Here is an 883293-nt window from a genome sequence, read left to right on the forward strand (position 1 = left end):
ATAGGCAACTTAGTCGAAGTTACTCCATATATTTGAATTGCGATTTAAATCCCAGGAAATCTTACTTTTCTGCCCATAGTCGGTTTGTAGCCACCACTCAACCCATTCTTCATATACTATATTGTCATAAAGCACATATACCTTTCTCCGATCGGGGCTAACGCGAGTAAGAGAGTGTGGAATCGGTAGAAGGGAGGGCCGAAGGAAGCTAATATTAATAGTATCAAAAGGCTTAATCGTAAGCTAGCTACTAGATAGGGTTAGAACTCGAGAAGAGGGTATAAGATAGCTAAGGTTATCTATATCCGTATCGTAAAGAGTAAGTAAAAAGTCAGAATACTAGCTTTAGGACATTACGACCGAAAAGGGGAATGCTATAGAGGTAAGGGTAGACTGCGACATCGCCCGTCCATGGGCACTAGGAAGTGTCCACGGCCCGTGGGCCTTTTGGAATTTAACGCCCATCGCCCACCCTTATGCAAAAATAATGCAAAAATTACCCTATTAGGCTATTTTATGTGTATAATTAGTTCTTGGCAGTACCCACCTTGCCAAGAGTGCCCGCATATGTCTTGGCGACGCTAAAAGTGTCTCCACTTTCATGGGCGTTGTCGCAGTCTAGTGTTTACTGTTTATATACCCTTCTCTTGTAAGTATATACTCTCTCTGTCTCTCCCCCTTACCTAGACTGCGACAACGCCCATGAAAGTGGAGACACTTTTAGCGTCGCCAAGACATATGCGGGCACTCTTGGCAAGGTGGGTACTGCCAAGAACTAATTATACACATAAAATAGCCTAATAGGGTAATTTTTGCATTATTTTTGCATAAGGGTGGGCGATGGGCGTTAAATTCCAAAAGGCCCACGGGCCGTGGACACTTCCTAGTGCCCATGGACGGGCGATGTCGCAGTCTAGTAAACACCTTAGTCCTATAGTAAAGTAGATAGATCAAAAGGTAGAAGCTATAATATTATATAATTAGCTATATAAGCTCTATTTAAATAGGTCTAACCCAAGAGAACCCAACAGGACCCAACGGGACCCATCGAAACCCGAGAGAACCCATTCATAACCCATCGAAACCCATAAGAACCCATTCATAACCCATCGAAACCTAAGAGAACCCATTCATAACCCATTGAAACCCAAGAGGACCCATTCATAACCCACTCCCTAGAAGATTCCTTAAAAATGTTTCATTTACCCTCCCAGAAGAGCTTTTCTGACCACGGTCATAAGTTATAGTAAATACAACCCCCCCAAGAAGAGCTTTTCTAACCGCGGTCAGAAATAATAACATATACACCTACCCTCCCAGAAGTGATTTTCCGACCGCGGTCAGAAAATATAATTTAGAGCACGTATAAGAAGTTAAATATAAGAAAAGAGAAATATAGCTTTAATATAATATCAATTATATATAAAATAAAATAATAATAAGATATTTCTATTTACATTTATAGTTATCCTATAATATATACATACTCACCTCTACCACAAATATATATTTTCAACAGTCCACAGTCAATAAATACTTAACTTAATAGAACACCACTATACCATGATTAATATCAATTTTTATCGGTAATCAATATAATATAAAGCCTATTAGCTTCAAATTCAGAGCAATTACATAAATTTTCCAACTCAATATTGTGATAATGTAGCAATATTCGATAAACAAACCAGAACAGTTGTAAAAAACAGTCATTTATTTGAATGACTTAGCATCGTTATGAACGCCAAGACCTATATTTTATGCAAAAATGGGTTCAAATGGGTTATTATTGGGTTATTGGGTTTAACCCATTGGGTTTTGGGTCGGAGACTCCGACCCAAAATGGGTTCTGCCGAAGTCTATGACGGATATTGCCTGGACCCTGCCTATTATCTGAACTATATAATGTTTTAATTCTAGCTAGTGATACCTATACATATGGTCGTCTAGTTGGCATGTAAACACGTTTCTAAAATAAGGTTTTATATAGGCTACCTATAGTTATCACAATAAAACAAAAATAGGGAGATGAAGCTTAAACAATTAATTAAATTAAAATATAATATATAAAAAACTATTTACAGATAATACTATTAATACTAATAATATTATTAATATTATTCTATAAATAGAATATAATCTCTCACCTACTTTAGGATTTAGATATAAATTTATGAATCGGTACTTTAATAGGTATAGTCCGTGCAACGTAATTACAATTCTTACCTATAAAATGCGTTGTTAACAATAATCATAGGCTACAAACTATTTCCATTGGTATTGATCTAGTCGTTCTCTATATTCATCCTTCACTTATATCAATTCACTGTAAATGTGGCTGATCCATGCCGAAAAGACAGTCCACACTGAGTATTGCGAAGGCAGTACAAAATATATATATTTTCTCTTAGCGGATCTACTACACTTTCCACGGTATAGAAAATGAAATCGAATCCGTACCCTTCTTTTGAAAACCTGCTTCAATTTCTATAAGCTTATATAACTTATACTCGAATTTTCCAAGGTTAGGATAGTCACTAGTGTATAGGCAGTGTATGTGATATCCCTACTATAGGGTAAATAAAAACGCGAAATATTAAAATCCATAGATGATTATATAATAGACGGCTTTTCGGCCTCCCTATGTTCCGGGGAGGAGGGGGGGCCTCTGTCTCTCAATGACATATGGCATTCCTTCAAAATATCCTCGCATATATTTCCTGCGTGGGATTGGAATATAAAGCACTCAAAGTCGAGATAATAGGTCATCCTTCGCATAGGTCAAAGCGGCATACAAAAACCCTAGGCTTCCGGAAACAATAACCCCAGAAAGGTACTGGTACCACGCCCTCTCTGGAAGAAACAACAACATGACAACCAGCCCCAGATTGGCCGTGAAGAAGGCATAGCCCAAAAGTTGTACTTTAAGCACACGCGAGCGGATTGAATCAACGCCACTACCAAAGAGATATAGACCACACGCCAATGCCACGACAAGCAGATATGTGATGATAATCCTGAATATTTTTTCTAGATCGGACCGAGAGTCCCGCGGTAGCTCTAATTATTCAGGGCCAGGGGTTTCTGGTAGCTCGTCTCGTATATTTCTTCCACAGCACTAGACAGTTTGTAGATGCGGTCGAGGATTATGGTGAGTTGTTCGGGGTTATGATAGTGATCGTTAGGAGATGATGAAAGACATATGGCTTGCAAGAGTAATGTGGTTAGAGCGATAACGCCCAAGCTGAGGATGGATTGCTGGAGAGCTGTCATTGTGGCTTGACAGGGTATGGAGTGCTAGTAAGGGAGAATATTAGAAATTAAGCAAGATAAATATCGCGAGATTTCGGATTGTATCTAATTGTACAATCCTGGTAGTTTCGATCCGAGTCATCGGTTGTGATTTGTGCTTTGTTTAGTTGTATCCACCCCAAGCAAAATGGCCCCCAACTCGATCTTCTTATGAAGTCTGTGTATGGCTATGTTTGAGCCGGAGATTAGGATCAAGCATGGGGTTTGATGCTTCGCTTCTCCGAGCTTTGGCGAAGGTTGATGTCGCTTTTCGATCTCGGAGTCCTCTGATGTAACTTCCGAATTGTCCGCTTTTCTGAAACCTCTTGGGTTAGGGTTAGCCAATTGCAGTATGCGTAACCCCGGGTTATTAGTACACTCTCCCTAATAGTTATAGCATATAATAATGGGGATAGCTTCCTCTAAATAACCCCCTATATAACCAGCGGTAGGGTCCGGGCTTACCCGAAGTCTAAACCCTCTTTTGAGATACGCAAGTATAAACAGAAACCAATAGAACATTAAATATAAATATAAATATTCAGTCAGGCAGCTATAACAGCAAGGACTCAAATGTAACCCCCCAGAAGTACAAACCAACATATTTCCAATATCCAGCCACACTATACAATATTCCCTATCCCACATTCCTTTCCGAAAGCAGAAAATCCCAATTTCAGAGAAATACACAGAAGCAATTAAAACAAATAGAGTATCACAAAACGAACAAGAAAAACAATAGCGTAAAGAAAAAAAAAAAGGAAAGAGTCAAGCCTAAGCCCTCCCCTCCATAACCTCAAAGATACCACCCATCACAAAATTAGGCTTCACCTCCCCAATCCCCAAATCCACAGGCCTCGGCTCCATCAACCCCAACCCCTGTCTCTCAATCGAATCCCCATCACATCGCGCCCGCTCTTCGCTCAGCGCCATATCGATTTTAGACGGTCGTCGGCGGATAACCATCGCTGAGCGGCCGCGTAGGACAGCGCAGGGGAGCACGCTGCTGGCACTGGCATTGTGGGGGGTATCGGAGACTGGGTGTGGGCGGGATGGTTGATTTTGAGGATTATCGGTGTGCTTGACACTGTCGGGTTGTCTTCGGAATGTGTGGGTGTGGAGTTTGGAGGGGTGGAAGGATAGGTTGAAGAGGTGGTGTGGGGAGCTTTGAGGTGAATGGGTGGATGTTGGAGAGGAGGGTGGTGAGGTTGTTGTTGAGCTTGGGCTTGAGGTGTCGCTGGTTGATTTGGGGCTTCTGGAGCGGATGGATGTGCTCAAGGAGAGAAATGGTGAAGTGATGTGCTTCATTATTGCTGTGTTGTGGTGTTGCGGTGTTGCGGTGTTGGTTTGGTGTGTTTTGTTGTTCGGTTTGTGGAATGTGAGGCTTTGGAGATGACTATATCATAGTAGAGGATTTGAGATAGGATTGAATTGGTTATTTGTAGGATTGACTGAAATTTTTAGGGATTCAGTTGGGTTTATTAATTTCTATTTGACTGCAAGGATTGTGCTGCAGGGATAGTTAAGACACGGATTGAACGCATGCGGATGAATGTGATTGTTCCCTGAAAACGGATAACACAATGTCTTTGGGCACATGTTTCTTCTTTTCTTGACTGGTTTTGTATTATCTACATGTATGTATAACTAACTAACTACATATGTAATTAGTTATCTAAAGTTCATGTACTCATGTACTCCGGACTCTTGGGGATCACATAGGTCTCATTCTCGTTTTCTCCTATTTCCTCTTTCGGCTCCAATACTAACTAGTTCGACCCACTTGATTCATGCAGTCTCCGATAGTTTAAACGATCATCTTTTTTTTTAATGTCCGATAGTCAATAGTCAATCGTGTATCCAATTCTATGGGGATGAAAAAATATAGGATTGAAATGGAATCCCACGCCGCTGCTATGCAAAATGCTCAAGGAGAGTAATATACAGCACAAAGCCAGAAAAACCAAAAGAACCAAATAGGCTCACGAAACCAAAAAAAAAAAAAACCAAAACCCCCAATCGATTTGAGGAGAATGCTAAAGAAGGAAAGAAGAAAATAAAGAAAGAAAAAAAGGAGGGAGTAAAAAACCAAACCACGCTACTATCCACACCATCCACTTCGTGATAACATCCAAAATTCATATAGATCAATATACACACAGCATTCTTATTCAGAACTGTGATCACCCGATCGTCGCTGCGTGAAGCTTCGTCGGATACTCTCACCCCAGGCGGAGTTGTCTAGCGAATGCATGACGTCTTGTACATTCATACCACTGTTGTGACGCGAAGTGTCGGCAACCGGAGGCGCCTCTTGTGTTTCATTAGTGTCGAACGAAGTGCGCTCCCCATACATTTGACGCGGTGTGATGGAGGGACTGATACTCGACCACTCCCTCGTAGGCGTGTTGGAGCCAGATACCGACCCGCTCAGATTGGTATTGATGCGGGGCAGAGCATTGCGGTTGGCAGTTGGGCTGGACTCGGCTCGTCTATGGTGCGAGACCGGGGAGAGCATAGGGGGGAAGTTTCCGTCCAAATCGGGTTGTGTCTGGGGCGTGATCGCGCCGGAACCTGGTTGGTCGTGCTCCTCGTGGTCGTCGCCTGGATCGTCCACAAAGATCTCCGGCACAGTGAACGTCGGGACCACGCTCATCCGGCCGCTCTTCTTGCGGTCAACCTGGCGGCGGAATTGGCGTGACCAGTATAGGGTATCAAAGAAACCGACGACGGTGTTTCGACGGACAGCCTCTTCGACCCGCTGCAGCCGTGCTCGGCGACGGAGGAATTCTTCAAGGCGCAGACTCTTGCTATCGCTAATCACATTGTAATGTGCGAGGATCATCAAGCACTGGTGGAAGGAGATACCGCGATCGGGGTCTGCTGACACGAGGATTTCTTCGTAGAAGGCATTCAATCGTTTGCGCCGCTCTCGGATGCTTTGGACTGGAATCTGCGATATGATCCGAGAGAGCTCCTCGATATCCACGCCAGACGACACACGAGAGTTTGGCCGCATTGAGTGTCGTGGCTCAACCAGCGAGATCATGGAATTTCTTGCGTAAGAGCTCATCGAGTTCCTCTGAGGGTCGATCCGGCATTTTTCTAGGATACTTCCAACAGTGAACTCCCCCTCGTAGATTCGCATTGCAAAGACACCAGAGAGCTCCCCGAGGAGTCGAGGGAACTTCTCCGTGGATATAAAGCCCGTCCCGTCCGGATCATATGTGGCCCACGCCTGCTTGAACCGGCGGATCTCTTCGCGGCTGATCGCGTACAGCCCGCTGCTCCGCTGGTAGACATAAGAGAAACTTTCGAAAATCAATGAAACAAACAGCGAGACGAAGATGTACATGCTGATCAGGTTCCATGCAATGAAGAGAGTTCGGGCCCACGGCGCGCTTCCACAGTCGTCGTCAAGGAAGTTGGCGTTCTGCGTGCACAAGGGCGGGGTCATGGTAGCGAAGTCCTCCATGAATTCATTCCATCCTTCTCCGCAACTTGCTCGGAACAGCAGGATCAGTGATTTGGGTACATCGCGGAAGTTCTGGTTGTGATCCTCATTTTCGCCGAACTTGGTAAGGCCGAACGCCTGGTTCATCGCAATGCCAAACACCAAGAACAGCACGAACCAGGTAGCTAGAAGATTTCCAATCACAGACAGACTAGCTGCTGCTGTCTTGAAGAGCTGATCAAGCTGGTTGTTCCTTGGGATAAGCAGCAGAGCAACAGACACGAGGAAAAGCTTGTTGAGCTCTACCACGGCATGGCTTTTTTCACGGTATGAGATGTCAAGGACGGAGGTGATGAAAGCGCCGGGGACAGCGATGAGAGAGTATAGATCCCATGAACTTCGGCTAAATCGATGCCACCCAAGACCAATCAGTCGGATGAAGACATTCGCAAGGTAGACAAGCATGAATGCCAAGAATATAATAGCTATGTTGATCGATCAGTAACACGCAACATTCAAACCAAGGCAAAAGAAAACCTACCTCGAAGCAGCTCCCACCAGTCGGGTTCGGGATAATATTCCAGCACAAGTAATAGCAAATGAACTACAAGGACGCAAGTCACGAACCACGCCCACCGGCCATGCTTCTTAACTGAAATTCGATAACACCACAGTCGAAACTTCTTGCTCTGGTCCTCAAACGATCGTTTCGAGGGCGATACCTGTCGGAGAAGTTTCCGCAATTCCAACCAGGAACGTTGCTCAGCAGTCAGGAAGGCAACACCAGTTTGTTCTGTGTAATTGCGCATGAACACAGACACAAACAGAGTCAGAACAAACACGGCTCCAAGTAAGTTGAAAACCACGAAGAATAACCCGTTCTCTGGCGCATTTTGATCTTCCGGTTGGATCATCTTTCCAGTGATACTCATTGCAGCTTCTTGTACGTCGACCCAACCTTCTTGGGAGACAATTTGGAACAGAATGAAGAGGGAGTCACCAAAATTATCGAAGTCATAGTAAGAGTTCCCAGCCACTCGTGGAGCAAGCACCTCCCAATTGTATGGCGAGCTGGAATATTCATTGACGCAATTGGTCAAGTTCCCGGAAAAATCGCCGTCATTGCAACTGGCCATCTGCCCGTTGAACAGATTGACTCCATAGATGGCGAATGGTACGAGGAAACTCATAGAAACTGCAGCGGCAGCAATGACCTTCCATCCCCCGACAATGATGACAGAGTGGAAAGTGTCCTTGGCGCTGTCACTGACGTTCAAAAGACGCAACGCCCTCAGCGCTTTGAAAGCGCCAATGGCTCTGGAAACACTCCAGTCCTGTCTGAGCGAGCCGCCGACACTGACCCACAGCGTGATCAAGACGATTCCGTCAATGAATCCCCAGGAACTGCGGAAAAATGCGTTCGGCGTCCAGAAGAAGCCATCGGCGATGACTTTGATGGTCGCTTCAATAGTAAACACAACGGCAAAGCTCAAGTCAGTATAGACGAACCAGTTGCGGTCAGTACGGAAATACTGCCGCTGATACAAGGGTGTTGTGATGCAGGCGAGAAGCACCATGGCGACAATGGCTGCATAAATGAAAGCAGAGAATGCATACCACACTGGCTTGTATGGATCCACACCCTCAACTCGTTGGTGGCCACGTCCTGGGCCGACAATTCGCTGACAAATTTTCCGAACGAAACTATGCGGCGGGAAAAGAAACAGTGATTTGTTATAGTTAGGGTGTTTCACGAGGTATTCTCGCTGGTCCCGTTTTCTCTGCTCTGCCGCAGTAACAACTTCTCTTGCCATGGTTCTCGGATCCAGCTCCTCATAAGCACGCGAAAACTTCAGTTTCGAGTAGAAAGGATTTGGTTCCCTCCGCATAACAAGCGTGGTGGCTTTCGTCCATAGAAGGGAGATCCACCCTGGTTGAATGGTCTCTTGAGTCGCGCCATCTAGCATTGCGCTCACCCTGCGTGTATCCTTTGGTCTTTCCCGTTGTTGTTGCCTTGTTTCTTCTTCATCAAGGAACTCCTGTACCACGGCATCTTTCAGCAACATTTCCAACGCTGCAGGACCATGGTCGAGTGGATCTTTGTACCGGGCTGAATCGCGACCCATACGAAGGATTTTGGAGAGCGCTAGGTTTCCTTGGGGTGCCCCATGGACTTGCTTCTGTTCCAAAAACGCCTTGACCTGGTGCATTCGTTTTTCATCTTCTGAAACATCAAAGCTTTCCTGAATGACAGCAATGAACATGTTTAGGATGATGAAGTTGGACACAATGAACCAAAGAGTAATGAATGCGGCAGAGATCCAGGCTGTGTTGAATCCGGTCGTATATGCGCTTGCATTGTAAAGAATCGTGGTCCAATTCTCACTCGACAGAATTTGGTACATTCCCAGGAATGAGTTGTAGATGTTCGAAAATGTGATCATGATCGTCGTGCCACTTGGATCTTTATCTGGGATCTGGCTTCGAAAAAGTTGTGTTGCGAAAATGGCAGATAAGAAGGTCATCAAGAAAAGGAAAAATATCAGGTTGAGCAGACCGACAGTATTGCGGAATACAATCACGATCAGCTTTCTGGTCACAGAGAAAGCCAATACCACTCGGTAGACCCGAAGGATCTGGAACAAGGTGAGAACTGTGTATGCACGACCTGAGTTCCTGATAGGCGGTAGCTGGATGACGCAGGTAACGATTACAAGCAAAAGGTCTGTCAAGTTACGACGCCTTCGATAAAACATGCGCCAATCTGAGGCGAATCGCAAAATAATCTCGACCAAGAAAATGAGAGTGACAACAGTCTCAGTAGTATCGATGAACTGAGTGCGTTGGGCAGACATAGACGAGCTTCTGAGGGCTTGCACGATAAGGTCAAAGATGATGAGGCAGACCCAAATCCACTCAGTTTGATCATATATACGCTTGAGACGACTGACTTTGCGAGTCACTGTGTCATCCTCATCGACAGCATCGAGCTTATGGACAGCAAAAGCGCTGCGCTTGCTCTCTTCTCGAATCACTTGGAATGAGTGTGTGATAACCGCGACCAGCAAGTTCACCAACCACAAGCTCAAAATGACAAACCCACAGGCAAAGAAAAGAGCCGCAGCGAGATAGTCAGTGTCAGTGGTATAGTAGAGCAGATCGGTGAATGTATTAGAGCTCATGATCACAAATACCAACTCCAGGGAGTGCAGGATGTTGTCAAAGCTCATGGTTCCATTGTAAGGATTGACACCTTCCATGCATACAGAACCTTGAGGGCAAAGATATCCTTTGGGGCTGAAACCTGAGTCGAGACCATCGGGATCAAGCCATGGCATTTTTCCTCCCGTCTCGTTGAGATACCCGCCGCAAAATTGCAATGTGTCCCATGGATCATTCAATGTGTAGTTGCTCTGGCCTGCAGGGTCAATCCAAACACATGTTCTCTTCAAACTGGACTTGAAACTCTGGATGCCAATGATAGCGAAAAGAAGCCAGAAGAAACCGATGAGAAATGCGACATGGACAAGCAGAGGAGCTGCTCGCTTAAGACTTCGAAGAATTACCTAGAATTAATTGGTCAGTATCTCGAAAGTCACATCCTCGTAACAAAAGACTTACCGAAGTGCCGTTGGTCATGGCAAGGAGACGTAAAATTCGGAGACAGCTTAGCATGCGAAAGATGTACAGTTGGTGTGTTTTCTCAACTCCTGAAACTGAAAGGAGAAAGGATACCCAAAAGGCGACCACGGCTACAAAATCAAGCCGGTTAAAAGAGTGTCGAAGGAACGCGCGATGGGCAAGCCTAACGCGACGTTTCTGTAGAGGATCATCATAGACTTGGGGGTCCAATCCGTTCATCCCTGTAAATGTTCGCAAGATTGAAGCTTGGGGCTCAGCCGGAAGCATTGATGCTTTCTTGACTGTCCCCTGCCGATGCGGTGTGATCAGGTTCCTGCCCTTCTCTGCGATTGCTTTCCTGATTCCGAGGTTGCGATTAAGTGTACTGTACTCGACAGGGTTGAGAATAAGTCCGGACACCAAAATCTTAGAGCCTATCTCAAGCGTGTAAATGATGAAAATGGCTAAGAAAACCCAATCAAACTTGCTGCTTCCGAATCTCACTGAGTCCGGGTCACTAGGGAGCGCATCTTGGACGGTCAACAAGATAGTCTGGATGACAATAACAATCAAAATGAAAGGCTCCATGAACGGATTCACCAGGATATCACATAGCCAGAGTCGGAGAGGGTGATTCGGTCCCAAGATCCCAAGTGACCTGCCTTTAAATGGATTGTTCCGATCCCTCCATAATCTGCTGGAGGAACGTTTCTGTCGAGCTGCTTGAGCCTGTTGGTTGGAGACATCTGCATAATCTACCATCGCGGGCAAGACCGGGGGTCCATCCATTCGTGCATTCTTATCAAGCTCCTCCCTCTCAATCGTTTGTTGTACAACTTCCGGTTCGTTACTCAGATTGACCACTCGCTGTGACATGGATTTGACCATTGAGCTCGCGCGCTGCAGAGCCCCGCTGGACGACGATGGGGACAAAGAACGCGATCGATCCCGGACACTGCTACCACGACGGCTTCCCATCCCATCCTCCAGGTGAGGGAGATCATCGCCCAGTCTTGAACCACCAAAATTCACAGAGTGACCAGTGTCCGTGCTATGTCGCCCTTCTGCACTAGCAGCACCGCTCATTGGTTGCAAATATCGAGGATCGGTCAACCGTACCGTATCATCTTCGTCTGCTGGGGGGTTGTAGCCGTGGGGGTCGTGGGAATCATAAGTGTCTAGAGGTACGACGTCGAGGTCGGAAGCAGAGTCGTCAAAACCACGGCTTGCTGATGGTCCTGGGGGCGATTCCCGTGATTGTGGCCCATTGAAACTGAGGCCAACCGATGATATCGCTTGCGCGAAACCACCCAGGTCATCAAGTGGGGAAGCAATCTCTGTATAGCGCGTTTGTGATGGTTGGAATGGATTCCTGCTCGGTGCAGCCGAGTCGATCGGAGACTCTTCCGCAACACTCTCATAATTACTGCGCGACCCCCTCCCGATCAACGATTGTCGTGAGAAGAGACCGGTCCCCGCGCGGCTTCTCCCGCGCTCGTTAGGGACTTCTCCCGGTTTCGAGAGATCTTGGAGAGGGATCTGGTTCGGCGGAGCGTTTTCGTCATTATCAAGGTTCTGGCTATCTGGCGCCATCGTCGGGCAGGATCAGAAATTATCGAATCGCAGACATCGCAGGCCGAACGGGGGGGTTCTCGGACACGGTGGTGACACGTGTGTTTGACGGGAGAAAGGATGTATAATACAGGAATAGAAAAGAGTGTGAATATAAGACACGAATTAAGAAAAGGGACAAGCCTCCTAAGCTGAAAATAGGCTAAGAGCGTCCGGATCGCAATTGCGCTAAAGTGGACAAGTCCCGGCATGCACCTATGGATACATATTCAACGTTAGAACGTTGTTTTTGGCTGACATACCTCGGTAGGGCTATACATACATCGTACATGGTGTATTTTTAATTGCTTTCTATATACTCCATACTCCGTACTATATACCTTGCTTACATTACTATTTCAGCTCCTGGATTGAAAATTACAACGGGTTTCCAGGTTTAACCAGATGCTGACGCAGCCTTATAAACTGTGTTGCCTAGTGGGGTTGCTGTCCAAAAATAGTTCTACAACTTTCAACTGTCTTGGAATGTCTTGAAACATTGAACTCTCACAATCTCGAAATAATGTATTGATTATTATTCAATCAGTATCCATCTGAGAATCCTTTTCTTGAACGTGTTGCCGAACGCCATCCAGGAACGCATCTACCGCATCGCCACCACCAAGGGGTACTCCACCTCTCCGCATAAATCCTCCATTAGCCACGGGGATCTGCAAGGCCTCACTGATACTCGGAAGCCCACCATCACGGAGGGCTACAGTAAGACTGGCCAAGCTTTGCATGAATTGGGGAGAACGAAGCACTTTTCGGAGAATATCTTTTTTCTGGGGGAGGTCGAGGGACAGGAGAGCAGCCTGGGCAAGTTCCGGGTCTGTGTCGGCTTCCGAAGCCTCAGCATTGCCCTGGGCCAGCAAAAGTAGTGCGGGTGGCAAGAAGCTCAGAAGATGATCGGCAGTAGTGGTATCAGCAGAATCGATAAATTGCAGCGTGGTCGAGGGTGGAAGGAGGTCTTGGAGTGTCGTAGATGGTCGTTCGGGATCTTGGGATTGGCTCTGGCTCTGACGGCCGCCCAGGGACTTCAAAAAGTCCTGGACAACTGACGCTGGATCTTCCTCGGTAGTTGCTCTGTAAGAACGGCAAATTAGCTTGGATGTCCTAGATCAAGGCTGTCAGAGATATGTACCTACGCTCGTCCACCATCGGCACCACCCTCTCGCGACTCTTGTCCCTCCTCACGCACGTCGCCGCCGGTCGCATCGGGGCCAGCACCACCGCTGCCTGTGCTGTGGTGTTGACTGCGATCATGGTCGGTGCCTTCCACATCTTCCATGGTCTCATCGTCATCACCGCCGGAGGGCCGACGGGGAAGATTGGCGAGCTCGTGCTCTACATCAACATCCTCACCCTGCAGCAGAACATCGACAATTTCCCCAAGCTTTAAGTCACGAGGGCTGAACCAGCTTGGGTCACCGTCCTCGTGCTGGGACTGGGACTGCATCCAGAACAGGTATCGCTGAGAGCTAGAGGAGAACTTCAGGACGAAGATCCGGCCATTCGTAGCGTCCCTACCGGATGGCTTGTAGGGAGTAAAGCTGCCATCTGAAGGAATCATCACCAGGTCAAGCTCGGGCTCGTCTAGTGAGGCGCTACGCGAGCGCCAGCAGAAGTGGATAAGATCATCTTCGGAGTAAAGATAGACATAGCCGGGGGTAGGCTTCGGCTTTACGGCGGTGCTAGAGAGCTGGATTAAAACTGTCAGTAAAGTTGCAATGGAGATGGGAGTACATCCGGATGATGGAGTTGATCATCGAGCTATCCCAGTCGGGGTCCGGAAAGCTAAGCTCACGTACATCCAGGTCGCAGATACCTGCTTTGAAGGTGATGATCGGAGCTATCGACATGTTGGGAATTTGATTCTGAACAGATATCCAATAATAGATTAAACTGTATTGACAGAATTGGCACCCTCCAGGTAGATAAAAAAAGAGTTGTGGAGAATGTAAGAGATAGAGTATACAGAAAGAGAGAGAGGCTGCGAGCGGTATACGTCAGTTGTTTGTGTTGAGCAGTGCTTCTGCGTCAGTGGTCTTATGGTCACCCGTACAAAGTGGCCTTACGGATATGGCATCAATGTGATAAGTTACCGCTTTCCAAAATTGGCTAGGGCTGTCGGTTAAACACGTGATAGGGCTTCGTACACACAACCCTCGACGAATTCCCGCACTGGAGCCGACTCCGCTTAGCCAGTCCAAGTCCTCACCCAAATCTCCAACAACCACCCCGACAACCATTCATCCTTCGCCAGCAGCCATCATGTCGGACGGCCAGACGAAGCAGTTCGGGAAGAGCCAGAGGGTCGTGCCCGCCGACAAGGCCCAGAAGTGGTACCCCGTGGACGATCAGTCGCAGCCCAAGAAAGTCAGTACACCCTATGAAAATGGGACGCCACAAAAAAGAGGAGGACATACGACCGGCACACATCTGCCCCCGATGATTGCGACGATAGCACCGGTATTCTGCGGAAGAGCCTTAGTGAATTACGGGGCGACATCCAGCCAGACACCGGTGTCAATCGACGACACATGAAAAAAGTTCATCAAATCTTGTGATCTTGTGCGAATCGCATTATCATCTGGGGAAGATGCAGCCATGGCGATGGAGATACTTGCGGATTCATCGGGAATCGCTGGGATTTGTGTGACATCAGAGACTAACTACCTTGCGTGTTTACAGGTTCGCAAGACCCTGCGTCCCGCCAAGGTCCGCGAGACCCTCGTTCCCGGCACCATCCTGATCCTCCTCGCTGGCCGTTTCCGTGGCAAGCGTGTCATCCTCCTCAAGTCCCTCGACCAGGGTGTCCTCCTTGTCACCGGTCCTTTCAAGATCAACGGTGTCCCTCTCCGTCGCGTGAACTCCCGCTACGTTATCGCCACCTCCAAGCGTGTCGACATCGCCGGTGTTGACGCCAAGGCTGTTGAGAAGATCTCCGCTCCCGGATACTTCACCAAGGACAAGAAGGCTGAGCAGAAGACCGAGGAGGCTTTCTTCAAGCAGGGCGAGAAGGCCGAGGTACGCATCTTATCTAGGATATCACATATTTGCAGTGGTCAAAATACTAATTACTTTTTTGTCTTTACAGAAGAAGGTTGTTGCCAGCGCTCGCGCCAGCGACCAGAAGGCTATCGACCAGGCTATCCTTGCCTCCATCAAGAAGGAGGATTTCCTCGGCAGCTACCTCGCTACCACCTTCAGCCTCCGCAACGGCGACAAGCCCCACGAGATGAAGTGGTAAATGTGTGGTAGCCGCGGGTTCGGTAGATAGTTGGGGAGGACCATTTTTCCAACGAGGGGCGGCTCGATTGCAGATCGGCATCCTTTCGCGACTTTCGGGGGGCCGGTTTCATGAACCATGTCATGTAATTCCTACGGGATCCGTCAAAACACGTTTTTCACTTTTCTTATGACTTGCGGTTAATTCGGACATCCGGATGTCGTTCTCATGTTTCATGTTTCAAGAAACCCGTTCCCTTTGCGCGTGGCTGATTTTGCATGAAGCTGCGTTATGAAGAAAGACTTCAAGCAAAAAAAAAGATTAAAAATCACCTCGTTCCAGCAGGCGGGCTGGATTCTCTTTTTATGTTCAGTATGACCTACTCCCATTTCAAGGTTCAGGCGGCAATCCAAAATTGGGCAATTCCTTCGATTCATCTATACGATATGGTCATGTAATCTGTTGTAAGACACTAAAATATAAGGTTGCTGGGCCTTGTCTTTAAGTGGATATCCGCATTGTGTGGAACTAAAAGTGTAAGATCTGAAGATCTAGGCGTGGACTATCAAGTATAAAACAAATTGGGTCTTGACACGATGGTCAATGGACAAGTACAATGGCTGCTCGGTTGTATTCCTGTGGCATAGAAGGTTGTGTGACAAGTTACTAAGCTTTTTTAGTATCCCGTTGGTGAGTCTAGTGCCACCACTCCGCCAGTCATTATTAGGGCTAAGTTTGTACCAGCCATGTATACCATCTTGACTACTAATTGCATAACACTGAGATTAGTATTCAATAATTAGGCCATATCAAAATATTGTTCACATCAATAATGCTAACATTTCGCAAATACTATAAAGCTCAAAAAATCCAACCTTTCTCGGATATATATTGTAGATTTGGATGATATATTTTGAACAATCCCAACTCACACTCCAAATAATAACAACAAAACAAAGACAAAATCTACATAGCTGCTATCCCAATAATCCATCATATACTCGTCAATGGTCGTCTCATCGTCGCTTTGATTTTCCAGACCCAACAGCCTTTCGCTTCGCAGCCTCATATGCTCTCCGCACATCCCGCTCATCCGCCTCATCACTCGTCTCATCGTCGCTTTGCGGTTCTCCAACAGCAGTGCCAAGAATCCAATCCACAACACCCCAGGGGCCATAATTTCCACTTCCGCCCATCAACAAATGCATATCTGTGCGACGGGCCATCCCACCCAAGAATAAGGTTGTCGGCATGACAGTATATCCAGAGTATGCGAAGGTTTCCTCAACAGAGATAAACAGTAGATACAAAATATACGTAAGCATATGGAAGCGGAAGATAATGGCCGGCACATAGGTTGGGATGAACTTGGTAATCAGGTAGGGGACCGGGTGGTCGTAATGCGCGGTCAATGGGAATGGAGCAGACAACGAATGATACCAAGTCTGGTGCCATCTGGCAAGTGTAGGAGATAGTCTGGAGTGCAGAGCGTAGCGGTGAAGGAAATATGAAAGGAGCTAGTAAAAGGAAAACCAGAATTTTAGCAAATTGGACCATCAAAGAAAGTGCATCACAGCAATGTAGTCGGGAAATTCTAATGAACTTACTTCTCGTCCCAACATCGCCAAACTCAAATCTCTACATATCTCAAATGGCATGGGGAGCTTCAGCGATACCTTGAGCGCACTGCGCTTGCCGAGCGTCTGGACAAGTACCGTCTCAAGTACGCCCTGCACAGCGATACCCAAGAATAAATTGAACAGCCCCCAACCGGCAATCTTGAGTTCCTTCGCATGGATCTTTCGTCGCCTCCTCCCACCCGGCAAGCCCGTCGCGCCATGCGCCTTGATGAGAACCGCGGCCGATGGGGTCAGGATGTCGAAGAGGAAGAAGAGAATGGACGGTAGTGCGTAGAATATTACGCGCACGGCAACCGTTCCGAACATTTCCACGCGGAGTCGGGAATGCGACAGTACCAGCGTTGACCAAGTCATGTAGAAGAAGAGGAGGTTCAGGCTGGTGCTGTAGGATGACAGGACTGGAATGAGGAAGACAGACATTATCGGTATCGAGAATAGGGCATCCATCTTGACACTAGTTTGAACGGCGATTGCTGTGAATGGTGTTGAAAGACTCGAGAATGAATTTGGTTGTAGCTTGTGCTATCGCTATCGTCGAGTCTTTCGGCGGGGGAGCGAGGGTTTTGTTTCTGTTTTTCCAGCAATTCCTCTTTGTGCCGAAAATAGTAACCAGTGATCAGTTGCCATTCATATTTGAGACAAAGAATCTTTGAAAATCCAAACTGGGCAGAGCAATTGGGAACAAAGAAATTTGGTCGAAAATGGGGTGGCAGGATAAACGATAAGCTTGGTTATCTACGTCATACGTCATCCTCCACATTGTGCTTTTGGCCTTTCATTAAGACAGTGCTAAAAATACGAACATAGACATGCCATATTTTTATTTTTACTGTACAATAATAATGTGCAACAGAGTCCAAAAGGAATTGAATAATGTTTAGATGTTGGGGGGGACAGCTGAAGGAGGCGCCGCCGTACAGACAGCGCTCAGGGTATCGTCATACATGAAGCAGTCGACAGAGCATGTGAAGAAAATAAGAATACGCCCGATCGTTACGAAGCCGGAGTACTGCCCGGAAGCCCATTCTGCTTTCCCCAAGCGAACGTCTTGCTGCGAAGGTCTGGAATGACCTGGAGGAATACCAGGTTGCTGAGCCAGCTGAGCATAGTGTCACCGACAATGCTATTTTTCGGGCTGGGTCCAAGAGCCGTTCCTTTCATAATGGAACCAACAAAATTGGTAGTGATCAGGTACTCCCCACGCTCTAGGGCATGGATAGAAATTTTGGCGACCTCCGATGGCGTCTGGGGCTTGTCGGCTTCTTCGAGTTTTTTGGTCAATTCAGGCTTGGTCTTTTGCTCGTTGTCAAAGCCGGGCGAGAGGATGCCCATGGGGAAAACGGTGTGGATCTTGACATCCGCAGCCGGGGCATCACTGCGGTGCCGTTGGGTATAGGCTCCGTTGTACATTTCGATTTCCTGGCTCAGAGTATCAGATAGAGAACGAATGGCGGCCTTGGCAGGCGAGTACGGCGAATAGCCAGCGATGGGAACGAATGCAAGGGTAGAGCAGGTGAAGATGAGATGTCTCCGGGGTGTTTTCATCTGTCCACTCGGAGCAACGGGGTTCAGCCAGTTGCGCAGGGTGGCATGAGCTGTGTTGGCCGCAGTCCAATAGATTGTGTCCATTTGCTGCCGGTGACCTTCGATGGGCACATCAACGAAGTATCCTGGGCGAGAGAAGCCCGCACAGCACCAAACAACATCGGGAGCAGCTCCAGAATTCCACGTTGTGACTTCTGCGATGACTCTTTCGCACTCGACGGGATCGGTGAGATCGGCGCTGATATAATGGAACTTCTGCTTAAAGATATTGGCTGCCTTGGCCTGTATGATAGGTGAGCGATATTAATCAATTGATTATGGAGGGATGTCCGACCTTCATCTCATCGACCGCAGCCACCAGCTTGGAGACAGTGCGCGCAACCACGACCACATTTGCGCCTTTCGCGGATAGCTCGAGTGCGACAGCTTTGCCCATGCCATCGGAGCCACCGGTAATCACCACAGTCTGTAAGATCCAGTCAGCGCGTACCAGATTAGTCACGTAGTCTTGTACATACCTGCCCCTCGACATTGAACTCGTTTTGGGACCCGAAACCAAACATCTTAGCAATAGTGTAAAGAATAATAGTGCAAAGGAGTGCGGAAGCGCCCAATATCGGGGTTGATGTATTATTATAGGAGGACTGCAATGAGGAGAGAAGTTGAGGCAGATTGAAACGAGCAATTAACTCGCGAGGATCCATCGTGAATGAATGGCAGCTGCGTCTGTTGATTGTCCTCGAAATGGAAGGCACACACGGGGTAGTAAACCAGCGACACAGAAATACCCAAGATTGTTCTGGTTTGGACCTTTCAAGGTGTGTTTTCGTAATATTACCAGTATTTGGATTACCACAAGTGCAAACAGAGCAACAGCCCCCACTTGAGGCTAGCGCAACCAAGGCGGTGAGAAACCAAAAAATAATTTTATCACAGTTTATCGGACCGACTGAATTGGTTCACTGTCGTTTGATTTCTACACGCAAAAATGGGCAGCAAAAAGAGAAAAGCCGGTCGCCCGGCGCAACCGAAAACAGCCCCTGAGCCCTCTAAGTTCGACATCGAAGAGCGATTCGAAGACTCGGAAGATGACTTCCAGACCGGCCGTGATCAGATTCTACTTGAGGAAGGCCCAGAGGCAAAGAGACGGCGGAGAGTTGCCGAGGAAGGTATGTGGCTCTAATGATGATTCAACCTGCTGCAAACGGTGTCTTACTGATCGCCGCAGAGGAATTGATCCAACCCTCCGACGAAGAAATCCTTGGCTATGAATCCGCAGACGAGGATGACGACCTAGAAGACTCAGAAGAAGAAGACGAATATGATGATATGGGCCAGCCAAAGGGTGGCGCCGAATCCGAGGAAGAAGATGAAGGCATTGCTGCCTGGGGCTCATCAAAGAAGGATCTTTACAACGCAGATCAGATCGAGACCGAGGTCGATGCATTGGAGGAAGAGCAGGAGGCCAAGCGACTACAACTGAAGCAGTTGCAGGCTATGAATGAGGCCGATTTCGGGTTTGACGAGTCTGAATGGGTGGAATCTGGCAAGGATGCAGAGGACGGCGCGGATGCTGGCGTGGTGACTGAAGTGCTTCCGCAATTGGAGATCACCGAGGATATGGATACCGATGAGAAGCTGAAGATTTTGAAGTCGAGATACCCCGAGTTTGAACCCCTGGCGAAGGACTTTGTGGATCTTCAAAACTCCTTCAAGGATCTTCAACAAGCAGCCTCGAAGGCTTCCTCAACAGACGACGACTCAGAAGAGCCACAGCCATCTCCAGTGCCCGTGGTGAAATTCCGTGCGCTATCTGCATACCTTGGCACGATCAGCATGTACTTCATGCTCCTCTCCTCCCCATCTCCCGATGCAACTAGCGAACACGTTCCGATGACCCCCGCCGAACTCCGACAACACCCTGTCATGGGATCGCTTGTCAAATTCCGGAAGCTGTGGAACACCGTCAAGGATCTCGAGGAACTTGAGGAGCCCGTTGAGGAGCCTATTAAGGAGACTAAGACCGAGACAACCAAGGCACCAAAGACCCAAGAGACCAAGAAGCCTAAACAGAAGAAGCTCAGCAAGGCCGAGATAGCACAGGCGGAAGCCGAAGCTCTCCGCGCCGAGCGTCTCCGCCAAACAGAGGCCGGCCTCGCCGATCTCGAGAACCTGGCCACCGAGCCTTCACGGAAACGCAAGACACAAAAGGTCAAGGCACCTCTCAAGGATGATGACTCTGACTTCGGTGACGAGGATGCCCTCACAGCCCACGAGGCAGAGGAGAAGGCCAAGCAGAAGCGCTCGCTCCGTTTCTACACCTCGCAACTGGCCCAGAAGGCCAACAAGCGCAATGCAGCAGGCCGAGATGCCGGCGGAGACGCCGATCTCCCATACCGCGAACGTCTCCGTGACCGTCAAGCCCGTCTCAACGTGGAAGCCGAGAAGCGTGGCCGCAAAGAACTCAACCCCGACCAGCAGCTGGGCGGTGATAGTGACGACGAGGATCGTCGCGTCGCCAAGGAGCTCCGCCGCGGTGAGGGTGCCAAGGAGGATGACGACGAATACTACGACATGGTGGCATCCCGCTCCAAGAAGCGCAAGGATGACAAGCAGGCTCGTGCAGATGCCCACGCTGAGGCTGAGCGCCTTGGTGGAAAGGTCTATGAGCAAGAGGAGATTGGTCCGGATGGCAAACGTGCTATCACGTACCAGATCCAGAAGAATAAGGGTTTGCACGCGAAACGCAGCAAGGACTCGCGTAACCCGCGTGTCAAGAAGAGAAAGAAGTACGAGGAGAAGAAGAAGAAGCTTGGCAGTACTAAGCAGCTGTACAAGGGCGGCGAGGGCCGTGGTGGATACGGTGGTGAGCTTACGGGTATCAAAAAGAACCTGGTCAAGAGTGTTAAACTGTGAATGTGTGCTTGATCATAAACTTCACGGTCTTGTGTGTATGTTTTCATGGCGTTCACTGCGGGCAGTTTCAGGCATTCGATGTGTATATAACCCCGATTTCATCTTTTGGTTTACCCGAAGTTTCAAAAACCGTTTTATTCATCTCAATCCATCTTCTCCTAGTAGGTATATGATGCGCTTGATGCACTAGGGATTCTAGCTATTATGATCCCTACTTAGATTGTTGTCCCCGATCTAGATACGATGATCACCCGTGGACATCCATATAAAAAAATGCTTCATTCTCCTAATGGAATGGATCAACACCGCGGGTTCGGCCAATTGATGATGACATAGGGCGTAAATGTATGTTGCACTTCGTAAGACGATTTTGGATATCCATGGATCATTGACCTCCATGCACTTGGTGCCATAATAATAAATCCTTTCACTTGAACAAAGCTTCGAAGACTGCCTTGACATGGTCTGAGCCACCCTGTGAGAAATCAACCTCTAGAAAACCTCTCGCTAAAGAGTTCTTGTAATAACGCTGTTAGTCTAAGTCGTTTTCTTTTTAGAAAAAGAAGAACTCATACCGCTTCTTCTAAGACTTGCATCTCCTCCGAGGATAAAACTGCACAGGCCGCGACAATGTTCTCTCCTCGCGCCGAAAGAGACGCAATCTCGTTTGCGCGAGATACAATAGCTGGGTCGATACCGTTGATTGCCGCACAACTATACGGCAGGTCAATCGATTTTGAATAAGTGTGATGCGGGTATAATAGAACCAGGACGTACATGGTACCAAAGCTCTTGTTACTTCGCCCCGGACGAAAGCTGTTCGAACTGTAAGCATCCCTCATATACCATTCACCCAGGAGCCAGTACTCCTGCACATACTTATAAAGATACGTGATCTGGTCCTCGACTTCCTGGGTTTCTTCGGAGACCTGGACTTCCATGTGGCCAAGCTGGAGTCGAGGGCGCAAAGCGAGGAAGTTGTTCTCGAAAATCTCATGAAAATGAGTTGCTGCAATGACTTTAGCGGGGCTCTCGAGGCACAGCAGATAATCGAGTATGCCACAGGCAAGTCCGATGCCATCTGAATGCGCTAATTAGCCTGCATCAAGAGCGATATCTAGACATGACAAACCGCTTTCGTTGGTTCCCTTCCCAAACTCATCGATGATGACCAAGCTTCGATGTGTGACTTGTTTCAGACAGAGAGAGATTTGCTGCAAATCGTTCATGAATGTGCTTTGGACCTAAAGACATGTGAGCCTACCAAGTCCGAGGCTTTATACAGAGAGCTCGAGATACCTTGGAGACACTCTCTTGAGTATTGATTTTGGTCAAGATCTTATCTGTGACTCCCAATTCCACGCTGTCAGCAGGAACAAAGCTGTGGCTATTAGCATTTGTATGACCATCTTAATGGAAAGAGACATACCTCCCAATCTGTGCTAGATAGACAATCAGAGCCACCTGATTTCAAGTCAGAAACTGAGTCTCACAAAGACAAAATACAGCTTACCTGCTTGATATAAACACTTTTCCCGGAGTAGTTCGGTCCAGTTAAGAGCAGCATGCTGGGATTAGAATATATGGATGAAGCAGCATCATTGGTCCCAGACTCATTTCCACCCAAGATAAATGTGTCATTTGGCACATAGGATGAAACAGTCAATTCTTGAAGAATATGCCTGCCATTTGTCAGGGATGTCGAGGGATGATTGTTGGCGAGGTCTTACCGGCCACCCTTGATTCTGATCACATTTTGTTGAACCATTCGTGGTCTGGTCAGCTTATAAAAGCTGGCTGCCTGCGTGAGAGCAAGAAGACTGTGGAATTTGTATCAGTGGATCTCGCAACATGTCCCACAAGAACCAACCTATCAATATCTCCACAAATATCAGACGCATCGACGAGCACATTCTCGTATCGAAGAACCCTCTGCGCTAAGTCGTACACAATCTCGATTTCTTTCTCTATTAGGGTGCACTTTTTAGTGCTCCACCTTCATGGATTCCCATTAATTCAACAGGCTTACCACAGATAATACCATATATATCCCCCAACTTTTCATCCATCTCTCTCATGCGGAAGTCTTTGAAATACGCCCGGTTCTCTGTGATGAACATCAATTCCCACTCGTCATCGGAGCCAGTATAGACCGCGGCACCATGATCATTGAGTGGAAGGGCAATATTGAACCCAAGCTGAGGGAAGTAAATAACATTAACGTCGACATCGAGAGTCGCCGGGATTGTTGCGGCAATGTCGAGCGCAACGTGCTTGAGAAGGCTGTTGAGACCATCGTATCTGTCTTTGATTCTATCAAGATCTCTGTCGATTCCTTGCTTAACCACCGTTCTTCCTTGCTCTTCGGAGTTATCAATATCGACCTATAAAGTTAGATGCGTTGTTAATTCCTATTAAATAGGGCCTTACAATTTCTTGAACCATACGACCAACTCGGTACAGCTGTGCTGCTTCAAAGACTTTGAGAGCCTGCAAGTTGTCAGTACACAAAGAAGTGAGATACCTATTAGGGATTGACCTTGCTTCGGAGAGTCAGGCTATGCGCGCCTAAGACCTCCCGCAGTGCATCATTGATGTCGATAGAGTAGAACGCAAACTGGCCAGTCACCCCATTAGTATCGCAATGCAAGAATTATCACCCTGGAATAGACGGATGATAGCAAATTAAACATACAGCAAGAAGGCTAGCCCAAACCGTAGTTTTGAACCCAGTAACTTTAGCACTTCCAGTACTAATTCCCTTGCGAAGATTGATCATGACAGGTCTGAGGTTTTTAATGTGTTTCAATGCTTTGGTCATCTTCTCCAATGCAGCAAGATTGTCAGGGCGGGAGAAGACTCCTATAAAATCATGCCGTTCACGAATCGCAGCTAGATCCACGCTTGGACGGAAAAATGTTTGCTTGAGTCTTGCTCTGCCCTGAGGGGTGTATGCAAAGTGCTGGAAGAGCCCATAGACCGAAAGACCCTCTTTGCCTGGAGCCGACTTTTTCCCTGGGCCCTGGTTAAACATATTCGGGTGTGACTCCGACTGGATAATCTGGAGAGAGGTGAAAGTGTTGCTGTTGATCCACATCGTATCCTGTAGATTGAACATCTGCAGTGCTCGAATCCGATACTCATTTCCTTCTTCAAGGGGGCTAGGCGCCGCGGCTCTTCGTCGCTGCAGGTAGGTGAGTATGGCTCCTGCGCAGCCAATAGTCACGGGGTTCTCCATGTCGACGGAGCTTGAGATGTGCAACAGTCTTCCTTCTTGGAGTGTGAATCCCATCTCTTCTGGGTCCACTTCTTCCGGTCCCGCAAGGCCATTTTGAGGCACGAAAAACCGGATGCGCTGTTCGTGCATAGATGAAATTTCTAAAGCCAGGAGTTTGTTTTCTGCATTGGAGTAACTGAACTCCGGCGTTGGACGGATGTCTATCTGGTAAGGAAGGTAAGTAGAAGAAACTGGACAGAAATTATCAGCATTTGCTTGCACTGGAAAGGGTCAAAGAGTTCCAAGGGAAGGCAAATGTACCATCTTCTTGTGCAAGGTTTTGATCTTGATTTTGCGAACTAAGATCGACACGAGGAGGTGTCAAAACCACTGTAGGCTTGATTTGGAGAAGCACTACATATGGCCCGATTAGCACCTCAAGTCTAGGCATAAACAAGTAAGAAGCCCACGAGCGTCGATTGTCTCCATATCCCCTGAGCGACTGTCTCCAAGCAGATACATCTTTTCTTCTTCGGCTGAGTAGTATGAGCACCCCACAGTTCCATGGTCCTTCATGTCGATGGCAGCAATGACATGGTCATCGAAGTCATCATCAGTAGCCCTCACCGAACGATCTGTTTCGATCCTAGTATCTGTAGGAAACGGAGTGCGCAATTGAGTTGCTGATGAAATAATAGGAGTTTGAGGGGGGCCACTTGAAATGCTGAGGGCTTGACTTGATAGCGCCATGTGGCCCAGTCGTCGCCCAGAGGTACGAGGTGTGATTGGAGGGCGGGAAGCTGGTGTTCTCTTTCTTTTTAATGAAGACATCTTGCCGAGGCCAATGGAATTGGGGTCTCTAGAGATGCGATGGGAAAAGGAAATGATGAGGAGAATGAAAGGGTGGGTTTCTATTGATGGGAAGTCGGCCTAGTCACCTGTCCACGGGTCGCCCCTCGAGCCTACATAAAACAAGCAATATGATCAATATGATTAGAAATAGATTATTGTACGAGTAGTGAGTGGACTAGTATACAAAGTCATACAGTCATGATATGTAAAGAGGAGATTCGACATACAATCGAAAAATTCCCCCAAAAAGTGATACAAAAACATCGTATGCACCACATAAGAACGCTAGATTTCATGTTTTCGTTTACTCTTGCGTGGTTACCACCAGGCCAGACTTGGCTTCATCCAGAGAAACTTGGACAGTTTGACCAGAGACAACTTCACCTCGGATGATCTTATCAGCCAAGCGGTTTCCGATCTCCTTCGCAATGAGACGATTCAAAGGTCGGGCACCAAATCTCGGGTCGTAGCCTTTCTCGCATAGCCAGTTCTTAGTCTTATCGTCAACCTGCAAGGTCATACGGCGGTCATCGAGTCTGGCCTGAAGCTCTTTGATTCTGATGTCGACGATATCACGTAGAGCATCCTTCGATAGGCGCCTGAAGATGATGAACTCATCAATTCGGTTCATGAACTCAGGTGGGTATGCGCTCTGAACCACATCCATAACAGCCGCTTTGACCTTTTCTGGGAGCTCGGCATCACCGGAGTCTTTAATTGGGTGTAAGGGGTCTGCTCCGACCAAGATACTAGCTCCAAGGTTCGAGGTTAACACAATCAGGGTGTTTCGGAAATCGACCTTGTGGCCTTGGGCGTCTGTCAAGAAGCCCTCATCGAGGACCTGAAGCAGTAGCGCTGAGATATCGCGATGCGCCTTCTCGAATTCATCAAATAACAGAACAGCGTAAGGCTTCCGTCTGACAGCCTCGGTAAGCTGGCCAGCATCATCATATCCGACATACCCGGCAGGGGAACCGATAAGACGACTAATTGTGTGCTTCTCCTGGAACTCACTCATATCAAACCGCAAGACGGCAGTTTCGGTGGAGAAAAGGAACTCAGCCATCTTCTTGCAGAGCTCAGTCTTTCCAACACCGGTGGGACCAAGGAACATGAATGAAGCCATAGGGCGGTTGTCTCCGCTGAGACCAGCTCTCTGCATCCGTACAGCGTTTGCCACAGCAGAAAGCGCTTCGTCTTGTCCACGGACTGATTTTCGGAGAGTGTCCTCCATATGAATCAGCTTCTCGACGTCTCCAGCCATGAGCTTGTTGACGGGGATGCCTGTGGTCCGAGAGACGACATTTCCAATGTCATCTGCAGTAACCGAGTCATGAATCAAAGTTTGATTTTGAGGATCCTGTTCAGCGCCCTCTTTAGGTAACTTGGCTTCGAGGTCCGGGATGGTAGAGTATCTCAACTCTCCGGCCCTGGCAAAGTTTCCTTCGCGTTGAGCTTGTTCAAGTTCAAACCGAGCACGTTCCAAATCTTCCTTGGTGCGTTTGATGGCATCAATTTCGGCCTTCTCCTCCTCCCAGGCCTCGGTCAATTTATCGGCCTCCGCTTGCTTGGTCTTCAGGTCTTCTTGAAGCTTCTCCCGCCGTTCGCGGCTGGCAACATCCGTTTCCTTGCGAAGAGACTCAAGCTCGATTTGGATTGTGGTGATATCACGTTCGAGTTCCCGAATTGAGTCGGGCTTCGACTCCTGCTGCAAGCGTAGAGCCGACGCAGCTTCGTCGACAAGATCAATTGCTTTATCGGGGAGGAATCGATCGGTGATATATCGATTGCTGTAAGTAGCTGCAGCTACTAAAGCACCATCTGTAATTCTGACACCATGATGTACTTCGTATTTGTTTTTGATGCCCCGTAGAATGGAAATAGTCGAGGCGACCGATGGCTCATTCACCAGAATAGGCTGGAACCGTCGGGCAAGAGCCACATCTTTTTCAATCAATCGATATTCGTTGAGAGTAGTGGCACCACAGCATTGAAGCTCGCCTCGCGAGAGAGCAGGCTTGAGCAGATTACTAGCATCAATACTGCCCTCGGCCTTGCCCAGTCCCAGCAAAGTGTGGAGCTCATCAATGAAGAGGATCACCCCACCTTGCGCATCCTCCACTTCCTTCAGGACGGCTTTCAGACGCTCCTCAAAATCGCCCCGAAACTTGGCTCCCGCAATTAAAGAGCCTAGATCCAATGCAACAACCCGTTTGTCTTTAATGCTCTCCGGGACATCTCCCTGTACAATGCGCTGAGCCAACCCTTCGAGAACGGCGGTCTTACCAGTTCCAGCAGCACCGATCAGCACGGGATTATTCTTAGTTCGCCGGGACAAAATTTGAATAGTTCGATGAATCTCGGCGTCTCGTCCAATGACTGGATCCAGCTTGCCAGCTTTAGCTTTCTCCGTGAGCTCAACACCATACTTTTCGAGTGCTGGTTTCTCGTCCTCTCCACTCATATCCATGCGGTGGGTGCCACCTGGGGGGTGTGGACGGCCCCCATTGGCATAGTGGCGGACATATACTGGGTTATGGTTGACGGCTGGTAGAATGATAGAGGCGCAGGGCAGTATGCTTGATCTCAGGATCGGAGACAGAACGCGGGTCGATGATAGGTGAGGCGTTCGTAGAAGCCGGCTGCGGGCATTGAGGGATAATCTCGCAGCCATGATGTAGATAAAGGAAATCAGGCCTTGAGAAAGTGAGAGAAAAAAGCCGTTCAGTAACCCAACATCTGAGATGTCACTGGTATAGCTTAAATACCAACAACCAAGGTCCCTCGGGAGGCTTCTCGAAAGATCCACATAGTGAACGCTAAGTGGCGGAGAGAGCTGAAGCTCCGTCACCAGTTAGTCACCTGACTAGTAAAGCTCCATCCTGAAGTCACCAGTCAATCACATGACCATTCCAGACAAGCTATGTCGCCAATAAGTCACATGACCAGTCTTCGCTCTTCCACGTTTTTCCGTGACTCCGTTAGAGATTTTCCGTAACAAAAAAAAATCCTCCCTTTTTAACCCCTCCCTCATCTACTTTCTTCTCCTTTTTTTTCTTTTCCCTCCAGATACCAACACACCTCTCTTTCACAATGGGTTTCACCGACTTTGTCTCTGATGCCGGCCTGACTCGTAGGCGCCCCTGAGATTTTGTTATTTCGAATCAATTGGTGACTGACTGTGCCCCTCAGTGGCCAACCACTTCCTGTCCACTCGGTCCTACGTTGTTGGGTATGAATTCCTCCCCCTTTAATTGCCTTCTTTTTTCCTTTCCTGTTACGCTTTCATGATGAGAAACATTGGTCCGTGTTTATGAGGCGGATTAAGACCCCGCTGGATGACTACAACCAATCGCGAGCAATCGCACCTCTGATCTTGCTTTACTATGCTACATTGTTGAATACTTTACATCTGATGTGAACATCAATGCTGACTCTGTTCAACAGCAACTCGCCCAGCCAGGCCGATGTCGTGACCTTCAAGGCCTTCAGCGCCGCCCCTGACGCTGCCAAGTACCCCCACGCTGCCCGCTGGTACAAGCACATCGCCTCTTACGAGAGCGAATTCTCCACCCTCCCTGGTGACTCCTCCGCAGCCTTCACTGCCTACGGTCCCGAGACCACCGAGCTTCCTTCCAACCCCAAGGACAAGCCCGAGGAGGAGGACGATGATGAGGACCTCTTCGGTTCCGAGTCTGAGGAGGAGGACGCCGAGGTCGTCGCTGAGCGCAACAAGCGTCTCGAGGAGTACAAGGCCAAGAAGGCCGGCAAGGTCAAGCCCGCCGCCAAGTCCATCGTCACCATGGAGGTCAAGCCTTGGGGTATGTGTTTTTCCAATCTCTTCTTTTACTTCAGATGCTAACATGCATTTTCAGATGATGAGACCAACCTTGAGGAGCTCGAGGCCAACGTCCGCGCCATTGAGTGGGACGGCCTCGTCTGGGGTGCCTCCAAGTGGGTTCCCGTCGGCTTCGGTATTAAGAAGCTCCAGATCAACCTTGTCGTTGAGGACGACAAGGTCTCCACCGATGAGCTCCAGCAGACGATCGAGGAGGACGAGGACCACGTCCAGTCCACTGACATCGCTGCCATGCAGAAGCTGTAAATTTGCGATGCCCATTTATGAAGCAGGAATTGTGTGATGGAAATGCGTGATGTCAAAGGAATCCTTTACGAACCTAGTCCAACTAGAAAGCTGGTCCAGTAGTGACCGGTCATTGATGAAAAATTTAAAAAAATTCATGACCATTATATACACCTGTAAATTTTCCACTGTAATTCGCCCATAAATGTGTCTGGCAATTGATCAAGTTCTTGTGTCCCACGGAACTTTTGTACAGAATACCGGAGAGGTACATTAATTGCTCGACTGACTTTAAAAGACAGATATCGACTTTTGGGCGTTCGATGTCTCGTATATCAATGCTCAATATGTACATATGTGCATAGCTTCTAAGCAGCATTGAATCAATAGGTCTCAGGTAATTAAACACGATTACCTGGTCTACTCGCTGAATTGTTTCTGTTGACGTCGCTGTCATAATTTTCTTGTGGATGACGGGTTGTAACCCCTGCATAGATGCTTGAGTAGTACATATTCTACATGACAAGGGCGAAACTTTAGAATTCATTGAAGACTCATTTGAAAATATATAAATAAAATAAAAAGTGTTGGTTACAGTGCCGACCGTTATTGCCTTCCATATAAGCAGACATGGAGATACTATTTCAAACCCTAATCACATGATATGCTAACTTAATATGGACTTGCGTAAATTACAGATCCTGTAAATACAGTATAATAATACCTAGATTGTACCCATGTGTATGAGTACAATAATCAAAGGTGTATGCTAGTGATGGTGTAATTACAAAATTGGCCAACTGATTACGAAATATTGAAATTTCCCTTTTTTTTCTCATTTCAATTACATTTCAATATTTCTTGGCACGATGAGTCATCATTCCGCTGAATTTGGCCAGGCTGAGGAGGCAGTTGAGGCAGAATCCTGCCGCCTTAAGTCGAACAGCCTAAGGCGCCTGATTGGTTAAGCTTTTGGGAGTCTTGCCTATTCAGGACTAGCAGGATTTCAAGATTTCAAGGCCCATTTCAAATTTCATTTCAAGCAGCCAAATTTCAGTAATTTCGAAATTTTGTAATTTCATTTTGCCTTCCCTAGTATATGCAAACCGAGCAAACCAGACCACCATTGGGATTCTGTGAACTTCCCTCCTCCATCCCTTGCAGCTTCATTGCAGATGGTCTAGCGTTGCCCTAGGGGTCCATCTCGGGTCAAGTTAGAGTACACGTATTGCTGGATTGGGCATTTGTGCCTCTAGGGGCTATATGAGCTTCGCGGCGCAGACCGACCTCCGCATTAAGGCTGTAGCTGGTGTCAGCTCTGTCGATTCGGAGCCATGATTCGCGATGGTGTTAAGAATACAGCCGCAGAGGCCCCAGCTTCGGCTCTGGCAGATACATTGGCTGGAGCTGCGAAGGCACGCCTAGCGGAGGACAAGGGAGAGGAGTATGGCCAGCTACCATTTGCCCCCGATGACCCAAAGACTGTCCCCAAGGCGTTCCCTGCGCTGTATAAGGAGGCTGCAGACTACTACCGCACGCCCCAGGGTAGCCATTGCCGCTTGACCAACCGCTTCCCTCTGCGCAGCACTGATTTGCTCGCCAACTTTGATGCTTTCGCACTTAACCGCTTCATATCTCATCGTCCATTGCTTATGATTTCTGGTACCGATGCGGATACAAGGTATTTCAGCGAAATAGCCATCTAAAAGGCTCAGGAGCCTAAAGAGCTTTTTCTGATTTCGGGGAAGTCACACATTGATCTCTACGATGATCCCAGCGCGGTGTTACCCGACACGAGACTGAAGTACAAGGAACATATAGCGAGGGCAGCATCCAAAGGCTTGGAGGCAGCGATGGAGCTCCGACGGCTCCGAGGTCTATCACCTGCGACAGCGCGGCAGCTGTTCTCATCGACGGTGGCCCTGGTGGTGGACTATGCCTCGAATGTTTGGATGCATACATTCAAGAATAAGAACATCGGACCGATCAATCGAGTCCAGAGAGTAGGAGCACAAGCCATAGTAGGGACGTTCCTCACTATTACAACCACTATAGCGGAGGCAGAGGTCCACATAGCCACTGCCCAGAATTGATTCTGGAGACGGGCCGTGAAGATGTGGACGGACCTCCACACGCTACCGGAAACCAATCCTCTCCGCAAGAGTACAGATCGGATCAGGAAATTCAGGAGATACCACCGCTCACCATTATACTAAGTAGCAGACGCGCTGAAAAACATCGAGATAGAATCGCTGGAAACCATCAATCCGTTTACACTGGCACCATGGGAAGCACGCATACAGACTGATGAGCCCATTTCAGAGAGACCAACTGTACCAGGAGGATTAATACAAATTGCGTTCAGCAGCTCGGCACGGAATAGCTGGTCGGGTTTGGAGTGGCAATCGAGAAACAACCATCTCGCTATCGGAAAGTGAGACTAAAGATCTTGTTCCTCACGTTAGGAGCGAGAACAGGGCAAAATCCATTTCCCGCAGAGCTAGCGGCAATAGCGCGTACACTAAAGACGCTTATAGATCTGAAAGATTCTAGGATCACACTGATCACGAGTAACAAAGTAGCGGCTCTCACACTAAGGAACCCTCGACAATAGTCGGGTCAAGAATTTATCTGCCAAATCTACAAACTGATAAGAAGACTACAAAGGAATGGAAATCGGGTCAGCGTCCGGTAGATTCCCACAAATAAAGACAACAATGTGCTAGATCCAGCGAAAGAACAAGCCCGAGCCACAACACTAGAAAACGCCGTTTCGCAAAAACAGATCCCTAGGATAAAATCAACAACTCTGAATATTACGCGATCCCAAGCAGTCCCCAGCAGTAAGCTGCCCAAGAATATAGACAGACATTCCAGACGAGTGAATACAGCACTTCCAGAGAAACACACGCAACAGCTATATAACTAATTATTACGGAAAAGCTAGCGTGCTGGTCTAACTCCGCACTGGCATGGCAAGACTTAATGGATATATCTTTCGAATCAATGTCGCCGAGACAGATCAATATATATATAACCAAGCAAGAGAGACTGTGGACCACTTTCTCTTTCGATATCGGAAGTGGACCGCACACCGGACAGAAATACTGCAATGTACCCACACTCACCGAAGTAGCATGTCCTTCTTGGGTAAGAAGTCTCGCCCTCCGATGATCAGAAGTGACGCCGAATTTAGAAGCCGTGCGAGCCACAATACGGTTTGCCATCGCTACGGGCCGACTTGAAGCCACTTAACCTTGCCGACGAACGCAGATAGAATACCTCCCCCCTACTAACCCCAACACCTGGTGACAGAGGTTGTAGACGCGCTTCAACTGCCGAGAATAGGATGTTGAACACTTGAAGAAGCGCCTTCAAGCCAGTCTACTAACCAATACTAACTCACAGGGACCTGCTATAAAATTGAAAGCTGAGACGATATATATGGAAGGAAGTATTGTATGGGCTCCAAGGAGACACGGCTATACTCAAACATACATGCATCGATAGATTAGTGATAGTTGCCCTTTCGGTTCGGCCGCCGGGCGTTAATGAATTGTATGTGTGTGTGTGTGTGTGTGTGTGTGTGTATTGGGAGAAGGGAAGCTACTGTATTAAGGGGACACTCACGCGCGACTATACACGATTAATAGGGAACGAGGGAGGATGAACTCTTAGCTTCTAGGCCTAAGGGCAGGCAGGAAGCCTTTCCCAAGCCTCCGCCGACTGTCGTCTATCTCCAAATCCGCAACTTCCCCAACTCCACCCGATCGACCTGCCCACAACATACCATCCAGGAGAAATTCTTTATCTCGACCACCTACTCAAAAGACACCCCGAAGGTATTAGTTAACGGATCTAGATCTTGAGGTATCCGTGCCTTACCGCCCACCCAAACCACTTCCCAGCCCGAGGAACCAACCAACCAATCAATCAATCAAAAAGGGTGACGCACTCGCTCATGTGGCCTGGTCACCCGTAAATTACGTTACGCTAGGTAACAGCCCAGCTCGTCGAGCTGAGCTTCAACTACGAAATCTCGCGGGCACGGAGAAATTGGACCTCAACACGAGGAAATATGGATAGACAGCGGAGCCAAGTATTAACCCTTGCTTTCTCCTGGTGGCGGGAATTTGACTAACAAGTTCACCTACAGTTGCCGCCCTTCGCCATTCGGCTCCTAGACAATGGTAGTGATAAAAACATCATGATTGACTCTGGTCCTCCGGACAACAAAAAGCTGCGGTCGCTTCTCCCCGCCTGCTATCGTACCGAACTCGATGACCTGGTTCCGCCAAGTGTGGGCGACATCACTTGTGTTGAGAAGGAGCTCGACCTCCAGAGGCTCAGTCATATCTTCGACTGGCTCTGGGTCGCGGGTCGGCCCATGCCACCACGCCCGCTGCACTACCAGTTGCTCCTGAACCGGGAGATTTTCGTCACTGAGCGAATGGATATGCACCTTGTCTGGACGACTGGTCGAATATTTCTAAAGCCCATTCCGCGCTTCCTATTGGAACCATGTTTCTGGAAAACCTATCTCTCCTGTGACAAAACTTGCAAGAGCATGCAAGGATGCTCCAAGGAGTGTAAAAGCCAGAGTCTCCGGAAGCGTGCGATCGGCTTTCTATTTTCCTATACGGCTCTGATTTTGCACGAGAGTGACTACTACATTGCGAGGGACAAGCACCTGCTTCCATCCGGAGGGCTGAATAAGATATACTACTTTTCCCGGCGCCCCCTCCTGCGCGGCTACATGGCTAATTGGAACCAGTATGGAACGTTTTTTCAGGATAATTTTGGATGGCTGGCGTCCGCAACAGTCTATGTCGCCATTGTTCTCGCGGCCATGCAGGTGGACTTAGCAACGAAGGCTCTGGCCAACAACGATACCTTTCAGTCTGCCTCGCACCGATTCACTGTGTTCTCTATCCTTGGACCTCTTGCGGCCTCGGGGCTAATAATTCTGTTCTTTTGCTATTTTTTTGTGGACAACTGGGTGGTGACGTTGGCGTATAGGAAGAGAAGACTCAGGAGTATACAGGATAGACTGTTACCGAGACAAGAGGAATTGTGAATACTGTATACGGTCTAAGATGAGCTAGTCTCGTACCTCGGTTCCGAATATTGAACACCCGGTATGATACAAGGCTGAACAAGATATGTTAATACTTGGCTTCATTTCATTGGACGCCACATGCCACTGCGCCACAACTGGAAAACCTAGGCATAGCGGCCACGTAGGTTCTTCATATATCCCGGATCAAATTGCGTTTGAAGTGGTTACAGTATTCTCAGGGTTTAGTCCTTATCAACCTCGGCAATAAATGACAAAACGAAAATGGGCCCTCATCCTTCAAATTATGGCGTGGGCAGCGAGAGATTCATGGATCGTGAAGTATTTGGGGAAATCTCCAACACGGAAATACTGTCACAACCTGTGACAATTCCCCAGTCCCGCCTTCCAGTTCCCAGGGCTTATATTTACGAGAGGCCTAGGGAAAAGACACGGTCCGGCTGGATGTTCTGGCTTGACCCCATCAGATTCTCATATGTTGTTGTATCGCGTCAGCAACTGCACCATTCGTTCGAGACTGCAACCGATGATGATCCAACAACAGGGCTTTACGATGTCTACGCTATCACGCGCCCAGATATGGTTCACCGCGCTGTGATACGATCCATCTATCACTGGTCTTTATACTGTAATGGCCATTATTACCATCTATCCAAGCGTACAAAACTTAATGGCGCACAGACAATTCTAAAAGACGAAGACCTATCTCATGAAGAGTCAGCAGACTATGAGTCTCGTCGCAGGCACCCAGGTGTTCCTCTAATGGCATATCATTTGGGCAAAACAGATTACACCCCAGATCAGATCCACAAGATAGCCGAATGGGTGGTCGGACGAATGGGGTCGTATGACTTGTTCAAAAGCAACTGTCAACACTTCGTGATATGTCTCGCAGTCCGGATCATATGCTGCCGAAGAGACACTACCGTCTTTTTGGGCCACACTCTGCAGATCGTTGATCACGACCGTTTGAGACGTATTCCTGGACCGCGGGAGGCAAACACGGACACTTTTCCAAGAAATGGGTTCTATACCGGATTCCAGTTAGCAATGCCTAACGAGAATATGAACGGCCGGCTTCGGAAGTTTCTGCGGCGAACCGCGATTGAATTTGATTCCTACCAATTGAACATTCTCTGGAGCTACGGTATAGACGGAAAGCTTCCTCACAATATTCTGGAGTACAGTCGTTGGCGACGGCAACTCCTGATCATTCCACTGTTCTTTCCCAGCTTTTTCATGCTGAACAGGATGCTTTTAAGGTCCGCTAGCGCTCATCCTAACACAGGTGCTAGTACCAGTAGTAGAAGTAAGGTGGTTTAGAGCGTTCAGGTCACCTGACAACAAAGCTGCAGGGATGCCCCTCACTCAGCTGAGTGACTAGCAAGTTCCATGAAACTCGACTTTCATGGGCACAGCTTCGGCATTCGACGCGACTTGCGACCATGACATCGGTGATATTCCATGGCGGAGAACATGGAGCTCAAATTGGAAACAACTATGGCTGTCACGGGGGAGTTCCACCAGCGTAGGTTTGGTGGCATATCTAGGAAGCTGTGCTCAACCTAACACCATTTTTCTATAAAGCATATGCCAGTGAGAATCTTGATCGAATCTGTCTCCACAACCTTTATTGCCCAGACTCCCTAGCCGTGAAATTCCGCTTAAAGGAAGCCAAGGACAAACTTCTCCGTCAATCGTTTGAGTGGGTTCTCCAGGACCCGCAGTACCGCAGTTTGCGAAATGGAAATAATGTCTGTCTGCTCTGGATTAAGGGCGGCGCTGGAAAAGGGAAAATAATGATATCTATTGGTCTTATTGAATTACTCTCCTAAGAACAAGATAAGACGGCTGTGGTGACTTATTTCTTCTGCCAAAAGGCTAATAATAAGCTGAATACCCTAGAATTAGTTATCAAAGGCTTGATTCTTAGGTTGGTCAGCCAGCGGGGCGAACTAAAAGAGTCTTTACGACACTGATGGGATCTTAAGAATGATCGGTTCAGTGAGGATATTAACTTATGGCGAGCTTTGTGGAGCATCTTTCTTAAGATGTTGGACTAGTGTAACTGCTTAAGGGTATATATCACTGTGGATGCTCTTGATGAGTGTTAAGATAACGGCATAGCCGACTTCTTGAAACTTGTAGTCCGAAATGGTCTTGATTAATTTACTAAAATCAAATGGCTTTTGATAAGCCGGCTATTAGAAGCTGCAGAGCGTACAGTATGGATCGAAATCAGATTCACCACCTTCACACAGAGATCGACTATATCAGGTACTTATTTATCCAGAACTATTTTCACAATTCCTCATTCATAGGCAGCTCAATATGGTCAATGGTGATTAGTTCACAACTTGAATTTGTCTTTTTTTGGGGGGGGGGGGGAAGTAACTCGCTACTGTAGTCTTTTACACGCAGGGACGTAAATATTTGTGATGCCCTGTTTGTTGTCTCAATTGTATCCATACATGTACAGTGAGTGACTGGACATAAGTTTCTACACCCCCTATAGCCCCACCTAGTTCACCGCCACTATGTTATTATACCGCCTACCTAAAACACGTAGTACAAAAACACGCTAAAATAGTACGCGAATCTGCATATTGGTCTAAATCGTAGGATATCTCTCTTTATATAGGTTTCAAATCATTACTACCTACTACATACCTTCTCTACTACCTTCTACATTGTTATGGCGCGGTCCAAAGAGCTCACCCCTGCTATATGTGAGCGTATATGCGAGCTTTATACCATTGGATGGGGGTATAAGCGTATTCATACGCGTTACCCCTATATCCCCCTCTCTACAATCCGGTATACTATTAAAAAAGAGAGCGAGCGACGGGAAGGCGTGTCAAAGCCGAGATCTGGTAGGCTAAAGAAGCTTACCGAAGCCGATAAAGATCGAATTCTAAACGCTATCTACGGAGATCCAAAGATCACGGCCGAAGATCTACTTGCTGAGGTTAACTATAAGGTTAAATACCGCTCTATATAACGCCTTTTAAATGCCGAAAACTTACGTAAATGGCGATGTAGCTAGCGGCCTCTTCTTAAGGAAGAACATGCGCTTAAACGCCTCCGTTGGGCATTCCGTTACCGTCACTTTACACCCGAGGATTGGGCCCGTGTTTTTTGGTCTGATGAATGTACGGTTGAGCGTGGGATTGGTGTTCGTCGAGAATGGACCTTTGTTCGTCCGAAAGATCAACCGAGAGAGGGACAATGTTAAGGACTACCTACCCGAGGGAAGCAAGTAAAGCAGATGTTTTGGGCTGCATTTTCTAGCGCTACCCGGCGTATAGGTCTTATCCCTCTCTTTGGGGATCCTGAGGCTGAACGTACGGGTATTATAAGCTTCGTTATTGAGGATTTATATCGCCGGATCCTACCTACCTTGATTGTAAATCAAGATAGCATTTTCCAGCATAACAATGCTCCAACACATACCGCGTATGTTGTACGGGATGCACTAGCTGAGATGCAGATTGAGGTTATGGAATGGCCTCCTTATTCACCTGATTTGAATCCTATTGAGAATCTCTGGGCCTTGTTGAAAGCTAAGATCTATGAGCTTCGACCTGATCTACTCCAAATGCGTAATAATGACACCACAAAGGAGATTTTAGTGGCTACTGCGCAGCAGGCATGGGATGAATTGGAGCTACGACATATGCAGCATCTCTCTGAGACGATGCCGCACCGGGTGGAAGCGATTATTGAGAGCCAGGGGTGGTATATCCCCTATTAGATCCTATAGTATGAATTCATGGGGGTTTTCGACCGGCAGTATATTATATAATCATGGGGGTGTGGGGCCAAGGGGTGTAAAAACATATGTCCACTGACTGTAGGTACAAATTAGGTATTATTGACAGAAATCTGTCTGTATTGCAACGTATGGGTACAAATGGCATAGATGAAGAACTCTAATTAACTAAAATGACAAAACCCGCTATTTCAACAATCTGAGCGGTATTGATGACTAAACGTAATATATGGTATGCATGGTACTCGAAGTCACATGATTTGCATGGTATAATACCTTGTAAATCCATGTATTTGACCTTGCACTTTGACAATTATTACAATGTATATACAGGCTTGGTAATTTACGTGAAATCCATTTTGGGCTAGCATGTCATGTGATTAGGGTTCGAAAGAGTATCGCCATGTTCCCGGGCATGGAAGGCGATAACGGTCGGCTGTATAATACATTTGAAAGGGAATCTCTTCGTCCCGATATATATTTCCGCCACCCTTTCGCCCTTGCATTGGTACCATATAGCGATGACCTAATAAGGCTTAGCCCCCACAAGCTTTAGTAGTTTATCATTCAATTGTGGAAGCTCTAGCGGTTGATCCCTATCTCTTGGATCTCTTGTCCCATCCTCAAGCATCACATGAGTATTGCGCACCACTACGTGATCATGGAGCCAATGAGTGGTTCCTCCCCAACGCCCATAGACCTGTTTTTTGAGAGCAAGTTGTTCGGGGTTTGCCATGGAAGCCGGTGTGTATGCCGCATATATGGCCGTTCGAATTTGATTACTCCTTGGCGTGGCATCAGATCCATAGTGGATTGTACGGCTGTCCCATAGAATGAGGTCCCCAGGCTCCGCGCAGACCTTGTGTGGTCCCATACCTCGGGCTCTGAACCAGTCCAGTTGCTCGGTTGGAAAGAAGTAGCTGGCTTTAAGCCGCAGCCAAGAGTCCTTGTCTGGACGGGAATTGAAAAATTCTTCGTTATGCGCAGGGGAACCGGGCCATACGACAAGACCACCATCTTCGGGACCGGATGGCGACAAGCATATGATACCTTGTACACAATGCAGTCCCCGTCGAAGAGGCGATTGATCCACGTGTTCCCAAGGTTGCCGTGTTGGTGCGTCGGGTCGATTTGGGAGCGTGACGTTTAGGCTGTCAAAGCTCACCAAAAGTTCATCTGTCCCCCACAGAGTAGCGAAAGTTTCTAAGACGGCAGGTTCCATTCGAGCATCCCACATTTTCATGGGAAACACAATGCCCAGCGAAGGTGCGGATCTTATTCTGAACTGGCAAGTTTTTTTTTTTTTTCAATCCAGGTCTTGTTGTCCTCGAAATCAAGCTCGGTGCCGAATGAAAGGAGCCAATCTTTGGCCTTTTCACGATACTGCGTGACGCGCTCTGGAGGAATAACTCCCTTGATCACGGCAAACCCGTCTTTGGTCAGATCATCTTGGAAATCACCGTGGTTCACTGATCTGATTTTTTACTTAGTGACGTTAGGCAAAATGCAATCATCTAGGGTCGATATTACCTCAACAAATCTGGTCTTGGAGAGGGGATCAATTGAACATCCGGGGATGAGTCCTTGATGTTTACCGTTGTGGACAAGCCTTCAAGGACTAACACCGAAGAATATTTCTCGCTTGACATTTTTGAAGAGCCAGTTTTCAAAGGAGAAAGCTGATGACTTGAGATCTATCATTTTAAACAAATAAATGCTATTTCAGAAGTAAGAGAGAACCCGTTGATCACTGAGGGTTAGACAAGTCCAACATGTAGGTTAATTTCCAAGGTTGCCCCGGTGGAATGCATGTCGAGATAAGGATGGGCCAATGAAGGTTGTGCATCAAGCATTCCCCGGGCCGCCCCCGCCTTGTGTATCCCATAGAGGTGCCTATGTAGACACGGCCCGTGTGATTTACTACACCTTGACCCCGGATCTTTGTCGGGTACTGTACCTTGTAAGATCAGTAGCCGTGATCGCTACGGGTAGGAACTAACTATCTATGTTGTCCGTAGTTCTCAACTACAAGGATATCTTCACTTGTCAGGCAAAGACTTGTACCAACACTAGGGCCAATGAGAAGTAAGGCGTTTATCTTCACTTGGCGATTTAGACTCATTTCAGGTCTGGTTCACCTTGAGTTTTGCTAGGCGACTGCATGTCTTTTTGATAGAGATAAGAATCGGCTTAGTAGCGGCAATCCTCCATGACCTTTCATTTATTAAGGACATAAAAGAACCAGAAGTTCCTGGCTGCATCAATAATATCATTCGAAAATTTTTACGACATGGACCAACTTATCAGCATTGTGCAGTTTGGCTCTATAGGACCATTGCAGCCCAAATCAAGTAAATTAACAATTACTTTGCTTGTGACGGCCTGTTGTGTCTTCGCCGTGGTATGTAAACTTATTTCTAGTTTGGGAAATGACGTACCACGTCTAGCCGAGTTGACACAGAACTGATTTGCATAGACCACTGGATACGATGCTGGCTTGATGTAAGGAGCATCTTGGACTCCGAGTTACAAAACGAACGTATGCTGACAGTGAAACTAAGGAATGGCATTAACATGATGCCTCAGTACGTGGATTGGTTCCAATTGACAACGGTGACCAAGTCCTTGAGCGTTTGTTCTTCCTACTTTGGATGGTTTATTGCTGCAATTTTCATGGGTCCTGTTGTTGAATGCACTGGTCGCAAGGGCGGTATCTTCATTTCGGTCATCCTCAAACTCATTGGGATTGCATTGATGGCCTCCTCCCAAAGCGTCGGCATGTTCATTGGAGGCCGTATCATCTTAGGATGGGCCAAAGGGACTGCAGCCATTGCTTCTTCCACGTAAGTTTTCGTTTCAAACGCTCAGCAAGCGCAGCCAATAGTTTCAATTTTCGCCAATTGTTGCATTATCTGACAGAGGGGTTACAGTTGGTTAGCAGAGACTTTGCCAGCAGATGTTCGTGGAAGAGGCCTAAGTATCACGTACTCAGTCTTTTTTCTCGGTGCCGTCATCGCGTCTGGGATATGCTATGGCACGGCCTATATAGCTGGCTCGTGGTCTTGGCGTCTTCCGTGTTTACTGATGTCAACGTGGTCCTTTATCTGCCTGGGTGTGCTTCTTGCGACGCCTGAATCGCCTAGGTGGCTGGTGAGCACATTTTGGACCTAAAGTTCGCCTTTTCTCATGAAGCGTACGATTGCTAATACGTCACAGGCTTATCACAACCGAGAAGATGAAGCCTTGCAGGTTGTAGCCTCCATTTATTCGTCCGGGGACATTACTTGTCCGGTTGCAACTGCGCAGCACTGGGAAATTCTCAACGCAATGCGACAGGAGCAAGAAAGTGGAAAGACGCTCTCCTACGTGGAGATGGTGCGAACGAGTAATTCTCGCAAACGTCTAATTCTTGTTGTGAGTGTGGCAGTAATATCTATGTTAGCGGGAAACAATATCGTATCATACTATCTTGGTGATATGCTCACTACGGCTGGATTGTACAACAACCATGTACAGCTTCAGGTTGTAAGTACTGATCTTGGTATCTTCAGTGACCAGAATTTTCATGGGATAAATCTAACAAACATCTAGACAATCGTCCTCAATTCATGGGCACTGGTCTGCGCAATGTCTGGCACTATGCTCACAGATAAAATCGGGCGAAAAACGTTGTGCTTGTCGGCATGCATTATGATGACCATTGGCTTGCTCTTGGTTGGAATTTTAACTAAGTGTTTGTTATCCACGATCGGTTCAACCTTGGAAAGGCTCATGTCTCATTCGCATACTAATACACAATTTCCAGTCTTTGGGAGTGGAACCCATATGCCCGGGGTATATGCCACAATTGCCATGATTTTCGTTTTCCAAGGGTCTTATAGCTTTGGTATCGCCCCTATAACCCAGCTTTATCCACCTGAGGTGCTCAACTACTCGATTCGCGCAAATGGCATGGCTGTTTGGACTTTAGTTGTTAATCTTTGCGGGTCAGCCTTCTTCTCCATTACTAGCATCTTATTCAACAAACTGAAAAAAGCCATAGACTTCTCTCGACACTGGCAATGCCAATCGCGTTGGAGGCTATTGGTTGGAAGATGTACATGATCAACGGTGCGTGGGATGCACTGCAAGCAATATTCGTGGCATTGGTTTGGATTGAGACCAAGAATCTCTCGCTTGAAGATATTGACCGGGTGATTGATGGCATGCCACTTAATGGCGTCGACCCTGAAGGGGACTATGACAACAAGGACACCAAAGACCCGAATCAGATCACAGAGCATGAAGTAAAGACGACCCGGGTTAAGCGGTTTTTCTGACTTAAGTCTTAGTTCCTTTGCCCTCTTGTTTTGTTACGTTGCTAGGGCTTGTACCGTGGCTATTTGAATAAATTGACATCTCTCAAGATCATGCAACTATAACAATGAATCGATGAAATGGTAGAAAAAACGTGTGTATGAAACCACCGAAAGAATAAACGCTATTGGCACAGTAAAAATCACCCCTAGACAACGTTCAGATCGTGTATGTTATGTTTAGTATTGGAACATTTGATCTTGACCTAAACCTGGACCCTTTGTTGCCCTGTTTTATCAAGCGTTAGCAAGACACGTCATACATATGTTGGTATTAATATCGACAGTCATACTCATCAGATGTGTTTTTTGGTGTCGATAGCAGAGAACAAGATGGATCGAAAGTATGAACACCGCTGATAAGCCTAGCAAGGAGCTTCTCTAGCTGATAAGCATCGGGTGCGACTGACTGTACAAGTCGGGGTATTGGGGTATTGGGAGGGTCTTTATATTGAGCCGCAGGCTCTGTAGCCCGACCGTCGAGAAAATGAGAAGATGAATATGTATCGCTTTGCAATTGTGCCATGTCAAGGGACCAAAGGAAAACTATGATGTAAGATGAATGAGAGAAGAATCAATGCCAGGATTTGATTTCTGCCAACGAAAGAAATCACCGTAAGTATCCGAGGGAATATGTTCTTTATGTTGGGCTCTCACGGCTCATTCTTGGGAGAAATACACCGTATATAGTGTGGACCGGGTAATTCGGAGTGCCTTGATCTTGATATTTCTAGTTCCAGACCGGCTGGTAAATCTTGCAAGGTCTATCAAACGTGTTTCCCCTCTCTTTCTTGAACTATATTTTCTATCTGTGACAGCTACTTTAAGCCATCTATGAGTCCGCATCCTCCGAAGTTGATGGAGCTTGCAGAGAAAGCAAAATTTTTCGCTATCACAGAGGTTGCTGAGGAAGATCGGGGTTGGACAGTAGAGTCGAACAGTGTTACCCTCGCTCAGGGGCCGATCTACTGTGTGTTGCCCATTGGCTTCGCAGAATTCACCGAAAGGAAATATACAGAAAACAGTCCTGATGTTCGGTCAGATACACCGGTTTGTTTCATCAATTGGCACCAGCATGTTCGTTGATGGGGGTTGTAGGCATGTACCTAAGTAGTAGTGTTCCAATGTCCAGTTTCAGGGTTCATATTGCAAGGAACAAATACAAGGGTCACTGAGTAGTTAGCTAGGGATATACCCTTTTTATTAACGAGAGAAGACCCCGTAGAAACAAAACCAAGAACCATTTTCAACAGCAGGATGAACAAATGCAATAGATGTGATGAAATCCGAGCCAGCCCTGGAGTCAAAAGTTGATTAGGTAAACCGTGGGATGAGTCTGAAGGCCGGGGCCTCCACGAACCTCCCGCCAACGTATCAAACGGCATCACAACACCGTCCACAGCCAGGGACTCCAGGCTTCATATCAACCTCAATAGTCCAGTGGAGATTATCTAGATTTATCCACCGGCGAGAAAAACCCGCAGCGACCCGACCTAACCACCGAACCCCCACCCGCAACCCAAAACCAACCTCACCACCCATCATGAGCTTCCTCTCCCGCGCGGTCACTTTCTTCGGCCTTATCCTGATAGTTCACGCGTAAGCTCTCCAATCATCCGCTTGATAACTATATCTACTCCCTCTCGAGCGAAGCTAACAACCCCTTCTACAGAGGCTACTCGGCCCACGAACACACTGTCCTCTACAGCAACCTCACATCCACCGCCCTCCCACAAGACATTATCATCGAAACCCTCGTTTCCGTATTAATAGTTTCAATCGGACTGGTCCTGAGCGCGCAGAAGTTGAAGCCGATTAGCTGGCGCGAATGGGCGGGCGAGATTGAACGGGATGGCGGAGCGCGCAACCCGTACCTGAGTCTGGAGGAGCGTTATGGATTCTGGGATATTCGGGTGAGTTTTGGATCTACTTGAATGCGTGTCTTGCCGGTGTCTTGCCGGAACTACATTTGGATGTGGATTTATAACGATGTGCTTATATTGCGGGACATCAATCGTTGTTTTGGGCTTGGAATCTCGGAAGCTAACATTTGGAAAAAAATATAGGCTAAGCGAAAGGAGTTTGCAGACTGGGTTCGCGGTCAGGATGTGCCGATCAAGGAGTGATTGTTGAATATTGAATATTGAGTTTGTGATTATGTGCTGCAGTGGGGGGGAGCTGTATAATATGCATTGCGGCGAAAGAATTCAGTTTTCAAATGAGATGCTCATTTTGTTGCTGATTATGATATCTACCTCTGGAACTGATGGCCGTGTACGGAGTACTGATCTTGGAGAATAACTGGTGGCATTGCGCCGATGATGAGGTGGCAAACTCATATTCATGGGATATACTCTAGAGGCGACCGAGAGGTTGCACAGACATACCACCCGTACGCCTGCCTGCCTGCCCGCCTGCGTGTAACATCGGGCAATGGGATCACTGCTAGATATAGACGCTTTTGGCGCACCCGATTTGCATTCCCGCGCCACACCGATGCAGTCTAGGCCATTGAAAGCACGACTCCGCCTAAATTATTGTGATTAGCCCAATAAGCAAGGGGGTTCATATCACCTGCACGGTAGCAATAGGCAAGCTTATTCTAGAGTCGTCGGAGAATGCTTGGCTCAGCACGGAGGATCACGCGTTGAGATGATCGCAATTCTGTATCTGGTGATGGGCAGAAGGCAAATCGAGACCAAAGGCGAATTGCAGGTGCAGCCATGTAGTGCTATAGATTGTATACATACGATGTAGCTGTACAACCTAATGACACAATATGCACGTCAATAGTACTACATACTTGTCCAGCTAGTCACAATAAAGACCATCTGCGGTGCTCTGGGATCAAGCTTAAACCCCCGAGTTGCACGGTACGAGTAGTATGTCGACCCTCTTTGTCCACTTTGACATTTTATTGTAACTATAATATAGGAAGATGGTGGTATTTTAGTCAAGACACTGCCCAGGAAAAAGAAAATATAAATATAGATGCGATCTCCTACTGGATGGAGTTAACCGAGCCGTTGACTTGTCTCAAATTGACCCACCTTCGTCTGATGATCTAGGAGTCTACAAAGTACGGGTTGGGGTTGCTGATGCCCAAAGCACCAAACTCGACATAATTCGTGTACGGAGTATTCCGTAGGGTAGAATTTATAAATTAGATATTGTTGAAAACTGGCTACATCCTTACCACAATAATATAATAATACAATAATGTTGAGTACATAGTAGAAGAAAAAGGTACAGAATTAATTAACCTCGGCCTACCTGATTTGATGACAGCCGGAACCAAGTGATGTCTCACTTGGAGGCTGGTTCAACTTTCTTAGCTCCAAGACACGTAGGATCGCGCCATTTGAGGCCTAAGAAACTATTACTCATACGGAGTAGTTTAGATTGAGTCAGATGTGAGAAAATCCAGAACTGAACTGGATGGCATCAAAAGGGATTCGTATGCCGCCACGCGGTCAAGGGTATGTCCCACCTACTACTCCGTACGGGGTAGTAAACTTCCAGGGTAAGTAAACTTTCAGGCTACTGAATTATCCAGGGCTGAAATTGAGACATATCGTTCCAAGTTTATAGCATTTCTATATTTGTTATGATTACTTACGGAGGACAGGTGCCCAGGTGGTCAGACGCGGCTAAGTTAGCTAGTGTCGGCATATTGCCACTATGTCAATATGCCAAGTATTCTATTTAGTCTAATTGATTCCAATTAATTCCAATTTTTTCTTGGTTTTGTACTCCGTACAAGAGAAAAGAGGAACACATTCTATATTTACTATCATTGCAGTTGAATATATTTGTCACGTAGCGCATTGTAGAGGTGAATGTGCCTATGCAAAATACAGGGCTTGTGGATTTGGTGTGACCCCAGAAATCGACTAAAATAGAACAGCAAGACCTTGCAGATCTCAAATTGCGCTAGATCCAGACTCTGATCGCTGACTGGAACAGGTATTGGCAAAAGCCACTCTCGGTCTAATATATGCATGGGTAAACAGTCTGCAACATGAAACTTCCGTTGTTTCCCAGGACAACCAACAGCCTTATAATCCCACCACCCCCAGCCTTTTTCTGAGATCACTTTTTATTTCTCTCTCCAAACTCTCCATATTTCCTTACCATAATCCATCTAATAATCTCTAATCCATCAAAATGCGTTTCTCTATCGTCTTCACTACCCTCTCGGCCATCGCCCTGGCCAACGCCCAGAGCAGTGCCTCCGTCGAGGTAAGCAGAACCAAAACATCATACCACCCTACCAAAAGAACAACATAAGCTAACCAACCCAACAGACTGTTGACAACCCTGCCACTCAGTACCTGACCCAGACCAACTCTCTCGGCGTCGTGACTGGCCAGCCTGAAGCCGTCACTACTCAGCCCTCTGCTGTCACCAGCCAGGCCGCTGCCGTGACCTCGCAGGAGCCCGCCGCCTCCATCCCCGCCGGCCTGACCTCGCCCGTCGCCGGCCCCGGCGCCACTCAAACCACTTTGTCCACTGCCTCCAGCGGCACTGGCACTGGCACCGGCTCCTCTGCTACCGGCACCGAGACCTCAGGCTCCTCCAAGGCTACTGGTACCTCCACTAGCACCAGCTCCTCTGACTCCTCCGAGTCCTCGTCCAGCTCTGGCTCCGACTCTAGCTCCAGCTCGTCTGCTTCTGCTTCCAGCTCGGCCTCCACTGGTGGTGCTGCTATGGCCACCGCCGGCCCCCTCGGTCTCGGCATGGTTGCCGGTGCTGCTCTCGTTGCTTTCCTCTAAGTACATTATGAGTCTGTGACTGGCCAACGCCGATCTCCTGTCTTCTATCGTACTGTGATGTCCACTTCGGTCCCAGTTAGGCGAGGGGTTGGTTGCGGTCGGTCGGTTATGTTGATCCAGTATCTGGATTAACGGGAATGAGGGACATGAACATGCGAACATCGGTTATTAATTTTTTTCCGGGGGAATTTGTTATTTTCTCCTCCCCCCCCCCCCCCCCCCCCAGGTTTCATATTGAATTTGTAATTCTTTATCATTGGGCAGGACTCGTCTGTTTCACTGCGTTGTACTCGGAGGCGCATATTCACGGCGCACCTGGTTCCAATTCTTTTTCTTCTCTCTTTGTGATTAACTTAATCCATTCCTGGGTAAATACAAAACTTGATTCCCTGCGTATGTATTGAGTGTATAGATCATAAATGTGCTTCAGACATATAGTAATCCCTCACAATATCGTGATAATAATTCATGCATGTGATCGGCAATGGCTCGCTCGCTCATATTTGCAGCAAAAAGCAAATTTTAATTCTTGCAAGGGGGTGAGTGGGTACAGGCTGTGATGCATACATACCCTGCGACAAGTACTACGTATGTACTACGTATGTAGTACATAGATATAGATAGTCAGTCACGTTAACGAGTGGGTGAATTTGGATTTGATCTAGAGCATTACACCACATATATGGAGTACCCGTACAGAGTAATTAGTCCACAGCTTCTCGCAATGACACGCAAGGACCTTGATATAATTGTTGTTGGGGCTGGAATAGGAGGTAAGGGCCATGGGTTCTCCTTTTCTAATTCAACTATTATTCTATTCTACCAAGACCTACTCCGTATATAGGCCTGGCAGCTGCCATCGCTCTCGCACTCAAGCGACACGCCATGACCGCTTTCGAGGTAGCCACCCAGGTTCAAGAGATTGGAGCCAGAATTTAAATCACACCCCTTACCTTGCTGCTATTGATTAGATGGGGACTTGGCCCCCAATTCGGGGGCTTTGGATGCCAACCCAAACTAACTGATATCCCAAACTACCCTCAACAAAAACGAGTAGATGTTGAGTACCCACGGATCAAAACATTACCAGATATATTGTGCCGCATTGCAACAGATGCTTCTTGACCTTGCCGTTGAGGTTGATGTTGCTAACGTTCCACCGGGAAGTACCTTTCTTTGTGAAGGTGACAAACACCATGCGATAGTACGGCAACCGCGGTCAAGCCGATTTCGAGAATTGGTGTATGTACCCAGGGCACGAAAAGACCGAAAGAAACAATGCAATTGCGAGTCAATAAGCAAGAGTAAAATTGAATGTGAGATCGTTTCGAGATCGGAAAGGACGAAAAGACATAATTGAAAGAACTACAATATCCTCGGGGGCTCTCAACAACAATTCCAAAACCCAAGGCTTCTTCACCCTTAGTGCTTCTGTGTGCGCTGTTCGTCCAAAGTCGTCTACAATGGCTCGGTCAGTACCCAGATACACAACCAGATCTGCTACTATTTCGGACAAGCCACGCACAACGGCGATCATCGGAGCTGTGCGACCACATGGCGAAGAAAATTGGTGTCCGAAAACTGATTTTGACACACTGTGCTTGGCATTCCTCACGCTTGAGAGCCTTACCAAAGGATCTTGCTCCATCGAAAACCATGGACATCACCGCTGCAAGATCTGTTGTATTGACATTGGCACCTGCCTCAAGTAAGATCTTTATGACTTGGTAGTGGCATCTTTGTACTGCCTAGGTGTTTTAGTAAGAATGGAACCTTTGCTTGAGATCCAGATTTTGCGGCAGAGTGAAGTATGGACTGAGCAAGTTTAGCAAACGATATGTTCGAGTGCAGACTTTGAACCTGTCGCGTAGAAGAAAATCGGCTGCTTGAAGATTTCCACATGAGATAGCTCTCAACAATGCCCCTGTCCTGCGTCTAGAATGAATGTCAAATTTCTCGTAGTAAGCAAAAGCTGCGTTTGACATTAGTAGACAGATAGATGCCTTACAGAGTAGCAAACTACGGATGGGGATCTTTAATGGACCATAACGTACGGAGTACATAGTAGGAGCTCTTTGGGCAACATGAATAGCCCCATTAGTGCCTGGTCCTTAGCCCTCTATTTCCCTTACTTTTAGCTATCTATGAAGATAGCTGGACCTTCTTCCTCTTTCTATAAGCCTGACGTATGAATGATATAATATAGGTAGCCAGGGGTTTCTTTTTTCCCCAAATATGGAGATATGGCTCAATTAATCCCCCGCCCTTATATTCCTAGCTTCCTACAATAGATGTCTCATGGGATAGCAAGGGTTATAGTAAGGACGTGAAACATAGGGTAATCCCAAAGAGGTAATATTAGTTACGCGTATATGACGCGACAGAAAGCACGTGACTGACGCGCTACCAAAAAGGTTAGTGCGACCTCCACTCAAAACAAACCGTCGACGAAGTAACCATCTCTTATCATTGTGATTGTGATTGTTGTGCTTTCACTGGTCCGGATCACTTTCTAAATTTGCATTGTTCTCCAACTTAGTTTACCCTATTCTTTTAGTACTCTACAACCATCCAAAACTCCAGCATGGTAAGTCATTCATGTTCAACTCATTGACACACACTGGTTTCCCAGCAACCGGTATATGCTCGTGCTCTGTATCTGACATGGATATCTAGCCGTCCAACTTGCGCCGGCTAGCTGCCGACCACGCTGCCTTGCACCGTGATCTTCCGCCGTACTACTTGCAGCCGTCAGACGGTGACGACCTGTCACAACTGACAATACTTCTCACGGGCCCAGCGGGCACACCTTTTTCACAAGGATTATGGGAGCTCCATCTTAAGATGCCCGATGACTACCCTAAGAGTCCCCCAAAGGCTACCTTTAAGACAAAGATATGGCATCCGAACATGGAGGAGCTCACCGGAGCCGTCTGTGTGGATACGCTTAAGCGGGATTGGCAGCCCAATCTAACACTTCGTGATGTATTGGTGGTAAGTGACCGCACTAGGGGGATGAGTTTCCTAACTAACGACATCACTTGTTTCTATTCAGACAATCTCATGTCTACTTATCTACCCCAACCCGGACTCTGCCCTCAACGCTTCAGCGAGCGCTCTTATGCAAGAGAACTATGACGCTTTCGCACACCAAGCCAAGCTCATGACGTCAATCCACGCCCCGATCCCACCGAACTTCAACGATGCAGTGACCGAAGCAAAGCTTCGAGGTGAGGAGGCAGGGGCGACACTTGAGGAGAAAGAAAAGGATGCAGTCATTCAACGCCCGCGGAAACAGGCCCGCACCCACGCCGCTGCAAGCAAGAAAACCGCCCGCAATACCACTGCATCTGAAATCACACCACAGTCCTCACATCCTTCACAATCCTCCTCAAACCCTTTCGCCCAACCTCCCCCGTCCATGACAGACGACGTCGACAGCGAAAGCGACGACCCCACTAGCGCAAGCAAAGAAAACAACCCAACTCTTTCCCCCTCCCCTGTCTACTTCGCGCCCCCGAGTCCTCGTAAGACTGCCTTGGGAAAACGCCCCCTCTCCGTCCTCTCAATTCACTACCCGGAAGACTCCGATGCAGACATGATGCTCATCGATTCCGACAACGACAACGACGCCCCCGCCATGACCTCCAATGAACGAAACATCACTGCAAACACACGTTCTCGTACTTCATCACCACTACGGAAAACACCCAAGCTCTCCCTACTCTGTGGAGGAGTCAATGCCTCCGGCCGTCTCCGCGATGAGATGCCAATATTCGAAGACTTGCCCCAGCTGGCCATGCAAGACCCCCTACGTCGGCTGAGCGGGGACGGCAAAGAGAACCACGGATCTGCAACCGTACGAGGGTTGAAAGAGAAGCGCGAATACCAACCCATGAAGACGCTCAATGGCTCTACTCCCGTTTCTCCAGCACATGCTCAACTACCCACGCCGCCACTGTCATCGTCATCTCTATCAGGCTCCTCCAATTCCGGAATCTCCAAAAAGAAAGCCACAAGCGGCCTGCACAAACGCCTAGCTGTCAGAGCAAAGCCGCGTATTGGAATCCGCCGGCTATGAGAAATCCATCCATCTATCTGGAACTTGATTTAATTTGATGGATTTTCTTTTTGTGTTGCATTTTCAGCCCTCCGCTTCATTTCGATAATTGGAAAAAAAACCAACTTCTGATTTGAGTCGAGCTGATCTTGTTTTCGTTTGGCTTTTGCTCTCCCTCTATCTACACCTATTTCACTACCCCTACCCCCGTTAGCGACATTTCTTGATACCCTTGGTGGTCCGTTGAATTCAACCGGACTTACAAAATTGCATGAAGCGAGGAGCGAGGAGGACTTATGGAGCTGGTTCTTTTACTGCATTGGCAACATGGCCAGATTGGGCACGGGGGCCCTGGAGTTACAATTTGACTTAGCTTGGACATATTTGTCTGTTTGTTTAAGAATTCATATGAAATTACACGTCTCATCATATTCACTAGTTAATGTAATGCTCGAGGGAAGTAGCTACAAATCACTTCGTCTTTAGATATAGCAGCTATGAGCTGTGTTCCTCGGCCATCTTACCTTACGGGCATTGGGACTGGGTTCATTCTCTAGCAGGAGCTATGCAACACCTATATGATGGGTTGATAGTGCAGTCAACAATGTGGCGCAACTTTATGACTTCTACATTCTAGGTCGAGCTTGCGGTTTAGCAATTGTGATACTTGTGATACTTTGATGACGATATATGACCATATAGATTAATTGTACGTCTGCAGAAAGACCCCTGTCCAGGTGGAGAGTAGGTGTAAGGTTGTAATACCATAGATTAATCAGAAGGATTTTCTGGGACTATCGAGCTGCAATGTCCTTCCCGCCAAGTTTCCAAACATTCTCAGAGAACGAGAATAAAGAAAACCAGGCAAGCTCTGACGCTAAGAGATTTGCCCAGGTTTCAACTAAAATGCTCAAAAAAAGACAAACAGCCGCTTTGCACATATAACAGGATAAGTATAAGAATCCCAGGACACGTCGAAAAGATGATGGGTAGAATTGGGATAATTGGATGAAGCCACCGAGAAAAAGCGTAACCAAGGAAAGATATGCCGATAACGATATGTTCGATCCACGTCGGGATTGGATTATGTCCGTAGGCGTGCGCGAGACACAGCATGCTCCGCTTGAGCGAAGAATCTGCAGGGTGGCATGCAAGAAATATATCCCATGAAGAAAACACAGCTGAGTTTCAGACCTCTACAGGGCGTAGGGGTTGACAGACCGAACAGTGAGGCATCTGCAATGGAAATCGAAGTTAGTTAGGAACGCTCATGTTAGAGGGGGAAAAACCGAATGGGAATACATACGGAGGACTCTTGCTCAGGTCAGTCTTCAGGATGATGGGAACTCGTGTCATCTCTGTGACATCCTGGATAAAGTCTCCATCCACCTCGCGCAGCTTGAATAGATTCAAGTACTTCTCCTTGTTGGTCAACTTGTTCTCAGGTGCATCACCAGTGCCGGAGGCAATCTTGGGGTCCGAGCGAGTACGGTGAGGTCCCTGCTGGTGGTGACCGTTGCGGGTAGGCGAGGGCGGCATGCTCTGAGTCGAGCGGTCGGCGGAATTAAGCGACACGCCGGCTGCCATTTCAGTGACATCATCCACGTCCTCATCGTCGTCGAAAAGGGCATCGACATCGTCCGCAGACATTGTGCCGGTCTCGGTTTGCTTACGCATGGCCTCATCACGCTCTCTGGCCCGCTCTCTCGCGGCTTCGGCCTCACGAGCAGCCGCGGCGGCTTGGGCAGCACGGGAGTTACCGGGCTTGGGACGCTCGTCTTCGGGAATGTATGCAGACGAGGGAACACCCTTCTCCCAGTACAGCTCGAGTACACGGCTGTCCTTGCGGTACTCAGCCTTCTTGAGCGGCAGCTGGTCGCAGTGGACACGCTTTTCAAAGCCGAATTCCGGAATAAGGACGTCAAAGGCAGACTCATAAACGCAGAGTACAATTCCCTCACTGATGAGATCGCCGCCAATCTCGCGACTCTTGCGGTCCATTTTACGACAGGCCTCAATGTGCACACTCTGCTCCTGGGCGTTGAGAGCCGAGTCTTTCTTGTTGTTGCAAAGATCTGCAGTCTTGTTCAGTGACTCGATATCGTCGTTGAACTCCACGGCACCCTCGGAGAGCACAGACTCAAGTTGACGGTGCACAATGATATCGGCGTAGCGTCGAGAGGGGTTGGTGAAATGGGTGTAAGCCGGAACATTGAGCATATAGTGCTGGCGCATTTCATCGGGAGTACCACTGCTGACAAAGTACTTGGCACGCTGCATGGCCTTGGCAATGAGAGTCTCCATACCCTGCATCATGTGTTAATACATGCATCTATAACCGTGAGTACAGGAAAGTCACTTACCTTGCGAAGATCCACATCTTGCACCTTGCAGAGAGAGCTCTGGAGGCTGCCACTGCTGCTCGAGTCCATCTCGAAGCCAAGGCGGTTCATCCGCTCAACAAACAAAGTAAGACGACGAGAGTTGGGCGAGAACTGACGACGCAAGAAAGCTCTGTCCGGCATAGCGGCCACGAGCTTACGAGCAACGAAGAAGTTGGCCTGGTGGCTCAGCTCCTCAACAAGTTCATGTGCTGGGGTTGACTCGAAAATATTGTATTCGACTGGCACATTCTCGTCATCAAGCTGCTGAAGCAGACGCTGCACAGGAACGTCTGACACGCGGTTACCAAAGCGAGCTTCGCGGAACTTGCCAGCAGTGTTCTAAGTGTTTTTGTTAGCATAAGGGAGAAAAAAGACGAGTTGTAGAATCCGAATAAACTTACGTGCAACAAGCGGATGCTGTCGGCAGAAATGCCACTGGTGTTGACATCAGACTTGCCCTGAACAAGTGCATTGACCTGATCGTAGTCAAGACGGCCAGCGCTCTTGATGACACCTTTGCCGATCCAGACATCGTCATCCACGATACCAGTGTTGGGGTTGGCCTTGAATACCACGCTGACTGTAAGGCGATCTTCGCCAGGGACGAGAGAGCAAAGCTCAGTAGAAACACGGGTAGGCAACATGTTCATGATTCGATCAACCAAATAGACTGCAGTACCACGCTTCTTGGCCTCACGGTCCACCAGAGAGTTACCCTTGACGAAGTGAGCAATATCGGCCACGTGAACACCGATCTCAACCTTGCCATCAGCAAGGCTCTTCACATGGAACGCATCCTCGAGGGACTTGCTGTCGGCGGGGTCAATCGTAAAGATGGTCTCTTCACGGAAGTCACGTCGCGAAGCCAGGGCGTCTCCCTCGCTAGAGACGGACCAGTCCTCCCAGCCGATGCTCTTCAGCACAGCATCGGAGAAGTCATCCGAACCGAAGTTGTTGTCGCGGAGCAGGGCATCTGTCTCAACCCGCAAGTCACCCATCTCTCCAAGCTGCTCAACGAGAGTTCCGAAGGGATGCAGAGAGGTAATAGGCCACCTCTTGATAGAAGCAACAAAGATTCGGTTGGCGTAGTCCTGGTGCTTCTCAACGAAGTCCCGAGGTGCCTGCTCTGTGGGGATGGCAATAAGTGGAACACGCTTGTCAGTAGGCTTAAACCAAACAATCTTTGGCTTGTCTTGGTGACGGTCATTGTGCGAACGGCCGTGGGCACCATCTCTGGCTTGCCGCTCGGCCTCCTGCTTCTCCTTCGTAGCTTGGCTGCTGGGACGCAAGAGACCCAGGGTTCCTGAGAACATCTGGCCCGCCACACGCTCAATGACCGCAACAACATGACCGGCGTACAAAGGCTTCTGCTCGTCGCTGATTTCATCCTCCTCGCACAGAAGAAGGCTCTGGCCCTCGACCTCGACATCGTCGTTCTTCTTCTGGGTAGGGCGCTGGCGAAGACTACCACGGCGACGGATGCTTCCATCCGGGCCAATTTCCTGTCTATCGCCAGTGGAATCGGAGCGACCAAGCTTGTCATTTCCAGCATTGCTGTTGGAGCGGGCATCAGTGATATCCTTGCGCTTCTTCTTTTCCTCCTTTTCTTTCTTCTGACCCCACACTTCGTCGACATCGAGAAGCTCGATTGCGACATAGTCACCCTCAAGGGCGCGGTTCCGATCTTTGCTACCGCAAATGAAGATGTCGGCATCCAGATCGTCGGTGGTAACATAAGCATCGGAACGGTTCTTTTTGTTGACACGCAAAACACCAGCGACCAACTGTCCATTACTAAGGAGCGCAGGGAGGTTTGCCTGGGGAAGGTAAGGAGTGAAAAGGGTCTTCCGCTGCTGCTGTTGCTGCTGCTGCTGTTGAACAGAAATCTGCGGTGGGGCATGCTGGCTCGCCTGAAGACCACCCATACCTTGGGCGTTCTGCTGCTGAAGAGCTTGGAGCTGAGCCAGCTGAAGGGGGTTCAGTTGCTGATTACCGAACATCTGAGGTGCCATCATAACTTGGCCCTGAGGAAGTTGGATCAGCTGAGGCTGGCCAAGCTGAGGCTGGCCGCCATACTGGAATTGACCAATGGAACCCATGGACTGGTTCATCGAGCCGCGCGAGCGGTGGCCGGGCTGGAATCCACCCTGCTGCTGACCGGCAGGCCTCTGCTGATCCTGGCTCTGGTTTTGGTTGTTGGGTTGGCGCCAGTTGCCCTCAAAGTTTCGCGAGGATGACCGAGCATGGCCAGCCTGGCTGGGTCGCCGTTGATTATCAGATTGATTGGTTGTTGGCTCACTGGCTTGGGGGAACTGGAAGCCGCCAGCACCGCGACCGGAGATGGAAGCTCGGTTACCACCGATGGCCATCGATTGGCTGCGGCCGTGACCACCAGCCCGCATGTTTCCGGCCCGCTGGAAGGCAGGTCCCTGGGGTCCCTGGGGTGTCGGAGATGTGCTGGATGCAGGCTTATCATCCGATGAAGACTGGTTATCAGAAGCACTTGCGCCAGGAGCAGGAGCTGGGAACTGGAATCCGGAAGCTGTTCTCTTCTGCTGGGCTAGCTCGGCAGCCTTCTTAGCCTCAGGAAGAGCAAGCGAGTGGCGGCGCTGGTGACCACCGCCGGGAGGACCTCCACGACCGCGGCCGTGGCCGGTGTTCTCATTCTTGTGGTTATTGTTGTTTTGGCCCTGCTGGTTATAATCGGCGTATCCCGATGCTCCAGAAGATGGGGCAGGGGGTGGGCCCATGGGAAGACCAGGGAGAGCAGACTGGTTGCGACGGTGCGAATTCTGGTTCGGTGCGTTCATTGGTACTCCAAGCTGCTGCTGCTGCTGCTGTCCGCCCTGTGGGAACTGGAATGCATTCACTTGCTGTGGGGAGACACCGCCCATAGAGGCACCGGATTGAAACGAGGGCACCTGGCCCAATTGCTGGGGCTGCAACAGCCCCATGTTAACGTATTGTTGGTGTGTCGCAGCAATTTGTTGCTGCTGCTGCTGGAGCAACTCGATCTGTTGTTGGATAGCCAGTTGTTCCACTGTAAACAAGTTCAAGTTAGCTGGGATGATGGGACTATGGGTTTATAGTGGGCGGTCACGAGGGCGGTCACATACTCATCAACGGGGTGAGCTCAGATGGACTTCTCCGATGAGCAATATGGAACTTGCGGCCACCGGGGCCCTGAGGCCCAGATTGACTCTGTTGATCCATGATCCTAGATGACAGAAGCTGGCAATTACTGTAGAATGTAATATGTTTGTTTGGCGGGGCGAATTCGGCGACAGGAGAGACTGATACTGCGCCAAAAGGCAAATGAGCCGAGTGAGATGGATCACAGGCCGACCAAAAGGAGTCTGTATGTGCGGATTGTGGTTTTCAATACGTGAATTATCCTGGAAGAGTGACAAAGAGCGGATCAGTAAGGGTGCAGGATGGTAGTGGGAACAAGAGAAGGCGAGAAGAGGGGAACACGGCGATGTTAGAGCCCATATGAAAAGTGAAGCCCAAAGGTAAGGGCGGACTCAACGGAAGCTTCGATCTCAGGGGGGAAAGAAGCACACTTGACGATGACCTCACAAATAATCAAAAAGCGGCAAGGGCAATCGAAGCCGGGTAAACTTCTAAAAGTAAATGCGTGGAGTATATCACGATCCTCTTACCTGCAAGATGAAACTAATGACAACCTCCCAACCCTAGCATTCCAAAATGACGTCTGCAGAGTTCAATGTGGGATGATCGCCTTTATTTTGTTACAAGTCCAAGAGGTGACGAGGAGAAACCGGATGATGGCAAGTAGAAGTCGAGGCAATTGCACGTTCAAGGAAAACTTGGAACGAGCAACACCGTAGCAACAGGATGAAGCTTCGAACAGGAGTTGGAAGGACCGAGGGGATGGAGCTGTGCTGGAAAGCACGACTGCAACCGACAAAAAGGGGAATTCGACAAAAAGCACCTCGATCAAGAACCGGGGTGGACTTTAAGTGAAGAAAGCCGTTGAAACGAGCTTGTCTTCAGGATGATTCCAAAGTTCTAAAACGGGGATTCAGAGTTGAGCCCCGAAGAGAATGACAGCGAAGACTGAAATTAGAGGGAAGGATAGAATAGACGATGAAACCATCGACTAATTCGACTCGAAGGAGCGATATTGGGGGGGAAGAAGAGAGGGATGGGATAAGAACAGAGAGGAGGGGGGAAAGGAGAAGAAGAAAGGTGATGCTGGAGATACAAAGAGGTGTGGGGAGAGGGCCATTAGTACGGAAAGAAGAGGGTGTGTTCGGAAATGACCGAACAATGTTTTATTACAGCTTTTAGGGCAATAATCCCGGAGTGGATCATGTAAATACTCTGACAGTTATCCATAATACTCCGTTCCATCAGGAGCCGTGGATGATCGCCATTGCTACCAACTTCATCATCATCCTGATGCATCCGTTGAACTGCTTCGAGTCCCCACTTAAAGTATCTAGTATGATCATTGGAGTCTACAGGTAAATGGGAGCCGGCGTCTTCTGTACCGGAAATAACGACTCTCCTTCAGTACTCCGTACAGAAGTTCAAATATAGAACAGCTAGTGGTGGGTTGGCTAGTTTAGGGTCTTTTAAAGCTAAAGGATTAGTTAGTATCCGCTGGGCTAATGAATACACCCTAGGGAAAAAACCTAATTGCAAGCTCAAGTCCGGTATGATCGGAGAGATTTGATCATTTTGTATTTTGTTCTCCCAATCATATAGGGTAGGTAAAAAATGGATGATGCTCACAATGATGTAAACGTCAACGCTTCCAGGCGGGAGCGCGCCAGGGAACCGAACGGCTCGCGGGTCTTGCTTACATACTCATTTGTCTTGGGGACCCCCTGGGGGAAGAGGTTCTGGAAGACCCTCTTTGGCTGTATACTGGTAATAAATCCTAGGAAATTGGTTGGTTGATGCGAGCTATTGGTGTGTAAATCAATTCAAAATTGTTCTTTCTGTACTCTGTATGTATCTCAATCTTCTTAAGTACTAGGGCAAGGGTGTTTAATAGCCTGATATTCTCAAAGTCGTGGCCGATATAGTAAGGCGGTGATGAGAAGGCGGTGAAAGCCGTTCGAACTTTGGTAAGATTGAACTTTACAGGTAATTTATTTTCTTTGGCTTCATATTAAGGGCTTTGAAACATTTGAGGAAATATTTTGAAGGTCAAAGGTACATCCATGTACGTTGAATCCTCAAGTCGCTTATTATTGGATGGTTACGCAATGCGGGCAAACGCTTGATTCCGTTTGTGCCCCTCGAAAGCTACATGCTAATCCCAACCTTCCCATAGCTCCAATCTCCATGGACCCTCCCTTCTACTACTTTTGACGCGACAACGTCCAATTATTCGCTCCCGGAACGCGCGCAATTTACCTTTTGAACTCATCACCTACCTCATAACCTCAATTACTCTCACGCTGTACCCTTCATCCTTCCTCTTACCTTCCAATTCAGATCGATAGCTACATCAGTCGTGAATATCACTTTGCTTTGCGATATTGTTCTATGTTGAAGGCTTCTGAACTCCTCTAACTACGGATATGGTCTCAGTTACTTGAGTCCTCCACATTCACTTGAGTTCCGCATATTCACTTGACCATCCTTTCCCCTCACCAGTCCTCCGAACCTCCCCGACCTTTCCCCAAACACCCACTCGACCACTCCTCACCAGGAAACTTCGGAATAAACCATATCATTTACTCAAATGTCAACCCCCACAATGACGCGATTCCGAACTCATGTCCCACCCTTGGACAGCCCGTCCAAGCAGCTGATGCTTGACCTCGTTCGCGATCTTGAACAAGTCAAAATCTTCGACGCGGATCTGAAGAAGGTGCACCAGTATGAACGAAAGCAATTTTACGAAAATCTCGATCGGATCGACCGCGAGCGTGAAGCAGTCCACACAGCCGCCCTTGATCAGGCCGCCGCCTTCCACGACCGCGTCCGCGAGGAAGCGGAGACAACCTTGAAGGTTCACCTTCTCGCCGAAGAGGAGGAGCGCCTGCGAAAGGAAGAAGCAACCCGCAAGGAAAAAGAACGACTTGAACGTGAAAAGGCTGAAAAGGCACGCCGCGAACGAGAAGCAGCCGCACGCGTTGAGGCCGAACGCCAAGCCAAAGAGCAGGCCGAGAAGAAGGCCCAGGAGGAGGCGGCTGAGAAAGCTGCTGCGCTTGAAACCGCACGCAAAGCCGCGATTGAGGAGAAGCTCCGCAAGGAACGCGAGCAGGCCGATGCCCAGAAGCGCAAGCAGGATGAGGAAGCTCGAAAGGTGCAGGAAGAGGCCAACGAAAAGGCCCGCAGCCAACAGCAGCAGAAACTTGGTGCTGGAAACCTTTCGGCTGAGGATATCCAAGAGCAGCAACGTTACGTTCAGCTACATAAGACTCTCAAGGAAATGCGCAAATGGCTCAAGGACATTGGCCAATCCCAGCCTGACCTCAAGGCGACCATGGGAAATTTACGACGCTCAATCAAGAAGTCTGTTGGCCAGCTTCGAGCTGGAACCGGTGCGAATAAACAACAGGTACGAAATCAACCCCCCCTCTCATTGGATGTGGTTGTTTGGATACTAATACTCAAAATGAAACTCAGATTATTCAACTCAAAGGCGAACTCGAAAAGGCACTTGCCTACCCGGAGCCAACAGTGGACATCCGAAATTTCATTGCATTCCCACCTGAGGAGATTGCAAAGTCGGAGAACAAAGTGCCGGCAATGCTCATCTACGGATTGAACATTCTTGCAAAGAGCTTGATCTCCTCTCTTTTGGCTGAAGCCTCCATCAAACAGTCCCACGCCGAGCCGATCGGCATTATTGCTGCACAGATTTTTTCCTTTGATATGTTCACGTACAAAGGTATACACATGTCCGACATCATGTGGGCCAAATACCGTGTTGTTTGCCCCGCTCTGTGGGGATTCACAGGCAATGACAAGACCGAGGGTGGACGCCGTGTCCTGGGTTGGTGGCGTTCTGCAGACACCGGTTCCTGGGTCTCTGAACAAATCCACATGGACCGCATGACCGCACTCGGTGCGGGATATGCTGCTATGACCCTTCGCAACTTTGCGAAGTCCCCACGTCGCAACCCGTTCCCCAACACCATGTTTTGGGCTTCTATTCACAAAATTCTGGCCATTCCACCTGCGGAGTTGCAGGAGACCCAGATCGCCCTTCTCGCAGCCCTCTTCCGATCGTCGGGCGAGCGCATTATCGGATTCTTCGGTCAGTACGGGCTCGCGCTGATGCACCATGTCATCGTCGACCTGCCCCGCAAGCTTGGGCGGGAGACCATGGCTGTGACACAGCTGAGCACTCTCAAGGAGCTGTATTTGAAAGAGAAGAATCTCGCGTTGTGATTTGGGCTGGCGGGCGTTTTACGGGTAGGGAAGGATTTGAACCTTCAGGATCACTTAAGTAGCCCCAGCAAGGATGGCTGGAGGCAATAGAAAACATACGGCGTTTTTCTTTTTTTTTTTATTATCTAGACCGGCGATCATCGCCGGATATCATCATACCCTCTACGAATCATGTCAGAAACACTTTGTATGATAGAGCTTGTTACTATGTATGTAACAATAGCTGAAATCTTACAGTCAATGTCAGCACACTGAAAAAAAAAAAAAAAAAAAAAAAACCACTCGGGTGAGTCTGGCTACAGTAGAACGTTAGTTGCATTTGCATTCCCGTGCGGGCTCGGCTAACCCCAGGAACTCCCAAGCCACAGAGCCACTGCCATGCATCGAACATTCTGACAAGCCCCCACTCACATACCTTGTGGCTCAGTACACAACCACCACCTAAGTCCTAATCCCAACCAACACACTGTAGAACCAAACGCTCCTATATTCGAGTGATTCCATCTTCCGATTTTCAGTCCCCTCAAAAGGAACCAAACCCGCCCCTTACTCAGCCCACCCCTGCCATTCATGCACATTGGATCTACGCATCTCATTCGTTCGCCACTCATCCACATCTTCGAATGCTATTTCCACTAGTGCGGCTTCACCAGGCGGAAAACTCACTGTCAGTACTGTTATTTGACCGGGACTGGGCATCCATCTAGATTTGGAGGTGAAGCTGGGCCGGGTAATGCCGGCTGCTAGATTTCGGATTCCGGACATTGGGGGGAATACCAGGGCGTCTTGGGGAGAAGGAAGATGTCTTTGACTTTGAAGGTATGGATATTGATGGTGGTAATTAGGACTCGAGGTAAGGAATGTCTAGATATTCTATGCATACCTTTTTACGTGTGTTCTTGTATGAGAAGAGTAATTGGACTCGAATATTTACACTCATAGAAGCTCAAATGAACAAAGTCTTCATTGTATGGAAAGTAATCCTTCCAACTTCCCACATCTTGTAATAGCTCCAGATGTTTTGTGGTTCAGGATGGCAAACGGTGATATGGGGCCACCCTTGGCTGCCATTGACCAATCCACAACGAGAGGCAACTCTACACTGTTGTAAATATGGATCCTGAATGGAATATGCATCTGCCTTGACCATGGTGATTAGCTAATTGTGAAACCTGCAGGTGGTATGAGGTATCTCAAGCACATTTTGGCTGCAAGGGACAAAAATTGGAGTGGATGGGCTAGGTCAGTGCAGTGGATTATGCCCAGAGGCGAGAAAGCAGGTGTGGAAAGAGAGGCCCGGCTAGACTCTAGTGAGCCATAGGAAATTCCAGTTCCACAGACATCTCTCTGTGGTTCTCTTCGAGGCGATGAGGATCGGCGAGGTGGGCGGTGTGGACCAAACCACAATCACAATGTGGTTCTGTGCCATCCGATCGATTCTGGATTTCCCCAATTCTCTCCACATGGGGGCGCTTTTCCAGAAATCAGTTGGGTATCTGGAATTCTGGGCTGGGCTTTGTCAAAGTGACATCACGACTCTGCAGCTGCATCGAAGATATCAAGGATATTGAGATAAGTCTTGGATATAACTCGATGGAATCTGTGTTGAGGGAATTATGATTGAGGAAGAGAATTATAGAAAGATTACCTAGGTAGGATGTAGTCACACCCGGTCATACATGAAAACTAGAGGTAAAGGGGAATTGTTTCATCCACGGGTCCAAGAATAGCCTTGGTTTACTCTGATTGGTTCCCGGTTGCACCCCTATAACCTCCAGTGGGGAACTCTGGAACTCTCCACAAGAACAAACAGCCAGACCATGTCAGGGCCTAAACCCTCATTTCCCCCCGTTCCCGGTCCTCTGGGTCTTTCTCTGGTCCCTGACGTACCTTCATTTTCCCTTTATAACCCTTACACTCTTTTTCTTCTCTTGTCACTCTTTGGTCGAATCTCTCATTTTCATCGACCTCACCTTTCATAATGCGTACCTCTGGTCTTATTTCCCTTCTGCTGGCCGCTGCCCCGGCTCTGGTCTCTGCTAAGGGTACTCTCGGTTTCTCCCTCGGTGACAAGAACGCCGACGGTACCTGCAAGTCCACCAGCGACTATGAGGCCGATTTCGATGCCCTGAAGGGTCACTCTACTCTCGTCCGTACCTACTCCGGTACTGAGTGTAAGACTCCTCAGAACATTCTGCCTGCTGCCAAAAACAAGGGCTTCAAGGTCGTTCTCGGCATGTGGTAAGTTTTTAGTTCTTCCCCTCACCCCTAATTGGAACTATTTTTAACCTAACTTTTCTTTTTCTTTTTTAGGGTTGGCAAGCCTACCGACACTAAGAACCTGTTGGAGGAGCCTTCCTTCAAGGGAGATTGGGCTGCCATTCAGAAGGCCATCCCCGGTTACGAGGACGTCATTCACGCTATCACCGTCGGATCCGAGACTCTCTACCGTGGTGACTTGACTGGTCCCCAGCTCCACACTTATATCAGCCACGTTATGGATAATGTGCCCAAGGGTGTTCTTGTTGGTACCGCCGAGAGCTGGAACAAGCTCGCTGACGGCACCGGTGACGCCCTGTTCACCCAGGAGCCCGTTGTGAAATATGTGTAAGTGGGGAATGAACAAGGACAACGGGAACCTTGCGCACCAATACTGACCTACTTCATAGCTTGGCCAACGCCTTTGCTTACTGGCAGGGTGCTTCCGCCGACGAGGCCCACAAGACCTACTTCGATGACATGGCTGGCGCCATGGAGCACATTCAGAAGATTGCCGGTGACAACGCCGACAAGATCAACATTGTCACTGGTGAGACCGGCTGGCCCACCGATGGTGGTTCCGACTACGAGGATGCCAAGGCCGGTACCAAGAACGCTGAGAAGTTCTGGAAGACCGGTATCTGTGGTATGCTTGACTGGGGTGTTGACCTCTTCTACTTCGAGGCCTTCGATGAGTCCTGGAAGCCCGATACCAAGGGTGACAACGGCGAGATGAAGGATGAGCAGCACTGGGGTCTGTTCACCGCGGACCGCAAGATCAAGTTCGACACCTCTTGCCCCAAATAGACTATGTGTGACTATTTGTTCGCTTCATCTGAGCGTCTTTGCTTTGATGGCTTGCCCGCGACTAGCGGTTTCTTTTTCAGATTGTATTCATTTATTCCGGGGATTTTCATCTCCTACTCCAATGGAAATATGGTTTAATTGGCTCTGGCTGTATAACTAGATAATAACATGGACATTGCTTCAGCGTTGCGCTGAGTTGAAATTGCAGTTACAACACAAAATATAATCTGGGGAGCAGTTGCAGTTTATAATGACTATATAGATGGTGCTAGTAACTATGTAGTAATTAGTTAATCAGAAGGTTAGTTCCCTAATGCTCTAATCTTGCAGGTTCACTCTTCACAATTAATCAAATCCACCATCACCAACCAGAATCACAGGTTATAAAGGTCCCTGAACGCTGTTGGCCTATTCAACAATACTTGAGAATTGTCGAATCCTACCAATTGCCCATCACTCAGCACCGCGATGCGATCAAAATTTAGAATACTGTCTAGACGATGCGCGATCGAAATAATCGTAGCTCCTTCAAACTCCTGGCGAATCACCTCTTGGATCACTTTATCGGTGGCAAGATCAATGCTGCTAGACACTTCATCCATCACAACAATCTTACCCTTTCGGAGAAGAGCCCTCGCAAGACAGAAAAGCTGTTTCTGTCCAGGCGAAAAGAATTCCGTGTCCAAATCGACACCGAGGCCTCCTTTAGACTCAATAAGGGACCATAAGCGGACTTTGGAAAGTGCATCAATGATCTCTGCATCACCATGCTTCTGCAAAGGGGAGGCATTAAGTCGAATAGTTCCCTTCATGATGAAGGCGTCCTGTGGTATGGCGTTGATTCCAGCACGAACAGTCTGTCTTGGAATCTTCGTTAAATCCACGCCGTCGATGAGAATAGAACTTTCCGGTGAAACCTCAAGTAATCGCAGGAGAGTCATAATCAAAGAACTTTTCCCACTACCCGTTCGTCCGCAGACTCCTATTTTCTCACCGGGCTTGATGTCCATGTTGATGTCCTTGAGAATGGGGACGCCAGCCACTGAATAGGAGGCAGAAACCCCTTTCAAAACAATACCACCCCTGTCCGGCCAGTTCTCTGGAACGGACTGGCGCTCGTCCTCGAGGTTCTCAGTCGGCGTGGTTGAAGTGAAGGCCTTCAAGCGTGACACGGCGCCAATAGAAGTCTCCAGTGCAGTCCATTGCCGAACAATCCATGTCAAGGATGCGCTGAAACTCATAATGTTCAGCAATGCTAAGCTAGCGTATTCAGCTCCCACGGATTGACGGAGCTCAACAATCAGTACCATCAGCAGAATAGCCAGCACTGCCATCATCACATCTAGAACGATGGATAGCCACCGCTGGATGCAGAATAGCAGATAATATGCCCGCTGGGAGTTATCCAGGGCGCGTAGATTTTGATCTATAAAATCTTCGGACCACCCAAATGCTCGGATAGTGACCAATCCAGATAGGGACTCAATGAATTGCGTGTATAGCGGTGACTTTGCCTCCAGGTCGAGTAGACGCACTTGGCGGGAGGTTCTGAGGTAGAATTTCTGTATGACTGTTGATTTTCGACTGTTAGCTCTGGCTATCCAAAATTCCTTTCTACAGAAAGAAAGCAGATACTTACCCCACACGATGGCAACCACTGGTGGCAGCGCAAAAGCAAAGTAGCCAGTTGCTATACACATCAATATAGCGCCCATTATCGTTTGGATCATAGAAACCACCAAGTCAATGAGCGTAAATGGAAGCTCTTTGTCAACGATTGACATATCCTGGCTGAATCTGTTCCTGAATGTTAGCGAGTATAAATAGCAATGCAAGGTAAACCTCCAGCCTACCGGTTTGTCGTGACGCCTGTATCTGTACTTGTGAAGAAGGACAATGGAGCATCCATGACCGATTTGAGAAGTCCAGTATGCAGTTTTTCAGCACTGCCTGGCACCACGTAGAGGAAGAAGTGGTAGACGGAGACATTCCAAAATACGGCTCCTATTCCTGCTATCATTCCATATAATCCGAGGTATAGCGGATTAACTTCATCCCCACTGGTTGCATATGCTTTCGTCCACAGAGAAACAACAAGCTCTGTCAGTTTCACGGCGACTCCGGAAAAGCTCACTAAGAACAGTGAAAGGAGTGCTCTTGGCCAACCGATCGAAGCAAAGTAATACTTATAGGTAGACCATTCGCCAATAGGCCGATTGAGTTCATCCTGTTCGGCATTTTTCTTTTGCTCTGCACCGCTGCTTGGAGACTCAATGGACATTTCCTTTGCGTAGATACCAGTCCTATCGGAAATTGATTCATACTTGTGTCTTGTCTCCAGGCCTTCCACATACCCCCCAGCGCCCCGGAGCTGATCCAGCGAGCCTTGTTCGGTGATACCTCCAGTAGCATCCAAAGCAATGATATGGTCAGCATAGGGGAGGCGATTAACGGCATTAGTGACGAGAAGAACTGTTATCTGCAGTTGTCTGAACAAGCCGGACTTGCCAAATAGTCTTGTGAACACAATCTCCTCTGTCTCGGGATCCAATCCTGAAAATCCGTCATCAATAATCATCAGTTCGGACTTGGCATACATCATCCGGGCCAGAGCCACGCGCTGTTTTTGGCCGCCACTGAGTGAGATTCCTCCACTTCCCACGATAGTATCTTTTAGTGATTGATTAGTTATTATCGCCTTTGTATTGGGTCATGCCATTGCATCTCTGGGAACATACCGTGCGAGTCTGGCATCATTGCAACATCATGATCTAGGGCACATGCGACGACCACTTCCTCGTACCAGGCAGCATTCAACAACGAGGGCCCTATGATATTCTGTCGGATTGTTGTGTTTTGAATCCATGGCTTCTGGTCTGCAAATGCACTGGTACGGGAGTCATGGTGCACTGTACCCTGGGAGAATGGTGTCTCGCTCATGAGGCCCTTCAGCAAGGTGCTTTTTCCACACCCGACTGGTCCAACGATGAAAACAAAGCCTTTCCGCGCCACAGAGAAACTGACACCTGTGATTATAGGTGTGTCTGCAGTCCATGCAAATCCTGCATTTTGCACTTTAATGAGAGTAGGGTTGGGATGATGCGGTTGTCTGGAAGACAGTTCCACTGTCGGCATATTTTCCTCGTTACTGTCTTGGGAGAGTGTAATATCTTGCTCGGTAGTTTTCCCACCATTATCACTGGCCTCGAGTGATTCTTCCAGCGGTATAAATATCAGTTTGCGAGATGGGGACTCTAGAAATTTCTCGATCCTGTCAAAACAGGCGAGTGCCGCTTGGAGTGTTGGAATTGTTCTTAGCATGGTATTTACCGGGTTTGATAGCATGCCAACCAGAGAAAGACCAGTGAAAGCAGTGGCAGAGGTAAAATTCAACTTCTCGTAGTCCTGGATAAGGGCAAATACCAGAAATGTAACGAAAGGGGCCAGGACTCTCATGTTATTTGCTGGAGAAGAGTTAGGACAGATGATTCCAAGTAGCTCTCTCATCACAAGATATTACGCGGTGCACACATACTGAAGAACACGCTAGCCGACAGAAGACGTCTGAATAAGGTCGACATTTTCAATTCCGTGACGCGGAGATTCTGAACTGTTTCAAAGGTAATCGGTGTAAAACCGAGCATCTTCACGGCCTAGAGGTGTCTTCGTTAATATATCAAGCCAAAGCCACACCCGTAACGCACTACTCGCCTTCATTGAACCAAGAATGGTGGTTGTGACATCGATACGTGTCTGTATACCTTCGTTCCACCGTTTCTGTGCTTTGCCGATGTAATTCGAGATCTGTACGATGCACAGCGTTGACACAATTGCGACTACGGCGGGGCCTAGGAAGGATAATCCCAGTTCTCGGTACAGTAACCACATGGCGATTCCCAGTTCAAGTGGAACTGCCCAAATTTCATGGAGGTTTTGGAATCCTCCGCATATTGTTTCTAAAGACAGCGCACGGGAAAAATGAGTTAAGTTCCAAATAGCCCACAAACCCAGTCAATAAGAAAATAAGAAAAGCTCACCGGTATCATTTGACATTAAGGTCACAGCTGCCGACTCGTCGAGGGATGTAATGCTTAGGTCAAGCGTTTTTGCACCAATCATACTCACCAGCGTCCCGCGAACAACGGTAGTAAATCGAAAGGTCATGTGCGTATATACACCATTGGCAATCGCTGTTCCTAGGAACACGATGCCAAATGCTCCAGTCAAACCCCAGCCGATACTCTTCGCGTCAGTCTGGGAGGTAACAAAGTGCGTTGTCCGGGAAAGGAGAAATGGTTGGGTATATCGAAAGGCAATCAAGCAGAGACGAGGAAAGACACAGAGGAGCAGCTGGCGGCGGGTTACATTCAGTGTCGACCAGAACAACGCATGCGAGCGAGATTTGTTAGCTTTGGCCCATTTTTGCTGGGCCCGTCGACGAAGCACAGTTGATTTCATCTCTTCCTCGATTGGGAATAAGTCATCTGTGTGGATAATCCGTCGAAACCCAATCGTCAATAGGGCGTTCAGCCACCAGAAAAGTGCTCGGCTATAGATCCCACTGGTCACCTCCGGGTGAACGTCCCGGTATGGCCCTAGGAGAATACTTCGCTTCTCGATTGCTTCTATTATTGTAAGGGCAAGCTTCACTGCTACTGTTACTGTAAACACGGCTGCGATGTGCTGGGGGGCACCTTGCACCCATAGTGTCCTTGTGTGTGCAATATCAAACAAAAGGGTGACCATTAGATAGGTATTGATGAGTGAAGATGGCCGAATAGAGCGAACATGCTCAATGTGAGAAAGCCAGCATAGTCCTAAGGCGTCGGCGAGGACAAGTGCGGTAGTGGCTAATGAGGTTGGTGTGCGAATGCCAGAACTTGTTGTGTAGAGGATTAAAACAGCAGCTTGGAGAGAAGTAAAGACCACGAGTAGGAACTAATGAGTGATATAGGTCCTTATTAGTGACAACCTTGTGGTTGTTGGCTAGAGAGTCAGACCAGCTTGTTGCTCTGTAGGAAGCTACGGGAGACTTTGTGCGATTGTCCGTATAGTGACCACAATCGAAAGGGCATCAAGACCAGCAACAAGGCAGAAGGCAAGATGGACAATATTGTATATTCGAATAAGGGACTGAAGTCAAACTGATTCGGACTAGGCGCCTGGGGCCCAAAGACGTCGAGGCCAGCCTCAAATAGAGTGGAGTTCGATGCCATTGTGCATTGGAATAGATGTAAGATTCACGCTCGGTGAAGTCTTTATATTTTTGTCGAGTTATATTGTACCAGAACTTGTCCATTATGACTCAGATGCATGAGCTCAACTCACTACAGGATTGCAAATTCCTACCTTCCACTTGCGTGCTTTCTACCCTGTCCTCTCCTCTGTGGTTCTAGCCAATTCATTTCAGTGGGAAAACAATACAAAAAGGGGCCAAAAGGATAACTCGATAATCCAAGGGAAATATGCATAGATGTTATACATCAAATTTGTTAGGTACTCCGTATAGATAGTCTCTTAATTAAAGCGCATAAAGGAGAGAAAAGATATGACCGGAAGGGGTTTAGCCTGGAGGAGTGCGCAACAGGCATTACCCGACACCCGTAGATAAAACCTTGGAAATGAAGACACGAACCCTGGAATCCAATTGTTACACGATAGACGCTGATTGGCCAATGGGGACACAACCCATTAGTCATACTGATAACACGGCCCTCGGGGGGTGGTACGGTATGGTCGAATCCATGGAAAGCTGTCTTTCTACCCCTGAATCTCTTAGATCTCCAGTTTTCATTGTTTACATTTACTCAAGCAAGGGGAAATGCACCTGAGGCCATGAGTACGCAGTATAAAAATCTATCCTTAACTTTGCTTTGGACAAGGCAAGGGTCATTTGAATCAGATTCAGCGTCGGGTACATGTGCGTTATGCGTACATATGTAGCATAGCAGTTGACATTGTCAAAAAAAAAAAAAAGCCAACAAGACAAGCTAAGCCAACGGCCTCGGTCTACGCTAACCAAATAATAAGCGTTGAATGGGCCCCGGGCCTATGGTACCCTGTACACCGCATTAGCTCGCACTACCCACACTTTAGCAGGTACCCAGTACTCCCGTACGACGATCCAATACCCGTGACGTCCGACCTTTTTTTCCCCTTAGTTCCCCATCCTGGTCTTTGATGCTTCAGACTCAAGCGTGCTTCTGATCTCTCTATTCTTTCGATTTCCTTGCAGAGTGCGCCTATCCAGAGAAGAAAAATCGACAACCTGCACATTATCTCGACCCAGGTTGTCTTGCCAGCGGTGATCTTCAATTCCGATTTGATTTCCATGCGTCAACATTCTGGACGATAAGCGGAGCGGCAAGCAAGTGCTTGCTGCAGGAGTCGACACGGAAGGTGTGTGTGTATGCATTGATGTTATCTCTCTTGGAACCTTTCTCGGGATTGTGGAATTGGGGTCCCTACTTCGCGCCACGCGATTTGGACTTTATTTTTCAACTCCCTTGATTCAATCGCTCTTTTGCCCTTGACCCCTCCAAATATGTCACTCTAACCACGCCGGATGACTACAGATCTAGATCACTCCGTCTCTTCCGCCATCTCGGCGCCTTCTCCACAGTTCCACTCGCGGGACACGCGCCTCATCCGTGAATCGCGTCTGGCTCCCTCACTACTCTTGTCCTCTCCGCCATCAGGAGACTCGAGTCCGTCAACCGTTGGTTCCCCCGGCCAACGAACCTCTCCGCGGAGCATCACCCTCGAACCCCCGCCTCTCCCATTTTTATCCTCGTATCGCGCAGCCGAAGAATCTCGGCCCTCTTCGCCGGTCAATCGTGAGGCGGAAAGCAGCATCTACTACACCACCGCGTGGGGATCCCCATATGCAGCACCTAGCACTCGGAGACTGTCAGTGACTAATAGCCAAATCGAATTCGCTGGTGTCGACCTCGGATCTGGTCCCATCTCGCCTGTCTCGTCAGTAGCCAACCACACCGAGTTGCGGAGATCGAGTGCCGCCAACGACGACACACTTGAACCCGTGGACCGCGATATCCCCGCCAATAACGGAGGTAAATCGATACGGGACTTTACGCAGGATTGGATCAACCAGTACCTTACTGGTCAGCCTAGAACAGAGCGCAGCAATTGGCTTAGCGACGACTCAGGAAGTGAAGCGCCTTCGTTCATCACTGCGAGGAACCACTTTGCCGACGACGCTTCGGACGACTGGCTCGGTCTGGAAGACGACTTTCGTTCCGACGACCTATTGAAAACTCCAACGCTCTCTGATTTCGTTGGGAAAAAAGCCGCGGCGCGTGCAAAAGTCAACAAAACCTTACACAAACGCGCTGGTACCCTGCGGCAGGAGGATTTTTGGGGTTTTGCTTACGACAAAGATCCACCACAAAACAACATGTCAGACCCAAACACACCCACCGTCGAGGTAAACTCGCCGGTAGAAAAGCCGTTACCTCCTCCGCCCGCAAACGCGACGGAGGACGCCGCAAAGATGGAAGACCCACTCAACCCGGGTCCACTAAAAACACAGGTCTCTGATATCAGCAGATCAGCCACCCAAACACCACGGCGGAGAAAGAAATTGAATTGGCGTGGGAAAGCCTGCATAATCGAGCTACCACATGATGATAAGAGAGGTTCGGGACCTGGGTATCGTCTCCTAACACCTGCCGACGTTCAACAGCGAATGCAAGAATGGGAGAACGAAGGGTACGATGTTCGTGGATTCACCATTGGCGATTCGGAGGACCCCTCCGTAACGACGACCCTGGGAGGTCTCAGCCGACCCCTATATCCCGACCCATATGACCTCCATGAAATTTCCAAGAGCCAACCACTTGTCGTCAACTTCCCAGACAGGGCCAAGTGGGAGTCTTATATCACTGAGCTCCAAGAAGAAAAGCTACGCGCTCTTGGGGTGTCATTCGGCGATGATGAGCCTGAACAATCAATATCACCCGATTACTCGCTCAACCCCAGTGGCACACCTTTCCCAGGCCTCGTGGCATCCCCGCCGATCCCCACTGCGTCTGCGGCAAGCAATCCCCTCGGCCATATTCACCCATTCTCGCCTCATTTCAATCAATCATCAATGCCTACGCCTGGTGCGATGGGGTCCATGGCATCGCCTTCGCAATTCGGTATGCAGACGCCATTCATGGGCGCGGATCAAAATATGATGGGTGGATTCCCCTTCCAATTCCAGCCCACACCTCCTGCTCAGGGATCTATGACTCCCCAAGGATTCATAAACGCTCGGCAGCCAACCTCTTCGGCTGGCCCAGGGGCAATGGGCAACTTTTCCTCCATGCTATCGCCAGTTTCTCCGCTACATGACCAAGGGTCTTTCCACCCCGGGTTCAACGATAAGGGTGTGTTCGATGATCAATATGGCCATGGCATGCACCAGGAAGGTCTGCCATATCAGGCTCCCAAGACCCCGGTTAATGGCCACCCAGATCATTTCCATGCATCGAACGTCGAGATTGCCCAGCCTACCCCTCGAGGCCACGGTCATAATTTGAGCGAAACTCTGCAAAGGGGACTGGACCAGATGAAACATACCGATTACCATCTGGAAAACTCGATCGACCGACAATTGGAGGATGATTACCGTGACGTGAGCGACCACGCAGGCCTGAATGCTAACATGCTGAAGTCGCGCTGGGGATTGCCAGAAAATGAACACCACGCACAGAACCCTTCCCATCACGCACCCCATCCCTTCACCCAGCACCAGCTCCCTCACCAATTCTATGGAGACCAATATCAACAACAGAATGGTCTTGATGCTTCTGATCTCGACACAAACCCCAGTGTTGCAGGTACGCCGCAGACTCGCCAAGGGCCGTGGCACGAGACCCAGCCCAGCGGCCACTCCTACCACGCAGGCCATCAGTCGCAGCTCTCTATTTCATCACTTAACGTTGAAGCCAAGGAGTTCGACCCTACTGGATCGTTCAATTCCCAGCCTGTGCCGTTCGGCAACGACCCATTCCAGTTCGGTGGCAGGAGCGAGCAAGGACTCGGCTTTGTCCCGCCTCCCTCGTTCACGCCTGGTAGCAGTCTTAACGGCCCAATGGATTCCAAGCTGAACCATAATGCCAGTGGTAGCGGCGGATTCAAGTTCTCCGCCGCATCGTTCAATGTTGACGCACCTGTTTTCAACCCCAACCCCTCTGTCAGCCTCAACTCGAATGCCAGCTCTGTGCAGCCTCCCGCTGGTCGCACCAAGATCTTCGGCGATATTGACATCGGCGAGATCACCACGCCTGACAAGAAGTCCAAGGCCATTCCTATTGTGCGGCCCGATGAGATCGAACAGGAGAACAATGAAAAAGAGCGGGTCATTGAAGACGACACCAACGGTCGACCCGTGCAGCCTACCGACCGCCACAAGCGTGCGCGTCGCGGTGTTGGCCACTCTGAAGGCGAGGCTAGATACAGCATCTCGACCAACCCTCTGGGCGAGGCAGGCAACGCTCAAGCTTCGAGCGCGCTCCATGCGGTCGCTGAGGGCAAGGAGAATTCCATGCCCAAAGAGAACAATCCAGTAGAGCGGACGGGCACCCCTGTTAGCGAAGCTGACACTTGGACTTTGTTCGATGCGAAGCGCGAGGCTGAGAACGCGTCGCAAACTGGATCACCCGCCCGGGCAGAGACCTCTAAGGATATTGTTATCGAAGAACGTGAACCAAGGGAGCCCGCTGCAGGAGATGATACGTCTATCACTGTCTCAAAGAGTATCGATCACGCTCCTCACGGATCCAAGAGCTCGATCAAGAGCAGTGTGCTGTCACCTAATGCCCAGCCTTTCGAGTTCAAGCCTGCTGTTTCTCAATTTGTTCCTACAGCGGTTCAACCATCTAGCTTTGCTGAGCCAAAGCCTCTTGAAGCAAATGTCACCGAGGAGCAGCCCATCGGAAACGTTGTCAAGAGTCCCGCTGAAGATAAACCTAAGCAGGCTGGACTCATGGCTTCTCGCTTTGCCGCCACAAGCCCACCTAAGAAGACAACCACGCCAGATCAGCCTGAGGCCCAGACTCCATCCCGCGTAGAAACAGAATTCATCACTCGCCAACCTAAGCATTACGACAGCCCGTGGGACTCCGAGGACGACTCACCTGACGACGAGGAGCTGAATGCAATCATGGAACAGCTAAATGACGACGACGCAGATGTCGGCATCGAGCGACAAGCGACTCCTTACAGCACGATCCACGCGACTCCCTTCCAACCGCGACACGACCACCTTACGGAGTCGATGGGCGGTCCCACGAAGGAGCAGCGGTTTGGTTCCGCGGAGGCCCGAAGCGAAGCCCCCAGCCCGAGCCCTGGTGGAGTCCCCAAGACCTACAAGCTCAGCATTCCCAAACTTGGCTCGGACATCGATGCCCACAGCAATGCTACCTTCTCTCCGCAGAAGAGCCTTATCTCTCGTCTGCAGTCCCCTGTTCGCCACCTTGTTACTGAGAATGACCATGTCAGTGACTGGGATGACATGATCTCCGCCGGTGAAGACGAGAAGTTCATGAACCGTAACCGCTTCTTCGACCGTCGCATCAATGATCTTGTTGGCACCGCGATCGACGAGCATTTGGGCCCTATGGAACGTGCCTTGGCTGTCATTCAGCAGTCGGTGGCTTCTATTGCCACGGGCACTGCAAGCAGAAGGGTCTTCCGCAGCACATCCGCCGAGATGGAAGACAGTGATGCTGATGATGAGGACGATGACGATGACGGCGAGGAAGCTTCTGTTCGCGATCGCTCGCCCCACAACATGAGGGAGCGTAAGCTAGAGATGCTCAAGAATGTTGTCATGGAAGCCTTGGTTACCCATGATATCCCTCAACGTGTTTCCCCTCACTCCAGCCACAGCGAGATATCGCAGCTTAAGGAAAGCATTGCTGAACTGCAGGCTCTCACAATCAAAAAGCTTGCTCAGGACCCTGTTGGCGATATGCGCGAGATTCTCGAGGAAGCCATGGCCAAGCAATTGGCCCAGCAGATCGCCTTGCAGAAGCCCCCGAGCCCGCGCCTGTCAGAAGCCGAGGAGATTGGTGCCGACAGCCTTATGCTCCAGATCGATGGCCTCAAGGGCATGTTGCGAGTTGCCGATGAGCGTGCCGAGCAGGAGTACAAGGATCGCCGCGATGCGCAGGATGCCATGACTGAGCTCCAGCGACTGTTGAAGTTTGCCGAAGAAGACGCTGCTCGTCACAGTGCTGCTGCAGAGGATGCTGAGTCTCGTCTCCTCCAGTTCAAGGAAGAGAAGATTCCCTACTTTGAAAAGATGCAGTTCCGCACCGAGTCTCTTTCGGAGGAGAGTGAGACTCTCAAGGTTACTATCGCCGAGCTGTCCACGAAGAACATCGCGCTTGAAGGTACCCTCGACGAGTACCGTCTTTCTAGCGATAGCTTCCGCCGTCAACTTGAAACTACTAAGGGCGAGAACAAGTCTCTGCATGAGACTATTGATCACCTGAGAACTCGCATCGAGGACAGCATGGTCTCGCGCCAGAACCTCACTGAAAAGTTCGATCGCCTTCAAGATGACATGCTCAATGTCACTACCGAGATTACTCGCGATCAAGCTGCCTGGCGCAGAAAGGAGGAAACCCAATCTGCTAGGTACAATGAGTTGCGCGCGTCGCACTCTCGTGAGCTCCAATTGCGCCAGAAGCTCGAGGAGGACGTCCGCGAATTCGAAAAGAACGAGCGGGAGGCCACAAAGCTGAGGTTCATTCATGAGCAATCGCAGCAAGAAAATGCTAGACTAGAGGAACTGGTCACTAATCTCCGAGCGGAGAACCATGACCTACAAATCAAGTCTGCCCGGTTCGAACGAGAGTTCATCGAAGCCCGTGAGAGCAGCCGTGTCGAGATCCAGCGCACTCGCTCCTCGATGGAGGCGGACCTTGAAGCTTCTAACAGCCAGGTCAACATTGTGCGTGCCGAGCTGGAGGCCCAGATCATTCGTCTGCAGACGCAACTTGACAACAACCGCATGGATACCGATACCTCTCGCGAGCGCTACGAGCTTCTCCTCGAGGAAGCCAGGGACTCGAAGGCCACCGCCCTGGCTGCTAAGGACCTTGCCATCGACGAGAACCGCAAGATTCATGAGCGCGTTCTCAATGACCTGCGTGAACGTCACGCTCGCGCTTTGCATAACTCTTCGGAGGATCGTGCACGCGGTGAGAGTCACAACATGGAGCGCATAGCTTTGTCCGAGGACAAGGCTAACCACCTGCAAGAGCGCGTGAACCTCCTTGAAGAGAAGCTTGAGATTGCTCAAGCTGCTGCTCGTGCTGCTGCTGAAGCAGCCCACAGCGCCAAGACAATCCCCAGTCCAGTCCCGGCTGCCGCACCCTCGCACTCGCGGGCGACGCCGTCCATGTCCTACAACAAGGGATCTGAAGAACCCGAACGGATCTCTCCTCAAGCCTTGCGCGAGTCGATCTTCGTCCTCCAGGATCAGCTCCAGCAGCGTGAGACACGCATCGAGGAGCTCGAACAAGAAGCCTCCACGATAGATAAAGACGCGCCAAATAAGATCAAGGAGAAGGACACCGAGATCACCTGGCTGCGTGAGCTCCTAGGCGTCCGTATCGACGACCTGCAAGACATAATCCAGACCGTGTCCAAGCCCTCATTCAATCAGCAAGCCGTCCGCGACGCAGCCATCCGCCTTAAGGCCAACCTCCAAATGCAGCAGCAAGAAAAGGAACGCCTCACAACCGGCAACCTCCCCTCCCTCGCCGACCTTGCCGCCTCACCCCGCTCTCTCCCCCTAGCTGCAGCCGCCGCCTGGGGAAATTGGCGCAAAGGCCGCGAATCTGCCGCCAACACCTCCGAGCAGACCCCATCAAAGCCCAGTAACGCGAGCGCTTTCCTGTCAGGCCTTCTAACACCCCCAAACTCTCATGTCCGAGATAACGGCACTGGCTCGGAGACCAGCGCTGCCGCGCGGTTTGCGCAAACTCGCCCGTTGAGAGGCTTCAAATCAGCCCCAAGACGCGGTTCGGTTCGCAGCCAGGCACCTATCACGGAGCCGCCTCAGACGCCACCTCTTCTCCGTCGCTCGAGTTATGACCATGACGCTGAGCCGGCGAACTACGAGGACGGGAGCTTCGCGGATGAAAACGAGAGCACCGTCGATGGGATGGTTTCGGCTTCGCCGAAGGAGAGAGACGACGAGGGTCCATTTGGGCCTCAGATCAATGAGGCTGAAGCCGAAGAAAGCGATATTCAAGCCGACGCCGAAGCTGACGTCTCCTCTTCCGACGAACCCTCCACTGAGGAGGAGTGATCCCGCTGCCCTTGATCGTTACTCATAGATTGCTTTGAATTTTCCATCTCATCTCGGTGTTTCTTTGCTTTTTTTTTTCCCCCTTTTTCTCTTCAGAAAAATGACTACAGAACGAATCATCGATCTGTGATATCTTTGCATTTATCGTTTACTGCTATCTCTGCGTTTGGTGCCAGTCGCCAATTCCCAGATTTCTCTCCTCTCGTTACATCCATATTCCCCCTGTCGACATACATACCTATCTTCCGGCTTCGTGGCCGTTGATCAATGTTTGCGTTTTCGGATTTGATACCACACCGTTATTTCGCTTTCTTTTCTACCTCCCATCTCCGAAGGTCTTGTACATTGAATATCCTACTTTACTTTTTTCCCTTCATGTCCTATCGTTTACATCCCTTCTATACATACTAATAGTCAATCTGTGTCATTCTTTACTTTCTGATTGTTCTATATTATCCATGCATGCCCCCCTTTTTGTGATGTCGTTGTCGGATGTAGCTTGTTGATACACGCTTCCCGTTGCGTTTCTTGTAGCTTATTACTGTTCAAATGTTTACATATGACTTCATATGTAGTTTCTGTTTCACGTTATTATTCTTCTTCCACGTTAAATATTGAGAATCAGTACTGGCATTAGGTTAAATAAGCTAGACTCATCACATTTTGATAATCTTTCTCTTGCTTTATCTACTTCGTCGTTGATAAAACTCATATCCTACGAAGTGGTTAAGTATCTTTTGTAGGCCAGGTCATAGTGAGATCTATACATATGTAGCTGACTGGTACAATCAAGGCTGGCCATGTCTAAATTCACTTCTCTCTGCTGCGAGTCTTCCATTGCTCGTTGGATGTTGAATACGCTGTGTGATGCTTTCTTGCTTTGTGCCTAAAATTGGTCAATTGGAGCTTTCTGTTACTGTTTTAGCATAAAACATAGTTGTATGTTCGTAGCTGATGCATAGGGCAACGAGATATATGTTGCGGTATACCTTGCAAGACTTTAAATGATTATTCAACTAAATGAATAGACTATCCCATAAGAGACTCGATTAAACGAGAGAATAGAGATAGAAAGATCAATTACCATATTACAATCTAAATCCAACCAACTAGAGTCCAGTATACATCGAGCCAAGACCGAATGTCAAGGCGGAGCGGTGTTTATTGAAAGTTGGTCCGAGCGCCGCCAATTGACACCTTGCGCGTTGACCAACAACTAACATCACCACCACTCAACTCGTCAATTCCCCCAGACTCATCGGAGTCAGCCGAAACCTTCCACTATGCGATTCTCAACAAGCACCATCCTGGTCACCGCGCTGGGGTGGATCACCGCCGCGACCGCACACACCATCCAGCTCAAGGCTCACACACGAGAATGCTTCCACGAGTCACTGCACCGGGACGATGTCATGACTGTCACTTTCCAGGTTGGAGATCGGGAGTTTGGAGGGAGTGGAAACCTTGAGGTTGATTTCTGGGTATGAACTATCCCAGCCCCGGTCTTGGTGTTGGGTGTTTTGGATGTTGGTCGGGAGTCCTTTTCTGCTCCGATGGTGGCACTGGCCATGACATATCGGATCCAGAAACTGAGAGTCCTACGTCTTCCAGGACTAGTTCAGCTGCTACATTGGGATGGAGGGACAATTGAAATAGCGAACAGAACGCAACTGCTAACGCTCGGTCGCCGCAGGTCGAGGATCCCCTGAGAAACCGCCAGTACTTCAAGCAAGCCGTTGCCTCCGACGACTACTCCTTCACCGCACAGGCGGACGGCAAATACAACTACTGCTTCAGCAACGAGGGTTGGACCTCGAACTCCAAGGAGGTCTCCTTCAACGTACACGGAATTGTCTACGTGCCCGAACACGAGATGGCACAGGATCCCCTCGAGGTCGAAGGTAAGCGCGGGGAACAACAGCCGACAGCAGAATATTGAGACTGATTATCTGATACTATCTAGTTCGCAAACTCTCCGAGGCTCTGACCCAGGTGAAGGATGAGCAATCGTACATTGTCGTGCGTGAGCGAGTACACCGCAATACCGCAGAGAGCACCAACGGCCGTGTGAAGTGGTGGAGTATGTTCCAGCTTATGGTGGTTATTGGCGAGGGTGTGTTCCAGGTGTGGTGGCTCAAGAGATTCTTTGAGGTATGTGTGGTTCCTTTGATTGAGACACCGGAAGATGAGATACTAATGCTCGATATACAGGTCAAGCGTGTGGTCTGAACTAGATCTGCCGTGTTTCCTTGATCAAAAATATCTCCTTTTCCCCCATTTTCCCCTTTTGTTATGCATCGATGAGCGGCAATTGTGGATTTTGGTATTTCTGGAGCAGTTCGTTTTCAGCGCGATTTACCAGGATAAATTTATCACGTTTTCACGCCATGGTGTTTCATGCGACCGACCATCAAGTCTATATAATATAAATCTGTATTACCACAGTGACCCATATGACCTTCATCTGGACTTGGATACTTGGTAGTAATTATAGTTGTCCCGAGGATGGCCGCCAGTGGCTGGTAAAAAGTACCGCAACCCAAAAAAGAATGCGGAGATACGTGAATTCTGACCCAATTGATAATGTCGCATGTTTGGGCAAAAAAAAAAGAATGAAACCCTTTTCCAAAGTACAAGGGATTTCTCGCAATTACTTTATTTCACCGCGACTAGTATACATTGACCCCACAACTGAGTAGAGACAACGTACAAACCCCGTTCTCTCAAATGCAAGGGAGGAAGTCTGACCATCGAGGACAGGAACAAAAATCCGATATCACTCACGACCACCTTACATGGTATTCTACCTTGGATAGTGATGGACGACCTTGAGGGAAACTCTAGCTTCCTAAACAACCTTGATCCGAGCGATCCGCTCTTCCATGTTTGCTGGGGTCGACAGTCGTGTTCAAGCTGCCTGACTGGTGGTGTTGCCTGCAGCTGGTGTGCCATAGTAGGTCAAATCCTTTTATGACCAACTTTGCCTTTTTTGTAGTCAAGCTTTACGTTTCTCTCCTTCTCTCCTTTCCCCATGATTTACATTCCACATGCGCAAGCTCTCCACCATACTCGTTTCATATCGTGCTCCCTTGCGTCCCCATCCTGCAGAATGGGGAGAGGGGTTTCAAGGCCACATCTCCCACCAGTATTGCATTTTGCTTTGATTTGATCAGCACGATCAGGCCCATGATCTTCTCCTCCGTGCTGGAAGAAACTGACTATTGATTGCTATGATATAGTCCTCGACCTGTGTTCCTAACCCATCGCGGGTTCCGATATTTGCGCCTTTCGGCTCAGAAAATATCTGCCCCCTTGGCTCCAAGGAGAGATGGGAGTTGAGAGCTATGCCGTTTGGGTGTAATGCTAGTACTGTGACTGTTCTGGCAGTAATCGGTGCTGTGCTTACGACGCTGGTGTTGGGCGTGGTAGGGGTTGGATTGGTGTGGCTTGTGTGCCGGACTCGACGGCGTTGGAAGGAGGTAGAGTATGAGGAGCTTGACGAGGAAGGGCAAAGATCATCTAGGTGGCGAGGTTGGTGTTTGGGGCTTGGGTCCTTTGTTGGTCTCTTTCCTCAAAGGAGTCGGACAGAACGTCAGCCTGAAGTCGACGAGGAGACAAGGCCGCTGTTGGAGTAGATTCAAATCACAGGTGATGCTATATTTATGTCTATGAGCTGAATATGGAATGTATAGGGATTGTTTCTTGGTATATTGATATATAGATTGCTACCCCAATCAAGCGACACAGTTGATCATCTCGCGTGCAACTAAAGCTATCTCCTCAGCGGTCTGCTTGCTTCTTGGAATTAAATGCCCCGCGCCATGATCAAACAGATCAGTACTGTCTGGATCGCACATATTGTATAGTGCCATTGACCCATCAAGGAACGGATCCGACGCACCAACAACATGGAAGGTGGGAATAGTGATTGGTTGTTCATCATAGTCGTCAGCTGTAAGAAGCTGGCCAGTCACGGGGTGCACCGGTGGCCATCCGCTGAAAAAAATGGCGCATTTAATTCGAGGCCTCCGACCAAGTTCTCTCTCTCTTCTTTGCTCCTCGAGAATAAGCGATGCGCCAACTTGGGCGCCCTCAGAGAAGCCAATCACACCATCAATGTCGTTGTCACTGTCAAGAATGCCAACCAGACTGTCCACGACCTCGACGATACATGAGAATGTGGGATCATCTGCCGCCTTTGCAGCGGCTTTGATTGCTTCTTCCGGGGTATCGCGTTTCGGGAAATCACTCATGTTCGCATGAACCCGTTCAGGCCCATCGACCCTGATGAAGGTATAGTTGGGTGGTGGACCGAAAAACCCAGCGAAATGTGGGGGAACATGCACCTCAGTGGCTCCCTGCGTGTAGTGGAAACTGGCATTTCCATTGGACGCGAGGGCATCAGCGAACGGACCTGGATCCACCATTAGTTCTTTTCCAACGTTCTCTTTCAACATTCATTGCATCAACTGCAGCTTACCTAGCTGTGTTTGGAGAGCCTATATATTCAATGTCAACTAAATGATTTTGTTTCCACGTGACAAAAAAAGGCTTGACATACCTTGGCGCTGCAATAGCCTCCTGGGAGACATAGAAACTTCATCACAATGATCAACTGGGGAATATCTTCGGAGAAAAACGCGAGATGGAATACCAGCCGGAGTGTTCTATAAGGATACTTTCTATGCAAAGGCACGGGCGAATTATGCCATCAGGAATCTGCCAGGATCCCGGGGGTTTTGCCCCTGTGCTTGGAATGTACCAAGTACGCACCCTCGCCTTAGCAAGGGCACCGGAACGAAACACTATCCAAAACATCGCAAAGACATGGCTTGGAGCGCAAGATCAGATCTACTGATCCTGATCTGCAGCCCTGGAAGCCAAAAAATGAGAAGAAATGAGTGGAGTTGATGCTTTGATGCACGGAGGATCCAGGATCCCATTGACGTGCCCGCGATTTGCTCGATTCGTCATCAAGGAAGACAGGCATGGGCCTTCCTAAGTTCTCTCGACGTATCATTGCCTGAATCAAGGTTGAATCCCCTGTTTCAATCAGGAAACCACAGGATGCAGATCGGCACGCGCACGCTTGGATGGTCATGCAAGGGCGGTTTTGACTCTCTAACAAACTATTTTGACGCCCTTTATTATTTGTTATCTGCCTTTCAGGAAGTACTTGGATGAACCAATTGCCCGTTTTGAAAGCTCCGGGATTGTATTATTCTACACATTCTTTTCTTGCAAATCGATATTTGTTTCTTTGGACACTTGCTGGACGTTGGTGGTGATTACACTGCCAGGTACATAATTCAACATCTTCGAACCGGACACTGAATCTATCACAAGATGCGCCTTCAACAGCCCTGCGGGACTGGAACACCAGTCACCGAGATCGCAAATGCCACTTTGCACGAGATGCCTAGTGAGAACCTCGATAATGCCACCGGCGATGTACCCAAGCGAACAGCCATCATCGGCATGTCCTGCCGCCTCCCAGGAGACGTTTCAACGGCTGAAGATTTCTGGGACCTCTGCTCTCGAGGCCGAAGTGCCTGGTCGCCAATTCCGAAGACCCGCTTCAACGCTGATGCCTACTACCACCCTGATCCCGATAGACCAGGCTCTTTCAACCCGGTAGGAGCCCACTTCCTGAAAGAAGACATTGGCCTATTCGATGCGCCCTTTTTCAACATTACACTGGTGGAGGCACGATCAATGGATCCGCAGCATCGCATTTTCCTTGAATGTGTGTACGAAGCGCTCGAGAACGCTGGTATCCCGACCCATGAGATCACCGGCCAAAAGGTGGGCGTCTTTGCCGGCGGCTCATATCCCGACTATGAAATCAACAACACACGAGACATCTCAGCTGTCCCCATGTATGCTGCCACTGGAACGGCCATGGCATTGCAGGCGAATCGGATTTCGTATTATTTTGACTTGAATGGGCCTAGTGTTACCGTCGACACAGCTTGCTCTTCCAGCTTGTCTGCTCTCCACCTGGCTTGTCAGAGTCTACGGAACGGCGAATGTTCGATGGCCATCGTGGGAGGGTGTCACTTGAATATAATTCCAGAGCCTTTCGTCTCGATGACACGTTCTAGGTAAGTGAAATCGACCGGTCTCGTGAAACACATAGGCTAATTACCGCGCCCCTAAAAGATTACTTTCCGACACTGGTCGCTCATACCCATTCGATCACCGCGGCACTGGCTTTGGCCGAGGTGAAGGTGCTGGTTGTATTATATTGAAATCTCTCGAGGATGCCGAGGCGGCTGGAGACGCCATCCGATCTGTAATTATCAACAGTGGCCTCAACCAGGATGGACGGACCAGAGGTATTGCAACACCAAATGGGAAGGCACAGGAGGCATTGATTCGCCAAGTCTATAAAGAGGCACGTATAGACCCGTCCTTGGCAGGATTTGTCGAGGCTCACGGCACGGGAACCAAAGTCGGTGATCCACTTGAAGCCACTGCATTGAACGCCGTCTTTGGAAAGGGACGGACTCCGCGTCAGCCATTGCTTATCGGGTCTGTCAAATCGAACATTGGCCACACAGAAGGAACGAGTGGCGTTGTTTCTGTGATCAAAACGGCTCTGGCACTTGAGCGAGGCTTCGTACCACCAAACTGCAATTTTGAGAAGGCGAACGACGCGATACCCATGGAAAAGTGGAACATGAAGGTGAGACCAAGCGCCAACTTGAAGTATTAACAAACGTAGCTAAACGCCCAACTAGGTACCCAAGAAGCTGATGCCTTGGCCTCGGGGCAAACCATATGCAAGTGTGAACAACTTCGGCTTTGGCGGGACCAATGCCCATGTTATTCTACAGCGTGGTCCCAGACACGAAGGCCAACTTGCAGCGAACAACGATCCTCTCAAGCGCAAATTGTACGTTGTCTCTGCCTACGATAAACAAGCTACTATTCAGCTTGGAAAGTCCATTGGAGCGTATCTCGACCTTTACCCAGTGGTTTTCAACGACAGCACTTTGGATAACATGGCCTACACGCTGGGACAGCGACGAACATTCCTGCCATGGAGATTGGCATCATCAGCAATCCTTGGACAGGAGCTGACTGCCTCGCTATCTACCGACGCAGTGCCTGTTCGTTCTTCCAAAGAGCCTACTGTCGGCTTCGTGTTTACTGGACAAGGTGCGCAATGGCACGGTATGGGCAAAGAACTTCTGAGTACCTACCCGGTTTTCAAGCAGACCATGCAAGACGTGGATGCTTGCTTGAAATCGATCGGTGCTACTTTCTCAATTATCGGTATGTCCCAATTCCAACAATGCCAACTGCGATATTGAGCTAGTCTAACCTCCGGTATAGATGAATTGCTTTTGAGCGACCCCAGCACAAGCTCCATCTCTGCTGCATACATGAGCCAGCCGGCTTGTACCGCAGTGCAATTAGCATTAGTTGATTTGCTCTCCTCCTGGGGCATTCGTCCCAAGGCAGTGGTCGGCCATTCAAGCGGAGAGATTGCAGCGGCTTACGCGGCAGGCATTCTCAATCTCGAAGAATGTGTTCGTGTGGCGTACTCTCGTGGTGTCGCAGCGAACTTGGTTGCAAATGACAATTCTCTTAAGGGAGGCATGTTAGCGGTTGGAGCTAACGCCTCAGACATTCAGCAAATCTTGGATGCGATGCGAGGCAACCAGGCAGTTATTGCCTGTGTGAACAGCGAATCAAGCGTCACTCTGTCTGGAGATGCGGAGGTTATCGGCCACCTGCAGACTGCTCTGGACAAAGAAGGGATCTTCACACGAAGACTGCAGGTTGAGGTTGCTTATCACTCTCACCATATGAAGGCTGTGTCAAAGGAATATCGATCCCTGCTCGGCAAGATTGCGCCTCGGGACTCCGAGGTTCCTTTCCACTCGACCGTTTATGGAAAATTGGTTCCAGGAAGCGCTTTGGATGCCGCCTACTGGGTCGATAATCTGGTCTCCCGTGTGGAGTTTGTGGAGGGTCTGAAGAGCCTTGTGACTGACGAGGAGGGAAATACACCAATCAGCACATTAGTCGAAATCGGCCCTCACCCTGCCCTGCAATCACCAGTGAGAGATATTGCCCAGAAATACGCCCCGAATAATAATGTGCAATACCTCCACACCTTGAAACGAAAGGTAGATGACATCGAGGCTGTCCAAAACCTTGCTGGATCGCTGTTCACGCAGGGTATGAACCTCAACTTCCAAGCTATCAACTTCCCGAACCTGAAAACAACGATAAGGAAGCCGGCTGTTTTGACAAATCTGCCCAAATACCCGTGGAATCACTCAGAAAGATATTGGTTCAGCTCACGGTTAGGTGATAACCATTTCCATCGCCAATTCGCTCGGAGTGATATCCTCGGCTCATTGTGCATAGAGAATGTCGACTTTGAGCCTCGGTGGAGAAATATCCTTCGTGTAGAGGACCATCCTTGGATCCGCGAGCACAGAGTCCATGACACCAACGTGTATCCAATGACCGGATTCTTGGCGATGGCCATGGAGGCTATCTCACAACACGCACAACTTCACCATATTACTCCGGGAAAGATCGACCTCCGCGACATCTTCATTAGCCGTGTTCTCGCCATCGCGGATAACTCATCCGTGGAGACAATGCTCAGCCTGAAACCAGCCCGAGCGGAAGCTCCCAGTAAATCAGTCCTCGGCTGGCACGAGTTCAAGGTTTTCTCATGGGCCGAGGGCCGCGGATGGGACCAACACTGCAATGGTTTCATCATGGTCCACGAAGCCAAGGACGTCAATCCTGTGGATGGGTCTCGACAGGAGCTCGAGAAAACCACACGCTTCACTCAGCAAGCATTGAACATGCGGAATTCCTGTAACGTGCCAGTGGACAGCAAGTTCCTCTACGAGAACATTACCAGCGGTGGTGTCCATTACGGTCCTCTTTTCCAAGGACTGACTGATGTATCTGTGAGCAGGGATGCGAAAGCAATGGCTACCCTCCGTATCCCAGACACGAAGGCAGCAATGCCCCATCAACACGAAACTCCCTGCATCGTGCACCCTGTTACGCTTGATCTTTGCAGTCAAGTCATGTGGGTCCTGTGTGGTTACGGCGAGCCCGGCCCGCAAGTCACCCATGTGCCGTCGCATGTCAAGCAAGTCTCCGTTTCATTGTCCCAGGAACTCAGTGCTGGCACTGTACTGCAACTCTATGGTAGCAAGTCAGGAAATGAATCCGCAAGCAACCCTGAGACCAACCGCATATTCGCCACTCTTCCCAGCAACCCAGCGAACCTGCTCATTGACATCAGTGGTATCACTTTGGTGCCAGTATCGAACGATATCAAAGGCTCGAAGGACACTTCGCCTGACCAAATTTGCTACAAGGTCCAATATGAGCCTTGCTTCGATTTCCTCGCTGCTGAAGATTATCGACAGCTCCCTCGCCCCGAGACTAACACGGTCCAAGGCCTTGAACGAATGCATCGACTTGAGTCTGTGGCGGAGCACTACCTCGCACAGATGGTCAAGTCTGTGACAGAAGAAGAGGTGTCGAGCTTCGAGCCCCACCATCAGAAATTCTATCGCTGGGCTCAGAACACTTGCAAAAACGCGGGCATCCAACATCCCTTGCCCCTTGACGTTCTCGAACAAAACAGAACCGTCAATGGAGCAGGCGAGTTGACATTCAAAGTGGGGGAGTTACTTCCCCAAATTCTCAGGGGCAAGGTAGACGCCTTGACTCTGCTGCTGGAGGATGACGGAATCGATCGACACTACCGTGACCTTGACGCTCTTAAAGAGGCTTATGCAAATGCCTCTGTCTGCATCGACAAGATGGCACATCAGAACCCTGAACTCAACATCCTTGAGATTGGTGCTGGAACAGGTGGTGCCACCCTGCCTATTTTACAGAGTCTGGGTGGAGGTGAAGCAGGATCTACGCCTCGGTTCGGCCACTACACCTACACGGACATCTCTCCCGGCTTCTTTGAAAAAGCCAAGGCAAAGTTCGAGAACTGGGGACGCCTCATGACATACTCGACACTCGATGTGTCCGCCGATCCCACTGGCCAAGGCTTTAGTAATGGCACATATGACGTTGTAGTTGCTTGCAACGTGCTGCATGCTACTTCCGATATCAGCCAAACAATGTCAAACATCAGAGCGCTTTTGAAGCCTGGTGGCAAGATCCTACTCATTGAGGAAACTGTCCCGAAGGCGCGTCACTTCCCATTCGTACTCCTCCCTGGATGGTGGCTGGCCAATGACAAATTCCGCAACGACGGGCCACTCCTCACCGTCGAAGGATGGAGCAATGTGATGATGGAAAATGGCTTCTCTGGCGTTGACTTGTGTGTCGAGGAGTACCCTGGAGCATCTTTCCAATCTGGTTGTCTTATGACATCCACCGCGAAGAGCCCAGTAACCGGTCCCGCAAACCCCGGCGACGTTGTGATTCTCGGCATTGACTCGCTTGGCAGCGTATCGTCCCTTAGCCTTGAATCTGGCCTTCGGAAGATGACTGGTGTTGACCCCATCACTGCTATGGACTCTGATGAGGTTGATGTCACCGGCAAATGGTGTATTTTCCTCGGGGGCATGGATCGCTCAATCCTATCGCACCTCACTCAAGAAAAATTCCAGACACTGCAGCGTCTTCTGAGCCGGGCTCGAGGTTTACTGTGGGTTGTTCGTCACAGCAAAACTGACTTGGAATCTCTTGGCGCGAACATGGCGATCGGACTGGCTCGTACTGTCAGATCGGAGACTGGCCTCCAATTCGCCACACTTGATCTGGGGGAACGGGAGACCATGCCCGATGCCGAGGCCGTGAGACACATGCTCAATGTATTCAACGGAGTCTTCTGCGAGACATCGCAGCTGACACAAAACGACTGGGAGTTTGTTGTCCGAAATGGCAATGTTTGTGTCCCCCGCTTGATTGATAACAACAAATTGAACCTCAGTGTCCAGCAAGAGACACCGGATGCGCCTCCGCAGATGCAGCCGTTCAAACAAGATCGCGCTTTGCGACTTGCTGCTGGCGACGGGAGGGGCCTTGATGAGCTTTACTTCACAGACGATGTTTCCCGCAATGGAGCCCTGCCGGAAGACCACATTGAGATCCAGGTCCACAGCACCGGTCTGAACTTCAGAGACGTCTTGATGGCCATGGGGCAGCTTCAAGGAGACAGACTCGGACAGGAATGCAGTGGTGTCGTGACTCAAGTGGGAGCTGAGGTATCCGACTTCAAGATTGGAGATCGAGTTTGTGCGATGTCACCGGGTTCCTTGTCAACTTTCACTCGCTGTCCGGCTTCTGGATCCTGGGCAATTCCTGACGATATGCCATTCGAGATCGCGGCTTCGATTCCTGCTGTTTTCTGTACTGCTTACTACTCTCTCATTGACTTGGGACGATTGACTAAAGATGAGAGCGTCTTGATCCATGCCGCCGCAGGAGGTGTTGGCCAAGCTGCTATTATCATTGCTCAGAGTGTTGGAGCGAACATTTTTGCAACCGTCGGCAGTATCGAGAAGAAAACCTTCCTCATGGAAACTTACAAGCTCAGGGAAGACCATATCTTCTTCAGTCGTGACATGTCATTTGCGCAGGGCATTCAGCACGCTACTGGTGGACAGGGTGTTGATGTTGCTCTCAATTCCCTTAGCGGTGATGCTTTGCAAGCCACATTCGAGTGTGTTGCGCCCTTCGGTCGTTTCATTGAACTCGGCAAGCGCGATATCACGACAAACTCTCGATTGGAGATGGCTCACTTCAACGAGAACATCTCCTTCGCATCTGTCGACTTGGGTATCGTTAGGGAGAAGCGTCCGCAATTGACCAAGCGGCTGCTGCGTGATTCGTTCAAGCTGTTTGTCGACACCAACGCCCAGTCGAGGTGGTCTGTCACCACTCTTCCCATCTCAGATGTTGAGGTTGGATTCCGGGCGCTGCAGGGTGGACAAGTGATCGGCAAAATGGTCGTCCAGGTTACTGATGACTCTATGGTTAAGGTATGTTTTCTCAAATTTATGACTATCTTATCTCGACCGGATGGTTGCTAACTCAGCATATAGGTCCATCCCGCTAGAAGGGACGAGAATCTTCTTCGCGCAGACGCTTCATATATGATTGTTGGTGGAACCAGCGGGATTGGTCTCGACATTGCTAGTTGGTTGCCAGAGAAAGGAGCCAAGAATATTATCCTGGTTTCTCGAAGTGGTGTTAAGACTGAAATCGCGGGGCAAACTGTTCAAGATCTTACTCGCCAGGGTGTCAATGTGGAAGTCTGTCGCTGCGATGTGGCGGAGAAGCAGAGCGTGGTGCAAAATCTTGTTCCGCTGCTCGCTCGCATGCCTCCCGTTCGTGGTGTTGTATACGGCGCTATGGTTCTCCGGGTAAGTTGTTCAACACCAAACACCAAATCACATCTCCGCTAACTCGTCTGTCAGGACACCCTCTTTGAAAAGATTAGTTTCGCGGACTACCAGACCGTGATGATGCCCAGAGTCCACGGAATCTGGAACCTTCAGCGGGCGTTGACAACAACCAATGGTAGCGTGGATTTCTTCGTCAGCCTTTCATCCGCCGCTAGCTTTGTTGGTAATATCGGCCAATCCCCCTATGCAGCTAGTGGAACCTTCATGTCCGCGCTCGCCCAGTACCCCGAGACAGCCAAGATGCGCTGCTCGACAATCGATCTCCCCATTGTGCGCGGAATTGGATACCTCTCCGACGATCAGAAGCGCGAGGCCATCGCTAAACAACTCGGCACAGAGTCCGTCGATGCAACAGAAATCCGTGGCCTTGTGACTGCAGCAATCCGCAATGAGTTCGACCTCTCGTGCCAGGGACACTGTGTGGTTGGCTTTGAAGGCGTCAAATCCACACCGGTCAATGAACAGCCCTTCTGGGTAACCGATACCAAACTGTCGCACCTGCTGCGCCTCTCCACCCTCGCTGGCGCGGGTGACTTGGCCGAGTCTGCGCAGAATAGTACCGAGATTCCGCCCGCAGTTGCTGTCCGGCAATGCAAGGCCCGCGAAGCGGCCGAGGTAATTGTTGGGACTGCAGTGCTCAACAAGATATCTACCATTCTCATGCGTCCAATGGAAGACCTTGACCCTGCTGCACCTATCACAGTTTATGGTCTCGATTCGCTGGTCGCCATTGAGATCAGAAACTGGATCACCCGCGAGTTGGAAGCTAATTTGCAGATCCTGGAGATCTTGACCAGTGAATCTATCCCGGCTCTTGCTGAGACGATTCTCAAGAAATCGGGTATCCTTACTTCAGACCTGAAGGCTGAGTGGGGTCTCGATGTGGCTGAAGGCCGAACCGGCCAAGAATGAATATTTCCCTCGTCTACATTCTTTGACTGAAAATATATCCTGTCAAATGTTAATCTCTTGCTATTTTTTTTTGGCAATGTCTTGTACTTTACAACCTTTCTTTTATTTTGTTTATCTTATTTTGTCGGCATAAAGATTGAAATTCAAACGTTTCCCCTACATAACTGGTTCATCGTCTATTGATTCGACGGCTAGGTAGCTTTATGTAGGCCGGGGTCACACATGAATTATCACATGTTCTTGCGGCGAGAAACATTCCCCATCGAGTGCGTTGGCGACTATCAGTGGAGAAAAAGGGATTGCCAATGCTCTGGGCGACGTCAAATCCCCGTTTTCTCCTCGGGGGCCATCGCACTAGTAAGAGTATTGTTAGGCTTGTACGAGATATAATACCCTTGTAAAAAGCGAAGTCTAGCGGTTGCAATATCCTTGAAATCTACCCCTGTTGACCCGTAAGCCCTAGTGACATCTCTGTATTCTAGTTGGACAATGCATCTTCCTAAAGGAGGTAGAGACATGGTGGCCCCCCTATATCTGTTACAATATATTAAACTGCATGTATTAACCCCACATCCCGCGTCTGACAGTTCAAATGCCGGGGATTATTTATTCAAGTTATGTTTTCTCTAAATTGTCTGCCCACATCAACCAAAAAGTAGCCATGGCACACCAGGAGGTTTTTCAAGTACAACCTTTCGGGTGGGAAAACGACCTAGAAGAAGAGCGCTTTAAAGTGTCTACATTGGACTATTTGACAGCGTGTACCTACAACAACTACGCTCTATTCTTTCGACTGGAAGACGCTGAGAAGAATCGAGCCGTTGATGTCTTGAAGGCTGGCCTTGAACGTACTCTGAGCCAAGTACGCCATCTTTGTGGGACAATTGAGAAGGACCCTACCGGTGGCCATTCATTTGTCAAGAAAAAGGACAGTGCCGTCAAATTATACGTTCAATGGCTGGATTCTCCAGATATCCGCCAGGATTACCCATCATTTGACGAGATAGAAGAGGGCAACTTCCGTACCTCGGTATTGGGTGATCTTCAGCGATGGAGCGTACCTCCTATGACATACGGAGAGAAGCCAGAGGCACACCCGGATAATAGCCCAGTGGTGGCGTCCTATAAAGCCAACTTCATTCGTGGTGGATTGGTCTTCATTATGCACCATCTCCACTATGCCAATGATGTTATGGGATGGGCTGGGCTCACCCACCAATTAGCCGAGAACTGTTATGCAATTGTCCATCAGACAGAGTTTCCCTCGTGGGATGCTCGCTGCTTGGATCTGTCTCGTTTGGCCAAGGCTGAAGTGCGCGAGGAATTGAAAGTTGATGGTCCGCCACCGCCTGAGATTCATTCGGATCATATCCCAGCCCAGAGTCTGCTCTTCCATTTATCCAAGAAGAAAGCAGCAGAGCTCAAGAAGCTCGCTTCTCCGACAGATGGCACATGGATCTCTACCTACGATGCCTTTTCTGCATTTATCTGGCGAACGGTTACGCGACTAAGGGCACCAATATTCAAACCCGATCTCTCAGCGCCACTATTCTGGGCAGAGGCTATTGATATGCGGCGCCGACTCCACAGCCCCAAGGTTCCCCCGCGCATTCAGCAAAACGTTGCCGCCGTGGCAATGTCGCCCACGGCACCTTGCACTGCCCCAAGCGCCGCAGAAGTTATCTCCGAGTGGCCGCTGCCAAAGTTAGCCTTCTACATCCGACAGTTAACCAACAGTGTTACGCAGGAGGCGTTGGACCTGGCACTGGAAATGGCGGCCACGGTACGCGATAGAGCCGCGCTGAATACTCGGATTGATTCACAGCCACCGATGTCGGTACTCCAGACAGATCATCGCGATGCCAATGTTTCAAGTGCCAACTTTGGCTTCGGCTCTCCAGTTACATACCGTCATCTGATGGATTGTGTCACCCAAGGTGTTTTTATCATTTACCCACCGCGAGACCTGTCTCCTGAATCGAATGACGGGCCTGAGTTCTCTCTTGCGTACGAGAAGAGCCTCAAGCAGGCACTCATTGAGGACCCGGAGTGGAACCGGTACTTTGAATATAGGGGTGTCGATGCCATGGATGCTCGTTACGAGGATACCTGTTCTGTGTGAATGTGAATTGAAATTTTATTGAGAGTATGTTTTGTACATACGTATGCATTGAGCTTCTAATTTCTCCTTTGGCAAATCTATGGTCAACCATGTCCACTCTGATCCTTAGCAACAAAAGTTCTAGATTTTTATTATCTATACCCAAGCAAACATAGGGTACGACTGCGAATTCAACTTGGATATCTCATATGGTGTACACTGGCACTAGTCACGTGTATAGTTGTGTAGTTCTAATGTTCTTTCTTTGGCAACAACGACGCTCTCTGTTCTTTCTTTGCTCAAAATACCATTGTCCTTCCGGATTGTTACCTCTTCCAGCTCCCATCATCATGGCAGCTTTGTCACCATTCAAGGGCTGACTGAGTTGTCTCGAGCAGAGCAAACCCCTGGTCCAAGCATCATGGATCAGAGCACCGGAAAATATCAATACCCGGTCTTTCAGTACAGTAACTTCGACGTGTCCGCTATCTGTCGACTCGCGGGTGAGATGCGCAGGCTCTCATGCACATGTGACTTGCATCAGCGTCCAATGCGCGGCGGCTTTAACTGGGCAGTTTTCGTTTTATTTGCATATGGAATTCAATGGGTTCTTCGCTCGCCGGCGCAGAATCACCCCGACCTGTCCGAAAGAAGTGTCGTCAAACTTCTCTTAAGCGAAGCTGCTACACTTAGGTATCTCAAGATTTACACCGACATACCTGTTCCTGATGTTTACTCGTATTGGTAAGTAAGATGCAACATGAATGCCGTATCATGGAGCTGACCTTTGGAAGTGCTTATCGAAACAACCCTGTCCGGATCCCATACATTTTGATGAGCAAGGCGCAAGGCCAGTCGTTGAACACAATGTGGGAGAACGATGATCTTCGTGGTCGTCTGGATTCACTGGAAATGAACAAAGTAATGTCTCAACTGGGCCAAATTACATGGGACCTTGCTCAAGTCCGGTTTCCCCTCATTGGGTCTCTATTTGAACAAAATGGATCCTTCATTGTTGGGGAATGCCTGTCAAAAGGCCACATCCAACATAAGAGACATTCATTGGAAGGAATTCCTCGTGGGCCCTTTGACAACGAGAGTAAGTTCTACCACAGTCTTATTGTAGCTTTGACCAAGCACGCCGAAAAGCTGCCATTGGGGCACCATTGCTTCGCTGCCCCGGTACCCTCTAGGAATGACTACGCCAACAAGGATCTGTGGCAGTGTGCCCGCGATCTTTGGAATCAATTCGTCACCGTTGGACAAAAGGTTGACAGCGCCGCGAATAGAGTTGACTATGTTATTGCTGCTAATGTCGTCAGGCATTTGATCTCTGAATATGAGCGCAACTGGTCTGGAGCCACATTTCCGGTCGGCTTTCCACTCTGCCACCTAGATCTCACCATGAGCAACATATTCGTCGACGATTAATACAACATTACGTGCATCATCGACTGGGGGTTTGCCACAACTGTGCCCCTTCCCTTGCTTTTGTCACCACCCGGGTTTCCTCAGTCGCGGCACAGGCTAGACGAGAGAGTCCGCCTTGGTTTCAGACACGGCTTCCAGGATGCAGCTGGGCCCAATATACACAATATACTAGTGGGATTGTCAGTCCCCAAGGCTATTCAGTGTGTTCAAAATAGCGAATTTGCTTGGTGTCTCACACGGTTTCTAGCGTTTGATTCCACAGACGACATTTCACTTTTTCGTACAATGTGGGAATCAGTGTACCTATCGGACCACAAACTCGAGTCATATTTCTTTTCACAAAGACGTCTACCGTATTTTAGAAAGTTGCACCTAAAGATCAGAGAAGAGGACTTGACGGAATCTCGGATCAAAAAAGTCAGAGTGATCTTTTCACCAAACCCCTGACCTTCGAGCTGTCTTTAGCTCGTCATTTGACGATGATTTCAGACTGGGGATTCAATTATGACCTGTTCAAACTATCTGGTCTGCGAGATACAGAACAGATATTCGTAATTGAGGGGCGGGTTTGGCGATGGATTTTGGAATTCCAAAGACAACACCGCAACAGGATCGGCATTGCAGAGCGAGAGGTTTGAACATGAACAGTGAAAGAGAGATAGGTGCCCAGATGTCGTTCATACAGCCTACAAAGAGAATGCAAGTGTATTGTTAGGAAGAAAAGCAGGGAGAGATTATGGTTATGCTCATTCAGTTCATATCTGACTTCTCAACTCCCAAAAGGCTAGATAATTCTATAAGCCTAAGGTTAGTTTTAGGGGTTAATTGGTCGCCGGGCAGAGATCTTGCGGGCAAGGAAGAGACACGGACCATCTCGGAATTGTTGCCAGGCTGATAGACCTTTCGCCTCTAGCGACTCTTTCGGCTATTTCGGTAGTATATGGATGGTCGTCGTCTCCATGACAGTGGACCCCAATCCGATGGGGCTGCAGATGATGGGGCTGCAGATGATGATGCCCCTAGGAAATGTAAGAAGGGTTGAAGAATGGAGTTCATGGCCTGATGTTCTTTTATTTCGCTCTTGTTTGCAACGAACGCGCGTTTCAACTGGACCTTTTAGGACGAATCGCCGTTCGCCTCGCGCTTCACATTTCCTTTTCTTTTTGGTTCCGGTTGGTACATCCGCCCAAACGATATACTGGAATCACTCACTAACTAGAAGCCCTTTATATTCATAAAAGCATGCCTATGGATAACCAAACTTCTGTCTATTGGGAATAATGCAAGCAAATATATTTACAACATACGATCACATCTGTTAGGTACAATAGCGCCTCAGCCGCCGAAGATATGCCGGCGATCGGATCCTTTGCGCGGGGGACCAATCAGGACTTTTCGTATTATCGAACGCCCCTGGGCCCTCGATGGCATGTTCGTAGGCTTTAAGGTTTGGGGGAATTGGCTGGTTTTGATAGGTCCAGCCCATTATCTTATCGCTATAATGTACCTCCAGGGCTACATAAGTTCGAGCGGAGATCTCCGACAGCCTTGTATACTCCCCAAGTTTAAGTTCCACATTAATATAACCACTGATTTTAACTAAAGGGCCTCTAGCCTTGTGGAGAGCTCCGATGGGACTCCGTTGATAAATCATAGATAGTGATAACGGGCTAATATAGTGGATTTAATATAACTCAATCGGTCAATGTCTGTCTGGTGGTATGGATATGCCTGTCTCGCATCTTTTGCGTCCCTTGCTTGGGAAATCCCCATACTATTGACCCACTGATATGTCTCTCTCACCTAGAGCCGCCCTCTATGACCTCGGTCCAAGGCTCCTGAGAGACATTTGGACGCTCACTGGCATTGCCATTGTCATTGTCACCTTGAGGGTTACAGCAAAAATAAAGATTCGGAAATTTGGCTGGGATGACATTCTCATGGTTTCAGCATTGGTTAGTCTGTTCACGTCATGTTTCGGTTATATAATAATTTGAAGTATCAAAACTGACCTGTTTGTTGTCTGGTATTTAGTGTCTTGCTATAGTAGGATCAGCTCTGATTACCGTGGGCATCAAGTGTGGATTCGGTCGCCATGTTTGGGACCTTGATACAACCACGGTCGTTCCCAAAGTTATCATGTTCGACTACCTAACACAGACGTTCGGCATTGCTGGTGGTACTTTGGGTCGCATTTCCTTCATTGTCTTCATCATCGGGTTACTGGGCACCAAAAGATCACATAGAGTGATACTGTGGATCATAGTTGGGTTACAAATCTTGACTAATTCGATATTGATCATTATTCTATTTGTTCAATGCCCGGGACATGCATCTGCTATCTGGAATCAAAATGGGAAAGATACGTGCTGGGATGTCCGTATCCAAGCATACTACGGGTACTATCAAGGATGTATGAGCTTCCATTCATTGCCCCGATCTAGACATGATTGAGACTAATCATCGACCCCAAACAGCATTTAACTCAGCGACAGACCTTTATTTGGCAGTCTTTTCAACATACATATTCTGGAATTTGAATTTGAAGTTGAGGGTCAAGTTGGGCTTGGTCGTACTCCTTGGATTGGGCATTTTGTGAGTGATTAGTTCTCAGACCCTATTTAAAGAGATATCCGACTAACACAGTTATCTCGAATTCAGTGCAATGGCAGCCTCCGTTATGAAAGCAGTACAAACCCAAGTCCTCGCACACGCAGACGATGATCCAACCGTCGCAACCGTCAACTACGACCGCTGGCTATACATCGAAGCCTACTTGGTCATCATCACGGCATCGATACCTTGTATTAGATCGTTATTACGATCTGTTCGAGGACAGACGATTGAAACTGGGCGGAGCGCATACGAGTTGAGTTCGCCATACGCTGGAAACTCGATACCCACATCTAGATCGCGGAGATTGACACCGACAATAACCGGAAAGTCGATGATACGTATCTCTGATAATTCTAGCGCGGACGATATTTTGGAATGGAATAATAATGAGATTGATGGAGTACACGAGATGACGGAGTCGAAAAAGTCGATACATGTATGTGTATAGAGTTCTATAGACATTGAGCTTGATACAAGATACTCGAAGTCCAAATGTAGTGTCAATTAGTATGGCTTCAAAAGTGAGATGATCGAACGCGGGCAGTAATCTCGGGGATACGGGATTGGCATCACCGCCCCCAAGCCAACCTCACCTGGGCACCTGGCGGCCTAAACAACACCCCAAGCTGCGGTTGGGAAGTGAATACAAGGCATAATGTGGCCCTTTTCAACATATCCAGAGAAGACAGCGGGTGATGTAGCCGGAAAGACGTTCGACTACATTATCGTCGGTGGTGCGTGTCACTTCCCCCTGAGTCCCTGACCAAAAGTCATGAAATCGACTAACCTCAAAATAATTCCCCAGGCGGTACGGCAGGATGCCTAATCGCGCACCGCCTTTCCGCTTCCCCAAACGTCTCAGTTCTAGTCTTGGACAAGGGTCGCGTTGATGCCGGGGTTCTATCGCGGATCCCACTACTCGGCATCCTGCAGAGCGGGGTCGTCCGCTACCACGCCGAACCCAATGCGCACTTGCGCGGGCGACATGTGCAACTTCTTGCTGGCGAAATGCTGGGCGGTACCAGTCGCGCTCATTCCATGGTATGGAGTCCCGGCGGCCAGCCCGAATTTGACGGCTGGGCGCGTGAGCTTGGGTTGGACGAATGGAGCTGGGATAAGGTAGCGCCGGCTTTTGCGCGGGTTGAGAAAGCAATTCCACGCAAAGGGGCGGGTGATCTAGGACTCATGTCGTATGTAGATGCGGCAATGGAAAGAGTAGGATTGGATGATGGAGGGGGAAAGCGAGGCACTCAGCGATATACTCGCAGCGAGGTCTCGGTTGATGCAGATGGGAACAGGGTCTCTGCTTTGACGGCGTGGCTGGATGCCTCGGTTGTGAATGAGAGGAAGGGGCGACTGACGGTCTGTACAGGCGTGACGGCGACGAAGCTTGAGTTTGAGGATGACGGGGCGAGGGTCACAGGTGTATGGATTAAGTCTGAAGGGGGTGTGGACATTTTGGTCAAGGCGCAACAGGAGGTGATTATCTGTAGCGGCGTTTTCGGTACGCCGCAGCTGCTAATGCAAAGGTTGGTCGCGCTTTCCATATAACCTCGCTTTGTGATGCTAACAGCGAGCAGTGGCATTGGCCCCAAGGACCATCTGTCCGCTCATAAAATTCCAATGGTGCAGGATCTCCCCGCAGTGGGTGCGAATTTGACCACCCACATCCTTGTACCAGTCATGTCAGAGCTCCCACTCAAGCACACACTGCATATCATTCAGACGGCGGCTATCTTATGGCACTTTTTGCTGTGGCTCTTCTCCGGCACTGGAGTGCTTGCCTCTAACGGTCAATGGGGCGCCGCGTTTCTACACTCGGACACTCTCAATGAGGCAACAATGACAGTCAGACCTCCTGAAGACGACGAGAAGGAAGTGACCGATCTTGAAATCCTGATTGCACCTCTTAGCACCCTTATCGAGTACGGTGTACCCGGAGTACCCTGCATGACGTGGTATGCGGCTCTTGTGCAGCCCCACACCACAGGTAGCGTTCAGCTGTCGTCTAGCTCTGACGCCAAATCGCCCCTGAAAATCACGCTCCCGTTGCTGACCGACGCTCGTGACAGCGCCCGGTTGCGTAAGGCGGTGCGGTTCGCTATGCGGTTGGCAGATGAGTTTGCGGGACCGGAGGTGGGGTATCCACACCCGGTGCCGTTGACTATGGCTCCCGGGATGGGGTTGGAGTATTTAGATGGTCTTATGGACAAGAACAAGAGCAAAAGCGAGAAGAGAAAGCTTACAAGGGCGTTGCCACCACAGAAGGATGCTTGGAAAACTGTGACTGACACGGACATCGATGAGTATATAAAGAGGCTGGTAACAGGGAGCTACGATCCCGCTGGCACGTGTCGAATGAGTCTTAAAAAGGAAGAGGGCGTAGTAGATCAGAGCCTGAAGGTGTATGGAGTGCGCAACTTGCGAATTGCAGATGCAAGTGTGCTTCCCCGGTGTGGGGGTGCTTCGATTTCGGCGTCCATTTATATAATTGGGGAGCGCTGTGCTGAATTTGTCATGAGAGAGGATAGTTTTCCCTCCTAGATGTGCTGGAAGATTATATTTACTATAATTTGTGTGGAGTAGGCCTTCCTGTCCTCGGCCAAATTTATGCCACTCACACATGCAATAAACTATCTTTCAAACTCATGAACAGACATGGCTGATCGCCTGGTTCCCATTGTATCCAACACGGAGGGTGAAGCTGAGAAAGGTACGATCCAATAAGTTGCGCGGCCCAAATCGTCACGTTGAGGATGCCTGAAGCTGTCGATACTCCTTCAAAGCAGGAAGATTATAATATGGTACATGGAAGACGGAAAATGGAAGCACATCCGAAACTCCAGCCACGATATCAGCGGCATCGCCATATCTTTCCGCAGAATGGAACATCCCCGGGTCCACAACGAGAAGGTCCATCACTGCCAGCGCTTGCGCCAGCCCCCACGTATTCCCTATCGTATGAAGACACTGTATCACCCATTGACGCTGTGGATGAGTTGGCCCATCGACCATGCCGGCAACAAATAGGGGCCATAGCATCATGAGACCGCCCAGGTAGCTCTCTGGTGGAAGTATAGTCGATTCTGGAAGCACTTCCGAGTTACAGGCACCCAGATGAAATGGGGTACTGCGACAGATGTCGGAGCCTAGACGGCGAATTGTTGAGCGCAGAGACTTGCTGTATAAGCGTAAATCATCGGACAAAGATGTAGGCGAGCTGCTGGATAGCTTGTGGACTTGTGATAATATAAGCTCACTAACAAAAATGCGTGCACAACGGTAGTGGTTCCAGCAATTGGCCGCCCAGATCCCTGGATAGATGTGGTATTCATTGTTGTAGGGTCGAATTCCGTGACAGCGGTGTTCGAAAGAATGGTCTAGCGGCATGAGTGTATGGCTACTGTATGTAAAATCCGGCGGAAGAGCGGCCAACCAGGCGAGAAGGTCTGCTTCGATGGCACAGGCCGCACTGAGAATCTCCTGGGGATCGGTCAATGTTTGTGTGTGAATATTTGCACGTAGATTCGAGAGATGGCCGATGATTAAGATGATTTTAGTGCCAACGGCATTTTTTATCTGAGGGATCATGTCGAGCTTTGTAAATTCCAGTAGAGAGCTGGGCACAAGCACATCGCGCTGGAGACAACTTATGATCTATGAATGGTTTAGCTTTTCCTTCACGGATCTAGGGATTGTCTCTCACGCACGATCTGATACCGTAAATGTATAAAAAGTCGGATTCCTAATTCGCTTTGCAATTGTGTAGCTCCCCGGTGCTGTAGCAGAGCTGCCGCTCCACAAATATGATTCGTCCACCCCTCGATGCCCTGCGGGGCTCTTGATACGACAATCTGCAAATATGAGCATTTGATCTCTTTTCTTGGGTTGGAGGGAAGTACTCACTTCATATAAAGCTAGAAGAACCACTGCACCAAGTGTCTGGTCTGTCTTAGCTTCATCGGCATCGGCAAGCGCCTGATTGACAAGCTTGAGAGCATATCCATATTCCTGATGCGCAGCTTGGCTCAGGGACGCGACACGTCGAACACGCGAGAGCATAGCGCTGGCAACTGCCACGATGCTGGATTGTATAGCCCGCTGGCCTAGTGAGCCACCGGACTCCATGAGAAAATTGGTCAAAATGTCCGTTATCAAAACATTTCCGGGAATGGCGTGCGACTGAAGGAAGAAGCAAATGGCCTCCTGCTTCGAAATTCCTGTGTTCGGGTGTGTTTTCACAGGACTCTGCCTGGCCTGGCGCATCCAAAATCCATGGCAAAGATCGGAGCCGAAATCAAAGGCTAGGTCTTCCAAGCCCATGGATGAGTTTGTGGCGACAGAAGATGCAGAACTTTGTCCGAGGTAAGTAGAACGAGGCGATCGGGGCGGGATTCGGTGTCTAAGAGAAGATGACGGGGTAGAAGCCGTAGAAGAAGACTGAGAGGAACGCGCTTTGCGCGCGACGGATTCGGTCTCATCGCGGAACATCAGCGACAGCTCATCGCGATACCCAGGACATTCTCGGTTCTTTCGAGTGCATTCCCCGCAGGCCGGTCGGGTCTGGTCGCATCTGATTTTGCGGGAGCGACAGTTTCCGCAGCCTTTGCTAGGTTTACCATCATTTACCATGGTGCAAATGCTCGTAATGAGATTAGTAGAGTCAGTGAAATATGAATGATTTTGAGGCTGGAGCGATCAGCATTAAAGAATTTGAAGGATGTCGGTCGGGGTAAAGCCGGCCTAGAGGCTCAGCTCCACGACATTGGGCTGAGAATCAGATCAAGGATCTAACCCGCATAGATCAAAGATCTGCGACCTTGCATAAGTAAGTCCATGAGTGTCCACAGGTAGACGTAAACAGACAGCTGGCACTCAAAAAGCTTGGACTCCTCCATCAAAGCTTAGGTTTGGCCTTGTGATCCACATTCACTTCCGACATCCTATGTATAGCAGGCCATGGCCCTGGGGCTCATGGGGATGCTACGTCATATCTGAGAACGTGTAGCCGAACAGTGGGAACAGGGTAAACAGTGCGAGAATAGTATACCCAGATATATGGAATACTCGGGCTCTTAATATCACCAAAATACTCGGGAGGCCCGGAGGGCTAAACTGCTAGATGGAGGTTATGTGGAGGTTGTGTGGTGCTAAACCCAAAAGGGATAGCGATGCGAGGGCCAATCAGCTGTGGAGAACTTGCATCCAACTTCCCAGGTTGCATATATCAGCCTCAACATTTTGTTCTTGAGTGAGACACCGGGGTAAATGAGACGATCGTCATTTTTCTACAACTGGCGGTCGACGCGTGGGAAAGTGCTCAATGGTCAGATCCAATGAGTCAGGATACCTCAATATCTCGAGACGTTTACTGGTAATTAAGAAAAGCCATGGCCCCAAGACTCTCCGGATAAAGCTAATTGATTGGCCATTTAGGGGATTTCCCTTGTTATTCACACCGTACTATGGATCCTTTTGGCCCCCGATGGGCCCTGAATCTTATTTAAATGGACGACTAACTATCCTTGGCCATACTTAAGTAACTACGTTTGGAGGCTAAATCCGGGGACTCGCTAGGTGTTGCAAAGTTTTGGGGGCTAATTCAATACTCACGTACAAGAACCAAGCTTCTCAAGGCTTATTGGCTCTCGCAATACGTGCTGTAAATGAATTAGCGTGGTGCCTGAAAGTGTGAATTTCGTTGGGGTGAAATAAGGAGATATTATCCAAGATAAATGAAGTCTGAACTAGTATAAAAAGGCTGTGATCTCTTGCAGTGAGATTCTGCTTTTCATCTACATTTAATATTCCATCAATCATCTCCTGCACCATCTCAATCATGAAGCTGGCTTTGACAGCTCTTCTGCCAGCTTTTGCAGCCGCAGTATCATCCCCCCTTCTGTCACAATCGATGCTGGCGCAGTCCAGGGTGGAAGATGCGAAGATGGACAAAATGCAGTCTTCTACAAGGCAATTCCCTTTGCCGAGCCCCCCGTGAATGAACTGCGCTTCGAGCCTCCCAAAGCATACAAGAAGCAATACTCTCAGGGCAAACTGGACGCAACAACTTCGGCCCCAACCTGCATTCAATTCTCAGATGACTTCACCGAACAAAAATTGAACACATCTGCACTTTCATCTGAAGACTGGTATGTCAAAACTCACTGGGTCTCGGACCTCTCAATTATCTCATTATTTGTGTCAATAGAAGATCATACTAATACTCCAATTTTGTAGCCTTTACTTGGATATTTGGGCTCCTTCTAGTGCCACTAAAGACTCAAAGCTTCCAGTCAAGGTTTGGGTCTACGGTGGCTCGCAAACAGAGGGCTCTATCTCGGACCCCTTGTACGATGGCTGTAACACGGCAGATGCAGGCTCGATTCTTGTCTCAGTCAACTACAGACTTGGTCCCCTTGGATTCATGGCCCTTGAAACTGCTGGAATTTACGGTAACCAGGGAATTCAAGACTTGATTCTGGGATTAGAGTGGGTTCGTGACAACATCGCAGCCTTTGGTGGAGACCCGGTATGACAAACCCTGCATTAAGCCACAATCAAAACACGACAAAGGGAAGCTGACATGTGTGTTCTGCTCCAGAAAAAGGTGCTTCTCTTCGGCCAATCAGCAGGTGCTGAGAATGTATACATCATCGGATCTCTTCCCCAGGCGCCTTCTCTGATCAATGGTATCATCGCGGAGTCGGGTGGTGGTAGGGTTGTGTCCTCAAATTCGACCCAGCAAAAAATGGGCGCGTCATTTGCTCGAACACTCAAATGTAGCTCTAGTGATGTGAGTGCCGGGTTTTTCATTTGCGAGTTAGGTGGTGGACACTGACATTTTCATAGAAATCTTGTCTTCAGTCTAAGACAGTTTCCGACTTTTATGCCGCATACCCAGCCGATGATTTCTTGACTCAAGGAATCGGATACTACGGTGGCGGATCTCTCAGTATCCTTAGTAAGGGAACCCATAATTTCTACCCCTATGTGGACGGCAATGTCATCGCCGAAGACCCTTACAATCGCGGAGTACAAGTGCCAACCGTCTTTGGATCCAGTATGTACACAATTATGTTTTCCGGGTGAAATCTTACTGACCCAACATCTTTCAGATTCTAATGAAGCTATTGTTTATACTTTACAATGGGCCAGCCAATCCAGCCAAATTCCGACGACATCAATATACAAAGATTTCCTTCGCCATAACTTCGGCAATGCGGCCCCGCTTGTTGGAAAGGCCTACTTGCCATCTCTATTTGAATCGGAGGCCAAGGCCATCTTTGCAGCTTCCAGTGAATTTGCTCAGATTGGCTACAACACGACCGCGCTCGAAGTACTTTTGGCTATGACACAGGTCATAACCGATTCCACCTATAGGTGCCCGGCATGGTACGGTGCAGCGCAGGCCACTCGCAAAAACATTCCCACTTGGACATATGAATTTTCCCACAGTCCGACATGTGCTTGGCTGTACACAATGGATGGTACTGATGTCAGCTTTTTCGGCGGCGCTCACACTGCTGAAATTCCCTTTGTCTTCGGTAATCTGGACAATTCATATCTCCCCAATGGAACTTGCAATTCTACTGCCGCTGAATGGCATCTCGGCAGCCAGATGATGGACTTATGGACTGCAATGGCAGAGAATGGTGAGCCATCAACCCAGGATATTAAGTGGCCGCGGTTCCAGACCCACGGGAAGAACCTCTCAACTCCAGGCTTGATCTTTGAGAACTCCACTGTGTCTGGTACAATTGATTACACCGGATGCGATCTGTGGATTCAAGTCAATGCGATGCTGTCAGCAAGCAATACTACAGCCTCGGGAACACCGACTACGGTCACTAGTGGTCCGACGTCTTCGCCATCTTCCACTCAATTTAATGAGGCAACGACCCTTCTGTCTAAAACTGAGGGATACCTTGCTTTGAGTGTGCTGCTCATGGGGCTGATTGCACTTTGATGACAACTCAACATTAGAGACGTCTGGAAATTGGCTATTCTAGCAATCTACCTCTGTTTGATGATCTACCTACATATATATATGTACAACCCTGGACGTTTGCCTTCACCAGATGTGAATGTGGTGGTTTCGCGTTTCCTATTTATTCTCCAATCATACTTGTCCAATTGCTACAACTGAACCCTCTAAAAGGGTCTTGGTCCATACTTTTTATCCTGTACATAATCGTTAATCCGTTCACTGTCACTATCTTATCATAGTAGTATTTGTGGCTCCCCTCGTCAAGACACCTTGGAAATTAGGCTATGGGGTTGATCGGGGTCAGTCGGTTACCCGTTCGGGCCACGTCCAAGGTTAAGGCGAGTCTCTACACATCCATTGGCACGCTCTGACACTTTGTGGGGTTTGAGAAGGGGTATCAGGGCTTTAAAATTAATACAGAATTCATCAAACTTAGTGCACAAGTTGAACGACGGACCTGTATCCATTCGTATCTTATTATATTGCTCGCGAAACAGATTAAAATCCCATATTAGACAACTTTCCAAATCCTCCTTTGTGCACAAGGCCGAAAGTGGATATTTATACAACCAAGCCAACCTCGCGGAGCAACTCCAACTCCTTTTCCACCGCAACATATCCAACCCAACGTGATATAGACCTCGACAAACGAATCTTAATTCAAGCATCGGCTTCGATCTTCTCGGTAACGGTACCATCCTCCTGAACAACGATCTTGTCCACGTTGAGGGAGGCTTTGACAGGGTTGGGCTGCTGGTAAACCCACTCCAACTGTTCCAGAGTTCGGCCCTGGGATTCGACACTGTAGTAGCAGGAGTTAGCACGAAAGGGATTTGAGAAATGAGAGGAGTGTAAACGGAATCAGAGTAAGCGTACCAGAAGAAGTACCAGAAGATGGACTCGACAACGTCCCAGCCAACAAAGATCCAGAAGTAGTTGGTAGAAATGTTCGCGAGACCAATGGGTGTAGCAAACTGGCTGATGAAACTAATGCTGCTGACCATGAAGCCTGACAGAGCCAAGCCCTTGGAACGAGTGGTTGTCTCCAGAGCCTCGGCCGGAATGACACCCTGGAGGGGAGTGTAGGTGAACGAGAAGACCACGTTGAAAAGGTAGTAGAAAGCAAGAGCAGCCTTGCCCTTGTTCTTGCTGATGAAACCAGTATTGGCGACCTCTTGCAGGATACCGGCATTGATACCCAGGGCGATAGCGCATGCTATGTGTTGGTTAGCCGGGCTGACCATGATTAGACGCGAGGGATGATATATGAGACTTACCAAGAGTACCGAAAATAAGAACAGGGCGACGACGCATCCTGTCGGTGAAGTACACGGCGGTCAATGCACCCACAGCTGAGATAATAGAGTTGACGAGGTTAAGCAACAACTGGGTTGAGCTGGACTCGTATCCAATAGCCTTGAAAATAGTGGCATTGAAGTAGCCAAGACCGTTGCCAGACCACTGTCCAAAGACGGAAATCATGATAACCTGTGCGAAACGCCAGCGTCCACTCTTTGTCAAGATGAATGGTCGGTCTAGTGAGTTAGGAACATTGGTTAGTTGCTATTGCGAGAAAGAAAGATCATTGAAAAACTTACAATCCCACCATCTCTTGTCAATACCATCGACTCGAATACCCTCCTTCATTTCCTCAATCTCAAGACGGACCAATCGAGCGTTGGGATCACCATTTCCGTGATACTTGACTAAGAATGCCTCTGCCTCTTCGTTCCGGCCGTTGGCAATGAGCCAACGAGGTGACTCGGGGATAAACCAAACAGATATAATGACAATAATACAGGCAAAACACTGGCAGATAAAAGGAATGCGCCACTGGTAGTTGTTGCCAATGAAGTTGGTACCGTATGTGATAGCGGCAGCAGGGATGGAACCACCGAACCAACCGCAGTTGTAGAAGCCTGTTCTTGGGTTAGAACCGTGTGCTGTTTTCAGAAAGACGAAGATACTCACCAACGGCTCGACCACGCCAGTGAGGTGGAGAAATTTCAACAGCATAGGCGGGAGCGGAGACGACCATGATTTGAATACCAACACCAAGCACGAATCGACCGACAACGAATTGGGGCAGTGTCATAGCACTGGTGATAATGACAGCTCCGATGATGATCACCCATCCGCCAATAAACATGCACTTGCGACGACCAAGCCTGTCGGAAATGATAGCGCTGATGGGGGTGCAGACAATAGAGCCACTGGGAACAATTCATATCAGTCGCCATAATATGTGTAGAATAGAGAGAAAGCATACACTGTGTAGAGCGAAGTAACAACGGAAACTTTGGGGCCATCCATTCCGGTCTTGAAGACATTTTGATAATGATCCATGGCGAGGATAGATCCCATCAGAGATCCTATATTTGGTTAGTCAATGCCATTTTCCGGGGTAGATTGAATACTAACCATCATAACCGTTGGCACAGGCACAGCAGAATGCGACAAAGATACAGACTGTAATGGTCGCACCAACCGTTAGTGTCTGGGGAAATATTTTCTTCATCAGTCGAAAGGTTGCAACTTACAGTACAAGTGCAGGGATTCCTTGCTCCATCTTTCGATCTTGGTCTCTTCAATAGCAGCGAAAAGATCGGCCTATATTGTTGTCGAGAACTAGGTCAGTATTTCGCCCGTACACGAAGATTTTCAAAACTGACATTCTGGACCTCCTTGGTCTTTGCGCCCAGACGCTTGGTTGTCTCCCCATAGCCACCGATAACTCGAGCAGGGTCTTCAATGCCAGAGGAGATACCATACACCCCCTCGTCTGCCTTCTTGTCGTCCGACATGATATGATTCCGCGAGTATTGAAGCCGGCGATCTCGGTAGATGATCCGGTCGGTGATAGACGGGACTGGCGCGAGGAATCGTGAATTTCATGAACAGCGGGGCAGCATGTGGTTCTTATACTGTTAGCAAGTCACATCACCTAGTAATTAAGGAAATGACTATAATCCTCTTTGGGAACGATTGGGTGGAGTCTCCGGTTCCCCAGACTCTCCATTGCCTTGTGACCCCGGACCCCCTGTTTTCACCAGTAAAAGACGCCTCTAGTTGGTGGCTTTTTCAAATAACTCCGCGTCCTGATTGGAATTGGACATTCCCCAATCATACCATTCTCCCCCCACCATAGTCGCTATATTTCGATTCCCATGTTGAATAAAATTAGGGTCTGATGCCGGGATGATCGGGCCTGTATCCCGCTTAGTGAGACTGGTGAAACTTGTTCGAAGCGTCCAAGCTGTTGGGGCTAGCCCCTTTTCGAATGCATCTAGCTAGTCTCAATGCACAAGGAGCGAAGGAGGGTCGCGAGCCTCAAATTCAAGGCCAAATACTTACTACAATAGTTCTAGACCGATGCTAGGTACATATTCACATGGCCTTCGTAATATTGCTTAATTTACTCGACACGCATCTTCATGTGAGTGGCGGTGTGTCGATGTGTTATTTTGGGGGTTTTTTGTCTATCCAACTTGACAACTTCACATGTTCTTGCCATCTACCAAAGTCGCGTGGCCCAAGAATTACCTTTCCAATGATGTCCTCAGATTCCCCATATTCAATTCCCTTGTCTCACGAGGGCGAAAAGTTAGAAACGTTGCACGGAGCTACTGTCAGCGCGGAGTCTTCTCCGTGCTGGATCCTTCACGGACTCCGGGGTGCTTCCCCCACAATCCACTAAACTGTTTACGGTCGACTTAACTTCTTTTGTTAGCTGCTGGTCTAGCCTATTCCCTTAGATTATGGTGGGGATGTGCCATTCTCTCGACCATTACTCCGTACGCTTCATCAAATTTCGGCCCGAATCTCCCATCAAACGTTCACCGCAAATGCCACTCAATCTCAAGGGCTGACCGTGCGTTGCGTTAGGTTTGCATGAACAGAGATCAGATCGATCCAAACTCGCTTCACAGAGCGCCATTACGGCGGAGGTTGGACCGAAGACGAGAAACCATAATATCACAGCTGCGGGCCGAACTGAGAATTTCTGGAAGCGACACTTCCGGAACGGAGATGGCCACGGAGATGGACCATAAAAGCTCAAGAAGGGCGTAGGGTCATTTCAGCCACTCATACCTCCGTACGGAGGATGGACGCCCTAGCTAGTCATTTCTCGGAGTCACCCGTAATTGCTTGGCAGCGGCACTGAAATCGTTAAGAAGGGGGTGTGCCGCCAGGAGGCTGGGGAATTTGTGAGACCGTCCGTCAACCATTTATCGGGGAAAAAAAAGGAAACCTCCCAAATGTTTAAGTGCACATCAAACGATGTTGTGAGAAACAGTCCGGGGTAGGGAAGGAAATCTTGCGGGTGGATATCCTAGAGTTCTGGAGTTCTGGGGTCGGGTGTCCACTCGGACGAAAGCAAGCTAACGAGCAACCAGTCCCGACGCTCGTCGGGAATCAGCGGGCCTCGGCCCTTTTTTCCTACAAGTCGGTCGACATGAGTGTAGGGTCGTAGTACGGGCGACTAAGTATGCCACCTTTGACTTAATTATTATTGGTTCATATTGCCAGCAGTAATTTAGTAATCCACCCTTAGTATACAGTCAAAATTGTACCAACTTACCTGCCATATGCATACTCCATCAATTTATTGATACAATGTAAGTTTGTTTAATTGATAATCTACTACTGTATACTCTATAGACATTTTGTACTGTGTTGAACAAATTTGCTTTTATTATTATTTTAGGCCCTCTGAAAAGCATGTCAAATTGACAAAATCCACAATCTCTCCACGGGTCCACCCGTGGACGGGTAAGGGTATAGATGACTAACAATCACATATGTCCGTGGACTTTCCAAGGTTTGTACTCCGTATGGAGTACGCCATTATAGCGGTCCGTAGATTTTCCGGGTTCGCATACCTTGTATTCTCACTATGTATAAACACTAGTTATGGTATTCGACAGTATATTAAATTGGAGTATAATATATACATTCGTATACAGAATTAAATGATGCAGCACCCTAAAAAAAAGAGTGAAAGCGGACACGTCGTATGAACCAATAATAATTAAGTCAAAGGTGGCATACTTCCAAGGTTAGTCGCCCGTAGTAGGGTCCTGGCATACATGGTTTCTTACCGTCTTGTTGGGGCTGAGAGGCAAACTTCGAATGATAACATACGTTTATGCGCTGGAATTGTTAATCCCTTGTTCGCTAGACCATACGTATACTTTGAATACATCTTGTTTAGGTAAGAGAATGACTCTTCATACACCCGCCAGACTAATTTTTGGAGATTGGGTCAATATGGCATGTCTTTGGGTACAGAGCACGGAGTACTATAAGGATGGATGTATTGAACTTAGATCGGCGCTTTGAAAGCTGTCGACATTAAACCCTTCGCAAACAATCAATATTATTCAGGTATATTCTGCTATATACTCCCGAATGTTTAACATGATTAGGTCCTAGCCGTATACAGAATACTCCGTACGGAGTAAGTCATAAAGTCAAGCCTCGCTGGACATTGGCACCGCGCTATGGAAGTCTATGATGACGGCCCCAACGCTTGGAGTGCGTATACACAGTCTACACTTCGACCCGAACAAATCTCTACCTAGGTACTTTGCTTTTCTCACCAACCCCGAATTAAGATCACGAAGTCTATCATTCTGAAATAAGTTGGGCTGACCATTAAAATAAAACAGATGTCAGAAATATCTGCCAGGAGTGATCAACAACCTTGGAACCCTCCAGTTAGCTGTAGTCACAAATTGTGATTAACTCTCCCATAGAGCCATCAAAGCAGGCGCGTCATTTCCCCGATCACTCTTGCAAGTTTCGTTCGTGTTATGGGTGAAGTTAACAAATTGGTGACATATTCCCCTAGTCGAAGGGAGAAACTCCCTCTCGGATGCTTCAAAACAACCAAGCTCCTCCACTCATCAAGAATTCATGAACACCGACTTCTCTTTTTTCTATTTCTGCGACTCTCTGCTGATTCTCCGAAACGATCACCTTTCTAGGGGAAATATCGTGACCATCGTGCAGAATTTTAGCCGAAATCACCCAGAAAGACTCTACCCGATCATACCTACTTGCAGAATACATTTCGCACCTAGCTATATCCTCCAACGAACCGCCGTTAACCACATACCTCTCGAAATTCCTATGGCTACGAAGTTGTCATACAATGCTCTTTACCGGAGCGAAAGGGACGCGAAAATTACGGTAGCTATACCAACATCCGGAAAGACCCAGGGTGCTCTAACAGGACGTGTTGCCATTTCCTCGGGCGATTTCGAACTCTGCAGCAGATTTTATCACCGGATACAGACCAAATTAGCCAGTGCACCAGGCCAAGCTACGGCAGATGCTGGATATTATGTGTCATACTACAGTGTCAGAACAAGGCTGCTCATTGCGCACTCGGATGCAGAGCTACCCAGTCGTGTTTAGTCCTTACCTTTTTTTTCTGGGATGATTTTCCCTAAGCAAAGAGCGGTAGAAAGATAACTAGTACAACTTTTCGGGATATCGGCTTGACATTAAATTGGTTATTTAGTACGACAACCTTGGAAACACACCTGGGCATTTCCTTAAATTTGTTAGCATGTTAGGGACCTGGGATTGTTCTGGTGACTGAACGTCCTCAATACAATTACAAACACAACACGGTTCGAACATATGCATAAATACAGCATATGTTACTTCGGAGAGAGGTCAAAAAACATGTAAAAGAATGTTATTTTCCAATAAAATTTGCTACAATCATTCACGGATATCTTTCAGTATTCTCCCAAATTCCAACTCTGTCACGACCTTCTTCCAAGGGCAGAAACATGTATCATGACGCAGCGACTGTAATTTGCTTACTTAGGTATTTCTGCCAACTAGTTAAATGCTGATACATGTCTGTTACACGCGGCCTGCATATTCAGTTCACCAGATAGTATGCACGAAGGCATTGATAACTTACCATCCTATATAGTTCGTTTTCGAATACCGACCTGGACTTTCAGTTGCGACAACGTGAGATTAAGAGATTAGTTTTTGTGGGATTAACTGCCAACACTTATCTCGAGTCTACTGCGCGCCATGCCTACGAGTTGTAAGTAGCTAAGGACGAGCAAGCATTTTTTTAAGTATAACCCACTAATTGGCTATTATTATAGGGGCTACCAGGTGAAAATGCTGTAAGGATTCCTTTCGTTTCATTGAGTCAAATCATCTGAGTAACTGATACATTGTCCTAACAGGAAAGACGCTACTGCTGGTGGTCGAAAGAGCTTACAGATGTGGCGACGGACTTGATTTGGCCATTGTTTGCACAGGTTATGACAGTGAATGATTGGGTGAACGAATGCTCTTGATACGGAGGATTTCTAGCATAGTCGGGGAACGGAGGGATGAAGGATGATGAAGCATGCGCGGAATGAGGTGTAGTATATTCAAGATTATAGAAAACTTACAAAAAAAAATTGAAAAGCCTGGAACATTGATTTTACGATTGAAGCCCTGTTAGATCCATATGCAAACTATACATCGGTACGGAGTACATAGTGACAAAAATCTGGCAGTACGACCATGTAAGGTATGGCACTAGGTATGATATTTGTCATTCTCTAAGAAAAAGTTGAAGGTTAACGGGACAATCTGACTAAGCTTATGTATGCACCTGACCTTTCTGTAAAAATTTAATTTGTCATCATTTGGTCAGGTCGTTGATTATTAATTGCTCAACCACGCCCGACGGACGGAGACAGATCCAGACTTCCCGTTGGCTACCCCTAAATTTCAACCTAAATCCCTGAACTCCCTGTGTCAGTAGACACAATGCCGGCGAGGAACCCGAGAAAGGCGAAGGCGCAGCCAAAAAGCCCGATACGTGGTGTGCGAAGCAAAAGACAACGCCGCCCCTCGGAGACCCCTGAGATTGGCGATCAGGGCAATAATCGAGATGCCCAGCAAAACCAACCCCAAAGTATTGATTCGGACACAAACGAAGCAACCCGATCTCTTAATTGGGCTATGATAGTCGCCAATGTTGCTGAACAGCCATATCCTTCCCAAATCCAACAATACAAAGAATGGAGAAGTGCGTACCGTTCTCTTTCGAAGCAGATCTCAATGGATGCCCTCGAAAACTAAACTGCGTATAGGAGCTGGTTCAAAGCGCGAAGACTACTGCTGCATCTGCCATAAATCCGAGCGTCTCGAGAATTGTCATACCTGCAAACTCGCATTCCATCGCGAGTGCTTACCCGCAGGCTGCGCACGTAATTCCTATGACCACCTTTTTTGTTTGATATGCGTCCGTCGAGGCTGGGACAAAGCACCTCCAGTGCTTACACCACCCGCTTCTCCTCAGCTTGCCCCCGTCCAAATTCATGATCCTCCCAGCCATGCAACCAATGGGACCAACTCGAATGCTTCGCCGATTTCTCTACTAGGTCCTGCACCAAGTCTAGGACTGCAACGAGAGTGGTTTCAGACCCAATACGCTCTAGGAGAATCGCAGCCTAATGCAGTTGATCGAGATACAACCCACGATGTAACATATCCAGGGCCTGCTGGTCAGACCGCTACAGAGAGCCTCCAACCCACTGGACGTAAACGAAAATCGCGACATGGGACGCTGCCCGGCGATGTGGATGCATCTCTTGCTCTCCAGACCGCTACAGGGAGCCCTCAAAGCAATCGGCGTGGGCGGAAATCGCGGTATAGCACGCTACCAACTACAGTAGATGCATCGCTTTCTGTTATATATCAGGAACTCGAATCAATCGCCATGCTCCGAGCAGAGATCGAGGAGCTACGTACCCAAAACACCCAATACGCTCAAACCATCAAAATCCACGAACAAAATCAAGTGGCTCTGAGGAGAGACCTGGCCACATTGCGAGAGAATGCCACCAACTCTGAAAGTACCACCAAGGAAATCAGTGATCTACGAGAAAGAAATGCAGCTTTAGAGGCTGAAATGCTGGCTTCAAGAGAGCAGACAGCTGCGGCAAAGGAACTAAAGGAAAGACTCGCGCAGTTGCTCAACACCTAAGCCTTAGAAGTTTAAGTTCTCGTTTAGCCTATCAAGGACTAAATCGATTTTCCTTTTCATGTGTGCAAATGATAGGGCCACCTTGTACAATAACATAGGTCCATGTGTCCATACATCCATGACCATGACCTCGGGGGATTTACATCCCTTTTGAATAAAACAAGTTAAGTTAGTATAGGGATTTGGAAGCTTAGCATAGTTAGTTCACCGTACCCTTGCTTCCGCGGTCTTCTACTTCTCATGGCGTTAGATGTTGACGAACCTCCCTTTTCCATATTCCTTTTCCATATTCCTTCTTATTTAGTCTGCCGATTGGTAATCTCTTCTAGATATCGACATCAATATAGCCTTGAAGTACCGAAGCCGTCAGCCACTTGGCTATGAACTATTAGAAAGCGTCTTGTGGTGTTGTCTTCCATCCATGAATTGTAAATAATATCTGTAAAGGCATCTTTTGTAGGAGACTCTCGGTGTAGTATGCTACTTTATGGCCCTCCACTTGCACTCAAGTGAACACGGCTTGCCGATGCAGTTTGCTACGCCTTTGTCTGTTTATGAATGCTTTGTTGGTTCCCTTCGCACCCCTCTCTTTGTAGCCTGGTATTGGCCTTCATGAAGCTATATAAATGGATCCATGGCCGCAAGTGTTCTCTATCTTTAATATTTCCTTCATCATTCCCTTTTGCTTTCACACGTATATTCTATCTATATCTACGTGTATCAATTACCACACCATCCTGAAGTTGGAAATTATCTTGCGGAGACTGTATATACTCAAATTTCCCCTCCGTTGAGGTAGATATCCCTTATATCATTTTCTTCATATATTTTATCTACGTCTATCAACTACATTATCACTTAGATACATCAGGCTGTCTAAGACTCTATATACTCGAATATCTCTCAGATAACTTTCACATATACCTCACTTTTCTATTCAATTAGGCGAGATGATGTTTTCCAATACTAGTCTAGTCTTAGTCTAGGATTATGGATGGTGGGTCAACTATTCCCTCCATCGGATATTGCTCACTTCATATCTCAGGTAACATGAAGACACTGAGGAACTCGGTCTTTATAACCAATTTATCATAGACTGATAAAAATATTCAGAAGCCTCTGGGGTTTATAGAGAGATCTTGAAGGGGAGATTCATGCTGGTGTAGACAACCATCTGCTCGTTGGACATGCCCAGGTATGCACCCCCTCTTCCACTTGTCCTTTCTCTCATCCTTTCCATTTTTTCTCCTTCTTCCATCTTCCCAATTCCAGGATCTCTTATTTCTTTTTCCTTTACTATCCTTCCACTACCCCCAGCTTCCTTACCATTTCACATCTCTTTTTATTTCTTTCTTTACCTAACTTTCACCCAATACCAACATGTCTCTCTCACATCCGAGACCCGCGTTTGCATTTTTGGTGCGTATCTCATATTAATAAAATGTGGAAAGCGCATAACACTAACGGTGATAATCTACAGGCGAACATTCTTGGCCAGCTGGAGGCCGGTAAGTCACCCTTCCAAGCTGTTAATTTGATATTGTCACTATATCACTCACGGTTTCGCCGTTTCACAGCCGGGACACCATATTTTGAAGGTTTCATCGCTATGGTAAGCCACCAAGAATACCTCATGCTGAGTTACCCCATCGTTCTAATATCCCTGCCTATCTGTCATAGGCTTTGTCCAGTTCTTAGTCTCTATGAGGCTGTATACATGAATTTATGGCCGGAAGTGCTCTCTACCTTTAAAACTGTGTTGCTTGCTCCTTTTTGCTTCTGCGCATAGACGCTACCTACTTGTGTTAATGGCACTATCATAATAACTTGAAGTACACGCTCAAATATTCCCTCTGTTGAAGTCAGATATGTCTTATATTATTTTCACATATACCTCAATGGTCTATTCAATCAAGTGACAAGATCGTTTATAGCACTATATAGCCATGGTCCAGGATCTGTTACGGGTATTAAGACTGGGATGAGTAGCATTGAAGTGTCCCTTCCATTATGGCTGCAGAGATTGCTCATTTAAGTCCCAGATTGAGAAAAAAAAGTCCTGGTGTGTAATTTGGTGCAGACGCCTGTCCGCTGGGCATATATACGCACCTTCCCCATCCTCTTCCACCTTTCCTTTCTTCCATTTCCCTCCTCTCGTACTTTTCCTTTCTTTTATTTTCATATTTCCCCATCTCTCACTTTTTTATCACTTTCGACTTACATCCCTTTTATCAATCTGATTGTACCTTTTCCCCCATTCTTTTTTCTTCGTTTCACTGAACGTGATATTGCAACAATGAGTTCCCGAGCGGCAAGACTCGCTTTCAATTTTTACGTGTGTATCTCATACCGATGGAAGGTGAACCACGAATGATGCTGACTTGGCAATCTATAGGCCAATGTGCGCGGCCAGTTAGAGACTGGTAGGTCCCAGCTCGAAGTTCTCCCTTGGTTATTACCACAGATCACTAACGGCTTCGTCCTGGTATAGCTGGAACGAACTATTTCGATTCGTTTGTCGCCATCGTGAGCCACCAAGCATCCCCAATACTATGTGCCCCTAACTTTCTAACACCCTGCCTATCTACGGTAGCCTGGCACTCGCGCCCACATCCGCAGCGTATCTGGATTTATGCCCGCTTTGGTCGCCACCGCAACCTATGTGGAGAGTGAAAACACTGAGATTGTCCTCGGTGAGCACAGCCAGTTCGAGTCGGTTCTGGAGATGGTGTATGTTAAAGCAAACCTTGCTGAAGAGAATAATTACGCGGGAAATTGCTAATGGGCCTTCTTATATAGTGCACAGGACGGTGCCGTGAGCCACTACGAGCCATAATTCAATCTGATCATCTATTTGAACATCTCCGCGACCCTCAGTATTACCCTAGGGGCACTCCACATGGCCCGGGAGGGAGGCAGGGCCACCCTCGGTTGTATGTCTCTCTTTATGATGTACCATGTCATTTACATCAAGTCTCACACTGCTAACCTTGAAAATCCATAGTCGGCCGTTTCATCTTCCATGTGAGCTAAAGCCCTATACAAAAAAGGGTCTCATGGTCCTGTGGAACATAATGACTAACTTGATTAACTGTTATAGACCGAGGACGAAGCCTACCAGCATCTAAGGGACCGGACATTCTTCGGTCGAGGTCAACTCGTTATGGGATCAACTCGTTATGGGACTTGATAATCGCCTTTACATTGGATATGGTGTCAGTGAAGTTGTCCTATAGACCTATCTAGCCGAACGTGAATCTTGTGAGATTCCCCAAGACAATGGACACTGCTTGTGCTTCGATTGATTCTTTTATTTGAGACTAATGTTTTAGCCAGGATTTCAGTAACCCCGAGGGTTATCCTTCCTGGCTCAGTCTAATTATGACCTGTGGACCACAAATCATGCTTCGACTTGATGGTGTTACGCATAGCCCTAGGTGGCTCAAGAGCAAATCGCAGGGCACATAATTATCATCGAAACACAATCAATGCTCTCCAGGTTGGAGGTAGGAGAATCACCAGTGGTATGCCTCTTTAGGTTATACCATTTCATTATATGAAGGCTCGCATCACTAACCTTGGATATCTATAGCGGCCCGGTTCAGCTTTGCCGTAAGTTGAAAGCATCTCCAAGCCCTTACATACAGCTGCTCCTCTTTGATCTCGATGATCAACTTATCCTGATCAAAATGCCATCTCCCGAACATTCGACCGCAATCAGTGCCGTGGACGACGCAAGTTCCGTTGGGTTTAAAGGGTTTATACCAGCGGTTACCTGCCCTCTTGTTCTATCAGAAAATAATGGTGCAAGTGAAGTGATTCTCTACCATTATAGCTGCTCGGCTTAGAAGATGTCTTCCGGGATTCTGCTTTCTTGGAGAGGGAAAAGAGGGCGGATTAGGTTTCTGGTGACTCCGGGGTGAGGTGAGTGCTGCCTATGTCTGCTGACAACGTTGAATGAACTTCTAATTAACCAAGAGTGAACAGCGTTGGTATCTATAGCCGCATGTTTCACCTTCAGGGTAAGCTGAAAATATCTACCCGAAGGGTTCTACATATCCACAGCACGGCTGATTTGGTTGAGTATTCTTTTCAGACCACCGATTGGAAATACATGGCCCTCGCACTGCAGGATCGAACCTTCCTCTGAGAAGGGGTGCTGTTTTTCGGAAAAGACAGCTCTACGTCCGTTATACCGTGAACGAAGAAGTTGTCTTATCGGGCTATAGCCCAACAAGAATCTTGCAAGATTTACCAAACAATGAGCACCGCTCGCGCTTCTAGTTGATTCTTTAGTTCAAAACAATGCTTTAGCTGGGATTTCGGTAACTCCAAGCGTTAGCAACTTGGCCTAGTGGTCCCCGAAACACACCCTTATACTTGATCGCTGTATAAATAGATGGCTCGCACTACTAAACTTAGATATCCATAGGTGCACGATTCACCTTCGATCCAGTGAAAGAGTAGATTGCTGAAAATTGCTCATATAGAGGAACTCCCGCCCAATTCAATTGAATTGACATCCATGGATGGCCGTAAAGTAGACAATGAGAGATAAACTGCCAAGGTAGCATTCTGCCCAGGTCACGGGTGTCTTCGTCTGATTCCTTTGTCGTGGGCAGGCGATACTGTCAGCTGCCATAGATTGAAAACCCATAGCAACCTTCTTAAAGGACTGTGCAGATATTCAGAATACGATGGTAGCTGACTCTGTTAGCATATGCAAGCGCTCTCCCCTCAAAGCCGATTGGAAATCTTTTGCGGTAAGTCAAATCAAAGAAAGATTGAAACCCAAATTTCAAAGATATCTAGATCTAACGTACTTTTTTTCCCCTCTGCTATAGATTCTCAACGCCAGTTCATAATCGATTGACCAATGCAAGCAAGCATTCGAATCATACTTCTATACGATTCAATTTTGCGTTGCGGTGTGATGAGTGGCGATTTTTCATGGCAATGGAGAAAGATTTGCATGTTCAGGAAAACTTTGCCTAGATATTTATCTTTTGGCACTTGGTTATAATACCTTCTAGCCTTTTCTTTTTCTTCTCATTTGTTAACGTCAAGATCTGAGTATCGAGATCTGAGTACAACAGAATGAATAGCTATCTAGTTTCGAGCAGCAAAATCGGATATAAAATACTGTAAAGAAAGGTTCCACAATTCCTTCCAAACATGAAGGTATCTTGTTCTTTTCGGGACTCGTAGTGCTCTCCCTGCCTTCTAACCAGGCCTTGCAATTATTACTATAATTACCACTTGGGCAGACCCTCGCTAACGAGATAAGATTAGAAGTATCACTCTCCAGCTGGACACATCAATCAATCAAAGTGCCACTAAATCCTTCAGAGCATGCAGCGCATTTCACTTTACGCATTGAGGTTACTAGAAGTTCGACTCTGGTAGATTGCGCTTATGCTAGTTGCACGGAATAGATTCAAAATGACTATCACTTAAACTTGTAAATTCAGGAGCAAAGGATAGCTTATAATAGCTCCTGAAGTGCCCAATATAGGTTGATGGGCTGGTGATTTTGTGACTCGGTGCTTTTTCAATCTTTTTCGCAGCAACTTTCGCACAAGTTTGACATTTTCAGACGTTTCATTTACCTAAAGATAGTTCACACAAGATCCATACATCTAACACATTATATTCAATCATTTTCGATGACCCTCCATTGACTTCCCACTTCTCAAAGAGGCTCATTTATCCAATCACTCGAGTAGACCACCCCGCTGTTCCTGAAAAGCGCCGTCATGGGGCAACGGCGCTCAATCTCTGCAATGAATTTTTGGAATTGAGGGTTATCATTACCCCCTCCCAAGTTACTCTGCACCCGTGCTTTCAAAGTGACGCTTTTCCAGTTCGGATTTCCTTCCTTGCCCCCGACAAACACTTCTGTGGGCAGATTTCCCTCTACCTCAACATTCCACTCGCCAATTGTGATACCAAGATCCTTTGCAACGAGAGAGCCGGTTACCTGGTTGCAGGAGCTCAAGCTAGCCAGGGAATAGGCGATTGGGGAGGGATGGGACTCCTTCCCACCGAGGACGGTATAGGCATCGGTTGAGAATTGGAACGGCTTGCCCGGGACGGAGACTTTTTGTACAAATCCGGTCCCTGTGGCGGACACTTGGACGGGGATGGTTTGGAGCCGAGAGGAAGAATTGGAGAACTGGCGGAGGCCGGAGGTTAACTTGGAAGGGCAAAATCGCCGGGTGTTCATGGAGGCTTTTGTCATTGACTGTGATCGAATGCAAAACATGCTGAAGTCTGTTTATAGTGGTCTGCTGGAGGTTGTTTCGGTTGAGGGGTTGGATGTTTCCACGGGGAGGATGAGATCGGGCTTGAAGGTTGAGCAAAGATGTTGACACAGATGCTTTGAGGGGATCAGAAAAGAAGTTGATCCCTTGAGTATTCTTGCCCTTAACTTAAATAACTCCACTCGGATCCCAAGGTCCCCAGAATATAGGCTCATTATTGATTGCCTGGCAGCTGGCGCTATAACCCGAAGGTCCTCAATGGCTTTGGCCAGTGGAGAGCCATGTACTTTGAACATCTATGTGATGCGCGGAAAGCGGAGACTGAAACCTAATTATCTATAGCGTTTCTCTTTAGCGATATTATCTTACTAAGTTTTCTATCTACAATTAAGCTATTACTAGGAGAAATAATAGGATAAAACTAGAAACCTAGAGTAATAAAGGAAAAGATCAAGATAAAATTATTTAGGTAGTATAGTAATAGGATAGACTTCTAATTTATGTATAAGCTTTCCGTACGGGTAACCCTAGATAAACAATTAATATTCTCTAGACTGCGATATCACCCGTCCATGGGCACCTAGGAGGTGCCTATCGCCCGTCCACGGTGGGCGGTAAGCTATTTAGATTTTCGAGTACCCGTCTATAACGCCTACGGCCTATAGGTATGCCTATCCGACATCGCCCATGGACGGGCGGGTGGGCATTGCCAACGGGCCTTATGTAAGCGGGAAATTGGCCCTATCGATACACTACGTAGAGGTACCTAGGTAGTTAGTACTTCGTATGGAGCACAAAGTTCAGTTCTACCCAAGTCCCCAAGGTCCCTACCAGGTTGGGCACGTGATGGAGTCATTGGCTGTCGCGTGAGCATACGGAATACAGAATGTCCATATGTCGATCTGGGGATAGTAGCATAACTCTAAATTTTGATCATTCAATGATTGAGTGATTTGAGTGATTTGAGCACAACATAAGTTACAGATAAGATCTTTTTTTACAACTTCTTCCAGAGGTCATCTTTCAAGTGTTTCTCCTTAAATTGACCATCGGTCTCTGATTGGTTGTATCTTGGAGTTGTTCGGCTACCGCACCCGCCTAGTGACGTGACCGTGCAGATAAGATATTTGCCCAAAATATTCCGAGCTTTCGACCTTCACTCTTCTCTCTTGGTGTACCAGTTGGTTTAGAGGACTCATGCAGTCAATTTTCTTGCTGCTGGGCCTCTTTGCCGACGCCATCTCCGCCAGCCCCTTGGGGCAACAGCCGTTGGGCCATATTAGTCCAACGGACCTGCCTGGGAAGCTGGTGGAGGGTTTGCGCAAACCTGTACGCGGACGATTCTTGCATATAACTGGTGAGGGGACAGTTCTCAACGTTCGTGTTTCTGTGCCGTGACACCATGCTGACCAACAGATTTTCATCCCGACCGCCTCTACAAGCCCGGAACCTCGATCGATCGCTCGTGCCACCGTGGTAAAGGCCCCGCGGGGTATTTTGGAGCTGAGGGCACAGAATGCGATTCACCCCTATCACTTGTCAACGAGACATATCGCTGGATCGAAGAAAATTTGAAGGATGAGATTGATTTTGTGATTTGGACCGGCGATTCTGTCCGACACGATAATGACGAAAAGCTCCCTCGCACGGCAGATGAGATTATGGAATTGAATGCATTCCTCTCTCAAAAATGGGTTAGCATTTTCGGCGAGGAGGATGTTCGTGAGACCTCGAATGCCGCGCCCAAGATGTCGATCCCTGTGATCCCGACATTCGGCAACAACGATATTATGCCCCACAACATCTTCAACGAGGGCCCCAACAAATGGACAAAGCGCTTTGCGGAGATATGGAACCCATTCATCCCAGAAGATCAGCGTCACACCTTCGTTGAGGGCGGTTGGTTCACCACGGAGGTGGTCCCCGGTCGGCTAGCGGTCATCAGCTTAAACACTATGTACTTTTTCGATTCCAACAGTGCGGTGGATGGATGCAACGCCAAGTCGGAACCTGGATACGAGCACATGGAGTGGTTGCGGGTGCAGCTGAAAATCCTGCGCAGTCGCAACATGAAAGCCATCCTCATGGGCCATGTCCCCCCGGCCCGGTCAAGCGAGAAAAAGAACTGGGATGAGACATGTTGGCAAAAATATACGCTCTGGATGCACCAGTACCGTGACGTTGTTGTCGGTAGCTTTTACGGCCATATGAACATCGATCACTTCATGCTCCAGGATAGCAACAAAGTCAAGATTGATTCCAAGGCGGAGGGGAAGGTGTCAATCAACTCGAAAACCGACTACCTCCAGTCGCTCCGAAACCAATGGTCCTCATTGCCATCTCCTCCGTCAGGCCTTTTCGAGGACCTTGACTCCATGTCAAATTTGGAGGATCTCTCGGAAGTTGAGTCGGTGAAGAAAGACAAGAGGGGCAAAAAGAAGGAAAAGAAGAAGCAAAAGTTCTTGGACAAGATTGGGGGCCCATGGGCAGAACGATACAGTGTATCGCTCGTAGCTCCCAGTTTAGTCCCGAACTTCTTCCCCAGTTTGCGCGTGGTCGACTACAATGTCACGGGATTGGATGATGTCGCACATGGGGTGGAATTGCTCACAGATGAGGTTGACGATACCACTTTCGGAGTCGACCATGCTGCAATTGATACACCGGAAACCAGCGACGATTCTCTGGCTGCCCCCGAAATTCAGAAGAAGAAACAGAAGGGCAAGGGCAAGAAAAAGAAACCCAAGTTCAAAGTCCCCGAGCCCCCATCCTCAACCGCTCCTCCGGGCCCTGCATACTCCAACCAAGCGTTCACCTTGCTCGGCTACACCCAATACTACTCGAATCTAACCAAAATCCACGAACAAATCGCGGCAGGCAAACGAGGCGATGATCCTCGTATCGACTACGAGATCGAGTACACCACAAACGATGACGTGTATCAAATGAAAGACCTGACAGTACGCAGCTTCTTCCAACTCGCAGCCAGAATTGGCGAGGAAGAAGCTGAGGCAAAACAGACCGACGTCAATAGCGAAGATGCTGATTGGTCTGTTGCTAAGAAAAAGCCAGTAAACAATGTCTGGCGGGCTTTCTTGAGGCGCGCATTTGTTGGATTCCCAGTTGATGACCTGGATGAATAGAGTGATTTTGCTTTAGCGTCTTTCTTTTCTCTTTGGATACTTTTGCATTCAGGATACATAGCCTGCATCTCAGGCTTAAACAGTGGAGACTTGTGCTATCACAAGATGTTATTCTAGATTATGACCATCGTTCAATGTTGGATATGGAATACAGGATCGAAGTAAAAGTACAGCAAATAAAAAACCCCCAAATTATCAAATTCTACATTGTCTGCAACTTTTTACAATTCTACAATGGACTTGTCTAATTGGGCGATCAGCAAGGGCATCTGGCGGTGTAACAGGTTGGATACTGTACCTTTGGGAACACAACGTCAACAGAACTGCAGTTCATCAATGTATTATTCGTTGATATGTCTATGTATCTTAAGTACATACATAGATGTTGTACAATGATCACTACAAACTTGTCACTTCCATCACATCACATAGGTGGATTTCCATCGTGACCATAATTACCCCCAATACCCACAATCACAGCCACTGCCAGCGTGGCAGTCCGTGCTAGCAAGGTTTAGATTAATGCCCAGGTACATTCAAAGTAATCTGGCCCGAGGACTTGGGCACTTAGCTGGGGAGAATGGTCCTGGAACAAGTAAATTCCTAGCCAATCTACGATGCTGCCCTAATTGTTTTTTTGCCTTGAGCCGCTGCCACGTAGCAAGCCCGTCATCACCATTTAGTGAACAGGCTCAAGTTAACATCACACGCAAAAACCAGACTAGTGCAGGACAGCACAACATTCGCTAGATTGTACCAGAGTGAGATGGCTTGCCACTGGGTATCGCAATTGCACAAGCCCTACTTCGTCATAGACCTGATACAAATAGAGCACCACCTCCACTTCTAGCACATCTGTAATCAATTTTGTACAATTTCATACAATTCTTGTTGATTATTGTGGGACTTCAAGACAGACTAGTAAATAATTACTATACAGTACTCCATCCTTCCGCATATCTTCCAACCCGATCTCTTCGTCATATCAGGGGAAATCCCCACGCAGCTAGCACGACCTTGCATTTCTACGTCAAAAATCTTTCAATTTTCTGATTCTCTTTTAATCCGTGGACTTTGACTTCTTACGAGCAGCCCTAACACTTACAATAACAATTCTAACCCCCCCCCCCCCCCCCCCCGTGCTCCTAGCTCGAGCCCCCGAGCTAGTAGCTTCATACCCGAGACACAGTCCCTCCAATTCCCAATTCCTTCCCCGCACAGACTTCGCTGGCACCCAAAATCGTCGCATTTCGCCTCTGCCCCCCCTACTTTGCCGGCCACACGATGCGTCAAGTTTACTTGCAATCTAGCCACGAGCTCCGTCACTCCATTGTCTGCTCCTTGCGTTGTTAGCCGAATTCCCAGCCACGATACAGCGTGAATACGACATTCGGAACTCAGCCGTCGCTAGTCCGAAACGGGAAATATTGATTCGATTGATCGGACAGCGTTGTTCCGCACTGTGTCTACAAAATACGATTGGAACGTTATATACTTGGTTGTCGCAATTGGATTTGCTACCCGCGCCAGGAACGAAAGCCATTGGCTGTGATATACTCCGCGGTCTGAACATTCGCCGCCCCCTCGGGTCCCGCCGAACCTTGCAGCTTGCGCCGAACTTGCTGCTCTTGGTTTCGGATATTCCGTGTATTTCGCCTTTTGGAATCAGCGCGTCGCTGGAACAGTCTGAGCTTTTTGTGCGCCAAGATCTTGATTTCGCAGGTCAATTGGTCCGCGGCTTGGGAATACGCGCGTGGTTGGAGCATGATTCAGTCGCTGCGTTTGGTTATTATTTGAAATTCTGTTTGCGCGCTTTTCGGTAAGTCCAAGATGTCTTCGCCTATTCCCTTCTTTGTTGGTGCATCCCTAGCTTCGCGATTGGGTTTTCTTTCGGTCAATTGGTCTTCTTCGAACCTCCACTTCGCCTGTTGCTTGAGACCAATGACCAATATGGCTGACTCTATCTGCCCAGACTCCCCAATTCCTGGGTCGTGGGATTTATGGATGGCCTCCTCCGAAGTGGACCAGAAAGCCCTGGGCAATTTCGCGGCCGTCATGGGCCTCGAAAGCCCCCTGCTCTCAGCAATGCTATACAAAATCCTCGGCGTCTCCGTCATGCTATCAAAAAAGCTACTTAGAGCCCGCAAACTGCGGCGCCTCGACACAACACGTGAAACAAGATCCCTCCAGCTGTACCATCACCTCATATGGCTCTCCCGCGAAGGCCTACTAATACTGGAGGGCTACATCCTTCCGATGGTAGACAGGTTTGTCGAGCTAAAAGTGCTCGCCTACAAACTCCGCGCTTCCTTCTACCATATTTTCGTCCTATTCCACAATCGCCCAATCTTCACCCCCGAGACCGACATGTCACCCCGCTTCAAACATGACTCCATATACGGCGCAGATGCCCTAACCGCCCTTGGCGTCTCAGACACCTACAATTCCAAAATGAATATGGCTTCAACACCAACATCCCGGCCCCCAGGCCTACCAGTAATGCAACCAGTCCACCCACCTGAACCAATTTCCTCCTTCCTCCTCCCCCCACTAGACTACACAGCCACAGCAACAGCGTGCTTCAACCACGCAGCAGCCCTCTCCGACAAACTCCTACCAGGCTCACATCCTCTCCGTCTCTCGGTCAAACTCGAATACGCAGCATATCTATACGACTGCCTTCAAGACCCTGTCGCCTGTCGCCGCCTCGCAAAACAGGCCATCGCAGACGTCTACAACGCCCAAGAAGGCATGGACGACGAGAGCTTCGAAGACGCCGCAGAGATCGTCAGCGTGCTCGGCAAGATGGTCAAACGCGGCGGGAAGCCCACTTCCAGTACCGGTACTCCGGGAAGCAGTATCTCCCGCGGTGGTGGCTCACGCAGTCGCAGCAGCCGCTCGCCTAGTCATCTCGATATTAGTGTGCCGACTACTGTCTCGCCAGTCCCGGTTACAAAATCTACGCCGGTTGATGGGACTCGTGTGGGAATGAGCCAGCCGGCCATTCCTGATGCTTCTATGATTAATCCAATTTGATGGAAATGGAAACGTGCATGATTAATGAAAAGCTGGTGCTCCGATTCTTGTCATTGTTCTCTAACATGTATTGCTTCTATATGTGATTATGTATTTCTTTTCTTTTGGTTTCTGCATGTGTGTACATAGTCATTATGCACCTCTTTTGATATTTGTAGATATACGCTACGCTTTGATGGCCTTCATTGAATATTCACGAAGGAATAACATGTTTTGCGCTCTATGAAGTCAATGATCCTGCGTTGTACAGATTGTTGTAATGGTGGCCATACATAAAACCGTGCTACCTACATGTGAAATTCTAGAAGAGAAGCAAACATTACATATGGCGGGGCTTTGTTTTGTTTGGCCTGCATCAATAGTGCAGTGTTATAAAAGGCGGCGTGGGGGTATGATAAACCTCACATCTCTTTTCCATTTTTATTCTGTCATGTCTGCTTGACATCCATCTATCCCTGAGTCTAGTGACTAGGAATGATGCTCTTCTATATCAAATATCTAATCTGTCTATATACCATGATCCCGAATCTCTCAAGCTTCCATCCACTTGATGCCACAACCCTGGTGCAGCTGATGTCCAAAAGGTTGTGGGGCTCAATGTCTCCAACACCACAGCATAAGCCTACATATCTCGCTTTTGTTTTTCTATATGTGGTATGACTTCGAGGGGTGGGAACTCCGAGCTTTGGAATCCGAGCTTTGGAAACAACCAACAATGAGGCTGATATCCAGCCAAGACTCACCCTAACTAAATATGAGCAACTCTTCAGCTAGCTCTGAGACAAAATTCACGCAGATGAGCCGTTGGAAAGCCAACGTTTATAACTATCTCTACTTGACTCGCTGGTTCCACTTGTCGGTCCACGAGGGGCGCAATCCGATGCGATGATTTCCTCCACAGTCCAGTGCTAAAGGCGAGAATAGAGAGAGAACATGTGCTCTTTCCCTTGCTCTTGCTCTTGCTCTTGACTGTGGGATGTCCGACTTGGGAGCTCAAAATTCTCAGAAGACTTCGACGCCTCTACCAGAAAGCCACCTGAGACACTTCGTGGGACCTGGCGATGGCGTCCGTGATGCGATCACATCCAAGCTCTTTCAATCTTGCTTTAGGACCCATGGAAATCTGGACTAGTGAGTATCCCTTGCGCGTTTGAGATCGTTTCTTTGTGGGTTTTGCTAATTTCGAATTCTCTCTTGTAGTAGTATGAAGCTATTCGCGGACACAATCGAATTTCTTGCATTGTTGGGGTGAGTGTCCGGCTTGTGAGTTAGCTATGTAGGATTCCGGGTTTGTGGAGAGGCCGATAATGCTTACCTCATTCACAGTGTTAAGGATGTCCGGGCTGCTGTAGTGGCGTTGTGATTTATACGCTGCTTTATCTTCCTCGGTCAACTCTTATGAGGAGACCTACACTCTAGTAGGCAAGAAGTGCGGAAGCCTTGTGAGCCTTTATTTTTTATTTGCTTTTGCTTTCTTTCGTTTACGGTTTGCTAATATTTCGAGGGGTCCACCTAACTAGTCCGAGGTGCCATCGACGCCTATCATTGCCATCTTTATCTGAGGTCGCAGACCAGAATTACCGATACCCTGGGAATTTTGGCCCTGAATCCAGATATCGAATATCAAATGTCACCACCTAGTGACTTTATCTAAGATTCGAAAGCAGCCGAGCGGTATCTTATGCAAGTCCCGGCCATACTCGCTCCTTCCTGTTAATGATACTGCCCACCCAAAACCCGTTCTGGTTGTGCAGTCTTCGATTCGACCATTTCGTCTAGCTGCCATTCCTACTTTAAGGTTGGCGTGGTACCTTTCCCTTCTTCCTTCCCGGCAGAGAATCTGGAAGTGGGCTAAGCTTCAGCATCGCCCGGGCTACTCGGCTAAGGGCCTGAAATCCTGTGCTCCTTCTTTTCACTGTGGGATGAAGCCGAGAACAAATGCTGGGGAATGGTACTCTTGAAACGGTTCATCGTCGCTATAAGCGCAGTTCTTAGTGTAAGGAGGTTTTCGATACCCTTGATGCTGGTTATAACACCATGATGCATGGGTGAGGTTTGGGACAAGTTGGTGCAGTGTCAGGCTAAATAAAAACCTGGAAGTGTCTACACAAACGAGGATGTAGATGAAGGAACTGATGTGCTGGGGTTACTACAATTTCGCGACCCCAGTGAGCAATGGTGTATATCAGAGAATCTAAGTGAAACATTCCAAATTTGTTTATCCTTTCAGCATGTCACCATGCTGGCTATAATGCATGAGCAACTCACTGTAATAGCACTCTTCTCACTCGGATATTATATACTGTGTGTTCTTTGGTTTACAGTATTGTCTAATTTTTGGACGGTTCATCTAGGAAGCGATGTTCGGCGATCTACGAGCGGCAACAGCCCCAAATAGGAACAGAAGGGGAAGATATAGCGTACTCCATAGGTAAGCCATACAGGGATGACGAGTGCCAAATGATATAAGTAGGGCAGTGCACGTGGTGTATCATGACGCCGATCAGTTGCTATTATTGTCGGATGTTGGTGGTTGCCTCGGGCAATGGACTTGGCTCGCATCACATCATGCATGAAAAGTGTAAACTTGAAGATCATATTGTACGAATAAATATAATAGTTGATGAAGTCGCCTAAAATAGATCAGGGAAGCTCGAGCGGAAAATCCTGTTATTTCTATCTCAGGGTGGTCGAGTCGGGGAAAACTCCGAACCATCAAAATGTGAACAACGTGGGAAAACATTCTTTAGTATATTTCGGGGTAGGAATTTTGGACACTAGATCAAACGGCACATCTAAAATAACCCTAGGTTATACTTATGCCACACCTCTTCCAGCAGCGCTAGCCATAGCCCCGAGATGAGTGAGGAACATAGGGATCGCAAGGGCAAGTAGTTAAAGCAGCATATCGGGCGAAGGGTAAAGCTTCTACAAAGACCACGCAGAGATTATTTTTGGCTATACGTAAAAAGGTCCTCTGTCCGTCTTATTCGTTTTGTCTCCTTCATATCCATCCAAAAAGACATTTAACTGCTATCAAAGATGACATTTCTATGCATATGGGATAACTACCGGATGGCAGCGCTGCTAGGTCTGAGAGGTGATACATTCAGGCATCCAAACGTTAAGGTAGCAAGGCAAGCCCTTGCTTGCTTCCAGTTAGTTAGACCCGTCTTTGTCCCTGGGGAGCATATAAAAGGCTCTATGGCGCGGTAACGGGATTCATCATCTGCATCTATCTCTGTTGTTCATGTCCTTGCTCTCTTTCTATGGCGATATAGCTTTGTACGTTATCAGAAGCGACTGGCTGCCGTGGCCTTAGCTAAAATCATTAAAGGTGATAATAATTCACGAGCTTTGGCAAGGCAGCCACTCGATTATAAGTTAGCTGGCAACCCATAGTTATCAACCATTCCAAAGGTTTGGATAACTCATCCATCCACTCCAATAGCGTCAACTACTATTCTCTTTATCATAATCATCATAATCGACTCTATATTTAATCTGGGGATTCACGGTTTCAGCTAGCTACCGATATATACCAAGTTTTAACGATTATCTATCCCACAGCTCCCTATGTTGGAAACATAGGAATATGATCGAAGCCTCGTACAACGAGGCTGCAAAACAATGAGATAAATGTCCACCCATTGACTCTGAAGCCATATAACGACCGAGATGAAAAGACAGCAACGATGAGAACACTTCGGGCAGGTGGTGACCGCTGTGACGATTAGGAGAAAGCACCTGGAAAGCGGAAACTACATATGTACTGTTGCCACTCGAGATATAGAGGCACAGCGATTGAAGGCTGAAGTCGCAGCTCGAGACAACCAAAGAGCAACTTGAGAGGGTAGCCTGCATTAGACTGTGGCTTTGCCCTCCTACGGACCCCTCGAAGTCAAAGGACGTCTCGCTGGAGGATGACTTGTTGGAGGATGGCGACCCGATAGTGATCTAATAGAAACAGAACGTCCCACTTCCTATACGAATTTCATTGTTATGTTACTAGCCAGCTTTATGACCATCACGCTTTCACCTGATGTTCTACAATCCAAGGAAGGTAGACACCCTTTATGGGTTAATTCAGACTCTGTTAACTGTACATTTTGAACCATGTGGGACGCTGGTCACTTAGTAACACGGTGAAGCAACCTTAAAAGGTTTCTCGTTTGCTATTGCAAGATAATAGCTGTGCTACTCACCAAGACATCCATGGAGCTGTGACGGGACTGGTGGAATATTAACCGGTTGCCTCGCGCGATGGACTTGGCTCACATCATAGTATGCATGAGGGGTATTGTGGAAATACTAAATGGCCTAATAGACTAGGGCTGAAATAAGCTGAAATGACCAGAGAAGTGGGAAAATCCTGTTTTCCTGTTTTGGAGTGATCGACACGTTGCCAGGGACAGTGATGCCTCAGGCCAACATTCTTGGAAGGGAAAACTTCCTGTCAAAACCGGGGGCCAACGTGGGAAACATTCTTCGACGTTTTCAGTATAGGGGGGAATTCTGTACACTTCAGATCAAACGACACATTTCGAATAAGTCCAAGTTTTTGTACTACAACGGTCATCGACGTCATACTCTCAGTCTGTGCGAGAGAAAAAAAAAGAGAAAGGCCAAGAAATCGCATCCACCTACCCCGAGGGCTCCTTATCGTGTTTCATTCGACTATTAACCCGTCGAATCCACTTGAATCCACCGCATCTCGAATTTCCTCTCTTTTCTCTTCTCTCCAGCTCCTACACACCTTCCCGGTGACACTTCAAATACACCAGCCCCCCCTGCGCGTCGGCGCGTTACTCTGCAGAAACGCTGCATCCCACGGAACGTTGCATTGAAACGCGAAACACCCGAGCTTATTCCCTCCATGGCCTTGAAATTGTCTTTCTTGCTCCTCAATTCCCGTGAAGTCTGAACCTTAACACACCTTTTGGAAGCTCCCGGACGGAGTCAGGGAGCAGGGACGATGTGGTCCAGCTTGGATAAACCTGGCGCTCTCCCACTCCTGATTCTGATTGTGTTCTCGCTGCTCACATTGGTGCCATCGCTACCGAATCTGTATTACTCGAAGTTCGCAGACTTCAGCTTCTACACCGGTGCAGCTCGTCGTATGTCCCCATTCCCGCCAAGCTCAAGCATTCGAGTTAACTAACCAATTCGGCTTTCCAGAGATCCCTCTCCTGCAAGATAGTGTCACCGAATTAGCACCGAAAACACACACCCTCAACGAGCCTCGCAGATCATGGATTCTAGCAGCGTCACATCGATCGCGAGGAAATCGTCCACCACTTACCGCACGCGTTGGCAATGCCGCTGCCGTCCCGGCCAGCGAAACAACCACCGTCGCAAATAAAAGTCGACTCTCATCCTTCACACGTGAATCCTCATTTTCATTCAGTCGCAAAGCCCGCGCATTCAGAACCTACTTCATCCAGCAATTAGACGACTACCCATTCCTCACGTCATTCTCCAACCGCAGCCTAGTTGCAGACTCGATGCATCCTTATCCTACCATCACCATGAACGAATCTCTCCCAACATCCGAAAACAAATCCCCAAGCATCCCGTCATATAATAATTCATCCGATAGCATTCTGGAGCCACTACTGCCCGTTCCTGCCTTCCTCTGCGATATGTGTCAGCAGGCCTGCCATGTCGCCATTGATTTTGGAAAACGCGTCGGACTCCAAGGAGCAAACTATGCGAAATCGATCTCCCTGCCGGAGTGGATCACAGGGGCTCCCACATCATTAATACCCAACCCCACAATTTCCAACGCCGCCTCGGAGCAAGATTCATTCCCTCCATCCGAGCAAGCACTGCCCCAACAAAAAGTTGGCGCTGAGGATTCCACCGATGCTGCCGCTGGTCGGCACTCACAGGAGCTCCATGGAAGCTGCATGGCTGTTGTGATCGGTCTTGTTGCAGGCATAATGTGGTTCTAGAGCAGACTGTCTTGGATACTGCTACTACTTCATGTCTGTCCGCTGATATGTGTGATGACCTTTTGTCTTATTTGGTTTTGGCGTATTGTATTAGATACTTGTAGACAATTGGGCCGGTGGCTCTGGTTTAGCCTCCTGTTGGAATCTAATAATCACATTTACCATTTCTCGTCTTGGCGCAAATCCATACCTCAAGTCTTCGCCTAAAAGAACTTCTAACGATCCACACATCCATGTGTAGTACACCCAAAGGAATCCGAACCTCCCTTTTTACAAACACTTCCACTGGCAAATGTTAGTAATGATGGCTATATCCATTTGTGAAATGGGGGGGGGGGGCGTCAGTAATTGCCCACAAAAGGCAAGGCACGGAAAATTTCGGCTACAGCACTTTCACCCTTCCACTCAGCCAAATCTACGACCGTCTTCCTTGATGGTTCCCCGATACGAGGCTACGAGGCTGTGCTCCATATTCGACCGGGAACATGACTGAATAGAGCGATCTATTTGCAGTTGCACAATGAAAATGGGAATCCTACCTGTGCAACCCAGGAGGCTTTGTGTGTACGCTCTAGCCCCGTGTATTCTCTCACTTTCGACATCCTTAGGTTCAATCATCTCCAAGAAGGAGCCTAATGTTTACATGGAGATGACCATCATTTGGCGAAGTGAATTTTATGATATACCATACTTGAATGTGTTCTGATATTACATGTAATCTCGCCTAGTTAATTAACTAGGTAACTACATAGGGCACAACTTGTAGAAAATTCACGGAGTTTTCATCTTAACTCCATTACAGTTTCAAGAACCCATATTCCTACTATATTCCATCGTCTTCTACTTACTCATCAATAATTATTCAAAAGAAACAACCTGATGGACTTATTACTTGATGACAGTGAGCTAACCCGATACGGTAAGGGACGGGCTCTAGTGGAGATTTTCGTGGACTCTGGTTGGTCCTTCCGAACTATACCAACAATGCACTTGAAGGACACTTAATCCCATTATCACCGAGAGGAAACATATAAAGCGGACCATTGCGTCTGGTTGAAATGGAGGACAGATCAATCAAGACGTCTTTGTTTTCTTCATTACTCCAAATTTTTATCTTCGAACAGTTTCACCCAATATGTCCAACAATCAACAAGTCCTCCGCTCCGAGGTCGTCCTCGAGAAATATGGCAAGACCCTTGCTGGAAAGACAGGTAAGTCCAGATTCCTATCATCTGTAACGGATCAGAGTGCTGATGAAATATCTTCCTTTCATAGTGCTCATCACCGGCGTTTCCGACGACTCCATTGCAGGCGAACTCGCACTTCAACTTTCCACCGCCGATCCAAAGCTACTTATCCTGACTGCCCGTGCGGAATCAAAGGTGGCAGGAATTAGAGAAAAGATCGAGTCAACCAAGCCAAATGTGGAGACTCGTTTTCTCAACTTGGACCTGAGTGACTTGAGCGCAGTGCGAAATGCTGTCGGAGACCTAAAAGATGTGTCTCACATCGACCACCTTGTCTGCGTCGCCGGTGTGATGTTCCCGCCTTACAGCAAGACAAAAGATGGGTTTGAGAGTCAATTGGGAGTCAATTACCTGGCGAACTTCCTGCTTGTGAAGTTGCTTCTACCGAAGATCCGTGCTGCGGGACCCGATTCGTCTGTGGTTATCATGGCCTCGTCCATGGTCAAACAAGGGAAGATCCACTTCGATGACGTTAATTTCAATGTGAGTTTGATTCACGGGTTATATTTCATAGCACTTACATTCTGCTTCCCTGTAGGATGGCCAAACATATGACCCTATGGTCGCATATGGCCAGTCGAACGCTGCGAGGGTTATGTTTGTCAAGAGACTGGGTGAGAAGTTGAAAAACGAGAAAATTCGTGTTTTCAGTATCGATCCTGGTGGTATGTCTTGGTTCTTCTGCCGATTCAATGGATATAGCTGACGAACATATAGCCGTTCAAACCGGTCTCCAACGACACTGCCCTCCCGAATTTTTGGATCAGGTCGCCGAATGGAAAGAGGCCGGAGGTATGTTCGGCACTTTTGCTAAATGCCTTATTTCTCACTAACGACATCTTTAGCCATGGTTGACATGGATGGAAAGCCAATCGAAATTCCACCATGGACTACTACCTCAGAAGGAGCCGCTACCGTCATCACTGGGATGATTGACCCTACCATCGCAGGTAAGTAGAACATCTTGCCAAGCCCGTACCTCTATTTCCTTTTACTAATCATTTCCGTATGCAGAGTACAACGGCTCATACCTCAGCCAGAACGCAGTCTCAGACCACGAATTGCACACCCATATCAACGACGGAGGCAACTGGACCAAACTTTGGGAGCTAAGCGAGAACCTGACCCAGGAGAAATTTTCTCTATAAGTTATTTGGAGTTGAGAAGAGTTCGATCTGTTTATTATATATAGGTTGAAATATCACTCAATCTCGAACACGATAGGCTTTTCCCCTCGCTGTCTCCTCCAGTAATTAGAAGATTTGAGTATGTCAGGACAATCTGTTGCCATCCATCTCCATTTCCTCATAATCGTCTCCGAGAGCTCATAAGCAAATGGATCCCAAGCTTCGCCCCAAACGCGAACCCCGACTTCTTGTGACGAACCACAAGCTCCATAAAAGTCGCCGCATAGTTCATCTTCGTCAATCACATCTGTCCTGATCAAGAGAGCCTCCCGCAGAGATAACATTGGAATTAAATCAATCCAGGGGTGGTGGATAATCTTCCTTTGTTTCTGGGATGGAAACAGGCTTGCTGGGAGATGTACCGCCGACATCAACGGTCCGACGAGGTTGAACTGCGACGCGAGGTCTTCGTTGAGAAGATCAAATGTGAGACCCAGAATATTGGCGTTGATTGACAGAGCGCGAAATATATTGAACTGGGCGTCGTAAAAAGTGGGATCGCGTGGGAGAACCGGGTTCTCAATCATATGCAGGGCTTTTCCATAAAGTTCGTTCATAAGCTCATCACGCTGAGAAGGGTTGAAGTAAGATAGATATAGTTCATTTTGGTTGAGAAGCGACGATGATTGAGTAACTTGATGGCTTGTTGCTTCTTCTGTAGATTTGCTTTTTTTTGGTATGTTTGAATCATTGACATAGACAATCCATTTCCTATCTGGTGTTTTGTGTTGGTTTTTAGACTCTAACGCCTTTCTTTTTCCTGTATATAATGTTAGTCTGAACATTTGATAGTTGAAAGGCCAGATGTGGCGAATAAGAGTGTCACCTACTGCTCGCACGTTGATTGAGGCGGTTTTGGAGTCGTCTTCGAGCCGCGGGATCCAACATGTCTCTAGAATTACTTGACATTGTTTGCTCGAGAGCTGGCGGGTGATCAAATTGGGCAGTCATCTTAAAAAGCTGTAGTTGAGGAAACGAAGTGGCAAGATGTGAGAAAGTTTGGACGGGAGGTGGTCGAATGCCAAGGTCGGAGTTAGCGTTAGCTCCGAATAAACGCGACAGCGTAACTGGACGACATATCAACTATTTTAGAGCTGATCTACCTATCTTGGCTTTGCGATCGAGCGAAATCACACATATGGATACAATCCTAATTCTCTTACTAACCCCCTGAGCAACTCGGAAACGCGTCCGATGACCTCTTCACCCCTTCATATTCATGACGTAGCACAGTGGCTAAACACCCAAAAGAGTAATATCTCCTGTCTTCGAGATAGGGAACGTCTATGGAAATTATACTCTCACATTATATGAAATCCTCGGCCTTCTTCTCATTTATTGCGGGATATAATATGACACTTGCCTCCAAACTCCGCCAAGTACTTACCTGTGGCCGTAAGAAAGATTCAGGTCCCCCGCCAATAAGCGAGCCACGCACAGAGACTGGGGATGACAATACAGAGGATGAATCCTATGGCACTTTGAGTGAGGTCGCTGCTCCGGCTCCGGTTGAGCCCACAACCGAAGAAGAAGAAGCGCGGCACGAATCCCTCGATAAGAACATCTCTGGGGCACATTCGCACCCTCAACTCGGCAATAACTGAATGGTTTGACTATAGGTACCTAGTCCTAGTACCCTTCCTATTTCTCGTTTACGGCATCGGCCATGTTACTAACATCCCGAAGAACAACTTCACGAAATGCACCAGCAAGCGACCTTTGGGGAAATGAGTAACAGTCTTCCCGGACACCAATAGCTCCAAAGATACCCTGTTTGGTTTTAAAACTGGATACATACAGAATACTACCCGCTTTGATCAGGCATTCGGAAGAATTTTGAATTGAGGCTCTGTGCAGGGTTGTCTATACATGGCGGGCCCCACTAGTTTAATTATGAGCTTAACTATACTCTGGAGTACCACTCTTCGCATCGTAAAGGGGCTTGCATTTATATGCAGAATAATAAATCCAATGCATACTAGGGATCAAATACTGCCTGTCAACCGTTAGACCATGGTTCCATAGCTGGTAATGTATAGCAAAGTCAGATGGAGCGTGCAGGTTACCTGATTGGGCGATGTGCTCGAGCATCTCATAATAATCGAGCGAACTCTTTTGTCGAAGCAGCGGGTTTAAGATCCTTCAATAAAATTAAAGGATGACAGCAATATCATATCATTCAATTGATTATTTCGACTAAATATTTCTATTTTGTCCAGACAGAGGCATCATATCCATCCATCAAGGATGTATAGTCCGGACCAGCCGCAGCCCATCCTTTAATGCCCCCCGAGAGAACCAAGCTCTTGACCTCTGCGTCCTCTTTATCTTCGAGATAATCCGCAAACCACCCTGATGCACGAGTACCTCGGCCAGCAGATGACCCTGGATGCAGATCAGTATTGTCGTTTCAAAAATTTGCTATTATATTCTTTAGGTAAAGCTCACCACAATACCAAATCACATATTTCACACTGCTGTTCGATACCAGAGAATATAATGTTGGGATCGTGGGGTATAAACTCTGAGCTGGCAAGTTCAATGACCCTTGGATCGTTCCTCCCTTTTTACACATTAGCGCATGAAAATATCACTTTTTGTTCCGAACTACCCATACCTCATAGTCGGTGCGACGCAAGTCAACAAGTAGAAAGTCTTTGCCTGCTTGTTTACCCTCTCGAATCCATTGCAATAGCTCTTCTCGTGATATGGATGGTGCTGCACCCCTTGGTGCGGGATATGCAGCATGCCATGGAAGCTCGGCTGACATGATGGTTAAGACAAATGCTGAAATTAAGAATTGCGAGATTCGACACTTCTCAGACTGTTATGCAGGTAGAATACCCCGAATACCCCGCCTGGGAGGAATGTCACTCCCGCATTCTGATTGGTTGATATTCTTCGGGTGACAAACGGGAGGTGGACCCTTGGAATTCCATAGTCTGATTCTTCAGCCAATCAGCACCTGCCAGTGACATATCATCACCGTTTAGTTCCAAAGATCTCTGAACGAATATAAAATATGCTCTGCTGTCTGGTACGTTCATTGAATTCCAAAAATTGTCTGCTCAATTAGTCACTATGGCATCAATACGCCCACAGACATGTTCACATACCTCCAGCCCTCTCAATGACCAAATAAAAGCATGCGACATTGAAAAGCAGAATGAAACATCTTCTCCAGATGAGCCATCGAAGAAACAGTCAATGTTCGCAAGTCTCGGTCTTCTCGACCGATTCTTGGCAGTATGGATTTTTCTTGCTATGGCAATTGGAATCATCCTGGGAAACTTTGTCCCAAGCACAGGTCCTGCCCTGCAAAGGGGAAAGTTTGTAGGAGTCTCCGTTCCAATCGGTACGTGCAAACAACTCTCAACACTTGTTGCTTTTACTCACTGAATATTCCAGCTGTGGGTCTTCTCGTCATGATGTACCCTATCCTGTGCAAGATTCGATTCGAATCCCTGCATCATGTTTTCCGAGCGAAGGATATTTGGATCCAGATGGCCTTCAGTATTCTTCTGAATTGGATCATTGCTCCTTTTCTTATGGTTTGCCATCCAAAACTTCCGTGGTACGAAGTTTATCACTGACTTGGTTTCATTAGCTGGCCTTGGCTTGGGCGTTTTTGCCCGACGAGCCAGAATTGCGACAGGGACTGATCATTGTTGGATTGGCACGGTGCATTGCTATGGTAGGTCTAGACCACTTAGCAACTCGCCCTTGGAAACGAGATTATGCTAACTCCTACCTTTTATCAGGTCCTAGTTTGGACAGGGCTAGCCGGAGGCGATAACGAATATTGTGCCATCCTCGTCGCTCTCAACTCGGTCCTACAGATGGTTCTTTTCGCTCCAATGGGAGTATTCTTCATCAGCGTCATCAGTGGTGATCCAGTCACTTTCGAATATTCAACAGCCGCCCAGAGTGTTGCGGTGTTTCTCGGAATACCTCTCGGGGCCGCAATCCTCACCCGTTTCGTGCTCCGACGAATTTCTGCCAAATGGTACGATGAAACTTTTCTGAAATGGCTTAGCCCATGGTCTCTCATCGGTCTTCTGTTTACAATTCTTGTGTTATTCGCCTCACAAGGCCGCCATGTGGTCCACCAAATTGTCTCTGTGGTCCGAGTCGCAGCACCGCTCATCGTTTATTTCCTGATCATCTTCTTTGCGACCCTCCTTGTCGCATACAAACTAGGTTTCGGCTATAAGCTGGCCACTGTGCAGAGCTTTACGGCTGCAAGCAACAATTTTGAATTGGCCATTGCTGTTGCGGTGGCGATGTTTGGCGCGGATAGCAACCAGGCTCTTGCTGCGACTGTGGGGCCTCTCATCGAGGTTCCTGTACTATTGGGTCTGGTATATGCCGTCAGATTGATAGCCAGACGAGTGGGATGGAATGACTAAAACAAAAATGTAGAATTTTAGCTATAAAATAATTTAGACAGACAGTCCTAGATGGATATCAATTGGAAGTCCCACAGACTGCGGGATATCTTGTTTTTTTGCTTAGTCCTGGAATATTGTCCACGGTATATCAGAGACAAAGGAGTCTGACCACGTGGAGCAGAACTGTTCTTGGAGAACGAACGTTTTTGAACCTAAGAAGAAATTCAGCTGTTATTAGTGTTCAGTTATTATGGGTGCGATTAAAAGAATGGCTATAAGAAAACAAAGGAAATTGAAGCCTGTTGGGCCTATGAGCCACTCCGCTGGTGTAGGGGAAGTTGGATTACAAGATGCATCAACATTTTGGACTCAAGAAATGGTAGGATAGGAGCCTACTTGGGAAATGTCTGCAGAAGCTAAGGCTTAAGACAATAAAATATATATTTGAAAGGGACTAGGCGGAAATAAACCTAACGACGTCCAGCCCAAGATTGTAGAACGGGAGTCTTTGGGTGAGTGAATTATCGAGCAGGATCATGTGGGGGAATCGAACTCTGACCAGTATATAGTTAGGTTTCCTAATACGGAAATAGGGTCCCTTATATGGGGGGTAAAGATTCCCCACCTGCCAATACACCCCAGTTAGCCTGGCGGATGGGGCATCTGAAGTAGGCTTTTTAGAAGCTGGATATATCTTCCGTCTCGCTGAGGCCGTTCGATATATCTGCGAAGGCGGACTCTTGTCTATGGAAGTAAACCCACACCACCTCGTAACTATGACTGGCCTGTCGTGGAGGGGGGGGGGGGGGGGAGGGGGAAGGGGAGAGGGGCGGTCCCAAAGCGGCAGGGGTTGGTGAAAGATTGAGCGACTTTTTTTTGATATAATAAATGTTTCCTTCGCCACCCATGATTAGCTATCCATACATCGGCCAGTAATTGACCGACACCGAGTGCCTAGGGGGTGGCGGTCCCAAGGGGCTGAGGATAAACAGCTGGGCGGGCCTGTGCTTCCTCTTCCTTTTTTGCACATTGGTTTTCTATACAAGACTGAGATCTTGGAACTGACAGCAGTCTTTTCACACTGACTGCTTCATCGAATGCAGTGACATGCCAAATACAGTGAGAGCCAATAACATGCCCCAAGATCTCACACTATGACGGCATAAGGTCAAGTCATCTTATTATTATTGATTGTTAGGGCGTAATGATTGGAGCGTTCATCCGAAGGTGGTGACATGCTATTATATCTGCGCGGGATATTCAACCATAAAACCTGCGCCCGTTTACATTTTGGCGCCACTTCTTTTACAACGATCATTTTCACCAACCAGACTCACAATATGGACTCAACTCCAATATATCATCGTGTCCAAGATCGTTATGGTGAATTGGCTGGTCAATCTTCCACCAACGAGAAGAAGGAAGCCGAGAAAAATATTGCCCAAGCATTTGGCTACGACTCTGCAGACCTCAGCTCAATCCCCCAGGCTGCAAACCTTGGGGTGAGCTGTGGGAATCCCTTGGCCCTAGCTAACTTGCGAGAGGTGTGTTGACGACCACCGATCTTATCTTACAACTGCCTAACATTTTGTTCTAGGGCGAAACGGTGATTGATCTGGGAAGTGGCGGTGGCATCGACGTTCTGCTGGCAGCCAAGAAAGTCGGCCCCAAAGGGAAAGCCATTGGTGTGGACATGACTAAGGTGAGAATTCCCCTTCTATCAACGGCTTGTAATACCCCCACTAAGGCAAATGATATAGAGCATGCTTGAGCTCGCTCGCAAAAATGCGGAGAAAGTGGGTGCTTCCAACGCATCCTTCATCGAAGCCTCGATCACGTCTATCCCTCTGCCAAATGCTACCGCCGACTGCATCATCAGCAACTGCGTGGTGAACCTCGTTCCTACAGTTGACAAGCATCTTGCGTTCAACGAGATGTTCCGCTTGCTGGGACCCGGAGGTCGTCTTGCCATCAGTGATATCCTGACTCGAAAGGATCTTCCGGAAGAAGTGGTCAACAGCCTATCTTTCTACGTTGGATGCATTGCAGGGGCCAGCCAGGTTCATGAGTATGAGAAATACCTCTCCGAGGCGGGATTCAAAGGTGTTTATCCAGGTGTGGTTGTGGTTTGTGTTTTTTGCTAACCGTCTATTTTCCCTTAGATATCCTGATTGTTGATACCCACAGTGACATCAACATTTACAAAGATTTGGTTCAGGGTCAGATGGATCTTGGAGACACGAACGACCGGTCGGAGCCATCTGGTTGCTGTGGAGGAGCACGAGGAAAGAATGGCACTGAAGAAGACTTGCTGGAGTGTGACTTTAATGAATGGGCCGGTGAGTCAAGGGTTTTCGATTGTTGAACCAATACTGACTTTCATACAGGCTCGTTCCAAATTTATGCGGTCAGGCAGTAGGAGAAATACCGCATATTAGTTGAAATTGAACCGACCTATCTCAAGATATTTCCGTCAAAACCTTAATAAGGACTTGATTATCCACTCTGCATCCCTCCAGCGGATTGTTCCCTTGTTTGAAACCAGACTCCATCCGAAAGTACAGGACATCCAATTCCACGCCTTTGGTATTGCATTGGATCACCCATTGACATGCTAAAGAGCACAGAGTTGTATTAATGTTGCTCAGAGGACTTGTTTCAGTGGCCTCCTGGGTCCCCTGATAGCGGCTGGGCTCAAGATTCGGTTCTGTCGCTTCTGCTGGAAGAGTATCCAAATTGTTCAAATTATTGTTCTCGTTTGATAGTAACGGAATATTGAAATCCAGTCCCATGTCAGGCGATAGACCTGACGAGTCCCATTGCTCCCAGAATGACAAAGGAGTTGGATTTTCCATAGATTGGTGAGTCTCCACGCTAGTAGCAACCGGGCCCGTGATCTTGAAATAGTCAGAAACTGAAGATAATGATTGTTTAATCTGGTGACCCTACCGCTGACACCATGTTAGGTTCGTTGTCGTGAATGCTCCCGGGAGGTGGGTCCACAGAGTTGAAATTGAAGCCTAGGGTAGCCAGTAACCCTCTCATCCAGGCATTTTCGGACTGCAATTTATCAAATTTCGATAGCGATGGGGAGGGTGTCGATGCAATTAACTCGTCGTATTTCTTTGCTTTTTCCTCTAAAACCCGAATATAGTCTAGTCGCTTTGCCCTTGAGCGCCGTTGATTATTGCGAATGCGGGCGAGATCTTCGCTCTACACAGGTAGAATATGAGTAGGACGAAAATCAAAAGAATAAAAATATGGGACTAGCCAGGGGTAACCGACCTTGGTCTTGGTTTTTGTGCGAGGCATAGTTAAAGTTAGGCTCAAGACTGTAACAGTTAACACCGTGTGGGAAAGAGATGAAGTTTGAAGATATTCAATCTTCCAAGGTTAGGAACATCCATGGATGATATTACGTGAAAAAGAAGTGGAGAAAGGGACGGAGGGGGAAGTTGGTGTCGTCCAATGAACTGAAAGTGGCATGTCACTGATTACATATGTCAACCTTGGAACCTTGGTGCACACCTGGGCAACCAATGAGGAAGTGTAGCAAGCTACTCATCACCATCTATCGCCAGTCCACGCCCACAGAGGGCCAGGAAATCCCCGTACTACTCGCTATATCATGAACATTGTCGTATCTACGCTCGTCAAACGTCTCGATATACCACACAAACCGGGCAGACTACATCCCATGCCTACGCATCTCTACGTCTAGGTGAATACCTCGGTGTCGGTGTCCTTCACAGCTCCTACTTTCTCAAGGATCGCAATACCAGGGTTCTCGCATCCAGTCTTCAAAGCGCTTTGCTTCTCATCAATACCCCCCCCCCCCCCCCCCCCCCCCCACCCACCCTGCCCCCTAGTCAACATCGAAAAAAAGAGGGCCCCCCAACCCACTAACCTCCTCCGTTGGGACCGCAAACCCCCTTCAGACTTGGCCCTCTGTCAATCACCCTAGGGGTGTGGGACACTTCCATCTAATCATGATCAACCTTAAGAGGGAGTAGGGACGAGCTTATGGGCTGGCCCCGGGGTCATGAAGCCCAGTGCCAGCCGAAGGTATACACACTCAGTATCTCATGTTAGACTTCCGGGCCTCATCCACTGAGCTAACAGGGGTGGGTTTGGGGGTGATAGGACATCTCTTAAGTGACCTATATAGGACCATTTCCTAATTAGGACATACCAATTTAACTGTCCAGAGTTCGATTCCCCTACCCAGGATGAATTTTATTTTATGCTGCTTTACTATATCCAATGCCATACATCCTGTCTCTATTCAGTCCTGCGCCTCTCAAGTCTCCTGCTCAATAGGCTTCTACCCAAAGGCTTGATCAGCAGTCAATTACAACTTAGATTTCCACTATCAAGCTCACATATTCACGTATAAAAGGAATCATTTAGAAGGGAGTTTCATTTTGTAAACTATCACAAGGGTAAATTACTCCGTACAAGAAGGTGAAATTGTTTGGTCCATAGCGCAGCCTAGTTCACCACAGAAAGAGCCCTAGTTGACGTGGTCCATCGGGAGGCTTTCCAGCCAAGCGAGGGTCTTTCTGCGGCCCGCAACCGCAGAGCCAGCGGGACGACGGTGTTCCAGGAACATTGAAAAAGGAGGGTCGATGCCGAATCTATCATAGATTCGGTGCCAGACAGCTGGCTCAAACTTAATTTCGCTGTCTGTGAGCATGCCCTCGCATGATACGGACTGCAGATTGAGGTAATCGAGCACAGCACGCGAACGTTGGATTCTCACTTTGAGCTTGGGTGCTTGTTCGCAACTCTCTTCATAGTTGCGCAACAAGATGTCAATTCCCCCAAGCTCCTCAAGCATCGTCGTGAGTGACCTCGCCGTAATGGTAGTGGCAGATATACCTCGCAGAGTACCATTCATCACAAGCGGGACTTTCCGGCCAGCAATCAAAATCAGGGCAGCAGCGTAAAGATATTCAAGCAGCTCACACTTGTCATGCTCATTTTTCATGTTGGCATAGGATGCGTCGAGAGTCTTCACAATGTCTTGGGCGGCAGTCACACATTTGACTGCACTGTAGTACACGAGGCCGAAGAAAGGGGACGCATTGATCGAGTCAATATCCGTCCCAGTGAGATGAGGGCTCGTTTCACAAGCGCAGTTTTGAGAAAGTCGCAGGCTCAAAATGAAGAATGGCCGGTATTGACGAAGTCGGAAATAGATAAATCGCAAATGAGCCAGGAGGTACATGCGGCGAGCAACAGGGTCTTTCTTCATGGTAAGGTCGATGCCGTGGCCTGTCCATTCCAGGCATTTAGGCAGACTGTTCTTCCAGCTCGAGAGTTTTTCATCCAGTTCCTGGAAGCCAGACAGGTCCACAATGGAAAGCCGTTTAATCGGGCATTCCATGCGAGTCACACGTAAACTATTTTCAACAGTGATCAAATCGTCAGTGTACTTAAAGAGGGAAGCACAAGCAATGAAAAAGTAAGGCGTCGCGGGGCATGGTGCTACGATGAACATTCAGATCTCCCATGTTGTCAATAATACGTGACTGCATCGGCATGGGCGATTTGTAAAAGCTATCGATGGATTGGTCGACAACGCCAAGTTGGAGAGTGAGAGATAGTTTCTTCGTCCAGAGACACTGCCATATCAGCCGAACCTGCTCCAACGATTCTTCGTCCACGGCGAGAGATCCGCCATGCATAGTTTGCATCCGAACAGACTGCGCTCTGCCAATAGCCATAGATAAGATATCCCAAGCCATTTCCAGGTCCCCGACGATATGGAGATAGTGGACTTGGAGGATTTGGTGATGGAACGATTGAAACGAACGTCGAGGGTTGAAGGGATCACCCATGTTAGATAGAGCTCCATCGTACCATTTTCGGCCTCCCCAGAGGCCCTTATCACCAGTCATGTGGCAGGCAATTGCAATGCAAAGCCCGAAAGTTGGGTCAATGACTGTGGGCCCGAGCTTCCCGTGGTTCACGGCCACGGCGAAATCGGCCTTGAGTTGTTCGAGATTGAGAATGGGCAGGATAGGAGCCTGATTCCTAACGAAGATGTTCCAAAGTTTCTTTGCGGCATCAGGGCTGAACGGCTGGCTGCCAGAAACAAGAGACTTAGAAGCCGGGGCGACAATGTTGTTGAGGTTCACCGAATGGCCGCCAGAAGCAGCACGGTTGGGACCAGAAGCGATGATGTCGTTGGAGTTGGACGACTGGCCGCCAGAAGCAGCACGCTTGGAAGCCGGGGCAGCCATGTCGTTAGACTGGCCACCAGAATCAGGACGTTTCTTGGACTCCGGCTCCATGGAAGGCGACGCAGCGTTGTGCCCACCAGAGGTAACACGCCTAATAACACGCCTCTTGGGCCGGATGAAAGGATCGGACGACGGCATAGTGGCGTCAGTCAAATGAATGCGTTCCACAGGTGATGTGGGTGAAGATGAAGAACGAGAGGGGAAAAGAAAAGGATGGGGTGATGAAGGAGACAGGGAGGTGACAGAGTTTTCTTTATGGGTTGTTGTTGTTCTTGAGGGTGTCTCTGGCGTGTGTGATGAAGGCACGCGTGGAGAGGTAGAGTTGGGTGGCACCTTCCTTGTTGAGATCGGAGTTTCTGCTTTGACACCTGGACTACCGGTGCTGACATTGGCAATCTCTCCATCTGGGTCTAAAAGCTCTACAAACTTCCTACGGTTTGAAGGACTCAGCTTCAAGTTAGCACCTATGGCTGCAAGAAGCTGGGTGCAGAGGAAGCCGATACGTGGGTCTTTCTCGTCCAGGCCATAGGAATCAGGATTAAATATGATTCTTTTTAGGCGATGGAGGAACAGGTGGTTGTGATCGGATGTCGGAGCCGCCGATGCACTTGACAAGCACTCTTCAACGCATATGATACGCTCTTGTATCTTCTTTTCCTCGGGGCTCATCAATGGGCTATATAAGAAGTTCTCAAAGCGGCTGAGAAGAGCACGGGAGCATCGGCCACCCTTTTCCAGCTTGACTGTTGCATTTTGCATGAGATCATCTTCTTCACGCCACTCATCATTCAATGGTGTGGCACTCGATCCAGCAATCGTGGGTTCAGTGGTTGGGCGTTCAGTCTTAGCTTTCATGAGTAACTTGACGATGTTGCGCAAAGGGCCTGCTGCAAGATTGCGATGGTTCATTCTCTGGACGTTGATTTCGGTAGTCAAGTTGCACCGGAGCTCCATTTCATCTTGAGGCAGAGTAGGAGATATGCTACGCAGTGGAGGAGCCGGTCTACTTCCACTGGGCATACCGGTGCCAAATGGTGTGTTTTGACCCTGTTCCAACGCAGATCGCTTAGCGGCACCTCCAGAGCCAAGTTCGGATATCTTTTGCCGTTTTGCAAGAGGCTGTTGGGGTATCTGTGTCTGCTGAGCATGGCTGAAATCATGTGGGATGGTTGATCCAACCACATCATTGACAAGCTCGGTCCGTTCAGAAGGACTGTTTGTAGCTCCTGGTCTTTTGTCACCCGTTGTGGGTGAAGCATAGTCATTATTGAGCATTGCCACTGAAAATGGAGCACCAGTCTTCTTGGTGATTCCGGAACTTTTGCTCTCGGTACTAAATGATATAAAATTAGTCATTTTGACTCGACCAGGCTGATATCACGGATAGACATACACTGGTAAGGCCGCAGAAGGATATCTGCATTCTGCTTCAAGGCCCATGCTCTGACAGGACTGGCAGACTATGTAAATAGTCAGTCGTCAATGCACTTGCAATCCTCGTTCCCTATCAAGTCATGGGTACTTACCTGGTCTAGTGCGATCACAGCGCCTGTGCCTTGCCCTGCATTTGATACAGGGAAATCCCAGCGGGTGGGTTGACTGTGCTGAATAAGTCGTTGACAATGGAGCCGATGGTGGCCGCAAAATGTCAGCGCCATTCGCCATTCGCGTTTGATCAGCCATTTCCAGGCTCAGTTCACTGAATGAATTTAGTGAAGAACTAGATCTATGAAGGTAACAGTATTATAGTGCGTTGCTCGGACTTAGGAGGATAGAGTTCGCCCCGCTGAGTTGACTTGATAGAGACCGTACAGTCCCCCATAAAGCCAGCAACAAAGAGCTTTTGTTTTTGGAAAATCACTCACCAATGTCAAAGACTGAACTTTTTGAAATGATCAAGTGGAACTGAAGAGAATGAAGATGTTAGTTGTTGGTTGGTTAATGAAGTACATATGGTTCACGATGAAGTGAGAACAACCATTTGCACCATGCGATGCGAGAGATTTTGAGCGAGCACGACAGATTGGATTTGAGAACTACTTACCGAGGAATTGAATAATATGTTGATCTGAAATGATTCACTGAGGAATAATTGATGAAAACACGTAGAGGCGCGTGGCAGAACCGTGATGGCCACAATGACAGATGGTTGTGAGGCTTGGATCACGACGAGAAATTCAAGGCGAAACAAGAGTTCAAGATCCAGTCCAACCGCGCCTCATCAAATCAAATGCCCTGAGCGATAGACCTCATCTTCTTGCGTTGTGGCGATGATACCTGAACCGGGCTACCATACGAGTAAGAGTTAGGGGGTGGTTGTTGTCTTACCGCCTAGCCATATCTACTACTATATTCGCAATGCCAATAAGCGCTATGTGACCCAACTGGAAGTACGAAAGGAACTAAAAAAACGTGCGCATTAAAGGTTTTAATTTTCTACTCATCAGTTGACCCGTGTACTTAAGACGAAAGAGAATGACTGAGCTTTGGCGAATACCACAAGTACTGGGGTATTTGTACGAAATAGCCAGGTGAGGTCAATTTGAATACCAAAACTGATTGGAATTACATATCAAGTACATAATCAACACATTAAGACGTCCGTGGACAACAAAGGCTACATATATTGTACAATGATGGGGTACCTAGGCACATCATGAGTGGATCTGCCATCATCCACCTGACGGTCAAAGATAGATCAAATACATACAGAAGTATACCCCCTTGTGAAATGTACAGGGGGGCAGCTAAGTCCTGTGAGCAGGACTGGAAAAGGGAGTATGCAAGGATAATGCAACAAGCGCCATATGCATTACTGTGTTGGTATCAAGATGTCGATCCCTCGATATAGTTAGGAGAATCCCCCGGGTGTGTAATGGTTCCCGCCAGCGGACCACGGGAATTGGTACAGTTGAACATATAATGCTCGTGCAATATAAAATCATCAGGACTGTGCTTTTTCTGCTTCGTCCACCGATCGCTCGACTTCTTGCTCTGTCCATCGATGGAACAATTTGCGTGCGTCGGAGAGATTGGCTTCCTTGGGCAGCCCATTGTGAACTGACTGGACGTGGAGGACTGGAACATCAAACTCGTAAACATCCTTCCAAGATTTGTTGCCGGGTTCCATGATGTCCGCTTCGACATATTCAAAGGAGTGCCGTTTCTGGAGCTGAAGCACAGTGTTTTTGGCAGTATCGCACAGGCCACAGCCTGCGCGTGTAAACAGCGTCAAGCGGGCTGGACTGAGAAGGACACGCGTAGGAAACATGGAGAAACAATATAAATTATGCAAGAAATGAATTCAACGGGGTTTCAAGATGGCCGGTGGGTGCCGTGACGCGAATGCGGTCAGAGAGTTCTCCGCGATGGAACATTCGAGCTCCCCCGCTAAACCCTGTTAGGCAACCTGCGCCATTCTCTCCAGAACACTTTACAATCCTCTCTTTCGACTCAGTCCCGTCAATTCTCTTATAATATCCGTCTTGCTACATATAATGGCAGGCAAGTGCGTCCACAAAGCGTGTGGAAAGACCTTCACCGACCCGGAAGAAGACTGCGTGTATCATCCGGGTCCCCCAGTGTTCCACGAGGGGCAGAAAGGTAAGTACCTTGGTGTTCAAGCTATTCCAGATTCGTGTCCCTTGAGTCCACCAAGGGTTCACGGGGGACCATTGCGGCAGCGCAATGTGACACCTCATCGTGTTTCTAGCTTCTGCTACGTTTCTACCCCGCGGCACTGCTAACTTCTCAGGCTGGAAATGCTGCAAGCCCCGCGTCTTGACCTTTGAGGAATTCCTCGCCATCCCGCCATGCACAACCGGGAAGCATTCCACCGTCGACGACACACCCGTCCCTGAGCCCAAGGCTGAGGAAGTCATTGCTCCTCCTACACCGGCTGAGCAGAAGAAGTCCGAGCGGCTACCCATCTCCACTACCCCGACTATCGCAACTTCAGCACCGCCTGAGAAGCCAGTCATCGAGGAGCCTGAGTCTGATGACCCTGATGTGGAGATTCCGGCTAACGCAACGTGCCGTCGGAGGGGTTGCGGCGCGTCCTATACCGGGTCCACTGCTCGCGATGAGGAGAAGTGCGTTCACCACCCGGGCCAACCGGTCTTCCACGAGGGCAGCAAGGGGTGGTCCTGCTGCAAACGCCGGGTGCTCGAGTTCGATGAGTTCCTGAAGATCCCCGGCTGCACAGAGAAGACGAGACACATGTTTGTTGGCAAGGCCAAGCCCGCGGGCGAAGAGAAGGTGGACACAGTCAGGTGCGTATAAGACAACTCAGGCGGACCAGCTCTGCTGTTTTGTTTGAGAAACGGCAAACTGATAGATATACTTTGGCATTCTACAGAAACGATTTCTACCAGACTCCCACCGCCGTCAACGTCTCCATCTACCTTAAGAAGATTGACAAGCAACGGGCCAAGGTTGAGTTTGCTGCCAACTCGATTATCTTCGACCTTCCTACCACAGACAACAAGCGCTATCAGGATACATATACTCTCTTTGCACCAATTGACGCGGAGAAGTCAACTTTCCGCGTGCTAGGCACCAAGCTAGATTTGAGCTTGATCAAGGCTGATGGTACTAGCTGGCCGGTGTTGCGCAGTGATGACAAGTGGACTGGACAGCGCATCCAGATTGGCAATGCTGGACATGCTTGATTGGGGACATGTATTAAAAAAAAGTCTACACGATAGAAAATTTCAACGGTTATGACGGTGATGGTAAATTGAGATCACAGCTCCAGTAGTATATGTAGCTGTTCAACCGCGGCACATAGGTAGCTTGAGGTGCTCGGCATCAACGATATATATCTTGGCAAGAACAACCCGAACATTATTAGGTTTGATCTTTAAAGATACGGCATCGCAAGAGCTCATAGACCTAGCGAGGCTTATAAGACGCTTTTAAGATGACTTGCAGTAAAGGTACGTTGTACATTTACACCAAATGCCTATTACCAGTTGAAGATCGCGAGATATCCAATGCTACGCTCCTTGCAACCTCTGATCAAATTTGAAGATCAGAGCAAGCAGAGACAACTCAGATCACATAAAAGTGACTGAAAAAATGGTATGTGACGCCCTCTCCACAGCTAGCACCCATGGGGCTTCCCGAAGGATACCCTAGCATAGCCATAAAGTGATTGGGAAAAAGAGAGACGCCTTTACTCTCCAGGGCCGGGAACGGAAGAAAACCCATGATGGCCGAAACCATAGGATAACCCTCAGCAAGCCACATTGTGGAGCCCCGTTGAAATTTACATTAAGTTATGTAAACCTCTACTGATGATGGAGAGAAAAGAAAAAAAGAGTAAAGGCGCGGGCGAGGAGATCCTATTTATGCGTCTGGAAGTCAATACACGCTAGTGCTGATTGGGTTTCGGTGTAAGTATTTTTCCATTTCGTTGACTAATATTGGATTTTATGACTAATTTCTCTTTTTTGTTGAGGGATTTTGTCGGATTGGGTAAGTAGGGCTAATCTTAGGGCTACATCAGTGCATGTGACCCTAGACCCTCTTTAACTTCCTCTTTCATGTGATCGTCCCGTGACTTGCACCGTACATTACAAAGTACATAGGTACCTACATTCGAGATTGCTTGAGTGCCATTTCCCAACCAAACTGCAACAGAAACAAGCAATACGACATTAAGAAATCGTGCTACAATTATCCAATAGGGTCATATCTCAAACAACCGAAACTTTATACATCCGTGTACTACTAGTAGTAGTGGCGGAGGAAAAGTCCCATTTGTCCTCTCGAGTACCCTGGGCCCCAGCAAATAATCGCATCTTCCAATCACGGGTCGGGAGCACGAGACCTCCCCTCGCTGTCTCAATTAACCTCCCCGCCAACGATAGCGTCTTCGAATTCTTCGCCCCTGAATCTTTTGTACCTTCGCCATAATACAGAATCCGCCTTTCCACATTGTGCTCTATTTCTTTCCAAAATTCTATCTCCATTCGCACATTGCGCTAGCAGCCTAGACGTGTGCAATTGCCTAAACCTTGAATTCAGGACATCGTCACTGTTGTAGAGGCGGTGCCTCTCAAGCAGTTGTGGACTAATTGAATAGTACAAGATTATCCCAACACCCAAACCAACTCAACTCGCGCCCATACCCCTTTTTCCACCTCCACTCCACTCAACTCCAACATGGGCTCGACAGAGACTAAGGCGGCCACGCCAGAATTCCGATACATTCCCCTATCATACAACCACGCCGACTCCCAGTCATCTGCTCTCAGACTAATCCTGACCCTCAACCCCGACTGGGAGGGTCCTGGTAACAACATTGAGTTCGTGCGATTCACCGACGGCATCACCAACACCGTGTGTCTCTCTTTCTTTTCCCAGTGCCGCTTCCCACGAGACCAGCAATAAGGTCATCGGAATCCAATTGTGACTAACAGATTCCTAGCTCCTGAAAATTATCAACCTGAGACCCGGCCTGACGGAGGAACAAATAGACAATGAGGCAGTACTGATGAGGGCGTACGGAAATGGCACAGAGATCCTCATAGATCGCGAAAGTACGAGCATAATCCCCCCGACGGATAACCTTCGTCAAACACCCCACTTCTCAAACCACAAAAAAGCCCCTCCGCGCCTCCTTTGCCCATTGCGACATATGCTGAAGTAGATCAATTATTCTTAGGAGAAACCAAGTCCCACGCACTTTTGGCCAGCCGCGGCCTAGCCCCGCCCCTCCTCGCTCGATTCAAAAACGGCCTGCTCTACCGCTTCATCCGAGGCAGGCCCTGCAGCCACCAGGATCTAGTCTCCCCGCCCATCTGGCGCGGTGTCGCTCGCCGCCTGGCGCAGTGGCACGCCGGCCTACCTAGTAGCGGAGCTGCGTCTGTCGAGGATGTCTCTGCGGCCAAGATCGCGGACGTCCAGGACGATGAGATCACCGTAATTCAGCCTCGGCGCGCGGGCCCGTCTATGTGGGCTGTGCTGCAGAAGTGGGTGTTGGCTTTGCCAGTCACCACACCCGAGCAGCGCGCTCGTCGGTTGAGTCTGCAGGCAGAGCTGCAGTGGGCTCTGGATCTTCTGGATGATGGGAAGGGAATTGGTGAAGACGGGGTATGTGCCTCTCGGCCCCGGTCCACTGCAAACGGGCGTCGCGTTGTTGGATATATGGCTAATCCCTGGGTTTATAGCTCGTCTTCTCGCACTGCGATCTCCTTTGTGCCAACGTCATTGTCCTCCCGAGCGAGAATGGTGTTACAACCCCCAAAGATGGTATCGCACCTGTCAACTTCATCGATTATGAATATGCGGTCCCTGCGCCCGCGGCCTTCGATATCTCCAACCACCTTGCTGAGTGGGGTGGCTACGACTGTGATTACAACATGATGCCGACAAAGTCTGTGCGTCGTCAGTTCCTTACTGATTACACGAAGAGCTACTGTGAACAACGCGGTCTTGACGCTTCATCCGAAGCTGAGATTGTCGACCGGCTGTACGAGGATGTTGACCGCTTCCGTGGTATCCCCGGTCTCTACTGGTGAGTTCCGCGAACACAGTTGGAGAAACAGCGTAACGGCCGTATCATGCTAACAATATCTCCTAGGGGTGTTTGGGCACTCATCCAAGCGCAAATCTCCCAGATCGATTTCGACTACGCCAGCTACGCTGAGACCCGTCTTGGCGAGTACTACGCGTGGAAGCGCGAGGTAGACGGAAGCCGCAAACAATCTGGTCAGGAGATGCCGCTGCGCGAGTCCCGCTGGGCGTCAGAGGCGTAAAGCCATTCGCAGTTCTCCTTTTTTGGTTCCCATTCTCTCCTACGCCTATGAAATGACGTCAATTAATCCCCTCGGCGCCTCATTTTCCCGAATACTTTGTCAGCGCTATCAATTCCTCATGATCCTGACCAAATCCCATCTACCCCTTCACCTCATTCTTGCAATTGCAAGAAACCCTCAACATGGCACTCCAGAAATTCAACAATATCCTTGGAGTCAGCCTACACCGAAACCGAATCTAACCAATGAAACAAATCAAAGTTGTGGTCTTGGACGACCACAGACGAGGTTGGACCGAGAGGTCCAAGACAAGAGAAAATAAGAGAAAGATAAAGGAGGAATACTTTACTCCGATTGCAGTGTACGGTCGGAGCAAAATTCTTGGTATCTGTCGATATAGATGGTGGTATGTCTCTTTGCATTGTGGTGGCCATTTTCCCTGGTCTTGTGTGTTGTCTTTCAACAACGTCATAGCTGGGGTGTTCTAAGGTTAATATAGTTTCTTTTTTTCCCCTAATTTTTTGAATCAAATTATCCTAAAGGCTTGTTTCTAAAGTTGTTCCTATATCTACATCGGGGGATGCTGAGAACTTGGACCACAAGAAGTTCTCACTCAACAGCATCTTGAAATCAGGTTGGTCCCAACCTGTGGTAGTGTAGGTGTTGTGTTGATATTTCTGGTAGACACGATCGTTACATTTTGCATCAGAATTGGTTGTGGAAAAAAGAATTTAAACAAAAAATCGAAGTTGTAGAAATAGAGAGAAATATATATCCACTTCAGTACTTGTATAGACCTCCAACATCCATTTAGTAACACCATACTTTTGATATTTAGTTACTCAATGCAAGAGTTCACTAACTCATTCCTGAACCCAACGAGATGTACACTGGACCCCCTAAATGCCCCTGAACCTTTTACTAATTTCTATTGTTCGTCGCGTATCCAAGACATTACCGGCCCAGGACCAGTCGAATCAATAACCCCTTCAAAGAATCGTAACAACTTGGCAGCCGGATTCCTCTTCAAAAGCTCCTCCAAATAACCCTCCAATCGATGAGAGTTCTCAATATTCCATCTAACACGCTGCATCCATACAAACATGCCAACAAACCCATTCTGCTCCCCACATACGATAGACAGCATCTCCGCAATGACAAGTGCAACAACCCTCCACACCAATGGGTACAAATTCAACAGGTGAAAAGCAGCAACAGACCGAATCAGTCTGCGCACAGCACCATCCAAACCCGCCCAAAGAGCAAGACCAACCAAAACCTCTGGGTGGATCGGGTGCCTGTTGATTTTCTCGCGCTCCAAAGTGGGTCCTAGAACCTGCAGCAACGCGCGCACCTGTCAAGAATTTCTCACCAAGCTGGGGAACCGCTCATTCCTTTTCTAGAGGCCGAGCGCGCTGCACCGGCTATCTGACCCACGTGCGCGAACGACGCGTTTATCAAGCGCGTCGGCGCATGCGAGAAGGAGGCATTCGGCTATGTATTTGCGGTTTCGACGGTGGATGTGCGATACTGATGGATGGGTCCTTTGGTAGGGCGTCTAGGATATATGTGCCGGAAGTCCTTGTTGAGCCGGAATTACGACGACCTGGGGCTGTGTGGCCGTGTTGGAATGGGCAATCGTTTGCGACTGGGACTAGGTATCCCTTCTGTGAACTGCTTTAAGTAATCATATCGCTCTTCTAGAATTGCTTCCTGGCCTGATTTTTGGGTGATAGCGTCATTTTGGACGAGTCGAAAGGTTGCCTGCGCAAGAGAAGACACAGATGGGTTGGGGTATATCAAATTGGGGGCGAAAGAAGGTAGGTCGGACCGCGTTGGATACGGTGAGCAGCACTGATGGGTGGATGGGTGGCGGAATGTTCAACCCGACGCGAACAACTCCATGCAATTGTCCCCGCGGATCCTACCGAGGAGACGCCTAGGTACTATGCAACTGGACCCATAGTGTCGAACACAATGTAGCCGATGAGATTGGTCCTTCTGTAGATTATTGAGGTACCAAGGGCCTTTCCATATATCTGGAGCCGCCTGGACTCTGCAAATAACTACAAGGGACATATAGCAGGCGCTGGCAATGATCTGGCGGATCAACTCTGGGCGCTGCAAAGGCTGAGATTGTACGAAGTGCCATGTACTTCGTATGATGTAGGGTAACCCTAAAACATGAGTTGTAATGGCGCGACTCGCCGTTCGAACCCATCCATACTATTTGGTCCTCTCATTGCGCTCTCAGGGTGAATGAGCCTCTTATATTGATGAGAATCCAAGGGTACCGCGGACCTTGAAGCCCCTGAATGAGTTGCTGACCATGATCCTCGGGTCATTGCCGAGTTCAAGTTCGACTTAAGAGGTAAGAAAGTAGAAAAAATTATGAGTGGAAACCGTGTGAGTTGAATAAGTCAACAAGTGGCTATAAAAGTATCTAAGCCACGCGCAAAGCCCTGCTTAGACTCTATTTAGCCGATCCTCTAGTCTATCCAGCTATTCCTCGCCCGACTCGCGAAGAAACTGCGTTCTTTGTCCAGCCATGACAATATCCGGCTCAAGTCTCACAGCAAATTGCGTGCAAGGTCCTAAGGATTTTTCGAAGCCGGAATAGAAGTTGATAGTTGACAGTCTCCTAAATCTGCAAGCATTGTGAATTCATCCGGGATCCATGGTTGGCAGAGACAACCATCGCCATGATTTTGAGATGTCTAGCTTCCACCTATCATACGATGAGAATGTCACACTGCGAAGATTGAGATTGATTTCGAGCCATGTCAATCCAAGATGTATGAGTACCAGGGTCGTTCCACCAGGTCTCAACGAACGAGAGAACACGCGCTCTGTCCAGAGTGCGGCTGATACGCATGACATTGCCAAAACATTCCTGAATAACCCTTTGACCGGTAGGATGTCCTTGGAGTTCAGTTCCTGCCATGAAAAGTGGCCAGACAAGGTCCTGGGCGAACATGCCGTCTCGAGTCTCGGAGAGAAATTGTACATAGCGGAGGATTTCATCCCGAGACTTGCGTACATCGTCACCAGCAGCAGAATCGTCTGATAAAGCTTGATGGCTGTAAATGAGAGTTGCGTGGTAGTACATCCATACTACCAGCTCAAAGCCATGTTGATCTTCTTCAGAGGAGAAATGAATAGATTTACTGAGACGCATCATGCTATTTCTAGCTGATTCAATCTGCGACTGAATGTCTTGCATCGGGCCGTATGATGAAGCCTGCTCGATCGTTCTGGAACAAAATCTCAGACGCTCAAGGCGGGTGATTTGGTCAATGACCCGAATGAAGTCGGTGAAGACTGCGTTCTCGGCGCTAGTGGGAGGAGCCTTGATCGCCATGTTGTAGTTATCAAATGTCGTCAGATCAGCCCACACCGAAGCCTCATAGAATTCTAGCATGAGAAACTGTTCGATGCAGGCCAGCTGGTGGTGTCGGGGCGGTCGGTTCCCTGCCGCCAGGATGATCTCCCTCGCAGCGGAGAGATGAACCCTCCACCCGGCGCCTTGTGGTTTCATAAACTCATTATTGCAGAGAAGAATCACAGATGCAAGGGTATAGGCAGATGTTGTGCTCGCTTGTAGTGGCGACGTAGATGATGTAGAAAGACTGTTCAACTCTTGAGCCAAAAGAGCCAAAGATTTATTTTGATAGTTTTTCGACATCTGCTGGAATGTTCCATGTCCCAGGTCATTTGGAGGGTACTCGGATGCCAGGTCATGAGCGGTGATGGCGAGAATGGAAGAAAGGACCGTTTCAGAGCTCTCAGCCATTGGCAGAATCATATGACGCCATGCATTTTGTTGCGGAACCCACGCAAGTCGATGGGCGACTCGGTCGTTGAACCAGGAGAGCAACCGTGAAACATGCAGTGGTCGAGCTGGCGATAAGCAAAGTTCTGAAGCGGGGGATGGAAGAGCTCCCCACGAGAAACGTGTCGCGGAATAGCTGTATCGATCCAGAGCATTTATGCCGCTGCTAATAGTGTGGGTCTCTGCTAAGCTCCCCGACGAAGGAGACGAGTTTGATACTGTGAGAGGAGCATCGAGGGAGGGAAATGCTCTACCCCGCAGACTACCGCGGCTAGCGACGCCCTGGACCCATTTGAGCTGTAGGCCGTAGCCAGGGCATTCTAAATTGCGTTTTCCGCATTTGCGGCAGGTGGGAAGACCCCGATCACACTTGATACGTCGCCTTTGGCATGTTGGACAATCTGGTAATGTTAGGACCCCGCTTTAGCACGAGGTGAGATCCATACCTTTAACAGCCAACTGTTCCGTAGAACCTGCGGACATTTGCGTATCCCATTCGACTTTCTACTAGGGAACACAGAGAATGTTGGAATAGAACCAGGGCGTTGATATGGGCGGTTTTCGACTGTGTCATGTGATACACAAAATAGGAATTTGATGCCTTTGACGAAGTTGAACCGCGCTAAACCCATTCGGGCGTTTAGCGCACACGGATTGTCCGTGGTATTCATGGATACTCCGTATAGTTATGAGGTAAGAGTCTGGTCATATGGGATAGAACTGTACTTGAAGAACGAATTTTGATGGACTGTAGAAGAAAGTCAAGTGTTAGTTGAGGGAATGGCTGCCATGAGACGAAGTAATTGGAGTCTGTTGGATCTATGAGCGACTATGGTGGTGCAAGGGAAGCCAATTAGAAGAGGCATCAACTATTTTGTTAAAAAAAACTGCCAGATAGTAGCCTCTTGAAGGAGTATTCGCAGAAAAAGATCAAAATGGAATTAATACAATACTGGGGATGAACTCTGGCTGCCTCGTTAATTGCACTTCCCAATTAGGAAAGGTTAGTTATAAGGAAAGCAAACATGTCCCTACTAGCAATTAGCTCAGTGCGATAGGGGGCACGCATGATATAGCCTTACTGGTGCGGGAGGGGTTACCCTTGATAGTTTCCTCTGCTAAACCGGCGTTATAGAGGCGTACTCTTCTACACCCACAGGGTAATTGACCGTCACCGAGTGCCTGAGGGGGTGGCGGTCCCAAGGGGCTGGGGGTAAACAGCGGGTCTGCGCCTCTCCTTTTTTATTATTGATATTTTTCAACATCAAGTACAAGCTAGTCATCACAGTCTACCATGAGGCCACGCCAACTGAGGGCCAAGGAATCACCATTTACGACGAGTTCGCATCCACCATAGACCCTTTTACTCACTATAGTCGATACTTACTCGGTCCCAGCATCAATAGATACCAAAGGATTGTCCATCGATACTCGTAGGGATCTAGCCAATGCATCATGAACATCATCGTGTCTACGATTGCCAAAAGCGTCTTGATATACCTCACAAACCGGGTAGGTTGCCCACGCATCTATATATCCGACTAGATACCCTCGCCGCACTTCCCAACTCCCACATCCTCAATTCTCACAGTACCGGTCCTCTGATACCCAGTCGTTTAAAGGCTTTTCTTTTCATCAGGATAAGACTTTACCAGCCCGCGTCCGCAAGCATTATTCGGCAGGGACATCCTCTCAGATTCAGCCTAGTCTGACCATTCTTGCTATACCTTCATGCTTATGGTTGATGGCTTATCTCACCACCTTCTCCCCCTTCCATATGACGATAGTTCTGATCCCATACATCTATTGTCATCCCCATTCCCGTTGTCTTTCATTCTTCACTCGCACCCCTCTCACTTCCTTCTCACTTCATTCTCACCTCCCCCTCACTTTTATGGTCAGTTTTCTCTTCATACGAGGCATAGAGGCATATGGGTCTCCTTACACCGACTCGCGGGAATTGACATCCTGCTGCGGAACTATCAAGAGAGTTGCCAGCAAGCACCAAAGCTCAAACACCAAAGCTCCAGCACAGAATCCAACGTTCGCTGGCTGCAATTGACCACCTGATGTTGCAGTCTGCCTCTTGCGAGGGCATTGTCACAGATAGCGAGATCAAGTTTGAGCCAGTTGTCTGGCGCCGAGTCTGATAGACTCGGCATTGAGCCTCCTTTTGCGATGTTCTTAGACCACCGTCACCCTGATGGGTTTGTGGTCTCGGGCCGCAGAAAGACCTACGCCTGGCTTGAAAGCCAGCCAATGGACCACGTCTATCAGGGGCATTTCTGTGCTCATTAGGCTGCGTTAGCGGTTCAATGATTTTACCTTACTGTACAGAGTAATCTACCCTTGTGAAAATTCACTAATGAAACTCCCTTCTAAATGATTCCTTTGATATGTGAATATGTGCGCTTGATTGTGGAAATCTAAGTTGTAATCCATAATGTTCAATTCTCTACTCCGCAGAAGTAGACCTAGACGAGAAGGATTAGACTGGTAATGTATGCATGTATCCAGGTAGGTACTTATAACTGTATAGACAGCAATACTTGACTCCAAAAAGGCTAGATCCCGTCATAAACTCAATATTTCCGTCTTGGGCTGCCCAATATGACTGAGCAAATCCGACTATCGCAAAACCCCGATGTCCCCACAAAATTTACGGCAAAGCGCTCTCCCGGGCCGGGCAAAATGCGGAGAGAACAAGACCGAAGGAGAAGAGTATAAAAAGAATATATCCGATGAGCACCCAGTTATTACATGTCTACATTTTAATCTCAACTCTCAATATCAAATACCTCAATTCCACACTCCCCATATACTATCCAATCACCCCAACTCGACCGACATCAAACCGTACAAAATGGGCAAATCCATCCTCCTAATCAACGGCCCAAACCTGAACCTCCTGGGAACACGTGAGCCACACATCTACGGACACACAACGCTCTCCGACGTAGAATCAAACAGTCGCGAGGTCGCCGCCAGTCATGGTGCCGTGCTCGATTCTTTTCAGTCGAACCACGAAGGCGCGATCGTGGATCGCATCCAGGCGGCGCGTGGCAAGGTCGATGGTATCATCATCAACCCGGGCGCATACACACATACCTCCGTTGCAATCCGCGATTCCTTGCTCGGCGTCGCTATTCCCTTTATTGAACTCCATGTGAGCAATGTCCATGCGCGTGAGCCTTGGAGACATCACTCGTACTTCAGTGATAAGGCTGCGGGCATTATTGTTGGTCTTGGTGTTTATGGGTATAAGGTTGCTGTTGAGCATGTTTGTGTTAATTTCGAGGAGAAGGAGAAGGAGGCTAAGGCTGCACTGTGATTGAGTTGGGAATTCCGCTGATTGTAGATACTCTTTATGGAAATCTTTTATGTATTTATGTCGGCGGAGTCCTGCTGTAGAGGCTTATTCTTTTGAAAAATACATTTCTATACTAGTGATTTCATATCTGTCATAGAAGGTATCCTGTATTACCAGTTGCCTGGCCTGGAGTAGCTTTGTATATTGTGGAAATTTGCAGTGCATTACCGCATAGACAAGAAATTGGGACCCCTTTGAGGGTTCGAATGTGCGATAGAGTATAGCAGCCAGGAACTAGTTGCATAGCGCTTGCTCCCCAGGAGCCAGATGGACAGCGGACCGAGAGGCCAATGAGGCCGACCAGCGGCGACAGGGTGTTCCCACGGCATTCATATCATCAGAATGGAATGATGCTACAGGTCATCATCGCTTGGGGGTTCCCGAAATGTTAAGTGGCCCCGACTCTCGTCGCATACCAGAAGGAGTGCCATTATTGGGTAGCTGCTGGGTTTGCGCCAGCAAGAAAGGCTCGATCTGACCGGAGAACGAGTAGAGCTCAGGAATGCCCACATCAGAGACAAAACCTAGGTTCTGCATAAACTCCGGTTGATTGTCGGCTCTATAGAGGGTTGAGGTCAGTCATTATGTAAAGAAAAAGGAGATAAATTCTTACTTTTCTGCACCATCTAATGACGCGAGCTCATCAAATAATGCATCGAGATCAGGAGCAATTCGTTGCCTCCGTGGACGCGCATAGCCATCCATGTCAACAAATGTGCTCATATTGACCGATGGGTCATGGTATCCCGTTGGATGGTATTGTGCGGTTTGGTGGTATGATGGCGAAAGCTCGGCGAGGATTCCGGTACTGTTATGGGATTCGCTAGCCACTGATGTAGGATGAGGAAGCCCATTGCTAAGAGAGCCATCCAAGTGGCCCTGTAGTGCAGGGACTTCAGAGGCGCCCCCAACGGAGGTTAGGGATGACGGCGTGCGGAGAAGAGATACATCTTCGATGTGTTGTGTGGTTCTAAGCCAAGGCGTGGAGAGGAATGGGTTTTCAGGGACAGCCGCGGATTGTGTAGTATTTTGGGGCCCATGTGTCGGATGTGTGGCATGAAGAAGATGCGAAGTTGTGGCGATTGAAAGCGATGACGGGATTCCAATGTCTCCACCAGTAGAGGCATCAATGTGCTGTGAGAGCGCAGGGGAAGTACCCAGTAGTTGAGATCTTTGTGATACATTTCGACCAGCGGTTTGTTGGTTTGGCATAGTCCACAACATAGAGAGCTTCGAGGAGAAATTGTGGATGTTATTTCGTAAACCCATGTCAAGGACGGACGGGAGGTCCCTAGAATTGGATCGCGGAAGACCAAATCGAAGCATCAGACCAAAGGTTGGTGCGGTGGCTGAAAAGCTGTATGTCTCCATATAGGCCTGAAGCAATTGCAAAAGCCTTTTCGAGCTTTCTGTAGCACGGATTTTGTGAGGGGGTTCAGGTATGTTCTGATCATATTCACGAATGGCAATTTGAGAGCTAAGAGCAATGACAACACTTTCATATGTCATCTCTAACCCAAAAATATGCGGAGAAGCAAGTCTCACAGGGCGACTTTGTAGATCGACACGATAGCTCTTTGGTAATTCTGTTACCCAGCGCTGTAATTGCAACTCCAATTGCTCCAGTTGCGATCGAGATATTGTCGGGTTGTGCTTGCAACAGCATAGATCATTCAAAATCGACACGAGGTTGACGAGGCGGTTGAAAGTGCTCAACGCGTGAAGGGGACCGCGCTGCATAGACGCCCGTGAGGATTGGGCTGGGCGTAATCCAGTTTGATCTTCCCAAGGATGCCATTCCTCAAGGCCATCCTCATTGATGGAGCCTATCCTGGATAAGTCTGCCTTTCGCAGCGATGGGCATTGTGAAGTTGATTCCGCAATGAGGGTCTCGAGAACAAAGCAACCCAAAAACACATGTTTTGCTCGACCGAGTTGTTTTTCTTGATCCGGGGTTCTCGATGATGATGAATATGAAGGTTGATCGAGATTTAGAATATGCGCAATCCGAACTGCCTGACCAACAAGCATCCAGGAGCCAGTCCATTCTTGCTGTCCGAATTTGACTAGACCCAGGATCAGAAGTGCTTGCACGTGTCCGAGTTCGTGTGGGCCACTCTCAGGCGGAATCAATTGTCGGGCAGTAGCATACATTTGTGATGGGGTCATCTGATCACTAGGCTGATCTTCTACTTCGCTGGAGGCTGAGATAGAAGCATCCTGGAGCGAGGCGAGAGTGAGAACAGCCCACAAGGCCGCGTGCTCCCCAGACCCGGGGGTTAAAACCGAGGCGTATACATCGCCTTCGGTATATTGAAAAGCGGTGCGGAGTATGTCATGCTTTTCGAGTATGGGAAACCAGCACTGCGTATAGGAGAAATACACATCAAAAAGGGGCCATGCGTTGTAGGGGAGTTGAAGAGGGGTTTTCACGGGGAGCGATCGAGGGCAATCATGATTAGGTGGGAAGGTGAAAGAGGATGGGGGTCGGTCATCTGGTGTAGTTGTCTGACTACCGCAGTCTGCAGTCGGGCGTGGTCCGGTAACCTTCACAGCGGTTCGAGTCGGCGATACTCCTGGTAATGGCGGTTCGTGGGCTTCCATGCCTTCTGGGATCTGCCACTCCTGTGCTTCAGCCGAAGAAAGAATCGCTTCGACATCCAGAGGTGTTTCCCCTTCGCCATATGCGTGGAGGTTTCGTTCCCTTTCCTCCTCGGGCTGTTCCAGTACTACCAGAATGCGTTCAATGTCTCTGAGTACTGTGCTGTTTTTGAAGGAAGCTAGCAATGCATCCGACCCCTCTGCTTCCTTGCCCATCGTAGCCAAGTGACTGGGAAGATTGATTGATCGCATCAAAGCTCGCATGGCATCTTCACTGCCTTGGATCTTTTGGAATGCTAGCCCCCAAAGCAACTCCAGCGAGCGAATGTAGCCCGTGGGCAGGCCTCGCTTCTTCGGGTTGGCCTTGTAGGTACAGGGTCGGCAGAGGGATGCGCAAGTCGAGCACACTGGCTGTATTCCGTCGCATTTGTCCTTTTTCAAGCGGCAACTATCGCAAGCCCGTGAGACTCGCTGACGCTTCGGTTCCCCCGTCGCCTTCCCGTCATCTTCTGGTTCGGTCCATCGCCGTTTGGATTTGCTACTAGCGCCAGTGGCCTGGCGCTGTTCAGCGTTCATGGTGATTGATTAAGCGATCCACTTGGGGGATTCGGGCGCATGCTCCCGCAAAGCGATATTGATGAATCTTTTGCCGACAGGCGACTGCACGGACGAGCCGGCGACTACGCCATGAAAATGAGCCCCACCGGAGGTATATTAGGGCTGTCGGGGAAGGATGTTGGGACCGAAGCACGATGTTGAGGTTAGATGCAGCACAAGGCAAGGTGCTTGCCAACAGGGTTCTTCCGGGGAAGGTTGAATACCCGGTTAGCGGCGAGCCAGTCACTGTCTCGCAAAAGGTAATCGCACGCAGACTGGTATTTAGGCCATGGATTTGAATCTGATTTTTGGGCAAGCTAGCGGCACAATTCAGACTAAGCCACAGCAATTTCGATAATTTCCCCAGCTGTTTTACACGTTCGTATCTGAGCGCAAATCCCCCGCGGGGAAGAGGAAAACCGAAAGTCCCCGGGTGAGTGCTCGTCCGCCTTATGTAATAGTAACGTATCGGACACGCGCGATTACCAAAAATATTCTTTTTCCCCCGCAAAACTTGGGGAATCCTGCTTACCATATCGGTTCATTTCCTCCACATCTCCGGATCCTCTATATACGTATATCTCAATACACTACCGAGGCCCTCCATCCCACCTTTCCGTCCGTGGTAATGGGTACTCGACTACCCTGCTCCTGATCTCATTCCCACACGTGGGACCCTTGATGCGCCATGTCCATGTTGGTACGCCCACCGAAACGTAAGCTCCACGAGGTCGAGACTTCGGACAATGGGCCTCGGAAGTACAACTCAGGCGCCGTGCTCTCTCCCACTGTCCAGCTTTCATCCCGACCTTCTTCTAGTCAATTGAGTGAACATAGAGAAGCATTCGGAGATTCGCGTCTACCCTCGCTAAGAGAACTACAATCGAACCGTGGATCCCCGGTATTGTTTGAAAATGGTCATCTTCAAACGCTACGCACCTTCAGCCCGAAGGCATCCGTCGTATTGATCGGAATCCGTGGCACAGGAAAGTCAAGTCTGGCAGTCATCCTCGCGGCGACATCTGGACGACGATTGATCGATGCAGACCGCTACTTTCAACAGAGTGTGGGATGTTCCCGTGCTGTGTTCAAGAAGGAAAATGATGGATCCGTCTACCGGCAACAAGAGGCGCGGGTGTTTGAATCGATGCTGGCAGATAACCAAGAGGGATGTGTGATTGCGTGTGGGGCCGGGTCGATGGAACGCAACGGCCAAAGACTTCTTAGGGAATTTGCGCAGACTAATCCGGTTATTCACGTTATTCGAGACCCTGAGAGCATCCAGTCGTATCTCAAAGCGTGGGATACGCAAAAGGTGCGACATTTCCTTGAATTATCAGGCCCGATATATCGAGGGTGCTCGAACCTCGAGTTTTTCAATCTATCAGAGGCCAGAAGTGAGGATCTATCCAATGATAGCGACAATTCATCACCGACGCACCGAACAGAGCCTAGGTCACATACTCCCATTCCGTTTTTAACGTTGAAACGAGTTCAGCGGGACTTTCTCCGCTTCATTGCCTTTATCACCGGTGACATTGCAGAACTTAACAGCCAGCATGCATCTTTCCCGCTGTCGCTGTTGCCTGTGGAATCTCGTATGTACACATCGGCTGTGTCAGTGCCGTTTTCCAAGGTGTGCGAGAAGGGCATGGATATTGAGCAGCTGGAATTCACTGCCGATGCCTTCGAACTCGCAGTCGACGTAACAGACTCTTCTGGTCAGCCAGGCCTCAGCTCAAGTCTCGCGGACAGTATCAGCCAGGCGGTAGCACTCATTCGTCGCAATATCATTGTGCCGTTGATATATCACGTGGAAAGCTATACCACCTCCACAGGATCTCTATCTCCTAGTGAAATTCCCGTGAGATGTACCGATGAAACCTACTTAAATCTCGTCCGACATGGCTTGCGGCTCTCTACCGGTTTCCTCACAGTAGACCTCACTCGCGATGACAATATTATTTCCCAGATCATCTCTTCAAGTGGGCGAACCAGGATCATTGGTCACTTCGAAGCCTTCCATCCTCTGCCGGGGGGCTGGGATGGTGATGAGTATATGAAAGTCTATGAGCGGGCCAAGAGCCTTGGGTGCGATATAGTCCGAGTGTGCCAACCAGCCGAGACGCCTGAAGACAACCTCGCGGTGCAAAGATTTCGCCATCGCATCCAAAGACTGCCTGTTGCTGGTCTTTCTCTGATCGCCTATAATACCGGCCCTCTTGGCCGACTGTCTCGTTGCTTCAACCCTATCCTCTCCCCAGTCACACATCCGTCCCTAGTAACGGAGCTTCCAACTCATCTACGATCATATGTCACAGCCCGCGAAGTGCAGAATGCGCTTTATAGCTCATTTTCCTTGGACCCGATGCAATTTTTTGTCTTTGGCGCCAACACAACGTATAGTATGTCGCCTGCGATGCACAACACTGCTTTCAAAATCTGTGGTTTGCCGCACAATTACGCCATCCACCAATCACCTACCCTGCGAGGGTTAAATGACCTTGTGGAAAATCAATATTTCGGTGGATCAAGTGTCAGCCTTCCGTACAAAACAGAGTGTATTCCTCTCCTCCACTCAATGTCTGCGCATGCCCGAGCCATCGGCGCTGTCAATACCCTCATCCCAATCCGCAACCTCGATGACCTGGACGACACCCGTCTTCAAGAATCTTCAATCTTTCTTCAAAAGAGCCGTGCTGGCCCTATCAAGGGCCTTCATGGTGATAACACCGATTGGATCGGAATCTGCAATTGTATTCGCCGCGGTTTGTCTCCGGCAAATGCGGTTCGCTTGTCATCCACAGGCCTTGTCATAGGATCTGGCGGGATGGCCCGCGCTGCAATTTACTCCATGATCCATCTTGGTGTGCAAAATATCTTTGTCTACAACCGTACACTCGCCAATGCTGAGAGACTGGCGCACCACTACAACCGACAAGATCTCCACTCGAAAGAGGCCGGCGGGTCTGGCCGTCCCACAGTTCGCATTATTGCTTCATTATCCGACCCCTGGCCTGCAGATTTCAAACAGCCGACGATTGTTGTCTCAGGAATTCCGGCCCATAGTATTGGCGGCGAGCCAGCTCCCAACTTCCGTATGCCAGAACAATGGCTAGAAAGCCAGACAGGTGGCGTTGTTGTTGATGTAAGTTTACAGACCTCTTTTACACCAGCCTGAAAAGATGACCTTTTATTCCTAACCAATGTTATAGCTGGCATACAAGCCGCTCAATACCCCTCTCATGAAACAAACACGAGCTCTATCCCATCGTGGTTGGGTAGCCCTGGATGGCCTTGATGTTCTGCCCGAGCAAGGTTTTGCTCAGTTCGAACTGTTCACCGGCCGTCGCGCTCCCCGGCGCGTTATGCGGAGCATTGTGCTTCAAGAATACAAAGATGATGAAGGAAATAACGACCACGAAGCGATACAAGATAGGTTACAGCAAATGGATGGACAACCGACTTGAATATCGCCACATGATCTCACGAATGATGATCAACTGCATCGAGTGGTGACATTGCCCAGTGACACTACGGCTGTCGATCAACCTGCGGGGCCCATGGTGCCTGCTGGCCAGCCCATCGACCCCTCTATTCCCGTCAACCAGCCCCCCTGTACTGCCGTGCCTGACAATTCGCCATGGCGTCGGTGGTCAGTTTGCGGGGGTGGCGGAGGTGCTGGCCCACGTGGACGGACACGATCTAGGGCCGAGCACAGGGCGACTCTGGTGATTTCCTGCTTGCTTTCCAACCGGCAAAGGAGGCCAGCGACCATACTACCATGATAAGTGCGATCGCCGGCCAGGTTGTTGGCTGCGAGTAGAATTCCCTGGGCTTGGGGATTTTCCAAGATCTTTAGCCCTTCTTTTATGGAGTTAGCCTTGTGGAAGATTCGATCTTTTCGAATTCACTGATAATGGCGGGATTGGACCATCCGACGGAGACTATGGGGGTTGTCACAGACGTCCATTTTACCTTAGTCTTGTTCGGAGCGGCTGCGTCGGTGGTCGGAGACTGAGTGTGGGCCAGAGCCTGCCGTTTGGAAGGAATCTTAGAACGTCTATGATATCGATTATTGTGTGCTTTTGCGACCATTGGAATTTGCATGGCCCGATGATCCTCTATACCCTGACTGCCATTCATGGTTTTAGTTAGTTAGGAGAACAATGCATGCTTCTTGTCAGCTTCCACAACAAAAAGGGTCTAGATTTCTTAGACGATACCGAACCCAGCAAATAATTGCCGTCGCCAAGAACATCGCTAGCATTCGCGCCGACTACGCCCAGAGAGCTGCTGTCACGGCATGTGTAAAGGCCGCCAAAGACAACGTCGGCCAGTTGCCAGTTCGCGTTACAAGTGGTACTTGACAAGGCCCGTTTACCTGCACAGCACGACCCGCCAGTAGAAACTCTCCACAACCCTCATGCTGAGAAGTCACCTCCGACCCGTGGACAGACGCAGCACGACTATCGCATGCTCCGCTTAAGCCGCTAGGTCCTAAGGGATTACACATGAGCATTTAACCGCTAGGCCAAAGGTTCATAAGGACAAACAAGAACGTCTGTTTCTGGACCCCATCATACGGAAGGCACGATGGCAGGGGCATGAACGTCGATTCTCGCCCAGGTTTGTCCACAATCCTCTTGTCCCCTTTCCCCTACAGACACACGACCTAACATGACTCGATTCGATCGATCGTAGGCAAACCTGTCAAACGGCTCTAACCTCGGCGACTCGACCTCTGCTTCTAGAGGCTCAAAGACCACTGAAAACTAACCACCATCGCAATCGTCTTGCCTGTCGTTTCTAGGGGAATCACATGATCGTATCGTGTCCCGGGACGCAAGAATATCGCCCCCCCCCCCTGAGGATATCGACGACGCAATTGAAGAGTTGAAGAGTTGAAGTCCGAATTCGACAGGTATACCCTCGACGCGCATACCCCCAAATCCTAGCAATACATCTGGGTTCATAAAATTCCGCAACGCCTCTTCACTCAGATCGAAACAGACCTTGATCTCTTGCTAGGTGTTCGAGTGATAGTGGTGCACGTCGAGTCCGCTGTGGTATTAAAACTAATGCCGGGTGGGCAGCATGAACGTGTTATCTGCAATTCCCGCTCCATCCTTCTCAGCAATCCCAATTTTATAGGCTTGTCCTTGCAAAAAGGAGATTTCACCGGCCACAGCGCGGAACGAACCCCGGAGTTGTACATAACAAGGAGCCAGGTTGGGTATTCAGTCCGTACGACGCCCGTGTCAATTCGGCCGAGTATCACTCCCTCGTTCTTGAGGTTGAGGCTTCTGAACCTCCAGACCAACTCCGCCAGGATGCCCGTTGGTGGGTGGTATGCAAACACAAAGCAAGAAACCAAACTCGTATTAATCGATGTGACAACCGACGATCCGTACCGTGTGGTTTTGAGGTTTGGACTGAGGTTATTGATCAGTCCCCTATCCATTCAACCCGAAATCGTCCAGTAAGGGTCCTAAAGTATAACAATCGGAGTGCGAACTTTGGGTGTGTCAAATGTTACAGATAGAAAAGGCCTCTATTGTGCTTTTCATCTAAGAGACCAGAAATGACATCAAAAATGACATCTAAAAAGAAAATTTGAAGACAATCGTAGGGTTCTTACATAGTAGCACCCCTAATACTATCCTGATCTAAATAGATTAGATTATTCATAGGAGAGCTGCATGTTCTAAGAGCCCTAGACCCGAATTCATGATTCTACGAATTACTTGTGCCATACAGAGCAGATGAATTCGTAGCGAGTCAATCTAAATAATAGTACACAAGGACTATGAGTTCTTCCATTGAAGAAGGTACATGTACAAATTGTCCATCCAACATAAAGTGGGGAACCATCTCGATAACCACAACCTTGGAACCTCGAAACTCCCGAGGTCGGCTAGTGGCGGTTATTTTGAACCTCCAATTTTCACCGGATGACTCAAAAGGAACTAAACTGCCCCTTCAACATTGGGATATTTCCTTATATTTACATATTTTGATACATCTCTTGTATCCACACATCCCCATTGGCCTTTTCCACCATGGCCGTCGGACCCTTCTCTCAAGATGAGCTGGATGAGATATACGCTTTCTCAATAGACCTGGGCCGCAAGGCAGGCAAGATACTCATGGAGCGTGTCGAGCTGCGGATCTCAGGTGCAAATGGCTCCAATACCTTCGAGGAGAAAGAAAATGCAGTAGACATTGTGACGCAGACTGACGAAGGTAAGGCGGCGCAGCTGATAAAACATATCAGACATTGTTGCTAACAGTTCCACTTGGCAGACGTCGAAGTATTCATTCGGAGCGCACTCGAGACAAGATACCCATCTCACAAGTTAGTATTTTTACTACAATACACTCACCGGCAAGAAAACTAACAGATCTCTAGATTCCTCGGCGAGGAGGCATATGCCAAAGGCCAGTCGCGCGACTACCTCATTGACGAGCAACCAACATGGTGCATCGACCCATTAGACGGTAAATTAGAACCTTCAGCACCATGACCGATTGGACTGTTCACGGTTCCAAACTGGCATCGCAAGAAACCCAACTAATAACCCCACCCCCAGGAACCGTAAACTACACTCATATTTTCCCTATGTTCTGTGTCTCAATCGGCTTCATCGTGGAACACAAACCAATAATTGGTGTAATCTATGCCCCCTTCACAGATCAACTCTGGTCTTCCTGCAGCGGGCGCGGGGCCTGGCTAAACGAGACTCGCCGCCTTCCGCTCATCCACAACCCAACCCCGCCTATGCCCGCCAATGCCCCTTCACAGTGTATCTTTTCTTGCGAATGGGGTAAAGATCGTCGCGATATTCCAGATGGAAATATGCAGCGCAAAATTGAGAGCTTTGTTAATATGGCTGCGGAGGTGGGTAGTCGGAATGGGAGAGGTGGTATGGTGCATGGTGTGCGCAGTTTGGGTAGTGCGACGCTTGATCTCGCGTATGTTGCTATGGGATCTTTTGATATTTGGTGGGAGGGAGGTTGTTGGGAGTGGTAAGTTTTGCCTTTTTCTTTTTCTATTTTTTATCCCAGTCAATATTTTGATGCTGACTATTATAGGGATATCGCTGCTGGTGCCGCTATTCTGTTGGAGGCTGGTGGACTTATGACTACTGCTAACCCCCCAGAGGATGTGGATTCGGCGCCAATCGAGGATGTCCGACTCGGCAGCAGATTGTATTTGGCTATTAGGTGAGTCTTTGAGTTGTTTCCCTTACGTTGGATTTTGCTAATAACATTTCAGACCCGCTGGCCCATCCGCCACAGAGACAGGCTGTGAAACACAAGAGCGAACAGTACGGGAAGTCTGGCGCCGAGTCCGTAACCTGGAATATTCACGCCCTGGAGCTTGAATAGCTTCATGGTGTTTTCATTTTGTCTATACTGTGATGCCTCATATTTACATATTGACCTTATGGTAGATCCAGGGCGAAACGTGTGTCAAAATCAAAGACGCCATCCATTTATATATAGACAATGCAACTAGCGACTACTTTGCGCTCTATACAATGATTAAAACAAAATCGAAACATGATCGTAAAAAAGAAATCACAGGCTAGACTTCGCAGATCCCCGTTCCGCAATGGTCTTAGCAACAAGATCCTTAACCTCCTGCACAAGACCAGGGGTACCGATAACATCCTTTCCAGTCCAAAGACGGGCCTGCTCCAGACCTTGCCAGATCAGAGCCTCGGAGCCGAGGATGACCTTCCACCCACCAGCAGAAGCCAGGTGAGCAATCTCAGTCCAGGGCGTGGGGTGGTAGCACATCTCCAGAATGACACCCTGCTGCTTCTCCGCATCGGCAGCAGTACCCAAGAAAGCCTGGATAATAGCACGAGCGCGCAATTCTTCAGGAGACTTCGGGGGGTAGTTGGGGATACCGGAGACGATAGCCGCGGGGGACTCGAGACGGGCAGCCTCGGCAGGGTCGGTGACGGGGATAAGAGGAGCCTGGGCATTGGGGTCAGGGTTGCGGCGACGGTCTTCCTCGAGGATGGCGGCGACCTCAGCGGCGTCGCGGTTGACGACGTAGATGCGACTGGAGCCGAGCCAGCGGCGCATAACATAGATGGCGGTGCGGGCAGTCCCGCCACCGCCGATGATAAGTGCGGGCCTGCCGCGGAAGCGTGATGGGTCAGGTGCGTTCTGTGTCAGGGCTTCCCGGATGCCGTCGCAGTCGGTGTTGGTGCCGACGTACTGGCGCTGACCGGTTGTTGGGTCGTCGCGCATGAAGATGGTGTTGCAGGCGCCGGCTTGACGGGCGTGCTCGGTGAGATCGTCCAGGTATGGCATGATCGCGACCTTGTGAGGCATTGTCACGGACGAGCCGACGAACTTGGGATTGGATTTGATCGATGCCAGATATTTTTCAATCGGTGGCGACCGTGTGTAGGGAGGAGGGTATGTGTCTGATGAGCCGGACACACTGGACAGGGGAATTTGGGTCCAGTTGAGACCGAGCGCATTGTAGACTGTCTGGTGTAGAGGTGGGGAGAGAGAGTTCAGAAGAGGGTGGCCGTACAGATAGGCGACGCCATCGCGGTTGGAGGGGATGGCGATGGGCTCTTCTGGTGGTGTTTGGTTGATTTCTGTGACGGACATGATGAATTGTGTATAATTATCTGCTCGGATATGCAGATCTTCGAGAGGGAGGTGCTACAATGTTATAAGATGAAATTCGAAATTCAGACGGAAAATACTTAGCCTCACTATACGTGGGAGGGTACAATGGATATTCCCTCTGCCGGGTGGGGCTTTTCTTTTTCGGGTTAGTTGTTGCCGCTTTTACAAAAGTCAGACTCCCATACATTTCAGTCCGGGGAAAGGTTGAACCGAGGCAGTTACGTTATTCTGGGCTACATTCCCAGGTTCAAAATTTGTTTACGAAAACATCATGGAAAAAGAATAAACTCACAATTGCTTGTCCATCCTAGGCTGAAGCAGCAGAATGAAGGGGACTTGAACACAACCCCGGGCTCGCGCTTGGACTGCATCGTACAGTCAATTCGTAGCCGTCCGCATGCTGACCGCTGGGCAAATTAAGCTGTCGCTGACATCAATTACTTCAGGCTAGATTTGAATCTTCGACGAAGAAACAAATGAATATCTTGAGTTCTCACACATAGTCGTCGACTTGTTACTTGCCATTCTTCGATTATAAATCCATATATGACGGAGCCAGACCATATTCCCCCTTCAGACCTATACGCGGACTTGCCACTTTATGGTCGTTATTCTCCCAAACCGGATGACTTCTACGTTGATATACAGCATGTCATCTCTCAGTCCACAGACTCATTAAACTACTGGGCTTCAGGACTTGATCTTTGCAACAAATCCGTGAGGATCTACCCGGGCGATGAGGGCAGGGTGGATAGGGGCGTGCTCAGCTTACTTAGTGAGCCAGAAGCGACAATACTTTGTAGAGGAAAACTAGTATGGATGATGTAGGCGTAGTGGGATCTGTGAAAAAGCGATGAGCCGCCGAGTTGAGAAATAATTTGTTCTTCCACCTCTCCTACTCCCCTCAACCAATGTTATTGCCTATCTTGATAGTTAAATGATTGTGATCGCATCATAGATTTGTTGATTTAGGCAAACATAATCCATGAGATGATGATTGGCTTAGCCACAAATTCGATGCTTTATTGTCTACTCTGCGCCACTAAAAGAGCATCTGCCGGGCTGAATGATTTCCCAGTACAACCACCCATACCCCATGGGGAACTTGTCATGGCACGCAGGAAACTCCACAAGAGCCAATAAAAAGACCACGGATACTATGAATGATGACCGGAGAACAAATAAATTCCCCGGCAGAGAGTAGTCAACGGAGACTTCCCAGAGGCCGGGCTTCTCCTTAAGCCCCCAGGGAAAAAGCTTTTCCCCGCCACCCATGTGCAACAATCTATCATTGGCCGTTTTCCCCCTCCCCCCTGTTCATGGGTCCATTTCAATTGATCCAATCAGACCAATTGCCATTCGCTATTTCACACCATGGTCTGGATCGTGCACTGCATTGCCTCTGGGGTACCCCAGAAAAATTGAGCTGACAACGCACGCTGTCGCGGGATACTGGAATCCCGCTGGGGAAGTATCCACTTCTCCAAGCGGCATCGGATCCCCACAATCCAATGCCTTAAGCGAATAATCTCAGTTTGACGGACTTGGCTGCCCAGCAGAGTTTGCGTATCCCTTTGAGTCAATTTCATTTCTTGGGGGCAAGCCACATAAGAGGTGCCAAGAGGCAAAGGGCTTTGGTACTGAAGAACTTAGAGTATTCGTTTTGCCGCGCCTTGGCTTTTCTTCATTTTTGCAGGAAATTTTGACTATCTGTGCTATACCTTTCTGCCGACTCCGCATCCCCACGATTTCTTCCCCTTTTCCAAACCCCGGATTCTCTCTTCTCTTTTTCCAAGGGCAAATCGACAGTCCGGGGCTCAATCCTATTTAGATCTTGACTACCCTCCCTAGTCTGTTCTAGAAAAACGTGGCGAGGACTTTCTTTTTGGTTTTCCTCTTACCTTTCTTCCCTTGCACCTGCACCTGCATCTCATATATACCTTCATACGTGGTGATCGTCCTTCCTAGGACGTATACCTGACTACCTCTCTGCACCTAGCATTGGGGATCAAGATCATCTGGTCACAGAGTCTTGCAATTCTTCTTCTTGTTATATAACAAACCGCCACTATGTCTATCCTGAAGCTGGTCGAGGACCGGCCGACGCCTAGCGTGGTCTACAACTGGAAAATCTATCTCCTGGCAGCGGTGGCCTCGTGCACATCCTGCATGATTGGCTACGACAGTGCTTTCATCGGCACTACGCTCTCTCTTGACTCCTTCAAGAGCGAGTTCCACTTCGATACTATGTCTGACCCTACCAGGAACCTGATCAGCGCCAACATCGTCTCCTGCTACCAGGCTGGTGCCTTCTTCGGTGCCTTCTTCGCATATCCTATTGGTCACTTCTGGGGTCGTAGGATTGGCCTGTTGGCCGCTGGTTTGGTTTTCACTGTCGGTGCTGGTATGATGCTTGGTGCTAATGGTGACCGAGGACTTGGTCTCCTCTACGGTGGCCGTGTTCTCGCTGGTATCGGTGTCGGAGCAGGCTCTAACATCACCCCGATCTACATCTCCGAATTGTCTCCTCCGGCCATTCGTGGTAGATTGGTTGGTGTGTATGAGCTGGGCTGGCAAATTGGCGGTCTTGTGGGATTCTGGATCAACGTGGGTTTTCCTTTTCGTTTGTTTTTGACTTGTCTTGTATGTGGATGCTAACACAATATCAACAGTTCGGTGTCGACGAGACCTTGGAACCGAGCCACAAGCAATGGCTCATTCCTTTTGCTGTTCAGTTAATTCCTTCTGGTCTCTTGCTCATTGGTGGCTACTTCATCCGGGAATCGCCTCGTTGGCTCTTTGGACGCGGTCGCCGTGAGGAGGCAATCAAGAACCTTTGCTGGGTCCGCCAGTTGCCCGAGGACGATATCTATATGATCGAGGAAATTGGTGCCATTGACCAAGCTCTGGAGGAACAGCGCCGTAGTATTGGCGTTGGTTTCTGGAAACCCTTTAAGGCGGCCGGAACCAACAAGAAGGTCATGTGGCGTCTGTTCCTTGGAAGCGCGCTGTTCTTCTGGCAGAACGGATCTGGCATCAATGCCATCAACTATTACAGTCCGACTGTCTTCAAATCGGTAAGTTGCATCTTGCTGCCATCACATCCATGGATGTGAGCATCGCTGACTGATGCTAACAATGCTTCTAGATTGGTGTTAAGGGTACCAACACTAGTCTGTTTACCACTGGAATCTTCGGTGTAGTGAAGACTGTGGTGACTTTCATCTGGCTGCTTTGGCTGATTGATCACGTTGGTCGCCGTAACCTGTTGTTGATTGGTGCAGCAGGTGGTTCCGTTTGTTTGTGGATTGTCGGCGCGTACATCAAGGTCGCCGAACCCGAAAAGAACAATAGTGACTCCTTGAGCGGCGGTGGTATCGCAGCTATGTTCTTCTTCTACCTGTGGACGGTATTCTATACCCCAACTTGGAACGGTACCCCCTGGGTTCTCAACTCGGTAAGCATGCCCAAATTCGAAACTCCAGCCATTGGAACATTGCTCCACTGCCTAGTCAATCCACGAGCCTTGAAACAGTGCTAACAGTGTCTGTAGGAAATGTTCGATCCCAACATGCGTTCCTTGGCACAGGCCTGCGCCGCCGCCTCCAACTGGCTCTGGAACTTCCTCATCTCGCGCTTCACTCCGCAGATGTTCACGGCCATGGGATACGGTGTATACTTCTTCTTCGCATCATTGATGATGTGCTCCATCGTCTTCGTGTACTTCCTCGTCCCAGAAACCAAGGGTATTCCTCTTGAGAGCATGGATCAGCTATTCGACATCAAACCCGTGTGGCGTGCCCATGGGCAGATGGTCGCCCAGCTGCGTGAGGATGAAGAGAGGTTCCGCAACGACGTCGAGGCTGCCGGCATTGACATGGGCAAGGTGCGCCCTGAGCAAGTCGAGGATACTGCGGCTCAGCCAAAGTACACTTGAACAATGTGATGGTGAATCCTTTTCGTGTTGGTATCCTTTGGTGTCGTGGCCGTACAACCTGTTGTGATTTTGTTGTCGGATGAAGCGCCGACTCGTTGGAGTGAGTTCGGGTTGGACATCTGATGATCTTTGTGTCCTAGAGCTGCCTAGTTTATATGCACTTCGCTGAACGAGTGTAAAGAAGCAAATGACCCAATGAATATACCCCTTTGTGTCTTTTCATCCGTCGTTTTCGATATATCGTAAGAAGATCAAATATATGAGCTCGCTTCATAGATCACTATATCCAGTAAAGTCATATCAGTATTTAGCTAGAGTTATTCGGCTTCGCCAACAAGTCAACATCAATATCCACAGGCTGACCCGACGACATTGCCCTCTGAACAGCCTCACAAACAATCAAAGCACGCAAACCTTCCTCGCCAGTACAGCGAGGAACAGCGTCCCCATTGATAACATCAACAAAATGCGCAAGCTGAAGATCAAAAGGCGCGTTATCATCTGGAAGCGGAATCCGCTCAACGGTCAATGGTGAATTCCAGCTCTTCTCAGGGCTAGTATCATAACTCCAACGGGTCAGGTCCGGCACACTGAGCGAAGCATCCGAACCAAAGATGCGATAGAAGTCCGAGTCACTACCGGTCGTCGACCGCGGGATGAGTGGGTTCTCGCCCGTGCCAGTCTCGAAGTTATGCGGCGACGGTGTCGCATCACAGACCAGAAATGTGCCTACAACACCCGATGCAAAGCGCAGCGTTAAAGCAGCGCCTTCGTCGGCATTGTGTGGTGGGCTTGGGCGCTGCGGCAGCGTACGCTCTGCTGTCACGCGAACAATAGGCCCGAAGAAGTGGTGCATCAGATCGATGTCGTGGACTAGGTTAATGGGGATGACGCCGCCTCCGCGCTCGTTTGATGCGCGCCAGTCTGTTGGCGGGGCGAAGTATGCATCCGGCTTAAACAAGGTCCACAGACCGCTGATAGCAATAGGGCGACCGAGAGATCCAGCGTTCAGGACAGCCTTCGTGGCTCGCACGTAGGGGTTGAAGCGGCGGTGGTGGCCGACGAGAAGCTTGAGGTGGGCGCGCTCTGGAGCTTGGGCGAACTCCAGTAGCGAGCGGCCGGTTTCTAGGGTATCGCTCACGGGCTTTTCAAGAAGGACGTGGACTCCGCCTGCGAGGAGCTCCTTTGCGACTGGGACGTGCGTGTGGTTTGGCGTGCAGACGATTGCTGCGTCGGGCCGGTGGGTGGATGCAAGTAGTGAGGCCACAGTGGGGTAGTAGTTGGTTTCGAGGCTGGATGCGGTTGCTTCACCAGTTGGCATTGGGTCAACGAGAGCAATTAGCTCTGTTGAGCGGTTTGAGATTACAGATTGTGCGTGACGAGGGCCAATGAGGCCTGCGCCAATAATGGCAACTTTGACGGGCATGGTGATTTGATAGTCGAGGTCAAAACAACAAATTTTGGTTCTGACAGAATTGAATCAATTCAATGCTTGGTGTTGTAACCTGCACAGTTCAAGCGGATAATTCAATCTGGTGGCTTTTGTATGCCTGTTAGTTGCAGAAGGTGTGTCATTGCCCCGGACTTTCAGCAACATTTGATGATTTGGCGCCGATTCTCCGGATATGTCTAGACCGATACGGAAAAGACATTGCCGGGTACCTACGGCTATTTTGATTCCAAGGACGGGGAAAGCATTTCTAATGAGGAAGCAAAACTCCGCGTTGGGTGTGGAACTGTGGAGTGGTCGTGGAGAGGAAGTGGAACTGGCGGAAGAACGAAAAAGGGGTAGCGTTTACCCGGCCCTGTGATTTGCCTCTATCAGGTTCGGCCTCGTCATAAGACACGAATCACAGCAGACCAGGGAAAACGTTCAGTCATGGAGAGCACTGCAGGGGATAACGTTTTGTCGCAATCTTTTTACTACCTTTCCTTTTGATAACCTAGAAAACCCCTAATATTGTTGGTTGTCCACCCTTGAAACCCTTGAAGATATTCTCGCACCCTGAATATCTCTCCACCTGGAAATTTTATTTTTTAAAAAAGAAAGCCTGGACCCAGATCACCTCTGAATTTTATAATATCGGCATAGAAAAGAAGAACCCATTCACATAACTTCCAAATGGCTTTCAACCGCCCCGGCATCGCTTCGATGTCCCTAGGTCGGCCCTGGGTACACGACCTACCCGGCAAGCTGATGCAAGCCGCAGACCACGGCTTCAAGGGTATTGAACTCTTCTTCGACGATCTAGACTGCTACGCGCAGCGGGTATTTGACGGTGATCACCACGAAGCCGCACGGTCAACACGGCTGATGTGCAAGCGTCTGGGCCTGACCATTATCTGTCTACAGCCATTTTCCATGTATGAGGGCCTCATCGACCGCACCGAGTCAGACCGGCTCATCAATGAGAAACTCCCTAAATGGTTCACCCTGGCGCGGGCGCTGGGCACAGACATGATCCAGGTTCCGTCAAACTTCCTAGGTCCAGACCCAAAGACCGGTGCTGCTCGCACTACCGGTGACCGCACTGTCATTGTTCGTGACCTGCAGCGCCTGGCTGACTTGGGCGCCGGTGCTGGATTCCGGTTTGTCTACGAGGCTCTCTGCTGGGGCGATCATGTTGATACCTGGGAGGCCTCGTGGGAGGTGGTTCGCGATGTCGATCGTCGCAACTTTGGTCTCTGTCTTGATTCCTTCAATATCGCCGGTCGTGTATATGCCGACCCTGCTTCTCCTTCGGGTCGCACACCCAATGCGGCTGCGGACTTGGCTGCTTCGTTGGAGCGTCTGCGCACTGCCAACATCGATCCTGCCAAGATTTTCTATGTCCAGCTTGTTGACGGCGAGCGTCTTTCCGCTCCGTTGGATGAAAAACATCCTTTCCATGTTGCCGGGCAGCCTGTTCGCATGAACTGGTCCCGCAACGCACGTCTATTTCCCCTCGAGGAGTCGCGTGGAGGTTATCTGCCCATTGTGGATATCGCTCGCGTCTTCTTCGAAGATCTAGGATTCCGCGGCTGGGTTTCCCTTGAACTCTTTAGCCGAACCCTCGGCGAGACCGATCCATTTGTTCCCGCCGATCACGCTCGCCGTGGTATCGACTCATATAACAAAATGGCTCGTATCTTGCGCTGGGATGAGCCTACGGATACCGTCTCAGTACCAATGCCGGTGCCTGAATCACCTGTCCAACATCGCCTCTAGGTGGTCGATCTTCACTTTGCCTTTTTTTCCATTCTGTATAGCACATGGCATCTGTACATACATCTCTTAACGACTTTTGACGATTTTTATTGTTTGACATACCGCGGGTATACTCGATTGACAGGGCGAGCGTTTCGAAGGGTTGACTAGGCTCGACCACCTGTATACTTTACCAGGTACCAACATTCTACAATCAACCGCAATTCAAATAAATCCGAGCTTGTACTATAAGAAAGTGGCAAAGTGGGCAATATTGGCAGTGAATGTAGCTGATAATGTCATGCTTGTCTAGTCTGCTCAGTTAGATTGCTTATTTAGGCGCTTTTGTTGTTGATCTTAAGGAGCTCGACCTCGCTGCAAAACAGTTAGTTTTCCGGTATTATTCTTCAGTTGCAGAGACTTACAAGATCAGAGTAGAGCCTGCAGGAATCTTGCCAGCCGCCCTGTGTAGAAGAATGTTAGAACACTCTCAGCTGAAGGATGTCACGGCGTATGTAGTAGTCGCCTGTATGTCTAGTGTCCACTTACTTGTCACCGTAGCCGTAGTCCCTGAGAAATATTGTTAGTAGTGGTCCAATTTCCTTTTGTTCCATATGGAGTTTACTCACGGTGAAATAGTCAAGGTTGACTTCTCTCCCAGGGTCATCTGCAGGACACCCTCATCCCAACCTAATCCGACAGATAGTATTAGCACCCAATGTAACAAAATAAGGGGTTCGATTCAATCATTGCAGATATGAATGATTCCATTAAGACACAAAAATAAAGAGGATAGGATACCTTTGATGACCTGTCCAACACCAATCTGAACATTGAAAACGCCACGTCCAGGGGTTCTGGAACTATCGAATCTGTTGGCATAGATAATTAGTATTTGAATACTCAAGTCATAAGCTGAATGGCTCTAGGGTATGGCAGTCGGCTTACTGCTTGCCCTGGAAGCCCTTGTTGCCCTTCTTAGCATCGTAGATCCATCCCGTGTAGTGAATAGAGACCTTATCGCCTGCAGCAGGCGAGTCAGAGCCGTTACCACGAGTAATGATCTTTCTCTCGACACCCATATTGAATTCTGGTTTGTAGTAAATGTTAAGGCAAAAAAAGTAAGAGAGATGAGTGAAGTGAGGATCGAGGGGCAACGCTGATTCTGATTCGTAATTTTCGAAAAGTGGGGGAGAAAGCGGGAGCGGCGAATGATCTCCGATATGATGTACAATGCTTGGATTTCGAGTGAACATCTCGCATTTTACTAGGTATTTCGAAAACATTCATGGATTAAAACATCAGTTGTTTGAAATTGGCAACTCAAGTTGGTTGGCTTCAATATTCCCTCCGTCCCCTCTCGAGAGCCCCCCGCCAGGACTTGAGCACTGTTCGAAATAGCATGCAAAAGTAGTCTCAAGAGCCTAAAAATGCTCAAATATGCTGCCAAGGATGGATGTCTGCGTGCAAGAATCGATTATCGGTTCATCCGCATATTATGACCTTCGATTTCGATACACATCGCCCCTCCATACTGCTTTTGATGGCTGGCTGCGCTGTTCTCCTGAAGCAAAGCAAGCGCCATATGAGAAGTTCGGTATATTGATAAGGAAAAATGTTTGGTCTTTTCATTTGTAAACCTTTTGGATGTTAAAAATATAGGATATCACTTGGCCTTAAGCAAGGGCTATCCCTCGAGATACTCGTATCGACAGTATCAACGTCGAGTTTGCATCGCATGATTCCAGAGTCTAACATATCGCGGTGTGGTTGTAGTATATTTATTTCCGTTCTCCAGAACTTGCTTGAGTTGGCTTCGCTAAAGCCTAAGTTTGCTCAGAGCTGTAACCTTGCCACAGCCGATGTGGTGAACCTCCAGATCCTATACCGAACCCTCCCCTGGCTGACTCCTCACTAGCTGCCACCCAACGATCATCATGAAGTGGCTATCTCTTTCAGATTCGTCAATCACCGACGAGTTAATCTTTTTACGTCTTTCGGAAATATCGGGGGAAGCAAAACCCTGATCCTTAATGAATTTCCTCAAGTCCTCACACATTGAAAAATGCATGTGAACCTGGACAAAAGCTTGTTTCAAGGTTTGACCATTGAGTCTCTTTTCATAGTCGACGACCATCCATTCCTCGAACAGCCCATACTCAGATAGAAAATGGTAACGGGCGACAAAGATATCTTCACAGAAGAGAGCTAGCGTCGTCGAAATGACGTAGGTTTCGAGCACTATTTATCTGTGGATGCGACACGGCTACTTCCGGAAAAGATTACCCCGAAGGCAGGTTGTCGCTTTAGCAGAATGGGTAAGAGCCAACAGGCTTTCTCGATCCTCGAAGTGTTTTGTTTGAACCTCTTCAAATTGACGATGTCGAGCACCTACTGCTATCGCCGCGTGGGGGACTGTAGGATGTTCCTCGCACATCTGATGCACGAACTGACCCTAGAGTGGATCTTCGAAGTAACGAATGCATGGGACTGCCGTAATTTTGCTGAAGTAATCCAAGTGCCAGCACTCTGTCTAGTTGAGATGAGCCCAACTTGGATCGACCAGACGAACCATCGTATTCATAAATGGGGTGTGTGGGGCTTTATACATACAAAGTACATAGTGTTTATGCCCAGACATTGCAGTCTGATCACCTGAATGGGGCTTCTCGGCTTTACGCCAGGCACAGGTCCTCTTGTTGGGCATCTGCGCATAGCCATCACATTTTTATACCGGGTGCTCGTGCAATTTTGACATGCTAGGAGAGCCTCATCGCACCTTTTATGACGGATTCTATATTGTAAACCCATCAGTAAGCCATCAGTACATGATTGTGGATCATCGGGGCTGGGACTCCTTACTTCCTAAGGGGCTCATACTTGCACATGATACATCCAGTTCAGACGCTCTAATGTTTTGATCTTGATTTTCCCTGCTCGGACATGACTTTCATTGAAGTCAATTAACGCCTGGATTTGGAAGGTCCAAAATGCCTAGAACATAAGAAGTGAAGAAGTTATGATGGCCTGCCGCGTATAAACCCCACTCTTGGCGCCGATCCGTCAGACTTACTTAGTATGTGGTCAAGGTATGTACAATTTATTATCGACCGTTCTGTATATTAATATTGGATGTTAGTATTCGTGTTATGAATAGATGTTCGATAATCTTGCAGCCTTTATATATTAAGCTTATCAACTTGTGTGTAGGGTTTATCATTTGATGTACGGAGTAGAGATACCCATCTCCCAGATCTATGGACGCGGAGTACCAGATAGATTGATAATTGTAAGTGGATCCAGTGTATCATTGGCCACTACGGAGTATGTATGAAATACACACCGATATTTATGATATTGCCTATCATGTATTTCATTTGGCAGGCCGTTGTTTTACGCGTCCAGATTGAAATATGTTTTTTTTTTTTTTTCGGCAGAGATTGGATAGTATACCGCAGCCTCGTCAAATAAAAAATAGATCTGACACACACTGAGACAAATTCTGATACATATATTGGGCAATCTTGACACTTAATCTCCTTCAATTCTAGTGTGTGAAAGGAGTCCGGCTATTAATAGATAAATGAGTAGAGCACAGGCTTAGAAGTGCTCCGTACATAGTATAGTATCGTGAAAGGAAATGGTAGAATAACCTTGACAATATGTCACCTTCGGGCAGCAACAAAAAAAAAAGACTAAATATTCAACATTCAGCAAGTCCAGTCAAAGGATAGCTGTTATACGCAAGTCACTCCTCAAGCCACTCCCCTTGAATCTGATGGACTCCCACGTGACACATGCCGTTTCACAATTTCCAAACAGCGTAAAGTAGGCACTGCCACTAAGACTGTGTCTTCTGCGATTCAGCTTGGGAATACCATTAAACCCTTTACAGGATACTCCATACGGAATACTCCGTAGATTTGTATGAAATTGACTTCAGCCGCACTCCAGATTGTTTGTGAAACCACGCTGCACAGGGCTGAAAATGAAGGACCACAGTCCGGAAATAGTGTGTGTGAGAAGTGTGGGAGAAGTGTTTGAGACTAAAGAGCCGTACCGTGGTCAAAACAATGGGGCTATGGAGTGATCCTTCGTAAATAGTGGAAGTGGAATGCCTAGATGGGAAGCTGAAGAGGAGCTGAAAGATTGCTTGGGCCTCTTTTCTCAGACGGTGGCCCGTTTTGATTGGATTAATATTGTTGGGAGAGTATAATAATATGTGAGACTACCGGCTTCATTAGTATAATTTTGACGGAGATTAAAGTAGATTGGACCAAATTCAGGGGTATCAGGAACCTCATTGGTCATTGTATGGGGAAATGAAGGTCCGCACGTTCTGGGCGCGCGTCAAAGGTACGATATAAGTAAGGTAGACGAGAATAGGTTGGGCATTTACCTACAATATATGTACTCCGTAGGCAGAAGGGAAAAAGAAAAAAAAGTACTCCGTATTGGTACGGAGTACTCCGTAGAAAGTAATTAAATCAGAACATTAAATCAATGATATTCGTAAGTTTACGTGGGGAAAACCATTTGGTGGCAGAAAGCCAAAAGTTCACCTTCTACTCCGTAGTCTCTCCTTTCTCATCCCTCCACACCCCCCCCCCTAATCCAACTCTCATGTTTCATTACTTTTTCTTTTCTCTTTCTTTTTAATTATAGTCTCTACTCCTCGATTTCGTCTCCTTTCGCCTCGGGGCTTCCTCCGTCTGTCCAATCTCGAAATCCAACGCCCGCGAGGGGCAATCTCCGTTTCGCTTCGCCTGTTGCGCTTAACGGTCACAACACCCGCGATTATCTATCTGAAACACATCTGTAGCACGGCTAGTAGTGCCTGGTACGTCGAGAGATTGATACCCTTGATCCCTGGTTCATAGGCAAATAATTGCCGTCCCTATCATCCTGGTCCGACCCGCCCCATGCGTGGTCAACCCTGCTTGTCTTGGTTCAGGATTGTTTTGGGAGGACTGATGCCTTACGTTTAAAGCTGGTGTTGAATCAGGTTTTTTTTATCTAATTCCTCGGTAGTCTGCTGGTTCAGCCACTATTCGCCGTTCTTTCAGCCCCCTGTTGCACCTCACCCCTCTAAACTCGCACCGACGTCCCCATCTCCCCAATTCTGGTTTCCAACGCAGGTTGCGCTCGGCAAGGACTATAATAAAGGAACCAACACCAACTGCGCATGTGACTGCGAGTGAGTTCCGTAGCGATCACGAATCGCTCGTATACACACATTTTGGACTTAAGTCTGCGCCCCCCCCGCCAGGCTTATATTCGCATCGATATATACGACCATAGTCGACCTTGCATTTCGCGCGTTAGACAGTGGATCTCGCTATGGAGAATCAGGGCGCTTACCCGGAGTCTCCTATGGAGCAGGACGAGTCCTACCCGTGCAAGGGCTGTGGAGAGGTAGGCATAATGTGGAGCAGGCGGACAGGAACTTGACTAACCGCTATGGCAGACTCTTGAAGAAGGGAAAGCGTTTGAGCTTGGTATGTCTGATACCTGCGGTCCTTTTCACCATTTTCTTCGGACGCTAACCGTTGGCAGCTGGAAATCGATGGCACATCGACTGTTTCCGATGCAGTACATGCAGCACTCTGCTGGACTCTGACGCGCACCTCCTCCTTTTAGGTGATGGGTCACTTATATGCAGTAACTGCACATACAGTTGTAGCTCCTGCAACAACAAGATCGAGGACTTGGCCATTTTGACGGGAGACCAGGCTTTCTGCGCTCAATGCTTCCGATGCCGAAACTGCAAACGAAAGATTGAGAACCTGCGCTATGCGCGCACTTCGCAGGGTATTTTCTGCATGGAATGTCACGAATCGCTAATGGCACGAAGAAGAAAACGGAAAGCCGGCGGCACTAGTGGGAAAAAACCAGCGGGGCCTAATGTGAAGCTGGACAAGTCATTGCCCTCGTTGCCTCCTCACCTCCTCGAAGAAGCGCAATTAATGGAGGAGGAGAACAGCGAATATACAGGCACGCCTGACCCCAATAGAATGGCAGAAACACCCGATCTAAACGATGAAAGACCAGGAAGCTCAATTTCTAATCAGCAGGCTGATTCAGGTAAGAAACTCTCTTTGCAGCCTAGGTGTATAATCATCGCAGCCTACCCTTTGTTGTCTATTGTTGCATTGTCGTCACATTGTGTGATCTATACATCGCTCTCTATTCTCCATACACTATTGTCGCTACCGCCTGGATTTATTGTTGTGATCGCATGATCTACTAAGATCATGAACATGGCCTTCTGGAACTCTTACTTACTTATTTATATAGATAATATGCTTCTTCCTTCCAGCACATACCGGAGCAGTCGCCAATCAATTCTACGCAATACTGACGCAGATGGTGGTGAATTATTGATCCCTCTTGCCTTTGATCCTTCGGCTGAGGGTAATTCTTCCCGAGGTCACTCCCAGACACGGCAGGAGCCTGCCCACGACTACTTCAATCAAGTTCAACCCGAATGCTCACACGGGGCCTCAGGCGACGGCCGTGAATATCTGCAAGAACCCACTTCTCGAACTTCCTCGGAGAATCATTCGCCCCATATAGCCTACGAGGAGAAGGGTTGGGAACGAAACGGCCTCAATTCACCCGATAAAGCACCATTACCAATCTCCGATTCTTCCAAGCTTGCAAAGGCGGGCTCTACTCGCTCATCTGATATACCGATCAGCTTTAGAGAAACAGGCAACCTCTCTGGGCCTACCAGCCCTGATAGCAGATCAAAGGAATTCTCCAGTGACACAAAACGACACATTCCTATGGATAACATTACTTCGGCTGTGGGGCGTTCCTCAAGTGAGCTTTCTCGTCCTCACGACCACGGCTCAATGGAATCACCGCGCTCTCCACAATCCGGCTTGCCGTATTTGCCGAAACGCGGCGATTCACTTGAGGGCAAGCTTCACCGAATTTCAAGGAAAGAGGTTGGATCATCGCCTGCATCATCGCAATACGGAGATTCGCCAATGCTCCGTAGTGATACTTTCGAGCAGCCTATTCAACCTACTGGCTTGAACACATCAACACTTGAATCTCACCAACATGATGGCGCTGGCGCATCAACCTTGCTACGGTACAACAGCGGAGGCGACTTCTCTATGGACGAAGAATTATCGCGCATCATTGGTGGCGATGACACCGTTGGGCAAAATAACGAGTCATTCCTGCGACGCGTTTCAAACTCTGTCCGCCATGGTCGAAGCTTCAGTGAGAAGAGTGCGCGGCTGAGCAAAGATCTCAAGAATCCTCGATCACCTAGCAATCGAAGTATAGCCGGAACGGATGTTGGCAGCCCCATCGCCGGATCGCAGAGTGAAGAGATATTCTTGCTTCGCAACGAGCTACGCAAAGAACGCCTGCGAGTTTCCGAACTGGAATCAGCCGCTCGCACCGCAGCAGCCGTCAAGCAGGTTAATACCGAGCTTTCTGAGAAGCGATCTACCATGGTCGTCCTTGATGCTCAGCGCGAGATCGTTCTACGTGAGCTGACGGTTCTCACTGATCATATGGAGGCTGAAAAGCGTGGTGGCGCAAGTGGGCCATTGGATCTTGGCAAACTCTCAAACCATGTGCTGCGCGAGCTGGCAGAGTCAATTCAAAAACTGAAAGACTCGTATGCCCCGCAAATTGAAGAGCTTATGCAGAAGCGCAATGACCTGACGGATGAACTGGAAGCCATGAACACTCAAAAGGAGAAGAGCTTCCAGGAATTCGAGCAATTGTCTATGAAGAACGCTCAGCTAGCTGAGTTGAACAATCAGTTGGTTCACCAGATCCAAGAACTCTACAAAGCTACGGAAGGTCAACCGCGACCTGATGGTCTAGGCATCTCGCATAGCAAACAGAGGTCAACCAACTCCATTGAAGTGATGAAACCTTCCTTCAACGACTATCAGGGATCTATGTCGACTGCTCACATTTCAGAGGAGTCTGAGCCTGCTACAGCTACTGTTGTGCCAGGCCCTCAGGTTGTTAGCATTCGCAAGGGCCAGCCTCGGAAGTTTAACTGGAAGAAGGGTGGACAGAACGTCGCCAAAGGTGTCAAGGGTCTCAAGGGAGCCTTCATGTCTAGTGAAGGAGGTCAAGGACAAGAAGGCGGAGGTGGTCTACCGCGTTCCCAGACCCAAGACCCGAGTCGCCAAGGCTTTGGTTTCTTTGGAAACCAGAGAGGCAAGCAGGGAGGAAAGATGTCGCAAGCCGACAGCGTGCCTGTGTTGGCCGAAGCTCCCGCTGATGGTATGTGCCCGGTAGTACAATTCAGGATGACATTAGTATAAGCTAATAATTTCCAGCTCTTTTCGGCACCGAACTTGAAGCTCGCATGGAACATGAAAAGAGCATCATTCCCGCCATCGTCACGCGGTGTATCCAGGAAGTTGAATTGCGAGGTATGTTTTGTCCGTCGTTGTTTGATTGCTCGTTATACTAAAACATAAAATCAGGCATGGACATGGAAGGCATTTATCGCAAGTCCGGTGCCGCTTCAGTCATCCAAACTATTCGCGAAGGCTTTGAACGCTCTCCCTTTGATTACGATATCTCCGACCCCGACCTCGATATTCATGCTGTCACTTCTACATTGAAACAGTATTTCCGCAAACTTCCCAATCCACTCATCACTTACGAAGTTTATGAACTTGTGATAGATTCTGCCGAGGTTAGCCCTATGTCTGCGCGAATTGAACTCATGCAGAAGAGTCTACTCGAGCTGCCTCGCGTGCACCGCGACGTCCTGGAGTTCCTCATCTTCCATCTCAGACGCGTAGTCGAGCGCCACGAAGAGAATTTGATGACGAGTCAGAATGTTGCCGTGGTCTTTGCACCCACAATCATGCGACCTGAAAGTCTCGCCCGTGAGATGACTGACGTCCAGAAGAAGAATGATGTGCTCAAGTTCCTGGTGGAGAACTGCCAGGAAGTTTTCATGGGCATGCAGGGCTAGGGCTGAGGCACTTCTCTCTCCAGTCCTCACATTCACTTCACTCTCTCCCAACCGCACCCTCATGCATCGATTGCCTCAGCTCTTGGGCGTGATTTTGAAGCATGGCTTGTTTTTTCGCCAATCCTACCTGCTCCTTTTCAAAACTGTGTCCCCTCCCTCTATTTTTGTACAGGTTCCCCTACTTCCGATCCCCCCCTCCCCTCCACTCCTACTTCCCTACTCGGTTCACGATCAGCTCTGCACGCTCGATACAGATACCCTGTCCTGCCCTTTTCTCTCTTTCTTCATGCCCACCTTTTCCTTACATATTCTGCAGATTCGAAGCTAGTTCATTTCATCGGCCCTGGCTTTAGTTAAATCTAGCCTCACTGGCTGTTCCGGCGACCAAAATTCCTTATGGGTGGTTCACTTCCTGTCCTTCGAGGCACGTTGGTTTTTTTTTCTTTCTTTTTTTTTTGTTTTCTGACTTCGAGCGAGCATTGAATCGTCTTCTAGCGTTATGCATCTCTATACAGCACTTCAAGTGAAATGCGGTAGTAGCTGCATTGGTATTCATATACGTTAGTTAGGCTCTTAGTATGATATCATGAATATTTGATTTGATATTGAACGTTGTCACAGGTTATCCATGGGAAAGTCGGTTAGGAATTGCGCTTTTCGGGGGGATTCTATGTTTCTGTCAAGGGATTTCCACTACCGTAGGGAGAAACATTTGAGAATATAATGTTTTTTTTTTATATAATTTCTAGTCAACATGATCAGATTACTCAACTTGCACGTCCATGATAACCAGCATCAGTGACTATTCTTGTAAACGTAAAAACGTGTAGATGTGCAAGGTGGACATAGCTGGTCCAAGCACCCACCGCCTACGACATCGAGGCCACCCGAGCTCCCCCCTCAACCCCGAAACCGTTCCTAAGCCTCGTCGAAGGCCCTTAAATTCCCCGAATACATAATCAACCATGTCCAAACCAAGCAAATACCTCCTCCTTTCTCTCCCAAACTCCATCGTCCCCTCGCACCACCGCGATGACGCCCTCGAGGCAGTCTCGACCACCGTCTCCCCGGACAATGGCTCCACCACCTCCTTCCCAATCCCGGAGTTCAAGATCGGCACGCTAGATGCTCTTGTTCAGCAGGCGGACGAGCTGTCCAAGCTCGAGTCTTCGTGCCAGGGTGTCGTTGCCAAGGTCGGCGATGCGTTGAAGAACATCCTGGAGGACGAGGCGCAGATTGAGCAGATGAAGGTTGTCAATGATAGTATGTCTCCAGCTTGGTATTGGTCTGGCTGTGGAGGGGAAACACAGCACAGTCTTGGAAGAGGTATCTCTGTGTTCTAGGTTCTGACTGCCTACAGAGCCAGTCGATCAGTACCTGCGTACTTTCCAATGGAACAAAGTCAAGTACAGGGCCGATAAGCCCTTGGCGGAGTTGATTGATCTCCTGCAGAAGGTGTGTTGCATCGCGTATAGAAACGAGGGGTCAGCCTGGCTTGGACTTGCACACTAATCCTTTTTGTCTACTATAGGAAGCCGCCAGCATCGACAATGACATCCGATTCAAGTACTCCCAATATAACCAGGTCAAGAACACGCTGTCCACATTGCAGCGGAAACAAGCGTACGTTGAATACGACAGAGACTACAATTACAACGTATGTAATTAGCATACAAGAACCAGAACTAACCCGCTCTACACAGAGGCAACCTCTCAACCAAGTCGCTCGCCTCAGTGGTCGACCCGAAAACTATCATCCAGGACTCCGAATACATCGAAACTCACCTCGTCGCCGTGCCCGCCCAGCTAGTAAAAGACTTCCTGAAGACCTACGAGACCGTCGCGCCAATGGTGGTTCCCCGGTCCGCGCAGCTGGTCGCTTCCGACAGCGAGTTCACGCTGTACGCTGTGACAGCGTTCAAGAAGCACAGCGTCGAGTTCGTGCATAAGTGCCGTGAGCAGAAGTGGATCCCACGCGACTTTAAGTATGTCGAGGGTGGAAAGGAGGAGGAGCGCAAGGAGGTTGAGCGCGTTGGTGGTGATGAGCGTAAGGTATGGGGTGAGACGCTGCGCCTCGGTCGCACCGCTTGGAGTGAGGCTGTTATGGTCTGGATTCATATTTTGGTTCTGAGAGTGTTTGTTGAGACGGTGCTGCGGTATGGATTGCCGTTGGATTTCGTCTGTGCTTTGGTCCGGGTATGTTCTTTCTGCTCTCCTTTTCGTTGGATTTTACAAGTGGCAAGGACTGACGATATTTACTTTCTACAGACGCAAACTGCCAAGCAAGCAGACCGCGCAAAGCATAACCTCGAGGATAAATACTCGTATCTGGCGGGCAATGCCTTTGGGCGAGACAAGAAGGGTCGTATGCAGCGGGATGATCCTGGTGAGATGCATGCGGGTGGTGAGGGCAGCGCGGACTACACGCCCTATGTGTTTTATGAATTCGAGTTCAACTAAGGTTGCCTATTTTTGAGGCATCGCAGAGACGTTGCGTACATATCACTTTGGTACATCTAGCACAAACTAGCACTGGATTTTTTTTTTGGATTTCTTTATTTCAATGACCACGCATTCAAGCGAATAACAAAAGGGGGGATCTGATCCCATTACCAATTCTCAACTCGGCTCATCAAATGCATGTGCAAAAGCGATCTATATTGTCCACGCAGTATGTACAGCAAGCGGGGAGGGGAATCAAGCACAAAAACACCATATCCAATCCGCTGTACAGGACTATTTTATGTCAATCCCATAGATACATCCCAATCCCAATCCTAATAAGCAAAGAAAAAACCACCTTACTCCTTCTTGGCAGGGAGGTAGCCCTTGGAGTCAAGGTACTCAATAATCTGCTTAACAGCATCCTGAACAGGAAGCTCATAGTTCTTCACATGAACCTCAGGGTTGGCAGGCGCCTCATAAGGAGCGGAGATACCAGTGAACTCCTTAATAACACCCTCACGAGCCTTCTTGTACAGACCCTTAGGATCACGCTGCTCCGCAACCTCAACGGGGACATCAACATAGACCTCGACGAAAGGCAAACCGGTCTCCTCGCCGGGGGTAGCAACCTCGTGCAACTGACGGGCAGTGTCACGATCCTTCCGGTAGGGCGAGATGAAAGAAGTAATGGCGATGGAGTTGGAGTCGGCGAACAGCTTGGCAACCTCGGCAATGCGACGGATGTTCTCGTTACGGTCGGCCTCGCTGAATCCGAGGTCCTTGTTCAGTCCGAAGCGGATGTTGTCGCCATCCAGACGGTAGGCGTGGACGCCGCGGTCGCGGACGAGCTGGTGCTCGAGCTCGACGGCGAGGGTGGACTTGCCCGAGGCGGAGAGTCCGGTCAGCCAAATTGTGAGACCTTGCTGGTTGCGCAGCTCGGTGCGCTCGCTGCGGGTCAGGGCGCTGGCGTGGAAGGTGATGTTGCTGTTTTTTTTTTAGGGTTAGTGTTGGGATAGATTGGGATTGAGTTGGTTTTTTTTTAAAAAAAACTTACGTAGACATTTTTGAAGGTATATGGGATTAATGAAGAGAAAGAAAGGTGAAATTACTGAAAAGTCATTGAAATATAAGGAGAGGGGCAGTGGATTGGCCGCGTCACAGAAGATGTGATCATCGCGGGGTGTCGCCATTGCTTGGCGTTTTCTTTAACTACCGTGCAAAAGAGTATAGATTAGTCTTATATAGTCTTATATTAGACCTATTCAGCAGATATACCATATTTACACCCCCTAACCTCATCTACAATATATATATATATATATAAGATATTCTATCTCTTGAATTTCATTTCGCCATGACACCAGGAACCAGGAACAGGAACCCCAAAAATGCAGAAATTTCCATCTCCCCAAATCACGCCACTTTGTAAAGACTCGAAAGTGCCTGAACCAAAAATTAGCCACCGAAAAAAGTCAAAAGTTCAAAAACTCAAAATTCCTTCAACTTACAGCAGCTTGCCGAGGTTCAATAAACAAAGCCTTAGCCTCAACCAAAACCACAGGCTCTGTTCCATCAATCGGAAGAGTCTCAATGCGACCTTCCACCCACGCCTTGCGACCCTCAACCTTAACGGTCTCCGCACGGAGAGCAACATACTGATTCGCCATAGCCGGGGCCCGGTAATCGATATTCAAATTGGCCGTAACACCCACCTTATTAGGCAAAGCCGGGAAGCAACAACGCGCCAGACCCTCATCCAACAACGTAGCCAGTAGACCGCCGTGAACAATGCCCTGGTGACCGCAGACATCACCGCCGAGATACATGAGCGAGATCATGGTTTTACCCCCGCGCTCGCTGAATACATATGGCGGCACGACGATCTTCCCGGGTCCCGCTAGCGTTCCGGCTGTCAGGTTGCGTTCGCGCAGAGGCTCCGGGATTGTAAGGTGTGGGCGGGCTTCGGAGAAGTCGGGGTTTGCGCGGAGAGCCTCGGCGACGGGGTGGGTGCGGATAGTGTTATCGATCTTTGAGGTCGCAGGGTCCGTCGCAACGAATGCGATTAGAGTCTCCTCTTCGGTGGGGGTGGCCATGATGCGTGAGAGGGTGCGTTGGGTTTGGTAGGTTAGCCCGATGGTGAATGCGAAGACGGCGATGGAGGTGAAACCGATGAAGCGGCGGAGACGAGAGCGCTTCGCGTGGGGTGGTGAGGGGTGGATAGAGGCGGAGGGACTCGGTGCTGCGATTATCGGGTTAGTGCTTCTGTTGGGAAAGGGTCTAGGCTGTTTATATCTTACCGGTAGAGTAGGATCGGGTATAGGGTCGCCTCGGAGCAGCGGAGAAAGAGTCGCGGATAAGGAGTCGTGAAGGAGAGAGTGTGGAGGGGAAGGAAATGGCGCGAAGAGAATGAGGGAGAGGAGTAAAAGATCGACGGAACATAGTAAATTATAAAGAGTGAAAATTAACTAAAACAAAAATTCCAAATTTAGCGATCTAGAAGGCGAAGTTGTTAAGAAAAGAGTGGGTGAAGGACGCGGAAGTGGATAGGGGCGACATTTACCTCGGCATCCTTATTCCACCGAAAATATCCTTTATGTTCATAACTTTACTTGGGAATGTTCTACCTAGGTATAAATTATATATTTATAATCAGGTTACTGGGATTTCTTATTGTTTCTCGGACTTTATACTTGATCGCAATACACATACGTGGACGGAGTACGTACTTAGCAGGACTAACAAGACAATATAGTTAACTATATCTCAACAACCATCTTGTTATTAGATAGCTATTGATAGGTCATTTGAACATTTTAACACTATTGATCAAGTTCAAGAAAATGAAAAGGCTTCATCATGATGATAGTGAGAATTCCAATGCTACATGCTAGAAATATATATCCTAAAATCACAGCATCATCAAACCTCTCCAAACTACCTAAGAAGGCCAAACATCACGTAAGAAGCATTAAGATCCAAGTAGAAACGATTTAGCCCAATGTGTTGAAGATATTAAGTTGTAATTTATCGTGTTTACTACGTGTTTGGGGTTCACGAGTGTCCAGCTGGCATACGTATCCAGCTTATTCGAGACTTCAATCAATAGCGATTCCAGGCCAGAGAAGATATTTCTTTAAATTTAATCGGCCTTTGGTATTTTCCGATCTTAAATAGAGTGAATTGATCTACAGACCCTCCGGCATGTTTCCCTTTTTAGAACACTATAGGGCTAACAAGTCCGGCGGCATTTCTCCGCCAGGGCTATCCCCGCATGAAATCCCCTGTGTATACGGAGTACTCGTGTGGAGGTCCTTGGCATTGTATATACAATATTTGATCTACCTATGTATGTCTTATCCCACCGGAAAAATCTAATCCTATAAAGGACTCATTGTCAGTCCGCTGCACTCATGTTTTAGACAACGCCCGCAGAATAGTTAAATCAACTATTCTTTCCGCTAGACTTTCTATCTATCGGAGCAAGTCAAAATGGTAAACTCCACGGGCTGGCACAAACCCCTCACACTATTCATTTACTCTCTTCTTTCTCTTTCCTCTTTTGTCAATGGACAATCCGACTTAAAAATCAAGAATGTTGGAGCCCAGGCCTTTGCATTCGATCTCGGCGGTGTCGAATTGGCCCAAGACCGGTTCCTGGACAACCAAGGCCGTACCCTGAAATATTTGAAAGAAATAGACGTTGACAGACTACTTTATGTCTTCCGGGCAACTCACGGACTATCTACACAGCAGGCAACGCCTAATGGTGGCTGGGATGCTCCGGATTTCCCATTCCGTTCGCATGTCCAGGGTCATTTCCTCACTGCCTGGGCTCAATGCTATGCTGTACTCGGCGACCAAACATGTTATGACCGAGCGATATACTTTGCTGCCGAGCTGGCAAAATGCCAGGCCAACAACAAGGCTGTTGGTTTCACGGACGGATATGTATCTGGATTCCCAGAATCCGACTTCGCAAAACTCGAGAACGGCACTCTGACAAATGGGAATGTCCCGTATTACGCGGTGCACAAGACTCTTGCAGGCCTTCTCGATATCTGGCGCTTGACAAACGACACTACCGCCCGAGATGTCTTACTGTCCTTGGCCAGCTGGGTCGACAAACGCACTGAACCGTTCAGTTACGATGCAATGCAAAAGGTGTTACAAACGGAATTCGGCGGTATGAATGAGGTGTTGGCAGACCTCTACCACCAAACTGGTAATGAGAGATGGCTTACCGTTGCCCAACGCTTTGATCATGCCATTATATTCGACCCCCTTGCAGCCAACAAAGATGAGTTCGACGGTCTACACGCAAACACTCAAGTACCAAAGTGGATTGGGGCTGCTCGCCAATACAAAGCCACTGGAAAATCTCGCTACCTTGATATTGCCCGCAATGCCTGGGAAATCAATGTCAAAGCACACACGTACGCGATCGGCGGTAACAGCCAAGCCGAACACTTCCATGCTCCAAATGCCATCGCCGCTTATCTTCGCAATGACACATGTGAAGCATGCAATTCATATAACATGCTCAAGTTGACCCGCGAGCTGTGGCTTCTTGATTCTGAGAATTCGGCATATTTCGATTTCTACGAAACCGCATTACTCAACCACCTGCTGGGCCAACAGGACCCTCATGACCACCACGGCCACATCACTTACTTCACCCCTCTCAACGCTGGGGGTCGCCGCGGTGTTGGTCCCGCCTGGGGTGGCGGTACTTGGAGTACGGACTACGACTCATTCTGGTGCTGTCAAGGAACGGCACTCGAGACAAACACCAAGTTAATGGACTCGATCTACTTTTACAATGACTCGACATTATTTATCAATTTGTTCATGTCTTCCGTCCTGAAATGGCCGGAGATGGGTGTTACCCTGAAACAATCTACGACCTACCCCGTCGGCGATAAATCGAGACTGGAAGTTTCCGGTAGAGGTCGTTGGACAATGAATATCCGCATCCCTGCATGGGCATCAAGTGCAGAGCTGACGCTGAACGGGAAGGCTTTACCAAACGTTCAAGCCAATCCCGGAAGATACGCTCAAATTTCGCGCACATGGGCCGATGGGGATGTTGTTGAAATCCGCTTCCCCATGAGTCTCCGTACGGTGGCTGCAAATGACAATTCAAGTATGGTGGCAATTGCGTATGGGCCAACTGTTTTGTCTGGCAATTACGGCGACCAAGCACTTAGTGGTACGCCTACTCTTGCCCTTGACTCTATCAAACGCTCCGGGGCTTTCAGTCTTGACTTTACCTCCACCGCCGACGGCAAGAATGTTACACTGAGTGCTTTCTATGATGCCCAGGGATACAATTATAACGTATACTGGGCTACCACGGGAAGTCTCCACGCTGCATAGGGGCTTAGAACAAATTGTAGGAAAAAGAGGAGATCTCATTCAATGAATTATTTCATCATCAATTGGTCATGTTTTATGGGGACAAGATGTCATTCTAAAAGACAGGAGTAGATACTAGAGGAGAGCATTTGGTGTATGAAATAAGTTAATATAAGCACCCGTTTACTTTAGACCAAGTCACGCGAGAATCTTATATGGAAGGCTAGGGTTAATTGCGATAGCGATGCGCAACTACCTCATAGGAGGTTCGGATCGTCTTGGGGTCTGAAGATGATCTGCTATGGGGTTACGAACCTGTCGATCCTACAAAAGCCCAAGAGCCCAGAAAAGCACGGCGTTTTCAACGTCAATGACCTTAAGTCACTGGATTGGAAATTATCAGATCCAGAAGTTTACTTTTGAGAAAACTTTTGGAGAATTGTAGATCAATTATTAGCGGAATAATGTTGGGGTTGATCGGGTATGCTTCCCCCGAGAGTGGGGTGAGAGGGTATATATAAAGGTTGGCAGTTGGTTGTCATAGTTGTCTTTCAGTAACAACAAGTATTAGTCCAAGATATTCAAAGTAATGCCTTTTCTCCCCATCTCAGCCTCGCTTCTGGGCCTCACAGCTTCGGCTTTGGGCTTGAGCTTCAATGTTCCAACATCCCCGCCTTCAAACTCGAGTGGGCAGCTCTCTGCAGCTCCAGTTGGTGTATCGTGAGTCGCGATTCAAACTATTAATGTATAGACTTACTTATTGTGAAGTCTGGAGTTCTTTGCGTTTCCTGAGTATATTCAAGATGTCGAATCAACAACGGCATGTCTGCAGAACTTGAAGGATCTCACAGGAACATGGCCCCCTATGAGGATTGGAGGGACCACCCAGTATGTATGGCCTTGTTATAGGGTAATGTATGTTGTTAACAGTATGCAGGGACCGAGCAACCTACGATAGCTCGTCGACCGAGGCTGTCACCTATACAGTGGCTAGCACAGGCGCTGCGCCCGAGACTCTGACTTATGGGCCATCTTTTATTTCTCTGGCTGCAGGCTATGCAGGAGAAGTAATTATTGGACTGAATCGCCGTTTGGACGATATTTATAACACAATTTCGGCCGCGCTTCTCGTCCAAAGCAAAATGGAGAACCTGTACTCCATTGAACTGGGGAATGAGCCCAACTGTAGGTCTTTACTCACCCCTCTTTGGCTGTGTAAACGCTAATTAAGTTTTCAGTTTTTGTTGATAGCGATCCTATTGCCAATGGCGAATCCTGGACAGCTGCGGCAGATGAAGCATCCCAAGTCAGCTGGCAAGATGCGGTGTGCGGAAATCTCTCTGCGACTGATATCATCTCCGCGGGTGTCTACTTTGGCACATCACCCATGAGCCTTGTTGGTCTTACCGCGAAAGAAGGTGATGCGGATGAATATGTGAAAGATTACTGCTCTCACAACTATCCCCAGTCATCTGGCTCCTACAACCTGGCCACTCTTATGGGCCATGGGGATATTGCCACCCAGATCGAGCCCTATGCTGCTGAGATCTCTGCTGCTGCTGGAAAAGGCAAGCCGCATATCTTCGGCGAAACCAACTCTGGTACGTTATCGTCCACTGTCACTTCATAAAAATGCTAAAAAGTGCCTAGCAACCCAAGGCGGTGGTGGTATCAGCCCGACTTTTGGTGCTGCTCTCTGGATTTTGGACTACGTGATGCAGACTGTCCTGATGGGCACAAATGCCCTCTACTTCCACCAGGGTACCGTTGGAAACTGTAAGCTACCCCAAAACACTTATCCACCCTATCAAAAGCTAACCCTCAAGGCCAATACTGCTGGTGGGGCCGCTATAACATAGGCTCCCCTTACTACGGTGCGTACTTCGCCACCATGGCGCTCGTCAACGCCGACCAGATTGCGCCTCTGGATAGCCAAGATACAGCATACGCAGCTTATGCCATCTACAAGGCTGGTGTTCCTGTTCGGGTCCTGCTCTATAATTCCGACTACTATATCTCTGCCAGCGGAACACGCTCGTCGCAGACATACACCCTGTCTGGGCTTTCGTCCCCCAGTGTCACTGCTAAAAGGCTGACTGCCCCTTACGCTACGTCCCGGGTCGATCAGGGTGAGAACCCGACCGTTGCGGGCCAGACGTTTGCCAATGGCACTTGCGCTATTCAGGGCACAGAGAGCGTGGAGACAGCCACTGTCTCTGGCGGGAAAGCAACTTTCACTGTTGCTGCTTCCGAGGCTCTTCTAGTTTACCTGTAGTTACTCGGCCTTGATTTCCTGGAAAGGAGCTCGGGGGAGACTTTGCCCGAAAAGTCTGAGGTTCGGGGATGGATGGAATGTGGAGGTTGAATTTCCTCCTATAGGCGCTACGCCACCGGGGATTCTCTGGTTAGGGCTAGTGGGAGTTTGCGGGGTAAAGACGCTTGGTTGCATTCAATTCAATAGTAACCTTTGCTTTCGAACATTCAAGGTGTACTCTGCGAGTAGTAAAATAATAATGCACAGTTTTCAAAAAGCACATATTGTTCTAGAGTAATTCCTCGGACAAGGGGACATATGGATGTATGCCTCAACACCGAAACCATGGCGAGCTTCAAAACTTGTCACATCCTGTCGACCTCCCCATAAATAATGATCAGCCACTAGGTAATAGCTTCGGTATAATTCAGAGCGAAGCATTTGCCGCTGATTTGGGCGCTCACTAGTATACGTTTTCACAAGCCAACCGGCTACTCGTGTTGAAAACAACCCATGAGAACCATTAAAATAGCCAGTCGGCAAATGAACCAGACGAGTTTAGCCTCGTAAGATCTAATTTGTGAGCTGGGCTTTACACCTAGTTGCCAAAGGTAGCTGAGCTCCTTGTAATAATAGAGTTAGTAAACCAATCCTTGTTAGCGCTCTAAACTCAGTCAAAGAAATGGAAATATAAAGATTAGTCTCCAGCTACCGACCTCCGCTTGATAGAAACTTGGTAACTTTTCCTTTCTTGGGCACATACCGTGTCTACTTATATTTACGATGGATGTTTCCAAGGCGAACGCTGAAAATATTGAGGATGCTTCTTCCCACCAGGGAGATGCTATACCTACCAAGAGCATGGGGCCCATCATGCGATCTCGCGAAGACGACCTTGGTGTCTGGCATTGTGTGAAACGGTTCAAGACCGTGTCACTAATTGCCATGACCGCAGCGTTTAGCGCATCGCTAGATGGTTACCGTAAGATACTGCTTTTAGGATCTGCTAGCTTCGAATTATGCTGACCTGATGGTAGAAATTAATCTGAATGGCGGTATTGTCTCCAACAAGGGTTTCATTCGACAGATGGCTTCCCCAGGAACATCGATTATCGCAGGCAAATACATCTCCGCATGGGGTGGTGTCCAATCCGCCGGTCAAACAGTCGGTCAAATTGTACGTCCTGTGGTCCGTCAGAGCTGACCTAGCGATTGACTAACCACTCCCCAGCTCCTCCAATATGCCACAGAAAAATTCGGTCGCAAAATCGCATTCTATATAATCTGGCTCGATATTGTTATCAGCGTGTTTATTGAATCTTTTGCAACAAGGTGGGATCACTGGCTCGCAGCGAAACTCTTCTCTGGAATGGGTGTCGGTATGCTGCAATCCACCTTGCCTCTTTACTTGTCCGAAATTGCACCGACTCAGCTGCGAGGTTTTTATATCAACGCGTACAGTTTGTGAGTTAGGAGTATCGCAAGTATGGGGGTTTATCTGATTCTTTCTAGTTGGTTTGTGGTCGGTCAGATCTTCGCCTCGGTGGCACTCCAGGAACTCAGCGCAAAGGACCCATACGAATTCCGGGTTCCTATCTATACCCAGGTTCGTGGTGTTTCTCATGATCAAAATATTAACTAACAATTGCCACGTATGGTCAGTGGGATATGGTTGGCATCATTATCGTCATCTTTGTCTTCATCCCAGAATCACCCTGGTGGCTCGTGAGCAAAGGCAAGATCGACAAGGCAGCCAAAGTTTTAACCAGGTGCAATGGCAATGTTGAGGGATACAGCGTCGATGAGCAGATTGTGTGCCATCGTTTCCCTGTCTATATTGAAACAAAGCTCTAACATATCTTTTCAGGAAGTCATGACTGCCACCATTGCAGAGGAGCGTATCCTCGCAGAGTGTAACTCTGAAGAGGGACCCTGGGCTGTCTTTCAGGGCCGCAATCGTATTCGTTTCTTCATTGCTGCTTGGCCCAAGATTGCCCAACAGCTTGTCGGTTTGTCCGTGTTTAACACTTACGCTACATATTTTTGTGAGTATTAATCCTTTCATACCCTTCTTTCACGCTGCTAATATCGTCGTAGTCCAATATGCTGGCAGCAAAGATCCATTCATGGTAACGGTCATTTTATCGTGTGTCCAGTTGATATCTATGTTACTTACTGCCGTCACCACGGACAAACTCGGTCGTCGCCCGTTGACAATCTACCCTTACGCAGTTACATCCGTGTCAGTTCTGTGCCTCGGAATTATTGGCTGCTTTGATTATACCAAGCCATCAACTAGTTCACTTCTAGTAAGTCCTCCCTAAGAATCCAGCATATCTTTGGCAAATTACTAACCGCGCTAGATTTTCTTCGCTTGTTTGGCAACTTTGTCCACCACTGGTGCATCAGCTATTGGCTATGCCTACGCCGCTGAGATCCCCCAGCAACGCTTGCGTGCAAAGACAGCCGGTTGGGCTCTTGCATCCTCAAACTTGGTCGCTATCATGTTCAGTTTCTGTACGCCTTTGATGATCAATAACGCGCCTGTCTCACACTGGGGTGTCAAAACTGGTTTCTTGTTAGTCCTTTGTCATTGTGTTTAAGTCAAGGCTCTGCAAAATACTAACAGGCTATCCTCTCACAGCTTTGCAGGTACAGGCACGCTTGCGGTAATTATCGCCTGGTTTATTCTTCCAGAAGTGACACGCCGAACACCGGCTGAGATTGATGAGATGTATGTCAACCTCCTACCTGATATCCTTCTTATAGAGTTAACACTTTTTTTTTTTCAAGGTTCGAGAAGAAGGTCAACCTTCGCAAGTTCAAGGGATATGTTACCGAAGTGCAGCTGCGCTCGAATGAGCAACGTGAGGACCATGAGATGGTAGTCACAGCCTAAGTCTGAGTGAAGTGAGTATATTATGCGCTACTTGAGGCTGGAGAGTTTAGTTTATACTGAACGATATTATCAAATCTCTTCAATTGTTGTTCCCACCATTTCTGGCTCAGTAGATCAGCTAAGCAGCCTCAGAACCGGCATACGGCAAGTTTTAGCCATCACGCCAACCTGACTTTTGCCAGGCTGAAAATTAAAAGGTTACACATAGAAAGGTCTCTTGCGCAGAATATGCCTTTTTAGCGCCTTCCTATACACCCAAATAGGATATCTGAACGGAGCATCTGAAAAGAGCCTCCAAAAGATATGACAAGGCCGTATAAGCGGCGGAATATTCTTGTCAATACTAAACTAACAATCTATACCCATAGTACCAATTTCACTTATACTAAGATCATATCTAGAGAGAAGGGGATAGAATATGTCTGCCTTTTACTCCTTGGGAAATCTTTCCTATTCTTCCCAGAAGTGCTTATTCAATCCTTAAAAACAAAGCTGAGATGATCCACAACTCCGTGTTCTTCCTCCTTGCCTCCCGGCAATCGACTGATAACCTCAACTGCCTTCTCAAGCCTAAGCTCTACAATCTTCTCATTTCCAGAGACCTTCCACGAGATTGTAGCTAGATTATCCTTCCCTAGCGCTACCTTCGCTTCCAATGTCCCAGCCAACCGAAGCCTAGGCCTGAAAGATATCTTCGACGACCCAGCAGCCACTGGTTGAACACCCGCCAGCTCAGTACAGTACTCATAAATTGGCACGCTGCCCCAAGCATGACAATCAGACCTCTGTCTAACATCATCCTCCTCCCAAGTTGAAAGATTATTCGACAGCATCCCCCGCCACGGAGCCCACATCCTCTCCCAAAACGACTCATACAAGTCCTCACCAGCTAAAGCAAGTGCCCGGAAAGCATAGAACCGCATCATATACGAGCACTTTGAGAATCGCTCATTAATAAACGATTCAGTCAAGATCCGCACAGAGTCTTCGGCCCTCGCCGCTCCACAGATAACAGCGAAGACCTGACAGTGCTGAGAATATGACAGCTTATCGGCAATATCAGCGGTCGAGTCAGTGAAGAATTTTCCATCGTAGCATTGAGCCCGAATAGCCCCTATCAGAGATCCAGCCCTCGCTTCGTACTCAGCAGCATGTCCCGGTCGACCAATATCACGCACCAGACCAGCAACTTTCTGTAGAACCCACGCATATAACATACTGAAATAAGTGTGTCGATTGGATTCCCGTCCGGAAGTCGGAACTCCTTTATCAGGATGGTCATCTGTAGCACCCCAGGTCGTCACCCAGTCAACATACTGCCAGACGACTTCAGGCAGTCCGCTGACCAGTCCCAGCTCGTCGACGTGGGCATCGAAGAAGTCGAGGATGCCGTCGATGCGTGGGAGAAAGCTTCGCGCGAAGCGCGTATCGCCGAAGTATAGATGGTGATCGCAGACCAGTAGGATCCAATACAGGGAAAACCCGGCTATGACTTGAGGCACGTGTGAGGGAAAGCGGGATTGTGTGAGGCCTTCGGGTGTGACTGAGGCGGCGAAGTTGGTAATTGCTTGGCGCATTAGTCGGTCGTCGCCTGAGAGGAGGTAGTGGAATAGACCGACGGAGCGGCTGTCTCCGGAGTATCTGGGTTGTTAGCTGGGTGTGAATTTGGGGAATCTTGTGAGACTTACTGTAATTGTTCGTAGAACGGGCAGTCGGAGTAGCCGTCGAACATGCAGTTTCGCATTGTTCGGATGGAGACGTCCCAGATCTGCCCACTGTGGGCATCTCCGGGTTCCTTCCAGCTGGCTTTGACGGCCATGGGGTAGTTGACCTGAGTAGCACCAAACGATACTAGCTCAATTAGCCCGGGGCCTACATTGATTTCGATTCTCAGGAGACGGAAGGTTCTGAACCAGAATGGCTCGTAGACAACGGTTTCGGTGTTGGGAAGATCAAGTGTCACTTCATCGTACGGTCCGATAATGTGGCCGACACTTGCATCCAGCCGGTCGGCCTTCGAGCGGAAGAAAGGGTACGATCGAGGCTCGAGCTCATAGCCTTCTGAGTATGTCACTTTGAGTCTGATATGAGAAGTGCTTTTGGCTGCCTTGAAGGCCCATCGAAGGAATGCGGTCGAATGGACATCCGCTTGCACTTCAAGTATATGAGTTGAGTTTTCAGGGAGTGTGAGAGTGTGGTCATTTGCAAAGAAGGCTGTCCAATTGCTGGCATCAACCCCACTATCGCATGCTCTGATAGTTTTCACAACCGCTGGTGTCGACTCGGGCATAGGTATCGAGCGTGGACGCAAATTCCAGGGTGGAATGTCGCCATTGAGTGTCTTTATCTTGTAGGAAAATGGCTTTAAAGCAGGCCCGGGATTGGTAGGAGTAATGCGCTCGCTGATCTATGAAAGAAATGTTAGTGCAATTCAGGAGGAGAGCTTCGATCCAGTGCAAGTCCTACATGAAGGAACACATCGTCAGCCAATCCCATCGGAAACTGAATGCTTTCATCGACTGATGCCATCCAGTTGCTGGAAGAAGCAACGTCGATGACATCCTGGCCTGTCTCAATATTTCCGGTGACTGTTAAGCCGGGAAGAGCCGTCCGAACAAAGGGCATTGCGCTCCTCAAAGCTGCAAAGTACCGGACAACCACAAATCGAATCTCATTCTGTCCCTCTTTCAGGTAGGGGGCAATGTCCAGCGTATCATAGTACCAGATCAAAGGACTGCTGCGAGTCGGTCCGACGGCAATATGTTTCCCATTCACATAGAGCTTGTAACGTGTATCGGCTGAGAAACGCAGAACTGATTTTGTCGGTCGGGAGGGCAAATTAAAATGACGCGTGAAATGAACTATCTTGCCAGCTGTGTTTGCGTTTGAAGAGTCGGTCCAGTTTGGAACCCAGATCCAATTAGCCTCGAGCTCCTTGATTGGCTTTTCGGTGCCATAATGTGTCAGTATTTCACTCCGTACAGTTGGAGATACATGTGAAATGAAATACCTTTTGCTCTTCTGCGGAGAACATCTTTGCATGTCGAGTTGTTTCTGTTGATCGGGGAAAGCCCCGAGTTGTATAACTTCCGGTGGGGAGGGGCCTGCGGGGGTTCGGGGGATCTTACAACGAGAAGGAATAATTGTCGGCGATTGAATTAAAGCTGTGGATACGCGGTTGCGACGAGTAATAACCCCCAGACTGGAGGGATGTCTTATTAATCTTCCTTTTTGCTTCATCTTTCTTCGTGAATATGGAATACTAAGATAACAAATAGGCATAGAGCCACTCGGACTACAGCAAGCTTGCATGAACCGCATGAGATCAACTGCGCTATTGGATCCCAGCCTGGGGATCAAAGTCTATGGCTGCCCTGAAGCGAGAAACAGGCCCAGTCCCCAGTAATCATCGTCCTTGTCCTCCTCAACCTCCTCAACCTCATCCGTATTTTCGATTTCGGTCTTCACTTGAAAACTCGACAAGGGCTTATCGGATGTGCCTTTGGAATGTGCGGCCAGAGCTTCCTGGTTATCCAATGCCACTTGAGATTCAGAGCCATTCTCGGGTATACCGCCGGGAGAAGAACAGGATAATATAGAGGCTTGTGTGTGGAAGTATGCAAGAGTCTCAACAATCTCCTGCGTATGGCCGGAATGGTGCATGTCCAGCTGGGACCACTAATAACAAGGTTAGCACACCCCTTTGTCTCATAGTATAGGCAATCACTGGGGGATTTCTCACGTTGCCTTCGCCCGAGATCATAAGGAAATGAAATTGGTCATTATCCGTAGAGAAGCCGTAAATGGGGTGGTTCACCTTCTCCTCATACCTGCGTTGTGTATAAACCATACCCATATAGGCAAGACACTGCGCCACATCGGCAGCAGATTCGCCTCTTCGTGTTTCCACAACGATCGAATTGACGGTCAAGTCTTCTCCGCCTTTTGGACCATACCACAGTGAAAAGCTAGGGAAGCCACGTAGGGAGCACTTTATTCCAGCAAGAACAATGGCTCAAATAAGAATTGAGCTTTGCCCATGATAGGGATTGGAGGTGAGGCAGGAGGATTTGGGTTGGGTGGTGTAGTATGCACGTCACAGAGAAAGGTGCCCAAACGAAGTGGTATCTGGATCCGACAATTGTTGAGGGTATCCAGGATTGTCTCTAGATAAGGTTAGAGACTTTGCCAGGCATGGATCCTTCAAAGGCAAACTTACGGAAGCAATCTGAGATCTTAAACGGAGTCCTAAACTGCGCCCAGTTGACATCATTGCGTGTAAGATCAAAGCCACTTTCAACGTCCGAGAGTTCAAGGGACTTGACCTCAAGGGGAAACAAACGCCCCTATCGTGCAGGCGCCATCAGGTGTTCGAAAGGAGATTCATATAGAGATGCCAGTGATGTAGAAGAGATGGACGGTGGAAAGGGGAATGATGTGGGAAGGCACCTCTACTCAGGTGGCCTGCGACACGTTGGTAGCTATCCCCGGGGCCATAGCAAGCCAGAAGACACAAGGCTTTTCTTTTCTTCTATATAATCTTTCCTTTTCACTTTCTTAACTTTGTTTCTCGACCTTCAGTTTACTTGATCTCTGAATATTCCGATTCAATATAAGTGCGAAGATGCTTGACCCCATTCGTCATCTTCCAACGTAGAAGCTAATTAGCAACCGGCTCACTAGCAATATCACCTAAAACATTTACCAAAGCGTGTACTATCCAAATACTTGACATGAATGGTTGAAATGCCAGGTTGGTTAGCAATTCATATGGTCTCCAAGTATACTTTTATAAAATAGACCCACTTTATACCTGCAGCCCAATGTCAAATGAAGGGCGTCGGCAAGACCAGGCTCCGATCACACCTTTTCTAGCTTATGTTCCTCCAAGATAAATTGCTGGTTGATCCTAAGTTTACATATTTCTAGACTTTCTCGCGAAGAATTTATTGGGAAGTATTTCATTTTTTTTGCCTCAAATCGCTTGAAAATGGGCCATGTCGCTTCAGAACAATTGAAGAAACCCTGGATTGAGACACCTTTGCTCGAGTCAGCAGAACTCTCAAAGGCTGCCGGATGGTAAGATTTGGCTTTCATTTTCACCCAAACGGCCCGGTCGCTGAAGAGTAAATGTAGTAGAATTTTCCTCAAGCTGGAGTTGCTCCAACCTTCTGGCTCGTTCAAATCACGGTGAGTTTGGCATTCTATGTTCTAGTCTATTAAAAGAGGTCTAATACAGAATTAACACCGGTTTAGAGGCATTGGAAACTTGATCCTCACATCTCTTTCCGACCCATCAAACAATGGCAAAACCCTACATTTTTTCAGCTCCTCGGCAGGAAATGCAGGACTGGCAGCAGTTATAGCCGCTCGGGATCTCGGTTGTTCGTGTACTGTTGTTGTTCCCCTTAGCGCGAAGCCTATGATGATCGAAAAGATACGCGCTGCAGGGGCTTCGAATGTTATCCGCTATGGCGCTAGTTGGTTCGAAGCTGATGCGTATATGCGGGAAACTTTCATCGAAAATCAAAATCAGGACAGCAAATCAGATCCCTTGGCTAGGAACATCTATGTTCCACCATTCGACCACCACGATATCTGGCAAGGTGCGGGTACTCTGATTGATGAAATGGTCAAACAGTTACCTGCAAGGGACAACGTGGACGACAAAGCTGATACCTATCGTTCCTTTCCGGCAGATGCAATCGTTTGCAGCGTTGGTGGGGGTGGGCTTTTGAACGGAATTATCGAAGGCCTTGGGAGGCATTTGCCAGCGTATCAGCCGACAACACTTTCAAAGGAAGCAAAGCAAGTTCGAATTCTTGCCGTTGAAACAGCCGGGGCGGACTCGCTAGCGCATTCGCTACGCATGGGTTCTTTGCAGCCTATACCTGCTGTTACATCGCAGGCAATTACCCTAGGGGCACTCTGCGTGGCACAGCAGACGCTGAAAAACGCGCAATTCCCTCCGCCCGGTGTCGAAGTCACTAGTATTGTGGGTACCGATGCCGATGCTGCGATCGGAGTTGTGCGTTTATGCGATGAGCTGCGGTTAGAGGTCGAGCTGGCTTGCGGAATAAGTGTTCAAGTTGGGTTAGATAGGCTAAGGGAAGTCATGACAGACCTCACACCGGATAGTCGAGTTGTGATCATTGTTTGTGGAGGAAATGATGTTACTTCTGAAATGATTACGGATTACCGCCAGAAGCTTGAGAATGGTTGGAAATGAAAGACTTGAATTGAAGTTTGCGAAATCATGTTGGCAGGAGGTCATGGCTTCCTGCTACCTACACATCACTGGGGTTAAAATTGAGTGAACCACCTGTCGAGGCATGCCGGTCGAAATTAAGCATTGATCAAACTTGGATATTTCAACCGAAGGTTTGCACCTCAGAAGATAAGGTTGAAGCCTCACCATGCCTTTTCAAGAACTATGCAGTGAAAAACTAGAATAATAACATCTCATGTAATCGTGAACCATTTCCAATGATATCCCAAACATGCCCATCGCGCCACCACAAAAGCAATGAAACCGATGACAAGTACGCCACCAAGAAAGGCGACCAAATTCGAGGCCCCAACTACTTCTAGCAGCAGTCCACCAATTGGGATTCCAACCAAACTCCTTAGACCAAAAGGATAAGCAGGAGAAGCACTCATATAGATATAGAGGATCGGTACTCACCCGAAGCTGGTAACAAAATAGCAAGTTCCAACCCACTGCCCGAAGTCTTCCGTCTTGCATAATTGCCCGATGCATACAGGCGTCAGACTGAGAATGCTCCCTGTTCCAAAACCGAGTAGACAGACAAAAGGATACAGCACACCAATCAGACGACCAAATGGATACCATAAGACGAAAATGCAGAGTGCGGTAACGGCCATAATTACCGATATTGTGTTAAATCGACCGTAGTGATCAGAGGCCAACCCTGCAAGCCATCGACCCAAACCCGATCCACTGTGATCATTATTAGCATGCAGGCTAGGCGGAAATTTTAGTAGGATATACAGACGCGTTAAACACAGACAATAAATAAAACCCAGTCTCGGAGCCGAATCCCTGGGCAAGGGCGTATGATGGTATCAGACCCAGTGATGTAAAAACAACTATCTCGCCGACTTGATGGTGTCAATAAAGTGTCATCTTGGCATATCCACCTGGGAAAACATACAGAAGGCGCCTGTCGTGGCCCATATGAATCGGGAATCCGCAAAGCATTTCAAGCTAATGGTTCCTCCACTCGTCTTTACCGAGAACCTGCTCTTGATGCACATGTTCCCAATAGCGAGGAAGAAAAAGAAGATAAAGCCCAAGATTCTGAGCGCCCAAGCCCACCCAAGGTTATCCAATGCTGGTCTCAAGATAATCGGAAAAATTATGCCACCAAGGCTTGACCCAGCCATAGCAATGCCAGTCGCCGTGCCACGGCGCCGATTAAACCAATGTGAAATAACAGCCAGGCATGGAGTTGACACAAGTGCACTGCTAACTCCGCTCAGTACACCCAAACAGAGTAGAAACTGATAATACTTTTCGCACGATCCCAATAGAAAGATGGAAACGGTGTATAGTATGGAACCAATGAGCATGACCCAGCGCGGGCCATATCGGTCGAATAACGGGCCAACTTGCACACCCAGCAACAAATTGAGGAATACAAACAAGGAAGATATCCATCCAATTTCACTGGATGAGTACATTTGCAGCTGGTGCGTCTCCCAGTATGATTGTAGAACCCCTACCGTACTCATCATCCCGAATGTGCAGGCCAGCATCATGGATGCTCCAGCCACCACAACCCATGCTGATAGGCCGCCTTCCGGGTATTCATATGACAATGCTTCCACTTCAACCCGAAGGTTGTTCTCGTGATCCGGGTTTATAGGGTCCAGGGTGGGATTGGACGTCAATGAGACATCTTCTTGCCTGTCTTGTGTATTCGATTTCGGACTTGATGACATTTTGTAATGATTTTAGTGCAAGGAGATACAGGAAGCTTGAAATTGTGAGGGAAAAGGGAGTAGATCTAGGTCAAAGGTTTAAAAACGGAAAAGCAGAAACTGGAAGGAGACATAAGGTAAGAAGGGGACTAGAACAACACGGACTGTGGAGACTACACCTCACTGTGCCGTCTGAATGCTGATATCTCCAGATTAAACCCACTGAGCCTCGAGAACTATGATAACAATTCGTAAGACTAACCTCCATGTGCGGCGACAATGGATTTTGGAGAGATTTCACGACTAAAAATTCGCAGTCCCTTTCATGATCTTTTGCCCAATCAATCCTAAGAGGTATTGGTCATTTTTATCTTGTTGGGGAGTCACACAAAGATAGTATTTCCATACTGTATGAAAGTCCGAGGGTGGGGCTGGTAGTAAGGAAGGTGACTGCGAGACCATTGCGGGCCAATTAGATCTCGGCACGCCTTTTCATCTACTCCATACTTACTATGGGGGTTTCACGCCATCTGTTATAAAAAGTTCGCATCTTCGTGTTGACTTACCGGATAATTATTTTTCAACAATAACAACGATATATGGAATTGTATCTTTGGCATAGCGAGCAACAAAAATGTCCGAATTTAATTTGAGACCGATAGACCTGAAAGGCCATTTCTCGAGAAGCTCACAAAGGAGAGCACCAAATGTTCTCAAGGAATATTATCGGTTTCTGCGTGTTCCAGACATGAGGAATCTTGCCGGCGGTATTTGCAGCCCAGTGATTGGAAATAGATCTCTCGGCTGACAATTCACCACTAGGTCTACCATTCACAGCAAACTTCCCATTTGAGAGTATAGAGCTTTCAGTGGTCAGACCAGAGAGCCATTTACACAAAAACAGTGATGGTATCAAATCGGCGAGTGCAGAAGACTTCACAACCCAAATGCACATCCCGCGAACCGCCCAAGGCTCGAATCCTGTGCGTAGAGTTGATCTGGATACTGCCCTTCAATATGGCAGTGCCCAAGGCTATCCGCCACTCTATTCATGGCTTCGAAAGCTAGTGAACACGGTGTACCATCCAAATATACCTTACGAAGGCCAGGCCGATGTCATGATCAATGGTGGGGCAGCCGATGGACTCTCCAAAGTCTTTGAACTTTTGTTCAATAATTGGGATGAAGATCTGAACGATGTTCAAGATCGGGAGGGCCTGCTTGTTGAGGAGTTTGTTTATGGGCCACCAATCGCGCAGATTAAGCCAAAAGGTATCAATGTGGTTCCTGTCAAGATGGACGCAGAAGGCATGTTGGCACACGGAGATGGTAGTCTGTCCCACGTGCTCCAAACCTGGAACTCTGCACTAGGAAAGAGACCACATGTGGTATATGTTATACCGTAAGAGTTTAGTGCCCCGCAAACTTTACAGCTTGCTAATAAAAACTAGAACAGGGCAAAATCCCACTTCTGGCGTACTTTCCCTCAAACGGCGAATCGAATTGTACGAAGTTTGCTCACACTTTGATCTTGTTCTGATCGAGGATGACCCTTACTGGAATCTATACTATCCATCCACGCTTTCAACGGCGACCAAGTACCGAGGCCGACCTATGTCCACAGACTTTCCAATGGATCCAGACCACAACTATTGCACGGGATCCCTGGGAGGCAAATCCACTGGCCATCAGTTCCTTGATCAGCTTGTTCCGAGCTTTTTGAGCATTGATAGGGACGGGCGAGTCATTCGGCTGGACTCTTTCTCCAAAACCATCGCGCCGGGATGCAGACTCGGGTGGATTACCGCTCAGCCAAGCGTTTGCGAGCAGCTTTTCAGGATTACCGATAGCACCACCCAGCAGCCCTCTGGATTCGTCCAAGCTATAGTTATGCAACTTCTCGGGGACTTCGAAACTCTTTCCTTTACCGAGTCCACGGTCAGCTCAAATGAGAAACCTGCAGGCTGGGGACTGAATGGCTGGGTCAATTGGCTCGAGGGCCTTCGCTCTACCTATGAACGGCGAATGACTGCAATGGCGACAGTACTCGAGGCAAACCGACATGTATCATCTGAACATGGACAGACGGAGATGTTCTCATTCAACTGGCCTATGGGTGGGATGTTTCTCTGGGTCCGGGTCCACATTTCTAATCACCCATTAGTATCTGTCGATCCAAGGCGTTTGATGCTAGCATTGTGGCTTCACTGCACTCAACACCCTTATCGAATATTGGTGGTTCCTGGCGGAGACTTTGCAGCCACCAAAAAGATAGAAGATGATCATAGGTACTTGTTCTTCCGATTCTGTTTCGCGGCAGTCGAGGAAAGTGCCTTGGTAGCCTCATCAAAATCGTTTGTAGAAGCTTGCCGAAGTTTCTGGGATATCGAAGACGTGGAGGTCATCGAGAAGATATTGCAAGAGAATGCTGATGAAGGCGAGGCTGGGTTCGATCGAGAGATCATCGAGGGCCAGTAGGAAGCGGATTTATTCCAAAAATGACAACACATGATCTATAGATGGTCAATCCCGTGTAACTCAGACAAGATGCCCGCCACCTTTGTATCTCTGTCAGCCAAGTTAATCCTAAATCCCTAGATATTGCGTCAAACTCAGGCAGTAGGATATTCTTCATGTTTTAAAGAGAAGTGGTAGACTTCAAATATTTGGTCTCCTTGGTCGGTGTAGTTATAAGGTGTTTATTTTCTTTTCAGATCCATCACGAGAACCAGGTTTTTCGCCTAGCAAAATACCCAGATCATTCCCTATATATAAGACGATATATCAAGGTGTTTGATATAGGTAGTCGTGAGGGCTCTACAATACTGCCCATGAAGTTGGCTGGAGGTTCCAATTGGTCCCCCGGGGCCCACCTGGGCACTTATTATGGATGACTCACCAGCATTATGTGGGGCCACCGGGGCGGCAGGTGCCACCTGGGCATAACACCAACCTTCAATGTTGGTCGCCAAGATGGGTGTGATGAAGGAATTTTTCCAGGTTGTCCCATCTATACGCCAAGTGGGTCAGCACAATATACAAATCGATTTATAAGACACAATATACATAAGCCCCAGAAGCAGACTGTCGTTCCGTTCAGCATGCAAGCACAAGCAAAGCCCCGGTCCATGACATTCACGGGGTATGTACGCCAGAATGCTCCAGAAACCTACTTGAAAAGGCATTCGCTTATTTTTCTTTACAAAAGAATAGCTGTTGGACATGCAAATCAAGGAAAGTCAGATGTGACGAAAGGGCATTCACATGCAAGAACTGTGAGAAGCGAGGCATTCCCTGTGGCGGCTATGATATTAGACTGCAGTGGGTATCAGACCCGTTCGCAGAGCCTAATATAGTCGCTACTTCCAATAAACAAGGGCGAAGGAGAATATTGCTAGGTATGAAATCACCCGTACTACCGTCCACAAGGCCTATCATCTGACGGCTTTTAAATGAAGATACCGTGTGTCGGTACCGGGAAGAGGAGATCGATGACTTCCTGTCCTCTATCGAGCATGATGTAGGGCCTGGTTTGTCGTCGAAAAAGGGCCCCTTCTCGATGTTCCCACTACATATTGAGGACCTCGGCCCCTCCCAAAGCTTGGTCCTGTCACCTGATGGGCTAGCGGAAGACCAGACAGGCTGGAGCTCCGATGGATACTCGGCAGGGCCAATAGGTATCAACCGCGACTATGCTCAAAATACGGAGTTGCAGGACTTGGAGCTAGCCCAGGCCTCACCTCAGTTTGCATCTTGTTATAACCCCTCTTCTGGCAACGCGGTCAATGTCTCTAGTGACTTTCATATTCACAACCAATCTAGGGTGGAGACTGGAGGAAGTGTCGGGGAACACGGTTATTGGGCAGACCTCACCTCGGCTCATGGCCTGTTGAGTGAGACCTCCCCAACGTGCGACTGGGGTGATGCGCTATTGCACCCAGATACCACACCGCCATCCAAGTCTCCAACTTTGTCTGAGTTAACACTTATTCCAATTCGGCACATTGCAAGCAATGCTTTTGGAGATGGGGAAGTTGTGAAACTGATGCACCACTACTTGGATCATGTGGCAGTTCTTCTCCAACCCATCCTCCACACCCAAAATCCATATCGCAGCTTATATGCTGTGGCTGCAATCGAAGGCGCACAAGTCAGCATGTCAAATCAAATTGCAACCAGGGCAAAACTGCATTCAGCGATCTATCACGCGATTTTATCATCGGCGGCATTCCACTTGTGGAACCGTGATAAACTCCAGACCAGATGCTACAATATAGGTGCTAAACATAGGCACTATGCAATTCAATCCGTGCAGGCTGCCGTCGACTCCTCGACACCAGGGGCAGATTACAAATTTTGGTTGATGGCAATATTATCTCTTTGTACACTCGGAGTAAGCATGGATGAGCTTAACGCGTCTATACATTCTTAGTGCACTCACTAATCTTCTTTAGATAATATCCGGGGATGGAGACTTCAAAGTACACTTGGATGCTGCAACCAAATTACGGAATTCGCGCAAAAAATGGAGTTTGATCAGTGGCTCGACTCGGCAACTCAATGAGATCAGTGCCTTTTTAACACTCATTGCCCGAACGGTGTCCTTCGAGGCTACTCTGTCGCCTTGGCTCGGTATCGAAGCCGACATCTCTCACACAGAGGATATGGCCATTCAGTCAAGTAGTTGTTATGAATACATGTACGGGATCACACCCGCCATTGCCACAATGATCCAGGAAACGTGTCGACTGGGTGAATTTGTGGCTCAGTTCGAGAGGCAAAGACAACCTATCCCAGACGATCTTCTTCAGGCCTGTGAAACTTTAGGCGATACCCTGCTATCCTGGAGTCTGGAAAATGAGAGAATATCGTCGATCGTGACAAGTGATGACTTGATGATGACTCTGTTCAACCATCAAGCAAAAGCTTGGCATTATGCGGCATTGATGTACTATTACCGACGTATCCAACATTACAAGCCCATGGATGTCAGAAAGGAAGTTCAGGATATCATTGAGCACCTGGATGCTGCCGAGGATGTCAAGTCGAGGTCAAAATCCCATCGAGTGCGCATACTGGCCCCGATCACATGGCCGATGTTTATTGCTTCATGTGACGCTATCGGCCCACATCGGGATTCTTGTAAATCGTGGTGGCGCCGAGTAGATCATTACGGGATCACGAACATATCCAAGCAATTGGATATAGTGCAGCGGATCTGGGAGAAGGTGGACGCCAACCGCGATGAGCTCGGTCCACTCTGTTGGATGGACATTTTTGGCTCTATGGGAATTAATGTGTTACCTCTTTAATTCCAAATTGTCAACACTATTGGTTTGTAGTTAACGTGACAAGACTCACCAACACTACTACATTATAACTATGTCTCGTAAGATCTGAAAAAGAACCAATATATTTACGAGTTCGTTGAAAAGTGGAGTCTCGGAGTCTCTTTGTTTGAATTAAGTGTGCAGGCAATAGATCGTCCAATAAGATCAGGCCTTGTCTTGACTGCAAATCCTCACTACATGTATACACTCTTGGTCTTCGTACTCTCATCCACTCATTTCACACTTGTCTATGGGCATTGGTAGATACAGGATACACCCGTTGGAGTTCAAGACTCACGTCGAATTTGCACATTCATATATGCAAATGATCGGTCTTGGCAGGACCACCATAGAAATTCGTGGGACTAGATTAGTGCCAGTACCATAAGAGTCATGATGAGGTTAGAAGTTTTCGCAGCTCCCATGAGACATGCATTTGTCCAAGTCTGGCCCCGGGTTAAGTGATTTGTAACCCATTTTTGGCTACCCAAAGCTGAGTATATAATCTACACGTTTATCAATTGGTTCTATCACTTTCTACCCTTTGCATTTCCCCTGCGCCCATTGATTAAAAACACGCGATCAGGTTACACGCGTGGTCCCTGGCGATTTCCTTCTCTAGATACATTACAGATCCAGAATCATCCGTGAGTTCGCTGGGCTTCTTCTCGCGCGTGCGCTGTTCCTCTCTGCCGTGTAAAACACCTGATGGCCCGCATTCCAATCTCCCCTTTGCCTTACTTCCGAAGAAACTTGCAAGCCTCGATGTGATGGAAATGACTTCAATCATTAGCGGTAACTCCGACACACTTGTCTGGGCTCGAGGTTCACAGCCCAAAATCGAGATCCAGCTGGTCGGCCAGAAACCTCGCATCGTCAACACATATACCACCGGCGACCAAATCAATGGTACCGCCATCATCACCGCTGAACGTGAAACACCTTTCGACGACATTGAAATTGTGTTGCAAGGTAAGTTTGCTGTGGAATTTATTTGAGTCACCATGGGAACCCTCGGTTGACCCCAATAACACAGGCTCATCATACACGACCATCGATCACGCTCCGTATGGCTGCATAGAGTCAGAGCAGATTTTTCTCGAGCTTCGCCAACCAATCGAGGAGACTGGGTATCTGATCCCAGAGGTTCTAGAGCCTGGTCGCTCATACTCGTTTCCTTTCACATTCGTTGTGCCAGATCGTTTGCTGCCACAGGTCTGCACGCACACACGCACAAACCCCCACGTTCACCGTGCACACACTATGCTTCCGCCGACGTTGGGTGACCCTATGCTATCCAGTGATGGGAAAACCTTCCTAGATGATATGGCTCCCTATATGAGCCAAATTTCGTACATTATTGGCGTTGCTATACTATTCAAGTCCTCAACGGATCACCGCTAGCTCGAATATTTGGCAACCCATGCCAAAAAGGTCCGCATCATTCCAACTGTGGAAGAAGAACCGCCTATCAATGTTCTCGATCATCCTTACTACTGCACGAGTAAGGCAACGAGTGGACGACATGGACCCCTGCGAACCAAACTGGGCCGGCTGCTCGCTTCCTCGTCGCAACCTAAGCCAATCCGCTTACTCCCTCCAAGTTATCCCGGTGATACGGTGAGCACTGTGACGACATTACGCCTCCGATTTGACCCAGTGGGCAATGAGCAGCCCCCTCGACTTGGATCAATGACCAGCAAGCTTAAGGCGAGCACTTTCTATGGCGTAACTCCTTGGGCGGATTTCCCTTGCCAGTACGGTACGGTATTATCCGGGGAAGGTGGTCAGGCTGTATTCACTGAGTGTATCCCGCTGTTGACGATGTGTGTCTCCTCAGCCCAATGGGAGAAACACTCGGCCTCATCTGGCTCTGACCGCCGCGACTCAATACACCGTGTCACTTCCGAAGACTCGGACGACCCGTCTGCATCATCCTTCAAGGACAACTATTATACCACCTCGATCATCATCCCTATCACCATCCCTAACTCTAAGATCTTCGTGCCGACCTTCCACTCCTGCCTGGTATCCCGCACCTATTCGCTGGACCTCTCGTTGACCTACCATACTGCCGGCATGAAAATCCTGAAACCGACTATCTCCCTCTGTGTCCCAATCCAGATCACTACCTAGCTCAAGTACGCTGAGCTTGTCAATTCTGAGTTGGGAATGGTCATGAAACAGGAAGAAGAGAACTAGTTCTTATGGCGGTGAGTGTTGACTATATATTATTATATTGCATATTTAGAAGTTAACATTTCAAAGGCATCGTGTAGATGCTTCGGAGAAAAGACAATAAGCAGTAATGGTGGTAATATGGATGTGTACTATCCACCCTTTTGTGACTTTGATATCCAATCTGAGGCTAAGGTGACACAACCCTGTTACACAGTGCGTTCCTCTTGGTTCCCGAGGTCCTTTCTTAATTGTTTATCTTTACCTGATATGTAGAAATTAAGAACGAAATCTCTGACAAGTGTTCTCACAATAAATAAAGTTTTGGCTAAGAATTCCACGAAGCCTATTTCCACAAGGCATTAAAGATTGATCCAACTTCCAAGGGTGTCTTAGACGATTTCTCAATCCCATCAGTCCGGGTACACGAGTCTCACCAATCAACCCCTAGTACACCCTTGCACTACCCTCGACAACGTCAAACTCATCCCCGCATCCAATACGGGAATATGCAGAACGGAATGCAACAGACAGGGATCGCCAGGGGCACGCATACCAGGCAGGTGCGGGATGAAGGGGGGGATCTATGTAAATACCAGACCTTCCCCACGCGCTCGATTATCTTTATCCAACCTAGATCATGCTGCCCTATTTGTTACTGTCGCTATTTTTAAGTCGCGTCCTAGTTACTGCTGCAGATATCTCTCCGGTGGAAGATTACGATGTCCTACAATACATCAATCCCTTGATCGGCAGTGCCAATGGAGGTAAGTTCGAACAACGAAATCAGTTCCACTTCATACCAACAACTAATTCTCCACAGGCAATGTGTTTCCAGGCGCCTCGTTGCCATATGGCATGGCGAAAGCCGTCGCTGACACAGATTCAGAATCCAACCAAGGAGGTTTCGCATACGAGGGCGGCAGTGTCACCGGATTCTCCAGCATGCACGACTCCGGCACGGGGGGCAATCCTTCGTTAGGCAATTTCCCTCTCTTCCCCTATGCGAAATGCGCCGGCGACGATGTGAATGGCTGTTTCTATCCGAAGAATCAACGAAAGACGAAGTATAAGCCTGACTCGGTCCAGGCGCACCCAGGATACTTTGCTATAGAGCTGGCATCAGGCGTCCGGGTTGATATGACAACTGCGCACCATACGTCCCTGTTTCGTTTCCAGTTCCCACATGATGCAAGCACCAGTCCCCTGATCTTGCTGGATCTCACCGATCTGTCGAACTCCCGTCAGGACAATGCGACCATCTCAGTGGACAACACGACGGGTCGAATGAGCGGTGATGCGCGGTTCGCTCCTAGCTTTGGATCGGGAACATATGTCCTGCATTTCTGTGCGGACTTCAAAAGCCCTGCAGCCCAGCGAGATAGCGGTATCTTTGTCAATTCTCGTGCCAGTGCTGGTGTTCATGATTTGAAAATATCGCGCAGTATCAATGGATACCCACTTCCTGTGAGTCGAAGACCTTTCTTCTCGTCATACAGAAAAGGCTGACCGTGATTCTGTAGGGGGGTGGATTTGTCCGTTTCAAGTCTGCCCCGGACAATACAGTCCTCGCTCGAGTTGGCGTTAGCTTCATAAGCACAGAGCAAGCCTGCGCGCATGCCGAGTCTGAGATTCCACACTTCGACTTCAACGCAACTCGCCAGACAGCAGTCGAACAATGGACCCAAAAGATGCGTCCGATCCGTGTCTCACGAACAAATATCGATACATCCGTTCTGTCCAATTTCTACAGTGGAATCTACAGGACTTTGATCAACCCGCAGAACTACACAGGCGAGAACCCACTCTGGCAGAGCAGCGAGCCTTACTTTGATTCGTTCTATTGCCTTTGGGATTCTTTCCGTTCTCAAATTCCGTTCCTCACTATCTTCGATCCTTCCTCGGTAATGCAGATGGTGCGCTCCCTCATCGACACTCAGCGTCATCTAGGCTGGCTGCCGGACTGCCGAATGTCACTGTGTAAAGGACACACACAGGGAGGTTCCAACGCCGACAACGTCCTGGCAGATGTCTATCTGAAAGGCCTCAGAGATGGAATTGATTGGGATGCTGGGTATGCAGCCGTGCAAAAGGACGCCGAGGAGGAGCCATACGACTGGTCTAGTGAAGGCCGCGGTGGTCTACGCAGCTGGAAGGATCTACACTATATACCCGTGGAAGACTTTGACTACGAGGGGTTCGGCACAATGACGCGCAGCATTTCACGCACACTGGAGTATTCGTACAACGACTTCGCTATCGCGCAAATGGCTCGGGGTCTAAACAAGACGGCCGATGCAAAGAGGTACGAGACAAGATCGCGATACTGGCAAAACCTATTCAAGAAGGACCAGACCTCTCTCTGGCAAGGAAAGGACACTGGCTTCACCGGTTTCTTCCAGCCCAAGTATCTGAATGGAACATGGGGCGTCCAAGATCCCCTCGCATGCTCGAATATCGACCAGAGCGGACACGCCTGCTCACTGCAGAACACTGCAGGCGAAACCTTTGAATCCAGCATCTGGGAGTATCAATTGTAAGTCCTCAGATCCCTTTAATCAAATCAACCCCAGCCCGCTTCTAACCATCCCCATAGCTTCGTCCCCCACGATATGCAAACCCTAATATCCCTCCTCGGCGGCCCCACCAACTTCGTCACCCGCCTGGACTACCTCCATGACCAAAACATAACCTACATCGGCAACGAGCCCGCCTTCCTAACAGTCTTCCAATATCACTATGCCGGGCGACCGGCAAAGTCCACATCCCGCGTGCGCACCTATATCCCAGACTACTTCTCGCCCACGCCAGCCGGACTACCAGGCAACGACGATTCGGGCGCAATGGGCTCGTTCGTCGCGATGGCGATGATGGGATTATTCCCCAACCCAGGACAGAGCGTGTACCTACTCACAGTGCCGTTCTTCGAGTCCGTTAGTATTGTTTCCCCACTGACGGGGAAAACGGCAACACTGAAGACGGTTAACTGGGCTCAGTACAACACGGCTAATGCCACTGGTGCTGCTGCTGGTGGGAATGGGCTTATTCAGTCTGCTACCCTGGATGGGAAGCCTTACACCAAGAATTGGATTGGGCATGATTTCTTCACAGAGGGGCAGGAGTTGGTTCTTGTTCTTGGAAAGGAGGAGAGTGAGTGGGGGACTAAATCAGAGGATTTGCCGCCTTCTCTTGCGCCGGAGGCTGGGGTCCGTGGTGATGATGGGGCTGTAAGGGACCCCATGTGGGCGAGTGTTGTTGAGGGTGGGCAGTTTGGTGATTTTGATGGTCTTGGATCGAAACGTGCTTTGCCTCCTGATCACCATGTGGATACAGGGAGCTTGATAGGTTGATTTGGGGCTGTGCTGCTTGTAACCCTGGAGGTACCTGCTTCCTCAGCATCCGTATGTGGTAAGTAGTTTATCCTTATAGCATCATTTCTTTGCATTAAATACATAATTCTTGCTTCCAACTCGGAATACCAAGTAGGTTTTGAGTAGACCTGATCTACAGGCATCTAGGTAGTAAGTAAGGCAGCCAAGTTTTGCTTGTTTACCTGCACGTAGTCAGACCTCTATCTCTCTTTGTCCTCGTGAGTCATGGAGCATATAAAGGGCAATGTATATATGAAATAAAATCATCATCTGAATCGTTATCTGAGCCTATAAATTGCTGGTAGTATAGGAATTCCGACACTTTATATGAATATAAAATACTTAAGAAAACGACCTAGAACTGCATAAATTATGTGTCTTTAAGATTTAATAGGGTTTAATAAAGTTTAATGAGGGCGGCTCATTCTGACCCTTTAAGCTTCTACATCTGTTTATTATCTTTCATCCCCTTGTCATCGTCTCGCTGGTCTGAGATTTCTTCTATCAGTGTGTAGATGATGTGCTTAGTACGATAAGTATGCCATTGGAACTTACCTAGGTAACTCTCTCGGATAATATTACCCGCAGTGTTTAGTCCTCCCCCTTCATTTGCAGTGTATATGTACTGTATAAGTAAAGTGATTTTACAATTGTATACTCTATGGTAATCTTATGGTGTTAAGCCGGTTTATTCTTATTTTTTCTTGTTTTCAAAACACTACCCCCTCACCCCCCTCACCATCAGCAAAAAGAGTTAGCAACGGGCAGTAAGAAAGCCATAAGAAAGCAGCAAAATAATCAGGAAAAAGGCGTAGAAATAAAATCGGAATTGGAATTAGTGTATACCTACCTACCTACCTACCTACCTAGGTAGGCCTCGAGGTGGCGGTGAGATAGTATCCAATGAAAGAGTTAAGTTCCGAAGGCATACTTCCCAGGTTAGGTAGTCGCCCGTAGCTGAGCGGCATGGCGGAGCGCCAAGCATGTGGCATTTTTCAAGGTTACTGGTTGGTTGTCGACCCCGTTCTAATGTTCACTACGAACCCTAATGTATACACGGAGCCAAATTATGACCCCATTTTTCGCACGGAAGCGAGCGTTACTACTCCGGAATTTGGAGTGTTGTATAACGCGTCTACCAGCCTATCCATTCTCGGATGCGAGCAATACCAAATTTGTAATCCTGCTAACCCTGGAGACCCCGTCTGCATGGTGTACAGACACTCCTCAGACGCCGCCTACGATCCCTCCGCCATTGCTAAGCCTCTACGCCTGTCTGAGAAGCAATTGGCAACATTTATACGGGGTGGACGCCATCCAGATCGGGACCAACCTAGGGGCCATTGCTACTACCAGCTTGTTCCTGGCGTCTCGGACCCTACTTAGCGGGTTTCAGTGGGCCGAGCTCCCGACCACACAGTGGCGCCTGGAGCTCTCCAGGTGGTTCTCCGAGGGGCTGGCCTTGATCCAGCAGGGCTTTGTGGATTCCGCAACTGTGTCGGAGAATAATGGCGTGCATTTGCCTCAGTTGTCCGGCACCGAGGCTAGTTGCAAGCACCAGATCGTCCGGAACGTCACCGGCCTCCAAAACTTCAATATGCTGGCTATCGTTATCGTCTTGGTGCTGGGCAGCATCATAATCGTGCTTGGGCTGACCATAGACAGCATTGTCGGTTACGTTCAACGGCGTTTTTGCGGGACTTCGGAAGGGTGGGTGCATTGGACTCTGGACGGGGTATTCCAGCTGCAGCGCCTGGCGTACCGCGGAGCTGGCGTCCGATCGTGGCGCGATGAAGATACATACATCCCAATAGTAGACGGCAGGACTCTTCCGGGGGTTGATCCGCAGACCATGGCGTTTGCAGAGCGTGACAGCGAGGAAGAGCTGAGATTAATGCATAACCAAGAAGCCAAAAAGACTATGGAGGTAAATGGGCGGTGATAGCTATTTACTATCCTGTTCTCCCCCGTTATGAGGTGTGCAGGCAAAAAGGGCGTTTATCATTTCTGGCTCCTGGATTTATACGGAGTATCTGGCGAGACATGAGGTTGAGAATTTCTAAATAATGCTTAAATGAAATCTATGTATTTTTATAAGGATTGGCGGGTCATTATACAGATTTTTGCGTTGATGCAACTGCGAAGTGGACGTTTCAGATGGGCTTGCTGGCCCCGGTCCTGGAGGACTGCAGAGTGCCCTTGCATTCGAGTCGTTCCAAGCGCTGTTGTATATTTTAATTGAGGCGTCGATGATACTAGTAACGTGCTAATAACAGCAAAGGTGCCGCCAATGGCTTCAAGGCAAGATATTATCACATGAGATGGTAGAGAATATCTGAGATTAACTTAGATCTGGTTAAGCAGGATATAGATATACTCGCCACTTATATTACTAAGTTCGAAACGGTCCTCTATAAAGCTAAAGGTTAAGATACATATTTTGCGAGCAGAGCTAGCATATAATCCAAATGTGAAATCAGAAAGTCTTTTGATATGATGAATATCAGTCATAAAATCGGAAACATATATACATAGGCCAAGTAATAAAAATCATCCAAACGCTAGTCTTTCGCACAAATCCCTCCATTTCAGAAAGGAACACAACCGAACAGCACAAACCAAGAACCTAATAGAAGAAGAATAGACCTTCTATCTATTATTGAGGACGGTGGAACTTGCTCTCAATCCAAGGCATACCGACAACAGTAGCCTTGCGGACCTTATTGCGGACCTTAACAGCCAGCTCGGTACCCTTCTTGTGGAGCCCTTGCTTGACATATCCCATAGCAATATTAGCACCACCAAGCGAGGGGCTCGGCAGACCGGAGGTGACAACGCCGACCTCAACGGGGTTCGCTGGGTCAGAGATATCCACGACGACAGCGCCCTCACGAGCAGGGGGGCCCTTCTCAACAGACAGTCCGACGCGACGCTGGGAGATAGTCTTCGGGCTGGCGAGTTGGGAAAGGATAACGGAAGCACCGTTGAAGGTAGCAGTGGCAGAATCGCGACGATCACGGCCAACGACCCAGCCAAGGGCCGCGGCGGGTGGAGTCTGAGAGGTGGAGATGTCGTGCCCGTAGAGACACATGCCTGCCTCGAGACGGAGAGAGTCACGGGCTGCTAGACCGGCGAGACGGGATTTGCTGCTGTCGGCGAGGAGGAGCTCGGTGACTTGTCGGGGGAGGGATTCGGCGCCGGAAGTCGGGATGGAGATCTCGAAGCCGTCTTCGCCGGTGTAGCCGGTGCGGGAGATAAGGAGGGGATGAGCGGTTGCGCTGCCGTCGGGAAGAGTGAGGTACAGCTCGCGGCAATTGCCGAAGTAGAGGGTGCTCAGGTTGGTTTCGGAGGCGGGGGTGTTTGCGGTGTTGATGAGGGGTTGGAGGACGGAGGCGGCGAGGGGTCCTTGTAGCGCGACCAGCGCGCGGTCTCCGAGGATCTCCCACTTGAGGCTGTCGGAGCCGTGCTTGGAGCGGTAGGCTTCGATCTCGGCGGTTAGGAAGGCCAGGTCCTCTGTGCGGCGGCCGGCGTTCGTGACGAAGTAGAAGGTGTCTTCGCTGCGGCGGGTGATAACGCAGTCGTCAACCATACCGCCGGTGCCTTCTTCAAGGAGGCAGGAGAGAGTGGAGGTGTTGGGGGTGAGCTTGTCTACTGAAGAAGGAGTAACCTTCTTCAGGAGGTCAATGGCTCCGGGGCCGCTGAGTTGATGCTGGACCCTATAGACGGGGAACTTGGTTAGCCATTGCGGGTTTGTTTTGGCTCGGAAGCGGTTGACTTACATGTGGCTCACATCAAAAAGACTGGCCTTCTCGCGAGTCCACATGTGGCTTTCCACATGGCTCAAATCCGCGTATTGCAAAGGCATATCGAACCCGGCGAAGGGTACCATCTTGGCACCGTGCTCCACGTGCAAGTCATAGAGCTGCGTCTTGCTGAGGGGCTCGCTCGAGTTAGAGGCATAGCGCACAGCCTGGTTCACAGCACACGAAGCTACGGCCGCGACTGGTGCATTGGCTTTCAATGACTGGCGGACTGTTGGCCGCACAATAGCCGCGGAGGAGAGCTCCCGCCGAAGTACGGTGGAGCCGATAGAGGCGCGGGGAAGGTTAAGGGTGGCGGCCCTCGCGGCGGCGAGGTCAACACCTCGTGTGAGAATTCGGACGCTTGACATGGTGAATTAATGCTAGAGTAATTTAATTGACAAAAGAAAAGAGGAAAAGAGAAATAAATGAACCGCGAGAAGTCACCAATCTGCCGTCGGGGAAGCATTGCGGGAAAGTCACGTGGTGATAGGCGATCGGGGAGTAGCTCGTTGCCCGATTTGGACGTTATACAGGAGGCTGATGGCGATATATAGCTCTTAGAGTCTGACTATATCATTGGCCTGTCTCCACATAGAATGTGTTAGCAATTGTATGACTATGGGAGAATTCTCGTTTATGTTCTCCATCGGAGGCAATTGCGTCCTGCAGTCAGGTACATGGGTACATTGATTGGTAGACCAAAAGGGGTTCGGAGTATTGCCGCGGCGATGGCAAATCATACCCGGAGAGCCAAATTGCAGCACAGGCGATCGCCCGTATTGAATTAAAACCTGACAATTGCATTACAGAATGCGGGGATAAAAATATACATGTAGGGGAGCAAGCCCCAAGATCCAGGCTTTCCGTCAAGCTATACACAGCAATTGGAAGCCCGCGACAGGCTGCGCATCCATCTGAAAAAGAAAAGAAAAACAATTCCTAATACCCCAAAGGTGCTGAAGTGGTATGTGTAATCCACGATTATCCGCCACTTTGCTTTTCGGTCATCACAGTCATAAGCCACCGGTATCTAGTCTATGACCCGGTAGGTCGAAAACAACGTGCACAAGAGATCCAAATGCGAAGATGAAGATGAAAAAAATGGTACAAACTCCCCGCAAGGCGGGGAGTTTACAGTGCATTGCTGGCACAGGTGAAAACACCGCCGACGGTGCCGTCTGCGTAGCTGGTGACGACGGACATAACAGCAGCCTAGAAGGAAATGTGTTAGCACAAGAAAGAACAAGAACAAGCCAGTCCAAACAGGGGGGGTCATCACTTACATATGTTCCCGGTCCCAAAAAGAAGAAACCAACGATAATTAAAAAGACATTAAAAATGAATCCAAGCCAGCCACGAATTCCACGGACCATAAAGAAACGAGGTCCGTGGTCTTCAGCGCGCATGCGGATATAAGCAGTACCCCAGAAAATGAATCCGAAGAAAGAATCAAAGAGAGCGCTCATAATAGACAGCAAGTCGGAGAAAAAGGGAATGACCTCGGCAATGATAAAGGCGGCAAGCCAAAGCGCGGCTAGAATTCCACCCCAAGCAGCCCAGCCAACGACAGTGTTGTTGCCCTTGTGGCGGGTGCCCTCGAACAGACGGAAGAAGATGAAACGGGCTGAGACGGAGGCGTATAATACGCCCAGGAAAATGATAGTCGGGATCATAAACGAGAAGGAGACCTTCTTGAACACGTCGTCGCCGATGGAGCCGAAGGCTGGCGCAACCATGTACTGGTTACCGACGTAGTTGTATGTCACTGCGCCGACAACGCTGAAGACGATAATCTCGGCGATTGTCACGGCTGTGACGGACTTCCAGAAGTCGCGGGGCTCCTTCATTTCGGCAATGAAACTGGGAAGGGTGATTTGCCCAATGAAGGTGTAACTGATATTCAAAAAGGCATTCATGCCTTTGACAAATGATGTGCCCTTGGCAGGAACGACGAGCACAATGGGTTCTCCCAGTGCCGCCGAGTATCCTGCTGGGTGGTCTTCGACAGAGGCAAACACGGCAGCCAGGACGACGGAGATGAAGGTGAAGAATGCAGAGAGGGTTGCGACTTTAGATAGCGTACTGAATGTGCGGGGCAGCGAAAAGCACCAAGAAATGATGGCCACGACGAACGAGAAGACGACTGTGCAGACTGCGCCGTTGGACATCGTGTTCAAGTACTCGGCACCCACCACACAGTGCAGGCCCTGGATGAAAGTGTTGTTCAGGAGGAACATGACTGCTGTGGCCCACCACGCAATCTTGGAGTCCCAGAATAGATATTGACCGATGTCGCAAACATCGCGGACTTCCGGGTGTCGCAGACAGAATCTCCTGTATAAATATTAGCACCGAGGCTTACCGCGGGGTCGCAGCCATTGAACGTGGTATCATACCAGGTAATCAGTGAAGTGTACAGGACAATGCCGGCAATAACCACGGTCAAGATCAAACCGGGAACCAGACCCAGAATGGAGTATGACCAGGGGAAGGACATAATAGCCAGACAAATGTACTCAGAGAAAAGCAATGCAGCAGTCTGTTTTTTTTAAAAAAAAAAGATCAGTCAATCAGGTCCCAATGTCCTCATCGGTCGAATCGAAGCGTACCTTTTGCCAACTACACGTGCGGTATTTGATTGTGTTCTCAGACTCCAGCTCAATCTGGCGACCGATGCTTTCTGTAATTGAGGATGTGTCGAGAGCAGTGACATTATGCTGCGAGCCACGGCGGCCCTGGCCCTCAATGTCGAAGTCCTTCAGCTTGGGCTCCTGCTCGGACTTGTCAGACAGCTCGGTGCTGTTGTGGTCCCGGTCATGGTCCCAGCTGACAGGATTTGGCGATCCATTTGGAGCAGCCATTTTTTATTTCGAAGAGCGGACGAACCGCGCTTGTCGGAGCTTGGTGGAGTCGAGAGGAGAGTTGAAGATCTGCAGATGCATGTAATGCTCCTCTAAGAAGATAATTGATAGGAGACTGGTCGCATGTAAGCGGATTGTGTTCTTTTCCTGTGTTTGTCCTTTTTTTTCTTCTCTAGACGGATGCGCCGGTCAGACACTTACATTCAAATAATTGAATTCTGGGGATGATCGGCGTATTGGAAGGTGAAGCGATCAAAGCTGGACGGATTAGGGCAAATGCGGGTACCTTAGGTAGTATTCCCTGAACTGCACGCAATTCTCAACTTGGACCGAAGAGTGGGAAGAAGAAGAGATGCAAAGGAAGAAATAGAAGAGAGAGATTAAATGCAGAGAGGAAAAAAAAAAAAAAATCTCGAAGTATAGTAGAATACCAATTACTCCGTATGGCGCGATCGCATCTGCATGGTAATCTATTAATTTTAGTATCTGGAGAATACCGTCATTTCCGACCTCCACTAGGACTCTTTGACATCCGGAAAGTGAAAAAAAAAAGGAAAAAAATCAACTAAATCGCAGACCAGGCAAAATGTAGTAATATGACGTTGCTAGAGCCAAGCATCAGCCGCAATTGGCGAAGTGTAAGCCGTGGCTTTCGGTAGGCTGTGCCAAGGGACTGCCCTGTTTAGGACCTGATGAAGTCAAAGTACTGGTGTATCAGTATCAGGGAACTTGGATCCAGACTATTGGACTTGAAGATCGCAACTGTACTCCATGGTACTGATTATTGCCAGTACATCCAGATGTCAACATACAAAGTGTACGCTTATTTTCCTCTTTTGATATCAAACTCCACGGCCATCCCGAATCCGCATTTTTCCAAGGGGGGGACCAGGAGCTTAGCTTGCCAAATGATTGGAGTCTCAGATTGTACCTAAACCCACTAAGGCAAAGTCGGTTGCGCCCGCATCGCCATATCGTGCGATATTCTTTGCATCGAGTGGACTGTGGCGGCCCCGCATGCGGATGGCTGTCGAATGAATCCATCCAGCTCAGCGAATCCATGCATACCATGCCTCGCGAACATGGGTTTAGCATGGAATAGTGGAAACATGGTATATTTGATCAGGGATTTTATTTTCAAAGAGTTTGATTTGGTACTAGGTAATTTATGGAAGGATCGGCAAAAGTTGTCAAATGACTTCGACTTGACTTTTTGCTTTTTCTGCCTGAGGCCAACGAAATACATACCACGTGCTGCTGACTCAGAGTCTGGCCCCTGAGGCCCCGGGCGCTCCCTTGCTTGGAATCAAGCATAAACCGTGCCCGATATGCACCTAGGTATTCCAAGATACATACTCCGTACGTAGCATCCATGGTATCCAACAAAAGAAAACATCGAATACTAGTACAAAACAGTAAACAACATTGAACGTTAAACGTTCTAGCCCTCGGCCCCATCAGCCGCTCTTGCGTGCGAACCCGCAGCGATGGCATCAAGATCCACACGGCGTACTCCGGGTGGTGTCGAGGGATTTTTGGGGCTTGAAAGCCACAGAAAGATCTGAGCTTATTTAGATGCCCTCGGTATTTAATACCATGTTCCTTATGTACTTTGTACACTATAACCTTATGATGCGCGATATTTACTACAACGTAGTTTGGGATCTTTTGTATGTACGGAGTACAGAGTCCTCCGTACCCCTTGCGACATTGCAAACCCAAAATTACGAGCAGTATAAAGCGTACACATTTGATTGGACCCCCAGAGCTGTCCTATCGGACTACGTACTTTTGCCTAGAGAGGGGGTAAGGCTTGGTTTTAAGATCAGCAGGCTTGTTAGGTCTAGGTCCTGGGCATATTCCAAAGAGCTTGTATTGACTGCAGCGTCCAGAGACGGAATAGATAGTAGATAGGATAGATATAGACAACAATGAAGAAAAGAGGAATAATAAAAAAAGGCAGAATGTGTGCAACCTGTAACAACTCCAGATGCAAAGCAGGAATTTTGGCCCCCAACGGGGGAAAAGAAGTATTCGAACTCTTTCTGTGCAAGAATAAACAGATTACATCCCATCGTCCTCGGCGTCCAACAGCGCAGCGTAATCGTCCGCGGAGGCGAAAGTGGGCAGCTGCTTGAGCTTGCGACGCTTGCTGCGGTTTGATTCGGGGGCAGCAGCATCGGCAGGCTTTTCGGGCTCGTCGAGATCGGCTCCACCCAATTCCATATCCGATGGCAGGTCCTCGTCGCTGTCGATGAAGGCATCGTCGTCCGAGACATCCATGTCGAAGTCGTCTGAGTCCTCCTCGGCTTCCTTGGAGGGCTTCTTGGCGGCCTTCTTGGACTTGACCGGGGGCGCGGCTTCCTCGGGGTCGCTGAACTCGGCCATTTCCTCGTCGGAAGGAACATCGGACTCGTCGTTGAAGATGACGCCACCGTCGGAGTCGTCTTCGTCCGCACCTTCCCCATCTTCGCCAGAGTCCAAGGCGGATTCCAAATCGGACATGTCCAGATCGTCGTCGCTGTCCTCGTCGGCTTCCAGCTCGGGGCGAGAGTCGACGAGCGCTTTCCAGATCTCGTCCTCGTCTCCGCTGAGACCTTCGTCGGACTGATCTTCGGCATCGGCGTCCTTGCTCTTCTTGGAACGCACCTTCTCCTTGTCCTTGTTGACACGAGTGAAGTATTCGTGGAAGAAGACATCCTCCGCGGCAACATCGTTGGCCTTCTTCTTCCAGAAGGCTTCGGTGTTGAGCGGCAGCTGGTTCTGTGTCTTCTTACCAGCCTCCACCAACCGATCGGCGGCTTCACTACCACCCAGGGGCTGCATGATAGAAGCACCACGGGAGCTGGCGTTGGCCTTGGGCGTGCGGTACACGAAGCGGTCGAGGAAGTGAGTGAGAGTGTGCAGAGTCAGATCTGGCTTGCCACTCATGGGGTTGTGCTCAAGCAGATTGGTAGTGTTAAGAGAGACGGAAGGATGGAAGTGAGTGGTGAAAGGCAGCAATTCCCAAAGACAACTCCGGTCGGCATTGCTGTGCTCGGGGTCTCGCTTGCGGGGATCGTATACGTTGTTCTGCTTCTTGGCTTCGACAACAGGAGCAGGTTCCGGTTGTTCGTCATCCTCGTCGAGGACGTCACGGAAGACCTCTTCATCATCATCGTCGTTCTCCTCGGGCTGATCAACCAAGGACGAAAGGCCTGTGAAGGTCTTCTCGAGCTCGCGGATCATGAAGAAGACACCGCAGATGAAAGAGGGTTGGTGCATGCCAAGCACTTGAACAAGACGCTTCACGAATGCCTTAACTCGGCGGACGTTCAGATCATTCTTGAGAGACTTGAATAGGAGGTTGAGGTAGAGAGATTGCTTTGATGAGGTGGCCACGCGGGGGTCCAGCAAGGACTCGTACAGAGTGCGGTAGAAGCGGTCGCCGGAGACTTGGTTAGAAACCGTAAGCTGTTGAATCAGCATGAGAGCTTGAATGCTGGTGTTGAAGTTCGAAGAGTGTGTGATACGGAACAAGGTATCGAGGTGCTTGGACATGCTAGTAGAAGTTAGTATGCTGTATGGAGGAATATGGTGTTAGAGAAAGAAAAAACATACCGCTCGGAATCAGAGTCAGTAAAAGGATAAGCACGGTTGACACCAGTCAAGACACCAGAGATAAGCTTCTCCCGCATTTCATCGTCTTGGGCCTGTCCTTTAGTAGCATCGTCGTCGCCTTTGCCCTTCGGTCCCTTTCCATGCTTGTTATATTTCCCCTTGGGAGCAGGCTTGCCGTTGGAAGCAGGCTTGCCATGGTGGGAGGGCTTCAAAAGCACGAGGAACAGTCCAAAGTAGATGTCCAACAGCTGAGCTGCTACCTTTTCTTCCTTCAGTCTCAAGATGGTCTGGTTCAGAGTGATCACAGCGTAGTACTTGGCGTGAGAGCTCTGGCCAGGGCGGAACAGCACTTCCTCCACTGACTTGATGATAATCGGCTTCATCATAGGATGCGACTGCATGAGCTGCAGCAACAGGTATGATGCCCGAGAGGCGATTTTTTTGCCGGGATCTCCAAGCTTATTGACCAAAAGTCGAAGAAGGTTGGTCTCCTGCTCGGGCTTCTCCTTGAGAAGTTCGTAGACGTAACTGACGGCACGCGTCCGTGAGAATTCAATCTCGTCATTGCACCAGATTTCGAGAATCTTGATAACTTCGAAGAATTGATCTTTCACGATGTTTTCAAAGGCCCACACAATCAGCTGGCTCTTTTTCAAACCACCCGGAAGAGGCTCTTTCTCGTTCCACCGCCCACCGGCGCCTTGGAATGCTGCGACGAGCCCAGGCTGATTGGTGAAAGACTTCAATCGTCGGTCGCCGGGAAGCAGAGTACCCTGCGCAAACATATCCTTCAATGATCGCAGAACTTCAACTGCCTGCGCACGGCTACGCTTCTTTCCGAGGCCAATCAAGGTCTCCAGTGCCTTAGTGTTGTGCAAAGGCGACTCTTGGACGTTAAGAGTCAAGGCGGAAATTTTATCGCTCAGGGTACCAGACGCCATAATGGTGGAGTAGAACTTGTGGGAAGAAGAAGCAGATGCTCTCTGGGCGGCCGCATACTCTTCATTTTCTTCCTGTAGCAATTTGTTGGCCAGCTCGTGGACGCGCTCCATAAGATGGCGGGGTAAGGCGTTCATATGTTTTGTGTCGTCGGCGGCGGAGGGCATAGGGATATTGTACCAGTCGGACCGAGGAAGAACATTCTATAATGATCATATTAGCAAAAAGCGTTCTGGTGCCAGGGCGGTCCACAACTTACCAGCTTCAAGTACTCCTTGGGAACTACGGATTCAGACTGCTTTGCCTTCGGAGCCGGGTCTTCTTCAATATCGGATTCTGGCCCGCTGCTCTCTGCGTTGTCCTCACTGTCCTCGATATCATCCTCGCTCTCTATTTCCTCTTCCACGTCTTCGACTTCGTCATCCGCCAGATCCTCGGGCACGACGTGGCCTGAAGCCTCCAACATGCTAGAGAGCTGCTTCCGAAGATCATCGTCAACCTTGCCGGACTCGCCCTCAACTTCAGACTCAGAGTCGACATCAGCAAGTAGATCAAGATCCTCCTCGGTACCACCCATAGCTAGAATTTCCTGGCGCAGTGTTTCGTCGTCGTTGCTCTTCTTGCCAGCTTTGGGCTTTTCTTGCTTGGTAATTCCATCCTTGTTCTGCTCGCGAGCAATCACCTCGCCGTTGCGATCCCGCTTCTTGCCTTGCGCAGAATCTTGAGGGCGGCCGGGCTTGGCGGGAGATTGTTTCCCTTTGTTTGCGGAAGCATTAGGGGTAGGGGCCGATGGCTTGGTATTATCTTTCTTGCCTTTCCCGGTGCTCTGATTCTGGTTCTTCAAACGCTGTTCGATTTTTTGTCGTAGGCCTGCGAAGGCACTCTCGTCCGGCATGAATGGCATAGTTTCCGCAGCGGGAGCTGAGACGCTCGTCGCAGGAGCGATCTCATTGGCGCCCGAAGAGCGCTTTCCTTTCCCTGCAGCCATGATGTATTTTGTTTGCGGTTGACTGATGGAGGAAAGAAAATTGGACGGAGAAATCTTTTGCGGCGGGTTATCGGGGCGCTCGGACCAACACGATAAGAAACATCGGAGAAGGGAGACTCAGCTTGCTCTACAATTTATTTTGTGTTTAGCCAGCAACTCAATTGCCAAAATAATAGCTTTCGACGCCTTGAAATATCTTGATCGATGATTTCTAGGCTACGACCTCTATCAAGGCCCATAGCCGGGCGGCGGCTAGCGTTGAGCCTGCGCGTTCAGCAATGCAATCTTCATGTACGCGCTTCCAAAAGATTGGTTAAATACCCTTGGTAGTGAGTGAGTACTGACTCGATGTAGGTTGACGGCAGAAGCCGTGTTTCAAATATCTGGATCCCTACTGGTGGAATTTCCAAGAAGCCCGTTGATGGTGAAAAGGGTACGCCATTCGGAACCCCGTGGGAATTGACTACCACCAGATATTAACGGAGATCTAGAGGATGCCAATGACCTGCTAGTTCGAGGTGGTTTCCTCCGACAGGTGAGCAATTACATTTTTATATCCAAGTAAATATCTCTGACGGCCCTCCAGGCATACTCTGGAGTATTTCATTTACTCCCACTCGGTTTGCGCGTTCAAGATAAGCTTGAGCGCCTGATTGACAAGCATATGCGCTCACTCGGTATGGAATATACCCCGTGTCTGTCATGGGATGGTAACTAAAGCACGTCCAGGCGCATCCAAGGTCTCTTTGTCCTCGATATCCTCGCAAGAACTATGGGGACAGTCTGGCAGACTGACCGACGGCTCAGAAGTAAGTTGATCATACCCACTGTCTTTCAAAATGTCACTAACATACGTACTAGCTATTCCGGTTCAATGATCGGAAAGACACTCCATTTCTCTTGGCCCCAACACACGAGGAAGAAATCACAACACTTGTGGGGAATCTAACAACATCATACAAGAGCCTGCCTCTGCGGGTATATCAAATCTGTGAGACTTTTTGTTCGTCTGTTTCTTGTGAATTTCACTGACTGGATTATAAATGAAGCGCGGAAGTACAGAGATGAAGCCCGGCCCAGACAGGGCCTGCTTCGCGGGCGAGAGTTCATTATGAAAGATCTCTATACATTCGACTACAGTGTCAGCGAAGCACTGAAAACATATGACGCAGTCAAACATGCCTATACTCAATTATTTAATGAACTCAAGATTCCCTACCTGGTCGCGGCAGCAGACTCGGGGAATATGGGTGGCTCATTGAGCCATGAGTACCACTTCATCAGCCCCAAGGGCGAGGATGAAGTGGTCAGCTGCTCACACTGTGACCATGTCTATAACGAAGAACTTGCAGACGGCAAGACGCACAGCTCTGAGGAGTCCGAGCAGACCACGGCACCTGGCTTCCAGACCGATGATACACTCGTCCAAGGTGGGCCCACAATCTCAACTGGCATGTGGATGGCTATCTCTCACGATAGCAACACCATTGTGCGGAGCTGGCACCCCAAGTTTTCAATGCAGAACGGCGCGACGGAGCCCGTTGAACGCCATGTCAACTCACACGCCGTCAAGGCGGTGGCGACCGCCGCTGGTATTGACCTCGATCTAAGCGTGGAGAACCCACTAGAGCGATGGACCGCCCACGTAAAGGCAAACAAGTCCTCCACTAATAAGCCGCGCGTGTTGGATCTATACGACTCGCAGGTTCGGGTATACCAGCGCCCTCCGCTGAGTGATCTCTTCCAGGAAGTCGGCTGCACGGCCTCGGACATAGATTACTCCAAGCTGGACCGATTCCCTGGGACTTCAAACAAACTCAGCCTTGTCCGTGTGCATGACGGAGACCAGTGCTCACAGTGCGCGCATGGATCGTTGACTAGCCACTCTGCCGTAGAACTAGGACACACATTCCACCTAGGGACGCGATACAGCAAAGTCTTGAATGCGTCTGTTTCTGTCAACTCTGCTCTTCTCGAGGGATCTTCGGATGCAGGTGCGAAACCTTCAGCCAAGGAACAAATCGTGCCCATGCAGATGGGATGTCACGGTATCGGTGTCTCGCGTATGATCTCCGCAGTGGCGAACCGCCTTGCTGATTCCAAGGGGCTCAATTGGCCACGTGCTATGGCGCCCTATGAGGTTGTGGTGGTTCCAGGAAAGGGGTTGGAAACCGTTGCGGATCAGGTCTATGATAGTCTTACCTGCGACGCCGCGGCTCCTGTCGATGTTATCCTCGATGACCGCGACAAGGGTATGGGCTGGAAACTTGGTGACGCAGATTTGATTGGATACCCTATTATTGTTGTTGTTGGCAATGGGTGGAAGAAGAAGGAAACTTTGGAGGTGCAGTGCCGTCGGCTGGGCGTTAAGGAGGATGTCTCGTTGGATGGACTGCGCACGTTTGTCGAATCCTTGTTGACGAAACTGTGAATGGCTGGAAGCGACAGCATGTAATATTAGCAAGTCAATCTGTACATTATCTCATCTCCGATCGAGCTACTTCCAACTGTAAGGCCACCAGAGTTAGTTCCCAATTTTCTTAACAATGATGGACAACAACAAAGTATGAAACCCGAGCTACCATATTTCATGCCTCAACGTTAGTTGCGATATATATAGTACATGACTTCTACGGAATCAACCATTGACCACAACACAGTGTATGCTATCCATTACGGGGCACAGTAGCGGTGTAGTTGATAAGGCGTGGGCTCCTTGACCATCTGCAAGTAATACATGAAATCAATAACGCTCAATATCCACTTTTGCTCCGGATTTCACGTTTTCCGTAGTGATCGACTATTTGAAGTTCTCCTCGGGGCTGTCCACGCCGAACACTCCGGTCCGAATACTCCGGTTTGTCTTAGTCCACCCGCCGATATAGAAATTGCTCTGACTCATTAAAAGGGCATTGATTCTATCTTTTTGGTTCTCGTTAGATTATTTTTATACTGATTTTCTATTACAATCTATTAACCCCTTCTTGCAAATCAATATAAGCATCACATCATGACCCAGACCAATATCCACATTCCAAGCCTCGGCGGAACCAATGCCTTCACCCGGACTCTGAACAAGGAAGATGTGAAGATCTGCGCAGCTGTCGAGGAAGCATTTACAGAGGCAGAGCGATGCTCCGAAGAAAAGGTAAGCCAGAGCCTGAGCCAAATTAGTAACTTCCAAGATTGTTTCTTCTGACACGGAGTAAGTTCTGTTATCGTCTGGGAGCATGCCCGGAGCTATGCCTGGGACTCTTTGTTGAGAATGAGCAAGACGCAGCTTCACCTACACTCATTGGCCATGTCATTGCAGTCCGCACTCCCTATACACGTATCACGGACGGATCGATGTCAATGCCGGAGAATTGGCGATCACTGGATGATGAGCCTGTTTTTGTCAATGATGAGTTAATCGGGAATCACAAGTATGGTGATAGTATTGCGATTCACTCTGTTGCTATTTCGCCAGAGTATCAGGGCAAGAAGGTTGGGAGAGCTCTCGTCCGGGCGTACCTTGAGCATCTTGGGAGGGGGTGTTTTGGGGCAAGCAAGGTTGTGCTTATTGCCCATGACTACTTGGTAAATTTCTATGAGAGCGTTGGATTTAAGAGCCAGGGCAAAAGTCAATCCACCTTTGCTGGTGGTGTTTGGTTTGATATGGTACGTTCATTCGCGATGTGAAGTGATCATCCAGTGCTAACATATGTCTAATAGACCTTTGATCTGGAGTAATCCCAATTTTGGGGTTGATTTCTCGCACTTCCATTTATACAGGATTGAAGCGACTTTACAGGCAACAAAGAAGGTGGCACCCAGAATAAAGATAGCGTTGAGAATAAATATAGAATCTTTTGCAATACCCTTTCTTTCAACTCCGCCAACTATTACTCACAATATCTTTTGTGAGCACCGAAATCGAAGGTTACCTGTCATCATCTGCAATGTAGCCACTGGACCGGGCTTGCTGGCTTCCATGTCCCTCAGAGCTCCCTGAAACGCCATTCACATACTTCAAATCTTCCAAGTCAATCATCACAAATGATTGCGACATGGGATTCTACAGCACATTGCGTAAGGATGCATCCCTTTGAATAACTCCATGTTCTTGAAATTTGTCCTGAAGTTTCTGCATCTCCTGTTCGAGGGTCGCATGTTCCTCCGTTCGAATGCCAGACCAGCTGAGAAGCAGCATGTATTCCATTCTAACCCCGTGATACCAATATGGGATCTTGGGTGAAAACATCCCTAGACATACAGGAATTTGACACCCCTGCAACGACATCAGATTCTCATAGTTCTCCAATTCAGCATGGATCCTGCGCGGCCGCCTCATACTGGTGGCCTTGATCAACATCGTGTACCCATGAGATAGCAGTGTTGCTTTTAACAGATAACAGACTCGACCGGTAATGTGCAGCTGCTGAAATCCTCTATACCGATTCGCTCGAAGTTGTTCATTCATCCTGTCGCAGATCTCTTGTGAGCTGATTCGGTGTTTTACTACGCCGTGCTGATCAGCGTTCGGACAGTTTTGATCCAAAAGATCCTTTTCAAAGGTTCCCCGGAGGCATGCCTGGGTACAGTAAGGCCTGAAAACGTCCGACTCAGAGGGTTGTGGACCGGAGCCTTCAGAATCCCCCCTTGGTATGTTTGCATGCAGAATATTGCCCCAGAATCTCGGCCAGAATGAGTTTTCATACATGAACTCTGCTGGTGGGCGGAGTCGAAGGTCATCCGGGGCTTGGGGCATGAGGATTGAGTAATCGTCTTCGAGAGGGCGATAGGATTGATAAACTGCGTCTTGCCATTCCTGCGATGGTGGAGTGGAATCTAAAGATTGTAGTGCGAAAGCGAGGACTTGGCCCAAAGCCGTACGGCGAAACCAGTTTGAATCCAGATCATAGCCATGAGACTCGACGTCTTGCGTGGGAACACAGAGATAGTATTCGACAACGCTACAATCATCTAAGGGGATGTGAAGAAATATCAAGGCCTCTCCTGTGTAGATATACCCATACCGGCGTCCAGAGCAAATCATTCTTGAATAGACTCGAACAATCGCATGGACCACTATGGCGGTGGCATGTTCCTCAAATGTATTCGGTTCCTTGTCGAAGGGCCTTAGCGGTGATGTCGCGTGCAACTCTGCAACCAGTTCAGGCACCGTCAGACAAAACGAGGGAATATACAAAACTGCGTACGCCGGCTCTTCGAATCCGAATTTCGCAACAGCAACGCAGCAATCATGCGGGCGGTCGAAGTTCAGTTGTCCACGAACACTGAACCTGTACCGCAGTGTGTCCTTTTGTTCTATAAAATTAACAATCATCCCAAGGAAATCATCCAGTGTTCTGTGTGCAAATTGCTTCAATGTGTCTTCCGAATGCACCGGGTACCATTGCAGGAGTTGAGCGGTGTATTGGATGGAGGCTTGCGGGGCAAAAACACACGCATTGACAAGGTCGGACGCGCCGAAGATTTTGTCCCATATCCCTTCTTGGAGCTGGGGAAATTGAATCCAAGGCCGGAGCCAAAGGGGACAGAGTCGGTCATCCCCTGGGAACCAGGCTTCCGGCCAAATGAGTAAACGTACATCGACCCTTAACGATTACGTGAAGACATGATGGACGCTCTCAAGACATGGAATCAGTGGGATGTTGGACGGGGGTGGTGGAAGTTGGCCCTCTGCCCGTGTAAACTGGATACGTGAGCTTGAAGCTTCTGGGTTTCCTGTGTTTCCTGTGTTTCCTCCTATTTCTTCGATCATATGGTGCCATTCTGCCCATGTTTGGTCCATGATGGAGTGAGGGAATATGAAAATACAAGTCGAAGAATATGCCAATGAAAGTAGGCGAGAAGTCTCTTTGACAGAAGTTTGGAAATTTGAAGACGTGCTGGTTTGTTCCTGCTGAAGGGTCCCCTTTATTTACCTACAGGTACCTGAGATAGCTATGATACCACGGCCTCACTGCCTCAATAGTCATTAAGCAATACTAGAAATGTATTCTGCATATGTAACGACGGGAATTATTGCGGTTATCATGTAGGTCACCCTATCTCATAGGGGTAGGACAAAGAAAATACCAAGTTACCAGTGATAGAAAAGGCACTGATCCAACAGTTGCAGTTTGAAGATATCCAGCATATGGAAATCTGTGAGAGTTTATCTAACCCCGTCACCAAGTGCAATGATTTGTGGTGGCCTTTCAATCTTCTGTCTGAAGATATATCGCTTGATCCACCAAGGAAGCCACACAGTCAGTTCATAGTGAATGAATTTCTTAGTCGGCACCGAGAACACCTCTGCAATATATGTCAGTATATGGTCATGTAAATTCGAGACTTGACTTACGATCCAATTCTTCTAGAGTCAACTGCTTGGTCTCTCTGACGAAGCAGAAAATCATAAACCAAGCGAGCAGGTTAAGTCCAGCATAGAAGCCAACTAAAGCAAGGGTCAGCAATTTGAATATCGCAGTTCAAAGGTGTGATAACTTACATGCACCGGTCTTGGTCATCACAGTCATCATTCGAGGGAAAGTTAGACTAAGGACGCCAGCTGGGGAATATATTGTTAATGCGATGCTCCATGGATTTGATGCTTGGAATACCCACCAAAAGTGTTGTTGATACAAACAGCCCACGCCATTCCTTGCTCTCGCTGAATAGTCGGGAATACCTCAGCAGAATATTGGAAAGCGACTGGTCCTTCACCTAGGGAGTAGGCAATAGTAAACAGATACACAAACCTAATAGAAGATATCGATCAGCCTATGCTCAGACAAAGTGGAAATAATGATTAAACTTACAAGGCAACTGGTGCAATCATTGCGGCGTGGTTATCTGTCTTGTTCAAAAGAGAGAGACCACCGGCTAGTAGAAAGATGCACATCAAGGGGAATGTCTTCGTAAGAGCAAGTCAGTAATATTCTGCAAAGAATTCTGGAACGACTCACAATCAAGGTCAGGGTTCTTCGGCCTTTGGTATCGATCAAGAACAGAGTAGGAATGGTGGACACGACTTGAATAGCACCGTAGCCAAGCGACGCATACAAGGCCTGGTCTTCTGTGTAGCCGACATCCCGGAAGATCGTTGAGCTGTAGAATGAAATGACTAAAATGTGTTATCAATGGCTACTCTCAATGAGACGAGACATAACTTACTGTTAATACCGCACATTTGCTGCGCAAGCATAACAGTCGAGGCACCATAATTAGCTCGTCTGATTCTTGGGACGGCAAAACAGTCCCACAGACGGGAGAAATAGCCTGCACCCCGTGCCTCCTTGAGTTCCTCTTCATAGATAACGTATGAGTAATAGAAGTCTCTCGCAGCGATAATCGGGTGAGCTCGCAACCGCATCATCGACTGGAATCCTTCAGCGTGCCTGTTATGCTTCATAAGCCAGCGAGGAGACTCTGGGCAGAAAAATATGCCAATGCCGAGGATGAAAGATGGGATGAATGCCGAACCGAGCTGGAGACGCCAAGCGATATCTTTTACATCTTTGACAATAACGTTGGCAGCAAATCCCAAGAAAATACCTGCTCTAGAGGTTAGCTATATTTCTTGACGAGGGATGAGAGATACTCACCAGCTACAACCCAAAGTTGCCAGAACATGACAAGAGCACCTCGAGTTCTGGCTGGAGCCATCTCAGCCGAGTAGATAGGCACCGTAGCATTCTTTGCACCAATGCCGATACCCATCACAAATCGCGCAACGAATAGTCCTTGCCAAGACCGTGCAAAGCCAGAGCCGATTGGCGTCGCAGTGAGACAGAGAGCAGTGACGAAAATCTCACCTCGTCTGCCCAAATAGTGGTTAAGTGGATCAACAATCCAAGCACCACTATGTATAAAGTCAGTCGCCAAACATAGAAGGAGAGGTATCCTCACTGCTGGTGCTAGACTTACATAAGACCAGCGGTCAAGAAGATAATGGAGTTGACGATTCCCACGATCCATTCATCTTTTCCCTCACCATCGATACCGAATTCCTTGGGGAAAGACAAGTTCGCACCGTTAGATCCAGTCTGATCCCATCCTTGCGTGGCGGCTCCGACAGCACACAGGCCAATTGAGTACCAAAGCATAAACGGGCCGTGCCATTTATGGTCCCTCTCGTATGCGAGTGCGGTGAGCTCCTCTTCATAAAGCTCGGGAGCCGATAGGAATTCTTTGGGGCTCCGCGCAACGACAGCAGCCCTACCAAACAGATCGGCGTACTCGCTCATATTACGCGACTCTGCGTATGCCTGGGCATCAATAATAGCCTGCGCCCTGGAGCTACGCTGTGGACACAAATACGGTCAGTGTTCATGCTCGGCATGACCATGAAAGATGGGAGTTTTCAGTTGTAGGCTTACCATCAACGGATTCTGAACGATGTTGATACCGGCAGCCTGGCGGCGCTCAGGTGCATCTGGGTTGGCCGCCTCATCCAGCTCTTTCTTGGCTGGGACCGCATGCTCATAGTGAGGAGGAGGGTCCTTAGACAACTTTTCATCCATGATGAGGAGCTTTTTGGTGGCTTTTTCAGATCCAGGAGATCTCTCTTTTTACGTTTTAAAAAAGTTTAGGGGGGAGATTGGGAAAGATTGGCTACCCCACAGAATATAAAAAGAGATCAAACTTTCCCCGTGGGGTTGACACAGCTGCAGATCAGACCCAAAGTAAACCTGTGGCTTTGTCTAAGGACAGCCACATTATACCACCCGTCAGCACTAAGACGCTAAACGGGATCATAGCACTCTGTGACCAAGTCACAGGCAAGACGCCATAATACTACATCTATACGTTGTGGCGCTATCGACATAGATAAAAGAGTGTCAAGCGAACCTCAAAAGAGCGTACGACAGTTGTCCAAATTTCAAAATCAACCCCAGTCTGACAATAATCATCGATCATCGCTTAATCGACCATGTCAAAGCGCATGCGGGGGAAGAAGGATGATCATGTTGGCCAAGCCTCGGCCTTTCGGGTCATGCGACATACAACCTGATCGTAAGGGAATAGAATAGGAAATATAAAGTATGTTTTATTACATGTGGCTGATTGCCCGTTGAATTCTCTCGTAAAGCTGAAAAGGAGGTGAATCTTTCGGATTCCTGCATCTGCTACATCCCTGCATATGACAAAGAGCGTGTAAGACTGCAGTCAGCATCGGATATACCCGAATCACATGATTACACTCAATCCTCTTTTCAGCCGCGAAGTCGTGGTATTGGAGATATGTGGCTATATTATAGGATGGAACTTGGGATAATACATCCGAGCGATTGAACTCTATTGTGAAATCCAATGCTAATGTTGGTCTTCGATGATGTAACAAAGTAAACAGTCCCCTTCATTTTAGGTTGGAGACATTAGTATGGGTGCCCAAGTGGTCTAACGGGGTGCGTGTTTGCTTCGCGCCTTAAGCAATGGGACTCGTCCATCGGCATCCTTGTCCTCTAGGCAGGAAGTGACCCTGCCACAATTCAAATGCCCAGAACTTTCCAGGAGCCTTCTCTCTGCTTGGCTCGGAGCTTGACTAGACCTATAACACACTGCTGCAGCCCAAAATCGAGAACCGAGTGCACGAGCTCCACACCGAGAAGGGCTTGGGAGGGGGGTCTGTGGCCAAGTTCAAGTCGGGGCGACGCAGTCGACTACAATGACTGAGCTGTATTACATAACGGATTGCCTCCCTACTTCCAAAAGGCTGAGTATTTCTCTTCAACACCAAAGCAGAGCTCAAGCTACCTAGGTTTGATAGTCCACTTCATATTACCTCAGTCTCTAAGAGTGACCCCAGGCGGCGATGTCGTCTTGGGAGCCAATCAAAGAGACATAAGACATGGGGGGAAATCGGAGTACAGTATGACTCAGATGGCTGCTCGGGGAATTTATATGGTACTGATGAGTTCTTGGAGAGTTAAAACAAGGGAAAACGATAAACAGCAAAGACCGTGCACCTCCTAGAAGGATTACGGCTTTTTACTGTAACCATCGTTCGTCCACTTGAGTTCATGGCAGACAGCCTCAAACCCCGGGTTGGTGGGGTGATATTATCAGATGCTCGGCGCTTTGATGCACGGAAAGAAGTCACCCTTGCAGTCGGCACTCACCGGATACCACATATCCTTCGGCTCTCTGGAATCGGATCAAGGAATTATCTTACCATGTTATCCCTACAGTAAACGATGCGCCAGAGGTTGGTATGGACGTGAACGATCATTTTGCGCCTACCATTTATATAACTTGCGACCCCGAGTGCGGTCTAGCACTAGACGACCCTGTTCTTTCCTATGCCGCATTCATCAAAGGCTTCCCGGCAGCTGGGCAACTAACCAGGATATACCGACGGATGAGTTACAGTCAGCCATGTAAAACGACACTGCAAGGGTTAGCTCCCAAGCGGAAAAATCCCCCCTGAAGCCCGGCAGACCTCTGTTGGAGATATTAATTGTGTATGAATGGTTCGGGGTGCCAGGTTTCCTAATAGATGGCAGTCATATCATGACCTCGGCGGCGTTACTAGCGTCCACTTCTTGAGGACCCGTTACTATTCGATCATCGTCACTCACAGATCCTCCCTTCATTGACGCCAACAACCTAATTTGACACCGATGTCGATCGTGTCAGTCTTATCCACGGCAGTCGTCGGACTATACAGGCTCTGCTAGCTACACATAACTTGGAGGATTAAATCGAGGCTAAAGTGCTTCCACCTATGAGGCCTGCTTTGTCCTCACAATTGTCAAATGAGAACTTCGAAGCGCGTATTCGGGCCACCGGTATGGCGCACCATAATCCAGCTGGTACTGCCGTAATGGGCAAGGTGGTTGATCCAAACCTCCATTTCTATGGGGTTCAGAACCTTCGCCCTTTGTGTTGTTTGGGGGTCACACACAGGCGACTCTGTATGCTGTTCTATCAAACCCATCCTACTAATGGCGACAGGCATATAAACGGTCTATCCTATTTGGTCTTGTTTGTGCGGAGGGCTATTTATAGATCTAGACGATAAAAAATAGACTAGCACTTTATTCCTATTTTGTTTCTAAATGGAGGCTCTAGTTACTCTTGGACACCATCTCCCTTTGTCCTCCTTTATTTTCATATGAGAAAGAAAACGATGGCTTGCAAGTAATATCCTTAATTAGCCCATGATTGATAAAGAGATTGTTTGGATTTGCCGAACATCTCATCAATGCGTCGCTTTGTGCTAAAAAGCCATTCTGAGACTAGAATGTGTCCCTTTGTGGCTCTCAAAATACATACATAGGCCATGCTTGCAATAATCTAACAAGTAGCACAAAGGGTCTCTCGAGTATTTAGCAGTCAGTGAATCCTACCTAAACCATCATTATTTCCAACCATTCCTATCAATTACAAGTCCTTAACTGAAGCAAATAGTACAATCTAACAAGCCAACAGTACAGTCTAACTTCTATAAAAATCGCCTCTGATCAACCTCTTCCAACATGGCTCGCTTTTTCACAAATATGAGAATGAATATGAACACAAAGCATGAGGGGTCCTTTTTTGAATCAATTGGTATTAATATGGCCGCGAACCCTGGAGGTGCCCAAGCCGTCGTCCACTTGCTTCGAGAGATCTACAATCCGATGTTGTACAATTGTCTTTCAAAGGGAGGCCATTGGAATTCAGTATTCTCAGGTAGGAAAGGATTTGATATCAGACATAGGATCACCGCTAGGCACAATGACTTTCCAGCTCTAGTTCTCGCTTACGTCCCAGATCGAGCGGACCTCACCGAGCGTCTGTTCGATCTTCTTCGATTTTACCGCTTCACTGATCCTACATGGAGAGCCGTGGATCCAAATTATCCTGTTGTTGACCCTGTCCCTGTTGTCCCTCTCCCTGCTGCTTCAGGTGGCCTTGCCCCTCGCCCTCCGGCGGCGCCTGCTCCTCCTCCTATTATTCCTCTCGCTTTTACCACTGCTCCTGATCTTCATCATGCTACTCCTACTGCTGGTGCTCCTATTCCTCCTGCTTTTTCTAATGGTTCTATTCCTATTGCTCGCGTTCCTCTTCGTACTCCTGCTCCTACTGCTGCTCGCGCTCGTGCTCCTGCCCGTCCTACTGCCCCTCCCCCCGCTCTTGCCCCTGCCCCTGCTCTTGCTCCTGTCCTTGCTCCTGCTCCTGCTCCTGCTCCTGCTCCTCCTGCTGCTCCTGCTCCTGTTATTGCTCCCGCCCCTGCCCCCGCTCCTATTCCTATTCGCGCTCGTACTCCTGCCCCAGCCCCTGTTCCCGCCCCTACCTTTGCTCCTGTTCCCGCTCCTGTTTCCGCTCCTGTTTCCGCTCCTGTTCCCGCTCCTGTTCCCGCTCTTACTCCTGCCCTTGTCCCCGCTCGTGTTCCTGGACGTCTTCTTGCCCCTGCCCCTACTCCTAGATTCACTCCTGCTTTCGCTGCTGCTTTCGCTGCTGATAGGGCTGCTGTGGAGGCAATTGCTGGGGATGCCGGTGCGGATTCTGGTAATGCTCCTACTAGTGACACAACTCCTCTTATTCTTACTGATTATGTTCCTCCCCGTGCCCCTTCTCCTGGAATCACTCCTGCTTTCGCTGCTGCTTTAGTTGCTGCCATCGCTGCTGATGACGCTGCTGATCGGGCTGCTGCGGAGGCAATTGCTAGGGATGCCGGTGCGGATTCTGGTAACGCTCCTACTAGTGACACAACTCCTCTTATTATTACTGGTCATTTCCCTGCTGGTTATGTCCCTGCTGGTTATGTCCCTGCTCATTATGTCCCTGCCCGTGTCCCTTCTCCTGGAATCACTCCTGCTTTCGCTGATGCTTTAGTTGCTGCCATCGCTGCTGATGACGCTGCCGATCAGGCTGTTACGGAGGCAATTGCTGGCGATGCCGGTGCGGATTCTGGTAATGCTCCTACTAGTGACACAACTCCTCTTATTCTTACTGATGATGTCCCTGCCCCTAGCCCCATTCCTGCTCATGTTCTTCTCATTCCTCCTGGTGCTGGTCTAGATCCGGATCTTCCTCCCGTGATTGCACCGGAAGTTCTTCACTATCCTATCCCGGGTAGCCCACAACCTGGATACTATGTGCCGGATCCTGCGGAAGTTCCATCTCAGCCTCACACTGGGCTAGATGCTTTCACACGTACTATGGAAAGTACCAATCGCAAACGGGCTAGAGATGAGCCAGATGATTCAGAGACTGCCCCGCCTCAAAAGAAGAGATCGACTGATGCTAACACGCCAAAGGAGAAGACCGAATGGACTAGTTTTACCACTCTAAGTGACTCGTCTTCAGATGATTCACGAAGCCTGGATGCTGATGGTGATACTCCGATGGACGAAAAATATACGGCTTTTAAGGTTAAGAATAAGGATGCTGAACCAGAGCCTGGCGTGTGGTCTACGATGCGAGATTATCTTGGTCGTATAGGCCGCCAACCTACTCCAGAGGAACCGGATGAGGAGCTCTAGAAGGGCCCAAATATAGATAGGTAAGTGATCTAATCTATGACGATTTAACACAGCTCAGGGTGTACGTATATTGGTTTTATAACATAAAAAGCAAAACAGAAGAAGGCGAAGGAGCAAAAGTGATTATAATACATAGAAAATGCAGACTTTAGCATCATTAGATCTCTCTTTGATATACTACTTGATTTTATCTTAGACTACAGTGTTTATTATCAAGCCTTGATTATTTGATACAGGAAATATGCATCCTTTCAATTACTTGCTACGTATCTTGAAATAATTATAAGTGCACATGTGCCCTTCTTTGAGTGGGTTTATCCAGGGTGCTTAAGACAATCTCATATACGATCGTGAATATGCCGCGTAGAGATGTGATAGTCGAATGGAATATAATGTACCACATGTTATATATGAAAATATTGATGCTAAGAATCATTGTTTTCGGTGGTTGCAATTCCATATCTAAGCAATTGACAATTTCGTCGTATATTATTCCTGTATATAAATATGCTCATTCACTATATTGGAGGCAAACTAGGATCCGAAGCCAACAAAGAAGGATGATACGCGAGGTTCTCCCAAAAGTCAGTCTCGAAATCACACAGATCCTGGCTGAAAAATGCAGCCCAGTCACCATTCTCTCCTAGATGCGATGGCAGTTGCGTTGGGGATTGTATCCCTTCGCGGTGTATAGAATCGAGGAAGCGCTCAATCGTCTGTGTCGCTTTGGAAATCAAGGCATAGTTTGGATCTCCGCGCCGAACGATGCTCCCTACCTGGACCTGCGCAACAAAGATGCCGAGATTGAGTATTGTTTTAGACCATGAGTCTCTTCCTTGGGTTAGTGCGCGGTGTTGTTTCAGCATTGAAAGAAGGATAATCCCTGAAGCTGGAAGGCCGAAGTGGGCGATCTAGTCGGGTTTTAATCCAGTAAGTAAAGGTTCGGATCCTGGAAGTAGATAAACATACCTTCCAAACGAGTCCCGTTCCAGAGTTGACCAGTTGGTCTCGTAGAAGAATGCTGTCCACTACAATAGAGAGCATTTGCTCCGAGATGTCGAGTATAGATGGATCGGGCTCGGTCAGGGTATCGAGAAACGCCAATTGAAGTAGAAAGAGAACATGTAGTTGGTCCAGGCGTATGCTAGCTAGAAGGTCGCGTTCGAATGCATCCCCAGAACATTCCTTCAGAGCGCCCGAAAGTCGAAAGCGAGGAGGTAGATTTGCCCATTGAGTTTCAGCTTTTTGCCGGATGATGCTATGTCAAAAATTAGTACGAGCGAGGGAATCCCACGTTATATGGCTCTAGCTTACCTAGCTTTCTGATTGAAATTCTCGCGCTGCTTTGATCGGAGCAATTCGAGAACATCTTCTTTCAGTGCAGCGCAGAGGGTCGCCCACCGAATACTTGACATATAACAAATTGGTGTGTCTGTTTTCCATCTGACGACCTCGTCCTCAACATGTGACGTGTTCCAAACCTGATCCGAGCTTGTGGGGGTCAAAGGTACTTGAAAATGGCAGAACCGCTTGCTCATCCGAGGTGGGCGACCAAGGAATATAGCCACATTCTTGTCCGCCGAGTATGTCGTGGCCCAAGCCGTCTTTCGTAACTCCGCAAGAAAACTCGGAATTGGTGGCTTGGATTTTTCGACATTCTCATGGTAGCCAAGTGCAAACATAGACGACACAACATCTCCAAGTCTACTCCACGAATGATAGCCTGGGTTCCCGGTGAGCTGCGAGGTTTACAAACAAAACTAAGGGGGGTTTCTTACTTTGGTCGCCATCAACATGGGTGTGTACAATAAAGTTCTCATACTGTAGAACCAGCTGTAGGTCGTTTAAGCAATCCAGCGAGAGCGCGATATCTAACGCAAGATCACTGAGCTTTGTAGATAGCCTCCGAAGGATAAACTGATCCTTTTCGGTTTTGAACAACGGCGGAAAAAATGATATATCGATTGCTGCTCGACTCACAGCAGAGAGGAAAATACCTAGACTTTCCCATCGGAATTTCTGGTCAAGGAACTGTGCAGAGAAAGTTTCCATATCGGATGTGCTGCTAAACTTCAAAGGTTCCCGGGAATTTTGAGTTAGACGTTGGGCATATGCCAAATGCCAGTTGTCTTCTTGTGAGAAGGACGTGAATAGGCGCATCATGTCTTCAGTACATTTCTCAGTAAAAGGCTCTGCCAGAGCTAGGTTCGCTCCTGTTGCTAGCCAAAAGGTAACAAAATCCTTCATGGCGGCTAGAGGAAATGTGTTTAACAGCTGCCTGAGAATATCCGCGCCTTGGATTAACAAGATATTCTCGCCAGTGGACTGGGACTGCATCAACATCGTCATATCCTCAGAAGGATGGTATGTATCGGATGTATGATAGTCTTGGGGGGAAATTTCATTGAAAATAGCGACATGGCTAGAGGATCCTAGAAAGCCGGGGTTTGGATAGGGATTATTCCTTGGAGTGAAGGATGGTTGTGCCGGAGGTATCCGACTGCAGATTCAATAAGCATGTGAGAATAAAGCCAATATAATCACATATCGCATACCTAGGAGACTGCAGGGGTGTAGAACTCTCCACCCTTCTTCTCTTGAAAGGAGTCGTTCGGTAAATGCAGATTGCAGCTCTATCGTTACTTACACACCGAGTACATGCCGGCCGCTTATGATCACAGGCAACCTTTGCTTTTCGGCAAGCTTCACATGCTGCCAGTCTTGAAGCCATTGATATGTAGTGAAGAAGGATTACGGAGCGGAGCGGAGAACTGGGAATCTTCGGAGTGATCTTTTCCCCGCAGATAACATTCTACCTCCAAGTAGTCATGGATAATGAATACATGGATAATACACCGACAACTTACTTTGAGCAAATTTAGAGGGTCTAAACATAATATAGAGTTATAATTAAGTCTTTGGTCATTGACAAAGATATGATCTGTACAAGTTACATGGAAGTGAGGTGGTCAGGTGCGTGTGTATAAACACAACCCGCCACTATCACCACAATCGCCACGCATTCGACCCAGGAGTTTTCTGAAGCTCCCCCCACCACCTACCTATATACAGTCCCAATGCGAGGACCTGATCTACAATAACACAAACCCACGATCCGAAATTGATCCCCTCAAATACCCCATTCTACCTCCCGAATTCCAAAATGTCACAAAACGCTCCATCCTCAGATGGAGCTCCCCAAGGAAGTGCGTCTCCAATCCCCCCAAACACTAAGATGACTCTGCAGCGCCGGCTTCCGGCTCTCCGTGTCATATGGACATAAATACCCAGCTAACCACTCGGAATCAGTTAACCTCGCCTCTCTCTCCGTCCCTCAGCTCCGCGCACTCCAAACCCGCCTCACCTCCGAATTGGAACACCTGACCACCTCGCACACGAAGCTACGCGCCGCCCAAGCCAAGTTCCGCGACTGCGTACGCTCGATCAATGACGGCGTGACTGGAAACGAGAAGAAGGGAACCGATGGCCGCGATGAGATCCTCGTGCCCCTCACCAGCTCGCTGTATGTCAAGGGCCGGTTGACGGATCGCGAGAAGGTGCTTGTTGATGTCGGAACTGGATTCTATGTTGAAAAGGTATGTGGTAGCGGGGCTATATTTAGCGATGTTGGTGGTAGGAATTGGTCGGGCTGACAGTTTGTCTTTTTTTGTTTTCAGACTGCGCCTAAGGCGATCGCATTTTACGATGTTAAGGTCAAGGGCTTGGAGGCAAACTTGCAGGAGTTGGAGAAGATCGTACAGACCAAGAGCTCGCAACTGCGCATTGTAGAAGAGAGTGAGTTGGCCCCTTTCCTGGATAATAGGACGCGGGATTCCTATTTCCTTACCAGGCCCTTTTTCTTTCGATTGCTAACCTCTCTCCAACAGCACTGAGGCAGAAGATGCTCTCAGAAGGTGCTCCTCAGGCCGCTGCGGGCTAAACTCGACCCACGTGGTACGAATAGGTCAACATGACTTTCCCATAGAGAAATCCAAATCGAAATCATATACAGGGTTTATATCTCCCATTTTGGAAGCAAACTGGAGATGGAGTACAATCGGAAGAACGAGAAGAGAGGACTACACATTCAGGGTCGAAGGGGTTCTCCGATATCTGGAAACAAGGAATAACTTCAAATATGAATTTGGACTTTTATTGCTACATACCTAAATGATCTTGGCTCAATAAGCAAGCCAGACGGTAGTAATGGGGTTTTTTTTTTTTTTTTGTTTTTGGTTTCCTTTTGTTTTTCTGCCTTTTTGTCGATTTTGTTGTTTTCCTTCCATTTGTTTCTTCTTTGAATTGGCCCTTGTGGCCCCACAAGATGTGACAAGTTTGGCCTGATTTTGCTGACTCGACTAGAACAGACTTCCAAGATCAGTCTCGAGGACCTCGGGCATCTCAGCGCCGGGATTCGCCAGCATCCGCGCAATCTTCTGGACAGCGCTCATGAAAACGCTCAATTGCTTCTCTTCGTCTATCTTTCTGATTTCAGCCTCCTTGCGGATTTCATCGTCCGTTTTCTGCTTATCCGTCTGTTCCTGGTCATCCTCAGGCGGGGGAAAGAACACCGACAAACACCCATCCTTGGAAATGTCGACGGGCTTGACATCAGCCTGTTCACCTAGTATATCATCCCAACTAGGATTGAACAGCGATGCCCCCCAGGACACTTTCGGGGTCGTTGACCAGTGACCAGCCGCGTACGTGTACTCGTCGAAGCGGGCGAGCTCGAATACATGCGGTGATTCTTTAACTCGAAGCTGAATTGCGGCCTTTTCAACGAAGCGCTTGACTGGCGAACCATAGGAGAACCTCGCCTTGCGCTGGGGAGCACATCCAATGTTCTTGGCATTTGGGCTCCATTGGAAACCAACAGAATGTATGAATTTATCTAGCTCGGGGGTCATCTCCCTTTCAGGGCATAGTTCAAGAGCCTTCACTTCAAGTTGCCAGTCGGACCTAGATTCAAACTCAGCTTCCAGTAAAATTCCAAAGGGATCTAGGGTAAGCAGACCTTTCAAAGTCAATCATGCTGATCTGCATTGGCATCTGACGATCAACAGGAGCACTGATCTGTTTCGATTTGAAACAACGGATTCCGTTGACTTCAAACTCCTGCGAGCCGAGTGGAAGAGAGAATTTCGCTTCCACGCGAATCACTGAATCATTGTTCACTTGGTACTCAAAGTTGGCGGAATATCTAGGTATTAAATTCAAGAGGGATTCGATTTTGGCTTTACCCCAGGGCTTGAGAAACTTTGATTTGATGATTCGGTCGAAGATCTCATCTTGCTGCAGCCGGATTCTAAAAAGATAAGTCAATCAGCAAACCATCAGATTCCGGCTGGAGTGATAACATACCCTGGAACCAAACGTCCTTCGGTGTTCATATGGGTAAGCATCTCGCGAAACTCTGCGAACTCATAAGAGATTCCATCTGCCGGCTTACGCCACTGTTGCAGCGTGAACGAACCGAACTTTGCACGCATTTGCAAGAATCCCCGAAATCGAGGAATCACATGCAGTGCTTTCCTAAGGCGGGTGGTGACAATGCTCTTGTTGTTGGCCTTGATCTTCTCCGCAGTGGTCTCCCAGGTCACAGCCACGTCTGGTGCCAGTTCCGGTCCACAGAGGACAGGTTGTGAGAGCCCACCGGATTTTTGGAGGATGACGTGGGTTCTCATAAGCTCTGTCCGGGGCGCCGCAATAAGAAGCAGCTTGATTTCTGTCTCGTGTTGGACCATAAGCCTCTCCCACAGCTCTCGGAATCGAGACGCAATAATGCACATATCCCGCTCATCATTCCCAGACATGAAAAGGTAGTCCGAGATACCAGGCTTGACGTAGATATTCACGTCATATTTCAAGCGAATGAAATCGAGGATCTCACGCCGCGCGGTAATAAAGTAGTTCAGAGAGGGGCCATCTGAAGGCCAGAGGAAGGCAAGCTGTAGTATCAAGGGACAGTTAGTCTCCATAAAGTACCAAAACAACTAGGGCTAGCAGGGGGTTATCCATACTGTGTAATCCGAGGCAATTCTCGGTGGCTTTCGCATCTCGGACAATCTTTCCTCGTGGGTTTCCTGCGACCGGGCATGGGCAACCTTCGTATTTGAATGCGCGTGTATCTTGGCCCACCGCGATGCTGCAGGCAAAGTCCGCTGCTGCATCAACCGACTCAACATATCTTGAAGCATATTTTGGGCATCCAAAACCTGATTTTGCTTGCCCCAGATGTGAACGAGCTTTAGGGCTATTAGCATATTCAGTTCCTCATATATTGGGGAATTCTAGGGGGCAACTGACTTTGGAATTTCCCGCACTGATCCGCACATAGGCACCAGTCTCCTCGATAATTCTCTGGCGAAAATCGATGTTGGAAGTTTCTCCTGGGGTTACTTGTCTAATCCTTGACTCTGCGTTAGTTCCAAGACCAAGGACTGCAAAGCTCTATATACTCACTTTGCTTGGAATACTTGGCATTCATAAGGCAAACGATAAGAAGCTATTTGACCGTTAGTGATGTACTTGCGGTTGATGTGAGCACACGCACCATCCGGAGAAAGGCCCTTGCGCCACTTCGCCTTAGAATGATAGTCATTTTGCCCCGGTGCGAGGGGCGGATTCTTAGTTCTGTGTTTCGAAGCAGTTGAAACAGTACTGCCTCTTTTTGACTGAACCCGTGATTGTGATGGGGAAGTATGTCCCTCCCTGAGAGGGGCACGTTGACCCGATTTGAGATTACCTGCCAAATGCTGCTGCTGTCGTGCGAATGTATTGGAACTGATGGTGTTAGGGCCTCGTTCATTGAATATTGGCCCCTCTGGTGCCTGAGCTCGGCCTGCTCTAGGTCCGATAATAACTGTCTGGGGAAAGGCGCTTTGGATTGGAATTGGTGATCGTGTGGGTACAGCAGGTACACCTTTGAGAGACCGACCAGTTACGGGAACCGTTGAGGTTGGAGGCAGTGGCGGATCGTCAACAGCAGAGGAATCATAGTTCATATCCTCGAAATCATCTTCGGCATCATTATCACCATGTTTATCCTGCGCATCCTCGTCATAGTCTTGTCGGTAGATTGTCCCCCGACCAAAATCTGGACCTGGGCCGTAGTTGGGCAGTTCCCATGCTAGATAGGTCAGTACAGACACTCATAATTGAAACAAAGGTAACAAAGGTATATCTTACATTTGGCATTGAGACGCTCCCAGCTGGCAGAATTTATTAGCTGAACGTACTTTCAAATATCCGTGCACAAAATATACTTACTCGTTCTCGTAAGACTGGGACATAGGCGCCATTTCAGTGGGATCAGGTAGCGACAGGTGTTCGATGACCACAGCGATGTCTCACACAGCGGATTGTTTGGAATGGGCCAAGCCGAAGGAAGGTGACACAGCTATTTCAGAAATATCAAACGGGCAAGTGAAAGAAATGGGAGACGCATTAAACCGCTCCTTGCCGATGAAGGTGTGATGAAACTGAGCACAAATCGATTGCAGGGGCGACTGAGTGCACGACCTAAGGAAAGTAGCGTAGGAGGAAAGTAAAAGAAAGACAAAGGGTAGGAACGAATTGGAGCGAAGACGACGGGAAACTGAGAAATTTGAAAGGGGGGAGAGTTAGGGACATGAGGCTAAAGCTTTTTATCTAGAAGTTCATCAAATAATGGGAGCATCCATGCATTCATTCCTGCGTAGAACCGCGCGGGAGTGGGTTACTTAAAAGAGTAGGAGTATCACCCATACATTGTTCTATTCAAGGTTCCGCGCTTATTTATTATGTACAAACTACGTAGTAGCCGCGGAACCGCCCAGGTACACCTCCAGCTCGTCCTACATTTAACTTTCTCGCTATAATGAGAAGATATTGATGGATCAAGAATCAAGATACCTGGAAATCAATATCATCGTAATAATCATGCGCCTGGTTCTTGTAGTAGATAAGTTGATGTAAAAGGTAAAAGAGGCCTGCTACATTTCACTTTGAGATTATTGTGATATAATTCTTTTAAATGGCGAGAAACCGAGTTGAAGGTAGGGGGGTATCTATAAAACTGATCCACTAGACGTTAAATTTCGATGGATGTTAGGGTTCCGGAATACCATTGTTCCGTGGTATATACAATCATTCCGCAATATTGAAGCATCTGGCAAATGTGATCAACTTCTCTTTTCCAATTATTGATTATGGCATGTAAAGTCAATCAGGGAAGGTATGTGATGGTACATATAAATCTAGATTAAGATTCACTCTTCAAAATATTCCAGGATTCTCCAGGGCGTTAGTAGGTAGACTACAAAAATGCGAGGTTTAGGAGAGCACAAAGAGCGAACCGCAGTGTCCCGTGTTAAGATAGACATTTAACATATCAGACAATCAGGATCACGTAATTTGGATAAGCAAATCCGATTTATAACATGCATCGTGGTAACGCCGAAACAGAAAGGTGTTGATAGTTTGACGACTATACAGCAAAATTGTGTGATGGCTTTGAAGTAAGAGCTGCAGTAGAGTTATCGTACGAACACACGTTTACAGTGTTAGTTGAAAGCACCCATATTTCATGTATTTTATTTAGTTTATACTTGCAATGTACTCCATGTCTTACTATGAGGTAGATGCATTTGATTGGCCAGACCTCCTTGCCGGACTAAACCCAAAAGGGACGAAAGTGGACAACGCGTCCAGCGCGATTTCTCCTTCTTCATTGCACGTTCTGCCCGGTCACATCTCCCACGCCCCCAATGAGCGATAGCGATTCAGACCCTTCGCCTCAGAGGCGCAGCGCCCGCGAACGTGCCCAATGGATGACCAAGGGAGCTCTGGTTCGAGACGATTCTGATGATGAACTAGGCGTCGAGGACCTTCCTTGGAGCTGGATTTACGATCAAAATGAAGAGATTATCCAGGAAAGTGAAGCCAAAGATGATACCCCGGCGAAACGTAGCCGCAGACGATCCTCCCGTCCCGCTCGCCAAAAACGCAAAATTGTTGGTGCCCAGATGGGTCAATTCCAATGCAAAGTTGGCGATGTGATTCTCTTAAAATCCCCCGAAGCTGGAAAGGACTGGGTTGGCATCATTACAGAATTTTTGGAAGAAGAGGACGACGATGAAGAAGACGAGGTTGTCAAATCCGCCAATATTATGTGGTTTGCATCCCCCGACGAATTCATGGGCACGAGAAACAAGCGCCGTACCGACGCCTTGCCCAACGAACAGTACATCACACTCGATTTCAACAGCAACCCCTTGACATCAATCAGCGGCAAAGGGGCGGTCATGTCTCAGAGCGCCTTCGGTGCTAGATACCCGAATGGACCTCCAAAGAGCAAGACCGAATTAGCGGAATACAACAAGTGCATCGTTTGTCGACGAGGCGTGAACCAGGTTCAAGGACGGTATACCGATGAGTTTATCTGGGAGCAGGTGTACAATGAAGATAACATCCAACATCTGATCAATTGGGTCAGGGATGGCTTGAAGGCTTCCAGAAAACGCAAGGCTGCGGACGATGAAGTGAGTTAAGCCACCTGGTTTCAATTGCAGAAGCGGTACTAATTTGTGTCATTGTAGTATGTCGAGACCAAGGAGGCCACCGCACCTACGACCCCAAGAAAGAGGCAGCGACTAGCTGCAACGAATGCCACGCCACAATCACAGCGCAAGAAGGCCCTGATGACCCCGACGCATAAACGGTAAGAACCGGCGAAAATACATGTCCCTTGTCAATTAAGACTAACTGTATCAGGATCGTCGTGAAAAAACCACTTGAGTTTACTCCTCTGGGTACCCGTGTCCTCTCACCCACGCATTTCGACTCTCCCTACCGTCAAGCTCGGAATTTGCTACACGTTTCCACTGTTCCAGACTCATTGCCGTGCCGGAAGACTGAATTCAACACTGTATACAACCATCTTAGCGCTGCGATCATGGAAGGCACAGGCGCTTGTATCTATATCTCCGGTACCCCAGGCACTGGCAAGACTGCCACGGTCCGGGAGGTGGTTGCACAGCTAAACGGTGCCGTGCTTGAAGAAGAGATGGACGATTTCATCTTTGTCGAGATTAACGGTATGAAAGTCACCGACCCGCATCAATCCTACTCTTTACTATGGGAAGCCTTGAAAGGCGACCGAGTATCACCTTCCCATGCATTGGATCTTCTCGAAAGAGAATTCTCAAATCCCTCCCCTCGTCGGGTCTCTTGTGTTGTGCTCATGGATGAGTTGGATCAACTTGTCACAAAAAACCAGTCCGTCATGTATAACTTCTTCAACTGGCCTGCGCTCCGTCACTCGCGCCTGATTGTCTTGGCTGTTGCAAACACCATGGATCTTCCCGAAAGAACCCTAAGCAACAAGATCTCCAGTCGTCTCGGTTTAACCCGTATCACCTTCCCGGGATATCGTCACACAGATCTAATGGAAATTATCAGTACCCGCCTGGCCAGTGTACCAGGCAATATCGTTGATCCAGATGCCGTCCAATTCGCAAGTCGCAAAGTAGCCGCCGTTAGCGGTGATGCTCGACGAGCTTTGGACATCTGCCGTCGAGCCGTTGAAATCGCCGAGCAGGCAGCCGACGAGGCTGCTGCCGCAGATGAGGCCAAAGACGAGACAGAATCATTACCCCCCACACCCAGCAAAACTCCCGCCCGGCGCAACAAGGCTATCACAGCCAAAGCAGCTGGAGAGTCAGCCGTCGCTAAACCTCCTGCGAAGGGCCAACCAGGGCGCGTCACCATCGCCACTATCAAGCAAGCCATTCACGAAGCTACATCAACTCCACTCCAGCAGTCCTTGCGCTGTCTACCGCTATCAGGAAAGCTCTTCCTCGCTGCCCTACTCGCCCGCGTCCACCGGACAGGCATTTCAGAATCTACATTCGGCGACGTCCTCGACGAAGCTCGCCGCATCGCCGATGCAGCCGTCGCCGTTGCTGGAGCCGCTGGCGCAGGCGCAGGCGTAAAAGATTTCTTATTAGGCGGAGGGCCCAGTGCTCGCGTGCGGAGCCTGGGTCATGCAGCCATGTCACTCATGAACTCCGGTATTCTAGCACTAGAGCAAGGCTCTGGCTCTAAAAGCGTACTTGGGGGTACTACGATTCCCACTCGGGGCGACCGCAGTAGTAAAGTTCGGCTCAGGATTGCGCCCGAAGATGTCAGGTCGGCTTTCAGGGAGGATGCCGAGGCTAAGGGCTTTGGTTTGGGTATTGAGCAGTGATGGCGAGGGGTTTTCTTTTGGGTGGTTTGATACGATACGCATTATCTGGAGTTAGTGTAATATCGCACAATAGTTTGCATATGATACCCTTTCAGTCCAGCTGTGGCTTGCGCTCTAGATCGTAAAGGCTACTTGTACGTGTGTTGTCCATCCGGGTCGATTGCCAAGGGTATCATTTGGCTCAATTGGGGTTTGTATCATACAAAACGTTAGGACTCTTTTTTTTCAGAGACATGAAACGAACCTTTCCGAGGAAATTCTTCCCGATACATGTTTGAATATTTTAAAATCAAGGGCCTTCCACAGACCGCGCTCAACTCCACATAGTGCCAACACGAACTTGATGGCAAGAAAGAAAATGAATACAGGGTATTGAGAAATCGGAACGGAGGGTACGAATGCCAGTGATGCTGGTCATCCCTCTAGTACCGCTGTCTACCGAGAGTCGGGGCCCAAGTCAGAGGGTGAGTCTCGGGCGTAGCCTCTTCGTCCTGCTTCCAGATCTTGATGGTCTTATCAGCTTCGCCCGTGATAAGACGCAAACCAGTACGATCAAAGGTAGAAGCCATGATACCAGCTTCGGCTTCAAGAGAGCCGGGCTGTGCGGTAGTTTCCATAGATTGGAAGCGGTGACCAGTCTTCCAATCCCAGAAGGACATGGAACCGTCGTCACCACCAGAGAAGAGAACGTTCTCGTCGTTGACGGCGAGAGAGTTGATGACAGAGTTCTGACCGTCGAAGTTTTGCATGAAATCACCCTTGGGGCACATCCACTGCTTGATGCTACCGGTACTGGCACTGGCAAATGTAAACTCGGAGGGGTGAATGGCGAGGTTGCGAACACCCTTCTTGTGGTGTGTCAGGACGCCCATGCTCTTACCAGCAGTCAAATCCCACAACCGGACTGTGGAATCTAGGGAGCCAGAGATAATCTGAGGGTCGGCGTCTTGGCACTTGATGTCGGCGACAGTGCCTTTGTGTCCACCGAGAACGTGTACGTTGCTTCGCGTGCGCATATCCCAGACTCGGCACACGCCATCACGACCACCCGTGACTAACAGATCGAGACGAGGGTGAAGGGCCAGTGTGTACACACCGCTGAGATGACCGTGGTAGTGTCGAATGACCTTGTTGGTCTCCAAATCCCAACACTTGACCATCTTATCCTCACCGCACGAGAAAAGATACGGATGCCGGGGTGACACTGCTAAGCCACGGACGGTGGAGATGTGACCAGTGAGAGTGAGTCGCAATGCGCCCGTCGCCAGATTCCAAATCTTGATTGTCCGATCTCCTGCTCCACTAGCAAACCACTGGTTGTTCGGTTCCACTGCCAAAGCTCGCACCCATCCCAGGTGTCCCGAAATAACGCGCATCAGCTTCCAAGGCGCGTGCCACTCGGGCCGCTGTTGCTGAGTAGCCGATGGTCGCTGGACCAAACTCTTAGGTAGACCATCGCCAGCAGCTTCTCCCGCTCCCGTTCCCGATGGCCGCCTCACAAGTGACATGGATGAGCCACTGCCGTCTGCGGGTGTCTGCGCCTGGATCTTCGGCCGTTTTGTCCGGCCGGCTGTAGCCTTCGCCTGTTTCTCTGCGAGAGCTCGTGGCAGCTCGGTGATATCTTCGTACTCTGCCTTTCGTCGGTAGGAAACGCCGATTGAGCCGTCTGTAAGAGTTGAAGGTGTGACCATCAGGTATTCAGGACCGAAGAGTTCGGCGGTCCGCTTTGCGGACATGCGCACGGCGTCATCTGGGGACTGGGGTGAAGAGTAGTCCATTATATGCGCAAGGAAGTTATGTGGGGAAAGTGAGATAAATTGGTGTGCTTTGAAGACAGGAGCTTCAAGAATCACGACCCCGATGGTGCGCGCGATGAAAAAAAAAGCCTGCGGGAGGTTCGTGACCGCAATCGAGTCCGGAGGTTCAGTCTAAGCACCGGTTTTAGAAGCGCAGTTGATTGAAGACCGATGCTGCGTCTCTAGCAGCTGCGAGACAAGGTATGGTTGAAGATGGTACAAGGACGTGCATGAATCTTTGGATCGAAGTTGCAACGGGTGTTAGTGCCTGAGGCGCCATAATTGACCAACATTATACCCGGTCCAAAAAGGGCGGTGAGGCTACAGGGCGGTGGACTGTGATCAAGGTTGGGAAACTCGAGGACGTTCTTATTCAGGCGATCAGTTCTACCTACATACATTGTCGGTACCTTTTTCAAAAGATATCTGAATGTCTACCTAAGTATATATATTCTTTCGTCGGTTGGCCTTTTCTGAGATCTACCCGTGGACGATTAATATTACATTCGGGTACAATTTCTCAACACTCAAAAGGTGAAAGGAAATACTTAGGAAACTACGTGTCGTTGGTTATGTACATTGGTGCATGTGCAGCATATGAATTTGTGGCCGCAAAACAGAGTATATACCGGATGTTCCTTTTGTATGAGAACGCAATCCAATAGGTACAAAGGTAATAACTTAGGCCAGATTTCACACTTTACGTGGAGTCACAAAGAATAATAACAATTGTAGATAATCTGTATAGCCTATGTGCAAGATATCTATTTCCCCGAAGATAAAGTCAGTGAGCTTGACAATGTTGTTACAACGTCTCGCTGCGAGATCGAGATCGCCGGGGGGGGGGGGGGCTCAATATTGCTGACTCAGCCATTCTGCCTTATCGCAGCTCTTATCGCAATATCACTCCTCCTCCAACAAAGTCACCATGGATTCCGATCAGAAGTTCGCCCTGCACGAGGCTGCCCGAGAAGGAAGAAGTAAGAGCTTGAACCTTTGCTGTATAGTACAATGCACTAATATATCTCGTTAGACGAGGTTGTTGAGTCGTTGCTCAATGTGAGTTGTGCTCCACCTGGGGCCGAGGCTGCCCCGCAAGATCAAGCTGGCGCTGGTACTGTTTGGTCTCCGAGAACAAAGCTAATTATTGAAACAGGCAAACCCAAAATCTGCATTCGTGAAAGATGACGATGAACGTCTTCCAATCCACTGGGCTGCGGCTTACAACCGTCTCCCGGTCGTGGAATTGCTAGTCGCTATGAAGGATTTCGACCCAGATGTAGAAGTGAGTATCACTGTTCTATTTTCGAAGATAATTCCTCGTGCCTTTTCAACATCGACTAGTCCCTATTATATGACTTTGCTAAATTGGCATAGGATGGATCCGGTTGGACACCTCTTATGATTGCAGCTAGCCTAAAAGATGCCGCAGGCGACGCAACGATCGACCTACTACTGCGAAAAGGAGCTGATGTCTCCATCAAAAGCAATACTGGACAGGTCAGCCTTCCGAGACAACAACTTGGCTATTGGGTGTACATGGGCTTACCGTTTAGTAGAATGCGCTCCATTTCGCAAGTTCCAAGGCCAATATTTCCACCGTCCGCACATTGCTTGCCCATAAATGTAGCGCCAGAGTCAAGGATAGACGTGGCCAACTTCCCCTGCACAGAGCAGCCGCAGTAGGGTCTGTGCCTATCTTGAAAACCCTCTTGGAGGAGGGTAAGAGTCCTGTCAACGCAACGGATGGGGACGGATTCACCGCCCTTCACCACGCTATCTCTGAGGGGCATGGACCTGCCGCGATTTTATTGTTGAAGTCTGGAGCAGAAGCGGAAAAGAGAGACAGTGACGGTAGACTAGCGATTGAGCTAGTTCCAGACGACAAGGTAAGTCCCTCGCCGGAATTAGGTATCCATTTAGATCAGAATGGCTAACTCTTATATTGTGTTTATCCAGGTCAAGCAATACATCTTACAGACAGCAGAGAGAGAAGGAATTGAATTGCCTTGATTATTTTGGAGGATTTCCGGGGTTAGCCCCAGAGGATTAGGCAAAACTCAGACTACTCGCTGCGGTAATGCTGCATGCCTCGGTATGAACAGCTTCCCCTCACTTCATAGTTAACCCTTCCAAACTTATGTATGATAATTTTGAATTATCGATTCCAGCTTTTAGTGAGCATATTAAGCCTTACATGTCTTCCGAATTTCTCCAAATAGTCTTCTTTAATTGCCAAAAAAAAAAAAAAGCTCAAGGCAAAAAAAAAAGTACAGGTGATTCCTTGCAGTTCGTCGCATGACCTGTGATGGGAGTTGCATAAGACGTGCATAAACCAAGGATTATTGGCCTCGGTAACTCTGGTGATTGTATGATCAGTAGTCCGTACATACTTTGTACATATTGATTGTCTCAGGAAGCTTGCGGGGAACCCGTTGGTTATATTCTGGCCTGCCGCCCATAATTTAAATTTACTTGTCAACTCTCAAGTGCATAGTCAGCCTCATCTATAATGGTGGCATCGAGTAACACACGTCTCCCTGTGGGGAACAAAGACTTTACCAATGCGACTGTGGTCATTATTGGCGCCGGCATATCGGGTATGCTCAGTCCTCCAGGGTAAATAAATTTCACTAACCCTTCTTCAAGGAATGTGCATGGCGATCGATTTGATCAAACGAAATAAAACTCGGAATTTCGTTATCCTCGAGAGAAGTAGCAGCGTGGGCGGAACTTGGAATGACAACAAGTATCCTGGCTGCTGTTGTGATGGTAAGAATTACTCTACTTGCGCAATAACAGCAACTGATGAAGCCTAGTCTGGAGTTCGCTCTATAGCTATTCCTTTGAACAGAATCCTAATTGGTCAAGAGAATATCCTGGACAAGAAGAAATACATGTTAGTAATATTTGTGACCCTCGACCTGCATTGTTCGATAGGAGTCATCGCTGATTTGTGCATCGATCAGGCATATCTCGTTGGCATTGCAGAGAAACATGGACTCTACAAACATATTCGATTCAATTCCACCGTAGAGGAGGCCCGATGGGATGACATCGAGTCCAAATGGAAGACAAGCGTCATGGTATCAGGGCAGAAAGACAGCGAGTTCTCAACCTCCTACGTTTTGAACTCTGATTTCCTTGTCTCTGCTGTCGGGCAACTCAATTTACCCCGAACCCCCGACATCCCAGGTCTAGAGGATTTTCAAGGGAAGACGATGCACTCTGCTAGGTGGGATTGGAGTTATGATTTGACAGGAAAGCGGATCGCAATCATTGGCAATGGTGCGGACTCATCGAAAAAGATAAATCTTCTGTTTACAGAATACAATACTAACCCATTCTACAGGAGCAACTGCTGCTCAGATTGCCCCTGAAGTTGCTCGGATTGCCTCTCACCTCACTATCTATCAGCGGACGCCAAACTGGGTCATTCCTCGCCTAGATCAACCAGTATCTACCCTTCAAAAGACCCTGCTCCGATGGGTTCCACCCCTGAAGTGGCGTAAACGTGCACTTCAAATGGAATACCGGGAAGCATTTTATGCAGGTGTCGCAGATGGAGATTCGGACCTTTCCCATATGTTTCGCACCGCATGTACCGATATGATGAAATCCCAACTAGCTGACCGGCCAGAGCTATGGGATAAGCTGACACCCAATTATGCGCCGGGGTGCAAGCGTGTCATTATTACAGATGATTATTATCCCACACTTGCCCGTGAAAATGTCCTCTTGGAGACACGGGGCATCACAGGTATTACAAACTCCGGTATCAAAGTTGATGGAGAAGACGAACAAGAACACGACCTGATCGTTCTTGCTACCGGTTTTAGAACCGTGGAGTTCATGCATCCGATCCGGATTTATGGCGCAAATGGCCGGCCCTTGGAGGATATCTGGAGAAATGGAGCAACTGCGTTTAACGGTGTTACAGTCGAGGACTTGCCCAACTTTGGAATGTTTTATGGTCCCAACACTAATCTCGGTGAGAATTGCCCTATCTCCGAATAACATCACGGTTTGATTCATTCTAACTAATTAAAAGGGCACAACTCTATCATCCTCATGATCGAAGCACAATCACGATATCTGAACACCCTATTTGGGGAAGTGATGCAAGCCCGGCAACAGGGAAAGATGCTGTCTCTTAAGCCAGAGCCGGGTGTGTTGAAAAGTTACAACGACAGGATCCAGGCTATTCTACGTCGTACCAGCTTCGCAGATCCGAACTGTAACAGTTGGTATAAGAGAGATGACGGGGCCATAACCAATAATTGGTCTGGGACTGTGATTGATTATCACCGTGAACTCTCCAAAGTGCAGTGGCAGGACTATATTGCCGAGGGAACTGGTAGAGATCGTTTCATGAGCAAGGTTGCTACAAAAGTGAGTCATGCTCAGGAGGAGATATTGTTAAGCAATCTTTCTCTGTTTGTTGGTGCTGTTAGTGTTTTGTCGGTCACAGGTTATTTTATGGCTTCGTCTAGGTGGCTCAAGGCAAACTGAAGCAACTTTGAGATATTGTTATAAACAAATAGGATCAATCCCCAGAGACCATTATTCTGAGCCTCTCAAGTCAAGCCCTGTTTCTATTCCGCCGTCGAATTAAATGCCCATATTTGTAGAAAACAAATGGAACGAGTGTCAATCCAACCATTGGGGCAAGAAAAGGTCCGAGGAATGACAGTGTGCAACAAATTGGAAAGGCATAAGTGCGCTCGATTCGGCGGGTCGCCCGGCGACTCCTGTTTTCGCTGCTCCGTTTACATTTGTGGGCGTTGCAGCTGGTGGTATGTTGGCATTTTAAGCCAAACGTGAGGGTATTCGATGTGAGAAGTTTAGAGTTTTAAGGAGTTGTGAGGAATGTATGTGAGTATGGAGAAGAGCAAGCACCGTCGTTCTAGGTTTTGGTACCCCTGTGAAATTGGTCCTCTTTTCTTTTCTTACAGCGGAACTACTTGAGTACTTGCCGTGTGGTGGGAATGTTGACAGACGAGGGATGGAAGAGGTACTTTGCAATTTCGACATCTCAAACGCGGGTTTAAAGGTGAAAGAGCAATCTTGGGATATCAATAGAGAAACAGTTGAAAGTACTCCGTAGGCCCGAAAGATTCATAAACCCAGCAATAAAGTGTGGAAAGGGGGGGGGGAAAGTATATTTAAAATGTCAACTGTTTCTGGATTTTCCTAAGAATGTAGGGCTGCATGTTTGAGTGTCAAGTTTTCCTTGTTTCTAGATAATGTCATAGAACATCTAGTATACTCCTGTCCTGAGTTTAAGCACATATAAACGGTGACCCCCCTTGCTCGATATGGATGGATCCTCGCTTCACATAATCAGTTAGCGACGTCATACATCACCATTTTAATGCTTCTTCTTCTCTGATAATTCAAAATATTGCTTGTCCACTCTCATTACCTGACCCTGACCTCTGTTGAGCTCCTGCTCATCAAGAATAAATCAGCATGGCCTCTCCAACACCATTGGCGAAACGTTCCCTCTCCGAGCAAGAACCTCCGGGGGATGAACTGTTAAGCTCGCCCGCAAAAAGGCGCCGGGTCAGTGTCGCTGAGAAAATGTCCATTGAGACAACTGTCGTGCCCGAAGGCTCCAGAGACCTCATATCCCAAACTGTCTCCAAAACAGAGGCGGCAATCGAACGCGCTTTTAGCTTAAGAAGTTCATTCGAGGATGATAATTTGCCAATAGAATGCGATTGTCCACCGTTGCGCGGCCGATCCGACTATCGCATCTGGCGCCACCGAATGAGGCTTGTTCTGAACGACAATCTGCTATTGGATTTGGTTGAGGGCAAAATCGGTCAACTCCCTCCATCCCACTACTTGGAACCCCAATTAGACAGCCTGAACGAGGCGGCGGGGAAGATCATTAGTACAAATCTATCTGCCACTACCAGGTTGATTGTTCGCAACATTCGAAACCCACAGAAGATGTGGGAGAAACTGGAAAAACACTGCAAACCTTCTGATTGGAGTGTGGTACGATCTGGCTGGCTTGAGTTGCAGAATATCAAATACAGCCAATGTTATGACATCTGGGAGTATGTGTATAAGGTGGATGATGCATGGAGATGCATCTGCCTTGATCAGGAGGACATCCTTGAGAAACATGAATTCGCCCGTTGTGCTAGCCTTATGTGCTCTTTGGATACACCCAAGTGGGAAACTTGGAAGATGGGGTTTCTCTCTGGTCGTAATATCAATATGCCGAGCTGGGCAGGCCTGGTGGAGAGTTTGACATCCGCTGAGGACAACGGCATTGTGTCCGATTTGATTGGCGTTGCGATCTGATCGAAGGTGTGGCGAGGCGTCGTTATATGATACTGTGGAGATGTTGTGCTTTCCCGTCATTTTGATTTACAGCATTACCTGGGGTCTCGGGATATCCAGCTCCCAACTGTGGGATTTAGAGCATAGATAGACTGGGAAGGGTTAAGTAATTCCTTGGGGTCTGCGATTGTGCAATTGACTGCTGCCAGCAAATCTCTCATTTGTATCTCACAAATCTAAAAATGTATCGATGAGGTCGGAGGGCTGCTCAAAGAAGTCGAACATCACAATGCCCACTCGCTTGCCTTTCTGTCTTTCCAGGAAAGGTACTAGTTGCTGGTTAACCCCACCAGCCGGCGTATAGCCAGTGCCGTTTCCCAGTGCCATGATCCGAGGCCAATCGGGAGGATTGTTTTCTATGTTGTTACTAGATGCCCAGGTCCAGAAGAGACTGTCCGGGTGTTGGCTAGTGGCTTTGCGGATGTGTTCCACTGTGGCGTTGTATTTCCACCTGATGTTCTCAATCGCACTGGACCCTGTCGGCGTGAGCGGCTGGTAGTAGTCTTCTATGTAGGCGCTCAAGTCCTTGGCTGTGTTATATTCAAGGGTGATATCTGGGCCGTTATCGGTCCAGAGACTCGGCGAGAAGTGCAGGCCGGGAAGTGCGGCAGTGTAAGAATCTGGAAGCTTGTCCAGATCAAATCGACGCATGAGAGTAATCTTGCCACGCGAGTCACCCAGGGTGCCTAGTTCGTTTTTTGTTTGCGTGAAATAATGGCGCGCGACGGGGGAGGTGAGGATATTGTAGAGCTCTAGCTGTACGGCCGCATTGTTGGAGGCGTATAGGGCTGTCGAGCCTTGGTACTGGAATGAAAGGAAAATAGTCTCCGAGGGGTGATCATCCAGCCACTGATAAAAGCCAAACAGCACATCGTCGACTGTGGCTGTCTGCGAGAGCAGGGCCTGTGAATGGTAGAAGATGAGGGTGGAGTTTGTCGGATCGAAAGCATACCGCAGGTCAAATGCCCGAATTCCCATGTCGAGCATATCGATAAAAGGTGAATCTTGGCACTGCAATGCCTCTGGCTCCGGGACAATAACCTGGTTAAGATCTGTGAGACCCCGCATGGCATCTTGCGTCGCCTGGGTGTAATTCCATGTGGCGCTGTCATGGGTGCCGGGGATGTTCATATGAACGAGCAAAGTTTCATCGGAATAGCTCTTCATCCACTCCGCTTTTCCCCCGGTGCTTTTTTTGTATGATCCAAATATTGGAGTGGCAGTGTCAAGTACTGTCTGAAGTGCGAAATCCGCTAAGGCGGCAGACGCCAGGGGAACCGCCATGGCCATAACAACCGAAGCCTTCCACATCATCGTGAAAATACTCAAAGTCCAGTCAATAGGTAATCAAATATCCAGATCAAACATGGGGACTTTTTGAATATATACAAGGTAGCGTTATATATAGTGCTTGCTGAAAGGAGCCCAGCCAATATTCGGCAGGGGGTATCGACGCCAAGACCCGAGACGCAGTTGCCGGAAACATCGGGGAAACACATTGTCGATCGCTTCAGCTAATCCACATTCGATGTTCAGAATAGTCATTTAGCCCAAAGTCGGCTATACTATGTAGAGCCACATGGCTGATGGCACTCCCCAGGTTGGCTTGACGACGCCACGTGCACCGATTGCCAGGTCGCGACTGGTGCGACTGCGGTGGAGCTTTATTTTGTTTCTCGTCTTGGGGTTGCTGGCAATCTGTTCGGAAATCTACATATTCGAAGGTCTCCGACAGACTTGGTTTCTCTCACTTAAACCTATCTCCGTCATGCGCAGCCTTGTCTTGCTCTCCGTGGCGACCTCAGTTCTGAGTCAAACCCCCGGGGACACCTTCTATCCCCCAACGCTGAATGATACATCATACATCAGCAACAGCTCGATTGGCACATATGGTGGTATCTATGAAGCTCCAACACATGGTCCGACTGGGGGCAGCCCCTACGGTACCTATGACTACTGTTCTATGCCGCATCCTCGTTCGGAGGATTATGAGCTCCCCGAAGCTCTAACCAACGGCTCAACCAAGGGAAAGCTTGTTTACCTGGAGTATCTACAGCGTCATCAGCGGCGAACTCCGTATAACATTCTCCCAGGTGGGGAGGTGAGCAATTCTCAGATCCTGAGGTCGGCTCTCGGCCCAAACTAACTCCTTTCCCTAGAACCAAGCATATCACTGCGATGATGTGCGTCCGTATCTCTACGCAGGCCCCAACAGTGCAGGCGGTATCCAGCCCATTCCAATGTATGCACAGACATACCAGGACCCCACCAACCCCTTCATAGCCAGCGTGAACGGCACCTGTCAGTACCCCCAGATCACCATCGGAGGAGTCCAGGACGGATATCAACATGGCAAGGACCTGTGGGGCGTCTACGGCAAGAAGCTTGGCTTGATCCCTGAGAAGCCAAACCACCGCGTCTGGTTCCGCTCCAGCGAGTCCCCTCTCACCCAGGCCTCGGCTGGCGCCGTCCTGCGCGGCCTGTGGCCTCACTACCAGGGAGCTCTACCCCTGCACCAGATGGTTTCGTCTGTCGATACTGTCAACGAGGGATACTCTTGCCCTGCTGTCAGCTCTACTCTGTCGAGTTTGCAGTCTACCACACAGTGGAAAGAACATCTAGCTGTCACCAAGGAGTTGCGCTCGAAGCTGGGCGCTATGTTGGGAGCGACAGAGAGTTCGTGGCAGAATACCTTTGACCACTTTTCGGATAACTTCCAGGGCCGTCTTTGCAACGGCTATGATCTGCCCTGTAGTCTGTCAAATTCCTCGGCCTGTGTCACGAGGCAGATGGCTGAGGAGGTCTTCCGTGCTGGCGATTGGGAGTGGAACTATTACTGGCGCACAAATCCGGATGTGATCAAGTACATCCAGGTTGTCGAGGGCTTGTTTATTGGCGAGATAATTTCTCGCCTGCAAGCTGTCCTGGGCGGGAAGTCTTCCCTTGATTACAGCCACGTCTTTGTTCATGATGGAGATATCGGTCCTATCCTAGGTGCTTTGGGGATCGAGACGCTTCGCTGGCCCGCTATGGCATCCAATATTGCATTCGAAGTTTGGTAAGTCAAACTGTCTTCTGACACGCTGGGATTTGCTAACGACTTTTTAGGGAGACGAAAGATAAGAAGGATGGGAACTCCTTCTACGTCCGGGTTTTGTATAGTGGCCATCCTATACGAAGCATCCACGGTCTTCTTGACTGGGTCCCTCTCTCGAGGCTGATTGATATCATGAGGCCCTACGCCCCCGAGGATATTACCTCCCTCTGTGGATAGAAACAAGTTAGGGATCGGCAAATTAGGGATCGGCAAATTATGGTCTCGTTTGCTCTTTCTGAGATAATCGTTTCAAAGTGATCCATTTCTAATATTTATTCCATATCAGCCAACCTACGCCTTCTTAATTCCAACCCATAGAAGAAATAGCACGGCTAACTTAGCAGCGTATTGGGGATCTTATCCCATAAGTCAAACATACTAGCACTTATTCCCCGATATAAATTACCACATAATATGGGTAGATATCCCACGTACAAGCTAGGTGGAGTGCTAGCACTGACATTTCAAGTGCCGTCTAAGCACAGAAAAGACCCAATGAATGTGGCCACCTACCTAGTCATTTCTTCTAATAATGCTTTAGAAAAGTATAATCATTCAAGGGACAAGGAAATCTTTGAGTATTATGTATTAATATTCTCATCATTCATGACAATTTGTGCGTTTGTCGCTAAATATAACGCCGCTCTTTGTCTAATCCTCTTGCTCAACATATCCTATATCAGGATCGACGACTATCCTGCAACAACTTGTCGTTTAAAAATCGTAAGTAGGCAACCAAAAGATACACTCATTCCACCTCCTCCGAGATTGCAAATTTGCTCAAAGCACGAAGCCTGCTACCATAGAAGTAAAGCAACCAGATACCAATGATACCAATGACACTCAGTCCACCAAGAAGACTGACACCTCGAGCAACACCCAAGTTCCCAAACAGCGGGTGCGCAAATAGCACACTGCCACATGCAAGCGCACTGCGGAAGAAATCATTCGCAGCGAACAGACTAGCCGCGTATTTGGGGTAGGTAAGGGGAATATAAATGAAGATGCACTGCATGACGATGAAAACCGTAGCGCCATAGATGGTGATACCAATGGTAGGCACAATCCAATGAATAGACGCACGGGCCGTCCAGGCAAAGACGAAAAGGCCAATTGTAGGACCAAAAGATGCAGGCAGGGCAGGGATAAGGAACGCTTCATTTACGGGGAAACCGAAGCGACGGATGCGACGATTCGTCCAGAAGTGGATGTAGCTGGCGTAGACGGCAATTCCGATCATGCATGAAACCATGATACACAGGAAGACTAGACCAATCTGGCCGAGGTTCATGTTGTAGTCGGTTGGGTAGACCAAAGGGAAGACCTCAAAGAAGGAGTAGTAGATGCCGTAGATTATGGCTGTGTAGATCTGGACAAAGAGGACGGCGGGATCCTTGATGGTGATTTCCATGGGCTTGATCAGAGCGTCGATGGCAATGGCTGAGACACGCATGTTGCGCTGGTCAATCTCGGATTGCGACATGAAGCGGTTGGTATTGTGAATTTTGCGTAGACGGTCGGCGCGTCGGAGCAGGATTGTTGCGCTGCTGGTTTCCGGGAGGAGCATGAACATCAGGATGAAAACCGGGGCTGAGGCCCAGATTGATTCGAAGAGAGACCAACGCCAGCCTTTGACGGGGACGGCGAAGCCACTGAGGAGAGGACCGAGAGCAGCTGTGAAAACAAGTTAGTATATAGACAGATATTGGGTATATACGGATTGGGGAAAAAGAAACTTACGTCCACAGTAGGCTGCAGAAACCCAGGCCATCATGGCATAAGGCAGGGCCATGAGGCTATACAAGTCTCCAATGGAAGCACCTCCAGATGCAAGACAGGGCGAGCCAAAGAACCCTTGCAGGAAGCGTAGCACCATCAAGCCAGCGAAATTCTTAACCAAGGCTGTTGGGATGGAGATGATCACGAAAAGGAACATTGTGACGATGTAGACTGGGTTGCGTCCAATCACGGGGATTTCACTCAGTGGAGAGAAGACCAAGGGTCCGATACCATATCCCAGAACATAAAGTGACAACCCCAAAGTAGCGACCAAAGTGCTCACGCCGAACTCCTTCATGACACCCTCTGTTGAGGAGGTGTAGATTGCAGAAGTGGTATACACCACAAAGGTATATAGACAGATCATGGTAGTGACGAGAGCACGCTTGCGATTGGACCAGTTGTGTGGATTCTCCGAATCATCGGTATAGTACCAATCAACAAGGATGGAACCGTCTTTTGTTTTCCTGGGGGCGATGGGGATGGATTTGACTTTTTCGATTTCATGTTGTTCGTCGGCCTCGAGGCGAGCTTCGGTGAATTGCATGGATGTTTGGGTAGAAGCCCTGCTTAAGGGCTCACTGTGTTCAGGGCTTCGGTTGGAGTCTTGTTGGATGACCTCTTTTTCGTTGCTTTCATCGGTAGAGTTCAACAATTGGAGCCATGTGTCGGGAAGCTTGAAGTCAGGCTTTTCTTCGGGGTATTGGAAGTATTTATTGTGTGTCAAAAGACGAACAAGCTGCCCGAATGGGGCATCTCGAATGGCAGATTCCATTTGATAAGAACAAGAAAAACACCCTTAGATGTTATAGTTGGATGTTGGATTGGACGATATATCATTAAATCAAACTTGTAATGAGAGGTGCAATATGGACAGACTATATACTTCTCAAGCAATACGCTATAACTTCTTTTCGAAACATTTTAGTCATGACTGGAATACGAGTATTAGGAATCAAAATGAGGAATCAAAATTAAATGCCTGATTCCAAAGCAAATGAATTTAATGATCGATAATCAGATATTACACCGATCCATGGTGGATTCGGAGTCTGCACCAATCAAAAAAGACCAAAAGGACGCCATCCCAAGATCCAGATCTCGTATTATATACTTGGGCATGAATTCACCCGACCCCGATCCCTAAAATTTCAGAATTTCAGAATTAATAAGGTAACAAGGTTTGATATTGAATACAAATCAACTTCAAGGTTATTATCTCTGACTCATTGCGTCATTTACAACCTTGGAACCTTGGAAGGATATGTCCGAAGATTAGCTTAACTCCTTTATATCTCCTATAGCTCCGTCTTGGACGTTTTTGGCATCTTTCAATCTCTCCATGACGCATAGTCGCATAGTTGAGTGAACACATGTGTGAACCCAAAGAAAAGTGTTAGCTTCAAAAATAAAAGACATTTTGTGTATAATTGCTAAAAAAAGAAAGAAAAAAAATCATCATCACTTGCCACAGCTCCCGAACGCCAGGGCTTAAATAGGTACATATGCACGCCAAACCCCCTGTCAACACCGACTCGTTGACAAAGAAAGTTATAGTGATAAAAAAGGAAGATAAGATATACAACCCGAACTGAAAAATAAAAAAAAAGTAACATGAATCATTGCACATGATGCATAACAGGCTCTCGCCGACTGGTCCTCCCTTAGTATGGGATGAAATCGAACTGCATTCGTTCTATGGATGAGATGTTAGCATGAACAAAGGAACGGCTAAGAAAAGTTCTTACCGAGGAAATGGCTCCAGTCTTCTTCCTCGCTGAGTTTGTTAGACCAATACTGCTCGAGGAATCTTAATGACTGAAGAACGTTCGGCACGCGAATAGTGTCATGCAAGGACGATAGCAGTTGCCTAACTGTATCTCGATCCTGACCACGCGCCTCGCAGCCCGCAATAAAGATTGGCGTCGTTAACATCACCCAAGGCGAGAGACCCGACGATGGCCCAATCTGCGCGGTACACTCCAGGATACGCTGGACCGACTGCTGCACTTCTGGCGAGGTAGTTGGTGTTTTCCGAAGTCGTCGGTAAATCTGGATAAGCGCACTGTGTTGGAATGCCTCATTGCATAGCAGGAGCTGCTGCGCGCTCTCCGCAGACAAGCCTTCTGCAGCCCTAGGGTAAAATGAGGGCTGCGAGTTTGAGTCACGATTCATGAGCTGTCGAATTGCGAACTCCAAGGACGCAGCATCATCCTCAACACTGCCGTCAATCTCTCCTGCAACAAATCCCTGGGTAGCCTTCTCAATTTGATGACTCCGCCAGGCGGCAGCACCGATCTGCCTAAAGACAGCCGCAAGGTCTACGCTGAACCCCCAATAGTCATCTAAGTAATCAGTAGACCCGCCTAACCCCATCAAGTCAGACGAAGCGAAGTCCGAAATATCCCCAATGGGTGGACCGTTGCCCGTCAGTGCCGTGAGCGAGACGATCGACCAGTACCAGCGATCCAAATACCGCCGGAAACCGCTTGTAGACCGCAGGGAATCCTCACCAGCGGCGTCTGAAGCCCTCATCAACGCCCTCGCCCCGTCAATATGTGCTCTCCACGAGTTTGGGTTGATCGCCCCGGAGTGGATCTCAGCTAGACAGAGCGTCCGAGCCGTCGCCACCAACGCCTCGGGGTCCTTGGATGAAGGATTCTGCAACTCTGTTCGGAAGTGTTCAAGACTGAGAGCCATTAGCCGGGCGATATCCGGTGCTGATTTTACGCTCTCCGACTGGTTGTGTAGGGCTTGGATATGGATCGCCGATAGGGCTGTGGTAGCGTAGAGTAAGGAGGGAGTCTGAAGAGCCATTGGGATCAGCATGCGACATATGTCCTGCTGCATTCCCGAATGGCACGCAGTGATTTGAGAGGCATCGTTTATAAAATGGTGTAATAAGGCCTTTTGACTGGACGACAAGGACGAGAAGGGATCGACGGGTTGCGACAGAGTGAGATCTGATCCGGCTTTGGCGCTGGCTGACTGCGCCGCCGTCTTGGTGGTGTAGATGAATTCACCTGGTGAATATTCTGGAATGGTCAGAACTATGTAAAAAGGTCCCTCTGGTATAGAGTACATACCGAGTCTCTGCATGCCTCCTGTCCCGACGCAAGCACCAAACCTGGAGCGCGAAAACGCCCGTCCACCCCACTGCAACTGCATTGCATATTGGCATTGCTCGCCTGCAGTCTGGCAGCGACCGCAGTTCGGTCTCTGCTCGTCACATTTTTGTCGGCGTGCCTTACATCTCTTGCAACCTGTGAAGGATCTCGACATGAGTGCTATGGGTTGGTGGGATGATGTTCTCGGCGAAGAATTCCTGCGGGGGAATGGAAAGCTCCCCGGACATAACCCGCCCGGAAAATATAATTTCTGGGGAACAACAATAGGGGGTTTAAGTTATTACATTGGATTCTACTTCCGTATAGAGAGCGATCAAGGGGTAACTCGTGTTCTTCTCTTGTTGCACCGTTACACATCTTGGGTTCTTTAGCGGTCGATCCTAAGATCCACCGGTTGGAGTATTGGAATATCAAAATCCAGGGGCCATGAAATTTCATAGATGAATATGATTCTAAGATCCCTCCAAAAAAAAAAGGAAGCAAGTATGCGCTATGGCAAGAAAATACACAGTACATGCCAACCAGAGTATATGTTCATCCTGGAAAGCCATCAACATATCAGAAAAGTCCTCTTCAGGGGATCAGCCTTCAAAAGTATATCGAAGCCATTCACCGACGGCGTGCAAGCTCTCCCATCGTACTGATTCATCTTGATCAACCATCAGTTCCATCACTCGCGTCTTTAAGCCTAGTCGCTCCAACTGCCCACGGCGTTCGGGAACCTCCTTGACCAAGTGCCCTACGTCGCTGCAAGCAATAGCCAGCACCTGCTTGTCGTTCTCCCAACCCTTAGACAGAATTTCGGCCAATTTCTTGGGTAAAGCGCCGTTCGACTCCTCAACAATTCGTCGAGCGTTATCTTTCCAGAAGGTCGGGTTCTTGTGAGGGGGCGACCAGCGGAGGTGGCCCGTCTGAACTTCGGCAGCATATTCGTCAAAGGTGGTCTGTGTCTTGGTGTACTCCTCCAACATGGAAGAGAGGGCGCTGAGATCCTCGAGCAGGTCGGGGTCAGTCAGGTGACGACCAGCCAAGTTGGTCAGGAGGGCGGGGAGTCGAAGGAACACGGCGATGGGCAGCAGAGTCGTCCGGTTGCTGGAGCAAAGACTGTACAGAGTTGCAACGAGCAAGCGAGTGGTCTTTTCTTTAGGCGAGAGACGCAGAAGGTGGATATAAAGTTGGATAATTTCATAGTTCCTAAGTGGGGTCAGTAGGCGCTCAGAGTGTCAAGCTATTGCTTGTCGTCACATCACTTACTCTTGAAGTTCCTCGCCAACGAGGGCGCCCTCGAATGCAAGCTGCCACAGAACAAGTAGCACCCGATATAGAAGCTGAAGGCCAACACCACCGGCCAGACCTGGTTCGACGCTGCGAGTGCTGCTTCCCAGCGTGCTTGCGTTGCTTACGTTGTCTTTAGCCCCAGCCGCAGCTCGAAGAGTGTCGATCAAGGGGGTCAGGGTCTCTTGACGTTGCGCCCAAAAGATCTCTCGGGCTCGGCTTGTTCTCAGCAGCTCTGAGAATCCTTGGACACCAATATCCTGGAGCCCACTGTCCTGGTTCTTGGTTAAGGTGGAGAGGTAGGTGTAGAGCTGTGGGAGAGCCTCATTGTCGCGCGGGGCAGGTTTGGATGAAGCGACTAGACTGTGCGACACGAGCGCCGTGAGGAAGGTGGACGTGAGCAGAGGAATGGGGTCTTCAGCGTTTGTCGAGTGCTGCAGGAACGGTAGGAAGGGCTTGTAGGGTTCTGGGTGAGAAACAAGCGAGTTGGCCAGAGAAGGCACATCTATATAAAGATTAGATCAGCAAGATTCCTCGGCTTCAGCTCCTCCAGTAGCATATACCTTGAATCAAGTCCGAGGCCAGCACCAGTATATACTGCACAATATCGGTCCTTCGAGAGGCCGAGTCCAAGACACTCTTTCCCTGTGCGCCGCCGGCCAACAGATCTGTGTATCCAGCAAGATCTCCTTCTACCGTCTGGCGGCGTTGATCCTTGCGCACCTTATCCACCGCCTTGATCTTCTTCAAGTGGTCATCGGTGATGTTGCCCGCTCGGACGGCACCCTCCCACGGAATTGGTCGAGCTCGAATGTTATTCTGGAGGGAGCTGAGGTAGGTGGGTGGCTCCAGTGACATTGTGAGTGTAATCTGGGAGATTGGGAGCCAGAAAAAGGAGCGTCGCTGGCTGTGACTGATACAAACTGGAGGTGTGTCCAGAGACACGGGGGAGCTTGGGGATGACGGAAGCCTGTGCCAAGACCGACGGTATCTCAACGCATAGTCTCAACTTTTGTTTTCTGTTCTCTATTTTGATTCTCGCTTCCTATTTCTCTATCGTCTTTCTTGTTTCTATAGGTCTTTTTTTTTGTCGATCATTGACTCGAATTCACTGTCTTATCGGTCCAGCGCCTTAATCTTTGTTCGGATTCGGATTCCCACCTTGTACGCTGAATTCGGCTTAAATCCTGCCACACACACTCTCTCATTTCACCATCGCAGCAAGTCCTTGCTATTGCCGCCTAGGCTTCGACACATCTAGCAAGAATTGTTGTCAAATTGACTCTGAGAACGTCCCCCACGATAATCGCAAGTCGACGTCCGAGCGCAGCCCCCACCGAACCCATGCGAATGCGACACGAGGCATTTGCCGCTTAGTAGCCTGTTCCCAATTTCCAATACTGTAATTCTACCACGATGGCGCAGAATTCGCAGACACAGAAGCCAAAATGGGGCGTGGGTTCTTTTTTCCAGCAAGCGGTAGCCGGCGTCGAGTCTCGGCTGGATCACATCTTGATGGATGAGGAGGGAAACCAGACCGGCTCTACTGCAAAGCCCACTGAAGCTCAAGGCGGAGAAGCGCCACCGACAAAGGCTCCTGTTGCGGGTATGAAATCCACAGCACTTATGCGAACCAGTAGAACTGGCTAACATCTTTCAGCGGTTTCCCGCAGTTCGTCGACCGCGCGAAGAAATGACCGGCTTCAGGAACGTCTAGCCCGAGCTATGGTGAAGCAAAATGCCTCGAATCTCTCTTCCCAGTCTCCTCAGAGCCGAGTCTCATCACCGCCTACTAGTCCAGTACCCAGCAATGGAGCTCGCTCGAGTATGGACATCGATTCTAGTATTGCATCGGTGAATAGTGCGGTGGAAGACCCCAAGGCCTCTCAGTCCAATGACGACAGTAGCACAGCTAAATTGGCCTCCCCAAGGGTAAGCTATGACTCTGGGGTATCACCGCGTGTTTCAATGGATATCAGCGTCGCAGACTCTGCGCCCAGGAGCTCTATAGATGTGGCTCAACCATCAACCTCGGCCAAAGCTAGTCAAGAAATGTCGGATTCGCAACGCGATGAGGTACTGAGTGAGATTGCTTCGCGCGATAGTCCGCGGGTTAGCGTTGAATCGCCATCAGAGACACCGGTGGAAGCTGAAAACTCGGATATCGCTCGCTTGCAGGCTGAGCATAAAACTGCCGAGTCTCAATGGCAAGATGAAATGCATGGTTATATTGAACGTATTGATGCATTGCAATCGAAATTGAAATACCTCGCCAAGGACGCTGCGGAATCGGCTAAAAATGCTGCGGCAAGTGCTACCCCAGGGAGTGCGCAAAAGCAGCTCCTAGAGAAAGATGAGAAGATTGCATTGCTTCTCGAAGAAGGGCAGAAGCTGTCTAAGTCGGAGATGGACCATCGCACGGTGATCAAGAAATTGCGTCAGCAACTTACCGAAAACACCAAATCTCAGACTGAAATGAAGAGAAAGACGGACAAGCTTGAGCGAGACTTGGTCAACTCGGAAGCACGAGCAAAGCGGGCAGAGGCCGCGGAGAGGAGGGCAACCGAGTCTTTGGCATCCCAAACAAAATCGACTAAAGACTTGGAAGCTGTTACCAATGAACGCAATGCGCTCAGCCAGACCGTCCAAGAGATCAAATCGCAATTGAGTCGTGCGGTTTCCCGCGCCGAAACCGCCGAGACAAAGGCGAACTCCGATGCTCTAGAGCTGGAGAAGCAACGGGCGACGGAGCTAGACGAGGAGCTATGCAACCTGAAGGTCGAGCGCGACATCAGTGAAGAAAAGTCCAAGAGGGAAATTACCGAGTTGAAGGAGAATATAGAGCAAGAGAAAGAAAGGGCTCGAATGCTCGAGGCTGAATTGAAAGGCGAACAGTCTGTCTTAGAAAGCAAGATGGAAAGTCTTCGCTCCCGCGCCGAGGAAGCTTCATCGGGGGCAACGGGAGAGACGCAAGCCAAACTTTTGCGTCAAATTGAGACACTGCAAACTCAATATGCTGCCGCTAGTGAAAACTGGCATACACTAGAGGGCTCTTTGCTCTCACGCCTGGCTAGTGTGGAGAAAGAACGCGATGATGCTGGTCGACGCGAGATTGACCTTCGGAAGAAGATTCGAGAGATGGTAAGATCTCAGACTCCATGGCTTGGTGCACCGCAAAACTAACCAACATCAATGTAGAACCACAAGTTAAAGAAGTTTGAAGAGGAACTAGACAATGCCAAAGAAGCCGAGCACGATTTGGACAGCAGGCTCGAAGAACGCATGGAAGAGCTGCAGAAGCTGCAACAGAAACTCGAGAAAGCGGCAGAGGACCTCGCCTCGACGCAAAAAGATATGGCCGAGCAGAAGAAAACATGCGACGCAACGTGGGCGCAAAAGCTCGAGGAAGAGCGGACAAAGTGGAGAGAGCAGGTGAATTCCCCGTCACAACTGCGTGGAGTATCACCCGTTGCATCTCTACGGCGATCGAGCACCCTCGACGCCATGACCCCAGGGCTATCGGACTTCCACCCTCCTAGCCGGCGCTCATCTACTATGGCTTTCACCTCCCCGGAAATTGGCACGCCGCCTCGGCAAAATTCCTACCCTGCCTCAATCACCCAAGCCACGCTTTCTCCTCCACACATCAACACCAATCCATCGATCCTTGCAGCACCCTCCATCACCTTTGAGCCGGAAGAGTACTTCGAGGATTCTGGTACTCCTGTCACTCCTTCAGCATACGGCGGCACCCAAGCACCTCCATCGCGCGGTATCAACGACATAATCTCCGAGTCAACCGTCGGTGCCGGCCCTTCTGTGCAGCTGGTCGAGCGCATGAGTGCCACCGTCCGCCGGCTAGAGAGCGAGCGCGCTGGCTCCAAGGACGAGCTAGCCCGCGTGACGACTCAACGCGACGAAGCCCGGCAACAAGTTGTGGACCTTATGCGTGAGCTCGAAGAGAAGCAGCTCTCGGATTCCCGCGTTCAGGAACTCGAAGCTGAACTCGAAGACCTTGACCAGCGCTACCAAACCACTCTTGAAATGCTAGGCGAGAAGAGCGAGCAGGTTGACGAACTCAACGCTGATATCGCTGATCTCAAGAAGATCTACCGCGAGCTGGTTGACAGTACTATGAAATGAGGGCGAACTGGTTAGATGTTTACCTACCATTTAGTGAGCCTCCAGCGGGACGCTTCTTGCCTTGGATCTTTCATGCTTAGACTTACACCACTCGGGTTTGTAAATAGATTATATATCCTGCCTGTCCTGTACAAATTAATCGATGTCATACAACGAATTGGCTCCTGCATCACAGCGCATCTTCCCATTTAGGCGGAGGAGTCATACCTGCCCCGAGGCTGAGGTCATTTTTACTTCGGAAAATGAGACTTACATGCGAGATCGGAGCTCGCGATAATTTCCAAGAGAAATACTCGTATTATCCAAAACGTGCCTTGGTGATTAATTTCGGATATTAGTAGTACTATAAGCGTCTTTCTGAAGGGTGTTCCATTTTCTCTCAAATTTGCTACACATAAACATATCAGGAAGACGAGGAATGCACCGAGTTCCCAGTGTCTGGCCTGAACTGCACCAGCTGCTGGGAGCTTTCAGCCTGCTTTCTATCCCAACTCGCAAGAAGAACGTTAAGCAGTTCATTGGCGACACCCAACAACAAGAAAATCGCAATAACCTGTCCAAATGTCCATCCTTTCTCTTCAGGGTCGAGGTCGTTGCGATGGATAGTCTGTTCAAGCGAAACAATCAAGTATACGCAGAATGAACAGTACGCGACCGTGTTCAGCGTGAAGTTGAGCAGCGCCTTGCCGTGCAGCCTCTCGGGTGGCTCAAGACGATCTTGGTAAACCGGATGATTGACCTCCACAAACCAATTCATCCAACCTCTTTTCTGACCCTCAATCCTGTTTCCAGCGTCGGGATGCCGCCTCCGGTACGCAACGTACCCCCACAGACACGGCAACATACACGTGAAAGTAAGAGCAAAACCAGCCACAACTGCACCTAACGTCCCCAGAATTATATACCGGAATACAGGAGAAGTGGCTTTGATGCTGACACCAAAGACTACATACACCGTATCCTTGTTGCACTGAGGCTGGCTACCAAATTCTGGCGCCTTCACCCAGACATAAACGTTCAAAGCGAGGAAGGCCGCCAAAGCCAGGAGCTGGATTGCGGAGAAGAAATACAGTCGCCATGGACCGAGTCCTGCATATCGGCCTTTGCTTACCATATTCATGCCAAGTATGGCGAGAAGGTGCACAACGCATATCGCGTGGAAGAGTGTTAGGTCGCCCCGAACTGTCTGGTAGATTGCTGTGCAGAGGAGGGCTAGGCCTTGTAAGCCGAGGGCGGAGGAGACGCCACGCGAGAACTCTTCTTGATCTTCGCCTGGGGCAAATACGCGGAGTAGATAGCTGGTGATTGACCCGCCTAGGCAGAGGGCGTATATCGATATACGGATCTGTGTGGGTGACGGCTTAGCTGGGGGGTCTTTCAAGGTAGGAAGCTAAATTGTGATAGGATGAAAATGATGGCATATGAGACGATACTTACTCCGACCCCAGATACATCGGGGTTAGCCTCGATGACACAGGCGGTTGAGCTCATCCTGTGATGTACAATGATCGTTGCAACGACTTTCCAAGCAATGAGCTACGGTGGCCGGCGTGGAGGGGTGAGACGCTCTATATCTCAGTCTCGGTTCAAGTATCCATAGCTTTTACAGTCCTCGATGGAGCTCTCTCGGTTCGCATGACGGAAGGGCAAAGGCAAGGAGAAAAGGAAAAATGCATGTGCCCGGGCACGAAAGTGGCTAAGCAGTAGCATTGCGCCACGACACCCTGCGATCACCAGTCAAAAACATCATTCTTCAGAGTTTAGTAAAGACAAAAAGGCGGCTGAGCCTGCTAAGATGATCTTGATCGCACTGGGATTGGGTCGCCTGGGGATGCCCCATGTGGCGCCCGAACGATGCTTACTGCCGCTAAGGCCGAATTAGGGCTGGTTAGCAACGCCAGGGACCAAGTCTCGGTAAATGAGCTCCTTGATTGGTCAATCGGGAACTGTATAGTCAAACTCCTGCAGCCCTTCGTTTAATGCTTCGTGATCGACCCCGTTTCAGTGAGAGATAAACAGGGCCTTGAGTTTTTCAGCTCTCCCAGCGTCATCCGTATGACCCCACGAGGCTTTTGGCAGTGAGAAATGGGGAGCTTGCCTATCTATAAAGTCTTGGCTAATAAATCCGATTGTCCTATAAGACATCCACTCTCATTCTCGCTGTCAGGCGTAAATTCTGACCTTGTGAATTGTTACTACTTCTATTACAGTTCATGAATCGAGCTGATTGTTGCTAACAACTCTCACCATGGATATAGACAATGTCAACCGTCCTGCTATCAACAGTAAGTCCCAACTTTCCTACCCATGAACCCTAAGCAAATCAGGATGAATCCCTCCTTCCGATTTTATCATGCTTCAACCTAATACTTACTTACTATAGTATGGACGTTCTTCGCCCTGGCTGCGTTGGACGTCGCAGTAAACGCCGCCGCTGGTCCAGCTGCAGTGGCGACCGCCGCGCATGTCAATGGGAGTCCACTGACAGCGAGAGCAATGCAAATCGGTGCTCTCGCTGGAGTCACTAAGTCAGGGGTGTTGGCGTTTGTCGAATTCGCGGGGTTCGCGGGCTTGCCAACTCCCGCGTGGATAGTGTTGGTTCTGGTGGCAAGTGGATTTGGGATTTGTGTCCTGGTCACGGCGGAGGTTAGCAATTTGGTTCTTGGAGAAAGTGAGTACAAGCCCGCCTTCTGAAGTATTGTTTGGCTTGAGCTCTATGCTATGCGACTTGAGTTGGCGGTTATGGTTATGAGGTATTGGGTGATCGTGGCTAACGGTATATAGCACCAAGCGCATTGCTTATTGCGGCTGTCGTCGCTGCTATTCCGCTTGCAGGGGAGTGCATGGGGCTATACCAATGTAAGTCCATTTTCTTCGCTTGCAGCTCTCCATTGCTAATCTTGGTTTGTATCTCAGCGGCTGGGGGGTTATATGGTAGCAAACCCCAGACACAACTTTGTATTATGGGCTTCGATGCCTTGGGCGGATACGTCTTTGCTCGTATGGCACATAACGGAGGTTAGTTGCTGTCTCTCCTTTATCATGAAAGTTTTGGGAGCCTCTTCGCTGTTCCTGTTGCATTTGTTGAGGTATGATTTGACTGATACTTGAAATGTGGGTTTTAGGCTACGATATCTGCCCTTACAATGTTGCTGCTGCCGCTGGGGCTGTATATGGTGTCATCACCGGTTTTTTCCATGTTATCCTTGGGTGTATGGCTGGATTTACCTTCTATGAAAGCACAAACGGACATTATGAAATACGCAATGTCTTTGGGACTGCGCGAGGGTATAACCCCAATTGGAATAATAACATCGGGGTTTGATTCTAATATGAAGGGGACTCTTTTCTTGTCTGCACGCCAGTGTTCTTGGGGCTTTTCTATACCCCTCTCGGCATGAAGCCTTGAAATATACGAATAAGAATACTGATTCAACATTCCATATGGTTTATTTAGTCTGATTCTGAAGACCCTAAGGTTCTCCGCATCATGCGCTCACTTGGCCAAGTCGAAAAAGGCACATTGGTTATATTCATTATGCGCGCAACACTTTACAACGTAAGCCACGCATAACAACTACTTCCAAGGTTAGAATCTTCATGTGCCTCATCTAGCATACTTAGGCCCTCCCGCAGCAGCTTTCTCCATTCAAAGATCCATTCGTGTTACAGGAAATCCAAGGCGAATGCTTTCCCTTATTTCTTTGGTATTGAAGTAACGAAGGCCACGTATCGTCGGTCCTCGAGTGTTTGAACTTTTTCATCTTTGTCGACGACAGAGATGGTAGGCTAGGGACAGACAGTGGGAGCTGATCTTGGATATGGATGTGTGAAGGGGACGAGGGGGTGGGTTTATACTAGCTGGTGGGGGCGTCGCGCCTTCCTGATGATTTCAATTGCCGAATTAGGCCACAGTTGTACGCAGGTTGGGAAGGAACAACGAAGACTGGTTTACTCCGTAGTGTTTAGTGTTTTGACCGCAATCTTTGGGCTTGGGCTCTCGTCATCTGGATCTCCCAGAATCATATTAGAACTGATGGACGAGACTGTTCAGATGTCCCATAGAAAAGGTTTGAGGTGGCTTGGATAATCGTGCTCTCTTTGTTTGTCGTGGGTCCACATGCAGTACAACCCTTCTCGGATGGTTCACCTCCCGTGGACGGGGTTTGAGGGTTTGAAAGATAGTGCGGAGTAAATATGTAAAGTTGAGATGCGTTCGGATTAGGGATCAAGGAGAGGGAAACAAGGCTTTGAAAGGAAAGTACCGAGGCCCTGATACCTAATCCCTGCTCCTATCCATGGATGCTCACCGCCATACCTATAAAACTCGGGATGCGGGCATGATGTCCACGGGTGTATGGGCCAAATATTGCACCCAATAATCTAGGAGCCCAGCATAACTCTGTTTTATTCTGTTCAAAAAACAAAGTATAAACAGCAAGGGCCCCTGAAACAGCGTGAATGCAGCATCGAGACATCTAGCCGCCCGATGGATCCAAACATTTTCAACTGCTTCTAATGATAGAACGGCAGTGGCTGGGATTTGAACAAAGTCAGAAGATTATTGATCGCCGAACGGGCGCAAGCTATCTTATCAAGTCTTTGAATGTGAGACAATATCAAGTGTGAGACATCGTCTAGACTAGAGGGAGTGGAGCAAACGGGGGTGCATAAGCCGCCTTTTCTTTATTGACGTGCAGGTGGACTGAGACAGCTACAACATATATTGACTACTCCATACGGAGCCGGAGCCGATTATGTTAAATTAAAAGTTAAGTGCAAGTGCTTTGGACACAGTGACCCAAAATATTCAATTCATCCTTAAAGATTAAATAACAAAGGTATAATGTACTCCGTACTACGGAGTACTTAACACTGACTCGGAACCCTGAGTTGTCAACTCTGTCAGCGACAGCCAAGGTGGACCCTCATGGACCAGCCCTACGCATTTTAGAACCATTACGGAGTACTAATTTCACACAATAGATCAAGCCACCTTGTATGGCTATTTTTGTATCACCGTTGCTGGGATGGTAACGTCCGGGCTAATTTACTACATATATTGTACTCTGTAAAACCAGTGAAACAGTTGTCTCCATAGGGGATAACACGGCGCGAGTCCCAGAAGTCGCATAAACGCCCCGTCTACTCCGTACTCCGTAAACCCTTCTAGATCGATAAGGGGTTGATGACCCAATAATTTTAAATACTTAATATTCTCAGACCCTAGTCTTAACTAAGAGTAGTGTGATGATTAATTAACTAGTGCTGAGCCTTTTCTTCACGCCACGGGAGATTGAGAAGTATACGGAGTACATGGACATCGATGTACAACTTAGAGTTGAATCCTCGAGTCCTGAGCTGGAGCAAGGAGCACCTGATTGTCCAATCAGTTCCAGGCGCGAAAATAATCCATACGAAATGCAGTAAGTAATGTCTTTTTAGGTGGGGCCTTCAGCAGCAACTTGGGATTCAACTCTGTACAACAAACGGAGTAATGTCACATCAGTGGACTGTAGGGAGTACGGAGCATAAACCACAATCATATTGGTCAAAATCCTGATGTGACACGATGCAGGAATAGGTTCTTTAGCACCTAGGCGCTTAGCCCGTTGAAGCAACACATGCCGGTCCACGCGCTGGTCCGAGTGTCTGGCGAGACGCTGTGTCGATCGACGTATCACTTTGATTGGACGCGGCTTAGTGGTTAGCGTGTAGTATTGAATTCAGCACGTTCTTCTGCCAGGGAATAACTTTGGTCTTTTCACAAAATTGAGAAGCTTGGACTAGAGACGGAGCTCCCAAAGGGGAAAAGGGGCAACATGTCCACAGTTGGAGATGAATTCTTTTTTTTTTCCAGGACCCCTTAATCTACTGCAGACAATTAAATATGTATTAAATATGTACATATTGAGTTCAAATCTCCCTACGGAGTAGTTGAAGTTATCTACAAAAACTACATGAAATATATAGTATAATAGTGAAATAGCACTTCAGATGTACGTTGACACCGATGACCTACTAAGTCAAATACCAAAAGGTAGAATAAAGTACTTAAAAGTACTTCTCAGTATTTAACATAAGAAAAGTTACAGAAAAGTACAGAAAGGTACATATTCGGTACGGGACGACAAGGCGGCTACCCCTGAATTGCCAAGCATTAGCCCGGGCCAACCTCTTCATCTCCACGACTCAAGGGGTTCTTTGTGCCACTTGACACTATTGAATGTTCTATTTTCATATTTTGAACCGTGTCATCATATACTCCATATACTCCGTACAGAGTAATTCCGTATATCGACACAGTATAGAACATGTTACGGAGTTCCGTACTATCAATGAGGACGTCAACCCTATCACCACGCTTCAGAGTAGGTTCAAGTGATGTCGATCCTACCGGCCAGAGCACCATTGCACGATGTATCGTACCAATCGAATCCATGCAAGTCCAGACCCACGCCAGCCCCCCCTGCGCTCCACCCACGCTTACTCGTCCCGAAGCCAGCGCTAATGAAATGGAGAACCCACGGGCGGTTTGCGCCAATCGCCCCGGCTTGTCCTGTACCAAGACTTTCTCCTTTTCTCCCATTTCACTTCTCGTTTGATATTATCCTAAGAATAATCCTTACCCTTTTGGTCGTCTCATCGGCGCGTGCCATACCCTTTCCCGTGCTAATCGGCATGAACGACCGTCGATCCATGGCTATTTTTTGATACGGACCAGGGTGTTTCATGGCGTCTCCTGTTGGGTTTGGCGGCTCTCCCGCCCATTCAGAGAGCTACTCTAGTTTTAATCCCCCTCCAACTACTCCTCCAGTGCGAAGGAAACCTCTCCCGCACAATGGTGATCCAGTGACTTCGGGCCCTGACCACCCCTCCTCTCCCATTTCGTTCGAGGGAGATAAACCCACCTCAGTTCCCACTGCACCCGTGGCCAGACCACTATCCCCTTTATCAGTGGATGGAGACTCATATATATCGGTACAAAAGAACCCAAATAGGTACGCGACTAGCATGACCCCGGTTTTTCCTCCCCCGGCTCTTTCTGCAGACCCTCCTTTTCTCTCCCCGGCTACCTACTTCGTACCGGCCAAGCATGATATGGCCTATACATGATATTCCGCTTCTCCACAGTCTGGAAGGCTAATCGCGTGCCCCTGTCCCAACTCCCCAGATATTCCCGAGGACGGAACCCTACCCAACCACTACACATCGATACCGCCGCTTCCCGCCACGGCTCCGCCTCGTACTTGAGATCCGTGCTTGAGGACGACGACGACGACGACGACGACGAAGACGAGGGTCCCTCCTACTTTGACGAAGAATACGAACATCAGTACCAGTTCATGAATGGAACGCCCCTGCACAGTCGTCTAGATAGCGAACCATTCATCCCGGTCCTCAAATCCCCTCCTCCAACGAAACGATCGTCACGACGGGCAACGAGCATGGCAGTACATGCACCTATGAACAGGCCACCTCCACTACACATCGACGTGGATCCGCGTTCTATATCAATGTCAATGGGTTCGGGAGATCCAAGACACCCCAAAACCCCTGGTAGCAAGATCAGCTCCTTCTTCGGTTGGAAGGCAGCGAATAATAATACAACTACATCCCCTGGGGGCGAATCATCAAGCACCGAGATCTCCGACTCCGGTCGATCAGCAATGCCTTCCCCCATGCCACCATTAGCAAATGTCCCTTTCAAACCCGGGTCCCCATACGATTCCAAGACCAATGGATATGGTCTTCCGGCGCGGACCCCTTCACTGGGGGCTTCGAGTTTAAAGGAAAATATATTTATGTCCAAGATGGCAGACATAGAGAATGAATTACGAGAGATAAGCTCCGAATTGGCGGGATCTATCCGCCGAGAAATGGATTTGGAGGATCTAGTCGAACGGCTACAATTAGAAGGTCCGGATGTCAATCGACGGACAAGTGACTATTTCTCGGATTCGGGCACTAGCTCTGTTCGCTATGCCTCAGATGCCGGGAAGAGCGAAGATATCGAAAAGATTCGCCGTGCTGCAGAGCAAGAACGAGCACAGCTCAAGGTTGAATTATCGCAGAAGTTACAGGAGGAGCGGTCTCAACGGTTGGCATCAGAGTCACATGTCCAAATCCTGGAATCTCAAGTTCAACAGGTACGGCTGGCAAACTATGCGCAACATACGACTAGGGCTAACATTTATCTAGCTGAGACGCGAGAGAACGGATTTGTCCGATTTGTCGTCGAAAACCAAGGAACTTGAGACTACACTGGAAAATACCAAGCGGAAGCTGCTCGAAGAGCGGCAATCCAAGGATAACTTCGAGGACCTACTTACCGCTATGCGAGTAGAGTTGGAACAATTGCGGAATGATCGTGATCAACTTCGAGATGACAACAGGCTCGTCGAGGAAATTGAAGCTTTGAAAATCGAAAATGCATCTTTGGCTCAGCTACAGGGTGGTCGATTCGCTTCCATCGCCGAGGAAGGTAGCTCACCCAGAAACTCGGCATTTGGAGTATCACGATCGAGCTCCATTGCACGCAAGCCCAGCGGCTTAGCTCGCTCGGGTTCGCTTTCTCGGTCCAACTCGGTCAATAATAACAATGGTGGTAAACCATCAGAAACGCGTGAATCATTGGTTGATAAGGTCCACGATATCGAGGTTCAACGCGATGCCCTCCACCGGACATTGCGGAGTCTCCTCGACCGCCAGGCATACCAGGCCCGCGAGTACGAGAAGCGCACTCGTATGCTCGAAATGGAGCTTGCTCAAGCCCAGCAATCCGGTCAGCCACGGAAACTGGGCTATGAGAGAGATGTGCGTAACCTGCGTGACGAGGTGAATCATCTCCGCATGCGCGCTGAGGATGCCCTGGATGGCAAGTGGCAGTGTGAGAAGAACCTCGCTGGTCTCAAGATGGATCTGGACCGTGCGGAGCAGGAGACCAGCTCTCTACGTGCGCTTCTTCTCGAGGACACTGCCGCTGGTGCAGAGTTGATGACCGACCAAGAAGGCTTTGCTGAGGTCGTGACCACCTCCTCTTCCCTACAATCTGCATTCCAGCAATTGCAGGCGGATCAAGCTGAGGCCGAGGCGGATGTTGCGGACTCGGAAGAGCTTCCTTCCTCCCTTCTCCGTACTGAGGCGCTGGGCAGCAAAGTTCATTACCAACTTCAGACCAACTCCTCTTTGCATGCCCGTCTAGCAGCAGCCATTGATAAGGGAGACAAAGATCAGCAGATCTCGGTTGAACGGATTAATATTCTGCAGAACCACATGAGGGAGCTAGAGGAAGATCTTTTGGTTGCGCAAAACCATTCGGAAGAAGAGATGGCCAAACACGAGGACGAGATTCGTTTGCTGAAGGAAAGCCAGCACGCCCAGCTCACGCGTATGATGAATGGCGGTCGCAACCTAGTCGGCCTCTCGCCGCGGCCGGCGAATGCACCATTCGATTCCCGCTCGCCGCGTCTTGATCAGACCACAAGCGGTGAGGGTGTACCCTTGACCGAGGTTGTCCAGTCCGAAATCCTCGAGCGACGAGTCAAAGATCTCGAGAAGCTCCTCCGTGATGCGGATATGGAGATGGAGCAAGTGGTTGGACGGATGAACCGCACACAGCTTGATGTGGCTCAGCTTCAAACTGACAGGTATGCAATTCATGTTTCGTTTGATATTCCTTGTTTTCATCCCATTTACTAACTCATCCCACAGAGACGACGCTCTCCGCCAGACCCGCCAACTTCAGACCGAGATCCAAGCTGAGCGTGAGGCCCTCAGAGGGCTTATCAACGCCCTGTAAATTCGACGAATCTCGCGCTTTGTCCTTTCTAATATCTTACTATACCACATCTGCATTTGCATTTGCGCTCCCATCGCCCGCGATGGTAGAGTACAATATCTTGGAGTTAGCCCGGAGTACCGGGTTTTTGTTTTGGGTTCTTTTATGAAGATCATGCCTGTGGCATCGCGCTGGCCTCTTCCCTGACTTGGGCTTGGGGCGTTTTGTCTTTTACATTCACGAGACTGGTGGTTGACTTTATTGGTCGCGCATGTATATAAAAACCGTCTCTATTTGGGTAAATATCTAATCTACTGTACAGTATCATTTGTTATCAAAATGATATTCATGAAAAGTATCGAGATCAGCCGAGAGTATTGTATAAGTGAGACTTATTTGGGATCCAAGTAGAGGATCTCTTTTCACATGCGATGTTTGTTTAGTTTGCGTCCTCTTATCATCCGGGTGCCACGCCGCAACTTGGAAACCCCAGCTTGAATGTCACATTCGCTTCTTTACCTGCCTATCATTGATCGCATCGGAATATATACCTCCAGAAGCAAGCTCTCCTAGTTCCCGCTTCAGCTGACGCCTGACACATCTAACGAAACCCCTCCTCGACCTGGTCGCATTGCTCAACTACGAACAACGAGCTCCACCACGAGACCAAACAAAGCGCCCTCGAGTCAAAAAACCCACACTCTGACTATTAAAAGGCCAGGGTATTCTTTCCCTACCTCGCACCGGCGGTCCTCTCGAAGATATCAATTTTCAAGGGCCACAAAGACCTAAATTTCTCAAACAAAGCGCCAGCGAGCCCAAAGAAGACCACCGACCTGACACGCGAGGGACATCTCTCTCTCTCTCTCTCTCTCTCTCTCTCTCTCTCTCTCTCTCTCTCTCTCTCTCTCTCTCTCTCTCTCTCTCTATCTCCTGTCTCTCCCTTGTCGACCACTTCAACAAACATACTCAAAGACACAGCGACCATGGACTTCCTACCAGGTATCTACCTCACCTACTCTCCAGCCACAGCGATACAAAAACCGCAGCGCAAAGTCCCACAAGCTAACCAACCATCCCACCGACACAGAGAATCTCCAAACAGTCCTCCAAAATCCCGCATTCACCTATCTCCAAACAACAACGCAGGATCACCTCACAACAAAACTCTCGCACCTACGTACAATGGTGCTCCAACCATACCTAATCGAGCCCTTGTCGAGTTTCCTCGCCTCCTACTCCTCCTCCATCCCAGACCTGCTCTCAGTACTCATCCTTATCATCATACTCTTCGTCTCCGTTAAGATTCTAGGATACGCCTACCGCGTGGTCATGTTCTGGATCACGCTCGCTTTCAGGCTTGTCTTCTGGGGCACGATTATTGGTATCGGCTGCTATGTCTACAGCGTCGGTGTTGAAAATGCCGGCAGGGATTTCGGGTGGCTTTGGGGTGTGATATATGGGTTTGTGGGCGACTTTCAGGAAAAGAGTAAGATCGCGGCGGCGGCTTACGCGGGGAACCCCAAGTAGGGTGGTTTGTTTTGGTTTATTGGATGGGGTTGTGCAATAGGAATGAGGATGTTTGTCTGATAATCAATATCCTCGGATTGTTAGTGTCTTTTATTCCAGGCTGGCATGTCTGTTTGGCAGTATATGATGAAAATTCGCAATTGGTCTGCCTGTTTCTTTACTTCATCCCACTAAATTGGGCTAGCGATTAACGACTTGTTTTGGAGTTCTAGACATCATAATACTCATGAATTGTTTTGATTTCATTATAGTTTCATTATGATTTAAGTTATCTGGGGATATGACCGAATATCCATTTGCAGTGTACAGAGCTCTCAACTCTGACTCTGGTAGCATCAGCCATGGTTGTGTCGTAAGTATGGCTGGTTTCAGATGCCGATGGAGCTCCAATGCTGTATAGGTCGGCGCGATAAGCATATTGGAACGTTTCCAATGTTGTAATACCGGCCGTATGATAGCAATGTGAGATTAAAAATGCACTTTGTCTCAGACTGCTCCGCTGCGGGAAACTTGAGGCTGCTGCATGAGGTGGTATTGGGTGAAGTGGTCGGTCGTGGGGGGTCTCGAAGAATATGCAGAAAATTTGACTTCAAGTCACAGCGCTGCAGTAATCACGTGTGATATCCCTCAATCCTCATAGTTCACCTCAACTGCATCCTTGGGTTCTCTCGGTTCTTGGGCCTCATGGTACTGGATAGCATCGTCGATATGGCTCACAATCGCCGCGACGCTGTCCTCATCCGAGACTTCCAATTGCAAGAAGGAAACCATACTGAAATCGTCGATCAACTGTCCGACAGCCCGGTTGAGCTGCTTGAAAGATCCGCCACTCATCAAGGATTCTGCGGCCATTGGGTTGGCGCTTGCGGTGAGATCGTCCTCTTCCTTCTCTTGCAGCAATTGCACATCCACGTTGGTAAACCGTTTTAATTCCCGGCGTGTCACCATATCACGGACTTGGTCCATCTTGCTGAGAATGTTGACGTGTGGCATCTCCATCATCAGCATGGCAGACATGGCACTGAGTGTACCGGCAAAGAATTTGGCTTTGTCGATGACAAATGTACTTTCGAGTAGGTAGGCGGCACACATGTTGATATTCAACGGGCCCTGTCGGGAGAGGAATGTTGTGAGGGTTGGTAGAAGAGGAATGTGTGTGTAAAGCTCGATTTGGCCGGGCATGTCGAAGATGATCAAATACTCTTCACTCAATGGCTCCAACGCCTCTGATAGGAATTCCAGGTTCTGGAGTAGGAACTCGAAACAGTAGATGAGACCTCCATTTGGTCCTAGGCCCATCTCTTCCATCACATCTTCCAAAGTGATCAGGTCACGAATATCGAGATCTGGTTCGTAGGCGAATGTTTCGGCGGCGGGGTCCAGGTTCACATAGAAACAGCTACGGCGAGTGGTTTGAAGGTGTTGGATTATGGCATTGCTGAATGTGGTCTTGCCTGCACCTGCAGGGCCCATTACCAGGACACCGAATTTGGACATGGTTGTATATCGGACAGAAAGTATAGATGGTATAGAAAGTACCAAAAAAAGAAGTTCAATGTTCTATCTTATCACAAGAAAATTGCATTACCCGTGTAAACTGCCCAAAGTCACCGCCCCCAGATGGCGCGATCACGGGGCTGACAAGGGACAAGAAGTACCGCGTACGGAGTACAACGAGGGTACTTGAGGGTACTTCGGTAGTACCTGACCAGTCCCCCACTCACACTATCTTTTCTTTGGTACCGCCTATGTAACTCGGAAAAAAAAAGCAAAACCCCACCAAATTCCCCCTCCCCAAGAGATCTTCCTCCCTTTTCCTTTCCTCTCCTCTCTCCATTCTTCTTTCCCCCATTTTTTTCTTTGTCAATTTCCGTTTCTTCACACACCGTCACAATGGGTTCCGTTTCAAACAGCGGCACTTTCCTCTTCACCTCCGAGTCTGTCGGTGAGGGTCACCCCGATAAGATTGCGTGAGTTACATCCCCTAAAACCTCTCGTTTCCACCCTCGGAGTGTTATGAGATGGGTTTACATCAATTCCAATTGGCACAAATGTATTAATCCACCCATAGTGATCAGGTTTCCGATGCCATCCTCGATGCCTGCCTTTCTGAGGATCCCCTCTCCAAGGTCGCTTGCGAGACTGCCACCAAGACCGGTAAGTTGATCAATGATTACTTTAGGCCAGATCTCAGTCTGACATGTTACACTAGGTATGATTATGGTCTTCGGTGAGATTACCACCAAGGCCCACCTGGACTACCAGAAGATCATCCGTGGCGCTATCAAGGACATCGGTTACGATGCCTCCGAGAAGGGCTTTGACTACAAGACCTGCAACGTCTTGGTTGCCATTGAGCAGCAGTCCCCCGATATCGCTCAGGGTCTTCACTACGAGGAGGCTCTTGAGAAGCTCGGTGCCGGTGACCAGGGTATCATGTTCGGCTATGCCACCGACGAGACCCCTGAGCTTCTGCCCTTGACTGTCATCCTTTCCCACAAGCTTAACGCTGCCATGAAGGCTGCCCGTAACGATGGCTCCGTCCCTTGGTTGCTCCCCGATACCAAGACCCAGGTCACCATTGAGTACGCCCACGACAACGGTGCCGTCAAGCCTCTGCGCGTCGACACCGTCGTTGTCTCTGCCCAGCACAGCGATGATGTCTCCACTGAGGAGCTCCGTTCTGTCATTAAGGAGAAGATTGTTCGCAAGGTCATTCCCGCCGAGCTCCTCGATGACCGCACTGTCTACCACATCCAGCCCTCCGGCCGCTTCGTCATCGGTGGTCCTCAGGGTGATGCCGGTCTCACTGGCCGTAAGATCATCGTCGATACCTACGGTGGCTGGGGTGCCCACGGTGGTGGTGCTTTCTCCGGAAAGGATTACTCCAAGGTCGATCGTTCCGCCGCCTACGTTGCGCGCTGGATCGCCAAGTCTCTGGTCAACGCCAAGCTTGCCCGCCGTGCCCTCGTCCAGCTCTCCTACGCCATTGGTGTCGCTGAGCCCCTCTCCATCTTCGTTGAGAGCTACGGCACCTCCTCCAAGACTTCCGACGAGCTGGTCCAGATCATTCGCGACAACTTCGATCTCCGTCCCGGTGTCATCGTGAAGGATCTTGACCTGGCCAAGCCCATCTACTACCAGACCGCCAAGAACGGTCACTTCACCAACCAGGAGTTCTCCTGGGAGTCACCCCGTGCCCTTAAGTTCTAAGCGGGCTCTGCTTAATCCGGTGACTCCGGACAATTTTTGACGACTGTGATGATTTGCTTTGTTTTCAACAACTCAAAGCACGATGAGCATAGACTATAAAAAACCCTCATAAAATCCAGAAGTTGGTTTGCACTCGGAGACCAACTTCTCTTGTTTCATTATCTGCATGGTCGCGCAAATGACGGGCCTTTTCGGCGAAGACAAAATTCAACATGATACCACTTTTCATCGGCTGGGAAAGGAAGTTTTTGGCGTTTTTCTGGAGCGAAAGTCTTCAACACTACCTCTCTACCTCACTGTCCATGGTACCTACGAGGAGCCTTTGGTCCTGCTTCCACGCTGGATCATAGTCTATCGATTTCGAGGGAACCTTCATAACACTCTCTGCGAGAGTCTTTGAGAGTTCTTTTCGTCTTGGTCCTAGGCATGCTAATCTAAACATTAGCGATAGACTCATAATATTATATCTTTTTTTCATATATTGTTTTTGGAAGCATGCCACTAGTTTACGTATTTTTTTCACCGTACTCAAGTCTCCTAAGAAAGGACTTTCAATACCTAGATGAAATTCTTGAGACAGTCTCTCGACCACTACGGAGTACATGGAAATCAATTAACGTGTTTGACATTGGTCTAGGCGGAGTGCACGTCCCGACGCGTGACGCCAGGCCCGCCCAGATTTGAGCGCGATCTGTCGACACCTACACAACTACCTGGGCAACGTCAATTGCTTTGTTAGTTTAGCATAAGACTTGACTCTTGCGTTCAAATTACAGGATGCCTACTATTTCCTAGACGCGACCATGGCCTCGCGTATAGTCCCCAACATCCTGGATCCGCTCAGTTCATCCGCGCTGAACAAACTCCACGAACCGACCCCTCCACCCATAAAGAAGCGGAAAAGAGGCGATCAAGAGGAGGTAAACAGTACTGCTGGAAAGATTGCTACCTCTTCCATCGTCATAAGAGTGAGTCACGCCTATAGTTGGCCTAGCATACGCTCAATCCATTGGTTGCTGTTGCTCACTCTCCGGAACTTGTATAGGCTCACTCGGCGTCGTTATCTGATGAACCCTTGATCCTCGAACCAATTACCGCACTCCCCCGCACACGGCTGCCCCTCTCGTGGCTTGACGACACGCCCGCCTCTCGATCCGATGAGCAACCAGGCGGCCTTTTCACCGCGGACATCCCCACGCTAGAAATTGACCTGCGCGCAAAGACGGAACCAACTGTTCTCGCTGTACGCCTGATCCCCAATGGTGGACTCTACATTATCGAGAGGGTGAAGAGGGGCATATACTCGCTCTCTAAGCTCGCTCGATGGGTGCATGAGGGCAATATCGTTGTCGCGGCCAAGGGGTGGCATGGAACTGACGCGGCGGGGGTGGATGGCGTGGCTGTCGATGAGACCGATGTTGTTCCCGATGGGTTTGAGTGGTGGCAAATGGCTCAGATCGATGAGTCTCTCTCCGAGGTTGAGATGGGCGAAGAGCCTGCTGGGTTAGATATCGCGGTTGTCTTTGGTCCATCCGAGTCGGATCTTGGGAATACTGAGACATCCTTTGTGGGTGTTGTAGAGCATCGGAGTCATTCGCTTGCTCCGTCCAGGAGTTTCGATGCCGCTGAGGGGGGTTCTTTCTTACTTCCAGAATCTCAGGGCTTGGGAGATGTCACTACGGCTATGGATGTTGATGTTGTCGATTCCAATGTCGTGGATGTGCAACAATCGCCCGAGGAGTTACTGGACGGGATGAGAGATCACTATCTGCAGGCTCTCTATGTTTCAAAGGTGATATGCTCTACTCGATACTTAGACGTTGCACGACTGACATTTTCTAGACTTCTGTGGCGTACTTTGCGAAGGGCCCGTTAACGCGCTGCCGGACTGCTTTCCAGGCTCGTGACTCAGAACAGCCTCAGGGTTCAACAGAGCTAATTCAATCCTACCGTGAAGCTATCCTTGCTACAAAGAAAATGGACCTCAAATACAGAGAAACATTACCGTCGACAATTCGCGATGCAGTTCTTGCGCTTTCTGACGATGGCGCGAAATCTAAGAAGCGGAAGAGTAAGAAAAAGAAGATGGGCAAGAACGGTCTTTACCCAGAGGAGGAAGGATTCATCCAGAGGTGGTGGAAGGATAGAATCTTAAATGAGTGTCCTGCGCAGGAATCATCGCGTGAAGCAGAGTCTAAGAAACAGATTTCAGATCTCCGGTTGCGCGAGACCCAATTGCAGATCCTGCTAATTTTGGAGGTCATGGTGTTGGAAATGACTATTGCTTCGGTAGAGAAAAACAACACTAACAAGGAGAAAGATGCAAATGGGGAGCAAGATACGTCGAAGAAAGCCAAGTCTAAGAAGCCCACGGATTTGAACGTGCTGCTTGAGCTCCATCTCGATCGGATGTGCATTTGGCACGCCGTGACAATGGAAGAAACGTCTGCCGCCGATACAGCAAAAGCTTCTTCTTTCAATAGCAGCCATCTTTCAGGCAAGAAAGTCGAGAGCGATGCGGTGCGTGACTTCTGCACGGAAGTCATCATTCCATTCTATGCTGCCCGTCTCCCGGACAAATGCAAGTTGATCACCCGCAAATTTGGCGTATCTGGCGGTATCTCCCCAGCTGCTAAGAAGACACAATCTTCGAGTAAATCACACCGCGTGGAACCTGGGGCGGAAGTCAAGCGACAACAGCCTGCACCAAAGCCCCGACGAACATTGCAGCGAGTACTTACGGACGATAAAGCGGCAGCGTCCCATGCTCGGCACCCAGGACTGACTCGATCCAATACTGCACCGAGCCAGCATAATGCGAAACGCGATATTGAACCCTTGCTGCCCACTGTTCTCAGTGGCAGTGTCCGGGGCGGCATACAGAAAGCAAAACGCACGGAAAACCGTGAGGTTGATCTTAATGCCGTAGCACGACAGCATGAGACCAAATTGAGAAAGGTCCAAATGCTGGCCAACCAGAAGAAAGAGCTAGATGCTGCTATTCACGCTCTTCGGAAGCCGAACAGAGAGCTTGTCTCCAAGGATCTAGCAGACGATGCGTCAAAACGGGTTATAAGCGGCGGAGGCAGTTCAAGAAAGTCAAGAAACCCCGTGCGCAATCCGTTCGGCGAAGGTGTGCAGGTCATGGCGACTCCTCGAGGCAATCGAAGGAAGGACGCGGTGGTCGGGCTACCGTCGCTCCCTCGTGGTCTGGCCCCATCCCGGTCATTTGCTGGTGTGGAAAATTCTCCTTTTGGCGAGTCTCCCACCATGATCCCATCCTCAAGTCGACGGGCGATCTCATTCTCTGGCGCCGACTCCGACCCTTTCAATTCCCATGACAATCCACACGATGGACGAAGTCCACGATCGAGCCAGCCGGACGGAGCTATTCAAGAAACTCCAACTAGGCCATCTTCCAAAATTTTCCAGAGTGATACCATAGCTGCCCGTCGACCATCATCCTCCACTGGCAAAGGCTTGTTCAGGGTGCCCAACCTTCCAGCGCCTCGATCATCCACACAACCAATGGTCCCTGGCTCCCCTATCCATTCACGCCCTCGTGATATCTCCGCATTCGCGGAAAGCTTGTCAACGTCATCTCGACAATTCAGCCAGTCTCTCAGTCATGCTCGCACCTCACCAATCATGGAGACGCCGCCCAGAAGACAAGCACCGCAGAGTATATCTACTCCCACTGCTGTGCCATTTTCTCTATCGCTTGATGCTATGGTCACCGATAATCCTCGTTCTCACTCCCCACCTGTGGTTGTTGGAACCCCCGTCAAAGGTGCCATGGCTGTGCCCGTAACGCCTAATAAATCACAATCCAACTCGATATACGAGCAGTTGGGCTGGGACGACGAGATGGAGTTCTAATATCCTAATTTCCGAGGCATCCACGCCCGAAATGCATATCGTCCTCACGTGTCATGCATTTATGCGGAGTTTTTCTGTGCTGGTTTTGCTCTGCTGTGTGTTATTTTTCTATTTTCTTTGTACTGGTGTTCGAATACACCCGGAGTTCGAGACGGCTGAAGCACTGGCAATGGCGTGCATTGTTGAATTCTTTTTTGGATATATCCCCATCACTGCATTATCTTAGCTTTCTCATACTCATATACATACAATACATTCTATCTATATCTCAGGCAGGAGAAAAGCAAAGGTTAAATATTCCGTACTTTTGTTCATTGGGCTTGACATGCATAAGATGTTGATGTGAGATTGAAGTGAGACACTATAAATTTCCAGGAAATTGGACCCCATATCTAAAGGTTCTAGCTTAGGATTGTACACCCCCTAACTCGTGTTTCAGGTAGAGTGTACGAATAATTACAACATTACAATGTAATTCTGTACTTCGTACTCCGACGGAGTACGAAGTACAACATGGGTACTCACATGGATCTACAGTCCCGATACGCGTATTCCCCCTGGTCACATGTTTTTCCACTTTTTTCATTGTGTTGTACGTTAGATATTTATTGGTTAATTCTTCTTATTCTTCTAGTTATAGTATCAATAGAGGAGGGATGTCTAATAAAAAGATATACAATATAATCGAGAAGACCGCCAAGAGACCAAGAGACCAAGAGACCAAAAATATATATAATAAGGCCGCGTAAATGACCGGCTATTCTTATACATTCTACACTAACCTGTCTATTTTATTTGACTTAGTGGAATTCAATTGCAACTAGAGCGCCACTAGATTGATCTTGGCTTGATCTAAAAGGGCCTTACGTGGTCAGCCTGGCGGGCTCCACAGTGAAAGGAGTCGTATTCGGTTTAGGATGTTTTTGAATATCCGAAAACTCCTGAAAAGGGCAACTAGTCTAAACAGTCAAGTCCACTTTACTTCACCTCCACGTTCGCTTTTTTGATATGACATCTAAACCTTTCCAAACTTTCCAACAAAAAACCAACGATGCTTACAACAATTCCAAGGAATCTGAGATCTGCACATATTCTGTGCCACTCAGTCCCGTCATGAGCGAACAACACCATCATAAGGCCCCAAACCACAGCCGACCTCTATTATACGTCCCCAACACATTATGGACGCGATTATTTGCAACAACGGTCATCACCGAGACCGTCCTCACAGTGGCAATTGAAAGGTAGGGGCCCGACCTCGAATATCAGTGCCTTCTCGGACTTGGAGCTTATGGGGAAAATTAGCTGGATACTGATGAGCTTGTGGGACGAGCTCGACGACGACAGCAAAACAAACGGACAAATGCGCCTTCAGTCATTCCTAGGACTATATATTTTCGCTCTGCTATACGAACTGGCTCTGTCATATGATGCACTGCGTCGGAGGAACACAATCCAGCTGGTCGGACTCTGTATCTGTAACCAGGGCCTGTTCGCATTTGGCATCCTGCAGATGCGGGAGATCAAGGATACTATCGCCACCTTGGCCGATCAAAGCCTCAGTGACCGTCTGCAGGACTTGTATAAAATTGAACTCATTCTTGTCCCAGTGTTTTTAGGTACCGGGACTCTGTGTATGAGCTTTTTCACGTGGAAGCTGCGTGCGGAGTTTTCATGGTCTATATACAAGAATATAAGCGCGGACTTGCAGATGAAGCGTCGATATTTCGTATATCAGGTTTGTTGCGACAATGCTGGCAATGTCCTTTGTTCTATAGCTGACCCAATTCTTTCCAGGTGTATATTGCTCTCCTGAAATTCGATTTCTTCTTCGTATTCGGAACTCAACTCCAAATCCTCCTTGTCGTCTTTCAAACCCAAGACTTCGATTTTATTATCAATGCCTCTGTGATTCCAGTCACGATAATGACCCTGGTCCTCTCAGCTCAATTTTGCAAGCGTGAGAAAACGAAATCTCTCATACTTATGATGGTGAGCATTCTCGAGTGCGACAATATCTGACCTACAAACTAACCATCCACTCAGTTCTTTATGCTTCTTATACTTGGATTCCTTGTCCTCATCCTCCTTCGAATTCACAGCAACTTGGAGAGCACTGATTTCAGATCTTTCCGGGTGTCCCTAACATTATTCGCAGCAGTGTCAGCACTTTTGATGGTTCTCACACTCATCAACTCCGTGATGTGTATCATGAATTTCAATAAGGGATTGAAGAAACACGTCTTCACCCCCAAAAAGCGGAAAACTTCTGTCTCGTTGGAGCTCCAACCCCAAGAGACACCTACACGGTTCCTGTTGAACTAAATATACTGACTCTACGACTTACTGCCCTTTTCTTTTGTGTATAATACCCTGATTATTCCATGTACATATAAACTTGATTTACAAATTTGGTGGCTCAACCGCCTACTTGGTTTCCTCTTCTACTCTTGGTTTCCTTCCGTTTCAGTACTCACCTCTTCCGCTTTTTGGTCAGTAAATATGAGCACGTTCCTGAGATGAAAGTATAAGGGGAAACTTGTTTTGATATCGCGGCAATAGACTACTATGCTATGGCGTTGATGCTATCTCTGTTAGTTCACGCTCAAGCCGCATTGCCTCATCCAAAACCTTCATAAATTCCTCCCCTTCGGCTTCCCTCAATGGAAGCAATGGCTTTCGCGGAGCAATTCCATACCCATGCAGCTTGTTCAATGCATACTCTGTGTATAATTAGCGTAACATCCATTAATATCTTCTAGGGAGATACCAACTCATGGCCCGTATACCACCTGGAACCGCAGAAGCATCAGCCCGAGCAAGAATTCCTTGGATCTTTTTCGCTTCCTTGCGCTCGGTCTCCGTTGCTGACGGCAAATTCAGTAGTGACCAGAGCCTCATAGAAGCCACTGGTACAAAGTTAGGAATACCGCTAACAGTGCCATGACCACCACATTGCATCCAGGGGGTCAGATCTGCAATAAGGCCGTCCAGCAAGAGGAATGGGAATTTTCGTGTCTCATTTATTGTGGTATCTTCAGAGATCAGGGCCTGAAGACGGATCAGCTTCCCCATACTCCCACCACATCTGCTTTTATCAGCGCTATCCAAATGACAGTAGTTGCCGAAAAGGTTGAAACTCACGTCAACTTTACTCCACATAAGTTAGTTGATTTCTTCATAATTGCACTAATAACCTCTGAAGACATATCCTGGCCGCCAGCGTTGGAAGGGAAATTGTATAGCAATAGAGGAATCTGTCACTTCATGAGCAATGATACATATAGTGCGTTATGAACAATTCATACCGGTGATGCTTCGCAAATATCAACATAATATTGAATGACTTGGTCCATGTCCGTGTTCAGACTTGTAGCGTAATAGGCCGGCAGAATAACCATTCCGGCATCTCTGTTATTGTTAGAAGGAAACTACTCAGCCAGGGGGATTCGGTGCCAACTTACGCCCCGGCATCTGCAGCAGCTTTGGACAAGCTGATGGTTTCTCTGGTACTGAGTCCCCCTACACCAGCGACTATTGGTGTAGAGTGCAGCCCTTCCCCATCCAAAGTTGCCCTAATGAAGCGGATAAGAGATACACGCTCATCGAAATCCTAAGAAGATTTAGTATTATAATAAATGCATAACAGAAGGAACGGAAGTTACCAGATGAACTGCTTCCCCTAACGATCCAGCACATACTGGTACTGAACGAGTGGTCGCATTAGTGTGTGGCTTCATACTATGCGTTAAATCAACTTACCCATGCCGCGGGTGACCATAGCTGTGATTGATGCCAGATTAGCTTCATATGACTAGCGTATCTTCAAAGATGAGCCCTATCTTACCTAGCAGATGTCTCCGGTAACTGTCAAAGTCAATCTCTTGGTTCTCATCAAAGAAAGTTGGCAGTGGCACGTATACTCCTGGCCGGAGTGGTCGTGTAGTGTACGCCATTGTAAGATCGTTTACAAGCAGTTGAATAATAGTAGTCACTAAGTCAAATTCCAGATTTTGAGGTTCTTCAATATTTAATGTCCAACGACCCCTTCGTACCTATGAGGGGCGTGAGTATCGGGAGCATCGGTCTGTAAGCCGCTGATAAGATAGACGCGGCAAGTCTCCGCTCGACCCGCATTGTGGCCAACCGTTCCACGGTTGGAAGAGAAGCCTTATCGCAGAGATAATGAGTTGGTTTAAGCTTCACGAGGCGTTTTTGTGTGGATGGGTTGACAGTTATATATGATTATTGGTCTCCCTTTTGACGAAGGTTAAGATTCATTCCTCGACCAGCTACGTTAAACAATATGCAGGACGAGGTAAGATATATCTCCTTGGGCAGTAAGATATTTTGATATTAACCTACATCTCAGAAAACCAAAGAGCTGGCTTACGATTCCAGCGAGATTCCTGTCGACATAGGAACTATCCAAGACACAGGTAGCAACCATGGCCTCCAACGACAGCTTAGGGTATGTCAAGCCACCCTTTGACTACTGGAGTGAGCTAACAATGAATATAGCCACGGCATCTGTAAGTGGCAGCACGTTCGGGTCTTGATATAAGGGACTCACAATTTGATCTAGACAAATGATTGCTATCGGAGGTGTTATCGTCAGTCACCCATCCTACTATCACTTTGTTTTCGTGCTGATAAATTTTTAGGGTACTGGCCTCTTTCTAGGCACAGCGAGTGATCTTAAGAATGGTGGACCAGCTGGCCTTCTTATTGGATACTGTATTATGGCTTCGTTGCTATATTCGGTAATGGTAAGGCAACTGCAGACTTCTTCATATCTTCAATCAGGGCTAACAACCATCTACAGGTTGCTCTCGGTGAGATGGTATCGCAATTTCCCATTCCTGGCGGTCAATTTGCTTTGGCTGGCCGGTTTAACTCACCCGAGCTTGGATTTGCTATGGGTATTCTGTTCTGGTACAAGTAAGTGAGATTGTATTCCGATCTATGAGAGCCTGGGCTTACAAATGCTTTAGTTATATTGGTGCGACTATTCTTGCTTATCCCGGCAAAGCAGGAAATATCTAACTTTTATAGTTGTCTTACCGGCCGAAATTTCCGCGGCGGCTGTTCTGGTTACATTTTGGACTCCGGCGGGACAGGCAGATTCTACATGCTCCACTGGCATCTGTAACAATGCCATGTGGGTTGGACTGATGCTTATAGTTGTGGTATGGACTTTTTTTTCTCCAAATAATGGGATTACAAGTGATACTGATGACCATCTAGTTTGCTATCAACTATGCGGGAACACGAGTTTTCGGTGAAATGGAATTCTGGTTCTGTTCAATTAAAGTAAGATTGGAATCGTGCAGTCTCAAAACCGCGGAGATACTGACTGATATAGGTTGTGACCATCATTGGCCTTATTATCACCGGTGTTATCATTAGTGCCGGTGGTGGTCCTAACCACGAGGCAATCGGATTCAAATTTTGGCACGAAACCGGTGGATTCGTACAGTATGAAGGCATTGGTAAGCCGCTCAATTCAGTACCACAATGTTTACCGGAATCTAACGTTTAATAAAGCCGGTTCTAAAGGGCGTTTCCTCGGATTCTTCAGCGGTAAGACCAGATTCAACCTATCAGCTCGTACCGAATAACTCATCGGTTTATAGTTTTGATCAATGCTGCGTTCGCATTTATTGGATCTGAAATTACAGCAATTGCAGCTGCTGAGACTTCAAACGTAAGAGTTTTGTTGAACTAATCGCAAGTTCACTTCACTTACAACCTATTACAGCCACGAAGGAATGTCCCGCAGGCCATCAAGAGTGTCTGGATTAGGCTTGTACTATGTTAGTTGAAGTTATTCCTTCCCAAGACGCCAATATACTAACTTCCCTTCCCTTCAAAACAGTCTATATCTGCAGTGCTTTCTTGGTAAGTGTCCAAACCTCGATAGTGACTAGCAGTCTACTTACAACCACAGATCGGACTTCTCGTGTCTCCCTCCGATCCCTCTCTCAGTCTTTCTTCTACTGCGGCCAAGAGTCCCTTTGTTATCGCCATCCAAGTAATTTACCATGCAAACATTGCCTTAGGGCCAAGAAGCTAACATATACAAACAGAACTCCGGGATCTCGGTCCTCCCTTCCATTATCAATGCAGCCCTTCTCACCAGCGCATGGTCTGCCGGTACAGCCGATCTTTTTGTCTCATCGAGGACCTTATACGGACTGGCAACCCGCGGACATGCCCCTAAGATCTTTCTCAAGACTCGGGAAGACGGCTTCCCTTGGGTTTGCTTTTTGTTCTGTGGTGCTTTCTCTTTCCTGTCATTTATGGCCGCTGCACACGGAGAAGCGGGCAAAGTGTTTGGCTATTGTGAGTGAATATCTTGAGGAAATTTGTGCTAGATTATCAAACTAATGCCAATGAAGTCTCGAACATGACTGCGATGTGTGGTATGATCTCCTGGACAGGGATCTTGTGGACCAGCATCCGTTGGAATAAAGGTCTCAAGGCACAGGGCATCGATCGAAAGACACTCCCATATATGGCACCTCTTCAACCATATCTATCGTATTGTTCGTTTTACAAGATTCTATTTCGTGTGGGAGATACTAATTTCTGCGATTTTTCAGATGGAATCTCAATTTGCGTTATGGTCATCATCTTCGGCGGGTTTGGTTCTTTCAGTGAGTTTGCAAGACATGAAGCACCTCGTTCCCTTTACTGACCTCCGTTTCAGTGCCTACCTTTGACGCTTCCACTTTTGTTACGACCTACTTTTCAATTCCGTTCTTCGCTGTGCTCTTCTTCGGATACAAGTTCTGGAACAAGTCAAAGATGGTCGATTATGCCAATATGGACTTTATCACCGGCTCTTCGATTGAGGTTACCGAGAAGGTTAGTCCCATGTTACCCCCAAGCGTTTCATCTAATTAACAGTTGACCGTCTAGGCGAGCGCTCAGAATCTGTGGCAGAAGATTTCCGATAGGATCTAGGTAATAATTATCTTGCGCCGACTAGCCATGTGTGATTAACAATATATAATCTCATTTTATTGCTGTGTATACGATAGACAAAGTGCTTGTTTCAATTTGAATTACTTTTTATCTCTCTTTCTCGCCGTTAATTGTAGTAGACTTCGTATGGGTTGCTCCCGCAAAATATAAGGCCTAACATAAATAAAACTTGTCCTAACAGACTCTAGGAATTAAAAGCCACTTCGAACCCTGGGCGCTATACAACGTGCCTTTGGTGTGGGGCGATAGGGGAAATTCAGTAACGCGTTATCACCCATAATCAACTTGATAGCGATAGACAATCCTATATCTCAAAAACACACTGTTCCTGTCATCGGAAAGATAAGCGGCACCGGCCGATGGCAGTCGGCTAGAGAGCCGTGCGTCCCGCTCTATTCCATTTTACCCCAGTTCAACATCCTCTCTCAATTTGATACTGTGATACTGACAAGTCTATCGAGAACATGGCGCCTAACTTTGATTTGGTTGTGATTAATGCGACAGTTGTGACTGCCAGCGATATCAGGTACCAGGCCTCTGATGATTCGATAAACAGATCTATTGTCGCTAACGAAATAAAGCAAATGTTGTATCGGGGTCAAAGATGGAAAAATCCAATCTCTTGCGAATTCATTCACAGATGATGAGTTGGCAGGCACTGAGATCATAGATGCTGAGTACGTGCTCTGCGAATCCGAAAAGCCAAACACACAATTAACATGTGAAATACAGAGGTGCCTATGTAATGCCTGGGGGTGTCGATGCACATGTCCACTTATGTCAAGACCTGAAAACCGGTAGCTAAATCACCTGTTTAAATCAGCATTGAGGCTAATTTTCGTAGGTCCACATGGCCTCGGCGGCGAATGCTCCGATAACTTTGAGACTGGGTCAAGAAGTGCTGTTGCTGGTGGAACCACTACGATCATCACCTTCGCCACTCAAACCAGAGCGGAAGAAGACCGGAGCCTCTTGAAGGTGGCTGAAAGGTATAATGCCCGTGCTGAGGAGACGGGCAGTTATGTGGACTACGGATTCCACATCATTATTGTTCGCAATGATGCGGATATTCTTGAGAATGAGCTACCAGTGTTGATCAAAGACTGGGGGATCAGTAGCTGCAAGCTATTCTTAACGTATGCGACGCAGCGTTTGACTGACTCACAAATGTTGGACGTTATGTTTGCGGCAAGGAAGAATTCTATTACCACAGTGAGTTGCTCTCTGCCAACATGATATCTACAGTGGATGGCGGTTAATATTGTATTAGATGATTCATGCCGAGAATGGGGATATGATAGAATGGTTGACAGGTAAATCAATTGCTGAGGGATATAGAATGTTTAAAACTGACCCAGACACAGAGAAATTGGAGAGTAAGGGGATGGTTGGTAAGTACACACATACTTGTTGCAATTTCGTTTCCTGCTTGCTAACCTATACCAGCTCCTTATTATCACGCCTTGTCGCGTCCTCCGCTTGTTGAGGGAGAAGCCACCAATAGAGCGATTGCCTTAGCACAGCTCATCCAGAATCCGATTTTGTTTGTTCATGTTGGCTCAGTGGTACGTTCAGTTCTCACAAGACAAGAGTCTTATACTAAATCAGGTAGCTTGGTGCTGCCAATGTGCGTCGTGCCCAGACGATGGGACTGCCAGTATATGCAGAGACATGTCCTCAATACTTCCACCTCACCTGGGATGATTTGGTAACTTGCCCCAACCTAAAGCAAATACACAATCACTAATTTCAATTATAGAAACGGTTTCACTCACCAACATGTTTCGAAAACAGCAAGATGATTTGCTCACCACCTCCCCCACCCACCGCAGCTGATCACGAAGAGCTCTTTGTGTAAGGTTGGCTGCATTTAATACGGGGTATATTTGGCTGACATCTAAAAAGCGGCCTGTCAAATGGGACATTCACGATTTACTCATCCGATCATTGCCCTTTCCGCTACGACCACCCTCATGGAAAACCATCCGGTGTGTTAGAGCACGAAGCAAGTATGGAGGGAGAGAAGCCATGCAGCGGAGAAGAGCTGCAAGGTTTATTGGAACGGAAAGGGGGCGCATTTCGCTTTATTCCCAATGGGATCCCGGGCGTTGAAACGCGCCTACCATTGCTCTATACGGGGGCATTGGCTAGTGGTCGCATTACGCCGCAGCGATTCGTTGAGTTGACATCGACAAACCCGGCCAAACTGGTAATTAGATGCCTACACATTTTCTACCTCCTTGGGTTAATGCTGACCTATCGATAGTACGGCTTGTATCCTAAGAAGGGGGCATTAATGCCCGGATCAGATGCCGACTTTGTGATAGTAAGATATAAATTCCGGGATCGAAACCGCTGCTCCATAATAATATTGACATGTTGGAATTCTAGTGGCACCCAGAGAAAACGTTCTCGCCATTCAATCTCACTAATTCGATGCTGCATCACAACGTCGACTGTAAGTGCCATAATCCATGATGTTCTTTTCAATCACGGAAAGCTAACATTGTACCTTTAAAGACACCCCGTACGAAGGGATGAGGTTCGAAAACTGGCCTCGATATACAATTCTTCGTGGCAAGGTCATGTGGGCAAATGGCAAGATAACCGGCAAGGTGCGAGATGGAGAGTATGTAAAACGTGGACCGAGTCAATTGGGGCCGGTATCCCCTAGAGCTGCTCGCGATCCTCGCACTGTAGCTGATTGGCTCTATGAATGAAGCTGTCTGGGGTCTATAGAAGGTGCTGCGAGAAGCAGTCTTGAGTGGAAATACAATATATTCGCTTCAAGTCTTCCGTCTAGAAACTGTTCAATATTTTATCGGTGGGCTATGACACCATTTGTATTTCTCCAACTAATTTACAACACGGCTAACAAGATTAGGGCCTAAAAGTGGGCGTGTGGGCTCTAGATTAAAGGTGGTGCACCTCCGAGGTAGGTCAAAAGTAGCATTTCTACTCGAAATATGACACATAGCCGTGCCAAGCGCCCAATATTCGTACCGGATATTGGTGCGCCCCACCAAACGCAAATTTCCCACTAAACGCAAAATCTTCAATTTCTCAACCAATAAATACACTATTTACAGGTAACCACCACGGCTATCTATATACCAATTACTACCATTGCTATCTCTTGCTGCCATTGAAGCTTCATGCTCAGCTTCTGCTAAATCCCTTGCTTCTTGAGCCCGTTGTTGAGCTTCCAATTCCTTGGCATGCTTTGCCTGTAGCCGCTTCAACTTCTTAGCTTCAACATCCTGTCTTTTTACCATCATCCTATTTGCACATATAGGTGATAGCACATTGCCTTTAGTCCTAAGAAGCGATTTCCGATTTTTGGGGGTATTTGCAGTTGATCTGTGGGACTGAGACTTCTTCAAAGAGGCCTTTAATAAATCAACCTCTTGGGTTAGAAGCGTATTTGTATATATGCTCCGTTGAATATACCGTTGTATGCCTTTAGATAGATGTTTAATCTAATCTAGATCATTAAGAAGCTTAGTATTAAGCTTCTTAACCCGCTCAATTGTATCTAGCGGCGAATTGGTGACTGAACTTATAAACTCCGGGGGGGGGGGTGGGGGCGACAGCGTGAAAATCCTAAGGGTGGACCCTTCGGCGGCGAGATCTCTTTAACGTAGAGGATCAAGAATTATCTCTAGATCTAGGGGCCAAATACCCCTAGATTTAAAAGAAGATCTAATTGTTCTTTAGGTAAAAGCTTACTCTCGAATCGTTTGAATAATCCGGAAAAAATCCCGTTTTTGGCTTGTACTTCTACCCTATATAACAATCTCATTATTCATCGTACGGAAGTGATATTTTAGGCTTTAGAATGCCGGGCTATTGAGCGGTTGACAGAGATATGTTATATATGGTAGAAAGCATAGGAGCTATGATTGTCTATTAAAAGTAGCCTTAGCCTACCCCTTTGTACTAATTTAATAGTAGCTTCGTGGAAGGAGAGTAGCTATTTAAATGCCGTCTTATCGTCAATCTAGCTATTAGGGGTAGGTTTGAAACGATAATTAGGCGTAGTAATATTTTTATACCACTCCGCTATATAGCTACTACCTTTCGGTAAAAACCATGGTAGCATCAACCAGCTATCTGCTGAAATACATTCAATGCCAGTAATTGATTCCGATTGACCTCTATTAGCGATATCGCTAGTTGTACGAGAGGTAATAACCTTCCGTGGCTTACCTTCGCCGATTCGATAGCCGGTTTCTTCCTAATTGAAGATCTTATAGGGTAGGAATTTATATAGTTTAAATAGATCGGAGATATCATTAAACTATAGGAATAATGTACCGTAATCCTCACTATTAACCCTTGATTTCTCCTTTGGCCTTTGGGTAATGTAATTGAGCGTAGGGGGGAGCCTTGTAATAAAGCGATATACCCAATTGTGGCCGACAATCCGATCTTCGCCAGCCTTTTTTAAAATGGTATTTACAGCAGCTTCAACCATCTCTGGGGTAGGTGATATATGTGCATTATCTAGTGTTTGAATCCAGCTAGTAAGCGCTTTTTCTTGAATTGAATTCAAGGATCTGGTTGCTTTGCTACGGTCGGCATAAGACTGGCGGCCATGAATCCTGGCCCTAAGACGATGGTACGGTACGTCGAATTCCCGCGCCAACTGGGCGATGATAGGCTTGTCGGCTTCATAGAAGGCTTTGACTGCAAGTTGGATTTGATTTTCCATTTTTTTGATTCGATTTGATATCGTGGAGTGGTAGAAAATAGGTACAAAAGTGATAATAAATTGAAGATTTTGCGTTTAGTGGGAAATTTGCGTTTGGTGGGGCGCACCAACACACCCCGATGGTGTGTTGGGCGCTTGGCACGGCTATTGTGCACAAGTGATTTAAAAGTAGTTTCGGCCTAACTCCGAGCTTCTATGGGGTAAGTTCCTCAAAATCTCCTTACCATCCGATATCCTGTCGAAATTAGACTTTGATGGAAGTTCCACTAAACCAAGGTGGGTTGTACGTGGGCGGGAACCTTGGAACACCCGGGTATCGGTAGCAAATCAGCATCTAAGATGTTATCACTGATAACGAGCAACCAGTATCCCCAGGCCTTTTTCTTTAGTCTGACTCTTTAAGATGTGTCTCGTGTCTTGTCTTAGTCCCGGTAGCATAGGGTGAACATGTCCTTCAATACCAACTGGCCAGACAATCATAGTACAGATGATGAGCGGCCCGCCAAGACGCGTCGGATTGCCCGAGCTTGTCTACAAGTGAGTGCTACAAATTTAACGAGGCGATATAGATACTCAACACATCCGTTTTAGTGTCGGGCGCGGAAACAACGATGTTTGCCATCGTCCGAAGAATACAATCTACAATTACCTTGCAAGCGATGTCAAAGACTAAGCATCACTTGTTCATTTGAGACAGATAGAGTTCCAACATTGGATCTGACTCAAAGTCCATCAGGTCTAGTACAACTGGTAATTGAACTTCAAAATCGGTGAGACTCAAAATTTCCATTCGGTCAAGAGCAGATGTTAAAACCTGAAGCAGACTCAACCAACACGAGACACGAATATTTGAGCTAGAAAATCAGAAGGGTCCATTCAACGTCAATACAAAGGAAAGACCTAGAGATATCCAGCCTGAGCACCAGGAAGCTCTTTCGAGGAGTCAAAGCGACATATATAATTCTCCCGAGTCAAGTATTGACGGAATTCATCTGGGTCCTCCTATTGCAACACTGCGATCGTTAAAAGTGCTTGCGGAAGAAAGAGTTGATGCATCAACTTTGAGAGCCCAGAGATACAAGAACATATACGACCCTACATATCAGGGACTCCTTACAGTCGAAGAGGTCGAGCGAGCAGTTAAAATGTATTGTACAACTCCGTTCGGGGAAAATTCGACCTACTAATATGCAGTAGATTTTTTCAACATTGCCATGCCTCGGCGCCTGTATTAGGTGAAGGCATCCGGGATACATGGCAGGAATACCTTCAAACAAGCCCAACACTCATTCTGGCCATATGCTCAGTTGGTACCCGGTTTTGGGATATGGGTGATCAAAGGTAGAGAGCGAGAATTGCTAGATCCAGAAGCCAGGCTAATAATACTCATGTCCAGTGATGGTTCTATTGTCGGTCATCCCCGATTCCACGATCTTACAAAATTACTCGACAAAGCGGTCTCCAAACTCCTTCTCCGGCCCACTCCATCAGATGTCACATTAGACTCTATCTGTGTGCTTCTTCTCTATGCCCAGTGGATGCCATGCAGCAAAGAAGATGATGAAGACGAGAATGTTGAGTGTCAAAGTACCTATCGCGAACCTAAGGCCAAAAGTCGATACAACGAGATCAGTGCTTGGGTTGTCTTAGGGCTAGCAGAACGATACTCTGTCCTGCTGGGTCTCGAGCAATCAGCCACATCACTTTTTAAAACCCCCAACAAGGTACCATCCATAGAGGATGTAAAAAGGCTACGAGTGTGGTACAACTTACTCACATGCAACTTTAATCTCATGCTAACATCTGGTCTACCTGCATCAATTGATCCTGGTCCATCGGTTCAGGTAGCGTGGAGGTTTGTCTCTCATGGGTTGATGCAGTCCCCTGCGGATCTTCGAGTAAGGGGACTTGTGGAACTTGTCGGAATAGTTCACCTTGCTATGTCTAGTTCTGGGGATAAATCTGGCCGCCAATTGCAACGGAGTTGCTTGGAAAAGTTGAACAGTGATTTAGATGATTGGGAGAGGTAAGCGAATATCCAGGCAGTTTCATTGTTTGACCTACTTACTGACGGCTCGCAGATCTTGGTTTTCTCGTTTACGTACGTTTATGGGACATCTTATACTCACAGTTATTAACAATCACCAGAGAAAACGGAATCACATTACAACCATTTGCCATTCACTTCAGCCCGGGTATGCAGTTACATATCTACACTTATCCGGGATAATCTAACCAGCGATGTAGTGGTATCGACTCTCCCTCAATTGTGCATCACTCGCATCACTACTTTCTTCCCCACGGGTACATCGACAATCGACGGATTCAAGTGAACCACATTTCCGACAGGCACTTTCAGTTAGCTTGACCGCAGCAGCGCAAATAATATTAGCACAATCGACCTTCAAGGCAGATATTGTCTTCTCACTAGATTCGCAGCAACTATCTAGCTTTCCCGACGGGTCATACAATATGGACCGTTCGTCCGTGAGTCGATTATACTACACGGTGGACTCAACCTGGATTTCACATACGTTCGCTATCATATTCTTATGTATTTGCTATATTCGAGGCATCATCGATGGTGAGATATTCATATAGATACTTTGAGGCGATGATCTAAGCCTCTCAATTACTGACAATATCGAAAACAGAAAGCCTACAGATTTGTAGCCAAGGTTCTAGTCAGGAGAAAGGGAAAATCTTGACACGCCTTCCCTCCTCTTCTCGGTCAGTGCTCGCTCGACTCCTTTGTCTTGCAATAGACATCTTCGACAGTGTTTCTCCGGCCACGACATTCCATTTCGCCCATGACTTCCAAGCCATTGTTCACTATGCAGTTGCTTTGGTACTAGTCTCTGAAAATGACGAGCAGCATATTGAGGAAAAGGAGATTGATGATATGGCATTCCAGTCTCTATTAGATTTGATGGATGATTCCGGTGTTGACTGGGCAGGGAATCTTTTCGGAGAGTCGCTTGATTTCCCGGAGTTGAGTATGGACGGAATGCTTCATAATTGACAGTAGGATATTATAGCTTTGAAGAGCCATGCCTATATCAAAATTTTAAATTTTGATCTATAATTAGTATTCAAAGAAAGCTGTAGCCTATACACTCGAGAGAATAAACTTACCTCTCGGCATCATCCAACTCAAACAAAATATCTTGTGCTCCCTCCCAAAGCACCAGCTCACCCAGTGCCTTTAAGTTCTCGGTTCCTTCAACAATAGTCAAGAAATGACTGGCCGCCAGCGGCCCCATCTTACTTGCAAAGGCAACACCTCCATAGCAGAACAGAATCTCTGTCTCGGAGATACCACCAGGATATAGCAGAATCTGACCCGCAGCAGGGTGAGCCGTATGGTTCTCAAATGGTAGTCCGAAATCGGTCTCTCCTAATGGGATCCACATACCCTCCCCACTCCAACGAACATGAATGAGCTTTTGGCGGTATGGGAGGAGAGTGCGGAAAAGGGCCACTGTTTTGGGAGCTGAGGATTCGAATCTCGCGCGGAATTGGTATGGACCGGCTGTTATTAGGATGGAAGTCATTCTGGCGATATGAGAGGAAATTAAGTTATTAACCTTTCGTTTCAGAGGAAGAAAATGTTGAACTATTTGAGTGACCGTATCTCACGCATCGGCATTTTCGGGGTCGGGCCGCGCGGGCTTCAAGCCGCGTGCGGGTTGATCAGGAGCCATATCAAAAGCAACGATTGCCTCGCCAAGTTGGAGATTATACAACTCACTTCACAATTTAATGTCTGATCAAATGCATATTTTGGTGTACGATAACACCTGTCCTTCTCGGGCAGGTGTTCAACAAACGATCCAAGAAGGCTCACTGTCCATCCACCCAATACTCCACTCGGAAGATTCATCTTTTGGCGCAGAAGTAGATGGCGTTGATTGGAGCAAGCCTATCTCAGCTTACGTTGTCGCGCAAGTGAGTTAACATTACGGGGGTTACAAGAAATCACTAACAAGTTGCTAGTTGATTGCTTTGCAAGACAAGTATGGAGTATTAATCTTCCGCAACACAGGGCTAGACAATAGCCGGCACATTGCATTCTCGCAGCAACTAGGTGACAAGCTAGAAGTCAATCCGTTCTTTTATGGACGAGAAAATGACAGATTGGGCGAGCCGTTACTATTCGACGTGGCCAAGTGAGTGTTCGGCGAAAATTCAATATCGAAGGCATCTCACGTTCTAATGAGAGTAGCATCGAGCTGGATGGTTCTCTGGTGAAGATGAACAGTCGCAGGTATCATCACAGTCTGGGGAATGCGTTATGGCACACCGTAAGCACTATCGTCCCCAGTGAGCAAAGCACATGGGTACTGACCTATCTAGGACTCCTCATATCACCAACAACGGTCCAAATATTCCATACTGCTTTCTCATGGGAATCCGGTCGAAGGCGGATCGTGGACCCATTTTGCAGACACACGTCGTGCCTACAGTGACCTATCTCAAGCGAAAAAAGACGAGATTGAGAACCTCGTTGTTGAGCACGAGTAAGCCATCTATTTCGAGATGTCCCTGTCTCTAAAGCTAATTTTATTCAGTCTCTGGCATTCCCGAAAACTCGCCTCACCAGCTGTATTTGGAAATCCTCTTCCTCATGAACTGGCAGCCAAGCCACCGGCTTACCACCGTCTCGTGCAAACAGCACCAGACGGGCGAAAGACATTGTACCTGGCGGCGCATGCCAAACGGATCGTCGGCAAAGGTATCGAGGAGAGCCAACAGCTCATTTGGGAGTTGATCGAACATTGTACACAGTCAAAAGTGAGTCTAAGTCAGCCATGATTTTCCAACCTCCAGGGCTAACTTGGGCAGTATGTTTTCAGCATGGAGTGGCTGTCTGGCGGGGATATGGTCTGGTGGGATAATCGGTAAGTCTCAAGCATCTTGCATTAATCCATTACTAATCTTTATAGCCAATCAATGCATCGTGCCAATCCCTATACCGCGACGATGACTGCGAGGGATGTCCGTCGTTCTACGATCCTTGATGATGGACCTTGGGCATCGGGCGTCTCAACAGCAGAACTGGAACTGGAATAAAGACCCGCCGATACTGGGCCTTAGCATCCGCAGCATCCATCAACATATGCTATGAACTAGCATAATATAGTTAAATCGAAACAGTGAGTAGTGACTTTTCGTTCAGATGTACTATATACTAGAATCAGTCGCCCTTTCCTTAGCTTGCCGTACCTACCTTATGTAGCCCTGGAGGCAGCATACATATTACCTAATCTTGAAACTAGTCCTAATTTGGAGTATCACATGATCCACCCTCTGACAGACTGAAATCTACTTAACTTATGTAATTCTGAGTATCCTCGTAATAGCGGCAGGTGTATACAAAGTAGCGACCGAAGTAGTTGGGGGAAAATCGGCTCCATATTTTGTACCGAATGGAGATATGGAGATTAGCGTCGAATAGCAATTCGATGCACTTTCACATTGAAATCTTTCAAAACTCCGTTGATGGTACTTTCGTTCATGATTGGGCGGACCGGCGAACTGAAGATTTGCCGAACACCTCTCCCAACTTGCCTCATGGTTTTCTCTAGCAAAAGCAATCTGTTTGCATTTTGAAATCAGCTTGTGGATCACGATGTGCACTGAATTCCAGGGTATATCCAGTCGGTCTAGCCAACAGCCCACCCCTCGCACCACAAGACCCAAGAAAAGAGCCGTGGCGTGAGTATGTCCAAAAGCAGCATCAAACTTCCACTCACTACTTTCACAGCTGCCATCGGTGTCATGCGCAAAAGATAAAATGCTCCGGAGAAAAGCCTTGCTCAAAATGCCGAGTTGCAGGCTACGAAGCGCAATGCAGATATGCGACCAGAGATCGCAAAATACGGGTGGATGAAAGGTGCCCATCTTCTTTCGTCACTAGTTTTAAACTGGGTCACTAACTTCAATAACTGATAGCTATTTGGAACAACTTCTAAAAGATAGCCAAGAGCTACATGACCGACGACATCGTTTGAAACAGGAAAGCCGCTCAAACAGACAAGAGCAAAGCTCTGGTCCCCAGCAAGTCTATGAGGAGGCTGCTATTGAGAACGCTGAGCCCCTGGCACAGAGTAATCTCCTTGGCGAGAAGCCGTGGTTTCAGTCCAACGATGCCTCAGTGGTTCCCATTTATATCAGCGAGGCAACTTGCGCTGCCTTTGCCACTCGTCTATGCCAATCATTGAAAGGGACCAACACGTCAACACCTCATCTTCCAAGATCCCGTTATACTGATGAATCCGGAATATCATCTTTACTTCATACAGATTTACAATGGCCCGGCCTGGTAAGTGCCCAGCTGTTGGTGAAGACCGCACTTGGCCACATCATCCCAAGCTTCCATTTGGCATTAAAAAAAGACACATTGGACATGCTCCATGGCGTCTATCGGAGGGGTGACTTCGATAATCCAAGTATAAAGTGCAAATACTTTGCTCTTTTTGCCATCGCTCAAGTTTTTTCAAATCCTCATGATCTTTCCGAAACGTCGAATGTACCTGGGTTGGCCTATTTTGCCAAAGCGTGGAGCCTGATCCAGATTGTCCCCGAACGACCAAGCATGATTCATATAGAAAGTCTCCTCTTGATTGTCAGTCCCCTTGTCAGCAGTCACCTCGGCTCTTACTTACTCTCTATAGGCCTTCTTCTGTCAATTTTTGAACCGCTTTCACTCCGCCTACCTTTTGATCGGAAATGCATTACGACTCGGCCTCAGCATGGGTCTAAACTATAACATTCCGCAAACCCAAAATCTACACCCAGTAGCACGAGAACACCGCATTCGAATATGGTGGACTATTTACGTGCTTGACCGATTCTGGGGCTCAAAGTCGGGATTCCCTGTGCAAATTCACGACGAAGATATCCATGTTGATCTACCGTCCATTTCGGCGTCTGAAACATACCATGACCAATTTTTAGATGGCGCTTACCAGGTGGCGGCAATAGAACTTGCCAAAATTATCGGTGACACAACAGGGGAGATATACTGTCGGAAGATCTCGGCCGAGACCTTTTTGCATCGTGAACAGAGCCTCTTGACTCAATTGAAACAGTGGGTTCGGTCTCTTCCTGAGCATCTGAGACTCAGTACAGAAGGGCCAAACTCGAAACATACGGTTCAGATGCATCTACAGTTCAATTTTGTAAGAGCATCACACTCTCTGGATAGCATCAAACACTAACAACTTTAGTGTGTCATCCTGGCAATTCGACCAGTCCTCCTCCATGTCCTCACTTTAAAAATCAAAGACCAAACCAATCAGTCTATGGATTCCATTTCACCTATCCTGATCACTTTGAGCGAGGCATGTATACACGCAGCAAGACACTCGCTAGCATTATGTGTAAATGAATGGACCGGCGGATCCCTGGCAATATTTGGCTACTCATTCCCTGCCTACCTCTTCTCCGCCGCATTAGTCCTGGTGATTTCGAGTCTTCTGCCGCTCGGAGATCCAAGTGATTTGACATCGGCCGAAACTGCAACGGAAATACTCAGGAATCTCAGCTTATCTGATAATCTCGCGTCGAGGGACCTATACGAACGCATGCAGCGCGTGCGGCAGTGTCTCCACGATAGCCCGCTGTATTCTTCGTCGGCACTTTCCCACAGTGTCGTGGACAACGTTACCAATATGTTGCCGATGGCTGAAGAATCGGATTCCGGATCATTACGACCACGCCGAAGTTCAAACAATCTCCAATACTCCATCGGGCCTCTGGAAGATTTGGGTCCTCTACTCTTTGAATCGAATGTCCCATATCTCACCACGGAAATGGCTCTACATCAACCAACCATGCTAGATTTCTTGACCCAGTCTCATGTGGACTTTGGACTACTTGATCCAGTGGAGATGTTCAATGATTTCGATTTAGCCTTTTCAATGTCTACCAATTGATGCCTGGATTAATAACCAGAGGTGTATTTTCCGATTTATCATCCGGCCGCCTTGGATTTGGCCGTTCAAAAGTGGACCACTCCGCAGGTAAGCGATGTCGGCTATTTTCAAGTTGGCCGTAGAGACCCACTGATCGGAGTTATAGCAGATAAATGAAGAAGACCTATTGTTTGACAGAATACGGCTTCTTGTCTCTCATGTTCTATTCATGGCTTCCCATTCCAACTATGCCTACTCGTTCTTCCGCACCTCCAAGACACACGGAATCAGCGTCTCAGCACAGAGATCCCGAGATCTATGTCTAAAAGCCTCACCTGGCTCATTCGCATCAACCTACGAGGTTGAATCCGTCTTTACGGACGCCGAGTGGGTAGACCGCATTACCATCCCTAATCGCAAGGTCTTCACTTGTATCGCTACACCACTCCCCCATGATGGTCCACGCCTGTCAAGGCTTTCGTCGCGAATGGAGATGAACATCTTCTGCTGGAGGATCGGAGCTCGGTCATGGACTGATCGGAGTGGGCTGGTAATGGTTTCTTGTATATCGCGTTCATAATGTCTTTTTATGTGAAACAGCAGATAGAGTCTACGGGCGGTTATACGTATTGTGGGAGGGTGAGACTACATGGACACTAACATTTTCAGTGAAATAAACAACTCTTCATTGGCGTAAAATATATGTTCCTGGATTGAATTCAGGATGTAACGCTGCGGAGTAAAAGTGTGGGGTGATAGCCGGTTAATAGCTCTGATGTCTCACGTCGCCTTCTCTTCAGAGACTCGATATTTAGCCGTAGTATCAGCTGTGCTATCTTGCTTAGATTCCCTAGTTTTTTATTCCACTCTCTCAAGCCAAGGATTGTGGTGAAGAGCCTGCCTCGGCTTCAGTTTTCCATGATGAAATTTAACACGGGATTCTTCATGTTATTTTATGTGGCCGTCCAAGCATACGATGATGCACTTGGTTTAAGTAATGGCTATACGTCTGTATCCACAGCCAACTTCGACATCAAGTTAGTCAAGGATTCCCAGGTTCTCGCCTCTCTCAAACCAGCAGGCGAGTCTTTCGATTTCTTGTCTTTCGATGATATCGCATATAGAGCGGCAAATGGCCAGTATCATAATGGGGACATTTCATATCGCTATCGACTGTCGGGTTCAACACGGTGGATTGCAGGCGACTCATCAAAAGCAAGAAAACCTTTGAAAAGTGTCAAGTCCGATGCGCTTGCCGCCGCTGAGATGACACAAACCCTACCGGCCTCTCCTATCAATATTCTTCGGAAATGGATTGATATTGACGGCGATCTCGGGTTGACCTTTACTCTGACCAACAAGGCAAATCAGACACTGGAAATTGGCAGCCTGGGCTTCCCGACCGAATTCAACAGTATCTTCTCCAACCGTACAGCAGAAGATATGGTGGCCAAGTGCTCTCTCACAGATTCATATATTGGGATGGATGCTGGGTACCTTCAGGTGAACCCCACGTCTGGGACCGGGGCATCGTTGATTGTTACCCCGTTACTCAACACGAGCACTCCACTGGAAGCATGGCGAAACCTGGACGAACCTAACACCGAGCCTCTCTATTACGGCAGTCAAACATTTGAGGGATTCTACGAATGGCAGACTCACACTAAAGCCTATGCTGAGAATGAGTGGTCTGGTGTCACCCCATGGAACGAGCCTAGCTGTCGAACCATGAGCCCAGGTGAATCAGTGACCTACGGATTGCGCTTTACGGTCGTAAAGAACGGTGTGCGTGGTATACAGGATGCAGTCAAAGCCACCAACACGCCTGCCACGCTGGGAATTCCAGGATACGTGGTACCAGTCGATCTCACAGCTCGGCTTTACATCTTTCACTCTCGAATCTCCGAGGTCGTGTCCGAGGATAACTCCTTTAAAATAACCCAAGGTCCAAATGGCACTCTATCACTCACCCCAACTGGCTTGGTTTGGGGTCGAACTAGGGTAACCATCACATACGAAGATGGGAAAGTCCAAACAATACACTACTTCATTACAGACTCGGCACCAGCAACAATCAGCAAATTGGGCGAGTTCACTACCACGTCGATGTGGTTCAATGATACAAATGATCCGTTCCACCGAGCTCCATCAGTCATGACATGGGACCACTCAATCCAAGCACAAGTCCTCCAAGCACCCCGAGTCTGGATGTCAGGGCTAAGTGATGAAGGCGGCGTGAGCTACTTGGCCAGCGCAATGAAGCAATCTGGTCTGGCCGATGCGACTGAAGTATCAAAACTCGAGCAATTTGCTTCCGATGTTCTGTCTAAGACCATCCAAAATACAGACTTCACCGTCCGCAAGAGTATATTCTTCTACGAGCCCGCTCAAGTTCCTAAATACACATACGATCAGTCTCTCGACTGGGGCAACTGGTGGTCATGGAATAAGGATGATTCCTATGCTACAGATCGTGCCTACGACTATATCCATGTGATCGGGGCATACTGGGCGTTGTATCGCGCAGGTCGAGATAACGGGTCACTTCTGAAAACACACACTTGGCAGTGGTATCTCAGCCAAGCATATAATACCACAGTGACCTGTTTCGCCACGGACTCGGGTGGTGATGGGCTTGTATGATACTCGCGTCTCGGACTCATGGGCGAGACTGTCGTTGGTGAACTTCTATCGGATCTGAGGCGTGAACATTGGACTGCTGAGGCCGACTCTGTGGAGGCTGTTATGAAGCTTCGCGCCGAGGCATGGGATACACAGCATGTTCCCTTTGGCAGTGAGATGTCTTGGGACTCGACTGGCCAAGAGGGAGTCTACTACTGGAGCAAGTAGGTTTTTACTCTTTGGAGACCTTTCTAACAGTGATACCTAATTTGTTAACATTCCATCTAGCTATTTCAATTTGACCAACACAGCAACGAAGACAATCAACAGCATCCTGGGGTACATGCCCACAGTTCCGCACTGGGGATGGAATGGGAATGCCCGGCGATATTGGGACTTTATGTAGGATCCAGCCCAACCTTTTGCAGTTAAAATTTCTTGACTTGTTTTCGTTACTAACCTCCCCTCCAGCTATGGGGGCAAGCTACAGCGCATCGAGCGCATGATCCATCACTACGGATCAAGCCTCAATTCATTACCCTTGCTATCCCATTTCCGCCAAAATCCAACTGACATCCATCTCCTCCGGGTTGGCTATGGCGGAATAACAGGACCACTATCCAACATCCGACAGGATGGCTCGATGTATAATGCCTTCCACTCTTTCCCTGATACCTTACAAGGCGACGATTATTCAGGTGATTACGGTCCAAACTTTCTAGGTCTGATGCTTGGATCCGCTGTCTACATTGTCGATGACCCCGATGTCGGGCTTACCGCATATGGTGGGAATGTCGCTACCAATGGAAACATGGTCACCGTGGAGCCACGAGATGCTGTGCGGCGTCGAGTCTATGTTGCACAGATGGGAGTATATGTCACGATCAGCGCTGGATCGATAAAAGAGGTTTCGTTTGATATTTCCCAACCGAGGTCTCTTCAACTACTTATTGTTCCTGGCTCGTCCGATGTTTCTTCTGTTATTGTTTGGGTTGAAACTCCAGGTACAGAGGATGATTATGCTGTGGCCGGGAATCAATTGCAACGCACGAGAGGAGGCTGGAATGTCAAATTCGTCTCTGGGGAAGCGAATGTTGTTGTTTCTAAATTGTGATTTACGGTGAACACAAATGCAGATGCTATTGGATCGTTTATTATTCCGCATACGATGTATCCATGTATCCCAGTGAAATGGGGAATTACAATACTCCGTACGGACAAATCAACTATTCGGCTGCAGGGTTCGTGCAGGATCACTTGATCTATTGGGATGACTACTACACCTTCACCCTGCAGCTCAGAAATGTGGCTAATGCAGACTTTTACTGATTGGGGGTGCATAATTTCTTGCATATTCACCTACAACATACTTGGTCTCACATACATCCCAGTTTTGCTGGAAGCATCCGGCTCCCCAAACTAATGACCCATGCCCCTTCGACAATAAAAAATTACATTTAGTTGATCACTCCTTAACTACTGAATCGAATCTCCGTCACACACTATCCCAAATTTCTCACCTAGAAGTGGGCGCTGCCACCGAGGATATCGTCACTGAGGGCATGCATGAAACTGGAAGGAAAGCGCAGGCTTCCGGCTACGGAAGAGGCATTTGGGCATTTGTGGTACCGTAATACATTCTCGGATATAGCGACTATGGCATTGTATTTGGAACAAGGGGAGACAATTGTGGGATATAATTCTATCCAGCCTTGTTTATGGTATGAAGAGGATGAGATAAAGGAATAGGGGCCAAGCCAAGGCCAAAATATAAAATATAAAAGACCACTACGACATCCAAACCCACCCTTCACGGTTATCAATCTACAATGGTATTGTGTGCATCGACGCTTCTAGTCCCATCAACTTACCCACTTTTAGCCACAATTTTAGCCAAACTGCTAAGCCGAAGGTTGGGATCAAGAAAATCAGCGTCATCCATAACATCACCGAGCGATGTCAGGCAGTTGACGTCGATCCTAGTTGAGCAGTTCCCCACGGGCCGAAAGTTTACCGAGGGGATACTTGATACGGGGAATGGGGAATGAGATACCAGCCAATCGGGGCAGATCCGCTACGTAGTTGAACGGGCGTGTACTGGGGATCATTATGCTGTCGCGGTGCTAGAATGGAATGTCAGATGTTCCTTCGGCCGAACAGTGGCTAAAGTTCTGTAGTGACGTCCTCCAAGTACTTTGTACGTGCGAGTGTACTTGGTAGGTTTCGTGTTCTGTGTGCTGTATGGCTTTCCGCGTTTTCGTTTCTTGTTTTCATGTTCTCGTAACTCAATTTGATTCCAAGGTTGACGGACATGATCTGGGGTATCATAGCGATGTCATACCATACATATTGATATGTTGTAGCTATGCATTCCCATTTACCAATTATGTTTTTAAGACTGGAACATATCGGAGTGCTGGAAAGGCTTCCGTATAATGTACGGAGTGAGAATGTGACATGACGATGATGAAACCCGATCGGCGGGTCAGTGGCGAATCAGCCTGTTTCCACCATACATAATTCGTTATTCTCCAGTTTCGTTTGGATTCCATGAGGATCATGGTTCCACACACCAATTTCTCGGGTTTGGGGCCTGCGTTAGTTCTCCAGGATTGATATTAATATAGATTGAAGATTGAAGATCAGGATTCCATTTTCCATTCCTGGATATGTATCATGTGACCGGGGTTACGCGGCAGGTGAGTCACTTCGCTTGACCTTCCGGCTTGGGCGTCCAAGAATAGAGTCATGTGGGGAATTTGGGGAAGTGAATATTTCAAACTGAAAATAATAATAATAATGATCCAAGTTTGAATAAGCCATCTTACTCTGATATTCGAGTTCTTTATGGTAGAATTGGGAAGGTAGATTGTCCAGCAAAAAAAAAATTTGGTTCTTTGGTAATTATATAAAGTGACATATTGTTAAAAGGTAAGGTGAAAGTTATATACATGGTTTCATTTTGGTGTGTTCATTATGGGTCATCAAATCGTAATATCGTGTTGGTCGCAGAGGATGAAGAAGAGGTTGAAGAGAGAAAAAGGTCGGCAGTCGAGAGTGTAGGAGAGAAAGGGTATTTTAAAGAGCAAAGGCGAGTTCAACCCGCGATTGGGGAAACTATGCAAGATCCCCCTGTCCATAGGTGTTTGGAGGTCGCCTCAAGACAATTGCGACCCTTTTCCAAAAAACCATGCTCGGTGGAATTTTCAGGCGACGTTGGTGATGTCGGGGTTGTCGGGGTTGTCGGGTTTGCCACAACGGCGACCGGCTCTGGTTTTATTGATATTTGTTCGGTGACTTCGACTGGAGTCTCGTTGGCCGGAGCCCTGTTCTTGAGGACAGGAAGTTCTGTGTTGATCTCATCCACATCGTCCTCGTCATCGGTGTCTTCGAAATCAAATGAACTGATGCGAGACTTCATGTCATTCTCGGTCCAGGAGACGGAACCACAGTGCAGGCGGAAGTGAGCCACGCAGCGGCGAAGGTCTGGGTCTGGTGCGGTAGCTTCACGGGCGAGTTTCTCTTTCGAGAGGTGTGTGAGCTTGTAAGGAAGGGCATTTCGGTTTGCCATAGGGGGCCAGCGTTTATTTTGGATAATTGGCACGGAGGCGGTTGGTTTCGGGGTCTTGGGGGCTCTTTGCGTAGTGCCGGTGTTCATATTGTTTTGATATGGTGATCATAGACTGATGGGGTGTTTTGAAGAAGATTGTAACCCAGGTAGATTGTTGAGATGTGTGATATGTAAATTGGATTTGAATTGGGGGGAGGTCCAAAAGGAAAAGGGTCAAGAGAAAAGGTGGGAATAACGAGTCTTATACCCGGAAGAAATAATGGGGAACCTGGTCCAAGCGCCCTTTCTCAGTCGAGGTGCCGTGTCACCAGATCACGAAACCGGTTCCAGGCCTCTGATGGGTCATCTTCCTGTTTTCCCTCTTTTTCCCTCTTCTATGACTTGTCTATTACTTTTAAACTCTTTCTACCCCAGAAAAGTTTGTTAATTATTTCTTGATATTAATTTCATTTCTGATTTAATCATTTTCCCAGTCCAAATCGTTTTAAAAAAAAATGAAGGAAAAAAAGGGATTTCCGGTGTACGTAGCGGCTATTCGGACCCTCTAAAGTGGATGGCCCCAGTTTTATTGATCATTTGATGCTTCGAAAATTTTTCGGTGGAGACTCTTCTGCGGAGCTTATCTTGCTTATTCGCCCTAAAGAAAAAAAAGGAAAAGGAAAATACAAAACGTTGCACGGGGAAACTCACGATCCCCACGGATTACTTTCCTTGGAAATCCGAACCCCCTCATCCTTCGACGTTTGCATATTTATATGGAAAGAGAGAAGAAAAAAAAAACTTGCTCCTACCTTTGATTTCTCTTTTTCCTCTAAATAAAAATAGAATGCGAAATAATGTCTCTACATAGAACCCTGATTTCCAAGGCCGATTTCCCTTAGAAAACACCATCGTGAAAGTGACTCAGCAAGCCCTAGTCCCGGCCAACCCTGGATACGATACATTCAGTTCTTCCAACCTTAGAGATCACCGCATTATATTAATAATAATATGTGCCCCAAGCACCCATCTTGTCCCGTGAGCATAATAATGTGCTGGACAAAGAAGATCCGTACACCGACAAGTCCAAGCATTCCACATGCTAGTGTCGAATATGCCCCTCCTGACGATCTTTTGGAATCCGCCGAAGACGGCTCTGATCCCTAATCGTCTGGTTACAATACCCGCCCGTGCAACGGAGGTGCTCCAGAACCCCCGCTGTAAACCTACACCAGCTCCTTCCGTGGACACCAACCAAATAAACCACAAAAAAAAGGTGGCGCCCCAAGATAGAGTGGATGGAATGCATTTGCATTTACTCCGCCTATAAGTTTATCCTTCCAACGGAAATAAAGCAGTGGAAAATTATCCTGCCGATACTTCCTATTTCACTACGGCCCCGCTTGGAATGAAATAGGAAGCCAAGAAGAAAAATACAGGGGTTCTCTCCGGTCTGTTATAAAACCTGAAGCCACGCATAATGAACTAAATAATAAAAAAAGTACAATAATCTTGCAGATAAGGATGCAACGCCGTTGATGGCAAGTGAAACAGAAAAGGGAAGGGGAAAAAAAAGATGGTCAGATCTGCTGCAGGAGACCCCACTAATTCCAAAATGTTTAGAGCTATTGCAGCCACCGAGCCCAAAAAATCGAAGTCTAGAATCTCCTTTAAAGGGCTGGGCACTTGGAGATGCTTGGAAAGCAGGTTCTGTACCCGCTAACACACGTTGGTGGGGCCCACAATGCTTCTAGCGCCAGCGCCTCGAACTAGTTCGCACTGCTTTACAAAGTAAACTAATGAATTATTGCCAGCCATTTGGGGCATTTGGGCGGTGCATCCCCTAAATGATGACTTGTCTTTACGGTCGCAGCTACGGAGTGGAGGTTTCATGTCTGCAGATCATACTGTAAAACAGCACGTTGCTATCAGAGGACATCTGCAATCAGCGAAATATCAGTCTCGAACCGGAACAAGTATCATCATGTGAAGACGCAAACCGTCCATCATAAGGGACCATCAATCGATACTCCATACTCCGTACAATAATGATCTAATGCGCAGTTTACTGCGGGCTTACGCCATTGCTCCTAATTATCTAAAACAAGCTGGTCCTGCCATGCTACTAGTCCTTGTGCATGTTATCCTCGGTTTCTTACGCCTTGAGTCTCGGTCGAGTTGACAGCGGTATGATCTACCCTATGGCATGATGTCTAGACCCCGCACCTTCGCGCTCGGTTCACAACATTATTGCATTCTAGCATTCTAGTACTACAATGTAAAGTCCGCCCCCTTACTACAACGTACCTTCAAAATATCAGTCCAGTTGTTTTGCTCCGTGTTGATATAGATAGACAGCAGCTCAGGCGGCTCTGCTTGGGCCTCCAGCCGTTCTGCGGGAAATCTGCACTTGTCCACCACTCTATTTACAGCCACCCCCCTAAACCTCAACCTAATATTTGTTTTCGGTCTGTGCGTTATTTCAGGCACAATTTCTGACACTCTTATTGTAGACTGACAATTGTATTGTCGTCGTAGCATCTCGAGATAGACTTTTATCCTACCGTGGTTCGGATCCGGCCCGGCTGTCCTACCAGGATCTCTATGCCGAGTCTATCCTTCCTCCTTCCTTTCTAACATGGCAAATTTCCTTGGACATGGAAAGAGTCGAGAACTTTGACTAGAATGATATTCCGTGAACGATGTACAATGATATTGACATTGACTCCTACCTGGCTCTTTCGGGATGTGCGGGTCTCTACATTTGTCTCTCTCCCCGGTTCTTATACAGGTGTCGTGGATAACCTCGAATATCAGGCCTTTTTTTTCCGGGGCGGCTAGGGTAACTAAACAATCAAATTATCTATCCTTTAAATCTAGAGTATCTTACGTTCTTCATCTCTCGATTTATCGTTCCTACGCCGTGGGGATAGACATCCCGCCTTTCTCCATTGATCCGTCTTGATGGGTTTCCTATGACCAGGACTTGATTGAACTACTGCTATCTGCTCTAGAATATAGCTTCTTTTTGGTGCTTTATGAGAACCATACAGTATGTTCCTACGCGCAACACCCATCATACATTGTATCTTGTAAAGACAATCATGTCCTACGGTATATCCCAAGGAACGTCTACTGTGTACACACAAACTCCTACCAAGCCAATCGTGTAACATCTCCCTTGGGCACTGCATGCCCAGTATAAACTACTGCACGACGCCCAATGGGCCTCATAAAACCCCTCTCCTAGGTTTAGCGGATTCCACACCCTGCAGATCTTACTTGGTCTCTGGGTCACGAGCTCTCTACCCCGGGCACTTCCGGCCACAGCTGTTGTTGCAGCCCAAAACAATTAACGAATCTGATCCAGGCTAATACATGCACGCAGGCTTGAGAACTTGCTCATCAATACCCTAGGAAGGTCTCGTCCCGGGTATCTGGCATACAGCTGCAACTAAGCCAGTTGCTGGGCTTACTAGCAGCAGAAACAGGCCCTCGGACGACAAATATAGCTATACGTGCCGTTGGAGTAAATATTCGTCACATAGTAGTTGGTCAGGACATAGCCCCAACTAAATCAATGAGCGCAGCCTCTCAGAGTTACATAGTATCTGCAGTCTTCATTGTTACATTCAAACGCCACTAAAACAACTTTCCTGATTTTCGGGTTTTGGATTAGGCCCACACTACATTGTAGATCTGCGCGCCATGGTATACAGTATGAATCAAGCACTGCTGTGTATCCCTATATACAACTATAATTGCCTGTTCCAGTCACATTAACAGCCACGAGTCAAACTAGTCTATATATACAAACAAGCACAATGTTCCCGGTTTTTCTAAAAGGTTTGTGGGATAGATCTTCACCACTTCAGATGCGGATCTGTACAACGCGTGGCCCCCGACACGCAACTCTCAAGGCAACCTCAAGCATGCTCATTATATTAAATAGGAAATAGTAATTCCAGTTTGCGCCTTGCTTGTGACATGTGAGTATAAATGCAGCTTACACGTGCTTCTGCCTGTCTTTTCTACGCAAGTCATAACTGGTAGTTCCTGGAATTACCAACACCACCATTATCAGAAACACCATGGGATAGATTGAGACACAATATGCGTGCGCTCCCCAGCTCATCGGAGACAGCAATATACCTCCAGAAATTCAAACACTTAGCTTACAAATGCGTGGCGATAGCCACTCTCCAGGGATCTGTTATGTCCTAACTATTGGTCGGAGCTATATTTGCCCCTCGTTGTCAATAGTGGAGCAAACTATGTTCTAGTCAAAGGCTATATACATTGAAACGTCTCTTGCACAAAGTATCCTAGTATTGCATCAAGAGGGAAATATTCTAAACTCTGCCCAGGGATGAAGTCAAAAAGCAAATTGGTTGGAGACGCTATTGGATATATCCACTTTAATATTTTTAATATCTTGTTGTGCTAACTAATGATATTGCTTATATCTGTGTCAACTAACTGGCCCCGGATGTGTTCAATATGTGTACGTCTCCAGGAATGTAGGGGTGAAAGTGGGGTGTTGCTGTAGACATCACCAATGATAGAGCTTGGGTGTGACCAGGAGGTGGCGGTATAGCGGTTGTCCTCGGTTGTCTTTGAATGCACATTACTTACCACCCATTTCTGTTTGATGAGATTGATAGGGACATATTACCAGATGTACGTAGTTGTCGACACCCAGCCGGCAAAGAGCAAGCACATAACCCAATAGATCTGCGTAACAAAGAACAAAAACGCCACTCGGTGCGAGTTGACGGTTCACAAAGTTAATACTAATCCTTTGTTCAAGGTGGTAATTAAGAAAGCATGTTGCATCCGGGACATAGCTCGACTTGGCCCGTTGGCTAAAGCACACAGGTGAATTATGCAAGGCTTAAACTAGGCTTCCACGATAGAAGAGAGATGCAGTCTTTCCCTATTCAGAGCTACAGGGTCACCTTGTGCTCTGTGAGCCTGGCATAGATCCTGACATTGTGTGACGGGAAGGAAAAGCCGGCGCCGAGCGTGGAAAACGGCAGCTCTGCAAGACCGGGCTGCTGTGAGACCTAGGACAGCGTGTATGATTATCTGGGCTTTTTCCATTTCGAACCTTGTACATTTGCAATATACTTCATGGAGTAGTCCGACTGTCGCGACGGGCGTTATTGTGCGACGATACTACATCTTGCTCTACCTCGTACAGCCGCTGCGGTTCCCGGGTATATGAGCGAAAACTAACTCCGATTTGGGCATGTTTTTAACATAAACAGTGCCGTGTGCACTATGTATGATTTGGAAATTATCCTGATTGGAGCATTTTGGGGTCGCTTTGCTTTTCTAGTCGCGCATGGGCCGTTCGTTGATCGACTACTTAGGTAGTTCCCACTCAAATGACCTTCTCCGTTCCATCTATAGCGTCTTCTGCAGGTCATCCGCTCGTCGTTGGACAAATCAAAGGCCTTAACCGGGCTTTGACTAATTCATTGTCTGAGAAAATACTGAACCCCGAACACGAGGCTTCCATTTATATTGCAAATATGACCGTTCGATCCACGTTGTAACCATGACTTTAACCCTTTTCTAGCTCATTACAATGCCATCGTATCCCATCGTCCCCTTAATTATGAGCACCTATGTTCTCTGGGTGATACTCGAATCGAACATTCCTGGTTTGAGCTAAATCAAGTCTCACAATGAACGAGCATGGCCCCATGTTCATTTATGAAGCACTAGGTCTAAATGGTCACTAGCTCCGGTTAGGCTGACAAGATGCGGCCTGAGCCCATGTCTCTTGCTCACTTCCTTATTTTTATTTAATGGCCCCTCATTATTGCCCCCTCCGGGAGATTATCGTCCGAGTTGTTGAATATCGGCATAAAACAACTGCCTCTTAAGTTTAGGTAACCAGAACCATTTGAGTATCAGGTGGCTTATTTTCCATTTGGTATTTATTCTTTTGATATTTTCCATAGCTTCCAGGTCGTGCTTGACCCGATATAATCCGACCGCGCATATTGGTTGCTTTGCTTCGGATTGGACCTTAAGCTCCTGCATACTACACTAGTCGACATCGGTGAGAAACACATATATCCTGGTATCATCAATAATACCGTGTCTCCTCTGTGGATTTCATTGACTGGGGGGCTTTGTCAGGGATTTACTCTTCATTTCCACGTCATGCTTTTTTCGTCTATAATTTTGACCCCGGTTAGCTGTTCAAGACACTTCAAGTTACACAATACACGATCCAGACTGAATGGACGTGATCATAGCTCTATCCGAGGTCTATGACAGTGCCTAGACTCCGTTCTATGTTGTGATGGACCTTGCTCGAAATCGGAATAGGAAAAAGGCCATTCAGGTACAACTGAACAGAGTTATTTGTCATTTTATACACTCTCTCCCCATGGCCTATACTCAAAATCTTGGTCTCCAACGATCAGCAAAAAGAATATTGGAATCGGGATATATAAATACAAGGACAATACCAATACTTCAGATGTGATTGACCTTGTGATTGGCTCCAATGCAGACAGTCCCTGAGTACTCCGTAATCCGTACCTAGTTGGGAATTTCAAACCAAAAGAGCGTTGTACTCTCTTGTGCTACGGTTGCACCTTGGTTTTTTTTTTATTTTTTTTTTTTTTTTTTTTAATTTATTTATTCTTTTTCCTTTATTGTACCTCTTCCTGCATATGTCTCGATGCTGTTGCCCGAAAGATGCAGGGTCCTTCTCCGTGTTTCTCAACCCATATCGAGGATTCGATCGTTGTGCCACTTCGGAAAATCGTCCCTCTTGGATTACGTTGAAATATTGAAATATCAAAGATATTCAAAAGAGAATAAAAGCATCATTTTGTTTCTATGCTTATGCTGCAGCTGAGTGCTACCGTTCATGATCTCATTTGTCTCCTATCAAGCCTGTTCGTATATTGGCGCCGTACCCGCGACGCCCAGAAGATCACAAAAAGATCCCCATACCCTCCGGTCCCATTCAGATCAGATCCTTTTACCCTGACCAATATCCGATCAATATCCGATCAATCTACCTATTACGTGGGGACAAAATTACTAGTATCCAACACCGAAGCACTCCACTATCAAGTATTCAAATCCCGTGTGTATCTTTTTACTTGTTTCGGGGGCTCTTCAGGACAACGACTTGGCCTAGCCTCTACAGAGCCCAAGGCATCTTCAGCCTGCGGGAATTGGACCAGTTTTTTTGTCTGATTCGGCGCCACTTTCTTAGCAGCAGACTTGTGAGTCTTAATTGTTTCTGCTCGTGACCAATCACGAGACGAGTGTTTTCTTCTTTTTTTATTTGATTTTCTTTTTTTATTCTTTTCCTCATTGCCCCTTGCAAGACTTCTCCCCAATAGAGACATAATAGAAAGAGATCCAAATCTTGATTTGCGCAAGATTATCATTCCCAGTTATTAACAAGTCGATATCCTTCTCTGTCTCTTTCAGTTCGTTGCAGAACACCTGAACAATCAGGCTGCTATCTTCACCGCCTCGAGTCCCTTCCCCTCTCAAACCCAAGTTCATCCGAGATCCTACCTAAAAGGCTCCAAGCTCCTGACTTGACCTAATTCGATCTACCTTAAGAGGTTCGAAAGTCTTGCCTGGGCATCTCCTGCTCTATTGCGCTGCTTTTTATTTGGTCTCTGCCCGGATACCTTGCGCGTTGACTTGACGCGCCATCTTGCGACGGGTGCTCTAACCGTCCGACCTTCGAGCCGCTATGTATGGCACATCTCACTCCTTATCTACAATGAACGGTATGGATATCATTGATGGCTCGGGGACCATCGATCCCGCAAACTTGAGCAACTCCGGTATGTATCTTATCGCATTTCTTGCTACCTTGGCCTCGCGCCTTTCATTTCCTATTTCGGCTCAATCACAAATTCTCGCGCGCGACTTGTTTTCTTATTTGGTGGAATGAATCACATCTTCCTACTCATTCTCTCCTCTATTTGTGTATTCCTTCCCCATCGGTGCTTTCAAACTGATACCCCTCCTAGTTTCTGTTGCCCTGCCAGCACATTCCCCTGCAATAGCAAGCCCCCGTGGTGTCAAGCGTAGTCGCACTCCAGACCACATGGGAAATGGACATGTCGGAAGGGATCAGGATGATGGTACGTGCGTGGGACGGCATTGTCAATAGGTTCTATCCAGAACCGTGCTATATTCCCAGCAGCGCTTGCATCTTGCCTAGTCACAGCTTCTACACTTCACAGAATGGATGCTAACATTGTCTTGTTTGTTTTCCAGAAGAACAAAGTCGCCGCAAGCGCGGCCGTCCCCCAAAGACACCTCGGCCAAGTTCTAGTGAACATGCCATCGCAAACACACCTATTCAAACTCCTCAAATGCAAGCACGTCCACTATCGCAAGCCACTGCCGGGTCGCCATCTCTCGCATCACCGGACAGCAAGAGCACACCTACAAAAACGCTGGTCAAAGCGCTCCCTACTGTGAGAGATCACACATCAGACCAGCTGAACGAAGAAGGCGATGAGTACATCCCGAAAGAGTTTGATGAAGCAGGAGAGACCAAGGCAGATCCTATGGGATATCCGCAAGGTGGCCGTGAGTATAAATGCCGGACATTCCGCGTTCCCCTCCGGGGCAGCAAGTTATTCATGCTTGCGACTGAGTGTGCGAGGGTATTGAATTATCGTGATTCATATCTTTTGTTCAACAAGAACCGATCGTTGCATAAAATCATTGCTTCGCAAATCGAGAAAGACGATCTTATCCAGCAAGATATCCTGCCATATTCCTATCGGTCCCGGCAAATCGCTATCGTCTCCGCCAGATCAATGTTCCGACAGTTCGGGAGCCGGGTGATTGTGAATGGTCGACGGGTTCGAGATGACTACTGGGAGACCAAGGCTAGGAAGCAGGGCTTTACGGAGGATGACCTCGCGGGTGAGAAACGCCCTGGGGCGGCTAAGGCTCGGGATGGTTCCGTCTCGGAGCCAGCCACAAACCTGTTGCCGGCGCTACCTCACAACGATGTTGTCTACAGTAATGCTATTGAGCCATTGCCTCACGGGCTCTCGCTGGATGCTTCTGAATCTTCCATCCCCCTAGCTCCACTTCCCATGATCCATATGTCGACGACGGATGACCCGCGGCTGCGGGATTACACAGTCATGTCCCGTGCACGCCAGGAATTGACCGGACAACCTTACCACGACCGCACGCAAACTAGCTCAGCAGCCGACCTCATCAACCAAGCCCAACACACATCTGATTTCAACAAAATGTTGAGCATTCAGCGCAGTTTCCGCCAAAAGGGCTTGGATGAATTTTACTCCAAGCCCCGCGAGGCCCCAGTCTCAGAGACTCAGTCTAATACTGCTCTTGAATCGGGTTTGTCTGTATCACAGCCTGTTCAGGTATCACAGATTCCCTCGGCGGGGATCCCAAATCCCGCTCATACGCAGCATATGCTCCCTCAGCAGGTTCCCATGCAACCTAATCCAATGATGGGTGGACAACCGGGCTACCCCCAACAGGCTCATCCACAATCCGTTGGACAGTCTCCCATGAGAATCCCACCAAACATGCAGCCCGCTCTTATGCAACAGCGCTCCAACCCATCCATGGGTGGCGGTATGGGCCAAGCTCCTCCATACGGATATTCACCGCAACAACAGCAGGTGTGGGGACAGCCACCCCCGCAGCCACAGCCATCCCCATTACCGTCGTCAGGCCACCAGGGCGTTGGAATGTCTCAGTATGGTCAACAAATGTCTGCAGCTCCGCAACAAAGCCCATCTCCCCTCGGGCATCATCCTCAGCAGCAGCAGCAGCAGCAGCAGCAGCAGCAACATCACCACCAGTCTCCTCGCAACCAACAGCGACAGTCAATACCTCAGATGCCCCAGCAATATTCCCAAATGCAACACCCCCAAGCGGCACAGGCTCAAGGTATGCAGGGCATGGGATATCCGGGAGCCAACCCGGCCGGCTATCCGGGCATGGCACGACCCATGTACCCACCCAATCAGGCTCATGGTGGCCAGCCCTTTATGGGCGGAAACCCTCAGCAGGCGGGGCTTGCAATGAACATGGCAGGTAATGGTATGCCAGGATGGCCTACCGGACCTGGCGGCCCCATGCAACCCGGACAACCTCAACCCGGCCAGTCTGGCAGCCCCTTAGGAGGTGGGTGGTCGTACTAGCTCACGGTGGCCGGCGTTATCTAGATTGGCGTTTTCTTTTTACCGGCTTTTACACTATCATCTGAGGCATGACTATTTTTCTTCACTTTCGCCACATGCTTTCATTCATACCTGAAATATTCTCCTTTTCCGCTGTTCCAGTGTTCCACTGCATTCTTCACTGCATCACATGGTGAAGGATGTTCGGTTAATGTTAATCTGGGCCAATCAATCTTCCTATACCCTTTGTTGAATTGTACTTAGTCAAGGTACCTATTTCTTTGTTTACTTATTCTTCTTTCCTTCTTGTTTTCTTAGTGTGTCTTTACTGGCATTGGGTCCTTGTGCTCGGCGTTTATTCTACCCTTTTGGACAGAGTGTTACAGGATTATGAGTATGTGTGTTTTTATTCTGTTTCTTATACATGGTCGATAGAGGGTGAATTGTGGACAGTCTAGTTTTTCTTGCACCTTGGCCGAGATGTCTAATCGTCTCTTGGCTGTTCAAGGAAATACATGACCCTTGTTTGCTTGCGTCTACTTAGCACTGTGTATTTGACTTCTATTCTTGTTTTTAAATCCCGTTTTACATGCATTTGTATCGATTCTTTTGAAGCTTCATTCTTGTTATCTCAATCATGTATACCTGTTAAGTGACAGTTTCTCTTCTCGATGTACTTAGTCCCCACTGCTCTCTATACTTTATTTCTTCTGCCGGTTTCAGTTGGCGTGGGATTTCCACGCTATCTCGGGGGGGGGGGGGGGGGGGGTTTTCTCGTATATACCTACTTTTGCTAGTTTCAAGTTGATCGCGAGCGTTCGTTCCTTGTAGTTATGACCTAGATAGACGGTTTGATAGAGTGTTCCATCAAAAATAACATCAACGATTGTTTGCTGTATTGTATGGTACGAGTGTGGTTGATTTCTCGTTTTACTGCCGTTTTTGTGGACTCCAGTTCATTGATACATATAGGGTGTAAAAACTGAAGTCGTCCGTGGTCCGTCCATCCAATAATGACGGAAGGGAACCTCAGAACGGAGCAAAAAAAAAAAAAAAACAAAAAGAAACGTCCCCGGGAAGGCTTGAACTTCCAACCTCCCGATTAACAGTCGGACGCGCTAACCAATTGCGCCACGGAGACTTGTTTGATGAAAGACTCGGGATGTTTTGAAACTATAAGCAAAAGGCTCCTCCTATGTCCTACATAGCAAACAGCTCTGATATCATAGCATATTATTATGCACAAAATTCAAGTTCCTTTGTCTAACAATGATGAAATACTTTAAAGCTCCTATCTAATATAGATACATCTTCATTTCCAAGCAGAAACGGCAAAATAAAGCAAATTTTTGTTTTAGATCTCATTATCCCCATGATATATATATATATATATGTGTGTGTGTCACTGTACTGCCTGTCCGACAACATCTCGAGTTTGATCATTATAGCCATCAAATACCACATAAACACAGCCCACACGGCGAAAAAAGGCAGCAGGTCCCACCAACAGGGACACGACAGACCCCCCCCCCCCCCCCATAGGAAAGGGCTATTGATAGTCCCGAACTCCACAGCCAACCAAACAGTCACCAGATATAGCCTACACCTATCGGAGTCATACATGTACTATATATCAGTAAGCATATCAGCACCAAGACAAATTATGATATATAGGTAAAAATAAAAGTTGACCAGCCAGAAGGGATCGTGTTCAGCCACAAGAGGACTCGTGGAGTTTTCGCCCCAAGAGCGAAAGAGTAACAACCTGCACCCCACGAATTTTAAATCCAGTGGCATCTGCTCGAGTGCCACCAAATCTGCCTTCATGTCCCACAGGTCTTTTTACATGCAACAAACCAAGGGCCCCAAACTAGATTCCCAGTGAGCTGGGTTGTTTATCATCACCACGACGTAAACTAGACAACCCAACATAACACACATCCAAATCAGAACAATTCGAACCGGCATTATGCCCCCCCCCCTCCCTGCAAGGGACTAATATTCATATATACATGCATCGAGTAATACAATAGAAATGAAATAGAAAAACCATGGACTACCAAGTGCCTGTTCCCATATCCAGTTAACATCAATTAAGCCTCGCCATCGCTAGTTACTGACGCCTCCGAATAATCGGAGCCCACCAAGACCTAATTTTACCAGAAATCGAACAGAGTAACACAGAGCTGGCGTAGCCAGTGCACGAACCGAGATTACCTGGCACCACAACAACCACAATGCCATAGCCGTAGATTTCGTAGTTAGACCTTGTTAGCACCAAGGAGTACATGTATTTCTTCTTACTTCTTAAACATGATCGAGACTCAAACAACATCTCATTCTAATCTCGACTAAAACCAAACCTCCCACACAGTACCCGATAAAGAAAGGTTATGTGCATCCATGGATACATCTGGTGTAGTAAGAAATAAAGTTCGACGATTGAGTTTAAATGAACCTCCCCCCCATACTATTTTATGATCCGATTTTTTTTTCTTTTTTTTAAAAAAAACTCCGCATGCAAAGAGATAAAAATGTCCTCCTGTCACTGAAAGAAATAGATTTTATAAAATTTACAAAAGAAAAAAAACAAACGTCCCGGGAAGGCTTGAACTTCCAACCTCCCGATTAACAGTCGGACGCGCTAACCAATTGCGCCACGGAGACTTATTTGATGAAGAGCGACCGACATTTAGGGTATATAAGCCAAAGGAGGTCATATAAGATTGATGATGGGTTGTAGATATTGACGGAAGGACAAAAACGAACAGAATAAGAAAGAGTTTGAAACCATTAGATTCTAAATTTCCCAGAGATTGAAATGGGTGATATCTAGGTACTCCACGAATTTCTCAAAGTGTGCAGAGCCATGCTCTCTTCTCTTCCTTGGTTTAAACCCGGCATCACTCACTATGTAGGTGTTTAAATAACCAACTATAGGGGTACTTACATAGGTAATTAACTAATTGTTTACTAAATGATATAGTAGTTAAATAGCTTCTATTACTCGCAATTTTAAATAGCCCTACGCTCGAACCACCATTCTATGATACCGCAAACTCACCTACCAATCTAGGAAAGGGAATAAGAGAAAAGAAAAAGAAAATACATGTGCCACGTCTGGAGATCAAGACGACCAGACGTAGAGTCAAGAGAAAATTCATACATACATTCCTGGAGATCTAGACGACCAGGTAAAAGGGGAGTACGGTACTCCGTAGTCAGTTATCAGGTGGGTAGACACCTCAAGGGACAACCTTAAGGGAAAACCTCAATTATCTGGGAAAGTTGTTCGCAGCAGTAAGCCCAGAAATAAGAACAGCAGTCACAAATCATGAAATCGCCTCCCGTGACCTCTTTGCTCTGTAAATCTTGCTCACTATGTATCCCTCGAATTAGGGATGGATTGGTGGGATGGTGGGAAAAAGCAATACGAACATCTAGGCAATCCTCTGTGGCAACGGTTTGTATTCACCAATGATCTCCAGTTTGTAAGAGCTGACCAGTCCGGGCCATGAGTGGTCCAGAGTGCTGCTGGGTAGTGCGATAATGAATGACCGTTGTGCTCGGCACTGGCACCAGTCATCGAGTAGCCACATCCTTCAACACGAAGCCAAATGAGGTTCCAAGGAGGAAGTGCTAGATGACCATCAAAAATATCCTCCCAGGAACCCGACATGAGCCGAACCTGGACCAATTCAATGCGACGCAGCTCATCGTGAGCTTGTACGAAAATCTCCTTGAGGGTTTCATGATTGATCCTCACACCTTCAAGCCGGAAGCTTTTCAGTCTAGTGAAGCTCTCTGCTCCCAGATCAGACATATCAAACCAAGCACGGGAATCCAGGCTAAAGACCTTGATCCGTTTTGCATAGGAGATGAGCTGGACGAGATATGGAGCAAATCGATTGAGTGGATACTTGGTCTTGATCACCGAGCGGGGCCATTTCGGGTCTCTTCTGCCGTCAGACCCAGTGCTGTCATTGATAGTGATGTGTAGCTCTTCGATCTGAGCGAAAATGTTGGTGAAGTCCCTGGCATAGCCGCTCGACTCGAAGAAACGAGCAAATTCTGCGGTGGTTGGCATAGACAAATGGAGACACTTCAGCCTCGGGACAGACACGAAGCGTAAAGTGTTCACAAGGGAGTTTGTCAGCTTTGCAAGCATTGGTGGCTTGAGTTGTCTTTCTTCACTGAATGTGTCCACCACAGTGGGAGTTTGCAATCGGAATGTTTGGATGTTTTGGAAACGACTGATCAGGATCGGAAGAGCCCCTGTTGCCAGGTCGTCAATGTATCGATCATAATCCAGTCCGGGCAGCCATGATCCCACGAAACCAAAATGCACATCGCGTACATAAACGGCGTGCGGGCTTTCAGAAATCTTCAGGATGCTATCGAGAGGTCGACCAGCAGAGTACCCGACGACTGCCTGGATGTGCCTAAAAAGGAGAGGAGTCGCAATCCTGTTCCAGATTTGGTTCACCAGTCTCAAGGTGGAAAGGGTCCTTTTCGTCGCCGGGTGTTCAAAGACATCGTCATAAATGAAGTCATATTCCTCATATGAGAAACTAGTAAGCGTGGCATAGAAGACCTGATATCAAGTTAGCCTGGTTTAAGCTCCATTGATTTGACCCAGTGTAGTACTTACTGTCTCCCAAGCTTCATACGGAAGTGATGGCTCTCGTACCAAGTACCGAAGGTTGCCAAAGGTTTCACCAGACTGCACATTATTAGAAAGAGTCCGCGAAGGAGAATGATCCAAGTTTCCAGATAGGCGCCTGTCGAGCGAGGAAGGCGTGTTGGGAAGGCTCGAAGTGGGGGAAGGGCTTCCAGTCAATTGAGGAGTCATACGAAGGGAGGTGCCACCAAACAAAGAGGTGTAGGGGGAGGAAGCTCTACCAGGAGCACCAGTAGGATCGGTAGGTGCATCACGTGGAGCCTGCTGAACGGGCAGGCTGTTCAGGGCCATCTCAGCTAGCCGCCTCGAAGGCGAGGCACTAAAGGCCATTGAAATCAGCTGCGTTGATGGCGAGCCGTTCAAGGCCATCGCAGAGAGCCGCGACGAGGGCGGGCTTTGCGCCTGCGATGGATCCATTTCTGTAATCAGATCCGAAAAGAACCAGAAACAAAACGCGATATGAATCAGAGAGGGTCAACGAAGATAGTTTTTGAAGAGTAAACAAGCAGCAGTGGTTTGTTTTGATGAACGAGAGTTTGTTATGATGGACTGGGCACTAGGCCTGAGGCAAGCAGAGTGCCGATAAACTCTCATGATAGATGCCATCCTGTTCGGCTCGGAAAATGAAACTATCCGAAGGAAAAGGAAGTCGGTGTATGAGGAAGAAGTAAATGTAGCCACTAGGTAGAGCATGGTACGCGCGACGACTTACCTGAGCAAACAGGTCAGTGTGGTTAGCTACCTAGGTACCCGTGGACCTACCTACCTAGGTACACTGTGCAACACCTTAAAGAATTGACCAATCACGACGAAGCATAGAAAAAGATTGACCAATCATAATAAAATATAGAAAAGTCTAACCAATCACAACGAACTATGGATAAATAAGCATCCACCTATCCGGAGCCTCACGGAGTTCCAAGGTCCAGTCGTTTCACACTTCCAAGGTACAAGGTTATTAACTATTATAGACACTTGATCTGTCTAGTTCATACTCTCAGTAGTAGCCAACATAAAAAGCCATTGTTCCTGGATCCACTAATGAAGTCATCCCCGCTAACCTTTGCCACAATCAAGTCTCCGTGGCGCAATTGGTTAGCGCGTCCGACTGTTAATCGGGAGGTTGGAAGTTCAAGCCTTCCCGGGGACGTTTCTTTTTTGTTTTGTTCCCTTTTAACTTGCTATAGTTATCAGTCATCTTATGTATGACCTGTGGATTTAGTTAAAACTTTTTTTTTGCCGCACAAGAGGCTAGGGTAGGGCAAACACCAAGAGAGGGGGAGAGGAGATATCCCAAACGATATTCAACAACAGATTTAAACAGATTTAAACAGACATTGAAAAGACATCAAAATATTGAATAATATCTCATTGTCATAGCGAGTAGAAAGCAAACAACGCCAACGCTAGCAACCCCAAAACAAACCCACTCGAGTTAATCAAGAAGAACCAGCATTACTAAAAAAAAGACATCTAAAAGACATCCAGAGGACATTTTAGAAGAATTGAATGTTATGTCCCTCATACTATGATATGTTAAACCAATTGGATTAGATTACTGATCTACGTCGCGAACCTTGGAAGGACAGAAGCCGCACAAGGGGCCGATTATTCTTGTATTGTATACGTGTGTCTTCCCTTGGTAGTGTCAAATGCCATCACAAAATCCTTCGTTTGAGTGTAAGCCGGCTCTACCCCGTACAATAAAAAGACATCTAATCTACCTAACTTAGCCTACAAATCCCCCTAAAATCCGGTAGCCAAAGGCGTCGTAACAGGCGCCGCACCGGAAGGACAAACACAAGCCGTAGCCGATGAAACCGGCGGCTCTGTGCAATGCGGGCTCACCTCCCAAGGCACAGAAGATATGACGGGGGCCTTGCCTCCAATTCTCTCAGCCTTGACCAACACCGGAATAACAGCACCGGTATTCAACTTGAAGGTCCGGTGACCAATAACCCTCAAAATAGACGAGATTTCACCCGAATGCGACGTAATCGACACGAACGACTTCTTCTTGGACAAGGTAAAGAAAATATCCCCCAATGCCTGGGCACTCCGAACATCCTGTGCGCCACTGGTCTCACCAGTCACGCCATTCCACAGCTCATCCACCTCGGTGAACCCGTGCTCAATGGACCAGTGTGGGAATAGGTCGTGGATGTAGCTGCGACTGCGGCGGTGGTCACAGGTGTGGACGCTGATACCTTCGCGGAAGAGTTCCTTGATGGTTGGCTTGAAGTGCGCGCTGTGCTTAGGTAGGTCCAGGTCCCCGAAGGTTAGGTTGGCGGTTTGCAGGGTGCGGGTCAGTGGGCTGACGTAGTAGTGGTCTGGTGTGTGGATTCGTTGTTCGTTTATCTCCTTTTGCCAGAACTCATTTGCTTTGAGCGCTTGGGTGATACCGCCGGGTGTGAGGGTGGCGTCTGCCCAGCTTGCTGTGCTGTTGCCGTCCAGTTCGGACCAGTAGCACTGAATGGAGATAATTAGGTTGGTCCTAGCGCGAGGTTAAGGTGGTAGGGAAGGACTTACGTTCCAAGCTGGGGTGCCATAGTAGGTCTCGGCGGCATTGTGCCATCCTTCCCCATGTCGACCAAGGAACAGAACCTTGTACTCGATGTGCGGGGGAGAGTGATCATTCAACTTGGCGACCTGGTTATAGAAGCGCTCCCATTGGGTTAGAGACTCGTGTTTCTTGTTGTCCTTGTCTACGGGATATGCGCGGCCAATCAGGCCGAAGTTCTCCGCCGTCTGAACATGTTAGTGGACCGAATTAATGACCAGTTAAGGCATCGACAAAGAGATAGTTTTTGAAGCAATAATATTCTCAATTCGCCGGAACTTGCGCTTAACTTACATAGTCAAATGTAGAGGCATCAGTCGATTCCTCATCTTGCAGAAAGTAGCCTGTGACCGCAGAGTAATTGATAGTCGATGCCTGCGCGACAGCTAGGCCCACAAGGGCTGAACCGAGGGTGGAGAGTTTCATTGCAAAACGGAGATACGCGGGTATCAATTCCAATGTTTCAATAAACAATTTTGGTTTGTTTCTTCTTTCTGCTCTCTTAAGATGAGATCGGCAAATATCTTCCTTTTATATTCAGGTATAAACCTTGGAAGACTGTAGCGCACGTGGTGGTTAAGGTTGCTGCAAGTTCCAGTGGCGCTTTTTGCGCGTTCCACGGTTCTGGTCGACAACCTATGGTCTGGCGCACGTGCTGAGTCCATTATAGTACGATGTACGGAGGTACGGAGTACAATTTGGAAAAATATATGTCCGGAATATGTACTCGTACGAGCGTGCCAGAAAGGGGCAAGTGTCACAAACAGCTTGAACTAATAGCTGAGCCCTGACCGTTTGCTGGTGGATCATTATTTTATTCTCGGGGATTTACTTCGGGAAAATGCCAAAAGTGTAAGAGATCGACCCCCTTTTTGATTGAGAGATATGAGATAGTATACTCCGTAGATACGTAACAAATATATGTATCATGGAAAATGTCAAAATAAGTCGAATGCTACCAAAGCCATATGCAAACCCAAGTTCAAATCCCATCCACAAAAAACCCGATTCCCAAATAACGGGAATAAAAAAAGGTCAAAGACAAAGACAAATAATCAAAGGTAGAAGATAAAAAAGGTTTCGAGGTTCCCATGAGAAAGCCCGGCGGAAATTAAAAGGTCCTATCAGACACCAAAAATAACAAAAACAATCCCAGGCCAATAAACAACATGCAAGGAATGCTCCAAATATGTAAAAAAAAACCCGATAAATACACCCCAAATAAAGAGACACGAAAAGAAAAAATATATAGAAGACATAAAGTGACAGTGCTTCTCCGCGCACGGAGGGTTGGGTAGACAACATCCCCCTGATGAGGGAAAGTGTAGGAAAACGAAGGTGAAAGTGAAAATTTTGCGAAGTGAACTCGTCCCAGACCAAAAACACCGAAAGTTGACGCGCATTTCTCATACATCCATAGTAAGGGAAAGATCAACGGACCCTGCCCCTAGGAAGGGTAGTTACTTGGCGTCGTGTTGTTCGCGAACGTGTAGGCTTTGGGCTTCTGCATCGATGGCAAGTGATGGCCACCAAAGTGGGTATCGTGCTCTGGGAATTCATGCATCATAAATTCAGTCCGCTTCCTCTCCGCGAGCTCGGCAGAGCCTGGCATGTCGGTATCTTCGATCGAATAGATCAAAGACGGGGAGCCAGAGACCGATTCCATGCCAAAGGCCTGTCCAGTGTGGTCGGTGGTCGCGCTATAGCCCATGGGCGAGACGGTAGTTGAGTGCGGTACCTGGAGACCCGGGGGGTATTCGGGCGAAGATATGGAAGCAGTGTCGGCCCAGCTGCGGGCTGGCATGGGAACCGAGTCACAGGTGATGTATTCAGGGAAGGAAGATACATGAGCCGGAGCCGACATCGGCGGGGCCACGTTTTGGTAAGGGAAGGGGGAGTAAATGTCCAGTGGTGTAGCAGGAGGTGATGCCATATTGACCTGCATGGGCTGAGAGGTAGGGAAGAAGTGGGCTGTGGAGTGGGCCGACAAGCAGTAGTTGCTTTCCGTGGGGGAGGCAGGCATGAAATGCTGGAGGTCTTGCGGGGTCAAGGGAGTTGGTGGAGCTAGGCTAGTGGTCGAGACCGAGGGTCGCAGCATCTTCTCGGCCTTCTTGATAGACCCGGAATCCGCAAAAGTGAAATTGAGCGGAGACCGCTGGGCAGCCGACGCCTTTCTCACACCGGCATACCGGGAGTTGAGGCTTTGAGTTGACTTGGATTGCCTCATCGAATTGCCGGCACCGGAGTTAGGCATACGAGCGGTAGGCGAGAGCGAGGACATCGAGGTCGAGTTAACCAAAGGACGAGTTCCCGAGGTGCCAATGGCAGCGGGGCGAGGGCGCTTGCGGCGTGCGGCGAGGTCGAGCTCCTTACCGGGCTCCTTCCAGCAAGTTGCTTCTACCCGATCGACAGATTGAGACAGCCCAGATTGCCCGGTAGTACAGATTCCGATGCCCTCCAGTGAGGCAGTCAGCGCATCAGAAGACTCACGACGCGTGACCGAGATGTCTGGTGCCTGCATGGACATCGGATATTGCATGTTTCCGTAGACAAGGTTGTCGTGTCGTGATTCCCTGTCCTCAGACCACTCTTCCCTGTGAGGGGGCAGGTGGTTCGAGTAAACGTCCAAGTTATGCTGCATAGAGTGGGAAGGGTTCGACATTTCCGCCATTGGTTGGTGGCAATTGGAATATGGGGTCTGCTCTGCAGTGATATATCCCACATTCTCATTATGCTCGCCGGATCCCCACGAAGCGGGTTCTTCCTTGATACCCGACCAGCCGGAAAAGGAGGAGTTTATGTTGGCAAGATTCCCATGATCACTAGCTGGAGTGGCCGTTTTCGGTGGTGGCATTGATCCAGGGGACACTGCCTCTTCCTCTTCGTCTTCTTCTTCAGGAACAGACTCGTTCTTGCTCCGGGGGTTAATCCGGCGACCGAATCGATCCCGGGCAGCACAAGCAGCATTTAGCGCCCTCTGCAAAGACGCAAAAGTTGCTTCTCTTGCCGACTCACTCTTTGTTTTGTGGTGCTTGGAACGGCTGGATGTGGAATCTGTCTTGACATGGCCACCACTGGATGTGGAGCTAGGTGTTTGCTTAGGAGTAGCGGACTTCTCCGATTCCTCCTTGGCAATCGATCCTTTTCGAGATCCAGACAATTGGTCCAAGGTCTCTGATTTCCGGCGAGCAGCCTCCTCGGCCTCCGCCTTGGCCTTCGTCATCTTTTCAAATTCCTCCTGGCGTTTCTGTTGCTTGGCCTTGGCGCGACGGTTCTGAAACCAATTCTGTATACTGGATTAGCTCTGGGTAGACAAGAAGGGGTCAGCTTCTAGTTGTACGTACCGCAACACGAGGCAGACTCAAATTTGTCTGAGCCGCCAATTGACGCTTAACGTTGCTGCTTGGTTTCGGATGAGCCTGGAATTGGGCCTCCAGGGTTTCAACTTGTTCCTTGGTCAACCGTGGCCGTGATAGATTTTCCGTGTATTCGTCGTAGTCCATAATCGGTTGGTGGTAGTAGTCAATCATCTCCATTGGCGGGTGAGGGTACATGTAGCCGTCAATAGGATGCATCATCGGAGGAGGGACCATGGCCGGGTCATATGCCATGTGTTGGTCCATTGGGATGCCCTGGTGGCCCTGGTAGTTCCATGAGGGGTGGATATAACTCATGGTGGTCTGAAGAGGAAAGTATGCAGGTATAGGAGGGATGAAGTTGTGGGAGGAGGGCGAGAGAGATAGAGACAGATGGGGATGGAGATGCTGTACAGGAAAGTAGCAGCTTCGAGGAGTGAGGTCTATATCATGAAGTAGATTCGGTTTGGTCAACCTATAGCGATGGAGACAGGGACCTCGATTGTAAATGTAAAGAATGGCAGTACGGACAGTCCGTGATTCAAAAAAAAAAAGAAATGAGCAGTGGTAGCTTGTGATAATGGTCGATGTTAAGGAGAGACTCGGGATTTAGGGACCCAAAAGAGTGTGCATGGAAAAAGAAACCAAGAAAAAAAAAGCAAAGAAAGAGCTCAAGGAACGTAAAGGAAAGACTGCGTGAGAAAGGAAAAGGATGAAGAGAAAGAAAGATGGAGTTTGGAGGCGCTGGGGGGGAAGATCGGGGGTGACGGCTGGTAAAGCGCGGTACACAGCTGCCGAACAGTTTGGTATGATTGGCTGGCGGGCGGGTATTGTTCAGTAACGGGTGGTAATCAGATGAAACAACCTTTTGCAAAAGGTCTGTGCCTGTACTGGGTACATGAGACTTATGTTCTATGAATACCTGGCTTGCGGGTACCTGTACTTCAATCAAGTATAGATATAAATAAAATAAAAATCATATTTAATATTAAAATACATATTAAGAATTAATCGAAATGGATTGCAATGGGAAAAGCAATTCAGATCTGGGATCGTCTTCCTGCCCATCTACGGAGTAACAATCCAATGATGCGAACAATACCCACACAAATTGAAGGCTGAATTACCCCCCACCGTATTTCATCCTTTTTGAGCCCGTGGAGTCGCGCTACCGCCCGCTCGGTAGGGGGTGGCGGCCTGACTCTTGCATCAGAGTCACATTTTGATTTTATTTGAATATCCTTTATTTTTTTAATCCTTTATTTTTTTTTTCTTTCCGGAATAGAGTTGCCCAGAACATAATTCCGATCCCGTCCAGACTCCCCCTCGTGAACCTATTCCAACATGGACGTGTGACTAAAAAAAGAAAAAGAAAAAGAAAAAAAAAAAAGGCATCCGAGACTCCACGGAGCCCTACCCGATCGATTCGGATCTCATGAATATTTCTGGGAAAATACCGATCTATATTTTCACTACCTGCTATAGCATTGGAGGTACCTACATACAATGTAACAGGTAGTACGGAGTACATCGTATAGTAAGCTTCGGAGTAAACAAAGGTGAGCCAAGGTTCAAGTGCGGAGAGGCGAGTTTGGGTCGGATGCCTCCCGCGGTAATTTAATATACGATGTGATACACTATGATACGCTGCGATACACCCGCTGTAATGGGTCTTCAGGGCTTGAGGACCACCATCTTGGTCTCCCGTGTATTTCACAAACCAAAAAAACGCAAACGCAAAAAATCCCAGTTCCTGCATTAGCGTCATGTCTGATCCCAGGAGGTGCCCATCGCTGCAAAGAAAATCATGTCCACTATAGAAGAATTTAATTTGGAAAGAAAAATTAGTGGATCTGCTAGCAGGTCCCTAATTTATGTGCAATATTGTATGCTATACGAAGTACCGAGTATATATGTTTGTAGCCTGTAACTTCAAGTTATACATAAAACGTTATAATGCTGTAGATATGTATCGGTACAGAGTACTCCTGTACGGTGATCGGGCTTGCATAATCAATCTGCTTTAGGTAGTAGTCACATTTCCTCCCTAAACATCCCGGTCTTCCTAAGTGTTCCCTCGTACCGGGGTGACTATGTAGAGACCGATGCTCTGGGTCAGACGATCGGGCGCAGTCCCTCGGTACAATAATACGGCTATATGATTCGAGGATCTTCACGATTATGGAGAACGATGATGTCTAGCCTATCTACAAAGGTACGTTGTATAATACTCCGTAGACTATTGACTCCTGAAGCAACTGAATGTCAGCTATCAGTAACTGACAGTGACCAGGTTCCCCTTTCCGCTAGCACAAATTGATACTAATGCGGGCGCATGGCAGCGGTCAGCCAAGACAAACTAAACATCAATAGTCGACAGATCCCCCGTCGATCACTCAAGGATCTGCCGAGCTTTTTTCTTTATCTCTTTCTTTGGTTGTGGCGCTCCCCCCTCCTGGGCATATCTTGTACCCCCTGTTATCCGGCTTCATCCAGGCTCCAACCATATTCCAGGTGTGTGACACCATCTTTTTTTTTTCCTGAGGCTCTGGTTGGACCCTGCTCGACAAGCGCTAAACGTCTTGGAATAAGTCGCTCCATGCACGCAAGTCACGAGGGTTGCAGCCTCAACTTTGTCCACCCCCTTAACATGCACATGCGCCTAAAGATGATCACTGCCCAGACACCCGGAGACTGCTGCCCATGGCGCTATGGTGTTTTTTTTTTTTTTTTTTTGTCTCAACTTTGTTTCATTCCACGCTTAGTTTAGTAGTTAGACAGCTACAGTGTACATTATACACATTATACACATTATACATAATAACTATGGAGTATTAGTTATGGTACTGTTTAGAATCATTGACAGCAAAACATTTAAGATATTTGGGCGACGAATCCTAAACTATGGAGTCGAGAGACCCCCAAACGCTTGCCTTCTCACTGTGATAGGATCGCATATGGAACCCAAACTCTGACGTTGGCACATGGATAGTGGCACCCGCAGAGGATAAGGCAACAATCAACCGGTCTAGCGGAACCTCTGCTCGAGCTGTAAGCTACAAGAGCACCCCTCGTCCCCAATTTAGTGATCTACCCCCTTGATTGCTCGATTTGGTAGCATGATCTGACCCAAAAAGCCGCCAACGCTATAGTGATCCAAGGTTGATCATCCTCGGTGGGCCATTCATATAGATCAAAAGTTTGTGGTGGATTGATTGCTAATATGGAAGGATCGATCCGGAGAAAAATCCATAGCAAAGACCTTGTTTGAGACTACTAACAGCCCCACGGACTAGGTAGATCATATGAGAGTGTACTCCGTAGACAACGTGGCGCTTAGATTCCCCCAAACTTTGTATTGCGGTGTGCCATTGTCCTTGCTCTTTGGAAATAATAATGCTGCGATGGATGTGATTGTGCCGAAGTAAAAACCTAGGTTTCTCATTCAAGCTTCATGTGCATCAGGGCGCGTATCGGTGTCCGCACATCACATCCGATGAGACTTCCGATAGCTTCTTGACTCCTCCTTTTGAGCGATTGTGCTCACTTTTTTCTTGGCACATCATGCCCCACCAATCCACTGAGAAAATGGTCTCATGGTCCAAGGTGATGGCGAGAACAGTACGGAGTACGGAATACGGAGTACATCATAGGCAAATTCGAGCAGCGTGGACACGGACCAATTTGATATCACTCCAGTCTGGCCGAGAATCCCCGATGTCTCTTTTTTTTCTACTTCAAATGCAGTAATATAACTACGGAGTACGGAGTACAAAGTACAATAAATCCCATTCTCGTACTTTAGTACCTATTTAGGGTATTGCAGCTATATTACACACAGATCTACTAGTAGTTTGAGGTAAAAATTCGGGGGATCTGCCATGACGACCCCTGGGTCGATCCGCAACGTATTTCCCGCACGGATCCCTCCGCCCCATCCGACTATTGATTGGATCTCATGTGAACCGTTACACCGGAAAAATATAATCTCAAATATTGGACTTTGTAACAACTAGAAGTGTGCAATGAAAAAGGAGAGAGTATGGAGAACAATTCCCCGGGAAAACTTGAGGATATGATCGACAGTGTGATAGAAAAATTAAATATCCCTCGGATTCCAAAAACCTTGATAGATTGACGGTCAATTGGGGCCGAGGTCGGATCGTCTTCCTTCCATTATGATATCAAATCCCTATCCATAGCAATGCATGGCTTGGTTTTTTCTTGACTGGTCAGGGGATTTTAGGAGCCCGGAGTATTTCGGCCAGAAGCCTGGTGGCTGAGCTGTGCAGATCTGTCAATGTGATAGATCCCCACGGCCATCCTCGGGACTCTCTTGTGGCGCTGATACAAGGTCTGTGGCGGTGCGCAACTATATCGAGCGCCCTGCATATGGATAACCTGAGAGTTATGTATTTGTCACTTTCGTGGGGCCAGTGCTCGAGCTCACAGAATAATCTGCGAAACTACCCTACAGAGGAACGGTCTGTAACATGATTGGACGCGCCCTTCAACCCAGTGCATCCCCATTACGGTTCAGATCGGAATTGGGGAAGCGCATGAGAACAGAATCTACTGTGTGTGATGAGATTGCATTTGCCCCTCATCCGTCATCACACAGCTTCATACAGGATACAACGTAATGGGTGTGGACGAGGAACCCCTCCAGATTGGAACAAAAGCGCTCTCCCACATCGCCTTCCTCAGTCAATAGTGATGATATTCAGGAGTCTGCATTCGAACTTCACCTTTTCCCGACCTATACGCGGGATGGAACCTAGCCCCCTTGCATGCTATTCTCACCGGCCGAGTGGCCTTCCTCAACGTCATTGGAGAGAAGCTCTACTCTCGCCCCAAACTCCCCCAGTCAGGTAGGATGTGTCCATCCCCCAAACCACTTGGTCCACCAATGACATCCGCACAATGCGTTTGTTCCAAAGTTGCCGGGAGAAAAAGTATCCATATCCTCGTGAGCATCCAACTCCTTCCCCGAAAGGGCTGGCTGCAGCCGGAACGCCCAACCCCAATAAGAGCAGATCTGGTATTTTTTTTTTCCAAATCTGAAGTCATCCTCTTCGGGGATGCACTTCCGTGCCCACGGCCTGGTTCCACATCCACCCAGGGCTCAAGCGTGCATGAACGGTAGTTCGCGGCCCGCCCTGCCTGAATGATTGGATGAGATGTGAGTAGCGGGTGCATTTGCATGCTGTAACGTCCTGCCGATAAAATCCGGCTTTGAGCTGCAAGGATTGCGAAGGTTGCATACCCACGAAAGGTGTCCGCGACGCACGCCATGGTGGTCTAGGGCGTCCAGTTACTGTGTCAACAGCTATACAGCTTGATCCTTGCCGGTCGAATCATCTAGAAGAGCCACCACCCCTGTTATGAGATGTGTCGGATGTCATTAAACGAATCCGGACTCCGTACCGCAACAATAGCACCGCCAATTCGTGTGCAAGGCTGGGATGAACTCCATACCTGCTTCAAGGTAGCTACACATGGTGGGTTGTATGTGGAACTCGTGCATACGTACTTTCTATCTGCATCTTGCACCTTGCTTGGCCCGATTACATCCCCGCCCGGGGAACCACCTGAGCTACTTCATGGCTTTGTATTTTTGTATCGTTTCAGGATATGCAGAGCCTGGTGCTTGTGATCGGGGACGATCCAGCCCTGTTCAGAAGGCCCAATGAGCATCCATGGATGAGAACCAATTACATAACCTGAGACAGCAGCAAAAAAAAAAAAAAAACCGGGTTCCCCCTCTACATAGGTACCAGGTACCCTTTTTCAACCACCAGCTATAGTAATCGCCTTCCAGGAAATATGGATAAATGGTGGACATTTGCCAGTTTACAAGCTCTCTAGCACGACTGACTTCCATGCCAACCCAAACAAACCAAAGGTCGATAACAAAATCTAAACGAATATGTATATATATATATATATATGTACCAATCTAACCTGTATGTAGTGCACGTTAATTCTAAAAAAGCCATGAGATCTTTGACATGAGACCTTTAGGCTGTGTATCCAACTGCGAGAAACCTGCTACGCAGGTGCAAATGCAAAAGTACATCCCTGCCCATGCAGCAGCGAATCGGCGAAACCGGGATGGTTACGACCATCTATTGATACGCATTCCTGATCTCGATCTGTACCTGGCCATCAACAACCGCCTTGACCGAAATACTGGTCAAATCTTCCACAATCCAATCCGCGCCAGCTTGCTGGAGCTGGTACAGCGAGTGGGTCGTCTTCAATGCAATCACCTTGAACCCAGCAGCCTTACCAGCCTGAACACCAGAAGGTGCATCCTCGAGTACGACAATCGAAGTTGAATCTTCGATGCCAAGCTGCTTCCGGCCTAGCAGGTAGCAGCGCGGGTCCGGCTTGCCGAGCGGCACGTCCATTGCTGTCACCAGGTTCTTGGGGTGTGGGAGGCCGAGCACTTCCAGCCAGCCGTCGACTAGAGGGCGTGTGCCAGATGTTACAACACCCCATCTTGCGCCGGAAGTCTCGAGGGCTGCGAGGAGGTCGCGGCCACCGGGGATCTCGACGGCGTCGGAGCCATATTCTTTCGGGATGCGGCCTTCGATTTCATTGACATCTGTGATAGGATATTGTCAGCTTATATCCTATGCTTATTTTGAAGGTATCGGTCGGTTCTGGGTGTCCGGTAGACTTACAGTCCCAGTTGGCCTTGGTCTGATCGTATAGACCCATTACATCGATGCTGCGGCGGCCATGCGAGGTCGCGAGGATAGTCTTGGGGTCAACACCGAGTTCGTCGCCAATCCTGAAGCGGGATTTATGTTAGATACTCTGCTCGCGGGGGTCATGTTGGGCTGGGGTTATGACTCACTTGTGCCAGTGTTTCACAATGGCTGTTTAATACCGCATGGTTAGTATTGGTTCCAATTAATCCTAAGACTCGAATTGGGATCGAATACCATCAGTTGAGTCCACAATTGTGCCATCGAAGTCAGAAAGAAGGCCATCGAATGTGTGTACCTGCGCAGGTGCGGAGAACGATCCTGTTGCTAAGGACATGGTGGGGGATGCGGGGAGAGTGGAATGCACAGAGTCAATGAGGAGTAGACAGCGAAGCCGATGGTGAGTGAAAGACAAGAAGCAATCGGAGAATCTTCTTGGGGGTATCAACAGTTAAGAAACAAGAACTTCAAAAAAAGATAATATAGGCTATGGCGTTATCCAACCAGGAATATATTTCTTGCTTATTCCCGGTGTACCTATGTACCTACCTAATCTGGTAACTGTTCCGCAAACTTAGTCATCAGAAAAAATTCTCGGAGATCGGCCCAACTACTAATCCGCTTATCGGCTGGGAAATCTTGGCACCCAACTTTTTCTACTCCCGTTGCGGACAGGCTTTGAGGATTTGCTGTGCACTTTTTTTGTGATTAACAAATACGTGCATTCAAAATGGTTACTAAGAGCGGTTTTGGTATGATACTCTTTTGCATCACTTGCTCACGCAGTCCTGAGGCGCACTTCTAACGGTCTACAGGCAAGACTTCCAAGCGGGTTCCCGTCCGCTTGAGGCACAAGATTGAAAAGTCTGCAGTTCAGAAGCAGAGAAAGCAAAAGAAGCTCGCAAAGAAGGTATTGCGGACAATATCTCCATAATGGTTGTGATCGAAGGTTCTGACGATTTTCTCTGCAGAACCCTGAATGGCGGTCAAAGATTAAGAAGGATCCCGGCATTCCCAATCTCTTCCCCAACAAGGACAAGCTTCTCCACGACATGGAAGAGCGGAAGCGCATGAAGGCCGAGGAGCAACAGCGCATTCGGGAGGAGGCACGAACCCGCAAGGCTGAAGGCCTGCCCGCCAAGACTGGCACCGAGGCTGTCGACATCGACGAGAACGATATTATGGATGATGATATGGATGCCGAGGGCAATGATTCGAACCCCATGGCTGCTCTTCTCGCCTCAGCACGCGCCCGTGCTGTGGAATACGAGGATAACCAAAGCGAAGACGAAGACATGGAGGAGGATGAAGAAGATGATGATGAGATGGACGAGGATGATGAGGAGGGCGGCGCAACTATTGACGAGTCTGCCCCACCATTGGTCAACTCAAAGTCGTACTCCAAGGAGAGCTCACGACGCCAATTCGACAAGGTGTTCAAGCAGGTCACCGACAACGCCGATGTTGTGCTATATGTGCTCGATGCCCGCGACCCCGAGGGTACCCGCTCCAAGGATATTGAGCGCGAGATCATGATGGCAGACGGTGGCAACAAGCGGTTGATTCTTATTTTGAACAAGATCGATCTGGTTCCGCCCCCAGTGCTCAAGGGCTGGTTGCTTCACCTGCGCCGCTCCTTCCCCACTCTCCCCCTTAAGGCTTCCAGCGGCACCACTGCCAACGCACACAGCTTCGACCACAAGCAGTTGACGGTCAAGGGTACTTCGGATACACTCTTCCGTGCCCTTAAGTCATACGCTGGCGCCAAGCAGTTGAAGCGAGCCATCTCTGTCGGTGTTATTGGATACCCCAACGTCGGCAAGTCGTCCGTCATCAACGCACTCACCGCACGTCTGAACAAGGGCTCAAGCAACGCATGCCCCACAGGCGCCGAGGCTGGTGTCACTACTAGCCTGCGCCAGGTCAAGCTGGACAGCAAGCTTAAGCTGATTGACTCTCCCGGAATCGTCTTCCCCAGCTCCAGTGACAAGTCTAGCAAGAAGAACAAGAAGCAAGAAGACCAGGCTCGTCTGATTCTCCTCAACGCCGTTCCTCCCAAGCAGATCGAGGATCCCATCCCCGCAGTCAACCTCCTGATGAAGCGTCTATCCTCATCGGAGAACCTCCTCGCCAAGATGCTCGAGTTGTACGGCATCACCGCTCTCTTCCCCAGCAATGGCGACAAGACCACCGACTTCTTGGTCCAGGTGGCCCGCAAGCGCGGCCGTCTCGGAAAGCGCGGTGTCCCCAACATCGAGAGCGCTGCCATGACCGTTATCAACGACTGGAGAGATGGCCGCATCCAAGGCTGGGCCAATGCGCCCGTGCTCCCCGTTGTCTCGGCAGATGCTCCTGCCGGCGATATTGAGCCAGGCGTTGACACCACAAAGGTCGTCACCGAGTGGGCCAAGGAGTTCAGTATCGAGGGTCTCTGGGGCAACGGACAGGGTGATGATGAGGAGATGGCCGAGTAAGGGCTGCTCTTCTTGCTCGCGTTATGAACTCATTATCTCATTTGATTCTATCTTTCTGGATACCAAAAAGTGGGCGTTTTATGTCGGCATTCCATCCTTCCCTAGGTTTGATCTCAATTTCAGTGGTATAAAAACATTAGTAAAATGTCTCTTTTCCAAATAAACCAACCAAAATTGTAGATCGTACTACATATTATTGTAGAAATAAAGGTAGAAATAGAAATCATGTCGAAGTAGAGTAGACATCACCGCCAAGCCCCCACACTCGCGCATCGAGAAATCCAACGCGTTCGCGCGTCTTCCTTGCAACCCTCGAACGTCGTCCCATCTCCAAAGCCTATGACCACAGCTCAAACACGAATACAACCCCAAGGTCCTTTACATAAAGAATCAACCAGGCCTTGACTCGATTCAATATCCGAGGGGGGCCCGAATTGTCAACCCCCCGATCCCTTAATCCGCGCAACCAGCACGAAGGCACCTATCCGCTCCAAACCTACAAAAATGCCACCTCGCAAATCCACCTCCTCGGTGACGCCCGCTGATCCTGATGACTCCCTGCTCCAGCAGTCGCCTCCAGCACCGCAGACTGACAAGCCCGTCTTTGCGACGGAGCAGCAGTTGAAGGCTCGGGCCGAAGCAGGTGCGAGTGTCGAGGTAAGACAAAGACAGAGACATGACCATGCACTTGCATATTGCAGGATGATATCGTATCAATGAACTCATTCGTATACGGCATGCGAAACAAGAAAACCAGGCCAGGCTAACGCTCTCCCCGGTAATCCGTAGGACTATCTCCTACCACGCTCACTGACGATTCGTCTTGCCAAGTCGGTTCTCCCGCCGAATACGACAATCCAGAAGGACGCTGTGTTGGCTATGCAGAAGGCTGCTACGGTGTTTGTTTCCTATCTGTCTTCACAGTATGTTTTACCCTCCCCCCGCTGCCTTCGGCCTTTGCATTCGAGTCCTCCAGTCCAAGATATGGGATGGTAAATCTCGATTCGTTCTACTCTGTCCCTTGGCATTATACATCGTATATCGAACTAACCTTGATAAAACCTTAGTGCCAACGATGCAACCCTCAAACGCACGATTGCCCCATCAGACGTCTTTAACGCCCTCTCCGAGCTAGAACTCGACTCTTTCCGCGGCCGTCTCGAGCAGGAACTGGAGGCGTATACTGAAATCAAAGCTGGGAAACGCAAGCCGAAGAAGGTTGATGAGAATGGCTCGACACAGGATGCGTTAGACGAGGGCGCGACTCAGGGCAATGGTGATGTTGAGATGCTTGATAACCCCGCGAAAAGGCTAAAGCGGGACGGAGAGGTGGAGGTAGCTGTTGGTCCGCCTGCTGGGGATGATGGAGACGAGACTCAAGAGGAAGAGGTCGAAGAGGAAGAGGAAGAAGACGATGAGAGTGAGGAGGATGAAGAGGAGGAGGAACATGCTCCGCGTGAGGATAACCTTGAACATGTGGAGGATCTGGATCGTGAGCCTGGTGCGAAAAGGGGGCCTTATGATCCTGATGCTGATGAGACGGACGAAGATGAGGATGGGCCTGGTAGTCAGTTGCGGGATGATCTTGGATTGGGCTAAATTGTCTAGGCCATGTCAAGGTGATTTATAGGTAGACGAGCCAAAGAGGACTCATGCTAGATGGAATCGGGTGAGGTTGACTGGCAAAAGAAAAGGATGTTTCTGCTGTACTATACACATAATGACGAATGGATTTTATGCTGCGCTCTATTGATAGATACTTGGATATAGCGAATACAATAAATAGGCAAACGTAGACGAAGGCTAAAATATATTATATCAATCTTCGATATATATATAGTACAGTTGCACAGCTAGGAGTTTCGAATAAATAATATATGTCAACCCCCCAATGCTCTACAACAAAAATTACAGGAACAAGAAAGAGAGACAAAATTATATCTCAGAGAACAAGGAAATAAGTATTAAACGGGACAGCACCTAACAAATTGTATGAGGAGGGACTAAAGTCTGGAATATCTTATTTAGATAATCCAAAGATGAACACCCATGCAGATTGACATGAGTGCACATGTGAAAATAAGAATAGAATAATAATTGAAAGCAAGGAACCCCATCACACTGGAACAAGCCAGCTTCTTTCCCGAAAAACGCCTGAGCCAACCCATGCTAGAAACCGTGATCTATCAATGGTATCTTTCGAAAAGAGGAAAGCAACAATCATCAACCCAAAGCAAACGCAGGTGATGCAAGTAAGAATACAGTCCACGAAAAGGAAGTATATAAACATAGGTGAGAAATAGAAGGTAGCACTGGAAAGAGAAATGAAAAAAAAGAACACCAAGGACGCCATTTGGGAACCATGCATCATGTCATGAACTTGCAGTCAACATAGAATAGAATATCAATACTATGACCGGAACATAAAAGAGTCAGGAGGAAGCCACTGGCTGAGGAAGAGACTCTGTGTTGAGTATGCCGTCTGCTTTCTCGGATTGCTCTGTTTTTGGCAGAGGACCATTGTTCCTCGAGGCGCCCGCTGGGACCGGTTGCATAGCTTTGCCGTCGGCCTTTGTACCGAACTTGCCAGCGGATTGAGAGGTTTTCGTAACACGGCTGAACGAGGTGATTTTCTTGACCGGGGCGACAGACACGCCACGTTTTTTCGAGGCGGTGGTTGTTGCAGCCTTCTTGGGACGAGGATTGGGGGCGGGCTTGGTGACGAACTTGGAGGTAGGCTTGCGAGCAGTAGGCTTTTCTTTCTTGATAATGTCTTGGATGGATCGGCCATTGCTTGCCGGGTTCTCGAGCTTGATTTTGGTAGCTTTGGTAGCAGGCTTCTTCGTCGGCTTCTCGTCGTGACTGGAAGAAGGTGTGGCGAGACCAGTATCTGCACGAGGTCTCTTTTTGGGCGTGACGACGACGGAAACGTCGTTGGAATTGAACCCATGGGAAATGGGCTCGGGCGAGGATTCGTACACGCACGGGGTAATGTCCTCCGACTCCCATGATTTCAGATTCACCTGGCGTGCAACTTCATCGCATGACCCCTTGATGATCAAGTCAAAGCAGTTGTCAAATTCTTTGCCGCTTGGTGGTTCATTGTTGATGAACATTGTGACACCATCCTTGCGACTACGGATCATTGTGCACAAGCTCTTGACGAGTCGGCGGACCCCGGGGATCTTCAAGCTGGTCCCGGCGACAATCAGGACGCGAGGGCGGGACTTGATATCGGCGTTCATCACGGAGGTGATTGCTTCTTCGTCGGGGTTGTGTTCATTGTAGAGGACGATGCGCGGGCGCATGCGGCCGATTCCGTGACTCCGTTGACCGCTGGCTTGGCGGACTTCGTCGTGCTCAACACAATCGTCGCAAGCGGGTGGGTCGGCTTTGGTAAAGATATCGGGGTTGAAGTCGGCGAGGTAGCGACACTTCTGGCATACCATCTTCTCAATACTGCCGTGCAGTTGAATAGTGACCGGCCAACTACCCTTGACATTAAGCGGGACCTCAGTTGCCAGTGGCCCCATAGAGGTCTCAATGCCGTCAATGTTTTGGGTGTAGAGTCGCTTGAGGCGAGACTCGATGCCTAATCGGGCGAGCATTTGGTGGAAGGCGGTAGGTTTGATATTGGCAACTTCTTCCGACAGCGACCGGACCATTTCGTGGAAGGGGGCGGTCAATGCGTCATCCTGATAGACAGCAGCATCGAAGAGAAGCTTGCCGGAAGCTTTCAAGTTGTGTTTCTTCTGCAATGATTTGAAGAGACCATCTGTGGAACGGAAGTCCGGAACTATGTGTAGAGTTAAGAGTTGGGTTCGAATATGGCAGAATCCAAAAGCAGAAACTTACTACCCGCAGCCGTGGAAATGCCAGCGCCGGCGATGACGACAATATCCTTTTGATGACGCAGAGTTTGAACGAGCAAATAGTGTTGATTATTTTGTTCATAGAGAGATCTGGACAGATCGAGATATTGAGTAGTCCGTTCCTTTGGTAGGGGGTTGCGTCTCCTCTTTGCGGGACGGGCTTGGCGTGCAGAACCCTCAGCAGACTCAGCTCCCTCTTGGGATGAAGGCGTTGGGTATCGCTCTGCAGGCTCTGGTGATGACTGCGCTGCTAATGTTGGTGATGGAGGCACGGAGCTCAACTCCGAATCGGATGAAAAATCTACATTGTAATCACCCATGGCTGTGTGGGAGTTGCGAATGGGCTGAAAGGTGTAACAGCGTAGGAGAATGTTCACCCCCAGGGGGAATCGGGGCGAAAAGAACCGGGTGGTATCTCCTAATTGCTCACAGACCGTGGAAAACCTCGAAAAGAGAAATCATATGTGTCTGGTGGAATAAAGACCAATAACGATCAATGACGTGTGAGACCTTGAGATAGATGGGAGAAAGGGTAGACAAGAGAGTAGGAGTAGTTGTAGGTAGAAAGTTGTAGCGCTGGAGAAAGTTGACGATGAGGTCAGCGTTGGGGGGGGAAGGGCATTAATGAAACTCGTGCACTTCAGGGTTCTATGGGCCGGAGAAAAAAAAGAATTTAAAAAAAGGGCCCGCAGGAAAAAACACCCTTTGTTTTGGGTGAAGGTATGGGATTTCCGTTAGGAATGTTGGAAGAAGTAAATTGACTTGACCGAACCGAGTGATCAGGAAAAGGGTGGGACTCGATGTTGTTTTGATGCGAACGGTTGTGGGTTTAAGACTGCTACGCATATACTTCGGAATAAAGAGGGAAATTGGTCCAGTAATAGCTTCTTTGATACTCTTGAAACTCCCATTGATGGATGGTACTTTGTAAGGGGGTTTGATAATAGTCTATTGCCCTTTCATACCCTAATAGGGACATCTGAATACTTCCTATTGTGCTTTTCGTATTATTCTTATATTTTTTCCCTATTTTGCTTCCTATTTTTCCTTCGGCCTTTTCCCGGTGCTATTGTGCTATTGTGCTATTTCGCTATTTTCCATGTTTTGACGGTTCAAGGGCTCCGTGGTGATTCGCTCTGTTCGATAGTGGGTCACATGATATTCCTCTGATTGGTCAGCTGTCGTTGGCAGGGCTACCCATCACCTGATCTATCCATGGATGTCACGAGTCCTGACTAAGCAGCATCATTGGGAAATCCACTGGTCCCTGGAGGTCCAGGCGCTGACGGCATAGGAACATCTGGATTTGGTCTATGGTCCCCCTCATATTGAAGTTGGGAATTCCTGCATTGACTGTGACATCGCTGCTGCTGTTTGTGACATCTCCTCGAACATTAGCCGCCGATCTCGGGGATCCCCTTGGCCCCCCCTTCTTGACCAAATAATAATAAAGCCATCTGATATTCAATGGTCCCGGGGAACTCTATGAAGCGATGCTGCTGTAGTGATTCCCTGATTATCAAACATACTTGACAAGTCGTCCGACAAATATTATGCCCTTGATCATGGAGGACGGTATCAATGTGGATGATCTCTTTGGAGAACCCAACTCCTTGGAGCTAGGCTTGCCCGCCGCCTCCCCAATCAAAGGTCTAGCACAATGCCTAGATGAAATGCGTCTATTAGGGTGCTGCCAGTAAGCTTGGAGGAATGCCCCATATCCACATTCCAAGACTAATAACCTTTTAGGAAAATCGCCTGGTCTCGGATGGGATGTATTGCATCTATTTCCCCAGACGGACTCCGGGTTATTGTCCGTCATCTCCAGTGCCGTCCATCAGATGGCAAATGGGTGCTCGGGGAAGAGTCATCTTTGGCTCCAGTATTGGAGGCCCATAATGGCAACCAACTGGCCCATCTATCATGGAATGAGACCGGTTCGGAACTTGCCGTTGTCGACTGTTCTGGTCGCATATCAATATATTCCATTTCCATTGCAGTGAACAGCATCACAGGCTTGCGTCAGGCCTCATTTGACTCCGGCGATGATGGTAGCCAGGTCGTTGGAATGATGTGGCTGAACTCCCAGCGTTATGTACGTCCCTACCCATTGTCCATCAAGATAGAAGTGAAAGGACTCTAACATGGTAATATAGGTGCACGCATTTCACCAAGCAGCCAGGGTGAATGGTCGATGGGCATACTCGCCTTTCCGTCGACGCCCCGTCGGGCCATTTCACCCGGCCAACAAAGGCGCATTGATATGTGTGACCAGAGCCGGCCAGATCAAGCTGATATATCAAAACCCTGACAGCAAATGGGCCGAGCTGCCAGCTGAACTGAAGAACACAGGGTACTCGGACCGACTATTAACACATGCATCCATGACCGCAACACAAGGTATTGCCGTTCAGTCAAAGCTCCATTTCCCGCCGTCACTGACGTATTAAAACAGCTGGGATCCTTCTCTCCACCTATTCTGCATGCCAGAAAATGTGTCTTTATAGAGTACACATCAGCTGGAACCCGTCACAATGGGAACCGGCACAGGGAAAACCGCCTGGCCAATTCCCTATCCCCACCTTCCGTTTAATCCACTGTAAGGTCGACATGCCCAGCAATATATTGAACATCAATCGGGGGCCCGACCACTCCGATCAGTCTTTGCCGTTTTTGAACTCGGTATACTCGTTGACACGACTAGAGATCATGCCGGGACAGTTTGATAGCCCCGCGGGGTCCACTGCCAATCCTTGGATCCTGGCTGTCTTATCGAAGCCTCTCCATGCCATACATGACTATCCAGACCAGCAAGGACCGCCTAGTGTGATTGTCAGGTGGCATTTGGAATCTGCACCGCAGATCCTCCATCCCAAGTTTGACGAAGTGACGTCAAAAAAGAGCAATGCTCAAGCAAAGGTGTGAAATCCTCGGAGTTTTACTTTCGTGTGAAATCGAGACTGACCTATCCTCAGCCCAAAATGGAACTGCGCAGGTTGGAGGATGTGTATTGTGATAAATATATTGTCTCGGTCGATTTAGTAGAGCATGGGACGGTTTTGGCTGTCAGTCATGACGACAGCTCAATAACATGCTACGACACACGGACAATGACCGTTTTGAACGGCCTTGACGATTCAACCACAGTGACATGCCTGGCTCAGGCTGGGTTCCAGTACCCACTCGAAACATCAGGTATGCCCGGAACTAACCGATCTTGCTTTCAGAGGCATGACTAGAACTGACATGGACCAGGTCTTCACATTGCTTTCTCTCCTAACGCTTGCGTTGCCGTTACGCTGGATATTGACGGACATATGCAATTGAGGGTGATGGAGCATTCGTTTGGATCCACAGAGGGTCTCTATGACGAGAGTATGTGTTTTCAAAATCACCTATCAGGTCACCTGCATGGAAGGACAATACTGACCGAGACATGTAGACAATTTCTCTGCGGCCATCGCGGCCTTGACATTGGCATTCAGTCGAGGCTGTGGAGTTGATTACAATACAGATGACATACTCGTGGTTGCTCTCGGGCAGCTCTCACCGGGTGAGTACTCTGAAGACCTTCGCAGTAATATTACCAAGACGCTGACGACCTCCAAAGAGGCTCAAACCACATTCATCAGCGAGGTGTATCGTGCACTACCGGTTAATTGCAATTTCACAGCCGAACAGGACAAACTCATGAGCCATCCTTACATACCTCGTTGTCTCAGCTTACAGGCCGGACTGGGCTTCAAAGGGAGACTCAAGCAGCGCAACCTCTCATCGGCTGTGCCGTGGGCAAGCCTTCAACTCAGACATGCCTCGGTTCTATTTGCATATTTCTTCCAGTATAATAAAGGGGGACAGACCGAATCGCATGATCCAGGTAAGTTCAAAGAAAGGCAATTGAATCACCGTGGCCCGTTGCTAATTGAAACAAAAGATGTTCTCCGCATGGTATTGGGCAACACCAAATGGACATTAGACTTCTCTCACTTTCTTCTAAACGAAATCTTCGACCTGGCCGATGAATTCGAAGATGTCTACCATGACCCAGAAGCATTCACACAGAAATGTAAGGGACCTCCCCATAACAAACTCTAACTTCAAGGTTCCCCCATCTCACCATATTCACAGTGAAAAACTCATCCTCCCTTCCCCTCCTAATTCTCCTCTCAAGCATGTCGCGCGCCTTCCTCCGCTTCATCTGCCGAGGCCTCCGCGGCGTGCATGCCGGCTTCGCAAGCGCAAACCCCGCCTCCCTCGTAGGCGACTCCCGAATCTACTACACAGAGATCTGCCAAACACTAGAATCATCACCGGTACGGATCGACGTCTACGAGAAATTCTTGGCAGGGGTCGACTCAGCCGTGAAACATGCCTACCAAGGCGCTGGCTTCGGCGACGCCGAAAGACCAGGCCCGGAAAAGGAACTGCTCGTTAATGCGCGCATCCCGCCAGTCCTCACTACAGCCGTGGCCACCCTCCTCCGACAGACAGTCCCCGCGCTCAAATCCGAAATCAATCGCAGGGCGATCTACCTTGGGGACTATAGCTGGCTTGGTTTTGGGAATGATCGACGCACGGCGTTGTACCGTAAACAGCGTGAGGTCGATATCCTCAAGAAATGTCCGCTGCGTCCGCCGTTGCCGTTGGGGAATGATGGTCGCGTGGCGCCGTTGAAGAAGCGCAGGTGTGCGCGATGCTGTGAGGTCTCTGGTGATACGAATCTGCCCCGGTCGCTTCTGTCGTTTAAGATGATTGCTAAGCTGGGGCTGTTGCGGTCTTGTCTTTGCGGGGGGATGTGGGTTCTTGAGACGGATACTGGGGATCTTGGGGCTAGGACTGCGAGTACGAATGGCAGTAGCAACAGGGTTAGCCAGGCTTAGGACATCAGTCAATGCTGAAATTGGATACCATGGCTCGCATTCTGGTTTTGACTCAAGGTGGTGTGGGGTTGGTTGATCTAGGACGTGAGGGTACGTTGGTTGTTTTTAAATCTTAGGCGTACTTATTGGGGGTACTAGGATGTCTTGCATCTAGATTTGTTTGGTGATCATAGCAAGATATTCTTAGTTGGTCATTATTTTTTTGCTGTGTACTTGAGTCATGTAGACTGAAAATGCAGACCACTCAAGATATGTATATTTGTAGAAATATATATCATCGAGTCCTGGCAGACGATACATATCCATGTGATATCTTCGCTGGTCGTACATGAAAGCAAGAGCAAGGAAGCCTGGAGAATGTCTAAAATCATGTCATGTCAAGAGTCGATTTGCATCCTATTTAGATACATAATCAAATTCCATTTTTTGGATGTAAAAAAAAGAGAAAACCGACCCCTACACAAGCATTCGGATCCACAGTCACGTCCTGCTCATGTCCAAGGCCAGCAACGTCTTCCCACAAAACTCCATATCCGAACAAGTTCTGCGTTTAAGCCTGCAACAAATAAACCGTCAGTATTGTGTTCCGCTAATTCGTCTCGTTTGATGGGTGAGGTTTTAGTGGAGAGGGCAAAGATGGACATCCATGAACCCTCATTCCACCTTTTCCCCGCCCAGGATTGTCGGTGAGTATCATACCTTAACGGCGTACTTCCGCTGGGGGAAGTGGATGGCACGCTTGCGGAGCTTGTCGGTGGTCTGGGTACGCTCGTGCTTGGTGAGACGGCGGCGAATCTCACGGGTGAGCTTGGGGCGGAGGTCGAGCGGGAGGTACTTCTTGTTCTTGTAGAACAGACGCAGCTGAGCGCGCTGGTTGGCGTTGATGACGGTGAGAACACGAGCGATCGACTTGCGAACCTCGCCGCTAAAAAAAAATTCCAGTCAGCATCAAATCTCGAAAATTGATGACCCCCAGTATCGTGCGCTTTGTGCCAGATCGTATAATCCCTCTCTTCCTCATCGATCGCTTGATTGAATGCTGGCGTAGTCCTCCTCTTGTATGTTGTGTTTCCCGGGTTCGATCGTTCCCATCCCGCAAATCTTCAAATTCCATCCGCACAAAAAATCAAATATCGGGGGTGTCGGATACGCACATTCTCTGAGTCTTGGAGGAAGCGCCGGAAGAGATCTTCTGAACGCGGAGCTGGTTAAGCTCCAACTTCAACTCCTCGAGCTGTGTGGCGAGCTCATCCTTGTTCTTGCCCCAGAGCTGACCAGCCTTGACCTTGGACGACTGCAAAAAAAGAGCGATTCATCAGCATTTTGATATCAGAGCCTTTGCACAGCGCGACATACCATGGTGGCGTTGAATTGTGTGGGTTGTCGACGTTGAGAATTGAAGATGTCCGAGGGTCAATTTGCGACTGGTTGTGGGACTAGGGCTAAGCGAATTTGTGACTTTAGCGGGTGCACGTGATCACGGTGGCACTAATGCCTAAATTTGGTGCCTGAAGTTTCTGGCTGGTTGATGCCTGGGCCCTGGGGCATAACTTTACTGTATTCGGTTAGCACCTTTTACCCCGTCATGGGCTGGCACTTACGTAGACAAGCAGGTAGCAACTCGGCCCTTGCACTGGTTGACTTGTTGGTCTGAGAAGAACTCCTAAACAGATCAGACTTCCCCAGTGACTTAATATCCACATTCCATATAATTCCTGCCTGCTATGGCATCCTCAACTAGTTCCGGCTGGACACAACTCCGGCAACAAGCACGGTCACTTGAAACTCAGGTACCAACCATTATCTCACCAGGAGTTCTATACCAATGTTAACTGACGCACCGATAGACCGAGAACCTTTTCCACACTTATTCACAATTTGCCTCAATTACCAAACCTCCACAATCACCTACCGAGGAAGAGCTGCGGCTTGAATCGCAGTTGAAAGACCTCCTCGAAAGAGTACGTCTATCCACCAATATTCAACAAAAAAAAAAAAGGCACCGACAGCTAATTGATTTTCGTACAGCGCGAGTCTGTCATCGCCCAACTATCCCGTCTCCTCGACTCCGAAGCTACCCTCACCTCCTCCGCCCTAAAACAGAACAATGTCTCCCGCCACCGCGAAGTACTGCAAGACCACCGCCGTGAGCTCCAACGTCTGACCGCAGCCATATCTGAATCGCGCGACCGCGCAAACCTACTCTCCAATGTCCGTTCAGATATCAGCTCCTATCGCGCATCCAACCCCGCCGCCGCCGAGGCCGAGTACATGCTCGAAGAGCGAGGCCGAATTGAGAACAGCCACAGCATGATGGACGGCGTGCTAAGCCAGGCGTATGCCATCAACGAGAACTTTGGTGTGCAGAGTGAGACAATTGCTAACATTAATCGCCGCATTGTCGGTGCTGCTGGCAATGTCCCTGGCATGAACTATCTCATTGGCAAGATTGGAAACAAGAAGAGGCGGGATGCTATTATCCTCGGGTGCTTCATTGGGTTCTGCTTTTTGATGCTGCTGTTCTTCCGATAAACTATGGATGCGAAGCTCTCTCTGGCGGCAGGTCAGTTGCACCGCCGCCGTATTGTTCTTGTGCCGATTGCTGCTCTCCAGCGAGTGGATTTCTTTTGTCGAAGGCGTTTGGGTTTGGGCATGTTTCGAGTCCCCCTTGATGGGGGATGCGACAGAATCGATGATAATTCTCGCGAAAGGGTCTTGAAGGCGCCTATTTGTTATATTTTCTATTATACAGATTCTCTATTGTATGTACAAATTCAACCGAGAGCGGAATAAAATCACATCCAAGGCTCCAGTTCAGGTAATCCTTATCACCCGCGGCCTCAATCAATACTTGCGAGACGGGTCCTGCGCTCGGAGAGCAGTCTTCTTCTCTTCAATAAGCTTCCGCAAACCAGCATTAAGTCCCTCCAACTCAGACTTATCAGCCGGTCCACTCCCCGCCCAGCGAATGCGACACTCGGAATCAACCAGGTAGACATAACCGACCTTGGAGTTCATCATGCCAATGGTTTCCTTGAGTGCTTGGTCGAAACCCTTCTGCACAAGGAAGTAGCGCGAATGCTGCTCCTTGGGCAGTTTCTGGCGCATCCGCCACATGAACGTCTTCACCAGAAACGCCTTCAGCCGGTTCTCCTCGAGATTGATATCAATCCTCTGCACTAGTCTTCCGCCGCTGGCTATCGCCTCCGCAAGTCCCGGATTCTGCTCCTGTCCCGTAAACGTCACAACTTGGCTCTCGGCCCACATGCTTGAGAACAAGTTTACGACGGAGATGCTGCCGCGCAGCTGGGTCGTCGTGTTCTGGGGGGTCTTTGGGGGCCGCCAGAGTTACGCCATGCATGTTGGGGAAGTAGAGAGCTCTGTCTGCTTTGAAGAGCCGTGGGTTTGAGACAAAGGTTTTGCCCTCGGCGAAGCGAAGATTGGACCATTCGCGGAAATAAGGCTTGGCGACTTGTTTTGTCCTATGGGTTGCGATTGTTTATTAGCACTATTGTTATCATATTTGGGCTCTATCCTGGGGTGCGAGAGGAAGAGGAAGAGGTAAGATCGTACAATTCCTTGCGCCGCTTGATGTGTCGGTCATAGTTGGTGAAGTCGTCACGCCGCTGGCGCATCGACCGCGAGTCAATACCTGTGTTCTGTCCTTCCAATGGTGCTTGCGGGCTACCAATGGGACGGTCCAGACTTGGAGGGACGAAGTCTGCGTCGCCGGGCTGAGGTCCATCCTGGGGCTGGTTCTGTTTGAATTCAATGGCAGTCGATAGGCGGTGTGCCTCGTTTCTTATGTTTCGTTTCACAGGCGCAGCCTCTTTTGTGTCGATAGATTTCTCAGCCTTGCTGGAATATTGGCGCAGAGAAAAGGGTTTGGTCCGTAGCTGCGAGAGAGTTGCTGGGTTGCGGAATTGGCAGCTTAGACAGCGGCCGGTCTGCAGAAGGGGGAGGTCGGCCAACAAGGTGGGGAGGGTGGATTTCCACATATTGGCTGACTGTCTATCAGTCAACGGGCTGTGTATACGGTGGTGGGTTGTGAGATTATTGCTTCCAAGGTTGCTCGCGCATTTCATCTTCCATGGAAATCGAGGGTCACATGACACGATATTTCCACTTTGGGAATAATTGTCGATGCTAGTTCTATCGTTATTGGGATCAATATAGAGTAGAATATAGGTTGTAGAGCGACGATATATAGATATAGTATGTAATATCTAGGTCTTATGCAATTCTCAAATCTGGATTAGATATTTCTAACTATAAGGTCACTCTATCCAGTGAATCGAAGGTTATACATAGTATGCACAGCAAAGTCTCTTGCACAAAGTATGCCTCTTTTTATCGCCTTCGTTTACACCTCAAAAGAGCATCCAAAAGACCACTGAAAAGACACCACAAGGCCGCATAAGCGGCCGACTATTCTTGTAACTTTCATTCTGGACTGGATCACATGATCTGGCGCCCATTTCGCGCCGGTCAATCGCGTCTGGCGTCTGGCGTCCGGGGTCCACGGCTCATCCAAATTGGCCCAAGGAAGTTTCGGACCAATACCCTTTCTTTTCTCTCGAACAAAGATTATACGAGTCATCAATGGGTGTCCCACAGTGACTCCAGGCACCTATATAATGAACCATCCCTCGCCCAGGCACCTGCCCCTCCATTGGAAACCGGACTAGCCTATCTAGGTACCATGAAGGACCTATTTCCGACTAAAAAGAGCTTTTTTGCGACTCTTGACCGGCTGGATGATCCAGATGATCCAGATGAAGAGGATGAGAGGTGGGGGAGTTCCTTAACTTTTGCAGACAAAGAACTTGACAAACCCAATCCAAAGAAAGTCGCTCTTTCCTCGGAGCGTATCCCACTTCCTCGAGCAAATTCGGACCCTATATCTGAGTGTGACCTTCAAAGCAAGAGAAGCAGTCCGGTCGCTGTGCCCAAACCTGCTCTTACGAACCGCCCTCGCACGACTGGAACTATACCTACCATCAAGACCGGAGGGCCTCCCCAAAAGAAAAGGAAGACCAATAATGCTAAGATAATCCCAGATGACCAGCAGATATTCAAGGGATTGATCTTTTGTAAGTATTCTTAGATTTCTCACAGCTTACTCTCACTGAACTCTCAATTCCAGTCTTCTTCCCAAACAACGATATATCTCCATTCCGACGATTGCGCATTCAACGAGCGCAAGATTATGGTGCGCGATGGAGTCGAAATTGGGCCACGGATGTTACTCATGTGATTATGGACAAAGGCTTGCTATCAAGTGATCTCCTTGGCTACCTCAAACTTGACAATTTGCCGGTCAGTTCATTCGTAAGATATTCAGACTTCAGTATTAACTGTTGCAGACGAGTGTTGCTCTTGTCAATGAATCCTATCCATCCGAATGTATCCAGTTTCGTTCTGTTCTTGATACCTCACACCTCCGCTTTCGTGTCAATGGAACCCCAACGACCGCCGAGAAGGAGAAGTCTCCAGTCGCAGCACCGCCTCCCCCTGATTCTCTTCCATTGAAACCACCGCGGCGGGAGAAGAACCAGTCCCCAGAACGTTGTTTGTCTCCAGTCGACGAACCGACGCCAAATCTCCTGCCAAAGAAATTCCCAGAAACCGTGCCTGAAAGTGTGCCCGATGCCGTGTTCTCTGAACCGGCCCCTGAAGCTGCAACTGAAGAAGCGTGTAAAAGAGGAAGATGGGAGCGGGATGCACTGGATGATATAATAGATGAGGCTAAAGCCACAAGTCATCTGGTAAAACATCTTCTTTGTCAGTGAAAGCTCACACGACTAATCTTTATAATTAGCCTCTGGACCCACTTGAATTTCCGATTGACGAATCTGCTGCTGATGCCTCCGATATCGAAACCTCGAGCTCAGGGGAGGAGTCAAAGTCAAGTTGGAAGACTCGGAAAAATGACGCTGGAGAGGGCAAAGGCAAAGACAAGTCTGACTGGACCAAAGGGTTCGCCTGTATGCAGAAGTTCGATCCGGACACGAAACTTGACAACCCGAACAGCAGAACCATCGAGGTACTACAGCAAATGCTGGAATACTATACCCAGACTGCAGACCAGTGGCGGGTTATGGCCTATCGCAAAGCCATCAACGCTTTGCGAAAGCAACCGAACAAGATTGCTACACGAGCACAGGCTCGGGCCATCCCTGGTATTGGAGAGCGGTTGGGTGATAAAATCGAAGAAATTGTCTTGACTAACCGCCTTGGTCGTCTCGAAAATGCGAATCATACCCGAGAAGACTTGATAATCAAAGAATTTCTCGGCGTCTATGGTGCTGGCCTTCCCCAGGCCTCCAAATGGGTCGCACAGGGCTATACATCTCTGAAGGATTTATTGGAAAGGGCTCCATTGACTAAGCAGCAGCGTATTGGGGTGGAACGTCACAGCGACTTCGCGCAACGAATCCCCCGCAAGGAGGTCGAAGCCCACGGCGCGATCGTGCGAAAGGCGGTGCAGGCCGTGGACAGGGATATGCAGGTGATCATCGGGGGCTCTTACCGCCGCGGGGCACTCACCTGCGGGGACGTGGACTGCCTGATCACCAAACCTGGTGCCACGCTGGAGCAAATTCGCACCATGATGCTCGGTCTTGTTATCCCCAGATTGTTCAATAGTGGCTTTCTTCAGGCTAGCCTTGCCATCTCGTCGCATCAGGATGGGTCTAAGTGGCACGGCGCATCAGCTTTACCTGGCACCACCCTGTGGCGTCGGATTGATTTGCTGTTCGTTCCGGATGCGGAGATCGGGGCGGCGTTGATATACTTCACGGGGAATGATATATTCAACCGCAGTATGAGATTGCTGGCACGGAAGAAAGGCATGTGCTTGAATCAAAAAGGTCTATATGCGGATGTTCTTCGGAACCAGCAGGTGAAACTGAATGGGGGGCGGCTGGTTGAGGGCCGGGATGAGCGTCGGATTTTTGCTGTGTTGGGTGTGCCCTGGCGACCTCCCGAGCACCGGATCTGTTGATGCACACGGAGGATGAAATGCGCAGATAACAATATTCTTAGTGTTGTTAGTACTGGCTACATAAAATATGGGGTAAGTGAGGTTTTCGGCCCCGGGGGGAAGCACCGAAATATAGGCACGGGAATGACGATATCTTTGGATTGACAGTTTTTCTACGAGTAGGGATATTATGTATACTAATTATTTGTATTGCTGTGTATCAAGTAAATACATATTACCAGCCTCTAAAAAAAGAAAAAAGAAAAAGAAATGATACAGCTTGCATAACTGCCCCATACATAGAGTTTCCATACAGAAGGTGAGAGAGAGAGATTCAGAGAGAGAGAGAGGGAGAGGCAGTCACAGTGGCACAAAGTGACTAAGAATTCCTCTCCCTCCAGTACTCACCTTTCCTCTTCCTCAACCCCATCCCATAACAACTCATCCTTTCCCTCGTTTCATATCCAAGTTGATATTGAGGCATTCTTCTTCTTCTTTCATCACCGCCTTTCCCCTACCGCCTTGAAGACATCACCGCCTTTCGTGCGGTGAAGCCTCCATCGCGTGTTCCTCCCCTTGCGATTCCCAGACCGCCCTCTACTGCCCTGGGTTTTGCCCGCACATCGTCGATTCAATCATCTTGAGATTTGTTTTTTTTTGTTCCGTTTCGAGTCTCTTTTGAGGCTATTGCTTCTATCTGAGGTTCCACAGCCTGGGCCTCCCAGTCCCCAGTGACTGTGTGCGTGATTTTTCTCCCACATCCCACATTCCACGTTTGCTAATCCGAGTCCACAGACATATCAGCTTGGTGGGACACACACCTTATTCTGAGCGAGCGACACGTTGATTGTTCTGGTTGACTATTTACTGTCACTAGACCTCTAATTGACACGTGGAAACCTCCTAAAAACACGTCCACAGCCACCCCCACAATGGGTCGCAAACCCAACCAACTCATCCTCGAGTTCTTCCACCGGGGTCCCAAGCTGGAAGACGCGAGCAATCGCTACCAACATACGTGCAAAGCCTGCGGCGAAGTATTCCCCAAGGGTCGCATTGATAGCCTTACCAACCATCTGGTAAAAAAATGTCAGGCGATCCCCCTACGCGACCGCCAACGCGTGTTGTTGCGCCTCCACGAACTCCCCGACTTGACCGACGGTGATTCGAACAAGGATTCCCCTTCTGGAAGTAAAGGCAAGTCTGCCGATGGTGGATTTCCCAACCGACAGAATTTCGACGGCCTCAACGTGTTGGCCGAAGCCTCGCGACAGGTGGGCGCCTCGGACGTGACCAAGCGCGGACCTGGATACACTCAGTCTGTGACAGCTGGAGGCAAGACCGTGATTGTTGACCCTGCGCTTGAAGCAGAGGGATTCCAGGGACACTCGCAAGGGCCTGACTCCAAGATGGAGGGTACAGCAAATGTTGAGGGTATGTTTTCCTTTTGTTCACTGTTGTACACCTTCCACTAACAATTTGCAGGAACTCCCCAATCATCAAACGCTCCTAGTATTCCTGCCCTCCCAAGCCACACTACGGGAGATCACCCTGCATCCATGTCTCCGCCTCTTGGTGATGCGTCCATGTCGCCTGAATCTACCTCTAATGCGCGCCAGTCACAGCTGTCGATGATTGCGGCCTCCGCCAACGAGATGGTCCCTCAAGGAATGTCCCTTGACAGTGACAACCTTAGCTCTGATATGAAGCTGGGCCAATGGAATCAGCAGCTGTCCACACATGAGCAACTTCTTTTCGACAGCTTGCAAGAACATGATCCCTCGTTGACTGCTGCCACCCAGCGTGCGGCATCTTACCCCCGCCCTATTGCGATGAACCCAAATACCCAGGCAAAAGGGTTTGTGAACGAGTTTGGTAACTCAACAAAGCCTATGAAGCCCAAGGTGCGGGGACGTTTCACTGCAGAGCGACGCCGTGAAGTCCAAGACGTGCGGAAGAAGGGCGCATGCCTTCGTTGCCGAATGCTAAAGAAACCTGTATGTATTCTTGAAGATGGGGATGTGTGAAATAAGTGAACCTCACTAACGAATGCTGATAGTGCTCTGGCGATACCCCTTGCACAACTTGCGCTAGCGTGGAGAGTGCTCGTTTATGGAAGCACCCGTGCTTGCGCACCCGCCTTTCCGATGAGTTTGAGCTCTACAATGCTAGTATGTTGTTTGTATTTTGCTCCTTTCGAAGATATACTGACTCGGGCTCTAGACCTCAACTCCACACTTGCCTACCATGACACTAACAGCATTAAAAACCAAATCAAGTTTGAACACTATTCCGGTCGCATTGAAGTTACTCACTTTGAGGAGAGCAACTCTTTCATGACTTTCAGTGGACTGCAGGGTCACCGCAATTCAGTATCGGCACTTGACCCCCAGTTGCAGGCCCTTGGTGATGACCAGTTCTCTGGTCCCTCGCAAGAAGTCTACCTCCTGGACGCAGACTCGGATGACATCCCAGCCAAGTTGGAAATGTACATCAAGAAGAACGCTTCTTACTTTTACGAGCGCGAGACCTCGCCTTTCATGAAGCCCACTTTGCTGCTCGCTGCTGAGCTTAGCCAGGGGAAGAAGGTATGTTGTTGTGACATTCAAAATGGAAACGTGTATTGACATAGATGCAGGATATCCTTCTGGAACGTGTGCTTGAGCTGTGGGTCGCGACCCATATTCTCGTCGACACAGAACTCACCTGGAAGACTTACTACAACCCTACTCTGCCCCCGAACTCGTTACACTCTCTTTCTCAGCCATCGGATGAGGGCCGTCTGCCCATCGAGGAGGTGTCTGACCCAGAATCATACGGACTTCTCTGCAGTCAGTTGCGCGCCGCTATGGAGAAGCGTGCCTCGCAGCTGAGCAAGTTTGTCATTAATGATTTGGAACGTCGACTCCTTCAGCGCCAGAAGTGTGGCTGGTTTGATACTTTCATTGTGGCTATTATCCTCCTGAACTGCGTGGAGCGCACCTGCTGGCTGTTCCGTTCATGGGACAACGAGAACTTTTCTCAGCGCGTAAGTGGATCTTGGGTACTCTTTCATGATGCATCTCATACTAATAATTCATTCAGTGGCCCCTTGACAAGCGTCCTCCCTACTACTTCAACCAGTCTGACCGCTTCTCCGACATCCTGGAGATGCTTTTGCGCATGCGCCACATTCCTCCTAAGGCCACTTTCCGTCCGGACAATGGTATTCTGAAGGCAGTTGACGGTAGCGATGAACACGCCGTCCGCTGGTTTGATATGATTCAACTGACCCGTACGTCACATCGCATTGTATCATGATTTGCATATATCTGAAGTTCCTTGACTAACATTCTGTACTGCACAGCCTACTTCATCGAAGAGCGCAAGAACGCCGTCTTCGACCCATCCGACTCGCGCTCCCTGGATTGCCACCACAGTGCCAATCTCCTCGAGCCTAACAATGCCACTTAGCTTCTGACAACAAAAACGAACAAGAAGAAAACCAAATCACCACAAAAAGTCAAAAAGCACAAAACCTCGAAAAAAAAGGAACCAACAAACAATGTCCAAGTCACCTTTTTTTCGTCCTTTGCGTTGTCGGTATAGGGTCGGTCAATTGCTGGTGAAACTTGCCATTACGAAAGCGATAGCGAAATGCATGGTATCAGTCCAAGCCTCGATTTACTTCTGAATTGAGGCTGGTCTTGGGTCTGATTTGCTTATGGAGTTTGTTTGCAGGTGGATCTATTTTCAAGCGAACTGCGATAGAAAACATCGGAGGAATCCATGGATGTGGAATGTTCTGATCTTTCTAATTGGGTGTTCGTGGGTGTTGAAGGGTGTTTTTTTCTCTTCTGATATCTGTAGCTTTAAAGCTTTATTGATTAGGCTTGAATGTATAAAGTAAATGTTATTTCATTGCTGAAGTAGAAGTAGTGTTTATAGAAGAAGTACCTAGGTAGTGAGATGAGTTCGATATGCATGTGCACCGAGGTTGGGCCGAAGTCACCGGGTCAGGGACAGGGTCAGGGTCAGGGCCAAAGAGTTAAAAATATCCATATAAAATCATATAAAATCATACAATCTAGTACTTTGTATTTTATGATATTTTATTCAAGTCTTATTGGCTGACTCTTATTTTCATCCATGGGATAGGTTTCTTGGATGACGTAGGCTCAAGAATCGGGTGATGGGGACTTTGACCCTAACCCAGACCTTTCACAAGGAAAATCCCCAGACTTTACTTCCTCAACCATGCCTCCATTTCGGAACTTCCTACGGCCAAAGCCTCAACCCAATGGGGATCCTGCTATCTTGGATGAGAATCATCTCTCTCCAAATCAACGCCCTGCGCCCATACCGATCCGCAGTAGCCAGGATGAACCCACCGAGTACAAATTGAGTGGTATGTTTGAATCCCCGCACTTCTTTGACCGATGGGGCTACTGTGGCTGCTGTGACTGCTCTGGCGACTTCACTCTCTTCAAATGCTAATCTCGGTCCTTAGTGGTCAACGACAGCGGTGTCTATCTTCCGGTATAGGATGTGTGATCGGGAAATGTGTTACACCTGCTAATTACCGGGATAGCCTTCTCCCCCAGAGCGGTCGAGCTTTTGGCGCAGATACCCGGGTTCCAACAAACCCATCAATCATCGAGATCTCGTTGATGAGAATGAGCCTTTCTCCATCTCTCGCGAGTCCTTCGACTCTTACCGCCGATCATTTGTATGCCCCGCGAACCGATCCGAACTGATCCGCATGAATCCAACTGACATTAAACCTCCAATCTAGGATATCTCTGCGCGCTCACCCATCATCCATCCCGATGCTGGTCCTTCTCGAACCTCTCTTGACTCTCGATTCTCCCGGTTAACGCCGTCGGGCACTCACTCCAATAGCCTCACCAAGTCTGAAATCATGGAGGAAGAAGCCTTCGAGGAAGTAGGATTAAATGATGAGGTGAAACCTAAGAAGAAGGGTTTCCTCTCCAGATTCGGTGACTCTAGCAACGATGCGCAAACACCCGGCCCCAAGACTTCCACTTCGTCCTTCGGCTTCCACATTCCTGGCCGGAAGCGCGGCCAGAGTGGCGGCGGATCAGAACTGGCATCTGTGAAAGTGACCCCATCTGCCCCGCCACCCACAGATGAGACATGAAGTGATGAATGATGAGATATGTTTAATGCGTTGTGGTTCTCTCTACGGCGTTTCGGGTTTGTTTCGGGTGATGCAAGCCACACTCGTTTAAGGGACAATATAATTTGGGACTTGGTCGATGATAATAGGGATCGTCTTGTACCTGGAGAGTCTGGGTGGCTCATGTCACTTATTAGCATTCTGTACATCTGTTGCCATCGAGTTGCGACTCGAGCCATCTGTGCTTCGTTCAGAGACAATATCCTACATTTTATTCTAGAATTTCCATGGCAATACGCCCTTGGGCCTCCACATACCAGTCAATCTTATTTTCTGTAAGAAATTCAGTAGAAATATTTATTTTAATATGGTTGCTATGTGTATGAGCCTGCTGGGAATCGCAGTCCACTTGGGCAGGGCTGTGTTATATCTTATCAGTGCAAACTGTGCAAACAGCCGGCAAAAAAACTTCCTCCGCCTGCGATCAAAAAAAATTATCCACCAGGACATCGAGCAGTCTCCGCTCGAAAAGACCCCAGTTTTAATACTTTTTTTTTTCAAATTGGAGATACCCTACAGCCTACAGAAATTATCTTTCATAATGGCTGGATTGAAGCGTGCCGTTGACGGCAGCGAGGAGCGCAATGGCAAGCGGAGCAAGACTAAGGAAGGCTCCGCATCGAAGTCCAAGTCCGTGAAGTCAAGCTCTTCATCTAAGAAGGACTCTAAGAAGGATTCCAAATCCAGCAAGAGCGACAAGAAGCCCTCGAAGAAGGTTCAGAAGGAAGAACCCGAGGACGACGATGACTTTGACATTGACGATGTTTCCGACGAAGACATTGATGCCCTTGATGCCCTTTCAGACGATGAAATGCCCGATGTGAGCGAGGAGGAGGAGAAGCCCAAGTCAGACAAGAAGTCTGATGCGGATGACGAAGAGCAGAGAGAGGCCCCAAAGAACCCCAATCCCAACCCCAACAGTAAGTTTCAGTTCTGCCTCCTTGGTGGCGCCGCATCTAATCGTTATTGCGCGTTTAGACAACAACTCTCGCGAATCCCACATCAAGCAAAAAGCACTCCAGCAGGAGCGCAAGGCCGCGAAGCCCAATGCCGATACCGTCGCCCGCTCCAAGAAGTTGTGGGAGCAGTTGCGCCGCAAGTCCCACGTGCCTCTGGAGCAGAGAAAGAAGCTTGTCAAGGAGCTGTTTGAGATCATCACTACCCGCGTTCGTGACTTCGTCTTCAAGCACGACTCGGTGCGAGTTATTCAGACTGCTCTCAAGTACGGAAACCTCGAGCAGCGCAAGCTGATCGCACACGAGTTGAAGGGCACTTACAAGGAGCTGGCGCAAAGTCGATACGCCAAGTTCTTGGTTGGAAAGTTGATTGTCCACGGAGACGATGAGACCCGCGATTTGATCATCCCAGAGTTCTACGGCCATGTCAGACGTCTCATCCGCCACCCCGAGGGTTCATGGATTCTTGACGACATCTACCGCACAGTTGCGACCAAGGCACAGAAGAACAGACTCCTCCGCGAGTGGTACGGTCCCGAGTTTGTCATTTTCCAAGATGACAATGACACCACTTCCGATCTCGCCAAGATCATCGAAGCCCACCCGGAGAAGCGTGGACCGATTATGAACTACTTGCGCGAGCTGATTAACCAGCTGGTGCAGAAGAAGAGCACCGGTTTCACTATGCTTCACGATGCTATGTTGCAATATTTCCTCTGCACAAAACCCGGCAGCAACGAAGCGAACGAGTTTATCGAGCTGCTCAAGGGTGACGAAGAGGGTGACTTGGTCAAGAACTTGGCTTTCACCAAGTCCGGCTCCCGCTTAATGTGTCTGACACTCGCATACTCCAACGCTAAAGACCGCAAGCTACTTCTACGATTCTTCCGCGACACCGTCAAGGCCATGGCCGGCGACGTCTACGGTCACCAAGTTATCCTTGCCGCGTACGAGGTCGTTGATGACACAAAACTCAGCGCCAAGTCCTTCTTCCCCGAGCTTTTGAACCAGAACGAAGCTGAAGAGGCCCGCAACGAGGAACTCTGCTATCAGGTCAACGACTTGACTGCACGTATCGCTGTGCTATACCCCTTCGCCGGCGAACGTGTCAAGTGGCTCCTCCCCGAGGCCGACCAAACGGTCCTTGAAGAAGTCCGTGAGGTCCGCAAGGAAACCTCCAAGAAAGACCCGGCCATGCGCCGCCTGGAACTCGTCAAGGCCGCTTCGCCGACACTGCTCGAATTCATCGCTGCTCGCGCCTCTACCCTCCTCGAGACGACCTTCGGCTGCCAGTTCCTCTCCGAGGTGCTGTTCGAAGCCGATGGTGACAAGACCGCCGCTCTCGCGGCCGTGGCCGAGGCCGCCAAGTCGCACACCGAGGCCCGCGATACCGCACACGCGGGACGTCTTCTCAAGTCTCTTGTGCAGGGTGGACGATTCAACCCGGCCTCGAAGTCTGTCGAGAAGGTGGAGCCTGCGTTGAACTTCCACGATGTGCTGTACGCGCAGATCAAGGATGAGGTCGTGGACTGGGCGACGGGGGCTAACCCCTTCGTGATTGTCGCTCTGGCCGAGTCGGAGGACTTTGAGAAGAAGAGCGAGCTGCTCAAGACCCTGAAGAAGAACAAGAAGGCGCTGGAGCAGGCCTCGGCGTTGGTCGTGGAGAAGGATGGAAAGACGAAGCCCAGCCCGACTAGCAGTGGTGCGAAGTTGTTGCTTTCGAAGATCTAGATATAAGCGTTTCTACGGGATTATAGCATGTGTAATTACGTTGTATACAAAAAAGCATACCTTTCTTTTTTTTCTCTTTTTTTCACCTGTCTTTTGTCTCTTTTTTCCCTCTAATGAAGGTTGGGATGGCCTGAAATTAGCTTCTCCACCGATGTGGAACTCATAGCCATACGGGTGGCTGATCTCAGGGGTTCGTCCATTGTTATTTTAACCATAACAAAGACCGTAATTATGTAGTACAATCAATAAAAAGGGTCTGCGTCATATCCTTACTGCAACAATGCATCTTATACGGAGTGTGCATAGGTATATATCACATTTAAGGGCTATGTCTCGACTACACCGTATTACTTGGAATAGTTGGCGTGAGACAATCCTAATCAAAGAAAGAAATTAGAGCATAGACATTTACCTAGGTAATTTTATTATTATAACCCGAGAAAGCCTATTGCTGTCGAGGTGTACATAGTAAAATCCTGATCTGATCTATCAAGTGCTGGTTTTATACCTAATACTACTTAAACTACTACTATCGATAATTGCAAGGGTAGTTTGAAGCCTAATCCCCATTTACTTATTTAGTCTGTAGGAAGATACAAAATTGGGAATATCTTCATAACCACATATCCAAATAAGGCAATGATCAGGGCACGCTAAACTATCTAAGGGGAGAAACTAACTGTAACGGTACCCAACCCGTACACGGGTCGAATCTACGACTTCGACCCTTTTTCTCTCTCTCCTTCTACCCATTCTGCAACGACAAACCCCCAGGCCCCAGGGCCTGAGAGAGAGAGAAAATATGCCCTCACTCACTCTATCAAACCCGGATATGATCCTACCGTACGAAGACGATCGCCAATCTCAAACTCCCTCCCCACCGCACATCGCCTACTTGTCGCATCTCAATTCCCGCCAATCAGACCCCAATGCCTCCATGGCAGCACCCAGTCGGCAGAAGAAAAATTTTTCCCGCCATGTCTGGACACACGACGACGTGAATGCCAGCCGCCGTTTGTCGGATATCGGCGAGGAGCTCTCGCCCACGAGATCGGAGGGATTCGGCGATTCGGACGAACAAGACCTGGCCAGCTCACCGCTACTGCATGAGCACGACGATCAGAACAGGGATAATCCTACATGGAGTAGCTCCAATTCCACAATCAGTGCGGGGAGCAGACGCGCTTCTGCTTCCAGGGATGTGTCTGAGGCGCATAATGGACGCGACGAATCCCCTGTTCACCCCGAGGTCGCGAGAGCGCAAGCTACCGCGGTCGTTGGAGCTGCAGGGGGTTCTTCTGTGCCGGCTAGCAATGCCGTGGCGTCTGCAGCTGCAGAGGGCAAGGGGCCCGGGGAGGAGTTTTCTTCGGCGATACTGAGCAGCGAGGCGGAGCGGATTCTGGAGAATGCGAAGAAACGGTTAAATGTATGTTGATGTCCTGTCTTGCGCGTGCCGTAGGTTGGCTAGGGAGTAATACTAACGTGTTTGGTTTCCTAGCTCATGGAAAACAATCTCACTCGAGCTCGGTCGACGACACCGCGCACCGCTGCCTCGCCCTCGCCCTCGAATTCGGGCTTCCAGCCGATGGGTATGCACCAGCCGGTTGGCGGACTGTATCGGTCGATTTCGCGCACGGATCCTAAGAACTCTTCGCTTCGACGGCAGTCGCTCATTGCGTCGCAGGATACGACGAATAATCGTCATTCGAGAGTGCACTCTGAGACGAATATTCCGTCTGATTCGAGCCTCTCGAACGATAACAAGCGCATGTCGCGTTCTGTCAGTGCGATGGGCGCAAGCACTTCGTCCAGCCTTCATACTGATGATCGGTCGTTCCAATATGCACCTACCAGAGCGTATCTGACGCACCGGTCATCGGTTTCTTCTATCCAGCCTCCGATACGTTTGAATGACCAGGGCCAGATGGCGCAGTCACCTGTTTCCACCGAAGACAGTTCGCCGGACTCGCCACATGGCTTGGGCATCTCCTCGGACGAGGGATCGAAATCAAGCCCGGATGGTTTCAGCCCGGTCTACAGCTCCTTTGGTCCCCCTAGCCGCGCGCAGTCGCAGCTGCAGGTGCGGGATCTCCAGTATCAAATGAAGGGTCTTCACATCAAGATCTCTTCTCTCAAGGTGAAGACCCAGGAGGATAATCTTCGCCGGCGTAGCTTGCAAAGCTTGCGCACGCCCAGCCCATTGACAGCCGCTGATCACTGGTATGCCAATGGGCTAGAGCTCAGAGATGATCAGAGCAGTCGTGGCTCGAACCCCCGACGCGACGGCAGCTCTGAAAACACTCGGGATGTCTCGAATGATGCAGCGGCGGAAGATCGGCGTAGATCCGATGAGCGAGCTGCTGGGAATACATCCAAATATGCCGGGAATTGGCAAGGCAATGAGCCTGCTGACTATGCCGACGACCAATCTGTCGCCGAGACCATGTACGAAGATGCTGAAGAAGGTGATTTTGATGAGGTTGACCGCGAAGCTCTGGATGAGATTTTGCGTGAACCGCTTGACGATGACTTCGAGAACGACATGGAAGCCTTCCCTGACGTGCCCTCGCACACGGATGCAACGCCCCACGAGATGCGCGAGGATGCGTTCGACTATGAGCATTTCATCTTGCATAGCGCACTGGGCAACTACACCCAGCAACTCCGTCGGGTGAGTAATAGCTCGAACGGATCAGTCGAGACAACCCGGCCCTCATACGCCCGGCACTCCCGTACCAACAGCAACATGTCCGTCTCGACGGTGGCAACCTTCGCAACCGCGAACGAAGGCGAGCGTCCCGAGGACGAGGACGGCATTGACAGCGTGATGTACTGGGACCGACGGTTCAATCATGGTGCGTTCCCGCGATCCATCTCCCCTGGCGTTTCCGACACTAATCCTTGGACAGAGCTGCGACATGGACATAGCCATAGCCATTCCCAGTCGCATTCCCATTCCCATTCTCACGGCTACAGCCACCAGCCAAGTCCTATCCAAGAGGTTGAAATTGAGGGCGATCGCTCCGAAACACCACGCGGACCACGATACGGCCACAACGGCGACGCCAACCCAGTGGACCCGAACAACCTGTCCCCCCAGAAACATACTGGCCGCTCATCCTCAGCTACGGCTGGTTCTGCAACCCCAAACTCTCTTGTCTCGTCCCTCGTCTCGACTGTGCGCGCGGCATCCAGCACCCCCAGTGTCGGTGGCATCAACGATGATGACACCCAGATGCTGGAAGCACTGTTCGCCAGTCTGGGTAACGTTTGTATGGATCTGCAGGCAATCACAACGTCTGAAGATCCAGATCTGAAAGCTGCGCGTGTGCTGCGGCGTCGTCTTGATGGTGCACGGAGAGTGCTAGAGGGAGAGCTTGATGCTTGATTTGATTATCTTCTCTCCTCGTCTCATCGCTGCCTAGTGAATGATGCCATATACCATGATTTATCCCTGATTTGAGCGGGATTCACGTTCTTTTTGTTTTTTTTTTTTCTTATTCGTTTCTCTTTGGCCACATTATTATGATACCCAGTGTTTTTTTTTCTTTGTCTGTTGACCGTGATTTTATTGTACCTAGGTCATCTAGAGACTTAGAGTATAGGAATAATCTAATTAATGTGATCAATGCATGTTGTGTATGGGATCTAAATATCTAGTTAATAATTCATTTCAGTACATGTAATTAAATCCCTCCCGAGGTCCCTTCCAGGGCTCTTGTGTTGGCTTATTTTCCTTCTTAAAACTAACAAACGACATCCAACTTCCCATCTTTCTTCATCTTCATCTTCATCACAATTACATTTCTTCGAAGTCCCCCCCTTTTTGCCCCGCGATCTCCTAATCGGGACACTGATCGCCCAACGATAAGCAGAGCCTGTCGCGCCCTCCATACACGTTACAGTCAACAGAGAGTAAGAAACCCGTGGTGAACTATATACTATATGCAAGACGATCATACTAATAAACTGCAAAAGAAAACACGCTATCTCTAAACACCAAATTCAGAGACACAGCACAAAAGTCCAAGGGAAAAAAATTTAAAAAAACAACAACACCAAGAAAAAAAAAAGGACAGCCAAACTGAACAACTCCTCCCCCCAAACTCCAAGTCCAAGAAAAAGAAAATCCAACACGGATCTCCGCAAAAACCTATTGCGCACTCTGCATACCCAAAAAGCCTTCACGATGAGCATGAGCGCGAGCGCAAACGCCAGGCCACCACCAGCAGGCGGACCGCACTCCCACGCCTCACGCCGTCTCCTCATCTTCCAGGAGACGCGCAACCCGCAGAATGTCGCGGAGACCGTCTACCTCCCCGTCAACAAGCTGGGACTACCCATTTGTGGCGATGGACCTGAGATGCCTTCTATTCTGGAGTTACCGTTGCGAGTGCTGAGGGTGTTTACGGATATCTTTAATCAGCCGAAGTATAAGGGGTGGTATGTTTTTGATTTCTTTCTTTCTTTCTTTTTTTTGTTCGTTCTTTTTATATTTGTTGTTTGATATCATCTGTACTTGAATGTGAAATCATATGCTAATTTGCATCGTTGCAGGGCCGTCGTCTCTGCAGGTCCCTACCGTGATATTTCAGAAGAAGGGAAATTTTATGCTGTGGTTTTGGAGCAGACGCAGAATACGGTGCATGCATCGCATGAGACTCATATGGGGACACCTTGATCTTCAAATGTTGATTTGTGGACTGGATTGTGTGTTTTGTTTTTCTTTTCTTGTCTTATGTGTGGAATACCGGTCGAGTGTTGATTTTTTTCATGATTTTCTTTGTACATTTTTTTTATCATGCATGCTATTGTTAGCGTGTTTAACTTGTTGTGGTATCTCAATATATTCCCTAGGTCAAAGTGTATGGTTGAGTTCATGTATTCACAGGATAAGAGGGTAAGTAAGGTAATAATAAAAAAATCAATATTAAGGGGGTGTTTTGAATAGCTTCAAAAAAAAAAAAAAAAAAAAAAAAAAGAAAAACAAAAAAGAAAAACAAAAATAGTAGTAATAGTAGTTGTCACACCAAATTGCCAAGTTCCCTGTAACAGGACGGTGTAATCTGGCGACGCCATCCCGGGGTGGAAATGTCTCTGCAGAATTGCTTCCCTCAAGGGTCATTTCCATTGCTTAGTGGCTTCCAGCGTCGTGGATTACTCGCACGAGTGAAAATGCCAACCCCAGGATTCGTACCAGGCACCTTTCCTGCTGACCTTGACAGCCGAAGCAGGGTAATTAGCATGGCGGTGAGCCTTCCACTAGGTTATCCATGACAGATTAGAATTTATTCCCCAACTTTGATATAACTACTACATTTACTTAACTATATTTACTGTAGTTAACTATATCAACAGTAAGGTTGAATAACTATATGTTATTCTAGTATCTCCATTCTATACACTCTATTAAAATACATTTATTTCACATGTCCACATACCCATTTCCCAACCCTCATTCCTCACACCGCCCAGTGTCAATATCCGCCTCAATAGGCTTCACAAACTTCGGTCGGAAAGCAACCTTATGACCAATATATAACACCGCAAACAAAATCAGACTGAGGTAGTTGATAAAGAAGTCGGTGACACTGAACTCCGGAATGAAAGCGGTGAAGCCCTGAGTAATGATGATAAGCATGTTGAAGAACAAGCCGTACCACGAGAAAAAGGGCTGCCAGGGAGCCTTATATGGAAGCGTGTCGCGTGGAACCCCCTGCGCAGCTAAAGCTCTCATAAATGCTAGATGGCAAATATTAAGAGAAGCCCAGGTAATAAAACCGGCCAACCCAGCAATCTGCATCAACCAGTTGAAAACAGTGGCTCCGGCATTGGACACATTGAGGAAACCCAATAGGCCGAAAAGAGCTGTGAACCCAACACTTCCATAGGGCACGCCGTGTTTGGTCGTCTTTAAGAAAAAGCGAGGAGCGAAACCCTCATGAGCTAAACCGACAAGAATTCGACTCCCGCTGTAAACATTCGAATTGGCAGCGGAAAGTACCACCGTAAGTAGGACCGCGTTGATGATACTAGGTAGGACGTTGACACCGGCACGTTTCGCAGCGATAACAAAGGGGGATGCATCCACATTTGCACCGCTGTCATTGTCGGTAAGGCGTTCGTCGTTGGATGGCACGACGATACCGACGAAGAAAATAGTAAAAACAAAGAAAAACACGATGCGGAAAAAGGTCTTTCGAATGGCCGAGGGAATGTTCTTGCGAGGATTTTCCGTTTCACCCGCAGCAATGCCGACAAGCTCAGTACCTTGGTAGGAAAACCCGGCTTTGATCAAAATCGCCCAAAATCCGACGAATTTCGCCAGAGCGTCTTGTCCAGAATCCTCGATCAGATAAGGACGGAACGGGCCTGGATGCACCCAGTACCTGAATCCCAGATAGCCCTCCCTGCCAACGCCAGCATTGATGCAAATGGCGAATATCATAAATCCGACGACGGTGATGATCTTGATGCTTGAAAGCCAAAACTCGACTTCACCGTAGCAGCTCACAGGAAACATGTTCAAAATTATGATAACAACCCAGAACACAGCAATAAATATTGCCATTGGGATCGTGTCATCCCAATATTGAATGATTAGGCCAGTGGCAGTCAACTCCAGGGCAAATGTCGAGGCCCATGAAAACCAGTAGATCCAACCCATTGCAAAGCCTAAGCTAGGATCGACCAGGCGTGTCGCATAAGTAGCAAAGGCTCCTGGGATCGGTAGGTAGGTGGCCACCTCACCCAAGGCTATCATGACTGAATATACGATTGAGCCAATGAAGGTGAATGCAATCAGGGCGCCAACGGGGCCTGCAGTAGCAATTGCACTCCCACTACCAATAAATAGACCTGTACCGATGGCACCTCCTTCAAAGAAAATAATAATAAGAATGAGAAAAGAACGAAAATGTGTATAGCTCGGAGTTCTTACCCATTGCGATCATCTGTAGATGTCGGCTTTTGAGCCTTCGCTGCAACTCCGGCAGCTGGGGTGACTCGCCATTGCTATGTTTCTCTTTATTCCTTTCAATGTCGTCGGCCATTGAGTATCTGATCGAAATCTCGAAATTTCGAGCTTGTTAGAAACAAATAAATAGTGGCAGAGCCGCTTTGGGAAATCTCAATTTGGATTTTTCCTGGTCTCTGATTGGTTGAAAAATTGAATATGGTACTAGGCACGTGATTTTACTTTGGTGCCTTGGTGCCTTAGGGCAATCATTCGAACCAAATAATCAACATCTGATGGGTATGGAAGAGACGCTTATGCATGTTGTATCTTCCTAGATGCGGAGGCAGATATCCTCCTCTATGATATCTTGTCATCTTTCATTTTCGTGTGACTCTGGATTTGGTGGGGGCCATTCCGATCACTTCCTGGTATGTTAATTCTTTCACAACCTTCCTTTCACTCATACTGTATAGGCGACGAAGTGTGCTACGCGGGACTTTGGTCGCATTGGTCAATATTATGCATATGTCGATGTACAACGTAGATGTACTTCTTTCCTTTTTAATGGAGTTGTATAATTGTAAAGTATAATTAGTTATATATACCCCATCAATCAATCAATATATATTCCTTTCGCATAGATCAGGTAAAAAAAAAAAACATTTTATATTACAAGACCAATAAGGGATCAATTCCTAATGTACATAACTGTACAATTATATAAGTACTACCACCTTTATAGGTACAACATAGAGTTCACCCCCGGCCCTGACATCCCGGCATACGAGTCCTTCGCTATGTGATGGAGGCGAATAGTAATACCTACGTAGGTAATCGTTTGCAGGTACTAATAGTTAATCGGACTAAAATCTCTGGTGACACACTTTGTTACCCATAATACTAATAGTGTTGATCTGATGTGATACCAGTGATTTAGCCCTGGAGTGTACCTAAGAATGTCGAATACGCCGATATAGTCAACATCAAATACTTTCTAACATATTTACGATTTCGCTATACGTTACACAAGTTCGTCACCTTTTATAGGTATCCATGTTGTCTTTCTTTTTATTTCCCACATTTTTCTTTCCCCTACTCCTTCCATCTTCCCAAAATGGCCATGGCTGCTCTTCCTGAGATTAAGGCAGAGCTTTCTGGAATCATACAAGAATTTCTTTTGGACATTGGTTACGAGTTTCCTCTTCTGAAACTATATCCTGCAGTCGAAGGCGAAGTGAAGCGGCATTTCAGGAATAATGGATTCTCAGATGAATTTGTTTCGAAGATCAAGCCACAGATCAAGACCGGAATCGGAATTGCAACCACGACTTTTCAAACAACCCCCTTCAACATACAATGCACAGTGGCAACTTTCACTACTTATTGTTTGATCATTGATGATTTTGCCCATGACCTCGAATTCAAGCATCACCTAAAGCGATTCAATATCTGCCTCTTGACGCGGCAACCTCAAGGAAGCCCGGTCCTTGAGAGAATGGGAGAGTTCTTGAGCTCCTTTCATTCTATCTTCGGTCAATTTGCCGGCGATATGATCATCAAGGACTCACTGCAATTCATCAGTGCATGTTACGCCGAAGCGGAGAGCGAGAATATTCAATTCCCCGCAGAAGCGCATCTGTTCCCCAGTTACTTTCGTCTGAAAGTCGGCGTAGCCGAAGCCTACTCCTTTATGCTATTTCCAACCGCACAATTCTCCGAAGCCGAGTGCCTCCGATACTGCCTACCGCTGATACCATATTTGACATTGGCTTTCAACTGGATAAATGACATCATGTCATTTTACAAAGAGATAGTTCAGATGGAGAACTGTAATTTCGTCACGAACTCGGCCAGGTGTAAAGGGCTGACTGAGACTGAGTTTCTGAGAAAACTCTGTGATGATACAAGCGACGTGATTCGGACTTTGCGTACGCTTGGAAAGGCTCATCCTGGGTTATCGAAGGCTGTTGAGGCTTTTGTTTCTGGTTATGTGGTGTATCATCTGACGCAGACGCGGTATCGAATGAAGGATTTGAATCTGACATTCGTTTCTGATGCTAGAGAACGGCTCAACGCTTCGATTGTGAGCGGAGAACAAACACTACATGGGTGAGTAGCTCCTGGGAAAAACCTTGAAGTGTAGTATTGGGAATTCAAGACATCATCAAGTAAATGAATTTGAGCCTAACTTCATCCGTATAGATAGCGGATAAAGAAGATGTTAGAACCTTGTACCTGAATTCCTTTCGTAAGAACAGAATGCGCTGGAGGCCTGGAGGAATATAGTGGTTGGTGTAAAGCCCATTATAGGACGTAAACTCCGCTTTTACTGTGGAAAAGGAACATAGCGTCACCGTAATAGCCTGTGACTTCAGTGAGACACTTGTGGGGTGTTAAGCAACAAGTCTTCAAACAAAACAATTCAGTCTAAGCACAGTGCTCTTGGCAGCTCAGGTTCATTACTCGAAATATCCATGGTCTGAACCTCAAATGAGACACAAAAAGGCTCATGTCATACACTAACGCCATCAAGTGGCGTTTCTTGGGTTTTTCTTTTTCTTTTGGTGTTGAGATATTGAGAGTTGCTCAGCGAAGGCTACAGCTTTGGGGGCGTAAATGTGACACCAGCTCAGATAGGAAACTATGATCCGGCAGGGGAAAAAAGGTTGCTCCATACTTATGAAGCGCAACACGCGACGTGATTTAATGAGGAGAAAACCAAAAAATAGCATACGATGGAAAACACAGCGTAAAACACAGCAATGTTCAAATACACGTAACTTTGAAGCACCCTGGTATTTTTCAAATACGGTAAACGAATTCACCGTATGACACAAATAGTTACACTAGGACCATACATACTACCATGTAGACAGCACAACGAGGAGAGGAAGGAAAGCGCCACCCTCTAGAATCCTTGGCCCCAAAGTGTCTCTGAATGAAAAAAAAAAGTAAGAAAAATCAATGCTGAAATGGGCTGATCAAAACGTACCGGGGTGGCATCAGAACATTGGAGCCCGAGGACAGAATTTATTGGACTGAGAAGGCCCCTAGGAAGGGCTATGGATCCATCTTCTTGACGCTTAGGTGCGCCAAGGGGGCCAGCCCCTACTAATCTACCTGGCGGCAATAAAAATTATTACTTACCGGACAATTTCCTTGAGCCAACCTACTCATTGGCGCAGAATCTTCCTTGTTACTTACCGATATCGGGCTAATGCGGACCTAATAAACCAAGGTATATATGTATCCCAATCCCACTGATCGGCGGTTCTTGGCCAAGTTAGTATTCGAATCATAGAATCTCTCGCCATGGCATCGAAGGAAACGGAGATCGCTCGCGATATGAGCTCTGACGTTATCCATTCCTCTGAGAAAGAGCCAGAGACAGCCCACACACCGAAAGACACGACTGATGACCATGGAAACTCGGATAATGAGTCTCTCGACCAAGAGGCTCAGGCTGGTGTGAAGGGAGTTCAGGCCGCGGCAGTCGTTTGGACTAAGTCTCATCTGATCCTGGCATATGCGATGTGAGAATCTCTTCATGATTTAACGTCCAACACACTGACTTTTCTTGTGTGAAGCATTTGGTTTATCTATTTTGTTACCTCCATCCAGGAGGTCGTCATCCGGTCTCTAAACCCTTATGTGACCAGTGCTTTCATGCTTCATTCTTTGACTGCCGCCACGAGTATCATGGCTAATATCATTGGAGGTTTGAGTAAAATTCCCTTGGCAAAGATATTGGACTCGTGGGGTCGTCCTCAGGGTATGTCTTTGATGTTGATCATTTGGGTTGTGGGTTTCATCATGATGGCGGGCTGCGGCAACGTTCAGACCTACGCGGCTGCACAGGTTTTCTCATCCGTGGGGTATGATATCCATATTGAGCCTTTTTTTTTCTTCTTCAATGTCTTTCCAACAGCCTAGCTAATTTGCGACAACTTCTAGATCCCAAGGAGTCAGCTATTGTTTGACAGTTTTCATTTCAGACACATCTGCATTGAAGAACCGTGCCCTCATGTTGTCGTTCGCAACCTCGCCATACATAATCACGACCTGGATCGGGGGGCCGATCTCCCAGAGTGTCCTCGAAGGCCCCGGCTGGCGATGGGGATTTGGAGTATTCACCATCATCGTTCCGGTCGTGGTGGCTCCTCTGTGTCTTCTGTTCTTCTGGAATCAGCAAAAGGCCAAGAAGATGGGCCTGCTCGCACCCAGCCGTGGTCCGCTCACCTTGTCTACAGTAAAGCAATACTGCATAGAGGTGGACTTGATTGGAATCATTCTTCTCGCTGGTGGAATGGCCTTGTTCCTACTTCCATTCAGTCTCTGGTCATATCAAAAGGATCAATGGCGGTCGGCGATGATTATCTGCATGATCGTTTTTGGAGGGCTTTTGCTCATCGCATTCGCTCTCTACGAGCGATTATGGGCCCCAGTGACCTTCATCCCATTCAATCTATTGATGGACCGAACCGTCTTCTTCGGCGGGCTAATGTTCATCTTTGAATTTTTCAACTCGATGGTCTGGGGTAGTTACTTCGGATCAATGCTGCAGGTCGTTTGGGGTCTGGATGTCACAGAAGCCAGCTATGTCTCAGCCATTTACAGAGTTGGATCCTGCCTCTTTTGTCTCCTCGTCGGCTTCCTAATCCGCTGGACTGGTCGCTTCAAGTGGCTGGCGGTCTACTTCTCATTCCCGCTTATGATTCTGGGCGTTGGACTGATGATTAAATTCCGTCAGCCCGATGCGGGTATTGGATACATTTGCATGACTCAGATCTTCGTCGCCTTCGCTGGTGGAACTACTGTTATCTGCGGCGAGCTCGCTATGATGGCGCCTTCCGATCACCAGCACATCGCTGTTATACTTGCTATGCTGAACCTGTTCGGTAGTATTGGCAGTGCGATTGGATCAACTGTGTCCGCCGCTATCTGGACCAGTGAGTTCCCGAAAGCGCTGGCCAAATACGTGCCAGCGGAGGTGAATGTCGCATCGGTGTATTCGGATATTACGGCTCAGCTGTCGTATGAGTGGGGAAGCCCGGCTCGGAATGCCATTGCTCACGCTTATGGTGATGCGCAGCGATATATGCTCATTACCAGTGTTTGTATGCTGGTAGTTGCTTGGGGGTGTGCTGCTATGTGGAGAGACATTAAGATAAAGGATCTGAAGCAGGTCAAGGGACGCGTGATTTAAGCTGATGTGCCGTTGATAGAAAAGTGTGAAGCTGGCAGATGAAGCTTCTGGGGATCAGATTGAAGCTAGTAGGAGTCAGTATGTAATAATGTTTCTCTAGTTATTTGTCAGTCATACGATTGATATATACAATATAGGATCGAAGAGTATAGCTCGCTGAAAACAATAGACCAATGAGTAGGGGGCTTCTACATGGCCAAGTAGGGATTCCAACGTAAGTATGCTTTGAGTTATTACTATTTTAAGGCATGGCCATCATATCAAAAACCAGAAGTACTATTCTATCAAGATTAATACATTTCAAGTCCTCTCGTTGTCTATGCTCACTAAGTTACAAGATTGCAATCCTATATAATCCCTAACACTGACTCTTTACCGGTACAATTTTGGAAACACCTTTCTGGATCCCCAGGCCGTGAGCTTCTACACGAACATACCCAAGTCTTCCTTTGATGCTCGCCATAGTCTCAAATCCTGTCTTCCGTCTCACTGCGATGGGACTCAGGTCTGAACTAGTAGCACCCCCAAAGACCTTCCACTCTTTATGCTGAGTGGCTCCGTTCCAACTCATATAAACATTGGTTGTGTTACGGCCCTCGTCAACACAAGAAAACACATCGGGGAGAGTTTCGGGGACTCCGACCCAGGGGGAGCGATACGCTCGGTAACTTGCGACGACATCATCGAATCCAAACTGGGCAGTCATGACACAAGACCCGTTGGCATTGTACTCCTTGATTTTAGGATTTGACCCGTAGCCCATCAATACATGGTTTTGAGGCAGCAATTGTGTGTTTCCTTGGGAAGTTGAAAAGATCTCATCTTCTTGATCGTGGAGAGCTTGGATAAGGGAGACTTGGCGAGTAGCTGGATTGACGTTCATCAATATGCCTTCAGTGTGATCAGTGCCATTCTGAACATCAGAGTTGGCATTGTCAAAAATGCTAAGCACGAATGTATCCTTGGCCTCATTGTGGATGCGGGCGTCGTGTTGGTAGCTGAATTTGATTCCATTGAGTTCAAAGTCGCCGCCAGTTTGGCCCTATTGTACATTGTTAGCATATAGGACATACTTGTGATTAAATTGAAGTAGCTTGAATTTACCTGAAGCGTCCAGTCAACCGATCCGTCCTTCGCGATCTTAAACAGCGAACAGTAGTAACGAGAAGAAATGATGTACGTTCCATCTTGAAACTTGTCCACTGAGTTGATGTGAAAGTAGCCATAGGGAGAGCTGCTGTTGTGTCCCCAGTCTTGAATAGGGTAGAACGGCTGTACATTTTCCAAAGGAATCTGATCAATATGGTCCAGGGCACTCCAGCGGAAAAGTATTTCGTTGGTCTTAACATCAATCTCATAGAAGAGTGAGTCAGCAATCCAGCCATTCTTGGGACCTCCCACGGAACTGAGATCAGTCTGAGTGACATTGTAGCCAGTGACTAGCATTGTCCCATCGGACGTGATCGTGTTCTCGTGCATGTCAATCCAAGATACAAAAGAGGAGCTGTCAATGCTGCCCAAGGCCGTGTAGTTGTCGTTTGTCACGGAGACATTGTAGATACTTTGATAGGACTCATCCAAGACTTGGATAATACCGTATCCCCAACCAAAGGGCTCTGGGACCCCAAGACCGTTGAAGTACGTCAGGACAGGCTTCCCATCCAGCTTCTGTACTCGGAAACCCTTAAGGTCACCAGGCGGGCTCTGCCAGACAAGCTCGTTGCTGTCCGACATTACAAACACGCTGTACTGATGTGCGTCCCATGATTGATCGAAGAAGAGGTATCCAGGGCTGACAAGGCCGGATTTGGAGACTGTGAGATTCGGCGGCTCGTGAGGGCTGGACTTGAACGTTTGCCAGGGCCAAGTAGTGTTGTCAGCTACAACAAGGGTAGCCTGGAGCCCACAAACGGCGGCAAAGGCGGAAAAATAACGCATGGCAGGATTGACTTCCCTGCAAGTGTGGACTACTAATTCTTTGGTTTTCCTGGATGTCTCAAACTCAAATATATGACTAGAATTGCTTGGAAATCCCACTGTCCAGCCGATGTCGGCGAGCCAACTCACTCTCTGATACGACTGATTTAATTCGGTATTAGGATCGTCCTGAAGAATTCAGTTGTATCTAGGTCCAGTGGACTGTTTGGGGACCATCTGATAATTCTTAATCAGATTAGATTAACGGCTCCACATTGTTTTTCAATACGGTACACTAGACTGGGTTATATTACCCGTATTCCAGGGTATCTGTAAGAGTGAAGGTCAGACTGAACGCCAGGGACTGATCGACACTTGCCGAGCTCGTTCCGAGTTTCTCATATCCGTCACATCCATGGCATGGGGATGGGTCAGCTCGGGGTGGAGTATATACGACCGTAATTTACCATTAGAACTAATCTTGGAATTTACCCTTAGAACTCTCTTTAAGATATGCCGACCCGTCGTTATCCCCACAGTGATATACCCCAGCCCTCATTGATACACACAAAAACTGCCGTTCACTTGATCATCTACCGATGGATTTACCGGGCGTGGCGGCGACACTATGGATTACCGTCTCGTTCCCCTTCTCGTTTGGTGTGCCCCTGTTGTCATTCTTAGCTCGGCATGAAAAATTCGATTGACAAAAGGATTTCACGGATCTGATAAAAAACCCTCACCTTCACAAATACGCCAAGTCTTGGCTCTAACTCTCAGTTTGCTTGGGCCTCTGGGTAACTCTCAAACTAGCTGCCAAGACTGTTGGAAAGGGATCGCCGGTTTCATCGTCTGCTTACTGGAATTAGTCGGAGTTATCGCCCGTGTGACAAGCTTAGATTTTGCTGCATATTTTACACGCCGCAGGCTAGGAACGTGTGTGTAAATGCAGTTTAAAGTTGTACGCACATGGGAGGTTCTCTTAGTGTTGGAATATGGGATTCTGGAATGTTATACGAGCATGTAGCCAATCGTGTCTTGCATTGAAGGCCTAAACAAAAGTATGTAGATACCTAATTTATACAGAGGAATTCTTGTCCTCCGCCCATTCCTCAAATGCCGTGTTTCCCGCAGCTGTGGGCATTTTCACCATGAGTGGTGCTCGAACCTCTTTTTCGACCCTGGTAATTTCGGGCTTGAACAGGATGTCCTCCGAGAGAGTCTGGAAGCCAAGTTTTTGATACAAGGGGACCCCCTCCACTGTTGACTCGAGGTAAATCGGCAAATTCAGCTGCTCTGCCACGTTTATTCCCCATTGCATAAGCTGTGCTCCGATACCTCTACCCTGGTAGTCTGGATGCACTGCAACTGTGTGACAGTCTGTCGCCGGGTCAATATATGGTTATAATCAATATAAGAATCGGTAGCTACTCACACACATGCCTCTTGGGCCCAATCCACTTCTCCCTCTTTTCCCAAAGCTGTCCCAAAAAGCCTTCGGCACGCTCTCGTTGTTCACCTTCTAACCATCCAATCCACGGCTTCTGACGCTCTTCGGTGGTCCTTTCCCGCCAGTAGACTTGCCAAGTCGCCATGCCGGCGATTTTACCGGTGTCGGTGTCAATGCATTGGAAGGTGTGCTCCATGCTCAATCCTTTCCAATATTCAAGAGTCCCTTCGGTGTGGACTTTACGGAAAGCCTCATCGTTGAGATCGGTTCCTGGGTAGATGAGGTCCAGGATCAATTGGCCTTTGAATGCCGCAAACCAGACATCGTAGATGGCCCGGATATCGGGGAGAGTGGCGGGGACAACAACAAAGCCCATATTGAATGCAAAAAAAAAGAAAAGTATAATCACTATTGAGGAATAGATCAGAAAGAGTTGAAGAAAGTAGCAGTCTGGTATTAAGTGCATCAGTATTCAACAAATTGCTTCCTTGGCGCCAAGGCTCCCGAAGTCGGATCTGATAAGACAAGGTTGCATTGAAAGTTAAAGTTACGTAGGTACGTAATTGGCTGTATTTCCTCCGGGGCCGGGTAATGAAACATTTGGCCTAAACGTAGTTTAGTGATGTTGATCCGGTCTGTTACTCGGGTGGATTTGCCGGCTCCTGGTTTGGTTTCTTCTTCTTTTTCCCATCCCAACAACCCCCCTATTATTACCAAAGCCGACTATAGTGATCGCCGCCATGCCTGGTCTCGAAGAACAGCCGCCCTTCAAGGTTCTCATTGTTGGAGGGTCTTATTCCGGGTTGGCCGCAACTCTTAACCTTGTTGACCTGTGTCATGGCCGGAAATGTCGATTCAACCTGACTGAGAACGACCAGGGCCCAGAGAACAAGATTCCCGTGCAAGTTACCATCGTGGATGAGCGCGACGGTTATTGTATGTGGTATGCTCACGTAACATTTGAAAGCATGTCACTGACAGTAATTCTTTAAGACCACCTGATTGGACTGCCATTAGCCATAGCTTCCAACGCCGATGCTAGCACGTTCTGGAACAAGTTTGCGGATATTCCCGCTCTCCAGTCCCCCGATATCAGTCACATACAAGGACGAGTAGACTCGATAGATTGCAAGTCCCGGATCGCACGAATCCGTCAGAATACTGCGAATGATGGGCACAAGATTGTCGAGGAGAAATACGACTACATTGTTACGTGCTCCGGATTGCGAAGGGAGTGGCCCAGTGCACCCAAGTCTTTGACTCGGGAGGCATATCTTGCCGAAACTGCAGACTCTGTGCAGACTATTGAGAAAGCCGTGGAAGGTGTGGTTGTTATTGGAGGGGGTATGTGTCATCTTTCTTCCGTTTTCCGTTTTAGTTGTACCAATTGACTGGTTCGTCGCAGGTGCTGTCGGCATCGAGATCGCCGCTGAGATTAAGATGCTCCAGCCTCAGACAAAGGTGACCCTCGTTCACTCTCGGCAACAGCTGCTCTCCTCCGAGGACCTCCCCGATGAGTTCAAAGCAAAGGCCCTTGAAATGCTGAAAGAGTGCAAGGTCGAAGTAGTGCTGGGAGCACGCGTCCAGGATACAGTTCTCGGTAGCGACTCTGCTCCGGCGAAGTACACACTCAAGCTCTCGGATGACCGAGAGCTCATTGCTGACCATGTAATTAATGCCGTTTCACGGTTTACGCCAACATCCTCATATCTTCCCAAGGATGCCTGCGATCCCGAAGGATATGTCCGTATCACGCCCAGTCTTCAATTCTCCGCAGATGTGCCGAACAAGAAATATCATTATGCTGCTGGTGATATTGTCTCCTGGTCTGGTATTAAGCGTGGTGGGGCGGCGATGCACCAGGGGCACTGCGCAGCTGTCAATATCCACCAGCAGATGCTAGCGGAGCGGTACAATACGGAACCCAAGTTCGTCGAGTTGGTTGAGGTAGCTCCCATGATGGCATTGGCCCTTGGGAAAACCGCTGTTGGGTACTTTCCGACCATGGGACTGTCCACGGGTGACGAGATCCGCAATATGTTCTTCAATGATGATCTAGGACATGGAAGTAAGTTGACAATTCTTGCAGCCGGATTGATTAAGCTAATAAAATCAGTTTGTTGGAGATGGATGCGCTTGGGAGAAGCAACTGAGTAAATGTTCAAATTGATAGAAAAGTCATGAAACGATATTTTATGTACCAGGGGATTGTGGAATTGTCTCATAAATGAATGGGATTAAACAATATAGATCTATATCAACAGAAATAGAAGGAAAAATCAGCTATCTACTTTTTTCTATCCAGGAACATTTATCCATCCACTGTTTGGTTCAAGGCATTGACCCTGTAAGTCTCACTCCGCTCGATTAGCTGGGCGTGAGTGCCTTGCTCAACACAACGCCCATCCTCGATCAAGAAAATTACATCCGCCTTACGAATCGTGTACAAACGATGCGCAATTGCGATTACCGTCATGTTTTTGGATGCCTTCTCCAATCCGTCCTGGAGCAATCGCTCGGACTCTGCGTCCAACGCACTGGTTGACTCGTCTAGGAGCAACAACTTCGGCTTTCGGATCAGCGCCCGCGCGATAGCCAGTCGCTGCTTCTGCCCCCCGGACAGACGATCACCATTTGGCCCGCAGTGTGTATCGTATCCGTCGGGAAGTTGCACAATGACGTCGTGGATATTGGCTAATTGACATGCTTCTTCCAACTCCTCTTGCGTAACTTCGTGGCCAGGTCGCGCGCCAAGGCCAAGATTAAAGCGAATAGTTCCTTCGAACAAAACACTCTGCTGTGGTACATATGCGATGGAGTCACGGAATGAGATGTCACCATAGGCAACATCTCGGCCATCAACATGGACGGTGCCGGATGCGGGGGAGTATAGGCGCTCGACAAGGGCAATAATAGTGGATTTTCCAGCACCACTGGGTCCAACCAAGGCGGCAAACTGACCCGGCTTGACGTTCAAATCTAAGCCATGAAGCACGCGGGTATCTGGCCGTGCAGGATACGCAAAATGGACCTGTTTGAGGGATACGCTGATACCATTGCGAGTGTCATCGACCTTCTCGCGGGTGGTTGCCGTGGATTCAATGTCGCTTGCAGACTGTAAAAGCTTGCTAGGCAAAGTTTGGATGGGGGCTGACAGTTTCTTCGTGGATCCCAGGTCTAGCAGATTTAACAAGCGGCGGGTGGCCTGGAAGGCGCGCGAGACATCAGGGGCCAGGGCAAACATCTGTCCCCATAGCTGTGAGCTGACGAGCAGCGCCAGCTGAACGATGAAAAACTGTGTCTGAGTATAATACCCTGCAATGATGTTTTTCGCTCCCCACCAATATGCCAGGCCATATAAGAAGTTGCTGAGGCCATACCCGATGGCAAGCCAGACATTGGCCCATGCACTTTGGCGGGTTATCTCCTTCATGGGTGCTGCTAATGAACGACGGTACGTTCCCATAATCTCGTCTTCAACGGAGAGAGACATGACGGTCTTGATCGAGTTGACAGCCTCCACTGTGATTCCCACCGAGCGAGCAAAAGCCTCCAGGTGTCGCTCTTCAAACTGTGCCAATGAGGTAACTCGCATCCAGCCAGCAGCCAGCAGCAAAGGTACCACGGCAAGGCAGACAATGGCGATACGCCATGCGATAATGTGCGACATGATAATGGCAGCAAATAGGTTGATGAGAATAGACAAAATTGTGCATACAACGGAGCCCGTCAGGCCTGCAAGAGCACTGCTGTCCTTGGTGATCAAGGAAAGCAACAATGATGGGTTGCGGTCATTGGATTCGTGCCATTGGAGATCCTGCTCGAGAATGGATCGCAGTGAAAGAACTCGCACTTTGTAGATCACGTTTTCTGCCATCCAACCAAAGAGAGACCAGCTGACCAGATTTGCAAAGAATTCAATAATGGCAAGGACAAAGAACATGAGTCCGTAGAACTCTCCAGCATCGCGGATATTCTGAGGTTCCTCGCATCCACTCAGCTTACCCACGACATTACCAAAGATCACTGCCGAGGCACAGTATGTGCCTCCAATAACAACAGCGCCTGTCACGGCGAGGACCAGAACAAATGCATACGGTCGGAACATAGAGCCCAGTGAGCTGGCTGTTGAGGAAAATGACCTCTGTGTATCGACAACACCGCCGGTTTCTTTGGGCTTGGAGTCTTGGGAAGTAGAGGTATCGACTGTTTCATCTTTATCGCGGATATCATCGGCCACGGAAAGACAGGGCTCGGCCTTTTCTGTTATTTGATTCACAGGTGACACCGATCGGGTGGAGGCTCCCTCTTGCGCACTATCGACATTGAGGTTCTGAAGGCGAACCAGCTCTGCGTAGGCACCATTGGCTGCCAGTAGCTCCGTATGACGGCCTTGTTCAACAAGCTTTCCTTGTCTCATGACGATGATGTTATCCGCATTTCTGATGGTAGACAGACGATGGGCAATGGTAATAACAGTTCGCCCCACGGCCACATTTTCCAAGGCTCGTTGGATGCGCATTTCTGTCGCTGAGTCCAAAGACGCTGTAGCCTCGTCGAGGATGAGAATCCCGGGGTCTTTCACTAAGGCCCGGGCCAAAGAGATACGCTGCTTCTGTCCACCACTGATCAAGTTCCCGCTAGAACCAACTGAAGTACCGTAGCCTTCTTGGAGCTTCTCAATAAACCCGCTGGCATCAGCCAGCTTTGCGGCACCTTCAACCAAGTCTACCACCTCCCGCGCCTGGTCACCGTGTTCTAGAGAGGCGACCGCAAGGGCTTGGCCCTCCCTCACAGCGGCAGCAATTTCAACCAGCGCGGTGCCGGTCAGGATCGATTGAAGATGAGTGTGTACAGGGGAATTGATCAGACCCAAGGCAATGTTCTCAAAGATTGATCGATCCAGAAGACAAGGCTCTTGTTGGACAAGACTAATATGGCTCCTCAATGCACGCACATTCAGGCCTTTGACATCATGTCCGTCCAACATAACAGTTCCTTCGGTCGCATCGTAGAATCTCGTTGCTAAGCCGGCGACAGTAGATTTTCCACTCCCGGACAAGCCGACAATGGCGGTTTGTTGGCCAGCAGGACAGGAAAGTGACAGATTTTGAAGGACTGGCTTATCCGGACGAGAAGGGAAGCGGAATGAAACATCACGCAGCTCCACGTGGCCCTTGACCTCGGACAAGACCTCTCCAACATCCTTCGCAGTGCCGTCAATTGTGGATGAGTGTTCTATATCAGCCTTCAATTTCGTGAAGGCAACCGAAGCGGCGTCGAAGCTTTGGATGAAAGGTGCCACTGTACTGAGGATCAAGGACGCTGAGAGATAAACCGAGTTAGCAAGAGGTCACATTAATGCACGAATATAGACACTCACCATCGACTAAAATAAAAATCACAGTGTATGTTGCCCCGACTGTCATGCCGCCCGCATCGGACTCTACCGAATCCGCAATCTGCGTAGACCCTTGCCAGAAGGCCAATGCATTGGCCGAGAAGGCAATGAAATAAAGCAAACCCGCCTGTGTGGCCGTGGCAATTGATTTGCGAATTCCCGCAATCCTGGACGGGTTCAAAAACTCGATGAACTTCTCCTCCAGCCGGGCGTTGGCTGAGAAAGCATGAACCACCATTGTGTTGGAAAATGCCTCGAGTGCCACTGAAGATGCCTTGGTCATGCTTTCTAGCGCGCGACCGAAATACTTTTGCACGAAATATCCACCCAGCAGAGACATGATCAAGTAGGCGGGAGTCAAGGAGACCAACATTCCAGCCAACTTAGGATCCTTAATGAAAGCCACGATGTACGCGGTGACGAAGAAGGCAAGACTGTTGATCACGATGCCGACCTTTTCAGATGTTCCTTGTTGCACGGTAGTAATGTCACCTGTAATTCTCGAGGACGCCTCGCCAGCTGGGAGGTTGTCGAAGAAGGCCACATCCTGGCGGAGAAGGGCTTTGAAATATTTCTCACGGAGACGCTGAGCCAATCTCTCGCCAGTCAGATTCCAGCTAAGCACATAAATATAGATCAAGAAGAGGTAGGCAATGCCGATGTAGACAATCAACAAGACTTTCTGGTTGATACCATCTTGGTATGAGTCGCCATTGGTGCTGTTGGCGTTGCAGGTCGTCGAGTTCATCTCGTCCACCAATTGACCAAACACAATAGACATGATCGGAAAAGGGATTCCGGAGGCAACTGCGGAGACAAGGCCGAGGACAAGGAGGGCGATATCTGATCTGCTAGGCTCCCCATAGACGAACAGGCGAAAGAAAACAGCTTTCTCCCTCCACTGTGACGTGTCAGCTCGAGAACCTAAAGGATCTGGGGGTGACATACGCTGCGCTTTTGCGCTGGTGTATCTTCAGTAGCCATAATAAAAATTCTCTCTATTGACGTGAATGGATGAGAGCATTGAGGAAGATCATTTGTTATTTTATCCTAAAGGTAAATATGCTGTGGCAGAAACCTATGAGCTCCACTCGTCGATTGACTCGATTACCAAGAATTTACAGTGAAAAGCCGACGTCGGACGATACGTAAGATTGGACCCTTTATCAGATCGACTAGTAAATAACAACCGCCAAGAGCCAAGAGTATGTATTTGTTGTTTTTTTTTTGTTTTGGTCTTGGAGCTTCTTGGGGGCGGGGCTGGACCTAGGGCTTGGCCGAGAATGCCATATATACCCTTCGTCCGGGAAAAGACCTGATTTGAGAAAGGTCTAGCAATTTCCGATGCGATGATCTCTACTGTATTTTGGCTCTATTCCGGAAAGTTCACCCTGGTGGCTGCTTGGCTATTGCGAATTTTATTTTCTTAGGGTAAGTTGGGGTAATTGTAACTATCAAACTCAAAAAATTTCGGGTTCGGGTCTAAGGGGCACATCCCGAATCTGATTAGATTTCACTTTGTCCGGAAAATTTACTTGGCTGCATTGCTGGTTGTGGGTGAAGGTTTACGCGGTTATGTACGAATTTATCTAGGTACACGCTTGAAGTCTCTAATAAGTGCATAACATAGGCGTAATAAAATCACATCATATTTCACATTTTGGAACTATCACAACTTCAATGAGCGGAAAGGGTTGCGATCAAGAGTATCAGACCCGTCAAATCGTAGAGGTGCTACATGGAAAAACTTCTCCCTGCTACCAAGTATGAGCGCGGACCGTTTGTGTGGCAAATCGACTAGCTTGGCCAGGTTCATTCCCGTAGCGTGGTCGTAGGTCAAGGGAGCCAAATTAGAGTATTTTGGCTCTCCGGTCACAAACTCCGTACGTGGATCATCCAGGAAGATGTAATGCATCAAGCCAGACCACCACGCAATTGTGCGGTGCGGGCCTCGGAAACGCTCATCGCCGACTAACGAATGACGGCCCCTGTCCCAGTCACCAGCATCGTAGTACGCACCAAGATGGTCCTCCTGTAATTTCAATCAGCCACGATCAAGGTATTTGGAAGGAATATAAACCATACCTTCGTCCAGTATATCTCATGATAGGAAAAGAAAGTGTCATTGAACTTGGCCAGTACAGCGATTTGGTGCGGATCCTCCTGGATTTTCCGCAAGTATTCACGATGTTGGTCCAAAGTTCCAGTTTCATTCCACCCCTGAGCGACTCGAGGGTCATTCTGCCACTTATTGAACAGCCCCAGGTGTTCGTCATTTGTGTAGTCTAGCGCATAGACCGAGAAAAATTCGTCCAAGTGTGGAATGTAGCGGCTGTAGATGCGAGAGCTAGGGGCTGGTTTGGGTGGCCGGACGGGGTGAAGGGCGTGTACTCGACGTTCGGGGAAACCAGTGGTGACTGTGTGTTGTCGTGGTCGGGAAGGGTAGTTGCTCAACGGCTTGCGCATATAGCTGTAGATCCCAGGGTCAGATACCCATGCTGGGCGGGTGCCAAAAGGTGAGCCAGCTCCTTGCCAGAAGCTACTGCGGGAAAAGACCAGCTGTCCAAGGTGGTCAGTGGTGCTTGGGATAGGTTTTCCTGGAGCAGCAGATGGTTCTGGGTGCGCGGTGGCTAAGCCCACACCCTGTAGCTCGCATGCAAGTATGTCACTCCCATGACCAGACAGCACACCACGGAATATCTCGAATTCGCCGCGCAGGGTCTCGATGGCATGGACCACATTCCAGATCTGGCCCACCGTTGGCGTCTCCAAGTCTTCCCATGTAATATAGGTAACCGGACTCCTCTGTGCGCGTGCCCAGGGTGAATTGTTTCCCTCGTCTGGTGTGGAAGCAGGATCAGGCTGGGCCAAATCTGTGAACCTCAGCAACGCATGGTCCAAAGGCTTCGGGGGTGGTATGCCCTCATCCCCGCGAGGAGATCTCAGCAGCTGAAACTTGCGGAGGTTCTGCTCGGTTGACACGACGTGCAATTCATAAGTTGTCTTGTACGGCTCCGGTAGCCGCACCAAAGGCAGAGAACTCAAAGACATGGCGATAACGATGCTATCAACTCAGAAGAGGAGCACGAGGGAATAAGTAATCAGATATGCAATATTGGCATTGACCACCTTATCCTCGGTATACTCCGGCTCGTGGATTTCTCGAGTATACCATGTAGGGAATTGATCATCATCGTCTATGTGCACGAAGCAGCGGTCCACCAGGTATCGGCTTCAGACAACTAAGTCCTTGGCTGCTACAAAAGGCCATCCTTGTATCTCAGTATCGCTGCTTGGCGCAGATTAATACCAAGAAGGGGAAGCTAATGCAGCCCCCCAATACACGCTCGAGACAAGAGTTTCCATGGTTGGTTCAAAAATTCCCGACGTAATCAATCAACGGATATCCGATGTCGCAGCCCATCTGATCAATCTGGCAGAAACTTGCGATTTCCCGAAAAGGGTAACTTTGAAAAGGACGATCATGATAATGGTGACAGTGTTCCACCAAACAACGTTCGAAATTTTGGAATATGACTGTCAGCAGAGGGCAAGTCCCACCGACACAAAGTACAAACCCACATCGACAGTGAACTTAGAAATTACCTAAGGCCTGTATCGTCGACTGCTAGTTAGAGCTCTGATCGTTTGCAATAGGTTTTTAGTGCCAAGGTGTGCCCAGGGTGGCAGTGCCTAGCGTAGATCTCGGCAGCCCTTGGCTGCCCTTGGCGGCTCATGGGAGGCTCTGTATGTTTGGTATGGTATGTAAGGTACATTTGGTAATTTGCGTTATAACCATACACGGGCTCAAGTTACCCCACTCTGGTATGCAACGTACTAATTCACAAGTATACGACAGCTCCATTGCAATATTGGCAATTAAGTCTCGGCATCTGGTCGGATGGTTTCTGTCCGTTGTGGCTCTATGTGCTGCAGGCACGGGATTTCTCGCAAGATGCCAAGTCCATCACTGAAGATCAGCATCAGATAATTTAATCAGATCGTTGCTTCGTAGTCCCCAGACAAGCCCTAGAGACACTTTCTTGATATTACTCTTTTCCAAATATGGGTGAATATATCGAGTCCAGTGCGACCCCTTGGGTCGGAGAAGAGTTGAAGAAGCCACATGGTGCAGGCTGGTCCGACTGTATGACCCTGCCAATACTTCCGGACATAAGGCACGAGGAACTTCTCGCTCTCGCTTGGGTCCTCCTTCTCTTTCGGGGAACAGTACACAGTGAGGATGGAGGCTTCTCCTGGGTGAAAGAAGGCAGTCTCCAGGGATATCTCATCTCGGATGTGATTGAGGGAGAAGGCAGCTCGCTGAGATCTGCTTTAGAAGCAATCCGAAGGCGGGGCCAATTTGACGGCGAATTTTCGGATACAATCTTGTGTCGAAATTCCTGTCTTGAGACTAAAGTAAGTAAATCCAAATCAATGCATGACATCAGTTGTTAACTCGATTAGTGGACATTTGCTTTGGAAGCAACGATCTCGCATGATGTTGTTTATGTTCGCGGGACTCCTAGGTCCTCGACAGCCACGCAACCCGTTGAAATCGTCCTGCCTCATATCCTCACCGACCTCATTATTTCTATTTCCAGTGGTCTTGATCAGCCCATTGCGGAGGCCGTCCGGATTGGACAGCGAGAGCTGTCACAGTTGTGGAAATGGAACGGGCCAATACCCCCCACTATCAATCATTGCATCCAAGATATAATCAGTGAAAAGGCTCAAAGTCAACTCGATCGTCCAGCAGTCGTGTCTTGGGATGGAGAGATGACCTATAGACAGCTAGAAGAGCGCTCAACCAATCTAGCTAAGCATCTTGTTGATCTGGGACTGCAAATTGGCAAGGCTGTTCCGCTCTGCTTTGAAAAGTCCATGTGGACAATTGTTGGTGTCCTCGCAGTGATGAAGGCCGGTGGTGCATTAGTTCTCATGGATCCCAGTCAGCCAGAGGGACGACTGAGAACCATCGCTAGCGAGGTCGAGGCTGGTTTTATATTGACCTCGGAGTTGCAGGCAGAGCTGGGTTCACGCATTGTCCCAGGAGGAAAGCAAATAGTTGTGGGCCCACTGGTCGACAACAACGAATTAAAACCACTCTCTGTGGACTTACCCGTGGTCCCATCATCGTCAACCCTTTACATCCAGTTCACCTCCGGTAGTACTGGCAAGCCCAAGGGTGTGGTTATCTCTCACTCCAGCTACACTAGCGGTGCAGTGCCTCGTGCCGCAGCTGTAGGATACAAAGAACACTCGCGAGTGCTCGACTTCCCCTCATATGCATTCGACGTTAGTGTTGATTGCATGTTGTGCACTCTGGCCAACGGAGGCTGCATTTGTGTGCCCTCAGAAGACCAGCGAGTCAATGACCTCAGCGGTGCCATTCGTCAACTGGGTGTGAACATGGCGCACATGACACCATCAGTCGCGCGTGTCTTGGCTCCTGATATCATGCCCTCGCTGGAGGTCATTGGCCTCGGTGGCGAGGCAATATCTGCTAGCGATGCGGCCGAATGGGGACAGAAGACGAAGATCGTAATCGCATATGGCCCATCAGAGTGCACTGTTGGCTGCACAATCAACAACGACATCCCCCCTGGTCGATCCTACACTAGTATCGGACAGGGAGTCGGTGGCACGACATGGGTGGTAGATCCATCTAATCATAACCGGCTGATGCCCATCGGCGCGGTGGGAGAGCTGCTTGTCGAAGGCCCCGTGGTTGGAGATGGATATCTCAATAACCCGGAGAAAACCGCTGAGGTTTTCATCGAGGACCCAGAATGGTTGATTGAGGGTGGGGGAGATGTGCCAGGTCGCAAGGGCCGTCTCTACAAGACGGGTGACCTGGTAAGATACGACCCTGATGCCTCAGGCAGTGTTGTTTTCATCGGCCGTGCCGATCAACAGGTGAAACTGCGTGGGCAGCGCGTGGAACTGGGTGAAATTGAGCACCACGTCCGAAACTATCTTCCCGCTGGAGCAAGTGTCGCAGCGGAGGTGATCTTTCCCGGAGGGAAGAAATCAGATGCCACACTAATTGTCTTTGTGGCGGAAGAAAAGAGCGACAAGACGGGTGCAATCAGCGAGATTATCTCATTTTCGAGTTTATTCCAAAAGCTGATTGCTGGTATTGATGATGCTCTCGCGACAAACCTGCCCCGTTATATGATCCCCACCGCATATATACCACTCAATCATATGCCACTTCTGGTATCACTTAAGACAAACCGGAAGCAGCTGCGTGCTCTCGGGAATGACTTGACAAGGCGGCATATTGCAGAGCTTAGATTGTCTACAGTTGTCAAAATAGCACCCCGAACAGAAATGGAGCACAAGCTTCACGGTCTATGGTTGAAGCTGTTTGGTGATGAGACAGAGATCGGGGTCAATGACCACTTCTTCAGCCTCGGGGGTGACTCGCTGAAAGCCATGAAGTTAGTGGCTGCTGCACGAGAGCAGCTTCTTGCTGTTCAAGTCACTGATATTTTCCAATCACCCGTCCTTGAGCACCTGGCTCTCAAAGTAAAAAAGGTTGAGAATAAAGCTCCACAGGATGTTCTTCCATTTTCGCTGCTTCCAGCAAGCTGGGAGGCCGACGCTGCACGGGTCGAAGTGGCTTCGTTGTGCAACTTGGATCCTAGCGAGGTAGCCGATGTGTACCCCTGTACACCTCTGCAAGAAGCCCTCATGGCTCTCTCCGCGAAGTATACAGATGCTTATGTCGCGCAGAGAGTCATTGAGCTTCAGGATATTCAAACCGCACAACGACTACAGTCTGCTTTTGAGCGTGTGTCAACAGAGTCTGCGATCCTACGAACAAGAATTGTCCAAGTTCCACGCCGGGGCTTGATGCAACTCGTTGTACGGGCCAACACTCCATGGCTCACCAGTTCCAACTTGACAGAGTATCTGAGTATCGATACACTCAAGGGGATGTCCCTGGGAACTGAGCTTGCTCGTTTCGCTATTGTGAACGATGAGACAACTAGCAGAATCTCCATCGTCCTGAGCATCCACCATGCACTTTATGATGGCTGGTCAATGCCATTGATAGTTGACCGAGTGAATCGCGCATATCGTGGCGAGAGTATCGGCAGCCCAGCACCGTTCAAGAACTTTATCAGGTGGCTTGGTGACACCGATCGAGCCTCCACGGAGAGATATTGGGCAACTCAACTAGATGGCGCTACATCGCTACAATTCCCTCTCATTCCATACACTGGGTACCAAGCTCGTGCTGATTCACTCCTGGAACATTACGTCAAGCTGCCCCGGGCTTCGTCGAGCTCCACAACGAGCATTGCAACCGCTATCCGAGGTGCTTGGGGTCTTTTAGCAGCGCATTACACATCCTCTGATGACATCGTGTTCGGGGAGACTATGACCGGTCGCACAGCTCCCGTGGCAGCGGTCGAGGAAATCGAGGGCCCGATGATCACCACCGTCCCGGTTCGAGTTTGTATCGATCGCAAGGCTCGAGCATCAAGCTACCTTCAGCAGATTCATGATCAAACGGTAGATCGCATTCCTCACGAACACATGGGTCTGCAGCACATTCGACGTTTGAATGCCGATGCTCGAGAGGCGTGTGAGCTGCGCACAGGTATTGTAATTCATCCAACAGTCGAGGAAAGTGTATCCTCTTTGAAAGAAGAACCAGCCACCGCATTTGTGCCAACCAGTGAGGCAGAAGCCGCTCGTGAAGCGTTGAAATTCAATTCATACGCCCTCATGCTTGTCTTCACCGTTGATACAAAGGGTTTCCTTGTCATGGCCAGCTTCGACTCGAAGACCATCGATGTCCCACAAATGGAGCAAGCACTCAAACAGTTTGATCGACTGGTGCAGCAGATCCTCGAAGATCCAACCCAGCGAATCCAGCACATCTATAATTCCACGATTGAGACGGATGTTGCAGAACAATGTCGTTTGGCCAAGATTGGCCCGGCGAGTCTCCCTGCGGAGGAGCTTTACTCGGCTGTCATATCTAGTTGGATCGTTAACCCAAATAACCATGAGTCTCTTGTGCCACCTGGTGGGGTGGGTGAGCTGCTCGTTGAATGCGAAGGTGAACTGGCTTCCGGAAATTTGATTACCAACCCAACTTGGTTCAAGGACCAGACGAAGCTGTACACGACGAACCAGCTGGCGAAATATACCAATAACGGCTCCATTATTATTATTCGCGCACGCGACGCGCAGATCAGTCAACTCAAGCCCCGAACCAAAAACCTCGATGGCTGTGCAGCAATCACAACGGCCGCGCAGCAAAAGCTCCAACGGGTCTGGAGCCAGGTCTTGGATATTCCCTGCGAAGATATCCTTTTGGATGATAGCTTCTTCGATTTGGGTGGTGACTCCATTCGTGCTATGAAGTTGGTCTCGGAGGCTCGTATGGATGGCCTGCAGCTCACTGTAACCACAATCTTCGATCACCGGTCTCTGTTTGACATGGCCGCACACGCAGTGGAAGCTCAACCATCAGTCATTACATCTCAAGATTACGCGTCATTCAGCTCACTCGATGTGACCAATGTAGATGCGTTCATCAACAAGATGACACCATTGCTTGCTCAGCCTGAGTGGAAGATCGTGGATGCCTATCCCAGTCGCCCACTTCAGGAAATTGCGGTTCAGGGAACTGTCCAGCTACCTCGGTATTCTATGCGATACGAACTGTTCTACATGGATACCGTGGTGGACCACACTCGACTGTTCCAAAGTTGCCAGGAACTTGTCTCTCGGAATGAGATCCTTCGAACTGTGTTCGTGGAGCATGAGGGGGTCTCATTGGGAGTGGTTGTCAAGGACCTTCTCTGCCCGATAATTGAATATGAGATTGAAAGTGACGTGGAAGCATTCAGCCAGAAACTCTGCGATGTGGATGTTCAGTCCCGCATTCCGCTTGGATCATCATTTTTGAAATTCCTCTTCGTTCGGCATGTCGACGGGCCCAGCAGCCTGATCATGCGCATCTCCCATGCCCAATACGATGAGATCTGTCTTCCGATCTTATTGCAGCAGCTATCGGCACTGTACGAGGGACGACCGGTGCCGAAGAGTTTGCCATTCTCGTCGTATGTCAGCCACGTGACTCGCACTAATCTGCCAGTCAGCATTCCGTACTGGCGTGATCTCCTTCGAGGGTCGTCTATGACGCGGATCCAGCCCGATATCCCTGTCTTGTCTGCAGCTCATTTTGCCATCTCCAAGGATGTCAATATAGCCGCGCGACCACGGGAAATTACAGTCGCAACCCTCCCTACAGCGGCTTGGGCGCTGTGTCTTGCCCGACGCCTATCCCTTGATGATGTCACTTTTGGCGAGGTGGTAAGTGGCCGCAACATCGACCTCCCCAACGCTGATGCAATTGTTGGACCATCGTGGCAGTATGTACCAGTGCGGGTGAAGTTTGGAGATGAATGGAATGCCATGGATCTTTTGCGGTTTGTTCAGCGACAACATCTCCAGAGCGCGCAATTCGAAGGAATCGGTCTTAAAGAAATTATCAAGGACTGCACCGACTGGCCGGATACTGTTGACTGGTTTGATTCTGTTGTGCACCAAGACGTTGAGCACGTTGAGGGTCTCTCTTTCATGGCGGCCAGTAGCCGTATGCAGACCATCTACCCGCATTTCGAGCCATTGCGGGAGATCAAGGTACAGGCATTCCCGAAGGGGGATACTCTATGTATTGAAGTTGTCACTGTCGAGTCATGGTCGGACTTTGCTGTGTCTTTGCTGGATGAGATGATCGACACTGTTGGACAGTTGGTGAATCAGGTCCATTCCAGGATCTTGTAAATGAGGTGGTTCTTTCTACTTGCTCCGTTCTTCTCTTTATGTCAGTTAATTATTAAATTTGAGCTTGATTCAGTTGGGAAAATGTAATGCTTCACTAAAGGAACGCAGTATGCTCGGTCTAATCCAATGACTGCACTAATTGGGTGAATGTCCAACCACCTCCTGTTAGAGGTATATAAAATGTAATTGTTTTGATTATGAACAACTTGATTTTGACAAATATTGTAGAGTTGTAGCCTTGCGAATAGTCGATATAGGTTCGAAATATATATTTTTATTCCAATTGACCAAAAAAGTCCCAATCGATTTTAAGAACAATCATGTTGGTTATAAAATCCAAAGGACAAGATATATAAGTAAAAGGTCATAGGTGAAGCAATCTACTACATAGGGAGCAAAGACGGAAACTCTTAGGAACTATCCTACAATGTGTCAATCTTGGATTCCTCCAGGACTCGTATTTAAGTGTCAGAAGTGTATCCATCAAAGATTCATCCATTGCACAGGTGCAAGATAAAGATAAAAACAACCCCGTTTGACGTGCAGAAAGAAAGAAAGTTAAGACAGATTCTGTGAATATTGGATCTGGATAATGGGTGATGAGGCTGAGACAAGTGCCCTACTCCTGGACTCGCTGCTTCCTCCAAGTCAAGAAGACCACATAGAACTTCTCAGTATTTGCATCAGATTGGGAGTGATTCCCAAGATTAACATCGCTACCGGTGCCCAAGTCGGATTGAGGATCAAATGGTACCAAAGCCGGGGCCACAGGAGCCGGCTCCTGGGCAGATTGAGATTCTGACCCAGTCTCGGGATAGACCGGCCACGCCGGTCTCTGTATTTTCAAGTCCACCTCTTTCGCCCCAGCCCATGTATATGCGCTCCTCGAGTTGGGGTCAGCGACCAGATACAAGTTCTTATCAGCCTCCATGGGAAACTTGCACCGGAGAGCTTGCTGTAGGATGGCATCTAGCTGGTCCCTTTTCCGCATGACCGTCTCAAACTCGATGACTAGCTCCTCAAGACAGGGGATAGAGCTAAATTGATTTCCCCATGATCGAGCTGCGGCGTGCGGGCAAACAGCCTTTCCCATATCAGCTGCGCGGGTTCTCCCGGGCCGGAATGGATCGATGCCTAGGGGGTCATCGTTCTCCCAGTACCACCAGTCCGTGTGGCGAAACGTGATAGTCATCTTCTTCGGTGCGATCCTGCACTCCCCTCGCAAACTGCGCCCGTCGTTGCCTATTTTTAGCCCTTCCCATATCCGGGACCAATGATTGTCCTCTAAGAAATATTGCTGGGTGAACAGGTGTAGATGCTGCACCTGAGCCCGCTGTTTGGGGGTCATCTTGCGAAAATAATTCAGCGGAGACGAGGCATCATTGACATGTGGCGGAGGTCGATAGAACCAGAAAGTATGCTCATTTACTGCTGGTGGGAGGAGGGACGCCTCGGCGTAGATTTGTTGGCATGCCTGGAGGAGCGCAGTCTGGATGCGCTTGGGTTGCTTGTACCCGGGCCGGTAATAGAAAGCATTTTGCTTATAGAGGGCGCGAGAACTGTCGTCTGTGAGAATATCCTCGGATTCAAGGACAAATGTATAAATGCGATTGCGGATCTCAGCGGGAAAGACGGTAAATAGAGGGGATGTCAATGGGGCGGCAGGAAGAGATGGGACAAGGTCCTGGAGTGTTTCCAATCCCTGTACACGGCGCCTTTTTAATAGTCGACTCGAATGCATGTTGTGAGTAGAGTTATGGACACGTAAAACAGCATACCTACCACTTTATATATACACCTAAGGCACAAGTCAGAGAAACCCCGCTAGAAGTGGGTTAGCCCATGGGAGCCTAGAAATGTCTCATAGTTGAGCCGCAATGCCTTGCTAACGTAAACCCTGCTGAAAAATAAAGACTCAAATAAAAAGAAAAGTATCAACTTCAGAAGTGAAAAAAAAGAAGAGAGCAAAAAATAAATACGGACTTCCATCTGCGCTGGATTGAGACTTGGAATGCATCTGTTATTGATGCGACCAACTTCGAGATCTCTTAGTGATTTCTTACTTCTTGCCCTTCCTCACCTTCTATGACTTCAAGCTCAGCTTCAAAGCCACTAAATTCCTCGCTAGTATGTTAAACACTAGATTCGTAGCCAAAATTCTACTTTGTAAGGGACTAGCTACTACCTATGCTACAATTTATAATGAACAAACTGATATTTAATAAATTGTATAAAACTTTTTCATTGTCGAAATTGACTAATATAAACAAGGAGACAAAAGGCTAATATATAGCTCACATTAAAAACCGAAATGTAGGTCATATCATATGTCGTAACTGGCTCAGAATAAAACAAAAAGGGAAAACATATCATGTTTCATGAATCATGAATCGAAGATTGGCCCGTAGGCTGGAATCCCTTGGGATTCAAACTCGTAAACAATATCTTGAGTCATCTTGGGGTTGCTGATCACAAATACTGCCTCCGCTTTGAATTCCTTCACTTGCTGACGCACGACAGGAAGCATGTCAACACGGCCGTCACGACTGGTATCGAAGATAATCGGATCTGGGCCCATCGTATGGACAAGATCAATGACATCTTGGCCATAAGTTTGCACCGGGTTACGTGTCTGCCAAATGACCTTGATCAAGGGCCGGTTCTTGTCGCCTAGGAATCCGAGACAGGGTCCTATACCGGAGCCCGTGGTGACTATGATAATGCGATCGAAAACACGCAGACCGTATCCGACGCCGCGCATCAGCGACCCGCGCTTCCAGAGGTGAGTTGGCGGTTCACGGATGGTATCGGCAGTCCAGTCCCCTGCCTTTGACACCACGATAGACCAGCTCCTCTTATGTCCGTGGCCCTTGACAAATGGCTTCTTGCCACGTGCTTTTCTGGCAACTGGCTTCTCAATATCTGGAATGGGGTCTGGAAATCCGGCAAAACTGTGCCAGTCGCGTAGAGGGTGCTTTGAGACTTGAACACCCTTGGCGAACTCGATCGGCTTGAAATCGAAGGATAGTCGTACAGCGTGCGAAGACAGTGGCTCGGCCCTTACTGGAACCCTCCGCAATAGTAGCCATGGGTGGGCCACGGCGACGATAGCCGCGATCAACAGCCAAAATGCAGGTAGAGTGATGAGGAAGTGACCAAGGGTTACTTGCTCAGCCCCGCTTGATTCATGAGCAAATATCATGACCAGGGCCACGAAAAGAGCCAGAATCAGCCATGAGGTGAATCGGTGGGTGAGCTCAAAGTAATCATGCATTCTCCTGCGGAAGGTGGGATATGCGACGACTACCATCACGAAAAGCAGCACAAGAATGATGTAGGCGACGGCGATCGGCGCGGGTGAGAACTCGGCATCTGTCTTTGTGCTGATGGGAGAATTTGTCCAATAGATCTGTGACAGCAAGGCAACAAATCCAATATACCACACCAAAGATGCAGTACCACAGCCACTGTGAACACCACCGTAGTGGGCTGCCTTAGCGCATCTGCGGCGCAAAGACAGGGGTGCACTTCGAGGAATCGAGCATACCACTCTGTAGATAGCATTGACCATCATTGGGTGTCGAGCGAGACCGCATGCGACCAAGTTTACAGCTGTCGCATTCACGAGTGCCAGAAGCTGACGATCGGAGATCATAATATAGAGAAAAACTGCGAGATTTGCGCAAAATACGACAGTGAAAAGCCGCCGATAAACAGTGAACAAGACATATCTGAAGTGCGCAAACCGCTTTCGTCGGGGCTCTGTGGGCTGAGCCTCCAGATCAATGACACCAGGGGACTCGTTGCCATTGGATGAAGCCTCCTTAGAAGAGTAGTTACCAGTGACCTTTTCAGGATCTGGATCGATGGCCAGGTCATCATCTATGATAATGATTTCTTCAGGATTTGGATCAATGGCCAGGTCATCATCTATGATAATGATTTGTTCAGAATTTGGATCAATGGCCATGTCATGATCTACAGCAATGCCCTGTTCAGGATCTGGAACAATGGCCTTGTCATGATCTACGACAATGGCCTTGGCCGGGGGTGTCGGCATGCATAGATCGTTCTTTTCAGGGTCCTCCATAGCTGGAAGTAAAAAGACGGAAGAGGAAGAAGGGAGGAAAGAAATTCGATACGGCAGCAGAGTGTTTTATTGCATTTTTTTTTCCCGTGTGGAAGACTAAAAGACGCCTTACACAATTTTAGTGCATAGAGGATTTTCCTATGAAAGTCACCCACGGAATCCTTCAGTTCCCGGCCATAGAACCAAAGTAATGGATCCGCGAGAAGGCTCCACGTTGTGGAGATACCCTATGTTGTACAGACAGATGGAGTACAAAGTATGGAGTAATATGTCGATAGTGGCTTGCCTTGCTTACACTAGGTGGGAACGTGGACGGTCCAGCCCAAGATCCACACTCTACCCCTCAGTACAGCTTGCTTCGAAGCCTTCCCATTTAGCGTTGTTTGAAATTTGACCAAATTCGGAGTACCTCGGTCGATGTAACTGGATAGACACCCACCTTGGTAAATCCCGACACAACCCGAACACCGAAAGCTCGTATATTTATACATAATAGTGGTGGGGTTTTCCTTCTAGCTGGCACAGAACCTAAAATTGAGATCTGTGGGACTAGAGAAAGCACAATGGACATTTAAAGAATCGGGATGTGTGGTGGAACCCATAAAAGCTACATAGTCGACAAGCGGGGCTATCGCCTTGCTTCACAATCAGCATGCACTTATTATACCACCCCTGCCAAAGCAAGGGAGGCCGTGCAGCAAACGCAGGTTTGTTAACAGGGCAACGTGTCCTCCGTACGGAGTCCACGTTCCTTGCTATCATTCCTATTCGAGTGTGGGAGTGCAGAACAGATGCCCCCACCCTAACCCGCTCCACAGAATTCCAAAAATCCGGTGTTTCTGTTGATCAACATGATCGGGAAGTGTCGATCCAGTTCCCGATGTGTTAAGACTATGGACTGTCATTAGTGGAGCCATGGACGAAGTTGAAGTTGTTCACGCTTGGTCCCCTTCACTACATTGAAATAGCGTCTCTCACCCCGGCTATTGCATATTGCAATGATCCTGTAATCTGCACAGCGGGGCTATCCGCCATGCAATATGCGAGGTTGCTCCAAGGATAAACGGTCGGATTATCCCCTGAGCATGTGAGTTTGATGACGGGACTCGGGACCCACTGGCGGCACGGGCTCTCAACACGGCAAGTCTTGGCAAATTTCGAAGATTTCATATATTTCGTATGCAAAACACGGTATTGTAAATAAAAAACACATACTGGTTATTTGAACTATTGAACTATTGAAATATTGAACCAGCCAAAATTGAGAAACGCTAAAAAGCAAGAAACATGATGAGGAAATGGTTGTCCTTAACCTAATCCATACTCAGTATGGATCATCGGACAGTTCTTCAGCTCTCTTCAGCTTGGCACTGAGACAAATGAACTAGTAGAGGCAATTTTCCTTGCTAATGCCTTGGTCGGTTGCGAGCCAAGAAATTCGAAAGAGGACAATTCTGCCCCCAGTTCGCGAGAGACCCAGTTTTGGACGGCTGTAGCTTTGAGAGAATCAACTAGAGGCCAGTGTTAGTCAAATGCAAGATCAGAGTGCGGAAATATTATCCGGGAACAAAACGTACCACCCAACGCAGACAATGGGAGATCTGAGTCGATAGCGTCAGCGGTTGTAGCCATCGCATCTGCTAGATATTCACTCAGAGCGCTAATGACAATCTCAGTTGCAGCATCGATAGAATCAGACTCCTTAAGTAAGGTACTGGTCTGAATAGAATCCTCAGTATTCTCAACAGCGAGACAAAGCCGGTGATCAAACTTTCGATCGAGAACCCAGCCTGTGGAGCCATTGCTGCGAGACAGGGAGTCGGTCATGCCAGCGATAATCTGAGAGGGAAGAGAAAGTTTGCTGTTGATGATCACTCGAAGCAAGGTCTGGAGCTCATGGGTCATGATTTCTGTACCCTCAAGATGCTTGTATCGACGGCGGCGTTGCTCTTGGTCTTCAGAAATGTCACTGAGTCCGCTGGCATCTGGCACGAGGCCGATATTGATAGAATGACCTGGGAGACCACGACTGCGTCGCCATTCCATGAGAGCATCAATGAAGCCATTGCCCGCAGAATAGTTAGCCTGTCCCATATTACCAATGACACTAGCCACGGAAGATAGTGCCACAAAGAAAGTCAAGCCTTCCTTCTCCGAAAACAGATGGTGTAAGTTCAACGTTCCGCGGATCTTGGACTGTGTGGATTGGGTCCAATCATCAAAAGTCATGTTCTCGAACATTGCGTCCTGGGAATATAGGAATTAGATAGTGTTAATAGGAAAGAAAAAAGAGGGTAAATCACCTTCAGAACTGTTGTACACTGAATCACGCCTGCGACGGTCCAGTTCTTGCTGCGAATCTTGTACGACAGGTGGTCAATGTCTCCCTGTTGGGAGATATCACAGCGTAGTACATCTATGCTACACCCGCGCTCGCGAAGGAGATCAAGGGCTAGCTGCTGACTAGGCTGTGTCCCGCCAGATCTTCCAAGGAAAACCAAATGGCGGGCCCCAGACTGCACTAAGGTATCAGCAAGCGCAAGGCCTAGATTACCCAATCCACCTGCTAGGATATATGTGCCTCCTTCTGGCAGGCCAGTAAGATCTGGCAGTGGGAGTACAACGGGGACCTTTCCAGGAGCCTGAAGGTCCACAATAGCTCGGGTGCTGGTCGCTTTGCAGTGTTTCAAAGCTCCCTGGAGATCAGAAACAGGGAACATGGAGTAAGGTTCCACACGGTCCAACATCCGATGCTGCTTCATGAAGTCAATCACATGGCGAACTGAAGCATGGAGATTGCCGGGCTTCTCTGAGAATGCTTTCTGCAGTCGCGGCGAAGAGAACGTGCAGCCACTGTCGATAAAGCTCTCTGGAAGAGCACTCAACTTCATCTCGCTAGACAGATTAATGTACTGTCCACCTTGGACCAGACACCTAGCAGCATTCCGACCCGGATACCCGCCCAGGAAGCAAATGCTAGCGTCAACTCCACATCCATTGGTCAGCCTGGACACGCTAGTCTCCAGGCTACCGTGAACACCTAGAATTCGATCCGCCAATACCGGGTAGCGAGAGCGAAGGCTATCGGTGGTATCTGAAGAATCCGTTGCCACGATGACTTGCATGTTCATGGCAAGGGCATAATCTATCATGGCCTGGAGAGTTTGACTGATAGACCCAACCAAAAGCACCGAGGAACTTGAGTTGAGGCGACCGACTTGGGTAAGAATTTGATAAGCGTTGAGGTATGCGAGGGGAGTTGATATCGCCTTTGTTGGGTCAGTGTTTGCAGGAATTCTGATAGTGTCACTTTCCAAGACCCGCATTGTTGTCAAGAGTCCCGAATTCACCGATGCCAGCGTTAACACTTTATCGCCAACGGCAGAGTCGTGCACACCAGATCCGATACGAGTTACCTTTCCAACAATTTCGAACATTGGAAGAGCTGTCTCTGGTGTCTTCCCCTGATCCCCGTGCAAATCAAAGATTGTCGCCATTTCAACCTTGATCTCAGTGTGGTCTGACCGAAGTTGGTCTTCGAGAAGTTGTTGCTCCTCCCAGCGAGCATTGTCTGCGTCCTGGAATTTCAACTCAAGGGGCCTTGTATCAAGTGTTAGCTCCGATAGTACGGGCCTGGGGCCGTTCACAAGAGTGTGCATGGCCTCATCCACTGCTGGGGTCTCGAGGATTCGTGGAACTAGGAGTCGCCCGTTTGCCAGGCGATACTCCAAGTCTGGCCGGCGGGAATTTTCCTGCGTTGTGAGCTGCATTACTTGAAGAATGCCACAAGCGAGTCCGAATTTGTCCTCCAAATCTTCCACATCCACCAATAGGTGTGGGATGGTTGTATTCCACTGCTCATTGCGAAGTGTTCGCAAAAGGCCGCCTGTGGCGCCGGAGCCAATGTTTTCAACAGCCCCTTGGCTCCAGGAAGGTGACACCCAAAGAACGTATTGAACTCGGATTAGCTCTTGGAGACGTTCCAGATCACCTTTTGTCCAGCCGGATACCCAAGGACTCGCCAAGTCAAGCAATGAAATCACAGTCTTCCCGGCTAGTGTAGCTACCTGATCCAATCCAATAGGCACTAGGCGAACGTTATGGGTGGCAAAGATCTTCTCCAGGTGCTCAAAAACGGGGAAGGAGTTGGAATTGTCTGCTGGACTCAATACATAGATTTCAGAGTCTGTTGTCCATGAGACTGGCGTGCGGCGCGCGATGATAAACTTGCGATCTTCGGTCGTGCTGTGAATTTCGAGGCCGTCAAATTGCTTTAGCTTCTCTGCTGCTGAGTCCAGATCGGTATCTGACACGCGAATTGCTGCCAAACCTCCGTGTTCAAGGATGGTGGGCAGGCACGACAGAATAACTTGAGTAATTTTGTCCTCCCACAGCCTAGGCTCATCGATCACGACCAAATCATATTTCTCCTGAGCAAGCGACGAAGATGGAAGTTCGTCGAGCGTAGCGAGGGGTATCAGGCGAGTACCTAGCAGGCTGTTCTCTGCAGGAGTGGTGCCTTCCACCTGATCATCGGGGCCACATGAAGCGATAGTGACCTTTCCCAGACAAGGTCGCTTTCCGGCGCTTGGTATTAACTCTTGGAGGTTTTCAATCCAAGAGCTTGATGCCTGCGAAGTAGTGACCAGTGCCTTGGCATCCCCGTTTGTATGACACAGTCGCTTGATCCAATCTGTTAGCTGGAGACTGCTGGCCTGCACGGCCATTTTCTTGTTTCCACCATGGATTTGGCTGGTGACAAGGGGCGACTCCAAATGTTCCTCCCAAACAATCGACGAATATCGGCTCTCCGAGGATGCTTCCTCTTGCCTTTGAGAATTGGGGTTGAAGGGAAGGCGACCGAGATGAACACCTTCAAATGTGATCCAGGGCTGTGACCACGAGGGGTCCGACGCAATACAGTGGGATCGCGATTTTCCGTTTCTCCACTTAGTCTCTGTGTGAACAACAAATGGCTCACCTGGCTGCGGTTGGAACGCATTGGAAATGTAGATATTGTCCACTCCGATAGGGATATTCGCGTCGTTGCTGGAGAGTGCATCGGAGCAGGACAAAAGGGCGGACTGGAAGAGGCAATCAAGAGTTGTCGGATGGATGAAACTAGATGATTCCTTTTCGAAGGGCATTGCTTGTTTTGTGTCTGTGACCACTCCGGATAGCCAGAGACGAGGCTCTGAATCGCAAAAGGAAACGCCAGTGATTGTCTGGAAGGCCGGTCCTACGCTGAGTCCTCCTGTTTGAGACAACCATTCACGTGCTTGCCTAACATCGGCCATTTGTGCGACTGTCTGGGTATTCTTGATGCGTTCCAATGCTGCTTCCCAGTTTGAGTTATGCTCATCGTCGTCTCGGTTCTCGTATCGCGTAATGAATGCACCCTTCGCGTGTTGAATCCAAGAACCCCCGGGGGGAAGTGAGAAAATTCCGAATTGATACCAACCCGGCATCCCTGGATGAGGCGATACCTGAAGGAGAGTTTCCAAGCCTCGCTCTTCGTCTGGAATAACCACTCCTCGCATGAAGTGAAGGTCCTGGAACTCTATCCCCTTGATATTGGTATGGTCATCGGCAAGTTGCCGCGCTGCCTCGGTAGCCATCACTAACATGCCCGCGGCTGGGAATACAATCGATCCAGCGACAACATGATCGGCCATCCATGGATTCTCTGAGAGTCGCAGGAAATTTCTCCATCGTGGCTCCAAAGCGTTTTGATAATCCACGGCGGCTCCCAGAATATCATGACGGGGATGCTTGCGTTGTCTCAATTGCGCCGTCTCTACTGGCTCATGCCAGAAGGACGTTTGGTGATTCCAAGGATAAGAAGGCAAATCGGCAATCATTGTCGGGCTTGTAGTATCGACACTGCTGTTGACCGCAGCAAGGTCTACTGTATGTCCTGTGCTCCAAAGAGACCCAGCAACTTCCAATGCTGTTCGCAAAGCATGCTGGTTCCGCGAAACCAGTGAATGGTAAGGCAGTGATGCCATATTTGCATTGACAGACTTCAGAATTTGATTGACAGGTCCTTTCAAAACGGCGTGTGGGCCGATCTCAACCAGTGCAGTCCATTTGATTGGAACCGGCCGGCGGCGAGATTTGATAGACTCGCTCAGGTTTGCGAGCTGCGACACTGCAGCAGTAAACTCAACTGAGCTGACCATGTTACGCACCCAGTATGCTCCACCAAGCTCGGCGGGATAGACACGCTCTTTTGTGACGGATGAAAGCATGGGGATTGATCCACTATAGCGATCTTCCGGCTTGATGCAATTGATGGCATTACCAACCACTTCAACGAGGTCCTCCATGTGAGGGGAATGATAAGCTGTATCAATGCGCAACTTCCGGGCAAAGTGGCCGTCCTGTTGTAATCTTGCTTCAAGCTGATCAATGAAGTCCACGTCACCCGAAAGGGTTGTGCTGGCAGGACTATTGACGCAGGCAACCACAACTGAGCGTGGGGGAAGCTCTTCGAGGTACTTCTGTGCATCGGCTGCAGAAATACCAGTAGCAAGCATACCTCCTCGTCTGTCGCTCTGGGCTATCTGCTGGGAAAAGAAACCACGGAACCATGCGACTCGCAAGGCATCTTCGTGGGAGAGATATCCAGCAGCATATCCAGCGGCTATGTGTTACAAATAAGTCAGCGATTATTCACCATGGGATGCCTGTTTTAACAGGGAAGAATGGGAGATGTTCATACCAATTTCACCGCTAGAGTGACCAACAACTGCGTTTGGATAAACCGACCAACTAGCCAAAAGATCAACCAATGCAATCTGCAAGGCGCAGGTGATAGGCTGACTGCGATCGGGTCTGTTAATTTGACTGTCTTTTGCATCCGCCTTTATTTCATCTACCATATCAAAGGGACATCCTAGTGCCGAAAGGATGTCTTGCGATCGTGCTATGCTTTCCCTGAAAGTGGAAATCCTCAAGAGCTCCCGGCCCATTCCAGCCCACTGGCCACCCTGACCTGTGAACACAAAGGCAAGTCTTGTTTGAGCTTTGCGGCTAGCTCGAGCAAATTTAGGGAGTCCCTTCTCTAAAATGCTCTGGAGCTGGCCTTGTGAGTTGGCAACCGCGAAGCTGCGGAATCCCAACTGCGATCGGCGTGTCAGCATTGTATGAGCTAGGTCTTTGAGTGGAATCTCCTGCTCGTCCTTTTGCTGACGTTGAAGGAATGTGCTCCAATTTTGGCCAGCTCGTTCGATACCCGCTTGGTCAAATGTAGAAAACACCACCACATGAGGGGCCGGCTCCCTGTCTTCAGCATTCCCCTGGAAGGCTTCTTTGGTGCTTTCAAGAATTAAATGAGCATTTGATCCACCGAATCCAAATGAGTTGATACTAGCCCGCTGTGGAAGATGTTCCGGCCAAGGCATCGTTTTGTCGCTCAGGCGTAAACGCCAATCGTCGAGCCGGATCTTGGGATTGATGTTTTTGAACCCGGCATTTGGCACCAATGTGCCCTTTTCTAAACACAGAACGACTTTGATCAAACTAGCCACTCCTGCGGCTCCTTCGGTGTGACCAAAATTTGTCTTCACTGAGCCTACGTATATCGGCTCATCGGTTGGCGTTCGTGCCTGACCCAAAGTCATTCCGACAGCAGACAGCTCTATGGGATCCTATTCATCATCAAGTTAATACATCGAGTGCTCGAATAGCAATCAATAGAGCCTTTTTGCTTACCCCGACTGGAGTTCCAGTTCCATGGGCTTCAAAGTAAGAAGTGTCTCTCATTGAGATACCATGGCGTTCGTAAACCGAACGAATCAAGTTCGCTTGAGACGTTGGACTGGGAAGAGTGATTCCAGGAGTACGACCATCCTGATTAATCCCTGTACCGCGGATGATGGCTCGAATATTATCTCCATCAGCCAATGCGGCGCTGAGGGGCTTCAAAAGCACAGCACCGATGCCCTCTCCCCGGCCATATCCATTTGCAGACTCATCAAATGAATGACTTATTCCATCTGCACTCATCATGTGCATGTAGGAGAGTCTTTGTGTGAAATTAGGGTGCAAGATGAGACTAGCTCCAGTTACCAGGGCCTGCCACAAGCATGTTTAGTCCGTGCTATAAACAAATATACGGGTTGCAGTACTCACCATTCCACATTCGCCAGATCGCAAGGATTGGGCTGCTAGATGAACCGCAGTCAAACTCGAGGAGCACGCAGTGTCCATCATGATACTGGGGCCTTGGAGATCAAAGAACCACGACAAACGATTAGCCAACATAGTCCTTCCGTTGCCAGTAGCTGAGTTGTGAGGCATATCATAGATATCTCTTGTCGACAATAGCTCATAATCATTGGTCATTGAGCCGGAGTATACTGCTGTGTTACTCCCTGGAAGTGTGTCTATTGGTATTCCGCCTATTCCGCCCATTTTAGCTGGACTGGTTTTCCATCAGTTTTTGAATCTCGCTTCTCTTACCGTTTTCGAAGGTCTCATATGCGACTTCAAGCAACAAACGCTGTGCTGGATCCATGCCCGCCGCCTCCTTGGCTGTGATAGAGAAAAAAGGAGCATCAAATCGTGATGGATCTTCCTGCAAGAAAAATCCACTATCATGATTGATCTAATCCCATGACCTTGATGTTAGAATAATAAACCAACTTCTAATTGGGGTATTCATACCGCTCCTTTGCGTTCATGACTGGGATGATGCCAGGCCGAAGCTTCATATCGGCTCGTAGGAACCGTCCCATGTCCAGTACGTCCATCGCATAGCATCTGCCAGAAGTTCTCAACAGATGTCGCTCCTCCAGAAAAGCGACACCCCATTCCAATCACAGCAATTCCCTCCATATCTGGAGGGGCAGAAGTAGTCGTTGGTCGGCCAGGCATCTTGTGGGTATGGAATGGTTGAGGGCAGGTTTGGATAAGATCACGGAGCAGGGACGCTGTGGGGTATTATACTCAATGCTGTGCATTCCAGGTTCGGCAAGTCCCCGTCCTGGTTGCAGACCATCAAACTGGCTATGAATCCTGGACGCTAGTGCCATTAACGCGTAAAGTGTCGCATATTCACATGCATATTTTACTGGCTACTCAAGCGGAGAACATGCAGTGGAGACCGGGACTAATCGAAAAGCGCTATGGATGATGTACAAAGTACATCAATTTACATCCTTTGGCACTTGGATTGCTGGACCCTTGCTTCCCACTGTGTACTCTAGAAACAAACGTCTGGAACATGGATCTGGCTAATGTAGTTGGATCTCAATCCCCATAATCGTGCAGCTCCGATGCCAGACTCAGTTCCACCATTTTCTCTAGTTTGCGTGTAGTTGGATACCCCTGAGGTGAAGAATACGAGAATTGTGTCAAGTGGAGACTGTCTATTCCATCGATCAACGAACTGGATCGTCAATGCCTCAAGATGGACCTGCTGTACATGTAAATCGTACTGTGACACCGGGTTACCAGTATCGGTCACTGTATTTCAAGATTGCCAAACTTCCATTTTCCATCGACCCGCACGGTCTGCTCCACTATATTATAGCACTAAGCCAATGTCCGTAGTCGAAGATCGCCTATCAGGATTTCTTTTATGGCCTTCTTTTTATGAGGGGATTCTTATCCCGCAGTGGGGAGACCACTCTCCACTCCTAGCCCCCTATTTGAGACAAGCTCCACTTCTCGGACTTGCGTTTCCCTTACTCCGTTCATGGATGTATTTTGGAGAATATCACTCTTGCCCTTTGGGCTATCTGGAGGGCTGGTTTTTCGGCCGTTATCATCGTGTTGCAATCTCGCATCAGTGATATTTGGCTGTGGTACGGAGTACCTGGCGCACCATTACTGGCGTCGCCTGGGATAGCGGATCTCAATTTCACGATCTTCTGGGCTGCGGAGCACATTTACAGTAGTAATTGACTTTATTGAAGCTACTAACACCTGCTTGCCTCCACTCCACGCAGATCACCTACGATATATGGAGCACATTTTACTTGCAGTACTCTGCAGTCTACGCTAGCTAGCTAGATTATCGCGCGGCAAAAAAATAAACCCGTGCTTTGTCTGAGCTCTTCAATAGTTCGATCTCGCTCGCAACCCTAGATCACTCTACGGAGTAATTCCAAGCCACATACGGAGAATTCCCGCAGTGAGATAATATCCATCCCTTTCATAACCCCTAATTTGCCATTTAAACGAGTTATCTGAAGATATTCGAGCCATACCCCACCTCTCTCCCACACTTCATTTCCCCCTGTGTCGCGACATCTATTGAGAATGACTACCCAAAGCGCCATTATCGTTCAAGAAGCTGGCCGCGCGACCCTAGCAGAAGGTGTCCCGCTCCCCGAGCTGCCGGATAATTACATTCTCGTCAAAACAAAAGCTGGTATTTTCTCCTTGTGCTCTTCTTCGCTCTTGCAGTTCATAAACAGCTGGACTAACACAGTGCAAAGTGGCTTTGAATCCAACGGACTGGCGTCATATTGATTTTGTACCCTGTGCCGGGGCTACCGTGGGCTGTGACTATTCGGGAATAGTAGAAGCCGTGGGGCCGCGCGTGAAAAAGGCATTCAAAAAAGGCGATCGAGTTGCTGGATTTGTACACGGTAGCAATGCCGTTCGCCACAATGGCGGCGCATTTGCTCAGTATGTGATTGCAAAGGGCGATCTCCAAATATTGATACCCGAATCCATGAGCTTTGAGGCGGCAGCCACCTTTGGTGTGGGTTTGTCAACTGTTGGTCAAAATCTTTACCAGAGCATGGAATTGCCTTTCCCCGGCGACCAGGAAAGTGAATCAGACGACACAAATATCCTAATCTATGGAGGCGCAACGGCCACCGGTACCCTTGCGATTCAATTGGCAAAATTATCGGGACTGCGTGTGGTCACAACTTGCTCCGAAGCCAACCGCAGCTTCATGTTTGAGCTTGGGGCAGACGCAGTCTTTGATTACCACGACCCACTAGTGGGCGAACAGATCCGAGAGGATACTGATGATGCTCTCGAATTTGTCCTTGATACAATCTCTACGCCCCAATCGGCTGCCATCTGCAGTGCTGCCATTTCGTCAGCGGGCGGTTCCTATAATGCCCTGCTGGATGTGCCATCAGCGAGAGATGACGTTGATTCACATGTCTCAATGGCATACGATGTCCTGGGAGAGCCTTACCGCATGGGTACGAACGAGGTATCTCCTGGTAGCACTAACTTGGAATTCGGCATCAAATGGTGGGAATTGGCGCAGAAACTACTTGAGGAGCGCCGAATTCATCCTCATCCATATCAGGTGAAGCCAGGCGGCTTGGCTGGAGCATTGGCCGGTCTCCAGGTATTACGGGAAGGTAAAGTCCGAGCCTCCAAGCTAGTCTACCGGGTTGATGAATCCGAGTAAAAATGTTCAAAAACAAACAAACAAACAAGAACTCCTTGACTTTGACTTTCTACCGAGTTTCAGTAAGGCGTTTGATCTTCTGAGGACAACATAGTTAACTGTATGTATGACATGTATGAGTCCCCCATCGTTAATTTGCGAATGAGATGAAGGAACCATTGCGATATTGGACAGATGAAGTGATACTGTATATTCAACTGACTGGAAGGTTGACATATGTATACTTCCTTTCCAGAGGGGTTCTTATATGCGGACCGAAATCCATCATAGTTGTGGTAGTTATCATAGTACCGTAAAACCCAGACTACTTGGGTAAGCATGGATTACCAATAGGAAGAGTGGTAGTCACAAACTCACGTTCTTCAGGTAGTCGGAGATATTTATATTGCGCAACTCCTCAGGTCCAGTCCGCTTGCATTCATCAGCCATGCAAGAGAGGCCCCAAACGCTGGCCAGAACCAGACAGAACCAGGCCGACAATGATCCAACCATATTGTTCCGTCTGACCATTGGTGACTGAGGGGCCAACGGCTTCTACTTAAACCAATCACCCCAGCCTCACCACGTCTCGTCATTTATTTCCTTCTTCCCCCCGGCTTCTCGTTGTTCTACCCACCCATTACTCCACCTCTGACTATTCATTACACCGGAATGCGTCTGGTTTCTGCTCTCGTGGCGATTGCAGCGGCTGCCACTGCAGCATCTGCTGGCACAGTTCCCCCGGAGCTGGCAGTCATCGGCGAGCCATCGACCCTTTTGAATGTGACATACTCTACAGGATCATCCGAAGTCAGCTTCAAGCCTGGTGATTTCCTCAACGCATCTGGTATGCAAGAGAAACCTCCGAATTTCCTCGATAGTCTACCGATTCAAACTGACTAGAAGTTTCCAAATTCTAGTCTCCAAGGATGCACCACAGCTGCATCTGCATGACTTGGAATTTAGCAGAACCAATCGCTACCTTCTGCTAATGCTTGATCCCGACTGGAACAACACCAGTCCGCCATCGGTAATTGTGCATACCGTTGTGGCCAACCTGACCACTAATGTCAACAGTACTAGCAAGGCGAACATCGTCGCGACGTACATTGCTCCCAAGCCCAAGTCCGGAGCACACAATTACACATTCATGCAGACGACCGATCAAACCCCGCTCAACCGATTAAACCTGCCGCTGGAGAGTTTCATCAACTAGACTGAATTAGGAGCACCGGTAGCAGCCAATTACTTCCGTGTTACGGGGAGCGACAGCTCGAGTAATGGCACCGCCGCCGCTACCACCACCGGCACGATCGATAGCAGCACTTCCAGTGGGGCAGCTATCAAAATGGTGGCCAGCAATTATCTGGCGGATGCACTGGCCCTAGTGGGAGTAGCTGTTGCTGCTGCTTAAGTCAGTCTCTGCTTGTCATCGAACAAAATGTGCAGCAGAGTTTTGGGTCTCGTCTGCAGTTTCCTCACGGAGTACCGGAATCGAAGTTACTCTTCAGTCATTTCATGCCCATCTAGGGTCGTTGCATTTCATCTAACAGCCCAAAATCGCTCCGCCTCTACATAATAGTGGTGGGGTTGTCATATTTGCGGCTTTTGCCGATAAATATGGGCTACACGAGGCGGACGTATATCGTCTCGTCCGCCACGCAATGACCAGAGTATTCGAGGAACCTCGCGATAATAAGGTGGTCCACAGACGGGCCAGCATGCTGGAAGCGGAGGTTGGAGAGCGCGACGCATTTGAATATGCTATATTATTAGATGCACGGGAGATGGATGAGGAGGCGTGGGGGACTTTGCTACAGAGTGCGGATGCGTGAATTACACGGTTTAGGGCGGAGGCCGGTGGGGAGTTCGTTAACGGTGGTGGATGGCATCTAGGAGGGGTAATATAAGTTGAATATTTCTCCCTCTTTATCGCTGTCCAATGGTATATCAGAATGGACAGTCGCTAGTGGTGAGTTGAGAGACTTGACAGGGGTCTGCGGGGGGCCGTGGGGGCCGTTGGGGGCCTAGGCTAGGCTTGTTTGGCTAAGCTTTGCATACAACGCCATCCTCACTACTAGCCAGAATCCTGGTTCCTGCGATTTATAAAACGAGGGGGGTTGTCTTGCTTCTTCTCAATTTGATGATGGACCCTCTAGACTTGCTGTGTGCATAGTTAATCTCCAATTAGAGAGCCCGTCTTCTAGTCCAAGATGACAGATACTGCAACGACCCCGGATTGGTACCAATCCAAAGTAACAACCGTCGACCCCGATGCCCGATCACTCTTAGAGGAATACAGCGGCCTCCAACCCGACGAGGTCCTGTCCCATGTTCTCGCCCTAGTAAGTTCGCCTCCTGCGGGCGTAAAAGAGCCCATAATCCTGCAATAGACTAACGCACTAGGAAAACCAATCAGCGAGATGAAGCTTTCAAAATTTTCCCTTACCCCTGCATCGGGCAAATGCGGTTTTTGAGTTGCCATCTCGCGCGCCTTCCATTCTATCCACGTGTGCTTGCTCGCCTCCAGGCCCACGCCTCTGCAGGATTTCTTGATGCAGGATGCTGCGTCGGTCAGGAGCTTCGCTACCTGGTACATCGTGCCAAGATCCCAGCTCGAAGCCTGTACGGGTTTGATCTAGAAACCGGCTTTTTTGAACTTGGATATAAACTTTTCCGCGATGACGCTACGAGATTTCCAGCGACTCTGCTGCCAGCGAATCTGGGGACTCAGGATTCTAAATGGGAATCATCACCGGTTGTAGATACTATGCGGGGGAAAATTGATGTGGTGTGGGCAGGCTCATTGCTGCATTTCTGGGATTTTGAGGGGCAGGTGCAGTCAATCATTCGGTTGATTGGATTGTGTCGTGAGGGGGAGGGGGTGATTATATGTGGAAGGCAAATGGGTAGTTTGTTGGCTGGGGAGTATACGATGACCGGGTTACTGGAGACAACCCACTATCGGCATAATGTCGAGAGTTTGAAGGGTTTGTGGTTCGAGATCCAACAGAGGACAGGACAAAGGTGGGAAATCGAGGGAAGTTTGGAGGTCGGTGAGACGACAACCAAGATGCAGGGAATGAGTTTTATAGACTCCAATGCGAGAGTCATCTGGTGGTGTGCCACTAGGTTGTCCTAGTCACCCGAGGATTTTCTATACATCTTACTACGCGTCCATTGTCAGCTATATTGGAAATAGTCAACCTTTTGCGCCATATGATTCTCGTTTGTAAAAGTGATTCGATAGCCTAATAACACGCCATTCCATATAAGATCGCCTGCACGAACGATAATCGGAACCTGCGCATAGCCAATAGTTAACACGAGTGCAGAGTCAACGCACTGGGTGCGAGAAAATGCTTACAAGAGACATCTTGGGCCTGTGTTGGATATATTCAGTGCATTACTGACTCTTCACATTCTATTAATACTCACAAATCTCTCAATGTAAAATATGACTAATCCTGCATCCAACCCTCCAGAATCCCATCCATCATTTCACCCTTAAGCAAGCTCTCATATACCATGCTTACTGAGCTTCCGATACTCTTTTTTCCCTTTGTGGGAAGACCCTTCTGAGCGTTATACAAAGGATCATCTCGGAGCCCACAGTTCATGGGGATGTTCAGCTTCGAGCGCACCCAGGTATAGATTTTCGCAGTCCCCCTACCAAGCTGTGCGGTCACCTGCTCGGGAGAAATAGTTGGACCGGGATAAAACATTTCCTCTGCTGTGCTGGACACAACGCTCCCAAATTTATTCTTAAACGCGATGATAGTGGACACTGAACAATCAGGATTGTGAGTGGCCATGAATACATTCACTGACGACATAACAGCATCAACAACAGATAGGACACGATCTTTCCAAGTATTGGAGTTTGCGCGATACCAACTCGACTGGACAATGGGCAGGAGTGACGCACATAGCGTCTCAATCTGCGGACCCTCCAATCCGAGTCCATACAGGGCTCCGCTTGCGGTGAAGTCCTCCATCTTGGTGCGAAGTGTTAAAAGGAATCGATTGTGGTTTGCCCTGATTTCGACACCCTGACATGAGACATACATATGGCAAGCACTCATATGTGCCAACAGATCTGCAGCCTCCATAGTTCGTCGAGCTGAAATCAAAGCCAGAGAGTTGATACCCTGATTATGCATCTCAGCTGACATAACGTGGGCGGAGACGGGGTGTGCCAGGGCTGCCAACTCAGACATATAGGCTGACATGTTAATGTCGATTCCCTTCATGGTGAAGTTCTCTGATGCGGTGGCATTAAGGTTGGCCTCCAGACCATTATTTGTAGCAGGGTTGATCATCTCAGTAACCTGGGACCAAAGCATTCGTCCTATCATCTGAATGGCCAAACGAGCCTTATCCATAGCCGACGTCACAGCAGCTGCTTGGAAATTTCCACCAGAGTACACTCTTCCATTAGAGCCATCGTCTTGCTTGCTTGTGTCCACCAGAGGGTTATCTGATGTAGAGTTGAGTTCCACTTCGAGCTGATGTTGCGCTAGAAGAAGGTCCTCGATATAAGGTCCAATCCATTGAGGAGCTGTTCTTGTCGAATACCGATCTTGGCAGAGTCCGTCACCAGATGCCTGCTGCGATTCCAACCCAACAACAAACTTGGAGCCTTTCAAGAAGCTCCGGATATTGCCTGCCACCTCAATTTGCCCGGCGTGAGGTCGAGTCGCGTGAATGAAGGGATGGGTCCACTCTACATTCCCGGCCAAGCATTCCGAAGCGAAAGCCGTCAATATTTGAGACAACAACGCAAGCTGTTGCGTATCATACAATGCCAAGCTTGCTACTGCCACAGAAGGAGCAGTGCCGTTGATCAGCCCGAGTCCCTCCTTCGGACCGAGTCCCGTTGAGGAGAGCCCGCTCATTTTCAAGGCCTCAGAGGATGGCATAACTATGGCTTCTGCGCCCTTACCCACCTGGACAAACACATCTGGGTTGCCCATGATTGCTCCAGCAATGTATGCCATAGGCATAAGATCTCCAGATGCAGAAATGGTGCCCCTCAGTGGAATTAGGGGAGTAATGCCGTTGTGTAGCAGGTCAACCAGGCTCTTGAGCACGCACTTGCGGATTGCACTATGACCTCTGAGATTCTGATTTGCTCTGGCCACGATGGCGGCTCGAACCCAGGCGAGAGGCATGACGTGAGATGGTTCCCGCTCCGAGTTGCTGGCCGGATCCTTGTCAGCTGCGGTGATGATTCCACTTTGGATAAATTGCAGAAGATGGGTCTGCAGGTCGATGAGTTCGTTGGTTCTTGTATCAGCACTGCCACCGAAACCAGTGTTGACGCCGTAGATGACACATTTCTGAGAGATGACATCGGCCAGAGTGTCGACGGAGACCTCAAGCCGCTTAGAAAGCAGCTCGTCCGTGCTGATAGTGGGCTCGACTCCATGGCGGGCGACAGCCACGATAGAAGCAATGTCAAGGTTATTGCCATTGAGCTCAAGGTTTCGCTTCCTGCTCCTCAAATCATGCACGTGTCCCAAGAGTTGGAGTGTTGCGCTCATATGAGCCGATCGGCCATGCCTCGTCAAGGTCATGATAAGGTAGAGGCAGCAAATTATATAATCTCTCAACCCCAGGTGTCGTGTTATTGTCTGCTCGATTACCAAGGATTCAAATCACTATACAAAGGTTCGATTGAGTAATGCAAAATAATAGAGGAAAGGGAAATATATAAATATATAAATATGGGTAGTATATTCACTGTCTATTGCACTTGTCGAGTACAAAAATTATTAAAAGTGGACACCCGTATATGCAAGGGCCTGACCTCATCAGCTTCCTCCCGAGTGAAAATATCTCCGTTGTGAATCTGGCATATCGGTATGAACCCTACTAGACTCGCTTTATTTGAACTTTAAGCGGGTACTCAGCTGATCGGAACAACAGGCGATGGAGTGTGCCACCGGGGACTTTAGTTCTATTGGCTATTACGGGCTGGAAAAGAGCAACTTCACCGCCAGTTCATAGCTGAGGACTCGAGTGCCGGAGGGCCAAGGCCCCGGGTGTGAACTCTAGTTCCAAGTTGCCCAGGTGGAGCTATAATCGCCCAAAAAGCTCCCGATTTCCCCAGCCCCTGGATGACCTGGGAATCGACCACCGGAAAGGCAGTAAATAAAGGTTGGCGAATAGGCGGCAGGTTTTCGTCGCCCGTATTGGGGCTGATCTGGAAATTCTGAATCCCTACTTACTTACTTAGCTGGAACATGTACATTGAAAAGTTAAACAGCACAAATTCTATTCTGCAGAGGATGCAGGTAGATATCGATCCAGATTAATCAAATTTCCTAATTTAGCTGAACGGGGAACATACCTTGTTGATCAAGACGCACTAACCAAGATCTATCAGACTGAAAGGCCCCACCGGGCCCTAATGAAGACTACCACACCAGAAAGATAATATCTAACCACTGCTACACTCAATATCTAAATATGCACGAGGTCAGAATGGTTGATTACTCTTTTATGTCTTGATCAACAAATTCCAGGTCGTACTCAGCTGGAACCGATTTCAGATGAGCAGGCTTTCAGAAACTTGAAAATGAGACTGGGAACATGTGGTGGGGCGATCGATGTAAGGGGCAAAAAAAAGCAATATACTACTTCCACTAGTATATACTAGTGAGCAAGTAGTACTTTGTTCTTCAGATCCTAAATCTCAGACCTCACGTGGGCATGGAATGATGAAACTGCAGAGATTCCTAGAAAACTACATCCAAGAGTTTACCCTTCATTTTACCACTTTATGGAATCCAATAAGAGGGCCAGTATACGACTTTCGCTCACGCTTTACGACCACCCCACAGTAGACTACGCATGTCAGGACACTGCAATGGATATTGTTCCTCGTGATTACGTCAACGAAAATACTCGAATATACTTTGACGAGAAGGACAAATGGTACTACTGGCAGGGCTTGTAGGTCGACTAGATAATGACCTTCATACAGGCAGATTCACACAGTAGCGATATGGAATGAGTAACATTTGCTGTGGATAATAATCAATCTATCGCCCAGTCCTTCCAAACCGTTCTTTACTGTGAAACCAATCTCCGTATATCATCAGTAAAGCCAAAGGGGGGGTGAAAGCAGCTGCGATAAAGGCTAGAACAGTGTTACCCCAGCCCTGCCCAATGATTTCATATAAAGGAGGGCCGATTAATGGCAGAAAGGCCCCAGCAATCGCTCGGAAGATTACGCCAGCAGCAATGGCAGATGCCCCATGGATCTAGTAAACGTCCACCACATATGTTTCAGCAGGTAGGGTGGAAAGCGCCATGCTGAACCCCGCAACACACGTTCCGATGAGCGGCACGATGTATTGAACATGAAACTCTAATGTCCATCCGTAGATGAGGAATCCCAGAGGAAGAATGACTGCGGCAAGGAGCAAATGCATCAGCCGAGACTCCGGCTTGAATGCGTCACCCTTCGTTTGCCGCTGGTGGATCATGTAGCGGTCGGAAGTGAGACTGTAGAAGATCAAAGCGATGGTGTTACCGATGGCAAGAATTAAAAACGTCAAGCCAATGGAGCCGGTAGAAAAGACGGTGGGGTACGTCGACTCCAAAATTTCCGTGAGTGTGGCAAGGATGAATGACACTAAGGCGTATGTTATAGCCATATAGCTCGTCGTCAGAATGAGGATAGGAGACTGGGACAGGATCTGCATTGGTTTTATAGCGCTTTCAAGCATAGTGGATGCATCAACGCGGGCCTGGTATTTGGAACGATACTTCTTGTCGTCCGCGCGCTCCTCTTGTAACCGCTCCGCCTTCCGCCTCAGAATGACGACTGTGTATGTCTCCCGGAGCACAACCAGTAAAAGCAAGCTGAAGAACCCGAGCACGATGGCCGCCAACCAAATCGACCATCGCCAACCCAGGCCCTGTGAGACATACGCTCCTGCGATGGGTGAGATAAAATCTGCTATCATTTGAGTTCCCATGACTAATGCCATGGACCCGCCAGTTTGTTCCATTTGGAACAAATCCCCGACAATAGCGGGCCCGAGGGTGAGAATCGATAAGAAGCAACCCGTTAATAATCGGAACGCAATCAGCATGGGGATGTTTACGCTCAGGGCGCTGACGATCAAGCAACAGAGCGCGAGGAGATTTCCAATGTGGAAGACAGGAAGCCGGCCAAATCTTTCGGAGAGCGGCGCAATGCAAAACGGGCCAATGCCTTCCCCGAGCTCCCAAATCGTGACGAGCAAGGTCTGGTCGATCTTATTATGCGAATGGAACTCTTGCAAGACCCGAGGCGCCGTGGGCCGATCGTCATTGTCGAAAAGACACTAATTCGGTCAATCAACGAGGGCAGATATACAGACTGGCGAGAAAAAAGAAAGACGCTCACCTGACGAAACCCATCCATGAGATAACGAACACAATCAGCCATTTTTGCATTGGCGACCAATTCAAAGGGTTTCCTGGGTCGTTCTCCTCGAAGTCCACGAGGACAACATCTGGGTCACTGTCTCCGATAGCATTTTCTAATGGTTGTTTGGCGAAATCTTCATTCTCGCTTCCCGCCGCAGCCAGGGGCTCTTTGCCTGACACTTTCTGAGGCTCTACTGAAGATAAAATGTGGACTGGGTGGGTGAGAGCCTCATCGATGAAAGGCATCAGTGTCAAGCGGGTGGAATGCGCAAACTGTATCTATTTAACTGCCGAGATAGCAGGCAGGAAGGGACACAATGCGAAACAAGGCGACAGTTCAAGGGATAACATGCAGTCGTGGCTGGGGGATTATTACAGCACCTGATTTCATGTACACTTTGCTGATCCACCTATCAAGGAAGCCGAAAGGCTAAGCATTGCTAAGCATCCAAACAAGTACCTTTGATACAATACGTGTAAGTTCATAGAGAAAGCACTGTATGTATTCTGGTGGACGAAGAGGAGAAAGAGAGGACGAGAGAGCAGGCAAACTATCTGGGTTCTATTTACATGTGATGCCTTAGGCATCCGGGCATCCAACATCCCCCTCATAGAATCCTGCATGCACTCCCTATCAAGATCTCCAGTTCCGGCATACATAGTAAAACTCTGCAAATTTCTTGTGGATTTAGCACATGCCAATTAGCTCGGTAAAGATCTTGAATTGATCCTTTGCAAGAGCCTTGGTAAATCCATCTGCGGCATTTCGCTTGGTGTTCACTCGATGAATCTCAACATGTCCTTGCGCCACTGCATCTTTGACAAAGAAGTAACGAAGATTAAGCCATCTGTTCGCCGATTTGCCTCCTTTCTTCGAGAGAAGCAATTGTGAGTTGATGTTGTCAGTGTAGATCTCTGTAGGACGCTGCTCTGGGAGCATAAATGATCGTGCGATCTTGTTCAACCACATTGCATCACGACTAGGTTGATCCAGTGCACACCACTCAGCAACTGTCGTCGAATTGGCCGTGATCGTCTGCTTCTTCGTAGACCACATAATAGGTGATCCGGCAAGGTACCAGACGCTTCCTTCTGTCGATTTGCTATCTTCCCAGTCTGTATGTGAAGCATCTGTGTGTGCATAGAAGCGAAGTTCACCGGTTCGACCGAGGATAATTCCGATGTCAGGTTTTCGTCTCAGATACTTTACAACATGTTGCATTGCTTTGTAGTCAGAAAGGGTGGGATTTGCTAGTCGATGCTGTAAGCGTGTCACTGCGAAGCGAATGTCTGGTCGTGTCTTGACTGCCAACCAGTTTAACATCCCCACGATAGACTGATATTGATCAAAAGCATCGTCATCTAGTGCATTGGTCGCATCGGCTGGTGTCTCTCTCCATGCAGCTGGCAATGGCGTGTCTTTCCAGCCAGAGGTTTTAGCCATACGTAGCACCTTTTGCACGTACGCTTTCTGTGACATAGTGATTGTCCCGTTGGCGTAGTCTCTGTCGAGCGCACAGTTCAAATACTGCTTTGGCTCACCGAGGTCCTTCAAGTCGTAGTACTGACGAAGTTCGCTGACAACTTGCTCAATGTCATCGTCGGATGGTGCAGCAATGATGAAATCGTCAACATGGATCATCATAATAGTCAAATTCATGCCTTTGCCTTTGATATAAACGCAAGGATCATCATCCAGCGGACGAAAGCCAATCTGACGTAGTTTGCAGTCCATCTCTTCGTTCCATAGGAAAGCAGAGTCTCGCAATCCGAAGAGCGCTTGATTGAGTGTACACACCCAGTGTTTCTTGTCTCCTTGTGCATCTGCGTACTCAAAACCTGTAGGTTGTCTCATATAGACTGTCTCCACATCTTCACGTGAAGCATTGAGATATGCAGCAGTGAAGTCAACTTGCCTCCATTTTAGACCATACACTGCAATCAGTGTGAGAACGATTTTGATCATACATTCGGCGACGACAGGGGCATATGTTTCTCCATCATTTTTGTCTTGGAAGTTGCCACATACCACCCATCGTGCTTTGAAATCGTAGACTTCATCTCTGGTGTTGGATTTGACAGTGAATCTCCATTGTCCTGGCAGTACCTTAGCTTTTGACGGCTTAAGGATCAAGCTCCATGTGCCTTTAGCCTCGAGATCACTAAGTTGTCTTTGCATAGCCTCTTGCCATTGAGGCCAGAAAGGGCTCTTTTGCGCTTGCTTGTACGTAGATGGCAAGTCAACGTCCTTTGCGCATAGCGGCTTTCCATTGTAGAGAAATGGTTCGTCAATATCGACTTTGTCCATTGTCACATCAGCTGTTGCAGACATCGCACTAGGTCCCGCAGACCCCTGTCCATCACCCTCCGTCACGTTGTTACCGCCCGAGTCCTTCGCCTTTGCCCTTGTGGCAGCTCGTTGAATATCTCGGTCTCGTTTCTCGTACTCGACAGCGAGGTGTTTCTGCTTTGGATCGTGGTATCGGTCAGGTGCAATCCCGATATTCGCTCGTCTCGATCGGCGGGGTAGGGTGGGAGCCGGTGTAGCTGGGTCCTGAGAGATAGGATCTGGCGATGACTCAATTGAGATGATCTCACGGCTTGGTGACATCTCTGATCTCGCAGTAACCGGTGTGTTCTCAGTGCTTGTCGTTGTCTCCGTTGTATCGATAGCCTGTGTGATCTCACGACTTGGTGACACACTGATTTGTCGAGCGGGTGTAGCCTGTGTGGTCTCACGACTTGGTGACACACTGGCTTGAGGAACTGGTGGAGCTTGTGTGATCTCACGACTTGGTGACACACTAGCTTGTTGAACGGGAGAAGCTTGTTGAGTGGGAGATGAGAAAGGGTATTGGTAATCTGTTCTCTGTCGCTCTGGAGAAGGAGTCATATCTTCTGATTCCTCGGTGACAGCTCTCTCAATGTTGTCGGTATCTCGACGAATATCGTCCATACTTTCAGCAAGTTGAGACACTTGGGTTGACAGTTGTTGAAGTCTTCTTCCGAGATCTTCTTTCTTCCGCTCAATGTCCAAAACCTGTGAGACGCTCTCAGTGGTAGGATCCGTGATCTCAGTGATTCTCGCGCCTATCATCATGGGCTCCTCTCCCACAGTTGGGAGAAAACTTTGAAAGAGTTTGCGCTGTTTTATTGGCGGAATGATTGTTCTCTGCGGTGGTGCCTTCTGTGGTGTCTCAGGCATTGTAGATGCACTGCCATGAATTGTTGGAAGATGAATTGTAGACGGCGTAACAGGTGCTTGTACAGCTAATCGTGTAGGAGTTTGTACCTGTAGTGTACGTACTACTTGCTGCTGCTTCTTTTCTGGCTTCGAGATCTCGTCTTCTTGCGACAGTGAGACAGGCATGAATCCGACGACATCATCATCATCATCAGGATCCTTGGGATCGGTGGGTGCTTTGCTAGCTGGTGTTGGTCCCATACCATCGTCATCTCCAGGTTGCGGAAAACCAACATCACGAGACACTACCAGTTTCTTCGTGACTGGATCCCACACTTTGTAAACATGACCACCGTCCCCCTCATAGCCAACAAGCATACCTTTCCACGCTCTGGGTGCTGCTTTCCTAGCCTGTGTCCTCTTAGGCTTCGGAATGTGGACGTATGCAGCTGATCCCCATGGTCTAAGGTGCTTCAAGGAAGGCTCTGGGTTTGCAATTTCAAATTCTTGACGCCAATGTGTGAGCGGCGAGATCTTAGTCTTTGGATTGACTAGTCTGTTGTAGATGTAGATGGCTGTGTCTGTCGCATACGGCCACATCTCTTCCGGCATCTTCGCATCGATGATCATCGTTCTCTGTATGTCATTGATATGTCCACCGAAACGTTCCACCGTACCATTTGGCTCTGCGGTGTAAGGTGGTGTGGTCTCAAAAGTCATACCATGCTTCTCACCCCATTTGATGAACTCTTTAAACTCTGTACCGCCATCCATTCGCCAGATGCCTGGGTATCTGCCGGTGAGTAATTTGATCTTCTCACAGAACGCAGTAAGCTTATGGTAAGCATCACTTTTGTTCTTTAGCATGATTCCCTCAATTAATCGAGTAGCATCATCAACGACTGGTAGCCAGTAGTTCTCTCCGTTTGGCCCAGTGGGTTTCATTGGCTGTGTATCAACGTGGAATTTCCATGCTACATCTTGTACCCTCGCCTGTTGTTGACGGGATATCTTGAGCTTTGACTTGCCTTGAAAACAGGCGTCACAATCGAAGTGTTCCGTGCCGTACTGCTCATCATCACCTAGTTGTTCAGCATGTTGTAGTGTGGAAGCAATGCGAGCTTTTCCAGCATGTCCGAGACGTCTGTGGATCTCGTACGCAGTCACTTTGTTCACAAATCCAATCTCATCGTCATCGTCGGAATCTGTGTCCGATTTGATCTCATTGGGGTCATCATCGTCCTTCGGACTGACAAGGTACGGGACACCTGTTGACGTGTCTGCATACCCTAGGATGTCTCCCCTTCCATTTGTGAGATTCTTAGTGCGTGTGTCGTAAGAGATATCTTGTTCTTCAAGAAGCTTTTGCATGCCAAATAGCTTGCCGTGTCCCCCAGGAGTGTAGTAACCAGTTGTCATGAACGAGTACGTCTTTCCATCCAAACCTGGTAGGGCAGCCCTTACAATGACTTCACCGTGGCCTAGCGTGACGACTCTATTACCAGAGTAATCCTTGTACGCATAAGCTGTGTCAGGGTGATCCAGTTGGTATGTGTGGAAGTCCTCGAGATCGTGTGTCAATGTCTTGTCAGAACCAGTGTCTAGCAACCAATCATTCTTCCTGTCAACAGAATTGGCAGCTGCAACAACCATATTGTTCTGTCCATCTTGACGTTGAGTTCTCTGGATAGCCTTTGAATAGGCCCACAAGTTGCCGGACGGTTCCCACGAGGCTGGTGGGTTGTCACTGAGATAGGCACATCTCTTTGCAGTGTGCGGTCCAAAGCCGCAGAATGAACACATGTTATTGTCATCCTTTTGTGTGCCATTACGCATCTCTTTTGCGTAGTCATGAATGTCTTTGCCGTCGGCAGGCTGCTTGCGAAGACCTCTCTTCTTCTTCTTTTTAGCAGTGGCTACGTCTTCGTCGATAGCATTGATGTCTTTGCTGGATTGGGTGTTATCGTCTTTGTTGTGACCGTTGTTGTGACCACCTCGGCCACCACGGTTTCCTCCACGACCACCTCTTCCATTGCCTCGGCCACGGCCGGCATTGTTATTGTAGACAGCATTGGTGACACCTTCCATGTCAGCAGCTGCTTGGAGTGCTCTCCAGTACTCCTCCACCTTGTCGAGATTGAGTTTCTTGGGTTCGAGACTTGCGACTTCTTCCCTAATAAACTGGACCTTTTTGACTTCCAATTCAAGGTTTTGAAGGACTTGTGATAGGCCGTGTGCTGGGTGCGGTGCTGCCTTGAATCGAGCAAGCACATGGTACTGTCGCTGGTACTCCTCAATGTACTCGCTTGCTGAGTTGTAATCCGATCGTTTCATCTTATCGAACTTCCTCATCTCAAGGAATGCAGTTTGCATCCGGTCACTGCCTTGTGTCATAGCCATAAGCTCATCGTACAATTGATCAGCGTACTTAGGCATCTTTGACAAATTGCGCAGCTTGTTCTGTAGTGTGACATCGATTTGATTGTACATCCAGCTTGCAACTAAGCGAGACCAGTACTTCCATCTTTCAAACGAAGCATGCGACTTGGGAGGTCGGGGAATGTCGCTTTCTAGCAGCCATTCCAAAGCGTATGGGATCAACTGGTAAGCCAGTGCCTGTTTCCAACCACTTGGATCAGTGTCATTGTGCTCCAGTGTCCTCACTTTCTGAATTTTGGTCATTGCAATCGTTGGCAGACCATGTCCCTGATGGGACGGCTTGTTATCCTCATCCTCGCTGTCACTGGCATCCTGCGCAAATTGGATCGGATCGTTCAAGGACGGGACTTCATTGGGATCAATCGTGTTAGGCGGTACGCCGGGAGGGGGGGTTTGTGGGTTGGTGTCCCCCACATTTCCGGTCGCGACGTCTGCCATGATTGGATTGTAAAGCTAAACGGAGCTTTTGCCGGCGGGGCTCGAAGGATTTCCTGGATGTTATTGGCTGGATCCGAATCCGTGTAGTGTACCACGCACAAAGGTGGATCCACTGTGGGGTCAGATCGTCAAAAGTCTCCAGATGAAAATAGCTTCAGAGAAAAGAGTTGCTAGTGGTCCAACTAGCAAAAGAGGCTCATAACCTGATACAATACGTGTAAGTTCATAGAGAAAGCACTGTATGTATTCTGGTGGACGAAGAGGAGAAAGAGAGGACGAGAGAGCAGGCAAACTATCTGGGTTCTATTTACATGTGATGCCTTAGGCATCCGGGCATCCAACAACCTTTGCTCCCGACGGACTCCGAGACCCAACCAACAACCACCCCTGGACTAGGCTACATTCGGTTTCGTACGAAGCTAATACAAAGCTTGAAGCGATATACCCCCCTACCTTTGGAAAAGCTTCTGTTATCTCGGTGATTCCTCCCTTCACATATCATCAAAATGTTTCTAAATAACCTAAATAGGTTAACTCGACTTACCTAACAAGCGAACGGACACCTCCTGGATAGGTTGCAGTAGCGAGCAAGTTGTGCATTGAACGGGTGATCTTCCCGTTTGTCCTGTACACTGCTCCTGAGTTGTCTTTCACTACTCATCATGGGGTCAAGTGTTACGACTGAGTACGATGATCTCGCGGTCTCTTCGATAAATGCCGAGTGGGCCCCCACAGAGATGACAACCGGGGCCAGAGGAAAAGGTGCTGACCACGTCACTAGAGATAATAGGGACGACGAAATGGAGAACCCTGCGCGTCCTAAGGGAGCGATATTTGTCATTCTTTCACTCTCAATCCTGCCGAGGGATTTATTTGTTGCATATATATGTGATAAAATGGTCCCTCGCTGCTGCCGCGCTCAACATCGATTTGTCTGACCTAGCATATTGAGAGACTCCTATGACTCGAGCTGCGTCGCGACACTTGCTTCTGTCATTTCTGCCGAATTTGGTGGCCTCAATTGGAGCCTCATAGGAAGTTAATTTCCACCCCGCATTCCTTCCGCATTAACCTCGAATCCAGATATATCTCACACGGTGAACCGTTAGCTTGCTAACATCTAGCTTGCTAACATCTAGCTTGCTAACATCTAGCTTGCTAACATCTAGCTTGCTAACATCTAGTCCGACCGTTCCCATCCACGGTCAAATATACTCCTTCTCCTCGATCAATGATCATATGATATCGTTCTTTGTCTTCGTGATTTTCTCCGTGCTGGCTGCCTCGGCGCCAAATTCAACAGCATTCTTTATCGGCGTACCTTGAGTAGATTAAAATCTACTGGTATGTTTGCTGGTAGCAGTACGTGAGTACTACACGGAGTTCCCTGGCTAGAAGGTGCAAATGGGGTCAGACCATTGAGGTTAAGACTTAAGGGAAAAGTTGCAATCACAACATCGACGTATTTATATAGCCCTGTCCGTATATTGATTCTAACAAAATCCTTTCGATTGCGTATGTTCCATGCACACTTTTTTGCGGCCTGTACAGGTTAGTCAGTGTTTTTCATTCTATAATACACCATTGTAACTGAGCCAAACAATCAAGGAGCTTGTCCTGAAATTATGTCAATATAACACCTACCTGGCTAAGCAAAAACTTCCAAGACCCAAGGTGAGGTAATTGACTAGACACCTCAGCCTTTGGGTCTCATGGGAGACAGATGGCTATCAAAGCATTCATTATTCGACAAGTCTGCTCGTTGACTTCATTGAGCAACTTAGGCTAGAAAGGCATAATCGTTGAAAGCAAGAGAAGAGAGAAGAAGGATTGATTCTCTACAACGAACAAAAGCTAGTTGGTTGGTTAACTAAATAGTGAGTAGAAGCCTGACGAACCAGGAATTTACAACACTCTGCCAGGTATACCCTGGAGTAACTAACCACCGGACGCCCCGACACGTGAGATCCCGTAACCCTAAGGCGACCTTGACACTCCCTCAGTAGATCGTAGCTCATTTGCACTATATTTCCCTTTAGCTATCCGCTATCATGTTTGGCCATATCTGTTTCCAGAAAGGTCGTAATAGCAGACTTACCCGTTGGTCAATACAGCTCCCTTGTCCCTCACAGCACCGGAATGTGCCTCCGTTAACGCAGAATTGTCCCTTCATGGAGCACCCAGCTCTCGCCTCCAGATCTGGGCCGGCTTCGGCCATTGCGAAAGCAGCAAGTGCAAACAGGACAATAAAAAATTTCATTTTTGAGGAGTTGATTCGTAAAGATTGTTCAAATTTTCTTTGAGGGGTTTGAAGAGATAGAATAGAAGGGTAATTCGAATTTACTGTTGAGGAATTGGTTTCATCACTCCAATGGGCGTCGAGGCTTATATAGGGCCGATGATATATTGATTATTGCCTTAATGCAAGCAATAGCTTGCAAGGGTTGGACGCCTCATACTACGGCAGTGCCAGTGTGTCATATCGTGTGTCATATCTTATTTTGCCAGCAGAATATTTCATAAATTAGGATATGTCTTTATTGGCTAGAAATTGATAGAAATGAATACTGTAGAAATTGACATTTTACGAAGCAGTTGAGTTTCCACTAAAGACTAAGTATAGCGGACGGTATAATGAGTTCGGAAGGTAGTAGTTAGTAGAAGGGGTACTAAAATTTTTGCTGTGTCACTGCAAAGATTAATTACTAAAGTTTGTACGCAGGAATGGAAATAATATGATATGGGCCACAGGACGCTATGCACTGCCATACCTAATATCTCAAAACAATGCCTTACTAGTTAGCAATTTCAGGTTGCATCGCAGGAATTGGATCAGTTGACACTGTAATGCCTTCGAGCTAAGAAGTAAATAGGTCAGAAATTGCAGGTCTCTGCTTAAACAGCAGAATCTCTGTAGATCAATCTTGGCATCTTGGGATATGAGTGAGCATTCGTGAGGATTATCCCTGCATGATGGAGATCATGCACATACCAAGCCTATACGAGCAAGCCTATACGAGCCGCGGGAGTGGAGCCCCCAGTAATTGATCGCCGGACCTCTCCGTGCACGGATGGGGTCCGCCTTTTGCAAGAACAGCTAGGAGCAACACAATGTCACAGAAAAGAGGACAATACAACATTGGCAGTCGAAACGGTCCTAGAACTCTCAGTCTGATTATGTATCGACCAATCGAACATTCTCTACGGGCACGTATCGGGCGAGAACACTATGATTGGTTGTATCGTTTGAATCCCATATTCACAGGTAGAAGCTTGCGTAGAGCGCTGTTCTTCGGCATTGCAATGGTAAAATAAAAAACAGGACTTTGTCAAGAGGAAGAAAAATTCATATATAGGCGTGAGAAGTCTTGCAACATCAGTCGGAATTTTAGAAGCTCAGGGATAGCAGCCAGGCTTTTTATTTTGGATTTTCACACATGTCCGTAGTTCTTTTTGTTTGCCTCGCAAAAATCATCCATAAGTAAAAAAGAGGCTAGCCAGGCGACCCACTTTCGGCTTCCAACCAGTATTCCAGTTGGAAGTTCACCTAGAGGGGTCTATCTGCAAGTCTAGGATATCCAATACCACCTCACTTGGGCCTTCCCGGAGTCTGAGAAGGCACTGTGAGACCCGAAGGTTGAATATCCCCCATACACCCTTGATCCCTTTGAGAGCAAAAAAACATAAACCCTATAAAACCGCCAGGATATCCCACTTTTTAATTGTAGTCTCACCATCGCAGAGAAAGCTTCTTTTACTCTACACAGCTATATTTTCATATCCCCGGGTTTTTACCTTCGCAATTTTACAATGAAGCTCTCCATTCCCATCCTTACTGCCTTCTTTGGCTTTTCCATGGCGTTTGCCGTGCCTAATACTAAGGATGTCTCTGAGCAAGCTGTTCCTAACAGCAAACATTCCCTTGTTCAGAGAAATGTCCACTGTCCTTCGAATAAGCCAACCGACTGCTGCGGTGTGAGTTGGGGATATTCACTGATTTGCATTTCCGTCCCACTAACAAGTTTCTCAATATAGTGTTCCGGCGGTCTCGGGACTTGCATCAACTACAGTTGCGTTTGCCAAGGCTGTTAGTAAACAGGCAGTTTACTGATGACCACTGAGACCCTTTTTAAGAAAAACACAACCGGGTATACTGAGTTTCGAGGGACTCGTAAAACCCAGATTGTTATTTCTCATCCTTCGTTTCTATTTGGTGATTGCAGCAAATCTATGTTTCTAGTGTCCTTCCTAAAGGTCTGCAAGATAAGGTGGAATCAATTCAATAACACTATGGTATCCTCAATGTGGTTACAAATGCTTTGTTTCTTCAAACCCATGCTATCTGACGATCAGCCACTTTTCCTATCAAGTATAATTTTGACCACCCTCTAAAAGAAGATTATAATAGTAATAGTTTATTGGCTGGATAGGAACTGGAATGGAGGCAATTAAATGTAGAGAATGTACCTGCTGCCCTCCGTTTCCTCAACCTGCGCTGATCTAGTTGATATGTAGGAGGTAGAGGTCCGTCCCGAAGACTATCAATTATCTTTTTTTTAAAAAAAAAAAAAAGAAAGAAAAAAAAGCCTCCAGGATTGTCGAGCAGTTTTCGTCCTCACTGTGAGTGATACTGTTGATGGCGAACGAGAAAGGTTTAGCCGCTTAGAATATGAACGTAGGCCTTATGTTGTGCTTTTTTAATTTTAGGCGATGTCGGTGTTAGCCTAGGTATACTTAATTTGCGTAATAGGAGCGAGGAGAAAAGGAGCAATATAGATAACGCACATAAGCGCCATTTCGGCATGGCTGGTATTTCCCCATCGGCCCGAGTACCTAACTATTCATGTTCAACTCTTATGGATAATTCCAGGACTTTTAGATTATTAACCCCGAAAAACGGTGGTCTTATTATGCTCCGGCATATATAACTATTAACTGATATATAACTGACTAAAGGGACGGTTTACGTGTTGAGGATGACTTATAGTGGGAGTGTTCGGTTGAGACTAACGTGGACCTGGCTATACTTGTATGTAGTGAAACTATTCTCTTCTCTTTATTCTCTTAGCGCTAGTAACCTTTGTTTATAGGTCATTTTCTCGCATTGGGACTTACCTGCCTCATTATACTAAGTTCGAAACTCCTGAATGCTACTTCCTTTTTTCTCTTTTTAAATTCGATAATATCGACTCAGGTGACGGTATATACATATATATATTGGCCTCGGGAATATATGGCAGTGTTTAAGCATCGAAAGTATCAATGTGGGGTACAGATACTCCCTGCATCCTTAAACCGTAGCTGAGGCCAGACCAAACAGTTTTTACTACAACGCACCTACAAGAAAAAGGCCAGCACGGGAGCTCAGCTCCAGGGTTGTGCAGGATATTTAGGTGTAAAGTAGTGAGTGGTGATCAGGGCATCCAGGTGAATGGATTGAAGGGGCAGAAGAGTACGGCGGCAACGGCATTTTGCTCGTAAAAATAGGAAGAAGAAACCAAAAATAAACAAAAACATACAACAGTGAGGATTCGCTGGTGGTCACCCACCCAACTACTAACTCACCGGCGTGTGGCTTAAGTACGGCTGAGCGGACGGGAAGCCCTGTTTTCCACACCCTATGGTCGTATGTATTATGTTAAGTGTGGAAGGGAATTATAGAGCAGAACATAGGTTGTGGAAAGGAGAGCATCGCGCGACTCGGGGCAAGAGGGGTGAGTGCGCTATAGACATTGTGAGAATCTAGATGAAGATCGGTTCATACTTTTGTGACAGAAATCTGCTGGTATGACAATATATGACGACGTATAGTATAAATGAAAGATATTAGTGACACTAAAATGAGAAAATCTGATATTTTTGGGATGGCCTACTAATCTTAGTATGTATGACGTCCTCTAGACGGTCTATGGTTATTCCGGGGTTTCAGTACTATATTCTACCATCCATGGATGGTATTGCTAGGCTTCTCTAGAACCCAATTAGTCCCGGACCCAACCCAACCCAACTTTGGGTTGGGTTTGGGGGCCAAACGTTGGACCTAAGCTGAGTCTTAGGTTATACTGGGTGGCCTAAAAATATCCATGGGCACCTAATTAGGTCACAAACATAATCACCAGACGCATCAAATCAGCTAAGATCGGGAAAACCGAGCAAAGCCCCCCAGCTCTAGTCCTAGTGACTTTGATGGGGATAGTTTTGCGATAGATCTAGGGATCGAAACAGAAGATAACGTAGCCGACATCACCTAGACAGCGAGGGAATTTTATCGCCAGGCTACCTACGGAGTAGTTTCAGCCTTATTATAGAGGAATTTGTTAAGCCTATTTTGGAATGAGAATTCGATTTATGAGGAATTAACACTGAAAAAAAAAATAATAAAACAAAAAAACATTAAAAAAAAAAACCCCAAGACAAGGTCCCTTAATCGACCGTTCTATATATAGCCTTTGCATGTCTGCCACCACTCACTATTTATGCATCTCCAGGGCTGCGTCCCCGACTTATCTAACAACCGAACGGACACCTAGTTAAATTTGTTCCACTAATATGCTCCCCTCGTCCAATCCTCATCCGCAGTGTCCAAACTCTCTCTACGCACTTCACGCTCTTAGTCGACCGTCCGCCCTCCTCTGCCTTTTTTCTTTTTTTGAACAAATGTGTGACCGACCTATCAGAGTGACTCTATAGGCCGTCTTCCTTGCTCCTAGAGTGCCAAGACTCATCACTAATGTATATCGGCCGACTAAGATTCGGGCAGCTAACATTCCAGCCTACCACTCTAATAGCTTCTATTGTAGTCATCTGTCTTCCCTCTACCAAACTATACCTCATGAGAAAGCTATAACGCCCCTCCAACCTTTCAACCGCGTTTAAAATCGATACAGTAGGATATATGCCAATTTATAGTCATCAAAACAGCATCTCTTTCTTGGCACCGTATACTAGAACGGTGCATTAACGTGGCACTAGTTCCATAGCTACATTATTTCCCTTGCATTAGAAGACAGTTGTTTGAATCCGCCTTCTCACCTGTTAAAATCGCTGGTCAGTTCTTGACACGAGTTTGGCAAAGTGGATACTATACGAGCTTGAACCAGGCCAGGCAGGATGACCGCATGGCTGACATGGGATTCTCGGTATGGACCAGTCGACCAAGGGCATGTTGGCCCAGGAAGGAAGGACCTACGCCGTATCCAGTTGTTTGTATGCTCGACTACGAGGACAGCTTATGACATCATCCTCCATAGTGTTCATGTGGGGTAGGCATACATAGATGACTTGGACGGTACCGCGACCGGAGTCGGGAGCGGAGAAACCGGTTGAATCGTCGATAACCACTTGATTCAGTCAGTCTCTCCACACAGCTGAAATTATTCTTTGGTCCGAATGGAGAATCATCAACAAAAGCTCCAGCCACTGTTGAGAAAATGGAGGGATTATGGGGTTGATGTAACGCTACCCGGTGGTTACATCTACCCGGTGTGATGTCTTTGATGGTGTGGGGTACATGCAGTGGCGGTGATGCGCATGTCTCACCCACCGGTCGTATTGATTCGCCGTAGGGTGGACTCGCGGGTGGTGGCCTTGCAATCCAAGACGTGGTTCCTATTCCACGTCTTGGATTGCAAGGCCTCCCAGATATGCTCTACTAGTACATCATCGATACTGCCTGTGGTCCGAGTAGCAGACCTATATGAAGACCCCCAATTCCTTCCATTCTCGGGAGGAAAACAAACAATCCAACCTTCTATTTAACCATCTATTTCAAAACAAAAAGCCGAATACCAACCATGAAGACCTCCCTATTCACATTTGGTGCCCTCGTCGGCCTGGTCTCAGCCCAGAATGCCATCGTGTATAATAACTGTCCTACCACCGTGTATGTGCAGTCGTTCCCTATCGATGGTAGCGCCCCCGGCCCTCTCACCACTGTTGCCAATGGGGAAACCTTCTCTGAAGAATTCAAAGTATCTGGTTCGGTACGTTACTCCGTCCTATTCGATCTGCATAATACTCTACATAGCAAGGGAAGCTCACAAGAGATCGAATATATAGACTGTGAAGATCGCTAAGACAAAGACGCTGGATACGCCTCTCTTCTTTGGCTATTCATTCTCGTCCAACCCGGACTACGTGTACTGTGAGTCCACCCAATCTATCTGTCAGATGGGAATCTTTTACTAACCGCATCCTTCTTCAAGATGAGCTGAACACGGATTGGGGTAACCCCTTCGCAGCGGACTCCAACTCGCTGAGTCCCGGCGATGGCTGTGAGGCCTTTGACTGTGCGGCCAATGATGCCGCCTGCTACAGTACCCAGGCTAACAAGAAGGTCTATGGGTGCCCCCAGCCAGTCACCCTGACGGCGGACCTCTGCCAGTAACTGTCGTCTACATTCTGTAACGTGGTAGGGTTAAGGGGATATCTTGCTTTCTTGTCCTTGTTTCAATCATTTCAACCTGTCGCAGCCCGTTTCAAGGATAGCTATGTGTGAGAATGGGACGGGCATTTGTTATGACTACTATATATAATCTGTTGGATTTTCCTATTCAACCAAAAACCCTACAATTGTAGTAGTCGAGGATATTTCTAACATTTTCAACATAATCACGAGATAAAAAAGAATACGGCACACAACGACTACTATAGCATATATAGTTAGCGCTTCCTAGGGATTCTTTTTGAAGAATATGAATTTAATACACCTTTTACGAGCACCGCTGGTAGTTCTCCGATGCGGAACGGAATCTATGTCTATAGGAAAGCTATCATTTCTGTAGTTTATTACAGTGATGGACGCGCTAGGACACACTATTTGGTATGTTATTGATCAACGGACTTTTACACGAGTAATCTCCCAACCTTGGTGGGAGGGATCAACGAGAGCGTCACTCGCTTAGGCACATTATTTTGATTCCAGTAGGCAATACCATGGCGGAGCCAACTCGCATAAGTCCCATGTATGATATCGGAGCCCGGGTTGTCCCGCCAGAGTGAGCCAAGGGTGACCTTGTTAACCCGCAGGATAAGCCCGTGAGCAAGTTTGAAACCAAAGCTGCGCGACAGACATGCCTCAACAATCTCATGAGCCTTTTTCTGTTTCTCAGACTCTTCCTCCCCATCTTTCGGCAAGGGAAGTGATAACACATCGAATGCCTCCTGTCCGTTCCAGGCAGTGAACTCATTAATGAGTTGCGACCCTTCCATGAACTCAATCGCATAGAAATGCTTCATGCAATAGGCTGGACCGTCCCAATTATCTTCGGCATCGACCAACCCCATGACTGCAGTAGCCACCTGGCCTTGAATGATATAGTCGGTTAAAAGGCGGCTGACCTCCGCAGGGCCGATGAAAGTCCCATCATCTTCGGTAATTGTAAATGCACCACCCATCAAAGGAAGGCCTTGGAGGAGGGGGCTAGCATGCATGCCATCGGTGGTTGTTTTACCACCATCTGCGCCCCAAAGGGCGAGGAGTAGACGATGGCAACGAGTAAAAAGTGCGTTATTGGGCAATGCGGCGAGGAAATAATTGCATAAACTGTAATGATCTTCACCACTTGGTGTATAAGATAGAACCTCGTATGGAGAGTCAGGGTTTGCAATTGTCTCAGTCCATAACGTATCCAGATCGCCAATTTGCATCATACCCACGTCCGCATAGACACCCCCATATCGCAGGAGCAGTGGCCAACGGACAAGGTCCGAAGTGTGTTGTAGGGCGTAAGGGCCAGTGAGAGTCTCATCTGTAAAAGCGCGTGGAAAAAGTTCTGGATCTGTGACATTTAAGAACTCGGCGATATTGCTTTTTGATCCCGGTTGCCGGTCGATGATTCGCACAGTCCACCCTTGCATGGTGAATCGGCGGTGCCATGCACGCACTGTGCGCTGTGTGTATGGGTGCATGTTGGCGTAGCCTGAGTGCCAGAAGAACCATATATTTTTGACGCCCTTTACTGGCTGGGGATCTAGGAGGTCAAAGTCTATGTCGGCATCTGGCCGTAGATCGAGAAGGCCAGAGGGGATGATGTGCATCCCGATAGGTAGAAGATATTCCATTGCCGAAGTTGAAGTCGAGGTCGAGGTCGAGGTAATTGAGGTTATATTGGATGCAAGCATGTCGCGAATGTTGATTTCACATAGCGTGATACTGTCTTTTATAGATCCACGTATCCATGGATGAAAGTTTGTAGAGGGGCATATCAGCCAATCACGGCGGTGATCAGATGTGAGCAATAATGAGTCAACGCCAATTTAAACCGCGACCTCGAGACCAGATTGACATCCCAGGGTTCTCCTGATAAGCAGCTATTATTGATTCATCATACTACCATACCATACATATATGTGCCTTCGGTCGCCAGGTTCCACATTCATTCCGGGTATCCACCGAGACGTACTTTCAAATTGGAAATAAGACATATTCAAAAAAACTCCCACTGCGGGTTAATAGGCCCCCAAATGGGCCCCAAGCAGTACAAATATGCCGAGAATTCAGAAGTTGAACCCTCTTTTGACGTTTTTAAAATTACCCTTCGTTTTATCCCCGTTACTAAGCCTGATTTTAAAGAATGTTTTATTAGTTTAAATTATTTAGAATCAATTACTAGTTATCTCTCTATATCACGTTTAAAAACGCGAGAAAGCGCATTATTTAGATAATTTATAAATTACAGAAGTTCACTTAGAAAGTAGTAGTACTCCTTCTACCTAGATCCTAGATATAGTTATATCGAATATTAAAATATTAATATTACCCTTTTTCGTAGTATCTCGACCTCTCCTAATCGGATTTTATTTAAATTTGAAATATAAACTTATATAGATATTAATATTATAAATTCTAGAAATTTAAACTCTATATAATAAGTAGAAGGTTAGAATATAGCGATTATAAGATGCTAGGTAATCCCCCCTTAATGGGCTGTGGGTTGGGTTGGTCTGCAAAGGTTAGGCTCACAGCCCACTGCTGGTTGGGCTTTGGGCCCGGGGTTCGGGCCCATTTATGGGCTTTTCGGAACGCTACATAGAACTATTTTTGGTATGAACTGCTCTTATGCCATTATGTTGGATGCCTGGGGCATCATCATGTGATAGAACATGCAGATAGCTTCTCTCTCCTCTCCCTCTCTCCCTCTCTCTCCTCTGGATGCGCCAGATCAAGACAATACATGCAGTGCTTTCTCCATTCAATCTCCATTACATTATCTTCAAGTTATGTTATTTAGCACGTATGCATCCAAAGAGTCCCATTATAAATTAGCGTAGAGCAACGGGCATAGAACTAAAATGATAAAATTTTAACTACTGAAACAAAAAGGCAGCAATATTTTAATTAGTTAATCGTGCTACCTTTGGAAGCACCTATCTAAGCACCCGTGGACCCCAGGGCCGGCCCGGAGTGGATGGGTGTGCGGCCCCCCCCCCCCCCCAAGCCTACGCCCCACACGATTATTTGTGGGATAAGAGATATAATTTATGTTGTACGGAGTACGGAGGATAGTGGACCTATGTTAATATATATAGTACGTGCCTACCTGGGTAGATCCAACGCACTGACTTTCTACTAAAACTGATTTCAGACGACAACCATAAAACAAATGCTATAGATATACAACTTTAGAATTTGTTTATGGATACGGAGTGGTAAAGGTGGTAATTTTCTGCCAGGCAGTATTTTTCAATCACAATCACAATCACAATCACAATCACAATTAACTCACCCATGGCGGCTATATACCTCCATCACAGGCGTGTCGCGGGGTGTGATATTTGCACTCCATGCAGTAAGTGGATAGGCCAAAACATATTTGCGCAGGCATGTGGATCGCGACGTTCTATCCAATTGGGCTGGCGATGTTCCTTAATTCGCTAGCGCAAAACCGAACATGTTCCCGGCCCCCAAAAATGCTCCGTAGACTAGGCCAGCCCAGTCCATCAGCCGTGTGGGTTGGTATGTCCCTACATAGTCATGCTGTAGATTAAGCCTTTTTCTCCCTTGTTTTGTCGCTTATGTTTGAAACTAATGTGTATTAAAAGAAGACATGAGAAAAGACCTGACAAGGCCGCAAAAGCGGCCGACTACGAAGTACTCTTGTTTGAATTCATGCAGAGATCAATACGGTCCCACATACTCCGCAGGGATTGCGTTTGTATTTGTCTTAATTATGTACAGAGCTGCATCTCAGGCTAAGTCGCTCGTGAGTGGTAATCCTTACATTAACTCCTTCATTGCCTTACTGTTTATTGCCTTATTGCTTCCGCCTCTCCTTTCTTCTCGGGTTGGTACGCCCCCCATCAATGTATGATTAGGCCAAGTTCGCTACAGGACCGAGAGACAGCGGTCGTAACATGTCCTCCGCAGAGTCTGATGGCAACCGACAGCCGGGCCTCATCGCTCTTTGTGTCTCGATGCTCATATTAGCTGTGGTCTCGGTCGCCCTCCGTTGCTGGTCCATCTCGGGCTCGCGCAATCGCAAGTTTGGCTACGACGATGCATTTGCCATCCTAACATTGGTACGTGCTGTTCCCTGTAGTGGATTTCGTCGGCTTGGTGCAGAGCATTGTGTGGTAACCCTATGTCTTATAGCCCTTCATTATCGCCGAATTCGCCGTTGGATTCTACTGGATCTCTCTGGGGTTAGGTCGTCATTCAGCCACATTACCCGTCAGCAATCAACTCGCGGGCCCTAAGATTATTTTCGCCGCTGCCTACTTATACGATATATGCATTACATTGCCCAAACTATCGGTGCTCTGCTTCTACTATCGAGTGCTGAGACGGGGAGCCACCTGGGTCCTCCCTACGCTCTGGGCGGTCGGTGCCCTCTGCGTTTGCTGGCTGATCGGGTCCGGGTTGTTGACCACCTTCCAGTGTACGCCCATTGATGCCGCCTGGGAGCCTGTTCCCAACGCCAGATGCTTCACGCAGTGGAAATTCTTTACCGGGACTGCTGCCCCCAGTGCGATCTTGGATTTGATTATCCTGTTGATCCCGCTGCCACTTCTCTGGTCGTTGCACATGACCAAGGCGAAGAAGGCTATGTTAATTGGCCTCTTTATTTGCGGTTACTCGTAAGTTCCCCAAGCGCATCAGGTACAGTCTGACCATCACGAACTTGCTAACCAGGATTGGCACGTGTCAGAGTGATCATCTTGTCTATTGGTCGTCTTATTACTCTCCTGAAGGCCGGTTCTACCTTGGAAGAGGATCTGACATGGAGCACCATCGAATATATCTCTTGGGTGCAGTGTGAAGGCCCGATTTCTCTCATGTCCGTCTGCCTACCTAATATTATGGAACTCGCACGCCGCCTGCGAAACAGGAATAAGCAACCCACCACCAGCACATTGTCATTATCTAGGAGCAAGCAAACTGCATCGGACTTGTTGAGTGACAACCGATCATCTCATCCGCTCGAGGAATACAGAGAGGCCATCCTGATGGACCAGTACTCGGGGAATCCGAACAGGCATCACATTAAAACTAAAATTGAACCAACGCGACCCGTCTCGGAGCGGGATAGTGTTTGACTGATTGCAAGCCCATGTTTCTCTCGGTTCTACTTCTATTTTTGGTTGCGTGTTGGCCCTCTCCTAAATATGTAACAAACCCCTTCTAAAAAAAAGCTAGTGTATTGATGGACTTGGAATTTCCACGATGCTTAAAGAGGATTGCATGACATAAAAGCAAATTTGCAGTGCAAGCTCTATAGTTATATCCTCAACGACTATTTAAATCCAACAGTTCTTTACTCCACCACCCCTAATTGCTTCAAAAGGTCCGCTTGGATGTCTTGTAAAAATTCCGTCATCTGCTTCGGAGTGTGGAAAGCCTCGTTATACACCAGCCGCAGTGTCAATTGATCACGGAACGTCCACACAAAAACCACTCCTTGGCGCGAAATTATTTCTACGCCCACCCCAGCATGCGTGATGCTAAGCCCACGCTCCGGGGTTCCATATTCGCGGTCTAAATATTTCTCCATGATCCCCATGCTGCTGATATCGATATCGCTGGGCGGCTCTGTCGGGGCCCGCAGGTTCTTTATTACCTCGACCAAAGTGGACGCATACTCCCGGTGCGCCTGGAGATACTCACTGCTAATTCCCTTCTCATACTCCGCCTGATACATGCGGGCATTTTCCTCCCAGGTGCCGGAGGGCTCGACCCGCGCCAACCACCCGGACGTGTATAGCCCGGCTGCCGCCGCGGGGGTCGAGTACGGTTCGGGCAGATACGGCCGCAACGACTGTTTGATGGTGCTGGTGTAGTGGCGGCCCTGGTGCTCAGCGATCGCGTGCCGGAAGTTGACCGCAGCCAGACTGGCATGTACAGCGGCTGTGACCCCGACGCCACGTGCCTTTGCCGCGGACACAGCGGCGGATGTGGTAGCCGGCGAGAACGTAAGCTCGGCGGCCCGCGTGCCGGAGGGTAAGCTAGAGGCATCCCTGTTATAGGGCACCCCGAGGGCGCCCGCCGCCAGGGCAAAGGTGCCAACTGCCTCGTGGGCGACAGCCTTCTGCTCGTCGGTCGCAGTGAGGGGCATGTTACCGGCTTCTTCGACTGGTGGCGCTAGCCGTGTAACCTCCGATCCCCATTGGAAGGAATCAAAGGGGTCTGGCAGCTTTCCTGAGAGGAGGGTGTCGGCGTGCGAGACCATCAAGTCCACCAGCTGACCGAGGAGAAACAGACCGCCAACTCCATCCATGCGCCAGTGTGCGGTGTGTAGGAGCAGTCCACTCGATTTGGGGACATAGTACAGCCGGGCGTCGGGTGCTGGTGCGATAGTGGAAATGACTTCGTCGGCGGACTTGGCGTCGGTCTCCACGGTAAAGGTCTGCGAGGCCCATTCGCTAAGGGCATCCGCAGAGTCAGGAACCGTGTAGATGACGTTGGAGTTGGAGTCTGGATGCGCAGCTAGACTGGGGTGTTGGAAGCGCAGATGCAACCAACTGTAGCGGATGAGGGTTGGTAGAATGTCGGGCGGGCCCGACAAGGCTGCGAATGCCCCACGAGGGCTGATGGTGGCCGTGTAGTTGATCGCCCAGTGTTCACGACCGAGCGGGTGGCCGGGATCACTGACCAGCTTGATAAACACCTCGTTGGGGCCAAGGGGCCGGGTGAAGGTGTTCGGCGAGTGGTCGGCTGACGTCCACGGCATGTTGAGGTGGGGTGATTGCTGGGTGATCGATGCAGGACCCCGCGTTGGTTATCGCAGTGGATTAAATAGTGATGCGACAAAGATTAATTGGCTCTAGGCACCGAGTCGAATCTCCCCTTTAGCTAAAATGCCCGTATGGCGGACCAGGGTGGAGATCCATCTCTGAGAGAATTAATGTCATTATTGGATAGCGTACTGACTGGCGAAGAGCACCTAAGCAATTGTGGCCGGGTGATCACCTGGGGCCATACAAAGGCTGACAGATTGGACCGATGTAACCTGAGATAGAGAGCTTAGTCGTTTCATCGGTGGATCGTCGATTCAAGGAGAGGAGCGACCAACGGGAGATCCCGGTGCCACTGCCAGTGCGGGCCCCCAGTTGGCGTTCGCCGAGTCCTTCCGAGCTCCCGAGAGCGACATCTGACCTTACTGTATTCAACAGGACACTGGTCGATCTATGTATCTGGCCAGTCCTGGCCTTTGTAAGAGTGGCAACAACATCCTGGACTTTAAATCCCAAACATTCAGGTTACTAATCTATGTGAGTAGTATTGACCCTTTCGTGTACTCAACAATCACACAATACTGTACATGGCAGCCATTGCCCCGGTGCTGAAAGGTGTTAGCTATATACCAATAAAAGGCAAACGAAATACCCCAGAGTGGATTGGTTGTTCTCCCGATCAGATCATTCCGATCCGGCATGCACTGTCTTGAGAAGATCATTCGAGGGGTATGCAGGATATCAGGTTTTCGGGGCATTCAGGTGAATTAGGGGGGCGCAACCGAAGGTCTGAAGGGAGTTGGAGGAAACAGGACTTTCATCGTGAAATAAAAATAAAAGCAGGTGCAGCTTGATCATATCATTCGCTATTCCCAACGTTTGAGTGTAATTATCTAATAATGATACATTTGTGATGCACCCACCTGGGCAGCCCTAGGGAAGTGTTTGCCCGCCTTGCACTCCCTGAATCCGTTATCAACGGTTGACACCAGACTCAATGACCGCGCCATTATAGGCTTTCATCCCACTGATCAAATACCATACGAGCCCGATAAGGAACTCGCCAGTGAAACCTACAATTGACCAGTTCATGCTCGCCAGAGTGACCGGCATCTCGGCAGGAAAGAAGGAGAAGAAGATGGCAATTGTTAAGAAACAAATGGAGGCAATGTTGATAATAATGCCGAACTTGCCGAGCTTCCAGGGGCCATATGGAATCGGCTCTCCTCTGATCTTCTTTATGAGCATGAGGACAATGGCGATCTCGTAGGAACCGAACAAACCCGCCGTGGTCAGCGAGATGATGGCGTTGAATGCTGCCGTTTATCCAACGTTAATGATGCAGATACAGCCGGTGATGCATGCGCAGAGACCGACAGCGCGGAGAGGGAGGGCGGATTCGGAGCTGACCTATATGCGTGTAATAAAATTAGCCACTTCTCTCTATGGAGGCAAAGAAGTTGATAATCAGCCGTACATGAGCGAGGAAATTCGAGAATGGCAGTCCCCTATCTCTGGCAAAGGCCCAGATGAGACGCGACGCGGAAGCCAGGAACCCAAACGACGCGCAAATGACCAATGCTGTGGGAATAGCGGTCATCACGGATGTTCCCGCGTGGGACTTGGTGGCCGCGTAGAAGACTTCAATGAAGTCGTAGCCAGTGGCGCTGTTCAGGACGTCATCCACATTCCCAATACAGAACAGGAAAGCGACGACAATGACGAACCCAAGCGTGCCGTTTAACAGGATTGTGCCGATCATGCACCAGGGAACGATAATAGAAGCATTTATGACTTCTTCGGCTGTGGGGATCTGTTAGCTTACAATGTCTTGAATTACTGACTTGAATATTGTCATAACCTGCCGAAATTAGTTAGAAAACGTCGTGTTCGAGGGCAGGATGGGTGTCGCACCAATGAATGGGAGGTTAGTGCCCGCCAGGCCAATCAACCAGGTCAGACTTGCGTTGTTCCATCCCGAACCGTTTTCAAAGGCCCCAAAAACGAATGAAGCATCTTTGTGAGGTGCAAGATATACGAGAGAAATGAGGATGGCGAAAAGTCCCGCGATATGAAAGATGAGAATCAGACCCTCGACCTGAGGAAGTAGCTTTGCCCCGATGGAGTTGACAATCACGCAAATAATCAATGCAGCGAACATCATCAAGGTTCCCTGCCAGCCCTCTAAAACATAATTTGGGTAATTCAAGACTACAAGGCCCTGGGTGACTGTCGCCGCAAAATAGACACCAGCTGCAGTGTTGGCCCACCATCCAATCATGGCCATCCATCCCGTCACCCAGCTCAAAAATTTTGCCTGGCTCTTCGGAGCATTGTGTTAAATGGTTAGTTTGAGTCCGATGGAGGTTGGGTGGGACAGCTCAATCTCACAAAAGAACAGCTTCCCAAGTGCACATCATGGTTGTCGTGAATCCTAACATGGACAAGAATCCAAAGTTTCGCTGCTTGCGTTAACTAAATCCACCCCGAAATCTCTTCTTCAGTGAGGCCATACTTGAAACTGCTGCTTCTTGCCCTGCTTTGCCATATCCTCGGCATCACGATTCTTGTAATTGCTGGAGCCCAACTCCTGGACCGCCATCTCCCCATTCTTGAAGGGCATTTTGGGGTTATGTTGGAATGTCCGACAAAGGTAGACAGACTATGAAAGGGAAACCTGATATGAATTGGGATAGGGTAAAGAAGAAGAAACTAAGAAACAAGCATTGAAAGATAAAAGACCGTGCTTAGCACCCGTCTAGTTATCGGATGTCCAGATAGATACTTGGAAATGTCGCTTAGCCCTCGACGGATTGATCAAGTTCACTTCGTGAATATGGCCCACTTTCCCGGAATCCGGATCCCTGACAGATTAGGTGCAATGGATTTCTGCTCGAGACAAAAGCCTGTATGTAGAATCACTGAGAAATTCGCAGGGCTATTCGTTGACATGCCTAGGCTACGTATACACTATACACTAGCTCGGTCCTTCGGTGTGCTACATACGCCACACGGATTTACTATGGTATTTCTGAATTAACGTCCCGTTGCATTAATTAATTCAAAGCATATTGGTAGATTAGAAATATGCCCCGCTGCTGCGGGGGCTGCATGTAACAGTTCCAAGGTCCAATTGGGGGGCGCAATTAGAAGCGTCATTGGCAGACTCGTACAGTACGGAGTAGTCACGGAATCACTGTAAATACGAAGTATGGCTAGTGCAGATTTGCGCCTTTAATCTATATGCACGGAGTAGAAAGCTTGGGAAACCCCGCTTTCACATCTATTTATGTTTTCTCGACTCCCTACTTCCAGCATCGATGTACCTCTTCGACGCCTTTACATCCTTTTGACTTAACATGGATTCTATCATTGACTGGTCCCTACGTCCAGTCTACTCACCGGAGCAATTGAACCGGTACTTTAACCGGATCGATCTACCTCAAAAGTATCGGGAGTCACCGGTGGTCAAGTTCGGTGCAAGTGTCGACAATGAAGCCGCCCTAGCCTTTTTGAAAGTTTTGCAACGATACCAGGTGGCAGCGGTACCTTTTGAAAATCTCAATCTGCATTATGCAGTCCACCGCTACATTTCCATTGATGCCCAGAAACTATTTGACAAGATAGTAGACTCCAAATCCCATCGAGGGGGCTACTGTATGGAAAATAGTACTCTTTTTGGGACCGCCCTCAGGACTATGGGATACCATGTCACCTCGGTCGGAGGTCGGGTAAATGAGGCAGTCCAGCCCATATCAGCCTCAAAGAACTGGAAAGGCCCAAAATACGATGGATGGTATGGTCATTCCGTCAATAATATATCTGAAACATACTGAACAATTAAATGCAGGAACCACATGGTCAATATCGTTGCTATCGGCGAACAAAAGTACCTGATAGATGTGGGGTTCGGCTCGAATGGGCCACATCAGCCACTTCCATTGATCAACGGGTTTGAGGCGCACAATGTCGGCGACCAGTCTACACGGCTCATCTATGGGCCAATCGCCCAGCACACGAGGGCTGGCCAATTCCTCTGGCAGTATGAGATCTGCAATGCAGGCGGGGCATGGATTCCTGCCTATTGCTTCACTGAAACGGAATTCCTCCCGGAAGACTTTACGATCATCAACTACTATATGAGCACTTGTCCAGAGAGCTGGTTTCTTTTCCACGTGATGTGTATACGGATGATTCTGGACGATGAAGGTGAAGAGGTCATTGGTGATCTAACACTATTCGACAATACACTGAAGCGCCGCTTGGGGGCCACGTCGGAGGTCCTGCAATCCTTCGCCTCCGAGGAGGAACGTGTGGCTGTTCTGGATAAATATTTTCACATCCCAATCTCAAAGGAAGATCAGGAAAGTATCCGCCAAACGACCTCGGAAATTCTGTAGTCTTGTCTATCTAACAACTTTACAACCCCATCGATATTACCTGATCGGTTGTCCATCTTTTCAATAGACAAGGCATTTAATTGATAGATTACGTGTACTCCGTATAAATAATCAGACCATACCAGTCACTCTCCACTCCGTACACTACATTCATATGTGCAACTCATTGGAGGATATGGAAATGGACAGGGGTCCGGGGCCAATTTACGCACCCCCGACGGGGCACGCGACGCCACGTGCGAACTAAAGCAATAGCCCACAATAGACCGCCAAAGTCCATGGCTATACTCCATACTCCGTGCATATTCCAATATATTGGTATCACTATAGCCGAAATTAATCCAAGACATTTCATCCTTGCAGGGCTAAGCATCAGCTTTAATCTCTCTAAAAGATTCGAGCCGATTCTTCCGGCTGTGCTCGCGAGGGATATATACCCATGTGCATTTAACCCTGTAATACATGCTGGGATCTTATTACGGAGTCCAATATACCAATTACTCCTAAAGAGATACGGAGTTCGGAGTACGGAGTGGTGGCAATTGAATTGCAACTCTGAAAATTTAGCAAAGAAAAATGGCAAGATTCTGTGTAATACTGTACGTACGATTACTATGTAATAAAATGTACCATCAAGTCAAATTAATGCTAGCACAAAAAGTTCTGCATCTCAAAGCTCTTGAATAAATGTATGGGCTATCTATGTTGCTGCTTGTACGGGTCTCATGATGAATATTGCAAGCTATTTGCAAACACGCACCATCGGCAGACTCGAGGACTTGTCTACATTCGATCATAGAGATGAGCTCGCCATTGCGGCCTTGTACCTCTTGGTGATGATGATAATGGCTGTGCTGATCCGACTTGCCTTTCGATTCTTTATGCTTCGCTCATTGCAACGAGATGATGGGATAATTTCCCTTGCGCTGGTGTGCATTCCCACTTGTGCCTTACGATACACCCCTTAACTAGATCATTGCCGTCCAGTCTCTAATGTCGAACTTTCAAAGGATAGGCCTTCGGTATCGCGCAATCTGGTGTTATATTCCAAGGGACAAAATATGGTATGGGGAAGCGTCAATCTGCCTTAAGTACGCAACAAGTGATCGATGTGGAAAAGGTGAACTATTCTTTCTGAGTTAATGCAATAATATTTACTAATGCCAACATGCTTCCTAGATCCTATATGCATCTGATCTCCTCTACGTTCTTTCCCTTAGCCCCACGAAGGTCTCAGTCCTAGAATTCCTGCATAAACTGTGTGTTAATAAATCACACAAAAAAGTATGCTTTTGGACATCGATCGTCGTTTTAGTCTGGACATTTTCAGTCTTCTTTACTTTGGCTTTCAAATGTAGAGCACCAAGGCCATGGGAAATGGACAATGGCAAATGTATTAATGCTGTGAGCATTGACCTTTGACCGCACCGATCCAATTCATACTGACAAGCTGATTTCTACAGTTCCGGTTTTGGGCAGCCATATCCTCCGTCGATATTGTTACAGAGTTAATTATTTGCCTCCTCCCGATCTATATTACCAAGCCCGTTCAGGTTAGCTTTGGAAAGAAAGTCCCCGTTGTGGTCGCATTCGCGTACCGCCTAACGTATGTAAGTCTCTGGATTCACGAATTCTCAACTAACAGTGTGCCCAGTGTAATAATAGCGACCATTATGCGCCTGTCTTTCATGCGCAATGCCCCCAATTCCGCAGATATGACACAATCCGCCTTCGAGACCAGAATCACCGCCCAATGCGCCCTGTGCGTCACCCTCATCACGGCATGTATTCCGTGCTTAAAGCCTTTCCTCGACGCCTTCGATAGTGGAATGCTCGGTGTTGGTCTGCGGAAGCGAAATGGCGGGAGCCGTAGTGACTCCTATAACAACTCATATGCGTTGGCGAGTATGAGCCGTGGAGCAAGGAAGGCCACAACGCGTTCGCGATACTTGGAAGATGAGGTCGAGGGACTCGGATCGTCCGCTGCTGCTTTTGCATTTACCTCTCCGGTCAAGCCACAGCAACTAGAGGAAATACGTCCTTCGATGGGAATCCAAAGGACGGATCAGTGGAGCGTCAGGTGTGAGTATGTCGATACGAAGCCCAGGTCGCTCGGGGAGGAGTTAGTGGAGTCGGAGACAAGCAGTGGCTGAGTCGAGCTTTCATTGTGACAAGAACTACGTATATTTAGTTATTGGTGGTCCTTATGTTTTGGTGTGGCTTCAGTATTGCTTAAAAATAGAACACTGGACATGACCAACCATCAATAATAAGAAGGCGTGTGGTGAATTCCTTCAACACGAAATCTGGATGAAACATAACCAGAAAAACATCTTTTTTGAAAGAAGAGGACAAAGCACAAAAGCAAAAGCATATAACAGCCAGCATTCGTATGTGGTCACCCATACCAACCCTCTGCAGTATCAATCATTCACTCAAGCAAAATACAATAGCAAAGGGTGTGCGGTGCTAGGATGGGGCTATCGGGTTAAGGACTCAAGAATCAATCCGCTTTGGGCAAGGAACTGGCCTCGATACAAGGTTGCTAGCACTGAAGCCTTAGTATTGCTAGCACCACTACGTGCGACACGAGTAAATCGGGGAAAACATAGTATATATCTTACTCATAATCAAGCGGGGGTAGAATAATAAAACGAGGCTAAAGACATACAAACGGAGGGGAAAAAAAGGGCACTTGTAGCTTTCTTTTAATTAGAATAAGAAATATACCTTTGATCATATAAGCTGAATATTTAGGCAAGGAATATTCAGATAGGTGAATACCTACCCCAAGTGCCCTAAATAGAGCGGCGAGGCGCCTACGCCCGAAGGGTAGGCGCTAGGTGACCACTACCTTAGACATGCTGTTGTATGTTTTTGATTTTTTTTAAAAAAGAATTTGGGTTATATAGAGAGTAGCCAGTACATATGTTCAAGAACTCTAAATACGAAACGAAGTAAATGTGATACGGCATCGCCAAAAACCGCGGTGGAACTTTATCATTCTGTTTTGAGCCAACTTTTAGCCACCCTCTCTAAATAACTTTTAGGAAGCCACTAATAAAATAGTAACCTTTTGCTCGATAGTCCCATGGGTCTCTACAAGGAGACTTCTATAATGGGACCCTTGTAGATGTGCCGGGCACGCACCACGTAGTATATAATGGCAAGGAAGACGCTGCCTCCGATTGCCAAAATACTCCAGTTCATCGTCTCCACTGTTGGGTCCATTGTACTTGGCCAGAAGCTAAAAAAGACGACGATGCTGACGTAGATGACCGCATATCCGTTGATCGCGGTACCAATGATGCCGGGGCAATGGAACGGTCCCCAGACAAGCTTTGCACCGGGCACGTTGACAATGTCATCCTCGTTGTCATTAAATAAGGAGATGTCGCCACGGACGCGGCGGTAAAACAGTAGAATGGAAACCGTGAGGTAAGAGAGGTAAATACCGGACACTGCCATGGACACAATGTCCTCCATGGCGGTATTGGAACCAATGTTAATCAGGGAAAGCAACACAGCGATGGTCACTGTAAGGATGATGGCATAAATAGGCAACTGTTTTGTGGGGGAAACCTTGAAGAGCAAGTGTTAGACCATGCAAGGCTTCCAATTGACAGAGAAGTACTTACTTGACTCCACAATCGCCACCCGGGAACTCCTCTATCTCGAGAGAAAGACCAAAGCTGCCGAGATGCCGCAGCTAGTAGACCCATGAGGGAACAGACATAAATAGTGATAACGATAGCACACATGGTCAATGAACCCGGCACTGAGTTTGTTGCTTCCATGAATATACCCATAAAGTTATACCCAGTGGCTTTCCCCAGCGTACCACCAAGGTCGGCGTCGGTGCAGAACATCATAACAATGATCATACCGAAGCCGAGACAGCCGTTGATTCCCACACTAATCATAAGGGCGTTGGGAATGACGGTTGAGGCATTTGCGACCTCTTCAGACATCTATTCGGGGATTTGTTAGAATCGTGTAGAGGAAAGCGTAACCTCGAAAAAACTTACATGCACGGCAGCATCACCTCCAGCAAAGGCAAAGGCACAACTGGTCATACCAACGAACCAGGATAGACCTTGCGTGGCAAAGCCTCCTCCATTTTGGAAAGACAGAAAAACCTGCTCCTTTGTGTTATGATCCGCCATATAGGTGAGGGGGATTATGATGCCGAAGAATCCAAGAATATGCACAACCAAAATGACCGCCTCGATGCGGGGCAGCAAGTTGCCGCCGAGCAGGTTCACGACCAATGCGAGACTGAGCGAACCCCAGACAATCAATGTTCCTTGCCAAGGCAGAGCATTGTAAAGGTTGTTCCCTAGGATCGCGGCACCCTGGATCATCTTTCCTGTCAAAAAGGCACAGGCGGCGAAGGCACTCTGCCAGCCGAGAACAGCAAACCATCCTACGGATTCAAGTATCAGCGATAATGAATAACTTCAGTGGGTGCATGAGACAAAGATTTACCTGTAATGAAACTCAGGAATTTCTGGAGTCTAGCTGGGGCAAGCATAGCAGCCCAGTGGTATTGGCCTCCTGCGGTAGGCGCCCTATTTCATAGTTAGCTTTAGCCTTAGATTAATGGAGAATGAGCAACGTACATGGAGGCCAATTCCGACAAGACCATGAAATTAGCAAAACAGCCAACCCATCCGAAGATGTAGGCATAGATCGCACCACCCGAGCCGCCACTAATACATGTTAGAGAATGTTGCAAGGCAGCAAGTTGTTGACATGTGAACACACTTTGTAAGAGGGCCAGTGAATGTGCTAGGCAACCGATTAGCGAGGGATTACGTGAGAATTTGGAATTCGTCGACTCACCCAAGCAGGCCTTCCCAAGTGCCGAGAATAGTACAGCTGAAACCGAGGATCGATAGAATGCCGAAGTTTCGCTGATTAAATAGACGTGTCAATATTCTAGCCGGGTATATTTTGTTTTGCCTTGAGTCATGCATTGCATACCTTCAGCACTGGCTTCTTTCCCATGCGCTGGAGATGCGCATTATCACGCTCCACCTGTCCACCGCCCCTGCTGGTGACAGAAGTACTGCTCTTCATTTCATAGGCCACCATGGCTTTTTTTTTTGAATGAATGGAATGGATACAGGTGGGAGGTGTAAATATGAGGGAAGCGACTCGGTTAAAAGTACAAAAATGTGCAGGAAAAAGTCCATTGGCCAATATAGGAATGCGGGTGGGATGGTGTACAATTTGATCAGATGCATGTATGTTACATCGACTAGACTTGAAGGTACATGAGTGGATGACGCTAATGCAATATGCTTGTTCCAATTTAATCTCAGACATGCTCTGCCCGACGGACGTTCCAAGGAGGCCTCCAGGCCTACCATATCCGCTATGCGGCAATGTCCACAGTGTCGATCACACGCGGGAAGGATCCTGCGGGAAGCGCACCATACCCAATTGCATCACAGCACAGTTATTCTATGTGGGGCATATATCGGGGATGGCTACTCATAGGGCAACAAGCAATTGAGTGTTGAACTAATGCGAGGGGCCGGGGGCCAGAATACGGGACCAAATCCTTTAAAGGGGGAGTTGAACGTGATAAAAGCTCGATATTACCATGTCCTTTTACAATGATTATTGTCAGCGAAAAAAAAAATAAAAAATAAAATAAAAACATGGATCAAGTGAAGACGTACGGAGTGGAACAATGTCATTCAGAAAACAGATCGAACATATATAAAACACATAAAGATCGAGATGATATGTGAAGGGAAAAAGCGTCGCGCGAGATTAGGAGCCTTTTTTTTCTCTTTTTTCTATAGAAGCCATAACACCCCTTCAGACACCTTCGTATACATAGTATTTATTTACTAATAGTTGCTAAGAGGGGGCTTGCATCCTAGTCGCCCTTTTCTGGGCACTGGAAATCGAAGGCGTGCACTACTAGATCGCGCAGCAACATATTAAAATGCATCCGACATTTTCTCTTAGCTCTTAGCATGATTATACTCTCTAATACTTTCCCTTCCTTTTTTTTCTTTTCAAGTAACTCCCCCCTATTTCACATATTTTGGCTCAATGGGGACACGATTCAAAGGTGACACCAAAGACCCGGCAGTCAATGTCACAACATGGGTTCTTTTGGTTACAATCATATTTAGCGTCTCCGCTCGACTGGCAACGAAAATCCGGCTGTTCAAAAGGCTCACCACGGATGATCTTCTGATCATCGCATCCCTGGTCCTCGCCATCGGTCAGAGTATTGTTGTTTCGCTGGCAGTTGGGTCGGGTTACGGAAAGCATTCCAAAGATGTCTCCAGCACCGATATGGAACAGGTGATGAAAGTACGCATCTTCCGCCTTCTTGCGATCGGTTACTTTATTTTCTTTCTTTTTGTGGAGCCAAAGCTAATATGTCTATTGCCAGAACCTTTTCGCGGCGTCTCTTTTGTACCTCTTAAGCCTCACCTTCTCAAAACTATCTCTGGTCGTGTTTATTCGGGGTCTTACACCATCTGCCAAAGATAAATGGCTCGCCCGAGGCGTCGAGGTCATTGTATATGGCTGGGCAGTTGTTACGATCTTTGGAACTGCATTCCAATGCTCTCTGCCCCGTACTTGGGACTTTCAGAATGGTCGATGCTTTAACCTGGTAAGTGGTGTCTTGCTTTTGTCGCTATCACTTCCTACACCCTTAATTCGGACAACACTAATGCAGTTTGACGGGCCCTATCCAGTTAGCTTGGCGTTACTTCGTCGCTATCTCCAACATCGTTACCGACCTCTTGATTGTCACCCAAGCGATGATCCTGGTTTCTAGCATCCAAACGACCCTGGGGCGACGACTGGTTTTTGCAGGTATCTTCCTGCCTCGGCTCTTGTGAGTACCCCGGCTCTACGGAGTGGTCCCCCCTATAGTTCCGAACTCCAAACTCATCCTATTTCCCTGGATAGTGTGACGGTCGCAACGATCGTCGAGCTTGCCTTCATCAAGAAAGCTACAAACACACATGACTCAATGTTTCAGATGTGTGAAATCACTATTTTCGAAGTGCTCATTCAGTGCCTCAGTATCGTGACGGCCTGCTGGGGACAACTGAACCCGTTCCTATCCTGGATGCGATCGAACGGACTCAAGCTCGACGGCGTGGAAGACCCGACCTCTTGGAGCTACAAGATGCGATCACAGTCACAAGTGCAGTCCAAGTCGCGGGACCACAAGGTCAAGTTCGAGAGCCACCAAAATTTTGCTTTTCCGGTGCGAGAAGATCAAATTTTGGTCACGCAGGATTGGGAGGTCGACAGCCAGTCGAGCCAGGCGCACATAATGGGAGATTCCGGCACACACCAATAGGTTAGGACCAGAAGTGGTCGTCCAACTCTTACTTGACAATAAGAATAATAAGCTTCGCACATCCCGTGGTGATCTTAATATCGATAGTGTGTGTGTAATTTTCTTTTTCTACAGATTAGCTCCACTAGCAATATCGAGCGCATCGTATGATGAGACATGGTTTTCGGGGGCCAAGACATAGCCTACAGGCCAAGGTGTCTAGGCCTCTTATATGCGGCATTTTTGAATTTATCCCTGTCGACGGGCATATATTTTTAGGTAACCTCTGCTACTCTGTTATCGGTTCTTCGAAAGTTCTATGCACCCCCTGCTCTACCCCTGCTCCTTAACCCGCCTATTGAAAACGCACGTCAATGCCTCCAACCATTATTAAGTGGGTTTTATTCTTACTCCGGGGCCATGTTTTACCGGGAAATAGCCCCTCGGTCTTTCTTTATCGAATTGTATTAAACCCGCCTTGCCCTGGTGTGAACCCCCTAGTCCATAGTCTTCCGCTAGTCACTTGAACGCATATTCAAACAAATTTCAATATGGGATCAACAACAAATTCTCTCGTTTTGGAACTAGCAACGCCGGAAGACGTTCCTGCCATCACCGAGGTATGGTTCGCTTCCTTCACACAGCCGATAATCGGGGAAATTTTCCCCAACACCCCCGGTATGCACGAATGGCACCGTGATTGGCACATGAAGGACATTCAGAAGCCGAACTGCAGATATCTGAGAGTAGTTGACACCGAGTCGAAAGATGAGCAAGGCCGACCGCGACTAGTTGCTTTTGGAAAATGGGACCTGGCCATGCCAGATGAGCGAGGTCGTCGCTTTCCAATTTGGCATGCAGACTCACCTTACCAGCAATGTGAGGACTTCATTGCAGAACTGGAGGAGTCGAGGAAACGCGTCATGGGTGATGAAAAGCATTACTGTATGGATGAAACTCCAAAAATTCATAAAGGAAGAAATTCTTACTAACCTGCGAAACTGAAAAAAAAAGACCTGGATACACTAGGCACTCATCCCGATTACCAACGGCGCGGAGCTGGCTCTATGCTTGTCCAGTGGGGCTGCGACTTGGCGGATAAGGATGGCGTTGCGGCCTACGTGGATGCGAGCAAGGAGGGCGCTCCGCTATATCAGAAACATGGATTCGTGGATTTCAATCCGCCCGACGCGGACGTGGCTGCGATGGCTCGCCGTAAGGGAATTCCGAGCGATCGCACTTAAGTTGCTGAATGCTGCCAACTATGCTTCCATGCCGCGAGCTCTGTGATTTGAGAGAAGGGGGGAATATATTTCACCTTACTGCCTTGCATGGTAGCTGATATTTAGTAGCTCAAGTTCATTCTGACAGCTTAGCGAGCCTATCCATGGATCTATCGTCGGAGTCGTGTACCGGCTTAGGAGAAGGAACCCCTACGTTTGAATGTATATCGACGATTAATACCACCATTCGTTACAACGCTGTGTATCATGCTTCCCTCCAGGGAGATAAAAGCCTGATCCAGCTTCTTCTAGAAAAGGGAGCGGACGTCAATATGTAGGGCGGCAACGGTGACAATGCTTTGCAGCCTGTTCCAGTAAACAGGCAGACGGAGGTTGTCCAGCTTCCCTACCTTCCACCCTGTTGAACAATCTACCGAGAGCGTTTACATTGGACAACATTGAATGCATTGCATAGGTCCAGCAAATTATACACCTAACTGCAATCATTCGATTATCCATTGTTAAGTACATAGAAGTTGAAATACCCCAGGAAGACAATGTAAATTCGGTTTGCAGAGGTTGCTGTTGAGCGAACCATATGTACATATTCAGGTATAGGTAATTTCGCAGTCTCGGATCTAATGTCCCAGGACCATTGTTTGAACCTTAGCATCGTATTTGTGGTCTTTCTGCCACTTCTTGGAATACTTGACCCCAAATCCTGTGCTGAAAACTTCTCGAATAGCCTCCAACGGCATCCCTTTGCACTCAGGGTAAAACAGGACCACGAAAACCCAACCAAAGAAGCAGATTCCGGCATAGAAGCCAAAAGCACCACTTGGAGTCCAACTCTTCATCATGGAAAGGAAAGTTGATGAAATGATGATATTCGTACTCCAGCATGTGACGGTGTTCTATTCCGGCTAGTTAGCATGTGTATTAAGAACACGGAATGGGGTGGACATACTAGCATAGTTCCCATTGCTCGAACTTCGAGAGGAATCAGCTCAGTGCCAATCCAAGCAATGGTTGCAACTCCGGATGAATAGCAAGCGACGTAGCAAATAATCGCGACGAGGACCAGGGTGCCAGGCCAGCCGACATTGTTACTCTCCACAACCAGTGTCTCAGTATCTATGGGGATATATCTAAACGCAATGACAGCGACGATCATGCAGATAGACATCCCAAGGACGGTGACTGTTAGAAGAGTACGACGGCCAAACCTATCCACAAGCACGAGATTGACAATCGAAAAGACAAAGTTTGTAGCGGAGACTGTGATGCCGACGGCTGTGGAATTGCTGAATCCGACGATCGAAAATAGCGTTGCTGCATAGTACATCAGAGTGTTGAATCCTCCAAGTTGACTAATTGCCATGATCATGCAGGCGGTTAGAACTGCACGACCGGTGGAAGGTGTAGTGAAAATTCGCTTAAAGGTGACCCAAAGGGATTCCTTGCTCATCGCTTGAGTCACTTCTTGTAGGGATAGCTCAATTGATCTCATTTTAGCCTGCCGTTGCTCAACAGTCGACTTCGGGTATATCCTTAGAAGAACAGCGTCGGCTGCTTCATGCTTTCCATGAGCAACTAGCTGTCGAGGTGACTCTGGGCAGAAAAACAGTAACCCAGCGAGCGCAAGAGCTGGGGCAGATCCAATACCAACGGTCGCTCGCCACCCTTCGCCTTTTACAGTAGCAAAGCCCGCACCCAAGGCGCTTGCAAGGAGTTGACCGAAGGTGACACTCATGTTGTTGAACGCAACCATGCGGCCGCGGTATTGTGCAGGCGCCAACTCACCAACTGTGGATAGGTGAGCCCATCGAGACTGTCACAGGGGAAGACAGACACTTACTATAGAGAGGAACAATCATAGATACGCTTCCTACCCCAAGCCCCACAACAAATCTTCCAGTCGCAAATTGGGCCACGGAAAAGGCGGATGTCTGGAGGATAGTTCCAATCACGAAGACCAGACAGGCGCCCCAGATGGGCCAACGACGACCAAATCGATCGGCAGTGAGACCAGCTCCAACCGCACCAACCAGAGCGCCTCCGCTTGTGAGGGATGTTACCATTTCCTGTTCACTTGAGGTAAGGACATGGCCGAGCGATGATCCGATTGTGACAAGAACGGCGGAGATATAGCCCGTGTCGTAGCCTAGATAATGCATCATTAGTTAATGACCTCTCACCCGTGGACGATTACATGGATAACATACCAAATAAGAGACCGCCGATGGAAACGACAATGGAGATCAACCAAGCTGTCTTGGAGGCAGCTGTTGCCTCAATGCCGCTGAGGTCGGACTGGACTTTAACATAGTCTTCAGGTTCAGCATCCTCGATCTGCTCGACGGAATCCTTGGATATATCCTCCAAATGCTCTTCTTCGTTCTTCGGGCTCATGTTCGTTGTGAATGTTAATGTGAGGAATTTCAAACAATAGTGCAGGCACTTCTGGGGATAGAAGATGTAGGAGTCAACAGGAAGGTCCTTCACAGGTCATTGAGGTGTGTTTTATAGCCGTATGCCAATCGACAATGCAGCAATCCAGCTTACCGTGGTGGATTCCAGAGCGATCGACCTTTGACTGGGAAAGGCTATTTCCCCACGCGGGTACATTTCCCCACGGGGGGAGGTGGGGGTACATGATGCTCCCCATTGGATTGACAGGGATACCACTTGCGGGGAATCAGGCGTATTTGGGAAGGGCGGTGGCAAAAACGAGATATTTGGAGGTGATCGCCAAGTAAAGTCATCACAACAGCCGGGGAATACTTCCCCAACGAGACGGGATTCTCGGGACTTGTGCCCATCGTCATATTCCCCGCCATTCCCCCGCTATTTAAAACGAAGTTTAAACCTATCGCCCGTACTCAGCCTAGCCGCTTGGGTGCTGAAGGCACTGGTATTGACCCCGTAGAATAATCAGCTCAATCAAGTACGGCCGAGGGGACGGGAAGCCCCGTTTCCGATGCCAAAATCAAGCATGACGTATGCAGTTACATGGGACCAAATATATGTAGGTAGTTAACCCAATGTGAGCCCACACTAGGAACTATAAAGTTTTGTTAAATGAGTGTATTCGTGTGAAAACTCCACAACTAAGGCTCAGATAACAGGAGTGTAAATACAATTTCGCCCGGGTGGGTGAATGAAAAGAATGTCAACGGTCTCAAGGGAGGTGCGCGAAGCACACCCTGTAGTATACAGCGGAAAGCCTTATTCCGGTACGTGTAATTGGCTGTCCGCCACAGGATCTCCACCATTGTGTCTAGATGGCCACAACACTAGCGTAGAAGCGAGTATCGTCGCTCTGGTACTTCTCATCGCTCTCAATCTGCTGCTGAATCCAAGCCACGCCATCCATGTAGTCTGTCGATAAAGTCAGCCGCGCGGTCCGTGAACCAGGGGATGATATCAGACAAAACTCACTCTTGATATCCTGGGTGCCGGGGTTGTTCAGACCAGATTCTCCGTTGCGGTGGCCACTAAACCATTTCTCATACCCGTAGTGCTCCTCGCCCTCGTGGCGAGCTTGGATGTCCTTCTTCAGATCCGAACTAGCGATCGAGCATTAGCCAAACATATCCCGGCCTATAAATCACACCAGAACTTACTTGAGGATGGCACCATTAGAGACATCGCCGACGCTTTGGTCCAGGAATTCAGATGCAGAGTGTCTCAGGATGAACCAATTCTGCTTGAAAATGCCGAAGTTGGTGCCGTCGCCTGACTTTCCATCACCTAAGCACGAATGTTAGCATTGTTACTAGTTTCGCCGGCTAACATTTGGACATACCGTAAGTGTAATCGGTGGTCATGGTATCGCTAGTACTAGTTAGCAGGGGTATCAGGCACGGAGACACGGAGACCAGAGAAGTAAACTCACGTCTCCAGCATCGAAATAGCCAAGTCACGAGTGTTGCCACCAGCATTCACGATCTCCTGCTTGCGAGCTCCGAGCCCAGCAACAGTATAGCTGCCCCGATCAGCTGCGATCACCGAAGACACGAAAGCCAAAGTCGAAAAAATGGAGAGGAGCTGCATCTTGCAAAAAGTCAAAAAGAATGAATTGTTTGCTGGTTGGTTTGGTTGGTAGATTTGTGATGTTTCCAAAATTTCGAGGTCAGCGACTTCCTTTTATAATAGTGATTTGACATTTGTGGATGCTGTGCGCAGTTTGACATCTGGAGCAATAAGAATGGTATGATTGAATTGCTTTCTCTTTCCCGTGTGAAAATTGGAAATGATCATCTTGTTTCAGGAGTTGCTTCGTAGTAAATTGAAGAGTTCATTTGCGTTCTCTGTGAACGTGGAAAATATAAGGACACAACCCCATTTTTCTTCTTGTTCGGTGTGCGGACCTTTCTATATTAATATGGATGTAGTTTCAGATCCTATACTAGTCTCAAACCTTGAAATCTAGCTTGAAGGAGATGATGTTGCTTCACAATTGAACAAGTAGACAACAAGGGGACCCAAAGATGGACTTGAGGAGGATGTCTGTGAGACTACAAAAGATAGAAGACGTTAAGTCAAATAGTACTCCATACTCCGTACCTAGATCAATACATGTACTATTCCGAATTGTCATCTTTAGAAGATTCTAAGGTCAACCGGATCCACACTTGAGCGGAGTTTCTTGGAATTACCTGTTTCGATCGGACTTCCGTCCACGGTGGACTCAAATAGGCAACTTTACGTAATACAACTGTAGGCATCCATGGATAACCCGGCGTTTTGAATTTTGTCCCCCTAGTGTCTTACCCACATATGTAGATAGCATAAGAACGTTAATTTATACCTTCTAGGTCAATATGCGTGTCCTCTTCTATATATGATCCTGCAATAAAAGACTATAATGAAAGAAAAACGGGGAATTTCAACAGAGCAATTCCAGCTGCAACCAAACGCTGGGAACTCGACGACGGCTGGCTAGACCGAGAAGGGCTGTGCTTGAGGTTCCATGCGACCTCTTTTGTCGTACACTATTGATAGGCCGTAAAGAACCACGAGTGTTGATTTTATACATACCAAAGTCGACTCCCTCTACTCCGTAGCTAGTCCAGCTGTCAACAAAAGAAGATGGTGTGATACCAATTACAAAACTGTTTACTCCTTTGCACCATTCTTATTTTTCTACACCCACGGTGGGGTCAATATCGTTGGCAATACCGTACAACGCAGTTTTTAGTTATTTTTGATCTGAAGCTATCTGAGACAGGGAGGGCCTAGGAAGGGAGATATATAAGTTCATGATTGGTTGTGAGCAGATGTGGGACTTTTGGACGAAAAACGAGCCCATGGAATCTAATACTGCTCCTACATATGAATTCATTGCACTGATTCTTCCCACCCTAATAACATTTCATTTACTTCTGCTGACGCGCAACCATGCTTGAAGCCAGGGACCAGAGAGAAGTTCCTCGATCCTCTGTCTGCTATCGCAGCAGTCTCGAGATAAAACCCAAAATCATCTGCTTCTCGTCCCCTTCGATGAACATAAGCCTTTTTCAGATCCTCGCTGGTTCGGAATTAGATCGGGAAACTTAAACTGGCCTGTTTGATGATTAGCAAGACAAACCTTTAGCCGCTGGCATATTTGCAAGCGAAGTACCATCGTCATTGAAATATCGCGAGCTTTGGCTTCCACACCTAAGCATATCCTTTGGTGGAGGGCCGAGCAAGGAGATAATTTATTCCAAGATGAATCTGATGAGGATATTGAATAATCAACTGGGTCGGTCCTCTAAAGTAATTACTAGATCTAGTCAAATTGTTAAAATACCTAGGATAGCAACTGAAATGATTGATCCTTACCAATGCACCTAGATTCTATATATCAATATTGTAGTCCTAACTGGCTCCAATGATAACCTCCAGGGCTCGAAATTCGTTTGGCTAGATTGGATGGCTCTGAAGGGGAGGGTCTTTGGCCACCCAAACTATGGAGCTGGCACCCCACCCAAGTTTAGTAGCCACTTGATATCTGTTGACGAGAATCACATGGAGTTGCATGGGATAAAAATGCTTGGGTTATAATGAGGTGCGCGCTCCTCTTCAATATATTGAGAAGCTTGAAGAAGGCCAGCTGGGGTAGACTGAGTTTTGTAAGTATTTGACCGCAAGAATCCCACAGGCGACAGTTTCAATTATTTTTATGTGAGCGTCATTGTCTAGCTGGGAAGGAGTTGTCGATCAGTTCTCAAGGGAACGAGCTATAATATGAATAGAGAAGGAACTTTGATTATAGTCAAGTAATGGTAAATGGTGTAAGGAAGGGGCGATTATATGTTAGGTGTGTATCCAGTATTTATCAATATATATATCAACATACCCACTTGAGGTTCTCAAAAATCATTGGTAAACTTGTAACTACCACTCGAAATACTATATGAAAATACACTATAATAAAGAAATAAACTAGATATAATTCATTATACCATTACACATAAATACATATAACATATTTTGAAGTATTGGTGAAATATCAGGGGTAGGTTTGGGCTAAAAAGCTGAATACCTTCATACAGAAAAGTACTTGATTATTATATCTGTGAGAGGGCTGAATCAATATTCCCGGATATATGTTGTCTATTGTAGGCGGGGAATTCGCCCAGAGGGATAAACATCGTCTCAATTTGAGGGCCGTTCTGAACTTTGGTCGACTAGGCTTGCAAAAAGATTCAATCGTTGAATCGGCTTTCTAGTGTTTGAGGAAGTCCTTAAGACCAGGCCTAAGGAGCTCAAATTGCCAAGTTGGCAGACATGCGTTGAATCATGTTCTCAATCTTCGGACTTGTCATGCACAATTTCAAGATCTCAAGGGCATAATTCTTATGAGCTGTTATATTTCGTTGATGACGTTTAAATGCTAGGACTGGCATAGGGTCTACACTTTGGTAAAGAGGTGTGAACTGGACACTACTATAAAACTTATCAAAAGACGGAGCTCTTCGGAACATCCTGTTTTGATCGGACTTCCGCCCACTGTCTGCTCAAATAGGCAATTTGACGGAATGGAAGTGGTCACAGCGTGACATTTTCGGCCGATCTACATCGCAGGTGGGGTAGGAGGTATTAGCGGTGGTCTGGCAACCTCTAAAGATATCGTATCGAGAAGACTATGATTATGTGCTGTTCAGCATGTTTCTTCTCTGCAAATTTACAGCTGAAGGGTTTGATCTGGGCAGAAAAGGTCCCAGTTGCTTTCAAGTGCCCACTGCCGATATAAATTGGCTCATTCCACTCTCTCAGAAATTCCTCCCAACTGAATCCGCCGTGAAACACCAACACGAAACTTGTCTTATATTTGAACCACGAATATGGCTTTTTCCAAGCAAGTCCTGTCCACGCAATGGACATTCAAAGACCGAGACGATGAGACAGTAGATGCATGGATGCCTGTGGCAGTAGTCCCTTCCACTGTGCAGCAGGATCTAATTGCAAACAAAAAGTTGGGGACCCCACCACCATACAATGTTGGAATATGACATCGGCTGACATTTCTTTATTATGTAGGCTCGAGGATCCCCACCTAGGCCTTAATGAACTCAAGGCGCGCTGGGTCAACAAGAAGGCATGGGTCTATCGACACGAATTTCAGCGACCGGAAATCCCTGCTGGCGCAACCATCGCGCTGGTATTCGATGGCCTGGACACTTTTGCCTCCGTTAAGCTCAACGGCAAGACAATCCTCGAGTCTAGCAATATGTTCCTAGGCTACCGTGTGGATATAACCAAGGCCATGGGCTCACCCAACAGCACAAACGTTCTAGAGATCGAATTCGATTGCGCCGAGACCAAAGCGACCGAGCTACGCAAAAAGGACCCGGATCATAAATGGGTCGGCCTTTTCGGAGATCCGGCGCGCTTGGGTGTGCGCAAGGCTCAATACCATTGGGGTTGGGATTGGGGGCCCGTCATCATGACAGCTGGTATCTGGCGTGAGGTGCGATTGGAAGTCTACTCTGCACGACTAGAGGATCTATGGCCGCAGACAAACCTCGCTCCTGACCATAAAACAGCGACTGTTACGGCAGCTGCGAAGATTGATGCGGTTAGTTCGAAAGGCCATATCGCTCGCTTCCATTTGACTCTACGTGGACAAGAAATCGCGAGCCAGGATATCCCCGTTAGCGACGATAAAAGTGCCCAAGCCATTTTTGAAGTCAGCAATCCCGAATTATGGTGGCCACATGGCTACGGCTCTCAGACCTTGTACGGAGTGTCTGTGTCACTCTTACACGATGGAAACGAGCTACACAATGTGTCTAAGAAATTCGGCATTCGGTCCGCGGAAGTCATTCAGCAGCCGGATAAGCATGGGAAGTCATTCTTTTTCCGAATCAATGGAATAGATATTTTCTGTGGGGGTTCCTGCTGGATCCCTGCCGATAACCTCCTTCCTAGTGTCAGCGCAGAGCGATACCGGAAATGGATCGAGTTAATGGTGGCGGGTGGCCAGGTGATGACTAGGTATGTTAGAGCAGAACTTCCTTATTAGACGGCGGCTAACAATAATTTGAAACAGAGTATGGGGCGGTGGAATCTACGAAGACAATGCTTTCTATGACGCTTGCGATGAGCTTGGCGTGCTAGTATGGCAAGACTTTATGTTCGGTTGCGGCAACTACCCAGTGTGGCCTGAGCTACTAGAGTCTGTACGACAGGAGACAGTCTTCAACATCCGCCGATTGAGACACCGGCCTTCAATAGTTATCTACGTTGGCAACAATGAAGATTATCAAGTCCAGGAGGAGAAGGGACTAACTTACAACTACGAAGATAAGGACCCGGACAGCTGGTTAAAGTCGGACTTCCCAGCACGCTACATCTACGAAAAGCTACTACCAGAAGTGGTATCCGAGTACTCGCCGAGTACTTTCTACCATCCGGGAAGTCCATGGGGTGATGGAAAGGTGTCAAGTGACCCTACTGTGGGAGATATACATCAATGGAATGGTCAGCCAATTCAATCCCCGCAGAGAATTCCAATAGGATTTCTAATTGATCATTGTGACTGACGGCTCTATAGTGTGGCATGGAACGCAGGAGAAATATCAGATCTTTGACACCATGGGAGGCCGCTTTAACAGCGAGTTTGGGATGATAGGCTTCCCGCATATGTCGACAATCGAATACTTCGTGGAAAACGAGAAAGACAAGCACCCACAGTCCCAAGTTATGGACTTCCATAACAAGGCCGATGGACACGAGAGGCGATTGGCGACTTACCTAGTGGAGAACCTGCGCATGTCTACTGATCTAGAGGTATGTTGTTTATCGCGGTCGACTGAAGTGTAAAGGAAGAAAAGATTACTCACACTCTACTTAGACATATATCTACCTCACACAGGTAATCCAGGCAGAGACGATGATGTTCGGATATCGTGGATGGCGCCGCCAATGGGGTGATGATCGAAAATGTGGCGGAGCGCTTCTATGGCAGTTAAATGACTGCTGGCCCACAATCTCGTGGGCAATTGTGGACTACTTCCTGCAGCCCAAACCCGCATATTACACAGTTAAGCGAGTGATGCAGCCCGTAACGGTCGGTGTACAACGCGCACACCACGACTGGAGTGTGGTGCACGCAGAACCAGCCAAACAGAGCCCCTATCAGGTGTGGGTTGCTAGCAGCCGACAGTCCGTGGTGAAGGGGACTGTCGAGCTACGATTCTTATCTGTGGAGACCGGTAAGGACCTTAGCGCCCCGGCGATCTTTGAGAACGTCACCATTGCAGCCAATGGTAGTACCGACATCACAAGTGGGATCATTGACCATGTCGCCGAGCCCGAGACACACATTCTGGCCGCGCGGCTATGGATAGATGGCCAGATTGTGTCCAGGGACGTTGACTGGCCACAGCCGCTCAAGTACCTCGACTTTCCTGATCGCGGACTGGAAGTGAGGCCACAGCCAGGAGGTTCAGCCGGAAAGCAACTCCTAGTAATCAGCTCACAGAAGCCGGTGAAATGTCTTGTCTTCGAAGAGCGGGCGAATGTGCGGATCAGCGACAGCGCTATAGATATTGTTCCGGGCGATGAGCAGGTGGTGGAGATTACGGGGCTAAGTGACAGTGACCCACCGTTGGGCTATCGTTATTTGGGTCAGTAGATCTTTTCAACCATTTTTAAAAAACAAGGGCTGTGATATAATGGAAGTTTCCAGTTTTCTAGTTGTGAGATGTGTTGTGATATGAGGCTGGTGCAGATCAGGAACCAAGCCGCACCGTCGGAATTAGCTCCGAAGTGTCAATACAGACGACCAAGTTGATTGGAAATCAACTTGGCTAATTGTTGTATATATAGGCTCATGTATCCCTCTGAAATAACAACTCAATCCATATCTTTGAACTACAACAGGTTATGAGCCCGAGAGCATAATCTCGGGTGCCGTCTCTACTCATCTGAGAATCATCTCATCAATCTTGATTATATATCTACCCCGCTTTCGCAATCATCACTATGTCTGCTCTGGTCCATGACTCTCCTGACCGAGCCGTCACGGCCATCGAACCTCTGACGGGAAGCGATAACTTCGCGACCTGGAAACGTCTCATGACCTCCTACCTCAAAGCCAGGCAGGTCTGGGATGTCGTGTCGGGCGACCTTCAGCGTCCCGACTGTCTATTCAAGTACGCCAAACCTATTACGGCGGACATCCACCCCTTGGTGGAGCCCCACCTCAATGGGGCGGTGAGGCAGCGAGCCATTGAAGCGCGCCTCGAAGTGGAGGTCCAGGCATTCGAGCGCCACCGTGAATGGTCGCGCCGCGAAGCCGAGGCCTACCACACCATCTTCCGGTACCTGTCCCCCCACATCAGCATTCATATCGCGGGACTAGAGACATCTCGTGACCTCTGGAATGAACTTGAAGAACGGTACCGGCGTATAGAACTCGCCACCTTCTGCGAACTGTTTGCTCAACTTCGCGAGACAACCGGCGAACGATGCGCCAGTGCGCGTGATTTTGTTGATCGCGTACGGCTGCTCGTATATCGATTGAATGCCATCGCTCCAGGATCAATCGGTGACAAGACACATATTGCGATTCTGCTCACGCAGATCGGACCGGAATACATCCTGGTTGTGGATGCGATCCAGAATGACAAGGATCCGGTCAACCCGACTACGATCGGAAATCGGCTGTCCAACGCCGAGCAGACGGTCCGACGAAAGGAGTCTCCCGTGCCCCCGCAGGGAGTCCTAGGGCCGTCAATCAATGCAGTGCAGAGAAATCCCAAGAAATGTACCTACTGCAAGAAGCGCGGCCATGTGGTCGCGGAGTGCTGGAAGAAACAGCGCGAAACACACCCGCCTAGGGACTATGCCCTGAAGGCCGAACGGAGTGCTTCCGGCTCACCAAGAAACAACATGCATAATATACCGTCAAGCCAGAGAGAAGATCGGCAGGGCCCGCCGACTTCCAAGAGACCGAGGATCAATATCGTGAGGGCGAGGGTGACGACCCTCTATACCCACGCACCGTAACCCCGGTGGATCCTGGACTCGGCCGCCACCAGCCACATCTGTTGGGACCGGAGCTGCTTCAGCAGTCTGCGGCCCCACCGCGAGATGTTGGACACGGCGGGTGATCCAGTGGAAGCCGAAGGGATTGGTACGGTGAAGCTCACGCTCCGGGGGAAGTTCAACCAACCCCTGGTATTAAAGAATGTATACTTCGCGCCACGCGTCGGGATGAACCTGATCAGCGTGCCGAAATTATTGCGAGACCGCTACTCGGTGGCGGCGCACCCGCAGAACGTCTTTGTGCAACGCCGAGGACGGACCGTGGGGACTGCCTACTATGCGGAGGAGGATCTGTTGATCCTGCGGTGCCATGTGAGCAGAAGATCTCGAGAGCGAGTCCAACTGGCGAGGGCGCCGGCGACCCGTGGCTATGCAGATTCCCTGGAACCGCAGTCGGTGGCTATGGACGTCGACGACCCTCAGGAGTCAAGTGACGCATAATGCGCAACGTCAACCTCTGAACTCGGTGGTGAAGCTGTGATACTCGAAGAAGATGCGTGCAAAGGAGTGGACTAGGCCTCCGAAGCGATATGGTACGCTCGGATGGGACATCTGAACCGGGGAGACTTGAGGGTGGTCCTCCGGTAGACCGGCACTCCGTACCGACCGCTGACGCAGGCGCAGCTGCTGGCAACGCCGCAGTGCCCAGCGTGTATGTCGGGTAAGCAGCATCAGAAGAGGAACTCCCGTGTAAGACGGCCACGTCTGCATTTAACGAGAATCTTTGAAATGATCCATTCGGACATTATGGAGATGCCGATCGCCCAAGATGGCTCCAGGTACGTGATCACCTTTACTGACGATTATTCTCGCGGCTCGTGGGTATATGCCATGAGATAGAAGCATGAAGCGCTCCAGAAGTTCCAACAGTTTGAGGCCTGGGTGCACCGACAGTTCGGCGCCCAGATCAAGAGGTTCCTCACCGACAATGGGAGAGAATACCTGCCGATCGGAACACACCTCGAGAGCCAGGGAGTTGAGTTCGACACCTCGCCGCTATACTGCAAAGGGCAGAATGGTTTAGCCGAACGCACGAATCGCACTATCCGGGAGCGGATCAACACGCTCCTATCCGATACGAAACTTTCTCCTTCCTGGTAGACCGAGCTTGTGGACACGGTGGTCTACCTAAAGCTGCGCGTACCAGTATCGATTTTACAGAAGAAGACACCGTTCGAAATATTGTACGGGAAGCCGCCCTCGTTGTTGCATCTGCGACGGATCGGCTCCCGCGCATAGGTATTGATTCCCAAAGAGCATCGAGCAAAGCTCGGACCCAGGTCGTCCGAGTGCCGATTACTAGGTTACTATGAGCCGAATCAGTACAAACTGTATGAGATCCATTCCGGAAAGACCGTCTTTTCCCATGATGTCGAGTTCGATGAGAGGACCCCTGTGGCGCCACTTATCGAGGGGGAATCAGGCAACGACCTCCCGGACAACGCTCCTCCATCATCGGTCTTTCCGTTAGTACCCTCCTTGGCTAATGGGCTGCCGACACCACCGGTATCGCCTTTGCCCTTTTCATCCGAGCAAGAGAAAACGCCGTCTCAGCATAGGGAGGAAATACCTCCACCGGTCAATCCAACTGAACAGGAAGCAGAGTCCACATAGGACCTCGGCTATTCCATCTATGGCCGCAGAAGACGACCTTCACGGCGTCTTCTAGAGTCATTAGGCAAGGTATACTCGACAGGCACATTGAATCCCGCACCGGCCAGGTAAGTCGACCCGGTGGCCTTTCGGGAAGCTGTGTCGGGTTCAGATCAGCTGGAATGGTGGGCTGCCATCCAGAAAGAATATGCGTCGCTTCTCGAACACGGAATATGGGAAAAGGTTCGACGAGAGGACGTTCCCGCCGGAGATCATGTGATTGGCTGTAAATAGGTCTTCAAGACTAAAGTCAACGGAACGCGCAAAGCGCGATTGGTGATTAAAGGATATCGGCAGAAACATGGCATCGACTATCACGAAACGTTTGCTGCTGTGTCACGAATGGACTCGGTCCGCTGTATCATTGCCAGCGCCGCATTACGCGGATGGAAGCTTCACCAATTCGACGCCGTTACGGCGTTCTTACACGGTGACGTGGACTCTTCCATCTACATGGAGTTGCCCGAAGGATTCGAAGAGCCAGGCTACGTATACCGGCTTCGCCGCTCTTTGTATAGACTCAAACAGGCCCCGCGGATTTGGTACCAATACGTCCACCGCGTGCTGGCCGCCCATGGCTTCACCATGGCAGAATCGGACAACTGCGTGTTCTACAAATCCGATTGCGTGGTCTGTGTCTATATCGATAACTTTCTTATTACGGCAGCCAATTCGCACGAAATCAAACAAGTGCAATAAGTATTGGAGAAGGAGTTTCAATTGAACGACCTTGGAACTCCGCGTTCATTCCTCGGAATCCAATTCGACTATCATACCGACGGAGGTGTTTCTATTCACCAACACCAGTACATCCAAAAGATTCTGTCTGACTTTGGCATGGAAACCTGTTAGGCAAAGACTACCCCGATGAATCCTAAGCAAGTTTTGAATTATTATCCGGACGAAGCACCTCCAGACGAGGAAGCCAAAGCACGATTTGTAACCGCCATCGGTTCGTTGATGTATCTGATGGTTGGAACGCGACCGGACATCGCGTTTGCGCTGGGCACGTTGAGTCGCTTCACGTCTCAGCCGCAATCGCACCACTAGGTCGCCCTGCAGCGATTGCTTCGCTATGTCAAAGCCATATAATACCATCGCATCACATACCGCAGCGGACAATTGATTGGATATACGGATGCCGACTTTGGCGGCTCTGTCGTCACTGATGGAGCCTACTCGACGTCCGGGTACGTATTCTAACTTGCGGGTGCGCCGGTTTCCTGGTCGTCTAAGAGACAGGGGGAAGTAGCCACGTCTACAACTTATGCCGAATACATCGGGCAATACAATGCCATTCTGCATTTGTAATGGCTCCGCACCTTTCTGGCCGAGACGCAACTGTATCGGTCCCCGGTCACCAACATCATGGCTGACAACCAGTCCGCTATTGCCCTCTCGCGCAATCCCGAGTTCCACAAACGGACCAAACATTTCAATGTGAAATTCCATTATCAGCGAGCAGTGCTGAATGCTGGCGAGATTGGTCTTCAATATGTTCCTACTGCGGAACAGGCCGCTGACGGTCTCACCAAGCCGTTGGGACCTACGGCTTTTACCAAGTTCTGTAGTCTTCTAGGAATCGAAGCCTTGGAGACTCGGAGGCAACAAATGTGACAGCGCAGGCGCTCTTTCCACTTTATTTTCCCACGAAGGTTTTTTGAGTGGTTTTACCGAGGCTTGCCTGCACAGCGTTAATCCAGTATCGCCTTGCCAGCAAAGCGATCCTGAGGGGGAATGTTGTGATATGAGGCTGGTGCAGATCAGGAACCAAGCCGCACCGTCGGAATTAGCTCCGAAGTGTCAATACAGACGACCAAGTTGATTGGAAATCAACTTGGCTAATTGTTGTATATATAGGCTCATGTATCCCTCTGAAATAACAACTCAATCCATATCTTTGAACTACAACAAGATGGATACAATTTGAACATAGAGGAATCTTGTAGGAGTATTTCACCAGTAGGAAGAATTGTGAGGTTAACTACTCAAGTGTACTGTGAGAGAAAAATGGCCTCTGATTTCGCCTGGCAAGTCTGGCACAGAACGAATGTCTCGACAGGTGACTGCTCTGATTTTGACTTAGTAGAATGAGCCCATTATGCCCTAAACAGGAACCGAGGTAGCAAAATAGCCTGCATCTTTTGCCACAACAGTTCATGGGCTTGTTAAATTCAATGCTTGTTTAAGGCGTCTACCTCAGGCCGAAAGCATCTCTGTTTTTGCGTGCATCACCTGGTCCCTAATATTCTACAAGTAAATTGCCAAGATAGTAAAAGACTCAAATCACATGGCATTTGACTGACTCGGACTCCACATCTGCACACCCGCAAACCCGCAAAAAAGTCGTTTTCACGGAGACGTCCGCAGAATTGGGGCCGAAATACCCGTCAATCCGGGGAAGTAAAGGCGGAGTATTACCTTTTTCGTCGAGGAGTAGGCGGAGGAAGCCGAGCCATTTTCGGCAGAGGACGAATTACCCCGGTTTTCTAGGTAGCGATCGGCTTCGATCACTCGTTCGGGGGAACTCATATCCCCACCGAGGAGCCGAAAGGCCTTTCATGATTGGACAAACGGAGGGCAGGGAATTTGACCAGAATCCGTTTCAGCTAAGGACATCCGAGACATTCACACACGTACCACTCACTTCATATGCTGACAAGGGAGATAAAAGTAACTCCCCGTCATGACAATAAATATCATGCCACGGCCATCTTTTCCCCAATGAATTGAGTCATTATTTTCGCGGATCACATCCGGCGTGGAGAACACGACCTTTTCATCATGACAGATAATACATATCCAGATCAATTAGTCGAGAAGGAAGGTGCCACCGACGCTATGCATCAGGAGCATAAGGAGGGTGTCAAGGTTGAGACTGTTCAGGGCTCACTGGCTCTCGACATTGCCAGGCGGACGAGCCCCCCGAACCCCTGGAGTGTTCAGATGAGAAAGCTATATTTATTTTTGACTGTGGCATACCTTTGCTCAGCCGTAAACGGTATGAGAAAGACAATTGATACCTGATGAAGAATTTTCACCACTAACTAGTTCAGGATTTGATGGCTCCCTGATGGGTGCTCTGCTCCCCATACCGCAATTCCGTGAAACTTTCGGCTCTGGGTTGGTCGGTTCTAAAGCCTCCTTGATTCAGGGAATGTACACCATTGGAGGTGTCTCTGCGCTGCCGTTTGTCGGAGTGTTCTTAGATACTTGGGGTCGACGGTGCGGTATGTTTACTGGATCCTGTGCTGTCATCCTGGGTACAATCATCGGCGGTACTGCCAACCACATGGATCAATTGCTCGCCAGTCGATTCTTCCTTGGTACGTGTCTAACACCTTTACCCCAGTCTGGATGACATTGTTAACATATCTCAGGGTGGGGATATTCCTTGGCCTCCGCTGCCGCACCCGCCTACGTTGTCGAGATGAGCCATCCTGCCTACCGTGACGTTCTGACCGGTTTATACAATTGCCAGTACTTCGTCGGCGCTATCGCCGCTGCTGGTGCTTGTCGTGGATCTCTGAGATTCGAGAGTTCGCTCGCGTGGCGCATCCCCATTTGGTGTCAGTTGATTTCATCCAGCATTGTGGTGTTGAGTGTTTGGTTTATACCCGAATCACCTCGATGGCTCTACAGCCATGGCCGTCGCGAGGAAGCCTGGGATGTTATCACCAAATATCACGGCGAGGGTGTCCGGGATAATGCCTATGTTCATCTACAGGTCCGGGAATACGAAGAGGCGATCAACCTGGAAGGTTCGGATAAGAAGGCTTGGGACTTTAGGGGCCTCGTTAACACAAAGGCTGCGAGATGGCGTCTCATGTGTGTGGCTATTGCATCTTTTATGAGTCAGTGGGCCCAGGCTGGTGTCACGACCTACTACATTGGTGGGCTTTTAGCCACAGCTGGTATCACTGATACTACTCGAGTGCTGGATGTCAATCTTGGAAACACAGTTCTTTCTGCTGGCTTAGCCTATCTGGGAAGTTATTTGGGCCCCAAATTCCGACGCAGACCTATGATGATCGGCGCGTCTATTGCTTGCAGTGTACGTATATACGTCCCGCGTGGTGTTTCTTTTTATCAATGTTCTACGCTAACGGTTCGATTATGCAGATCTGCTTTGCTTGCTTTGCAGCCACAACCGGAGTGTACACAAAGACAGAGGAAACAGGGGCAGCCACTGCTTCTATTGTGTTTATTTTCTTGATCGGCGCTTGTTTCAGCTTCGGCTGGACCCCGTTGCAAGCCATGTACGCCGTCGAATGTCTTTCATACGAGACTCGTGCCAAGGGTATGGCGATGTACTCTGTCTTCACCAATATTGCCTTGCTGGTGAATCAGTTTGGAGTCGGAAATGCTATCGATGTCATTGGCTGGCACACTTATATCATCTTGGCCGGCTGGAATATCGTCCAAGGAGTGTTTATCTACTTCTTCGCTGTTGAAACGAACAATCGGACCCTCGAAGAACTCTCGGAGATCTTTGATGCGCCCAACCCTCGCAAGAAGAGTACGGAATCACGGGAGGTCTTGGTTTCTGAGACTGCGAATCAAGTGATCGAAGTTAAGGGTGCATAGGCTATTCATATTCAACCCAGTCTTTTCCAGTGTTTTTTAGTTGTAACGAATATTCTACCATATTCATGTTATGGGAATGCCCAATGTGTTGCTCATATTTGAGAATAGGAGATGACTATATGGATGAAAGACTTTGGATGAGTGGATGGCTTTTTTCTTATGAATCTAATTGTTGATATTGCCATGGTTTCTCTCACTCCGATCAAGTAACAGAACGAAAATAAATATAAAATATTGTTAATAAGTGACACCAAGCTATCTACCTACATCTCCTATATACAAAATATCACGTCGCCTAAACAATCAACGCCTGATCTATGACTTGACCTCTGCGTCAGAGACACTAGATCCCACATTCGGTAACGGTGTAGCCACGACGGTGCCGGTGCACATCAAGGAGTTTCCGAAGCAGCTGTTGCTGATGATTGTGCGATGAAAGGGTATTCGAGAGTGGTGGCTTCAGTACCGTCGACGATGATAGTGACGAGAGGGTTAAAAGTGACCCAAAATCGGGTCAAGAAACATGGAGGAACGCATGTTGGAGGTAGGGAAGTCGAAGGGAACAGAGAAAAGAAAAGGGGGGAAAAGGATGTATGGGGTTTCAAGTGTGCAGAGTCAAGGGCTATCGATGGGAGTAGTGTATATATAGAATTCCTTGAATTGAACAACATTGAAGGTCAAAGTCCACTTCCAACATTCCCCACAATTACGATCGATTATGTACATTGGTGGTGCCTTGGATATATAAATCCAAATAAGGAAGTCTTTAGTCGCTGTTCTTCGGCGGGTTGATATCAAAATCATCCATAAATAGTTTTACATACGAATTCACGTAAAATAGCGGTTCGACATGAGTTGATCAACACTCGACGGTCGTCTGACGATCGTCCAGAGCACACGGGAGAACGGGATCTACGAAGATATTTTCTCATGTGGGTCAAATGTTGATTGGCTCTAGTCACGTATAGGACGAGGTTAATCTGAGACATGTCCTTTCATTACGTGAGCCTTTCTACCCTTGAAAAATTCAATAGGCCTGCCGATCCGCCTACGAAGTCTAGATCATGGCATGATGCAGGAAAAATGAGCTAGTGGGTACGGAGTGACCGAAGAGCCAATCTTTCTAGTCCGTATTTCATCACTATGATAAAGCTAGATACGGAGTACGGTATTCGGTATATAGATGTGTGTTACGATGCAGATCAGATTGGTATCATAATTATAAACATGAAAGGCAATTCGACAACAATCTCACGTATTTCCTGCAGGGGTATATGAATTCAGGAAAGACATTGACGCATCTTCATTCTGAGCATTGAGGTCAAAAATCTCAGGCCAGAGGTTACTGTGGTCCCAACTCAAGTACTCCCACATGTACTGAGACGAAAGTGTCTCAAAGGACGTTGCAGTCCAATCTGAAACACGATCACGAGCCACCTGTTGGCCGGTGTTGAAAGCATTCGGAGGAAGGAAATTTTGGGGGTCGAGACCGTCTCCACTTGCATCAAGCGGCGCTGCCCTGGGAGCATGAAGATTACACTCCAGAATGCCGGAAATGACCTCAAGGGAGCGTCCCGCGGTGTGTCCGTAAGGTTTCATGCGGCCAAGGGTCAACATGGCTGTTTCAACCTGCGTCTTGCACGTTTCGAATGAAGCAGCGGAATCGTGGTCTGCGACGCCAGCGGACAGACAAATCAGTGGAACCATAGTAGCTTGGAATAACATCCAAACAGCGTTCCAGCCGATCATTTCGTTCAATCGGGTTGTTGAAGAGATGTCTTGGATGCAAATCGCTGCGATTTCCTGGCATTTCTGGATAGCAGTGCGTTCTTCAACTCGGATGGCCACGAAGGGAACTCGTCGCATAGCGTAGTTGAGTAGAGTTGGGCGATAAAGTAACATGCGATGATTGTAGAATCGCCACCGCATCACAGTACGCACTGCATATAGTGATTCGGGACATGGTTCGTAATCCTTAAGGACCGGTGGCAGGTCATGCCACCACCGAACAAGCTGTGATTCCAGATCGAACATCTCCTTGTGCGACAGGGTTGGTAGCGCAGCTAATGATTCTTGAATCTTCAACGCAATTTTCACAAATTGGACATTTTCCGTCAAGGGGAGGACCTCGAAATATGATTCCTGTCAAGAGTCAATTTAGGAAGAGAACCTGGAATGATTCACCCCGGGGAAAAGAAAATTGGGTCAGGGGATGTGCACCTTGTCAAGCCGACTGGGCAAGTTGACTGTGATGCTCGGGCCAAAGTAATCCATACTTGGCCGGCCGAGCGTTTCGTGGCCCCAGGTCTCCAAACAGCAAAGTGACCACCAGACGCGACGTTTGAATTCCTGGATTCCGGACTTCTTGGCATCTAGTATCGAATGAATATCCGAAGGTTCCCGTTGCAGGCCTAATGTAACCGCCATCCGCAGTGATGCGCCCATAAGGGAGTATGCGAGATTCGGCTGGCTGGTATAGTGACAGTACCAGCCACCCATGAGTCCTAGAGCCTGAACGACTTCAAGGCTAGGATTCCCGAGTGAACGTAGATTTAGGTGATTCATTGAACGCTCAAAATACACATGATGGGTATGGTTATCTGCGCCTGCGGCTGTAATATTTCCCAACGCCAGAACTATGTTGAGTAGTGCAAGCCATCGATCATCCTTCCGACGGTTAAGTAGGTACGTTGTGCGAAAGGCTTCTTCGTCTATGAGTGGCGCAAATGGCTGGAAGTTGATAAAGTATGCATCTAGCATTTGATGTTCCGTGGGTGGGGGGTCAGGTTGAGGTGTCGCTTGCGACGGAGGCAACGAGTTGGTTGGCTGTGGTCCTTGGTCTTTACTTAAAGATTGAGCGAAATATGAGTTAACTGCCGGATGAAGCCAGGCAATGACCTTCAATGCGGCCTGAATAGACGAAACGCCTAGATAGGATGTTGGGTGCCGAGCCGAGAGTGATAAGGCGTTGACGTCGTCTGAGATATGTCCGACTGATTCCGAGGTACTGGGGCAGTGAATTTCATCAAGTTGCTCTGCGGGTATTGTATGTAGTGACTCCAGACCAGGCATTTCTCCCGACAGTGCCGAGTCATGAGTGTCGAGGGACGCGGCCACAATCGATGAGTCTTGGTGCTGAGAATATTGGGACCCGCCGCCTGCGGTCATCAAGTCTAACAACTTGTCCCTTGAAAAATGGGCGATGTTCTCAGGGGCCGTATCCGGAAAAAGCCTTTCAAGTGTGCTTTTGTAGTCGGGCGAGGGTATTGTCAATTTCTCTGACTGGCTAATTTGATCAGTTTTGTCGTCCAACCTCCTGGGTTTTATGTATTCAATTTTCTGGTTTACCTTTGCGAGGCTCGGGGTCCTGTGTAGCCACACAGCTCCGGCTTCTTGTACCATCGACAAGCTTCACAGGGCTTCTCGCCATCGCATTTAATTTTGCGACGACGACACGAAGTGCAGGCTCGCGGTGTGGATCCGCGCCGGCTGAGTCGTTCACTCCGCCTTTTATGCTTGGGGTTCCGTAAACCCTCTTCGCCGTCCTGAGCCTTGAACGCGATAAACATGATATAAAATGTTACAATCAGATGCGGGGTAAAAGTTCGACGTGCCTGAAAAGAAGAAAGATTATGCAGAAGGTAAAAGGATATATGTGGGGGGGGGGATAGAAAGGGTCTAGTCTGCGGGTTTTCTCGGCCCCCGTTTTACCAAAAACATTCAGACATCTAAACATCCATGTGATATGCAGCAGGTGAGAACCTTGGAACAACCAATGCAGGGATTGGGCTTGTCCAAGGGGTGGCTTTTTGTCAACGGTACAGTGTACTCCGTATACATAAATGTTAGCCATTCATAGGTGATGCCCACTCAACTCACTAGTTAGTCATTTCACAACTATCCAATCTATCCAATGAATACCATGTGGCCTCGGCCTCCTATTCCCACTTTTTATAATTCATCTGCAACAAGTTCGAGGTATAACATATAACACCGGGATTTCTCCGTCAGTCCCAAGGTCTGTCCAGGGGTGTCCACCTGTCTGTTTGGGATTTGAGATAGACGGAGACTAAACCTATTTGGGTAAAAGGCAGGCGGAGCTCGTGACTTCGCTTACAGCTTCCTATAATCGTATATCGACACCTGGACAATCCAGGTAGGTTTCACGTGCTTGGTGGCATGTTTCTTCTCTTCCTTACTTCCTCGAATAACTCTGGCCTGATCAGAGGATATGGAAGGAGGATAGACGCACAGTCTCCCAATGGCGTTGATTATCAAAGCTTCGCTGTAGTTCGTTTCCATTATATTAGAGAGCAGTTCTCAATCTGTGGCTTCTTGGAATGGGCTCACCCCAGATCTGCACGTTACTAGGATAGAGCGTAAATTCCCCAGGTTGAGCCAATACCGCGACTCCACTTCCCCCGGATCAGAATTTCTTGGAAGGATTCCAAGCTTCCTGATTCGCCTTGGAAAGTTGCACTAAAGCATGCTCGGGAAACCCGTGAGGGGGCGGAGACAAATCATGAGCATTGGACGCCAGGATTCCCCACCCCTCCAGGATTGGTACATATGTCCGAACCCAGAGCTTTACCTAGAACGAAAGGAATAAACGGGCACATGGCATCTCCAGGTTGATGTGTACCTTGAAAGCGGGGTTAAATCGGTGAGTAGTTAGTGCCTTCGGGTATTCTCGCCCTGATTCTTTCACCATCGACCTGGTCCAAAGTAAAGCAGGTGCCATTTGCATGCGGAGCATTCTCGTGGAATGAGACAGCGGCAATGCTGAGCTTGGAACTGCCCAGCACTATCTGTGCTCTCCTTTTCCACCTTGTATGAGTATCGAAATAGTGTTGGAGTTTCCAATTCGACCCAGAAAAGGCTACAATTGAAGTGGTCTAAAATCTTGATATATAGAACCTTGAGCTGTTTGATAGGAAAATTGATCGAGTGAACTCGGGATAGAGTAAGGGTTAAGGGTTGCCTGACTGAGAAAACATGGTAGGGTACTCATGTTCCCAGTAAACACCGTCGTACTTCTGGCTGTTGGATGATTTTAAATATTTGTTTTCAGAACCAAGAAAAGAGAGATCATATCTGGTGAAAGTGTTCTAGTATATTCTTATTCTTTTTAAAGACATGCCCTTGTTGAACAGTCCGGAGCCGGTCTCTATGGTACCTGATAATGATGAAAAAAATAGTACAAAAAGTAGATATGCAAAAACATACAGCCAAACGTATGGCGGTGGTTACCCGGAACACGAACACATCAATGTGTTCGTTGAACTGGTGTTTCCCACCGCCATTCGCCTGACCTGGTGAATGTGTCCTCACCCGGACTGCGCAACTTTACCCTTGACCCACGCCTCTAGGCCACCTTCCGCAATGATCTCCTGTACATTCGCAGGCAGCTCGCCAACCTGCTCGGTCCAGCTCTCTCCTGTCTCACCCTCCTTAACCTCAACAACGGAACGCTTCACGTCCCATGTCAAAGTCCAGCCTGTACGGCGAGTCAGCTGGCGGCCCTTGGCATTACCAGCGGATGGCTGAGCGAAGCTGGCACGCAGACGCTCAATAAGTCTCGGGACTTCAAGGCCCATGAGCGCGTTGTTGATACTGTTTCGGGAGAAAATGTTGCCGAAACTGCCAGCGACGACCAGGGGAATCTGCTTAGCCAGAATAGCCGTCGCGGCCTGTTCTCTCGAGGATCCGCAACCGAAGTTGAAGCCGGCGACGAGGATGTCACTTGGCTTAGCGATGCCCTTGAACTCGGGATCGTAGTTTGACATGCAAGCGGCCGCCATATCATCCTTGGAGACGTTGTCTTGGTATGTCAATTTACCGGGGTAGATGTTATCAGTGTCGAGATTGTCGGCATCGAGGAAGACGATCTCGCCGCTGATGCGTTCGGGGAAGCCGGGCAGAATCTCGGTGGCGGGTTTGGCCTCATCTCCGGCGGACTCAACCCGGTCAATCAGAGATTCCATCTGTTGGAGAAGGTTGGTGAGCTCATTCTCAGTAGTGGGTTCGAGACCGGTGCCGAATCCGTGTTCCACGCCAGACCAGTTCTCTGGAACTTGGTAGGCGCCGGGACCAGAGATAACACCGGTGAGAGCGCTAGCAGCCACGACTTCGGGACTTGCCAGGTACGCCAGGGCGTCTCTGGAGCCCATGCGTCCCTTGAAGTTACGGTTGCTGGCACTGATGCCAACCTCACCGGGCTCCAGAAGACCTGTTCCGAGACCAATGCAAGGTCCGCATCCAGCGGGAAGCGGCTGCGCACCAGCATCGAGGAGAGCCTGCCAGTCGCCGGTGGATTCGGCGGCCTCTTGTTCGGGCACGGAAGCAGCCGCGATATAGAGTTTGACGCCGTCGGCAATCTTGGGAGTTGTGTCGGGGTTAGCCTTGGCGGCGTCTTTGAAGACCTTAGCGGCCGCCGCGAGGTCGGAAGCACGCGAGTTGGTGCAGGAGACGATATATGCGCGGTTGACTTTGATGTCCTGTTGCACGAGCTCATTGAGTGGTGTCGCGATCTTCACTGAATTAGGACCTGAGACGTAAGGCGAGAGAGTAGAGAGGTTGAGGTAAAGCTGTTTGGCGTACTGAGCATCGGGGTCAGCTGTGAGGGGGTTGGCGAACAACTCGTCGATTCTTTCGTGTGTGATACGCTGCCGAGTGGTGCGGTCGTCAGACATCGCAGCCTCAGTGGCCTTGTATCGCAGCCAGCGCTTCAGAGTGCGGTCAATGGGGAACAGACCCGTGAGCGCGCCCCACTCAGTCGTCATGTTGGCAATTGTCAGACGGCTATCCACAAGCAGACTTTCCATAGTCTCTTCGGAGCCGGTGAACTCAATTGCATGGTTCAGCACGTCACTGTTGAAGAGACCACACAATGCGACAATCACATCCTTACCTGTCACGCCTACTGGTAGCGTTCCGGTGAACGTTACCCGCGCAACAGGGGGGATCTGCCACCATGTCCGGGACGTGGCCCAAATACTAGCAGCGTCGGTGCGCACGACAGCGGTTCCAAGGCAACCAACTCCACCGTAGTGGTTACTGTGGCTGTCCGAGGCTACCGCCATGGTACCCGGCCACGCATATCCTTCTTCCACCATAACCTGGTGTCCAATACCCCGGCCCGCAGGATAGAAATCGATACCATGCTGTCCAGCAAAAGTCTCAATCTGCTCGTATTTCTTAAGGTTGGCGGCACTGGTGTTTTGGACGTCGTGGTCGAGGGTCATGACGATCTGCTCTGGGCGATGGACCTTCGTGGCTCCCATAGACATGAACTTGAGGGCGACGGGCCACGAGTTGTCGTGGGTCATGCAATACCCGGGGGCGAGACTGATGTAGTCGCCGCTCCGAACAAGCTTGCCTTCGGGGAGACCAACGGCATAACGTTGTACAATCTTCTCCGTCAATGTTTGCGGCGTGCGCTTCTCGGAGGGTGTCTCAGAGAGAGGAATTGAGGCATTCTCGTGCTGTGAGTGGAAGCCTTCGACCCGAGCGGAAGCTGTCGTGCTCAGGGAGCGAGAAGAGACGGAATTCGAGACCGATCGCAAGGGATGATGAATTGTCCTGCTTGGGATGCCGAAGCTCGGAGTCCACCGAGGCCGAACCTGGGGGAGTCAGATACAATTGGGTGATCATGAGAGGAAAGTGTACTCACCGGTCTGCACATCATGGCGGCCGGAGGCCTAGCCACGCGCTTCAACAACATCGAACACGGAGACATTGGTGAGTGACTCTTACGCAAACTTTTCCTCGATGCCGACCTCGGGAGTTGACCAGGAACGGTATCACGTGATCTCGTGTTCCGGAGGTCGGCCTCTTGTGACGAGAGGATTTCAAAGCAACCCCGGGAAATGCCAAAGCACGTGATATGAGAATTAATCTCCATCTTTTTCTGGAGAGACCGTACAACATACATCACACGAGTAGGGCAATGGATAAATTGGATGGTTTAAACCGGTGACTCGAGATTTTGTGCGAATACATATTCACCCTGCTTTACCTATGTGGTAGACCAGGATAGCGGGGACTTGCTCTACGACCTGAACCCATTGATCATGGTCGTGAATTCTACTCTAGATGTGCAGATCTAGCCACACAATGTATACTAGAGTTACTCGGTCGGGGAGAATACCAGCAAGCACACGTATCTTTGTTTCAAGATCAAAAGAAGAAAAAACGAGAGGAAAGGCAGAAGGGGAGATAGTGCTCAGTAGCTAAAGTAATAGGAAATATAGTTAGTTATATATTGGTGTTTGACTTGAGGAAAAGTGCGGTATGTTCTATAAATCCGACTAGTTCCCGAGCCAACCTTGGAAGTACCTTTCGAGAATGGCTACGTTTGTTGAAGCCTCGACAAAAGGTCTACTATTAGCATGATATCCCCAAGAAGATGGCCCTGGGGATGTAGAATTATTACCTTGGTTATTTCACAGAGATGGTAGAATTGGTTGACCAATCAAACGTGATTACACTCTTTCTTGGCATATGCATGTCTCCGGTTAGTGTGACATGCAAATTTGCCCGATTAGATCTATATTACGTTTTCCGGGGTGTCCTTTTAGGCAGAATCAATATGAATACTCTACCCGTGGACGGAGGACTCCGTACCTAGGGCTGTGAACTGATTAATGTGGTACTTATCAGGACTGTTCCAGGGTTATCTCCCAGGTTACGTAACATATCGGATTCGGCCCCATGTCCCCCAAGTTTCGAAGCCGGGAAGAGCCAGCGAGAACACGAGATAAGGACAATGTGATCAAAGCTGCCAAGAGTTGAATAAACATACGGGTTACTTTGTACATTTGTAGTTTAGGGTTCGCAAAATCAGTTGAAATGTAAAATGCAATCTTGGCCGAGGGGAACGTGCGCAGCCAGTCCTCGGACTCACCGAACCTAAGCCGAAGGGAATAACTAAGTTAGGAGGCACAACCGGTGGACGGTCTAGGACCGTTTAGGTAGTATGATCCAGTAGAATCCCAAGATACAAAACAAGATCCCCGGCTCGTGTCCGGATGCGGGTTAAGTCACAGCCCGTGCGGGGGCGACAGGAGGTATTCCAAGCCAATCAACCTTGGAAGTTATCCAAAATTGACCGAAATTGACCAAACCTGACCAAAACTGACCAACTGAACTGCGTCATAATGGCCTTGGGATGGCTTTTCTATGGCTTGAATGGCTTACATGCGCCTACATGGGGGCTTATTGCGCTAATCTGGCAAATCTCTACCCTTTTAAGTTCTTTTTTTTACTCCCACGTTTTTTTGTCTTCTTTTCTTTAATAGATGTTTTTGGCATCTTACATCTTATGATTCTGACCGCATTACTCCTTTTTACTTCTCCAACTATCCTCTTCCTTTCGAAAATTGCAAAGTCTCTCCGCTAAACTCCGTACTACGGAAATCTCAACCCCCCCGCAGACTCAAAATCTCCGACAGTTGCCCTTGCCATTGCACCTTCCAACATCTCAACATCCATAGCGACAATATCATTGCCCACAACGTGATCGATTCCCAGGCCCTTGCAACATAGCCCGACATCCCACCTTTCTGTAGCAGATCCACCCCCGGATCATCCGCCGATCCACCCCAACATTTGCAGAACCTATACCCCGGCATCTAGACGAATAAGCGACATCAGCCCGTTCAGTTTCTTACGATCGCGCCCTACCCACACCGTATCAGTCACTAAACATCCCAGACAGGAATGCAAACAAAATGGCTATACTAAGTGATAAGGACAAGGACACGAGCGGCAGTGTGTCGGAAACACTCGGGCTTAAGCATGAGGGAGGCCCTCGTGATGTACAAGAAGGTGTGATGGCTGAAAATGCCGACAACCTTCAACGTCACCTTGGAAACCGTCAGATCCAGCTGATTGCCATTGGTGGCTCTATTGGAACGGCCCTGTTCGTGAGCATTGGTACGGGTCTTTACCATGGTGGACCTGGCAGTTTATTTATTGCCTTTACCGTTCAATGCATGTTTTTGGCCATGGTGAATAACTGTCTCGCGGAAATGACCACTGCCTTCCCTGTCAGTGGTGGTTTCATTCGCTTGGCTGGAAAATGGGTCGACGATGCTCTTGGTTTCATGGTCGGCTGGAACTTTTTGTCCGTTCTCTTTTCGGTTTAGCCGAAATCCTCCCCGTTATCCTTGCTAACACTCCTTTTTAGCTTCTATGAGGCCCTTTTGATTCCTTTTGAGATCTCAGCTTTCACGCTTGTCTTGTCTTTCTGGAGTGATAAGATTACTGAACCTGGTCCAGTTGCAGGTGTCTGCATTGGCGTCATCCTGGTCTATGGGTGAGAACCTCTTCCGCCCATTTCGGCCATTTACGTACACGTGAGAGTTTATCCAAATACTGATTTCTTGCATAGCTCCCTTAACGTCTTGGCTGTGAAAGCCTATGGTGAAGCGGAGTTCTGGCTGTCCGGTGGAAAGGTCATTCTGATCTTCTCCTTGTTCTTTTTCACCTTCATCACCATGGTTGGTGGAAACCCGGCCCATGATGCTTATGGCTTCCGCCACTGGAACAATCCCGGCTCTTTCATGGAGTATCTGGATACCGGCGCTCTCGGTCGCTTTGAAGGTTTCCTGGGATCTCTTTGGTCGGCTTGCTTTGCCGTCGTCGGTCCTGAGTACATCTCCATGGTTGCAGCTGAAGCAAAGCGTCCCCGCGTCTATATCAAGAATGCGTTCAAGACAGTCTATATTCGATTCGGTCTCTTCTTTATCGGCGGCGCCTTGGCCGTGGGTATCGTTTGTGCCGCTAATGATCCGCAACTAGTCGCAGTTGTGACGGGCGGCTCTACTGGTTCTGCTTCGGCATCGCCATATGTTATTGGCATGCGAAACTTGGGCATTTCAATTTTCCCTTCGATCATCAACGCGTGAGTGCCATGAAAAAAAAACATAAGATTGGCGAACAGAAGACTGACCACGCTGTTTTTAGTCTGCTGCTAACTTCGATTTTCTCTGCTGGAAATACCTACACTTACTGCGCTATCCGTACCCTGTACGGCTTGGCGCTCGAAGGAAGAGCCCCAAGGGTTCTCACTTACACCACGCGCAACGGTGTACCGATCTATTGCTTCGGAATCGTGATGATCTTCCCTATGCTTTCCTTTTTGCAATGTTCCAGTAGCTCGTCCATCGTCATCACATGGTTCGCTAACCTAGTTACTGCTGGAGGTAAGAAACTATGATGGAATTTACCCTCGGACCCATTACAATACTGACAACATAACCTAGGTCTCATCAATTATATCGTCATCACCCTGACGTACATCTTCTTCCACCGCGCCTGCAAAGCGCAGGGGTTTGACCGCCGAACCTTGTCCTATTTCGGATACTTCCAACCCTACTGCGCCTACATTTCATTCGTTTGGATGATCGTCGTGACCATCGTCTACGGCTACCCCTCATACAAGCCTTGGTCGTTGTCCACCTTCTGGTCGAACTACACCATGCAGATCGTCATCCCTCCTCTCTTCCTCATCTGGAAGATCATCAAGAAAACCAAGTTCGTGAAGGCTAATGAAGCCGACTTGGTCTGGGAGCGTCCCCTGATCGATGCGTACGAGGATAGCTTCCTTAGCCCACCTACTGGCTTCTGGCGAGAAATATTGCAAATGGTCGGCATTGGGCGCATCAAAGGGGGTAACGATAAGCGATCGCATTCTGCGCCTCAGCCTCGGCACTCTGCTGAGGGAAGTTCGGCATGAATGTAACCACAAGCAGTGTTTTGTTATATCCACATGTATGTTTAGGGATCTAGCTACCGTAAAGGTATCAGCAAATGCCCTTCCGGTACGACTTGAGCCATCTTGGCACGGGAATCTCTTTCCTGTTGCAGATTTGTCAATATGATACCCAGCCATTTTGGTCGTTTCAACGATATTTCAACGTAATCGGATTGGGAACGGGTACTGCCATTTCTTGCCTGATATTCTGGCAACGTAGGCTATGCGCGAGTAGCTAAAAATATCAAATGATATTGATTGATTGCAATTGAGAACCGCATACAATTCTATATACCTGTTGAGATGGATGTCTGAACAGTCTCAAAGCTCAACAATAACGAAGCTGAACAAACATATTGAGCAACATGATTCTATCCACTTCTGGTCATATTGGTCCATCTCGCCTTCAAACCATGTGCCGCCATCTTAGGCTTGCGGTCCCTGGTAAACACACCCTTCTTATTACCATCCACCCGCTTGGTACCCACAGAGGTCTGGAAGTCAGCAAAGTTCCAAACATGCTCACCAGCCATGGACTCGATAGTGTCAAAGACCCGGTGATACATGGCGAGCATATCCTGCTGGAACTCCTCGCTCCAAGGGAGACCAAGAGCGGAGTGAAGACCGGCAATGGTATCAGCGCCGTACTCAGTCATGATGATTGGCCTATTGAATTTCTTTTCCCAGCCTTGCATCTCCTTGACAAGGGCAGGCTCTGCTTCCTCGAGGTCTCCTGTTTCCGAGTACCACCCGAAGTACCGGTTGAGGCAACTAACATCAAACAGGTCCGAGATAAGATCCGACTCGAATGTCGCCCCGCCGACGTTGGCAAAGGTAATAGGACGAGTTGGATCAAGCTCGCGAGTCAACTTGGCCAACGGCTCGAAGTACTCGCGCGCCCCCTCTTCTTCGGAGGCAGGCTCATTGGCAATCGACCACATAACAACACTAGCATGGTTCTTGTCCCGGCTAATGAGTTCACGGATGGCTTGCTTGTGGGCCTTCTGGGTGTTGTTGTTGATGTTCTCCTCAGACCAAGTTTTTGGGACTTCGGTTCCAGACACACCTAGCAAAGCAATGTTCAGACCCACGGCGGGTGTTTCATCGATCACGACAATTCCCTGTCGGTCTGCAAAGTCCATGACTTCTTCGGCGTAAGGGTAGTGCGAGGTGCGGAAAGAGTTGGCGCCGATCCAGTTCATCAATTGGAAATCGTGAACCATGTAGGCTTGATCGTGTCCTTTGCCGCGAACTGAGGTGTCCTCATGTCTTCCGAATCCGGTAAAGTAGAAGGGCTTTCCGTTGATGAGGAACTTCGATCCGTCAACCTTGACAGTGCGAACACCAGTGGCCACGCTGTAGGTGTCGACCACCTTGTTGCGGCCATCTACAATGTTGGCCTGGAATTGGTAAAGGTAGGCCGCACCGGGTTGCCACAACTTGACCGAGTTGATCTTGACGGTACCTTGAGCTCCAGAGGCAGTTGCAACAACGGCTCCCTCCTCGTCGATAACAGAGATCTTGATATTCTCAGTCGAGTTCTTGGCCACCTTGATGTTATAGTTGATGAGTCCAGTCTCGCCATCGACATCAGTGACAACAGTGATGTCCTCAATATGTTGACGGGGCACAGAGTACAGCCAAATGGAGCGAGAAAGACCAGCATAGTTGTAAAAGTCGTGGTTGTAAGTCTGAACTCGCTTGCCGGTGGCCTTAGCGATCTCGATCTTTCCAGGTGGGATTGTCTCATGGGTAAGCTCGTTGTTGACACCAATTGTCAAGCGGAATTTCTCTCCAGCGGTGACAAACTTGGTGATATCGGCCTCGAAAGGTGTGTAACCGCCGACGTGCTCGGCAAGTAGACGGTCATTCACATAGATACGACCGTGATGGGTGGCAGATTCAGCTCGCACGAAATACTGCTCCTTAGACCAGCCCTTTGGGACAAAAACCTCGCGCTGGTAGTAAACCCATCCCACGTGGTCGTGGATGTCCCGATCGACAAAAATATCGTTGTAAGACGCTGGGACCGGGCATTCGAGAGCACCACTGGGGAATGGCGCTGTCCAGGGTTGGGTCGTGTCGTTGGCACCGGAAGCAAGGGTGAATTTCCACAGACCATCGAGGTTCACAAGATCACGGGAAGAAGTTCGCTGAGGCTTTAGCTTGATCAAGGGCTGCTCAGCCTGAGCTAACTCATTGCGAGGGTACTTGCTGGCTGTAGGAACAGCAAACGAAGAATGAATAAGGGACAGCAACGACAATCCCGCTAGGAACTTCATGGCGACGGAATATCGTACTTTATTGACTGAGGCGTGCAACAGTCACTTGCGATACAAACTCCGTTCTGAGCTGATTGAAGCATGGTAGCTAGCAAGTTCATCCGATATATATACCACTTTTCCTAGTCAGTATACCGGCAATTGAGATATCAACTACCTCCATATCGGTGATTGATTAGCTTGGCATGTCGACGGTCAACTATGAGGTAATTTGTACAGCATGTTATGTATGTCGATAATGGTATATGAGATTTTGCCAAGATGCTAAATCTGGGGCCCCCAGGATATGCACTGCTTTTCGCGGGGGTGGGTCGGCAGTTCGGCATCTACCTAGGTACCAATGTGTGCGTGCACATACCCCATGCGTCGGCAATTCGCCATGTTTTCTCCACGTCGGGTATTGATCGAATGACATACTTATAGGCCCGACTATGTGGATGTGGAGCTTTTAACCCCATTGGTGAAGTATAGCGAGTACATAACTTTAAGCAGTGGGACAGCTTCCTAATTCACCTTTAGTGACCTTCTAAGGTTCCTAACTATACCTATAAGGCGCGATATAAGATTTGCTCGAGTCAGAGCTCGGCAGTGATACACACAGCATCGGAATGATTCCGCCGTAGTTGGGGTCCCGAGGTCCTTATAGTTGATTATAACTATGTAGCTGAGTTCATATAGGTGCAATTGACCGTGCAATTGAGAAAAAACATGGGCTGGACACCTAGTCGGCGGGGGCTTGGCATAACTCCCAACTCCCTTCAACTAGAACCCGGAAAAGGATTATCAGCCGTGTCGACTTGGATAACTAGGGGTCCATAGTTGTTAATTAATACGATTCATTGGTTCTACACTTCCAAGGTTGCTCGTTCAGTATATTTTCATGTTCATATTCCTTCATTTAATACATGCTCGAAATATATCTCCCACTCACGTCTTGGTTGCTTCCCTTCCTGGCCTTATTTTCCCTAGGTCTTATATAGTAAGAGGACAACCAAAATACTACACCAACACAATGAGAAGCAGGTAAAATGGCAAAATATAAGTTGAAATGATGTCAGGCATGCGTCTTACGGATATATCTGTGCCCGTTTACCCCGCCTCGTGGGTTGGTGCTCAATACCCAAACTGCGATATTATTCCTTGATACACATGGAACACATGGAACACATGGAAGATGAAGATAGTAGCCCGTGAATATATGAATACAGCTACCGTATCTTTGTGTATTATTCGGAAAGAAAAGAAGAAACCCCAAATTTACTATGTGGGACGAATTGAAAGAACACAAGTAATGTTGTTTACTATTGCAGCGGGGAACCTGGTCCTCATTACGTACATGCCTTGCTAGCCCTATCGAGGTTCCTTTATTGCACGATTCATTATGTAATTATTGTTGAAAATCATACAAGTAGCAGATAGTTACATATTGAGAATACACACTTCTATACCTCTCTTATCTCAATTCTTGGGCAGTATGCCCGGGTTCCTTTGTATTCAAGGTTGGATATGAAGCTAAATTGTGAGTGCTGAATCGACCTGTATGCCATTGAACATACTGCCTTGAGCCTTCCCTTCTTAACTATCTAGAGTCTATGTACTCAAAGGCTTCAGGACGAAAAATGGACAAAAATATTGCAGTTATATACAAACTTCCCCATACCCCTTCTAGTTATGGACCTCTGGGAGGACAAACAGGTTCCAGAACTCATCGAAGTCTAGAGTTTGCGTGGCACCGATGTCACCTCCCTTGGCCTCTCTCAGAGTGGTTCCATTACCTAGATATGAGAATCGGTTGATCTTTGCTTCAGGCGTCCGATCCATTTTGAAGTCCTCCCAGCGCGGGTTCTTCATAGCTTCCAAGAGGTGGAAGATAGATCCGCCATAGATGGCGATAACCGGGCCATCGATAGTACCGCGTTTGTACCAACTGCGGCAATCTCGAGTCCAAACTGTACGTTCAAGGTACTTCTGGATGTGCTGGTTGTACTCCTCGTTGACTTCGTCGTCGACCTCGAAGCTGCGAATACCTTCTGTTTGCATCTTTTCCATCCATTTGTAGATATAGGTGGCCGTTGCTTGAATGCCGAGAATCAGTGACCCGTTTGCCAGCGGTGAATTGGGTCCCACGAAGCCTAAACATGTCAGTAAATAGGAATCACGGCGGAAGAGAGGAAAAAAGGGAAAGACTTACAGAAATAATTTGGAAATTCTGGCACGCACATGCCCATGTATGCCTTTGGGACGTCCTTTTCCCACTTCTCAGCCATGTTGGCTCCGTTGCGGCCCACCAGTGGGAATGAAGGCTTGAATGAAGTGTCGAAGCCAGTCGCACAGACAATAATGTCATATTCCAACTCAACACCGCTTCGTGTAAGGATTCCTCGCTCGGTGATCTTTGAGACATCGTCCCATCTCAACTCGATATTGTCCTGGATAATAGCTTCCAAGAACCCAGGTCCGGGTGTTTGGCGACGGCATCCAACTGGGAAGGAGGGCACTAGAAGCTCAGCCGCGCGCTTTCCCTTCTCACTGTTACCCAATCGGTCGGTCATGGATTTCCGGAAGAGGTCTTGAGCTTGTTGCTGAAGATCACAATCAGCAATCACCCGATTGAAGTTTTCTGCTCTGCGATTCATAATGGCAGCGCGATAATCACGAAGGACTTTGGGATCTTTGAACAGCTCTAAAGTGCTTTCTGCGAAATTATAATCCTTGTCCATTTCTGGATCATTTGCTGTCGGTTCGTTGATTCCAGGAGCCGGGCTGATCCACGTTTGGCTCCGTACGTAGCAGTCCATATTCCCGACGACTAGAAACGTCAGTTATCTGATAGACTTGATGGACTAGGCGTATGAGCGTACCACTGGCAAGTTTAGGGACAATCTGAATGCCCGAAGATCCGATTCCGATACATGCAACACGTTTTCCGGTGAAGTCATAGCTGGAGTCCCAGTGCGCCGAATGCATGAGTCTTCCTTTAAAACTGTTTAGTCCCTCAATGGAGGGCCACTTCCAATTGCTGTAGTGTCATCTTATCAGCATCCACACGACAAAAGACAGGAAAGGAAATACATACTTCAATACACCGCTGGCATTGATGAAGACGTCACATTCGTCTCGGATAAGGGAAGAACCATTCCTGATCTGGAGATCCCACTTGCCCCTTTCTTCATTCCAAATAGCAGATTCGACTGAATGCTGAAGGCGAATATATTTCTCAACTTCGTATTGCTTAGCCACATCTTTCATGTAGGAATGGATCTGCTCTGATGTCGCATAATAATTCGGCCACTCCGGGTTGGCAGCAAAGCTGTAGGCATAGTTATGCGCTGGAATATCACATTGACATCCCGGGTATCTATAATCGACGCGTTAGCTACAATGAAATCCTAGATTTAGCCCAGGGTCCATCAGACTTACCGGTTCTCATACCAAGTTCCTCCCAAATCGGCATTTCGCTCATAAATAACAAATTCTGCATTGGCATCCTTCATGCGCTCATTGAAGACAATACCCATCATAAGACCCGAGTACCCTGCGCCAAGGCAGACGACGCGAAGTGGCCGCCGGGTGCCGATGGGCTGTTCAACAATGGTATACCCGGGGTCGAGGCGATGCTGATAAGCGCCGGTGGTGGTCTTACTGCTAACGCCATTCTGGAGACCGGGCTTCATGACCGAAGCCATCGGCTCTATAGTTGCTGCGGGTGGTGACATGGATGAAAGCAGAGACAATGTTGGGTACAACTTTGTGTTATAAGTGACTTGATGTCTCTAAGTGTGGTGTCTATGCTTATCTCAGTCTTTCAGAAGAAAATTTGTTCTCTAAGCATGGCGTTGCGATTGTCATAAATATGTAAATATTTGCGATACATATTGGAGGGGTATTCTTGCCGAATCTCCGGCTTAGATTGTAGCATCGAAATAAACGGACAAGGTGCGCTAGTTTCGGGACATAACCCGAAAGACTCCACCCCGGCGTTCCAGATTAGGATAACCGATATACCTCACAGCCGAGAACGCGGTGCGACATCGGTCCATGTACCCCGCGTTCACTTGTGGGGAATTCCGGGGGGGGGGGGGGGGCGGCAGGGGGAAAGAACCTCGGAATGTTGCAAAATTGTAAATACAAAGTAGGAAAGCCGATGTTCGGAATTAATTTGGAGGTTGGAAGTTGGGAGTAATTGTTATTGGTACACGATCACGCGAGGTCTCAAATATCCTACTAGGTGTCATGATGCTTTCATGCGGCTGACAGCTAGTTGGCGAGACAAATGACATTCGAAAACCCCGAGTAATCTGACTATCAAAGATCCTATGAAAAGATATATTTTGACACACATAGCTATTGAACAACATTCTAGTCCCCCTGATATATCGGCGTCCCAGAAGCCGATTAATGTTCCCGAATGACAAACTCCCCCGAGGTAGAAGGGTTTGCTAAAGCCCATGTAATTCCGTCTTCCATAGTCTGATCCCATTGCTTGCAAACTGCCAATCTCTCGCCGAATCGTCGGAATCCATGGGGTACACCTTTGAACACGTTGATATTCGTTGGGACACTTTAATAATATTGCGTTAGTGAGAGATATAGGTTGAGCTTGCTCGAAATTTGCTCACCCGTTTTCGGTCAATAGCTTTCCGTATAGCAGCCCTTCATCTCGTAGGGGATCGTAGCCCGCAATCCCAAGCGTTGTTGGTGGCAGCATTGCCGCCTCCTCAGAGGACAAAAGCCCAGGATTCAGCCGTTTGTCAGCCGGGTCTGGATTTTCCACTTGTAAAAGACCATTGAATAGCTGCTTCCTGCGCATATTCAGAATCGGCGCGTTCTCATTTTGAGAATATGACGAGACACTAGGACATTTAATTTGGCGTAGTTGAGATTCGTAACACTTGGTGTACACCAGAGCAGGGATCATCAGTACCTGGCCACAAATTGCCAAGGTTGGCGAGACTGGGAGCTCTAGTCTCGTTGCTGCCAGTGTCAAAGAGGCGGCGAGCCATGCACCGGCCGATATCCCACCGACGACGATTCGGTCCGGATCACCGTTCAATCGAGAAACGTTCTCGCAGACCCAAAGGAACGCGTCTTCGGCATCATTCCAGGCGGTCGGATATGTATATTCGGGAGTATGGCGGTAGTTGACATTGACAACAACAACTTGTGTGTTGACAGCAAGCCGAGAGCATATCGTATCCTCCGAGCTCAAAGTACCAAACATAAAGCCACCCCCGTGAAAGTGCATGTAAATTGGCAGATTCCCAGTAGGGGATGCTGAGATTGGACGATAACTTCTCGCCTCTAATTTGTAGCCGTCACGTCCAGAAATTGAGTGATCTTGCGTGGAGACTTTGGTCGAAAACTCTGCCATCCCCTTTCGCGCCACGGTTTCTCTACCTTCGTTGGCTGTTCGCTTCAGCTCGGACAAGCTCTGCTCTTTCACGGGTGGCAAAGTGGCTTCCACACGTAGCCATTCCTCGCTGGGAATACCGTACTTTGAGAAGTCACACATCTCATGGGAGGCTTTGATGGATGAAATAAATGCCCTATTGTTAAATTGGTTGCTTGCTGATGCGTCGTTATCTCATGTCTGAGGTCAGTTTCGTATCATGAGCCGCCGCGCTAAGGTCTGAACAAGGCTTTGTATGCATCGTTATCAAGCGCCTGGACAAATGCCGGAATTGCCGATGCTCTCGGCTCTCGGAACTGGTATTGTGTTTATGATTCGTACAACGACCGAATAAATGCCGTGACGACAGTGGAATGATACCTGTCGGTTGTAAATCTGCACTTGTAATAGCTTATAAAATGGAGTTACAAGTCTTACAACTCGTTTTATGTTAGGCATTCGGATCATAGCCGGTATGGAAACTCGCAGTAATGGAAAGCAAACTAGTGTGGCTGGGATGAGCCGCTTGATAATTTTATGAGGATCATCTAGCTGCTGCATCAACGTTTGGATTTTGAGTGGGTGGATGGATATAAGCACTAGCTAGATGACTAGTCAAATGGTGACCGAGAAAGGTGTAACCGGTGCCGTCGGCCTAGCGTCGTATCAAATAGACATGCCCGCTTAATCCCAAGGTAAACTACACGAAGGCATTGGGATCAGCCCAACTCTCAAGTCCTTGCATAAAATCCTGATAGTTGGGCATCGTGTCGGAGGTCATGTCATCCAAGCCATCCCAGAAAATAAAGCCCATGTTTTGTTTTTGTTGAACCAGAAGCTTCTCAGCAACGACACTCGTCTGGCTGGAGACAAAAGGGAAGTAGTCTATCCAGTCTATGCCACTGTGCAACGCTTCATCCTCCGAATTGAGGGCTCGAGTCGATTGTTCATTTCCTAAGTGGCGATTGGGAAAGTCCTCCGAGTTCAGGGATCTCTCGTTTGATCGTAGCCGGTCAAACTTCTGTTCAAAAAGAGCGGCAGTCGCCCACATCTTTTTTAACTCCTTGATAGAGAGTGCTAGAATCTCTAGATCTGCACTGGCGCTGTCCTTAAGGCTCTCGCTCCTGGATGCCTGCAAAAGAGCCATGAAGCCCATACCGACGTACCAGCAACTAATGGGCTGCAAAGATCTGATCTCACTTCTTACCAAGACATCTTTGAGAATGCGGGCAATGCAGGATCCGGCGAGCGTTGCGGGCGGCAAAGCATGTGGAAGCGATTGTGGCGATCTCGTCAGATGAAGAACTATTATTACGGCGAGATAAGGGAGATGCAGCTGGTGCACATCACGGTTAAAGCTGGGTGTATGGCGGGACTCGATGTGTAGCTGCAAATGGACAGGAAGTGATTGAACCCAGTTAATAAGTTCTTTAGCCAAATCCACAGGGAAGGTTTTCGAATTTGAGGATGAATTTGCCGACCGTGACAGTCCCTTTGCGATGCGTCCAATAATAGTGCATAGACGGACCCAATACACGAATACCTCGGCCTTGCTCGTGTCTTCCAAATGCGGGAAATCCTGCAACGATGGCGGTGGTATATTGCAGTCCTCGGGGTCTATGAGGCATGGCTTACCCTGGCAGATCGCGGTCAGACGCTCTCGGGCCTGAGAAGATTGTTTAGTATGAACAAAGCAATAAGCTGACTTGGAATACCCACAAAAGCAGTCCACCATATTCGCCGTAGAATGTATGGCTTGATGCCATCCCTAGACATGTCGGTAACGGACTCTCGATAAAAGCCGGCTTGCTGAGCTAATTTAATGACGATAGAAGTCCACCACCAGGAGGAGTGTCTGTGTGCGACCGACGGTGGTCGAGGTGCCCACCAGTAAAAGAGGGAGACCGCTTTCAGGGTGGCAATGAGGTCTTCTTCTTCTTCTTCTTCTTCTTCTTCTTCCTCCTCCTCTTCATCATAGAAGAGTCGCCGGGCACGACTATAATAGGTGGCTGGCCCTGCGTGTGGGATGAGAGGCGGGCGGACATGGCTCCCTAAAACCGCAATTGCGTTATCCAACAGTGGCGATTCTGCGAGTTCCGTTGATAAGGTCGCCCTGTCGAGTATTGGACACCAGGTGTAGCAGTATTCGAAGTATGTTTCCGTAAAGCTTTGACGTAGATCAGGCTGCAAACCGACATGACTACTCGACTCTTTTCTCTCAGATCCTGCCATTGATTCTCCAGGATCATCTGTAGTTGTACTAGTCCTGCTATTCACTGGACCACAAGCTGGTCGCAATGGAACTTCCCCTTGGACTCCATGTGACTGCTCATGGGACGAAGGCGCCCAACCCGCTGACCAAGCATCCAATACCGATGGCGCATTGATCGGTTGCGCTTGTTGGGACCTAGCCGTCTCAAGTTGTTGTGTTCCTTCAGTCGTGTGGAAGGTAGTCCGCTGAAGGAGTTCCGAATCAAAGTCAAGAAGAACTGGCTGAACTAATCTATGAGGTGAGACATCTTGCATGTCTACATCTCCAGCATCAATGCCAGGGCCGCTTTGTCCCAAGCCGAAATGCGAGGATGCAAGGTCAACGCTACTGTCGCCACAAGGATCGACAAGAGCGGGAGAGGCGGGTGATTGCTCAGTCCCAGGAGCCAATCGACCCTTTTCGCGCTTAGATGGCCTCGGGCTGTAGGTTGCCAGGGTTAGTGCCGCTTGTCAAACATTCCAACAAGGGAGACACCGACCTGCAGACTTTCCCCGTTGACGCGCAGTTACTGCAACTGTTTTGGCCTTGGGGTATCTTGGCTTGGAGATCACATTTGATCTGTGACAGTTTTTGAGTACGTGGAAGACCCCATGGATGGATCTTGCGGAAAATCTAACCTTCTTGGAGTGGCATGAAATACACGCGAGCCCGGCGCGTTTGCGTTTTCCTGTCCCGGGAGTAGATTGCACCCACTGCGCCTCAGTCATCATCGCGGCCACGGAATGCGATGGCAGAAGTTGGTCTCATCCGCATCATTCGTTAATATTATCTGAACATCGCCGAGACAAGGTTGGTGCTGTGCCACGTGGCGATCGCAAGAATACAGGCTGTGGGGAGCTTCCCGAAGTCGGATAGAGCTCAAGGTATGTAGTGACACCTAACATTCAAGGGGGTGTTCTGATCCCTGATTTGGCTTTGAACTGTTGGTGCACCCTTCTAGTGGGTCGCTAGATATTTCGCTTCCGTTCTCGCGCTTGTATGGCACACGGCTGTATGCCAACCAGTGCCGTGCGGGCGATTCCCATTTGAGCGACTAGTGATCTTCGCAATTCAAAGAATCACTCGGAATCCACTTCGGGTTGAACAGATTATCCCCCAAAGCCGAGACACGAGGAACAGACGATGTCGGTGTTTCCAAAAGCGGATTGCCGTAGGCACGTGTCGCGCTAGCCCCGTTCAGTCAGGTCATCTCGGCTACCCAGTCTTCCTTGGTTGTACTCGCGATTGAACCCTTCGGCATGCAACTCGTTTCACTAAGGTCACGGCGTCTGGTGGGGCAGGATGGGTCGCTCTGTCGGCACGGAACGTCCTCTTGCTGGCCTGCACAGGAAGGGGTGGAGGCGTCGCATGTGTTCTCTCCCGCATTCCTGTTCTAGTATAAAGTTGGGGATTCTCGACAACGAAATACATCAACAAGTCCAATTTGTCGATCAACTTACTTGACAAGAGAAGTTTTGGGTTATCAATAGTTCAACTAGGATCTTCTAACCCCTCTCCAACCTTCATCGAAACCACGTTCCCACGGCAATGGCACCCTCCATCGTGACTCCAGACCTACCAACGTCACATGTGGCGGACGGTAAAGTCCCTGCGGCTTTCACCACGGAAGAAGCGAAGGACCTCCCGGAGAGCTTGCTTTCGCATTTCGCCGACCGTATCAACGGCAAAACCACCAACAATGGTCCGAAATCTACAACTAGGGACCAGCTCAAAGAACATTCAGTTCCATTCTATGACCAATACGCCCTAAACCCTCGAAAACTCCGTATTATCACGATTGGTGCAGGCTTCTCTGGGCTAGTGCTTGCGCATAAATTCCAACATGCCTACCCGGAGCTTCAGGACTTTGTTGATCACACGATCTTCGAAGGCCGAAGCGATATCGGAGGAACATGGCTAGTCAATACTTACCCCGGCGTGCAATGTGATGTGCCATCTCATATCTATGTAAGTATACGGTAACTTTTCCCGATTTGAATGCTCTGCTGACATGCCCAGGCGTTCCCATTTGACCCTAACCCAGACTGGCCCCGCTTCTATTCCAGCGGACCTGCAATTCAGGAGTACATCAAGACAACAGTAAAGAAGTGGAACCTTGATCGTGATATCCAATTAGAAACTCAGGTCGTTGGTGCCTACTGGCAAGAAGATTCAGGAAAATGGAAGATTACTGTGAAGCACGATGGAGTCGAACGGGATGAGTACTGTGACATTTTGATCTCGGGCCAAGGTAACTTGGTGTAAGTACTCAACTGGTATCATCTGAACTCGAGAAAAGCTGTACTAACATCCCGATAGGAGCCCTTCCTGGCCAAAGATTGCCGGACTTTCCGATTTCAAGGGTCATGTCACGCACTCTGCACGATGGGACCATGACTTCGATTATTCCAACAAGCGGATAGCTGTCATCGGCAACGGATCATCTGGCATCCAGATCGTGCCTCAAATGGCCAAACTGCCAGGTACGACGGTGCGCAACTTTATTCGTGGTCCAGCTTGGGTCTATTATCGTGTCCCGCCCTCAAAGCATCTTGGGAGAGAAACCGAGGACACCAATCCCGAATTCTTGGAAGAAGAGAAAGAGCGGTTCCGCGATCCTATCCAACACCGGGAATACCGTAAAGGAATTATCCACCGTACCAACAAGGCATTCCGCTTGGTAAGGACACAGCCCTCAACTCTGCTTAACGAAAGCTAATAGGGACCATCATATAGTTCATGAAAGGAGAGCCCAACGAAACTACCGTGGCACTGGCATCAGCTCAGATGGCTGAGAAGCTCAATCATGATCCCGTGCTGTGCGAACAGCTTATCCCCAAGTGGGAGATCGGTTGCCGCCGAGTGACCCCCGGCCCTGGCTACCTGGAGTCATTCTCAAAGCCGAATTGCAGTCTCACCTCGAGCCCAATTACGAAGATTACCGAGAAGGGGATTGTCACAGCTGACGGGCAAGAGTTTGAGTGCGATGTTTGTAAGTTAATCCCTTGGTCCAACTTTCACTTCATCTCTAACAGAGTGTCTTAGTGGTTTGTGCCACTGGCTTCGACGTCTCCAAATGCCCCCAATATCCCCTGGTCGGCCAGAACGGAGTCAACCTCGCCCAGAAATGGAAGGATGAACCCACCTCCTACCTATCAGTGGGAACCGATGACTTCCCTAACTACTTCACAATGGCCGGACCCAACTGCCTGTGCGGCCACGGATCCCTCGTTGAAGCATTGAACTGGACCGGCGACTACTTCGTCAAAATGATCAAGAAGATCGCCACAGAAGACATCAAATACATGGTCCCCAAGGCGTCCTCCGTGCACGCATTTGGAAAATACCAAGACGAAATCCACAAGACATTGGTCTGGTCCGGCTCCTGTCGCAGCTGGTATAAGAGAGGCACTGTGGACGGAAGAGTCACACATCTTTTCGCGGGCAGTGCTATCCTGTTCCGCCGGCTGCTCGGCGAGATCCGCTCAGAACACTATGATATTGCTTACAACTCAGGCAATCCCTTCCGCTTCCTTGGCAATGGATTTACTGAGTGGGAAATGAAGGAGGACGCTGATCTGGGATGGTACGTGCAGGTTGCTAAGCCAGGACCAGAGGCCCATGGTCCCGATGATAAGAGCTGGGTAGCGAAATAGATAGATATATACCCAAGGGCGCGCTCCTGCTATCGATATTTCTTTTTTTTTTTTGATTTATCACGTTTGTTTATATAGTCTGCAACTTGAATATACACTTTCCTACGCCTATTCTATTAAATCGATTCTGCCTTTATCATCAATTCACTTACATGGGTAAGGATAATCTATAGAGCAAGTAGCGTCGAGAATGGAACCATATGATCTCTCTCTTTCCCCTTTCCTCGTTAGTACAACTTGATATATGGTATCTCCACCATACTACTCTAGTGGATGACACATATCCAGAGATGTTGCATGGATACAGTATACATGTAATACTCTAATACTCCATGAGTTTGTTGGTTACAGTGCTGGCCCTTTGAAGAGGTAAATGTGGACTGTCCGAGGAACAGGGTGTTGGAAAGGATCGGCGACAAGTCCTTGAGAGATGCCGATCAATTGTACCGAGATTTAAATTGATTATAGGTAAATTCAGCGTCGACAATATATTGTATTTTCCCGAGCCTAAGACTAAACTAACTGTTATACTTCGAGTTTCCCCAAACTACCCTTTAACCCGCCGATCGTCGTTCTCTCACAATGAATACCGGAATTGCATATTCTGCGGGCCTGTCAATAAATGGGAGCAAACTAGAACCCGGGATACTCACCATCTTATCAGTCAAGTCATCCTCGTAAGCATGTTCAAAGCCTTCCACGGTGCCTGTCTTGTCGCGGCGGCGGTTCTCCATTGAACAGAGGATTCGGTATACCAGAACCAGGGAACCCGCAATAACCGCTGTGATAACCACCACGATGAATCCCAGATTATAATGAGGTGAATCTTCGTGTCGGAAGACCTGGGGTCCGGCGAAATTTCCTGCTGAGCATCAGTGACAGCACTTTCGCATTTGTGGGGGATAGATAACCTACCAAGGGAGTATCCAATATACAAGCCCGAGGAGGCAAGCGATCGTTTGGTATAGCCAGCGTTGTTTGCGAGGAAAAGGCCCATTATAACTGCATACCCAGCGCCCGTGGTCGTGAGGATGTAGCAAGCAAAGAGGAGTCCTCCAAGCTCCGACCGAGGCAGAAGCCAGAGCATGAGAGCGGCAGCCATCGTAATCAACTGGCAGATAATAACGATATATGCACGCCAGCCAGGGAATTTGTAAGCCAGGTATGTTGTGATCAACATCATGGTACCAGCATAAACGCCAGAAGGGATCATGAGAAGCAACGAGTTGAGTGGGTTAAAGCCAAAGCCATCAATGATGATAGCCTGGAAAGTCGAGATTGGGGCATTAGCGAACATACCACACAGGGCGTAGAAGAAGATAAGCCAGAACTTGATATCAGTCAGGAGCTCAATGGCCTGGCCACCTTTGAAATGAGTGTTTCTGACTCCAGAATTGTTCGTCCTCATGCGAGATACCGCAATAAATCGCTCCCTGTCGTTGAAACCCTTGGCTCGGATAGGATCGGATGGGAGGACAAAGTAAATCAGGACACCGCAGATGATGGTGAGCCCCCCAGCAAAAAAGTACATATAGAACCAAGGGGAAAGACTTCCTCCGAGATGCCCAAGTGCGTAGTTAACAAGAGGCGAGAAGATGGAGACGTAACCTGTGCATGAGTACCAAGCACTAGAAGCGAGTCAGCTAAAGGTCAAATCGACACGCCGTTGATGCGAGCTCATACCCCATTCTCAGGGATTGTTCATCCTTTTTGTACCATCCACCCTAGATCGCGGTTAGCCGATATCGTTTGATGGGAGCAGAAAAAGGTCACATACGACGATCATCATAAAGATCGGACTGATGCCGGCCTCAGTGAAACCGAGGAAGAACCTTTGCGCGTATAATCCATGGAAGTTCGTACAAGCCGGTGTGAGGATCAAAGTAGTTCCCCAAACTACGATGGCAATAGAAGTAACGCGCTCAATGGGAAATCTCTGGGCCAGGAAGGTAACTGGATAAGCGCCCAAGATAAATCCAAGGTAGAAGATAGAAGAAGCCATGGAGAAGCGATTTCCGCTGTTCAAGCCCAGGTCATCTTTGATCCCAAAGAGAGCCTGGAAGGATCATCAGTTTATGGAGTATTCTAGGCCAGGGGATGGTCATACCGCTTGTCCAAGAAGGACCTTGTCAGCATAAAGAAATGCATAGGTGACACACAGGACAGGGAGCAGCTTCAGGTCAATCTTCCTGCGCAGCTTGTTCTCCTCTTCTGGAGTCCAGGTTTGATCACCCTCATATACAGCGAGGACCTTGATCGCTTCATCTCCGTGCGCGGTGTCGAGCTTTTTCAAGTCTCCCTCTTCGCCATTCGAAATGTGGGAGACATCTTCCTTAATTGAGGTCATAGTAAATTTCTGAATAGAATTAGCTTGCGTGTTAGAAGACCAAAGCAGCCCTCACGGCGATGGCTGGGAGCCCCTTTTTATCTCCGGACATATCGTACTGGATTCCTGGGGAAGAGATCCATACCGAGCTGCAGAGTGCCAATCTCTGGGCATGATTGACCTCCGTCGTGTGCGTAATAGTGTTATTATCATGTAGGCATAATAAGACAGCCGACGGAAACTCCCTAGCAGGATTACCGATGGGATAGCCGGAATGTTTATTAAAGCTTTACAGCCGTCCATGATGAGCAGGTGATGCTACGAGCGTTTAGCCCCCGAAAACGCGGGGGCATAAATGCGGGGAAGTGCGTATGAATACGAGACCAAACCATGGAAGGCTAGAACCTGCGAAATAATCGAGGACATGGGAGCCGAAGATGTGGGGGGAGACTCGCGATGGTTATCCAAATCCGGAAATACCGATAGTGTCCCAACACGGCCGATACCGCCCAAGAGCGGGGCGTTCCACATCGCGTAGACTGCAGGTCGCATAAAGAAAAGGCGTATGTATCATATTTGCTTGAAGTTGAAAGAAGATCCTAACTCCAAATAAACATGGCAACTAGTCGACCACTTATCGAGCTGCCTCCTGGCAAGGAGGTGGTGAGCGTGAAAATGATCGTCCCCGTCAATTTCGGTCCAGCTATCATCAAACGGTTCATGGAACCACCTGTACCTGGCGTGGAAACAAAGAAACCAGGGCCTGTTTTGACGTTCCTTTTGGAACATCCCTCAGGTCAAAAGTTGGTGTTTGATCTGGGAATCCGGAAGGATTATCAAAACTATGCTCCCGTTGTTGCAAATTATATACCAACAACAAATTACGACATACAAGTATCAAAGAACGTGGTGGATATTTTGGAAGAGAACGGCATCCCTGGAGAGAGCATTAATGCAGTTATCTGGAGGTATTTAATTCCAAAAGTATTGCAACCTTTTAACAGAGAACTAACAGCGACTTTACAGCCATTGGCATTGGGACCACATAGGTGACCCATCAAGTTTCCCTAGCAGCACTGATTTGATCGTGGGAGCTGGGTTCAAGGACGCCATGTTGCCTGGTTATCCTGCTAATCCCAAATCCCCCATCCGGGAGAGTGATTATGCGTAAGTTCTAGTGTCATTGCGGAATAATCTTGATTCCCTTTCAGATTTTGAATCTAACTTATTGTAGTGGTCGATCCCTGCGTGAGATCCGATTCGATGGTCCTGATGCCCTACGTATTGGGAAATTCCCTGCTGTCGATTACTTCGGCGATGGGTCATTCTACCTCTTAGACAGTCCAGGACATGCAATTGGACATCTTTGCGGTTTAGCGCGAACGACTGCAAATCCACCTACCTTCGTGATGATGGGAGGAGACATTTGTCATTATGCGGGCATCTTTCGACCGTCAAAATATCTTCCTGTGCCCCCAGAAATATCTCCCCATCCGTACAACACACAAAGCGATATACCCTTCTGCCCGGGAAGTGTTTTCGATGATTTGCAGCACACTAGGGGAAGGAAACCAACAGATACGATGTACGAAATGTGCTTCGGTCATGATATCCCCCTTGCACAAAAGACTCGTGACCAATTACAAGAATTGGATTGCGACGAGAACATATTTGTTATCATTGCACATGATGCGAGTGTTAGAGATGGGGTCGATCATTTCCCATTGAGTCTTAACGCTTGGAAGGAGAAGGGATGGGCCCAAAATGTCAAGTGGACTTGGTTCCGGGACCTGGAACCTTTTTGGAAGTCGAAAGGCTTGTAAAGGAGACCATCTCAATTATTTAGGTGAGGGTTATAAGTCTGTCACAATGCTCGCGTGTTCCATCAGGATGTGTGGAAATATATACCGCATTTGGCTGCGTACAGTCCCCATGTTTGTCAAAGCAAATGCTACAATATCATTTAAAGATTTAAGTAAACATTTGATGACCTAGTAAGATTTGGGGCAATTGGCAGCTGGCGATTGAAGCCACATAATTTTGATGGCGCTACATCATGTCAATAGAAGGTTAATTGGGGGGAAAAGGAATACCCAACATTAGGAGCTTATCGTAGGATTCACAAGGATTATGAGATAAATATATCTACATATAATTTGAGAGGAATATAAAGTTGTTCAATGCGATATGGCTGGGGTGCTACTCATGCAACAAGGCAACCCGGGATTTGACCTTTCCATCACAAACACTCTTCAAGATATTGGGGAATTCCTTCAAGTCAGCAGTTTCAACCTGCGGCTGAATTATTCCCTTCGAGATCAAATCCAGGACTTCTTTCAGATCTCTCCATTGTCCGCCGTACGTAAAGATAATGCTCAGTCTTTTCTGAATGCCAATCTTCATGTCGACTGTGTTCTCCTCATCGATAGTACCAACACAGAGAAGCTTTCCTCCTCTTCGAACTAAGGGAATGGTCAGCACCGTCAAATAATTCCGTTGCGCAATACTTACCAATGTTTTGTGCATCCTGGAAAGTCTGGTGTGTTCCCACAAAATCAAGTGTGGTGTCAATCTTGCCCTGCAACGCATTTTCACGCACGAAATCCTGTACTGACTTCCCAGCTGGTACTAGATCCTGTCGAGGAACGCCCCACTTTGCAGCCTCCTCCAACCGTTCTTGTCGAATATCAGACACAATAACTCGAGCCCCGATATGCAGAACAATTTGCAACGCATTAAACCCGAGGCCCCCAAGACCAAACAGAAAGACTGTCTCATTAGCCTTGACCTCAGCGCGTCTTACAATGGCGTGATAACTCGTTTTGACAGCATCCGTTGCCACTGCTGCTACGGATGACGGAATTCCTGCCAGTTATGTTAGACCAAGCCGCATAACACTATCCTGGAAACAAACCTTCGGGGACGTGAACCACTGCTCGAAGGTCAAGCGCGGCATATGGTGCATAGAAGCCGTCCTGACCAATACCGGCGTGGTGGGCTTGCTCACATAGCTGAGCGAGATCCCGTGAGCACTCTGCGCAGCTCTTTGATCCACAGCCAGGGACAGCGATAGTCGCGATTCTATCTCCCTATTCATGTTGTTAGGCCTAATATATCTTCTAGAAATAACTCTGGAAGACCTACCACGCTGAAACCCGCGTCTTTCACTTGGTCGCCAATCTGTACAATCTCGGCACATCCTTCATGACCCTTGAAGCGAGGAAATTTGGTCAACATTTTGAATTTCCGGCATCTTGATGCACAAGACATGACCAGCATACCAGGATGTATTTATCTTGAAACCAAGGGCGCTGCTTCTCACTCGTGAGAAGTGAATGGTCGCTGTGACACACTAGCAAACAGATATTAGGATCTCCAGAAGATGTGATGTTGGAACCCAAGAATAGTCGTCAAATACTCACCCCCAGAGGCTAGCAACTTCACTAAGAATCCTCCCTTTGGAGTTTCAGGGACCGGGACCTCTTCCCAGACCAGTGTGGTTGTTAGCAACGCTTACTCTTAGTGAATATGCGGTTACTCACAGGATCGGGGTTTCCCTTATGCTTCCTTCACGCGTACATGGACGACGGGATGTTTATGCTTGCAGAAACTGTCATGATGTACTGATCTATACTGTATGAGTTGGTGTGTGCCAATGTCCCAATTATGGTCGCCTTATATGTATATGGTCTAGAGTCGTCCTAATTACTACTCTTTAGCGGGATCCTCCGTTTAGCCGTGCGCAGCCGACATAGCCGGTCATACCGAACGACCGTTTGCTTTGTACCGAAGCATTCTCCGGAATATCGTATGGAGCTACTATACGAACGTATTGAAAACGCCGATAGGGCGGTTATGCAGATATATTGCAAATGAAAAATATGGGCGCATGATGATTACTATCCAACAAAGGAATTTTAAAAATTGAAACTGAATTTGATTCCAAGACTAGACCAGATATGCCACTATAGTAAAACCTGCTGCTCACGATCTCCGCCCTTGACCCTGTCTCTGCTCCGAGTCAGCAGTGAAATGCGACTCAATCTTTGTAAATCCTCACTTTATAATCATCCAGCCATTTATCTTCGATAATGACCAACTGCGACGCTTGCTTCTTGGCAAAGTACTCGTCTTTGGGGTCGGAATAGTCTTCCTTGTTTACATCCACGAATCCCTCCTTGGCAAACGCCCTCGGGGTAATCATGAGTGAGCGTCCTGGTAGGGCAGCGTTAGCCGTAATATCGCGATAATATCTTGTCTAAAGACAAATTACAAAGAGGAGAAGTGTGAGTTGACATACCGTTGATGGATTTATCGCAGGCGACTCGCATCATTGCACCGGCACAATCGGCCTGTTCGCCAAACTCGACACCACGCTCAATCAGCCAATCCTCGTATTCCTTGGTACGAATGGCACTTTTGATCCAGCATGGCGCGACGTAGTTGATTCGGATTCCTTGCTCCCAACTGTTTCGGCGCACGGTCTTCATGAAGCCCCGGAGGCCATACTTAGTCGCTGTGTATTCCCAGTTTCCCTAGCGCGGTGGATTAGTCACTGAATTACTTGTAGTTATAAAGGATGAGTAATTCAAGGAAGTATCAGACGGCATATTTACCGGTGAATCGATGTATGCAACCATGCTTCCTGTCATGATGAAGCATCGGTCTCGGTCCTCGGTATCGGGTTGTTTCCTGAAATAATGAACTGCGAGTTTCCAGGTATAGAATGTCCCGTCCATGTTGACACGGACAATATTGAGATTGGGTTTGGTGGGTTCCCCGTTAGGGTCTATGGACTGTCAGTGCCTTGGTTGTATGGAAGTATACACGGCCAAATTTCGAGCATCTTGAACTTAAAGTTACCAGATATAGACAGACTTACCATCGAGGTTCCATAGACTGTCACCAGAGGCACGAGAGATTCCCGCATTGGCAATGACAATATCAACGCTGTTATGCGGACTCTTGGATTTGGCCGTCTCGAAGAGTGTAATCAAACTGTCCCAGTCTGTAATGTCGCATTTGACGAACGCGGCAGTTTCACCATTTGCGTTCAATTCCTTAGCGAGATCGTCTCCTCTGGGGTGAAGGTCACCAAAGGTGACAAAGGCGCCGACCTCAGTAAAGGCGCGCACCATGGCCTCGCCCATTCCATTTGCGCCTCCGGTAATGATGACGGATTTACCTTTGGCATTGGCTAGATCGGGAACCACTGTGTGGTCGATTGGGCCGTTGTAGGTATATTTAGGAAGAGGCATTGTCAACTAAACTGTAGGTGTACAGAGTATTATTGGGGGTGTTGGTTGATTCTGAAAATGTCGCGTTGACAAGGGACCTTAGTTATGCCACTTATAGCAACAGCCTGTCTAGCTGTATCTACAACATATCCGAGGTAATTTTTCGTTTCTATGGTAGGCCGGTATAGGATACCCCGCGTTCGCCTCGACAAAGGATTGCAGCCGAGATTATTGCCAAGCCGGTAACCTAAAAGGGGACAACCGACCATAACCGGGGCAGTCGAATAATAAAAGCTTTCGGTCATTCGGATGTTATTAACGAACACAATTCCCTGGTTTAAGAGCAAGGAAGGTATAAAAGGAGACTCGAAATGAACATTTGAGTGCGAACGTGCTCCTCCTGGTAAGAACCCTGACTTGTGAAAGGTGGAGCCTGTCAAGGTCCACGGTTTTTTGACTGCGAATATATGGAAAGATCGGCTGGAATTTATGTCCCAACTTGAGCGCAGACGAGACACTCGCAGATATGGGATACCAGTGGATGTCTCTGCCGGGAGACCAACCCCCAAGATTTGTTGGCGATAACCTACTAACTCACACACGTGTAGGCCAAGTACGGCGGAGCGGGTGGGGATCCCTGGTTTCCACCCCTTCAAAGGCCGTCTTCGTATATGTTGAATTCGATATTGCAGAGGCTAACAACATTCAAGTGTTGGTTATCGAAATTCTGTACGGAGTACTTGGTAGCGAGCTCCACCTCGGGGTCGCGCGACTCGGGATGAAGTAGTCGTATCGCGAGCTGCTTAAGATCGGCAGCGGCTGGCAGCTTCGATAAGCCATCGCTAAAGACACGAATTTCAGTTCCCGTATCCGCGGCCACGAGGCCGCGCAGCTTCAAAGTAGTGGACCGACGCGGGTGGATCCATACGGAATGCCCGGGATCTGGAATTTAGTGATGATTGAGTCCAGAGCACTCAGAGAATGGTGTGTGACAAGAAAGCGGGACCAGTACCTCGGGGTGTTGCACAAGAAAATCTCATGTCTGGCCAAAAAAAGGAAGCGGGAAGGAATCAAAGTTTTGATAGACAAACTCCATGCCTAATGCGGTTAGAACTGGGTTCCCAAGCTCGCGGAACTCCGTCCGTGAACCACGCGATGACCAGGTTTGGGTAAAGGTGGAGACGGTACCTACATTAGCCGGGGACTAGCGTTTGTCATAGCGGCACTAAGCGTGTGTGTGTGTTAGGCGAGTCTTTGGAGAAAAAAAAAAACAGAATTTGATACCATTCCATAACAACTCATTACATCCATATTGACCACCCGGGCCCTCATTATATAATTCCCTCATAACCACCATTCATTACCACCACTCATTATAACCATTCACACCAGGTGTTGAGCGTATATATCAATACTCCAAGCCGATCCCAAGCAGCTTGACAAAACACAGTATTTTCCCGAAAGACAATGCTCACGAGGAGTTCGAGTTGTCTAGGCAGCTGAAAGAGGAGCCTGATAAGAAAGGGTTAGTCGCAAGTTCTCCACTGTTAGGATACACCAAAACATACCAATCATTCCCGTTGCATAAGCATCAATGATCTGAATAACGACACCGTAAGTCGCACCAACAAGGAAGAAAATTCCAAGAAGTACCATTCCCCAGTGCAGCAGGTAGATCACCTTCTGCACAAGTGTACCCTTCCGGTAGTGACTGTTGCTGTGTAGCCACAAGAAACCAGGAAGGCACATGGCCAGAGGGGCGAAGCAAACGGACCCAATCAGGGCAACCAGGTAGTTGAAGATAGGGATAGTCTCGCTAAGGATAAAGGAAATAGCACCGAGACCGATCGTGCAGCTCATCCAAGTGACCCAATGAACGACAGTGTTGGCTTGCAAATGACGTGTGTTGCCCAGGATACGGACAAAGATATATTTGGCGGCGATCTAAATTGTAAAGTCAGTTCTGAACGCATGAGTCGCGAGAAAGATACTCACATGCAAGTAGATCGTGGCGCTCACGACCAGTCCTAGCAGTGCAACACCATAAGATACCATCTTGATCGTCTGTCCAGCGCTCTGTGGATAAAAAAAGGAATCAGTTAGTTATACCCGATACTGCCACCAGAGAGATGATACATACACCCAAAGACGGACTAGCCACCCACTGTCCACACCAACGATAGACAACCAAGCTGAATGCAAGGTACGACGCATTAACCACAATCATGCACAGATACAACGCCTTCTTGTAATCCTTCGGGTTGCGCATCTCCGACATCACCGGGATGAAGGCGCTAGTACCAGCCGTGGAGACGAAGATAGTGCTGGAAGCAACCATGCCAGCAGCAAATCCGGGGTTGTTGATAGCCACATAGCCCAGGTCATAAGGGCCCTCCTGGGGTGCGGCGGCCGGCCGGTCGCGGGTTGTGACTCCGATGACAACGATCAGAACTGCGGCATAGATCGAAATAAATCCTGCATATGTGAGCCAGCCCACATGCTGGAGTTTGCGTACCGAAGCTGTCGCGATGATCACAACCGCTCCGATCAATGACCACCAGACAGTGCACGCAGAGTGGTGGGACAGGGCGTTCAACGCAGTTGAGACTCCAATGATACCACTTCCCGTCACAAGAACGTAGCCGATGAGAAAGAGGATGCCGGTAAGCTCCTTCGCGAAGAAACCGCCAGCAACTTCCGCCATGTCGGCGATGGAGTGGCAGTGAGGATGCTTCTTGCGGAAGTTGCCCAGAATCACGAAAGAGTAAGTGTTGAATGCGCCCCATGCGACGATACTGATCGAGCCACCCACCGCACCGAGGGAGTACAATGAAGCTGGCAGCGACAGCACACCCGTCGCGAAGAGGACCTTCACGAAGATAATACACGCCTTGAACCAGCCAACACCGCGGAAGCTGACGCCATCCTCGGTCTTCTTGAAGACTTCGTGCTCCTCGCTGGAGTCCCTAGGGCTTCCCAGCTCTGTGTCATTCACGCTTCCCTTCTCATTGATAGTCATGATGGATGGATGAGTTTGGCTCGAAAATTGCAGCCCGTGGGAAAGGTAGAGTTTAAAAATGGAAAGCTCCGGGGGAACGGAAAAAGTTTTCTACAAAGGTATTGTTCTATCTGTCTTAGAGACTTCCCATGGTGGTAATTAACTGTGGGCCCTGCATTGCAAGCGTTGTTAAATTGGCACTAGTTGCGCTACGCTAGTATTCCGCACACGCGCTTATTTGCAGCTAGTCTATATCCCCGGTCACTCGCAGGACAAAAGAAGCGGCGTGGGGCTAAATGGGACCGCAAATAATCGGGCTTCCGTTCTGGAACCCAGTCACAGCTTGGCTAGTTTCAGGCATATTGGCGCGGACCGCAAGACTAGCTTAGCTGTCTCTCAAGTCATGATTTTCGGATGAGGCAAACTTTTCACTGTTCAACACTTGCTCCATGTGGATAATACCGGTTATAGTAAATTGCGACTGCGTTTTGATGTGGAACGAGCGGACGGGAGAGTAGGGATAGAAGGGAGGGAGAACTACTTGATGTGGGTCGTACCACGTGTGTCGATCGTGGCCGGAGGCATGGCAGCAACTACTGAGGAATAGAATAATTATTATACATTTGTTTACTGAGTAAAACTTTTGCTGTCTATGTAAATCCATTTTCTCTTGTAGGAAGTTTCTGGAAGTAACCCGTGATAGTGAGCTTTGGTCTAAGACGGGAGGGGAAGGGGTGCGACAAGGGAGGAACAAGGGAGGAAAACGAATCAGCGCCAGGTACCCGACGATCTGCATGGGCCACTTTACCCTAGATATTGGTTAGATCGGCATCCACTAGCATGCAATATTGCTGCTCCCCAGCTATGAAACCGCATGCGTATTAAGAAAACGAACCGCAAAAGAATTACCTTGTCACGAGGACGGACAGGTCATTTCTGTTTCTGGATGATTATAGCATTAAGACGGCTCATTCCGAAGTCTAACTATCTAACTAACTAGGTATCACCAGTATCAGAAAATCATGCAAGCGAGGCACGTCATTAGATGAAAAGGAAATTGATGACACAGGTATTGCGGCCCTGGATTGGATATAAACTAACAAAAGTATTATATTAACATAAAAATATATGTCTTAAGTGTTTATTGGTATTGTTGGGTTGCGCGGGTAAAACACAAATATGACAAGAGGAAAGCTCAACAAAACATCGAAAACTAGACTAAATCTGGACAGCGACACACTCCAAGCAACACAAAAGAAAACAAAGGGATAACAGGTGATGAGAGGGTTCCAGCACAAGTGACAGTCTGGAAAAGCAATGACAGGTTTGGCAGACTCTCAAGGAACTCCAGGTGCTGCTGGAGGAAACCCAATCTGTCCTCCCATCGGAGCTAACCAAGGGCCATATGTAGTGGCGAATGTTCCTGGGGCCAAGGGATTGACTGCTATTGGATTATGCCGTCCAGGGTTGGTAGCAAGATTCAGATCTGGCAGGCCAAGTTCAAATCTCGTGGTTGAGACATATAGCTCACGGAAGCCATCAGGTACGCTTGCCACGTATAACAAATCTGACACAATTGGGCCGTCTAGTCGGGGGGCGGTATTGGGTGACCAGGCTCCTGGAACGAGATTGCAAAAGGTTCTAGACCAAGGGATCATTCTTTGGCGATTTCTATCAAGGATAGTGACTTCTGCTTCAATCATTTCCCTAGTTACGAGGCCATTACCAGTACTGCATGTTGAAATGCAGACGACCGGTACTCTTGGCCCAACAGCTCCGCCAAAAGGACCAAGAAGCACACTAAGATCCGCTTGGAACACGGTCATCCTAGTGCACCCGGTATCGTGGATAAAGTCCAACTCGGCAAACCACGCTATTCCCGGAAGGCGGATTGCTAAAGTCAACTAGATAAAAGAGTTAGCAAAACTTGGAAGAGGGTTGAGCCATAAGTATGGAACTTACCCCTATCAGTTTTGGGTATTGTGAATGTGAATATAGTGTGATCGCATTACCCCTTCCACCCAAAAGCCTTTGTAACCTTGGTGGTGGGAATTAATCGCTTCAAATTCATGCCAGTCAAATGGTCTTGGTTGAGAAATCTGGGCGCCCTTCAACCAATATGTAACAAGACCGGTATTCCAATCAAGGTCACCCGATTTGTATGCTTCCAAGAGAGCCTCGATGTTAGGAAGCTGCTCGGAGTCATCCGTAGTGCTCGCCACATCTGTCTTCATCATTTCCAATTCATGCACCCGTCGGACGGTCTCCCAGCTGAGGTCTTCAGACCCTGGGAACCTCATCTCGCTACAGTAGAACAAGGTGTGAATCTGTGCAGAATCAATATCAAGATAGCTGACTCACTCCTCTTTGGCCTTTGCAGCTGTATAGTCCTGTAACCTTTGCTCAAAAACATGGGGCATTATGTTTTCAGCAATTCTCTCATGACATCTTTCGATTTGACCATCGATATCGCTATTGGATTCCAATTAGCTTGTTGTTTGCATGGACAATTAAATTGAATGTCGCCTCACTTAAGTTCAAGATCGTCTTCCTTCATATGCCACCTGCGAGGAAGCTTAGCTGGGTCGGTAATGGGGTCGGTTCCTGTCCGTTTGCCCCATGGTCTGCTTTTCTTTGGCCTCTGTCGTTTACGTGGCACGAAAGTGCCAGCGTAGGACTTTTCAAGGTCTAGCTCTTCTATCTTGAGCGCTATGCGTGGAGTTGGATCTTGTGGCGAGCCCCTATGGCGGTGGGGTGGTAGTTGCTTCACGCGAGTACTACGTCGAAAGTTGTACCGGTCCGACATGTTGAAGATAATATGAAAATTGAGTCTCGCAAATTAAAAATGCCTCGATGCCAATGCACAACCAAGTCGGAGGGTGATAATATATAAATACCTGAAGCAATAGAACCAAGCTAACGAGGAAAATAAAGAAATACTTTAGACAATGAGAGAAAACGTACACTTGGGATGGAGTGGATTTGGGGTCAATGTCTCAAAGACACGTTATAGCTACAACAAAGAATATATCCTCGGAGAGGATGGCTGTAAGCCACAAGACTCGTATCTTACAACTATGTTTCTCTATACTCTTTTCGCTCGCTTTCATTGTGGAGAAACCAGAATGAACGATAGGAAAGCTTTGATGGTCAGCTTGGAGATGCTTTCCCAACATCAAAGAACAAAAAGAAGCTGGGAGTTAACATATGATCCAAGAAAGAAAAGTTGAGAAATATATATATTTAGCCTAGTGGAGCGAGTAAAGGTAGGGTTGACTATGGTTCTATTTTTGACGACATGAAATGGGATGGGGGTTGGAGTCTCTAACACAGGTAGATAAATTTCGAGTTTTAAACTGAGTAGAGTGATAGGAATCCAGATGTTTTCTTTAAAAAAAAGGAAGAATCGTTTCCTTATTTCGTTCTCTAGTACGAATATGGACGCTAATCACGTGACAAAGAATTCATGGAATTGTGCTTCCGAGAGGTTTGGAGGGTTTGCTTACTCTCCGTGCCTGAGGCCACAACTTATTGGTGCCTCAGGCGCTAGATTCCTAGTACTGGAGCAAGTACCTGGTAGCGAGTGCTTACTACTACTTGCTAGTTAGTAAGCACTCAGGGGTTTTATTGGAGGCCAAGCCCATGCTTGGCGCTGATGTAATACATTCTGCATTTAGCTAGTAATTAGTACTACCCAATGGAAACCATGCGATCCTAACAGAATCTCAGAATCTGGGAAAACACTCGATCCCCTGACCTCTTTTACTCCTCTCAATTATGAAGTCACTTTTCCGTACTTCACCTGTGTTCTCGGTATCCTCTCCATTCGGTTCCCATACCTGATTGAATCCCATGCGGCCTCCTCCGTAAGACAATGAAACCCGCGACGCGATCGAAAAGTGACAGTCCAGCCATGCACAAACCTATTGACCCCACTGGTCACATCCAGCATCACAAACCTATCCCCCATCCCTTCCTAAACAAGGCCGCGAATCGACCCAGCCACACTGACGTCGACAATGATTCGTCCACCGTATAACATAAAAGTCGAAAAAAAAAACGCGAAACGCAGTCTAATGATTTCATCGGACGGGAAGGAGCCGTTTGACGGACTGGTTTCTCCAATCTTCAGAGCACATATTTTGCCGGCTAGCCAGTAGTATTCTCAGTGGCCGACAGACTTCAACTGACGGTATCAGATGTGTCTGTCCTTCAACCATTCGAATGACAGAACTTGATTTGGCACTTTCGAGAAATCCAGCAGCCGATTGCGGGGAGTAGAGGGACACCAGTCCAGTACGATATTCGGCAGCCCGCTAGGTCTGATGATCCTAGTCATTCCGCGCCTATTTACTGCACCGAACGTGCACATGTTTACCTTGAATCTCTTCTCATCAGGCCTAGTCAAGGGTCGATGCCCACTCATAACACCCCAGAGAAAGGTAACATCCCAATGTAGCACGTTAATGAAACTTTTCGATACTTTGGCTACTAGACCTACTTTTAAATGTATATATTAAAATATCCGACTGGTCATCGCCGCGCGGTCCCTCAGTCTAAGTGACAAAGGCTCCCGCCAATGTTATTCCTCTCTATTCGTACTTCCCTCTCTATAGAGAAAAAAATTAGGAAACTCAACTTATGTATTCACAAGGCACGTTGCAGTATAACTCAGAACTTCGCCTGCTTTACGGAACAATGATCTAAATAATACCTACGGTCGCGGTTTTACTATCTAGATTTTTATGCTACGTCTGTCATTGCTATGGCAGACCCTGATATGCATAATTATGGATATAGTCCTCGGCAGCCTTTTGCGGGGTTGTCACTTGCATCATATCACGCCATGTCAGCATTTCAATGCGCCCAAGACCACTCGATACCTTCCCCAACCATTGGCAAGCGCATGGTGTTATTGTCAGAGATAGCACGTCAGGTTTGGTCGGTTCTCAAGTTACGATGGTAAATTTGTCATTCTATAGGACGGATATCACGGCATTAATGTTGATGTGTTCTGTGTACCCGACCTTTTCATACGATGGCTTGTGACTGTCGCTTGTATCTGACACGAAGGAATCCATACGTGATTCTACAATAAAATGGCGCGAAGCAAATAACAATTGAGAATCGGTGGTATTTAAGCAGTGGCTGCTCACAGATCTCGAGGAATAATTGCTCAAACTTGATAACGACACAACTTACCAATATCTCAGCACAACATGGCACCATCTATCGCCCAAACCCCCACTGCAGAAGTCGTTGTTCCTGTAAAGGCCGCTCCTGGAACAACCGAGACAAAAGCTAGAGTGAGAAGAATCATTGACGAGGAAGGGGGAAACACTACTGCTAGCGTAGGTCATGACTAGGCCTTTGAGTCTCTCCACATATAGCTTGACCTGACAACGATGCAGTATCCAAACTACCTGCCTGTGTGGGACTATGGCGAGAAATACCCGCCCCTTGAGCCCTTTACCCACGTCGACCACGGGAAAGACGCCGACCCCTCCTTTAAAGACCTCCTTACCGAGGGCTCCAAGATTAAAAAATTGACTCCAACTACCGGGTCTGAGATTACAGGCGTTCAGCTAAGCAAACTCACTGCTGCCGGAAAAGATCAGCTTGCTCTGCTCGTCGCCCAACGTAAAGTTGTCGCCTTCAGAGACCAAGATCTCGCCGACCTGCCAATCCAAGAGGCCCTCGATTTTGGAGGCTACTTTGGCCGCCATCATATCCACCCAACTAGCGGAGCCCCAGAGGGATATCCTGAGGTTCATCTCGTTCACCGGAACAACAATGCGTGGGAATTTGATGAATATCTCGCGACGAAGAACAGCAGTGTCGCATGGCATTCTGATGTCACATACGAGCAGCAGCCACCTGGTACCACGTTCCTATATGTGCTTGATAACCCTGAAGTGGGTGGGGACACTGCCTTCGTCAACCAAGTTGAGGCCTATAACCGGCTTTCGCCAGCGCTCAAGGAGCGTCTTCACGGCTTGAAGGCTGTGCATTCCGGATTTGAGCAGGCTGAGTTTAGTCTAAAACGTGGTGGAGTTGATAGACGGGACCCGGTGAAAACCGAGCATCCTCTTATTCGAACCCATCCCGTGACTGGCGAGAAAGCGCTTTTCGTCAATGGTGGCTGTAAGTATTCTCTCGTGTTCTTAGCGAAATTAGCCACTGCTTACACCAAGACTAGTCACTCGCAGTATTGTCGGACTCAAGAAGGAAGAGAGCGATGCCCTTCTAGGGTTCCTACTGGCCCATGTGGGTCGTGGCATTGACTATCAAGCTCGTATTCGATGGGCCCCGAAGACTGTTGTTGTCTGGGATGTGAGTGGTTTCTTGACCTATTTATCAGCAGTTCAAAATACTAATGTGTATGCAATATAGAACCGTGTCACGGCCCATTCTGCGATTGTTGACTGGACGACTGGGGAGCGTCGTCACTTGGCGCGCATTACCCCCCAGGCTGAACGCCCTTATGAGACACCTTACGTCCCACAGGAGGGTGAATCCAAGGCGTAAGCTGCTATTAGATAAATATTCAAATACCTCGAGAGAATAAAGGTTCATACAATCGTACATGCTTCGTTTCGACAAGCCCAATTTAGAATCATGCATACGCAACGATTTATCCATTTTGGATAAATTGTGATTTCATTGGGAACTGTAGAATCTCTGAAGATAAACATATCCAGACCCCTCACTGACGACATCTTGTAATATGAATGCATGGCGCTAAGATAGCCGCAGACAACCTCATTTGAGCCATGATGGTGCAATATGTGACACTAACCTCACGAGTCTGCATATCAACTTGTCAAATTAATCCTTTCCTGCAAGCCCAGGGGTTAAACTCTGATTGATAATCAGAACTTAAATCAATTTTCCTTTTTGGACAAAATCATTATGTTCTAATCGATTTGCTATGAACAACGCATCTTTGTCCCTCTTACTATGGACCAACCTGAAGTTTATTCCATCGCAACACTAAAATGTCTAATAATGTCGAATCTTTGGAATTTATCCCGTAGATTTGCATCTCTAACGAGCAAACCGGAAGTCAATTCTGTACAAGATGGTTAGTGGGTAGGGACTGGAAGTAGGTATACCCTATAGCGCTAACGAACCTCTTGTTGGTCAATACCGGGTTTTCACGCAAGTAAAGCTCTCTTTGCTCGCTCGTCATAGCGTCCCATTTTGTAGAGTTATGCCTGTACGTAAGTTAGCAAGTATGCTGCATGTTAATGTTTGCAAGTATGAGATATGTACTTATTCCACCAATCGTAGTAGAATTTGGCGCCCACAAAAAGGAATCCACTGACGACAGCCAACGCGATAAGAACTTTGTTTCCATTTTTGTAGTACGGCGCATCCTTTTCTTGGTACACCTGTTCAGAATTGTTAGCATCCCAAATCGTGAATGTATTCCCTACCCATTGGTAGCCGCAAAGGAAGGAGCGGAAAGACAAGGACTGGAACTCACATTAGCACTGGCAATGCTGCTCAATTGTACAGATATATTATATAATGCAGAGGCAACAGTGCGAGTCCGCACAGATCCGGCATTCCGCGAAGTCAAGGCCACCACAACAGGATGAATACTCGGCGAACCAACAAGAAGTGTGAGTATCGCCCAACGCGGCCAAGGCATGCTCTTTTCAGGAAGTACCTCCAGAGCAATCAGCAGGACTAGGTTCCAGAATTCCACTCCCACGCCCCAAAGTAGACGCTGGTTTGTGCGCTCCGCAACCCAGGTAATGGCTATCATGGTGATAATCGTAACTACAGCCGATGGAATTACCAATAAATTGGTCTGGAATGTTGTGAATCCCTGGGATCGCAGTTGTAGCGTTAGATACCCTTGTGCTGGATTCGTCGGAATCATCCAGACCAGACCGAGAGCGTAAATGGGCCACATATGGTAATCCTTGAGCGACTCCCAAAAGAGCCGTAGGGTAACGGCTTGTCGGTTGTGCATACTGCCCTTACTGGGATCATCCCGAATAACCCGGTTCACCATAATCTTCTCTTCATGCTCCGTAAACCATCCGTTCTTTCCGCGGAAACCCCCCTTGGTTTGTACGGGCGAAGCTGGCATCCAAAAATACGCGATGATTCCAATCACACCGGTTATGAGACCCTCGTACGCAAATAGATATCTCCAGGCACCACTGCCATCGGCATCGGTGATGTGAAGGAGGCCAAAGGCTAGGAATGAACCAACGATTCCAGCGGTAGTTAAGGAAATCCAGAAAGCTGTCAATATTCTGGGCAGCTCACTGGACTTGTAGAAGAACGACAAGAAAAGAATTGTGTCAGGTATACTACAACCGGCGGTTAGTTCCATGGTAAGCTGTGGGAAATGTGGGAAATTTGAATACTCACAAACCACCTTCTAAGAACCCTAGCAAAGCTCGACAGCCCAGATATGAGCCTCGACCTGTTAAAAAGGCCTGGCAAGCCGCGACTAGACTCCATGAAACAATTTGAACAGGAATCCAACGGTCTGGCCCGATTCTCTTGGAGAGTAGCTGGGAGGGCATCTCAGCCAACAAGAAGCAGACCAAAAATATGGTCTGACCCAAGTTGTAATCGTTGGTGGTCATTTTAAGATCTTGTAAAAACGTACTGGACAGTGCCTGGCTGATGTTTCCTCGATCCAGCTGCAATGCAAAGAAGGTGACGCAGGCAAAAGTACAGACACGAGCATCAATCTATCCAAAGCTGGTTAATTGGCAATTGGGTCGTGACAATAGAATGATTAACTGACCTTCCTGACAATTCTTTTCTCTTCCGTCTCCGTCCATTGAAAATCGGGATCCCAGCGATGGAGTCCCTCATAACTGTCAATGGGCCGGTAGAAGTGATGGCCTTCACTGGCCTCAAAGGTACCTTCTCCTTTGCTTAGTTCATTTTTCTGGCCCTCTTCGTCTGAGCCATCTGCACTACTAGCAGCAACCTGCGCTGTCTTTTTTTCCTCTATAGACATCTTTTGGGATTGCAGGAAGAGACAAATGTGGAACCTCGTAGAAAGTGATTTCGAGTAGCATCGTGAAAATATCTACTGCAGCCTTTATAGTTCTGGAGAAATTACGCATTGTTGCAATTGCCGTCACGCAATTCTGCCCTAGGGAGAGTTGTTATGTTGTGCCCACAGGCGTGAATGAGACAATTGCATATTAAACGATTTAGCTCCAGAACAACGTCCAGCTTATACAATTAGCGTCACAAATACTTCCATGTTCTTCCGGCAATGAGTATGTATGGTATGTGGGATAATACTGAGACTTGCCGGGTTAGCTTTAGAGGCGGGGTCCAAGCGACTTGCATCATTCGGAAATTTAGACACGCCATTTGGGCTAATGCTTTATCATTCAACTAATCTCTTGTTATTGGTTCTTCAAAATCGCTTAAATATCGTCGCTTGATGCTTATCTCGTTTTGAGATTCACCTTCTACTGCAACCATTGCGTGATGCGTAAAGGACCAACCTCGCCTTTCACTCGTCGGCAAAAGTCTAGACAGTTCATGCAAGCCTACTTCATATCAGAAGTCATACTCGGTTCCTCGGTAGTTCCTTGGGATAGATTCTGTAGCTGTTTCTCAGGCTTCCTGATATTCGGGTTTCAAGTAATGCACTGGACTTGTTATGAAAGACTATCCCACAATGCGTACAAAATCGGCGTCATACCATAAGGAAGACTACACTCCCACAAGTTGTGATCAAATACGGGCCGAGAAAAAAACGACTGTAGCGATGAGATAGTGATAGTTAATCCATCATAAAACAATAACCATGGCGGATGCATTACGTTAAAGCTCAGGATCCGTCGTGCATCCATTCACTGGGAGCCTGCCATTACGACCAGCGTTTTAGGGAGGTAAAACATGTGTGAAGGCATCAGAAAAGGATATTTGTGCTCAACGCACTTCATGACTTTACTGTCCCATCACATGCCGTTGTCTGGGACCTTTTTATTTCGAGACGGGACACCAGTCAACGTGGCCCTCCTGGTTATTTCCCCACCACAGCGGAAAGGGATGGGACGGTCCACCAGCTCCGTACACAGCGAAAGAGAGAATGAAGACAACAAAGAGGCTTCCGGCGTCGAACGCCCCCGCAATAATGTATGAATAGTTTCTGAAGATGCGTGGGTGGTAATTCCGAAGGTAGGCTTGGGTAAACAAGCCACAGAGTAGTCCACTAAGAATGGTGCCCGTCAGTGGCAGGGTTGAGATATTGCCAGCATACTGGATGAATTGTGGGAGGTTGATGTCCGAAAGGTCAAACCTTCCGATTTTGGGGATAAACTAAAACGCAAGAATGGGTCAGGATCAACTAGTTGAAGAGTCTTGGACTATTTTGGGGTCGCTGACCAGGTAGCAAAGGTGATGTACAATCACCGCAGCAGCACCAACGGCTAGGGCAATAGGAATCATCTCATACTTCGCACCGAGCTTGTACAAATAGGGAGCCAGGGCCCAGGAGGCCGCCTTCGTGTTGAAAGCTTGCATTGTCGCACCGCTCCAGGAAGAGTTTCCATTGCCTTCGGCAAGAAGATCCCGGTTGGCTGAGATGATGGAAGACAAAATAGCATAGTTGATGAATTCCCCGAGTACGATGCCATACATTTGGGTCCAAAGCATGGTTCTAAGGGGGATTTTCAGGTATTCGCCTAGCTTGAGATCAGTGGACACGGAGACTGAAGACATGACAACATTGTGCGACCAAGCAGCGAAATACATATTACCAACTGGGCGCCCAGGAAGCATGAGCCCAGCCAGCATCTTCGACAGGTTATTGGTAGCAATGCCGTTTCCGAAGCGAGCAAAGAGGATGACGCTCTGGAACATAATATTGGTCAGAGAAATTCCAAAGCTGAGTCTTCGACACGAAAGGAGAAATTAAAATTCCTAGCGCTAGCGCGACTATGTACGCCCAGACCGGAAGAGTGATATTCTCTTTGATCACCACGATAAGACCAAGAACAAAGCTGATGATGATAATGCCAGCGAAGCACCACCATGGGGTGTCCTTGTAGTGCTTGGCCATGTGGGTGTGATGCGGATCATCATGATTACCTTCCTTGGCCCGTTGATATACTCCCCAAATACCTTTGCCCCAGAAGAGGATGCAGTGAAGAATCAGGGCACCAATCTAGAAACCCGTGAGCGTCTGACTTCATGATAGAGGTATTACACTCACTGCAGCGTTGGCCGTAAACAGACCAAATGCAAAGGACCCAGTAAGCTGGGGTAGTCCATGCTTTTCAATGACTGATTCGTCGAGCAAGCCACCGAGAAAAGTTTCTCTCACTGGATATTCTGTACCATTGGCCATGAGAAGGTTGGTCGCCATGAACGGGAGTGATCTTGAACCCCAGCCATTTCCGAAGTAGATACCAATCATCACCATGGCGCAGATTCCAGTTCCCACGAAAGTATGAAGTACCAACTTAAGAGGAATAGCGGTTGAGTATGATGTGATCTGAGTTCGGAAGCCGTGTTGGTTAGTATCCAGTATCACTGGGGGGTCATACGCCAACTCACATATTGCCAGTCAAAGGACAAAGAGAAGAGACCCAAGCCTTCATTGGCAGTAGCACCACCGAAAAGGTTGGTGAGTATGGCACCTTTTTTGCCAGTTGCTTTCTGTGAAGCCAAACACTAAGAGTTTGTAGTCTAGTCAGAGAGTGGAGGGGATGTTGCTAGAAGGTAGTACATACCGGAATGGAGACGGAGTTCAGCCATGGAAATATGTATGCTGGGAAGATCTCATAAAGAGACATACCCGTGAAGGCATACCAGAAATATTTCAGTCGCTTTGAGTTCTCGACTTGCTCCCAGTGAAGCCCTTGGAGAGTTTTCACAACAGGCAGTTTCCCCCAATAGACAGCCTCAACATCCCAGACAGCAAAGGACCGCATGAATCCACAGAGGCCACAGCCAAAGAGGCCGATAGAGATAATGCCCAGGATGATAGTGGTGGCGCTCAAAGGAAGATCGTATAACAGCTTTTGTGCCGCAAACACTGCCGTGGCATCCGTAACATACCCGGCTGCCGTGGCGGTGATCACAGAGATCGAATGCTCCTTAAGACCGAACGGCCCAGGATTCACAAACTTAATGACTGTGATCCACCAAGGGGGTCTGATCTGCCCATTTTGTTCTCTCCATCTCGCTTCAAACTCATCACCGCGAGGGAGAAATTTGGCCCAGGCGGTACCGATAAAGTAGGAAACAAGAACGAGAAAAACACCTGAAATGTTTACTTGGGTCGGTTTGAACTAAGAATACATATATTAGCAGACCTGGGGTAGTAAATAATGAAGCGATGTGCAGATTCACTTACAGCGTAAATCTGGGTCATGATAGCCAGGAAGGCCGCGAGACCAGAGCCCAGAATAGCAGCTCGAAATGTCAAAGTAGGGTCGAAGTCATCTCTCATCGGCAAGAGATGAGCGGCCACATCGGCTCCAGTGATAATGACAGCATCTGCAGAGTCGCGGGAATTTTCAACAAACAACTCGTTGCCACTAACTTGGGCCTCATCCTTTCCTAGAACCGTGACAGCCTTCTCATCGATAGGCTCTGGGGTGGATACCGCGATACCAACACCGTGTGTAAGTGGATCAGGCATGACTGAAATACAGTATGATGATGAAATATTGATAGAGCCTGCGCTATTTGTGTCACGTTAGATGAAACAACAAAACTCAGGAAATGAGGAAGGGAAAAAAGAAAACACAGAAGATATAGCAGACAGAGGATATATCTACCATGGATTGTGCGATGGCGCAATCCACTGAGGCTTGAGTCGTTTGCTCTTTCCTCCGAAATAGTTCCTTCCACGATGTAATACGCTCAGATGGTCCAAGGTCGCAACACGCCTGGGCAGATAAAGGTTAACGCGTAACACAGGCTCGGCCCGAAGGTTCCAAGAGTCAAATCTCTGACATATCCCACGGTCTTCACATCGAGCCTACCCTACCTAGGTATACACTCATCGTTAGAGCTAGGGCTGGTGGATGTGACTCTACCTTGTGTCAATCCCTATAGGGGATTGCCAGGTAGGCTGAGGTGATAGATCCGCGCTGATAGTCCACGGGTAGTTGCCTGTTTGGACGGTCAGGATTCATTGCAAAGCTTGGAACCTCGGAAATCTCGGGGCTTTGATCAAATGAGTGTTTGCATGAATTCTAGTCCTATAGAAAGAGAAAAGTGGAAGGAATGGAAGAGAACAGGAAGAATATAGAAACTCCATATGTTACATAGTGATGCAGGTGAAAAGGGTTCCTGAAATATCGGGCAGAAAGTCAGCTCAAAGTGGGGCATGTCCCACTCTGTGGCTCCATAGGTACCCCCCACCTTCTAGATCTGTCCACGGGTATCTCCAGTATTAGACCATAGGCGCTCTTTCAACCTCATTCCTACTATCGAGTGATATCGCTTTGGGGTATTATGCATTTGAGATATTATTTTACTCGTCGCTGTGGTGTGTTAAAATCTCATTCATGGAATTCTTCTACTGAATCAGTGCCAAGGTCAAGTCTCTCCGTATCTGGTGGTTTGTGGTCCTTTTCTGTACAGCGAGTGTCTATATTGCATCGGTGGCCGATATCGAATACGAATGCAGTTTGGGAGAGCTGGATTATATCGTCAGTAATGACAAGCGAGCTCGAATTGCAATAGACTTGCCCTAACACTGAACTCTGCAGCTGAATGTCCCCAGCCTGATCACGTTCATTATGAGAATCGCATGTACTGGGCCAACTGTGCTGGGGATGTTATCACGGACTTGATGAGTAAGTTCATTGCCATCATACTGGAAAATTAAGCTTGCCGTTTAACCAAACAATATTTTATATTTTAGTCCTGTCTATTCCCTTCCTTGCGCTATGGAAAACACGAATCTCGCTCCGCAAAAAGCTCATCCTGCTCAGCGTTTTCTCTGCGACTATCTTCATTATGGTCACCGCTATACTCCGAGTGGCCGTCGGGATGACCTATGACGGTCAGATGAATATCGACTAGCTATGTTTCTGGAGCTTTGTTGAGGTCGATGTCTCTCCGGCAGCTCTTCGTCCCCTCGCAGAATCAGAGCTCCTCTGCAAGGGCCGTTTACAATGATACGAACGAACCCATTCTGAAAAGGTCAAAAGAGGGGTATAGCTAAGATCTGTCACGGTCTGTCGGGGATATCGAAGCACCCGCCAATGATGAGGTGCCTATGTCGCCCTTGAGCGTTGTACATGTTCGTCAAGAGTTCGAAGTGACTAGCGTTGACGCAAGCCAGTCTTCTAATGGCGACAAGACATCTAGACACCGGACTAGCTTTGACTAATTTACAAATTTCATAGTGCTACTTGCTTCTAGGTTTCTCCCATTTATTCCCAACTTTATACCTCTATCGGATTATCTCAAACTGACATTGGGGGAGTTTAGCAAAAGATCAGTCCGAATGTCTCTGTGGCACTTCAGGACTACAATTACCAGGAGTATGCATTATAAGGGGTTAGTTAAAACGTTTAATGGCATCCCCAGGCACCAGCTCGCGTGTGTTAATATATCTAAAGAAATTCCAAGTCTCTTATCGCTCTTCGCCAACTGTTCAGCCTGCATGCGAAATAACACAACATCTGCAAATCCGAGAAGTTAAACAAGAAAAGAGCTACTACGCTTTTCACCTTCATTGAACAATATATATTTATACAATAAAAAAAAACATACAACAGTGAGGATTCGCTGGTGGTCACCCACCCAACTACTAACTCACCGGCGTGTGGCTTAAGTACGGCTGAGCGGACGGGAAGCCCTGTTTTCCACACCCTATGGTCGTATGTATCATGTCTCGTGTGCGACAGGTTGATAGAATGTTGAGGGTTTGGTGTAGGGATGTAAGAAAAGTATGTTAAGGAGTTTAGTAGCATAATCTATAGAATATAGTCTATATATATATAATGGAACAAGGTCAAAAGTCTAAAGAATCAGGCAGCTAAAGACGCGAACTGTTCTTGGCCTTCGCTTCCAACAATTGACCAATCCGGGCATCGACCTTGCCGAACATGGCAGTGACAGCATCCTTGAGCTGATCAGGCACGTCTTCCAAAGTCTCCGACACATTTGACACCCACTGCCTTCTCTCGGCCTCATCAAAGACCCTTTTCCACAGCTCTCGTGGCTGAAGGAAATCTTCGTCATCAACTAGAATCTCATTCTGACCGAGAACAGCGTTTCGCAAGATGCGCTCAGTGTGTCGTACGTTGGAAACAGTCTGGCTGGGAATACCAGTGCCCAGTGAACTCTTTACATAGTTTGGGTCACCACCATAGTTTCGGGTCACAGTTCCCATGCCGTCGCGCTCGAATGGCGCGTATACAGGGCAGATTGCCCGGTTTGGAGGAAGCTGTGTGTAGTTCACTCCCAGACGGTATCGTTGAGCGTCGGGGTAAGCGAACATGCGCGCCTGCAACACTGTATAGGCGAAAGTTGTTAATACTCTGTCCCGCTCTGACGACAACATTAGTGTGTACTTACTAGGATCAGGTGTCACTGCAATCCCAGGTACCATGTTAGAAGGCGAAAATGCGGCTTGCTCGATCTCGGCAAAATAGTTTTCGGGCTGGGGCTGTTGTTAGCACTTGCTTCGTGTCTAAGATAAAGAGCCACTCACATTCTTGTTGAGAGTCATTTGACCAACTTCGATCAAGGGGAACTCTTTGTGGGGCCAAACTTTGGTGATATCAAACAGAGCGCGGCCGTAGGTTTCAGCCCGCTCGGGTTCCATGATCTGCACGAATAGTTTCCAGGCCGGCAAGTCTCCTCGTGCAATAGCGTCCCACAGATCTTGATTGTGGAAGTCGGCGTTTGCGCCAGCCATGCGAGTACCTTCCTGGCCGGAGAAGTGTGTGATATTCTGGGTTGGGCGGAAGTGGAACTTGCAGTAGCGGAAGCCACCATCAGCCGACACCATCTTGAAGGTATGTACACCGAAGCCTGTCACTCGACGGATGGAATCAGGAATACCCCGGTTGCCAAAAAGGTGCATCAAAGCATGAACACTTTCCGGTTGGTTTGCGTGGAAATCCCAGAACTAAACGGTTAGCTTCATCCGAAATATGAAATCTTCAATTGGCACTCACCATGGTCCAATCCGGCCGGTTGGTGGCAGGATGTCTCTTATGGCTTCTGTTGAGAGAAGGAAACCTAACCGGATCGCGAACAAAGAACACTGGCTTCGGGGACATTAGAATATAAAATGTAAGAGTCGACGGTGAACACTTACGATGTGGTTCCCTACAATATCATGGTTACCTTCCTCTGTGAAGAACTTGACAGAAAAGCCTCGCACATCGCGGACAGTGTCTGCACTACCCTTTTCACCACCAGTAGTGCTTAAACGGAATAAAACAGGAGTTTTCTTTCCAACACCATTGAGGAATTTGGCCGACGTGAGGGAAGAAATGTCATTTGTAACCTCAAATTCTCCCCAAGCGCCTGCAGCTTTAGCATGAACGACTCTGTTCAGCGTTAGAATATATTTTCCTTCCAAGCATCAAATTGAATGGTCGCATACCTTTCGGGGATACGCTCGCGGTTGAAATGCGAAAGTGTCTCAATGAGAAGCGTGTCACCCAGTGTCGTAAGGCCGCCGCCACCAAAAGTAGGTAACGTGGTGCTGACGGATGGGTCTGCAATTGGCTGGCCTGTCTGGTGTCAGAGACTCAGAGTAGTCAAGTTGCTTTTAATATATTTGGTACTATACCTTCTGCCAACGTAAAAGTATCGTTCGTCATTGTAATTGTTTGTCTGGAGAATTCGACTTCAATTGGTAGTATGTATGCTATAAATGATCCGTCTTCTGGGAAACAGCCTTCCTTTTATCAAGTTGGTCCCTCAGAGGAATCAAGAGCTTGACACCAACCCCCCTCATGAGGGAAACCCCAAATGAGTCTCCAACATCCGTCCGTTACATCTTGACGTGAGGGGCTTAAGAGAAAATCAAAGTCGAAACGGCGTTTTTGAAAAGCCTCATGCCGATCGAGCGCAAAAGGCGGTCACCGAGCCAAGGCCGAGTTCTGGCCGTCCCCGATAACATTTGCCGCGACTCTGATTGGTCAGAGGATCTGACCACCTCGTGCGGGGAGGGTTTTTCCCCTCATGAGGGGATGGGAAACGTCACTCTTGGAGCTTACGTTCCTTCTAGAACACATTTCTTCACCTTCATGCACGGTTACATGCAAGCCACCCTTCTATCAGCCCTACCAATTCAAGGTTCAAGGATCTGCTCTGGCCAAGATGTTCCTAGTAACCCGGAAGAGCGGCAAGACCATTTTTGCAATATTCTCGCGATGAAGAGTGGAATATAAAATCGAGGCAATGCCTCGCCCATTTCTACTCAACACACACAAACACAATCTTACAGTCTCACAGCTATTGAACAAACCTCACTCTCAAACTATTCTCTTATCCTCAAAAACAACCATTCTCAAACCATGGCTTTTGTTTCGAACGGCTCTGAGTACGACTTTATCATTGTCGGCGGTGGTACTGCTGGCAATGCAATTGCTGGTCGCCTTGCTGAGAACCCAGACGTCCGTATTCTGGTTGTCGAAGCTGGCATCCCCAACCCTGATCAGATCGAGCAAATCACCACCCCGTCGAAGGCTTTCACCCTTCGCGGAAGCAAGTACGACTGGTCTTACAAGACAACTATGATCAAACGCGATGATTATGAGCGTGTTGAAAAGCCCAACACCCGCGGAAAGGCCCTCGGTGGCAGTTCGTGTGCCAACTACTTCACCTGGATTCCTGGCTCGAAGCCTACCTTCGACGACTGGGAGGCCTTCGGTGGCCGCGATTGGAACTGGGACTCCTGTGTGGAGTACCTCCGCAAATGCGCCACCTACCATGACGACGAGAAGTTGTATCCGGCCGAACTGAGCAAGATTGGAACTGGAGGCCCTGTGCAGATCTCCCATGCTGACTTAGTTCCGGAGATGAAGCCGTTCCGTGATGCGCTCACTGAGGCCTGGGTTTCCAAGGGTGAGCCTCTGACCGAGGACATCTACTCCGGCAAGATGAAGGGTCTCACCCACTGTGTTGATACCATCCACCAAGGCGAGCGCCAGGGTAGTTTCCTCTACCTGAAGAACAAGCCTAACGTGACAATCCTCTACGGCGTTCACTCGAAGAAGCTGCTTATCGACCCTGCCACCCGTATCTGCTCCGGCGTCACTGTGATAAGCGACACTGTCGATCAGGAGATAAGTGTCTACGCCAGCCGAGAAGTTATCCTGTCTCAGGGTGTCTTTGAAACTCCCAAGCTTCTCATGCTCAGCGGAGTCGGCCCAGCAGGGGAACTGGCTAAACACGGAATTACCCCCATTGTGGAGTCCCCTCACGTCGGTCAGCATCTGTTGGACCACCCGATTGTGCCTTTTGTTCTTGAGGTCAAGGAAGGGTACAGTTTGGATAACCATATCCTCCGCGCCGGTCCTCTCAATGACAAGGCACTGTCCACCTACCAGAAGGACAAGACTGGCCCCGCAAGCTCTGGATTCTTGGAACTTGTTGGATTCCCTCGAATTGACGAACGCCTGGAGAGGTATCCTGCCTACCGCGAGGCCAAGGCCGCTAATGGCGGACTGGATCCTTTCGGCCCAGCAGGACAACCTCACTTCGAGCTGGACTTTGTCGGCTTGTTCAGCTCCGCATTCCAGTGGCATTATCCTATGCCCGAGAAGGGCAGCCACATGACTGTCATTGTTGATCTGCTGCGACCGTTGTCCGAGGGTGAAGTTACCCTGAACAACTCGAATGCACAGGTCCAGCCGAACATCAACCTCAACTTCTTTGGCAATGACTTGGACATTCTGGCCATGCGCGAGGGTGTGCGTTGGACATATGATCTTTTGACCAAGGGTGCTGGGTTCAAGGACATTGTTATCTCGGAGTACCCCTGGAAGATGCCCCTTGATTCCGATGATGATATGAACCGCGCTGTTCTGGACCGCAGCCAGACTGGATTCCGTAAGTTTATCCCTTCAAATATTTCGAAACAAGTTTAACGATTTACTTTATAGATCCATGCGGTACCGCACGTCTCTCGAAGAGCATCCACCAGGGTGTTGTTGACTCAAAGCTGCGAGTTCACGGAGTGCGCAACCTCAGAATTGCAGATGCTTCTGTCATCCCTGTGATTCCTGATTGCCGTATTCAAAACTCGGTCTACATGATTGGCGAGAAGGTTAGTAAGAAATCCACGGGCTGCTAGAACAACACTAACGTATAACTAGGGTGCGGATATCATCAAGTCTGAGCACAAGGATCTGTATGAAGCCAAGAACATTCCCTACCTTGTCTCCAGCAAACTTTGATCTGTTATGTGTGTCTGTAGTCTTTCTGCACATGTAAATTGTTTTGATCGATTGCATCCCTTCTTGCTTTTCTCACTTTACGATCGTTATTTTATTGAAATCATACCATTTTCCTCCTGTCTCAATTCTTGTTAATAAGCCAATTGTACTTGCGTAAACGTCGTGAGGAGGTATACGAAATAGTATAGTGCAAGCTCTCTTCTAATAATACTAGGCACTTTCAAGGCTACTATGTACCTTTTCCCGGTAATTTTTACTTCTAAAACATGAATTATCCTATCCTTCTTTGCTCAATGCTTCCTTTGTCCTACAAACACGACCATCTTCCCCTATGCTTTCCGTTCTTCCTTCTCTCCTCGCTATCGTACGCCGTATATATAAATAGTGCATTGCTTTGCAAGTGTACGAGCGACAAAGTATGCCACCGGTTCATAACTCTCTCATTTGATATTACCTCACCGCCTTCTTGAAGCATACTACATGTCTTCTTTCACGGCCTGTAGGGCTTTGGAGTTCAGTTGTGCAATTGTTCCGAAACGTGGTCTTTGTTGATGGAAAGGTACCAATCTCTCATTTTGTGCAGGCTTTCGAGCGTTTGGTTGGCGGGCAGCGCTCTCGTCGGGAGTTTCTTCCAGAGACGAGCACAAAGAGGACGGTTTTCTCGAGATTCGACAGGCTTGCATGACCTTTTGGATCCAAGTGTAAATCGATTTTACAAGCAAAGGACATTACTGCAGGTCTTCAATCGGGAAAACTGGGCCTATGTCAACCCAATTTATATCATAAGACATTTATAGCGTCTTAGCCTAAAGCTTTCTTAATATTAATATTTCCAGATAAAAACTAATACACTCTGATCGTCGTTCATAATTCTCACTCGGGAAAACAAGACAGAGTGCTGCAATGAGAACAATCGTATCGAAAGAAGCGTAGATAGGATTGAACACTTTGCAATGATGCGGCTTTGACTGTTGGAATAGTCGTTCCTGTGTACGAAGAATAGATATTCCGGTTTTGAGGGCTTGTGTGCGACTGTTGGCAACAGAGACTATGTATGGTCGATGAATTGCGAGTAGAACAATGTGAATGAGCGACAAAAGTGCTTCTCGGGAAATAGGTAGCCATTGACACCCGTGAATTCGATCAAACTTCGGATCTGGGTTTTCCAGACGGCACTAAGACGGTAAAAGTTCTAAATTTGTCTCTATTGCCTCGTGAATATATTCAACCATAGGGTAGTCTCGGGGGCGGGCACCGTTATGTTCCAGTTTGTGAATGTCCTTGAAATATCGATAGGCCACATGAAAGCCAGCGAGGATGAGGTCAAATGGTCGAGGGAAATCAGTCTCCGTTTGCCAATGCGAGAATAACTCTCGTCACTTTTCATCGCCCTGTATCGTACCGGCGAAGCGATCTATTTGGAGCTCGGTGGTAATCGGTCGACCGAGAACGACAGCCATGTGGACGTCCCTAATGTGCAAGATCACCCAAATTCTATGGCCGATGAGACTGGTATTTTCTCTCTCGCGGGCCCAAATGACATGATTTGTCCGGTATGTAGGCCAATTTCCTACGCATCGCGGATTGCTGGCCCAAGCGTATGCTAGGCTTCAAAAACATTGCCACTACTTTTCAGAAACGCGGCGTGTAGCACACCCGCTTGGACTTCGAAGGCAGCTGGCGGACTAATTCCCTGTACTTGCGGTCTACGTCGCTTGGGAATGGGGGTCGGTTTATGGCAGAGGAGCTGACTGGGCTCGTATCCTGACCTCCATAGAGCTCTACGGTGCGTAGTAAGCTCATGGAGTTGTGATTGCCGTGGCTGGAGTATCCAAAATCTCTGATCTTGCCCTGAGATTCGCTAGCGAACCCAGGGCTCAGTCCAGCAAGTGGGTATAAACGTACCATGTTGGTACTATAGCTAATTTTCGAGGGGCCTCTCACACGAGAACTGCTTTGGGTGGGTTGGCAGCCCTTCAGTGAAGCATCATAATGACAAAGATCCTGCGGTGGCTAATCAGACTAAAAGTAACATTGCATCTAGAAGTCTAAATACCAGCGTTCCCCGTTTGGTGCAGTTGCAGCACGGATACTGGCGGTCACACTATTCAATCTTCGGTGGCTTTCTTTTTCTTGTTTATGCGCTTGCGTAGATGACCCTGCTTTTTGCTTGCGCCGATGACACTCTCTACAGGAGATTACAATTCGCTTCCTCTTGTGGGGTCTGTATTTTTCGATGAATTAATTATCTTGGCACTGATTTATATACATCAGCCTTGATGGATGGGGTTTATAAAGCAAAAAAAGCAGAGGCGCTGTGGATCTTGATAGGATGGACCATGCTGTGTGCGCTTTGGTCAAAGTTAGCACTCTTCCTCTCGCAATTACGATAATACAATGCGTAGAGAGTTTTTGAACATGTGATTAACCTGGCAAAAGAGAAAGATAAGGTGTCATTTTGGACAGAGAGAGAGAGAGCGAAATTGGGCCGCCCACAATACCACTGCTAGGGCGGTCAGCTGACCCAACGCTGCAGGCACTAAGGCCACGATTTCTCGGAAGGGTATTTATGCATGATTCCGATATACATACAGCTGCATCGATACATAATCAGACGACTTGATTATGATCTTTTGGCCTACCTAGTAGGTACATATCAAGGTCTCCAAGGTTGGCCCCGGGGAATTGTCAGGATTACAATAGATGTGATGTGATAGGAGGGAGTGCCACGTGATGATAAGAGCATTCACGTGATCCTTGTATCTGAATCGCGGAAAAGCATATCCCCGGAAAAAAGTGTCCAGACTCGCCCTTCGCGATCTCAATCTTCATCAAAATACTACGCAAATATGGAGGGTAAAGCACAGGCTCGGTATGGTCCTACAGAAGGAGAGGAACAGAGTATCCCTGTTCTCACGACAAAGAAGGCCGTCAGTTCTTGGGTGCACCTTCTTGCTGGCGCGTATGTCTTCTCCAGCTACTATCATCTTTCATTCTTCTGACATCTATCTAGGAGCGGCGGAATGGCTACTGCGATAGTGACTTCGCCTCTTGATGTCTTACGAACACGCCTTCAGTCCGATTTTTACCAACCACAAAATAGGGGCTCCGATGCCTCCTCACGCCCTCAACGATCAAATCATAAAACGCTGCGGATTATCAATTCCATCTATCGTGCCGAAGGATGGCGGGCTTTCTTTCGAGGCCTCGGTCCAAGCATGGCGGGTGTAGTCCCGGCGACCGCGATCAAGTTTTACGTATACGGCAATTGCAAACGCGTGGGAGCCCAACTCATGGGACACACGGAAGACTCCGCTATGGTCCACGCTCAAGCCGCAATCTGCGCAGGTCTCGCAACTTCTACGGCAACAAATCCAATATGGCTTGTCAAAACACGACTACAACTTGACAAAACACAAACAAACACCGGTGGTGCTTCGACTCGTCGATATCGCAATAGTATTGATTGCATCAGGCAAGTCATGCGGACCGAAGGGCTGGGTGGCTTTTACAGAGGATTGAGTGCAAGCTATCTGGGCTCGATTGAAACGGCTCTACACTTGGTGCTCTATGAACAGTTGAAAACTCGGCTCAATCGGTCATTAGAAGCTACCGAGGGACCACGGACTCCCTTCTGGAACGAAGTTTTCCATTGGGTCAGTACTAGTGGTGCCGCCTCTTCCGCTAAGCTAGTGGCAGGTCTAATCACATATCCCCATGAGGTACGCCACTCCAAGGCAATTGTTTTCGTCTCACACTCACACTTAGATTTTTAGGTTATCCGAACACGATTGCGCCAGGCACCTGTGGAACATGGCCAGCCCAAATACACAGGCCTAGTGCAATGCTTCCGTACTATCGCCAAAGAAGAAGGTATGGCGGGCTTGTATGGAGGCCTCGCTCCTCACATGCTCCGTTCTTTGCCCTCAGCTATCATCACGCTTGGCGTATATGAATTTGTGCTGAGGGTCACCGGTGCTTAGGTCAAAACACAACTCTGTACACTACCGATAGATCTGGTTCTTTTTCTTTCTTTGGGAGGGAGATCATTAGACATTCTTGTATCATATTCCTGTATTATATTTGGCGTGGTTCATCTCAATTACATAATCTCATCTTCCACAGCCCCGGGGGGGTTGCGTTGCTTTAGAATATTCCACCTTATTTATAACTTTCCATTATCATTATACTACATCCTTCACTGTGTTCAGAGCCGCTCTTCTTGCGGTACTTTTCGCTGAAGCGAGCAGGCGTGATCGTCCCTAGGGTCCCGGACGTCTCGATGTCGTCGGCTATACAATTACGCATACCCTTCTTGTCTATTTCAATATCCATGGAGCCTTTGGGTTCACATCACCTTGCTTTCCAACACTTAACCTGGTACATACGACCATAGGGTGTGGAAAACAGGGCTTCCCGTCCGCTCAGCCGTACTTAAGCCACACGCCGGTGAGTTAGTAGTTGGGTGGGTGACCACCAGCGAATCCTCACTGTTGTATATTTTGTTTTTGTTTCTTATTTTTTTTTTTGATTCGTTAGGAAATCCCCTCTTGCCGCCCTACTCTTCAGTCCATTCAGCCCATTCACCTAAACGCCCTGAATACCACTATTCTCCACCTGAATATCCTACAGACCCCTGAACCGCTGACGTGTCCTTCCCCTCCCGTACTGATTTTTTCTCACGCATATTGTTTTGATCACAATAGGCTGCTTCTCGAAACGCATACGTCACAAATGTGCAAATGCTCCAAAGAGAATCTCTTCTTGACTAGTTAACCCCTATCCCGGTTAGATGAAATGCCCTATATGATGAAACGCCAACCAGGTACTGGCAAATTCGAGCGCCGTTACTCCCAATCCATATACTGAATATTAATGAGTATTTGATACCTCTTGTCAAATAAATATAGGATAACACGCACTAGGTGAAGGCGGGGGATTGATTGACTATTGGTGTCCTTTTCGGTAAACGTGGGTCTACGAAACTTGCTCTTATCCTTGCGGTTTCGGTGCAGCGCGCTCCGTTGCCAATATAGTAGAACAGACTTTCCTAGGAACGGGACTTCATAGAAGATTACACTGTTCAGATATCTCGGCTAACAACTGCTAATCGTATCACATAATATATTAGACAATATGGGTATATTCAAGGCTAACCCTGGTATTTCTTTGCTTCGGGGGATGGAGAAGACGGCTCCTACTAATAGCATCTCCTCTTTTACCGCTTACTGTTGAACGTCGTGTTTATTATTAGGCTGAGCTTTTCTAGTTAGCAACTGTTTCCTCTATCTTGTAGGACCTCTTTCCTTCTCTCTAGCCTCCCCTTTCCTTTGCTTATATTAGCATATGTTGTCCCTATAAATCCGGCCTCTATTGTATACTAAACGTTAAGACTTTCGAAAGAATATTTACCAGTTTTTATTGCAGATACTTGGGTTAAGTGCTTCTAGCTCTTACGATGAAGAGTCGTAGCACCATATCGTAGCACCAAAATTGCCTTGGTGCTGCGGGACTTGTAAAGCTCTAAATACGTTAATCTTATTACGTATACAATTAAATTACCAATTTCGCTCTTTCCGGGAATAGAATTAATCTTTACTCTATAGTCAATTAGGAGGCGTAATCTACGTTACCATTTCCTACTAGATATTTCAGTGTAAATCTACTAATGTTCTTGGGTAGTTATAAATATAGAGCCTTGTTAGCGGGTAGATATAGGAATTCAAAGATTAGGATACTACGTTTAGTTCTAACTGAATCGAGATAGAATAAAAGTTGAAAAATTATTTCGTTAGTAAGAGTAGGGAAAGGCATGATTATTATAGAAAAATACAATATACTTCAGGGGTTTATAAACCATCACATAAAATACGGCTCAATCAACATAGCTTGTGAATAATAAGTGCTTTCTATAAAAATACGGAGTAGCAAAAGAAGGTATACAAACACTATCTCTCTAAACTATAATATATTAACACCTAGTAGTAATTATACCTTGAAGGAATGGAGAAGCCTATACTTTTTTTAAAAAATAGAAGCGGGAAATAGCGTCGTAAACTAAGAGACTCCTAGAGATTCTCGAAATCGGGGCTGAATTTTGTGGGGTTCTGCATCATTTTCGAGAAAATCTTGGCTAAAATCGAACAGCTTGGAAGTGGGGATGGGTCTGAATAGACTAAGTCTCTGTTGCTTGAAGCTGTGCGTACATCTTGCTTCGATTGAAGCGTTGTATTATCCTTATTAGAAAGGATCGGAACGCCAAATCTTGGGAAATTCCCCTAATGGAGAGATATGGCACTACATGGGAAATACATGATACCACTCATCATGGAAAAGCTCGATCTGTCTGCACTCGTCAAAGAATACGACGAATATCTCTGTCTACTGGTTCTCGCTACTGCCGCCGGGAATGAGAGAGTGCTGCGCAATATATTGGATACCAATTCCCTCTTCTTGTCCAATGACTCGTTTACGCAGCATTTGGTGCTTGATTAAATGGAATACGTCGGTAATAGAGATGAGACTTTCCACGACGCTTACCCTTTACTTTGTGACTTACTACCCCCGTCCTATATATGCTCTGTGCACCTTACTCCTTATTCTTTGTTTAGTAGAATCCAGCCTAGAGTTAGCAATAACACGCTCAAAACTCGTGGCCTTGCATGTACGCAGTATAGTTTGAGGGAGAATGTGTAAATTGCCCTAATTCTAAATCATGAGAATAAAGTATTTTTGTGGGAACTAACTTCCAAACCCTTTACTACTATAGATCATATATATTATGGGAATCCATAGTTTGGTTTTTTTATGACGTGAAAGCACGGAGTAAGCAGCTCGCTTTCGTCCACAAGAACATATTATAGTGCATGAATATCGAGAAAGACAAAGATATAATAAAAGGGAATAAGAGAATAAATGTATATATTGTTAGACCATAATTTACATATTCTACTGATAATCATATATGAATGGGAACCTCATAGATGGAAAGGCTAAAGGATTCCTAATGGGATCATGAGAATAGGAAATGGGAAGAGGTCTGTCTAGTCCTATGAGTCCCCATTTGGCGGAATCTAGCTACGAATAAGAACAAAGGAGCTTTATTTTAGCAAAATAAAGAGTGTATGAAGTTAGATACATATACCTAGGTATACATGGATAGTAATAGAAGAACAGAATTATTATGGTACCCTGAATTCTCAAAAAACAAAGAACACACCTTTCCTCGAATGTAAATTTGTTCTTGGATCTAGATCAAGGACAAACATTCACTTCAAGAAATTTGAAAATCTATCTTCCTTCGATAGATTTAGTTGCCTTGAGGGGCGGGCTTGACGTTCTTGGGAAGTTTGCCGTCCTTGGGAGGAGGAGGAACTTGGTCCCGCTTGCCATTGTCCTTGACATCCTTGGGAAGTTTCCCGTCCTTGGGAGGCTTGCCGTCCTTGGGAGGCTTGCCGTCCTTGGGAGGCTTGCCGTCCTTGGGAGGAGGAGGAACTTGGTCCCGCTTGCCATTGTCCTTGACATCCTTGGGGAGTTTGCCGTCCTTGGGAGGCTTGCCGTCCTTAGGAGGAGAAACTTCGTCCCGCTTGCCATTGTCCTTGCCAGCGTGAGCCGGGGGCAAAGCAACTTCAGCTGCAGCGGTCCCCTGCAGGGGGTTTCCCTGGACATCAGTGAGGCCTAGGAATAGCGTTAATAAAACACTTGGTCCAGCAATTATTTGCATATGCTAGTATACATACGATCAGCAGGAGGAGCACCGGCAACAAGGCCAGCGGCCATCAGAGTAGCGAGAATAGCGGTAACCTTCATTTTGGCAGTAGGTAATTTGATATAGAAAGAAAGAATTGAAAGTGTCTTTGGTTTGGAAGTGTTTGGATGAGGGTGATGATGAATGGAAGACTATGTGAAGACCGCCTCTTTATACCTTTGAACCCCAGAGATCCTCCTTAATGTTTTGGATGAACTCAACTTTGTCACGACATTGAAGAAAGGAATGACGATCCAATTGACGCGTCATATTCTTCAAGGCTGGTCTGGAATATGATTATATTCAAAAACCCAGAAACGAATCGCTGTATTAGCTTGGACTAGGTTGCAACTACTTTTAGTTAGCATTAAACCTTAAGATTTGTTAGGCTTGACTAGCTTTTCTCTAGAGCTTTACATAGCCTTCTTTCATGGTGGTCTAGAGCAGGAATATATCAGACCCCCAGTTTTAGTGTTATACGGGGTATACAAAGTACATAGAGAACTACTCTACGTGGCCATAGTAAATATTGATGTAATAATTAAGATCGTATAGTGTATCTCAATCAGTAATGTTGATCTTATTCGGAATAACCAAAATATAAATATATCATTTCTACACGGGGCGTGCGTCGGTGTCTCCTATATGGATAGAGACGGTGGATATGTTGAGAGATCCAAATGCTTCCCCACAAGCCCGGCTCCATTACAGTCCAATTAGGGTTGATTAGAATTAGAACAGTGGGATTCCCGCTTATTACGCAATTCGCTTAGAAAGGTCGACATGAAGATCGACATGACTCTTTCTATCTTGTTTAAAACCGTTTGGTTCTGGTTAGTCAATAAAGGTCCAAAGATTCATGGATAGGCGGGAGATCGACGAGCTTATACGTACGCAGTTTGACGCAATTACGTATGATTGGACGAATGTCCGAGGAATAAAAAGGGGGCGGCGGAGCTTGCTTAGTTGATCATCGGTGTTTTTCTTCTACTTTTTCATTTGCTGCCTGTAAATGCTTGTTTTCTTCAAGCATTACTGTCTAATTCATCCCCACCTTATGCCGCTTTACAAATCTTGCTAATGGTTTATTTTTCACGTATAGGAGGATTTTTACGATCAATATTTCAGTAATCTTTTAACGAATCGTCTTGTTTTTCAAACTTCGCCTTAGTTATAGGCATTTCAAGTATTATACTTGTAGGCGTCCGAAACCGAATATTTAGCTTCCAAAGCATTACTTTACACTTCCGGATCAACTACATAGCACTAAAGTGGCTACTTGGAACCTGCTTTTTATTGTTTTCAAATTGAATGCATCCGTGCGAGGTTGTGGGTATGCTACAAAAAAATCAGTCTTGTCGATATGACTATATTAAGCAGAATTTTCTACTAAACAAAGCTTATATATAAGCGCTTTAAAACTACAAAGCAACCAATTTTAAGTGGTGAAGCATGAATCCGATATGTTTTATTGATGTACGAAAATTACTATACAGCTAAGCAGATGCTCGAAATTGCGCAGGCCACTTCCCCCTTCCAAATCCGCCCTGACCGCGGCGAATTTGGGCCATTGGAGTCTTAGAACGCGTAGGGTGTGCTTGGACTATCGACCCAAGACTTTGGGGCGTTCTAATTCAGGAAAGAGACTTTGGCTTTGCTCGCCCTCTCATCCACTTAGCTGAATAAAAGCTATGACTATGCTTTGTCCTCCTATTTTCGTACGAACCAAGAGCCTACAAGTCCAAAGTCGATGTTTCCATTGTTCATAAGGTTGAAATAATCGTCAACAGAGGGTATGATTATTGTGTCAGCGCCTATCCCACATGTCACATCTGAGTCCGTGGTCATACTCGACAGTAAGTTCGCAGCTGTGCATCTCAATGTCAATTTGATATTTTGTGAATCGCCTTGTACGATGCGAACAGGCGGTCCTGCTTCCTCTAAGAGTGAGGCGTTATCCGTGTACAATGAAGCAGATGTAGCTGCTCTTTCGTGGAGATACAGGATTGTCTGTAATGTAAATTCCTGCGGGGTTTGGGTGCGGAACAGGCCATCGCGTGGAACTGTTGCCTTAATCAGGCCGTTTGAGTCGGTCTTTTTGAGCGTATCGGACACTGCAATGACAGGAATCACACCTGTTAAGGGCTCCTTAATAAGGGATTCCAAGACATTATTGAGTAGAGTGTGAGATGCAAATGGGCGCGCTGCGTCATGGATGAAGACGTGGGAAGGGCTCTTCGGGAGAGACGAAAGGAAGCGTAAGCCATGGAGGACGGATGCCTGTCGTTTGACACCCTCTGTGGTGGTATGGATGTTAGAGTCACGGTCTATGGAAGCTTCGAGCAAAGATGTATCATCCCCATGATGAACGATGACAATCGGAAAATGGGTATTCCATGACCGGAACAGCTTCAGAACACGATTAAGCACCGTATCGCCCCCGATTCGGCGATAGGCCTTTTGGCAGCCTTCACCTGCACGTGTACCGCGACCAGCAGCTGGTATAACGATACCGATCGTGGGATTTTCTGTTAAAGTGCTCATTTTTAATAGGATTTTAGGATTTCAAATAGTCCACGGGTGTATTCACAAATAGATGCAGAAACAGCTATAGACATACCCCTCCAAGATCTGCGGCCTGAGGAACGATCTGTACGATCTGCACTCCTGAGATCTGCTTTGATCCCTTCGCTTGCCACATATCGCGTGAGCACCTTCCCTTTATGACTCTCTTTGAATTATTTTTCTTCTAAGATACCTACATCCCTACTCATCATATATATCAACTTCGGGGCTTGAGAAAAGAAACACAAAATGAGTTACGCCACTCGATCAATTTCCCTCCAAGTCCCCGCCAAGCTGAACCCACAGCTCTGAGTCGGGCCTCTCCGAGAAGATCAATACCACGATATCACACTAGTCTACCAGGCGATATCGATATATGACACTCTGCATATCTCACACAACCCCGCAGGTCCCACGATTAGTGTAGCAGGGACGGAGAGTGAGCGAATTCCAAAAGACGGTCCCAACCTGGTCCTCAGAGCAGCGCAAGCTCTCGGGGACCATGTAGGCTTTGAACCGCATGTCCATTTCGACCTAATCAAGGCGATACCCACACAAGCCGGGTTGGGTGGTGGAAGTGCAGCTGCAGCGGCCGCCCTTGTCGGTTGTAACATCCTATGGGGAATGAATGTCTGTGACGATGACCTTACGGTGTTGGGCGCAAATCTAGGAGAAGACGTACCTTTTTTTATCAAAGGTATGATGGCCTTTGGCTTGGGACATAAGAGGCCACTCGTGAATGTGCAGACTAGTAACTATGTATGGAACTGGGTTCTAGGTGTGCCTGCTGCAGGTCTGTCAACAAAATCGGTGTTTGAGAGATTCGATCACACATTGGCTGGGTCTCCGTCTCCGTCTGCCGAGGAGATTTATTTGAAAAACCGGCAAAATTGCATTGAACTTCCTTGGGGGGCATCTCATCCGGAGGATTTGCTATCTGCGCTTGTTAATGACCTCGAAGGCCCATCCATACAGCTGCTGCCAGATGTTGAGATCGCCCTACGCTTTGGAAAGACTGCTGGTGCGGTTGCTAGTCTCATGAGCGGCTCGGGGTCAACGTGCGCGTTCCTAGCTAGAGATGAAACTCATGCGAGAAGCTTGATGATAGAATTGCAAAAGGATACAGTCTTTAAGGAGGTATTGATGGGCTCGGACCCAGTGGAGGGTGTTCGAGTTCTCCAAGGTATGAGATAATTTTCACACTTAAGCAATCGACTTTATTTAATTATATATCCCGCCCCAACGTGAAGTTTATGGGGATGTAAATTGTATAACAGAAAAGTCCAGATCTATGCAGCCCTTTCCATCCTGATTGCGCAGTACTATGGGTCTTTACAGCCATGAATTCCCAGAGAGCATTGCCAACAAGCGCCGAGGGCCGACTACACTTTGGTCGAATTACGCAGTTGTTCAGCTAGCTAGGGACAATCTCACAGATATTTGAATATTCAGCTACAACCTGATACGGGCGAATTCCGTTCCTAGGATTTCATTCCACATGGCACCGGATACCTTCCTCCAAGTCACGGTCAACCTCCTCCTCATGCAGAAGTTCTAGCATTCGGTTGAGGAGAACCATCATTTATACCTCTAGTGTGGATTGGAAATAAGGCGAGGGGTCTAGTGGTTGTTAGAACATTGAGCAACGAACACACAGACGAAGCGCGTAATACCGCATTCCTCCTCCGTTATTTCTCCCTGGCGCTGGGTTCGCATGATGCGACCCGGTATCTGAGCAATTAGTTAGAGACGTTTGTTATCCAGCGCCACAATTCCACTGTTCGTGGGCTTTTCCTCATCAGTTCTGCTTTTATGACACGATTGGGGGTCCGATATTGTATCTCAACCTGGGGAGCACAATAAAGGCGATTGGGTATGGCCAGTGTGAGGGTCCTATTCTCCCGAATCCTCATATCGGTAACCTTCTAGAATCTCCTCTTCAATGTCGCAATCTTTTGCCTCCTCGAGGTAGAGGGCCATCATCTGATGCGTTAGGAAAGGTATCCTAAGTTCCATGCGCCAGCGAATGCCGACAGTGAGTGCTTCATAGGTAGAGGCATACCGGCCCACGTTACCGCACACCCGCCACATAGCGATGAACGCCTCCATAAGAATTGCCTGCAGAAGGCTAGCTCGTCGATCTTGTCGGAGTATCACTCAGGTAAGCTTATGAAGTTGTTGGTCTGTCAACGCTCCCATCCACTATTCATTGGCTACTTTGGCTTATCAGCTTGCTTTTTAAGACGTGGTTAAGTATGGATCGTCAAAGCGAGGACGGTGTTTCCCACTTGAGCTGTTGTGAAGATTTTAACAAGATTTTAGGTGGATTTGCCGTGATAGTCGCGCTGTAACTCAATCGGTGTATGTCAGCTCTTTGTTTGCGCTTAACCTCTCTTATGGTCGAACAGATCATACCTCAGAAAGGGTTACTCACAGATAGGATTCCAACGATCGTTGAAGAACGGAGGGAAGAAGAGAGAAAAATGGGGCATATTAAGTAGGAATTACCCCAGGACTGCGACACGAAACGCGTTGCCACGAGGAAGGTGCGATTATGATAACGAGGAGAGAGAACGTACGCCTGCCCAGGCAATGAGGCTTGACAAAATGCAATCTCCCTACATCCTTTATTGACCTAGGTAGGATGACCTGTATAATTAGTATGTATGTATGTATGTATGTATGTATGTATGTATAAAATGAGCCATAGTTGACAGCAGAACGATTTTTGATAGAAGGAGAGTGAGGATAATATCAACCCAAAGTAAGAAAAAGGAGATATTTAACGAACGCTATATATATATAGGCAGTTAAGGGCTATATAACCAAGATTCAAAAATGCATTATCAGCCTTGGTATCAACGTGGCTTTTGGTAATAAGAAAGCTATGTAAGGAAAAGAAAGAAAAGCACAGACAGCATCTTAGATCTTAAATAGTAATTCTTACAAGGAAGAAGTGAAATGACATTTCATGGAGAGTAAGTTGAGGAGAGATATCAACAAACTGTAAGAGCGAAGTGAGACTAAGGCCTAAAGCGAAGAAGGCCAATCTTAAAACTTTACCAAGAAAGAAAAGGTAGATAATAGAATGGCGTTATAAAGGGTGAAATGGTCTGTATTGTAGGCGGGGCCATTGGGGGAATGATCCTAGTGGGAATTAACGCCAAATTCCCCGTACTTCAAGAGGCCCCTGCACTATTGCTTCGAATATCTCTTCTAACCAACGGTGTCGAAAATCCAACAGTCGGTCCATGCATCGATATGTGCCTCGACCGACAGATCAACCGCTTCTTGCAGAATTTCTAACATACGTGCCTCGAGAGCTTTCATAACGGCCGGAATAAGGGCCGAGGTGTGTGGGATTTCTCCCCGTTGGAGGCTGGCTACCCTGGCGGCCATTCTCATGATGGCCTGGGCGTCTTCCATGATTCTTTCCTTGGCGTATTCTCGGTCGCCTCTGCGTTCTCGCAGCTGGGTGAGCAGCTCGAGTTGATCATCTGTGAATGTCGGGATTGGCCGAGGATGGGTCACTTTTCCTTGTTAGCTTTGCCTTTATATTGCGGTCGTCGATGGGGATGTATCTGACTATTGGTGGTAATAATGATTGATTTGGTCGTAAATGATTCGATGTCCGATCTGTAACTCAACAAGAGGTAGTCAGCCTGTTGTCCCACAAATATTTCCATGCTGCCGAGGAGGCTTGCCTTTGAGACGGTATCGAGGGTTTGGATACGAAGTGCGGAGGGAAGAAGGAAGGAAGAAGGAAGAAGGAAGAGATGCAGACTGACTAGGAGGACCAAAGGCAAACATTTCATCCACAAAACCGCGTTTCCACGAGCAACTGATTGCCACCTCTCACCCAAAAAGGGAAAGAGCAAAGCTCATGACTCTGCAGGCAAGATTAATACTGCGATAGAGATAGCCAACGCTTATGCGCTTATATGTTCGAGCTTATATCTTTAGGAATATCCTAGAACTTATATAGTGAGTGCTAATTAATTGAGATTTGAAGAATATCTGAAACAGTGCTCTTAAGAACTGTTGTAGTGAATACTACAGTGGGGAGAAAGCAGAAGAGGAAATCATTAATTATTGAAACTAACAATACAGGGTTTATATACCCTGTTAAACTATCCGAAGTAAGGCTCAGTCTGTCAAACAAGCATGTCATGCATGTATGTATGTTCAACAGAGATTTGAAGAATATCTGAAACAGTGCTCTTAAGGACGAATTTTCACAAGGGTCAATTGAAATTACTTTAAGTGGTGACTATATTATGCGTTTCCTGGAAGTTCCCCCCTACTCTCTATGGATTCCTGCCAGAACACAGTCGAATTTCATATGATCTCTCTCAGATCCCGTCATATGTATCATGCGCGTAGTCGCTCATTCTCTGAGCGCCCCTTCTTTTGGATCGGTCGTTGTTCCCCTGGCAAAGTGACAGGGGACAGAGGGCCAGATAGGAACCCCTGTATTCTGGAAGAGGAATCCTTACTCTAATTCCTATAGTCGGTGTTATCTACTCAATAGAAACCTTTCTTACGGTCAGGTTTCCATTCCGACTTCACATGCAGGCCCAAGGAGAGAAAGTAAATGAGACATGGTATTCAGTATCGATACATTCCCATATGTATAGCTACATAATGTATTCGGTGGTTGATCTTTATATCGTTCAGGCTCTGTGGAATTGTAATGCTGTCACTCTTAATGTGCAAGGCTTCGATCATATGGATGACCAGCTCACATTGGACGATTACATGCCATGGTTTTAACCTGTAGGCGGGTATGAACTGCCGTAGACCGTACAAAAAAATTAAAGGTCATAGAGATGACTTTTCAATTTATAGTACCCGAGTGTAATGACATAAGATATGCCCCCCGAGAGTTGTCCACGGCCCAGTCTTTTGAATTAAACTGAGCGCAGTTCAAGATATCTTCATAGTTCTGCCCATCACAATTCATTGCTGGCTGATTCGCCCCCAGTTCGAGAAGCTTCTTTATGGCATGCACCTCACGGTTTCTCGCTGCCTTGTGAAGCGGTGTCTCGAGTGTTAAAGAATCTCTGGCATTAACCTCAGCGCCGAGCTGAATGAGCAGCTCAATGCCCTGAATCCATCCTGCTGCTGCTGCTAAATGAAGAGGCGTGATATCTTCATTCATCAGGACATCCGGATCAGCTCCGGCTTTGAGTAGTATCTCCATTAAGGGGATGTTTTGTTGAACCACGGCCATATGGAGTGGTGCTTTGGAGCTTGTCAGGTGAGCATTCAAGAGAGCACCATGGCCAACTAAAAGTCTAACCATTTGAATATTTCGCCAATAAATAGCCTCGTGCAAAGGTGACCAGCCCTATCAAAAATCCTTTTAGCTTTTTAGATGCTCTTTATAGGGATTAGACCATACACATACATCGGAGTAAGCCTGGCTGTTAATGTCCACCTTTTTAGACACCAAAAATGCCACAAGCTCATCGTGACGCGCAGCAGCAGCTTCTTGTAAGGGGGTGCGTCCAGATGTTGTCCTCGCGTTTGGATTAGCACCATATCGCAGAAGTAGCTCGACAATGTGTTTGTGTCCTTCCATTGCCGCCCAATGTATTGGGCTCTTTCCGCTGTGGCGATGCTGGTTACTACAGCTGTACTGCCGGGTCGATACTAGAGCGCCTTTTTCAAGAAGGAACTCTGCGATCTCAAGATTTCCATTCTCCGAAGCGTGGGATAATGCAGTTCTGCCGTCTCGGTCTCGAACATCAACGTGTATATGTTGAAGGAGAGCTTCCACAACAAACTTTGACTTGCTGCTGACTCCTATTTTTAGCTCTTCGGCTAATACCGGATCCGCCAAAACAGAAGTGGTTGGTTTGTCCACTTTTGTGGTGTAAGATTCCGTGGATTTGTCGATTGATCCGCCGTCCTGTTGGACTTCGATAACGGAAGTGGCGTAAACATTCAACGCTGACCCAACGTCTTCATCAAACTCATGCTTATAGGCTATTACTTTGTGATCTTCCTTCAAACTTGCCCCCTTTAACACCAAAAGCCTGTCAAAAATCAGCCACGCATTCAAATAGTCGTGCTTTGAACTGTATAGGGTGGGTCTGAACGGAAAAGGATTTGCAACCTACATAGTGATACTACCCATAGTAGTCCCAACCGTCGCTTTAGTTCGTTCCAGCTCGATTGCTGTAGCGAAAACCTCTTTCCTTCTGAAGTACCAGCTCACATTCGCACTTCGGATTCGCAATCGTTCAACTAGAATCGGACTGCCACCTTCTGAATCTTCACTTGAGACCTGAACAGCAGACCCATCTGTCTTCAGATGTGGACTGAGTTTATCTTTCATTCGGTTCAAGACTGCACGACAGTTCTTCATCGGATCAAGTAAGGTTTTGAGTGCGGTCTCAATCTCAACATCTCTATCAACAACGGCTACAACACTGGGACTCAGTAATGATGTTGCCAGATTATTGAGAAGCGTGTAAAATGCATGGACATCTTTACTGATGTTGCGGATCTCTCGAGGGGCATTTTTGATCACCGAAAAGAAATCGTAAACTTGGAGAGCCGTTGTCGCGGCTGCTTGGGCCAGTTGCAAGACCGCTGCCACAGTACCAACCACCTCGGCCATTTTAGAAACACAGAAGTGATCTAATCGGAACGATTTTCCGTTGATCGTCGGTTCGAGTGGGTGGAATACCTTTTTTGAGGTCGGGTGCAGGGGTTTGAAGTAAATACATAAGGCCCCCCTCCATAACCCCTCGTCGAAACTTTCACAGTAAATTACGAACTTACACGGCTTCCAGGGTGATTGATGATCTTCCGTTGATCTGCAATTTCCTATGTACGGCTGACATGTCTATCAAATGCTAAAACAGTTTGGTAGTTATATATATTTCATTTCACTCCTTTCATCCACCCTGGAACCTAGCAGATTGGCCAACGAAATGTACTCCGTATGAAGCTCTGAATTTCCGTACCGTCTGGTCAGCCTCACTTGATCCACCTATAATACATTGCTAATTTTCCAAGTTCCCGCTAGTCCATACTAAGCTAAACCCCTGGCTGCGCCCGGGTGCTAGACACAAACCCGAGGCACCTCAAAACACGGATCTAAATATACCACAGAAAGGAGACTTGACAAAAGCTGGGCGATTACACAGCCACATCCACACCGATGGGGGGATTCTCAGAGCCTTCTGTTGCTGCATGGGCGTCGATTTTCTTAAAGTTGTTGAAGGGGCTGAGACAGAAAGCGATTCCCGCCGCAGCGATCGAAATGGCGTAAGCGACCTTGAGACCAGTCATGTAAGCAGGCAAAATAGCACTCATCTGCTCAGCTGTAAAGACGTCTCGCAGCTCGCTCGCACCAGTCGAGACCACCAAGGCTGAGTTGGTGCTCGGTGCGGTTGCGGCAAGTTTGATGATAATCTGGTTGACAAAGGCACCTTGTGCTGCAGCCACGAAAACCGCACCCCCGACAGTTTGGAAGACTGAGGGACGAGGTGTGTTAGCAGGGTTTTATCTGATAATCGAGAAGTAGTAGGAAAACTACTCACAGACGATAACACCCGTCACGGTTGCAATATCACTGGGAACCACTGCACCATGCACCGCATTGATGGGGACCTGATAGGCCAATCCCCATCCAACTCCGCCGACGATTTGGTATCCAATCCACTTGCCTGTGCTTGTACCGATGTCCAGCGAGTATAACAGCCCCGAACCGATGGTTGCAAGGACCCCACCGACAACCATAAGAGGGGCAGTATGACCAGTTTTGGTGATGCTGCCACCAGAGACAATGATAGCTAACGACATCGAGACAATCAAAGGAAGGTTCCGTACACCCGACATAGTAGGATTCACGTTTTGAATGCTCTGGAAGTAGTAAGGAAGGTAATAGACCATGATGAAGTACGAACCGGCGAAAAGAAACGCGTAGATTGAATTCACAAGGATGAGGCGGTTCGACATCAAGCGCGGCGGAAAGGCTGCCCGTTCTCCTTGGAACCATTCCCATGTCATGAAGGCAATAATCATGAGAGGGAAGCCAACAAGAAGACCGATCACAGTGCTGGAGTTCCATGCTTTCGTCTGTCCGCCAAACTGCAGTGGCAAGATATATGAAGTGATGGTACAGATGAGAAGGATTGTCCCGATAGGATCTATCTGCAGAAGCTTCTCCTTGAATGTAGCCTTGGTTGTTGAAGCTCTGGCAGGTGTATGAAAGAAGAAAATAATGGAAGTGGCCGCGATGCCTCCGACGGGCAAATTGATGTAAAAGCCTAGACGAAAAGAAAATGTCAGCGAAGTCCAGCTTCCAGTGGAGAACAACTAATTAAGTTGATCAAGGGAGTAGCAGAAGTACTCACACCACCTCCAAGTTACTTTATCAGCGAATGCACCACCAACAAGGGGTCCAACGACCGACGCTATACCGTAAGACATGCCAATAATACCGGTGAAGAGTGGCCGCCTTTTTGGACTGGCAATGAAAGCGATGATAATGAAGGCCCCACTCCCAATACCAGCCGCACCGATTCCAGCAATTGCACGACCGACAATCAGTGCCACGGAATTTGGAGCCACTCCACAAATCAAGCTTCCAAGCTCGAAAATGAAAACCGCAAGCAGGAACGAGATTCTCAACGGGAAGAATTTGTAAACCTTTCCCCAGGTTGACTGGAAGCCTCCAGTAGTCATAAAGAAAGCCGAACCATACCAACTGGCATCATTGAGGCTGTGGAACTGATCGGTGATTTTTGGAATAGCTGTCGCTACAATCGTCTATTTATTTAACTTTGACATTAGATGATGATGACACTTTGAAGAGAGGCTCCTCTCCTCACTGAGGGATTGTGAGACATACCATGTCGAGGGCAACTAAAAAGATGCTCATACCAAGAGCCGCAACAATGATGAATAGTTTGAAACCATGAGGATACTGTGCTTCGTCGTCTAGGTCCGGTTCTTCAGAATCTACCTTTTCCGGTAGGTCAGAAGTGTCTTGGTCATTTGGAGCATTATGATTCTCGCTCTCTAAATTGGTCACAGAAGGACCGTTGGTTATTGAGGACTGTACGCTTGATTCTGCGTTCTGTCGCTCCTTTTCCACGTCGAATGTTGAAAACATTTCCGCTAATAGTAATGGAGTGTTACCGGTTGACAATTGCAGAGGAATAATATGCTCGACACGGCAGGACAAATTGAAGTAAATAATAATAGTTTCACATGGAGATGAGGCTTTTCGGAGCCTGTTTAATACCTTTTAAAAGCATGTATTGCACATCTCGCCCGAATTCAAGCCTGTCCCCGGCGGAGCTTCTTCCAGACGTTCGGACGGAGGAACGAGTTAAGTAAACAGTCACTGGCCCGCCGTAGCACGTTTCGATCGCCGTACAGTGGGACCGGGATACGGGGGCCACTAGCGACAAGTAATGCTGGATAGAGAATATAGGTCCATATATTGTCTAAAGTGTCCGGTTTCTGACTCGGTATGAAGTTGTTACTAACTACCTAGGTGACTACTACTAGTAGACCTTTTTGTGAACATTGACACCTCCTCCCGTATTACTCCTTCCTGAATAATTGAGTATCAGAAATCCCCCCGCTACAAAATGATTCACCTGCGCCTACTCACTAAATGTAAAATGTAATATATTAATGTAAATACAAAGGGGCTTTTGTCCGCCGCCTGTTGCATTTCGCGGCGGTCGAAAAACATCCGCTGAGTCAGCTGTCCCTAAGCCCGCGGGCATTCCCCCGCCGGCGGTCCGATTGCTCTGTTTACCTTCCATCATCTTTTACGGCCTCCGCAACCAAAAAGCCGTGACTGACGGACTGGCTCTATTCATGGATGCGGATATGGATTACGAGATCACCACCGAATCAGACCCGAAGCGGAGGAAGATCCGCAAAGGGACTAAGAGTTGCTGGGAATGCAAAAAGCGCAAGATGAAATGTGTGTATGCAGACCCTAACTCTCCAGCCGATGCCGATGCCATCTGCATTGGCTGCCAGCAGCGAGGGTCCAAATGTGTGAGCCAGGAGTTTGAGTTTGTTGATCGAAGAGAGAACGCAGGACATCGCGAGAGGAAGGGACGACACAGTGGTAAAGATAAAGATCGTGTTGCGAGAGTTGAGGCCTTGGTTGAGCAACTGATCAGGAAGCTGGACCGTCATGGGGGAGTAGAAGTACCTGCAACTAGCGAAATTCCGACACCTAGTCATGGACTCCCTACTCCAGATGCTGCGTCAATAGACCAAGAATATCCACGTTTCTTGTCTTTATGCAAACCTTCAGATGTACGTATAGTTATATCTTTTTATGTTCAGTGTATGATGAACTGTCACTTATTTTATTAGGATCGTGGCCCGGCTGATGCTGAGGGGAAATATGAAAAGCTATCTCAAAGATTGCACGAGTCCTTGCCCTCACGACAAGTTATCGAGATGATATACAATGCTCGCGGTAGAAAAGCTATACTTTTTTATGAGATGATGAACACTCCATATGCTGTCCTCGAGCAGAACGGCCTCAAGTCGCCAGACAGTTTACTCGAAATACCTAGCCCCAGTTCGCACCCAGTGCTAATCGCAAGACATATGCTTTACATTGCTACTTTCCTGCAGCATCTCCACGCTAATTTTCTTGGGGCGATAAACAATTCGCCGGAATCCCTCCCCGCCCTGATGGAACGATTAGCAGGAACTGCTATTAATTTGGTCACGACAAACGACGAGTTTTTTGGCAGCATTGAAGGACTGGAGTGTGTTATGTTGGAAAGCATGTACTACCAAAACGGTGGAAATCTACGACGAAGCTGGATAGCGAACCGGAGGGCTATGGCTATTGCGCAAATGATGAACATCCACCAAAGTCAAAGCCGAGCAAAGTACAAGGTTCTCGACCACAAAACGAAAGCCCATCCACAGTTCATGTGGTTTCGAATTGTCTCCCTCGATCGTAATTTGTGTCTCATGCTGGGTCTTACGCAAGGCTCCTTCGATCAGAGCATGGCCACTGGCACAGCATTCAGAGATGACATCCCGATGGGCCGCCTAGAGCGGATGCACTGTACTCTCGCGTCTCGCATATTGGAGCGCAACGAGTCTGACCCGTGCGGTAATGACTTTACCCTGACACAAACCCTGGACTTGGAGCTACAGAAAGCGGGTAGAAGCATGGCTAGCAAGTGGTGGCTTATGCCAAACCTAGACAGTGTCACGGATGACCCACAAGCTCTCTTTTTGGATATGGGACGGCTGTTCAGCCAGTTGTATCATTATAACTTGCTCAATCAGCTCCATCTGCCTTACATGCTTCGCTCATCACCTGAACGAAAGTATGAATATTCCAGAATGACCTGCGTGAATGCCTCAAGGGAGGTTCTCTTGCGATTCATCATGTTTCGTGGCTACAACAGGAATAATTCCTGCTGTCGGACAGTTGACTTTTTTGCACTCATGGCCGCTATTACACTACTTCTGGGGCATCTTGACAGCCATCGTTTTGCACAGACCAGCAACCTCTTAGCGCACCAATATCTTAGTGATCGTGCCATGATAGAGCAGGCGCAGGTGAACATGGAACAAATCAGTCGTGTTAATGGAGATACCCTAAGTGCCCAAAGTGCGGACTTATTGCATAAGTTGCTGGCCATCGATTCCGAAGCAGCAGATGGCGTCAGTACGGAGAGCGTCAGCGTTCAGACACCAGAAAGTGCAGTGTGTCAGTCAGGCGAAAACGACAATGGCGTTGTTCGGGTGCAAATACCTTACTTTGGCATCGTCAGGATTGCCCGTCAGGGCGTTGTTTCAAGGGAAATGACCATTGCACAACCTCCTTCAAGTGATGGGCAACCCTACGCTCCGGTGATTGGTGTGCATAACACCGACAGCTCGGAAGCTGCAGTCCGTGATCTTGGCTCTGGTCGCTTCGATGGAACTGCATTTCCTAGGCCAATGACCGAAGCGGAGTACAACTCTATCAATAGTGCTAATGGTCCGTCTGCGCAACTCAAGTCGCGATATCAGGATACCGTTTCTGGTGCCCTCCTGCAGAACTATCAGGATCCTGGGCTAACTGCCGGGGTGGACGACTGGGCATTCCAGGGTGTCGATATGGCTTTCTTTGACAGTATAATGAGAGGCCTCGATAACGGAAATAGTTCAGAAACCTAGGATAACGGCCCTTACTATTAAAGATATAACGGTGTTCTATTGATACTAAGCGGTTTGCGTCTCAACCAGTCAACTTATTTTGATTGAGAGTTTGTTCAACAATTCAACTACGAATTCAGTGATGATGCTTGGAATCCTTAAAATGAAGAGGTTTGGGTCTATGTAAATTAAGACATGCCGTTGTATATTTTGGTGATTTTTGGTGACTATGAATGAGTCTGGAGAAAATTAGTCTAGGTAAACTGCACCTACAAGATCCATTTTTGAGGACTACGCACAATCTGATGCCACTACACGACTAAGCCAGTAACCCCCCTCTCTACCTGGAACAAGGCCATGATATCAATCAAGGCAAAGTGAGTTTGATTTGCTTCCAATATATTTACCACAAAGAAGGATAGCACATATAATCACCCGTTGTTTGCCAAAATCTGTTTCCTTCGCATTCTCCCAGTCCTCCTTCACATACCAGTGCAGTCAAGTGTTGCGTTCCCAACCATCCAATGCGGCAGCAAGGGTTGATTGAATCATTCTGTCTAACCTTAGACATAGCTCACAGTAACACTGTTGCTAGTAGCAGAAGACTTGGTCAAAACACTGCCGCTCTGCTTGATATCCATGATAGTAGATCCAGATGGGCCAACAGTCTCGCCACCAGATGTGGCCTCTGCCTTGGTGAATGTCACAGTTCCGAAGTTGGTGAAGGGAACCAACTCGCCACCGCTCTCAAAGTCCTCGACAATCCATTCGGCGTTGGTTTCGCAGAGGTCTCCATCATCAACACCGCTGAACTTGTGGGTGACAGTCTTGCCTGAAGTGACATTCTCGATGACGGCAGAACCGGAGTTCTTCGAGGCAGCGGTGACAGTGAGCTTGATCACATCTCCAGCGGAGATCGTGATGCCGGAGAAGTCGTAAGCATAATCCGGGTACCACTCATACCAGGAATCGTAGGAAACCTCGCCATCCTCGATACAGAAGTCAACTCCAGTCTGGAGGATAGCGCTGCTGCAGGTGTCGCCGTCAATACCGACCCAGGCAGAGGCGCAGTACTGCTCGCCAGACGAAGAACCCGAGGGGAGCTTCGGCGTGGGGACGGTGAACTCTCCGCTGACCGAGGTGTATTTGCTGCCAATAAGGACAGCACCGGCCCAGTTTGAGCTGTACTGCTCCTGGGTTGTCGCATTCAGGTTGAGAAGCTCCTTGGTGTCTGGCTTGTAAGCCGGACGGCTGATACGGTCAGTTCGGGCCGCAGCGCGGGCAGCGTTGCGAGCTGAGCGGCGCTCGGTGAGAGGAGAGGCAATGGCCGAAGTTGTGAGCAACGCGGCGCTGAGGATGGTAGCGGAGAACTTCATGGTGCAGGTTGGACGGTTGAACTGTTTGGTGGAAAGAACTGGAGCTTGCTTGGCTGTGTGAATAACAATATAACTGCAGGGAAATGGCCGTTTATATAGCTGTCGTGTCTAGTTGTAGCTTCGCTGAAGAGTATCTTTCAAAAGACAATAAGTCCCAATTACTCAAGCTAATGCACATTCAACGCATCTTCATCAATGTAACATCGCCTCATATCTTCTGATACCGTCGGAGACCGATGGATAAACCCAAGATGGAGCGTAGCCTGAAGAATTTCACTTTATCCGGGCAATTGCTGGGAAGGTCAGGTCACAAGTTCCGAGAACTTTCAATTGCTCCTATTTCGTGCATCAGGTCCACGCATAATCAGCAAACACTAGGGTATGAGTCCAATGGCATTGTCTATTTCCCATGGACGCTAAAATGATACAAGCTCTAGTCCTCCGGATTCCCGACGGAGCCTAGAGATGATGATATAGATTAACAAGCATCGTGGAATAATGGAATGATAACCCCGGACTAATGGGGAAGTGATCGCTCTCTTCAGGGCGCATCGCCGATAATTACTAGCACAAAGTAAGCAACAGCAACTTGATGTGACTGTGGCTTAGAAGCTAATATAGCCTTGTCGCCTAGCCATTAGTCTGTCAGTGATAAGAGTGCCAAGCTTTCAACAAGCAAATAATGCCCAGGAAAAAAAGGCGGGAGAGGTGTATAAATGTGGACTTGGGAATAATTTGGATATACTAACAATTTAAATACTCACGGATTATGTATACTCAGAATAACGTAGTTATAAAATTGTGTGCCTGGTTATGGGGTATCGGATATCATGTTAAAAGAAGACTGGGATCCAGGAACAAGACAAGGTAACCATATTCCACCCCCCCAGTCCGGGTGAGGAGTAACAGTGCCCCTGCATCGGAGTTCCTTCGTGCAGGTCGTGCAGACTTCGCGTGCAGACAACCTAGTTCACGCTAACTTCATTCGATAATAATGTCCGAATTGAACGTGAGGTCATTGGATAGTGATGCCGCCATCCCTCCCCAACAAATCATAAGACGTGAGATAAATTGTGCCTCAGGTGAATAATAGTCCGGCACAATTCCCTCATGCCCCGGATGCTCAAGCCACGGCGCTTGAACTTTAACATATGATTCTAATCAGCTTGCAACAGTTGATAACATAACATGAATTTTCGAGTCTTATCGGATAGATGCGATTTGCTGCAACTTGTCTCATGCATATCATAGGCCCACTTTTGTGCTATTGCTAGCGTATTTGCAGATGTATCTGCTCCTCTACGGAGTATAATCAGCCCTGTTCCCGTGCCTGTTTTGCTAACTGTCATTCGTATTCTCAGCTATTTCTCCCTTCGGCTACTTTCCTTTCAACTTCTCTTGGCTTGCCCTAATAACTACTCTGTATCAGACATGTCACCATTGAATAGGTTGTCAGTACAAGGAACCCTGTATCCCCAATATTCAAGTCTCCCCGAGATAAACATGGCACCAAAGGAAATCGCCTGATGGACTTTCGCATGACTTGGGAGCTGAAAGAGGTTTTTGCCTCTGGTGTTATAATAGAAAATATGTGACTTCATCAGCACTATTGAGTACTGTTTGGGGATATAGTCTCAATAGTGTCGCCAGAGGCGCGGGCGCCAATGAGTCTATTCACTTCTGAATATACTCTTTGTCCTTGACTCTCTCTCTGGGTTTTCTCTCGGGCTTTCTTTCAGCTCTATCCGGGATCTGGCATCTTTCACTTTGCCCTTTTTTAAAAAAGAAAAATCTACATCCACACATTCTCTAGCCAAGACTTGCGTTGATTTTCTTCTAATGTTGCCCCTTTTGATATCTGGATTTTGGTGCATTTGGGCGTTTTCTATATACGCAACTTTCCATGCATCGTACTTGCTTGAGAATTACATATTGATTTTCGCCCTTCCACATTCCCTCCATCTTGGACCTCATATGTAAGGTAATAAAGGGCAACCCGAAAATGATGATATGTTGGGTGCGATATCTTTCTTTGTTGAAAATTGATTGTTTATACTTGCCGGTCGATAGATACGATAGGATAGAACCTTGTAGGGTTCCTAGGGTCTGCAGTTGAACAATGAACTGAACTCGATGGTTATGTTTCATGTTCATGTTCCGACAGTGTTCATCTGAATCAAACTAGGCAATCTCGAAATATTTATTTTTTCCACATATTCAACTATTTATAAAGGATGGGCCAATCTCCTCGATAGAGTCATGTTCAAGGATATTCTCAATGCAATGAATTCCGTTCATATCCTCCTCTCTCTGTTCCTTGTTCACCTAGCAACAGCCCAATCCGGGCACGGCTTTGGCGACTCCCATGGCCATTCACTCAACAAGCGCAGTCCACTTGCGCCGGGTGCCGATGGTATCTGCTACACCTACATCATTCAGGAGCACGATACCTGCGCAAGACTTGCTGAGCGCTACCAGATTACCACCAGCAATATCGAGACTTGGAATGTCGGATCCTGGGGCTGGCCGGGTTGTGCCAGATTGAAGCAAGGCGATTTTGTCTGCCTCAGCTCCGGTGCCCTTCCTATGCCAGTTGCTCTCCCAAATGCTGTCTGCGGTCCCCAGGTTCCTGGGACACAACGCCCTGCCAAATATGGCGATCTCGCCTCTCTTAATCCGTGCCCTTCAAACCAATGCGTGAGTGTTATAGTTGTCCAAATTGCCCATCTGGTTAACTCCTACTGACTATATTTACAGTGTGCTAAGTCGGGACAATGTGGTACTACCTCTGCCTTTTGTGATGCAAGCGCCAGTTGTATCTTTAGCTGTGGACCGAAGAGTACACAAAACAAAGCCACAACCCAAAGTACCACTACAAAGACGACTACCTCAAAGACGAGCACTTTGAAGCCGACTACTTCACAGACTACTACGTCCAAAACAACGAATACCTCCAAAACAACAACTACCTCCAAATCTACTGCGAAAGCAAACATGGTGACTTTGACTAGCATAAAATTAGTCCCAGCTCCAAGCAGTGCTGCTCCGACTCCAACTTGGCAAATGTCAGCCTATACAAATCATAAGTGCGAAGGGGATTACTTCACTGTTCAGGGACATGAAGACCAACATGCTAACCACTGCATTGTTCTCGCGGATGATACCCACACCAAAATCTCGGATAGTACTACGTCCTGTCGATGGTGGTCTGACGGTGGTCTCAACTGGGGCACCTGTGCCTCCAGTAAACTCACGAAACCCAAGTCATGGTTTCTCAAAAGCGGCAAGTGTAGCATGTATTCGGGGAAGACATGCGCGGACGATGACTGGTTAGGAGAGACCTATGCGTCTTTCAAGGGCTGTCAGTCTGTCAAGACTGGATTTATGTCTCCTCAACAGGGAAAGGCCTGGGGTTCATTGCAGTGTTATGAAATGAAATCGTCTTAATGTGAAATCATCTTAATGGGTTTATGTTGTTTAGGTTAGTCATGTGTCGGCTGTGGTCGATGACAATATATATAATCAACTGTGTCTGAGCCAATTTGTTTCCACACCCCTTAGTACACCTAGGCTATAATCCAAGGTTGTAACAAATGAAAAGAGAGAAGTGCCTTAAAAAAAAATATTGAAATTCTAGAGAAACACTGATTAAAATGTCAAATTTATCATGTCTTTGTCCCTCGAAATACCCAGTTAACTCCCGACAAGCTTTGGCTCATATAGCACAGATGAGCAGGTATTTCCATCAACCAGCCAAGTGGTCGAGCAGTAACTCAACCATCGCATCTTCCTTGGTCTAGTGGTGATGATTTCCGCTTGTCATTAATACCGATAAGCGCGGGAGACCGGGGTTCGATTCCCCGAGGGAGAGATTTCTTTTTTGCTTTTTCTTTTTTTGTATGCCCAATCAATACTAGGAATTCTTTTTGTCCTCTCATTTAATAGCTGCCGTCATAGCTACGATTCATATGATGCCTAATTCAAGTCAGATTTACATCCATGCATGTAGTGTAGTCACAAACGAGATTGTATACTCACATGTTTGTCCTATTTAGATAAAGACCACGGATATGAAAAAAAAAGAAGAGAAAAGGAAAAGAGAAAGATAAGAATGGGGAAAAGTGCAGAGAGATTGTTGTAGAAATGATATTCGGTCGTGCATTGAGTAGGCGTTCCTGCCATCACTGCCATCACTGCCATCACCTACATTGGGGTCCTTTCCCTGTTGCCCCAAACAGATCGCGTCTGCTCTCATCTCTGAACCTAAGAACATTTCCCATCCCAGTTTTATCTGTGATTATTTTTCATGCCCCAAAACAAACTCTGAACACTCTTACTCGGATGTCCCTCCCCTAGGTAAAGCCCGAGTACATCTCAAAGTAACCAGCCACTATGGCGTTCTGGGTGGACTGGGAGCTATGGGAGAAGCTGAGCGTGGTAAGTATGCAAATGATGATCACGGAGATCTCCTACTGACTATTGTCGGTGATAGGTACTAGCTATGCTGATCGTACGTGACTTGATGGTAACGCCGCAAATACAAACACTGACAAGCTTTGCAGGCCCTGGTGCTTCTATACGCTTTTTGCGTCCTCGGGTGGAATCGTTGGATGATCAGCAAATACGCCGCGACAGAGGAAAAACAACGAGAGGAGGAAGCCGAGGTGTACCCAATGCTGCACAAGGATGACATCCCTTTCGGCGCCAGAGCTTTGGAAAGAGGAGTAGAGGTTGAAGGAATCTGGGTTTCAGCTCCCAACACACCCACGCAAAGTCCCTGCCAGCCTGCAACTCCTGTTCCAAGTCAGCCGGCCAGTCCACCGCCAAGGTCGTTTCATAGTATAGTTGACACCTCCAAGTCATCGGCAGGATCTCAGAGTCCTATGATCAGCCCAAAGCCTATGCCACCGGTTGCCCGACGTGAAGTCGTTTCCGAACTTGACCTAGCTTCCACAGGCTTCGTCTACGAGAACCATAGACCCGCTGGGCGCCATAGTCGAGCCAGTCTGCCGATCAATCCAAATGCCATGCGCATATCACCTGCACGGGAGGAGTCACCGATCGGCTTGAGGGACACACCAGGCAGGGAAAAGCGTGTTAGCTTCCACACGCGGATATTCGGTACACCCACACCCTCTAATCCCGACACGAAGGACCGCCGAGTAGGATTGGATGGCGCTGATGAGGACATGGACTATGTCCCGGCCATGAGTGAGTCATCTTCTGGTCTTTCATCGGAGAACAAGCGGAGCTCACGATCCATGAGTAAGTCGAATTTTGCCATGATGTAGGGATTGAACAGAGAAACTAATGTGACTCATTCATAGAACGTCTTCGTCGGCGATCATCCGAAGAGTTCCGACGCAGGATGAGCCAGATCTTCAACGACAATGTCCAAATGGGGCTGCCAGACGAGGAGCTGGAGTTCAACCCGGCTCTGCGCCAGTACCAGAGACGGTTCCGGAAGTCGTTGCTTCGTCCTTTTCGTCCGTGGCTCAATTCTCCTGGAAATCAACAGTAGGGAGATGCGGTTCACAACAAAGCTCATTATCTCGCAAGGAAACCGAAACAAACACCTTGTAAGACCTTCGACACATGCTTTTGCTCGGACATTTAGCATTGATTTGGATATGGCGTTGCGGTAGCTGGGCAGTGTTCCAGCACTAGTCCCAGGACTCAAAAAGAACCTCGAGAGAATATGTTTTGATCGACAGGTGGGGTTCAGCATGCAGTTCAGTGCAGGATTTGTATTCTTACACCTTTTATTATTGCATATTGAACCAATGGCATCCGGTCCACGAGGTATACAGTAATTGATCCACCCCAATCAAGACCCTTGCTGACCACTTAATCTTAAGATAGCATAAGAAAAACAAAATATAGATACATGTCCATTTGAAAGAGAAACAGTGTTGCTTCTCCAAAACCGGAAAGGCTCCAGGCAGCACCCCACGTGATCTCGCGATCCATTCGACGCGTCCGATTTGTTGACTCGGAGTCATCCTGACCTTTTTGCCACAAACAGACGCTTCAGACTTTTCAGACCTTTGCATAACCAGAGACTGCCTGTTTGTTTGTTGGTTGATTGAGATCCCTGGCTTTGTTTGATATTCAAATTGAGGAGAGCGAGTACTCATCTCACCCAAACGCGTCTTTTTTAGTGGATCCATCATCCGTGCTTTCGAGTCAAGAGACCCTGCTAAAGAGGCATCAAGATCCCGATAAGATCAAGAAACAAGGCATAGTACTGCTAGTATGGAGGGAGAAGAGCAATTCGAGGATAATGGGCTTCCTGGTCCTGGTGCCCCAACCCCGCTTTCTGCGCTCGACGTGAGTGAATGCCACGATATACTTTTGCTGCAGAATGTTGGACTTTTATACTAACTTTGTTGTAATAGGGTGTTTCTGGCTTGACTGCTAGGGACATTAAGTTGTTCGTGGATGCAGGGTATAACACCGTCGAGTCTGTCGCCTACACGTACGTCTCCATGATCTTCACGCTCATTGCGGCTTTATTTTACCCAGCGCCAGCTCTGCTATATCCATTGCCATGTCCATCTCAATCTCGCTAACACCCACTGTGACTTGTAGGCCCAAGCGGTTGTTGGAACAGATCAAGGGTATCTCGGAACAAAAGGCCACCAAGATCCTAGTAGAAGGTAAGTCCTCCTTTTCTGCAATGGACTACAGCTCTACATTGAGGATTGGGTTGCTAATGAGAACGTGCTGATTAGCCTCAAAACTGGTGCCCATGGGTTTCACAACGGCGACCGAAATGCATGCCCGAAGAAGCGAGCTCATCTCGATCACAACGGGATCCAAGCGACTGGACACATTACTCGGAGGTGGTGTTGAAACGGGATCGATCACGGAGATTTTCGGAGAGTTCAGAACGGGAAAGAGTCAGATTTGCCACACTCTCGCGGTGACCTGCCAGCTCCCTTTTGATATGGGCGGCGGCGAGGGCAAGTGTCTTTACATCGATACAGAGGGAACTTTCCGTCCAGTGCGATTGCTTGCGGTCGCGCAGAGATACGGTCTTGTTGGAGAGGAGGTCCTCGATAATGTGGCATATGCACGAGCATACAACTCAGATCATCAGCTTCAGCTGCTTAACCAGGCCTCCCAGATGATGTGTGAGACGCGATTCTCTCTCTTGGTGGTTGACTCGGCGACATCTCTGTACCGAACGGATTTCAACGGTCGTGGTGAGCTCGCCTCACGGCAGACTCATTTGGCTAAGTTCATGCGTACATTGCAACGCCTGGCGGATGAATTTGGCATCGCAGTCGTGATCACAAACCAGGTCGTTGCCCAAGTTGATGGTGGGCCCAGTGCCATGTTTAACCCGGATCCTAAGAAACCTATTGGTGGTAATATCATCGCTCATGCCAGTACCACTCGACTCAGTTTGAAGAAGGGCCGTGGTGAGACTCGAATTTGCAAGATTTATGATAGCCCTTGTCTTCCAGAGAGTGATTGCCTTTTCGCCATCAATGATAATGGTATTGGTGATCCTAGTGAAAAGGATTTGGAAGATAAGTGAGTCAGCCTTGCTCTCAAGGTTGTGCTTATTTTGTTGTCTGACACGATGTTATTGACTTGATGAGCATTACATTCAATAGCTGTTTATGTGGTTAGAGCGCCTCATGGCATCTCAGGTTCTTTTTTTTTTTTTTTTTGATAGTAGCGGATCTAGAAAGCAATAATCTCTGTTTATTCTTAATTTTTGAAAGATCAATAATAATATAAGAGCCTTGGAATATAGAGTAAAACATACAAGTTGATCCAAGTGTAAGAGTAAAAGGGCGGAAGCCATCAATCTCAGGCCTTTTATCGCGCCAAGACTTCCCATGTTTTTTGAGAGCTCCAGCTTCCCGCCCTTCGATCTTCCAACCTTTCTACTTCCCCGGCCATGGAGTGCTAAGTTGACACACGTCAATCGATCATGGCGAAAATTTACAAAGACTCAAGGGTCGACCTTCGGCCCTATTCGCCGACCACGGTCGCCAACATCCAGATTCCGACTCAAGAGACCGCGATCCGTCGTCCACGCTTTTCGATCTCATCCTCCGACCAGGAACTGCCAATCGCGAAAGATGAAGATGAATTCGCCAGACGTCACCTCGCGACACAGGGTGAGATCTACTTCCGGAAGCGCAGGGTCTACCCGAGGACGTTCCTGTGGAGGGTCATCAACGACAACAAAGTGCTGGAGATCCAGTGCGCGGACCTGACGAAGGGTGGGATGGAAGTTTATGAATACAATGTGACCCTGCGACTGGATTTCCAGGAGCGGATTCTCCCCTTTGGTGTTGAATTGTCCGACTCGGAGGATCACGAACTCATCAATGTCTTTGTGATCACCGAATCCAAGCACCTCCACACCCTATCTCTACGCCCCGAATTCTTCCGCCGGACCTCCTCAATCGATGAAAATGTCAGGGATTGGTGCAAGACATGCCTCCCCGCTCCCTTGGCCTTTTCGAACCCCCACCGACTACACGCGAGCAGTCCCCTGGAGTTATTCATCTCTCTCGATAATGGCGCGCTCCTGCGACTGACCCGGAGAGCTGGCGACGATGGTGAGTGGTTTTTCTCGGTCTTGCTACTCTTGCGACACACGTTTTATTAATTTTTTTCTGAAATCAGGTTCTCACTGGTCTCCTCTCACTTTTGACGAACGAACATGGGGCTCTTCGATTCGAGGCCTCGTCAAATGGAACGCACCCTCCTCGATCAAACACGACGGACGCAACCTCGATTTGAATGTCGCCAATGCCATTGCCACTACCTCCGACGAGACATATGTCTTCGCGATTTGTTTGAACCACACTCTTAAGATTTGGAACCTCGCGACAAACAAGCTAGCGGCCACAAAGGATCTCCTGGGACGCTCACTTCAGGACCCGGATCTTGTACCTTACACGTTGAACCCCGCTGAGACATCATTTATGCGTGTCTTCAACGCCGAGCGGGCTATGGATGGTGGACATCGCTTCTACGTCGTCACATACTCGCCATTTGAGGACGGAAAGTTCAAGTTTTGGGCTGTTAAGGGTGGCCTAACATCCGAACTCATTATTGAGGAACTCTTCGCAGACGATGTCTTTCGACCCGTCGACCCGGATGCCACAGGCAACATGTTCTGGAACATCGCTGATTTCCAAGTCAAATCTCGGGAAGAGGGCAAGGGGATGGAGTTGTGGGTGCTCTGGAGAAACCACGGGCTTTACCAACTCTATACCCTCCATTTCAACCTCCAAACTCTAGTTACAGATTGGGCCTCCAACTGGGTCTCGACAACATTTGAAACCCATCGACAAGAACTGCCACCACCTCTGGTTGTGGATGATGTGGTGGACCCCACTGAAAAGTGGCTACAGTATCTCCTGCAGCCGAATAGATATCTGCCGGAAGTCCTTGAGACTGCTCTGGCTGTTTACCAGGAGGCCATCAAGCCACTTTCGTCAACTTCATCTGGAGGGCTGAAAAAGAGCTTGCCTTTGGCGGAACGACTCTGCTCGACAATAGCAGCGGCAGTCTCTCTTCGCAAATTCGCTGACGAGGAGATGGACTACTCCCGGTATACTTCAGATACAGACTCAAAGTGGCGTCAGTTCTCGCAAGTTGCGGAAGACCTTAACAAGCGCCGGTTCGAACCAATTTCTCTCGCCTACGACTCATTCACTGATATGCCATGGCTCCTTCTGTCTGACTCCTGCGCTGTGGTGCGGGAATGCAGTATTACTGAATTGTTCTTGCACAATTCCAGCTCGGAACTCAGCGAAGGAGTGCCGAAGATGGTGGACCGTTGGAGGCATCGCAATGTTTCAAGAGAGTTGGGCCCGAATTTCGAAACAGCCTCTGGATTGTTGAAAGTGGCATCGGATTTCCGGAAAAGATTCTCCCCAGAGCTTGAGGGGGCGTGCCGAGCCGCTCTCCAGGCCGAAATATTTTCTGAGCCTTCTTCGTCGATCTTGGACCGCATGGAGAACTTTCGAGAGCGCTCTGACTTTGCCAATCAAATTTCCAACAAATCCTTTGACACCCTAGACGCGGCTTTGAGTGAACACATGAGAACCGATTGCTTGTCCATGGACGCGTTCCTTGCCATTATCCAGACTGCCTCCCTTCACTTCTGCGGAGAAGACTCGGAACTTTCTTCAACCTGCTTTGGCGCCCGAGTTCTTGTCAGTGGTGCGCAGGAGACTATTTCTATCTCTCGTCAAATCTTTTTCGATCTACTCATCCTAGTCACATTTGTGGATGGCGAATGGGAACAAACAAGCAAGTCCGACTTCGATGCATCCGACCTTTTCTCAATGCTTGTTGATCTTCTACGTGAATATGAGATGATGGCCTGGCTCAGCTCGAATGTCCGCAAATGTCCCGACCGCGCGAGCAAGTCCCATGTTGATCCACTGCAGAGATATTCATCGAAAGACAGCTCGAAGGCCAATAGTCAACGAACTGCAAGCATTCTGGAGGATCTTTTTGTTACCGATATCAAGCCCCAGCAAGCGATTGACTCCCCACAAAGCTACACCTTGACGTTGGGGATCAGAGATGTTGTGGCCTGGATTACCCGCGAAGGTGAGGTGAACTATCAAAACGCGGTGGCCCACATCCAGTGTGACCTGATCGCCAAGAACAACATCGATCTTGCATGGGATTTCCTTCGTTTCCAGGCAAGTACTTCCTGGTCAACTTATGTCAAGGGTCGTTTGCATGTGGCTATGTCGGAATTCGATACTGCAGCAATCTACTTCCGGAAGGCAGCTTATTTGCTTTGTGCGTATCTCCCAGTGATTTTCTCCTGTTGGTGTAATTCAGCTAACCCCAAATGCAGCTTGCGGCAAGCCAATGGGCAATCTTTCCGACATGTCAGCAGAGCTTTTAGACCTCCTCGATGTTGACTGCTTCCACAACGGTCTTGCCAAGTACTACCAGCACATTCTGTCAATTTTTGAAAAAGTGCGCTCATACTCCCATGTCGCGGACTTTGCCAGCCTGGCGCTGCAGGCCCTCGACTCTGAAGTTTGGGCTGAGCAAGACTCCGAATACCCGACCGTACGCGACGATCTGCTGTCTCGTCTGTTTACTGGTGCTCTTAAGACTTGCCAGTTTGACCAGGCATACTCCGCTCTGGCTAGGTTGCAGGATCTCAAATTACAAAGAACCCAGCTTTCTGAACTCGTCTCCACCATCCTGGCAGTCTCCGGGCCGGGCACAGCTGGTCTGAAGCAGATTCTCCGTTTCCCTACTTCACTCGTGCCTAACATCGCATCTTTCATTGACGAGATTCTCGTTCACCTGACCCGCAAACAGACCACCAATGTATCCTGGTTGGATGCGGACAACAAAATTTTCCCAGCCACCCCCGACTACACCCGCATTCTCCAAGCCTATCGCATTGCCCGCAGTGACTACCGCGGCGCCGCGGAAATCGCCTACCGCAACGTCCAGCGCCTCCGCAAAGCACGAGATGCGCCGTCATCAGCCCTCGCTCTCAAAAACAGGGAAGCGGAAGATGCAGCCCGGTCACCAGTTGAGGAAGACGATGCCGAAAGCAAGGAAATCCGCCAGGAGTTGTTGTCGCTAATCAACCTCCTCGCCTGTGTCGACAAAAGTGAAGCATATATCCTCGTCGAGAACGGACCCTCAATCAGCGCCGCTTTGATTTCTCCCCACGAAAGACGCCCAAGCACAGAAGTCGACGAAGACGGAAACGTCTCTATGGAGGATGTCGACCCGGCCTCCCCCACACCGCTCGGGGGCAAGCGCCGATCATCCAATGCTGTGGCTTTCGCACCCGCCCACCGCAGAGGAAGCAGTAAATCTTCCGCCATCGAACGGCGTAACAGCATCGTGTCCTTTGAAGTCCCTGCCACCAACCACTTGCTGAAGCGTCGTATCATCGTCACACTTGAGCATCTGCGTCGCGAATTCCAGTCTGAGCTCGACCGCGTCAGCCGGATTGAGCGTGGGGACTGGGAATTTGGTCTTGATGAAGAGAAGGATGTGGATAATGATGAAACGATGGTTCTGTAGTTGGTACTCCGCGGGGGAATTATCTATGACTTTGCATTTTGGCCCTGGGGGTTACCACGGCCTCCGTCGAATTTGATCTTCTTTTGTTCCAATGTATGGTACTTGACATGGGTGTTTTCATTTCTTTATTGTTAGGGTAGTCCACAATCATGGGGTGCAAAATAGGATTTGCTTTTTTTCATTTCATTCTAATTTCGGTGGGATTGATGGCATATTATGGGTTTATTTTCGGGGAGTTGAGCTCAGAACATGTTTGGTTGCACCATGGCTACTAGGGCTATTAATTTTGAGTGCGAACTAGGAGACCCACGAGGGAAGAAATGTGATTATATACTCCTTCCATTGAGCATACTGTACGGAGTATGCAGGCTTGTCTTTGTATCACCTGCCATTTCAATTTATATTAGGTAGCGTACTTTGTCCATCTCTTATAATTCATCTCCAGCCGAATCTTCTTTTTGTGTTGCAGTAAAGCGACTCTTAGTCCGAATGCGAGGGCCAACTTTGAAGATGTATCTTGAATCTGTCAGTTAGGGCAGATAAACGGGATTCGGTGGTCCTCACGGAAAAGGCAGCATCGCAACAGTCAAGAAGGCTAAGAGAGAGGTAATATTTTGGAAGGGGCGAGAAATGCCGCGGTACTGAACTACTCTTGCTATATGGGCTGACTTGGGAGACTCTCCAAGTTTATTCCAGTGCTAGTCAAGAGATAGTAGAAAGTAGTTTCAAACTAGTTTTGAACATAGTTGGGTATTATTAGGGAAATATTAATCTAATGCAATGATTTTCTGATTAATTGCGGTCGACTTTTGAAATTGATGTGAGTTCTTCTATATATATATCTAGCAACTACCTAGTCCTTCAAGCATCGTATTTTTACAATATATAGAGCGATATATCCGAGCTCATTATATATAGTTTATATATTATTGTTTTATAATACCGAAGAATTGTCGTGAGCTGTGAAGTACTACTCGTCGACCATATGCAGAGAATGACAGATGAATGAAAACCAATGCAACTATCCCTTTAATTTACTACATGACAACGCTAATTGACGGTAAATCGGCTGCCGTAAATGGCTACCTTGGACGCCGGTTTAAGCTCCCTTTTTACCAAAATCTTAGTCATCATAACATCACGTGTGCATAATGTACTTTTGATCACTGAGCACTCAGGGCTGCTCAGTGATCTGCTCACCCTTCACTCAGTATGCTCAGGGCTGCTCAGTGATCTGCTCACCCTTCGCTCAGTATGCTCAGGGCAATTGATCAGTGATGACGTGATGCTCAGTATCCTTCAGTCCGTTTGTAGCCGCTCCAGACAAAGATGATAAATCGTCTGTCTTGCGGAGCCATCAAGACCGGTTCTCAATATTTAAATGGTCGCCCCCCCTCCCCATCATCTCGTAGCCTTTCTACAGTCCAACTCACCAGCAACAGTCTTTTCTACATTGTATCTCTCCAACCTTCCTTCTGGGCAACTGTCATTATCGCCATACCAACCAGCTTCTTTCCCATTCAGTTTCCTGAAACGTGCCACTATTCTCTGGCATCTGCTAGGCTTATTGCTACCTGAAGCCATGACTGTTTCAGACTCTTACGCTTCCCGCATGAAGGCAAAGATAGTACCTAGCCCGGAGTATTATGTTCAGCGCCGCCGACAACTAGAGAAGAGCATAATTCAAAAGCGACATGCTGTATCCACGAAGAACAACATTGAATACATCAAGAGAAGATGGATTAAGTAGGCGTCTTTTCTTATAATATCCCGGAATATCGCGCTGATCAAAGCCCAGGCATTGTGACTTTCTAGGGAAAAAGGAGTACTTGAAGTCTCTCCACGCAGCAAGGAAAGAGGATGTGATGATATTTCTTGAGTGGATACTGCACAACTCTAAAATAAAAAAGTTCAGCAGCCTGCACGAGAACTGGCGGTTATGGTGCCAGCTCTATCGCAAAGCGGTGGGGCGTAGCCTCCACGCGAAAAGCTGCCAGGATATCAATGATGTGGGTTTTTCTTGCTCTCTGCTCTTTTTATTTTCTGACAGAAGGGTGATAGTACATGAACAAAGACCTAGTTGAACGTTTCAATCTGGATAGGTCTGTTGAGGAAAAGCCCGTCATGAACGTCGATGATTTGTACATTGTGCTTCATTACCACTGGACGAAAGATACTACGCCATATCCGGACGGCCGGCAAATCATCCAGCTCGCTTTCGTCTTACTCGTGTCGGCTTATACTGCAAGCCGACCGGGGGCATTGGTGTATGTTGAAAAGAACGAGCAGACTAATGTCCAGCGCTTCTTTGGAAGTGTGAGTGAGGTTGACGCTACTGAAACCGATAAAATGGATGAATGGGATCTCAGAGACGAGGATCTAAAAACACTTTGCTACGGCCAGATAAGCCTGATACTTCTACCGAATCCCGGTGGTATCCGTGATCATCTCGTGATGGAAGTTGATTTAAAACATACCAAGGGCCATGATAAAAGACCAAAAAAGTGAGTGAAGATCCATTAGGTACCCTGCCTTTCCTATGCGAGGCTGATCGCATGGTGAAGGAAAATATTCTTAATGTCTGAAGTGAAACAGCCATTCTTTGACATTGTCATGCTTGTGGTCGCTATGGCCTTCCTCGATGGAGCGTTCGAGAGCAAAATTCGCTCGATCGAGGACATTTTTGCCTCCCGGGTAGAATCGCCGCGCCACTCCTTGCAGTTGAGGTTTGTGAAAGAAAAGCTCAATTTGCCTATCTGCCGTCAGCCGATATCGACCCATTGTGGTATCAGCACCCATGAGATCAAACCCCTCAAATACCACACGTATCTATATTATCTTGAAAGGTTGAGTCTCGCAGTGGGCATGCCCCGTGCTATGAAACCTTACGATCTCCGGCGTGGCACCGGTGAGGCTGTTGAAAGTAAGTTCCCATACAACATAAATTGTACTTCCAAAGCTGACGCAGGCACTCTGTTCAGAAACTGCACCTCTTCCTTTGCTCCAACAGGTGATGGGCCATGTATATGCTAGCACCTTTCAGACATATATGAATCAGCGTGTCCAGTCCCATGTTCAAGCCGCATTTCTTGGGATACCTTCGGAGGACGCATTGATGAACATTCTGAGTCACCAAAGCCGCTATATCGACCCTCGAGCTCCTTCTCATTACGACGATTTGCCTGCCACTACGCGAGCTTCACTTTCAACTCACCCTGAGATAGTTGGCCTGCAAGAAATGCGCGATTCTCTTGCCAAAGAAGCCAAAGAGATGTATGGATCTATGAAGAACGCGGCTGGCACCAAAATCGGAGAGCTCAAAGCCAAGACGGAAGCTGCATTGCGATGTGCCAAGGCAAAATTGAAGAAAGACACATTTGAAGGAGCTCGTGGTGAATTCTTTTCCACGATCGATACTCTTGAGATCAACAGACAGCTCGATCCCTCGCTTTTGGATATTGACAAGCAGGCTTATGCGCCCGAGAAGATCGTTCATCGTTTGGATGAGCGTCGTCAGGTAGCGGAATTGATGCAAATATCCATGCAAGATCTTTCAGAGAAAAATGATATGGCACAGCGAGTCACTCTGGTCAATGCTCTGATTGAGCTTGGCCGTGTTCGGAAAGTACCACCCGAAAGATTTAACCCTGAGAGACAAACCGAATATGCCATCGGCAGCAACATAGTTTCGCTACCAAAAGAACTGCCTTCGGCGGAAACAGAGTCCTCTTCATCACCAGAACCCCGAGGCTGTCCCATCTCGCTCACCAATCGACATTGCCTTTTCTGCATTTTTGAACCGCAGTACCAGTGCTACTTTGCCTCATCCCGAAAAGCTCGAGAACATTTCGAAAAGCATCTTCGGAAATACAAGCCAACTGAGCTCATAACCTGTCCTGACAGATATTGCCAGCTTGTGTTGAGTGGACATAAAGCGCTCAAACGCCATGCGGAAGATGTTCACCATGTTCGCTACTTTACAGAAGCCCAACGTATTCAGGCGGGTTTCTAGGTTTTCTCGGGATCGAAGAAAAAAAAGCCTTCGAGTATGCTTTACTGGGAAATGGCGCCATAGCATAATTGCTTCATATACCTTTTCTGTTCTATTCACAATGTACATCCGATAATTTCTCTACAAACCAGGGCGTAGAAGATGATCAAGTGGCAGTATAATGCATGGGGTTTAGCACCTTTTTTCAGATTCTACCCAATTGAAACGTCCGCGGAGTAAAGACATTCTAGGTTGTCCTTTTCTTGCTCTCTAGTCGACCATCTCCCCCTCCAACAAGCCCAAACCCTTCGATCAGAAAAGTCATGACATGAACTAGGGGTCTACAGTATGCCCAGAATTCCTCAGAGATGATACCAATTAAAAGGAGAAATGACACTGTATGCAATTGCACTTGGATATTTGTGGAAACCCCAATACAGCAAACCGAATATAACTTACGATACATTTTACAGATCGATACAATTTTGCATCGCCACAGCCACGATTACGTAAGAGCAAAGAAACTAACCGCAGAAGTAAGGTAATGTACACATTGGGCTCAATACCGTATCATACGACGTTTCAAGAGGCTTCGTGTAGCCAGGCATTTAGAATTCAGCACGTTAGACCGCTTTTCTTGGTTTGTGGGCACAATACCAATCCTCCAAGAAAACCGCAGAACAAACGACTTTTGACTAGCTGATCTCAACACTCAACAAGACTGATTTGAAATATCACCTGCTTTTGGTATCTACGAAAATCTAACATACGCGCCTTAGTTGATTTGAAAGATCCCGTTGTTCAAAGTAAAGTGATGATGGGAGGTTTGAGCGTGCAAAAGATGCAATTGATACAGGTCAAGAACGCAACAGTCACAGGCTTGTCTTAAAAGCTGCGATTTAATCATGGCAATTACAGCGATTAGTGTCGCCATTCCAACCATCTTATTCATTCACACACCGTGCCATCCAACCAACACAGTTAGTTAAATTTTGACCGGCTTTATAAACGTTTTGCACAGCCTCAACGTCAGGAATCGGCCCAAGCTTCCACATGATTTCAAAATATACACAAAATCCCGATGACACACAGCTCTCTAAGAAGGGTGCCTCGTATAGTGTCAGAGTATACCATGGCTCCTGGTCTTCGTAAAAATACCACCACCAATTCACTTTGTGTCAAAAACTCGTGGAAGGGTAAACAGGGGGTGCATAAACATGGATTTTCAACATCCCCCAGAATAGCTGAGCTGATGGATTTCCTCTAATGAGGATGTTTATAATCACTAAAATGTCCACGCATGCGCACATGAACGTTCAACCGAGCCTAGAGTGCGTTGGGGCCGATGGGGTTAACCGCGTTAAATTGACGACGTGCTTCTGACGGCGTTCCTCGAAGCTCGAGTGTGGTGAAAGATGCAAGCACCTCTAGAGATTGCTGTGTGAAAAGACCTAGGCTCCGGTGGTATGTACGTAAGGTCGCTATTCCCACTGAGCCGTGGACCAAAGCACAGGAGCTACGTTCGGAGAGAGTGGTTGGGAGAGCTCGGCCGCGTTTTAGCCCCGTAGACCCCATTGTATTGCCTGTGAAGGTGCAACTCCGCCTTGGAAGGAGATATAACAAGGGAATTTCTACCGTATTCTGACTCTCAATTTGGTTTATGCATATCATACAATAATTTCACCTAAACATCGAAATCATGCGTTTCGAAACCCCTTTCGTACTTAGACTAGCCACTTCAGCATCTGCTCTGTGGTCAGTTACTTACTACTCCACAATTGATTGTTCAGGCGCGGGAAAAGAGGTTGGAGGCTTCGAAGCCGGGTGCCAGACTCTGGGAACCGGCACGGAATCGGTTAAGGTCTCTACCGACAGTGGCAACAACATTACATTGAGCACGAGCTGCAACTGCAACCCTCCTTACGAGGATGTTATTCCGAGTGAAGTAACCGACCTATGTGTCAACGCCGCTATTCGTTCCTTCTTCTCTTATTGATCGTAAGTTTTTTGCTTTGAAATACCTTCCCCACCTCGTTTTAGATCCGCAAACTAAAACTGGTTCATTAAAGCACCGAAAACACGCTGAAGGGGCATTGGTCAAAAGGCTCAGCCAAGGGGCCAGAATGAACTTCCATAATCTTCTTATCTGTTGCTCTAAATATCGAGACTCCGTCGTTCCTCTTCCATCCAATTTCATCATAATTGATATCTTTCCAGCGTTTTACATTACAGGAGTCAAGCAAACAAGTACACTTTCGGAGACAACCGAAAGGTCCTCATAAACATTGACATACGTGAGCCTTCACGGACAATCCGATCACGTATATCGCCAAAAGAACTGGCTCACCAACTAGATTAAATATAAATGCGTACCAAGTCTAGTGGATAGTGGCCTATAATCAAATAAAAGCTAGGAGTCAGGCTAAATGAAATCATCCATTCATACTGTATAGAGTAATTATGTATGTCTTTGTACAGTAAGAGACTTGTTTGCTAGAGGTCGTTAGATTGACGCAGACTGGTCTCGATAATACAGACAGTAGTAGTAGTAGTAGGATTCATTTACCCTGTCCCCTCGCGAGTTGATTTCCCAACTAGACCAAAATACGAATCCGTACCCAGCCTAGTGGGTTATGGTTTAGAACCCAACTTCGCGAACGATATGCGGGATACAACAACTAGATATCATGAATGAAGTACATGTAGAGTGGTCCACTTTCTGACTGAATCTTAGAGCCTCGTCACGGCCTGCCCTGGCCCATTGCCGCTCCCGCTGTTAGGCTGCCTTTGTGGCGCACGACTGCGAAACCTCTGTGACGCCTCGGCGAAGTCCAATACGGCCTGAACCGTCTTCGCCCTCGAGACGGTGTCTGGATTACCTCTCACCTTCGGTTGAGCCTCCCAGCAGACTCGACACGCTGTTCAACGCGTCCCCAACACTTCTTCTTAATTCTATCCGCAACTCTCGTAGTTTTGGACATTCCAGCAACACGTGGCTGACCGTCTCCTGCGCGCCGCACTCGCATCGATCATCGTCCCGGAAGCCAAATTTCTTGGCGTACGTGGATAACCAGTTGTGGCCCGTGCGCAGCTGAGTGAGCAGGTATGCTCGGTTCCTGGGCAAGCTTCCGTACATTTTCCTGGTGTACCTCGCTGGTACACACACACACACACACACAATTTATTAACGCCCGGCGGCTAAGCCGAAAGGGCAACTATCTCTGATCTACTTTACATGTCATAATATATATAGTACTGTGTCTCCTCAGAGCCCATACATAAAGCCTTGCAATATATGTCATCTCAGATGTCCGTATCGCAGCGGATCCTCGCGAGTTAGTAATTTTGTTAGTAGGCTGGCTTGAAGGCATTTCTCCAAGTGTTCAACATCCTATTTTCGGCAGTTGAAGCGCGTCTACCATCGGTAACACGAGGTGGTTGGTGGGTTAGAACGGCGAAAGGGGGTGATTTATGTACGTTGGCATGGTCAGGTGGCCTCGAGTCGGCCGGTGGCGATGGCGAATCGTATTGAGGCCCGTACTGCCTCTAAGTTCGGCGTCCACTTCTGATCATCGGAAGGCGACTTTCCTCCTAGGAAGAAGGATATATTTCCACGGTGGGTGTTGGTACATTGTAGTAGTTCCGTCCGGTGCGCCGTCCATTTTTGACATCGAAATAGGAAGTGCTCCACGGTCTCTCTCGCTTGTCCACACGCACACTGGTCCGTGTCTGCTACGTTGATTCGATATAGATATCCATTGAGTCTTGCCATGCCGGTTCGGAGTTGAGCCAGCACGCTCGCTTCTTTCCACGATAATCGGTCATACAGTTGCCGGGTGTGTTTGCCTGGGAGTGCTACATCAACTCGTTTTGCGTGTCTCCCTATATTCGCTGGTAGGTCATTGTTGGGAACTGCTTAGGACCGTGCAATATTGAGTGTTGTTGACTTCATCCTTGGGACCTGCTTTTGCGGGACAGCATCTTCTTGTGTCGCGGCTCTGGCCTGTTCCTTGGCCAGACCCCGCAGTTTATTGTCTTCACTCGTTGAGATCCACCGGACGTTGATCTGGTTTCCATTTCTCCTCAGTTTTCTCATCAACTTGTACAGTTGGTAGACGAATTCCTGACCTGACTGTTGTCGAGGGTTCCTTAGTGTCAGAGCCGCCGCTTTGTTGCTCGTGAGTAGCGTAATCCGGTAATCCTTCACTCCAACTACCATGTTCAATGCATGTGCCATCGCTGCTAGCTCCGCGGAGAACGGATTTTGCTCTGCTCTTGCACCCAATGTGACGGAAAGGGTCTTCAATCTCAGTTTTCGATACCGAGGTGGCTGCCTCTCGATCGCCACCCCAAATCCGACCAGCTCGTTCCGAGCCGAACTGCTGGTTGCGATCTGCATTAACCCGCCTAGTACGATCGGTGACTGCGGAGTTGCTTCAACGCCAGCCTGTACGCGTGCTTCCCATGGTGCCAATGTGAACGGATTGATGGTTTCTAGTGTTTCCATGTCGATATGCTTGAGCGCATCGGCTACCTGATACAACGGCGAGCGGTGGTATCTTCTGAACTTCCTGATCCGATCTGTATTTCTGCGGAGAGGATTGGTTTCCGGTAGAGTGTGTATGTCCGTCCACATCTTAGCGGCCCGTCTCCAGAATCGATGCTGCGCAGTGGCAATATAGGCCTCCGCCTCTGCTACGCTGGTCGCGACCGTGAGAAATATCCCCACAATGGCTTGTGCTCCTACTCTTTGGACTCGGTTAATCGGTCCCATGGCTTTATCCTTGCACGCGTGCATCCAGACATTGGAGGCGTAGTCCACGACCGGCGCCACCGTCGAGGTGAATAGCTGCCGCGCTGCTGCTGGGGTTAGGCCCCGAAGTCGCCGAAGCTCCATCGCTGCTTCCAGGCCCTTGGAAGCGGCCCTTGCAATATGTTCCTTGTACTTGAGTCTCGTGTCCATCAATAATCCCAGGATCTTGACGTGGTCTTGGGGTACAACCGTCTGTCCCTTGATGGTGAATGGATCGTGGTCCGATTTACGCGTCTTGGGGGCAAAGTGTATGATAGCTGTCTTTTCAGCTTCAAAGGTCGCTCCGCTTCTCCTTTCCCAGTCGAGGGCTTCATTGATAATTGCTTCGATCTCTTCCCGGTTACTCTGCGCGGTTGACCCGGTCACCCATGCGGTAAAATCATCCACAAAAGCGACCGCTCCTCCTTGGCTATCGATCTGTCTTTGCACGAGGTCTGCGTTGAAGAAGAGAAATAGGATCGGGGACAGGGGCGAGCCCTGCGGTAACCCAGCCTGTGGCAGGCTTTGGACCTCCGACAATTGCCCGTTGATCTGGATGTTCGCCGTTCGTTCCGAACAGAACGCCTCAACCCACCGGAGCAGATCCTCCGGTATGCCTCGTGCTTTCATCCTTTGGAGCAATCGTTCTTTGCACACTCCGTTGTAGGCTCCTTTGACATCGAAGCTGATCAGGCTCAATACCCGTCGGCCCCGCCACGCCGTGTAGATCTGTTCTTGCAAGAGCAAGAGTGCTTGCTCCGCGGACCGCTGTTTCCGGGCTCCAAAGTGGCTGGTCGGGAGCAAGCCGTGGGTTTCCACCGCGTGTGAGATCCTTTCTGCAACTACTGATTCCAGTATCTTGCCCAGTGTCGCTAGGAGTGAGATCGGTCTCCATGATTTTGCAATAGTGTAATTTTCTTTATTCGGTTTTTTGAGCGGTATGATCTTCGCGTGTCTCCACTGTCTTGGCAACGAGCCTTCTGCCAGCGACGCCTGGAATAGTTCAAGGACCCGGTACTTGACCGTGGGCCACGTCATCTTCCAAACTATCGCCGGCAGGCCGTCCTCTCCCGGTGCCTTCCACGATTTCGCTGCAAGAAGCTGTCGTTCTACCTCCTCCAGGGTGATGGCCGGCATCTCCACTGGCTCTCTTTGTGGTCTGGTCCCTTCATCGTCAATGTTGTCCGGCAGGGGCGGGAAGAATTTGGACAGCAACTCCTCTGCTTGCTCCAAGTGGTCAGCGGTGGTGGTCCCATCTGCTCTGACGAGCTGCGGTAATTTTCCAAATGCCGCATCCTCCCCGGACTTCAGATACTTCGCTGCTGTCCATATGTTGTCGTTGTCTGCGAGAAACTCATTCCAGTGCTTCTTCTTTTGTTTACGGATGGCATCATGGTATTGTTTCGCCGCATCCTGGGCCATCTTTTCGAGCCGAGGTGCTTTTCGCCCCGCCCGTCGCTCCGAACGAGCGTGATTTCGCCAGTATGTGTATATATGACGCAGTTGTGTCAGATCAGTTGTCCACCACCTCTTCGCGTGTGGTGACGGCTTCGCTCTTGGAGTTAAATCGTGCACCGCGTCCGAGACCGCAGACATCAGTCGATCGGTTTTCTGCTGTACTGTGCCTTCCGACGGAGTGGCGGCCAGGGTGCTCGCGATTCTAGCATTAATCTCGTTCCATGGCGCGTTCTTCAGTAGAAGCCGTTCCTGATACTTTGGGATTGGCCACGGTGCATCGAACACAGTCTCAATGGCACGGTGATCCGAGCCGTGCTCTGTCCCATGTACCGCACATTTGATCATTGAGTCGGTCAAATTATCGGAGGCCAGGACGAGGTCGATGGTCGACTCGCAGTCCCCGCTCTGTCCACCACCATGCCATGTCTTTGTACCTCGTTTGAGTAAGCTGCTAAGAGCAAGCTCGTTCATGAGGTCAATGATTGGATCCGCTTCACCCTGTCTTCCCAGGGACACCTCGTCTCCTCCCCAGAGTTGATCATGGCGGTTAAAGTCTCCCACAATCATGACCTCCACCACAGCGCCCGTGTCTCGCCGCACCTTTGCAATTGCCTTTCTCAGGTGATCGCAAGCGTCGCTCAGCGCAGAAGCCACCCCTCCTTCCACGTAAACTGATGCTATAAATACCAGTCGTTCGGGAAGCCGAATCACGGCCGCTGTCAGATCTGGCGACTCGATCCGCACTTGCTCCGCTTCCACATCCCTATTGATCCAAAGCATGCTTCGGATTGCCCATCTCCCTTCCCTCCAGGTGGAGGGCACCATCTTGGTCCATTTGTGGTGTCCCATCGGGGTGGTCAAGAGCCGGCCTTGAATCCTCCTCGCTTGGGGTTCCTGAATCGCTAATGCCACGGCATTCTGAGTGTCTTCGTCATTCATTAAGCTCTCATGCACAGCGCCCTGCTTCCTCACATTCAATTGGATCATTCGGAGTGTTTTATTCATGACGTGACGGGTAGAGTTTCCGGCAGTTCTTGCTATACGATTCGTGTGGTCCACCGCATGGAACGCACTTTGGAACCGTGTGATCACAGCGACTGTGGTGATGGCCCTCCGTCGCGCATTTTGCGCACTTCTGGATCTTCTTGCATTGGAATGCCTTGTGACCAATCTCCTGGCAGTTGTAGCATTGCACCGGTCGTGGTCGATATTCAAAAACGCTGGTTGTTCCGGATTCTCCTCCGACATGGAAGTATCCATCGGCCAGGAGTCTCCGTGCATCAGTCCCTTTGGTTAGGTACACGACCATCGATCCATAGGGCTTTGCGGTTTCCCTGCTGCTCAGCCACGTCATTTTGGCGACAGTAGTTTCGTTCTCCTCACCCAGGGCTGCCGCCGCTCCTATCAGAATTTCATGGTTCTCATCCAGTACTGCGGTCCTCTTGACGCTGTCAACCTTAATCGGGTAGAGCTCATCCCGGAGCACCCGGGCTCCCGCACCGATCTTTGTTTCCGCCACTTTCTTCACTAGCTGGTGTTCGGCTTCATCGCGACACGCGATTCTGATCCGGTTGGTATCTCTTGGACTTACAGTGACCGCGCGGCAGCGCCAGTGAGTGTGATCATCCAACTTTCGGATCTCTGTCTCGATTGTGGCCCTGATTGAACCCGCGGATGCCTTCTCACTTTCGCTTTCGGCTATCTTCGAGGTGTCTATCGTGCAGTACAATGTGTCGGTGAAAGTGGTTGGTGTTGTGTTCAACGTTGAAAGAGTCCGTATGTTGCTCGGGTGACTGAGTTGGAGGGTACGGGCGATATCTGCATAGGACGGGGAGCTTGCGGGGGCGGGGGTGCTGTTTTCTTCGCGTAAGGATCGGATCTCGCGCAGGATCTCATCGTGGCCGTTCTGCGCGCATGGTTCGGGAAGGGGTCTCTCTGCCAAGGTCTGCAGCTCCTGTTGAACCTCTGCAAGGGCGGCGCTAAATTCTCCCTTGACTTTCTGCAGTTCTTCTTGCATTTTCTGCATCTCCTCTCTATGCGAATCATCTCGCCGTTTGATGTCTCTCCTAAGTTTCACGAGCTCTTTCACAAGATTGGCGACGTTCGTGTTGTCGCTCTCAGTCGACGCGTCGTCCGAAGTCACCGCTTCACTTTGGGCTACTGGCTTGCCCCGGGTTCTCTCCTTCTGCTGAGAGCGCGTATTTCCCTGCTGGGTTTCGATTTCTTGCTCTTGGCCATAGTTGTTACGCGGTCTGGTGATGCGTCTCGGTCTCAATAATCGTGGCGGTGACTTTTCGTGTTCGTCGCGGTCGGGCGGATCAGGGGTTCGCGTCTCGGCCCGTCCCGACATTTCTGATCCCTTGCGTCGAGTAACAATTACCGCGTCCACCCTAGGAGGCACCTCAAAGATTGTTTCGTGTACAGTCCCACAGTTCATATATGGCCGAATTCTTGTAGATATCTTAATGTGATACAGTCTGTTTCCTCAAAGATATACAGTGATCAAGTTTTTGTACAGACGCGCTCGAAATCAGTTTCACCATTTGACTCTGTTTGATTCTTTCCTGAACTCAATCCTGAAACACGCTAGTCTCTGTTTTAATTTAACCAATTTCAAAATCCCGAATCGTACTGTAACCCAAAATCACATGATCAGCTACGTTGTAATATATTGGAAATAACCATACGATTGATACCCTATATCTCGATGCCCTCACAGTCACTACTTCATATTGACAGCATTCCTTCTTACGCAAGGTGGATAAAATATTATTGGCCGAAGTTACGCAAATATCACAATGTAGAAAATTATACATAATGCGTCTTTGACAGAACAAGGAGCCGGATGTTAGAACGACGAGTCTTCTCTCCCTTGTCGCTTGATAGGTCACCTGACAGCGGGGTACTTTGACGACTCAGCCATAAGCTCGCTACTGCCTCTTCTCAAAATCACAAAGCTACAATAATGGCATACACGACGTCATATGACGGTTCAAACTCTGGGTTCCAGGTTGGGCAAAACCTTGGTCACATCACTAATCAGTTCCGTGAGTAGGAGTATAATTATAGATGAGTGTGACTGATTGGTATGTCTACCTAAGTACAATCGGAAACATCATTGAATCAGGCGTGCCTGCGGGATCTGCGGACGACCGATCCTCTCCATGACAAGAATCGTATTCAGAACACCAACGGAGGGCTGCTCAAAGACTCCTACTGCTGGATTCTAGACAACAAGGAGTTTCAACAATGGCAAGACGACCAGAGCGACTGTCTGCTCTGGATCAGAGGTGATCCGGGCAAAGGAAAGACAATGCTGCTGTGCGGTATCATCGATGAATTGACACGATTATTTGGGGACACTGCGAATATCTCGTTCTTTTTTTGCCAAGCTACCGATGTGCGAATCAACAATGCCACGGCTGTTCTCCGTGGCTTAATATATTCGCTTGTCAAAAAGCAGCCATTTCTTCTCTCCCATGTGAAAATTCTGTATGACCACGCGGGAAAGGCATTGTTCGAGGATATGAACGCATGGAACGCTCTTTCGCGGATTTTCAGGGATATTCTGAAAGACCCGATTTTACAGAGCACCTTTTTGATTATTGACGCGCTGGACGAATGCATAACAGGACTACCTTCCCTTCTCGACTTGATTACTCAGGTTTCGTCTGCTTACCCACAGATAAAGTGGATTGTCTCGAGCCGCAACTGGCCTGATATTGAAGAGCGTCTTGACACTACCCATACCACTCCGATCTCTTTAGAGCTCAATGATGCGTCTGTATCTGAAGCTGTGAGCAAATTCATTCAACACAAGATTCACTACCTAGCGAAAGTGAAGAAGTATAGCGATGAAACTCGTGATACGGTCTGCCGTCACTTGTCATCCAACTCGCAAGGAACATTCCTTTGGGTAGCCTTAGTCTGTCAAGATCTTGATAGAACATCGCGGTGGCACGCTCATAAGAAGTTGGAGGCATTTCCTCCTGGACTGAATGCCTTGTACGGTCGGATGATCGATCAAGTTCGGAACTCGGAAGATGCCGAGACCTGCAAGCGGATACTGGCTGTTATGTCCATAGTGTATCGGCCTATCGCGTTTGACGAATTGTCTTCTCTTGTTGAACTACCTGATGAACTCTCTAATGACTCCGAAGCCCTATCAGAGATTATCGCGACTTGTGGTTCGTTTTTGGCTGTACGTGAAGACACTGTCATTTTCGTCCATCAGTCTGCAAAGGAGTTTCTACTCAGAGAGACGCAAAATGGGGTCTTCCCTGGAGGTATGGAGGCTGAACACCATGAAGTTTTCTCTCGTTCTCTTCAAATCATGTTTAAGTCACTTCGGCGCGACATACTTCAACTTAAGCTTCCTGGGTGCCCGATCGAGGAAATCAAACCACCTAGTCCGAATCCATTAGCAGCTGCAAAGTATGCGTGTGTCTATTGGGTTGACCATCTTCACCATAGCGGATGCTATGAAAAAGATGATCTTGGTGTTGATGAGAGAGGGTGTGTGGATGATTTCCTACGAGAAAAATTCCTTCATTGGGTTGAAGCACTGAGCATTCTAGGAAGTATATCACAAGGTATAGCAGCTATACTAAAGCTTGATGCCTTATTTCGAGTGAGTCGTTGGTTTAAAAAATATCTCCACTTCTGACATAATGACACTGCAATAGAAAAAAGGAAAGCCAGCTGCCCTTTTACATCGAGTTCAGGACGCCTCCCGATTCATTCAATACCACAGACAAGCAGTTGAAAGTAGCCCACTTCAGGTATACAGTTCCCCCCTGATTTTTAGCCCTATGTTGAGCCTCACGAGAATATGTTATCGAGGGGAAAGACCATGTTGGGTATTGAATGAGCCATTGGTGGACAAGGATTGGAGTTCATGTCTTCAAACCCTTGAGGGGCATAGCCGTTCGGTCGTCTCGGTCGTCTGGTCGCAAAATGGGAGCCGACTCGCATCAGCGTCATATGATCAGTCTATTAGGATCTGGGATCCGGCCACCGGCCAGTGCGTTTTAACCCTCGAGGGACATAGCGATTCGGTCAACATGATTACCTGGTCGCAAGATGGAAGCCGGCTCGCATCAGCGTCAGATGATAACACCGTCAAAATTTGGAATCCGGCCACCGGCCAGTGCGCGTCAACCCTTGAGGGGCATAGCTATTGGGTCGTTTCGATTGCCTGGTCACAAGACGGAAGCCGACTCGCATCAGCGTCATATGATCAGACTATTAGGATCTGGGATCCGGCCACTGGCCAGTGCGTGTCATCGCTCGAGGGGCATAGCGATTCGATCATCTCGGTTGTCTGGTCGCAAGATGGGAGCCGATTGGCATCAGGGTCTTCTGATCAGACCATTAGGATCTGGGATCCGGCTACTGGTCAGTGCGTTTTAACCCTCGAGGGGCATAGCGATTCGGTCAACATGATTGCCTGGTCGCAAGATAGAAGCCGACTCATATCAGCGTCAGATGATAACACCGTTAAAATCTGGAATCCGGCCACCGGCCAGTGCGCGTCAACCCTCGAGGGGCATAGCGACTCAGTCATTTCGATTGCCTGGTCGCAAGATCAAAGTCGACTCGCATCAGCGTCATGTGATCAGACTATCAAAATCTGGGAACCGGCCACCGGCCAGTGCGTTTTAACCCTCGAGGGGCATAGCAATTCGGTCAACTTAATTGCCTGGTCGCAAGATAGAAGCCGACTCATATCAGCGTCAGATGATAACACCGTTAGAGTCTGGGATCCGGCCACCGGTCAGTGCGCGTCAACCCTCGAGGGGCATAGCGATTCGGTCGTCTCGGTTGCCTGGTCGCAAGATGGAAGTCGACTCGCATCAGCGTCTCGGGATAGGACTGTCAGGATCTGGGATCCGGCCACCGGCCAGTGCGCGTCAACCCTCGATAGGCATAGCGATTCGATCAACATAATTGCCTGGTCGCAAGATCGAAGCCGACTCGCATCAGGGTCCTCTGATCAGACCATTAGGATCTGGGATCCGGCCACTGGCCAGTGCGTGTCAACGCTCGAGGGGCATAGCGATTCGGTCGTCTCGGTTGTCTGGTCGCAAGATGAAAGCCGACTCGCATCAGCGTCAGATGATAACACTGTTAGAATCTGGGATCCGGTCACCGGCCAGTGCGCGTCAACCCTCGAGGGGCATAGCGATTCGGTCGTCTCGGTTGCCTGGTCGCAAGATGGAAGTCAACTCGCATCAGGGTCCTCTGACAAGACCGTTAGGATCTGGGATTCGGCCACCGGCCAGTGCGCGTCAACCCTCGAAGGGCATAGGAATTCGGTTCGCTCGATTACCTGGTCGCAAGATGGCAGCCAACTCGCTTCAGGGTCCTCTGACAACACCGTTAGGATCTGGGATCCGGCCACCGGCCAGTGCGTTTTAACCCTCGAGGGGCATAGCGAGTCTGTCAACATGATTGCCTGGTCGCAAGATGGAAGCCGACTCGCATCAGCGTCACGTGATCGGACGGTTAGGATCTGGGATCCGGCCACCGGCCAGTGCGCGTCAACCCTCCATATCAGCTCCCCCTACTTCCTTCGATTTGATCAAGTCAACTTCAATTATCTACACACGTCGCTTGCTACATTCGATCTGGGATGCACTGGTACCGTCACGTCTATTCCTCAGTCTTCAACCTTGCCAGAACATTACGGGTATGGCCTGAATGATGACCGTTGCTGGATAACCTATAAGGGAGTAAACCTCCTTTGGTTGCCCGTCGAATATCGACCAACTAATCCCGATCTTTTTGCTATGTCTGCAACAAGTCTGGCGATTGGCTGTTCTTCAGGTCGTGTCCTATTTCTCGCGTTCACAAAACAGAGCCCAATTACCACCCATTGATCGGTTTTATACTGCGTCAGATCCCCGCACCTTTCCTACATATATTTTGGGGCGAATAACCCATTCTATTCTTTCCAGAATCTTCAGTTACAGGTAGAAGTAGGGAAGTTTTAGGTCTCAAATCAGGAAACGTGTGATGCAATGATGAGTTCTACTGTAAGGCCGGAGATCAATATATTGAAATGCCTGGGCCCTCCAGTTAGCAACCACCTAGGATAGAATAGGCGCACGATCTAGCATTCATGAACTAGTATACTGGTTCATCTAGGCGGCGAAACTGAGGACCCGCAGTTATCAAATAGGTCTTCCAGAAACACCCAGGCTCCTAGGAACTATGAGTCTGCGGGGTCACGTGCATTTCCCAATATCCCAGCATCCCCCCGACCTGACCAAATTCTTTTCGCCCGCCCGCTGAGCAAAGGGGTGAGCAAGGATTAAAATGGCCGATATTTTGTAGGACAGGAAATTCGTTCTAAAAGAATTTCTTTATCTATCGATATTGTACAGTTAGGACGCATGTCTACACCGGTCCGCCTGTTACTTGCAGGCAGTCAACGTGGTTGATTGAAGGGTGAAAAAAATGGCCGGACGACCGACAGCATGCTCTGTCAACCAATTGGTTCGATTTTTTTGCAAGTAACTGGTTTTAGATAGCGCATAGCCCATGAAACCACGATACGACACCTGTTTTCATACCATGACCTATTGACATACTGAGATACTGCCAACCATGTGGGTAACAGGTAGGGTAACCATAAAAGGGATAGCCCTCATAAAACAGAGTTTGACGAAGAATTCAAGAGAGTAAAGGGATGAAACTGATATCGAGCGCGTCAGTAGAATGGATAAAGCGATTTTGATCATATATTCCACCCCGCTAGTACTGATTCAACGTATCTCTTCGCTCAGTAGAGAAGAAGTGTAAACGAGTTTCATTGAAAGGGGAAAGGAGGTGAAAGATTGAGTGACCAGACAACCCACCAAATTCCCTGTCAGCTAGGATATTTGCCATTAAATATTACTGTACTGAGGTACTGCCGAGAGTGTTAGTCAGGGGTAAGCTTACCATAAAGGGTATGGCGTCACGCAAGATAAAGTTTGTGTTGGAGCACCTGTTTCGATGGTATTGTTCTGTCATCCTGATACGCACTACTCATGCATTAGGGTTAGACCTGTATCTATATCACTGGATTGTGACCCACACAACTCCACAACAATACAACCAACATACACGTGCTACAACAGGTTATGAGCCCTCTTTGCTCACCATGGATAGTGAATCAGGACATCCAAAACTCATTCGAACGAATTACCATTCCTGGAGATTAGACGCCGAAGTTCAACTTATCGGCATCGGAGCACTGGGGATCGTTGAAGGCACCGAGCCTGTTCCCGAGATCCCTATCACAACTCGAGCAGCTGAAATCACAACCTATACCCAGAGCGTTAAAGACTACCGACAAGCTAGAGAAAAGGCAATACAATGGATCTGGAATCATATCCACAGCGACTTTCACAGCATCGTTACAGCTGTTCGTCGAGACCCGCGAGACATATGGCTGGAACTCGAACGGCGACTAGGAGGAAGAAACAACTACAATATTTGGGCTGTACGTCAACAACTTGGGGGTGAATCCTTCAAAGAAAACGACAATATTCAGACTTGGTCTGCCCGCCTTGACACCTACAACCAACGCCTGCTCGGCACCGGTTCGGAGCTTTCTGAATTAGAAAGAATCGCCAAATTGCTCAGCACACTTCCCAAACGTTTTGAGATCACAGTTTCTCACATCCAACGAATCCCAAATCTCGACTACCAGACAGCTTTACAACAACTCCTCGACTTCGAGAATCAATTACCGGTCGGAGCTGCGAATGGCTCCGGAACCGCACTAATTTCTCACACTCGACCTCGAAGACCATTCCAATCACGAAGAGGAAGAGGCAATCGATACAGATCTGAGCCATATAATCGAAGACAACAACCTGCAAGTTCCCGGCAGACAATCTACTACTACCATTGTGGACGAAGAGGCCACACCAAGTCGGACTGTTAGGAGCTCCAACGACGAGAAGAAGAAGACAAACAGAATCAAGGTCGGCTATCTCGAATTCCTCGTGGTACAAATTACACCGCAGAGGATAGAGCCGCTACATCAACAAACACAGCTCAGTCGCTACCCAGATCAGACAGCAACTTTGTGGAAGATAGATTTGCTCACATAGCGATTCATGGCACATCCTCCGCAAATGAATAGATCCTTGACTCTAGAGCCAGCCATACAATGACTCACACAAGATCTGCCCTCACAAATTTCAAAAGATTTCACCAAACTCGTCAAGTCACAATTGGCGATAGATCGCACGTCAAAGCATTCGGAAGTAGCGTTCTCCACATTCGGACAAACTTAGCTTCTATCGACCTAAAGGAAGTCTAGTAGGTACCTCAACTCAGCACAAATCTGATATCTGTGCGTTCATTAGACAATATGGGACTAGAAGTTATCTTTGCTGGTGGTCAATGCAAGATCCGACGCGATAAAAAACTACTTGCCACTGCAAGCCAACTTCAATCCAATCTCTATCAGCTGAATTTACCCGCGTCGGCGTTCAATACAAAGTTTAACAATTACCACCCAATCACCATTTGGCATCAACGACTTACTCATTTGAATCTCAAAGATGTCTCAAAGATTACCAAGATCCAACTGCCAAAGCAAATATCTCGATGTGCCTCATACATGGCAGGAAAGCAGCATGCCACCTACAACAGGAATCCTCAAGAGAGAGCGACAAAACCGTTTAATTTCATTCATTCTAATCTCAGTGGTCTGCTGCCTACCTCTTTAGGTGGTTATCGGTACTTTCTTGTTTTCGTTGACGATTTCACACGATATACCCACACATACTTCTTAAAGGGCAAAAGCATGAAGGAGACCATCGAAGCTTTCCGTGCCTACCATATATAGATCAAGACTCAATTTGGTGCGACGGTAAAGAGGATTCGCACCGACAACGGCACTAGAGAATTTGCCAACCAATACTGGCATAAGTACATAGTCAACGAAGGAATCCAACATGAGTTTAGCCCTCCAAATACTCCACACATGAACGGTATAAGCGAGAGGACAATTCGGACACTGAAAGAAATGGCAAGGACCATACTTACAGGAGCGAGCCTGCAGGATCGCGAAGAATTCTGGGGTGAAGCTGTAGCAACTGCTACCTACACGCGTAATCTGTCCCCCTCGCATACATTCGATGGCAAAGTACCACTCATTGGTCTCTACCCAAATTTAACCCCTAGATATAATCATCTCAAACCGTTTAGCTGTTTAGCCTATATACTCGTCCCGCCCGCACAGCGTTCAGCTTGGCAATCACGCATAAGAAGGTCCCTATTCATAGGTTACATTCATAACACAACAAAGGTTTGGAAGGTATATGACATTGAGGCAAAAAGAACCTTCAATTCTGGACAAGTGATATTTGATAAAGAACAATTTCCAGGAATCCCTGTCGAGTCACAAAACCTGCAATACCATCCCTTATGGCAAATTGATAGGCCACGCGCTGTGGCCAATATTGTGCAAGCAAGCTTCCATGATCTTTATGTTAAAGTTACTGAGAAAGAACCAGAGCTTCTGAGTTTTAAGATCTATGGAATTGAGCCACCACATGACTATTCTGTGTATAACCTCATATTACCTCCACGCGCAACTGCTCTCGCGGCTCGGCGGAGTAGGGAGGATCTATCCAAGGGCGGCGCGGAGCCGAGCTCAGTGAAAAAGCCAGCTAGCAGGCTCCGAGTGGACGTAGCAGGCGATCCACTAGATTTTCACACTGCAATACAGGTGGATCCCGTCAATTGGTCTCGAGCCATACGCGAAGAGTTTTCCGCGCACCAAAAGAATCAAACATATGAAGTCATCCCCTTACCCTTAGATAAGACTGCGATTGGCTGCAAATGGGTGTTCAAGACAAAGTACGATACGCAGGGGAACATACATCATAAAGCTCGCCTGGTTACAAAAGGCTATAAGCAAGAGTATGGAGTACATTATCGAGAGACATACGCGCCTATTACAAGGTTGACGTCAGTAAGGCTACTACTAGCCCTCGCGACCTGGTTTCAGTGGGAGATAGAGCAGCTTGATGTAATCACTGCTTTCCTCAACCCCCACTTAGCTGAAGAGATCTACATAGAGCCTCCAGAAGGCATAGAGGTTAAAGATGGCAAGGCATTACGTCTACTTCGAACTCTTTACGGTCTGAAACAATCCCCTCTTAAATAGTACTCTAACATTGATAAGAAGCTGATAACTCTCGGATTTCGTCGCTCTACCGAGGACTCCAATATTTATATCTCCACTCACGTTCAGTGCATTTTACTTCTCTACGTTGATGACATCCTTCTTACTGGTCCACAAGAGTACATCTCGCAGATGAAACAAGAACTCATAAAGCTGTATCACATAAAAGACCTAGGAAAGATATCACTCTTTCTTGGCATGCAGATCGAAAGACACCAAAACCAAATCCGAATTCATCAGAACCGTTACGTCGAGAAGCTATTAGGACGATTCGGAATGTCCAGCAGTCACGGAATCACAACACCCCTCTCGGTCAAGATTGACCTTCATGAATCACGAGAAAACGAAAAGACCCTCGACTTCGACGATAGAAAGCAATACCAAGCGATAGTAGGAGATCTGATATACCTCATAACAGCAACACGACCAGATCTTGCTTTCACGCTATCACGTCTCTCCAAATTCAACGCAAATCCAACGACCAAGCACATAGAAGCGGCGAAACATACTCTACGATACCTCAAATACACCAATGATTTAGGTCTAGTATATGGTGGAAGAGACACAGAGCTTTATAGATACACCGATTCAGACTTTACTGCAGACGTCGATAATCGACGCTCTACAAGTGGATATGCATTTCTCCTCAACGGGGCCTATATACACTAGCAATCGAAGCAACAATCACTCGTCGCTCGATCCACTCATCAAGCCGAGTACATCGTAATAGCAAACGCGAGCTATAAAACCAGTTATCTTCGACGCTTAGTTGCAGACATTCATCCGGGCATTCATCCAACTCACCCAACAACCTTGTATACCGACAACCAAAGCGCAATCACCACAGCGTAGTCAGGCCGGGACGTCTCCCCTCGATCAAAATACATCGACATCAGATACCACATCACACGAGAAGCTCTAGCTAATGGCATTCTGCGACTCGAATATATTCGCACAACAGATATGACGGCAGACATTTTGACTAAGGCACTCTCGCGTGAATTGTACCAGAAACATACCCTCTCGTTAGGATTGCGGAAAGGATTCGCCTAAGAACGAGCACTCTTTTTGTCCTCTGACCGGTGATTTTACTCTTCATAAGAGATTTTGCACGCGATCAAGGTTTTTAATGAGGCTCGTTAGAAGAGCCAGACTACGAGTGGGAGATCCTGTCAATTTTAAGAGTATCGCGTAGTCAGGCTGAGTGGGAGTGTTGGAGCACCTGTTTTGATGGTATTGTTCTGTCATCCTGATACGCACTACTCATGCATTAGGGTTAGACCTGTATCTATATTACTGGATTGTGACCCACACAACTCCACAACAATACAACCAACATACACATGCTACAACAATCAGCATTCATGTCGCGGGACTAGAGACATCTCGTGACCTCTGGAATGAACTTGAAGAACGGTACCGGCGTATGGAACTCGCCACCTTCTGCGAACTATTTGCTCAACTTCGCGAGACAACCGGCGAACGATGCGCCAGTGCGCGTGATTTTGTTGATCGCGTACGGCTACTCGTACATCGATTGAATGCCATCGCTCCAGGATCAATCGGTGACAAGACACATATTGCGATTCTGCTCACGCAGATCGGACCGGAATACATCCTGGTTGTGGATGCGATCCAGAATGATAAGGATCCGGTCAACCCGACCACGATCAGAAATCGGCTATCCAACGCCGAGCAGACGGTCCGACGAAAGGAGTCTCCCGTGCCCCCGCAGGGAGTCCTAGGGCCATCAATCAATGTAGTGCAGAGAAATCCCAAGAAATGTACCTACTGCAAGAAGCGCGGCCATGTGGTCGCGGAGTGCTAGAAGAAACAGCGCGAAACACACCCGCCTAGGGACTATGCCCTGAAGGCCGAACGGAGTGCTTCCGGCTCACTAAGAAACAACATGTATAATATACCGTTAAGCTAGAGAGAAGATCGGCAGGGCCCGCCGACTTCCAAGAGACCGAGGATCAATATCGTGAGGGCGAGGGTGACGACCCTCTATACCCACGCACCGTAACCCCGGTAGATCCTGGACTCGGCCGCCACCAGCCACATCTGCTGGGACCGGAGCTGCTTCAGCAGTCTGCGGCCCCACCGCGAGATGTTGGACACGGCGGGTGATCCAGTGGAAGCCGAAGGGATTGGTACGGTAAAGCTCACGCTCCGGGGGAAGTTCAACCAACCCCTGGTGTTAAAGAATGTATACTTCGCGCCACACGTCGGGATGAACCTAATCAGCGTGCCGAAATTATTACGAGACCGCTACTCGGTGGCAGCGCACCCGCAGAACGTCTTTGTGCAACGCCGAGGACGGACCGTGGGGACTGCCTACTATACAGAGGAGGATCTGTTGATCCTGCGGTGCCATGTGAGCAGAAGATCTCGAGAGCGAGTCCAACTGGCGAGGGCGCCGGCGACCCGTGGCTATGCAGATTCCCTAGAACCGCAGGCGGTGGCCATGGACGTCGACGACCCTTAGGAGTCAAGTGACGCACAATGCGCAACGTCAACCTCTGAACTCGGTGGTGAAGCTGTGATACTCGAAGAAGATGCGTGCAAAGGAGTGGACCAGGCCTCCGAAGCGATGTGGCACGCTCGGATGGGACATCTGAACCGGGGAGACTTGAGGGTGGTCCTCCGGTAGACCGGCACTCCGTACCGACCGCTGACGCAGGCGCAGCTGCTGGTAACGCCGCAGTGCCTAGCGTGTATGTCGGGTAAGCAGCATCAGAAGAGGAACTCCCGTGTAAGACGGCCACGTCTGCATTCAACGAGAATCTTTGAAATGATCCATTCGGACATCATAGAGATGCCGATCGCCTAAGATGGCTCTAGGTACGTGATCACCTTTACTAACGATTATTCTCGCGGCTCGTAGGTATATGCCATAAGATGGAAGTATGAAGCGCTCCAGAAGTTCTAACAGTTTGAGGCCTAGGTGCACCGACAGTTCGGCGCCTAGATCAAGAGGTTCCTCACCGACAATGGGAGAGAATACCTGCCGATCGGAACATACCTCGAGAGCCAGGGAGTTGAGTTCGACACCTCACCGCTATACTGCAAAGGGCAGAATAGTTTGGCCGAACGCACGAATCGCACTATCCGGGAGCGGATTAACACGCTCCTATCCGATACGAAACTTTCTCCTTCCTAGTGGACCGAGCTTATAGACACGGTGGTCTACCTAAAGCTGCGCGTACCAGTATCGATTTTACAGAAGAAGACACCGTTCGAAATATTGTACGGGAAGCCGCCCTCGTTATTACATCTACGACGGATCGGCTCCCGCGCATGGGTGTTGATTCCCAAAGAGCATCGAGCAAAGCTCGGACCCAGGTCGTCCGAGTACCGATTGCTAGGTTACTATGAGCCGAATCAGTACAAACTGTATGAGATCCATTCCGGAAAGACCGTCTTTTCCCGTGATATCGAGTTCGATAAGAGGACCCCTGTGGCGCCACTCATCGAGGGGGAATCAGGCAACGACCTCCCAGACAACGCTCCTCCATCATCGGTCTTTCCGTCAGTACCCTCCTTGGCTAATAGGCTGCCGACACCACCGGTATCGCCTTTACCCTTTTCATCCGAGCAAGAGAAAACGCCGTCTCAGCATGGGGAGGAAATACCTCCACCGGTCAATCCAACTAAACAGGAAGCAGAGTCCACACAGGACCTCGGCTATTCCATCTATAGCCGCAGAAGACGACCTTCACGGCGTCTTCTAGAGTCATTAGGCAAGGTATACTCAACAGGCACATTGAATCCCGCACCGGCCAGGCAAGTCGACCCGGTAGCCTTTCGGGAAGCTGTATCGGGTTCAGATCAGCTGGAATAGTGGGCTGCCATCCAGAAAGAATATACGTCGCTTCTCGAACACGGAACATAGGAAAAGGTTCGACGAGAGGACGTTCCCGCCGGAGATCATATGATTGGCTGCAAATAGGTCTTCAAGACTAAAGTCAACGGAACGCGCAAAGCGCGATTAGTGATCAAAGGATATCGGCAGAAACATGGCATCGACTATCACGAAACGTTTGCTGCTATATCACGAATAGACTCGGTCCGCTACATCATTGCCAGCGCCGCATTACGCGGATAGAAGCTTCACCAATTCGACGCCGTCACGGCGTTCTTACACGGTGACGTGGACTCTTCCATCTACATAGAGTTGCCCGAAGGATTCGAAGAGCCAGACTACGTATACCGGCTTCGCCGCTCTTTGTATGGACTCAAACAGGCCCCACAGATTTGGTACCAATACGTCCACCGCGTACTGGCCGCCCATAGCTTCACCATAGCAGAATCGGACAACTGCGTATTCTACAAATCCGATTGCGTGGTCTATATCTATATCGATAACTTTCTCATTACGGCAGCCAATTCGCACGAAATCAAACAAGTGCAACAAGCATTAGAGAAGGAGTTTCAATTAAACGACCTTAGAACTCCGCGTTCATTCCTCGGAATCCAATTCGACTATCATACCGACGGAGGTGTTTCTATTCACCAACACCAGTACATCCAAAAGATTCTGTCTAACTTTGGCATAGAAACCTATCAGGCAAAGACTACCCCGATGAATCCCAAGCAAGTTTTGAATCATTATCCGGACGAAGCACCTCCAGACGAGGAAGCCAAAGCACGATTTACAACCGCCATCGGTTCGTTGATATATCTGATAGTTGGAACGCGACCGGACATCGCGTTTACGCTGGGCACGTTGAGTCGCTTCACGTCTCAGCCGCAATCGCACCACCAGGTCGCCCTACAGCGATTGCTTCGCTATGTCAAAGCCACACAATACCATCGCATCACATACCGCAGCGGACAATTGATTGGATACACGGATGCCGACTTTAGCGGCTCTGTCGTCACTGATGGAGCCTACTCGACGTCCGGGTACGTATTCCAACTTACGGGTGCGCCGGTTTCCTGGTCGTCCAAGAGACAGGGGGAAGTAGCCACGTCTACAACTCATGCCGAATACATCGGGCAATACAATGCCATTCTGCATTTGCAATAGCTCCGCACCTTTCTGGCCGAGACGCAACTGTATCGGTCCCCGGTCACCAACATCATGGCTGACAACCAGTCCGCTATTGCCCTCTCGCGCAATCCCGAGTTCCACAAACGGACCAAACATTTCAATGTGAAATTCCATTATCAGCGAGCAGTGCTGAATGCTGGCGAGATTGGTCTTCAATATGTTCCTACTGCGGAACAGGCCGCTGACGGTCTCACCAAGCCGTTGGGACCTACGGCTTTTACCAAGTTCTGTAGTCTTCTAGGAATCGAAGCCTTGGAGACTCGGAGGCAACAAATGTGACAGCGCAGGCGCTCTTTCCACTTTATTTTCCCACGAAGGTTTTTTGAGTGGTTTTACCGAGGCTTGCCTGCACAGCGTTAATCCAGTATCGCCTTGCCAGCAAAGCGATCCTGAGGGGGAATGTTGTGATATGAGGCTGGTGCAGATCAGGAACCAAGCCGCACCGTCGGAATTAGCTCCGAAGTGTCAATACAGACGACCAAGTTGATTGGAAATCAACTTGGCTAATTGTTGTATATATAGGCTCATGTATCCCTCTGAAATAACAAGTCAATCCATACCTCTGAACAACAACACGGGCAAAACCCATCCTTTCCGGTCGCTGCTGACGAGAGAGAACGCCTTTCTCCGCAGCAAAACCCATGCTCAGTGGGAGCAGGAGTGGAAGTTAAGCACCAAAGGCGCGCACCTACGGAAGGTGGACGGCGCGCTACCAGCGAGGTACACCAGGAAAATGTACGGAAGCTTGCCCAGGAACCGAGCATACCTGCTCACTCAGCTGCGCACGGGCCACAACTGGTTATCCACTTACGCCAAGAAATTTGGCTTCCGGGACGATGATCGATGCGAGTGCGGCGCGCAGGAGACGGTCAGCCACGTGTTGCTGGAATGTCCAAAATTACGAGACTTGCGGATAGAATTAAGAAGAAGTGTTGGGGACGCGTTGAACAGCGTGTCGAGTCTGCTGGGAGGCTCAACCGAAGGTGAGAGAGGTAATCCAGACAGCGTCTCGAGGGCGAAGACGGTTCAGGCCGTATTGGACTTCGCCGAGGCGTCGCAGAGGTTTCGCAGTCGTGCGCCACAAGGGCAGCCTAACAACGGGAGCGGCAATGGGCCAGGGTAGGCCGTGACGAGGCTCTAAGTTCATGTCAGAAAGTGGATCATTCTAAAAGTACATACTCGGATATATAGTTGTTGTATCCTGCATATCGTTCGCGAGGGGACAGGGTAAATGAACACTACTACTACTACTACTACTACTTCCTGTACATGCACGTGCCACGTGGACTCGGGCAAACGTTACTAGACCCACTTAATAGCGCTAGCGTTGTACCGTAGTCGTCTCCTATCCATTGGGCTAGTGGGTAAACAGAAAATGGCAAGCAGACGGAGGAACGCCTAAGACACATAAAAACAAGAAAACAAAAGGAGTATGCTAAGCTAGGTTGACCTAGGTGGACGCCTAATCGGACTAGAAGGATGAGGCGTTTATTTGCGAATTGAATTGTTAATCAAATTCGCGGTATAAACCCTGGTTTAGGACGCAGCATAGTTTGCTGGGTCATGCTGGCAATGAGAATTCCATTCTCATCCCACACTTGCCCCTCACTAAAAGCCCTGGCTTTGTTTGCAACAACAGTTCGCTGTTCTGAGACATGCCAATTCTTTAGGGTGATTTGTGGCCGGAATATCCGCAGAGCAAAATCCAAAGTGGCACAAGCACTTGCGTCTAGCAATTCATATCCACTATGATTTGCAGGGATGTACGCAAGACCTCGATCCATGTAGAAAGCAAGAGCGGACAGCTCTTCAGCCTGACTTTCCAGCGGACCCCGCACTCGAAATCTTTCGCTGGATATCACTGACGGAGCGGTCTCTGGAATTCGGTCTCTGTCGCCTTCTTGAAGGAAGATTGGTTGAACTTCCGTGAATTTTTCAATATACTTGTAAAGACCATATCTATGGTGCGCAGAATGCTTCGTATTGACCGACGCCAGAGGCGCCGATGCACTAGATTGCGGGAGAAGGCTGTATGTGACCATAGATGCGGATTCCTCGACATGGAAATCGGCCGATGCAACGAGGCATACTCTCATCGAACCATCATCTTCTTCCTGGCTGACTCTTACGACTCGCGTCTGGAAGCTCCTGCCATCCCGTACATTTTCCACCTCGCAAATCAGCTTGCGGTCTGTTGTGGCGGGACGGAGGAAGTGCCCACAAATGGAATATAAGTGGTGAAGACATGAAACAGTCTGGTATGTCGAATTCACTGCAATTGCCAACAAGTTCCCTCCGAATGCAGTCGATGAGAGCTTGCCCATTCGTGTCGGATTGACAGTAGAACGATAGCAGCCAGGCCGTATAGCTTTAACGCCGATTTGGCGGTTGAGGGTAATGTCGGAGTCGTTCATTGGCTGTCAATGAAATGCTTGAGGGTATGGAACAAATATCAACTAGCTGGGATACCATGAGTATAAACCAAATATGAATCAATTCAATATTTTGGAACGTTCATGATATTTATATAAGGAAGAATCATGATCATGAATCATGAATATGCCGAGGTAGCAATAAACCTTTGGAAGGCTTCATATTCTCACCCTTTGCTATTATAATCATGAAATGATCTATAGAAGTTGTTGAAAACTAGCTAAGATATACATTATTTTCTTAATGCGCGCTAGGCTCACTAAAATGATCTTACTGGTAGAGTTTCGGCAAGTTCAATCACTGCTGCAGATTTTGTTGATTATATTTCTATGATTGTGCCGATACTGCAATAAGGCCCTTTGGAAACCAAGGCCAATCTTCAGTTTTGCCTACATGTTGCAGAGGCAGCTGGCTAATGAATGATCAAATTCACCGAGGTGCTTCTTGCTTGATTAGAATATCTGGGTGACTCGGAAGACAAACGATATTCTAATACCTCGGTTTCTTCCAATTGTGAGACCGAAGAACATATCACTTGGAGTGACTTTTAAAATATTACTTACTGGTTTGAACGAAGGTTTATATTCTCTGTCGCCCTGATCGCAAGCTTTGTTGGCTATTGCACCCTTAGCACGCTTATCCATTCGTCTCGCTGCTTTAATCCCTCGAAAACAACTTGGACCAAAAATCCAAAATAAGGACCCGATAATCATGTCTTCGGAGACCGTTACACATTCGTCTTTTGCAGAACTGCCTCGCCTGCGAATGCTCCTTTTCTGTTTGATGTTTACAACCACCATTCACTACACGCACAATTACGCTCGGGCCGCAGACTATCCTCCAGTTCCTTTCATCTACGAAAGCCCCAAAGCATATCGCATTGGGATAGTCATTTCCTATCCATTTCACACTTTTTGCGGATTCTATGGATACAGGCTGTACATGTCTGGTAAATATCGAAAATCGCTTCTGTATCTTGGCAGCTATGCAACCCTGGGCATCCGCACACCGGCTCACTTCTTTGGAGGAGTTCCTCAGATCCCATGGTTCTGGATTTTGACGATTTTCACGGATTTTTTTGCTGGAGTTGCTTTGGGAGTCTTCTGTTATGAGACATACGCGTCACAAGTTCTTTCTTCTGCCGCGATGGGAGTCTGAACTTATGCTTGTTGGACCAAATGTATGTATAACCGAAGGCTACCGGGAGTCAATTTTAGTGGACCTTATTAACTGATTTGTTTAGTTAATCTATCGTCCCAGTGAGTAATATTAAAGAGTAGCACGGTCCTACCAATCCCGCATCAACTGAGCCTTGATATTCTTTACATGCCAAACTTTCCCCTTACCAACAATCCACATCCCATGCCCCCCAAATGCCAGGCTCACTGCCACGTTTGATCCCCCTCCAACCGGAATACTCCCCAGCACAAACCCAGTATCCGGCTCAATCCCATCCACTCCATCACCGGAACCTGCATATAGCCGTCCTTCCCTTGATGCGCGGATCCCATCATAGAAATATGACACTGGATTCCCCAATATACGCTGGTTGGTGAGCACTGCTCCTGATCAGGACATGTCGAATGCCCATAAAATTCGTTTGCCGTAAGGGTTCTTGTTTGAGGGTCGAAAATTGGAGACGCCCGTATCCGGAATGTAGAGCGTTTTCCCATCTGGAGAGATGGCTACTCCATTTGCGTTGACTTCTGTTGTCCAGATAACCTTCGACTGCATTATCAAGTTCCTGATGAAGTAGATCGATGGATTGGTTGGAGGGGTGAAGTTGGCGATTTCACGGCCCTAGGAGAAGATAGCAAGTCAGTATAATTCACTATTTTGCGGTAAAACAAGAAAAGCCAGAGCACAATTCAATACTTTGTCACATACCCATCCTGCTTTGGAGTCTGTTAGGTAGAAGTTTCTTTCTTGATCCATCTCTAGATCATCAAACCCAGCAAACGGCTGCCCGAAAAAATTATTTAGAAGAACCTTTTTCTTCAGAGAACGGATCAATTTGAACCAGACTGCCGCTCTCACTTCTTCCAGCACCATCGGTCGCAACATAAAGATGACCCTGGTATGACACATAGCCGTGGACGTTGAAGGTTGGCGGGTCAGTTACTATCTTTTTGATGCTATTGGTATCCACATCCAGCAGATATTGCCATTTTTGAGTACCATCATTGCCACCAAGTGGGTCCCATTCAACAAAGAACAGCTGTATAGTATTATGAATGTAACAGGGCGCCTGTGGGACTGGTAAGCGAGCTTCTGGACATGCTCAATCGTGGCTTCAGCGCCTATGATACTGAATAATTTGGAATCATAGACCACTAAGTCGGTTGTGTTTACCTATTGCAACCTGGAAAAGTGAGCGGAACTATTCCTATTGCTTCACAGCTATTCAGGGAGTTAGCGGTGGCACTCTGGTACGTACGTTTGACCTAGCGAGGAATTGCTCACTTGGCCTGCCCAAGGTACATCAAAGATTGTTTGATTGAAGTGTACTCGGAGTGTAGCAAAGGCAGAAAGGGAGATCCAGGACCATTTTGCAGCTGGTTGAACGAACCACGAGGGTACGCTTTGAGATACATTGAAATATTCGACATGATCACAATTTGACATCAATCCTTTTGAATATGTATCTTGTCACTCAATAATTTAAGGTCGGTTTGAACTTATAGCATTCTTTCAAAGAGTCATTGGGCTCAAGGGTGGTGGTGTCCCTACACAATAATAAAGAGCGGAACAATCCGTCCCCCACACGGAGCTATCCTAGGCCTGATGGTATCTCGTGTATTTTCGAGACTGTCCTTACCACAAACCTACTTTGTTGAAAAATGTAACATGTGAGAGAACAGAGATATCGGGCCTGGAATTCAGGAATGAAACGGGCATCCACCAGCATATCCTTGCTTCTTCAAGTCTGCAAATATCTCCTCCATTTCATCTGCTCCGCGTGTCTCCTGGGCAGTCGGGCCAATAGTTCTCAGGTCATAACCGTCCGCTCGCCATGGACCCCCGTCCGTCAGAGAAGTCCCACCTGTTGTCCATGCCAAAATAGCCTTGAAACTCCACCGATTAGAAAAGGTTGGCTTCACATACCAAGGATGGGCAATCCAGAAGTTGGCTGTGTACAGACCGGTGACCGGGTCTGGAGAGCTACTGAGCATGTGGACTTTCTTGCTCTCTGGCCGGGGGAAGCTTAAATATCGTAAAATAAATTTTCGGACGTTAAAAACAACTCCCATCAGAGTGTAATGAAGGCTTGTTGGCTTCCGAAATCTGTCACCACCGTCAGCATCTACTCTAAGCCACTTCCAACGATCGTTGGCACATACCCCATACTCTCCTGCACATAACCCTCCACCCTAGAAGCAATCATTCGCTCTCCAAATGGTTTCAACGCAGACGGAAGATGGAATGTGGCCAGATTCATGAGCTGCCGTCCGATCTCGCGAGTAGCGTTGGTCGGCTCAGCAACTCGCCTTTCGTATTGCAATGTCCAGTCCATAATCTCCTCAGCAAAATGGATCCCATCTCTCCAACCGTCCTTCTGTGACGGGAGATGGGTGAACGGGATTTCCATGGCGTCACCAAGAGCTTTATGAAAAACACCAATCGCACACTTTTCGACGTGTGTGAGATCTCGCCATTCGATCGAGCCAATGGTTTGGAAAATATCGAGCACAGCAGAGCCCAGAGTATGTAGCATATCATCATCCAGAATCTTGCCGGCTTTCCGGAATCGGGCGTGCAGATAGTTCATGCGGGAAATTCCAAGCAGATGAGAGTCGGACCCAGGTTCTCTGTCGTGAACCTCGTTCAGAATGATTTCTGTGTCTGCTGCCCGTTTTGACGCATTTTTGTCGTTTAGTTGTCTAGTTGCGACAAACAACTTAGCCATCGTGGGAATTGAACCAGTCTGATAAGAGAAACTAATTAGCACATAAAGCGGATACGGAGATATCTAGAAAGCAAAACCTTCAGCAGAGATAGTTTCATAGAGAGGTGCATTGAGAATGGAAATTCCAATTCCCGTAGATTGCGCACCACCTCATGGGCTTCTTTCACAGTCATCTCCGATAATGGACGTCCATTTTGGTAATATTTTGTTTCAGCAGAACTGGCTCGTTGGTAACGATATTTCCTCACGGCCAGAATATAGATTACAGAGAGACCCACGGCAAGATATGCGAGTTGATGGGCGTTGTAAATCGAGACCGTCTCAACCATTATGGATGTAAGACCGGACATCAAAATAGAGACAGAAGTGTAAAAATCATAAGTATAAGGCTGGTTGCTGGCGAATTGAATACTATTTATAACCAGAAGCGCCCTTGTAGGGAGGGCATAGATTGGAATGCCGAGATATTCTAATCAACGACATCTAGACACGTACGTTGGGGATATTCTCAACAAAGTGAAACTGGGATCATGTTTCTTATTACAAAAGATAGGATCCCTTTCCTGGATTTTGTCTTCTCGTCTCCGGTAATCTCCTTTCACTATTATCTCTGACAATAAAATGGCCAACTTCGCGCTTGATACACCAACGGTTATCGCAGTTCTGGTGATTTTACTACTTGCATACAAGAACCTGCCATGGGTATGGCATGTGAGTATTTTGCTACAACCGAACCTATAGAAAGTCATGTCACTAACAAATTATACACAGTTTCGGTTTATCCGAACGCTTTTGACTCGACTCTTCATCGCCCCTGTCACTATCGACCACCTGAGCCCAGAATGTATCTTTCTTCCCGCTATTCACCGTACAAGGTCACCCCTGAGCGAATGCGATTACAATATACACAAATCCAATTCGACATACTTCACCGACATGGATATCTCGCGGGGCAACCTTAGTCTTCTCCTGTTCAGCCAGCGGCTGTCGTTCCGTCCAACGCACAATACTGCAGTCATGATCTTAAGTGGTGTTCAGTGTGTTTTTCACAGAGAGATCAAGCCGTATCAGCCATTTGAAGTTTGGTCGCGTGTTCTGAGTTGGGATGAGAAATGGATCTATATCGTGACGCATTTTGTCGTCCGGGGCGCCTATCGGCCAAAACAATTCTATCTCCAAAAGGATAGTGCCGAGATACCATCTCGTTCGATGGAGAATGGAGCCGCGGTGATGCAAGAGAAGAAGCGCCGAAGTGTATTCGCGTCTGCAGTGTCGCGATACGTGTTCAAGCAAGGGAGGAAAACTTTCCCTCCAGAAAAAATGCTAAAGGAATGTAGCCTGCTTCCGTCTATAGATACCGAGATAGGCTCTAGCCCTACTGGATCTGAGGAAGCAAAAACTTCTCGTTTAATCTGGCAAGAAATTGAGGCACGGCGCAAAAGGGATTTGAAAGTTGCTCAATTGAAACTGGGATGGGACGGCGTCAACAACTGTTTCGAGGGCGAGATTCATACCGCGCTTGGAAGATACACTGATCTCTTATGGAGATAACAGAGAGCCGTTTCTGCGATGTACCTCATCTTGCTGGCCTAATCAGGCATCTGCTTCGGCCTGCTTGGTTGGGCATGGGTCCTGTGTTTCAGGCTATGCTTGTTTGCCTGTACCTCAGGCCTTTGTCCCGCTGTATTTTGCTTTCTATCTGAAAGCTTTAACCATTTTCCGCATCTTTATCTGTCATTCAGTGCCTCTTTCTTAATATAGCGGGCTCTCCATAGAAATTGAAAAACCACCTTCTTCTGCTTTTCCTGTAGTTTCACGTCATCGATAAATGCACCCGTTGCATTATGACATATTTAACGAAACTTCTAGTATGTATTAGTTCTAGACATATCTGAACAAGGGGTCAGATGTAGTGGTCTTTTGGCACGGTGAAAGAATGCGTGCCTAGGATATCTTTTACATTTTACTATCATTGTCGGACAAAAGTATTTTCTCGGAAGTCGAAAAAGAACTGGACGGTCTGAAGAAGTTTGCCACTGTTGGGGAACCCAGTCAAAGTTTGATTGCTTGGCTATTCAAGATTTGGTTGTGACCCACGTGGTTGACCCCAACGTAATGAGAGCCGAGGTTGACCCCAACGTAATGAGAGCCGAGGTCGTCAAGTGATTAGAATATCATGGAAAACATCAGCACACCATCCATAGAATTCAATTATGTGGTTCTTGTTCTGTTGTGGGAAGAGTAGAACCATGTATTCGTGAGAATAAGGTTTTCCATGCGACTTTTCGCTCCATACTAGTTCTCCCGCCCAATCCACCGATATATTTTTGCTCTCAAAAACACCATCTCGCTCCCTTGCCATGACGAAACATACAAACCCCTTAAGTCACGACACCGAAATGCTTGACAAGAAATCAAGGACTAATCCGGAGAAAGGCACTTCAGTGGATAGACGGAACAATCCACCACGCCGCTCTAAGCGACCAGGTAGACCGCGGCTAGATGCACCAGGTGCGTCTGTTTTATCTCAGGTTAGAACTGTTTATGCTAATATAATTCTTTTGGACGGGCTATAGCTTACACTCAGCAGGAGCGGAGAAACCAACTCCGACAGGCTCAAAAAGTACACAGGTTGAAGCAGAAAGCGATTCTACAGAATACAACTGTGCGAGTATCTGAGCTGGAAGATCAGATTGGGAAGATCCGAGATGCATTTGCCAACCTTGAGAATGATGCCTCTGTCAGTCATCCAGCAATCTATCAGCGACTGATTAAGCTACGTGCAGCAATCTTTCTACCGCAATCAGAAAGCCCAGAGAACAGCTCAGCTGCACCTGAAAAGGCAAATCTTAGTCCAAAACCTGATACCATTGAATATGTGGCTTCTCAGAGACCAGTACTACAACCTGGCTTCGAAAATCTGCTTGGAGAAGGTGTTTCCTCTTCGACTTCATCCAGTTTTCATCTGGATGACGGTCACTCAGCGATACAAAGCCGAAGTTCAGTAGAACGTCCACTTTCAGACAGCGAGCATCTTTCCTATTACTTTCAAGAGACGAGCTTTACCCGCGGCTTGCACCGTTATTGCTTGGAGCATGCATTTCGCTTGTTCATCGACCCCCGCTCGTCTCCAACTGCCACCTATCGGGTATTCAGATTGGTATCCTGCATACGAGACAGGGAGAAGACATATCCATACTTCAAAAGGTTGGTGACAGGGGGAATCGGAGATAAACTCGAGCTGCCGGGCCTCCCATTCTATTGTATCGGAGGCGCTGGGACACACTACCCGCCCAAAGACGAATCTGGAAATGCAATTTTCGCTCCAAATCGCCGGATGCCAAGGCGGATTCTTGGCAGCATGGCAATAGCTGAGAGCTGTTTGGATGGGGATACAAGTTTTAATCAACAGAAAGCGCTCGAGACATTTGGGCTCGGGGGTCAATGGTTCGATTGTCAAGATGTCGAAGGATATATTAGCGAGCGCGGAGTATCCCTGCAACAATACTGTGCACTTCCTAAGATACCGGATAGGAAAGCAGATCGCATCCTTGATATTGACTTACTCTGTCGCAGTAAGTTCGAAGATGTCGTGATGGGTTGCCAAGATATACTTACAAAACGTCGACAGAACTACTACACAGTACTGTCATTCTAGGTCGAGTACCGGGGTTCCGCAAGGCTGATGTTGAGCATGCGTTCGCTACCTCACTGCATCGTGATATCTCATCGTCATGATGTCAAGAGCTAATTCAATGCTGGGAAGCACAGAAATTGCAGGTCAGATTCTTACGTGATACCAGCACAACGCGACATAGAACGGCCATCAATTGGAATCAACGGAAGCCTTGATCTAGGATTTAAAACCAGTGGCTTTCACCTTCCCGGAACATTCTACACTTTTTAGCAAGCTCGGGTCCGTGAACAAAGTCATTATCTCTTGCTCCGCCCTTGCTTTTTTTTTCTCTTTCTTTCCATACTTCAACCCATCGCCCCTTATTGGCTCGGGAAGGTCTAAAGAGAAGAAATGAAAGGAGCTTGTTTCGAGCGTGTCTGTACCTCAATGACTATCGATGGCTTTCATAGCAAAGGGAAAACAAAATAATTTGTTATTCCTATACAACCATGCCTTGACGTAAACAAAATAACCTAGGAAGGGTAGCTGCCATCTGCGCGGTCTCGACCGCCGAGGCCGTGTGTTTGCCAAACAGGATTGTTACCTCGTAGCTAGAGACTCTTCCGGCGGCGACCTTAATTAAGGCTGAGGAGAGGCGGCGCAGTATAATTGATTTCTCTAGATTCTGAAGCGTTAGGAGCCCTTTCAGCTCTGCTTAAGTAGCGTTAGTGGCGTTCCATAATTGTAAATTCCTCCGTCACCTCAGATGAACAACGAAAAGCTTCAGTTTAAAAATGCTAGAATTACTGTAGCCTTCAGGATAGCCAATATACCATTTCTCTGTAATAACATCGTATGAAGAGTGGGTAATTCTTAGACATGGGGAGGATGTTCGTAGTTGCGAAACATCTGATTGTGTTCCCGTTTCAGTCTCTGTAGTTTGCCAAATTTATAGATATATAGCAGGATGAGGGAGCAGGCAACGGATAGGCCAGAGGTAATCACAGTCAAAAGTACCATAATAGACCAATCGCCATCATGAGCAGTGTATAGGCTAACAATCGTGGTAAGAAATCCAGCTAATGCATTAAGAAGCGTCGGGCTAACAGAATTAGGAAAGATCTCGTATCATCAATGCGCGACACTCACATAAAAATACGATTGATAAGCCAAATATAATTCCTGCGAAATTCCCAGAATAGCCAGGCCATGATCGCCAAGCCCGAGACAAATAGTACGCATGCCGTCGCTAGAAGCGGAGGATTCTGGATAGTATTTAGAATCCACTTTCCGGCTTCATTTTCGGCGAGGCCATTGTGGATTTTGTCGGACTTTTGGAGAGAGGTGAATGTTCCAGGAATCACCAGATACCCAGCAAGAAGTATCCAGTGGGCTGTACTAGCAAGAGCGTTGTCTTGCCAGGCAACTCCGTCCGCTTCCAAGATCATGCGTACGTAACTGGATTCGAAGGGCTCGTAAGTCAAACCACGGGCTTGATTGTTAGGATGAACAAAGGTTTGAGTCGCCATGTTTTTATTTGTGAATCGGATAAACTTTCACAGAGAGGGCAGGCTTTTCTACTTAAGACACCCTGCGGCACATAAAACGGCTCGCATAGGAGAATGAAAGAATAAATCACTATTACAAAAAATGAAAGCATAACCTAGTACAGGCGACGCCCAGTCACCGCTCGTTCCCATCCAACAGAAAGGACGGGATCTCAACGTGTACCATCTTTGTTTTGGTTAGATCATATGGTGCCTACATGGAATTTGTTTATTATGCTTTTTATTTATTGTCTGCGGAGGTTTCAGAGCCTCAATTATCGTCCTCATTAGCCCGACTTCCGATGCGGATGCCTAAAGGTAAGGTTTTAAAATAATGCCGCTTCAAGCTCCACGCCCCCCCAGGGTTGGCAAGATGCAGGAATTCGTCCTTTCCATTATATCAGCGATGTCATGGAGACGATAAAACGCTAGAGATACTTACTCTTATCATTTCCTCAGCTGTTGTGTCTTCCTTACTTCTTTGCACAAATAAATGGGCCAGCTGTGAAAGAGGTGACGTATTAAGATCATGACTTGATTCGAGAAGTGCGGCTGTCCGGTCGCTTAGGAACACTACAATTGACCCAACGTCTTGGATATCTTTCTGAATCGTGTCGGAGGAATTCTTCTTTAACAAGCATTCCCCGATATTTGCTTCTCTTGAATTAGTGAAGTTCAAATTGAGGGGACAAGACATACCAAGCTTGAATTCGCCTTGCCAAGTAAGAAGGACATTGCTGAAATCTAGCAAGCCATATGAAGACTTCAAGGCCGAGTGAATGAATTTAAGCCCTTCTAATATCTCTTTGCACACTGTCGCTATATCTGCGTCGCTGAATTGAACATTTCCTGCAACACAACCAAGACTGATTGCCATATGCTCATACTCATAGACCAAATGAAGTTTATCTCCAGATTGGAAGTGATCAATCAGGGATAGAATGTTTCTGTGGCTAGCAAATTGCAGTCCTCGAATAGATCGCATCTTTCCAGCGTCACGGCACTTGATCAGACAAATAGGGAGGTTCTCAGTGTCTTTCAAGGCTATTACTCCTGTTCCGGCCTGGTCAATGTTGTAGGATTTGTGATATTTGTCGAGTGAGCTTTTCTTGGAAAGTGAATGAGATGCACTCTTTTCGCTCGGTTTGATTGGAATACCCATTCGGTATAGATGGTTTTTCTCAAAGGGCTTCTTCGGCGGGGTTGCTTCCTCCCCAGTATCCTCATTCACATCGTCATCCCTTTCAACGAACTCGAATTGCTTTGCATTGACATTTCCTCTCTTTGACCACAATTGATTGGGTAAACTAGTTTCTCGCTTGGCGCTTGACTCCATTCCGTAAGTTCTGTATCGGATCCTTTTGGGTTCAATTCATGCGGAGATAGTGGGTGAATAGTTGCTTCACGAAATTTTCTCTTTATGTTTTTGGCCGTGAGGGAGAGTTGCCCGTGATTTAAATAAGAATATGTGGACAAGGCCCTTTTGATTGGCTGGTCGTAACCTTACTCCTCATCCCTCGTAGACACTTTAGATGAAACCTGTTAGCAGCCCACGATTGGTAAGGGTTATTGTCCCGGCTTACCCACCACCGATCGCGGCAATGGCCTGTGGATCAAAGATCAAAAACAGTGTCGCAGCATCAATTGATATCCGAATCTGCAAGTTGCAAACAAGAGGAAGGCGTCCCGAAGATACTCTCGGTCACCACACTAATAAATTTGCTTCCCAAAGATCTATTCTATCGGGCTGATGCCATCATGGATTTCTGGACAGTTATGCTATTAGATCTTAAAGGGGAGGTTCATTGGAGGCGAGGATCAGTCTACCTATGCCTATGAAAATCAGAGATACCGCTTGTAGGCTAACAGCTAGATACTCTATGCAAATTAATGGATTCCTGACTGGAATAGGAGGCAATTCTTTGGAGACTTTTACTCAGTCCAGAGAACAATTCATGAACAGCTTCGAGCTTTAAAAATCTATCGTCATCCCAAAATACAAAAATTGTACACATCCTCCATTATTGGAATGCTTTAAAGTCTAACCAGGAGCAAACAACATGTTCTCAAGACAAATACCATGATCATGCTTACGAGGCATGGTCTTTAAGCCTCTTCATCAGCAACAACATTGGCTGGATCCATGTCCATATAGAGATCCTCTAAGAATCGAAAGTGCTCCGATCTGGCGGCGAAATACCGCGTGAGCCGAGACAAGTCATTCTCGGAGCTTTCCTGAAGGCTTTCGGTCTTACTGAAGTTCGATCGTTCTAGATTAGGATACTGCTTTTCCTACCAGTTTCTCAGCTGACTGGAACATCTTTTGGGTGTTGTCTTACTCACCAGCTTCTCATCACTAGGGGGCCACGATCTATCATCGACTGAGTTATAGACAAACGATTCTCGCGGATGAATGATGACCAGGTATACATTTGCATCGCAGAACTTGGCAAGCTCATGAGCTTTGCCTTTCAATGTCTGGGATCGCCTCGTGAATTTGACTCGGGAGTTCCTCTCAGGATCGGGCCCACCCATGGCTTCGAATACCAATTCAGAACAAGGGAAAGAGGCAACGAAATCCTATAAGTTGGGGATGTGACAGAGCTTTCACACGGATGGAAATGATCACATATTTATACCCTAAATTTCTCTCTAATTCCTTCGCACACGTCATAAACAAAATACCGATTTAATGCCGTTTTACACAAGTACGCGTTTCCTGGGATAAATTTCCCCGGAGCCTCTTGATTTGCGCTTACGTCTCCGACTCCCGGCAGAAGTTCGGATCATATCACAGCTCTGGCAAGGTTCTCGGCAAGGAGACCCATGGTTGTCATGACCAAACGAAGACAGCAGGCCTTGACCTGAAACAAAAGATGCCACACTCGCCGGGAAACCACCAATCCTCCAGCGCTTTTTGGACCTGGTTTGTATATATATGTTCACCGTGTAGTCCAGATGGCGGGTCAAGAAAGAAATGGAGCGGTTATAGCATCTGTTGTAGTTCAGAGGTATGAATTGAGTTGTTATTTCAGAGGGATACATGAGCCTATATATACAACAATGAGCCAAGTTGATTTCCAATCAACTTGGTCGTCTGTATAGACACTTCGGAGCTAATTCCGACGGTGCGGCTTGGTTCCTGATCTGCACCAGCCTCATATCACAACACGCTGCAATCGTTTCGGATGCGTCATGGACGAAAGGATCACCGTCTGCCCACCACTCACAGGAGGGTTCTAGCTCCAGGTCAATCAATCGACAATCACCACTCGTTCTGGAATGAACGATGCGGCGTACTGCTGCGCGTGTCGACTTGCTTGCGCACACAAATACCGGTTAGCTTGGCAAAACCCAAGTGGGTGAATGAGGGAGCGCTCATACCCGATACCGCGGTCGTCCCGCCTCTACCATCCCTTAGCAACCCCATGTCCAGATCAGCCCGAACTCAAGACCTTTGCGTACTTGATCACTCAGCATCAACCTTGGAGGTTACCTATCACCGATGTTGAACCTCGCATCCGTGATTCAGAATACTAACTCGATGCGCGATGAATGTAAAAAGAAACTTGATATTTTTTGAGCTATTACAGTAATTTGCCTGCTATGCGGCAAGAACAACCACTGTGACACCGAGAGAGTTCCCTAGAGTTCCTGATAGTTGACTTGGCCAAGATAGTAGCTTCGCTCGCACTGATGCCAATCACTCATATATCTAGCACTCCACAGCACTGGCAAACGAGCTTGTATAACCTAGGCTGATGAAAGGTTCGTAGTTCCAGTAGTCAGCCTGCGTGCCCTCTCCAGAAACAGTCGCATTGCCAAAGAATTTAGCAGTCCAGTACGAGCTACCTTGAGTGTACTTCTTCCACGCAGCAATACCAGTCTGCAAATTCTTCTTCCGACTCGAGAAGGTGTTGTCAATCTCTGCTTGAATGGACCATTCTCCAACGAAGACAGGGAATTTCCCATCTCCAGGCGCGGCCACTGCATCCTGGCAAATGAACTGAGTAAGGTTCGCCGAGCTGGCACCACGGCCCGCGAAGTAATAGTTGTGAATATCGAATACCAGGTTTGTCTCGGCAGAGAAATTAGGTGACCAATAACTTGCACCCTTGAAACTGCCCTGGAACATGACTGGGATTCCAGAATCGGCGGCTTCGACTTTTGCAATGACTTGATCGATATATTTCTGGACCCATTCTGCACCGTCGTCGGTGAGGCAGTAAGGAGTGCCAAAGACTGTAATGTCTGGTACATCCACGGGTTCGTTGATTGGCGCAATTGTGAAAGACCCAGGAAATTGGGAATCCTTCACGAAGCTGATCACGGAATCAACAACTTGCAAAGAATAGTCGAGGGCTGTCTCATTGTTGAACCAGCCGTAATGCCCTTCCGCTTCTCCAAATGCCATTCCATTGACACCTCCAGGAAGTGAGTGAATATCAATGATGATATGCATTCCATACTTGTTGATGGCGTATGTCGCGATGGTATTGAGGAACGAAACTTGGTTGCCACTGTAAAGTTGAGACCCTGGGACTTTGATCCAGGCAGCGTAGGAGATCGGAATGCGAAGTGTATTGATACCCGCCGTGGCCAAAGTATCGATGTCCGCAGTGGTAATCCAAGTGGCATACCGGCGCTCAAGGACTGGTCCGCACTGGGAGCCTAGATTGGCGCAGAGACCCCATTCATCCGGAGCACCCCCGGAATAGGTTGCCCACCAAGTGGTGTCAATGGTAGATTCTTGAACAAGCCAGCCTCCAAGATTGACACCGGTGGCATTGAATGACTTCCAATCAAGGTAGCTCGGTGTAACCGCAGCATGAGCCACTGATGCAATAAAAAGTGCGGAAAATACTTTGTATTTCAACATTTTTCATAATCGGAGGAGAATGTAGTGGCTCAAATAGGTCACTGAGAATCTTTGGATAGTCTGCAGATAACATTTCTGCATTTGAACGTCATTTTATATACCACACTCGCTGCTCGTCATGAACATAGCCCGAACTCGGATTCTGCATCGACACTGGAATAGTGAGTTTCAGGATTAGTATCATGGTCAATTAGGTACGGACGGATCTTAGTGCCAATCTCGAATTTCCCCATGGGGGTGAATTGGTATTCTTCCTCAGCTTCGGCATAGATCTCCACATCCCGTCACATTGCGCTGCAACAGGGCTTCCAAAATGAGAAGGTTTCGCAACCCGCTTCATTCTAGTGGCGTAACTCTTCGGTTTTACATCACCCCGAAGAAGAGTCCAGATTTGCTAAGATCGGGATGCGGGTCATGATATTGGGACTGACAGTCATTTTCTGAGTTGCGTGCTATTTTCGCCCAGCGATTTATTGACCGGGACGCTGTCAGTGAATTACTACGCAAAACCTTCGCTCACGCATAATTTTTGTAATCTCACGCGTTTGTTACTACGTGCAACGAGTGCTCATTCAACTTCCAAGATCTTGTCATATGATACTTCTCCTTTTTGACAAAACCCCGGCTTGGCTGGCAAGATCCACGTCTCTCCTCGCTGGATTAGCTAGCCGATCGTCTTTTTATTCATGGCTTGCGCCACTTGGTTGCCTGCATGAGCTGCCGTCAGGGGTTGTTGATATCTGGAAGCTGAGAGTTTTGAGGGGGCGGGGGCGGGGGCGGGGGCGGGGTCTTATTTCCACAACAATGGGAGCGACATGGATTGTTTACATCTTTGCCGTAGTGAAACGGAAAACATCCCAATTTTAAAGGAAGCTCTTGTGAGCCTTGAGATCTACGCTTATGACCTTGAAATTGACGGGCCACTTCTGGAATAGTATAGTAGGCATAAACATACAGGCTATCTTCGATTGTTCTTGGTATATTTCCACGCACAATGAAAACAGATATGCTGATAGTGTCTACTACTCCCAGGCAATATCTTAGATACAGTGAAATACTTTGCATTAAAGGAATGCTAGCGCTAATGCATGCACGACTACGGAGTACACACCCAAAGAAGCGCAGGAAGATTTTCAAAGAGGGAGAGACTATTATTCAAAATCTGCCATGCTGGTACACTTAGAAACTACAATTCACTGTGAATGCCTCAAGAGTCCTCATTCTCCATTCAGTCACAGATGTTCAGACATCTCTAACTCCTCCTAGCTTCTCAGTAGCTGTATAGGCCTCTGCTGCCCGCCTCTCTGCCACTGTTACGTAGTGACGGAATTCTCGCGTTGCGACTTGATTTATGAACAGCTCATCAAGTTCCTCGTAAGTGCGATTTCGTGTTTCTGGAACGAAGAACCAAGCCATCACCGCGAAAATCAGCATGAACGCACCATACACAAACCCAATTTTAGCCTTGAGGTTACCATAACCAGGGTTGAACATATATGGAGCGACAAAAGACCACATCGTGTTGATCGCCGCAGACAACGAAAGAGCTATAGCAAGAGTCTTAGTGCGAAGAATCGAAGTGGGCACTTCGCCAGCAATAGTATAGACGTTGGAACCGACTCCAGCATTGTAGAAGAAGTTGTACATAGTGTAGAAGCCGACTGCTGCCCTCGTAGCGGCGGATGTATCGATGGAGCCAGCAATACCCATACAGAACAATAACATTGTCAACCCAATACAACCACCAAAATACATTGGCCGCCGGCCAATCAAATCGCTTATAAGAAAGGATATGATTGCACCTGACATCGATAGGATCTGGGCTCCAATTTGGATGAGGAACGATTGCCTATTGCCTATGCCGAGATACTGATACATCAATGCCCCATAGTTTGACACGAAGCCTAACCCGGACATGGGTTCAGACTGGAAGACCATGATAGCTATCAGTGTTCGTCGTAAATTGGTGCCTCGAAAGCACTCAGCGTAGGAGGCATTTTGTTGGGATTCAGCCTCCTCCAAAGTCAATTTGATACTCTCCAGGTGGCCTTCGGCATCATGCGGATCAGAATATAGCCGGCTGAGTGCTTTCCGGGCTTCGGACAGCTTTCCTCTCCGGACGAAGTAAACAGGAGACTCAGGCATCAAGATCTGCCCGATCAGGGCAATAGCGGCGAATCCCCATTGTGCACATATCAAAGACTTCCAGGACCAAGCGTTGTCCCATTGTGACGTGTAATATGACATGATGGCTGATATAAATGGCCCAATGCATTGCGATAGATTGCAGAAGCCGATAACGGATGATCGAATTGCGAGAGGCGAGAGATCTGCAACATACGCAGTACAAAGATTGAGAAAGGCTCCGATAGCAACGAAGTTCAACATCTTGCCCCCAAAGAACATTCCGATAGATGTGGTAGAAAATTCAATGGTGACTGACGCGATGTTGATCGCGGCCGCGACTAGAGTAACAGGCTTCGTTCCGTATTTGTCGGCAAAGTACGAGGCAGCCCATGAGCCCACAATAGAAGCTGCGTTGGATCCGCCGCTCAGGCCTGATTGCCATTTCGTTTCGATAAAATACTCGCCGTCTTGAAGGCGACCGAATCTCTCTTTAAAGTCTGGAATGCTGATGACGGAGCCAGATGACTGGTTCTCGAACCCCCGCACAATGAGGGTCCAAAGCATAACTCCGATCCAGAAGAGCAGCCAAGGGTCTTGCCGAAGTGTTTCCAAATATCCGCGGTTATGCTCTTGTTGCTGGATGGCCCGTCCATGTAGTTGTTTTGAATCCGTACCAAGCTCGGCATGGTAAACAGATTCTCCACCTGTTTCCTCCATCTTATTTATGGGACTGTTGTCCGTCTCCATGGTGACTGGCAACGGTTAATGAACTGGAGCGCAAGTGGGACAAGGTTCCAAGTGTCGGATGTCGACAGTAGGGATGACTCGGGACAAAGGACGTAGATAGGGCCAGGGATATCATCAATTATATACAGCATCAAGTTCAGATCCCTTTGAGGAATAGCGCTCGTCTGTGTCCACCTTGTGGGGGCAAACTAGCTCTATGTTCGAAGATCCGGGGATGGCTCCAGGGTGGGGGCGGGAGCCTGCCCTCCTCGCGACAATGAAGGCCGAGCTAGTACGCTTGGACATTGCAGAGCTCGTATCAATGGCGCATCTGACCAGACTGGAGGGCCCCCACTTCCCGACCCATCGATGATCGGAAATACCACTGGGTAGGTTGCAAGGGTCTAAACGCTCCCCGCAATTCGCAAGTGTCAAGGGTAGACATTTCAAACGCCTTGAATATCCGGTCGGCTTCCCCTTCCTCGGTCTGTAGACCAAGCTATCGAAGGCAAAAGGACAAAAAGAGCTCTTCATGTTGTCCAGTATGAAGAAAGCTCCCCCCCCCCCCCCAACCAACTTTCTTCTCCCTGTTGGACTTGTTGCCGGAGGTCCACTTCCCGATACACTGTGTCGAGAAGAAGTTGATAGAACCATGTCGGACAGGCGTGCAAGGCTAATTGCTAGTCGGACTTGATTTGAGATGCTAGGAGTAACGGCTAGCCTTGGATTATATACTAGCGGAGAATGCGTGTATACAGCAACAAAGAGCAGAGTTTCGATATGCTAGCGATAGGGGGTCAGGTTGAAATTGCCAGCAGAACTAGACTTTAGGGAGTGCCAGAAATAAGCTATCAGAAGTCCATTTCTGGTCGTATAGATTCCCGTATATGTCTGAGTCTATGAAGCATACAGTATGTCCTGAAAAAGCGCTTCAGTACCGCGCTTCAGTACAGTTTGTGTGTGTGTGGGTGTGTGTGTAATTCAGAAACTGATTTCGAGCGCGTCTGTACTCTAGCTAGATACTGGAAGACGCGATCCCAAGGAGACTGGAACAGCACGGACGGAGTGGCTGTAGTAATGGTCTATGGGAATATGTTTGGCGAGCTGATCGAGCTTTATGAAGAACGCAAAGATATTGAGAAGAGTGAAGGAGATGAAAATGATGGAGATGGTGAACATGAGTAGACAGATGTGCAGCCTAACCTTCCCGGAAACGGCACTGTTCTACCTAGGTACCTAAAAATGTTCCTGTCAGAGATATACATGAAGCATGGAGAAATGATCTGCGCGGGACCCACATGGTGTATATGGGTTCCCCTGAACGCGAGGAAGCTCGTTCCTTTTGCTTCCTCGCGCTACGTCTTGTATCTAGAGTCGACTATAGCTTTCTTTAATATTGATCACTCATCTACGGATACGTGAGACCCTCACATTACGTAGCGCCAACCTTGATAACCGACGACAACAAAGACAACCGACGACAACAAAGACACAATGACGTCCAAATCTAACGAAGCCCTTAGCGCTCGAGGGCCTGAGGATATGGAACGGAGAGGAAGAACAAGAAGAGAAACCGTGATGGCACAAGAAGCCACCGTCGTCGACGATGACGGATCTGACGACGACGATTACCAGCCTAGTAATGAAGACGACAGGACAGTACTGCCCGAAAATGCGGGCACGACCCCGATGATTGATGCGTTTGACTACGTGAGCCCGAATCACCCGCTACGTCCTGCTCGAGCGATCTGTGTTCTAGATAGAGCGCAACAATTGGCACGATTGCGACACCATTTCGAGTTCTGGTGGGACGTTATGCTCGCCATGGACAAACAAGCCAAAATGAATACAAACCAAGTGACCGATAATTTGATTCGTGAAGAAGTCATACGTTTAGGCGAAGACAACCGAGAACTGCGACGTGAAAGAGACCGTATGACGGTGCAACGAGATTTGGCAGAGAAGCGAGTCGAGGAACTGGCCTCGAAGTTGGACGGAGCTTACCGAGAGCGAGACCAGTCAATCAATACGTTGATGAATACGGCGAGACAAACGACGCCGGTTCCGGAAAGAAACACCAACAGTCGTGTTCCCCGACGCGATGTCTCCCTGGAGGCTCGGACTGAACCGATACGACGAGACGGTTCCCACTTGCTTTACTCCAGTCCGGGACGTTTCGATAATCCAAAGTTTCCTGATGCGCCTGTATTTTCAGGAGATCGCGGCGCATTTGATAGCTGGAGAGACAAGGTGTATGACAAGCTGAGTAACAGCGCCGCTCAGTACCCAAATGAAGAGCAACGAATTGCCTATATTCGCAGCCGCACTGACGGTATCGCCTATCAACAAATCCGAGCCCAATGTCGACCCGACCATCCGCGCAGCTTTCGGTCTGCTGAAGATGCATTGGAAGCTCTAGAAAAGATTTACGGCGATAAGAACAAGAGAAAACGGGCCATCAACGAACTGCGCACCCTGCGTATGGGAAGAAGGACCTTTGATGACTTCTATGCCGACTTCGCCCGCTGCGCTGCGGAAGTTGGATATGCTGAAGATGCTATGATACCACTACTCGAAAACGCGATCTCAAACGAGTTGGCCCGACAAGTCATCGGGTTGCAGAAACCCGCAGACTTTTACGACCTGGTAGATTTCTATCGAGATGTTGATCACGAGATGCGTGATTACGAAAGAAGGTTGCCAAGCCGTGTCGTTGGCACCGGCCGAACCAATCAGCAATACGAAAAATTACGTCCAAGACAGACACCCTTCGCCACACGATCTGAAGGCTATGTTCCGCGCCCGGTAGATCGCGCCTTGCTTGCTCAGCATGGCCGATGCTACAAGTGCGGTGAGCATGGACACCGAATCCACGAGTGCACAAACCCGCAGATGAAGGAGATGCCACGCCTTGGTCGCGGAACAGCGAAGGTAAACCATGCGACGATGGAATCCGACATCGACGATGAAAGTACCGTCGTTGAGGGAAAAGAGATGTCCTAGATCGAAGTCGCGATTTAGGACGGACGAAGTACGAAGTACGATCAATAAGAATCTCCGCTTGCTCTGTGCGGCAGCAGAGGGTGAACCTCGATGGTAACCACCTCATCCTGCCATGCACTCTGTATAAGGATGGAAAGGGTGTGCAGATAGATGCTCTTGTCGATAGCGGAGCAAATGGAATGGCTTTTATTGATCAAACCTTTGCGCAAAAACACGATTTGAAACTGGAACTGTTACGTCACCCGCGACGGCTCGAGGTCGTTGACGGAAGACAATCGGTCGCGGGGCGGATCACCCATATGACACGGATACCCATGAACATACAGGGGCACAGAGAGGCTCTGCCCTGTTTTGTGACCAAGTTGAGCCAGCAACCGATTGTGCTCGGAATCCCTTAGCTGAAGCTCCACGATGTGACAATCTCATGGAAAAAGAACACGTTGACATTCGATTCTGCACACTGTCACGAACACTGTGGAGTGAAGAAGAGGATTGTGATCTGTGGAATCACGAAAGAAGATCCAATGAAGAAACCGACGAAAGATACCGAAAAGAATACGCTCGACATTCGCATGATTGGAGCGTCCCCCTTTCTCTACCTAACAGACAAAGTAAGAAAGAAATCCGAAGACTTCACCATCTTCGCTGCCTCGATGGCAGATATCGAGAAAGCACTGGCGCCTAAGACCAAAATTGAACCCAAAGAAAAACTACCGCCGGAATACCATGAGTTTCTCGACGTGTTTTCGCAGAAAGAAGCCGACAAACTCCCACCGCACCGCGCCTACGACCACAAAATACGGCTAAAAGAAGGTACCGAGCCGCCATTCGGCCCGCTGTACGACATGTCCCGAGACGAGCTCCTCGTCTTACGAGAATACCTGGAGGAAAACTTAGGGAAAGGATTTATTCGAGCATCGCGATCACCCGCCGCCTCTCCAGTTCTGTTTGTTCGAAAACCGGGAGGTGGATTACGATTCTGTGTGGACTACCGGGGTCTCAATGCGCTCACGGTGAAGAACCGATACCCGATTCCATTGATCCGAGAGACACTGGATCGGCTCTGCAAAGCTCAGTACTACACCAAGCTGGATATTATCGCGGCGTTCAATCGCCTTCGCATTGCCAAGGGAGACGAATGGAAGACCGCGTTCCGGACGAGATACGGATTGTTTGAATACCTTGTGATGCCCTTCGGGCTGACGAATGGCCCTGCTTCTTTCCAGCACTATGTGAACGATGCCCTGAGAGAGTACCTGGACATTTTCTACACGGCATATCTAGACGATATTTTGATCTACAGCAATTCATTGGACGAGCACAAGAGACACGTAAGACAAGTATTACAACGCCTGAAAGAGCATGGACTACAGGCCGACATTGCAAAGTGCGAATTCCACGTACACGAAGTGAAATATTTGGGCCTCATCGTGAGCACGAACGGCATCCATATGGACCCAGCGAAGGTCTCCGCCGTTAGAGAGTGGCCTACCCCACGGAATGTCAAGGACATTCAAAGTTTTCTCGGATTTGCGAATTTCTACCGACGATTCATCAAAGGATTTGCTACAAAAGCCAACCCTCTCACCAGATTGACCAAGAAAGATACCCCATTCACATGGGACGAGAAATGCCAGACTGCATTCGAAGAACTCAAAGAAGCGTTCACCTCAGCACCAATTCTACGACATTTTGACCCAGACAAGCCTAGCACTATCGAGTGCGACTCGTCAGATTACGTCAATGCTGGCTGCTTGTCACAGCCTGATCCAGATGGGACCCTGCACCCGGTCGCATTCTTTTCCCGCAAGCTGTCGCCGGCTGAATGCAATTATGATATCTACGACAAAGAACTAATGGCCGTGGTGCAGTCTTTTGAAGAATGGCGAGCCGAGCTAGAAGGTGCAGCAACTCCTGTACAGGTGATCAGCGACCACAAGAACCTCCAGCATTTCATGACAACCAAGCGCCTCAGTCGGCGACAAGCGCGATGGAGCGAGTTTTTGTCGCGGTTCGAGTTCAAACTCATTTATCGTCCAGGAACACAGGGTGGGAAACCAGATGCTTTGACGAGACGATCATCAGATATGCCACAGACGGATGACGACGAGAGACTACGGCATCAGGACCAGACAGTGATCAAGCCGCAGAACATCTCACCCGGAATGCATCCGCTTGCCTTGAAACAGAACATGTTACACGAAAACCAAGATGATACGCAGCAACCCCTCGATGGTTTGATCACCGCTGCTTATAAGAAAGATCCAATACCTGCAAAGATACGAGAGATTATGGACAAGCACGACCGCCAGCTCCCGACGGAGCTGGCTCGACTCAAGATTCCCATCAACGAGATGGTAGAAAGAAATGGAAGACTGTTTGTGAAAGATCGAATGTTTGTGCCGGACGATGATGAACTACGCCTCCGTCTTCTACGATCATGCCACGACAATGCCGCCGCGGGGCATCCAGGAAGAGCCAAAACCCACGAACTACTTTCACGAAATTACTACTGGCCCAAGATGGGCCAAGCCGTTAAACGATATGTACGCAATTGCCACACCTGCTCGCGATCCAAAGCGTCACGGCTGCCATACCAGGGGCTTTTGCAACCTCTGGGTACGCCGAATGCGAGGTGGGAAGACATAGCAGTCGACTTCATTGTCGAGCTACCAAGAAGTAAAAACGAAACGACAGGCCAGTTCTGCAAGAACATCATGGTCGTGACCGACCGACTTTCGAAACAACGACACTTCATTGCATGTGGATCTACGAATGCAAAGCACACGGCACAATTGTTCTTGCACCACGTATGGAAGCACCACGGACTACCAACGACGATTGTATCAGATAGAGGAACACAGTTCACCTCCCGCCTTTGGCAGCGGCTTTGCCAGCGATTAGGAATTTCGACTAGGCTCTCGACAGCCTACCATCCAGAATCAGATGGCCAATCGGAAAACTCCAACCAAGGGCTAGAGCAGTACCTCCGGGCCTACGTCAACTATTCGCAGGACGATTGGGTCAACTGGTTACCTCTTGCAGAGTTTGCGATCAATAACCACCAGTCGGCGACAACCGGTGTGACACCATTCTACGCCGTATACGGACAACATCCCCGAATGGGACATGAACCGCCCCAAGGAACACGAAAACTACCCGCGAAGCAACAGATGGATATCAGCACCGCGGATGCCTTCGCCAACGAAATGGCGAGATTGACAGAAATACTACGTTTGGAGATGACCATGGCTCAAGCGCAACACGCCGAGTATGCAAATGTGAACCGAATGCCAGCACCACAGTATCGTGAGGGAGACGAAGTGTGGCTTGAGACAAAGAATTTGAGTATAGAAAGACCAGCCAGAAAACTCTCGGAGAAGTTTATTGGACCGTTTCGAATTGCAGAAGTCATGGGCCCAGTCACGTACCGGTTGGAGCTTCCCCCAGCGATGAGAATTCACGACGTATTCCACACGAGCTTGCTCCGCCCAGCAGCTTCGGATCCCCTCCCTACCCAGAACGAATCTACTCAACCCCGAATCAGATTGAACAAAGATAACACCGAGCGAAGAGAATGGATGATTGAAAAGATACTGGATTCACGCATCACCAAGAATCGACATGGAAAGAGAAGACTAGAATACCACGTGAAATGGAAAGGCTACCCTCCTTCGTGGCGACCCCAACGGGACCTGGTCCCAGGGAGTGGCGAGCTTTTGTACGAGTTCCACAACCAGAACCCAGATCGAGCTTCGCCTAATGAGATATGGCGTCGCAGGAGCTCCTAGTTGTTTAGGAGGGGGGTAATGTCAGAGATATACATGAAGCATGGAGAAATGATCTGCGCGGGACCCACATGGTGTATATGGGTTCCCCTGAACGCGAGGAAGCTCGTTCCTTTTGCTTCCTCGCGCTACGTCTTGTATCTAGAGTCGACTATAGCTTTCTTTAATATTGATCACTCATCTACGGATACGTGAGACCCTCACAGTTCCGCAGCTTCTACCCGGGCAGCTCTGTCTCTTAAAACATTGAAAAATTCAATACCTAGGTATTGATACAATTCTTACCGTAGACATGAGGTTATCAAGAGTTTAAGTTTGTTTCTACTTCTATCGCACAAATATATCTCGATACAGGCGCGGGCAGTTCTTCCTGCATAGAAGTTCAAGGGCGTGTAATTCAGTTTCCCCCCTCCAAGCGCCCGGCACTGCCGAGTAAGTTGATGGGGAGCCCTCGGAATTCTCCTCAGCGAGCAGAGAGGGGACAGGGGATGTAGGGGACGTAGAGAGCTCGGCCATTCCCCGAGAAAACCGCTTGCACGCGATATGTCAGAAGACGATTTCAGTAAGAGATACACGTGCTCGGGTTGACCAACCTGCAGATACAATGACATCCAGGGGAAATGGTCTTTGCGCACGTCACTCGGCTTGGATAGAAAAAGCGTGCTTAGGCATCAGGTCCAGCCAGCGTATATCCAAAGACACCACAACTGTTCTGACGGTGCTCTTGATGCAGCGTCGTGCATGTCCAGTTGATTCATATTCACTTGTTCGTTTTCGCTTGTTAGCTCCACCGCTAGAATACATCGACCGGCTCAGCAACGCGGAGTAGGATCAGGTGAAACTATCGGAAGGCATCTCTTTGCTCGTGCTCTCTAGTTAACTCGGCTATGACTCGACACCCTACCGTCTCCTTTTATCGGTTCGTACCTGATATGGCCAATGTTAATTTGTAGGCTCGAAATGATGGGGTCCCGCCTCACCTTCTCCTTGCATGCAGACTAAGACTCACAGCCTGCTCGTCGGCGAAAGTAGGACTCGTCCGCCATGAGCCAGACTGAAACATGAGCTCATCCCGGTGCCTGTTGAGCTGCCAGGCATTAAAAGACGTGAGATGCGAATCGAGGAAAATGAGGATGACCCATTGGACGTCAGGAATTTGATCCACAAGGAGGCTATTCTTTCGCGGTGTTCGAATGCCGAGACACAGTGGTATAAGCCCATGGCAGCTTGAGCTTTGTATCGGGTAGACACATCAGCACATGACTGATACAGAGTCGACGGAGAGAAGGGCCGAGACGATGTGAACTTTCCAGTCATTCCTCGTCCATGCCACCAGTGGTCATGAGGAAGGGACAGATAGCTTGCGATCGCATCGGTATAGAGGAGCTCGAGCAGACAAGATTGGTCGCTTCGCATTCGACTCGAGTGACGGGACTATGAGGGGCGCTGTTGTACGATCCGAGTCAGCGAGGCTTACCACTTGGACGAGATTTTTAACTTCACTGTTCATAAAGTTTGCAGAACGTTCGCTTGAGACGAACCGATCAATTAGGTTCGTGGCCTTGTCTTACCGACGGGATCACTTACAATTGTATTCATCAATGCGTCACCATTCATGGCATGTTGACATGATGTTGTATCCAATTCGTCGCACTCTCCAGCTATCGCTTCGAATAAGCCGCGCTGGGTGCACCGGGCAACTTCTGAGAGCCAAAGGCGCGTGACGGAATACCTGTGACGACAAAGCGTACAGTCGTAATGGGATAAGACCTCGCGATGGGGACGGCAGAGGTTCGTACACTCCGCCGTTCATGGTGTGAGGGCGGTGAGGTTGAGGCGGAAGACGCGATGGATCACGCGTCGTAGTGACGTGGTCTTATCTCCGATCCGGCGATAGGACTCTCAACGGGTATCTTTCACAGTGGCGACGGCTGCTCCTATAGTGGCATAGAAATCAGTAATGGTATTGGTGATTTAGAGCACAAAAATTCGCAACAACTGATATAGCGCAGCAGAGGATGCGATCAATCACTCACATTTTCATGAAGAATGGACGTCTCAAGCTTCTGCGCAGCGAAACTCGTGATCGGATGTCCGCACCTGTTATTAGCCCGTTCCTTCTTCACCTGATTCTTTGCTGCGTGGTTTGATGCGACGGGGCCATGAATAGTGTGTAGACAGTGGCTTTGTGCAGAGCACTAACGGGGGTGCTGTATCCTCGGGGACTTCTGGTGCAATGTCGATGTTCACCATCGTTCATTAGCTTGTACATCGGCGACATAATCCATGACTCACATGTTTTGGTGGCCAAAACTAGGGACGAAGATACGGCAAAGAGCTGTGACTCTTGCGCTCGTGTATTGTGGTCAATTGTCCTCGGTTCTATTGAAATCGCATCGTCTTCGGAATCAGTGAGACAGGTCAGGCTAAGATTCACATACCTCGAAGTGAACATTCGCGCTTTCTCTTGGAAATACACAGAGGCTGTACAGTAGATCAGCTCAGTCGGCTGCTGTGGCGGAGGCATCTTTGCATATACATCTTTAATCGGCTGGTGTGAATGGCAGTGCATCTGGTGGGAATCATACCTGTATCTCTCATAGGCACTGTCTGGCTTGCTGGTCCACGATGTATTCTATGAATGTCAGTACAGTGGAATTCAGTACCGGGTCAAGGGGAAGAACTTATCAAGTGACTCAGACACAAGCCTGCTCGATTTTGCAGAGTCAGGTGAATAAATTGAAGAGCAAATTGCCGGGGGTAGAGGACGTCTTTAAAGACTTCTCGGCTCCTTCTGTTGCATAAGTGCTCTGCTTGGTAGAACGCGTTGAGGGACAACTTTCTTAATTGAGGCCTGTTGAACCCCATTTCTTCTTTTTACCGCAATTATTTGCAGCGACATGCAGCGACATGCAGCGACAATTTGTATGCATTTAGCTCAGCTAGAGAGACAAGTTAGAGTGGTGTTGGGAAAAAGGATGTTGAGTCGGTCAAGAAACTATGGCTCACTGCCGAATCCTTCAGGGCCCTCTTAAATTGAGGCTTTGTGGAAGATATTCCGTCCGCAATGACAGGCTCATATTTCTTGTTCTGATACCTCACCTGTGAGTAACTCAACGTTGAATCACCGAAAACCGCCTACAACTTCATTTCTCGAAATTATGGACTTTTTTCCCTAGCCTCGCTTTAGTGTGGTGTTGGTTGTGTTGAGCTGGGGTCTGTCCGACCAGACTGTGGAAAGCGAGGTCACAGTAGTATGTGCGCGACCTGTCAACCCGTTGAAGGTTAGCCCAACGTTGTCAACACTCACTCAATTTTCGAAGTTATGACCAAAAAGATGCCCTTTTTTTGCTTTTTTGCATTCTTTTTGAACTTCTTTGTTTGATGATGACTATTATGTTCTACAATGTTCTATTTCTCAAATATCTGAGGCGTTCAACGAAAGCAAAAGAGGCGTCTGATTGAAATGTATGTCCAGGCATTGAGTACGCTAACTAGCCTTTCTCTGGATGAATCCAATGCCTGCTCCAAAAAGCGCAGCCGGGCTAGCTGCTTGTCGTGGCGAAGCTTAAGGCCATCTCTCTTTTTTCTCAGGTGCGCACCAGCTTCCTCCAAAAGAAGATTCTCCTGCTCTAGCCTCTGGCCATTGATGTGCTTGGACACGCATGACTCCCATAGACGTCGATAGAGTCCAAAAAATCGAGCTACGGGAAAGGCGGACTTTGGATCGTCGTGCCCGAGGTCTGCTAGCTCCTTCAGAATATATTGAATGGGCTCGGTCGCTAGGGCGTGTCTTGTATCAGCTTTCTGTTGTGAGAGGGAGGACTTCAATGGCCAGCAAGAATATTTTAAGCCCAGTCGTCACACTTAGAAATCGGACATAGTCAGATATTTCCTGTAACTTGTCGTTTTCGCCAACGTTTGGCATTTCATTGGGCTGGTGATCTTAATTTTCCTGGGCTGTGGAGCTGTTTTGTGCGTCCATTTTGTCCACAGGATAAAGTCGAAGGTGTGAAGAATACCATCTCCATCAGGCATTTGTGCCTCTTACAGACTATATGGACGCAGGTATTTGTGGACTGAGCTTACAATTACTGCAACGGTCAATCGAAATACTCAAATTCTGGCTGGAGTTTTTACGTGTTCAGCGGACTGCTGACAGTGTATTCAACAATAGGGATAGTGGGTCGGGGAAAGTGATCAAACCTCACGATGTTGAGGGCTAGAGACGAACGCTTGCAGAGGAACTACCCTTTCAGAGTTGATCTGGCAGGGCCCGTGGATGAAATAAGAGGAGGTTGAGGTTACAGCTATTCAATAAAATCAGAATATCAAGAATGGCAGAAAAAACCCATTCGATGATTCAAAGTTGGATTGAGAAGAAATGTGATCTTTAAACATGTGGGCACCTGACCGATCTCACAGTATTGATCGTAAGCACCTCTCTTAATTTTTTTCCTTTGGTCCATTTGTTCAAAACATATTCCTGAAGGGAAAGAGCCATAGTGTAGTACCACTTTGTTTGCTCCTGGGTAGAGAGACCTTTTGATAATAAAGGCGGTGGAGGTATTGGACCTCCACGTCCCCCCCAAGTCCTAACAACTCTCCCCCCTGTCAGACAAATCCACGAATACATGTAGAATGCTTTCGGGTCGAATCGACGTAGCGCTCCCGATTTAAGTTCAGAATATTGGGTATTTTCAGCCTTCTGTTGATAGTGTGCGGCCAATCACGGACACATAGGTAGAACAATAATTTCATGAATTAAGAAGGAGAATTCGAATTTCTCTCCCGGCTTAAGTATACATGCAGACCAACTCTAGATTGCATACATTTACAACCTATAGAAAAGTATCAAGATTCTGATTCATCAATTTGTAGGGACAATAATGCTACCAATTGATGAAAGAGGCCACAGAGTTGATGCTTGGTCACACGGCTTTTAGATTATTGACAATAACGCATGCAGCTTCTTGGCATATCTCAGGGAAGAGCCCCTTACTGGTTGATTTGGGGCATCGTCTGCGTCTGTTGGGTATCCAACGAAAATGCGTTCGTCAAGGGAGGGCCCGGTAGCGTGCTCGGGTCCAGTGCTCCAAATTGTCCATTCGAGTTTGTCCAAGTGGGTGGTTGCATCACATCACTTTGCGGAAATTCAAGACCAAAGCGTTTGTTTTGCTGTTCTTGGATCTTCTTCCAGAGTCGGGTGGCTACACTCATCAGATCCCCGTGAGCCGTCTCTAACTCGCTCTCTATTCCTTGCGATATCATTTGCTCAGTGGTCTGGCCGCTGGCTGTCTCGAGCTGCTGTTTCAACTGAGCAATATCCGTTTCGAGCCGCTGGATTTTGCCGAGGCACTGTTGCTTCTCATGCAGGGCCTTTTGCCTCTCCGTGACAAGCTGCCGGTTTATGGCTGTCGCTTGGAGGTGCTCACTGCGGAGCTGCTGCAGATTCTGCTGAGCTTCTTGCCGTTGTTGCATCGCCTGTGCGGAGAGCTTTTGGTAGTCATCATCGGCATCGCCCAGGATATCCAGACAGCCTCGATGGGTTTCGTTCCATTCCTCTTGCTCTCTCTTCTTTGCTTGTGAAGAGGATGTTGTTGCCTTTGAGCCGAAGTTAGTCATGGTTGGCTTTACAGACAAGGGACACTCACGAACGTTTGTCGCAGCTGTTCTTTTCGGGTGGAGGATCGGGGATCAGTCTCATTATCAGCTAGCAAGGGACGTGCGATGCGACTGGCAGAAGTGGACAGACCAGGGGCCCGTTGACGAGCCCTTGAAGCGGGCTTCCGCGTAGGTGGCATCTTCGGTGTGGCGGGCAACGATTCCCGGGAAAGAATGATTTCAACGGATAGTGTTTACGAAGACAAAAAGATCGTCTGAGATAAAGTGGCAAAAGCGGGCAAGTATGAGCTTTAAAGTCGCATTGAATGTGGAACTAGGGAGGAAAGCAACCCAAAGAGCCAGGATTTGTATGGTTCTAGCCCTCTACGTAGGCGCCAACTTAAGTTTAACGGTTGTTTCAACATGACTCGCTGATAAACAGTGTTAATGGGTATGAGTGAATAAACGGTCCCTGGGCCAACAACTTCGTGTAAATCGACTATCGGGCCAACACTTCTATCACGGTTGGAAGACCGGCAATTGACCATGTCTTTCCTCTTTATGTTTGCCACCATCTTCATGCATCGTCGAGGCTTTCATTTGTGGTGTTTGTACATCTTTGTAGCGTTTACTTATGCTTGTGATTAAAAGGTAGTATTCGACTTGAGAGTAATCAGATGTCCTGAATAAATAATCCGACTGCCAGCATTCACTACTTTGCCCACTCTCGGCTGTAGCTTGTTCTTGGCTTGTAAATTCGTCCAGGGCCCTTTTCATGTTGAATTTCTTTCGGCTCCCATGCTAGCTTTGGCAGCGGATTCGGCGAACTTGCCCAGTGTGGAAATTGGAGGCAAGGATAGCGAAGCAACCATGATTAGGACTACACATTGAGCTTGTCCTTCGTAGAATTGCTGGTTTGTCTTGCATTTTAAAGTCTCATCTGGGATCCTGAGACGGAGAAAGGCAAGTTAGCGAAAGCCTGTCATTGAAAAGCTGTCTGGGCCTCCACCGCCCTATCTTCAGTTTATATCATAGTTATTGCATAGTGAAAGCAGCATACTCTTCCCTGGCTGTTCATCCTCTCATATCGTGTCGCGGCTTCATTCTTTGGTCCTTGCAACCTCTTTTATACTTTCCGACAACGCTTCTCTACTTACATGTAAACTGAACGTGCGTCACACCGGTCGTCGACTACGCCTCGACCGTCTGGCACGGTTCCCTTCGAGACAAGACCCACCTACGACTCCTCCGCACCATGCAACGAGCGGCTCTTATCCGCTTCCTTTGTATCTTCCTTTCGAACAGTGGCAACAACCACACTTGACATAGAAGCCCATGTGCTGCCTACGCACCTGCGTCTGTGCTACCACGCACAAAATAACATCACTAGACTTCACACCCTACCCCAGGTTAAAGGCGGTTTTTGAAATGGTGCTAAATTCTACTGCACAGAGAGCCCCGAAATGGCCCGCCATCTGAAATTCTAGCTATTAACCTTGTAGCAAGCCATGGGCCCACCCAGGCTGTCGCACGAATGAAACATGTGATCTATGACCCGATGGACAAATCCTGCCGAAGTATCACCGACAGGAAAGCCGAATGACACAAAAAGGTTCCTACGAACTATAGTACAGTACTATCAGACAAATTTTTGATTTTATGTTGAGACTATTTCTATTGCCGGCCTCAGGTCCAAGATTGACCTCCTTTGTTAACATTTGCTTCGATGTAAAAATTACAACAGGGTAGCATGCGCTTTGGCCTCGTATCTGGTATACACTAGCTATAAACTAGCTGGCTGGCGAGGACAGAGATCCGAGCCCTGGGTTGATCTCTACAGGTAATTAATGAACTTCCAAGAATGCAGTATAAACACAAGCATTGCGGGACCGACCGACCGACCGAAGGATTTTCGGCGCTAGTATGAGAAATCACACTGACCGCCAAGAAATAGGCTTCATCCAATTTGCGTGGAGTCTGACGCGCCGTTGGTGACTGAAAGGTTTAGCGCAACGGATATCCAATAGGAATGGGCCGGCAGCCCTCGTAACTTCGCTTAGCTAGTGATCTACATGGGGCAAATTAGTTCAGATTTTGAGGCTCGGAGGGGCCAGAACGTGGAACGCGAGTTCTTTGTCTACCATGTCTTGGCTCTAGCATGTGGAGGGAAATGTAGTTCTGAGAAAGATCTGGCCCAGTCCGACGCGAATGTAATCGACTGCGCAAGCTGGTTGAACCAAATTAGGTGAACTGGCTGAGCGAGCACGCAAGTTAAAGGTCGCTAGATGAGCTTTTACGGGCATGTTAATCATAGTAGTTGGCCGAGTATCCATTTTTAGAATCGCCAGGAGCATTGAACCTTAATGAAGCTCGGTCTGAGCGGGCGCTCGATACATGCTAGTAATGTACGTATGGAGTACGTCCCAAGGATCAAGCTTCTTTAGGAAATGGGAAATACAAAGAGGAGGAGGGGGTGAAAAATAAAAGAACTTACATTGTCTTCTTACGCGGCTCAACAAGGCGGGGAGGGATTCTCATAGATGAAAGGTTCGGGGGGGGGGGCGGCCTCTTCCGGAGCTTCATTTACTAAAATCCCACCGAGACTGAGCGTATCTTAATCTTGATTTTGGGAGAAACGGAAGGTGGAGGACGTCCACGCAAATTCTACGGACGCGAGGCTCGTTTTGGTTGGGGACTCCCATTGACCTGTGTCCCATATCGGACCGCCCCAGCAAACCAAAAAAAAGATATGGAAGAGCTTTTTTACGGTAATTCAAAAATATGAAAACGATTAAAATGGCACAGGAAGCAAAATTTGTTGGCTAGTTTAGCTATTGGTGCAAGGGCCCTTTCGCAACCTTACACCCCACAACCTCCACCCGTCCAACCGAACTCCCCCACACCGCAACATAAAACCCTTCGACCACCTCCTCAACCATCCAGGTGGGATGTTTAGGTAAACAACCGAGGAAAAGCACCCGGTCCAACGCTTCTATGGAAACTACGCTGGTGTGTGGAGACTGGAAGCCGTTGCCCCGCAACAACAGAGTAACATACGGTCATCGCGGTGCGGTGGGCAGGTGAGGTGGAGCTTACGTCCGAGCTGGGTTTATGCGGTCTTTGTATCAAGGGTCCTTCAGCGGAAGGCACCACCTCTTCGTGGTGCTGAAGACTAGTACTCTGGTTGGTCGGAGGAAGCTAAGATCTGCTCGAAATATTTGGTCTAGCACCAATCTGAACAAAATACTTCCCTGCAATTTTTTTACATAGCTGGTTAACTAAAGGCATGGGTAGTAATGGTATGAGGCTATATAGGTATAGACTTATTGCGCTGCCCACGTACTAGTTGTAGTAATTGAACCGTTGAGATTGAGACTTCCGTTAGACTTGCTTTCGAGGGCTGAGCCCACAACATTCAGACGAGGGGAACTGTAAACTTTGGGTTGATTAGATTGTTGAAGATCGTCATACTGAGTCTGGACAAACTTGAACAGTAGCCTATGGTCTCCCACAGCGACTCAGGCAGCGATAGGTAATCTGTTAAAGCCAGGGTGTTGAAGTCGGGGGTGTCAAACGGTCTGATCTTGAAGGTCCAACGATAACGGGCGTTGGATTGAGGAGGACAATTAAATCAGTAGCGTTGATAGCGAGGGCGCTTAGTGTGCATGAGAAAGAAGCTTATAAAGTTTGAAAAGAAAGAAGGCGCTGATGACGACAGCGTTTAAAAAGCGGAGCGTGTAGTACGAAAGGAAGCTGAGAACGAGGGAAGCGTTTAAACAAAGCACGTTTAAACACAAGCGTTTAAGTGAGAACGTTTAAGTGAGACCGGTTAAACAAAGCACGTTTAAGCACGTTTAAGCACAAGCGTTTATGTGAGAACGCGTTTATGTGAGAACGTTTAAACAAAGCACATTGAAATAAAGCACATTTAAACACAGGCGTTTATGTGAGAACGTTTAAACAAACAAAGCACGTTTAAGTGAGCACATTTGAGTGAGAACGGTTAAGTGATAACGTTAAATCAAAGCACGTTGAAACAACGCATGTTTAAACTCAAGCGTTCAAGTGAGAACGTTTAAGTGAGACCGGTTAAACAAAGCACGTTTAAGCACGTTTAAACTCAAGCGTTCAAGTGAGAACGTTTAAGTGAAAACGGTTAAACAAAACACGTTGAAACAAAGCACGTTTTAACACAAGCGTTTATGTGAGAACGTTTAAACAAACAAAGCACGTTTAAGTGAGCACATTTGAGTGAGAACGGTCAAGTGAGAACGTTAAATCAAGGCACGTTTAAGCACGTTTAAGCACGTTTAAGCACGTTTAAGCACAAGCGGTTTTGTGAGAACGTTTAAACAAAAAGCACATCGATAAGGAACGCGGAAGTCGGTGGTTGTTCAAGTCGGTGGTTGTTGAAGAAGCCTTCAACGAAAGTGCCAGCACCTTCTTCCATCGTGTACAAAAATTACTTCTACTAGATCTACCTGAGAGAGGCCTGCCATCTAATGGGGTGATATCTCAACGGCAGACTTTACCGCACGGTCACCCCGCTATCGCAGTCTTCTTAAACGATACATGTGCATGTGCCACGCAGACTTATAATTGGATCTTCTTCAACTATATTGACCGTGTTCTTAAAACGATCATCCTTCATTTCCTGTGGACCATCCAGGGCCATTCCACCACCGATTTCCCTTGCATGAAGTATACCACCGCTAGTGACCTGCGAGTCAGATCTGTGAAGCTATTGACGGGCTTTAGTCATCTTCAACGGTCACAGTTACATCCTAGTCAAAGTCAGTAGCCAAACACGACATTCCGGTATTTCACTCACCGTCCAGTAATCTCGAGGAAAGGAGGATTGGAAAATCCGTCGGTCGCCTTGACGAGAGTGGCGGACAACAACAATGTGTACTACCTCCAGTCTCACCCTCTTGAGAATTCTTGATAGGAGTGTAGGCATGGTCTCGCGGGTAAAGAAAGGACAGCAGATAAAATAGAACTGAAATGATATCTAGTAATCTATTCGTGCCTGGGGACAGCTGTGTGCGCTATGACAAACTAACAATCACTGCTCTATAGACTTATATGTATATTGGCATGAGCAAGTTTATGGTCATCTGCGCCATCGATAATCTCGCCGTGGCTTCTTCTCGTGTCTCCGTGACGGCCACTTCACCACGTCGACCTGGTATATACTGTAGCCTTGCACGGGGAGACAACAGCATGTTCTTTTCGGGTCCGTTCAGCGATCCGGTCTTCAACGTCAAGGCCGCCCTGGCCCGCAGAAACCAACGTTCTCAAACCAGCAATGCCTTGGTCGCCTGATCGACTAAGGCAGTATAACTGTACTAATTCGCTTGTCCTCCAGATAAACCGAGACTACAGGTCTTGATTCATTCGACCATCATAGTTTCAGGACCTACCTGGTAACACTCATTTTTCCTTGAGCTCAATTAGCTAAGCCATGGATGCTCCAGTCAGTACAATACCACTAAAGTACCTCAGACAAAACTCTCCTAACTTCTATAGGAAATACTTCGTATCCTTGCCGCAGTGAATTCGCGGGCAATTCGTGCAGAGAAAATCCAGGGAAATCTCGACCAAGACCTGACCACCACGCGGAAGGCCCTGACGCAGGTCACCGACGAGCTAGAGCAAGTGAGCAAATTGGCTGATCTTATTTATGAGGTCAGCCAGCGGATGGGAGCTGTAACGGACTATCTTCTTAAAGAACACGGTATCAAAGAAAGTTCCCGAGGCTCGGATTCATTTGAGGTCATACTCAACAGCGTGGTCGAGAAAACAGAGGCGCAGGAGCCCAAAAAGGATGCAGAAACGGTGGACGTCGGCTCGAGAAGCAATGTTTCAGGACCCGCAGAAATGGGCAGCTAAGTTATACTTGGATAACGGTCAGCCAACGTGTAAATATTACCTACATGCTAGCCGTTGGGTTTCTTGCGGGCGCGCGCGGTCACCCGTGTTTGTCAACGAGATCGAACTCCGCACTACATAGCATGACAACTCGCTTTATTCCTTCGATCAAAAAAGCATAAAAGAAAGCTAATTCTGCTCTGTTGTTTATTCCTGGAAGTCTATATCTCGATCTCCGCGTATTGTATAGTACAGTACATACACCCTTCTTTAGTAGTGATGAAAGATCGAAAGCATTTATTCCGTGCCCGTGCACTCACGCGAGAGTTAGAGCGGGCAATGGATAAATTCGAACCAGCCCTTGCCTCAACTACATCGCAAGCCATGCCGGCCGCTGGTATCCTTGGACCCGCGTTCGAATATGACCGTGCGCGGAGGTCGACTGCCCCATCTCCAGAGATGATGCCCACTCCGAATCTCAATCACGACAAGGGTGACTTGGAGTATTCAAGATCAGGTAGGTCAATTCGGTGGGCACTGTGGATCGTTCCATTATGTATGTTTTTTGACTGTTCTTCTTGACAACAGATGCACGGGATGGTGGACAACCCTCATTGGCGGATTCTGTCGACAAGGCTGCGGAATGGCTCGAGCAACTTTGTCGTGTGTAAGTTGCAGAAGGGGTGAGCAGGGCCATTGGGGTAGTGAGGATGATGCACTCTGTCATGCTACCAATGTTGTGCTCGTGCAGTATCGATTTTGCAGGGAGAGGAGACCATCGGTAGCGACCACATGACCTTGGAGCCCTTCTGATACGAGAACCCAATCCAACGCATCAAAAAACAAATTCTAGCCGTGCCTTGGTTGTAGCCTTAAATGGGGCTTCTTTGGCCTTCACAATGTCATCCTGATGTCTTTGTCTCTGACTTCGAAACACCAACGTAACCGGCGTTCCAGGAATCAATCCAGCGCGTTGTATGGATGCCGCGGGAGATGATTAACTAAACGATGCTGTACCAGTTGGTCCATGTCATAGATCCTTGGATTCGGGGTTGTGGGAGTAATGTCTGCTTGATTGAGCTTGGAATTCCATTCTTGAATCCATCGTTGGGTACACTGCTTGGCTCGGGAGTTATCGGGCCTGCATTTTGCACATAACATAGATTTTGCTGCACCCATAAGAACTGATTCAGAAGGAAGGCTGTCAGGGTCTCCTCGGAACAGGCCTAATTGGATCGCACTATTGATACGAGACATCTTTGGCACGTCGTTCCGACATTGAATTCCATCGTCCCTGATGCCCTGGCATGTTGATTGATGGTAAGGGTTTCCAACAATCTGGCTGAGTGTCGATTGAAAGATAGAGTCCCGATGCATGTTGAAAGAGAGCTGAACCGGAAAATAGTACATTTGCGAAAGAGGATGACACTCATTATATAGCGTCGTGGAGAGTACAATACCTAGATTGAGCAAAGGTACCTCAAAAGCCACCAGGTGGAACTCCTGTGACATCAAGCCAGGTCATGGCTCTAGTCTTGACGAGAGAAATGAGCACCGATAATGGTTTCATGGCTTAACGTTAATTCATCTGTGGATATTCATTGAGTTCCTCGGGGTAAATGATTACCGCAAGCTCAACTGCTCCTAGGGCCATGATCGACTGCTCCGGGATGTGTACAACCCACCCGTTATCCCGATCAGCATGTGCTAGCGTTCAGCAGGCAGCATTGCGTATGTTATTTGGGAGACTCCAAGAATAGACTTATGACTTATAAATATAAATACTCTAGCGCGGCCGAAGAGACCGTCTTCATCAATCTCTTTTTCTCGAGCTCTCTCGCCAAATCAACAACCATCTATACTCATCATGCCGTCATCTCAGGAGCGATGGGATCCTCTGGTCATCTGTGAAATGGGTCTTCGCAGGGACCAGCAGACTTGTTGTGGCCTCACCAAGAAAGGGACATATTGCAAACTCTACCCGACAGTGAATGACGTTGATGAAGGTCGCAATAAGCTGAAGGCCCTTGCTAGAAGGCACTTTGATCTTTCCGCCCTCCCTATCCTGCGCGACATTGCGTCCCACTTCCTATGTCGGCGGTGGCATCGGACACGCCAGGCCGACCAAATCGGACAGCAGTGGTATGATACGGCTGTCCGTAAACTGCCTTACATACCAGTGGCTGCACCTGTGCGACCGGAGACAACCCGTATCACCAGACGACATGTCACACGCGATATGCTGCGAGAGAATAATGTACCCTGGCGAATTTCCTCAACCCGTCCAGCCACTTATTCTACTGAACGCGGATCGCACTCATTGCGGCTCAAGAGTTTCAATGAGTGGCCCGCCTCAGAACACATGAATTGCCTGATCTGCCTCCAGGAAGCCCAAGCCGAGCCTGTAGTTCTGAAATGTGGAAGATGCGTTTCGTTTGTCCATTTGGATTGTATGGAAACTTGGCTCGGATTTTGTCCACCTGGGAATAATCCCCCTTGTCCAATATGGTACGTCAATTGACCCTCTTTGATTGTGGCTTGTGTGCGGTCGCTGACTGAAAAACAGTAAACATAACGGAGCTTTTGACGCGTTCTTTTGCTCCTTGAGGATAGACGGCCCTAGTGGTGAAACACGGGTCGACGGATCGGTGTCTTCCGAGCAACGTATCCATCGATCAACCCGTTCCGTTGACCGTAATTCCGTGGAGAGGTCCTCTCCGGATCGCTCGGCCACGGATGGGTTAGCGGTGGAAAACCAACCAATTGTATCGACTCAACGACGGTCAGCTCGACTTGCACAACAAACCGACCCTTCGGGGTCGTCTGACCTATCTGAGCTCCGTCGGTCGGCGCGGAGGGGACAGCCTCCAGAACGATTCCAGTAGTGGGGTGTGGCACGTATGGTTTGGTGAGGGAGTGAGGTAACGATACTGAGGGGAAAACCTGGGCATGCAGCGCTTCCAGTGCGCATTGTCGTATTCAATCAACATCAATCCTAAATCATCCATGCCAAGAGCAATGCGTCGTTTGTTGGAGTGTCTTGTCGCGTGTGTACCTACTACGTAGCAAATTCAAAATATTGGCCCAATAATACAGTACTCCGGCTTCGTCCGAGCTAGGGGCATTTTGGCTGTTTCTTTCATGTCCACGAACCACCATGTATGGTGCACCCTCCCTATTTCTTGTGTCGTTGGATGGGTTGCAGATTATTATTCTGTCAAAATGTGACGAGGACAGGCCTTGAACGACCCGCACAAAGAGTTGCCATCGCTGTGCAAGCAGTCGCGCAAACTTCTGCCAACTGTGTGAATATCGGACGGCCGGAGAATCAAACGTGCCCGCTCATTTCGGTTGGCTCCCAAGCAGACATGCCCCGTATGAGATTTGCAGACGCTGGAGTATAAAGTATTCGCACCATAACCTGAGTATCACTCAACTGGCAACCCTCACCATACGGCGCCTTCAAAATGGACTCCAATCAGGCTCACCCCGTTCGACCACGGACTATGTGGCTTGGTCCAAAACGAAAGCGCGATTTGGATCTCGAAATCGAGCAGGCCTCTCGTTCACGGCCATGCCCATCCGACTCCCAGCCCGAAACTTTCAACGCAGGATCCCCCTTGGCTCGTCCCGCTCCCATTCAGCGAAAGAATCCAAACGTAGTACCAAAGATCCGACAAGTCGACGAAGATCCATGGCTGACCTACGAGTCGACCGTTCGAATTTTTGGGCGGCCAAACTTCCTCGCCCGTCTCCGAAGCAACAAGGCCGAGTTGGTCCACATCCAACGGCTTGAACAGGAGCCCTCTTCCGCCGAGTCGTTGGTGGAGACGATGCACCAGGTTGCCCATCGAAGCTTCCCCAACCTACTCGAGCATTATCGTCATGGAGGTCAGGATTTCCTGGTGTGGGAAGCGGTTGAGTTATCCGTAGGCCAGGTACTGGGGTCGCGATGCTCCATCGACGAAGGAGCCCTCGCCGCGATTGTTTGGCCGGTGGGTGTGGGGCGTGCGGGCTGTTTCCCTCCTCTTTCGGAAGGAAAGGGTTGCTGCCATTGAGAAACTGATGGCTAATGATTGGTAGGTCCTAAAAGGAATAAAGCATCTCCGTGGGCAGGGCAGAGTACTGGCTACCTTGAGCGCCGACACGATCTTTCTCACGGAGTCCGGTATCGTCAAAATTGGTGAGTGAGGAGCAGTCTAGGTTGCGAACACTTTCGGGGGGTGATACTGACGAGGAATGTGTAGCGGGGGCGGAGCACAGTTGCCAAATCGACGAGACCGAGATGGATGCCGCAACTCTGAAGCTGATGGCCCTGTCCGACGTGGTCCAAAGCTTGATGACAAGAAGCTCTCCGGGAACAAAATGGAGCCCCGAGGCCCAGAGTCTCCCCGAGGATCTGAACCGACTGTCGGTTGATGAGCTGCTGCGAGTAAGTGTGATCCCACCTGTCTGTCATGCGAGACTGCGGCTGACCAGGCAGAGCAAATTCTTCGAGCAATTGGGGTCTGGGGGGGAATTGAAAATGCTAGTGAACGTGGTAAACAAAGATGCGTGCCACGAAATTGATTTTCTCGGCTGCGCATGAGAAGCGCATGATGTTCGCGCGTAGTATCCGTGCGGGAAATCCGTCGCGTGGATGTCGCTGTCTTTGCCGTGGATCTAACCGCATTGGGATTGTCTGCGTAGAGACCTCTGATATACTTTCTGATGTCGCTCAACTTGGTCACTGGAGTAACTTCCCTACGAGGTTTCTTTCTGTTTGGCTTTTTGGGACTGTGAGGTATTGGTCAGGTCAGCCCCCCCCCCCACAGTTTTGGCGTTATTGGACGAAACCTTTCTCTTGATCCGAAGTATGTATATATATATCTATGATCGTCTCCCATTGCCTTTCTATTCAAGAAACAAACGCACACTTGCCGTTGCTAGCACAGCTCATCCGCGGCTGATCCTTCTCAGGAGGCTTATATATCATCAATGATAGCTTATCGACGCGTAAAAACGCGTGATGGTCGTGATACAGCCGTGTTTTCACTACAAACAATATGAGATTTCCTATTATGGGGGTTCAACTTGGGATCCACTCACTCCTGCTTGTCGAGGTTACGATAAGATAAGTAGGCTTGATAAGATAAGTGGGAATTCCTACGGATGCTCGCATCTGATGCGCTTACAGAACATAAAAAACAAAACAATGTGTCAGCAAGTCATTCTACCAGAACCTCTCCTCAAGCTTTACGGTGCCACTTCGCGAGATCTTTCCTGACATCAATTCCGATCGCGTTCTCCCACCGGCGAGCTACTGTTGTGGTTCCCATGGCTTTGTAAAGCCTTCATCGCCTCGGTGACTCCCGCTCTGACACGCGTCAATTCAGTCTCTAGCCGACTGGTCCGGAGCGAGCTGGCTTCAAGCTCAGCTCGAAGCCGACGAGACTTTTCCTGGAATCGATCGCTTTTGCTGTGCGCGTCGTCTAGCCGGGCCCGAGTACGATCGAGCTCCACCCCCAGCTCGCGGTTCGCGCTTTCCAGTTGGCGGATTTTTGCTGTAAATGACCCGTCTTCATCCTCTTGCGCTCTTACATCTTCCTATGTCTTTGTTTAGTGCCGGAAAATCTGGCAAGTAGAGGATATCTCACATCTTCCCCTGGATCATCGTCCCGCCCCGAGACAGAATCCTGCAAGGTCTGCGGTGTAACTGCTTCGAGCGACCGGCCCAATTCTTCACATATAGCCCGAAATAGGCCGACGGTTCCATTGCTTAGGCTCGACTGCAGTAATGATTTCTTGGATTCCGTCACTGACCAGGCGTATCCGTCCTCGACTGGTGGCTGGAGGCGAACTTGGCTGGGTGCAACATCAAGGCCAAGCCGATTATCTGAGATTCGTCAGTTTCCCCTCTCCATAGGATGCCTGAGATGGGAAAAAGGTACGGATATGCGCAGATAGCGCCTCTCGACATTGCTGTCTCATCGCGGCGCGCGTTTCGTTGCTTTTGAAAGCCATTTCTTTTTGTTTTAATGCGGATGAATATACGAGACTAATCAGCTACGTTTTTAATGACTGACTATTTCCTCTGGAAAGAAGTTGTTTTAGAGACGTAATATCCGTGAAGACCGGTCGACGGTTCGTTGAGCATCATCTGTCGAAGTCCACCGAACGGTTAGACTTCAGACGGATTAGCGGATTAACGGATTGACGGATTAAAATATTAGTGGGGATGAAAGGATTTCAACGGTGATCCCCAAAGAGAGCAGCCCTTGACATTACGGCTTTGACTACATACTACTGGCCAATGGCCTCCAGATTGAACATGAACGATGGTTCAACCACTCGGGGGTGCTGGACCAACGACCAGTGATCCCATGACCACCAACCAAAGCAAAGATTGTTTAGAGAGCTGGACACGGCCAAATTGTGTCGGCTACATGTATGAGATAAGATTTGACTATTGATCTGCCTACATGAAGCAGAGGGCCATCAAAGGCCTAACCGCACAGTCGAAACATTGCACAACTGTTCACATGCAGCTCGTTCTTAGTCAAAGCAGATCCGGTTATTTTCTTCCCCATATCGCTTGACGAACTCGGAGCATCTACTAACAGCATACGTCATGAATCTTCCACAATAGAAAGCGATAGGATAGCTGCAGATGACCCCTCCAACGATCCCCCAACCACCCTTGTCGACCACAATCGAGCTCGGATCGGCAATTCGCTGGCAGCTTAGCTATTTGTACATTGAACGGACGGATGTCCCAACAAGGAGCCAGGATAGACTGTTGGATTCCTTTGTAGCAGACTTCCCGCTCTACATCACCATCTGAACATAACCGACTGTCAGTCATTCTTGGCTTCTACGACGTCACTTTTTCAGGCTCTACAGAAAGTTGCAGGATCTAAAAAAGTGGACGCGAAGTAGAATCATCATCAGGCTTGCATATCTTATTTTCAGGCAGATCTGATCCGCTTCAGTACATTATAGCTCATAGTAGACACTTTGGCTCCGTACATAGCATCCTTCTTACTCAATTCACCATATCAAGAAGTATACTCTCCATATTCAACCGTTCTGTCTAAGAGAGTCGTCGATGAGGTTTAGGGCGCAGTCGCTGCATCCAGCCAAGTCGAGCTTGTTCACTGTCGGCGTTCTTCTTCAGCTGCTTGTGTCCTCGCCCCTCGCCATCTGGATTGGGCGTTGAAAGAGACGTCCACCAAGCCTCTTCGGGCCCAGGATCAAAGTACTCCTGTCGGAGTCGTAGTCGGAGAGTGGTTTTCTTCTCCAAAGATGGCTGAGTCCGGAATCGTCTGGTGCTCGTGCTGCCTTCAGGGTGCTGATTGCGACCCTCCTCTGTCTTTCTCGCCAACCTTTCTAGCAAAGGTGTTGCCTCTGAAACATCGCCAGCGGTCTGGTGTGTCCTTTTGCGTGCGGCTTGGGCCATTTTGATTGAGTGCGAGAGGTAAAGAACGCTAGTATGCAGGGCTTCTGGATCTTTCAGATAGCTTTATATCTACAGTATAAACGACCAAATGCCTTTCGCCGACTCGACAGTCGGGGGAATGCTCTCAATAAATTACGTTTTGATGCTCAATGCATCGTTCTCAGGTAAAGTATCGAGTCGAAAAACTGAGGGGATGGTGTTATAAGAAGAAAGTGGCTCTTCATCCTCTCTGCTAGGTTGGATAGCAAAGCTGGGGAATTGGTATAATCTCCTTCTTGCGGTCCCGTAGCAGTCAAGCTTGACGACCAGTTTAGCCCACTTCCAGCCTATCCTGTTGTGATCAAAGTTGAGGGCAGTGAATGGATTATTTTTGGAACCAGAGTACCCAAGGTAGGTCACGGTGGCTCAGAGAGGGTGGTGCACATAACCAGACTTGCCTGTTAATGATGGCTAACTAAACATACTTCAAGCTCCGTTGGTATGACATGACAACATTATCAGATACGCATATGCAATGACCCGAGCGCCTTCTATCTTCTACGGACTACACAAATGGAGTGGTGCGCTTGCATCACGACAGGAAGTCTGGCAACAAAAGCGAGGTACGATGCACAATCAACGGAATTGAAAAGCATCGCTGCTTCAAGGAAGATGTGAGCCTATAAAGAGGCCGTCGTCCTTTGAGGTGTAGATTCAGATCTCGCATCCAAGTATCGATCATGGACACCTCTGACAAGTCCCCAGAGGCAAATGAGACACAAGCCTCTAACCTTGCACAGCCAAGTACGAATGAAAATGGAGCAACAGGAAGGTCGCAGTGTGAAGCCGGTCATCCTGTAAGTTGCGGCATATGATTACGGAGAAACTCACTGAATGCTATAGCCATTCATATCCTCTGCGTCCGAAGGCGAGAAGCGCACCCTGACGACAGAGGCTTTCCAGCCTGTCATTGAAATCTCAGAGCGAATGGAGCAAGAAGACCCGAAACTGGCTATCCAAGCTGCGCGTCTTGTGGGGCTCTATCGGCGCCTGTGGGAGTCGTGCATTTCCAAGCACCATGCCGGCCAAAGACTTGCAGCGGATAACAACGAGCTGCGTATCACTAACACCCAGCTGTTTCGGGAAAGAGAGTACCTAAAACAGCAGCAGAACAACCAGATCGCGCGCTTGACCCATTTTGAAGAGGCCCTTGGCAAAGTCCGAGAAGGGATCGTTGGCGTCCTCAAAGACTGGGATGGCAGTGCCGAACAAGCCACGTCGGTTTCGTGGGAAGGGGCACCTCTAGGAGGTCAATGATTGGATATTTTTGGCTTATGGACTAGAAAACTAGGAACTGATGACCAGCGCAAAACGATCTGAGAATGCACATGTGCTTTCCAATCAATGTTCCTCGTGCGCGTAGACCCCAATTGATGTATTTAAATTTCAGTCTAAAGCGTATTTGGGTGCATACCTCGGAGCTGTTGATAGACGCTACTCGGGCAAACCAATTGGGCTCTTGATAACGGCGCTTTCTATGAATAGACCTGTAAGGTACTAGATACACCATGACAGGTAGCTTGAAGAATAGAGACGAAGAGTTGGATGTAAAAGTGTGAGTATGAGCACCGTAATTCCAGCACATGTACCATAAGAAAAATTACAGTTGTGTTTCCAGCTAGCCCACATCACCATAGCGAAACGAGAGGCAATTTGAGATTGCAGTAGGGTGTCAACACAGAATGGTATGTAAAAGCGCTCTGTTATGATCTTATCTCCCAAACTCAGAGCATATATGGTCTCAGCATAGTTATTTAGAAGTCCACCAGCCCCAGGGTGCCACTATATAGTCCCTGGATGTTACTGCATTGCTCCAGGACGACAGATAGTAGCCCCAGGAGACTATTGTGCTCTTCCCAGGATCCCATTGTCTCCTGGGAACACCCCCGAGCGTTCCTAGAAACCATTTACATGCCCTCTGGGAACCGAACGCATGCTCCCAAGGAAACCAATACCCATTCCCAGAAGTCTCCAGCTTTGGCATTAGCCTCTGAAAAGAAAAAAAATGTGTAGCTTTCGGTCAGCGTCCACGCACCCAAGCTTCAAGTCCATAATTGGACCCTCGGCCACGCATTTTGACAGTGTCTATCACTAATACAGTATTGCAAAAGGTCTTAGGGAAAAAAGAGTCAACTGTGGGCCTCACGTAGAGGTGGACAGTATCTTGAGATGAATAATAAATACCAAGAACAACTATAGTTGACTTCGGATTCCCCAAGCTACTGTACCCCAAGAATAATGACAAACCACATAACTAATGCACTCAGGAGAAAGTCAGGACTAGGCATGTTTGTAGTGTGTACGATGGTCTGCCTTCCATAAGGCTAATGGCCTTGAAATTTTGCAGCACCGCACACAGTATGTCACGCAGGCTTTCGGATTTCTGATTTGATGTCAATGTACGTGGAGCTGCGTTTACGTCAAAAAAAGATGTCAAGCGACTAGAGTACGCAGTGTCCACCAAGATATTTCCAAGGTAGTCTATATGGTGATCATTATCATGGGGAGATTGGGGCTCTCAAATTTGCCTGCAATGGTTATGTATATAGATAATAATTAGGAACTTTTTAAAGGTGACTGAGCATGGTAACGTTAGTCAGGCCATGTAAAAACGGATCAAGGAACGTTTCGTTTCCGCCCAAGGGCCATCAGGAACCATGTCATGAGGGAACTTTCCATCATTAGATATGGCGCATCGGTCAGCCCCGGCCTTTAACAACTCCCCAGCTGCTTCCCACGTCTCCTCTTTAGCGACAATCTTGTGCAATGGCGTGAGCCCAAGCATATCCCGAGAGTTCACATCAGCCCCGTTTTGAATGAGAAGTTTGAGGATCTTGTGCGCATTCCGTGTTTCGGCAGCATAATGCAGAGGGGATTTGCCATTTCTGTCTCTCGAATTGGCAAAGGCCCCATATTCGAGTAAAATCTGTGTTGACTCAACAGATCCCATGCGCACAGCAAGGGAAAGAGGTGTCAGCCCATCGATGTTTCGAAATTGAACATCGGCTCCAAGCGAAAGAAGGGCGTGGATACATTCCACCCCTTGTCGGATATAAAATTTCCTGATAGCGTAGAAAATTGGAGTTTCATTACGCTGGCCGCCGGCCCAATTTGCATCAGCTCCGTTTTCGACAAGCCAATCCATCAAACTAGGAGAGCAGCTCGATGACGATGCAGCCAAATAGAGGACCGTTTCTCCATTGGAATCTCTAGCCATGATATTGGCACCACATTCAACAAGAGCTTGCGCTTGTTTAATGGCACTTTGAGAGATGGCATAGAGTAGAGGCGTCTTGTGAGCGTGATTTTTAGCATCAATCTCAGCCCCATATATGAACAGTGCTCGGATGATGCTTTTATTGCCATTACCGGGACTGTTGGAATTTGTTGCAGCGTAGAAAAGTGCACTCCATCCTTCCCAATACTGGTTCATGTTCTTAACGTTCGGATTGGCGCCAAGGTGTAACAGCAGGCGCACAGCACGTGTGCATGAATTTTCAGCTGCGACTTGAAGTGGCGTTCTTCCCATGTCATCTTGAGACTCTATTTGAATACCAGAATCTATGAGAATGTTTATAATTCCGGAAGTAGCGTTCTTAGAAGCCGCAATGTGCACGAGGTTCATCCCGGTTCGACGGTCCAAGACGTGGGTGTCAGCCCCATGTTTCAGAAGTAATGCTACTTTGGATTCCTGGCTTGACCGGACAGCCTCAAATAATGGAGCATGTTTGTCAAACACAACGGAATTGGCCCTGGCACCGTTTTCTAAGAGCAACTTGGTGATCGCCACGTTGCTACGACCATTTGTCGCCAAAGCCAAGGGTCTTCTGGATCGGGCGTCGGCCGCATCTGGCAAAGCCCCACTCTCTAGAAGGATTTGTACAACACTGGTATGCTTGTGCTTCACAGCTTCCAGAAGAGCTGTCAACTGTGCCCGATTTGGTGATCGAAGATTAACATTCGCACCCGCACGCAGCATATTCCGGACTCCAAGTTCGGCCCCACGACTCGCGTACCACAAAAGGGCTGATCCACCATCAGAGCGGACATTCTTTTGGTAAAGCTCATTGATCAGGAGATTGTAAAATTTTGGGCTAGTTAGGAGGAAGCCGAGAAGGTCTTTCGGCGAATCCAAATTGCCTGCAACGAGCAAGATCAATTCAGGTGGAAGAGAGAGAAGACACATTGCGAGATGCTAGGAAAATGGCTGGGACTCCACTCAATAAAATGAGTGATAGGAGTTCTCGAACCTTACCCAAGCTAAACGGGCCAAGAGCTGCTGGCTATTGTGTATCAGGTGATAGAAAAACAAAGCAGGACAAAGACAGAGGAGAATGGACATTTTATATATGACAACAGAAACTAATTCGCCGCCTCTGGTCCGATCAGGTGGTGTTGAGGCGTTGAGAAGGTGGCCGTGATAATCGTTCTCTGGATTGATAACCTTTCCATGAAAGTCAAGTCTCTCGATGTTTTATATGACGTGAAAATCATTAAGTGGTTGTGCATTAGGGGAAGCGAGAAGAATATGTAATAGCATTACGGTATGGGCTTGTGTTGCGGATTTGGCTTTGTTCAAAATGAAGAAGCTATTTTTGCTATCTTTAGGTCATGTTGGCTGCAAAATTTGACGGGCAGAAGCAAAGGCGCGTGCTTCGAAAGCTTTGTAGTTCAACGATTCTGTCCTTGCACTCGGATTTTAGCTAGTGAAAACTGATCGAGATGAACTTGAACTCTTAAGTGTCCACAAATTGACTCTCTTTTCAAGGGCTGCAGCATTCCTCAATGCAGTTGAAGTACGCTATGCAAAATAGGCTGAACCGCACTATACATGAAAACCTACTCTACGCAAGGGATTGAGTGGCGGAATGGCCTTGGATGGTCCACAAGGGCATAAACCATGACCGATTTGAGAACTTGATTAATATAGTTGAGAATGTTGTGATGGCGAGGTGACCGTGCGGTGAGATAATTGCCGTTGAGATATCACCGGGTCTCTCTGACATAGAATTAGCAGAATTAAGCCTTGGACAAGACTGAAGATAGTGCTGGCACCTTTAATGCTTTCACCATGATCCAGAACAGAAGTTAACACAACTTGGTTGAGACAACCGAGGCTTAACCACCTGTTGGTGGTGGCGATCCTTTAGGATAGCAATCTGCCGGTTGGTCAAAGAACCGAATTAGCCACAGCAAACGTCGCAGTTAGTAACTCGTTCCTGTTTAAATGAGTGCAATTTTGACCGCACTTATCTGAACCCTCAAAGGCTTGGTTACCCTCGAATCCAAGCAATCCTAGTTCAACGCCACAAGAAAGATGCCAAATGAACCGTCGTCATTGATGTGTCCCTCAATTTTTAGCGCTCCCCTCGCCTTTAGTGCCTCCCGACAGGGCCAGGGAGGCGTTTGATTCTGGGAGTCTCGGGGAAATTGGTGATATGTCTCGTCTAACGCTCTTCAACACCCCCAACTTCAACGGTTTTGAATAGCCCCTTTTTCACCTCCCCCATTTATTCAATCCCTGGTGACACATCGAATAAATCTCGATAAACACGTTCAAATGAAGCTTCCGATTTCTCAACCGCACTAAATTAGAAGCAAACGGACGATTTACAAGACCAGTAGCCCCATCTGATTGGGCTAAAGATGTATGGAAAGCTCGGCCAGATGCCAGTCACGTCGCCAGAATTGATGTGGCATGACAACATTACACACCGTGATTTGCTCTTTGGAATGATGGGAATGTTCTCGAAAGTTGTACACCAAGGGTTTGGAGTTGGTGATGCAATGGGCCGGGACAAGATTGGTATTTACAGCGCAGTGGAAAATTAACTGGTAGTAAAAGAGAACTCGAAAAGATGAGGTGAATTGCTGATTCACGATGAACGTCAGTTCTCTTTTGGAGATAACATAGAGAGACATACACTAGATTGACAAACGAACTAAGTATACGAATTCATGACCAATTCTCGCTCTGGATAGAATACATGAAAATAAAATGCGGGCGGCAACAGAGGCATTGGCGTAGTTCACAACGTCTCGTCCAAAGTACAGTCCAGAGGCATAGTGGTTTGCTACGAAATTAGGCTCCATACTCAGAGGCAACCGTAATGTGTAGGGTGGCCACGTTCAACGTTGCAATATGGTATGAACCAGGCTGAAGTTGGTACCGAAATTGTGTATTGAACACAGCGGTACGGGTTTTTCCATTACAGACGAAGGGGGTAATCTATAGAATTGTGGCTGAGCTTACCAGCGCTGTGGCTATGCCAGTAATGCGCACGAGAGTGGAAATCACAATACACAAATGACAATCGATACCGGATTTCCAGTACATTTTGAATACAGTGCCGCCTAGGCTGTGCTAAAAGTTTGACGCGTCAAACCATTCCATTCCACTTCGCTTACCTCTGGTGAGAGGTTATAGAAACTCAAGTCTGGTGTTATCTATCTCAAATAGTGGCTTGTCACTTCACTGTCACTGCGGAATAATTTTCTGACATGCAATCTATTCAAGGCAAGACCAGCGGAATTAAACTTGTGAATCACAGTGAAGGGGCTACAATCATAATTTCCAAGATGGTATCTTTGCAGAATGCTCTAGTAGCAATAGGTGATTATTAATCCTGGGTATTCTAATGTGGCTCTCAAGACCAATTGTCTAAAGTCTACCCAAGAGGAGGACACATGGATAGCAATACACACACACACAATTTATTAACGCCCGGCGGCTAAGCCGAAAGGGCAACTATCTCTGATCTACTTTACATGTCATAATATATATAGTACTGTGTCTCCTCAGAGCCCATACATAAAGCCTTGCAATATATGTCATCTCAGATGTCCGTATCGCAGCGGATCCTCGCGAGTTAGTAATTTTGTTAGTAGGCTGGCTTGAAGGCATTTCTCCAAGTGTTCAACATCCTATTTTCGGCAGTTGAAGCGCGTCTACCATCGGTAACACGAGGTGGTTGGTGGGTTAGAACGGCGAAAGGGGGTGATTTATGTACGTTGGCATGGTCAGGTGGCCTCGAGTCGGCCGGTGGCGATGGCGAATCGTATTGAGGCCCGTACTGCCTCTAAGTTCGGCGTCCACTTCTGATCATCGGAAGGCGACTTTCCTCCTAGGAAGAAGGATATATTTCCACGGTGGGTGTTGGTACATTGTAGTAGTTCCGTCCGGTGCGCCGTCCATTTTTGACATCGAAATAGGAAGTGCTCCACGGTCTCTCTCGCTTGTCCACACGCACACTGGTCCGTGTCTGCTACGTTGATTCGATATAGATATCCATTGAGTCTTGCCATGCCGGTTCGGAGTTGAGCCAGCACGCTCGCTTCTTTCCACGATAATCGGTCATACAGTTGCCGGGTGTGTTTGCCTGGGAGTGCTGCATCAACTCGTTTTGCGTGTCTCCCTATATTCGCTGGTAGGTCATTGTTGGGAACTGCTTGGGACCGTGCAATATTGAGTGTTATTGACTTCATCCTTAGGACCTGCTTTTGCGGGACAGCATCTTCTTGTGTCGCGGCTCTGGCCTGTTCCTTGGCCAGACCCCGCAGTTTATTGTCTTCACTCGTTGAGATCCACCGGACGTTGATCTGGTTTCCATTTCTCCTCAGTTTTCTCATCAACTTGTACAGTTGGTAGACGAATTCCTGACCTGACTGTTGTCGAGGGTTCCTTAGTGTCAGAGCCGCCGCTTTGTTGCTCGTGAGTAGCGTAATCCGGTAATCCTTCACTCCAACTACCATGTTCAATGCATGTGCCATCGCTGCTAGCTCCGCGGAGAACGGATTTTGCTCTGCTCTTGCACCCAATGTGACGGAAAGGGTCTTCAATCTCAGTTTTCGATACCGAGGTGGCTGCCTCTCGATCGCCACCCCAAATCCGACCAGCTCGTTCCGAGCCGAACTGCTGGTTGCGATCTGCATTAACCCGCCTAGTACGATCGGTGACTGCGGAGTTGCTTCAACGCCAGCCTGTACGCGTGCTTCCCATGGTGCCAATGTGAACGGATTGATGGTTTCTAGTGTTTCCATGTCGATATGCTTGAGCGCATCGGCTACCTGATACAACGGCGAGCGGTGGTATCTTCTGAACTTCCTGATCCGATCTGTATTTCTGCGGAGAGGATTGGTTTCCGGTAGAGTGTGTATGTCCGTCCACATCTTAGCGGCCCGTCTCCAGAATCGATGCTGCGCAGTGGCAATATAGGCCTCCGCCTCTGCTACGCTGGTCGCGACCGTGAGAAATATCCCCACAATGGCTTGTGCTCCTACTCTTTGGACTCGGTTAATCGGTCCCATGGCTTTATCCTTGCACGCGTGCATCCAGACATTGGAGGCGTAGTCCACGACCGGCGCCACCGTCGAGGTGAATAGCTGCCGCGCTGCTGCTGGGGTTAGGCCCCGAAGTCGCCGAAGCTCCATCGCTGCTTCCAGGCCCTTGGAAGCGGCCCTTGCAATATGTTCCTTCAGATATAATATTGCATTGGTATACTAAGATCTAGTCTGTTCTTTTAAGCCAATACAACGGAGAGATGGACAAATTCCCCCCCATGCTTTCCCAGCTCCTTATCCAGCTCACTAGTACTCTCATTCCTAGATGTCCGCAGATCCTCTTGCCTTCAAGATCTTAGCCTTTGGGGTTCCAGCAGAGCCAAAAACCTTCCCCCACACTCATATACCCGTTTGCTCCTTAAGCCCACCCTCCAGGCCAAGTTGCAGCTCTGCTAAGTCCCCTTAGGGTCACGGCATAACAACCTTCCTGCTTCTTGTGAACCGACATGCGCATCCGTCCTCTCGGGCTATACTGACAGTGTTGTAAGGATCTCTAGTCGGCAGCCGATGGCGACGCGCCAACCTTCTTCCTAGCCATCGTTGCCATAGTATACCTCAGTCCACAAGTTGGCGTGATTTCTTGCTTCCTGATACCTAGTATCCTCTCGTTCTCTAGGCCGACCATGTCTTGCAGATGGTCCCTTTATACACCCAAGCCTGCAGCGTATAATCTTTCCATCCACTAACCAGAGTATCCTCCGATTCGAGGTAAGGGATCCAGCAGCCGATGGCGATACACCTTAGCCCTAATCCCACAAATCCAATTCTACCCCACAGGTGTCCTGCTCGACTTCGATCCGCGCCTCTGAGAGGCTCTGTGAACTCCCCTTGGGGTGACGGCATGAGAGGCTGTAACCGTTATCGTCGGATGGTTTTTAAATCGTTCCTGTGTGCCAAAGGGGCCTCGAGGTCGCTAGAATTGCGGTGGAGGCAGGCCGCAACATCGCGGACTCGTTTCCTCTGGTCGTCATTGCGTCTCTCATTGGCTCTGGAGTAACAGAGACTCCAGGTTCGTAGCCCACGCCTCGTACAGGCTGAGAAATCCGATTTCGTGGGCCGGATAGCAATACAGGTCCGCTCGAAATCAGTTTCACCATTTTATTCTCTGCGGTTCTTTCTTAAGTCTTGGCCAGACCCGCCTTAGCCTACATCTAGCCTAGCCCATCCATAACTGTCGAATTAGAAAAAGGTAATAAATATATATTAGACAAATTAGGCCTAGCGTTTATTAAAATAGATGTTGTGAAGCAATCAAAGAGAACAAATTTGTGAAACTGATTTCGAGCGCGTCTGTAGCACAGGGACTGTATTGGACCAAGGGAAGAGATGGAAATGGACCTGGACAAGAGAAAGGGAAGGAGACCTTTTCCCGTCCTTCGTCCCCCATCTTCTCTTCTTGAACCCGCCAACCCCACTACCCCACCCGCACAAACCGCTCCACATCGCACCGATCAGCCTTATGACCGCATCTCGACCACCCACGGTACCATCGCCGCCAGGGCTGTCTCATTTCATGGACAGCTCCTAAGTGGCGTGACCCCCCTCGAACTAGCACAGAATGGCCTGTATTACAAACCACTCAGGCTGAACGACCGAACTGCATGCTGCTTTGCCTGTGGAACGACAACCCCTTTAACCACATTTTTGCGAGCCCCTATCGAGAAAACACCCCGACTTCACACAGAGAATTGCATGTGGCAGATCATCTATCGCGATCTAAAATCACTTTTCGAAACCTCTGACTCAGTGTCTCAGCCAACAACTACTTCGACCGGATCACCACCTGCCCACCACCTCCCCTTCAACGGATCTCCCCTGAAAGCAACCAATTCGAATCTCAGCATACAGTGCCAGGCCTCTCCAGCAGCCACCTTTACCAGGCTCCCACCAACCCTGGATCCTCAACCGCAACCTCAACCGCAACCTCAACCGCAACCTCAACCGCAACCGTCGCAGCAAGGAAGCTCCCCTCATCCACTCCGTCCGGCACAGACCGCTATTTCTCTACCCCAACTCCGAAAGCCGACCTACGCCTCGGTTATCCAAAATGCCCCCACATCTTTAGAGGAACCGACACCTAAAACTCACCAGCCCGCACCTCCCCTCAAATCTACACTCACAATCGAAGATCTTCATCGCCGTTTTCACAATAAGCCATCCCCATTCAAGGACGACAAGAAAACCAGGAAATTCCCGGCTAATCGAGCCAGTAACAATCCCGCGTCTGCAACACGTTCTTTAACCAGATTCTTACACTCAGCATTGCCCGCGTTCTCGCGATTCCTAGCAGAAATGCAGCCAAATCCGGACAGTCGCTGTCCGTCTCAGTTGAAAGCCCACAGCCGCGCCATGAAGGCAGCCTAACAACGGGAGCGGCAATGGGCCAGGATAGGCCGTGACGAGGCTCTAAGTTCCTGTCAGAAAGTGGATCACTTTACATGTATATACTCGGACGTATAGTTGTTGTATCCTGCATATCGCTTTTTGCGAGGGGTCAGGGTAAATGATACACACACACACACACACACACGTCTGTAGCACAGGCACATGGCATTACAAGCAGTCATATCTCTATAGAAACCATGACCCTGGATATCAGCTCATTTTAGAAGATTATTTACACGTCCTTATGGTACATAAAAGTGCTATCTGAACGTCTCTGGCAAATATCTACCGAACATGAGAGCAGGTGATGGTTGACCTCAAATGGGGCTCGATCTTCGCCTTTCTGTCACTTCCTATCTCCAATCTGAGCTAATATAAACCCTTACAATGATAATAGTATGGTTTTATGGCCCTCGTTTAAGTGGTGTTTGCTGAATGAAAACCAAATTCAACGGGTACTTGCTTGGTCAAGTCGGAAGTCATAGGCGTTGAAGACATGACAGCTTGAGTTGCTTTACCACAGGATCCATCTATCAACACAAATCAATACTAATAAATGTCATTGTCGTTGTCAGTTGAGCCGGAGAGACATTATACACCTTATATTAAATCATATCCTAGGTAACAAAAAGTATTTACAGCCACTTGACCGATGCTAGCGGATAGAATTCAAATGGAACCCTCTCCGGTGATAAAAATATCATTGCCTACAACTATCGCCAACAGCAAGTTCAAAACATCTGATGCCAGAAGGGGAAATCAAAAAAGTCTGAGAAGGAGGGAGACACTATTAAAGAAGATTTTCGAGTATTGTACAGAATGTGATGCCGACATCCACTTCGTTCTCCGAATGAAGAAGACAGGCCAACTATACACGTTGACTTCGAACGCAAAAGAGTGGCCTCTATCTACAGAACAAATAGTAAGCTGCTCCTCTTGTTTTCACTCGTTAATTCAAGTTTATTGGACGCTCACAGAACAAGGAGTCAAATCACCCTGAGCCGATTCAAATGAAGATGGACGAGCTAGCCATTAAATATCAGGGGCAAAGTCCTCAAGGGGAGCACAGGGCCATGTCTCTGCTGAAGGATTAATAAAAACCTAAATATGAACCTACTCCATAGATTCTTGATATGTATATTCTGAAACACTTCTACCATGAGAGGCATTATATATATTAAATAACCGCAGATAAGCATCTCATGAGCATTATTTCAAATTGGGTTAGGAAGAACCCGGAACTCAAGGAGTCTTACGAAGTGAAAGCGTGGATGCATTTGATCAGCTTCTGGGAGACTTGAACTGTGTTCCTGAGAGCGACTGCGAGGGTCTCTCGTATACGTAGAGATGGAAGTGTCTTGTCATGAATAATCAATATGGTGAACAATTATAGTTGACTCTATATACAAGACGTAGCGCGGAAAAGCAAAAGATACAGGCTTCCTCGCGTTCAGGGGAACCCATATGCACCATCTGGGTCCCGCAGATCATCTCCATTCATCCTCTATGCTTAAAGTATATCCCTGACAGCGACTATTAGCACTCCCAGGAGGCTAAGTGTTCCCAGGATCGCAAACAAGCCTGCTGGAAGCATGCAATAACGCTCCCAGTAATACAGGACACCTCTTCTGGGAGCCAGAATGGCTCTGGGAACTGGCAGAGGTTCCAAAAATAGGATTATCTGGGTCGCCTCGGTCGAACTCTCATTCTGCGCGTTACATCTCGGTAGAGATAGTCGACGATATCTGCTATTATTGGAAGCTAATAAAAACACGTGAGAGGTTCACGGCCAGCTCGATTGTCACCTTTCAATGCATATACATTTCGTTTGCTGCATAATTCTTTGTAGTCAACCGCCTTCCAAGATCAGTTCGTAGATATAAGTCTCTAGCGCCAATTTTGGAAGGTAGAAGATTTTGACCTATATTTGTTGTGCATATTGAAGAGAAAATACCAGTCTCTACACTACGTAAGCTCTAGCAGGTCTCTATACGGACTTCTACTTCACCAAAAAACTGTATCATGTAATCGGTGCAAGAAGTCTCAACTCGCTGAATATAGGCTCAGTATCTACATAAAGAACTCCTCAGAAGAAACACAACCTTCTGCTCTAATGATATTGTAGCATTGACCGTCATTCGCATTTGCAGAAGATATACTGCCGCCCAAAGGACCTATGCCGGTCTTACCACCAGAAAAAAATACAGTGGGGCGGACTTAGGCATTACCGAGGTCACGGAGTCGGGGATCAATGGAATCCAACTTCAATGCATTTGAATCACCGCAATGATTCCTTGCACGCGAGGGATACCTTCGGTGGTGCTCGACTTCGCTCCTCATATTTTTGACCTGGTGAGGTTGGCCTAGCCTAGGGCTTCTTCGGATCTTTGATGTGTACTTTGGTTGCCGACCAGCGCTGACCGATTGGCTCCCCTTACTCGAAAAAGCTTCCAAATGCTTGGAAGTCTCCCGAGAGTATTGGCTCCTGAGTGCATTCATAGTTCTTTCGGGGAACGAATCCCGAATACTACTCCATGACAGCTTTTGAGAGTCTTTCAACCTCAAGAGTCGACGCCCATCTTCGGGGGTCCACTTCCTGCGGGTAAAACCTGGCCGTGGTTTTACAGTCGTATCCTCTCGCACTGAATTTTCCATTGCTGTGGTGCTTGTTGCGATGATGCCGTATGCGTGTTGTAGCGTTTTTGTTGCAAGCTGGAGCACTGCAAGATTCTCTTTGAGAATTTCTGCACCCGCGAGGTCGTCAGAAAATTTGGCCTCAGCAGTGACTACACTGTAAGCGCGCTTTAAATATCCGATCGCATTCCTTAGGCCTGCGAGATTGCCCGCGGAATCGCCCTCTGTGATTTCGCTCGGTAGATTTCCGGCTCCTGATTTATGTGCTCGTCTTCCTCGCGGCTTGTTCGCATTTGTGACTGTAGAAGTCCGGTGCCGGCGTCGTTTCGGAGAGGATATATTTGAATATCCCAAAGCTCGCTTCCTTTCGTTTGGATTACAATCTCTGTAATACCCCCCGTCGCTTTGTCTGGTACCATCGTCCTCAAAGACATCGAAGACTCTCGTCGTACCAGGGCCTTCTAAGCCAGTCACGGAGGCAGTATCTCGGGAGGAAGGATAAAGAGCGACTTCCTCGGGGTAGTCAGGATAATTTCCAGCGGCTGATGCTGCATCATTGAGATAGAGTTCAGGCGAATTGGCTCGAGGGGGCTCGCCGGGTTCTAAAATTGGAGAGACCGTATTAATTCCAAGGGGCATGGGGGGAGGGTGTTTAAAATATGTCTTACCGAGACTCAATGTACTGCGTTCTTCTTGTGGCACATTATTCCCCAGGGTGTAGTCTGCTTCATTTCTTTCTTCTGGGGCGTCCGATTGCCTCACTACATCGATAGTCTGGGTTTCTGAGCCGGTGGAAGAGCGTCTCACTGAAGCTCTTGGTAATGGCTGCCAAAATCTTTGATGGTTCAGCGTTACCATGGTAGGTAGATTCAAGAGGTTTTGAATGAATGGGAATCAAAGCAGGAGGCAGTAAAGTTCACGTTCGATGATATTTCAAACAAACGCTGCAAAGGAGGGATAGTTGGGACTATTTATTTGTTTCGATTCATCGTTTCAATCAGCCCGTGAGATAGAGCAGCGAATTGTCGACAGAACCGGCATAGATTCTAGATCTATCGACAAGGCTCCAGTATTCGCTGCAGCCAATCGCAGAGCCATTTCTAGCTGCGAGGGATCAGTTATAGGAAAGGGTTCCTAGGAATGCTAGCTTAATTCATTCAGTGGCAATTATCTAGCCCGAAACTAAACTAGATCCGTCAGCCGATGTCGTCGACTTGCGTCACACGGCGCGGCGAGTTGTTCGAGGCCTAGGTATACCACACAAAAAGAGGTTGCCCGAAGGCTGGTGCGAATGTTGTTCCTGGGATCAAATTGGCACAGTATATGGAGGAACGAGGACAACGGTGAATTTTCGTCGTTCGTTTGCTGGGTGGTGTCGGCAGCGTTAGCGAGAGAACGTATGAGAGGGTGTAGAGGCGACGTGGTACTGAATATCTCATGCAAGCCGAAGGGATCGAGTCAACCGATGGAAAGTTCGAAGAGGACAGCAAGTCACTGTACCGACGTGGGAATACGTCATCTCCAGGCCAGAACTCCCAGGAACACCGGTAGGCAGTGCGGTTACCATCGGAGCAGGCGAAAGCTAGAAGGCAAGACGGAGGGTGAAGGGCTGATCAGGGGAGAGCACCGGGGTGAGCGATCAGGTTGCTCACTGAGCAGCTCAGGGTCGCTCAGTGGGCAGCTTAGGGCGGCGGGGTGACTAACTCACCCTGGAATCCGGGAGCCGATCACTTCCCGAGGCGGCAATGTTACCGTCAACATTATTACAGAGAAAATTGCAATAGGAGTTAAGAAAGTCATGATTGGTATTGAATGATTATCAAGATAAAGATGGATTACAGATCAAGACCAAGAGTCAAATAAGGGAGTTATGCATAAGTGTCACCCTAAAGGTCATAAAAGTATTGAAAGAGAGTCAAGAAGAGCATAATAAACATCAAGCAGAACAAAACAAGTAACATGAACATGGACCAAAACATGAACACCAATATATAACTCCACCAGAAAGGCCCAAAAACCAGTATGTTGTTGTCGATATGTACCTCGAAAAAGGGAATGTGGAAGATTGTCACGCCAAAAGAAAGATTTAACCAGACGCTTCAACCTGTACAGGTGCCAAAATCAATCAAACAACCGACCCGAAAGAAAAAAAGACAACAGGGAGATTAATCTGACTCCTCCGTCGCCATGGCACTCGCATAAAGTTGGCTAAAGTGCGACTTGGGCTCAGTGAGAAGGGCATAAGGTTCGCCATTCTCAACAATGCGACCAGCATCCAAGACAACGATACGATCGAAGTCGAGAATTGTGTCGAGTTTGTGAGCGACAGCGATGATGGTGTGATTACAGAATTTCTCTCTAATAACACGCTGCATGATTTCATCTGTTTTGGTATCGATGCTATTTTTCACAAAAAAAGTGGTTAGTCTCAGTTGTTGCAGCAAGGGGTTGAATCGGTGTGAGTGGCCGAAAAATCGTACAGATCGCAAAATGCAAAGGAAATTACCACCGCTCGGATGAACGCTGATATGCAGGGGGATTGGGGAAACAATAATTGCATAATTGCCAAGTGGAGAGAGATGTGGGTCGAAGCGAGGGGAAAAAGACTGGGGATTTGACTTACTTGCTAGTTGCTTCATCCAAAATGAGGATGTTGCCGGGGCGAAGCAGGGCACGGGCAAGGCAGAAGAGTTGTTTTTGGCCGTGAGACAGGTGGATCTCGTCGACGTCGGTGTCTAGGTCCCCCTTTTCTTCGATCGCAGGGAGGAGCTGGACGCTCTTGAGGGCTGCCAAGATGTCGTGGTCGGTGTGGTTGCCTGTTGGATCGGCGTTCAATCGGACGCTGCCCTTGAACAGGAGGGAGTCTTGGGAGACGCCGTTGATGCGCGAGCGGATCTCTCGTCGGGGTAGGCGGCTGATGTCGACTCCGTCCACGGTGATGGTGCCGCTGGTGAGTTCCATCATTCGGAAGATGCTCATGATCATCGAGGTTTTTCCACTATTGCTTTTTGTTAGAATAGAGTCCATTAGAAGTCTGAAGTGGATATTGTTTTCTTACCTTCCAGTGCGTCCGCAGATACCGACTTTCTCGCCTGCCCGGACAGTGAGAGAGACATCGTTGAGAACTGGTTCGGAGGGTCTGTAGGCCGCAGAAACGGAGTTGAAGGCGACTGCACCCTTGGAGGGCCAGTTAGGGGGCACATCTTGGTCTTCACCGGGCTTGTCCTCTGACTCGACAGTTGACGTAAAGTCCTTGATACGCTGAATAGAACCGATGTGCGTCTCCAAGTTGGTCCAGAAGGTAACCAGAAGCTTGATGCTCTGACTGAACTGGATAACGTTCAGCAGGGCGACACCAACGTAGCCTGCACTGAGGGTTGATCCACGTAGGGCAACGACCAACACGATCAGAAGAACAGCAATTCCCGCCACGACCATGTCCAGCGACAGCGTAAGCCAGCGCTGGATAGCGAACATGAAGTAGAAGGGGCGTTGCGAGTGGTCAAGCAGAGCGATGTTCTTCTGTTCCATAGCGTGTTGCCATCCGAAGGCCCGCAGAGTGATAAGTCCTTGAAGACAGTCGGTGAAGTGTGAGTACAGCGGAGCCTTGGCCTCGATATCCAAGTAACGAAGCTGGCGCGAGGTGCGCAGGTACATCTTTTGAATAAGGAACAAGATACCAAGCACGAACGGGAAGGAGATAGCTGCGTATTTGGAGGAGACTCCAATAAGAGCCATCTGTGCCAGACAGAGAAAGAATGTAGCAACAGTGTTGATCGCGGCAATAGGAAGCTCCATATCGATGAGTTGCAAGTCTTGACTGAACCTGTTAAGAATTGAACCGCTGTCGGTGGTAGAGAAGAACAGCATCGGAGCACTGAGGACAGTGGTCAGCAGCTTACGGTGGAAGCTCTCGCCAGACTTTGGGACCATGGTGATGATCATTTGCCAGCAGCCCACAATCAATGCAAGCATCGCGAGACAGCCAAGCATCGCGTAGATACCAAGATAGTGACCGATCTCCTGCTTGGGGTTTGCGGTGTCAGACTGGGCCCACCATTTGACCCAAATGCTGGGGAATGAGATACAGAACACGAAACCGGCCATTGCGACCATGAAGACGATCGCAGGGAGCCAGCCGATGGCGTCGACGTAGTATGTGTAGATTCCGAGATCGCCACCGCGGTCGTGATTCTCTGGTTCCTCGATCAATGCTTCCTTTTCTTTCTGGATAGTGTCCACGGTGCTGTAACTGGGAGAGTCCGAGAATCGCTTAGCCTTGTACTCCCAATCAGGCAATCCGAGTCCGAAGCTTGCCACATATCCACCAGTCTTGTTCAGAGCAGCAAAGCTTCCCTGTTCACAAATCCGACCACCTGCCTCCAAAACAACGATGTGGTCGGCATAGGGAAGGCGTTTGACAGAAGACGAAGCGACGAGAACAGAAGCTTCAATCTCTTTAAGGAGTCCTCTCGGACCGAACAGGCTGTGGAAAATGTGGTTTTCTGTTGTAGCATCCAGACCGCTGAGGGCATCATCGAGGATCATGATCTTTCTCCGGGCATAGATTGCGCGTGCAAGTGCGATACGTTGGCTTTGTCCGCCACTGAGAGCGATACCTTTGCTTCCAATAATAGCAGCATCCCCACGAGGGAACTGTGCGAGGTCTTCTTCCAAAGCGCAAGCCTGAATCACAGAGGTGTACCATTGAGGATCATAGTCAGACATGGCAACGATGCTGTCTTTGATAGTGCCGTTCATGTGCCATGGAGTCTGGTCACAGTATGCGACGCTGGAAGATGCGAGTGCAACCTTGCCATCAGAACAGGGGATTTCTCCAAGAAGAGCCTTGAGCAGAGTAGACTTGCCACATCCAGACGGTCCAATGAGAACAGTGAAGCTGCCCTGTGGGATGGTCATGGTAATATCGGTGAGAATTGGATCCTTGTCGGCTTCCCATCCAAAGCTTCCACTTTGGACAACGACAGCATTTGAAGAAGAAAGAGGAGCACTGGAGCGCTTGAGCGACTCGACAGAGTCTGAGTTAATGGAAGACAGGTCAAGGTCCTTAGCCTTCGATAGTGCACGCTTTTCAGCGAGATCATCGAGGAACAAAGTCTCTGAGGAGTTATTCCTGCGGTCAGCGTGGTCCTCTTTGTCCAAGAACTGTTGAATACGCTGGAAAGATCCAACGGCACCAGCGAAAGACATAAGTGCCATGACCAAGGTCAAGAGAGGGTCTGCGAGAAGCGAGAACAGAGACAGAGACGTGAAAGCCCGGGAGACGCTCAAGGGATCACTTGAGATGCCGACGTAAACACCGAAGGTGAAGATTGGGGCAAAAATGCGAGTCAACCAGGCAAACGCCATGTTGTAAACCAGAAGGGTACGGAACTTCTTGGAGATATCCAACTCGCTGATCCGAAGACCATGAACGAACTTCATCAAGGAATCCTGCAAACCAAGCATCTTGACTCCCTTGATCGATCCAAGCATCCCGGAAGTAGAGGAAATGCGCTTCTCGATAGCTTCCAACCACTTGGCTTGGTGTGCGACAACAAAGGACATGCCGACCAACGATCCAACCAGAGCAAACAGAGCGACGCAAACAGGAACAACACAGGAAATTCCCAGTTGAATCTTGAGAAGATAGATAGCCAAAGCGATTTCAATCGAGTTCGCCCAGATCTCATGCATGGTCTGCCATCCCGCTGTGATGCGCTCGACATCTGCGCTCATTAAAGTGAGCGAGTTGGCAGGATCAGTCTCCCCGAGGCCCAGACAGCTGGCTTTTTTGTATAGCATTGTAACAAGAACACCACGGACCATGGTAATCCCGCGGTACGTGAGGTGCTGATACTGGCCCATTGAAACGGCGAGTCCGGCGTAAACCATGACATAGGCGCCAATGAGTCCGTATCCGATGTTTTGGGTACCCTTGTTGACGGGCGAATTGAAGAAAGAGAGTGATCTCTCCAGGAGCAAAGGCTGGCAGAAATTGAAGGCCACAACGCACGCTCTGGCAGGGACACCTGCAAGCAGAGGCCATTTCACAGCCTTCATTGACTCCCATTGGAGGGTGTTCGGCGATTTAGTTGTCACTGAATAAATGTTAGTTAAGAGAATCAGAAAAAAAGCGCATATGACCTGGACAGCTAATTACCTTTGCTCCATTTCTCATCAAATCGAGCTAGTAAGCGCTCGGAGCTCAGTTCTTTATCCAATGCAAAGAGATCCTCTACACGTAGGACTCCGGTGAAACCGATCTTGAACAGTGGGTTCAACCACCAGAACACAGCGCGGTTATAGAAACCCGCAGTCGCTTCTGGAGGGTAACCGGCGTATTCCGATTTGAGAATATGTCTTTTCTCCACAGCCTCAAGCACAAACAGAAGCAGTTTGACACCCACCGCCACTGTAGCGACAATAGCCAGGGTATTATTAAAGGCGTCCACACTGCGTAGCCATAGAGTTCTAGACCGTGCAATATCGAAAAGCAAGCTGCAGAGGAGATAGGTGTTCAAAATGAAGGAGGGTCGCACAGAGCGTGTGTGCTCTGCATATGAAAGCAGAGCGAGAGCGAGTACGCCAATTGTCAAGATCACATTAGCTGGAACCGAGGACTTGGTGCTGTCGGCTGCCGGAAGGGCCCATAGGGCTATTTGTGCAATTTGAAGACCTAGTAGGGCCAACCAAGCTCCCTGTTCACAGATGGTTATTAGATAACAGTTCCCAGATTGGATTGTCCACCATTTCCAAAGACCACGGGGGTTCGCGGGGTTGCATGCGAACTGCAAAAAGCAGATTATCGCAACACGGTCAACTTACAAGCTTGACGAGGACCAACCATGATGGCACAACTTTGTTTCGTTTTCGTGAGAGTTGCCAGAGACGAACAGGAATAAGGATTAGGATTAATAAAATAGGTAAAATCTGGAGGATGGTCTCCTCGAACAAAAGAGAGAAATCGAATCCTCCCCGACATGACCCAGCGTCAATACGGAGGGTATTATCTAGATCGTGGCACGAAGGCCCTGAATAGCGAGAGGATGTCATGTCTGTTTCTTGAACCACCTGGCGACAGAAGGATGGTTGAAGAAAAGAAAGACTGTAAACGAGCGGCACGGGGAATTAGAATTCAAAAGAGTGTATGGTTAAGAAAGAACTTGCATTAGCTCGGGGAACTTGCGGCTTTTTGGTCTAGATCAGATGCATCAGAAAGTGACATAAGTATAGTCAGCTTGACTACTAAGACATCACTGCAAAACGTACATAGGGCTAATCGAGGTCCGTATCCCTCTGGGCAGGAGTTCATTACATCTAGGAGAACTACAACCCTGAGCTCACCCTTATGACCATGTTACTGGTTGGCTGCATCAAAGTGGACATTAATACAACACTTGATGCAACCATCTTACACTGCTATTACTGGCAATCCCCTGTGAGCTCATCTCGACTTGGACTAGGTATGTATGGATCCATCCAGCTGCATCTATTTTGGTTTGTTTTCTTCTTTTTTTAGGATATTCCTTTTTATTTTTCTCTTTTCTTTTGTTCCTCTATAAGACCTTGGAGATTGCACTGTGATTCCATGACTCCACTTCAGCCATCAATAGTGGCCCTGATTCTCAAGTCAAATTGCGGCAGAGGTGCCTTTCCCCCCTTGGGGATGTGGGGGATATAGGTGGCATCACTAGATCCACTCGCCCCTGGAGGCAAGGAAACCTTGAGTAAATCCCGAGCAACACGAGGGAGTTGTGCTACCTTGCAGGAATACAATAATTAGAGTCCAATGGGTTCAAATGACCTCCAATGGGTTGCGATGGCGAATGTAGAGTGCATATGGCCCAAGTCTCGTGTGGACTTAGGGCAAAGAAATGACTTTCCCCTCATGTGAGGGAGGCAAGCCTACATCTGTATGATGGCAGATCTGCCGCGTTGGGCTTGAAACATTATTTTGGTTAATTTAATTTAATTTAATATAACGTAATTAAATGAAACTCTTATTCTTATTCTTACTCTTCAAAACTCACATTGCATGTATATATATATATATCTATATTTTATATATATTTCTCATAAACTCTGCTTGACCGCAGAAGCTGACGCGGTGAACCAAATCGCTTGGATCTTCCACATTCGGAGAAAAGAACTGTAACAAATGAGATATGGATTACAACCGGCTTCTGCTAGTTCTCGTTGCGATTATAATAATCTCCAAATCTCCAATTCCACCTGTCATGGCGTTTTTTTTTGCTTCTATTGACTCGGTAGTGGCGGTAGGGATTCGCAATTGGATTCATCCGGGCCAATCGTTCCTTTTGACTCAACTGTTAGTTATGGTCCACACTGAATTCTTTCGGACGTTTCGGTTGCCCTCGGCCTTTCTGATTTAAATCCTGGCCGCCAATCCTGAAATTCTGCATCTTCCAAGACGTGGTGTGGTTCGCGTGGCGGTCGCTGGGCCAATGTGCATGAGTCGGGATCTGTACCTACCGCTATAGTGCCTGACGAACAACCGTCCCCGATGGGGCCGAACTGACTAGGGTAAGCCGGTTTTTTCTCTTTCTTTTCTTTTTTCCCCTTGTCTTGGAATTAGAAGCGTGGTCAATGTGTGGCAAATCCTGTGCATAATGATCTCCACCGATGTACATTCGTGCTCACATGTGCAGTTGATTCCAAATTATCCCGCGTAGAGACATTTCGGTATTGCGTATATTGTGTATATTGTGTGCTTCTTTATGTCTACTTTGTATACGGAGTATATGCTTTGGAATTGGGGATGTATTTTACTCTAACTTTGGAAGCTCCAAGTGTGCCGAAATTTATAAAGTGATCTATCCGGTGATCGACAAGGAGATCAACCTGTCAAGTTTCTGCATTGTTAGTTGACAATCGACCCCAAACTGCGGGCGCTAGTTTAGCTCGTCAGGCTAGCCGGTCATAAGTGTCAACTAGTTTGTGTATCTCTTTGGATGCCAAAGCCCAATAATCACGGCCTTTGCTGTGTGGATCTCTAGCCACCTCCCTATAGGTACATCGTACATGCACTCACTTAAATTCACGTCACGTCTTGACTAGTGAGAATAGTGGACATATACAAACGTACGTTCCCAATTGGTGATTATACGAAAACGATAAATTTAAGAAAAAAAAAGAAAGAAAAAAAAAAGAAAAGAAAAGTAAAACATGAAGAAAAAAAAGCAACGCACATACTGCACCACATCAACTCATGTTTTTGATGCGACTGGATATCATCTTCAGAAACTGTCCCAGATGTTCACACTTTTTGCTTGAATTTATAAAACCCCAATTTCTCTACTAATGTTCTCGAGCTATTGAAGGTGTGGATGTGACTAATATATAAATAAACGCCAAGTAGACACAGGTCGCCGGGTTCGGTTACGCCCGCATCCCTTGGTGGCCCTTGCAGAGCGATCATTAGCGTACTGTGTGTCTTACATATTAGATTACATCGAGGTAATCCGTACTCCGTACTTTGTAAATATTTCTATAAACTAGCTCAAATTTCATTTCTGAGATCGAATGATATCTGAGACCCAATAAGATTTCATTTTTAACCGAGCATTCCTCCGATGCTAGTCATATCTACCCCTGTATATTCGGATTTATCGACCGGGAGATCCGAAGTATGAAGGGCGTGATAACATCAGCTCGGGGAGGGACCCCACCACAATCCGCCTTTCTTTTGAGTTTTCGCTTGACTCATGAATAACATCCTATACCTCAGATATACTTCAGAAAAGCACCTAAGACACGATCGTGTCAGATCCTAGCAAATTAACTTTTCTCATCGCGATCACCAGACGGGATCGCCACCTCCACTACACCCTCACTGCGGTAGTGCCTGAACTGCGCGGTAAATCCTCGTTCGACCCGTCTTAGCTCGCCACACCTTACTGATGCAGACCCCAGCTGTCGGATCTCCATGCCATGCGCCCTCATCACCAGAGCTCCCAGAGTAGAGGTGAGCCGGGGGAAAGTAGAGTCCGGGGTCAGTGCCATGTGTGCATCAGTCGGTGTACACCGTGAACTATGACAGCCTCACGAGGGTCGTATACCTGTGGCGATGCCCGATGCATTGGGGAAGCAAAACCCTATACCCGCAGTATGAAGTGAGGGTATGGGGTATTATCCCCTCTGGGCATGTACCTGTTCGCGAGCTTGCACTAAGCGGGCTTGACACAGGCAGCAAAGCCAGTAACGTCAGCATTGAAACCTCGTAAGCTCGAGGGGAAAAAGACATCGTGTACGGAGTAGACGATAACGCCATTAAATCTGAACTTGATTCGGGGCTAAAAGCCTCACGCCCCTGACGGGATGCTCTGAACTGCCACGTCCACGTTCCAGACTGCAAGGGTTCCTGATCGGGGGAATTGCATCTCGCTTGGAAGAGCAGTACTCGGGAGGGTACTCCGGAGTACACAGAGAGAGAGAGTAAAGACCATTCCCCTGCATGGTGACCTTTTAGTACTAGTTCGAGTAGCTAGTCCATTTCCGAGGGTCACCTTGGTCCAAAATAGAAAATAAGAAATTTGATGTAGCAATTCTATCGGAAATAAAAAAACAGGAAAAAGAAAAAGAAAAAAAGGTAGAAAAAGTGTCTGAGTTGGTTCCACAGGGGGGGGCCAAGTACACCTGATCCACGTATAGTTTCTCTCCCTCCCTCTCCCTTCCATCTAGATCCCATGCAAGGAATATGGCGCCTATTACTGGATTTTGGAGGAGTGTGGCCCATGCAGTCTCCGGCCGGACGTAGCTATTTTGGAGGTGTTTAGCAAATAATACTTTTTTTTAGAAAAAAAAAACTTGTACTTAGTTTCTTTAAAATAAGACGAGACCGTCCGAGTTCGCGAGCGCTCTTGAATATCGAAGTCATACTGTCATTCATTCTCCATACCTCTGGCCCATACATACATATCTCCATCGACCGGAAAAAAACGAGACGAAACACAGAAGACCAGCCTGGTAATACCCAGCCATTAGACGTCATGGCTCAATCCACCAAGTGCTATCTTCCCCGGTTCGCTTCGACGGTTGACGGGCCTAAACGCCCAGTCTCGATGAAGACGAGACCAACGGCTGCTCAACATGCGCAGTTACTAACCGCATGGAATGAAGGCCGTCTGGACCCAATGCTTCGAGCCACTTGGGCTCTTTTGTTGCATTACTATATCCGCTCCGAGGATATTTGCTTCGGTTACCAACATCTCGAGGGCGACTCGCGCTCTCCCAAATCATCTGTACAGCGTTCTACCGGCGTCAACATTTCGACGATCCGCATATCCATCAACGACAACGACTCTCTCACAGCAATTGTAGATAAGGTACGCGCAAACAGTGCGAATCGCCCGCTCGATGGAAGCTCGGAGGAAGCTTCCGAGGGATACCTCCCTTTCAACACCATCTTCATGCTGCGCACATATGACCCACCTGCTTCTCCTTCAAAACCCATTTTGGCCACAGCTCTTCCAGACGAGGTTAGTTCACTGCACCACGAATTAGAGAAGGAATTTCTCGGTTCAGACAAGAAATCACGTTGGCTAACAATCCGCAGTGCCAAGTCCGTCTTCATGTTAAGGTGCTGCGTGGAGACATTAGCATCTTCCTGGAATGGCGCAAGGGTGACATGTCTGGGGAACAGATGAAGAGTATCGCAAGCATTTTTGAGCAGTTGCTTGCCAAAGTCCTTTCTGCCGAGAACACCGCTATTAGCCAGCTTAATTTGTTCTCAGAGAACGACTGGCAACGCATCCGCAAGTGGAACGCCACCACTCCACAACTCCACGACCGCTGCATTCACGAAGCCATCCACGATCAGATGTTGAGCGGGCCCGATCGTGAGGCTGTGTGTGCGTGGGATGGAAGTTTGACGTTCGCCGAGTTGGATCATCAAGCGTCGAAACTTGCATGCTATCTTCGTATGCAGGGAGTCGGGTCGGAAGTCCGCGTGGCTTTGTGTTTCGATAAATCGGTAAGTGGAATATTTCATGAATTAATTGTCTCCAATAGCCATTAAGCTGTGGTATACTGACTCCACAGAAATGGAACATCGTCGCAATGCTTGGCGTTATGAAAGCCGGGGGAGCCTTCGTCCCATTGGACCCGACTCACCCAACTTCCCGACTGCAAGCTCTCATCCAATCGGTTCAGGCACCGGTTGTGTTGTGCTCTCACCATCTGGCCGATAAACTTCGTCCGATCGTGAACACTTTAATACCTCTCTGTGCTGATACTTTAGATCCTCTGTCGGACCCCGCCGACAATGTCAATCTTGCATCCGGTGTCACCAGTCAAAATGCAGCTTATGTTCTGTTTACCTCTGGATCAACAGGAGAACCTAAGGTGAGTCTTTGATTAATATTAAAATATATAATTTTGCTGCAAGAGCTGACTCATGTCTTTGCAGGGAACCCTATTGGAGCACCGCGCGTTCCTGTCCGGGGCAATGGTGCATGGACCCGGTTTGCGGATTTATCGCGAGTCGCGATGCCTTCAATTCGCCGCCCACACCTTCGATGCCAGTTTGGCCGAGTCGTTAACGCCGCTCATTCATGGCGCATGTGTGTGTATTCCGAGCGAGGAAGCTCGACTCAACGATATTGTGACCACCATCAACGAGATGCGAGTCACCCAAGCCTGCTTCACGCCCTCATTCATCGGCTTTATTGAAATCGAGAGTGTTCCAGGACTGGAGAGTTTAGTCCTGGCCGGAGAGGCAATGTCGCAGTCACAGCTGACTACATGGTCCAAAATTAAATTGGTCAATGGTTATGGACCTACCGAGGCTAGCGTGGCATCCGTGCTGAATTCCAATGTTACACCTGACACCGATTGTAAAGATATCGGCCTCCCTATTGGTGTGAGAACTTGGCTTGTGAATCCTGATAACCATGATGAACTGGTGCCCGTGGGCTGCCCTGGAGAATTACTTTTGGAAGGCCCACCCCTGGCCCGGTGTTACGTGAATAATCCGCAAAAGACAAACGAATCGTTCATCTACGACCCTGCTTGGACTACATTGGACCCTGAAAGTGGCTCTAACCGTAGATTCTACAAGACAGGTGATCTCGTCAGGTACAACTCCGACACTGGTGCGTTGAATTACATCGGTCGCAAGGATACGCAGGTCAAGGTTCACGGACAACGAATCGAGCTGGGCGAGATTGAGAATCAGCTCAGCAAAGATCTGAACGTCACTCATTGCTCTGTTTTCTTCCCCAAGACTGGTTTCTCCAAGGGACGGCTGGTGGCAGTTGTCTCTTCCAGTGGCTTGCTTGCGGAACAGTCCGATTCGGACCTTGAGCCTCTACGACTCGTCCCCACCTCGGAAAAGGCTGAGCTTGTCCCAGGAATCCGAGAGCGCCTCTCGGCTCACCTCCCCACTTATATGGTCCCTGCGGTTTGGTTATGTGTTGAAGCTCTGCCACTTCTGCCATCAGGGAAACTCGACCGCAAGGGTATTTCCACTTGGGTCGCAGGTATGGAGAACGATCCAGATCTTCAGAACAAAGCCTCTGTTGCAATCGTCGGCACAGAGGCCTCCCAGCCTGCCAATGACAGAGAGGAAGCTTTGGCTGCTGTATATAGTCGTGTCCTCAACATTCCCCAGAACCAGCTCGATTTGAACGAGGGCTTCCTCGCCCTCGGTGGTGATTCGATCGCAGCTATGACATGTATCGGTCTTTGCAAGAAACGCGGGTTTTCCCTCTCTGTACAGGAGCTGCTGCGCAGCAAATCAATCCGCGACCTCGCAACTCGCGCAAAGACAATCGATCACCTTACGACTTATGAAGAAGCTGTTGATGAACCATTTAGCTTGTCACCCATCCAGACCCTCCACTTTGGCGTACGCAAAGAGGGCCAAGGCCACTTCAATCAAGGAATCCTCACTCGTTTGAACAAACCTGTCGACGAGCCAACCCTCCGCAAGGCCGTCGAAACTCTGGTATCCCGCCACTCCATGCTCCGCGCACGATTCACGGACACAGGATTCGCGACCGCATCTAGTCAACATATCACTCGGGATATCAAGGGATCTTACAGATGGCGGATGCACACTCTTGGCAACATGGAGGAGGTCAAAATCCATGTCGCCGACAGCCAATCTTCTATCAACTGCTTCTCTGGGCCCTTGCTTGCAGTCGATTATTTCTTGGTGAAGGGCCAGCCTAATGTGCTGTCCATGACAGCTCACCACTTGGTTGTTGACATTGTCTCGTGGAGAATCATTTTGGAAGATTTGGAAGACATCATCCTAAACCCGGAGAAGACAGGAACCAGTGATGCCTCCTTGCCTTTCCAGACCTGGTCCCGCCTGCAGAATGAGCACTGCAATACCCTACGGGCTGAGCGTAAAGTTGCAACTGACGCTCTCGCAATACCCGACTTTGGTTACTGGGGGCTAAAGGACACAGCAACCACATATGGCGATGTGGATTGTGCCTCGTTCGAGATCGACCCAGCCCACACCAATGCCATTCTCCTCGAATGTCACAAAGCTCTTGGCACAGAGCCAATTGACCTCTTCCTCGCAGCAATGCTCCACTCATTTGGCCGCGCCTTTCCCGATCGTTCTCTTCCAACTATTTACAATGAAGGTCACGGACGAGAAGTCTGGGACCCGTCCATTGATATCTCGCACACCGTCGGCTGGTTCACCATTCTGCACCCAATCTTCTTGTCCTCATACAAGTCAGATAACCCCATTGATACTCTCATCCAGGTGAAGGATCTTCGCCGCCGTGTCTCGGACAATGGTCGCGCGGATTTCACCAGCCGGGTTCTGCCAGCCCAGGGAAAACAACAGTCGGAACACCCACACCCCTTCGAGATGTCGTTCAACTACGTCGGTCAGCATCGTGATCTGCAGAGGCAGGATGGTGTCTTCCAGCTTGTTGATCAGATGGCTGGAGAAGCTGGCCAAGGAGGCGGTGCCGCTGACTTTGGAACTGATACTCCTCGCTTCGGCCTGTTTGAGATCTCTGCGATGGTCGTTGCTGGAAAGGTTCGATTCAACTTCTCCTTCAACAAGTTCATGCAGCACCAGAATCGTATCCACAGATGGGTTTCCGAATGCCAGGAGCTGCTTATAACTCTCGCTGAACAGCTTCCTACGCTCGGCCCGCGTTTAACGCTCAGCTCATTCCCCATGCTTACGTTGACCTACCCTACATTGGAGAAGTTGCTCAACGAGAAGTTGCCTGCTATCGGTATTGACTCTGCGGACCTTGTTGAGGATATCTACCCTTGCTCTCGCATGCAGCAGGGTATCCTACTTGGTCGCAAGCGTGATAGATCCTACTACGCTGTCCACGACACCTTTGAGATTAAGGCCACCGGATCTAGCGAGCCAAATCTCGATCGCCTGGTCAATGCATGGCAGCAGGTCGTGTCTCATCATGCGATGTTCCGCACCATATTTGTTGAGAACCTCACTCCTCGGGACCCCTTCTGCCAGGTTGTGCTGAAGAGCTATGATGCCACTCCAGTCTTCTTGCAGTCTTCCGGGGAAAGCGATGTGATTGCCACCTTTGACAAGGAAGACCCCAAGGACTACAGGGAGGCCACACCAGCCTACCGCTTCACTATTTGCCAGACACCCAGTGGCAGACTGTTTGCCCGCATTGAGATGAGTCATGCCGCGATGGACGGTAACTCGATCTCAATCATCCTCCGTGACTTGCAGCTCGCATACGCTGGCAGACTCGAGGAAAGCCCTCAGTCATTATTCAAGGATTATATGGAATACCTTCAGGATGCGCCAAAGGAAGCCAGCATCAACTACTGGCGATCGTACTTGGATCAAGCTAAGCCGTGCCACTTCCCTGCCCTCACCGACGGCCAGCAGTCTGCTAAGGCACTTCGCTCCATTCCGGTCAACTTTGGAGCACTCAACGAACTGCAGACTGTCTGCGAGAAGCGCGGAATTACTCTTGCGAATGTCTTCAATGTCGCGTGGGGCCTAACCCTCCGCGCCTTCTGTGGATCTGACGATGTCTCCTTCAGTTACATGGCATCCCTGCGTGATGTGTCTGCTGAGGGCGTCCAGTGGGTCATTGGACCGGTTATCAACCTTCTAGTCTGCCGTATGAAGGTTTCCGATGACGCAAAGCTCAGTGATGTGCTGCATCAAATCCAGAATGACTACGTGGAGAGCCTTGCTTACCGTCACACTTCGCTCATTGACATTCAGCATGCTTTGAAGCTGTCAGACACCAATTTGTTCAATTCTGGGGTGTCCTATCGCCGTCTTCCTGGCTCTAAGGATGCTGTTAGCAGTGACATCGAGTGTGTTGAGGTTGGCTCAATCCACGATCCCGCCGAGTTCCCAGTTTTCATCAACATCGAGGCAATGGACACTACCGCTCGCATCGACCTCAACTACTGGACCACCAACCTGTCTGATTCACAGGCTTCCAATGTGGCCAATACCTATCTGCGTTGCCTCGAGAATATAGTGTCAAACATTGACGGTGAAATCCGCCAACTAGACAACTTGAGCGACGAAAACCGAACCCAGATCATGGAGTGGAACAGCAAGACACCCAAGCCCTTTGAGAAGTGCGCTCATCAAGTTGTCCAAGAGATAGCCAAGAAGCGCCCTGATGCCTTGGCCGTCACAGCTTGGGATGGCAACTTGACTTACTCAAAGTTGGATCAATTCTCCTCTCGCTTGGCAAGCTATCTTGTCACCTTCGGTGTCGGTCCTGGAACCCTGATTCCCGTCTGCTTCGAAAAGTCTGTGTGGAACATCGTCTCCACATTGGCAATTATGAAAGCCGGTGGTGGCTGTATTCCAGTTGACACAACTGAGAGTCTTGTTCTTGTTGAGAAATGGATTGTCGACAACGCCGTGCAAGTCGCTCTGGCTGCCCCCGAGAAGGCTCAGGTCCTCGAGGATGCCGTGCCGTACGTTATCCCTGTAAGCGAGTCTCTTCTCGAGTACCTCGCTGACGAGGTTCCTAACCCCATGGCACAACCATCCGACATTGCATACATTGCTATGAGTGCCGGCACCTCAGGCCCGGCTAAGAGTGTCGTCCTTGACCACTCTACTGTCATGACCCGAGCCGAGGCATTCGCTACAACCATGGCAATTGCCGATGTCTCCAGGACCCTGCAGTTCGCAACGCACACATCCGATGCATTTATCGTGGAGACATTCGGCACTTTCATGTGGGGTGGTTGCGTTTGCATCCCGGCTGATATTGATCCCGTCAACTTGGCCGCCTCTATCAATGCATTCCATGTTAATGTTGCCAGTATCACCCCAACTGCCGCAAGCTTCTTCTCCCCCAAGGATGTTCCCGGACTGCGATCGATTGCCTTGGGCGGCGAAGTTGTTCCCCAGAGCGTTCTTGACTACTGGCAGACCGATGACCTCCAACTGCAGGTCTTGTATGGAACATGTGAGGGCTCGGCTGCATCCTTCCACGTGTTCTGCTCACAGGATGAGAATGAGGCGGGCCTCATTGGAAAGAGCACTTCTTGTGTCTCGTGGGTTGTTGACCCCTCCAACCATGATTGCCTTGTTCCGATCGGCAGTGTCGGGGAGCTGGTCCTCGAAGGGCCTGTTCTTGCCCGTGGCTACCTTGACGAAAAGTTTGTTAAGACCGAAGACTTCTTCGAAACTGCTTCTTGGCTTCCTGGACAACGAGACGGAGGTAAACACCGCCTTTTCAAGTCCGGAGATCTTGTTCGGTACAAATCCGATGGTTCTCTCGTTTTTGTCGGTCGCAAGAACAATAAGAAGGAATCCGCCCTGGCTAGTGAGCTTATTCAGACTCAGGCGCGCATCGATTCCTTCCTAGACAACAAGAGGAAGTGCGTTGTGGAGAGCGTCCAGCTGCTACGCGATAACGTGAAGACGAATGCTCTTATTGCTTTCGTCGTTTCTTCAGACACCAACCACGTCACTTTTGGAGATCGCGTCCTCCAGTCCGCCGCTCCCGAAATGAAAGACGCTGTTTCTAGCCTGCACGCCAATCTGAGTACCAGTCTTCCTGGTAGCAAGGTTCCGAGTTTCTACATCCCCATTTCCTCCCTCCCTGTGACCCTATGTGGAAAGCTAAACCGCCTGGCCCTCAAAACCGAAACACAAGCGCTTTCAAGCAGTGCTATCAAGGCTTTCGAGATCAAGCGCTGGAACGGATCTAAGGCCGGTAACCGCGTGTCTCGGCATGCTAGCCTCTCCGAAGCCAACGTGGCTTTCTGGAAGGAGTACCTCGCCGATGTTGAGCCCTGCATTTTCCCGGCACTGTCCCATGGGCCAAGCGACAATAACCGTTCCACCCGCACGCTGAACAAACAGACGGCCAACATCCACGCCTTCAGCAGATTGTCTGGCCTTCCTGTGGAAACTCTCTTCCAGTTTGCCTGGGCCGTTGTCCTCCGGTGGTACACCGGCTCAGACGATGTGTGCTTTGGGTATTCTGCCTCAACATCGGAGACGGAATTGGAGGCTGAAGGCATTGCCACCTGCCGCTTCCTCGTGCAGAACGAGCAAAAGCTGCAAGAGACTCTCGGAAAAGCAAAGAAGGACTCCGAGAACAGCGCATTGAACGTCGCTGCTTTGGACGCTGTTAAACACCAGCTTGGACTGGATGATACAATGCTTTTCAACACCTCCCTGGTTTACCACATGGCTTCCAATCTCCCCAAAGGAACCACCCGTGGACCAATCAGCTCAAATGCTTACAAGATCTTGGTCGAAGCTGAAGTCTCGCACTCCCACGCCCAGGTCCACTTCAACTACTCCTCAGAAACCCTTTCTTCCTTCCAGGTCAATCATGTCATGGATATGTTTGACCAAGTTTTGGATGACCTGATTGCCGACAACCTTCGTGGCCGTACCGTTGGGGACCTCAATGTATTCCCCGAGCTCTCAGTTCGCCAAATCCGCGATTGGAATGCCGCATCCCCTCCCAGAGTAGAAAGGTGCGCCGACGAGCTCATTCAACAGCAGGCCCTGCTCCACCCGCGCGCAGAAGCCGTCTGCTCTTGGGACAAGAATTTCACCTACGGGCAGCTTGAGATTGTCTCCAGTCGTTTGGCCCGCCATCTCTCCAGCATTGGAATCAAGCCTGAGGGCTTCGTGGTGCTCTGCTTCGAGAAGTCAGCTTGGGCTGTCGTTGCTCAGCTGGCCGTTCTCAAGGCTGGTGGTGCTTTCGTCTCGATTGACCCATCTCACCCCGATTCTCGATTGAAGATGCTCATTGATGAAATTGGCACTAACCTCGTACTGTGCTCCTCTTCACTCCACACCAAAGTATCGAAGCTCTGCGCGAAATCGTTCGCTGTCTGCCAGACTTCAATCTCCCAACTTTCTGACTCGCCCTTGGCTTTGCCCGGTGTGCGTCCTACCTCGGACAATGCTGCGTATGCTATCTTTACCTCTGGTACTACCGGAAAGCCAAAAGCAACTGTTGTCGAGCATACTGCCCTTAGTACTACCGCTATCGCCATGATGGATTCCCTCCACATGAACTCTACAACCCGTGCTTTGCAATTCTCTAATTATACCTTCGACGTCAGCATCATGGAGATCATGATGGTGCTTATGACTGGTGGTTGTGTCTGTATCCCCAGCGAGGAGGAACGTATGAACAACCTGGGTGGTGCCATTCGCCGCATGGAAGCCACCTACATCTCGGCCCCTCCTGCCATTGTCAATACCTTAGAGCCGAAGAACGTTCCCACCCTCAAGATCATTATCACAGGAGGCGAGAAGATGCCCGCCAACCACATTGACCGCTGGGCCGACCGGTGCGTGATCAATGCCTATGGTCCCTCCGAGGCCACTGTCGTTGCCACAGTTGGTGTCAAGGTTGATTGGGATGGCAACCGTGTCAATGATGATCCCACATCCATTGGGACATCTTCAAACTGCAGAGTCTGGATTGTGGACCCGAGTAACTCCAACCGTCTTCTGCCCGTTGGCGCAGTCGGTGAACTGATTCTTGAAGGAAGTAACATTGCGCGTGGATACCTTGGTAACGAGGAAAAGACCAAGGCCTCTTTCTTCGAGAACCCTACTTGGAACCGTCACGCTGGTTTGCAGGGTGTGTTCAAGCGAAATGATCGCATGTACCACACTGGTGATCTGGTTCGCTATAACAGCGACGGCAGTCTGGCCTTCATCTCCCGCAAAGACACCCAGATCAAGTTCAATGGCCAGCGAATTGAACTCGAGGAGATCGAACAACAATGTCTGCGCTGCCTACCCGAGGACTCTCAGGTTGCTGTTGATGTCGTTGTTCCGGAGGAACGGACCATTGCCAAGGGCCTCGCCGCATTCTTCACCGTCCATGACCCAAATTCCAACGGGGGGAGCAGCGACCAATTCGCCCCCACCATTTCTGGAGCCGATCCACTTCTACTGCCCATCTCTGTGTCGAACATGGACGCTATTCAGAAGTTAAAGGGTTCTCTGCCCGACCTTCTGCCTCAGAGCATGATGCCCCGGCTCTTCTTCCCTATCCGCAACTTACCCTTCACTTCCTCCGGAAAGATCGACCGCCGAAGACTGCGGGCCATGGTCCAGTCCTTGTCTAAAGAGACTCTCAAGTCTTACATTACCTTCGACACCTCCGACAAAAGGGAGGCCTCCTTGGCCACGGGCCTAGAGACTCAGCTTGTAGCCCTCGTGGAAAAGACTCTCCAGCTTGAAGCTGGCTCTGTGACCGCCGATGATAGCTTCTTCGGTCTCGGTGGTGATTCCTTATCCGCCATGAATCTCGTCGGTGCTGCCCAAGCGGAGGGCATCGAACTTACTGTCTCGAGCATCTTTAATTCCCCAATCCTGATCGACATGGCCAAGAGCTGCGTTGTGTCTGATGCATCTTCTGAACTTAAGAAAGAAAACATCAAGGCGTTCTCTCTGCTGCCCTCTGGGGTCTCGCTCGAAAACGTGATGGATGAAGTCACCGACAACTGCGAAGTATCCGAGGACCTTGTCAGCGATATCTACCCCTGCAGTGCTGTGCAGGAGGGTCTTCTGACGCTCTCCATTAAACACAATGGTGCTTATGTTGCTCAGCCCTCGTTCCGCCTCGCTCCTGGCATAGATGTCGGTAAATTCAAAGAGGCTTGGCAACAAACCGTGGCTGACTTGGAAATCCTTCGCACTCGCATTGTCCACACCGAGGCCATGAACTTTGCTCAAGTTGTGCTGAAGGATGGCCCCATCTCCTGGGTTGAAGCAGAGTCGTTCGATGCTTTGCCGAACGACTTCCTTCACCTTCCCAAGCAAAATGGAGCACCTCTCACTGGTTACGCCATGGTGCAGCCGCGTGGCTCCTCTGATAGCTACTTCATGTGGTCCGTTCATCACGCCCTTTATGATGGCTGGAGTATTCCTTTGGTATTCCGCAAGGTCGAAGAGAACTACTTTGCCTCGCAGACCAAGCGTGCTGGCACGCCTTACAGTCTGTTCATCGACTACCTTGTCAAGAAGGACATGGAGGATTCTGACGCGTTCTGGAAGTCTTATTTGACCGACCTGTCCAGCACTCCTTTCCCGCACAACAAGAATGCGGTGTCTGATGCCATGCGTGCTGGAAACACCCAGCATCACACCATGAAGGTCTCCCGCTCTCGGAACAGCGTCGACTTTACGATCCCTGTTCTCATGCGCGCTGCATGGGCGATCGTCATTGCGACCCACACTGCATCTGGCGATGTCTGCTTTGGCGAGACTTTGTCGGGCCGAAACATCGATCTTCCCGGTGTTGCCGATATTGCTGGTCCTGTTTTGACCACTGTCCCCACCCGTGTCCAGGTTGAGAATGCCGCGTCGATTATGGAGTACTTGCAGCAGATCCACCAATCTACCACCGAGATGATCCCGCACTTGCACTCTGGTCTGCAACGTATCCGGCAGCTGAACAAGGATACCGCCACAGGCTGCGATTTCAAGAATCTGCTCGTGATCCAGCCAGGCGATGGCGAGCTCGACAACAAGATCTGGATCGACGAGAAGCGTGAAACAAGCGAAGACTTCTTCACGCACCCCCTTGTCGTCGAATGTGGTATTACCAAGACCAGCATCTCATTCACAGTGCACCACGATGAGCTTGTCGTCAACGGATGGCAGACTAAGCGCATCACTGAACAATTTGCGCATGTTCTGCAGCAATTGATTGCCCTGCCTAAGAACAGCACAAGCAAGCTGGGAGACCTGGAGGTGATTAGCCCCGAAGACAAAGCTGAAATTGGTACATGGAACGAACGAATTCCACTCACAGTGGAACGCACTGTTCAAGATTTCATTCGTGAGAAGTGCGACGAGACTCCGAATGCTCAGGCTGTGTGTGCCTGGGATGGCGACCTCACCTACAGAGAATTCTGGAACCTCGCATCCGGCTTCGCCAACTACCTGGTCTCTCGTGGAGTTGGCCCAGAGGTCTTTGTTCCAGTCTGTCTGGACAAGTCGGCTTGGGCAATGGTTACCCTCATCAGTGTTCTCATCGCTGGCGGTGGGTATGTGCCTTTGGATCCCTCCCACCCTACCTCCCGACACGAGGAAATCCTCGCCGATGTCGGTGCCAACATGATACTGTGCACTCCCAACTACACAAACCGCTATAGCCGAGTTGTGAAGACTGTTATCCCCATCAGCAAAGAGACCATCAAAGCCTATGGCGCTCTCAAAGCATCTGGCCGTCGCCACACTGAAGTCAAGCCCTCCAATATGGCTTACGCTCTATTCACCTCTGGAAGCACCGGCCGAGCCAAGGGAATTATTGTCGAGCACCGCAATGTGGTCAGCAGTATCATGGCATTCGCGCCGTGGGTTCGCATGGATGAGACCTCGAGAGTATTCCAATTCGCCTCCCTCACTTTCGATGCTGCTGTTATGGAGACGCTTGCAATTCTCATGCTCGGAGGTACCATCTGTGTTCCCAGCGAAGACGACCGTCTGAATGACGTTGCCGGCGCAATTCGGCGACTCAATGTCACTTGGACCTTCCTCACCCCCTCAATTGCCAGTATCATTGAGCCATCGTCCGTGCCTTGCTTGAAGCACCTTGTTTGCGGTGGTGAGAAGATGTCCAATGAAGTCATCACCAAGTGGGCCAATTTTGTCCACCTCATGAACGGGTACGGACCGACCGAGACCTGTGTCTTCGCAGTGATCGATAATGCGGTCGCCACCAACCGTGATCCCGGCCGTATCGGTTACGGTATTCCCAGCACTCTCACCTGGATTATTGACCCCGACAACCACGACCGGCTGACTCCCCTGGGCGCAGTCGGGGAACTTGCACTTGAAGGCGCCCCCTTGGCCCGGGAGTACCTCAAGAACCCCGAGAAAAACGCAGAAGCATTCACCACGGACCCTGCCTGGATCAAGGACTTCATGCCCGCGGTCCCCGGTCCCCGCCGAATCTACAAGACTGGTGATCTTTGCTACTACAACCCTGATGGTTCTGTTCAGTACATCAGCCGGAAGGATCACCAAGTTAAATTGCATGGCCAGCGGATGGAGCTTGGTGAGATCGAGCACCGCCTCTCTGAGGATGTTCTTACTCGCCACGCTGTCGTCGTTCTCCCAAAGAATGGCCCACTTAAGCAGCGCCTGGTCACTGTCATGTCTCTGAACAGTGTCGCAGCCGACACAAAGCTAATTTCTGACAAGCCCTGTGAGCTTGTAGATGAGGATGAGCTTGAGCGTCATGCTTACAACGATCTCGTCGAAGTCCAGCAGAATCTCGAGAACCAGCTACCCATTTACATGGTCCCGCAGACTTGGGCTCTTATCAAGAAGCTTCCCATGCTCGTTTCTGGAAAGCTCGATCGGAAGAAGATCACTGCTTGGGTTGAAGATATTGATGATGTGTCCTATGACCGTATCATGGCTGATTATGATCGTATCAAGCGTGGTAAGACAGAAGAAAAGCTGCAAGAAAAACAAGAGAAGAATGGATCGCTCGACATCATCCGCGACATCTTCGCCCAGGTATTGAACATCTCCCTACAAAAGGTCAATGTGGACCGCTCTTTCGTCAGCTTGGGTAAGTACCAATACAATCATCTCGAACTAGTCAACATATTAACTGGTTCTCATAGGCGGCGACAGCATTACTGGAATGGCTGTCATTTCTCGTGCTCGCAAGCAGGGACTTGTTCTCACACTGCACGACATCCTTCAGAGCGGATCCGTGAAGGCACTTGCTCAAACTGCGAGTGCCAAGGCACCTGTCGCTAGACGCGAAGAGAAGTCTGGTGAAGGCTTTGCACTTTCGCCTGTCCAGAGACTCTACTTCCAGAGTTCGGACTCTTTCAAGGGCGCTGCTCGATTCAACCAGAGCATCACTGTTCGCATCGCTCGCCGTTGTGAGGGCGAGGTCCTCAAGCGCGCTCTCAAGGCTGTTATCAGCCAGCATGCCATGTTCCGTGCACGCTTCAGCAAATCTAAGGACGGCATCTGGCAACAGAAAACTGCAGCGGTAAGCGCACTGAAAAGCCTTCCGCGAACATGTTCTAACTCATCCTCACAGGAGGTCGATGAATCTTTCCGATTCCGCGTTCACTCTGTGGGCGACACCCGGGCGATGGTTCCGAAGATTGCTGACAGTCAAACTTGCCTGGATCCAGTCAATGGACCTATCCTGGCAGCTGATCTGTTTAACCTTCGCACCGGCGGTCAGGTCTTATTCCTCGTCGCTCACCATATCTGCATTGATATGGTATCATGGCGCATCGTGCTGCAGGACCTCGAAGAGCTCGTTGTTTCTGGATCTCTTTCACTCGAAAAGGCATTGTCCTTCCAAAGCTGGTGTGCCATGCAGACCGAGAGAGCCAAGACTCACGATGCGGCTATTGCTCTGCCTTTCACGCCCGAGAAGCCAAACTTGCGTTACTGGGGCATGCAAGACGCACCCAATGTGTATGGAGATATCAAGATGGAATCCTTCACGTTGAGCGAGGATACTACCCAATTTATCATGGATGACTGCCACAGTGTCTTCCGGACTGACACCGTGGACATCCTGCTGTCTGCCATCGTCCATTCCTTCGGTCGCACCTTCACTGATCGCAAGGTCCCGACTATTTACAACGAAGGACACGGCAGAGAACCCTGGGAGGCCGACATTGATCTTTCCAGAACAGTTGGCTGGTTTACCACCATGACACCTTTGCTAGTGGATTCAGAAGCTCGTAAGTTCACCCTGCCTCATCTTGCCAACAGAAAACTAACACAAGAAGGTGCCCTCAACGACATTATCAAGCGTGTCAAGGACACTAGGCGCAAAATTGCAGACAATGGACGTCCTTACTTCGCGAAAAGCCTGCTTCAGGACCAGGCCGCTGATTTCCCTGTCCCGTTGGAAATCCTGTTCAACTACCTGGGTAAGATGCAGCAGCTTGAGCGAGCCGATTCGTTGTTCCATCACCACGGTAGTGTCTTTGACAGCTCGGACTTTGCTGTCGCAGGTGACATGGGCCCCCAGACTGCTCGTTTCGCCCTCTTCGAGGTATCTGCTATTGTAATCAAAGACCGCCTGAATGTTGCCTTTACCTACAACAGCAAAATGCAGCATGAGGGCTCAATCCGCCGCTGGATTCTCCAGTGCAAGCAGACTCTCGAGAAGGATATCCTCACACTGAGAACCGCCACTCCCGAGCCCACTCTCAGCGACTATCCCCTCCTCCCAATCAATTATCATGGTCTCCAGATGGTCACCGCGAGCACCTTCCGTAAGGCCGGTATTCGGAACAAGGATGACGTCGAGGACATCTATCCCTGCTCTCCCATGCAGGAGGGCCTCTTGCTCAGCCAGCTCCGCGATCCCAATGCTTACATGTTCCATACTGTGTTTGAGATCAAGGATGCCAAATCTGGTAAGGTCGACGCCGAAGGACTCGCACGCGCCTGGCAAGCCATCGTCGACCGTCACCCAGTGCTGCGAACTATTTTCGTCGACAGCAACTACACTGGTGGATCCTTCGATCAACTGGTGCTCAAGAACCTTTCTGACAATATTCTCCGCGTGGAATGTCCAGACTCACAGGTTGAGGAGAAGTTGGCTGCCATCTCCCTTCGTGATAGGAACGCGATGCGCCAATCAAAGCTTTCTCACCAACTGACCGTCTGCAGAACAAATACCGGACGCGTGATCCTCAAGCTGGAGATTAACCATGCCATTATCGATGGTGGCTCGGTTGATGTACTCCTCCGTGACCTGACTCTCGCCTACGAGCGAAAGATCGCCGAGGGTTCAGGACCTCTCTTCAGCGACTACATCAAGTTTATCAGAACTCAGAGCCAGAGTGACGCTCTCAATCACTGGAAGCAATACCTGGGCGGAGTGAGGCCATGCCACCTCGCTCCATCGGCTGTGTTCGAGGCCAAGAGAGAGCTAAAGGGTGTTATGATGAACTTCCAGCGATTCCCTGAGCTGCTTAAGTTCTGCGAGCGCACCTCGGTGACTCTCGCCAACTTGACCTTGTCCGCGTGGGCCATCGTCCTGCGGCAGTTCACTAGCTCCGATGACGTTTGTTTCGGATATCTTTCTGCCGGTCGCGATGCCCCTGTCAATGGCATTCAAGACATGGTTGGAATCTTCATTAATATGCTTTGCTGTCGAGTTCAGTTCTCCGATCAGCAGACCTTGACAGATGTGTCGAATAATGTTCAAGATGCCCACGTTCGATGCATTCCCCACCAAAGCTGCTCTTTGGCTAGTATCCAACACGAGCTTGGTTGGCAAGGACAGTCCCTCTTCAATACCACCTTATCAATCCAGAACCACTCCGTTGCGGGTGGTGCCAAGGATAAGGGATTGTCCTTCGATCTTCAGCATGCACATGATCCCAGCGAGGTGAGTACCAGCCCTTCCAATGATTGTACAACCACTAACCAAATTTAGTATGCGGTCACTGTGAACGTTGAGATTGCACGAGGCCAGGAGGGTATTCTTTTGAGATACTGGAACGATACTGTGTCTGACGAAGAAGCCCAGGCGCTGGCTGACACCATCGCCAAAGTGTTCACTGGCTTTATTGAATCCCCGGCTGCGACCATGTCGCAGTCCAAGTTCGCTTCCGAGGCTGAGCCCGAGTCACTGGATTGGGATCGATCCCAAACCACACTGGCTGACAAGGCAAAGTCGACCGGAGAAGCGATTGACAGCAGTGCTATTCAGAAAATTATTGATGATCGTGTTCATGAGATTATTGGTCAGATGTTGAGAGAAGGAAAACTGACGGTGCCTCCGATCCGTACGGAAGGGTTGTCAAACTATGGTGGTCACACTGATACCATACCCGACTCACCGTACCAGTTAGGTATTCAAGGAGCAGATGATTCAGGTGTTTGTTCGGCGACTTCCCGATCCAGTGAGGATGGGATGTCGGCCGATGTGGAAAGGAAATTGTGGAATCTTTGGAGCACAGCTCTTGGCCTCTCACCCAACGCGGTGAGACACCAGGACAGCTTCTTCAAGTTGGGTGGTGACAGTATCACCGCTATGAAGATGGTCAGTGCCGCTCGCGAAGAGGGCCTGGTCCTTACTGTTGCAGATGTCTTCAACAACCCTGTCTTCGAGGACATGCTGTCAACAGTACGAGCCGCGAACGTCACTCAGCAGATGCTGAATGCCGATCTGAAATCTGGCGGTCACAGGGAGGTTGATAGTGACTTGCTCAATATCACCCCGACGACACTGGGGCCTAGCCCCTCAACTGAGAGCCTCGAGGTCCTTAGGCCATCGTGCATCGATGATGCCGCGGTACAGAGCGGTATCTGTCCTAAGATCGGTGTCTTCAAGGGTGGTATCGCCGATGTCCTGCCTGTCACAGACTTCCAGGCGATGTCTCTGACGGCAACTCTCTTCAAGTCACGGTGGATGCTTAACTACTTCTATCTCGAGGGCAATGGTCCCTTAGACCTGAGACGCCTTCGTGAGAGTTGTTTGAAGGTGGTCGATGCCTTTGACATTCTACGGACAGTCTTTGTGTGCTTCCATGACCAGTTTTTCCAGGTCGTGCTACGCAAGATCCGCCCTAGCATCTTTGTTTATGAGACTGACCGCGCTCTGGATGAATTCACCATGACCCTCCAACAGAGAGATCGCGAATATGGGTCCCGCGAAGGCGAGCAGTACGTGCAGTTCTACGTTGTCAAGAAGAAGGGCAGCGACCAGCACCGTATCTTGGTCCGTCTTTCTCACACCCAATACGATGGAGTGTGCTTGCCGAAGATCATGGCTGCCATTAAGCACGGATACGAAGGCACCCCGCTGCCCCCGGTTACTCCCTTCGCTGGCTACTTGCGCCAGTTGCCGGGAACAATCACCCCAGACCATTACCGCCACTGGACCGATCTTCTCAAGGGCTCTCGCATGACCCAAGTCGTCCACAGAAAGGGTACCAGCATGTTCCAGAACGTTGGAGCATTCACCGAGATTCACAGAAAGATTGAGATCTCGCCCACTGCCCTTGGAAATGTCACCATCGCAACTGTCATGCAAGCCGCCTGGGCTCTGGCCCTTGCCAAGCTAACCGCTCAGTCCGATGTGGTATTTGGCCTGACCATTAGCGGTCGCAACGCCACAGTGCCCGGCATTGAGAACACCGTTGGCCCCTGCGTCAATGTCATTCCAGTGCGCGTGAAGCTTGACGAGAAATGGACCGGTGTCGACCTCTTCCGCTATCTCCAAGACCAGCAGGTCTCCAATATGCCCTTCGAGTCTCTCGGCTTCCGCGAGATTATCAAGCAATGTACCGACTGGCCTGACTGGACCTACTTCACTACCTCAGTCTTCCACCAGAACGTCGACTACGAGGGAACCATGGAGCTAGACACCAACAAGTACCGCATGGGTGGTGTTGGCGTCAATGACAATCTGGCCGATCTCACCATGGTCTCCCGCCCCTCTGGTGAACGTGGCCTGGATGTCACCCTCGGCTACTCCGAAAAGGGACCTGTGATGCCATTCTTCGCATCCAAGGTTCTCGACATGGCCTGTGAGATTGCGCAGTCACTCGTGGCTAACCCAACAGCCTCGCTGCCCTCCGCGAGCATGCTGCGCTCTCTGCCACCTCAGACTATCGACGACCTGCCTCGAGCAACAGACGAACACTTCCTCAGCGCACACCTCAAGTCCCGCTCCATCGCAGAGTTGCTTGTGCATTCTGACATCCTATCTCGCTCGTGGCACCAGGTCCTCCCCAGCCGCACCGCCACGGCCCCCGTCGACCCAGAAGCTGAAAAGCCTACTCACCAATCCGCCTTCCAGTTGGACTCATCCTTCTTTGACCTCGGTGGTGATGTCTTTAATCTGGCTCAGCTTACCTGGCTTCTTGAGCAAGAGGGGCTCAAGGTCCGCCTTGAGGATCTCATTGAACATCCTTCTTTCCTGGGCCAAATGGCCGTGTTGGCTTTGCATAACGCTAAGCACGTGGATGATACACCATCAGAGATTCTTGCCACTGGTGCTGCATCGCCTGATCCTGTCGCTCGCATCGAAAAGAAGAAGACATGGTCGAAGGCGGCCATGACCATTGCGCGAAAACTGACCGGGCGAAACACAGTCACCACTCGAGCTTGATATTTTGACTATTGAGCTCGAATCCGCGAAGAAAAACACAGCAAGCAAAAAAACCAAAAAAGCGGCACCCAAAAATACTCGCTCATTGGCAATTTCTTACGTCTCCATGTTTATGTTCCACGTTTTGTATTCTGGTGTCTTCATTATATTCTATGGCTTTGGCATTTTGGCTTCTGGATTGGGTACATGGCATTCAATTGTCCTTACTCACTATATTCTCTCTTTACATCTTTCTTCCTGTCTACTTCATTAATTTTGTCCTCGCTGCTTCTTTGTTCTACTCTAATACGCGGAAACTTGTCTATTGAATATTCTCCACCCCGTAGAAAAGTAGCAAAGTAGAATTTGTAGACCACTTCACTTATATAATAGGTCTATGTAAAACAACATGAGGAATCCGAGATGGCTGAAACTCGAAGAGTATCAAATGCAAGGGATGGACATGCCCCTACGACCAACCAGGTTGCGATTATATGTGCGCACAACCCGGCTAATATTAAACAGCAAAACATGTACAATAAAACCATATAGAACAATCATTTTGCGTAATTTTAAACAGATTCTCGAGACCACGTCCCACGCGCTCGGATCCGCTTCCCGAATTTGTAGAAAAGATATGGAATGGGAATGAGCACAACGGAGATGAAGCCCAGCACACTAGCAGCCCAAGGAACACCAAGGTTATGGAACATGGCGCTTGTGAAGAGTGGGAAACAACCAGCAAACATAGAGCGCAGGAAAGTGTTTGCAGCGATGGCGCTGGCGGCGTATTTCTGGAATGTATCAATGAGGTAGTTCAGAGCAGCCTGGAAGATCGTGAAAAAGCCAAAGCCCATCATGACCGCACCGATATTCGGGCAGATCCAGTGGAAATTCTTTGGGCTTGTCCAACCGAAGACGAACAAGCCAGCAGCGAAGATTACAGAGCCGAGCATCATTGGCGGGAGTCGAGCCTCGGGGATAGCGCGGTTGTTATTTGCTTTGAAGCGCTTGAGGTAGAATTTTTGGTTGGCAAGGTTGATTCCTCCGCCCATTAGGATTCCGACTAAGTAGGCGAGGAAGGGGAGGGCACCGACGACTTGGTTCCAGCCGCGAATTTCCTGGAAGACGATTGGGAAGGCTGCTAGACTGAGATAGAGGATACCGTAGACGAATGATGCATAGAGGGCGACGAGGAAGCAGATTGGGGTTGCGAGGAGTTGAAACGGACGGATGAGGTACTTGTTGCCTATTTCTTTGAGGGTCACATCCCACTCTTCATGGCGTGCATGGAGGGCCCAGTTGCCGCTTTCGAAGCGCAGTCGTTGCGCCTTGTACACCAGCAGAACTGGTGGATAGCTCTCGTCAACAAAGAGGATGTCCATGATTAGGAAGAACATCATCATGATACCGGTGATCTAGTAGATATTAGCATGGTTTCAACCTCAGAGACGTGGAAAACTTACATATTCAGTCCAGCGCCATCCTAGGTTACTCTGGACGATAGCACCACCCGCGATGGGTCCAATGACCGGCCCGCCCACAACAGCCATAGCATAGCCAACAATAGCAGCTCCACGCTGTTCAGGGGTCCAGATATCACCCAGGACTCCACCGGTGTTGGTAACAGGGGCGGAGCCGAAGAAGCCCGTAAAGAATCTAGTGATCATGATAGTCTGCACGTCTTTCGCGGTGGCAGTCGCGAAGGAAAAGATGGCCGCGAGAAAGTACGGCGGTAAAACTGCCGTTTTTCGTCCATAGAGCTCAGAGAGAGGTGCCCAGAGCAAGGGCCCTAATCCCAAGCCGAACAAGAGTAATGAGGTGCCGAGTGTAGCGACCTCACTCGAGACGCCGAACTCCTCGCTAATCTGCGCCTGGCCTGTCGAGTAACTAGGTTTGTAGTTAGTTTAATGAATCGATAATCCGTCAAGCAAGCAAAGATGTACTCACATTGAACTCGCCCACGTCGCACCTTCCATTTGATAATGGCGATTAGCATTGTTCTCCACAATTCTTCATTTCCCCGACATTGCCCGCGGACATACCCATAGTAGTTAATCCATACAACACCGTCGTGATAGCCTTCTTCCTGAAACTCCAGTTCAATGGCCTGTAAGGATCATCCGGGCCGTCAAAATCCACGATAACATCGGGACTTGTCTTGGTGTGGGTCAGTGGATGACTGAACTTCGCCGTTTGGCCGGGCTCTCGACTCCGAATGCGCGAGACTATTGATTGTGTGCGCTGTTCAAAGGCCGAATACCCCGATGCCGCTGTACTTTGCTTTTCCAATCTTGAGATTTCATCCGCCGCGCCAGCGCGATGTGGTTCGATAGATTCGATATCATCGCTAGATTTGCTGCTAGGATAGTCATGTTCTGTCCGTTCAGCCATTATCACGCACGATTCATTGGCTGAAATGTCGTATAGTGCTAGAGATGGCCAAGGTGGAATATAGGAGACGAGATATTATGAAGTCGACTAAATTACGGTGGAAAAGTCCGCGGGAAAAAAATGAATTTCGGAGATAAGAGGTGGATATAACGGAACAGGTCTCAAGCCGAGATATGTTATAGAATTAGGAACTGTAAGGCTGAGAGATATCGGGGATCTGAAGTTATTTTATTTGCTTTCGAGATTTTTGTCGGACGTCCGATGGGAAAGCCGTGTTATCCGAGAGCTCCCAAGGTTGGTGCGGAGCCTGTCACGTTGCCGATCTCGGTGCCTAATGAGTCCTGGGATACCTGAATGGCTCGATCTCGGGGTCCTCATTCGAGCACCGACACTTATCATGCCAGTACAGGACCTGGGCAGGGATAGGGAGCTCGGCTTTAGTGGCCATGGGGCCGAGGGGGCCGAAGCGAAGGGCCGACTGCTATAAGTGGAACGACTCCATTTGGGTCTGTCGGAGCCAATGAAATTCATGTTCAAGCGTTGACGTTTTATGTCTCGTTGGGGAACTAAATTGTAGATGTAATGAGGGTTGGAGATTGAACGTTTGAGGTTGAGTTATCCTATCACATGATATCCTTGTGCTGGTGGGAAAGGGAGTAAACAGAGAGCTAAAAAAAAACTTCGTAAAACATCTAACCCCTAACATCTACTTGTACTCTATACGTGTATGTTACACATGTTATCCGGGGCAGCTATGAACAAAAAAGTGCCCAAGGATTGAAACAGACACAATAATGGCCATTAGATTGTCGGGTGCATGCTCTCCCATTTGTGGACTGCTTCCATCGCGGCAGTAACCTTGAGTCCAATACGAGCATCGAGCTCGTAGCTCTCCCAGCGAGCAGCATGATCGAGGTATACCTTGCACTCGGCTACCTGCTTTCTCTCAGCCTCCGTGATCGTCTCCCCAGATCCCGCGGACGTTTCATCCGACGCCTTGGGGGAAGCAGTGATTCCATGCAGGGCCTGGTATGTCGGACGCTCCATCCAGAAGTTAGCCGCCATTTCGAAATGCGCAACTGGGTGGACCCAGTCATCCTTCAGGTGGCCCTTGAACACAGACTTGTCGTGGTTCAAGACGCGAGTGTGCAGGATATTTTTCGCCTCGTGGTGTCTGTGCAGTGATCGGAAAATTGCAGCCCGGAGAAGCTCCAGGATCGCTTTTTCTTCGGCCCCCTCGCGAGACCATGTCTTGTTGTTTTTGCTTTCGCACCATTCAAGCCGGGCCAGGGACTCTTCTAGCTGCTCGTTGGTCATGCGACTATGTCCGTTCCAGAAGAAGATCATTTCTTCGATGGGGTCAACTCCAATCGCATCCACCAGAGGCACGTTCCATTCTTTGGCGCGTGCCTCCCACTTGGCAAGCTTCCTAGTCACAAAGATATCGAATGGCAGTTGTCGGGCCATGAATTTCTTCTTCCCGGCGAATTCGGGTGCCTTCCGCATGTATACGGTGGCTTTCTTGGCATGTTCCTCTGCAAGCTTTGGGTCGTTGAGTGATTGCCGGTACAGGGCAACATGGCACGATCCGGCGATATAGTAATACAATGAACGAGACCACGAGTTGAGGTCCACACACTGAAAGAATTAGCTTGATGGTTCAAAAGTATCTGCAAAAAACTCTTACCTCGATGAATGCCTCAGCGCAGACATCGTATTTATGGAGGAACAGTGCATTCAAGCTCTTTTCGAACACGCACAGCGCCTCGACCTGCTTGAGTGGGCTCTTCTTGTCCGTAGACAATAGTTCCAGAGCGCTTCCCAGCTCCTTGTTCGCGCCTAACATGCGCGATTCTTCGATCAGCCAAAGTTGACTGTTAGGGAACCGAGACCGCATCTCCGCCAGCAACGCAGCCAGCCTCTCCTGTGGGTATCCCTCAACGTCAGTTTCGCCAGGAGTTGGGTCGGGCATAATATCGCAGTAGCGGACAAAGCCATTGTAATATCCTAGGAGTGCCAAGGCAGCCATGGCACCGATGAAGTTGTGGAACTTGCTAGCTTGCCAGAGCATTCTCAGCCCTCGTTGCTTGTCGCCGCGGAAGCCAATGATGGAAAGAAGCTTGCTGAATGCTGGTGGGACCATGGAGATCAATAGAAGAAGAATACCAAAGCAGAAGTTGGCACCAGAATGCACAAAAACATCGATTTCATTCTTGAAGATGTCGGAGTCGGGGTCGTGGTGGATATGCTTTGCAGGTGTGGAAGTTCCCGTTGTGGTATCTGGATACGCGGCTCTGGGGGAGATAGCGATTCCATTCATTGATGAATTGAGCTCGGCTTGCTCGACGGTAGCCTCTTTTGTGCCGTTTTTCGATAAAAGACTGGACGATTCTGACTTCGTGTCTGGGCATGCAGCGCTTGAGGTTGAGAGGTCACTCGTGCTGGGCAGTATAACTTTGTGTATATTCCTCTGCTCCATAAACTTCTCCTCCATCTTCATGATAGCATCTAGAGCGATGTAAGCCTTTCTCAGCCGATAGAATGCTTTGATGCTTTCTGTCAGGCTTTCATTCAGCACCCCAACCACCGCACTCATCAATTGAGCGATTGCTTGGCACAGCGCATATTCGGTGCCGGCAGCATATATATCGGAGTGAAAGGCATTGGGTGCTTGGGCGTTTTGCTGGGACCGGGTTTGATCGTTGGCCGCGCTGGTTTCTGCTTCATAAAGGCGGTCGGATGCTGCGGGATTGTCAGAAACAGTGGATTTATAAGATAAAAAGAGCATGGACCTAGTCGCATAATCTCCTGCTCAAAGCCTAATGTTGCCCGAACGAATGCGACCACGCCTTTACCCAACTACTCGATTGAGAGTCAGCATCTTTCCTTGAGGTCTGTGTTACGTCATATCTCATAGTGACGATCACTTACATTGTGAAAAGACGAAGTGCCCGTGGAGAGACCACTCTCCGCACCATCAACATCATCATTGAGAATCCGCGTTGCCGCTAGATGGGCATGGCATTAGTCACTAATGCCTACAGGTCGGACACATTCCCCATAGGGCATACCTGTCATTGCCTCGTGCACTAGCTCAGAATACGGCGGTCAGCATGCAATCAAACGGCCACTATTGGCTTTGCCAGAGTATATAGCACCACTCACAGTCTTTCAACTCAACCACCGAGTCCACAGACCCCGCTGGCTTTTTGCCGTACAACCAGGACCCGACTCGCAACATGGCGAAAACCTCTGGCGGTGAGTATGAAGAATGAATCTTTCGATGGGGACACAATCAACGATGATCTCAGGTCAGATCAATCCGATCAAGCCGAAAAGAGAGAGCGCCGGATCGGGAAGAATGTCAATATGTCAACTGTGCGATAGCGGAAACACGATGGACGGGAACATCACTCATGTGAGAGAGTAACAAAGAGAAAAAGGAAAATACAAAGAAAGAAGTGGAGAGGGGAAGAAGAAAAGTCGAGGGGGGAGGGGCGAGAAGTAATATAACAACACACGTCTAGGCTGAGGCTCTCTTCCCATGGTTTCTTTTCGCCGGCAGCTCCGCGCGTGGCTATTCCTTTTATAGAAGGTCAAGGTCAAGTCCACATTGACCGGGCTATTTTAGATTATTTATATTGTATATTACTCTCTTCTATTTTCTTCTTCAATATCACCCATTCCATTTTATCATTTCTTTTTATTTAAATCCCAACGCTGTACCTGTTTTCCAACGTTGTCTCCCAACTACATCATCGTTATCGCCTTATCGCGGTCTTACTAAGTCAAACCTCCGACCTCCGACCTCAAAGCTGCCACATCCACGTCCACATCTCCACCTATCTACCTTTGATTCTCCCGGTCTATCACATCCACCACAATGTCAAACCCAACTACCCAGAAGGCCGATGCCACAGAGCAGGCCCCGCCCCAAGCCAAGCCCCAAGTCCTAGAGGAAGATGACGAGTTTGAGGATTTCCCCGTTGAAGGTATCGACCAAGCACTGAAGCGCTTCCCTGGAACAACGAAGCTAACCAGATGGTACTCAGACTGGCCCCAAGAAGAAGCCGAGCAGACCAATGGCTCGACAGCAAATGACGGTAGCGAGCACCTGTGGGAAGAGAGCTGGGATGACGATGATGCGGCGGAGGACTTCTCAAAGCAGCTCCAGTGAGTTCGACTTTCCCTATACTCCCATTCACATTTACTTCCCTCCGCTTTGAAACCCCTTTATTCCATTTTCCTTGCCTTCAATTCTCTTTCATTTCATATCTACACCGCCACCGACGCTCGCACCCCGGATCCCACATCCCCGCCACAGCTGTCAGCTTCCCCTCCTTCACCGCACCCACTAACATGCATCACCTCGTCCAGGGAAGAATTGAAGAAAGTCGAAGCATCGGCTTAGACCTAAACGAAACCGAACAAGCGCACCAAAAAGAGATAACCCCCGCGTCGGGTTTCGGGATGGGTTCATTATCGAGTTGGCTGGCCATTTCATCTCGCACACTATACCCCCTGTCTTTGGAACCAATGGGAGGATTCAGAAACCATAATTGCCGCATGCATTTGTCGGGAGCTTGTCGGGGAGGAAATGAGACACGGTTCTTTTTGACTTTTTTTTTACGATTCATTACTCGGAGCGCAGATCTTGCTTTCGGGATTACTATCATGATGTTTTCTTTGATGTTTCACCAATATCAAAGCTTCTCATTCTGCCCAAGTCTAAACTGGTATTTTGTAGGAGGGGATGAACGGAAGTATCAGCGGAAGCTGCGAGATGGAGATGTGGATGGGATTGGCACGGTTCCATTCGGTCTGCATGCCACTGTGGCGGGTATCCTATTTATCCACTGTAGGGATCCCCTCGCATCTTTATACATGACAACTGACCACGGGATATCTCTTGACGTCGCGACTAAAGCTTCGGTTTCGTACCTGGGCACAACACTTAGTTATCCGATCTAAGAGCACAATGGAGGTTTTTTTTAAAAAAATGTGTTTGTAATTAAAGGAAATTCATTGGCTGTGTACATTACAGTTTCATAAACATACGGGACGAAAGAAAAGCCGATGTAGACTCTCTTCGCCGACTTAATTTTCATCATTTACTTACTGGACAGAGCAGCAACACCGGGAAGCTCCTTGCCCTCGAGAAGCTCGAGCGAAGCACCGCCACCAGTTGAGACGTGGGAGATCTTGTCCTCGACCTTGTACTTAGCGGCCACGGTAGCGGTATCACCACCACCGATGATGACGATGGAGCCGGACTCGGCAGCCTTGACAGCGGCATCGAGGGTAGCCTCGGTGGCGCTGGCGAAGGGCTTAAGCTCGAAGACACCGGGGGGACCGTTCCAGAGGATGGTCTTGGCCTCGGCGATGGTCTTCTGGTAGAGCTTGACACTCTCGGGGCCAACATCCAGACCCATGTAGCCGTCGGGGATACCGGTGGCGTCGGTAGCGGCACCAACGGTAGCATCGGCGGAGAACTTATCGGCGGTGACGTAGTCAACGGGGAGGACGATCTCGACGTTGTACTTCTTGGCCTTCTCGACGATCTCGCCGACGATCTTGCTGCCGGCCTCGTCGAAGAGACTGTTACCGATCTTGACGTTCTCAAGAGTCTTCTTGAAGGTGAAAGCCATTCCACCGGTGATGATGAGGCTGTTAACCTTGGGCAGGAGGTTATCGATCAGCTGGATCTTGTCGGACACCTTGGCACCACCGAGGATGGCGAGGAAGGGACGGGCAGGGCTCTCAAGAGCCTTGGCGAAGTACTCCAGCTCCTTCTTCACGAGGAAACCGGCGGCCTTCTGGGGGAGGTCCACGCCGACCATGGAGCTGTGAGCGCGGTGTGCGGTACCGAAAGCATCGTCTGGATATATGTTAGCAATGAAAGAACAGGAAATCGGAACAGAATCGCGGGGTTACGTACTAACGTAAACGTCACCGAGGGCAGTGAGGCCCTTGCGGAACGCATCAACATCGGCCTTGTCGGCCTTGACCTTCTTGCCCTCAGCATCCTTGGAGCTGCCCTCCTCCTCAGCGTGGAAACGCAGGTTCTCAAGCAGAATGACCTGGCCATCGGAAGCCTTGTTCACGGTCTCCTCGGTCTGGGGACCAACGCAGTCCTCAGCGAAGGTGACGCTCTTGCCGAGAAGCTTCTCAAGCACGGGAACAACGGGCTTCAGGCTGTACTTGGGGTTGACCTTGCCATCGGGGCGGCCGAGGTGGGACATGAGCACAACAGCCTTGGCACCGTTGTCGATAGCATACTTGATGGTGGGCAGAGCACCAACGATACGCTGGGGGTTGGTAACGTTCTTGTTCTCATCGAGGGGGACATTGAAGTCAACCTGTTTCAATCAGCGGTTAGGGGCTGCGAGTAATAAAGCTCAATTGACTGGGAGCTTACCCGGATCAAGACACGCTTGCCCTTGAGGTCGACATCAGTAACGGGGAGCTTGTTGGAGAGAGACATTGTAGGTGGTTGATGGTATGACAATGGGAAAAGAAGCAAGAAAAGGGATAGAAGTAGGAGAAAGAACTAATCAGGCCACGGTGAGTCGCGATCAGTCGAGAGTGGAGGGGTCAGTTGTGGTGGGGCAGGCCGGTGAAGAGGTCGCACCCGTAGCAACCTAGGTACCTACCGATGATGTACTTGATCTCATGAGGTACATATTTAAGTATGATGAAAGTAGTGTTTCCTAAGTATCTCTATAAAATCGGTACCTCAGTTGCCCGTACCCGACTATCCCCGGAGAACTGATCGGGCTGACGCGGGACTGATGTCAGAGCTGCTTGTTGATACGGGGAAGGCCGGGCCATAAAGGTCCTCTTTGGTCCTCTTTAGCCTCGGAGTCGGGCAATTCTGGGAAGATTACCTCTACGGATGGAATTGTCCATAGCCGCTACATGCTTGGATGGTTTCCAAGTCTCATGTGAAGCTCCAAGGGGGGGCTGAAAAACTAAATAGCAAAAAAATCGGGATTGTCCTAAAGCGTCCAAGTCAAATCACAAAAATTGTTAATAGCAAAACCCCGAGTTGGTATTCCCAAATGTGCAAAATCTGAACCTTTTGGAATGCAAATCCTGTCCGTGGGCAAATACTAGAACCATGTACATGAAAGCTACACTGATCAACCGGAACGCCCGAATAATTTGGCAAAAGAAAGAGTGCAATTTATAGCCTTTATAGCCCGGATCGTTATCATGATATTCGCGTTGGATAGCGTTCAATTAGGCCTCCTCGGCGGAGTTAGTCAGAGAAAGGTATGCGGTCCACGCAATACCAATGGTTGAGACGAATGGCTGGGTTAGGAAGTCAGCACGGGCCCCATCCTAACGCGCAGAACTCGGGAGACTCACAATTTGGAACTGAATGGGAATGACCCGGAAGTTTAGGATTTGCACTGCCGGCCACAGCACGAAGTTGGCCTTCAGGGTTGGCAGGTAGACATCACGGAACTTGTGTGTCAGTGCCCTTCTACCACCACCCTCGGCGATCGTCATGTAGGTAAAAAAGCACGCCAGACCTAGAATAAATCAGTCCAGTTCAAAAATAGGCCAAAGTAGCTAGAGGCGGAGCATACCAAATGGCGCAAAAATGAGCTGGTCAAAAGCGACACGCTTGAAAGCTGGAGCCGTTGGATTCTTCTTGGTGAGCGGGAATGCTCTGGACAAGAATCCGAACCACTGGAACTGCAACGGCGCCATGAAGAAGCCATAAGCCATGAATCTCGTCAGACGCTCGAAATCGAACGGCGGCACCGAGCCCCGGCCATATCCCAGTTCTCCTACAGCAGGGATCTTGTGCTTGTCAATGTCGGGGATCTCTATCGAGAGGAAGTCGTCTCCGCTTGTCTGAGGCCGGCGGGTCCGGAAGGCCGTAATCAGCTGCGCAACGGTATCGGCAACACCACCAAGCACCTATAACATCCATTTGATTAACTGTCGGTCCATAGGTTAATGAATATCGCGGGCGCTTACAGCGTTGGTGACCATCGTCGTGAGCACTATTCATAGCAGTGATGTCAGTCTGTGATCCCGCGGGAACCGGCGGCAAAAGGCTTACCTGGCCTTTCAGCATAGTAGGTATTAAATTTGGCAGCGAGACGTGCTGCTACTGCCATCTCGACGAGGAAAATGATCGTGTGCAATAAAGGCTAGAATGATGATGACAGTAGTATTAGCCGCCGTAAACAAATTGGAAGATGACAACATGCCAGCGTCAGCAAGGGGCATCAAACATACCACGCGACCGTAGATGTATCTCTTATTCAGTCCATCCAGGACTTTCCGCTTCGCAGAGCAGATCATGTTAGAGGACTCTGGTCACTGGAGGAGAGTGAGAGGCAAGATTTCTGGGAAGGAACCAGGTGCGCCAGTATGACGCAAAGTCCAAGAACACACCGGGGCAGTTGAAAAGCAGATCTGAGAAGCTGTATACTAAACCCAGTCCCCAAGGTTCATAAGAAAATCGTAGATAAGATGATATCAAAGAAAGAAGATAGCCCTCTCCAAGTTCCCGCACAAAGTCACCTGCCCAACTACGACGCTGAGTCGATTACCCCGTGATCTCCTTCCACCAATCACATTCCTTGAACTTTATTTTGCTGCCTACTACGGAGGTATATATATCTTCGTCCTACCTATGTAGCATTCTACAATTGACCCTATAATTATACATTCATTTGCTTCATAAATATGAATTCCGTAGCAGAAACATTACATAACCAACGTCAACAACACGGTTCTCTCCGTCGTCGGCATCATCTCCGCTTTTTTTTGTCGTATTCGATGACCATGACCTTTCGCCCTCGGTACCATCCAGGCCCGACAAGGTGGCACACATCTGGGACAATAATATTGAGGGGGAGTCTCTCAATCAAAGGGAAAACGTCTGATTCTAAACTTAAGACGGAATCCTTCTTCTAGTTGCGTAGAGGGACATTCCGTCGTAGAGTGGGCGTCGTTTGTGGTGAGGCCTCGCTTCGGCGAGCATTTTGTCGATCATAGCAATCACAGAGAGATAGCGTAAGTATTGTCCTTGATTCACAGGAATTACTACCAGTGCCACACTGTGTATGACTAAGAATATATATAGCCAAAATCGATGGGAAATCATGATTATACTCATGATTTCTTTCAAGCTGCCAACTGCGGTTCTTTGGCCTCAATATCAACAATTTCGGGAAGGAACTCCAATATTTTAGGTCGTACTGGTTTCTAACCTAGGAGCTTCCTAGTGCTAATAGTATATCCTATAGAGTTAGGCCCCTGTCGGTATGGCCCCTCAGAATGTTCCTTAGCAGCAGTTGATTCTCAGCCTAGCACGTCTAACTCGGGAGTTTCAATCTTTCTGCGCCGCCCTGTACAAACCTCCAAATATAAGTCTGCACCTCTTATTGCGATTAATACTTCAGACGACGGTAACTAGTTTGACGCGTCTATGGAGTCATTCACGTAATCCACCGTCACACCCGTGGACGGGCTTTGTAAAACAACATCAACATAGTATAGCTGCATTTCATGAGGAAATATCTTTTCTTTTTGTGAAATTCCATCTTATTTTGTTAGTATCATTTTGTGGGGATCATGTAGGTACCCCTAGGGCTGGATCGGCGACGCGGAATTTACCTTCCTATCATCACTCCAGGGCTAGATACGACAAGGAACATCCACTCCGCATGCTAGCGGAATTCTTGTTCCTACCTTCAGAATTGTCACAAGCCACGTAATAAGAGAAAGTACTTTATGTAGTGACGACTGTGGATTATGCATCTGCCGAGGTGCTATCGTTTGCATCGAAATCCCTTTCTCAAAAGCACCATCAACAGCCCTTATTCATACCTCGTAAACTCACATCTACAACAAATTTCTAAGAAGAACTATGATCGCGACTTGGAGACCTCGTGTGTCCCTCGGTGGAAACATTGCCGTGCACCCATTCAACAGTACAGTGTCTCCCAATGGAGAATTAAAGAAAAGTGCTGCTGCCGCGGTGCAAATTCACAATACGGTGGAACCAGATATCAACCTTGACAAGGAATCCTTACAGTATGAGGCAAATTCGCCCGAATCAATGGTCGCAAAGTTGCCGGAGATGCCTGGCCTTCCCTTCCCTTCGATGCAAAGAGCCATCCTCACACCCGAGATGGGTGAGAACTTGAGCCTAGTTTTAAGGAATATTGCTGTACGAGAACCAGATTATGGAGAGGCTGTCATCCAAATTCTCTATACGGGCATCTGCCGCAGTGTAAGTTGAGATCTTGCATCATTAACAGGCTTTTCACCTCTACCTTGTCTGTATTTAACCAATGAATATTTCGCTGACACCTGACTTTTCTTAGGACGCATCTTTCTCGGTTGGACCGGGATCTGGCTATCCTAAACAAAACCACATTGCTGGCCACGAAGGCATCGGCCGTGTCGTCAAGTCGCACGACCCTTTCATCATCGGCCGCACTTTTGGAATCCGCTATCTAGGAAAATCCTGTGGCTCTTGCACATATTGCATCCGTGGCCTGGTTACATCATGCCCATCACAGCTCAATGTTCCCAAGCATATTACCGGTACATTTCAAGAATATGCAACGGTCCCAACTGGCTGTCTTGTACCGTTGCCTGACGCATTCCTTCGGGGGGATGTTGACCTCGCTTTCTGCACAGCGGCACTATGCTCTGGGTCAACGGCATTGGTATCCGTGCGAGCAGCAAAGGCGAGTCTGGGAGCTGTGGTTATAGTCGTCGGAGTGGCTGGAGCTATTGGCCACCTGACTGGGGCGATTGCAAAGCAAGTTTTCGGAGCACGAGTGATCGGCATCGATCTCAAGTCTAAGATCGACGTGCTTCAATCTCAGGATCATGGTGACTACAGCGATATCCTCCTTGGTGCACCCGAAACCGACATGGGGCACGCCTGGTCAGACTTTCATTCCATGTTGATGCAGAGCTGCGATAAACTACGCCGCAACCACGGCTTGCGACGCGCGGCGGAAGCAGTCATAGTTGCTAGTAGCTCTTTTTCGGCTTTCCGGAGATTGGACGAGTATGTCTGCGATGGTGGGAGGATCGTCTGTGTAGGGTATGGAATTTCTTTCATGTCATCCCCTTCTTCTCAATTCATCATGGCTAATCTCTTGAATCTTTTACTACAGGGTGCCCAAAGGTAATAATAATATCTGTCTTCCATTGCATTCTGTCGTGGAGCGTAATTTGCATGTGTCGGGGAATTTAATGGGGGGCCATCGGGAGGCTCTCGAGGTTATGGAATATATTGCAACAGGCCAGATAAAGCCTCGCGTCACCAAGGTGGCACTCGAAGACATTCCGGAGCAGATGCAACATCTTGTGGACTGCAAAACTGCGGGAAAGATTGTGGTATGTATGTCAACTAGTCAGCATTAGAAGAAAACATGATATTCGAGTATCTCGCTGGTCTTGCTAAGATTGTTTCTGAGGGATTAGGCACCCATGGTGACAGCACCCGTTTGATAGCTAGGTAGCTAGTAGACAGTTGGATCCTACTTGGCATCTCTCTCTCTATATCTCCCTTTTCTCCCATTTCAAAGGAATGAACATAGATCGTATTGCTAGAAGGATATAGCCAGTTATATTTTTTATCTATCAATCATCGTCATTTTCCTATTAACTAAGACCAGGCGGTATATTGAGCCCCTCAAAATCATCATAGGCAAAAAGGGACCCTAATGGAAAGATGCTATCAAGGTTCAAATCCTCAACAGATACCTCCGGAAAGCTTGAGTCATCTGCCCATGAATTTGACACTGGTGATTGGAAAAGCTCATGTGAAGCCTCCGATGAGACTTGCAAGGGCAAGGATCTTCCTTCTTTGTGGATACATCCCGCGGCAGGTCGTGTGGATGGGGTCTCTTTCGGGGTACCAAAAGTGGAACGTTGGCGATCTCTGAAGATACATAAGACGCTACGCCAATAATTTTGTGCAGGCATCCACGAATCCGAAAGTTCTCTCAATGTCACCACACATGATTGGATCAACTCTGTATTTGAATGTTGGCTCGTTGCCTCAGCAGGGCCATATAATAACATGAGCGCCGCAGAAAGTGTGCAGTGAGTGACTGTGATTGGCGCTCTGCGAAAGCTGCCAAAGGTTTCCCGGTACTGCTCGCCAAGCAGACAAACATTCTTCGCAGCATCCATGCATAATACCGCCGCTTTACTTGTAACGTCCTCCTCTATCCTCGAAGGAGGATCCGTCTGGGTATGCGCTGGGTTTAGCCTTTTAGGCAGAAAAGGCTTTGCCAGGAGGATGATAGATGTATGATAAACCATGTTGAGGACGTATGAGTGAGGGTAGTTGCTGCTTTCCCCTGTAACCTTCGTGTGCAACTCAGCTGGCAGGGTATACTTCCAGGTCTTTAGTTCAAGAAGACAAGAATCAAAGAAACTTCGTCTTTGAGCTCCTTGAGGTAAGCTCCTGGGCGCATAACTATGCAAAAGAAATAAGTTAGATTTATCGAGAGGTGTGCAGTCGGATTAAGAACCCACAGCCTGATCAATATCCTTTCTAGTATTTGGCACTGGGTGCAGAGGGCGTGATGGAGCGATTCCCGTATACTTCCACCGGCAGAGCTCAAGGAACCAGGTAAAAGACCAGCAGACATAGAAGCTGGTGGCGGAAGGCTCATTGTCGATTGAAAGTCCTGAGGGTTGAGATTCGTTAGATTCATGTCGAGTCTTCCAATACGACAGATCTACCTACCAGCATGGTACAGATTCGGCCTGTATAGGTTGCCCAAAGTTTATCGGTGCAATATAGAGCCCAATACAATTGCCCCCGAAGTCTAATCTCTGTGACTGGAAGTCGATTTGAAGAAACAAGTGTGGAAGAGTCCAAATTGAACCCCATATCTAATCCCAGACGAATAGCCATGCCATGACGTAACCAACCTTTGGCATCAGAGCCTGTCGCCTGTAATCATAATTAAAACAGAACATAATGAGGGGGAAATGGAACTAGATGCCAGGACCTACAACATAAAGGATAGCCATCATGGCAAGGGATTGAATGGTAATGATACTTGGCGACTTCAGATCAAAATGTAACAGCACTTCAGCGAGCTCTAAAAACAGCTGGCCTGCTGTGTTAGGGTCTTCTGTGTTGGAACGTACTTCTGTTCTGTCCGAGTAGCGAGAGCCCAGGGCGAATATGCAGTTAAGAAGCAGTGGATTGCAATATCTCCCATTTTCCTTCCAGCTCTCCCGAAACAAAGTTTCATCGACCGCCTGAAACCATGGCTGCTCCCATTCAAAGTAAAGAGAAACTAGGTGCTCTTGAAGCTCCTTAGAGATTTCCAATGTGGAGTCAACTGCCTGGGAGTACATGTTGTGCGGGAATCGAGGGAATGTATCTAAGGACAAGCTAGGCTCCTCATTTGCGCCCTCTAAAAGACAGTATGTTAGTCTTTAATAAGTAGCGTTGCATAATTTGGCAAACAATATTTGCCTCATGATGATTTCTCACCTGTCGGCCGCAAAAGCTCAGCCCGTCCGCTGCTGGAGCCAAAATAGAATGCCTCCCCATGGTCGTCGAAATTAAGATGCCCGTCCGTACAAGAGGGGTTATCAAATTTCGAATGTACCGGATGGGAAGCTGTGGAGCGTATAGAATTTGCTGGTATGTCGTTCACTGAGACATTATCTCGGTCGGTGTGATCACCAACGGGGATATTGATGTCGATGGAATGTAGCCAGAGAATATCCTCCAGCTTCTTGATGCGAGCCTGGAGTAGGCGGACAAGGGACCTGGGTGCCGTGCCCCGGTTCTCGTCCCCTGTGTTGTAAACACATTCAATTCCACGTTGGAGGCACCTTGCACACGAGGGCTTTTCGCCGTCACACTATTGGTTGATGGGTCAGAAACGGGGGCCTCAGAATCTCTAAAACCTGCACTCCATGTATGGCTTCCCCGCCCTCGGGGAGGACTGCGGTAGATCGGACGACACAGGTGACAAGAACGGCCTTACCTTTGCTCTGCGCCGACGACATTCCTGACAAGCTCGCGAAGCGTACTTTGACCGGGTCGATGCTCGCTTTCCACTTCCGGGGGATGTATTCCGTTGCGAAATAGCTGGCTGGCCCTCCATTGACAAATTCACAGGGGCAAATATTAAAAATATCTCCCGTGTCGGTTTCAATACTCCAAGTGTTAGCTTCTTGACATTTGATCGTCGTCTCAATACGTGACTAAAGATAAAGCGAGCGGAATTCACATTCCGCATGTGGAGCAACCCCGATGCGGATGCTATGACAATATCATGGTAGACCAATATTTCCAAGGTTATTTAACCAGCCTCTGCGTGGCACATTTTATTTCGTTTAAACATCTCTCCAATATCGTAATCGGCAATCCCTCCAGTATCTATTCCTTTGCTTCTTCTTTCCAATTACCAACATCGCTTGCACCTACCTACTCGAAAATGTCTCACCTCAAGTTCTACGCATATGAAGGCGCTGGGCAACAAAAACAGCGGGATTTCTGGTACAGTCAAGCAGTTCGAGTTGGCGATCGTATTGAATGCGCTGGTCAGGGTTCGTAAATATAGACATAGGTCCAATTGGCTTTCCATTTGGCCAACTCTTGATTATCAGAAGATTCGCTAACTTGGAACGCAATATGACTTGTAGGTGGCTGGGACCCTAAGACTGGTGAATTTGAGTTGGAAATAAATGCTCAAATTGATCTTGCTTTTGCCAACGTGGAGCGCTGCTTGAAAGATGCCGGTGGCGAAGGTTGGTCCCAAGTGTACCGCGTCAACTCTTACCACGTCCCAATCAACAACGAGGCTTTAGCAGCCATGGTTCGAAACTTCAAAAAGTACATGCCGGACCATCAACCCATCTGGACTTGTGTTGGTGTTACTCGGTTAGGGGAGGACGATATGCGGGTTGAAATTGAGGTGGTCGCTCATGACCCCAATGGTAGTAAAGCGGCTAGTTCATCGTGAAGAGTTGATTGTCTATAAATTTTGAAAACTCTCAACCACTTAGGATGTGGAATGCCTGCACCTCCTTTATTCCTTTGATACACCAGAGAAATGGAAAAACCTCTTGTCAGGGTATATCGAATGTTTGATTCAAGATATTGCTGACCGGAGTTGGCTTCCGGTGGAAGAAAATAGAATTTCGACCATTCTACTACTTCAATTATAATGATCTTGTAAGCATTTGAGACTGCGACCAAGTTACATTTCTGTGACATCCGTATGCAGAGCTTGTCGACGCTAATTATGGAATACTCCGAAGCGAATCGTCTTGTTTAAAGTGCAATGAGCTATTTCCCCCAAACCTAAATGACTTTCACAGCCAAATGGTTTATGAGGGTGTCGTGATGAGAAGAAGATGGCTAGAAAGTCATATTTTTGTGAGCATGATATGATGAGCTCAAATTCAACATGTGGACCGAGGATATGACTAGATAATGTATTCTCGTCAACCCAGGTGGGAACAGAAATCCATGGTTATCCGCTAAGCTTTGTAAAGAGGGTGAGCAATTCACGTTCCGTCGAGTACATGTATACATCCCGGGCTATGTAGATAAGGAATTACAATCCAGCTTGAGTGGAGAAACTAAGCTTATCTACGTTTTTCACTAGTTAGATAACATAACTAGCTGTGGCTAACTAAATGATTGGCTACGCTTTCTATAACAGACTGACTCACCTGATTTCTGAAAGACAGAGTGAGTATCTGAACTACGGATTTCCAACGATAACTAAGATACTATCGCAGATTAGCTCATAGGACCGGACGGAATTCATCGTCCGCGGTAGATATCTTCGCTTCCGGCCCTGGGGAGAGGAACCACCGAGATGTTATGTACCTAGATACTTATCGCCAACTCCAAGGTGGTCACCTACAAGAAAAAAATCTTAAATAATCTGTATATAGAAAACGCCTTTTATCCATTGCTTCGTTTTTGATGTTATACCTATTTGTTCAAACGAGGCAGTCCTTGAATTGATTTCCATATCTAGCGTGGACAAAGAACATTGCAATTATCCTATTCCTTTTGCTAAGCCTTCACTGAGACATTCTTATAATATTGAAATGTGGTCCTTTCGACAATGCATCGTTTTTGGAATGATATTTGGGTCAGGTGTGTCTTCGATCGAATTTGAATATCCTGGCAATCAATATCTGACCAATTCTTATAGGGGCGTTGATTGGATATGACTCGGGCTATTTGAATGGTGTCTTGGGCTCAGAGGATTTCATCGACAGATACGGGATAACAGACCATTCGACTGGAGCAAAGTATCTAAATCCTGAGACCCGATCACTCTTTACTTCAATTTTGGCGGTGGGGACAATGCTAGGGTCAATTCTAGCTTCTATCACTGGCAATCGAAGTAAGTCTCTTTCCCTGAGCCAAATCATTGCTTTCGACTTTCTACAGTGCCATATTGACAAATTATCTGCAGTTGGTCGCAAGGGCAGTTTGGTCCTGGCGGCAATGGTTTACGCAATTGGCGTCATAATGCAGACCGTCGCTCCACCACCAGCAGCGTTTTCTGTAGGTCGTATATTCCTGGGTGCAGCACTTGGAATTATCTCTGTTGTGGTAGGTCTAGCTCATTGGGAGGACTCCAAAGTGGCGAAGAGAAGTTACTAACATTGAACCAATTCTTTCACAGTCGCCTATGTACTTGGTTGAATCTTCAAAAGGAAACACAAGAGGTCGACTAGTGTCATTATACACTCTTCTTCTCACGTGTGGCAATGTATTGGCATGTGGCATTAGCATGGGGACAAGCAAACTATCTGGTGCGAACACATGGCGTGAGTTACCAAAGACACCGATAGGACAGGTTATCAGCCATTGACCCTTTTCTTGAATTAGGGATAACTGTTGCTTTTCAGCTTTTCCTCGCATTGGTAGTCTTTATGGGAGCCATCGTTGCCCCTGAGTCACCTGTCTTGTTATTGAAGAAGGGTAAGCCCGAAGAGGCTCGCCAGTCCCTTGCAGTCCTTCGGAACGTTGGCATGAACTCTGAAGAAATGGAACAAGAGTATGAGGAAATTAGTAGCTGGCTCACAGAACAAAGCACGCACAGAAGTGTTAAACTGATTGAATGCTTTCAAGGATCAAATCTACGCCGCCAGTTGCTTGGGGTGTGTATGGCGATTCTGACCATCTCGACTGGGATCACATTTTGGTTTGGTTATGGAACGACGTTTTTCCAACAAGCTGGAGTCAGTAACTCATACTTGATTTCTCTGATTCTCGCCCTCGTGAACGCGATATTCACGGTCTTATCGACCTATTTGGTGGAAAAGGTTGGTCGACGTTCATGTCTGCTGTGGGGAGGTATGATCATGGGAGTGGCAATGCTGGTTCCCGCGGTCATCAACATGGTCTCTCCAGACAGCACCAGCAGTCATAACGCTCTGATCGCAGGTACGGTGATCTTCATTGCAGCTTACGCTGCGACTTGGGGTAGTATAGGTATGAAAACATTCTTCCAATTTCTCCCGCCATGGTTCTTTCAAGCGGTCTTTACTGACAATCTCTAGGTTGGGTTATTATGACTGAGCCCTACTCTCAGCGCCTAAGGCTTCATCAATCCACTATCACCATGCTGGTCTATTGGTTATCGACTTGGGCGATTGGGTTTGTAACACCATACCTCGTCGATGCCACTGCGGCAGATCTTGAAATTAAGGTGTGCTTTATCTGGCTTGCCATGATTGTCGTTTCAATTGTATGGGCGTACTTTTACGTACCAGAGCTCTCCGGACTCTCGGGTTCCGATGTAAGTTTGATTTTCTCAAAACCATCATTCTCGGCATATTGCCATCCTATTTATCGCAACACATTCTTACTAATTTAACAGATGGATCTTCTTTTCGAGGCTCGTATCCCAGCATGGAAATCCAAGCAATGGAGCACGTTAGCCGGATACGGATCGGACATCCCAGATATGACATCCAATGTTACCAAATGTTGACATTTGAGGCGTTCAAAGGAGGGCTAACGGTCTTTGATCACTAGCAAATGAATATCTTAAACAGAGTTATTGAGTTGGCCTCAACCATTTAGTTTCTGCCTAACGGATATTAGCAATAAAGCGATAGATGCTGTGAGCCTCATTCATGTGTCGATCGTTGTGGATTGCTGTTGTTATATAAATTTTCCAGTAGTTTAGATGTAGGTTTAGAAAGGAGGTTAACGACTTGATGAAAAAAATAGGAATTTCAAGGAGAGGAAAGTCGGAACAAAGTAGAAAACAAGATACAATGAGCAATGTACATAGTTAATGTCCAACTAATACAACAATCTTCAAACCAACATGGTTGTCTTGTTCTATTTAACCAAATAGATCAAACGACTACCATTGGCATCGTGGGTTGGCTGGGTCATGGGAGATTGTGATATTGTCGCCGGTCAGACGCACGGCCTTCGCGTGCGAGCGGAAAGCTGGGATCGAACTCAGACCATCAACAGAGCTGTTCAAGATGCCATGCTTGGCAAAGGAGAGGATGTAGTCCTGTATGACAAATGCAACAGTCTGGTTCACGGCGCCAGTGTTAATTAGACCGAAAGATGAAGTCTTCTGGTTCGGAGTGTAGAAGGTATATGAGGTGTCCTGTCCGTGAATACCTGGCGACATATCGAAGAGGTAGGCATGGGAAACATTTTCAAATGCAGAATTCAATGCATCCGCGTTGCATCCGATGATGATATCACCCCCCGTTAAGGCCGCTCTCTCGTAGTTGTTGGTGTATCCCTTGGACCCGTCGAACACGGGAGGATAGAGAACCTGAGTGATATGATGGATGGTAGATCCCTTGACACTATTGAGGAGATTTCTCACTAGATTCTCGTATTCCTCATTGGTATGCACAGCCGGAGTAAGCACTAGGCCCTCATCTGTGTTGTGGGAGACCACAATATCCACCGACCGGTCGTACTCTCCACGGCGGAGTAGCGCCTTGGGGTCTTCCTTGACAAGGCCACCATCTGGCGTAGGGCCGTAGACGGCTGAAGCATACGGCTGCGAGACGCCGACTGAGTTTGAATTGGCCGACATTAGAACATCCGAAGGTAGCTGACGGGCTTCGGCCAGCGAGGTAACATTTGTCAAGGCGAGGAAGTCCTTAAAGGTCTTCTCTTGATTATGCGACGACCGGTAGGGAAATAAACCGGGAGATTGCAGCACGGCCCGTTTGAAAAGGGATGGTGTCGCTCCTCCATGAGCGACGATGTGTTGCATTATGGAACCGCCGCCTGCAGATTCACCAAAGACTGTCACTTGGTTCTTGTCTCCTCCAAATCGATAGATATTGTCCTGGATCCACTGCAAGGCAACTCGCTGATCGTAAAGCCCGGCATTGAGTACACCGTCTTGCTCTTCGAATGAGGACCCAGATAAAAAGCCGAATGCACCCAGTCGGTAGTTAAGAGCAACGTATACCACGCCTTCCGAGCCACCGGCTTGGCTGCGGTCAATTAAGCCCTTGGATGATCCAAAAGAGGTCTTGGACCCAGCAGTGAAACCTCCGCCTTCGTTTCTTAGTATTTTGCTGCAATGTAGGATTTTGGGTGCTTACCATGGATCCAAACCAAAACAGGCGAGAGCTTTCTATCCTTTTTGGAACCATCGAATATCTTGCGAGGCACCTGGACATCCAAAAACAGACAGTCCTCCACTCCACCGACGGAGATCGCGGACATGTCGCTGTAGGAGACATTGGGAACAACTCCTGTCTTCAGGTAGTTGTTTAGGTACTGCGAGGTACGCAGCTGCCAGGTGGGTGTTGTTTGAGTGCAGACGATTGATTCCGAGTTCGATTGAATGGTCGACCGGTTGGTTAGGGGAGGCATAGGATGTCTCCATCGAAGATCACCAAGCGGGGGAGCAGCATATCGGATATTGGAGAAGCTGTAATAGCTGTCTGAGTTCTTTATTCGCTGTTAGGTTCTGTAATAGAAATGCAAATTTGAAGGGGGGATCCTACATTGTTGGCTCCAGTCGCTTGGTATATTTCATAGCCAAGATCCACCACAGGCTGTTGCTTCTTGGTGCAGTCGGCGTTCACTGCAGCCAACATGCAGCCTAGCTGTAAGAAATGTTTGAGAGCCACCATTATTGGATAAGCTACTGTGATTGTTGCCTTGATGTGGTTGCAGCAGTCGTAGGAAAAAAGGGGTGACTTCTAACCTATATATTTATACTTTGGCACATTGGAGCCTAGCAAGACGTAGGCCAAAAATATTCGGCCGAAAATCCTACCCGTGGAACTCATTACGAACTGATTTGTCTCGTAGTACTACGCAGTACGGAATAGAAAAAAAGGAGCCATATTAAGAATGACCACCCCGGTCTTGGCAATGTAGACTGAATACGGATACGCGTATAAAAGAGATCTGCATATAACCCCGGGCCCACTTGGCCCTAAGGTCGACATTGTACCTAATGGAAATTTCCGACTAACTAACTCACTCTGACGACCGGATCCATTGAATCTATTGGATGTAGATATAGAGTTTTTTAGCGTCACGATATATGTCTTATTTGTCGAGAAACCGGAATGAAGAAGGCGTGGGGAAGTGAAAAACAACCAGTATGAGAATCCATCCATCCCACGGGTGAAATACTCACCTAGACCGGGTTCTAGTTGACTGTGGCTACCTATTAAGCATAGATACCCAAAATGAATCCGGCTATAGTTGACCACCGTTAAGTCCTATACTTAGGGGTGGTTACAGCGGCTATATTGATTATATAATTATATAGTCAAACCTTGGAATGGATCCATATAGCCACCCGTGGGTAGGGATCCGAAAGGAATATGATTATTCATGAATATTCATGAATATTTGCGAATATGAATAATATGAATTGAATAATATGAATATGAATAAGCCCTTTATTCATATTCGCAATATTCATGAATATATGATTAATTTATATTTATTCATATAATAAAATACCATACATTACCATTCGTTTCATTACATTCGAATACATCAATCATGCTCAGACACTTTATTCCATAGCGAATTATGTGCCTGTCTTTAATATCGAAGCACTGAAAATTACATGCATGCACCGGTGGAGATTTATGTCTGAGACTTTCCTCTCAATAGCATCAGCCATCGCATAGTCTCCGCGTTCAGACGGTGCCTTCGGAGGCCCAAGACATCTCGAGCATTGCTGAACTCGCGCTCAATCCCGACCTCTGCCGAAGGGATGGGTAGGTAATCGCGAGCGGCTTTTGCCATAAGTGGAAAATTAAAGGCGTTTGCCTTCCACCACTTGAGGACCCATTCTGCGTCCGCATCGCCGATCATGTGGTAGGACCAGTTGACCGGCGGGGAATCCAAATACTTATCAATATCCGACAAAGATGCCTCTTTGGATAGCTGGACTTTGCGCAGAGTTCTCCACATTGTTTCCGACATCCCTGCTGGACGTGGATGGTCAACTTCACATGACGCAAATGGCTCTGGAGGGTATTCTTTCTTAAGAAATTCCCGCACTTACGAGACGATAAGCCCCGAATCTTGCTCGCTCATTTGAGACACAATCAGAGACGATTTGATGCGCGGATCCAACACGGAAGCCATATAGTAAAGAAGGTTGTCGTCCATTTTCCTAGCAAACTTGTTCATCTTACGAATGCCTCTTTCCACCGCATCGCGAATTTCAATATTCACGTCTTCAAAATCTCCCTCCGCATTTCGAACGTTATTTAACAAATCGTCCAAACTCTAGTAAATTGGTAGACTTTCCACAATTGTTGGGCATACCTTTGAAACAGAGTTCGTGTGGTCCCAGAACGGCTTGAGGATCTTGGCCACTTACTAAAGTGTCGACCACTCGTCATCGGTAAGCTGGAGGGCCTGAATTTCTGGATGTATCCGCACAAACTGCCCCAGCTCAGTTTGTAGCCGAAGGGCATCTTGAATCATAATATACGTCGAGTTCCATCGGGTGTCAACATCATAACTGACTTGTTTTCCAGGTGATACTTCTTTCCAATCCCGGCGGCGCTGTGGGCTACGGGCGATCCACAGCGTCAGAAATCGTATTTTCATGATTGCTCCTTTCGTACTGTGAATAGAGTTGAATGCTGGGCTAGTATGAATAGCCATGTCGTCCAGGATCGCCTTTACTTCTCGAGCCGAACCAGCCCTCAAAGAAGCTAACACATCTTTGCAAATCAGATTGAGGATATGGGCAAGGCAAGGAATAAAGCTCGGTCGTCCGCGGAATCGCATTAGAGGCCTAATGCGAAAGCGGTCATCGTCATTATCATACTTCTTGAGGAGCTGGTTATGTAGGCTATCACAGAGCGTCCCGTTATTGCCCGCATTGTCTCCTGTGATGGTCAGGAGCTTTGGCGCGATGTCCAGTTCAGCGAGCATCTTCAATACAACTTCCGCTAGATTCTCTCTAGAATGCGGCCCATTAATCTCGGTGAACTCGAGAAGCTCATCTCGCTTTTCAAAATCGGGGGTGATCCAATAGCCAAGGATACCTATTATCGCAATCTGATTTTCCGACGTCCAAACGTCAAGAGACAAAGCGAGTGTGCGGCTGCTCCTAGCAAGCTCCTCTTTCACTGAAGCCCTACTTGAATGGAATTCCTCTTTGATTCGGTTGAAAAGAGTATCAGCAGTCTTAATAGGCAAAGAAGCCCCCGTTGCTTCAATGAGTGCCCTGAAAGCCGGATACTCCACCACTGTAAAAGGCTATCTTGTTTGAATGACCCATCGGACTAGCATTTCTTCAACGCCAACCTTCTTTCTCGGCGACTCTAAGAACCGGTCGAGGCTTCCTTCGACCGCGGGTAAGAAGATGGAGTCGGCCCCAGACTTAATACGATGCTTTTTCTGGAGATGCACCAACAAATTCGAAGTGGAACCATAGCGCGACGAATCTCTGGAGGACCAGCTGCAATGTTTACAAATCAGCAGTCGGTCTTTTTTCAGTGGGCCACCCTGCCGACACCAAGTGCTATCCAGATCTATGGTCCAAAAGTGCTCAATGGTCCAACTAGAATACGACTTGGTTTTTCGTCTTTTATGTGCGTGCGGACTACTAGTATTGCTCCTACTTTCCGAAAATGCAGGATCAAACGGGGAGGGGGAAGAGCTAAGCAAAGAATAAGACTGCTTCGTCCGAGGCGTGTCTTCGGTGTTCCTAGGTGGGGAAGGCTCAGGAGAGTAAGGGCGTCCTATTTCAAAGGTGGATTCCTCAGACTACTCCGAAGGTGACGAAACCAGGCCATTGTGTAGAGCATTATAGTCTCGACGTGGAAGACCACGCGTTCTCCGCATAGACGGATTAGGTGTAGATGCCATGCTACTGTTTCCTGGTATCAGTATATCAAAATGGTATCGACGGTGATGCATCACATACCTTGAGCTACCTGGGCTGGGGTTAGAAACTGATAGGGGACTTGAGGATAGGATGATGGTTGACAAGCCCAGTCATGTTCACGCTTTATATGCCCTTGTTGACGTAGAAAGTTGATAGATCTCTTTTCTGTTTTCTGCAACGCGACATTGACGATTCTGAACGTAAACAAATGCAGCCAGGGTCATTAAAGGCTCTGGGTCGTGGAGCAAACGCGTTTTTACGTGCCATTTCTCAAGGCTACTTTGTGCACCAAGTTTGGAGTGGATTGGAATAAAATCAGGGAACTGAGAAGAGCTATTCGTTTAATTGCCTAAGATGATTTGCAACTAGGTTGACAGATATATATAATATTAACGGATCTTCGTGGCCGGTGTCAAGTTTCTATGGACAGACCCACGTGAACGAGTATCATGTCTCAAAAAGATCCACTATGGTACATCAAGCTGGTCAACTCTACATAGGTAGGTTGTACCTCCCAGCATATATTCGCAATCGAAATTCATAGCTCAGCTTTGCTGATGAAGTGATGGTATTGTGAAATCGACCACTAAGCGCATTTCGGTAATACGATAACCGCTGTACCGGACAAAGTATTAATGCGGAGAAATCTCATAATATGAATAATATGAATGCGAATATGAATAATGCGTTTATTCGCGCGAATAAAAAATTCATATATTCATATTCGCGGACTGCGAATATGATTATGTTGTATATTCGCATTCCTTTATTCCTTTCGGAACCCTACCCGTGGGCCCGTAGACAGTAACCACTCCTAACTACGGAGTATAGGACCTGACGGTGGTCACGTAGCCGAATTTATTATGCGTACTCTCATGCTTGGCATAACTACCTAGTACCCATCCCTAACTGGGTGCCCCACCTGGACAGTGGGCAGGACCCTAAGCGCCGTCATAAAGCGGCCTCACCCCCGGGAAATTACGACGACCTAGACTCCGATGCGGACAGCGCGGAGAACCCTCAAGGGGTATGTCTTATTTAACATGTATTTATTTAGGCTTACGCTAGTTAGCAGCCACCTGCCTAGGGGTGCACCTTATATCCATTGATTTATAACCCCATAGAGGATGTCTAGGTAGATACATCCATATCCAAGCATTTGCTCACTGTATCAATTACTACTCTTATGTTGCCTACACTCTGTCAGTATATGGCATTAGTTTACCTCGGTGCCTATGTAGGGTTCAATAGTTGATATACTACTTGTCCTATATAGTTACTATACTTTCCGAATTGTCCCTGTTTGATTTGAGATATCTCTTACCTTCATTTCACTTGACTGCCCGGAGGGCCATACATATAGTCCTATATCTGTGTCTCTTATTCTACACGTGTGACATCTCCCCCTTCGGGTTTATATCAAGGGGGACTGTTATGTATCCCAAGTAATTGTGAATAATTTACATGAAACTGGGGTGGTCTTTAACATGATATATACAACATGACCGAATATAAAGTAGTGAGTTAGTTACTAATGATGGAAAATGATAGTAAGTATACTAGTATTTAATAGATTTCTTGCAACTTTAAAGAAGCAATTCGGGATGAGTTGAACATCGCACAATATTTCTAGAATGAAAAATATGAAGACGCCATCGAACTCTGGAAGACGGCTGACTTCAGTATGTTTAATTACATGGGGGACATGGAGGTATGGGGAACTCGACAAAATCATGGGATTGCACGAGTTGTCAAGGAAATGCCACTTTGAAAGTAGCTATAGATTCGTGTCATATATATGTACAGTGCTAGGCTACTCTTAACCAGAGCGAGGCTGATCATCCGCCAAAATGTCCGGAAGATCTCGGATATCAGTCGTTTCGTTCGTGTTCACATCTACAAGTCGGACTGCCTCCAAATGAAGTGGGCCCGTGGCCAGAGGAAGGAGTTTGATTTCGGTCGAGTGGCAAGTTCCTGGAAGGAGGGGTCTAATAAAAATGTCAGTTTACAGGAATAAAGGGAAAGAAAGACAGCAGAGAGTGCTCACCCCACGCGAATATCTGTGCTCAAGCTGATCAGCTCCGCTTCCTGGCCAGCCACACTCTTTTGCCTCGCATGAACGATATTATCGTCAGTCACCGCCTCGGCCACTTGGTCCTCCTTCCGGCTAGTAATAGATGATGATGAAGGTCGAGCAACATGACCTCGTGGGTCCACGCGTTTCCGCTTGGGGATGGCGATCAAGGCAAACTTGCGAGGAACGTTTGATCGATTGACAATAAAGACGTCCCAAGAGAAGACAGAACCCACTTGCACGCGAACAGGTCCGGAGAAGGAAATTGTGATACCCACATCGGTGACCGAATATGCTCGTTCTCGTAATGAGCTTCGATGGGAAGGTGTCACACCCACTTGAGTTGACACCGATAGACTGGTAGGGCGGTTGGTCCTTTGCAGTGCTGGACTGGGCCCCCCAAAAGTCGGATTTAGGGCAACTGAGAAATCGACATTGGTTCTCCACTGCATAGAAATACGTGGCTTGCAGGTATGATCCACGAGGATTATTGCCTCCAGAGATATGTCCAGCGTGCTAACCAACGCGGTAGATGATGGATTGGTCTCTGGGCCATACTCCGGCGTGAGTTTATACATGAGGGTTACGTCGTCTCGTGGACGGCAAGTAATAGGAAGAGTCAGGCCCGGGGTGTCTGACAGCGACTCAATCGTTCCCTCGGACAGGTGAAGACTTGCTTTATCAAAGGAGACCTCGCAAGCCAGATAAGGGGTGACCTCAAAGTCAAGACTGGCCACGGTCATTGGTATAGTATTGTAGGAGCTCAGCCGAGAGTACCGAATCCTTGCACTTGCGGCGGGCACAACGCGAAAGGGATGGCCATGTTGTTGCTGGATATTGTATATCGGGTCCTCGTTATACGTCGTCGGTACGACCCTCAATAGTCTAGAAGCAGGAAGGAAAGGCTCTTTATGATTGAAGGATTTGTCGGTGGATAGAGATTGCAGCATGTTGGCCGATGCGGGGACGAGTGAGGGGAGATAGTCATCCTCCGAATCCTCTTGGCGGCGAGCGTCAGCCGGATTCAGAGTGGCAGAGGCAATGAATAGGAGTGACGGGTGTTGGATTCGGATACGGGGACGTCCTATCAACCCATTAGTGACGCTCAGGTCAAGATATACAGCGCAAAAACCCAACCAACTCACGTAGTATAGTTTCAATATTCCAAACCAAATAGACATGGTTCCCACTGCCTTCATCGCCCTCAAACTCGTTGAAAACCACCAGGGGATCCTCATCTCCACTGACAATCCCCGAGAATATTATATCTCGAGTTGGCGTAAGGTTTTCGCCAACTGATTCCGCTGGATCGACGGCAAAGACATCGAGCTTGACTTCGAGTCGTGGCAGGTAATGTTTCAGGATTGTCTCTGAGCAATCGGACAGCCTCAAGACAATACGGACGGGCAAAAATTCATCTAATAGCTATTAATGAGGAAGATCCAAACCCCGCGGAGCCTTTGAGGGTACATACCAAAGAACAATAGAGACCGTTGAGGGATTGACGAGAGGACAGAGGGGAGATCATCAGCTCCATTCTCTAGGGCCGAAGTGAGGGCGCCCTCAATGTCAAGTGCCGGAGCATGAGGCACAACTGTGTCAAGAATGGCATGACGCAAGAATTCACCCGGGATCTCCAGACCAGGCATTGCGACAACGGATGTCGCAAAGGAGTCGATAAAGTGGCTGTTTGGAGCTCAGGAGATAACCGATAAGTGTCGATACGGTCGACGCGAAGTGCCAAACGCGCAGAAAGCGCGGAGATCATTCACGAAGCTCCGTTTTCACTTCTCTCTCTTCGTATCTTCAACATCCTTCACCATGGATCCCAGCATTAACCCAAGCTCTGCCATATGGCAGCAGGCACAAAATGCTGAAGGGCGCGTTTATTATTACAATATCCAGACCAAAGCCACACAATGGACCAAGCCTCAAGAGTTGATGTCTCCGGTTGAGGTTTGTATTTGACCTGCAAAATGTTATGAGCTTAACTGACCTGTTTGCAGCTTGCTCTCGCAAACCAGCCATGGAAGGAACATACCACAGATGCTGGGCGCAAGTACTGGTACCACGCAGAAACCAAGCAGAGCACATGGGAGATGCCTGCAGTTTACAAAGATGCGCTTGCACAGGCGCCCGCCCCCCAGGCGACCCCCGCGTAAGTTTCTTCCCTGATTAACTCCCTCAATTTTAACCACATTATAGTGCGCCTTCCTTTGTGGCCGGCGGAACCTCTTTCTCGCAACCCCAGCAACGTGACCGTGACGACTTCGACCGAGGCGACCGCGGTGATCGCGGTGATCGAGGATACGGCGATCGACGCGGTGGATACGGCTCATATGAAGCAAACGGAATGGTTGCTGCCCCAGAATACAAATCACAGATGGATCCCGACTACCATTCTCTTGAGGAGGCCGAGAGCGCCTTCATGAAGCTCCTCAAACGTCACAACGTGCAGCCGGATTGGACTTGGGAGGATACAATGCGCGCTACGATCAAGGACCCGCAATACCGAGCTCTCAAGGATCCGCGAGACCGCAAGGCAGCCTTCGAGAAATACGTGGTCGAGGTTCGCATGCAGGAAAAGGATCGGGCGAAAGAACGATTCGCCAAGCTTCGCGCCGATTTCAACACTATGCTGAAGCGGCACCCTGAAATCAAATACTACAGCCGCTGGAAGACAATTCGCCCGATCATTGAGGGAGAGACCACATTCAGGTCTACCAACGAGGAAGATGAGAGACGTCAGCTTTTCGAAGAGTACATCCTTGAACTCAAGAAGGCTCATCTCGAGCAAGAGTCTGTCACGCACAAGGCCGCTATAGACGAGCTGATGACCATTTTAGGTTCACTTAACCTGGAGCCATACACGCGCTGGTCCGAAGCTCATGCGATCATTCAGTCTGATAGCAAGTTCCAAGGCGATGAGAAGTTTAAATCTCTGAGCAAGTCCGACATTCTGACTGCCTTCGAAAATCATATCAAGTCCCTGGAGCGCGCTTTCAATGATGCTCGCCAGCAGCGCAAGACAGCCAGAGCCAGAAAAGAGCGCAAGAACCGAGAGCAGTTTGTGGCCCTTCTTAATGAGCTCAAAGCTCAGGGCAAGATCAAGGCGGGCGCCAAGTGGATGAACATCTGCCCGATCATTAAGGATGACCCCAGATACCATGGCATCCTGGGCCAGCCTGGTTCGACCCCTCTTGATTTGTTCTGGGATATGGTGGAAGAAGAAGAGCGCGCTTTGCGTGGACCTCGGAACGATGTTCTCGATGTTCTGGATGTAAGTTCTCTCGGATTGAACCAAATCGTTGACTATGTATACTAACTGATTCCAGGACAAACGATATGAAGTTACGACCGAGACGACATTTGATGAATTCAATTCTATCATGTCCGCCGACCGCCGCACCTCCAAGATCGACCCTGAGATCCTCAACCTCATATTCCAGCGTATCCAAGAAAAGGCAATCCGACGCACGGAGGATGAGAAGCACGCCGCCGATCGTCAACAGCGCCGCGCCGTGGACGCACTGCGCTCCCGTATCAAGCGCCTGGAGCCCCCTGTCCGGGTCACCGATACCTGGGCTGAAGTTCAACCTCGCCTTGAGAAATACGAGGAATACAAGGCCCTCGAGTCCGATGAACTTCGGGAGTCTGCCTTTGAAAAGGCAATTCGCCGGCTGAAAGAAAGAGATGAGGATGCAGAGAGGGATCGCGAAGCACACTCTCAAAGCCGTGGAAGTCGACGGGATTACGACCGTGGTGATCGTGAATATCGCAGTGGACGAGGAGAACGACGTGGACCCAGCGGCCAGTCCAACCGCACCCCGGAAATGGATGCATACGAAGCAGACCGTCGCAAGGCACAGGCCGACCGCGAACGCACTTACCGCAAGGTCAGCGGTATTTCCCCACCCCGTGACCGTCGCGACGAACGTGGAGACCGTGACCGTTACCGCAGCCGGGACCGTGACTTTGACCGTCCCCGTACTAGAGACCCAGACCGACGTGAAGACGAACGCGAGCGCCTGTACCGCACTCGTGGTGATCCCCGCGGAGGTCGTGATGAGCTCGATTATGGTGGTGGTACTGGTGGTGTCGACACTCGCAGTGTCGCTAGTGGTGACCGCCGACGCCGACGTGACAGTGATACCGAGAGTGTGGCTAGCCGGTCTGCCAAGCGGTACCGACGTGATAGCCGTGAGCGAGAGCGTAGCAAAGGGCCCAGAGTCTCCCGACGGGAACGCTCTGCTATTCCGGAAGAAGAACCCGAGGATGCGAAGAAGAACGACGAGAAGGCCATTCACTCTGGCAGCGAGGAAGGAGAGATTGAAGAGGAGTAGATGGGAGTGGACATTCTCATTCACCCTTGACTTCATATGCAAGTAATTTCTGCCCTTCAATACACATGTAGGATATTCAGCTGAACCTATGTTGCAATCTCATTTGCCTTCTTCCAGACCTTGTAATCTTCCCTAGGCATCTACTACGGACTTGAACACCCTCGAGGTCACCCTCATGCTTGAGTGGTTGTCAAAAGTTGGAGTCTGAACTATTTGAGTCTCCATAATGCCACTCTTAATATTGCACTAATTGCACTTGTAGCAGATGCAGCCGTTCATTGGAGAATTAATTTTACTGACGTCTTTCGGTTGTATATCGCCTAGTTATTGTGCTTGGGGCCTGCTGATGTTGTGTTCTAATAGTCCTTGCAAATAACTCACAGATGAGCCCCCTCGAGTCTAGCCAGTAGAACTACCCATTACTTCTTACATATACAAATATAGTAGGTATTCTCACCGGGCGCTGAAAAAATATCGGGCTGGAAAAGTCACCAGTGGACATACATAACCTTGTTCTGCGCCTATAGCGCAACCCAGCTCACCTCCACTATATATTCATACCGCCTACCTAAAAAGCGTAGTATAGCACCACACTGAAATAGTACACGGAGCTGCGCTTTTGTCAAAAGCCAAGGATTTATTTCTTTGAAACCACTGGTTTTTTTTTTTTTTTTTTTTTACAAATTATACCCTTTCTATTACCCTCCCTCCTCCCTCGTTTTAGTGGTATGTGTTAAAAATCTTACTCCTGATATACCCTCACGTATATGTGAGATTCATGCCATCGGAGGGTTTTGACTGGCGGTATATTATATAATCAGGAGTGTGTGCCCAGGTGGGGCTGAGGGCTGCAAGACAAGATTCATGGGGCGTGGCCCCCAGATTTCTCATTGGAGGCCCCCTGTGGAGTGGATTTCACAAGCGTTCCACCACATTCTTGGCGAATCTGGAGTACACAGCCGCTTTCTGATTTACTACACAACGTAGCCCCCATTCCTTACATACACCTACACCTACCCCAGCGAAACTTTCCCACAAACATCTGTCTACTCCCATAACTGATTAATCTCTACTACAGTCCTTTCATTCTTTGGCGCAATGTCTTTGGGATCACTGGCACGATGGCAATCTACCCTGTTTAGTGTTTTTTGGTTCACGAACACTAAATCGTATCTTCAGATCGATATACCAATGAGTGTGGTCATCACAACACTAATAAGTTCCGCCGTCTTCTTTAAAGTAAAAATCCACAAAACCTGCCGCTTGTTTGTTCGACTGAAACTAATTCATCGCGATCTTCTCAGTTCGAATATACAGATGGAAGCGTGATAGCGGCACTCGCCATCTTGGAGACCCCAACTTCCACAAATGATTTACACCCCGAGAAAGTCGGCATTTCTGAAGTTGACAAAGATGAAAATTGCTGTGTGGACCAGAGGGATGTTACATCAAGAGATAGACCAGAAGATACAAGGCAGTTCCTCTGGAGTCTGAGGCATAAGTTCCTCTGGGAGGTTATACCTTGTCTCAGTACTGGACTCCTCATGCTTGCTAGTCTTTATCTCATACCGCCTGTTGACTTCATTGGCCTCAACTTCAACAAAGGGCATGGTATTACCATATATCTCACCATGGGATTCTTGACGATGAGGTCAATCTTCTCTATTACACCCGGCTCTAATGCGTTCACCAACCAACGGAGCCTTGCTCGTCGGCATTTACATAGTCAAAAGGGACCCTGGTCCATTTATTCTGGGCTTAACATCTTCTTGGTATATATCCTTGTGACAGCTTTGATCATTATCCTAGCGAGGCCAATTTTCGCAGAAGAGGGACCCAACCTTTTTGTCTCAATTTTTTCCAGGTTATTTTTCGGACTTCTTTTAACAAATCTGCATACGGCTTGGGTTCACGCCGTCATTTCGAAGCCTAGCACCAAATCGATTTGGCAGAGACTTCCTGGCTGGCGAGAGTGGATCGGGATGATGCCAGCAGCATCTCTGGATCTAGTCCTACCGAACTGTGTCTACCATTTGACAAAGAGATTTGGGGTATTTATGGGTTACCAGGCTTTTGGAGAACTTCCTTCCTCGCAGGAAAAACTGGGAAGTATCGCATTTCTTGCAATTGCCGTTGTATTTGAATACTTGACCTCGATTTTCACACGAGTCATATATGTCAGGGTTGCGGCATCAATGCTACCCGACGATGATGAACCCGTTGTACCGTTCGAACACAGCTTTGGAGGCCGAGCCGGAGACAATAGGACACATTGTCTTACCATCATTGATGCTTTCAGAACTATGGCATTGCAGAACTGGTATCGTTATCTGAAGATTGTCTGGGAAGTGTTTTGCTACGAGTACCTTGGGATGGTGTTCTTTGGCATTGCCATCGCCATCCAGATGTCCTTTTGGGCGTAATGCACTGCTGTATTCAGACCCATCGCTGATCCCTCTGCAAGCTACCACTATGTTGTAAATAAGTGATTCTGCGTTTCCTGTGTGCCATACTTAGGTTTATAAATGCGAAGTTTGAGTCTCACTTCACTATTTCTCACTTCACTATTTCACCCAGGAAGGGAATTATCATAGGTGAATGGTCTCTATCCTTGTATAGTTCGAAGCATCCTCGAGGGTCGGGTAGTGTCCCTTAACAGAGAAATCTCCACTACACGGAGCACAATTTGTAAAGCTAATCAAGTAAGTACAACTCAAGAAATCATACTAATGGATCAAGAGGATTTATACTGCCGGGACCCAAACTATGTACAAGCCCTGGAGTCTTTTTCATTCTCAAATATTATTTTTTACGTCACCCCCTGTCGTCACCTGGGCAGTTCCAAGGTTCTCTCTCAACGACTCTGCTCCTGCCTCCTTAACATCCGAAAAATGTGACTTCTGCTTGTTAACAACAGTGAACGCCTAGGCTTATCGCGACCTAATGTATGCACCCTTTCACCTAATACCATTGCCACGCAATCACTGATATCGTATAATCTTGGCTAGTGCTAAAAGCGACCCCATCCTGGATGCAGCCCAGCGATACCTGCTGTCGAAACCGAAGCCAAACGTGTCCGTCTGCAAGCTTATGAGAAAGGACAGTAAGTAGTAATCATCCTCTATGACCTTGAGATCGTACAGAACTTACGAGAGTTAACCTTTAGTATCACCATGGATAGTAATCCAACAAGAACCCTACACCCGAGAGACGTCCTTCGCCAGCTTGCTGAGTCAATGAATGGGGAACACGATGAACTCTCCTTGACTATGCCCGCATACACTACCTGGAGGTCCGCTCTCCAAGCTGTCGAGTCAGCCCTCCACGGCATTGACGAGCCATTGATCGTCTTTCCTCACCGCAATATAAACCGTCGCGCTATGCGTGAGTTAGGGTTGTAAGCAGCGGCGCATTTTGACTTGGGAAATGTCCAGGCTCTCCCCATTCGAACCAGTGTCGACCTAGAGAGGCTAGAACTATAAGTCCTACTACAGAGGGGCAAGAACACCCATCTCCATAACTTATATGGTTTACTATTATGTTACCAAAGCTTGAAGAGACTCGGCCCCTACTAAAAGTATGTAAATACCTCATTATGGCTCTTAATTAATTAATATACAAAGCCACAGCTCGCGCATTCGGTATTGACAGTATTTCTGTATGTTAATTTTGGTATTCTCGGGCTCTAGGGCAAAGACTTGCGCCGCCGGGAGTGAATTCTTGATTTCGGGAGCAGGTCGACTGAGAAAGACAACCCGAAGTTTTCCTGGTGAGATTACTTCGGCCTTTTTGACCAGATTCTTGAATGTTTCAAGAACATCCTTCTTCCTATCGCCACATTCATCAAGCCCATCTATCACGACATACAGCCGTGAGATTCTCTCACATAATGTCTCCAAGAGGGTGTTTATTGTAGACAAGTCCGATAAGATGGAGCTTAATGAGGATTTCATCTTGATGTAGAAGTAGGGAATTAGTTCGGTGTGTCTGCAAATTAATTGCAAGAGTATGCCACGAAGTATCACTATTGCAGACCCTCCAGACCCGGCCTTTTCACTGCAGTAGAAGTAGGAGGTTGTACAGTCTGTCTTCTGCAGGCACGCTTCAATCAAAACAGACGCTAGGTATGTTTTACCTAGCAGATATGTCAGTCACACTTCTTTAAACTGTTACAGAAAACAGAGAAACGCAAGCTTACCAGCCCCTGGACGCCCGTTAATCCAAAGGACAGACCCGGAGGACTCATCAGACTCGGTATCTAGCCATTCTTTGATTTTGATTGTGTCTAGAATCCACTCTCCGCTACCTTCATACCTGATTCGGTCACGGCATATGTTTTTATGCTCGGTTTCCGCCTCTGTCGCTGCAATCCAATCTCGGACCTCGTGGAAGTTCTTTTCCTGTCGCTTAATTTCTCCTTGTTTGAAGCCGAGGATGTCCTTTTCCACTTGTTGCAGGAGGCGGCGAATCTCCATAGTGTCCATGGAGGCTTGCTCCGGATCAATGTGTGTCGCTCGCATTCTATCTTCGATAAGTGTTTTATATGAGCGCATTTGACGCAAAATGTCCTTGAAAGTTGGTTCATCATTCTGCCAAAGGGACTTGAAAACAACCTTGAGTGCTACATTATGCGGGGATTAGCAGGGCTTGAACAACATATTACGCTGCATCTCACCTCGCCCAGAGTATATTTTCATCGCATCTGCGTGAAATGTCAAGGCATCGGCAAAAGTACGGCCCAAAAGTCTTTGAAATCCTATGTGATGCTCAAAAATTCCCAAATTTCCATCAAGCAGGGGCAATTTGTCCCCGATTTCTTCATAAGCCGATAAAAGCCTGTCCAGGAGATCGGTGTGGCCTCTTGATATCTGGCAAAGGGTCAGCTAATAATAGTCACGAAGATTTACATTCTTCCATACTCGAAATAGGGTATTGGCCTAACCCCAGATCAAACACATGATTTCATTGGAACCCAATAGGTCGTGAACAACTGTTCCCAACACTTCAACACGCTTCATGAAAGTCTCGATGCGTCTCATGTTTCGCAATGCTTTCATTTGTTGCTGTTCATCTTGTATCCGCTTCAACTCTTTTTTCAAGGTACGAAGATCAGTTGCCTGGATCTCGTCCAGTTGATCTAGAGTTACTTTGTCCTTGAAGTCTTTCACCAGCTTATCAAAGATGTCTCTTGGGACTGCATTTTCGGTAGCCTGACGCCCTTGGGACTCCACGTGAGCACGCCGGGTAAGTACTTCTTGTGGCGAATACTGGAAGCGAGCTACAGTTGAATCAGCATGATACTTCTCAACCCAATAGTGGACGCGAGTAAGAGCCATGATTTCATCTCCCATGAGCCTGGACCAAATAGTTCCTATCATCTTTGCAAACTTACAATTGAATGATTCCGGCCTGTCATGGGAAACATATTGCGCTAAAACTTCTTTCGCCGCCGCTGCCGCGGCCGCTGCCGCATAACTCTGCCAGTTCTTGTTCTTGTGGCTGTCGGCATAGTCACAGACCCCTTTGATGATGAGACAGTTGAATTTATCCCACACTCCCGCTCCTTCCATTTCAAAGGCTATGATCCCTTCTGATGCAGCCAGCTGATCTCGATGCAACGCCGACTTCATGACCGTATCTGCAGTGCCGATCGTGCCAAAGTAGATCCGTTGACTGGGACTGCCCTGATCACCGTGTCCGGATCGTCGAGCACGGGGAATAAGCATGTAGTGATCGCACCCAAGCTCCTCACAAGAGGTATTCAAGGCTACGGTGCAGACAGATTCTGCGAAGCTACACTCGACACACCCAGTGTGATGCCTGTGAATGTATTGCGCGGCAAACAGCTGATCAGGCGAGGTGGGATACTCCGTTCCGATGCGAGGATCCTGCATCAGACCGATTAATATGCTGCATCGTTCTCGCGTGCAGCTGTTGCGCCATAACCTGCGACTTCCAATGCTGGATAAGGCCTAGGATCTGTTCATTTGGTTTCCCCGGTCCGTCCAAAATTGTGTCCTTGCGCTTGAACCCGGTCGGGTACTGGCGACCGAAAGCGAGTCGGACGAGCACCTCACTCACGATCACGTCACCTAGGATAATCTCTCGATTGCCAGGCCCGTACGGCACCGCCCCGCAGATCCCCACCAGTAACACCAGTTGAATGGAGACGAAACTCATGTCGAGGGAGGCCGCCGCGCTGGCCGACTGGACGTTTCCCATTCCAGGGAGGGTGACCACAACGACAGGATGTCTTCCACTTCTGCCGAAGGCATAGTGATTTTGATCATTGCGGGCCCGGCCGTAGGTAGAGGCAACGTCATACCAAATCTCGTCTAGAGAACAAAGAACAGCGTTGGCCTCCAGGGGTAACGCGCAGATGATGGCGATCTCGAATTCATCGCGGTTGCTGGGACGGTTTTGACCTTCCATGGCTGGGGTGGGAAGAGGAAAAGAGAATTCACCTGGGCAGGGTAGGGGGCTGACAATGTTGATGAATCAGACCGCTCGTGGGGTCGCGTAAGCCTCAGCCTCCGCATTCATGCAGCGTGCAGCTTAGACCTGTGCAGAGCCCCCAAAGCCCAAAGCCCAACCTGCGCCCATCCCGCAAATAGGTTGGGTTTTGGGCCCGGCCTACAGCCCACCGATGGGCTATAGGCCTAAGGTGGAAGCCTACTACTGGTTAATAGGCCCCTGAGTAGGCCCCAACCAGCACGAACATACCGAGAATTTAGATACTAAAATTGAACCCCCTTTTAGGCCTTCTCCTAAATGTAATATTTTATTGATTTAAATCATTTAGAATCAATTACTGTTCTTTCTCCATATCATGTTTAAAATCGCGAGAAAGCGCGTTCTTTAGATAATTTATAAATTATAGAAATTCACTTAGAAAGTGATAGTACTCCTAGTTATCTAGATCCTAAATATATATTAAGTAGTAAAAGAAACTTTTTATAGTATCTTAACCTCTACTGGTCGGATTTTGTTTAAAATTAAAATATATACTTATAGTTATAGCTACTGTTATTATTAATACTAAATTTGAATTTTATATAACTAGTAAAAGGGTCAGAATAAAATATTGTATAGCGATTATAAGATGCCGGTCGAACCCCTTTTAATAGGCTTTAATGGGGGCCTTACGGGGCCGTTTATGGGCGTTGCGGAACACTATGTAGAATATTGGTATTCAGTGCATTCAGGTGAACGGGCTGAAGAATAGACGGCAGGGGCAATATCGACAAAGCAAAACAAAATAGGTGGTGAACAAAAAACATACAACAGTGAGGATTCGCTGGTGCCCAGGTGGTCACCTAGTCTCAACGCATGAATCACCAAGTCCGACCTTCAAATCGGCCTTCAGACCAGTTTGACTTGAGCTGAACGTCTTCGCACCTCTGTTTGACAAAGGGGAGGGGCGATGAAAAAGGATCTTACCGCCAATCGAGGTTTTTGGAATGAATTACTTCCTAATCAAGTAAGGTGTCAATGCTTTCCAAACAGGGTCTAGCGTACACGAGGTGGCTGTGGTGCCAAGATCCAGCTGAGTATCCCGAGGTCTCCTTAAGAGTTATCCCACCACTAAATACTTCACGTACCACTATTGAATCTTCTCTTTCTCTTATTAAGAAATGCAAAACCAAAAAGCCGAGCGAGGTCCAAGGGGAAGCTATGCCCGCACAATATGTCGCGGCTGTCGGTCAAGAAAGATTAAATGCGTCATGCAGAACCGGGGTGATCTCGGTCCGTTGGGTGTCCCGCAACCTCAAGAAAAGTCTTGTGAACGATGTCGCAATCTGAACCTGGAATGCATTGTTGAGCGTACTATTTTAGGACGCCCTGCAGCGAAGCGCCGTTGTGGCATGGCGGCTCAAGAGAATGATACCGTAATGTCGGCAGAATCCGACAGAGCTAACGGGCTTATCACTTCTTCGCTTTCCAGTGTGGATATCCAAGATCATCTATTCTCCGATGCAGCGGAGGTTGGTCCCGATTGGCAGAAGGAGTTGGGAACAAAATTAGCTCCGCGTCCGACCAAAGAAGAGCGTTTCAAATCGATGATAGAGCCCCATTTTTTTCTTTCATCAATCTTGTCCAAAGATCAAGCATTTGGGAGTGATATAGTTCAACTCCCTTCGCGTTGGGACGCATCTCTTACAGAGCTCGTTGATAATGACACTGCGGGGTCGCTTGAAAAGAGGTGAGTCCACATGATCCGACATCTCTCACCTTGCCTAATTAGCTAGTATAGTTTGACTTGGCATCACTTTTTTCATCCTTCAATGCCAAATTTGGTAGAACTTAGAAGCCGCTTACTCTCGAATGACTTTACATCGATCAATTCTGCAACCAAGCTGCTCTTCGCACTGCTCTGCTTGACTGGTCTAGACATTGACGACTCCTTAGCCAAAAGGTACCCCGCTTTGAAACCGAGTCTACGTCTTGCTGTGGCATTTGTCGGTCAAGAATTTATATTTTCGCCACCAACGCACCATGACACGGTCGTGGTTTGCCTTTTTTTAGCAGACTACAAACCCACAGCTTTGGCTACGACACAAAGAGTCTTCCATCGTGCCATTAAGTCTGAAATATTTGTTCATTTAGCTCAGAGAATGACAGAACGACTTGAAGAAAATTCGGCACAAGGAGGTACACTTCCATGTGAGTTGTATATTGTGGATGGTGCCCAATTCGATTTTGCCTTTAATCGAACGGTAGAGCGCTTACAGCTATTGCATCATGACACATTCCTGGATGGTTACCTTGCAAAATCACATCATTCTTTACGACAAGCTCTTGCGAAGATGACGCCACTTGTCGATGTGTACCAAAATGTTTTGAAACATCGGCAGTGCTCACCAAGAACTATCTTCCACATAAATTGGGCCACGTCAGTCTGCATTCTGTTGAATGCTGTGGCGAATTTGAAAGAAAGATGGAACAACCCCGGATTTCTGTTTGGGGAAATTGAAGAGGCTGAGAGGAGATGTGTTGACCAACTCAAAACAAGTGACATCTTATTGGAGAAATCATCGGGCATTTTTGATTCGCAAGAGATAGAGGCTGCTCACTCGATCTTAGAGCTAAGGTTCAATTCTATTATCGTTAGGATATGGGGCCTGGGGCTTTTGTATGCCTCAGTCCTCAAAGTAAGGTCTTTGGAAGGCGGACTGAAATGGGAACACGAGATTGAGAGCCATGAAGCAATTCAAATCAGTGATCAAGTCAGAGGAAGCAGAGAGGATATGGTCGCCGGCGCAGCAGAACCCTTTGCTATGGCATTGAGTCAGCTTGGAGCCAAGTTTCCTGAAAGGCTAAGAACACTTTTGGAGATGTTCATCAGATGCATGGATTTGAGGCTTGCCGGTACAAGCTTTCGTCCTCCACTTCAACATCTTGCTCTTGAGGTTCTCACACATTGCAAAAATGTTGTTGAAAACAATCTCGTGCACTTGAAGTGTTTTGGACGATTGAATTCCGAGTTTGAGAAACAGCTCGAGTTGTTTACCATATGCGCACAGCGATTTGATTCTATTGTTGCCGCACCGTGGACATCAACTGACGTGGCCTTTGCTAATGGCTGCGTCTATGCCGTGGGCAGTAAAATAATATCGGGCTTTTGTGAGGTGATGAAAACGGCGAAAGAAAACCTTTCGAGGCGAATTGTGAGACAGGAGTGTCAGAACGAAGAGGAGAGACAGGCGGGAGTGGGCCTTTCGCCTATGTACTCCGATATGAGTGAAGGCACTTTCTTTGCCTCGAATACGTCAACTGAAGCATGGAATATGTGGCCCTATCTTGGAGGATTTAACCCGCCTCCCAATCCACTGGAACTTTATGACTGGATTGAAGGCCTGAACACTGATGTTGATCCTGGGAGTATCTCATTTCTATAAAAAATTCATTTGCATAATCATTGAATTCTTGTTTCTATGTAGCACAGCATAGAATTCAAATTCCCGCTGTAGCATGATTGTGTTAACAAGAGAATTATGGGCACCGGATTCAAACATTTTTGGGTACAGATGAGTAAAGCAAGCTGATATCCATATCCACCGGGTGACTATCTGTAGGTCAATTCTGACTCTCCTCGGTGGAGAAGTAGTGCGCAACGAGTGCGCAACGAGCGCGCAACTGACAAATGTTTCCGTGGGGGCGTCGTCGATCCCACGATAAGAAAATGCGCATCGAGCGCAATTTTCTAAAGCGAAAATGCCACAACCCAAGTCTCATCCGACATACTCTCCTATTCCCATGTGGGCAGATCACAAATAGATTTTACGACTAATAGTTGGCTTATTATCCATATTGGGCATATGGAGTATGTTGTTTTTGGCAATGATAACGTAGGATCGTTTTAGCCCTACCTGCAAACCGCCGATCCATCCCAACCTCTGTGCTTAGACGGGCAAAAAATTGGTTATTTGGAGGTATTTTAAATTTAGTGAATTTTGGTAAGTGACGAATCAAAAAGTAAATGGGGACTTTGACAAGTAGATAAATTGGACATTCTGATGTCAGGACGGCTTCCTTTCCATTCTACCCTTCCCACCCTACTACATCTACAAGAAGGGCAAGTCAACATGGTTTTCCTTGTCAAAGCCCTTCGAACGGGTCTTGGCTTTGCCTCAGAAGCAATCCATGCAGCCAGAGATCGATCCTTGTCGAACGATCAACCTAAAGCGTTCCCTCCCCGCGATTCCTCTCTAGAAAACCTCGAGAACCCCGACTCTGCCAAGCAAGTTGCCACGGGCAGCACTTTTCCGCCGTGGTCATCTGACCATCCAGAGAATTACACTGTCCCTCAGGGGCAGACAGTCACGGCTGATGTCGGATCGGACTCTTGGTCACATTATGTGACTGATGCCAACCAGGACGAGTTGTCGTGGCAGCTTGATGATATGATCGAGTCGTTGAGACAGCCGAATTCCAGCGAAGACTTGTATGCGCTTCCATATGACGATACTCTGACCGATTCATACGATGAGACAGAGGACGAAGAGGAAAGAAAGGTCAAGCAGAGGGAAGCATTGGCTCGTGAGCTGGTTGAGATGGCGGGGCCCCCTCCCGAAAATCTACGACGACTTCCATGTCCTGTCATTATTCCTCAGCGCCGTCCTAGGAACAAAGACCGCGGATTCGTACGCGCATATGCCCCCATCCTCCGGGACTGCGGTATCGACCAAGAAGTCTTCTTACAATTCTTGGAATACCTGGATGTCGTTAATCATGTACGTACAAGCTACCATTTCCCCGAGCTTCCAAACACTCACACTTTATATAGGCCTCTGCTTGGATTGAAGTAATTTTCATCGCCGCTCAAATCACATCATCTCTCCCATTCCCGGCCGCTATGGCTGTAGGCATGGTTCTCTCTGTGGTTGCCGGCACTGCTCGCGAATTACAAAAGCGAACTCGTGCAAATACCTTTCTTGAGATGGTCAACCGTGATTTGTTCATGCCTCGCGGGCTATTTGTCATGGTGATTGCATTCAAACCAGATGATACTGCAAAACAGGGACCACTGGGCAAAGCCACCAGCTCGGTCAAGAAAAGCATCTTTAAAAAGGACAAAGTAGACCTAAATCAGGCAGCCATGAAATGGAGCAACCCTGATGTCAACAGGTCGAACTTTGGAAAGAAACTTGACAACATCCGAGTGGAGAGCGGCGAGACAACTTCGGAGCTAGAATTGCCGGAAACTGCGAGCCTAATCTACCCCCAGTTGGATCGGATTGCCGCAGGGGGATACACAGAAGAGCAATCACAAGGAATTTCCGAAAAGTTTAAAGGGGCCGGAGAGTGGGTCAATGACTATATGGATAGAAGGGCGATGGTGTTTTATGTGTGTTATTATCCCCAGTCTTGGTATAACATGCTAACGAGAAAAATAGGAAGCAAAACACCCTGGGTCGCCAATGGTAATACCTTCTGAGCAGCGAAAGCCAATGAAATCTCGCTTCAATGATCCAGATCATCCCGTGAACAGCGGGTCGATGATTTCTCTCGTCACCGGCGGTCTTGTTCCTCTGCCAGGTCCTGGCAAGTTACTTGCTAAGAGGAATGAAGTCTTAGGGATCAATCGTCTTTTTGGTAAATCGGCGGACTCGCAGGATGGCCGACTAGTCCCTAGCACAGGAAAACATCACCTCAAGAAAGTATTTTTGAAGGACGTGTTATACCTTGCGGTTGTCAACCTGCCTACCGAAGAAGAGGCCGAAAAGTCAAAGGCTCAATTTGAAAGCATGATGCAGCAGAACGAAACCACCGTTTCAAATGAAGAGCGTTAACGATACTTTTCAACGGGATTCCGCCTCAGAGATCAAATGTGACGGGTTTTAGCTCTACCTGCAGTGGGGTTTGAGTCGACATTGATATACCTACAACTTGCTTGAGATAATATAGCAACCTTTATCAACAAGACTGCCTTCAGGTCTTGGTACAGTTGTAGAAAGTCCCCCGGAGAACATCAAGACGTGGTTAAATCTCTCCACTTGCCTGAGCAAGGTAGCTACATCGAGGCCCCTAAGATAAGAAGAAACTCAACTATTCTCAAGGAGATCTAAATCCGTGAATAATGTCAGAGAATAAATCAGCCAGCGTAGAACGGAAGAGTGGTGCTAAATAAAGGAAAGTCTTGCTTTCACTATGTTTGTTTCAAAAGCAATTCATACAAGGGAGGGGTCTACAAGGGAGGTGTAACATTGCATGTATATTGTTTGCCTTGGTCCATTTGCTATGGTTATGTGATTTGTTGATTGGTGCAGGGCCTGTTATTTAATCTCTCCGATCTTGCTCATTTCTTTCTTTTTCCCTCTCCATCTTTAGTATTCTCGTTAAATGGACTAATACGTATTATTTGAACTTGCCTCACCATAGGAGGCAGGAAATCTACGATGAGCTGCTCTAGGGAAAATTATTGGAATGCCGAGGGACCCGTGATTTGAAATAATAGAGTTGGCCCCCATGATGCCCCATAATGCGGCTTCTATTGCGCGCTCGTTGCGCACTCCCACAGCCCCAGGCATTAAGCTTTTATGACATCATGTGTAAGAATCAAGTCAGCCCAAACCGCATCCGTACATGAAAACTCCACCTTCCGCTTTGCCTGCTCCACTGATTGTGCTAAGCTCGTGGCGTTAACTATCGTTGGCGGAGAGCGGAAAAATAATTGCGCATCTTACTATCGGCTCTGGTAGTAGCTGAACCATAAGGCATGGAAAAGGAAATTATATATAAGTCATGGATTCCATACTGTAGTTGATGGTTCAACACGCTCATCAATCATGTTCTTCAAGTGTCTTTTGCTCCTTGCTGGAGCGCAGTCCGCTTTTGCTACTTGTAAATGCGTATGTATTTACAACTTGAGTTATCACGTCTTGGAAACTGACAGGATCTAAATAGACCCCAACTGACGAATGTTGGCCTTCTTTTTCTAAATGGAATACTCTTAATGTATCCGTTGACGGTCAACTTATAGCTAATCAGCCCATTGCTCAACCATGTTATCCCGGTCCGGGCCAGGATGCAGAGCTATGTCAAGATATTAGCCAGGAATGGACGAGTTCAAAGTTCCAAGAGGCACAACCCGTCGGATATACTTATCCAGTTGCTGTGACCTGTCCTCCAATCAATGCCTCGATCGCCGCTTACCCTCTCTGCCAACTGGGTGCCGTTCCAGTATACACTATCAATGCAACCAAAGCAAGCGATGTCTCAACAGGCATAAAATTCGCCAAAGAAAACAATGTACGGCTTGTAATTAAAAATACCGGTCACGACATCGTCCAAAGGTACGAAAATTTGGTTCCTGTCGATTTGGAGGGTGCATCATGTGCTAACGTTCTATTGCCAGGTCTCAAGGATATGGTAGTTTGATGATTTGGATCAAATACATCCAGGACGGGCTATCTTACCAAAGCCGTTATACTCCGTCGAATCATTCTTGTCCCTCAAATTGGACTGGAGGTGCCATCACTGTCGGTGGTGGATATATTTGGGGAGACGTGTATGACTTTGCAGCCAAGCACAACTCTATCGCTGTTGGAGGTGATGATAGCGTAAGAATCCATCTATATTAAGCCCTGGCTAGCAGACAGGCTAACAATAACACAGACTGTTGGGGTTATTGGAGGATATATTCAGGGCGCCGGTCATGGCCCGACTAGCCACGCCTTTGGATTGGCGACCGATCAAGTCCTCGAATACACAGTCGTCTTGGCATCAGGAAATGTTGTAAAGGCAAACCCATGCCAATATCCTGACTTATTCACTGCCCTGCGTGGAGGAGGTGGTGGTACTTACGGTGTTGTCGTATCCGCTACAATCAAAGCACACCCTACGCGCCCAGTTCTCGCGCATACTTTACTCATGACTCCAACTAAGGGCAATTTGAGCGATCTTGTGAATGCCACAGGCAACGCATTGTCGAAATATTCTATTCTTTCGGACCGAGGGTTCGGAGGTATCGCGGAGTTGCTCAATATGAACGGGGAGATTCTCTACACGCACACCTTCATCATGTTCCTTGACAACAACTCTTCTAGCACCATTGAGAGCACTAAGAAGTTTGTGAACCAGCACCTCGTGGGCGATCTGCTTCCGTACAATGAGACAACCCTTTACGTCTCCTCTTCCTTCAGTCATTACCCGACGTTCCAAGGATACTTCGGCTCCAAAAGTCACGCAGCCCAGGCTGGAGATAACCTCCTCATGATCTCTCGATTCTTCGACAAGAAGTCACTTGTCTCCCAGCAGGAAAGCTTATCGAGTATGCTTTCGACTTTGTTTATCGAGAGAGGCCCAGGGGCCCGTCCCTCTGGATCTGGACTTTCGCTGTCTCTCGATGGTGGTGGACAAGTCCTTCACCATGAACCCTTCACATCCGTCAACCCAGCATGGCGCAAGACCTATGCTCTCTTGACGCATGTCGATCTCTATCCTCTCAATGCAGGCTCCCAAGGAGTTCAGGAAGTCAAGAACAAGGCTACCTACAAAAAGCTAAAGGCAATGGAGGATCTGACCCCCGGCATGGGAACGTATCTGAATGAAGCTGATGGATTTGATCCCCAATGGAAGGAGAATTGGTTTGGAGAGAACTACAATTGGCTCAAGTCTGTAAAGCACAAGTATGACCCTGAAGGCGTGTTTTGGTGCTGGCGATGTGTTGGAAATGAGGGATGGGAAGAAGTGAAGGGTGGTGCGACCTACGGACCCCTGTGTACCGCTGACTAGAAATCCCGAAGAGGTCAGTAATTTGACTGACTCGTACCTGCCAAGCAAACGCCTCCATAGATGGGAAATCGATATATTGCAAAGTGAAAAGAGATATTCGGAAGAGATTGCTGTTCAGAAGATTCAAGCAGTCCAAGCAAGGGTTGGATAATAGTGCTAAAGGAGCTAGTCTTAAGGTTTAAGCGAGGCAAGCCGGCCTACACTCAATCACAGAAGCTCTAGAGGTTTTCAAACGATAAGCAAGCAATAGCATAGAGTAGAGGGCATAGTCCCGACACACCAGAAAGTAAAGGCCCTTAGCCACTCGTTTATTTCCCTAACAATACCCCAAGCTCGCTATTCAATACTTGGTAACCATGTTACCTATGTAATGCCGTAAGCTAACGGTCGAACCACCCGAAGACCTGCCGGTCGAAGGTGCGAAAGGGGCAATATTAATGTTATTATCAAACTATCAGCTAGTGGTACGGTGTGCTCAGCCTTCGAGCGGCAGGACACGGCGGACAAATGCTGATACATATCTTGGTGATTTTAGGGTCGGATTCGACCAGATGACTTGCTCTATTGATGATTGCATTTGACTTGAAATGTGTTATCGCCCTCAGGCAAGCACCCCCATAGGATCCCACCGAGGCAAAACCTTCGGACTTTGCTCCAGGATAGCTTGTACTTCGGCCGAGACGAAGTTGAAGTCAACAACGGCCTGGAAGGTATACTCATCCATCCATCGATCGGTCATAACAAACCACCCATCCTTCCCAACCTCCTCGCCCCAAGAATTCTCCACGCGCCATCGAACTGGCCGGTCGCCCTCTAGATGCACACCCGTGATGACCATGGCGTGGGTCATCGAGGAGGCCCCAATAGCAACCCGCTGGGCCTTGCTCATACTCAACTTTATATTGAATCCGAGCGCGAGATCGGTGAGGTCGGTGTCCAAGACTCCACGGTCGCGATCGTAGAACTTGCCCACGTCGCAGCCAAAAAAGACTGGATATCCAGCTCTGAGCATCGCGATGATTGCATTCTTGAGCGTATGTATTTCTACATTAACATACGTGATAGGTCTTCCTTCTACCACGTTCCCGAGTCTCTCAATGGTCAGCAGCCGGTTGAATTTGTGTCGCGGATCGTTAACCAGACTAAACAACCGCCCTGTGCTGACAGTTGGATGGCCTCGAGAGATCGATCGAGGCCGGAAGGCTTGCTGAGCGAATTCCAAGGGGGTCAATTGCACATCACGAGCTGTTCCATTAGCGTCTGAGAATTGCCAGACAAACTTTTTGTCCGGGCTCGGCGGGGGTCCCAAAAGGAGAGTAACCAGCGAGTGGATTTCCTGCAGAAATTGCTCCTTCGCACCGGCTAGTGAGCGTGGGTCTTTAGCTGCCAATTCACGAAGGACGAAGGCCTGGTCTCGCAGTTTGGTGGTAAGGAGCCAGTTCATCTTCGCACTATTCTGCGCGTGATAGGCATCCGGATAGAGCGTGTGCGGAACCAATCCGTATTTCTGCACCAGGTTGACTACCATATCCCATTGGCCACCATCAGAGACCGGATCTTGGCATAGTTTCTGTACCAATCGGCTAGAGAGATCCTCATGGGCGGTAGCGATGATCTGCTCGAAGAACCAATTCGCTTTCTCGATCTTGTCCCAATAGAAAAGATACGCCTGACTGAGCTCGAAGTCTTTCAGTTGGTAGGCTTTGATCAGCGGCAGTCGGAAGATATTGGTCGCGGCGAAGATCCAGCAGCGTCCGGAAGACCGCTGGTTCGTGATGGGTGTGCCTTCCACCGGTACAGTCAGGTTAAAGATGTGCTGGTCGAGTTTAAGGGCGTTGTGATTGATGAGGATGTCTGCAAAAGAGTGGTCTGCGAAACTTGAGATCGCCAGGCGGTTCTATCTCGCTTGCCCGGTGTGGGCTGTCGTTAGTAAATAGAGTCTATTCGTGCTGATAATAGTGTGACGTGGTTCACACCTTTGGATTGCTTAGCAGAGTCTGGTTCCAATCATTTACGCGAGGAAGTGTCAGAGATATGACTCGTTCCTGGGTCCGGTAAGGCGGTAGGGCTGTGATCCCGTCAGCTACAGATATCAGGGAGAAAAGGAGAACCCGTTATCCTTTGGCATACATGATTCCCATGATGCTTGCTCAGTCATGTCAGTCCTCGCTGGCTCTCTTTCAGCCGAAGAAGCCTTCTCGTTGAGTGGTACGGGCTTAGAAGCGGCTGAGCCCATTCTGACCAAAAGAATATATTTATATAAAATGTGAAGAACGGGGCAAAATGGCAAAGTATCCACAAATTCTATATAAATATTGTTGAAAGAAGAGATGGTAAAGGGAAATCGAAGTGCGCAGGCATCTCCCAAGGTTGTTTTATCGCGCGCGGGGTACCCAAAGATTGCGTGCCCGCTGACTGCGAATCAGGTTAGCCTTGACAGCCCTGTCCAATCGCCAATAGAGCTATCCTCTTGATAGCTACAAAGTAGAGTTAAAGACCAGTTGGTAAGTCTCATTCATCCAGTTCGCAGCTACAGCTATTGAGGCCGATAGTTCCGTGAAATTAACCAGAGCTACGCAGAGTGTTTTGGCATCCTGAACGTCCCAAGGTGTTTTTCGAGCAGCACGTGCTAACTATGTTGAAATCCATCGGTGTGTGATGAACAATCTACTGTGTAGCCTGTTGGGCACGACACAAAAGGTCGAGATTTACGAACGGATAGTAATCTGGCTCTGCATGCTGTCGACATTAAATGGGTGAAAGGGGGGCCTTCGAAAGAGCCAACACTTTCAGATTCACCATGTTGATCGAGAAAACATCCACATTCCTTTCAGCAAAGGAAAATAGTTCGATGCATGAGCAGTTCTAGGCGGGCTATCATCTCTCATGAGAGTCTCATCGTCCGGACCCATACTGCACCGTGTTCAATTGTACTAAACCAGAGCAACCGGTAGACAATCAGAATTAGAAAGTTTTCCAAGCATAACCTGAAACTAAATCATATAGAGGAATGTTTCCTCTTGTCCTTCTTCGGCCAGCCATAAAGGCCCCGCTATGACCTATATGGAAGTAGAAGGAGATCGCCGCACTGAGGGCGTCTTTCTGACTACATACGATACTGTATTACTGCACAAAGGGGGGTACTGACTACATGTGTAGTAACAGAACCCCATTGCATACTGTCACTTAAATAGACTGGGTTGACAGCAAGCCCTAGGAGAAAAAGCATCCACCTACTTGCTTGGATAAATCCACTAGAGTGGGGGCGGCACACTTGAAGCCCCGTAGTCAGAAGTGCCCAGGTAACAGCGTAGGTGGGGTCCTTGGAATCTATAAATACCCTATATTTCTACCATATATTCAATCATGATATTCGACACCTATCAATGACCTATATGGTTTTTGTCCACTTCTACTATGGAACATTTTAGTAAATTTCCAGTATATAAAAGGAATGCCTACGAAGAAAGGAGGCCACCCATTGAAACAACCGCGAAACCCGTAGATACCACCTTGGGACATCGGAGACTTATCCATGGATAGATCTAACCTCAGAGTTTCATTGGCTAATGCGATCACAGAACTCCCTGAGCCCCACTTTGGTTAAGGTTCCTTCCCGCGGGAGTCTAGTATACATCCATGGATAGCTCGCTACCTACCTAGGTAGGTAGGTATCGTGCCTGGGACTAGGTAGGAATCGGCACTATTAGCAGGTCACCCGATCTTTAATAAGTTAACTTTCCTGCCTAATCTTACAAGGCTACCAGAATGTCTCCGATAATGTCTCCGACCTACCCACGTATATGCACGTGTAGGGATCGCTATAGGGATCGGTGACCGGTCCCTGTCATTTTCACCGCAGGAGCTACACTGTTTCTTTATCTAGCTGTCTTTCTCTTGTTCCATCATGTAGTCTTTTTTCTTCTTTTCCTTCCTAACATCCTGCTGTCCATTTTCGGTCTATCCGGCTCTGCAACAACATCAACAATCCCATCCTGCGGCACTTTGGATCCGGTCCATTTATGCGTCTCGAGCAGCATCTTGCGCACAACCTGTGGACACAATTTTAGACGAGGCAGCGAATCGATTCCTTCCCTCTTAATCATGTCAGAACAGCCCCAATCCGAGATTCAATCAGAGAAGCAAACCTCAAATGGGGAAAGCCAGTCGCCGCCTTCCCCTCCGACCAACGATGTCAAACCCACCTCGGTAGCGGGGCTCGGATGGAAGATCTGGGTGCTCGTTGTCACGTTGTGTATGAGCGGATTTGCCGTGACAATGGAGGGCAGCATCGTGGTAACCGCTCTCCCAACCATCGCGCGGGATTTGCACACCACCGACTATGTTTGGGTAGTTAATTGCTACACCTTAGCCTCCGCCATTTTCCAACCCTTGGTGGGCTGGCTGGCTGTGGCTTTTGGCCGCAAGCCTCTTATGCTGGGAAGTATCGTGGTACTCGCTGTCGGCAGTGCCATGGCTGGCGCCGCAAATTCCCTCGGACTCATTCTCGCTGGACGACTCATCCAGGGCATTGGGGGCGGGGCTATCCCGTTAATCGCAGAGCTCATAATAAGCGATCAGTTGCCGCTAGAGCAGAGACCCCAGATTCTAGGAATGGTGATGGCCACATCCTGTCTGGGATTGGTGTTTGGCCCTATCATCGGCGGAGTGATCGTTGATCATAGCACCTGGCGATGGATCTTTTTTCTCAATCTCGCTCTCGCCGGCGCCTCTCTTGTGTGTCTTTTCCCCGTTCTGGCTCGTCGTACCACCAAACAGAGAAGTGCCGCTACATCGCTGCGAGTCACCGCCAGACGGTTTGACTGGGTGGGCAACATGCTGCTTCCAGCCTCTAGAGTCGCTATTCTCCTCCCGTTAACTATGGGGGGCAAGATGTATCCCTGAAATTCGGTACGGGTCATCGCTCCGCTGGTCCTTGGATTCTGTGGTCTAGTAGGATTTGGAGTCTATGAACATTTCTGCCCCTACCCGTTGATCCCATTACGACTGCTTCAAAATCGCCCTGCCGTCTCTCTGCAGATCCAGAGTTTCATTCAGAGCATGCTTATTATGTGGATCAATTACTTTTTGACTATATATTTCCAAGCGGTATTGGGGGTGTCTCCACAGCAGGCCGGATTCGACCTTACGCCGACAATTGTGGCTATGGTTGTCTTCTCTATCGTGGGCGGGGTGGCTATATCTAAGCTCCCCCGCTCATGGGCTGTCCTGAATAGCCTGCTCGCCTTTGCGATGATCTCGATTGGTCTGGGATGCTTCACTATTCTCACAGACTCCTCCTTGATCGCCGTGCACGTCGTGCTGCAGATAATCGTGGCCGGAGGTAACGGGCTGCTCCTGGCTACTCTACTCCCCAATGTCCAGGGTCAGTTTAACCCGGAAGACATGATGGCCGTTACAGCCCTCTTCAATTTCCTGCGCAGTTTTGCTCTAGTATGGGGCATGACCATTCCGTCCATTATCTTCGACCAGAGCGTGAATCGTAATCTGGGCCGGGTGCCACAGGAGCTGCGCCCCTTGTTGGAAGGGGGAGGTGCCTACATTCGAGCCAGCAATGAATTCATGCAGTCCTTCCATGGAACAACCAAGGAACAGATTTTGGGCCTGTATGAACTGGCTCTTCGCGACACATGGTGGGGAGCGATGGCCTTTGCCCTGCTGGGATTCGTGCTGGTAGCCCTGCAGAGGCCGGGGAAACCTAGTACTCCGTCTTTAGAAGATACTCAACAAAGTGAAGGCGAAAGGGAAAAGGTTGGGTGATAGAACGTTCGGATGCACTGGGACACCTTTCCCTTATAGCTCTATCGCTTAGCCTGCCACATACTCGGAGCAAGCCGGTATACATTCCACTCTCTAATCGAGATAGATCTAGAAGTTTATAGCACATGTTCCCCACTCTCTGTACCACAATACAATATCTTCTTTTCTTTCCAAATTCACATCTTGCCGATCGGTTTAACATCCACCGCGAATAGACCGGACGCACCGCCGCCAAGAAAAGCGCTCTCTTCACATAGGTAAGTTATCAAACTGCAGGAATAGGGTAGGAAACGCATTTATTTAGAAATCTACAAATTACAGAGGTTCTCTAGAAAGTGGTGGTACTCCCGTATAAATCCCAAATATGTATCTAATATTATAATATCAACATTAACACTTTCCGGGATATCTCGCCCTATCTCACCCAAAGTTAAAAACATATACTAGTATAGCTACTGTGAATCTACATTTTAAATTTGAACTTTATATGACCAGTAGAAAGTCATAATACAGCGATAACAGAGGCCGATTTGTCAGCGCCGAGATAGGCCCGCTTTAATGTTTATACGCCTCTTTGGAACAGTCAACTGCTTCTAAACCGAATAGGTCTCCAGATGCAAGCGGAAATTAAGATATAACTGGCATACATTGACCCAGCCTTCAGCTAAATAGAATCTTCGATTTATGTAACCACATAAAATAGAGAAATGAAAGATAACAAGAATATCCCAAACAGAATGCCGTTGCACCGATAGAACCATATTGTTGATCGGGAGCAGGCTTGACAACATGATAGTGACTATCGCGTAACTGAATAGAAAAAAAACCCAAACTCACAGCAACTAGGCAGTTATGAGGACGCGACTAGAGAGAACTAGTCTCAGTTAAGTGCTCGCAACCAGCACCTCAGGTTCACCATTAGAGATAGAGACGCAGACTTTGCCGCCTTCATCGGCGGTGACTGTCCCCTCTCCAAGGGTACTCTTCCATGTCCCACCAGGCTTTTTAGAGTCGAAGCAGTGCTCAGCCTCGGACCCAGACCCACCGTTGGACGTAAGGACAATGAGGTCTCCACCCGCCCTGCTCCACGCGTATGCCGACTCCGCGACGTACAAATGGACATGGTCGTTGTCAGCCAGGCCACCAGCAGCCTTTCTCGCCGCAGATAGCAAGGAAATGGTCTTGTACAAGTCTGCGTCGGTGCTGAATTTGCTGCGCCACAGGTCCTCGCGGTTTGCGGGGTCGTTACCGCCCGCGTATCCCTGTTCCGTGCCGTAGTAGACAATGGGGATGCCCCGGGCCAGAATCACGTAGGCGAGTGCGTTTGCCAAAAGTGACTTGTCGTTCTTTACGCTCAGCCAACGCGCATTGTCGTGATTGTCTATGAACGTGCCCAGGGCACTAGGATCAGGGAAAGCGGTATCGATTTTATCGTGCATGTCAACTATGTCCTGAGAAGAACCCTTTTGCTGGTAAAAGTTGTTCACGGGATAGTAAACTGCGTAGTTGAGCAGACCGTCCATATCCTTTGCGTATCCGGCAAGGTAATCTGGGTCGCCGTCCCATACTTCGCCGATGGTGTAAACCCCGGCAGCGGAGGAGAAGGCCGACCAGAAGTCCTTTTCGACGTGCTTGACGGTATCGATGCGTAAGCCGTCGAATCCGTATTCCGTAACGAGCCATTTGACCCATTTCTGGAAGAGCTCCCGGATCTCGGCACTCTCTGTGTTCACATCAGGTAGGTCGTCTGCGATACGACAGTTTTCAACACTATCCTGGCTTGAGTAGTCGATTGTGCAGGCGGAATGGTAGGAGCTATCCTGGTTCAATGGCTCCGGCTTGTTATCGCTGATGGGGCCTCCCATGTGGTTGGCAACTACGTCTGCCATGACATAGATTCCCTATTTTCGAAGCTGGTTAGTACCTTATAACTTGGACCGTAGGAACTCTATGGATTATGGATTATACTTGCCTTCTCATGAGCAGAATCAACTAGGCTCTTGAGATCATCAGCAGTGCCGTAGTTCTCGTTGATGCTATAGAGATCCTGCGCCCAATATCCATGATATCCACCCGGCGCATCTGCAGAAATGGTAACACGATCAGATAAGTTGCGTCACCGAGAACAGAACAACATGAGGAACTATTCAAACTCACTGGCAATAACAGGGGTGATCCAGATTGCATCAAAGCCCATCCCCTTAATATAGTCAAGCTTAGACTCCAAGCCTTGGAAAGTTCCACCACAGTAGTTTCCAAGGTTTCCACAGGCATCTCCGCCTGTATCATCGCTTCCACGGGCAATGCGATCAGTTAGGGCAAAATAAATATTGCGGGACTTCCATGCTTTCACATCCGCTGCTGATACAGTGCATATCAGAGGGAGCAGAAAAGCTGTCAGGGTGTGGGACAATTTCATGATTCAGGAAAAAGGAGTGTCTCAAATTGTTGAACACTATACTAGAGTATCCATTACAGAAGAAGCCCGCCTTATTTTATATCTGGATCTCCCAAGACGTTCACTCTACGCAGCCGGGTTATAAGACCTGACCATTTCTTGCCATGGCCCTTGGCACGGGTTGCCAATCCTTTGCAGATGTCATTTCCCTTTATTATATTGCATTCATGCTGAAGATCTCTCCTCATACAGTTAGCCCCCCGATAATTGGCCGACGGTCCCACTAGAGAAAAGCCGCGAAGTGCTCAGACCCTTGGTCCCTGAAACTCCGGAGCGGGGGATCTGCGCACAATTTGCAGTTAAAATGGTTAGTCAAATGTCAATCATACTCCAAAGACAGCAATAAGTGATGAGAATGGTCCAATGTCGGCCCGAAACGCTGTGATGAAACTTCGAGGTGTTTCCTTTGGCCAGATTATCACCATAGTCACCTAACCGTCCGGTTTTGGACGACAACTGAATATTCAGGCGAAGAATATCCGTGGGTGAATATCCGCCCCGAATGGCGCGGCGAGCCGCCCATGCCCAAACCGTGAGCGCTAGGTGACCACAGTCATACACATGCTGTATGGGGGTTTTTTTTCGTTATTAGTTATAGTTGCAAAAGGTGACTAGAGAGATTCTTATACTATATCTATGGACTATAAAACGTCAACAAAAGAACGGATGAGCCTGCACTTCTTCAAATGAGAGGCGGGAGCTGGCGTCGTAAGTCAAAAGACTCTTAAAAAGGTCATATATGTTCTGTAAATCTGATGGAAGTGGCGTTTTGTCTCCCATTTTGTAGCCTCGTTCGACGAGGGGCTTTTGTAGGTTTCTAACGCGCTGCTTCAAGGAGAGCCGGTTGACTTTCAAACGCCTACCTTGGGCTTCTTTCGAAGTCCCAGTTTTTCCAGAGGCCCTCAGGAGGTTTCCCAAGCATAGCCACCTGGTCCTTCATTGCATCGTTGTTCCATCCGAATAGCAACTTGAAAAGACTGTGGTCGGCGCAAAGTTCGTAGAGAAGACAACCAAATGCCCATTTATCAACCGCGAATGTAAGCTCACCGCCGAAGAGGATCTCAGGCGCTTTGTAGGGAACTGGTGTGATAATGGTGTCGGGGGGCTCGTGGTGATAGAAGGCAGCGCCGAGATCGATGAGAAGAATTCGCTCTGTGGCTAGACGGGCTTCTAGGGAAAGTATATTACAGGGGTCGACTGTGTATTCGGGAGCATTATTTCCCCTCAGTTGGCCGTCCAAGCGACGTACGTAATGCTTGATAGGTTTTCCTAAGCAGGCATACAGCTCCTCTTTAGTCCATTCGTCGAATGGTAAAAGTTGGTTGAGGATGTTAGATGTGTAGCAATATGGGTTGAAATTAAACGCTGAAACACAAGTCTCCACTCGATTAAGACTAACCTCCATGTGCGATGCCCAAAAGGTGCAGATACGCCAAAGCTTCTGCAATCTGGAGGCCAATGATACGAGGCCACTCCAACGAGTTGTAAGGCAAACCAGGCCTCCTAGCTAAGCGGCTACCCGCTACCGCGGTCACGACGCCCAAATGCTGGCTATTAGGGCCAGAAATAGTAAAGTGGTCTAGAAGCTGTATAACCAAATCGCGCCCTTTGTGATTCACTTTGGAGTTGGTGATGCCTTGTAAGATTCGGAGCTCCTTATAACCAGCAGAGGTGATGGCAGATAGGACTTTCAGAGAGACATATTTGTTTTCTGATGTGTCCCTAGCGAGCCAGACGGTGACGGAACTTCCTGATCCTAGCTTATGAACGATTCGGTATCTTCCACATTTCAGGGTATCGCCGATGACGAGAGGATAGAGTCCACCCTCACAGTATCGATCTGGGTCCTCAGCGAATGTGGAGGGAGATGGAGCGTATGTTCGTGGAGTCATCTAACACAATATTGGGGCCAAGAAAACTTGAACTCCTGGAAGGAAATACGTATCAGAAGATGAGGGGCTGGAATGAAACTAGTGCGGGGGTACTTTCTCGCGCCAGTGCAATTAAATAGCAGCCCTAGAGAGCACACCTTTTCAAGCTTCCCTTCATATTCAATAACAAATAACTCGTTCAATAGTTCCAAGGTACACGGAGTGGTCAGATTGCTCCCCCTTCCACGAAGAATTCCGGATCCCTTTCGAGGTCTCCATCCTCATTAAACCACAATCTAGTAAACGCGTAATTATCTAACCCATCCAAAACCCAGTGCTGACGCTTGAATTGAACATCTATCCATGGTCCTTGAGATCTGTAACGGTATTTCATAACCATGTCTCTGGATTTCCGTCTATTAGCTACTAGCACTCATTTATGGCAATTTAGTCAAGATAGACTTACTGAACACAGGCGTAGGTAAAACCGTTGTCTTGGGCAATCTTTTGAATATGTTCGGTGATCCGAGATCTTTCTTCAACATAGCGAAAGTCAACCTCTCATCCGATGTATTCAACCTTAACTAGCTGGGCCATCACTATATCCTATTTGGGATAGAGTTGGAAAGACAATTTCGCAGATTCGGGGGAGAGACCAGGCAGAGAATCGGGGGTTACTGAACAACTTTGGATGATCACCTTTCATCCATGGCCAGTTTACCTAGCAATGCATGTCAGCTATTGCCAAGGTGGAGTTCATTGGTTTAAGAGGCAATCTTTTTTTTTTTTGCCTGCCCATGACCAAAATCAATCCCCAGATCACAAAGCGTTGTATCAATACCAAGAGCTAAACATGCACACTATCTTCCGTTCTCCTTCATTCCCCGAAGCAATTAGCACAGCATAATCATATTTCCTGCTCTCTCTCCTGGTTTCTCAATACAAAGGAACAGGGCTTTCCGACAGTAAGAAAATAGAAAGTAGAAAGTTGACTAGAATTCTAAGGGACCATTTGAACTATAATCAGAAAGCTGTCTTGCCAGTTTTGACCGTGGTTGGGCGACCACTTGCTCGAAAGACGCCCAGTGACCATTGGAGCAGGTTCATGTCGTCCCCCGAAGGCCCCACAAGGGAAACTACAACGGGTAGTTCTTCTGTTTCGCCCGTAATAACAGAGTGATAAGGAATTTGAGAGACTGGACAATTTAAGTAAATTGAGGATTCCCCGGGTGCAACGTATAGGCCGATCCAAAAGAAAAAGTTGAAAGAAAGACCTAAGAGGACTTACTTGGGATAGCCAGCTCAAGAGCTCCTAATATCGCCGCAAGGAATGTTGGTCGAATACCAGGTACATTTGGGTTGTTGTTGCCGGGATATTGGTTTCGATATCTTGGTTGGACTTTGTCGATATGCAAAGCAATGATAGTAGTTTTCGATTCATTCATGTAATAATCAACAAACCAGGCTTTGAAAACTGACAGCCGATTCATCATTTCCTCATGCTCCTGTAAAGTTACTTGACTTCCGAGAGTCCTATTTCTAGTAAGTATTGGACACGATTATCGAATGAGGCCGTATTCATACCAGTACCATTTCACGACTTCGGTCACAATGGAGCATGGCCGCGAATTGCCCGGTATCTTTGCCTAAAGTCGTCAAATGAGTGATAGGCCGAGTAATACCAGCCATGAAGCGTTGTCTATTATCATGCTTTAGCGAGAATTTCACCGGGCGCCTTTATCAACCTACATTGTAAAGGTACTGTTCCAAGTCCTTCTCCCCTACAGGGGATGCCTTTGCCCAGTCTTCCTTGATAGAGATTCTTCTGTGGGCACACTCTGTAGATTTGACCATGTCTTTGATAAAGTCATCCATCGCTTGCTCTTGGCTGGGGCTATTCTTGGGAATAAAATCCGTAGGATATAGAATTTCGACAGAAGATGCACTCGCCAATTCAGCCTTTGACTCGGGAGGATGCAGAGCACGCAAGATGTGAGGGAAGATCCCAAGATCCCTGCCCATCCATGCAGGAGTGTCAAATGCTGGCCAAGCTTTAACTAAACCCTTACCGGAGATAGAATTGGTCGATGGACGAAAGCTAAAGACTCCCACCTGAAACGCAGGGATTCGAGCACTACCCGTAGCTGCGTAATGTGTAAACTGGATTCTAAAGTACTAGCGGAATCAAGATTAGACCTACTATCACTGCAAATGGAAAAGTCCAACCAGTCATAAGTAGCAACAGCCGCAGCACTTGCACCGCTACTCCCCCCTGTGATCAGATAGCCATCACCTCGCGGATTGAATGGTGCTTGGTAGTCTACACTTTGCATGGGGTGCTCCATCATAGCAAAAGAACTTAGATGTACCTTCCCCACGACATGAACACCAGCATTCAGCAGTCTCATCACCACGTCTGCTGTGTCATTTCGAACTGAATACGCCTCGTAGTACGCACGGTTGCCGATGGATGTCTTTGTACCGCTGATGTGGTAATTGTCTTTGATGGCAACTCTCATACCGTGAAGTGGACTAAATATAGACATAAAAGTTAGCACAGGTTTGATGGATGATAGCAGTGCCAGCTGGTGTGTTGACGCAATCTCCAATCTGTCCAATACTTACAAAGGCGTCAGCTTTTCTTCAACCATGGAATCTGGAGCAATGACATTTTGCGTGTAAGATCTCGCAGGGACAGCTATTCCATGCGAACGATAGCCATTACCAGCAGCAGGAACTTGTTCAAAATTACTGTACTTAAAGGTTAGTCGAGTTTAGTGCGGTGCACGAACTTCCTTACTCATCCCCGTCTTCTGTGGGCCAAATTGCTTGTAGAAAGGCAAGCTGATGATCTTCATTGGCAACTAATTGAATCATATCCTGATATCAACACAGTGTTAAACATCTTTCTAGGTATTTTCAAGAACGAGGTTACACACCCGAGGCGATGGAATGCTACCGAATATCGCAGGAAAACATCGAACACATCATCATCAATAAGAGCCATCAAACAGAAAAACATGATAAGGAAATCGCCCTGCTCGCCGAGATTCACAACAATCTTGCCGGTGCGACAACAGAATACAATGATGCTGATACAGCCAAGAGTCATTTTCTCACATACAATAAAATGTTGAAGAATGAACACGAAGGCCAGAAGGACGTCAAAGATTCCAGACTCACGAGTTCGTTCTTCAATGTAGGAATGAGCTTCATGATGAAGGGAGAATTCGAGAACTCCATTGTATGGCTCAAGCAAGCGTTAACAGAAGCGGAACGACTTGTTGATGTTGAAAAGGTCAAATCAGCTAGGAGTCTGGCCTTGACAAATCTTGCTTTAGCGTATTGGCTTATGGACCGCCAAGAAGAGGCTTCTGAAAAGCTAAAAACCGCGCTCAAGGAAAGGGAGGACCTATTTGGTCCTAATGATCGCCAGTCTATGATGTGTGTATTTTTAAACTCAATTCAATAGCACGAAGAAGCATACTAACTGGCATGCAGTACTGGTCGGGTTTTATATGGCTTGGGAAATGTTCGACATAGTCAGGGTCTTCTTGACGAGAGTCTAGCCTATCATCAACGGGCTTTACTACACTTCAAGGAAACTGTTGGGAATAATTAGCGTCCCCACACATGGACATGTATATCAAAGTCCTTCAGCTTTAAGGCTGGCTCAGAAGGAACACTGCTCAGGGAGTTGTAGATAGTGCGTGCCTCCTGAAGACACGATTGCGAACTTTTCCTTTGCCCTTGTTGCTCCATCACAACACTCTTTAAGAAGTATGATCGCCCCTTCTCCCCAAGGTAGCACTGGTGCCGGTCAAATATTTTAATTGCTTGGTCTAGGAGCTCACTGCGCAATTATATTAGTCGTGGATTCCAAAATATCCCAGGGCGTTATATCAAACTAACACGACTTCTGTTGAATTCCCAATTCGATGGTAGTGCTCGGAAATTTTGAAACACGAGTTTCCAGTGCGATGGTGAGTCTTGATCCCGAGGTCACTATCAGAACAGAAGTCATCAAATCAAGTTACGTAACCCTCTCTCATCACTTGGGCACCTAGGCACATAGAACAAGCCATTAGACTACCAAAGTCTCTCCGGTATCAAAAACCACCGTAGTATGAAACCAGTAGTTATACACACACCTCACTCTCTAGTCATAGTATATAGCTTGTATCACACGTACGGCCCAAAAACACCAGAGCACGACCGGATTATGGCTGGCAGAGACCATCCATGCAAAACATGCACGCATAACTGCTCTTGGGATCATCGGGGCTGAGAAGTGAGGAGAGAGTTAATTGCTATGGAGTGAGATCTGCTACATAAGTAACATAACCTTACGAGGGGTGTCGGTGCAAATACAGAGTATTTTACCACTAGGCCACAACAAAAACTAAGGTTCCTGTTTATAGCCTAGGGAGGCTTGTATTGCGCTGTCAAGGGGTTGATGCCTGAGGCACTAACATGTTCAGCCTAAGGCTGCCACAACAAGTATGATCTCCTCGGGTTGAAGACAGCATATTGATATATAATGCTTATTTCTGTGATAATCTTTCAAAAACATGATTTACACGTGTCATAGGACAAGATATGGAAGATGATGTCGGAAAAGCAAAAGAGCAACTTTCCCCGCGGATGAACATTGGCACCTCCACAATTCGTCCAAAAGGGTAATGAAATCCACCCCCCAATCACGGGGAATATAACTCTTTACTATTGCATCTCCAAGCCTTCTGACATCAATGCAGTCGTACAATCAAACTATGTGGGGGTATCAGTTGTCAGCGTCGATTTATTTGCATTCTGGTTGGATATTTTTCACTACATGATACTCATAGTAACTATACCCCTCCATAACCTCGGACAACCGGCCCGCGAGGGGAATATAAGATGGCACCGTCCTACCTATCCAAATATTTGAATTAAACTTCCTCATCACATTCAATCCAACATGGTCGGCGTCCAAGTAGACAACCTCGCTGTCATTGACGGCCCCTTGACATCAGAGAATGCCACCCTCCTCCGCCCCTCAGAGCCAACCCTCCCCCTCGAAGAGCTCCGCAAACGATACGATGAGGACGGCTACCTCTTACTAAAAGGAATCCTCCCCCGCGAGGACGTTCTCGCCGCCCGCGATGCATACTTCTCCTCCCTGGAATCAACAGGAGTCCTCAAACCCGGCACAGCACCTGTCGAAGGTGTTTTCGACCCCGCCAAGAACCAGTCAGACTACCCTGGTATTGGGGCAGGAAATGTTGGCGGGAATGGCAAACCCGGTGGTGAGCGAGCAGCGGCTTTTGTTGACCTTGCCCTCGATGCACACTACCAGGACTGGTACGCGAACAAGCTCTGTAACCATCCCGCGCTGTATGATTTCATCGCGCGCTTCTCGGATTGGGGAAAGAATACATTGAGCTTGCGTCGTACGCTTCTCCGGAATAACCTCCCTGGTTCGAAGCCGATTGGGGTGCACTATGATCAGATCTTCCTCCGGTATGGAGATCCGACGAGTATCACTGCTTGGGTCCCCATAGGAGATATCAAGCTCAATGGGGGTGGATTGATCTACTTGGAAAATGGTTTGTTTTGGCCCCCTGTGTTTTGTTAAGGTTTCTTGGAGAAAACCTTGTATACTAATTGGATTTTCGCAACAGGTGACAAGATTGGAGTTGAAATGGAAGAAGGCTTCTTTACCAAAGCGAAGCAGGCTGGGCTGACCGATGAAGAGGCTAAGTCAGCTTTCAACTCCAACATGATGTCTACGGGCCTGCTATCAGAGTTCCCGACTGAATTCGCTCGGGAGCATGGTCGACGATGGATGGTGTCGGCGTATGAGGCGGGTGATGCGGTTTTGCACAAGCCTCATATGGTAAGTTCCTTATTCTTTACATGGAAAGCCTAATTTTACTGACCCTTTGTTCAAGATCCATGCTTCCACTGTCAACAATGATCCGGATAATGTCATCCGTCTTGCGACAGATCTACGGTTCTGCGACTCGTCCAAGCCTTATGATAAGGTAAGTTTTATTGAATATCTAACGTAAGCCTAAGCAATGAGAGACAGTGACTTATCCTTTTTTTTTACAGAGATGGACGAACTCTTATACGTTCAACGACGGCGTATAGGGTGTTACTGTAATAGAGCGAACATCAAGCCTAGGGTCAAGGGTGTTTTTGTTTTATAATGAACGGTTTTTTCGACGGTTTGAACATTGAAGTAGTCCATGAAAGCCTCCAATGACAATGTAATTTTTATTTTTGATAAGGATTTTTGGAAAACTGTTAAAAGGAACACGCTGATTCGGCAGAAGTTGCATAGGGGACAAGTTGAGACAGAAGAGTATGCAAGCATAAGACAGTATCACTCCCTCATTCCAGCCACTCTAGATTGTAGTTCCAGAGAGTCCTTTTGTCTTGGCAGAATCATTATGATCTAACAAGGGCGCACTTGATTCGCAGGAGAATTTGTCTCTGGAATGTGTTCTGTCATTGTTGGGGATCGACACAGGCCCCTGGATCCACGAAGGAACGCTTTGCTCAAGAAATCATTATTTTGATACAGTGTCAAAACAATTTAATAGACAGTCAACTCCTTAAGGCTCTCTCAGCTGAAGAAAACAATGTTTGAATTGATCTACAAAAAAAAAGTGGAAGATACACCAGGGGTATGAATATCAGCATTCAAGTACTATAAAGCCTCATTCCGAACGATAAAAGACTGGCACTGGCATTTCGGTAATTTCGGTAGCCCCCAAAATAGGGTCGCAGATCAGCCAGGCGTTGAATTTTATAACAGTCGTGACGCTTGAGATTTACCTGTTCCATATTAGCAGGACAGTGCCCAGTTTCAAGCACCCACTTTATCACAACATACGCTTGAATACAACAATATGCCACAAGTTATTCGAAGGGCATCATGGCTCTCAGTCCTGGTGGTGGCACTGCTGGCAGTGTCTACTGTCAACGCGCATCCAATCCACCAGACAGATGAAGCGATGGAAAAGGGACAAGCTAGCAAGCTTGAATCTCGGTCGCCGGTTAGTCACTCAGACATAGCAATGTGTCATTGAAAGAACACACTGCTAACAAAAACACAGAGACTTATTCCAGACACCCAGAAGTACGTCCATGACCTCTTGCAAGGGTTGGGCCTGCAAGCGCCAACCCCAACGGCAACTGCAACATCAACTCCAACCGCCACGCCCACTACCAGTGTGGAGACCAAACAGGAATTGGATGACATGAAGCCAACACAAACCACAAACATTATCTACTCTAGCTCCACCAGCTACACACCCACGTATAGCAGCAATGGGGCGGGATACACTCATACCGTGAAACACGTACACAGCAACAACAGACCAATCGAGAACGTCCAGATTGGGCAGGGTTGGAATGGGGATAAGAAAATTACAACCGAGGATATCCCTGTTGTCTTTGATACGTTGTATAGGGAGTTGGAGCATCGATTGAAGAATATGATTGACAGCTCTGATGAGATTGGATTGGATGGCTTCCTGTAATGAGGATGTTCAGTGTTACGAGTACAGAAGGAAATGATGGATGTTGATGTTGATTCTGGAAAATGTGAAATTAAAAGGCTATGCTTGTTTCTAATTTTATACTTCGTACTACTAGCTTGGATGTAATTCTATTTGTTTCTAGCAAAGACCTTCCCAACCATAATTGCAGTTATTTTACTCGAGACCGCAATGTTGATCATTACTATGATATCTTATGAAAAGGTGATAACCCTAGTTCTAGTTCCTAGTGCTGCTACACTTTGGTCATTCTCGAATTTGCGGCCATCCAGGCCAAATTATATGAAGTAGGCAGCTCCGCAGGAAAAGGAAATAAGATCGTCGAGACGAGAAATCCAGTGTAGCCACCTTCGCTAGACGACTTACCGATAATTAGCGATGCGCTGTAGTAGTAATAGCAGCTTGCAAGACATCAACACTTCGCCCTTATGGGGTTCAAAGCCAAACTCCCTTAACTCCGTTCGTTTTCCGGTCATAACTCCGAACATCAGCAGGACAACTCCGAAGGCTATGGCCGGAGAACACACGAGAAGTTCAGATTAAAAGTCATTATCATGAGGATTTACCTAGACGGACTTAGTGATCGCACGAAACTCGCGGTAACAACCTGGTAATATCCTTAACTGCGATTAATCTAACCCGACGGCGGGGCACTATCTTGAAAACCATAAAAGACCAACCCGCCACCAAGTTCGACATTCAACCAACTATCTCATTTCACTAAAGTTTCCCACCTCATCTTTTATATTTGATAATGCCTTCTCTACTTGGAAAGGAAGTCGGCCCTATTGGCTATGGCACCATGCGTACGATTCCCCCCGCAAACACCACAACTGGCGGACATTATGCTAACCATCAAATCAGGAATGACCTGGAACGCGCAGCCTCCTTCCCATGAGGTGTGCTTTGAGACACTTAACACTACCCTGGAACTGGGTGCCAACTTCTGGAACGCTGGCGAGTTGTACGGCACTCCAGAGTACAACTCTCTGCACCTGCTCAACAAGTACTTCGCCAAGTACCCTGAGAACGCAGACAAGGTTGTTCTCAGTGTCAAGGGTGGCTTAAAGAAGGGCGAGCTTGTCCCGGATGGCTCGGAAGAGAACATCCGTCGTAGCGTGGACGAATGTCTGCGTCTGCTTGATGGCAAGAAAAAGCTCGACATTTTCGAATGCGCGCGACAAGACTCTGCTTTCCCCGTTGAGGAGACCATCAACGTTCTCGCAGAGTATGTCAAGGAGGGCAAGATCGGAGGAATTGGATTGAGCGAGGTTGATGCCGAGACAATCCGCCGAGCGTATGTGTCTTTATTTTTGATTCTATGGTCTTGATGGGGGACTTCTTATAGACAAACTCAACTCTAACTGCTTCTCTAGACACAAGGTGCACCCAATTGCCGCCGTCGAGGTTGAAATGTCCTTATGGTCTACTGATATTCTCCAAAATGACATTGCCAAAACCTGCGCGGAGCTCGACATCCCCGTCATCGCTTACTCGCCACTTGGCCGAGGTGTTCTGACCGGAGCTGTGACCTCGCTGGCCGATATCCCCCACGATGATATTCGGCACCACATGTCCCGGTTCCAAGAAGATAACTTCAAACACAACCTGAAACTCATCAACGAGGTCAACGACCTTGCTACTCGCAAAGGTGTTGCTCCTGCTCAGATTGCATTGGCATGGATTCGGACCAAGAGTAACAAGCCCGACATGCCTACTATTATTCCCATTCCTGGCGGTACTACGAAGGACAAGGTGGTTCAGAATATGGGTGGTGCACAGGCGCTGACGGATTCTGAGATGGCTGAGATCGATGCGATTTTGGAGGAACACACAGTTTCTGGGCCTCGGTACTAGGAATTTCCTGCAGAATCTCTTTAGATTTATTAGACACAGATCATAGCAAATGAAAAATGTTTGTATGCCAATGGGTTGCTGTATAAGTCAGATCAAGTGTAGAAGAGTCAACATACAATCGCACATGTAGTTGGTGATTGTCAGTATTGCAAATTCATTAGACTCTGATCATCATGTAGTATGTAGGGCAGTTGAGGATATTTGGTGTTGTGTAATGTTCCATTGTATAGGGTGGGTAATGTGCATAGAGGGCAAAGGCAAGCTTACCATTGGGTTAGTGCGGTCCACCAATAAAGAGAGGAGGTCTGTGCATTAGTAAATAAATCAACACAGGGTCTTAGGAGATAATAGCTGGGATGAGAAAGACAATAAGCATGGTCAATCCATACATGTAAGAGCAATGGAGGAAGACAGAGAGAGAGGATGGTATTCAGTTGTGGCCAGCTCCGAATCAACCACGTGATCTAGCTTATACTCCTCGGCCGAAACACGTGATGTGATACGATAGCCTCCCTCGCGCGACATCTACGGCGTAGCTAATAGACGGATCCAATCTGTTTGTTGCCACTTCCCCTTTTCTGTACGAGCTATACCATCCACAATGGCTTCACGAGACTCTCCCGGTTCTCCCCTCTCCTCGGTGGGATCCCTCGAGACTTCAGATCATGAATCCATGAAACATGAAAGCCGCGCGCATTCGCCCTCGATGTCCAACTTGCCGCCCTCCAAGCGTCGTCGCACCGGCGTCGCGTCCTGGGACCGTCAGACTCCTCTCTCCTCTGCTCAAGACGAAATCCACCCACCTCCCTCCCCTACTGCCTCGATCTCCTCCGATAGCTCTGGCGATATTCCCAACTCCCCAAGCATCCTTAGCCTCCTTGGCACCAATCAAGAAGAAGACTACAGTGGCCAGAGTACCGACCAGGTCACTATCTGCCGATGGGATGGATGTAGTGCTGGCGACCTCGGCAACATGGATGGGTTGGTGCAGCACCTCCACAATGAGCACATCGGGAGCCGACAGAAGCGGTACTCGTGCGAGTGGAACGATTGCACCCGCAAAGGTCAAACCCATGCTAGCGCATATGCCCTTCGCGCCCATATGAGAAGTCACACCCGCGAGAAGCCATTCTACTGTACTCTACCCGGTACGTTGTGACCCAGACTCGAGCCCTCGAAACGGGGTATGATGTTGATAGATCTCGAGTACTAACAATGAATTACAGAATGTGACCGCAACTTCACCCGCTCCGATGCCCTGACCAAACATATGCGCTCTGTTCACGAGACTGACACCATGCGCCCAATTGACTCCATCTCAAAAGTCCACGGCACCCCGGGCAGCACCACCGGCACCCCAGCCTCGAAGCTGCAACGCATCCGCTTGAAGCTGACCCAGCCCAGGGAGCCGGGAACTGAGTCCGAACCACACACCGAAGCAATCACTATTGTTCCACACCCCGTCACAACCGACACACATGATCCCGAAGAGACCTCGATGCCAGAGTTTGGCCCGGAGCTCGACTTCGACGAACCGGAGCTCTCCCTACCCCCGCGCGAACTCTTCCGTCTCCTCCGTCGACAGATCGCGTGGGCTGGCAAGGAGGCTACACAGCTCCAAGCCGAGTGGGAGACAATTCGCCCACAGCGCGAGCGCGCATGGCGTGAGAAGGAAACTATCTTTGACGACCTCATTGACGCTGAGATTGGGCTGTTCAGTGCAATGGTCGGCTCGGTACCACCCGCACACTTGACGACTAGCCTTGAAAAGTTGCAACAGCAGCAGCAGCAGTTCCAAGATCAACAGGACCAGCTGGCGAAATCGGCAGAGGTGCCGACTGTCGAGGGCAGCACTTAGCCGGCGTATTCTCTTTCTCTCTTATCTATCCTTCTACTTTCCTCCTCCTTTTCTCCTCAACATTTTGAGGCCATGCTGGGTTAGCTTGGCCTCTGTTCTGCGTCGATTTGCAGTTACCGTTTCATTTGTTGTCCCCTCATATCCCGGCGTGCATGGTGTTGGTGAGTTGCGTTTTTTTTTTTTATATATTTGTATTTGCAAACCCAGGCAGAAGAGAGGTATTTTGCAACGGAATGTATGAATAGTCCTTTTTGTTTGTTTATTACTTTTTTTTGGTATGACTTGCAGGCCTCGCTCGCTCAATGACAGTTCACCACTATGGGTGGTCACTACAATTATATTGTCAATGATCTTTTTTTCGTCTTATATGGGCATTATAATGCAAAACTAGACAGAGGAGTCCATGCGACAGTCTTTAATAGGGATATGTATTGTCCTATGGGGCATCTTCATTTTCTTTTTATCACCCTGGGCATATATAAAACAGTCCTCTCCACACGCCTTCACACCCACCTAAAAATACATTGGAGTGTTTTTACATCTAACGTCCCTAATATCATTTCACGCCAAATATATTGGCTTGCGAGATTATTAAAGTCTTATGGCGTCTAGGACAAAGGCCACATGAGCGGCCGACTACTCTTGTACTTGTGATCTTAAATGGATGATTCATACTGAAGGCAAAAGGCCCTTGACTTACGTTGGTTCTAACTGAAAATAAAAAGCGGAATGTCAATAGCATGCTTCCACTGAATGATCACAGAAAGATTAAGGAAATAAATCGACGCCATGGCAGCCACTCCATAAGATACATGTGGTGAGAAAGAAAACAAACTGCCCTTGATCACGGATGCCTCCATAGGAAGAGTCCTGGTATGCTCACGACATACAAAGAAAAAGCAAACTAAAGCAAAGGGGATATGATATGATTGGCTCAATCCAGGTATAAAAAAAGACCACAGAGAGCCAGTCCAAAACTCCCCCATTAAAAAGAAAAAAGAAAAGAGAAAGAAAAGAAAAGAGACCCCCAAACACGCCATGCAGTGATCATCCAAGACCGTCGGTCATGCTCATTTTAGAAATTCTTCTTTCTGTGCTTTTGGGGCTCACACAAAGAAGTCGACGCCATTCGCAATGCCATGCAACTTGTTGCATCCATATGTACCTTCAACGAACAAAGAGCAAAAGAGAGGGATGGAGGCCACCTTGATGAGGACAGCTTAAGGAATTGTGCGAGATGTCGGAAGATGACAATAACAACGACTGCAAAACCTCGAGTCCAATGCAAGAATACCGGAATAACGTAGTCCAACATTGGGAGTGGGAACATTGTAGAGGGAGGAGAGGGAGCAGAGATTGCAAAGAAATACGCTGAGTGTCTATCATCAAAAAGAACAAAAAAGAAAAAGGATAGGTAGATATATGATATCAGAAACGCTGAACATGCATGTCATCAAACCGTGCTAAAGTGAAGTTGAACTGAAACAAAGAACACCTGTACCCATTGTGCCCATGAGATAGGGAACTCAAGCCGAGCTGCCATTGGGGGCCTTGGAAGCTTTACTGGCCTCCATGACCTTATTGAACATCTGCTGCAGCTTAGCACCACTAGCGTCTTTGTTTGGCCAGTAGTTGAGTGAAACGTAATCCCTAGAAGTCAAGTCAGAATGTGAGATTAATGTGACAGAAGAGAGAACATACCATAGTCGGACCTCCAAGGAGGGCATCGATTGCGAGCCCTCCAGAGTATTGCGAATGAATTCTCCGATCTTCACAAGGGTAAGACGGAGTTTCTGGGCCCGCTCGTTCTTGCTTGGGTAATTTTTCGCAGTGATCATTGACACTTGCTTCAAATTGGCAACAATAGGCTTGAAGAACATGAACGCCATGTCTTCTTTATTAGAACCGCCATTCTCATGACCTTTGCGGCGACGAAGCTCGTCATTAGAGGCGTCAGACAGACGATGGCGTGGACGATCAATATCAAGACCAGACCGGGGACGAGAGTCATGGCTAGGAGTACTATGACGGTCTCCCTCCCGGCTGCCATGCGTGTGAGGGCGGGGCCGTGATCGATCAGATTCACGGTGGCCCTTGCGGGGATTCTCAGGCCTGCGAGAACTGGAGGGTGCCGGAGAGGCAGAGACACTGCCACTACCGGAAACCCGTGAGCCACGCTTATTGTTGCGGTGGTGATTGTCGACTGCCCTTCTTGCTGTAGCATTGTTATTGAACTTGTTTCTCAAAACAGACATGAGGTATTCAGCTCGTCGAACAAGGTGGACAGCGCCCGGTGATTTTGTTGCCTTCTCCTCGGTCTGCAGGCGTTGTGTCTTTCGCTCCACTCGGTGTTCCTCAAGGAAAAATTTATCACCGAGGCCAAGCTCAGTGTCATCGCGAATCTGGGTCCACGCACCGAACCCATGGCGTGCGATACCAACAAGAAGCATTCCGTCTTCACGTGCACCCCACTGGCAGCTGTAGTCCGCCAATTTGGTAGCCTCGGGGAGCCGGAATGTTCTGAAATCAGGCAATGATTTGATGATGCCTCGGATAAGGCGCATATCCGGCGGACGCTCCACGATAGTCCATGCGTTGAGTCGCTTGACACCGTGGTGGTCGAACAAGACGGCCTTCTGCTCTTTCTTCGTCGGGTTCCTACCTGATTGTTTCATGGCCTCTAATTGATCCAGACTTGCTTGGACAAGTGAGTTTGCCTTGTCGGTAATTTCATGAAGAGCATCACGAACGGTGCCCCGATCACGAGTTTGTAATCTGGCATCCTCGAGGATAAGATCTTCAGAGTCATCCAGATCGCCGTAGCGAAGGAAAGCTCGAGAAAGCGCACGGTATTCCTTTTCTCCCAGGGGGCGCTTGGGATCCAATGAGGCACTCTCTTCCTCGCCATCGTCGATGTTGACTTGAGCCCTTGCGAGGCGTTTCGCTTTGCGTTCCTCTCGTGAATCTGTCGTGTCCGTGGGGGCGTGACGCTTGCGGGGTCGATTTTGCTCAATGACTTCAGCGAGATAATGGTCATCATCTTTGCGCTTTTCCTCGGCCTTGAGCACTTCGAGCTGTTCCTTGGGAATGATATCGTCCCAGGTGAGATCGTCAACTTTGATGTCGACGAAGTCGAACGCTTTCAAAAATTCCTCACCACCGTCGGCTTGGATTTGCTCGGCCTCTTCAGTCTGGTGTAATTCTGCGTTTGCAAGGACGGAATCGATATCAAGCTGCTCTAGTTTCTTCTGGTTGTCGGTTTGCTCGAACATCTTCTGACCGCGGCGCTTGAGGATCCGAGAGATATCGTCTGTGGAATTAGGCTCGGCAACCACGCGAGCCATCTTGTTTTGCATCTCCGAGGCTTCTTTGTCTGTGACACCACGCTGGATGGTAATGAACTCGAGCAAGAGCTTGTTGCGAGCTCGTTCAATGACTTCTTCCTCGATCGTGTCCTTAGAGACAAGGCGGTAAACGCTCACGGGTCTTGTTTGACCGATTCGATGAGCACGCGCCATAGCCTGCAAATCAGCCTGGGGGTTCCAATCCGAATCAAACAGAACGACAGTGTCTGCAGTCATAAGGTTGATACCGAGACCACCTGCGCGGGTTGAGAGAAGGAATGCAAAGTCGGTGCTGCCAGGAGCGTTGTAATGCTCAATTGCCAAGCGACGGGCGGCAGACGGGATAGTTCCATCAAGTCGTTGATATTTATAACCACGGTACTCCATATACTCACTCAGGATGTTAAGCATACCAACCATCTGACAGAAGATCAAAACTCGATGGCCATCAACGCTCAACTTGCGGAGGAGTTGATCCAGAAGCATCATCTTTCCACTGCTGGTGATCATGGCTCGAAGGATATCTTCTCGACGACTGCTGCCTTCCAGAATCTTTGCTTCTGCGTTGGGGAACATGAATGGGTGGTTGCTAGCCTTTTTCAATTCCATCATGATGTTCAGAAGAGACTGCTTCATTCCCCTGTTCCCGTCGTTCAGCGCAGCGTAATTTTTCGTTAAGATGTTCTTGTAGTATTCCAATTGGACATCGGAGAGCTCCACTCGAATAATCTTCTCAGTCTTCGGGGGAAGATCCGACTCAACCTTGGACTTAGTACGCCGCAACATGTAAGGCTGAATGGCGTTTGTTAACTCCGCAAGTTTTTGAGATGCTGCCTCGGCATTCAAATCCATGTCGACGTCAACTTCAATGAGGCCCGGGTTGAGGAAATCCATTAGTGCTGAAAGCTCAGCAAGGTTGTTTTGGATTGGAGTACCGGTGATCAAGAGGCGTGCCTGGCATTTCCATTCGAATAACTTTATATAAAGTTGTGAGTCGCGATTTTTGAGACGGTGTGCTTCATCCACTGCCATGAATTGCCACTTGAATTGGCCGAGGAACGGTGAATCATTCATTGCATACTCGTAAGTTGTCAACAGAACATGGAACTTTGGACGTTTGGGATTGCCATCGACCATCAATTCATAATCGCGCAAAACGGAGCGCGCCTTTTCACTACCGTTGTACACAACGTAGTTCAGGTCCGGTGTCCAGTGGTCAAAGGTATCAGCCCATGCTGGCATAGTAGACAGGGGAACGATGACAATGAAAGGCCCTTGCTGCCGCCTGACATGGCGCATCCAGTTGATAAATGAAACGGTTTGTACCGTCTTTCCGAGACCCATCTCATCTGCCAAAACCACATTGCGACCTCTGACCCAGTTGAAAGCCAAGAAGTTGAGACCTTTGACTTGGAAGTCCTTGAGTTCTCCATTCTGCAAGAAACTAGGGGTGCCGTGGATGGGTTCGAAGGATTTACGTGTGGCAACATTTATCTCGTTCTTGTCGGAGATAGGTTGGCGAGCAGTGCGGTCCAAAAACCGATCGATCTCACGCTGTGCGATCTCACTAACCAGGTCTTCGGGTTCCCAAGTACAGGAATCGTAGAAGAGACGTTTCCATTTGACAAGGTATTCCGTGGTGCCATCGTCACCATCACGTACACCGATGACTCGTTCAACATTTTTGTAGTCCTCTATGGCCTCGACGTCTCGTTCGCGATCGAGATTCCACTTTTCGCGGTCTTCAGGAGGGGCGTCGACACTATACTGCAACCGAATATCCTCATTGAGCACCTTCCGAACATAATTATCCACGCGCCGCGTGCTGCGGAAGTTGGAAATAGATTCATTGCTTTCCCATGTAGCATGATAGTGTGATTTATCTTGCCACTTGATACAAAACTCAAAGTCATTGCGGTCGAGATCATGAGATTTTGGGTCGATGCCCTCCTTGAGGCGGTGATTCAAGACGACATCGACAGCAGGGCGAGTGTCCTCCACATAACTCTCCGCCCAGTAGTTTGGTGGAAGATCCTCTGGGTCTTCTTCAAACATGGCTTCGTCTTCCTCATCATCCTCGTTGTAATTTGACACCTTCTTAGCAGTCCGCGTTGAGAAGCGAACCTCGCTCATTGAAGGTTCATAGCTAGCAGTTTGTTGGAGACGTCGCCTTCTCGCTTTGCTAGCACGAGCACTCTTTCCACCATACTCATCACTGTCCGACTCGGATAGTGACGACACAGTAGCCGATCGGGAGGCCTTAGATGGTTGTTGGGATGCATCTTTGCGCCGACGCTTGGTGCGTGGTGCAACATCATCTGAGTCTGAATCTGATGAGTCGGCGAGATGGCGCGTCGTACGGGCACGACCACTTCGTCGAAGTCCATATAGATCGGGATTTTGTCTAATCAGGTCGGTTTCGCTAACCAGTGACGATTTGCGCTTCGCACCGCGGTCGGGGTGAGGGGATGAAGAGTTTTCACGGCTGTATGTGTTGGCGTCATAATCGCTGTTGTCCTCCGCCACGTCCTCATCTTCCGCATCTGAATCCGCAGACGCGCCGTCATATGAGTCGTCCGCGGCATCGGGTTCGGGAGAGGACTCGGAGACGGGGTGGGACTCCATGGGTTCGGACGGACTGCGTTCACGTTGGGTTACCGCATCGCCATTCGCGTGGGTATCGTCGGCGACGGGCGAAATAGGGTAGCCGTTAGACATCGTCGAGGTAGAAGGATGTTCTTGAGCAGATGGGATCACCATGCCAGAGGCTATTACCGAGGGGCAGTCAGCATTGAAGCTCGATTTAGGCTAGGAGAGGCATGAAAGAGACAGGGACGGGTAAAACAATGGCACGCGACCCAAATTGCGGTCAAATAGAGCCTAAAACCTAGCAGAATGGAACAGGATATTGACTTTGATGAAAGAGTATGTTTTTTGATAACGGGTGGGATGGACGCGGCCAGGCTGGAAGCCCAAGCAATGGACAGATTGGTACACACAACCAGACTCGGAGAATGCAATGACACGCTGCTTGATCGATAACAGGTGAAAACTGTCCCGATCGGAACAGAATAGAGGGATTCAAGGATTCGTGCAGTGGGTCGACAGGCGCGGAGAAGTACCGCGGCGAAGGCTTCGGTCGGCACGTCTGTGCTTGAGGAAAAGATTAAATCACTTACACTCCATAGCGTGGTGACCCCGAAAGCGGGGGATCTGTCGATCAATGTGGGAAAGTAAATGGTGGGGGGGAGGCGTGAGCTTGGAATCTTGGGGGAGGAGGAGACGAGAGACTTGGAAGAACTAAGAGATGGGGACTGACTGGAGGGTTTGCTTCGGTTTGGTTTGCAGGGAAAGTCGACACCAGATCCATCAGGCATCAGTTGACCTTGACCTTATTGGGCCTAGCGTATTCGCTTGGCGCCTGACACGGTCTCATCACGTGGCTTACGGAGCTCGGATAAACCACCAACCCGAGGTCAGGCCAGCAGCCAATCACCGCCTTGATATATAAGTGACGCAGCTGTGGCCTAAGGCATCACAGCCCACAGAAAGCAAAGTGCATTCAATTCTGCCGCCCCTCGTTCATTGATAGTAGTGTTTCTTCCTGTCATATTTCTAATCGAGTCTGCGCAGAGATACTTGGTGCTTTTGCTGAGCCCGGTTCATTTACCTGCGACAGCGCTTATTCCGCCAATTCGAACCCTCCACCCCTCCTCCACTTGGTGCTGATTTTTTTTTTTCACTCCGCTTCATATACACGGTTTCTTTGAACCACATCCGCCCACCATGTCTGAGAAGCTTACTCGGTATGTTTCTAGCGTCTTTGAAGTGTCATATCACTAGCTAACAATATATTTCTCTCTATAGTATTGCGATCATCAACAGTGACAAGGTTCGTCGCGAAATACCCCCACTAATAGGATTTTCTCCCCGGTTCATGAATGCCTGGCTCACACCACATCTTTCCAACTTTACAGTGCAAACCGAAGGTACGCGATTCGATGTGATATTTCATGGTGTTCAGGGAGGCTAATTAGTTATAGAAATGTCGTCAAGAGTGCAAGAAGTCTTGCCCTGTGGTCCGCACTGGCAAGCTTTGCATTGAAGTCGATTCCACTTCGAAGATCGCCTTCATCTCCGAGCGCCTGTGTATTGGTTGTGGTATCTGTCCCAAGAAGTGCCCATTCGGAGCCATTCACATCATCAACTTGCCTACCAACCTCGAGACTCAAGTCACCCACCGCTACTCGGCCAACAGCTTCAAGCTTCACCGACTTCCCATGCCCCGTCCCGGTCAGGTTCTCGGTCTGGTTGGAACAAACGGTATCGGAAAGAGTACCGCGCTGAAGATTCTCAGTGGCAAGCTGAAGCCTAACCTCGGTCGTTATGAGAACCCTCCTGACTGGGAGGAGATCCTGAAGTACTTCCGTGGTTCCGATTTGCAGAGTAAGCAGCATACCCCAAGTACCACGGTTTCTATTCGACGTTGCTAACAGTGGTAGACTACTTCACCAAGATTCTGGAAGACAACCTGAAGGCAGTTGTGAAGCCTCAATATGTCGATCAGATTCCCCGTGCTGTGAAGGGACCTATTCAACAGGTTCAGCAGCTCATCTCGGCGCGCGCTGCGCTGGGTAACGAGGAAGAGATCATGGACGTTCTCGGTGCGTTTCCGTACTCCAATATTTCGGAATTCAGTTGCTAATATTCGTCCAGAGCTGAGACAAGTTGCGCACCGTGATATCGGTCACCTTTCCGGTGGTGAGCTTCAGCGTTTTGCCATTGGTCTGGTTTGCGTGCAGAAGGCCGACGTGTATGTTCTTCGTTCATTATATATACATGTCATGGAGTCTTGTCCGTTACTAATACTGCTTGATATAGGTACATGTTCGACGAGCCTTCCTCATATCTCGATGTTAAGCAGCGTCTGGCTGCTGCCCGTACGATCCGCAGCCTCCTCCGCCCCGATGACTATGTCATCGTTGTCGAGCACGATTTGTCCGTCCTCGATTACTTGTCCGACTTCATTTGCGTGTTGTATGGTCGTCCTGCTGTCTACGGTGTCGTCACCCTGCCTTCTTCCGTCCGTGAGGGTATCAACATCTTCTTGGATGGTCACATCCCTACCGAGAACCTGCGATTCCGTGAGGAATCTCTCACCTTCCGTCTTGCCGAAGCCGGCGAGGAGTTCATTGCGGACAAGGATCGTGCCTTCGCCTATCCCGCGATGGAGAAGACTCTGGGCGACTTCCACCTGAAGGTTGATGCCGGAAAGTTCACCGACTCCGAAATTGTCGTCATGATGGGTGAGAACGGAACTGGAAAGACCACTTTCTGTAAGATGCTTGCTGGTGCATTGAAGCCCGACGGCCTTATCTCTGTCCCCAAGATGAACATCAGCATGAAGCCCCAGAAGATTACCCCCAAGTTCACGGGTACCGTCCGCCAACTCTTCTTCAAGCGCATCAAGACTGCTTTCCTGTCTCCTCAGTTCCAGACCGATGTCTACAAGCCCTTGAAGATGGATGACTTTATCGACCAGGAGGTTCAGAACTTGTCCGGTGGTGAATTGCAGCGTGTCGCTATTGTCTTGGCTCTGGGTATGCCCGCTGATATCTACCTGATTGACGAGCCCAGTGCCTACCTGGACTCTGAGCAGCGTATTGTCGCTGCTCGTGTCATCAAGCGTTTCATTATGCACACCAAGAAGACCGCTTTCATCGTCGAGCACGATTTCATCATGGCCACCTACTTGGCTGATCGTGTCATTGTCTTCGACGGCCAGCCATCCGTGGACGCTCGTGCTCAGACGCCCGAGTCTCTGGTCGGTGGTTGCAACCGGTTCTTGAAGAGCTTGGATGTCACTTTCCGTCGTGACCCCAACAGTTACCGCCCCCGTATCAACAAGTACAACAGTCAAATGGACCAGGAGCAGAAGCTGGCAGGCAACTTCGTAAGTTTTCTACCTCATCGGTGGATACTGTCAATTCCATTTATAAATGCTGTGCTAACTATATTCAACAGTACTTCTTGGAAGAAGAGAACTGAAAAGGGCGTCCACAACGAGCATCGTCGCCGCCATCACAAACATGATGGCCGCGACTATGAGCAGCGGCGCAACAGGCGCCGTGGCGATTGGAAGATCATGTGGTTAATGGGGATCCCAGGCGTATGCAGAGCCTCGGCGGTTCAGGGCAAGGGATTCCGTCACCGCGCCGGGCCCTCTTCCGGTGCCGATGACGGTCTCTCGGACGACGATGGCGATGATGACGATTTAAATGGCAACAGTGACCCCGACTAGACGGTAGTGACCTGCTTCACACCTGGTATCCTTGGTCTAGTACGCTCATTTACTTCTGCGACCTGTTGCCATTCGTCAGTCTATCAACAAATGCCTATGTCGTTATTCGCCTTGCAACCTGCCTTGATTTGCTCTGGGTTTGTATATTTTATCCAGAGCCATCGGCCCCCGGTTGGGAACACATGTCTACAGATCTTCCACTAGCACCTGTTAAATTTTAATGGTGGATTGGGTTCGGCATGGCTTATTGTTCCAACGGAGTTCTTATGTTTGCATTAGGTTGGAGGGTTTGGGTTCCAAAAAAAAGCTCTTCCATGAATTTTATGATTTATTTACAGATGGATGTCGCGTCGGAATGGATTGGTGATGAGGTTGTTTTCAGACCGGGGATGGCATGAAATAGGTGACTGCTGAAAAGCTGCCAGGTTCATTGCCTCTACGTCGTGTAGATAGATAGTTTTCAACCCATTGTTGTGCAGATGCTCAAAAATCTCTTTTTAAACAATAGTCGGCTGCTTATGCGGCCCTGTCATGTTTTTTTTTAGATGTCTTTTTAGATGTATACGAAGGCGGCAAAAAATCTTACGTTGTGAAAGAGACTTTTCTATCTGTAACCTTTGATTCATCTTGAGGTCAATTTCTTTTGACCTCCAAATCTCATTCCCTTCAAAGCCAGGTATTAATAGTATCTCTGGAATTTCCGCCATCCAAGATAGGACGGGCTTCATTTAGCTCGGGTAGAGAGCATGTACTGATTCAGCTTGATGATAAAGTACCGAAAATCAAACAGTTCTTGGGCGTATGGCCGGATTCTTGTACAAGCAACAAGCCATGCGAACCTTCTTTCGCGGAGCTGACTTAGTTGCTCAAGTGGTTCGTTGGCCATAGAGGGGATGGGTCGATATTCCGCCACTTCACTTGGTCAACTTTCGAGGAGAGATGGTATATCGCGGTTCATTCTCGTTTCCCTCCAGGATTGTTTGGGGCTAACGTCCACCCAACAGTCGAATGTCCTCTCTGAAGGCAGAGTGAAAGCACATGCCCTGGTAGTCGAAAACGTCGGCTGGACGCCCATATGGGCAGGTGTTCCGACAATGCCCAAGGTCATCCAGGCCGCTGTCTTTGTTTGGGGCACGGCTGGGGTCGGAGACAGAACATAGGTCATTTCTCCTCTTAGTGATTGATATATGAAATATCATACGGAGGCCGGAAACGAGAAGAACCAAGGAGGATGAACAAAGTATCTCCATGTCATAGGCCCTGGTGCATGTGCTGGATTTTTCCGTGAGAGGAGCCACCGATGTTGACATCGAAGGACTTGGCCTTAGCGACGAGCTAGTTAGTGGGTGTATCCCAAGGGTATAAAGGTAGCTGTGTTCTTACCGCGGAGGCTCTGAAAGTGCTAGGGGTACTTCTTAGATAGGCGAGCGAGAACGTATATACTTGTCTCAGTGAGGTCAAGGCGCTTAATCTCCTTAACGATCCCACGGATGATGAGGGCACAGGCTAGGGGTCGAACCAGCGGTAGGCGTATAGCGGGGTTGCTGAAGTAGTAACCGGAAGTCTAGGCCTTTTTAGAGAAGTTAGACAAGCTGACCATATCGAGGGGGAGGATATATTCTAATGATCGTGGCCTCAAACTTACCGGTGTCACCAACACTGCTCTGCACCTCGTCGACGACAAGGAGGACGTTAGTGCGAAGGCCCTAGAATAATGCAGGCGAGGCGTGGATGTTACCACCATTGGACTAGATAGGATGCGCTTTCACTGTAGTGACGGGGTTGTGGAATTCCGTAATGAGACGCTTAACCTCAATCAAGTAGCATTGCTTCTCAGCGGCGTTCTCCTGGGAGTGATTCTCCAGTGGGCACTTCAGCTGGGGTGAGTCCGCCAACATCGAGAGTATGTGCCCCAGTGATGAATTCAGTCGACGAGGTCTTCTTTATTCTTCTCATTTACTTGTGGCAACAGACATAGGAAAGAAGGCCCAAAAGAAGAGAAGATGGAAGAGGGAGAAGAGTAAGTGAGGAAAGAGGAAGACAATATTTATAGCAAACCCTAAGCGCAAACATCCAATGGTGTTATTTTCACATGCAAGACTGTCAGAATCTTATGAAATTAATGATATCTACTCAAAAGTTGGGTAGATGATCTCACGTTTTGAAGACAGCATGATAGGTACGGAACATACGCCTTGTTATACTCATTTCTAGAACTTCAATATATGTCAATAGTTTGGCTTTGCATGTCTGGGATTTCTTTTTAGTGCTAAATATATAAATCTATGTATATAAACAGACAATAAGTAGACAGTGGGTGGAGCAAGAAGTATATTGCTAAAGGAGAGAGCAGTCTCGCAGTCTACCATGAAGCCATTTATATAGCTTCGTGGGTACAAAGAGATAAAGCCACCTAGGGGTAAAGAGAGGTTTGATAGAATGACAAAGCAGCAAATTACTCAGTGCAGCAGGGTGTATTGCTTGTTGTTGGGACGTTGAGCACTACGTTGGTAATAGGCCGGATATCGCATTAGCAGGATCAGGGGGACGTCCAAACCTACGAGATGAACATGATGCAACAGGCAAGTTGGTACACTTTTACTGGTGTCTTTACTGGTATTCTGACCTGGAATAGAGTTCTACTAGGTATTCCCTATGCGCTTCTACTCATTTTATTGGCCGATAACCAGGATACTAACTTCGGGAGGGTTCGGGAGATTAAGCTCAACCCTTTAAGCGTTGGGCTTAGTACTTCTAGTACATAAATCTACATGTGAACTGGCAGTTTTCATCCTGGGCCTGGCTCGTTTCTATTCTTTCTAGGGATTCTGATCTAATTTTGTCCAACATGATACTGGCTGGAGAGGGGGTGGGCGAGCGTTGGAAGTTTGTAAAGTAATATAAAGCATTTAGAAAGGCGTACTACCTTAGTGTGAACATATCGGATGGTTGTCACAAAGCTCTATATAAAACACAACACACGAAGAGATGCAGATGTACAGGCCCATAATATCATCCATGGATGCCATCCTACTCCGTAGACTCCAGTCAAATGCAATAATCTAATCTTGCTAATGCCAATGCTCTTTATGCATCTTCCTTCCAATCACTCAACTTCCAAGACTGCACTCCATCCTCAATATCCAACCTCAGCGTAGTGAACTTAATCTCCTCATACATGACTGTAGCAGCCGCTCTTGCTTGAGCATGCCAAGGTCCACGACCACCAAGTCTCGCATCATTTCGATTGCGCCAAATGCCTGTTTGAATTGATTAGCCATAGTCAGAATAGGAATCGGAGATAGAATAGTCCAATACTCACAAGTTGCCAGATTCCGATGCTTATCATTCTTCGCCCCAAACCAATACTTCAACAATCCCCCACTAGCAATAGCCTCTTGGTGCGAGTGCGCATCAAGGTCATAAAGACGGTCCGAATCAATATCCGGCAACAGGATTGATCGGAAGATGACAACGTAATACGACTGCGATTTCCATGCGTGGTTCTCTGCCTGTGAGAAAGTTCTCAACAAATCATACACCTCTGTCCAATTGAATGATTCGGTGTATTCAGCGGTGGCATAGTCGTCGCGGATAGGCTTGAGATATGCCAATGCCAATGCGAAGAGTCGGTCTTGTATCTTCAGTGCAGAAATGTCCAGCAGATGGGGGACGCTGTTGTAGGGCGATGCAATGAGTCGCGTGTCTGTTTCTGTGTCTGGATATTGCTTCTCGAGCTGCAATTGTAATTGCAATGAGGCGGCAGCTTCGAATCTCAAGGGATCGAATTCTGTAGTGACATGGCTATGATGCACAAGTCGAGTCAAGTTTGGGACTTTTTGGTCTTTGCCCTTGTCTGAGAGACTTTTGGTAGCTGGGGCTGCATTGCTAGGCACTGGGTTGCTGAGGACCGGGTTGTCTATGGTAAACGTCATATTCCAAGGTCTTTATGGATCTAGTTTATGACTGAAAAGATTCCAAATTTGAGAAAAGTAAGAAATTGAGGCCAAGTAGCGGAAGAAATAATATCGGCAAAAATTCGGAATGCGGAGGCGAATCTGAGTTTTATATAGACAAAATTTTATACGATATACGCCATATCCAAAAGATATTTGCAGACGGTTTATATAGATATAGAATCCTCTGACCGCTATACGGACGCTGTACCACATTCCACAGTGATTGTGTGCTAGACAACACAGTGCACGCAATGTGGGCGAATTTGAGATTTAGAGTTAGGCCGTTATTGTTCCTTTCAGGTAGTTGGTCTATTGGGTCGATTGGGTCGATTGGGTCGATTGGGTCTATTGGGCCTGATAGGTCTACTACTGGCACCCAATCTATATTGTCTCGAAGGATTAAAGGATTGCATCCTGCTCTGAGTTATTCTTAGAGAATCCTGAAACATCATACGTGCTGTGAGCCCTAAACTAACTGTCTGGGAGGCAGGCCATCCCAAGGGATGGTGCAATTTCTTGGCACTCCCCAGAAACCCCCACCTTGGAAGAGGTTGGTTGAATGTATTACTAACTACTGTAAATCCATGGATTGTCTTAATAAAATGTCATTTTCAGGTCTGCAGTCAGATCTAATGTACAATCGGTTTGGTATCACATAAATCATAGAAGCTCAGGCCTCCTGATCTTCCCCTTGAAACGCCGTGGAAATGCTGCGATTCGATAAAAGAAAAGCAAGACGGGAAAGATTGGAAGAAAAAAAAAAAAAACATAACTCTCAACGCTTGGGTGGAGGACCCATCTTGCCCTCGCCCGTATCAGCCTTCCTCTTGAGTGGGATAGCAGGCACCTTGAAGCCACCATTCTCACCGCCCTGGGAATTGCCGGGGTTCTGGTTAGGAGCTTGAGTGAAAGTGCCAGACTTGAACCACCGATTTTCCTCAGCATCACGCTTGCGCTTCATTTCTGCTTGCACCTTCGGATCGACCAGCTCTAGGCCTTGAACGGGTGTGAATGCAATAGTACTGGAGGTACCAGCGGCGCCAGGTAGAGATGATCCGACACCAGAGGCACGAATACCTCGTGCCTGAAGAACGCTTGCAGTGCCACTTGCACCGCCCTGGCCAAAGCCACGCAACGACGAGGCAGTGCCACTAGCGGGGGTGTTTGTGCCCCAGCCCTTGTTGCTCTTGCTGAGTCGGGCACGGGTGCGCTGATCGATCTGAGTTGCGCGGATGCGACCATCGTCCTGTTGTCCCAGCATACCCAAGCCAACGGTTCCAGAGCCCGTGCCGTAGCCCACCTCTGACTCCTCCTTGCCGAATGCAAGACGGTTCTGGGCCTTCCGCATTTCGGTCATAGCCACAGCCTCCTTGGCCTTTCGGGCTCGCCAACCACCTCGCTTTCTGGAGGGTTTGTCATCGGGCGCAGGGAGAGCCTTCGTACCGGCGTTTGGCGCAGATTCGGTCAGTTTCTCGAGTCGTGTGTAGCATTGCTGTTTCAGTTCTTCGCCCAGAGAGCCGTCCTTGGCGTAATTGGAGACATCCGCGCGGGTGGCAAGTACCATCTTGGCTGCGACAATTCGAATTCCTTGTTTCCGGAGGTCCAGAGGAATCTCTTGGAGAAGTGGCGAGTCGTAGAGGAAACCTTGCGCTCGAACACCGTGGTTGGTCGCAAAGCCCAATCCCTCTGATCGGCGTGATCCTTGTGCACCCAAATTGCAGGAGGGGATCTTAGCTAGTTCAAGCAAGCCACCGGTTTGGTTGAGGAACTGTGCAGCCGTTTCGGCCCCAATGAGAGCTGCCAGGTTAGGGGCGATCTGGTTCATACGAGACTGGATGCTTGCGGTAAGAACAGCGCGCTCATTGTCAAGCTTCAGAATTCTCTCGCATGTATCGAGAACGAGCTTGAGCTCGGACTCGGTCATCTCCCGGCCTTTGGTGATAGTTGCCTCCATCGCAATTGCCATCAGTGACGGCCCGTCCAAGACCGATTTAAGCGGGACGCCAGCCATGTTCTCCGATGATGTGGACAGTGCCTTGATGTCGTTGAAGGGGCCATTTTGAATGATGGCAACCGTCTTGGCGTATTTGATGGGAGTGGTGACGAGTCTTTCGAGCTCGGGGAATCGGATGGAGTAATAGTCTCGCAGGACTTTGTGTAGGCGTGTCAGCTCATCAGCGGTAGAAATAGAGCGGTCGAAGTCGTTGGAAACTCCGGTGCCTTCTTTGGACTCTTCTTGTTGCTCGGGCTCTTCGTCGACTTCCTCGTCGTCGCCCACTTCGAAGTCCTCCTCGTCATCCTCAAAGTCGCGTAGAAGCTCTTCGGCGGTCGACATTCTGACTGGATTTTTTTGTGACGGGTGCGCTCCGGTAGGTTGAGGTGCGTGTGATCGGAGTCCCAGAACGCCACTGGGTAAATAGAAAAAGAGCAATAATAAATTCCCAAAGCCTTCAGGTTGGGAAGAAAAGTTGTGCTTAGTCAGAAGGAAGCTACGTGCGCAGGTGGCGATAAAGACCAATCACGCAGTTCGGCGATTTCAGCGCGGATTCTCTGAGCTACGGGTCCAAGCTACTCTCGGCGTCACTGGATTGGGCGTGAGAAACCTCCCTGCCAATTTCCGACTTAAGCGATCGCGGTGGACTGGTGAAGCCAGCTTCATCTTTCAAACCCCTCGCCTTACCCAACCCTCATTACTACTTTTCTGATAATTTCGACACTCCCGAACTTCACCTCAGATCTTCTTGAGTTGCGGACCACATCTTTACCGAGACCAGTCAATACAGTACCATCACAATGGAGGCCTCCCGTGGACCTCCCCGGGTCAAGAACAAGGCCGCCGCGCCGGTTCAGATCTCTGCGGAGCAACTGCTCCGCGAGGCCGTTGACCGGCAAGAGCCTGGCCTTGAGGCGCCGACACAGCGCTTTGCCGATCTTGAAGAACTACACGAGTATCAAGGCCGGAAAAGAAAGGACTTCGAAGACTATGTGCGGCGCAATCGCATTAACATGAACAACTGGATGCGCTATGCCGCTTGGGAGCTCGAACAAAAGGAATTCCGTCGGGCGCGATCCATCTTCGAGCGTGCGCTCGATGTCGATCCGACCTCGGTCGTTCTCTGGATTCGCTACATAGAAGCTGAGATGAAGACACGGAATATTAACCACGCACGAAACCTCCTCGACCGTGCCGTGACTATTCTCCCCCGCATCGACAAGCTCTGGTATAAGTATGTCTACATGGAGGAGACACTAGGCAACATTCCCGGTACCCGTCAAGTGTTTGAGCGATGGATGTCATGGGAGCCGGAAGAAGGCGCGTGGGGCGCCTACATCAAAATGGAAAAGAGATATAGCGAATTCGAACGGGCACGCGCCATTTTCCAACGGTTTACTGTCGTCCACCCCGAACCCCGGAACTGGATCAAATGGGCCCGCTTCGAGGAGGAGTATGGCACAAGTGACTTGGTTCGTGAAGTCTATGGTGTGGCTATCGAGACGTTAGGCGAGGACTTCATGGACGAGAAGCTCTTTTCCGCATACGCCAAATTCGAGGCCAAGTTGAAGGAGTATGAGCGCGCACGAGCAATTTACAAGTATGCCCTAGACCGACTTCCGCGGTCCAAGGCTATGGCCCTGCACAAGGCCTACACGACCTTCGAAAAGCAATACGGTGATCGTGAAGGTCTGGAGGATGTGATTCTATCCAAGCGCAGAGTGCAGTATGAAGAGCAGCTCAAAGAGAACCCTCGCAACTATGACATCTGGTTCGACTTTGCACGATTGGAGGAAACTTCGGGCGACCCAGAGCGGGTGCGGGACATCTACGAACGGGCCATTGCACAGATTCCCCCATCACAAGAAAAAAGACATTGGCGCCGCTACATCTATCTCTGGATCTTTTACGCCGTGTGGGAAGAAATGGAAGCGAAGGACATGGAACGCGCCGGTCAAATCTATCAGGAATGCCTAAGGATTATCCCGCACAAGAAGTTCACATTTGGCAAAGTCTGGCTCATGAAGGCACACTTTGAGGTCCGTCAAATGCAGCTACAAGCAGCACGGAAGACATTGGGGCAGGCGATTGGAATGTGTCCCAAAGACAAAATTTTCCGTGGCTATATCGACATGGAACACCGGATGTATGAGTTCGGGCGGTGCCGTACTTTGTTCGAGAAACGACTTGAATGGAACCCCTCCAACACCCAGGTGTGGTTGGAATTCGCGGAACTGGAACGTGATCTGGATGACGCGGAACGGACCAGGGCCATTTACGAGCTTGCCATCGAGCAATCGACTCTTGACATGCCCGAGCTTGTGTGGAAGGCTTACATCGACTTTGAAGAAGAGGAAAACGAATATGAGCGAGTTCGACAATTGTACGAACGCCTCCTTCAAAAGACCGATCACGTCAAGGTATGGCTCAACTACGCCCGCTTCGAGACCTCTCTGCTGTTCGAGGAAGGAGAGGAAGAAGAGGAAGAGCAGAAGCCACTCACCAACGACGCAATACTCCGCTCGCGTGCAGTCTTTTCTCGGGCAGAAAAGGCGCTCAAAGACAAGGGTCAAACGAACGATGTAAGTTGCTATTCCCATAATCCACACACTATTCGGTCTATACTAACTTGTGTACAGCGCGTGGACATTCTCAATGCCTGGCAAGCATTCGAACACGAAAGTGGATCGCCGGAGGATATCGAAAAGATCGACAAACAGATGCCCCGACGTGTCAAGAAGCGCCGCAAGATGGGAGACGACAAGTACGAGGAGTACACGGACTTTGTGTTCCCTGCAGACGATCAGTCTGCTGCCAATCTCTCTCGTTTGCTCCAAAAGGCACACCAATGGAAGCAACAGAACCAGTCCTAGAGCGTGTGGTAGCTTTTATTTTACAAAATCAATTGATTCCCAGATTTGCCACTACCTTGACCCCTCGGATCACTTCCATCATGAAACCACCTATGCAAAACCCATGGTCACGGGAACGAACTTCATGTGTTATAATACTCAGACAAGAATACCATTTCCGATATCTGTGTTTGACAGTGAAACCGAACAAAACTCTCTTTTTTCGATCGAATCGGTGTTGCCGGTTAAGCGGCACGAACCGATACGCAGTGTCCTCAAAATGAGATTGTCCCCTGCATCCAGGCAAGTATGCAATATTGATGTCGTGCATGCTGGCCACCAAACCAGCTGTCATTACATATTCTCCCGGTCCTGTTGTGTAACAGCTGCATCCCCGCCGATAATCCTTCGGCGGGGCGGCTGACTCTGTAGTACATATCTGCAGTGATACATTTGTGTTGGCTGAATTAAAGATCGGGCGAATGCTTTGCAGAAACTGAACGTTAGCCATATATCTGCTTACATGCATTTGCACTAAAACAGCTTGTGAAGTAGGTCGTGAGATAACAACTCTTAAATATAGGAAGAACTCTAACATCATTCAAAACACGGAGAACTGAGACATTTCCACAGGTCTCATTAACAGACATATCCACTGCTCCACTGCCCCACGATCCATAGCCTAACCCCTCACTCCCGAGGTCCTTTCTTCCTCTTTATGTAGTATGGATATTTCTCTGTATAGCATATTGTTGAAAACTTCACCGAGTATATGCATATATATATGGCTTGATATAAACTAAATTCCCATGAAATGGTTAATGACTCTCAAAACATCGACTATGGTCGCATTGATGCCGGATGAGAGATATCAACAACTACCTGTCGATCATGAGGGATCTGTTCCTGCTACGGAGTAGATGATACGTTAATCGTCAAGGACAATCCCTATTGGCTGCTATTCATAGTTGGAAAATATAGTCGATAATAATTTACCCCAGTTGGAACGTGTCACATGTTTAATTCGAGGAATGAAGTAAAGCCCTTTGTATGTTGTCTTCCGCAGAGGTAATCATTTAAACTCTTGCAGGAAACGCCACTTTCAGATGCCTCAAGTCTTTGATTAGTCTTTATCAACCGAGTCATTCATGGCGACCCATGTTTTAGGAGAAATTCCCATTGGGAATATTTTTACGGATCTTTGAACTAGACTACAATCAGCGAAGAGATATATGTATATGGAATGATTTGTGCACGAAACGAAAGGTAGTCGTGGAATATCTGGGTCGATATATAAAACGACGAATGTAGAGAAATCTCTAGATAAACCCCAAGTCCACACGATAGAGATCATGTAGACAGTGTTATAAAACACCATAACAAAAGAGATCTGAGATTCTCTAGGTGACTCTTGAAGGATTCAAGGACCTAAGGATTTGTTAATAGTTAATATTTGGGGCCAATCTATATAAAGCGCACACGACAAATGTGTAAAAATAGGACACTGAATAGAGAGCCTATATTTGCAGACGCTAAGACATAAAGGAAAGATATATTTTGGTAGTCTTTCTATAGGATGGTGGCAACAAACAATCGTGTTCATTGAGGATCATGCCACAGAACAAAGGGGGGTTCGAATAGCTTCTTTTGAGGATAGTAACTTAGGCCAGTTACAAATCTATAAAAGCACTACCGATTCTCGACCTTGATGAGCCATCAACGGCAAATATTCTTGGCTTTCAGTTGACGAGATCATCACTCAATAAGCATTGTTCTAATTTCTCCACGCTATTTTTACAGCGTTACCTACAGTCATCAAAACTATAATCTTCCTCAATTTTCATACCCAGACTTTCGAATCATACCAAGAATAGTAAGTGCTCGCTCGCATCGACGGCAATTGCTAGACCACATGACTAACATCTTTTTTTATTTTAATAGTGGGATCCAATATCGCAGATCAGCCTGTTGATGACATTTGTGACATTTACAAGAAGGATTTCTACGGCACCAAGCCATGCTCATGCGGTAATCGTTGATCTTTGGAATTGGGTACAATAGGGGCGTGGAACGACTGCAAAAGCCCAATATTCTAGGGCCCCGGAGGACATGCGATATGGGATGGGTTAGTATAGCATCAACGCTCGTTGTTAGTACAAATTTGAAACTAGTCTATATGCTGTGCACTTGTGCTCAAAATTGTAAATTCGTAAATATAGTGAGCGCTGGCCCTTTGCGGTTCCACGAAATAGGGCATCTCAGGTTTGAGTGATGTCTGATTCGAACCTTGGAAAGTGGCACGCCAAGGCGCCAGAGTTTGAGAATTTCCGTGGGTCCAACGGACAGGAACCACGGGTCTGGAGAGGGGGAATCTTCCAAGGTTCTAGGGTGCGTTTGTTTATTTTTATTTTTATTTCTATTTTTCTCCATTTGATATTACAGAGTACGGGAGTACATTTAATATATGCACTACATCTGCACTCTCCCTTGCTGTTGATGCATCCCGAGGTGCGCCCTAGGAACATTGAAAATCAAGGTGGAGGTCCAAGCCTTGGAAGTGCCTGTAAAACGGGGTCCAGGTACGGAGTACACGAGAGGCGTGGTCCCACTTCATCGGGACTGCTCGCGGGAGACCCCCTGATCAATATAGACTGAGAGTAGATGAAGGTGAAGAGAACCAATAAGAACGAGCAAACTAATGAGAATTGAGTCTCGAACCCCAATCAAAATGAAATAAGCCAAATTAACGGGAAAAACTCCCCAAACGAAAAACACCCGAGCGAATTGAAAATGACGAAATTATTCCCCTTAAGGGATGGCGTTGTTCGCTAACCCCCCCTAAGCCGTCTGCTAACCTCCTCCGTTAGGGGGTCGAGAGGCCCTTCTCCCTGTTTCACTTGGATGTGGTTTCTGTTTCTGTTTCTTGTTTTCTCCTTTTACTGTCTGCATTTACACTTGTGCTGTGCACTTTGATATTCTATCCATTCGTTCGTTTCGCCAACCAACCCCCCCATTCGCTTAATCGGGGTTTGTTGGCCTTTCTTTTTTTTTCCCGGCACGTATCGACTGGATCGCCCAGCCCCTCAGATCCTTGTGATTACTCGACATCCTCATTGACCGACGCGTTCGTGCTGTGATCCCATTGTTGACAACCTGAGCCACTACTCTGATTGTGTCATCCCGAGTCGCCGAGTCATCCGATACGCGATCCACCTTAGTGTCGCCTTGAGAACATCAAATCGCAGTTGATAGCGCGCAAAGCAGTCGAGGACCCGTGTTCACGTCGCCTGTTATCGGTTATCGCGTCAACTCGCTCAGATCGAGTGTGGCTTGTTGGCATTTTTCGCTCAACTGCCTCGGGCGAGATGAGATAGTGCTCTGGCAGTCACCTTTTATTCTCTATTTTGGGCCTTTCAAGTCCCTTGCTGGCTGGCCATCTACCTTCACTCCTGGTCCGGAATCCATCGCTACTTTGAACTTGTCAATTCGAACCTTTCAACATGACTGGCCCCAAACCCCTACTCAAGATCGAGGGCGATTGCTCCACTATCCACAGCAACACCCTGTACACTTATTCACCGACTGGCTTTCAATACATACCTCTCAAAGAGAAGGGGGAATGGAAGGAACTCCCGTCCCCAGAACACAAGGTTACTGGCCCTGCCTGCGTCCAAGGCGGGACCGGAGGGAATGAAAACGACGAGGATAAAAAGGCATTTTATCTGGTTGGCGGGACCGGCCCCTCTGGCAGCAGCGGCCTCCAACGGTTTTCGTTCAGCACCCAGAAATGGGAGACATTAACCATAGATTCATCGATGAAAGATCGAACTGGACATGGCGTCGGGTACATTTCCTCAACTTCCGAAATATTGGTTTACGCAGGAAACACAGATGGCAGCACACAGCCGTCTCAATCAACACTCCTTATTTCAACAATCCCGCCCTTCACCGTGTCGTCCGGTATGGACCAGGGCGCGCCGGCATTGTATGAACCCATCATATTGCCTTGGGGTTCTTCCGAGGTAGCCTTGATTGGAGGCTCTGCCACTAATACTGCTATCTTCGTCTACGAGGCCACAAATAAAAAAGGCTTCACCATCTCAGAGGCGAGTCTTCCCTCGGCAATCGAATCCTCATCTCTATGTGCACTCGCCTCCGACTCCGGGACCAAGGTCCTTGAGGAGTTTAATATGGTCGCTTCCCCAAATAGTGTCACTAGCTACCTTCTTAGCTCGAAAGGAAAGGTGCAGAACCCGATTACAGCCATCGCATCCTCGGAAAAGAGGGGTCTCACCGATTCTTATAACGGCACATTCGCGCCGACGGCATCCTGGTCTGATTATACGCTCGCCCAGGGTAGTGGCTTGGTCGTTCTCGCTAGCGGCCAAAGTAACGACTCATTGGCAATCTTCAACCAGACTTCCAACGCATGGGTCAACTCTACAGAGTTGTTCTACGGAAAAGGGGATCAACATGTTCTCAAACCATCCACCACATCATTCACATCATCTACTTCGACATCAACCTCATCATCCACATCCACATCGACCTCGGCCTCAACCACGCCCACTTCTTCCTCAGAGCCAGTTGCGACTGTAGGTGGCGGCCTGACCGATCATGGAAAAATGATTCTTGGCGCAACCCTCGGGAGTATCCTAGGGTTTGGCTTGATCCTGCTCATTATTCTGTTCCTACTGCGACGCGAGAAGAAGAAAAAGGCAGCGCAACCCGGTCGCGGCGGCGATAACAAAGACCGCCTAAGCTTCCAGGATCAAGGCATAGAACCCCTGACCGAAGGCGCTTACCCGATGGCAAGATCTCCTGTCCCAGTTGCCGCTGGTTCAGTCGACTCATTGGCTATCTTCTCCGGCAACTACAAAGGAGAGAAATCCCTCAAGCCACCCAGTAATACGGGCTATGGATTGTCTCCTAAGCCCAAGAGTAGCAGTCCGCTCTCTACAATTCCCTCCAGCGGTGTCATGGGCGCATCAAGCGTATATACCAACGACACCAACCGGGCTGACGATGACACCAGTCATGGAAACCAGGCCGCTGACCGAATGACTGACGAAGGGTGGGGGAAATACTTTGAGGACGGCGGTGCCACTAACTTCCAATCCGACCGCTCGACTATGAGTTCCGTGTACACCAAGTCCGATTACCGCGGAAGCGCCTGGCCGATGACTACCTTGACACCATTGAATTTCGGTTTCCTCGACCAGCCCAAGCCCCTGGGCCATGTTCTTAGCGGCAGCCCGACCACGGAGCACGGCTCCAGTGAGATGGGCAGTCGAAGTCTAGTGATCCCGGAGAGCCAATCGGCACGAATCTCCAGTGCCGATTCCATCAGTATCGCCTCGGACGACGACCGCGATGAGCGCGATGATCCAAAGTGGCAAGGTGCGGGCCAGAGCAGCTGGCTTGGACGTCCCACAAGCAGCAACTACACTACCAGCTTCTACCAGTCAAGCACAAAAGATATGCCCTGGGAATCATCAAATGCCAGCCTTGCGGACAAGGCAAGGCAGTCCAATGCACGAAGATCGAGCGTTATCATCCCAGATGATATCGACGAACTTCCGATGCAAGGGCAGAAGAACAATACCAATTCAGATATGAGCTGGCTCAATCTCAAGGCTGATCGTTAACATACGTTCTCCTAATACTCCAACTTGCAGTTCATTTGGAGCCCAACTCTCCCATACTCTCCCTCATCTTTCCTCAAAAATACCTACCTCGCTTTGCCAGGTCATTTGGCAACTCTCTTACCTCCTATCTCATCCATTCCTTTTATCGCATCTCCATGGCTACTGGTGTCTTGAAAAATCCTATTGCTCTGTGTCTTTGCACTTGACGTGCTGCATTTTTACCTGCATCCAGCATCTTCTTCGTTTTGTGTTTGTGTGTATGAGCGATTCCTTAGCGTTATGCCACACTTGAACCGGTTGTTTTTTTTTTATTTTTTTATTCATTTGACTTCATGGCTGTGCCTGTACCGTGCCGATCTAGTTGTTCTTGTATGAGTGTTGTGTGAATGTTATTCTGTACATATCTTCGATCTGAGTGTAAATCACTTGAAATCAAGCGCATGCTCTAGCCATGCCCTATTGAAATCCCTTTTGTTCATATTCATTATTTCAATTAACCATTATCGTATATAAGTTGTGTTCATCATAAGCACCCAACTGTCCACACGGAGAGACGTCCTAGGAAAGTCTTCAATAAAGCTTCGCCAAAAACGAATGCCTCTTCGAGACTTTCCTAAACTCATTAACCATAGGACTAAGCATCCTCCCACCCCCATCCTCAATCTCCATCGGCTCCAACCGCGTCGAATCCGTCTTCCGAAGAAGCGGAATCTTCTCCTCGGTCTTACTCCGAATGTAATAATGCTCATCATCCTCCTCCATCCCAATAAACCACCTCTCCTTCAACTGCTTCCCCCAAGGCCCACACCCACAAGCACCCTCCAACTGACTCGTCTGCGGACTATTCACAGCAAGCGCGAACAAATTCTGCGGCTCCGTGAAATCAGTTACCTGTCGACCGCGCGCCTCGACAATCATAAACCCGAGACAGATAGCGGTGGTCAGGAATGCAAAAACGAGAATCACATAGAATATCCCCTGCCACTGCTCCGTCCCACCAGAAGCATATCCAACAGCCTGGATAGAAGCATTGAAAAGCTGATAAACAGGCTCGGAAAGAACATTCCCGTCCTCGGCACTGTAATTCCAGAACGGGACGAACGGCGCATTCTGAGAACTGAGAATAAGAGTACTTCCAGCCATTACTGCCAACGCCTCGGCAATAGATGGTAGAGTCGGGTCCAGTGCGAACGTCTCTTCGGTCTTGTCATACCGCGGCATCATCTGCATAAGCAGTCTGGCATTACTAGCCGCGCCGTCTGAAATACCCGCATTCAAGCTGAGCGCATTCGCCCACTCTGACGCGATATTCTTCCAGTCTGAATTCCAAATACCCTCGTAGAACGCGTCTTGTCGTCGGTCGTATTGCAGGCCGTTTGAGGTGTTCTCGCAGTCCGTACTGAGGAATGCGCCGCTCGTGTCGGCGGAGTATTTGGTCGAGCAGACGCCTGTTTGTTTTGCGCGCAAAGAACACATAATGTACTCTGGCATGTCGGTGGCGTTGGTTGCGCCGAGGAGGTAGATCGCGTCTGCGGGCCAGGCACCTGTTGTGTTGAGGATTGTGTTATATGGGAGTGGGTATTTGCCGAAAATCGGTGAGACTTGGCTATGTTTTGGACCGAATTGGAAGAGTGAGTCGACGACTGTGCTGTTTTTCCAGTTTGCCGGGTGGGGGATGTCGTCTGGGGGTGAGAAATTCCAGGTTGTTACGTTGAATTTGTCGCCGCCGGGCCAGGAGGCGTAGACTAAGGGGCTGAGCTCTTCTTTTGTCATTCCGGTGCAGAGGACGTTGACAGCTGGTGAGGGGACGGAGGCTTCGATGTTGTATTTTCCTTCGCCGGAGGTGTCTTTCGGTTGTTTGAGTTTGTTTTGGGAATTCATTGCTGCGGCGGGAATACCGCCGTGTGGCATTGCCATTGTTATGTTGTTGACCATTCGGTTGTGCTTCTTGGAGAGCGTGGACATGTCTTGGGTATCGACCCAGCTGCCTGTTACTGTGGTGTTGTCCCAGAGTGAGCCTGTTGGCGGTGGGCGCTTTCGGAGTTGGCTGGAGGTTTCGTTCTTGCTGGTTACTAGCTGGCTCCATTGGGCTATCCATTGTTGGTAATTGTGATATGCGTGGCCGACGTGTACAATTTGGAGGCAGGTCGTGTTGCGATACACGGGGTCCATGTCGTTGGTGACGGGTGTCTCACAGGTTGATGCGATGTATTCGGGGTTTGCGAAGCTGGCGGTTACCTTGCCCTGGAGTGTCCTTGGTTCAATAGGACTAAAAGAAAGTTTAGGAGAAACTGTTGTTTATTAGTATTTGACATGCCTTTTGGATGGAAGAGAGGGAATTTACCCAAAGCTTGCGCTGCAGTGGTGTACAGCATCGCCACGAACGTCGAAACCAGCGCAACCGACCCTAGGAAAGTGAGCGCCGAATATCGCAGCGCCTCCCAATGCACAATCATTGATCCGGGTTGCATAATCCAGGCCCTCATATTCATATCCGAGATACTGATTCCTCGAGAATCCCTCATCAAAGCCCTCCGACTAAGCACCTGTCCCAGAAACGCGACGCAAATCGTAACATAGGACAACTCGATCGTTTTCGCAAAGAATGAGCTCAGCAAAGCTGCCGTAGATGGAACCAACGGCCCATCAACGGAGACACTGCGCCATCGGGGCTTGCGCAGCGCAATACCGAGATAGATACCTGAAAAGATAGTAGCATAGATAGCGAGAACCAAGACTGTCAACGGGACCCACGAGAGCCGTTTCTGGAGAACCGTTGCTCGGTTGGGACACCGCACGTGGGCGTGGTGGGTATGTGGAGTCTGCGGAGACTCGGGAGATTGGGGAATCTTGTAGGTATTTGGAGTCGTAGTCGCAGTGCTATCGGTCGAATGGCGTTTGTCTGTCGGGATTTCTGCCGGGATGGCGTCGCCCGACGGGTTCGAGATGCCCAGACCAACATCGCGTAGGACTTCTTCGGACCAGGAGCTGGTGCTATCTGAGGGGGCATGGTAGCGATATTCGGAATCGGTTAGGTGATTGTTGAGTGGATTCCAAGAACGTTGGGGTCGAGCGGAATCGATCGAATCTTTGGATAGCAGCGATTGCTGCGAATCCCGCGATGAAGCCATAGTGGAACGTAGACACAAAAGAAAGAAAGAAAAAAAGACAACGGTAAATCAAGATCGCTCCCCATTTAAAAAAATAGGGAAAAGGGGGCCCTGGTGAGTCCTGGGGCTGAAATGGAGGGGCCCAGTCTAGCCTCCTTAGCCCTATCGTAAGCTGGTTAGCTGCTTGGCATGTCGGTTTGCGCTTTTGCTCATTTGTGGTTTAATTAGATTTCAAATGTGAGGTTCTTTTGTTTCCTGGGGTTATTTTTAGATATTCATGGATTATTCTAGACTCTGGCATAAGGCGATTCGAAAGAGCGTTGCGTTGCGCCTGTTAACCGCACTATATTTGCCATATCTGCTGTGTTACTATATAGTGTTTATATATGGGGTACCTTCACAGCCCAAATGGAGCAAATCATAGAGTGAGAAGGACGGCGGAAGAGTCCGGAACGACAATAGTAAGCAGCCCATTCTTAATCCTTGTCTTTTCGTTCATGTTCTGTTGGACCGGCTTTCCCCCATTCAATGCATGATCATATGAAATACCACCGAAAGTAATATTATCAAGCGCATCACTGCCTGGGCCAATCAGACGCTCGATCCGAGCGCTTTTATGCTGTGTGGGCACGTGGAATTCATATTCCCTGTGAGGACGATCTGGCGTAGTCTGGTTGAAAGCCCGCAGGTTCGTCACAATCAACTTCGACAGTTGATCTCCATCGTAGATGGCATATGCGGACTCGGTATCCTCCGACAGAGGAATGTTGACAATGCGGGTGTTGTTGGATTTTCCGATGGCACTGGCAACCATAATTTGACCGTAGTACGGGGGTCTGGTAGTTGGAGGAAGTCCTTTGCTCTCGATTGGCTGCCACGAGGCATAACGGTAGTTCAACCCTTGGTGGAACTGCAGGCGCTTGATACCCTGTTCAATGTCAGTGGTTTGTTGTACATTGTATGGGAAAGATGGGTGTCTCGTACGTGTACTGCTGACCAGAGGGAGAAGTCGACCAGCCACAGAGCGTCACCGAATACATTGGTCTCTCCATTTACGCCCTGGTTTGCGATAGAATTTAGCTCACCAAGGGTGTAAGGGAGCCCAAGGTATGCAAGGTTCTCGGCGCGCTTGATCTGCTGTGCAAGATTTTGCACGATATTTGTGTGGTTCATCAAAGTCCCTGTCATTGTCAGCATTACTCAGTCGGTTCGAAGCGGAGAGACATACGCTGGAGATCCAACTGTGCAGGGGGCAGAGGAGGTTTGTTGACACCCATATAGCTGTTTCAAGGGTCAGCAAAGCAAAAGGAGAACAAGAATACTAGTGGATATCTTACTTGTGGAAGCATAACTCTTTGGTCAGATCATCTTTATCGTATCCAAGATTGTACAAGTCCTCCGCAGTCCAGGTCGTGTCGTCAATGAAATCCAGCAGGACGAAGCTAGGTGCCATGAACCCCAGGAAAGAACCAGTACAGGCTTTCTGTACAGCAGACTTGACAATGGCCGACTTGGAGTTCCACTCTTCAACATAATCAAGGAGTGAGTAATTTGCAGCGCGATATGTCCCGGGGGCGAAATTAAACTCGTTACCCAACTCAAACAGATGCAGCTGGTGACCGATGGAAGTACAAGCTTCCGTGGCCGAGTCTTGAAGCTGTTGAATCGATGAGTTTTGATTCATGTTCAACCCATGCAGGAACTTGATGTCTCCCAGGGTGTGATACGATTCAAAAAAGGTCGGACCGTAGTTGATTTGGATCGGCTGATCATCGGTGGGATTCTGATAGAACAACTTCACATTCTCCTCCTGATCAGGGAAGTATGTAGCATGGTCCCTATCGGTGGATTCTTGTCAGCACCTGTGATTAAAAGTCTGTAGAATGATTCGACATACTGTGAGGTTCCTCCGACTCGTACTTTCGGAGCAACGCCGGTCAGAGTTTTGAGATTGTGAAGTAGGTTCTTCGAGAACTCATTTGGTTGTGACTTGTTGCCAGCATAGTCGGGGAAGTATGAGAATTCGATTGAAATCGATTGCAGATCATTGGGGACTGGGCTGCTATTCTTCGGAGAAGATGGGACAGGTATAGTATGGGAGCTGCATTTCCCGGAGGTTATAAATGTAGCCGTGGATAGGAGTACCGGGAGACTGAAGAACATGGTGAATTCAAAACCGTGATGATTTGGTGCGGTTGTTTCGTTGAGATGCTCCGTTCATGGTATTTATATCCCTCCCTTCTAGTGGGGATTGAAAGTCGGCATTTGACAATTCAGAGATGCACCAACGGTAGCTTAAAACAATAATTATTGCAGCTATTCTCGCTATACTCTGCGGTTAGGCAGATCGAGATGGCTATACCAATCTCATCTTTGTTCCTGCGCTCATCTCGTCTTCTGTCTCACCATATAGAGCCTCATTCTTGGCCCTCTTGGCTCCCTTGGCTCCCTTGGCTTTTATAAGAGTATCAAGAAATCTCGGTATGGAGTGAGATATTTGCAATAGCCGATATACCGATATGACGTCGCATTGGCGGCAATGCCATCATACACAACCCTGCGCAGGAACGCATGCGAGGCTTACCCACCACAACCCCGGAATGCACCCCACAAACCCCCGCCATTCTCTCCGCAATCCCAATGGATTCTGCGGGGGGGCCAGATGTATATTTTGGTGGATCAGAGTCTTTCGGGTGTTGAGATGCAGAGAGTAGAACAGGAAAATCATATTGTAGCTGAGCTGCTTTAATAATTCTCATACCCTTTCGACGGCATAATTCGACACCTAAAAAATCAATACCTTGACCATCTACTGTTGGAGAAGTAAGGGGATTCTACCAAAGCGGAACCCCTTCCGTCTCCATTCCCGACCTCGGGAAGGTTCTCAAGGTTGAGATATGCCGTGTAGCCGGCAGAGTTTAAGTTCAACTGCCGAAAGCTTCATACCTACCCAGGTACCTAGGTATGTCTTGTTAAAATTGACTTTGCGAGTCGGAGGTTCTATTTCTAATACGATGAAAAAGGGGGTAGGCATGAAGCGGAATAAATATTGAATAGTGTCATGATACTGGATAAAGATGATACTTGAAGAGAGCTAACGAGGTATTCAACTAACACGACTGGTGACACAGACTGTGAACCTCGAGTGGCCTGTTTTAATGTTCGGTGTTAATGAGCATATATTTGTCATTGCTCGGTTAGCTAGAAGCTGGTCATGGGTATCGGAGACAGCCCACCGAAATCCTAGCGATACGCGCACGAAGAAACCAAGGAAGAAACTCACAGTAGGAATGTCTGTACGTGCCTGTGGAAAGCCATCGACTGCATGAGCAGTAACCAGGGAAGTAAAGCCCCCGGCCAAGTAAAAACACGCAGCAACAACGGCTATCTGCATTGAACATCTCCTCCCTCGCCACCAATTTCGGAAGAAAACTCGCACTCGGACTTCTTCTAGGCAGTCTGCCAGAAAACTTGAGCCCATTTGATCAACTCGGACAAATCAAGTGCCTCGCCAGCCAAACGAGCCGGAACTTGGACAATTAGCCACCGAATCGCAAGCGGAAATGTCAAGAAATTCTTTGCCTCGTCATGGACTCGTCTCATTTTAACGCAGTGCCCACAAGAGATCGAAGCGGTTGTACTAGTCAAACACTATATTTCAAGATGGTCGGTACCATCCCAAGCGGCCTCGCTCATATAGAGGCAACCCACACATCACCTCAAGCACAGAAGAACACGCATGCTACATTTCTGGCAGGTGGAAAACAAGAGCCAGAATTTCATGTGTTGGGAACTCGATATCCTTCGGTTCTTGACTGGTGTGGTCGGTATATATCGTAAAAGACTTCTTCGCAGTCATACTGTCCAGTGGATGGAAAGTGTGGAATGACCCGTATGTTGGGGAGATTGAGAATCTGGGCCTAGTTGAAGGAGGCTTATTTATGCCACTGGTTAGCGACGTCAATGGCACTGCGGTTACCACTGTGTCAACAGCTTTGAAAATCTAATTTGCGAAAGGATTGTTAGATTGGTAGTCCACAGTGAGAACATTTGTCAGTAATTGGATAATACAAGTACCGCCGCAACATGAGACTAATATATTGACCCAACAACAGCAGATGGAGTGGTTTAATCCTCGCAATAATGTCAGACGTTATGCTTGTAGCTGGGTCAGCTAATTGCCCACTTGCCGACGAAAACATGTTGTCGACCATATTTGAAAGTTTTTCCCCATGCTCAAATACAGCCACTGATAAACAGTGGTCGACCAGTGATACCACTTCTTACAACCAACCCGTTTTGGATGTTTGTAGGCGAGGGAACGGAACTTAAATCAGATTCTGAAAGTGATGTGGACATTGAGTAATGGGTGCAATACGACACCACTTGCTAGGGTCCACGCCCATGGTCAGCCTTGGGATTTCTGGGAGGGTGTTGGTTGTGGTGATATTGAACGAGAGCTTCCTTTGAGATCTGTCAAATGTGTGACAACAGAGGAGGAAAAGAGAAGGAAGATATCAGCGATAATGTCAAAATAGAAGACTGCTTTGGTGATGGTCTTTCAACCTGTGGAATATATATATTGTATGCTATATAGATTGAATCGTGACTCCGTGCTCAATATATTTTCAAAATGAATGATTCTAATATATATATATATATATAAGAATAGTTGGCCGCTTATGCGGCCTTGTCATTTCCTTCTAGATGTATTTTTTAGGTGTGCACTAAGGCGCTAAAAAACACATATTCTGTGCAAGAGACCTTTCTATGTATAACCTTTGATATGTAGCTCTAATCTGCGTGGGGATTGGAGGTTCCCTGAGAAGGCCAAGGAAGTGCTAAGGAATATAACAAGGTTCCATAACTCAGTTGGTTAAAATGTGGTGCTAATGACGCCAAAGTCAAGGGTTAATTTCCGATTTTTTTTTACAACATGTTACTAGGTCAATCCCTTGGGACGGGTGTCTATGATTGAGAGCGCCAAGCAAAAAGACGGACCCATAAGGAGGCATAGTCAAGTGAGGCAGAGATGCAAATGCCTCAATCTGGGGAACAGGAAATCATCACCCTTGGCACACACAGCCAGCAGACCCTGTTTCCTCCGCGATGCCTATGTTGTCGACCTATTGCTACCCGGGGAGCCATGGATGCCTTCTCATTCCTATTACACCAGTAAAGGGCTATTCAGCATAGCCTCTAGATGCACGACTTCATTCTGCTAGACCTCCAGGTGACCCTTCTTTGGTCCTCAGGCCTCGGGTTGTGTCACCTCACCCACAGTCCCTATCTCTTGACAAACCCCGCATTGTGTTTACTGTACGTTGCAGCGCAGCTTCCGGCGTGGCCACTCGTCACACGCTGGACCCGGGCGCTGGTGCCCGTGTGTCGCACCTGACGGCTTCGTTTCCATTTCGAAGTTGGATGGCACGTAGACCAGGATCATCCCTGGAGGTAATGGTGGACTTGCCCCCTTCTCGGGAAAGATCATAAAGAGAACGCAAAGAGGAAGGAGGGGGGCAGAGTCGACCATCAGCTTTGGTTGACTGCATGATATGCCACCCAGAGCCCATGTAGGCGGCTACGAAGAGGCATCGAGGTACTGCATGACTTGGGGAGCGGATGAAGGACTGGGCGTAGAAACTCGTTTGTTCAACAGCCTGGCAAGGTCGATAAAACAAATGTTAGCGCGAGTTCACCAATGTGTTTCCAAAGCGTATTTGAGGATCAAACCTAACATCTTGATTTCAAGAAGTTCATTTCGTTAGATGGGTTCTGCTTGTTAACTAGTTATTGAAACCACAGAGTGGGAAATTGGCATGACGAGACAAGCGTCGATGTCGCGGGGAGAGGGTACTCCTCACCGAAACTATCAGCTTCTAACCATCTAGATATTTCATCTTATCAGCCTTTCAAAGCCACTAATATGCATGATGCACGTTCTAGTCTCTAGTGTGGCTTAAGGGGTCTTTGCAAAAGCCTTCGGATAGCTGTATCGATACCGACACACTAACGATAATCGTGTGATGCACTTAGCTGCATGATTCAACGGTCCAGCCATCATGGGCATTATCTAGAGCCTTTGCCCACAGAGCGAAATTGGTAATACGTAATATTCCTGCTATCTGAAGATATGTGTTGTCTGTGTAGAATCAAAACATATGTTAGAAAGAACGATGTTGAAAATTCCCAATGAAACGTCTCTACAACCAAAGGAAGTAACAATACGATAGCCCCCTCACGTATTCGTCCCTCTCCGCTCGGTGAAATCCCGAAAAAAAACTCTCCAGGACTCTCCCACCAACATCTCTAGGTAGCCGCCATATCGCACTTCACTCCCCACCCAAATATGCAGGGGCTAACCTATCAGTGTTTGAAGTAATTTCCCTTTTGCTTGGCATATTAGAATGCACGCAACACCAGGGCATGAATAGCCCACCAACGTGACGTTTCCGCTTACGCAGCTCCCTTCGTACAAGATACGCGAATATGGGGCATAGGGTTAATGCATGCTTGGGATGACTCGTCAGATGGGCGCGAAGAAATAAGCAAAAATAAAGATAATCGAATCTTACATGTAGTAGCAAAATCGAATCTCTCTGTATGTTGTACTTCCGTACTGCCGTACTGAAATCACAAGTCATGCATGGACCGTGTGCGTGCAAGTGCCCAAGGGTGAATTGCGCCTTGTCTGAGCCACTCATAACCTAGTGAACTTAGATTAGAGTACGTTGTACACTCTCGTCAGCGCTCCATTTTTTTTATACACCCTCTCCACCTCCGCGAGCCACATCCGGCCGAACCCTTATTAGAAGGTGGCGCATGATAATGGAAGGTTGTTATTATGCCTCTTCCGCGTAGCCCGACATCGCTAAGTTTATTTTGGGAAGGTGGACTATTTGTGTTTACTGTTTACTAGTACGCCGTACTTCGTACAAGCGTCAAGATTACAGCAATCCGCCACACACCATTGGATACGCAAACTCTCCGGGCAAAGTGGGAACATAAACTTAGATAAATGGGGGAGAGGGGAATCGTTGAGAGATGACGGATATACGGGTGTCCCGATGAATCGTCCCTGCACATGCTGTACTCTGTACAGTTTGGTTGACTTGACATTAACTTGATTTTTAATTCTCAAATATTTTGGTAATATGTTTGTAATGAAAGGTTCTCGTCAAGGTTCCCAGGGGTATCTGGCAAGAACACCCGTTTTACCGAGACCAGTCAATATTCGATATATGGAGTACGGAATCAATTCCTAGAAGCTAGTGCTCATGTTTGACTGTAGCCTAAACCGTGATATACATACCTGGGGCTGTCATACGTGCGCTCAGACCATTGCCAGGGAGTTGGAGAATTGTAGTTATCCCAGTAGGCAAAGACCCATAGCGAGTCCACAGTGGCATATGATAGCTCCCTAGGTCGGGCCTTTTACCTCCGCTTTGTCAGCAGGGGTCCACGAAAATCAAGGAAGGAAATAGGATGTTGAGCATATTATTCAGGTACTGAAATCTTATATAAATGAACATATCCATAATTATCCAAGGACGGTAATCGCCCCGAACCCTAGAAATAGATCAAAGATCAATAGCGCGAAAAGGATTCGAACATGAGCCACAAGGGGACCTTAGTGTGGACGCGAAGTCTCCACGTTGGTAGATGGGAAACCATCTGCCGGATCGTCTCTATGGAGTTAAGCATAAATTCCGTGTCATATATGACCATTAAGCCGTATATTTACGTACTGTATACGGCGTATACCTAGCAATCAGGCAGCAGTTTGACAGGACTGTGGCTGAATGATGACATTCGTTTTCTGATTCGAAGACGAGAGAAATGATGGTGGAACTGACTGTGGAGATCAAAATCTTTTTTTTCCTTTTTTAGTCGGACATCGGGTGTAAAATCCCCGACCGGCGTCGGGGACATTTTTGGAGGTCTAAGGTCTAAGGTCTACAATAAAATCAATAAATAGTTCAATTAGTTCAATTAAAAATTAAAATGTTACGCCTCGACTCCGTATACTTATTCCCTAAGGGTAAAAACACGTAAGCATATAAGAAAAGCCGCGTGGGCCAAAAAAGTGGCGGGTGTAGTAGTAAATTAGGGTATCCATGCCGCTAAGCAGGAACGGTGATTATAGCGAAGCCTTGCTACTGGTCAACACCTGACTAGTCTCATCGTAGTAAGCGTGCCACGAGGCCCTGCGTGCTAGTGGAAATAAGAAGTGCGAAATAAAAATTAAAAACAGGGTCCTGTCCTTGTAGGAACGTAAACACAAAGCGACGAGTACTAGGTCCTGACGAATCAAGCTTGTGGCGTAAGCTCCAAGGGCGAGTAAGAGGGCCGACTCGAACGCTAAATCCTTAGTCGACACAAGCACGGAAGCGTATTTGCTGGAGCAGGGACTAGACAGTCCCGAGCTACCGTGGATATACGTCTGTCGTGGAATATACGTAGGCTGCATACGTATGCCCCGTCAAAGATCGAGTATAGGCAAATCAACGCTCGGCTGGGAAAGCCTTAAACGGTCCGCGTCCTCAGTCCACGAAGTTTGTACTAGATCTTTCTGAGATTAGTTCCAGCAGATCGGAAGGTTGAAGCTTGGCTTGATCGTCGGTGCCGTGTGTGGTATCTGCGAGAGGTCTCTTGCGGGAGAGAAGGGGGAAAAAAGGAAAAACGCAATTTTGATGTATGACCGGATAGAGTACACTGCTGACTCACAACGTAAATTAAGGACGATCTCTGCAACTCCGTTTATAGATTCACGTCCATAAAGCACTGAAATAATTCTGCCTTGTACGTTACAGAGTACGTGTGCTACAACGTAGAGGGAAAGTCAGCCCTGGAGAGTCCCCGCGAATGGATTCTCGGAGCGGGGCGGATGCATGCGAATACGAATAGTTGCACGGGCCAATCCCTTTTAACCCCTGGCCCTACAGAGGAGTACCCATGTAAATCTTTCGGACTGTTAACGCAGACAGTGGTAGATGATCTAGATTAGGTTAATTAGGTTATCTATACTCGAAACGCGGAGGCAATTGCTTTTATAAACTCTGTACAACAATAGATATCCACGAATATATCGTACGGTATCTACGCAATGTTTTGGGGAGAAGGATTATCCAGGTAGCCTCGGAGAAAATAAAAGAATTTCGGTGCAAAGTACTCTTTTAAGAAAACACCCCCCCCAAAAAAGTCCGACAAGCAAGGGCGCCACGTTTAGTGAAAGGGAAAATAGATTATCAAAGCATGGAAGCGTTAGATTTCCAGGGCCCATTTTTGTGTCTTATCTTTTTTTATTTTTTTTCGTAGGGCGAGATCGCCATGCAGTAATAAATAAAAAAGAATGAAAACCGAAAAAAAAGACTAAAACAGAGCTATAATTCGTAAGAAGCTAAGAAATCAATCAACCAATATCAACCAATCAACAGATGGATTCCCGAATTGAAGCCAACCTTATACCCGCTCTAGAATGTCCAAGCCGGAGGTGAGTTCCAAAACAGGCCAATGTACTAACATCATCACTTACGTATGTTCTTGGATTTCCCCAGGTAGAGGAGTCGTCCTGTGAGGACTCCGTAGTGAACTGGGATAGGATTTCAATGGAGCATGAACACGTACATCGCGGATAATGTGGACAGGGCTAAAAGCTTGTCCATCCCTGGTCTTTTTTAGCAAATCCCTAAAATAAATGAAATCTATTAAATCTAATAAATCTAATAAGCCTGTATCCGTAAATAAAATCCTGTAAACTTGCTCAGGGTCCAATGGTCTCATGATTATCCGCAGTTCTGCCGATGTGGTGGATCTTTGGCTGGTTTCGCTTGGCCCAACCGAAACCCTAGGCCGGATGACAACCGCAGTCGGAGTTAACACTTCTACCCAGACACCGTATTATGTATAGAAATTGGAACAAACCTTTAGAAGGAATTAAAAACAATTCAAACAAGGTGATCCGAGAAGGAGAGAAAGAAAAAAAGTCATAAACCACTGGAGTCGCGGGCGGGCCGGAAGAAACGGAGAAGAAAACGGGTCTGCACAGGGTGGATTAGGGGTCTTGGTATTGTATTTTGTGTCTTATGTATATTTTCTTTTTTTTTTATTTATTTTCAGTTTTTATTCCGTTTCCTTTTTTTTTTGGGATTTCTCCACCGAACTAAATAGCGTGCTCGGTATGGAAGTGTATCCTCTGGGGGAGAGCCTCGACAGACCCTGGAGCTTGGCTTCTTTCGCTCTTTCTAGTATAATTAGTTAAATGGCCATGGTTGGCTGCTCGTCACTTCTTTTTTTTCCCCTTGTCTCTACTTCCGATCTATATTCCTATATTTGATTACCTCTTATTTTCATTTCTCAATCCATCATTCCGATAACTCACTCTCGCCATCTTATCTCGTATTTGGGTTCACATTTCCACTTCGACCTCTATCACGAACACGCGCAGAGCGCATTTCGTTTCTACATATTCCCAGACGTCCTAGCACTTCTCTGGAAGAACTGTTACCTTGCGCGGTTAGACAACCGGCGTTGAACTTCGACTTTCTGCAACATCCCCAGGCCAGTTTGCAACTGCCGTTGAGGATTGTGTTCCCCACATCCAATTGCAAAATTAGACAGGGAAAAAAAAGGAAAACCCAAGGAGAAAAACGAGAAAAAAGAAGACGACCTGAGCCACGGAACAAATTCCACTACGAAGGAAGCAGATTTGTCAGACCTCAACTTGCCCTATCGCTGCCAAGTCGTCGTATCTCCGATATTTAACAACCTTCGAGATACTTCCTCGTCACTTCCAAAGGACACACGGAGCCCGACACAAGCTCGAGTCATCAGGCCTCTGCTCAGGTCTGCAGGCAAGTGCTGTTTTAGGGTCTAATGTTGTCGACGTGTTACACGACGCAGAGGACAAACATCTTTCGAGAGCCGCTGGTGCGTTTGTCGTGTGTTCCGGGGGCAAGAAATGAGCGAGATGTTCTTTCTCTTCTTCAACCTCCCCTTTCCCCTCCTTGTCTCAGATCGGTGATCTGTCGAGTCCTTACGAGTACCCAGAGCCCGACTGAGCCGGTTACCAGCAGTTTAAACTAACTTGCATTCTGCCTCTTAGTATAGTTTTCCAGCCCCGGTGACCGCACATCGGGGCCTTGAGGAGATGTCCAGCTGTAGGACGAGTATTGTGTCCATTCTGAATAACGATGATAATCCATCCTTTGCGGTCCGCTCCGCTCCTCGATTTACTCGGACTCACACATCCCCATCACATTATCCACATTCAGAGCAACTACCCCCACCCGCCAGCGACCTGCAGTACACCCGTCCCCCAGCTTCATCCGAATCCCCAGCAACATCACCACGAGGGACGAGGCATCACTCGGACGCGGTGACTGAAGCTGTCCAGCCCGTTTCACCCGGGTCATCCGACGGCTCAGCTTACGACTACTTCACCAGTCAACGATCAGCTTATCACCCGTATGCCCGGCAGGATCCGCGACGGGAACCATACCGATTCCCATCTCGTGGGCCAGCAGCTCCTCGAACGCCGCCGGAGACTCGTTCAAGCACATCCGAAACGACGTCTTCTCAGACCGGGGCGACGCGCGGCACGGGTCGAAAGAACAAGTACCCATGCCCCTATGCCGCGAGCCATGGGTGTTCTTCAACGTTTACGACTTCGGGCCATGCGGCGCGTCATGGTAAGAAGCACACTGGCGAAAAGAGTGTGCACTGTCCAATCTGCAATAAAGCCTTTACGAGAAAAGACAATATGAAACAGCACATTCGGACTCACCGCACGCACTCGGACGAGATGCGCTCTACTTCGGAGCCAGAGGCTGATGCTCGGTGGGCGATGGCTCGTCCCGGCTCGGCATACGCCTCGGCTTCCCACCAGCGCAACATCAGTCAACCCATGGAGGCAGTTGTCCGGTCTCTCCCAGGGGCTGCTCCGCCGGCGCCCTAAGGGAACGCAGTGCGGTTTCCCCCGACCGTCCACTCTATTCGCTGTTTATTATACTCCTTCCTTCTTCTGTTGGTCCCCCTGTGCCTGGCCACTGCTGTGCGGTGTGATTCGATTCTGTCAATTTAGTCTTTTTTTGGATGTTTACTGTGGGTTCTCAACACGTGTTTTTTTATTTTTGTTTATTTTTTGTTTTTCATATCTCAGCGATCATTTGCATGACTACACGTTTCAAAATATCGAGACGTCTAGGCCTACCATACGTGTTACTATGTGTCTTCATTATTTCCCTGTTTTATATCCCTCATGTACCATGTGATTTTGTTATGTGTGATGGTTGAAATTTGCGGGAGATGTGTTCTAGGAGAGCCAAATACTGTCCAGCGTCCCTTCAGGGATTCCCATGAGAAATTATGTGCAACCAGTTCTGCACCCAACGACATCCAGAGCATCGTGTTGGTCGGATCGTAAGCCACTGGGAACCCCCGAAGGCGACCCGTGGAACCATTGTTTACGTTCCATAAATCTTAATCCACGATGTTTTTATATATTGTATTTTGTATATTTGAATATCTGTGTAGTTCTATATATCCTTTTAAAGGAAAGTAGAAGTAAAAAAGTCATTAATTATCTAATTGTCTGCATTTGTGTGTATGATAGGGCTGGATCGTCCAAAATTCCCTGGCACTTAAGATGCAGGATGACGTCGGGGCAATATCTGATATCTGATACACGACATCAGTCCAGATGCTCATTCGATAGGGTATATCCGCTTTTGAAACATTCCTTCGCTGTTCTTCTATACGTCATTGGCGTAATCTTGATTTACAGGTTAGATATATATACTGCCTGAGAAAGAATCGACCTTTTGGCTTGAACTTTGTACTTTTCTTCTATGTATTATGTTATTATCTCCATGAACACAATCTACAACTCTCAGCCACTGCCAAGTCCCTCAGCCCCTACTTCACCCATCTGAATCCACATCGACGTCACGCCACCCCCAGCCCCTGCCCCGCCATACATCTCAGATCAACTTCTTTTTTTTTCATCCCACCATATTCCCCAGTGAACGGTAGTAGCTCACAACTTTCGACCTTTTATCTTTGAATTTGTCTCCCCCTCACTTTCGCCTCAACCATGGCGTACTACGAGGACCGTCGTTATCGCGAGCCGCGCGACCGCTACACACGCCCAGCCAGTTATATTGATCCGTATGATGATCCTCGTAGCCGTCATCGAAGACACGAGCGAGACTCATATGTACCCCGCGCCAGCAACGACTCGGTCGAGGAGGTACAGCGCGACTACCCACCAGGCTCAGACTATGCCTATGAGCGTTCGTATGCTTCTCGGCGGCCGCGACGACCCGTCTACGAAAATGTGCGCCGTGCCTCCTCCGTCAGCGGTTACGATCCATACAACGATGCTGCCTACCGAAGCTCCGGTCCTCGTCGGTCAAGACACCACGAGGATAAACGTGAGTGATACAGAGCTAGCATGGTCGAAAGTAATTCTAATATCTCTCAGGCTCCCGTCGCTCCAAATACGATTCCGATTCTTCTCCAAGTCGCTCTCCACCCCGCCACAGACGTCGCAAGTCCTTCAGCGACCAAGCTCTAGGCGCCCTAGGCCTCGGGGGTGCCGCTGCTTCAGCCAGCCGTGGAGGCCGTGGTCGCGGCCGTTCCCCGTCCCGCCATCGCAATAGATCATATTCCAGGTCATCGTCAGATTCGCGCAGTCGCAGTCGCCATCGTGGCGGCAGCAAACGTGATGGAGGCAGCAAACGCGATAAGAGTGAGCAGCGCATCGTACAGGCTGCTCGTGCCGCCCTGACAGCCGGCGCAGTTGAGGCTTTCAAACAGCGCAAAGAGCCCGGCGAATGGGCCGGTCAGAAAGGAAAGCGCGTCCTCACTGCTGCTGTGACTGCTGGTGGAACTGATGGTCTTGTCGACAAAGACCCCAACAAGCATGGGAAACGTCATGTTGTCGAGTCCACGCTTGCAGGTCTGGCTGCCAGTCACTTCATGGGTGGCGGTTCACGCTCAAGATCTCGTGGCCGAGACAGTGGTCGCTCGTCAGGTGGTGGTAGTGGCCTCAAGAACCTTGCTGCCACTGGAGCTATTGCTGCTGCCGGAAAGGAAATCTTTGATCGATACTCGAAATCTCGATCTAATCCTCGCGGCCGCGACCATTCCCGTGACAGCGATGAGGAAGGGCGTGGCTCCCACAAACGCAGCAAGAGCGTTTCAGAGTACCTCAACAAGGGAATGGCTGCCCTGGGGCTTGGAGAACAAGAAGAAGACCGTCGCGGCGACAGCAGGGACGATCGCAAGGAGCATCATCGGGAGCACCGTCGGGAGCATCGGGACGATCGTCGGGAGAATCGGGACGATCGAGAGAGACGTCACCACCGGGGACATCGACACGACGACTACTCGGATTCAGATGCGGAAAGCGATTATTACAACAGGGACTCGAGACGGGGCAAAGGCTCGAGAGATGTAGGTCGATACCGTTCATTGGACGGAACAAACCCACCCCCATATGCACCCACTCGCGCATCGCGCGGTGAATCTGGTGCCGGTTCTAAGGACCGCGGCCACGGGTCGACCTCCGAGAGTGATTCTGACCTAGGTTCCAGTTCTGATGAAAAGAAGCAATGCAAAAAGCTGAAGCGGGATATGCTGATTACGGGAGGCCTGGCCAGTGTGGCTACCATCCACGCTGCGCACGGTGTCTACGGTAGCATGGAGAAGAGGAAAGAGCGAATGCAGCAGTTGAAAGAGGGAGAGATTACGCCCGAAGAGGCTCGCAAACGACGCATGAAAGCTAACACCAAGGACGCTGTGAGTATCGGTCTCGCTGCGCTCGGTATCAAGGGTGCCTATGGTGAATGGAAGGAGGTTATGGAGAAGAAAAAGGAAAATTCTACTTTCCAGGATGAATGTGTTCACCGCGCTGCTAGGCGTGAGCGTCGTCGCGCTCGTAGCCAGGGTGCGCCTTCTCGTCATCGCTGGCCTGATGAGATTGAATATGCACAGTCCACGACCGAATCTCGGAGCGATAATACCCCTGTTTATCGTGATGGGAATCCTTATGGGGCTCATGAGCCATCGCAAATCTCTTACTAGGGTTGCCTTTTTTTCGAGCCATTATGACATTTACTCTGTTCATGACTTATGAGACCATGTTGTTTATTTGATTTTGACCCTTTTATTTTCTGCTTTCTGCTGCTTGACGAATCTCTTATGAGTATCAGCGATCTTGCAATTTGCCTGACTTTGCAGCGTTCTATGGGTACACGGGACACGAGAAACACGATGAAAATGGGTCGTTGAGGTTACTCCAACTCAACATGGGTGGTTTGCGTTCTTATTTTTTTTTTTCAGAATTATCATGTCCTGTACACGAACCAAGGATATGTGCATCAACGGATTGAACTATAGTATGTAGTCTATGAACCCGCATATATATCATGTAGATTGGCATATGTGTACAGCGTTGCCTGAAGTCCCCGGCCCTTGGGGGGCGGTTGCTATCAACCCCAACTAAACTGAAAACCACGCCACTAGTCAACCCTTTAGCAACTGCATGGCAATTGAATGGGCGGAAGATTAGGATGACCGGAGTGCCTAGCAATGTGGATAAAATGAAGATCGATAATTGAAAGACGATTTGTTGCTGTATAATTCATTGGCTATCTGTAGGAGCTCAGGATCAGGTCGTGTGATCTACTATATACAACCCACGCCTACACACTTATATATCTGATAGTTCCTGCCTCAGGCAGTGAGGTTAATACTTATAGTGTAAGCCGGGTGCTTCCTTCCTACACTCCCAGCTTCTCCCTTTTGTTCTTCCTTTCCATTTCTTCCCACGTATCATTCTTACCACGTCTTGACTGGCCTCTACGTAGTATGTATCCGCCGTATTCGCATCAGAACCTTTGAGTTCTGCTTGGCATACCTATGCATATGCACCGAAGCTCAAGACCGGTAGCATTTCATGCCGATCCACACGCTAAATATTAGAGAGACATCTCCTAGGTAATAAATATACTTATAAATAGCGATATTCCTTGATATTACTAAACACGTGCTTGCATACATATTCTGTGTTTACTCATGAATATCCATCAGTAAGATATCAATGGATACGGATTGACAACACGAGTTACCCATTATGAGTCTTGATGCATGTGTATAGCACGTATCACTGAACAGACGGAGGCTGCAAAACGAAATACTAGTCAGGACCGAGGCGCTGTTGGTCAGGCGCACGATGGAACCCAGAAGGATTGATCTAGTTGATACCCAGACACTGATTATAATGAAGGAGAAGTAGATACGGTATATGTGCGTTTTAACGAACCCCTCCATCTGCTCGGCGAGGATTTGATGTCCTACCTGTGGGGATTCGTCTTAATCTGTTACACGAGGGTGCTTTGCTCTGCGTCTAGATGGACAGTAGTATAGAGGATAAGATGATAGAGAGATCTTCAATTTAAAGACATAAAATGGGTAAACATACCCGAACAGACACAATGCATTTAACCGAAATAATGTTTAGAGCATGGCCCCACGCCTTAAGAGACCGATGTTTGTGGTAGCACTTCCTGTCTTGGTCTCCAAATGGTCGACAAAATGTTCCCACGATGACTGAGATATAATAGGTGCAGTGCAGTAGGGCTCGGCACCAGTAGCATCCAACAGCGCATTTAACCGAGGTAAAACAGCGCTGATTCTTTCAGCTTCCATCTGGAATATTTGCTCACGATTTACACCGCCATGCTGAACAAACCAGCTTAGATCCTGTATCATAACCCAAATTTCAAACAGGCCCACTAAGTCAGGATGGACTCCTGCCTCTATAGCCGCTTCATAGGCTATGCGGTATCCTATAGCCTCAACGAATCCCTGGGATCTTGGCAAAATCAAGCGGTTATAATCTTCTCCACGGTGACCTCCGGAAAGGGTGCTGGTTATCCCGCGAAGCTCATCAAGTAGTCCTTGTTCGTACTTTGCTAAAAAGCACGTTGGGTCCTTTGCAGGCGGCATTTCGTATCGATTTAGCAGGAGCTCCGATGTCAATCCTAAAATTGAACTTCATTAATACATCAAGTAAAGTGATATGAAAGGAAGAAGCTCCCATACGAATACTCAGAACTAGGGTATCTCCCTCGGCGATCGACACCCCTCGCGTTTCCAACATCGACTCAATAATATGATTATTCTCGTATAAGCCTTGCCCTCCACATCGCTCTGATAGAGTAAAAAGGCTGGCTTGAGAAGATTTGTACAAAACAGCCTTCGCCATAGCCCCAATTGCATGTCGGACCGGGTCTGCCAGATTGGGGTCTTGGAAGTACTGAATATTCTGCTGAGTATATGCGTCGAGAACGGAGATTTGGGCCAATGCGTGGAGGATGGGACCGTATTGAGTTCGGAAAGAGATAATGGGCTTGGGTTTCTGGTCTGGACCTAATATATGTCGACGCTGGCTATACTTTCCTGCGACGAAAACACCCCGTTTCATCGCCGTAATCATGACTAGTGGCAACGCGAGAGTACCAACTCCAATGCGCCAGATGCATGATAGGAACTGCTTTCGCATGTCTTTTGGCTTATCCAGAGCCCCTAAGAGGGCTGAATGTGGTAGGCGGACATGATTAAAGCTGGTAATGGCATGATCCACCGGTTTTGATGCTGCTCGCCTAGGGAGTAACCTAGAACAAAAGTGGATATGTAGGTAAGTATCTCATCACTCTGGGTATTTATTTGTCACACATACTTTGCAGTCACACCCTCACACATCTGCTTCCCATCGCTGAGCCAAGTAATAAAGGGTCTGATGCCACGGCTTTCGCCAGATACAATAAGCTGGGCAAAGACAATCGCAACTCGCGGGAAACCCTGTACCGGGGAGGATGGTGGCATGATCCTGAAGTTATCAGTATAATATCACAAAATGAGATGTATATTATATCTTACTTCGCTGCACTGAGGCCAGGGCTGTTTAGATCGAACTCTCCATTTGGAAGCATTGTTGCCGTTGTTTCTAAATTCTTTGCATCTAAACCGTGTCCGACCTCAGTCAGCATATACTGCGCCCTAATCACCGAATTAGTATTGATATATTAGTTCCTTTTGACAGCTCTATACTAACGAAATCTCAAATTTCAACATCTGATCCAACAATTTTCGGTACTGAAGCTGGTTCTCTGCAAAGGGGGCTAAGGTTCCTGCCGCAAGATTGATTTGAATGGTCATCAACGTAAATGTAGCGACGTCTGCAGCCCCAATAGGATCCAGATGAAATTCCCAGAATCTTGGAGTGCACCTAAGGATATCGGCCGTGGTCATCCCTAGATTGATTGGTTAGATCACTAGGATTCAAAATTTGACAAGAGTCTTCTGACCGTAAGCTTTGGTAACAGCAGCAGCGCGCTGGTAAGTGATATAGATTCTCTCATGGTCGGTAGCGCCTTCCGGAGGAGCCTTGAATAAGGGTAGATGGAGCAATTCTAGGGATGGGAAAGACATTGTTTAGTGATACACCCTGTAATGCTAAAAGTCCAAATGATAGACTGATATAAACAGCGGAGGGTTTCAATACAGCATAAGAATTGAGAGGGTCGTCTAAAACATGTATCATGAAGAATCCGAAGAGATAGTCTGTTTCATAGATAACAGAAGACGAATTAGCCAAAGCCGTGTATCATTAGCAAACTGATGATATGTTTGCTACTTCGACATTGGAAATGGTATTAGGATATATCGATGGTGGTGTGGCTTTCTACAAATGGTTTCCACCACCTTAGTCAACGCAACTGTTTGCTTTGGGGGTGGTGGTGATGTAGCCCTTTACACAAGGTCCACGTTGATCAATGCAGCTGTCCGCTTATGGGGCCCAGACTAGTGATGTGACTAGGTGATGCGGTTAGCAAATCTTTCTCTGGCAAATATCTCCTCTTGTCGACCTTCCTGTGAGGCTGAGTCAGAAAGAACCTCTACATAAGGACTCCTCGAAAGTAATCGAGAAATGACTCTTTGTATCGTGTGCACGGAGAGCGTTATAACGGGCAATCGCGTATTCAGCAAAGCTCCTATAAGATAAACTTGTTTCTTGGCGAGAGAGTATAAAATATTTCAGCCCGATTATCCCTTCGTAGTTGTTACACGGAAGGCTTCATCTCTTCATTGTGTATTACAATATAGGCTTGTGTGACATGCATACATCTATAGGCGCATTATCTACACGAGCAGGCTTTGTTATTATGTGATCTACATATAAATATTCCTGTCATGGAGTGGACAACAGAATATGACCCCAAGGGCCCGGCTATAATGCAATACTATATGCGATACAATGGCAAATGGTATGCTGCAGATTCTGAATGGCATGTACCACTTGTAGAATTGATCCGCAATGCCGAGGTTGCGATATTTGTCTCTTCAATCGAGCGATCATAGATATAAATGCTATGGATGTACAACCACGTATATTTGAACTCATTTTCAATAGGTTGACAGACACCAACCGGCTTGCATCTCCAATCTCCACCGGACACATGGCTTCAGACAAGATGGCAAAGTTCGCACATGTTCTCCAAGATGCAAAGCATATAACTGAACGCATGCAAGATGCACCAAAAATATCCATTGAAAACTTCATCGGATATATCTCTGTACCAGTTGGACTGGCCGGCCCTCTGTCGATCAAAAGCCCCGATGGCACCAGTACGCCAATCTATGCTCCAATTGCTACCACCGAGGCTGCCATCGTTGCAAGCTGCAGCAGAGGCTGTAAGGCTCTAAATGAATCTGGTGGAGGACAGTTTCACGTTTTGAGTGAAGCAATGTCTCGAAGTCCAGTGTTTCGATTCAACTGTACCCAGGAAGCGATCGATTTTGCCCGTCGCGTACCGGATCTCTGCGATCCTATCGTCAAGGCTGCAGAGTCCACAAGCCGCCATGCTCGTCTTGTGAAATTGACTCCAAACATCGTGGGCTCAAACGTACATGTCCGGTTTGATTACACATGTGGTGACGCGGCAGGCCAGAATATGGTCACGATTGCTACTCAGCGTGCGTGCGATTGGCTTCTTGCTTCCATGCAGGATCTGAAGTTGAACATTAGGGGCATCGTTATTGAAGGGAACATGGCACCGGACAAAAAGCCATCCTGGGGAACTGTCAGTTCGCCTAGAGGCGTTGAGGCTGTCGCATGGACCTCCCTTTCTGATACCGTATGCCGTGCCGTTCTCAAGTGCTCGGCCGAGAGTATATACCATATGTTCCGCACAACACAAGAAGGAGGAATTCGGAACGGTCAGTTCGGCTCCAATATAAACGTGGCAAACATCATAACAGCGATCTTTATTGCGACTGGTCAGGATGTCGCAGCGGTTGCTGAAGGACCTTGGGGCCATTTGACCCCGGAGTATGACTATGAGTCTCGCCAGCTGAAATTGACTCTTTATTTCCCATCTCTACCGGTTGGCACTGTTGGAGGTGGAACCGCATATGAAACGCAGAGAGAAGCCCTCGGGATTTTGGGATGTGCTGGTCCTGGTATGAAATCGCGTTTGGCAGGTCTGATTGCTGTCTTTTCTCTTGCGCTTGAAGTTAGTACTGCAGCAGCCGCTGCGAACAACACCTTCAGCAAAAGTCATGAACTGCTAGCACGTGGAAAGCAAGAAAATGAGAGGGCAAGTAAGATTTGAGGAGTGAGCTACCTAGGTACTTGGCCAACACAATTATCAGGAGAGTTATTTCGGTACCAACCTACATGTAGCTTTTATGGTAATTATCTCGGCATAATAACGCTATACACGCGATAACTAAGGCATCGATATTATTTACAAACTCCGTGTCGTCCCTAATCGCGCGATGCTCTCGTTTCAACACCCAATTAATTGCATTTGATAATTATCTCCCACACATAACATTATACATACGACCATAGGGTGTGGAAAACAGGGCTTCCCGTCCGCTCAGCCGTACTTAAGCCACACGCCGGTGAGTTAGTAGTTGGGTGGGTGACCACCAGCGAATCCTCACTGTTGTATGTTTTGTTTTTTGGTTATCTTTTGTGGAGCTGTATGTAGTGTGGGTTGAGTGAGGGTTTTCATTGGCGTCAACACGAGAACCTATACTTGTGTATAGCACTTGGTGGCGTAAGCAACCAAAACAAAAAAGAATCCAAAGTTTTCAGTTGTAGTGTGACTAATTAAATGATTAGATTGTAGAGGAGAGGTTGCATTGCATGCAAGGACGGGCATCGTCAATCTCTACTTATAAGGGGTATAGTTAGTGAACTCTAGATTAAGTTCGTGTAACACTTCCATGCATTCTTCTGGAGACTTAGATTATAACTATATCACATGTACTTTGATGACCATGCAGACCGCCAAGTCGCACATTGTATCAGCTAGGCAGGGGATGATCTGCACATGTACACCCCAAAAGAGAACCAGCTGCTGATAGATTCCGAAGCCTACTTAAAATACGAAATTCTCACTATTCAGTTCTTTTATTTAAATCACCGATTTGATCTCAATCAATAAATACACGAAGCAACTGCAATAATTGATTCAGCAGCTGTCACCATGGGTCGAAAATCCGATATCGCGCCATTGATCTGTTATTGTTCTGCATATCTGGTCATCCTCCTTTATCACACACGACGGCAAGTTCGAATGTATAGCGCAAAGTTCTCCAAGAACAAGGTGTGCCTATTCATACATATCGGGACCGGGGTGATGGAATTGAGTCGATACCATATCTCCAAAGCCCGATATGGCAATGATAATATCCTCCCCGAGGTGATAGATGTGCTGTCTTGCTTCATCTGGTCTTGGACCAGTTTGGTTCTCGTAAAGACGCTTCGTCGTGGTGACCCACGTACAACTCGCCCCCCATACCAAACGGGTGCATTGCTGCGCCCGGTCATCTCCACCATAGCATACCTACTACAACTGCCCAGTCTGCACAGAGTGTCTATCTGTGCGCTCGACAGCTTCCTTTATGCCCGACTGGGGATCTTTTTCTTCACCTACACGCCGTATCTGCGTGGATACTCGTCCAGCACATTTTACTCGATATCTATTCCCCTGTCTGCTGTTATCAGTATTCATGAAAGCGGGGTTCGCGGCGCGTCCTTGGTGTTTATCCTTGCGATGGCCTGCGTCTCAAAATTAAATGAGTGGGTGACGCATAGATCAAGACTTGTGCAGGGGTACGTCATGGCAATTCATTCTTCGAACATGTCCTAACTTCATGGACATAGATCGGAAGCCCGGTTGTATATGGCTAAGCTCGAAAAATGTCTCCTTGCTGGGTTGATCTATTTTGGATTCGCCGATCTAGACAGGCTGCGAGAAGTTTCCAAGAGTGAGGCGCTGATGAAGCCTCTCAACGACGAATATGTACCAAAACTGGAACGGAATATCTGATTTTGACTATCATGACTGGTTATAAGAGGGGCATAGAATACTCGCCTCGACTCGCCGGTTGTCTTGCTGCGCTCTGCTCCAAAGAACCGATTGAACACACCATTATAAATTTCGGGAACTTAGAATAGAATATGAGAGCAATAGAATTTACATAAGTGGCCTAAAAGAAAGATTAGGCGTTATTGAATTGCAAAGTTTTATTTTGAAGATAAATGAGGGTCTTCCAAAAAGAAAAAGGTTTTGTGCTACATGGTCCGTAAGTGTAGGGTCGATTCCCGAATCATTTAGGGCCTAAGATAGGGTGGTAGTCCCCCAAGCTGCACACCCGGGGGGTCCTGGCGCCCCGGCCCCCAAGTACTTAACTATGAAGAGGGAATGAAGAATGCCTAGTCTGTAGTCAATATTTGGCAGTAATAGCCAATAAGACCAAAGTCCCCGATGGCACACTTTCGCCCGTAAATGGTTTTGTTGTTGACTTCATAGGATCTACCTATACATATGTATCCGTGGATATTTGGCCCCCACCCAAACAGCACTAGTTCTGCTTAGGGTATCTTGCCGCATCCATATATACATAATTTGTGCATGTATTTCACGTAACGCACTTGAGCCTGAGATCAGTGTAATTTTTATTTGGAATGGAGGTACGTAGCTCGTGACATAACAAGGTTTGATTCTATATGTCTTTTTATTAGCTATCTAGCTAACTACTGCTCAGTATAGTTAGATGAGGACTTCGTTATGAACATATCACGTGACTAAAGCTGCCACTTATGTAAGTGGTGGCTGCTGACCTGACTAAGCACGACCCCCGCCATCAGTCAGCCCACTACGGAGACCGAAGAACTGTTGAGAAGTACCGGTACCTAACCTTACATATCGAAACCATGCTAGAAGGAAGTACCAGTACTTGCCACGTTCTGGGACCTTGGTGGATCCCCTCAAGCCCGTGAGTTTTCCTTTCCCCTCTATTCTCCTTTTCCCTCTTTCCTCTTTCCTTTCTCATTCATACACCTTTGGTCAGTCAATTCCTACAAAATCACTTTTTGATATTTCTTTCTAACAATCAGCAGTTTTTGAATACATATTTCACATAATGTCTGCCCCCGCACAGAAGTTCAAGGTCGCTGACCTCGTATGTCTCTCAATCACCTATTTTTTTCTCCTTCAATCATTAACCATTCCCATAGTCACTGGCCGCCTTCGGTCGCCGCGAGATCGAGCTCTCCGAGGTTGAGATGCCCGGTCTCATGGCCATCCGTGAGAAGTACGGTGCCGACCAGCCCCTCAAGGGTGCCCGTATCGCTGGTTGTCTTCACATGAGTACGAATTGATCCATCACAAAAGGCAAAGCCCATGCTGACCGCTCCTCCAGCCATCCAGACTGCTGTCCTCATCGAGACCCTCACTCACCTCGGTGCTGAGGTCACCTGGACCTCTTGCAACATCTTCTCCACCCAGGATCACGCCGCTGCCGCCATTGCCGCCGCTGGTGTCCCTGTGTAAGTTTTCATTCTTCCTGAAATCTGAAAGATTTCATAGCCCCTTCGTGGACTTTTCGTCTGACCATCGTATTCTACAGCTTCGCCTGGAAGGGTGAGACCGAGGAGGAGTACCAGTGGTGCTTGGACCAGCAGCTCCAGGCCTTCAACGATGGCAAGAAGCTCAACCTCATCCTTGATGACGGTGGTGACCTCACCTCCCTCATCCACACCAAGTACCCCGAGATGCTCGATGACTGCTTCGGTGTCTCCGAGGAGACCACCACCGGTGTCCACCACCTCTACAAGATGCTCAAGGAGAACAAGCTCAAGGTTCCCGCCATCAACGTTAACGACTGTGTCACCAAGTCCAAGTTCGACAACCTTTACGGCTGCCGTGAGTCCCTTATCGATGGTATCAAGCGTGCCACCGATGTCATGATCGCTGGTAAGATCGCTGTCGTCGCCGGTTACGGTGATGTCGGCAAGGGTTGTGCCCAGGCTCTCCACTCCATGGGTGCCCGTGTCATTGTCACTGAGGTCGACCCCATCAACGCCCTCCAGGCTGCCGTCCAGGGTTACGAGGTTAACACCATGGAGGCCGCTGCCCCTACCGGTCAGATCTTCGTCACCACCACTGGTTGCCGTGACATCCTTGTTGGCCGTCACTTCGAGGCCATGCGCAACGACGCCATTGTCTGCAGTAAGTTGTTTTGAATGAAAAGTTAGGTTTGCGGATTAATACTAACCATCTTCCAGACATTGGTCACTTCGATATCGAGATTGACGTCGCCTGGTTGAAGGCCAACTCTCAGTCCGTCCAGAACATCAAGCCCCAGGTTGACCGTTACAGCCTCAACGGCAAGAACATCATCCTCCTCGCCGAGGGTCGTCTTGTCAACCTTGGCTGTGCTACTGGCCACTCTTCTTTCGTCATGTCCTGCTCTTTCTCCAACCAGGTCCTTGCCCAGATTGCCCTCTTCAAGGCTGAGGACGAGGCCTTCGGCAAGAAGTACATCGAGTTCGGTGCCGGTGGCCGCAAGCCCGTTGGTGTCTACGTTCTGCCCAAGCAGCTCGACGAGCAGGTCGCTCGCTGCCACTTGGACCACGTTAACGCCAAGCTCACTGAGCTGACCCCCGTCCAGGCCGACTACCTCAGCCTCGATGTCAACGGCCCCTTCAAGCCCGAGATCTACCGTTACTAATTTCTTTACATTTTCAACTGCGTTCGATGATAATCTTGGGAAATAGACTTTCAACATGATTCGACGATGTTATGATTGGCATATTCGAGTTCTCCATCAACTTAGAACTCAAAAGTGGTTGTCCTTCAACGGCATAAAAAGTGGCCTGCACCGGAGGTGTGTTTCTAATGTTTTGTTTTGGCGTGGGATGACCTGGGATGGTCTTGCATTCAACACTGCGTGATGGGATTTTATTCTTGATACCTTATTTCGGTGTGTAGGCCTCCATGGGCCGATTGTGATAGTGTAGAACTTCAACAAATCGAAGCTATGCGTCAACATTTTATTTCTTTTGTAGTTGCCCCCGTAGGTGATTGGCTTGAGTTCATATTTCTGTCTATGCCGTAAGATCTACTCCCCGCGGATCAATTTGACCAGTTCATCTGCTACCGCAACTGCAAAGTCAGGATCATTGATGTCACGCGAGTCTCGCACGACTGGTATCCCACTGCCTTCCAATTCCTTCTCCAAAGTCGAAAACAATGCCTCATCTGCCTCTGTATCCTGGAATGCCTGACCAGGAACGTCCAACATGCTCACCCCACCAACAGGTAGAACCACCTTCGTCCATTTCGATTGCCCTTGATCTCTCGAATCCCGCAACAAGTTCCCTGCTATAAACACCCCAATATCCGCACACTCCTTCTTCGTCGTCCGCATAAGCGTAACAGTCGCATTATGCTCATGAAACAACCTCCCCGCCTCCCGAAACGCAGGTGGGACACTCCCCACCTCCCCGAAATTAACCATATCACACGCCCCAACACTAACAACCCTGGGAATATCCCGCACCGTAGCCGCAGTCAACCGTCCAGCCCCAGCACTAAGAACCCCACCAACAACCTCATCCGCAATCTCCGTAGTCGTCAAATCAAGCACGGCATCAATCTGCCCCTCCCTCACAAGCCTCTCCAAAGCCCTCCCCCCAGACCCCGTAGCATGAAAAACATAAACCTCACAACCAGGCAAGACTTTTTCAAGACGTTCCCGGGCGCGTGTGACACCAGGCGTCGTGACCCCGAACATGGATATACCAATCTTCACACGGGATGATTCATCTACCTTCTTCTCCTTCTCACCCCGCTCCCATTTCAAAAACGAACTCGCCATCCCCGCAATCCCTCCAGCGGCGTTATCAAGAACACCCTCCAAAACACGGTTCCGGCCCGCGATATCCACAACGCTGTACATCATGCTGATATCTGTTTCGCCGATGTACGGTCCCACGTCTCCTGATGCCATGGTTGATACTAGTAGTTTGGGGAATCCGACTGGTAGTGCGTCGCGCATGACTGCCGCCGCGAGTGCTGTGCCGCATGAGCCGCCGATGGCGAGGATCCCGTGGATTTGGTGGGATTCGTGGAGGTGAGTTACAGTTTTCGTGGCGTAGGGTGTGAGTGTGGTTATATACTCGGCCCGTGGGAGGGTTGTTAGATCTGGGAGTGGGGTTGAGGAGGCCGTGACGTTGGTTAAGGCGTTTTGGGGGATGGTTATTTCTTCATGGGTTGTTTGGTTGCGACCGATGTCCATCAAAAGCACTGTGGCGTTGTTGGATTCCATTTGGGCTTTTGTGTAGAGGAGCTCCGGGAGTTTGGTGTCACATGTTCCTAGCAAGAGGATTGTGGGGGTATTTGAAGGCATGTTTGGTTTGGATTTTTTGGGGGTTGGAATTGGACAAGTGGAACTAGGTAGTTGTTGAAGTTGAAGTTGGAAGGTGTAGTTGAAACTAGAGGTGAAGTTGAAGCTGAAGTGTAAGTGGGGTGGAATTATAGCGGGGTTGGTCTGCTTGGGATGTGATACCTCTACAATCTATGTACAGAGTACATATGCAACTATACCGGATTGGCTAGGACCTGGATGGTAGATCCTTAGCGGGGGTAGCTTACTGTGGACGCAATAAAAGGCGGGAGTGGAAACCTGTCCTCGGTTCAGCCCTAGCATACCACTCTATGTACTATTGACACAACTCGGATCACTATACGTGGAGTTCCCTATGTGGTGGGTTGCTCTAGGGGTTAACAGCATGGGTATTTGACATGCCAACATGGACGATCCGAGTTTGCGCACGGCGTTGCAGGATCATACCGTTCACACAGAGAGAGTTCAACGGCTCGTTGAGCGGGATCTGGTCGACAATAAACTTACGAGATACATCTAGCTATGATTGAAGATCTCTACAAAGTCCTGCGCGAGGTCTACGAAAGACCATCTGCCCGGTCCCACGGCGTGGATCTGATGGATCTGTTGATAGGAAGGCTTTATCGTCTTCCCGAAGAGATGATTGGATCCTTAGAGCGGAACCCCCACACTCTGATAACACTGGCGCATTGGGCCGTTCTTCTAAGATACATAGGCTCATCGTGGTTTATGAAGGGTTGGGTCGAGCATGTGCTCTCGGGCGTTTCTATCTATTTGCCCGAGGATTTCCGTTGCTGAATTGAGTGGCCCTCGCAGCAAGTGTATCGAACTAAGGAGAAATAGCTTTGTAAAATAGTGAACTGCCAAAATATCGGTTTGGAGCTTGAATGCTAGGCTGCTTGGGCTCAATTCTTTCATATTGTTAAGCAAGTCACCCACTTTCTCGATGGCCATATTGTTTATTTACACATTACTTAGCTTAGTTTCCAGCTTCTGTTTTCTGTATAATATGTTATCTGTGGATTATTCATTCATCAGTTTCATCCATCCGTTAGGCCCTACGAATACTAAGACCTTCGTTCAGATCACATATAAAGCAAATTTGTTCAGAATCAAGAAAGTCCATCCTCCAAAATATAATAAAACTCAGCATTAGCCACGAAAGTATCAACCTTCTCTATCTTTAGATTTGACGAAAAAATAATTGTGGAACACATCGAGTCGGTTAGCAGCACGTAAAGCAAATAGCGCGTCATCGTATTCGTTCTAAAATTTCCCAATCCGTCAACTGTAATAGATCGTCAAGGAAGAGGGCGTTCATGGCCGTTTCAAAATTAGATTGAGCATCTCATAAAGCTTCTTGACCTCTCTGCTTCGATTTTGAGAGATTGGTTTCAATTACCCCCAACCTTTGATCATGGATATTGACTTCCACCCTGGCGTCAACGGGTCTGACCCTTATGTCGACTTCTACCCATACACTCCCTCCGCCACAGCAGGGTACGCCTTCCTGGTTATATTCGGGATCGCAACAGTTGTCCACCTGATCATGATGTTTCCGTTCCGCGCTCCATACTTTGTACCTCTCATTCTAGGTGGTGTTTGTATGCTTCCTCCCTGTTCCAAGTGGCCCTGGACACCACTGATATGGTCTGATGTAGGTGAATCATTCGGATATTACGGCCGGGCATGGTCGCATGAAGACAGAACAGAAATCGGCTCATGGGCACTCCAAGAAATTTTAATTCTTTGCGCCCCCCCACTCATCGCCGCCACAATCTACATGGTTCTCGGTCGAATCATCCGGTCCTTCGGCGCCGAACATCTAATCAGCATGACTCCGAAAAAGATCACCGTCATCTTCGTATTGAACGATGTACTCACCTTCTGCACGCAACTTGGCGGTGCTGGTGTTCAAGTCACCGGAGACGCGCATGTCATGGCGATCGGCAAGAAAGTCGTTTTGGCAGGTCTGATCTTCTCTCTGGTCGTGTTTGCGTTCTTCATTTGGATTGTGGCAACCTTACATCGACGGCTCAACAATACCCCTTTGGATCTTTTGATGGTGAACGATCTTCATTGGCGGCGTTATATGTGGGCTTTGTACGCAGCCTGTTCTGCGTTGATGCTTCGAAATCTTGTTCGAACTATCCAGTTCGGGGCGAGTAAAGGTTCCGCTATCAATCAGAAGGAGCTTTTTATCTACGTCTTTGACGGCTTCCCCATGTTCTTTTCTATGATTGTGTTGGCAGTTTATCACCCTGGTCTTCTTATTAAGAAAGCTCGCCGGTTGGGCAAGGTTGCTGCTTTCCATGATCCTCTGACGAGTGAGGATCATATGTCGGATATTCCGTTGGTGTCACGCGAGCCGCGAATGATGGCCGTCTAGATAGTTGTGAGGGTCATTATTTTGCCTGTTGATTCAACCGCGACGATTCATTTCTTGCCGTCTTGGGTGACATCAAGAAACGACTTTTAATCCTTGTATATAAATAGCGTTTTAATCGAACATTTCGAACTCCAAAGTGGAATCTTTTGTCTCTTTATATGGCAAAGTCTACGCAGAATATGCCAAGTTAAGGAAGTAGTATTCTCTTTGATATCGAAGATGTCGGTGTCACTGTGTCTTTTTCGTTATGGCCGTAGGCTCCAGCCGGGCGTCTGCTGCTAATGGCCGTACTGGTGATGTGGAAGCTGTGCCAATTAACAAGACCAATATTGGGGCATGAAGTGACGATTAAATCACAAACTGTTGATAAAGACAGGAAAAAGGAAAACTTTCATAGGCCCTGATTGCGCCCGCTAACATAAACGCGAGAAAAACAAAGAGAAAAGAAGAAAGAAATCATCAAGGGGTAGGTCGGAAAGGCTAGTTTTGTGTTTTGCACTTCAGCCTTTGACAGCATGTTTACGTATCTCCTTCCGCAACCCCTTTCATTTCTTCGGACTGAGATTCGATATTATCGGTGCTCTTCGCACATTTCCCAGGGCTGGGCGCCTCCAAGCTTGCCTTTTCACGGATCAGCAAGCCTTTTTCCTCGCCGCTACTGCCATTTTGCTCCCCACACAGTGACCCGTGCTCCTTTTGGATAGTGTCAAGTCGATCCGTTCGTCTGGTAACCTTGCGTGTCCTGATACACCACGCGATACCAAGTACGGTAGTCGCAAACCAGAGCAGCATGCTGATCAAGTCAAGCCATACCGCGACACGCATGCGCTGGATTGAAAGCGTTGCGTCTTTATTTTCATTTTGGACGTTGAATGCGTATGCTGACCCAAAGACACCGACTTGAGCCAGCCAGAGTACGAACAAGACTCCGTCCCAAGCTGACCAGCCGACCCTAGTCACTGTTACAAAGCAGTGTAAGATACACGTTATTGCAGAAAGGGCAGCGACGAATTCAGCGTAGACCCATTCCGCGTTGGCGTGTTGGTTGGTCTTGGTTGCGTGGGCCAGATCAACGCCGTAGATACCGGCAACTGTCACGGCGAGGACGAATTGAAGAGTGCGGAGAGCAGCTCTACACACAAGGCCGCAGATTCCGCCTTTGTGCCAGTACTGGTCGATCTGGGGCCTGCTTTGGGTCATGGTAGATAAAAAAAGCTTTGGAAAGTATTAAAATAGGTATAATATAGTAAAAATTAAGATTGTGAAAGGGGCAGAGGAGAGCATTAAAAAGTAAGAGAATATAGATAGTTAAAAGGGTTAAGGATTGCTAAATCCGAAAATAGAACCTTAACCAAAAGAATCTGAAACCCTCACTTGGCTTCCATGTTGGAGCACCTGTTTTGATGGTATTGTTCTGTCATCCTGATACGCACTACTCATGCATTAGGGTTAGACCTGTATCTATATTACTGTATTGTGACCCACACAGCTCCACAACAATACAACCAACATACACATGCTACAACAGGTTATGAGCCCTCTTTGCTCACCATGGATAGTGAATCAGGACATCCAAAACTCATTCGAACGAATTACCATTCCTGGAGATTAGACGCCGAAGTTCAACTTATCGGCATCGGAGCACTGGGGATCGTTGAAGGCACCGAGCCTATTCCCGAGATCCCTATCACAACTCGAGCAGCTGAAATCACAACCTATACCCAGAGCGTTAAAGACTACCGACAAGCTAGAGAAAAGGCAATACAATGGATCTGGAATCATATCCACAGCGACTTTCACAGCATCGTTACAGCTGTTCGTCGAGACCCGCGAGACATGTGGCTGGAACTCGAACGGCGACTAGGAGGAAGAAACAACTACAATATTTAGGCTGTACGTCAACAACTTGGGGGTGAATCCTTCAAAGAAAACGACAATATTCAGACTTGGTCTGCCCGCCTTAACACCTACAACCAACGCCTGCTCGGCACCGGTTCGGAGCTTTCTGAATTAGAAAGAATCGCCAAATTGCTCAGCACACTTCCCAAACGTTTTGAGATCACAGTTTCTCACATCCAACGAATCCCAAATCTCGACTACCAGACAGCTTTATAACAACTCCTCGACTTCGAGAATCAATTACCGGTCGGAGCTGCGAATGGCTCCGGAACCGCACTAATTTCTCACACTCGACCTCGAAGACCATTCCAATCACGAAGAGGAAGAGGCAATCGATACAGATCTGAGCCATATAATCGAAGACAACAACCTGCAAGTTCCCGGCAGACAATCTACTACTACCATTGTGGACGAAGAGGCCACACCAAGTCGGACTGTTAGGAGCTCCAACGACGAGAAGAAGAAGACAAACAGAATCAAGGTCGGCTATCTCGAATTCCTCGTGGTACAAATTACACCGCAGAGGATAGAGCCGCTACATCAACAAACACAGCTCAGTCGCTACCCAGATCAGACAGCAACTTTGTGGAAGATAGATTTGCTCACATAGCGATTCATGGCACATCCTCCGCAAATGAATAGATCCTTGACTCTAGAGCCAGCCATACAATGACTCACACAAGATCTGCCCTCACAAATTTCAAAAGATTTCACCAAACTCGTCAAGTCACAATTGGCGATAGATCGCACGTCAAAGCATTCGGAAGTAGCGTTCTCCACATTCGGACAAACTTAGCTTCTATCGACCTAAAGGAAGTCTAGTAGGTACCTCAACTCAGCACAAATCTGATATCTGTGCGTTCATTAGACAATATGGGACTAGAAGTTATCTTTGCTGGTGGTCAATGCAAGATCCGACGCGATAAAAAACTACTTGCCACTGCAAGCCAACTTCAATCCAATCTCTATCAGCTGAATTTACCCGCGTCGGCGTTCAATACAAAGTTTAACAATTACCACCCAATCACCATTTGGCATCAACGACTTACTCATTTGAATCTCAAAGATGTCTCAAAGATTACCAAGATCCAACTGCCAAAGCAAATATCTCGATGTGCCTCATACATGGCAGGAAAGCAGCATGCCACCTACAACAGGAATCCTCAAGAGAGAGCGACAAAACCGTTTAATTTCATTCATTCTAATCTCAGTGGTCTGCTGCCTACCTCTTTAGGTGGTTATCGGTACTTTCTTGTTTTCGTTAACGATTTCACACGATATACCCACACATACTTCTTAAAGGGCAAAAGTATGAAGGAGACCATCGAAGCTTTCCGTGCCTACTATATGTGGATCAAGACTCAATTTGGTGCGACGGTAAAGAGGATTCGCACCGACAACGGCACTAGAGAATTTGCCAACCAATACTGGCATGAGTACATGGTCAACGAAGGAATCCAACATAAGTTTAGCCCTCCAAATACTCCACACATAAACGGTGTGAGCGAGAGGACAATTCGGACACTGAAAGAAATGGCAAGGACTATGCTTGTAGGAGCGAGCCTGCAGGATCGCGAAGAATTCTGGGGTAAAGCTGTGGCAACTGCTACCTATACGCGTAATCTGTCCCCCTCGCATACATTCGATGGCAAAGTACCACTCATTGGTCTCTACCCAAATTTAACCCCTAGGTATGATCATCTCAAACCGTTTGGCTGTTTAGCCTATATGCTCGTCCCGCCCGCACAGCGTTCAGCTTGGCAATCACGCACAAGAAGGTCCCTATTCATGGGTTACATTTATAACACAACAAAGGTTTGGAAGGTATATGACATTGAGGCAAAAAGAACCTTCAATTCTGGACAAGTGATATTTGATAAAGAACAATTTCCAGGAATCCCTGTCGAGTCACAAAACCTACAATGCCATCCCTCATAGCAAATTGATGGGCCACGCGCTGTGGCCAACATTGTGTAAGCAAGCTTCTATAATCTTCATGTTGAAGTTACTGAGAAAGAACCAGAGCTTCTGAGTTTTAAGATCTGTGGAATTGAGCCACTATATAACTATTCTGTGTATAACCTCATGTTACCTCCACGCGCAACTGCTCTCGCGGCTCGGCGGAGTAGGGAGGATCTATCTAAGGGCGGCGCGGAGCCGAGCTCAGTGAAAAAGCCAGCTGGTAGGCTCCGAGTGGACGTAGCAGGCGATCCACTGGATTTTCACACTGCAATGCAGGTGGATCCCGTCAATTAGTCTCGAGCCATACGCGAAGAGTTTTCCGCGCACTAAAAGAATCAAACATATGAAGTCATCCCCTTACCCTTGGATAAGACTGCGATTGGCTGCAAATGGGTGTTCAAGACAAAGTACGATGCGCAGGGGAATATGTATCATAAAGCTCGCCTGGTTGCAAAAGGCTATGAGCAAGAGTATGGAGTACATTATCGAGAGACATACGCGCCTGTTGTAAGGTTAACGTTAGTGAGGCTACTACTAGCCCTCGCGACCTGGTTTCAGTGGGAGATAGAGCAGCTTGATGTGATCACTGCTTTCCTCAACCCCCACTTAGCTGAAGAGATCTACATGGAGCCTCCAGAAGGCATGGAGGTTGAAGATGGCAAGGTATTACGTCTACTTCGAACTCTTTACGGTCTGAAACAATCCCCTCTTGAATGGTACTCTGACATTGATAAGAAGCTGATAACTCTCGGATTTCGTCGCTCTACCGAGGACTCCAATATTTATATCTCCACTTACGTTCAGTGCATTTTACTTCTCTACGTTAATGACATCCTTCTTGCTGGTCCACAAGAGTACATCTCGCAGATGAAACAAGAACTCATGAAGCTGTATCACATGAAAGACCTAGGAAAGATGTCACTCTTTCTTGGCATACAGATCGAAAGACACCAAAACCAAATCCGAATTTATCAGAACCGTTACGTCGAGAAGCTGTTGGGACGATTCGGAATATCCAGCAGTCACGGAATCACGACACCCCTCTCGGTCAAGATTGACCTTTATGAATCACGAGAAAACGAAAAGACCCTCGACTTCGACGATAGAAAGCAATACTAAGCGATAGTGGGAGGTCTGATGTACCTCATGACAGCAACACGACCAGATCTTGCTTTCACGCTGTCACGTCTCTCCAAATTCAACGCAAATCCAACGACCAAGCATATGGAAGCGGCGAAACATACTCTACGATACCTCAAATACACCAATGATTTAGGTCTAGTATATAGTGGAAGAGACACAGAGCTTTATGGATACACCGATTCAGACTTTGCTACAGACGTCGATAATCGACGCTCTACAAGTGGATATGTATTTCTCCTCAACGGGGCCTGTGTGCACTAGCAATCGAAGCAACAATCACTCGTCGCTCGATCCACTTATCAAGCCCAGTATATCGCAATGGCAAACGCGAGCTATGAAACTAATTATCTTCGACGCTTGGTTGCAGACATTCATCCGGGCATTCATCCAACTCACCCAACAACCTTGTATGCCGACAACCAAAGCGCAATCACCACAGCGCAGTCAGGCCGGGACGTCTCCCCTCGATCAAAATACATCGACATCAGATACCACATCACACGAGAAGCTCTAGCCAATAACATTCTACGACTCGAATATATTCGCACAACAGATATGACGGCAGACATTTTGACCAAGGCACTCTCGCGTGAATTGCACCAGAAACATACCCTCTCGTTGGGATTGCGGAAAGGATTCGCCTAAGAACGAGCACTCTTTTTGTCCTCTGACCGGTGATTTTACTCTTCATGAGAGATTTTGCACGCGATCAAGGTTTTTAATGAGGCTCGTTAGGAGAGCCAGACTACGAGTGGGAGATCCTGTCAATGTGAAGAGTATCGCGTAGTCAGGCTGAGTGGGAGTGTTGGAGCACCTGTTTTGATGGTATTGTTCTGTCATCCTGATACGCACTACTCATGCATTAGGGTTAGACCTGTATCTATATTACTGGATTGTGACCCACACAGCTCCACAACAATACAACCAACATACACATGCTACAACATTCCACGTTTTTGGACGGGCGCTTGGCCAAATCAGGCGATGTTCACGTATTCGTATCTACACGACCCATGGATCTCTAATCAAGTGCCTAAGGTGGCGTAAATCGCAATTATAACTTTGGTTGTTTCAAATTACCGTCGACGGGTAGTAAATTGCCGATATCTGAATTCGAAGGGAGAGTTTCATTAGATCAAGAACCGGTTAGCGCAAGTTGGGTTTGATCTTGAATCGTCGCCACTCTTGTTTTTCGGCTCCTTTTTCAAGACCTTCACCTCCCCAAAAGTCTAGCCTGACTGATAGGGGAGAACTGATCATTGCTACGAGTGTCTGGAGGCAGTCGCCACTTAGCGATGATCGATACAATCTCTGTTGGCACTGGTGATCATGTCGAATCCCCTCCACCATATGAGGCGATCGAGGGCGCCGTTGGCAGCACCACTGAAGTACCATTCCCGGAGATATCTTTGGCCCCCGATGGCCGCGTGGATGTCCGTGTCGGGTCGCGATTCAGCCGGAATTTAGAATGGCTGTTGAGCAACCAACCCGCTGAGATGCCACAGACTGAGGCAGATCCGACACCACCTTATTCAACATTCGGTCTTCGGCTTAACATCGTGATTCAAGTAGTTGGCAGCCGTGGCGATGTTCAGCCGTTTGTGGCTCTTGGCAAAGCTTTGCAGAAACATGGCCACCGCGTGCGCCTGGCGACACATGCTACGTTTGATCAATTTGTGAGGAACGCCGGTCTGGAGTTCTATGCTATTGGCGGTGACCCCACTGAGTTAATGTCATATATGGTGCGAAACCCCGGTCTGATCCCAAGTATAAAGACCCTTCGCGCTGGCGAGATTAAAAAGAAGCGTGCCTCGATGGCGGAGATACTGAATGGCTGCTGGGACTCGTGTCTGAAGCCAGACCAAAATGACATGAAACCATTTATGGCGGATGCGATAATTGCCAACCCGCCGAGTTTTGCCCATGTCCACTGCGCTCAAGCTCTTGGGATTCCCGTTCATCTCATGTTTACGATGCCCTGGACAAGTACGAGGACCTTTCATCATCCACTGGCAAATTTGAAGTATTCAGGGAATGACCCATCTTTGGGAAACATGATATCCTACTATTTTGTGGAATGGATGACATGGCAAGGGTGAGTATTCTATCGAAAACGCAAAATTATAAAATATTAATGGCTAATTGCAGATTGGGAGATTTGATTAACGCATGGCGTAAAGGTTCCCTGAACTTGGACCCTGTCCCTGCCACAGAAGGTCCGAATTTACTAAAGACGCTCAAGGTGCCTTTTACGTACTGCTGGTCGCCCGCACTGGTACCCAAACCAAGTGATTGGGGATCTCACATAGGTGAGTATAGGTGCCCCACTCTATTTGAAATATGCTGACTGGCTAGATGTTTGCGGTTTCTTTTTCCGTGAAGCGGTCCCCTACACGCCAACGCCAAGTCTAGATACTTTTTTGCGGGCTGGCGCGCCGCCAGTCTATATCGGGTTTGGAAGCATAGTCCTCGAGGACGTCAAAACAACCATGTCCATCATACTAGAGGCTGTCGAGAGAACTGGGACGCGGGCCATCATTGCCGGCGGGTGGAGTGGTTTGCGAGGGGAGCAGGACTCCAACGTATACTACATCGAAGATTGCCCCCATGAGTGGCTATTCCAGCACGTAGCTGCTGTTGTGCATCACGGCGGCGCCGGCACTACTGCCTGTGGGCTGCGGAATGGTAAACCCACGACTATCATTCCATTCTTCGGAGAGTAAGTCTACTCTTACGCGTGTCTTTCGGATTATTATGCGACTAACGATCGAGTTGTCCCAGCCAACCATTTTGGGGCAACATGGTCGCGACCGCTGGGGCTGGGCCTGAGCCTATTCCCTTCCATGATCTCACGGCAGCAAAATTGGCAGATGCTATCACATACTGTCTCACACCACATGCTACTATCGTTGCACAGTCTATTGCAGATAGCATGGGTCAAGAGTCAGGTGTTAGCGCAGCAGTTGATTCGTTCCACGCGCATCTGCCGCAACAACGTATGACATGTGACCTTCTTAAGGGGGAAACGGCAGTTTGGAAGGTCAAACGAGGTACGAAAGCGACGAAACTATCCGCCACGGCCGCATTGGTTTTGAAACGTGAAGGGCTTTTGCTGGAGAAACATCTCATACCGTGAGTTGAGTGGATAAACTTATCTGGTCAAATTTCGCATGACGACTGACTTCCAAATCACAGGTATCAGAGCAAGCCCTTCGTAATCCACACAAAGCGATGGGAACCCCTAACAGCCATTTCTTCCACATCATTATCGACCATTTCAGGCATGGCTGAGGCCTCAACTGGCGTTCTCATCGAACCTTACAAAGAGTACAAACGTCTCCGCTCAAATCGCAGCCACGAAACATCTGCCCTAGGTTCATCCACATCGTCGACCACATGTGGGTGTTCGTCAGTAACCGAATCGGTTACACCAGCAGCGGCAGCCTCCTCGCCCAGCATCACCCCTAGCTCCGAGCACAGCGAACCGGAATACGCAAAAAGAATGGCACTTGCGTCTGCAACTAGCTTTGGAAAATTCCTAGGCCGGACCTCTCGTGGAGCATTCGTGGATCTACCTCTTGCCACTGTAGAAGGATTACATGCTGTTCCTGGCCTGTATGGGGAAGAGGTACGAATATATGACCCAGTATTGGACTGGAGAACTGGCACTCTCGTGGGGTGTTCAACCTTTGCGCATGGCATATATGAAGGTTTCACAGACATCTTTGTGTACACGTGGCAAGGGAAGAAAAGTCAAGGTGCTCTTGGGGTGGCTAAGGGGTTGTCAAAGGGGTTGATAAGTTTTACGTCCAAATTAGGAGCGGCAACCATAGGCCTCGTTGCATATCCAAATCAGGGGATTTACCGCTCACTGCAGGTTACAATGCGAAAGGATCTTATGAAACAAATCGCAGAAGCGAGATGGGCGGACTCGGAGTGGGTTTCTAGGCGAAGCATGCAAGCGGACGTGACATTGATTTGTTCGCTGTATAAAGAGTTTTTGGTGACCAGAGAGAAGACGCACGGTCGAAGGTATTAGCTCTCTATTAGATATTAGGAGGAAAACGAGATTACATACCCATGTGGCATTACAAACAACCTACAAAGCATCGAGCGAGGGCATGTCTAAAGGTGTCAAGGTACATCCATGCGTGCTTTCATTATGGCCGTTACCATCCTCAAATATCGTACCGTGAAGCCAGCTGAACAAGGTAAGCTAGTAGAAAGAGTAGTGGGTTGTGCTTAAAGTCGGACGAAGCGTCAAGCTTCCTCAACAATTTCTTGTCTAAGGCAGAAGGCGGCAGAATACACTCTCTACTACTGTTTGAGAACAATCGGGGGCTTTTATTGCCAAATTGGGGTAAAGAGGTGGAGTTGGCAGATCATAACGTCCACAATTGTACACGAAGTCTAAAAATATCCGTTGAATCTTGCAAACAGGGTGGATCCTGCTTTACCGCTTATGGTAATTTTCACGTATCCGTACGTGGCAGAGAAGAAACAAGCAAGTACAAGACAGCAATTTTAGCAGTGTTGGTGGATTCATTTGATGATTCTCCTGACTGAAGTATCAAGGCCATACTCCACAGTATCTAGGTTGACACCAACATCGTCTCCGCCACCTTGAAGTTCCATTTTTAGAGACATAGGGTTTTATGACGAGGTTGTCGGATTATTCTCTGCTCTTGTTGACCTCACCAAGTATAAACCGCCAGTCCATTCAAGTCCCTGAGATAGAGAAAGTGAATTTCAAAATTTCATGGCATATCCAGGAACAACTTCGCATTGTGTGCAAGTCTCACTTCAACTGTAGAACTACTCATACATCCTGCTTTGTTCTCTGATACATCGGTATTTGATATGCAATAGTCGAAGTCATATCCAGCCGCTTCAAGATCTGTTTCTGGTTAGGTCCAGTTGCGGTTTAGTTGTGACACGAGGACAAATCCAGGTGGGCTAGTGTGTTAGTGAGCTGTACCTTGGTAGTAAATCAGCACGCGAGCTTTAAAGGGCGCTCTGCAGGGTTGCTTTATAAATGACAGTTCCAATCTATCGTAACATATGAATTGTACTGATAGTTGAACAATATTGACTGCAACTGATTTATCGACGTAGCGTGGTGGGACAATTCCATATAACAGCGTACACACCCGCGTGTCTTCGGGTTTGTTTTCTTCATTTTATTGGAATCTTTCCTGCGAGGTAACGATCTGCAGCTTCTGAATATGCATCGTACTCGGTTTAAGATCATCTCCCAATTAGTAAACCCAAAACGCCAAGTTGCGTGGGGCAATAAATTGACTACTGCCTTGGTTCAGAGTATCGAGTTTTCCTATATAGGTGGAGAGCTTATTCAAACATCGCCGATCATAATCAAAGGACATCCATGGATGAATATAAAAAGGCGGAAGTATTCTTGAAATGTTCTGCATTGGATCCAAACTCGCTGCAGGCGTACTATCTTCACCATGGCTCGAGCCAACTTGAAAGATACTATGTTTTCACAATTATATCACTGGTTGGTGTCTCTAAACTGCTCCTGATACGAAAGTACAATGTGCTAATTAGTTATCATTTTAGGTTTACACTGGTGATGTTCATGGGCTCTGTGGTCGGTGCCATCGGTACCGTCCAGTCAAACCAGTCCCTATGCACCGCACTGGTTACAAATGGCCCGGTGCAAGTGGACCCCTACTGTGTTGACCCCATCTATCATTCTCCGATCTTTACCAACCAAACCGATGAGGCCTCTCCTCTCAAGCATCGCAAGGTCTCTGGATACTTCAATGGCACAGGAATCGAGTTCAATATCTATATGCCGTACGACGGCTGGAAAGGTCGCTTCTTCCAAATGGTGTTTCCGACACAGATGTCCGTGGCCGCGGCTGGAGAAATTGGGTTCACTGCTGAGGCGGGCGGCTACACTGTGCACGTTGCTGGCACTGGAGGCTACCGGGCAGATGCGGCAGTTGCGAAGATATCCAGGAAAATCGCGCGGAAATTCTACCAACAACCATCTCGCAAGATCTACGGCTACATATATGGAGGCAGTGGTGGTTCCTTCAAGACCGTGGGAGCGATGGAAAACACCGTCTCTGTTTGGGACGGCAGCCTTCCTCTCATCCAGGGAATCCCAATCTCTGATCCAACAGGTTGCTCCATCGCCGCACTTGGCGGATTGGTATTCGGAAACATATCTCGCGAAGTCCAGGACGCCGTTCGCCCGGGAAGCAACGTCGATCCCAGAGAGATTATGAGACCATTACAGCGCGCTGTGTGGGATGAAGTCACGGCGTTGGGTATGCCTCCGGCGGCTTGGGAGGACTTTGACGGCAGTGGTCGCAACCGCTCGCAGGTCTATGAACTTCTCCGAGCTGCGGCAGTTGGAATGAAGACCATTGATCCTACCTATGTCGATGACTTCTGGACTTTGCCGGGGTATCTGGGGACGGAAGAATCCGAGCTTGGTGACCTGATTCGTTCGTCTTTGATTGAATTCAACGCCACTATTATTGAGGTGAATCGCGGCTCGGAAAACATTCCACTAGACATCGTGTTGAGCGCATCGCCATCTGCAGCACCTCGACGTAATTGGTACGACGTGACCATTCAATCGGAATGCAACGGAGTGAAGACAGGAGGCGCGTTCACAGGACACATGGATCCTGACTCGGGCAAGGTCACAATCTACTCCGGCTACAACAGCACCGTTCTCAACTGTTTGAGAAAGGGCGTGGAAGTTCACGTGGACAACCGGTGGTACCTCGCACTCCATACCTTCCACCGACATGAAATCCCTACGAGCGAAGGATACTATGTTTTTGACTACCTTCGCAATGCGGATGGAAAGCCTCGATATCCCCAGCGGAGTGTCCTAGCAGCCCCAAGTTTCGCGGAGTCAGCCAGTGGCGGTGGAACCAATACTGGAAATATCACCGGAAAGATGATCGTCATGGACAACCTCATGGACAACAAAGCTTTCCCTTGGGAAGCTGACTGGTACCGCGCACAAGTACAGAAGTCTCTTGGTACCCAATTCAACAATCAATACCGACTTTATTACAGCGACAATGCCGACCATGAAATGGGACCCGTTGAGGAAGCCGTGAAATATCGTTTGATTGATTTTACCGGGCTTTTCGAGCAACATTTACGCGATCTCAGCGCTTGGGTGGAGAATGGAATCGAACCCCCATCAGCCACCACCTATAAGATTCAGAACGGCCAGGTGAAAGTCCCAAACTCCGCATTTCAACGTGGGGGAATTCAACCTGTTGCTCAATTGAAAGTTCAGAATGGCACACGTGCGGAGGTTGATGTCGGATCTCCGGTGACTCTTCAGGCATTCATCGAGGTGCCCCGAAATGTTGGAAAGATTGTCTCGGTTGAGTGGGATCTTTATGGGAATGCAAGCTTTGTGCCGGTGGAGTTTGGAGCACCCAGCACTATGATCAATGTGAATGTCACTCACACATATAGAGCCCCCGGTATATACATTCCGAGTGTCAGGGTCGCATCTCAACGGTCTGAAGTGATAGGGAGTTCTTATTTCCTATCTTACAACCTAGGTCGAGCGAGAGTTGTTGTCAAAGGATGAAGGCATTTGGTCTGGTGATGGAAAAGGCGGTGACCTGCCCACCTGCAAGGTAAGTCTGTTCCTAATGTACTTTTGAAGAGATAGATTTTGAATTTCAGTATATCAGTAATAAACTTGTGGTGTGTTCCAAAATAGTCAGACATAGTAAGATCAAATAGAACAAGTTGCAATGGGTTGGACCTTGGTCAGTCCTGATATTCTAATCTCATCGTATCAGGCAAAACGCGATTCAAAAGTCACAGGTACAATTTAAGCAATCAAGTCAACGCTTGGCTGCCTAAGGAAATCACGAATCGGTACAGGAGGCCACATTGGCTGGGAATATGCTGAGATGAACGAATGGTGACCCGATCCTACCCAGCTGGAGAGAAGGCTGGGTGCGAAACAGCAAAACCGCCGAGGGAATGGTGGCGGTCCAGATCAGAACTAGAGCACCTCCAAACTCCAGCTTCTGAAAATTAATGGCATCATTGCCCTGGAACATATGTAGAACACGATAGATAAGACTCAGCAAGTACCAGACTATAATGCCCGCGCAGAAGACGAGCACAGATATCGCGACTAAAATCTCTGCCGGGGATGAGGGGAAGTGGAAGAGTAAGAAATGGATCATAAAGAGATAAAAGTAGAAAGCCTAAAGATATTGATGATGGAGAGGACTGCACAGTCACGTATAGACTGAGCGTTAGGGTCAGCTATTGCACTTGTGTTGTTGATCGATTGAATAGTTTGGTGTATTCTCACAGGCATAACGGGGATATATAACTACGAATTGCAAAAAGAAATGGTGAAGCAGCCAGCTAAGTCATTTAGGTGGACTATGTGACTGTAGGTGTGCTTCTATCGGACTACGAGCGTTATGGCTATTGAAATAAGTTAGCATTTCATCCATCCATTTTGGTTAGTCTTTGGCATAATTATACTAGTGCTACGATAGTGCTGTAGCACCTAGTACTACAGTACCATACAATAGCACCAAAATTGAATCAGTCCCGCAGTACCTCGCAGTACCATTAGGGATCCGAAAGGAATATGATTATTCATGAATATTCATGAATATTTGCGAATATGAATAATATGAATTGAATAATATGAATATGAATAAGCCCTTTATTCATATTCGCAATATTCATGAATATATGATTAATTTATATTTATTCATATAATAAAATACCATACATTACCATTCGTTTCATTACATTCGAATACATCAATCATGCTCAGACACTTTATTCCATAGCGAATTATGTGCCTGTCTTTAATATCGAAGCACTGAAAATTACATGCATGCACCGGTGGAGATTTATATCTGAGACTTTCCTCTCAATAGCATCAGCCATCGCATAGTCTCCGCGTTCAGACGGTGCCTTCGGAGGCCCAAGACATCTCGAGCATTGCTGAACTCGCGCTCAATCCCGACCTCTGCCGAAGGGATGGGTAGGTAATCGCGAGCGGCTTTTGCCATAAGTGGAAAATTAAAGGCGTTTGCCTTCCACCACTTAAGGACCCATTCTGCGTCCGCATCGCCGATCATGTAGTGGGACCAGTTGACCGGCGGGGAATCCAAATACTTGTCAATATCCGACAAAGATGCCTCTTTGGATAGCTGGACTTTGCGCAGAGTTCTCCACATTGTTTCCGACATCCCTGCTGGACGTGGATGGTCAACTTCACATAACGCAAATAGCTCTAGAGGGTATTCTTTCTTAAGAAATTCCCGCACTTGCGAGACGATAAGCCCCGAATCTTGCTCGCTCATTTGAGACACAATCAGAGACGATTTGATACACGGATCCAACACGGAAGCCACATAGTAAAGAAGGTTGTCGTCCATTTTCCTAGCAAACTTATTCATCTTACGAATGCCTCTTTCCACCGTATCGCGAATTTCAATGTTCACGTCTTCAAAATCTCCCTCCGCATTTCGAACGTCATTTAACAAATCGTCCAAACTCCAGTAAATTGGTAGACTTTCCACAATTATTAGGCATGCCTTTGAAACAGAGTTCGTGTGGTCCCAGAACGGCTTGAGGATCTTGGCCACTTGCTGAAGTGTCGACCACTCGTCATCAGTAAGCTAGAGGGCCTAAATTTCTGGATATATCCGCACAAACTGCCCCAGCTCAGTTTGTAGCCGAAGGGCATCTTAAATCATGATATACATCGAGTTCCATCGGGTGTCAACATCATAACTGACTTGTTTTCCAGGTGATACTTCTTTCCAATCCCGGCGGCGCTATGGGCTACGGGCGATCCACAGCGTCAGAAGTCGTATTTTCATGATTGCTCCTTTCGTGCTATGAATGGAGTTGAATGCTAGGCTAGTATAAATAGCCATGTCGTCCAGGATCGCCTTTGCTTCTCGAGCCGAACCAGCCCTCAAAGAAGCTAACACATCTTTGCAAATCAGATTAAGGATATAGGCAAGGCAAGGAATGAAGCTCGGTCGTCCGCGGAATCGCATTAGAGGCCTAATACGAAAGCGGTCATCGTCATTATCATACTTCTTAAGGAGCTGGTCATACAGGCTATCACAGAGCGTCCCGTTATTGCCCGCATTGTCTCCTATGATGGTCAGGAGCTTTGGCGCGATGTCCAGTTCGGCGAGCATCTTCAATACAACTTCCGCTAGATTCTCTCCAGAATGCGGCCCATTGATCTCGGTGAACTCGAGAAGCTCATCTCGCTTTTCAAAATCGGGGGTGATCCAATGGCCAAGGATACCCATTATCGCAATCTGATTTTCCGACGTCCAAACGTCAAGAGACAAAGCGAGTGTGCGGCTGCTCCTAGCAAGCTCCTCTTTCACTGAAGCCCTACTTAAATAGAATTCCTCTTTGATTCGGTTGAAAAGAGTATCAGCAGTCTTGATAGGCAAAGAAGCCCCCGTTGCTTCAATGAGTGCCCTAAAAGCCGGATGCTCCACCACTGTAAAAGGCTGTCTTATTTGAATGACCCATCGGACTAGCATTTCTTCAACGCCAACCTTCTTTCTCGGCGACTCCAAGAACCGGTCGAGGCTTCCTTCGACCGCGGGTAAGAAGATGGAGTCGGCCCCAGACTTAATACGATGCTTTTTCTAGAGATGCACCAACAAATTCGAAGTGGAACCATAGCGCGACGAATCTCTGGAGGACCAGCTGCAATGTTTACAAATCAGCAGTCGGTCTTTTTTCAGTAGGCCACCCTGCCGACACCAAGTGCTATCCAGATCTGTGGTCCAAAAGTGCTCAATGGTCCAACTAGAATACGACTTGGTTTTTCGTCTTTTATGTGCGTGCGGACTACTAGTATTGCTCCTACTTTCCGAAAATGCAGGATCAAACGGGGAGGGGGAAGAGCTAAGCAAAGAATAAGACTGCTTCGTCCGAGGCGTGTCTTCGGTGTTCCTAGGTAGGGAAGGCTCAGGAGAGTAAGGGCGTCCTATTTCAAAGGTGGATTCCTCAGACTGCTCCGAAGGTGACGAAACCAGGCCATTGTGTAGAGCATTATAGTCTCGACGTGGAAGACCACGCGTTCTCCGCATAGACGGATTAGGTGTAGATACCATGCTACTGTTTCCTGGTATCAGTATATCAAAATGGTATCGACGGTGATGCATCACATACCTTGAGCTACCTGGGCTGGGGTTAGAAACTGATAGGGGACTTGAGGATAGGATGATGGTTGACAAGCCCAGTCATGTTCACGCTTTATATGCCCTTGTTGACGTGGAAAGTTGATAGATCTCTTTTCTGTTTTCTGCAACGCGACATTGACGATTCTGAACGTAAACAAATGCAGCCAGGGTCATTGGAGGCTCTGGGTCGTGGAGCAAACGCGTTTTTACGTGCCATTTCTCAAGGCTACTTTGTGCACCAAGTTTGGAGTGGATTGGAATAAAATCAGGGAACTGAGAAGAGCTATTCGTTTAATTGCCTAAGATGATTTGCAACTAGGTTGACAGATATATATAATATTAACGGATCTTCGTGGCCGGTGTCAAGTTTCTATGGACAGACCCACGTGAACGAGTATCATGTCTCAAAAAGATCCACTATGGTACATCAAGCTGGTCAACTCTACATAGGTAGGTTGTACCTCCCAGCATATATTCGCAATCGAAATTCATAGCTCAGCTTTGCTGATGAAGTGATGGTATTGTGAAATCGACCACTAAGCGCATTTCGGTAATACGATAACCGCTGTACCGGACAAAGTATTAATGCGGAGAAATCTCATAATATGAATAATATGAATGCGAATATGAATAATGCGTTTATTCGCGCGAATAAAAAATTCATATATTCATATTCGCGGACTGCGAATATGATTATGTTGTATATTCGCATTCCTTTATTCCTTTCGGAACCCTAAGTACCATGGATATCGCAGCACCAAAATTGCGTTAGTGCTGCGGGACTTATCAAGGCCTGGATATAACTAGCGTGTTATATTTTATTGATATAGCTTAGGCGGCTTATACTTACGCTCAGCCTATACTCAATGAGTAGATCTAGGGTGCTTAGGTGACTATCAGGTGATGCTCAGTAACCCAACTAGTTAACTAAGCAGATCAGTATGATTATGTAATACTCAGTGAGCGGATCAGGGCGCTCGGAGGCGTGCTCAACTTTACTCTAAGAGCAAAAAGCGGTAAGAGGTGAGCACTAAAATGGAAGGGAAAGGTCTCGAGTGCCAGGCATTATCCGGTACATATGTTGAGGCAAGTGGACGAAATTGAGGTGTAAAGAATAACAACAGGCACATAGAATAGTAGCTGAGTTTCGATAGTATATTTTGGAAATATATGCATGCTCATTCCGCTCATTCGTACATTTGTCTCCCATTTTGTCAATGTCTATATTACACACTTATGCGTATAAACTAAAGTTTAGCAGATCGACTGGCCTTGAACTGCCGAATTCTGCATTGCATCAGTGATATAATCGACAGATTCAATCGCCGAAACATACTTATCCTCATCCGCCAGCTCAAACAACACATCTTGTGCTCCTTCCCACAGAGTCAAATTCCCAAGCGCATGCAGGTTCTCAGACCCTTCAGTGATAGTCAAGAAGTGATTCGCAGCAAGCGCTCCCATCTTGCTTGCGAAAGCAACTCCTCCATAGCAGAAGAGGAATTCGGTCTCCGAGATACCCCCGGGGTACAGCAGAATCTGACCAGGCGCGGGATGCGCCGTGTGGTTTTCGAAGGGGATGTTGAAATTGGTCTCGCCCAACGGAATCCACATCCCCTCACCGCTCCATCGCACGTGGATGAGCTTTTGGCGGTATGGGAGGAGAGATCGGAACAGTTCGACTGTCTTGGGGGCTGCAGACTCGAGTTTCGCGAGGAATTGGTACGGACCAGCCGTGATCAGAATAGTAGAGTCTGTCATTTTCGAGTAAAAGGGGATTGTGAGGAGACGTTAGGTCTCTGTTGTTATTCTCCAGGCTTTTAAAGGTGGAGGTTCTTGACGTTTCCCGCGGTCTATAATAGCTCGCCGCTTGGCGGTTGTGCTGTCCAATGGGCTCGTGGCTTTCCCGGTATCATCCACTCGGATATCACCTTCTTCCACATTCATCCTTAGCTTTGGTGAGAGAGAAGAGGAAGAAAACCAGAACAGTTGGAATGCTTATTGCATTGGAAGACTGGCTCTCGTGATGGTTTATTAAATAAGTAAACATATCACGCAGTAAAGCCTAATTTATCAAGTAGGAATATCAAATCTGCTTGATCGCCGTTTCAAACTCGTCGAGGAAAGCCCATAGTGTTTTCTCTCGCCACTTCTTCTCCTTCCAACCATTAGCCGACAAAGGAAAGAGATCCACAGATTTCAATAGGCTGCGATCATGAGCATATATAAACCAAATATTGTTGTCTGCATCAGCCACCTGTGCTTTCTCAATTGTATCTATTGTCTGTTCAATATCCGGCCCCATGGCTGGTCGGAAGAATGGCTTGTCCACCGAACCAGTCCGTCGGACTAGCAATTGCTCGTATACCGAGTCTCCGGGACATGGAAAAGAAATAGGAGTAGCGAAGCTCGGTTGAATATCGCCAGGTATCCGGAGATATTTCGATGGCCGAATTTCCCCACTGTGGTGACAGAGGTCACCTCCCATGAAAATGAAGGTGTCGGGATTAGTCGTGGTGCGTGCCAATGCACCGAGGTGACCGACTGCGTGACCAGGACTATCTATGATATAGAATGAACCATCACTGAAATAATCAACAGCTCGGAACTCGCCAACTTGGATACAGTTTGTGAAGTCTACTTCATGTAAATTTCGTCCGCTTTCATAGAACGAGAGTTAACAGATGAACTAATTTCCATCCCATAAGGAAACACTTACGCAAAGTCACTTTCGCGTACAAAGGCATCCGGCTTCGCTGGATAACCAGGAAGAAACTCGGCCTTGAAACCAGGGCCGACAATGAGCTCAGTGGAGGAAGGAAATCGGGATGGGTCACCGATATGATCCCAGTGCCAGTGACTTCCCGCGAACAGAAAATGTGAGTACCTTATAGTGTATAATTGCTTATCATTATTAATAGAGGGATGTTGGACTGACCTCCAGATGATGGCGGAAATTTCGTTCGCCGCGATGCCATTCCTGTCGAGAATGTCGATCACCTCTTCCTTGACGTCGACTTTCCATCCCTGCCGTTCGAGATGCTCACAGATGGCCGGTGAAAATGATTGCAAATCTTTTGGAACGCCAAGATCGTAAAGGATCTTTTGGCCCGAAGGGTGCTCCATCAGGAATGACCAAGCGGGAAGAGGGAGCATATATTCCATCCCCTCCATTGGAGGTTCCATAAGAAACCCCAGTTTCAAGTTGTTAATCCTAGTAGTCGAATCGATGATTCGAACCTGGACGCTCTGGTCGCCCGGTGGCACAGTGAAATTAGCGTTGGGGAGGTGCGACATGATGAGATGACAGCGAGAATTGTAATAACTATGTGCAGGCTCGAAAGATGCAGGATACAAGAGATACAAACTCCAGGATGTTGTATGTTTCTATGTGAGCCAAGTAAGGAGCGAAGCACTGTGAAATCCGACAGGGGGTAGTTGGGAGTGTCACCCATCTCTGGCGTGATTGCGGGAGTGGGGTAACCACCTTGGATCCTTCGGGATATGGTTAGCACGCATGAAGACACTCATTACTGCTAACGCCATGCGAAATGCCACCACCTGGGCCGCGCCGAGCATTCACAAAATTCGACTTCCAGCTTGGATCAAAAACATGGCACCAGTCGCGGGGCCGTGACGAGGGAATCATGAAGGTGCCGTGGATGTGTTTGTTGACGATGCTTCTACGGTGTGGCTGCCCCGTTTTACAGCCTGAGGTAATGCTCATATGCTGTCAATAGGTTGAAAAATTGATTTCAATATAGATTTAGATACTACACCAGAAAGGGACAGTAACAAACAACACGTATCTTAACTTAGGTAACTCGAAGACCTAACCGTTTACCACTCTACCTGTAGGACCAATCCAAAACTTGCACTCAAACTCGCTTGAGAACAGAACCGGTAACAGGATACTCCACACTGACAAGTCGACCATCCACCAGGTTGAAAATAAACTCATCAGCAGGTCCAGCGAAGTCAATGTTCATCCACACGAAGGAATTATCAAACAATCCCCCCTTCCCACCTTCCACCGCAGCACGAGGCTTGATCGGGGGCTGCGGCTCCACCATACGGTGCGCCACACGTAGAGTACCCTTGGTCCTGTACAAAGAAGACAGGGACTTGGAGAACGAGTTGAGACCAGTCGGGTAGAGGCGCCAATGGGCATGATCGCGGGCGTTGTTGCCCTTAATCCAAAACGACTTCAACCCGAGCCCGGGGTGGCCTCGGTCAACGGATAACGTGAGATTGGTATCCGGTGATGCTTCGTCGACAAACGTGCCAGCCAAGTTTCGTCTGGCATTTTCTGTGGCTGCGTATTCTGCCGCGGGAATGAATGTCTCGCCAACCACATTGCGCAGGGGCCAGCGGGCGGGTGTGGCAGTGAAACCGCCCACCAAGATGGAGTATCCAATACCGTGATCTGGTGATAGGGCAAATATGCATGTATAGTCGATGTTTCCACCGGCCTTGGTGTAGAGGTCTGAGATCCGAGTACGGTTTGAGCCTGGGGTAACGGGGATCTCAAGGCGAGAGATTTCCCATGGGGCGCCAACGAGCTCGACCAAACTGCCAGTTCCACTGCTAGGTTTCATCCATTGGGATGTTGTAGCCGGGGAGAGTAGCTCGGAGTTCAAGATAGCGAGACCTGCGGCGCGGAGGTCTGCGGCGTTGGAGTAATAACTACCAGTTCTATAGGAGAGATTAGTTTGTGGCTCTTAGTCGGATTTGTAAACAGGACAAAAGGGGGGAAAGGAAACAGAAAAAGGGCAACATACGACGCAGCAATTTCCATATCACCGGCCCATGTTGTGTTCTTGTCAATGCTGCGGCGATCGATAACATTAAGATCTGAGCCCGTTGGCGCTGTCGTCGACATGCTCTCCAGGCCCAATGGATCAAATAGAACCTCTTGGACAGTTTCCCTGTAAGTCTTTCCCGAGAGACGTGCGAGTACCTGTCCCAGGATAGCAAAACCGCCATCAGAATAGACAGCATTTCGGAATGGAGAGGTCACAGGCTTTTTCTCGTTGCGGAAGAACTTCAGAAGATCTGCGTATGAGACCTGTTAGCGCCTTCCTTGTCGATAAGATTAAATTTTCTTTTAATCACCTTCGGGTGAGTATTGCAATGGCTTATCGACATCCACGTATGCTGCGAGGAAGTCTAGCGGAGAAGTTAGGAGCAGTAATCCGGGATTTCGTAAGGAGACAAACCAGCCGCACCCCCAGACCCAGCCTGCTGATTTGCCAGCGCCCCGACGGTGATATCCTCCCAGCGGATGCTATCCAACGGTTCGCTGTCCGAATTACCCGCCAGTTCAGGGAGGTACTTCGTCACAGGGTGAGCGAATACTTCTATGCCAGCCTTGGCGATGATTGCGTAGACTGTGAAGAGTTTTGTCACACTTCCGATACGTGAGATGGTTTTGTCGTTGAGTTCTCCGGACGTCAAAGATGGTTTTGAGATCTCTCCAACATGCGAATAGCTATAGATGGATTTATTGGTAGCAGCCGAAAACACGTCAATGTGAAAGGCCAAATCGGTGCGATTGAGCTCGCCAGTTGAGAAGAGGTTATCGATTAAGCCAGGGAACTGCGATTTGGCATGATTGAGCACGCTTGAATTTGAGGGATCGAAGTTGGAGACGAAGGATGGACCGATTAAGGGGACCTCATCTGTGGCGATGATGCGCGCTGTTGAGCTAGCGACAAGTCCCAATAGGGATGTGATCAATGCTTTGTCGAGAAGCATCATGAAATTTTAAAATACTGGCAAACACTAGGAGGGTTGCTTATCAGAAAATTGAATGTAATGTGTCTGAGACTCAACAGCTCCTGCTCTTTGTCTTATATATTGATGTCCGTTGGTGCTTGCAGTGCACATTGACCATGAACTTTGGACATGTCCAAGAGGAGGCACGTAGGCCAAGCCAATATGTCCATATACAGTTCGTTACGGCGCCATCCGACCATCCTTTCCGTGGAAGGATCGATGGCGCACTATAATAAGAAAAAGGCTGAAAAAGCAAATTTAGCCCCAGATCAGCGACCGGTAGTAAGGATATGGCGATTCGGTGCGCTCTTGGCGTTCGTGATGGTGAACTTTATCTTCAAAGGCTTGGAGGCTTGGCAGCCCTGAGGCAAATATCTGACATCACCTGGCCACATCGATACCTGTCGATTTGCTATGAATTTTATTATTCGCCAAAAAACCTGGAGCGATGTTGTCTATATCAGGTTGGGGTGCATTGGGTACTCGGAGCTGCGCCAAGTTACGGCCCCCGATGCATAGCCCTGTGTCAAGATACTCCAGTTTTATGTCCGAGCAATATTCAAGACCACCAGTACTCGCCTGTTGGGACTTGCGAGGCGTAAGGGACACGGGTGAGTTGTTCTCTCGGTGCTGGGGACTTTACTTGGATAATGGAGCAACGTGAGCTAACAACGTATGAAGAAGCAGGTTTATATGCAGTAGCTAATAATGAGATTCTTTCTCTAAGCACACTATATTGAACTATATTTCCTCACAAGGTTGAATTTAAATTTAGGTATATATTGCTAGTTATTCTACAATATATAGCTGTTGTTGGGAAAAGTCTCAAGACAATTGATGCATTGTAAGCTGTCGGCAGATCAGCCTGACGCCATGCCTCTAGGTTTATGGCCTTGCCTTCCAGATATCGCTCCCCTTCTCCATATCCGGTCATATATCCATGATTCTTTCTCCAGAAACAGGCTGTGTTGGATCTCTTGGCAAAATCCAGGTAACTATAGACTCGGCGCACCATATTGCCTATTACGGTCCCCACCCACGAGGCACCAGATACGAGAATGATATTCGGATCTATGAACAACACAACTATGAATAGCTGAATAGTTGTGCTACTTGGTGGAATCTATTAAGACGTGGGTTCCCTGCCAAAAGGACACCAAGCTTATATCTGCTCCATTAGAGATCGAACAGTATCGGGAAACTGAACCATTACTCTCGCTGGCATTTTCTATAAGCAAAACCTTGGGACCATATGATATCGCAAAATATACATGTTCAAACAATGGAAAACATGTTGCGACACAGATATATATCGTCAAGGTTTCACCACACTGACCATAATGAGTACGACTCTATAGTGTTCAACAAATTAGTAAAGAAACCAGGCTACACACTCCTTACCATGAAGTTAATGCTATTATTAGCCGGTTCTAAAGCAAAAGAGTGCATTCGATTCGAAGCTTAGCCACAGGGAGGCCAAGAATGAAAGGAACAAAGGAAGAAAGGGAAGAATCATGTGGGTCTCTCCCCATTGCAAAGCAAACAATGCAAATCATCCAAACATAACAAACAACTTGCCTGCTCTTCTAGTTATCTTGTGCGTCGTGACATGTACCACCGTTGCACTGTATAACTAGCGCGTTGAGGCTGATTGATGCACAAAGCTCAAAAATTGGAGACTATATCCACCAATTTCTGGTCCAGTTTCATAGCCGACCGACAAATTGATACTAGATGTTGTAGTTATAACCGGCTGAAGACCATTCGGGCCGAATGTGGAATTTACCCGCATTCCCGCATTTCCTCCGCTGCTCTCCAACGGGCAATTTTCTTCCGTGGGGATGGGGATAAAGTCTCGGCTAAATAAAAGAAGAGAGGTTAAAGAGGAGGAAATGTCCTTCCTCAATCAATTCAACCTTCTTTATTTCTCCATCTCTTTTATTAACATCCAAAATGGCTCGAGTACTTGAAGGGAAATTCGGCATCGTCACTGGCGGATCGCGGGGTAAAGCCCAGCCTCCCCCGCATATCAACAAATCAAGCTAACACGCCATCTACACAGGAATTGGCGAAGCAATTGCCCGCAATCTGGCCGAAAAGGGATGCTCATTACTGCTGAACTTTACTTCAGAGTCCTCGCGCGCTCCTACCGAAGCATTGTGCTCCTCCTTAGCCACAACCCATAACATTAAATGCGAGAGCGTGCAAGCCGATCTCAGCAAGCCCACCGAAGCTGTGACAGCCATTATCGACGCCGCCAAAAATCATTTCAGTACCGAGGGAAAACTCCAAATCGATATCCTGATCAATAATGCTGGCGTATCGCAAGACCGGAACTTGAACGATGCCACCAAGGGCCCCATCGAGGCCGAGCACTTCAACTGGCAATACGCGATCAATGTGCTCGCCCCGCTCCTCCTCACACAGGCATGCGCTCCCTTCCTTCCCACCGACCGAAGCGGCCGCATCGTGAGCATCTCCAGTGTATCCTCATCTCTCGGTTTCGTGGGCCAGTCAATCTATGGCGGTACCAAGGCTGCCATTGAGGCGATGACTCGCACCTGGGCACGCGAGCTGGCAGACCGTGCGACTGTTAACGCCGTTAACCCCGGCCCTGTCGTTGGTGATATGTACTTTGCGACCGGAGAGCAGTTCTGGAAGGATATCCAGGGGTACCAGGATAACACGCCGATGAGCAAGTTGGATGTGAATAACCAGGATACCATGAGCCGCTTGACTGATGAACAGAAGCGGTTGATTCAGGAGAAGATGGGTGGTCGTCGACCTGCTTTCACTAGTGAGGTCGCGGGTGTTGTTGGCATGTTGTGTACACCCGATGGTCTTTGGTGTACGGGCAGTGTGGTCTGTGCCAATGGTGGCATGAAGATGGGACAATAAGAGAATATAATCAATTTCATATCATCTTACTTTAACGGAACTTATGAGCTGTTTGGCTAGCTGACATATCTATGCTGTAGTTGCAGAGCGTCAAATCTTTGCCCCTATCTCATCTCTCTATCTTCACTCCGCACAGGGTCGTAGCCAGAACGCCACACACCTCAATAGGCCGTTAACCCCTGTCAACGCTAAGCTTCCTTGGAATTCAGCCTCCGAACTGTGACTCATTAATAGTATTATGGTGGTATCTGATATCTGACACAAGCAGTCATAAAAGAGAGGAAAATATACCAAAAACTCGAAACCTATTGTCCACATACACACACACACACTCTCTCTCTCTCTCTCTCTCTCTCTCTCTCTAAATCAAGTCTCATATCAACAGACCAAACCAAAATGCCAGGATTCTTCTTCCCACCGAACTTCACAATCCCCACCGGACGTCTCCAAATCAGCCCCTTCAACCCCACTGACCCGACCCACTGCGACTTCTTAGTCCAACTCTGGAATACAGACGATTTCATCAGTTCCTGCGGGAAAACTGGAGTCACCACACGAGAAAAGGCATCTTCATTCCTTGAAAACAGAATCTTAAAAAGCTACGCCTACCATGGTTACGGCATATTCCTAGTCTCGCAACGGACCGACGATGGCCTGCAGCCGATCGGCACTGTATCGCTCATGAGGGGAATTCCACCAGATCCACATTATCTTGCTCCAGATATCGGGTTTGCCATTTTACCTGAGGAAGGTCGGAAGGGATATGCGACCGAGGCGGCAAAGGCTCTTATGGAGTATGCAAAGAAGACTCTTGGGGTGGATGCTGTGTTTGGATTCTGTTCGCCGGCGAATCAGCGCAGTCGGGGTGCTTTAGAGAAACTTGGGATGGAGTTTCGGGGGATTAAGCCTTTGAAGGTTTTTGGTGATGAGGAGAGTGCTGTGTATGCTTTACCGGGGATGAGTGAGGATTTGAGTGTTTATAATGTCGATTGAATCGAGGGAATTACTGTTCCATTGAGTATTGACATGCACTGTGGTATTTTCACTCTTGTAGCTTCGTATTATCCTTGGCTTCATCAATATCAGCCTCACAAAGCCTTTGGATCGTCCAACTGTTGCTGTTGCTGTTTAGGAGTGAGCCGAATCCTAATACAAGATCGTTTCGAATTCTTTGTAGTGTATTGACCGAAGAAGGTGTGCCCTCTGCAGCGAGGATTGCAAGGATTTTTGTGTGCTATACCGAGGTATAAGCTCTTCAACTCGATCTCGGATCTCTACCCTCGTCGTGAGAGTACGGGCTATAGGCGGTTTCCAGTGGCCAAGGCATCTCTTCAGGGTGCTGCGGCTAATTGTAATATCGTACTTTCCCTTGAGAATCGCGAATAGCTGTATGCGATGTCTTTTGTGTGATAAGATCGAGTATCTCTTCTTTGTGCGACTCGAGATCAATACGAGGGCGCGGCATGATAGTAGTATAATGTAGGTATAGAGAGAGTAGGTGAAAGGATTGAAGTAAATAAGTAATATAGGATGATGACAGGTAGCAAGTTTTAATACAGACTGACCAAGATCCCGCCCCCTAGAATGCGATTTGTCCGTTGATAGCCATACGGCTTCGTAGCCCGGCTGAACCTTTACCTTCAGTATCACTTGTTATGACTTATGGCATTTGGCTATAGATTCGGTCTCCTTCCGATGGTGCTTGCAAAAAGTCCGAAGGGGGATCTTGAGGTAGCTGGTTCTCTTCGGCCCAGCGACGGACAGCGTCAAAGTTTTTACATCGATGCTGAGTGTTGAAGTCAACATAGGGCTCCGGGTTCTCGGGGTAAATCCAGATTTGACCCAACACCCCACTGTCCACGGTGCACATAAGCTCTTGGCGCAGAATATCGAGGCAATGTGCTGCGATGAGAGAAACTATCAGTCAAAGACATATGGGGAGAGTAAAATGAAGAAAACATACACACGTGGCGGCGGACGATATAGTCGTTGTTCGTGAAGGGTCCTTCCCCCCTATTGTAGTAGTAGTCATAGTTGTAGTAAAGAGACTGACGAAGAAGGTTCTTATCGGTGTTAGTATACTTCATTCACAGTATGGGTTTGGGATAGAGGACACTAACCAGACAGTGAAGGTGGTGCAAGCCCTCAACATTTGCAGGAAATCCTCCCCCATACTTGGCACTGATCTTCACTTGGTCGGTAGCAAGACCAGATTGTTCTGCATCCTCCGGAGGTATGCGGACACTGCGGTCTAGAGATAAGAGTTGTAATTAGCCAATGCCATAGAGTAGTGGATTAGGTTGAAGACAAACAGTTGACACCCAAGGACTCCCACGCTGCATCAACATCTGGGCTAGCATCTTGTCGGAAAACATTCTCTTTCAGGAGAGAGCCGTTAAATTCCTGTTGAATATATTGGATGCCAACTTCCTTCATGACAGTTGCTATATTCATATGAGATTAATGGGGTCCATAACAGAAGCTTGGAGATCTCACAATATTGAGAAACATGTCGACTGCAAAGGCCATCCAAGTCACCACGCCAGTGAAAGCCGAACAGAGTCCCGACTAGGAATACCAACAAAAATGCACTCAACTGCAAGAGACATGCTGCAAAATTGTTGCAAGTGGATGCTGATGTTTCATTTACACTCAAAAGAGTGCCTTCTTCCTCCGCAAGAAGTCGCTCACCGGATTCTCGTCTGGAATCCTCTCCATGAGAATCTTTGCTGAACATACAGTCCATTTTCATAATTGAGAAAAGTTGACTGAATGATTTGCAAGGATAGTCTGCGCAAAATAGATCCCCAATTCATCGAGGGGCAATAGAGCTGCCTTGGTGTCTGTGATGAGCAGGCATGAGCTCCAGACCGCAACTTCGGCAATTGGACTTTGCCCAGCTTCAACACTGACATCAGATTAAATCTTCATAACAATTGCGAATTAAAGCAACGCATACCCTGCATGTCTCACACGTTTCGCCATCCCATGAGCCTCCCACCGCGTGGTGCATGGTCAATGTGAGAATCCCTCAAGGGGTTGTCAACTACATGGAAGACAGCATCATATTCATGGATGCATTGAGATGGCGTAAGCGTGGCTGGTCTGTCTAGCCAGAACGGATCAGCACTATTTGACCGCGGGTGATCGTCGAGGAATGTGAGTGAATACTCCCCTTGCGCACGGGATCTACGGATTTTTTGCAGATTTACGCGAGGTTCATCATGCAACTCCTCAAAGATCTACCGAGGAAAGTTTAATTTTCGCTGTTGTACACTGTATTGCGTGTGCTACTCCATCTTTCGCGGTTAACTGAGATCATCGTACATCTGATCGCTTATCCCCCGCAACACAGTATGATTATCAACTACACGTTTCGGCGGTCTCCCTTGCAGCGCCAATTCTCATCAACCCTCACCGAGGAATGGCGTGAGCCGACCTCAGACATTCTTACCAAAGGTTCCCAACTCTATTCAGTAGCATCTTTAAGCAGCCATAATATGGAAATTGGGGCTGGGTTTGCTCAGACATAAATACAGACCGACGAACCTGGTTTCAATCATCATTCTCAACTGAAAACAATCTCAAGAACCACTGGATTGCAACAGCACTCCCAAAACCAACAATAATCCACACTTTGTTTGAAACTCTTCGAGTTCACCTCCCTTCAAAATGCGCTACTCCATCGTCAACACCCTCCTGTTTTTGGCTGTCTCGCCTCTAGGCGTCCTCTCGCGCCCCGTGGACCCCAACGATGTGGCTGGTCAATGGGACCCGAGTGGACAGTACCGAAAGGGCCAATGGCAGAATGGCGTGTTTGTTGCCAACAACGGCGATAACCGCAACAACCAGAACGGCCAAGTTGAGCAGAGTGACCAGTGGCGCAACAACAACAACAACAACAACAACAACCAGAACGGCCAATACAATCAGAACGGTGAACAAAACAACCAAAATGGCTGGACTGATTCCAACGGTCAGTGGCATGCGAACAACCAGAACGTTCAGAACGGCCAGAATAGCCAAAATGGACAGGATGGTTGGACCGACGCGAACGGCCAGTGGCACGCCAATGATGGCGCTGTCCAGCCTCGTGATGGAGAAAATGACAACCAGAAGACCCAGAATGGCTGGACTGATGCCAACGGACAGTGGCACGCCGGTAACCAAAATGATCAGAATGGTTGGACTGACGCCAATGGCCAATGGCACGCGAACAACCAGAACGACCAGAACGGCTGGACTGATGCCAACGGACAATGGCACGCCAACAATCAGAATGATCAGAACAACCAGAATGGCTGGACCGATGCCAATGGCCAGTGGCACGCAAACCAGAAGCGCCAGGAACCCTACCGTCAGGCAACCCCCACCACCAACGAGAATGGCCGTCTGAACGAGGCCGCCCACGATAACAACAACCCTCAGGTTACTCCCAGCTCCCAGAACAGCAAGTACCAGAGCTATGGTAACTACAAGAACTACGGTTCTTACCAGAACTACCCCACCAACGGACAGAACCAGGCTCAGAACAAGGATACCAAGGCTGTCACTGGTCAGCAGGAGTAATTTGATACTTCCTGACATATCCAAAATGGGATTGATTATCGATGTGATTATGGACTTGAAGGAAATGAGGCTGAATTGGAAATTTGGTTTACTTGGAGGAAAGACATGGTTTGCATGAGAACACGAACTGTATACGCTCATTAATGATTTTTTGGCCGATGAATTCGGTGACGACTTTCAAGATTACTGGAAATGATCGAATGAAGAAAGGAGGAAGTTTGGTAGAAAGCTATAGCAGAATCACAGTTGACTTTTGAAAACTTCGCTTTCTTTAATTCATACACACAATAAATTAATTAGAAATAAAGGTTCCGGAAGTCGGCTCGTCTGAAAATATCGACTGGTTGTAAACGCAAGGATCGAGCTGATAGGTACAATTTGCTACCTCGAAGAAGAGACGGGGAGAAGGTTCGAACCGAGCAAGTAGAACGGAGTTTGATGTGCCGCAATGTACTTCCTCGCAATCTCAAGGTCGGATCTCTTTCGACTATTGTAGTTGCGGGCTTTGACAGTGGCATTGACGGTCTTGTCGCTTTCTCGAACTACGTCCATAATTTTGTCGAATAAATCGTCCGCTTTGATCTTGCGGAGACGCTGGAGCTTTTCCTGAATACCTTCGTCAACCTGGAGATATAGCCAGCTGGCTACGGTACGTGACCATTTCGCCCATCTGTTGAAGTTGTGTTGGCCTTTAGCTGGCCGCGGCACACTGCTGTTGATTAAGTGTAGCAGTCGGAGTTGTGCCAGTGCGAATTTTACTCGAAGAGCCCATGCTTCAGGATCCTTCGAGCTATGCTTAAGTCGAGGGATGTTCGTAATTATGACTTGGGTCAATTTTGGTAGGCTAGACCCTTGCGTTTCGGGTGCATTTACCTGTGCACTGTCGAGGTCGGTTTTGGTATCAGCCTTGCCGTTGTTGGAATCGATGTTATTGGCATCGAGATCCTTTATCGTTGGAAGCCTGGATGTCTGGCCAGTGGTGGTGATTTGGGTGTCAGGGTTGATGTCGCCGACTTGATGCCCGTTACTGTTGTCGGTCGCCATGGCGAATGTAGGTAATCGGATGGCTGAATGTGAAGGTTGTGATTGGCTAACCCCAGCCCCACAATAATAATGTAGTGAGTGGTATGGGTTGTGGTTGGCTAGACCAATTCCACTATGGGGCGAGTTAGAAGGTTGGATTTGAAGTATGAGGAAGATGCTAATAGTCCTGACAATGTAGTGAAAAAGAGATGTTGATAATCTCTAGAGATGGTAGAGCTCGATAAATAAAGATGGTGGATGATAGAGAGATGAAAGAAAGATGAAAGGGAAGAGAAGAGAGAGAGGAGGAAGATCTACATAATTATCACATCAGGGGGATGGCTGAAGTTTCCAGACTACTATTCCTATTATGGCACCTATGGCCTCGGTATGGCGTGTGAGGAAACCAATTAAAAGAATACATCAATAAGCACATCTAAATATTATCTCCACAGACGTTGCATAAGCGGCGGACTATTCATGTTTATTACAATTTCAAAGAGCAATTAGAGGTCACAAATGAGTAAATGCATTAGCACTATCTAAAGAAAATCCATCTCAATATCGTCGGACATTTGCTCTAGGTGTGCGGCGACCAAAAGGTCCATTGACGGGTCGGATCTAAGTTCAAATGCCAGTCGGTCCAAACTGTATTCCATGCTAATACATACCTGTTCTAGCTGCGGATCTCCAAATCGGGAGGAGAGCCACTCGGGCGTTCCGTTGCGGACATATACACTGTCGGGAGTCTCGTCAACCATCTCAAATGCAGCCTCCTTGATTCGCTCTGCCTGATGGGAAAGTGAGATTAGCTCTTTGCGAACATCCTTGATACGATCTACTCCTTGACTTTCCGGATCATTTCTCAAAATCCGAGCTTGGGTCTGCATACTGGCCTTAAAGCTAAGGCACTCCTGTTTGTAGATTTTCTCCCAGCTTTCCAATTCGATTGAGTTAGATGACATTTCATCGCTTTCTGGAGCACTAGACAAAGGAGTCAGGATTTCAAGTGGGATTGATTCTGACTGCTTACCGCCCCGTTGGACTTGGCTTGTGGGAAAGGAAGATTGATCAGTGTTGAACCAAAAGTCAAGGGTAATCCAGAAAATCCGTAGGATCCGATAAACCCCGAGTTGAAGCATTTGGACGATATAGAAGTCAATTCAAATGTTTGTTTGGTTAGTACTCGAAAAGGGATATCGGCAGTATTTATGTTGTGCGAGTCAGTACTTGTTCGATTCTATCCAAAGAACATACAGGGACAATAGACAAAGCCTATTGTTCACCTTGTATGAAAGAGGGAAGGGAGTTGCCATTTAACCCGCTGTGCGAACAACAAAGGCTCACGCCAACGAAGTGATGTCTGCTTTGTTGTTTGGAATAATGAACAAAGAGATTTCACATGGGAAAAGTGGTAATTCTATTTTTGAGTGCCTTTTTTTTTTTTCGTAATCTTCCACCTACAAGAGCGAAATCCTAGAAGCATAGTAAGAGTCCGAATTGGAAAACTATGTTCACTTTCGATTACGAAAATCAAGGTGAGTCATAGAGTGAACGATCCAAATTGCTCGAAAGAACATGCATTCTATGTCGTAGTACAGAGTATTTTATCCTGCCACGTGGATATGTTATCATCCCATAAAAATGACCGGCAAAACCCCGGAACCCCATGACGAATATTCAGAAAGGAGGGGAAAACCCCGGTGGAAACCCCGAGATACCCACAAAACCTTCAACGCTTGTTCCTCTTACACGTCGATTCGGCCCGTGGGGAGCTCGGATACAATCTCGGCGGAGGACCCTTCTCCGAAAATCTCTGTCTATATTGTAACTTAGTTTGTACAGTTGGTTTAATTTTTGCAAGTAGAAGAAAATCTCACGTTGCATAGAAGTAGCGAGGAATGATGACAGCCAAATGTAATAAGTCCACACAAGGAAGGGTACATTCTATGATGTACCGAATACATAATGATAGACCGCATAGAAATAATGGCTGCCCTACGTGGGTCTAGGCACTGGGGGAAAACTCCCCAGAGGGGTAAGAGTTTTCTCTTCTTCTGATTTTTTGCATTTTGCTTCACACTTTCAACACTGGACCCTGGAAAAGTATCTTCTGAGACCTATCGGCCAAACCCGACAAAGCCGCAGTAATGGGATTAATTCCCCTCCAGTTGAAAAATCCCCCGAAATATATGCTAGCATGCATTCTCTGCTCAGCAAATGGAATCCTCTTCGGGATGGATACGGGTATTATCGGACCGGTGACCGACATGAAGGACTTCAAAAAGTCATTCGGTAGTCAAAACTCCACGATCCACGGCCTGATCGTCTCATGTATCTTGATTCCGGCAGCGCTGTCTTCTTTCTTCGCTGGCTATGTCGCCGATCGGCTTGGTCGCCCGAAGGGGATCTCTATCGGCGTTTTCATCTTCGGCATTGGAGCCGCAATAGAAGCAGGAGCGGTCGCTCTACCCATGTTCATCGTTGGGCGCATTATAGAAGGCCTCGGAGAAGGCCTTTTCCTTGGAAATCTTGTTGTCCTGATTTGTGAAATCTCACCAACTAGAACCAGAGGCGCCCTGACGACGGGTCCTCAACTGGCTATTACCCTGGGATTGGTCATGGGGTACTTCATCAGTTATGGAACCTCGGATATCCGCTCGTCATTCTCATGGCGCATGCCATTTATCCTCCTTGCCGGCTTCTCTATGGTCATGTGTGGACTTTCCCTTCTTTGTTTGCCAGAGTCGCCTCAGTGGCTAGGTCTTCATGGTCGGTATGAAATGGCCGAACAGGCGTGGGACAAATTGGGGGTCAGCCGCGCTGAGCGTGAGAAGGTTGTGCTACAAGTGCGGGCACGGGAAGTTGGCTCCGATGCTGAGACGGTTAAAGATGGAACTATGGATAAGCTTCTTGCTATCTTCTCCAAAGATGTGTTGGGCCGAACCATCCTTGCAGTCTTTTTGATGGGAATGCAGCAGATGAGTGGTATCGATGGCGTTCTTTATGTATGCTCAAGCCCTTTCCAAACCCCGGTAGAATTCACAGTGGCTAACTTGACCTCGATAGTATGCTCCACAGTTATTCCAAAAGGCCGGTCTTGCCTCATCGCAAGCAAGTTTCCTAGCCTCTGGTGTTTCAGCGCTTGTGATCTTTGCCGCCACCATCCCGGGGTTGATCTATGCCGATAAATGGGGGCGCCGAACCAGCATTATCTATGGTGGTGTTGTAATGGGAATCTTGATGTTCTTGATGGGTGGTCTTTATGCTGGAAATGCCGTCCACAAAACAACTGGCGCTGGTCGCTGGATTGTTATTGTCTGCATTTACCTTTTCTCCGCTCTTTACTCTGTCACATGGGGCATCTCTGTCAAAGTCTACAGCGCCGAGATTCAGCCCCAGCGAACACGAGCGTCAGCTACCACATTGGCTCATTCGAGTAACTGGGTGTGCAACTTCTTGGTGGCTTTGACAACCCCTGTTCTCCTTGAGAAGAGCAGCTTCGGTGCATACTTTTTGTTCGGTGGATGCTGTGTCATTACCGTTGTTGTGGGCGTCATCTTCATGCATGAAACAAAAGGTCGGACCTTTGGAGAGATTGAAGAGGCATTCAAGACCAGGTCGCCTGGAAGAAAAATTAAATTCGGCCGAGGTGTGTAGCTCTATGTACCGTATATAGTCAATAGGCTACCTAGCTAGACCATTGTGTGAGATGAATAGGGGGTTGTCAGGTCGGCAGCCATCTAAGAATTCCCGAAGAATTGATACTATCTTGGTAATATTTAACTCAATTGTGCTTACCAAGTGTTTTTATTAGCAAAATAAACACGTACTCAGTTGGTAGTGTGTCTTCCAAAGTTGTCTTCACCATTTCACATGTCACATGCCAGAGATCGTTCCTTCTTTGAGTTTGTTTGTTTGTTTGTTTTGTTTTGTTTGCTCTTGCTTCGTCATCCCCCCAGACATTTGCATGGTTTGCACTGGGGTTTGATTCTCTTTGAGGTGTCCTTCAACTCCCATCTTGATCCTGTGTACTTCAGCAGGTGAGAAATAACACCGCGCAATTAATATATCTCGGAGAGGCGGATCCAATAATCTGTGCAATTTGGCGCTGTTGCATCTGACTAGCATGTTGCGTCGAGACACAGCATAGCCACAACTCCATATGCAGAGTGAGCGACTAGCGCTTGCGTTTTTTATCGTGGAAGTGTGCGGATACGATCTTCTGTATTGGTCATGGTGGATACAATGGAGATGAAAGCGCATATAAAAACAAAGGTGAATGGTCAAGCCACAGTGACCATCGGCCGTAATTGTTTGAAAGGATTGGAATCCTTGGGGTTGACAGCGAATTAATGGTATCCGAGGCCCAGGAGGCTGGCGCTAACGGCTATCTCCACGGCACGGGGTTGGAGAGAAAGGGAATCCTCAGGAGCGCTAGTTCGAGAGGAGAGAAAGGGAGCAACTAAACAAAGCTTGAAGTATCTCAAGAAAGCGGAAAGAGAAAGAAGGAGGAGAGAAAGCGAGAGGGGGTGTTACATCTCCGAGGCCATATAGACCCTCATACATACCTCGCGCCACTACCACCACGGGCCTTGAAGCTTGTTGGATCTGAGAATCAAGCGGCTCTTGGCGAAAAGTCTTCTCGGATAATTGTGCATGCTTGGCGCGAGGCTTTTCCTTTTTCATATTAATCCCCTAGGATTGGGGGTCAATTCGCAAGGAGAACCGGTCTGCAGATCGTGAGATCCGACACCCCGATCTCTCTAAGTCTGCGTATTTCTGCCATAAAACGAGCGGGTGTTTAAGGGCTGCATTCGGTTTTCCAGATCAGAGATCGCCAACAATCACTATTCGTGTTTCTTAAGACTTTGATCTCCCCCTGGTGCTAAGACTATTAGTGTCCGGATTTTTCTTTCCACTGCTCCCCACCCCAATTCCCTCCACGCGCGGGAAGTTCCTCCATCATTGATCCACCCATGATCGCCCTGATCGCTTTGATCGACTTGTTCGCCGTTGTCCAAGAAGACCATGGCATTTGCACCTTCCCGTCGAGCCCCCATCTCGTCGGGTCCCTTTGTCTGCACTGATACCGACTGCCGTAAATCCTTTCTGCGCAAAGAGCATCTTAATCGCCATCTGGTCATACATACTAATTTGCGCCGCCATAAATGCTTCATCTGTGGGCGAAGCTTTGCGAGGAGGTAAGAGCCGCCCGCACTGGTCGCTTGGCATCTTGGCTGTATAGGACGATAAGCTGATTAGATCCAACAGTGATATTTTGAACCGACATGTGCTTCAGCATAATGTACCCCCAGCCGGCGCAAAAAGGACACCATTAGCATGTCAAACGTGTCGCCGGCATAAAACAAGGTGTGATTCCAACTACCCTTGTTCCATATGTGCCGACAGCGGAGAACTATGCGTGCGTGAATCATCTAGTACACAGCCGTTCATCCCTGCGAGTCGAGCGGTCCTCAAGGGATCCCTTGGGGAGGAAAATAGATCAATCGAACTGGCAGAAGACGTAGACTACGAGGGGCCTGGTACCCCAACTATGCCAAATGCAGATGATACCTCCCCCATGCAACTGGATTGGAATACGCCGATGGACCGAAGTGCCAGCAATCACGTTTCCAATTCTTGGACGACCGTTATAAATACGGAGGCAGATCAATATCCTCGACGACCACTAACCGATCCATTGATGGGCGTGATGTCCGGCATTAACACAGCCACATCCACCCCGAACAGAACCCTTCCTATGTACTTCAGCACCCCATTCACTTCATGGGCTTCCCATTTGGCGCACCAGTGCGGCATTCTTCAGAAGCCAGAGATCACTTCGTTGTAGACGAACCATGTGAAATACACATGAGCCATGTACGAACCTTTACCCCCAGCCGGGGTTTTTCAAGTGAGTGGGAGCTACAAACTACTACATTTGAGAACTACTCTGATATAACTTCACAGGTACAGATTCTTCCATACTTAGAATGACCGGGCATGAGAAATTCACCCCAGCATCGTCTAACGGGTCGCTACAGCTACACGAGGCCATTGCGAGCCAAGCACAGTTCGTCACTGCACAGGTCAAATCCATTGATTTTGAACATTTCCACCAAGTCTGGCCCTTTCTACACGTTCCTACTTTTTCACCCGAAAAGAAGACAAATCTGTTGACAAATGCGGTGGCCAGCCTATGGATGTGGATACAAAACGCTAGTTGTCAACATATGGTTCCATACGAGATCAATAAGGGACTAACTAGCGCACTAATGCCTAAAATCGTGAGTGTCGCTTATATGGTGGAACCTTCGCAGTACAAAAATATTAAAATTGGAATAGACGGAAGAAGCCTTGACAGAAAAGCAATCGGCCGATATAACCTTACCAACCCTACAAGCATTGGTCGTCACCTTGACCTATGCGACTCTCGGAGATGTAAGATTTATCCCTCGATAGCCAAAAAAAAATAGAACAAGTTAACTAACAGGCACAGGCACCTGCATCTACTTTGAATTGGGCAGCACAGTGGACCGATATTGCCATCTTCACTTTTCGACGACTCGGTGCCTTGGATGATCGGTGGCACCCAGAGCAACACCTACAATCCGCCGATGAGCGATGAGTCCAGGCTGAGGAGATGAAACGGTATACTTTCCCTTTCCCCATTCCATCTATAACCGCCCATTTTCTAACGCCGTATTAGACTAGTATACGGGGTTCTACGCATCGACACCTATTTATGCATTATCCTTGACCGACCCCCTACCATGCGGTACCAAGATATCGGACTACCACTCCCTGTGTCAGACGGTCTATGGCGAGCAGAGACTACAGCGGACAGAACAAACCTCCTTTGGTATGAACCGGCAGGCCGAACCAAAGGTGGATTTTCTACAATGGTCCGTGACGGACTAGAGTCACGGGGGTTCATGACTGGGTATCTCCGAATGCCTCACCTGAAACTTGAGGATAATCACTTCAGTCTCTGTGCATTCTTGTCTGAGATATGGTGTGTTTCGAAAGAGGCCCACGCGGAACATCACCGAAACCACCGCTAACCGGAATTGAACCGCACAGCAGACCGAGTCAACCTTTGGAAATGCTATCTCCAGGACTGGCGAGTCCACACTGAGAAGACCGACAAGCTGGAAGACACATTCTTCGGTGGATGCATAAGCGATTGCAGCCATTTCCTCGGTCTCGACCTTACCCTGTACCACCTTCTTTGTCTCAAGCTGTATGCCAATATGCGGCTGCTCGAGCATAGCAAATGCTGTTCGGGTTGCTCGGAAGCCAACATCGAAAGGGTCATCAGTATTTGGGCCCGATCTCCAGACGGTCGTCAGGCGGTCTACCACGCTGCTCAATTAAAGCGTATCTACGAGCGTGAGAGCAATATGTACGGACTCAACAATCAACGCCTGTGCAATGCGCTAGGACCGGTTGGCCTGTTGAACAGTGCTATTGTTCTATGTACCTACAGTGCCAGAACGTCGGGGGTTAACACGCCTGAGAGCGATACCGTCATGACAACGCCGGCTGATGCAATCGAGCTGGGGCAGTCGAATCTGGTGGGCACGCCTGAATTTGAGAACTGGATCTCCCACGGAGGTCCCGCGACCGTGGACAGGGTTTCCCTACATTCTTTCTCAGTCCCCCGTTTCTCGTCATGGTACCGCAATCAGTTAGAAACCTGTGCTGTCTACTCGTCGCGGTTGATCACTTTCCTTCTCACATTAAAGTTCTGATGATCATACAAGCGTATATGGTTCGCCATATGATCCCCGGATTGATTATAGAAAAATAGATCCTTTGTTAGCTTTGCTTCCTTCCCCCTCGCCATCGGCCTAAATCAGTTACATTGTATACTCTGTAACTAATCTACACCAGGAGTCCATTGTTCCCCGCTGTGGGGCCGATACTACTCTATACCGGCGACTGTAACCTCTCAGGGGTATGTGGAGCAAAACAAAAAGGAAATGGACGGGCAGCGATTCGAACGCTGGACTTTTCGCATGCAAAGCGAACACTCTACCAACTGAGTTACGCGCCCAATGGATAGAAGTTGAAATGTGAACGCCTGTTGCGGTATATATAGTTGTGACTCGGTAGCCCAAACGGGATAAATTTAATACGTAGATGAGCTTCGCTTGGCTGATATCGAGAGACAGTATATACTAGACCAACCCGCTAGTGCTTAGAAAATCCCCCAGTGAATGCGACCAAGCTTTTGTAGCAACTTGAGTGACTTCATCCCTTCTTACAAATGGCGATAACTCATTACTACCAAATAATTGGTCCGCTAAACTAGATCTAGCATTATTAGGGAGCTAGGAATAGATTCAAAGACACTAGCCGATTGTACAATCATTCAGGCACTGCCGATTAGTTTCCCATCCTAGACTAGCTATATAAACCAACGCTCTTAGTAATTGTAGTCGTTCCGTAACACATCAATACTCATATTTAAGAAGCTGGATTGGAATAACAACATTTCCGCGGTGAGGTGTCTGTGGACACGGAGATATAGATGGAGCTATTGGTTTAATTAAACCCAAACTTATCTTTTGTTGATTTGTCTGACTTCCGATGGCATTGGCATAGCAACCCTAAAATAATAGATTAAGTGCCATATGCGGTGGGCGCCTATCAACGTTATTAGATAAGTGACGCGTGGACACCGGGGCTTCTCTGAATGATATGAGCTCCGATCAACCCTACTACATAAGTGGGTTCTTGGTTTAGTATCGACAATATATGTCTGTTGCTAAAGTGAATGTATTGCTCTATTTAGTTGGAAACACAAGTTACTCTGAGGAGGTCATTCGGGTCTGTCATCTGCCCTTTGTCACTAGCTTGAATCCTTCTTCAAGTAGATAAGCTTTGCTTACTGAAAAAGGGCTAGAAAGTGGAGAGAAGGTGGGTAAATTGGGCGTTAGCATGATATTTTAACTAGCGCCGTTCCTGCATGGAAATGTCAACAAGCACTTATCAGTGACTTGGCTCCTACGATACTGTGGATATACTCTAATGAGTAGAGATAAGTCCTGATATTATGGCCGGCTCCGTCCGCTACTATCTGTATCTAGAGCCTAGTGTATAAGAACGCCGATTTACATAGAGCCTGACGCAGAATCCTATACATACTACTCAAAAGTGGACACTCATTTTTCCCGACCGTTACTCCACGATCATGAGTACTAAGTATCTTGCCATCTTGGCATTCGCTGTCTGCATCCTGAAGTCGGTCGCAGCAGTCCCATCTCTGAGTTTGGAGAAAGATGCTCGACGTGGGGTGGCCTAGTGGTATGATTCGCGCCTAGGGTTCACCCAATGCATTAATGCGCGAGGTCTCCGTCAATCCTGGGCTCGGGCCAGTCTTTTCTGTTTTTGCTGTCGTCCATCTCTAGGACGGCAATGATATCTACGAGATTAAGCCAAGAGGCTCGTCCTACCATTGTGCTTCATTGGCGGCTAGCGCTTACATCCGCGTGACTTTAACACCGCACAAATAGCCATGAAGACGCTAAGATTACGTGTACCAACCGCAAAAAAAGGTTGACGTGAAATGCCGACGACAACAACAACAACAACAAGAACAAATATACATTTAAAAATTCTCCGAAAAGACCCTTGCGTTTACACATATCATATTATTAATATCATATTGGGGCCAAATATCATATCAGTAAGTCTTGTGTCATCGAGCACAGAAGCAGCATGGCCGACTATTCTTGTATTAGGACCTCGCACAAGTCAAATTTTTATGCTCATATATTTCTTCTCCGCTGTGTCATTCTCATTCGCTACCTGTTAAAATCATATCCTCGAGATACCATTTAAGATGTTTAGCTGCTTCTCTGGTTTCCGCCTGTGGAAGGCCGCTTCCTTTTATTTTCCGAAGCCTGACTCGTCTCCTGCCTATTAGAGTTAGGCGTAGTGTTGGAAGAACCTCCCGTCACTGCGGCACGGGTTCGTCGTGATGTAGACCTCGATGTGGCCGGGATTGGCGTGTTCTCGACCTGTCTCATTCTCTTCCTCGGTGCCTCCTCGTTCTCTAGGCTTTGATCACTCTCTGAGCCTGTATCGCTCTCCTCACTCTCAACTATGATGGAATTCCTTTCTTGACGTACTTCTCCAGGTGCGGCATCGTAGTAAATGCGTACAGACCGATCTTGAACACGCTTCACTTCTAGTCGCTGAGTGCCATGGGGATCGAGGTAAATAGTTGGGCCATCCAGCTCCCAAGTATCATACGGTCTCTTGCCTACAAAGTAACGGTAAAGTCGATCGGCCACTGTATCTTTGAAAGGAGTTAGTGGGAGCAAATATTAGAAGAGACCAAAACGTACTCTGCTCGGCTGTGACTGGAACTCTGTTCGTGTTGACCCACCATGAAGGAGGAGGATTAATCATGGTAAGACACTTGATAGGGGCCGCATTTTCCAGTCGGCCTCATAGTACTCTCTATCCTGTGACCCGGCGGACTTTTTCCACGCGACCTTTTTAACTGGGTCGATGTAGTGTTGGGTTTCACTGGGTTCCTGGTAGAAGTGGCTTCCATTCCTAGTTGCAAATGGGTATTAGAAGGTGTATATATGATATAGAAAATCCATAACATGACAGAACTAGACTAGCTCAATCAAGGCTCCAAAGACGAATAGTCACCTACTTATTGAAGAAATGATAGGACTTCCCGCTCCTCATCCCGGGTCTATAGTATTTATGAGTACAGTTCCAACTACCATATGAGATGTTAGTTCCAATCTTGAGACCACCGTATTATACAGGTTGGAGATGCATAAGTAGCAGCTTACAGTTGGGGTGAATCCGCACTCCGTGAGAGTGTAGGAGCCGGAGGTATCCGAGCACATCATGCCGGGCTGACGCCTCGCCTCAGACAAACGCTTGTTATCCATATGCTCCTAACGAGAGGTTAGACTACTCCATGTTGCACTTTCCCACAGCGCCAATTACTTACTCTATCCACAGCCGCCTGGAAATATGGGACGAATGCAGCCATTGGATATTTTGATTGAGTTCTGATCCTGCGCAGGCGGGCACTTAGGGGCCCAGGGGCGGGGGATGGAGCAAGCCGGATGAATCTTGACTGACTTCGGACCCGGGGGGCCTGTTGGGGAGGGGGTTCCCTGATCCCCACCCCAAGCCTACCAGTACCCAACCACTCGCTGCAAACGGAGCCCGGATCCCCCGGTCACTGGGGCAAAATGAATTTATTCGGTAGCTGATTTTGTTGAAGCTATACACTTGTCATTGTACAGCTGCCTTCTTAATAATAACGCATGGGAAATAAACCAAAATTAATTTGGATTGTGAACTCCGTAGTGGCTGGAGGTGCTAATTATATAAGTTTTATTTTTATATTTCTTTATTCTTTTGTAAATCGGTAGGCCCGGGGGCCTAGGTATGGTTTATTGGTCTCTTGAGGTTGCGAGGTTGATGCCACTGCGCAAGTTGGTTGGAACCGTCGAATCCGTGGACCACGTTAGTGACCTTGGGCTCCATATAATCATAGACAGCTTGGGTAATATTTTTAGGACGAGGCTTCTATTATTGGAATTTTGAGGGATCTTTGTGTGACAATCATGATTCAAAATGGAGGATTGGTTGAGTTGGGCTGATGAAAGGTGTTAGGGCCGCTGTGCCAATGCCTAGGGGGTGGTGGGTGGTGCCCCGGGTCAGGCTTCTGGGATCAGGGTGCCATCTTGGGCTTATTGGGGCTCTAGGCCGGTTAGACCCTAAGCTTGGACTTCTTCTTAGCCCAAATGCACCGGAAGTCTCTCCCCACCTAAGCATGGGTAGCACCCATCTTATCTCTCCATGGAGGTATCATATTATCATATCTCTCTTCCTCTATGGGGATAGGCAATTAGGTGGCTTTTGGTGGAGCATACGTCTTATCCTCTCCACATGTCAAATACTACAACAGTGCACAATAAAAGATAATATTAGATTCTATGCGCCAGATAGAACGAATTGAATATTTCGGTGCCAAAAGAGATGCAACAGACCTGCTCAATGACCCTTTTTCATTGATTTACACTAGCTTTGTGCTATATAAAGACAGTAATAAGGTCCGGACCCCTGTTTTCAGTGTTTTCTTCGAGACCTTTGACTCGTTCACTACATTATTTTGCCTTTGTCGCAAGGACCAATTCCTCATTGTCTTTACAACTATTTTCGTGTTTATTTATAAAGTCTTTATTACATCTCTTTTATCTTATTCCCTTGTACAAAGGCTTTCTCCTATTTCTCATATTCGAGTTGCAAGTATATAAAGCTGCTCGAGTATCCGGCCGTACACTTTAACATCAAGTCTCATCGACATTAGTTTCACTACCTTTTCGAGTCACCGAGAAATCTCACCAATTACCTCATTGTGAATCTCTAACTAGCTTACAACTCAGGTCGTGATGTCGTCAAGCACTAGACGAGTAGCCCGTGGGGAAGAGATAAAGCAACGGATTAGCGACCCAACTAATCCCGGTTGTGATATTAATAGAATCAGTTTGACTTGGAGAGATTTGCACTCTTGTCCGGAATGGATTCTCCACAATCAGCCTATACTCCTACCAGAAATGTATATGGATTGGATGGGGGAGATTGGTTTCCCAGAGGAGCGTGATTTGCATCACCATTCCGAATCCGTTTATCGACAAGTATCGCTCAAGAACTTCACTACTGGCACTACCTGGATAGGGCGAACTGGACCTGGGGTGATTTTCCTTGAACTTTTGCAAGGAAGCCGAGATTCCGGGGATCCCTTCATGTCCGAGTTAACCAAGGCTGCTTATCAACGCGACTTTGATCTTGATACCTTGAGATACGTCTATGTCATGGATATTGGGAACAATGATACCAAAGCATATATTGAGGAGGAAATAGACGGGCCCGAGGTCAATATAGGGGATCAGGGTGTGACCTATCCTTCCGAGGCAATGGTATTCAAAGGAATGCTAGGTACGCAAGTTGGTAGGATGGTCTCGTATTTCATTTTGGGGGCATATGGCCAGGGTGTGAAACATATCACACAAGTTCATGTTTTTTGGGCCGAAAATGCTTACCAAATTCGGTTCAAGATTGAAGACATTTAAACCATGTTGGATACTTGAAAGCTGGATGCAAGGTTAGGAAGAGAAATAAGTAACCTGGGAATATTGCTCTATGTGTTTTGATCTTTCTTCGACGGCGTTGCAATGCAAGGATTGGCATGTGTTTTCTGGAGACATTGATACAGATTAGAATGACATTTTGTTTTAGTTAAAGATGGAATTTGCCTTTGTAGAAGTAGCAGGTAGTTTTTAATTCGAGTAGTAACCCGAACACAGCAGCAACCAACCCTCAGCATACAAATACATAATAAGTCAGGTCTATCCAATTCCCCAGACAATTGTCGGGGCAAATAATGAGAGGGACAAGCGGCTCGAGGTTGTCGTTACCTGCTAACAATAATTTCCGAATGTTGGTGGTTAGAGTGTCCATGTGATACGGCCGTAGTATGTAGCTAGCTAGGTCAGCTTGGCTTACAGTATTCATGCAGGGGCCGGTCCGGTTTGAGACAGGACCACATTCACCAAAATCTGCTGTATTTTTTTCCCCCCTAGGAAGAGCATATATATCTTCTTTCTACTTAGATATACATATCATTACGCTGAATCACGCCTTAAGCCCTGAATATGTTTCTATTTAAGCGCCCTCCATTCATGGATGTGCGCCGCGGCCCGCCGTCGGCTCCTGGCGGAAGAGCCGTGGGGCGGGCCATCCCGTGGACCCCACTAGTGCTGTACCTCATCTCTATGCGATTGGCCCGGGGCTGTGCATCTTCAACAATTCCAGGGAGTCCAAACAAATTCCTTTGCCTTCCCTTCCCAAACCGTTCTTTTTCTTTAAGGTCTTCCGTTTCGTGTCTTCGCTTTTGAACGAGGATGAGGATGCCATCCTTGTTGACTAAGGAGGTGTTTGACCTCGGGACTTTGAAGAAGACAGTATTCTTCCGGCTTTCACCCGATGTTGCTCAATTCTTCGATATCCCTATGACACAAGAAAGCATTGAAGTCCTTGAATGCCCAGAGAGTATAGGGTAGAATGCTCAAGTCATTTTCACATTGACCTCAACTTCTATAAACAAGATACTCAAAAAGTGACTCACACCTTGGATATCTCCCTCCGCCCAAGCCACATCATCAACCTATCCCTCTGAACATTACCCATGACCGCAGGCTCCAGCGCCAACCTGACTTCCCAGGGCGAAGACCGGCCCTTGTACCGAGCTGGGAAAATCCAGGCCTGGCCAGGGAAAAGATATTCTGGCAAATCAAAATCCCTCACTGGCCCCAATACCGGTCCAAAGTCATGCTCGTAAGTCGGGAAGCTACGCAGCGAGCTGATTACAACGTCCCTGGGGCGAGTATTCGCAGCCCAGTTGTCACTCGCAGCGTTGGCGGAGATAAGTTTTTGGATAGTCTCGTTGTTGACGGAGCCTAGAGCAGTGTGAACTGAACTTGCGAGCTCTGCGAGGAGTTTGATGTCGTCGCGGTCGATACGGGGTGTGATGTGAGTTTTATTTTTGGAACCAGTCGTTGAAGAAATAATCGCCGCGAGAGGTGTGTATACGTCGTGGAGGATCACTGCGTTGCCAATGTATGATGGTGGTAGCTTTGGTCGCAGTTTCGACCACGCTTCAGTAACTAACGCGGCGCAGGACTTGGTTGGCGTTGGCGTTGGCTCGGTTTTTATGATAGCTCGGATCGTGCACAGCCAAATCACCGCAGTGAAGATGGTGTTGCTGGATATCTTGCTGGCATGGGGATTGGACTTGTTCTTTAGGATGGTAGCACATTCAGTCTTGAGTTTTGCTATCTTGTCTGCATTGAGAACGAAATTTCGAGATGTGGGTATATAGGGTATCGAACTTGGCATGAGCTTGCATAGAGATGAAAGGTCCGCATTTTGAGAGTGACCTTTGATACTCAGAGCAGAGGCCGCTTCGAATATTTTTAGTCGAATTTGTTGTTCTTTCAGCGGATTTGTTCGTATAATTTCTGGGCCCGCATTTGGGCTGCGACACAACGCTGCAAGCGCATCCAGGATAACAGCGGTCCCAATACCATCTATCGCCGTGTGGTGAAAGTTATAGCAAAGTATGATCCCGTCTGGCATGATATTAGCTTGAAATCTTATGACGGGGCTTGGGTAGTCTTCTGCCAGCGCGAAGGGAATCGGGATAATGTCCTCGTTTAGAAAGATGTCCTGCGCCACAACGTGACGTGAATATCTGGAGAAGATGGGTTGCTCGTGGTACTTTATCCTGAGCATGGGTAGTTGCAGTAGGAATTGTTTTGTTGGGGGTTGTATCTCGAAGACGTTGTCCTTGCCTGGTACCCGGGTCGAGAAGGCGACATTTCCTGTCAGAAATGGTAAATATTGGATGAGGCGTTCCACTCCATGCTCTAAGATGGGGATGGCTTTGGAGGACTCATTGAGAGAGAAAGTGAGAAACGCTGCTAGGTGAACTCGAGACATAGAATGATCGAATGAGGTGGCCACATAGGGCTCAAAGGTAGGAAGTTCCTCATCCGTTTCGAATTCCATATTGGATTACAGCCTATATAACTGTGACGTTATAATATTCTTGGGACAGGGATATAAAAGGCTACTATGAAGAATAGGACGTGTGTATAGAGGAAAGGAACCATCTACTACTGTGCCAGGGACTAAAGGACTGGGAGCAAACAATGAAAGTCGCCTGACTTTCCCAATACATATTGATAGGATCACTTATAGCTTCTATGTCTTGCCTAAAGATAGCGGTGTGCAATACAACTCTTCGGCTTTTGCATCCCAATACAGAGTACAGAAAGCCAAGAAAGAGCCTAGAATGGGCCGAGAACCGCTTTGTGATTGTTAAAGGATTTACCTCATACATCTTTCAGTCGCGAGGAGAGATGTAGCATACAGAAGTCCTCGAATTAGACCCACAATAATCCCCAGGGATGTTGAGGAGTTCAGCTAAGCCCGTCTACGGGGTACTCTTTCTCCTTGTATTTATAATCTTTTCTTGCATCTCACCATCTCACATTTCCATATCTTGCACAGAGGGCCAGAAAGGTCAAATGGACATGTTGTATGTCGACAAGAAGAAAAAGACGCAGAAAAAGACGCAGAAAAACACCGATTGCGGCCTGAGGTGGCAAGGCTTTTAACTCTTTGTATGAAGGCGACAACCTCAGAAGACATCACCTCGGTATGCTTTGCCAAATCATTGCCTTAATACAAACATCTTGGAAGCTCTAGCGCTATAGATATCCAAACTCATAAAACGACTTCATTGTCGGAATAATTTATTTTCAAGTTTATGATCTCTATAACCACTCGCTTCCTAGATATACCACGCTGGGTCATTCTCATAAACCTATAGCACAGATGAAAATGATAATTTTGCAGCTTAAAAGGTAGATAGAATGCAGTCTTGATGCTTCCATACTATAGGTGCTTAATTTTGCCTCACTCCCATATACATACCTAGGTCTGTATATACAATTCATGGATTTATTTACAACGCACGTGGTTGCCAGAAACCCTACATCGCACCTGCTTTATTTCACAAGTGTACTGATACCGTTACACCCGACGCAAAATGACTCTCTCTACAATTTACCAGCCAGACAGCAAGACATCCATTCTCTTCCAACCCTTCCATCATGACAAACGGGGACTACGGGAAGCTCGCCATTGCCACAGCCGCCATTCTTGGTATCCTCACACTCGGGGCACTGATATATTTGGTGGTGTGGTACATCCAACGAAGACTCCGCGCCCGACGGCTTCGTCGCCAGCAGAGTCAGGGGAATGACCAATTTGATCAGTCCGCAGTGTCCCTAGCCGAGGACACAAGCAGGACTCTAGATGACTTCCTCTTGAAGGATATCCAGCCCGAGCGGAGCTCAATCATGTTCAGCAGAAGCGGAAGCGGGTCTCCCTCCATCACCATCATAATTGACGACGCGGACAATGCTGACCACTGCAAGCATCCACCTCAGCCTCCACCTCAGCCTTATCTCACAAAACAAGACACCACACCTTCTTCCTCTGCAGATACCCACACCTCGACGCAGACCTCAACTCAAGAGTCGGATCCCGATGACCTGCGGTCCGATCAGACACAGTGGAGCAGCTCGGGGCAACGTTCGTCTAGCACAACTCCAAGGGCATCCATCTCATCGTCCGCTATTCCAACATCGCGATCATCCCAGATTTGGTCCACGACCTCTGATAGTACGCCGTCGGACCAGGCTCAGAGAGGCAGCTCGGGACAGCACTCGTTAACCACAACCCCGAGAGCATCTATCTCATCCTCTGTCATCCCGACGGCGGGATCCTCCCAGGTTTGGACTACGACCTCTGCCGGGACTGAGAGGTTTTCGCTCCTTAGTCAATCTTCAAACCACTCGCGCCGCCCCAAAAGTCCCGCTGGCCCATCGGCCGCTCGCAGCTCACAGCTATATGCACGTCGTTCGAGTGCTTCTGGTGCACCAAGTGGTCCAGCTAGTGCAGGCGTTTTGCTGTCTGCATCCCGCATTTTCAACGAGGCGGAGACTTCTCGCATGGCGTATTCAAGAAATATCGACTCTGCTGGACCAATGAGTCCCACTTCTCCCGTTTCTCCAGTGTTGGTAGATGTTTCACCTAATGATGATATGCCCCAATGGACATCTGTTCCCGCTACTCCCTTTCCTTTCGGTCATGTGTGACCATTGGTGGCATACAGTGGGGTGTTGGTTTGGCCTTGCCTTTATGGTATGGCAGTTCGTTTAAACTCGACGAGGAAAGATTGTGGTGAATTCAGGTTCCATAAATGACTAGGCGGCTATTCCTTGTCTTTGACTTCCCTCTCACCGTTAATATTTTTGGAAGTTAATGTTCTCAAACGAGATTTCTTGTTGCTGACACCTCTTATCCATTATGTATAGTGTCCAGGTCTTTCCAATGCTTATCTTTCTTATTAATCCCATTGTTCAATTGGATACCAGTCCCACCTAGAAGTTGGGAAATGCCAAGTTTAAACAGCAGCTAACATTGGTAGTACGGAAGTATAGGATGGTAAGCTGAATAACTCCAAGGCACAACCTAAAGATATCCAATTGCTAATCATTTCCCATCAAAGACTTGAGTAAAAAATATAGAACTAGCACCCAAGAGACTCGATTCATGGATTGATTGTGTTGCTTTCATTTGCATTTTTTGGTGCTGATGGAGCCTTCATCTTCCTTGCGCTGATCCCAGTCGGTGCTTCCTCCTTTCCTTCGGCGTGTCATGAATTTCAGCACAGCAGTGAAACGTCCTCCTCTAGATAGAAACATCGCTGGTACCGGCGAGATCGGTAAATTGCTGATGTCTTTCCATAAAGGCAGCGTGTTTAGCATGACGGTCCGCCTTCACGTTCAGTTCCTTAGGAATCCGCCAGAACTGAACCCTGATCCCCTTCTCCTCCAATATTTCCACCTCACCGAGAAGACGTTCCCAAAGGTCCCGATTCCTGATTGGCTCCCCTGAGGTTGATACCCAACTCGAATTTAGCCATTCCCTTATCAAACTCGTGATACCATCTACCAGGTAATCCGAGTCAGTTGCAATGATCAGACGACTGAAGCCATCCGCAGCCCAGTCTTTGTACCGCAGAGCTGCGATGATGGCGCGGATATGTGCGCGGTGGACTGTCAAGATTTGCTGTTGACCATCGGGCCCCTTGAACTCCAGAGGAAAGCGTGCCCAACCAGATGCGGAATCGTTGTACACGAAGGAACAACCCGCTCTGGCGTTTGTTTTGCCGTCATCCAGACACGTGGCGTCCGTATAGATGAGGAATTCATCTTCGATGGAGCGGTTATCTTCATTGAGGCGGATGAATCGATGGACCCGGTCTGTTGCTGTGACTTTGGGGCAATGTGGGAACAAGGACTGTGGTGTATCAACTGGGCTTGGAGGAGTGAACTCTGTTGGGATAACGCGGCCACTACCGACTCTGAGTTCCGTGTACAGAATAGGAGGAAGGTGGCTGATAACATAATGCGCGGGGTTCACTTGGTGCAAGGCCATGGTGATTTGGTAGACGCATCAAATTGTGATTCCAGGGGACCTTGATATAGCGTTAACCGGCGTTCTTTGTATTAGGCAGGCAACATACCTTCAAATGCTAACTTCAAGTGTATAGGGACGAGGATGCAAGCGTTAGATGATGAGGGAGACGACAAGATAGAGCAAGTGACTAAGGCAGGGCTCTTCGCTCCTTCCATATTTGTCCTGGGATGCTTGAGGCTGAGATCACAAGAAATCAATGATCATGATATTTCATTGAATGTTCTCTGAGCTACAAAAAAAACAAAAAGCAAAGGGGAAGTCCCACCTCCACGCGCCTCGCTATTCCAGTCCTGGGGACGCTTCAGACATAAAACCGACAAAGATTAAAAACACATACAGAAGCAAAGTTCTCGAACACATGTCCGCCATGAGATGTACAGGTAGAAAAGTAGGAAACGAAAGCTGATACAAAAGGTAAGGTGGAAAGAGATCCTTCAGGTCTATCCGGATATATGATCTTCATCTTCATGCATTCATATCGCGCACACTGCGTAGGCACCGTTCAAGGCGTTTGCCGCGCTCCTTTTCGCGTACAAGGGTATCCTTGACAAACGCTCGGATGGCGTCACGACCGACCCTTTCCCGCCATGAGGTCCAGCCAGCGAGTTCGCCGACCACGACATCCTTGTTCCACGAGACTTCTTTCGCCAACCGAGTGGACTCGGCTTCGCCATCGCGGATCTTTTGTTCAAGGTCACGAACAGACTTTTGGCGAGACTCTTCGAAGCCGGGCAGATTGATGTTGAATTTTCGGGGGAGGGAGGGGGAGAGGAGAGAGGAGCGAGAACGAGAGATATGGCGGTTTGTTGAAGAGAGGGAAGACATGAGGGCTAATGGGCGGGATAAAGAGATGAGGATTGCGGCGGTTGTGTTGTCGATTGAGGAAAGGGCTGCCAAATACTGGAGAAGAGCGGAGGAGTCAGACCTAGAGGTCGATAGGTAGGTAGCGTAACGGGCAAATGCCTCAATGTGTGAGATCGGAAGTGCATTGGTGGGCGCTCGGAGTGTAGCAAGGACAGATGAGCATATCATCACCGCATCAGCAAGATCGGATGTGGAATTCTGCAATGCGTGCCCTCGGCGAATCAGGGACCGCGTGTTGACATGTACACCGCGCACCATGTCCTGGGCGTGGGTAATAAACTGCTCCGTGTCCCGCATGCCCTCTAGTGACACCGGCGCATATTCGTCTGCGATGGTCTCTGTGAGCACGGCAGCCTTGCGGTGCGATCGGTCGGCCACCATCTCAGGCTGAAGTTCTGGAACGAGGAAGAATTCCCATAACATTTCGTGAGTTGAAAAGGTTGGATGGGCGAGAAGGGTCTTCAGGAACCGATCCAGTCTTTCCTGGAGATCATGGAGCACAGACCGTGATGGTTTCGAGTGGATCTGGAATGGATTCCGGAAATCCGAGAGAGACGGCATGTAAGATCCCGGATGTTCTACTGCAAGCCATTTAGCCAGATTCTCAAAGTCGGAGAAATTGCGGCGACATGTCGTAACCGTGTACGTAGTCGATCCGGGCCGCGATGATGCCACTGATTCAGTCGGAGGGAATGGCGCGCCGGATTTGAGAATAAAGCGCACGGTTGCGTCCTCAACGAAGTAAGACCGCACGACCGTTGTGACACGACCCGAGGGATCTCCGCAAGCTGATGGAGGATGGGACAGCAAGATCAAATCGTCGATGCGATTTCGCACCTCATCATCCTTGGCCAATTCCACGGCCGTCAAACCACGGGCTTCTTTAACATGAACGTCGACTCTTGGGTCTAAAAAGAGGATGCGAACTTGATCAACTCGCCCGTACTTGCTGGCCATCATCAATGGGGTAAATCTCTTGTCGTTGGTTGCGTTGGGGTCGCAATCGCTGTCCAGCAATATGCGCCGGGTAATCTCAGGGTCGCCAACAATATGTAACAATGTATTCCCCTTCATATCAACATGGTCATCAAGCTGGAGAGGTTTATTGTCACCTTGCGCCCATTGCGCTGCAGTTAAACCAGCTTGGACCATTGATTTGTATTCTGGATGATCGTATGAGCGACAAAGCGCAAAGAGCGGTGTTTGCCCATGTTTGTCCCGTTGTCGCCATGGGATAATGTTACCAAGTCTCCCCAGCAGCGAGGGTGTGCTGAAAAGATAATGAGCAACAGTACGACCGTGGACGTCAGATTTGGTCAAGTAGGACGCAACCACGCTTGTATTTGACCTTGCAAATAGGAAGTCTAAGAGGATCTTGACTATGTCGTTGTGTGCGAGTTGAACCGCAGCATTTAATAGCGTGGTCCCATCGGCATTGGTGTCTTGGATGATTTCTTCCAAGGGGTAGTATTCTTCTAGAGTCAACAGGTACTTCAAAGCCTCAGCCTGACGAGCCTCGACTGCCATCATCGGTATGGAATGGCCAGCAGGATCTTGGGTTCTTGTCAAGGTCTCAATCGAATTGTCACCTTCAATCCCACTGGCCATGGACCCAAGGGTTGCAGTCCTGGAGATGAATGAGACGGCTGATGATTCCGATAGGCTGCGAACGTCCATTGAAACCTTCTTGATTGGGCGGTGCGGGTGAGATTCTTGGATAATCGAAAGATCATCCCAAGTTTGGAATGGGAACACATGGGATAGCGGTGGTGCATCGACAACAGCTTCATCCTGGTATGATTCGCCATTTGTATGACTCGTGTAGGAGTTCTCAAGAGGGAGATCATCCGGTTCATCGGCGTCATCTGTCTGGAACAGTACAGACTTTCGCTCCGGTTCCGGTGGAGTCGTATCATCTATTGATTCGTGGTCCCCGTTCGGTTCCAGTATAGATTTCATATCCGATATTCTGCCAGCCTTTGTCGCTTGCCACAAACGTCTGTTCCGAACGCTCGCACGCCGTAACCCGGCGGAATCGGTAACGAGATACATCAAAACAGCTTCGAATGTACTTAAAGCATATCCCATCTCGCCATTATCAACGTCGTCGATGTAAATAAAATGCTGCATGTACAACAACCGAGCTTGGAGATGCCGTATTTGAGAACGAATGACCACAACAAGCAACAACGACACCAAGACATCAGCGTTGATTGTAACAGAGGAAGTTCCCTTCTCAGATGCCGAGCCGTCGATTTGATCATAACTTCCAGGGAAGGAGATAACCTTCACTGTTCCAAGGAGGGTATTCAGCATATCATGGGGACATCGAGCGTCGTTGATCTTCCGGAATTCTTCCACAGCTCGCCCAAGTCGGCGAGTCAGTTCTCGCTTCCCTTCATGTCCACCTTCAACGGAAATTCCAACTTGGGACACATCAATGCTCTCCATCTGGCGAATGCGGGAATCCAGCTCTGTGTCCTCTGGTTGGCGGAATGAACAAAGACGGGGGAAGAGCAGCGGCTCATGAACTTGCTCGGCAACATAACGTTCGATTAGTCGCTCCACTAGAGGACCGGTGAGGTCAGTAGTCGCACCAAGCAACGATAATTGCTGCTTGTCAACGAGGCGGAAAAGATCAATGGCCGCAGTCACCGCGGTTTCCAAGCTTCGACGCATGAGATCTTCGTCGTCCTCAAAGTATTCCTCGGAATTGAAGGGCAATCGCCCTCTGCTGCGTGACGACCAGCTGCGGATGGAAGAACTTTCATCTGTCCAAGACTCGGTGCGGGACAACTTGTGGACGCGTTCACTGCCGGACGCAGATGGCGATCGTGAGGGTGGAGGCGGCAATGGTTTACCAAGTTCTTTTCCAAACTCTTTGAATAATCTTTCCAGGCCCGGGTGCATCTGCCTGGCAATCATCGGGTAATTGGCTAGCAGCTCCCCAAAAGATTTGATCTCTTGTTTTGGTGGCGTCCCGATTGAATCTCCGTTTCCATATTTCTTGTCCGGCCTAGGTTGTCCAACGATCCCGATGTCGGTTCCAGGGACTACCGCTGGTGAGATCTTCGCAGGGTCATACGTTCCGATCAATGGGCGAGAGATGTAGTAAATCAGCCATGGGCGCGATTCATTGGACGGGCTGTAATATAACACGTCGGAAAGCAGTTGCGCCTGTGTGAGTGACTTGAATCCTAATAGAAATGACCGTGTTAGCTAAACATTCAGGCGAGCGCATTCACCAACAAGTGCTCTTACCTTTGTTGCTGTATACTGAGTTGTCCTTGATGATCACCGTCCTCCCATTGAATGTCGTCACCTGCTTTGCTTTCCCTCGATTCTCTCGCACATTGTTCTCCTCTTTGGAATTCGCAGAGCCAGCGTGGATTGGGATGCGGAGCACATGGCTCCCTAGGAACTCCTCCGACGCGACAAGATCGGAATATAGCAGGTTGGACTCCCGGTCGCGTGACCCGATGAGAGACTCTGTCGTTGGAACTAGCAAGACCTGAGACGCACACGCGATATCAATTAGCCACTCCGGGTGATCCGAGGCAAGCTTCACAGCCTCCACCTACATGATTCTCGACCGGTATACACTGGCCCGGGACAGTGCTTCGGAAGAAGGCACGGAGGAAAGGGTTTAGAGGGTGCATCCAAACGGTTTTGGACGGCCCAGTCGAAGGACTCCAGCAACCATCAAGGCGTCCGTCTCAAAGCTCCGCAGCAGGGGAAATGTGCGCCGTAAGATTTCGCGGGGAAGGGCAGCTCGCATCCAACAGGCAGCAGCGCGATATGAAGTCAGAGGGAGTCGTTGGATTTAGTGGACAGACTTGCAAATAAGCTTGAACAAAATCACAATGCTAGATCGTAGAAAACAAGAAATCACAAGGATAAGAGTTGAAGCAGAGGCACATGTGTTGCGGGTGAATCGAGAACGTGATCGACAAGTTGATTGGCGCTATACCGCATTGGGTAATTCTTCCATTCAATACACTGCGACCTGGCCATGCTCTTGGATAGCTTCGGAGATTCCCTAATTTCCTAAAATATTTTGTCAGGCCAAAAAAAGTGTCAAGTGTTGGACTCAGTCTTAATTTACAGAGGTCTTGCTAGTAGATTTTGTGTAGTCCTGTCATGATATTTCTAATATACAGAGAATAGATGGCGACAGGCATGCCATATAGATAAAAACACAAAAAAGGACTGCCGAGGTCTCTCCGCACAATGCAATCCGGTACAGCTGTGCCACACACAAGCAGCCAACCCAAAACAAAAACATGGTCTCTCCTGTGGAAAGAGATCAACCCAGTCTACGCACGTGTCTGCTGCGAGTACCACCGAACTTCAGGCGAGTGGAATCGGTCACTCGCGCAACAAGCCCCCGAAGGTGTCGTCCTTCGTGGCCCAGCAGGACCTTTGTAAACGCATCGCGACCCTTTCCAAACCCACGGTACACGACCTCCAACCGCTCGATCTCCATCAGGAAGCCCTTTTCCTGAATCTGATTCATAACATGAGCGGACAATTGGTATGCAGGGTCAAATCCAGAGCGACCAGCTTTGCGGAAACCTATCTGACCACATCCAATGGACATAAGGGGGCTGCCGTTTGGTCGTGCCAAGGTGAGGATTGTGTTGTGCTTGTGGCAGTAGACGTGCAGGTGGTGGGGAGGGGCTCGGTCGGCGTAGGGATTCTTGATCATGTCGGCTTCGAGGCTTTCGGCCATCCTGGAGTAGTCAGAGCTACCGCGCGAGGACGGTGCACCTGACCTCTTGCCCTGCATCATTTGTGTGATTGCAGAAAGCGGCGATGAGGAACCGGAAGGTGACCCAGGTTCTCGATTCAGCATCTGTTTCTCAATGTCGCTACCATCGTTGCGCGCCGAACGCGTGCTTTGGTGGGAGAATGGACGTGTAATGCTCAAGGAGGAGACTCGAGGCTGAGATTGGCGGCATACTGAGGGCAACGCCTTGGTCAACTTGCTCATCGAAAAGGAGCTCATCGTGGTGACTGGGTTTTGCAGCGACAAAGGGGGAATATCAAATGAGGAAACCGACACTGAATTATAAACAGCTGATCAATTGAACACAAATCACCAATGCGAAGTGCCGAGATGACCACAAGGCGCGGGTGGTGTAGAGCCGTTGTCGGACCGGAGGGAAACGCTGGAAGTTTTTCGAAGTCTTGGCATCTGCACTTTTTCCCTTCCCCGAGATCTTTGCCTCCTCCCCATCACCTTCTTCATATCGCGTCCAGGCTGGGCTGGAATCCATCTTTCCTCTACCCTCATATTTAATTTTATTTTGTTCTCCTATCCCGTTAACGCTCTAGAGCATGATTCCGGCCAACATGTCCGCGGCACGAGCCGTTTCCTTGCGGTCCCAGGCACCGTCCCTCCGAGCATCATCTCAGCGGTTGTCTCGCGCCGGATCATATTCGACCGTCTCAGCTCAAACATTCACTCACTCTGCGAAGAGCCACCGAGCCGTCCTTCAATCCCCTTCCCACCCCATCTCTCAACTTGTCTCACCATTCGCCGCTCTCCCTTTGACGCGGTCTTTCCACGCCGCAACCTCCCTTTGGCAGCAACAGCAAAAGCAACAGGAGGGCAAGCAGGGTGAGGACGCAAAGTCCGAATCACAGGACGAAGAGTCCAAGAAGGAGAAAAAAGAGAAGGAGGAAGAGAAGGCTCCACCACCACCCCATGGAGACAAGTCTCCTTGGCAAGTCTTCCGTGAGACTCTGCAGACCGAGTTCAAGGCCTCCAAGGAATGGGAGGAGTCCACCAAGGCGCTAGCCTCCTCTGCTCACCAGTTCACCGAGAATGAGAATGTCAGACGTGCGCGCGCTGCTTACGAGGCTGCGTCGACCGCTACGACCTCCAAAACCTCCACAGCCTTCAAGACAACAGGTCAAGTCATTGGCAAGGGAGCTGCTTGGACATGGAACACCGGCGTTGTGAAGGGTGTTCGAAAGGGTGTCAATGCAACCGGAGAGGGACTCGAGAAGGCCACGAGACCCGTTCGGGAAACCGAAGCGTACAAGAGTGTGAAGGACGCCATTGATGATGGCAGCAGCTCGCGCTACGGCGGTTGGGTCGAGAAAGAGGAACGTCGCAAGCAGCGCCAGCGCCGAGAGGAGCAGGAGCTCAAGGCTGGAAAGTCTGCCCGTGTCGAGGAGAGAGTTGAAGATCCCAAGTAAGTTTTGATGACGACAAGGTTTCAATTTTGGCGTTTCTAACTGATTTATCTCTAGCGCCGGTACCAATGTCACTCTCCACAAAGATTCCGCCTGGAAAGACTCCTGGAAAGACTTCAAGGACTCCAACCCCATGATGCAGAAGCTCTTCACGATCAAGGAGAACTACAACGAATCCGAGAACCCCCTAATCAGCACAGCACGCAGCATCTCCGATCGCGTTGCTGGCTTCTTTGCCGAGAACGAGACCGCCATGGTCATCAAGAAGTTCCGGGAGATCGATCCCAACTTCCAGATGGAGCCTTTCCTGCGCGAGATGCGTGATTACATGTTGCCAGAGGTCCTTGACGCTTATGTCAAGGGTGATGTTGAGACACTCAAGCTCTGGCTTTCAGATGCTCAGTTCCACGTCTACGCTGCTCTCGCTAAGCAATACACCACTGCCGGACTCAAGTCGGATGGTCGCATTTTGGATATCCGTGGTGTGGATATTTCTCACGCCCGTATTTTGGACCCCGGTGACATTCCTGTGTTTGTTGTCACTTGCCGGACACAGGAGATCCACGTCTACCGCAAGATCAAGACTGGTGAGCTAGCCGCTGGTACGGATGACAAGGTGCAGCTGGTCACCTATGCCATCGGATTGACTCGTATCCCTGATGAAGTCAACAACCCCGAGACTCGGGGCTGGAGATTGATCGAGCTGCAGAAGGCTGCCCGTGACTACATCTAAGAGCGCAATCCTGTCCCTCTTCACTCCATACTGCCACATTTTTCTCTATCTTGTTGTCGGCATATTCCCTCGTGGATCTCACCCCCTCTTGCATCTTGACTTCCACTCCACCCCTTTCAACTGTACAATACAACTGTTTGATATCAAGCCAGGTGGATCCTGGCACCTGTTACGGTTACGCCTGTTGCAGTGACTCCCAATTCGGGCCTTCGCTGGTTAATCGGATTTTCTTTTCTTCATGTATTAATGCTTCATTCGTCTGACGTTTTGCCTCAAGTCTTACTCTTGAGGACCTACGGCTCAGTCCGCTCAAATCCGATTGCTCCTTCCCATAGTCTAGGATGCGTTGGATTTTATCTGATGGCATTTCTCTGGGCCTTGAGGTGTTCTACTGGCGTCTTTGTGCATTTTCTTCCCACTCTCCCCTCGCCACTCTGTATGACTGCATTGGGTTGTTGGTTTTGGTTTCTGTTGGGGCCGGAATGGGCTCCCCATCATATGAAGCTCCTTGAAAATTGTGTAAATATATAAACAGACATTTTTGGCTTGAATTATTTTCGCTATATATTGTATTCCGTAGTTATCTTGAGATGTCGACACAACTTTGATGTCGACCCACTGTAAAAATATATATATACATACCATCTCCTCATTGCATTTCTTACTTCTATATTATTTGCGCCCTGCTGTCTGTTCTAAGTCATATGATTCTTGCCGGCTTGAATTGTCTGATTTATTCAGCTCAAGAGAATACATGTATCAAGTTGTATATAAAAATGGGCGATAGAGGCGTCATACTGTATTAATGCCGCTAATCCCGATTCCGTAGAAGTTCAGGATTCTTAGCATGTAAGAATTGGCGTATGCGAGAAGTAACTTATGTATAGAATCAATTAGGGGTTAGCGTTAAAATGATCCAATGTCATGTTAATTATGAAGAATTAACTTGGATTTTCGGGGGCAATCATATAGTCTTTTCCTTCATGACCTTCCCACAGCGCGTTGAGTTATTAGCGCCCTTTTTAATCATGACAATTTGTATGTTTACGATTTATCTGTATTTGGTGTGTTCCTTTCCACGAAGGAGTGTCTCTGGATCTTCGTTGTCGTCGTCTCAAGCCCACGATGAAGAGAGCCGAATCGCGATGCCTTGTCAAAATGTTGTCCGTGGTGCTCCTAACATTTTCCACGAAGAGATCGGAGGCTTCATAAGAGACCTCAAGCTTTGTTAAGATCCGTGTCACCTGGCTGTATTTGCCAGGACTTGTTACAACCTGCCCCTGGACTGGCGAGTTACAAACTAGGCCAAAAAGACCACTATATCTGAGCGTAACCGACCTCATATATATAGTATAGTGCGTGACATGACACTTGTGGTCCCTAACGGATGTTAGGGCTTAGTATATACACTACTACAGCGAGAACGAGATGTTCCGGTTCTTCTTTTCCCCTTGGCACTTAGCAACTACAATACAGTCATCTTGCTCTCTACCCCCTCCTAGGTTCTCATCAACCATGATGTGCATTGTTGCCTGCCCGGGCCACCCAAACAGTCCAGGAACTGCCAGGACTAGACAAACGATAAAATGAGCAATGCCAACATGAGAAGATTCTCTCTCTATGCAATTTCACAATGGCGGACAGAGCCACTTACTTCAACTACAAGCAGGGCCAAAAACTCGTCTATTGGATTACCCGTGCGTGCAATAATATCATCAATACAAGTCCATCCGAGGCGGTTGTCGTCCCAGTTTCTACTGGGGAGGTGTCTCTGGCAACACTCAAGGAATCGTCTGAGCTCATCGCACGGCACAACAAGCGGATTCCAGCAATGATCTACCAACTGTTTTTTGGTCCATTATCAAGGCCCGTCGGAAAAGACATCTTCTGTTCTTGAAGATTGCCGCCTCCAGTACTGATCCACAGGTATCCCGATGATATCCAAGGAATATTTTGTCGGGAGTATCAGTAAAGAAATTCTAGCAGATACAGTCAGATGGCCTTCAGTTGTGATCTTGAAGTGAGAGAAGAGACCTTGATGAAATGAATTGGTACCTGGACCTTACCGAGTTTACCATGGACTATAAGCTAACACACGGTGGTAAAGTGAATAAAGCCATGTTCAGCAAAACATCAAGCTGGAACTCCGCAGATCAACCCACAGGAGAAACCAAGGCATAGCGCCGGAAGATGGAATAGGACAAAACCCCCCTCGATACAATTTACTGGTCTCGATGCTGGAGCCTTTCTCTGCGATTACATGGAACTTGACGGCTATGTCACGTTACGGTGAAAAATTCGAGAAATGGTATTCTGTCGAAGGTTCTTCTTCATCATACCTTGGAGATTTGGTGTATGGTGGACTCAATTCATCTCGTGAAGCCGAGATGTCAACATTTCCGAGAAGAACTTCCCTAGGTCGCCTATTTGTTGCCTTTCCTAATCAATATCCAAGTATAAGTGTGGTAAACCATCCTAGAGGTCTCTTTGTTTTTTATGATGGCCATGACCCCTAGCACGATCTTTTAGGTCTTTGCAACTCAAGGAGTCAAGCTAGGTGTCACCAGAGCTGGACTTACGGGACTCCGCGATTATAGGAATAACATATCTGGTCTAGCTAATTATAAAGACTTGAGTTACCAAGAGGATCATGAAAAGAGGAAGAACTGCAGTTCCATTCCTGAACAAACTGGACTTTTTATAGTGGGGTCTGATCCCAGCCTGGAGGCCTGAAGAAACAGGTACCAAGTATCTGAACACAAAGAACATCTTCAACACCATCATGTAATGATTGAAACGCCATGGAGACCAATGACGAGTGTATTGACATACACCTGATCACACACAACCAGCGTGCCGGTATCCCAAATATCAAGGACCTAAAGGCCAACGACTTTGATCCCGAAGATCATGATGAGTGTTCATCAGACACAAAGGCGTGTTATTTACGAATGCTGACCCCTACAAATTTGGATTCAAAGAAAAGGGTAAGATAGAATGAGTAGTGCCTTGGAAGTTAAAGGGGATGAGTACCATGACTCTACCGTCGAGGTAAACATGGCGGTCACGAGGTGTATCTAGCAGTGGACGTGCCCAGGGGGAAAGGAAGTAACATTTTTTTCTTTCTAAGGAACGCTTTGAAAAGTGAATTTGCTACATGGTATATCAGATTGCGTCTTTCAATTTCATGGCATCAATCATCGAACCAGAGATTTACTTCTGGCCTCCAGCACCGGCATCGGCACCGGCACCAGCGCCACCGCCGCCCATCATGTTACGAGCCCTGAGTCGATTGTCAGTAATGCTAATGCGAATTCCGAGGCCCAGATATTTCATAAACTTACATATCCGCGAGGTTGGGGTCGCTCATCAGGCTGGACATGTCAGGCATGCCGCCACCCTGACCAAAGTTTTCGGCCATCTGGCGGAGGCGGGGGTTGCTCATCAAGTTGCCAAGCATATCAGGGTTGCTCATGAGGTTCTGTGCCATGCCGGAGAACATCGGGTTGCTCATCAGGGAACCCAGGTCGGGCATACCACCAGCACCACCAGCGCCGCCAGCTCCGCCACCAAGCATGCTGGCCAGGGAAGACAGGTCAGGCATGCCACCGGCACCACCGCGCGAGGCACCAGGAGCAGTGTCCAGTTCCTCAGATGGGGGCTCGGTGGTCCGGCTGGTCTCTTCAAGCTTGCGTGTCGATGTCTCCAATCCACGCTTCATGGCCTCACTTCCACCGTTGCCTTCGGCCTCAATACCCTTCTCGTATGCCTCCTTGGCGGCATGGTAGTCTCCCATATCGAAGCGGGCGAGACCCAAGCGGCTCCACGCCTTGGAGTACTTGGGATCGGCGGCGGCAGCAACCTCTGCATCCGTCGCGGCCTTCTCGTGCTGGCCGGAAGCGGAAAATGCGGCGGCGCGGTTGGAGAGATAGATGGGGTTGGCCGGCGCGATCTCGAGAGCCTTGGTGTATTGCTCAATGGCAGCGGCGTAGTCCTTCTTGGCCATGAAAGCATTGCCCTCGGACTTCAGCTTATCGGATTCCGGTGTGGGCACACCGACCTTGGGCTTCTCCTCCTGGGAAGTCTGAGCTCCTGCAGCCGATTGCGGGGTTGACTTGTTGCGCAGCTTCTCGTAGACGCTGTAGATTCCGACCAACGATTGTCCGCCGACGGCATCCTTCACAGCGGCCTCATCAGTGGGGTCAACTTTGAAAGTATCCGCGATACAAGACTGGGCGATTTCAATAGACTCAGCATCGTCGGCGGTGAGGGTGCCATCTTTCAGGCTGGAGCCGAGGAAATCGATGACGGCCAAGGCCAAGCGCTTGTTGCTTTCTGTGGGAGCCTGCCATGAATCAGTACCATGAATCGATCGCGACAGGCGAGAAGCTTACCATGATAGCTATCTTCCAATAATTACTGCGAACGAAAGATAAATAACGTTCAGGAGTGACCGAGATGGAAGAAAAAAACAGGTGAGGCAATGCGGGGGATGAGCTTTTGCACGTGATCATAGCTTATCGTTTCTGAGATTCTGTTAGGATCGCATGGTTTCCATTGGGTAGTACTAATTACTAGCTAAATGCAGAATGTATTACATCAGCGCCAAGCATGGGCTTGGCCTCCAATAAAACCCCTGAGTGCTTACTAACTAGCAAGTAGTAGTAAGCACTCGCTACCAGGTACTTGCTCCAGTACTAGGAATGTAGCGCCTGAGGCACCAATAAGTTGTGGCCTCAGGCACGGAGAGTAAGCAAACCCTCCAAACCTCTCGGAAGCACATCCCTCCCCACCAGATCTAGCTTACCGCCCCGGAAGCTGCAAAAATGAAGCTATCCAGACTTCCCGAATAGGCAGTATAAAAAGACCCAGCAAGATGAGAGATCCAACAAAGGCCGACAAAGACTTGCCCGGTAGGCAGTGAAAAGGCTCCTTTGTGTGGCCTCACTTTGTCTCCTTTGTTCTTGCTTGCTCGGGTATTCTAAGCAAACAATCAATCCTTTGTTCTTGCTCGCTTAGGCATTGTAGGCAAGCAAGCCTTCTGAGTATAAATACCCCCATCTTTTCCCCTCAAATATTTCTTCTCCTCTTTTCTCCCCAGTCTTGCTTCCTATTCCACTCTTTGACGACATTGAACAACTTGTTGGTAAGTGATCTATCCCGTGTCTCGCTTGTTGTCGTTCTTGTCAGGTACTAACACGTCACTTTGTCACAGTAACAATGTCGTTCCCAGCCGTGAATTCACCTGCTGGTCCCTCGCCTGACCCTCTCGCCGTGCCAGATGAGAACTCAGAGGGAAACACCATGGACCTCCGGTCGCTTGGCGCTTCGTCTCCTTTGTCGGTGCCGCAAGACTCGCCTGACATGGAGACCTCCTCTGCGGGAGCCTCGCAGTCTTCTGGTAAGTCTCATCCCTCCCCCATCCTCGCTTGTTGCCCCACTTGCTAACTTTCTTTAGCCGGCCCGTCTCCCTCCCCTCGCTTCGTCAATCTTGACGCTGAGGATGCCACCGAGTTGCCTACGGGCCTCGATGATGCCCTGCAACCGGTTCTACCTGAGGAAGTGAGAGGTATGTTGGCCGCGTTGCAGGAGGAGTGGGAGAGGATCGGAGGTGAAGTGGATTGGCCCCAAGCTGATGGAGTTTTCCAGCTTCGCGCGGTTACATCCCACAACCATCAGGTGGCCGTCATTGGCCAGTGCATCGGTGTCGCTGCTCCCTCCGGGGAGGAGTGTACTCGGTGCCGACGCAGTGCTGGCTGCTTTGCTTCTTGCCGGGTCGTAGCTTTCCGTGAAAGCCCGAGCAAGAGCACTGTGGTCAGCCTGGGTTCCTGCATGTGTTGTCACTTCGCAGGTGTGGCTCGTGCTTGCTCCTTGCGCGTTGACACCCCTGCCTGGGCACTGGACGCGCTTCGTGTGCACTCCCCCGAGTTCCAGTACCCAGCGGTCACTCCCACTAGTAAGTCCCCCGCCCAGCCCACTACCCCTTCCTCCGCTCCTCCCTCTGCCCCTCGTTCTGCTGCTTCCCGCTTCTTCAACTCTGTGTCTAACCGCTTGTCGTCCCGCAAACGTCCCCGTACCTCCCCCTCCGCCCCCGACTTGCCCCTTCGCCCCCGTGTTGAGTCTCGTGAGGAAGTGTTGCAGGAAAGTGAACCTATTACCCCCCGTTGGCGCAGTGTACTTACCCGTGAACTTTTTGAAGCCCCCCCCCATGTACGGTTGCAGATGGAGCGTCGTTTGACGGAGGAGATAGCGCAGATGCAGGTAAATGTTGATCTTGTTCGTCGGGATTTGCGTGGGTTGGAGTCACTTCGTGGTCAGGAAGCGATGGAGCGGGCTGTTGGTGAAGAGGAGGTGGATGCTGTTTGGGCTGAACATGTTGCTGACCTCTAGTTTGTTGACCTCTAAGTAGTACTTGCCGAATACAAAACACTTGTTCTAATCAATGACTTCTTCGTAGTCCCTTGTAGATTGTTCTTCGTAGTATTGCGGGAGTCTTCGCTTGCTCGCGTACTTGTTGCGGCAGCGGAACCTTCACTTATTGTGAATCCATTGCGTATCGACGCGGCCTGCGGAAAAGGTATGGAGATGCTTGTTGCATTGTCGGAGCGTCCTCCATCTGCTGATCTCCTTGGCCATCCTTTTCAGCGGTGTCGTCGCTCTCTAGGTTCTCTCGTGGAACCTCTTCTACCTCTTCCTGGGTAGGTATCCAGTCCACTTGTTGGGACTCTTCTACCTCTTCCTGGGTAGTCCTCCGGTCTACTTGCCGGTACTCCTCCACTTCTTCCTGAGTGGGCGGATAGTCCTCCTCTACCTCTCTGTGGGTAGGGGCTGTGTGTTCTAGACCGTTCCTCTGGGTCTCTTCCACTTGTTGTTGAGTGGGTATCCTAGCCGCTTGCGGCCATGTTTCATCCGGCGCGTGTGCCATATCCTTTGCTTCCGGCGCAGGTGCCGTTCTTTTCGTCGCTTTAGCGGCTAGCGGTTGCTTCCTCGCTTTCGCTGCGATATGTCGAAGTGCTTCTTCCCTTCCCACCAAGCGTGAGCGTACCCCTGAACGCTCCAATGTGTCCCATTCAGCCCGGGAAATCGTGGCTAATTCATGGTAGCTAGGCGGTTCGTCGGAGTCCCTATCGATCACTTCGCCTCCGTCAAGTGGATGGCGAATGTCTACACCTTCTCGCCGAAGCCGATGCTTACCGCCCGACGACGTCCACAACTGGTTGGGGTTATCGACGAAGGCGTCGACAAGGCGGCGACCGTTCACCAAGTTCCTCAGCACCCGGCCACCCGGCTCAGCGAGTGCATACGTGCCGAGTGGGTGAGCTTTCAGAATCTTATACGGCCCGAACCATTGTGATTCGAACTTCTGCTTTGCCTCATTCCGGACCAATACCCACTTGCCCGGTTGCAGTGGGCAAGTGGTTACTTTCTCGTCGTGAATTTTCTGCGCCCGGATGGCTTTGTACAACAACTTCTCGTTGGCCTCGGCTCTTGCGTGATTGACGGCCATGATCTTGCTGTCTAGCTCCGCTGGGTCTCGAGCAGAGGTCACCGGCTCGGTGTCCCCCGGCAAGCGTGGATGGGTTCCGTATACCAAGTAGAAGGGACTCTTGCCCGACGTGGCATGTTCCCTCACCCTTGTGGCGAATAGGGCTTGTGCCAAGTACAGGTCCCATACTCTGGTAGGCTTACCCATGCAATACTTCGTGAGTATCCGTCCCAGCAAGCCGTTGAGGTTCTCCACCTTCCCGTTCGTCCGCGGGTGGTATGGCGTGGTCGTCCGGTGCTTCGCGTTGATCAACTTGATGAAGTACTGCACGGAGGTGGCGAGCAAGTTGGCGCCATTATCTGTCAGGAACTCCGCAGGTGCACCGTATACCGTGAAAATGTCGTCGTGGAGGAACTCAGCGACAGCTTCCTCTGTCGCTTCTGGCAAGGCCTTCGCAAGTGGCCAACCGGTGGCGTAGTCGATCGCCGTGATGATCCACCGGTTGCCGCTTGGTGTCGTGGGCAGCAAGCCGATGAGGTCGATCCCCCACCTTTCAAATGGTTTGATACCTGCGCTTGCTAGGTACTGAGATGCCTCTCGCTCGAAGCTCTCGTTTCTCGATCTTGACACTTGGCAATTCGGACAGAGGTGCACCACCTCTTCCGTATCCTGCCGTATGCCGGGCCACCAAGCGCGGGTGCGGAGCACTCCACGCAGTCCTGGGTGGCCCAAGTGTCCATATTCCCTATGCATCCTCTCCAGAAAGTCCTTCCGGAAGGGTGGCTCTAGGTATGGGGCGGAGGATCCGTCCCCATGTAGGTAAGTTAGTCTGGTATTCTCCTCCTGCGTTGCGGCCGTCGGCAAGGGCGACTCGTGTATCGCTAGCTTGCCTGCCCAACGCATAACTTCTCGGCGGAGTGACTTATCGTCCGGCAAGCTGCCGGCCGACAAGTATTGGATGGTAGCGGCGTACCATTCCACTTCGTCGAATCCGCCCACCTTTTTCATCAAGTTCAATCTCCCCCAAGTGGGTGCTCCCTGGGCCACATTAGCTGGTCCCTCTCCGAGAAAGTCAGGGCGCCGGCTAATGGCGTCGGGGACGACCGCTTCTTCTCCTTTCCGGTACCGAAGCTCGAGGTCGTATGCCTGGAACTCGTCGATCCAGCGAGCAAGTCTCTTACTATATGCTCGCGTGGTGGTGAGGTATTGGAGGCCTTCGTGGTCGGTAATGATAGTGGTTCTTGTTCCATTCTCCAAGTACCTATCCCAAGTCCGGAGAGCTTCCTTGATCGCGAGAAGCTCTTTCTCGTGGACTGGGTAGTTCAACTCTGCACCTTTCAACTTGCGGCCGTCGAAGGCGACGGGGTGCATCTTCCCGTCATCCCCCACTTGGCAGAGCACGAAGCCGATCGCCCATTCGGAGGCGTCGGTCTCTATAGTGAATGGCTTGGCCCGGTCGGGTTGGACAAGTACCGGGGCGTTGACAAGCGCCTCCTTCAAGCGTATGAAAGCCACTTCACATTGCTCGGTCCAAGTGATAGGTCTAAACTTCTGCTTACGCAGTTCTTCGTCGGCCTCCTTGGTTAGGTTGTGCAGAGCCACCGCTATCTTCGCGAAGTCTTTGACGAAGCGTCGGTAGTAGGTGGCTAAACCTAGGAAGCGGCGGACTTCGTTGACGTTTGTTGGCCGTGGCCACTCCTTGATGACGTCCAGTTTCATTGTAACGGCATGGACCTTGCCGTCTCCGATAACGTGGCCACAGAATTCGAGCTCCTTGGTGACGAATACGCACTTTTTCGGTTTGGCAAAGAGCTTCTGCTCGCGTAAGCACTGCAGGACTTCCTCCAAGTGAGTATAATGCTCTTCCAGTGTCCTCGAGTATACTAAGATATCGTCCAGGTATACCACTACCGACTTGCCCAGGTAGGGGCGGAGTGTCTCATTCATCAAGGTCTGGAAAGTGGCCGGCGCATTGCAGAGTCCGAAAGGCATCGCTTTCCACTCATACTTCCCCCATATCGTGTTGAATGCCGTCTTCGGTGTCGCTTCCTCTGCCATCCGAACCTGCCAATACCCAGCCACCAAGTCAATCTTCGACAGGTATCTGGCTTGGCCGACGATGTCCAACAAGTCCTGGATTCTTGGAATGGGGTACCCGTTCTTGGCAGTGAGTTCGTTAAGGCCTCGGTAGTCGATACACATTCTCCATTCCCCTCCCGGCTTCTTGACGAAGACCACCGGGAAGCCCCAGGGGCTCGCTGACACCTGGATCAACCCTCTATCCAGCAAGTCTTTCACTTGCTTCCTCAGCTCTTCGAGCTTCTCGTGGGATAGGGGGTATGCGTTGACGTTCACTGGGTCAGCCGTGCCTGTGTCGATGTGGTGAACAATGTTCCGCTTGGGGGGCAGGTCTGTTGGCAAGTCGTCGGCGAAGACATCCGCGTACTTTTTGAGCAACTTCGCTAGGCGAGGGTCCTCGGTGGACTGGTCACTGTCCTCGCTCTTCGCGGCGTAGAAAACCGCGTACTCGGTATTCTTATTTTTCAGGGCTCGTCGAACGTCCTTCTTTGATAGCAAGTTCAACGTCCCTTTCTCTTCTCTATCCAGTACTCGGCCATCCACCGCGTGTACTTCGTGTTCTCCTTTATGGTCAGTGAGCCACATTCTTCTTGTCGGGAAGCTAACCTTCGGGTCGTGCGTGCATAGGAAGTCGTTACCGAGCACTACATCGTACCCCTCAATGTCGACTGCCCACACCCTTTTTGTGCCGGCCCACTTGCCTAAGCGAATCTCCAGGTCCATTGTACCCTGAGTGTGTAGGGTCTCGCCGTTCGGCAGCGACACCGGCAACGGCACGCGCTTCTTCCACTTGCCGCCTAGACGCCGGGCAGTCTTCAACGATACAAACGTGTGGCTTGCCCCGCAGTCTAACAACATACGACAAGTGACAGAGGGTCCGGTTGCCGTGGGCCGAGAGAGTGAGCCGTCGAAGAAGTTGAGATGTTCTCCGAGGGCGTTCAGCCTCATCACAGCCCGCGGGGTATCCCGCTCTCTTCCATCCTGGCTAAGCCCGGTACCCTGCTTGTCGGGGCGGCGGGGCTTGGGGAGAGGGTCAGCAAGCTCGCCTAAGCTTGCTGACCCTGCCCTTTTCCCTTCACCTTGCAGTTTCTCTTGAGATGTCCGGGCTTACCACACTTGAAGCAAGTCCTTGTGTCCTGCATGGCAGATAGGTCCATGGCGTCAGGGCTTGCGGGAGCCCGGCCGGCCTTAATATGCCGTATGGGACGGCCATACCCAGACGCTTCCTGGGTACTCCGTTCGAGCTCTAGCAAGAGATTGACTGCTTCCTCGGCATTTGCTTCAGGTCGGCCCTGCTGCCTGAACCACTCTGCCCTGAGAGTTGAGTTCAGGCCCGATACCAGTTGCAGGATATACCCTCTTTCCGAGGGGCTTTCCGACAAGTTGCGAGACAGCTCCAACAAGGCAGCGTGGTACGTAGACAGGGAGTCGTTTCCCTGTTGCTTGTGCGTGTACTCGCGCAAGCGGTCCGACTCTGCCGTCTTTGGCTCGAACTTAGTCCGGATCCAAGCCTTGAAATCCGCCCAAGTGGTGATCCGTTCTCCAAGTCCCGCATCTACCTGCTGGTTGGTCGTTCTCCACTTCACCTGAGCGTCTCCTGTTAGCAAGCCCGCGGCGAAGGCCAGCTTGTACGCGTCGTCATCGCTTCGGCCGCTCACCATTTGGCGGCGCATAAAGTAGTCATCGACGTCATACAACCAGTGATTGGCAGCGTTGCTTTTCTGGTTGCCTTGGTACTTGGCCGGCTGACCTAAGTCCTTCAGGCGGCCAGCAATCTCCGCTGGGTGAGGGCCGGACTTTGGCCCTGTGGCCCCCGGGCTCTGGCCGAGGCCCGGGCCATACGTTGTAGACATCATGACGATGGCTTCGTATTGCACCGCCATCATCTCTGGGTTGGTGGTTACTTGCTGGAAGATGGCCATCCTTTGCAGCGGTTCTGGCAAGTGGTCGAAGGCTCTCTGCATATATAGCGGCAGGTGAGCCCTAAACGTTGCCGGCGTCTCCGCCTGACTTGTCGGCGGCATTGCCTCCGCTTGCTGGAACTGCTGTTCCTCTTCAAAAGGTTGATTTTCCATTGCGGCAAGTGACCAATTGGGGTTTCGGCGAGTCGGTATCTTCCTTGTCAGAGGCTTTCTTACTCTGACTTCTTCCAACTGCCTCTGCTTCTTGGGGGCCCCCACTTCGCCCCTAAGGATACGGATCCTTGACCTCTCGCAGCGTTTCCCTTGGTGTACCGCCGCCAGCAAGTTCTTGGTACCGGCTTAACGAGCGGTCCACCGCACACTGCTTCGTGGTCCCTGGATCGAAAATTCCTTGCAGCAGGGGCTTGCTCGAAGCCCTCGCCTGCTGCCTGGCTTCCTGGGTACACTTGTTGGTCCCAG

At 48.4% G+C, this 883293-nt stretch overlaps 334 protein-coding genes across 334 annotated transcripts, besides 1 other annotated feature; 177 read left to right on the forward strand and 157 right to left on the reverse strand.

The window, feature by feature from the left end:
• Nucleotides 1-3060: 3060 nt before the first annotated feature.
• Nucleotides 3061-3273, reverse strand: N7455_006801 (uncharacterized protein; the record flags this gene model as incomplete). The annotated part of the gene is made up of 1 exon (XM_065605430.1): nt 3061-3273. The coding sequence occupies one exon, from the start codon at nt 3271-3273 to the stop codon at nt 3061-3063; it is 213 nt and encodes a 70-aa protein (XP_065461284.1).
• Nucleotides 3274-4065: 792 nt separating this feature from the next.
• On the reverse strand, nt 4066-4599 carry N7455_006802 (uncharacterized protein; the record flags this gene model as incomplete). The annotated part of the gene is made up of 1 exon (XM_040953716.2): nt 4066-4599. One exon carries the CDS (start codon nt 4597-4599, stop codon nt 4066-4068), a length of 534 nt encoding a protein of 177 aa, XP_040815911.2.
• An 859-nt stretch (nt 4600-5458) lies between these two features.
• On the reverse strand, nt 5459-11959 carry cch1 (calcium channel protein CCH1; the record flags this gene model as incomplete). The annotated part of the gene is made up of 3 exons (XM_040953472.2): nt 5459-7230; nt 7287-10311; nt 10367-11959. The coding sequence occupies 3 exons, from the start codon at nt 11957-11959 to the stop codon at nt 5459-5461; spliced, it is 6390 nt and encodes a 2129-aa protein (XP_040815847.2).
• Nucleotides 11960-12516: 557 nt separating this feature from the next.
• On the reverse strand, nt 12517-13839 carry N7455_006804 (uncharacterized protein; the record flags this gene model as incomplete). The annotated part of the gene is made up of 3 exons (XM_040953630.2): nt 12517-13063; nt 13126-13679; nt 13789-13839. The coding sequence occupies 3 exons, from the start codon at nt 13837-13839 to the stop codon at nt 12517-12519; spliced, it is 1152 nt and encodes a 383-aa protein (XP_040815910.1).
• A 412-nt stretch (nt 13840-14251) lies between these two features.
• N7455_006805 (60S ribosomal protein eL6) lies at nt 14252-15230 on the forward strand (the record flags this gene model as incomplete). Its single annotated transcript, XM_040953713.1, has 3 exons — nt 14252-14356; nt 14672-15007; nt 15078-15230. 3 exons carry the CDS (start codon nt 14252-14254, stop codon nt 15228-15230), a joined length of 594 nt encoding a protein of 197 aa, XP_040816051.1.
• A 995-nt stretch (nt 15231-16225) lies between these two features.
• Nucleotides 16226-17296, reverse strand: N7455_006806 (sterol desaturase family protein; the record flags this gene model as incomplete). Its single annotated transcript, XM_040953504.2, has 2 exons — nt 16226-16726; nt 16817-17296. The coding sequence occupies 2 exons, from the start codon at nt 17294-17296 to the stop codon at nt 16226-16228; spliced, it is 981 nt and encodes a 326-aa protein (XP_040815921.1).
• Nucleotides 17297-17662: 366 nt separating this feature from the next.
• ksrA (3-dehydrosphinganine reductase) lies at nt 17663-19145 on the reverse strand. The gene is made up of 3 exons (XM_040953521.2): nt 18913-19145; nt 18729-18860; nt 17663-18676 (listed from the first exon to the last, which is right to left on the reverse strand). Exons 1-3 carry the CDS (start codon nt 19096-19098, stop codon nt 17843-17845), a joined length of 1152 nt encoding a protein of 383 aa, XP_040816021.2. The 5' UTR covers nt 19099-19145; the 3' UTR covers nt 17663-17842.
• Nucleotides 19146-19382: 237 nt separating this feature from the next.
• N7455_006808 (something about silencing 10 family protein) lies at nt 19383-21310 on the forward strand (the record flags this gene model as incomplete). Its single annotated transcript, XM_040953560.2, has 2 exons — nt 19383-19563; nt 19623-21310. 2 exons carry the CDS (start codon nt 19383-19385, stop codon nt 21308-21310), a joined length of 1869 nt encoding a protein of 622 aa, XP_040815925.2.
• Nucleotides 21311-21737: 427 nt separating this feature from the next.
• N7455_006809 (MutS family protein MSH5) lies at nt 21738-25358 on the reverse strand (the record flags this gene model as incomplete). The annotated part of the gene is made up of 16 exons (XM_040953665.2): nt 21738-21827; nt 21886-22024; nt 22088-22126; nt 22190-22391; nt 22443-22554; nt 22610-22691; nt 22740-22774; nt 22824-22992; nt 23041-23130; nt 23181-23277; nt 23340-23694; nt 23741-23800; nt 23850-23927; nt 24006-24778; nt 24849-24941; nt 24998-25358. 16 exons carry the CDS (start codon nt 25356-25358, stop codon nt 21738-21740), a joined length of 2775 nt encoding a protein of 924 aa, XP_040815845.2.
• A 325-nt stretch (nt 25359-25683) lies between these two features.
• hsp78 (chaperone ATPase HSP78) lies at nt 25684-28053 on the reverse strand (the record flags this gene model as incomplete). The annotated part of the gene is made up of 1 exon (XM_040953570.2): nt 25684-28053. The coding sequence occupies one exon, from the start codon at nt 28051-28053 to the stop codon at nt 25684-25686; it is 2370 nt and encodes a 789-aa protein (XP_040815943.2).
• Nucleotides 28054-28472: 419 nt separating this feature from the next.
• On the forward strand, nt 28473-29484 carry N7455_006811 (translation elongation factor 1 subunit beta; the record flags this gene model as incomplete). Its single annotated transcript, XM_040953669.1, has 4 exons — nt 28473-28512; nt 28572-28611; nt 28827-29200; nt 29255-29484. 4 exons carry the CDS (start codon nt 28473-28475, stop codon nt 29482-29484), a joined length of 684 nt encoding a protein of 227 aa, XP_040816000.1.
• A 1313-nt stretch (nt 29485-30797) lies between these two features.
• Nucleotides 30798-31169, forward strand: N7455_006812 (uncharacterized protein; the record flags this gene model as incomplete). The annotated part of the gene is made up of 1 exon (XM_040953522.2): nt 30798-31169. The coding sequence occupies one exon, from the start codon at nt 30798-30800 to the stop codon at nt 31167-31169; it is 372 nt and encodes a 123-aa protein (XP_040815887.2).
• Nucleotides 31170-33670: 2501 nt separating this feature from the next.
• On the forward strand, nt 33671-34540 carry N7455_006813 (uncharacterized protein; the record flags this gene model as incomplete). The annotated part of the gene is made up of 1 exon (XM_065605431.1): nt 33671-34540. The coding sequence occupies one exon, from the start codon at nt 33671-33673 to the stop codon at nt 34538-34540; it is 870 nt and encodes a 289-aa protein (XP_065461285.1).
• Nucleotides 34541-34804: 264 nt separating this feature from the next.
• N7455_006814 (uncharacterized protein) lies at nt 34805-35863 on the forward strand (the record flags this gene model as incomplete). Its single annotated transcript, XM_040953628.2, has 1 exon — nt 34805-35863. One exon carries the CDS (start codon nt 34805-34807, stop codon nt 35861-35863), a length of 1059 nt encoding a protein of 352 aa, XP_040816061.2.
• A 177-nt stretch (nt 35864-36040) lies between these two features.
• N7455_006815 (uncharacterized protein) lies at nt 36041-36375 on the forward strand (the record flags this gene model as incomplete). The annotated part of the gene is made up of 2 exons (XM_040953468.2): nt 36041-36068; nt 36128-36375. 2 exons carry the CDS (start codon nt 36041-36043, stop codon nt 36373-36375), a joined length of 276 nt encoding a protein of 91 aa, XP_040815936.2.
• A 1176-nt stretch (nt 36376-37551) lies between these two features.
• Nucleotides 37552-38294, forward strand: N7455_006816 (uncharacterized protein; the record flags this gene model as incomplete). The annotated part of the gene is made up of 2 exons (XM_065605432.1): nt 37552-37799; nt 37961-38294. 2 exons carry the CDS (start codon nt 37552-37554, stop codon nt 38292-38294), a joined length of 582 nt encoding a protein of 193 aa, XP_065461286.1.
• A 544-nt stretch (nt 38295-38838) lies between these two features.
• N7455_006817 (phytanoyl-CoA dioxygenase family protein) lies at nt 38839-39549 on the reverse strand (the record flags this gene model as incomplete). Its single annotated transcript, XM_040953710.2, has 1 exon — nt 38839-39549. One exon carries the CDS (start codon nt 39547-39549, stop codon nt 38839-38841), a length of 711 nt encoding a protein of 236 aa, XP_040815970.2.
• Nucleotides 39550-39587: 38 nt separating this feature from the next.
• N7455_006818 (uncharacterized protein) lies at nt 39588-39961 on the reverse strand (the record flags this gene model as incomplete). Its single annotated transcript, XM_040953595.2, has 2 exons — nt 39588-39786; nt 39843-39961. The coding sequence occupies 2 exons, from the start codon at nt 39959-39961 to the stop codon at nt 39588-39590; spliced, it is 318 nt and encodes a 105-aa protein (XP_040815992.2).
• Nucleotides 39962-40602: 641 nt separating this feature from the next.
• Nucleotides 40603-42631, forward strand: N7455_006819 (uncharacterized protein; the record flags this gene model as incomplete). Its single annotated transcript, XM_065605433.1, has 8 exons — nt 40603-40713; nt 40789-40814; nt 40874-41155; nt 41243-41462; nt 41529-41837; nt 41904-42045; nt 42118-42298; nt 42355-42631. The coding sequence occupies 8 exons, from the start codon at nt 40603-40605 to the stop codon at nt 42629-42631; spliced, it is 1548 nt and encodes a 515-aa protein (XP_065461287.1).
• A 1579-nt stretch (nt 42632-44210) lies between these two features.
• Nucleotides 44211-44793, forward strand: N7455_006820 (membrane magnesium transporter family protein; the record flags this gene model as incomplete). The annotated part of the gene is made up of 3 exons (XM_040953679.2): nt 44211-44266; nt 44340-44580; nt 44734-44793. The coding sequence occupies 3 exons, from the start codon at nt 44211-44213 to the stop codon at nt 44791-44793; spliced, it is 357 nt and encodes a 118-aa protein (XP_040816012.1).
• A 1906-nt stretch (nt 44794-46699) lies between these two features.
• N7455_006821 (putative GPI anchored protein) lies at nt 46700-47442 on the forward strand (the record flags this gene model as incomplete). The annotated part of the gene is made up of 2 exons (XM_040953528.2): nt 46700-46909; nt 46975-47442. Exons 1-2 carry the CDS (start codon nt 46835-46837, stop codon nt 47440-47442), a joined length of 543 nt encoding a protein of 180 aa, XP_040816027.2. The 5' UTR covers nt 46700-46834.
• A 2485-nt stretch (nt 47443-49927) lies between these two features.
• On the forward strand, nt 49928-51523 carry N7455_006822 (putative ubiquitin conjugating enzyme E2; the record flags this gene model as incomplete). Its single annotated transcript, XM_065605434.1, has 3 exons — nt 49928-50029; nt 50119-50436; nt 50498-51523. The coding sequence occupies exons 1-3, from the start codon at nt 50027-50029 to the stop codon at nt 51521-51523; spliced, it is 1347 nt and encodes a 448-aa protein (XP_065461288.1). The 5' UTR covers nt 49928-50026.
• A 1175-nt stretch (nt 51524-52698) lies between these two features.
• Nucleotides 52699-57099, reverse strand: ssdA (mRNA-binding translational repressor SSD1; the record flags this gene model as incomplete). The annotated part of the gene is made up of 5 exons (XM_040953681.2): nt 52699-52738; nt 52809-53809; nt 53866-54225; nt 54288-56926; nt 57003-57099. The coding sequence occupies 5 exons, from the start codon at nt 57097-57099 to the stop codon at nt 52699-52701; spliced, it is 4137 nt and encodes a 1378-aa protein (XP_040815892.2).
• Nucleotides 57100-59042: 1943 nt separating this feature from the next.
• On the forward strand, nt 59043-61266 carry N7455_006824 (putative RNA export mediator Gle1; the record flags this gene model as incomplete). The annotated part of the gene is made up of 3 exons (XM_040953562.2): nt 59043-59083; nt 59195-60430; nt 60499-61266. The coding sequence occupies exons 2-3, from the start codon at nt 59609-59611 to the stop codon at nt 61264-61266; spliced, it is 1590 nt and encodes a 529-aa protein (XP_040815997.2). The 5' UTR covers nt 59043-59083; nt 59195-59608.
• Nucleotides 61267-61812: 546 nt separating this feature from the next.
• N7455_006825 (uncharacterized protein) lies at nt 61813-62031 on the reverse strand (the record flags this gene model as incomplete). The annotated part of the gene is made up of 1 exon (XM_065605435.1): nt 61813-62031. One exon carries the CDS (start codon nt 62029-62031, stop codon nt 61813-61815), a length of 219 nt encoding a protein of 72 aa, XP_065461289.1.
• A 1216-nt stretch (nt 62032-63247) lies between these two features.
• On the forward strand, nt 63248-64332 carry bgt1 (1,3-beta-glucanosyltransferase Bgt1; the record flags this gene model as incomplete). Its single annotated transcript, XM_040953682.2, has 3 exons — nt 63248-63507; nt 63580-63873; nt 63936-64332. The coding sequence occupies 3 exons, from the start codon at nt 63248-63250 to the stop codon at nt 64330-64332; spliced, it is 951 nt and encodes a 316-aa protein (XP_040815891.1).
• Nucleotides 64333-64706: 374 nt separating this feature from the next.
• Nucleotides 64707-69548, reverse strand: N7455_006827 (uncharacterized protein; the record flags this gene model as incomplete). The annotated part of the gene is made up of 8 exons (XM_065605436.1): nt 64707-65902; nt 65972-66129; nt 66186-67002; nt 67071-67796; nt 67868-67985; nt 68026-68288; nt 68370-69270; nt 69333-69548. The coding sequence occupies 8 exons, from the start codon at nt 69546-69548 to the stop codon at nt 64707-64709; spliced, it is 4395 nt and encodes a 1464-aa protein (XP_065461290.1).
• A 1349-nt stretch (nt 69549-70897) lies between these two features.
• On the forward strand, nt 70898-77665 carry N7455_006828 (putative myosin class II heavy chain (MHC); the record flags this gene model as incomplete). The annotated part of the gene is made up of 1 exon (XM_040953574.2): nt 70898-77665. The coding sequence occupies one exon, from the start codon at nt 70898-70900 to the stop codon at nt 77663-77665; it is 6768 nt and encodes a 2255-aa protein (XP_040815982.2).
• A 1218-nt stretch (nt 77666-78883) lies between these two features.
• On the forward strand, nt 78884-80053 carry N7455_006829 (p24 family protein). Its single transcript, XM_040953720.2, has 4 exons — nt 78884-79146; nt 79359-79566; nt 79629-79816; nt 79877-80053. The coding sequence occupies exons 1-4, from the start codon at nt 78949-78951 to the stop codon at nt 79892-79894; spliced, it is 612 nt and encodes a 203-aa protein (XP_040816096.1). The 5' UTR covers nt 78884-78948; the 3' UTR covers nt 79895-80053.
• Nucleotides 80054-80483: 430 nt separating this feature from the next.
• On the forward strand, nt 80484-81300 carry N7455_006830 (uncharacterized protein; the record flags this gene model as incomplete). The annotated part of the gene is made up of 2 exons (XM_065605437.1): nt 80484-80618; nt 80905-81300. The coding sequence occupies 2 exons, from the start codon at nt 80484-80486 to the stop codon at nt 81298-81300; spliced, it is 531 nt and encodes a 176-aa protein (XP_065461291.1).
• Nucleotides 81301-81399: 99 nt separating this feature from the next.
• Nucleotides 81400-82268, reverse strand: N7455_006831 (uncharacterized protein; the record flags this gene model as incomplete). The annotated part of the gene is made up of 3 exons (XM_040953703.2): nt 81400-82079; nt 82146-82164; nt 82227-82268. 3 exons carry the CDS (start codon nt 82266-82268, stop codon nt 81400-81402), a joined length of 741 nt encoding a protein of 246 aa, XP_040815862.2.
• A 743-nt stretch (nt 82269-83011) lies between these two features.
• On the forward strand, nt 83012-91002 carry N7455_006832 (type I polyketide synthase; the record flags this gene model as incomplete). The annotated part of the gene is made up of 6 exons (XM_040953463.2): nt 83012-83769; nt 83828-84353; nt 84409-84946; nt 85007-89664; nt 89728-90048; nt 90103-91002. The coding sequence occupies 6 exons, from the start codon at nt 83012-83014 to the stop codon at nt 91000-91002; spliced, it is 7701 nt and encodes a 2566-aa protein (XP_040815904.2).
• Nucleotides 91003-91663: 661 nt separating this feature from the next.
• Nucleotides 91664-93124, forward strand: N7455_006833 (uncharacterized protein; the record flags this gene model as incomplete). The annotated part of the gene is made up of 1 exon (XM_040953623.2): nt 91664-93124. The coding sequence occupies one exon, from the start codon at nt 91664-91666 to the stop codon at nt 93122-93124; it is 1461 nt and encodes a 486-aa protein (XP_040816077.2).
• Nucleotides 93125-93524: 400 nt separating this feature from the next.
• On the forward strand, nt 93525-94534 carry N7455_006834 (uncharacterized protein; the record flags this gene model as incomplete). Its single annotated transcript, XM_065605438.1, has 2 exons — nt 93525-93847; nt 93898-94534. 2 exons carry the CDS (start codon nt 93525-93527, stop codon nt 94532-94534), a joined length of 960 nt encoding a protein of 319 aa, XP_065461292.1.
• Nucleotides 94535-96324: 1790 nt separating this feature from the next.
• N7455_006835 (uncharacterized protein) lies at nt 96325-96822 on the forward strand (the record flags this gene model as incomplete). Its single annotated transcript, XM_065605439.1, has 3 exons — nt 96325-96514; nt 96582-96753; nt 96801-96822. 3 exons carry the CDS (start codon nt 96325-96327, stop codon nt 96820-96822), a joined length of 384 nt encoding a protein of 127 aa, XP_065461293.1.
• Nucleotides 96823-97805: 983 nt separating this feature from the next.
• Nucleotides 97806-99694, forward strand: N7455_006836 (GMC family oxidoreductase; the record flags this gene model as incomplete). The annotated part of the gene is made up of 3 exons (XM_040953533.2): nt 97806-97884; nt 97956-98679; nt 98731-99694. The coding sequence occupies 3 exons, from the start codon at nt 97806-97808 to the stop codon at nt 99692-99694; spliced, it is 1767 nt and encodes a 588-aa protein (XP_040815877.2).
• Nucleotides 99695-99895: 201 nt separating this feature from the next.
• On the reverse strand, nt 99896-101782 carry N7455_006837 (Zn(II)2Cys6 transcription factor; the record flags this gene model as incomplete). The annotated part of the gene is made up of 3 exons (XM_040953515.2): nt 99896-100807; nt 100861-101004; nt 101057-101782. 3 exons carry the CDS (start codon nt 101780-101782, stop codon nt 99896-99898), a joined length of 1782 nt encoding a protein of 593 aa, XP_040815906.1.
• A 1207-nt stretch (nt 101783-102989) lies between these two features.
• On the forward strand, nt 102990-105116 carry N7455_006838 (uncharacterized protein; the record flags this gene model as incomplete). Its single annotated transcript, XM_065605440.1, has 6 exons — nt 102990-103034; nt 103079-103299; nt 103388-103679; nt 103752-103943; nt 104000-104210; nt 104266-105116. 6 exons carry the CDS (start codon nt 102990-102992, stop codon nt 105114-105116), a joined length of 1812 nt encoding a protein of 603 aa, XP_065461294.1.
• Nucleotides 105117-105797: 681 nt separating this feature from the next.
• N7455_006839 (uncharacterized protein) lies at nt 105798-107941 on the reverse strand (the record flags this gene model as incomplete). The annotated part of the gene is made up of 9 exons (XM_040953547.2): nt 105798-105939; nt 106014-106353; nt 106415-106672; nt 106736-107056; nt 107109-107350; nt 107407-107509; nt 107559-107606; nt 107678-107747; nt 107810-107941. The coding sequence occupies 9 exons, from the start codon at nt 107939-107941 to the stop codon at nt 105798-105800; spliced, it is 1656 nt and encodes a 551-aa protein (XP_040816075.1).
• A 3331-nt stretch (nt 107942-111272) lies between these two features.
• N7455_006840 (uncharacterized protein) lies at nt 111273-111560 on the forward strand (the record flags this gene model as incomplete). Its single annotated transcript, XM_065605441.1, has 1 exon — nt 111273-111560. The coding sequence occupies one exon, from the start codon at nt 111273-111275 to the stop codon at nt 111558-111560; it is 288 nt and encodes a 95-aa protein (XP_065461295.1).
• A 390-nt stretch (nt 111561-111950) lies between these two features.
• On the forward strand, nt 111951-112415 carry N7455_006841 (cysteine hydrolase family protein; the record flags this gene model as incomplete). The annotated part of the gene is made up of 4 exons (XM_040953534.2): nt 111951-111964; nt 112093-112212; nt 112277-112297; nt 112361-112415. 4 exons carry the CDS (start codon nt 111951-111953, stop codon nt 112413-112415), a joined length of 210 nt encoding a protein of 69 aa, XP_040815984.2.
• A 522-nt stretch (nt 112416-112937) lies between these two features.
• N7455_006842 (uncharacterized protein) lies at nt 112938-114159 on the forward strand (the record flags this gene model as incomplete). The annotated part of the gene is made up of 2 exons (XM_040953526.2): nt 112938-113199; nt 113264-114159. The coding sequence occupies 2 exons, from the start codon at nt 112938-112940 to the stop codon at nt 114157-114159; spliced, it is 1158 nt and encodes a 385-aa protein (XP_040815991.2).
• A 1380-nt stretch (nt 114160-115539) lies between these two features.
• N7455_006843 (uncharacterized protein) lies at nt 115540-117349 on the forward strand (the record flags this gene model as incomplete). Its single annotated transcript, XM_065605442.1, has 9 exons — nt 115540-115578; nt 115640-115667; nt 115737-115771; nt 116555-116582; nt 116651-116685; nt 116753-116889; nt 117037-117092; nt 117164-117183; nt 117260-117349. 9 exons carry the CDS (start codon nt 115540-115542, stop codon nt 117347-117349), a joined length of 468 nt encoding a protein of 155 aa, XP_065461296.1.
• A 2502-nt stretch (nt 117350-119851) lies between these two features.
• On the reverse strand, nt 119852-120400 carry N7455_006844 (OsmC family protein; the record flags this gene model as incomplete). The annotated part of the gene is made up of 1 exon (XM_040953480.2): nt 119852-120400. The coding sequence occupies one exon, from the start codon at nt 120398-120400 to the stop codon at nt 119852-119854; it is 549 nt and encodes a 182-aa protein (XP_040815854.2).
• Nucleotides 120401-121370: 970 nt separating this feature from the next.
• Nucleotides 121371-123565, forward strand: N7455_006845 (endopolyphosphatase; the record flags this gene model as incomplete). Its single annotated transcript, XM_040953707.2, has 2 exons — nt 121371-121779; nt 121839-123565. The coding sequence occupies exons 1-2, from the start codon at nt 121620-121622 to the stop codon at nt 123563-123565; spliced, it is 1887 nt and encodes a 628-aa protein (XP_040816037.2). The 5' UTR covers nt 121371-121619.
• A 1517-nt stretch (nt 123566-125082) lies between these two features.
• N7455_006846 (uncharacterized protein) lies at nt 125083-125331 on the reverse strand (the record flags this gene model as incomplete). Its single annotated transcript, XM_065605443.1, has 1 exon — nt 125083-125331. The coding sequence occupies one exon, from the start codon at nt 125329-125331 to the stop codon at nt 125083-125085; it is 249 nt and encodes an 82-aa protein (XP_065461297.1).
• A 175-nt stretch (nt 125332-125506) lies between these two features.
• On the forward strand, nt 125507-126601 carry erg27 (the record flags this gene model as incomplete). The annotated part of the gene is made up of 1 exon (XM_040953583.2): nt 125507-126601. One exon carries the CDS (start codon nt 125507-125509, stop codon nt 126599-126601), a length of 1095 nt encoding a protein of 364 aa, XP_040815929.2.
• A 4608-nt stretch (nt 126602-131209) lies between these two features.
• N7455_006848 (uncharacterized protein) lies at nt 131210-132555 on the forward strand (the record flags this gene model as incomplete). The annotated part of the gene is made up of 2 exons (XM_040953624.2): nt 131210-131718; nt 131780-132555. The coding sequence occupies exons 1-2, from the start codon at nt 131577-131579 to the stop codon at nt 132553-132555; spliced, it is 918 nt and encodes a 305-aa protein (XP_040815878.2). The 5' UTR covers nt 131210-131576.
• Nucleotides 132556-133690: 1135 nt separating this feature from the next.
• N7455_006849 (uncharacterized protein) lies at nt 133691-134950 on the forward strand (the record flags this gene model as incomplete). Its single annotated transcript, XM_040953527.2, has 6 exons — nt 133691-133766; nt 133831-134285; nt 134341-134467; nt 134520-134594; nt 134648-134752; nt 134817-134950. 6 exons carry the CDS (start codon nt 133691-133693, stop codon nt 134948-134950), a joined length of 972 nt encoding a protein of 323 aa, XP_040816071.2.
• A 53-nt stretch (nt 134951-135003) lies between these two features.
• Nucleotides 135004-135940, reverse strand: N7455_006850 (bZIP transcription factor; the record flags this gene model as incomplete). The annotated part of the gene is made up of 2 exons (XM_065605444.1): nt 135004-135749; nt 135820-135940. 2 exons carry the CDS (start codon nt 135938-135940, stop codon nt 135004-135006), a joined length of 867 nt encoding a protein of 288 aa, XP_065461298.1.
• A 401-nt stretch (nt 135941-136341) lies between these two features.
• Nucleotides 136342-136593, forward strand: N7455_006851 (uncharacterized protein; the record flags this gene model as incomplete). Its single annotated transcript, XM_065605445.1, has 1 exon — nt 136342-136593. The coding sequence occupies one exon, from the start codon at nt 136342-136344 to the stop codon at nt 136591-136593; it is 252 nt and encodes an 83-aa protein (XP_065461299.1).
• A 602-nt stretch (nt 136594-137195) lies between these two features.
• N7455_006852 (putative arsenate reductase (Arc2)) lies at nt 137196-137759 on the reverse strand (the record flags this gene model as incomplete). The annotated part of the gene is made up of 3 exons (XM_040953663.2): nt 137196-137374; nt 137438-137552; nt 137607-137759. The coding sequence occupies 3 exons, from the start codon at nt 137757-137759 to the stop codon at nt 137196-137198; spliced, it is 447 nt and encodes a 148-aa protein (XP_040815946.1).
• A 311-nt stretch (nt 137760-138070) lies between these two features.
• On the forward strand, nt 138071-139398 carry N7455_006853 (arsenic resistance protein; the record flags this gene model as incomplete). The annotated part of the gene is made up of 4 exons (XM_040953705.2): nt 138071-138344; nt 138398-138540; nt 138597-138683; nt 138751-139398. 4 exons carry the CDS (start codon nt 138071-138073, stop codon nt 139396-139398), a joined length of 1152 nt encoding a protein of 383 aa, XP_040815954.2.
• Nucleotides 139399-140720: 1322 nt separating this feature from the next.
• N7455_006854 (uncharacterized protein) lies at nt 140721-141799 on the forward strand (the record flags this gene model as incomplete). The annotated part of the gene is made up of 5 exons (XM_040953476.2): nt 140721-140924; nt 140978-141082; nt 141141-141483; nt 141543-141719; nt 141768-141799. The coding sequence occupies 5 exons, from the start codon at nt 140721-140723 to the stop codon at nt 141797-141799; spliced, it is 861 nt and encodes a 286-aa protein (XP_040816005.2).
• Nucleotides 141800-141839: 40 nt separating this feature from the next.
• On the reverse strand, nt 141840-142692 carry N7455_006855 (bZIP transcription factor; the record flags this gene model as incomplete). The annotated part of the gene is made up of 3 exons (XM_040953585.2): nt 141840-142277; nt 142330-142593; nt 142666-142692. The coding sequence occupies 3 exons, from the start codon at nt 142690-142692 to the stop codon at nt 141840-141842; spliced, it is 729 nt and encodes a 242-aa protein (XP_040816015.2).
• A 1201-nt stretch (nt 142693-143893) lies between these two features.
• N7455_006856 (transcription factor domain-containing protein) lies at nt 143894-147068 on the reverse strand (the record flags this gene model as incomplete). Its single annotated transcript, XM_065605446.1, has 3 exons — nt 143894-144817; nt 144882-146961; nt 147022-147068. The coding sequence occupies 3 exons, from the start codon at nt 147066-147068 to the stop codon at nt 143894-143896; spliced, it is 3051 nt and encodes a 1016-aa protein (XP_065461300.1).
• A 1504-nt stretch (nt 147069-148572) lies between these two features.
• Nucleotides 148573-148899, reverse strand: N7455_006857 (glutaredoxin family protein; the record flags this gene model as incomplete). Its single annotated transcript, XM_040953699.2, has 1 exon — nt 148573-148899. The coding sequence occupies one exon, from the start codon at nt 148897-148899 to the stop codon at nt 148573-148575; it is 327 nt and encodes a 108-aa protein (XP_040815957.1).
• A 226-nt stretch (nt 148900-149125) lies between these two features.
• N7455_006858 (cysteine and histidine-rich domain-containing protein) lies at nt 149126-150298 on the forward strand (the record flags this gene model as incomplete). The annotated part of the gene is made up of 3 exons (XM_040953566.2): nt 149126-149231; nt 149383-149899; nt 149986-150298. 3 exons carry the CDS (start codon nt 149126-149128, stop codon nt 150296-150298), a joined length of 936 nt encoding a protein of 311 aa, XP_040815866.1.
• A 1498-nt stretch (nt 150299-151796) lies between these two features.
• Nucleotides 151797-153391, forward strand: N7455_006859 (putative ethanolamine kinase; the record flags this gene model as incomplete). Its single annotated transcript, XM_040953693.2, has 5 exons — nt 151797-151973; nt 152062-152173; nt 152299-152726; nt 152804-153150; nt 153217-153391. The coding sequence occupies 5 exons, from the start codon at nt 151797-151799 to the stop codon at nt 153389-153391; spliced, it is 1239 nt and encodes a 412-aa protein (XP_040815937.2).
• Nucleotides 153392-156122: 2731 nt separating this feature from the next.
• Nucleotides 156123-157789, reverse strand: N7455_006860 (Zn(II)2Cys6 transcription factor; the record flags this gene model as incomplete). Its single annotated transcript, XM_040953596.2, has 2 exons — nt 157670-157789; nt 156123-157624 (listed from the first exon to the last, which is right to left on the reverse strand). The coding sequence occupies exons 1-2, from the start codon at nt 157704-157706 to the stop codon at nt 156123-156125; spliced, it is 1539 nt and encodes a 512-aa protein (XP_040815998.2). The 5' UTR covers nt 157707-157789.
• A 2297-nt stretch (nt 157790-160086) lies between these two features.
• On the forward strand, nt 160087-160554 carry N7455_006861 (type II 3-dehydroquinate dehydratase; the record flags this gene model as incomplete). Its single annotated transcript, XM_040953581.2, has 1 exon — nt 160087-160554. One exon carries the CDS (start codon nt 160087-160089, stop codon nt 160552-160554), a length of 468 nt encoding a protein of 155 aa, XP_040815901.1.
• A 402-nt stretch (nt 160555-160956) lies between these two features.
• N7455_006862 (putative C6 transcription factor QutA) lies at nt 160957-163770 on the reverse strand (the record flags this gene model as incomplete). The annotated part of the gene is made up of 2 exons (XM_040953667.2): nt 160957-161152; nt 161207-163770. 2 exons carry the CDS (start codon nt 163768-163770, stop codon nt 160957-160959), a joined length of 2760 nt encoding a protein of 919 aa, XP_040815893.2.
• A 709-nt stretch (nt 163771-164479) lies between these two features.
• On the forward strand, nt 164480-167261 carry N7455_006863 (putative quinate pathway repressor protein QutR; the record flags this gene model as incomplete). Its single annotated transcript, XM_040953657.2, has 2 exons — nt 164480-166939; nt 167007-167261. 2 exons carry the CDS (start codon nt 164480-164482, stop codon nt 167259-167261), a joined length of 2715 nt encoding a protein of 904 aa, XP_040815918.2.
• Nucleotides 167262-167338: 77 nt separating this feature from the next.
• N7455_006864 (uncharacterized protein) lies at nt 167339-167937 on the reverse strand (the record flags this gene model as incomplete). The annotated part of the gene is made up of 2 exons (XM_065605447.1): nt 167339-167647; nt 167770-167937. 2 exons carry the CDS (start codon nt 167935-167937, stop codon nt 167339-167341), a joined length of 477 nt encoding a protein of 158 aa, XP_065461301.1.
• A 1916-nt stretch (nt 167938-169853) lies between these two features.
• Nucleotides 169854-171179, forward strand: N7455_006865 (inositol monophosphatase family protein; the record flags this gene model as incomplete). The annotated part of the gene is made up of 6 exons (XM_040953540.2): nt 169854-170037; nt 170098-170149; nt 170204-170292; nt 170385-170820; nt 170887-171018; nt 171071-171179. The coding sequence occupies 6 exons, from the start codon at nt 169854-169856 to the stop codon at nt 171177-171179; spliced, it is 1002 nt and encodes a 333-aa protein (XP_040816024.2).
• Nucleotides 171180-171375: 196 nt separating this feature from the next.
• On the reverse strand, nt 171376-172431 carry N7455_006866 (shikimate dehydrogenase family protein; the record flags this gene model as incomplete). Its single annotated transcript, XM_040953677.2, has 1 exon — nt 171376-172431. One exon carries the CDS (start codon nt 172429-172431, stop codon nt 171376-171378), a length of 1056 nt encoding a protein of 351 aa, XP_040815870.1.
• A 2091-nt stretch (nt 172432-174522) lies between these two features.
• N7455_006867 (sugar porter family MFS transporter) lies at nt 174523-176389 on the forward strand (the record flags this gene model as incomplete). Its single annotated transcript, XM_040953614.2, has 4 exons — nt 174523-175059; nt 175125-175529; nt 175601-175909; nt 176006-176389. The coding sequence occupies 4 exons, from the start codon at nt 174523-174525 to the stop codon at nt 176387-176389; spliced, it is 1635 nt and encodes a 544-aa protein (XP_040816010.1).
• Nucleotides 176390-176696: 307 nt separating this feature from the next.
• Nucleotides 176697-177815, reverse strand: N7455_006868 (Gfo/Idh/MocA family protein; the record flags this gene model as incomplete). Its single annotated transcript, XM_040953600.2, has 1 exon — nt 176697-177815. The coding sequence occupies one exon, from the start codon at nt 177813-177815 to the stop codon at nt 176697-176699; it is 1119 nt and encodes a 372-aa protein (XP_040816048.2).
• Nucleotides 177816-178511: 696 nt separating this feature from the next.
• N7455_006869 (sugar phosphate isomerase/epimerase family protein) lies at nt 178512-179597 on the forward strand (the record flags this gene model as incomplete). The annotated part of the gene is made up of 1 exon (XM_040953492.2): nt 178512-179597. One exon carries the CDS (start codon nt 178512-178514, stop codon nt 179595-179597), a length of 1086 nt encoding a protein of 361 aa, XP_040816036.2.
• A 314-nt stretch (nt 179598-179911) lies between these two features.
• On the reverse strand, nt 179912-180658 carry N7455_006870 (FKBP-type peptidyl-prolyl cis-trans isomerase; the record flags this gene model as incomplete). Its single annotated transcript, XM_040953478.1, has 6 exons — nt 179912-179951; nt 180002-180040; nt 180126-180146; nt 180206-180266; nt 180378-180448; nt 180525-180658. The coding sequence occupies 6 exons, from the start codon at nt 180656-180658 to the stop codon at nt 179912-179914; spliced, it is 366 nt and encodes a 121-aa protein (XP_040815960.1).
• Nucleotides 180659-184916: 4258 nt separating this feature from the next.
• On the forward strand, nt 184917-188547 carry N7455_006871 (uncharacterized protein; the record flags this gene model as incomplete). Its single annotated transcript, XM_040953558.2, has 6 exons — nt 184917-184991; nt 185044-185074; nt 185133-185660; nt 185874-187841; nt 187898-187993; nt 188048-188547. The coding sequence occupies 6 exons, from the start codon at nt 184917-184919 to the stop codon at nt 188545-188547; spliced, it is 3198 nt and encodes a 1065-aa protein (XP_040815899.2).
• Nucleotides 188548-189512: 965 nt separating this feature from the next.
• On the forward strand, nt 189513-191007 carry N7455_006872 (H(+)-transporting V1 sector ATPase subunit C; the record flags this gene model as incomplete). The annotated part of the gene is made up of 5 exons (XM_040953715.2): nt 189513-189810; nt 189908-190002; nt 190079-190170; nt 190251-190743; nt 190816-191007. The coding sequence occupies 5 exons, from the start codon at nt 189513-189515 to the stop codon at nt 191005-191007; spliced, it is 1170 nt and encodes a 389-aa protein (XP_040815922.2).
• Nucleotides 191008-191348: 341 nt separating this feature from the next.
• N7455_006873 (adenylyl-sulfate kinase) lies at nt 191349-192054 on the reverse strand (the record flags this gene model as incomplete). The annotated part of the gene is made up of 2 exons (XM_040953631.2): nt 191349-191976; nt 192047-192054. 2 exons carry the CDS (start codon nt 192052-192054, stop codon nt 191349-191351), a joined length of 636 nt encoding a protein of 211 aa, XP_040815983.1.
• Nucleotides 192055-192405: 351 nt separating this feature from the next.
• Nucleotides 192406-193431, reverse strand: N7455_006874 (PaaI family thioesterase; the record flags this gene model as incomplete). Its single annotated transcript, XM_040953563.2, has 3 exons — nt 192406-192435; nt 192501-193231; nt 193290-193431. The coding sequence occupies 3 exons, from the start codon at nt 193429-193431 to the stop codon at nt 192406-192408; spliced, it is 903 nt and encodes a 300-aa protein (XP_040815852.2).
• A 1050-nt stretch (nt 193432-194481) lies between these two features.
• N7455_006875 (uncharacterized protein) lies at nt 194482-196368 on the forward strand (the record flags this gene model as incomplete). Its single annotated transcript, XM_040953590.2, has 1 exon — nt 194482-196368. The coding sequence occupies one exon, from the start codon at nt 194482-194484 to the stop codon at nt 196366-196368; it is 1887 nt and encodes a 628-aa protein (XP_040816029.2).
• A 568-nt stretch (nt 196369-196936) lies between these two features.
• N7455_006876 (glycosyl hydrolase family 79 C-terminal domain-containing protein) lies at nt 196937-198622 on the forward strand (the record flags this gene model as incomplete). The annotated part of the gene is made up of 6 exons (XM_040953672.2): nt 196937-197067; nt 197116-197235; nt 197285-197532; nt 197586-197948; nt 197998-198123; nt 198174-198622. The coding sequence occupies 6 exons, from the start codon at nt 196937-196939 to the stop codon at nt 198620-198622; spliced, it is 1437 nt and encodes a 478-aa protein (XP_040815855.2).
• A 762-nt stretch (nt 198623-199384) lies between these two features.
• N7455_006877 (uncharacterized protein) lies at nt 199385-201500 on the forward strand (the record flags this gene model as incomplete). Its single annotated transcript, XM_040953638.2, has 10 exons — nt 199385-199583; nt 199639-199778; nt 199833-200065; nt 200114-200207; nt 200264-200413; nt 200469-200646; nt 200699-200910; nt 200965-201179; nt 201246-201335; nt 201395-201500. The coding sequence occupies 10 exons, from the start codon at nt 199385-199387 to the stop codon at nt 201498-201500; spliced, it is 1617 nt and encodes a 538-aa protein (XP_040815959.2).
• A 473-nt stretch (nt 201501-201973) lies between these two features.
• N7455_006878 (putative rhamnosidase B) lies at nt 201974-204602 on the reverse strand (the record flags this gene model as incomplete). The annotated part of the gene is made up of 3 exons (XM_040953615.2): nt 201974-203141; nt 203189-203907; nt 203967-204602. Coding segments are annotated over 3 exons (2523 nt in total), but the record flags the coding sequence as incomplete, so codon positions are not given.
• Nucleotides 204603-204863: 261 nt separating this feature from the next.
• Nucleotides 204864-205356, reverse strand: N7455_006879 (uncharacterized protein; the record flags this gene model as incomplete). The annotated part of the gene is made up of 2 exons (XM_065605448.1): nt 204864-205178; nt 205243-205356. The coding sequence occupies 2 exons, from the start codon at nt 205354-205356 to the stop codon at nt 204864-204866; spliced, it is 429 nt and encodes a 142-aa protein (XP_065461302.1).
• Nucleotides 205357-206490: 1134 nt separating this feature from the next.
• N7455_006880 (putative L-serine dehydratase) lies at nt 206491-207729 on the forward strand (the record flags this gene model as incomplete). Its single annotated transcript, XM_040953512.2, has 3 exons — nt 206491-206579; nt 206637-206690; nt 206757-207729. 3 exons carry the CDS (start codon nt 206491-206493, stop codon nt 207727-207729), a joined length of 1116 nt encoding a protein of 371 aa, XP_040815865.2.
• A 233-nt stretch (nt 207730-207962) lies between these two features.
• N7455_006881 (MCT family MFS transporter) lies at nt 207963-209465 on the reverse strand (the record flags this gene model as incomplete). The annotated part of the gene is made up of 4 exons (XM_040953618.2): nt 207963-208155; nt 208186-208461; nt 208517-208622; nt 208676-209465. 4 exons carry the CDS (start codon nt 209463-209465, stop codon nt 207963-207965), a joined length of 1365 nt encoding a protein of 454 aa, XP_040816026.2.
• A 613-nt stretch (nt 209466-210078) lies between these two features.
• N7455_006882 (uncharacterized protein) lies at nt 210079-211922 on the forward strand (the record flags this gene model as incomplete). The annotated part of the gene is made up of 3 exons (XM_040953599.2): nt 210079-210211; nt 210267-210846; nt 210896-211922. The coding sequence occupies 3 exons, from the start codon at nt 210079-210081 to the stop codon at nt 211920-211922; spliced, it is 1740 nt and encodes a 579-aa protein (XP_040815913.2).
• A 623-nt stretch (nt 211923-212545) lies between these two features.
• On the forward strand, nt 212546-214756 carry N7455_006883 (Zn(II)2Cys6 transcription factor; the record flags this gene model as incomplete). The annotated part of the gene is made up of 4 exons (XM_065605449.1): nt 212546-212586; nt 212658-212842; nt 212903-213837; nt 213899-214756. The coding sequence occupies 4 exons, from the start codon at nt 212546-212548 to the stop codon at nt 214754-214756; spliced, it is 2019 nt and encodes a 672-aa protein (XP_065461303.1).
• Nucleotides 214757-215550: 794 nt separating this feature from the next.
• N7455_006884 (uncharacterized protein) lies at nt 215551-216910 on the forward strand (the record flags this gene model as incomplete). The annotated part of the gene is made up of 3 exons (XM_065605450.1): nt 215551-215746; nt 215811-216139; nt 216179-216910. 3 exons carry the CDS (start codon nt 215551-215553, stop codon nt 216908-216910), a joined length of 1257 nt encoding a protein of 418 aa, XP_065461304.1.
• A 682-nt stretch (nt 216911-217592) lies between these two features.
• Nucleotides 217593-220302, forward strand: N7455_006885 (glycoside hydrolase family 92 protein; the record flags this gene model as incomplete). Its single annotated transcript, XM_040953475.2, has 4 exons — nt 217593-217719; nt 217776-218419; nt 218476-219488; nt 219549-220302. 4 exons carry the CDS (start codon nt 217593-217595, stop codon nt 220300-220302), a joined length of 2538 nt encoding a protein of 845 aa, XP_040815902.2.
• A 1090-nt stretch (nt 220303-221392) lies between these two features.
• Nucleotides 221393-222265, forward strand: N7455_006886 (uncharacterized protein; the record flags this gene model as incomplete). Its single annotated transcript, XM_040953706.2, has 1 exon — nt 221393-222265. The coding sequence occupies one exon, from the start codon at nt 221393-221395 to the stop codon at nt 222263-222265; it is 873 nt and encodes a 290-aa protein (XP_040815945.2).
• Nucleotides 222266-222979: 714 nt separating this feature from the next.
• N7455_006887 (glycine decarboxylase subunit T) lies at nt 222980-224494 on the reverse strand (the record flags this gene model as incomplete). The annotated part of the gene is made up of 2 exons (XM_040953502.2): nt 222980-224039; nt 224103-224494. 2 exons carry the CDS (start codon nt 224492-224494, stop codon nt 222980-222982), a joined length of 1452 nt encoding a protein of 483 aa, XP_040816041.2.
• Nucleotides 224495-225257: 763 nt separating this feature from the next.
• On the reverse strand, nt 225258-226987 carry N7455_006888 (putative neutral amino acid permease; the record flags this gene model as incomplete). The annotated part of the gene is made up of 4 exons (XM_040953648.2): nt 225258-225338; nt 225410-226460; nt 226523-226665; nt 226736-226987. The coding sequence occupies 4 exons, from the start codon at nt 226985-226987 to the stop codon at nt 225258-225260; spliced, it is 1527 nt and encodes a 508-aa protein (XP_040815886.2).
• A 434-nt stretch (nt 226988-227421) lies between these two features.
• Nucleotides 227422-227451: a sequence feature (Short protein (N7455_006889, KAJ5862821.1) was converted to a misc_feature.).
• A 1600-nt stretch (nt 227452-229051) lies between these two features.
• N7455_006890 (RNA-binding ribosome biosynthesis protein MAK21) lies at nt 229052-232514 on the reverse strand (the record flags this gene model as incomplete). Its single annotated transcript, XM_040953664.2, has 3 exons — nt 229052-230528; nt 230588-231729; nt 231786-232514. The coding sequence occupies 3 exons, from the start codon at nt 232512-232514 to the stop codon at nt 229052-229054; spliced, it is 3348 nt and encodes a 1115-aa protein (XP_040816079.2).
• A 204-nt stretch (nt 232515-232718) lies between these two features.
• Nucleotides 232719-234945, forward strand: N7455_006891 (putative proline--tRNA ligase AIM10; the record flags this gene model as incomplete). Its single annotated transcript, XM_040953594.2, has 7 exons — nt 232719-232805; nt 232869-232947; nt 233006-233049; nt 233101-233191; nt 233244-233323; nt 233376-233505; nt 233564-234945. 7 exons carry the CDS (start codon nt 232719-232721, stop codon nt 234943-234945), a joined length of 1893 nt encoding a protein of 630 aa, XP_040816082.2.
• Nucleotides 234946-235524: 579 nt separating this feature from the next.
• On the forward strand, nt 235525-236246 carry N7455_006892 (uncharacterized protein; the record flags this gene model as incomplete). Its single annotated transcript, XM_040953488.1, has 3 exons — nt 235525-235662; nt 235725-236174; nt 236229-236246. The coding sequence occupies 3 exons, from the start codon at nt 235525-235527 to the stop codon at nt 236244-236246; spliced, it is 606 nt and encodes a 201-aa protein (XP_040816049.1).
• A 325-nt stretch (nt 236247-236571) lies between these two features.
• N7455_006893 (uncharacterized protein) lies at nt 236572-241027 on the reverse strand (the record flags this gene model as incomplete). The annotated part of the gene is made up of 11 exons (XM_040953557.2): nt 236572-237799; nt 238757-238817; nt 238867-238959; nt 239014-239073; nt 239130-239263; nt 239324-239418; nt 239471-239628; nt 239679-240059; nt 240110-240366; nt 240432-240808; nt 240884-241027. 11 exons carry the CDS (start codon nt 241025-241027, stop codon nt 236572-236574), a joined length of 2988 nt encoding a protein of 995 aa, XP_040815947.2.
• A 3039-nt stretch (nt 241028-244066) lies between these two features.
• On the forward strand, nt 244067-245977 carry N7455_006894 (uncharacterized protein; the record flags this gene model as incomplete). Its single annotated transcript, XM_065605451.1, has 2 exons — nt 244067-244181; nt 244245-245977. The coding sequence occupies 2 exons, from the start codon at nt 244067-244069 to the stop codon at nt 245975-245977; spliced, it is 1848 nt and encodes a 615-aa protein (XP_065461305.1).
• A 518-nt stretch (nt 245978-246495) lies between these two features.
• On the reverse strand, nt 246496-248862 carry N7455_006895 (uncharacterized protein; the record flags this gene model as incomplete). The annotated part of the gene is made up of 6 exons (XM_040953701.2): nt 246496-246888; nt 246947-247235; nt 247292-247700; nt 247756-248477; nt 248533-248789; nt 248845-248862. Coding segments are annotated over 6 exons (2088 nt in total), but the record flags the coding sequence as incomplete, so codon positions are not given.
• Nucleotides 248863-249140: 278 nt separating this feature from the next.
• Nucleotides 249141-249917, forward strand: N7455_006896 (prefoldin subunit 5; the record flags this gene model as incomplete). The annotated part of the gene is made up of 4 exons (XM_040953643.2): nt 249141-249183; nt 249287-249573; nt 249655-249772; nt 249865-249917. 4 exons carry the CDS (start codon nt 249141-249143, stop codon nt 249915-249917), a joined length of 501 nt encoding a protein of 166 aa, XP_040815933.1.
• A 418-nt stretch (nt 249918-250335) lies between these two features.
• N7455_006897 (uncharacterized protein) lies at nt 250336-253281 on the reverse strand (the record flags this gene model as incomplete). Its single annotated transcript, XM_065605452.1, has 9 exons — nt 250336-250939; nt 250995-251285; nt 251342-251928; nt 252001-252225; nt 252287-252389; nt 252443-252485; nt 252534-253109; nt 253169-253191; nt 253250-253281. The coding sequence occupies 9 exons, from the start codon at nt 253279-253281 to the stop codon at nt 250336-250338; spliced, it is 2484 nt and encodes an 827-aa protein (XP_065461306.1).
• A 1446-nt stretch (nt 253282-254727) lies between these two features.
• N7455_006898 (origin recognition complex subunit 1) lies at nt 254728-257207 on the forward strand (the record flags this gene model as incomplete). The annotated part of the gene is made up of 3 exons (XM_040953464.2): nt 254728-255501; nt 255559-255680; nt 255734-257207. The coding sequence occupies 3 exons, from the start codon at nt 254728-254730 to the stop codon at nt 257205-257207; spliced, it is 2370 nt and encodes a 789-aa protein (XP_040816057.2).
• A 422-nt stretch (nt 257208-257629) lies between these two features.
• N7455_006899 (WD40 repeat domain-containing protein) lies at nt 257630-258985 on the reverse strand (the record flags this gene model as incomplete). The annotated part of the gene is made up of 1 exon (XM_040953694.2): nt 257630-258985. One exon carries the CDS (start codon nt 258983-258985, stop codon nt 257630-257632), a length of 1356 nt encoding a protein of 451 aa, XP_040815949.1.
• A 940-nt stretch (nt 258986-259925) lies between these two features.
• On the forward strand, nt 259926-261186 carry N7455_006900 (ankyrin repeat domain-containing protein). The gene is made up of 6 exons (XM_040953609.2): nt 259926-259983; nt 260037-260062; nt 260160-260288; nt 260381-260503; nt 260563-260892; nt 260963-261186. The coding sequence occupies exons 1-6, from the start codon at nt 259932-259934 to the stop codon at nt 261014-261016; spliced, it is 714 nt and encodes a 237-aa protein (XP_040815931.1). The 5' UTR covers nt 259926-259931; the 3' UTR covers nt 261017-261186.
• Nucleotides 261187-261515: 329 nt separating this feature from the next.
• Nucleotides 261516-263515, forward strand: N7455_006901 (flavin-containing monooxygenase; the record flags this gene model as incomplete). Its single annotated transcript, XM_065605453.1, has 6 exons — nt 261516-261603; nt 261653-261775; nt 261823-261902; nt 261973-262291; nt 262356-262994; nt 263055-263515. The coding sequence occupies 6 exons, from the start codon at nt 261516-261518 to the stop codon at nt 263513-263515; spliced, it is 1710 nt and encodes a 569-aa protein (XP_065461307.1).
• A 960-nt stretch (nt 263516-264475) lies between these two features.
• Nucleotides 264476-265321, forward strand: N7455_006902 (uncharacterized protein; the record flags this gene model as incomplete). Its single annotated transcript, XM_040953691.2, has 1 exon — nt 264476-265321. The coding sequence occupies one exon, from the start codon at nt 264476-264478 to the stop codon at nt 265319-265321; it is 846 nt and encodes a 281-aa protein (XP_040816050.2).
• A 207-nt stretch (nt 265322-265528) lies between these two features.
• On the reverse strand, nt 265529-266674 carry N7455_006903 (phosphatidylinositol-specific phospholipase C; the record flags this gene model as incomplete). The annotated part of the gene is made up of 1 exon (XM_040953578.2): nt 265529-266674. One exon carries the CDS (start codon nt 266672-266674, stop codon nt 265529-265531), a length of 1146 nt encoding a protein of 381 aa, XP_040815988.2.
• Nucleotides 266675-266887: 213 nt separating this feature from the next.
• N7455_006904 (histidine phosphatase family protein) lies at nt 266888-268634 on the forward strand (the record flags this gene model as incomplete). The annotated part of the gene is made up of 3 exons (XM_040953650.2): nt 266888-267461; nt 267520-268418; nt 268469-268634. The coding sequence occupies exons 1-3, from the start codon at nt 266940-266942 to the stop codon at nt 268632-268634; spliced, it is 1587 nt and encodes a 528-aa protein (XP_040815836.2). The 5' UTR covers nt 266888-266939.
• Nucleotides 268635-269132: 498 nt separating this feature from the next.
• Nucleotides 269133-271011, reverse strand: N7455_006905 (MFS transporter; the record flags this gene model as incomplete). Its single annotated transcript, XM_040953529.2, has 2 exons — nt 269133-270131; nt 270198-271011. The coding sequence occupies 2 exons, from the start codon at nt 271009-271011 to the stop codon at nt 269206-269208; spliced, it is 1740 nt and encodes a 579-aa protein (XP_040815939.2). The 3' UTR covers nt 269133-269205.
• Nucleotides 271012-271900: 889 nt separating this feature from the next.
• Nucleotides 271901-273518, reverse strand: N7455_006906 (Zn(II)2Cys6 transcription factor; the record flags this gene model as incomplete). Its single annotated transcript, XM_040953517.2, has 3 exons — nt 271901-271932; nt 271985-273271; nt 273323-273518. The coding sequence occupies 3 exons, from the start codon at nt 273516-273518 to the stop codon at nt 271901-271903; spliced, it is 1515 nt and encodes a 504-aa protein (XP_040815839.2).
• Nucleotides 273519-273945: 427 nt separating this feature from the next.
• N7455_006907 (H(+)-transporting V1 sector ATPase subunit H) lies at nt 273946-275497 on the reverse strand (the record flags this gene model as incomplete). The annotated part of the gene is made up of 3 exons (XM_040953565.2): nt 273946-274558; nt 274619-275144; nt 275203-275497. 3 exons carry the CDS (start codon nt 275495-275497, stop codon nt 273946-273948), a joined length of 1434 nt encoding a protein of 477 aa, XP_040815953.2.
• A 404-nt stretch (nt 275498-275901) lies between these two features.
• N7455_006908 (M protein repeat protein) lies at nt 275902-278782 on the forward strand (the record flags this gene model as incomplete). Its single annotated transcript, XM_040953459.2, has 3 exons — nt 275902-276245; nt 276300-277780; nt 277838-278782. Exons 1-3 carry the CDS (start codon nt 276056-276058, stop codon nt 278780-278782), a joined length of 2616 nt encoding a protein of 871 aa, XP_040815969.2. The 5' UTR covers nt 275902-276055.
• Nucleotides 278783-279185: 403 nt separating this feature from the next.
• Nucleotides 279186-280273, reverse strand: N7455_006909 (uncharacterized protein; the record flags this gene model as incomplete). The annotated part of the gene is made up of 2 exons (XM_040953486.2): nt 279186-280127; nt 280220-280273. 2 exons carry the CDS (start codon nt 280271-280273, stop codon nt 279186-279188), a joined length of 996 nt encoding a protein of 331 aa, XP_040816080.2.
• A 757-nt stretch (nt 280274-281030) lies between these two features.
• Nucleotides 281031-282107, forward strand: N7455_006910 (uncharacterized protein; the record flags this gene model as incomplete). The annotated part of the gene is made up of 5 exons (XM_040953619.2): nt 281031-281067; nt 281166-281453; nt 281567-281641; nt 281699-281800; nt 281908-282107. The coding sequence occupies 5 exons, from the start codon at nt 281031-281033 to the stop codon at nt 282105-282107; spliced, it is 702 nt and encodes a 233-aa protein (XP_040815926.2).
• Nucleotides 282108-284223: 2116 nt separating this feature from the next.
• On the reverse strand, nt 284224-285194 carry N7455_006911 (uncharacterized protein; the record flags this gene model as incomplete). Its single annotated transcript, XM_065605454.1, has 2 exons — nt 284224-284481; nt 284958-285194. The coding sequence occupies 2 exons, from the start codon at nt 285192-285194 to the stop codon at nt 284224-284226; spliced, it is 495 nt and encodes a 164-aa protein (XP_065461308.1).
• A 320-nt stretch (nt 285195-285514) lies between these two features.
• On the forward strand, nt 285515-288757 carry N7455_006912 (uncharacterized protein; the record flags this gene model as incomplete). Its single annotated transcript, XM_040953537.2, has 4 exons — nt 285515-285805; nt 285925-286932; nt 286985-288432; nt 288497-288757. 4 exons carry the CDS (start codon nt 285515-285517, stop codon nt 288582-288584), a joined length of 2835 nt encoding a protein of 944 aa, XP_040816086.2. The 3' UTR covers nt 288585-288757.
• Nucleotides 288758-289549: 792 nt separating this feature from the next.
• N7455_006913 (Apq12 family protein) lies at nt 289550-290093 on the forward strand (the record flags this gene model as incomplete). The annotated part of the gene is made up of 2 exons (XM_040953721.2): nt 289550-289565; nt 289654-290093. The coding sequence occupies 2 exons, from the start codon at nt 289550-289552 to the stop codon at nt 290091-290093; spliced, it is 456 nt and encodes a 151-aa protein (XP_040815987.1).
• A 627-nt stretch (nt 290094-290720) lies between these two features.
• Nucleotides 290721-291590, reverse strand: N7455_006914 (putative signal sequence-binding GTPase GPN3; the record flags this gene model as incomplete). Its single annotated transcript, XM_040953579.2, has 1 exon — nt 290721-291590. The coding sequence occupies one exon, from the start codon at nt 291588-291590 to the stop codon at nt 290721-290723; it is 870 nt and encodes a 289-aa protein (XP_040816033.2).
• A 253-nt stretch (nt 291591-291843) lies between these two features.
• Nucleotides 291844-293768, forward strand: N7455_006915 (S-adenosylmethionine synthetase). Its single transcript, XM_040953535.2, has 3 exons — nt 291844-292063; nt 292165-292250; nt 292306-293768. The coding sequence occupies exons 1-3, from the start codon at nt 291987-291989 to the stop codon at nt 293304-293306; spliced, it is 1164 nt and encodes a 387-aa protein (XP_040815927.1). The 5' UTR covers nt 291844-291986; the 3' UTR covers nt 293307-293768.
• Nucleotides 293769-294109: 341 nt separating this feature from the next.
• On the forward strand, nt 294110-297185 carry N7455_006916 (uncharacterized protein; the record flags this gene model as incomplete). Its single annotated transcript, XM_040953686.2, has 3 exons — nt 294110-294274; nt 294352-295098; nt 295149-297185. 3 exons carry the CDS (start codon nt 294110-294112, stop codon nt 297183-297185), a joined length of 2949 nt encoding a protein of 982 aa, XP_040815961.2.
• Nucleotides 297186-298193: 1008 nt separating this feature from the next.
• Nucleotides 298194-299510, forward strand: N7455_006917 (uncharacterized protein; the record flags this gene model as incomplete). The annotated part of the gene is made up of 4 exons (XM_040953697.2): nt 298194-298429; nt 298491-298923; nt 298983-299177; nt 299232-299510. The coding sequence occupies 4 exons, from the start codon at nt 298194-298196 to the stop codon at nt 299508-299510; spliced, it is 1143 nt and encodes a 380-aa protein (XP_040816094.2).
• Nucleotides 299511-299756: 246 nt separating this feature from the next.
• On the reverse strand, nt 299757-301141 carry N7455_006918 (dihydrodipicolinate synthase family protein; the record flags this gene model as incomplete). The annotated part of the gene is made up of 8 exons (XM_040953698.2): nt 299757-299908; nt 299960-300273; nt 300330-300442; nt 300494-300596; nt 300650-300798; nt 300851-300891; nt 300948-300968; nt 301033-301141. The coding sequence occupies 8 exons, from the start codon at nt 301139-301141 to the stop codon at nt 299757-299759; spliced, it is 1002 nt and encodes a 333-aa protein (XP_040816095.2).
• A 350-nt stretch (nt 301142-301491) lies between these two features.
• On the forward strand, nt 301492-304154 carry N7455_006919 (uncharacterized protein; the record flags this gene model as incomplete). Its single annotated transcript, XM_040953577.2, has 20 exons — nt 301492-301503; nt 301558-301656; nt 301707-301717; nt 301771-301798; nt 301850-301954; nt 302011-302126; nt 302180-302187; nt 302241-302374; nt 302433-302498; nt 302551-302677; nt 302733-302768; nt 302822-302892; nt 302947-303001; nt 303064-303086; nt 303136-303219; nt 303275-303530; nt 303587-303733; nt 303791-303844; nt 303898-304055; nt 304110-304154. The coding sequence occupies 20 exons, from the start codon at nt 301492-301494 to the stop codon at nt 304152-304154; spliced, it is 1635 nt and encodes a 544-aa protein (XP_040815900.2).
• Nucleotides 304155-304639: 485 nt separating this feature from the next.
• Nucleotides 304640-306895, forward strand: N7455_006920 (uncharacterized protein; the record flags this gene model as incomplete). Its single annotated transcript, XM_065605455.1, has 12 exons — nt 304640-304701; nt 304757-304852; nt 304908-304972; nt 305020-305387; nt 305446-305566; nt 305622-305740; nt 305788-305883; nt 305935-306029; nt 306081-306384; nt 306442-306501; nt 306567-306633; nt 306696-306895. The coding sequence occupies 12 exons, from the start codon at nt 304640-304642 to the stop codon at nt 306893-306895; spliced, it is 1653 nt and encodes a 550-aa protein (XP_065461309.1).
• Nucleotides 306896-307291: 396 nt separating this feature from the next.
• On the reverse strand, nt 307292-308856 carry N7455_006921 (uncharacterized protein; the record flags this gene model as incomplete). The annotated part of the gene is made up of 2 exons (XM_065605456.1): nt 307292-307635; nt 308793-308856. Coding segments are annotated over 2 exons (408 nt in total), but the record flags the coding sequence as incomplete, so codon positions are not given.
• Nucleotides 308857-310277: 1421 nt separating this feature from the next.
• N7455_006922 (uncharacterized protein) lies at nt 310278-311911 on the forward strand (the record flags this gene model as incomplete). The annotated part of the gene is made up of 2 exons (XM_065605457.1): nt 310278-310613; nt 311579-311911. 2 exons carry the CDS (start codon nt 310278-310280, stop codon nt 311909-311911), a joined length of 669 nt encoding a protein of 222 aa, XP_065461311.1.
• Nucleotides 311912-312020: 109 nt separating this feature from the next.
• N7455_006923 (uncharacterized protein) lies at nt 312021-312443 on the reverse strand (the record flags this gene model as incomplete). Its single annotated transcript, XM_040953503.2, has 1 exon — nt 312021-312443. One exon carries the CDS (start codon nt 312441-312443, stop codon nt 312021-312023), a length of 423 nt encoding a protein of 140 aa, XP_040816047.2.
• A 208-nt stretch (nt 312444-312651) lies between these two features.
• Nucleotides 312652-313962, forward strand: N7455_006924 (TauD/TfdA dioxygenase family protein; the record flags this gene model as incomplete). Its single annotated transcript, XM_040953696.2, has 7 exons — nt 312652-312837; nt 312886-313058; nt 313115-313193; nt 313246-313409; nt 313461-313683; nt 313735-313790; nt 313836-313962. The coding sequence occupies 7 exons, from the start codon at nt 312652-312654 to the stop codon at nt 313960-313962; spliced, it is 1008 nt and encodes a 335-aa protein (XP_040815968.2).
• Nucleotides 313963-314521: 559 nt separating this feature from the next.
• On the forward strand, nt 314522-316829 carry N7455_006925 (fungal specific transcription factor domain-containing protein; the record flags this gene model as incomplete). The annotated part of the gene is made up of 4 exons (XM_065605458.1): nt 314522-314607; nt 314845-315517; nt 315567-316073; nt 316122-316829. 4 exons carry the CDS (start codon nt 314522-314524, stop codon nt 316827-316829), a joined length of 1974 nt encoding a protein of 657 aa, XP_065461312.1.
• A 208-nt stretch (nt 316830-317037) lies between these two features.
• On the forward strand, nt 317038-317388 carry N7455_006926 (uncharacterized protein; the record flags this gene model as incomplete). Its single annotated transcript, XM_040953656.2, has 1 exon — nt 317038-317388. The coding sequence occupies one exon, from the start codon at nt 317038-317040 to the stop codon at nt 317386-317388; it is 351 nt and encodes a 116-aa protein (XP_040816039.2).
• A 341-nt stretch (nt 317389-317729) lies between these two features.
• Nucleotides 317730-319451, forward strand: N7455_006927 (uncharacterized protein; the record flags this gene model as incomplete). The annotated part of the gene is made up of 1 exon (XM_065605459.1): nt 317730-319451. The coding sequence occupies one exon, from the start codon at nt 317730-317732 to the stop codon at nt 319449-319451; it is 1722 nt and encodes a 573-aa protein (XP_065461313.1).
• An 18-nt stretch (nt 319452-319469) lies between these two features.
• On the forward strand, nt 319470-320544 carry N7455_006928 (uncharacterized protein; the record flags this gene model as incomplete). The annotated part of the gene is made up of 3 exons (XM_040953553.2): nt 319470-319654; nt 319719-319832; nt 319902-320544. The coding sequence occupies 3 exons, from the start codon at nt 319470-319472 to the stop codon at nt 320542-320544; spliced, it is 942 nt and encodes a 313-aa protein (XP_040815844.2).
• Nucleotides 320545-322527: 1983 nt separating this feature from the next.
• N7455_006929 (uncharacterized protein) lies at nt 322528-323088 on the reverse strand (the record flags this gene model as incomplete). Its single annotated transcript, XM_040953658.2, has 1 exon — nt 322528-323088. The coding sequence occupies one exon, from the start codon at nt 323086-323088 to the stop codon at nt 322528-322530; it is 561 nt and encodes a 186-aa protein (XP_040815896.2).
• Nucleotides 323089-330355: 7267 nt separating this feature from the next.
• N7455_006930 (putative nuclear localization protein) lies at nt 330356-333612 on the forward strand. Its single transcript, XM_040953489.2, has 3 exons — nt 330356-330818; nt 331008-331121; nt 331258-333612. Exons 1-3 carry the CDS (start codon nt 330725-330727, stop codon nt 333177-333179), a joined length of 2130 nt encoding a protein of 709 aa, XP_040815909.2. The 5' UTR covers nt 330356-330724; the 3' UTR covers nt 333180-333612.
• Nucleotides 333613-333946: 334 nt separating this feature from the next.
• Nucleotides 333947-334385, reverse strand: N7455_006931 (uncharacterized protein; the record flags this gene model as incomplete). The annotated part of the gene is made up of 3 exons (XM_065605460.1): nt 333947-334051; nt 334227-334314; nt 334363-334385. Coding segments are annotated over 3 exons (216 nt in total), but the record flags the coding sequence as incomplete, so codon positions are not given.
• A 2152-nt stretch (nt 334386-336537) lies between these two features.
• Nucleotides 336538-338256, reverse strand: N7455_006932 (uncharacterized protein; the record flags this gene model as incomplete). Its single annotated transcript, XM_065605461.1, has 2 exons — nt 336538-337752; nt 337810-338256. The coding sequence occupies 2 exons, from the start codon at nt 338254-338256 to the stop codon at nt 336538-336540; spliced, it is 1662 nt and encodes a 553-aa protein (XP_065461315.1).
• Nucleotides 338257-339585: 1329 nt separating this feature from the next.
• N7455_006933 (phosphoglycerate mutase family protein) lies at nt 339586-340825 on the reverse strand (the record flags this gene model as incomplete). The annotated part of the gene is made up of 3 exons (XM_040953644.2): nt 339586-340308; nt 340369-340587; nt 340694-340825. 3 exons carry the CDS (start codon nt 340823-340825, stop codon nt 339586-339588), a joined length of 1074 nt encoding a protein of 357 aa, XP_040815990.2.
• Nucleotides 340826-341846: 1021 nt separating this feature from the next.
• On the reverse strand, nt 341847-344073 carry N7455_006934 (homeobox domain-containing protein; the record flags this gene model as incomplete). Its single annotated transcript, XM_040953484.2, has 2 exons — nt 341847-343685; nt 343744-344073. The coding sequence occupies 2 exons, from the start codon at nt 344071-344073 to the stop codon at nt 341847-341849; spliced, it is 2169 nt and encodes a 722-aa protein (XP_040815978.2).
• A 5810-nt stretch (nt 344074-349883) lies between these two features.
• N7455_006935 (HAD family hydrolase) lies at nt 349884-350808 on the reverse strand (the record flags this gene model as incomplete). Its single annotated transcript, XM_040953507.2, has 4 exons — nt 349884-350365; nt 350445-350554; nt 350621-350642; nt 350709-350808. The coding sequence occupies 4 exons, from the start codon at nt 350806-350808 to the stop codon at nt 349884-349886; spliced, it is 714 nt and encodes a 237-aa protein (XP_040816009.1).
• A 393-nt stretch (nt 350809-351201) lies between these two features.
• N7455_006936 (GNL3/Grn1 family GTP-binding protein) lies at nt 351202-352945 on the forward strand (the record flags this gene model as incomplete). Its single annotated transcript, XM_040953621.2, has 3 exons — nt 351202-351223; nt 351287-351381; nt 351443-352945. The coding sequence occupies 3 exons, from the start codon at nt 351202-351204 to the stop codon at nt 352943-352945; spliced, it is 1620 nt and encodes a 539-aa protein (XP_040816053.1).
• Nucleotides 352946-353258: 313 nt separating this feature from the next.
• Nucleotides 353259-354671, forward strand: cbfA (uncharacterized protein). The gene is made up of 3 exons (XM_040953659.2): nt 353259-353602; nt 353735-353868; nt 354013-354671. Exons 1-3 carry the CDS (start codon nt 353450-353452, stop codon nt 354542-354544), a joined length of 819 nt encoding a protein of 272 aa, XP_040815955.2. The 5' UTR covers nt 353259-353449; the 3' UTR covers nt 354545-354671.
• Nucleotides 354672-355377: 706 nt separating this feature from the next.
• On the reverse strand, nt 355378-357137 carry N7455_006938 (putative SIR2 family histone deacetylase (Hst4); the record flags this gene model as incomplete). Its single annotated transcript, XM_040953607.2, has 2 exons — nt 355378-356741; nt 356801-357137. 2 exons carry the CDS (start codon nt 357135-357137, stop codon nt 355378-355380), a joined length of 1701 nt encoding a protein of 566 aa, XP_040815864.2.
• Nucleotides 357138-358382: 1245 nt separating this feature from the next.
• N7455_006939 (mediator of RNA polymerase II transcription subunit 16) lies at nt 358383-361697 on the forward strand (the record flags this gene model as incomplete). Its single annotated transcript, XM_065605462.1, has 10 exons — nt 358383-358513; nt 358567-358912; nt 358974-359217; nt 359273-359736; nt 359793-360012; nt 360073-360192; nt 360260-360370; nt 360428-360694; nt 360752-360883; nt 360946-361697. 10 exons carry the CDS (start codon nt 358383-358385, stop codon nt 361695-361697), a joined length of 2787 nt encoding a protein of 928 aa, XP_065461316.1.
• Nucleotides 361698-361958: 261 nt separating this feature from the next.
• N7455_006940 (60S ribosomal uL29 domain-containing protein) lies at nt 361959-363187 on the reverse strand. Its single transcript, XM_065605463.1, has 4 exons — nt 363054-363187; nt 362852-362991; nt 362397-362622; nt 361959-362253 (listed from the first exon to the last, which is right to left on the reverse strand). Exons 1-4 carry the CDS (start codon nt 363054-363056, stop codon nt 362248-362250), a joined length of 375 nt encoding a protein of 124 aa, XP_065461317.1. The 5' UTR covers nt 363057-363187; the 3' UTR covers nt 361959-362247.
• A 234-nt stretch (nt 363188-363421) lies between these two features.
• On the forward strand, nt 363422-364229 carry N7455_006941 (putative vesicle transport v-SNARE protein Gos1; the record flags this gene model as incomplete). The annotated part of the gene is made up of 3 exons (XM_040953495.2): nt 363422-363487; nt 363545-363658; nt 363726-364229. 3 exons carry the CDS (start codon nt 363422-363424, stop codon nt 364227-364229), a joined length of 684 nt encoding a protein of 227 aa, XP_040816017.2.
• Nucleotides 364230-364541: 312 nt separating this feature from the next.
• Nucleotides 364542-365740, reverse strand: N7455_006942 (mitochondrial ATPase complex subunit ATP10; the record flags this gene model as incomplete). The annotated part of the gene is given in 3 exon segments (XM_065605464.1): nt 364542-364952; nt 364963-365179; nt 365271-365740. 3 exon segments carry the CDS (start codon nt 365693-365695, stop codon nt 364542-364544), a joined length of 1053 nt encoding a protein of 350 aa, XP_065461318.1. The 5' UTR covers nt 365696-365740.
• A 659-nt stretch (nt 365741-366399) lies between these two features.
• N7455_006943 (DNA-directed DNA polymerase IV) lies at nt 366400-368703 on the forward strand (the record flags this gene model as incomplete). Its single annotated transcript, XM_040953550.2, has 4 exons — nt 366400-366790; nt 366844-367016; nt 367064-367465; nt 367519-368703. 4 exons carry the CDS (start codon nt 366400-366402, stop codon nt 368701-368703), a joined length of 2151 nt encoding a protein of 716 aa, XP_040816093.2.
• A 911-nt stretch (nt 368704-369614) lies between these two features.
• On the forward strand, nt 369615-372135 carry N7455_006944 (uncharacterized protein; the record flags this gene model as incomplete). The annotated part of the gene is made up of 7 exons (XM_040953617.2): nt 369615-370116; nt 370168-370679; nt 370742-370853; nt 370906-371270; nt 371321-371710; nt 371767-371956; nt 372029-372135. 7 exons carry the CDS (start codon nt 369615-369617, stop codon nt 372133-372135), a joined length of 2178 nt encoding a protein of 725 aa, XP_040816007.1.
• A 783-nt stretch (nt 372136-372918) lies between these two features.
• Nucleotides 372919-373822, forward strand: N7455_006945 (uncharacterized protein; the record flags this gene model as incomplete). Its single annotated transcript, XM_040953516.2, has 4 exons — nt 372919-373069; nt 373172-373200; nt 373253-373390; nt 373457-373822. 4 exons carry the CDS (start codon nt 372919-372921, stop codon nt 373820-373822), a joined length of 684 nt encoding a protein of 227 aa, XP_040815889.2.
• Nucleotides 373823-374402: 580 nt separating this feature from the next.
• Nucleotides 374403-376548, forward strand: N7455_006946 (uncharacterized protein; the record flags this gene model as incomplete). Its single annotated transcript, XM_040953625.2, has 2 exons — nt 374403-374781; nt 374840-376548. The coding sequence occupies 2 exons, from the start codon at nt 374403-374405 to the stop codon at nt 376546-376548; spliced, it is 2088 nt and encodes a 695-aa protein (XP_040815907.2).
• Nucleotides 376549-377350: 802 nt separating this feature from the next.
• Nucleotides 377351-379936, forward strand: N7455_006947 (uncharacterized protein; the record flags this gene model as incomplete). The annotated part of the gene is made up of 2 exons (XM_065605465.1): nt 377351-377974; nt 378047-379936. 2 exons carry the CDS (start codon nt 377351-377353, stop codon nt 379934-379936), a joined length of 2514 nt encoding a protein of 837 aa, XP_065461319.1.
• Nucleotides 379937-380737: 801 nt separating this feature from the next.
• On the forward strand, nt 380738-381229 carry N7455_006948 (uncharacterized protein; the record flags this gene model as incomplete). The annotated part of the gene is made up of 2 exons (XM_040953575.2): nt 380738-380991; nt 381106-381229. 2 exons carry the CDS (start codon nt 380738-380740, stop codon nt 381227-381229), a joined length of 378 nt encoding a protein of 125 aa, XP_040816090.2.
• Nucleotides 381230-382003: 774 nt separating this feature from the next.
• On the reverse strand, nt 382004-383600 carry N7455_006949 (uncharacterized protein; the record flags this gene model as incomplete). The annotated part of the gene is made up of 2 exons (XM_040953513.2): nt 382004-383424; nt 383489-383600. 2 exons carry the CDS (start codon nt 383598-383600, stop codon nt 382004-382006), a joined length of 1533 nt encoding a protein of 510 aa, XP_040815848.1.
• A 1020-nt stretch (nt 383601-384620) lies between these two features.
• On the forward strand, nt 384621-385619 carry N7455_006950 (uncharacterized protein; the record flags this gene model as incomplete). The annotated part of the gene is made up of 1 exon (XM_040953690.2): nt 384621-385619. The coding sequence occupies one exon, from the start codon at nt 384621-384623 to the stop codon at nt 385617-385619; it is 999 nt and encodes a 332-aa protein (XP_040815956.2).
• Nucleotides 385620-386625: 1006 nt separating this feature from the next.
• N7455_006951 (uncharacterized protein) lies at nt 386626-388712 on the forward strand (the record flags this gene model as incomplete). Its single annotated transcript, XM_065605466.1, has 4 exons — nt 386626-386744; nt 386808-387039; nt 387094-387381; nt 387461-388712. Exons 2-4 carry the CDS (start codon nt 386819-386821, stop codon nt 388710-388712), a joined length of 1761 nt encoding a protein of 586 aa, XP_065461320.1. The 5' UTR covers nt 386626-386744; nt 386808-386818.
• A 358-nt stretch (nt 388713-389070) lies between these two features.
• On the reverse strand, nt 389071-390650 carry N7455_006952 (arylsulfotransferase family protein; the record flags this gene model as incomplete). The annotated part of the gene is made up of 2 exons (XM_040953601.2): nt 389071-389754; nt 389817-390650. The coding sequence occupies 2 exons, from the start codon at nt 390648-390650 to the stop codon at nt 389071-389073; spliced, it is 1518 nt and encodes a 505-aa protein (XP_040815915.1).
• Nucleotides 390651-391707: 1057 nt separating this feature from the next.
• N7455_006953 (GNAT family N-acetyltransferase) lies at nt 391708-392455 on the reverse strand (the record flags this gene model as incomplete). Its single annotated transcript, XM_040953479.1, has 2 exons — nt 391708-392009; nt 392065-392455. The coding sequence occupies 2 exons, from the start codon at nt 392453-392455 to the stop codon at nt 391708-391710; spliced, it is 693 nt and encodes a 230-aa protein (XP_040815841.1).
• A 364-nt stretch (nt 392456-392819) lies between these two features.
• N7455_006954 (uncharacterized protein) lies at nt 392820-394236 on the forward strand (the record flags this gene model as incomplete). Its single annotated transcript, XM_040953616.2, has 4 exons — nt 392820-393015; nt 393073-393423; nt 393485-394147; nt 394196-394236. 4 exons carry the CDS (start codon nt 392820-392822, stop codon nt 394234-394236), a joined length of 1251 nt encoding a protein of 416 aa, XP_040816066.2.
• Nucleotides 394237-394390: 154 nt separating this feature from the next.
• On the reverse strand, nt 394391-398464 carry N7455_006955 (ABC transporter ATP-binding protein; the record flags this gene model as incomplete). The annotated part of the gene is made up of 3 exons (XM_040953493.2): nt 394391-397404; nt 397463-398381; nt 398429-398464. The coding sequence occupies 3 exons, from the start codon at nt 398462-398464 to the stop codon at nt 394391-394393; spliced, it is 3969 nt and encodes a 1322-aa protein (XP_040815908.2).
• A 685-nt stretch (nt 398465-399149) lies between these two features.
• N7455_006956 (GNAT family N-acetyltransferase) lies at nt 399150-400576 on the reverse strand (the record flags this gene model as incomplete). Its single annotated transcript, XM_040953708.2, has 2 exons — nt 399566-400576; nt 399150-399512 (listed from the first exon to the last, which is right to left on the reverse strand). The coding sequence occupies exons 1-2, from the start codon at nt 400529-400531 to the stop codon at nt 399150-399152; spliced, it is 1329 nt and encodes a 442-aa protein (XP_040815883.2). The 5' UTR covers nt 400532-400576.
• A 969-nt stretch (nt 400577-401545) lies between these two features.
• N7455_006957 (uncharacterized protein) lies at nt 401546-407296 on the forward strand (the record flags this gene model as incomplete). Its single annotated transcript, XM_040953652.2, has 2 exons — nt 401546-401899; nt 401948-407296. The coding sequence occupies 2 exons, from the start codon at nt 401546-401548 to the stop codon at nt 407294-407296; spliced, it is 5703 nt and encodes a 1900-aa protein (XP_040815942.2).
• Nucleotides 407297-407915: 619 nt separating this feature from the next.
• On the reverse strand, nt 407916-409037 carry N7455_006958 (uncharacterized protein; the record flags this gene model as incomplete). The annotated part of the gene is made up of 1 exon (XM_040953695.2): nt 407916-409037. One exon carries the CDS (start codon nt 409035-409037, stop codon nt 407916-407918), a length of 1122 nt encoding a protein of 373 aa, XP_040816092.2.
• A 642-nt stretch (nt 409038-409679) lies between these two features.
• On the reverse strand, nt 409680-411386 carry N7455_006959 (uncharacterized protein; the record flags this gene model as incomplete). Its single annotated transcript, XM_040953539.2, has 1 exon — nt 409680-411386. The coding sequence occupies one exon, from the start codon at nt 411384-411386 to the stop codon at nt 409680-409682; it is 1707 nt and encodes a 568-aa protein (XP_040815986.2).
• A 1359-nt stretch (nt 411387-412745) lies between these two features.
• N7455_006960 (type I polyketide synthase) lies at nt 412746-420266 on the reverse strand (the record flags this gene model as incomplete). Its single annotated transcript, XM_040953498.2, has 8 exons — nt 412746-412897; nt 412964-413633; nt 413690-418032; nt 418111-419038; nt 419103-419465; nt 419523-419791; nt 419853-419997; nt 420057-420266. The coding sequence occupies 8 exons, from the start codon at nt 420264-420266 to the stop codon at nt 412746-412748; spliced, it is 7080 nt and encodes a 2359-aa protein (XP_040816069.2).
• A 1389-nt stretch (nt 420267-421655) lies between these two features.
• N7455_006961 (zinc-binding alcohol dehydrogenase family protein) lies at nt 421656-422775 on the forward strand (the record flags this gene model as incomplete). Its single annotated transcript, XM_040953483.2, has 2 exons — nt 421656-421767; nt 421835-422775. 2 exons carry the CDS (start codon nt 421656-421658, stop codon nt 422773-422775), a joined length of 1053 nt encoding a protein of 350 aa, XP_040815868.2.
• Nucleotides 422776-423426: 651 nt separating this feature from the next.
• On the forward strand, nt 423427-424168 carry N7455_006962 (uncharacterized protein; the record flags this gene model as incomplete). The annotated part of the gene is made up of 3 exons (XM_040953531.2): nt 423427-423601; nt 423675-423956; nt 423981-424168. 3 exons carry the CDS (start codon nt 423427-423429, stop codon nt 424166-424168), a joined length of 645 nt encoding a protein of 214 aa, XP_040815985.2.
• A 684-nt stretch (nt 424169-424852) lies between these two features.
• On the forward strand, nt 424853-425972 carry N7455_006963 (uncharacterized protein). Its single transcript, XM_065605467.1, has 2 exons — nt 424853-425099; nt 425174-425972. The coding sequence occupies exons 1-2, from the start codon at nt 424968-424970 to the stop codon at nt 425894-425896; spliced, it is 855 nt and encodes a 284-aa protein (XP_065461321.1). The 5' UTR covers nt 424853-424967; the 3' UTR covers nt 425897-425972.
• A 243-nt stretch (nt 425973-426215) lies between these two features.
• On the reverse strand, nt 426216-428300 carry N7455_006964 (aromatic amino acid ammonia-lyase; the record flags this gene model as incomplete). Its single annotated transcript, XM_040953538.2, has 1 exon — nt 426216-428300. The coding sequence occupies one exon, from the start codon at nt 428298-428300 to the stop codon at nt 426216-426218; it is 2085 nt and encodes a 694-aa protein (XP_040815924.2).
• A 449-nt stretch (nt 428301-428749) lies between these two features.
• Nucleotides 428750-429010, reverse strand: N7455_006965 (uncharacterized protein; the record flags this gene model as incomplete). Its single annotated transcript, XM_065605468.1, is given in 2 exon segments — nt 428750-428979; nt 428992-429010. The coding sequence occupies 2 exon segments, from the start codon at nt 429008-429010 to the stop codon at nt 428750-428752; spliced, it is 249 nt and encodes an 82-aa protein (XP_065461322.1).
• Nucleotides 429011-430025: 1015 nt separating this feature from the next.
• Nucleotides 430026-431427, reverse strand: N7455_006966 (uncharacterized protein; the record flags this gene model as incomplete). The annotated part of the gene is made up of 2 exons (XM_065605469.1): nt 430026-431096; nt 431164-431427. The coding sequence occupies 2 exons, from the start codon at nt 431425-431427 to the stop codon at nt 430026-430028; spliced, it is 1335 nt and encodes a 444-aa protein (XP_065461323.1).
• A 6477-nt stretch (nt 431428-437904) lies between these two features.
• N7455_006967 (uncharacterized protein) lies at nt 437905-438477 on the forward strand (the record flags this gene model as incomplete). The annotated part of the gene is made up of 2 exons (XM_065605470.1): nt 437905-438174; nt 438427-438477. 2 exons carry the CDS (start codon nt 437905-437907, stop codon nt 438475-438477), a joined length of 321 nt encoding a protein of 106 aa, XP_065461324.1.
• Nucleotides 438478-445035: 6558 nt separating this feature from the next.
• Nucleotides 445036-445628, forward strand: N7455_006968 (uncharacterized protein; the record flags this gene model as incomplete). The annotated part of the gene is made up of 3 exons (XM_040953654.2): nt 445036-445224; nt 445301-445385; nt 445447-445628. 3 exons carry the CDS (start codon nt 445036-445038, stop codon nt 445626-445628), a joined length of 456 nt encoding a protein of 151 aa, XP_040816040.1.
• Nucleotides 445629-446086: 458 nt separating this feature from the next.
• N7455_006969 (glycosyltransferase) lies at nt 446087-447304 on the reverse strand (the record flags this gene model as incomplete). The annotated part of the gene is made up of 1 exon (XM_040953629.2): nt 446087-447304. The coding sequence occupies one exon, from the start codon at nt 447302-447304 to the stop codon at nt 446087-446089; it is 1218 nt and encodes a 405-aa protein (XP_040815876.2).
• A 2292-nt stretch (nt 447305-449596) lies between these two features.
• On the forward strand, nt 449597-450778 carry N7455_006970 (uncharacterized protein; the record flags this gene model as incomplete). Its single annotated transcript, XM_040953571.2, has 3 exons — nt 449597-449761; nt 449835-450319; nt 450391-450778. 3 exons carry the CDS (start codon nt 449597-449599, stop codon nt 450776-450778), a joined length of 1038 nt encoding a protein of 345 aa, XP_040815951.1.
• Nucleotides 450779-450996: 218 nt separating this feature from the next.
• Nucleotides 450997-452409, reverse strand: N7455_006971 (uncharacterized protein; the record flags this gene model as incomplete). Its single annotated transcript, XM_040953582.2, has 1 exon — nt 450997-452409. The coding sequence occupies one exon, from the start codon at nt 452407-452409 to the stop codon at nt 450997-450999; it is 1413 nt and encodes a 470-aa protein (XP_040815932.2).
• Nucleotides 452410-453388: 979 nt separating this feature from the next.
• N7455_006972 (Amino acid/polyamine transporter I) lies at nt 453389-455036 on the reverse strand (the record flags this gene model as incomplete). The annotated part of the gene is made up of 7 exons (XM_065605471.1): nt 453389-453729; nt 453763-453823; nt 453891-454216; nt 454254-454274; nt 454328-454734; nt 454805-454875; nt 454929-455036. The coding sequence occupies 7 exons, from the start codon at nt 455034-455036 to the stop codon at nt 453389-453391; spliced, it is 1335 nt and encodes a 444-aa protein (XP_065461325.1).
• A 736-nt stretch (nt 455037-455772) lies between these two features.
• Nucleotides 455773-456813, forward strand: N7455_006973 (arylamine N-acetyltransferase family protein; the record flags this gene model as incomplete). Its single annotated transcript, XM_040953530.2, has 2 exons — nt 455773-456209; nt 456264-456813. The coding sequence occupies 2 exons, from the start codon at nt 455773-455775 to the stop codon at nt 456811-456813; spliced, it is 987 nt and encodes a 328-aa protein (XP_040815856.2).
• Nucleotides 456814-458190: 1377 nt separating this feature from the next.
• N7455_006974 (uncharacterized protein) lies at nt 458191-458966 on the forward strand (the record flags this gene model as incomplete). Its single annotated transcript, XM_065605472.1, has 3 exons — nt 458191-458217; nt 458277-458419; nt 458468-458966. The coding sequence occupies 3 exons, from the start codon at nt 458191-458193 to the stop codon at nt 458964-458966; spliced, it is 669 nt and encodes a 222-aa protein (XP_065461326.1).
• An 813-nt stretch (nt 458967-459779) lies between these two features.
• Nucleotides 459780-461923, reverse strand: N7455_006975 (uncharacterized protein). The gene is made up of 8 exons (XM_040953559.2): nt 461800-461923; nt 461659-461729; nt 461581-461604; nt 461436-461525; nt 461302-461384; nt 460842-461239; nt 460452-460784; nt 459780-460395 (listed from the first exon to the last, which is right to left on the reverse strand). Exons 1-8 carry the CDS (start codon nt 461908-461910, stop codon nt 459913-459915), a joined length of 1593 nt encoding a protein of 530 aa, XP_040816067.2. The 5' UTR covers nt 461911-461923; the 3' UTR covers nt 459780-459912.
• Nucleotides 461924-462851: 928 nt separating this feature from the next.
• On the forward strand, nt 462852-464161 carry N7455_006976 (uncharacterized protein; the record flags this gene model as incomplete). Its single annotated transcript, XM_040953561.2, has 4 exons — nt 462852-463152; nt 463235-463459; nt 463545-463687; nt 463762-464161. Exons 1-4 carry the CDS (start codon nt 462886-462888, stop codon nt 464159-464161), a joined length of 1035 nt encoding a protein of 344 aa, XP_040816056.1. The 5' UTR covers nt 462852-462885.
• A 530-nt stretch (nt 464162-464691) lies between these two features.
• N7455_006977 (uncharacterized protein) lies at nt 464692-465384 on the forward strand (the record flags this gene model as incomplete). The annotated part of the gene is made up of 2 exons (XM_040953674.2): nt 464692-465085; nt 465155-465384. 2 exons carry the CDS (start codon nt 464692-464694, stop codon nt 465382-465384), a joined length of 624 nt encoding a protein of 207 aa, XP_040815872.1.
• A 617-nt stretch (nt 465385-466001) lies between these two features.
• Nucleotides 466002-467775, reverse strand: N7455_006978 (myo-inositol transporter; the record flags this gene model as incomplete). Its single annotated transcript, XM_040953717.2, has 4 exons — nt 466002-466277; nt 466331-467169; nt 467222-467527; nt 467589-467775. 4 exons carry the CDS (start codon nt 467773-467775, stop codon nt 466002-466004), a joined length of 1608 nt encoding a protein of 535 aa, XP_040815971.1.
• Nucleotides 467776-468643: 868 nt separating this feature from the next.
• On the reverse strand, nt 468644-469419 carry N7455_006979 (uncharacterized protein; the record flags this gene model as incomplete). Its single annotated transcript, XM_040953573.2, has 5 exons — nt 468644-468744; nt 468805-468932; nt 468990-469116; nt 469172-469200; nt 469262-469419. The coding sequence occupies 5 exons, from the start codon at nt 469417-469419 to the stop codon at nt 468644-468646; spliced, it is 543 nt and encodes a 180-aa protein (XP_040816091.1).
• A 3278-nt stretch (nt 469420-472697) lies between these two features.
• On the forward strand, nt 472698-475492 carry N7455_006980 (beta-mannosidase; the record flags this gene model as incomplete). The annotated part of the gene is made up of 5 exons (XM_040953524.2): nt 472698-472828; nt 472894-473850; nt 473906-474336; nt 474410-474645; nt 474710-475492. 5 exons carry the CDS (start codon nt 472698-472700, stop codon nt 475490-475492), a joined length of 2538 nt encoding a protein of 845 aa, XP_040815972.2.
• A 350-nt stretch (nt 475493-475842) lies between these two features.
• N7455_006981 (DUF4219 domain-containing protein) lies at nt 475843-476868 on the forward strand (the record flags this gene model as incomplete). The annotated part of the gene is made up of 1 exon (XM_065605473.1): nt 475843-476868. The coding sequence occupies one exon, from the start codon at nt 475843-475845 to the stop codon at nt 476866-476868; it is 1026 nt and encodes a 341-aa protein (XP_065461327.1).
• Nucleotides 476869-476952: 84 nt separating this feature from the next.
• On the forward strand, nt 476953-477348 carry N7455_006982 (uncharacterized protein; the record flags this gene model as incomplete). Its single annotated transcript, XM_065605474.1, has 1 exon — nt 476953-477348. One exon carries the CDS (start codon nt 476953-476955, stop codon nt 477346-477348), a length of 396 nt encoding a protein of 131 aa, XP_065461328.1.
• Nucleotides 477349-477357: 9 nt separating this feature from the next.
• N7455_006983 (uncharacterized protein) lies at nt 477358-477653 on the reverse strand (the record flags this gene model as incomplete). Its single annotated transcript, XM_065605475.1, is given in 2 exon segments — nt 477358-477612; nt 477624-477653. The coding sequence occupies 2 exon segments, from the start codon at nt 477651-477653 to the stop codon at nt 477358-477360; spliced, it is 285 nt and encodes a 94-aa protein (XP_065461329.1).
• A 1249-nt stretch (nt 477654-478902) lies between these two features.
• N7455_006984 (uncharacterized protein) lies at nt 478903-479610 on the forward strand (the record flags this gene model as incomplete). The annotated part of the gene is made up of 2 exons (XM_065605476.1): nt 478903-479190; nt 479413-479610. 2 exons carry the CDS (start codon nt 478903-478905, stop codon nt 479608-479610), a joined length of 486 nt encoding a protein of 161 aa, XP_065461330.1.
• Nucleotides 479611-479928: 318 nt separating this feature from the next.
• Nucleotides 479929-480177, forward strand: N7455_006985 (Ty1/Copia family ribonuclease HI; the record flags this gene model as incomplete). The annotated part of the gene is made up of 1 exon (XM_065605477.1): nt 479929-480177. The coding sequence occupies one exon, from the start codon at nt 479929-479931 to the stop codon at nt 480175-480177; it is 249 nt and encodes an 82-aa protein (XP_065461331.1).
• A 759-nt stretch (nt 480178-480936) lies between these two features.
• N7455_006986 (uncharacterized protein) lies at nt 480937-483155 on the forward strand. The gene is made up of 4 exons (XM_040953673.2): nt 480937-481561; nt 481617-481886; nt 481941-482614; nt 482683-483155. The coding sequence occupies exons 1-4, from the start codon at nt 481345-481347 to the stop codon at nt 483145-483147; spliced, it is 1626 nt and encodes a 541-aa protein (XP_040815975.2). The 5' UTR covers nt 480937-481344; the 3' UTR covers nt 483148-483155.
• Nucleotides 483156-484398: 1243 nt separating this feature from the next.
• Nucleotides 484399-486716, reverse strand: N7455_006987 (Zn(II)2Cys6 transcription factor; the record flags this gene model as incomplete). Its single annotated transcript, XM_040953683.2, has 3 exons — nt 484399-485289; nt 485368-486433; nt 486496-486716. The coding sequence occupies 3 exons, from the start codon at nt 486714-486716 to the stop codon at nt 484399-484401; spliced, it is 2178 nt and encodes a 725-aa protein (XP_040815948.2).
• Nucleotides 486717-488243: 1527 nt separating this feature from the next.
• Nucleotides 488244-490892, reverse strand: lysF (homoaconitase LysF). Its single transcript, XM_040953532.2, has 2 exons — nt 490820-490892; nt 488244-490769 (listed from the first exon to the last, which is right to left on the reverse strand). The coding sequence occupies exons 1-2, from the start codon at nt 490883-490885 to the stop codon at nt 488475-488477; spliced, it is 2361 nt and encodes a 786-aa protein (XP_040816060.2). The 5' UTR covers nt 490886-490892; the 3' UTR covers nt 488244-488474.
• Nucleotides 490893-492878: 1986 nt separating this feature from the next.
• Nucleotides 492879-494887, forward strand: N7455_006989 (uncharacterized protein; the record flags this gene model as incomplete). Its single annotated transcript, XM_040953525.2, has 5 exons — nt 492879-493273; nt 493337-493465; nt 493541-494053; nt 494116-494354; nt 494415-494887. The coding sequence occupies 5 exons, from the start codon at nt 492879-492881 to the stop codon at nt 494885-494887; spliced, it is 1749 nt and encodes a 582-aa protein (XP_040815973.1).
• A 389-nt stretch (nt 494888-495276) lies between these two features.
• N7455_006990 (uncharacterized protein) lies at nt 495277-497187 on the reverse strand (the record flags this gene model as incomplete). The annotated part of the gene is made up of 1 exon (XM_040953497.2): nt 495277-497187. One exon carries the CDS (start codon nt 497185-497187, stop codon nt 495277-495279), a length of 1911 nt encoding a protein of 636 aa, XP_040816074.2.
• Nucleotides 497188-498852: 1665 nt separating this feature from the next.
• N7455_006991 (flavin-containing monooxygenase) lies at nt 498853-500903 on the reverse strand (the record flags this gene model as incomplete). Its single annotated transcript, XM_040953627.2, has 5 exons — nt 498853-499319; nt 499379-499996; nt 500049-500206; nt 500264-500545; nt 500608-500903. The coding sequence occupies 5 exons, from the start codon at nt 500901-500903 to the stop codon at nt 498853-498855; spliced, it is 1821 nt and encodes a 606-aa protein (XP_040815859.2).
• A 679-nt stretch (nt 500904-501582) lies between these two features.
• On the reverse strand, nt 501583-502699 carry N7455_006992 (alpha/beta hydrolase; the record flags this gene model as incomplete). Its single annotated transcript, XM_040953465.2, has 2 exons — nt 501583-501748; nt 501807-502699. 2 exons carry the CDS (start codon nt 502697-502699, stop codon nt 501583-501585), a joined length of 1059 nt encoding a protein of 352 aa, XP_040816068.2.
• A 577-nt stretch (nt 502700-503276) lies between these two features.
• N7455_006993 (uncharacterized protein) lies at nt 503277-505558 on the reverse strand (the record flags this gene model as incomplete). Its single annotated transcript, XM_040953584.2, has 4 exons — nt 503277-504242; nt 504296-505268; nt 505327-505406; nt 505466-505558. 4 exons carry the CDS (start codon nt 505556-505558, stop codon nt 503277-503279), a joined length of 2112 nt encoding a protein of 703 aa, XP_040815930.2.
• Nucleotides 505559-506375: 817 nt separating this feature from the next.
• Nucleotides 506376-508520, forward strand: N7455_006994 (flavin-containing monooxygenase; the record flags this gene model as incomplete). The annotated part of the gene is made up of 5 exons (XM_040953653.2): nt 506376-506795; nt 506847-507088; nt 507147-507507; nt 507564-507819; nt 507873-508520. 5 exons carry the CDS (start codon nt 506376-506378, stop codon nt 508481-508483), a joined length of 1890 nt encoding a protein of 629 aa, XP_040816028.2. The 3' UTR covers nt 508484-508520.
• A 540-nt stretch (nt 508521-509060) lies between these two features.
• N7455_006995 (uncharacterized protein) lies at nt 509061-510830 on the reverse strand (the record flags this gene model as incomplete). The annotated part of the gene is made up of 6 exons (XM_040953670.2): nt 509061-509087; nt 509137-509345; nt 509399-510111; nt 510167-510207; nt 510261-510539; nt 510591-510830. The coding sequence occupies 6 exons, from the start codon at nt 510828-510830 to the stop codon at nt 509061-509063; spliced, it is 1509 nt and encodes a 502-aa protein (XP_040815885.2).
• A 594-nt stretch (nt 510831-511424) lies between these two features.
• Nucleotides 511425-512632, forward strand: N7455_006996 (MBL fold metallo-hydrolase; the record flags this gene model as incomplete). The annotated part of the gene is made up of 3 exons (XM_040953505.2): nt 511425-511777; nt 511836-511976; nt 512044-512632. 3 exons carry the CDS (start codon nt 511425-511427, stop codon nt 512630-512632), a joined length of 1083 nt encoding a protein of 360 aa, XP_040815912.1.
• Nucleotides 512633-513008: 376 nt separating this feature from the next.
• On the reverse strand, nt 513009-514046 carry N7455_006997 (zinc-binding dehydrogenase; the record flags this gene model as incomplete). Its single annotated transcript, XM_040953549.2, has 4 exons — nt 513009-513271; nt 513321-513674; nt 513724-513898; nt 513954-514046. The coding sequence occupies 4 exons, from the start codon at nt 514044-514046 to the stop codon at nt 513009-513011; spliced, it is 885 nt and encodes a 294-aa protein (XP_040815938.1).
• An 802-nt stretch (nt 514047-514848) lies between these two features.
• On the reverse strand, nt 514849-516067 carry N7455_006998 (uncharacterized protein; the record flags this gene model as incomplete). Its single annotated transcript, XM_040953634.1, has 4 exons — nt 514849-515024; nt 515110-515344; nt 515426-515598; nt 515692-516067. 4 exons carry the CDS (start codon nt 516065-516067, stop codon nt 514849-514851), a joined length of 960 nt encoding a protein of 319 aa, XP_040816014.1.
• A 1450-nt stretch (nt 516068-517517) lies between these two features.
• N7455_006999 (putative neutral amino acid permease) lies at nt 517518-519065 on the reverse strand (the record flags this gene model as incomplete). The annotated part of the gene is made up of 4 exons (XM_040953506.2): nt 517518-517558; nt 517615-517990; nt 518042-518122; nt 518187-519065. 4 exons carry the CDS (start codon nt 519063-519065, stop codon nt 517518-517520), a joined length of 1377 nt encoding a protein of 458 aa, XP_040815981.2.
• A 1316-nt stretch (nt 519066-520381) lies between these two features.
• On the reverse strand, nt 520382-521850 carry N7455_007000 (uncharacterized protein; the record flags this gene model as incomplete). Its single annotated transcript, XM_065605478.1, has 4 exons — nt 520382-520948; nt 521057-521348; nt 521406-521516; nt 521576-521850. 4 exons carry the CDS (start codon nt 521848-521850, stop codon nt 520382-520384), a joined length of 1245 nt encoding a protein of 414 aa, XP_065461332.1.
• Nucleotides 521851-524263: 2413 nt separating this feature from the next.
• Nucleotides 524264-525572, forward strand: N7455_007001 (TauD/TfdA dioxygenase family protein; the record flags this gene model as incomplete). The annotated part of the gene is made up of 4 exons (XM_040953626.2): nt 524264-524395; nt 524456-525188; nt 525244-525377; nt 525438-525572. 4 exons carry the CDS (start codon nt 524264-524266, stop codon nt 525570-525572), a joined length of 1134 nt encoding a protein of 377 aa, XP_040816023.2.
• A 519-nt stretch (nt 525573-526091) lies between these two features.
• Nucleotides 526092-528039, reverse strand: N7455_007002 (uncharacterized protein; the record flags this gene model as incomplete). The annotated part of the gene is made up of 6 exons (XM_040953481.2): nt 526092-526116; nt 526178-526261; nt 526320-526438; nt 526534-527374; nt 527436-527764; nt 527821-528039. 6 exons carry the CDS (start codon nt 528037-528039, stop codon nt 526092-526094), a joined length of 1617 nt encoding a protein of 538 aa, XP_040815993.1.
• A 986-nt stretch (nt 528040-529025) lies between these two features.
• On the reverse strand, nt 529026-531732 carry N7455_007003 (OPT family oligopeptide transporter; the record flags this gene model as incomplete). The annotated part of the gene is made up of 7 exons (XM_040953545.2): nt 529026-529361; nt 529428-529895; nt 529945-530208; nt 530257-530538; nt 530601-530717; nt 530777-531337; nt 531403-531732. Coding segments are annotated over 7 exons (2358 nt in total), but the record flags the coding sequence as incomplete, so codon positions are not given.
• Nucleotides 531733-532809: 1077 nt separating this feature from the next.
• Nucleotides 532810-533084, forward strand: N7455_007004 (uncharacterized protein; the record flags this gene model as incomplete). The annotated part of the gene is made up of 2 exons (XM_065605479.1): nt 532810-532855; nt 532924-533084. The coding sequence occupies 2 exons, from the start codon at nt 532810-532812 to the stop codon at nt 533082-533084; spliced, it is 207 nt and encodes a 68-aa protein (XP_065461333.1).
• Nucleotides 533085-534045: 961 nt separating this feature from the next.
• On the reverse strand, nt 534046-535846 carry N7455_007005 (catalase; the record flags this gene model as incomplete). Its single annotated transcript, XM_040953712.2, has 7 exons — nt 534046-534524; nt 534588-534672; nt 534724-535143; nt 535193-535285; nt 535336-535570; nt 535627-535756; nt 535816-535846. The coding sequence occupies 7 exons, from the start codon at nt 535844-535846 to the stop codon at nt 534046-534048; spliced, it is 1473 nt and encodes a 490-aa protein (XP_040816065.2).
• Nucleotides 535847-536545: 699 nt separating this feature from the next.
• Nucleotides 536546-538429, forward strand: N7455_007006 (GMC family oxidoreductase; the record flags this gene model as incomplete). Its single annotated transcript, XM_040953510.2, has 3 exons — nt 536546-538082; nt 538136-538299; nt 538349-538429. 3 exons carry the CDS (start codon nt 536546-536548, stop codon nt 538427-538429), a joined length of 1782 nt encoding a protein of 593 aa, XP_040816089.2.
• A 1632-nt stretch (nt 538430-540061) lies between these two features.
• N7455_007007 (Transcription factor) lies at nt 540062-540337 on the reverse strand (the record flags this gene model as incomplete). Its single annotated transcript, XM_065605480.1, has 1 exon — nt 540062-540337. One exon carries the CDS (start codon nt 540335-540337, stop codon nt 540062-540064), a length of 276 nt encoding a protein of 91 aa, XP_065461334.1.
• Nucleotides 540338-541243: 906 nt separating this feature from the next.
• Nucleotides 541244-542586, forward strand: N7455_007008 (putative mitochondrial carrier protein (Rim2)). Its single transcript, XM_040953704.2, has 3 exons — nt 541244-541391; nt 541443-542151; nt 542206-542586. Exons 1-3 carry the CDS (start codon nt 541279-541281, stop codon nt 542410-542412), a joined length of 1029 nt encoding a protein of 342 aa, XP_040816087.2. The 5' UTR covers nt 541244-541278; the 3' UTR covers nt 542413-542586.
• Nucleotides 542587-545738: 3152 nt separating this feature from the next.
• On the reverse strand, nt 545739-546238 carry N7455_007009 (uncharacterized protein; the record flags this gene model as incomplete). Its single annotated transcript, XM_040961344.2, has 2 exons — nt 545739-546106; nt 546169-546238. The coding sequence occupies 2 exons, from the start codon at nt 546236-546238 to the stop codon at nt 545739-545741; spliced, it is 438 nt and encodes a 145-aa protein (XP_040808210.2).
• Nucleotides 546239-547886: 1648 nt separating this feature from the next.
• N7455_007010 (IspD/TarI family cytidylyltransferase) lies at nt 547887-548720 on the reverse strand (the record flags this gene model as incomplete). Its single annotated transcript, XM_040961311.2, has 1 exon — nt 547887-548720. The coding sequence occupies one exon, from the start codon at nt 548718-548720 to the stop codon at nt 547887-547889; it is 834 nt and encodes a 277-aa protein (XP_040808225.2).
• A 270-nt stretch (nt 548721-548990) lies between these two features.
• N7455_007011 (uncharacterized protein) lies at nt 548991-549935 on the forward strand (the record flags this gene model as incomplete). The annotated part of the gene is made up of 2 exons (XM_040961334.2): nt 548991-548994; nt 549055-549935. 2 exons carry the CDS (start codon nt 548991-548993, stop codon nt 549933-549935), a joined length of 885 nt encoding a protein of 294 aa, XP_040808223.2.
• Nucleotides 549936-550634: 699 nt separating this feature from the next.
• Nucleotides 550635-550832, reverse strand: N7455_007012 (uncharacterized protein; the record flags this gene model as incomplete). The annotated part of the gene is made up of 1 exon (XM_040961338.2): nt 550635-550832. One exon carries the CDS (start codon nt 550830-550832, stop codon nt 550635-550637), a length of 198 nt encoding a protein of 65 aa, XP_040808244.2.
• Nucleotides 550833-551957: 1125 nt separating this feature from the next.
• N7455_007013 (uncharacterized protein) lies at nt 551958-552167 on the reverse strand (the record flags this gene model as incomplete). The annotated part of the gene is made up of 1 exon (XM_065605481.1): nt 551958-552167. One exon carries the CDS (start codon nt 552165-552167, stop codon nt 551958-551960), a length of 210 nt encoding a protein of 69 aa, XP_065461335.1.
• Nucleotides 552168-553578: 1411 nt separating this feature from the next.
• Nucleotides 553579-555369, reverse strand: N7455_007014 (ankyrin repeat domain-containing protein; the record flags this gene model as incomplete). The annotated part of the gene is made up of 3 exons (XM_040961327.2): nt 553579-554091; nt 554152-554782; nt 554867-555369. The coding sequence occupies 3 exons, from the start codon at nt 555367-555369 to the stop codon at nt 553579-553581; spliced, it is 1647 nt and encodes a 548-aa protein (XP_040808241.2).
• Nucleotides 555370-555893: 524 nt separating this feature from the next.
• On the reverse strand, nt 555894-557874 carry N7455_007015 (MDR family MFS transporter; the record flags this gene model as incomplete). The annotated part of the gene is made up of 4 exons (XM_040961323.2): nt 555894-556231; nt 556298-557026; nt 557114-557528; nt 557611-557874. The coding sequence occupies 4 exons, from the start codon at nt 557872-557874 to the stop codon at nt 555894-555896; spliced, it is 1746 nt and encodes a 581-aa protein (XP_040808234.2).
• A 719-nt stretch (nt 557875-558593) lies between these two features.
• On the forward strand, nt 558594-560924 carry N7455_007016 (uncharacterized protein; the record flags this gene model as incomplete). Its single annotated transcript, XM_065605482.1, has 2 exons — nt 558594-559046; nt 559107-560924. 2 exons carry the CDS (start codon nt 558594-558596, stop codon nt 560922-560924), a joined length of 2271 nt encoding a protein of 756 aa, XP_065461336.1.
• A 542-nt stretch (nt 560925-561466) lies between these two features.
• N7455_007017 (A4/G1 family peptidase) lies at nt 561467-562279 on the reverse strand (the record flags this gene model as incomplete). The annotated part of the gene is made up of 1 exon (XM_040961343.1): nt 561467-562279. One exon carries the CDS (start codon nt 562277-562279, stop codon nt 561467-561469), a length of 813 nt encoding a protein of 270 aa, XP_040808246.1.
• A 2259-nt stretch (nt 562280-564538) lies between these two features.
• On the forward strand, nt 564539-565726 carry N7455_007018 (uncharacterized protein; the record flags this gene model as incomplete). Its single annotated transcript, XM_040961339.2, has 2 exons — nt 564539-564976; nt 565037-565726. The coding sequence occupies 2 exons, from the start codon at nt 564539-564541 to the stop codon at nt 565724-565726; spliced, it is 1128 nt and encodes a 375-aa protein (XP_040808243.2).
• A 945-nt stretch (nt 565727-566671) lies between these two features.
• N7455_007019 (uncharacterized protein) lies at nt 566672-567800 on the forward strand (the record flags this gene model as incomplete). The annotated part of the gene is made up of 4 exons (XM_040961308.2): nt 566672-566716; nt 566772-566789; nt 566842-567544; nt 567607-567800. 4 exons carry the CDS (start codon nt 566672-566674, stop codon nt 567798-567800), a joined length of 960 nt encoding a protein of 319 aa, XP_040808215.2.
• Nucleotides 567801-568534: 734 nt separating this feature from the next.
• On the forward strand, nt 568535-569825 carry N7455_007020 (recombinase RAD51; the record flags this gene model as incomplete). The annotated part of the gene is made up of 4 exons (XM_040961313.2): nt 568535-568609; nt 568678-568757; nt 568871-568938; nt 569014-569825. 4 exons carry the CDS (start codon nt 568535-568537, stop codon nt 569823-569825), a joined length of 1035 nt encoding a protein of 344 aa, XP_040808235.1.
• Nucleotides 569826-570227: 402 nt separating this feature from the next.
• On the forward strand, nt 570228-574333 carry N7455_007021 (nucleoporin Nup120/160; the record flags this gene model as incomplete). The annotated part of the gene is made up of 3 exons (XM_040961341.2): nt 570228-570864; nt 570932-573073; nt 573132-574333. 3 exons carry the CDS (start codon nt 570228-570230, stop codon nt 574331-574333), a joined length of 3981 nt encoding a protein of 1326 aa, XP_040808231.2.
• A 2064-nt stretch (nt 574334-576397) lies between these two features.
• N7455_007022 (uncharacterized protein) lies at nt 576398-578345 on the forward strand (the record flags this gene model as incomplete). Its single annotated transcript, XM_065605483.1, has 3 exons — nt 576398-576837; nt 576898-577256; nt 577315-578345. The coding sequence occupies 3 exons, from the start codon at nt 576398-576400 to the stop codon at nt 578343-578345; spliced, it is 1830 nt and encodes a 609-aa protein (XP_065461337.1).
• Nucleotides 578346-580023: 1678 nt separating this feature from the next.
• Nucleotides 580024-580320, forward strand: N7455_007023 (uncharacterized protein; the record flags this gene model as incomplete). Its single annotated transcript, XM_065605484.1, has 1 exon — nt 580024-580320. One exon carries the CDS (start codon nt 580024-580026, stop codon nt 580318-580320), a length of 297 nt encoding a protein of 98 aa, XP_065461338.1.
• A 1920-nt stretch (nt 580321-582240) lies between these two features.
• Nucleotides 582241-586924, reverse strand: N7455_007024 (uncharacterized protein; the record flags this gene model as incomplete). The annotated part of the gene is made up of 2 exons (XM_065605485.1): nt 582241-585646; nt 585708-586924. The coding sequence occupies 2 exons, from the start codon at nt 586922-586924 to the stop codon at nt 582241-582243; spliced, it is 4623 nt and encodes a 1540-aa protein (XP_065461339.1).
• Nucleotides 586925-587539: 615 nt separating this feature from the next.
• N7455_007025 (uncharacterized protein) lies at nt 587540-591455 on the forward strand (the record flags this gene model as incomplete). Its single annotated transcript, XM_065605486.1, has 4 exons — nt 587540-587621; nt 587676-589089; nt 589260-589355; nt 589574-591455. 4 exons carry the CDS (start codon nt 587540-587542, stop codon nt 591453-591455), a joined length of 3474 nt encoding a protein of 1157 aa, XP_065461340.1.
• Nucleotides 591456-592723: 1268 nt separating this feature from the next.
• N7455_007026 (uncharacterized protein) lies at nt 592724-593681 on the forward strand (the record flags this gene model as incomplete). The annotated part of the gene is made up of 2 exons (XM_065605487.1): nt 592724-593317; nt 593394-593681. 2 exons carry the CDS (start codon nt 592724-592726, stop codon nt 593679-593681), a joined length of 882 nt encoding a protein of 293 aa, XP_065461341.1.
• A 3513-nt stretch (nt 593682-597194) lies between these two features.
• On the forward strand, nt 597195-597596 carry N7455_007027 (uncharacterized protein; the record flags this gene model as incomplete). The annotated part of the gene is made up of 1 exon (XM_065605488.1): nt 597195-597596. One exon carries the CDS (start codon nt 597195-597197, stop codon nt 597594-597596), a length of 402 nt encoding a protein of 133 aa, XP_065461342.1.
• Nucleotides 597597-602335: 4739 nt separating this feature from the next.
• N7455_007028 (thioesterase family protein) lies at nt 602336-603238 on the reverse strand (the record flags this gene model as incomplete). The annotated part of the gene is made up of 1 exon (XM_065605489.1): nt 602336-603238. One exon carries the CDS (start codon nt 603236-603238, stop codon nt 602336-602338), a length of 903 nt encoding a protein of 300 aa, XP_065461343.1.
• Nucleotides 603239-604826: 1588 nt separating this feature from the next.
• On the reverse strand, nt 604827-605192 carry N7455_007029 (uncharacterized protein; the record flags this gene model as incomplete). The annotated part of the gene is made up of 2 exons (XM_065605490.1): nt 604827-605057; nt 605145-605192. 2 exons carry the CDS (start codon nt 605190-605192, stop codon nt 604827-604829), a joined length of 279 nt encoding a protein of 92 aa, XP_065461344.1.
• A 40-nt stretch (nt 605193-605232) lies between these two features.
• On the reverse strand, nt 605233-605866 carry N7455_007030 (uncharacterized protein; the record flags this gene model as incomplete). The annotated part of the gene is made up of 3 exons (XM_065605491.1): nt 605233-605475; nt 605499-605565; nt 605721-605866. The coding sequence occupies 3 exons, from the start codon at nt 605864-605866 to the stop codon at nt 605233-605235; spliced, it is 456 nt and encodes a 151-aa protein (XP_065461345.1).
• Nucleotides 605867-606136: 270 nt separating this feature from the next.
• Nucleotides 606137-607631, reverse strand: N7455_007031 (uncharacterized protein; the record flags this gene model as incomplete). The annotated part of the gene is made up of 3 exons (XM_065605492.1): nt 606137-606542; nt 606599-607182; nt 607242-607631. Coding segments are annotated over 3 exons (1380 nt in total), but the record flags the coding sequence as incomplete, so codon positions are not given.
• A 154-nt stretch (nt 607632-607785) lies between these two features.
• Nucleotides 607786-608715, forward strand: N7455_007032 (acyl-CoA thioesterase; the record flags this gene model as incomplete). Its single annotated transcript, XM_065605493.1, has 2 exons — nt 607786-607875; nt 607936-608715. 2 exons carry the CDS (start codon nt 607786-607788, stop codon nt 608713-608715), a joined length of 870 nt encoding a protein of 289 aa, XP_065461347.1.
• Nucleotides 608716-609563: 848 nt separating this feature from the next.
• N7455_007033 (bZIP transcription factor) lies at nt 609564-610902 on the forward strand (the record flags this gene model as incomplete). The annotated part of the gene is made up of 3 exons (XM_065605494.1): nt 609564-609675; nt 609741-610739; nt 610823-610902. 3 exons carry the CDS (start codon nt 609564-609566, stop codon nt 610900-610902), a joined length of 1191 nt encoding a protein of 396 aa, XP_065461348.1.
• Nucleotides 610903-611653: 751 nt separating this feature from the next.
• On the reverse strand, nt 611654-612309 carry N7455_007034 (uncharacterized protein; the record flags this gene model as incomplete). The annotated part of the gene is made up of 2 exons (XM_040954804.2): nt 611654-611882; nt 611930-612309. The coding sequence occupies 2 exons, from the start codon at nt 612307-612309 to the stop codon at nt 611654-611656; spliced, it is 609 nt and encodes a 202-aa protein (XP_040814681.2).
• A 289-nt stretch (nt 612310-612598) lies between these two features.
• Nucleotides 612599-613663, reverse strand: N7455_007035 (uncharacterized protein; the record flags this gene model as incomplete). Its single annotated transcript, XM_065605495.1, has 3 exons — nt 612599-612715; nt 612770-612981; nt 613027-613663. The coding sequence occupies 3 exons, from the start codon at nt 613661-613663 to the stop codon at nt 612599-612601; spliced, it is 966 nt and encodes a 321-aa protein (XP_065461349.1).
• A 770-nt stretch (nt 613664-614433) lies between these two features.
• N7455_007036 (uncharacterized protein) lies at nt 614434-614862 on the reverse strand (the record flags this gene model as incomplete). The annotated part of the gene is made up of 2 exons (XM_065605496.1): nt 614434-614619; nt 614671-614862. 2 exons carry the CDS (start codon nt 614860-614862, stop codon nt 614434-614436), a joined length of 378 nt encoding a protein of 125 aa, XP_065461350.1.
• Nucleotides 614863-616042: 1180 nt separating this feature from the next.
• On the reverse strand, nt 616043-617206 carry N7455_007037 (glycoside hydrolase superfamily; the record flags this gene model as incomplete). Its single annotated transcript, XM_065605497.1, has 1 exon — nt 616043-617206. One exon carries the CDS (start codon nt 617204-617206, stop codon nt 616043-616045), a length of 1164 nt encoding a protein of 387 aa, XP_065461351.1.
• Nucleotides 617207-618448: 1242 nt separating this feature from the next.
• Nucleotides 618449-620080, reverse strand: N7455_007038 (general substrate transporter; the record flags this gene model as incomplete). The annotated part of the gene is made up of 1 exon (XM_065605498.1): nt 618449-620080. One exon carries the CDS (start codon nt 620078-620080, stop codon nt 618449-618451), a length of 1632 nt encoding a protein of 543 aa, XP_065461352.1.
• A 723-nt stretch (nt 620081-620803) lies between these two features.
• N7455_007039 (uncharacterized protein) lies at nt 620804-621244 on the forward strand (the record flags this gene model as incomplete). The annotated part of the gene is made up of 2 exons (XM_065605499.1): nt 620804-620860; nt 620972-621244. The coding sequence occupies 2 exons, from the start codon at nt 620804-620806 to the stop codon at nt 621242-621244; spliced, it is 330 nt and encodes a 109-aa protein (XP_065461353.1).
• Nucleotides 621245-621553: 309 nt separating this feature from the next.
• On the forward strand, nt 621554-623062 carry N7455_007040 (zinc finger CCHC domain-containing protein; the record flags this gene model as incomplete). The annotated part of the gene is made up of 1 exon (XM_065605500.1): nt 621554-623062. One exon carries the CDS (start codon nt 621554-621556, stop codon nt 623060-623062), a length of 1509 nt encoding a protein of 502 aa, XP_065461354.1.
• A 5127-nt stretch (nt 623063-628189) lies between these two features.
• Nucleotides 628190-628663, reverse strand: N7455_007041 (uncharacterized protein; the record flags this gene model as incomplete). The annotated part of the gene is made up of 3 exons (XM_065605501.1): nt 628190-628347; nt 628422-628582; nt 628650-628663. The coding sequence occupies 3 exons, from the start codon at nt 628661-628663 to the stop codon at nt 628190-628192; spliced, it is 333 nt and encodes a 110-aa protein (XP_065461355.1).
• Nucleotides 628664-628703: 40 nt separating this feature from the next.
• Nucleotides 628704-629377, reverse strand: N7455_007042 (uncharacterized protein; the record flags this gene model as incomplete). The annotated part of the gene is made up of 3 exons (XM_065605502.1): nt 628704-628763; nt 628887-628950; nt 628977-629377. 3 exons carry the CDS (start codon nt 629375-629377, stop codon nt 628704-628706), a joined length of 525 nt encoding a protein of 174 aa, XP_065461356.1.
• A 908-nt stretch (nt 629378-630285) lies between these two features.
• Nucleotides 630286-630888, reverse strand: N7455_007043 (uncharacterized protein; the record flags this gene model as incomplete). The annotated part of the gene is made up of 2 exons (XM_065605503.1): nt 630286-630643; nt 630731-630888. 2 exons carry the CDS (start codon nt 630886-630888, stop codon nt 630286-630288), a joined length of 516 nt encoding a protein of 171 aa, XP_065461357.1.
• A 960-nt stretch (nt 630889-631848) lies between these two features.
• On the reverse strand, nt 631849-632654 carry N7455_007044 (uncharacterized protein; the record flags this gene model as incomplete). The annotated part of the gene is made up of 2 exons (XM_065605504.1): nt 631849-632454; nt 632505-632654. The coding sequence occupies 2 exons, from the start codon at nt 632652-632654 to the stop codon at nt 631849-631851; spliced, it is 756 nt and encodes a 251-aa protein (XP_065461358.1).
• Nucleotides 632655-637358: 4704 nt separating this feature from the next.
• Nucleotides 637359-637779, forward strand: N7455_007045 (uncharacterized protein; the record flags this gene model as incomplete). The annotated part of the gene is made up of 2 exons (XM_065605505.1): nt 637359-637424; nt 637534-637779. The coding sequence occupies 2 exons, from the start codon at nt 637359-637361 to the stop codon at nt 637777-637779; spliced, it is 312 nt and encodes a 103-aa protein (XP_065461359.1).
• Nucleotides 637780-638604: 825 nt separating this feature from the next.
• Nucleotides 638605-639121, forward strand: N7455_007046 (uncharacterized protein; the record flags this gene model as incomplete). Its single annotated transcript, XM_065605506.1, is given in 3 exon segments — nt 638605-638842; nt 638914-638992; nt 639004-639121. The coding sequence occupies 3 exon segments, from the start codon at nt 638605-638607 to the stop codon at nt 639119-639121; spliced, it is 435 nt and encodes a 144-aa protein (XP_065461360.1).
• A 1071-nt stretch (nt 639122-640192) lies between these two features.
• On the forward strand, nt 640193-641210 carry N7455_007047 (uncharacterized protein; the record flags this gene model as incomplete). The annotated part of the gene is made up of 2 exons (XM_065605507.1): nt 640193-640833; nt 640892-641210. 2 exons carry the CDS (start codon nt 640193-640195, stop codon nt 641208-641210), a joined length of 960 nt encoding a protein of 319 aa, XP_065461361.1.
• Nucleotides 641211-645397: 4187 nt separating this feature from the next.
• On the reverse strand, nt 645398-645763 carry N7455_007048 (uncharacterized protein; the record flags this gene model as incomplete). Its single annotated transcript, XM_065605508.1, has 1 exon — nt 645398-645763. One exon carries the CDS (start codon nt 645761-645763, stop codon nt 645398-645400), a length of 366 nt encoding a protein of 121 aa, XP_065461362.1.
• Nucleotides 645764-646482: 719 nt separating this feature from the next.
• Nucleotides 646483-647059, forward strand: N7455_007049 (uncharacterized protein; the record flags this gene model as incomplete). Its single annotated transcript, XM_065605509.1, has 2 exons — nt 646483-646599; nt 646646-647059. 2 exons carry the CDS (start codon nt 646483-646485, stop codon nt 647057-647059), a joined length of 531 nt encoding a protein of 176 aa, XP_065461363.1.
• Nucleotides 647060-648398: 1339 nt separating this feature from the next.
• Nucleotides 648399-649988, reverse strand: N7455_007050 (ankyrin repeat domain-containing protein; the record flags this gene model as incomplete). The annotated part of the gene is made up of 1 exon (XM_065605510.1): nt 648399-649988. The coding sequence occupies one exon, from the start codon at nt 649986-649988 to the stop codon at nt 648399-648401; it is 1590 nt and encodes a 529-aa protein (XP_065461364.1).
• Nucleotides 649989-651448: 1460 nt separating this feature from the next.
• On the forward strand, nt 651449-651634 carry N7455_007051 (uncharacterized protein; the record flags this gene model as incomplete). Its single annotated transcript, XM_065605511.1, has 1 exon — nt 651449-651634. The coding sequence occupies one exon, from the start codon at nt 651449-651451 to the stop codon at nt 651632-651634; it is 186 nt and encodes a 61-aa protein (XP_065461365.1).
• A 250-nt stretch (nt 651635-651884) lies between these two features.
• N7455_007052 (uncharacterized protein) lies at nt 651885-652139 on the reverse strand (the record flags this gene model as incomplete). Its single annotated transcript, XM_065605512.1, has 2 exons — nt 651885-652031; nt 652056-652139. The coding sequence occupies 2 exons, from the start codon at nt 652137-652139 to the stop codon at nt 651885-651887; spliced, it is 231 nt and encodes a 76-aa protein (XP_065461366.1).
• A 3329-nt stretch (nt 652140-655468) lies between these two features.
• Nucleotides 655469-656506, forward strand: N7455_007053 (uncharacterized protein; the record flags this gene model as incomplete). The annotated part of the gene is made up of 1 exon (XM_065605513.1): nt 655469-656506. One exon carries the CDS (start codon nt 655469-655471, stop codon nt 656504-656506), a length of 1038 nt encoding a protein of 345 aa, XP_065461367.1.
• A 2238-nt stretch (nt 656507-658744) lies between these two features.
• Nucleotides 658745-660019, reverse strand: N7455_007054 (SANT/Myb-like DNA-binding domain-containing protein; the record flags this gene model as incomplete). Its single annotated transcript, XM_065605514.1, has 1 exon — nt 658745-660019. The coding sequence occupies one exon, from the start codon at nt 660017-660019 to the stop codon at nt 658745-658747; it is 1275 nt and encodes a 424-aa protein (XP_065461368.1).
• A 1293-nt stretch (nt 660020-661312) lies between these two features.
• Nucleotides 661313-666307, reverse strand: abcB (uncharacterized protein). Its single transcript, XM_040961320.2, has 5 exons — nt 665990-666307; nt 665325-665862; nt 662220-665262; nt 661785-662159; nt 661313-661561 (listed from the first exon to the last, which is right to left on the reverse strand). The coding sequence occupies exons 1-5, from the start codon at nt 666215-666217 to the stop codon at nt 661327-661329; spliced, it is 4419 nt and encodes a 1472-aa protein (XP_040808233.2). The 5' UTR covers nt 666218-666307; the 3' UTR covers nt 661313-661326.
• Nucleotides 666308-668962: 2655 nt separating this feature from the next.
• On the reverse strand, nt 668963-669187 carry N7455_007056 (uncharacterized protein; the record flags this gene model as incomplete). Its single annotated transcript, XM_065605515.1, has 1 exon — nt 668963-669187. One exon carries the CDS (start codon nt 669185-669187, stop codon nt 668963-668965), a length of 225 nt encoding a protein of 74 aa, XP_065461369.1.
• A 986-nt stretch (nt 669188-670173) lies between these two features.
• nrps1 (uncharacterized protein) lies at nt 670174-688740 on the forward strand (the record flags this gene model as incomplete). The annotated part of the gene is made up of 8 exons (XM_065605516.1): nt 670174-670662; nt 670740-671156; nt 671225-671527; nt 671592-683199; nt 683255-683634; nt 683686-684346; nt 684395-686010; nt 686059-688740. The coding sequence occupies 8 exons, from the start codon at nt 670174-670176 to the stop codon at nt 688738-688740; spliced, it is 18156 nt and encodes a 6051-aa protein (XP_065461370.1).
• Nucleotides 688741-689291: 551 nt separating this feature from the next.
• Nucleotides 689292-691113, reverse strand: N7455_007058 (MFS transporter; the record flags this gene model as incomplete). Its single annotated transcript, XM_040961333.2, has 4 exons — nt 689292-690137; nt 690186-690609; nt 690670-690691; nt 690765-691113. The coding sequence occupies 4 exons, from the start codon at nt 691111-691113 to the stop codon at nt 689292-689294; spliced, it is 1641 nt and encodes a 546-aa protein (XP_040808227.1).
• Nucleotides 691114-691914: 801 nt separating this feature from the next.
• On the reverse strand, nt 691915-694354 carry N7455_007059 (TTC39/IML2 family protein; the record flags this gene model as incomplete). The annotated part of the gene is made up of 6 exons (XM_040961315.2): nt 691915-692751; nt 692801-693855; nt 693906-693972; nt 694045-694121; nt 694185-694202; nt 694279-694354. 6 exons carry the CDS (start codon nt 694352-694354, stop codon nt 691915-691917), a joined length of 2130 nt encoding a protein of 709 aa, XP_040808240.2.
• A 413-nt stretch (nt 694355-694767) lies between these two features.
• On the forward strand, nt 694768-695829 carry N7455_007060 (proteasome regulatory particle lid subunit SEM1). Its single transcript, XM_040961318.2, has 3 exons — nt 694768-695105; nt 695166-695286; nt 695491-695829. The coding sequence occupies exons 1-3, from the start codon at nt 694997-694999 to the stop codon at nt 695522-695524; spliced, it is 264 nt and encodes an 87-aa protein (XP_040808219.1). The 5' UTR covers nt 694768-694996; the 3' UTR covers nt 695525-695829.
• Nucleotides 695830-696098: 269 nt separating this feature from the next.
• Nucleotides 696099-697738, reverse strand: pgkA (phosphoglycerate kinase pgkA). The gene is made up of 3 exons (XM_040961329.2): nt 697532-697738; nt 697052-697472; nt 696099-696991 (listed from the first exon to the last, which is right to left on the reverse strand). The coding sequence occupies exons 1-3, from the start codon at nt 697595-697597 to the stop codon at nt 696225-696227; spliced, it is 1254 nt and encodes a 417-aa protein (XP_040808211.1). The 5' UTR covers nt 697598-697738; the 3' UTR covers nt 696099-696224.
• Nucleotides 697739-698355: 617 nt separating this feature from the next.
• N7455_007062 (Mpv17/PMP22 family protein) lies at nt 698356-699435 on the reverse strand (the record flags this gene model as incomplete). The annotated part of the gene is made up of 6 exons (XM_040961312.2): nt 698356-698427; nt 698485-698651; nt 698709-699045; nt 699106-699131; nt 699191-699281; nt 699370-699435. 6 exons carry the CDS (start codon nt 699433-699435, stop codon nt 698356-698358), a joined length of 759 nt encoding a protein of 252 aa, XP_040808229.2.
• Nucleotides 699436-701008: 1573 nt separating this feature from the next.
• On the forward strand, nt 701009-702612 carry N7455_007063 (uncharacterized protein; the record flags this gene model as incomplete). The annotated part of the gene is made up of 4 exons (XM_065605517.1): nt 701009-701374; nt 701469-702202; nt 702276-702498; nt 702586-702612. The coding sequence occupies 4 exons, from the start codon at nt 701009-701011 to the stop codon at nt 702610-702612; spliced, it is 1350 nt and encodes a 449-aa protein (XP_065461371.1).
• Nucleotides 702613-704115: 1503 nt separating this feature from the next.
• N7455_007064 (Zn(II)2Cys6 transcription factor) lies at nt 704116-705245 on the reverse strand (the record flags this gene model as incomplete). The annotated part of the gene is made up of 3 exons (XM_040961337.2): nt 704116-704543; nt 704624-704999; nt 705126-705245. The coding sequence occupies 3 exons, from the start codon at nt 705243-705245 to the stop codon at nt 704116-704118; spliced, it is 924 nt and encodes a 307-aa protein (XP_040808247.2).
• Nucleotides 705246-705578: 333 nt separating this feature from the next.
• On the forward strand, nt 705579-706106 carry N7455_007065 (RidA family protein; the record flags this gene model as incomplete). Its single annotated transcript, XM_040961348.2, has 2 exons — nt 705579-705690; nt 705787-706106. The coding sequence occupies 2 exons, from the start codon at nt 705579-705581 to the stop codon at nt 706104-706106; spliced, it is 432 nt and encodes a 143-aa protein (XP_040808208.1).
• Nucleotides 706107-707470: 1364 nt separating this feature from the next.
• On the forward strand, nt 707471-709109 carry N7455_007066 (uncharacterized protein; the record flags this gene model as incomplete). Its single annotated transcript, XM_040961328.2, has 6 exons — nt 707471-707510; nt 707583-707722; nt 707796-707940; nt 708002-708607; nt 708676-708914; nt 708996-709109. 6 exons carry the CDS (start codon nt 707471-707473, stop codon nt 709107-709109), a joined length of 1284 nt encoding a protein of 427 aa, XP_040808221.2.
• Nucleotides 709110-709490: 381 nt separating this feature from the next.
• N7455_007067 (uncharacterized protein) lies at nt 709491-711249 on the reverse strand (the record flags this gene model as incomplete). The annotated part of the gene is made up of 3 exons (XM_065605518.1): nt 709491-710665; nt 710713-711073; nt 711121-711249. The coding sequence occupies 3 exons, from the start codon at nt 711247-711249 to the stop codon at nt 709491-709493; spliced, it is 1665 nt and encodes a 554-aa protein (XP_065461372.1).
• Nucleotides 711250-712225: 976 nt separating this feature from the next.
• Nucleotides 712226-713533, reverse strand: N7455_007068 (uncharacterized protein; the record flags this gene model as incomplete). Its single annotated transcript, XM_065605519.1, has 3 exons — nt 712226-712547; nt 712650-712874; nt 712971-713533. The coding sequence occupies 3 exons, from the start codon at nt 713531-713533 to the stop codon at nt 712226-712228; spliced, it is 1110 nt and encodes a 369-aa protein (XP_065461373.1).
• A 2777-nt stretch (nt 713534-716310) lies between these two features.
• On the reverse strand, nt 716311-718214 carry N7455_007069 (TRAPP trafficking subunit Trs65 domain-containing protein; the record flags this gene model as incomplete). Its single annotated transcript, XM_040961331.2, has 4 exons — nt 716311-716479; nt 716539-717649; nt 717711-717983; nt 718040-718214. 4 exons carry the CDS (start codon nt 718212-718214, stop codon nt 716311-716313), a joined length of 1728 nt encoding a protein of 575 aa, XP_040808226.2.
• A 172-nt stretch (nt 718215-718386) lies between these two features.
• On the forward strand, nt 718387-720908 carry N7455_007070 (snoRNA-splicing protein PRP40; the record flags this gene model as incomplete). Its single annotated transcript, XM_040961340.2, has 4 exons — nt 718387-718521; nt 718572-718723; nt 718771-719845; nt 719901-720908. 4 exons carry the CDS (start codon nt 718387-718389, stop codon nt 720906-720908), a joined length of 2370 nt encoding a protein of 789 aa, XP_040808236.2.
• Nucleotides 720909-722893: 1985 nt separating this feature from the next.
• On the forward strand, nt 722894-723331 carry N7455_007071 (uncharacterized protein; the record flags this gene model as incomplete). The annotated part of the gene is made up of 1 exon (XM_040961321.2): nt 722894-723331. The coding sequence occupies one exon, from the start codon at nt 722894-722896 to the stop codon at nt 723329-723331; it is 438 nt and encodes a 145-aa protein (XP_040808216.2).
• A 750-nt stretch (nt 723332-724081) lies between these two features.
• Nucleotides 724082-724309, forward strand: N7455_007072 (uncharacterized protein; the record flags this gene model as incomplete). Its single annotated transcript, XM_040961345.2, has 1 exon — nt 724082-724309. One exon carries the CDS (start codon nt 724082-724084, stop codon nt 724307-724309), a length of 228 nt encoding a protein of 75 aa, XP_040808249.2.
• Nucleotides 724310-724510: 201 nt separating this feature from the next.
• N7455_007073 (uncharacterized protein) lies at nt 724511-727340 on the reverse strand (the record flags this gene model as incomplete). The annotated part of the gene is made up of 7 exons (XM_065605520.1): nt 724511-724895; nt 724944-725043; nt 725107-725529; nt 725584-725776; nt 725897-726186; nt 726301-726796; nt 726855-727340. 7 exons carry the CDS (start codon nt 727338-727340, stop codon nt 724511-724513), a joined length of 2373 nt encoding a protein of 790 aa, XP_065461374.1.
• A 1292-nt stretch (nt 727341-728632) lies between these two features.
• N7455_007074 (uncharacterized protein) lies at nt 728633-730807 on the forward strand (the record flags this gene model as incomplete). The annotated part of the gene is made up of 2 exons (XM_065605521.1): nt 728633-729111; nt 729217-730807. 2 exons carry the CDS (start codon nt 728633-728635, stop codon nt 730805-730807), a joined length of 2070 nt encoding a protein of 689 aa, XP_065461375.1.
• Nucleotides 730808-731494: 687 nt separating this feature from the next.
• On the forward strand, nt 731495-733201 carry N7455_007075 (uncharacterized protein; the record flags this gene model as incomplete). Its single annotated transcript, XM_040961326.2, has 3 exons — nt 731495-732142; nt 732196-732756; nt 732806-733201. 3 exons carry the CDS (start codon nt 731495-731497, stop codon nt 733199-733201), a joined length of 1605 nt encoding a protein of 534 aa, XP_040808217.2.
• Nucleotides 733202-734197: 996 nt separating this feature from the next.
• On the forward strand, nt 734198-736145 carry N7455_007076 (FAD-dependent oxidoreductase; the record flags this gene model as incomplete). Its single annotated transcript, XM_065605522.1, has 4 exons — nt 734198-734260; nt 734316-734704; nt 734767-734971; nt 735027-736145. 4 exons carry the CDS (start codon nt 734198-734200, stop codon nt 736143-736145), a joined length of 1776 nt encoding a protein of 591 aa, XP_065461376.1.
• Nucleotides 736146-736729: 584 nt separating this feature from the next.
• N7455_007077 (C1 family peptidase) lies at nt 736730-738460 on the reverse strand. Its single transcript, XM_040961347.2, has 3 exons — nt 738276-738460; nt 738122-738213; nt 736730-738042 (listed from the first exon to the last, which is right to left on the reverse strand). The coding sequence occupies exons 1-3, from the start codon at nt 738379-738381 to the stop codon at nt 736747-736749; spliced, it is 1494 nt and encodes a 497-aa protein (XP_040808209.2). The 5' UTR covers nt 738382-738460; the 3' UTR covers nt 736730-736746.
• A 1789-nt stretch (nt 738461-740249) lies between these two features.
• On the forward strand, nt 740250-741050 carry N7455_007078 (uncharacterized protein; the record flags this gene model as incomplete). Its single annotated transcript, XM_040961310.2, has 1 exon — nt 740250-741050. The coding sequence occupies one exon, from the start codon at nt 740250-740252 to the stop codon at nt 741048-741050; it is 801 nt and encodes a 266-aa protein (XP_040808239.2).
• Nucleotides 741051-741311: 261 nt separating this feature from the next.
• N7455_007079 (uncharacterized protein) lies at nt 741312-741926 on the forward strand (the record flags this gene model as incomplete). Its single annotated transcript, XM_040961336.2, has 1 exon — nt 741312-741926. The coding sequence occupies one exon, from the start codon at nt 741312-741314 to the stop codon at nt 741924-741926; it is 615 nt and encodes a 204-aa protein (XP_040808237.2).
• Nucleotides 741927-742810: 884 nt separating this feature from the next.
• Nucleotides 742811-744345, reverse strand: N7455_007080 (uncharacterized protein; the record flags this gene model as incomplete). Its single annotated transcript, XM_065605523.1, has 3 exons — nt 742811-743827; nt 743899-744008; nt 744084-744345. The coding sequence occupies 3 exons, from the start codon at nt 744343-744345 to the stop codon at nt 742811-742813; spliced, it is 1389 nt and encodes a 462-aa protein (XP_065461377.1).
• An 898-nt stretch (nt 744346-745243) lies between these two features.
• On the reverse strand, nt 745244-746276 carry N7455_007081 (uncharacterized protein; the record flags this gene model as incomplete). Its single annotated transcript, XM_065605524.1, has 2 exons — nt 745244-745749; nt 745784-746276. The coding sequence occupies 2 exons, from the start codon at nt 746274-746276 to the stop codon at nt 745244-745246; spliced, it is 999 nt and encodes a 332-aa protein (XP_065461378.1).
• Nucleotides 746277-747278: 1002 nt separating this feature from the next.
• On the reverse strand, nt 747279-749132 carry N7455_007082 (uncharacterized protein; the record flags this gene model as incomplete). Its single annotated transcript, XM_040961309.2, has 7 exons — nt 747279-747451; nt 747544-747788; nt 747840-747901; nt 748005-748399; nt 748456-748787; nt 748881-749006; nt 749056-749132. 7 exons carry the CDS (start codon nt 749130-749132, stop codon nt 747279-747281), a joined length of 1410 nt encoding a protein of 469 aa, XP_040808228.2.
• Nucleotides 749133-749202: 70 nt separating this feature from the next.
• On the forward strand, nt 749203-749877 carry N7455_007083 (tetratricopeptide repeat protein; the record flags this gene model as incomplete). The annotated part of the gene is made up of 2 exons (XM_040961317.2): nt 749203-749699; nt 749757-749877. The coding sequence occupies 2 exons, from the start codon at nt 749203-749205 to the stop codon at nt 749875-749877; spliced, it is 618 nt and encodes a 205-aa protein (XP_040808222.1).
• Nucleotides 749878-751215: 1338 nt separating this feature from the next.
• N7455_007084 (uncharacterized protein) lies at nt 751216-752390 on the forward strand (the record flags this gene model as incomplete). Its single annotated transcript, XM_065605525.1, has 4 exons — nt 751216-751843; nt 751919-752133; nt 752189-752281; nt 752352-752390. 4 exons carry the CDS (start codon nt 751216-751218, stop codon nt 752388-752390), a joined length of 975 nt encoding a protein of 324 aa, XP_065461379.1.
• A 704-nt stretch (nt 752391-753094) lies between these two features.
• N7455_007085 (uncharacterized protein) lies at nt 753095-753829 on the forward strand. The gene is made up of 2 exons (XM_040962352.2): nt 753095-753301; nt 753362-753829. Exons 1-2 carry the CDS (start codon nt 753155-753157, stop codon nt 753785-753787), a joined length of 573 nt encoding a protein of 190 aa, XP_040807202.2. The 5' UTR covers nt 753095-753154; the 3' UTR covers nt 753788-753829.
• Nucleotides 753830-754380: 551 nt separating this feature from the next.
• N7455_007086 (aldo/keto reductase family protein) lies at nt 754381-755662 on the forward strand (the record flags this gene model as incomplete). Its single annotated transcript, XM_040962359.2, has 3 exons — nt 754381-754611; nt 754670-755102; nt 755182-755662. Exons 1-3 carry the CDS (start codon nt 754560-754562, stop codon nt 755660-755662), a joined length of 966 nt encoding a protein of 321 aa, XP_040807200.2. The 5' UTR covers nt 754381-754559.
• Nucleotides 755663-756180: 518 nt separating this feature from the next.
• N7455_007087 (C2H2-type zinc finger protein) lies at nt 756181-757543 on the forward strand. The gene is made up of 2 exons (XM_040962354.2): nt 756181-756810; nt 756889-757543. The coding sequence occupies exons 1-2, from the start codon at nt 756264-756266 to the stop codon at nt 757518-757520; spliced, it is 1179 nt and encodes a 392-aa protein (XP_040807204.2). The 5' UTR covers nt 756181-756263; the 3' UTR covers nt 757521-757543.
• A 1503-nt stretch (nt 757544-759046) lies between these two features.
• Nucleotides 759047-763582, reverse strand: N7455_007088 (chromatin-remodeling ATPase CHD1; the record flags this gene model as incomplete). The annotated part of the gene is made up of 2 exons (XM_040962357.2): nt 759047-759170; nt 759222-763582. The coding sequence occupies 2 exons, from the start codon at nt 763580-763582 to the stop codon at nt 759047-759049; spliced, it is 4485 nt and encodes a 1494-aa protein (XP_040807205.2).
• A 1068-nt stretch (nt 763583-764650) lies between these two features.
• On the forward strand, nt 764651-767165 carry N7455_007089 (uncharacterized protein; the record flags this gene model as incomplete). Its single annotated transcript, XM_065605526.1, has 7 exons — nt 764651-764670; nt 764732-764853; nt 764921-765310; nt 765367-765528; nt 765581-765677; nt 765746-766837; nt 766889-767165. The coding sequence occupies 7 exons, from the start codon at nt 764651-764653 to the stop codon at nt 767163-767165; spliced, it is 2160 nt and encodes a 719-aa protein (XP_065461380.1).
• A 1251-nt stretch (nt 767166-768416) lies between these two features.
• N7455_007090 (uncharacterized protein) lies at nt 768417-769063 on the reverse strand (the record flags this gene model as incomplete). The annotated part of the gene is made up of 4 exons (XM_065605527.1): nt 768417-768500; nt 768549-768607; nt 768811-768871; nt 768935-769063. 4 exons carry the CDS (start codon nt 769061-769063, stop codon nt 768417-768419), a joined length of 333 nt encoding a protein of 110 aa, XP_065461381.1.
• Nucleotides 769064-770252: 1189 nt separating this feature from the next.
• On the reverse strand, nt 770253-771100 carry N7455_007091 (uncharacterized protein; the record flags this gene model as incomplete). The annotated part of the gene is made up of 2 exons (XM_040962356.2): nt 770253-770425; nt 770488-771100. The coding sequence occupies 2 exons, from the start codon at nt 771098-771100 to the stop codon at nt 770253-770255; spliced, it is 786 nt and encodes a 261-aa protein (XP_040807198.2).
• A 799-nt stretch (nt 771101-771899) lies between these two features.
• On the reverse strand, nt 771900-773567 carry N7455_007092 (U4/U6-U5 snRNP complex subunit PRP31; the record flags this gene model as incomplete). Its single annotated transcript, XM_040962358.2, has 1 exon — nt 771900-773567. The coding sequence occupies exon 1, from the start codon at nt 773457-773459 to the stop codon at nt 771900-771902; it is 1560 nt and encodes a 519-aa protein (XP_040807195.1). The 5' UTR covers nt 773460-773567.
• Nucleotides 773568-773917: 350 nt separating this feature from the next.
• On the forward strand, nt 773918-776142 carry clf1 (putative cell cycle control protein (Cwf4); the record flags this gene model as incomplete). Its single annotated transcript, XM_040962355.2, has 2 exons — nt 773918-775699; nt 775757-776142. The coding sequence occupies 2 exons, from the start codon at nt 773918-773920 to the stop codon at nt 775988-775990; spliced, it is 2016 nt and encodes a 671-aa protein (XP_040807197.2). The 3' UTR covers nt 775991-776142.
• Nucleotides 776143-779469: 3327 nt separating this feature from the next.
• Nucleotides 779470-781617, forward strand: N7455_007094 (uncharacterized protein; the record flags this gene model as incomplete). The annotated part of the gene is made up of 1 exon (XM_040962350.2): nt 779470-781617. The coding sequence occupies one exon, from the start codon at nt 779470-779472 to the stop codon at nt 781615-781617; it is 2148 nt and encodes a 715-aa protein (XP_040807199.2).
• A 570-nt stretch (nt 781618-782187) lies between these two features.
• Nucleotides 782188-784748, reverse strand: N7455_007095 (uncharacterized protein; the record flags this gene model as incomplete). The annotated part of the gene is made up of 2 exons (XM_040962353.2): nt 782188-783908; nt 783962-784748. The coding sequence occupies 2 exons, from the start codon at nt 784746-784748 to the stop codon at nt 782188-782190; spliced, it is 2508 nt and encodes an 835-aa protein (XP_040807201.2).
• Nucleotides 784749-785145: 397 nt separating this feature from the next.
• On the reverse strand, nt 785146-786890 carry N7455_007096 (glycosyl hydrolase family 79 C-terminal domain-containing protein; the record flags this gene model as incomplete). The annotated part of the gene is made up of 5 exons (XM_040962362.2): nt 785146-785655; nt 785712-785908; nt 785956-786008; nt 786065-786565; nt 786625-786890. 5 exons carry the CDS (start codon nt 786888-786890, stop codon nt 785146-785148), a joined length of 1527 nt encoding a protein of 508 aa, XP_040807196.2.
• Nucleotides 786891-788390: 1500 nt separating this feature from the next.
• N7455_007097 (uncharacterized protein) lies at nt 788391-788734 on the forward strand (the record flags this gene model as incomplete). The annotated part of the gene is made up of 2 exons (XM_065605528.1): nt 788391-788554; nt 788596-788734. The coding sequence occupies 2 exons, from the start codon at nt 788391-788393 to the stop codon at nt 788732-788734; spliced, it is 303 nt and encodes a 100-aa protein (XP_065461382.1).
• Nucleotides 788735-795876: 7142 nt separating this feature from the next.
• N7455_007098 (C2H2-type zinc finger protein) lies at nt 795877-796683 on the forward strand (the record flags this gene model as incomplete). Its single annotated transcript, XM_040962531.2, has 1 exon — nt 795877-796683. One exon carries the CDS (start codon nt 795877-795879, stop codon nt 796681-796683), a length of 807 nt encoding a protein of 268 aa, XP_040807024.2.
• A 1137-nt stretch (nt 796684-797820) lies between these two features.
• N7455_007099 (uncharacterized protein) lies at nt 797821-799814 on the forward strand (the record flags this gene model as incomplete). The annotated part of the gene is made up of 3 exons (XM_065605529.1): nt 797821-797894; nt 797958-798160; nt 798211-799814. The coding sequence occupies 3 exons, from the start codon at nt 797821-797823 to the stop codon at nt 799812-799814; spliced, it is 1881 nt and encodes a 626-aa protein (XP_065461383.1).
• Nucleotides 799815-801248: 1434 nt separating this feature from the next.
• On the reverse strand, nt 801249-803225 carry N7455_007100 (uncharacterized protein; the record flags this gene model as incomplete). Its single annotated transcript, XM_065605530.1, has 6 exons — nt 801249-801775; nt 801837-802408; nt 802474-802623; nt 802674-802793; nt 802849-803047; nt 803102-803225. 6 exons carry the CDS (start codon nt 803223-803225, stop codon nt 801249-801251), a joined length of 1692 nt encoding a protein of 563 aa, XP_065461384.1.
• Nucleotides 803226-804268: 1043 nt separating this feature from the next.
• Nucleotides 804269-805408, forward strand: N7455_007101 (hydroxymethylglutaryl-CoA reductase; the record flags this gene model as incomplete). Its single annotated transcript, XM_040962532.2, has 1 exon — nt 804269-805408. The coding sequence occupies one exon, from the start codon at nt 804269-804271 to the stop codon at nt 805406-805408; it is 1140 nt and encodes a 379-aa protein (XP_040807027.2).
• An 885-nt stretch (nt 805409-806293) lies between these two features.
• On the forward strand, nt 806294-807139 carry N7455_007102 (uncharacterized protein; the record flags this gene model as incomplete). Its single annotated transcript, XM_065605531.1, has 2 exons — nt 806294-806922; nt 806974-807139. The coding sequence occupies 2 exons, from the start codon at nt 806294-806296 to the stop codon at nt 807137-807139; spliced, it is 795 nt and encodes a 264-aa protein (XP_065461385.1).
• A 985-nt stretch (nt 807140-808124) lies between these two features.
• Nucleotides 808125-810145, forward strand: N7455_007103 (adenosylhomocysteinase). The gene is made up of 6 exons (XM_040962565.2): nt 808125-808158; nt 808213-808274; nt 808330-808462; nt 808515-808641; nt 808722-809323; nt 809380-810145. The coding sequence occupies exons 2-6, from the start codon at nt 808236-808238 to the stop codon at nt 809823-809825; spliced, it is 1347 nt and encodes a 448-aa protein (XP_040806996.1). The 5' UTR covers nt 808125-808158; nt 808213-808235; the 3' UTR covers nt 809826-810145.
• A 70-nt stretch (nt 810146-810215) lies between these two features.
• N7455_007104 (Tm-1-like ATP-binding domain-containing protein) lies at nt 810216-811505 on the reverse strand (the record flags this gene model as incomplete). The annotated part of the gene is made up of 1 exon (XM_040962563.2): nt 810216-811505. The coding sequence occupies one exon, from the start codon at nt 811503-811505 to the stop codon at nt 810216-810218; it is 1290 nt and encodes a 429-aa protein (XP_040806994.2).
• Nucleotides 811506-812024: 519 nt separating this feature from the next.
• Nucleotides 812025-812300, forward strand: N7455_007105 (uncharacterized protein; the record flags this gene model as incomplete). The annotated part of the gene is made up of 1 exon (XM_040962562.2): nt 812025-812300. One exon carries the CDS (start codon nt 812025-812027, stop codon nt 812298-812300), a length of 276 nt encoding a protein of 91 aa, XP_040806989.2.
• A 619-nt stretch (nt 812301-812919) lies between these two features.
• On the forward strand, nt 812920-813891 carry N7455_007106 (RTA1 domain-containing protein; the record flags this gene model as incomplete). Its single annotated transcript, XM_040962567.2, has 2 exons — nt 812920-813106; nt 813164-813891. 2 exons carry the CDS (start codon nt 812920-812922, stop codon nt 813889-813891), a joined length of 915 nt encoding a protein of 304 aa, XP_040806993.2.
• Nucleotides 813892-814410: 519 nt separating this feature from the next.
• N7455_007107 (MARVEL domain-containing protein) lies at nt 814411-815091 on the reverse strand (the record flags this gene model as incomplete). Its single annotated transcript, XM_040962561.2, has 1 exon — nt 814411-815091. The coding sequence occupies one exon, from the start codon at nt 815089-815091 to the stop codon at nt 814411-814413; it is 681 nt and encodes a 226-aa protein (XP_040806991.2).
• Nucleotides 815092-815442: 351 nt separating this feature from the next.
• N7455_007108 (uncharacterized protein) lies at nt 815443-815781 on the forward strand (the record flags this gene model as incomplete). The annotated part of the gene is made up of 1 exon (XM_065605532.1): nt 815443-815781. One exon carries the CDS (start codon nt 815443-815445, stop codon nt 815779-815781), a length of 339 nt encoding a protein of 112 aa, XP_065461386.1.
• Nucleotides 815782-820190: 4409 nt separating this feature from the next.
• Nucleotides 820191-822934, forward strand: N7455_007109 (glycosyltransferase; the record flags this gene model as incomplete). Its single annotated transcript, XM_065605533.1, is given in 5 exon segments — nt 820191-820990; nt 821044-821204; nt 821215-821614; nt 821677-822027; nt 822091-822934. The coding sequence occupies 5 exon segments, from the start codon at nt 820191-820193 to the stop codon at nt 822932-822934; spliced, it is 2556 nt and encodes an 851-aa protein (XP_065461387.1).
• Nucleotides 822935-824281: 1347 nt separating this feature from the next.
• N7455_007110 (uncharacterized protein) lies at nt 824282-826492 on the forward strand (the record flags this gene model as incomplete). Its single annotated transcript, XM_065605534.1, has 1 exon — nt 824282-826492. One exon carries the CDS (start codon nt 824282-824284, stop codon nt 826490-826492), a length of 2211 nt encoding a protein of 736 aa, XP_065461388.1.
• A 286-nt stretch (nt 826493-826778) lies between these two features.
• On the reverse strand, nt 826779-827242 carry N7455_007111 (uncharacterized protein; the record flags this gene model as incomplete). The annotated part of the gene is made up of 2 exons (XM_065605535.1): nt 826779-826967; nt 827237-827242. 2 exons carry the CDS (start codon nt 827240-827242, stop codon nt 826779-826781), a joined length of 195 nt encoding a protein of 64 aa, XP_065461389.1.
• A 553-nt stretch (nt 827243-827795) lies between these two features.
• On the reverse strand, nt 827796-828326 carry N7455_007112 (uncharacterized protein; the record flags this gene model as incomplete). The annotated part of the gene is made up of 1 exon (XM_065605536.1): nt 827796-828326. One exon carries the CDS (start codon nt 828324-828326, stop codon nt 827796-827798), a length of 531 nt encoding a protein of 176 aa, XP_065461390.1.
• A 402-nt stretch (nt 828327-828728) lies between these two features.
• On the reverse strand, nt 828729-829220 carry N7455_007113 (uncharacterized protein; the record flags this gene model as incomplete). The annotated part of the gene is made up of 1 exon (XM_065605537.1): nt 828729-829220. One exon carries the CDS (start codon nt 829218-829220, stop codon nt 828729-828731), a length of 492 nt encoding a protein of 163 aa, XP_065461391.1.
• Nucleotides 829221-831358: 2138 nt separating this feature from the next.
• On the reverse strand, nt 831359-831872 carry N7455_007114 (uncharacterized protein; the record flags this gene model as incomplete). Its single annotated transcript, XM_065605538.1, has 2 exons — nt 831359-831398; nt 831448-831872. The coding sequence occupies 2 exons, from the start codon at nt 831870-831872 to the stop codon at nt 831359-831361; spliced, it is 465 nt and encodes a 154-aa protein (XP_065461392.1).
• A 325-nt stretch (nt 831873-832197) lies between these two features.
• On the reverse strand, nt 832198-833408 carry N7455_007115 (MBL fold metallo-hydrolase; the record flags this gene model as incomplete). The annotated part of the gene is made up of 3 exons (XM_040957782.2): nt 832198-832771; nt 832831-832971; nt 833050-833408. 3 exons carry the CDS (start codon nt 833406-833408, stop codon nt 832198-832200), a joined length of 1074 nt encoding a protein of 357 aa, XP_040811794.2.
• A 581-nt stretch (nt 833409-833989) lies between these two features.
• N7455_007116 (serine hydrolase domain-containing protein) lies at nt 833990-835868 on the reverse strand (the record flags this gene model as incomplete). Its single annotated transcript, XM_040957683.2, has 4 exons — nt 833990-834806; nt 834893-835166; nt 835227-835280; nt 835331-835868. 4 exons carry the CDS (start codon nt 835866-835868, stop codon nt 833990-833992), a joined length of 1683 nt encoding a protein of 560 aa, XP_040811814.2.
• Nucleotides 835869-837842: 1974 nt separating this feature from the next.
• N7455_007117 (SDR family NAD(P)-dependent oxidoreductase) lies at nt 837843-838787 on the forward strand (the record flags this gene model as incomplete). The annotated part of the gene is made up of 2 exons (XM_040957780.2): nt 837843-837894; nt 837952-838787. 2 exons carry the CDS (start codon nt 837843-837845, stop codon nt 838785-838787), a joined length of 888 nt encoding a protein of 295 aa, XP_040811788.1.
• A 396-nt stretch (nt 838788-839183) lies between these two features.
• On the forward strand, nt 839184-839780 carry N7455_007118 (GNAT family N-acetyltransferase; the record flags this gene model as incomplete). Its single annotated transcript, XM_040957826.2, has 1 exon — nt 839184-839780. The coding sequence occupies one exon, from the start codon at nt 839184-839186 to the stop codon at nt 839778-839780; it is 597 nt and encodes a 198-aa protein (XP_040811744.2).
• A 667-nt stretch (nt 839781-840447) lies between these two features.
• Nucleotides 840448-841539, reverse strand: N7455_007119 (oxidase ustYa family protein; the record flags this gene model as incomplete). Its single annotated transcript, XM_040957733.2, has 5 exons — nt 840448-840689; nt 840751-840850; nt 840908-841038; nt 841100-841231; nt 841284-841539. The coding sequence occupies 5 exons, from the start codon at nt 841537-841539 to the stop codon at nt 840448-840450; spliced, it is 861 nt and encodes a 286-aa protein (XP_040811837.2).
• A 920-nt stretch (nt 841540-842459) lies between these two features.
• Nucleotides 842460-843356, forward strand: N7455_007120 (uncharacterized protein; the record flags this gene model as incomplete). The annotated part of the gene is made up of 1 exon (XM_040957756.2): nt 842460-843356. The coding sequence occupies one exon, from the start codon at nt 842460-842462 to the stop codon at nt 843354-843356; it is 897 nt and encodes a 298-aa protein (XP_040811770.2).
• Nucleotides 843357-843737: 381 nt separating this feature from the next.
• On the reverse strand, nt 843738-844400 carry N7455_007121 (uncharacterized protein; the record flags this gene model as incomplete). The annotated part of the gene is made up of 1 exon (XM_040957839.2): nt 843738-844400. The coding sequence occupies one exon, from the start codon at nt 844398-844400 to the stop codon at nt 843738-843740; it is 663 nt and encodes a 220-aa protein (XP_040811856.2).
• A 521-nt stretch (nt 844401-844921) lies between these two features.
• N7455_007122 (uncharacterized protein) lies at nt 844922-845521 on the reverse strand (the record flags this gene model as incomplete). Its single annotated transcript, XM_040957704.2, has 1 exon — nt 844922-845521. The coding sequence occupies one exon, from the start codon at nt 845519-845521 to the stop codon at nt 844922-844924; it is 600 nt and encodes a 199-aa protein (XP_040811719.2).
• A 1008-nt stretch (nt 845522-846529) lies between these two features.
• On the forward strand, nt 846530-848039 carry N7455_007123 (putative MFS sugar transporter; the record flags this gene model as incomplete). The annotated part of the gene is made up of 2 exons (XM_040957810.2): nt 846530-847387; nt 847449-848039. The coding sequence occupies 2 exons, from the start codon at nt 846530-846532 to the stop codon at nt 848037-848039; spliced, it is 1449 nt and encodes a 482-aa protein (XP_040811831.2).
• A 1511-nt stretch (nt 848040-849550) lies between these two features.
• N7455_007124 (Zn(II)2Cys6 transcription factor domain-containing protein) lies at nt 849551-850233 on the forward strand (the record flags this gene model as incomplete). The annotated part of the gene is made up of 2 exons (XM_065605539.1): nt 849551-849583; nt 849628-850233. 2 exons carry the CDS (start codon nt 849551-849553, stop codon nt 850231-850233), a joined length of 639 nt encoding a protein of 212 aa, XP_065461393.1.
• A 142-nt stretch (nt 850234-850375) lies between these two features.
• On the forward strand, nt 850376-852136 carry N7455_007125 (uncharacterized protein; the record flags this gene model as incomplete). The annotated part of the gene is made up of 5 exons (XM_065605540.1): nt 850376-850669; nt 850728-850823; nt 850882-850967; nt 851092-851375; nt 851466-852136. 5 exons carry the CDS (start codon nt 850376-850378, stop codon nt 852134-852136), a joined length of 1431 nt encoding a protein of 476 aa, XP_065461394.1.
• Nucleotides 852137-854236: 2100 nt separating this feature from the next.
• N7455_007126 (uncharacterized protein) lies at nt 854237-855411 on the reverse strand (the record flags this gene model as incomplete). Its single annotated transcript, XM_065605541.1, has 4 exons — nt 854237-854691; nt 854741-854813; nt 855206-855313; nt 855370-855411. The coding sequence occupies 4 exons, from the start codon at nt 855409-855411 to the stop codon at nt 854237-854239; spliced, it is 678 nt and encodes a 225-aa protein (XP_065461395.1).
• A 1576-nt stretch (nt 855412-856987) lies between these two features.
• On the forward strand, nt 856988-857503 carry N7455_007127 (uncharacterized protein; the record flags this gene model as incomplete). The annotated part of the gene is made up of 1 exon (XM_065605542.1): nt 856988-857503. The coding sequence occupies one exon, from the start codon at nt 856988-856990 to the stop codon at nt 857501-857503; it is 516 nt and encodes a 171-aa protein (XP_065461396.1).
• Nucleotides 857504-858554: 1051 nt separating this feature from the next.
• N7455_007128 (uncharacterized protein) lies at nt 858555-860000 on the reverse strand (the record flags this gene model as incomplete). The annotated part of the gene is made up of 1 exon (XM_040957749.2): nt 858555-860000. The coding sequence occupies one exon, from the start codon at nt 859998-860000 to the stop codon at nt 858555-858557; it is 1446 nt and encodes a 481-aa protein (XP_040811848.2).
• A 1109-nt stretch (nt 860001-861109) lies between these two features.
• Nucleotides 861110-862159, forward strand: N7455_007129 (uncharacterized protein; the record flags this gene model as incomplete). Its single annotated transcript, XM_040957712.2, has 1 exon — nt 861110-862159. The coding sequence occupies one exon, from the start codon at nt 861110-861112 to the stop codon at nt 862157-862159; it is 1050 nt and encodes a 349-aa protein (XP_040811828.2).
• A 595-nt stretch (nt 862160-862754) lies between these two features.
• On the reverse strand, nt 862755-863504 carry N7455_007130 (uncharacterized protein; the record flags this gene model as incomplete). The annotated part of the gene is made up of 1 exon (XM_040957809.2): nt 862755-863504. One exon carries the CDS (start codon nt 863502-863504, stop codon nt 862755-862757), a length of 750 nt encoding a protein of 249 aa, XP_040811830.2.
• Nucleotides 863505-864011: 507 nt separating this feature from the next.
• N7455_007131 (putative VPS9 domain protein) lies at nt 864012-868069 on the reverse strand (the record flags this gene model as incomplete). The annotated part of the gene is made up of 3 exons (XM_065605543.1): nt 864012-867607; nt 867672-867921; nt 867992-868069. 3 exons carry the CDS (start codon nt 868067-868069, stop codon nt 864012-864014), a joined length of 3924 nt encoding a protein of 1307 aa, XP_065461397.1.
• A 647-nt stretch (nt 868070-868716) lies between these two features.
• Nucleotides 868717-869418, reverse strand: N7455_007132 (mitochondrial 37S ribosomal protein uS11m; the record flags this gene model as incomplete). Its single annotated transcript, XM_065605544.1, has 1 exon — nt 868717-869418. One exon carries the CDS (start codon nt 869416-869418, stop codon nt 868717-868719), a length of 702 nt encoding a protein of 233 aa, XP_065461398.1.
• Nucleotides 869419-869750: 332 nt separating this feature from the next.
• Nucleotides 869751-871347, forward strand: tim44 (protein translocase subunit TIM44; the record flags this gene model as incomplete). Its single annotated transcript, XM_040957718.2, has 2 exons — nt 869751-870613; nt 870672-871347. 2 exons carry the CDS (start codon nt 869751-869753, stop codon nt 871345-871347), a joined length of 1539 nt encoding a protein of 512 aa, XP_040811718.2.
• Nucleotides 871348-872980: 1633 nt separating this feature from the next.
• N7455_007134 (uncharacterized protein) lies at nt 872981-873244 on the forward strand (the record flags this gene model as incomplete). The annotated part of the gene is made up of 1 exon (XM_065605545.1): nt 872981-873244. One exon carries the CDS (start codon nt 872981-872983, stop codon nt 873242-873244), a length of 264 nt encoding a protein of 87 aa, XP_065461399.1.
• A 1166-nt stretch (nt 873245-874410) lies between these two features.
• Nucleotides 874411-875797, reverse strand: N7455_007135 (uncharacterized protein). The gene is made up of 3 exons (XM_065605546.1): nt 875742-875797; nt 874692-875692; nt 874411-874630 (listed from the first exon to the last, which is right to left on the reverse strand). The coding sequence occupies exons 1-3, from the start codon at nt 875742-875744 to the stop codon at nt 874561-874563; spliced, it is 1074 nt and encodes a 357-aa protein (XP_065461400.1). The 5' UTR covers nt 875745-875797; the 3' UTR covers nt 874411-874560.
• Nucleotides 875798-883293: the final 7496 nt, after the last annotated feature.

This window comes from Penicillium solitum (genome assembly GCF_028829755.1).
Source record: "Penicillium solitum strain IBT 25940 chromosome Unknown utg000004l_segment0_segment0, whole genome shotgun sequence".
Classification (NCBI taxonomy): Eukaryota; Fungi; Ascomycota; class Eurotiomycetes; order Eurotiales; family Aspergillaceae; genus Penicillium; species Penicillium solitum.

Excerpts from the sequence above, each read along its gene's own strand:
- N7455_006930 (XM_040953489.2), top strand. The coding sequence starts at position 330,725 with ATGTATGGCACATCTCACTCCTTATCTACAATGAACGGTATGGATATC. Across the intron at positions 330,819-331,007 it reads CGCAAACTTGAGCAACTCCG|TTTCTGTTGCCCTGCCAGCA; the intron begins GTATGTATCTTA and ends TACCCCTCCTAG. Across the intron at positions 331,122-331,257 it reads CGGAAGGGATCAGGATGATG|AAGAACAAAGTCGCCGCAAG; the intron begins GTACGTGCGTGG and ends TTTGTTTTCCAG.
- ksrA (XM_040953521.2), bottom strand. The coding sequence starts at position 19,098 with ATGGATCCTCGCGAGTTAATTGCTCGTTTCAATCTGCCTCAACTTCTC. Across the intron at positions 18,861-18,912 it reads AGTTCAATGTCGAGGGGCAG|ACTGTGGTGATTACCGGTGG; the intron begins GTATGTACAAGA and ends TGGATCTTACAG. Across the intron at positions 18,677-18,728 it reads CTGCGGTCGATGAGATGAAG|GCCAAGGCAGCCAATATCTT; the intron begins GTCGGACATCCC and ends CCTATCATACAG.
- N7455_006915 (XM_040953535.2), top strand. The coding sequence starts at position 291,987 with ATGGGTTCCGTTTCAAACAGCGGCACTTTCCTCTTCACCTCCGAGTCT. Across the intron at positions 292,064-292,164 it reads GGTCACCCCGATAAGATTGC|TGATCAGGTTTCCGATGCCA; the intron begins GTGAGTTACATC and ends ATCCACCCATAG. Across the intron at positions 292,251-292,305 it reads CGAGACTGCCACCAAGACCG|GTATGATTATGGTCTTCGGT; the intron begins GTAAGTTGATCA and ends ATGTTACACTAG.
- cbfA (XM_040953659.2), top strand. The coding sequence starts at position 353,450 with ATGCCACCTCGCAAATCCACCTCCTCGGTGACGCCCGCTGATCCTGAT. Across the intron at positions 353,603-353,734 it reads AAGCAGGTGCGAGTGTCGAG|GACTATCTCCTACCACGCTC; the intron begins GTAAGACAAAGA and ends GGTAATCCGTAG. Across the intron at positions 353,869-354,012 it reads GTTTCCTATCTGTCTTCACA|TGCCAACGATGCAACCCTCA; the intron begins GTATGTTTTACC and ends ATAAAACCTTAG.
- N7455_006986 (XM_040953673.2), top strand. The coding sequence starts at position 481,345 with ATGACAGATAATACATATCCAGATCAATTAGTCGAGAAGGAAGGTGCC. Across the intron at positions 481,562-481,616 it reads CCTTTGCTCAGCCGTAAACG|GATTTGATGGCTCCCTGATG; the intron begins GTATGAGAAAGA and ends TAACTAGTTCAG. Across the intron at positions 482,615-482,682 it reads GCGCGTCTATTGCTTGCAGT|ATCTGCTTTGCTTGCTTTGC; the intron begins GTACGTATATAC and ends TCGATTATGCAG.
- N7455_006963 (XM_065605467.1), top strand. The coding sequence starts at position 424,968 with ATGACAGATACTGCAACGACCCCGGATTGGTACCAATCCAAAGTAACA. Across the intron at positions 425,100-425,173 it reads TGTCCCATGTTCTCGCCCTA|CGAGATGAAGCTTTCAAAAT; the intron begins GTAAGTTCGCCT and ends AAAACCAATCAG.
- N7455_007008 (XM_040953704.2), top strand. The coding sequence starts at position 541,279 with ATGGAGGGTAAAGCACAGGCTCGGTATGGTCCTACAGAAGGAGAGGAA. Across the intron at positions 541,392-541,442 it reads GTGCACCTTCTTGCTGGCGC|GAGCGGCGGAATGGCTACTG; the intron begins GTATGTCTTCTC and ends ACATCTATCTAG. Across the intron at positions 542,152-542,205 it reads TAATCACATATCCCCATGAG|GTTATCCGAACACGATTGCG; the intron begins GTACGCCACTCC and ends TTAGATTTTTAG.
- N7455_007060 (XM_040961318.2), top strand. The coding sequence starts at position 694,997 with ATGTCAAACCCAACTACCCAGAAGGCCGATGCCACAGAGCAGGCCCCG. Across the intron at positions 695,106-695,165 it reads TGAGGATTTCCCCGTTGAAG|ACTGGCCCCAAGAAGAAGCC; the intron begins GTATCGACCAAG and ends GATGGTACTCAG. Across the intron at positions 695,287-695,490 it reads GACTTCTCAAAGCAGCTCCA|GGAAGAATTGAAGAAAGTCG; the intron begins GTGAGTTCGACT and ends CACCTCGTCCAG.
- N7455_007085 (XM_040962352.2), top strand. The coding sequence starts at position 753,155 with ATGCCACAAGTTATTCGAAGGGCATCATGGCTCTCAGTCCTGGTGGTG. Across the intron at positions 753,302-753,361 it reads AGCTTGAATCTCGGTCGCCG|AGACTTATTCCAGACACCCA; the intron begins GTTAGTCACTCA and ends ACAAAAACACAG.
- N7455_006975 (XM_040953559.2), bottom strand. The coding sequence starts at position 461,910 with ATGGTGGCCTATGAAATGAAGAGCAGTACTTCTGTCACCAGCAGGGGC. Across the intron at positions 461,730-461,799 it reads GAAAGAAGCCAGTGCTGAAG|CGAAACTTCGGCATTCTATC; the intron begins GTATGCAATGCA and ends CTATTTAATCAG. Across the intron at positions 461,605-461,658 it reads ACTTGGGAAGGCCTGCTTGG|CACATTCACTGGCCCTCTTA; the intron begins GTGAGTCGACGA and ends TCGGTTGCCTAG.
- abcB (XM_040961320.2), bottom strand. The coding sequence starts at position 666,217 with ATGACATCCTCTCGCTATTCAGGGCCTTCGTGCCACGATCTAGATAAT. Across the intron at positions 665,863-665,989 it reads GGTTGGTCCTCGTCAAGCTT|GGAGCTTGGTTGGCCCTACT; the intron begins GTAAGTTGACCG and ends ATCTGTGAACAG. Across the intron at positions 665,263-665,324 it reads TGATGAGAAATGGAGCAAAG|TGACAACTAAATCGCCGAAC; the intron begins GTAATTAGCTGT and ends ACATTTATTCAG.
- N7455_006829 (XM_040953720.2), top strand. The coding sequence starts at position 78,949 with ATGCGATTCTCAACAAGCACCATCCTGGTCACCGCGCTGGGGTGGATC. Across the intron at positions 79,147-79,358 it reads ACCTTGAGGTTGATTTCTGG|GTCGAGGATCCCCTGAGAAA; the intron begins GTATGAACTATC and ends CGGTCGCCGCAG. Across the intron at positions 79,567-79,628 it reads GGATCCCCTCGAGGTCGAAG|TTCGCAAACTCTCCGAGGCT; the intron begins GTAAGCGCGGGG and ends GATACTATCTAG.
- N7455_006900 (XM_040953609.2), top strand. The coding sequence starts at position 259,932 with ATGGATTCCGATCAGAAGTTCGCCCTGCACGAGGCTGCCCGAGAAGGA. Across the intron at positions 260,289-260,380 it reads ATTTCGACCCAGATGTAGAA|GATGGATCCGGTTGGACACC; the intron begins GTGAGTATCACT and ends AAATTGGCATAG. Across the intron at positions 260,504-260,562 it reads TCAAAAGCAATACTGGACAG|AATGCGCTCCATTTCGCAAG; the intron begins GTCAGCCTTCCG and ends ACCGTTTAGTAG.
- N7455_006940 (XM_065605463.1), bottom strand. Across the intron at positions 362,623-362,851 it reads TCCTCCAAGACTCAGAGAAT|CGGCGAGGTTCGCAAGTCGA; the intron begins GTGCGTATCCGA and ends ATTTTTTTTTAG.
- N7455_007135 (XM_065605546.1), bottom strand. Across the intron at positions 874,631-874,691 it reads GACCCCAACCTCGCGGATAT|GGCTCGTAACATGATGGGCG; the intron begins GTAAGTTTATGA and ends CAATCGACTCAG.
- N7455_007087 (XM_040962354.2), top strand. The coding sequence starts at position 756,264 with ATGGCTTCACGAGACTCTCCCGGTTCTCCCCTCTCCTCGGTGGGATCC. Across the intron at positions 756,811-756,888 it reads ATTCTACTGTACTCTACCCG|AATGTGACCGCAACTTCACC; the intron begins GTACGTTGTGAC and ends AATGAATTACAG.
- pgkA (XM_040961329.2), bottom strand. The coding sequence starts at position 697,597 with ATGTCTCTCTCCAACAAGCTCCCCGTTACTGATGTCGACCTCAAGGGC. Across the intron at positions 697,473-697,531 it reads GCAAGCGTGTCTTGATCCGG|GTTGACTTCAATGTCCCCCT; the intron begins GTAAGCTCCCAG and ends TGATTGAAACAG. Across the intron at positions 696,992-697,051 it reads CCTCGGTGACGTTTACGTTA|ACGATGCTTTCGGTACCGCA; the intron begins GTACGTAACCCC and ends ACATATATCCAG.
- lysF (XM_040953532.2), bottom strand. The coding sequence starts at position 490,885 with ATGTCTCCGTGTTCGATGTTGTTGAAGCGCGTGGCTAGGCCTCCGGCC. Across the intron at positions 490,770-490,819 it reads CCGCCATGATGTGCAGACCG|GTTCGGCCTCGGTGGACTCC; the intron begins GTGAGTACACTT and ends TGACTCCCCCAG.
- N7455_007077 (XM_040961347.2), bottom strand. The coding sequence starts at position 738,381 with ATGGGCTCAGCCGCTTCTAAGCCCGTACCACTCAACGAGAAGGCTTCT. Across the intron at positions 738,214-738,275 it reads GCAAGCATCATGGGAATCAT|CCCTACCGCCTTACCGGACC; the intron begins GTATGCCAAAGG and ends ACGGGATCACAG. Across the intron at positions 738,043-738,121 it reads CTCTGCTAAGCAATCCAAAG|AACCGCCTGGCGATCTCAAG; the intron begins GTGTGAACCACG and ends CAAGCGAGATAG.
- N7455_007103 (XM_040962565.2), top strand. The coding sequence starts at position 808,236 with ATGTCTGCCCCCGCACAGAAGTTCAAGGTCGCTGACCTC. Across the intron at positions 808,463-808,514 it reads CGCTGGTTGTCTTCACATGA|CCATCCAGACTGCTGTCCTC; the intron begins GTACGAATTGAT and ends CCGCTCCTCCAG. Across the intron at positions 808,642-808,721 it reads GCCGCCGCTGGTGTCCCTGT|CTTCGCCTGGAAGGGTGAGA; the intron begins GTAAGTTTTCAT and ends CGTATTCTACAG.